Source organism: Schistocerca nitens, chromosome 4 (genome assembly GCF_023898315.1).
Source record: "Schistocerca nitens isolate TAMUIC-IGC-003100 chromosome 4, iqSchNite1.1, whole genome shotgun sequence".
Lineage (NCBI taxonomy): Eukaryota > Metazoa > Arthropoda > Insecta > Orthoptera > Acrididae > Schistocerca > Schistocerca nitens.
In genome coordinates this window covers 960,017,380-961,170,812 of record NC_064617.1, presented here as the reverse complement: position 1 = coordinate 961,170,812, position 1,153,433 = coordinate 960,017,380, and the positions used below count along the sequence as shown (strand labels likewise).

Below are 1,153,433 nucleotides of genomic sequence, written 5' to 3'. Positions count from 1 at the left end.
ATAAAAAAATAAAAATAAACAATAAAGAAAAACAAAAAACACAAAAAATAAAGTTGTTATATTAACTTAAGTATGTTGTTAAATTAACCTAATTATGTCATGTATTGGAAAATTCGACTCGTTCCACATCATTACGAAATATCGTATTCATGATCCATGGAACTAGTATTAATCTAATCTAATCTAATCTAATCTTAGTTGGTCCAGTATCAGTGTGGTCTCGAGCCAAGGAATCGCTTCGCCTACTCCAGTGTCAAAGCTCAGCACCCAGCATCGACGGACTGCCGCTGTGTAATTCCCCGCCTCTCACCCACCGGCTGTCACTTCGGCAGACCCGCCGAGACAGCAGCCTTATCGGCAATGGGTCCAAGTGTCGTCTCTTCGCAGAGTGGCTCCCTCTGACGTAGGGGTCTTACGCAGGAAGCGTAGATAAACTGGAGTCTGCCGCGCACAGGTGTGACGGGCGACACGCTCCTCTGCTTGGTTGACACTCTGCCGACGTCATTTCCGGCGTCGACTTGCTTTCGCCACACGGTGGGTATTATGCAGCAAGTCTCCACCATTGCTATTACTACTGGGTAGATTCTGAAGTTTTCACAGTATGTTGGTGCATGTCCACTTTTAGTAGTTGTGATAGACTACATGATAACAGAAGAAATGCTGGAGGAAATGCCACGGATTCTTTTCTCTTAGCCTATATTCAATGTTTCTCGCCGTTTTAATTTTCTTAATCTTCTTAAGTTTTAGACGATCAGTTTGGCTTTAGGAAAGGTAAATGCTCCAGAGAGGCAGTTCTGACGTTACGGTTGATAATAGAAGCAAGACTGAAGAAAAGTTAAGACACATTGATTGGATTTGTTGCCCTGGAAAAGCGTTCGACAATGTAGAATAGGGCAAGATGTTCGAAATTCTGAAAAAGATGGGGGTAAGCTATAGGTAAGGACGGGTAATATACAAAATGTATAAAGGCCAAGAGATAACAATAGCAGTGGAAGACCAAGAACGAACTTCTCGGATAAAAAGAGTGTGTGACAGGGGTTTAGTCTTTCGCTCCTACTGTTTAATATACACATCGAAGAAGCAATGACGGAAATAAAAGAAAGGTTCAAAAGTGGAATTAAAATTCAAGGTGAAAGGATAACAATGATAAGATTCGCTGATGACATTGCTACCCTCAGTGAAACTAAAGAAGAATTACAGCATGTACAGAATGGAATGAACAGTCTAATCGGCCCAGAATAAAGACAGAGAGTAAATCGAAGGAAGACGAAAGTAACGAGAAGTAGCAGAAATGAGAAAAGTGCGAAACTTAATATCGTAATTCATGATCACGAAGTATATGAAATTAAGGAATTCAGCTGTTTAGCAGCATAATAACCCATCACGAAAGAAGCAAGGAGGTAGTGAATGACAGACTAGCACTGGCAAAACGGTCGTTCCTGGCCAAGAGAAGGCTACTAGTAGCAAACATAGGCCTTAATTGGAGGGAGAAGTTTCTGAGATTGTACGTTCCGAGCACAGCATTGTATTGTAGTGAAAAATGAACTTTGCGAAACCCGGAAAAGAAGAAAATCAAATCATATGAGATGTGGTGCCACAGAACAGTGTTGAAAATTAGGTGGACTGATAAGGTAAGGAATGAGGAGGTAAGCGGAGAGTCAGCGAGGAATGGATTACACGGAAAACACTGACAAAACGGAGGGACAGGATAACAGGGCATCTGTTAAGACATCACCGGATAAATTTCGTGGTACTAGAGGGAGCTGTAGAGGGTAAAAACTGTAGAGGAAAACAGAGATTGGAATAAATACAGCAAATAATTGAGGGCATATGTTACAAGTGCTACTCCGAGACGAAAAAGTTGGCGCAGGAGAGGAATTCGTGGCGGGCCGCATCAAACCAGTAATAAGATTGATGACAAAAAAGCTTTCCTCGTAAATGTTGTCGGGTTACGAATTAATTTTCATTAGACAGCTTTAGGCACTCTATCCTGGTTTCACCCACTGCGATAATGCAATAAAGATATAAAACACATGGACATATGTATTATAGGTGCCTCATCTCTGTCTCACTCTCTCTTGTCTTTTGAATCAGTTCTTTCCCAAAAATTAAGTACAAGCACAATACATTTATTGTTCAGATCATAGATGAAGGAATGTAGACTACGCACTGTTTGTCTCTGTCTGTCCTCTCAGTAATAACAAAATAAAAGTTTTTATCAACACAAAAAATCAAAGCATAAATCAAGCGAAGAGCAATGTATTACCTTACTCAATGGAGGAAATGTATATCTCACCAAATTCCTGTGTCTAATCACGCCATTTGTCTGATCTGTCAAATCCGATGGCCATATGAAATAAACTCAAGCAATTACCTAAAAGACCTGGACTACGTACTTTGAAAAGTGAAATTGAGAGAAGACATTTCAGACGTTTTCGAGATCATGACGAGTGTTACCCAAAGAGAAAGCTTCTCGCCTGCTTTTCATCTCTGTGTTGCAGAAATTCACCCGCGTAAGGCGTTAAAAAGGTGTGAGCAAGGCTTGAAAATCGACCAACCTTTCGATATGATCTTGTGATATTTTTCGACTCCACAGGCACAGACACAAAACAAATCATTGAACTCAAAACTCAGTCTGCCAAAGTACACATGCATATTTTCTTTGTGTAAACGGAGTTTATAATGAAAATCAAGACATTACTCAAAAAATTATATGTACATTTTGAAAGAGTTCGCTGGGCAGAGTGGTTCACATAACTATCGGAGCGGACAGAACCGAAATTTGCTGAGAAGGGAATATTCATATCTTGATTCAAAGAAACGGGAGTGGTATACCAGCCGACTGTGTTTAGAGCAAACGATCTGCGTCACTTAATGTCAGGCACTGGTGCGCATTCGTTCGACATGAGGCTTCGTACACAGCAATATGCCTTAATAGGAATAGTCTCGAGGTAGAAGAGAAATATCTTAAGGAACATCTTAGACTTGAGCACAGAGGCTGGTGAGTACAAAAGACGGCAAAGAACGGACCACACTGGCATGTAAAAAAGATGGCGTACACCCTGCGATAAAGGAGGTCTGTTTTTTGTAGTCCTTAACACGAATGCACCCAAATCGCTATGGTTTTGATGACGCACAGGAAATGACGCCGCTGATAGCTACCCTTTAACAGGAAATGCTCACAGCCAGAAGGCTCACAAGGGGAGGCCGCCAATTGTGAAATTCAGATTCGATTCATACTGCGCATAATAAAAGCTCATGGCCAGAGGTGTAATGTGGCAAAGCACCAAGATGCACTTCTCAGCCGTTGTCGAGAAAATCGACAGTGAAAAGAAACCGTTGCGGTGAAATACTGTCTACGATTAATGATTTTACTACAGCGTCATAGCGCAGCGGTAAGGGCTTGGGTGTGTAATCCGAAGGTCGCCGGATCGAATCTCGCGCCATGCAATATTTTTTTATTATTAGTTTTTTGCAATTCAAATATATATATATATATATATATATATATATATATATATATATATATATATATATATATATATATATAAACTATTAATGAATTGCTTATGCATGTTGGTGAAGGCGGATCGCTCTCCAATTGTACCGGCTCCATTTTTCCGTTTGTTTAACAGGGTGTACCAAAGCTCCCGTCCGCACTGATTTTCGACGATGTTATAAGTTGCGCTAGGGACCGCATCTACCTTCTTTAGAAGTTAGCAGGCAACTACGCTGTTATGGGGCGGCTCGTTTCCGCCCATTCAACATCTGTCCTTGAAGTGTAACGAGCGAGTAACGGAGTTTATATTTCATACCTGCCACAGCAAGTTTGTGTTCGTGGGGTCTCTATTCTAATTCGAAAGTTTGAGTTACGCTATACGTATTCGTTTCTACGTCTTCCGTTAACTATACGTGGTTAACATTACGAAGACAATTAATAACATTTGTGAAATACAACTTTGTTTGCGGAAAACATAATTATGTTCGAAGTCGCCAGTTTTTCCACGACAAACGACTTTCAACAACTTATTGTATGCATATTTGTTGCAACTGATTGCCGGGAATTTTATATATATGTTATGGAGTTGCATGGAGCGAGATTCGATCCGGCGACCTTCGGATTACGAACCTGAGCGCTTACCGCTGCACCACCACGCTGCCGAAAATTACTAATCGTAGAGAGTATTTCACCGCAACGGTTTCTTTTAACTGTCGATTTTCTCGACAACGGCTGAGAAGTGCATCTTGGTGCTTTGCCACATTACACCTCTGGCCACGAGCTTTTATTATGCGCAGTATGAATCGAATCTGAATTTCACAATTGGCGGCCTCCCCTTGTCAGTGTGGTGCAAACGTGTGAAGCAAGCAGGCAACCATGTCAAGGAGACAAATTCGTGCTGCCTACTGCCAACTGAGCGAGTTTGCAAGGGGTCAAATCGAGGCCTTCTGAGTGGCGGGGTGGTCCTTTCGGAGAACTGTCAAAGACGTTGGACGTGCTACGTCACTTGGTGTACGGTGCTGATACTAGTAGTCACAAGAAAAAAATTCTCACACACGTAGACGAGGTCCTGGACGTCCTCGCAGCACAGACGCCCACCAGGTGTCCATATCTGGCTGAAACAGGATTTAACAATAAAAATTACGTGATATAGAATGTGTTTTGTTCATAAAACAGACATCTACGTTGCAGAGAACTTTTCATTGTGCCATACAGAGTAACTTTTTGTTAGTGCCGAATTCTGTTACTGGCAAACTTTCAAACACGCCCTACACACGTAGAAGAAATTATATTATGTGGACATGCGCCAACAAACACTATATTTCCCACGTTGGCTGAATCCTATACATTTTTATGGCCTTTGAAACATTTTAGATGATTTTATTATTGGGTATTACATGAAAATTGAGGTGGCAGTCATTAAAACACAGACGGTTTTCGTTGTGGCAGGATCTTCTCCTACTAATAAGAAAATATTTTTCTGGCGCCCCCCTACACTGGGAGAAGTCACCAGCATGATAAAATCAGAGATATCACAACCGTGCGGAAAGATTTAAATGTTCGTTTTTCCTCGCACGATGTTCGAGAGCGAAATGTAGAGAAATAGCTTGAAGATGGTTCAATGAACCCTGTGCAGGGCACTTAATTATGAATTGCGCAAAAGTCGTGTAAATGTTGATATAGACGTACTCTGGTCGTATGTAGCCTACAGTGTGCAACAAAAAGGTATGGTGAAATGTTCAGGAAACATTTCTGTTGCGAGTTGGCTTTCTGTCCAGTAGCACGTCACATCAATACGACTACGCCAGTGTATTGTTGGAGCCAACTACACAAATAAAATCGAAGTACCATAACTGTGTTTATTAGAACACTCGAACGGAACATTTAAGTCTGGGACCTATAATAGGTAATTTGTAATATATAAGTCCTCAATTTGACGATGCAACACTTGTTACAAGTCCATATTTACCAAGTTATATTCCGAAATGGCTCCCTCGAATTCCACTGTATTGCCGGTGACACCGTTCACTGTTTATTGTCGCAGAAGGTAGCTCGCCGGCTTCTTGGAGTGGACTTCAACTGAGAAGCTGTCCTCGCTGTGGGCTGAGCGTATGTAATCCCTGGCACAGTACTCGTTAAAGCCTGTGCTGTCGTAAGTGAGCGGGATTCACCTTATAAGAAAGGATTTTCGCATAGTTATTGACCGCGTGTACCCGAATGGTGGCAAATCAGACTTACATCCCCTCTGTAATAACAATGATACGTCAAGTAAGTTCGAAATACAATTACACGTCATGATGGACCAAACGCAACTCTGAAGATGCTACCAATTTGTTAATAATACGGTCGCCAGCCTAATTAGGCATTAACTAAGTTTCTTCCCTCTACAAGTTGGTATATATTCATGCAAAACAACAAGTAGTAACACTGCATAATGTAGTAGAATTTTAGAACCAGAAAATCTATTGGACTGATAGTTTTACGTTCTGTACTGATATGGAAAAACCATGAATACATAACATCACACTATAATGTATACTACAAACTTTATACTGTCTATTAATCTGATTAAAATCGGGCATGGGTTACCCTAGAAATAGCACTTTCGAGCCACACACAAAATGTCAATTTTGATACAGATAAAACACTGATAAATTTTGACTTTTATATTGACTTTAACTTTTCCTGGTCAAACCAATTTAGAACACTTCAGAATTCAAATGAATAAAAGGGGGGGGGGGGGGTACCCTGAAACTGTTATGATAGCTGTATTAAAAAAAAATGATTACTGAATTTATTATGCGTTCAAGATTTCCAGTATGTAAGTTACTACTCTTTTCATCTTATTTACTGCTCATTTAAATACCTTTATATCTGTCTCTAAATAATAAACTTCATTACTATGTCAATATTAAAGTTATCTTTCAACTTCGTTAGACCTTCGTTATTAATTTACTGGTTCATTAACAAAACATTTCTTTAAACACCATTCTAACGTAGCTAGGTCTGCAAATAATTATTATTAACACAAAATTTAATTTTTCATTTCGGGACTCTCGGGTTGCACAATATTTGGAAAGGACCCTGTCTAGTTTAGTTGTGAGGATAATTAAATGATTGGAAAGTTCTGGTAAAATTTAGGTTATTATTGCACAGTTCACTCTCTGATCCATACGAATACAGTACTAAAAGTTTCAACCTGCTAGTATCGACGCGGCGGTTGGCGGGCGGCGAGATGGTGAGGCACAGAGCACACATACAACCACAGCTATGGTTCTTGACGTATCGCCACTTTAATTCTTCTTAGCGTCGTAATACTTTTCCATTTAGTGCCTATGGAATTTTTGCCATACTGTGTGGGCGTTGGAACGGCATACACGAGGCTCAGTGAAGCTATATCTTCCAGGAGAGCCTCCTCGCTCCAGAAGGTGTTCCTCAAACCAGTGCCAAAGTCCAACTACTACAGTGCCCGTTGTGCCGTGCAGTGCCCGTGCGCATTTTCCCGCGCTCGCCTGCCAGCCACCTTTTACCGCTCCCTTACAGACAGGGTATTCACCCGAGGTTTTGCATTCTACATATCCTAACACATTGCCTACGTATGGACCAGACGCACAGTTACAATTTTAAACATCTTACAACAGTCTCAATATTTGTTACATTTCAATTCTATTACAATATTACTTGACATTAATATTCACATTGAAACTTATTTACAGTTTTCTTAACACAATGGCGTGAAACAAAAAAAAAAAAAATTGAGAACAGAACATCAATTACACAAGTTTATCGAAAAATCAGATGGAAAAAAATTACTTATATGTACAATAGTACAGCGTCGTTGTTGTTACACGTAGACTGGCTATAGAAGCCTGGCAGCGCAGGCTGTACACAGTCTACATCTACATCTACGTGACTGCTCTGCTATTCACAGTAAAGAGCGTGGCAGATGGTTCAATGAACCACCTTCAAGCTGTCTCTCTACCTTTCCACTATCGAATGGCGCCTGGGAAAAACGAGCACTTAAATTTTTCTATGTGAGCCCTGATTTCTCGTATTTTATCGTGATGATCATTTCTCCCTATGTAGATGGTGCCAACAGAATGTTTTCGCAATCGGAGGAGAAAACTGGTGATTGAAATTTCATGAGAAGATCCTGTCGCAACGAGAAACGCCTTTGCTTCAATGATTGCCACTCCAATTCACATATCACGTCTGTGGTACTATTTCCCCTATTTCACCGTGGTATACAACGAACCGTCCTTCTCTGAACGTTCTCGATGTTATCCGTCAATACTCCAGAATAGGGCGGACAAGCGTGGTGTAAGCACTCTCTTTAGTAGACCTGTTGCTCCTTCTAAGTGTTCTGCCAATGAATCGCAGTATTCGGTTTGCTCTACCCACGACATTATCTATGTGAAAGTTTCAGTTTAGATTACTTGTAACTGTAATCCCTAAGATTTAGTAGAATCACCTTAATGTGGCCACCTGTCAAAAGTCTCAGTAATCTCCATTTCCAGCGAGGACGTACACGAGAGTCAGTGAGATTCTGGAAGCCATGCAGACTCCAGTGCCATGGCCAGCTGCGTCAGGTTTCACGTTTGAAGAAGTATGGCCTGAACTGCCCTCTCGAGCTGGTCCCACAGATTTTGGGTTAGGTTTAAATCTGAGAAATATGGAGGCCATGGGTGTACGGTAAATTCATCCTGGTGCGAATCAAACCATGCATATACACTGTGAGCTGTATGGCATATTGTATTGTCCTGCTGGTACATGCCATCATACTGAGGAAAAAGACACACTACATATAGGGGCGGCCATTGACCCCTAAGTAAAGATGCATACTTAGGTTGATCCATTGTGCCTTCCAGAATCACGAAATCATCCAAGGAATGCTCAGACCATAACATACCCTCCTCTGGCCTGGTCCTTGTAACACTGAAAATGCAGGATGCGTGGCACCTGCTACCGATATATAATTTTTTTTGCCTCGCTATATGTAAATATTTGTAATTGATATGCTTCCTTTTAATAACTAAGGACACTGAATCGCAGTATGTGTAAATTTAGGTAGAAGTCTGTTGACATTTCATTGCATTTATCTGTGTCTTACTGTGAAACGTATAAGCTCTGGTGAAAAAGCCAAAGAAATTGTTAATTGCATCGACTAGCAACGATAATAGCAATGCTTGTGCGTTGTAAAATCTTTGGTTAGGGGGTTGTTGCGCGGAGCGCGCGGAGAGAGAGAGAGACGGGTTCCAGCGCTTGTGGTGTGCGGAAGTGTGGTGTTATCGCTCTCGCAGTAGAGAGTACCATTTTCGGCGGCATCATGTACGCTCGCCAGCCAGATGTCTAGTAGCAGGAGTACGGACAGTGGACGGGAGGGAAGAGGCTGTATTAATTACGATTGCCCGTTCCTGTAATCAGCCGTGGCTCCACAAGATGCTACCGTCTTCAACAACAGCAGCAGTTCCAGCAACACAGTTTCGTCGTCGTCTCCGAGTTTCGCCGTATGCACAGCACTGAAGTAAGACTGTTCATTGGTAGAAAGTATTAACGGCTAACCCAGCAGCACAACTGACTGTGATTTGATTGATGAAATTTATTGTGTCCTCATTGCCCTAGACATTGTTACCAAGCAGGATCCTTGTTCCTTTATTTTCCCTTATATGCTAACTGAGTGTCATAAGAAACAAATTCAATAGTTACAGCCAGTTTATTAATGAATAATTTCATGTTTTAGAATTTTAGCCTCAGTCTATTTTCAATTAACTGTTGCACAACAGAGGTTTCAGTATATGACTAAGGTACAGCAATTTCATTTTTCTAGTTTGAGAATCAATCATTGAAAAAATCCAAATGTAATGAAATGTACAAATTAAAGAGTGCGGAAGTTTTATTTATTTTACATATAGCTTGGCGCACATGGCTGTTTGGTTTGGTACGTATTCTAGTATTTAATTCTGTTCAAGTCAGTAAAAATGGCTCAGTTCTTCAGACAATAATATGAAATCCACTTTCCAAAATAAGTAACTGCAAAGTAAAAAGTGTTTGCCTTTTTTTTCCTAAATTTCTTTCATGACGTTATGTTGAGGTCACTGAAAGTCATTGTTCACGCAAGGAAGTTCAGTACTAACATACAGTTTAAGTGTATATTTCCAAATCATTACTCGATTACTTTCTTCAAAATTTAATGGCAAACATAACGTAAGAGTGACTTCTCCGTTTTCTTTATCATTACATACTCACTTACTTAAAATTAGTGTCAAAAAGAAGTGACAACCTTCAGTTGCCACATCAGTGTTTAATTATACATGTCTTTTCTTTTCCATCATCTTTTACCGGAATTTGGATGTAAATTGCCGTAGTGGACTGGCGACCGCAAATTATTTCCTTTTCGTTCATTAGTGTAACTTTTGGATTCATGTTCAGTAGTACCCCTTTTCTGTCCACTGTTGTTCGTGAGCGAATGCACAAAATAACTTTCATTTTTTTCCTGATTATAGCTCTGTTCGGTTTGATTCCTTTTTATTTTCTTAGTAGACTTTTCCATCAGAAGGGTCGATTGTACACTTTCCTCTCACTTATCGGTATTACTTCTTCGAGAGAGATAGCCTTGTTTACTTAGCAAAAATCCGTTGGGCATAAATGCGATCGACGGTCATATTTTATATCGCACGCAGGATAGGCCGATTGGTAATGGGGAGGTTACAACCCAACCGATGATTGTTGCAAGGCCATACACACCAACCACCATCTGTCTGATGGGGCATAAAACGTGGCTCCCGTAAAGGCCAGTTGTCGCCACCCAGCGGACGTCAAGTTGCAGTACTAATTCCAGCCTTCATCGGCGATGAGTAGCATGAGCGGATGAATCAGGAGCGTGTCGCGAAGGACCCCTGAGCAACAAACTTCACTGAAGGATCGTCGAGGAGCCACTGTCAGTAGCCCCTTGGTTCATCTGAGTGGCCAGTTGCTCAACAGTTGCACGTGTGTTCGCCCGTACTTGTCTCCTCAGCCATCAGTCACCCCTGTCATCTATGTCCCATGCTGCTCCAAGCCATTCCACGCACAGTATAATTTAGCCACGGCGGCACGCGAATAGTTTACAGTCTTACTCGATTTGTAAACGCTTCCACCATTGCCTTGAAACCCAAGGTTCATGCACGTTTTGGATGAGAGATAAAGCGCGCCGTTTCCTCATTCGCCTCCCCCCTCCCCCCATACGCTTCATATTATATACCCTCCACTGCTGGTGATGCCACCTGCCATCTGCAATTGATCGTTGCACATTCACATCACGCATGGGCGTTGGTTACATTAATTTGGTTGGAGGAGCGACTGGCTGCTACCAGACGTGATAACAGCCTGCTTTCTCACTTGTTCTCCGCGTAACTTGATGTCCTCGGGTGGTTGATTGGCATCCATGCATGGGGTCTCAATGAAGTTCGCGTCAGACGTGGTGCCCTCTTAAAGTGGCCATCGTTATCAACTCTGCCGAACGGCTGCACATGTTGATTATGCAACCGGTGATACTGCGCCGTTCCATGGGATGCCGTCTCGCGGGCGCCGGAGGGCGTAACAATTCCTCTCGCGTAGAGTAAGAAAATATGTTCTATGGACACAGGTCTAGAAACGCTTTATTTCCATGTTAGAGCTCAGTTCAGTACCTACGATTCGTCAACACATTAATCACGGAAAATACACACGAATCAGCAGAGTATGAAAAACATTTTCTAAAAGAAATGTTCGAAATGCCGTCCGTTAATAGATATACACTCCTGGAAATTGAAATAAGAACACCGTGAATTCATTGTCCCGGGAAGGGGAAACTTTATTGACACATTCCTGGGGTCAGATACATCACATGATCACACTGACAGAACCACAGGCACATAGACACAGGCAACAGAGCATGCACAATGTCGGCACTAGTACAGTGTATATCCACCTTTCGCAGCAATGCAGGCTGCTATTCTCCCATGGAGACGATCGTAGAGATGCTGGATGTAGTCCTGTGGAACGGCTTGCCATGCCATTTCCACCTGGCGCCTCAGTTGGACCAGCGTTCGTGCTGGACGTGCAGACCGCGTGAGACGACGCTTCATCCAGTCCCAAACATGCTCAATGGGGGACAGATCCGGAGATCTTGCTGGCCAGGGTAGTTGACTTACACCTTCTAGAGCACGTTGGGTGGCACGGGATACATGCGGACGTGCATTGTCCTGTTGGAACAGCAAGTTCCCTTGCCGGTCTAGGAATGGTAGAACGATGGGTTCGATGACGGTTTGGATGTACCGTGCACTATTCAGTGTCCCCTCGACGATCACCAGTGGTGTACGGCCAGTGTAGGAGATCGCTCCCCACACCATGATGCCGGGTGTTGGCCCTGTGTGCCTCGGTCGTATGCAGTCCTGATTGTGGCGCTCACCTGCACGGCGCCAAACACGCATACGACCATCATTGGCACCAAGGCAGAAGCGACTCTCATCGCTGAAGACGACACGTCTCCATTCGTCCCTCCATTCACGCCTGTCGCGACACCACTGGAGGCGGGCTGCACGATGTTGGGGCGTGAGCGGAAGACGGCCTAACGGTGTGCGGGACCGTAGCCCAGCTTCATGGAGACGGTTGCGAATGGTCCTCGCCGATACCCCAGGAGCAACAGTGTCCCTAATTTGCTGGGAAGTGGCGGTGCGGTCCCCTACGGCACTGCGTAGGATCCTACGGTCTTGGTGTGCATCCGTGCGTCGCTGCGGTCCGGTCCCAGGTCGACGGGCACGTGCACCTTCCGCCGACCACTGGCGACAACATCGATGTACTGTGGAGACCTCACGCCCCACGTGTTGAGCAATTCGGCGGTACGTCCACCCGGCCTCCCGCATGCCCACTATACGCCCTCGCTCAAAGTCCGTCAGCTGCACATACGGTTCACGTCCACGCTGTCGCGGCATGCTACCAGTGTTAAAGACTGCGATGGAGCTCCGTACGCCACGGCAAACTGGCTGACACTGACGGCGGCGGTGCACAAATGCTGCGCAGCTAGCGCCATTCGACGGCCAACACCGCGGTTCCTGGTGTGTCCGCTGTGCCGTGCGTGTGATCATTGCTTGTACAGCCCTCTCGCAGTGTCCGGAGCAAGTATGGTGGGTCTGACACACCGGTGTCGATGTGTTCTTTTTTCCATTTCCAGGAGTGTACATGGATCAGGCCGCCGTCCCATAGAGTCCCTGATGTGCTGATGTACCACGGAAAACTGCGCATTGTTTCATAGACTTCCACATAAAGGCACGAAGAAACTGTACATCGTGTACTGGGTTTCTGTACACAAGAGCTTTCAAATAGCCCACAAATAAAAATCTAGTGGGTTTGGATTAGGATAGCATGGAGGGCAAAAAAACTGCCCACCTCTACATATCCATCCGTCACGCACTCTTACTTAGAGATCTACGGACATTAACACTGAACTACTAGGAGCTCCATCGTGCACGAAGTACACGTTTCGTTGCTCTCGTAAAGGCACATGTTCTAGCACAATAGGTAGAGTATTGTCTAACAACACGTTGTAAGTTTCTCCATTGATTCTGGGTGGAAGAATACGAGTTCTTAACAGTCACCAAGTATGCCGGCCTAGACACTAACAGACAGTGTTTGTTGATGAAGTGATAGTACAATTTCGTAAGGATTCTCGACAGCCCATATGTTCTGTTTGCGAAATTTTACAATCTGATCACGTTTAAAAGAAGCCTCTTCCGTGAACGGTACATTTGTACTAAATTCAAGATTGTCGCATTGTTGAATGAACCGTTCGCAGAAGTATACCCGTTGAGGAAAATCAGCTGATGATAAAGCCTGCACACGGTCTACATGGTACGGATACGGCAGATTCTTATGTAGCACTCTCCAGACAGTCATGTGGTCAACATTACTTATTGCAGCTAATTGCCTACCGCTGTCACTGGGGTTCTAAACTGCACGAAGAAGTTTCTCCTTCAAGTAGGGCGCCATCGTCCATCTAGACCTCTCCCAGTCGCAAGTGGTAGACTTGAAAGCCACATGCTCCTTAAGTACCATGCTTCAACCGTCCTCCTTTCGGGGTACCGTCGTTATGGAAATCTCTCTATAGAAACTTTCAGCGCCAAGACCATAACCATCTGCTAATCCTCATAGCAAAAGGGCGCCTGCCAAGGCCGCATTCGAGTACACATCCACGACACTGTACCGGAAACCAAGACCGTGATGAACACTAACCAGCTGATGCTACGTGCGTGATGACTGTATACCAATGACGTTCGTCGCATGTCAACACAAGTTAGTCACATGTCAACAAAAGCGATGAAATGAATCACATGTCAACACTACCTTTTTTATTAGAAAACAAAACTTTGCGGTGAACCAAGAATTAAAACTTACCGCACATTCTTACCAAACGTAATCAAGAGGGTTTTGAACATACCACGTAAGAAAACTTTTCATGTATGACTTGTACGTTCTGTTTCCATGACTACTGCGATTATGAAGAGAAGTATAAAGTCAGCTGTAACATGGAAACAAAGCGTTTCCCTGAGTGTGAGAAATGTTTCCTTAATGTTTTGTCCTACCTTCTTGTTACACCACGTACAAAACGACAAGACTCAATCAATACTTCCATTGCGGTAATATTACCGCTGAGAGGACCAGTAAAGCGGACTCACTAAATAGTTTTATGAAATTCTTTCACGAAAGAACGTGCAGTAAGAAGCAGAAACCCTCGCTGTAACGAAGCAACGAAGTCACTTAATAGACGCAAGTCTTCAGGTCTACTTTGTGTACCAATTACGTTCCTTTCGGAGTATGCTGATGTAACAGCCCCATATTCAGCAATCAAATGCAACTGCTAGCTCGCTGAAAGATCCATACGTAAAGGCTGGAAAACTGCACAAGTCAAACCAAAACATAAATAAGGAAACCGAAGTAATCCGCTGATTTGTAGACCCACATGACTGACATCGATTTGCAACAGGATTTTGGATCACGGTGTTCTAATATTATGAAACACCTTGAAGAAAACTATCTGTTGACGCATAGCAAGGATTTAGAATAAAAGCTTTCTGTCAAACGCAACTGGCCCTTTATTCACACGAAGTAATGAGTGCTATCGGAAGGGTATCTCAAATTGATTCCATATTTAGAGGTTTCCAGAAGGCTTTTGACGTCATTCCTCACAAACGGCTTCCAGTCAGATTGAATACCTGTGGAGTATCGGCGCAGTTGTGGTACTGATTCCGTAATCTCGAGTCAGAGAAGTCAAAGTTTCTAGTATTCACGGAAAGTCGTCTAGTGAAACAAATGAGATGCATCGCATCGCGCAAGTAAGTGTTATAGGCCTTCTGCTATTCCCCGTCTATGTCAACGATTTAGAAGACAATTTGAGCAGCCCTGTTAGGTTGTTTGCAGGTGATACAGTGGTTTATCGCTCGTAAAGTCATCAGAAGAACAAAGCAAATTGCAAAATGATGTGCGCGAGACATATGTATGACGCGGGAGGTGGCAACTGGCCTTAAAAACAAAAAGAATGAGGTCCTCGTTAAATTTCGGGTACACAATAAATCATCCTCATCTAATAAATACGCAGAGATTACAATGACGATCAACTTAAACTGGAACTTTCACACATAAAATTCTGTGCGAAAGGCTAAACGAAGGTTGCGTTTTAACGACGGAACATTTAGAGGCTACAACAAATCTACTAAAGAGACTGCCTACAGTATGCTTGTCCGTCCCCTTCTGGAGTACTGTTAATAATTGTGTAATCCTTACCAGATAGGATTGACAGGGGAAGTTCAAAATATGGACAGTTGATTTCGTATTATTGCGAGAAGGCGGAGAGAGTGTCACAGACATGATACGCTAGTTTGGATGGTAGTCAATAAAACAAAGGCATGTTTCATAGCGGCAAGAGCGTTTCGCAGAATTTCAATCATTGACTTTCTCCTGTGAATACGAAAATATGTTGTTGGTTCCCACCAACATAGGCACCATAATGATAAAATAAGAAAAATGAGAAATTACACGGAAAAATTTAATTGTTCGTTATATCCATGTTCTATGAGAGTGTGTAACGGTAGAGAAATAGTCTGAAAGTGTTTGATAAACCATCTGCCAATCACTTGTGCGAATTACAGAGTAGTCTTATGTTTGTTCTGTTTGCAAGTTCTACATCATAATGTTTATCATGAATATGATCTATGCAACAAGTACTGTAGCTAACGGAAATGAATTTTCGGACAACAAATTCAGTATTTCGGTCTCCTGTTTGATCTCTTTCGTTTCGGTACCTACCTAAATGGTCACTGAGTTAAGAATAGAAGATTTAGAACTGCATACTAACTTTATGTGCCACGCGGGATTAGCCGAGCGTTCTAAGGCGCTGCAGTCATGGACTGTGCGGTTGGTCCCGGCGGAGGTTCGAGTCCTCCCTCGGGCATGGGTCTGCGTGTGTTTGTCCTTAGGATGATTTGGGTTAAGTAGTGTTAAGCTTAGGGACTGATGACCTTAGCAGTTCAGTCCCATAAGATTTCACACACATTTGAACATAACTTTATGTACGACCAAAATATCTTAGAAGTTTTAGTCTGATCGGTTACCAAAATTTTACTTTAGATTTCAGAATACGAGGAAATGTTGGAGAATATTCGTTTACGAGTGACCTACGTGTACATACATACTACGCATGCCACTGTGCGGCGCATGGCGGACGATACGCTGTACCACTACTAACACAGACATTTCCTTTCATGTTCAACTCGCAAATAGAGCAAGGAAAATACAACTCTCTATATCCCTCCGCACAAGCCCTAATATCTCGTATCTGTTCTTCGTGGTCCTTACGCGAAATGTATGTTGACGGCAGGATGATCGCTCTCCAGTCAGCTTCACACTCTGGTTCTCTAAATTTTCTCAATGGTGTTCCTTGTAAAGAACGTCGCCTTCCCGTCAGAGATTCCCATTTGGTACCCCGTAGCATCTCCGTTACACTCGCGTGGTGTTCTAATCTACAGGTAACAAATCTAGCAACAGCTTTTCAATTGCTTAGATCTCTTCCTTCAATCTGACCTGGTGCGGATGCCAAACACTCAGCAGTAGTCAAGAATATGTCGAACTGGCGACCTAAATGCGTCCTGCTTTAGAGATTAACCACATTTTCTGTAAATTCTCTCAATAAATCTAAGTCGACCATTCGTCTTCCCCAATCACAAACTTTACATGTCCATTCCATTTCATATCGTTGCCCAGATATTTAAACGACTTGACTGTGTCAGACAGAACACTAGTAATGCTGCACCCGAACGTTACAGGTTTGTTCTTCCAACTCATTTTGCATTGTTTCCGCATTTAGAGCTAGCGGCTATTCGTCATGCCAACTAGAAATTTTGTCTAATCGTCTTGTACCTTCCTACAGTCATTCGACTTTGACACCTTCCCGTACACAACAGCACCACCAACAAACTACAGCTGATTTGCTGCCCACCGTGCCCGCAATACCTTTTATGTATATAAAAAATAATAGCGGGCCTATCACAGTTCCCTGGGGAACTTGCCATCGAGGAAAACATACCCGGTTTTTATTTAAAATACTGTAGCGGCACCAACGTTTAGGACAGAGAAAGTTAGTTTTGTGCAATATTCTGAGCACAAGTTACCGCCAGGTGCAGTCCAGATTGCAGTGAGCTACGCATACCAACTATTGCAAAGTAGAACAGAGGCCACAGGGCCGTCAAATTGCTGAAAGAGTATATGTAGCAGTTTTGCATGTCGCAAATCACAGACAGAGGGGGCCGACGGGCCAACCTAGCGTGTTATGAGCAGGTGACGTGAACCAGCGCGTATGGCAAAACAGAGACACTAAGCCACGCATAAATAGGCGCGGGTTTCTAACGAGATTCATTCAAGTGTGGCAGCTCTCCTGGATGGAGGGGAATGTCACACCACCAGCTACATGCAGCAGCAGATAGGGCACCAGCATTCCAGTCCACGGCAGGTCGCTGGTTCGACCCTCTGAGGCCAATGCGGGGTCCGTATCCAGCCAGCGGCGGGTAACTCGACGGCTCTCTACCGCAGACAGTTGTCCTGGCTTCCAACACACGCCTGAGGCATCCTGAGGGTCACCACGATCTCAGCCACACCGGCGAGAAGCACGCAGCTGGCCACCTGCAGCTCACACCGAGTGGCGCTGAGTCGGCAGGGACGCAGACCGCTGAGTCAGCTGCCAGCATCCTGACGACAGCACAACTCCGCTGGTGTACAAGGCCGACACAGAGTGTGTGCACAGGTCGCTGAGGCCGCCATTCCACACCAAGCCGTTTCGCAGACAGTGAAGTGGTGTCCTCAGCATTGCGGGACCCGGTGATGCAGACCGAGGGGAATACGGTACTGTAGTTAGAAACAATAAATCACGTGGAAAAGCTTGGATGGGTCTTAATTCGGTGCATTCTACCTCTTCCCGCTACATTTGGTCATCCTGATACATTCGGTGGCAGATGTTGCCACTACAATATCTTCGAGACATTCACATAGCTGGGAATCTATTCCATATGCTATTACCTTCGTTAACAATCTTCATTGGGGTACCATGTCAAATGCTTTACAGAAATCTAGAAATATGGAATCTGTCTGTTGTCCTCCATCCATCGTTTGCAGTACATCACGTGAGAAGAAAGCAAGCTCAGTTTCGCACAAGCAGTACTTTTGTAAAACCGTGCTAATTGGTAGACATATGCTCCTTGGTATCAAGAAAATTAGTGATATTCAGACTAAGGCTAGGTTCGAGAATTCTGCAGCAAACCAATGTTAAGAAAATTACCCTGTAATTTTGTGGTTCAAATGGCTCTGAGCACTTTGAGACAACATCAGAGGTCATCAGTCCCCTAGAACTTAGAACTACTTAAACGTAACTAACCTAAGGACATCACACACATTCATGCCCGAAGCAGAATTCGAACGTGCGACCGTAGCACTCGCACGGTCCAGACTGAAGCGCCTAGAACCGCTCGGCCGCCGCGGCCGGGTGTAATTTTGTGGGTCCATCCCTTTACCCTTCTTATACACAGCAGTCACCTGCGCTTTTTTCCTGTGACTCGTGATAAATTCAAACTAAGCAAGGTACCATTGCCGAAAATGGACATCATCATGAGCTTCCGACTTATTTCTTTGAAACTCTTTCAGTTGTTCCTTTGTCCGCCCCCGGTAGTTGAGTGGTCAGTGGGACAGAATGTCAATCCTAAGGGTCGGGGTTCGATTCCCGGCTGGGTCGGAGATTTTCTCCGCTCAGGGACTGGTTGTTGTGTTGTCCTAATCATCATCATTTCATCCCCATGGACGCGCAAGTCGCCGAAGTGGCGTCAAATCGAAAGACTTGCACCCGGCGAGCGGTCTACCTGACGGGAGGCCCTTGCCACACGACATTTTTTAGTTGTTTCTTTGTGCTATACGTGCTTACTACTATTCCATCCATATTGGAGTGTGTTCGATGATCAAACGATGGTATGTTTGTACGATTCTCCAGCGTGAACAATTTCTGAAAAGTGAAATTTAAACCTTCGGCTTTCGTTCTGCTATCTTCATCTGCCACAACAGACTGCGCAACGTGTGACTGGATGGAAGTATTAGACCTGCGATTCTACAAAGGGCCATAATTTTCTCGGGTTCTCGGCCAGAACTTTTGCTAAGGTATCACAGCGGTAGTTGCACGCTTCGCGCATAGATCTTTTCAAAAACGCGCGAATCTCCGTTAACCTTTTTCTGGCTTCATTTGGGCATTCTCTTTCGAACCGAGAGTCCAAAATCCTTCGCATCCTCACAATTTTCCGAATTTCGTTGTTAAATAACGATGCGTCTTTTCCGTCCTTAATCCATTTACCAGGCACATACTTCTCCAGACCACGATGTACAATCTTTTTAAACTTTGCCCATAATAGCTCTGCATCCCTCATCCTAGAACGAAGTGAGGTCAAATCATTGTCTGTGTTAAATGCTAACAACTGCTTACCTGCTCTTTGTACCAGAAACATTCCCCCTGGCCTTCTTGACTGATTTATTACCTTTCGTGACCTTAGTCGCGATGATGATATCATGATCAGTAAAAGCCGTCTCTGTACTGACATCATCGATAAGGTCCGGCCTGTTTGTAACTACAAGGTCTGAGGACTTTCCATTGCGTATGAACTACCGAACTAGCTACTCAATACGATTTTCGGAAAATTTGATCAAAAGTACTTGTCAAAAACGTTTGTTTGTACCCCCTGCAATGAATCCATAGACGTTCCACTCTATACTCGGTGCGTTAAAGTTGCCTCCAACTAGAATTATATGATCTCGGTATTTACGCGCTACTGACCGTAGACTTCTTTAAATCACACTAGATCTGCCGCAGCAGAATCGGGTGACCAATAGAAACATCCAACAGTTAGTTTGGTTTCTCTAGACCTTTTATACATTACAAGATAACTTCATTGTCACACTCAGCTCCAACTTCAATCTCAACAGGTACAGTACCTTTATCAACTGCAATGAACGCTGCCATTCCTTTGACGTATAATTTGTCTTTCCGATACTCATTTCATGAGTCGCTAAACATCTCAGAGCTTAGAAGGAAGGTCAGCGTTGGCCGTAATATTGATAGTTCATTGATAGCAAAATCGATTTTCAGTCACGTAGTGATCATCTTCACTGCTGTGGTGTACAGATTAAACTCATACGCACTGTTATCAAGTTATTATCAGTAACCAAAGCTAAGAAACGATCACAATAACTGAAGCTTCAGTCAATAACTGGGCTTCAGTTATTGTGATCGTTTCTTAGATTTGGTTACTGATAATAACTTGATACCAGTGCCTATGAGTTTAATTTGTACACCACACCACTGAATACGATCTCTATGTGATTGAAAATCGATTTTGCTGTCAATAAACCATTAATATTACGGCCAATGCTGACCTTCCTTCTAATTTCACATATATGGTCGTTGTGCACACAGCACTCCATGGAGTCGCCAATCAGTCTCAGAGCTTTCAACTTTCGGTTTCAGCCTGCTCCCTGTCCCAAGAATAACCTGAATGCGAGAACCTGCCTCGAAGGCAGTAAATTCGGGAGATATGTTAAGAATACTTCCAAATTTTAGCAGTCGAGGTATCCTAACTCTGAATCTGTGCCCTCCGCAAGTATTCTGTTACCCGAGTAGCTGCTCCCTTTTGTGTAGTGCACCCCTGGCGTATCGAGGGCTGTCCTGCAATACCCCACCCGATAACACAAGTCCAGAAATCTGCAGCCAAGACCATCACAGAATCGACACGGCTTCAAACGAAAGGACCCCCCATCGACTCTGTAAACAATGTTTCAAATTGCGATTTCTGTTTGACCCACGTTCACGAGGCCAGCAGCCTTCACCGCCTCCGCCAGCCGCCTGTACGAACTGAGTATGGTCTGAGAACTCATGCGGCAGGCATCATCGGTACTGACATGGGCCACAACTTGCACACTCGATAACCGCAGGCAAGGCCGCCTCGACATCTCGGATGAGGCCTTTGGCAGATGCACCAAGTCAACAGGGCCCAGGACGCTCTCTTTCTAAGGGGCTCCACAACGCGCCTGAAGTTGAAGCTCCCTACAACTAGGAAACCCCTGAACACGTGTGCCTGCTCGGACCCTGCTGAAGGAAAGGTCAAATGCTCACTCACTGGCGAATAGGCGAGGCCAGTTGGGCAGCCTTCAAATTGATGAGAAATGCACACTTCGGAGAATACACTGATGAGTCGAAACACTACGACCACTGCCCTCCGTAAGGTTGGATGCCTTCTGCTGGTGCTGTGGGCACGTAGCGCAGCAGCGAAAGAATGTAAGCGGAAGAGAGACGAATGAGCAGTCGTTATAGCCGTAAATGCGGATATCCACTGATATAAGCGGTTTTGATAAAGGGAAAGTTGTTGTGGCGCTGTGGCTAGAAACGTGAATCTCTGAAACGACGATTCTAGTCGAAAGTTGGCGTACTACTGTCTTGAGCACCTATGGAAAGTGCCTGAAGGATGGTGAAATAAAGAAGAGGCCATATGGTACTGGACCACCGCGTCTCATCAGAAAAAGTAGATGTTGTAGGATCCCCGCTGTTTAATCCAGGATTGGCAGCGATCTGCGGAAGATCTGACGGAAAAGTACAGTGCTAGTTCAAAAAAATGTTCAAATGTGTGTGAAATCTTATGGGACTTAACCGCTAAGGTCATCAGTCGCTACGCTTACACACTACTTAACGTAAATTATCCTAAGGACAAACACACACACCCATGCCCGAGGGAGGGCTCGAACCTGCGCCGGGACCAGTCGCACAGTCCATCACTGGAGCGCCTTAGACCGCTCGGCTAATCCTGCGCGGCTACAGTGCTGGTGCTGGCACACTTGGTTCGGTGCACAGCACTCAAAGGCTACTGTTGAATAAAGAGTTCCACATCACACAAACCTATGTGATCCTGTGTTGACTCAACGACACCGCCAGTTGTGGTTACAGTGGGTACAGCGTCTCTAAGTTTTCACCGTAGATCTACAGAAAAGTGTCACCTGCCTAATGAATCGCATTTCTTTTTACATCAGATCCGTGGTTGGGTGCTTACACGCCACCATCCAGGCGAATGGCTGCACGAAACATGCACCGCGCCACAGATGCAGCCCGCTGAGGTTAGAATTGTGCTGTGGAGTACACTGAGTTGGGCTTCCATGGGATCTGTGGTGGTGATCTAAGGCGTCATAACAGTAGTGAACCGCGTGAACGTTATTCCTGACCACTTGCTTCGCTTCATGCTTGAAGTCTACTCCTATGCGGATGATGTCTTCCAGCTGTGTTGCAAGATCAGATTCGTGCTACAGTGGCTTTGGGGCATTACGAGGTGCATTCAAGTTCTAAGGCCTCCGATTTTTTTTCTAATTAACTACTCACCCGAAATCGATGAAACTGGCGTTACTTCTCGACGTAATCGCCCTGCAGACGTACACATTTTTCACAACGCTGACGCCATGATTCCATGGCAGCGGCGAAGGCTTCTTTAGGAGTCTGTTTTGACCACTGGAAAATCGCTGAGGCAATAGCAGCACGGCTGGTGAATGTGCGGCCACGGAGAGTGTCTTTCATTCTTGGAAAAAGCCAAAAGTCACTAGGAGCCAGGTCAGGTGAGTAGGGAGCATGAGGAATCACTTCAAAGTTGTTATCACTGAGAAACTGTTGCGTAACGTTAGCTCGATGTGCGGGTGCGTTGTCTTGGTGAAACAGCACACGCGCAGCCCTTCCCGGACGTTTTTGTTGCAGTGCAGGAAGGAATTTGTTCTTCAAAACATTTTCGTAGGAAGCACCTGTTACCGTAGTTCCCTTTGGAACGCAATGTCCCAGAACATGGACACCATCATTTTTTCAGTACTGGCGGTTACCCGAAATTTTTTTGGTGGCGGTGAATCTGTGTGCTTCCATTGAGCTGACTGGCGCTTTGTTTCTGGATTGAAAAATGGCATCCACGTCTCATCCATTGTCACAACCGACGAAAAGAAAGTCCCATTCATGCTGTCGTTGAGCGTCAACATTGCTTGGCAACATGCCACACGGGCAGCCGTGTGGTCGTCCGTCAGCATTCGTGGCACCCACCTGGATGACACTTTTCGCATTTTCAGGTCGTCATGCAGAATTGTGTGCACAGAACCCACAGAAATGCCAACTCTGGAGGCGATCCCCCAAAACAATTCTCTCCACTTTCTCGATCATGTCGTCAGACCGGCTTGTGCGAGCCCGAGGTTGTTTCGGTTTGTTGTCACACGATGTACAGTGAACTGACATTGATGTCTTGGCCAGTAACTGTTCATGACCTGTACCCGTTGGAACATGTATTGGGTGCCAGCTGTGAGTTAACGAGTATTCCGCTCTCAAATGGTTCAAATGGCTCTGAGCACAATGGGACTTAACTTCTGAGGTCATCAGTCCCCTAGAACTTAGAACTACTTAAACCTAACTAACCTAAGGACATCACACACATCCATGCCCGAGACACGATTCGAACCTGCGACCGTAGCGGTCGTGCGGTTCCAGACTGTAGCGCCTAGAACTGCTCGGCCACTCCGGCCGGCTCCGCTCTCATTTAAATATATGGCCGAAAGAGTCAGCCTCCAGGAACTGTGAAACCCACCATGTCGTCGAAGACCGTGTGCCACAAAGGGCGCAGATTTGCCCAGGAGATAGGGAAATTCACAGGTGTCTATTTTCCATTGAGGACTAAGCGCTGTAGTGTGCGAGTGAGACAGACGAGAACCTACGTCATAGGGAAACTCAGTAGGAGCCTTTGTGGCCGAGGAGACGTAGCAGTGTTAAATATGGCGGACCTAAGATTGGCCATAAAGGGAAACATTTATGAAAACTATTTAACTCTGTAGTAATGCAGGGAATCAAGCCACAGCAATTTTAATCTGCTATCCTCCATAAATTTTCATGGTGAACACAACAAAACTTGAAAATTGATCATATCTATAATAGTTTATAATTTACAGTTAAAGTGAAATGCCGGCCGAAGTAGCCGTGCGGTTATAGGCGCTGCAGTCTGGAACCGCGAGGCCGCTACGGTCGCAGGTTCGAATCCTGCCTCGGGCATGGATGTGTGTGATGTCCTTAGGTTAGTTAGGTTTAACTAGTTCTAAGTTCTAGGGGACTAATGACCTCGGAAGTTGAGTCCCATAGTGCTCAGAGCCATTTGAACCATTTTTTTAAAGTGAAATTAACAAGTTTTGTAACAAAGACCTGAATGCTTAAGTCTGAACGCTTTGGTCGATCTTAACGATCGACATGTCATATAAAAGGGCATCATTGAAATAATAAATATTGTAAATATCAAGTATCTAGCTTTATTTGTTTAAGAGATATAGTAAATTTAAAATTATCAGTACTTTCAGTTAACTATCAGATCATCTTTTCCTCCACACAAAATACATTGAACGATGACAGCATGACACCTTATTGAATCATTAGGTAACATAATGTTTGTTGTAAAGTTTAGTGCATAATAGTTACATTTGTTCTTTATTTATTTATTTATCACAAAGCACAGTGGTGCAAGGCTATTGGCCGTGACATTCAAAGTTAAGAAGGAAATTTTATTGGTTTTATGTAAAAGAATTTAACATTTGTTATGTAATGGATATTACTTTATTTAGAACGTGAAAGTGGTCAAGCTTTTATTATTTAAATATGTTACAATGTAAAATATTGTAGAATACGCTGTAGCCAATCAGATGGACGGCTTCAGGAAAGAAAACTGCCCTTGTCAGTTGAGCGAGGATGTTCGGCGCGCGGAAAAACGCGGCCGGGGACGGACAGAGAACAGTGCTAAGGAAGACGCGAAAGAGGTCTGTCGGTCTTTAGGTAACTAGGAATCGCAAAGACTTAGAAAATTTCGCGTTGTGTGCTATCGCGGGACTTAGTCTCTGAACGGTGAGCAGCCGCGCGCCTGGTGTGACTCTAACTTCCCGGGAAGATGACGAGTTGGAATATTATACTTGTATTTCGCGATGAGATTGTGAATGATCGAACTGTGTCAAATGGATATGCGCTCGAGTGTAACAGTAACTCTAAATACGACTACTTTCGCTATTGGTTTGCTTTCTGAATAAACATTATTTTCAGCAAATCTCAACTGTGTGGCCTACATCATTTATGGGTCGTTCATTTAGTTCCCGATATTACTTAACTGTTATTATATTAACTTTGCAACTTTGCATTTCGCAAACTTGCCATCAGTCAGACAATTTAACCAAAGTGTCTAATTTAGGGCGTGTAATGTGACACGTGCGGTTGAACTCATAGACGAGTTTGAGCCAAGAAATTTCGATGAAGCGGAACCGCATGTGAGCCCGAACATCTGTGGGACGTTAGTTCGCACAGCTGCGTGCCGGTAAACCATCACCCCGTAATGTGCGGGAATTGCTTGATCTGTGCGTAGACATCTGATATCACATACTTCTGAAATCCTGTCAAGGACTTGTAGAATCTATGCCAAGCAGAATTTATGTTGTATTATGTTTGAGAAGTGGTACACTAACCTATAAAACGTGTGGTCATACTGTTTCGGTTCGTCACTGTATCATGTGCAGCAACAGTTACACCGATTTAACAAAGAAAGTATACAATCAGTAAGGATGACTGATTTTGAATCTTTAGTTACTCTTGTTTGGGGGGGTCGTGTTTCTGAACAACTGCCGTGAACTTAGGTAGTTGGCCTGGGAATCGGAACTGCGAAACACCGGCAACATGCAGTCAAACTCGGATAAGGAAAGTAACTGTCCATTCCTCAATACGTGAGAGGTGCGAAAAAGTGTGGGAATCAGGTGAGGTACACTGACGATATTGAAGAAAGAGGAAAAAAGGAAAGATGATATGAATAACACTATTCACCTACGATATTGTGGAAATGTTCGTCATCGAATGAACTGGAACTCCTGTGCTTTCAGCTGATTGAGGCATAGAGACTTGTGGATATGAATGAGAATATTGTGGATGTGTGGGGGAGATTAGCTATAGCTATAGCTCTCGACATCACGACATCAGAAACTTATGTAGGTACCCAATTTTGAACAAAATTGCCATATAAAGGAAGATCAAACCCGATACTTGGAAAGCACCTAGCAGTAAGGAGAAGTAAAGAAATGCTGTTGAAATCCAGACACAGCAATAAAATAACAAAATCAAAATCTGCGATGAAAGCCACTTCTGAAAATCAAACCCTACACCTATGTAGAAATAATGGGAGAGCGTAGTTAGGATGCAGCTGCTGCCGGAAAAGATGGCTCATTCCCAATAGATAAAAAGTAATGAAACACTTGTGAAGCATTGAAATAGCGGGTATCGAAAATATCAAAATACTAGGTGCCAGATCTTTTACTAACCTATCTCAGGTGCGAGTTGCAATACGTAGGAGTAATGCGATATTTCTGTAAATGTCAAGCTGTTATAAAATATGCTACAATATCAAAAAATTTGCGAACATTCAAAAAATAACGATGTTGAGACGTAAGCCCAGAACGTCAAAGCACAAATCCCCATGATATACGAGGTCTACCCTAAATTTACGAGTGAGGCTGGACTGTTGGAAAGGCGGCGACCGTAAGTAAAGTAGTCGGTGTAGGTATGATTTAGAACTGAAAGTAGGACAAAATACAGGGTGACACACGAGAGACGGACGGTTTTGAACTGCGTAGTACTGGGGGCGCGCTGGTGGGAGGTGGTCGTGGTGGGGATAGTCCTGATCCACACAAGACGCCATTTCATTTACTCAGTCATTATGGAGCAGTGGGACTTGCAACGTCTAGTGTTTGTTTATGACAGTTTAGTGAAAAGTGATGAGTCTATTATTGCTATGCAGCAATTGTTACGTGCGCGGTTTAATGTCGGTCGACATGGAGCTGTTCCGAGCCGTAACACAATCCTCAGATGGATGGAAAACTTCTGATCAACTGGAAACATACTGGATAAGAAGCATCCTGGCCCGAGACGCAGAGTAACGACACCAGAAAATGTTGAAAGGGCAGTCAGAAGTCCAGGATGGTCAGCTAGACCTCAAGCTAGTGAGTTACGAATCAATCGTGAATCGGTTAGACGAATTTTGCATAAACAATTAAAATTCCATCCCTACAAAATGCTCATTGTCCAACGACTTAAGGAAACTGATTTTGCTGTACGAGAAGATTTCGCTTACAGAATGCAAGTGCATTTGGGATCGAATGAAAATGAAATTTTATTGATGAACGATGAAGCCCGTTTTCCACACCTTATCCACTAGCGTCCTCTACACTCAGAAGAAGTAACGGTCAGGTGCGCTCTTGGCTCTGGTGGCATTATGGAACCTTATTTTTTTGAAGAGAACGGGGCCACAGTTACTGTTAATTCGGTTCATTACATTGGTGTGCTTGAAACATTCTCGAAACCGGAACTAAGAAGACGACTGGTTCCAGCAGGATGGGGCAAAGTCGCACACCGCAAACACTTCAATGACAGTTCTTAGGCGCATGTTTCCTGGTCGGATTATCTCACGTTTTGACAATGTTCCTTTGCCTCCAACGTGTCCCGACTTGTCAGTATGTGAATTTTTTCTGTGGGGGTTCCTTAAGAACTGTGTCTATAACCACAAACCACGAAATCTGGACGAGTTGAAGAATGCAATCATTCAAGAAATTGCTGCTATCCCTGCAGAGATTTTAGTCCATGTGATGGAGGATTTTGAGAAGAGACTTGAGTCCTGCATTCGAAATGATGGACATCACCTTGACGACATTAGTTTTCACAAATAACTTTGTTAACTAAAATGGCAAATAATGAGCTTTGATTTTGTGTAAATAAACATGCATTAATTTTAAAGTTGGCTGAGTATTATTTCCTTAAAAACCGTCCGTCTCCCCTGTGTCACCCTTACAACAAGAAACTTCGTCTATTACCAGGATTCGGACGCTACTTGTTGATACTGTTTCTTCTTCTTCTTCTTCCTTCTTCCTCTACCTGCATTTCTTCTATAAGTTTACCTCTTACCAACATCGTCTCTTGTTGCTTGATATCTCTCATACTGTCAAAGTGTGCAGTAAGCCAATTCCCGTGCCCTGTGCCCTACCAGCGTGTGATTTGCCTGTGCTTTTGAATTGTGTCCAACCATGGGCAAGTGATTCTGCATGGTGTCTTCATCTCAGAGCAGCACTTGCAACCTACGTTCTCAACGTAGCGACATATAAATGCGGCCTGATAGCTGGCTCCTTCAGAAGGCCTAAACGGAACATCCATTGTCTTTCTTGGAGTTTTCCCGGCGGATCGAATATTCCATCTTTTTCTCAGGGGTGCATCCAGGGTATTTTTAATTCTTGTTCTGGTGTTTCGGCTGCCAAAGATTCGAAACACAGTTACTGGGGGCCACATTCCCTACGCAGATCTTACTGCGACTGGTCCATACTTGCTCGCTAAAATCTTTACGACAGAGCTACTGAAACTCTCACAGCCGCGTGGAGTTACCGCGCCGTCTCTGGCTCCTTGTCACGATCCGCGCCGTCCCCCCCCCCCCCCCCGTCGGAGGTCGGAGGTTCGAGTCCTCGCTCGAGCATGGGTGTCTGTGTGTCCTTAGCGTAGTTTAAGTTAGATTAAGTAGTGTGTAAGCTTAGGGAGCGATGATCTCAGCAGTTTGGTCCCATACGATCTTACCACAAATGTCTCAATTACTTTATTTATACACTCCTGGAAATTGAAATAAGAACACCGTGAATTCATTGTCCCAGGAAGGGGAAACTTTATTGACACATTCCTGGGGTCAGATACATCACATGATCACACTGAAAGAACCACAGGCACATAGACACAGGCAACAGAGCATGCACAATGTCGGCACTAGTACAGTGTATATCGACCTTTCGCAGCAATGCAGGCTGCTATTCTCCCATGGAGACGATCGTAGAGATGCTGGATGTAGTCCTGTGGAACGGCTTGCATTGCCATTTCCACCTGGCGCCTCAGTTGGACCAGCGTTCGTGCTGGTCGTGCAGACCGCGTGAAACGACGCTTCATCCAGTCCCAAACATGCTCAATGGGGGACAGATCCGGAGATCTTGCTGGTCAGGGTAGTTGACTTACACCTTCTAGAGCACGTTGGGTGGCACGGGATACATGCGGACGTGCATTGTCCTGTTGGAACAGCAAGTTCCCTTGCCGGTCTAGGAATGGTAGAACGATGGGTTCGATGACGGTTTGGATGTACCGTGCACTATTCAGTGTCCCCTCGACGATCACCAGTGGTGTACGGCCAGTGTAGGAGATCGCTCCCCACACCATGATGCCGGGTGTTGGCCCTGTGTGCCTCGGTCGTATGCAGTCCTGATTGTGGCGCTCACCTGCACGGCGCCAAACACGCATACGACCATCATTGGCACCAAGGCAGAAGCGACTCTCATCGCTGAAGACGACACGTCTCCATTCGTCCCTCCATTCACGCCTGTCGCGACACCACTGGAGGCGGGCTGCACGATGTTGGGGCGTGAGCGGAAGACGGCCTAACGGTGTGCGGGACCGTAGCGCAGCTTCATGGAGACGGTTGCGAATGGTCCTCGCCGATACCCCAGGAGCAACAGTGTCCCTAATTTGCTGGGAAGTGGCGGTGCGGTCCCCTACGGCACTGCGTACGATCCTACGGTCTTGGCGTGCATCCGTGCGTCGCTGCGGTCCGGTCCCACTATACGCCCTCGCTCAAAGTCCGTCAACTGCACATACGGTTCACGTCCACGCTGTCGCGGCATGCTACCAGTGTTAAAGACTGCGATGGAGTTCCGTATGCCACGGCAAACTGGCTGACACTGACGGCGGCGGTGCACAAATGCTGCGCAGCTAGCGCCATTCGACGGCCAACACCGCGGTTCCTGGTGTGTCCGCTGTGCCGTGCGTGTGATCATTGCTTGTACAGCCCTCTCGCAGTGTCCGGAGCAAGTATGGTGGGTCTGACACACCGGTGTCAATGTGTTCTTTTTTCCATTTCCAGGAGTGTACATGAAGTCTTACAATTCCATGTTCGTTATGCTAATGATCTGAGATGTTTTGAATGTTGTCTGATGCTGACAAATGCGTATGTAATTCAGCAGGCTCGTCGAGAAGGTGGTTTCTCTTCGCCTGAGTAAACTCTGTTTCCATGCGGTGAGCTCGTGTGTGGAGACTTGTCTTTCTCTGGTGGTAAAGATTTATCATTACCTCCTGCGATTGTCCGTTAGGTATAACTGCAAGCTTTAGTCGTTAAAATACTTATTGCATATGTCATACACTATTTTCTATGAATATTTCTCATACATAAAAAAAATGATGAAGTAAAAACATTCGAATCCAAATCCGGAGACTTAACCAGAGCCTCACCTCGCTCACTGTGAGAATAAGTGATGAAAAAATGCAGAAGGTATCACGAAGGAAAAAGTAGCTCATATGTTGTGTAAGTTTGCGAAATACGTTTCTTCCTTTGTGCACCACATTTCACTAAACAATAAGACACAGACGCGGGATAACGAGTACCCTTTATAATTTTTACTGAATTAAATTCCAAAACTCTTCGCAGTGTCTCAGGAATTAAGGGCGTGTGACGCTGTCGACGGCGATCCGTCTGTCGAATGAGGACGTTAAGCTCGGCAGGCCCCTCGGTGCTATTCGAAAAGGGCCAGAACTGAATTTCATCCTTATCTTGCTCTCATCATCATAAAACACAAAAATGACATCGCACAGTATGCACATCCATTGCACTTCATCAAGTGCGCTTAAGAGCCCGCTAAATTTCAGACACCGCGCGGGAAGGGACCACTGTGCGTGGAAGAAGAAAATCCTTTTCGGCTGAACGGCTGATTCTACCCCTCAGCGTCTACCACCCAAAAGTCACATACGACATTCTACGAGGGCAGTTCAATAAGTAATGCAACACATTTTTTTTCTGAAACAGGGGTTGTTTTATTCAGCATTGAAATACACCAGGTTATTCCCCAATCTTTTAGCTACACAACACTATTTTTCAACGTAATCTCCATTCAATGCTACGGCCTTACGCCACCTTGAAATGAGGGCCTGTATGCCTGCACGGTACCATTCCACTGGTCGATGTCGGAGCCAACGTCGTACTGCATCAATAATTTCTTCATCATCCGCGTAGTGCCTCCCACGGATTGCGTCCTTCATTGGGCCAAACATATGGAAATCCGACGGTGCGAGATCGGGGCTGTAGGGTGCATGAGGAAGAACAGTCCACTGAAGTTTTGTGAGCTCCTCTCGGGTGCGAAGACTTGTGTGAGGTCTTGCGTTGTCATGAAGAAGGAGAAGTTCGTTCAGATTTTTGTGCCTACGAACACGCTGAAGTCGTTTCTTCAATTTCTGAAGAGTAGCACAATACACTTCAGAGCTGATCGTTTGACCATGGGGAAGGACATCGAACAGAATAACCCCTTCAGCGTCCCAGAAGACTGTAACCATGACTTTACCGGCTGAGGGTATGGCTTTAAACTTTTTCTTGGTAGGGGAGTGGGTGTGGCGCCACTCCATTGATTGCCGTTTTGTTTCAGGCTCGAAGTGATGAACCCATGTTTCATCGCCTGTAACAATCATTGACAAGAAATTGTCACCCTCAGCCACATGACGAGCAAGCAATTCCGCACAGATGGTTCTCCTTTGCTCTTTATGGTGTTCAGTTAGACAACGAGGGACCCAGCGGGAACAAACCTTTGAATATCCCAACTGGTGAACAATTGTGACAGCACTACCAACAGAGATGTCAAGTTGAGCACTGAGTTGTTTGATGGTGATCCGTCGATCATCTCGAACGAGTGTGTTCGCACGCTCCGCCATTGCAGGAGTCACAGCTGTGCACGGCCGGCCCGCACGCGGGAGATCAGACAGTCTTGCTTGACCTTGCGGCGATGATGACACACGCTTTGCCCAACGACTCACCGTGCTTTTGTCCACTGCCAGATCACCGTAGACATTCTGCAAGCGCCTATGAATATCTGAGATGCCCTGGTTTTCCGCCAAAAGAAACTCAATCACTGCCCGTTGTTTGCAACGCACATCCGTTACAGACGCCATTTTAACAGCTCCGTACAGCGCTGCCACCTGTCGGAAGTCAATGAAACTATACGAGACGAAGCGGGAATGTTTGAAAATATTCCACAATAAATTTCCGGTGTTTTCAACCAAAATTGGCCGAGAAAAAAAATGTGTTGCATTACTTATTGAACTGCCCTCGTACTTCTGTTGGTATTAATTGATAGTGCCACTATTAGAATTAGCTTCACAAAATAGACATAAACACCGATGAGCCAAACATTATGACTACCTGTTTAACTACCGTGCTGATCACCTTTGGAACGCAATATAACCGCGATTCTGCCTGGTGCGTTTTCGACAAGTCCTTGGCACGTTTCTGGAGTTTGTTGAGTCATCAGTCTTCTGATTGCTTTGATGCAGCCCGCCACGAATTCCTCACCTGTGCTAACCTCCTCATCACAGAGTAGCACTTGGAACCAATCTCCTCAGTTATTTGGTGGATATATTCCAATCTCTGTCTTCCTCTACAGTTTTTGCCCTCAACAGTTCCCTCTAGTACCACAGAAATCATTTCCTCATCTCTATCATCCTGTCCCTTCTTCTTTGTCAGCGTTTTCCACATATTCTTTTCCTCTTCTGCGCAGACCCTCCTCATTCCTTACTTCATCAGTCCACCTAATTTTCAACATTCATCTCTAGCACCACACGTCAAATCCTTCTATTCTCTTTTGTTCCGGTTTTCTCACAGTCCATATTTCACTACCATACAACGCTGTGCTCCAAATGTACATTCTTAGAAATTTATTCGTCAAATTAAGGCCTATGTTTGATACTAGCAGACGTCTGGCTGGGAATGTCCTTTCTGTCAGTGCTAGTCTGCTTTTGATGTCGTCCTTGCTCCGACCGTCGTAGATTATTTTGATGGGTTTGGTTGAGTTGTATGGGGGAGGAATCCAACAGCGACATCATCGGTCTCATCGGATTAGTGAAGGACGGGGAAGGAAGAAGGCCGCGCCCTTTCAAAGGAACCATCCCGGCATTTGCCTGGAGCGGTTTAGGGAAATCACGGAAAGACGAAATCAGGATGGCCGGACGCGGGATTGAACCGTCGTCCTCCGAATGCGAGTCCTGTGTGCTAACCACTGCGCCACATCGCTCGGTGATTATTTTGCTGCCCAAACAGCAGAATTTCGTAACTTTATCTACATCGTGACCATCAATCCTGATGTTAAGTTTCTCGTCGTTCTCATTTCTCCTACTTCTCATTACTTTCGTCTTTCTTCGATTTACTCTCAATCCATATTCTGTACTCATTAGACTCTTCATTCCGTTCAGCAGATCATCTAATTCGTCTTCGCTTTCACTCAAGATGGCAACACCATGAGCGAATTGTATAATTGAAATCGTTTCACCTTTAATTTTAATCCCATTCCTGAAACTTTTTTTTTATTTCCATCACTGCATCATTCGATGTGCAGATTGAACATTAGAGGCGAAAGACTGCATCCCTGTCTTATACCCTTTTTAATCCGGGGACTTCGTTCTTGGTCGTCCAGTCTTATTATTCCCTCTTGGCTCTTGTACATACTGTATATGACCCGTCTCTCCCAATACCCCTATTTTTTCTCAGAATTTAGAATATTTTGCACCATTTTACATTGTCGAATGCTTTTTCCAATCCGAAAAATTCTATGAATGTATCATGATTTTTCTTTAGTCTTGCTTCCATAATCAACCGCAACGTCAGAATTGCCTCTCTGGTGCCTTTACCTTTGCGAAAGCCGAACTGGTCCTCATCTAACACATCCTCCATTTTCTTTTCCATTCGTCTGTATATTATTCTTCTCAGCAACTCGCATGCATGAGCTGTTAAGCTGATTGTGAGATAACTCTCGTACTTGTCAGTTCTTGCAGTCTTCGGTATTATGTGGATGATATTTCTTCCGAAAGTCAGATGGTATGTCGCCACACTCATACATTCTACATACCAACGTGAAGAGGCGTTTTGTAGTCACTTCACCCAATTATTTTAGAAATTCTCATGGAATGTTATCTATCCCTTCTGCCTTATTTGGTCTTAAGTCCTCCAAAGCTGGAGTTATGTGTCACCAAATGACGAACACACAGGCTACGAATCCCCTTAAATTTCGGGCCCGCGATTTGTGGGTATGGAGTTGGCGTCCACAGCGTACAGAGCTGCGCCCTGCCTAAACTACGGTTCGTTAATTTCGGTACACAACACAAATGACGTGGTTTACGGAAAGATTACTTGTAGCACTGGCAGAATTGGTAGGGAAAGAAACATAAATGGATGTGTAAGAGAGAAAATGGCAACCGATGACTTCTCTTTATTAATTAGAGCCGCACATCATCCAGTGTTAGTCCATTGTGTATTTTATGTCGTTAGAGACTACAAATTGTATTTCATAATTAATAGAAATTAGTTTATCGCGTAAACTCTGCATTTTTATGTAACAAAACCAATATTTTTGATGTAGGTACAGTTTACATGCACAAACGTAAGAAATAGATATAACTGTTGTTGTGATTTTGTTGTACTCAACGGAACGTTCTTCGTCATGATCAAACGCAAGAGTTTCTGGGTTATTACTGATAAATGCAGAAGTTGTTGGAGAGCAACAGAAACATGTTTCATATACGTTCGAAGAAGTATTGAAGCGCTGTTTGATATATGTTTGTTTCGCGGTTTTTTTTTATTTTACTTTTTTGTTGACGAAATTCTATTCTCTAGCGCAGCACTCGAGGATGTGTCGAACATGTTTCTCGTTTCCCCTCTCCTTTCTACACTCCTGGAAATTGAAATAAGAACACCGTGAATTCATTGTCCCAGGAAGGGGAAACTTTATTGACACATTCCTGGGGTCAGATACATCACATGATCACACTGACAGAACCACAGGCACATAGACACAGGCAACAGAGCATGCACAATGTCGGCACTAGTACAGTGTATATCCACCTTTCGCAGCAATGCAGGCTGCTATTCTCCCATGGAGACGATCGTAGAGATGCTGGATGTAGCCCTGTGGAACGGCTTGCCATGCCATTTCCACCTGGCGCCTCAGTTGGACCAGCGTTCGTGCTGGACGTGCAGACCGCGTGAGACGACGCTTCATCCAGTCCCAAACATGCTCAATGGGGGACAGATCCGGAGATCTTGCTGGCCAGGGTAGTTGACTTTCACCTTCTAGAGCACGTTGGGTGGCACGGGATACATGCGGACGTGCATTGTCCTGTTGGAACAGCAAGTTCCCTTGCCGGTCTAGGAATGGTAGAACGATGGGTTCGATGAGGGTTTGGATGTACCGTGCACTATTCAGTGTCCCCTCGACGATCACCAGTGGTGTACGGCCAGTGTAGGAGATCGCTCCCCACACCATGATGCCGGGTGTTGGCCCTGTGTGCCTCGGTCGTATGCAGTCCTGATTGTGGCGCTCACCTGCACGGCGCCAAACACGCATACGACCATCATTGGCACCAAGGCAGAAGCGACTCTCATCGCTGAAGACGACACGTCTCCATTCGTCCCTCCATTCACGCCTGTCGCGACACCACTGGAGGCGGGCTGCACGATGTTGGGGCGTGAGCGGAAGACGGCCTAACGGTGTGCGGGACCGTAGCGCAGCTTCATGGAGACGGTTGCGAATGGTCCTCGCCGATACCCCAGGAGCAACAGTGTCCCTAATTTTCTGGGAAGTGGCGGTGCGGTCCCCTACGGCACTGCGTAGGATCCTACGGTCTTGGCGTGCATCCGTGCGTCGCTGCGGCCCGGTCCCAGGGCGACGGGCACGTGCACCTTCCGCCGACCACTGGCGACAACATCGATGTACTGTGGAGACCTCACGCCCCACGTGTTGAGCAATTCGGCGGTACGTCCACCCGGCCTCCCGCATGCCCACTATACGCCCTCGCTCAAAGTCCGTCAACTGCACATACGGTTCACGTCCACGCTGTCGCGGCATGCTACCAGTGTTAAAGACTGCGATGGAGCTCCGTATGCCACGGCAAACTGGCTGACACTGACGTTGGCGGTGCACAAATGCTGCGCAGCTAGCGCCATTCGACGGCCAACACCGCGGTTCCTGGTGTGTCCGCTGTGCCGTGCGTGTGATCATTGCTTGTACAGCCCTCTCGCAGTGTCCGGAGCAAGTATGGTGGGTCTGACACACCGGTGTCAATGTGTTCTTTTTTCCATTTCCAGGAGTGTAGATGACCTACACTTTCCCAAAATTCTCCCAATAATTCTCTTCGCTACAGCAGACCTTATGTACTCGTTTCATTCAACGTCGCTATGCAACGCTAAACCTAAGTATTAACCAATGGGACGGAGTCAAGCAGCACACAACTAATACTGTATTCGAATATCACGGGATTGTTTTTCCTACTCATCCTCACTAACTTACATATTTTCCACATTTAGCGTAAGCTGCCATTCATCAAACCAAATAGAAATTCTATCCAAGTCATATTGTACCCTGCTACAGGCACTAGGAGACGACACTTTCTGCGATACCCCTCTTGACGAGTGGTGACAGACTGTACTCATCTCGATGGTCAGTTACCTTAGTGAAACAAAGCCAACGTTGTAACCTAACCCTTTAAATCGCCCTATTGGATTGCGATATAAATGACCGTGATGGCGTATGCCTAATGACATTTTACAGTGAGTAAAGCCGCCGTTATCGAAGGGAAATAATGCCGGTTACTAGAAGTAAAGTATACAATAGACCCTTTTGAAGGAAGAATTTATTTTAAACCTAATCTACACACTGGTAACAATCTTGAAATGGGTGGAATTTAGTGCAATTGCTCACAAACCACACAGGGGAAAAATGGGTAACACGTAATATGAACAAAACAAATACTGATTAGAAAAAAAAGGAAAGATTGGCAATGAACATCCAGAATCCAAAGCAAGATAATGGCGAAGAGAATTAGGCAAATAATCACTGGCGTGGTAATAGAAGGTTGTGATGCTTTTCCACAACGCAGAAGTTCACGAAAAAATAAATGAATCAGAAAACACTGAGTTTGCAGTTACTTATTCTGAAATACTAAATTTTGAAGGTAAAGCTAAATTAAGTTGCTGGTTAAGTAAATGACTATTTGTAACTGAAACTTTGTTACATATAAAAAGACTTTCAGTAATCTCAGTGTAATGTAATGCAAAATTTGGAAAAAGGCAAGCACTTTACTTTCCCTTACTGAAAAATTGAACTGAATTTACTTTAAGTAAATGAGCAACTGAATTTGCTTTTAACATAAGACCAATACACTACGTAGCAAGCCAGCAGAAGTCACTCGCTAAGCTAAATCTACAATAAATGAAATTGAGCACTTTAATTTGTGCTGTACCTTCAGTTATTATTTTTGCCAGTGAAATTTTACGTTACTTTAAGTGAGTGAAATTAATACTCGAAACTGAAAATTCGTTAAGCCTCTGTTGTGCAATATAAGAACGAACAGTTACTGAAGCAGCAAAATTTAGACTGAATCTGGTCATTAGCAGACAAACAGGGGTGAAAACTGGCTCGCGTCCGTAGTGGAACACTACTCATGCACCACTGGTAACCTAGAACGAATAGGCAGCTAGACCAGGTATCGGATTTCCTGGCTACGGACATGCAGACAAATCAAATTCAAAGACTTGAAAAAATGGACCTTTTCACTACCAACTGATTAAAAGACTTGACCCTTCAATCCGAGTATGCCATTTGAACATAGAAGGTATTAGCCGACCTCAAAGCAAGTACCTATCTAAACTCCTTGTAGATAATGATATTCACATAGTTCTAATCCAGGAAACACATGGTTCAAATGGCTCTGAGCACTATGGGACTTAACATCTGAAGTCATCAGTCCCCTAGAACTTAGAACTACTGAAGTCTAACTAACCTTAGGACATCACACACATCCATGCCCGAGGCAGCATTCGAACCTGCGACCGTAGCGGTCGCGCAGTTCCAGACTGAAGCGTCTAGAACCGCTCGGCCACTCCGGCCGGCTAGGAAACACATGCTATAAGTATGGACGACCTGCGTAGAAGCGGCAGGATCCAAGGCTACGATCTTTTGGTGCTACACATCACAGTGTGTATGGTGTTGCCAGCTATATAAGGAGCAATATCGAGAATGCTCCTCTCATTTCGACAAATACACGAAATGAGATGCATTATGTATCTAGGCAAGTGGAGGAGACCATTATCAGTAATATTTACAAGTCACCAAATGTGCCATGGCCACTGGATGTTCTGCCAATTACTGACCACCCATCGATTTGTGCTGGAGATTTTAATAGTCACCACTAGGAGACGAGGTACTGGCGGAAGTAAAGCTGTGAGGACGGGGCGTAAGCCATGCTTGGGTACCTCAGATGGTAGAGCACTTGCCCGTGAAAGGCAAAGGTCCCGAGTTCGAGTCTCGGTCCGGCACACAGTTTTAATCTGCCAGGAAATTTTAACAGTCATCACTGTCACCGGATTTATGAATGTGACAATGAGTGTGGTATGGCACTCAACGATTGGGTCGCAAATGAAAATCTATACCTGGTTGACGATGCCAAGGATTTGAGAACTTTCAGATCGGCCGCTTGGCGAAGAGATTACAACTCGGATCTCTGCTATGTGCCCAGTGCCTATATCCAGAGAGGTCTTACCTAATTTCCGACACCTCCAGCAAAGGCCAGTAAACCTCGATATGAGGCTCTCTGTCCCAATAGCGAGCTCTGTACCATGACCCAAATAGAATTTCCGCAGGGCTGATTGGCGGAAGTTTGCAGCCCATCTAGATAAATACATCTGTTTTATTCCATCAGAACCTAAAAACTACCCTCGATACGTCGTGGCTGTTCTTACTGCTGCTAAGGAGTTTATCCCGCGAGGGTACAGAAAGTAGTATATAACAGGTTGGAATGAACATAACTTTATGAACAGTATACCGAAACTGGTGGCAGCGATATTGCAGAAGACCTCGTCCAAAGTCTTGACACTGCTAGAAGAGTACAATGGTGTGAGATTGTAGAAAATTTAAGCTTCAGACAGTCAAGTAGAAAATCATGGAGCCTTCTGCGTAAGCTTGGCGGAGCCTCCAATAAACCCAGGCAGAAACCTGATATTTCGGGTAACCAAATTGCTAACCATATAGCTGAAACACCTAGAACATCCCGTGACAAACAACATACTTCTAAAATAAAACAAGAACTCACCTCTCTAAGAGCTCACTGTCCAAACGAATCCAATTTCTCTTCACTATTTACTCTGACTGAATTGGACGAAGCCTTGAAACAAACATGGTGGTGGTGGTGGTTAGTGTTTAACGTCCCGTCGACAACGAGGTCATTAGAGACGGAGCGCAAGCTCGGGTTAGGGAAGGATTGGGAAGGAAATCGGCCGTGCCCTTTCAAAGGAACCATCCCGGCATTTGCCTGAAACGATTTAGGGAAATCACGGAAAACCTAAATCAGGATGGCTGGAGACGGGATTGAACCGTCGTCCTCCCGAATGCGAGTCCAGTGTGCTAACCACTGCGCCACCTCGCTCGGTGAAACAAACATGGTAAAGCATCTGGTCTGGATAATATATACCCGGAATTTCTGACAGACATGGATAATGGTGGAAATAATGCCTAGTCCGCTTCTTCTCCAACATCCTAGATAGTGGATACTTTTCAAATGGCTCTCAGCACTATGGGACTTAACATCTGAGGTCATCAGTCCCCTAGAACTTAGAACTTTTAAAATTACCTAACCTAAGGACATCACACACATCCATGCCCGAGGCAGGATTCGAACCTGCGACCGTAGCAGTCTGCAACCGTAGCAGTCGCGCGGTTCCGGACTGAAGCACCTAGAACCGCTCGGCCACCGTGGGCGGCTGATAGTGCATACTGCCCAACGAGCTAAAGAGAACAAAAATTGTGGCAATTTTGAAACCAGGTAAACCAGCTGACCACCAGCAAAGTTTCAGACCAATTTCGCTTTTGAACTGTACTTACAAACTCCAGGAGAGGCTCATTTATAATAGAATTATCGGCTTCATTCTAGAACATGTCCGAGCTGAGCAAGCGGGTTTCAGGTACATAGAAGCTGCTGCGGCCAGGTACTGGCCCTAACAACTTTCACAGAGGCTGGTTTCCAAATAAACGTGAAGACATCTGTCGGGTTCGTAGACATAACCGCGGCATATGACACAGTTTGAAGAGAAAGGATGATATACAAAGTACTGAAAACAATCCGATGCCGAAAAACTGTGACTTTCATCAATTACATGATAAACAGCAGATATTTCCGTGTTTACCTGGGAGAAAATGTGAGCAAGGAGAGGAAATTACGTAATGGCCTACCACAGGGCTCCGTCTTAGTCCCCATATTATTCAGCTCTCCGATCTCGCCAATACCAGGTCAACAAAATTCTGCTACGCGGACGATATCGCTCTTGCTTGTAGAACCAAGGATCTTGGACGAGAGGACATAATTCTCACAGAAGATCTAGCCATTATGAGCGTATATTTTAGAAAGTGACGACCTAAACCTAGTACAAGTAAAACAAACAAGCTAATGCGGAGCTCAGAGTGAGCCGGCCGGAGTGGCCGAGCGGTTCTAGGCGCTAGTCTGGAACCGCGCGACCGCTACGGTCGCAGGTTCGAATCCTGCCTCGGGCATGGATGTGTGTGATGTACTTAGGTTGGTTAGGTTTAAATAGTTCTAAGTTCTAGGGGACTGATGACCTCAGAAGTTAAGTCCCATAGTGCTCAGAGCCATTTGAACCATTTGAGCTCAGAGTGAAACTTAACGGAAACACTCTTTGCCATAACAAGTACCCAAGTACCTTGGTGTCACACTTGACCGCACCCTTTCATATAGAAAACATCTTGAAAATACTGCTGCCAGGATAAAATAAAAACTCGTAACGATATTATCCAAAAATTATGTGCAATGACATGGAGAGCTTCAGCAGATACCTTGCGCACATCATCCATCTCGCTGCTCTTCTCAGCAGCCGAGTATTACATCCCAGTCCGGCTAAACAGCTGCCACACCAACTTGATCGACGTCAAGTTGAACCACACTAAGAGGTTAATAACTGGGGCAGTCCGACCAATACCGATTTATTCGCTTCCTCTACTGAGCAACGTCTATCCACCCGCAGTCCGCAGAAGCGAGGCCTTGCTTAGGCAATACCAAGCTACAGGAGAACCTGGAATTACCCGTGCAGGAAGACATACCAAGTTTACGACGAAATAGATTCCGTTTAAGAGACCCTCCATTACGCCAAATATAAGAGTTAGATGCCAGTAATACTAGTGTGAGAGGCCTGTAGAACCAAAGCTGTCAACCTATTGAAAATCCTGAAGAGTTTGAAGTTTGAGTGGTTCGGAAAGTGTAATTGTGATACTGCTGGCACAGAACTCAACAGGAAACTGTGGGGCACATTGAACAGAGCTCGCACTGGACATGGATGATGCGCAGACTCTCTTTACAAATGGGTTGCTACAGAGTCTCGGCCTTGTGGCTGTGGGGCTCCGAAACAGACAATGAAGCACATTAGAGGTGAATGTCTCTTGCGTTCCAACCAGGGGAGTAGGAGCGACCTCATGAAAGCCGATGATAGGGCTCTTATATGGATTAGGAACCTAGATATTGACATTTAGTTCGTTTTATATGTAGTTTTGTATTTTCATATTCCTGTTATATACAGTATTAGTAATGTCGTGTTGATTAATCGGGTTTCTGCCGGTTATGCGGTTCTTTCATGCACGATATTTGAACTGCGTGACTCGCAGCCTTCTTCAGGTGCTGTCCGACACTGATTCCAGTGTGGAACGAGTCTGGTATTTATGCCTCCGTTGTGCTAGGCGTTCCCTCTGCGGTCTGCGCCGCGTCTGGCGCCGACCAATAGCAACAGCTGTAGCATTTTCTTCTAGCAGCACCTCTTCCGAACGCTGTCCAGGTCATCCTCCGATGATCTTGTATCGGTCAGTGTTTGGTTTCGCCTGTATTACCGGCTGTAATGTTCAACCACTAGCGACAACACATGAGAATAGCCTGGGATACTGTCTCCCGAGATGACCTCTGACACTGGGAGTATCGTCTCTATGGACGACTTATAACACCATTATCCATTGTAAGTAGTTTATACAGTGTAATTATGTGTATGTAACTTTGAAGTGATTGTTCTGTGCTAGTTAAGATCTTTGAATTGTCAAAGGGAAAGTGGAAGTTTATGATGTATATATTGTAAAGATATAATGATGTTTAAAACTAATGAAACTTCATAAAATATGTATGCTCGTAAAAGAGAAATTACACTTTGAATACTGGTTCATACTTAGGGAAGTTCTATCATATAAAGGAAAAGGTGTAGGGAACCCCCTCCGCTACGGAAGGGGCCTGGCGCGCGGGAAAAGGTGGATTTGGCGGTCAATCTGGGCGGCAAGAGGGAGGGAACACATTACGCAGTCAGTGGCCAGCAGATGTACAGTCAACACCGTAGGTGCCAAGGGAGGCACTAGGAAACCGATTTATTTTGAAATTGCCTCGGATGTGGTTCAAATGGCTCTGAGCACTATGGGACTCAACTGCTGAGGTCATTAGTCCCCTAGAACTTAGAACTAGTTAAACCTAACTAACCTAAGGACATCACAAACATCCATGCCCGAGGCAGGATTCGAACCTGCGACCGTAGCGGTCTTGCGGTTCCAGACTGCAGCGCCTTTAACCGCACGGCCACTTCGGCCGGCCCTCGGATGTGGTTTCGGCTGTAATATGGTGCTCTTGTATTATGGAATGGCTCTGAAATGATTAATACGTTGCCAAGAAGAAATCTGAAAAGAGCCTTAAACTGAAGTAGGTGAGACCAGATAGCCGACACGTGCTTGCCGCCACTATTGCGCCACTGGTCCGCTAACTTCAGGAAATCAGGTACGTATTTTAGTATGGACCAGTACATTTGTGAGTCTTTTTTAATAATAAAAATATGTGAAACTTCCTGGCAGATTAAAACTGTGTGCCGGACCGACACTCGAAGTCGGCACCTTTGCCCTTCGCGGGCAAGTGCCCTAGCAACTGAGCTACCCAAGCACGACTCACGCCCGGTACTGGCAGAAGTAAAGCTGTGAGGACGTGGCGTGAGTCGTGCTTGGTAGCTCAGCCGGTAGAGCACTTGCCCGCGAAAGGCAAAGGTCCCGAGTTCGAGTCTCGGTCCGGCACACAGTTTTAATTTACCAGGAAGTTTCATATCAGCGCACACTCCGCTGCAGAGTGAAAATCTGAATAAAAATATGTGTTTGAACCTTGAAATTGCCGTGATAATGAAACCTATACAGCGTCCTATCCTAAACGTGCTAAAGACCTAGTATCCTGTTTCTGAATAATTGTTTGTACTCTGAATGTGCCAAAGTTTCAGTGCTAAAGTGTATAAATAATGCTAGTTAAGCCACCTGCTTCACAGGTAATGAAAGAGGCACATAATTTGAACTTTCGTGAAGCTTAACTTTGTTCTGACTATTATTGGGACCTAATTTCTGAAGTTTTATTTGAAAATATTAATTGAGTAAATTGCTATAGAGTGTTGAAATATAAACAAATTCAAGTGGGGTTAGAAATCCACGTTAGTATAATGCAATTGTCTCTGAAATACTTACAGAATTTACCTATAGAGTAAATGACAGTTTATGGGCCCCCACTATATTCTTTTCCACTATGAGAAAGCCAAACTAAGGATTTTGTTTTGTTGCTATTAAAAGAAATCTGTGACATTGTTAATAATGAAGGCATAATAGGTATAGGTGTAGGATTATTTAATTTCATTTGTGGTATGTATGGTTTAGCTCAAATCAGAACTCTTTCCATGCCCAATTTCAGTCCAGTGTGTCTTTAGTAACATCTTAATGTTGAATTAGTACTGAATTAATTATTCATTGGAATAGTAACTTTTATTAATATGAGTGAAGAATTATTTAGTTCACTATGTTTGCTGCTTTGTGTAAAAAGCTTTCTACTGCTAACCACTACGCAGTTCGTTTGTTAGTTGTGTGTATCCTGTATCCACTGCGCTGTATAAAAGGAGCATTAATTGAAGTCTCTTCAGCAATCCATGTTCATTTCTCATTAAACATAATGTTTCAAAGTATTATGCCTAATTAAGCTGGCGACCGTTTAGTATTTCATTTACGTGAACTTTGCTACTTTCATTACTTACAAAATAAAAGACTTTCAGCTTCCTACTAACTGCCATAGTCACAAAATCCATGTTCGATACCCTTTGTCCATTAGATTAACATACCATCAAAAAATTCAAAATTCCTCCCAGAGGGTAACACTTATTGTATGTTAAAATCACACACTCCTGGAAATGGAAAAAAGAACACATTGACACCGGTGTGTCAGACCCACCATCTTGCTCCGGACACTGCGAGAGGGCTGTACAAGCAATGATCACACGCACGGCACAGCAGACACACCAGGAACCGCGGTGTTGGCCGTCGAATGGCGCTAGCTGCGCAGCATTTGTGCACCGCCGCCGTCAGTGTCAGCCAGTTTTCCGTGGCATACGGAGCTCCATCGCAGCCTTTAACACTGGTAGCATGCCGCGACAGCGTGGACGTGAACCGTATGTGCAGTTGACGGACTTTGAGCGAGGGCGTATAGTGGGCATGCGGGAGGCCGGGTGGACGTACCGCCGAATTGCTCAACACGTGGGGCGTGAGGTCTCCACAGTACATCGATGTTGTCGCAGTGGTCGGCGGAAGGTGCACGTGCCCGTCGACCTGGGACCGGACCGCAGCGACGCACGGATGCACGCCAAGACCGTAGGATCCTACGCAGTGCCGTAGGGGACCGCACCGCCACTTCCCAGAAAATTAGGGACACTGTTGCTCCTGGGGTATCGGCGAGGACCATTCGCAACCGTCTCCATGAAGCTGCGCTACGGTCCCGCACACCGTTAGGCCGTCTTCCGCTCACGCCCCAACATCGTGCAGCCCGCCTCCAGTGGTGTCGCGACAGGCGTGAATGGAGGGACGAATGGAGACGTGTCGTCTTCAGCGATGAGAGTCGCTTCTGCCTTGGTGCCAATGATGGTCGTATGCGTGTTTGGCGCCGTGCAGGTGAGCGCCACAATCAGGACTGCATACGACCGAGGCACACAGGGCCAACACCCGGCATCATGGTGTGGGGAGCGATCTCCTACACTGGCCGTACACCACTGGTGATCGTCGAGGGGACACTGAATAGTGCACGGTACATCCAAACCCTCATCGAACCCATCGTTCTACCATTCCTAGACCGGCAAGGGAACTTGCTGTTCCAACAGGACAATGCACGTCCGCATGTATCCCGTGCCACCCAACGTGCTCTAGAAGGTGTAAGTCAACTACCCTGGCCAGCAAGATCTCCGGATCTGTCCCCCATTGAGCATGTTTGGGACTGGATGAAGCGTCGTCTCACGCGGTCTGCACGTCCAGCACGAACGCTGGTCCAACTGAGGCGCCAGGTGGAAATGGCATGGCAAGCCGTTCCACAGGGCTACATCCAGCATCTCTACGATCGTCTCCATGGGAGAATAGCAGCCTGCATTGCTGCGAAAGGTGGATATACACTGTACTAGTGCCGACATTGTGCATGCTCTGTTGCCTGTGTCTATGTGCCTGTGGTTCTGTCAGTGTGATCATGTGATGTATCTGACCCCAGGAATGTGTCAATAAAGTTTCCCCTTCCTGGGACAATGAATTCACGATGTTCTTATTTCAATTTCCAGGAGTGTATTTGGCATAACGTACGTATAGGTGTTATAGACTGCTTGACTGAATTGTAACAATAGATGAATGACTTGACATGATGATCACATATACTGTAGTCCATAGAAACCTAGGTGATGACAAAATTATAGTAATCATTCTGTAAGTAGGCTGTTTATGTTTTCTTGTTGGCAACGTTACGTAGCGCTCTGTATGAAAATCACTGGCTGTGCTGTGTGCAGTCTGTGGCTAGTTTGCATTGTTGTCTGCCATTGTAGTGTTGGGCAGATGGATGTGAACAGGGCGTAGCGTTGCGCAGTTGGAGGTGAGCTGCCAGCAGTGCGGAGTTTTGAAATTTGTAAGACTGGATGTCATGAACTGCTATATATATTATGACTATTAAGGTAAATACATCATTTGTTCTCTATCAAAATCTTTCATTTGCTAACTATGCCTGTCAGTAGTTAATGTCTTCCGTAGTTTGAATCTTTTATTTAGCTGGCAGTAGTGGCGCTCGCTGTAATGCAGTAGTTCGAGTAACCAAGATTTTGTAGGGATTTTTGAAAGTCAGATTGCGTTGCGCTAAAAACATTGTGTGTCAGTTTAAGCCCAGTCACGTATATAATTTTTCAAAATGGGACGTTTCATATGTCGACCCTTAGCCGAGAATACCTCACTGGAATCTTCTGATTTTTTCTTGTAGTTTGTGTAATTAGTGTAGCTTTTGTTTATTGCTAGCGCGTAATTATAGAGAGAATTTCCTTAAGTTGTAGTTTTTCATTGTTGTACAGTAAAACAGTTGTGGCATGCATGTAGATTTGCAGCAAGTATTTCGCAGCTGCGCTTGCAATTAACTAGATATTATTTTCAGTGCTATGTTAATGTGTTCTCTTATTTTTGCTCTTCAAATTGTGTTTTTCTGTGTTGTCGTGTGAAATATTGTGACAATAATGGCGTGTGAAAAACGTAATACTAGGCTCCAAAGTAAACTGAGAAATGACAGTGAAGACGAAAGCAGTGTGTTAGCGCCACCGTGTAATGAATTAACCAATGTTCAACGTAGTAATTTGGTAATTGTGCATAAGGAAATGGAGCGGGCGGCAAACAATGGCGTAGGCAGTGAAACAATTAGTGAACAGGGAAGCATTATCGATCGATCGGTCGGCAATAGCTCGCCTCAGGAATCCAAAATGACAGGACACAATTTTGCAAATACTGTAGATTCAGGTTTTGCGTCCTCACCGTTTTCTCAAATAAGTCAAGACACATTTTCTGCTTGTCAAAATGTGAATGTTGCCTGTGCAAATGCACTGCCGAAAAGCATAGAGGAACAGATTCCAGACACTAATGCATTGTTATTACAGCTAATGCAACAAATGGAACATGGAACAAAATCAGAGACAAACACAGCAAAAGCTTCAAAAGTTAGACACAATGGAACAAAATCTTCAAAAGTTAGACACAATGGAACAACACCAGAGACAAACACAGCAACAGTTGGACGCAATGGAACAAAATCTTCACACCACACTTGAACAAACACGTGAAGATTTAACTACTGAGTTACATAAAATCGAATCGAAATGTCAAAAAGTCTGTAACGACGTAAAAACACAAATTTGTGAGCATTTTCAACCTATTTTTTCGCGGCATGAAAATGCACTACAGAATCACGAAGCAGCCATAAAAGAACTGCAAATTATTGTTCATGAAAATCATGAGACCTTGCAAGCTAAAATTGACTCAGTTGCATCTACCGATTCGGTTACGCAACTTGCAAAAACTCAGGAAATCTTAAAGGACACAGTAGAAAGACACATGGAGGAAATTAGTTCATTATCAGAGAAAGTAGTTGAACTTTCGGTTCAGCTAAATAATTTATCTACGAAGGTAGATGATAATCTGAATGACACAAAACCGGTAGTCTTTAATGACATAGAAGAGTGCGAACAAATTAGGAAATTCAAACAAAATCAGAATCAAATTAATACGCAACACCAAAGAGAAACCCGGGAAGTACAAGATCAGCTGACACAAGTAATACAAAAATTACATGTTTCAGAGGACACTCGCGCTCCAACACGGGAATAGGGACTTAGAAATACGGAACAACCACAAAATAATAACACAGGACACTTCGGAAATTATGAAAGAAATTGGCAAGGTGCACCGAATTTTGAGATGGAACCGCCGATACGACGTAACAATGGCCGATACGCGACTCGCCGACATGATGATTTTGACTATAAGCTGTTCATTACTACACGTAAATTCAAAACATTTAAGAATTCTGGCAACGGCATTCATCCACAAGCATGGCTCCATCAATTCTCTCATTGTTTTCCTCCCAACTGGTCATTAGAGCACAGATTAGAATTTATGTGTGGCTACTTAGAGAACGAACCAGCTGTAAGAATGCGATCGGTCATTCACGTTTGTCACAGTGAAGGAGAATTTTACCATGCCTTCCTCTCAGCATATTGGTCTCAAGCTACACAAGACCGAGTAAAACATAGCATCATAATGATGAAACATTCCGAACAATCTGAATTTTCCAGTCTTGTGAAATATTTTGAAGACATGTTGCACAAGAATCAGTACCTGTCAAACCCATACAGCCTCTCAGAACTCATCCGCATTTGCTTAATCAAATTACCTGAACATTTACGACATATTATTTTGGCAGGACGTTGCAAAGACGACATTGAAGCTTTTCAGGGACTCTTACAAGAATTAGAAATTGACACTGATAATCGCGGAACGCGAAAAGGGGAACACAACAATTACAGGTCGCATCCGTCGCAGTTCCGCGATGAAAGAAATAATAACTGGACACGACAAGGCTATTCTCACAACACAAATCGTGACCAAAACAGACACCACCCGTATGACAACCGTTGGCAGAGTAGTAATAACTACAGGGAAAGATCACCTCTCCGCGGTAATGACTATCACAGAGACAATCAGAGAAACAGACAATATGGGAACCAAAATAAATATTTTCAAGGGAGACAGAATAACTTTAGACGCAACGGACCAGCGCGCAGTTACGATTCAGGGAGAAGTTCTCCACCACGTGACCAACAAGAAAGAAACTATGAAATCTACCGACATGACGACAGACGATATGATCGTAACGACAGACCTGAATTGCATCAGAACTGGCGGGATTCAAACAGAGCAGGGCCCTCGCGACAAGGTGAATTTGTGGAAGTTAGGTCTCCAAATCCCAATAACGACGCGCGCCAACAAAGAGACAATAGGCAATGACTCATACCGCTGGCAGCCACGAAACGTACGTATGAAACTGACGACGCAGCTGCCGTAGCTAGTAATTACGTAAAAATGGAAGACATTAGGGACATCTTACTCCAGGAACACGACGTAAAACATAACAACATTGCATATCCTGTGATTCACATTACAGTAAATGACGCAAAATTTACGGCAGTACTTGACTCTGGCAGTCCCATTTCAGTAATTAGTGAAACAGCCTTTAGCAAATGCAACAAATCGAACGATTGCCCCACACTTCCGTTACGTAAGATTAAATTACAAGGTGCAATCTTTGGGAAAAGTGTAGATGTACGCCAACAAACCAACTTAGAATTCTTTTGTCAAAGCCACAGCTTCTCTATGAACTTTCTCATTGTTCCGTTATTGTCGACGGAAATTATATTGGGAGTAGACTTTTTGAATGAATACAAAGCAATCTTAAACTTTCACGATGCTGAAATAAGTTTAGAGAAAGAAGGTAAGTCAATAGCTTTGAAATTTGAAGATTGGCTCTCAAACCATGACGAGGAAATTAATCGGCTTTACCTTCTGTTAGACAACAGTTCGGAGTTTTCTACGGAACTAGACACTAACAATCACTCTGCAAGTACTGACAGGGATGATATCGACGACATATTTGATACTAATGAGTTAATTCAGAATAAAATTCGAACAAATGACACTGATAGACAAGACCTTTTTGAGATTTTACAAGCACATTCCACAGTTTTTACTCACAAAACAGGAACAATCAAGGGATTTCAATACCAATTTCGTGTTCGTGAGCATACTAAATTTTGTGTTAGACCATACGTAATTCCAGCACTTTATAGGGACCGTGTCAGAACAGAAATACAATCTATGCTTAATGAGGGCATTATTGAGCCTGCAGTAACCTCATACAACAATCCATTACATGTTGTTGAGAAGAAAAATTGATCGATCAGACTTGTCTTAGATTCGAGACAAATCAATACTATCATCATTCCTGAAACAGACAGGCCGCAAACGATGGAAGAACTTCTTCAAAATTTTAATGGCGTAAAAGTGTTGTCTTCTATTGATCTCAGATCCAGCTTTTATCTGATCGAACTTCATCCAGAATGTAGAAAATACACAGCTTTCCTTTGTTTCGGCGTTTGTTATCAGTTTCGGAAACTTCCTTTTGGTTTGAACATTTCTTCGGCAGCATTCATTTGCGGGCTAAATTCCATATTACCTGAGTTCTTAAAACGTCACATCACCTTATATGTGGACGATATTCTGATAGCAGAAGCCTCATGGGAACAACACAATCGCATCCTCAACAGCGTGTTACATATTTTTGCAGAATCTGGAATTACAGTTAACTTGGAAAAGTCTGAATTTGGTAGGACAAAGGTGAAGTTTTTTGGACATATTATTTCTTCTGAAGGTATTCAGCCGGATCCTAAAAAGTTAGAAGCAGTAAGAGCCATTCCAGTTCCATCCACAAAAAAACAAGTCCGCAGTTTTCTAGGTCCTGTAAATTTTTACCGTCGTTTTCTGAATATGCAAATTCTAGTTACACCAAAACTTTGTTCTCTCACAGGAAAAAATACTATTTGGAACTGGGACGAACAAGCACAGTTGGAATTCAATTCTTTGAAAGAATCGCTACTTAACGCGCCAATACTAGCTCATCCAGATCTGTCACAAGATTTCTGCCTTAGCACGGATTCTTCTAAAGTCGGTCTTGGTGCCCATTTATTTCAAGAAGCCATAGAAAATGACACTACTGTTCAGAAAACCATTGCTTTTGCTAGCCGAGTGCTAACAAACTCTGAAAAAAAATTATTCCGTTACTGAATTTGAAGCTTTAGCTATCGTTTGGGCATTTAACAAATTCCGTTTCTTTCTTTCTGGTAAGCACGTAAAAGTATACAGTGATCATCGTGCATTACAATTTCTTATGTCTTCAAAATTAAATCACGACAGGTTAAAACGTTGGGCATTGTTTCTGCAAGAATTCCGCTTCACAATAGTCTACATTCCCGGCAAGGAGAACATTGTTGCGGACGCACTGTCACGCGCTTGAGAAAAGTAACACAGAAGGCAACCTCGAGAAAAATTCCAGTATTCTTTACATTCAGAAAGTCGCCTTTGAAAACTTCATCTCCACATCTTTAAAGGACATTGCTCATGAACAAGATAAAGATCCGATTTGGAAAGACATCAAAAGTAAATGGCATGAAAAGACACACACTCAGATTCGACACTATTACCTGGTTAGAAACAACATACTCTTCAAACGCTGCACTGTTGATGACAAGCTATGGGTACTTTGCATTCCAGACGATTTTGTTAATAAGCTCATTTGGTACATTCATTTCAGCTACGCACATTTTGGTCCCCGAAAATGTTATCATATTCCTCGAACGACTTGTTATTTTAACAATATGGAAAAGAGAATTCGAAGAGTCTTGTCTATTTTTAAACTTTGTCAAAAGGCGAAACCATCTACTGTCTCACATCGTGCTCCGTTGTTTCCTATTATTCCTTCTAAATTAAAAGAATTTGCTGCTGTTGATCTCTTGGCACCGCTTGTCAGAACATCTAATGGATTTTCGTACGTTCTAGTCGCTGTTGAACTTACTTCAAAATTTGTTTTTTTCACTCCGTTACGTAAAGCCACTGGACGGTCTGTATCCAACGCCTTTGTTAAAAATTTCTTACGTGAAGTTGGACACGTTAGTAAAGTCATTTCAGATAACGGACCGCAATTCAGATCTGCTATTTGATCACGCATGCTTCGGAATCATAAAATCAAACCTGTTTTTATTTCATTGTACTGACCACATTGTAACCCGTCTGAAAGGATTATGAAAGAAATCAATAAGCTTTGCAGACTTTATTATCACAGAAAGCATCGGCATTGGGACAGATATTTACACTTATTTCAAAACGTGCTGAATGAAATGCCTCACGACTCCAATGCTTTACCACCTACTCTTGTACTAAAGAATGAAGAACCACCGAACAGAATCAGAGAGCTTGTACCTTTCCCGAATACACGTAAACTTCGACACAAAGACATAATTGATTTGGCTATTATAAATATAAAATCTGCAGCAGACAAAAGGAGAAAACTATACAGTAAAGCAAATGCAAAGAAATTATATATTGGTCAGAAAGTTCTCATTAAAGCTCATTCATTGTCACATAAGAAGAAACACTTGAGTCATAAATTCTTTCCAGTTTACAATGGACCTTACAGAATCCGACATATACCACATGATAATTGCGTTGAAGTTGAAACTCTGCGTACTAGGAAGAGTAAAGGTTTACACCACATTTCCCATGTAAAATCGTTTATTGAAAGGTATCTGCTTTTTAACTTTGTCTTTGCCATAAAACTTTTCACTTCACATTTCTAGTATGTTTTGTCAGACTTAAGAAACTGTTAACATGCAACAATGTTTGAAGTTAAATATCCAGTCTAGAACCTAGGGAACATTTTTAAACAGAAATTACGAATGCATTGTTATAGTGAACAGACGACACAGTGTTGTATTTGTACATTCTTGCTTGTTAGTTGCACGATTACGTAACGACTATCAGGCTTACATACTTAGGACACATACTGGTATTGCTAATGAGATTTTAATGCAACATTTTGGTTTACTTGAAAATACATTCTAGATTTAAAGTACTTTCAGTTAGATACCAGATGACATAGTGGTTAGTTTATGTGACAGCTACACGATTTTATCACGACGCTACTAATGAGTGACAATTTACAATGTTGCTTTTGCAGTGTTTCTGTTTTATATCTGCACAGTTTTCTGAATTATTCTGTAAAGTAAAACATGATTTAGTAGTAACTTTTGTGGTATAGCTACAATGAGACTGCCTTTTCTGTAGCACAACAATACGTTACAGCACAGTACTTTCTTCATCACGGCAGTAAGCGTAATAACTAAGATATCTATACGCAAAGCATTTCACTTTTGTGTATCATGAGGTAAGTAAATTGACTTCAGCAGAACTTTGCTTACAGAGGACGATAACTACGATAGTTCCACAGACTTATCTTACAACAAGACGCAGAGTTTAGCACTACAGTACACGTATTTCAGTGATTAATTTTGTACTTAAAACATTTATTTTTAAAGATATTTGAAGTACAATGATACAAAGGTTTTCCGTGATACATTTCATTCCATTGTTGTAATCTGTAGCACCTGAGGGTATAATTACATTAATCCTCAGTGGGGTACACGTCTACTTGGTGTACCATGTGTTTGGCAAGCACAAGGAGCCCTAGCTAATATGGTATTTGCTTATACAGCTTTACACATCGGTACCATATTTCTCTAACACACAAATTACACAGCTATCGGATCATTTAACTGAGAGATAAACATTTTTTTTACTACATCAGTGACACATGTTTACGCAATTACACAGTTGGATGATTTCACACTTATGAAATTGTATTTTGTCTGTACTTTGTGAACTGTTTATATTTTTTTGGAACCATTGTGATACTATGAGAGCTTTGAATGATGTATTTGGTATGAGATAATGATTTTTAAAGTACGTTTGAGGTAGATGACACTATTGAAATGAGCAGAGAATTTTCTTTAGGTTTCTAAATTATTGGAGGAAGCTACGACGATTTTGAGAGTTATGATGTTATTATTACAATGACTATGTGTATTATGCTGTTGCGGTATGTTTATGATCAATAAGCTGATGCTATATGAGTTATTTGAGTATGCTTCGTATCTGTTATGATGAAATATTGAAGAAGTGTCGACGAATAAGGTAAGGAATAATGAGTAGTGGTTAGGGACTCTGGTTTGTGAAAAAGGTTGTTGGAAACCAAGAATCGTACTTTAAGAGTTATGAAATGTATGTAAATGCGTGAATGTATTACAATGCCGACGAAAATTTTTTGGACTCTGTTATATCAATAGGATTTTGTTTCTACAGATTTGTAGCGCAAATTCTTGACCTGTGAAATATTTTGATATGAGGCTGTCACTGTAGCGGAAACTGTTGTCGTAAATATTTCGGTAAGAAAGTTAAGTGACCACCTTCACGTAATGCATCGTGGGCACCCAGCTGTGCGACAGACGCCTGGAAAAAAGCCATTAGTGTGTGCCTTTCAGAGGCACAGGTGGAGAAAAAAAAAGCCATTATCCTCGCTATTGACATTCCTTTGTAGAAAGCATCGTAAATACGACACCCTCAAACTTGAAAACATGATTACACTGTAGAGTTCTTAATTTATGTTATTTACTGAAATGAAATGATGAGCAACATTTCATGTCTATTGTCTTGCTAGTTGAAAGATTGTTTACTGCATTATGAAATGCCATATGGCTAGTGAAGGACGTTTCACGCCTTGCTTTGCCTATTTTGTTTAATATCTAGTTCCTAGCTGCACTGCAGCATTGGTTAAAATAAAATTTTATAGATGTACTAATATAAATATTTTATGCCTACAGATCCAGTAAAAAAATAACTTTATGATGGATGTACTCCAAAAAAATAAGGGAGCACAAAAAGACATTTCCACTTCACAGGAATTGCATACATAATTTTTGTCAGTGACTTGGTAACTTGTCTGCTAGAGCAAGTTACTGTGATGCATCACTCTAGTGTTAAGATGTGACATAGATATTAAACATGGCCATTTTTACTGTAATATTTTTTCTGCTTGAGCTTTCTCATGTTTAGATATAAGTTATTGCATTTGCTGCGGCTGTTTGCCAGGCATAGTGTTACTAAATTTCACTTTGTATTACTCTGTTAAGCTAGTTTTACTACTGATTTATTTTTCTTGTTGCTGCACATTGGCTCATATTAGTTGTAATGTTGCATTGCTTGGTAATTTAGATTTACTGCAGCTTGCTTTGACAATTTCCATTTTTTTTTCATTGGTGTTTGTATTAATTGTTTAATGCTGCTGCATTGCCTCGTCCCTTAGTTTAGCATCTGAGCTCAGTAGATTTAAGGTAGCTTAAGAGGGGTACACTATATAAGAGAATGAGTTGCGATGAATTGGAAGAAATGCATTGAGAAGTTATATGAAAAAAGTACAGAAAGCAGGTATAGATAGGACTTTTTGGGAATAATGATGAATGAAGGGAGAACTCCAAGAAAAAAAAGGTTTTGTTTGCAAAATACTGCAGTACCAAATGTTACACTGAAAACAATACCTGTCCTTTCCCCCTGTGTTATTCTGCTACGTGTTTGTGTACTCTTGTATATTTGTGTTTTTCCTGTCTTTATGTGTTTAGCTAATAAGATTTATGTTGTAGACTTTTTCAAATACTATTTTATTTTCTTCGTAAAGTTGTTTAGACATTATTTATTCTGTTTTGTTTTAATGATCATGTGTGAAATTAATGTTTCAAGAACTATTCTCATTATTTTATTTATTTACTTATGTCATAATTCCTGTAACACTGATGTATATGTCTATTTCAATTCTTTTGTAAAGCCCGTATTACCACAAATGTTATCTGCATTGTTATGTTCTTTAATTATATATTTTGTACCTTAGTTATTGTATTCTCATGTTATAATATTGTAATTGACACCAGTTCAGCAAATTAAGTAACTTGTAAGCATTCATTTCACTGCACACATTTCTGTTGATCATAGTATATGCACAATATGTGAAAAAAGAGGACTGTTAGTGCTCCCACGTGTGTTGATAATTCAGCAAGGGACTGGTTAACAGCATTGCTGGTTCTAAGGACAATTCCAAAAACTTTGTGAGTGCACAAGTGGTGGTTTATGGACTTGCTATATTCTCTGCAAGACTCTTCAATGATGATTGTGCACCTGCACAGTCACAACAGATGGCTGCTGGCCATCTCTACAAGGACTACAGTGGGTCTGCATCTTTGATGACCCACCTATACCATTATTTCTACAAGGACTACAGTGGGTCTACACCTTTGCTGACTCACCAGTACCATTATTTCTACAAGGACTGCAGTGGGTCTGCACCTATTTTGGCCCACCAATACCGTAATCTCTACCAGGACTACAGTGGGTCTGCTCTGTGATGACATACCTACCAATATTCTTCAAGAGTCAGCACTGTCTTTCCGTTGGAAGGACAACACTACTTCTTCAAGAGTGCATGGAAATCCACTACTTCCGTGTGCATTTTCTTTTGCTGTTCAGACTTTGAGAAAAACACTGCAATTTTACTGTGATGAATGATCAGGACTGTCTTTATGGACTGTGAGAAAATTTTAGCTTTTGACCAACATTGTATCAATAAGTGTGTGCATTTGATATCTTTGTTATTGTAATTATGAAAAATTTTATCAAATCATTATTGGCCACTGCCCAAAACAATTTGTAAAATTTTTTGTGGGGAGCATGGGGGCTATGTAAGTAGGCTGTTTATGTTTTCTTGTTGGCAACGTTACGTAGCGCTCTGTATGAAAATCACTGGCTGTGCTATGTGCAGTCTGTGGCTAGTTTGCATTGTTGTCTGCCATTGTAGTATTGGGCAGATGGATGTGAACAGCGCATAGCGTTGCGCAGTTGGAGGTGAGCTGCAGCAGTGGTGGATGTGGGGAGAGAAATGGCGGAGTTTTGAAATTTGTAAGACTTGATGTCATTAACTGCTATATATATTATGACTATTAAGGTAAATACATCATTTGTTCTCTATCAAAATCTTTCATTTGCTAACTATGCCTATCAGTAGTTAGTGCCTTCCGTAGTTTGAATCTTTTATTTAGCTGGCAGTAGTGGCGCTCGCTGTATTGCAGTAGTTCGAGTAACCAAGATTTTTGTGAGGTAAGCGATTTGTGAAACGCATAGGTTAATGTTAGTCAGGGCCATTTTTTGTAGGGATTTTTGAAAGTCAGATTGCGTTGCGCTAAAAACATTGTGTGTCAGTTTAAGCCCAGTCACGTATATAATTTTTCAAAAATTCTTTCAGGGAGGTAATTATTCCTTTTACTCCAGCGTTGATGGACACAGTGGACGTGATACACGATCGACCATCTAGTTTAAAGTCGATCAGACATCAGCTTCCTCTGGTGTGATATCACTCTTAGAATGGAGTTGATCTTGATGGTTTCATAAGGCACTAAGAAAGGAAGATTATGGTTTGGCGTCGCATCAACGACAGATGACGATCACGGCCTTAGGAAGGATGAGGAAGGAAGGAACTCTGACGTGTCCTTATCTATGGAACTGAATAGGCATTACCATTAAGCACTTAAGGAGAAAGATGGGTAACCTAAATCTGGATGGCTGGGTAAGGATTTGAGCTGCCATCCTCCTGAGTACGAGTTCATTGTCTTATTACAGCATCACCAACGCCGCTCGTGTCGGTAAAGATCGAGCGCTGATCCAGTTGGGAATGAATAAACTCTGTGTCCACTTTAAGAAAGCATTCCAGCATTCGCCTAGAGTAGTGGCATCCAACCTTTCTGAGACCATTACTCATGAATGCATCAGATATTAGTTCGTACCCCATCTCCTCCCCCCCCCCCCCCCCGATCCCCTGCGTTACACCCATCATAATGGACATTAGCGCCTAACTAAACTGAAGAATGAGAAAGAATTTTCTTTGAACAGTATCAATTTTAAAATGAAGAAATACACACCGAAGCGCCAAAGAAACCCGTATAAGCATGCTTATTCAAATAGAGACATGTAAACAGGCAGAGTACAGCGTTGCGGTCGGCAACGCCTAAACAAGACATGTAGATCGGTTACTGATGCTACAATGGCAGGTTATCAAGATTTAAGTGAGTTTGAACTTGGTATTATAGTCGGCGCATGAGCGATGGGTCACAGCACTCCGAGATAGCGATGAAGTGGGGATACGTGTACCCCTGCTGACTGCACGACACAAAGCTTTACGCCACCCCTGGGCCCGTCCAACACCAACATTGGACTGTTGATGACTGGAAACATGTTGCCTGGTCGGACGAGTCTCGTTTCAAATCGTATCGAGCGGATGGACGTGTCCGGCTATGGACACAACCTCAGAATCCATGGACCCTGCATGTCAGCAGGGAACTGTTCAAGCTGGTGGAGGCTCTGTAATTGTGTGGGGCGTGTGCAGTTCGAGTGATATGGGACCCCCTGATACGTATAGATACGACTCTGACAGATGACACGTACGTAAGCATCCTGTCTGATCACCTGCATCCATTCATGTGCATTGTGCATTCCGACGGACTTGGGCAATCCCAGGACGAGAACGCGTCATCCCACACGTCCAGAACTGCTACAGAGTGGCTCCAGGAGCACTCTTCTTAGCTTCAACTCTTCCACTGGCCACCAGACTCTCAGGACGTGAACTTTATTGAGCATATCTGGGACGCCTTTCAACGCGCTGTTCAGAAGAGCCTCTCGTACTCTTACGAATTTATGGACAGCCCTGCAGGACTCATGATGTCCAGCACTACTTCAAACATTAGTCGAGTCCATGCCACGTCGTGTTACGGCACTTCTGCGTGCTCGCGGGGGCCCTACACGATGTTAGGCAGGTGGACCAGTTTCTTTGGCTCTTCAGCGTATATATACATAAAAGATAAATGATATTTAGTTTTTGTAGGTATTTTATTAAACTACGAACTACTGAGTCAACAAGACAATTAGTACTACTTATTTCTACCACCCTTTCTTTTATAGAATGACGAAGCAATTTTCATTGCATCTCGAGTGCTACCTCCAACTCTTACTCAGAAAAGAAAGCTAACGTTTGGAGCAGACGCTTTTTTTACAAAGCATATTTCCTCTGCCTCATTGCTCTCCCTAGAGACGCTTGCTTCGCCCACAGCCCGCAGCCGCACTTAAAATGACCAATATTAAAATGTGTGCTCTATTACTTACTGTTTGTAAATCAGCTGACTGCTAGACCCCTTGCTTCTAAAACTGCAAAAGTTAATTTTGTTGCAGCCGTAGGTTGTTTTATACTCGCCGTATTCTTGTACCGTTGCTGACTCACGGCGATGTTTCAGATTGTAGTGACAAAAACTGGAAAACTTCAGGGTGCTAATGCTTTGTGTCTGACCACTGTCACTAATAATGATAATATTAGTAATAATGTGTACGACCCACAGCAGTGCAGTAATCACTGCGTAACTACTGTTGTTTTGTACTGTCTATTAGTTCGTTCATTCTTGTGAAGTACATAATGAAGAAATTTTTGGTCTATTGCGGGAACTTCTTACAATTCAGGGAAGGGATTTTCATGAGATATTTAAGCATATATGAAACATGTTTATTTGAATACCAGCTAGAAGTGCGATAGACGTGCAGTCTAACGCACTGCTTTCCGAGCGTGAAGGCGTGCCGGTCCCCGGCACGAATCCGCCCGGCGGATTAGCGTCGAGGTCCGGTGTGCCGGCCAGCCTGTGGACGGTTTTTTAGGCGGTTTTCCCTCTGCCTCGACGAATGCTGGCTGGTTCCCCTTATTGCGCCTCAGTTACACTATGTCGGCGGTTGCTGCGCAAACACTTCCTCCACGTACATGGACACGTTAATTGGACACTTTAATTACTTTACCACGCAAACATTGGGGTTACACTCTGGTGTGAGACGTTCAGGGGGGGGGGGGGAGGAGGGTCCACACTGGGGGCCGAACCGCACAATAACCCTGGGTTCGGTGTGGGGCGGCGGTGGGATGAGTGGACTGCTGTGGCCTGTTGTGGGGTTGTGAACCACTGAGGGCTACGGCGGGGACGAAGCCTCTCCGTCGTTTCTACTTCCCCAGTTCCATACAATACAATACGATAGAATGTGATTTAAAATTTCACGCAACGATCGACTCATGTCCGTCCGTCATTACAATTGAGGTCAGATCGGAAATGCTAAGTAAATTTTGCACAGTCATGAGCCATAATTAAAAATGCGACGTGTCTACGAGTAAAAAATGCAAAATCTTCTATCTCAGACAAAATTTACGGTGAGTTACGACGGGTATACACGGTAAAAATACAAAATTTTGATTTACTGGCATAATTTCCCATGTTTATGAAAGTTTAGGTATCTCAAAGTTCCGCAGGCTTTTCGTAGAACATTGAAGGAGCGTTGTTTTCGTCCAAAGAGGAATCGCCGTTAGTTAGGTCCAAATACTAACTGAGTCTTAATTTAAATTAAAAAAAGAAAAAGAAAAAAAAGGAACTGAAACTGCCACCTGAGGAATAAATACGTAAGGTTTTAAGGCGATATAAAGTGAGCACACCACAAAATAAATGCGTCCACTGATTTAAAGTGTGAGCACTACTCCCATCCAACTTAAGTTCAGTTTACACTACTTTACAAAACATAAATGAAAAATACACAATATTTATAGACTGCACCTATAGTAAAATAATGTAAGTAGGCTGCTTAGGTTTTTATGTTGGTAACACCACGTAGCGCTCTATATGAAAATAACTGGCTGTGGTGTGTGCAGTCTGTGGCTGGTTTGCATTGTTGTTTGCTATTGTAGTGTTGAGCAGCTGGATGTGAACAGCTCGTAGCGTTGCGCAGTTGGAGGTGAGCCGCCAGCAGTGGTGGATGTGGGGAGTGAGATGGCGGAGTTTTGAGAGCGGATGATCTGGGCAGAGACAGTAAATTTGTAAGACTGGATGTCATGAACTGATATATATATATAAATTATGACTTTTCATTACTATTAAGGTAAATACATTGTTTGTTCTCTATCAAAATTTTTCATTTACTAACTATGCCTATCAGTAGTTAGTGCCTTCAGTAGTTAGAATCCTTTATTTAGCTGGCAGTAGTGGCGTTCACTGTATTGCAGTAGTTCGAGTAACGAAGATTTTTGTGAGGTAAGAATTCATGAAAGGTATAGGTTATTGTCAGTCAGGGCCATTCTTTTGTAGGGATTATTGAAAGTAAGATTGCGTTGTGCTAAAAATATTGTGTGTCAGTTTATTGATGATCTGAATAAGTAAAGAGAGAAATGTCTGTGCACGTTCAGTTTTGCTCATCTGTTAGAAAATCAAATAACATAACATGTTTATCAGCACAGTAATTCATTAATTTTTCAAAGGGGACGTTACAAGAAATCTGACCTTGATTGCAAGTACAAAAAATTTCGCATGGCAAAATAATTTTTCTGTGTAACTTAAAACGCCATTTACACGTCATACCCGTTATTACTTCCACATTTTAGTTGCGTAAGCGGTAACGTTGAACCTCTGGATCTCGGTAATGGATAACGATATCGAAAAAAGTTGTAAGTTTCCCCAACAACATCATCTTTAAAAAATATGGTAAAAATTTCGATGATTCGCCAGGAATAGAAATTCGTTCTATTGACACACTCTTTAGAATTTAAAAAAATAATAGAAAATATTATGAAAAACCCTCTTTTATAGGGTTTCAGCAGCTAAAACGAGAGAAAAATAAACAGCTTCATTACAAAATGGTTGTTTCCTTATTTATAAAAGTTTATTAATATATGTTTATTGGGGTAACAAAAATACTAAAAAATTTAACAGGAATACAAATAAAAATTGGAATGGATAACAAAGAGGAAAGAGAAAATTTGATTAAATGTATTTTACATGCTTTTAGTTCTCATTTGTTACCTATTAACTGCACAGAAATCCTTGAAGAGACAAATAAACATGAATTATGTAATACTATTGTGTTTTATAAAATTTGAAGATTGCAAGTACAAAGAATTTCGCATGGCAAAATAATTTTTCTGTGTGACTTAAAACGCTATTTACACGTCATACCGGATATTACTTCCATATTTTAGTTGCGTAAGCAGTAAGGTTGAACCTCTGGATCTCGGTAATGGATAACGATATCGAAAAAAGTTGCAAGATTCCCCGAAAACATCTTTAAAAAATATGGTAAAAATTTCGATGATTCGCCAGGAATAGAAATTATAGATGCGTGGTACAAAAACCAAGTATGTGTGTAGTGGGTGGACTATGTGAGGAAGATGTTCGTACATTTGCGTCACGCATTAATGCTAGCATTTTTTTTAATATCTATTGATAATTTACGTAATCAAGATTACAGTCTTATGATATAGTGATAGCAGTAATTAGCTTTCAAAAATAATTTAGTTTCATAACTGAAATATAAATGAACCCTTTCGTTTTTACCACTCAGAAAAATTCATTTTACCCTCAGGGGTAACTACCACCACCGTGGGAACCACTGACCTAGAGCGATGAAAACGCAGTAAACTTTTCTGTAATGATAGCGTTACGAGGAAATGATTCCGGCAACCCACGTGTTGGCATCCAGTGCTACCTCTGAGTTGCCTCGTGGGGATATCAGAGGGCAACTTGGATGGCCAGTCGGACGCATCCAGCGGGCTCCGGGCCGCCGTATGAAGTATCCGCCGGTAACGCTTTTATCAGAACGTGATAAGGTCAGGCAGAGTACTCCAGACTACTCTGGCACCCCCTCCCCCCCCCCCCCTACTGCGTGGCAGGCCTCCTGCCAGCCTGACGTCAGGCCGCAATTACCGGTGGCCGGCTTTACGGCTCGATTTATGGAGTGTTTATGGCGGCTCACGGCGCTTAACGATAAGCGATAGCGGCTCCTCCAGGGCGCGCGGCGTGGGGCAGACGCCGCCCCCGCCCCCGCCGCCGCCCCCGCCGCCGCCCCCGCCTCCGGACGCACTCGGCAGGCGCTGCGCTGCTTTACTGCCCCCAACTTGTCCCCCGCGCGGCTCCTATTCACGCAGCGCGACTGGAAGACGACGCCGCAGAAAAAGAGTTACCCACAGTATCACAGCTGATAACAGCTACTCTCAATAAGACTTCCTTTACTATATATTCAAACACTTAACAAAAACTATTAACAGTACAAGCGATACATTATGACACTACCATTGAGATTAGGGAGATACATCTATACAATTCCAAATGACGACTAGTGGGATTTTATACTATACTGGTCAAAACAACTAGGGGATCAGTTGAGATATCTAGGTTCTTAAGTACTGTCATCGGCAGAATGAACTAAAATGGCTCGACGCCTTTCTATCGGTTCTACGGAGTGGAGACGACAAGATTACAGTCACCGAGTGGTAATTGTTATATCGGAGCCAAGGTAGCCCCTGATGGCCGGCAACCCATGTTACACCACTGAGGACGAGGTTGTCTATGCCCAAGGCGTACCAAGAGCACCACAGTAAACACCGGCTATTTACATACAAGATAATCGAAACAGACATTCCGAGCACTACTTCCTGCAAGGGGAGCTCGAGCCACGGCCTGCAGGAAGTATCACTACGCCGAAATCTGATTGGCTGGAGACAGTTTTCTAGGGGCTAGAACCAGGCCCGAAGTTCAGTTCACGCCGAATGCCGACCTCGTGTACTGCAACCGTCGAAGATTACATCTTCGTCTCAGAATTGGCCTGTTACTAGTGTGTGAGTGTGTTACCACGAACCTATGTGGAAAATAAGAAATCAACTTTTGTTTGCCTCAATTAGGAGACACTTTTCGTTATTGTTACCTTTCGTATCTATGTTCAGTCATCAACCTTGTGAACTTACATCATTGAAATTGTGTTGTGAAAAATTGCGAATTGTCAGTCACAAAATTAATAACGGAAAGTTGCTGCAGAGGGATTTGTGTTGACTTGTCTTTACTCTAAGGAACGAATTAGACAACCAGTTTGGTTCAGATGGAATAGTGAGCAGGTAGTGCAATGCAACAACAACGTGATTTACCGGAAGCTATGGCATCGAGAACCATAGGATGGTTGGAAGCTGGACAGACACAGAGGGTGGTGGCTACAGCTATTGGAGTGTCCCAAAGTGCAATTTCCAGGAGCCGGACGCGATTTCAGACAACAGGAACCGTTAAAAGAAGGCAAGGCCGAGGTCATCCACGGGTAACATCAGCAAGAGATGACCATTATCTCCGGTTAACAACCCGTCAAGACAGGAGGCTGAATGCAACTCCGCTGCAGCGCACGCTCCAGGCAGTGCCAGGACGCGCAGCATCAGCACAAACAGTCCAAAATCGCCTTCGGGAATGTGGCCTCTACACAAGGAGGCCTATGGTGTGTGTCCCATCAAAGCCGCGACACCGTTTAGCCCGCAGAAACTGGGCGGAGGAACATTAGGATTGGAGTCGTAACGCATGGCGACGGGTACTGTTCACAGATGAGCCACGATTTTGTGTTCATGAGGACAATCGTCGTTCCCTCATCCGGAAATAACGTGGAACTCGGAACAATTCTGCATATGTGCAGGAAACATCACTATATCGTGGTGGTGGACGAATGTTGTGGGCAGGAGTCAGTATTGGCGGACGTACGGACCTCAATACGGTTCAGGATGGCGCTTTGACTGCACAGAGGTACACGTATGAGATCCTTCGACCTTTTGTTGTGCCCTACGCTGGTTCCATAGGAGATGGGTTACATCTGCTGGACGATAACGTCCGTCCCCACAGAGCTGCACTGGTGGACAAAATGCTTGAAGCTGAGGGAATTGAACCAATGGAGAGGCCAGCTTGTTCACCAGACGTAAACCCTATTGAGCATGTCTGGGATGCACTTGGCAGACGCATTGCAGCTAGGCCAGCACCTCCCACAACGGTTGCAGAGCTAGATATTGCACTCGTTGAAGAATAGCCAAACATGCTTCAAGAGCTGATTGATAACCTCATATTGTCCATGCCAAGCAGGTGTGCAACTGTACTGTAAAGGCCGTCCGAGATGATCACACACCACATTAAAGGGCAACGAGAATGACTCTTTCACTATTATGTTAGCCCCATGGTGCTTCGCTCTAAGTAAACGCCATGTAAACCTCAAGTGAAGAGTTTCGACAGAAAAATATCGTACTCTATCACACACAAATTACAACTGTAACCGATATGTGAGTAAAATACGTTACCATATGCATACTGTGTATGATGTCTCACCTGATCCCCTAATTGTTTTGGGCAGTGTAGGTGGTTTCCAAAACGATCCACCTGATTTAATAAGTCTATTGCTCCGTGCATGATAGTGCAAGATAGCAATATGTTCCAAAAAGCCGCACGCGAAATTGCTATTTTTCAGGGGGTCATATATCAAGTTCAGTTTCTCTCCAAGATAAGGAGTTAAGTGTTTTGGACAGCCATTAGCCTAGCGACCATTTGTATACCTATCGGAAAAACAGGCACACCCTTTCTATCCTACCGTACAGGGTCAAACTTTAAAAATCACACACATCCTCCAGACCAGGCAAATTGCGCAAATCAGCTGATTCTTCTGCGTTAGGTGTGATCTATGGTGAGCCTTAGTTGGCCTATAAGACCACCATTTTTTCATTGACACGAGCTGAGAAAACCGCCAAATCGGTTTTTAGCCCTTTTTGCACAGTGTACCGCAATTATCTAAATAATAATATAGAGTAAAGAGGCTGACATTTTAACATCGTATTCTATAGACGTTTGTGTATAAACGCCGTTTTCCCGTTCTCAAAATTCTTTATCCATTATCAAGAAACACCCGATAAACTATGATTTTTGCGTACCAAAAGCACCAATTGTGATGATGGCCGCTTCTGAAATTTCTATTCATGGCAAATCATCGAAAGTTTTGCCATATGTTTTTAAAATAATGTTTTCGGGAAGCCTCGAAACTTTTTTCAATATCAGTATCCATTACCGAGATCCAGAGGTTCAGAATTTTCGTAGTTATGGGCGTAAAATGTGGACGTAATATCCGGTCTGAGGAGTAAATGTAATTTGAAGTGACGTAGAAAAATTAATTTATCATAAGAAATTTTTTGTACTTGTAATCAAACACCGAAATTTTTGTGCACTGTGGATGTAGTCTAAAATTGTATTGCATTTTTATGTAAAGTAGCGTAAAGTGAGCTTAGTTGAATGGGAGCCATGGCCTCATGTAGAGGAAGCATCTATTATGTGATGTGCTCACTTTACACCATACATTCGTAACATCGCTTCAAAACCTTTTGTTTTTATTCTTCAGGTAGCAGTTTCAATTTTCTTTCTATTAAGCGCATGTTCAATTTGTATTTGGACGAAACGAATGCCTTTTCGGTGTTCTAGGAAAAGCTTCCGGACGTTTGATGAGTCGCAAGAGAAAAGCTTCTCGACGTCTGAGCCGTGAAAACTTGCATAAACGTGGAAACTTATGCCAGGAAAAGATGTTTTTTACCGGATATACCCGTCATAAATCGTAAATTTTGTGTGCGACAGAAAAGTTTGCATTTTTTACTGGTATACCGGTCACATTCCTAATTATAGCTGGTGTCTGTGCAAAATTTACTTGCATTTCAGATACCCCCTCAACCGTAATAATGCACGTAGCTCAGCCGAACCTTGCTTGAAATTTACATGACATGCTAATATTTTGCTATTGCACTTATAGAAGGTATTCGAACATGCCTAAAGTGGTACAAAAATAACAAAAAAGGGCTGAAAAGGGCCTTAAAAGACCTTAAAACGACAGCCAGATATTATGTAAAATTGGAAAGACTGCAAATTCAGCAAGATATTTCTAATAACATTTCTACTCATTAAAAATAAAATCAGAAGCCGATCGTTTTTGATGAAGTCCGATGTGCGAGAAAGTATCCAGAAAAAATGTAAAGCAAGCGATTTTATGTTAACCTTGTATTATGTGTACTTATTTGTTATTTACATCAGTCAAAGTATATAAATATGTTCAAGTATATAAAGAAACTGTCAAAACTATAGCAGGGTAAAGGAGGGAACAAGCGAGAAAATGCTCTTGTTGGAACACAAGAAAGGCCAACACATTTTTTTTAAAAGACTGTGACGGAAAAGTGGGGAACTAGCTGCCCCATTCCTTATTCAGCCTTCCTCGCCATGGAGAGCAACAGAGAGGTGGTGAAAGTGGCAGAGAAGGAAAGAATGGTAAGGAAGAGCGAGAGAAAGGGGGTGAATACAGGGACAGTGTGAGACAGAGACAGAAGAATGTGTCAATGGAAGAAAAGGAGACAATGGGAAAGAGACATTATAGACAGTGGCAATGAGAGGGAGATGTTGAGTATGAAGTTTTCGCTACAAAGAGAGACTGTGTAGAAGGATTTCGAATATTCTGGGTGAAAAGAGCATGAAAATACTTTCATGCCAAATTTTTTTGTCGAAAAAGCCGAAATGAGCATTGAAGCAGCTGGTTCTCCACTTTTCTGCCAAAGCTTTTTAAGAGGAACACACTGATCAGTCAGAAAATTATGACCACGTACTTAATACCTGGTATTTCCACCTTTGGCGCGGATAACAGCAGCGACACGTCGTGGTATTGAAGCACTAAGGCCTTGAATTCACTGGAGGGAGTTGGTACCACATCTGCACACACAAGTCATTTAATTCCAGTAAATTCAGAGGAGGGGACGGAGGGAGGGGAAGATGAGCTCTGACGGCACGTCCAATCACACCCCAGATGTATTCGATGGGGTTCAGATCTGGAGAGTTGGGGGCCAGCACATCAGTAATAAGCCATTGTGTTCCTCGAACCACTCCATCACACTCAGAGCCTTGTGACATGCATTAGCTTGTCGAAAAATGCCACTGCCTTCGGAAAATACACTCCTGGAAATGGAAAAAAGAACACATTGACACCGGTGTGTCAGACCCACCATACTTGCTCCGGACACTGCGAGAGGACTCTACAAGCAATGATCACATGCACGGCACAGCGGACACACCAGGAACCGCGGTGTTGGCCGTCGAATGGCGCTAGCTGCGCAGCATTTGTGCACCGCCGCCGTCAGTGTCAGCCAGTTTGCCGTAGCATACGGAGCTCCATCGCAGTCTTTAACACTGGTAGCATGCCGCGACAGCGTGGACGTGAACCGTAGGTGCAGTTGACGGACTTTGAGCGAGGGCGTATAGTGGGCATGCGGGAGGCCGGGTGGACGTACCGCCGAATTGCTCAACACGTGGGGCGTGAGGTCTCCACAGTACATCGATGTTGTCGCCAGTGGTCGGCGGAAGGTGCACGTGCCCGTCGACCTGGGACCGGACCGCAGCGACGCACGGATGCACGCCAAGACCGTAGGATCCTACGCAGTGCCGTAGGGGACCGCACCGCCACTTCCCAGAAAATTAGGGACACTGTTGCTCCTGGGGTATCGGCGAGGACCATTCGCAACCGTCTCCATGAAGCTGGGCTACGGTCCCGCACACCGTTAGGCCGTCTTCCGCTCACGCCCCAACATCGTGCAGCCCGCCTCCAGTGGTGTCGCGACAGGCGTGAATGGAGGGACGAATGGAGACGTGTCGTCTTCAGCGATGAGAGCCGCTTCTGCCTTAGTGCCAATGATGGTCGTATGCTTGTTTGGCGCCGTGCAGGTGAGCGCCACAATCAGGACTGCATACGACCGAGGCACACAGGGCCAACACCCGGCATCATGGTGTGGGGAGCGATCTCCTACCCTGGCCGTACACCACTGGTTATCGTCGAGGGGACACTGAATAGTGCACGGTACATCCAAACCGTCATCGAACCCATCGTTCTACCATTCCTAGACCGGCTAGGGAACTTGCTGTTCCAACAGGACAATGCACGTCCGCATGTATCCCGTGCCACCCAACGTGCTCTAGAAGGTGTAAGTCAACTACCCTGGCCAGCAAGATCTCCGGATCTGTCCCCCATTGAGCATGTTTGGGACTGGATGAAGCGTCGTCTCACGCGGTCTGCACGTCCAACACGAACGCTGGTCCAACTGAGGCGCCAGGTGGAAATGGCATGGCAAGCCGTTCCACAGGACTACATCCAGCATCTCTACGATCGTCTCCATGGGAGAATAGCAGCCTGCATTGCTGCGAAAGGTGGATATACACTGTACTAGTGCCGACATTGTGCATGCTCTGTTGCCTGTGTCTATGTGCCTGTGGTTCTGTCAGTGTGATCATGTGATGTATCTGACCCCAGGAATGTGTCAATAAAGTTTCCCCTTCCTGGGACAATGAATTCACGGTGTTCTTATTTCAATTTCCAGGAGTGTATGATTGTCATGAAGGGGTGCACGTGGTCTGAACCATTGCATGATACTCCTTGCCCGTCACGGTGCCTTGCACAAGCTCAACTGGACCAGTGGATGCCCTCGTGAATGTTCCCTAGAACATACTGGAGCCGCCGCAAGTTTGTCTCCATTCCATTGTATAGGTGTCAAGGCGCTGATCCTCTGGAAGACGACAGATTCGCGCACTCCCATCGGCGTGGTGAAGAAGGTACCGGGATTCATCAGACCATGCAACGCTCTGTCACTGCGCCAATATCCAGTGCCGACAGTCACTTGCCCATTTCAGCCACAGTTGCCACTGTGGTGCTGTCCACTCCGGCATTTGCTTGGATCCTCGGCTGCAGAGGTCCATAGTCAGGAGTGTTGGGTGCACTCTGTGTTCAGAAACACTTGTATTCTGCCCAGCAGTAAAGTCTGATGTTAGTTCCGCCACAGTTCGGCACCAGTCCTGTTTTATCAGGCTGCTCAGCCCCCGACGTTCGACATCTGTAACGAGGGGTGGCTGTCAACCCCACGACGTCTGCACGTGGTTTCAACTTGGTTTCGAGACGTATTGAAGACAGTCACCACAGCTCGCCTCGAACACCTGACAAATCGAGTAGTTTCCGAAATGCTCCTGCCAAGCCGCAGGGCCATCACAATCTGCCCTCGATCAAACTAGACACGTCCCGCGCCCTCCCCATTTTACATACGAATAGCACGCTCACTGGTCCTGCATGCTCGATGCAAGTGTCTGACTAGTAGTCATTCCTCGAGAGGTGAGGCTGCTATCGCCTGGACGAGTGTATATAGATAGTGGGTCGATGGTCATAATGTCGTGGCTGATAAGTGTAAAGTCCCCTTTTCCGTTCTTCGAAAGGAGCATTTTTCCAATAGTATGTTCAGCACTAATGAAGATAAGAACACTTGAAGAAATTTATTCACGCTCAGCAGACATCATACTCATAACATGCAACACTGACTCTATCCTTGATAATTGCCTCAGTTCGTTCAATAAAAGAGTCCTTTGTGAATCGTTATTAATGCTGTTAGTTGATCGGAAAGTAATTTAATATGCATTAATAAAAAATTTTAATCAATTGTGCGATAACGTACAACGTCCATCAGGTAGCAAACCATGTTTTAAATCTAATGGAGAAATTACATATCCTTAGGACAGCTTCTTCTATCCCATGGATGGACTTTTATTTAAAAACTGATAACTCGTAAAAAAACGATAAAAGACCTTTTAAGTGTAGTTGTATGAGTAGAACAAAAAAAAAAGATGTTCGTTAGAATTCAAACTAATCATGTTGGAACTAATCACGTGTACATATCCTAAAAACTGACTCGTCACACGTCATTTGGGTAAAAAACTCGTTCAAATGATCTATGAGACATGAGATTAACTATGTCATATGCAGCATGACTCACCTAAAACTCGCGCCGTAAATATTGCGGAAATGGAAAGTTCTACTGCTGTGAGATTTTCATAGACTGGATTGGTAGTCAGTGGTTTGTACTGTTAGCCAATAAACAGATTGTGATAATACCTAGAAAGTGTATTTTTTTGCAAACAAATGCTTTTTTTAAACGGAACAATACCCATTGACGTTAACGAACTAAGTAGATAAATTAGAATATCCCCACAGACGCTGGCCGCCTTTAGGCGTCGGTCCTTCATCAACACAAAAGCAATTATTTTTTTTTTTATTTTTGTCATCGGTCTTTTGACTAATTTGATGCTGCCCACCACAAATTCCTTTCCTGTGTTAACCTCTTCATCTCTGAGTAGCACTTGCAAGCTACGTCCTCAATTATTTGCTGGATGTATTCCTATCTCTGTCTTCCTCTACAGTTTTTGCCCTCTACAGCTCCATCTACTACCACGGAAGTCATTCCCTCATGTCTTAACAGATGTCCTATCATCCTGTCCCTTCTCCTTATCAGTGTTTTCCACACATTCCTTTCCTCTCCGATTCTGCGTAGAACCTCTTCATTCCTTACCTTATCAGTCCACCTAATTTTCAACATTCATCGGTAGCACCACATCTCAAATGCTTCGATTCTCTTCCCCCGTTTTCCCACAGTCCATGTTTCACTACCATAAAATGCTGTACTCAAGACGTACATTCTCAGAAACTTCTTCCTCAAATTAAGGCCGGTATTTGATATTAGTAGACTTCTCTTGGGCAGAAATGCCTTTTTTGCCATAGCGAGTATGCTTTTGATGTCCTCCTTGCTCCGTCCGTCATTGGTTATTTTACTGCCTAGGTAGCAGAATTCCTTAACTTCATTGACTTCGTGACCATCAATCCTGATGTTAAGTTTCTCGCTGTTCTCATTTCTACTACTTCTCATTACCTTCGTCTTTCTCCGATTTACTCTCAAACCATACTGTGTACTCATTAGACTGTTCATTCCGTTCAGCAGATCATTTAATTCTTCTTCACTTTCACTCAGGATAGCAATGTCATCAGCTAATCGTATCACTGATATCCTTTCACCTTGTATTTTAATTCCACTCCCGAACCTTTCTTTTATTTCCATCATTGCTTCCTCGATGTATAGATTGAAGAGTAGGGGCGACAGGCTACAGCCCTGTCTTACACCCTTCTTAATACGAGCACTTCGTTCTTGATCGTCCACTCTTATTATTCCCTCTTGGTTGTTGCATATATTGTATATGACCCGTCTCTCCCTATAGCTTCTATCGCTTACCCCTACTTTTTTCAGAATTTCGAACATCTTGCACGATTTTACATTGGCGAATGCTTTTTTCCAGGTCGACAAATCCTATGGAAGTGTCTTGATTTTTCTTTAGCCTTGCTTCCATTATTAACCGCAACGTCAGAATTGCCTCTGTCGTGCCTTTACCTTTGCTAAAGCCAAAAGGATTGTCGTCTAGCGCATCCTCAATTTTCTTTCCCATTCTTGTGTATATCATTCTTGTAAGTAACTTGGATGCATGAGCTGTTAATCTGATTGTGCGATAATTCTCGCGCTTATCAGCTCTTGCTGTCTTCGGAATTGTGTGGATGATGCTTTTCCTAAAGTCAAATGATATGTCGCCAGACTCTTACATTCTACACACCAACGTGAATAGTCGTTTTGTTGCCACTTCCCCCAATGATTTTAGAAATTCTGATGGAATGTTATATATCCCTTCTGCCTTATTTTACCTTCAGTTTCCCAAAGCTCTCTTAAATTCTGATTCTAATACTGGATCCCCTACCTTGTACAAATCGACTCCTGTTTCTTCTTCTATCACATCAGACAAATCTTCACCCTCATAGAGGCTTTCAATGTATTCTTTCCACCTATCTGCTCTCTCCTCTGCATTTAACGGTGGAATTCCCGTTGCTCTCTTAATGTTACCACCCTTGCTTTAAATGTCACAGAAGGTTGTTTTGACTTTCCTGTATGCTGAGTCTGTCCTTCCGACAATAATTTCTTTTTCCATGTCTTCACATTTTTCCTGCAGCCATTTCGTCTTAGTTTCCCAGCACTTCCTGTTTATTTCACTCCTCAGCGTCTTGTATTTCTGTATTCCTAAGTTTCCCGGAACATTTTTGTACTTCCTCCTTTCATCAATCAACTGAAGTACACTCCTGGAAATGGAAAAAAGAACACATTGACACCGGTGTGTCAGACCCACCATACTTGCTTCGGACACTGCGAGAGGGCTGTACAAGCAATGATCACACGCACGGCACAGCGGACACACCAGGAACCGCGGTGTTGGCCGTCGAATGGCGCTAGCTGCGCAGCATTTGTGCACCGCCGCCGTCAGTGTCAGCCAGTTTGCCGTGGCATACGGAGCTCCATCGCAGTTTTTAACACTGGTAGCATGCCGCGACAGCGTGGACGTGAACCGTATGTGCAGTTGACGGACTTTGAGCGAGGGCGTATAGTGGGCATGCGGGAGGCCGGGTGGACGTACCGCCGAATTGCTCAACACGTGGGGAGTGAGGTCTCCACAGTACATCGATGTTGGTCGGCGGAAGGTGCACGTGCCCGTCGACCTGGGACCGGACCGCAGCGACGCACGGATGCACGCCAAGACCGTAGGATCCTACGCAGTGCCGTAGGGGACCGCACCGCCACTTCCCAGCAAATTAGGGAAACTGTTGCTCCTGGGGTATCGGCGAGGACCATTCGCAACCGTCTCCATGAATCTGGGCTACGGTCCCGCACACCGTTATGCCGTCTTCCGCTCACGCCCCAACATCGTGCAGCCCGCCTCCAGTGGTGTCGCGACAGGTGTGAATGGAGGGACGAATGGAGACGTGTCGTCTTCAGCGATGGGAGTCGCTTCTGCCTTGGTGCCAATGATGGTCGTATGCGTGTTTGGCGCCGTGCAGGTGAGCGCCACAATCAGGACTGCATACGACCGAGGCACACAGGGCCAACACCCGGCATCATGGTGTGGGGAGCGATCTCCTACACTGGCCGTACACCACTGGTGATCGTCTAGGGGACACTGAATACTGCACGGTACATCCAAACCGTCATCGAACCCATCGTTCTACCATTCCTAGACCAGCAAAGGAACTTGCTGTTCCAACAGGACAATGCACGTCCGCATGTATCCCGTGCCACCCAACGTGCTCTAGAAGGTGTAAGTCAACTACCCTGGCCAGCAAGATCTCCGGATCTGTCCCCCATTGAGCATGTTTGGGACTGGATGAAGCGTCGTCTAACGCGGTCTGCACGTCCAGCACGAACGCTGGTCCAACTGAGGCGCCAGGTGGAAATGGCATGGCAAGCCGTTCCACAGGACTACATCCAGCATCTCTACGATCGTCTCCATGGGAGAATAGCAGCCTGCATTGCTGCGAAAGGTGGATATACACTGTACTAGTGCCGACATTGTGCATGCTCTGTTGCCTGTGTCTATGTGCCTGTGGTTCTGTCAGTGTGATCATGTGATGTATCTGACCCCAGGAATGTGTCAATAAAGTTTCCCCTTCCTGGGACAATGAATTCACGGTGTTCTTATTTCAATTTCCATGAGTGTATTTCTTCCGCTTGCTATGGTTTCTTCGCAGTTACCATCTTTGTACCTATGTTTTCCTTCCCAACTTCTGTGATGGCCCATTTTAGAGATGTCCATTTCTCTTCAACTGTACTGCCTACTGAGCTATTCCTTATTGCTGTATCTATAGCCTTAGAGAACTTCAAGCGTATCTCATCATCCCTCAGCACTTCCGTATTCCACTTTTTTGAGTATTGATTCTTCCTGACTGATGTCTCAAACTTCAGCCTACTCTTCATCACTTCTATATTGCGATCTGAGTTGTTTCGTAATTTGAACTCCAGCCAATGATACAGTAGAATGTTTCCCAGTGTCTGCAACATCGCTAAATGACCCCTCCACTACTTTGCAGGTACCATATACTAGGCTGCGAATGCAGCCAGATGACTGTGCAATACGTCCATTCGAACATATACACCAAAGTATATCAGACAGCGTCCCATACCAATGCAATCACGTTATCTACATATTTCCAGCACATCGACCATAGTGCGGAATTTACCATTACGACCGGCCATCTCTCCCTACGTGGATGGGCGTCACAGAGTTTTCACGCATTCTTAAGATAAAGCCCGAGATCGGTCAATCCCTCCCATATTGTCCTTGACCAATATTCCTTACACCACCAATCTTACGCATAACACCCATCAGAAGGCACAAGATATCTGTAGATGCGTGCGTGTCGATGAGTGAACCACCTCTTATCGGTCTGTAGTAGAAATGGGACAGCTCCAGTGATATAACAGACAGTTAAGAAGAAATGTGTGGTTTAGACATGAAAAACGTAAAAAACCCAAACCATAACTGTGTTCTCACACGCGCAGTCAAATATGGATAACCCCGACGTACGGCCAGTTTTCACCAACAATGTTATTCTTTTAGTATTAAGGAGAAGAAACGACGCATTTATCAGATTAAAGACATTCTCTAGAGTGTTCTGTGGGAGATGTCACGTGTATCACCTTAAATAGTGTGACGGGGGTGTACTCAATAGATGTGGTGTTAGGAGAAAATGTTATACTATCCTAAACACGAGCTAAACTACCTAACACCAGACCAGGACTTCTTTGTGTAACAGGAATGCTGCCTGAGCTGTGGTGATGCTACTGTAAACAGCAATACGACTGTTACATCTCCTTTGTTTACTGATTGTGCTGCTTCTTCAGGAGCATTTTCGTGCAGCAAGGTGCGGGCTGTACCACAATGTATCAGCTGTCCAAAATATTCATGTTGGTTATTCCTCGCTCTATTTCCTAGTGAGACCTAGCCACATCCATCAAAACCGATACTACTACTAATTATAAGCGCGACTGATACGCGAAGTGTGATTGAGGGTGCTATGTTTCCGACTTAAAAAGACGTATTAAATCAATTAAATTCCTAAGAGACAGGAAGGCAGTCTCCGGACTTCATTCTAGTTAGTTTATAAGCAGCTCGAGCAGTGGATATACACTGACGATGCTATTCTAGGTCACCAGAATAGTGCAGAAGGACGTAGTTTTATCTTTTTAAAGTTTGTCACCGTAGTGATTGGAGTCGGAAACTTGCAGGGTGGTTGTATCTCGGATATTGGACAAATATATCCTGATTAGAGTATTAAGGGCGTTGCTTTTTACACGACTAATACTTCAGAAACCCCACGGCATTAACAATATAGCATTTTTTATGTGCAGAACCGTGTGACCATAGGAGTGTGTATCTATGTTCTATGATCATTTCTCTCATGCTGGTGCCTTCCTGGTACTGACTCTAAACAGTGGAATAATGCTTCAGATTTACATGAAATGTTTCAAACTCATCCTTCTGCAGCTTTATCATGCATAAACCACAAGTTTCTTCTTAACCGTCTGTTATATCACTGCAAGCACTCCCATTTCTACTACAGACCGATAAGAGGTGCTACCTTCCTCTAACGCACGCATCTGGAGATATCTTGTGCTTTTAGATGGGTGTTATGCGTAAGATTGGTGTTGCAACGAGGATTGATCAAGGACAATGTGGGAGGGATCTGCCAATCTCTGACTTCGTCTTACGCATGCGTGAATACTCTATGACGCCCATCAACACAGGGAAAGATGGCCAGTCGTAATCGCATATTCTGCACTATGATCGATGCGCTGGAAATATGTAGATAACGTAACTGCTTAGGTATAGGACGCTGTCTGGTATACAGGATTATTACAAATGATTGAAGCGATTTCACAGCTCTACAATAACTTTGTTATTTGAGATATTTTCACAATGCTTTGCACACACATACAAAAACTCAAAAAGTTTTTTTAGGCATTCACAAATGTTCGATATATGCCCCTTTAGTGATTCGGCAGACATCAAGCCGATAATCAAGTTCCTCCCACACTCGGCGTAGCATGTCCCCATCAATGAGTTCGAAAGCATCGTTGATGCGAGCTCGCAGTTCTGGCACGTTTCTTGGTAGAGGAGGTTTAAACACTGAATCTTTCACATAACCCCACAGAAAGAAATCGCATGGGGTTAAGTCGGGAGAGCGTGGAGGCCGTGACATGAATTGCTGATCGTGATCTCCACCATGACCGATCCATAGGTTTTCCAATCTCCTGTTTAAGAAATGCCAAACATCATGATGGAAGTGCGGTGGAGCACCATCCTGTTGAAAGATGAAGTCGGCGCTGTCGGTCTCCAGTTGTGGCATGAGCCAATTTTCCAGCATGTCCAGACGTTTCTTTCGCATAAGAAAAAGGGGCCGTAAACTTTAAACCGTGAGATTGCACAAAACACGTTGACTTTTGATGAATTGCGAATTTGCTGCACGAATGCGTGAGGATTCTCTACCGCCCAGATTCGCACATTGTGTCTGTTCACTTCACCATTAAGAAAAAATGTTGCTTCATCACTGAAAACAAGTTTCGCACTGAACGCATCCTCTTCCATGAGCTGTTGCAACCGCGCCGAAAATTCAAAGCGTTTGACTTTGTCATCGGGTGTCAGGGCTTGTAGCAATTGTAAACGGTAAGGCTTCTGCTTTAGCCTTTTCCGTAAGATTTTCCAAACCGTCGGCTGTGGTACATTTAGCTCCCTGCTTGCTTTATTCGTCGACTTCCGCGGGCTACGCGTGAAACTTGCCCGCACGCGTTCAACCGTTTCTTCGCTCACTGCAGGCCGACCCGTTGATTTCCCCTTACAGAGGCATCCAGAAGCTTTAAACTGCGCATACCATCGCCGAATGGAGTAAGCAGTTTGTGGCTCTTTGTTGAACTTCGTCCTGAAGTGTCGTTGCACTGTTATGACTGACTGATGTGAGTGCATTTCAAGCACGACATACGCTTTCTCGGCTCCTGTCGCCATTTTGTCTCACTGCGCTCTCGAGCGCTCTGGCGGCAGAAACCTGAAGTGCGGCTTCAGCCGAACAAAACTTTATGAGTTTTTCTACGTATCTGTAGTGTGTTGTGACCATATGTCAATGAATGGAGCTACAGTGAATTTGTGAAATCGCTTCAATCATTTGTAATAACCCTGTACTTTGGTGTATATGTTCGAATGGACATATTGCTCACTCATCTAGCTGTATTCACAATCTAGTATTTCGACTTGCAAAGTAGTAGAGAGGTGATTTAGCGATGATACAGAAACTGGGATGCATTATGCTATATCGTTGGCTGGAGCTGAAATTACGGAACAACTGGTAAAATTGCTGAAATTGTTTGTGCTATCAAGTGTGGTGTGTATTACAGTGCATCATCCCATATCAACAGTGCCTTTCCCATCCTGTCCGTCCACTAGTACACTGTTGATTACCACACAATGTTTGACTGACTCCACTTGGTTGAGATGGAGGGAGCCTTGGCGGAACTGTGGATATCTGCTACTTGTCACCGTGGAGCATGGGATTAAAGGTACAGGCCATCACTTTCAGACAGTTGTTTGGAAGCGTTCCTCAGTGCTGTAGATTCGTCCTATTTCCATATATTGTGATGCCCTCCACGTATTTTTATTTGTTTCTTTCACCAATGAGATAAGAGTACCTCTTTTTATTTCTGTTACCTCGCCCGTGTTGTGAATGGTGTGGTGTCACCGCCAGACACCACACTTGCTAGGTGGTAGCCTTTAAATCGGCCGCGGTCCGTTAGTATACGCTGGACCCGCGTGTCGCCACTGTCAGTAATTGCAGACCGAGCGCCACCACACGGCAGGTCTAGAGAGACGTCCTAGCACTCGCCCCAGTTGTACAGCCTACTTTGCCAGAGACGGATCACTGACAATTACGCTCTCATTTGCCGAGACGATAGTTAGCATAGCCTTCAGCTACGTCATTTGCTACGACCTAGCAAGGCGCCATAGCATTTGATAATTAATATATTGAAGCATGTACAGAAACGAGAGATGTTCACCAATTGTGGATTAAAGTTAAGTATTACAAGATTTTCGTACTTTATTTGCAATTCTCAAGACATTGTCCTGTTCCAGACCTCACGCCAGTCTGCGTGTATTTAAACGCGTGCATTTCGGCCTCCTCTAGCAACACTGCGTTGGACCTTCTGCCAACACAGCAAATGGCACCTTGTGATGATGGTCAACACCAGACCAGTAATCATATACATGACGGCAAAATGAGGAAACAATGCTCATCGAAACGGATCACCGAGAAATCTGCTACCCCATCGCTGTGGAAGATGAGGTTAACTGTATAGGTCATCACCTTTGGATAGCTGTTGGAAATGCTCTACAAAGCCGCAAACTCTTCCAGTTTCCAGAGGTAGAAAATACCGCTTCAGTTGTAAAGTTTTTTTATTATCACACGACCGGTTTCGGTCTCCTATAATCCCATCTTCCGGTCATGTGATAATAAAAGATCTTTACAACCGAAGCGATATTCTCAATCTCTGGTACAATGCTCAGTTGCGGTTGTTGGATGTTCCTCCAACAGAATTCTCTGTCTTCCAGTTTCTATATGTTGTGATATCTTCCAAATTTTTGGCAATGAGAAACATCACATCTGTATTTTATTTCACTGACCTTTGTGTTGTGGAAGCTGCATGGTTTACACCATGCGATGTTCAGCTTTCTGTGAGAGCCAAAGGATTGAAACCTGTTAATACCTTTTCGCATCTGACACGGGCCTCGCAGTCATGGTAGGAAAAAAAAGTCTAAGGCAGCGTACAAAACTGTAGTCTTACCCTGCTTGGATGTGTTACAGCCGAAAAAACAATGTATTAAACTGCTTATGAAGGTCCAATACAGGAACCCTCTCTTGTGATTGATAGTGTGCAGGATATGGTCTTCCTCCAGTACAGCCGACAAAACTTTACGCAGATATGTGCAAGCGACTTCGAACACTGGACACGTGTATATGTAATATGCTCGATGTCAACACTCAAACAGTACTTGCTTTTTCGATATATCAGAAGAGAGACACGGGACAAAAATCTTATAGGAGGTTCTACTATAAGGAACGGTATAATTGGTTAAAATTTCGATGGAGATAGTTCTCTCAAAACTACAGTAATAGAAATCGGATGTATCTAATCTTTCGCGACATGTGAGTAGATCGTGTGAAACATGCAGTGATGACAAAATTGTTTACAGAAGTAGAAGACAATAATCTACTGTATGATAGAAAGTTTACAGACATGTTGATAGACGGGAGTTATGACGTAAAAATGTCAAATGTAACCATGCAGATGGTAATTGGTTTCAATGTAATGGAAGAGAGAGAGATAGATGTGGTAAAATCTTATTAGGGTTCTATTACAAAATAGGCTCCCACAACTTGTTTCGTAAAAGCAGGTGTGATATAGCTTCACACTGGTAAAACGGGATTTGCCGTGGTGTACAAAACAGCAACGTCCTCTTGAATTATAGCATGTCACTGTCAAATGTAAAAGATGTTTTTTCCGACATGTGAGCCAATGGTGTGAAAGATTATATTCTCTAATTTTAATTCACATGTCAGAAATTTCTGTAATACACACGTGCATGACAGTTTATTTAGAGACACTGAACTGAATACGAAAGAAACTCTCAAGTCGTGTAATTTGTCCGTCATGCTGGAAGAAATTGCTTTACAAAGATGTTTCTCTGGAGTTTAAATTCTCGCTTTTTCTTTGTTCCAGTGACAGTTTCGAAATAACGATGACATTGTGTGGTAATCGGTAGTCTTCGCACCAAAAAGTTGAAGTTTTTTCCGGTTTTATACAGGGTGGACGTGTATAGGACATCGAAAAAGTTCAAAGAAGGGCAGCTCTTTTTTGTATTACCGTGAAGTAGGGGATAAACCGTCACAGATATGGTGCATGACTTAGATGCCAATCAACACAAAAGACCATTTCACTGTGGCGATATCTTTCGACGAAATTCCAGTCATCATTTGTTTCCTCCGTACACGAAATTATTTTGTTGGCTCCCATCTGCATTGGAAGAAATGGACGTTTGTTTTAAAAAAAAAGACATAAATTAGATTTAGCTGTTCATTTATCACATACGCTATTCGAGAGTGGACCGGTCGAGAAATAATCTAAAAGTGGTTTTAAGAAACTTCTGTCAAACACCTAAGGGGTAATCGAAGATTTGTCATGTAACAGTATATGTAGGCTCTAACACAGTAAGCAACTTAAAATAGTTGTAGATCGCAGTATTATGCAGAGATTAATAGATTTGCACTGGACTGGCCAGAGTAGAGAACTGTGTCAAACCAGTATTCGTACTGAAGACCACAACAACAACAACAACTTATAGGACTGTAGGCTCTGAGGATATGTTAGTTAAGTTCGAAAAGGAGTTAAATAACATCGAATGGAATATTACAGGGTTATCAGAAAAGCAGCGATGAAACGAAGAAATAGAGAGAGGATCAGGGCTTATATTACACTACAGAGTAACAGAGCAGAGGAGACATTCGGGTTTAGGATTTGTTGGAGGAATACGAGACACAAAAGATACTGCATCTTCATCACGCAAGTCTATACACTATCAGAATCACATTCTGATAAAGTGGTCTAAGACATATATGAAAAGTTATAGTATTCGTTTTTGTCATTATTTTTCTTAGAGATTTGATGCGGAACGCCCCGTTTTTCTCTCATGTGCCAGCCTCTTCATCCCAAGGCAGCACCTACAATCAACTTTCCTTATTGTTTGTTGGATATTTCCTGTTTCTACACAATTCTACAATTTTTGTCATCTACAGCTCCCTATAGTAACATGGAAGACATTACCTGACGTCTTCCCCACATGTTCTATCATCCTGCTCCTTCTTCCAGTTAAGTATCGTTCACATGGTTCTTCCCTTACATATTATGCGGAGACCTCTTTATCTCTTATCAATCCACGGGGCTCTCAGAATCCTACTTTTTCCGTTTTTTTCAGAGTATATAAACACATAAAAAAAGTTTTGCATCACCCCGGTTCCCAGAACTCCTGAAGATAGAGGTTGACTGTGGATATTGTATCACAGACACTGTCCCTTTGACTGTTCAGAGATGTCACTACACCTGCCCAAAGATATAAACAACCATGCATGAGCAGCTCCTATTAGACGGAGGAGGTCCGACAGCCGATCAGTTCCACTCATTCCACCAGGAACGAGGTACACGGCTAGTGTTGTCTATAGTTCAACCATGATTAAACGGTCAATACCGCCGTTCGGTCACGTCCGCATTGTTACTTTGTGCCAGGAAGAGATCTCAACAATGGAAGTGTCCAGGCGTCTCGGAATGAACCAAAGTGATGTTCGGACATGGAGGAGACACAGAGAGACAGGAACTGTCGATGTCATGCCTCGCTCAGGCCGCCCAAGTGCTACTAAAGCTGTGGATGGTGGATGACCTCTACCTACGGATTATAGCTCGGAGGAACCCTGACAGCAATGTCAACATTTTGAATAATGCTTTTCGTGCAGCCACAGAACGTCGTGTTACGACTCAAACTGTGCACAATAGGCTGCATGATGCGCAACTTCACTCCCGACGTCCATGGCGAAGTCCATCTTTGCAACCACGACACCATACAGCGCGGTACAGGTGGGCCCAACAACATGCCGAATGGACCGCTCAGAATTGGCATCACGTTCTCTTCACGGATGAGTGTCGCATATGCCTTTAATCAGACAATTATCGGAAACGTGTTTGGAGGCAATCCTATCAGGATGTACGCCTTAGACACACTGTCCAGCGAGTGCAGCAAGGTGGAGGTTCCCTGCTGTTTTGGGGTGGAATTATAGGCGGCCGACGTATGCCGCTGGTGGTCATGGAAGGCGCCGTAACGGCTGTACGATACGTGAATGCCATCCTCCGACCGATAGTGCAATCATATACGCAGCATAATGGCGAGGCATTAGCTTTCATGGACGACAAGTTGCGCCCCCCGTCGTGCACATCTTGTGAATGACTTCCTTCAGGCCGGCCGAAGTGGCCGCGCGGTTCTGGCGCTGCAGTCTGGAACCGCGAGACCGCTACGGTCGCAGGTTCGAATCCTGCCTCGGGCATGGATGTGTGTGATATCCTTAGGTTAGTTAGGTTTAACTAGTTCTAAGTTCTAGGGGACTAATGACCTCAGCAGTTGAGTCCCATAGTGCTCAGAGCCATTTTTTGAACTTCCTTCAAGATAACGACATCGCTCGACCAGAGTGGCCAGCGTGTTCTCCAGATATGAACCCTGTCGAACATGCCTGGTAAAGATTGAAAAGAGCTGTTTATGTATGACATGACCCACTAACCACTCTGAGGGATCTACGCTGAATCGCCGTTGAGGAGTGGGACAATCTGGACCAACAGTGCCTTGATGAACTTGTGGATAGTATACCATGAAGAATACAGGCATGCATCAATGCAAGAGGATTTGCTACTGGGTATTAGAGGTACCGCTGTGCACAGCAATCTGGACCCCACCTCTGAAGGTCTCGCTGTATGGTGGTTTTCATATGCAGTAAAATGGGCGGAAATGATATTTAGGTTGATCTCTATTCCAATTTTCTGTACAGGTTCCGGAACTCTCGGAACCGAGGTGATGCAAAACGTTTTTTGATGTGTGTGATTCACTATGGTAAAATGCTATGTTCCACATGTGGACTATGTAGATTCTCACAAATTTCTTTCTCTGCGTGTCATATCAGTGGACTTGTCTTTCGAGGACAGCTCTCCTTTTCTGCAGTAGTCTGCTTCTTATGTCCTCTTTCCTTAGTCCTCCGAGATTGTTTTGCTTCCAAGCTATAGAAACTGGTACTCAATTATCATGTTATGTTTGTTGCAAAACTCATTTTACCTGCTCCTGGTACTTACGTCTTTCTCTCTTGATACCGCTCCTCACAAGCGACTTCTAATCAAATAGCCTGCCTAGGGAATATCGTCTCAGTTGTGTGACTGGATTCGTGATTTCCTAGCAGAAAAGTCACAGTTCCTGGCGGAAAGTCATCAAGTAAAACAGACGTAATACCTGGCGTTCGCCAAGGAAGTGGAAGTGTTATAGGCTCTCTGATGTTCCTGATCTGTATAAACGATTTAGGAGCGATTTAGGAGAGGATCTGAGTAGTCCTCTTAGATTGTTTGCAGAAGATGCGGTGATTTACCGTCACGTAAAGTCATCAGACGATCAAAACGAATTGCAAAATGATTTAAACAAGATGTCTGCATGGTACAAAAAGTGGCAATTGACTGAATCATGAAAAGCGTGAAGTCATCCACAGAAGCACTAAAAAGAATCCGCTAAATTTCAGTTACACAATAAATCATACAAATCTAAATGCTCTAAACTCAATTAAATATTTAGGGTTAACAATTACGAAAAACTTAAATTGTAAAGAACACATTCATAATGTTGTGGGGGAAAGAGAACCAAAGACTGCGATTTATTGGCAGAATACTTAGAAAATGTAACAGATCTAATAGAGAGACTGCTTACACTACGCTTGTCCGCCCTCTTCTGGAATACTGCTGTGCTCTGTGGGATACGCAGCAGATAGGATTGACGGAGGACATCGAAAAAGTTCAAAGAGGGGCAGCTCGTTTTGTATTATCGCGAAATATGGGAGAGAGTGTCACAGAAATGATACAGGATTTAGGCTGGACAACATTAAAAGAAAGGCGTTTTTCGCTGCGGCACGACTTTCTCATGAAATTTCAGGACCCAACTTTCTCATCATAGTGTGAAACTATTTTGTTGGCGCCCGCATACAAAAGGAGCCACGATCATCACAATAAAATAAGAGGAATCAGAACTCACACGGAAAGATCTAAGTGTTCGTTTCTCCGCACGCTGTCACAGAGTGGAACGGTAGAGAAGTAGCATAAAGGTGGTTCGATGAACCCTCTGCCAGGCACTTAATTGTTAACCGCAGAGTAATCACACAGAACTAGATATAGGCTGTCTTGATCCGGAAATTATTCGATGGTACCAACTAGAGGCGTAAACGTGTCACAAAACATAACTTTGTCGTACGAAATTCTTTGCGTTTGCAAATCAAACAACTTACTTTTTGGTATACTGTATATGTAGCCCAAAAATCTTGTGCATTTCTTTGTAAAGCAGAGTAAATTGAACTTGTGTAGCATGGGAAACGATTTTGTCTTAACATTATTTTATGTGTACTTGTCTGTTGTTTATATGTGTCAAAGTGTGTAAATGTGTCAAAGTATACAAATAAACTGGGAGAAAACACAAAAAATTTACTCACTTTCCCCATCCCATATACCCACATGTTAAACCCCGAGCAGACGCTACCTAAGGACAATGGTTATCGAAGAGAAAGACAGCTGACTGTATGTGAGAAAGAACGAGACAGTGGCAATGGGACACAAAAAAATGTGACAGAGGTAGTGGCAATGGGACAGAGAGACAGTGAAAGTGGCAGAAAAGGAGACAGTGGTAAGGAAGGGCGAGAGAAAGGAATGAAGACAGTGATAGTAGAAGAGACAGACAAGAAAAACTGCGAATAATAGGAAAAGGAGACAGTGGGAGAGAGACAGTGGGCTCTGAGAGGTAGATGCTGAGTATGAAAGTTTCAGTGCAATGAGACACTGTTTAAAAAGATTTGGAACGTTCTGTGTCAAAAGAGCGCGAATACATTCGCATGCCAAAATATTTGGTGATGAAGGCGGAATGGGGCAATGGCACTTTTCTGTCAGAGCCTTTTGAAGAGGGACAAATTCACTCATGTCGGAGCATTTTCCAGTTAGTTGTATATTATCCATCTTTCTCTACTGGTTTCGAATATCTCGCACTGATTTACAATGACGAACGCTTCATCCACGTCAACAAACATTATGTAAGTACTTCAGTTTTACTCAAGTCTAATTTCCTTTTCCAGTGTAACGACGTAACTACATCTTTGGTTGCCTTTACGTTTCCTACAGCCAAATATAAAAATGCAGTAAATGAAACAGGCAAAAAGGAATACAAACGACTCAAAAATGAGATCGACAGGAAGTGCAAAATGGCTAAGCAGGGATGGCTAGAGGATAAATGTAAGGATGTAGAGGCACGTATCGATAGCGATAAGACAGATACTGCCTACAGGAAAATTAAAGAGATCTTTGGAGAAAAGAGAGCCACTTGATGAATATCAAGAGCTCAGATGGAAACGCAGTTCTAAGCAAAGAAGGGAAAGCAGAAAGGTGGAAGGAGTATATAGAGGGTCTATACAAGGGCGATGTACTTGAGGACAATATTATAGAAATGGAAGAGGATGTAGATGAAGATGAAATGGCAGATACGATACTGCATGAAGAGATTGACAGAGCACTGAAAGACCTGAGTCGAAACAAGGCCTCGGGAGTAGACAACATTCCATTAGAATTACTGACAGCCTTGGGAGAGCCAGTCCTGTCAAAACTCTACCATCTGGTGAGCAAGATGTATGAGACAGGCGAAATACCCTCAGACTTCAAGAAGAATATAATAATTCAAATCCCAAAGAAAGCAGGTGTTGACAGATGCGAAAATTACCGAACTATCAGTTTAATAAGTCACAGCTGCAAAATACTAACGCGAATTCTTTACAGACGAATGGAAAAACTGGTAGAAGCCGATCTCGGGGAAGATCAGGTTCGATTCCGTAGAAATGTTGGAACACGTGAGGCAATACTGACCTTACGAGAGAAAGCTTTTGACAATGTGGAATGGAATACTCCCTTTCAAATTCTGAAGGTGGCAGGGGTAAATTACAGTGAGCGAAAGGCTATTTACAATTTGTACAGAAACCGATGGCAGTTGTAAGAGTCGAGGGGCATGAAAGGGAAGCAGTGGTTGGGAAGGGAGTGAGACAGGGTTGTAGCCTCTCCCCGATGTTATTCAATCTGTATATTTAGCAAGCAGTAAAGGAAACAAAAGAAAAGTTCGGAGTACGCATTAAAATCCATGCAGAAGAAATAAAAACTTTCAGATTCGCCGATGACATTGTAATTCTGTCAGAGACAGCAAAGGTCTTGGAAGAGCAGTTGAACGGAATGGACAGTGTCTTGAAAGGAGGATATAAGATGAACATCAACAAAAGCAAAACGAGGATAATGGAATGTAGTCGAATTAAGTCTGGTGATGCTGATGGATTTAGATTACGAAATGAGACACTTAAAGTATTAAAGGAGTTTTGCTATTTGGGGAGCAAAATAACTGATGATGGTCGAAGTAGAGAGGATGTAAAATGTAGACTGGCAATGGCAAGGAAAGCGTTTCTGAAGAAGAGAAATTTGTTAGCATCGAGTATAGATTTGTGTCAGGAAGTCATTTCTGAAAGTATTTGTATGGAGTGTAGCCATGTATGGAAGTGAAACATGGACAATAAATAGTTTGGACAAGAAGAGAATAGAAGCTTTCGAAATGTGGTGCAACAGAAGAATGTTGAAGATTAGATGGGTAGATCACATAACTAATGAGGAGGTATTGAACAGAATTGGGGAGAAGAGGAGTTTAAGGCACATCTTAACTAGAAGAAGGGATCGGTTGGTATGACATGTTCTGAGGCATCAGGGGATCACAAATTTAGCATTGGAGGGCAGTGTGGAGGGTAAAAATCGTAGAGGGAGACCAAGAGATGAATACACTAAGCAGATTCAGAAGGATGTAGGTTGCAGTAAGTACTGGGAGATGAAGAAGCTTGCACAGGATAGAGTAGCATGGAGAGCTGCATCAAAGCAGTTTCAGGACTGAAGACCACAACAACAACAACAACAGCGAAACTGATCGGGTTCTAACGCATTGTCATTTTTCTGTTCCATTTTTTGTACTGTATTCTGATTAGCTATTTGCGTACGTTATCCATTAAGATTGTTATGATCGCTATCACCTACCTTCACCCTTTTGTGGCATATTTTGATATTATTCTTCAGAAAGTTTGAAGGTATGTCTTTAGTATCTTAGATTCTACTTATTGTCCTGCGTAATCGTTTGGATGCCACCTTCATCAATTTTCTTAGAAATTCTGAAAGAATATTGTCTGTCACTTGTGCTTTGGTTCATGTATACCAAAGCTGTTTGAGGTTCAGATACTGGATCCCATGCGCCATCCATATCGACGCCCTTTTTTGCTCCTATTTCGTTAGCACGTTGTTCCTCCCCCTGATAGAGGTCTCCAATGTACTCTTTTCACATATGCGCTCTTTCATTTGCGTTCAACAGAGGAATTCTTATGTCAATCTTAATGTTATCAATTCTGTTTATAAATTCTGCGAAAGGTGTTACACAACCTCGGTTGTCGGTCATTAGGTGAATCCCTACAAATCATTTTTATTATCTTTCCGCTTGTTGTTAACATTTACGTCCCATAAGACCATATTACAGCACAGCACAGCCCAGTATTGTTTCAATAACCAGTCATGAGGCTTAAGAGGGAGGCCACCTCACTGCCTCCTAGGTCTGTCTGCAGAGACACAATCCCTTGACTCTCTCTCTCTCTGCTTTCCTCCAGGGCAGATAGCTTCAAGCAGTCCGCCTCTGGCTCTCTTGAAATTTAGCTTCGCTCCAGGGCACATGCCGTAAGCCTTCTGCCTCAGCGTCCCTTGTAATTAGCGTCTGCCTCTCCCTCTTTCTATTATTTCGTATCCACCCCAAAAAGTCCCTTTTCTTTTTGAATATATTTTAAATTTTACCACCAACCCCTGTTTCCTACGTGACTAGCACTGGTTATAATTTAATCTGTACTGGAGGGCCCCATTGTAAACTACGGTAAACGCAGACACCATTGTTACTGTATTTATAACTTCCAGTCGACTCTAAATAACTACGTCTCTCACCTCATTCGCGTACTGTACAGTATTTTTACTTTCCTGTGCGTTAATAATAAGTCCATGTTGTTCAATGGTCTTTTACTGGAATGCCACTTCGACAAGACCTACAGTTTAATGTGAAACCCGAACCATCTGTCGTTCCTGGAAAGTCTGTTCCTTGAAGGCTGGGTTAAAGGAAGACTGACACATTCCATGGCCCGACTGGTATTCGATCCGCTACTTTTTGGATTCCAGGCACGCGCTTTGCCTCCAAACACGATTTATATATGCTGAATCAGTCCTTTCCTATATAAATCGTGTTTGGAGGCAATATATGCTGAATCAGTCCTTTCCTCAGTGTTCCTTGACATCGAAAAGGCTTTCGACCGTCTATGGCACAACGGCCTCATCCGCAAACTCAGCGACGCGGGATTCCCCGACGGGCTGCTGCGTCTAATACACCCATACCTCACAGACAGGAGTTTCAACACTGACGTGCAGGGAAAACAATCAACACGACACGGTATACACGCGGGAGTACCCGAGGGAAGCATCCTAGAGCCCCTACTGTTTAACCTCTACATAAACGATCTCCCAACCACACACAACACAACGATGGCAATCTACGCGGATGACACAGCCATCCTTGCGCAAGATTGGAAACCATAAAACGTTACGTCACGCCTACAGACTGCACTCAGAGTGGCCGAGCCTTGGTTGGAGAAATGGCGTGTTAGAGTAAACGTCGACAAGTGCGAAGCCATTCTGTTCACTAGAAGACCGAAGCAACTGCGCAAACACCGCTACTGCAGACCAATAACTCTACATGCACGTCCAATACGTTTCCGCGAGAAAGTCAAATACCTCGGTGTCTGGCTGGACCGGAAATTACTCTGGGGGGACGACATACATGACCAACCGAGCTAGCGCGAGGTTCAAACAGCTCTATCCTATGCTCAACAGGCGTAGCACACTGAACAGAAGGGTGTCGAGGTCCATGTACATGACACTTATCCGACCCCTGATGTACGCAGCTCCTGTCTGGGGATACGCTGCGCTTACACGCCTGCGCCGTTTGCAGCTCATACAAAACAAAGTACTCAAAATCATAAGCAATGCTCCACGATACACACGCATCGCGGACCTTCACCGGGAATACCGGCTTGAGACTCTCACGGAGGTAATACACAAACTCACCACAAGACTATACAGAAACTCCAGACATTCGCAGAACCCGTTTATTCTGAATCTGGGGAACTACGACCACAACCATAGATGGAAACATAAAAGACCAAAAGACATACTTGTAAGGACATAACATCTATGGCCAAGCATACGCAAACATAACGGCACAGGCGAGCCCCTGTTAATCAGACGCCATTACTGGATATCCAGCTGAAATACACTGCCGAATAACTGGCACCACACAGGGAAGCCGTACCGTACACTGCATGCAAACAAGCTCCACACATCCCCCACACTGTGAGATGATCTATGGCCGATCTCCCACTACTGTATAACGATCTTGATTGTTCCAGGAATGTAGCGGCTGCAGCAAATGGGATACATCGCCATCGCTTGCCACGGTACCCATACTAACAAATCCAACCTTGCATGAGCTATCGCAGCTAGTAAGCCAATACTGTTCTTACTACCCATCCCACTGTCGCAGAGGTTTTTTTTTCCCCACGGCACGAGCCATGGCACTTTTTTCCCTCTGCTCTTCAAATCGCTACCCTCACTCGCGTTTCGTCCACTATCTGTCACCTGATTGACCGTGTTAATGCGTAGTCCTACCCAGACGCACGGACAACGTCACAGCCCAGCATCCTGTGATCCACTTACTAGATAACTAACATGTTTTACGGAGGTGACAGTAGAACTTTTGGTTTGGTCACCACGTTGGTGCGGGCGTGGAGGGGCCCCATCTCTATTAGTCCTTTCCTACGACCATATCCGTTTCGTTTTAGCTTCCGAACACGTCCTATTGATTTGTTTTCTGACAGATATTATTGTACTTTTTTTCCGTCAACATTTCTGTTTTCTTTCGTCATTCAATGGAAATATTCGTTATGCTGCCCACATTTAATAGTTACCTTTTTCACCTAAATCTACTTGTTAAACTTTTGTGATTACCTTTTTTCTGAATGGTTATTCCTCTTCAGTTGACTACGTACTGTGGCGTTCATTATCGTAGTATCTCCAGCCACGCAAATCTCCGAATACACACCATAGTTCATCACCGTTTCAGTGTCGCTCTCTTCATCACATATAAATCGCGATCTGTGTCTACATTTGCTCCTGAGAATGGCTCAGTCCAGTAGCTGAATCCATAATCTCTGTCTCAGAATGAAACGTAGATGTTATCTTCCTGTGTCACCAAGCCTTTTTCAGCTATATCTCTTCCTTTTGTGAAGTTTTTAACAATGTATTTGATATTACTAGCCGAAATTCGTTGCAGATTTCAAGGAGATTTTCTCCTCTCTTATTCCTTCTACTGAGTCCTCATTCTCTGTCTTTTATTCCTTTCCCTGCTACTAATTTAGTTTGAAAACGAGGTAAGAAAAGCAAATAATCACGTGGGATTGGAAGAACTACTGAATTAACTGCTCAGTTCCCTCACGAATCCTCCTCATTATGTTGCATCCTACTGCTTGTGAAGTAGAGTGGAGAAGCCTGAAGGCCTGTTAGCGTCTGCATAGCAGAGCATGGGCACTATGTTCGATTGGGGCAGCGAAGCGTAGTGATAGTGGGCAGCCTATGAAATTCCCGATTACTTGTTAGACAGCCGTGGATGCGTACACCCAATATAAGAGACACAAATGGAATACTGAAACAGCCAAAAATCAACAATATCAGTTATGCCTTCGAATCCAGCCCGGCTTCACAATCTATGGGTCGTATGAAACTCAGTTTGCCCTTTTTTCACATGATACACTGCGAACTATGGATGAAGGCAACAAGCAGATTCCATATTTTTAGGTTTCCGAAAAGCATTTGACGCTGCAGACTGTTAAAGAAGGAAATGTAGCTCATCCACGAAGAAGTGGCATGTAAGGCGCTTGTTCGCCCCATTCTTGAATATTGTTCATCTGTTTGGGATGCCTGCCAGGTAGGACAGATAGAGAAGATACTGAAGGTCCAACGAGGAGCGTTTCGTCAGGGGATCGTTTTACAAGAGAGGCGTTCCGCATCACGAAGAGATTTACTATTGAAATTTCGGGACAGCACTTTTCAGGAAGAGCCGGACAACATATTACTTCTCCCCACACACATCTCGCGTATTGACCACGAGGAGAAAATTCGAGAAATTAGAGCCAATACAGAGGCTTACCGACAGTCATTCTTCGCACGAACTATTCGCGAGTGGGATTGGGTTGATGGGATCAGATAGTGGTATCGAAAGTAGATGCTGCCACACACCATTACGTGGCTTGCGGAATATGATGTAGATGTTGATGTACAAGCATATGGAATAGGTTCCCAAACATACAAGTGGCTCGAAGACTTTGTAATACCATTATCGACTATGTTCAAAAAATGTTCAAATGTGTGTGAAATCTTATGGGACTTAACTGCTAAGGTCATCAGTCCCTAAGCTTACACACTACTTTAACCTAAATTATCCTAAGGACAAACACACACACCCATGCCCGAGGGAGGACTCGAACCTCCGCCGGGACCAGCCGCACAGTACATGACTGCAGCGCCCCAGACCGCTCGGCTAATCCCGCGCGGCTATCGACTATGAGTAGTTAGTACAGTGTAATTATGTGCAGATAACTCTGAAGTGTTTATTCTTTACGCATTAAGTCCTTTGAATTGTTGGAAGGAAATTGAAATTTGTGATGTAAATTTTGTTTTAACTTAACAGAGTACTAAAATAATGAAACTTTATTAAATATGTCTGTCTGTGAGAGCAAAATTGTATGTAGAAAACTGGTTCCTACTTAAGGATCTTGTATTGTGAAATAGAAAAGACGTAGGGAAACCCTTCCATTACGGAAGGGGCTTCGTGTGCGATAAAAGGTGGAAGTGGCGATCAGTCTGGGCGGCAAGAGAGAGAGCACGTTAGGCAGTCAATGACCAACAGTTGTGCAGTCAACACCTCAGGTGCCAAGCGAAGCATTCTGAAACCAAATCTATGATGGAATGGCCTCGGATGTAGTTCCGGCTGTAAAATGGCGCTCTCGAATTTGGAAAGGCTCTCAGGATGATGAATATGTAGCGAAGAAGAATTAAATAGAGCTTAAAATCCGTCAGAGGTGAGACCAGATAGTCACCACGTGCTTGCCACCACTACTGCACCACTGCTTCACCATCTTTAGAAGTGAAATATGTAAACCAGTATGAACCAGAATACTTGTGTGTGCTTTGTAATAATAATTCAAGTGTTGAAAAATTTGTGTTTGAACTTTGAAACTCTTCTCTTCATAATACCAAGCAGGGTCCTATCCTAAATGTGCTAAAGACCGAGTATCCTGTTTATGAAGAGATGCTAATTTGTTTCTATTTAAATGTGCCTAAGTTTCAGTTTTAAAGTATATAAAAGTTGCTAGTTAAATCATTTGTTTCACAGGTAAAGAGAGAGGCACATTATCTTAAACTTGTTAAAAAACTTTATTTTGCTTTGAATTGCTACTACTTCGATTGTGCCAAAGTTTAGTGTTAAAGAGCGTCAATGTTGTTAGTTAAAACTACTTGCTTCACGAGTAGTGAAAGAGGCACATAATATTGAACCTACTGAAAACTTAACTTGAACTTGAATTTATTTCCAAAGCTAAATAAGAATATTGCTAGTGTAAATTGTTATATAGTATTGAGGGCTAAATAATCTTAAGTGGGGTTGTAGGTTCAGCATTTATGTGATGCAAATCGTTTCTTAAATGTGTGCATAGTTGCTTATAAAGGAAGGGACAGTTTAAGGGCCCCACTTTGATCTTCGCTACTAGGAGAAAGTTAATTGTAATATGGTTGTCACTAATGAAATCTGCAACATTTCTACAGTAGATTGAACATGAAATGTCTTAGTACAGAGTTAATTTATTGCATTTGTGATGTGTACGTGTAAGTCAAACTAAGTCTTGTCCGGTGCCACTTAATCGCGTGAGGTCTTTGAGAACATTTTGTGCTGAAATAATTAATGGTTGAGGTAGTAATTATAGTTAACAGGAGTAAAGTTTCTTTTACATTTATGTGATTGCTAATCTGTGTTATTAATAGCTACTGCTATCCAATGAGCATTTCGCCTGGTAGTTGTGTTTGTTCATTGCACTTTACTAAGGCAGAATTTATGAAAGTCTCTTTAGGAAGAGTATATTTAAATCCACTGAAAACAATGTTTTCATATTATTATGCCTAATTAGGATGGCGACCGTTTATTGTGTCATTTAAGGGAACTTTATTGCTTTCATTTCTTACAAAATTAAAGTCTTTCTGCTTTTTACTAATTGCCATGGTAACGAAATTTATGTCCGATACCCTCTGTCCATTAGGTTAACACACCGTCAAACAACTCAAAATTCCTCCCAGAGGGTAACACTTATTGTATGTTAAGGTCATATTTGGCACAACGTACGTGTAGGCGTTATAACTTCTTGAGTAATAGAATCCAGTGTGTTGACCTCGACTGAGAGACATGAGTAGCGTCAGGAATGCCCCAGGGAAGTGTGACAGAACTGCTGTTATTTCCTACATACAAAAAATGATCTGGCGGACAGGGTAGGCAGCAGTCTGCAGTTATTTGTTGATGACGCAGTGGTGTACAGGAAGGTGTTGACGATGAGTGACCGTAGGATGATGCAAATGACTTAGACAAAATTAATAGTTGGTATGATGAATGGCAGCTGTATCTGAATGTAGACAAATGTAAATTAATACGGATAAGTAGGAAAAACAAACATGTAATGTTCGAATACAACATTAGTAGTGTTCTATGTGACACAGTCAGGTCGTTTAAATACACTACTGGCCATTAAAATTGCTACACAAAGAAGAAATGCAGATGATAAACAAGTATTCACTGGACAAATATATTATACAGGGTGATTCAAAAAGAATACCACAACTTTAAAAATGTGTATTTAATGAAAGAAACATTATATAACCTTCTGTTATACATCATTACAAAGAGTATTTAAAAAGGTTTTTTTTCACTCAAAAACAAGTTCAGAGATGTTCAATATGGCCCCCTCCAGACACACGAGCAATATCAACCCGATACTCCAACTCGTTCCACACTCTCTGTAGCATATCAGGCGTAACAGTTTGGATAGCTGCTGTTATTTCCCGTTTCAAATCATCAATGGTGGCTGGTAGAGGTGGCCGAAACACCATATCCTTAACATACCCCCATAAGAAAAAATCGCAGGGGGTAAGATCAGGGCTTCTTGGAGGCCAGTGATGAAGTGCTCTGTCACGGGCTGCCTGGCGGCCGATCCATCGCCTCGGGTAGTTGACGTTCAGGTTTCATAACACCTTTTTCGTAGGACTCTCCATACAGTTGATTGTGGAATTTGCAGGTCTCTGCTAGCTCTGCGAGTCGATTTTCCTGGGCTGCGAACAAATGCTTGCTGGATGCGTGCTACATTTTCATCACTCGTTCTCGGCCGTCCAGAACTTTTCCCTTTGCACAAACACCCAATCTCTGTAAACTGTTTATACCAACGTTTAATACACCACCTATCAGGAGGTTTAACACCATACTTCGTTCGAAATGCACGCTGAACACTTCTGCCGTACTCAATAACACAAAAAGCTTTCTGTTGAGCGGTCGCCATCTTAGCATCAACTGACGCTGACGCCTGGTCAACAGCGCCTCAAGCGAACAAATGTACAACTAAATGAAACTTTATAGCTCCCTTAATTCGCCGACAGGTAGTGCTTAGATCTGCCTTTTGTCGTTGCAGAGTTTTAAATTCCTAAAGTTGTGGTATTCTTTTTGAATCACCCTGTACTATAACTGACATGTGATTACATTTTCACGCAATTTGGGTCCATAGATCCTGAGAAATCAGTACCCAGAACAACAATCTATGGCCGCAATATCGGCCTCGATACGCCTGGGCATTGAGTCAAACAGAGCTTGGATGGTGTGTACAGGTACAGCTGCCCATGCAGCTTCAACACGATACCACAGTTCATCAAGAGTAGTGACTGGCGTATTGTGACGAGCCATTTGCTCGGTCACCATTGACCAGACGTTTTCAATTGGTGAGAGATCTGGAGAATGTGCTGGCCAGGGCAGTAGTGGAGAATTTTCTGTATCCAGAAAGGCCCATACAGGACCTGCAACATGCATTATCCTGCTGAAACAGTGCGAACAAGAGGTGACCGAGACGTGTAACCAATGGCACCCCATACCATCACGCCGGGGGATACGCCAGTATGGCGATGACGAATACACGCTTCCAATGTTCGTTCACTGCGAAGTCGTCAAACTCGGTTGTGACCATCATGATGCTGTAAACAGAACGTTGATTCATCCGTGCACCCAGGTTCGTCGTTGAGTACACCATCGCAGGCGCTCCTGTCTGTGATGCAGTGTCAAGGGTAACCACAGCCACGGTCCCCAAGCTGATAGTCCATGCTGCTGCAAACGTCGTCGAACTGTTCGTGCAGATGGTTGTTGTCTTGCAAACGTCCCCATCTGTTGACTCAGGGATCGAGACGTGGTTGCACGATCCGCTACAGCCATGCGGATAAGATGCCTGTCATCTCGGCTGCTAGTGATGCGAGGCCGTTGGGATCCAGCACGGCGTTCCGTATTACCCTCCTGAACCCACCCATTCCTTATTCTGCTAACAGTCATTGGGTCTCGACCAACGCGAGCAGCAATGTCGCGATACGATAAACCGCAATCGCGATAGGCTACAATCTGACCTTTATCAAAGTCGGAAACGTGATGGTACGCATTTCTCCTCCTTACACGAGGCAGCACAACATAGGTCTCTGGAGGTCAGCAATACACTCTGTTTTCATTGTTTGGTTATACCCAAGTAACTGAAAAGTCCTGGCAAGAAATATCCTGGAAATGGGGACTAATGTTTTAAAATGCGATAATTTAATATCAAAGTTATGTAACTACATGTAGTTAATTAAATCTTCAGTAACCTGTTACAGTGGTTAAATTGTAAGTACTGAAAGGGTTACATATTTGTTAAACCAAAGTTCCTGATCTATGTCCAGGTTATTTAGATCAGTACATTAATCAAATGGTTCTGAGCGCTATCGGACTTAACAGCTGTGGTCATCAGTCCCCTAGAACTTAGAACTACTTAAACCTAACTAACCTAAGGACATCACACACATCCATGCCCGAGGCAGGATTCGAACCTGCGACCGTAGGTACATTGATCACTGTGCTGTCGTGTTACCCTGCAAACTGCTGTTATCTGCCACACTGAATGTCACTTGGCAGGTACAATTTAAAAACAAAGCAGATGTGTAAACTACAGTGGGCCTGACAATCTTAAATCCCGTTCTTTTCCTTCGTAATTTAACGAATCTTTCACTTTGTTGACATGACAGCCGGCATGTTTACATCATCCCTGCATACATCTATGGGACACCAAAGGAAATAAGGCTAGTTTGTAGCGAACTTGAACATTTAAAATTTGCATTTGACTTCAAAAGGCAACGAATACAAATCGGTGCCTCTAAACTATCAATCATTGCTTTTGGAGTTCTGGCTTTATCAGTCATCGACACAAAAACAATGGAAGTGAATAGAACCGGATTACGAAAGCATGCTTTTCATAGCACGTACTTCTCCGTTATTCGAAGTGTATAAACAAAAAGGAATTACAGTACTGAGACCAGAAGCGTCATATTTTCGTGTCGTATTACTGTATCGAATACGCATTTAAGATCAGAAAAAGGTTTGAAGTTGCGTTCCTTATGCTGTGTTGTTCACTAAAACAGTGTCACATTTACTATATAAAATAAATATCGCGTGCACACGACAGAAATAACGAACAAGAAGGAATTGTAAGCACTCGTCTGCTAATGTTTTGGGGGATCCAAGATTGCGGTTAGCCTTTGGCTCTGAGCACTATGGGACTCAACTGCTGAGGTCATTAGTCCCCTAGAACTTAGAACTAGTTAAACCTAACTAACCTAAGGACATCACAAACATCCATGCCCGAGGCAGGATTCGAACCTGCGACCGTAGCGGTCTTGCGGTTCCAGACTGCAGCGCCTTTAACCGCACGGCCACTTCGGCCGGCGGTTAGCCTTTCCCACTGGCTTCAGAACAGCGTACAGCGTAAGTCTGTAGCGCCATCTCCCCTTATTCTACCGACATGACAAATACGACAGTTCACAAACGCTGTTTTCTTGCAACGCGGAGCAATGTTGGAAGTTGTCGCCGCGAGCTATGACTGAAATCGGAGATGCTTTGTCGACAGCTGAGGTTAAGTATCCAGTGATTGAACTGCGACAGACGACGGGTTTTGTAGCCGTGGATTTAAACACATGTCCTAGTCTGACTGTAACCTCGTGACGTGCAACGTATCCGAAAAAACTACACCATCAATCAGTAGCAGAGCGAACTGTAATTTCTCGCTGTCATTGGTTACTTGAAACTATCGTCACATTGGTTACACGGGATGCGGCGTTACCATCGGATGAGCAGTCCTGGCTGGCACTTTATAGACGGCACAAACACATTCCAGACTAAAAAAGACTGATAGGAAGAAAAATAAGAGCAAATAAAAAAGTCAATACGATAACGAAAATGACGAGGCAAAGCATTACAAATAAAAAAATTACATTGAAACCACTTAACTGAATAAAAATTATACTAAAAGTCTTTCGATTAGATTTAGAAAAATAAAAAAAAATTATCTCCATTTGACAAGATTCGAACCTTCTTGCTTCTACACGTCAGGTTTGTGTTCTAACCAGTACACTACGCCATTACATGACCTGCACAGCAATGTACTACGATGTGAAATGAAGCTGGAAGCTTAAGATATGTGCTTGAAAATGCCCCACGGTTGAAACTGGCCACCTGCACGGACAACAAAAAGAATACCGTGTGCTTGGATCACGTTTTCATTCTCAAATTAACGAATAATTTATATAGGTAAAACAGAAGTGATATCTGGCATTCCCCAAGGTAGTGTTATAGGCCCTTTGCTGTTCCTTATCTATATAAACGATTTGGGAGACAATCTGAGCAGCCGTCTTCGGTTGTTTGCACATGACGCTGTCATTTATCGACTAATAAAGTCATCAGAAGATCAAAACAAACTGCAAAACGATTTAGAAAAAAATCTGAACGGTGCGAAAAGTGGCAGTTGACCATAAAGAACGAAAAGTGTGAGGTCATCCACATGAGTGCTAAAAGGAACTCGTTAAACTTCGGTTACACGATAAATCAGTCGAATCTAAAAGCCGTACATTCAACTAAATACTTAGGTATTACAATTACGGACAACTTAAATTGGAAGGAACACATAGAAAATGTTGTGGGGAAGGCTAACCACAGACCGCGTTTTATTGGCAGGACACTTAGAAAATATAATAGACCTACTAAGGAGACTGCCTACAATACGCTTGTCCGTCCTCTTTTAGAATACTGCTGCGCGGCGTGGGATCCTTACCAGATAGGACTGACGGAGTACATCCAAAAAGTTCAAAGAAAGGCAGCACGTTTTGTATTATCGCGAAATACGAGAGAGAGTGTCACAGAAATGATACAGGATTTGGGCTGGAAATCATTAAAAGAAAGGCGTTTTTCGTTGCGACGAAATCTTCTCACGAAATTCCAATCACCTACTTTCTCCTTCGAATGCGAAAATATTTTGTTGAGACCGACCTACATATGGAGGAACGATCACCACGATAAAATAAGGGAAATCAGAGCTCGTACGGTAAGATATACGAGATTGGAATAATAAATAATTGTGAAGGTGGTTCGATGAACCCTCTGCCAGGCACTTAAATATAATTTCCAGAGTATCCATGTATTTGTAGATGTAGATGTAGATAAAATGATGAAAATTCAGTGAAAACAAATAGTGAAGAATGCACGCAAAGCAGTGGTGAAGTTCAGTTCAGTTTTGTACATTGTTCACTCAAAACATAAAAATAAACATGACGGCGTTACATAAAACCATTTAGTACGTATAGAATTCCACATCAGAATTAAAGAATTAAGACTCTAGCTAAGTTCAGTTAAGATATCATGAAAAGCGAATACTATTTCGGAGATTCACAATTTATATCAGCTGTAGTGAAGATGTAACCATAAAACAAGTCCCGAAAATGCAATAATATTAAAGTTCATCCGTGATGCTACTTACTGTTCGTTCAAGTTCAACGCGAAATAGAACTATCACTAGTGCAAATTTAAAATCTTCCAGTCGAGAATACACAAAACACTCGAAAGCAACGTGACAACGTCTGGGTCTAACCTGTAAAATTTTTAAAATATTGGAATGGTGTCTCAGGATAGCCTTCTAGAGATCAAGTCCAAATCCTGACAAACAGTACCGAAAACCCAACCACATGAAAATGACTGGCTGCATAAGATTACGATATTTTTTCCCATCCTCCTCTTATGACAGAAGTTGTGCTGTTTGAAGGCTTGTTGTGTGCCTTTTCAGCCTTTGTGTTTCGTTGTTCTGTTTGCAACTTTATTTTCTCAGTGATACTTTGTGGGTTCTTATTTTTATCTGCTTACAGGCTGCAGGGGAGAGTTCTGACAACTCTGGTTAAAACTGCAGGTGTTGACACCCTTTTTGACCACGTGGTGTCTCTTTCTTGGTATCTTTCGGCAATTGCACAGTCTACTTCGTCCGTTTATCAGATAATCGGCTCTAGTGACCACTTAATCAGTCTGAGCTTCTTGGTTGGTCCGTTTTCACCGGCGACTGTACTACACGGATGACCAACATCATCTCAGGATGTGTCCCTTGCTGTTATTGTAGGAGTTCTTCGGTATGAGTTGACGTCGTTACACACATTTGCTAATTGGCCTGCATTGTTCCCAACTCCATATGTTGCCTTTGACGGAATGCTTCCCACAGCAGGAGAGAGTCGGCCTCCGTCTTGCAACGGAACAACTATACTTGACAACAAAATTTTAAAACATTAAGCTTTTCGCCATAAATATTTTCGATGTGTTTTGATCGATTGATAAATTTCGATACGGACCTATAAGCAAAGATTTCTTAAAGCTTAGGAAAGTAATGAGTTTCTGAATATGTGTCTGTTAATGAGGAGACAGAGGTCTAATAATTATTTTTGTTAATGTATTTTATCGCACAACTCCCAGGATTTATAAAGCAACTACTTAAATCTGAAATTCATAGTAACGAGAGTACGGTGTTGTGATTGGCTGCACGGCGGAAGTTCGAGTCCTCCCTTGGGCATGGGTGTGTTTGTTTGTCCTTAGGATAATTTATGTTAAGTAGTGTGTAAGCTTAGGGACTGATGACCTTAGCAGTTAAGTCCCATAAGATTTCACACACATTTGAACATTTTTGATTGGCTGCGCAGCTGGGACGCGCAGAGGCTTCGTTAATAGTACCAAGCAGGAAGGAAGACAGAGAGGCTTTAAACTGAGCAACAGCTGGTGACGTAAAAATTTATTTTCTAGTAAAAACTAGATTTTGGCAACTATGAAGTAGTGTGGCGTTAATATGTACACTATTACATCGTCTCTGAAATTTATGAACCGCTGATGCAAGAATTTCCAGGCTAGTGACGCTGTAAAGTTTTGGAGCTATGGCCGCCAAAGTAACAATGGCTCTTTATGGTGTCATATCGGTAGACGAGTAATTAGTGTATCACAGGTGCAGAAGAAGTAGTGCAATCTTCATTTATTCATCACTCATCCAAAGGCTATGTGACACAGGGCGTATTTATTCGCTATTCGCTGGCGTATTTGGACGTAGCTGTTAAATTCGCTCCGTGCAATAACGGACTGTGAACAAAGTCGCGTCAAAGGTTGGATGCGTGCACTACTTTATTCGCTGGTCGCTGGCTTCTTTTTCTGTCTCCTAGTGTTGGTCGGCTTGTATCATATATATGAGTGTGTAAAATGTTGAAAGAAGTCACAAATGCTGGCGTTGTGTTACTGGCAATAATTTTAAGAGACCAGATAATCAACAAAAAAAAAAAAGTGGAGAAGCAAAAAAAAAAAAAAAAGAAAGAAAGAAAGAAAAGAAAAGAAAATGGACGTAGCTGTTAAATTCGCTCCGTGTAATAACGGACTGTGAACAAAGTCGCGTCAAAAGTTGGAGTGTGCACTACTTTATTCGCTGGTCGCTGACTTTTTTTTCTGTCTCCTAGTGTTGGTCGACTTGTATCATATATATGAGTGTGTAAAATGTTGAAAGAAGTCATAAATGCTGGCGTTGTGTTACTTGCAATAATTTTAAGAGACCAGATAATCAACAAAAAAACAAAGTGGAGAAACAAAAAAAAAAAGAAAGAAAGAAAGAAAGAAAGAAAGCAAATGGACAAGAGAGAAGGGATAAATATGGTGCTTCCGCAAATCTGAGGGAATTATCGTGCAAAGGTCCTTCTACCCACAGAAATATAATGAGAATGACAACAGAAGACTTTGATACGTTTCTGGTGTAAGGTTTTGAGGACAGAACAACTGTGTAAGTTGTATATATTTTGGTTTACTGTTGCAATCTTATCACAGAAATACATGCATTTACACAGTTAACAATGTCATAATGTTACGACAGTTGTCAAACAAACGCATCTCGTCCTCAGAAAGTGAAATAATTCTAAACACAACAATCGTAAATTTCAACTAGAAGTTTCTTTACAAAATTATTCTTAGGACTATGCAGTAATGCTGGCCAGCGCTACGATAAATTACCCGATTTCGGTTCAAAGTTCGGTACTATTTTGGATGACAATCAAGTCTACGGACGGTAGTTAGTTTTGTGACAAGTTGAGCAAAAGATTACGCAAGGTCGCTCGAGTTTACAGTGGACGCAAGCTGGTGAACCAACTAGTCTACACCTCTGCTCGCGGTATTTATCTTAGCTGCGATGATCTATCGTCTGCATGGCTGCTCTCGTCCTCTGACATTCCTATAAAAACTAATAAAGCCTCTGCTGATTTTTTCAGCAGAAATTCTCCCTATGTTTCTCGTGATGCGAGAAAACATGTACTCATCCCTAGTCTTGGAATATGGCGGTATGCACGCGCATGGCTGGAGCAGCGCGCATGTTAAAATTCCCTCTCAGTCCTCCCAAGAACAATTAACTAACTGGCTGGTTCGTTTCTCCACTGTTGGATCTCAACGATGCTTCAGCTAATTTCTATCTGAATGTCAGCCACAGCGAATGAAGTGTTCACACAAATTTCTCCTCTGCGTCGTACAGAGCGTTATGCGCTCCGTTCTGCACTTCACGCCAGTTCAGAGAAGAGTCCTCGAAAATTTCGCTCTTGTCTTCCTCGTAGCCGAACTGTCTCCCCACCTGGGTTCTTTCGTTCTCCACCTCACAGCTTTTTTTTTTTTTTTTTTACCAATAGCAGCGTTCCTCTTATTTCGTGGAAACTCTCTCTGCCAGTCGCAAGGGCCCTACCACTGAACTGCATCGAAATCTTGGCACTTTACTCCTTCCTAGTTCGTTCCCGCCAATCGGACGTTTTGTGCCCGCTCCAGACGCCTGAAAGTTACATACGTACATCACATGTGTACCATTCGCTGTTCACATGATCAAATGCGTCACTGGTTTTGTTCGTATCCATTTGGAATTCCGAAACTCAGTTTTCTAAAGCTCCTTTCTGCCCAACTTCTGGTGGCCCGTTACTCGCTCTCCAGTATGCGTCACCTTTCAGGTCGCTGACTCCCGCCGCGAGACGCCCCCCCCCCCCCCCCCCCAATTAAGAGGTTTTTGTAGTGCCTTCCATGGTGCGGCCTCTGCATCTGCTAGTGCTGGCTTCCACACAAAACGTTTCCTCTCGCTGCTTGTTTCACCCTCTGCTGATTGACATGACTTATATAGGAGCCGTGTGCTAATACCGTCGATTGAGTGTAACCCCCTTTTGCATTACATACTTGTAGGCAAATCTGCTCATTACTGCCAAAGCAAGTTAGGTGTCACATTCACCTTCCTGTTATGATGTATAAAACTCTTATGTAAGGTGCGAAATTGACCTTCATTTATTCTGCCACCTTACATTGGAAACGGGAGAGGATAAAATAAGAAAATAGAGCGCCATCATGAGGATGGCGATCTTGGCAAGGACAAAACTGGAAGTAACACTGCGGCATTTGGCAATGGGTGATAGCTTCGAAACACTTGAATATCTGTTTGGTGAACCTCAATGTTCTATCTGCAATGTTCTATCCACCAGGCCTGGATGCAATTGCAGAGGTTTTAAAAACATATATACAAGGTGTATCATAATTAATGGCGTAAATGCATACAGTTGAAAGTACACAATACTAGAAGGAAAAAGTCTCAGTTAATATAGGGTCGAAAATGCATACCTTAAGAGCTACGAGCAATTTTTTTATCTTTGATGCTATGAAACAAATCCCTTCTACTGCAAGTTCTTTGCTTTCCGTATTTTGGGAAGTGGTAGTATGGACCAAAACAAGAAAAAAATGTCCAGCAAACATGTGCTCCAAAACGCATTCCTTAAAAGTTGCTAGCACTTTAGGCTATCATTAGAAGAGTTGTGTTTCAAAGTAGCAAAGCTAAACAAATGCTCAGAACTCTTAAGGAATGCATTTTAGAGCACACGTTTACTGGAATTTTTTTATTGTTTTGGTCCATACTGTCAGTTCCCAAAATATGGAAAGCAAAGAACTTTCAGTAGAAGAGATTTGTTTCACAGCATCGAAGATGAAAAATTGCTCGTTTGTCTTAAGGTATGTATTTTTGACGCTATGTTTACTGAGGCTTTTTTGTTTCTAGTATCATGTACTTTCAACTGTATGCGTTCACGGCATTAATTATGATACACCCTGTACATGTAAGTTTTCTTATTTATTTATTTATTAAACATATTCAAAAAGTTTTTCAAGAACAATATCAGAATACAATTTTTTTTACAAATTTCATTTTACAGCAAAAAATTGAATAAAAAAATTGAAATTAAGGTTTGTGATAACACTGTCTGTGGTTACTTGAATAAAACACTCTCATCATCTTTGTCTACAAATGAAACGGTAACGGTTTCTTTCAGAATATCAAGAGCCCTGTTGTCACTATGGACCGAAGCTGTCATATGTAAATAGTGGACATTTGACGAATGTGCTTCAGTTGCATTATCAGAGAGAGAGGATGGAATATACAAAGAAGGATTCTCACTCCACTCTTTTTCAATCAACTGGCTAAGTTTGGTATCTGTAACTGACTTCAGGATTCAGTTTAAATGTGGAACAGGGTGAAAGTTACCTCAATTCCTCTGCTACATATTTTTCGCAATGATCAAATAAGTCTTCGTTTTGAACCTTATCGACAGTATTACTGAACTTCTCTAAAGACTCCTCAATTAGTGATGGAGATTTCTTTTTCATTTTCCATGCTGGCATTGCTGGGGGACTTCATTTTTTCTGGTGATTTATTAGTTGAGGTAACTGCTGCTTCAAGACATAATTCCAATTGCGAATCATCACTACTACATTCATAGTGACCGTATTCCCGAGATTCCTCTGTCGATTAGTTTATTTCCTGAAACAAATTATTATTATTATCACAACTATTTTCAGGAGCCAGAAAAAGAAATGAATGGATTCAAATTTCAAATAGCTTCCAGCATCGGTGGAACTTCCCAGGATGCTTCCCTAGCCACAGTATGATGTACCACTCTTTAGTACAGTGTTGTCTGTATTGGTTCCTGGACTCAACAGTGCATTGTAGAATGAGACTGCTGATAAGGTTGCAATTAATTCTTCTAGCCAGGCTTTGGATGCTCTCTGCTTGCTGTTCACACAGTGGCAGTTGCTATGTAAGAACACAAGACCACGTGAACGCCCCAACTTTCAACACGTTGCGGATTTATTAGTTATTTTTCTTTGGATGCTGTTAAACATAACATCTAGACTCCGTGAAACTTGGCATCAAGGTCGCAAGCATACCTTCAGTTGTGCACGTTTTAAGGAGCTTTTGCACATGTGCAACTCACGTAATGTAATTGCATTATGGGCCAAGTACATACAGGTTTGATAAACAACGTGCACGTTTCACGAAGTGCACAGCTAGCCATTGCCACTCAACTGGAAGTTTACGTCAGTGCCACCAGGTGGTGGCACATTGCGGCAGACTTTTATCCTTTTCACTCACAAGGGAACCTCCCCATCGCACCCCCCTCAGATTTAGTTATAAGTTGGCACAGTGGATAGGCCTTGATAAACTGAACAAAGATCAATTGAGAAAACAGAAAGAAGTTGTGTGGAACTGTGAAAAAATAAGCAAAATATACAAACTGAGTAGCCCATGGGTCACATAATGGACGATTTCAGTTCAGGCGCGCCGTGGTCTAGTGTTAGCGTGAGCAGCTACAAAACGAGAGGTCTTTGGTTCAGTTCTTCCCCCGAGTGAACATTTTACTTTCTTTATTCTTGCATAGTTATTATCTGTCCGTTCGTTCATTGACGTCTCTGTTCACTGTAATAAGTTTAGTGTCTGTGTTTTGCGACCGCATCGCAAAACCGTGCGATTAGTAGACGAAAGGACGTGCCTCTCCAATGGGAACCGAAAACATTTGATCGCAAGGTCATAGGTCAACCGATTCCTCCACAGGAAAACACATCTGATATATTCTATACGACACTGGTGACGGCATGTGCGTCACATGACAGGAATATGTTGTCGACCCACCTAACTTGTACACTTGGCGAATGGGTAAAAAGATTCTTCTACCTTGCCCGATTTAGGTTTTATTGTGGATGTGATAATCACTCCCAAAACAGTGATGAAAACATAAGAGTTTGTCACATAAACTGAAAATAAAAAATTAAACTTTTCACTCGATGGAAGATTTGAACGAAGGATCTTTCGTTCCGCAGCTGCTCGCGTTACCACGAGACCACGGCGCTGCTGCATTCCTAATGTCCTTGATGTTGCTTATCTTCCCATGAACTACTCAGTTTGTATATTTTGCTTATTTTTTCACAGTTCCACACAACTTCTTCCTGTTTTCTCAATTGATCTGTGTTCAGTTTTTCAAGGCCTATCCACTGTGCCAACTTATAACTAAATCTGAGGGGGGTGCGATGGGGAGGTTCCCTTGTTAGTAAAGTGACCATGTTGGTAGACATTACTAGTACATGAGTTTAATCTATTCCGCAAACGGCAGCTTGCGTTTGGATTTGGTTGTTTGCTGTTACGTGTGCAGTGTAAACATGAACTACGTTGAATCTATTTTAAATGCTAAGAGAAAAGTAAAGCTGTGAGGACGCGTCCCGAGTCGTGCTTGGGTAGCTCAGTCCTGCCGGCACAGTAGCTCAGCGTGTTCGGACAGAGGGTTACGTACCCTCTGTAATAAAAAAACTGAGTTAATCGATCATCAAAGAACTTAATCGGATGTCTTACGACGTCCGTCCCGAGCAGATACAAAGAACAAACGCGGACAAAATGAGAATAAAAAAATAAAAAAAACAAAGTCCGTAGAACATTTGCCCACGAAAGGCAAAGGTCCCAAGTTCGAGTCTCGATCCAGCAAACATCTTTAAACAGCTAGGAAGTTTCGTATCAGCGCACACTCCGCTGCAGAGTGAAAATGTCATTCAGGGAACATACAAGTAAATTATCAGGAAAAGTTATCCGCAAAGGAACTAGGCCCTCTCAGAACAGTTCCTTTGATTGAGAGAGTGACGAAATCAATAAGCATGGCTACAAGCGAACATCTAACAAGGGAAGTGTACAGTTAGCACAAATTGTTCTGTGGGTGCAACGTAGAATATCTGATTTTCAGCCCGGAAGTAAATTTGTGAACTAAGACATCTGTTAGGGATCTTGTACATTTGTCCGAAAAAATGGAAAAGTACGAAAACTCTTACTTACACAAAAATGCAAAACGGAGAGTTGCGACAGCCTACACATTATTTCGTTATTGCCTTTAACTGCCCTTCATTATGTACAAAACAACAAAATTCCACAAAAACAATTCTTTCTTTTTTTCAGATAAGTTATGCATATTAATATTATTATTGGCAGTGGCTGTAGTTATATACTTGTTGATAAGCATAACTGTTTTACGGTAGATGCTATGAACTTCGCTCTCCCAAATTTATCTGAATCTAAAAATATTGTGGACACCCAGAATGTATACTCTCGAGCCGCCGCTGTGTACACGGGAACGTTCTATCATTCTTGCACCAGCGATGGTTGTCTCTCCATGGAAACAAGTTTACCAAGATTAAACACTTCCATACAACTTGGGCGTTTCCTTATCACCAATCTCATCGTGAAGAGGTAATTTTAACTAGGTTACGTACTGGGCACTGTCTTTCCAGCCATCATCACCTGTTATGTAATGGCCACATCACATTTGCTCACAGTAACGAACCACTGCAAGTACACCACTTTATAACTCCGTGGAAATTTTTTAACCCTTTGTGTCTTAATGCAGATTTGTCAGGCGAGCTATCGGAGGTTTCATTAGATATGTCGTTCACTGAATAGGCATTCTACTCCTTACTCGCCCTAACAACATGACATAGTGGATTTAGTTGTGGATGACAGTTATCTGAAAAACTTTTACTACCGGAAGCGGCGTTTCAAAAGTTTGTGCTGTTATAATTCTTCATTTCACTTCCCCACTGTGCTATTTAACTAGCCTTCGAAGTCCAGTTTCGTTGGATAATAATAATTTCACTCAGCTACTAATGACGTATTGGCTCCTGTGTACCTAACTACAAGAATCATGGAGTGCTTTACTCAATGATTTTTTTAAATAAATAACGATTTGTTTACATCACCTGTGTTACAATCTTAAGCTAAAAAATAATAATATAATTAAAAAAATGAATAATGGGGAAGCTTATGACCATATGTGGAAGCATAACATTGTGAGCCTGCGCAGCAGAGGGTTCTGTGGGAGGCTGCTAGTTTTATTGAAATTCTTCCTTGCAGAGAAGTCGTCTTAGTACTAAATAGGAGACACACTCTAAGGCAAATATAAACAAGAGAATGGTGTCCTTCAAGGAAGCAAATTAAATATTATCCTGTGCTGTTTCAGACTCTCCCTTGTAATAACTGCTTCAGAGGTTAACGGGCATTGCATCGGATAATATTGCACTTCGACATACAGAGCCCCCTGCAGAAAAAACGGGAAACAGTTTCACATGTGCTACGCAGTTAAAGCGCGAGTGCAGCGAGTGTTGGCGTCCAGTCCCAACTTCCATTCCCTGTCTGTGTTGACTCGTTACGTTCGCATGTCTGCCAATGCTGGTTCCCGTGCCTTTCTAAGATGAAATCCCATGTCTCTATTAATCAGGTCATTAGTTGTAATGAGTATGACAGCTTCATTCACAACACTATCCCATGCAATGTCCATGAACTACTGAATCAAGTATTACCCTCTTTGGCATTGCTGTGTACACCATTACAGACATGATGAAGACATATATTGAAGTTTTCTCTGTTTTTAGGCGGTTTCATGATTTATCATTCACTGCCCCTTCCCCCTCCCTCCCAGTCTTGCAACCTTCACTTGTCAATTATAGGAGACGTTCAGAGATAGAAGGAGTGAATGGAAAGAAAAAGATACCAAGTTTTACATTGACAACATATAAAAACACTATTTACATTGTAATAATGGCTGTTATAATTTAAACTACCAGAAATCCATTATAAATGAGTCACTCCACTCTCTGGGTCACATTTTTTATGAAAATCTCGCTTGGCTGCCACAGTAGTGTATCCGTAAAGTAAAATGCAAGAAAATTCTAGACATCACAAAGTGCCTCAATGGGAGGATTTCAACTAGAGACAGGAAGTGTGTAGAGCAATGCCACAAAGTATTCTTTCTGTTCTGACTAGTGTGCAGGTACACTATCTGTGGATCATGTCACACCTCCACCTGTAAACAATGGATGCAGTGCATCATGTACGTATGAGTCTATCAACAGTGTATTTACAAGATAAGCTCTATTAACTTAATTTACATTGGTGCTGATGAGCTACCTTTATCCATGTAATGATGTCACCTCCCATTGTGACACACCTTTGGGTCTGTTTTACACTCCTGGAAATTGAAATAAGAACACCGTGAATTCATTGTCCCAGGAAGCGGAAACTTTATTGACACATTCCTGGGGTCAGATACATCACATGATCACACTGACAGAACCACAGGCACATAGACACAGGCAACAGAGCATGCACAATGTCGGCACTAGTACAGTGTATATCCACCTTTCGCAGCAATGCAGGCTGCTATTCTCCCATGGAGACGATCGTAGAGATGCTGGATGTAGTCCTGTGGAACGGCTTGCCATGCCATTTCCACCTGGCGCCTCAGTTGGACCAGCGTTCGTGCTGGACGTGCAGACCGCGTGAGACGACGCTTCATCCAGTCCCAAACATGCTCAATTGGGGACAGATCCGGAGATCTTGCTGGCCAGGGTAGTTGACTTACACCTTCTAGAGCACGTTGGGTGGCACGGGATACATGCGGACGTGCATTGTCCTGTTGGAACAGCAAGTTCCCTTGCCGGTCTAGGAATGGTAGAACGATGGGTTCGATGACGGTTTGGATGTACCGTGCACTATTCAGTGTCCCCTCGACGATCACCAGTGCTGTACGGCCAGTGTAGGAGATCGCTCCCCACACCATGATGCCGGGTGTTGGCCCTGTGTGCCTCGGTCGTATGCAGTCCTGATTGTGGCGCTCACCTGCACGGCGCCAAACACGCATACGACCATCACTGGCACCAAGGCAGAAGCGACTGTCATCGCTGAAGACGTCACGTCTCCATTCGTCCCTCCATTCACGCCTGTCGCGACACCACTGGAGGCGGGCTGCACGATGTTGGGGCGTGAGCGGAAGGCGGCCTAACGTTGTGCGGGACCGTAGCCCAGCTTCATGGAGACGGTTGCGAATGGTCCTCGCCGATACCCCAGGAGCAACAGTGTCCCTAATTTGCTGGGAAGTGGCGGTGCGGTCCCCTACGGCACTGCGTAGGATCCTACGGTCTTGGCGTGCATCCGTGCGTCGCTGCGGTCCGGTCCCGGGTCGACGGGCACGTGCACCTTCCGCCGACCACTGGCGACAACATAGATGTACTGTGGAGACCTCACGCCCCACGTGTTGAGCAATTCGGCGGTACGTCCACCCGGCCTCCCGCATGCCCACTATACGCCCTCGCTCAAAGTCCGTCAACTGCACATACGGTTCACGTCCACGCTGTCGCGGCATGCTACCAGTGTTAAAGACTGCGATGGAGCTCCGTATGCCACGGCAAACTGGCTGACACTGATGGCGGCGGTGCACAAATGCTGCGCAGCTAGCGCCATTCGACGGCCAACACCGCGGTTCCTGGTGTGTCCGCTGTGCCGTGCGTGTGATCATTGCTTGTACAGCCCTCTCGCAGTGTCCGGAGCAAGTATGGTGGGTCTGACACACCGGTGTCAATGTGTTCTTTTTTCCATTTCCAGGAGTGTAGTTAAGAGATTGCTCAGTATTTACAATCACTGTTCACCTCCACGTAGAGTGGCTATCCCTCCACTGGTCATGATGCAGAAAGCTGTCACTGATACTGGACACAGAGATTAATGTAATACACATTATGGTCCTCCTTGCCTCTTTCACCAACTTAATGTTGATGCAAGCAGCCACCTTGGATGATTGGGGAACCTAGGATATACTTTAAATAAATTTTATATAAGTCAATAACTGGAAGTTTTATCTACCAGAAAAACTGAAATGCATTTTAACCAAACAATATGAAGCTCATTTGACTAACAAGAATTTTGCAAGGGTGCTAATAACAATGATAAGTACTCTAAAACAAATCATCATCCACACTGTACAGTATTGTGTCACCTTGTAGTTATACAACTCTTGGAGTTTCTATACTCCTTCCACAAACATGACATTCATAGTTTTAATAATTCCCAGCCAAAGTACTACTTTTGTGTAATAAAATTGAATGTAGCTACAGAAATATATTTGTCTGCAGACCATTACACAGAGGCACATGCGGTGGATTGCTAACCAGGTCAGTACCTAACAAGTCGTGTCTTGTACATGTGTCTTACATGTTTGCAACAAAACATATCACAAAATGAACTGGGAAATGTGCTAAATTTAAGGAATAGTCTAAAAACACAGTGCAGTTTCACTTCCATGGCCAGCAAACATTACACATTGGGCTTGCTCCGTAGGACATTACACAGTACCAGTGGCGATCCTTGTAATTAGCACATTTCCTGGTCTTCTTTTTGTGAAAAACTGCTCTGAAAACAATACTAATCATTTTTGTCACGATATATTTGTTTTTGAATACTTTCCATTATCATTAAAAAAGTGTATCATTACACTTGAAAACCCATAATAGCTTAAGTGTTTAAGAGCACAAAAAATTACATCCTGCAGATGGAGTGGCCATAGGAATGGGAGAAAGAGGCTCTCTCTCTCTCTCTCTCTCTCTCTCTCTCTCTCTGAACATAAATGAATATTTTGTTAATGTTGTATACATTTGTGTAGGTTTGTTTATAAATAGCAACAAATATTCATTAGAGATTTGTAAAAAGTTTTTGAATATGCCATTCACAAAGACGAAGAAGGATAATTATTTGTACATATAGGTCATTTTGTTTGAGTGTTCAAATGATAAATTAGAAGAATTATGAGGAAGTGTATAGTAGCTAGTCACAATGGATTTTGTAGCAGTAGTGTACAGAAGTGTATTCGCATTGGAATACATAGAAAAACAGAAAATAATAACAGAGATAACAAAAAAGCAACCTTTTCACATTTATGTGTGATAGAAAAAGACTGACGCAAACGTTTGCTAAAGTGTAAAATGCTGATATTAAGAAAACAATTTGAGAATAGCTGTGAGTACCGGGCGTGAGTCGTGCTTCGGTAGCTCAGATTTAGCGCACTTGCCTGCGAAAGGCAAAGGTCCCGAGTTCGAGTCTCGGTCAGGCACACAGTTTTCATCAGCCAGGAACTTTCAATTTGAGAATTTTTAATTACAAGATAATGTTTGAAGAAAATTCTCTGGTAAGACACTAGACACTGATACAGAGGAATAGCAGTTCAGTACCCTGGCTGACCATCCACATTTAAAACAACTTATAGGGAGTGTTGTAAAGGGACACCCTCCTCTAACATTACTTTTATTCAACATAAGTTATCGATAATAAAAATTCTTCCTCCCTTTTAAATAGGTTAATATTATCTCAACTGTTTAACTAAAAGAATATTATGATTTTGTATATGAAGTATTACATTTCAGGCTAAAATATATAAAAAGAAGTTATTTTATCACTTTATTACAAATGATATTCGTTAACTCCATATGTATAATTAAAATTACTTTTCTTTTTGAAACATTTGAAATTACAAAATTTTGCACTCTGAAAATTCATATTATTAATTGTGAAATCTAACAATATTTATTAAATTTATTTCTGGATTCATTTATAAAGTAATGATATAACTTGGTGAAGATACTTATTTTGTTCCAGCCAGGGTGACCGAGCAGTTGGATTAATAGAAGAGATAGACATGATCCAGCGAAAAGCAGCGCGATTCGTCATGGGGACATTTAGTCAGCGCGAGAGCGTTACGGAGATGCTGAACAAGCTCCAGTGGCGGACACTTCAAGAAAGGCGTTACGCAATACGGAGAGGTTTATTATCGAAATTACGAGAGAGCACATTCCGGGAAGAGATGGGCAACATATTACTACCGCCCACATATATCTCGCGTAATGATCACAACGAAAAGATCCGAGAAATTAGAGCAAATACGGAGACTTACAAGCAGTCGTTCTTCCCACGCACAATTCGTGAATGGAACAGGGAAGGGGGGATCAGATAGTGGTACAATAAGTACCCTCCGCCACACACCGTAAGGTGGCTCGCGGAGTATAGATGTAGATGTAGATGTAGATGTTCTAGGCACTACAATCGAGAACCGCGCGACCGCTACGGTCGCAGGTTCGAATACTGCTTCGGGCATGGATGTGTGTGCTGTCCTTGGGTTAGTTAGGTTGTAGTAGTTCCAAGTTCTAGGGGACTGATGACCTCAGAAGTTAAGTCCCATGGTGCTCAGAGCCATTTTTTCTTATTTTGTCAAGAAAGTTTGTAAACTCTTTTTGTTTTGTAAGTTCTTTGGAATATTGTTAGAATGAGTTAGTAGTGGGCATGCCTATGATGGAATTGGTTGTGTTTTTATGTCTGACAATAACCGTGTAATTTTTGTTTCATGGAAGTGGAAATTTTACGGATAGTGTGATACATAAAAATTTGATAGAATAAAAAAGATGTCCAGAAACAGAAATGATGCAGCAGGCCTACTTAATAGTTATCATATCATATGGAACCTGTTGTGTTGTTGTTGTCTTCAGTCCTGAGACTGGTTTGATGCAGCTCTCCATGCTACTCTATCCTGTGCAAGCTTCTTCATCTCCCAGTACCTACTGCAACCTACATCCTTCTGAATCTGCTTAGTGTATTCATCTCTTGGTCTCCCTCTACGATTTTTACCCTCCACGCTGCCCTCCAATGCTAAATTTGTGATCCCTTGATGCCTCAAAACATGTCCTACCAACCGATCCCTTCTTCTAGTCAAGTTGTGCCACAAACTTCTCTTCTCCCCAATCCAATTCAATACCTCCTCATTAATTACGTGATCTACCCACCTTATCTTCAGCATTCTTCTGTAGCACCACATTTCGAAAGCTTCTATTCTCTTCTTGTCCACACTAGTTATCGACCATGTTTCACTTCCATACATGGCTACACTCCATACAAATACTTTCAGAAACGACTTCCTGACACTTAAATCTATATTCGATGTTAACAAATTTCTCTTCTTCAGAAACGTACAAAGTCAAAAACTTTCAGCCTCAGGCATTAGCACCTAGATGTGAAGAACTGGAGCCATCCAGGAGAAAATGAAGATAAGTAAGCTCCTCTCGAAGCTTATGGAATGAGCCAGTTATTTAGAAGAGTGAAAATCAACGGGTGTCTGAGGGAGGGTAATATTACAATTGGTGGTGTCAGCCAGTATCAATTGACTGATAATCAAGTTTTGTCTGTTGCAGAAGAAGAAGGGACAGTGATTTGTGTCATTTGCACTTTATATATATATATGTCATTTGCATATATATATATATATATATATATATATATATATATATATATATATATATATATATAAAACCAAAGATGATGTGACTTACCAAACGAAAGCGCTGGCAGGTCGATAGACACACAAACAAACACAAACATACACACAAAATTCAAACTTTCGCAACAAACTGTTGCCTCATCAGGAAAGAGGGAAGGAGAGGGAAAGACGAAAGGATGTGGGTTTTAAGGGAGAGGGTAAGGAGTCATTCCAGTCCTGGGAGCGGAAAGACTTACCTTAGGGGGAAAAAAGGATGGGTATACACTCGCACACACACACATATCCATCCACACATATACACACACATGCAGACATACGTAAATGCAAAGAGGTTGGGCAGAGATGTCAGTCAAGGCGGAAGTGCAGAGGCAAAGATGATGTTGAATGACAAGTGAGATACGAGCGGCGGCAACTTGAAATTAGCGGAGGTTGAGGACTGGTGGGTAATGGGAGGAGAGAATATATTGAAGGGCAAGTTCCCATCTCCGGAGTTCTGATAGGTTGGTGTCAGTGGGAAGTATCCAGATAACCCGGACGGTGTAACACTGTGCCAAGATGTGCTGGCATGTTTAGCCACAGGGTGATCCTCATTACCAACAAACACTGTCTGCCAGTGTCCGTTCATGCAAATGGACAGTTTGTTGCTGGTCATTCCCACATAGAACGATTCACAGTGTAGGCATGTCAGTTGGTAAATCACGTGGGTGCTTTCACACGTGGCTCTGCCTTTGATCGTGTACACCTTCCGGGTTACAAGACTGAAATAGGTGGTGGTGGGAGGGTGCATGGGACAGATTTTACACCGGGGGCGGTTACAAGGGTAGGAGCCAGAGGGTAGGGAAGGTGGTTTGGGGATTTCATAGGGATGAACCAAGAGGTTACGAAGGTTAGGTGGATGGCGGAAAGACACTCTTGGTGGAGTGGGGAGGATTTCATGAAGGATGGATCTCATTTCAGGGCAGGATTTGAGGAAGTTGTATCCCTGCTGGAGAGCCACATTCAGAGTCTGATCCAGTCCCGGAAAGTATCCTGTCACAAGTGGGGCATGTTTGGGGTTCTTCTGTGGGAGGTTCTGGGTTTGAGGGGATGAAGAAGTGGCTCTGGTAATTTGCTTCTGTACCAGGTCGAGAGGATAGTTGCGGGATGCGAAAGCTGTTTTCAGGTTGTTGGTGTAATGGTTCAGGGATTCCGGACTGGAGCAGATTCATTTGCCACAAAGACCTAGGCTGTAGGGAAGGGACCGTTTGATGTGGAATGGGTGACAGCTGTCATAATGGAGGTACTGTTGCTTGTTGGTGGGTTTGATGTGGACGGATGTGTGAAGCTGGCCATTGGACAGATGGAGGTCAACGTCAAGGAAAGTGGTATGGGATTTGGAGTAGGACCAGGTGAATCTGATGAAACCAAAGGAGTTGAGGTTGGAGAGGAAATTCTGGAGTTCTTCTTCACTGTCAGTCCAGATCATGAAGATGTCATCAATAAATCTGTACCAAACTTTGGGTTGGCAGGCCTGGGTAACCAAGAAGGCTTCCTCTAAGCGACCCATAAATAGGTTGGCGTACGAGGGTACGAGGGGGCCATCCTGGTACCCATGGCTGTTCCCTTTAATTGTTGGTATGTCTGGTCTTCGAAAGTGAAGATGTTGTGAGTCAGGATGAAGCTGGCTAAGGTAATGAGGAAAGAGGTTTTAGGTAGGGTGGCAGATGATCAGCGTGAAAGGAAGTGCTCCATCGCAGCGAGGCCCTGGACATGTGGAATATTTGTGTATAAGGAGGTGGCATCAATGGTTACAAGGATGGCTTCCGGGGGTAACAGATTGGGTAAGGATTCCAGGCATTCGAGAAAGTGGTTGGTGTCTTTGATGAAGGATGGGAGACTGCATGTAATGGGTTGAAGGTGTTGATCTACGTTGGCGGAGATAGGTTCTGGTAACCAGCTACAATGGGGCGGCCGGGATGATTGGGTTTGTGAATTTTAGGAAGTAGGTAGAAGGTAGGGGTGCAGGGTGTCGGTGGGGTCAGGAGGTTGATGGAGTCAGGTGAAAGGTTTTGTAGGGGGCCTAAGGTTCTGAGGATTCCTTGAATCTCCGCCTGGACATCAGGAATGGGATTACCTTGGCAAACTTTGTATGTGGTGTTGTCTGAAAGCTGATGCAGTCCCTCAGCCACATACTCCCGATGATCAAGTACCACGGTCATGGAACACTTGTCCACCGGAGGAATGATGATGGATTGGTCAGCCTTCAGATCACGGATAGCCTGGGCTTCAGCAGTGGCGATGTTGGGAGTAGGATTAAGGTTTTTTTAAGAAGGATTGAGAGGCAAGGCTGGAAGTGAGAAATTCCTGGAAGGTTTGGAGAGGGTGATTTTGAGGAAGAGGAGGTGGGTCCTGCTGTGATGGAGGACGGAACTGTTCCAGGCAGGGTTCAATTTGGATAGTATCTTGGGGAGTTGGATCATTAGGAGTAGGATTAGGATTATTTTTCTTCGTGGCAAAGTGATATTTCCAGCAGAGAGTACGAGTGTAGGACAGTAAATCTATGACAAGGGCTGTTTGGTTGATTCTGGGAGTAGGGCTGATGATGAGGCCTTTGGATAGGACAGAGGTTTCGGAATGGGAGAGAGGTTTGGAGGAAAGGTTAACTACTGAATTAGGGTGTTGTGGTTCCAGATTGTGTTGATTAGAATTCTGAGGTTTTGGGGGGAATGGAGCTGGAAGTGGAAGATTGAGTAGATGGGAGAGACTGTGTCTGTGTGCAATGAGAGGAGGTTGAGGTTTGCTGGAAAGGTTGTGGAGGGTGAGTGAGTTGCCTTTCCGGAGGTGGGAAACCAGGAGATTGGATAGTTTTTTGAGGTGGAGGGTGGCATGCTGTTCTAATTTGCGATTGGCCTGTAGGAGGATGCTCTGAACAGCCGGTGTGGGCATGGGAGAGGAAAGATTGAGGACTTTTATTAAGGATAGGAGTTGACGGGTGTGTTCATTGGCTGAGTTGATGTGTAGGTGAAGGATTAGGTGGGTGAGGGCAATGGATTGTTCAGTTTGGAACTGGTATAGGGACTGGTGGAAAGAAGGGTTACAGCCAGAGATGGGAACTTTAAGTGTGAGGCCTTTGGGGGTAATGCCAAATATCAGACAAGCCTGAGTAAATAAAATATGGGAACGTAATCTGGCTAGGGCGAAGGCATGTTTGCAGAGGGAATGTAAATAAAACTTAATGGGGTCGTTGTGGGGATGTTGTGAGGGTGACATGGTATTAGAAGGTGGAAAGTGTAACATGAGGCTGAAATGAAAATGAAAATATATGGGGAGAGATAAAGGTGAACTAGAAAGCAACTGGAGATTTGATGTGAAAAAAGTCGAAAATGTGTTGGTTAAAGTTGAGCTATGTTGGTCCTGTGGTGAACTTGGGTTGGTAAACAACGATGTGCACAACGTGTTAGGTGGTTGTGTTGCCGCCAAAACACGTTAAAGGGTGGAGAAATTTGGGAAAATTTCGAAAAAACTGCGTGTAAATGTATTAAAAGGAGTGGTTTTGTGGTGGCAGATTAGGAAACTGAGGCTAACAATTGTCTGACGGAGAAATAATGACGTTAAAACCTGTGGGAAGCGGCTAAAAATGATCAGTGATGTGGGTAAAACGGAAACAAAGTGAAAGTTGTTAGAACTAGCCGAAATGGTTGTTTAATAGGTGAAAGGAACTGTTTGTGAACTGGAAACGGTGGATTTTATAGCAGTGGTAGTGTTGAAAGCGGAAAAAAATTTTATTGGTTATGGTTTGGAAGTGGGTTACGTATTATTGAGTATATATAGGCGAGATAAAATTGTATGGTAGATTACAGTAAAAAGGAGAAGTTGAATACAAAGTGAAACTACTTGCAAAAACAGAAAGAGAAAGTAAGATGACAGAAAAGATTTCGAAATGCAACAGTGACAATAACAAACGTAATTGTTGGGTTCAAATTAATGATATGAATATAATAGAGGGAAACATTCCACGTGGGAAAAATATATCTAAAAACAAAGATGATGTAACTTACCAAGCGAAAGCATTGGCATGTTGATAGACACACAAACGCACACACAAACTTCAAGCTTTCGCAACCTACGGTTGCTTCATCAGGAAAGAGGGAAGGAGAGGGAAAGACGAAAGGATGTGGGTTTTAAGGGAGAGGGTGTCATTCCAATCCTGGGAGCGGAAAGACTTACCTTAGGGGGAAAAAAGGACAGGTATACACTCGCACACACACACATATCCATACGCACATGTACAGACACAAGCAGACATCTGTAAAAGCAAAGAGTTTGGGCAGAGATGTCAGTCGAGGCGGAAGTACAGAGGCAAAGATGTCGTTGAATGACAGGTGAGGTATGAGCGGCGGCCATTTGAAATTAGCGGAGGTTGAGGCCTGGCGGGTAACAAGAAGAGAGGATATACTGAAGGGCAAGTTCCCATCTCTGGAGTTCAGATAGATTGGTGTTGGTGGGAAGTATCCAGATAACCCGGACTGTGTAACACTGTGCCAAGATGTGCTGGCCGTGCACCAAGGCATGTCTAGCCACAGGGTGATCCTCATTACCAACAAACACTGTCTGCCTGTGTCCATTCATGTGAATGGACAGTTTGTTGCTGGTCATTCCCACATAGAATGCATCACAGTGTAGGCAGGTCAGTTGGTAAATCACGTGGGTGCTTTCACACGTGGCTCTGCCTTTGATCGTGTACACCTTCCGGGTTACAGGACTGGAGTAGGTGGTGGTGGGAGGGTGCATGGGACAGGTTTTACACTGGGGGCAAGCTTCACATCCCTGTAAATGTTTTGTTTTTGGGCAATAAAAATCAATTAATCAATATGTCTTCTGCAATATGTTATGTATCAGACACTTCTATAAATCTTTATTCTACATTTAGGCATTACTTTGTACACTGAATGGCAAATCTTATAGTCTGTCCTAAAATATTGTAAGCACACTGTTTCTAAATTTTGTGAGTTCAACAGAAGTTACCGAAGTTATTGATACCAAAAATACTTTCTACCTATTCATCATTTGGATTTGCAGCCCCTTGTGTTGACCGTGTTTGCAATTATAATTGTAGGGTGTAAGGTCCACCAAAACAGTGTTTTGCCAAACTGACAGACCTTACATCCTACAGTTTTTACTTTCTACCTGTTAACTAGGTTAATATTATCTCAGCTGTTTCACTAAAAGAATGTTATATTTTGTGTACAATGTATTATATTTCTGGCTAAAATGTATAAAAAGATATTATTTTATTACTTTATTACAACTGATATCTATTAACTCTGTATATACAGTTAAAATTACTTTTCTTTTAGGAACATTTGAAATCACGAAATATTCGGCACACTTAAAATTGTTATTATTAATTGTGCAATCTGATGATATTTTTTAAATTTATTTCTGAATTCATTTATAAAATGATGATACAACTTGGTGAAGATTCTTCTTTTGTCAAAGCAGTTTGTAAAATCTTTTTGTTTAAACTCTTTGGAATATTGTTAGAATGAGTTAGTAGTGGGCATGCCTCTGATGGAATCAGACATGCTTTTATGTTTGGCAATAACAATGTAATTTTTGGATTCATGGAAGTGGAAATTTTAAGGACAGTGTGACATAGAATAATGTGATAGAATAAAAAAAAGTACAAAAACATGAATTTCGCAGCAGGCCTACTTAATAGTTATCATGTAATCTGGAACCTACAAAGTCAAAAAATTTCAGTCTCTGGAATCAACCCCTAGACTTGACAAACTGGAGTGAACTGGGAGAAAATGAAGAAAAGTGAAAAAGTTGTTTATACATCTTACTCCCATCAAAGCTTATGAAACGAGTCAATTATTTAGAACAGCTAACATCAGTTGGTGATCTGAGGGAGGGTAAGCTTACAGTGTCCTTTAAAAGGAAATTGAGCTATTGTGTTCCATTTATGATATTAAAACATAAAGTTCTTGTCTTTCTTTCTGTGTCAACCAGACTTTTTCTTCATTTTATATGGACTCCAGCCTGTGGTATCAGAGTCCTGCTGTAATTTTCCACCATTCATTTCTGTAATTCAACTTATCACAGAAACTTGATCTGTATATCGTAATAACGATAAACTATAACTATAATGTGTAATGCTACTAATGTGTATGTTAGCTAAATTTAGTAAAGTGAATTAGGAAGAAAGCTGCCATTTTGGAAAAAAATGATGCATCCTCCGTTATTCGAAATATATTTTTGGTAGCGTAATATTTACTTACTTGCACTGGTACATTCCAAAGAAAATAGTTATCTACATTTTTAAACACTGCTTCCCCTTCGTGACTGCATTGCTACTTGTCACATAGGTTTATAGCGATCGCTGCTATCGGCAATGTAGCGAACAGAATGTTTTAGGCTATGAGGCTAGATATTTAGATACTTCATAGAAAGAGTAGATCATTAGATATGTTTTCGATTTTCTTTTGAAGTGACTGGACTTCCCAGTTTCATACTTTAACAACATTGTGGATTTTCCATTCTTCAATTTCTTGATTTTTGTTTGCTTGCCAAATCATTTGCACCAAAGTACCATAGACAAGGAGGCAAAGTCTACATGAAAATTATTTTTATGTCTTTTTTTGTGATTGAGTAGATCATGTTCAGCTGAAAGTAATTTTTTACTGTCAGCAAGAACACTTTTTAGGGAGAAAATATGTTGGGAATTGAATATACGAGTTCTGAGATTAGTTATGTACTTCGCAGGGTAATCTTTCTGCTCACTTTTGCTGAATAAACACTTCATTTACATTAGTTGTGCTCCCACAGAAGATGATTCCATAACACTATAAAGAGTTAAAATATATAAAATAAGCCAACACACATGTATTTTGGTCAGAAATTAAAGATGCTTTTAAGGGCAGCACATGCTGAACTGGACTTCTTGATTAGTTTATCTATATGTTAACTCCATTTTAGCATGTTATCCAGTCAGACTCCAAGGAATTTTGCGCAAGGTACCTCATTCAGTGTGTGAACATTAACCCTAGCAGTACCAAGGCATCTTCCATAACACGCAATACCAAGGTGGGGTACTTTATGCTAGCACTAAATTTAAAATTAAAAAAAAAACATTTATTGTTGCTGAATTATATTAACAACATATTTTAATAGGTACTGATGCATAAGTAGGGGCCATAAAAAAAAATCAATAGCTTTTAGCACACTCTCAACAATATCGATGCATGTTCAATAACATGTAATACTAAGTATGATGACCATAAAAACTTAAACAATGGAAATTTCATTCACTGTTGTTAAATTTTACTCTCAACATACTTTTGAAGGTGACACTGATGTGTAAGTAAGGCCCTGCACCTGGAAGTAAGGAATATGACATTCATTGAGTAATGTGACATTTACTGGTTAAGCTTAAATTTTTGAGTTAAGTTTAACTGAAAAGATTAAAACATATATAGAACCTGGGGGAAGAATTCTATAAAAAAAATAAACACTTTTTTGGAAATTTTAAAATATATAGTGACTTCCTATATTACACTATAGCCTTCTGGTATTGTGAGGATTAATATTTAATGACTTTGGCAGTCGACACACTGGTCATGAACTGTGAAATCTGATTCAGTGTGTGATGTCTTTAGTCTTTCAATACTTTGTCCTGTTATTCTAAGTGTGGAACTCCATCCATGTCACATTTTGTAAGGTATAAATTGAATGTACAGTAAAAGTGTAATGTTCTAACTACTCCCAAATCATTCAGCAAACAGAATTCTGTAGTGGTAGCCTGCACAGCAAGTAACAGCTGCAAGCAGAAGCAATGGCCACCAAGAATGCCAAGTATACAGCAAAATGGTTCAAATGGCTCTGAGCACTATGGGACTTAACAGCTGTGGTCATCAGTCCCCTAGAACTTAGAACTACTTAAACCTAACTAACCTAAGGACATCACACACATCCATGCCCGAGGCAGGATTTGAACCTGCGACCGTAGCAGTCGCGCGGTTCCAGACTGCGCGCCTAGAACCGCGAGAAGTATACAGCAAACTGAAGAAAGTTCAACAAATGAATCAGAGTATCTCTGGTAACTTCATGCAGCAACATGACATAGGACTCTTAACCATTTAAAATTGCTGCCATTCTGGCCAACAAAACCGGAATTATGGTTCACTCAAGCTGAAAGCATTTTTGTGCAGCATGCCATCAGAGATAACATAGACAAATTTCATTGTGTTGCAGAAAATTTAAATGAAATGCTGGTTGTGCAAGCTGAAGGACTGTTGCAAAGTCAGTATTATATAGAAGTAAAATATTGTCTAATCTGACAATTTACAATGATACCTGAGCTATGAGTTCACAAATTAGTCAGTTATGAACAATTAAGGGACAAGTCCCCCATACAGTTTTTGACGGATCTTAAAGCACTAGCAGGATCAGATTTGCTGTCTGAGAATGCCATTTTCATCTTGTGGCTTAAGCGGCTACTCCCAAACATTCACACAGATTTGGCGACAAACACGGAGATGCTTTTAAGTGTTCTTATGGATAAAGCTGAAACCATTGCAGAAGCCAGCAAAACAGTGCTTCTTTCATGGAGGCACACAACAACAGAGCTGACACACCCAGAAAGGACAGAACAGAGGCATAGCAGCTCACTGGAATCAGACCACACATAACCAATACAGATTAGCTGGTAGCCCATGTGAACAAGATTAGCGCACAGTTAGCAGTGCTGAAACTCGTGAGAAACAGCTTGCAAGAGCTTGATGCAAGTGGCCCAACAAACTTTTCCCTCAAGGACAGGATGACAAGAAATGGGAAGATCACAATAACTGGTGCTGGTACCATTAACAATTCTGATGGAAGGCACACAGATGTATAGGAACTTGCCAGCACTCAGACTCCACAGGCAGCCACTAAAGGTCACAGTGGCCATTACAAACAATAAGACAGATGCCCCCTTTGTCACCAGTCACAACTACTGTGCCAGTTTTAAAAGAGTCTTTCATTCATGTTCATATCCATAGAGGGCAACTGACTGCACCACACGAGTAGATATCCATGAATCATTTGTCACAATGACTCCTCATCCCTGCTCAAGTTGTCATTGACTATCATTTGCATTTGGTCTGAATGAACCATCAGCATTAGATGGCTTTGTATCATCAACAGACACTCCAGGAGGGTGAATCTGGACAGCCACAGCTCAGTCCTTTTCACAGTCTGCATCAACTGGAGAAACCCTCTTCAGTTCAGGGTCTATCAGTTTGATTACAAATAATAGAACTATCATAGTGAAGTTTACTCCTGTCATGAGTTCTGATATCTGGTCTATAAACGTGAAGCTCAACTGTACCGCTTTTATGAAGAGGCATGAGAACAAAATCTTGGAAGAACTGTGTTATGAAGGAATAATTGTTACACTGGCTAGAAAACTGCAGTCGGCAGATGACACACAGATAATTGGTTTCACAAACTCACAGGGTCAGATCACACCAACTATTTGTGACAGGCAACACATTGGGAACCAAATTCTTTGTGGACTTGGGATCAGACCTCAGCATGCTATCTGAATACAGTTTCAACACAGAGGATACAAATACTACACGGATATTAACAGCAGTGAACTAGCTTGTCCACTCTTATATATGGAAGGAAATGCATAGAATCGGAATATGCACAAGATTTTCTGATGGTGCTTTCATGTAGCAGACATCATGGAACCACTCATAGGGGCAGTTTTCCTCTGCAACTTCTACCTCACTGCTGATCTCTATATTAGGAGCCTTCAGTCTTTAGTGGAGGTGCAATGAATGCAAGTTAACTGTCCAGTTCTCAACATTTTACAAGAATTCTGGGAGTTCAATTCCTCCTCAAGGACAGTGAGGAAATGCACTGCCCACTGGAAGCAGCAAAGCCTCACTGGCTCACACCCAAAAAAGATTTTAGCCACTCAAGAAGACTAAATCATCAAATACAGGCTGACATAATGGCACCTTTGTCAGTCAGTGAGCCTTGCCTCTCCACGTGGTTTTAAAGAAAAACAATACAAGGTGCTTGTGAGGTGACTGCAGGATACAAGAACAATGCCAGACAGATAGGTGAATGCTTTATGGATAGAAGAATGTGGCACATATCTGGCAACAATACATCCACCAAGCTATTAGAGGCTAGTACTTTGTAGAAATAATTCAAAAGCCAAGATTGTTTAAGTGATCTTGGCTTTTGAATTATTTCTACAACAGAGTGATCACCCCACTACGCACTATGTGTTCACTTCTAATACTTTATGTTCTGTTAAATGGGTGATGTCTTAGTGTTCTCCATCCCATCACAAAAACATAAATTATGCCTCAGATATCAATTACTAAGGCAGTGTAGAAGAGTTATAAAGAGAGTCAAATGCTGCCTAGGCAGAGAGGAAGTGGATTTTCATAGTTTCAAGTGTCAGCAACAGGGATCTCCAGATTGAGTCAAGCATTCAAAACATGCCAGTTCTGCAAACCTACAAGGATCAAAGATTTTTTCAGGAGTGCTAAATTCTACCATCAGCAAATGCTCAAAGCCCTGGAACTACAAGCACCACATACAGATATCTTAAAAGGTAAATATATGTCTGGAAGATAAAAAGTGAAGTGGACACAGGCAGTTAGATATGTTCCATAAACTCAGTGACCATGCAGCTCATGTTGTGTTTCTTATGAACCCTCATCACAACACACCATCAGCATTAATGGTAGATGCCAGCCAGAATGCTATTGGTCCATAATTGCTGTAACAGGTTAGAGGAACATAGCAAGCACTGTCCAGGCACAGAAAAAGTGGAGTATGATAGACAGCAAACTGTACGCAATCAATGCAGTGATACAACACATCACAGGCTCAAGGGAAGGAAAGCATTTCACAGTCTACGTCAATCACATGCTGTTAACAGCACTTTTTACAAAAGCTATGGACCACGGTTCACCAAGACAGTGTAGATAGGCAGAATATGTCTTACACTTCACCACTGATAGAAGATACATGCCACTGCATTAGTGTGTAAATCATTCCGTGGAAACAAGCTGCAGAGAGGCAAAAGGAACACAGCAACTTACAACAATTCCTTGAGCATCAAAATTTTGGATTCAACATAATGCAAGTTTATGTGCCCGAACTGTGAGCAACATTACAGTGCAATACAACCCACAACATGCAGCACCCATATATACTGCAAGAGTTCCAACATCAGGTATTTGAGGCCTTCCTTAACATAGCTCATCCTGGTGTAAGTCAAGTTGGTCACCAAGAAGGTAATTTGGTTTGGGTATCAGGAAGTATTGCAGTCAATGGGCACAATACTGTCAAAGGTCAGTGTGGGTAAGACTGTCAGACATGTCTCAGTGATGTTAGGTACCATCAACACACTATAGCACATTTTATGCATGTGTTTGTGGACCTGGTAGGAGCATTACTGAGCTGTGGCCAGCACAGTTGCTTACTGACCATCACAAACATATTCCGTACTGGCCAGGTGCCACTCCCTTGACAGACATGGCAGCAGGCACAGTGGCCAGAGCCCTGATCACGAACTGGATCACAAGTTTTGGGCCACCCCAATCTGTAATATCTTATTATGGGAGGTAATTCAAGTCTCAGTTGTTCCACCAGCTCCTACATCAACGGGGCTGCAACTGTACTAGAACCACCAGCTACCATCCAACAAGTAACAGTGTGGAACATTTTAGTATTGTGTAAGTATTCTAACTGCATCATAGCTTATTCTTATGAGGCACAAGGGGAGAGAATTATGTGCCACTATTATTTTCAACACAAATAAAAAAGAACAACTGAGGAGAAGTTATGTCTTGAGGAAGATGTTTTTTGTGCTTCTGCACCATTTTCAGCAAAGGACAGTGTCAAAAACATTGCCAAAAAAGTGATTGGGAGACCTGGGGAGCTTTGTGGTGAGAAATGCTCAGCAGTAGAATCAATTGTTAGTTCACAAGGATGATGTGTGGACTGCAAAAGGAAAAATAGAAAAACCAGATATGTTGTAAAAACTGCAAGAAACATACTTGTCTTGAACATTCTGTTGCTGCATGCAAAAACCATGCCGCCAACACATCCCACTGAATATGTGTGTTATTTTGATAACAGCACATTTTAATTTACCTCCATTTTGTGTTAATGCTTGTGGCTACAATATAAATGTTTTCTTTTAAATAAGTGTATTAAAGTGATTAGTAATGATACTGCTTCATTTACCAATACTTCCCTCCAATACATATATAATAATGCAAATTAAAAGCAACAGAAACTGTAAGGTCTGTGAGACCAGCTGTGTGTACCAATGTCGAGATTCCATGCAGGTTAAAAGTGCCTCTAATGTGCAGCAATGACCACTGCACCAAATCAATGCAGTGATACAACACATCACAGGCTCAAGGGAAGGAAAGCATTTCACAGTCTACGTCAATCACATGCTGTTAACAGCACTTTTTACAAAAGCTATGGACCACGGTTCACCAAGACAGTGTAGATAGGCAGAATATGTCTTACACTTCACCACTGACAGAAGATACATGCCACTGCATTAGTGTGTAAATCATTCCGTGGAAACAAGCTGCAGAGAGGCAAAAGGAACACAGCAACTTACAACAATTCCTTGAGCATCAAAATTTTGGATTCAACATAATGCAAGTTTATGTGCCCGAACTGTGAGCAACATTACAGTGCAATACAACCCACAACATGCAGCACCCATATATACTGCAAGAGTTCCAACATCAGGTATTTGAGGCCTTCCTTAACATAGCTCATCCTGGTGTAAGTCAAGTTGGTCACCAAGAAGGTAATTTGGTTTGGGTATCAGGAAGTATTGCAGTCAATGGGCACAATACTGTCAAAGGTCAGTGTGGGTAAGACTGTCAGACATGTCTCAGTGATGTTAGGTACCATCAACACACTATAGCACATTTTATGCATGTGTTTGTGGACCTGGTAGGAGCATTACTGAGCTGTGGCCAGCACAGTTGCTTACTGACCATCACAAACATATTCCGTACTGGCCAGGTGCCACTCCCTTGACAGACATGGCAGCAGGCACAGTGGCCAGAGCCCTGATCACGAACTGGATCACAAGTTTTGGGCCACCCCAATCTGTAATATCTTATTATGGGAGGTAATTCAAGTCTCAGTTGTTCCACCAGCTCCTACATCAACGGGGCTGCAACTGTACTAGAACCACCAGCTACCATCCAACAAGTAACAGTGTGGAACATTTTAGTATTGTGTAAGTATTCTAACTGCATCATAGCTTATTCTTATGAGGCACAAGGGGAGAGAATTATGTGCCACTATTATTTTCAACACAAATAAAAAAGAACAACTGAGGAGAAGTTATGTCTTGAGGAAGATGTTTTTTGTGCTTCTGCACCATTTTCAGCAAAGGACAGTGTCAAAAACATTGCCAAAAAAGTGATTGGGAGACCTGGGGAGCTTTGTGGTGAGAAATGCTCAGCAGTAGAATCAATTGTTAGTTCACAAGGATGATGTGTGGACTGCAAAAGGAAAAATAGAAAAACCAGATATGTTGTAAAAACTGCAAGAAACATACTTGTCTTGAACATTCTGTTGCTGCATGCAAAAACCATGCCGCCAACACATCCCACTGAATATGTGTGTTATTTTGATAACAGCACATTTTAATTTACCTCCATTTTGTGTGAATGCTTGTGGCTACAATATAAATGTTTTCTTTTAAATAAGTGTATTAAAGTGATTAGTAATGATACTGCTTCATTTACCAATACTTCCCTCCAATACATATATAATAATGCAAATTAAAAGCAACAGAAACTGTAAGGTCTGTGAGACCAGCTGTGTGTACCAATGTCGAGATTCCATGCAGGTTAAAAGTGCCTCTAATGTGCAGCAATGACCACTGCACCAAATCACTATTACTAGCGCAGTTGGACTAAGAACAGTGCAAACAACTGTGAAGTGCATGCCAGAGGGTACGTCCCATTGTACCAATTATTAGGGTTTCTTCCTGTTCCATTCATGTATGGAGTACAGGAGAATAACTGTCTGAAAGCCTCTGTGCATCCAGTAATTATTCTATGTAATCCTCGCAATTCCTATGTGAGCAATACATAGGGGATTTTGTAGTACGTCCCTAGAGTAATTATTTGAAGTTGGTTCTTGAAGCTTTGTTGACAGACTTATTTGGGATAGCTTATATCTGTCTTCAAGAGTCTGCCAGTTCAGTTCCTTCAGTATCTCTGTTACACTCTCCCACAAAGTAAACAAATCTGTGACCATTCGTGCTGCACTTCCCTGTATACATTCAATATTCCCTGTTAGTCCTATCTGGTACAGGTCCCACACACTTGAGCAATATTCTAGGATGGGTCACATGAGTGATTTGTAAGCAATCTCTTTTGTAGACTGATTGCACTTCCCCGGTATTCTACCAACAAACTGAAATCTGCTACCTGCTTTGCACATGACTGAACCTATGTGAATTCCATTTCATATCCCTACAAAGAGTTACACCCAGGTATTTGTATGAGTTGGCTGGTCCAGTAGTCTTACAATCATAGGATACTATGCTTTTTCATTTTGTGAAGCGCAAAATTTTATATTTCTGAACATTTAGGGCAAGTTGCCAATCTCTGCACTACGTAGAAATCTTATCAAGATCTGACTGAATACTTTGCAGCTTCTCTCAGATAGTACTTTATTAAAGATAACTGCATCATCATCAAACAGCCAGATTTTACTATTAATATTGTCTGAGGGTCATTAATATACAACATGAACAGCAACAGACCAACACACTTCTCCGGGGCACATCCAAAGTTACTTCTACATCTGATGATTACTCTCCATCCAAAATAATGTGCTCTGTCCTCCCTACCAAAAAGTCCCAAATCCAGTCACAAATTATACTTGATACCCCATATGAGCAAACTTTTTACAATAAGCACAGATGTGGTACTCAAATGTTTTTGGAAATCAAGAAATACTGTATCTGCCTGATCCCCTTGATCTAAAGCTTTCAGTATGTCATTTAAGAAAAGTATGAGTTGAGTTTCACATGACTGACATTTTTGGAATGCATGCTGGTTAGGATGGAGGAGGTCATTCAGTTCTCCTGGGTTTTCCTTTGTAAAGGAATTATTGAAAACAGAGCTAAGTGTATCACCTTTTGCTTTACTACACTTAATTTCAGTTACTGTCTCATTCACTAGGGACTGCACACTAACTTTGGTGTTACTAATAGCCTTTACATATGACCAAAATTTCTTTGGGTTTTGTGAAAGATCATCTAATAATATTCTGCTACAGCAGTCACTGAAGACTTCATGCATTGCACTATTGATAGCTAGACATGTTTCATTCCACATCTCTGTATCTGTAGTCTTATACTTTGTTTTATGCCTATAATGTGTTAGTCTCTGTTTCCTTAGAAGTTTCCTTACAGTGATTGTACACCATGAAGGACCCCTCCCATTATGCCATTATGAACTGTTCTGCTGGGTACATATTTATCCAGTACATGATGAACTGCTCTTTAAACATGAGCCATAGTTTCCTCTACATGCCCTTGTCCTGTGCTGAAAGTTACAGGTACATCATTGAGATATGACACTACTGCTATATATATATATATATATATATATATATATATATATATATATATATATATATATATAGAGGGAAACATTCCACGTGGGAAAAATATATCTAAAAACAAAGATGATGTGACTTACCGAACGAAAGCGCTGGCAGGTCGATAGGCACACAAACACACACACAAGGGTAAGGAGTCATTCCATATATATATATATATATATATATATATATATATATATATATATATATATGTGTGTGTGGGGGGGGGGGGGGGGGTGGGCGCGCGCTTACTTTGGTAATCATTGTCGCCACAAACATGTCATGATCACCAACATCATGTCTCAGTTGGTGGAGCACTTCCCCGCAAAAGGCAAAGGTCCCGAGTTTGAGTCTTTGTCCAGCATACAGTTTTAATCTGCCAGGAAGTATCATATCAGTGCACACTCTGCTGCAGAGTGAAAATCTCATTCTGGAAGCTGAGTAATGTTTACAGTTTTCTGTGGCAACTTCATGGCTATAGTTTACAGCTTTTGCATTTTTGCAAATGATACAAATTTAAAGATTAGAAAATATTTACAATTTATATGGCATACACTAACACTGATTATATTACTGACTGAAATACTCTACAGGAACTCATCCAGATTTTAGAAAGCAGCTAGGTTCACTAGCTTCTGTTTGGTTTAGAACTGTATACATTCATCAACACTATAACACAGTTAATTTAAAAGACAAGTGTTTACAGTCATTAAAAATTCATTAAATTTTTATGTGTCTTAATGTGGCGTGGTAACGTCTTGTAAAGTTTTTTCCCTGCTAGTAGGGACCCATCCTATCTAAGTCTTGTTTTTGCATATTCGCTATGCAGCTCCATTTTCTGTCATATGTTGTACTTATGAATTGTTTCATGTTTTTGCACTACTTGGTCTTCAGTGTCTGTTATTTTCTTAATGAAACATGTAACTTCCAAAATGCATAAGCAATGTAGTGGAAGAATTTGTAGGTTTTTAAATGAGTTTCTAGTAGTTACATTTCCTATGGTTGTTATAATTCTTTTTTGGACAATAAAGCAACTTATGTTGGCAGGTGAATTGCCCCAAAAAATTGTGCCACATCTCAACAATGATTCCACCTCTGCACAAAATATATTTTTTATTATTTGTTGGGTCATGTAGCCAGTAAGAATTTTCATGCAGTTTCTTATTGATGAAGCTTACATGTGTGACCCACTTTAGGCTTCTTGGATCCATATTTGAGGAAATTTAATGCTTTTTACAGTTTATAATTGTTTTCCAGATAACATTATGATAGGGCTTAAGGTGGGTATCCTTTGTGTTGTATGTAAATGTTTAGTTACTACCTTTTCCGTATTTATGGTAAGACTGTTTCTGGAGAACCAATCAGTTATGTGTAATGTGCATACTTTGATTTCATACTCCAGTTCATCTACAGTTTTCCCTTTTATCAGAATGTTGGTGTTGTCTGCAAATTTTATACATGTTTTGGCAGGGGGTTGCTGACTCTAAGTCATTTATAAACAGCTGGACCTAGAATGTAATCTTGGGGGACACCATATTTAACATTTTGTTTCCCTCACTGATACATATGGATTTTGTTTCCTTCTTGATAATTAAGTTACAGTATTTGTTGTCAGTTTGTAGTGCCTCGAGAATTTCGGTGTAACTGCTAGAGACACTCAGCTTTCCACCATCTTGAACACCCAATATTTTAAGTACGAGGGTGAGAGAGTAAAGATCTGTCTACCACGCTGCCAGTTTCTGTGTGTGCAGGATGGATGTGTATCGGGAGAATACAGCGATAGTGATGGTCGATCGGTGCCGACAAGTGTTTGCAGCACATGCCTGAGAAGCTGTATGTCCAGTACAAAGAGAAGTTGTTCAGGTATGATAGTATCCACTTGTGTCCCAGTCCCCTGACAAATACATGTTCAAATTTTGACAGTAGTAGTTAATGGCCAATGATATCAAAAGCTTAGGTAAATTAAAAAAATATAATGGGTAAGTGTTGTTTATGGTATACTATGGTCAGGACTTCATCTATAAAATAAAAGATGGCAGTTTCTGTGGACCTACATTTATGGACCCCCCATGAACCATGGACCTTGCTGTTGGTGGGGAGGCTTGCGTGCCTCAGCTATACAGATGGCCGTACCGTAGGTGCAACCACAACGGAGGGGTATCTGTTGAGAGGCCAGACAAACATGTGGTTCCTGAAGAGGGGCAGCAGCCTTTTCAGTAGTTGCAGGGGCAACAGTCTGGTTGATTGACTGATCTGGCCTTGTAACATTAACCAAAACGGCCTTGCTGTGCTGGTACTGCGAACGGCTGAAAGCAAGGGGAAACTACAGCCGTAATTTTTCCCGAGGACATGCAGCTTTACTGTATGATTAAATGATGATGGCGTTCTCTTGGGTAAAATAGTCCCCCATTCGGATCTCCGGGACTACTCAGGAGGACGTCGTTATCAGGAGCAAGAAAACTGGCGTTCTACGGATCGGAACGTGGAATGTCAGATCCCTTAATCGGGTAGGTAGGTTAGAAAATTTAAAAAGGGAAATGGATAGGTTAAAGTTAGATATAGTGGGAATTAGTGAAGTTCGGTGGCAGGAGGAACAAGACTTTTGGTCAGGTGATTACAGGGTTATAAATACAAAATCAAATAGGGGTAATCCAGGAGTAGGTTTAATAATGAATAAAAAAATAGGAGTGCGGGTTAGCTACTACAAACAGCATAGTGAACGCATTATTGTGGCCAAGATAGACACAAAGCCCATGCCTACTACAGTAGTACAAGTTTATATGCCAACTAGCTCTGCAGATGATGAAGAAATAGATGAAATGTATGACAAGATAAAAGAAATTACTCAGGTAGTGAAGGGAGACGAAAATTTAATAATCATGGGTAACTGGAATTCGTCAGTAGGAAAAGGGAGAGAAGGAAACATAGTAGGTGAATATGGATTGGGGGAAGGAATGATAGAGGAAGCCGCCTTGTAGAATTTTACACAGAGCATAACTTAATCATAGCTAACACTTGGTTCAAGAATCATAAAAGAAGGTTGTATACCTGGAAGAATCCTGGAGATACTAATAGGTATCAGATAGATTATATAATGGTAAGACAGAGATTTAGGAACCAGGTTTTAAATTTTAAGACATTTCCAGGGGCAGATGTGGACTCTGACCACAATCTATTGGTTATGAACTGTAGATTAAAACTGAAGAAACTGCAAAAAGGTGGGAATTTAAGGAGATGGGACCTGGATAAACTTACTAAACCAGAGGTTATACAGAGTTTCAGGGAGAGCATAATGGAACAATTTTCTGTTTTGGGGAAAGAAATACAGTAGAAGAAGAATGGGTAGCTTTGAGGGATGAAGTAGTGAAGGCAGCAGAGGATCAAGTAGGTAAAAAGACAAGGGCTAGTAGAACCCTTTGGGTAACAGAAGAAATATTGAATTTAATTGATGAAAGGAGAAAATATAAAAATGCAGTAAATGAAGCAGGCAAAAAGGAATACAAACATCTCAAAAATGATATTGACAGGAAGTGCAAAATGGCTAAGCAGGGATGGCTAGAGGACAAATGTAAGGATGTAGAGGCTTGTCTCCCTAGGGGTAAGATAGATACTGCCTACAGGAAAATTAAAGAGACCTTTGGAGAGAAGAGAACCACTTGTATGAATATCAAGAGGTCAGGTGGCAACCCAGTTCTAAACAAAGAAGGGAAGGCAGAAAGGTGGAGGAGTATATAGAGGGTTTATACAAGGGCGAAGTACTGGAGGACAATATTATGGAAATGGAAGAGGATGTAGATGAAGACGAAATGGGAGATAAGATACTGCGTGAAGAGTTTGACAGAGCACTGAAAGACCTGAGTCGAAACAAGGCTCCGGGAGTAGACAACATTCCATTAGAACTACTGATGGCCTCGGGAGAGCCAGTCATGACAAAACTCTACCATCTGGTGAGCACGATGTATGAGACAGGCAAAATACCCTCAGACTTCAAGAAGAATATAATAATTCCAATCCCAAAGAAAACAGGTGTTGACAGATGTGAAAATAACCGAACTATCAGTTTAATAAGCCACAGCTGCAAAATACTAACGCGAATTCTTTACAGACGAATGGAAAAACTAGTAGAAGCCGACCTCGGGGAAGATCAGTTTGGATTCCGTAGAAATGTTGGAACACGTGAGGCAATACTGACCTTGCGACTTATCTTAGAAGAAAGATTAAGAAAAGGTACACCTACGTTTCTAGCATTTGTAGACTTAGAGAAAGCTTTTGACATTGTTAACTGGAATACTCTCTTTCAAATTCTGAAGGTGGCAGGGGTAAAATTCAGGGAGCAAAATGCTATTTACAATTTGTACAGAAACCAGATGGCAGTTATAAGAGTCGAGGGACATGAAAGGGAAGCAGTGGTTGGGAAAGGAGTGAGACAGGGTTGTAGCCTCTCCCCGATGTTATTCAATCTGTATATTGAGCAAGCAGTAAAGGAAACAAAAGAAAAATTCGGAGTAGGTATTAAAATTCATGGAGAAGAAGTAAAAACTTTGAGGTTTGCCGATGACATTGTAATTCTGTCAGAGACAGCAAAGGACTTGGAAGAGCAGTTGAACGGAATGGACAGTGTCTTGAAAGGAGGATATAAGATGAACATCAACAAAAGCAAAACGAGGATATTGGAATGTAGTCAAATTAAGTTGGGTGATGCTGAGGGAATTAGATTAGGAAACGACACACTTAAAGTAGTAAAGGAGTTTTGCTATTTAGGGAGTAAAATAACTGATGATGGTCAAAGTAGAGAGGATATAAAATGCAGACTAGTAATGGCAAGGAAAGCGTTTCTCAAGAAGAGAAATTTGTTAACATCGAGTATAGATTTAAGTGTCAGTTAGTCGTTTCTGGAAGTATTTGTATGGAGTGTAGCCATGCATGGAAGTGAAACATGGACGATAACTAGTTTGGACAAGAAGAGAATAGAAGCTTTCAAAATGTGGTGCTACAGAAGAATGCTGAAGATAAGGCGGGTAGATCACGTAACTAATGAGGAGGTATTGAATAGGATTGGGGAGAAGAGAAGTTTGTGGCACAACTTGACTAGAAGAAGGGATCGGTTGGTAGGACATGTTTTGAGGCATCGAGGGATCACAAATTTAGCATTGGAGGGCAGCGTGGAGGGTAAAAATCGTAGAGGGAGACCAAGAGATGAATACACTAAGCAGATTCAGAAGGATGTAGGTTGCAGTAGGTACTGGGAGATGAAGAAGCTTGCACAGGATAGAGTAGCATGGAGAGCTGCATCAAACCAGTCTCAGGACTGAAGACCACAACAACAACAACATTTATGGAAATTATGCCGTTATGTTGAGAAGAGGTTATTGTTTCTATAAAATGAACCATCCTCTCATAAAATATTTATTCTAATATTTCAGAAAAGCCAGACAGTAAAGAGATTGGTCTAATTTTTTGCCTCTGTTCTTTAACACTTTTTAAACAGAGGCCTCCTTTTTCTATTTTTAACTTTTCAGGAAAAATCCCAGTAGCCAGTGAGGTATTACAAACATCTGCAAAGTGTTTTGCTACTACTGCTCTGGATTTCTTTCAGATACCAACAAGGATACAAGGATGTTACCAGTATCAATGGCAGATGATAATTCTGATTTTAGTCCTTTAATGACAATTGATACTTCTTTCTCATCCATTGGATACAAAAAAGACAGTTGTTTAACTGTTTGGAACCTGTTCTGTCCTAGTATTTGGTGGGTGCATTTTGACAAGATTTCCTGCAGCTTCTGTAAAGTAGGAGTTAAATTTATTTGCAACTTTTATTGGGTATGATATTTTGGTTGACTTTTCCAGTAAGTCAATATTGTGATGTTCTTCACATTGTTGTTCTATTTCTTTTCTTACTATGTTCCATACAGTCTTCATTTTGTTTGGGTTACTTTCCACAGAATTCTCTTTTGTCAGTTTCTTAGACATTTTAAAGACTTTGTTTAGGATATGCTTATATCTCCTAAAATACGCATCACAATCTGGTGGTTTTTCTGGTTGTTTTGATACTTCATATAGAAATCTCACTTATGTGATACATATGTGCCTAGTGTGTGCCAATTACGTTTCTTATTTTTCTGTATTATCTCCTTTCTTTTGTGGGCCGGATAGGTACAGTTCAAAGTAATAGCAGAAGGTGTCACTGAACGCATTAAACTTTTCAATTGTGCCTGCAATGTTGTAAACTTCTTCCCAGTTTTTCCCATTTAGGAAATACAGAACGGAATTTATATTTGGTTGACTGTAGCTCCTAACAACAGCTAATACAGACTGTTTCAAAAGTTGACAATGATTTTTGAGTTCTACAGAATTTATTTGTCCATTGTGCTCCCCAAAGCCTGTATTGAAAGTATATGTGTTGTATTTACACAGCATGTTTGTAAATATTTTTTGATGGTTGACACTTATGCTGCTTTATTGATGTTGCTGCTTCTATTTTAGGCTTTAATTTAAAGTCAAAAGGAGATTCAAGAGATCAGTTTTTTGTTTTGATTCTTTCAGGAAGTTAATATTAAAACTCCCACACACAATGGCATTTTGGGACCTTTTTGTTAAGATGTGGAGGTATGATTTCAAACTGGTTAACAACCTAGGTATATTGCCTGTTGGAGACCTTTGCAAGAAAATAATAGCTACATTTTCAACTACTAATTCAACTCCAGTTATCTCTAAAACTCTTTCTTTAGGTATATCTTTTGGCAATTTGAAGTTCGCTCACTTTATTCATCTGTGATTGCACATCTTAATGAAGTACCAAGAAATTTGCCAATAACATTGGGATTTGAAACTTACTTGTTACACAATGTGGTGGTTTTGCTTCTATGTTGTTGTTGTTGTTGTTGTTGTTGTTGTTGTTGTGATTGTTGTGGCATCATGACCATGTATCTTGTGTTCCCCTCATTCTGTCTGCCTCTGACTAAAAAATCATTCAAATGGGCAGGCAGCACTATTTTTCTCCTGCACACTCTGTTTGACACTGTTTCTTCAGTTCTGAATGTCTTCTCTCCTTTTTCTGGTGTTGCTGTAGATGTTGTTGAAACTGTAGCTTTTGTGCTTTATGTTGGAGTCTGCTCTGATGTTCCTGATGTTGATGACAGCTCAGCTGTTTCTGTTGAGACTGAGGCAGATGTTTTTTCTGTTTTGCAGTTTTGTAGGCTTCACCATTTCATTTAGATTTTCTGCTTCTGCTGTTTTTGTGGTCACTTCATCTGGGATTTCTGTGCCACTGCTTTTTGGATACATCACTGGGATGGCAAGTTTGTGCAGATTGTTTTCCTACCAGCTGAGTTTTTCAAACATTTGAGTGATTTTCTTGCTAGGTAATTTCAGTTCAGATGCATTGCATGTTTTGTATAATTGCACCTTTGCAGAGAGTCCACATTAAGGGAACAGGCATTTGTGTGCACTTTATAGATCTTGTGAAACTGCCTGTTTGCCTTTTTAATTTAAGAATTTACGCAGGAAGTAACCATGATGACATATCTTTGTAGTATTCCTGCAACAATAAATTTCCTTACTTGCACAGTGAAGAAACTGCCTTTGATTGTGGATTACAGTTGCCAATTCATTTCTGTAAATATTATTTGTACTCCAAATCAATGCAATATAGTACTTCTGTTTTTGCTATCTGAACTGTCCTGGTTGATGTTTTTGGTAATTTCATGCATTGGTGCACCAGGTTTAACATATCCATATGCTGTCACACTGAACTGATTTCATAAGATTTCTGCAAGATTGCATCCATGACTGTCTGAATGAACAGCTATTTTTGTAGGTTTATCATTTCATTGTGACTTTCTACCGGTGTCCGCATTTCCCATTGAGCAGAATTCTTCACCTCACACTTCACTACAATTTTAGTGTTTACACCTGGTTCCCTTGAATTGGTCACAACACCATCACACTCCAATTTTGAAGGAACCTCAAGGTAATTTTCAGGCACTACATTTATCTTCCTTTCACAGGTTTCTAGATTTTCCCCTTTCTGTTTACATCTTTTTAACTTTACTTCTGTCCACTTCTCCAATAGAGTTGAACTATCATGGTGTGACTTTGAAGAGTTCAGTTCACAACTTTCTTTTTGAAGTTTTGTGATACCCATCTTAGTGCACTGATAATAAACTGTAAAGTGGACACATATTTATTCAGATTTGCAATTTCACCTTTACAATTTGCATGCTCTTTTTAACACTAAAATTTACATTTCTTCATGGAGTCACATTCTGAATTTTCATGCTATCCACCATCTTGTAAGCGGGGCACACTGTTCATGATAAAATATTTAATCACAAGAGGAAGTTGAAGACAAGATTTCAGTAGATGGAAAGTGAGATTAGATTAGATTAGATTAAATTAGATTAATACTAGTTCCATGGATCATGAATACGATATTTCGTAATGATGTGGAATGAGTCAAATTTTCCAATACATGACATAATTAGGTTAATTTAACAACATACTTAAGTTAATATAACAACTTTTAAGTTAATATAACAACTATTGCTGAGTTTTCTCAGTTCTAAAATATACCTTTATGTGTGTCAGGTTGATCACAGAATCTGACTCTCTAGTAGAAGCATTTTTCAGATATTGTATCAAATTCAGAGGATACCATAAGAAATCAGCAACTACACTTCAGCAATACTTCACATTCTTATACCAGTCCACTGTATAATAACATTCTTTGTTTATTAGCTTCACTTGTGTGATCACAAGCAGAGTTCCAAATCGTTTGTACCCACTATTACACTTTTGCTATTTCCACTGTCATTTACCGCTTTGAATGTAGCTTTTTTAACCAAGTCACAGTCAGTCACCACTACATTCCTTCAGTGTTACATTCTCCTGGTCCTAGTCGGCAAACCAAAATGACAAAAATCTGACACTTCACCAATAGTTTTCCATGAGATCTGGTATATTATATTATGTTTATGTATTATTAGCTCTATGCTGCAGCTTTTGCTATACTTTCGTTTTTTAGTATATAATTTCAAGGCTATTTATCAATTGGTAATGATACATGTACAACTAGCTTCAGTGCATTCTCAAGCACTACCATACCCACTTTCTCCATCACCTTTCATTAGCAAAACAGTACATTGCCATAGAGGATTTAACCAGCCATTTGTTAATGACAGAATTGCTAAACACACCCAAGAACCAAAAAACAGAAAAGTTGAACTTTTATGGGTGCATGAACAATTAGCTGAATAAGCAACTCACTTTTAATCCTGACATTATTTTAGTAATGTAAAATACAATGAACTAGTGGCGAATGAGAGTTGTAGAGCTGCAGAAACATCAAGACAAGTGGAACACAAGACTAAAGGCAGTTTGCTCTAGTGAGATGAGATGACATCCGTATATGTAACACATGAGCATACAGTGAAGTGTGGTTTAGAGGAACATAACAGAGAGAAGCTACAGAGAAAACAGTGTAGATGACAACACAAGCAAGCTTATAACCAAACCTAATGTGAAGGCTGGACAGTTGTATGTTTCCATTTAATGGTTGGAACAGGAGTGGAGATAAATATAGAAAAATGTAATGATACTGACAGAGTTGGAGGACATATTTGAGTGACATTTATCAATTTATCGACCCCCCCCCCCCCCCCCCCCAATCTCACGCAGTTAAGAGAATCTGCTGTTGGGAGCAGAGAATCCAGATGGCACAGAATATTGGTCGACAGCATGCTATGCAACTGGTTCATCAAACAAATGGTTTTGGTCACTTTTATGCACAAATAAAATGTAGTAAGGTGGACTAGCTTTCCTTGTTGCAATTCTAGTCCTTAATTTTTTTGTTTAATATTTGCTATTATACATGTAACACATGTAATATGTAAATAATAGATTTCAGCTATCAGTCATCCTTCTGAAATATTATTGGCAGGTATAGATTTCAGCTAGAAACAAGCCATCGTCAATGCTAAGAATACAACAGGTACATAGTTAGATAATGTCATAAAGAAGTTGCGATTAATGGCTTAACTCATATGGTTTGTATACTACAGACCACTATCGTTTTTGATCAATGCATGTAATGCCTGTTGGTCGGGCTTTATTCACAGTTCATTGATTACTAATGTTTGCAAAAGGCAGGCTGTGAGGAGAACACCTCGGTTGGTTACATGGGGCCATCTATGTGAACTACATATAAACCTCAATCAAAGTAAACCACTTCAAATTTGATTACATAAAATGGAACATCAGTAAAATTCTTACATTGTAGTCCAACTTATTTCATGTTTATCATCAAGTAATAAAATTTTCATGATTACGATAGTGGTATGTAATGTACAAATCATATGAGTTAAGCCATTAATTACAATTTTTTATGACATCATCTAACTATGTACCTGTTGCATTCTCAGCATTGAGGACGGTTAGTTTCTAGCTGAAAACTAGATCTGCCAATAAATTTTCAATAGGACAACGGATAGCTGAAATCTATTATTTACAAGTCAACAACAGTCGCTGCGTGCAACAGCCTCTGAATGGAGGGTAACCTGATGAAGGTTTTGCCTAGCTGGGCCAACACTGTGTTTTATAGGTACAAGAAGCTCAGGATAAAGCTGGCGGTCACCATCCAGCAAATAGCGTTTAACAAAATGTGCATTTCTAAAAAGCTCACGCCGAGGTATGTACAGTCACAATTCAACAATAAGAATACAAACAGATGAATGGCATGATGTAGGAGGAAATGTGAAGTAGTTATAATGAAAAGTGAGATCAGGATGCTGTTTGTGAAAAAACAATTGATCAGTGACAGTTTATATGATGCGAGCTCGCAGTTCTGGCACGTTTCTTGGTAGAGGAGGTTTAAACACTGAAACTTCCACATAACCCCACAGAAAGAAATTGCATGGGGTTAAGTCGGGAGAGCGTGGAGGCCATGACATGAATTGCTGATCATGATCTCCACCACGACCGATCCATCAGTTTTGCAATCTCCTGTTTAAGAAATGCCGAACATCATGATGGAAGTGCGGTGGAGCACCATCCTGTTGAAAGATGAAGTCGGCGCTGTCGGTCTCCAGTTGTGGCATGAGCCAATTTTCCAGCATGTCCAGATACACGTGTCCTGTAATGTTTTTTTCGCAGAAGAAAAAGGGGCCGTAAACATTAAACCGTTGAATTGCACAAAACGGGTTAACTTTTGGTGAATTACGAATTTGCTGCATGATTGTGTGAGGATTCTCTACCGCCCAGATTCGCACATTGTGTCTGTTCACTTCACCATTAAGAAAAAATGTTGCTTCATCACTGAAAACAAGTTTCACACTGAACGCATCCTCTTCCATGAGCTGTTGCAACCGCGCCAAAATTCAAAGCGTTTGTCTTTGTCATCGGGTGTCAGGGCTTGTAGCAATTAAAACATTATGGCTTCTGCTTTAGCCTCTTCCGTAAGATTTTCCAAACCGTCGGCTGTGGTACGCTTAGCTCCCTGCTTGCTTTATTCGTCGACTTCCGCGGGCTACGCGTGAAACTTGCCCGCACGCGTTCAACCGTTTCTTCGCTCACTGCAGGCCGACCCATTGATTTCCCCTTACAGAGGCATCCAGAAGCTTTAAACTGCGCATACCATCGCCGAATGGAGTTAGCAGTTGGTGGATCTTTGTTGAACTTCATCCTGAAGTGTCGTTGCACTGACTGATGTGAGTGCATTTCAAGCACGACATACGCTTTCTCGGCTCCTGTCGCCATTTTGTCTCACTGCGCTCTTGAGTGCTCTGGCGGTAGAAACCTGAAGTGCGGCTTCAGCCGAACAAAACTTTATGAGTTTTTCTACATATCTGTAGTGTGTCGTGACCATATGTCAATGAATGGAGCTACAGTGAATTTATGAAATCGCTTCAATCATTTGTAATAGCCCTGTAGAAGGGTAGGTTGCAGGAAATAGGCTGAAGATGTTGGTGCGCGAGAGCAGAAATTATCTCAGTGGGAGCGGAGTAACAGCCATAATGGAGCATCCTGGGTGGTTGGGTTTATGGGCTTTAGGAAACATGCAGAAGGTTGGAGTGTGGGGAGTGGTGGAGGTGAGGAAAGAGATGGACTCCAGGGAGAGGTTCTGGGATGGGCTTAAGGATATGTGGAGAGACTGGAGAGCCTGGTGGATTTCTGGAGAGGTGATCACTGTGATAGGGTTTGTAGCTGGATGAATTTGACAGCTGGTGGAGTCCTTCTGCCAGGAGATACCTGTGGTTCAAAACTGCAGTGATGGAACCTTTGTCAACAGGTAGGATTATAAGGTCAGGATCAGTTTTTTAGGTAGTGGATTGCAGTGTTTCTGTGGATTTAAGGTTAGCTTACATGTTCAGAGATTTGGAGAAAGATGGTGGGGCCAGGTTTGCAGTCAAGAAATTCTGGAAAGTTAACAGAGGGTGGTTGGGGGCATTGGGGGTGGATCATGCTTGGCTGGAGGAAGAGTGAATTGAGTCAAACAAGGTTCAGCAATGGTCTTTAGTTGAGTCTGCTCAGTAGGGTTGGTGGCAAAAGTGTTCCCACTGTAAATACCAGATGAAGGACAGAAAGTCTTTAACAAGTCCAGCAACATTGAATTTGTGAGTGTGGCAAAGGTGAAGCCTATGAAAAGGACTGATACTTCTGTGGGACTAAGGCTTTTGGAAGAAAGGTACATGACCATGTTTTGAGCCTGTTTAGGTCCTGGATTTTGTGTGGTGGTGGGAAGGAGTTTTTGAGGGTGGGTTAAATGTAGTGGGTCTGCGAGGCAGAGTTTTTTCAGCTCTGAGGATATGTGCAGGAGGTTTGGAGGCTGTTGTAGAGTTGGTGGATACTGGTAGTCAAAGGCAGGCATAGGAGGTGAACAGGTTGGAGAGTTTTTTGAGGTGGCATAGTGCATGCTGCTCTTGTTCCTGGAGGGCAAGAGTTTCAGTGTGCGAGATGGGATACAGGAAATTGTGATTGCACAGCAGGAGAACTTTATGGATGGAAAAGAGTTATTGTGATTAGGTTTGGGCTGATTTACATCTTTTTGCAGGACTATATTGGTGAGGGTTAAGGACTGCAGAATCTGAATAGATAGAGGTTTTCTGCAAGGAGGGGATGCAGCCAGAGATGGATAATTTGGTGGTAAGGGCACTTGGAGGGATTCCATGAGCCAAACAAAACTGCAGGAACAGTATGTGTTATTGGGTTCTGGCTAGCGACAAGAAAATTTCTCTGTGTTGGTGCAGATGGATGGAGCAAGAATCCAAATTGGAGGATAAAAACGTGAAAACTACGTAAATAATGCGGAAATATGCGCGAAAAAATTTGGAAAATACACCCAAATAGGTGGGAAAAATCACAAAATGGTTGGAACAGATGGAGTATGGGAAAACAAGATGAAACCTGAGTGAATGGCGAAAACAAACTGAAATCAATGTGAAAACGCAATGAGATCAAAGATAAAAACAAATAAATATAATGTGGCTTGCAAGTCAGTGGGTGGATATGTACAAAGAATGGGGACAGCAGGTGTGACTAGATTCAAGATTCAAGATTCAAGATTCTTTATTAGCCATTGATCATGCAAGATGAAATAGGCTTCGTCAGTACATAAAATAATATTAATATTCCAGACACTATATACAAGGCATAGATATAATTAGCATATGAGTAACTTACAAATAACATAAACCTTAAGCAGGTGACTACAATGCTTAATACATATTCTTGTTTCAGATACATACAAAGGTACCAAAAATGAGTTACATTGTAGTAGCAAACACAGTAGTTACGTAGCACATCATAACACTGGCAAATAAAGTAGTTACCTAACACAGTTGAAATACAAAGGTATTAGATATGAAATATTTTGTAACAGTATATATAGTAGTTAATTAAGTTAATTATGCAATTACAGGTTTATCTCTGTGCTACTCAGATCATAATATTCTTGCATAGAATAAAATGGATTGTCAGATAACCAATTGTACAAATTTTGTTTAAGAATTTTTGTGGGCATGTCCCGAGCAGATTGCGGTAGTTTGTTGAATATTTTTAAGGTATTCACTTTGTGTGAGTTACTACTTTTTGTTAGTCTGTGTCTTGGTATATCATAATCTGCCTTCCTTCTAGTGTTGTAGTTATGAATTTCTTCCCTGACAACACCTTCCATACCATTGTTTTTAATGTGTAACACACAGATATAAATATACAAGTTTACAATGGTCAACAGTCTTAGCCTTATAAAGAGAGGACGACAGTGCTCCGTGGGACCGACTTTACACATTATGCGCAGCATTCTTTTCTGCATCAACAAAATTTTGTTACTGTGAGAGCTGTGCCCCCATATGAGAAGGCCATATGTAATATGTGACTGGAAGAGTCCACAGTACATTGTTCTCAGAAAGTTCATGCTAATCATGTCCCTAAGTTTCCAAAGGAGATAGGAGACTCTTGAAAGCTTTTTGCAAACCTGATTTACGTGTTCTTCCCAGTTAAGTTTGGAATCAATATGCATTCCTAATAGTTTTACAGTTTTGTTTTCTATGGTTTTGGGTAACCCTAAGAGAAGCTGTTGTGTTTTTTCTGAGTTACACAGTAATTTATTGGATGTGAACCAGTGGATGGCTGATTTGAGTGATTCCTGTGTGTTATTGTCCAAAGCTGAGATGTTCTGATGTGAGGTGAGGAGGGTTGTGTCATCTGCATAGCATATGGTAGTACTATTTATGTGATGAGGTAGGTCATTGATGGCTATGATGAAGAAGAAGGGTCCCAGAACCGAGCCGTGTGGTACACCAGTACTAACTGCTGCTATAGGGGAGTAATTATTTTTAACTGAGACAAACTGTCTTCTATTATGAAGATATGACTCTATTACTGCTAATGCTGGGTTACATACACCATAAAATTCTAGTTTAGCAACCAGGGTGCCAAAGGGAATGCAGTCAAAAGCTTTGCTCAGATCACACAAGACAAGTGACACCATATTCCGGTCTTCAAAGGCTGTTAATGTCTGGTCAACAATTTCCAGGATGGCCGCAGTGGTATTTATGCCCTGTCGGAATCCGAACTGACTATTGCTCAAAAGGTTGTGTGTCTCAAAATAGCTACTTAATTGAGTGTACATAAGTGACTCAAATACTTTAGAGAATATTGGCACAATTGAGATTGGGCGATAACTTTTAGGAAGATGTTTGTCACCCTTTTTAAACACTGGAATAACTTTGGAAATTTTGAGGGAGTCGGGAAACACTCCTGACTGTAAACATTTATTAAATATGAATGCCAATGGTTTAGCGATTGAGTCTACAGTTTTTTTTACTATGTAATTGGAGAGCCAGTAGCAGTCCATACTTTTAGAATTTGAAAATTTTGTGACTGTTCTTTTAATCTGAGCAGGTGTGATACTATACCAGTTAAAGACATGATCTACTGGTGGAAGGGCATTAAGTAAATCGCTTGCAGATGTATCTGTTTTTTCTATCTTACTTTCAATTTCTTTAATTGAGCTAATGAAGTAGTCATTTAGTTCCCTTGGAGTGAGCTGAGTTTCATGTGTGTGACGTGTGGGATTTTCTTGTGCTACAATCTGCCATGCTGCCTTGCACTTGTTTGTTGCACCTTCTATGTACCCTTCATAAGTAGCTTTTTTTGTCTGTATCAGCTTAAGTTTGTAGAATTTTTTACATTTTTGGTATGCTGCATAAAAGGTGCCCTCCTGCTCTGATCTTTGTTTACATGCATTTTTATATGCTGTGTATAGTACGAGCATGTTTTTCCTTATCTGGACCAGTTCGTCTGTGTACCATTCCAGCTTTTTATTTTTATATGTTCCAGAAGAGTTGGTTTTAATTAGTGGTGAGCATGAATACCATAATTCTGTATAATTTTTAAGGAAGTTTTCAAAGGTAGTTTCAACATCAGACTTCTCAGATGAACACTTATAGACAAAGTCCCAACTTGCATCCTCTAGTATACGAATAAATGACATAATGTATTCTTCTTTTTGTCTTCTTACCCATGTCATATTGTGCACACTAGTGGAATTTGGTTGCTTACTAAAGAGATTGAGAAGCAATGGGTCGTGGTCTGCAAAGCACCCATTTGCAAGGCTAATGAGATTAGTATGTGCAAACTGAAATCAAAGAGGAAAAAGAGTGGTAGGTGAGGAGGTTTGGTGGGATGAGGTACCAGTTTGTGTCATACAAGGAGCTGCAAAAATAAATGTGAAAACAGGTGCATGATGCATGCAGAATGATCAATCTGAAGTTCTACAGTTTATGAGGGATTTAACATGCAGCACCAACAACCAGCACATTTGTATACCTGTATTTTGTGCATGGATGAAACGGTTGATATAGTGTGGCTCATAAATCAGGGAGTGTGGTATGGTTTGGAAGGTGACATGTAAGACACAAAGAAGAAGAGAAAGAAAAGGACAAACAATGAGCATATTAGTGCTGTATAAAAGAGTAAAACAGGAAAACAACACTGGGTTGGGATGGAACAAAACCTGTTAGACAAAATCAAACAACAGAAAATCCAAGTATTATGAAAAGGATAGATTGCTAATCACTATATAGTGGAAATGCTGATTCGCAGACAGGCACAACAAAAAGACTGCTAAAAGAAAAGTAAGGTTTTGACAAACAGTTCTTCTTCTGAATTAGAAAACATACACACACACACATTCACACAAACACAACAAATACACAAATGGCCACTGTCTCTGGCTGCCAAGACCTGACTGTGATCTACAGTCTATGATGAGAGTATGATGGGAGAAGCACCCTGGGTGGTGGAGGTAAGGCAGAGGCTGGGTTGGAGAGGTGGAGGGATAGCAGGAGGGTAGAGGTATGGGTGGTAAAGTGATGCTTATGGGGGAATATGGCAATGACGTGGGGAGAGGGTAGGGCAGCTAGCTGTATTCAGGATGTAAGACACTGGACGGAGGGGGGTGGGGTGGGGGGTGGGGGGGAAGTAAAAAGACCATTGGTCTGATGGTGGAATAGAAGGCTTTGTAGTTATGACAAGACAACAGGGAAGGAGATAGTTAGGTGAGGGACAGTGACCCATCTGCACAATTCAAAAATCTGGTGTTGGTAGGATGGATCAAGAAGGCACAGGTTATGAAGCAGTCATTGAAATGAAGAACATTGTGTTGGGCAGATAACTACCTATTACATGCTTTCTAAAGTCAATAAAACCAACTACCCAGGATACCCCATTGTGGCTGGTTACTGTGCCCCCACTGAGTGAATCACTGATCTCATAGACAAACACCTTCAGCCTATCCTCCGATATAAAAGATACCAAGCATTTTCTCCATTGACTGTCCATAGATACTATTCCTTTACAACACAATAAACTGCAAACTGCTTAGCACTATCAGTGCTACCTCCCTTTACACTGAAATCCATCCTACACTGAACTATTCATGGGACATCCAGAGGAATCCTTCCTAACCAACCAGAATCCCAAACCCGCCACCTGGTTCACCTGGTCCTCCTCTACCCAACAAACCACCTTCCCTGATGTTGATCTCCACCTCAAAGTTCACTACATCAATACCTCCATCCATATCAAACCAACCAGCCACCAGCAGTAACAGCATTACTCCCACTTTGATGGCTGTCTCCAATTCCATATTAATATCCTTGTCCATCCCTACTCAGACCCTGCTCGCAACCCCTTGTCTCATGACTCTTATCTCCGTAATTGACCTAGATGCAAACTCTGTCCCTTACATTCTCCCACCACCAAATACTCCAGTCTGGTCACAAACATTACCTATCTGATCAAAGGCAAGGCTACCTGTGAATCCAGTCATGTAATCTACAAGCTAATTTGTAACCACTGTTCTGCTTTCTACATGGGCATGACAATGAACAAGCTGTCTGCATATTGGACACCAGCAAACTATGGCTGAGAAAGAGCTGGACCACCCACTTGCTGAGCATGTTTCCAACAAGCTTTCATCATTTGAATGACTGCTTCACAACCTGTGCCATCTTGATCCTTTTTCCCATCAGATTTTCTTTCCTGTTCCACCTTCAATACTACACAGCCTTCTATTCCACCAGCATGCTCACAAACCTATATGCTCCCATAAGCAGCATTTTACCACCCCCATGCTTACCCTGGTATCCTTCCCCCACTGCACCCAAACCTATTCCTTACCCTGACCACAGCGATTGCTACTCCCATCATGCACTGTAACTCACAGTCTGGTCTTGGTAGGCAGAGACAATCATTACCTTTGTGTGTGTGTGTGTGTGTGTGTGTGTGTGTGTGTATGTGTGTGTGTGTGTGTGTGTGTTTGTGTGTATGCGTGTGTGAGTGCGTGAGTGTGTGTGAGTTGTGTTAGCATGAATGTATGTGTGTATGTTGTCTAATTCAGGCATTTTGGCTGAAAGCTTACTTGTTTATCAGTATTTTTGTTGTGCCTGTCTGTTACACAGCATCTCCTGTGTATGGTCAGGAGGAATCTATCCTTTTTATAATACTGTTATTATTCCATTCTGGATTTTCCATTGTTTGATTTTGCATAACAACTTTTCTTCAATCACAACCTAGTGATATTCTACTTTGTTACTATTTTCTGTCACATTACTTCACTCATTGTCCATCCTTTTCTTTTTCTTCTTACCCACGTTTTACATGTCACCTTCCAAACCACACTACATACTCTGACTTACAAGACACACTGTATCAACCATTGCATATGTGCCAGCACATGGCTACATGACCACACTGATCATTGTGCTGCATGTTATGTTCCACATTACTCTCATTGCTATCATTAATCCTAGACCATCAAATTTACCAGTGTTCCTGTGTCACTTATGTATTTTTGTGTGTTATTTTCCATACCTTCTTGCACCACATGAACTTGTACATCCTAGCAACTGACCCCACCCACCAATCATTCTCCTCTCTGATTCAAAGTTTGCACATACTAACCTCACCTAATACAATCACATCTGTTGTCCCAATTCTTCATACATATCCATCCAATGGCTCACAACCCATATTATGATTTTTTTTATTTATTTTTGTCTTTGACCTCATTGTGTTTTCGCATTGATGTCAGTCTGCTTTCACCTTTCACTATAGGGCTACTGCCTCAAGCTTCATCTTGCTTCCTCATACTTAATCTGTTACAACCATTTTGTGATTTTTCCAACTTTTCTTGTATGTATTTCCACCTTATTTTTACACGTTTTTATCCTCCACCATGGATGTTTGCTCCTTCCATCGGTGTCAATAAGCAAGCAAGGTAGCATAATGGTTCAAATCTGCATCTGTGCATCCAGATTTAGATGTTCCACAATTTCCCTAAATGGCTTAAGGCAGATGTCATTACGGTTCCTTTCAAAGTGCACAGTCAATTTCCTTCTCCATCCTTCCCTACTCTGAGCTTGTTTTCCATCTATAATGACCTTGTTGTTGTTGGCAGGACATCAAATATTAATCCCACTCCCTCCTCCTCCTCTGCACCAGTACATGAAATTTTCATTATCCTTAGCAAGAACCCAGTCCCACATACTGTTCCTGTGTTGTTGCCTGTCTCAAGAAATCCCCCCAAATGGTCCTACCTTCAAATTACCCAGCTCTTGCTGCAACTCCTCCTTCCACAAGAGATCCATGTATTCAGATTCTACAAGTCCTTAACCCTCACCATCATAGTCCTGCAAAACCATATAATTACACCCAAAATTCCTTGCAATACCTCTTTCCATTCATAAAATTTTCTTGCTATGCAGTGTAATACTTTTTCACCACCAACCCTACTAATCAGACTCAACCAGTGACCAATGTTGAACCCTACTTGACTCAGTCCATACTTGCCTCACTACCATTCCCCAAGCCTCTTAACATGCAGCTAAACTTACATCTGTGGAAATAACTGCAATCCACTAGCTAAAAACTGATCCTGACCTAATAATCCTACCTGCTGACATAGGTGGAAGGTATCCACCAGCTGCTTGATTCATCCACCTACAAACCCTACAACAGTGACCCCACTCCAGAAACCCACCAGGCTCTCCAGTCTCTATGCATATCCTTAGTCCCATCCCAGAACCTCTCCCCAGAGTCTCTCTCCTCACCTCTACCAGTCCTGACACTCCTACCTTCTACATGCTTCCACAAACCCAACCCTATTGTGGCCAGTTAATGTGCTTCAAGTGAGAGATTCTCTGCTCTTGTGGACCAAAACCTTCACCCTGTTACCTGCAAGCTATCCACCTGTATAAAACATACCAATCATTTCCTTCATGGATTGTCCATATTTCCTGTTCTTTACCACAAAGTGCCCTGTTTCTCACTATTGATGCTGCCTCCTTTTATACTAACATCCCTAATGCCCATGGCCTTGCTGCTATTGAACAATAGCTTTCCCAACATCTGATAGATTTCAGATCTACAACCTCCTTCTGGACACCATGCTCAACTATATCCTCACCCACAATTACTTCTCCTTTGAAGGCATAACCCACAAACAGATTTAGGGGTATATCAATGAGCACCCACATGGCACCGTTCTATGCCAAACTCTTCATGGTCTATCTAGAGGAATTCTTCCTGACCACCCAGAATCCCAAACCCCTCATCTGATTCAGATTCACTGATGACATTTTTTTTGGTCTGGTCTGAGGGTGAGGACATTTTATCTACATTTCTCCAGAAACTCAACACTCTCTTCCCCTTTTCTATACCTGGTCCTCCTCAACCCAACAAGTGTTGACCTCCACCTCAGTAAGGGTTAGATCAGTGATTCCCTCCATATCAAACCTATCAACCACTAGTAATACCTTCACTTCACCCATTCCATATCAAGAAGTCCCTTCCACACAGCCTAGGCAACCTTGGCTTATGCATCTACAGTGACTAGCATATTCTCTCAAAATATACCAAGGGTCTCACTGAGGCTTTCACAGGCCAAAACTACCATTCCAACTTTCTCCAGCAACAGATCTCCTATGTCCTATCTGTCAAGTCACCCACCGCTTCCCAAAGTCCCACTGTCTGCCTGCAGAGGAGCTACTGAATCACATTTACTGCCTGCATTTCAACTACCTCTCATCATGCCCTCAAATGAGGAATGACCAACCCACTATCCTTCCCACTCCTCCCACCAACCAAAGCTACACAATAGTCTCCTCGATACCTATTTAAGCCCTGACTCCCAGCTCCTTGCCTTATGGCTCATATCTCTGTAAAATATCTAGATGCAAGACCTATCCCATAAATCTTGCCAGCACAACATACTCCAGTCTGTTAAGAAGCACCACCTAACCAATCAGAGGCAGTGCTATCTGTGAAACACATGTGATTTGCAAGCTAAGCTGCTACCACTGTGCAGCATTCCACGTCATAATGACAACCGATAAGCTGTCTGTCCACAGGTATGTACACAGATAAACTGTGGCCAAGAACCAGCTGGACCCCCAGCTGCTGAATACGCTAGCCAAAACAATGTTCTTCATTTCAAAAAATGCTTCACAGTCTGTGCCAGCTTGATCCTTCCTACCAACACCATCTTTTCTTAACTGTGCAGGTAGGAGCTGTTCCAGCAATGTATTCTATGTTCCTATAACGCTCCTGGCCTCAACCCTTAGTCAGTGTCCTGCATCCACATATCCCCTTTCCTGTTCCCACTGCAGTGGTACACAACCTTTTTTTAATGTGCACAGTCACTGTCTTGAGCAAAAATTCAACCAGTGCAAAACTATATTATTTAGTTTCATAGTCAGCCATATCCGAGCGGTCAAGATGTTAGTTATTTGTGCTGCCACTTGTAAAATTTTGTTAGACTACTCACAGACTTCATGACTTGCTGACCAGTGTGAAATTAACTGTCATAGTTATTAACTAAAAGCTGATAACTGTACATGTAAAGCAATAAATTCAAATGATATAAAAAGTAAGATTGACTTTGTTGTGATGTTAAATCATTGTTTACTTTTGTAAGAATTTACTATTTTACTGAAGAAAGTGTGTAAGATGAACACCCATGACATTTAGGAGGCACATTAATGGGTCATTAGCTTAAGAATGTTAACTTAAAAATGCAAACAGTGGTTTGAACATAAAAATGCAAACAGTTGTCGTGTCAGAGCTGATACACTATGTGACTTCTAATCACACCTGCTAAACAGTGTCAAGTCTGATGCAGAAATCATGACCCACTGGATGTAAAAAGAAAATTGTTTCTTCTAGAAAAGCTAAAACTGTGTGCGGTGAGAGGCAATGCATTCAGTCTGATAAAATCATGAATACTTAACAATATCAAAAAGTAGTTGTATTGGGTGAGAAGATTAATAAACATTACTCAGACGTGGGGAAGATCCAAAACAGGATGTCTCGTTGATGTGTTATAAGGCCACTACTTTTCTTAGTACACATTTATGACATTGCTGATGATATCCAACAGAAATCCATTCAATATGTAGGTGACATCAATATTTTAATTAATAGGCTGGATCTGGAAGAAACTATGAATAGAGCTGAAAGAGTTTTACTTAGACAACTGGTTTCAGAACAATGAACCGATACTAAATTACAAAAAGACAAACACCACGAAGTATAAAAACAACTGACCCAAACATAATGAGTTAGTTCTAATCAAACAATGAAAAATACAGGATGGAATGTAACAATTTTTGTGGTTTCAGTTGCCTGAGACTGTAGTCATGTGTGTGAGCTTCATTTGTGTGAGTGTATGTGTGTGTGCATATGTGTGTCTATTGTTGACAAAGAAAGCTATAATTGTGAGAGTGTTTTTGTTGTGCCTATCTGCAACTAGGCATCTCCGCTATGTATTGAGTTAGTTCTAAAAGTCATTTGAGTGATTAGCATGCGTAAATTTTTTGGGAATCAACACTGATGGGAAATTAATATGGATATAGCACATTGGTAGCATAAGCAATAAATTAAATTCAGTCTGCTTTTTGGAAGTTGGTCAAAACTGTTAGTACTGAAATCCTTAATCTATAACACATTGTACACTTCTAATCTATTATGTCATGTGGAACAGAACTATGATGAAACTGAATAAATAACAAGGCACTTATCATACTAGAAAGAGCTGTATGTATAATGACCAATGAGAATATCTGAATCAGCTGTGGGCCAAAATTTTGACTGTTAAATATTTGACCAAAATATAAAGTAGTGAAGAACCTAGAAGGGGAGAAGCAAACAAAATGAAATTTTACAGGTCAAGAGTGTAAGTAGTGTTATTCCAGTGATTACAAAATTAAGTCAAATTTACAAAGAACTTGACAGTAGAGTCCACATATCAGCGTGACATTGCATGCAATGGTTCAGTGGGGAAAGGCATCATGAAGCAGTTGCATCCTGTCCTGAGGCAAGCTGATGGCTCACAACTATCGTAATTGGTCCTTGATATCATGGATACCTGCAGTGCATCAGAGTTTATGTCTGAGCTGGTCCAACACATGTTCTATCAGGGAAACTTCTGGGGATCTTAATGGGTCACTGGAGAGCCCCATCATGCAGACAGTTGATAGAGGCATACTGTGATGCTGTGACATGAAAGGTAGCACATAAGGAGGCAGGAAGTCAGTGACATGTTACTGTGTCATCAGAGTTCACTCCATCACTACAAGCCATGACCTGAAGTCATACGCAGTGGCTGCCACACCATGACATCCCAAGTAACACTGCTGCATCTCTCCAAAACATTTTAACAATGTGATCTCTCTCCAGATAGTCCGATACTCACCAATGATAACACAGAACCACAATTCTTTGCTGAACACAATGTGGGGCCATTTATCAGCAGTTAATGCTTCCCCACAATGCTGCCACACCAACCATAGCTGCCTGTGTTATGGTGTTAACTGCAGCCTATGCCTGGGACAGTAATTCCCCTGTCTGGCTGATGATACCCTCCAGCCAATAGTATGGGATGACACAGAATGTTGCAGGAAGTCCATTACTTGTCCCTGGATACCAGGCACAGGTATGAAGGGTTTACAGGGTGCTTGGTGCAGCATTTGTTGATCTTCCCATGTAATAGTAAGACATGGCTGAGCAGAATCTTAATGATGAGTATGCCTGCCCTCATGTTTCCATCCATTCCAACACTGGTTATTGTCACATCCAATGTCACACAAATCTGGATATTGCACAATTTGACTGTCTAGCTAACTGGAGTACCACAGTGAGGCCCCTTTCAAACTTTGTAAGGTGCTAATAATGGCGTTTCACAACAGTATGAAGCATCTCCATGCCCTTTGCAGTAATCACTCAACACCCGACACTGCTCACACCCCTTACAAGCCTACTAGACCTGGTAATTACACTAACAAAGGTTCACTTTTTTTGTCAGGCTGTGTACATAGATGCTCTAAGAAAAATATTAGTCAGTTTAAGAAAAGTTTGGAGGTATATCAACATTAAATAAGAAACCATTGGAGACTAAAGACAATTCAGTTCCAGCGAACAGTACAGTGACAAAGAAATGTCTGTTTTGTAACAGGTATCTTATAAACTGTGTTAGGTGGAAGTCTTTCGTGATGGCACAGATCTTTGTTAACATTTTCCTGTGATTAATGGTGTCATATGCAGCAGTAACATCCACAAAGGCGACACCGGTGATCTGCCCGCGTTCATATCCATCTTCTATGTGTTTTAAAGAACATTTAAACCTTTATGTGCACTGACATAGAAATACTGGTAAGAAATCTATTTTATTCCATAAATGAACTTTCTACTTACTGAAAGGTAAACCCACAAGTGTGATGCATACAAAAATAAGAAAACTGAAGTAACTGTCATTCAATTTTTATAAACAATATATATAAACAGACCAGGCATGGCTCTTAATTAAAGGCTCTGCAGCAGAGCTGCCCCAAATATATATTAAAATAAATTTCTTAACAAAATATTACAGAGTTTAAATTATCGGAACACATTTCACATATTTCCCACATGTATTTAAATAATGCCGGTCAACATATTTTTAACTGTTGATATGTGATGTCATGCAATGTGTTTTGAACAGGTAGTAGCTAGTCTTAAGGCAGTGCCTTGAATTCCTGCTTTGCTCTTTGTATCAGTGGTTTCGGGGCATTGTTTCTTCAAAGTACAGCTTATGGGAAATAGGAATATATAACTGTATACGCAACAAACTGTTCCCATGAATGTCTATACGTATGTATATTTCAGCACAAAGAAAAATACATGTGTACACTGCACAAGGTACAAAGGCTGACTAGTACATTAACATGGCACCTCATCAGAGCAGTTAGAGTTCAAAGATCATGTTTTACGTGGTCGATGTGATCTATCAGGTGTCCTGAAGGCTCTGGTGTTCCAGCCTAAGGATGCACGGATGCACACAATTTTCATGTTCCACTGCTTGAATCAAGAGGGAATGAGCAGAACTGCTGAATCTTTGCTATCAAATCTCTGTTTCTTTATGTCTATATAATGCTTTGATGTGTGTTTAATTGATGTGTGTTTAATTGACATTTACTTTTATTGTTTTGATAGTATTTTAGACAGATTTTTTTTTGTTTCTGCCACTGACTATTCTACCTACCCCTGGAATAAGTTAGCAAATGTCTCGCCAGAGTGCACTAGAGTATGGCAAAGTAAGTCTCACCACCTAGCAAGAGTTTCACAAATGATTTGAGATAAAAGTGTATGAAGTATATTCCTTGTGCAAAATATGTCCTGTTACTTTAGTTACCTTGCTTGCTGACTATGGGTGACTTGTGTTAATAGCAAATTTCTGTTAGTGGTGTACTGCCCATGAGTTTAGTGAGTTTTACTTTCTTACAGATAACAACACCATACCAAGTTTGATAACAACTCAATATGAATTTAGTGTGCACTTAATCAGGTAAAACTGTGCAACTTGTGGTTAGGATGAAACTTAAGTAACTTGGTGTGCCTATACCTGATGTAAACATGAATCAAGAACAAAAACAGTGTAATCAGGCAAGGGCATACATGGAATTTTAACAGAGCAATGTACAATGCAGCTGAGTGGTTGTGTGTGCTATATCACTTAAAATTCATGTTTTTGTAATGCACAGGTACAACAAATACGGTGTGTAAATTTCAATGGAAGTTGCTTGGCTTGTTCACATCAGTCACTCATAGCACAAGATCTGTGTGACATCCTGGGAACATCACCTTTTTATCAGGCCAACTCATAAACACCACAGTTTGAATGCATAAAACATTAAATGTCTGAAGTTTAGAAGTGAAAACACCAAAAACATTAAGGTTGCAGTGAAGCTAACGTACACCACATTAAAAACTCCCCAAAACACATCTTTCAGTATGATTTGTTGCTGTAAATTGTCAGAAAATGAGACAGGGGATAAATAAGCTACCTATAGATTTTATCTTGGAGTTAGCTTCTGATGTTATTTAGTAGTTGTTTATGAAATGGAAAGAGGATACAGTACATAAACATTTGGCTTGAGTGTGATATATCCCCCTCCTCCTCTTGAAATCCTGGTTGTGGTGGCAGACTGATCAGTATTGTAGCCTGAGGTCTAGGTTAGTTCTGATCAGCAAATGCTGCAGTCTTCCCCAGTATGGAAACCATGAGCCATACCTGAAATAGACATAATGTATTAGTAATGAACGGCAAAGAATCTGGTAGATGTTGTTGTGGTCTTAAGTCAAAAATAATTTCATGCACCCAACAGTGCTCCAATTTGATTCTCTTTACCACTGAAAAGATGACTAAAATAGCGTCTGTGGTGTTGAGAAACAGCTGAAATCATTAAAACTGATCAAAGCTCCAGCCCTCATAGATGATCAATCAGATTCTATATTGAATTTGTATCTGAATATCTTTAAATTATAATATACCAAAGGTCCCTCAAACAAAAAACTGCCCAGTAATTAGAAGATAGTACAGGACACAACCATCTACAGAAAGGGCAGCAGAAGTAACCTGCAAAACTACCATCCAATATACTCTTGACATACATTTGTCATAGAATCTTGGAACACATTCTGATCTCAAATCTAATGAGATACCTTGAACAGAATAACTTTCTGCCACTCAGCGTTGATTCCAAAAATACTGATCATGTGAAATGCAGCTCATGACTTTCTCATGTGATATCCTGAAAGCCAAGGATTAAGGAATCTAAATAGATGTAGTGTTGTTTGACTTCCAAATGCATTTGATTCAGTACTAAATGTACTCATATTATTAGAAATAAAATCATAAGGGAGAACAAGTGAGATCTCTGACAGAAATGACAATTCCTTGGTGGAGAAGACACAGAATGTTATCTTGGATGAAGAGTCATTGACAGGTTTAGCAGAAACTTCAAGCATGCCCCAGGAAAATTTGTTGGGGCTCTTGCTGTTCACAATGAACATTAATAACCTTGCAGACAATATTAACAGTAAGCACAATTTTTTTGCAGATGATAAAGTTACTATAACAAAGCAGGATACTGCCAGATGTTGCCAGATCTTGATAAGATTTCAAAGTAGTGCAAAGACTGGCAACTTGATTTCGATGCTAAGTAATATAAATTTACACATTTCACAAAATGAAAAAGACACAGTAGCCTATGACTACAGTATCAATGAGCAGCAATTTTATATTAGTCAACATATACAAATATCTGGATGCAAGAATTTGCAGGGATGATGACCAGGCCTCAGAAAAGGACAAAGAATCAGACATAAATGTATTGAAGAACTGCTGCATGGAATACAGCACCATGAAAAGAGCAAAAAATTATTACGTAAATGGAAAGGCATCAATAAGCACACGTGCAGTGACTGAGATAAAGAGAAAAGGGAGAGATTTAATCATAAGAGGAAATTACACACTATTCTACTGTTGAGTTGATAAACATCTACAATCATATGCAGAAGTGGGGATCCTAATCAACAAGAAATTTAGTAATAGCACTGACTTTAACTATGTCAATAAAAAGAGACTCAATGTGACAACAGAGGTAGATGAATGTATACTACACATATTTTCTGTATACACACCTAATGTGGTAAGACCTAAGCAAGAGAGCAAATTTTTTATAGTAATCTTAAACCTGCAACTGATGCTGTCCCCAAGATGGGAACAATCTTACTCATGGGAAATCTCAGTGGATGTATCGGTGATATGATTATTCCAGGCATTAAACAAAGATTTCATGAAATAGAAATAAATTAAAGTGGAGAAGACCTCATTCTTGTTTGCACATTGAATGAACTACATAATAATAATGCATACTTCAACCTTAACTCACAGCATAAATACACCTGGAGTAATACAAGAGATCAGCACTCAGTTACTGATTACATCATAACCAAGAAAGTTGTTCATCACAGTCAAATATGTGTAACTAGACCTGAAACTTAGACAAAAAAAAAAAAAAAAAAAAAAAAAAAAAAAAAAATAGAAGTTGACTGAAGAAAGGATTAAAATTGAACTCATAGAGGATGAGAGTACTAAGACATTGTATCAAAATAGATTAAAGAAAAAAATTATTAACAACCTTTGTCTACACAAACAAGACATAAAAGTTACATGGACTACTCCAAAAGGAGTAAATTTGATAGCAGGTAGTACTACACAAAGAACGCCGTGCTTTGATCAAGAAGTTAAAGAATTAGCTGTTCAGGAGAAAAAATTATTCTTACAACATAAAGCCAGTAAAAGTCAAGATATTTACATGGGGTATAAGATCATTTGTAATAGGGTGAACTTGGATATTCACAAAATAAAAGTGGATTATTGGAACCAGTGTGGAATGAGACCTTTATGGAACACAAAAAAAGTTTTTTGCATGCTACAAAACTAAGAAAAGGATATTAATGAAAACATACAGATGCAGAATGTAAGCTAAATTCAGTAGAAAAATTATTCTACACATATTGCGTATACGCTGTGACAGTAAAAATATTCATAGTAAGTGATGGAAGTGCGAGTGATTATTTATTGTCATAATTACCACACCCACTCCCCACTACCTACATGAGTATAGATGTAGATTTAGCCTACATCCATTTCATTCTTCTTACTGTATTCACCCCTTGGTCCCCCTCAAAATACAACAGACCAGAACATCCTATAATGCAGAGATCAATACTTTATGTAGGAATCTTCATGATCTATATTTTATTTTACCATCAAATACAAAATTTTATGTTTTTACCAATTTACATACCTTGTTAACTTGTGAATATGTTACAGTTTATTACTACATATTCAGATAATGTTTAGCCAAAACTATAAGAATTAAAATCAAATGTAATAAAAATGTACTTGTATTTTCTGTTTCAAAAATAATTTGGGAAAGTAATTTTTACACTAAACAATCAGCTTATGATATGAGATGACAGAATTGTTGGTAAAACCTACCATTCAACAATCGCATCTATAATTATAAATAATATTAAAATATTGTTGTAATTATATTTTTTTTTTTTTTTTGACTTTTCTAAGTAAACATAACATATTTCATGATTCTGTGTAAGTAATCTATTTGTATTCAGTATGTAAGGCAAATAGCTTCATGTAAAAATTTGTTGTTGTGTTTCATTAAAACTTCAAAATTTCGCAACATTTGTAAGGAACCATCATTGTTGCAGGATATATTAATATGAGGGCACCTGAATCCATGACTTAGTGTGTGTGTTTTAGCTGCTATTTCAAAAAGTTTTTTTAATGTCCATTATAGATTGATGTTGCAACTCTAAAAATGAGTTTCGACATTATTTTACGTGTCTGTTATTTATCATAGATCAAAATGGAATTCAGACCATTTTATGAATAAAAGTAATATTCATAATGCCTGCATGATTGGTTGACAATAAATTAAGTATATATAGCTTGAATTGTATCCTCCACTATGTCATTTAATCTCATGGGCAAAAATGAAGTGCAACATGAAGTCACAAGTATTCACATTCAGACTTAATTTTCACAAGTGGATGATTACAAAATGGTGTTTGGAGTTGGGATGCTAATGAAAGTTTTTATGCTTCAGCCAATGAATACAGAAGAAAAATCATTGGAATGTAAACCTTGTATGGAACTCAAAGCATCAAACTCTGGAATGGGCAATTACTTGACCTGAGTGTGTGCTGCCTGATATAATTATACAGGGTGAAAATTATTTAAACCAACAAACTTTGGGAGGTTGCATGGGATACCAAAGCAAATATTTTTCTCTAATGTCATAATTTTGTGTGAGCATTTTTTAATCCAGTAGAGGCACATTAACTCTTCAGTTGTAATGACCGATTTGTTGTTGTAACAGTTCCTGCTGGACTGGTATAGGACATGTTAACTATATCTTTATTGATGCTTGATCTGTAATTCTGGAACATTAATTAGTTGAAATGTTTTTCTGTTTGTTCCATTAGTACCGGAATTCATACTGTGCTTTATTGAATTTGTTTAAGACAGAGTCACCCGAATGGGGCATAGCTCTATGCAAAGCTACAATCTGAAATCTCAATTTGATATTGAACAAATCTGAAATACTAAATGTTTATCACTGATTTCTTGGATTGTTATAAATAATTACATTTGGCTGAGTTTGTGAAAGTTCATGTGTTAATAAAGTCGTAAATCAATTTATCTTTTCTGGGTGGCATGCTGTTTCTTGTGGCCTGGCACTTTATCACTCCCAGCTCCTCACCTCCAAACTGTTTTCAAACAAAAATGTAATTTTGATGGAAAATGTAAGGATGAACAGAGAGATTGAATTAAATGTTTCTACTGGCAAGCAGTTAACTGTAACTTCTATTCATTAGTTGTGTTTTTGTGAAACAGGCATGTTATTGGCCACGAAGCATGTTTCACTTAAGACGAACATGTTGTACCTATTATTTTCCTTAGTTTCTAGAAAGATAATGTGTATGAAGGAACAGAGTAATTTTGTGTATAAAAGATCAGGCAAGATGTGGGTGCAGAATTTTAAAGACCTAATTAGATAATGAAATGGAATACTGTGCTATTTTTATGAAATAATGAGGTAATTTATGTTCATAATACTTTAATGTACAGTGATTAAGTGAGAGATAATTGTGATGAAATACAGTGAATCATTTTGGTAGCAATGAGAATTCATTGTGAGTTAATCATGAAGCTATGTTAGATTTATTTATGAACAACAATGATTATGATGGCGAAGTGATTTATGTGAGTAATGATGATGTATTTGGGATTTTTTTATGGGGGGTGATGTTGTATTACAAGAAGTAGGAAAATGAAATTATAGTTAGTTCTATACTATCTTGGAAAGCAGTATGTGCATGAAAATCATAAGGGAATGTTGAAGTGTCAATGAATATAGTCATGAAACTAATAACAGCATGGTGGAATGTTAGTGAAATAAATTGTCTCTATCATAAATCAATAGTTACTGGTAGTTTGAAGTACTATGTCAACTTGATTTTAGCAAAGATAGGTGAAATCAAGTAAAATTGTTTGTTTAGTAAATTAAACTGATTATGGGACTGTAATTATTGTAAGCAACATTTGCACTAGGAAACATACTAAATTAAGCAGAAACATTTTAACACAGCAGAATTGACTCTTGTCCATGGGGAATAGATGTAACGAACAGTAACCAAAGAAAATGTAAAGAATTCTGATTAAGGTGTCAAAGAAAAGGTTGTTACCACAGTACATTTGAAACACCTTAGTTGGAGTTTCATACAAGGTTACACATAGTAGTAATTATGTCACTTAGTTTTAAGGATGTGTGCATTTCTACATGTAAAAACTCTCTCTTTCAGTGCTGTGATCTAGAGAGTGGAGATGACATATAAATTTACTTGTGTTATAATAGTCATTTTTCTATTGTATTGATATACACTATCTTTGACAAATATTGGATCATGTGTATTTCTTGTGAGTATACATGCATCTATGAGGGTTTTCTATCAATGCTGACACATTCCATGGATAGAAATTGCCAACATCCGTTTATCAAAGCTCACCAAATCCACAGATAAAGCACTCCTTGTTCCAGTCATTGCAATCTACGATTGAAACAAAGCCCCCCCTCCCAAATGCAGAACACTGGGAAGGGGACATAGGCAGGGTCGAATACAGGGGTGATGTCTGATAGTACAAAGTAGTGTGACCACTCATGCTGTGGCTATCTGAATGGAAAGCATGGATGGACCATTTCTCTTAGGGTCAGGGATCCCCATGCAAGGCGGACCAAAAAGGTATAGTTCACCATCCAGTAAGGAGGATGCGCTGGTTGACCTGCACGTGTAAACTGGACCAGAAAGGACAGAGACAGTGTCGGAGGAGCGGCAAAGAGGAGGATGCGTATCATGAGCATTCCATTAGTGCTGAGTGTTGCTGTTATTCCAGCTGCATCCAACCCTCTGGAACAGGGGCTAGAAATCTTCAAAATACCTTGTTCACCTCATGATATGACAGATATTTTGCCATGCCAAATGTTAAAAGCAGTCCGTAACATAAATATTCCATGTCTTCCATGTTGCTGTTGCGGTCTTCAGTCCAGAGACTGGTCTGATGCAGCTCTCCATGCATACAGTAAGGCATGCCCTTAGGAAAAATTATGGCTGTAGTCTCCCCTTGCTTTCAGCCATTCACAGAACCAGCACAGCAAGGCCATTTTGGTTAATGTTACAAAGACAAATCAGTCAATCATCCAGACTGTTGCCCCTGCAAGTGCTGAAAAGGCTGCTGCCCCTCTTCAGGAACCACACACTGGTCTTGCCTCTCAACAGATACCCCTCCATTATGGTTGCACCTATGATATGGCTATCTGTATATATGAAACTTCCTGGCAGATTAAAACTGCGTTCTGGACCGAGACGCGAACTTGGGACCTTTGCCTTGCGCGGGCAAGTGCTCTACCAACTGAGCTACCCAAGCACGACTCACACCCCGTCCTCACAGCTTTACTTCTGCCAGTACCTCGTCTCCTACCTCCCAAACTTTACAGAAGCTCTCCTGCGAACCTTGCAGAACTAGCACTCCTGAAAGAAAGGATATTGTGGAGACATGGCTTAGCCACAGCCTGGGGGATGTTTCTAGAATGAAATTTTCACTCTACAGCAGAGTGTGCGCTGATATGAAACTTCCTGGCAGATTAAAACTGCGTGCCGGACCGAGACTTGAACTCGGGACCTTTGCCTTTCGCGGGCAAGCTAGTTCTGCAAGGTTCGCAGGAGAGCTTCTGTAAAGTTTGGAAGGTAGGGGATGAGGTACTGGCACAAGTAAAGCTGTGAGGACGGGGCGTGAGTCGTGCTTGGGTAGCTCAGTTGGTAGTGCTAGTTCTGCAAGGTTCGCAGGAGAACTTCTATAAAGTTTGGAAGGTAGGAGACGAGCTACTGGCAGAAGTAAAGCTGTGAGGATGGGGCGTGAGTCGTGCTTGGGTAGCTCAGTTGGTAGAGCACTTGCCCAGAAAAGGCAAAGGTCCGGAGTTTGAGTCTCGGTCCGGCACGCAGTTTGAATCTGCCAGGAAGTTTCATATCAGCGCACACTCCGCTGTAGAGTGAAAATTTCATTCTATCTATATATATCTTTCATAGGCAACATTTTTATAGGCTCCTGTATGGCTGTATATCAGTTACTCTCTCTGTATCTTTCATAGGCAACATAATAAAGAGGGTATTTGATATCCAGCCATACAGGAGCATAGAAGAAGTGACGGAAATTTTTCCACATAACTTTTGACAGATTTAGTTATTTCTCCAGTAATTATAGTCAGGAATAGGTAACCATTTATCTATATCAAACGGATGTCTCTCTGCAGGAGAGATGCTCAGTAGCTCGGTACGGGCTTTTGTCAAAGTTTCGAGAACATACCTTCACCGAAGAGTCAAGCAGTATATTGCTCCCTCCTACGTATATCTCGCGAAGAGACCATGAGGATAAAATCAGAGAGATTAGAGTCCACACAGAGGCATACCAACAATCCTTCTTTCCACGAACAATACGAGACTGGAATAGAAGGGAGAACTGATAGAGGTACTCAAGGTACCCTCCGCCACACACCGTCAGGTGGCTTGCGGAGTATGGATGTAGATGTAGATGTAGATGTGTGGGTACACAGACCAATGTAACAGGAAACATGAATAATGTTTTCTGTTACATGTGTCTGTGTGCCATGCATTGATCCTCTATTCGTGAGTGGTTTCCATTCCCTTATTTTACATGTTTTTCCATCCAGCAACTTCCAGTGTTGTTGTATAGTCAGGAATACATGCAGAAAATCAGAAATTATAACTGGACAGCAAAGAAATGACTGTGAACAATGAAAATTAATTACAAGCAACTATTGTTAAGGATGTAATTCTTACCAGAAATGAAAACAGTTTTAACATTCCTGTGAGACTGTCAGCATGGAAATTCATTTATAGAGAAATAGAGAAGCTTTTTCCAGCAAGCAATTTGCTGGCTTATCACTCTTCTCAGTTTTTGACTGGTTTGAGGGGACTCACCGTAGCTTCTCGCAAAAATTTCTTCCTGAAATTAAGGCCTCTGTGTGTCACTAGTAGGCTTCTTTTAGTGAGGAGTACACTCTGGAAATTCTGTTATGCTTCTTATATCCAGTTTGCTTGATCTGTCATGCATTCTTTTGTTTCCAAGATAGAAAAGTACTTCACCTTGTCTACTATATGGTCCTCTATGTTGTTGTTGTTGTTGTGGTCTTCAGTCCTGAGACTGGTTTGATGCAGCTTTCCATGCTACTCTATCCTGTGCAAGCTTCTTCATCTACCAGTACCTACTGCAGCCTACATCCTTCTGAATCTGCTTAGTGTACTCATCTCTTGGTCTCCCTCTACGATTTTTACCTTCCACACTGCCCTCCAATACTAAATTGGTGATCCCTTGCTGCCTCAGAACATGTCCTACCAACTGATCCCTTCTTCTAGTCAAGTTATGCCACAAACTTCTCTTCTCCCCAATCCTATTCAATACCTCCTCATTAGTTATGTGATCTACCCATCTAATCTTCAGCATTCTTCTGTAGCACCATACTTCGAAAGCTTCTATTCTCTTTTTGTCCAAACTATTTATCGCCCAAGTTTCACTTCCATACATGGCTACACTCCATACAACCACTTTCAGAAACGACTTCCTTACACTTCAATCTATACTTGATGTTAACAAATTTCTCCTCTGCAGAAACACTTTCCTTGCCATTGCCAGTCTACATTTTATATCCTCTCTACTTCGACCATTATCAGTTAATTTGCTCCCCAGATAGCAAAACTCCTTTACTACTTTAAGTGTCTCATTTCCTAATATAATTCCCTCAGCATCACCCGACTTAATTCGACTACATTCGATTATCCTCGTTTTTCTTTTGTTGATGTTCATCTTATATTCTCCTTTCAAAACACTATCCATTCCGTTCAAATGCTCGTCCAAGTCCTTTGCTGTCTCTGACAGAATTACAATGTCATTGGCAAACCTCAAAGTTTTTATTTCTTCTCCATGGATTTTAGTACCTACTCCGAATTTTTCTTTTGTTTCCTTCACTGCTTGCTCAATATAAAGATTGAATAACATCGGAGTAGGCTACAACCCTGTCTCACTGCCTTCCCAACCACTGCTACCCTTCCATGTCCCTCGACTCTTATAACTGCTATCTGGTTTCTGTACAAATTGTAAATAGACTTTCACTCCCTGTATTTTACCCCTGCCACCTTCAGAATTTTAAAGAGAGTATTCCAGTCAACATTGTCAAACGCTTTCTCTAAGTCTACAAATGCTAGAAATGTAGGTTTGCCTTTCCTTAATCTAGCTTCTAAGATAAGTCGTAGGGTCAGTATTGCCTCATGTGTTCCAATATTTCTACAGAATCCAAACTGATCTTCCCTGAGGTCAGCTTCTACTAGTTTTTCCATTCGTCTGTAAAGAATTCGTGTTAGTATTTTGCAGCTGTGGCTTATTAAACTTATTGTTCAGTAATTTTCACATCTGTCAACACCTGCTTTCTTTGGGATTGGAATTATTAAATTCTTCTTGAAGTCTGAGGGTATTTCACCTGACTCATACATCTTGCTTAACAGATGGTAGAGTTTCATCAGGACTGGCTCTCCCAAGGCCATCAGTAGTTCTAATAGAATGTTGTCTACTCCCGGGGCCTTGTTTCGACTCAGATCTTTCAGTGCTCTGTCAAACTCTTCACACAGTATCATATCTCCCATTTCATCTTCATCTACATCCTCCTCCATTTCCATAATATTGTCCTCAAGTACATCGCCCTTGTATAGACCCTCTATATACTCCTTCCACCTTTCTGCTTTCCCTCCTTTGCTTAGAACTGGGTTTTCATCTGAGCTCTTGATATTCATACAAGTGGTTCTCTTTTCTCCAAAGGTCTCTTTAATTTTCCCGTAGGCAGTATCTATCTTACCCCTCATGAGATAAGCCCCTACATCCTTACATTTGTCATCTAGCCATCCCTGCTTAGCCATTTTGCACTTCCTGTCAATCTCATTTTTGAGACATTTGTATTCCTTTTTGCCTGCTTCATTTACTGCATTTTTATATTTTCCCCTTTCATCAATTAAATTCAATATTTCTTCTGTTACCCAAGGAGTTCTACTAGCCCTTGTCTTTTTACCTACTTGATCCTCTACTGCCTTCACTACTTCATCCCTCAAAGCTACCCATTCTTCTTCTACTGTATTTTTTCCCCCATTCCTGTCAATTTTTCCATTATACTCTCCCTAAAACTCTGTATAACCTCTGGTTTAGTCAGTTTATCCAGGTCCCATCTCCTTAAATTCCCACCTTTTTGCAGTTTCTTCAGTTTTAATCTACAGTTCATAACCAATAGATTGTGGTCAGAGTCCACATCTGCCCCTGGAAATGTCTTAAAATTTAAAACCTGGTTCCTAAATCTCTGTCTTAACATTATATAATCTATCTGAAACCTGTCAGTATTTCCAGGGTTCTTCCATGTATACAGCCTTCTTTCATGATTCTTGAACCAAGTGTTAGCTATGATTAAGTTGTGCTCTGTGCAAAATTCTACCAAGCGGCTTTCTCTTTCATTTCTTAGCCCCAATCCATATTCACCTACTATGTTTCCTTCTCTCTCTTTTCCTGCTACCGAATTCCAGTCACCCATCACTATAAAATTTTCATCTCCCTTCACTGTCTGAATAATTTCTTTGATTTCGTCATACATTTCTTCAATTTCTTCGTCATCTGCAGAGCTAGTTGGCATATAAACTTGTACTACTGTAGTAGGCGTGGGCTTCATGTCAATCTTGGCCACAATAATGCGTTCACTATGCTGTTTGTAGTAGCTTACCCGCACTCCTATTTTCCTACTCATTATTAAAGCTACTCCTGCATTACCCCTATTTGATTTTGTATTTATGATCCTGTATTCACCTGACCAAAAGTCTTGTTCCTCCTGCCACCAAACTTCACAAATTCCCACTATATCTAACTTTAACCTATCCATTTCCCTTTTTAAAATTTCTAATCTACCTGCCCGATTAAGGGATCTGACATTCCACGCTCCGATCCGTAGAACGCCAGTTTTCTTTCTCCTGATAATGATGTCCTTTTGAGTAGTCCCCGCCTGAAGATCCGAATGGGGGACTATTTTACCTCCGGAATATTTTACCCAAGAGGAAGCCATCATCATTTAACCATACAGTAAAGCTGCATGCCCTCGGGAAAAATTACAGCTGTAGTTTCCCCTTGCTTTCAGCCGTTCACAGTACCAGCACAGCAAGGCTGTTTTGGTTAGTGTTACAAGGCCAGATCAGTCAATCATCCAGACTGTTGCCCCTGCAACTACTGAAAAGGCTGCTGCCCCTCTTCAGGAACCACGCGTTTGTCTGGCCTCTCAACAGATACCCCTCCATTGTGGTTGCACCTACGGTACTGCTATCTGTATCGCTGAGGCATGCAAGCCTCCCCACCAATGGCAAGCTCCATGGTTCACGGGTGTTAAGTTTATCACTAATCACATTTCAGATACGTCATCTTTCTTTGAGTTACTCTTAGTCGATAGTCTGTCATCATAAGACTGTACATTCCATTCAACAAGTCCTGTAATTCTTTCTCACTTTTAATTAACCTTTCTCTTTTTGTTGGTACTGCTGCTTTGATGTGCAGGTTGAGCAGTATGGAAAAAAGAGTGCCATTTTTTTAATATGAGCATGTCTGTCTCCTCTGGTGATCTTCTTTTTTCCTATTGGTTGTTATACAGATAGTACATATCCATCTTTCCTCATAGTGTATTTGTATTTCTGGGAGAATCACAAATATTTTACACTAAATAAACAGCATGGAGCTAGGGCAACTGAAGCCAAAGCTGCACAAGTGATTTGTGGAGAAATGTTATTGCTCCATAGGAGAATTTATGAATGATGATGTGGAAGTCTGAACAAGGAAACATCACCTGTAAATTAAGCTTAGCAATTTTGTGTCAAATAAATGATTGTAAAAATATGTTCACTGTGTAAACACTGTTGTTATATATCACTTTGTAATACATGTAAACTGTAGTGTTGATATATTGTTTTCGTAATACTGTATATGCAAATTGTAATTGTAATTTAAATGTAATGTTGACAAGTCCCCAGTACATCAGGTCTGTGATTTGACTTTGTATGTTATGCAATAATAAAAATTCTGATTCTGATTCTATTTTACAATGTCAGATACATTTTCATAGTCAAAAAATTGTATGAATGTGTGCTGTTTCTTCTTAAATCTTGCCCTCATTATTGGAAACAATATCAGAACTGCCTTACCATTTGTAAAGCAAAACTGATCATTGCCTAACAGATCATCAGTTTCCCTTTTCTTTCTTCTATATATCACTCCTGTCAGCAACTAGGAAGCTTGAGGTGTTCAACTGACTGGATAATAGTACCTGCATTTGTTTGCCTTTGCTATCTTCACGATTTTGTTGATGATATTCTTCCGAAGGTCTGGATAACAGTCTGTTGTTGCCATTTTTTTTATGCTGTTCACCCAGGTCTCATGGTGTTGTTGGCTAGTAAAAACATATAGCCCACAGGTCATGATCATGTATCCCATTCCAATGGGCTGCATGTGTTTACCAGCCAACAGCACTATAAGGTCCAGGCAAACAACGTAAACAAGTGACCACCAGAGAACTGCCTTGTAACATCAGTGTCTTGCTGCAGGAAAACACTGCCTCTGGGTACAAACAGTCAGTCCACTGTCACCTGCCAATCACCTGCTAAAATAGCACAGGCAATGCCTACCTTGCGGCCATCCCAACAAAATGATACTGACTTAGAACTGTCCAGTAACTTACCAGAGTGTGATATCAGTTGCACATGATGATTGAAATGAGGTGCTATATATCTAGAAAAAAACTGACCTCTGTGCCCAGCACTTCAGTCACCCTAAAGAGGATAACTGCAAAGATGATGGTTTTCTAATTGTTCTAGTTTTGCATAATGACACTGGAATTCCACAGAGTCATATTGTTGCTGGTATCAGTTTGGTGTCAGTTCTGATGAGTATAATTTAGTCAGTGAACCATTCTCAGTAACTTACTCATTGCCCTAACTTCCTACCCACAGCAAATCATGCATGCATGATATGATTTTCTGCCACTGTTGATATTATACTATATTTATCTGACCAGAACTGCTTATCTTCTTTCCAGTCCATTTCATTAACTCTTATATATGCAGAATGAGCTAATGCATTTCCATTATCAGATACTCTAGTTTCTCTACAATATCCTGACTTCTCGTGTTCCATGCTCCAACTCATACAATGTTACACATTATCTGATTTTTCTGATTTTTTCTCATAGTCAACTCCTGCAAGCAGTGTCCTTCCAGCAAGCTGAATGAGAAATTAATTCAGAATATTTTGTCAATGGACAGAGTAACATGACATGCTGAATGATAAATTAATTCAGAATATTTTGGCAATGGAGAGAGTAACATGACACTTTTTCAGTTTCAAGGCACATTTTATAGAGATACACATTATGCTCTTCATGTTCATCACAACTGAGTCTTTTACCTATCAGGGCAGTTTTCTACTCCAAGTACAGACAAGTGCCCTGTAGCTTTATCCACTCTTCTTCTTTCCTTAACAAGGCTGTTAGGAGAATGATGTAAGACCATAAGCCAGAAGTCTTCTGTCACAATCGCCAGTGATTTTTATTAAGAATCTAAGCAATGGCTGAGATTAAATCTGTGACTCAGACTGAGACCAGTAGCCAAAGAAGCTACCCGAGGATGTAGTGACTTCATGATTTAAAGATCTGATTAATTTTCATGGATGGCATTTATTTGGGACTAGCATTGACAAAACCCAGGCAACAGTATCAATGACTGCAGTTGCTTCAGAAATATTAAACTCAAGGTGAGGCTTGGCACCTATTAGCAGCCTGAATACATGGCATTCAATACAGGTAGCTATACCAGACAGTAAAGACTCTGTAAATAAGGTGGCATGTAGCAACTGTGCCTACAGCAGAAAAAGGGTTAAAAATTGGTTTGTCATTTGTTTTGTAAGTAATCAAGATTCAGTGGTTGGAAATACATGTTAGCAGCTGGACAAGTAACAATGTTCTATGTTAACAGATCTTGGTTCATGAAGCATGAAGGTGAGCATTGTTGTTTGGCAATTAATGGACTGTTCATGAAAATATTCAGAAAGCAGTGGAACACATTCAACAGCTACATGATGTAGCTGGTGAATTACTGCAGTTGCTTGTTTCAGGTAATGGTTACTAAAATGTTCCTACTCACCAAATAGCGAAGATGCTGAGTCACAGAAAATTGCAGGAAGGCTGTCAGAAAGTTAGCTTTGGCCCATAAGGCCTTTTTCAAAAATAGACAAAACACACACACACACACACACACACACACACACACAAGGTCACACATACATGACCACAGTCTCTGGCAGCTACAGCCAGATGTCACAGGGATGTTACATTCTATCCTGGATTTTCTATTGTTTGTTGTTACTACAATCTTCATTTAATGCTGTACAAATGCAAGGGGAATAGTATGGTTCATGACACTTACTTATTAATGTAGGACTGGTTTGTCCTATGCTGTAAATCTCCTCCTGCAGTACGAGATCTACCGAACATAATGACTGAATGAATGAGAAAATGGTGGTGGTTATACCTATAGTGATCAGCATATATGGTATCATGATAGTTGAGCAACAATGTTTTCATAAGTATCAGAGAACAGCATGACGTAACAGTTGAGTGAGACTCTTCCACTTTGTTTTGAATTTTCTGAGGATTAATATATGAAAGGGTGAAATCACATTTCTTTTGAAATGGCATGTGGAATGAATAAATCCTACTCCATCATGTAGTGTTGCCAAACTAGGATAATGGGACCTATGTCCAAAGTTTTGTATTATACACCTACTATGGTAGAATTAAGCTGAAACCAGTTCTTTTAGGAGTGTTAATTTGTTTGGTCACATCAGCATCTCTGTGTCCTTCACACAGATCACTCAGCATCTGACACTGTTTATGCCACGTATATAACCTATGAGGTCAGGTAACAATGTAATCATCAATGACAGTAATGCACTCTGATGACCATACCAACCTGCCACAGAGAATTGCAACTTTAATTGTTTACTTGCCTGCCAATGATATATACATGTACAGAGTTACAATGACTCAATTTTGTAATAGCTTATGTAGCCTCTCAACTCATGAAGTGTCATTTCATTGCCTACTCCCCTTCTTTCGATTTCTTTTTCAGTCAGTTTATATAGTAAAAATGGTAGCACTATGGTTTATTGAATGATATGAAATGTTTTGTTTACATTATTCATTTGACCATAAAATACTGTCTGCCAATAACTTTCAAAATATTGAATACTTCTCATGGAAATGAAACATGGTTTGTTTGATATTTTTATACAACTTTTCTAATTGTATTATTAGAGATTTTCTGGTATCAGAAATATTCGCAGTCATTGCTCGAAGGGTATAAAACTTTTGCCTTGTCTGACAGTTCACTTTTGTGTATGACCTGCCTGATGAAATAAATCAACTGCTATAAATATTTTGACACAAAGCTACATATACAGAAATGTTGCAGTATACTTTGTTTAAAATTGTCTTTAAATTTGCAGTAGTAAGACAAATGAGGGAGGAAAGGCCACTTTTTCCATGTACAAAATGCCACTTTTCCATCTACAGGTGTTGCACTTGTTGTCAGTTTAGTTCAAGCTGTGTAGCTTTGTGCAGCAAACCCATTAGGCAGGAGGAAGCTTCCCTTGATCCCATTATGTGCTAAACAAGAATATAAAGTCAATGAAGGTGAAATATAGTACATGAACAATTTCTCAGTAACAGTTGACAACTTAATTGGGCACTATCAAGGTAGTCCTCTCCAGGTGGCCATGAGAAACTCGGATCAGTGTTGAAGTAGCAAATATTTGAAGGAAATTGAAGACTGCAGAAGATTCAGTTGTGAGCACAAAAATTAATGTAAGACTTAATGTGTCGTCTGTATCACCTTATGAACGTTGTTGATGTTACACATAATGTAAAGTGACTCATTGTGACATTTGGGGAAAATTTCACTTGAACATTATAATAGTATTAATCCACTATAAGACCACACACCTATCAGTCAAATTTTTCAGCTTTTTGTTCATTTTAAATCTATATCTATATACATACTTTGAAAATTACTGTCAGGTACAAGGTAGAGGGAACTTACATTGTACTATGTACTGTGGTTTCCTCCCATTCCAGTTTTGTATTGACATTGGACTAATGACTGCTTAATGCCTTGTATGGTCATCTTGTACGTCTTTCTCTACAGGAACTATACGTCCACTACTAGCCATTAAAATTGCTACATCACGAAGATGATGTACTAGAGACGCGAAATTTAATCGACATGAAGAAGATGCTGTGATATGCAATTGATTAGCTTTTCAGAGCATTCACACAAGGTTGGTGTTGGTGGCGACACCTACAACGTGCTGACATGAGGAAAGTTTCCAACCGATTTCTCATACACAAACAGCAGTTGACCAGTTTGCCTGGTGAAATGTTGTTGTGATGCCTCGTGTACAGAGAAGAAATGCCTACCATCACATTTCTGACTTTGATAAAGGTCGTATTGTAGCCTTTCGCGATTGCGGTTTATCGTATTGTGACATTGCTGCTCACGTTGGTCAAGATCCAATGACTGTTAGCAGAATATGGAATTGGTGGGTTCAGGAGGGTAATATGTTATGCCATGCTGGATCCCAATGGCCTCGTATCACTAGCAGTTGAGATGACAGGCATCTTATCCGCATGGCTGTAATGGATCGTGCAGCCACGTCTTGATCCCTGAGTCAACAGCTTCGGCAACTGCTTGGGCAACTGTACCTGTAGACGCCATCCAAGCTCTGTTTGACTCAATGCCCAGGCATATCAAGGCCGTTATTATGGCCAGAGGTGTTTATTCTGGGTACTGATTTCTCAGGATCTATGCACCCAAATTGTGTGAAAATGTAATCACATGTCAGTTCTAGTATAATATATTTGTCCAATGAATACCCGTTTATCATCTGTATTTCTTCTTGGTGTAGCAATTTTAATGGCCAGTAGTATAGAAAATGGGGGATATTTCTAGATTTTCACTTAATATCAGTTCTTGAAACACTGCAAGTTGGTATTCATGCTCACATAAAACAGTTATTTGCATGTTTAGTGGATCATAATTGTGATCTCTCACTATGATGTGGAATGAGTCAGTAACACAATTGTAGTGCACTATGTCACAACTGGCTGACCATTTACATAATTTCTTCAGTTATATTTTCCAACAAAACTCCTTCTACCACACAGATTCTCATTTCTGTGCCACATTATAGTTGAATAATGGATAATGCAAGTAATTTCTTCTTCTATTGCTATATATGTGGCAGCTGTTTCAGACTGTAAGTGTCTGATTTTTGACAACAGACTTCGTAAGGGAGTAAATGCACTGTGAAGCAACTGTCAGTAAGCCCAGGTGTTTAACAGCCTTTCTATAAGATTGTACACAAAAGTAGCAGAACTTAGACATTTAAATAAATCTATTATGTGGTATTTCTAGTTTAGGTTCTTATCAATATAAGCACGTTATAATTTTGAATATATAGTCTATACTTGTGTCTTATATCTAATGGTGTGGTCATGTCTCATACAGTTCTGAACTGCATTTTTTGGTTTTCATTTAAATTCAATGACAATCCATTTGCAGAGAACTTGCTATTAACTTTGAAGAAAAGTGTTGGAGTTACTGTATCAAGCACAACTATAGTCCTTGAATTGTCTGCAAAAAGAACTCTTTGTGTTTCTTAGATATGTGATTATCTGTATATAATAAGAGCAAGAGCTTACTCAATATCAATCCCTGTGGTACACCCGTAATGATTACTCCCCATTATGAAGTTGCTGTATCATTATGTAGGCCTACATCCTTTGAGCTTCTTAATGCAGTTGCATCCTTATAGTTAGACAGGAGGAAAATCAATTATGAGCTAAATATCTGATACCACAATATTTAAGCTTACTTATGACATTACTGTACTGTGAACTGCACAAACACACACTGTTGAGAAGTCACAGAAAATAACATCTGGCCATAATTTGTCTTTTAAATTTTGTATAATCTGATGCATGGAATGAAAAATAATGTTCCCTGTGGAGAATCCCTTTTGAAATACATACTGAGACTGAGTAAGCATCTTATTTTGGGACAGCAATACAAGTTAGTAAACATGGCACGCAGTGAAACATCCAATTTCAACTGTTTCTAGTAATATGTTTCTTCATTTTGATATTCCTGTAGATCAACCTTGAGCAAATAAATCTTTGACTGTAATAGTGGAAGGTCTCTTAAGTTGTATTTTTGTTTATGTTATTGTAACTTTTTGATAGCCTGAAATTACAGTTAACATGCATCAACAAGTTTAATATTTTCATATAATATACAACTAAGATGGATTTGTAATTTTATGATCAGATTTATCCATACAGCAACCAGTTTTGGATATAATAGGTTAAGATTCTTAACTGGTTCTTTAGTTTAGAGTGTCTCTAGTACACAATGAAACCCTTGTATTCAGTACACACTGAAACGCTATAGACTCATGGATGCCAAGAAATTCAGGCCTTTGACTGTTTATTAAGTTGTAGAATATTCTGGTGAAAGTTTTCTTCAGAATCAGAATCAGAATTTTTTTTCCAGTAACATACAAAGTTAAAGCATAGATTTAATGTACAGGGGACTTGTCAACACTGCATTTACAATTCATATATACTATGGTAACAACAGATAACAAAAAATTAACATTGAAAGCATAATTATTAGGTATGGTTGCTTATTTGACACAAAACTGCCAAGTTTACTTAACAAAATGTGTCAACCATTTGCTTTCTTGCTCAGATTTTCACATTATTAATCAGAAATTCTTCTAAGGAATAATAGTATTTCTGTACTCACAACTTATATAGCTTTCATTTCAGCTGTCCTACCTCCTAGCTGTGAATTTATTTCTTTTTTAGAAAGTTGTCCATTTTCATTCCCAGGTGCACTGAGATATGTGCATATAGCTTTAACCCATGTGTGTGTGTGTGTGTGTGTGTGTGTGTGTGTGTGCGTGTGTGTTTGTCTGTGGGACACATAGAATTCCTCTTATTCCTAGTATTGATGTTTAAAATTATTGTCTATGAATAACTTATGGTTACTGTATACAAAAGAAGAAGAAATAAGTTCATAAATGTACAGGGGGCACTTAATTTTTTAAAAATTTCTTAATGGTGGGTGACAGGATTCTTTTGGTTTTGCATTATACATATTTCTAACAACTGACTTTTGTAATTTTAACATTCTAATCATTTTGCTCATGTTACTTCAAAAAGTAATGCCATACCTTGTAACTGATTCAATAAAGCTGTGGCAAACTACTTTCTAGTCTCCATGCTAGCTGAGTATGACAGAATCTTCATTGCAAAGGGATCTTTAAATTATTTGCTAAGTACTTTGTGTGTGAAGAACAAGATAAATTTTGGTCTAGATGCATTCATAAAAATTTAACACAGCCCACTTCTTCCAGTTCCTGCCTTCTATAATTAATGTGGGTTTCATTTAGGCTACCTTAGAGTTTTTAATTTGAGAATGCAGTAAATGTGTTTTTCCAGTGTCAGTTCAGTTTCAATCCATTTAGTTGGAACCAGTTTTCTAACCTGTCCAGTAGCTTTGTGATTCCTATCACAGAGGTCCCAGTTCATAGTAATTGTCAAAAAGTCATTTAGCAAAAGAGAAGTGATTTCTGGAAGGTTTTATTTGGGGGAGATGATCTGAGCAGCCATCTTAGGTTGTTTGCAGATGATGTTGTCATTTGTCAACTAATTAAGTCATCAGAAGATCAAAACAAATTGCAAAATGATGTAGAAAAGATATCTGTATGGTGCAAAAATTGTCAGTTCACCCTAAATAACAAAAAGTGTGAGATCATCCAAATGAGTGCTAAAAGGAATCTGTTAAACTTCAGTCCCATGATAAATCAGTCAAATCTAAAGGTCATAAATTCAACTAAATACCTAGGAATTACAATTATGAACAACTTAAATTGGAAAGAACACACAGAAAATTTTGTTGGGAAGGGTAACAAAGGAATGTATTTTACTAGCCGGACACTTAGAAAATGTAACAGATCTACTAAGGAGGCTGCATACACTAAGCTTGTCCATCCACTTTTAGGATACTGCTGCATGGTGTGGGATCCTTACCAGATAGGATTGATGGAGTACATTAAAAAAATTCAAACAAGGACAGCACTTTTCGTATTATCGCAAAATAGGGGAGGGAGTGTCACTAAAAATAATACACGATTTGGGAGGTACATCATTAAAACAAAGGTGTTTTTTGCTGCGGAGGAATCTTCTCATGAAATTCCAATCACCAACTTTCTCCTCCAAATGTGAAAATATTTTGTTGATGCTGATGTGCAAAGGGAGAAACAATCACCACGATAAGTGAAATCAGAGCTTGTACGGAAAGATATAGGTACTCGTTCTTTCAGCATGCTATACGAGACTGTAATAATAGAGAATTGTGAAGGTGGTTTGATGAATCCTCTGCCAGGCACTTATATGTGATTTGCAGGGTATCCATTTAGATGTAGACGTAAATGAGACAGTTGAGGGAATTTGTTCTGAGTCACTGCCTTCAGTAAGGGTAGAAGTACCATTGGCGAATGAAGCTGAGTGTCAATTTATGTTTAGGGAAAGTTGTTTACACAAAGTGGAAATTACATTGGACCCAGTATGAAACCTTGTAAATCTATTCCATAACTATCCATTTTATACATGAGCAAGTGGTGATTTACACAATCAAATGCTTTTTGAGGCTGCAGACTAATCTTACAACCTTTCTCGACTTATCTAAGGTTGAACAGATATATATATTGGTCTTTATATATATATATATATTGGTCTTTAAATATGTCTGCTTGTGTCTGTATGTGTGGATGGATATGTGTGTGTGTGCGAGTGTATACCTGTCCTATATATATATATATATATATATATATATATATATATATATATATATATATATATATATATATATATATATTTTGTGATTTCATTAATGATGGCTCATTTGTGCTTTCAACTTTTTGAAAGTTATATTGATTTGCATTACTACCAATTTTTAAATATTTTTGAAAAAAATTGGAAGAATAGAGTGGGCTGCAGTTTCACATGTCTTCCATTGAGCCTTTTTTAAACAAAGGTTTTACCTCTGTGTACATTAGGATATGTGGAAAGTGGTCTTCTTCAAGTGATTTATTAATTATTGAGCAAATGGTGGTGGTTTGTTATCCTGGCAGCTGCTTTAACTACTTTGGTAGGTATGACATCCCAGCCTGCATAATTTTTGTGTTTTAACTGCAATATAGTTTTCTCTACATCTTTGGCTGAAATTTTCTCACATTTGTTAAAGTATTCTTCTGCCTTCTGACCTAAAGATATTTGTTCTGTTTAAGCATCTACATCTACATCTGATTTTGATACATATGTAAAAAAATTACTGAATAATTCTAATATTTCAGCAGGATTTGTTACAACTTTATTTCCCACATTAATTTTGGAAATATCTTTGCTGTCAGTTCTATTTCCTAGTTCTGATTTGATGACAGACCATACTGCCTCTGATCTGCCTTCATGAGCCAAAGTGTATTTATTACTTACAATTTCTTTTGCTGCTTTCACTACTTTTTAAATGTTTTAATACCATTTAACACAAGTAATGAAAACAGGATCTTTATTCTATTTCAGTTCATTGTGTAGCTGTCATTTTTTCCCGCTCAATATTTTTATTCCAGCAGTGATCCAATTTAACTTACTTGAAATTTTTGAGTGGTTCACTCAGTCTGGAAATGTTTCATTAAATACGGGTACAAAATTTTCTAAAAAATGTTAAAATGTGCAGAGGTTGGTATATCAGGTGGAACTTGCCACTCCACCTCTTCAAATTTATAGCAGAACAATCTAAAATTTTCAAGAGTAAAGTATTCTTTGCTATAAGTTTTTCTAGTGCTTGGTTCATCTGTATTAGTTATTTCAGTAAAAAGGAGAAAGTGGTCTGAAAGTCCAAAGTTTACACAGAGCTTCCTTGCATCATCAGATTTATAATTTGTTAAAATATTATCAATACAGGTTCCTTTATTATCATTTTCTCTAGTGACTCCCATGAAGTTTACATTCAAACCAATCTTTTTTATTAAGTCCATAAACTTTATTGAGTCACTGACTGCATTTGATTGAGTTATATTGAAATTTAAGCCAGTGACCCCAAATAAGTTGTGGGTTCAGAAAAAGTGGAATTTATCCACTCAACATCAACATATTTGATGAATTATATTTTCTAATGTCTGTGGTTTCAGACTGCTTTCTAAATTTTTATTATCTGTCTAATACAGTAAAATCATTGTGATGTGTGACCACTCAAAACACTTCAGATGATAATAAGCAAAATGTTGAGGCAGTTAGTTATAATTTATGTAGTTATAACTGTAGCAGAAGCAAATCATATACATCACTGAAAGAGTTTTGTAGTTTCCAAAAGCTCCTCCCAGAAAAACAACTAGATATTCAAAAGGGAGAAGTATCATATTGATGTCAGTGTGTGAGAAAATGGGTTTTGAAGAACAAGTTTAAGGAAAAGGAAAAAGAGAGAAAAAATGTATGCAGAGACCCAACAAGCAGAAGACTAAGTAAATTTGAGAGAAAGGCCTTTAAGTGAAAGTGATTATAAACGTGATAAAGGTGAGGTGCATCCAATAGACCATTTGGGTGTTCATACCTAGATATTTTTAATCTAAACTGGCCTTTAAGTGAAAGTGATGATAAATGTGACAAAGGTGAGGTGCATCCAATAGACCATGTGGGTGTTCATACCTAGATATTTTTAATCTACACTGGCCTTTAAGTGAAAGTGATGATAAATGTGACAAAGGTGAGGTGCATCCAATAGACCATGTGGGTGTTCATACCTAGATATTTTTAATCTACACTGGACTGTTGTGATTGGTGATAAAATTTCCAATTGATTTACTTTTTTGTAGCTGAATTGTTGAAGTTAGTAGACGGTGATGATTAATATGAGGTCTCCTACCTGCAAAAAAAAAAAAAAAAAAAAAAAAAAAAAAAAAAAAAAAAAAAAAAAAAAAAAAACAGCTTTTGTATTCTGATAAGCAGAAGAAATTGTTTGTATATCACATAAGGACAATGCACTGATTCTGCTGCCAATGTTGCCCATGACTGCTAAGAGACTATCAAATTGTATTAGATATCAAATCAATTTTGGTAGACTTCATGTTCACTGTATCTTTTTGTTGTAATTGTATTTAACATACATATTTATGTTTTATGAGTGATATAAGCTTTTCAAGTGTTAATAAATGTAAAAAATGACAATTCTGTCACTTTGTGCTATATGCAGTATGTTTTGCAACATTTGCAGTGCTTTTTCTACACTGTAAGTTCATTTGTTAACTAGCTGCCAAATTATTATTATTTCATTCCAAAATGTTAATGAAGGATTGTTCTTTAAAATAAATACAAATCTTTTGCTCTGTAAGAAATAATCTTCACAAAATGATCAAAAGTGTAACTTTCTTTTCACTGTGTACTATCCCACCTACCACTCACCACAAAGAGGACCCACTGAAAAGTAGATACATAACTTTAATAGCAAACTTTAAAATGAAAGATATGTTGCAGGGAGGGTTCCCATCTATGCAATTCAGAAAATCTGTTTTCTCAATGACACTTCTTTGTAGTTGGGTAAGTTCTTTACTATGGCTACTAGTACATCAGTGTCAGAGAAGCCATTCAGTACTCAATAATCATTTATATCACTCAGTAAGTATTCACCTACAAAAATATTGTCTGTTAGTGTTATGACATTCTGTGTAATCATGGTAGAGAAATGAACAATGTAACTCTTGTTATAAGTGTTCCAAATCTAAATCTACATGACTAGTAGCAATTCACACTTAAGTGCTTGGCAGAGGTATCATACAGCCACGTTCAGACTTCTTCTCAAAGATTTCTCTTATTTTTATAAAGATTGTGATTTCTCCCTGTGTATGTGGGACTCAACAAAATATTTTTGCCTTTGGTGAGGAGAGTTGGTGGTTGTATTTTTGTGAAGAGATCTTGTCAGAATGAAAAAGGCTGTTGTTTTAATTACTGACACCTCAATTAGCTTATCATAATCATGACACTCTCACCTGTTTTTGTTGGAACTTTTTCAGTGTCCTCTGTTAACTCTATCTGGTAAAGATCCCATATCATGCAGAAGTATTCCAGAAGAGGCTAGACAACTGTGGGGCAAGCAGTCACTTAGTAGATTCACTGCATCTTCTACATGTTCTGCCAATACAACACATTCTCTGGTTTGTCTTCCACACAACATTTTCTATGTGATGGTCTCAATTTAAGATGTTTGTAATTGCAATGCATACATATGTAGCTGAATCAATGATCTTTAAATTTGTGTGATTTATTGTGTAACTGACATTTAATTGAATTTTTTTAGTATTCAAGTGGAAGACCTCTCATTTCTAAATCTTTCAAAAATTTTATATTAAAATCTCCACAGACTATCATGTGCTTTCTTTTGTCTGCTAGGTGACATAACAAAGATTCAAATTTTTCTAAGAACATCTCAAAGTTTCCTATTGGTGATCTGTAAACTTAAACAATTATAAATGATAATTCCAGAAGCAGCAATTCCCTTTTGAGATCCTAGATTGCATACACAAATATTAAATTCATTAACTTTGTAATTTTCCAAGAAGTTTAAATTCAGTGAAGATGCATCCCACATGAGCTAAAGGAAATTGAAGGCAAGATGATAAAAGAAGCTGTCATTTGTTCATTGTATTTTGTAGATTACATCAAGGAGAAACTTCAAACATGTGGATAGATTCAAGACAAGGACATAGAAAACATAGTCTCTATACTGTCTTAACAATAAACTACCACCATCACCATACTGGCAATGTTATTCACACTTACACAGTATAAATTTAATCAAGTAAGTTAGTAAGAGACCTCTTACTTTAAAAAACAAAAAAACAAAAAAGAAAAGCTGCTGCATTCTTAGTTTTGCTATACAGCTGCTAGTTATCTGAAATATTTACTTGATTACAGTGGTATTTCTCAAACAAAATATTTTTTCCTCATATAGATACAGACGCCTATTTATAGTACATTATTACTTGTACAATTTTATAACAAACTCTGTCCATCAAACATTTCATTTATGTACACTATTTATTTTATGTGCACTGCACCAGGAGATAATCCCACAAGTCAGCAGAGAATTAAAATATGCAAAATACGCCAACACACTTGTCTTTAGCTCAACACAATTCTAGGGGACTGATGACCTCAGATGTTAAGTCCCATAGTGCTCAGAGCCATTTGAACCATTTGAACAATTGGAGATGTTTCTCGTAGTAAAACACACTGAACTGAGCTTCTTCATTTATACATGTGTTGACACCACTTTAACGTGTTATCCAACTCTAGCAAAAGGAATAATGCGCACTGCTTCACTCAGTGTATGAGCACTAATACCTACTTCTGGTGTTAACAGGTAATCAGGCTTATTGTTTGTTTAAAATTCTGTAATATGAGACTTTGTGAGATTGAGACTTAAAGTATTTACTATGAAAAACTCATAGGTCTGTTCAGCTGTTATCTGAACTGTGTCTGTTAGGTTTGAGTTTGGACCCTAGATTACTATGCTTACATCTTCAGCAACCATTACAGTTTTGAATTGTCTTTTAAAATCATTAGAAGATAATAGTGTGCACAGAGCTGATCCATGAAGTGCTCCATATGTTACGTGCCTACATTATGAAGTTGTTTTTATGCTCAAGGTAAAGGCTGTTAAGGAGTTGAGAAGACTCTCTGCTTTCTGTTATCGAAGTAACATTCCATCCATTCAGGAGGGATGCCACTAATGTCACAAGACTTAAGTGAAATTTTGTGATCTGCACAATCAAAGGCTATGGCAAGGTGAATGTACCAACAGGATAATTTTTCTCATTTAGCTCTGTCAGTACTCTATTTGTGAGGTCTTATATTGCCTTCTTCTTTTTGGAGATTTTACAAAAACTAAACTGAGAGGTGGTTAACAAGTTCTGCTCAGTGAAATTTGGTAGTTTTCTATCATAGGCCACTTTCTCAAGTACTGTTGAAAAGATTGGAAGGGGTTACCATATATAGGTCTGTAATTATAGATGGTTTGTTTATCTCCAGTTTTGTGGATGCATGCTACTACAGCACGTTTAAGATGATTTCCATTTGACATTCTGTTATGTTTAACAGGTATGCTGAAATTCCATCAGCCTTTACTTTTTTATGAATGGAAATGAGAAATTAATCTTTTTTATTTGGTAGGTTCCTGGTGTTTTGATGGAAGACTGTAAATGCATTTCCTTTAATGTCCTTGACTTTGTCAAAGCTGCAGAATTTAGTTTTACTACTATCTGTAACAGCTATATTCATTCTGAAACTCTGTCTTTCAGATGTATTTACCCCAAAAAGGCCTAGTGAACACTGTTATGACATGAAGACTGCTTTGATCAGACTGGATACTTCTGGCAATTAGTCATGTAGGTAGCCTCTTCCCAAGCACACAGATACAAACCATGCTTTGTGTGATCTGACTGAGTAAGGGTGATGCATCAGTCACACCCAAGTGTGAATGTCCCTCCCCCCTGAGCTATTTTCCAAGCTCTGCACTAAGACTGTAAGACTGTCCAAAGCATGCTTCATCCATGGCTTATTATACTCTTCAAAGAGTGACATTATCTTCACATTTGTGTGAAGAACATTCTCAGCAATGTGCCTGACGTCATCCTCTGTTGTATAATGAAGGTTATGGTCCAAGCTGTTACCCACACTCCCTATTATTAATACAAGATCTTCTTTTCCAAGATCCTACACCAAAGAACCTAAACCTTAGGTGACATCAGCGTCAATGGTCCCTGCACTTGTCTTAAAGATACTTCCCAAAAAGTTATGAACGAGTTCTGACATACAGAATGAGATTTTCACTCTGCAGCGGAGTGTGCACTGATATGAAACTTCCTGGCAGATTAAAACTGTGTGCCCGACCGAGACTCGAACTCGGGACCTTTGCCTTTCGCGGGCAAGTGCTCTACCATCTGAGCTATCGAAGCACGACTCACGCCCGGTCTCACAGCCTTACTTGTGCCAGTATCTCGTCTTCTACCTTCCAAACTTTACAGAAGCTATTCTGCGAACCTTGCAGAACTAGCACTCCTGAAAGAAAGGATATTGCGGAGACATGGCTTAGCCACAGCCTGGGGGATGTTTCCAGAATGAGATTTTCACTCTGCAGTGGAGTGTGCGCTGATATCAAACTTCCTGGCAGATTAAAACTGTGTGCCTGACCGAGACTCGAACTCGGGACCTTTGCCTTTCGCGGGCAAGTGCTCTACCATCTGAGCTACCGAGTTCTGATATACCTGTCTCCTGACTACTACCCACCAATAAGACATTTTTGGCCTTTGCTTAACTTTTCTTCACATGCTTAACTTGTACTGTCAGAATGCTTTGGAAGTTATTGAGAAATGTGAAGGTTCAAATGGTTCAAATGGCTCTGAGCACTATGGGACTTAACATCTGTGGTCAACAGTCCCCTAGAACTTAGAACTACTTAAACCTAACTAACCTAAGGACATCACACACATCCATGCCCGAGGCAGGATTCGAACCTGCGACCGTAGCAGTCAGAAATGTGAAGGCCTCTTTTTTAGTATCCAAAGCACTGAAACTGTTGGACATAGCTAGACTGAAGAAATGAGCCTTGCAACATCTTCTGGATCTTTCCACTGATCTGGAAGGCTGACGAGCCTTCTGGCCTAGACCTAACATTACTGTTGCTGACTGCAGCATGCAAAATTGCTAACTCTTCTTGCACTACTGCCAAATCAACCCGAAGTTTCAGGATAAGCTACTCCTTTTTCAAGTATTGTGTACTAGTAGTGACAATCACTGTGTTGTGAACAGCATCATTCCTCAAGTATGACATATTATGGAGCATCCGTTAACACCACTTTTCCTGGTATAGCACTGTTTTTTTCCCAAATGATCTGCTGACCCAAAAGTATTTTAAGGACTCTCCAATGTCCCGCTCTTCTATGATTCTGCTTGGCTAAAGCATTTTACGCTACCAGATGTGTGATTTGCAATTTATGCACAAGTGCCACTTGTACAACTTGTTCTGCAATCTTTGTTTATTTACTGTCAATGTTTTGCATTCTGGTACTAGTCTACTGAGCCACTTTAAGCTGTATTTTCAAATGGTTCACATAATATGAATTTCCGTTTCTGTCGTGGTATGCAGACTGAAGATGTTCTAGTGGATACATGACAGTTTTAAATCTATGCTATCACTGTTTCGCCATGCCCAAAATGAAAGTGTAGTTTTAATAATAGTACACTGGAGAGCCAAAGAAACTGGTAAACCAGCCTAATCTCGTGTAGGGCCCCCGTGAACACGTAGAAGTGCCGTAACATGACATTGTGTGGACTCAACTAATTCTGAAGTAGCACTGGAGGGAACTGACACCACGAATCCTGCTGTGGTATCCATAAATCCATAGGAGTACGATGGGGTGGAGCTCTCTTGTGAACAGAATGTTGCAAGGCATCCCAGATATGCTCAATAATCTTCATGTCTGGGGAGCTTGGTGGCCAGCAGAAGTGTTTAAACTCAGAAGAGTGTCCCTGGAGCCACTCTGTGGGTGGTCAAATATGTCAAATATAGTATGTAACAGGCATAATGCCTCTCTATTGACTTTGTTATCTATAACATGTCTGTCTCCATTCTTCATTATCCTCAGTAGAAATATCTCTAACACTCTCAATATTCTCCTCACAAATACTGTCTGTCTTGTTTTCTTCTCCTTTCAGTATATGATCCTCAGTTTCAACACCTTCAGCTTCAACAATTATGGTTTCACAACCCACTCCCCACCACTTTACATAGCCTGTTAATCTTACAGTTCTATATTCAACGTAATTATTATTCAATGTCTCTTCTGCTGGTACATTTTGCCTACTAGATCCATCCAGAAGGTTTGTTTGGTAACCTCCTCGTTAAGGCATAAATCTCAATCAGCTCATCCAGTGACTTATCCAAACTTACCAATGATTTTAACTTCCATTCACAGAGATCCTTCATCCAACCACTATCTCCCCTGAAATTTGGCCCATTTAGGAATTACAGTTTGAGTCTAGGTTGCTTATTCTCTGAGCAAAACTTGTTTAAAAATTTTTTCAGACTCATAAAAAGTCGTAATTGTGCTAATATTTTGACTGGCCCAAGATAATGCTTTCCCGTCAACGAACTTTTGTAAAAATCTAATTTTAAACGTATCATACATTTCAAATACAAAATTATGTTTATACTGTAAATAAAATCAACAGGATCTAACTTATTGCCTCTTGGAAAATTTTTCTTATTTACATTTCCCCATACATTGCCACAATTGCTACCAAAACCCATAGTAACCAAACCCTCTTGTAATTCCAGCAGTTTATTACTAACATTTGATAAGCATAATACACTCCTGGAAATTGAAATAAGAACACCGTGAATTCATTGTCCCAGGAAGGGGAAACTTTATTGACACATTCCTGGGGTCAGATACATCACATGATCACACTGACAGAACCACAGGCACATAGACACAGGCAACAGAGCATGCACAATGTCGGCACTAGTACAGTGTATATCCACCTTTCGCAGCAATGCAGGCTGCTATTCTCCCATGGAGACGATCGTAGAGATGCTGGATGTAGTCCTGTGGAACGGCTTGCCATGCCATTTCCACCTGGCGCCTCAGTTGGACCAGCGTTCGTGCTGGACGTGCAGACCGCGTGAGACGACGCTTCATCCAGTCCCAAACATGCTCAATGGGGGACAGATCCGGAGATCTTGCTGGCCAGGGTAGTTGACTTACACCTTCTAGAGCACGTTGGGTGGTACGGGATACATGCCGACGTGCATTGTCCTGTTGGAACAGCAAGTTCCCTTGCCGGTCTAGGAATGGTAGAACGATGGGTTCGATGACGGTTTGGATGTACCGTGCACTATTCAGTGTCCCCTCGACGATCACCAGTGGTGTACGGCCAGTGTAGGAGATCGCTCCCCACACCATGATGCCGGGTGTTGGCCCTGTGTGCCTCGGTCGTATGCAGTCCCGATTCTGACGCTCACCTGCACGGCGCCAAACACGCATACGACCATCATTGGCACCAAGGCAGAAGCGACTCTCATCGCTGAAGACGACACGTCTCCATTCGTCCCTCCATTCACGCCCGTCGCGACACCACTGGAGGCGGGCTGCACGATGTTGGCGCGTGAGCGGAAGACGGCCTAACGGTGTGCGGGACCGGAGCCCAGCTTCATGGAGACAGTTGCGAATGGTCCTCGCCGATACCCCAGGAGCAACAGTGTCCCTAATTTGCTGGGAAGTGGCGGTGCGGTCCCCTACGGCACTGCGTAGGATCCTACGGTCTTGGCGTGCATCCGTGCATCGCTGCGGTCCGGTCCCAGGTCGACGGGCACGTGCACCTTCCGCCGACCACTGGCGACAACATCGATGTACTGTGGAGACCTCACACCCCACGTGTTGAGCAATTCGGCGGTACGTCCACCCGGCCTCCCGCATGCCCACTATCCGCCCTCGCTCAAAGTCCGTCAACTGCACATACGGTTCACATCCACGCTGTCGCGGCATGCTACCAGTGTTAAAGACTGCGATGGAGCTCCGTATGCCACGGCAAACTGGCTGACACTGACGGCGGCGGTGCACAAATGCTGCGCAGCTAGCGCCATTCGACGGCCAACACCGCGGTTCCTGGTGTGTCCGCTGTGCCGTGCGTGTGATCATTGCTTGTACAGCCCTCTCGCAGTGTCCGGAGCAAGTATGGTGGGTCTGACACACCGGTGTCAATGTGTTATTTTTTCCATTTCCAGGAGTGTATTATTCCAAACATTGTTTTATGTCTGGTCGATAAACGAAAGTGAGGGATTAGGTATAATACATTTTCAGTATATGTTATTTAAAACAGAACATGACAATTTCAGATGATCACACCAATTGAACGAATTTTAAGGATTTGAAATGTTAGTACTTCATAACCCTTTATCTTTCTAAGCTAATGATTATCTGATTCTTTGCCTAATTTGGAGTGGCAGCACAAGACACAATTAGTGTACTAAGGTAATATGCAATATAAATCCATTACATTCTTATAACAAAATTGGAATTGGGGCAGTGGCTACCCCTTAATTAACAATGCACCAAGATAAAGCTGCAAAAAACACTTTAAAGAACATAAGATAATGAACTGTCTAGTATGTATATCTACAACTGTTTATTATATACCAAAGAAAAAAATAAGCAGTTTTGAGTTAAGATCCCAACTCGAAATAATACTAACCTAGGTCTTCCATTCTCAAGACTGATATTAACAATGAATATTTTTCAGCATATCATGGAAGTGTGAGTCAAATGTATGCCATACTCATCAACTGGTGAATTTCTAAACAGTCACACACAGGAGATATACAGTAACTAGCCAATAACTACATTATGAAGTGACAGTAATCTATAAGCATTTACGCTATTTTCTACATGGCACTTAGGTTAACACATGATGATATATCATCTTGTCATATAATATGTGATTAATATAATGTATTATTACTATTATTATTATTATTGTTGTTATTATTATTGTATTAACACAGTATAATACCACTGTATGGTTCTATTAACACTATTATTTTAGCACATGTATCTACTTGTCCTACACATGCATATTTATATAATTATATTTTATTGTTTTAGGAGCCGGCCGGTGTGGCCGTGTGGTTCTAGGCGCTTCAGTCTGGAACCATGTGATCGCTACGGTCGCAGATTCGAATCCTGCCTTGGGCATGGATGTGTGTGATGTCCTTAGGTTAGTTAGGTTGAAGTACTTCTAAGTTCTAGGGGACTGATGACCTCAGAAGTTAAGTCCCATAGTGTTCAGAGCCATTTTTATTTTAGGTATTCAACACACTTATGAAGCCAACTGTATGCAAAACATACCAAAACACATGTGAAGATTCTATTTTATTCTATTCTGTTCTAAGAGCTGTGGTAACGATCTATTGAATTTGCTTTCCATTCTGACCTGTTATGTTTCACAGTATGTCTGGGATAGGAAAGGAGCACCCTGACAGCCGTGTAATACAAATGATAAAACTATTTTAACCGAAAGGGTCTTGGAAAAATTGCTACATTTGAATTTTTGATCTGTGTTTCTTAACACTCCACCTTAAGTAAAACACGTATTTCTTTTTATTTACCAAGACACGTTTCAACACCTATATGTCATTGTCTATGCGTTAAATTTATTTCTGAAAATATTATACACAGTTCATGGTCGTTTATCTATTATAGGCCTAAAAACTATAACATGCACATTCTGTTTCTTTTGTTTCCACTCCTCGCCTCACAATTTCATTTCTAGTATAAATGGATTTTTATGTGTCAGCTTTTTTTGCCTTTTTTGTCGTTTTGAGAAGATTTCATCTGCAAATCAACTGTGAAGCAATGTACTAGTTTTGAAATAAAATTAGATTATTTTTAAATATTTATTCATCAACAATCGAGAATCAAGAACCTTTATTCAGTATTGATCATTACAGTGAAATGGGCTTCATCATTGTTGGATAATAGAGAGTGTGGTAATACATACAGGTATATAATAATAAAATAAACTTAAGTAAGTTAACCATAGTATTGATATTATTCAGCACAATAATAAAATATGCTACAGAAAGATTTCTAGGAGCTAGTATCCAAAGTTGTACTACAATGTGGTATGGTATAAATACTGTGCAATAATAACTAGATAGAGTATATGGGATGTAATTATCCAAAACTGAGAAGCATATTTAAACAAAACATAAAAACACCACTTAATGATACAGTAGATTATGGAAAAATTTGTTAAATGCTAATGTCTTCCTCAGACATCGCTAAGAATTCGTTAATATGGTAAAACGGGTGGTCTAATAGCCAGATGTACTTTTTGTATTTTTAAAATATTCTTGATGTGAGGAGTGTGTCCTCACACACTCAGACTATATGACATATGTGGCTGGAATAGTCTAAAATATGTCACTCTAAGATAATCTTAGCTCACTAAATCCCTTCACTTCAAAATGAAGTTTGACACCCAAGATACTTTTTTAACATACAGGATTGATATGGTCTTCCAAGCGGAGTTTGGAGTCAATGTACATACCTAAATGTTTTACTTACTTATTTTCTATGTCATTAGACATTCGCATTTGGAGTTGTTTGGTTTTATCGAGACTACACAGGAGTTTATTAGGTGCAAACCAGTCCAAGCTGTATCAAGAGTTTCTTTTGTTATCCTATTCAGATCTGAGATACTCCAATGTGTGGTAATTAGCGTTGTATCATCTGCATAACATATGACAGAATGTGCTATGTCATTAGGCAAATCATTGATTGCTACAATGAAGAAGAACGGATCGAGAACAGATCCTTGTAGAACATTTGTGCCGATTTCCATGAAGGAGAAATTTACGTTTCTGAGTGAGACAAACTGTTTTTTGTTGCTTAAATATGAATGCATCACAGTTAATGTGCTTCTGCACACCTCATAAAACTCCAGCTTGCACAGGAATGCAAATGAATGCTTTGCTTGGGACACATAGTAGCCTGATACCATGTTTTTGTCTTCAAGAGCTATTACAGTTTGATACACAATTTCGAAAATGCTGTTGTGTTTCACCCCTTGCGAAAACCAATGTTACATGGGAAGTTGGATTGTGTACGTCATTGTACTTACATTTTCTGGCCTGTTGTCACCTTTTCTCTTCACATGTATTTTACATAAAACGATCCCTGAGCAAACACATATCCACACCCATGTAGAGCGCTAAATGTTTGTCACTACCCATTTGTACATCATTTTGCTTCTGTTTGCATTGGTGCTAATTTTGAATGTTTCATGAGAACCATTATGGTGTGTTTGTTGGGAGAGAACTAAAGTGATGTGATGCATGTGTGTGTGTGTTATCAGAGAGGCTTTTGCTCTAAGAGCTTACTCCTGCTGTTGAGTGGAGTTAGTATGGTGTTGCCCCCACTAGGCACTGCTCAAGATGTCATTCAATTTGAATATAATTTGTTTAAATTTGTATAAGTTTGTTTAAATTTGTTTAAATTTCTTGAAATTTGTTTAAATGTATTACCTACCTACAGCAGTAGCGGCTTGGTGTGGTGTTACCGCCACAAGAGGCCGAGATACCACTGCTTGTTGAGCTGTCGGCGTGGAAGGAGCATGTATTCAATTAGTGAGATGTTGGTGCCAGACAGGGTGTGTTTTAATAGCTGTATTACACGCAGTCATTCAGCTGAGGACTGCATCCACAGCTCATTGCATGAAGAATGAAAGAGAGCATTAACGCTTGAACATACACTCCTGGAAATGGAAAAAAGAACACATTGACACCGGTGTGTCAGACCCACCATACTTGCTCCGGACACTGCGAGAGGGCTGTACAAGCAATGATCACACGCACGGCACAGCGGACACACCAGGAACCGCGGTGTTGGCCGTCGAATGGCGCTAGCTGCGCAGCATTTGTGCACCGCCGCCGTCAGTGCCAGCCAGTTTGCCGTGGCATACGGAGCTCCATCGCAGTCTTTAACACTGGTAGCATGCCGCGACAGCGTGGACGTGAACCGTATGTGCAGTTGACGGACTTTGAGCGAGGGCGTATAGTGGGCATGCGGGAGGCCGGGTGGACGTACCGCCGAATTGCTCAACACGTGGGGCGTGAGGTCTCCACAGTACATCGATGTTGTCGCCAGTGGTCGGCGGAAGGTGCACGTGCCCGTCGACCTGGGACCGGACCGCAGCGACGCACGGATGCACGCCAAGACCGTAGGATCCTACGCAGTGCCGTAGGGGACCGCACCGCCACTTCCCAGCAAATTAGGGACACTGTTGCTCCTGGGGTATCGGCGAGGACCATTCGCAACCGTCTCCATGAAGCTGGGCTACGGTCCCGCACACCGTTAGGCCGTCTTCCGCTCACGCCCCAACATCGTGCAGCCCGCCTCCAGTGGTGTCGCGACAGGCGTGAATGGAGGGACGAATGGAGACGTGTCGTCTTCAGCGATGAGAGTCGCTTCTGCCTTGGTGCCAATGAGGGTCGTATGCGTGTTTGGCGCCGTGCAGGTGAGCGCCACAATCAGGACTGCATACGACCGAGGCACACAGGGCCAACACCCGGCATCATGGTGTGGGGAGCGATCTCCTACACTGGCCGTACACCACTGGTGATCGTCGAGGGGACACTGAATAGTGCACGGTACATCCAAACCGTCATCGAACCCATCGATCTACCATTCCTAGACCGGCAAGGGAACTTGCTGTTCCAACAGGACAATGCACGTCGACATGTATCCCGTGCCACCCAACGTGCTCTAGAAGGTGTAAGTCAACTACCCTGGCCAGCAAGATCTCCGGATCTGTCCCCCATTGAGCATGTTTGGGACTGGATGAAGCGTCGTCTCACGCGGTCTGCACGTCCAGCACGAACGCTGGTCCAACTGAGGCGCCAGGTGGAAATGGCATGGCAAGCCGTTCCACAGGACTACATCCAGCATCTCTACGATCGTCTCCATGGGAGAATAGCAGCCTGCATTGCTGCGAAAGGTGTATATACACTGTACTAGTGCCGACATTGTGCATGCTCTGTTGCCTGTGTCTATGTGCCTGTGGTTCTGTCAGTGTGATCATGTGATGTATCTGACCCCAGGAATGTGTCAATAAAGTTTCCCCTTCCTGGGACAATGAATTCACGGTGTTCTTATTTCAATTTCCAGGAGTGTATGTTGAGGAACAATACAGTCCTACAAATAAATGCTTAGCATTAAAGATGCATTACACAATGCATGGAAACATCTGTCTCTGCTGGAATTGTCTGGAATTGTCATATAAGCTCTTACCACACAAGAGACAACTGCCTCCGATCCACCAGAACAAAGAACTGAACTAGTTGGCGAGTTCATTCCTAGAGGCCGTCACGATAGGTGAGGTGTTCGTGTAGTTCAGTCCATAGGAGCACAGCATCATGATGATGTCTCGTGTTTTTTCTGAGCTTCAAGTGGGCCCCAGCCTACTCATCCCTCCGACAGTGTGGAGGGAAAATTGGCGGGAAAAGGGATCAGTATGTTCTGGGCTGCTGGAGAGAGGAAAGAGTGTACTTTATTAATTTTTGGAACAATTTATTTAGGGATGGATTTCACCTAGTTTATTTATTATGGTGATACAAAATAATCGCCCTGACTTGCTTGGGGTCACAATATACAGTTTAAAGACCTGGAAACTACTTGTAAATAATGCATTACACTAATGTGCAGAGACGCAAATAACTCGTAAATTACGCAAATAATCCAGTACGCAGCATACACACGTGCAACTACTCATAGATCACCGAAATAATGCATGTGTCATGCGATGCAAACAGGCTCACAATGCTTAAACACTCGAAAATAATGCAGTGCACAAACATTCAGTGCACATAAGAAACGCAATGTATTAGCAACTCGAACCCTAATTCTACTGGATGGAAAGCCTAAGGGCACCTCCTAACACATGGAAACTGTCCAGATGCGGGAGAGGAAGGTTAGGTTAGTGCACTTTATTTATTTTGGTCGCGAAACTGAAACATTAAACATCCTAATTATGTAATTAATCACACATATCAGTCCTAATTACACAACTGTATCAACAGTGCTGCACAAGGACGGCTTAAAATCGCAGTACAGCTCAAAAACTAACGATACCATACAAATGGTGTTATCCTGCTGGGAAAAAATTTTGCAATACCACTCGAAACCAGCGACAGAAACACTCAAACTCACCCTACACCTACAAGCTTCCGGGGGAAATAGTCTGGGATTTGAGGCACTATCATTATTCTCTTTGGTGGGAAATACGTTCAATTAACGAGATGCTGGTGTTGGACAGAGAGGAGTTTAAAAAGTATATTACCTGCAAGAATATAGCATCTATCGCTTTTCGATGTCCGAGTTCACTACCCACGCCCACTAAAAATCACCCTACAGCCCAGGTAACCGAAGCCAATACACGTTATCACAGCTTACGGAAAAAATGCGTCACAGTTCTAATTCACTTCGAAATTGTCGTGAAAGAAACCAGCACTCATACTGAACAGGTCATAATGCAGCACATGTACTGGGGAAAATCGTTTTCCTAAAAGACTGTAGAGGGGGTGGTAGTTGAATGTACGTTCCCCTCCGTGTACAATTACAAACTACCAAAAAGCCACCTACAGGATGGAAAGACCGAGGGAGGGATCTACTCTGCCAGCAGCTTTGCAACACGTGCTGGCTGCCGTCCGCCTGAAGCGGTGGTCCTTCTCCAACACAAAAGCAGGTAGGAGATAAAAGGGCGGCTTTCCCAAGTGCACCTTGGTCGTCTAAAGTGTAGTGACGCAGCTGTCCATTATGGTTAGGAGGCGCTGTTGTGGCGATGAGCTGTCACAGGCTAGACAGGTCCCTAAAGCCTCCAATAGGCCTGCCATTCTAGGGATGGAAAACACTTGTTTAACATCACACAGGACGCTCCAGCTGGGACCTATCTCATAGCTCGCCCGCTGTTCCGCGCCGTATTATTTAACATCATCTCGACTCCTATAATAAAGCAACTATTAAAAAAAAATGAAAAAAAACATTTGTGACGATAATAAATGTCCTCTTGCCATGAAAACAGACAAAGTCCTTCATCATTTAGTTTTACCAGCAAAATCGGTATAGATTTTTATGTTTGACTGAGAAACTTATCCCATTTGCAAAGACCTTTATGTGAAAACTCGGAAAAGATAGAGGAAACGTATTTCCACTCGCGAATACCAATGTCGGTGGTATAACAGATTCCAAATCATCCTTATAATTTACAAAGTCAACTAAGGTGTTTCTCATGTCTAGAGAACCAGCAAATGTGTCCTCCACCCATCTTTCACCTGCTGGATGCGCTCAACACACATCACAATCGATCTTCTCTCAACCAAGTAAAGAAGGGAAATGTGAAGAAGCAGTCAATCAGACATTTCACATGGAAGGGACTTATGGTCCAGCACAAATACATGTCTATATTGAATTTTCTCAAATTTACACGCGATCACGAAAGCTGTCCAGCACTCATTAAGTATTAGTCAACTATTCGGCCATCTAGAGGATGATATGGTTAAGTCAACTACATCCCTGCATTGCAACAGGCCTCTCCATTCGGAAGGTTCACGCTGTTAGCGGGAAACGTGAATCATTCCCCCCCCCCCCCCCCCCAAGGCAACCACCGCCACCACACCAAGCACGCATTGACAGAATCATCCTGTGATATTGGTCACTTATATATTTGATCGCTATGCTTACAATTAAATGTTATGATTCAGTTGAATGACATTCGACAATGAGCGAAGTATCGGAAATACACCCTGCTGACGGCTGTGTCTTTGGAAATAGAAATGTCTGTACCATTCTTACGACTTGACATACTCTTCCTTTTGCTATCACAGTATTCCACATCAAATCCATACCTTCCTTACGACTGGACCTAGTCATTTCCTTTGCACATGTCGGAACACAAACACATAATTTGTAAACCTGATGCTCATAGCGAACCTATCACACATCCCCTACTACTAAGTATAATACTTCATCAATAACTGATTGCTGACGATACGAAATAATACTGATCTAAAATCAACGATGGGTGGACATGTCTCATAAGTTTTTCTTGCGAGTGGTACCACTGTGTCTTAGAAAGAGAGGTGTAATCGTCTTACAAACCGTCAGATGTTAAAAAACCCAACCATATTACCATCACAAGTGGTCTTGGTTCTACAGGTGCATACAAGTATCCATGTTAAAAGCTATACCGGCTTTATAAACCGATGTATGGCATTACCTCTGAATGAAGTGATTTTTTTCCCGACAAATACCGTGACACGGAATATAGATGGGGATCGCAGGAGTGTATAGTATCAGACCAACAGTGCAGTAAAACCTCGCCGATGGTGCAACATCGTAATAAAATTACCGAATTTAGAAAGTGAATCGGCTAAGGAACGTGGTATGCAGCTGGCATTTGTAACTCACGACGCCGCCGCTAGATATTTCTTCAGTATTTGTAATGCAGTCTATCTCGATGCCATGCCAGATGTTCGGTGATATATCAACTGGTTTATAGGCGATGGTTGACTGAGTAGGATCACAAACAGTAGATGGTGTGTTGATTGAGGTTGTAAGAAATGTACACTAGCTTTTCAGATCTCCAGTGCTATGCCATCCACTAGAAATGCTGCCTCAGATTTGGAATCAAATCTCCCCATTGAGGCACATATATGCGTTGGATACACACCGAAATGTGAGGAAATTGAGGAAGTACTTGCGTACCTTCTGTTTGGCGCAGAGCAATTTGTACATGTAATATTTTCTTTTATATAATTGATTTCGGTTGCTCTGATTACTCTTACTGTAGTGGTTTTATTTGTGTCACTCGGATTTAGATTTCCTATCAGACCAACTCTAAAAGTTCTCTTGGTGAACGCTGTGAGAAGGAACTATCTGGATCTGATGGAAAATAAATAAATATGTTCTCAGTATTTTCGAAAAGATGATATAGACCGAACATCGGTTTTATCAGCCCATATTAAGGAACATGCTTGATTACGAAAGCAACTTTTTCGCATGGCGTACTTCTCTTCTTGTTTATAAGAAATGTATAATACAAACAAAATTATATTATCGAGGCTAAATGTGTCGTGTTTCTGCATCAAATATGCATTTAAGAGCAGAAAAAAAAGTGCGAAACTGCCTTCCTGACACTTCGTTATTCACGAACGTGCTGTAATGCTTACTATTTAAAACAACAGTTACGTGCACATGACAGAAATTAAGAACAAGAAGCGATCGTAAACAGTAGTCTAATGGTTCAAACGGCTCTGAGCACTATGGGGCTCAACATCTGAGGTCATCAGTCCCGTAGAACTTAGAACTACTTAAACCTAAGTAACCTAAGAACATCACACACATCCATGCCCGAGGCAGGATTCGAACCTGCGACCGTAGCAGTACTGAAGCGCCTAGAACCGCTCGGCCATAACGGCCGGCAGTTGTCTAATGTTTTGGGGCGTCCAATATGGCTTCTCTGGCAACAAAGCAACGTTCAAATGTCCAAACGTGTGTGAATTCCGAAGGGACCAACTGTTGAGGCCAGCAGTCCATAGACGTACACACTACATAAACTAACTTATGCTAAGAACAACACACGCACCCATTCCTACGGAGGACTCGAACCTCTGGCGGGAGGGGGCGCGCTATCCGTGACACGGCGCCTCAAACCGAGCGGCCACTCCGCGCGGCAAAGTGTAAGTTTCTAGTGCCATTTTCCTCCATGACGACAACAGTCCTTTTAGCGAGATGTCTCTGAAATCAATAATCAAAGCCGCTAGAAGAACGGCTCATTGGGTACCTCGCTAAAAGTCATTTCTCATAATGGCAGATAAAGCGGCACGCCTTCAATGGGTCAGACAACACAGAAATTTACAGTAGCTGACTACACGTCTGAATCTTATCGTGGATAGTAAGTGTTCATCGGAGACAAAGGTATCGTCAGGAGCTCTGCAGGGAAATGTGTGAGGACCTCTCGTTCTCTATATACAAAAATTATCTGACGGATAGTGTGAACACCAATCTGAGACTATTTGCTGATGAAGCTGCGATGTACGGTATAGTGTCATCTTTAATGACTAGGAGGACGCAGAATGATACGGAAAGAATTTATGGTGTGATGAATGGCAGCTTGATTTAAACGTGAAAAAATGTAAATTAATACGGAGAAGTAGGAAAAATAATCGTATGACGCTCAAATGCGGTACTACAGATGTGACGTCTGACAGCGTAACATCGACTAATATCTAAGCATAACGTTGCAAGGTAATAACACTCCAAGGTGACGTCAAATAGAACCAGCACGTAACGATGGTTGCAGAGAAGGCGAACTGTTGAATTCGGTTTATTGGGAGAGTTCTAGGAAAGTCTAGCTCATCTATAAAGAACAACTGTGTGACCCATTCTTGAATACAGCTCGAGTGTTTGGGTTCGGGATCCCCGCCAAGTCAGTTTATAGGAAGAAATCGAAACAAAGAGTTCAAATGGCTCTGGGCAGTATGAGACTTAACATCTGAGGTCATCAGTCCCCTAGAACTTAGAACTACTTAAGCCTAACTAACCTAAGGACATCACATACATCCATGCCCGAGGCAGGATTCGAACCTGCAACCGTAATGGTCGCGCGGTTCCAGGCTGAAGCGCCTAGAACCGCTCGGCCACAACGGTCGGCAAGAAATCGAAACAATTCTCAAGCGTGCTGTTCGATTTATTACCAGTAGATTCGATCTACACGTGAGTGTTACGGAAATGTTCCTTGAAGTCAGGTTTTTTCGGGTATAACACTTTGTCAAGTTTCATTTCTACAATTGTTTTCAATTTCAGTCTGTACTTTCCTGCAAAAGAATGCCAATTGCGCGTATGACTCCAATCAATAGCAAAGTCTACAATGGCTTTAGCATCCAACTGCTGCACTCGTTGTCTAAATTCTTCTTCCGTAAAAAAACGTTCCCGAGCTTCCTTCGTACCCAACGTCGTGTTCTTTAGCAATGGCATCAGCTCCACTTCGTGGTGCATCTATATTTATAGGATTTCCAGGTCCCACGTAATCACTACCAGGTAATGTTAATCCTTTATTTTTTACTCTTTCAACTAATTTTGTACCGCCGTACGCTACTCCTGCACCTGCTAAAGCTGTTACACCAGCAGCTCCAGCTATTTGACCTGTAGATAACGAGGTGCTTAAGGTCGCGCCATCAACTGCTGTCTCAGCTGCCCCAGATAAAACTGGCGTATTTTCAGATGCATCTATTTCTATTGCTGTATGACCTTCTTCGCCGTACTGATATGGACGATGCTGGCGCAATCCAGTATTTACGTCTTCTTTTGGCCTTGGCTCCATTTCAAATTCAACAACTCCTTCGTCTAAATCATTGTATGCTGGATCTTTGCGAAACATTGTCCTTATACTATTACTCCTATTAATATTAAAAACGTTTCCCCGTTCCGCCATTTCAATGTCGTCCACTGGTCAAAAAATGGTTCAAATGGCTCTGAGCACTATGGGACTTAACATCTATGGTCATCAGACCGCTAGAACTTAGAACTACTTAAACCTAACTAACCTAAGGGCAGCACACAACACCCAGCCATCACGAGGCAGAGAAAATCCCTGACCCCGCCGGGAATCGAACCCGGGAACCCGGGCGTGGGAAGCGAGAACGCTACCGCACGACCACGAGATGCGGGCCACTGGTCCTGGATATAAAGTTCCTCCGTCGTACTGTATTGAACCATTATAACCTCCCCCCCCCCCCCCAAAAAAAAAAAAAAATATGGATAGTGATTCTAATTTTAGTGTAACCTCAGAACAAAATTGGTTTCCATTTATAATCTCCGTACAGAAATGCATTCACATTTAATGTACCCACAAAATACTTTTTTCATTTAATGTAAGCTCGAAACAGAAAAATTCCTAAACCTCGTAATAAAAAATAAATTCAGTAACCTTGTAAATTTTGGACGACAGCAGTGCTGCGTCATGGCCCTGTAAGATCATTCTGAATAAGAAAGCAAAAAATTCTTACCTCAATAAAAACGGCGAATATATCTGCTCTTACCAAAACATTTTCCGGCACAGCTCTGTGCAATGCTGGCCGATAGATTTGTCATTTATCAAAGGAAGCAACAGATTTTTCTTTTGCAACAATAGGAATGATCATGCATTGAAGAAATTAGTAAATTCTTTAAATTGAAATGAATGCTTGTTAGAAATTACTTTATACACTCCTGGAAATGGAAAAAAGAACACATTGACACCGGTGTGTCAGACCCACCATACTTGCTCCGGACACTGCGAGAGGGCTGTACAAGCAATGATCACACGCACGGCACAGCGGACACACCAGGAACCGCGGTGTTGGCCGTCGAATGGCGCTAGCTGCGCAGCATTTGTGCACCGCCGCCGTCAGTGTCAGCCAGTTCGCCGTGGCATACGGAGCTCCATCGCAGTCTTTAACACTGGTAGCATGCCGCGACAGCGTGGACGTGAACCGTATGTGCAGTTGACGGACTTTGAGCGAGGGCGTATAGTGGGCATGCGGGAGGCCGGGTGGACGTACCGCCGAATTGCTCAACACGTGGGGCGTGAGGTCTCCACAGTACATCGATGTTGTCGCCAGTGGTCGGCGGAAGGTGCACGTGCCCGTCGACCTGGGACCGGACCGCAGCGACGCACGGATGCACGCCAAGACCGTAGGATCCTACGCAGTGCCGTAGGGGACCGCACCGCCACTTCCCAGCAAATTAGGGACACTGTTGCTCCTGGGGTATCGGCGAGGACCATTCGCAACCGTCTCCATGAAGCTGGGCTACGGTCCCGCACACCGTTAGGCCGTCTTCCGCTCACGCCCCAACATCGTGCAGCCCGCCTCCAGTGGTGTCGCGACAGGCGTGAATGGAGGGACGAATGGAGACGTGTCGTCTTCAGCGATGAGAGTCGCTTCTGCCTTGGTGCCAATGATGGTCGTATGCGTGTTTGGCGCCGTGCAGGTGAGCGCCACAATCAGGACTGCATACGACCGAGGCACACAGGGCCAACACCCGACATCACGGTGTGGGGAGCGATCTCCTACACTGGCCGTACACCACTGGTGATCGTCGAGGGGCACTGAATAGTGCACGGTACATCCAAACCGTCATCGAACCCATCGTTCTACCATTCCTAGACCGGCAAGGGAACTTGCTGTTCCAACAGGACAATGCACGTCCGCATGTATCCCGTGCCACCCAACGTGCTCTAGAAGGTGTAAGTCAACTACCCTGGCCAACAAGATCTCCGGATCTGTCCCCCATTGAGCATGTTTGGGACTGGATGAAGCGTCGTCTCACGCGGTCTGCACGTCCAGCACGAACGCTGGTCCAACTGAGGCGCCAGGTGGAAATGGCATGGCAAGCCGTTCCACGGGACTACATCCAGCATCTCTACGATCGTCTCCATGGGAGAATAGCAGCCTGCATTGCTGCGAAAGGTGGATATACACTGTACTAGTGCCGACATTGTGCATGCTCTGTTGCCTGTGTCTATGTGCCTGTGGTTCTGTCAGTGTGATCATGTGATGTATCTGACCCCAGGAATGTGTCAATAAAGTTTCCCCTTCCTGGGACAATGAATTCACGGTGTTCTTATTTCAATTTCCAGGAGTGTATGACAAAGACTATTATTACGACATTTTTAAAAGATTTACATGAGAGTTCACATAACATTACTAGATATGCGCGAGGCTGCTTTTTACCTTATACAATAACACTCAGGTTCCGGCATCGCTGCACCGCGACCGGCCCAGCCAACATGATACACCAGAGCAGACTGCAGACTTGCGCAGACTAGCAACTTACTACTACAGCTACACAGTGCCTACTGCAGTCAACACTACTCTCTGGTCAGCGATTCTCTTCTACCTTGCATATCGCAGGCAGCGCATGAGCAATACATATAAATTACATCTGCTTGGATCTCTTACATTAAATTACATCTGCTCGGACCTCTCACACCATGTTGTCCCGTGCTTAAATATTCATTTAACCAAGACATTGTGCTGACTAAATAAATGTTACTAGTTTCTGCATTTATATACGAAACAGCAACATCTGTCACTGCATAGCGCAAATGGCTGTGACCGATGACGCGCGATTTCTTTCTGTCGCCAACCTTTTGCTGGCGTGGGTGCTTGCCCAGATAGCCGGCTTGAAAAGCCAACCATCACAGCACCACAGCCACAGGCGCCATGGGGACCTTGGGACCAGCATAGCCTTTATACTTCACTGTAATGTCACATGAAATTCCCTCGCACACTTTTTTAAAATCTGCTAAGGCTCCTTCTTCAATACTAATTTCATTGCCAACAATTAATCTTCTATTAACAGCATCTTGCATTGCGAATTGATTTGTTTTGTTATTACATCTACCTATATGACCAACATTAAGAGCTAAAGATACAAAGCAATCAACGAACCAATTTTTACCACTATTTGGAGGACCCACAATACACAAAGTGTTTAACTTTTTTGACTGTACATAATTATCATTACTCCAATAATACAATCCATTCTTATTGAACCATGAAACCAAATTTAACAAAAATTCTGTAGCTTTATCATTGTCATCTTCACATTGGAATAATAGAATTGTGTTTAACTAGGTTAAAGAATCGCCCGAAGTATAATAATATTCCCACACATTGTTAGAGGTAGCATAAAATATACTATCCTGTGAACCGGAACATAAAAGTGATTCAGTTCCCCTAAGATCTAAATCGTTAATGGTTTTCTTGTATAACTCTAATCCCATATCGAAAAAACTTTTAAATTTAGGATCAATAAAATTCATGAAGTAACCATGATCAATTGGAAGCACGTTTGTAATGTTCTCAGGTGGTATACAATTGTACTGAATTAGTACGGAAAGAACCTGGCGCGCGATTGTTGTCGGGTTGCACCCTTTTCCTGTAATGATCTATTTGCGTCTCGAATGAGACTGTTTACATTGTGCATTATTTGCGTGCCTCAGTTCGCTATCACCATCAGATCGACTACTTTCCCCTTCCAGTATTGTTTGGTATCCTGAAAGGCAACTTTCCCATCGTACAATTTCAGCTGGATAAGGTAGTCTTTTAATGGCTCCTCTAATCCAAATTTGTCCGCGGCCATACCCCTTTTGCACATAGAGGTACGAGGTGCGGCTAGAAAAAAACCGGACTGATGCTGGAAAAAACTTTTATTTACAATTATTTACAATTTCATGTTATCTCCTTCAATGTATTGATTGGCGACTCCATGTTGTCTTGTGCACTACGACCAGATAACAGGTATACTTGAAAAAAGAGACAGCATTGGTCGTATATTTTTTACTATTGCAAAATCGATTTTCTGTCACTGAGTGACCATCTTCAGTGCTATATTGTATAACTTAAATTGGGATGCACTGTTGTCACTAAGCTTACGGCAATCACATAGACTGAGCCGTGATTGCCGTAAGCTTAGTGACAACAGTGCATCCCAATTTAAGTTATACAATATAGCACTGAAGATGGTCACTCAGTGACAGAAAATCGATTTTGCAATAGTAAAAAATATACGACCAATGCTGTCTCTTTTTTCAAGTATATCCTTCAATGTACTCTCCTCCTCGGTCTCTACACCGCTCCATACGAATTTTCCACTGTTCATAGCAATGCTGCAGAGTCCATACATTACTTCCGTCGCTTTTTCTTTTACTGCTTCAACAGTCTCAAATCTAGTTCCTTTCAAAGCTGACTTGACTTTAGGGAAAAGAAAAAAGTCACAGGGGGCCAAATCAGGTGAGTAGGGTGGATGATCTAAGATGGGAATGTTGTGTTTTGCCAAAAACGTCTTCACTGACAACGCACTGTGAGCTGGGGCATTGTCTTGGTGAAGGATCCATGACTTTTTCCTCCACAAATCGTTCCGTTTTCTCCGTACTCGCTCACGTAGGGTAGCCAGGACGCTAATGTAGTAATGCTGATTCACTGTTTGTCCCTCTGGTACCCAATCAATGTGCACAATCCCTTTGATGTCAAAAAAAAACAATCATCATTGCCTTGAATTTCGATTTTGACATTCGTGCTTTTTTTTGTCGTGGAGAACCAGGAATTTTCCAATGTATCGATTGGCGTTTAGTTTCGGGATCGTAAGTAAAAAACCACGATTCATCGCAAGTAATAACATTTTGTAAGAAGGTGGGATCACTTTCAATGTTTTCCAGGATGTCAGAACAAATCATTCTTTGGCGTTCCTTCTGTTCAATTGTGAGACACTTTGGAACCATTTTTGAACACACTTTGTTCATGTTCAAACTTTCATGAAGAATCTGCCTAACACTTTCCTTGTCAACTCCTGTTAACTCAGACACTGCTCTGATTGTTAAACGGCGATCTTGTCGAACAAGTTTACCGATTTTTTCAATGTTTGCATCAGTTTTTGCTGACAATGGTCTGCCAGTGCGAGTGTCATCACTGGTGTCTTCGCGGCCATCTTTAAATCGTTTAAACCACTCAAACACTTGTGTTCGCGATAAACAATCATCGCCGTACACTTGTTGTAACATTACAAACGTTTCACTTGCAGATTTTCCTAGTTTGAAACAAAATTTGATGTTAACACGCTGTTCTTTCTGTACACTCAACATTTTCCGACGCACAGACAAAACGTCAACTACTTAAAACAGACGCCACGGGCAGACTGAGTGCAGGAGGCAGATGAAACTCGAGCAGTAGGCGGAGCGAGAGTCACGTGACAGGCCACGCGACTTTCAGCCATATTGCATTCGTTGTATTGTTTCACCAGTACTAGTCCGGTTTTTTTCTAGCCACACCTCGTATGACAGTACATTGAGCCAGTCGATATCTGACATTGTTGCAATTTCTCTTTTCCGTCTGTGGAGCTTCTTAACTCTGGAGGAAATAAATGCATCATTTCGGAACCAACATCTGCATCTCCTCCAGGAGTAGACACAGTCGTGAATGACGTGGAAGTGGTCTCCGTCTTCTCTCCAGAAGAGAATTTCTCCAGGATATCTCTTTGAGAACTCAGGAAGTTTGCTATGCAAGATGTCAGCATCTCTCGGTCTTTCTGTGACAATGACGTCACTGTAGTACCACCTGGTAGAGACCTCACATAATTTAATAAATCCTGTAAACCATGGGAACATGAGTAGGAAGTCAGTTCGTATTTTGTCAAACAGTTCATGGTTATATTCAAGCACGTGAACAAAGCTCCATCGCCTTCTCCCAGTGATGATAGGATACTCCTTACCAGGTATGTGAGGAGCTTCAGGGATGGTTTCTTCACTTCGGCTTCCAGCATCGTCCACATCGAGGTTATCAATTCCACTGTGTGTTCCATTTTCAGAATTCCGCAAACGAATTATCAAACATTAACTCATCATCTCCATCAGAATCGGAAACGACCATCTCTAAGGATCTCGATCTCAGTGGGACGTTAAAACCTAACCTTCCTTCCTTCTCCCTTCATTAGAGGAAAGGAGCCGTTCTTTTCGCCAAACACTACTGACATACACTCCTGGAAATTGAAATAAGAACACCGTGAATTCATTGTCCCAGGAAGGGGAAACTTTATTGACACATTCCTGGGGTCAGATACATCACATGATCACACTGACAGAACCACAGGCACATAGACACAGGCAACAGAGCATGCACAATGTCGGCACTAGTACAGTGTATATCCACCTTTCGCAGCAATGCAGGCTGCTATTCTCCCATGGAGACGATCGTGGAGATGCTGGATGTAGTCCTGTGGAACGGCTTGCCATGCCATTTCCACCTGGCGCCTCAGTTGGACCAGCGTTCGTGCTGGACGTGCAGACCGCGTGAGACGACGCTTCATCCAGTCCCAAACATGCTCAATGGGGGACAGATCCGGAGATCTTGCTGGCCAGGGTAGTTGACTTACACCTTCTAGAGCACGTTGGGTGGCACGGGATACATGCGGACGTGCATTGTCCTGTTGGAACAGCAAGTTCCCTTGCCGGTCTAGGAATGGTAGAACGATGGGTTCGATGACGGTTTGGATGTACCGTGCACTATTCAGTGTCCCCTCGACGATCACCAGTGGTGTACGGCCAGTGTAGGAGATCGCTCCCCACACCATGACGCCGGGTGTTGGCCCTGTGTGCCTCGGTCGTATGCAGTCCTGATTGTGGCGCTCACCTGCACGGCGCCAAACACGCATACGACCATCATTGGCACCAAGGCAGAAGCGACTCTCATCGCTGAAGACGACACGTCTCCATTCGTCCCTCCATTCACGCCTGTCGCGACACCACTGGAGGCGGGCTGCACGATGTTGGGGCGTGAGCGGAAGACGGCCTAACGGTGTGCGGGACCGTAGCCCAGCTTCATGGAGACGGTTGCGAATGGTCCTCGCCGATACCCCAGGAGCAACAGTGTCCCTAATTTGCTGGGAAGTGGCGGTGCGGTCCCCTACGGCACTGCGTAGGATCCTACGGTCTTGGCGTGCATCCGTGCGTCGCTGCGGTCCGGTCCCAGGTCGACGGGCACGTGCACCTTCCGCCGACCACTGGCGACAACATCGATGTACTGTGGAGACCTCACGCCCCACGTGTTGAGCAATTCGGCGGTACGTCCACCCGGCCTCCCGCATGCCCACTATACGCCCTCGCTCAACGTCCGTCAACTGCGCATACGGTTCACGTCCACGCTGTCGCGGCATGCTACCAGTGTTAAAGACTGTGATGGAGCTCCGTATGCCACGGCAAACTGGCTGACACTGACGGCGGCGGTGCACAAATGCTGCGCAGCTAGCGCCATTCGACGGCCAACACCGCGGTTCCTGGTGTGTCCGCTGTGCCGTGCGTGTGATCATTGCTTGTACAGCCCTCTCGCAGTGTCCGGAGCAAGTATGGTGGGTCTGACACACCGGTGTCAATGTGTTCTTTTTTCCATTTCCAGGAGTGTATTATGCTGTATTAATACGCAGGGTAGCTCTCCTAAGGGACGGCAGGTGCATTTTGTCTGGTGTTTCGGCAGATATTTGCAGTTCCGGTTTTGCAGTGTGTAGATGGAGTCCGCTTAAACAAATACTGCTTGTCACATCCTTGATGCGACGTCCAGCGTCAACGGATGGCGTCGGTTTGTTTACCATTACAAACAAAACGATTTCTAAAGCGAAATTTTTACGTGCCCATGCGGTAGAGTGGTCCCAAACTAGCCCAGTACGATAATAGTTTTATTGGTATGTACTAACGTATACCTTGAAGAGATTATTGCGAAAAGCTTAGATGGGAAAAGAGGGATATGTATTGGTGGTAAGAGATTAGAATGTATAAGATTTGCTGATGACATGGTATTAGTGGCAAAAAGTGAGCGGACAGTGAATAACATGCTGAAAGATCTGAATGAAGCTTGTGTGGAATATGGGATGCAAATAAACACAGCAAAAACAAAGAGTATGGTCATCAGTACAAGACGCAGACTGTCCAATATTAAAATAAGACAATCTACCATTAGCCAAGTAAGTGCGTTTAAATATCTTCGAAGCACAATAACTGAAGACTTGAGATGTCACCAGGAGGTGAAAACTCGAATTGCCATAGTAAAGGAGGCATTCAAAAGAAAGAGGAGACTCTTGTGTGGCAAATTAGATAAAGGACTAAGGAAAAGGCTTGGCAAATGTTTTATCTGGAGTGTGGCACTATATGGGGCAGAAACATGGACGCTGAGACATGATGAAAAAAAGGTTAGAAGCATTTGAGATGTGGATGTGGAGGAGAATGGAGAGAATAAGCTGGATGGAAAGAGTGAGTAATGAGAGTATTGGAAAGGGTTGGTAAGAGAAGATGTCTGCTGAATTTTGTAAGAGAAAGGAAAAAGAACTGGTTAGAGCATTCATTGAGAAGGGAGTGCTTGCTAGCAGATTGGTTTGTGGGAGAAGACTGAGAGGAAGAAGGAGATATAAGATGATAGACGACATAAAGGGAAGACGAAATTATGCAGACCTGAAGAGGATGGCAGAAGACCGGACAGCCTGGAGAACTGTAATGTAATAAAATAAAATTTTTTATTATTTTGTGACTATTAGTGTAATGTAATAAAATAAAATATGAGCCGTGACTTATATTAAAAATAAACACACATTAATACAATAGCTCAGCATAAAAGAGAAATAACTAATGTAGGAATATTATTAACAGTGTAATATGTTGTTTAATTTAGCCCGACGTCTATAAGCACTCAGTAAACTAGCTCAGTTCTCAGGGTAGTTACGTAATCGCCGTTAATTAATTGTCCTTTTCTTATTTCCCAACACTACGGATATTATTCCAGGTTCGTGAGAAGCCGTGTGCTTATTGCACCAGAGAATATTTGCCAAGACTGTTCGATGTACACTACTGTTATACGTAACTTATCGTGGTTTCGTCTCGATTCCCCAATATAAAACAACAAGAGTAGCATCTACAAATAAAATCCTATAATGGAACCGGAATCCTGTGACCAGATCTTTTCTGCCTGGGATGTTATCTTGTTATATAAAGAAAATCTGTAAATAAAATTGTTAAATTATTAGTAGCTGCCTCCAGTTTTGTGGGATCTGAAATAAAGTTAATTGTCCTAACCGACGGAACGTCTCGTAGATGAGCTAAGAGAAAAATGTTAAAGATTTTTCTAAGATGGCGCCTGACAGTGAAAACTCTTTGTTAAGGCCCATATCTACCAAGACAATCCAGGTATCACACTAGCTATTAATTGACCACTTACACAAATTCTTTTGACAAAATAACCATTATATTTTTAAGGGTTTTAAGTACAACTTACATTATCAGCTGGTACAGCAAGATGAGCTTTACACAAGAACGTCCTCTGGTCCGAATCCAAGCAGATAATATAATCGAAAAACAAAGGAAAGATAGTTCATGCATAGAAGCGCAAGAGTCCATGGAATAACATCTCCATTATAGTTCTATCTCCTCTTCTTCTGTGTACTTGTCGATTATTTATCGTAATATTTAGTTTACATTTTTTTAAACCCTCCGTCCATCCAGGAGAAACAGTACAATGGCCCCCTGGTATGGCTGGGACAAAAGGATGCCTTTGAACCAGACATACCACAGCACTGTTCAATTCTTCCACACGATTGTATACATGTTTATTCAGTTAGTTTCTAAAGTTAGTTTGCGCATATCATCCTTTAAACTGCGTGTTTTCTCAAATGGTAAGGGAGAGCAAGCATAATCTCCTTATTTGGGTGACAGAAGTTTCAGTCTGGAAAAATGTTGACTAATCTCACCGGAAAACGACTTATGTTAACCCCCCAAACGGGTTCACGGACATGGGAAAACCGGGAGTCAAAAACCAACCCAGGGTACTTCGGACTATTACAACATTTATCCAGTGTCTCAAAAAAAAATCACAATCTGAATTTTGTTAATTCAAATCGATATAATTAAAATCAATACAACTAAAATCACCCTGGACTAGTTTGGAACAGCTCTATCGAATGGGCACGTAAAATTTCGCATTAAGAATTATTTTGTTTGTAACGAGAACCAAACCTACGCTTGCCATTGACACCGGACGTCGGATGAAAGGCGTGTGAGATGCGTTTTTGTTTGAGCTGACAGCAGCTACACATTGCAAAAACTAAAATACAAATATCAGTCGAAACACTAGAGAAAATGGACAAATGGCCCTGACGAGTCTTAGTAGAGACACCCGTTATGAGACAAAAATTTCTTTTTATTTAAGTGTACCAAACATATTTCGTCTATTTATACTAAACATCTTGAGTGTTCCGTAACATAAAGAAAATAATTTAATTTACATATTTTGATAGGAGGCCTGTAGCGATCATTGCAACTTTTTGAAGTTATCTACTTTTCAAATAAATGGTAGTGTTTATTATACTTACACTCGTTTTATGCCATTTTCATGTCGTTGTTGTTGTGGTCTTCAGTCCTGAGACTGAATTGATGCAGCTCTCCATCCTGTGCAAGCTCCTTCATCTCCCAGTACCTACTGCAACCTACATCCTTCTGAATCTGCTTAGTGTATTCATCGCATGGTCTCCCTCTACGATTTTTACCCTCCACACTGCCCTCCAATACTAAATTCGTGATCCCTTGATGCCTCAGAACATGTCCTACCAACCGATCCCTCCTTCTAGTCAAGTTGTGCCACAAATTTCTCTTCTCCCCAATCCTATTCAATACCTCTTCATTAGTTACGTGATCTATCCACCTAATCTTCAACATTCTTCTGTAGCACCACATTTCGAAAGCTTCTATTCTCTTCTTGTCCAAACTATTTATCGTCCATGTTTCACTTCCATACATGGCTACACTCCATACAAATAGTTTCAGAAACGACTTCCTGACACTTAAATGTATACTCGATCGTAACAAATTTCTCTTCTTCAGAAACGCTTTCCTCGCCATTGCCAGTCTACATTTTATATCCTCTCTACTTCGACCATCATCAGTTATTTTGCTCCCCAAATAGCAAAACTCCTTTACTACTTTAAGTGTCTCATTTACTAATCTAATTTCCTCATCATCACCCGACTTAATTCGACTACATTCCATTATCCTCGTTTTGCTTTTGTTGATGTTCATCTTATACCCTCCTTTCAAGACACTGTCCATTCCGTTCAACTGCTCTTCCAAGTCCTTTGCTAACAGAATTACAATGTCATCGGCGAACCTCAAGGTTTTTTTTTTGTTGTCCCTGGTTTTAATGCCTACTCCGAACTTTTCTTTTGTTTCCTTTATTGCTTGTACAATATACAGATTGAATAACATCGGGGACAGGCTACAACCCTGTCTCACTCCCTTCCCCACCACTGCTTCCCTTTCATGTCCCTCGACTCTAATAACTGCCATCTCGTTTCTGTACAAATTGTAAATAGCCTTTCGCTCCCTGTATTTTACCCCTGCCACCTTTAGAATTTGAAAGAGAGTATTCCTGTCAACACTGTCAAACGCTTTCTCTAAGACTACAAATGCTAGAAACGTAGGTTTGCCTTTCCTGAACCTTTCTTCTAAGATAAGTCGTAGGGTCAGTATTGCCTCACGTGTTCCAACATTTCTATAAAATCCAAACTGATCTTCCCCGTGGTCGGCTTCTACCAGTTTTTCCATTCGTCTGTAAAGAATTCGCGTTAATATTTTACAGCTGTGACTTATTAAACCGATAGTTCGGTAATTTTCACATCTGTCAACACCTGCTTTCTTTGGGATTGGAATTACTATATTCTTCTTGAAGTCTGAGGGTATTTCGCCTGTCTCGAACATCTTGCTCACCAGATGGTAGAGGTTTGTCAGGACTGGCTCTCCCAAGGCCGTCAGTAGTTCTAATGGAATGTTGTCTACTCCCGTGGCCTTGTTTCGACTCAGGTCTTTCAGTGCTCTGTCAAACTCTTCACGCAGTATTGTATCTCTCATTTCATCTTCATCTACATCCTCTTCCATTTCCATAATATTGTCCTCAAGTACATCGCCCTTGTATAGACCCTCTATATACTTCTTACACCTTTCTGCCTTCCCTTCTTTGCTTAGAACTGGGTTTCCATGTGAGCTCTTGATATTCATACAAGTGGTTGTCTTTTCTCCGAAGGTCTCTTTAATTTTCCTGTAGGCAGTATCTGTGTTACCCCTAGTGAGATAAGCCTCTACATCCTTACATTTGTCCTCTAGCCATGCCTGCTTAGCCATTTTGCACTTCCTGTCGATTTCATTTTTGAGACGTTTGTATTCCTTTTTGCCTGCTTCATTTACTGCGTTTTTATATTTTCTCCTTTCATCAATTAAATTCAATATTTCTTCCGTTACCCAAGGATTTCTACAAGCCCTCGTCTTTTTACCTACTTGGTCGTCTGTTACCTTCACTACTTCATCCCTCAGAGCTACCCATTCTTCTTCTACTGTATTTCTTTCCCCCATTCCTGTTAATTGTTCCATTATGCTCTCCCTGAAACTCTCTACAACCTCTGGTTTAGTCAGTTTATCCAGGTCTCATCTCCTTAAATTCCCACCTTTTTGAAATTTCTTCGGTTTTAATCTACAGTTCATAACCAATAGATTGTGGTCAGAGTCCACATGTGCCCCTGGAAATGTCTTACAATTTAAAACCTGGTTCCTAAATCTCTGTCTTACCATTACATAATCTATCTGATACCTTCTAGTATCTCCAGGATTCTTCCATGTATACAACCTCCTTTTATAGTTCTTGAGCCAAGTGTTAGCTATGATTAAGTTATTCTCTGTGCAAAATTCTACCAGATGGCTTCCTCTTTCATTTCTCTCCCCCAATCCATATTCACCCACTATGTTTCCTTCTCTCCCTTTTCCTACTCTTGAATTTCAGTCACCCATGACTATTAAATTTTCGTCTCCCTTCACTATCTGAATCATTTCTTTTATCTCATCATACATTTCATCAATTTCTTCATCATCTGCAGAGCTAGTTGGCATATAAACTTGTACTACTGTAGTAGTCATGGGCTTCGTGTCTATCTTGGCCACAATAATGCATTCACTATGCTGTTGGTAGTAGCTTACCCGAACTACTATTTTTTTATTCATTATTAAACCTACTCCTGCATTACCCCTATTTGATTTTGTATTTATAACCCTGTATTCACCTGACCAAAAGTCTTGTTCGTCCTGCCACCGAACTTCACTAATTCCCACTATATCTAACTTTAACCTATCCATTTCCCTTTTTAAATTTTCTAACCTACCTGCCCGATTAAGGGACCTGACATTCCACGCTCCGATCCGTAGAACGCCAGTTTTCTTTCTCCTGATAACGACGTCCTCGTGAATAGTCCCCGCCCGGAGATCCGAATGTGGGACTATTTTACCTCCGGAATATTTTACCCAAGAGGACGCCATCATCATTTAATCATACAGTAAAGCTGCATGCCCTCGGGAAAAATTACGGCTGTGGTTTCCCCTTGCTTTCAGCCGTTCGCAGTACCATCACAGCAAGGCCCTTTTGGTTAGTGATACAAGGCCAGATCAGTGAATCATCCAGACCGTTGCCCCTGCAACTGCTGAAAAGGCTGCTGTCCGTCTTCAGGAACCATACGTTGGTCTGACCTCTCAACGGATACGCCTCCGTTATGGTTGCACCTACGGTACAGCTATCTGTGTCGTTGAGGCACGAAAGCCTCCCCACCAACGGCAAGGTCGATGGTTCATGTGGGGGAGGCATTTTCATGTACTCATGTTTTGTTTTGTATGTACGAGATGCGAATAGTAATGTTTCCTTCAATTTATAGGTCACATTTAAGCATTTCACTGCACATGTCTGCCTCGATAGCTGTGTGGTTAGCGTGGCGGAATGTTCTGCAAAGGGGCCCGCATTCTATTCCCGGCTGGGACGGAGATTATCTCCGCTCAGGGACTAGGTGTTGTGTTGTCTTCATCGTCATTTCATCTTTAGCAACACGCAAGTCGCCTAAGTGGCGTCAAATCAAAAGACTTGCACCAGGCGATGGGAGGTCTTCGCCAGACGAGATTTCAATTCACTGTACATAACCTATACTGTAGCACACTACACATGGTCTCGTTCACGTGGTTTAGGGCTGCTTGATAGATCATGGGAGCTGTAGGGAGTAGGATGAGAGCAGAGAGGAGAGGGGTGGGGTATTGAGGGTGGGCTTGGAGGAGTGGGGGGGGGGGGTGGGGGGGTGGAGAGTTGGTGGTGGGAACCATGTGCGAGTGTATGTCAAATTTTTATCAATTATTTGCTATAGTTTTTTATTGTAAACTATGGATTAGTTTGAATATTGCTCTTCTGGCATTGCTGTTTTGGTATTTGAGCATGTTTTCACTGGGAAGTAGTTTTCCTGTAGTGTGGGAATTACCTTGCTTTTGTTGCAATAGTCCAAGAGTGATATGTCTGTTTTTATCCCAGTGTGGTGGTGATTTTCTTTTATTAGATGATCTGCATACAGTGGGATGACAAAAGTCATGGGACAGCTATAAGTACATATGGAGGTGACGATAGTATCATGTACGCAAGATACAAAAGGGCAGTGCAGTAACGTGATTATGACCGCACGCTTGGAGTTAACCGACTTAGAACACGGAATGGTAGTTGGAGCTAGACACGTGGGACATTCAATTTCGGAAGTCGTCAGAGAATTCGATATTCCGAGATCCACAGCGTCAAGAGGGTGCAGAGAACACGAAATTTCAGGCGTTACCTCTCACCGTGGACAGGACAGGGGCTGGCGGCCATAAATTAGCGACCGAGAGCAGCGGCTTGTGTGTAGTCAGTGCTAACAGACAAGCAACACTGCTTGAAATAACCGCAGAAGTCAATGTGGGACGTACGAGGAACGTATGCGTTTCGACAGTGTGGCTAAAACTGGCGTTAATGGGCTATGGCAGCAGGGGACCGACGCGAATACTTTTGCTAACAGCACGACATCGCCTGCAGCCTCACTGCTGGGCTCGTAACCGTATCGGTTGGACCCTAGACGACTCAAAAGCCGTGACCTGGTCAGGTAAGTTCCGATCTGACAAGGGGAGGCCACCACGTTTGGAACGCGGATTTACTGAAAACTTCGTACACTCGTAGTACTCCATTAGGACAACAAAATGTGTAAGCAAAAAAATGGTTCAAATGGCTCTGAGCACTATGGGACTTAACTTCAGAGGTCATCAGTCCCCTAGAACTTAGAACTACTTAAACCTAACTAACCTAAGGACATCACACACATCTATGCCCGAGGCAGGATTCGAACCTGCGACCGTAGCAGTCGCGCGGTTCCAGACTGTAGCGGCTAGAACCGCTCGGCCACTCCGGCCGGCAAATGTGTAAGCAGTACGCCGGAACGGTAGCTCAGCGTGTTCGGTCAGAGGGCCGCTCGCCCTCTGTAATAAAAAAAAAAAAACTGAGTAAAAGAATCAACGATCAACTTGAACGGATGTCTTATGACGTCCGCCCAGACCAAACGCAACGAGCAATACCGAAAAAAAAGCGTGTTCGGTCAGAGAGCTGGTTGGCCTCTGCAATAAAAAAAAAAAAAAAACTGAGTGAAAGGATCAACAACGAATTTCAACGGATGTCAGACAGTCATTTTCTTTACTATTTGTATTACAATTGATATAATGGGAAAAATACGTGTAATCGGATGAGCTTTTATTAAATTTACAATGTTATTTGGCTGACTACAAATTTTTATTATCAGAAATAATATAATATTCGTAACTTTATGTTCTCCATGTTTTGACGAAAAATACCATCCTGCAACTTGTACTCGTAATGTCGAAAGCGACGGTTAATTGTACATCTTTCGAAAGCCGTCTGTGCCGGTCAAAACTTGCAGGTAACACGTAGTCTCGGGCGCCTTCCAGGTATAAGAAATTTCTCAAATCACGGACAAGCATACATTTTCAGTATCACTTTATGCGTAGTCGATAGTTATGAATATTATATTATTTGTGATAATAAAAATTTGTAGGCAGCTAAATAACACTGTAAATTTAATAAAAGTTCATCCGATTACACGTATGTTTCCCATTATATTATGGTTCAAGTGGCTCTGAGCACTATGGGATTTAACATCGATGGTCATCAGTCCCCTAGAACTTAGAACTACTTAAACCTAACTAACCTAAGGACATCACACACATCCATGCCCGAGGCAGGATTCGAACCTGCGACCGTAGCGGTCACGCGGTTCCAGACTGAAGCGCTTAGAACCGCATGGCCACACCGGCCGGCGAGGAGGTATTGAATAGAATTGGGGAGATGAGGAGTTTGTGGCACAACTTGACAAGAAGAAGGGAACGGTTGGTAGGACATGTTCTGAGGCATCAAGGGATCACAAATTTACCATTGGACTGCAGCGTGGAGGGTAAATATCGTAGAGGGAGGCCAAGAGATGAATACACTAAGCAGATTCAGAAGGATGCAGGTTGCAGTAGGTACTGGGAGATGAAGAAGCTTGCACAGGATAGAGTAGCATGGAGAGCTGCATCAAACCAGTCTCTTGACTGAAGACCACAACAACAACAACACTGTTCGAGTGTGGCGCAGACCCCACGAAGCGACGGGCTCAAGTCGTCGACAACGCACTGTGCAAGCTGGTGGCACCATAATGGTCTGTGTTGTGTTTATATGGAACTGACAGGATCACCTGGTTGCACTAAACCTCTTGGAGACAGTTTTAGACAGTTCTAGCGTGAATCCTATCAAAGATTTGTGGGACATAATTAAGGGGTCAGTTGGTGCACGATATCCTGCACCACCGACACTTAAGCAATTATGGACAACTATAGAGGCAGCATGGGTCAATGTTTCTACCGGGGACTTCCAACTATGGACGACTATAGGAGCAGCATGGGTCAATGTTTCTGCCAGGGACTCCCAACTATGGACGACTATAGGGGCAGCATGGGTCAATATTTCTGCCGGTGACTTCCAACTATGGACGACTATAGGAGCAGCATGGGTCAATGTTTCTGCCAGGGACTCCCAACTATGGACGACTATAGGGGCAGCATGGGTCAATATTTCTGCCGGTGACTTCCAACTATGGACGATTAAAGGGGCAGCATGGGTCAAAGTTGCTGCCGGGGACTTCCAACTATGGACGACTATAGGGGCAGCATGGGTCAATGATTCTGCTGGGGACTTCCAACTATGGACGACTATAGGGGCAGCATGGGTCAAAGTTGCTGCCGGGGACTTCCAACTATGGACGACTATAGGGGAAGCATGGGTCCATGATTCTGCTGGGGACTTCCAACTATGGACGACTATAGGGGCAGCATGGGCCAATGATTCTGCTGGGGACTTCCAACTATGGACGACTATAGGGGCAGCATGGGTCAATGATTCTGCTGGGGACTTCCAACTATGGACGACTATAGGGGCAGCATAGGTCAATGATTCTGCTGGGGACTTCCAACTATGGACGACTATAGGGGCAGCATGGGTCAATGATTCTGCTGGGGACTGCCAACTATGGACGACTATAGGGGCAGCATAGGCCAATGATTCTGCTGGGGACTTCCAACTATGACCGACTATAGGGGCAGCATGGGTCAATGATTCTGCTGGGGACTTCCAACTATGGACGACTATAGGGACAGCATGGGTCAATGTTTCTGCCGGGCACTTCCAACTATGAATGACTTTAGGTGCAGCGTGGGTCAATGTTTCTGCCGGGGACTTCCAACAGTCTTTTGAGTCCATGCTACGTTGAGTCGCTGCACCACATCGGACGAAAGGGGGTCCTACGCGATGTTATGAGGTATCCCATGACTTATGTCGTATCGGTGTATATGGAGTGGGCGATTTGTCTCTTCAGTGGCCTTACGTATTCTATGTACCTGATATTAAAAGGTCTTGCAGTTATCCCGTGTTGAAACTACGTCCGCACTGTGAGCTCTCGCTGGTGCACTTCGCTGCTGCCTCAGGTGAAGGAGGCCAGTACGTGGAGAAGGCAGGCCGGCTCGAGCAGTCGCCGCCTCGTCCCCTTTATTGCGCCGCTGTCGTCTTTAAACGCAGGGCCGAGAGGAGCTTCCCGAGAGCGCGAACGAGCAGCCAGGCAGTTAATTAAAAAGTAGGCGCGACGTGGAGACAGCGGCAGCGGCTGGGCGAGTTGCCGCCAGTCGGCGAGAGCAGCGGCCGCCGCCGGGCGACGACGTGCCGGAGCCGTCAGCGCGTCCCGACGCCGCCTCCGTGCTGTGCACCCAAAGGTAGGGGCCGCGCACGCGTAGCTCGCGCAGCAGGCGTTGCTGTTACTGTTGTTCCTTTTAGGTTTCCGTACCTCAGTAGGTAAAAAGTGAACCCTTGTACAACCGTTTTTTGTCCATCTGCCGGTCTATCCAACAGTTAAGACCCTGAATGAGATTTTCACTCTGCATCGGAGTGTGCAGATTAAAACTGTGTGCAGATTAAAACTGTGCAGATTAAAACTGTGTGCCAGACCGAGACTAGAACTCGGGACCTTTGCCTTTCACGGGCAAGTGCTGAACCAACTTTTTTTTTTTTTTACGATTACCACTTCTTTTTAATTTTATTTTTTTATTTTTTTATTGTACTGGGACTCGAATCCGGATTTCCCGCTTATCTCGAGCGGTCTACTTACCCTTTTTTTATTTTATTATTTTTTCTCTCTTATTTTAAAGCCCCTTAGGAAAATGGAACTAAAAAAAAGAAACTAAGTGCCACCGCCACTTTTCATCCTATAACAAAAAAATCTGGTCCAGTTCAGGTGTTGGCTCCTGACTAAACCTACCCCAGAGAGCTGCCTATATACCAGGGGAAATATGGCAATTCAAGGTTAGGGCTACCCTTACAAACAAAACAAAATGTTCCTTTTTCTGAATTTTATTTTTATTTGTATTTTTTTTTTTTTGTTTATTTTTGTTGTCTAATTGATCAGAGGCCTTCTGCGCCCCGCTGGTAATATGTTGTCACGTCTTCTCGAAATTGATGTGTTCCGTTCAATTGTTCAGAAATGTTCATTGGTTCAAACAGGAAACCTTCTTCTCTCTTGCCTTAACGCATTCCAGCTGCGAGGCGGGTCGTGGAAAGCACTCCCAAGGAAGTTCGAGAAAAATTGTCTGTATATTGGGTGACGGACAACGACATAATCATGGCCATTGACATATGTCCAAAAATCGAGTACAGAGTCTACAGTTTGTCCAAATAGCTAGTGAATGGCATGTCCGCGAATCCAATTCACAGCATTGGTCTTTGTCAGAGGAAAATAGTCACGTTCCGGAAATAATAATGAAAGGAGAGTAATCCGACCCTGAATGTCCCGCGTTAGAAAAGCCACAATACGACGAATCAATTGCCATACCTCCGCTGCCGGTCCGCAAACAAACCGATGTTCGTCATTGTCTGGCACTCCACACGTGGAACAGAGAGGTGATTGGGCGAGGTGGATACGATGAAGACGAGATTGGTTGATTTGCTTACCATTGACAGTTAGGTACCAGACAGATTGAACATTCGTGTCAAGGTAACAGGCGAACACCGCGCGCCATACATGACACCAGTCAACCTGGGGGAACTTTTGTTCAGTCGGGTTAGGTGGAAACCAACTGAGCTACCCAAGCCCGACTCACGCCCCGTCCTCACAGCTTTACTTCTGCCAGTATCTCGTCTCCTACCTTCCAAACTTAACAGAAGCTCTCCTGCGAACCTGCAGAACCAGTACTCCTGAAAGAAAGGATATTGCGGAGACATGGCTCAGCCACAGCCTGGGAGATGTTTCCAGAATGAGATTTTCACTCTGCAGCGCAGTAAGCGCTGATATGAAACTTCCTGGCAGATTAAAACTGTGTGCCGGACCGCGACTCGAACTCGGGACCTTTGCCTTTCACGGGCAAGTGCTCGCAGGAGAGCTTCTGTTAAGTTTGGAAGGAAGGAGACGAGGTCCTGGCAGAAGTAAAGCTGTGCGGACGGGGCGTGAGTCGTGCTTGGGTAGCTCAGATGGTAGAGCACTTGCCCGCGAAAGGTAACGATCCCGAGTTCGAGTCTCGGTCCGGCACACAGTTTTAATCTGCCAGGAAGTTTTAGTTAAGACCCTATTTTTTCCGGAATGGACAGTCATATCAAGTTAAAATCTATATCGATATTAGCGATGGTAAGTTGCTACTCATCGTATAGCAGAGATGCTGAATAGCAGATAGGCACAGCAAAAAGATTCTCATAAAATTATAGCTTTCGGCCATTAAGGCCTTTGTCAACAACAGACACGCACGCGCACACACACACACACACACACTCACTCACACACACACACACACACACACTCACGCAAACGCAACTCGCACACACGACTGCAGTCACAGACAACTGAGACCACACTGGATCGGATACTAAGATTCAAATGGTTCAAATGGCTCTGAGAACTATGGGACTTAACTTCTGAGGTCATCAGTCCCCTAGAACTTACAACTACTTAAACCTAACTAACCTAAGGACATCACACGCATCCATGCCCGAGATAGGATTCGAACCTGCGACCGTAGCGGTCAGTCGGTTCCAGACTGTAGCGCCTAGAACCTCTCGGCCACCCCGGCCGGCCGGATACTAACATCTATGGTCCATTGGTTATGTAAAAAATTTAAGGTTTCCAGTTTATGAAGTCTAAAGATACGGCTATTTGTGTCAAATATTATGATACTCGCAAACTCACTCTCGAAAACTCGCAGGGTACATCCCGTTAGTCTGGAATCATGAAATATGGCAAAAAGCAAGGTTTCTCAGCATAAGTAAAGGAAAAATCCGAAAATTGTAAGTTTTTAAATTATACCACATGAAAAAAATTTTTTGTCTGTTGTTATCCATCTTTCTATCTACTTTGTTTTAAGACCCCTTCTTCTCAGGAATGTGTGAAAGGACCAAGTTAAAATTTTTACTACGTACTAAAGTCCAAGATCACTTTGCGGTGTAAAAAATTAACCCTCTACGTCAACGCAGCCAGAAAGATACGTCCCTTTTATGTCATCTATTTTGATATCTTGCAAGTATAGGTATCGATAACAGGCAAAAATAATTGAATTCTCGATTCCCGAAATGGCTGAACTATCTGTATATATACACTACTGGCTATTAAAAGTGCTACACCAAGAAGAAATGCAGATGATAAACGGGTATTCATTGGACAAATATATTATACTAGAAATGACATGTGTTTACATTTTCACGCAATTTGGGTGCATAGATCCTGAGAAATCAGTATCCAGAACAACCACCTCTGGCCGTAATAACGGCCTTGATACGCCTGGGCATTCCGTCAAACAGTGGCCAGTTGCTCGTCCACCATTGACCAGACCTTTTCAATTGGTGAAAGATCTGGAGAATGTGCTGGCCAGGGCAGCAGTCGAACATTTTCTCTATCCAGAAAGGCCCGTACAGGACCTGCAACATGCGGTCGTGCATTATCCTGCTGAAATGTAGGGTTTCGCAGGGATCGAATGAAGGGTAGAGCCACAGGTCGTAAAACATCTGAATTGTAACGTTCAGTGTTCAAAGTGCCGTCAATGCGAACAAGAGGTGACCCAGACGTGTAACCAATGGCACCCCATACCATCACGCTGGGTGATACGCCAGTATGGCTTTGACGAATACACGCTTCCAATGTGCGTTCACCGCGATGTCGCCAAACACGAATGCGACCATCATGATGCTGTAAACAGAACCTGGATTCTTCCGAAAAATGATGTTTTGCCATTCGTGCACCCAGGTTCGTCGTTGAGTACACCATCGCAGGCGCTCCCGTCTGTGATGCAGCGTCAAAGTGTAGCCACATCCGTGGTGAGCTGATAGTCCATGCTGCTGCAATCGTCATCGAACTGTTCGTGCAAATCGCGATAGGCTACAATCCGACCTTTATCAAAATGGTTCAAATGGCTCTGAGCACTATGGGACTCAACTGCTGTGGTTATCAGTCCCCTAGAACTTAGAACTACTTAAACCTAACTAACCTAAGGACATCACACACATCCATGCCCGAGGCAGGATTCGAACCTGCGACCGTAGCAGTCGCACGGTTCCGGACTGCGCGCCTAGAACCGCGAGACCACCGCGGCCGGCCGACCTTTATCAAAGTCGGAAACGTGATGGTACGCTTTTGTCCTCCTTACACGAGGAATCACAACAACGTTTCACTAGGCAACGCCGGTCAACTGCTGTTTGTGTGTGAAAAATCGGTTGGAAACTTTCCTTATGTCAGCACGTTGTAGGTGTCGCCACCGGCGCCAACCTTGTGTGAATGCTCTGAAAAACTAATTATTTGAATATCACAGTATCTTCTTCCTGCCGGTCTGTAGCACATCAGCTTGGTGGTGTAGCAATTTTAATGGCCAGTAGTGTAATTACGTTGGTACGGAACCTTCAATGCACGAGTTCCACAAGAAGTAAACGGATATTTATTTTCGTGTCGCCCCATTCGGGACACGTAACAACTTCGACTCCCCTTCTTTCTCTTTAACTAGCTCTCTTTCATCTTAATAGCGTGCTTCCGGATATTGTACCGCATTGTTGTTACCACTTCATCTAGACTAAAGATAAAACTAAAACCGTCGTGTCTGTACATTATAAATATTTGCCAAAAAATGATTGCAGGGAGTTTAGCCAGTGTAACAGAATATAGTAGGTTATGACTGTTTGTATGTAATTTCCAAAATTACTAGACGAATTTCCATGCACTGTTCACAGGTAAATTGAGCGAAGCTTGGGGCAACCTATAGGCTTTATTCCATCAGGATCCCACTCAATGTTCTTCTGGAGGCTCGTTCCTTGTCTCAAATAGGCAGCTGAATGTACTATCCTGAGAACCAGTGCCCAAGCACTATGCGTTTCTACAGCTGAATTCGCCTACCGATATAGACCAGATGAATCTACGCGAAGACGGTCGACATAAGCATTAATGAAACATGTCGAATGACAACAGGGCTTATCAAACTAGTGCCTCTACCAAAGATTTACAGAACTCCTGGTCTCGGGAGTCCCAGCTACCGAAGAACATCTCATGAATTCACAGAGAGATTCGAACCATCGACCATCAACATCTTCTCTTTGGTACTGAGTGCGAAGCCTGGACGACTGTGATTCCATAAAAGGTACTTCACTGAAGAATCACCACCTGACTATCCGCCAGCACAGGTAGTGCCTGGCGGTTCCACAACAAACTGCAGTACGTGTAGGACCTTGAACCTCATTAGAACAAGGGTGGCCTCGGTGAAAATAAACATGGTCGGGTGGAGTAACGGTAACGCGGATGACGATAAGTGCAATTGTGGTACTGTAAAATACATGCAACACCTTCTGACATGTCTAAACTGTCTCTACAGATGCAACCTCGATGATTTGTGGCTGGACAAGAAAGAACCCTGGACGTGGCCCAGTACAGGGCTGAAAGGCTATGATTGGTTTTCAGACACGAAAAAGTAAATGTTCATCAGAATCGGACCACGGGGAAAATGCTATCTTAATCTAAATTTTAGGAGTCTGTTCACCTTAGTCACTAGGATGTTTACATCGGTGACACGATCATCACGACTTAGTACACACCAAATAACCAACAGATTTCACTGTTATTATTTTTAGGGGTGGCCGAGCGGTTCTAGGCGCTACAGCCTGGAACCGCGCGACCGGTACGGTCGCAGGTTCGAATCCTGCCTCGGGCATGGATGTGTGTGATGTCCTTAGGTTAGTTAGGTTTAAGTAGTTCTAAGTTCTAGGGGACTGATGACCTTAGAAGTTAAGTCCCATAGTGCTCAGAGCCATTTGAGCCATTTTGTTATTATTTTTACCTCGGTGATAGGTGTATTTCCGGAAGTTTACGTCACTAACAGAATTAAGCGCATCAATCTTACCTTTATGAATATAAACTAGCATAGGATTTAATTGTTTAGGATACATGGATTTACCGACCTCTCTTTGTGTATTAAAAACGAAACGAAACTGCTTTTCTTCTTTGTATTGGATTTATTTGTATTTGACTTCTTGGTTAGAAAAAAATAATTAATTGAGTGTGCTTTGTCATTTGAGTGCCTACTTATTCCATTCTGATTGCGTTCCGTAATGCGTCGAAAACGATCAAACATTTGTCAGTACGCCAGAACGACTAAAAAACTGAGGCCTACGCGATCTCAGGAATCGAATGAAGAATTTGACGTGAGACTTGTTGCACCTCTTTGGAAACTCTCTCTGAAAGCGAACCACGACATAACTCTGATCTAGAGCGTCAGGCGTCACCTCGCTCCCCACTACATCTTATAAACAATCACTGGCCTACTGCTGGTCTCGCGTCGCTGTTTATAGCTACGTTTGACTCCCGACTCTAGTTACGCACTTTTAATGCTCTTTTGTGAGCTATCACTGCTATTCCATGAAACGGTTACCAGCTCTGGTGGATGTGATGGGCAGCAAGATCTTGATACGGGATCCCAAGCCTTTTTTTAAACTGAAACTTCTGTCCTTGTTTGTTAGGTCTTCCGACAGTTTTATTTCCATAGTTTGCTTAATTGCGCTGTCCCAGATACGTTCTGTTTGCACCTCGATGCTGCTCTCTTCATATACAGTACCGTTTCGGGATTACATTTTTGGCAGTGCTCGGTGACAGCTAATTTGGGTCGTTGTTTTAGTGGGGTATGTTGCTGGTGTTGCTTGCATATCTGCTCGACTTCTCTGATAGACTACCCTACGTAGTACATGGCACATTCGCGTGGAATCCGATGCACACACTGTTTTCGAGGACCGTTGCGAGAACTGGCGTTTTACGGAATATCGCTGTGGATTCAGAAGAACAAAAGAGCATTGAATGGTGCAGTGGGCCTCAGGAGTCGAACTCACAATTAGCTAGAATTAACGGTGCGAGACCGAGAACATTTCACAGTATGGTTGGAGTCCAGGGAGCAAGGACACATAACAGCACAGCTCACAGCACCTGAAGAAGAGAACAGAGTCGGTAGCCGAATATCGTGAATAGAACGGAAAAAACAGCTGAGACTGAGCTTGAACATCTGGAAGCACACAATTAATCTGTCACGTCGAGAAAACTTGAGAATTGTGAAATGTCTTCGGAAAACGCGCATACAATATCAAAAATATGAAAGTTTTGCTGGTGTGGGACTGGAAACCGGATTTCATATTACGAATACGATATTACTTTAGCTCTATGGGTTACTAGAGACACACGAGGATTCGTGGCGGATGGATACTGGAACCCGGATTTCCCACTTATCGTGTGTGTGGTCGGCTTAACCACTTCCCCCATCCTTGTACGCGTTGCACACCGATCCACACTTCCTTGTGTCCTAGTGTCATGTGATGCTCGCACACCGTTTGTGTTATTCCCGCAGAGGGAGAGAGACAGTGTATTTCTCGTCAGTTTGCCTTGCTTTGGCGTGATATGCAGTTAGTGCAGTGTCTGTATTTGACAGCGTCTGCATAGTTCGATGCAAATGTACTTCACAAAAGCATGCACGAAGGAAATGGCTCTGCTGACAATTTACAGTCGTATTAAATTTTGAAATGTATCCGCAAACTGCGAAAACGATATTACCTCCGCCTGTAGATAGCAATATCTGTTCCTTCAGATATGCATGAATTTTTGAAGGATATTTGCATCGAACTATAGACACTGACACTGAAATAACTGTAAAATCTGAGAGATTACACTGTTCCATCTTCTCACCTGACTGTCTTTTCCTTTCTTCGACCATATTATTGTTTCTGCCCTGAAATCCTTCTAAGAGTAGCTTTTTATTCGTAGAATCCAGAGTGCTACAAAATATTCGTCCGATGTCATTTTTTTATTTACTAAAAAGCCACCTGAGTTTTAAGAGTATATCTTTTACATGGATACACCTAAACCTCGGAGTACTTTATACAGCTACGTTTAAGGCCAAAATTATCATTGAAATTTCGCAAACGTTGAATTTGGCTGCTCTAGACGCAAGAGATCAGACTAAATTCAAGATGGTTCCACACTTCTGTGGGTATGTCTGGAGTTGCTGATGCTACTGCTATTGCAATGCCGCGTCACTGATGCCGATGATGTTCGGTTTGTGGGGCGCTCAACTGCTCGGTCATCAGCGTCCTTACAAAGCCCGAATTTTCACACCGTCTAATTTTTCACGCAATCCAATCGAGCCACTGCCACGAATGATGATGACGATGAAACGATGAGGACAACACAAACACCCAGTCCCCGGGCAGAGGAAATCCCCAACGCGGCCGGGAATCGAACCCAGGGCCCCGTGATTCAGTGGCAGCAAAGCTAGTCGCTGGACCACGAGATGCGGATTGCGGCGTCACTGTTCACACAAACGTGCTGCAAGAGAATGTTGGTTGTTACACTTTATTTGGTGAGCATTCTCTGGACTTACAAATGAGGATGTCTTTTAAAATGGCTAATTAATTCATAAATATATTTATTCATTTAAGGTATCACGCTGTGCCGCATGCGCTTACAACTTTTGGGCTATTATTTGTAGAAGACTGCCTTAGCACCGGTCATGCTATGGAATACAACACGGAGATTGTAGAATGTACTTCCAGCTACTGGATAGTGTTATAAATAGAACCAGTTGAGATAAAATTAGCCTCATAAATAGATATGGAGGTTTTTGCTAAATTCTGCCTGTAAACCTATTCTCTCCATGGTGAAACAAGTGAGGAACCAATGCAATACTTCCTCGTATTTAAATTCCCTTGTAGAGCCCTCTTTCGCTTCATTTCTGTCTTGAAAAGGACAGGGTGTGCAGCTGTCGAAATATCGATGTATGTGGGAGACTAAATTCCCCTGTGTCGTTTGAACACAGGTGTAATCCACACATCACGTTTCTATGTTTTTAAAACACTAACCATGTAAGTTGATTTCTCCAAATGTGATTCCACTACTCATTAGTAAATGTAAATATGCAGAACAAACTAGTTTCTTCATATTCACAACACCTGTAGCGCATAGCAGAAGTAGCTAATGTAAGGTGCTTCAGTAATTCTAAACAGTGGGTTTTTCAATAAAAATTGAGATCTATGTATGTATTGCACCAAAATGTAACACTATTTACTTCTTCCATTCAGTGATTTGAGACAGCTACTTTTATTGTTTTCGGAGTTCTACTGGAAGTAGTGAACGCTATGTACTGTGTCTTTCTAAAATTAAATGATAACTGATTTGCCTTTTCGAATAAATCATTAGCTGCCACTTCAGTAAAGAAATTCATTATACTTTATTTTCAAATCTGCAAGTAGCATGAGATTTGCAAAGTCCAAAACTGTGAATGAACGATATTTTATATATTTCAGAAACAACCGAGGACCAAAAACAGAACAAGGTAATAGTCTATGATTAACTGCCTAAATTTCTTAGTGCCTACTGTTGCTGAATTTACGTAGAACAGATTCACTTTTCTTTCTGTAATTCAGATAAGAAAAAGATGGTTCAAATAGCTCTGAGCACTATGGGACTTAATGTTTTTGGTCATCAGCCCCCTAGAACTTAGAACTACTTAAACCTAACTAACCTAAGGACATCACACACACCCATGCCCGAGGCAGGATTCGAACCTGCGACCGTAGCGGTCGCGCGGTTCCAGACTGTAGCGCCTAGAACCGCTCGGCCATCAGATAAGAAAGATGGACATGCTATATCTTTTATTCTATAAAATTTTAATTTTTTCGTGTCTGTGTCACGGATCGCACAGTCGAAAGCCTTAGCAAAATATTCCCAGCAGTAGTAAACTGTGATTGAATAATTCTCGTTATCATTTTTCAAAGTATTTTATCTGATTACTTTTTATCATCAGAATGATTCTGGTATCTCACTTACCAAGGTATTTTTTTCTGATTTCGTTTATTATCATCAAGAAGAAACTAATGAAAGAACACCTCTCCCACCAGATACCTTTAGTAGCTGTTCTAAGCAGCGTCATCGTGACGGAAGTCAAGTTCTTGTGTGTTGTTTCCGACAAGGTACTGGAAAAAGATATCAACTTCCACCCTGATAATATCATTCTAAAATTTAAAAACTTACTCTGAAAATCCTAGACTCACATGAAATCATGGATCCATTTAGGTTTGTGCGATACATGCCTCCCACTTCACCAGTTTTCAAAATCATTCACCTTCTCAGGATCTATGCACCCAAATTGGGTGAAAATGTAATGACATGTCAATTATGGTATAATATATTAGTCCGATGAATAGCCGTTTATCATCTGCATTCCTTTTTGGTGTAGCAATTTTAATGCCCAGTAGTGTAGAAGAAGATATCAACAGTGGTGCTGGACGCCGACAGTGATACCAGGAATAAATAGGAACAGAAATAACGCTGCGCACAGTGAAGATGCAAACAACTGCCGTTTATTTGTTTATCGTTTAGTACACTGCCTCTCAGCATCCTCTAAGGAATCTGACTTCCTTCCATGTACAAAACTTCATACTTGACACTGAAGGTTTACACTTAGCAAGATAAACTGTTTCTTTTTTCATTATTTTGTGCGCCTGTAAGCGAAAAAAGTTTAGAGAAGCTTTCAAATTACTTTTAAATTTTACCAGAAGATGTTAAGTGCTCTAATTATCAAACACTGGTGAGCATAGACTGGGTATTTTGCACCGCATCAGTATTGTCACCTGAAGACACATACGTGCACAGTTTGTAACTTTAACACTTGACATTTTGTGCTAAAACCTTTTACGTAACTTAAATTCGGTCATTAATTATGTGAAATCATTAATTATGTGAAATCAAATAGTTGTGACTTCAGAAAATTTCTAGATGGCCAACCCACAACTGAGACGAGTGACCGTTTTAGCTGTTTAGTAGTATACACAGAGGTGAAAAAAGTCATGGGACACCTCCTAATAGCCGGTCGGGGTGGTCGAGCGGTTATAGGCGCTACAGTCTACAACCGCGCGACAGCTACCGTCGCAGGTTCGAATCCTGCCTCTGGCATGGATGTGTGTGATGTCCTTAGGTTAGTTAGGTTTTAGTACAGTACTACCCATTAAAATTGCTACACCAAGAAGAAATGCAGATGTTAAACGGGTATTCATTGGACAAAGATATTATACTAGAACTGACATGTGATTACATTTTCACGCAATTTGGGTGCATAGATCCTGAGAAATCAGTAACCACCTCTGGCCGCAGTAACGACCTTGATACGCCTGGTCGCAAGTTATTACGGGATAACATTTATTGCACTAAGATACCTAGACATGGAGTCCGGTGAATGTACAGGAGGCTGCAAACTTGTGTCTTAGCCATGACTCATAGCACATTTGTCGCTACTAGCCAGCATGAGAACGGGCTTCTGTGTCACTTAGGATTACCCTATATTCATACCCCCTACGAATCTTATTAAAACATACTAAACATTAACCGATTATGTTCAAACTTGGTACACTATTTTTTGTTATTCAGAAGAAGACCTTCTCCAAATTTCAAAGCTGTATATATTATAGTTTCGGAGATTCAGAAAATTACCTAAAATCCCCCAAACCGACACTCAGAGTGAAAAATTCAGTTATGAACAATAACAGTTTGTCTTTTGTTACCATTTCAAATCACTAACAGAGTTCTCAAGGTAGCCAATCAATTAGTTTGGATTTTTATTTTCAAAACTTTTAATTATTCTTCATTTCGTAGTATAAAAAGTCAGAAAAAATTAGTATCAGTTTATTATGTTGTTGTGTGATAAATGAGAATGAGTGAAAATGTATATGTGGGACATACGAAAGAATTTAAGGTTATATTATGTAGAACATTACTGGTACGTAATTGGAACATGGGAAAGATGTAATTTACCCACGTTGCTGATGACGTATGTCTAAGGATTTTGTAAGAAGGCACCCAGAATATCAGTTTAAAGTGCAATCGTTTTCTAAATTATTTTCAAGATTAATTTTATTTTCGTTTTGTTATATTAAACATTGTGTTAGTACTTGCATTTCGGAAGGTGCAAATGCGTTTCTGAATACTGGTTGGCTTAGGCGAGTTTTGCCGCGAGAATGATCTTGAAGGATCATTCTGAGTGGTCCGTCAGACTGATCAGCCAATCAGAATTAAGTACTTCCGGTGCACAACTACACTCACGCTCATAAATTAAGGATAATGCTGATACTTGGTGAAACAACGCTCTAGTGGGCGGTTTGCGGGTTTAAATCACCTCGGGGTGGGTATAACCATGTGGTGCATTTGACCTGCGGTCGTCGTACGTTGGGGCTGGCAGCAGTGCACAAATGCAGAGGTGGATTGGTGCATGTCAGAGTACAGTGCAGCGAGTAAGTGTTCAGGAGTTTTCAGATGTGGTAATCACGACTGTGCGTTGAAAATGGCTCAAAGTACACATATTGATGACGTTATGAGGGGTAGAATACTATGGCGACTGGAGGCTGGTCAAACACGGCAGATCATAGCACAAAGTGTGGTCTCAAGATTATGGCAACGATTCCAGCCGACTGGTATGTCCAAAGTGTACAACACCACAAGAAGATCGATATCTCACCATCAGTGCCCGCAGACGGTCACGGAGTACTGCAGGTAGCGTTGCTCTGGACCTTACCGCAGCCACTGGAACAGTTGTCGCCAGACACACAGTCCACAGACGACTGAACTGACATGGTTTATTCACCGAGAGACCTTCAAGGTGCATTCCACTGACCCCTGGTCACAGGAGAGCTCATAAAGCTTGGTGTCAAGAACACAGTACATGGACATTGGAACTGTGGTCCCAGGTTATGTTCATGGATGAGTCCAGGATATAGTCTGAACAATGGTTCTCGCCGGGTTTTCATCTGGCGTGAACCAGGAACAAGATACCAACCCCTTAATATCCTTGAAAGGGACCTGTATGGAGGTCGTGGTTTGATGGTGTGGGGTGGGATTATGATTGGTGCACGTACACCCCTGCTTCTCTTTGACAGAGGAACTGTAACAGGTCAGGTGTATCGGGATATCATTTTGCACCAGTATGTCCACCTTTTCAGGGGTGCAATGCGTCCCACCTCCCTCACCAGGCTGCCATCATGAAGGAGTACCCTGAAACAGAAGATCTCGGGCGAATGGAGTGGCCCGCCTGTTCCCCAGGCCTAAACCCTCGATCGATGTGTTCAAACCCCTAGGACACTTTAGGTGCTCTGACAGGCACTGGTGCAAGAATGGGAGGCTGTACCCCAGCAGCTGCTCGACCACCTGATCCAGAATATGTCAACCCGTTGTGTGGCCTGTATATGTGTGCTTGGTAGTCATATCGGCATATTGATGACGGGGTACATGTGCAGGAAACAGTGGCTTTTAGCAGCACATGTGTTTCGGGACGGTTTTCTCAATTTATCACCAATACCGTGGACTTACAGATCTGTGTCGTGTGTGTTCCCTATGTGCCTATGCTGTTGGCGCCAGTTTTGTGTAGTGCCACATTGTATGGCACCACATTCTGCAATTATCCTTAATTTATGAGCATGAGTGTAGTATCAGCTACTATGTCAAAGCAAGACACATTTCATCTTGGTATTTCTCCTGCTATGAAGCAGCTAATTACAATATAATAAGATGGTGGTTAAACTTGTAGGCAACTTTTATTCTAAGCTGTATATTTAAATGTACGGAAAACGGGGCTTGCTTAGTTTGTATACCTGCAGTCAATATTCCCAGAACCTTAAATAGGGACTCTCCCATTTAAGTTTCGAATGAAGTAATTTTTAGCATACGGTCAACATTTTACAATCCCCAACCAAAGCCATAAGTTTGTTATCTAAATGAGAAACAGCAATAGTGAAGAAAATGAGTTAAAAACAATAGTACAGATTCCACAGCAAATTCTTACCTGTTTCATTTCTGTTGCTATCTCCCTCCACACGAAGTTGGTCACATCTGCCCTCAACTCCGATTTCATAGTATAATCCAACAGACAAGGTCCTTTCTCAACAAGCTGGACAAAAGATATCATCATTGAAGTGTCTGTTGTGTAAATGGCATCTTGACTATATGCTGCACCGACAGAAATGCACAGGCTATATGTCATCTTCCCAGTATAAAGCACACACGCAAGTGAATGCTTCGGGTTGTATACGCAGCAACATGAGAAAGCTCGACATAGTGTGACATGCAATCATCACGTCAAGTGTGGCACGTCATAGCTCATTGCAGCCAAACCAAAAATGTGTTGCCGGCCGAAGTGGCCGTGCGGTTAAAGGCGCTGCAGTCTGGAACCGCAAGACCGCAACGGTCGCAGGTTCGAATCCTGCCTCGGGCATGGATGTTTGTGATGTCCTTAGGTTAGTTAGGTTTAACTAGTTCTAAGTTCTAGGGGACTAATGACCTCAGCAGTTGAGTCCCATAGTGCTCAGAGCCAAAAATGTGTCACACACTTACTTGAGTTTGGTTATAGTCTGAACAGTGATTCTCGTCAGTTTTTCGTCTGGCGTGAACCAGGAACCTGATACCAACCCCTTAATGTCCTTGAAAGGGACCTGTGTAGAGGTCGTGGTTTGATGATGTGGGGAAGGATTATGATTGGTGCATGTACACCCCTGCATGTCTTTGACAGAGGAACTGTAACAGGTCAGGTGTAACGGGTTCTCATTTTGCACCAGTATGTCCGCCTTTTCAGGGGTGCAGTGTGTCCCACCTTCCTCCTGATGGATAATAAAGCAAGGCCCCATCGTGGAGGAGTACCTTGAAACAGAATATATCAGGCGAATGGAGTCGCTTGCCTGTTCTCCAGACCTGAACCCCATCGAGCACGTCTGGAATGCCCTCGGTCGACGTATCGCTGCACGTCTTCAAACCCCTAGGACAGTTCAGGAGCTCCGACAGGCACTGGTGCAAGAATGGGATGCTATACCCCAGCAGCTGCTCGACCGCCAGATCCAGAGTATGCCAACCCGTTGTGCGGCCTGTGTACGTGTGGATGGTGATCATATTCCATACTGATGTCGGTTTACATGCGCACGAAACAGTGGCGTTTTGTAGCACATGTGTTTCAGGACGGTTTTCTCAACTTATCAGCAATACCGTGAGCTTACAGTTCTGTGACGTATGTGTTCCCTACGTGCCTATTCTATTAGCGCCAGTTTTGTTTAGTGCCACGTTGTGTGGCCAATGTGAACCTCATTTATAGTAGCGGACATGTGACTGTGAGATCGTGTCTTCAATCGGGTCGGACGTGTGTAAAATTCTGGCTGCTTTGTGTGTGAAGTTTGTTGTTTGACTGAGCATTAGGAATGGTAGAATAGTTTTTCACTGAATATGGACTTGGCAGCGCATAAATGTGTGTTATTAAACAATAAAATTACTAGTCTGAAAATTGTAGGACGTCAATTTCAGTCAAATGCATCATATTACCGCACGAAATCCTGATAAATGAGAGATTACAGGACCTGAAATACTACTAGAGTTTACGCGGACTTTGCAGGATAGGTATTAGGCGACGTCTTAATTCAACGCTGCTTTTTCGCCGTCTAGTAATTATCTACGCCTGCAGAGAAAAGCGACAGCGAGCGGACGCCTTGCTGAGTTAAGTGGACGTTTATTTTGAGAAGTACGACGAACGATTTTTTTTAACCCGCCCTTCCGCACGTGGTGAGGGATAATGCCTGAAATTTTGTATTCTCGCCACATTCTTGACTCTGCGGAACTAGGAATATTGATTTCCCCATGAATTTAGGAAATGGAATGTCCCATGCGTCTAGCTCCAACAACTATTCCGCGTTCAAAGTATGCTATTCCTGCAGGGCGTCCATCAAGAGGGATCAAAACTTTTCTGATGGAAGGTCACATTAATTCCTTGCCTACATGTCGGTGCTTATGTTACCGCATCGGAATCGTGCAGAGTTGCAATCACGCTGCAGCAACGCCCTCAAAAGGAAACTTCTTTATCACCCCGTACAGACCAAGTTTCTACTTTCTCCGGCGGGTAATTTCGTTGACGGTTCGCTGAGCTCAAAGACCTGTAAAAGGTTTTCGATCCGGCTGGAGCACTTGAGAGAGTGGAGTCGACTGTCGAGCAAGGACTGATTTATGAGAATTGGCATACTACTGCTCGTACTCAAATACTCACAGGTTTTAGTCTGTAAGGTCACCAGTGTTTCGCATGGAGACTGTTCTTCTTGAGCTTGCCAGGTATCCTGCCACAGGAATTGTAGTCATGACAAAGTCTTTAGTTGTTCATCCGTTCTTCCCCCGTCGGAGGCTCGAGTCCTCTCTCGGGCATGGGTGTGTGTGTTGCCCTTACTGTAAGTTAGTTTAAGTTAGATTAAGTAGTGCGTAAGCTTAGGGACCGATGACCTCAGCAGTTTAGTCCCATAAGACCCTACCACAAATTGTTCATACGTTTCTAATGGCCTTTTCATGTGAGTACTGTTTAGTTTACAGCATGCGTTTTCCTTAATAAACCGTTCAGGTTCAGTAAGACAATATACCATCTCGAAATCATTGTTTGTGAAAATGAGAGCCGGCTGGAATGGCCGAGCGGTTCTAGGCTCTACAGTCTGGAACTGCGCGACCGCTACTGTCGCAGGTTCGAATCCTGCCTCGGGCATGGATGTATGTGATGTCCTTAGGTTAGTTAAGTTTAAGTAGTTCTAAGTTCTAGGGGACTGATGACCTCAGAAGGTAAGTCCCGTAGTGCTCAGAACCATTTTGAAAATGAGAATAGTCAGAAAAAATTATCAGGAACGAATTAACTTGGGTTAATATCTGATCCAGGGGAAAGGTAAAGTATACAGGTGAATACAACAATATTACACACCAAATTCCAGTATTTGCCGCAGCTGCCGTAAACACCGATAAGAGGCCGTAGATACAGACTCTTGATAATTCGACGTTCATAGGACCTCAGACGAAGATCGAATAATGAAGAGCTCAGATTTGACTGATCAGGGTGGAATCAAGAAAAAGTCGAAGTACAGGTATCCCTTGCAAAAACAAATTTAAAAATAGTACTTTGGTCACAATGATTGTATTTCTTTGTATAGGGGACCAAAAAGTAAGAACCCAAATTATAAGTAAGCTGATTCTTACTGCAAAATTAATTACTATTATTTATTTTGACATTTCAAACGGCATGCGTATGCAAAGTTTTGAAAATACACAAAAACTTCAGTTTCTTTTGCAAGGAAATCATTGATGTTTTTCAGCTTCATTGACTTCCGGCTTGTTTGCTGAAGAGCCATGGAAGGTTCTATTGTGAATGTAGTCGTAAATATATCTTCCTCTCCCTCTTTTATAAGGCTGTACAGTTTGGAACAGAATTCGCGATATCCCTCGCCTTTTCGTTTTGCTGAACAGCAAAGCTTTGCTGTCTGTTGCACAGCATACCAGGTAAGGAGACACAGTGCTAGAAATAAATTGTGTTATGTCAACTGGACCAGCGTTAGGAGTCAACAAAAATTATTTTCAAGTAAACTCAGTTTAACAAAAAAGTACTTTTCCTTCTAACATAATACGTACAGGGTGTTTCAAAAATGACCGGTATATTTGAAACGGCAATAAAAACTAAACGAGCAGCGATAGAAATACACCGTTTGTTGCAATATGCTTGGGACAACAGTACATTTTCAGGCGGACAAACTTTCGAAATTACAGTAGTTACAATTTTCAAGAACAGATGGCGCTGCAAGTGATGTGAAAGATATAGAAGACAACGCAGTTTGTGGGTGCGCCATTCTGTACGTCGTCTTTCTGCTGTAAGCGTGTGCTGTTCACAACGCGCAAGTGTGCTGTAGACAACATGGTTTATTCCTTAGAACAGAGGATTTTTCTGGTGTTGGAATTCCACCGCCTAGAACACAGTGTTGTTGCAACAAGACGAAGTTTTCAACGGAGGTTTAATGTAACCAAAGGACCGAAAAGCGATACAATAAAGGATCTGTTTGAAAAATTTCAACGGACTGGGAACGTGACGGATGAACGTGCTGGAAAGGTAGGGCGACCGCGTACGGCAACCACAGAGGGCAACGCGCAGCTAGTGCAGCAGGTGATCCAACAGCGGCCTCGGGTTTCCGTTCGCCGTGTTGCAGCTGCGGTCCAAATGACGCCAACGTCCACGTATCGTCTCATGCGCCAGAGTTTACACCTCTATCCATACAAAATTCAAACGCGGCAACCCCTCAGCGCCGCTACCATTGCTGCACGAGAGACATTCGCTAACGATATAGTGCACAGGATTGATGACGGCGATATGCATGTGGGCAGCATTTGGTTTACTGACGAAGCTTATTTTTACCTGGACGGCTTCGTCAATAAACAGAACTGGTGCATATGGGGAACCGAAAAGCCCCATGTTGCAGTCCCATCGTCCCTGCATCCTCAAAAAGTACTGGTCTGGGCCGCCATGTCTTCCAAAGGAATCATTGGCCCATTTTTCAGATCCGAAACGATTACTGCATCACGCTATCTGGACATTCTTCGTGAATTTGTGGCGGTACAATCTGCCTTAGACGACACTGCGAACACCTCGTGGTTTATGTAAGATGGTGCCCGGCCACATCGCACGGCCGACGTCTTTAATTTCCTAAATGAATATTTCGATGATCGTGTGATTGCTTTGGGCTATCCGAAACATACAGGAGGCGGCGTGGATTGGCCTCCCTATTCGCCAGACATGAACCCCTGTGACTTCTTTCTGTGGGGACACTTGAAAGACCAGGTGTACCGCCAGAATCCAGAAACAATTGAACAGCTGAAGCAGTACATCTCATCGGCATGTGAAGCCATTGCGCCAGACACGTTGTCATAGGTTTCGGGTAATTTCATTCAGAGACTAGGCCATATTATTGCTACGCATGGTGGATATGTGGAAAATATCGTACTATAGAGTTTCCCAGACCGCAGCGCCATCTGTTGTTGAAAATTGTAACTACTGTAATTTCGAAAGTTTGTCTGCCTGAAAATGTACTGTTGTCCCAAGCATATTGCAACAAACGGTGTATTTCTATCGCTGCTCGTTTAGTTTTTATTGCCGTTTCAAATATACCGGTCATTTTTGAAACACCCTGTTGATTGAATGTCGTCATCTAAAAGTATCGCAGCCAGCAATAACAACTTTTTTTTCCGACGCCCGCTTTCTTTGTTAAGATGATGTAGACCTTGGAAATGAATTTTCATCTGGTTTGCAGTTCCATTTTACCCACAGCAATTTAAGGTATTTATGACTGGCAACTCTTTTCTATATCCCTGTTATCCTCTATTCAGTGATGGAAGGTAACAATAAGATTTGATATGCTAACAATTTGGACATATTTGCCACCCAGTGTGGCCGAGCGGCTCTAGGCGCTTCAGTCTGGAACCGCGGGACCGCTTCGGTCGCAGGTTCGAATCCTGACTCGGGCATGGATGTATGTGATGTCCTTAGGTTAGTTAAGTTTAAGTAGTTCTAAGTTCTAGGGGACTGAATACCAAGAATTAGATGACTGGAAGAAAACTATCGACAGTTGCTAGTGCAACAAGTTTCCATCACTCTGATCATGTCAGATGATAAGCCAACGATAACGATATCTTCAGAGATACCCTGTACCTCAGATGCTTATTTTTGTATGGGTATCGTCCCAACTATTATTTCGATATTAATAAATGATGGCCTATAGGTTAGTGTGCTACATTAATAATGTACCTGCAAAGGAATCTGGTATTAATGATACCACAGCTAACTTATACTGGGTGTTCAAATTGTCTCTCCACAGTGCCATATGATTGTTAGCCGTGCGTGCCGTATTCCGCAGTGAATATAACGAAATGAAACTCAGTGAAATACAAGTTATTAATTTATTGAATATTCATTTTTACCTACATTCACAATAAATGTTGAAAGTGCCCCTCCTGTTTTTTAATAGAAAATTCAATTCGTCTAACCTTGCTTCCAAACACAAGTTTGTTAATGAAATCTCGCACAGTATCGCGATGTGGGAGTGTTGTCTCCGGGAAAACTGAATTAAATGTTTGACGAACTGAAACTGTGTATTTACCGCCAGCATTGAACACTTGTTCTACTGAAAAAACACGTTCTACAATGGTTAGCATTTTAACAGTGACAAAAACGAAACAAACGAACACAGGAACTAAACTTAAACGTTCACGTCAACACGTAAACGACACACACCAACGATACTACTGACGCTGGCTGAGATAAACGATACAGTGTAATGTTGGGAGAGTCCACTTGAAGGGAAGTAACCCAGGCAGGAGAAGAATCATACGGCACGTGCGGCTATCATACGGCACTGCAGAGAGACTTTTTGAACACCCCGTAGTTGTCTTAAATTTAAATTAATATTTTAGTTGTTACTTGCAGTGCTAAAGTTCTAAAACCATTGGAGACGACAGTTACTTTCGAGAAAACAACCAGCGAGCCAACACGCAAAGGAGCCGTCGTTGTCCCAGCGCCTGGCTAAGATGATGGGCGATCCGAAAATTGTGCAGCCACGTGGCCCCTAGCGATTGATAACAGAGGGTTCTTGGGGGGAGCTCTCGTGTCTGTTTCGCAAACAAATAAGTGATATGAGCACGATCGAACAAGCGTGGTGGTGCAGCACGTATTAGTTAAACGCCTCTTTTGTGGTAAGTGGCGTCGATAAATACTGCAGACTTGAGCTGCAAAGGGCACATGGTTTAACGTGCCTGTGTGTCAGATTAGATAGATGAAAGCCATCTCGAATAGAAACAAGTCGTTCGATTCGATTATGCTATGCAGATCAAGTGTGTCCTGTAGACGTGTCCTCGGCTTCATCCAGGAAAATTTTATGCTGCTTAACCGACTTTAGTTTGAGTTAAACTTTTGGTGATTAGGAAACACAGGAAAAGATTATCTGGATCTTAGTGCAACTATGAGAAAGACTTTTAGGTGTAGCTTGGTTCGTATATAGACTCAAAATCATGTTAGCACCGAAGAAGAAATTTGTTCATAGGTTTCACGTCATCTTTCCATGAAGATACCGTTATCGGCAGCTCAGTGCCTGGTCCTCCATCTGGTGTGATCAATGTGACAGAAACTTGATGTACTAGGTACTGTCGATAGTTTGCTTCCCATCACCTATTTCACGGATGTCCATGTGTTATAAATATCGCTTCATTCCAGTGTATCCGATATGTGACTGTTGCGCCAGAACTGCATCGTCTCATATCTTATGGCTACCTTCGTTCACTTCGTCTACGATAATAGGCATATAGAAAAGAATGAGGTAGTTCTGAAGACCTTAAATCGCTGTGGGAAAAACAAAATTGCAAAGAAGTTGAAAATCCGTTTATGAGGTCCACTTTGCTTCAGTAAAAGATGACACGTCTCAAGAGAGTTGTTGCTCGTATTACTGACTGCGATACTTACAAAAATTGGTTCAAATGGCTCTGAGCACTATGCGACTTAACTTCTGAGGTCGTCGCCTAGAACTTAGAAATAATTAAACGTAACTAAGCTAAGGACATCACACACATCCATGCCCGAGGCAGGATTCGAACCTGCGATCGTAGTGGTCGTTCGGATCCAGACCGTAGCGCCTAGAACCGCACGGCCACTCCGGACGGCTGCGATACTTACAGATGAGTACTTTCCTTTCATGTGTTATGTTAGAAGAAAATGCGTGACGGATAATTTTCTTCACTGTAACTTAATCCGTATATTTCCAGTCATGGACGATGATGTAATGTAACATGTACCTCTTGGTTTCTGTGTAATGCGTATCGACACAAATCAAAATACTGTAACAAAGTAAACAAAGCTATTGATATCTATTTATGTATGTTTTGTAGTGCATCACTTAACATTTGCCTAACTTTGTTTGTCTGTAGAAAGGGCTTTGGTCCGGCAGATAAAATATGTATAATACACTCCTGGAAATGGAAAAAAGAACACATTGACACCGGTGTGTCAGACCCACCATACTTGCTCCGGACACTGCGAGAGGGCTGTACAAGCAATGATCACACGCACGCCACAGCGGACACACCAGGAACCGCGGTGTTGGCCGTCGAATGGCGCTAGCTGCGCAGCATTTGTGCACCGCCGCCGTCAGTGTCAGACAGTTTGCCGTGGCATACGGAGCTCCATCGCAGTCTTTAACACTGGTAGCATGCCGCGACAGCGTGGACGTGAACCGTATGTGCAGTTGACGGACTTTGAGCGAGGGCGTATAGTGGGCATGCGGGAGGCCGGGTGGACGTACCGCCGAATTGCTCAACACGTGGGGCGTGAGGTCTCCACAGTACTTCGATATCGATGTTGTCGCCAGTGGTCGGCGGAAGGTGCACGTGCCCGTCGACCTGGGACCGGACCGCAGCGACGCACGGATGCACGCCAAGACCGTAGGATCCTACGCAGTGCCGTAGGGGACCGCACCGCCACTTCCCAGCAAATTAGGGACACTGTTGCTCCTGGGGTATCGGCGAGGACCATTCGCAACCGTCTCCATGAGGCTGGGCTACGGTCCCGCACACCGTTAGGCCGTCTTCCGCTCACGCCCCAACATCGTGCAGCCCGCCTCCAGTGGTGTCGCGCCAGGCGTGAATGGAGGGACGAATGGAGACGTGTCGTCTTCAGCGATGAGAGTCGCTTCTGCCTTGGTGCCAATGATGGTCGTATGCGTGTTTGGCGCCGTGCAGGTGAGCGCCACAATCAGGACTGCATACGACCGAGGCACACAGGGCCAACACCCGGCATCATGGTGTGGGGAGCGATCTCCTACACTGGCCGTACACCACTGGTGATCGTCGAGGGGACACTGAATAGTGCACGGTACATCCAAACCGTCATCGAACCCATCGTTCTACCATTCCTAGACCGGCAAGGGATCTTGCTGTTCCAACAGGACAATGCACGTCCGCATGTATCCCGTGCCACCCAACGTGCTCTAGAAGGTGTAAGTCAACTACCCTGGCCAGCAAGATCTCCGGATCTGTCCCCCATTGAGCATGTTTGGGACTGGATGAAGCGTCGTCTCACGCGGTCTGCACGTCCAGCACGAACGCTGGTCCAACTGAGGCGCCAGGTGGAAATGGCATGGCAAGCCGTTTCACAGGACTACATCCAGCATCTCTACGATCGTCTCCATGGGAGAATAGCAGCCTGCATTGCTGCGAAAGGTGGATATACACTGTACTAGTGCCGACATTGTGCATGCTCTGTTGCCTGTGTCTATGTGCCTGTGGTTCTGTCAGTGTGATCATGTGATGTATCTGACCCCAGGAATGTGTCAATAAAGTTTCCCCTTCCTGGGACAATGAATTCACGGTGTTCGTATTTCAATTTCCAGGAGTGTATTTGTACTGAGAAGGAGAAGACAGCTGAAGAGAAGGGTTAGGTTTTTAAGGAGAACTGGGAATACGTATCATGTTATTTGCGGAGAGAAGAGTGTTATTTTATGGAGAGAATTTGTTTTCTTTCTTAGTACTGGTTGTATAGTGTGGGGAGTCGGAATGTTGAGGCAGTGGAAAAAGTTTTTTTGGAGTTCAGCGACGAGCAGACGAAGCAGATCAAGAATTTGCCGTAGACCGATAATTGTGTCACTGTTGCAATTAATTATTAAATTTTAAGAAGAAAACATCGTGTCGGAACTTTCTATCAGAGAAGAGAGCATGATCGAGGGGAAGAGGAAGAAAGAGAAGGCGCAAGAACGGAAGGCTGATCCAGTACATCGACACAGAAGATGACAGAAGTATGAAGAATTGCTGACATCTAATGAGTGAGAACTGTACAGGGTTCATCAAGGAAACCCGAATGTAAGGGACACTAGCAGTGACTCTGTGTGGACCAAGTATCAGCCTCTGTTTTGACTAAGATAAGTGGAGAGACAGTGAGCTACAGCAGAGAAGTGAACTGTATAAATTGAGAGTTTTTGTTAAGATACCTTTGTACTATTGGTGAAACGTCCCCTTAGAAAAATTATACATGACTGTGCTTAAACTGACACACAATATTTTTTAGCGCAACGCAATCTAACTTTCAATAATCCCTACAAAAGAATGGCCCTGACTAACATTAACCTATATCTTTCACAAATCACTTACCTCACAAAAATCTTCGTTACTCGAACTACTGTAATACAGCGAGCGCCACTACTGCCAGCTAAATAAAAGATTCAAACTACAGAAGGCACTAACTACTGATAGGCATAGTTAGCAAATGAAATATTTTAATAGAGAACAAACAATATATTTACCTTAATAGTCATAATATATATAGTAGTTCATGACATCCAGTCTTACAAATTTCAAAACTCTGCCATCTCTCTCCCCACATCCACCACTGCTGGCGGCTCACCTCCCACTGCACAACGCTACGCGCTGTTAACATCCAGCTGCCCAACACTACAATGGCCAACAACAATGCAAACCAGCCACAGACTGCTCATAGCACAGTCAGTGATTTTCATACAGATCGCTACGTGGCGTTACCAATAAGAAAACCTAAACAGCCTATTTACATAGCCCCCATGCTCTCCACAAAAAAATTTACAAATTGTTTTGGGCACTGGCCAATACAGATTTGAAGAAATTTTTCATAATTACAATAACAAAGATATCAAATGCACACACTTATTGATACAATGTTGGTCAAAAGCTAAAATTTTCTCACAGTCCATAAAGACAGTCCTGATCGTTCATCACAGTAAAATAGCAGTGTTTTTCTCAATGTCTGAGCAGCAAAAGAAAATGCACACGGAAGTAGTGGATTTCCATGCAGTCTTGAAGAAGTAGTGTTGGCCTTCCAACGGAAAGACAGTGCTGACTCTTGACATGCAGACAGGTAATGGGCCACAACAGAGCAAACCCACAGCAGAGCCATTCGAAGTTTTGAAGAATACTGGTTGGTAGGTCATCACAGAGCAGACCCACTGTAGTCCTGGTAGAGATTACGGTACTGGTGGGCCTCCAGAGATGCAGAACCACTGCAGTCCTTGTAGAAATAATGGTATTGATGCATCATCAAAGGTGTAGTCCTTGTAGAGACGGCCAGCAGCCATCTGTTGCAACTGTGCAGGTGCACAATCACCATCGAAGAGTCTTGCGGACAATATAGCAAGTCCATAAACCACCACTTGTGCACTCACAAAGTTTTTGGAATTATCCTTAGAACCAGCAATGCTGTTATCCAGTCCCTTGCTGGATTATTAACACACGTGCAAACACTAACTGTCCCTACTTCTCACATATCGTCCATATACTATGACCAACAGAAACGTGTGCAGTGAAATGTAACTTACAAGTTACTTAATTTGATGAACTGGTGTCAATTACAATTTTATAACATAAGAATACAATAACAAAGGTACAAAATGCATCATTAAAGAACATAACAATACAGATAACATTTGTGGTAATGCAGGCTTTACAGAAGAATCGAAATAACATATACATCAGTGTTACAGGAATTATGACGTAAGTAAATACATAAAAGATCAGAATACCTTTTGAAACATCAACTTCACACGTGAGCATTAAAACAAAACAGAATAAATAATGTCTAAACATCTTTACAAAGTAAATAACATAGTGTTTGAAAAATTCTACAACATAAATCTTATTAGCTAAACACTTAAAGACAGGAAAAAGACAAATACATAAGGGTACACAAACACATAGAGGGATAACAGAAAGGGAAAGGACAGGGTTTGTTTTACTGCAGTATCTTACAAACAAAACTTGCTTTACTTCTTGGAGATCTCCCTTCGTTCTTCATTATTTCAAAAAGTGCTATCTATACCTGCTTTCTGTACTTTTTTTGTAAAACTTCTCAATGCATTTCTTGCAATTCATCGAAACTCATTCTCTTATATAGTCTACCCCTCTTAAGCTAACTTAAATCTACTGAGCTCAGGTGCTAAACTAAGGGACGAGGCAATGCAGCAGCACAAAACAATTAACACAAACAGCAATGAAAAAAATGGAAATTGGCAAAGCAAGCTACAGTAAATCTAAATTACCAAGCAAATGCAACATTACAACTAATATGAGCCAATGTGCAGCAACAAGAAAAATAAATCAGTAGTAAAACTAGCTTAACAGAGTAATACAAAGTGAAATTTAGTAGCACTATGCCTGGCAAACAGCAGCATCAAATGCAATAACTTATACCTATAACAGTGTCCAAAAAATTTTCGCCGGCATTGTGATACATTCACGCATTTACACATATTTCATAACTCTTAAAGTACGATTCTTGGTTTCCAACATCCTTTTCCACAAATCAGAGTCCCTAACCACTACTCATTATTCATATATGTATTCGTCGACACTTCTTCAATATTTCATCAAAATAAATACGTAGCATAATCAAATTCCTCATATACGATAGCATCATCTTATTGATCATAAACATACCTCAACAGCATCATACACATCGTCGTCGTAAAAATAACATCATAATGCCTCAGTCAAATCTCAAAAACGTCGTAGCTTTCTGCAATAATGCCAAAACCTAAAAAAATTCTCTGCTCATTTCAATAGTGTCATCTACCTCAAACGTACTTTAAAATCATGCTCCCTTACGAAATATATCATTCAAAGCTCTCATAGTATCACAATGGTTCCGAAAAAATATGAACAGTTCACGAAGTACAGACAAAATACAATTTCATAAGTGTGAAGTTACCCAACTGTGTAATTGCGTAAACATGTCACTGATGTAGTAAAAAAAATGTTTATCTCTCAGTTAAATGACCAGATAGCTGTGTAATTTGTGTGTTAGAGAAATATGGTACCGATGTGTAAAGTTGTATAAGCAAATACCATATTAGCTAGGGCTCCTTGTGCTTGCCAAACACATGGTACACAAAGTAAGCGTGTACCCCCCTGAGGATTAATGTAATTATACCCTCAGGTGTTACAGATTACAACAATGGAGTGAAATGTATCACGGGAAACCTTTATATAATTGTAATTCAAAAATCTTTAAAAATAAGTGTTTTAAGTACAAAATTAATCACTCAAATACGTGTACTGTAGCGCTAAACTGTGCGTCTTGTTGTAAGATAATCTCTGTGGAAGTGTCGTAGTTATCGTCCTCCGAAAGCTAAGTTCTGCAGAAGTCAATGTACTTACCTCATGATAAGCAAAAGTGAAATGCTTTGGGTATAGATATCGTAGTTATTACATACCTTACCGTGATCAAGAAAGTACTATAATGTAACGTATTGTTGTGCTACGAAAAAGGCTGTCTCATTGTAGCTATACCACAAAAGTTACTACTAAAACATGTTTTACTTTCCAGAATAACTCAGAAAAATTGTGCAGATATAAAACAGATACACCGCAAAAGCAACAATGTAAATCGTGTCACATATTAGTAGCGTCGTGATATAATCGTGTAGCTGTCAAAGAAACCAAATACTAAGTCATCGGTAATCTCACATAAAGTACTTTAAATAAAGAATGTCTTTTCAAGTAAACCAAAATGTTGCATTAAAATCTCATTAACAGTATATGTTCTAAGTATGTAAGCCATATATTCGTTATGTAATCGTGCAACTAACAAGGAAGAATGTACAAATAACAACACTGTCTCGTCTGTTCACTATAACAATGCATTCGTAATTACTTGTCTAAGTTCCCTAGGTTCTTGAATGGATAGTTAACTTTAAAACATAGTTGCATGTTAACAGTTTGTAAGTGTGACAAAGAGTACCAGTAACGTGAAGTGAAAGATTTTATGGCAAAGACTAAGTTAAAAGGCAGATTATCTCTCAGTAATTTGTTTTACACGTGAAATATGGTGTAAACCTCTACTCTTCCTAGTATGCAGAGTTTCAGTTTCAACGCATTTATCATGTGGTATACGTCGGTAAGGAATACTGGAATTTATCTCAAGGTTAGCTTATGTTACTTTTCTGAAGCCCAGCCAGCGCACGTGGCTGCCTGCGGTGCAAGTCATTGTCTGTTTCTTTGTTGGCGCGAGTCGTTATTGGGATTTGGAGACCTAACTTCTACAAATTCACCTTGTCAAGAGGGCCCTGCTCTGTTTGAATCCCGCCAGTTCTGATGCAATTCAGGTCTGTCGTTACGATCATATCGTCTGTCGTCATGTCGGTAGATTCCACAGTTTCTTTCTTGTCGGTCACGTGGTGGAGACTTTCTCCCTGAATCGTAACTGCGCGCTGAACTGTTGCGTCTGAAGTTATTCTGTCTCCTGTGGTAATAATAGTTCTGGTTGCCATATTGTCTATTTCTATGACTGTCTCTGTCATATTCATTACTACAGAAATGCAATCTTTCTCTGTAATTATTACTACTCTGCCAACAGCTATCATATGGGTGGTGTCTGTTTTGGTCACGATTTGTGTTGTGAGAATAGCCTTGTCGTGTCCAGTTATTATTTCTTTCATCGCGGAATTGCGACGGATGTGACCTGTAATAGTTGTGCTCCTGTTTTCGCGTTCCGCGATTGTCAGTGTCAATTTCCAATTCTTGTAACAGTCCCTGAAAAGCTTCAATGTCGTCTTTGCAACGTCCTGCCAAAATAATATGTCGTAAATGTTCAGGTAATTTGATTAAGCAAATGCGGATGAGTTCTGAGGGGCTGTATGGGTTTGACAGGTACTGATTCTTGTGCAACATGTCTTCAAAATATTTAACAAGACTAGAGAATTCAGATTGTTCGAAATGTTTCATCATTATGATGCTGTTTTACTCGGTCTTGTGTAGCTTGAGACCAATATGCTGAGAGGAAGGTATGATATAATTCTCCTTCACTGTGGCAATCGTGAATGACCGATCGCATTCTTTCTGCTGGTTCATTCTCTAAGTAGCCACACATAAATTGTAATCTGTGCTCTAATGACCAGTTGGGAGGAAAACAATGAGAGAATTGATGGAGCCACGCTTGTGGATGAATGTCGTTGCTAGAATTCTTAAATGTTTTGAATTTACGTGTAGTAATGAACAGCTTATAGTCAAAATCATCGTGTCGGCGAGTAGCAGATCGGTCATTGTTACGTCGTGTCGGCGGTTCCATCTCAAAATTCGGTGCACCTTGCCAATTTCTTTCATAATTTCCGAAATGCCCTGTGTTATTATTTTGTGGCTTTTCCGTATTTCTAATTTCCTCTTCCCGTGTTGGAGCGCGGGTGTCCTCTGAAATATGTAATTTTTGTATTACTTGTGCCAACTGATCCTGTACTTCCCGGATTTCTCTTTTGTATTGCGTATTAGTTTGATTCTGATTTTGTTTGAATTTCTTAATTTGTTCATACTCCTCTGTGTCAGTGATGGCTACAGGTCTTGTGTCATTCAGATCATCATTTACCTTTGCAGATAAGTTAGTGAACTGATCCGAAAGTTCGGCTATTTTCTCAGATAGTGTACTTATTTCCTCAGTGTGTTTTTCTGAACCAAGTTTCAGAGTGTCCATTTGTGTTGAAATTGTATCTACTGTGTCCTTTAAGTTTTCCTGAGTTTTGCAAGTAGCGTAACCGAATCGGTAGATGCAACTGAGTCAATTATAGCCCACAAGATCTCATGATTTTCATGAACAATAGTTTGCAGTTCTTTTATGGCTGCTTCATGATTCAGTAATGCATTTTCATGCCGCGAAAAAATAGGTTGGAAATGCTCACAAATTTGTGTTTTTACGTCATTACAGACTTTTTGACATTTCGATTCAATGTTATGTAACACAGTAGTTAATTCTTCACGTATTTGTTCAAGTGTGGTGTCTAACTTTTGAAGCTTTTGCTGTGTTTGTCTCTGATTTTGTTCCATTGTGTCTAACTGTTGCTGTGTTTGTCTCTGGTGTTGTTCCATTGTGTCTAACTTTTGAAGATTTTGTTCCATTGTGTCTAACTTTTGAGGATTTTGTCCCATTTGTTTCTGATTTTGTTGAAGCGTTGTGTCTAAGTTATGTAGCCTTTGTCCCATTTGTTGCATTAACTGTAATAACAATGCACTGGTGTCTGAAACATGTTCCTCAGTGCTTTTCGGCAGTGAATTTGCACCGGCAACATTCACATTTTGACAAGCAGAAAATGTGTCTTGACTTATTTGAGAAAACGGTGAGGACCCAAAACCTGAATCTGCAGTATTTGCAAGATTGTGTCCTGTCATTCCCGATTCCTGAGGCGAGCTGTTGCCGACGGATCGATCGATAATGCTTCCCTGTTCACTGATTGTTTTACTGTCTACGCCATTATTTGCAGCCCGCTCCATTTCCCTATGCACAATTACCAAATTACTACTTTGAACATTAGTTAATTCATTACTCGGCGGCGCTAACACACTGCTTTCGTCTTCACTGTCATTTCTAAGTTTACTTTGGAGCCTAGTATTACGTTTTTCACACGCCATTATTGTCACAATATTTCACATGACAACACAGAAAAGCACAATTTGAAGAGCAAAAATAAGAAAACACATTAACATAGCACTGAAAATATATCTAGTTAATTGCAAGCGCAGCTGCGAAATACTTGGTGCAAATCTACATGCATGCCACAACTTTTTTACTGTACAACAATGAAAGACTGCAACTACAAAGGAGATTCTCTCTACAATTACGCGCTAGCAATAAACAATAGCTACACTAATTACACAAACTACAAGAAAAAATCAGAAGATTCCAGTGAGGTATCCTCGGCTAAGGGTCGACATATGAAACGTCCCCTTAGAAAAATTATACATGACTGTGCTTAAACTGACACACAATATTTTTTAGCGCAACGCAATCTGACTTTCAATAATCCCTACAAAAGAATGGCCCCGACTAACATTAACCTATACCTTTCACAAATCACTTACCTCACAAAAATCTTCGTTACTCGAACTACTGTAATACAGCGAGCACCACTACTGCCAGCTAAATAAAAGATTCAAACTACGGAAGGCACTAACTACTGATAAGCATAGTCAGCAAATGAAAGATTTTAATAGAGAACAAACAATGTATTTACCTTAATAGTCATAATATATATAGCAGTTCATGACATCCAGTCTTACAAATTTCAAAACTCTGCCATCTCTCTCCCCACATCCACCACTGCTGGCGGCTCACCTCCCACTGCACAACGCTACGCGCTGTTAACATCCAGCTGCCCAACACTACAATGGCCAACAACAATGAAAACCAGCCACAGACTGCTCACAGCACAGCCAGTGATTTTCACACAGATCGCTACGTGGCGTTACCAATAAGAAAACCTAAACAGCCTACTTACACTGGAAACACACTTTAATAGAGAACAAACAATGTATTTACCTTAATAGTCATAATATATATAGCAGTTCATGACATCCAGTCTTACAAATTTCAAAACTCTGCCATCTCTCTCCCCACATCCACCACTGCTGGCGGCTCACCTCCCACTGCACAACGCTACGCGCTGTTAACATCCAGCTGCCCAACACTACAATGGCCAACAACAATGAAAACCAGCCACAGACTGCTCACAGCACAGCCAGTGATTTTCACACAGATCGCTACGTGGCGTTACCAATAAGAAAACCTAAACAGCCTACTTACACTGGAAACACACTTGAAACTCTGTAGAGATTGTCAGAGTTATTTATTATGAGAACCAAGTAAGCCTACACGTTAATCTGAAGATGAAAGTTTTAAATATACTGACGCCATGCTAGTTAAATAAATTACTATGTAAGCGTACACTGCTGAAATCGAAAAAACTGTCTCCTGATAGTACAACCAGTAAAAATTCTACCACTCCTAACTTGAAGTGTTTTATTATGTCATCATAATTTCCGGAGCAGTTATCACGAAGGAGAATTATTTTCTTACAATTTTCAACTTTTGCCTTGAGAATTTGTCGGCCTCTTAAGGCCTTCGCGCTACATCGAAAACATCTACTGAACTGGGGATCAGCGATCTTCTTCAAATAGCCCCAGCGCTGTAGCCACAGCTGAAAGAGGAAATTAAGTTGCACATCTTAGGAGCCAGCCGACGACTGTTACAAGTTCATTCACGAACACGCCATTGACTGTAATTCACTATACTCCAAAGCAAAGTAAATCAGAAGTCATATCTGCACTACTGGCCATTAAATTTGCTACACCAAGAAGAAATGCAGATGATAAACGGGTATTCATTGGACAAATGTATTATACTAGAACTGACATGTGATTACATTTTCACGCAATTTGGGTGCATAGATCCTGAGAAATCAGTACCCAAAAGAACCAACTCTGGACGTAATAACGGCCTCGATACGCCTAGGCATTGAGTCAAACAGAGCTTGGATGGCGTGTACAGGTACAGCTGGCCATGCAGCTTCAACACGATACCACAGTTCATCAAGAGTAGTGACTGAAGTATTCTGACGAGCCAGTTTCTCGGCCACCATTGAACAGACGTTTTCAATTGGTGAGAGATATGGAGAATTTGCTGGCCAGGGCAGCAGTCGAACATTTTCTGGGTCCAGAAAGGCCCGTACAGGACCTGCAACATGTGGTCGTGCATTATCCTGCTGAAATGTAGGTTTTCGCTGGGATCCAATGAAGGGTAGTGGCACATCTGAAATGTAACGTCCACTGTTCAAAGTGCCGTCAGTGCCAACAAGAGGTGACCGAGACGTGTAACCAATGGCACCCCATACCATCACACCAGGTGATACGTCAATATGTCGATGACGAATACACGCTTACAATGTGAGTTCACCGCGATGTCGCCAAACACGGCTGCTACCATCATGATGCTGTAAACTGAACTTGGAATCATCCAAAAAAATGACGTTTTGCCATTCGTGCACCCAGGTTTGTCGTCGAGTACACCATCGCAAGCGCTCTAGTCTGTGATGCAGCGTTAAGGGTAACCGCAGCCAAGGTCTCCGAGCTGATAGTCCATGCTGCTGCAAACGTCGTCGAATTGTTCGTGCAGATGGTAGCTGTCTTGCAGACGTCCCCATCTGTTGAGTCAGGGATCGAGACGTGGCTGCACGATCCATTACAGCCATGCGGGTAAGATACCTGTCATCTCGACTGCTAGTGATACGAGGCTGTTGGGATCCAGCACGGCGTTCTGTATTACCCTCCTGAACCCACCGATTCCATATTCTGTTAACAGTCATTGGATCTCGACCAACGCGAGCAGCAATGTTGCGATACGATAAACCGCAATCGCGATAGGCTACAATCCGACCTTGATCAAAGTCGGAAACGTGATGATTCGCATTTCTCCTTCTTACACGAGGCATCACATCAACGTTTCACCAGGCAACGCCGGTCAACTGCTGCTTGTGTATGAGAAATCGGTTGGAAACTTTCCTCATGTCAGCACGTTGTAGGTGTCGCCACCGGCGCCAACGTTGTGTGAATGCTCTGAAAAGCTAATCATTTGCATATCACAGCATCTTCTTCCTATCGGTTAAATTTCGAGTTTGTAGCACGTCATCTTCGTGGTGTAGCAATTTTAATGGCCAGTAGAGTATTACAAAACTTATTAAATAAAACTGAATACGTTCTGTTGAGTTCAGAACAGAGAGAAATCAAGATATTACTCGCAGTCAGTTCTTTTCAATTACTGTCTGCCCTGTGGATAAATTTACTGCCTCACCACAGTTACACCGCAATAGACCGGTGATGCTGTATTGTAATATATCACAAAAAAAAACACTGTTGACATGGAAATAACGTGCCACACTGACCAGCAAACGCCATAGATTTTCCCATGATCACAAAATCTTGCATTAGAGATTATCATATTTGTGTTATTTACTTAGTATGATAACAGAAGACAATACAGTACACTGAAGGGACGAAAGCCATGAGATACTCCCCTATATCGTATCGGACCCTTGCCTTCCAGGCGTGGAGCCGCATCTCGATGTGTCATGGGCTAGACAACTTAAAGCCGTCCATAATTGATGTGTTGCCGGCTCAGAATATTGTGCACGAACCGTCCTGTCGATTAGATCGCATTAATATTTGATTATATTCGGTGGGGGGAATTTCCAGAATGTTCTTGAAACCAATCGCGAACAACTGTGGCCTGGTGACGTGTCACATCGTCGTCCACAAAACGCTGAAGCCGTGATTGGCCTCAAATGGTCTCCAAGTAGCCGAACATAACCATTTCCACTCACTGATCGGTTCATTTGAACCAGAGGACTCAATCCATTCCATGTAAACAAAGCCGTCGCCATTACGGACCCACCACCAGCTTGCATAGTGCCTTGTTGACAGCTTGGTTCCAGGGCTTCGTGGGGTCTGCGCCGCAACCGCACCTTGCCATCAGCTCTTACCAACTGAAATCGGGACTCATCTGTCGAGACCACGATTTTCCAGTTGTCCAGCGTCCAACCTATATGGTCACGAGCCTATGAGAGGTGCTGTTAGCAAAGGTTATGGCGTCGGCCGTCTGCTGCCATAGCACATTAACGCCTAATTTTGCCGTGCTGTTCTAACGGATACGTTCGTCGAAAGTCCCACGTTAATTTCTGCAGTTATTCCCTCGCAGAGTTGCTTTTCTGTTAGCACTGATAATTCTAAGCAAACGTTCACGGTCGTTAAATGAAAGTCTTCGGCTACATCGCTGTCCATAGTGAGAGGTAATGCCTAAAATTAGGTATTCTCACCACACTCTTGACACTGTGGATCTCGGAATATTGAAATCCCTGACGATTTCCGAAATGGAATGTCCCATGCGTCTAGCTCCAACTACTATTCAGCGTAAAAAGTCTTAATTCCCGTTGTGCGGCCATAATCATGTCGGAAACCTTTTCATATAAATCACTTGAGTGCCAATGACAGCTCTGCCAATGCAACGCCTTTTGTACGCGATACTACGGCCATCTGTACATGTGAATATCGGTATCCCATGACTTCTGTCACCTCAGCGTCTGTGATCTGACCGCCATAGTAGTAACATTGCTCTAGGAATCTCGTAGTGTAGCTTCAATTCAGTTATTACTGTTTATTGTGGATTATTCAGTAGATTCTAATAAATTGATATGCAGTCTAGCACTGATATCTTTAAGTAGGGTAATTTGCACTATTAACAGTAATACACAGTAGTTCCGCCTAAACGGAGACGTAACAAATTCTACCTAATAAAATTCTAAAAAATGGTTCAAATGGCTCTGTGCACTATGGGACTTAACATCTGAGGTAATCAGTCCCCTACAACTTAGAACTACTTAAACCTAAGTAACCTAAGGACAGCACACAACACCCAGCCATCACGAGGCAGAGAAAATCCCTGACCCCGCCGGGAATCGAACCCGGGAACCCGGGCGTGGGAAGCGAGGACGCTACCGCACGACCACGAGATGCGGGCTATCCTTCATAAATTTTCATGGTCGTCCCAATAAAACTTGAATATTGATCTTGTCTATAATAGTTTAGGAATTACTGTTAAAGTGAAATTAACAAGGTTTGTAACAAAGACCTGAATGCTAAAATCTGACCGCTTTGGTCGATCTTAACGATCGACATTTCATATGGAAGCGCATTATTAAAACGACAGACGTTGTAAATACCAACTCTGTAACTTTATTTGTTTAAAAGATAGAGTAAATTTAAACTATCAGTATTTTCAGTTAAGCATAAAATCATCATTTCCTCCACACAAAACACATTGAACGATGACAGCATGGCACCTTATTGAATCATTAGGTAATAGAATATTCGTTGTAAAATTTAGTACATAATAGTTACTTTTGTTCGTTATTTATTTATCAGAAAGCACGTTGGTGCAAGACTATTAGCCATGGCATTCAAAGTTAAGAAGGAAATTGTATTGGTTTATGTAAAATAATTTAACGTTTATTAGGTAATGGATGTTATTGTTACTTTACGAAAGTGTTCAAGCTGTGATTATTTAAATATGTTAAAATGTAAAATAATGTAGAATAAGCCGTAGCCAATCAGACGGACAGCTTCAGGAAAGGGAACTGCACTAGTCATTTGAGCGAAGATGTTCGGCTCGTGGAGAACGCGGGGAGAGACGGGCATAGGGACAGTTCTGGTCTAGAAACCAAAAGGTACTGTTCGGATTGAGACGCGAAAGCGGACAGTTGGTCTTTAGGTAGCTGGGGAGTGAAACTACTTGGAAAATTTCGCGTTGTGTAATATCGCGGGAGTTAGACTCTGAGCGGAGATCAGCCGCGCGCCTGGTGTGAATTCTTAACTTTTCGTGTATATATTGATGTGGAATATTGGACTTGCGTTTCGCGATGAGATTTTGAATGTTCGAACTGTTTCAAATGGATATGCGCTCGAGTGTAATAGTAATTCTAAATGCGACCACTTTCGCTATTAGTTTGCTTTCTGAATAAAAATTATTCTAAACAAATCGCAACTGTGTGTCCTACGTCATTTATGGGTCGTTAATTTAGTTCCTGATATTATTATTACTGTTATTATATGTTATATTAACTTTGTACTTCGCAAACTTGCCATCAGCCGGACACTTTAACCAAAGGGTCACAAGTGTCTAATTTAGGGCGTGTAATGCAGCACGTGTGGTTCAACCCCTAGACGAGTTTGAGCCTAGACATTTCGACGAAGAGGAACCGCATGTGAGCCCGAACATCTCTGGGATGTTAGCTCGCAACTTTGGCAAGAAAGTAGCTAGTTAGGAGATAGTGATTTCAATGTCTGTTAGATCATCAGAGAGAGCGGGTCGCTAGTTCCTGTTGCTACTAAGGCGAGTACACCGTTCGTTTATTACATACAGGGTTATTACAAATGACTGAAGCGATTTCACAGCTCTACAATAACTTTATTATTTGAGATATTTTCACAATGCTTTGCACACACATACAAAAACTCAAAAAGTTTTTTTAGGCATTCACAAATGTTCGATATGTGCCCCTTTAGTGATTCGGCAGACATCAAGCCGATAATCAAGTTCCTCCCACACTCGGCGCAGCATGTCCCCATCAATGAGTTCGAAAGCATCGTTGATGCGAGCTCGCAGTTCTGGCACGTTTCTTGGTAGAGGAGGTTTAAACACTGAATCTTTCACATAACCCCACAGAAAGAAATCGCATGGGGTTAAGTCGGGAGAGCGTGGAGGCCATGACATGAATTGCTGATCATGATCTCCACCACGACCGATCCATCGGTTTTCCAATCTCCTATTTAACAAATGCCGAACATCATGATGGAAGTGCAGTGGAGCACCATCCTGTTGAAAGATGAAGTCGGCGCTGTCGGTCTCCAGTTGTGGCATGAGCCAGTTTTCCAGCATGTCCAGATACACGTGTCCTTAAACGTTTTTTTCTCAGAAGAAAGAGGGGCCATAAACTTTAAACCGTGAGATTGCACAAAACACGTTAACTTTTGGTGAATTGCGAATTTGCTGCACGAATGCGTGAGGATTCTCTACCGCCCAGATTCGCACATTGTGTCTGTTCACTTCACCATTAAGAAAAAATGTTGCTTCATCACTGTAAACAAGTTTCGCACTGAACGCATCCTCTTCCATGAGCTGTTGCAACCGCGCCGAAAATTCAAAGCGTTTGACTATGTCATCGGGCGTCAGGGCTTGTAGCAATTGTAAACGGTAAGGCTTCTGCTTTAGCCTTTTCCGTAAGATTTTCCAAACCGTCGGCTGCGGTACGTTTACCTCCCAGCTTGCTTTATTCGTCGACTTCCGCGGGCTACGCGTGAAACTTGCCCGCACGCGCTCAACCGTTTCTTCGCTCACTGCAGGCCGACCCGTTGATTTCCCCTTACAGAGGCATCCAGAAGCTTTAAACTGCGCATACCATCGCCGAATGGAGTTAGCAGTTGGTGGATCTTTGTTGAACTTCGTCCTGAAGTGTCGTTGCACTGTTATGACTGACTGATGTGAGTGCATTTCAAGCACGACATACGCTTTCTCGGCTCCTGTCGCCATTTTGTCTCACTGCGCTCACGAGCGCTCTGGCGGCAGAAACCTGAAGTGCGGCTTCAGCCGAACAAAAGTTTATGAGTTTTTCTACGTATCTGTAGTGTGTCGTGACCATATGTCAATGAATGGAGCTACAGTGAATTTATGAAATCGCTTCAATCATTTGTAATAGCCCTGTATTTTTACGAGCCTCAAACAGGAGGAGTGCAGTAATGGATAGTAACTGTGATTGTTGTGTACAGATGCGAGCTGAGCTGGCGACCCTTCGCTCACAGATTCAGGCTGCGTTGGCTTCCGTCACACAGCTTGAAGCTGCTGCCAAGGGGCGTCGCTGTGTGTGTGTGGGGGGGGGGGGGCGTCGGACGCGGGGATGCGAGGGACGTAGAGCACGTCCCACATGTCCTCCGATCGGTCCACTGCTGTGGCCGCCCCGGGAACTGCCTGCACTGAGGTTGACCCCTCACCTGTGGTCGAGTGGGAGATCATTCCAAAGTCTGGCAGGCAGCGAAAATCTTTCAGTGGGGTCGATCGTAGAGCCTCCCCGGTTCGTTTGACGAACAGGTTTCGGGCGTTATCTGTGGCTGACGACGTCTCTGAGCCGGATGCAGTCGTCCACCCCGTTCCAGAGGAAGCTTCTCGGCCCGCAAGGTCTTGGCATTCATAGAGGGTGGGTTTGTTGGTAGTTGGGAGCTCCAACGTTAGGCGCATAATGGGGTCCCTTAGGAACATGGCTACCAAGGAGGGGAAGGAAGCCAGTGTGCACTCTGTGTGCATTCCGGGGGGAATCACTCCGGATACCATGAAGAGTACAGGGTGCAGCCAACTGCAGGTGGTGGCTCATGTCGGTACCAATGACATGTGTCGCTTTGGATCAGAGCAGATTCTGTCTGATTTCGGGCGGCTAGCGGAAATGTAAAGACTGCCAGTCTTGCTTCTGAGATTAAGGCGGAGCTCACCATCGGCAGCATCGTCGATAGAACTGACTGTGGTCCTTTGGTGCAGAGCCGAGTGGAGGGTCTGAATCAGAGCCTCAGGCGGTTCTGCACATTCCTTGACTTGCGCCATCGGGTGGTGGGTTTCCGGGTTCCGCTTAATACACTCCTGGAAATGGAAAAAAGAACACATTGACACCGGTGTGTCAGACCCACCATACTTGCTCCGGACACTGCGAGAGGGCTGTACAAGCAATGATCACACGCACGGCACAGCGGACACACCAGGAACCGCGGTGTTGGCCGTCGAATGGCGCTAGCTGCGCAGCATTTGTGCACCGCCGCCGTCAGTGTCAGCCAGTTTGCCGTGGCATACGGAGCTCCATCGCAGTCTATAACACTGGTAGCATGCCGCGACAGCGTGGACGTGAACCGTATGTGCAGCTGATGGACTTTGAGCGAGGGCGTATAGTGGGCATGCGGGAGGCCGGGTGGACGTACCGCCGAATTGCTCAACATGTGGGGCATGAGGTCTCCACAGTACATCGATGTTGTCGCCAGTGGTCGGCGGAAGGTGCACGTGCCCGTCGACCTGGGACCGGACCGCAGCGACGCACGGATGCACGCCAAGACCGTAGGATCCTACGCAGTGCCGTAGGGGACCGCACCGCCACTTCCCAGCAAATTAGGGACACTGTTGCTCCTGGGGTATCGGCGAGGACCATTCGCAACCGTCTCCATGAAGCTGGGCTACGGTCCCGCACACCGTTAGGCCGTCTTCCGCTCACGCCCCAACATCGTGCAGCCCGCCTCCAGTAGTGCCGCGACAGGCGTGAATGGAGGGACGAATGGAGACGTGTCGTCTTCAGCGATGAGAGTCGCTTCTGCCTTGGTGCCAATGATGGTCGTATGCGTGTTTGGCGCCGTGCAGGTGAGCGCCACAATCAGGACTGCATACGACCGAGGCACACAGTGCCAACACCCGGCATCATGGTGTGGGGAGCGATCTCCTACACTGGCCGTACACCACTGGTGATCGTCGAGGGGACACTGAATAGTGCACGGTACATCCAAACCGTCATCGAACCCATCGTTCTACCATTCCTAGACCGGCAAGGGAACTTGCTGTTCCAACAGGACAATGCACGTCCGCATGTATCCCGTGCCACAAAACGTTCTCTAGAAGGTGTAAGTCAACTACCCTGGCCAGCAAGATCTCCGGATCTGTCCCCCATTGAGCATGTTTGGGACTGGACGAAGCGTCGTCTCACGCGGTCTGCACGTCCAGCACGAACGCTGGTCCAACTGAGGCGCCAGGTGGAAATGGCATGGCAAGCCGTTCCACAGGACTACATCCAGCACCTCTACGATCGTCTCCATGGGAGAATAGCAGCCTGCATTGCTGCGAAAGGTGGATATACACTGTACTAGTGTCGACATTGTGCATGCTCTGTTGCCTGTGTCTATGTGCCTGTGGTTCTGTCAGTGTGATCATGTGATGTATCTGACCCCAGGAATGTGTCAATAAAGTTTCCCCTTCCTGGGACAATGAATTCACGGTGTTCTTATTTCAATTTCCAGGAGTGTAGGTCAGGAGTCCACTAAACACAGGAGGTGGCTACACGGGTAGCGGTGGTTGTGTGGAAGGGACTGGGCGGTTTTAGCGCTTAGAGAGTCTCAGGGAACCACAGAAGGCGCGTCCGTCAGAAAGTGGGCGGGTAAAACACAGTAAGGTAGTTGTAGAAACGATTGGTATTGTAGTTGTAAATTGTCGTAGCTGTGTTGGGAAAGAACCAGAGCTCCAAGCCCTAATAGAAAGCACTGAAGCTCAAATAGTTGTAGGTACAGAGAGCTGGCTAAAGCCGGAAATAAGTCCAGCCGAAATTTTTTCAAACGATCTAACAGTTTTCAGAAAGGACAGATTAAATACAGTTGGTGGTGGAGTATCAGAGGTAGTTCGCCGTGTAGCGAAATTGAAGTAGTTAGTTCATGTGAAATAGTATGGGTAGAGGTTATACCTGACAATCGGACTTAACTATTAGTCGGATCGTTTTACCGACCCCCGACTCAGAAGACATAGTTGCTGAACGGTTCAAAGAAAACTCGAGTCTCATTTCAAATAAGTACCCTGCTCATGCAATTATAGTCGGTGGTGACTTCAGTCTACCCTCGATATGCTGGAAAAATTATACGTTTAAAGCCGGCGGCAGGTATAAACCATCATCCGAAATTGCACTGAATGCTTTCTCAGAAAATTATTTTGAACAATTAATTCATGAACCCACTCGAAGCGTAAATGGTTGCGAAAGCATACTTGACCTTTTAGCAACAAATAATCCTGGACAGATAGTGAGTATTGGGACATATACAGGGATTAGCGACCACAAGTCAGTTGCCGCTAGGCTGAGTACCGTAACACCTACAACCAACAGAAAAAAACGCAAAGTATATCTATTTAAAAAAGCTGATAAAATGCTCTTAACGCCTTTTTAAGAGACAGTCTTCACTCCTGCCGATCTGATCATGTAAATGTAGAAAAGTTGTGGAATGTTTTCAAAGAGATAGTGTCAACAGCAACTGAGAGATATTGAAACTTGGGAGCTGCCTATACGAGTTCTGAAAAATAGGAGATATTGGGACGAAGGTGTTAATCTTAGTAAAAGTAAGCTAAACACAGAAGAAAAGGAAGCAATTATTTTGGACAAAATAGAAGCTACATTGCAGGAAATCGATAAAATTTCAGCTAATCAGAAGGAAGAACTGAGACAGGTTTTAAAAAGGCATCATAAGGTATTTTCAAATCGACCTGGCGCGGTCAAAGGTTATGAATGTCAATTAAATGTGAAACCTGACCAAGTGTTTTTCAGAAAACCACATGCCAATGCATATAAGCTAGAGTACCATAAGAGTTAAAAGCTATTCGGTCTCAGGAACGTGATCGACCTAAAGAAGTTCATAGGTAGTGAATGAATTCGGTAGGGAGGAGGTTGTTCTGTAACCTCTACACAGTGTGGCAACTGTACAGTCCCAGCTGTGTGAGATCTTATTTCCTTTTCAGGTCTCACTCATTCTTCATCTTTCCTATCCGCAAAAATTTCGGCTCTTACTCTCAAATACTAAAATCTTCCGGTATGACTATCAAACCAGCATTAAGCTAATGAATTCTGTAGGGAGGAGGTTGTACTGTAACCTCTACACAGTGTGGCAGCTGTGCAGTCCCAGCTGGGTGAGATCTTCTTTCCCATTTCAGGTCTCACTCTATCTTCATCTTTCCTATCTACCAAAGTTTTGACTCCTTCTTTGCAATACTAAAATTTTCTGTCATGGCTATCAAGCCATGAGTTCTGTAACCATTCTATCCACCGATTAGTGAAGAAAATACCTAATGTGACAAACCTAACAGTGACATAAACAATAGAGAAGTATGATGTAATTAAGATACAAATGTATTTGAGTAACAAGTATGTATAGAACCCTCGTAATATTGTAAGCACAAAGTGTTGTTTTATTCGAAATGGTCCCACAATAATATTTAAAAAAGATACACAAATTCGTGTACAAGCAGGATCTGAAGTGGCAGTGAAACCTATTGTATGCTGTAGAGCTAACTAATTAATAGTAAAAGAGATTGCTTAGTGTTATGAAAAATATGCAGATAAGTTGTAAGAATGAACTCTTCTTGTGTAGCAAGGAATGTCAGTGTAATAGAATTGAACAGTGTTTGTGGTTGAGACGTGAAGGACACGTCCTTGAAATATTTATAAGGTTGGAGCTGGCCGTTATTTGGTGTAGTGTGTGACAGGGCACACCTACACGTATTGAGGTTGAGTTGGAGGCGTGAATGCGACCATAGGTACCCTTATGTTAGATGAGACAGAGCGGCTCATGGTGTCCTACAGGTTTAAGGAATTTAGCATTACGCTCGGCCATAATTACTTAATGCGCTTTAGTGGTAGGTTGAGAGAGACTACCTGTGGTTTCAGCATCCAATCAAGTGGAAATGGATTGCAACGTGAGCAAACTGATCAGCTGCAATACACTATAGATATGAAATAAATGTGCCATCCTATGCATTAAATGTTAATAGAGTGAGTGTTAAATAAGTACATACACTAGCAACATAATTGAGCAACATATGGCAGATGTGAAACATTATTTACAGCTCAGCATAAATACACTTCGATGAAGTAAGTACATAATTGCAGTTGTGGAACTGATACAGCAGCAAAGGAAGCAATGATTTATTCGATAACTTAAAGTGGTGCATTACTAGCCAGCAGCTAGTCGGGAGAGCCGATTTGATCAGGCGTTCCCTTAGCCGTCCGCACCGCGGCTGTATATATAAGAACGCTGCGCGAGAGAAGAAGGCCCCAGTTCTCTCCAGACGCTGATTAGCGCACCACCTGTGCTGGGAGTCGCGTCGCGTCGGTATCGTTGATATAAACAGCCTCAGATGCAATAATAAGTTACTCGGGATACGCGTAAACATGAAATCGTTTTCGAGTGAAGTGTTAATTTTGGGATGACGTTAATGATCTATCTTTAGTTTGCGTATGTCGTATTTTCACGTGCCGCCGCAGGACAGACATTCTACCATTATTAGCGTGGCGTTTGATGAACATTATCATCAAATTATGGCGAGCATGCACTTAAACATTTAATTTGAACAGTTATAGTTGCATCAGCGCATTAGACTCTGAACTTCTCTGGTAGTTGGATTGGGTGGATTCTTTTTGGTCTGTGACTTTCAGAATATAGTGAACATTTCAGAGAGAATGGTTTTTGATTATGAATCCTAGACAATCTCCTAATTCCTCAGAGCTATAAGCTGTAGCTATAAACGTATTTCTCAGATGAAGTGGGCACTAGGAATACTAATTACAGGCTTCACGTTTTGCTAGTCACTTTCTGGTTGCCAATATTGAAGTTAGAGAGCCAGTGTTGAGAACGGCAAACAACAGCATTAAATAAATAAAAGGAACATTAACAATTATTCCACCTGCCGCCCCACAATATATACCACATAAATTAATAAGTGATGGTACTGATCCACCATGGTACACAAAACGGGTCAGATCGTTGTTGCAGAAGCAACAAAAAAGCATGCCAAATTTAAAAGAACGCAAAATCCCCAAGATTGGCAAAGTTTTACAGACGTTCGAAATACGGCACGTACTTCAGTGCGAGATGCTTTTAATAATTTCCACAATGAAATTCTGTCTCGAAATCTGGCAGAAAACTCGAAGAGATTCTGGTCATACATAAAGCACACCAGTGGCAAGACGCAATCAATACCTTCACTGCGCGATAACAACGGTGGAGTCACTGGTGACAGTGCCACTAAAGCAGAGTTATTAAACACGATTTTCTGAAACTCCTTCACCAAAGAAGACGAAGTAAATATTCCTGAATTCCAATCAAGAACAACTGCCAAGATGAGAAGCATAGAAATATATACCCTCGGTGTAACAAAGCAGCTTAAATCACTTAATAAAGGCAAGGCCTCCGGTCCAGATTGTATACCAGTCAGGTTCCTCTCAGAGGATGCTAAAAAAATAGCTTCATATTTAGCAATTATATACAACCACTCACTCACAGGAAGATCCCTAGTTAAAGATTGGAAAATTGCTCAAGTCACACCAATACTCAGAAAGGGAAGTAGGAGTAATCCGCTGAAATACAGGCCTATATCACTAACGTCGATTTGCTGTAGGGTTTTGGAACATATACTGTATTCGAACATTATGAAGTACCTCTAAGAAAACGATTTATTGACACATAGTCATTGTTCTTGTGAAACACAACTAGCTCTTTATACTCATGAAGTACACTCCTGGAAATGGAAAAAAGAACACATTGACACCGGTGTGTCAGACCCACCATACTTGCTCCGGACACTGCGAGAGGGCTGTACAAGCAATGATCACACGCACGGCACAGCGGACACACCAGGACCCGCGGTGTTGGCCGTCGAATGGCGCTAGCTGCGCAGCATTTGTGAACCGCCGCCGTCAGTGTCAGCCAGTTTGCCGTGGCATACGGAGCTCCATCGCAGTCTTTAACACTGGTAGCATGCCGCGACAGCGTGGACGTGAACCGTATGTGCAGTTGACGGACTTTGAGCGAGGGCGTATAGTGGGCATGCGGGAGGCCGGGTGGACGTACCGCCGAATTGCTCAACACGTGGGGCGTGAGGTCTCCACAGTACATCGATGTTGTCGCCAGTGGTCGGCGGAAGGTGCACGTGCCCGTCGACCTGGGACCGGACCGCAGCGACGCACGGATGCACGCCAAGACCGTAGGATCCTACGCAGTGCCGTAGGGGACCGCACCGCCACTTCCCAGCAAATTAGGGACACTGTTGCTTCTGGGGTATCGGCGAGGACCATTCGCAACCGTCTCCATGAAGCTGGGCTACGGTCCCGCACACCGTTAGGCCGTCTTCCGCTCACGCCCCAACATCGTGCAGCCCGCCTCCAGTGGTGTCGCGACAGGCTTGAATGGAGGGACGAATGGAGACGTGTCGTCCTCAGCGATGAGAGTCGCTTCTGCCTTGGTGCCAATGATGGTCGTCTGCGTGTTTGGCGCCGTGCAGGTGAGCGCCACAATCAGGACTGCATACGACCGAGGCACACAGGGCCAACACCCGGCATCATGGTGTGGGGAGCGATCTCCTACACTGGCCGTACACCACTGGTGATCGTCGAGGGGACACTGAATAGTGCACGGTACATCCAAACCGTCATCGAACCCATCGTTCTACCATTCCTAGACCGGCAAGGGAACTTGCTGTTCCAACAGGACAATGCACGTCCGCATGTATCCCGTGCCACCCAACGTGCTCTAGAAGGTGTAAGTCAACTACCCTGGCCAGCAAGATCTCCGGATCTGTCCCCCATTGAGCATGTTTGGGACTGGATGAAGCGTCGTCTCACGCGGTCTGCACGTCCAGCACGAACGCTGGTCCAACTGAGGCGCCAGGTGGAAATGGCATGGCAAGCCGTTCCACAGGACTACATCCAGCATCTCTACGATCGTCTCCATGGGAGAATAGCAGCCTGCATTGCTGCGAAAGGTGGATATACACTGTACTAGTGCCGACATTGTGCATGCTCTGTTGCCTGTGTCTATGTGCCTGTGGTTCTGTCAGTGTGATCATGTGATGTATCTGACCCCAGGAATGTGTCAATAAAGTTTCCCCTTCCTGGGACAATGAATTCACGGTGTTCTTATTTCAATTTCCAGGAGTGTAATAAGTGCTATCGACAGGGGATGTCAAATTGATTCCATATTTTTAGATTTCCAGAAGGCTCTCGACACCGTTCCTCACAAGCATCTTCTAACCAAACTGCGTGCTTACAGATTATCGCCTCAGTTGTGCGACTGGATTCGTGGTTTCCTGTCAGAAAGGTCACAGTTCGTAGTAATGAACGGAAAGTCATCGAATAAAACAGAAGTAATATCCGGCGTTCCCCAAGGAAGTGTTATAGGCCCTCTATTGTTCCTGATCTGTATTAACCACATAGGAGACAATCTTAGATTGTTTGCAGATGATGCTGTCATTTACCGTCTTGCAAAGTCGTCAGATGATCAAAACGACTTGCAAAATGATTTTGATGAGATATCTGTATGGTGCGAAAAGTGGCAATTGACCCTGAATAAAGAAAAGTGCGAAGCTATTCACATGAGTACTAAAAGAAATCAGCTAAATTTCGATTACGCCATAAGTCACACAAATCTGAGTGCTGTAAATTCAACTAAATACTTAGGGATTACAAATAACCTAAATTGGAACGATCACATAGATAATGTTGTGGTTAGAGCAAACCAAAGACTGCGATTCATTGGCAGAACACTTCGAAGGTGGAACAGGTCTACTAAAGAGACTGCTTACACTACGCTTGTCCGCCCTATTCTGGAGTACTGCTGTGCGGTGTGGGATCCGCATCAGATGGGACTGACGGATGACATCGAAAAAGTACACAGAAGGGCAGCTCGTCTTGTATTATCGCGAAATAGGGGAGATAGTGCCACAGACATGATACATGAATTGGAGTGGCAATCATTAAAACAAAGGCCTTTTTCGTTGCGACGGGATCTTCTCATGAAATTTCAATCACCAGTTTTCTCTTCCGTTTGCGAATTCTAGGAAGAAATGATCATCACGATAAAATAAGAGAAATCAGGGCTCTCACGGAAAAATTTAAGTGCTCGTTTTTCCCGCGTGCCGTTCGAGGGTGGAACGGTAGAGAGACAGCATGAAGGTGGTTCATTGAACCCTCTGCCAGGCACTTTATTGTAAATAGCAGAGTAATCACGTAGATGTAGAATGTTAGTCATTGACAGTTACCGTCGGTAGTCCGTCTTGAATTCTTTCATACATACAAGGTGTTTCACAAATAATGTTCCACAGTTCTAGAGGTTGTAGAGGTGCTTTACCAGATCAAGTTTTACGTAGGAAGCCATATCCTTAAACTTCATCCAACGAGGCTACAGAGCGTCAAAGTTATAGGCACCGGTGCCGCTAAATGTATATATATATATATACAGGTGACTCCGCGATGATGTTGCAAACTTTGTAGTATGATGGAGAAGGATATACGTATCTATTTGAGGATCCCTGTACTGCAAACGAAGAAGTCGAAAGTTAAAAGCGAAAACGTTCTGATACCTGTGACAGAGAATTACATGTACTGGTACCGTTGTAGATAAGACTGTAGGGTAGGCAACTTTCAGAGATGGTACTACGGACAAAAAAACGGAAAAAACGTCCAGTAACCATGGGCTCTAAAATGCATACCTAAGGAGCTATGAACACTTGTTTATTTTCACTACTGTGAAACACATCTCCTCTATTGAACGCTTATCTCAAATTAATACATTTATTCCTCTCCATCATCCTAGAAAGTTTGTAACACCATCCCCGTCTCACCCTGTATATACGTACATTTACAGGCGCCGGCACTTAGAACTTCGACGCTCTGTAGCGTCGTTGGATGACTTTCAGTACATGGGTTCCTATGTAAAACTAGATCTACAAAATCTCCTCTAAAACCTCTACATGTGTGTAACATGAATTGTGAAACACTCTGGAAGTAGGGTACTAAGGAGTACTGGACCCACTACCGAATGATGTACGACACGGCTATACAGGAATCGTTTTATTGCATAGAGCGAATTTACTGAGCTCCCACACCGTAACAACGTCAAGATCGCACTTCCAGTCCCTCCCAAAGATGCTGCGTCTGGAATGTTAGAGAGTTTTCGATCCTTCCCACACATATAAAATGATAGGGCAATACTCTAGTGTCATTTAGGCAGTCAGGCATCATATAATCTTTTTTGTTAGATCATGTTGTTGTTGTTGTTGTTGTGGTCTTCAGTCCTGAGACTGGTTTGATGCAGCTCTCCATGCTACTCTATCCTGTGCAAGCTTCTTCATCTCCCAGTACCTACTGCAACCTACATCCTTCTGAATCTGCTTAGTGTATTGATCTCTTGGTCTCCCTCTACGATTTTTACCCTCCACGCTGCCCTCCAATGCTAAATTTGTGATCCCTTGATGCCTCAAAACATGTCCTACCAACCGATCCCTTCTTCTAGTCAAGTTGTGCCACAAACTTCTCTTCTCCCCAATCCTATTCAATACCTCCTCATTAGTTACGTGGTCTACCCACCTTATCTTCAGCATTCTTCTGTAGCACCACATTTCGAAAGCTTCTATTCTCTTCTTGTCCAAACTAGTTATCGTCCATGTCTCACTTCCATACATGGCTACACTCCATACAAATACTTTCAGAAACGACTTCCTGACACCTAAATCTATACTCGATGTTAACAAATTTCTCTTCTTGAGAAACGCTTTCCTTGCCATTGCCAGTCTACATTTTATATCCTCTCTACTTCGACCATCATCGGTTATTTTACTCCCTAAATAGCAAAACTCCTTTACTACTTTAAGTGTCTCATTTCCTAATCTAATTCCCTCAGCATCACCCGACTTAATTTGACTACATTCCATTATCCTCGTTTTGCTTTTGTTGATGTTCATCTTATATCCTCCTTTCAAGACATTGTCCATTCCGTTCAACTGCTCTTCCAAGTCCTTTGCTGTCTCTGACAGAATTACAATGTCATCGGCGAACCTCAAAGTTTTTACTTCTTCTCCATGAATTTTAATACCTACTCCGAACTTTTCTTTTATTTCCTTTACTGCTTGCTCAATATACAGATTGAATAACATCGGGGAGAGGCTACAACCCTGTCTCACTCCTTTCCCAACCACTGCTTCCCTTTCATGTCCCTCGACTCTTATAACTGCCATCTGGTTTCTGTACAAATTGTAAATAGCCTTTCGCTCCCTGTATTTTACCCCTGCCACCTTCAGAATTTGAAAGAGAGTATTCCAGTCAACATTGTCAAAAGCTTTCTCTAAGTCTACAAATGCTAGAAACGTAGATTTGCCTTTTCTTAATCTTTCTTCCAAGATAAGTCGTAAGGTCAGTATTGCCTCACGTGTTCCAACATTTCTACGGAATCCAAACTGATCTTCCCCGAGGTCGGCTTCTACCAGTTTTTCCATTCGTCTGTAAAGAATTCGCGTAAGTATTTTGCAGCTGTGACTTATTAAACTGATAGTTCGGTAATTTTCACATCTGTCAACACCTGCTTTCTTTGGGATTGGAATTATTATATTCTTCTTGAAGTCTGAGGGTATTTCACCTGTCTCATACATCGTGCTCACCAGATGGTAGAGTTTTGTCATGACTGGCTCTCCCGAGGCCATCAGTAGTTCTAGTGGAATGTTGTCTACTCCCGGGGCCTTGTTTCGACTCAGGTCTTTCAGTGCTCTGTCAAACTCTTCACGCAGTATCTTATCTCCCATTTCGTCTTCATCTACATCCTCTTCCATTTCCATAATATTGTCCTCGAGTACATCTCCCTTGTATAAACCCTCTATATACTCCTTCCACCTTTCTGCCTTCCCTTCTTTGCTTAGAACTGGGTTTCCATCTGAGCTCTTGATATTCATACAAGTGGTTCTCTTCTCTCCAAACGTCTCTTTAATTTTCCTGTAGGCAGTATCTATCTTACCCCTAGTGAGACAAGCCTCTACATCCTTACATTTGTCCTCTAGCCATCCCTGCTTAGCCATTTTGCACTTCCTGTCGATTTCATTTTTGAGACGTTTGTATTCCTTTTTGCCTGCTTCATTTACTGCATTTTTATATTTTCTCCTTTCATCAATTAAATTCAATATTTCTTCTGTTACCCAAGGATTTCTATTAGCCCTCGTCTTTTTACCTACTTGATCGTCTGCTGCCTTCACCACTTCATCCCTCAGAGCTACCCATTCTTCTTCTACTGTATTTCTTTCCCCCATTCCTGTCAATTGTCCCCTTATGCTCTCCCTGAAACTCTCTACAACCTCTGGTTCTTTCAGTTTATCCAGGTCCCATCTCCTTAAATTCCCACCTTTTTGCAGTTTCTTCAGTTTCAATCTGCAGTTCATAACCAATAGATTGTGGTCAGAATCCACATCTGCCCCAGGAAATGTCTTACAATTTAAAACCTGGTTCCTAAATCTCTGTCTTACCATTATATAATCTATCTGAAACCTGTCAGTATCTCCTGGCTTCTTCCATGTATACAGCCTCCTTTCATGATTCTTGAACCAAGTGTTAGCTATGATTAAGTTATGCTCTGTGCAAAATTCTACAAGGCGGCTTCCTCTTTCATTCCTTCCCCCCAATCCATATTCACCTACTATGTTTCCTTCTCTCCCTTTTCCTACTGACGAATTCCAGTCACCCATGACTATTAAATTTTCGTCTCCCTTCACTACCTGAATAATTTCTTTTATCTCGTCATACATTTCATCTATTTCTTCATCATCTGCAGAGCTAGTTGGCATATAAACTTGTACTACTGTAGTAGGCATGGGCTTTGTGTCTATCTTGGCCACAATAATGCGTTCACTATGCTGTTTGTAGTAGCTAACCCGCACTCCTATTTTTTTATTCATTATTAAACCTACTCCTGCATTACCCCTATTTGATTTTGTATTTATAACCCTGTAATCACCTGACCAAAAGTCTTGTTCCTCCTGCCACCGAACTTCACTAATTCCCACTATATCTAACTTTAACCTATCCATTTCCCTTTTCAAATTTTCTAACCTACCTGCCCGATTAAGTGATCTGACATTCCACGCTCCGATCCGTAGAACGCCAGTTTTCTTTCTCCTGATAACGACGTCCTCTTGAGTAGTCCCCGCCCGGAGATCCGAATGGGGGACTATTTTACCTCCGGAATATTTTACCCAAGAGGACGCCATCATCATTTAATCATACAGTAGAGCTGCATGTCCTCGGGAAAAATTACGGCTGTAGTTTCCCCTTGCTTTCAGCCGTTCGCAGTACCAGCACAGCAAGGCCGTTTTGGTTAATGTTACAAGGCCAGATCAGTCAATCATCCAGACTGTTGCCCCTGCAACTACTGAAAAGGCTGCTGCCCCTCTTCAGGAACCACATGTTTGTCTGGCCTCTCAACAGATACCCCTCCGTTGTGGTTGCACCTACGGTACGGCCATCTGTATCGCTGAGGCACGCAAGCCTCCCCACCAACGGCAAGGTCCATGGTTCATGGGGGGGTGTTAGATCATACTTTATTAAAATTCGTTGATGTTGGTCCAGCTGTCATAACACTATTTGTTTCCTGTAAACTTGGAACGCACGTGATATGACAATGTTTTGGTAGCACTATGTGTCCGTGTCTCTTATGCTGTTTAACAAAGAGGGAGGCTACAACTGCTTCTACACAGCTAGCTCCGAAGCAGAGAGGACGAGAACTTGTTTAAAAGGTTCGGCAAAGGACCAGCAACCAGCAGAACACGAGCAGATGCGGACTGAGTACGACCGAATGCCATTTCCTCACGAGAGCCTAGCATTTAGAATTCTCGGTTCGCTAATGCTCGTTCGCTTGTGACGCTTCGGTGTAAAGAGGGCTCAACGGTGCATGGACTGTAGCCGCGCCCCTGTGTGTGACTCCGTGCGACGCCATGGAAGCTGCGAGCGAGACAGAAGGAACGATTCTGCCCTAGATGAAGCTCTGTGGCAGATGATCACAATGTAGGTTGGGGCTGGATTTTAATTTCAAAGGAAGTAAGCTGCTTGGTTAACATTTTCCGTAAATTTGTATTTACGAGGAGCGTTCAGTAATAAATCCAATAAATTTTTTTCTCGGCCAATTTAGGCTGAAAGAATGCAGAACTGGTCGTAGGACATCGTGACATACACTACTAGCCATTAAAATTGCTACACCACGAAGATGACGTGCTATAGACGCGAAATTTAACCGACAGGAAGAAGATGCTGTGATATGCAAATGATTAGCTTTTCGGAGCATTCACACAAGGTTGACACCAGTGGCAACACCTACAACGTGGTGACATGAGGAAAGTTTCCAACCAATTTCTCATACACAAACAGCAGTTGACGGACGTTGCCTGGTGAAACGTTGTTTTGATGACTCGTGTAAGGAGGAGAAATGCGTACCATCACGTTTCCGACTTTGATAAGTGTCGGATTGTAGACTATCGCGATTGCGGTTTATCGTATCGCGACATTTGTGGGTTCAGGAGGGTAATACGGAGCGCCGTGCTGGATCCCAACGGCCTCGTAACGCTAGCAGTCGAGATGACAGGCATCTTATCCGCACGGCTATAACGGATCGTGCAGCCACGTCTCGATCCCTGAGTCAACAGATGGGGACGTTTGCAAGACAACAACCATCTGCACGAACAGTTCGACGACGTTTGCAGCAGCATGGACTATCAGCTCGGAGACCGCGGCTACGGTTACCTTTGACGCTGCATCACAGACAGGAGCGCCTGCGATGGTGTACTCAACGACGAAGCTGGGTGCGCGAATGGCAAAACGTCATTTTTTCGGATGAATCCAGGTTCTGTTTACAGCATCATGATGGTCGCATCCGTGTTTGGCGACATCACGGTGAACGCACATTGTAAGCGTGTATTCGTCATCGTCATACTGGCGTATCACCCGGCGTGATGGTATGGGGTGCCATTGGTTACACTTCTCGGTCACCTCTTGTTCGCATTGCCAGCACTTTGAACAGTGGACGTTACATTTCAGGTGTGTTACGACCCGTGGCTCTACCCTTCATTCGATCCCGGCGAAACCCTACATGTCAGCAGGATAATGCACGACCACATGTTGCAAGTCCTGTACGGGCCTTTCTGGACACAGAAAATGTTCGACTGATGCCCTGGCCAGCACATTCTCCAGATCTCTCACCAATTGAAAACGTCCGGTCAATGGTGGCCGAGCAACTGGCTCGTCACAATACGCTAGTCACTATTCTTGATGAACCGTGGTATCGTGTTGAAGCTGCATGGGCAGCTCTACCTGTACACGCCATCCAAGCCCTGTTTGACCCAATGCCCAGGCGTATCAAGCCGTTATCATCTGCATTTCTTCTTGGTGTAGCAATTTTAATGGCCAGTAGTGTATTCTCGCTTCAGCCCTTATTGTTTCATGAAGTTCCGATAACCGGTGGCGCTATTCGCAGCCTTCAAAAAGGCATCTGTAAGTGAATCCTAAATGAATCCATCCTGGTTTCACGAAAAAGGTGTATTACTTATTGAACGCCCATCGTGTCTATAGACTGACTCATTCACCAACGTTTCGACTGTTGTTGCAAGAAGCTACAATGACAGAAATGAAGACTGATTTAGTTGCGTTGTTCCAATGATATTGCGTAGGGTGGTGGACTTCATTTTTTGGTGCATGACAATGTGGCATACCACCAGGCAACAGTTGTTGTGGACGAACCGACATCTCCATTAGGTCGCATAAATATTCGATGGGATTCATGTCGGGTTATCTGAGTGGCAAAACCATTATGTCGAATTGTCCAAAATACCAGGACATGTAATATCATCGGAGTAACGCAACTAACTCAGTCTTCACTTATGCCGTTGTAGTTTCTTGCAACGATCGAAAATAAAATTCATCATTCGATAAGATATCTGGAGTGGAGAGGAAGGCAGCTGATGTTCTTTGTCGCTTGTAACTGAAGAGTTGTATGAGCCGACGTTGCCGAATCAGGAACGACTTCCTTTTGTGAGATGGTATTGCTGCGGCGGGTTGGTACGTGATGATCTTACTTTCTGCGAAGTGTTGGCAGTTGCGTCTTATGAACCAACTTCGAGAGCGCATTCTCCCTGTATGGTGTCTCCTGTTGGTAACCAAGACGATGGTAAATTCTAACTATCATCGCGGTAAATGTTGGAGGGCTGCTTGACCTTCTCGATCCCTTCTTTGCTCTTCATTCTGAAGGTGAAGTGGCTACATGTGTGACGGTGTAGTTTCGTTGTGTTTCCTGAACTTCTCCACTCATTAGCCAAAACATTATGACCACTGCTCACTGTAAGGCTGGAACCTCCAGGTGGCGTTTCGGGCACGTGACGCAGTAAGGGAAGTATGTAAGCGGAGCAGACACGGATGGGGGATCGCCCAAGCGAAGCTATCGGCTGAAAATGGAGTAATCCGTTGAGAAAAGCGACGTTTACAAACCGCAGATTGTTATTACGCAGAGACTGTGAACGAGTACCTCGAAAACGGCGAGGCTGCCCGATTGCACACGTGCTACTGTCGTGAACATCTACGGAAAGAGGTAGGAGGACGGTGAAACTACCACTAGGCGCTTAATGGTTGTACGTCCACAACTCTACACAGAACTTGGGGTTTGTAGGCTTGTCTGCTCTGTAAAGTAGGGTAGGTGGTGCTCTGTGGCATCTCTGCAGAAAGAGCACAATGCTGAAGCACGCATGGGTGTTTTGGAATACACCGTTCATCGTACATTCTCAAACGTGGAACTGTGCAGCAGACTATCTCTACGTGCTCACATGTTGACCCAAAGACGTCGTCAAATACGATTGCAGTGGGCACGGGATCATGGGGATTCGACCGTCGATCAATGGAAACGTGCCAGCTCCTCGGATGAAGCACATTTTTGCTACACTAGGTCGAAGGTCATCTCCAGAAACGCCGTCGTCGAGGTTAACGGCGGCCCGAAATATGCAGCACGCCACGGACACAGCAGTATTATGCTATGGGAGACATTTTCCTGCGCTTGCGAGGGACCCGTGGTAGTAATCGAAGACACGCTGACAGCTGCGAACCACCTGCATCTCTTCATACTTGTCTTCCCCGACGGCGATGTCATTTTTCAGCAGTATAGGCCAGAATCGTCCTACAGTGGTTCAAGGCGCAAGATAGTGAAATCACGTTAATATCTTGGCAACCAAATTCGCCTGATATGAATCCGATGGTTCCCATCTGGGTCCCTATAGAGCGCCATCACCACGTACACAAAGCAGTTACCAGTTATTTACGGGCGTAGACACGTGGTGCCACATAGCTCCACAAATCTACCAAAAACTGTAGAAGTGATAATTTGATTCGTCTCAATAGCCGCTATCAGAAAATTACCAAACTATAGCATCTCATTTACAAAAAAACAAAGTTGACCTTCATATTTCTGAAGCGACCTCACCTAGCAACAAAAAACCAACGTCGTATTATGGCCCCCGCTCTCCTATGCAACATTTGTTCCACAAACTTTTCAGCTACTATCATACGTTCGCAGTTATTCGAATTGGCTATAGTTAGTGACTTGCCCTGTAGATTAACTTAATGTCCACTCGGGGAATAATTTTCTCGCCGCGCGGGATTAGCCGAGCAGTCTAGCTAACGTAAGGGGAGTGTTCAAACCCGCACGTCTCTGTAGGATTTGTAGATTGTGGACATGATTTTGTTTCTTCGCTGTAGCCTTTACGTCTGAAGGTGGTATTGGGCCTCTGCTGTTTCGACTTCATGTTGTCAGCATAGCACATTCGATGAACTCTCTTCGCCAGAGCAGATTCTACCGAGCTCTTCAGCTTTCTGTGGTGCTAACAGGTAGCTGGCCACTAGCAGCTGTTGCTGGTACGCTCCCTGTACACAAGTGTCCTAAATTGTGTGCTGTGGATAGAGATTTTCGTGGAATTCGTGCAGTTGTGTTTCTCCTGGCGCCATGAAAAATGCAAGGTCAACTTAGTTTGGTTGACAGCTTTTCTATCCTAGGACATTACATCTACAGAAAAACAGCTTACAATTAAATGACTAATGACCTTCTCTCGTAACAGTGGTCAAGCGGTTGCGGTTAAAAAGGACACTTTCGGATTTAAGACACGTCATGTTTTCTAAAAAGTGGAGTCTTTTGTGTAGTAATAAAAATAAGCCTTTTTAATTTAGAAGATCAGGTTTAGAAGTCTGTGACTGGGGAACTGCTTAAAAAGGATCTAAATTACTTGTAAAATGTGTCGGCCCGAAGGCCGAGAACAGCTGGTCAAGTGGAGCCCATATTACGGCCACAGGCGATCGCCTCAATAGACAACACAACGCTGCCAAAATTGTTAAAATTTATTATACAAGCAATTCTCTCTTACATATGACCTTATCAGCTGCTCGTGCATTATCTGGGGTCATGTAAAAAGACACTTACACTCTTTTAATTTGAAATTCTGGAAGTCAGACCAAGCCAGTCAGGTGACAGGAGTATTTCTCGACTTTCGAAAAGTAGTTGATTCAGTGTCAGAGGAACTCTCATCAAGGAAATTACGATCATATTTGCTATTAATCTGTTCAAATGTGTGTGAAATCTTATTGGACTTAACTGCTAAGGTCATCGGTCCCTAAGCTTACACACTACTTAACCTAAATTATCCTAACGACAAACACACACACCCATGCCCGAGGGAGGACTCGAACCTCCGCCGGGACCAGCCGCACAGTCCATGACTGTAGCGCCTTACACCACTCGACGCTATTAATCTATTACTGAATATTTACTGATACAGAAAACACAGCACATAATCTTGTCATTACGTATCATCAACAGATGAATACGTCACATCGGGAATGCGCAATGAAAGTGTGTTGGGATCCCTACTGTTCATTTTATGTGTTAATGACCGATAGACCATATTAAAAGTAAACACAGACAATTTACAGATGATGCAGTTACCTAGACAGATCTTCCTCAGTTTTCAAAGCTATGCAAAGTCTGGGATGCAAATATCGGCAACGTGCTTTAAATGTCCAGAAATATAAAACTGTGCACTTCACAAAAAGCAAAAATGGAGTTTCCTACTACTAGAATACCAATACCGCCTACTGGAATCAATCAAATCATATAAACAACGAGGACTGACGTTTTATATAGACAATAAATGCTCAATCGTAGGTACAAAGGTGACAGACATCAGTTAATAGGTAGGGTACTGGAAAATTGCAGCCAATGTAGAAAGGAGATTGTTTCGAAAAGACTCAGGCGACCCGTCCTAGAATATTGCTCAAATGTATTGGACACAAACCAAACATGACTAACAGGGGTATTGAATATATAGAAAGATGGACAACATGAATCGTAACAGGTTTGTTTCACTCAGGGAAGAACTTCACGGAAATGCTGAAAACCGAACTGGCAGACGCTTCTTAAGTGACGCTGGCTTTTCCGAGGACACCTACTAAAAGATTTTATGTGTATTTACGCGTACCATCCACGAATAATAAACAGACCTGCCACTCGCTGTAAGATGCCTTACCATTCAACTGGAAACTTCTAAACTCATATTTCACGTGCAAACTGTTCATGTACTTTAGGTGCGAATCGAGTGCATACGACCGTCCAAAGCAAAACCCGAACGCTAACTGCCCTTGTCTGGCATAATAGTGCGCGACCGGGAGCTCACAGGCGTTGCTGAACGAAACAGCCAGACGGAAAACGTATGCTCAGCTTTTTCTCCAGCCTTCGAACTGAATTACCCAATTACTTGTACAGAGATATTCAGTTTAATAGGAACGCCGAACCTCGGTGCAACTTGTAGTTTTGCACATTAAGAAATCAATTCGAGGAGGGATACGTAACAGAAACAGTCCTAAGACCCTTCCGAAGACTGAACCTTGGACTTTTCGATTTATAGTCTGATATCTACCCACCTTTCTGTTTCGGTCGTAAGTTGTTACAACAAAAATGGGTACGAGGTTATTGGCAGTGATTCCCGTGGATATGGAGGTTAGGAAAGTGGTAATGAGCGATAGAGATTTCAGGATATTTTTTCCATTCTTTTCACTGTACTGAGAGTCTTTTATAACACCTCAGAATAGTTTACACAGGCGGTAAGCTTTTGTAATTAAGCGCACTACAGTAATTATTACTCCACTGGCTCTTTCTCTATATATTTACTATTATTTTCAGACTGAAATTCTAGGCTACAATGTGACAGAAGTAAGAAAAATGATACGTTGTTTGCTTTTGTGACGCTCTTCGTTGCTTTTTCTTTCTACAGCATTTGCAGTCATTACAAGCAATGCATAAAGAACAAGAACAACAGAAACCTCAACGACTGTACGTATCCAGAGAAAATGGTATATTCGTATTTGTACTCGTGTTCGCGCTATCGAAAGGAATCTCTGTGTTTCAACCCCGTAACGTGGACGGTGGCGCCGCGCCGCTGCGGGAGTCTGGCGAACTCTCGGGTGTCTCGATTCGACTTTTCAGCACCTTTGGTTCACGTTATTGCTCATAGATGGCTGATCCGCATATTCACGCCGCGTTATCCCGCTATGAGCGTCGCTTTCACAAATTCCAGTATGCCCGAACATTATGAAAAGACAGCACAGAAGTTTATTTACCGCATTCTTCTAACTGACACAGTCTTCTGTCAAATACACGTTATCTGACATGTAAAACGTGTAAGTAAAGTTTAAAAATACTCCGTTCACAGAAAAGAACACAATGTATTGACTTAAAAAACCTAATCATTTTATTTATTTTCAAAGTAATAGGCGCTTATTTGTGTCAGACAAACGAAAACTATTATTGCATACGGAGTGAACGCACAACTGACCATTGATACGTGGACACAACTGAGAGCTTCATAAAATATATCTACCGATACAATTTTCAAAACACGTATTTGGTTTTCTTTTGTACTTTGAATCTGCAAGACGTATCGGTTTCTTTTTAATATACACTGCCAGACAAAAATCATAAGTATTCATATGAGGAGGAAGAATGAAACTTCAAAGGTTGAGAAGATATGTGTTATTGTAATTACATAGATTCTGAAGCAAGCAACTGTAACTCTGGCCGAAACGTTGATGACAGTTATGACGATATACAATACCCAGAAGACTTTTAATTGTGTATGAGACTATTTCATTGATTAGAAACTCAATTCAAATTTACAAAGAACTTCGCAGTGTGAGTCCACTTGACAAAAAAATGGTTCAAATGGCTCTGAGCACTATGGGACTTAACTTCTGAGGTCATCTGTCCCCTAGACTTAGAACTACTTAAACCTAACTAACCTATGGACATCACACACATCCATGCCCGAAGCAGGATTCGAACCTACGACCGTAGCAGCAGCGCGGTTCCGGACTGAAGCGCCTAGAACCGCTCGGTCACAGCGCCCGGCGGCGAGGTCCGTCTTTGCAACCACGACACCATGCAGCAAGGTACAGATGGTCCCAACAACATGCCGAATGGACCGCTCTAGATTGGCATCACGTTCTCTTCACCGATGAGTGTCGCTTATGCCTTCAACCAGACAACAGTCGGATGCGTGTTTCGAGGCAACCCGGTCAGGCTGAACGCCTTAGACACACTGTCCAGCGAGTGCAGCAAGGTGGAGGTTCCCTGATGTTTTGGGGTGGCATTATGTGGGGCCGACGTACGCCTCTGGTGGTCACAGAAGGCGCCGTAACGGCTGTATGATATGTAAATGCCATCCCCCGACCGATTGTGCAATCATATCGGCAGAATACTGGCGAGGTATTCGTCTTCATGGACGACAATTCGCGCCCCCATCGTGCACATCTTGTGAATGACTTCCTTCAGACTAACGACATCGCTCGACTAGAGTAGCCAGCATGTTCTCCAGACATGACCCCTGTCGAACATGCCTGGGGTAGATTCAAAAGGGCTGTTTATGGACGACGTGACCCAACAACCACTCTGAGGGATCTACGCCGAAACGCTGTTGAGGAGTAGGACAATCTGGACCAACAGTGCCTTGATGAAATTGTGTATAGTATGCCACCACGAATACAGGCACGCGTCAACGCAAGAGGATGTGCTACTGGGTATTAGAGGTACCGGCGTGTACAGCAAGGTCTCGCTGTATAGCGGTACAACAAGCGATGTGTGGGTTTCATGAGCAATAAAAAGGGCGGAAATGATGTTTATGTTGATATCTATTCCAATTTTCTGTACAGGTCCGGAACTCTCGGAGCCGAGGTGATGCACAACTTTTTTCGATGTGTGTATCTCCAAAAGGTGAAGTAAGAACATGCAATAGAAGTTAACCTCTTCGTGTATAGGTCCACAACCTCAGTTTACCCTCTAAATAATGGTACCATTTTAACCCCCTTAGGCCATGAGCCTACAAAAATGGTTCCACCGTTTAAACGATAAAATAGAGTCTTATACTAAGATACATATTTACGTAATATATACAAGGGCGTATTGGAAATTAAAGCCTCCAAATTTTTTACGTGAAAGCTCTTATGGCTTTTTAAATAAACCAAACGTTATTAACATTCTGCATTTCCAAATTGTAGCATGTAACATGGCGCCGTGTGGCGGATCTATGTCGATGCGTGAGGAACAGTATACCATAAACGAGTTTCGAATTCGAAGAGTTCGTTCAAACATGGAGCACCCTCTCTTTCAGCATGACAATGCTTCACCACACACCAGTGCTGCGACCCCTGCAACAATCCGACTCCTTGGGCTCACTGTCATGCGTGACCCTCCATACAGTCCCAACTTGATCCTATCTGATTCACATCTGTTTCCAAAACTTGAAGAACACTTTCGAATAATTGACTTTGATAGTGATGAAGCCGCACAAGCAGAGGTGCCGTTGTGGCTCCGTCAACAAAGTCGATCATTCTACAGTGACCGTATCAACAAACTGGTTTCTCGTTGGAGAAATGCTTTCACCGTCATGGTGATTATGTTGAAAAATAAATATCTAGACAAGTAGAATAAAGATGTAGAATGTTAATAACGTTTGTTTTATTTAAAATGCTTTAGTTTTTTACAAAAGAATACTTAGATATTGGTCTCCAGCACGTCCGCATATAGAACAATAATGATTCTGCCCCCAAATTAACCATACAAATAAGACACTAAAATAATATAGCAACAAGCGCATTGACTGAGTAACATTATCTACAGCCATTTACCTCTAACAGCTGAACCTCATACCGGACGGACAACAGATGTAAACAACACAGGCGATATGGATACACAAGCTACTTCACAATCCACAATACATGTGCATGTACTAGCAATACAATCACAGAAAGCTAATACCCAGTGATATACGAATACATATTTTCTCGGGCTTCCACCCGCGGCCAGTCGTTTAAAATCCACTAGCTTTCGGCCGAGTTCCCATCTGCCATTGTCAAGTGGTGACTGTCGAATGATTGCTACTGCCGTCCTTATATAGTCGCGCTGTCTTCAATGACGTCACTGGTGCTATTACAATATATGGCACTGGAGCGAGCCGTCCAATCCGTCAATCAAATGTGTCTGTATGTACACTCACCCATTCATACAGGTACACACCCGTATCTATATGCAGATACTCAAGCTCCTCCACCAGATATGTCCTTGAGTGACCTTTATGCTGTGTCCCACCACGTGGAGGCGGAACATTTTCGCGGAATTGTGGTGATCATGAATTATCAGCAGCTATTTAAATTTGGAAAATGAAATATAAAATAAAATTAGTGATTTAACTAAAAGGAAAAAAGAAAATAATTAGACGTTGGTGTATGTTGTTAATAAAAGTTAGTAAGATAAATAAAAATGAAGGAAATCCCGTCACCACTAGACCAGAAAGTGAAAGCCTCGGCAACTCTTAGAGTCTTTTAGGTATATTCCTAAATACACTGTTAGTTTATTTTACAATGTTAGTTTTAATTTAGGGTAGATATTCACAGTACTTGGCATTAATAGCCAGTCACTTCCTATATACTAATAAAATAATTAGTTTACCCTGCATTGCAAGTCTGAGCGTCATGTCTCAATATAGTACCATCGAGCTCTCCTCAGAAAAGCTGTTTACATTAAATGGTTGTATCCTAAATTACTAAATACATACAATATATTAACACAGAATTATGTTTACAGTGTTCAAGTTACACAAAGTGAGTAGTTATTAAATTTCACATATTCTGTTCTACATTACTACATTGTTACAATATTTGCATGCTGATCATATTACTACAATTACCATTACATTACGATTTATTTTACTTCCTTCTAGTACCACACTATATAATACAATTGTCTGTATTACAACATCATCCTTTTCTCTGTAAATCATATTTCATAATACATTTTACATTGTTTCAATCCTCTCTGTCATGTGTCATCGTTCCGTCTTTAACTCATAATACACAGTCTTATTTACAACTGAATTTTAATACATTTCAGAATTCCTATTAATTGTTATTCTTATTTTATTACATAGAAAGAACTGTTACTGCTGTACATCACAGTGCTCTCTCCATTTCTTTGCATGTTTATTACAGTATTACTCTCGCAATATCATTGTTACATCATAATCCCTTATGTGTTTTATTGTTTTATGTCCTGTAGTTGGCGTCATTATCAAGTCTCAACACTATTGTGCATAATGACTTGTTGTTCATAACTTTTATTATGTATTTGTACCAATTGTACAGGGTGATTCAAAAAGAATACCACAACTTTAGGAATTTAAAACTCTGCAACGACAAAAGGCAGAGCTAAGCACTATCTGTCGGCGAATTAAGGGAGCTATAAAGTTTCATTTAGTTGTACATTTGTTCGCTTGAGGCGCTGTTGACTAGGCGTCAGCGTCAGTTGATGCTAAGATGGCGACCGCTCAACAGAAAGCTTTTTGTGTTATTGAGTACGGCAGAAGTGAATCGACGACAGTTGTTCAGCGTGCATTTCGAACGAAGTATGGTGTTAAAACTCCTGATAGGTGGTGTATTAAACGTTGGTATAAACCTGAACGTCAACTACCCGAGGCGATGGATCGGCCGCCAGGCAGCCCGTAACAGAGCACTTCATCACTGGCCTCCAAGAAGCCCTGATCTTACCCCCTGCGATTTTTTCTTATGGGGGTATGTTAAGAATATGGTGTTTCGGCCACCTCTCCCAGCCACCATTGAGGATTTGAAACGAGAAATAACAGCAGCTATCCAAACTGTTACGCCTGATATGCTACAGAGAGTGTGGAACGAGTTGGAGTATTGGGTTGATATTGCTCGAGTGTCTGGAGGGGGCCATATTGAACATCTCTAAACTTGTTTTTGAGTGAAAAAAAACCTTTTTAAATACTCTTTGTAATGATGTATAACAGAAGGTTATATTATGTTTCTTTCATTAAATACACATTTTTAAAGTTGTGGTATTCTTTTTGAATCACCCTGTATTTTGTGTGTCTGTCCCTGCATCGTTGCTATCAGTATTCAAGCTCTGTGTATCCTCTGTGCTACTGTTATTATTTACACAGTCTTGTCCTCTCTGTCTGTGTCTATCTTTGATGTACTGATCTTGTGATTGTATCGAAATTTTGGCAGCTGTATCGTTTAGTTCTGTGCATCAGTTCTGATTTCTAATGGAATTGTAGATATTGTTATGATTAAAGTCCAGTCACCCTGCCAGAGTGTGCAGTGTAGTAATGTGAGCTCTCGGGTCCCAATGTCCCCACATGAGCGTACATTTCTCTGTTTAAGGTTCAGGGTATGTAAATGAGTAGGAGAGGTACTGTGACTAGTTAAGAAGTTGATCGTTCCACGACTTGGGTCAATATGTTTCAGTCTGATTCTTTCTCTCACATGTGGGAAGAAGTATTAAACCTTTTTCAGACATATCCCAATCTCTCTGCAACGTGTCCACTCGCCAGATCTTTAAAAGCCATTCGTCAGTGATATCTTCCCCTGCTATTGCTCTAACTTTGTTCATATTCCTCTTTTTGAGCCGATATGCCGCTCCACAGTATTTTACCATTACGTCACTTGGACAAGCACACTGGACCACACTGACAGCATCAAGTGATGTCATTCCAAAGGAGTCTAAGAATCGTAACAAGACACCAGTCGCCTACGAAGCACAGTAGCTCTGTTTACCTCAAGGCTGAGTTCGTGAGCCCATGCACTGGCACCAAAGTACATAACTGACTCAAGTACTCCCCACTGATGCACACTCATTTATCCTAGTGGCAGTCTGTAGTCTATTGTATTAATTCTTGCCAATTTCTGTAAATTTTTTTCTGTTTTATCAGAAGTTGTATGTATATTTTCCTTGAATGACAGTTTTTCATCTATCATAATACCCAAGTATCTTGTTATCTTTTTCCTACCTACATTATTTTTCCTAACTTTATAGATGGGTCCCTACTGAAATGTCCTTTTAATATGATGAACACTTTGTTGTTAAGAGTTTAATCGGTTTATTTTGCACACACCTGTAATTCATCTCTCCCAGTATGTTACCTGTTCTCAGTTCTAACTCTGCTCTTGAGTTTACCGACACTACGACCAACAAGTCGTCGGTATAGGCAACAATGCCATTGCCACAGTCGTCATTTTAACCAATTGTAATAATGGCTCAATTGTGAGCTTCCAAAAACTGGGACCACAAATTCATCTTTGAGGGCATCCTTTTGTTAGATTAGAGATTACGTATATTAGATTCAGTTTTCATTCCACACACCCAAAAATGAGATGATTCTCGTGCATGTGCAACAAGTCAGAAAGGATAACATAAAAATACATAAAACATTTGAATATAGTACTTACTACCCTGATCATTTGTCAGGAGATTGTCAAAAAATAACAGTACATTACAGTAAATTGGAACTGCTAATATTTAAGAATTAATACACTGTCAGAATGAAACATAGTTATCCACTTTTAATCACTTTATCATACACAAAATACCTAATCTTGACTGTCGTGACCAAGTACTGACAAAACTGATATCTAACTGAAATTTTTATTGAAGCTGGCCTAAAAGTTCCTGTTAAAATATTCATCTATAGAGTAGAGAGAGTTGACTGTCATAATATCTTTCAGAAAGTGAATAACTATGCTCTATCTAAAATCAAATTTTTAAGGAATACTGGCAATTTATTGAAAATGTGGACTCTTGAATATTGAGCCCCTTTTTGGACAAAGGTAAGTGATTTTAGGTCATTATGTAGAATGTTCTTCTTTCTAGTATTGATACTATGTTTTGAGCTATTGGTTGGAAGCAGAGATATATTATTTGCAGTAGATTACATTGTTGTTGTTGTTGTGGTCTTCAGTCCTAAGACTGGTTTGATGCAGCTCTCCATGCTACTCTATACTGTGCAAGCCTCTTCATCTCCCAGTACCTACTCCAACCTACATCCTTCTCAATCTGCTTAGTGTATTCATCTCTTAGTCTCCCTCTACGATTTTTACCCTCCACGCTGCCCTCCAATACTAAATTTGTGATCCCTCGATGTCTCAGAACATGTCCTACCAACCGATCCCTTCTTCTAGTCAAGTTGTGCCACAAGCTCCTCCTCTCCCCAATTCTGTTCAATACCTCCTCATTAGTTATGTAATCAACCCATCTAATCTTCAGCATTCTTCTGTAGCACCACATTTCGAAAGCTTCTATTCTCTTCTTGTCTAAGCTATTTATCGTCCACGTTTCACTTCCATACATGGCTACACTCCATACAAATACTTTCAGAAATGACTTCCTGACGCTTAAATCTATACTCGATGTTAACAAATTTCTCTTCTTAAGAAACGCTTTCCTTGCCATTGCCAGTCTACATTTTATATCCTCTCTACTTCGACCATCATCAGTTATTTTGCTCCCCAAACAGCAAAACTCCTTTACTACTTTAAGTGTCTCATTTCCTAATCTAATTCCCTCAGCATCACCCGACTTAATTCGACTACATTCCATTATCCCGGTTTTGCTTTTGTTGATGTTCATATTATACCCTCCTTTCAAGACACTGTCCATTCCATTCAACTGCTCTTCCAAGTCCTTTGATGTCTCTGACAGAATTACAATGTCATCGGCGAACCTCAAAGTTATTATTTCTTCTCCATGGATTTTAATACCTACTCCGAACTTTTCTTTTGTTTCCTTTATTGCTTGCTCAATATACAGATTGAATAACATCGGGGATAGGCTACAACCCTGTCTCACTCCCTTCCCAGCCACTGCTTCCATTTCATACCCCTCTACTCTTATAACTGCCATCTGGTTTCTGTACAAATTGTAAATAGCCTTTCGATCTCAGTATTTTACCCCTGTCACCTTCAGAGTTTGAAAGAGAGTATTCCAATCAACATTGTCAAAAGCTTTCTCTAAGTCTACAAATGCTAGAAACGTAGGTTTGCCTTTCCTTAATCTTTCTTCTAAGATCAGTCGTAAGGTCAGTATTGCCTCACGTGTTCCAACATTTCTACGGAGTCCAAACTGATCTTCCCCCAGGCCGGCTTCTATCAGTTTTTCCATTCGTCTGTAAAGAATTCGCGTTAGTATTTTGCAGCTGTGACTTATTAAACTGATGGTTCGGTAATTTTCACGTCTGTCAACACCTGCTTTCTTTGGGATTGGGATTATTATATTCTTTTTGAAGTCTGAGAGTATTTCGCCTGTCTCATACATCTTGCTCACCAGATGGTAGAGTTTTGTCAGGACTGGCTCTCCCAAGGTTGTCAGTGGTTCTAATGGAATGTTGTCTACTCCGAGGGCCTTGTTTCGACTCAGGTCTTTCAGTGCTCTGTCAAACTCTTCACGCAATATCATATCTTCGATTTCATCTTCATCTACATCCTCTTCCATTTCCATAATATTGTCCTCAAGTACATCGCCCTTCTATAGGCCCTCTATATACTCCTTCCATCTTTCTGCTTTCCCTTCTTTGCTTAGAACTGGGTTTCCATCTGAGCTCTTGATATTCATGCAAGTGGTTCTCCTTTCTCCAAAGGTCTCTTTAATTTTCCTGTAGGCAGTATCAATCTTACCCCTAGTGAGATAAGCCTCTACATCCTTACCTTTGTCCTCTAGCCATCCCTGCTTAGCCATTTTGCACTTCCTGTCGATCTCATTTTTGAGACGTTTGTATTCCTTTTTGCCTGCTTCATTTACTGCGTTTTTATATTTTCTCCTTTCATCAATTAAATTCAATATTTCTTCTGTTACCCAAGGGTTTCTACTAGCTCTCGTCTTTTTACCTATTTGATCCTCTGCTGCCTTCACTATTTCATCCCTCAAAGCTACCCATTATTCTTCTACTGTATTTCTTTCCCCCATTCCTGTCAATTGTTCCCTTATGTTCTCCCTGAAACTGTGTACAATCTCTGGTTCTTTCAGTTTATCCAGGTCCCATCTCCTTAAATTCCCACCTTTTTGCAGATTCTTCAGTTTTAATCTACTAGATTTTATTAAGGACCATATATACTGAGAAGCAATTGTTAGAACACCAAGTCTGCATGATGTTCTTGAATTTTCATCATGAATGAGTCTTAATACAAACTTTTGAATGCTACAAACTTTTGCTCAGTTTGATATAATCCCATATGACATAATACAATGAAAGTAAGCAATGTATGCAAGTTTTTTCATATATTTGTGTCTCCTACAGCTGACATCATTCTCACTGCAAATACATACTTGTTTAGGTGCTTCAGCATTTTCTAATCTGATCTGCAAGCACCTAACACGCTTCACATTGTCTGCAAGTATCCGCTGTATTCGTATTTACAAATTTATCCAGCCTCACACCGCTTCGACGTCGGTTATGACTAGGGCCAGGCAAGCAAGTACATGGCGTAGGGCACTAAATTCCATGGACCTATAATAGCACAACATGAAATGCGTAAAGCAGCCACAAGTGTAAGGTACCGAAAGTGATGGGGCTGTAGCCTGCCTCTGGTGTTCTTAAATCTGTACATTGATAAAGCAGTAAAAGAGACAAGGGGTAAATTCGGAGTTGGTAATAAGGTTCAGGTAGAGTAAGAGTATGCCAACGACTGTAATTCTCCTAGAGGTGGCAAATGACTTGGATGATCACTTGAAGAGAACGGATGCTGCCATAAAAAGAAGTCATAAGGTGAACAAAACAAAAACAAGAGTAATGGAATCTAATCCAATTAAATAAGTCAATACTGAGGAATTTAAATTAGGAAATGAGACACTAAAAGCAGTGGATGAGTTCTGTTCGGGTAATAAAATAACTATCGATGGCCGAAATAGGGGTATATAAAATGGAAATTAGCAAAAGTTAGAAAAGAGTTACTGGGAAAAAGAAATTTGGTAGCTTTCAATATAAATATAACTTTTCAGAAGTCTCTTCTGAAGGTGTCTCGACTGCAGTCTCGTAAGGTAGTGAAAAGTGTACGATAACCAGTTCATAGAAGATAAGAGTAGAAGTTTTTGAAATGTGATGCTGAAATTAGACCGTATAAGTAAAGAAGGGGTACTGAACCAATTTAGGGGGGAAAAAATTATAGCACAACTTTGCTGAAAGAAAAGACCAGTTGGTAGGATAAATCCTGAGGCATCACGGAATCTTCTATTTGGTACAGAAGGATATTTGGGGGGGGGGGGGTGAAAATTCTAGGGGGAGACCAAGGCTTCAGTATGGTAAGCAGGTTCAAGTGGTTGTAGGTTACTGTAGTAATGCAAATAATGAAAATACACTAATCTAGGTCACAAATACAATTTTTATTAATATCACATTATTATGCGATTCGGGACATCCCTATCATCGGACCTATGGTATAAGTATACGATGTACGAAAATATACTTAAAGATACACATTACGACAACGCTGTCAAACTGACAGAAGCACCTCTCAAAAACCAAATACAGGCTGTAGCTATAAAATAACGAGCTACTGCTGTAAAACATTTTATTTCGCAACCATACATATTTATTTGTTGGCACCGTCCTTATACTCTCCTCCTGTATCCGTACGACCCTCCTTGCGAATCTTCCATTGATGGAAACAGCGTTGCAAGTCTTCCTCTGACAGCTCCTAGACGACGCGTGCTTTTTTGTCATTTCACTACTTCAACGGACTGAAGTCTCGTTCCTTTTGATGCAGATTTGACCTTGGGGAATAGATAAAGGTCACATAAAGCTACATCAGGTGAATAAGGTGGATGGTCTAACAATGGCATGCTATACCTCGCTAGAAACCTCTTAACAGACAATGCACTAAGAGCTGGTGCGTTACCTTGATGCGGATCCCAGGACTTGTTCTTCCAAAAATCGGAGTAAGAACCACAAGGTAGTAATGTTGATTCATAGTTGGACCTTACCTATGAAGATACACAATTCCATGAAGAGCGAAAAAAATCATCGCTCTCAATCTTGATTTCCTCATTCGAGCTTCTTTCACTCTAGATGAAGTTAGGCCCTTGCAATGCATGTATTGGCGCTTCCGGATCATAAGTGGAAAACCAAGAGTCATCACATGTTATATTTCTTTACAAGAAACTGCGATCGTTTCCAGTGGCATTCAAAGCGTCAGTACAAACATTTTCACGAGCTTCTTTTTGTTCGATAATTTTCGCCACCATTTTCGTATACACTTTTATGATGTCAAACTGGTTATGTAAAATTGGCCTTAAGCATTCTTTGTCAATTCCTACAGTTTCATCAATCGACAGCATACTCAGCCGACGGTTAGATTGAATCGGATTACCTACCTTTTAAATATTTTCATCCGTTTTTCATGCTGAAGGACGTCCCGGGCGTGAGTCATCTTCAGCGTATTCTCGGCCATCTTTGACACGTTTGAACCACTCAAAAACTCGCGTACGTGATAAAACAGCTTTCGCCATACACTTCTTTTAGTAAAAGATGGCTTTCAGCAGCATTTTATCCAAGTATCATAAGAAATTTGCTCTATTCTTACGCTTCTCATTTCTCTGGTAAAACAAACGAAGGACACAGCCAGACTGAAATGCCAACAGGCACCAGAGATGCCACATCCGACTGAGAAGGCTTCAGGCGTCACAACTATTGGTCGTTCATCTTTTGCGCATGCGTACTTAACTCTGTGGCAGCCCTAGTCCCGTTACTTTATTGCCGCACCTCGTACGCTGCCCTATCGCCTCGTACTACATTCCAAAAGAAGAGCAGTACCCAAACTGACACAAACATTTCAACATGACATAGATTAAACGGTTTAGCCAGTAGGTGGCATTAGAGACAGTATGGCTATGGCAACAATCTAACGTTATACACTGCTGGCCATTAAAATTGCTACACCACGAATATGACGTGCTACAGACGCGAAATTTAACCGACAGATAGAAGATGCTGTGATATGCAAATGATTAGCTTTTCAGAGCATTCACACAAGGTTGGCGCCGGTGGCGACACCTACAACGTGCTGACATGAGGAAAGTTACCAACCGATTTCTCATACACAAACAGCAGTTGACCGGCGTTGCCTGGTGAAACGCGGTTGTGATGCCTCGTGTAAGGAGGAGAAATGCGTACCATCACGTTTCCGACTTTGACAAAGGTCGGATTGTAGCCTATCGCGATTGCGGCTTATCGTATCGCGACAATGCTGCTCGGGTTGGGAACGTTTGCAAGACAACAACCATCTGCACGAACAGTTCGACGACGTTTGCAGCAGCATGGACTATCAGCTCGGAGACCATGGCTGCGGTTACCCTTGACGCTGGATCACAGACAGGAGCGCCTGTGATGGTGTACTCGACGACGAACCTGCGTGCACGAATGGCAAAACGTAATTTTTTCGGATGAATCCAGGTTCTGTTTACAGCATCATGATGGTCGCATCCGTATTTGGCGACATCGCGGAGAACGCACATTGGAAGCGTGTATTCGTCATCGTCGTACTGGGGTATTACCTGGCGTGATGGCATGGAATGCCATTGGTTACACGTCTCGGTCACCTCTTGTTCGCATTGACGGCACTTTGAACAGTGGACGTTACATTTCAGATGTGTTACGATTCGTGGCTCTACCTTTCATTCGATCCCTGCGAAACCCTACATTTCAGTAGGATAATGAACGACCGCATGTTGCACGTCCTGTACGGGCCTTTCTGGATACAGAAAATGTTCGACTGCTGCCCTGGCCAGTACATTCTCCAGATCTCTCACCAATTGAAAACGTCTGGTCAATGGTGGCCGAGCAACTGGCTCGTCACAATACGCCAGTCACTACTCTTGATTAACTGTGGTATCGTGTTGAAGCTGCATGGACAGCTGTACCTGTACACGCCATCCAAGCTCTGTTTGACTCAATTCCCAGGCGTATCAAGGCCGTTATTACGGCCAGAGGTGGTTGTTCTGGGTACTGATTTCTCAGGATCTATGAACCTTATTGCGTGAAAATGTAATCAGATGTCAGTTCTAGTATAATATCTTTGTCCAACGAATACCCGTTTATCATCTGCATTTCTTCTTCGTGTAGCAATTTTAATGGCCAGTAGTGTACATCAACACTTAATAAAACATGTATCATGTTACTGATGTACACACAAATTTATCTTTATTTGTATACGAATATTTAAAAATATAAAACTGTCATATTGTAACAAATCTGCGGCTGTTATATTCCAAGCTACTAGATTCTGAATATTGGAAGTGACAAACAGAAATACCTCAGTACGGTTTATTTCGATTTGTCACTCCTATGTTGAAAATCTACCATCTTGGAATGCAACAGCTGCAAATTTGCTGCAGTGTCATTCCTTTATTAACAAAAATATTATGTCATGTATGAAGCATTTTTTTACATGTATCTCACTAAAATAATACACATTTTAATAAGCGCTGTCGTACAACAGTTTGCCTGTTCTTATAGGCATATTGTCACTAACGCCATTTACTGGCTAAATTGTTTACTTCGTGCTACGTCGAACTGTTTGTGTCATTTAAGGCACTGGTGGTGTTTCCGAACATAGTAGCAGGCATTGTATGTCTTTGAATATATTGTCTTATATTATGTGTTTGCACCAGAGATGTAATGACAGGGATAACCAGAAGAGCGTAATGATGAGATGTTAATAAATATAATGGCGACCAAAACTAGGTAAAGATGGTCGCATATCTTCTGAGAGTCTCTTTGTCTAAATTGTTAAAGTTATGCAGTGACGAAGTTTGTGTGTGGTAGGCTAGCGTGGAGAGCTGCATCAAAACAGTCTTAGAACGGAAGCCCATAACAGCAGCAAGTTATCTGAACATTTAGTGATGCGCCGGCGGAAGCTTAAGTTCTACTTTCAGAATGTGAGGGAAGTAGTGGTCCTTCCTGTGGGACATACGCAGTTATACGAGTCCATTTTGTAAAACGAGGAAACTGCACAGCCGTTGCTGAATCAACAATTTTTTTTTGCATACACGGCTGGTTTCGGAACACTTAAGATAATAATGTATCTACTACTGATGTACTACTGATTTAGTCCTGAATGTAACATCACATCGAACCATCCGTTTAAATATATAACAGCTGCCTTCAGTTCTCTCTCAAATGGATTAAATAATATCCCTCCAAGGGCACACGAAAGGGAGTTCGGTATAATAAAGTATATATAATGTTGAGAAATTGAATAAATACTTTCGAGAGAAGGGTGGGGAAACCCAGAACGCAATCAGTCTTACAAGGGGATGCCGCCAATTGTGAAATTCAGATTCGATTCATACTGCGCATAATAAAAGCTCATGGCCAGAGGTGTAATGTGGCAAAGCACCAAGATGCACTTCTCAACCGTTGTCGAGAGAATCGACAGTTAATAGAAACCGTTGCAGTGAAATACTCTCTACGATGTATAATTTCCAATAGCGTCGTGGCGCAGCAGTAAGTGCTTGGGTTCGTGAGTCAAAGGTCGCCGGATCGAATCTCGCCCCATGCAATTTTTTTTTTAGTATTTGTTTTTTGTAATTCAAATATATATATATATATATATATATATATATATATATATATATATATATATATATATATATATATATATATCATGGGGTCTCTAATTCGAACGTTTGACTTACACTATACGTATTCGTTTCGGAATATCGTTTCTACGTCTTCCGTTAACTACACGTGTAAACATTATGAAGACAATTAATAACATTTGTGAAATACAACTTTGTTTGCAGAAAACATAATCATGTTCGAAGTCGCCAGTTTTTCCACGACAAACGACTTTCAACAACTTCTTATATGCATAATTGTTGCAACTGATTGCCGGGAATATTTTATATATATATTTTAATTACAAATAACAAATACTAAAAAAAAAGTTGCATGGCGCGAGATTCGTCCGGCGACCTTCGGATTACGAACTTGAGCGCTTACCGCTGCGCCACGACACTATAGGAAGTTACAAATCGTAGAGAGTATTTCACCTCAACGGTTTCTTTTAACTGTCTATTTTCTCGACAACGGCTGGGAAATGCATCTTGGTGCTTTGCCACATTACACCTCTGGCTATGAGCTTTTATTATGCGCAATATGAATCGAATCTGAATTTCACAATTGGCGGCCTCCCCTTGTTAACCCAGCAGAGAAAAAGGAAAAAAAGGAAAACTTATAAGCTTCCATATCAAGGCTATTGATCAGAAAGGACTGGAAAGGAAGTATTGTCAGTAAAAATTTGGGCAGTAGGTTAAGGAACTGTGAAGTTTTGAAAAAGGATCCTTTCTCCTATAGTGGCATGTATAGTATTGAGTGCGATACAAACCGGTTTTTTTAGGCTGATACTCGTGTTCTGCCCATACACGTAGGAATTTTCATACGATATTAATGAATACAAAGACCAGGCCAATTCCAGGTCATCTTTGATAACTTAACTGTCTTACACGCTGCAGAGAAAGGTCGGATGCTCCACAAATTTAAAACCTTAAGAACTCTTTATTTCCATCCTCTTAATACTGTTAATGAACGCACTGACTCTTATAGCAAAAATGTTTCAGTTAATTACAACGTTATTAAGGCAAGTTTTGGTGTGTATGCAACGTAATATTTTTCCTTGTTTTCAGATATACAGGTTGTCTTTCCTCCTATTGTTACAATGGTTTCGTCTCCTTTGTCCTGTCACTTTCCGTTTTTCAGGTTTAAACACAGAGGAACGGTTTTTACGGAATTAATGTAAGAAGTTTTACACATTAATGTTTTCTTTCCATTTTCAATGCATCTTACACGTTTTATGATTCTGCTGTCTTTCGGAGTCGTTCGTGATGCGGGTTTCTGAGATTTTTCTTTGTCCCCCCTTTCATCCTTTCGACACTGGACTTTGTTCCATGACAACATTGGGATGAGGCTGACCTGAGATGGTTAAGTGAGTTTATTTGTAAGCAACGTCTGAGTCAGTTTGGTGCTGACTCGATCTCCAGTGCGATAGCTCGGTTTGATTTTAAGTGTGCTGTCATTCGGCTGAAGTTGGCAGCGACCGCTCTGATGGCGCCAACGTGGGTTTTGGCGAGGCTTCTTCTAGCGGTGAGCTGAGGCGCGACCGACGGTTCTGCCCCAGGGCTGTGACTTGTTGTCGGCATCAGTCGATGTCAATTTGCGGAGTCGTGCAGAGTCGGGAGTGAAGGCGCAGCCGTGGTAACGTCGATTTCCGTGTCTGCTAGGTGCAAGAGCTGAGTCATTTGTTGGATGTCGAACGGACTCGGCTGTTTTCGGACGAGGGGTGACCTGGTATACTCTACAGTCTACAGTATGATGGCTGCAGCTGAGGGGTAGTTTGTAGAGGATGTTGACCCAAACCGCTGGACGCATCGCTTGGCACGGTGCTGTTTGCGAAAGGTGATCGCGTGTGTTTCGATGCATGGGCTGTTCCCATGGAAACGAGCTGTCTGGGCCATTTGTTATTGACGTAAGCATGCACCTTGAATACCATCTGTATATTTGATTGTGGTTTTAATTATCTGTCTCTGGCACCTGTCCGGTCTCTGCGTAACTTCTAAGTTGTTGGACACTAACCTGACCACAAACTTTAAGTTGTGGACCTCAAATTCCTTGTTTGTCTCATTGGGAACCGTTGAGGATTATCACAAGTATTTAAGATGTTTGCTACAAATTATTGAAATGGGAGATACGATACTGCGTGAAGAGTTTCACAGAGCACTGAAAGACCCGAATCGAAACAAGGCCCCCGGAGTAGACAACATTCCATTGGAACCACTGGCGGCCTTGGGAGAGCCAGTCCTGACAAAACTCTACCATCTGGTGAGCAAGATGTATGAAACAGGCGAAATACCCTCAGACGTCAAGAAGAATATAATAATTCCAATCCCAAAGAAAGCAGGTGTTGACAGATGTGAAAATTACCGAACTATCAGTTTAATAAGCCACGGCTGCAAAATACTAACGCGAATTCTTTACAGACGAATGGAAAAACTAGTAGAAGCCGACCTCGGGGAAAATCAGTTTGGATTCCGTAGAAATACTGGAACACGTGAGGCAATACTGACCTTACGACTTATCTTAGAAGAAAGATTAAGGAAAGGCAAACCTACGTTTCTAGCATTTGTAGACTTAGAGAAAGCTTTTGACAATGTTAACTGGAATACTCTCTTTCAAATTCTAAAGATGGCAGGGGTAAAATACAGGGAGCGAAAGGCTATTTACAATTTGTACAGAAACCAGATGGCAGTTATAAGAGTCGAGGGACATGAAAGGGAAGCAGTGGTTGGGAAGGAAGTAAGACAGGGTTGTAGCCTCTCCCCGATGTTATTCAATCTGTATATTGAGCAAGCAGTAAAGGAAACAAAAGAAAAATTCGGAGTAGGTATTAAAATCCATGGAGAAGAAATAAAAACTTTGAGGTTTGCCGATGACATTGTAATTCTGTCAGAGATAGCAAAGGACTTGGAAGAGCAGTTGAACGGAACGGATGGTGTCTTGAAGGGAGGATATAAGATGAACATCAACAAAATCAAAACGAGGATAATGGAATGTAGTCGAATTAAGTCGGGTGATGTTGAGGGTATTAGATTAGGAAATGAGACACTTAAAGTAGTAAAGGAGTTTTGCTATTTGAGGAGCAAAATAACTGATGATGGTCAAAGTAGACAGGATATAAAATGTAGACTGGCAATGACAAGGAAAGCGTTTCTGAAGAAGAGAAATTTGTTAACATCGAGTATAGATTTAAGTGTCAGGAAGTCATTTCTGAAAGTATTTGTATGGAGTGTAGCCATGTATGGAAGTGAAACATGGACGGTAAATAGTTTGGACAAGAAGAAAATAGAAGCTTTCGAAATGTGGTGCTACAGGAGAATGCTGAAGATTAGATGGGTAGATCACATAACTAATGAGGAGGTACTGAATAGGATTGGGGAGAAGAGGAGTTTGTGGCACAACTTGACCAGAAGAAGGGATCGGTTGGTAGGACATGGTCTGAGGCATCAAGGGATCACCAATTTAGTATTGGAGGGCAGCGTGGAGGGTAAAAATCGTAGGGGGAGACCAAGAGATGAATACACTAAGCAGTTTCAGAAGGATGTAGGTTGCAGTAGGTACTGGGAGATGAAGAAGCTTGCACAGGAGACTGAAGACCACAACAACAACAACATGGTACAGCAACAGAGTTATTGAGTTTGCTGCAAGGTGTAGCTTAGTTTAATTAGAAAGCTGAAGTTTTCCTTTAAGTCAGTGTTATTGAAATGTTTGGTAAGAGTTCATTACCTACGGTTAACATCACAAGCTTTAAACTTGACTTGTTGCTTAGTTTTCTGGGGTTCCTTGTTTTTAATGATTCTTTTTATTATCTAGAGCCAATTTTAAATGTTTCATTATTTAAGGTTTTGTTGCTCAGTTGTTAAAAGGATCCCTAAGAATTTGACTGTGTAAGTTATTTGTGGCCAATTCTGGCTGGCCTTAAGATTTTATGTTTTGCGTCTTTTGCAAGGTACCTTCTCTCTGTTTTAGTCGTGACATAAGTGTCCAAGGGGCCAGCTGAGAATCCATTTTCTGTGTGTTGGAACTGCATATTGTAAAATTAAATTTGGAGTGTTCTTCCTGTTATGAAATGTTAAATTCTCACTGATTCACTTATCCTGGGTGTATTAAATATTCTCAAGGCTCAACGTAGAGACTGATCAGTTTTGTTAAATATTTTCGTGGGCTAGACGCTTGCCGTTTAACCTAAATACCCACTCCATACTAACGTTCTATCGTATCTTTTATGTTAGTTTAGAAATTTTCAATGTATTGTTTCGTAACTGACAACTTTGTTCAAATAATTGAGGATCCCCTCCCACACAATATTTTTGGTATTACAGTTTATACCATGGGTGGCCTAGAATTCTTGCCGGCCATGCCCTGGCACGAGTGCTATAGCGCTGAGCCTGGCTGGCGCACTTCACCCACCGCCATGCCATGCTGTCCGAAATGGTTCAAATGGTTCTGAGCACTATGGGACTTAACATCTGAGGTCATCAGTCCCCTAGACTTAAAACACATCCACGCCCGATGCAGGATTTGAACCTGCGACCGTAGTAGCGGCGCGCTTTCGGACCACGGCGGCAAGCATGCTGTCTCAGAATGAGGAGGGGGAAACTACAAACACCCCTCGTTTAAACGGCAATGCAGTCGTATTGCGTACGACTTGGTTTTGTCTTTCACATCCCTCAACAGCATAGATCAAAACAAATCTTTGGTTCAAATGGCTCTGAGCACTATGGGACTCAACTGCTGAGGTCATTAGTCCCCTAGAACTTAGAACTAGTTAAACCTAACTAACCTAAGGACATCACAAACATCCATGCCCGAGGCAGGATTCGAACCTGCGACCGTAGCGGTCTTGCGGTTCCAGACTGCAGCGCCTTTAACCGCACGGCCACTTCGGCCGGCTCAAATCTTTGGTATTGCTGAATTATTTTTTGCGCACTGAAGACATTCGTATACTATTTAACTAGTAAAAATTGTCGGAATACGGACAGAAGCAGAGAATTTCAAAGATTTTTTCTCTCAAGTTGTCACGTAATCGTGACTTATTTAGATTCAGAATCGAAAAGAACTTATTTCACACTCATATATTGGTCGAAATACTGTAGCACTTTTGCAACCTCATTATGCAGACTTCGAAACTACCCGAGGAAAGCAGTGTAGAACAGTTTGTAATGTCTTGATGTGAGCAATGTGCAGTCAAGTCCACTTAAAATACGAGGTCTGCAATCCATTCCGGAAGCACCCCCTTTATTCATAAATTCGGCAATAGCGAGTTTTAAATCGAAAAATCGTTCCAGGCATGTCCCTTGACTTAACCAATGTTCTCTGCAGTAATATATAATGTCCCCATCCTCTTTGTTCAGTTTCATTGAAAACTGTTGCGACTGAAACCTCGCATCCAACTTCAGAAATTTTAGTATTTCTACCACCAATTTCTTCACGTGTTCCATACCTATAAATTTATCACAAAGTGCTTTTGATGTACAAAAACAATTAATCCCATCTGTCTATCAGTTACGTTTTGCTCCTCCATTGCCAACTAAATCTTTAAATGCTTTCTGCATAGTACTGTAATGTCGTTTCATAGCAAATTTGGAGTACGTGTCGCTGATGCTAGTGCATAATATGTAGCGATAAATCTCATCCCTCTCTTGTCACTTCGATTTGTTTCGAATGTTTGTGACGATAGATCGCTAGACTGCCTCTTTTTGTACAAGTAGCCACTGGACTGCGAACGTCCTTGACATCAGGAACAAATAACGAAGGGTAGAGAGCACTGGCAGAGCGATTCTTTCTAATTGAAGAGAGCTGTGCCGGCCGAAAAATACCGCGGCGCAGTACTAAAAGAAATGTACCGCTGTTCCGGGTACCAGCCCTAAGTGAAACCGACATAGGCCGTGCCTTGGTCCGCCCGCGGCCCACACACCAGCGATTTTACGAAATATAGGAATATCGATATATCTATATTTATTCCAAAGATCATCGATATACATGGGCTATATATTTATCGCTATATATCGATATACACTCCTGGAAATTGAAATAAGAACATCGTGAATTCATTGTCCCAGGAAGGGGAAACTTTATTGACACATTCCTGGGGTCAGATACATCACATGATCACACTGACAGAACCACAGGCACATAGACACAGGCAACAGAGCATGCACAATGTCGGCACTAGTACAGTGTATATCCACCTTTCGCAGCAATGCAGGCTGCTGTTCTCCCATGGAGACGATCGTAGAGATGCTGGATGTAGTCCTGTGGAACGGCTTGCCATGCCATTTCCACCTGGCGCCTCAGTTGGACCAGCGTTCGTGCTGGACGTGCAGACCGCGTGAGACGACGCTTCATCCAGTCCCAAACATGCTCAATGGGGGACAGATCCGGAGATCTTGCTGGCCAGGGTAGTTGACTTACACCTTCTAGAGCACGTTGGGTGGCACGGGATACATGCGGACGTGCATTGTCCTGTTGGAACAGCAAGTTCCCTTGCCGGTCTAGGAATGGTAGTACGATGGGTTCGATGACGGTTTGGATGTACCGTGCACTATTCAGTGTCCCCTCGACGATCACCAGTGGTGTACGGCCAGTGTAGGAGATCGCTCCCCACACCATGATGCCGGGTGTTGGCCCTGTGTTCCTCGGTCGTATGCAGTCCTGATTGTGGCGCTCACCTGCACGGCGCCAAACACGCATACGACCATCATTGGCACCAAGGCAGAAGCGACTCTCATCGCTGAAGACGACACGTCTCCATTCGTCCCTCCATTCACGCCTGTCGCGACACCACTGGAGGCGGGCTGCACGATGTTGGGGCGTGAGCGGAAGACGGCCTAACGGTGTGCGGGACCGTAGCCCAGCTTCATGGAGACGGTTGCGAATGGTCCTCGCCGATACCCCAGGAGCAACAGTGTCCCTAATTTGCTGGGAAGTGGCGGTGCGGTCCCCTACGGCACTGCGTAGGATCCTACGGTCTTGGCGTGCATCCGTGCGTCACTGCGGTCCGGTCCCAGGTCGACGGGCACGTGCACCTTCCGCCGACCACTGGCGACAACATCGATGTACTGTGGAGACCTCACGCCCCACGTGTTGAGCAATTCGGCGGTACGTCCACCCGGCCTCCCGCATGCCCACTATACGCCCTCGCTCAAAGTCCGTCAACTGCACATACGGTTCACGTCCACGCTGTCGCGGCATGCTACCAGTGTTAAAGACTGCGATGGAGCTCCGTATGCCACGGCAAACTGGCTGACACTGACGGCGGCGGTGCACAAATGCTGCGCAGCTAGCGCCATTCGACGGCCAACACCGCGGTTCCTGGTGTGTCCGCTGTGCCGTGCGTGTGATCATTGCTTGTACAGCCCTCTCGCAGTGTCCGGAGCAAGTATGGTGGGTCTGACACACCGGTGTCAATGTGTTCTTTTTTCCATTTCCAGGAGTGTATAAGCACTGAGATGGTAATACCGACTGCCAATATTTTTATTTTATATTTTTTCGCAGTTTTCGGTGAACATTTTTTCTTTTGAAATTGCAAAAAAACGTAATTTTACCTTCACATTGTGAAAGAGTCTTACTACCTTTTGAACTTTCATGACGTACAGTCTTTCTCTCTGACGGTGTGAAGCAAGTATAGGTGGCACAAAGTAGTAGTCTGATTGGATGGGGGGGGGGGGGGGAGGGGGGGAGGCGAGGTGTGACATTGTGAGTGGAATAAGATTTTGCAATGTGAAGAAATAGCACGCTAGATGCGTTAAAAAAACAATGCTGACGTAATCGGAGCTCGAAACTACCAACAGAAACTGCAACATCTTCAACTTTTGTAGTCCTGTCTTCCCCAGTTGCGTGCAATATTATGGTATTTCGATAAGTAGAATAAAGTAAGTAGAATAAAATATTACTACGTCATAGGAATACCAACCACCAGAACTGTTTATAACCTATAGATACATTTCTCCGAAACGTTAACTAAATAGTAAAGGTATGTACGTATTCCAGGCCAGTGAAGATGCCTTGCACAGAATGAAGTCGAAACGCGTATGGCACGAAAACTGTGTTTCATTCAGCTGTAGCTAGACGGCCCAAAAGCAAAAATTGTCAATATAACGCAAAAGACGCTGCAACGTTTAACTTCATCACGAAATTTTGACACTTCAACTGCTAGAACGCTGGTGCTAGCAAAAATGAAAAAACAAACAAACAGGGAAGTCGACTAGAAGTGTTCCGGAGAAATCCGATATGTGACGAAACCAAATACGGAACCATGGGGCACCGTTTATTGTACCACCTCAGGCAGTTTCTATTGTTAGCAAAGTGGTTATCTCCGAGCGCGAAAGTGCTTCGATTTCCTTTCAATTCTTCCTCTAAGAGGGATAGGCAGGCTGCTAGCTTGTTGATGTACAGAATATCTAATAATAAATGAATGCCCCACCACAAAATATATTGCTCTAAAACTGGCTATATATTTACAATGTCCAGCTGATACTTTTATAGGCTGGTACGTCGATATTTTCTCACCAATATATCGAGACTTTCTTTTCCGATATATCGATGATGAACGGCTATATTTTTTTAAATATCGATATATCGGACTCCAGGTATTTTAAAAAAATATCGACAGCCCTACTGCGCAGCCTGCGCGCGTGAATATCTAATAAAAAACAAATACCCCTACTTTCACAAGCTGCGACATCGTCGCGAAAAAAACAGTGACCCGTATATGTAATAAGTTTCCTTTAATTTACGTCTGTGGTCACAAACAGTAGTACTACTGACAACATGACTCGTGCATGTGATGTTATTTATATGTATTTGACATTTGACGATGCCACTATGGCTGCAGTACATTAGGACTTTGTTTTTATGAAACAGATCTGATGATGATCATTAAAGACCGAAACTGGTAATCTGTTAACAAAAAGTTTGTGACCATAGAAGTAAATTAAAGGAAACTAAATACCCCTACCACTTAAATATATGTCTCTAAAACTGGTAGTAAATGTACAATGTTGAGCTGGTACTTTAATAGGCCGGTTCGTCGATATTTTTTCACCGATATATTGAGACTTTCCTTTCTGATATATCGATGTAAGATAAGTGTGTTACTTTACATATCGATACATCGGACTCCCAGTATTTTTAAAAATATCAACAGTCCTACTGCATAACCTGTATTCATACATATCTAATAATAAATATCTCCACTACTTAAATATACAGGGTGTTACAAAAAGGTACGGCCAACTTTCAGGAAGCATTCCTCACACACAAAGAAAATATGTTATGTGGACATGTGTCCGGAAACGCTTACTTTCCATGTTAGAGCTCATTTTATTACTTCTCTTCAAATCACATTAATCATGGAATGGAAACACACAGCGACAGAACGTACCAGCGTGACTTCAAGCACTTTGTTACAGGAAATGTTCAAAATGTCCTCCGTTAGCGAGGATACATGCTTCCACCCTCCGTCGCATGGAATCCCTGATGCGCTGATACAGCCCTGGAGAATGGCGTATTGTATCACAGCCGTCCACAATAAGAGCACGAAGATTCTCTACATTTGGTACCGGGGTTGAGTAGACAAGAGCTTTCAAATGCCCCCATAAATGAAAGTCAAGAGGGTTGAGGTCAGGAGAGCGTGGAGGCCATGGAATTGGTCCGCCTCTACTAGTCCATCGGTCACCGAATCTGTTGTTGAGAAGCGTACGAACACTTCGACTGAAATGTGCATGAGCTCTATCGTGCATGAACCACATGTTGTGTCGTGTTTGCAAAGGCACATGTTCTAGCAGCACAGGTAGAGTATCCCGTATGAAATCATGATAACGCGCTCCATTGGGCGTACGTGTGAAACGTCCCCTTAGAAAATGTTATGAATTACTATGCTGGTTAACCCCTTACGTTATTTGAACGTACTCAGACATTTCGCTCTTTACTTATTCTGATCAACACTAAACTGACACACAATATTTTCAGCTCCACGCAATCTGACTTTCAAAAATCCCTACAAAAGAATGGCCCTGACTAACATTAATCTATACGTTTCACAAATCACTTACGTCACAAAAATCTTCGTTACTCGAACTACTGCAATACAGCGAGCGCCACTACTGCCAGCTAAATAAAAGCTTCAAACTACTAAAGGCACTAACTACTGATAGGCATAGTTAGCAAATGAAAGCTTTTGATAGAGAACAAACAACGTATTTACCTTAATAGTGTTCAAGGGTCATAATATATAGCAGTTTATGACATCCAGTCTTACAAATTTACTGTATCTGATGGACACACGTCCAGATCATCCGCTCTCAAAACTCCGCCATCTCTCTCCCGACATCCACCACTGCTGGCGGCTCACCTCCAACTGCGCAACACTACGCGCTGTTAACATCGAACTGCCCAACACTACAATGGCGAACAACAATACAACCAACCTCAGACTGCACACAGCACAGCCAGTGATTTTCATACAGATCGCTAGGTGACGCTACTGACATAAAAACCTAAACAGCCTATTTACACGTGGACGAAACTAAAATGAACTCTGACATGGCAATCAAGCGTTTCCGGACACATGTCCACATAACATCTTTTCTTTATTTGTGTGTGAGGAATGTTTCTTGAAAGTTTGGCCGTACCTTTTTGTAACACCCTGTATAGCTCTAATATTGGCAGTATTTTTCTAGGCCTGTACGTTGATATTTTTTCGCGGATTTTTCGAGACTTTCTTTCTCGATGTATCGATGCCCGACAAGTATATTCTTTTAAATATCGATGTATCGGACTTTCATTATTTTTAAAAATATCAACAGTCCTATTGCACAAACTGCACCGTGACCGGCCTGGAACTTAAAGTGGACCGAAACCGGTCGTGTATGCAATAAAACATTGTCAATTCAGCAAGTGCTGTGCGGTTTGTTCATTTTACAAAATACGAGGCAATGTTAGGGAGAGCCACCCACAGACGAGGAAGCGGCGGCCGCCCGGCGTCGCTGCGAGACACCCGGCCAGCAGCAGTAGTCTGCCGAAGCGTCCCGGGGTTCTGCGCGGCCCAGCTTGGGTTAGGCCAGGCCGGGCCGCGGGATCGATGCGCGGCCCGACACGCCCGGCGCGACCAAGCCGCCGCCGCCGCCGCCAGCCGCCGCCGCACCTGCTGCCACTGTGGGGGCACAGTAGTCGAGCCTCCCGCGACGCTCGCGAGGAGGATGCTAAGTTCACCGAACCTGGATATGATGTGACGTCATTATGACGTATATACGCTTTAGTCGATTAACACACCTATCGACTTTTACGAACGTTCGAGATTCTAAACTGTCGTCAGCTAGTGGTTTGTTTCGACACGTGCGATTCTGAAAACAGCTCAGTGTGGTAGCGTATATGTATTTCGCCAAAATAACAGAGCTGGATATTAATAGAAATATTCCTGACCGTGGCCTTGAAAGCACCACGTAAAAAAGTGAAGTCCTCTTATGTCCCGACCAGATTAGATTGTGTGATTGTTGTATTGAATGCTTACGCCGAAAATAATATTTATTTATTGTGAACATTTTAGTATGGTTTCATACAATTGGTCTTGTCAGTACATATTAGATTGTTGCAGCATACTCTTGCTGACTTTTTTTTCTTAATGTATATAGCTGAAAGAGAACTCGTGCAAGTTTGTTAGCTAAGTAATTTATATGTCCATCCCAAGATAGTCTTTTATCAACCATAATTCCAAGTAATTTTACACTCGGACCGCAGAGACAGGTACCTTAGTGTCCAGTAACGACTGATGTGTAGAATGATTGAATTTCGAATTAAAAAGAAAAATATGAGGCATTGTTGAAGAAAAATCGTCGACCGGAGATGAAATACGAGGGGAAGTGAATTTCTCAATGTAATCTTAACCAAAGGTTAGTGTCTAGTACTGATTGACGTATGAAATGATTGAATGCAGTGTCAAAGCATTCCATGGTGGTATGATAGTGTCAAAGCATTCCATGGTGGTAAGCTTTCCTCTCAGTAGTATCTCGAATGCTGAACACATAATTAGAGGCCGGCCGAAGTGGCCGTGCGGTTAAAGGCGCTGCAGTCTGGAACCGCAAGACCGCTACGGTCGCAGGTTCGAATCCTGCCTCGGGCATGGATGTTTGTGATGTCCTTAGGTTAGTTAGGTTTAACTAGTTCTAAGTTCTAGGGGACTAATGACCTCAGAAGTTGAGTCCCATAGTGCTCAGAGCCATTTGAACCATTTGAACCATAATTAGAGACGAGCAAACGAAAAACAACGCACAGGACACAAACACAGTACAATACACGATTTAAACGCAAGGAATGCAAAACAAATTTAAACGAATGGCGCAGAGCACAGCGCTACCCTGTCACAATCTCTCGAAAGTTCACAAAAGTCGAATAGTCGATATACGGTTTCTATCGTTTTCGATGTAGCGTGTATAGGTCATAATGACGTCACATCATATCCAAGTCCGGTGAACTTAGCATCCTCCCACTCGCGACACCTGCGATGTAGACCCGACTCACCGGTCACGGCACCCCACACTGCGGCGAGGGAGACCGCATCTCCTTCGGAGCCACGGCACGTGCCCTCCGGCTGAGCAGTCAGTTGTTCCGCCGCGTCGCCCAGCAGTTAGTCTCCTCCTAGCACGGTCGCTTGCTGCGGGCTCCTAGAGCAGGGGTCTCCAAACATTTTTGCCTAAGGGTCACACTTGTTCTCCCAATAAGTCCCAAGGGCCGAGACTTAGCTGCAGTCCGGGTTTATTTGTAGTACCCTATACAAGCTCCCTTTTCCTTGGAGATTATATGGGTTAATTAATGATTATTATGTTACAATCCTCTTGTTGTAGTTGACCGTGTATATCGAGACTTCGTTCATTGTTAAATGCAATGGTGTGGTACTAACTGATGGAGATGCATTGTTGTCGTTGTGGTCTTCAGTCCCGAGACTGGTTTGATGCAGCTCTCCATGCTACTCTATCCTGTGCAAGCTTCTTCATCTCCCAGTACTTACTGCAGCCTACATCCTTCTGAATCTGCTTAGTGTATTCATCTCTTGGTCTCCATCTACGATTTTTACCCTCCACGCTGCCCTCCAATACTAAATTGGTGATTACTTGATGCCTCAGAACATGTCCTACCAACCGATCCCCTCTTCTGGTCAAGTTGTGCCACAAACTTCTCTTCTCCCCAATCCTATTCAATACTTCATCATTAGTTATGTGATCTACCCATCTAACCTTCAGCATTCTTCTGTAGCACCACATTTCGAAAGCTTCTATTCTCTTCTTGTCCAAACTATTTACCGTCCATGTTTCACTTCCATACATGGCTACACTCCATACAAATACTTTCAGAAATGACTTCCTGACACTTAAATCTATACTCGATGTTAACAAATTTCTCTTCTTCAGAAACGCTTTCCTTGCCATTCCCAGTCTACATTTTATATCCTCTCTACTTCGACCATCATCAGGTATTTTGCTCCCCAAATAGCAAAACTCCTTTACTACTTTAAGTGTCTCATTTCCTAATCTAATACCCTCAACATCACCCGACTTAATTCGACTACATTCCATTATCCTCGTTTTGCTTTTGTTGATGTTCATCTTATATCCTCCCTTCAAGACACCATCCATTCCGTTCAACTGCTCTTCCAAGTCCTTTGCTCTCTCTGACAGAATTACAATGTCATCGGCGAACCTCAAAGTTATTATTTCTTCTCCATGGATTTTAATACCTACTCCGAATTTTTCTTTTGTTTCCTTTACTGCTTGCTCAATATACAGATTGAATAACATCGGGGAGAGGCTACAACCCTGTCTTACTCCCTTCCCAACCACTGCTTCCCTTTCATGTCCCTCGACTCTTATAACTGCCATGTGGTTTCTGTACAAATTGTAAATAGCCTTTCACTCCCTGTATTTTACCCCTGCCACCTTTAGAATTTGAAAGAGAGTATTCCAGTCAACATTGTCAAAAGCTTTCTCTAAGTCTACAAATGCTAGAAACGTAGGTTTGCCTTTCCTTAATCTTTCTTCTAAGATAAGTCGTAAGGTCAGTATTGCCTCACGTGGTCCAGTGACGCATTAAGAACTGGTAAAATTTATTTCACACTGCACAAACGTAAACACACTATTATTCAAACTGTGTGCCACTACTGTTAAACATAGAGACAAATCCTTCGCTACGCAACCGCCTTTATCTCACGCAGCCTACACCTTCCACAGCCTCGCAACAACTGCTTCTCCTTGCGACCTTCTGCGCCACTGGGCATTGTCGCCCTCCAAAGAACAACCACTTACGGATAATACACACCAGTACCCTCACACCCAGTACTCCTCGGAACAATGCAGAAGTTTTCGCGACGCTTACCACTACTGCCAATCTTTACGAGTTGACACAGGCACCCAAACCTCCAGATGTCAGACACTCGCCGCGCGGGATTAGCCGAGCGGTCTCATGGCGCTGCAGTCCTGGACTGTGCGGCTGGTCCCGGCGGAGGTTGGAGTCCTTCCTCGGGCATGGGTGTGTGTGTTTGCCCTTAGGATCATTTAGGTTAAGTAGTGTGTAAGCTTAGGGACTGATGACCTTAGCAGTTAAGTCTCATAAGATTTCACACACATTTGAACATTTTTTGTCAGACACTCAGATCGGTACCAAACGTTGTACAGGGTGTCTCATTTAACTTGACCACCTAAATAACCGTTTGTCCAGATGCAAATTACAAAATGTTTCACGCAAATGTTCTTTAGCCGTCAGGAGGACATCAATCAGCATGATTGCCTTCATTGTAGCTTTGTTTTATACAAACTTGAGAACAGCGGTACGACATTTTTAAATGGCATCCGGTATTTTTTATTCCGTAATTCATTTCCTCTCCTAAGGGCCTATTCAAAAATGTATCACAGTGTACCATTCACTGAAACACAACGTTATTAATTATATAACACATCATTGACGTTGACGCTCCCAGCGCTTAGCGTAGGTTCTCAGAGTAATGGAACACATCTATGTGCTGAAGTTGACAGAGGACAAATGTCAACATAAGTAGAACGCACACCCGTCATTCCGTCAACCATCGTCAGGTGAAAAATTACGTATGTATTTTATATATTTTTATTTTTAATTTATCAGCATTAATTTTTCTTTTGTTACTGCACAATTCTTTCTCTCAGGGATGTTGTCTTTTCTTATCACTTTTACTTACGTGCATGAGCAAATATGAAACGGGTTCTTGAAGGGCCGCTGTTATTCATGTACCAACTTTAGATTTTGAACGTGATGACTAAAATATAGTTGCCGTTAACTGAATTGAATGTAATTTTGATAATTTCTATTTATTGATTGCAAAGCAAGGCTCGAGAGAATTTCGATTGTTGCCGTGGAGCGGCCAAGATAAAACTTACGGAACTCATGGCATCTGTCTAATTTAAAAAAAAATGAACTTTAACGTAAATTAATCATCTGTTGCAATTTAAAAAGGTTCTTACAACGAAACCTCTCGCATTTACAGTTACTGTTAACACTGAAAAATAAATTAATACTTCGACGTGTAATGGCCGACCAGAGACTGCATCGGAAGATGAGCTTCTCGCAGCGCAAATTACTGAAAAAATGCTTATTAAAAATAATTAGCCACTGCGAGCATTTGAGGTGACAACTATTACAAGGAAATTCATTTTTGATAACAATAATAAGTTTATTATTGAATAATACAGAATAACTTATATAAAATATGTGTAGCCGCTCAATGGCTGCCTTCCGTATAGCAAAACAAAACAGTGTGTATACCATAAAATACGTCCTTCCTCCGCGGCCGTACAATCGCGTCTCTTTCGATCCTTTTTTATTTTCATAGAGATTAAATAAAGATACTACTCTTAAATTATCGCTGCATATCAGTTGTTTCAAGAACATTAACTATATCTTTTACACTAATTATATTCATAAAATACTTTAACTGTGGTTTACAACCGATAAAATTGTCAATATTTATGTGACGTACCGTCACAACACCAACGCAGAGAAGGTAGAAACTCTACTCACCTTTGGCGAATGTAAGTTAGCAGAACAGTAATTGCAATACTGTTTTCTCATGTACAGGCACATTTAGTACTGTAGTTTAGTCCTTTTAAATCCTGTTATGTAGAGTAGATATACAGTAAAGACTGTCTTTCCTACAAACTGCATCGACATAACGTTTCTTTAATTGTTGTTGTTGTTGTTGTTGTTGTTGTTGAAGGTGGGCGAAGTGCTACGCAGGCAGCGGAACTGTACAGAGAGCGATATCCTGACCACAAGCCACCTTTCCCGACGGATGTTTTCTCGTCCTGTTGCGACGCTTCAGGAAACGGGAAGTTTCAACCCACGACAACGCAATCGTCGTAGAACTCGCACAGGCGAATTTGCCGAAGTTACTATTCCCACTTCCGTTGCAATGAATCCACATGTGAGCACACGACAGCTTGAACACGAGATTGGCATTCCTAAAACCAGAATACATCGTATTCTTACACGTGACCGGTTCCATCCTTACCATATACACCAACATTAGGAACTGCATGGGAATGATTTCCAGAATCGTGTACAGTTCTGTCAGTGGGCACAGCAGCAAATCCTCGTCAACCCGAACTTGTTCTCCGATGTTCTATTTACCGCTGAATGTTCCTTCTCAAACAAAGGACAGGAAAATACAAGGAACATGCATTATTGGTTCAGATGGCTCTGAGCACTATGGGACTTAACTTCTAAGGTCATCAGTCCCCTAGAACTTAGAACTACTTAAACCTAACTAACCTAAGGACATCACACACATCCATGCCCGTGGCAGGATTCGAACCTGCGGCCGTAGCGGTCGCGCGGTATGCATTATTGGACCAGCGACAACCCACGATGGCTTAGACAGGTGGAGAGTTAATTTCTGGTGTGGTATGCTTGGTACTACAATTATTCGCCCTTATTTAATCAATGGCAATCTAAAGGGCACAGCCTATGCCAGCTTCCTTAGACGAATTCATCCTCCTCTTCTGCATGAAGTGTTGCTAAGAACCAGAATGCTTATGTGGTATCAAAACGATGGATGTCCAGCACATAATGCCTTGCGTGCACGTTGTGTTCTGAACCGAAGGTATCCTGCCAGATGGATTGGTCGAGAAGGAAAGTTACTTGACCTGCTAGATCTCCTGATTTAAATCCTCCGGACTTTTTTTTGCGGATGCACTAAAGACGTTGTCCATCGCGATATTCCAACAACTCCAGAGGACACGCAGGAAAGTATCATGTTTGCTTGTAATTCTCTTCAGCAGGCAACACTGGAAGCAGTAAATAATTCTTTCATTCAAACAGTGTACCAGTGTATCGGTGTCCAGGGTCAGCACTCTGGACACATTTGAATGTTCTACTCCTGGTCAGTGCTACAGGAGAGTCAAAGTCATTTTGTGTTATGTTTTACTTGGTTTTCATTAGTTTTCTGAGAACTCCAGCAAGTGGACGAGTTGTGATTATGGGTTCAAAGTCATTTTTGTGTTGTATAATTAATGACATTGTGTTTCAATGAATGGTACACTGTGATACATTTTTGAATAGGTCTTTAGGAGAGGAAATGAAGTACCGAATAAAAGATACGGGTGTCATTTAAAAAAAGTCATACCGCTGTTCATATCTTTGTCAAAAATAAAGCTACAACGAAGGCAATCATGTAGATTGATGTCCCCCTGACACATAAAGAACATTTGCTTGAAACGTTTTGTAATTTGCGTCTGGACAAACAGTTATTTAGGGTGGTCAAGATAAATGGGACACCCTGCATACCAAACAGTGGAAAATCCAGGATGGAATGAAGCAACATTAGTAGTAGTAGTAGTTGTAGTAGTAGCTTTATTCTTCCGTAAATCTCTTTTTACAAGGATATAGGACATGTAAAAGTATTTACAAATTTAGATCAATTTAAAATAAGCTAATTCGTATACACATACATTTACAGACTTCTAGTGAGAGACAATCATTAGATTTACTCCTGGTATACAATACTTTTTCTACAATTAACTTATTAAATAATGTAGTGCCACATTGTTCATTCATATCTGAGTATCAGTCACTGCACACACTATAGACACATTATTTCGTAACACTTCACTCACTGAACACACACACACACACACACACACACACACACACACACACACACACACAGGTGATCTCTGGGCCATTTTCTGTACCGCAGCTTCCCATTTGCTATCCTGAAAAACTGTGCCAGCATCCCTCCATAATGAATGAGATGTTGAGCTCAGAAAGAGGAAGACGTGTTAGTATTGTACTATGCATAGCTTGGAGGTAAGTACTTCTAGAAAGGAGAAAAAGAAGAAAAAAACATAGTGAAGTGTTATGTGGAATGTTGGATATTTTATAATCATTATTTCTTTCTTTTCTCAGACGTTATGTCTGGTCAAAAATGGAAAGTGACGCGGAACTTGATCAAGCGTGATTTCCTTTTAACTGTACGGTTTATGTTATATTGCATTTAGGAACTTTCGGGTAATTGAACATGTATCGATAATTACGGATTTCTGTAGTTGTGTATATAAGTTTGGATGTAGCTGTATTGCATTTAAAAATAAGCTAATTCGTATACACATATATTTACAGACTTCTAGTGAGAGACAATCATTAGATTTACTCCTGGTATACAATACTATTTTTACAAATAACTTATTAAATAATGTAGTGCTCACCAATTTCTTTTGGCAATTACGGGAAAGTGTCGAGGTCATTTTATTGCCGCTGCGATAAGCAATACGCGTGCTGCGCTTTCCATATCGTCACGAGTACTTCCTACAATGCTAAATGTAGGAGCATAGTAGCACTGGATATTCTGTGGTATGACTCCTGTAGTTGATAGTATAATTATTATTATTATTTATTTGTATAACATTTTTTACCAAACCCCTACTGTTTTAGCTAAGTAATGCTTCCATGTATAAAATGTATTGCATAACAGGAAAGTTGCTACTCGCCATATAGCAAAGATACTGAGTCGCAAATAGGCACAACAAAAAAACTGTCACAAATAAGCTTTCGGCCAACGGGGCCTATGTCGAAAATAGACGACAGACGCACACAAACTTGCGCAAATGAAACTCACACACACACGGTCACAGTCTCTGCCAGCTGCAGCCACACTTTTGGGTGTGAGTTGGGTTTGCTTGAGTGTGTGTGTGTGTGTGTGTGTGTGTGTGTGTGTGTGTGTGTGTGCGTGTCCATGTCGTCTATTTTCGACAAAGGCCTCGTTAGCCGAAAGCTTATTTGTGAGAGACTTTCAATTGTGCCTATCTGCGTTTCAACGTCTCCGTTATATGTCGAGTAGCAACTTTCTTTTTCATAATATCGAAACGTTGTATGTCGATAGGGTAGGAACCAAAACACCGATTTAGTTCGTGCTGTGTACTGTCGTCCAGCGTAAACAGTAAATAAAAGTATCACCAGAGTTAGGGAGTACAGGAAAAACTTCTCTTTGGTTCATTATATTGTAGATCTCGCGTGCCGGCCGCGGTGGTCTAGTGTTCTAGGCGCTCAGTCCGGAACCGCGCGACTGCTACGGTCGCAGGTTCGAATCCTGCCTCGGGCATGGGTGTGTGTGATGTCCTTAGGTTAGTTAGGTTTAAGTAGTTATAAGTTCTAGGGGACTGATGACCACAGATGTTAAGTCCCATAGTGCTCAGAGCCATTTGAACCATTTAGATCTCGCGTGGATGAGAAGGTAGAGCTTTCGGTTGAATTACCAAAGGTCCTGCTTTCAAGCTCAACTAAGGACAATTTCTTTTTACTACGTGTGAAACAGTTATATGAAAGAGCATTTTTCTCAAATGTAAAGGACTTTTCGGAATTTGTAGCAAAGTTCTTTTGCAGTCTGCTTTCGCTTCGTCAGTTGAACCTTATTGTTATTGATATTATTTTGTTTGTTATTAATTACTATTATTACCATTACTTCCGCAAGTGTGAAGCAGTTGTTTCATTACTTTTCGGTTCTGATTGTACATTCTGTGAAACACCAAATGCAGTCAACAGGTTTAGTGCTTTCAAAGAAGCAATGCGAAAGCAGACTGCCAAGAGAACATTGGTTTAAACTCCAAACAGTCCTTTTACATAAACTCTAAACAGCTCTTTAACATAAACCCTAAAGAGACCTTTTACATATCATAAACATGTTGTCCCTTATAACACTTTCGAGCATAATACAGTAAATAGAAATTGTCATCTGGGTTTGAACCCAGGACACTAGGTACGTGAGTGTAACGTTCTACCAACTTCACTACGGTAGCAAAATTTGTTTGGCACTCACAGTTATGCTTTCACTTACAGTTATACTTTTGATGTCCGTGGTTCTGGCGTTACCATTAATTAACGTTTACGCACATAGTACGAAATAAATCGGAGTTTTGTTTGATACTCTATCGACATACAATCTTTGGCATCGATCTGAGTGTCTGGCGTCTGGAGGTCTAGGTGTGGGCAATACTGCAGTAGTTATTACGTAGTGGGCAGATTATTCTTTGAGCTGTGGCCTTAATTTCATTTCATATACCAGTACATCGCTACAAATGACTACCACTGGTGAAGGCTGTTATAACGCGCTTTCACGGAACTCTGTTGCTTCGATAAGTCATTAACATCACAGCAATGTGGTCAGGACGTGGCGTGAGCTGCGTATGGTATCAGGATTGCGAGATTTCTTCCCATTGCAACGTACCTCTCCACACGGCGATAACAGTCGTTACCTCTTCGTCCCTGCGGTCACCGCTGTCATGGCACAAGAAAACTTGGACAGACTATAGCTCGTCGTACTGACATACTATAGCGTTCAACTACGCGCTGATTTTCGTTTCTGGACTAGAGGGTGATTGAGATATCTATGCGCAGAGAGAAGGGGTGGACTCCATTCACCAATTTCTGTTGGCAATTACGGGAAAGTGTCTAGGTCATTTTATTGCCGCGGCGATAACCAATACGCGTGCTGCGTTTTCCCTATTGTCAGGCGTGCTTCCTACAATGCTAAATGTAAGAGCATAAAAATGGTTCAAATGGCTCTGAGCACTATGGGACTTAAGGGGCTCCGGAAAGGCTCAAAATCATGAAAAGTTCAATTTTTACTTTTTTGCGTTTTCTGAATCTGCAGACTATTACCTTTTAATAGATATATAATTTATTCAATTTCGAAGACTACAACTATTTTTAATTTTTTTTTTTGAAATGTGTTCTACATGGGCGTGACCCACTGTGGCGCTGTTAAACTGCTGTCAAGTGGTGTTATTATTAACGTCCGTGTTCATCAGGTACATTTTAGTGATGTGAGATAAAGTATGTGTTGTGGCTAACCTGTGATGGTTCAATGTATATCGCTGGTGTGATTGTCGATTGTTTCATGTTTATTTACTCTGTCGTTATCTCGAAAATATTCGTAATTAATTCTGTTTCTTGAGTCCCTGTTTTGTTGAAGTATAATAATGAGTAAAAGTAAAGTTATTAGAAATCCTCTGAAGGCTTTTAAGAAAAGGAGAAATGTTGGAAATCCAAAGGTATGTGTTATTACTGTAAACAATAAAGACGATGAAAATCCCCAACATAGCTTGTGTCCCAAAGAAGAAGACAGTTGGTGTAAATATAACAAAGGATTGCTAACTGGTGAAGTGTACACTCATAAGCATAGTCTGCCTCATGCAATAATGGAGGTGATAAAACCTATTTTCAGAGACTTAGCAGCACCTGAACTGTTGAAAAAGTGTATTCACGGAAAAACTCAAAACCCCAATGAAAGTGTAAATAGTGTTATATGGTCGAGAATCCCCAAGACTGTATTTGTTGGAATAGAAACACTTCACTTTGGTGTGTATGATGCTGTTGCGACTTTCAATGATGGCAACATTGTAAGGTGCAAGGTATTTAGAAATATGGGAATAAAGATAGGTTCTAACATGGTACGAGCGATGCTTGCTTTAGACAAGGAACGCCTTCGGGCTGCAGACAAGGCTGTAAAGAGTCTAGAAATACAAGCAAGAGTAAACAGGAGGAGGAACAAGAGGAAGCTGGAGTAGGAGTTTGCAGAGGATGAAGATAATCCCTCCTATGGACCTGGAATGCACTAAAAAGTTAATCCAATCTTTGTCGCTCGATTCCCAAAACTTTTATTTTCTCATACTAATTACATGTTTTCTAAGGATCTTCCAAACATATTTGTTTCAAACTTTCAGTAAATGTTACACAGTACCTTCTGCATAATTTAACACAGCCTCTTTCCAAAAAACTGTATATTTTTGAATATATAAATAAAAAATTGCAAAAAAAATGTTGTGAATTTTCATTACAATTGGAAAAAAAATCATCTTTAATAACTGAACTAAAATTTTGTAAAATCCCTGTGTTAAGTTGTAGCCCATATTCCAATAAATAATCTGTAAAAAGTTCAACTTCCTACCTCAAATACTTTGTGAGGAAAGATGTAATTTATAAGCGTTATTTTAACATTGCAAGTATAGGGCGTTCCGGAGCCCCTTAACTTCTGAGGTCATCAGTCCCCTAGAACTTAGAACTACTTAAACCTAACTAACCTAACGACATCACAGTCATCAATGCCCGAGGCAGGATTCGAACCTGCGACCGTAGCGGTCGCGTGGTTCCAGACTGTAGCGCCTAGAACCGCTCGGCCACCTCGGCCGGCTGTACGAGCATAGTAGTGACGTATCAGTAAAGTAGAGAAGTGCAGTAGTGCAGCTCCATCTCGTGGGTGGCGGGAAATTTTGCGATCTGAAAAATATAGAGCGACTACTGTATTTTGTGAGTACAGTTATCCAGTGAAGGTACAGTGTGTTTAACAGTGAGTATTTAATTCTATTAAAATTGCCCTAAAAATAAATTCATTGCAATTCTTTACTGATTATCCTTACTCTTAAAACTATTAATTTACAGTTACTTCCCTTTCGTGTCGATTTCAATACAGTATTGTCGGATCTTCTGTTGTACAGAGCGGTATATTATAGGAGAACGCGTGATTTAGTGTTCATTTATATTCGTGAAAGAAACCGAACCAGGCTAGAAGATGGTTTTTGAAACGGTTATTAGAGCTGCGAAAAAGACTGACAACAGACTCTTTATGCGAAACATCGTTCGTTAAGTTACTCGGCTTCTTACATTCTCTTCTACTCATTGTGTGAACCACTGGTTGTGAGAGATGCTCGATAAGTAACGTACGACTAAAACAAAACAAAACAAAAATTACGGCAGGCGTATACCATGAATGTCGGAGCAGTTACCGCGGGCCGAATTGTTGGTGTTAGCGGACCGGTGTTGGTCTTCGGACCTTAGTTTGGAGGTACTTGTCCTGGAGCACAGACGGTTCGGCATTATAACTGCGACATCTGATACACCCGTCCGCATAGTCAAACCAACAAGAATATACAAGGTGTTCGCAAATTCCTGTTACAAGCTTCTAGGACTTGTAGATGGGAGTGAGTACATAATATTTTCAATAGGAACCCACGTCTAGAAACGTACCGTCTTCGGTCTACGGCGGTTTAATTCAGATGTTTAACTCAACCACTTCTGCTTGAGGAACTCGATTAGGCCTGACGCAGTACAATTATTAGGAAATAATTCGAAAGGAAACACAATGAAACATCCATTTACATTTATCACTTAAACACATTTGTTTGTATTAGCAATTAAACAATGCGTGTATAAATTTTCCCAAAACCAAAAAGAACCTAGCACACTGTACATACAGAACGTAATATCTAAGTATTAATACAAACAAATGTGTGTAAGCGATAAATGGATGTTTCGTTGTGTTTCCTTTCGGACTTTTACCTAACAGTTGTACTGCGTCACGCCTAATTCAGTTCTTCAATCAGAAGTGGATGAGTTAAACATCTGAATTGAAACGGTCTCAGAACGGAAACGGTTCGTTTCCGAACATGTGTGCCTGTTCAAAATATTATGTACTCACTGCCCTCTGCAACTCCTTGGAGCATGTAACGGGAAAACGCCCTGTCTAATAATGATGTAAAGTAAATATTCGCATTTGTTTGTCAGGACCATGTGTTTTGTAAATACTGAACGATATATGGAAAACAGTACTGTAGAATAGCAATTCAAATGGTGGTTGGTGCACTAACTAAAAACAATTATAATATTCATCTTGATTATTGAAAGACTTTGTGGCTCAGTACGTCGTCGAAATACATTCTAAGATATTACTCTTGAGGTTCGAGTTTGTGGTGTTTCTGGTGTTTTAGTGAAGATATTAATTTCTAATTGAAACAACATTGTGATTCATTGCCATTTCCAACGTTATCAATAATTAACTTCACTTCTTAAACTTCTAGGCCTTCTATAAAGAGAGTCACATTTAATAAACACTGATTTCACAACTGTTTATACTGCATTACTTTCGGTTCCATGTTTTGTTAACAGTTGCAGAATCGCGCAATATTGGTATTTACGTTATACGCAGAGTTCACAGTAATCTGTCCAATAAATAAAGTACCACTCCATGACATCTACAACACTCGACACTATTGTTCCCTTTCCATAACTGCCCAATGACTTTCCTTCGATAAACTAAACAAAGGCATTACAACTTTTTGACGCTTAGCACCAGCGGTATGGAGGGTCCAGAAGCAGAATGAGCTAAGTCCAGTTTTGTAAATTTTACAGGAGATTCCATTTAATCTGATCGATAATTCTGTAAAATTTACGCTTATTTTGCAAAATTACAAATCTTAAGTAACGTTCTGTAAAAATATAACAATATTATTTGCGTATTTATTCAAACTTCCGATGCTACAAACTAAGAAGGCGCGGAGTCCATGAATTCAGAGTAGCATAAATATAGCATTTTTCCTCTTTTACTTGAAATAAGTCAAATTGTATTTAAAAAGCAGTACAAGAATGCCTTTTCTGAGAACTTCAAGCAATAGAGAGACTGTTATAATATTGTTGCGCTTTCGAACCACAAAAATTTTCAAAGCTTGTAGATCTTGAAATTTCTTATGAGAGACGTGTAGTAGGTGTGCTAAAGGAAATCAGAACATTTTAGAATTTGAAGATATATCATAGTAAAAATTATATAAGTTTTGGAAATTACCGTACACTTTCTGGTGTAAGAAAACTCAGACAAATCGATCACTGTATTCTTAATCTGAACGAGCCAATTTCAAAGCAGCAATCTCCAATGTTCCAGTATAACTCATCATGAATGTCATAATCCTTGGATGCGTACTGACTACGGCGAGTTATTTAAGTAGCCACATAGAAAACGGACAATTCTGCTTGTAGAAGGCTTTCAGGAATGTTGTCCGTTGGCGAAAATTTTCAGATCTGGCTTCAGCAACAATAACTGGTGATGACTTTGACTGATCTGATATGAGAACCTCTGTCGAATCATTGGAGACTTCTGTTTTACCTTTCTGCTTTATAAGCCCAATGTTTTTATCAGATTGCAAATAAGAATGACCTTTTATTGGAAATGTTACTTTTACAGTGTGAAATATTCACTCTTCTGTGACCAAATTGTGCAAAAGCCGTATTAGGGTGTAGTTCTTATTTTGGCCGGAATGTGAATTGCAAAATATATCAACGTAATTATCAGCCATGTCAAGGTAACTGTAACAAAATGTATGAATCATTAAACAGACGTTAACACTACCTTTTATGGCAACACATACAGCTTCGATGTTGGAAGCATATACAGATAATTGACGTTTATAGTATATAGTGTTAGTTGTAATGTTAGGCAGAGGCCGGTTCTTCCAAAATTCCATACATATGACTTCCTTTCTCATGTTCTTTCAGCATTCCTTTTTAGATTTTTTCTTCGTCACGTAAAAGGTATTGGCTTACACTGTGAAAATTCTTCAATTTGGACTCAATACCTCTTATTTCTGCTAGTTCATTGCACTCCTCTTTTACCATTTCCAGTGGTTTCACTTTGGCTGCAATTCTCGTTTCAGAGGCTATAGGTGTCTGTGTGAGGAAACAGAAAGGAAATACTGAAGTTCGTATTAAACATATAGAGATACGTTTCATAAGACGCCTTAGTTGTTTGATAAGCCTCTTTGAGCAAAATAAACATTTTAATTATATCAAGTTCCTCAGAGAGGTATACTTTAGATGTATCTTTTAACCTATACTGGCTATTTCTGGTCATAGAGGAGACAATATACTCCTTAATGGTGCTAACGGTTTCATCACTTGATTTCCAAAGGCTGTTCCCGTCTTACCATCTCTTATCAACAAGGGTCTCTCGAGGTGGGTCGAAGACTAGCACTAAATATTGAACCTTATTTTTTTATTTACTGTGCATTGCCAAAAATGCCTTACAACAAATTAAAATCTCTTTCACTCCATCCACTATTTGTCCTCGAACTCTGTACTTGCAGATTGCATTATTAAATAGTGCTTCAAATTCAGACTTCCTAGGTTTCATACACTGTATTGGAAATACAGAAATGAGACCATGTAAATAGCCATTCTACAAATCTATACATTTCATTAACTTGAATTCTTTTAAAGTACATTGTCTTGTATCTTTAGACACGATGTCAAAACGTCGTAGCCTGAAATGGCAGTTTTCTCCCATCTCATGAACATTAAATTAATCGTTTAATTTACCTGAGAGAAGCAGTCAAGGTTTCTTTCTTTCCTTTGTTAGTTGGCGACTTCCTTCCATACTTTCACTACAGGCATCAATCAATGGCTCACCTTCCATATTAGTATTTTCACAATATTGCAGAAACTTCTGTGCAACATGAGGAAGCCTGCACATAAAAGATCAATGTGCCAACAATGCTTAGAATAACAACAATGATCGACAAGAACTGTTTGTCAGAGCTGGAACCCACGTCATCGTTTACATTAAAGTCCGGCACTCAATGGAGTAAGCCTTTTCTTCTCTTGTTTGACATTGAATGATCTCTTTCTTTCCCTGTATAGCTTCATTTCAAAGCTGATTTACACTATGAACGAGATTTTTTTCCCACTTACTACAGTGGGAAATGTTGTTCTGCCCACTCGTCTAATGTAGGGTGGCTAGGAAACCTGCGTTGTTGTGGCGCTAGACAACAATTCAAGCTAATCGTATTAATAAAGTTTCTATTACAGTAAGATGAATGACAATACTTAACGATGAGAAATGTACAGTGAGATGGAGCAAGCGAAGGGCGACATGAAAGATAAGCCGGCCGGAGTGGCCGAGCGGTTCTAGGCGGTACAGTCTGGACCCGGGCGACCGCTGCGGACGCAGGTTCGAATCCTGCCTCGGACATGGACGTGTGTGATGTCCTTAGTTAGGTTTAAGTACTTCTAAGTTCTAAGGGACTGATGACCTCAGATGTTGAGTCCCATAGCGCTCAGAATCATGAAACATAAGTAATCTCTTCAGTATATGCAACTCCAACACAGCCCAGTAACACTGTTCGTATGTCACTGCTGTAGAGTTCGTAGATCGGCTGGACTTCAACTCGGGCCGCGGCAGGCGGCGCGGCTCTTGTATTCTCGTAGGGTAGAGGCCGCTCCCGTCTTGGTGCCGTCCTAGAGAGCGGTCTGTCAGCGTGCTGTTGGCTGACGTCGTCTCACAGCCCTCTCTGCTCTTCCATTCTTGACCGTCGTGCCGGCGCTCGACGTTACGTCTGAACAGGAAATATTTTCATATACTGGTGGAAACTCACAAAATGAAAAATTGGACTTAACTCTTTCTTTTCGTGGAACTTTCATATGTTTTCACTGAAATCCTGAGTAAACACTTAACTACAGAACAACATGCAGGATATAAATTTACAGAAATAAAATATTTATAAGTTTTTGAACAAAATTTTGGAACGGAATTTTCATGACCAATTACTGCAAAACGTTGAAATATCTGGCAGTTATGTGTGAAAGAAAGGTCGGGAATTTTACAGGATAATTAACATTGTTAAAAGTCAACGAGAAAATTAATTTCCAAGATATTACATAAAATATGGTAAAAGAGGTTCGACGATGACATTGTAATTCTGTCAGAGACAGCAAAGAACTTGGAAGAGCAGTTAAGCGGAATGGACAGTGTCTTGAAAGGAGGGTATAAGATGAACATCAACTAAAGCAAAACGAGGGTAATGGAATGTAGTCGAATTAAATCGGGTGATGCTGAGGGAATTAGATTAGGAAATGAGACACTTAAAGTAGTAAAGGAGTTTTGCTATTTGGGGAGAAAAATAACTGATGATGGTCGAAGTAGAGAGGATTTAAAATGTAGACTGGCAATGGCAAGGAAAGCGTTTCTGAAGATGAGAAATTTGTTAACATCGAGTGTAGATTTAAGTGTCAGGAAGCCGTTTCTGAAAGTATTTGTATGGAGTGTAGCCATGTATGGAAGTGAAACGTGGACGGTAAAAAGTTTGGACAAGAAGAGAATAGAATCTTTGGAAATGTGGTGCTACAGAAGAATGCTGAACACAAGATGGGTAGATCACATAACTAACGAGGAGGTATTGAATAGAATTGGGGAGAACAGAAGTTTGTGGCACAACTTGACTAGAAGAAGGGATAGGTTGGTAGGGCATATTCTGAGGCATCAAGGGATCACCAATTTAGTATTGGTGGGCAGCGTGGAGGGTAAAAATCGTAGAGGGAGACCAAGAGATGAATACACTAAGCAGGTTCAGAAGGATGTAGGTTGCAGTAGGTACTGGGAGATGAAGAAGCTTGCACAGGAGAGAGTAGCATGGAGAGCAGCATCAAACCAGTCTCTGGACTGAAAATCACAACAACAATGGTAAAAGAAAGAAATTTCATGTTCCCAAAAAATATATCGATCCCAAAGTCTCCCTTTTCAAACATCAGATTTTAATCTTGCGAGAAAACAAGTGAATAACGAATGGAACCGTAAATTTCGTTAATCAGAATGTGTATCGTAAATAAATAACAGAGGCCCATGTGGCAGAGATTTGTTATAAACACCATCAACGTGGGGTGCAACCAACCTCAGATCAGTTAATTCACAATATTGCCAGGACGCAGACAAGCGATTAAAAGTATTACGTCAGATTAAAAACAAATTCTAATAAAATCTCTTAACAGGCGGTATCGCAAGTGAATAACATTGAAGACTACTAATTTCAACTGATCATACAGCTCTTTTTAGATCTGCAATAACAATAGAAAGTTGCACTAAGGTAGAGCCAGAAGAGATTACATAAACCATAATAATACAAACACAAGGTCAGTTACATACCGATTATAAAATTGCACGTAGCGTCTGCTCGTAAAATTAGTAAGACACAATGGCTGCACTGCAGTGGATGCTAAAGTAAGAGCCGGATCTCAACAATATAATGGCATATAATATTCAGATAAAGTATTAGGTAATGAAGACGTAAGAAATAAACAGAGACTGTCAATACGAAATAAAATACAAAAACGCAACAAATACGCAGAGCACAAACCCATCTTAACAATTCGCATTTGTATATATACTGTATTTTGCACACAATGTAGTCACACTGGTTGCCTGCAACTGGGCCATATTATCTTGAGGAATGCTAGCGGGTCTCCTAGTAGTATGGCTCATTCAGGGTAGTGAGCAGACTAATCGGCTATGCGAGCTCTTGCAGGCCCACAAGGTAAAGGCAATGTACCTATATATGGTACACAAGTACACATACTTACAACAAATAAGAACATGCTTTATAGTTAATAAAATACATCTAAGCTTTGGGTAAAAGAATTAATCAAATACTATTTACCTAAGATAATAACAGAATAAAATACACTCCTGGAAATTGAAATAAGAACACCGTGAATTCATTGTCCCAGGAAGGGGAAACTTTATTGACACATTCCTGGGGTCAGATACATCACATGATCACACTGACAGAACCACAGGCACATAGACACAGGCAACAGAGCATGCACAATGTCGGCACTAGTACAGTGTATATCCACCTTTCGCAGCAATGCAGGCTGCTATTCTCCCATGGAGACGATCGTAGAGATGCTGGATGTAGTCCTGTGGAACGGCTTGCCATGCCATTTCCACCTGGCGCCTCAGTTGGACCAGCGTTCGTGCTGGACGTGCAGACTGCGTGAGACGACGCTTCATCCAGTCCCAAACATGCTCACTGGGGGACAGATCCGGAGATCTTGCTGGCCAGGGTAGTTGACTTACACCTTCTAGAGCACGTTGGGTGGCACGGGATACATGCGGACGTGCATTGTCCTGTTGGAACAGCAAGTTCCCTTGCCGGTCTAGGAATGGTAGAACGATGGGTTCGATGATGGTTTGGATGTACCGTACACTATTCAGTGTCCCCTCGACGATCACCAGTGGTGTATGGCCAGTGTAGGAGATCGCTCCCCACACCATGATGCCGGGTGTTGGCCCTGTGTGCCTCGGTCGTATGCAGTCCTGATTGTGGCGCTCACCTGCACGGCGCCAAACACGCATACGACCATCATTGGCACCAAGGCAGAAGCGACTGTCATCGCTGAAGACGACACGTCTCCATTCGTCCCTCCATTCACGCCTGTCGCGACACCACTGGAGGCGGGCTGCACGATGTTGGGGCGTGAGCGGAAGACGGCCTAACAGTGTGCGGGACCATAGCTCAGCTTCATGGAGACGGTTGCGAATGGTCCTCGCCGATACCCCAGGAGCAACAGTGTCCCTAATTTGCTGGGAAGTGGCGGTGCGGTCCCCTACGGCACTGCGTAGGATCCTACGGTCTTGGCGTGCATCCGTGCGTCGCTGCGGTCCGGTCCCAGGTCGACGGGCACGTGCACCTTCCGCCGACCACTGGCGACAACATCGATGTACTGTGGAGACCTCACGCCCCACGTGTTGAGCAATTCGGCGGTACGTCCACCCGGCCTCCCGCATGCCCACTATACGCCCTCGCTCAAAGTCCGTCAACTGCACATACGGTTCACGTCCACGCTGTCGCGGCATGCTACCAGTGTTAAAGACTGTGATGGAGCTCCATATGCCACGGCAAACTGGCTGACACTGACGGCGGCGGTGCACAAATGCTGCGCAGCTAGCGCCATTCGACGGCCAACACCGCGGTTCCTGGTGTGTCCGCTGTGCCGTGCGTGTGATCATTGCTTGTACAGCCCTCTCGCAGTGTCCGGAGCAAGTATGGTGGGTCTGACACACCGGTGTCAATGTGTTCTTTTTTCCATTTCCAGGAGTGTATTTAAGAAATATGTATGCAAAGCTATACGCTTATAAGTTGAATGTATTTTTTTTTTTTTTTTACCCATCAGTGTGTGATATGACTCGCCAGGGTAGCTGAGACCGCGAACGCGCTGCTTCATGGACTCGGGTAGGCGCGCCGGCCCCGGATCGAATCCGTCCGGCGGATTAACGACGAGGGCCGGTGTGCTGGCCAGCCTGGATGTAGTTTTTAGGCGGTTTTCCACATCCTGCTAGGTGAATAGCGGGCTGGTCCCCACGTTATGGGTATGCAATAAATAATGAAATAAAAGACAGTGTAGGCCAGTCTGTAAAATGATGTCTTAGCCTGATGTCTATGGCTGTGAGCGAGAGGCGTACAGGGGGTCAATCTGTGGCTTTGGCAGCACTGCCAAATCTGCGCCCCTTACCAACCCCTCCGCCCCCCTTCCGTAATAAAACTACATTTCTGCCTATTTACCTACACAGGTTTAGGTAATTTTACAAATTTTAAGTAGGTTTAATAAAAATGAAGCAATAGTGAAAAATATTACTTAACTCTGCTCTGTTTATATAATATCCGACACACAGTAAATTAAATATATCATTGTAGCATACGAATTACAAGCGTTAGAAAATTTCTAAAAGGAATAAAACTAAAATGATGTTGTATTGTTTATGGAGCTACTGTACGGCAGTGGTTTTAATTAGAGATGGGCAAAACTGTTCTTTTCAGAGATTGGATCAGAACTGTTCACTCCCTGAAATGAATTAGCTGTTTTTCATGACTCACCACTCATTTACAAAAGAAAATAAATGAAAGGCACATTGCCCTTTAAACTTGGTTTATTCCAGTACTATACATGTATTATGATCTTATTTGATCCTATTTTGAAGTAACATAGATAATGAGTAAGAATTTTGTATTGTTTATTGAAATTTCCACGATATGACAAAGTTTTTGATTATTGATTTATTTTGCACTAGCGTGGTTTTTTGGGTGATCGGAAAATGTTGTAACTTGAGATTTACATTAACAGTATATTTGGCTATAATGTATTAAAATTTCATTAACCTCATACAAATACATCGCAAGCCATATATTTTTCCTTTCGAAGACGCCTAAAATCGCAAAATCCGTACCAGAATAAGAAAAAAAATATAAATTTGACTGTAAAACGAAAGTGCTGCATATAGCCTTATGCAGAATAAAACAAGGAAAATATTGGTGTATCACATTTTGCGATACGTTTATCGGTTCGCTCGTAATTAAAGCGTAAATTCGAGTGTCCATAATAAAAATCCTATAGTAAGAGTAGTCATCAGGAACCTAATCTAATCAGTTTAAACAAATAAAAATAAAATAAAAACAATTGATGTATACATAACATAATAATGTAATATACATAGCGTTATTACTATGAAGAATAATATCCAGTGGGGACAAACTCCGATGCAGAGGCGCTGAGTCGAGCAGGTCGAGCCGCGAGCTGTATTACTGCGTGAGCTGAGACCGCAGAGACCAGAGTGACACCAGAGTCGCTTTGCTCGACGCTCTGGCTAGAGTCGAGACGGTGGGGTGAGCGTTGAGCGGGCGAGTTCCGAGGGTGGGGGGAGCTCACCCGCTCCGAGACAAATCGTCCGCTCCCTTGCGAGCAGGTTTTTGCAAGTAGTTCCTATGTTATCCGCTAGGTGGCTCTCTGTCCTGTTGCTGGCATCAACTGCCCAGAGGGCAGGACGTGCGACTGAAACGATCGCCGACAGAGTGCGATGCGAAGTTAAGCTGCGCCAGACACTGCACAGTGCACACGGCAGACGACGCACAGAGACGGCCCGGCATATGTGAAACACAAAATCCAATGGGGCACTGCACAATGCAGGCAGCCAAGGTAGAAGCAGGGCAGAGGCCGGCGCTGGCTGTGTTGTGTGGCGTGCACTGTGCTCTGACCAGCAGAGGCGCTGCTGATATGCTCCGTCTCTCTCTCTCTCTGCCTGGGAAACGTTTGGAGCTACCGTTCTTTTTTTCTGAATCACTGATTGTTCACTCCTTTGAAAGATTGAACTCTATGAATTAGTTCAAGAGCGGATCCCCCATCTCTAGTTTTAATATGATGCATAATGAAGAATCGATATAAGAATTTCACTACGCTGTTTCACAGCACAGCTGGCAGTGAAAAAGTGCACCAAAACACCATTACCAATTTATGAGCACATTAATTCACAACAGGAATGAAGCCACATTCAATACCTTGTGTCAACAAAACAATTGGAAAATGTCGGCCTCACTGAGAATAGATTTTCGAAAGCAAAACACCTGGAGGTAACCTATAAAATTGTTTGATGAGTATCAAACCCATCATGTTGCCATTACCTGCCTTTCACAGAAAGTTCACGATGTACAAATCCGCAGAGTTGCAAACGTCGACTCGGATCACTGTTTAATCGGTAGTAAAGTTAAATTTACCCCTGAAGACCAAGTCGCAAGAGTACACCGAAAACTGGCACAAAAAGATTTCAGTAAAAAAGAGCCATGACAGAAACAAAAGCCAAAGGAAGAACACGAAAAAAATCTTCGTTGGATTAAGCATGTGAAGACACTTTGAACAAACGAAATAAGGCCTTCCAGAAATATAACAGTAAATCATCACCCGAGACTAAACAACATTTTTATCAATATCAGAAAGCAAACACACATAGAGGAAAGACATGAGAGAACAATATTATTGAAAACAGCTTTAGAAAACACAACGCGTGACTTTTACAGGACGTTCTCCGGGAAACATCCGTCGATAGACAACACAGAATCCCTGCATCAAGAAGGACTATACAGGGTGTTACAAAAAGGTACGGCCAAACTTTCAGGAAACATTCCTCACACACAAAGAAAGAAAATATGTTATGTGGACATGTGTCAGGAAACGCTTACTTTCCATGTTAGAGCTCATTTTATTACTTCTCTTCAAATCACATTAATCATGGAATGGAAACACACAGCAACAGAACGTACCAGCGTGACTTCAAAGAATTTTGTTACAGGAAATCTTCAAAATGTCCTCCGTTAGCGAGGGTTCATGCATCCACCCTCCGTCGCATGGAATCCCTGATGCGCTGATGCAGCCCTGGAGAATGGCGTATTGTATCACAGCCGTCCACAATACGAGCACGAAGAGTCTCTACATTTGGTACCGGGGTTGCGTAGACAAGAGCTTTCAAATGCCCCCATAAATGAAAGTCAAGAGGGTTGAGGTCAGGAGAACGTGGGGGCCATGGAATTGGTCCGCCTCTACCAATCCATCGGTCGCCGAATCTGTTGTTGAGAGGCGTACGAACACTTCGACTGAAATGTGCAGGAGCTCCATCGTGCATGAACCACATGTTGTGTCGTACTTGTAAAGGCACATGTTCCAGCAGCACAGGTAGAGTATCCCCTATGAAATCATGATAACGTGCTCCATTGAGCAGTACATACTGACAAAACTAAAATGATCTCTAACATGGAAATTAAGCGTTTCCGGACACATGTCCACATAACATATTTTCTTTATTTGGGTGTGAGGAATGTTTCCTGAAAGTTTTCCGGGGAAGCTCCTATATACATGCAGCCAGAATCTCAACCACCTACAAAGATTGACTCTACAAACAAAGCCGTAGACTCAAAAACAACAGTAGATCTGGTGAAAATGGCATCATCGCAGAATTGTTGAAGCACATGTGGACAAACTCACTTGAAGAAAGTGCACAAATCATCAGATATTTGGCATACAGAAAACCTGCCAGGATACTGGAAATATGCACAATCCACCCACTTCATACAGAGACAGGATAGACGTAAGTAATTCAAATCGCATACAAGATATTCTCAACATGTTTATTTCAAAGAACGCAAGCACAGTTTGAACATAAATTTGGTAAACACCAAGCGATGTTCCTACTGGGGTGCTCATTTGTAGAACACATCTTCAATCTGAAAACAATGCTGAGATACACTGATGGAAAAAAAAAGCAGCACCAAGAAGGAGTTGTGCGACATAAAGGAAAGTTGGTAGGCGTGTTTCTATTTCTGAAAGATGATTTGTGTTAAAATTTCGCGACAGTCGTGTAAGAGAAGCACTAATAGCGCAACTGTGAGGACGGAAATCAGGTCTACTTTAATAGACACGGTAACTGTCGTGGCGTTAGTTAGCTTTGAGACTGGACTTGGTGAGTTGCTCTTAGTCAAGAATGCCTTTTAGGCGAGAAAGGCGTCATCATGAACACCTCTCTGAGTTTGAACGAGGTCGTGTAATAGGGCTACAAGAAGCTGATTATCCATTCCCTGATACTGCAGAAAGACTTGGCAGAAATGTAACCACTGTATAGGATTGCTGACAGTGGTGGCTGAAACCTTCCCGTCTCCTTTATACCTCTTTTGTCAATGCTAACCTTCCCTTTTACAATAACCTATGTAACCTTCCCTTAGGATTTCTATCTCTTGCTTAATAATAACAAATGAAATCTTCCCTTTGAAATTTATTCTCTTTCTCAATCTTCGCATACAAATTTAATTGCTGCTTATTAAAAGTGATTTTCTGATTATTTCGACGAAACATAGAATGTGTCGTCGTCGTCGTGGCCCTCAGTCGTTATCTGCAATAACCTAAAACTGTTCCTTACCTTTTTTTGCTCTTACTGGATCGCCATCTGACTGCTACATCGAACTGTGACATGAATATACTTACCCTGGTTTACTGTACTCTATTAACTGCTGGTGGGCTGTCATAATAAGTGGTTGTATTTATTACCAAAGCTGACGTTATTCTTAATTAGCAAAGCTGACGTTGTTCTTTAATTTGACTGAAGTTACGTAATTCATAGTTACACTTTTCCTTGACAACAATAAAATTTTTGCAAAGTTTTATGTTGATGGTTTTTGTGATGGATTATAATCAGTAATGCAACATCGCTGGCAAAAATTAATTATATTCTGAAAACGCTTCAAATATTTACTGTTGGTAATGGAATGATTTTACAAACGTTCAAATGGGACTTACTTTTTACAATAATCTTACAACTAGCATTGCGCAAACATACCTTCAGTAGTCTTGAGTTTCGCAAAGAAAATAATTCAATAATATTAGTTCCTCTTATAATAATAGTTAGTTGATGTCTCTGTACATCCGTTTATAATCTCTTGTATATCATAGCTGGTGGCTGGCAGGCACACTGCTCCTCTCAACCTCTCGCTTCAGACCTGCTAACAACTCGCTTCACATCTCGCTTCTTTTTTTTTTTTTTTTTTTTTTTACTACTGACTTCCTACGAACGCTAAAGTGCGGTCTCTCCCGCCAACAATGCTTTCTGGTGCAGACAATCACTGTTACCATTGTAAAATGTATCAATGCGCGGTCTTACCCGCTCTTTTCTTAAAATGTATCCGTACGCGGTTGCTCCCGCCCTTTTTAAAATTATATCAACAATACTTTGGTGCAGATATTCCCTGCTACCACAATTATTTCCAACATGACAAATATTAATTATTCCTACTTAATCCTCTTAACAAAATATAAACATCTTTTATAATTTGTGGTTTGACAATGTTGTTGTTGTTGTCTTCAGTCCTGAGACTGGTTTGATGCAGCTCTCCATGCTACTCTATCCTGTGCAAGCTTCTTCATCTCCCAGTACCTGCTGCAACCTACATCCTTCTGAATCTGCTTAGTGTATTCATCTCTTGGTCTCCCTCTACGATTTTTACCCTCCACGCTGGCCTCCAATGCTAAATTTGTGATCCCTTGATGCCTCAAAACATGTCCTACCAACCGATCCCTTCTTCTAGTCAAGTTGTGCCACAAACTTCTCTTCTCCCCAATCCTATTCAATACCTCCTCAGTAGTTACGTGATCTACCCACCTTATCTTCAGCATTCTTCTGTAGCACCACATTTCGAAAGCTTCTATTCTCTTCTTGTCCAAACTAGTTATCGTCCATGTTTCACTTCCATACATGGCTACACTCCATACAAATACTTTCAGAAATGACTTCCTGACACTTAAATCTATACTTGCCAGTCTACATTTTATATCCTCTCTACTTCGACCATCATCAGTTATTTTACTCCCTAAATAGCAAAACTCCTTTACTACTTTAAGTGTCTCATTTCCTAATTTAATTCGCTCAGCATCACCCGATTTAATTTGACTACATTCCATTATCCTAGTTTTGCTTTTGTTGATGTTCATCTTATATCCTCCTTTCAAGACACTGTCCATTCCGTTCAACTGCTCTTCCAAGTCCTTTGCTGTCTCTGACAGAATTACAATGTCATCGGCGAACCTCAAAGTTTTTACTTCTTCTCCATGAATTTTAATACCTACTCCGAATTTCTCTTTTGTTTCCTTTACTGCTTGCTCAATATACAGATTGAATAACATCGGGGAGAGGCTACAACCCTGTCTTACTCCCTTCCCAACCACTGCTTCCCTTTCATGCCCCTCGACTCTTATAACTGCCACCTGGTTTCTGTACAAATTGTAAATAGCCTTTCGCTCCCTGTATTTTACCCCTGCCACCTTCAGAATTTGAAAGAGAGTATTCCAGTTAACATTGTCAAAAGCTTTCTCTAAGTCTACAAATGCTAGAAACGTAGGTTTGCCTTTTCTTAATCTTTCTTCTAAGATAAGTCGTAAGGTTAGTATTGCCTCATGTGTTCCAACATTTCTACGGAATCCAAACTGATCTTCCCCGAGGTGGGCTTCTACCAGTTTTTCCATTCGTCTGTGAAGAATTCGCGTTAGTATTTTGCAGCCATGACTTATTAAACTGAATGGTTCAAATGGCTCTGAGCACTATGGGACTCAACTGCTGTGGTCATAAGTCCCCTAGAACTTAGAACTACTTAAACCTAACTAACCTAAGGACAGCACACAACACCCAGCCATCACGAGGCAGAGAAAATCCCTGACCCCGCCGGGAATCGAACCCGGGAACCCGGGCGTGGGAAGCGAGGACGCTACCGCACAACCACGAGATGCGGGCTATTAAACTGATAGTTCGGTAATTTTCACATCTGTCAACACCTGCTTTCTTTGGGATTGGAATTATTATAGTCTTCTTGAAGTCTGAGGGTATTTCGCCTGTCTCATACATCTTGCTCACCAGATGGTAGAGTTTTGTCATAACTGGCTCTCCCAAGGCCATCAGTAGTTCTGATGGAATGTTGTCTACTCCCGGGGCCTTGTTTTCGACAGTAGACAATAGAAATATACACGTCTTACATGGTCACGAGAATAAATGGTAGCAAGAAGACGGACTCCGGACAACTACGTGGTGCTACCGAGATGGAGGACCATCGTGTTTTGTTTGGCGCATGGCTCTCGCGTGTCGTACGGCATCTGCAGCAGCAATATGAGCAATTGTTGTCACCACAGTGACACAACAAACAAACTGTTACAAATGAGTTACCCTGACAACTCCGATCCAGACGCCTTGTAGCGTGCATTACACTGGCCAAGCGTTGTGGCAGAGCGGTTGTAGGGGCTTCGGACCGGAACCGCGCGACCACTACGGTCGCAGGTTCGAATCCTGCCTCGGGCATGGATGTGTGTTAGGTTTAAGTAGTTCTAAGTCTTAGGGACTCATGACCGCAGAGCCATTTTTGAAAGCGTAATAAACACCTTTATGCTGTGGTGGATGTGACTCCCGATATAGCGCAAACAGAGCAAAATATCCGGAATGAAAATTTCACTCTGCGGGGCAGTGTGCGCTGATATGAAACTTCCTGGCAGATTAAAGCCGTGTGCCAGACCGAGACTCGAACTCGGGGCCTTTGCCTTTTTCGGGCAAGTGCTCTACCGAGTGAGCCACCCAAGTACGGCTCACTAGTACCCGGAAGTTTCATATCCGCGCACACTCGGCTACAGAGTGAAAATTTCAGTCAGGGAACTTCCCCCAGGCTGTAACTAACCAATGTCTTGCAAGTTTCGCAGGAGAGCTTCTGTAAGGTTTGGAAGGTAGGACACGAGATGCTGGTGGGGGTTCGACTGTGAGGGCTGGTCGTGATTCGTGCTTGGGTAGCTCAGTCGTCTTGCAAGAGTTAAGAATCGTTCGAGAAATACAATGGGGCAAAGGCGTCTTCTTGGATTAGCTATGATCGCAATGCAGTCGTAGTTCATCTGGTCGTTAAATTACAAAAATGGTTTAAATGGATCAAAGCACTATGGGACTTAACATCTGAGGTCATCAGTACCCCAGACTTATAACAACTTAAACCTAACTAACCTAAGGACAGCATACACATCCATGCCCGAGGCAGGATTCGAACCTGCGACCGTAGCAGCAGCGCGGTTCCGGACTGAAGCACCTAGAACCGCTCGGCCAAGCGAACGGCTATGTTAAATTACATTGGAATAAAGGTATAATTTTGTTAAGTATTGAATTTATATGTAAACGGCATTGCCGCAGTGGTAATACGGTTCCCGTCAGATTACCGAAGTTAAGCGCTATTGGGCTTGGCTAGCTCGTGGGTTGGTGACCGTCGGGTCTGTCGAGCGCTGTTGCCAAGCGGAGTGCACTTAGGCCTTGTCAGCCACATTGAGGAGCTACTTCACTGATAAGTAGCGGCTCCGGCAGCGAAAACTGAAAACGGCAGGGCGAGAGGTGTCCTGACCACATCTCCCTCCATATCCGCATCCACAGATGCCAATACGTTGAGGGTGACATGGCGGCCGGTCGGTACTGTTGGTCCTCCCGAGGCATGTTCGGACGGAGTTTCGTTTTTACTTAATTGAATTAATATAAACTGCAAGTATTAAATATGTTTCTTAAAGATGTTGCTTAATATTTTTGCGTTACAATTTTCTGACTTTATTCAAAAAAGAAATTTAAAGTAAAAAATTTGTGCGAGGGGCCTAAGAAAACTTAGCCAATCCCCGAAAATCCCACAACCAGCCTTGCCAACGTGGCCTTACTCTGTTGGTACAAATTACGAATGGATGAAGGCATGGGTAAATTACAACCGTTATTTTTTCCAAGGGCACGGTGCTGGATTGGTGTTGAGAGCTGCATCAGATCAGTCTTGGGACTGAATACCACAACACAACATTCCGTTATTTTCATTTTATATGACACACCTACTACAGGAGAGATATTGCGAATTTCAGCCACGCGGCGTACGCAAGTTCTTCTGGAGTATCACAACAGTCAAATGAAATTAACTTGAATCTGTAATTTATTGTATGTCACGGATCAGAAATTGAAATGATCCCTCATTTCTTTATCGGAGCTTTTATGATCTGGTAAAAATAACTAAATACCAGTAAATATGAAGCGACGAAACGGAAGCAAGTCTATGTGTGGAGATGTCACTGGAGGTCCTTACCTCTTAATTATTTTGTTGAGAGATAGTATGTTGGCTAAAATATTATATATATACGAGGGCCGTTCAGAAAGTAACCTCCGGTTGATTTAAAAAAAATACACCAAGTTAAATAAAAATATTTTAATATATACATCTTACAACTACATCTTTGCACTATTTTTCTACATAGTCTCCATAACGATTGAGGCACTTATCGTATCTCTTCACAAGCTTTGAAATTCCTTCTGCATAAAAATCACCCGCTTGTGCCTGGAGCCAGCCTGTGACCCCATCTTTGAGCTCTTCGTCGTCATCAAACCGCTGTGACCCGAGCCATTTCTTCAAATGCATGAAGAGGTGATAATCACTTGGCGCCAGGTCTGGGCTGTAAGGTGGATGGTTGATAACGTCCCACTTGAAGGACTCAAGAAGGGCCGTTGTTCTGCGAGCAGAGTGAGGACGGGCGTTATCGTGCAAAAAAACGATACCGGAAGTCAGCATACCACGGCGTTTGTTCTGTATAGCCAGTCGTAACTTTTTTATTGTTTCACAGTACACGTCTTGATTAATGGTCGTACCACGTTCCATGAATTCAACCAACAACACCCTTTTGGCATCCCAAAACACCGTTGCCATCAGTTTTCTGGCAGAAAAATCTTGCGAGGCTTTTCTTGGTTTGGTAGGCGAATTTGAATGTGCCCACATCTTTGATTGTTCTTTTGTCTCAGGGTTCACGTACTTAATCCAGGTTTCGTCACCGGTCACGATTCTGTTTAACAATGGTTCTCATTCGTCCTCATAACGTGACAGAAAGTCTAATGCAGAGGCCATTCTTTGAGTTTTGTGGTGGTCGGTAAGAATTTTGGGCACCCATCGTGCACAGAACTTACGGTAACCCAATCTTGCTGTCACTATCTCGTACAAGAGAGTCTTATAAATCTGTGGAAAACCAGTAGACAACTCCGACATTGAGAAACGTCGATTTTCACGAACTTTTGCATCAACTGTCTGAATGAGTTCGTCAGTCACCAATGATGGTCTACCACTCCTCTCTTCATCATGAACGTTTTCTCGTCCACTTTTAAATAAACGTACCCATTCACGGACAACTCCTTCACTCATAACTCTTGGTCCGTACACGGCACAAAGCTCACGATGAATAGCTGCTGCAGAATATCCTTTGGCTGTAAAAAACCTTATGACAGCACGCACTTCACATTTGGCGGGGTTTTCTATTGCAGCACACATTTCAAACTGCCACAAAAACTAAACTAGCGCAGGTACGACGTTCACTCGACCACGGCTTGATGCCGACTGACCTGTTGAGTGCGTGAACGCACAGATGGCGTCGCTACTCCCCCCACAACCCGCACTGTGACCAGTCGGAGGTTGCTTTCTGAACCGCCCTCGTATATAACCTATTAATGCGTGTGTTGTTGAACGGAATGTGACTGTGGGGTTTTATTATTTTATATTATTTTATTTTGGTTTCCTTGCAAATATATGCGAAGGCACGGAGATTTTACTGACACAAAAATGTAGCGTGGGATACCGTATAATTATGAAAGTTACTTAGATGAATCGGTGCCCAAAAACAGTTAATCATTATAGGCTATATACACACACAAATAAGTATTTCACCATTTTTAACGCGTAAGGACCTTCGTGTCTAAATAAATCGTTAAGTACTTTGAAAATATCAGTTTCCTATAGATAATAAATGAAAGAAATAATATCGCCGATCTCCAGCGTCGGCTGTAGAAAGAACGGGATAATAATTTGAAATTGCCGCTTAGTGGCAGCCAATTGTCGCTGTCCAGCGATGTTCAGCTAGCTGCCGGAGCAGCGTCTGAAATTGTTTTAAAAATGATGGGACAAGCAAACGGGATATGTGGAGCAGGTTACTGTTGGAATTAACAACAGCAATACTTAAGACATGTATTGGAGCTCACTGCTCATGTAATAAAACATGTAAACATCTTCTTATGTAGATTGCGCACAATGGCGTCCTATGAGAACAAGATAAAGCGAGAGAGAGCGTGGCGCTTTTTGTTTCCCGCCGATACCAAAAAGAACAAAGATAATAACAATACTTATGTTACAGATAATAGTTTTTCCTTATAACAGTGTCGGTACCGGTTTGAATTACCGCGATCGACGGTTTAACATCTGCGAGTGCTTGTAGGCTGAATAAGAGAAGTAGGCTTGTCTCACCTTGATGTAATTATCAACGAAACCCTGCGTTCGGCACAGACAATAATGCACTGCTATCGATAACTCGTGTGAAGCCGTGAGAAAAGTTCAGTACGGTAAATTATTCCGTATCTAATGTGGTGTCACCGCCAGACACCACACTTGCTAGGTGGTAGCCTTTAAATCGGCCGCGGCCCATTAGTATACGTCGGACCCGCGTGTCGCCACTGTCAGTGATAGCAGACCGAGCGCCACCACACGGCAGGTCTAGAGAGACGTACTAGCACTCGCCCCAGTTGTACAGCCGACGTTCATAGCAATGGTTCACTGACAAACACGCTCTCATTTGCCGAGACGATAGTTAGCATAGCCTTCAGCTACATTGGCTACAACCTAGCAAGGCGCCGTATTCAATTGATATTGAGATTCTATTAATGTATCATCAAGAGCGATGTTCTACAAATGTGGATTAAAGTTAAGTATTCTTTATAGCATTCATTACGTATCCTGTTTCAGACCTCACGCCTGCCTACGTGAGTTTAAGCGCGTGCCTTTCGGCTTCCTCTCATTGTGTCTAGGCTGTCTTGTCTAGACACAACATCTAACACACTTGGATTCACGCTTCCGCCAAGGAGTAGGATGTGGAACAGAAATCAACAATAAAAGAGTAAATCACGGAATAAATGTCGCTTGTGTATAGCGTCTCTGGCGTCCAGCGGGAAAGTTTTGCGGCACTGTACTTTAAAACGCCGGCGCATGTCACGGAGCTGGACGATGACAGAGGACGCCACAAATAGCATTATTCATTGACTTTCAGAAGAGTTTCTTTTACATATGACAAATATAATTGCTTAACATCGTGGAAAAATTTCAATAATTTATAGTTCTCATAATGTGTGCATTAAACGCCATAATAAGTAGAGAAATCGCAAAAAAAGTGTTTTGAGTTTATAATGCCAGTGCCACATACGAGGTGTGGCTAGAAACAAACGGGACTAGTACTGCTGAAACAATAAAACAAATGCAATAAGGCTGAAAGTCGCGTGGCCTGTCACGTGACTCTCGCTCCGCCTACTGCTCGAGTTTCATCTGCCTCCTGCACTCAGTCTGCCCGTGGCGTCTGTTTTAAGTAGTTGACGTTTTGTCTGTGCGTCGGAAAATGTTGAGGGTACAGAAAGATCAGCGTGTTAACATCAAATTTTGTTTCAAACTAGTAAAATCTGCAAGTGAAACGTTTGTAATGTTACAACAAGTGTACGGCGATGATTGTCTATCGCGAACACAAGTGTTTGGGTGGTTTAAACGATTTAAAGATGGCCGCGAAGACACCAGTGATGACACTCGCACTGGCAGACCATTGTCAACAAAAACTGATGCAAACATTGAAAAAATCGGTAAACTTGTTCGACAAGATAGCCGTTTAACAATCAGAGCAGTGTCTGAGTTAACAGGAGTTGACAAGAAAAGTGTCGAACAAGTTTACCGATTTTTTCAATGTTTGCATCAGTTTTTGCTGACAATGGTCTGCCAGTGCGAGTTTCGTCACTGGTGTCTTCGCGGCCATCTTTACATCGTTTAAACCAATCAAACACTTGTGTTCGCGATAAACAATCGTCTCCGTACACTTGTTGTAACATTACAAACGTTTCACTTGCAGATTTTCCTAGTTTGAAACAAAATTTAATGTTAACACGCTGTTCTTTCTGTACACTCAACATCTTCCGACGCACAGACAAAACGTCAACTACTTAAAACAGACGCCACGGGCAGACTGAGTGCAGGAGGCAGATGAAACTCGAGCAGTAGGCGGAGCGAGAGTCACTTGACAGGCCACGCGACTTTCAGCCTTATTGTATTCGTTTTATTGTTTCACCAGTACTAGTCCGGTTTTTTTCTAGCCACACCTCGTATGCGTTAGCAAATAAAAATTGAAGCAGAAGATATGTTCATTAAAAAAATTTTAGCCCATCGCGGCTGTTCAAAATGTGTTCAAATGTGTGTGAATTCTTAAGGGACCCAACTGCTGAGGTCATTGGTCCCTAGTCTTACACACTACTTAAATTAACTTCTGCTAAGAACAACGCACACACACACGCGCGCGGCCGAGGGAGGAGTCGAACCTCCGGCGGGAGATGCCGCGCAATCCGTGACACGGTGCGGCCAACGCTGTCTTGGTGAACAAGGCGACCTACTTACTAGCGCGGACAAGAGAGAATTAAATATGCAGACTAGATAAGCTCCCAAAGAGAATAATAGGCTGCCGCTAATGAGAACAAAGTAAGTCCAGTGACTGGCTGACAAATCGTAAGAGAGGGCATTAAGGGCGATATTGTCGTCTGGGGCAGGCGTCGTGCTGTTTGTTGGAAAGTAAAGGCAACTGCGCAGCAAAGGGAACATTCGCGAGTGAGTCGTCGGGACCGTCAGAAACTTAGGAACGGTTAGCAAATGAACCTAATTAAGACCTACTATAATTTGTTAAAGCTTTTCAGCACCCGTCTGCCCTCGACATCAGACGCAATAATTGGATAGGCCGCCGCCGGCAAACAGGGCGTATACCGTACGCACTTCAGTAATGAATAGGGAATCTGGCGCCAGCAAAGCAAGCTTCAAAGCTCTCATATTCATTAGGATAATAAACAAGAAGGTTTTGGAGGCTTACAAGCTCAAAAAAATCTCAGTACGCCATGAGTCTAATTTCTTTTCGACCGAGCAACGAACACGATATCTAAGCTCTTTTTCTTATCGAAACTGCCAGCCTTCAGCCTTCATTTGTTAACTACGCACGGAAACGTGCCAAGTACCGGGCAAAATATTAGCACGAGACTGTTTGAGTTCCCGGCGAGATAACGATGAAACACTGTCGGCTTACACTAAAACTTGATAACTGCATTCTCTTTAAAGATCGGAAAATTTACAGGTATGAACCATATGTTATTTAAAACTGTTGCAATAGAACCAGAATATTGATCTCCAGGCTCTAACTTAACATTAAAAATATTTAAACGACTCAGGGAATCCAGCCGGGGGAAATTTCCATCAACCGCTGATGCGAGGTCCGTACAAAAAGTCCGGAACATTCGTAATTTCGTGCCAATGGTGCGTTGGCGCGAAGTGTGGTTGACGTCTCTGCTCACGCCTGTGTTTAGTGTGTAACTGCCGGAAGTTTCAATTTTGTGTGTCTGTTAATTACTGTATTGAGTTTTTATTTATTTAGCATATGGCTAATACAGACATATCATGAAATTACATATACATATGTACATATTGACACACAAGAAACTTGAGATTGTCTTTACAATTGAATATCCAGTCCTTCAATCCAGCGCACTGCATCTGGAGTTGCTAGCAGGAAGTCCTCTTTGGCGCCGTGATAGGCTCGAATCCTGCATTCACTGACAATGTGGTGAACAGTCTGGTACGGAGCCCCGCAGTCACAAGCTGGATCAGGCAGCTTCTTCCACTTAAAGAGAGCATCCCTGAATCGCCCATGGCTGGTACGGATTCTGTTGAGAGTAGACCAGGTCTTGCGTGGTAAGTCGAATCCACTTGGAAGTCTAGCACCTGAGAAGATGTTATGCAGGTGCACATCTGTCACTGCTTCCCACCGACCTTTCCGTTCTTCAAGAGGTTTGAAATTCTTAGCAACCATGTCAGCAGCATCGCACAGAGTTGGATGACGTGATTTCAGTCTCTTCCGATTTAAAAGTGGCAGGTCGCTATGCACGGGTAGGTTAGAATTCCTGGAGAGCTTGTGGAATTCTCTCATAAGGGCAGAACATCTGCGTAGATCAGGAGGCATTATACCGGTTAACAGTGGAAGCCAATAAACTGGAGTAGATCTGATTGTGCCAGATATTATGCGCATTGTCGTATTCAGCTGGGTATCAACAAGCCTTGTATGATGACTATTCATCCAAACAGGTGCACAATACTCAGCACTTGAGTTTACCAAGCCCAGAGCTGAAGTTCGCAGGGTAGTTGCTGAAGATCCCCAGGTAGTTCCGCATAGCTTATGGAGGATGTTGTTTCGAGTCCGCAGCTTTTGAGCTAAGTTAAGAAGGTGTTGTTTGAAGCATAGTGTACGATCCAGGATGACACCAAGATATTTTGGGTTCCAATTGTGACGAAGAATTCCGCCTCTGAAACTTACTTCCAGTTTTACGTTCGCCAACCGGTTATTTAGATGGAAGCAACACACTTCTGTTTTACTCACACTGGGTTGGAGTCTCCAGATTTTGAAGTAATTGTATGTATTGAGTAGAACGTTGAGTAGCACAGTTTGGGAATTTCAAGATGGGAGAGTTAGAGGAGCAACGCGTCTGTATTAAATTTTGCGTGAAACTCGAGATAACCTTTACAGAGACACACTGAATGATGCAGGAAGCATACGGTGCTGAGTGCTTAAGCCGTACGTTATGTTGGGAATGGTTCACACGGTTTAAAAAGGCCGGGAGGAAATTGAAGATGACCGTAGTTCAGGACGTCCTTCGACGTCTACCGACGACGCTCCCGTCAAGAACGTCGACGAAATTGGGCGTGCCAGTCGAAGGCTGACTGTCGGAGATATTGCAGAAGAATGTAACATTTCAGCTGGATCATGTCATGAAATCCTGACATAGCGTCTTGGAGTGCATCGTGTTGCCACCAAGTTCGTCCCACGCCTCATGAGACCGTAGCAGCAACGCGGTTCCGGACTGAAGCTCCTAGAACCGCTCGGTCACAGCGGCCGGCGGTACCCCTTCCCCACTCCCCCCCCCCCCCCGTGTGGTTCATGAGCAATTGCACTATATGCCACCCAGTCCAAAATTTTCATCAGTATTTAGCTTAACTCTAGAATAGATTCTTCCTTCAGAAGAGTGTTTTGTATTCTCTGCTCCAGCTAATCTGTGTTACATACCTCGGTAACGGTAACATTACTGATTGTAAAATTTCATTAGGCTTACGCGATCACTGTCAGTTTGTAACATACCCTTTTATTTTATCCGCTCGTTCGGGATCAAAATAGCAGCCCAAAATTAGATAATTGATTAATGTGACCGTGTACCTAATGGGCTGGCAATCGGATTGGACTGCTCAGGGGATGTTACATTCCGTATTGTCCTTCGCAAATACTGTAATAAGTACTGTTTGGTGGTAAGAAGGACACAACACAGTTTCACAAACAAGATCTATATTCTTAGCAAAAGCACAAAATAAGGAGACAGCCACTGCCTTCGTCAATACACTGTTAATGATGGCTAATCTCAGCACAGGTTTCTTTAGTTATTCTTAATCGTCACACGCAACATCCAATCACTGTAATACAAGTAATGCCGGCGCGGTAGACGCGGAAGTTCAATAACGGCACTTAATATCACTGAAATCACTCTGTAATTAAACTTTCTCACTTTCCCGTATAACATTAACACAAAGGGGTTAAACCGCGGCGATGGCCACTCCCTTTGTCGATAATTTGCATTAATACAACTGCTGGCTTCTGCACAGCTCTGCCCGTCTCGCGGGAACCTACCACACCCTGACTTCGCCCTCCCCACACTAACTGCTCTCCGCCCAGTTCTTCCCGCCTCGCGCGAATCTACCCAAGCAGCACTCGGCACTCCGGTGAATCCCCTCTAGCTCTCGCGTCCTGCACACACTACTCGATAGTTGCCCTGTCGACCTGTGTGAGCGCAAACTTAGTAGTAAGGGCCTGCGGACCCCTTACAAGTTACATCGTAATCCAGTAGGCCGATTAGGAAGGGAAGGTTAAAATCCCACGACCGTCGTTTGGGACCACGTGCATTCCTTTACATTAAAATAACGTATTTTAGCAGTGTTCCACCCCTGATGCTCTTTCTTCAGGTATGCTATACTGAAATATTTTCCATGCCAGCAGACAGCAACCTCTGGCCCTCTCTATCCGTGCTACAGGGGTTTCGCGGCCTCCAGCATTGTAAACTGTCGCCTTCACGCTCTTCTCTCTTTCCGCCCCTGCAGAACATGGCAAGTTTCTTCCCACCCGTCTTTAGCCAATAGCGACTTATCACAGGGGCATGGCCCACTTTGCCGCTCCTGTCACTGCTCAGCTCTAATCAACTCCCAGACATGCTGTATTACAGAAATTGTTAGTATGTGATGCTAGACAGTATCGGTCAATGAAATGATTAATAATCCAATTATGCATCATAGATAGTGATTTTTCTGCAGTGAAATGCCAGCTAGAAGCAAAGGAGCATGAACCATTTTTGTACAACCCCATCCAGTTCTCCACGCAACATGTAAGTTATTTATATAAAAAAAGAAAAGAGTATAGTGAAGGTAGGAATTATGGAAAGATCAACAAGACTATACAACAATCATCTATTTGTCATAGAGAAGTATATTGGTGATGTCAGAGTGATATTAGACATCCAGCTGATAAACAGAATAATACTCCCACAAAGAGACAGACCGCAGAACGTGTAAGAGTTGCCTCAGAAGCTGCATGGAGCAAAGATAGTTAACAGTATTGATTTGAAATCCAGTTACTGTCAGGTACCATTACACGAACTGCCTTTCTATATAAAGTAAAATGTTATCAGTAGCCCATTTTGCCATTTGGCCTGAATATGTCTTCTTCAGCCTTCATTATATCACTGCACAAGGTAGTAAGCGCACAACTTTTAAGAAATATTAACCGTCAAATCGCCATGGGAAGCACATGAGGAGGTATTATCATCAGTTTAATCTGCATCCGAGAGAGCGAACGTAGAAAAATCTGAGTTTGGAAGGAACAAAATTCACATCCTTAAAAAAAAAAAAAAATCCTACATCCTGCTGCAAAAAAGACGCAGATTGTACTGGATTCATAAAGTCTTAGTCGGTGAGTAAATCTCACTTCTTAAACCTCCTGTAGCACTCGGACAAAAATTGTCAACAAGGATACGATGATATCAAGTTCAGTTACGTAATCTTAATATTTTGTCGCATCCAGGCTTAAGTAATGAATTCTATGGCATGTGATTCAATGGATTATGGACTTGGTGTACAATACTATCAGCCAAAAGACGCTAAGGAAGTAAGAACCACAACAAGTCAAGAATTACTGAACTGGGAACACTAGTTTATGATTACAGAGAACGAGAAGCTCTAGCGATACTTTGGGGATTTACTAAGTTCAGGTCCTATCTGGCTGTCAGAGTAACTAAATTGAAGTGGTGACTTACCAAAAAGCGCTGTCCTTTTCCAAAGTCTGTGACTGTTAATAACAGTGAGTAAGCTTCAATTAACAAAAATGTTCAAATGTGTGTGAAATCCTATGGGACTTAACTGCTAAGGTCATCAGTCCCTAAACTTACATACTACTTAACCTAAATTATCCTAAGGGCAAACACACATCCATGCCCGAGGGAGGACTCGAACCTCCGCCGGGACCAGCCGCAAAGTCCATGACTGCAGCGCCTGAGACCGCTCGGCTAATTCCGCGCGGCCCTTCAATTAACGAAGTAAACAGGCAGTCATTTGCGAGAAGTTTATTTATTTAAATTTGGTCTGGGTTTCGATTTCACATTATTTCCTCCAGAAGTATACGACGTTACCTAAAAATTATGACAAAACAAACAATAATTTCATAGTATCAGTTATGATGTCAAGTAATTAAAATCCCAGTTGCAAAATGGAATCATCACTTACTTGGTTACGTTAATTAAAACACGTTATATGAATCATTAACTAATGAGCTCAAGTTGTGACACTATAATACCGATACGCAACCTAAAATTTTTGCTCATGATGTTTATTGTACATATGATGTATTTGCGTTATTCTGAAAATCTTTAAATACTATGTATTAATTAGAAATGTCATATGTGCTGTAAGCTGTATACATTTTTTTGTGTTTTGATATATTTATTCAGTATTAACGCCCTTAAGGAAAGTTAGGGAAACCAATATCGCTGGCAGAGAGTAAAGATTTGAGTAGGAGCGCTTCCTCTGTACACGAGTGTGACGTCAAACGAGAGTGCACTGGAGGCTTAGTTGGTTGTGAGACGAAAGAGTGAACACACGCAAGATACCTGCTGCCTGGCTAATGTCACCTTACTGGGTTTAACAGTCAAACCGGCCCCCTGCAACCTAGCAAAAACTTGCTGGATATGTTCCAGATGCTCCTGAAAAGAACAGCTATGAATCACCAAATCGTCCAAGTAATTATAAACACAGAATAATTTCAAGTCTCCAAGAATATCATCCAGCAAACGAGTAAGAGCGGCTGCGCCAGTAGCTAAACCAAAAGGAACCCTGTTAAACTCAAACAGATTCCAATCAGTGCAAAATGCTATAACAAGTTTACGTTTTTCGGCTAAGGGAATCTGATAATAGGCTTGACTCAAATCGAGCACAGTGAACCAATTAGCACCGGCATACCAAGTAAAAGAGTTATGAAGATCAGGTAAGGGAACTGATACGAGGACAACCTTGGTGTTCAGGCGCCGGTGGTCAACAACAGGCCAAAAAACTCGCCCCTGATCCTTAGGAACAAGGAATATAGAGGAAGCATAAGCAGATGTAGAAGGCCTAATAACTCCTTGCTAGAGCATTTTAGAGATGTTTTCTCTGAGTATGTTGATCTTAGGCGGTGAGAGACGATATGAGGACTGCCTGACGGGAATATGGTCAGATAGATGAATATGTTAGTCAAGAACATTAGTAATCCCCATTCTGTCACAAAGAAGTTCGGGAAACCTCTGCAACAAATCCCCTAGTTCAGAGGCCTGCTGTGAAGACAGATGGGTGAGATCAAACTCATTAACCGTACCACCAACAGCCAGTATGCCGGCATTTCGACGCACCTTACGCTAAGCACATTTACAGAACCCTAACTTCTGAGCAGAAGCGAACTTAAAGAAGAGGGTCTACACGGAATAATCCAAGACAAGATCAGAATGAGATTTTCACTCTGCAGCGGAGTGTCCGCTGATATGAAGCTTCCTGGCAGATTAAAACTGTGTGCCAGACCGAGACTCGAACTCGGGACCTTTGCCTTTCGCGGGCAAGTGCTCTACCATCTGAGCTACCCAAGCACGACTCGTCCTCACAGCTTTACTTCTGCCAGTACCTCGTCTCCTACCTTCCAAGCTTTACAGAAGCTCTCCTGTGAACCCCCTGGGGCGTAAGTCGTGCTTGGGTAGCTCAGATGGTCGAGCACTTGCCCGCGAAAGGCAAAGGTCCCAAGTTCGAGTCTCGGTCTGGCAAACAGTTTTAATCTGCGAGGAAGTTTCAAGACAAGATCAGTTTTACTGATAAAATCACTTCCCCAAATCAAATCAACCGGCAGCTTCTTAACCAAGGCCAAAGAGAATGGCCACGAGAAACCACCAACCGAGATACTCTCTCTGACCCAACCATGCAAAGGCAACACCTGCCCGTTGGCACCCCGACATCTCTTCACCGAAGAAGGGACCGGCCTAAGTCTCGCAAGATGACCAAATTCAAGGAACCATTCCAAGCTCGACAGTGAAAAGGAGCTACCAGAATCCAAAAGGGCACAAATATGTTTGCCACCTACGCGAGAACAAATATAGGGCAGTGGGGGTGATGATGGAGCAGCGACACGGGCACACCAGGGTTTAAAGGCTCGATCCCGGGGTCGCTGCCCAGCCGGGCGTAATTTATTAACTCTAGTTGTCCGCGGCTGAACGCAAGTACGAAGTAAATGCCCTGTTCGACCGCACCTGAAACAACGAGGCGATTGCCCTTTAGCAGATTTATTGACTCTGGGTGTCCGCAGCTGAAAACAAGTACGAACTAAATGGCCAGTTCGACCGCAACTAAAACAACACAGCGATTCCTCTTTAGCAGACTCAGCTGGTGTTGGTAATCCGGAGTTACGCTCGGTGACGCCCACCGGCTGAACCTTAACTTCACGATGTCTATCGTCCGAGAGCGGCAATGCGAATATCGCTACAACGGCGGCACTGAGTTCTTCCCAAGTGGAGGGTCGACCACGAAAAACAAAATGTAACTTATCCGCCGCTCGCATTCCCCTCAGGACAATTGAAACTAACTCGCGTTCTGGAAAGTCGACTAACAAAGCCGAACAGGCCATCTTAACTCTTCCCACATACTGATGCAAGTTCTCCCTCTCTTGTTGCATCTGCCAAACATAGCGACACTCGAGCTGTTTACGAATTCCCGTGATCAATCTTTCGCTAATCACAAGTTCCCTCACCTGCTGCAAGGGCAACCCTTCTGCCATGGCCCTGGATACCAGAGTCCTCAATTCGCCTCTAGTTAGCCGATATAATAGAGACAAAATTACCTGATACGAAACACCAAACGCATCAGCGCGTTGCTCAAAGCGAACCAGCAACCATAACACCATTTCAGTTTGTTCGAGTCGGTCTATAGCTAATTCTGTGATAACTCGAAAGAGATGGACCAGAGGATTGGGACACAAGGGCGTTATTCCCGGGCTGGCTAGCGCACCGCCCGGAAGATAACAGATCCTGCTCCCCCGTCTTCTTCCCATCAAGATCTAAACATCTGACCTTAAACTGTAATTCCTTAAACAACGACCCCAATTCGGCGATTGATTCCTTATCACAACCCTCTAGCCTCAATTCCCTTAAGTCAAATATTCAGTTGGTTAAATTATCAACGGTGCCCGCACCCTGTCTGACTGACTGCCACTACGTTGAGTGCCCTCCAAAAAGCCGATGGTGTCCTCAAGAACCAAAACAGCCTTAAGGGGCTGCGGAACGCCCTATACTTGCAATGTTAAAATAACGCTTATAAATTACATCTTTCCTCACAAAGTATTTGAGGTAGGAAGTTGAACTTTTTACAGATTATTTATTGGAATACGGGCTACAACTTAACACAGGGATTTTACAAAATTTTAGTTCAGTTATTAAAGATAATTTTTTTTCAATTGTAATGAAAATTCACAACATTTTTTTGCAATTTTTTATTTATATATTCAAAAATATACAGTTTTTTGGAAAAAGGCTGTGTTAAATTATGCAGAAGGTACTGTGTAACATTTACTGAAAGTTTGAAACAAATATGTTTGGAAGATCCTTAGAAAGCATGTAATTAGTATGAGAAAATAAAAGTTTTGGGAATCGAGCGACAAAGATTGGATAAACTTTTTAGTGCATTCCAGGTCCATAGGATGGATTATCTTCATCCTCTGCAAACTCCTCCTCTAGCTTCCTCTTGTTCCTCCTCCTGTTTACTCTTGCTTGTATTTCTAGACTCTTTACAGCCCTGTCTGCAGCCCGAAGGCGTTCCTTGTCTAAAGCAAGCATCGCTCGTTGTTGTGTTCGTAGATTTTGCTACCATTTTCTTCAGTTGCAGGTACTGCAACACTGTTCCAAAAGGTGGTCATGTATGAACACTTATCACATTTCAGTTGTATTTCACTAGCAAGTCCTACGTGCTTTATTATGGAGAGTTCCAGACCAACTTCACTACAATGAATACATCTTACACAGTTTGAAAAAATTCCTTTGAGAACCGACATATCAAATATTTCATTCACATCCGATTCGCCCATAAAACATTCATAGTTTTCACTCATTGAACCAAGCTTCTTCTGTGAAGTATTTTCTTTCCCACTTTGACTGCTATGGGCAGGTGTACTTGAGAGGTCAGGTTCACTCACTTGGTTATCGTCTTTATTGTTTACAGTAATAACACATACCTTTGGCTTTCCAACATTTCTCCTTTTCTTAAAAGCCTTCAGAGGATTTCTAATAACTTTACTTTTACTCATTATTATACTTCAACAAAACAGAGACTCAAGAAACAGAATTAATTACGAATATTTTCGAGATAACGACAGAGTAAATAAACATGAAACAATCGACAATCACACCAGCGATATATATTGAACCATCACAGGTTAGCCACAACACATACTTTATCTCACATCACTAAAATGTACCTGATGAACACGGACGTTAATAATAACACCATTTGACAGCAGTTTAACAGCGCCACAGTGGGTCACGCCCATGTACAACACATTTCAAAAAAAATTTAAAAATTGTTGTAGTCTTCGGAATTGAATAAATTATATATCTATTAAAAGGTAATAGTCTGCAGATTCAGAAAACGCAAAAAAGTAAAAATTGAACTTTTCATGATTTTGAGCCTTTCCGGAGCCCCTTAAAAAATAAACTTCTGTCTCACCCATAACATCCGGCGTGACGTCAACCGGCTGAAGAACGGTAGCACGCAAATGGGCGGCTAAGTCCAGGACACTACCAACAATAGCCTGGCGCCTTATCGCCTGCTCATAAATTAGGTGGTCCTGCCTCAACAGGCCGATTCCGGGGCAATGTCAGACCGCCATTAGAATTGGTCACCTGAAACAACCAAATATAGTGAAACACAGACACAGTTACGTTTCGGACCAATGGTAACTGTAATGGCAATATTACAATCGTAGCCACGCTCTGCTTCCACTGAAACATGGGACTTAGGGAATGCAGGAAAAGGTGTCGATGGGGCCTTATTCAGTTAACGTTGGTTGCCCAGTTTTTTTAACCACATACACTTTATCTGAAACCAATTGCCAATAAGGTTGACAATAGGGAACAATTATCAAATTTCACTGTTAAGACAATATCTAATTAAAAATTCTTTAGACAAATTGCATTCATAGCTGAAGGCCTTTTGACCAAAAATTCAAATTATTGGTCGGCTGAAGGCCCCAATAGTAATTACTCAAAAACAATTAGACATCTGAAGTCGTAGATAGAAAATTCTTACTAATATACACTCCTGGAAATGGAAAAAAGAACACATTGACACCGGTGTGTCAGACCCACCATACTTGCTCCGGACACTGCGAGAGGGCTGTACAAGCAATGATCACACGCACGGCACAGCGGACACACCAGGAACCGCGGTGTTGGCCGTCGAATGGCGCTAGCTGCGCAGCATTTGTGCACCGCCGCCGTCAGTGTCAGCCAGTTTGCCGTGGCATACGGAGCTCCATCGCAGTCTTTAACACTGGTAGCATGCCGCGACAGCGTGGACGTGAACCGTATGTGCAGTTGACGGACTTTGAGCGAGGGCGTATAATGGGCATGCGGGAGGCCGGGTGGACGTACCGCCGAATTGCTCAACACGTGGGGCGTGAGGTCTCCACAGTACATCGATGTTGTCGCCAGTGGTCGGCGGAAGGTGCACGTGCCCGTCGACCTGGGACCGGACCGCAGCGACGCACGGATGCACGCCAAGACCGTAGGATCCTACGCAGTGCCGTAGGGGACCGCACCGCCACTTCCCAGCAAATTAGGGACACTGCTGCTCCCGGGGTATCGGCGAGGACCATTCGCAACCGTCTCCATGAAGCTGGGCTACGGTCCCGCACACCGTTAGGCCGTCTTCCGCTCACGCCCCAACATCGTGCAGCCCGCCTCCAGTGGTGTCGCGACAGGCGTGAATGGAAGGACGAATGGAGACGTGTCGTCTTCAGCGATGAGAGTCGCTTCTGCCTTGGTGCCAATGATGGTCGTATGCGTGTTTGGCGCCGTGCAGGTGAGCGCCACAATCAGGACTGCATACGACCGAGGCACACAGGGCCAACACCCGGCATCATGGTGTGGGGAGCGATCTCCTAGACTGGCCGTACACCACTGGTGATCGTCGAGGGGACACTGAATAGTGCACGGTACATCCAAACCGTCATCGAACCCATCGTTCTACCATTCCTAGACCGGCAAGGGAACTTGCTGTTCCAACAGGACAATGCACGTCCGCATGTATCCCGTGCCACCCAACGTGCTCTAGAAGGTGTAAGTCAACTACCCTGGCCAGCAAGATCTCCGGATCTGTCCCCCATTGAGCATGTTTGGGACTGGATGAAGCGTCGTCTCACGCGGTCTGCACGTCCAGCACGAACGCTGGTCCAACTGAGGCGCCAGGTGGAAATGGCATGGCAAGCCGTTCCACAGGACTACATCCAGCATCTCTACGATCGTCTCCATGGGAGAATAGCAGCCTGCATTGCTGCGAAAGGTGGATATACACTGTACTAGTGCCGACATTGTGCATGCTCTGTTGCCTGTGTCTATGTGCCTGTGGTTCTGTCAGTGTGATCATGTGATGTATCTGACCCCAGGAATGTGTCAATAAAGTTTCCCCTTCCTGGGACAATGAATTCACGGTGTTCTTATTTCAATTTCCAGGAGTGTATTATACTAAAAAGACAGTCATATTAAGCGACAATATCTAATTAAAGCTTCTTAAGACAAAATTGCATTCAACACTGAAGGCCTTATTGACAATCATCATAATCTGATCAAATCAAGAGAGAAGTGGACCTCAGATAGTGCTCCAAGGATCGACCTGGGAAATTCACTCAACTTCGTAACCGACGAGACAGGCAGCCAAGAGTTGTATTCACTTAACCGGATGGCCACTCGAACTAGAGATGGTTTAAATGCAGACCAACACTCTCGCAAAATCTACCTAACGCCTGATAACCAATATAACGACAGAAAAACCCAGGCAAGGCGGAACTGGCGGACAGTACTGCGTCTTCAGAGTCCGGTGTTTAGAGCATCCAGAAGCAGAAGGAACCACTACGACCAAAGTAGTCCAAAAGAAACAAAATATCTGGATCACAATCAAGGGGGCTGTCGGACTACACGCCTTACAGGACAACAGCGGCTAGGCGAGGAAAAGTACACTCCGCTAAAATACGCTAACCTTCAGGGCAGCCAACTGGGGCGCTAGCGGCCACTGGTTGAACTTCACCAATAAACACAAGGAATTCAGTGATTAATAATAAGGAGCAGAAGACGGCTAACTAAGTTCAAACACTCCATTTGTTGCTCTTCATCTCAGTGACCCTGCGAGCAGCAACGCGTGAACAAATGGTGTGATCTCAAAGTAGTGTAGGTTTCACTACTGGGTTAATGTTCACTCAACTCAAACATCCTGGGTCCGGTGGACAACTAGGTTGTGACTCTCATAACTGCAACTCTTCGATCCAGCAACGCCTGAGTACCGCCAGTGGTCCCGGCATGTATTTACACTGCCGGACGTCCCTGCTGCTCCGTCACAACCGAACTGCCGACACACCCGACCCGGAAAACGCTTGACGTCCTTCCAAAGATACTACCATGGTACTACATATCGATAAACGCTGGTACTGCCACTCACGGACAGACAACGCTAGCAAATGTAGTGGCGCCAGTAAACACAAGAAGAAAACGAGACGCCATTATCCCTGTTACACGATGGCAACCTACCAACAGCACCAACGTGAGCTGCACAAGGCTCAGTTACAGCAAGAGAGACGACATATGTGAAAACTCTTTATTGTTCCAACAAGCTTGAGCAGTTACAGGTGCACGCCCTCATCCGGCGTCGAACCATGATGTCAATATTCAACAGAGGAAAGTCCACTGGACCTGACGGGATACCAATTCGATTCTACACAGAGTACGCGAACAGCCGTGTACCGCAAGTCTCTAGAGGAACGGAAGGTTCCAAATGATTGGAAAAGAGCACAGGTAGTCCCAGTCTTCAAGAAGGGTCGTCGAGCAGATGCGCAAAACTATAGACCTATATCTCTGACGTCGATCTGTTGTAGAATTTTAGAACATGTTTTTTGCTCGAGTATCATGTCGTTTTTGGAAACCCATAATCTACTATGTAGGAATCACCATGGATCCCGGAAACAGCGATCGTGTGAGACCTAACTCGCTTTATTTGTTCACGAGACCCAGAAAATATTAGATACAGGCTCCCAGGTAGATGCTATTTTTCTTGACTTCCGGAAGGCGTTCGATACAGTTCCGCACTGTCGCCTGATAAACAAAGTAAGAGCCTACGGAATATCAGACCAGCTGTGTGGCTGGATTGAAGAGTTTTTAGCAAACAGAACATAGCATGTTGTTATCAATGGAGAGACGTCTACAGACGTTAAAGTAACCTCTGGCGTGCCACAGCGGAGTGTTATGGGACCATTGCTTTTCACAATATATATAAATGACCTAGTAGATAGTGTAGAAAGTCCCATGCGGCTTTTCGCGGATGATGCTGTAGTATACAGAGAAGTTGCAGCATTAGAAAATTGTAGCGAAATGCAGGAACATCTGCAGCGGATAGGCACTTGGTGCAGGGAGTGGCAACTGTCCCTTAACATAGACAAAAGTAATGTATTGCGAATACATAGAAAGAAGGATCCTTTATTGTATGATTATATGATAGCGGAACAAACACTGGTAGCAGTTACTTCTGTAAAATATCTGGGAGTATGCGTGCGGAACGATTTGAAGTGGAATGATCATATAAAATTAATTGTTGGTAAGGCGGGTACCAGGTTGAGATTCATTGGGAGAGTCCTTAGAAAATGTAGTCCATCAACAAAGGAGGTGGCTTACAAAACACTCGTTCGACCTATACTTGAGTATTGCTCATCAGTGTGGGATCCGTACCAGATCGGGTTGACGGAGGAGATAGAGAAGATCCAAAGAAGAGCGGCGCGTTTCGTCACAGGGTTATTTGGTAACCGTGATAGCGTTACGGAGATGTTTAACAAACTCAAGTGGCAGACTCTGCAAGAGAGGCGCTCTTCATCGCGGTGTAGCTTGCTCGCCAGGTTTCGAGAGGGTGCGTTTCTGGATGAGGTATCGAATATATTGCTTCCCCCTACTTATACCTCCCGAGGAGATCACGAATGTATAATTAGAGAGATTAGAGCGCGCACGGAGGCTTTCAGACAGTCGTTCTTCCCGCGAACCATACGCGACTGGAACAGGAAAGGGAGGTAATGACAGTGGCACGTAAAGTGCCCTCCGCCACACACCGTTGGGTGGCTTGCGGAGTATAAATGTAGATGTAGATGTAGAGGTGTGGTCAGGCATCATTCTTGTGGACCTCAGTAGAGGAGCCTCGTTGTGAAGACGCCCAGTAGCTGCTACGCTCAACATGGGCGGAGCACCGAGTGAGTTTGCATGCTAATCTCTCCTGACGACACTGCTTCAGACGCTGGTGCGGTGGTCTTGAGCCACTAAGCTGTTGGTGAGACGACCGAGACCTGCCCAACCGTGGCGAGTAACAGAACATACATGTCCTGGGCACGAACTGGCTCCAGCGGTCGGATGCGGGAAGATGGCGCTGGTGACCACCCCAGTTAGTGCCTAGAAGGACCTACAGTCGATCCTCGGCCCATCCAGATGGAGCTGTTCCACGTGATACGCAGTCCTGTCAGGAAGACTGTGGAGTCGTTGCGACCTTATGATGGACGATGGCACTATAACAGTCGCTGACTCGAGCTCTCGCCGATTCAGTGGCTCGCCAATTAGATATGTAGACGAGCCTGGCAGGAGAACCAATAGTCCAACGCACCAACTCAGCTTTGTTGTGGTGTTGCTGCCGCAAATGTCATGTGCGCCACATACTGGAGTGTCTCTGATTTCGGTAACTATCGAGGCACTGACTGGCACGTGAGTGAAGACAACTGGCAGATGTCGTAGCGTAATCCTGAACCATCATACAGCTGCAAATGCCCTTTTTATGGCATCGAGGTCTCTTGGCTAGGCTTGCGCTGCTATACAGGGTGGTCCGTTGATAGTGACCGGGCCAAATATCTCACGAAATAAGCGTAAAACGAAAAAACTACAAAGAACGAAACTTGTCTAGCTTTAAGGGGGAAACCAGATGACGCTATAGTTGGCCCGCTAGATGGCGCTGCCATAGGTCAAACGGATATCAACTGTGTTTTTTTTAAATAGGAACCCCCAATTTTTATTACATATTCGTGTAGTACGTAAAGAGATATGAATGTTTTAGTTGGATCGCTTTTTTCGCTTTGTGATAGATGGCGCTGTAATAGTCACAAACATATGGCTCACAATTTTAGACGAACTGTTGATAACAGATAGGTTTTTTAAATTAAAATACAGCACGTAGGAGCGTTTGAACATTTTATTTCGGTTGTTCCAATGTGATACATGTACCTTTGAGAACTTATCATTTCTGAGAACGCATGCTGTTACAGCATTAACTGTAAATACCACATTAATGCAATAAATGCTCAGAATGATGTCCGTCAACCTCAATGGATTTGGCAATACGTGTAATGACATTCCTCTCAACAGCGAGTAGTTTGCCTTCCGTAATGTTCGCACATGCATTGACAATGCGCTGACGCATGGTGTCAGGCGTTGTCGGTGGATCACGATAGCAAATATCCTTCAACTTTCCCCACAGAAAGAAATCCGGGGACGTCAGATACGGTGAACGTGCGAGCAATGGTATGGTGCTTCGACGACTAGCCAACCTGTCATGAAATATGCTGTTCAGTACCGCTTCAACAGTGCGCGAGCTATGTGCCGGACATCCATCATGTTGGAAGTACATCGCCATACCGTCAAGCAGTGAAACATCTTGTTGTAACATCGGCAGAACATTACGTAGGAAATCAGCATACATTGGACCATTTAGACTGCCATCGATAAAATGGGTGCCAGTTATCCTTCCTCCCATAATGCCGCACCATACATAACCCGCAAAAGTAGCTGATGTTCCACTTGTCGCAGCCGTCGTGGATTTTCCGTTGCCCAATAGGGCATACTATGCCGGCTTACGTTACCGCTGTTGGTGAACGATGCTTCGTCGCTAAATAAAACGAGTGCAAAAAATCTGTCATCATCCCGTAATTTCTCTTGCGCCCAGTGGAAGAACTGTACACGACGTTCAGAGTCGTCGTCAAGCAATTCCTGGTGCATAGAAATATGGTACGGGTGCAATCGATGTTGTTGTAGCATTCTCAACATCGACGTTTTTGAGATTCCTGATTCTCACGCAATTTGTCTCTTACGGATGTGCGGATTAGCCGCGACAGCAGCTAAAACACCTACTCGGGCATCATCATTTGTAGCAGGTCGTGGATGACGTTTCACATGTAGCTGTACACTTCCTGTTTCCTTAAATGACGTAACTATCCGGCGAACGGTCCGGACGCTTGGATGATGTCCAGGATACCGAGCGGCATACATAGCACACGCCCGTTGGGCATTTTGATCGCAATTGCTATACAGCAACACGATATCGACCTTTTCCGCAATTGGTAAACGGTCCATTTTAACACAGGTAATGTATCACGAAGCAAATACCGTCCGCACTGGCGGAATGTTACGTGATACCACGTACTTATACGTTTATGCCTATTACAGCGCCATCTATCACAAAGCGAAAAAAGTGGTCCAACTAAAACATTCATATTTCTTTACGTACTACTCGAATATCTGGTTTCCCCCTTCAAGCTAGACGAGTTTCGTTCTTTGTAGTCTTTTCCTTTGACGCTTATTTCGTGAGATATTTGGCCCGGTTACTATCAACGGACCAACCCGTATAGAAACCAAAGAACCATAAAAAATCGTTTGCATTCAATGCACGATCATGGTGAAGACAGAAGCTGTTATACAGGGCAAGTGCGGACGGAAACTCCATTTTGAGGATATTCAGACATACTACTACGGTGACTGATGTAAAGAAATGTAGTTTCTTAAAAAGGAAGGTCTGACATATGTAACTAACGAGGTCCCTGTATTACTTGAAATGATGTTCTTACTTGTTTATAACGCAAGCTAAAGTGACGCTTGTGGCAATTTTTTTCTGCAAAGAGTGTTAGGAAATTTACTTAGGTTTTGTATATTACGAAGTTACGTACTGTGATGAAATGAAATGATCGTGTGGCATTACTGGTCGAGAGACTCCAACGGTGTAGTTTCCCTGCCTTATGCAGGTCTTCAGTGACTTAGGTGTCGATGAAATGTTGAGGACAACACAACACTCAGTCCCATAGGGCCTAACATCTCCAACCATGCTGGGATTCGAACCCAAGACCCCGTCATCCAGTGGCAGGACCACTGAATACTAGACCACGAGATGAGGACATGGTGTGATATAAAATGTTTGTCGAATGCTGAATTTCATTTATTTTGAAACTTTGTTTTGCTTAATTTTAGCAATAGATTTAGATGTAATAGGTTTAGATGTATATCTCATCACTTTCAGACAATTTGGTACGTCTACTGATGTAAGGATAACCGCAACTGGTTATTTGGTGTTAGGTTTCAAGGGAGCTCAATTACTCATCGGCGCTGCTTTTATTCTTAATGGCCGACTGCAGGCGAAACTGGCCCAAACTTAATGTGAGGAGAAGCTGTAATCTCTGGCTTTGTACGAACTACGTTTATTAGCGCTGCGAAGTTCCTGTGTAAATTATATTTCTTTCCGCTTTATTCGGGCATAAAGAAGTCCTGCTTCGCATCACACATTGGTCATCAAGAACACGATGTTGGTGATATGAGTTGCAGCATTTCTGTGTTACACATTGCTGATAAACGGTTGCAAGTGGATCATCTCGAACAATTGGAGGTTTACATAAGACAAGTCGCCAGAAAAATCCTTAACGAACAAACTGAATCAACACAGGACTTTTTCTTCCTGAATTTCCAAGACATCCTCAAAAAAACAAAAAATAAAATAAAAATAAATTAAAAAACAGTTTAAAAACAGGCAAAACTAAGACATATAATTGCGCAGGCTTCTGCGGCCAGAGTCAGTTGACATAAATGGTTTTATGAGTATCGTACAGTGTCATAAAGTGAAAACTGTTCTGGAGAGAACAATGCGTTGGCTACGGTTACAATGGCCTCTTTCTGAGTCTCGATCAGCAGACCTAGATAAAGGCCACTGTAATTGTGGCCGAAACGTTGGTTCCTCCAGTTTAGTTTCTTACATTATGACTTGGTACGATACTCAGAAAACGTTTATGTCAAAATTAAGATACGTTCTTCCTCTCGCATAAATTATTATTCTCTTATTCACGTAACAACTACGTCACTCTGTTTACTCATAAGTGTTTTTCAGTTTATTATTGATTTTACCTTGAGCCTACGAAGGAAAACTCCGTCTCTCACGGTAGTAGTTAGAGTTGTAAAACAACTGTAGACTACTCTAGAGTGTGATAAATAAGCGTAGACTACAGTAGTTTTCCTAGTAGACTGCCGGCCGCGGTGGTCTCGCGGTTCTAGGCGCGCAGTCCGGAACCGTGCGACTGCTACGGTCGCAGGTTCGAATCCTGCCTCGGGCATGGATGTGTGTGATGTCCTTAGGTTAGTTAGGTTTAAGTAGTTCTAAGTTCTAGGGGACTGATGACCACAGCAGTTGAGTCCCATAGTGCGCAGAGCCATTTTTTTCCTAGTAGACTGAAGCAGATAAATACTACCCGCATTACGTGTAAGTTACGTGTGTTGCATACCTATCGGGCGTTATCTCATTTCGATAGCTTTCCTTACATATTCCATCGGTACTAGATTCCCCTAGAAACCGGAAGCGTTGAACCGTCTAAAAACTGAGTGAATATATATCAATAAAGTTAGTACGCAACCAGCGTTCTTCAGCATGCATGGTCGTTCGGAAGTGTGGGAACGGTACAATGCAAGGACTGTAGAAAACAAGACAGATGTCAAGGGTAAGAACTGAGGAAATCATAAAGCCGCGGCCACTCATCTATGAGATCGCCTCCAAAAGCGTAACTCCGCTCACAGTCTGTCAAACGTGTGACTCAACAAGCTTTACAGAGTGAGGAAAATGTTCTAGGATTACTTCTGAAACAACTAATGAAACATCGATGTCTACTATGTTGCGACCTCACCTGATGAGCAATCTAGTCTCTTGACGCCACACTATCAGTCACATCGGGAACAGCTGCATCAATTTTTGACATACATAGACCAAATGGTCGCTAGAGCTGTTTTTGCTTCAGGGGCCTTGTTATCAATGCTAGAGACCCAATGCTGGCTGAAAGCTTTTCGTTTAATTCGCCTTGGCTACGATCCAACTAACCACGCTGCTATGGGTACAACGTAGCTCAACACCGAATATAAACGTGTTCATCCTGCTATCGCAGATGAGGTTAAACGATCAAATGCTCTCGCTTTAATTTCTGATCGATGGAGAGATGTGTCCAGGCGTCAAGTGATTAATTTCACTGTCACGACACAGGAGCCAATTTTCTTCAAGAGTATTCGTCCTGGTGAGTGCGGAGGAAGATCACAATTTATCGTCTCGAGTCTTATCACAGTAATTGGAGGGGTAGGTAGGGAACGAAAAGGTCATAGTGGTGATCACCGACAACGGAAGAAATATCAAGAATGTCTGGAAAAAAGTTGTAGACCAGATGTGGCTTAAATTCAAAGAAATGGTATCGGCAGCAATAGAGAGATTTATACCATATAAATTAACAAATGACAGAGTTGATACATCCTGTTGTAGAAACACCGAAAGAAACAAGCCAAATTTAAACAGACGCAAAATCCCCAAGATTGGCGATCTTTTACAGAAGCTCGAAATTTAACGACTTCAATGCGAGATGCCTATAACAGTTCCCACAACAAAACTTTGTCTCTAAACCTGGCAGAAAATCCAAAGAGATTCTGGTCGTAGGTGAAGTAGACCTATGTTAGCGGCAAGAAACAATCAATGCCTTCTCTGCGTGATAGCAATGGAGATACTATCGAAGACAGTGCTGCCAAAGCAGAGTTACTAAACGCAGCCTTCCGAAATGCCATCACAAAAGAAGACGAAGTAAATATTCCAGAACTCGAATCGAGAAATGCTGCCAACATGAGTAACGTAGAAGTAAATATCCTCGGAGTAGTGAAGCAACTTAAATCACTTAATAAAAGCAAGTTTTTTGGTCCAGACTGTATACCAATTAGGTTCCTTTCGTAGTATGCTGATTCAGTAGCCCCATACTTAACAATCACATACAACCGTTCGCTCGACGAAAGATCCGTACTCAAAAGCTGGAAAGTTGCACAGGTCACACCAATATTCAAAAAAGGTAGTAGGAGTAATCCACTAAATTACAGGCCCATATCGTTAACGTCGACATGCAGCAGGATTTTATAAGGTATATTGTGTTCGACATAATGAATTACATCGAAGAAAACGGTCTATTGATACACAGTCAACATGGTTTTAGAAAACATCGTTCTTCTGAAACCCAACTAGCTCTTTGTTCACATGAAGTCTTGAGTGTTATTGACAAGGGATTTCAGATCGATTCCGTATTTCTGGATTTCCGGAAGGCTTTTGGCACTGTACCACACAAGCGGCTCGTAGTAAAATTGCGTGCTTATGGAATATCGTCTCAGTTATGTGACTGGACCTGTGATTTCCTATCAGGGAGGTCACAGTTCATAGTAATTGACGGAAAGTCATCGAGCAAAACAGAAGTGATTTCTGGCGTTCCCCAAGGTAGTGTCATAGACTCGTTGCTGTTCCTTATCTATATAAACGATTTGGGAGACACTCTGAGCAGCCATCTTCGGTTGTTTGCAGATGACGCTGTCATCAGAAGATCGAAACAAACTGCAAAAAGATTTAGAAGAAATATCGGAATGGTGCGAAAATTGGCAATTGACCCTAAATAACGAAAAGTGTGAGGTCATCCACATGAGTGCTAAAAGGAACTGGTTACACTTCGGTTACACGATAAATCAGTCAAATCCAAAAGCCGTAAAGTCAACTAAATACCTAGGTATTACAATTACGAACAATTTAAAATGGAAGGAACGCATAGAAACTGTTGTGGGGAAGGCTAACCAAAGATTGCGTTTCATTGGCAGGACACTTAGAAAATGTAACAGACGTACTAAAGAGACTGCCTACACTACGGTTGTCCGTCCTCTTTTAGAACACTGCTGCGAGGTGTGGGATCTTTACCAGATAGGACTGACGGAGTACATCGAAAAAGTTGAAAGTAAGGCAGCACGTTTTGTATTATCGCGAAATATGGGAGAGAGTGTCACAGAAATGATACAAGATTTGGGATGGTTATCATTAAAAGAAAGGCGTTTTTCGCTGCGACGGAACCTTCTCACGAAATTCCAACACCAACTTTCTCCTCCGAATGAGAAAATATTTTGTTGACACAGACTTACATAGGGAGAAACGATCACCAAGATAAAAAAAAAAAGGGAAATCAGAGGTCGTACAGAAAGGTGTAGGAGTTCATTCTTCCCGCGCCGCTATACGAGATTGGAATAATAGAGAATTGTGAAGGTGGTTCGATGAACCCTGTGGCAGGCGCTTAAATGTGATTTACAGAGTATCGATGTGGATGTAGATGTAGATGTAAACTACTGTACATGCATGTAACATGTGTAGGATGTGCTGCTCAGAGCATCAATCTCCTCATCAAAGACATCACGGCCGTACCTGTGCTCCATGATCTACTCCAGCTCAGTAACAAAATAATCGAAGCATCAAAATTCAGTCATTTACTTCACGTTCTGTTGGAACAGAAGCAGAAATACAAGTACAGGAATTCGGCTGTAAATTTGAATCTTCGTTCACCAATTCATTGGGATGGAACTATGTTAAAATCTGAGAGCCTGTAAAGGATAAGGGAGCTACTCTAGTTTCCACTGTTTGCCCTGCAGTCCGTTTCGATGACACAAAAAATGCTGTGTTAAAGGAACTTGGACAAGAGTGCCGCTTACTGAGGCCAGAGTCTACTGCCGACACCCAACTTGTGGCAGACAATGTTACCTGCAGGAGACAAGCTATGTATCACATCTGCAGTTTCAAACAGAACAAAATCCACCTTCAGGCTTATCCATGCTGCGGCTCATGAGTTAGCAGTCACTCTCTGAGCCATCTCGCCTGCGAACTTCGCAGTGTACCACATCAACAGTTGCAAGCGAGCGCAATTGGTTGGTACGTGGGATGATTCATAGTAATAACAGAAGCAAACTTTCTTCCTCGACAATCTTAAAGTAAGCTTCCGTTCAGTGGAACTTACGTTACGAGACACAATGAAGCTGTGTCTTCAAAACCTCTAGGAAGCCCCGCTGAATGTACACTGCTGGCCATCGTAAATGCAACACCAAGAAAGACAAGAGGTAGCACAACAAGATTTATTTTGTAGATAACATGTTGACCAAGTATCAAATGATTACGTTTACAGACGTCTGTGACATGTGGTTCCTGCCAGAATCAGTAGCCAGAGTAGCCGCCATTGTTGGAGATCACCGCTGCCACACGTCTCGGCATTGAGTCAAAGAGACGTTGGATGTGTTCCTGGGGTACAGCAGCCCAAGCAGCTTCCACACGTTGCCAAACTTCATCTGGTGTGGCAGCTGGGGATGTAATCTGGGTCACTCGTTGAGCAACCATGGACCACATGTTTTCTATCGGCGAAAGATCCGGAGATCGAGCCGGCCAGGGAAGCAATTCAATCTGGTTATTGATCAAGAACCTTTGGACAATGCGTGCCACGTGTGGTCGCGCATTATCCTGTTGAAATATGGCTGTGGCCGAGCCCTGAAGGTAAGGAAGGACAACTGGCTCCAGCACCTCGGATATGTAGCGCCGGCTATTTAAAGTACCGGCAATGCGTACTAGAGGCGTGCGAGAGTAATATCCAATACCGCCCCATACCATAATACCCGGTACAAGACCAGTGCGGCGGTGCATAATGCAGCTGTCCAGCATCCTCTCTTCACGGTGTCTCCACACTCGAATCCGACCATCGTGCTGCTGCAGACAGAAGCGTGCCTCGTCAGTAAAGACAATGTCATTCCATTCTGCCGTCCACATCCGTCTGTCATCGCACCATTGGCGACGGAGACGTCTGTGGTTCTGCGTCAATGGTAGACGAAGCAATGGACGTCTTGCGGACAAACCACACTGCTGTAAACGGCGTCGAATGGTACGCGCAGACACTGGATGATGCGTTACAGACGCAATGTGCTGTGCTATGATTCGGGATGTCACTGAGCGATCCGTCACTGCCATGCGCACAATTTGCCTATCAGCACGTGCAGTGGTGCACCGAGGTGAATGCGATCGACCACGTCGGTCCGTCGTACCCTCCTGCATCCAACGGTCACATATCCGCATTACAGTTGTTTGGTTTCGTCCAACACGACTAGCGATTTCTCTGTATGATAATCCACAATCTCGGTAAGCCACTATCCTTCCTCTGTCGAACTCGGATACTTTATCCAAAGATGTTCGCTGTTGTCTACGAGGCATAACTGATCGTCTTGTGAAACAACCACAAGGTAAACACACGTGCCAAACGTACACTCGTCGAAATCGCCAAGCCTTAAATGGCGCTATGAGGTGGCGCTATGAGGTGGCGCCACAGGCGCGCGTGATGTGCGTCTGCGCTGAAATTCTAATCAGTTGCATATCTCATCGCTGCAAACCCATGGTGTAAATTTCACTTGATTCGGATGCTTCCTTCAGGGTGTTGCATTTACGGTGGCCAGCAGTGTAATACAGGGTGTCCCAAAAAGAATGACCCGATTTTAACTTGTAATAATACTGAGACAAATGTCACTAGGTAACTGAAACAGTGCTAGATGTAATCGGCATGGTCTAGAGTTTCAGGAAAATCCACTAGATGCGCAGTTTCCTCAATGCCAAAGTGCCTCAACGTTGGATAGGGCGTACAGGACCGCGAGACCAGGCTTTACACTCTTGGCTTCCTAGGTCCTCTGACTTAACACCCTGTAATTTCTTCCTGTGGGGATATGTTAAACAATGTGTTTACGTTACTCCCTTACCTCGTAACATTGATGACCTAAAACCAGAGTATCAGCTGCTGTAGCTTCAGTGACAGAAGACACCTTACGCTCAGTTTGGGATGAATTTGGCTATCGGCTAGATGTCGTCCGTGCAGCCAATGGAAGACATATTGAACATTTATAATGGATTTTTATAAACTTCTGTCTTTTCTGACTAATTTAGTATGCAATTTGTTGGTTTTAAGCCCTTCTTCCTAATAATAATATTTAAAATCGGATCATTCTTTTTGGAACACCCTGTACAGTTGAGATTGAAGACACTGATAGTGATATGGAGTAATGTATTTTCAACAGAAAAGTACAATTTTTATTTTGATCACAATGACTGCAGTTAGGACCACAAGCAAAAGATCTTGGTTATCATTGTTTTTTAATTTCTCATTTCTTTTCGTAATTTGTTTTATTCTGTGTTGAAAGTATTCTACAAATCCTAATGAATCTCGATAAAATTTTTGACAATCCTATAGGCATATGACTGAAAGCAAACAACGTTAATTGCGTTATGTTTACAGATAAATGTTGTTGTTGTGGTCTTCAGTCCTGAGACTGGTTTGATGCAGCTCTCCATGCTACCCTATCCTGTGCAAGCTTCTTCATCTCCCAGTACCTACTGCAGCCTACATCCTTCTGAATCTGCTTAGCGTATTCATCTCTTGGTCTCCCTCTAAGATTTTTACCCTCCACTCTGCCCTCCAATACTAAATTGGTGATCCCTTGATGCTTCAGAACATGTCCTACCAACCGATCCCTTCTTCTAGTCAAGTTGTGCCACAAACTCCTCTTCTCCCCAATCCTATTCAATACCTCCTCATTAGTTATGTGATCTACCCATCTAATCTTCAGCATTCTTCTGTAGCACCACATTTCGAAAGCTTCTATTTTCTTCTTGTCCAAACTATTTATCGTCCATGTTTCACTTCCATACATGGCTACACTCCATACAAATACTTTCAGAAACGACTTCCTGACACTTAAATCTATGCTCGATGTTAACAAATTCCTATTCTTCAGAAACGCTTTCCTTGCCATTGCCAGTCTGCAATTTATATCCTCTCTACTTCGACCATCATCAGTTATTTTGCTCCCCAAATAGCAAAACTCCTTTACTACTTTAAGTGTCTCATTTCCTAATCTAATTCCCTCAGCATCACCCGACTTAATTCGACTACATTCCATCATACTCGTTTTGCTTTTGTTGATGTTCATTTTATATCCTCCTTTCCAGACACTGTCCATTCCGTTCAACTGCTCTTCCAAGTCCTTTGCTGTCTCTGACAGAATTACAATGTCTTCGGCGAACCTTAAAGTTTTTATTTCTTCTCCATGGATTTTAATACCTACTCCGAATTTTTCTTTTGTTTCTTTTACTTTTTGCTGAATATACAGATTGAACAACATCGGGGAGAGGCTACAACCCTGTCTTACTCCCTTCCCAACCACTGCTCCCTTTTATGCCCCTCGACTCTTATAACTGCCATCTGGTTTCTGTACAAATTGTAAATAGCCTTTCGCTCCCTGTATTTTACACCTGCCACCTTCAGAATTTGAAAGAGAGTATTCCAGTCAACATTGTCAAAAGCTTTCTCTAAGTCTACAAATGCTAGAAACGTAGGTTTGCCTCTTCTTAATCTAGCTTCTAAAATAAGTCGTAGGGTCAGTATTGCCCCACGTGTTCCCATATTTCTACGGAATCCAAACTGATCTTCCCCGAGGTCAGCCTCTACCAGTTTTCCCATTCGTCTGTAAAGAATTCGCGTTAGTATTTTGCAGCCGTGACTTATTAAACTGACAGTTCGGTAATTTTCATATCTCTCAACGCCTGCTTTCTTCGGGATTGGAATTATTATATTCTTCTTGAAATCTGAGCGTATTTCGCCTGTCTCATACATTTTGCTCACAAGTTGGTAGATTTTGTCAGGACTGGCTCTCCTAAGGCTGTCAGTAGTTCTAATGGAATGTTGTCCACTCCCGGGGCCTTGATTCTACTTAGGTCTTTCAGTGCTTACAGATAAATAAAGTAACTTTTATCATAAGTTTTCATAGTCTTTAATCATTTATTTTACTTCAGATGATGAAATGTATATCTATATCAGCTAGCTTTTGCAATATCACCAACTTACAGAATACGAAAAATCGAAACATTTTTGTTCTACGTAGTTATCCTCTTGTCAGTTACTAAAAAACAGGCCGCGCGGGGTTAGCCGAGCGCTCTGAGGCGCTTCAGTCATGGACTGTGCGGCTGGTCCCGGCGGAGGTTCGAGTCCTCCCTCGGGCATGGGTGTGTGTGTTAGTCTTTAGGCTAATTTAGGTTAAGCAGTGTGTAAGCTTAGGGACTGATGACCTTAGCAGTTAAGTACCATAAGATTTCACACATATATGAACATTTTTTGAACTAAAAAATAAACGATATTTACAGCAGAATTGAAAACGTCAATCTTTATTTCAGGTTTTATTCGAAAATTGTTGTTTTCTAATATGAAAGAGACGGATACTGTAGTAAAAATAAAAAATACAGAAAAGCAATTTCCTTAAAAAAAGACTTCTCACTGAGGATTCCGTACAAGATGGAATATGTACGAGGGCAGTTCAATAAGTAATGCATCACATTTTTTTTCTGAAACAGGGGTTGTTTTATTCAGCATTGAAATACACCAGGTTATTCCCCAATCTTTTAGCTACACAACACTATTTTTCAACGTAATCTCCATTCAATGCTACGGCCTTACGCCACCTTGAAATGAGGGCCTGTATGCCTGCACGGTACCATTCCACTAGTCGATGTCGGAGCCAACGTCGTACTGCATCAATAACTTCTTCATCATCCGCGTAGTGCGTCCCACGGATTGCGTCCTTCATTGGGCCAAATATATGGAAATCCGACGGTGCGAGATCGGGGCTGTAGGGTGCATGAGGAAGAACAGTCCACTGAAGTTTTGTGAGCTCCTCTCGGGTGCGAAGACTTGTGTGAGTCTTGCGTTGTCATGAAGAAGGAGAAGTTCGTTCTGATTTTTGTGCCTACGAACACGCTGAAGTCGTTTCTTCAATTTATGAAGAGTAGCACAATACACTTCAGAGTTGATCGTTTGACCATGGGGAAGGACATCGAACAGAATAACCCCTTCAGCGTCCCAGAAGACTATAACCATGACTTTACCAGCTGAGGGTATGGCTTTAAATTTTTTCTTGGTAGGGGAGTGGGTGTGGCGCCACTCCATTGATTGCCGTTTTGTTTCAGGTTCGAAGTGATGAACCCATGTTTCATCGCCTGTAACAATCTTTGACAAGAAATTGTCACCCTCAGCCACATGACGAGCAAGCAATTCCGCAAAGATGGTTCTCCTTTGCTCTTTATGGTGTTCGATTAGACAACGAGGGACCCAGTGAGAACAAACCTTTGAGTATCCCAGCTGGTGAACAATTGTGACAGCACTACCAACAGAGATGTCAAGTTGAGCACTGAGTTGTTTGATGGTGATCCGTCGATCATCTCGAACGAGTGTGTTCGCACGCTCCGCCATTGCAGGAGTCACAGTTGTGCACGGCCGGCCCGCACGCGGGAGATCAGACAGTCTTGCTTGACCTTGCGGCGATGATGACACACGCTTTTCCCAACGACTCACCGTGCTTTTGTCCACTGCCAGATCACCGTAGACATTCTGCAAGCGCCTATGAATATCTGAGATGCCCTGTTTTTCCGCCAAAAGAAACTCGATCACTGCCCGATGTTTGCAACGCACATCCGTTACAGACGCCATTTTAACAGCTCCGTACAGCGCTGCCACCTGTCGGAAGTCAATGAAACTATACGAGACGAAGCGGGAATGTTTGAAAATATTCCACAAGAAATTTCCGGTTTTTTCAACCAAAATTGGCCGAGAAAAAAAATGTGTTGCATTACTTATTGAACTGCCCTCGTATATCGACAGTTCATCCAGTCTGGGAATCGACGATTTTTCCTGTTATCGCCGTTGATACTGGCAAGATATCGGTCCCAGGTTTCCCAAGACTTTCGAGAATATTTTAATTTCAAGTTCGAAGTCGCATAACAAATGGCAAAAAAAACAATGTTTTCGAGTGATATAATTACAAATTAACGATTTTCGGATTTTTGCCTTTACCTGAACAGCGAAATCTTGCTTGTTTTTAGTGATTCTAGACCAAAGAGAAGTACTGTACAGGTTTTGATGAATGCGTTTGAGAGTATCAAAATACGTGACGTAAATGGCCATATCTTTTGATTGCATTGACTTAGACGCTAACGGTTATTGTATAGCCAAGGGACTGTAGACGTCAGTATGTGATACGAATTTCGGTTAGATATGTCTAACCGTTCCCGAGAAAAAGGGATCTCAACAGACGACGGACTGATAGTCTGATAACTGATAACTAAAGACAAAAACGTTTTGCGTGTGAAGTAATTAAAAAGTAAGAATTTCTTAGGTTATAGTCTGAAAGCTTGCTTCTTGTGAAACAGCATTATTTGAAGCCAACAAGAAGTACCCGTGAGTTTCCTTCTCGTCAGATTTCGTGGTTCGAGGTCCACAGGTAGTACCCATGAGTTGTGAGTGTCTAAATACGTGACATATTTTGATTGCACTGACTCAGAAGTTTCACTTTTTCAACTTGATCCGTCTACCCGTTCCTGAGGAAGAGGGTTTTGAGTAGTCGGACAGAGAGACAGAGACGGAAAACCAAGTGATCCTATAACGATTCTGTATTTACCGACAGTTGTTCATAAATAACGTCTGCATTTATCACTAATAACAGGAAACTCTCGCCTTTGATCATGATGAAGAATGTTCTATTAAGTAAAAAATAACAACAGTAATTGTTTAGATTTTTTTATGTTAGTGCACGTAAAGTATACTTGCATCGAAGGTAATCGTTTTATTGCTTTGGTTGTATAAAAGCGCATAAATTACGCTATTAACTTATTTTTATCACTTACAAAATGCACATAAAATACACAATGGTCTGACGCTGAATAGTGTGCAGTTCTACACCCCCGGGGTTTGTGTGAGGAACACTGCAATGTCCTGCGTACAGCACGGATCTTTCACAGAGTGATTTTCAAATCTTTGGCGACCTGAAGAATGACATGTGGCGACTTCGGTTTCAGTCAGACGAGGAAATGCCTCAGCGGCCGACCGCGTTGTACAGAACAAGAAGTGAATGTCTCGCCTTCCAGTGCTATAAATGTCTTAACGAATGTGGTGATTACTTCCGAATGGAGCCATTCCATGGTCCCATTGTGGAGGGTGTTCGGTTTTTATGTGACTGACCATCATTCAACATAAAAGCATCAGCGAAACTTGTCATTCACATTCATTCAGCCTAAATTCTAATCACACCTCCAAATCTTTCTTTTATTTCCTACATTACACCTTCAGTGTATAGGTTGAATAGCATGGGAGAATACTGCATCGCTGCGTTACGCCCATTCCAGTACAAACAGTTCTGTCTTCGTCTTACACCCTCATACAAGTTGTGTGTGACTCGTCTTTACCTACACCATATAAGTATTTTTCATGAAGTTTGCAAACCTTCCACCATTTTGCTTTATTGTATGCGTTTTCTAGTACTATATGTCCAATGGCGGTGTTTTCATTGTTCTTAAGTCTTGCTTCCATTATCAAGTTTCATATCAAAAGTACCTTTCTAGTGCTTTAGATATCCAAAAGACAAATTAATTCTAACAAACCTTCAGTTTTCTTTTCCGTTCCTTCGTATATTAGTCTGGTCAGGAATTCTATGTATGAATTCTCAAGCTGACAATAGTTCTCGTATTTACCTGCTCACGGTATCTTCGATACTGTGATCATATACCCGAAATCTGGATTGTATGTGTCCAGTCTCTCAGATCCTATACAACACTCAGCGTAATCATTAGGTTACTGCTTTGCTCTGGATTTTTAGAAATACCAAAGGCAACCACAGCAGGAGAAAATACAAAAACGCTACAAGTGAAACGGATAAAAAGAGAAAAAAGCCTAAAAATTCGATTGACAGAGAATGGAAAGAGGGTAAGCAGGAATGGCTGGATGACAAATGTAAAGCCGTAGATGTATGCGTGACTACCGCAAAGATAGATACGCCTACAGAAAAATTAAGCATCTGTATGATTATCAAGAGCTCAGATGGTGAGCCAGTACTAAGCAAAGAAGAGACTTCTGTGCGGTGGAATATACAGAAGAACTATACAAGGTAGCTGAACTTAAATGCGGTATTAAATAATGTATTTTGCAAGCCTTTCATCCTCTACTCCAAAGAGACTGACCATTAAAGAGTCGCGTTTCTTTTCAGTCAGATAACCAACTGGATGGGAATGCTGCAGAAGAAATCCCAGTTGAGAATGTTTTGGGTGAGACTTTCAGTCTGACATTTGTCTTACAACCAAGGAAAACCTCTCATAAACCGTGGTCTGACCCGGAATTGGGACTAAATTAATTGATATCTGCGTATATGTTATCAGTTCTCCAGTTCAATAACTTCAGTTTAAAGTAGTATCTGTTTTCTGATTTTTGTGCGTGAATGCACATGTGTCAGTGTCACTATGCTGTGTGTAGATATCTTATAGAAAGGGAAGAAGAAATAAAAGAAGACGAGAGGAGAGGTATAATATTACCAGAAGAATGTAACAGAGCTCTGAAACATCAATTTTGAAACAAAGCCGCTGGATTAGGCAACTTTCGTTTAGAATTAATGAGATCGTTGGGAGACAGATCAATGGCAGAATTATTTCACTGTCGTGCAAGATATATGAGACAGGCTAAATACCTTCTATTACGTTCAATACTTCCTTTTCAAGATTTCACTTGTATGTATTCGTTTCGCTTTTTGAGCTCGTTTGTTTTGATGCAGGTGCCAATCTTGTTGCCTTTTGGATGTGTATAATTTTCCTTAAGCAATTAAATGACCCTTTAGTGCCCGTTCACAATAATCATTCCACCATGCGTTTTTCTTTCTTGTTTTGATCCCTGCTATTTTTTGCAACCATTTTGTGTTTTCGAAGTCTTTCTCTATATCTTTGAATTAATTTCCTTTTTCTTTTAGTTTCGAATAAAGCATGGCTGTTGTGTTGCTCTTTCTGCTGTGAGATATGAGTATGAATGTTATTACTGAAAAGTAGTGATTATACACTCCTGGAAATTGACATAAGAACACCGTGAATTCATTGTCCCAGGAAGGGGAAACTTTATTGACACATTCCTGGGGTCAGATACATCACATGATCACACTGACAGAACCACAGGCACATAGACACAGGCAACAGAGCATGCACAATGTCGGCACTAGTACAGTGTATATCCACCTTTCGCAGCAATGCAGGCTGCTATTCTCCCATGGAGACGATCGTAGAGATGCTGGATGTAGTCCTGTGGAACGACTTGCCATGCCATTTCCACCTGGCGCCTCAGTTGGACCAGCGTTCGTGCTGGACGTGCAGACCGCGTGAGACGACGCTTCATCCAGTCCCAAACATGCTCAATGGGGGACAGATCCAGAGATCTTGCTGGCCAGGTTAGTTGACTTACACCTTCTAGAGCACGTTGGGTGGCACGGGATACATGCGGACGTGCATTGTCCTGTTGGAACAGCAAGTTCCCTTGCCGATCTAGGAATGGTAGAACGATGGGTTCGATGACGGTTTGGATGTACCGTGCACTATTCAGTGTCTCCTCGACGATCACCAGTGGTGTACGGCCAGTGTAGGAGATCGCTCCCCACACCATGATGCCGGGTGTTGGCCCTGTGTGCCTCGGTCGTATGCAGTCCTGATTGTGGCGCTCACCTGCACGGCGCCAAACACGCATACGACCATCATTGGCACCAAGGCAGAAGCGACTCTCATCGCTGAAGACGACACGTCTCCATTCGTCCCTCCATTCACGCCCGTCGCGACACCACTGGAGGCGGGCTGCACGATGTTGGGGCGTGAGCGGAAGACGGCCTAACGGTGTGCGGGACCGTAGCCCAGCTTCATGGAGACGGTTGCGAATGGTCCTCGCCGATACCCCAGGAGCAACAGTGTCCCTAATTTGCTGGGAAGTGGCGGTGCGGTCCCCTACGGCACTGCGTAGGATCCTACGGTCTTGGCGTGCATCCGTGCGTCGCTGCGGTCCGGTCCCAGGTCGACGGGCACGTGCACCTTCCGCCGACCACTGGCGACAACATCGATGTACTGTGGAGACCTCACGCCCCACGTGTTGAGCAATTCGGCGGTACGTCCACCCGGCCTCCCGCATGCCCACTATACGCCCTCGCTCAAAGTCCGTCAACTGCACATACGGTTCACGTCCACGCTGTCGCGGCATGCTACCAGTGTTAAAGACTGCGATGGAGCTCCGTATGCCACGGCAAACTGGCTGACAATGACGGCGGCGGTGCACAAATGCTGCGCAGCTAGCGCCATTCGACGGCCAACACCGCGGTTCCTGGTGTGTCCGCTGTGCCGTGCGTGTGATCATTGCTTGTACAGCCCTCTCGCAGTGTCCGGAGCAAGTATGGTGGGTCTGACACACCGGTGTCAATGGGTTCTTTTTTCCATTTCCAGGAGTGTATTTGCGACATTTTTGACTCCAATGTTCATTATTTCTGGACTTTGCCTCCGAGATATTGTAGTATGGTCTACTCGGAATTCTGCTGCTGCTATGTTGGGTTAACGCCATGTACCATGTTTTCTGAGAAGGCGTCGAAAGTACGTGAGCATAACTTGAAAATTATGACACTGACGTAAGTCAGGATATTGTTTTCAGTTGGTATTTTTATGTGGAATGAAACCTCCAACAATTATCTTATATTTAGTTTTTCATCGAACTTATGCCTTAAAATCATCCAGTAAGATCTTCACTTTGTGTTTCGGGCTCTTCGTCACACAGATATCAACAGTGTTCGAGAATTTTCAGTGTTTTCATTGTCCTTCTTATTTTTATCGTTTGTTGGGGCACAGAAGTTGATAAAAGTGCGAGTCTATTGTTATCATTCTTAGAAAACAGAGACTACGACATATTGGTTCAACCTTTGTGAAGGATATCAAGATTTTATTATTGTTAGCATATGATCTACTGATATCTGGAGGGTTTGTCGTGAACAAGAGGCATATGAAGTAGTGAAAAGAAGTTTGTTTGAGGTACTGCGTTGTTATCCTTCAATATTTTCGTAGTATTCTGGCGCTATTAAGGGATTTTCACATCAGTTTAAAGTTAAGGAGCATAAGAGATACTTTGTCGCATTGTATCCTATACCAGTGATTTACAAAGAGAGGGTAGAAACAGAAACTGAGATGGTGCAGCAAGAGGCGATTGAACCTGCTGTTAGTTCTTGTAACAATCCGTCGGTAGTGGCGCCAAGGAGAGGAGAAGCTATTAGGTTGGTGCTGGATTTCAGGCAGATTAATACACAATTTTTTTCCAATGTATTTATAATCATGTAGAGTTAGGCAAGTTGTGCATCCAAATACAATTGAAGCAGAAACTCTCAGGGACAGTAGAGCCGTGGAATCTATCATATTTAAACTTAAATAAGAAAATTCTTATTATTCCAAAAATTTGTCAAAAAGTTTCCACACTCTCCTGTTTCACCACACAGAATGGTGTCAGTAAGTAATCATTAACAATTTGTATTCCTGTTAGACAATAAGTTAACAAATAAAACCTGTTCCACATATTACATGACATCAGCAGAACAATTAGCACGAAGCAACTCAACAAAAACTTTCTCTCCAGAACGTCCTTACATATCACACAAGCCGGACTGTGGCCTCTGTACTACTCTCCCACAAACTCATTTACTTCTAGAATAATGTAATGAAACTTCTCTGAATCCCACCAGATATGCACATGATTACTGATCATTTAAGTTGCTTGAAAGATAAGAAAAAGAAGTCTAATAAGCTTTAACGCAAAATGTTTAGTATTATTAGTCTAAATAATGGCAATATGTAATATAATACTTGCCAAACTGAAAAACGTGTTGTTGTTGTGGTCTTCAGTCCAGAGACTGGTTTGATGCAGCCCTCCGTGCTACTCTATCCTGTGCAAGCTTCTTCATCTCCCAGTAACTACTGCAACCTACATCCTTCTGAATCTATTTAGTGTATTCATCTCTTGGTATCATTTCCTAATCTAATACCCTCAGCATCACCCGATTTAATTCGACTACATTCCATTATCCTCGTTTTGCTTTTGTTGATGTTCATCTTATATCCTCCTTTCAAGACACTGTCCGTTCCGTTCAGCTGCTCTTCCAGGTCCTTTGCTGTCCCTGACAGAATTACAATGTCATCGGCGAACCTCAACGTTTTTATTTCCTCTCCATGGATTTTAATTCCTATTCCGAATTTTTCTTTTGTTTCCTTTACTGCTTGCTCCATATACACAGTGAATAACATCGGGGATAGGCTACAACCCTGTCTCACTCCCTTCCCAACCACTGCTTCCCTTTCATGCCCCTTGACTCTTAGAACTGCTATCTGGTTTCTGTACAAATTGTAAATAGCTTTTCGCTCCCCATATTTTACCCCTGCCTTCTTCAGAATTTGAAAGAGAGTATTCCAGTCAACATTGTCAAAAGCTTCCTCTAAGTCTACAAATGCTAGAAACGTAGGTTTGCTTTTCCTTAATCTATTTTCTAAGATAAGTCGTAGGGTCAGTATTGCCTCACGTCTTCCAACATTTCTACGGAATCCAAACTGATCTTCCTCGAGGTCGCCTTCTACCCGTTTTTTTATTCGTCTGTAAAGAATTCGTGTTAGTATTTTCCAGCCGTGGCTTCTTAAACTCATAGTTCGGTAATTTTCACATCTGTCATCACCTGTTTTCTTTGGGATTGGAATTATTATCTTCTTCTTGAAGTCTGAGGGTATTTCACCTGTCTCATACATCTTGCCCACCAGATGGTAGAGTTTTGTCAGGGCTGGCTCTCCCAAGGCTGTCAGTAGTTCTAATGGAATGTTGTCTACTCCCGGGGCCTTGTTTCGACTTAGGTCTTTCAGTGCTCTGTCAAACTCTTCATGCAGTATCATATCTCCCATTTCATTTTTATCTACATTCTCTTCTATTTCCATAATATTGTCTTCAAGAACATCGCCTTTGTATATGAAAAACGTATCACATAACAATTAAAGGAAAATATTTGTGAACACTGAAATGGCGCTTAATATCTGGAACCTGAAATAAACCTACTCGAATATTGCGTGTTATCTTTCGCTTTTGAGAAACATGCTGCGAAAATAATTCTTATAGAAAGAACGGGAGTACTGATCGCACAAATTCGTCATTAATTACCTTTACTGCATGAGATAAGTGCATTTAGCCTCATATATTTGAAAACAAATATTTTGGTTTGTACTTAATTTGATGGGAGAATGACGTGTAAATAATGCAACACATTCTGTAATATCTCATCATTATTTAAACCCACAAGATAAAAATACATTTACAAGTAACGTCACAGTTAATATCAAAAACCCAAGTGGAACCCACAGATGTGGTAAGACAAAGACATCTACAGAGTGTTCGCGAAACTAACAAAATGAAAGAAACCTTACGTGAATGAAAACGCTGTTTACTCAACTCTGTTACTAACCAGATACACCGTATGAAGAGAATATAACTGCCCTACATTAAACCGGAACCGGTAGTTTGACTTCGCTATTCATGTTGATTCCGTACAAAAGAAAAGTCCTTTTCCAATATGGCTCGCCAAGCTCGCAGTTATAGGAAAATATTACCTTGTCTTCCAACGCAGACGCTTGGAGAAATGTATTGTACGGTTCACAGCGTAACATCCATATACAAATCCCCCGTCGGTAGCTGGAGTTTATACGTATTGCGGTTCTTTATATCTCCTTCATACGGGCAACCGATGATTTCGTGATCTGAGGTTTTGTATTTATATTGTCACATAAAATAGCATCATGCACAGTAGGTCGCATTTTCCAATAGCAAACATTGTCTATTTTAAGTAATACTTGTGATAAGTATCAATTAAGAGTTAAATTTTGTTGTAAATAGCTTAATTAACATTTTATGCAGTTATGTAATCTCTGAATTTTTGTTTGAAGCGAAAATAAGTAAATTTTTACATTATATCATATACTTGAAGTGCTAACCTGTAGACCTAATTTTCGCACCTCATAAACAACGAAAATTCGTAGAGTGTAAAGGGCGTTAAGTGATTTAGCTCTTTTTAAGCGTTTAATCCGTCTTGCAATGTGTGATGAGGGTGGATGTTGCCGTTGGGTAGTCAGACGGCAAGTGGTATGTGTAGATTGTGGGTTGGAATTACATTAAGCGAGTGTTGTGGGAAATTCAAAGGGAAACTCAAGGAGACGCTCCCCTGGTACATAGACTCTGCAAAACAGACGAGAGAATCGCTGAACAGGAAGTGAAGAGTAGTCCCCTTAAGGCTGAATTAGATTATGCTAAATTTGAACGAGATAGGTTGAAAGGGGAAAAAGATCGTGATAATTGTGTAAGGTAATAAGAAATGAGCGAAAGGAGAACAGCTCTTCAGCTTCTTGAGCTTAATTTGAGCTTATACACGATGTCCCAGGAGGAATGGTCAGTTTTGAGGGACATGACAGGAAACATCATTCGAAGGAAAAAAATTCTAGTAAACATAGGCTGTTAAAAGCATACCTTAAGAGCTATGAACGCTTCTTCATCTTCGATACTGTGAAACAAACCTGTTCTACTGTAGGCTCTTTGCTTTCCATGTTTTGAGAGGTAATAGGACAGAAATAAAAAAAGTCCGATAACATGGGCTCTGAAGTACGTACAGAGCTAGGAGCCCTTGTTCATCTACGCTACTGTGGGCCAAGCCTCTTCTACTGAAGAGGACCTCATAGCTCTTAAGGTATGAACTTTAAAACTCACGTGTACTGGGCAATTTTTTTCTTGTTTTGGTCCATACTAACTCCTCCAATAATGTAGAAAGCAGATCAGAAGAGATTTATTTCACAGAATCGAAGACGAGGTGCTCACAGCTCTTAAGGTATGTATTTTGATCCCATGTTTACTAGACTTTTTTGCTTTGAATGATCGTTCCCGTCATATTCCTGAATATTGACCATTCCTACTGGGACGCGTTTTAGTGTCTAATAAGTGTTACGTGTTACATGAAGCAGGAGGGAAGAGCTTCAGCTGTCTATAGGTCGCAGAAAGCGTACGGACTTCTAGCAAAGAGCTCAGTACCAAACGAGAGTAGGAAGAAAAGAGTCTTGCTGCTAGATAGCAGATAGGCTAGACAGTACAGGACAAATTAGGAACAGTGTATGAAGTCACAATTATTGTGAAGCCAAGTGCTAGCCTTAGGCAGATGACGGAGGATATGGAGATTCTGTGTAAGGATTTTGATAAAGAGGTTCAGGTGATGGCAGTGGGGGGACGAGGATACAGTCTGGTTGAAGACAGGAATTACAGCATTAGGGGCGACCTTGTGGAACAGAAGTAGCAGTTCACACACAAGTGTGAGTTTTTTGGATGTCCCGCAGCACCTTGATCAATCCAGTGTTAACAGTGATGTGAAACATGTGAACACAGAGCTGAGCTGGTGACTGCTTGACTGAAATGAAATCTCATACGAGTGTACTGACTGTTGCTACAATTGGGAGATGGAAAGATACTAGACACGGTCTAAACCTGAAAAAGAGGGGGGAAAGATAGTTTGGGTGAGCTTCTTGCGGAAAATGTATGGAGGGGGGGGGTGTGGGGAGAACACCATCACACAAAAAAGCTCCCTGTTTTTGCTGGTGTCAGAGGTATGCCTTTTTTAAATAAGATTCAGAACCGGGAACTTAGCTGTAAGAGAAGTTAAAACAACAAGATTGTCTCACAAAATGCTTAAGAATTTACAGAAAAGTAAAGTTAGTTTATTTTTTAAAAAAATGGTTCAATTGGCTCTCAGCACTACAGAACTTGACATCTGAGGTCATCAGTCCCCTAGAACTTAGAACTACTTAAACCTAAGTAACCGAAGGATATCACACACATCCATGCCCGAGGCAGGATTCGAAACTGCGACCGTAGCGGTCACGCGGTTCCAGACTGAAGCGCCTAGAACCGTTCGGCCACACCTGCCGGCTTAGTTTATTTCATCAGAATATTTGAGAAGTGACATTCCAGTTCAGTTTGAAATGATGAGGATATTAAAATGACATTTTCCTGTCCTTATTTTACATTTTTTTTCTGTTTTTGTAAATCGAGATGGTGGCATAATACGAGGGCTATTCCGAAAGTAAGGTCCGATCGGTCACGAAATGGAAACGACTATGAAAATCCGATAAAGCTTTGCACAGATGTGTTGGGTAGTGTCTCTAGTATAACCCCAGTTAGCATCACGTCGCTCTTCTCATTTCTGAGCTCGCAGTGAGTGCGTAAAGATGTCTAGAAAATAGTGTCTGCCGCCAAGTACGGGGGCCTGGTGAGAAATTTCCCCTGAAGCTATGCAGCTAACATTACATAACTGTCGTGCTGCTTCGTCTTCAAGACAATTCTCAGCCGCATTCTGCAGGGGCAATGAAGATGCTCCTGCATCGTTTTCAAATGGAAATGTGAGATTACCCACAATACAGCCCGTAATTGTCTCCCTCTGAGTTTCAGCTCAGGTCACATGAACCGCTGGTTATGAAGACAACATTTCGGCACAAGACAACGAGCCGTAGGCCAGCGTAGAGAATTGGCGGAGAGCACTGGCGGCTGCCTTCTATAGCGAGGTTATGGGAAAGTTGGTACAACGCTACGATACACGTCTAAGTCGGGTCGGCGACTATGGAGATAAGTAGCTGCAAGGTGTATCTAACTGTTGCAAATAAAACATTTTTGATTTTTACCGTGGTTTCCATTTCGCGACCTATCGGACCTTACTTTCGGAATAGCCCTCGTATTTTTGTGTGATATAGAAAACACCGACGCTACCGGAAACACTGACGACATAGCCAAGGTGTCACTCCCAAGAGCTTGTGGTTCCAAACTTGTAGAGTTTCATGACTCATTCGTAAACGAGACCGAGGTTTAACTGGAGCTTCAAATTTATTCTTTGTTTGTGGTGCAGGATTTTCTGTTGCAGCTGGGTCCTCTTGTGGTATGAGATTTGCCTGCGGGTGTGGGTTCCTTTCTGTCGCAGGTTTTTTTTTGAGGAGCAGACTCTCTTCTGGAATGACAGTTAGCTCTGGAGAACCAGATCTATTTGTGGTGGTTGAAAGGTCAAACAAGAAGTCTGAAAAAATACTGTTCAGTGGATACTTTGTGGAACATCGAAGGTTCTTGCAGCTTTTAAGAAACCCATTCATCCAACAACACTTCGTCTGTTACTCCTTATGTGCTCCCTTCGTTCTATGATCGTCTATTTGTCGTCTTCTGTTACTTCTCGGCATATTTGACATTGCCTTGTCTTCCTGTCACTCAAGGTACTCGGTCTTACCCCGAGGGCAGAGATTGTAGAAACAAAACAAAAGCACACTACTGTTGAACCAGACCCTTATAATTTGGTAGCATGTAAATGACTACTAATTATCTCATGTTCCTGACTAAGTAGAGTTTTTACAAACGTAAAAAGTAAGAAATAACCGCAGGTTGAAAACAAAACAACATTAGTCAGTTGATACCGTAAAACAAACCTACCTTCACAGATACTATGATCTGAACAGCAACAACAAGCCAAAATGGTCGCACTTTCTTCTTGACTAGTAGCGTATGATTCTGTATCTCGCCAATAGAGGACATAAATAGGGACATCAGAAAAACAGTAACCGATTTCATCCTACTTCGCCGGACACTGTGGCCGAGCGGTTCTAGAAGCTTCAGTCCGGAACCGTGCGACTGCTACGGTCGCAAGTTCGAATCCTGCCTCGGGCATGGATGTGTGTGATGTCCTTATGTTGATTAGGTTTAAGTAGTTCTAAGATCTAGGGGACTGATGACCTTAGATGTTAAGTCCCACAGTGCTTAGAGCCATCTGAACCACCCTACTACGCGGTCATACCTCACTGTCCTATATATACAAATTTGAGTAGTCGTATAGCTGCTACTTGCCCCAGTTATTTTAGGAACTCAGAAAGACCGTTCTCTTTTCCCTTAATTGAGAGCATGTTTCCCAGAACTCTGGTAAACTCTGATACTACATCCTATATATCTTCCCTATCGACATCCATTTCTTCTTCTGTCTCGTTATCACACAGCTCGCTTCCCCCGCACAGACCTTCAATGTATTCTTTCCAGCTATCCGCTCTCTTCTCTGCGTTTAACACTGAAATTCCGTTGCATTCTTAATACTGACGCACTTAATCGACGGTTATTTTGAAGTTTCTTTATTCGGAAACAGTCTATCTGTCAATAATTTGTTTCGGATTTTTCACGTTTTTCACGCAGTCATTTTGCCTTGTTTGCCCTGTACTTCCTATTTGTTTCAGTCCTACGTTTCCTGGTATTGTTGTAATCTAGAATTTCTCTGAACATTTTTATACTTCTTGCTTTCGTCGACCAATTGAAGTACGTCTTCTGTTAACCAAAGTTTCTTCGCAGTTGTACCTATTTTTGACTGTCCAACTTCTATAACTGCCCTTTTTCGGGCTGTCCTGTGCAACTGAACTATGGAGTGTGGAATTCGTTATCACAATAGCATCATCCTTAGAGAGCTTCAAATGCATCTTATCATTCCTAAGCACTTCAGTATCACACTTCTTTCCATACTGATTCTTTCGGAAAATTCTCTTAAACTTTAGTCTACTTTTCATGATTACTAAATTGTGATCGGAGTTTGTATCTGCCAAAAAAATGTTCAAATGTGTGTGAAATCTTATGGCACTTAACTGCTAAGGTCATCAGTCGCTAAGCTTACACACTACTTAACCTAAATTATCCTAAGGACAAACGCACACACCCATGCCTGAGGGAGGACTCGAACCTCCACCGGGATCGGCCGCACAGTCCATGACTGCAGCGCCTTAGACCGCTCGGCTAACCCCGCGCGGCTTGTATCTGCCCATGGATTCATTTTACAATCAGTGTGTATTTACTACAGACCTAACCGTTCTCTCTCTCATTCCTACCACCAAGTCAATATTTCCTCGTAACATTGTCTTCTATTCCTCCTCCTACTACCCCTTTCCAATCCTCAATGTTTATATAGTGAATTAACCATTGAATATCTTCAAATGATTTCTGTATACCTTTATCTTCTGTTTGTGATGTCGGCATGTATACCAGAGCTACTGTTGTTGGCATAGATTTGCAGTCCATTATCATTATAATAATCATGTCATTCAACTGTTCACAGTAACTCACGCTCTTCCCTAGTTTCCTATTTACAACGAACCCTACTCCCGTTACATCATTTTCTGCCGCTGTTGATAATACACTCTATTCGTCTGACCATAAATCTTTATCTTCTTTCCATTTAAATTCACTAACCCATACTATGTCTAGATTGAGCCTTTGCAATTTCCTTTTTCGATTTTATAGCTTCCCTGAGGCGTTCAAACTTCTGATATTCCACTTTCAAACTTGAAGATTGTTACCCTTTCGTTGGTTATTTAGTCTTTTCTCATAATTAGCTCCCTCTTTCAGTCTCTTTCCTAATGGCACACTAACCCGGAACACTTTGCCAATGGAGACATCATCATAACAAGGGAGTGAGACAGAGTTGTAGCCTCTCTCCGATGCTATTCAATCTGTATATTAAGCAAGCAGTAAAGGAAACAAAAGAAAAATTCGGAGTAGGTATTTAAATCCATGGAGAAGAAATTAAAACTTTGAGGTTCGCCGATTACATTGTAATTCTGTCAGAGACAGCAAAGGACTTGGAAGAGCAGTTGAACGGAATGGACAGTGTCTTGAAAGGAGGATATAAGATGAACATCAACAAAAGCAAAACGAGGATAATGGAGTATAGTCGAATTAAGTCGGGTGATGCTGAGGGAATTAGATTGGGAAATGAGACACTTAAAGTAGTAAAGGAGTTTTTCCATCTGGGGAGCAAAATAACTGATGATGGTCGAAGTAGAGAGGATATAAAATGTAGACTGGCAATGACAAGGAAAGTGTTTCTGAAGAAGAGAAATCTGTTAACATCGAGTACAGATTTAAGTGTCAGGAAGTCGTTTTTGAAAGTATTTGTATGGAGTGTAGCCATGCATGGCAGTGAAACATGGACGATAAATAGTTTGGACAAGAAGAGAATAGAAGCTTTCGAAATGTGGTGCTACAGAAGAATGCTGAAGATTAGATGGATAGAGTACATAACTAATGAGGAGGTATTGAATAAAATTGGAGAGAAGAGAAATTTGTGGCGCATCTTGACTAGAAGAAGGGATTGGTTGATAGGGCGTATTCTGAGGCATCAAGGGATCACCTATTTAGTACTGGAGGGCAGCGTGGAGGGTAAAAATCGTAGAGGGAGACCAAGAGACGAATACACTAAGCAGATTCAGAAGGATGTAGGTTGCAGTAGGTACCGGGAGATGAAGAAGCTCTCACAGGATAGAGTAGCATGGAGAGCTGCATCAAACCAGTATCAGGACTGAAGACCACAACAACAACAACAACATGTATTTACTACAGAACTAATCGTTCTCTCTCATTGCTACCAGCAGGTCTATATTTCCACGTAATATTGTTTTCTATTCCTCCTACTACTACCACTTTCCAATCCTCAATGTTTATATAGTGAATAAGCCATTGAGTATCTTCATATGATTTCGGTATACCTTCATCTTCTGTTTGTGATGTCGGCATATATACCAGAGTTACTGTTGCTGGCATAGATTTGCAGTCGATTATCATAATAATAATAATCCTGTCATTTAACTGTTCACAGTAACTAACACTCTACCCTACATTCCTATTTACAACAAACCCTACTCCCGTTACATCATTTTCTGCCGCTGTTGATAGTAAACCCTATTCGTCTGACCAGAAATCTTTATCTTCTTTCCATTTCAATTCACTAACACCTACTACGTCTAGATTGAGCCTTTGCATTTTCCTTTTTAGATTTTCTAGCTTCCCTGGGGCGTTCCGTACTTTCCTATTTTGAACGAACCCTACTGCCGTTACATCATTTTCTGCCGCTGTTGATAATACACTCTATTCGTTTGACCAGAAATCTTTATCTTCTTTCCATTTAAATTCACTAACACCTACTATGTCTAGATTGAGCCTTTGCATTTTCCTTTTTCGATTTTCTAGCTTCCCTGCGGCGTTCAAACTTCTGATATTCCACTTTCCAACTTGAAGAATGTTACTCTTTCATTGGTTATTTAGTCTTTTCTAATTATTAGCTCCCCTTTGCACTCTTTTTCTTAATGGTAGACTAATCCGGAACACTTTGCCAATAGAGAGACCATCATAACACTTTTTACAGATCACATATCCAGTGAAAATACATTATGAGTCCTTAATGCAGATATTTTCATTGCCTTCCCCATCTTTATGCTATTTATCGTTTCTGATTCTTCCGCCGTTTAGTGGCAGTTTCTCATCCGAAGGACAAAAGGGTGCAGTGGAACTCTGTTCGTCCCTCTGCCCTATTTGGCAGAAGTTGCTCGTAATGCCGGAGGTCTTCGGCTAACATTGCTGACGATTTTTAATCAAAGTTTGTGTAATGACTGGGAATGATCATGGAAAGCAGGACGTTTTGTTACTAGTCAGAGATGCTGCCCATGGACGGCAGGGAGTCTGTACTACCCACAGAGCCCGTTGCTACTGGTGCCGCAGTTGTTTTACGTACTGGGACTCTAGGACTATCTCTCTAAATATTGGTCCTAAAACAGAGCCCTGTGGACACCGATTCCGTGCTGCTGGCTGTTGTAAAACATGGCATTCGACATATATTTTGCAGACTTGACGGTCTCCGCGACCGGTCGCCGCTCGGTCCGACTGCGCAGACGGCCTCCGGCCTCCGGCGGTGGCCACGGCCTCCGACGTCGTCCACCTGCGCCGCTCGATGCGACGCCGGCGGCCGCGGTGCGCACGCGCCGACTGGCCCCGCCCCCGGCACGCCCCCCCGTGACGTCACGGCGCCCGGGCCGCCGCGGCGCCGGCCCGGCGCTGCCGCCGCCTCAGTCGGCCCGCGGGCTCCAGTGCGCGACGACACACATGCAGCGCGACCACCGCCACCGGCACCGCCACCGCCGCTGCTAGCGCCCGCGCACAACCACCCACAACCACACACTCTCTCTCACAAACACACACGCACCGAACCGCCGGCCCGCCCGCCATGGAGCGGCCGCTTGCTTTCGCCGCCGCCATCTTGGCGCTCACATTACCCTACGGTGAGTACGCTCTGCGAGCATCTTGGGTGTCTGGCTACTTGGTGTGGGCGAGCCGAGAACCGCTTGTGAAATAAACCTACTAGAGCCCCTTAGTGTGCAGATGTCACGCAATACATCGACGTTATGCGGGTTGCAGAGCCTAAAGGCTGTAATTTTTCATCTTACGAATGTTCGGTAAACTCCCGATTACTCGGGTAAATGCGGACCCGAGACTGCAGGATAATCGGAAAACATGGACACTACGAATTATAAATATTTTATTTTAAATATGCTGCTGACTACATTTAAAAACCTTTCTAGATCTACAGAAATCCTTTGCCGATATTGATTGGAACAAACTATACGAAATTTTGAAGGTAATAAGGATAAAATATGGAGAGCGAAGTGTTATTTACAGCAAGCACTGAAACCTTACTGCAATTACTACACTACAATGGCATGAGATGGAAGCAGTAGCTGAGAAAGAAGGTTGAAACGATTGTAGCTTATCGCTGATATTTTCAGCTTCTAGAATGAGCGAGCAGCAAGTGAAACAAAGAAGAACTTTAGAAAGCGAGAAGATATAAGAACATTTGAGGTTCCGCGTTGTCATAGTAATTTTGTCATAGACGGCAAAGGAGTTGGAGGATCAGTTAAACAAAATGCATAATTTCTTGAAAACGGTTAATAAAATGAACTAAAACAAAAGCAAAACAGGGGTAATGGAATGATGTCGAATGAAATCAGAAAATGTTGAAGGAATTGGATTAGTAAAGGAGGCACTAAAAGTTGAGAACGAGTTTTGCTATTTGGTCTGAAGACTATGCGACGATGGTAAAAGTAGAGAGGATATATAATGCAGACTGGCGATGGAAAGAAAATAGTGTCCCAAAAAATAAATTGTTAAGGTCGAATAAAAATTTTTGCACTAGGAAGAATTTTCTGAGTGTATTTGTTTGGAGTGTAGTGAAACACGAATGATTGACAGTTGAGACAAGAAAGGAAGTTTTGAAATGTTGGGCTGTAGAAGAATGCTGAAAATTAGATGGATACTTGGAAGGACTAATGATGAACTACTGAATCGAGTTGGGGAGAAAACAAATTTATGGCACAAGATGACTAAAAGAAGGAATCAGTAGAAAACATAACCTGAGGCATCAAAGAGTTGTCAGTTTGCAAATGGAGGGGAGGAAGAGATGAACAGGCTTGTACAAGTTGTAGTACAGCAGGATTCACCAAACATGTCTTCGGAGTGAAGAAGAGAACGAGGGCATAAGACAACAACGGAACATGCTACGTAACACATTCGAATGTCCATAGATTCATTTACGTGTTATTCGCAGGAAACCGATAGCATCTTCACAAATTGGAACCAAAAACACTCTGGACTTTGCATAGCTTTCTTTCAGGTTACTTTACGGAAATAATCATCAAACTGATTTTTTTCCTAGTTTTCTTTTCGTTTTTTTTTTTTTTTTCGTAGCTAAGGCTCTCATATTCTGGAGACTCAAAACTTCGCTGTAATGAAATGTACATATATTGTCTCGCACACTCTAATAACAGGCCGACGCATTTCAGTGCCTCCGAATGCGTGATTTCTGTTTCCTCGATCGGCTCGTCTTCGATCTCAGCCTCTGCCAAACACAGTTCGTTCACTACATCCTTGTCACTTGGCTGCTCAAATCTTAATCCACTGGCATCGCTGTTTAACCACTGGCGGATGTTTTTGTCATTCACGTCTCCGCAACCAGAAATTCGTTTCATAAGATTGATCAGACGAGTAACAGTATCGCATTCGTCTGTCTCATAATATTCAAAGCCACTTTCGGAGGAGTATGCTGCAAGTTTATTCCACGAGTAAGCTACTGTTGTATCAGAGCAAGAATTCTGGAGGGTACCTTAACAGTTTTCTTTTCAATCGGCTTTAAATGAGTTTAAAGTTATCGACCTATAGTTCCTAGGGAAAGGGCAAACCCAGAAATATAGACACGACATCGGCAGGGAACATAAAACAACGATTGAGTCCACGCATTCGGATAACAATAGAACGCGACAAACGGACAAAAATTTCAGGTGTATCTTTTGATTTCGATGGTAAAACGTGTGTCACATGCGTGATAGTGTATTCTAAACACCAAAATACTACTTGTAATTATAACTTGTAATTATAACAGACTACTTCACGTTTCGATTCTAATTCTTTCAAAGATCGCCGAACTATGCGAGGATAAATCGCAACCTGATAATTGGGAGCTTAGTGTAGAAGTCTCCATTGTAACTTCGGCGTTACGCCGTTATTAAGCATCTGCATACATACAATAGAATATATCGGGAGAGAACAGTTGCATGAACAAGGAATTCAGGGATCTGTTAACATGGGCGTAAATAATGAGTAATCGATGCATGTCACGGCATAGGTACAGCTTTTAAGCGACATTACTGTTGTAGGATTGTGTCCCACTTTGTGGCGCAATAAGAAAGCATACGTACAAGCGTTACATATGATGCTACGGATTCAAATTACGTGACAGGTGTCAAGGCAGAGACTGGCTACAGTGGAGGTAAGTAACGTAGTCACTCCACTTTTTGTATTCAGTTGCAGGTTGAAATACAGCAGCGGTTGTACAAGCCGTGTACATGGAGCAAATACTCTTATAACAACTGGGCACGTATCCACCTAACGTATCAACTATTCAGCAATCCAGTACAGAAGTAGCAATATACTGATTCTCGGAACCGTAACTTCTAGTACATGTTGCTCCCTCGTGCAAAGCCTGCCCTCAGCTTAACATTTTAGAGGTTTCACTATGAAAAGCCGATGTAATTTTAGTAAATTACAGAATTTAGTTGTATTGCTCAACTTGCACAGATGGGTCAGCTGCAGATAGAGTAAAAATCCAGCGACAACCTTATATGATGACTACAGAAAATGGAAAAGTAGGAAGGGTTCGTAGAACTGAAAACATTATGAATTCGGATCAGGAGCTGTTGTTTCCTGCTGCTTCTGTGAAAAAGGCCACCGTTGCTCATTCCAAATATTCAGAGTGAATCACCTCACCAATTTTATTTCGTGTGCTGTTCGAGACATCGAGACGGGGTTTTCTGCGACTAATAAGAGGCAGAGGAGCACGTAATTTTGTTGTGCAGAAAATAATCTTAATTTTCGTGGGAACTGAGTTATTAAAGAACACTGTCCTTTTTTTAACATTTTTGGAAAGTTTTTGAAAAGAGTACAGCGGTATGACGCTCGTTAATGTTGGAGTTGTATGTGATTATTAAGTTGAAAGGCAGGGAAGTCGGAATATAGCTCTCTCTCGTGTCAGGTTCCGTCGTTATAGGCAGCACGGGGCAGGGCTAATACATAAACAAAACGTATTTCCTCTTAGACGTATTTTATATCACATAGACACAAAATCAGTTGCGATTGTTGACAGTGTAACTGTCGTTTAGCTTATAGCGTACCAGAAGGGGCTTAAGAAAACTATTTCAAATGTGTTTATATACTTATGCTTAAGTTAACACTTTTTTGCCGAAACACAGCAACAGTGTAGAAGTCTGCTACTATGGTGGACCCACATTTGGCGGTGTTTAAACCACAGATCAGAATTCCGACTGGCCTGCTTTGTAGAGAAAAGTTTCAACTCCGCCATTAACAAAGGTTACATCACTATACTTGTCTTCTCAGAAGCCTCGAACGCATGTAGAAAAGTATATCGTTCCATTGTTTAAAGCAATACCTGCATCAGTATCTCTGTTAATACAATAGTTAAGAGTGTCATCCATGCAACAAAAATACGCGTCTCGCTGCATAAGGTACTTGTTACATGGTCAGCTGCACGAGTAAAACTTGCTTCAAAAGCCTTTGATGTAACTTTTACTCATGCAACTGGCCGTTGTCTTTCATTATTACCGATATTCTGCAGGATTACTGTCTAAACCTGGCTTGCTCACGGTGGTGTTCTTTAAACTACGCTCTGTCATTGTTTTTGTATTTACGAATGCGTGTCATTGCGTGACTATGGTTAATGATGCTTTCCAATGCGTGTGCACCGCCTTTTTACATTTTGAACGCTCTGAACATAGTTTTACCTAGCAACAGAAACTAGTTATCGTACTACAATTCTAATATGAAAAATGCGACCCAAGCATAAAAAGTTTTTTACTTTAAAAAGTTTTATTTAGAGAACTACGATAAGATCACCGTCTCCTGCCTAAACAGTTTACTTATATAGTACATCTTAGGGGCACATCAGACGTTACCTTCGTTTTTGTAGGATAAGAGACAGAGAGGAAAAGCTGCGAAGAAGGAAGTGACGAGATAGCTGGTACAGCTGCCAGCAGTGAGTTCAGGGAAGTGTTCAGGCGACGGAAGACTTTCACAGCCGCTGCGCGCGTGACTACTCCTTGTAATGAGCGGACAACGCTTCCTGCCGCCAGAGAGTAGGACAGCTCAGATTACGTCAGAGCTGAAAGCGACGGACTCGGAATGTACTAATCTGTAATACGGACAGGTTGTAGCACTCAAGATGCTAATAGTCGAACACTTGTTTTGGGACGATCGATATTCTGCTGATGAAATACGCACTCCTAAACGCAGTAAAATCTCATGCTGAATCTCGCTCATTCGCATTAAGGTGAAGCTGGAAGAACACGAATTTAGGGAGACTCATTAACAAGATAACGCAACAGTTCCCTAAGAGGGTGAGTATAAAGAAATACATTTTCGAAGCCGGCTTGTAATCTTCACAACAATAGATGATATTTCTAAAATTGAAGACTTGTTGCAGGAGTGAAGCGTAAAAGACAAAACAGTTATCTGCGTCAGACACATATACTTCCTTTTCGATCTAGGGACACTGAATCTTCACCTTCGGAAGTATCACTGGTTTACATCTGTATTTCTTTTCCTAAATGTAGCCAGTTTTCTGCCTTATGTTTCATTTTGCAACAGATTAGTTATTGAGTGTTACTTGTTTCACAGTATCGCACTGAACTCATACATATAACATCTGATAACATGGCTACGACGGCTATTCGGAAAGTAAGGTGCTATCGGTCGTGAAATGGAAACCACTGTAAAAATCAAAATCACAGTTTGCTACAACTTCCACCTAGTTATCTACATAGCCGTCGTTCCCACTGAGACATCTGTCGTAGCATTGTACCAACTTTCCAGTACCATCGTCTTACAAGGCAGCCGCCTGTGCTTTCCGCCAATTCTCTATGCTGACTTACAGCTCGTTGTATGTGCTAAAAGGTTGTCTTCATAGCCAGCGTTCATGTGAGCAGGGATGAACCTCAGGGGGTGGGGGAGAGGGGAGGCCAATTATGGGCTGTATTGTGGGTGATCAAACACTTCCTATAGAAAACGCTGCAGGAGCATCTTCATTGCCACTGTAGAGTGTGGCCGAGCATTGTGCAGAACGAAACACATGACAGGTATGTTATGTGGGTTGCATAGCTACAGGCGGAATCTTGCACACTTGGGGGGAGACACTAGTTTCTAGCCGTCTTTACGTTATCAGTTTGAGCTCACGACTGAAAAGAGCGACGTGCCGCAATCGACAGGCCTTCTAGGGACTCTGCCCAATACATTTGTGCGAAGCTTCATCAGATTTTCACTGCGGTTTCTATTTCGCGCCCTTTAGGACCCTACTTTCCGAATATCCCTCGTACTTACAAGATACTATACTAAAATGCACGCTGTAGGCTATAACAGATTAGCTGACCAAAAGTATGCGGACACCCCTATGTAATGTGGAATTGACGACTGAATGTCTCGAGAGGCATACCTGCAAGAATAAAACGAGTGTTGTAAGCAAACAAGCAAACTCCTGCATAATGGGTGGATGAGGAGCGTTGAGTGACTTCGAACGTGACTCGTCATTCGGTGTCACCTGACTAACAGATCTCCCAGAGACATTTCAACTCTTCCAAAGCTGCCCATGTCGACTTTTGGTGACGTCATTGTGAAGTGGAAATAGGGAAGAACAACCACACCTAAACCAAGGCCAGGCAGCCCTCTTGACAGGGACCGTCGAGCATTCAGGAGAATGGTTGTGAACAGTTGCATAAAATTAGCGGAATGAATCGTTAGTGAGTTCCAGAGTGGTACGAGGAATCCAACCAGCTCACTGATTGTGGGCACAAAGTTAGAAAGAATGGGACACAACGGTCGACAGCTTCCTCGTAAGCCGCAACTTCCTGCAGTCAACGTTACGATACGTGCCATCATGTGTGTTGTCAATAGCGAAGAGCGGAGGAGGCAGTGTAACGGTATGGAGGTATTTTTCATCGTTAGGGCGTCTTCCCCATGTCGCGCTTAAGATAATACTGCATGCGTAAGATCATGAAGACATTTTACAGCAGTGTGTGCTGTGTACAGCAGAGGAACAGTTCGGAGATTGTGACTGCATCAATATGATGAGCCCAGGGACTGGGCGTTTGTGTTGTCCTCATCATTTCATCATCATTCGGGGAAAGTGGCGAGACTGGCCTGTGAAAAGATTGAGAATTTGTACGGGTGCTGAGAGCCACACAGTTGAGCGCCCCACAAGCCAAATACCATTAGCAGTGGCAGCATCAGCACGATGAGGCACGCTGTCACAAAGCAGAATCTGTGAGACAATGCTCCCTGCACAATAATATTCCTGAAATGAACTGACATGCTGAGAGCCCCGATCTGACACCAGTGGATCACCTCTGGGATGAGCTAGAAAGTCGACTTCGCTACAGACCACAGCCTCCATCGCTACCTTCCCTGGTTTCGGCCCTTGAGCAAGATTCGGCTACCATTTCTTCACAGTCATCCGCATAGCTTGTTGAAAGTGTCCCCAGCAGAGTTCATGTGGTTATAAACGCGAAGCGTAGACACACTCCATATTAAAGTCCACTAATAGCTTTCCGGATATTTTTGATTGACTAATGTACACTATGTGATCAAAAGTATCCGAACACGTAGCTGAAAATGACGCCATTCATCGCTAATGCTGGAATTCACTATGGTGTTGGCCCACCCTTAGCCCTGATGACAGCTTCCACTCTCGCAGGCATACGTTCAATCAGGTGCTGGAAGGTTTCTTGGGGAATGGCAGCCCATTCATCACGGAGTGCTGAGCTGAGGAGAGGTATCGATGTGAGTCGGTGAGACCTGGCGCGAAGCCGGCGTTCCAAAACATCCCAAAGGTGTTCTATAGGATTCAGGTCAGGGCTCTGTGTCGGCCAGTCCATTACAGGGACGTTATTGTCATGTAACCACTCCGCCACAGGCCGTGCATTATGAAGAGCTGCTCGATCGTGTTGATAGATGCAGTCGCCATCCCCGAATTGCTCTTCAACAGTGGGAAGCAAGAAGGTGCTTAAAACATCAATATACGCCTGTGCTTTGATAGTGCCACGCAACACGACCACACCATAACACCACCGCCTCCGAATTTTACTGTTTGCACTACATGCTCTGTCAGATGACGTTCACCGGGCATTCACCATACCCACACCCTGCCATCGGTTCGCCACATTGTGTAACGTGATTCGTCACTCCACACAACGTTTTTCCACTGTTCAGTCGACCAATGTTCACGCGCCTTACACCTAGCGAGGCGTCGTTTGGCATTTACCGACGTGATGTGTGGCTTATGAGCAGCCGCTCGACCATGAAATCCAAGTTTCCTCAGCTCCCGCCTAACTGTCATAGTACTTCAGTGGATTCTGATGCAGTTTGGAATTCCTGTGTGATGGTCTGCATAGATATCTGCCTATTACACACTACGACCCTCTTCAACTGTCGGCGGTCTCTGTCAGTCAACAGACGAGGTCGGACTGTATGCTTTTGTGCTGTACGTTTCCACTTCACTTCACTATCACATCGGAAACAGTGGACCTAGGGATGTTTAGGAGTGTGGAAATCTCGCGTACAGAGGTGTGACACAAGTGACACTCAATCACCTGACCACGTTCGAAGCCCGTGAGATCCGCGGAGCGCCTCATCCAGCTCTCTGACGATGTCTAATGACTACTGAGGTCACTGCTATTGAGTACATCTACATCTACATCTACATTTATACTCCGCAAGCCACCCAACGGTGTGTGGCGGAGGGCACTTTACGTGCCACTGTCATTACCTCCCTTTCCTGTTCCAGTCGCGTATGGTTCGCGGGAAGAACAACTGTCTGAAATCCTCCGTGCGCGCTCTAATCTCTCTAATTTTACATTCGTGATCTCCTCTGGAGGTGTAAGTGGGGGGAAGCAATATATTCGATACCTCATCCAGAAACACACCCTCTCGAAACCTGTCGAGCAAGCTACACCGCGATGCAGAGCGCCTCTCTTGCAGAGTCTGCCACTTGAGTTTGCTAAACACCTCCGTAACGCTATCACGGTTACCAAATAACCCTGTGACGAAACGCGCCGCTCTTCTTTGCATCTTCTCTATCTCCTCCGTCAACCCGATCTGGTACGGATCCCACACTGAAGAGCAATACTCAAGTACAGGTCGAACGAGTGTTTTGTAAGCCACCTCCTTTGTTGATGGACTACATTTTCTAAGGACTCTCCTAATGAATCTCAACCTGGTACCCGCCTTACCGACAATTAATTTTATATGATCATTCCACTTCAAATCGTTCCGCACACATACTCCCAGATATTTTACAGAAGTAACTGCTACCAGTGTTTGTTCTGCTATCATATAATCATATAATAAAGGATCCTTCTTTCTATGTATTCGCAATACATTACATTTGTCTATGTTAAGGGACAGTTGCCACTCTCTGCACCAAGTGCCTATCCGCTGCAGATCTTCCTGCATTTCGCAACAATTTTCTAATGCTGCAACTTCTCTGTATACTACAGCATCATCCGCGAAAAGCCGCATGGAACTTCCTGGCAGCAGGTGGCAGCACAGTGCACCTAATAACAAAAAGTTTGTTTTTGGGGGTGTCCGGATACTTTTCACCACATAGTTTATAGGTGGAGGAAAATAAAAATTACTGGTACAGGTAATTTGTTTTCGCTTGTCTTTTGTATCATAAAAAGGAGCAATTTCCAGCTGCAAATCCGAAATGAACGATTAAGGAAATGCAGTAATTACCATTTTAACGATGGTGTTCGCGGAACGAGAGCAGCTGAATGCAGGAAAATCGATTCTTGCAAAACAATCGCAATTGACTCTGAACACGAATGTAACGTGTTGCACAATAGTAAGCTAGCAGATATGTTGCCGTTCAGTTACGCTGTCGTTATTACTGGAGAAAGTAACGCTCGTAAAATACCGTAATTAGGAGTAACTGTCCGGACTAACATAAAGTGGAATGATGACATAAAACAGGTTTCAGGAAAAACAGATGCCAGAAAAACTATTACATCCACGAACGAAATGGCTAGCAAAACACTCACGCGATCGATTCTAGTTTTGTTCCTCGGCGTGGGACGTTTATTAGGTTGTATTAACAGAAGAAAGAGAAAATATTCAAACAAGAATGGCGCTTTTGTTACGGGATAGTTCAGTAAGCGTGAGAGCGCTACGCAGATGTTCAGTCAACTACAATGGCAGACGTCGCAAAAGAGACGCGATGAATTATGGAGAGATTTTCTCCTGAAATTTCGAGAAGAGTCGTACAACTCCTTACTTTCTCCCACATACGTCTCGCGCAATGACTACGACGAGACAATGAGATTAACTAGAGCTCAGACGGTGGTTTAGCGGCAATCGTCCGTCCCTCGCATCATTCGTGAAGAGAACAGGAAAGGGGGAAATAATAACCGTTCGAGAAGTGCTGTTTGGCGCACGTCATAAAATTCTGGACAGAAGCATACGCCCACAAACGTCCCGTTTCCGATATAAACTAATAAAATGGTAAATTAACATTCGTTCTTTCTCGCATCTCCATTGTGAAAGAGAGTAATTTACTCTGTTTAAGATGATTGTTACTATGATAAACTAACCTTTGCTATAACCTCCAGTGCCAAAAAAACAAAATATGCACCTGTCACATGGCGTGCATTTCGTCCGGTTCTTCTTCCACATCGCACCAGCTCACTAAACAATCCCGTAACAAAACACACCATTACTGATTCGAACGTATCTGTCTCTTCTCTTACTACAAGCTCATAAGCATCCCAGACCGACGAGAAATTCTCAAGTTGACTTCAGTCTGTCATAGAATTATGGAACATGTTTTATGCTAAAGAACTATGAAGCTTTAAGAGAACAAAAATCTCCCCTGTAAGAATCTACGTGGATTCCGTAGACAGCGATACTTCGAAATTCACCTCGCTCTGTTCCTCCACCACATCCATAGAGCTGTAGACAACGGTGCTCTGGTTGATATCCGTGTTCGTTGATTACAGGAAGTCTTTTGAGACCGTCCCGTACTGTCGTTGGTGAAAACGATGCGTGCTCATCGAGTATAGGAGCAGATTTGTGATTGGATTCAAGACTTTCTTGCAGAATGAACTCAACATGTCGCTCTTAACTGAACAAAATCGAAAGATATAAAGGTAATTTCCGGAGTACCTAAGGACGTTTGTAGAGCCGTTACTGTTTACAGTATACACTCCTGGAAATTGAAATAAGAACACCGTGAATTCATTGTACCAGGAAGGGGAAATTTTATTGACACATTCCTGGGGTCAGATACATCACATGATCACACTGACAGAACCACAGGCACATAGACACAGGCAACAGAGCATGCACAATGTCGGCACTAGTACAGTGTATATCCACCTTTCGCAGCAATGCAGGCTGCTATTCTCCCATGGAGACGATCGTAGAGATGCTGCATGTAGTCCTGTGGAACGGCTTGCCATGCCATTTCCACCTGGCGCCTCAGTTGGACCAGCGTTCGTGCTGGACGTGCAGACTGCGTGAGACGACGCTTCATCCAGTCCCAAACATGCTCAATGGGGGACAGATCCGGAGATCTTGCTGGCCAGGGTAGTTGACTTACACCTTCTAGAGCACGTTGGGTGGCACGGGATACATGCGGACGTGCATTGTCCTGTTGGAACAGCAAGTTCCCTTGCCGGTCTAGGAATGGTAGAACGATGGGTTCGATGACGGTTTGGATGTACCGTGCACTATTCAGTGTCCCCTCGACGATCACCAGTGGTGTACGGCCAGTGTAGGAGATCGCTCCCCACACCATGATGCCGGGTGTTGGCCCTGTGTGCCTCGGTCGTATGCAGTCCTGATTGTGGCGCTCACCTGCACGGCGCCAAACACGCATACGACCATCATTGGCACCAAGGCAGAAGCGACTCTCATCGCTGAAGACGACACGTCTCCATTCGTCCCTCCATTCACGCCTGTCGCGACACCACTGGAGGCGGGCTGCACGATGTTGGGGCGTGAGCGGAAGACGGCCTAACGGTGTGCGGGACCGTAGCCCAGCTTCATGGAGACGGTTGCGAATGGTCCTCGCCGATACCCCAGGAGCAACAGTGTCCCTAATTTGCTGGGAAGTGGCGGTGCGGTCCCCTACGGCACTGCCTAGGATCCTACGGTCTTGGCGTGCATCCGTGCGTCGCTGCGGTCCGGTCCCAGGTCGACGGGCACGTGCACCTTCCGCCGACCACTGGCGACAACATCGATGTACTGTGGAGACCTCACGCCCCACGTGTTGAGCAATTTGGCGGTACGTCCACCCGGCCTCCCGCATGCCCACTATACGCCCTCGCTCAAAGTCCGTCAACTGTACATACGGTTCACGTCCACGCTGTCGCGGCATGCTACCAGTGTTCAAGACTGCGATGGAGCTCCGTATGCCACGGCAAACTGGCTGACACTGACGGCGGCGGTGCACAAATGCTGCGCAGCTAGCGCCATTCGACGGCCAACACCGCGGTTCCTGGTGTGTCCGCTGTGCCGTGCGTGTGATCATTGCTTGTACAGCCCTCTCGCAGTGTCCGGAGCAAGTATGGTGGGTCTGACACACCGGTGTCAATGTGTTCTTTTTTCCATTTCCAGGAGTGTATATTTGTGACGTCCAGATCGACCGCTCAAAACAATTTGAACGCTATTAAGGTAAATACATTGTTTGTTCTCTATCAAAATCTTTCATTTGATAACTGTGCCTATCAGTAGTTAGTGCCATCAGTAGTCAGAATCTATTATTTAGCTCTCAGTATTGGCGTTCGCTGTATTGCAGTACGAGTAACGAAGTTTTTTGTGAGGTAAGTGATTCATGAAAGGTATAGGCTATTGTTAGTCAGGGCCATTTTGTAGGGATTGTTGAAAGTCAGATTGCGTTGCGCTAAAGATATTGTTTGTCAGTTTAGTGATGATCAGAATAAGTAGAGAGAAAACTGTTTGAGTACCTTGAGTTTTACTCAGCTGTCTTTGCATCAAATAACGTACAAGTTTACTAGCACAGTCATTCATCATTTTTCTAAGAGGACGTTTCAAGCTTATAAGTTAACATATATTACTTAGATTCTTTACGCCTCGTAACTAACTAACTAGAAGAACGGGTCGTTTCATGAAGAAGAGAGGTAAGATATACAGGGTGTTACAAAAAGGTACGGCCAAACTTTCAGGAAACATTCCTCACACACAAATAAAGAAAAGATGTTATGTGGACATGTGTCCAGAAACGCTTAATTTCCATGTCAGAGCTCATTTTAGTTTCGTCAGTATGTACTGTACTTCCTCGATTCACTGCCAGTTGGCCCAATTGAAGGAAGGTAATGTTCACTTTGGTGCTTGTGTTGACATGCGACTCATTGTTCTACAGTACTAGCCTCATTCACATCAGTACGTAGCATCAACAGGTTAGTGTTCATCACGGGCGTGGTTTTGCAGTCAGTGCAATGTTTACAAATGGGGAGTTGGCAGATGCCCATTTGATGTATGGATTAGCACGGGGCAATAGCCGTGGCGCGGTAGGTTTGTATCGACACAGATTTCCAGAACGAAGGTGTCCCGACAGGAAGACATTAGAAGCAATTGATCGGCGTCTTAGGGAGCACGGAACATTCCAGACTATGACTCGCGACTGGGGAAGACCTAGAACGACGAGGACACCTGCAATGGACGAGGCAATTCTTCGTGCAGTTGACGATAACCCTAATGTCAGCGTCAGAGAAGTTGCTGCTGTAGAAGGTAACGTTGACCACGTCAGTGTATGGAGAGTGCTACGGGAGAACCAGTTGTTTCCGTACCATGTACAGCGTGTGCAGGCACTATCAGCAGCTGATTGGCCTCCACGGGTACACTTCTGCGAATGGTTCATCCATTTCAGTGCAAATGTTCTCTTTACGGATGAGGCTTCATTCCAACGTGATCAAATTGTAAATTTTCACAAGCAACATGTGTGGACTGACGAGAATCCGCACGCAGTTGTGTAATCACGTCATCAACACAGATTTTCTGTGAACGTTTGGGCAGGCATTGTTGGTGATGTTTTGATTGAGCCCCATGTTCTTCCACCTACGTTCAATGGAGCACGTTATCATGATTTCGTACGGGATACTCTACCTGTGCTGCTAGAACATGTGCCTTTACAAGTACGACACAACATGTGGTTCATCCACGATGGAGCTCCTGCACATTTCAGTCGAAGTGTTCGTACGCTTCCCGACAACTCATTCGGTGACCGATGGATTGGAAGAGGCGGACCAATTCTATGGCCTCCACGCTCTCCTGACCTCAACCCTCTTGACTTTCATTTATGGGGGCAATTGAAAGCTCTTGTCTACGCAACCCCGGTACCAAATGTAGAGACTCTTCGTGCTCGTAATGTGGACGTCTGTGATACAATACGCCATTCTCCAGGGCTGCATCAGCGCATCAGGAATTCCATGCGACGGAGGGTGGAAGCATGTATCCTCGCTAACGGAGGACATTTTGAACATTTCCTGTAACAAAGTGTTTAAAGTCACGCTGGTACGTTCTGTTGCTGTGTGTTTCCATTCCGTGATTAATGTGATTTGAAGAGAAGTAATAAAATGAGCTCTAACATGGAAAGTAAGCGTTTCCGGACACATGTCCACATAACATATTTTCTTTCTTTGTGTGTGAGGAATGTTTCCTGAAAGTTTGGCCGTACCTTTTTGTAACACCCTGTAGAAGGAAGCGTGTAGGAGAAACCCAGTTTTTTCTAATCTGAGAAATGGAAGGAGATTTTGTCTGAAACCCAGTGAGAATGCATTGCCGCTGTGTCTGTTCCGTCACTTGCGGACCCTAAAAAAATTTACCGATGTCGAAAACAGCCTTCTTATCGGCAAGAGGCTCCGCTTTGATGTGGGCGGCGGCGAGTCGCTCCTTGGGCGACGGTTTGGCGGCAGGGCCCCCATGATCGGAAATCGAAGAGCCATACACGACACTCCAGCGCGCGGAGGTATGACGTCGCGTCTGGGCACGTGGCACGTGGCGGGGCCCTTTCTTTGCGGTGGCGATTCCAGCACGTGGCCCTCTGGGAGAGAGAGCTGTCCGCGGCGCGCGATAACAAGTCGATTTTCTCGCCACTGCCGAGATTCGTCTGCAAAGGGACTGACGTCGAGGCTACCAGAGATAAAAATTTTTATCCCGGTGACGCAAGACTCACTGCTTACGTCATGCTGTTATAGGTAGAGGATCGCTGCGGGAAGAGATGCGCCGATGGTCTCAGTCTGGCTGTCACTACATTTACTTACGGTGCGGCGGTACGTTTCTTTCCGTCCCTTTACGACAAACCTGCACCTACCTATGGACATTGTCTCAGCAGATCATCAGTAGGGAAGCCGAGCGAAACCTACTGTACTTCGACGTGAACCAGGCTGCAATTAAAGTCACTAAACTACGTTTCGGGAGAAAGTTTTCACACTACATGAAAGGTTAGAAGTTTTGTCCTCAATTAATATATTCTGAAACTTAGGTGAACAAGTATCACTGCCAAGTCTGTGTTAGTCTTAACACAGTCACTCACAATCCCTTTCACTCACGTTAGCAAGTTTATGGTGTTGAACTTCCCGAAAACGTAATAGCTACAAAAATACTGATTGTTTTTGATTGGTAATGCTCGCCAATCATTAAGTCTGTCGGTACCAAAGGCAGTCACAGTTTTTAGCCACCGACCTGCTCAATACGCCACGCGGAATATATGACTTTTCTCGTCACAAAATTGACTTAAAAATTCCGAAATTTCTACACCCCCATCGGAATAATTTTGCTGTCACTTTACCACACTTTTGATGTATGGAACACTGCTAGATCGGGCAACTTATCGTTTCCATCGGAACTACTACTACACATGTCCGAACTGTTTCATGGTTAGGCTCCCACTATTCTCTAGAATACTTTAAGTCTTCTCCAGCAGCAGAGAAAGGTGCGCGAAGAATAATGCTTTACCATTGGTCAGTTTACTCAACAGCCAATAGCAAAAGAACACTCTCCCGCGTCAATCCGCTCTTTTCATCAATAACCAATCGCAAAATAGTAAACCTAACGACTGCACTTTTTACCGACGTAATTATCTAATATGCTGAAGTTTTGCTTATGCATTAAGTTATTTACTATTGTTATTTATACCTGAATTAACTTTTTCTTTACCATAAACTTACTTTACAAATCTATTCTACAAATAATCCCCTTTGTCCACATCCATACTTCTTCGAAATGTTCCCACACTAAATCCCACTACATAACTCGTTAATCAATTATCTTCATATTAACCTTAAACCACACTCACGCATCATTCATACTGCTAAAACGCATTTATAACATTTTACATACACAAAAAGACATAATAACAAAGCTAGAACAGTTTATGAAAAACATTCTATTACTTTAGTGCACTCTAGTGGGCACAATCGAAACTAAAATCAGTCCCCCCATCCAATATTGTTCTCGATCACCTGATACATAAACTACGTGCGCGTCCAGTCTGGCGTCACCATCTGTCACTATCCAGCTCTGAGACACATCTCCCACTTAACCGCCTCCAAGGCAGGATCGGTATACGGCGCTACCCCTCAAGGGGTACAACCAAATCCGGTATTCATGAACCGATTTCCCAATTATTAAATTGTCAAGTTCCTACTTGTCTTAAAAAATTCGCTCAATCCGTATGGAATGACATTCTGTGTTGCGAAGGAGAAGAAAAACAACCGCTCGCTCGATGAAAGATCCGTACCTGAAGACTGGGATGTTGCACAAGTCACACCAATGTTCAAGAAAAGTAGTAGGAGTAATCCACTAAATTACAGGCCCATATCATTAACGTCCATATGCAGCAGGATTCTGGAACACATACTGTGTTCGAACATTATGAATTACCTGGAAGGGGACGATCTATTGACACACAGTCAACAAGGATTTAGGAAATATCTTTCTTGTGAAACACAAGTAGCTCTTTACTCACACGAAATTTTGAGTGTTATTGACAAGGAGTTTCAAATTTATTCCGTATTTTAGACTTCCAGAAGGCTTTTGACACCGTAACATACACAGTGAGACGGTGCTTATAGAATATCGTCTCAGTTATGTGACTGGATTCCTGATTTCCTGTCTGAGAGGTCACTGTTCGTAGTAATTGGCGGAAAGTTATCGAGTAAAACAGAAGTCATTTCTGGCGTTCCCCAGCTCTCTGCTGTTCCTTATCTAAATAAACGATTTAGGAGACAATCTGAGCAGCCGTCTTAGGTTGTTTGCAGAAGACGCTGTCGTTTATCGCGAAGTAAAGTCATCAGCATATCAAAACCAATTGCTTAAAGATTTAGAAAAAGTATACGTATGCAGCGAAAATTGACAGTTAACCCCAAATAACGAAAAGTTTGAAGTCATCCACATGAGTGCTAAAAGGAATCCGTTAAAATTCGGTTATACGATGAATCAGTCAAATCTGAAGGCCGTAAATTCAACTAAATTACGAACAGCTTAAATTGGAAAAAAACACATATAAACTGTTGTGGGGAAGTAGAAAATAATGTGGAGAAGGTAAACCAAAGAGTGCGTTTTATTTGCAAAGCACTTAGAAAATGTAACAGATCTACTAAACAAACTGTCTATACTACGCTTGTCCGTCCTCTTTTGCAGTACTGCTGCGCGGTCTCGGATTCTTAGCAGATCGAATTAATGGAGTACATCGAGAAAGTTCAAAGAAGAGCAGCACGTTTTGTATTATCGCGAAATAAGGGTGAGAGTGTCACTAACACGATACAGGGCTTGGGGCGGTCATCATTAAAGCAAAGGTGTTTTTCGTTGCGGCGGAATCTTCTCACGAAGTTTCAATCACCAACATTCTACTCCGAATGCGAAAACATTTTATTGATGCCGACCAACATACGGAGAAACGATCATCACAAAAAAAGGGAAATCAGAGCTCGTGCAGAAAGATATGCGTTCGTTTTTTCCGCGCGCTGTTCAAGATCGGAGTAATAGAGAATTATTATGAAGGTGGTTCGATGAACCCTCTACCAGGCACTCAAGTATGATTTGCCGACTATCCATGTAGATGTAGAAAAATCTTCAGATTCAGCAAGAAGTTACCAACCTCCTAGATTTAACTAAAGAGAAACGCACACCGTGCTGACAAAATAGGAAACTGGAGCGGCTGATTTCCAGAAGCTATTCGCGTAAAACAATTTACGATAGGGAGGCCACTATTTGACCGCGCTATCAAATTCTAATCAGGCCTTAACATATAAACTATCAATTAAAAATCGGTTTCCAGCCTTTGGTTTTCGTATTGTAGAAGTAAACATAGTAATACGTGACCTCGACGTTGTCTGTATTTACAGCATAGTATTAACTCTACATTCAGGTCACTTCAGTTTTGAATAGGAAATATGGATTCAGCAGCCAATTATTCCCAGACTACTAAGACGGTGTCAGTCTTCGAAAATTCAAGTGTTCACGTAGATGTGAAATGGTTTGAATATTGAGAGATTTTTGTGCGTTAATCGACGTTTGTGGTTCGAATGAAAGGCTTAGAGGGAGTTTGAGGTACTCTGACATTCTGAAACTGCGCTAGTACAGTAGTACGTACAAGAAAATAACTATTCCGACGAACCCCTTCTGTCACACTAGGACTATTGTACTTCCAAGACACAGCTGGCCAGTAGATGAAAGCAGTGAGCAAACACCTGTTTCTTAAGTGCAAAAACATTTCTTTTTAAAATTTCACATGCAGCTTACGTTATCGAAATCCTATAACTGCATTGTAAGGTCCAATTTAGATTCTGTAAAAGAGTCAGTACACCTCCTGTCTGCCAATAATTCCCATTACCTCAAATTTCCAAATTTAAGGGCAATTTTCCCTCTCGGAATGAAATTAGCTTTTGTATGTAATACTATTACTTTTTCACAGTTATTGGTGGTAAGCTAAGGCACTGTTAGCTTGGAATAGGGAGTCAGATTAAATGTTGCAAAAAAGGAGGTTGCTCTTTTAACGCAATTCGTCGTATCCATACGTTTATATTTAGGGATAAATGTGGTTAAAACAACGACATTCACGTACACAAACGCTACTATCAGCCAAAAACCAATTAATGAAAGCTCATCCACTTTCTTCCCTCCCTCTGCCTCCCATATTCAGTCCCCGCATAAAAACACACACACACACACACACACACACACACACAGACACAGACACACACACACATACGATGGTGTATACAGTCATAGGCAGTGGTATCTACTGTTCACAATGTAATATTACAAAATTAATAAGACTATCCAACAAGACTGTAGAACATCCATAGCGTTCAGAGATACAATCCTGACAGGAAACTTTAGAATATGTAGGTAAATTAAGTGACTGCAGACTTGCAACGGCAATGACCCAACCCTTAAAACTTTCCTGACACAGGTACGGGAGGAACCTTGATAGCAAATTCTGGTTTCAGATTGGTCTATCAAGAGGTGGCAAGATGTCCAGCTTCCAGGTTTTAAGCAAAAAGCAAAACACATGGGAGTCTACTTCCTGATCAAGCATATTACGTGTTTAATATAATTCCAGTTTGTTCTGTCTTCCTTCCTTACAAGCAGCCTATAGAACTTTTCATAACCATTCTACTTGTAATTTTATTTGGAATTCAATAGCCGGCCGGATTGCCCGAGCGGTTCTAGGCGCTTCAGTTTGGAACCGCGCTACCGCTACGGTCGCAGGTTCGTGTCCTGCCTCGGGCATGGATGTGTGTGTCGGCCTTAGGTTAGTTAGTTTTAAGTAGTTCTAAGTTCTAGGGGACTTATGACCTCAGGTGTTAAGTTCTATAGTGCTCAGAGCCATTTGAACCATTTTTTGGAATTCAATATTTTTTTCACTTTCTTCATAGTTATTTCGATGTATTAGTGACACGGAACAATTATAAGCTCAAAATCGGTGTTAATCACATTTGCTTTCTCCTCTATTAACACAAATGTTTGTTCCCGGTCCTTCTACCTCCATAAATGAACATACTTCTTCTACGTAGCTATTGTTTCTGTACTTCACCCTCATCTGTCTCAGTTGTTCGAACCTCTTATCGTACATCTTGTTCTTGAAGATTCCTCTTACGTACACAACTGCTGCGAAGATGCCTTCTTTTTTCTGTCCTTCTTCCTCGTTTTAGTGTCATTTCCCGTTCTCGGATCAAAACATCCTTTCCATAGAATTTCTGAAAATTTTTTCCTCTCTGCTGGTCCGCTTTTTGTTCTAGTCTGAGCGACTGTTCGCAGAACGTTCTAAGCTTTATTCGTATCAAGGGAATACGTCATTTCATATCATGCGGTTCACACGATATCATGTTGTTAACTGTAGCACAAACAAATCGAGTCACGTATATTTATGACACCAAAAAGGACCCTTTTGTAGCGTTACTGTAGAAGACAACGTTAGACGTAGTTATATGTGATGTCCGTGTAACTTTGGTCAAATGCTGACCACGGAAAAATGCTCCTATACGAGCACAAAAAAAGGCGATTATACTCCTCTTTATTAAAAGACTCAAACTGAAAAGTGGGGTACCAGCTGCCTCATTCTGCCTTCCTCAGCACTTTTAAAAATTTTCCCAAAACCAATTCTCGCTCTTTTTAACATGGAACTCTTCTCTTACTTCCACAAGCTGCCCTAACTGTAACTCGCTCACACCCACTATTCCATAGCTGTAAATTGCTCTTAACCATCCACTCCCACTTGTCTACCCTCACTCACTCTTTCAGCCCAACTCATCATCTTTTTGTGTCACTCTGTCACTGTCTGCTGTCTACAGCCACGGTCTCCTTTGTTTTGCCCTACTACTCCGTCTCCTCTTGCTTGTACTGTCTGCTTAATTCCTTCCCATTGCTGCTGTCTCTTCCCACTCCATCTCTCCTATTCCTGGCCGTCATTGTCACAGACTGTCTCTTTCATTATCACTGGCTCTCATTGGACTTCCACTTTCTCTTTATCCGCCCCCCTCCCCCTCGCCCTGGCACTCTTTCACTGTTTTCCTAGCACTATTCTGTCACTTTCTACCACTTTCTACAAACCACCGCGTCTCTGTCTTTCTCTCACTCTGTCATTGTCTCCTTCACTCTATCAAGTGGTTCAAATGGCTCTAGGCAATATGGGACTTAACATCGGAGGTCATCAGTTCTTAGAACTACTTAAATCTAAGGACATCACACACATCCATGTCCGAGGCAGGATTCGAACCTGCGACCGTAGCAGCCGCGTGGTTCCAGACTGAAGCGCCTAGAACCGCTCGGCTACCACGGCCGGCTCTTTCTGTATCATAGCCACTAGTATCTTACAGTATTTATTATTTTTCAGTCTCTTTGCTACTTCTGGTGTCTTCTCTCCTCAGTATAAAAAGCCCGAATATGGTAGCATGCTAAAAGTTTTGGGCAAATATTAAAGCCGCTGAGAAAGGTAGACTGAGGCAGCTGGTGCCCCACTTTTCAGTCAGATTCTTTCAAGCAGGAATATATTCGGCTTTTTTGTGCTCCGATAGGAGCATTTTTCCACTGTTTCTTTTCGTTTCCCCGCCACAGCAGGGAATGTCACTCATAGCTAACTTATGTGAAATTGAAATAACTTTACGACTCAGACCGGACTTAACGCGCACAAAAGTTTTGCATGTGCTTCAGGACTACAACATGGGGTTCACAAAATCTTTTCGATGGTAATGGAGGTGCTTTACAGCGTATTTATCTATGTTACGTCACTTTATAAACTAAGTTTTCGTCTCACACCGGATTTTACATGCGTATTTTAGATGTACGAGTAGGTAACTTCTGTATCTCTGAAACGGGTTAAGATATAACGGAAATTTTAAAATTTCCTCAAAATCTGGGTCTTACCAATATACACTCCTGGAAATGGAAAAAAGAACACATTGACACCGGTGTGTCAGACCCACCATACTTGCTCCGGACACTGCGAGAGGGCTGTACAAGCAATGATCACACGCACGGCACAGCGGACACACCAGGAACCGCGGTGTTGGCCGTCGAATGGCTCCAGCTGCGCAGCATTTGTGCACCGCCGCCGTCAGTGTCAGCCAGTATGCCGTGGCATACGGAGCTCCATCGCAGTCTTTAACACTGGTAGCATGCCGCGACAGCGTGGACGTGAACCGTATGTGCAGTTGACGGACTTTGAGCGAGGGCGTATAGTGGGCATGCGGGAGGCCGGGTGGACGTACCGCCGAATTGCTCAACACGTGGGGCGTGAGGTCTCCACAGTACATCGATGTTGTCGCCAGTGGTCGGCGGAAGGTGCACGTGCCCGTCGACCTGGGACCGGACCGCAGCGACGCACGGATGCACGCCAAGACCGTAGGATCCTACGCAGTGCCGTAGGGGACCGCACCGCCACTTCCCAGCAAATTAGGGACACTGTTGCTCCTGGGGTATCGGCGAGGACCATTCGCATCCGTCTCCATGAAGCTGGGCTACGGTCCCGCACACCGTTAGGCCGTCTTCCGCTCACGCCCCAACATCGTGCAGCCCGCCTCCAGTGGTGTCGCGACAGGCGTGAATGGAGGGACGAATGGAGACGTGTCGTCTTCAGCGATGAGAGTCGCTTCTGCCTTGGTGCCAATGATGGTCGTATGCGTGTTTGGCGCCGTGCAGGTGAGCGCCACAATCAGGACTGCATACGACCGAGGCACACAGGGCCAACACCCGGCATCATGGTTTGGGGAGCGATCTCCTAGACTGGCCGTACACCACTGGTGATCGTCGAGGGGACACTGAATAGTGCACGGTACATCCAAACCTGTCATCGAATCCATCGTTCTACCATTCCTAGACCGGCAAGGGAACTTGCTGTTCCAACAGGACAGTGCACGTCCGCATGTATCCCGTGCCACCCAACGTGCTCTAGAAGGTGTAAGTCAACTACCCTGGCCAGCAAGATCTCCGGATCTGTCCCCCATTGAGCATGTTTGGGGACTGGATGAAGCGTCGTCTCACGCGGTCTGCACGTCCAGCGCGAACGCTGGTCCAACTGAGGCGCCAGGTGGAAATGGCATGGCAAGCCGTTCCACAGGACTACATCCAGCATCTCTACGATCGTCTCCATGGGAGAATAGCAGCCTGCATTGCTGCGAAAGGTGGATATACACTGTACTAGTGCCGACATTGTGCATGCTCTGTTGCCTGTGTCTATGTGCCTGTGGTTCTGTCAGTGTGATCATGTGATGTATCTGACCCCAGGAATGTGTCAATAAAGTTTCCCCTTCCTGGGACAATGAATTCACGGTGTTCTTATTTCAATTTCCAGGAGTGTATATTAAAAATTACGGGCATTTGCTATGCATAGTCGTCTTGGTATCTGCCGCTTGGTTTAGTACCCAACAGCTATGTTTTTGGAGTGTTTCTCGATAAGGGATAATGATTTATGGAAAGGATATGGTGGTATTTCTAGATAAATACCTGTAGAACACACTTAAAATCTGAGCAATTTTCTGCGGTTATTTATTGTTTGTATGTGTAAGGTTACTTTGAACCTCTGTGTCTTGGAAACATGTGAAGATGCCAAGAAAACTTTCAAGTTTGTTCGAGATCGGGATCTTAGGGATTTATCGTTAAAATTTTAGGCATTTCCTTTGAATAGTCGTCTTGGAATCCGCAGCAAGGTTTTGGTACGAAAAATCGGTGAAAATGCCTTTTTTGGGGTTTTCTAAGGTACCGCCCATGAACTAATGGTGCCTCCATAACCCCTTAATGTCCATCGGAGTCCACATCGAATGGAAAAAGTACCAGCTACTCTGCTCCATTTGCCTAAGCAGGAGAAAGTGAGTAACATTCCTTCTTTGACCCTGTACTGTAGCATGGTAACACTAAGAAGATCCTTCTGTTGGGTATATAAATGATGCCTAGCCAAAGGACTACTAAAACAGTCGACCAATCCTTTTTATCACCAATAGTATCCGAGGTATGAGTTCCGGAAGAGCCCAGATCTTACGCGCGGAATCTGGAACATGTTAGGTAGCGTATGGTGTAGCACACACACAGATTATAGAGAGAGAGGAGTCAGACAGATGAGAAAGGCATAAGAGCTAATAAGGCGGAATTCTATCGTGAGGAATCCTGCGGGAGGGTTAGCCCAGTATTTATATTACATGTTGTATTTATGCATGCTCGTAAAGTATGAAAGCTGTTAGGTAGACGCAATGTTGCATTATTAGACAGTGTTAAATGTTTTTTGTACTGTAAATACTAACTTCCTTCACCTCCGGACTGTCAGTGACTGTGCAGGCACCCCATTCCCGCATACGACCATTGCGGACCACAGTTCCTCCGTTCGCCACCAGGGGGCTGCCGCCAGTCTAGCGGTGCCATCTGGAGCAGTATCGGCCAGTACAGCCATTGGACAGAGCAGCGGTCCCAGACATTTTTATTTCACGTCCTTTAATGGGTCAGAATTTTTTCTCTGCGCCCGAAGTGACTGGTCTGTCTAATGGACTCAAACTAGTATTTATCTTATTTTCCCTTTAACGCACCTTCCGGTGCTAAAACAGCTTTTACTCGATGCCTCAAAGCGTGTCACACTTCGGTACCCCTCCTTCTAGTAAAGGAATTCGGCTAGGAAGACAGTCTAAATGTTTCTTAAAGTATGCTGTGTAAATCAACTCGTTTGTTGTAAAATCCTGTGGAACTGTGTGAACCTCCACAGCTGACGTTAAGTCGCGAGAATAAAGTACCAGTCTACTGTATGGAACCAGCGCAGTCGAAGTGGAGATGTGACAGAATGGCCAAAATGCACAAACGTGTTTATACGTGTCCGCGACCACACCGTGAATGAAGTTGCTCGATTTGACGGTGTTGAACTGTTCAACGCGTGTACAATGATTGGTGGACCACTTGCTGCCATTTATCGCGGCGCAAGGTGGTCCTAAAAAGATCCTAATCAGTAAGTGCCGTGGACGAGTCTCACGTCCTTTTAGTGACAATCGGAATCAAATTCGATAGAAATTTCTGTTGTGAGGTCAATCTCAACCAATCTCCGAAAGAAGGGAGAAGCATCCGATGGAGATTTGAAGTTGAGTCTTGTTCGATTTACTGAGAGTCCAAATTCATTCCATTTAGCAGATCATCTAAGTCTTCTACGCTTTCACTGAGGATAGGAATGTCATAAGCGACTCATGTTATTTATATATTTTCACCTTGAATTTTAATTCCATTTTTGAACCTCTCTTTTACTTCCATCACTGCTTCTTCGATGTACAGATGGAACAGTAGGGGTGAAAGACTACATCCCTGTCTTACACCCTGTTTAATCATAGCAATTCGTCCTTGGTCCTCCATTCTTGTTATTCCCTCTTGGCTCTTGGAAATGTTGTATATTACCGGTCCCTCCCTACTGCTTACCCCTATTTTCCTCGGAATTTCGAACATCTTGCACCATTTTACATTGTCGAACGCATTTTCCAGGTGGACAAATGCTATTTCAACATACTCGGCTTTGTACATCACCTCTACTACGCTTTGACCATTCACATATTTGAAAATAACAGCTCTAGTCACAGGGTAGCACAATCCGACCCAAGGTATGCGTGATATGTGCTTGCTTGTGTGAATGTACGAGTTTTTGAACGTGTGTGTTTTCTTTTCTGAAGCCTAATGTGTGTAACAGTCTTTTCATTGTCCCTGTGTGCAACACCTCGTGTCCTCCTTACGGCGAATAGCAATCTGTCCTTTTTCTAATATTTTTGATATGCCTTTCTGTGAAGTGGTCAAATGAAGTAGTTCGTTCATGTAGTGTTGAAGCATGACGAAGCCGCGCAGTTTGTTGTTCGGCAACGACCTCATTCGCCAAGCCTCTCATTCGAAAAATCTGTTAATACTGAGTAATATTACTAAAAGATGGTAGGACTATGTAATTAGTAGTACTGAGTGGTTTGCGCACTTACAGCGTATGATCTAATCTGAATAGACCGTGGTTAAAAGCGACAAGCAAAAGATAAAAAGAGAAGCCGACATCATCTAACAATGGAACTACGTTTAATCATGTTCACATGATGCAACCAGTAGTGTTTTTGTCAGGCGTTTAGAACCTCCTGCTCCCGCACCTTTCGACATTCCTTGGGAAGATAACCCGGAATAATCCAACCAACATCAGCAATTGACAGAACAGCACAGCAGTCAGTGCCAATCAACTCATCCTGAATAAAGTGAAAAAAAAAGGTTGAATTCTTTATAATAATTTCGCAGACTAGTACGAAACTCAAATAGATGCAGTAATAGTTGAAAGAATTAGTCTTGACACTAAAACAGGATAGCATCACGGAGTGGAATTCAACCTTTGATATGGAGCAAAGAATACCTGACGTCAGGAATTCCCTGATGTCTCTATAACTGTCAGTTATCCTGACCTTCCAAGCAATACGGACGACACTGTGCGATGTTGAAAGTTTTCAAGGACTTTATTGAGGAAATGAACAGCGAAAGGGTGATAATTGCATCGAAAGCCATACTTCCTAGGCGAGCGTTGAAAATATGGTGTTTCAGGTTTGTCAGTAACATTGAGATTTGTGGTGATGTGCAGCAGATTTCCAAGAAATTAACTGAAGAGCTAACCGGCGATTTCGCAGTACAGACGGAAATTCAACTTTCGCAGAAGTGACTTTATTGGATGTCCGGTTCAAATTACGTGAATTTTCTGATAAAAGTTCTAGTGAGAAAATAAATTAAAACCTGATTAAGCATTGTGAGAAATACGTGTGGGTCGCGTTCGTGCTTATTGCAAAATCCCAGGTTCATTCATCGAAACTGGTTCTTGTCTCTGGGTTGAATTTGATGAATGTTTACCAGCCTGCAGTGAAATCCACACCCGAGAACTGCTGCAATGGTGGAAGAGAACAAATATTCGCGAGAACCCCTAGTACGGGGACAAGGCAATCCACTTCAATAGTGATCCGAACGGCGGACAGTACACCCATTACTCTTCGGACTTTTGAATTTCCAAAAATCCAGTTTTGGGTGAAAGTGTGTTCTCGAAGGGAGGCCGTCTTGCAACAGACAGAAGAAATCGCGTGACAGGTACGAGAATGATTTTTAAATCACGTTTATAAAGGGGGATCTGTAAACAATCGCTTCAGATGTGATACCAAGTCCGTTTAATTTTATCCATATAAGGACCCTTATAATTTGATTAGGCTAATCCTCAAAGTATCATTTAGCGTAATTATTTAAGTAATATATTTGAGATAAACGTTCTCCTAGGTCGTGGATTCTGCACATGCTTCACTTCCATTCGCAAGGTAAGTACTTTGCTTGCATGCTGGTTGTGCTCACACTGTCGTTTATATCTTTAATGGTGTAATTCCACAGCTGATAGATAGCGTGGGACTGTGAGGTGAAGGGGACATGAGCGACACAGCGTCGATGTAGAGGCAGAGCACGAGCGATCGAATCACAGCCAGACTGAATTAATTTCTTTATTTCTGTCTATGATCACAAGTTTTTTATGTCCTTCGGTCAGCAATGACCATCTTCAGATGTGCAGCACAACACGGGAAAAAAACAGAAAGACTAGTCGATCGTCCACATCGTAATAATACAGGCCATAATGAAAAGTATTACTGACACACATGTGGAAAACATGCGCTTTAAATTCGACGAGGTGTACCTGTTTTAAAAACATGTCCTAATGTAATGTATCCATACTGGCATTGTCAAAAGACAGCGTAGCATCTTCGCACATATTTATAGTATAGTGTATATTAGGCCACAGTAACGCTGGAGTCATCTACATCTACATCTACATGTATACTCCGCAAGCCACCCAGCGGTGTGTGGCGGAGGGCACTTTACGTGCCACTGTCATTGCCTCCCTTTCCGGTTCCAGTCGCGTATGGTTCGCGGAAAGAACGACTGCCGGAAAGCCTCCGTGCGCGCTCTAATCTCTCTAATTTTACATTCGTCATCTGCTCGGGAGGTATAAGTAGGGGGAAGCAATATATTCGGTACCTCATCCAGAAACGCACCCTCTCGAAACCTGGACAGCAAGCTACACCGCGATGCAGAGCGCCTCTCTTGCAGACTACCACTTGAGTTTGCTAAACATCTCCGTAACGCTATCACGCTTACCAAATAACCCTGTGACGAAACGCGCCGCTCTTCTTTGCATCTTCTCTATCTCCTCCGTCAACCCGATCTGGTACGGATCCCACACTGATGAGCAATACTCAAGTATAGGTCTAACGAGTGTTTTGTAAGCCACCTCCTTTGTTGATGGACTACATTTTCTAAGGACTCTCCCTATGATTCTCAACCTGGTGCCCGCCTTACCAACAATTAATTTTATATGGTCATTCCACTTCAAATCGTTCCGCACGCATACTCCCAGATATTTTACAGAAGTAACTGCTACCAGTGTTTGTTCCGCTATCATATAATCATACAATAAAGGATCCTTCTTTCTATGTATTCGCAATACATTACATTTGTCTATGTTAAGGGACAGTTGCCACTCCCTGCACCAAGTGCCTATCCACTGCAGATCTTCCTGCATTTCGCTACAATTTTCTAATGCTGCAACTTCTCTGTATACTACAGCATCATCCGCGAAAAGCCGCATGGAACTTCCGACACTATCTACTAGGTCATTTATATATATTGTGAAAAGCAATGGTCCCATAACACTCCCCTGTGGCACGCCAGAGATTACTTTAACGTCTGTAGACGTCTCTCCATTGATAACAACATGCTGTGTTCTGTTTGCTAAAAACTCTTCAATCCAGCCACACAGCTGGTCTGATATTCCGTAAGCTCTTACTTTGTTTATCAGGCGACGGTGCGGAACTGTATCGAACGCCTTCCGGAAGTCAAGGAAAATAGCATCTACCTGGGAGCCTGTATCTAATATTTTCTGGGTCTCATGAACAAATAAAGCGAGTTGGGTCTCACACGATCGCTGTTTCCGGAATCCATGTTGATTCCTACAGATTGGGTTCTGGGTTTCCAGAAACGACATGATACGTGAGCATAAAACATGTTCTAAAATTCTACAACAGATCGATGTCAGAGATATAGGTCTATAGTTTTGCGCATGAGCTCGACGACCCTTCTTGAAGACTGGGACTACCTGTGCTCTTTTCCAATCATTTGGAACCCTCCGTTCCTCTAGAGACTTGCGGTACACGGCTGTTAGAAGGGGGGGGGGGGGAGTTGTTTCGCGCACTCTGTCTTAACAGCGGCATTGTTCATAACAAACTGTTCTACAGAAGCCACAAAATGTTTGTGTGGTAACGTCGTTAGATATCGGTACTATAGGCGTAAACATTTTCGTCAGTTACATAATTCTGTAATTCTATGATATGAAATACAAAGGTGAATGCATACAAACTGACTACAAAGGCGGAGTCTGTAGTGGACTTCCCAGGTGTACAAGCTATTACAGTAATAAAATGCAATAAATTAAAAACACTACTAAAGTTACAGTGTTAAAAAAGAAATAGTTAAGTGACAATAATTCTGATGCGCTCTTGAAGCGCTCGGTCAATCCATCCGGCTTTGGTGTTAGTAGCTTGTTTCTAAACTCTACGAGGTGTGGCTAGAAAAAAACCGGACTAGTACTGGTGAAACAATAAAACGAATGCAATAAGGCTGAAAGTCGCGTGGCCTGTCACGTGACTCTCTCTCCGCCTACTGCTCGAGTTTCATCTGCCTCCTGCACTCAGTCTGCCCGTGGCGTCTGTTTTAAATAGTTGACGTTTTGTCTGTGCGTCGGAAAATGTTGAGTGTACAGAAAGAACAGCGTGTTAACATCAAATTTTGTTTCAAACTAGGAAAATCTGCAAGTGAAACGTTTGTAATGTTACAACAAGTGTACGGCGATGATTGTTTATCGCGAACACAAGTGTTTGAGTGGTTTAAACGATTTAAAGATGGCCGCGAAGACACCAGTGATGACACTCGCACTGGCAGACCGTTGTCAGCAAAAACTGATGCAAACATTGAAAAAATCGGTAAACTTGTTCGACAAGATCGCCGTTTAACAATCAGAGCAGTGTCTGAGTTAACAGGAGTTGACAAGGAAAGTGTCGAACAAGTTTACCGATTTTTTCAATGTTTCCATCAGTTTTTGCTGACAATGGTCTGCCAGTGCGAGTGTCATCACTGGTGCCTTCGCGACCATCTTTAAATCGTTTAAACCAATCAAACACTTGTGTTCGCGATAAACAATCATCGTCGTACACTTGTTGTAACATTACAAACGTTTCACTTGCAGATTTTCCTAGTTTGAAAGAAAATTTGATGTTAACACGCTGTTCGTTCTGTACACTCAACATTTTCCGACGCACAGACAAAACGTCAACTACTTAAAACAGACGCCACGGGCAGACTGAGTGCAGGAGGCAGATGAAACTCGAGCAGTAGGCGGAGCGAGAGTCACGTGACAGGCCACGCGACTTTCAGCCTTATTGCATTCGTTTTATTGTTTCACCAGTACTAGTCCGGTTTTTTTCTAGCCACAACTCGTATTCGTAATACTGATCATTGAAAAGCAGGCTTTCGCGAGACAACTTTTGCATCTGTCTATATTCAAGCGTCCCACCACCTCTCGTTTAGCAGCATCTCTGTGACGCTCTCCCGTCGGTTACACTATTGTGTCACCATTTGTGCTACCCTTCAGTATCTCCTGTTAGTCCTCTTCGGTGAAGGAGAAGAAGAATAGACGTAGGATGGCTGTTTGGTGACTTGAAACGTGCTCCTGCAGCACATAAACCAGCGCGCTAGCTCGATCGGAGATGCAGCAGCCAGTACACGCCCGCGCCGCTGTTTGTTGTACCGCACGCTCTGCGTACCGCTGTCACAGCGCGGATTAGCGCTGGTATTATCGATCCATCGACCGGCCGGCTCGCTTGTCGGGCCGGCGTATAGCGGTCCACTTGCGGCTGGAAAGCTGCCAGCCACCGCTACACACACCCTCCCCTCCCGCCGCTCTCCCCGCTCCACCACACCGTTGCCCCCCCCCCCTCCCCCATCAACAACGGACAACCCCTATCGCGGCCGGCCACCGCTCTCGTGCCTCGGCGTTTGTTTCCCGGCATCCTCCTGCTCTTTAAAGAGACGCCGCCGACCGTCGTCCCTTCTCTTTCCGGCGCTTCCCATCCGCCTCTTCGCGCGAATGCTGAGGAACGCTGTAGCGCTGTGAGACGAGAACCGGATGTAATCGGAGTAAGGCTTCCGTGATGACAGTAACAACACGTTGTGTGTGTAGGATTGCCAGATGTCCACCTTATCCGGACATGTCCAGCTTTTTACAGTCATGTCCGGCCAAATGTACACTACTGGCCATTAAAATTGCTACACCATGAAGAAATACAGACGATAAACGGGTATTCATTGGACAAATATACAGGGTGATTCAAAAAGAATACCACAACTTTAAAAATGTGTATTTAATGAAAGAAACATAATATAACCTTCTGTTGTACATCATTACAAAGAGTATTTAAAAAGGTTTTTTTTCACACAAAAACAAGTTCATAGATGTTCAATATGGCTCCCTCCAAACACACGAGCAATATCAACCCGATACTCCAACGCGTTCCACACTCTCTGTAGCATATCAGGCGTAACAGTTTGGATAACTGCTGTTATTTCTCGTTTCAAATCATCAATGGTGGCTGGGAGAGGTGGCCGAAACACCATATCCTTAACATACCCCCATAACAAAAAATCGCAGGAGGTAAGATCAGGGCTTCTTGGAGGCCAGTGATGAAGTGCTCTGTCACGGGATGCCTCGCGGCCGATCCATCGCCTCGGGTAGTTGACGTTCAGGTTTCATAACTAACCTCTTTTGTAGGACTCTCCATACAGTTGATTGTGGAATTTGCAGCTCTCTGCTAGCTCTGCGAGTCGATTTTCCTGGGCTGCGAACAAATGCTTGTTGGATGCGTGCTACATTTTCATCACTCGTTCTCGGCCGTCCAGAACTTTTCCCTTTGCACAAACACCCATTCTCTGTAAACTGTTTATACCAACGTTTAATACACCACCTATCAGGAGGTTTAACACCGTACTTCGTTCGAAATGCACGCTGAACAACTGTCGTCGAGTCACTTCTGCCGTACTCAATAACACAAAAAGCTTTCTGTTGAGCGGTCGCCATCTTAGCATCAACTGACGCTGACGCCTAGTCAACAGCGCCTCAAGCGAACAAATGTACAACTAAATTAAACTTTATAGCTCACTTAATTCCCGACAGATAGTGCTTAGCTCTGCCTTTTGTCGTTGCAGATTTTTAAATTCCTAAAGTTGTGGTATTGTTTTTGAATCAGCCTGTATTATACGAGAACTGACATGCTATTACATTATCACGCAATTTGGGGGCTTAGATCCTGAGAAATCAGTACCCAGAACAACCACCTCTGCCCGTAATAACGGCCTTGATACGCCTCGGCATTGAGTCAAACAGAGCTTGGATGGCGTGTACAGGTACAGCTGCCCATGCAGCTTCAACACGATACCACAGTTCATCAGGAGTAATGAGTGGCGTATTGTGACGAGCCAGTTGCTCGGCCACCATTGACCAGTCGTATTCAATTGGTGAGAGATCTGGAGAATGTGCTGGCCAGGGCAGGAGTCGAACGTTTTCTGTATCCAGAAAGGCCCGTATACTACCTGCAACACGCGGTCGTGCATTTTCCTGCTGGAATGTAGGGTTTCACAGGGGTCGAATGAAGGGTAGATCCAGGGGTCGTAACACATTTGAAATGTAGCGTCCACTGTTCAAAGTGCCGTCAATGCGAACAAGAGGTGACCGGGACGTGTAACCAATGGCACCCCATACCATCACGTCGGGTGATACGCCAGTATGGCGATGACGAATACACGCTTCCAATGTGAGTTCACCGCGATGTTGCCAAACACGGATGCGACCATCATGATGCTCTAAACATAACCTAACCTGGATTCATCCGAAAAATTGACGTTTTGCCATTCGTGCACCCAGCTTCGTCGTTGAGTTCTCCATCGCCGGCGCTCCTGTCTGTGATGCAGCGTCAAGTGTATCCGCAGCCATGGTCTCCGAGCTGATAGTACATGCCGCTGCAAACGTCGTCGAACTGTTCGTGCAGATTGTTGTCGTCTTGCAAACGTCCCCATCTCTTGACTCAGCGATCGAGACGTGGCTGCACGACCCGTTACAGCCATGCGGATAAGATGCCTGTCATCTCGACTGCTAGTGATACGAGGCCGATGGGATCCAGCACGGCGTTCCGTATTACCCTCCTGAACCCACCGATTCCATATTCTGCTAACAGTCATTGGATCTCGACCAACGCAAGCAGCAATGTCGCGACACGATAAACCGCAATCGCGATACGCTACAATCCGACCTTTATCATCGTCGGAAACGTGATGGTACGTTCAAAAATGGTTCAAATGGCTCTGAGCACTATGGGACTCAACTGCTGAGGTCATTAGTCCCCTAGAACTTAGAACTAGTTAAACCTAACCAACCTAATGACATCAAACACATCCATGCCCGAGGCAGGATTCGAACCTGCGACCGTAGCGGTCTCGCGGTTCCAGACTGCAGCGCCAGAACCGCGCGGCCACTTCGGCCTGCAATGGTACGCATTTCTCCGCCTTACACGAGGCATCACAGCAACGTTTCACCAGGCAACGCTGGTCAACTTCTGTTTGTGTTTGAGAAATCGGATGGAAACTTTCCTCGTGTCAGCTCGTTGTAGGTGTTGCCACCGGCGCCAACCTTGTGTCAATGCTCTGGAAAGCTAACCATTTGCATATCACAGCATCTTCTTCCTGTCGGCTAAATTTCACGTCTGTAGCACGTCATCTTCGTGGTGTAGCAATTTTAATGGCCAGTAGTGTATAAAAGACCGGCCTGTTCGCCTTTTGATAGATTTTTAATAATAATTTTATCGAAGCCAAATAGCTATACAAATTCAAAATACAATTATAATAATCTCCCCACCCCCATGAACCATGGACCTTGCCGTTGGTGGGAAGGCTTGCGTGCCTCAGCGATACAGATAGCCGTACTGTAGGTTCAACCACAACGGAGGGGTATCTGTTGAGACGCCAGACAAACGTGTGATTGCTGAAGAGGGGCAGCAGCCTTTTCATCAGTTGCGGGGCCAACAGTCTGGATGATTGACTGATCTGGCCTTGTGCTGTTGTGGTCTTCAGTCCAGAGACTGGTTTGATGAAGCTCTCCATGCTACTCTGTCCTGTGCAAGTTTCCTCATCTCCCAGTACCTACTGCAACCTACATCCTTCTGAATCTGCTTAGTGTATTCATCTCTTGGTCTCCCTCTACGATTTTTACCCTCCACGCTGCCCTCCAAAACTAAATTGGTGATCCCTTAGTGCCTCAGAACATGCCCTACCAACCGATTCCTTCTTCTAGTCAAGTTGTGCCTCAAATTTCTCTTCTCTCCAATCCTATTCAATATCTTTTTCGTTGGTTATGTGATCTTCCCTATCTAATCTTCAGCATTCTTCTGTAGCACCACATTTCGAAAGCTTCTATTCTCTTCTTGTCTAAACTATTTATCGTCCACGTTTCACTTCCATACATGGCTACACTCCATACAAATACTTTCAGAAACGACTTCCTGACACTTAAATCTATACTCGATGTTAACAAATTTCTCTTCTTCAGAAACGATTTCCTTGCCATTGCCAGTCTACATTTTATATCCTCTCTACTTCGACCATCATCAGTTATTTTACTCCCTAAATAGCAAAACTCCTATACTACTTTAAGTGTCTCATTTCCTAATCTAATTCCCTCAGCATCACCCGATTTAATTCGACCACAATCCATTATCCTCGTTTTGCTTTTGTTGATGTTCATCTATATCCTCCTTTCAAGACACTGTCCATTCCGTTCAACTGCTCTTGCAAGTCCTTTGCTGTGTCTGACAGAATTACAATGTCATCGGCGAGCCTCAACGTTTTTATTTATTCTCCATGGTCTTTAATACCTACTCGGAATTTTTCTTTTGTTTCCTTTACTGCTTGCTCAGTATACAGATTGAATAACATCGGGAATAGGTTACAACCATGTCTCACTCCCTTCCCAACCACTGATTGCCTTTCATGTCCCTCGACTGTTATAACTGCCATCTGGTTATCTGTATATATAGGCTACTTAATTCCAAAGGCTACTTAAAATTCTAGATATGTGAATGTAGTACTATCTGACAACAAGTAGCAGAAACTGTAGATATTTTTGTGAAAAAAGGAGCAAAGTTGAATGACAAACTCTTTGATCAGTGGCCAATTTTAATGAAACTCATGCGACAAAAAAAAAATCCGATTAAAATCCCAAAGTTACTGAATATCGTGTCGTTTCCCGTCCCAAAAGAGTAGGTAACTGTTTATTTTGAGTAATAAAGAACTTTTACTTTATTTTGACTTAAGATTCTCTTAGAAGCAGTAAAAAGCATAACTGCCAAATTATAGTCTGTTTACTGATTGCTTTAAGATTGATGTAGCAAAAAACTGGCTGTAATTGATTACTAATGAAGGATTGGAGGTACCCAAATGACGATTTCTATTTAAAATAGTTTGTCTGGCTTTCAGAGCAAATATAATGGCGAGTCTGGCTTTTCTATTTTTGGACCTGACAACCCTATCTGCGTGACATCTAGAATAAAAATTCGACACTGAAGGAAGCAGTGAAGTGTTGAAATTGTTGCAGATGTATCACGTAGCAATTAGGCAACCTACGGGGATTCGGCAAAATGAGATGACCCTCCCAGAATAACCAGTGCCTGCTTTCAGACCTGTCTGCACAGATTTTATTATTTCGTTAGACCATCTGAATGGCGTAACACGAATGTGGCAGCGGGAGTCCAGTTCTCATGGGTGGCAGGGGTAATAGATTACGCTGGGAGGAACAACTTTTGTTCTACATCTATACGGATACTCTGCAAATCACATTTTAAGTGCCTGGCGGAGGGTGTTAGAGACACAATGTTCACTGACGCTTCCCATCGATGCTCGGCGTCCTTCCGTGCCGGTTATGCCCCTGAGAAGCGGCGGAGGGTAGGCACTGCCATAACCCATTCATCAGCTCCTCGTCAAAGAGCGTCGACTGAGCAAACTTGATTTTCCCGATTCGCTTCTAAAATACCTTTCTCCATTTACAGGCAATGATTCATACTGTTTTCTTGCTGAAAATCATCCTATCAGTTTACTGGGGTAGGTAGTGAGGAAAACACCTGATTTGTAGCAACTGCTAGTTCGGTTGAAATCTTCTCCTCTAAGGGCCAGAGAATGCGAAAAGACGTCTAGTTTCACCTAGAATCAGCAGGAAACTACTTTTCTCTAACAAAAGTTGTCCGCCACGACGTGATCTGTCATCCACAGACATTTTATGCAAAGACTTTTATACACCCTGCATGTTGGGTCATGTCTTCAGACTGATTTGATGCGGCCCCGCCACGAACGTCTTCGTCTCAGATTAGTACTCGCAACCTACGTCCTCAATTATTTATATTTTGCAACCTATGTCTTCCTCTGCAATTTTTACCGTCTGCTGTTTCTTTTAGCACAATGGAAGGTATTCACTGATATCCTAACACATGCCCTATCATCCCGTCGCTTCATCTTGTCATTGTTTTCCAGATGTTACTTTCCTCATTGACTCTGCAAAGAATCTCCTCTTTCTTATGGTATCAGACCACCTAATTTTCGCACTACTTCTGTAGTCCACATTTCAAAAGCTTCATCTCCTTTTCCGGTCTTCCCATCGTCCATTTTTTACGTTAATTTCATTGTCAATTTCATTTCTACTACTCCTAATTATTTTCTTCTTTCTTAGGTTTCTTCTCAATTCGTGGAATGTGCTCATTAAGTTGATCATTGTATTTCACACATCGTGAAATTCTTCCTCACTTTCGCTGAGGACCGTAGTGTTATCACTGATATCCTTTCATCTCGTTATCATATTAGGAAGGGCAAAAGAAAATGGAAGAGAGATGACGAACTAGGAGAGGAAGAACAAGGAAGGAAGGAAGGAAAGAAGGAGGAGGACTGGTTACTAGGGCACTAGAATGGAAAGGGGTGGGCAGATAAGAAAAGATATCATGACGAGTTTCGCAACAGAGAGGAGCTATAATTCCATTAGGCCGAACTATATCTTACACAGAAAGCCTGGCACGAAACTAGTACGTCCAACAGTCACGTAACGCCTACCTTGGTCATTTGACAGAAACTCATGTTGTGAAGTGACCTGTATCGGTGACTGTTGGACGAGTTACTTTCGTAACAGTGATGACGATTCATAAGAATCGAGACTAGTAAACTGTTGTAAGACCGTGCGATCGTTGTGCTGGTTCAAATGGTGTTGTAGAAAAATTATCACATGTTACGAATGGAGTGGAGTGCGTATCACCATTGATTGTGTTCCGTTGAGGTGCACCCTGGGCAGTAGATGTTATTGGGAAAATATCAATACTAGCTGGGTTTGGGATTTTAAGAAAACCTAAAGTAGGTTTTTATTCGTAATTAACAATAATACTGCCAGTACGAGCATCTGCATCTACCTCTGAAACACATGATTGTACACATTTCCAACCCCAATTCTGTAGACCTTTTTCTTTTGTACTTGTTACACACGCATAATAGTATTTTAAGTTAATGGGTTGCCCAAATTGATGTGCAGGAACTGTAGTTAAAAAGTCGCCCTCATCATTTTTATACTCATACCATGATTTCCAAATAGGCGAAAAATCACGTTTATGGTCTATACTAGTTGTTTCCATAGAAGCTGAGTTACCAAATGCAGTAGGCTTTACGTTAACACCAGGTATTTTTAAATTAATACCCAAACTAGTAATCATATTTTTATTTTGATTTAAAGTTGCAAGTTCTGTTTCACTGGAAAGGGTAGGAAAAGCAATCCTAGGATTTCGAGCAATTACTTTTGCTGAGCAGTGAACAATTCTACTACCGTTTGGCAATAAATCGAATTCAGGCGGAGTCATGTACAGAAATGGTCTATCAACAGGAATTTCAGCCAAAGGAGTAACTATAAATACAGCATCAGAATGAGTAATAACTTTATATGCTAAGCCATATGTAAAAAATCTGTGCACTTTTCTATGCGTAGTAATATTTCCCGTATCTAATATTGATGTCGCAGGTAACGGTACATCACGTGTGTTAGCCGAATAACCCATTCCATTCGCTGATGGCGCTGCAGTACCCGGAAGCGTCTTTTTACTTTTCTTTGCACTGTTTCCCTTTTGCGATTGTCCTGCACGTTTTCCTGAATCTACATCCATAGCACTCATATTTGTATCAGAGTCGGAATATGGAACTAATGGAACACCTGGATTGTGATCTTCTGGTTCGTCTTCGGAATATTCGATCTCGTCGTGATCCGTCCCACGGTCGCTCGTTGATGCTATTGACGTTGATGGCCGCTCGTGATCTACAGGCAAACCACGACGTACACACGACATTATCCACTGTTCATAAGCATAACGTTTCTGGGCTGCATGCATTTCATTCCAATTTGTACGTTCCCAAGGAGGCCAATCGTAATTCTGGCGAAGGCAAGAAACGTTATTATTACTATTATCTGAATATTATATATACATTATATACACTCCTGGAAATTGAAATAAGAACACCGTGAATTCATTGTCCCAGGAACGGGAAACTTTATTGACACATTCCTGGGGTCAGATACATCACATGATCACACTGACAGAACCACAGGCACATAGACACAGGCAACAGAGCATGCACAATGTCGGCACTAGTACAGTGTATATCCACCTTTCGCAGCAATGCAGGCTGCTATTCTCCCATGGAGACGATCGTAGAGATGCTGGATGTAGTCCTGTGGAACGGCTTGCCATGCCATTTCCACCTGGCGCCTCAGTTGGACCAGCGTTCGTGCTGGACGTGCAGACCGCGTGAGACGACGCTTCATCCAGTCCCAAACATGCTCAATGGGGGACAGATCCGGAGATCTTGCTGGCCAGGGTAGTTGACTTACACCTTCTAGAGCACGTTGGGTGGCACGGGATACATGCGGACGTGCATTGTCCTGTTGGAACAGCAAGTTCCCTTGCCGGTCTAGGAATGGTGGAACGATGGGTTCGATGACGGTTTGGACGTACCGTGCACTATTCAGTGTCCCCTCGACGATCACCAGTGGTGTACGGCCAGTGTAGGAGATCGCTCCCCACACCATGATGCCGGGTGTTGGCCCTGTGTGCCTCGGTCGTATGCAGTCCTGATTGTGGCGCTCACCTGCACGGCGCCAAACACGCATACGACCATCATTGGCACCAAGGCAGAAGCGACTCTCATCGCTGAAGACGACACGTCTCCATTCGTCCCTCCATTCACGCCTGTCGCGACACCACTGGAGGCGGGCTGCACGATGTTGGGGCGTGAGCGGAAGACGGCCTAACGGTGTGCGGGACCGTAGCCCAGCTTCATGGAGACGGTTGCGAATGGTCCTCGCCGATACCCCAGGAGCAACAGTGTCCCTAATTTGCTGGGAAGTGGCGGTGCGGTCCCCTACGGCACTGCGTAGGATCCTACGGTCTTGGCGTGCATCCGTGCGTCGCTGCGGTCCGGTCCCAGGTCGACGGGCACGTGCACCTTCCGCCGACCACTGGCGACAACATCGATGTACTGTGGAGACCTCACGCCCCACGTGTTGAGCAATTCGGCGGTACGTCCACCCGGCCTCCCGCATGCCCACTATACGCCCTCGCTCAAAGTCCGTCAACTGCACATACGGTTCACGTCCACGCTGTCGCGGCATGCTACCAGTGTTAAAGACTGCGATGGAGCTCCGTATGCCACGGCAAACTGGCTGACACTGACGGCGGCGGTGCACAAATGCTGCGCAACTAGCGCCATTCGACGGCCAACACCGCGGTTCCTGGTGTGTCCGCTGTGCCGTGCGTGTGATCATTGCTTGTACAGCCCTCTCGCAGTGTCCGGAGCAAGTATGGTGGGTCTGACACACCGGTGTCAATGTGTTCTTTTTTCCATTTCCAGGAGTGTATGTAAAACATAAATAAATGTACATACCTTGTTGTTTGGCATCAGGTTTTTTCGGGTATAACACTTTGTCAGGTTTCTTTTCCACAAATGTTTTCAGTTTCAATCCGTACTTTCCTGCAAAAGAATGCCAATTGCGTGTATGACTCCAATCAATAGCAAAGTCAACAATGGCTTTAGCATCCAACTGCTGCACTCGTTGTCTAAATTCTTCTTCCGTAAAGACACGTTCTCGAGCTTCCTTCGTACCCAACGTCGTGTTCTTTAGCAATGGCATCAGCTCCACTTCGTGGTGCATCTATATTTATAGGATTTCCAGGTCCCACGTAATCACTACCAGGTAATGTTAATCCTTTATTTTTTACTCTTTCAACTAATTTTGTACCGCCGTACGCTACTCTTGCACCTGCTAAAGCTGTTACACCAGCAGCTCCAGCTATTTGACCTGTAGATAACGAGGTGCTTAAGGTCGCGCCATCAACTGCTGTTTCCGCTGCCCGAGATAAAATTGGCGTATTTTCAGATGCATCTGTTTCTATTGCTGTGTGACCTTCTTCACCGTGCTGATATTGACGACGCTGGCGCAATCCAGTATTTACGTCTTCTGTTGGCCTTGGCTCCATTTCAAATTCAACAACTTCTTCGTCTAAACCATCGTATGCTGGATTTTCTCCATACCTAATTTCATGTGCAGCATCTTTGCGAAACATTGTCCTTATACTATTACTCCCATTAACATTAAAAACGTTTCCCCGTTCCGCCATTTCAATATCGTCCACCGGTCCTGGATATAAAGTTCCTCCATCGTACTGTATTGAACCATGTTGTCCCGTGCTTAAATACTCATTTAACCAAGACATTGTGCTGACTAAATAAATGTTACTAGTTTCCGCATTTATACACGAAACAGCAACATCTGTCACTGCATAGCGCAAATGGCTGTGACCGATGACGCGCGATTTCTTTCTGTCGCCAACCTTTTGCTGGCGTGGGTGCTTACCCAGATAGCCGGCTTGAAAAGCCAACTATCTCAGCGCCACAGCCACAGGCGCCATGGCGACCTTGGGACCAGGAGACCCGGGGGGGGGGGGGGGGGGGCGAGATCGAGTGTAGGGGATAAAAATGTATCATAGGAAACAGATCCAATTTGATAAAGACAAACGTCACTGAACTGAACACTGTGAAGAGCCTGTTGTTACTGTTTGTGCACACGGGGCTATGCCTTGAAGCAGAACCATCTGGAGTGAGCTGCGGAGAGGCCAGCGTTCCAGTGACCTAGCCGGCGAGCGGCTCTCTCCAGGCCGCATCAAGGTCAATGTTGCCTTTCTCCAGCACGTGGGGCCACGCCCTCACTGGACACGCGTCACGTCTAGATCTCGGCACAAGGCGCTGTGCACGACAGAGGCGAACGCCATCCTTTCCTGTAACCAAACCATTGTTCAGCAGAGCCCACTCTTTCAGGTTTCCGGAAGGCATTCTTGATGGCCTTCCTCTCAAGCGACTTGTAGCCAAATTGCAGGTCTATAAAGTACCGTCTCAGCTATGTGACTGTATACATGATTTCCTGTCAAAAAGGCCACAGCACGTAGTAACGAGGGGAAGCTACGTAGTGGCACCGACCTGAGGTTTCTCAAGGAAGTGTTATAGCTCCTCTGCTGGTCCTAGTTTGAGCTACCTGTCAGACAGAAAGAAGCAGTTTGTGGTTTGTGGTGATTTTAATGTAGATTTCTTAATAGATTTTTTTTTGGTCATCAGTCTACTGACTGGTTTGATGCGGCCCGCCACGAATTCCTTTCCTGTCCTAACCCCTTCATCACAGAGTAGCACTTGCAACCTACGTCCTCAGTTATTTTCTTGACGTATTCCAATCTCTGTCTTCCTCTACAGTTTTGCCCTCTACAGCTCCCTCTAGTACCATGGAAGTCATTCCCTCATGTCTTAGCAGATGTCCTATCATCCTGTCCCTTCTCCTTATCAGTGTTTTCCACATATTCCTTTCCTCTCCGATTCTGTGTAGAACCTCCTCATTCCTTACCTTATCAGTCCACCTAAGTTTCACCATTCGTCTATAGCACCACATCTCAAATGCTTCGATTCTCTCCTGTTCCGGTTTTCCCACAGTCCATGTTTCACTACCATACAATGCTGTACTCCAGACGTACATCCTCAGAAATTTCGTCCTCAAATTAAGGCCGGTATTTGATATTAGTAGACTTATCTTGGCCAGAAATGCCTTTTTTGCCATAGCGAGTATGCTTTTGATGTCCTCCTTGCTCCGTCCGTCATTGGTTATTTTACTGCCTAGGTTGCAGAATTCCTTAACTTCATTGACTTTGTGACCATCAATCCTGATGTCAAGTTTCTCGCTGTTCTCATTTATACTACTTCTCATTACCTTCGTCTTTCTCCGATTTACTCTCAAACCATACTGTGTACTCATTAGACTGTTCATTCCGTTCAGCAGATCATTTAATTCTTCTTCACTTTCAATCAGGATAGCAATGTCATCAGCGAATCGTATCATTGATATCCTTTCACCTTGTATTTCAATTCCACTCCTGAACCTTTCTTTTATTTCCGTCATTGCTTCCTCGATGTACAGATTGAAGAGTAGGGGTGAAAGGCTACAGCCTTGTCTTACACGCTTCTTAATACGAGCACTTCGTTCTTGATCGTCCACTCTTATTATTCCCTCTTGGTTGTTGTACATATTGTGTATGACCCGTCTCTCCCTATAGCTTACCCCTACGTTTTTCAGAATCTCGAACAGCTTGCACCATTTTATATTGTCGAACGCTTTTTCCAGGTCGACAAATCTTATGAAAATGTCTTCATTTTTCTTTAGCCTTGCTTCCATTATTAGCCGTAACGTCAGAATTGCCTCTCTCGTCCCTTTACTTTTCCTAAAGCCAAACTGCTTGTCACCTAGCGCATTCTCAATTTTCTTTTCCATTCTTCTGTATATTTTTCTTGTAAGCAACTTCGATGCATGAGCTGTTAAGCTTATTGTGCTATAATTCTCGCACTTATCAGCTCTTGCCGTCTTCGGAATTGTGTGGATGATGCTTTTCCGAAAGTCAGATGGTATATCGCCAGACTCATATATTCTACACACCAACGTGAATAGTCGTTTTGTTGCCACTTACCCCAATGATTTTAGAAATTCTGATGGAATGTTATCTATCCCTTCTGCCTTATTTGACCGTAAGTCCTCCAAAGCTCTTTTAAATTCCAATACTGGATCCCCTATCTCTTCTAAATCGACTCCTGTTTCTTCTTCTATCACATCAGACAAACCTTCACCCTCATAGAGGCTTTCAATGTATTCTTTCCACCTATCTGCTCTCTCCTCTGCATTTAACAGTGGAATTCCCGTTGCACTCTTAATGTTACCACCGTTGCTTTTAATGTCACCAAAGGTTGTTTTGACTTTCATGTATGCTGAGTCTGTCCTTCCGACAATCATATCTTTTTCGATGTCTTAACATTTTTCCCGCAGCCATTTCGTCTTAGCTTCCCTGCACTTCCTATTTATTTCATTCCTCAGCGACTTGTATTTCTGTATTCCTGATTTTCCCGGAACATGTTTGTACTTCCTCCTTTCATCAATCAACTGAAGTATTTCTTCTGTTACCCATGGTTTCTTCGCAGCTACCTTCTTTGTACCTATGTTTTGCTTTTCTTAATAGATACGGATAGGAAAAATGAGCTAGAATCTTTGTTTGGTTGTTACAATCAGGCATCTGTTGCAAATTTTCCAACTCGTGTGCAGCAGGATAGTAGGTCTTTTATCGATAACGTTTTCATAGACAGTGCTCAGGTAGAAACAATTAACGTGTACCCAGTTGTTAATGGGCTATCTGATCATGATGCACAGTTAATGGAAATAAAACATATAGCACCTTACAGGATTCAGGCGTTCATACAAAGCAAGGAGGTTTATTAATGCGAACAGGATAGAGAGCTTTAAGTGCAGCCTAGAAGAGGTAGAATGGGATGAAGCAGACACAGAAAATGATGCTGATGCCAAATTCAGTTATTCCCCCGTAAATTTGTCTCAGTATTTGCGAGTTGCTTTCCTGAAACATTATTAAAAAAAACCATTACAAAGTCAAGTAAGCCCTGGATTACTAAGGGAATGAAGATATCGTGTAAGAGGAAGAGGGAAATATATGGACAGGTCAGAATAAATCAGGATCCGACGTTACTTGCTCACTACAAAAGATACTGTAATATTTTAAGGAAAGTCACTAAGAAGTCGAGAAGCTTATGTGTTCTGACAGAAATTAATAATGCGGATAACAAGATTAAAATTATATGGAATATTGGCAAACGGGAGACGGGGCAGCCTGACTGTGCTAAATGATGATGTTGTGAGTGATAATTCACAAGTTGCAAGTATTTTTAATAATCACTTTCTGAATGTAGCAGCAAAAATAGGGTTAAAGGGTTCAGTTGAAGAAGCAAAACAAAATATGTTGCAAATGTCATTCCCCAGGACTTTAGGCCTTTAGAAATAGCACCAACATCCCCGACTGAAATTAAGGGAATTATAAATATATTGAAAAACAAGAGCTCATGTGCTGTTGATGGAGTCTCTAACAGAATTCTGAAGCGTTGTTGTAATTTAATAAGTGGAGTCCTAAGCGATATATGTAATGCTTCGCTGGCACAGGGAATTTTTGAGGACAAATTGAAATACGCAATTGTCGAATCTCTTCATAAGAAAGGGGACGAGAGTGACTCAAATAATTATAGACCAATCTCATTGCTGACCTCATTTTTTAAAATATTCGAAAATGTTATGTATTCAAGAGTAGTCTCACATTTAAGTGAAAATAATTTACCATGTCACAGTTCGGATTCCGGAAAAGTTACTCGACTGAGAATGCTATCTACACATTTACCCGTCAAATAGTACAAGCCCTAAATAACAAATTATCGCCATTTGGTATTTTTTGTGGTCTCTCCAAGGCATTTGACTATGTGGATCATAACACACTCTTAGAAAAACTCAGGTTTTATGGAACTGAAGGCAGTACACACAGCTCGTTTGAATCATACTTAATGAACAGAAAGCAACAAGTTGTGCTGAATAGCACAAATAATGTTGGGAGGGTGGTAAATGCTAGTGAATGTGGCGTTATCACAAAGGGAGTCCCACAGAGTTCAATTTTAGGTTCTCTGCTGTTTCTGATTCATGTGAATGACCTCCCATTTAACGTTCAGCAAGCGGAACTAGTGCTTTTTGTAGGTGACACGAGTGTTATAATAAATCCCATTCCAGAAAAAGCAGCTGAAGATATTGTTAAGGATGTCTCTCAAAGAATTATCAAGTGGTTCTCAGAAAATGGACTCACTATATCCAGTTCTGTACACCGAATAGTCATACCGACAATTGATATAGCATATGGACAAGGCTCAGTTAACAGGGTACATTTCTCCAAATTTTTGGGTGTTCACATTGATGACAACTTGAACTGGAAGAAGCATATTACTGAGCTTCTCAAACAACTAAGTTCAGCTTCTTTCACTCTTCGTACAGTCGCTAGTCTTGGTAATAAACAGATCAGTCTCCTAACGTACTTTGCATATTTCCACTCAATAATGTCTTATGGAATAGTTTTCTGGGGTAACTCACCACTTAGACATAAAATACTGATTGCACAATAGAGAGCAGTGAGAATAATTAGTGGTGTTCACCCAAAGACGTCATATAGGCACCTTTTCAAGTAGTTAGGTATTTTAACTGCACCATCAGAGTACATATATACGCTAATGAAATTCGTTACAAATAATCATCTCAATTGGCGAGGAACAGTGATGTTCATTCGTACAACACTAGAGGGAAAAATGACCTTTCCTATCCGTTATTGAAGCTGTCAGTTGCTTAAAAAGAAGTACACTATTCAGCAACAAAAATCTTTGATCATTTGCCCAACAACATAGTGTGTCTGGCGGGTAGCAGATCAGGTTTTAAATCTAGCTTAAAATCATTTCTTTTGGACAACTCCTTCTACTCCATGGACGAGTTTCTGTTTCAGAAATGGTAAAAAAAAAGATTGTACCTCTAAATGCAGTAGCACGTGTAGAACTAAAAATTTCAGTAATAATAATATTAGCGCTATTCATGTTTGTATATATATATATATATATATATATATATATATATATATATATATATATATCTTGTAATCTGTCCTGTTCCACATCATATCGATAAAATGATCGGGAAAATGGTCTACGGAACATGACATAACTAAAACTAAATCATAAAAGGTTTGAGAAACAATCTGAGTAGCCATTTTAGTTTGTTTGTGGATGTTACCGTCATTTCCTGTCTAGTAATCAGAATGATTTTGACAGGACGTCTACGTGGCGAGAAAAGTGGTAATGGACCCTAATGAACAAAAAGTGAGACCCTCTACATGAGTAGTAGAAAAATGCCACATCCTTGACATTAATGCTACTACGTTTGGTACTCGTGCGGTAACTAGTTTCCGTGGTATAACGTGTTAAATAGTATGTTAACACATGCAATACTTACACAATAATTTTTCACAGAATATGCTGTGTTTTCGTACTTCATTCACTTACTCGTCATAAAAATGCAAATTTGGAGTTTCAGCGAAGTCATAACAGAGCGGCGTGGAACTGTACGCTGCAAGAACCTGTATATTGATATTAGACTACTGCATACGGAAATACCGACAATGATGTAGTGTATCCTCGTTAAGTTTGCATGCTGTAACATTCAGAGGTGGTTTAGTCACTTAACATATGCTCTTCGCAGTACCTTTCACTCCAGTTTGTACCTTTCAATCCTGGGGGGGTTCCAAGAAAGGTGCCAGGATGATAAGTTTGCTGCCAACTCGCCATCCCAGACCTTTGTTTACTAGGCTTGTCCTACCGTGTTGGATCACTTTTGTTAATAAATAAATTTTAAATAAATCAATTATTTTACCAACTAAAATTCGTGACTGTACCAGTTAAATATGTCTCATACTTGTATCAACGGCTATTATAGTACCACACATTGAACACTGAAAATTATGTATACGAGGTGTGGCTAGAAAAAAACCGGACTAGTACTGGTGAAACAATAAAACGAATGCAATAAGGCTGAAAGTCGCGTGGCCTGTCACGTGACTCTCGCTCCGCCTACTGCTCGAGTTTCATCTGCCTCCTGCACTCAGTCTGCCCGTGGCGTCTGTTTTAAGTAGTTGACGTTTTGTCTGTGCGTCGGAAAATGTTGAGTGTACAGAAAGAACAGCGTGTTAACATCAAATTTTGTTTCAAACTAGGAAAATCTGCAAGTGAAACGTTTGTAATGTTACAACAAGTGTACGGCGATGATTGTTTATCGCGAACACAAGTGTTTGAGTGGTTTAAACGATTTAAAGATGGCCGCGAAGACACCAGTGATGACACTCGCACTGGCAGACCATTGTCAGCAAAAACTGATGCAAACATTGAAAAAATCGGGAAACTTGTTCGACACTTTCCTTGTCAACTCCTGTTAACTCAGACACTGCTCTGATTGTCAAACGGCGATCTTGTCGAACAAGTTTACCGATTTTTTCAATATTTGCATCAGTTTTTGCTGACAATGGTCTGCCAGTGCGAGTGTCATCACTGGTGTCTTCGCGGCCATCTTTAAATCGTTTAAACCACTCAAACACTTGTGTTCGCGATAAACAATCATCGCCGTACACTTGTTGTAACATTACAAACGTTTCACTTGCAGATTTTCCTAGTTTGAAACAGAATTTGATGTTAACACGCTGTTCTTTCTGTACACTCAACATTTTCCGACGCACAGACAAAACGTCAACTACTTAAAACAGACGCCACGGGCAGACTGAGTGCAGGAGGCAGATGAAACTCGAGCAGTAGGCGGAGCGAGAGTCACGTGACAGGCCACGCGACTTTCAGCCTTATTGCATTCGTTTTATTGTTTCACCAGTACTAGTCCGGTTTTTTTCTAGCCACACCTCGTACTTTTATTAGATTACATACGAATAAGGCAATTACATATAGCCGGCCGGGGTGGCCGAGCGGTTCTAGGTGCTACAGTCTGGAACCGCGCGACCGCTACCGTCCTGCCTCCGGCATGGATGTGTGTGATGTCCTTAGGTTAGTTAGGTTTAAGTAGTTCTAAGTTCTAGGGGACTGATGACCTTAGAAGTTCAGTCCCATAGTGCTCAGAGCCATTTGAAACATAATTACATGTAGAATTGGTACAAAGCGAAACGAAGATAGGGGAAAGTGATAAGGAGCAGATGGACATGTGATGATGTGTATGTTGGCAATGAACGTCGCTAATGATGTCCGAAATGTTTTAAGGATGACGGCGGAGGAAACGTCTCTGCAGCACATCCGTTGCTACGAGAAGAAGTATAGAAGACCAACTCTCGTCCGAAAAAGTTATTAGATATGGCACTACAGGCAACTATTCCAACATGTACAGGGTGTTTCAAAAATGACCGGTATATTTGAAACGGCAATAAAAACTAAACTAGCAGCGATAGAAATACACCGTTTGTTGCAATATGCTTGGGACAGCAGTACATTTTCAGGCGGAAAAACGTTCGAAATTACAGTAGTTACAATTTTCAACAACAGATGGCGCTGCGGTCTGGGAAATATACTACGATATTTTCCACATATCCACCATGCGTAGGAATAATATGGCGTAGTCTCTAAATGAAATTACCCGAAACCTTTGACAACGTGTCTGGCGGAATGGCTTCGCATGCAGATGAGATGTACTGCTTCAGCTGTTCATTGTTTCTGGATTCTGGCGGTACACCTGGTCTTTCAAGTGTCCCCACAGAAAGAAGTCACAGGGGTTCATGTCTGGCGAATAGGGAGGCCAATCCACGCCGCCTCCTGTATGTTTCGGATAGCCCAAAGCAATCACACGATCATCGAAATATTCATTCAGGAAATTAAAGACGTCGGCCGTGCGATGTGGCCGGGCACCATCTTGCATAAACCACGAGGTGTTCGCAGTGTCGTCTAAGGCAGTTTGTACCGCCACAAATTCACGAAGAATGTCCAGATAGCGTGATGCAGTAATCGTTTCGGATCTGAAAAATGGGCCAATGATTCCTTTGGAAGAAATGGCGGCCCAGACCAGTACTTTTTGAGGATGCAGGGACGATGGGACTGCAACATGGGGCTTTTCGGTTCCCCATATGCGCCAGTTCTGTTTATTGACGAAGCCGTCCAGGTAAAAATAAGCTTCGTCAGTAAACCAAATGCTGCCCACATGCATATCGCCGTCATCAATCCTGTGCACTATATCGTTAGCGAATGTCTCTCGTGCAGCAATGGTAGCGGCGCTGAGGGGTTGCCGCGTTTGAATTTTGTATGGATAGAGGTGTAAACTCTGGCGCATGAGACGTACGTGGACGTTGGCGTCATTTGGACCGCAGCTGCAACACGGCGAACGGAAACCCGAGGCCGCTGTCGGATCACCTGCTGCACTAGCTGCGCGTTGCCCTCTGTGGTTGCCGTACGCGGTCGCCCTACCTTTCCAGCACGTTCATCCGTCACGTTCCCAGTCCGTTGAAATTTTTCAAACATATCCTTTATTGTATCGCTTTTCGGTCCTTTGGTTACATTAAACCTCCGTTGAAAACTTCGTCTTGTTGCAACAACACTGTGTTCTAGGCGGTGGAATTCCAACACTTGCACGTTGTGAACAGCACACGCTTACAGCAGAAAGACGACGTACAGAATGGCGCACCCACAGACTGCGTTGTCTTCTATATCTTTCACATCACTTGCAGCGCCATCTGTTGTTGAAAATTGTAACTACTGTAATTTCGAAAGTTTGTCCGCCTGAAAATGTACTGTTGTCCCAAGCATATTGCAACAAACGGTGTATTTCTATCGTTGCTCGTTTAGTTTTTATTGCCGTTTCAAATATACCTGTCATTTTTGAAACACCCTGTATATGTTAAGCGTTCTTATAACCAGCTGCATCACTAGACAGTGAGCCGGCCGCGGTGGTCTAGCGGTTCTGGCGCTGCAGTCCGGAACCGCGGGACTGCTACGGTCGCAGGTTCGAATCCTGCCTCGGGCATGGGTGTGTGTGATGTCCTTAGGTTAGTTAGGTTTAAGTAGTTCTAAGTTCTAGGGGACTTATGACCTAAGATGTTGAGTCCCATAGTGCTCAGAGCCATTTGAACCATTTTGAACTAGACAGTGAAGGACACTGTGTCATCCCCTGCCTTGCTGCCTCATGCGGATGCGCTGTGGAGTGGGACGCGGTTTACAGACCGCTCTCCTGGCCATTTTGTAGATTTCCCAGACGTTGAAGAGTCGGTGAAGGAGCTTCTCCTGGGCTTCACGAGTCTGAAAGCACCACGTAACAGTCCTTCCACCAAGGAAAAATCCTTGACAGTACCGGGAATCGAACCCGGATCCTCCGCTGGCAGCCGTCTACGCTGACCACGCAGCTACGGAGGCAGACTAAGGCATCCTATGCCTTGATTTTATTTAGAATGAAAAACGCTATGGCCCCTTTTTTAACGGTTTTTCTGAGAATAAAATATAAGGGCAGAGTACCTTTTCATTGCTCAGAGTCGTGTGTTAGTTGCGGACGTCTGGTATGTATTGTTTTGTTAGTTACGCAGCACAAGGTTTTATATATGTTAATACGAGTGGTCAAGGAAGAGATGGGGAGGCCCAAAGCCTAATTCGCTCGAATATCAAGTGCAGTCACTAAAGTTAGCATCTTCATACGACGCACTGACCAAAGTAGAATATATCGCACGTCTCACACCATGAGACGCTGGGTGAACGTTAATGCAGGGATGGTACACTACTGGCCATTAAAATTGCTACACCGCGAAGATGAGATGCTACAGACGCGAAATTTAACCGACAGGAAGAAGACGCTGTGATATGCAAATGATTAGCTTTTCAGAGCATTTACACAAGGTTGGCGCCGGTGGCTACACCTACAACGTGCTGACATGAGGAAAGCTTCCAACCGATTTCTCATAGACAAACAGCAGTTGACCGGCGTTGACTGGTGGAACGTTGTTGTGATGCCTCGTGTAACGAGGAGAAATGCGTACCATCACGTTTCCGACTTTGACAAAGGTAGGACTGTAGACTATCGCGATTGCGGTTTATCGTATCGCGACATTGCTGCTCGCGTTGGTCGAGATCCAATGACTGTTAGCAGAATATGGAATTGGTGGGTTCAGGAGGGTAATACGGAACGCCGTGCTGGATCCCAACGGCCTCGTATCACTATCAGTCGAGATGACACGCATCTTATCCCCATGGCTGTAACGGATCGTGCAGCCACGTCTCGATCCCTGAGTCAAGAGATGGGGACGTTTGCAAGACAACAACCATCAGCACGAACAGTTCAACGACGTTTGCAGCAGCATGGACTATCAGCTCGGAGATCATGGTTGCGGCTACCCTTGACGGTGCATCACAGACAGGAGCACCTGCGATGGTGTTCTCAACGACGAACCTGGGTGCACGAATGGCAAAACGCCATTTCTTCGGATGAATCCAGGTTCTGTTTACAGCATCATGATGGTCGCATCCGTGCCATTGGTTACACGTCTCGGTCACCTCTTGTTCGCATTGACGACACTTTGCACAGTAGAGGTTACATTTCAGATGTGTTACGACCCTGGCTCTACCCTTCATTCGATCCCTGCGAAACCCTACATTTCAGCAGGATACTGCACGACCGCATGTTGCAGGTCCTGTTTGGGCCTTTCTGGGTACAGAAAACGTTCGACTGCTGCCCTGGCCAGCACATCCTCCAGTTCTTTCACCAATTGAAAACGCCTGATCAATGGTGGCCGAGCAACTGGCTCGTAACAATACGCCAGTCACTACTCTTGATGAACTGTGGTATCGTGTTGAGGCTGCATGGGCAGCTGTACCTGTACACGCCATCCAAGCTCTGTTTGACTCAATGCCCAGGCGTACCAAGGCCGTTATTACGGCCAGAGGTGGTTTTTATGGGTACTGATTTTTCAGGATCTATGCACCCAAATTGCGTGATAATGTATTCAGATGTCAGTTCTAGTATAATATATTCGTCCAATGATTACCCGTTTATCATCCGCATTTATTCTTGGTATAGCAGTTTTAATACCCAGTAGTGTATGTTTTTATACGAGTGGTCAGGGTTTAAATGGTTCAAATGGCTCTGAGCACTATGGGACTTAACATCGATGGTCATCAGTCCCCTAGAACTTAGAACTACTTAAACCTAACTAACCTAAGGACATCACACAACACCCAGCCATCACGAGGCAGAGAAAATCCCTGACCCCGCCGGGAACTGAACCCGGGAACCCGGGCGTGGGAAGCGAGAACGCTACCGCATGACCAAGAGATGCGGGCAGTGGTCAGGGAAAAGATGGGGAGGTACATAGCCTAATACCCTCGAACATAATGTGCAGTCACTGAAGTTAGCATCTTAATACGATGCACTGACCAGAGTAGAATATGCCACATGTCTCACACCGCGAGACGCTGGGTGAACGTTAATGCAGGGATGGTAATTTCATCCAGCTCTGCGCTTCAGATTTTCTACCTCAGAGACGATCAAGTGGTAATCACTAAGGACTTGTGGTTGCACCACTTAGGCCTAGCTCATTTTACAGTCAGCCGATCAGCAGGGTTTTCAAATTTCGTATGATGAAGTTCAGCGTGGCGCTGATCGTGGAGGATGAAGAAACCAATTGTACCAAATAAAAACATCGTAAGATGGCCAGTAAAGGAGGTAAAAAGAAGGAAAACGAAACGAACGTTCACTAGATATCAAAATACGGCTGCCGTCATTCCGTTCGGCGAATGAGACCTGCTGAACGGTGAGCCGGTACCGTGTTCTGCGGTCAGGAAATCCCGGCCAGCGGTCCAGGAGGTGCACGCGTCCGCCCGAGGAGGCTGCAGCGGCCAAGGCCAGCCCGCACCTGGACCCGTTACGTTACGACGGCCCTTCTCCAGTCTCAGCTGCGCCAGCAGGCTGATCCGCAGCTTAGCTGCCCAGGAGTGAAGCGCGAAGGACCTATCGGCTCGGCGAGTGGTGCTTCCTGCACAACGCAGCAGGCACTGTCTACATCTACGAGGGCTATTCGGAAAGTACGGTCCGATAGGTTGCGAAATGGAAACCACGGTAAAAATCAAAAATGTTTTATTTGCAACAGTTAGATACACCTTGCAGCTACTTATCTCCATAGTCGCCGATCCGACTTAGACGTGTATCGTAGCGTTGTACCAACTTTCCAATACCCTCGCTATAGAAGGCAGCCGCCAGTGCTTTCCGCCAATTCTCTACGCTGGCCTACGGCTCGTTGTCTTGTGCCAAAATCTTGTCTTCATAGCCAGCGGTTCGTGTGAGCAGAGATGAAACTCAGAGGGAGACAATTACGGGCTGTATTGTGGGTAACCAAACATTTCCAATTGAAACGATGCAGGAGCATCTTCATTGCCCCTGCAGAATGAGGCTGAGAATTGTCTTGAAGAAGAAACAGCACGACAGTTATGTAATGTTAGCTGCATAGCTTCAGGCGAAATTTCTCACCAGGCCCTCGTACTTGGCGGCAGACACTATTTTCTAGACATCTTTACGCACTCACTGCGAGCTCAGAAATGAGAAGAGCGACGTGATGCTAACTGGGGTTATACTAGAGACACTACCCAACACATCTGTGCAAAGCTTTATCGGATTTTCATAGTCGTTTCCATTTCGCGACCGATCGGACCTTACTTTCCGAATAGCCCTCGTACATCTACTGGGTGCTCCACTGATCGTGACCGGGCCAAATATCTTACGAAATAAGCGTCAAACGAAAAAACTACAAAGAACGAAACTCGTCTAGCTTGAAGGGGGAAACCAGATGGCGCTACGGTTGGCCCGCTAGATGGCGCTGCCATAGCTCAAACGGATATCAACTGCGTTTTTTTTTAAAAATAGGAACCCCAATTTTTATTACTTATTCGTGTAGTACGTAAAGAAATATGAATGTTTTAGTTGGACCACTTTTTTCGCTTTGTGATACATGGCGCTGTAATAGTCCCAAACGTATATGTACGTGGTATCACGTAACATTCCGCCAGTGCGGGCGGTATTTGCTTCGTGATACATTACCCGTGTTAAAATTGACAGATTAGCAATTGCGGTAAAGGTCGATATCGTGTTCATGTATGGCTATTGTGATCAAAATGCCCAACGGGCGAAAGTTATATATGCTGCTAGGTATCCTGGACGACATCATCCAAGTGTCCGGACCGTTCGCCCGTTAGTTACGTTATTTAAGGAAACAGGAAGTGTTCAGCCACATGTGAAATGTCAGCCACGATCTGAAACAAATGATGATGCCCAAGTAGGTGTATTAACTGCTGTCGCGGCTAATCCGCACATCAGTAGCAGACAAATTGCGCGAGGATCGTGAATCTAAAAAACGTCGGTGTTGAGAATGCTACATCAACATCGATTGCACCCGTACCATATTTCTATGCACCAGGAATTGCACGGCGACGACTTTGAACGTCGTGTGCAGAGTTGCCACTGGGCACAAGAGAAATTACGGGACGATGACAGAACATCAGCGACCATCAGCGACCTTGGCGGGTTAATGTATGGTGCGGCATTATGGGAGGAAGGATAATTGGCCCCCATTTTATCGATGGCAATCTAAATGGTGCAATGTGTTGTGGTTGGCAGGAGAGCCAACACCGTGTTACTAGAGGAGGCCGAAATGCACGCGTTTTAGCTCACGCAGGCTGGCGTGAGGTCTGGAACAGGACAAGGAAATTAGAGTTAAGAAAAACGGACGTAGCTGGTGGAACACTTAAGTTTAATCCATTAATGATGAACGTCGCTCTTGACGGTACATGATTCACAATATCAATAGTAACTGAATATGGCGCCTTGCTAGGTCGTAGCAAATGACGTAGCTAAAGGCTATGCTAAACTATCGTCTCGGCAAATGAGAGCGTATTTTGTCAGTGAACCATCGCTAGCAAAGTCGGTTGTACAACTGGGCAGTGCTAGGAAGTCTCTCTAGACCTGCCGTGTGGCGGCGCTCGGTCTGCAATCACTGATAGTGGCGACACGCGGGTCCGACGTATACTGCCGGACCGCGGCCGATTTAAAGGCTACCACCTAGCAAGTGTGGTGTCTGGCGGTGACACCACACAATGTATGCTGATTTCCTACGTAATGTTCTACCGGTGTTACTACAAGATCCTTCACTGCATGACAGAATGGCGATGTACTTCCAACATGTCCGGCACATAGCTCGAGTGCGGTTGAAGCGGTATTGAATAGCGTATTTCATGACAGGTGGATTGGTCGTCGAAGCACCATACCTCTTCAAAGAACTGGGTATACTAACTGCTGCCTTTCAGTATATTTACTCCTTAATGAAATTTGTCCTAAATAATATATCTATTTCTCCAACAAACAGCTCAGTTCATACATACAATGCCAGCAACAAAAATGATCTGCACAGGGACTTAAAGGCACTTACTTTAGTTCAAAAAGGGGTCCACTATTCAGGAACACTCATCTTCAATAATTTGCCAGCAAATAAAGATCAGTTTAAAAGGAGCCTGAAAGACTTACAAGTGGCCAACTCCTACTACTCCATTGACGAATTTTTTAATAGAAACAAATGATGTATTGTATATACTCATACTATTAGTGTTGTTATTTCAGCTTAAAAAAAATATATTGACATGTTCCACATCCAGGAGGATCTCCTCAGCAGGCCGGTTGGTGTGGCCGAACGGTTCTAGGCGCTTCAGTCTGGAACCGCGCGACCGCTAAGGTTGCAGGTTCGAGTCCTGCCTCGGGCATGGATGTGTGTGCTGTCCTTAGGTTAGTTCGGTTTAAGTAGTTCTAAGTGCTAGGGGACTGATGACCTCAGATGTTAAGTCCCATAGTGCTCAGAGACACTTGAACTCTCCTCAGCACGGATCCATGGAACGGAAAACTTATCTAATCTAGGAGGTTGCTGGAGAATGGAGAGGGAGGTGAATAGAGAGAAAGAGAGAGAGCGGAGGGATAGTGGAGGGCGTGGCACAAACAGACGTACAGACGGGATATCAGGAGCGATATTTAAATAGGCCACCCTTGTTGGGCCGTCACAGTTACTTTGCAGGCGGCTGAGTGCTCCTGTACCCCACGCAGTTCACGTTCGGCGTCTGAGGAGCGCAGGCGAGCGAAAGCTGTGCACTCACACTCGGAGAAAGAGCAGACGCCCGCCGCCCGCAAAAGTAGGCTACCGGAGCACAGAGCAGCACAGCGCAGCAAAGAAAAGCAAAGCGAAACTGGCGCCGCCGGGCTCCCAGCTAATTTCCTCCTCTCCCGCCGCACCCCGTCCTCTGCGTGCGAACTGCGCTCTCAATAGTCCGTCCCATCTTACCGTGATTTCTGTTTATTTTGCCGAAGCTTCTGTACTTGAAAGATACATAAAATACTGCAAATGGTAGTTCCGAATGGAAAGAAATAAAACTTAATAGGTTTAGAGAAAAACTAAATCTGTTCCGGCACTTTCAAAGGAAATTAGAACGCAGTCGGCTCTGTAAGCTCAAAGTCAACAGCAACTAGCGCGCTTTACACGATTTCTCCCGTGCCGCTTCTACCGTATAGAGAGTAAACACCCGACATGACCGTAGCGCACAAGAATCTTAAACATTTAGTTCTTCTTTATTTGTGTATTTCCTTTTAATAATGCATTTTGCACAAATAACTGGATGACTATTTATAGTACATGTAACCTCATTTGAAGGTAAAGTGCAATGAATCCTTTCGGAACTGGGTCTTTATGATCGTTCCACTTTGTGTCTCTACATATTATTACTCCCAGACATTGATATAACATGTAAAGGAAATAGGCACGGTCGAAAAAATAGTCAAAATGACTTCAAATTCTGATATAACATGACTGACTCTAGTTGCGATCGTTAATTCTGCAAACAAACGAAAGCAGGTTTTACGTTTCGTGAAATTCGCAACATAACATTTATCTACAGTAAAAGTTAGTCTCTTCACCAGGCTGGCATTTTCTCGAATTCTGATTGGAAATTATCGCAACTTTTACCAGAGAAAATTTGCTCGTAGGTAACTGATTTTCGTAACAGTAGGAGTAGGAATAGCAGAAATCAGATTAACGATAAAGTTAATTCGAAATTTGAGTACCACGTGACAGATGAAATTAAGGAGTTCCGCTATTTCGGAAGCAAAAGGAGGACATAAAAAACAGGCTGGCACAGGCAAGGGTGGGCACCCCTAGCTAAATGAAGTCTATTGCTATCAAATATCGGCATTACTCTGAGCAGGACATTTCTGAGAATGTACATTTCAAGCACAGCACTGTATGGAAGTGGATAACAGGCAATGGAAAAACAGAAAACAAAGATGAAGGATGCGTTTGATATGTGGTGTTAGAGAAGGATACCGAAATAAGGGGCCGGCGAGAAAGAGGAGGTCCTTCACAGGACCGTTGAGGAAACATATAAGTTGAAAATAGTGACTAGAGAACCTCGCACCCGATGTCCAAACATCCCTCCTTTATACCACTGAGATAAAACACTAAGTTTATCCTGCATCCGAATCGTTATGTCTGCTCCCTCTCATTGCATAGCAACCTTAACTGCAGCAGCCAAATCCCCTGGACTCTCCATCTGTACTCTTCTCGACACGTTGAGTAGATGTCCTCTAAAAAATACATGGAACATTTTGTTATCTGCCTCTTCTAGAACAATTTCATCCGCCACCTCATTCTGTTTTAACTCATAGGTTTCCATATTGATTTTCATGATCCAGTCTAAATATGCCTCAGTCAAATTTTTTCGTTTTCGGGGCATCCCATTAAGTCGTTCCCTGATGAATCTAGCTCTATTCTGCTTTTGGTAACGCTGATAGCTTCCCTTCTCAAGTTATTCAAATGTGCGCACCTTATTCGACAACTCAAGACACGTGCCATACGTCTTTCCCTCGCCTACTAACCGTAACTTGGTCAGGTGCGAACGTACTTCCTACGAGCAGTTTCCCAGAATAGCAACAGCTTCTAGATTTTCGATAAACGCTGACACATCCTCAGTTGGTTCACTCCAGAAATGACCCACGTGACTAGTCGCAATGGCATCACAGGTACACTGAATGAATGCCTCTAGCGTCACAGTAATTCACACAGTCTATGTTCATTATTGCGCGTTAAAGTGTCTACCTGCCTTTGTAACGGTGTATTCTTCTCCAATAGCTAGGCCACCTGTTTTAAGATATCAGGAAATAACTTCCACGGTACTAGAGAGAGATGTAGAGGGAAAAAACTGGAGTGAAAGACAGAGAAGGGAGGACAGAGACTGGAATATATCCAACAAATACTTGAGGACGTTGGGTGTAGCTGTTATTCTGAGACCAAGAGGTTGGCACGGGGGAGGAAGTCGTGGCGGGCGCATCAAACCAGCCAAAAGACTGATGACCACAGAAAAAATTAAAATAATAAATATCTGGTCATATCTGCGGAAGGGCGCCTCTGAAGCCTGTTGAGAAATAACCGGGACTGCAACCGTGGTGTGCTCATGGTCACGCCCTCGTGCCAGTGAGCTGTTACGAATTTGTGTGTCGTTGGCTTTTCCGGACAAAAAGTTTCCGGGGTGCGTATTGCAGCAACGGCGCACCCGCATCTCTGCACCACAGCTGTAGGCTGTCTGGCGAAACAATGGCTGCCGGCTCGCTTTCACACGGGCGTGGGCGGCCAGCGCGGCCGACACACAGCGCACTTACACAGAAACAGCAGGCAGGCCGTCTGAGAGTGAGAGACCCAGAATTATTTTAGATTTGTGACTGTACACAGAGAACTGTACCTGGACGACGTTTCATAGAGTTCTAAATGAGCACTGCAACTACATTGTAGCTTACTCCTGAATGTCTAAACAGAGCTAATTTGTCTTATCTCGTGAGTATGCCGTCGAGACGCAATTACCTAATGAATTCACAGTGTATAACGCTGAATTACATTCCATCTTCAGAGCTCTGCAGTACACTACTGCCCTTTAAAATTGCTACACCACGAACATGACGTGCTACAGACGCGAAATTTAACCGACAGGAAGAAGATGCTGTGATACGCAAATGATTAGCTTTTCAGAGCATTCACACAAGGTTGGCGCCGGTCGCGACACCTACAACGTGCTGACATGAGGAAAGTTTCCAACCGATTTCTCATACACAAACAGCAGTTGACCGGCGTTGCCTGATGAAACGTTGTTGTGATGCCTCGTGTAAGGAGGAGAAATGCGTACCATCACGGTTCCGACTTTGATAAAGCTCAGATTGTAGCCTATCGCGATTGCGGTTTATCGTATCGCAACATTGCTGCTCGCGTTGGTCGAGACCCAATGACGGTTGGCAGAATATGGAATCGGTGGGTTCAGGAGGGTAATACGGAACGCCGTGCTGGATCCCAACGGCCTCGTTATCACTAGCAGACGAGATGGCAGGCATCTTATCCGCATGGCTGTAACGCATCGTGCAGCCACGTCTCGATCCCTGAGTTAACAGATGGGGACGTTTGCAAGACAACAAGCATCTGCACGAATAGTTCGACGACGTTTGCAGCAGCATGGACTATCAACTCGGAGACCGTGGCTGCGGTTACCCTTGGCGCTGCATCACAGACAGGAGCGCCTGCGATGGTGTACTCAACGACGACCCTGGGTGCACGAATGGCAGAACGTCATTTTTTCGGATGAATCCAGGTTCTGTTTACAGCATCATGATGGTCGCATCCGTGTTTGGCGACATAGCGGTGAACGCACATTGGAAGCGTGTATTCGTCAACGCCATACTGGCGTATCACCCGGCGTAATGGTATGGGGTGCAATTGCTTATACGTCTCGGTCACCTCTTGTTCGCATTGACGGCACTTTCAACAGTGGACGTTACATTTAAGATGAGTTACGACTCGTGGCTTTACCCTCCTTTCGATCCCTGCGAAACCCTACATTTCAGCAGGATAATGCACGACCCCATGTTCCAGATCCTGTACGGGTCTTTCTGGATACAGAAAATGTTCGACTGCTGCCCTGGTCAGCGCATTCTCCACATCTCTCACCAACTGAAAACGTCTGGTTAATGGTGGCCGAGCAACTGGCTCGTCACAATACGCCAGTCACTACTCTTGATGAACTGTGGTATCGTGTTGAAGCTTCATGGGCAGCTGTACCTGTACACGCCATCCAAGCTCTGTTTGACTCAAAGCCTAGGCGTACCAAGGCCGTTATTATGGCCAGAGCTGGTTGTTCTGGGTACTGATGTCTCATGATCTATGGACCCAAATTGCGTGAAAATGTAATCACATGTCAGTTCTAGTATAATATATTTGTCCAATGAATACCCGTTTATCATCTGCATTACTTCTTGCAGTAGCAATTTTAATGGCCAGTAGTGTAGATGAGATGCAAACATGGTGCTAAATTCTTCATCTTCATTCTCCCCTTCAGACTACCCTTCACATATGTCCATCAGAGAAAAATGTATCCAGGCGATGCGCGACTCTCTTTTTTCATCAACGGCGGTAGGACTAGGAGAAATCAATCTGTTGCATACCAGGCACTTGGCGAATGGGCACAATTGGGGATTGCTAGTGATGTACTGAAACCTGTACGCCACATTTCGACAGAATGTGTTGTATACATCAAGACATGAGGGTTAAAACCAGCGTACCAGCTGGTATGCCCTGTATTTTAGAAGACGATGGAACGAATGTGATTCGTGTTACAAGATTCTGTGTAGGCACTGAGCTACTACATACGTTATTAGGTAGAAAATCAACTTTTCATCAACTTTTAATCGCACACATCCACGCCCGAGGCAGGATTCGAACCTGCGACCGTAGCGGTTGGGCGATTCAAGGCTGAAGCGCCTAGAACCGCTCCACCACACCGGCCGGCGTGATGCCTCTCAGCTCGTAATTACTTGAACCAAGCCATTTCAAAAATGCCGCCTTCTGCTCACTGAATGCCACTTCCAATCACCCGATCATCCTCAGGCGTCATAAAATTATTTAAAACAGCCTTTCTTACAGTGGCGTCAGATAGATATTATTATTAACTGTATCTTGCGTTTGGCTATTGACGGCAGTTATGCAACTTTGTTTTCATTTTATTTGACGTCACAGTAAGAACATTGGCATACAGGCTGATGTAAATAATTTTATAATACTTGAAGCTAATCAGATGGAACCAATAATTAATGAAGATTTATTTCATGAGGCGTCCTTGGCGATTCTAAAAATAATCTACAGTTGCCCACCATAAGAATCACTCGCGCGAAACAGAAGCTGATTCGCGAACAGCGAGTGATGGTTCTCGGTACCAAACGCCTCCACTGCCAGCCGCGCACTGGTCCGCGCGAAATTTATCCTATTAATCAAAATCGGCGACTTCCGCGGCGGCGCGGTCAAGATGAGTCGCACTATGCCATCTCCCACTGGTGGGCGTCTGGCTGTGCTCCTCTCGCCGAATGAGGGGAACAAGACTGACGGGTGCACTTGCAACAATAGCACTTGCAATAATAGCACATTTAACGGGCAAACGTTGATGACAACCAGAGAAAATTTTTTTAAAAATATGCACTAAAAGAAGACAGTGAATGCGATGCAATCAGACCATAAACGCACTTTGCTGTTCGGTCGAGCAAGACAAGATTTTATACTGAGTACTGTTAACTGGTAGAGGCCGACCTCGGGGAAGATCAGTTTGGATTCCGTAGAAATCTTGGAACACTTGAGGCAATACTGACCCTACGACTTATCTTAGAAAATAGATTAAGGAACGGTAAACCTACGTTTCTAGCATTTGTAGACTTAGAGAAAGCTTTTGACAACGTCAACTGGAATACTCTCTTTCAAATTCTGAAGGTGGCAGGGGTAAAATACAGGGAGCGAAAGGCTATTTACAATTTGTGCAGAAACCAGATGGCAGCTATAAGAGTCGAGAGGCATGAAACGGAAGCAGTGGTTGGGAAAGGAGTGAGACAGGGTTGTAGCCTATCCCCCATGTTATTCAATCTGTATATTGAGCAAGCAGTGAAGGAAACAAAAGAAAAATTCGGTGTAGGTATTAAAATTCATGGAGAAGAAATAAAAACTTTGAGGTTCGCCGATGACATTGTAATTCTGTCACAGACAGCAAAGGGCTTGGAAGAGCAGTTGAACGGAATGGACAGTGTCTTGAAAGGAGGAGATAAGATTAACATCAACAAAAGCAAAGCGAAGATAATGGAATGTAGTCGAATTAATCGGGTGATGCTGAGGGAATTAGATTAGGAAATGAGACACTTAAAGTAGTAAAGGAGTTTTGCTATTTGGGGAGCAAAATAACTGATGATGGTCGAAGTAGAGACGATATAAAATGTAGACTGGCAATGGCAAGGAGAGCGTTTCTGAGGAGGAGAAATTTGTTAACATCGAGTATAGATTTAAGTGTCAGGAAGTCGTTTTTGAAAGTATTTGTATGGAATGCAGCCACCTATGGAAGTGAAACGAAAATATAAATAGTTTGGACAAGAAGAGAATAGAAGCTTTCAAAATGTGGTGCTACAGAAGAATGCTCAAGATTAGATGGGTGGATCACATAACTAATGAGGAGGTACTGAATAGAATTCGAGAGAAGAGAAATTTGTGGCACAACTTGACTAGAAGAAGGGATCGGTTGGTAGGGCATATTCTGAGGCATTAAGGGATCACCAATTTAGTATTGGAGGGCAGCGTGGAGGGTAAAAATCGTAGAGGGAGACCAAGAGATGAATACACTAAGCAGATTCAGAAGGATGTAGGCTGCAGTAGGTACTGGGAGATGAAGAAGCTTGCTCAGGATAGAGTACCATGGAGAGCTGCATCAAACCAGTCTCAGCACTGAAGACCACAACAACAACAATGTTAGGGCAGTGAATTCTCTAGAGCAATTTAGCAAGCACAAACACGGCCAAAAGGCTCAGCGAAAGTAAAGAACGATATTGAGGCAGTGGTGGCGGGAACCATCTATAGCGACTGCTAGAGCACAGTCGTAACACTGCTTCGTTTCAGGCTGCTAAATGACAGCAAGTCGCTTGTTTTAGGGCACTGCCTCTGATCAGAATATCAGAAACAAACCTGATACAAAGCATCGTGTAAAGTTGTAACTGTACTAGTATCAGAGCTAGAACAGAGCTACAACTTGACACGATATAATGCCCTGAGAGATTTCTAACCAACCACTTTCTTTTCTTCTTGTAATATGGGTCAGCAGACCGTATTAACTGTTTAACCATTTCCCGGTTGATGGGATACGTATGTCCCGCTAAAGTAATACGTATGTCCTGGCCAGGAAGTTTCATATCAGCGCACACTCCGCTGCAGAGTGAAAATCTCATTCTGGAAACATCCCCCAGGCTGTGGCTAAGCCATGTCTCCGCAGTATCCTTTCTTTCAGGAGTGCTAGTTCTGCAAGGTTTGCAGGAGAGCTTCTGCAAAGTTTGGAAGGTAGGAGGCGAGGTACTGGCAGAAGTAAAGCTGTGAGTACCGGGCGTGAGTCGTGCTTCGGTAGCTCAGATGGTAGAGCACTTGTCCGCGAAAGGCAAAGGTCCCGAGTTCGAGTCTCGGTCGGGCACACAGTTTTAATCTGCCAGGAAGTTTCTTACGATCTTGCTTGGCACATACTCATCTAACGCATATTGTACGATGGTTTTGAACTTTGTCCACTGATCCTCAACACTATCTGTACTTGAGACAAAACTTTTGTGTTGAGCCATCAAGTACTCTGAAATCTGCTTTTTGTCACTTTTGCTAAACAGAAAAATCTTCCTGCCTTTTTTAATATTTCTATTTACTGCTGAAATATATGGTAATAGTCCTCCTTGAGACTAGTAATCACATAACACTGTTCGTAAAGTTAATTTTCAGTTCGCAGTTCTCACTTGTACGAGCATGCGCGTAACGGTCGTGGCGCGGCTGGTTGTTGACAAATGCGGAACGCGATGATCGAACGCACGTTCTCACGCTCGCTACGAGACACTGGCACTTGACTGCACTCTTTTTGTGGCAAATAGTATTACTGATTCACATTAGTTCATTCTTGGAGATCGAACACGGCGCGGATGATTAATAATTAATACAGTACGGTACGACACGCAGCGAGAGGATACACAAATACGTTATCAGCACCACTGCACTTTTTTAAATTACTTGTTGACGCACTTTCGTCTGAATCATTTACTTATTGTATCACTTTACTGTAATAGCACTTGTAGCAACACTTCAACTTCCATACTAACAATGCCTCCCACATGCACAGCTACACACTACGCAACATGTTTCGTGTCCCGCGCTCGACTCTCTAGACGCGGCTGCCCGCAAAGATACTCCACAATTAAACCAGCGATATGACAATACACTTACACTGTGATATATATGTTACCTAGACAAACGTATTCCCGAAATACAGGGTGAGTCACCTAACGTTATCGCTGGATATATTTCGTAAACCACATCAAATACTGACGAATCGATTCCACAGACCGAACGTGAGGAGAGGGGCTAGTGTAATTCGTTAATACAAACCATAAAAAAATGCACGGAAGTATGTTTTTTAACACAAACCTAAATTTTTTTTAAATGGAACCCCGTTAGTTTTGTTAGCACATTTGAACATATAAACAAATACGTAATCAGTGCCGGTTGTTGCATCGTAAAATGTTAATTACATCCGGAGATATTGTAACCTAAAGTTGACGCTTGAGTACCACTCCTCCGCTGTTCGATCGTGTGTATCGGAGAGCACCGAATTACGTAGGGATCCATAGGGAACGGTGATGGACCTTAGGTACAGAAGAGACTGGAACAGCACATTACGTCCACATGCTACCACCTTTTTATTGGTCTTTTTCACTGACGCACATGTACATTACCATGAGGGGTGAGGTACATGTACACACGTGGTTTCCGTTTTCGATTACGAAGTGGAATAGAGTGTGTCCCGACATGTCAGGCCAATAGATGTTCAATGAGGTGGCCATCATTTGCTGCACATAATTGCAATCTCTGGCGTAATGAATGTCGTACACGCCGCAATACATCTGGTGTAATACCTCCGCAGGCTGCCACAATACGTTGTTTCACATCCTCTGGGGTTGTAGGCACATCACGGTACACATTCTCCTTTAACGTAGCCCACAGAAAGAAGTCCAAAGGTGTAAGATCAGGAGAACGGGCTGGCCAATTTATGCGTCCTCCACGTCCTATGAAACGCCCGTCGAACGTGTACCTCACCCCTCATGGTAATGTACATGTGCGCCAGTGAAAAAGACCAATAAAAAGGTGTTAGCATGTGGACGTAATGTGCTGTTCCAGTCTCTTCTGTACCTAAGGTCCATAACCGTTCCCTTTGGATCCCTACGTAATTCGCTGCTCTCCGATACACACGATCGAACAGCGGAGGAGTGGTACTCAAGCGTCAACTTTAGGTTACAATATCTCCGGATGTAATTAACATTTTACAATGCAACAAACGGCACTGATTACGTATTTGTTTATATTTTCAGATGTGCTAACAGAACTAACGGGGTTCCATTTAAAAAAACGTAGGTTTGTGTTAAAAAACATACTTCCGTGCATTTTTTTATGGTTTGTATTAACGAATTACACTAGCCCCTCTCCTCACGTTCGGTCTGTGGAATCGATTCGTCAGTATTTGATGTGGTTTACGAAATATATCCAGCGGTAATGTTAGGTGACTCACCCTGTATAATTGCTCTACATTAATTATTTTTTGGTGTTGCGATTTTTTTCCATCTGTGTATAATGCCAAGGATTCAAATAAAGCCTTTTGAACCCTTTAATTTCTCTTTTCTGTTTTCTTGCCCCAAAACACACTCGCGAAAAGCAAAAATTTTCCACTTCAACTACTCGCAGGGGACCACTGCCTGGGTCCGAAAAGACTCATTCTACCATTGCGATACAGCAGCAAAACAACTTCTTCTTCTTGTTCTTCATCCAGCTTGTGGAGGAGCCTTTTGGAGTCAGATGCTGGCGTATTCCGCCGAGGTTCGCTACGGACACGCAGGTAATTAGAGCCGCTTACGTCACGGCTGCCTGCAGAGCGCCGCCGCTCCCACGGGTTTGGTAATCCTAACTGCGCGCTCGGCGCGGTTCGCTGACCCGTGCGTTCCCGGAGGAAGCGAGGCCCACCACAGGCCGGCACGGCTACCGGCGTCCCTGCCACTTAGGACCTCGCCGTCACCGCTCACTGACGTAGCGACGCCCGCCGTTGACAACTCGCACTGCGGTCAGAGATAGGTGCTAACGTGTCTGTCGCCAACAGACGCAGTCTTTCGTCCGCTAATGCGTGGAGTTCTGAAAAGCACACCGCAACTCTTGAGATTCTTTAGCTTCCTCTTTTCTTGTCCGTATCACTTTTCCCTACCTCCGGCTTTTCCCGTACGTGATTTTTTCTTAACTTACACTGTGTGATGAAAAGTACCCGGACACCCCCCAAATACATACTTTTTCATATTAGGTGCATTGTGCTGCCACCTACCGCCAGGTACTCCATATCAGCGACCTCAGCAGTCATTAGACATCGTGAGAGAGCGTAATGGGGCGCACCGTGGAACTCACGGACTTCGAACGTCGTCATGTGATCGGGTGTCACTTGTGTCATACGTCTGTACGCGAGATTTCCACCCTCCTAAACATCCCTACATCCACTGTTTCCGATGTGACTGTGAAGTGGAAACGTGAAGGGACACGTACAGCACAAAAGCGTACAGGCCGACCTCGTCTGTTGACTGACACAGACCGGCGACAATTGAAGAGGGTCGTAATGTGTAATAGGCAGAATCTATCAAGACCATCACACAGGAATTCTGAAAGTGCTACGACAGTTAGGCGGGAGGTGGGAAAACTTGGATTTCATGGTCGAGCGGCTGCTCATAAGCCACATATCGCGCTGGTAAATGCCAAACGACGCCTCGCTTGCTGAAAGGAGCGTAAACGTTGCACGATTGAACAGGGGAAAATCGTTGTGTGGAGTGACGAATCACGGTACACAATTTGGCGATCCGATGGCAGGGTGTAGGTATGGCAAATGCCCGGTGGACGTCATCTGCCAGCGTGTGTGGTGCCAACAGTAAAATTCGGAGGCGGTGGAGTATTGGTGTTCGGGGTGCACTCAGCCTCGTGATGCCAATTGAGGAGCTACTCGACCGAATAGTAGCGGCTCCGGTCAAAGAAAACCATCATAACGACCGGGAGAGCGGTGCGCTGACCACACGCCCCTCCTATCCGCATCTTCAACTGAGGATGACACGGCGGTCGGATGGTCTCGATGGGTCACTTGTGGCCTGGAGACGGAGCGTGGAGTATTGGTGTGGTCGTGTTTTGCGTGGAGAGGGCTTGCACCCCTTGTTGTTTTGCGTCACACTATCAGAGCACAGGCCTTCATTGATCTTTTAAGCACCTTCTTACTGAAGAGCACTTCGGGGATGGCGATTGCATCTTTCAGCATGACCGAGCACCTGTTCATAATGCACGGCCTGTGGAGGAGTGGTTACACGACAATAACATCTCTGTAGTGGACTGGCCTGCACAGAGTCCTGACCTGAATCCTATAGAACACGTGTGGGACTGTTTTGCAACGCCGACTTCGTGGCAGGCGTCACCGACCGACATCGATACCTCTCCTCAGTGCAGCAACCCGTGAAGAATGGGCTGCCGTTCCGCAAGAAACCTTCCAGCACCTGATTGAACGTATGCCTGCGAGAGTGGAAGCTGTCATCAAGGCTAAGGGTGGGCCAACATCATATTGAATTCCAGCATTACCGATGGATGGCGCCACGAACTTGTAAGTCATTTTCAGCCAAGTGTCCGGATACTTTTGATCACATAGTGTATCTAGTCTCCCGTCCACTATTTTCTTTTCTTCACGATGTGGAAAATTTTACAGCGGTCGAATGCAGCGCTGTGTCTCCCTACATCACACTGTACATAGACGCAACGTAAAGTTCGAGGAGGAAAATAAATCTGCTTAACAGCAAAGCACAAGATCTATTTCTAAACGGCGACTGTCATCTGGAGGCTAATGCTTCCTGTGACAGCAACATTAAGGAAGCATCGAGATACGAGTACCAACTAATCATGTTAATCAAGATAAAGCTGTTGCCCTCAGCGCAGCTTGGCAGACATTGTTTGAAGCAATAAGACCGGAGAGGCAGCAGTCTGCATCCCGTTGGACAGCGGATGACGGAGGGCGCGTATTCCCAGCTACGTAAACAACTGGTCGGGCCACTCTTATGGAGTGGCCGTGGCGAAATTTAAATGCCTACCGCTGGTCCATATGTAAGGAGGTGGGATGTGGCCAGAGCTTCAACTCATCTGGGTCTCCGAATTTATTGCATACAACTTTAATGTGTCGAACCACAGGGCGGCAATTTTTTGGACGTCGACGAGGCGTACTATCGGGTTTGGAGGGACAAATTACTACTCAAACGGCAAACCTGCAGTTGCTCCCGGGCTGCACGCTCAAGATCATCGATAGCTTTTTGCACAATGGGCGTATACCAATGACGACTGAGAGACGGCGTTCTAGCCTCAGGCTGCTCACAGACGGCATCCCCATGTATGTCAATGATATTCCTCTATGGCCTCGCGTCGTGCTCACACAATTCGCATGCGACACGGCCTTGCTGACCAATAGCCAGAGGATCAACGCGATCACCGGCCGCCTACAACGTCAGCTCACGATGCTAGAAGCCTGGGCCAGGGAGAATACAGTTACTATCAATGCAGACAAGACGAGACTAATGATGCTTACTCGTCGCCGCCCGGAGAGACAGGCTGATTCTTCGGCATCAGGAAATCCCGTGGAGCAATCAAGTAAAGTACTTACCGGTCACATTCCACAATAACTTACGTTTTAAACTGCATGTACAGGATGAGCTGAATAATATCTTATAATGGATCCTCCATACCCCCCCCCCCCCCCCCCCGGTCTTCGAGTCATTCCTGGGGCATAAAAAAATGGTTCAAATGGCTCTGAGCACTATGGGACTCAACTGCTGTGGTCGTAAGTCCCCTAGAACTTAGAACTACTTAAACCTAACTAACCTAAGGACATCACACACATCCATGCCCGAGGCAGGATTCGAACCTGCGACCGTAGCAGTCGCACGGTTCCGGACTGCGAGCCTAGAACCGCGAGACCACCGCGGCCGGCCCCGGGGCATACAGTTGGGCAAGAATCAGCGACCTACATGAACAGGTTAACTAACCATTCATCCAGGAAACCATCATCCAACACACACGGAAGCTCGTAGAGTCTCTAGGACCCTTGTCACGTCACCTAGAATATGTTGGCTCAGTAACTCCTGAGCGCTGGCGCCAGATCGAGATGCCTCGAGCGATTAGCGAAGTCCGACAGTAACTATCCACGTCAACTTCAACATGTATACTTCACACATCAAAAAAGTTTCGCTTCACCTTGGTTCAAGGAGTTCCCCAACCTGTACAGAAACTTGGAATAGAGATCAGCATAACCATCATTTCCGCCCTTTTTATTGCTCATGAAAACCACACATTGCATGTTGTACCACCATACAGCGAGACCTTCAGGGGTGGTTTCCCATATTTTTGTACACACCGGTACCTCTAATACGAAGCTGCACGTCCTCTACACTGATGTATGCCTGTACTCGTCGTGGCATACTATCCAAAAGTTCATCAAGGCACTGTTGGTCCAAATTGTCCCACTCCTCAACGCCGATTCGGCGTAGATCTCTCAAAGTGGTTGCTGGGTCACGTCATCCATAAACAGCCCTTTTCAATCTATCCCTAACCATGTTCGATAGGGTTCATGTCTGGAGAACATGCTGGCCACTCTAGTCGAGCGATGTCGTTATCCTGAAGGAAGTAATTCACGAGATGTGTATGATGGGGGCGCGAATTGTCGTCCATGAAGACGGATGCCTCGCCAATAGGCTGCCGATATTTTTGCACTGTCGGTCGGAGGACGGCATTAACGTATCGTACAGCCGTTACGGCGCCATCCATGACCACCAGCGGCGTATTTCGACCCCACATAATGCCACCACAAAACAGCAGGGAACCTACACCTTGCTGCACTCTCTGAACAGGATTGCCTCCAAACACGTCTCCGACGATTGTCTGGTTGAAGACACGCGTCACTCATCGGTGAAAAGAACATGATGCCAGTCCTGAGGGGTCCATTCGACATGTTGTCGGGCTCATCTCTACCCCGCTGCATGGTACCGTGGTTGCAAAGATGGGCCTCACCATGGACGTCGGGAGTGAAGTTGCGCATCATGCAGCCTATTGCGCTCAGTTTGAGTCGTAACACGACGTCCTGTGGCTGCACGAAAAGCATTATTCAACATGGTGTCGTTGCTGGCATGTAGGAGTCCTCCGAGCCATAGTCCGTAGGTAGCGGTTATCCACTGCAGTATTAGCCTTTGGACGGCATGAACGAGGCATGTCATCGACAGTTCCTGTCTCTCTATATCTCCTCCATGCTCGAACAACATCGCTTTGATTCACTCCGAGGCGCCTGGACACTTTCTTTGTTGAGAGCCCTTCCTGGTACAAAGTAACAAAGCGGACGGGATAGAACCGCGGTATTGACGGCCTAGGCATGGTTGAACAACAGACAACACGAGCCGTGTACCTCCTTCCTGGTGGAATGACTGGAAATGATCGGCTGTCGGACCCCCTCCGTCTAATAGGCGCTGCTCATGTATGGCTGTTTACATCTTTGGTTGCGTTTAGTGACATATCTAAATAGTCAGAGGGACTGTGTCTGTGATACAATATCCACAGTCAACTACTATTTTCAGGAGTTCTGGGAACTGGGGTGATTCAAAACTTTTTTTGATGTGTGTTTAAGGACCACAGGCCAAAGGGCACCAAGCCCAGAGTCCTTGTCAAGATTGCAATACAGATAAAAAAGTTACGCCTTGGCCATCCATAAATGAATCCAGCAAGTAAGTTGGTAGTATTTTGTCACAGCCAACCAATTAAAAAAAAGTATGGTAGTAACCTAATTTTGCAAAATACTGAGAGCCTGTGAGGAGCTTTAAATGGCTCTATGCACTATGGGGCTTAACATCTGAGGTCATCAGTCCCCTAGCCTTGCTGTGCTGTGGTCTTCAGCCCTGAGACTGGTTTGATGCAGCTCTCCATGCTACTCTACCCTGTGCTAGCTTCGTCATCTCCCAGTACGTACTGACAGACTCTTATAACTGCCATCTGGCTCCTGTACAAATTGTAAATAGCCTTTCGCTCCCTGTATTTTACACCTGCCACCTTCAGAATTTGAAAGAGAGTATTCCAATCAACATTGTCAAAAGCTTTCTCTAAGTCTACAAATGTTAGAAACGTAGGTTTACCTTTCCTTAATCTTTCTTCTAAGATGAACCGTAGGGTCAGTATTGCCTCACGTGTTCCAACATTTCTACGGAATCCAAACTGATCTTCCCCGAGGTCGACTTCTACCAGTTTTTCCATTCGTCTGTAAAGAATTCGCGTTAGTATTTTGCAGCAGTGACTTATTAAACTGATAGTTCGGTAATTTTTACATCTGTCAACACCTGCTTTCTTTGGGATTGGAATTATTATATTCTTCTTGAAGTCTGAGGGAATTTGGCCTGTCTCATACATATTGCTCACCAGATGGTAGGGTTTTGTCAGGGCTGGCTCTCCCAAGGCTGTCAGTAGTTCTAATGGAATGTTGTCTACTCCCGGGGCCTTCTTTCGGCTTAGGTCCCCTAGCCTTAGAACTACTTAAACCTAACTAACCTAAAGACATCACACACATCCATGCCCGAGGAAGGATTCGAACCTGCGACCGTAGCAGCAGCGCGGCTCCGGTCTGAAGCGCCTAGAAGCGCTCGGTCACAGAGGCCGGCTATGAGGGGTTTGTCTGCTCAGGTACGAGAGTATATAGAAGCGCGTAATAAAATACCCAGATGGATGTTTCTGCCGGTGCTGCGCGGTGCACTAGCCTAGGCTAGGGTGGAGCTAGCTGCTGCTGCAGCAGCATCGGGGTCGGCGCGCGTCCCACTTGCCGAGACACAGAGCAGTTAACCCACTTGCGGCCGCTCCCGAGCCCACGGCCACCGCAAGGAGGCTCTGTCTCCCACAACGCTGCCGCTACACTCGTACAAGGGAAATACTAGCGTGACATCTCAAGGACTCGCTAATCTGTGCGACACGTTCTGTGACAGTGGAGGAAGAATGCGGCAGCCTCCCGTGAAATTGCACCCAGGCGTAGAGTAATGGTACCTAGGCAAATGGTTCGTCTCTGGAGAAAGCTTAGGTCCAATTCCCATCACAGGAAATGAAGTTAACATCCCTTCATTAACCACAAATGGTAACCATTTCTCGGTTTAACGTCTGCATCTATGCTGCGCAAGTCACTTTACGGTGTATGGCGGGGAGTATTTCTGGTACAGCTATCTACATCTACATCTACATCCATAATCCGCAAGCCACCCGACGGTGTGTGGCGGAGCGTACTTTGAGTACCTCTATCGGTTCTCCCTTCTATTCCAGTCACGTATTGTTCTCGGAAAGAAAGATTGTTGGTATGCCTCTGTATGGGCTCTAATCTCTCTGATTTTATCCTCATCGTCTCTTCGCGAGATATACGTAGGAGGGAGGAATATATTGCTTGACTCCTCAGTGAAAGTATGTTCATGAAGCTTCAAGAAACTGAGCTACTGAGCGTCTCTCCTGCAGAGTCTTCCACTGGAGTTTATCTATCATTTCCGTAACGCTTTCGCGATTACTAAATGATCATGTAACGAAGCGCGCTGCTCTCCGTTGAATCTTCTCTGTCTCTTCTACCAACCCAATCTCGTACGGATCCCAAACTGGTGAGCAATATTCAAGCAATGGGCGAACAAGTGTACTGTAACCTACTTCCTTTGTTTTCGGACTGCATTTCCTTAGGATTCTTCCAATGAATCTCAGTTTGGCATCTGCTTTACCGACAATTAACTTTATATGGTCATTCCATTTTAAATCACTCCTAATGCGTACTCCTAGATAATTTATGCAGTTAACTGCTTCCAGTTGCTGAACTGCTATATTGTAGCTAAATGATAAGGGATCTTTCTTTCTATGTGTTCGCAGCACATTACACTTGTCTACATTGAGATTCAATTGCCATTCCCTGCACCATGCGTCAATTCGTTGCAGAACTTCCTGCATTTCAGTACAATTTTCCATTGTTACAACCTCTCGATATACTACAGCATCATCCGCAAAAAGCCTCAGTGAACTTCCGATGTTATCCACGAGGTCATTTATGTATATTGTGAATAGCAACGGTCCTACGACACTCCTCTGCGGCACACCCGAAATCACTCTTACTTCGGAAGACTTCTCTCTCACTTCCCCATTCCTTTCTCGGACGTTGCGTTAGAACAATAAACTCTCCATCCAAACAGGCCTCGGAAGACCCAACGGTACCGACCGACCGCCGTGCCACCCTCATCCGATAGGTGACACTGAATGGGCGTGTGCAGAGGCATGTGGTCAGCACACCGCTCACCTGGCCATTGTCAGTTTCTGTCACTGGAGCCGCCACTCCTCTGTCTAGTAGATCCTCTATTGGCCTCACAAGTGCTGAGTGCACCCCGCTTGCCAACAGCGCTCGGCAGACCGTATGGTCACCCATCCAACTGCCGGCCAATCCCAACAGCGCTTTTATTTCGGTGATCTGATGGGAACCTGTGTTACTACTACGGCAACGCCGTTGGATTGTGAGGAGAATGATTGGCGGTAAGCCTCCATATCAGCTCTCATTTCACTGATTTTCTTGTCGTGCTCATTTCGTGAGACGCCCATAGGAGAAAGCAATGTATAAGAACGTCCGCTCTCGGAATTTTAACAGCAAATCACGACGTGATGCACAACGCCTCTCTTATAGTGTGTGCCACAGGAGATGGAAGAACATCTGCGTGACGCTTCCATTCCTACTAAACGATCCCGTGACCAAATGCGCCACTCTTTGTTGGTCCTTCAGCATCTCTTTGCGTCCGCAGCTCGTGGTCTTGCAGTCGCGTTCTCGCTTCACGAGCACGGGGTCCCGTGTTCGATTCCGGCGGGGCCAGGGATTTTCGCCTGCCTCGAGATAACTGGGTGTTTGTGTTGTTTTCATCATTATTCATGAAAGTGGGGAGATTTGTCTGAGCGAAGGCTGGGGATTTGTACGGGCGCTGATAACCGCGGAGTTGAGCACCCTAAAACCAAACATCACCATCCATCTCTTTCCTATTAATCCAACTTGATGAGGATCCGAGACTATTCATCAGTACTCAATAATCGGTCGTGGAAGTGTGTTTTAGACCACTACCGAAGTGAATGAATTATCTGTTGTGAAGCCATAGCACTACTGTATCATGATACCAACACTGTGACAATGAAGTAACAGTTGCCGTGATGTTGTTATTGTGGTCTTCAGTCCTGATACTGGTTTGCTGCTACTCTATCCTGTGCAAGCCTCTTCATCACCCACTACTTACTGCAACCTACATCCTTCTGAATCTGCTTACTGTAGTCATCTCTTGGTCTCCCTCTACGATTTTTACCCTCCACGCTGCCCTCCAATGCTAAATTTGTGATCCCATGATGCCTCAGAACATGTCCTACCAACCGGTCCCTTCTTCTAGTCAAGTTGTGCAACGAACTCCTCTTCTCCCCAATTCTATTCAATACCTCCTCATTAGTTACGTGATCTACCCATCTAATCTTGCCGTGATATCTAATTTATTTAATTTGAAAACACATTTTTTGGGAAGACATGATCCCACTGCCAAGTTCTATAAACAAGGAAAACACAAATAATAAATTCGCATTATTTCACTTACTGACACACATGTAATGGTAATTTGTCTGTGTTGTCTATGTAGTGTTACATACCTTAAATGTATTATGCCATTACGCACAGTCAAAGACAGGCAACCAGATAAAAAGGATTGCAAATATGTAAAACGTTTCATTATACGTTTCATGGTAACGTTTAACACTCTCGAAGAGCTCTGTTTATTAACCAAAGTCCACTCCCAGGCACCTATTAATGAGTACACGAGAGCGTGACCCAAAATAATGTTTCTGAATTTTTTATTTGAAAACTTTTACTTTTTAAATCAAACAAACGTTATTAACGTCCTACATCTTCATTGTTCATGTCTACATATTTACACTACTGGCCATTAAAATTGTTACACCACAAAGATCACGTGCTACAGACGCGAAATTTAACCGACAGAAAGAAGATGCTGTGATATGCAAATGATTAGCTTTTCAGAGCATTCACACAAGGTTCGTGCCGATGGCGACACCTACAACGTGCTGACATGAGAAAAATTTCCAACAGATTAGTCATATACAAATAGCAGTTGACCGGCATTGCCTGGTGAAACGTTGTTGTGATGCCTCGTGTAAGGAGAAGAAATGCGTACCACCACGTTTCCGACTTTGATAAAGATCGGATTGTAGCCTATCGCGATTGCGGTTTATCGTATGGCGACATTGCTGCTCGCGTTGGTCGAGATAAAATGACTGTTACCAGAATATGAAATCGGTGGGTTCGGGAGGGTAATACGGAACGCCGTGCTGGATCCCAACGGCCTCGTATCACTAGCAGTCGAGATGACAGGCATCTTATTCGCATGGCTGTAACGGATCGTGCAGCCACGTCTTGATCCCTGAGTCAACAGATGGGGACGTTTGCAAGACAACTATCAGCTCGGAGATCATGGCTGCGGTAACCCTTGACGCTGCATCACAGACAGGAGTGCCAGCGATGGTGTACTCAACGACGAACCTGGGTGCACGAATGGCAAAACGTCATTTTTTCGGATGAATCCAGGTTCTGTTTACAGCATCATGATGGACGCATCCGTGTTTGGCGACATCGCGGTGAACGCACATTGGAAGTGTGTATTCGTCATGGTATGGGGTGCCATTGGTTACACGTCTCGGTCACCTCTTGTTCGCATTGACGGCACTTTGAACAGTGGACGTTACATTTCAGATGTGTTACGACCCGTGGCTCTACCCTTCATTCGATCCCTGCGAAACGGTACATTTCAGCAGGATAATGCACGAGCGCATGTTGCAGGTCCTTTACGAGCCTTTCTAGATACAGAAAATGTTCGACTACTGCCCTGGCCAGCACATTCTCCAGATCTATTACCAATTGAAAACGTCTGCTCAATGGTGGCCGAGCAACTGGCTCGTCACAATACGCCAGTCACTACTCTTGATGAACTGTGTGGTATCGTGTTGAAGCTGCATGGGCAGCTGTACCTATAGACACCATCTAAGCTCTGTTTGACTCAATGCCCAGGCGTATCAAGGCCGTTATTACGGCCAGAGGTGGTTGTTCTGGGTACTGATTTCTCAGGATCTATGCACCCAAATTGCGTGAGAATATAATCACATGTCAGTTCTAGTATAATATATTTGTCTAATGAATACCCGTTTATCATCTGCATTTCTTCTTGGTTTAGCAATTTTAATGGCCAGTAGAATATTTCTCAACATAGTCACTCTAGCGGCGAACACATTTCTCCCAAGGAGAGACCAATTTGTTGACGGGGCCATGCATCATCTCCTCGAAGGTGTTCCTTAAGTTTTGGAAACAGGTGAAAATCGGATGACACCAAGTCGGAGCTATATTGAGGATGATCGATGACAGTAAGCCCGAGGCGTCGGGCTGTTGTAGAAGTCGCAGCGCTCGTGTGCTGTCTGGCACTGTCGTGGTGAAGGAGAGGGTGCTGCATGTGTGGACGAACTCTTCGAGTACGAAACTCCATTACACCACGCTGTTTCTCGCGCTCCGACATAAATACGTTACACACAGCCAAGATACAGGGTGTTTCAAAAATGACCGGTATATTTGAAACGGCAATAAAAACTAAACGAGCAGCGATAGAAATACACCGTTTGTTGCAATATGCTTGGGACAACAGTGCATTTTCAGGCAGACAAACTTTCGAAATTACAGTAGTTACAATTTGCAACAACAGATGGCGCTGCGGTCTGGGAAACTCTATAGTACGATATTTTCCACATATCCACCATGCGTAGCAATAATATGGCGTAGTCTCTGACTGAAATTACCCGAAACCTTTGACAACGTGTCTGGCGGAATGGCTTCACATGCAGACGAGATGTACTGCTTCAGCTGTTCAATTGTTTCTGGATTCTGGCGGTACACCTGGTCTTTCAAGTGTCCCCACAGAAAGAAGTCACAGGGGTTCATGTCTGACGAATAGGGAGGCCAATCCACGCCGCCTCCTGTATGTTTCGGATAGCCCAAAGCAATCACACGATCATCGAAATATTCATTCAGGAAATTAAAGACGTCGGCCGTGTGATGTGGCCGGGCACCATCTTGCATAAACCACGAGGTGTTCGCAGTGTCGTCTAAGGCAGTTTGTACCGCCAAAAATTCACGAAGAATGTCCAGATAGCGTGATGCAGTAATCGTTTCGGATCTGAAAAATGGGCCAATGATTCCTTTGGAAGAAATGGCGGCCCAGACCAGTACTTTTTGAGGATGCAGGGACGATGGGACTGCAACATGGGGCTTTTCGGTTCCCCATATGCGCCAGTTCTGTTTATTGACGAAGCCGTCCAGGTAAAAATAAGCTTCGTCAGTAAACCAAATGCTGCCCACATGCACATCGCCGTCATCAATCCTGTGCACTATATCGTTAGCGAATGTCTCTCGTGCAGCAATGGTAGCGGCGCTGAGGGGTTGCCGCATTTGAATTTTGTATGGATAGAGGTGTAAACTCTGGCGCATGAGACGATACGTGGACGTTGGCGTCATTTGGACCGCAGCTACAACACGGCGAACGGAAACCCGAGGCCGCTGTTGGATCACCTGCTGCACTAGCTGCGCGTTGCCCTCTGTGGTTGCCGTACGCGGTCGCCCTACCTTTCCAGCACGTTCATCCGTCACGTTCCCAGTCCGTTGAAATTTTTCAAACAGATCCTTTATTGTATCGCTTTTCGGTCCTTTGGTTACATTAAACCTCCGTTGAAAACTTCGTCTTGTTGCAACAACACTGTGTTCTAGGCGGTGGAATTCCAACACCAGAAAAATCCTATGTTCTAAGGAATAAACCATGTTGTCTACAGCACACTTGCACGTTGTGAACAGCACACGCCAACAGCAGAAAGACGACGTACAGAATGGCGCACCCACAGACTGCGTTGTCTTCTATATCTTTCACATCACTTGCAGCGCGATCTGTTGTTGAAAATTGTAACTACTGTAATTTCGAAAGTTTGTCCGCCTGAAAATGTACTGTTGTCCCAAGCATATTGCAACAAACGGTGTATTTCTATCGCTGCTCGTTTAGTTTTTATTACCGTTTCAAATATACCGGTCATTTTTGAAACACCCTGTACATGCTATAATTGAGAGCCCCCTAGTGGCAGATGGCTACAAATATGTACACGTGAAGAGTAAAGATGTAACGGTGAATAACGTTTGTTTTATTTAAATGGGCTTAAGATTTTTCACATACACAATTCGGTGACACTGTTTTTCAGCGCTCTCTTGTAATATCTTGTACCTCCAACCATACAGCTATCGCTTCAAAGAAATTTGGACGTCCGTATGAGTGTCGTAGCTAAACCTAAACACAATATTACACCTATGTTGCAATGTTTTCATCTATTGAGATTTTACAAAACATAAAACTTATTGACGTATCATCGCCAAGTGTGCAGTTATAATCAGTCGAATTAAATTTCTTACCAGTGCCATCATTTTTTATTGTTATAAACATAGCTATGTGGAATTACAAAGGTGTTATTATATTTTTTGTGATCTCTGTGCCGGAAATCGGAATGTACGAGGGCAGTTCAATAAGTAATGCAACACATTTTTTTTCTGAAACAGGGGTTGTTTTATTCAGCATTGAAATACACCAGGTTATTCCCCAATCTTTTAGCTACACAACACTATTTTTCAACGTAATCTCCATTCAATGCTACGGCCTTACGCCACCTTGAAATGAGGGCCTGTATGCCTGCACGGTACCATTCCACTGGTCGATGTCGGAGCCAACGTCGTACTGCATCAATAACTTCTTCATCATCCGCGTAGTGCCTCCCATGGATTGCGTCCTTCATTGGGCCAAACATATGGAAATCCGACGGTGCGAGATCGGGGCTGTAGGGTGCCTGAGGAAGAACAGTCCACTGAAGTTTTGTGAGCTCCTCTCGGGTGCGAAGACTTGTGTGAGGTCTTGCGTTGTCATGAAGAAGGAGAAGTTCGTTCAGATTTTTGTGCCTACGAACACGCTGAAGTCGTTTCTTCAATTTCTGAAGAGTAGCACAATACACTTCAGAGTTGATCGTTTGACCATGGGGAAGGACATCGAATAGAATAACCCCTTCAGCGTCCCAGAAGACTGTAACCATGACTTTACCGGCTGATGGTATGGCTTTAAACTTTTTCTCGGTAGGGGAGTGGGTGTGGCGCCACTCCATTGATTGCCGTTTTGTTTCAGGTTCGAAGTGATGAACCCATGTTTCATCGCCTGTAACAATCTTTGACAAGAAATTGTCACCCTCAGCCACATGACGAGCAAGCAATTCTGCACAGATGGTTCTCCTTTGCTCTTTATGGTGTTCGGTTAGACAACGAGGGACCCGGCGGGAACAAACCTTTGAATATCCCAACTGGTAAACAATTGTGACAGCACTACCAACAGAGATGTCAAGTTGAGCACTGAGTTGTTTGATGGTGATCCGTCGATCATCTCGAACGAGTGTGTTCGCACGCTCCGCCATTGCAGGAGTCACAGCTGTGCACGGCCGGCCCGCACGCGGGAGATCAGACAGTCTTGCTTGACCTTGCGGCGATGAGGACACACGCTTTGCCCAACGACTCACCGTGCTTTTGTCCACTGCCAGATCACCGTAGACATTCTGCAAGCGCCTACGAATATCTGAGATGCCCTGGTTTTCCGCCAAAAGAAACTCGATCACTGCCCGTTCTTTGCAACGCACATCCGTTACAGACGCCATTTTAACAGCTCTGTACAGCGCTGCCACCTGTCGGAAGTCAATGAAACTATACGAGACGAAGCGGGAATGTTTGAAAATATTCCACAAGAAATTTCCGGTTTTTTCAACCAAAATTGGCCGAGAAAAAAATGTGTTGCATTACTTATTGAACTGCCCTCGTATATTCGCTCCATTAGTTAGTGGAGGTGGTACGCTGTTGCATTCTCCTGACCTGTGAACTGGATTACCGAAGCAGTTATGTGGGACGCTCCAGTTTACCATCGAATTCGAACAAGAACGCAGCTTTGCAGTTGTGACATTCACAAATCACAGTCACTGCTGAAAGAAGCAATAAGTGACACCTAAAATTCCAGGACGATCAGAGATCGACCGTGAAGGTTTTTATTTCTATCCTGGTACTTTCGTTTTCGTCTACGTCTACATACATACTCTCCACACCACTGTGGAGTCCATACGAGAAGGTACTTCTCATTCTATGAGTTATTAGGCCTTTCGCCCACTCCATTCACGTATGGAGATCAGGAAGGAGAAATGACTTAAGACCTCATTGTGCGGTGGGATTAGTATCATCCTGTTTTCGCGATACGCGGGAGGTTGTCGTATGTTCTTGTGTCATTACTTAAAATTCGTTCTTGAAACTGACTAAGCGGGCTTTCACGGGATATTTTGCATCTGACTTCAAGCGTTTGCCAGTTAAGATTTCAAGCATCTCCATCGTGGGTCAGACAAGCCCGTGACCGTCCGTGTTGCCCTCTTGTATACGTCCAACAATCCTTGTTAGTCTTATTCAGTACGTATCCCACACACTTGGGCAATATTCTAGGATTGGTCGGATGAGTGTTCTGTAAGCAATCTCCTTTGTGAACGGATTCCATTTCCCTAGTAATCTACCAGTGAACCACAACCTACCACCTGGTTTACCTATCACTGAGACCATGTCATCGTTCCGTTTGAAGCGTCCCCTTAGAAAAATTTGTAATGACTGTGCTTAAACTGACACACACTATTTTTAGCGCATCGCAATCTGACTTTCAAAAATCCCTACAAAAGAATGGCCCTGACTAACAATAACCTATACCTTTCACGAATCACTTACCTCACAAAAACCTTCGTTACTCGAACTACTGCAATACAGCGAGCGCCACTACTACCAGCTAAATAAAAGATTCTAACTACTGAAGGCACTAACTACTGATAGGCATAGTTAGCAAATGAAAGATTTCGATAGAGAACAAACAATGTATTTACCTTAACAGTGTTCAAAAGTCATAACATACATATCAGTTCATGATATCCAGTATTACAAATTTACTCTCTCTGATGGACACACGTCCAGATCATCCGCTCTCAAAACTCCGCCATCTCTCTCCCCACGTCCACCACTGCTGGCGGCTCACCTCCAACTGCGCAACGCTACGCCCAACACTAAAATAGCAAATATTGCAACAATGCTGACCAGCCTCAGACTGCACACAGCACAGTCAGTGATTTTCATACAGAGCGCTACGTGGCGTTAGCAACATAAAAACCTAAACAGCGTACTTACACGTTTCATACCTCTACAAATTATTGCATCCAAGCACTTGTATCCGTTGACAGATTCTGTTACTCACTGCTATCACAGTCGGAGGATACTACCATTTTTAGTTTTGTGAAGTTCACAGTTTTACATTTCTGAATATTTAAAGTAAGTTGCCAATTTCTGCACTGCTTTGAAATGTTACCAGTATACGACCGAATATTCGTGACGTTTCCTTTCAGATAATAGTTCATCATGGACAATTACTTCATCTGCGAAAAGTCTGAGGTAACTAATATCTGCAAGGTAACCTATACACATCACGAACAGGAAGGGTCCCAAGACATTAACCTCAGGCACACAGGGAGTTACTTGTATAACTGTCGATGACCCATAACATGTTACGCCCTTCCTACTATGAAATCCTCAGTACAGTCACAAATTTCACTTGATACTCCATATGACCGTAATTTTTTTGTTAGTAAGCGTAGATGTGATACTGAGTCAAATGTTTTCCGGAAACAGAGAAATACTGGATCTGCCTGACTGCCTTCATCATGGCTTTCGGTATGCCACGTGAGAGCTGGGTTTGACTTTACCTACGTTTTCGAGATGCTTGCTGGTTTGCACATAGCAGGTGAGTGGCAGCCCGGACCCTGATCCATGTAACAGAGATACACCTAATTTTACGAATAAATGTTATCACATTAGCAGGTAAGCAATAATCTGTGGGTGATGTGTCGTGCAGCAGAGCTGAAGACTGTTCGTTGTTGTGTCCGTCGGCACAGTACTGCCCTGCTGTGTCGCCACCCTTTCTTCTGAAACCGCCCGCAGCGCGCAGGGCTGAAGAACGGCTGAGGAACGGCTGCGGTTGCACGTGCGATGTACGCCGCTGTACCTGCTACCTGCTACCTGCCGCTACAGAAAAGCGCGCGCCCAGGACAATGACCCCCTGCCAGCACAATAACGCGGCCCGGCCCGGCTCGGCGCTGGGGCCTCATCTGGATGTAAGGCGCCCGACGCGTCCAGAGGTGTGCGCCAACTCTTGATTTCATTGCTCGCGTGAGACCACGCGAGCCATTCCGTCTACTGGAATGCTCTCCGTGTGTAACTGTTTTCGGAATTCTTTTGTCTTTGTTTTACTTACCGACTACTCGTAGAATTTCCCCGGCACTTAAGGGAGGTGGGGCGTCAAACGGGCCGACTTCGAGAAGGAGAGGCACCACAGGACATTTTAATTTGCACTGTCTATACTTTTACAAATAAATTCATAAAACTTTGTCAGCATGACCAGAAAGAATTCAGGATTCACACCCATAGCAGTGGAAGTTCAGAAACACGAAAAAATAATATTTTTTAAATGTGAAATTTCATGATTTTTTTCACTCACTGTTGGCTGAATTTGTTGCTATAGGTACACTTTTCTTCATAAGTAAGAGAGATTCTTCGATGAATTTAGCACAACTTACAAACCATACTTACAATTATATGAAACTCTAGAATTTATTTAATCTATGAAAAAATGAATCGGCTGTTACGTTTTAAACTTCGTGTTTAGAGAAAATTCGAATTTTATAGTTAATTATCTCAATTTTTACCACAGTTTTTAACAGATTTGCGAAATTCTAGAGTTTCATACACCTGTAAGTATGGTTTGTATGCTGTGCAAAATTCATCGAAGAATCTCTCTTACTTATGAAGAAAAGTATACCTACAGCAACAAATGCAGCCAATACCAAGAGAAAAAATGACGAAATTTAACATGTTAAAAAATTTGTTTTGTTATGTATTTGAACTTCCTCTGCTATGAGTGTGAATCCTGAATCCTTCCTGGTCATGCTGACAAAGCTTTATGAGTTCATTTGTAAAAGTATAGACAGTGCAAATTAAAATGTCCTATAGTGCCTCTCCTGCTCCAAGTGGGCCCGTTTCACGTCTTACCCCCCATACCCTTACTTCGGCGGCAACAATGTATTCAAAATAGATACACTCAGATGCACAACACCGACACCAGTGGACTTTTCGTAATGTTAGACCGTTATGCTAGTAGATCTGATTTGCTGTGTATTGTAAATGACTTAATATCTGGCTGCAAACATTCGCTGATCAGCCAGAACATTAAGGCAACCGACTTACTACCGATATAAACCCGTCCAAGCGATAGTGGCGTTACGTGGCGAGGAATGATTGCTAGTCCGACACATGCACGGTGCGTGGAGTATCGTACACTCTTTGACATAAAACTTGACCGGCGGCCGGCCGCTTCAGGGGCTAAGTCCGCGCCGATCGCGACATGGGACAAAAAAACTGGCCAACTCGCTAATTCTCTAAGTCCGGTTATCTGCACAATCTGGCAACACTGTAGACTGCGGCACTTCCTGGAGGAAAACTTGTCCCATGATAGAGAAACTCTCGGCTGATTACGCCTGTGGTCTAGCGGTAGCGTGCGTTGTTTCTGTTCATAATGTCAGTGGATCGAGAGCAGCTGGCATAAAATATTTTTATAGGCTCTTCTGTCTGAATGCTGAAGACGTGAATGTAATGGTAGCGCAGATTCAATCTATTTCGCTTTGTGACACACCGATATCAAAATTTTATCCAGTAACGATTTTGCGGCAGATTTCCTGCAGACTGTCCTCCTCTGGACGCCGTATGCGGCAAAGCTCCGGGATCCATTTGCTGGCTACTGGCAGCGGCCGTGGCGACAGCAGCGGCGCTGCACTCCCCCGTTCTTTATCGAAAGCGCCTGCTACCGCTCATCGCTTTTGATGATTTAAAACGCTTTATTATTAAATGTTGCTCCACAGAAAATTTCTACAATTTCCATTCACGCTCAAAAGCAACGGAGACAGACGCCCTGATTAGTAGGCGGGTATTATATTACATTAATCGGCAAGAGCTGAGTATGGCCCGAAATTAATTTTATAGACTGGGACGAAATTAAACCACCTCACTACATTCGATGAATTTATAAATGCTTCATACCTCGTTTCTTTTCCTTTCAAACTCAATTATTTGTGCAACTTTTGGTCAATGTTTGGATGTTTTCGTCAAGCCAGAGTGAGCGTCTGTGGTGTAAAGTGTATTACAGTTCTTGTTTCATTCCTTATGGTAAGTCTATGCGATAAACTGTGTTAATACCTTGCAATGCATGCTCTGTAGCAGTGCAGGAACATTGCACATTTGGAGTTCCATGTATGGGTTCATGAAGTATTTATTGTTGATCGGAAGTGATAGTTAAGGTCATCAGATTTAAACCAGAAAAATTTGTCGTTTTGAAGGTTTCAGAGAACGGAAAGGAATTGCTAACGCCGGTGTTAGAAAACGTCTACAGTTAAATGTTATTGCAAAAATTTAGAAGAAGGGAACTATATTAATGAACATGTGCACTTCATAAACAACCTTCTGACATGTTAGACCTATATGACGAACAAAGCTCAAATTTATATCGTTGACAGTCGGTTTGAATCTTTTCAGGGTCTATTTTACAGTGAAGCACCTTGGAATTTGCAAAGCAGAAATCCATGATATTAACTTAATTTACTAAGTCGAAATCGGACGAAGATTGAAGTTTAAAGGCATTCTTCAGATTTCGCATAAGAAATTTTTACTAGCAGTTTGCAACTCTATTAATTAAAATGGAAAATAAAAGGTTGCAGTCAGCGGCTTCTACCGCCATTCGAACTGCTATGTCTTATAGTACAAGCACTGCAACGCACAAGGGAACCTCTGAGCTAACGACACACGGGCGGCCAGAGGCGGAATATAGTCACTGCCATGTTGCCTGAGCCTCAAAACGCAACCTTAAACACACGAACAGAGGAGGTGGAGATTACTGTTTTAACGTCCCGTCGCCAACGATGTCATTAGAGACGGAGCACAAGCTCGGATTAGGGAAGGATGGGGAAGGAAATCGGCCGTGCCCTTCCTAAGGAACCATCCCGGCATTTGCCTGAAGCGATTTAGGGAAATCATTGAAAACCTAAATCAGGATGGCCGGGCGCGGGATTGCACCGTCGTCCTCCCGAATGCACACACAAACAGTTGTTACTTATGTGAAGAACGCCGTTCTTGGAGTCCAGAAATTAAATATACTTTCTAATTGTGTCATCTTGCAGTGGATTATATCGTACGAGTCTTCGATGTGGAAAACGAATGTCAAGTGAATTTAGCGAGGTAACGCCGACCTACACCCGGAAGTAAATGCACTATCAGAGTGTTGATAAATACTTGCTACGACGCTGCCATTTCTAGGCTCTCTGACGAGGCAGCTCTTCAGCGAAATGCTTGCCGTGATTCTCCGATACGGTTCTTCAGAGTGGAGACGCGCGCGCACGTTTGGTTTTTATGCGGCGTTCTCCCCTGATGGTTTCTGACGTCGCCTTGTGGGCTATGTATACATATGAGACATTCAATTATCATTAATCCAGAATGATACAAGTTTCAGCTTCCGGCGTGGAAGAAGGCTGTTGACGCCGACATTATATCATTTCAACGTAGGGAAAGCAAAACGGATCATTCAATGTTTCTCATTCAACATAAAGCATGTGAGATAATTTTCCGTAACGTTCATAATCATCTAAAAATACAAACGAAGTAAAAATACACCGGAAGCTTATTCGAACTGAATATACCGCTTTGCACCTCGATGTCGAATTTGTCCACTTGCAATCTTTTGCAGCATACACATAGAATGTCATGATTACCACGAGAATGAAGAAATATGTTGGTAAGGATGGAAGCAAGAAGAGACGCAGTCAACAAATATTCTATTCCTCATGGCATTCATTTCATTTGACACGTAAGAAGAGGTAAAGCGGGAATTTACTTTCGTTAACACGAAAGATATGCCGCACATATTGATAACGAGGAAGTCTGCGTCTTCATACGTTTCCTCCTTGAAATCTGTATGCTCTATTATATACTAAGTAGCCCGATCATTGTTTCAGTAATGTTACCCTCTTGTTTGACCCCGTAACGATGAACAGATTCCAAATGCATGTCTCCCTTCCTGGGTTGTTTTTTGTGTTTTATTGCTTGGAATTCCTGAAGCAGACCACTGGGCCTTCCCCCCTCGTGGGTTAGGTCTCAAAACTAAACCGCTTTGTATCCAGTGGCATAATTTATTCAGACAGCATCAGCATAAGACTATCAAACAAAGCCTTCCATTTACAGTTGCAGCACTCTAACCAGCACTGACCAAAGTGTAATCCACGGTCATGGTCCTAAATTACCAGCTGTCTGCTACTGTGGCAAAGTCCGTACTACACTTTCGATTCCGCAGCACCATTTTATCTGGTAACACTGTGTAGTTGCACAGTTGTGCTACAAGGTCTGTCCTCACACTGTCAACTTTATGTATCTCACTTCTCCTGTAGCGTAGATCACGAGGAGCCGAAGTAAATGAGTGTATTCTGCATGACGTAACATTCAGTATTCCCTTCTTTCATAGCCACTCTTCATGTGCATCGATCCCAAATAGGAATGCGAAAACTCTTGCGAGTGAGAGAATGACAATAACAATCGTAACAAGAACAAGCAAATAATGAATGATGTTTATTCCAACGCAGAACGAGAATGGCTTTAAATATAAAAATCTGTATCTATATCTATATCCATATCTATTGATCTTTGAGTTGGCACAATGCAAATATATTCTTAGCATTTAGTTACTGAATTTAGTTCTGGATGTTTGCAGAGAAAAGGAAAAGTCGGTACTTCTCGCTAGTGTAATATAATGTGAACCAGCAACTACCCTTTCCTTAGAACACGACTCAAGCAGGTCCTCAAGTAGGTAGCAAGGCACTGCTGCATTCTGTTCCCTGGCATTGCTCTGATGACGGTTAATGCAGATAGTTCCGATTATGAAATACAAAACGTATTGCAGGTTAGTTCCTAGGATAGTAACATTAAATTTGCGTTTTAGACGGCACATGAACGTGACGACTATCCATATTACTCATCAATATAAAAAGACAATATTTTGGGAATTTAGCAGGATTACTCGAATTCTGAAATTGAGTGACTGACTGCACAGGTGCTAAACGTCGTCAAGAGTATACGATGTCCTAATCGCATTAGGAATATGAAGATCGTCTTCGACAGCTCGCAACTTTCACATTGCTATCTCCACCCTACTCCAGACAGCCCTCGGTGGAGTTGCACTACGTTGCCGATGTTATGGAAGGCCTTCAAACCGACAACAGACCACATATTGAAAAATACAAGCGAATTCTCTTGCAGCGTAAGCTTATTGTAACTAATCTAAAAATTATTGGAGAGGAACATTGTCCTATTCAAAAAAAGTAAAATGTTACACACTGTTGACGTCAAACGGACATTATCTATGTCCTGTCTTGTGTCCTACTCATCTATAATATCAAGTGTACTATGAATGATTATATATAATGGATGATAGGGTAATGCGTTGATACCAGATGGTGGGGGCCGGCCGGTGTGGCCGTGCGGTTCTAGGCGCTTCAGTCTGGAACCGCGTGACCGCTACGGTCGCAGGTTCGAATCCTGCCTCGGGCATGGATGTGAGTGATGTCCTTAGGTTAGTTAGGTTTAAGTAGTTCTAAGTTCTAGGGGACTGATGACCTTAGAAGTTAAGTCCCATAGTGCTCAGAGCCATTTGAACCATTTGAACTATTTAACACAAAATGACATTAAAAATTAAAGTTATTCACGAGCAGCTAGTTGAGAATATGTATGAACATTAAATGACACGACAAACTGAAATAATATGACGAAGAGTTCAGCGCTCACTGGGAATAGAGCCCCACACATATCGTTGTTGACTACACACAAAGAGACGTCAGCTACCGAATTTTTCTCCACCAGCTGCTCAGAATAGCATCTTGAACTTACAGTCATCTCGCAAATAGTTCTGTGTCTCACTGGGAGTTAGAAACGTCAGATATCGTTAGTGTTGACAACGAATGAAAATACATTAAAAATCAAAATTATTATCCACCAGCAGATAGGTGTTCTCATGATAGAGCTTGATAATACATAATTAAATCTTTAGTGCCGGGCCAAGATTCGATCCCATTCACGCGTAATATGTGAAGGTGTTGAGGAATCTGCAGTTTTGAACAAACAACAAATTGTAGCCGAGCTGTATTGCCACGAAGGGATCAAATTCCGCGTTAAGGGCGGTCTGAGTTGCATTCCCAGTTTAGAACCAATTTTATCGACATACAGAAGCTCAAATAAAAGATGGAATAAGTGTCCTGTGACCATACATAGCGTTTGTGTCGTCACTTGAAATAAATAACTAGTATAAGAAAGGTTACTGGTGATAGAGTTTCTACATGTCGCCACTCCAGACTTTATTGTGGTTCAACCTACCGTCTACTTGGTAAAGAAGGAATATCATCTTTAATGTGAATTTTCAGACCACGCAGCCATTATATCTCCTTCACTTGGTGTAGCCAGGAGAGAATGGAATCTGTCTCTCCCTATCTAAAATCATTGACGGAAGTGGGAATCGAACCCAGACCATAGGTACAACAACCTACCATCCGTCCAACAGACCACGAAATCCTCTTCTCTGCGAGTCATTTTTCTATCGTAACGCAGTTGCGCCACACTGGATGAGAATTCTGACACACAGGCTCCCTGTAGTAATTTGCAGCATGTTCAGTAAATTTATTTACTTGGTTGACCGAATCACCATGAACTAGCTGCCTCGGCTACCCAGTGCATACATTCGACTATTTTGTAATCACAGAAATAAAATCACGTAACTGCCACCTACACACAACTGCCAACAGTGTAGGATGCAGAAGTTTAAATAGGAAGTGTTCCTTTCCACTTGAGCTATTCTATTGCGCTATCTGTTACTAGAAAACGTCGTTCAGTCCAAAAGAAAAGCTGTAACTGTTTGTCTCTCAGAAGTCAAGACCTGGCCATATGCATAATCTCACAGTGCTGTGGAATCCAAAAGTTCTGGAGGAATAGTTGCCGAGCTCTGGAGCTGCTGTAACTACGTGTCAGCTTGTAGCATAGATAAGATGTCGCGAGTTCGAATACATTCAGTGCTACATTTTGTAAAACGCAATTCTGCTCTCTGCTGAAGGTATCAATCTAATGGAACTTTGAACATAATTCCCTTCACTTTTCAACCGAAAGTAGTCGCATGTGGAAAAAGGGCTAACTACTGTGACATTTTGTTCTATTCAGGTTTAATAGACATCAGGCAGCAGATGCATCTCGAAGATGTGCAGGGAGAGCGCATCGTGCCATAATATGTCAGAAAAGTATTTTCTACATTAGCCGTCGTGTGGTAGTGATATTTTATTCTTCTTCAAACTTTGTTTGACAGCTTTAACTCAGAACAAGTTTTCTACATGCATGTAATCAATAAACTGCATGTGCATTGTCAGACTGTCATAGGTAACATCAGAGAATTCGCATATATCGTTGATGATTAATTTCTCTCTCATGTTTACTATTGTTTTAACAACACTAAAGGAAACCTTACGAAAATTGTGCACTGTATTATAAGAAATGAAATAAAACTAACCATGATAACCTTACGACGAAAGTATCTGTACACAAGCATGCCTCTATCGACACGAATTAGTAAAATACTACTCACTTAGATTTTGATTGGGTCTGTGTTTAATTGGTATGCTGTGTCATACTCAAGAGGTATGCAAATATGGCATTTCATAAATATAGTTACGTATTCCTAGAAACCCAAAATTCGCTTGTCAGCAGCGGAAAGAGGCCTTACCTGTTGTGCAGCATTGTATGTTTTTCAACATTGCACTATGAGCTGAAAGCATTTTCTTGCGATTTCCTTATTGATGTTTGATCTGACTGCTTGTAGCTCTTTCACAGAAGGGATAAAAACGTTACAGTCAGTGATACTGGAACTGCGAACCGTAACAGACGCTTTTTCACAGGTCAGCACGTTACCACAGAGCTGGCGAGGAGGTATGGGTCTTAGCTTCCTATTACGAGGGCAATAGTAACTAGAACTCGTAAACCGCTATTTGAAGGTCGAGATTAGTTGCGGTTTCCACCTGCAACGACTTTCCTGGGCTGAAAACCGTAAATTTTCAATCTTTTGTTACCCTTCAAGCGATAATAACTCAGATTATTCAATGGAAATGACAGGTAAAATCAAGTGAACTTTGAGGCTTAATTCCGTGCACACCAGGAAGTAACTCGTCGATCACAGAGTTGCCAAACATACGTTGCCTTGTTGCCAAATCTCAGTTACAGTACCAGCAGGAAGAAGACGAACCGATGTGATCCTACAGCGGTCTGGGAAGTGACCATAGCTGGTGTCTCCAAGTCGCGGCTGCTACGGCCTGGAATACGTAATGCGTCTGATTCGCTTTCTGTAACTAGGTTTAGGGACTGGAGCGTAGTTACTAATAATACTCAGAACTGACTGCAAACTGAGCATCATAAATCAGTAACTCTCATTGTTGTTTTTATATTTCTTTCGTAAGTGTACTCAAAACTAAGAAAGTCATTCACAGGCGTTTTCGTGCCTCGCCGATAGTCGAGCACAACACAGAAATAAAAATAAAAAAAGAATGTCTGTGTGTGTGTGTGTGTGTGTGTGTGTGTGTGTGTGTGTGTGTGTTTGTGAGAGAGAGAGAGAGAGATAAATAAAAAGCAATGAGAGAGAGTGTACAAAATTGTTGTAAAGAAATTGAATCATGATATTTAAAGGAATCTTTCATTAAAATGACACGTTCCACATCATTACGAAATGTCGTATTCATGATCTATGGAACAAGAGTTAGTCTAATCTAATCTAATCTAATCTAATCACATCATATTGATGATTAGCCATGAAGAGTCATGAATTACCGAAATTTTGGCCAATACCAGTAACCAAATCTAAACTTGAAAATAAAAGACGACAATTTTTGTAATAAACCGTGACTCCTATGAAGACCCTTTCGTCCCTGTTATCTAACCACGAAAGATGTCTGATATACCTCCATTCTGAAGTAACAAAGTGTGCATGCATTTAAAGATGAAGTGCATGATGTGAAGTTCTGTGACGGAGATACGAACCCAACACGTAATCCGATTGTTAACTAAGAAAAATCAAATGTTACGTATCGGTTTTTCTTACGAGCCGCTAGGTGTCTGAATCTAAAATAAGGATACAAACTTTTATGCCTAAGCTACAATCAAACTGCACACCTACCGTGCATCCACGAATATAGCTTAAGTATCAGTTGCTTACTCATGAACAGTAAGATGTGTGCGTGTTTGACCAGAAATAACGACACCTGTTGCGATTGTTGGAAACACATGAACAGACATTGAAATTGCGCGTTAATTTTCACTAGCAGGTGGGTGTGCACTTGATAAAGCTAGAAATGAAATTATGAATATTTTTGTACTGGATCAGGTTTCAGACCCACATACTTACCTTTGGAGGAGACCTAGAGAAGATTGCAGTCTTGGGAAAAGGAACGAAATGACTGAACTATACTGTTCCGAGAGATTCAGATCCTCGAAAGAGGAGATACGAATTCGAATCACAGTCCAGCACCAAATTTTTAAACGTCTCTAGTTCAATCAAGTACAAGTAAAATAAGAGCCCTAGCCCTTTAAATGGCTATCGGTTCACCAAATAAAATAAAATTTTCTAATGTAAGTAAGCTTACTGGCGACTGTATTTCTGTTTACCATGACTTCCGCTGTGTCATTTCCCAACGTAAACCGGCTCTGCCCAGTTGGTAATGAAGGAACGTGATGTTTAATGCGGATTCTGGATTATAACGTCTTTCTCTTGAGGTTACCAGAGGTAAAATAAATCTGTTTGTGCCTCTTAAAAGTAAATGCCTGAACCCACGCATTGCACCTGTGATAGCTCGTTCCACCATACCATTGTGGCCACATTACCCAGCCCCAAGAGTGTGCTGTAACGAATGATGTGCTTAGCTTAAAAAATTAGTCACGGTGGAAAAAATGCGAGTCTATTAAATGGTCAAGTAGAAGCAAGCTTCTGACGCAGAGATTATGCTATTGTCATGTCAGCAGGATGTAAAGACTCTTCTAGGCATCATAGGCTGGATGTGAAGCCATTTTGATTTTTCACAAATTCAGCAAATTACTTAGTTCGAGAAAATCCACTGTGAAGTGTGAAGTTGCCGGATAATTCGATCATTACTGTTATTATTAATATCATTTTATTCATACCGCTGCTGGAACACGACCGTAGTCTTCAGGTAAAACGCGAGACCAGTTAATATGACGTCTGGCGACCGAAAGCACATATCGACAAAATTTTTATCGCCCCTTTCCTCTCGGTGCTGAAGCTATGAGTGTAATTCAAGCGAATCTACAATATCATATTAGCTGGTCTCGCGTTTTACCTCAAGACTACGGTCGTAGTCAAGAGTAATGTACTAAGACTGGAGTCAAGACTTCCTCTGGGAAGTTCCGCAGTCTACATGTTGCTAGATCGAGCATATTGCCAGACATAGAATTCTGAGAGGAGCACGACTGTATTGTCCACCTTACGTGAACGACTCGGCGCTCAATTTTTTGGTCTGAGACTGTATCTACAACACATATTGCACGCTGAAGACCCAGAAGAATTAAAAAAAAAAAGTAGTTTATGAGAGCAACGTTAACCATAGCGTTCGAAGTATTCATAGTATTGTATACGTGTGTGTAAACGCCTTCCAATGACCACTCAAGAAAGACAAGGATACACAGTCTAGCTCCAATATTATAAATACGCCTCAGTTTGTGGATGAACTCAGACTTAGGTTGATAATAATTGTGAAAATTTAGCAGCACTGTACTCATTGGTGTCAAACTCGTTTTCAACCAATGATTCCCACAGCTACAGGGATACTACTTGTGATACCTCTTAGACAAAATACTTAAGCAGTGTTATCAGACGAAAAGATCAACCTGACACAAACTGTGGGAAGTTTGTTTTACAACCTTCGTACCTGAATATTCAGCTTTTTCCTATTTGAGTTATCTGTGAACGTTGCTGCTTAAGACGATTTAAGCAGAAACTAAATTCCCTCAGCTTCGACAATGTTTAAAGAAATCGTCTTATTGGCACTAAATCGTGGTTTGTGAATTGTTTACCGGCCGTACTCTGCCGTATTTTGCCGGTTGGAAGGCAAAAGCTTACTGACAAATTTCACACAGAAATTACTGTTACAGTGTACTTATGGAGCCAAATGAGTGAATTTCGTATTTTCCGGTGAGAAAGAGCACTGGCAAACAGTCTTCGCTACATTAGGTTATTTAAACTGGTGTCACTCTGAGCTAGAATTTATGGTCAGCGACTAAGTGTGAGGTCAACGTTTCGGATGCGAGTTTTGCGACTGTGAAATACTTTCCTACATTATAGAAGCGAATATTAAATTTGAACTAATATTGCGAAAATTTTGTACTTGGACAGCTTAGAATGAAAATACTTCTGTTTATTTCAAAGGGAAACAATAGATTTTCTAAAACACTGTCTGTCATACACAACTTGAAACAGGTCATGTCGACCAAATCATGTGGAAGAACTAACAGCAACGTATATCGGAAGGCAGTAAGATCTCTTGCTTTTTGGTTTGTCAGTACTCGATAGCCATTTCTAGGCGAAAGTAAATGAAGAAAGGCAGTGCGTTTTTGTTACCAAGTAACGTCTTAGTCAATTACTTTAGTTTTAAAGTAATCAACGAGTAATTGCTGGTGTTTGATATTAACATGAAAAGGATTCCGTAGACGGGGAAAGAACCTGTTCTTGGGAAACTACATCTATAGTGACCAAAAGGCATTCAATGATGTTCAAGCACTTGTGTTACAGCAGCGGTATGAATAAAATGATATTAATAATAACAGTAATAATCGAATTATCCGGCAACTTCACACTTCACAGTGGATTTTCTCGAACTAAGAAATTTGCTGAATTTGTGAAAAATCAAAATGGCTTCACATCCAGCCTATGATGCCTAGAAGAGTCTTTACATCCTGCTGACATGAGAATAGCGTAATCTCTGCGTCAGAAGCTTGCTTAAACTTGACCATTTAATAGACTCGCATTTTTTCCACCGTGTCTAATTTTGTAAGCTAAGCACATCATCCGTTACAGCACACTCTTGGGGCTGGGTAATGTGGCCACAATGGTATGGTGGAACGAGCTATCACAGGTGCAATGCGTGGGTTCAGGCATTTACTTTTAAGAGGCACAAACAGATTTATTTTACCTCTGGTAACCTCAAGAGAAAGACGTTATAATCCAGAATTCGCATTAAACATCACGTTCCTTCATTACCAACTGGGCAGAGCCGGTTTACGTTGGGAAATGACACAGCGGAAGTCATGGTAAACAGAAATACAGTCGACAGTAAGCTTACTTACATTAGAAAATTTTATTTTATTTGATGAACCGATAGCCATTTAAAGGGACAGGGCTCTTATTTTACTTGTACTTGATTGAACTAGAGACGTTTAAAAATTTGGTGCTGGACTGTGATTCGAATTCGATCTCCTCTTTCGAGGATCTGAATCTCTCAGAACAGTATAGTTCAGTCATTTCGTTCCTTTTCCCAAGACTGCAATCTTCTCTAGGTCTCCTCCAAAGGTAAGTATGTGGGTCTGAAACCTGATCCAGTACAAAAATATTCATAATTTCATTTCTAGCTTTATCAAGTGCACACCCACCTGCTAGTGAAAATTAACGCGCAATTTCAATGTCTGTTCATGTGTTTCCAACAATCGCAACAGGTGTCGTTATTTCTGGTCAAACACGCACACATCTTACTGTTCATGAGTAAGCAACTGATACTTAAGCTATATTCGTGGATGCACGGTAGGTGTGCAGTTTGATTGTAGCTTAGGCACAAAAGTTTGTATCCTTATTTTAGATTCAGACACCTAGCGGCTCGTAAGAAAAACCGATACGTAACATTTGATTTTTCTTAGTTAACAATCGGATTACGTGTTGGGTTCGTATCTCCATCACAGAACTTCACATCATGCACTTCATCTTTAAATGCATGCACACTTTGTTACTTCAGAATGGAGGTATATCAGACATCTTTCGTGGTTAGATAACAGGGACGAAAGGATCTTGATAGGAGTCACGGTTTATTACAAAAATTGTCGTCTTTTATTTTCAAGTTTAGATTTGGTTACTGGTATTGGCCAAAATTTCGGTAATTCATGACTCTTCATGGCTAATCATCAATATGATGTGATTAGATTAGATTAGATTAGATTAGACTAACTCTTGTTCCATAGATCATGAATACGACATTTCGTAATGATGTGGAACGTGTCATTTTAATGAAAGATTCCTTTAAATATCATGATTCAATTTCTTTACAACAATTTTGTACACTCTCTCTCATTGCTTTTTATTTATCTCTCTCTCTCTCACACACAAACACACACACACACACACACACACACACACACATTCTTTTTTATTTTTATTTGTATGTTGTGCTCGACTATCGGCGAGGCACGAAAACGCCTGTGAATGACTTTCTTAGTTTTGAGTACACTTACGAAAGAAATATAAAAACAACAATGAGAGTTACTGATTTATGATGCTCAGTTTGCAGTCAGTTCTGAGTATTATTAGTAACTACGCTCCAGTCCCTAAACCTAGTTACAGAAAGCGAATCAGACGCATTACGTATTCCAGGCCGTAGCAGCCGCGACTTGGAGACACCAGCTATGGTCACTTCCCAGACCGCTGTAGGATCACATCGGTTCGTCTTCTTCCTGCTGGTACTGTAACTGAGATTTGGCAACAAGGCAACGTATGTTTGGCAACTCTGTGATCGACGAGTTACTTCCTGGTGTGCACGGAATTAAGCCTCAAAGTTCACTTGATTTTACCTGTCATTTCCATTGAATAATCTGAGTTATTATCGCTTGAAGGGTAACAAAAGATTGAAAATTTACGGTTTTCAGCCCAGGAAAGTCGTTGCAGGTGGAAACCGCAACTAATCTCGACCTTCAAATAGCGGTTTACGAGTTCTAGTTACTATTGCCCTCGTAATAGGAAGCTAAGACCCATACCTCCTCGCCAGCTCTGTGGTAACGTGCTGACCTGTGAAAAAGCGTCTGTTACGGTTCGCAGTTCCAGTATCACTGACTGTAACGTTTTTATCCCTTCTGTGAAAGAGCTACAAGCAGTCAGATCAAACATCAATAAGGAAATCGCAAGAAAATGCTTTCAGCTCATAGTGCAATGTTGAAAAACATACAATGCTGCACAACAGGTAAGGCCTCTTTCCGCTGCTGACAAGCGAATTTTGGGTTTCTAGGAATACGTAACTATATTTATGAAATGCCATATTTGCATACCTCTTGAGTATGACACAGCATACCAATTAAACACAGACCCAATCAAAATCTAAGTGAGTAGTATTTTACTAATTCGTGTCGATAGAGGCATGCTTGTGTACAGATACTTTCGTCGTAAGGTTATCATGGTTAGTTTTATTTCATTTCTTATAATACAGTGCACAATTTTCGTAAGGTTTCCTTTAGTGTTGTTAAAACAATAGTAAACATGAGAGAGAAATTAATCATCAACGATATATGCGAATTCTCTGATGTTACCTATGACAGTCTGACAATGCACATGCAGTTTATTGATTACATGCATGTAGAAAACTTGTTCTGAGTTAAAGCTGTCAAACAAAGTTTGAAGAAGAATAAAATATCACTACCACACGACGGCTAATGTAGAAAATACTTTTCTGACATATTATGGCACGATGCGCTCTCCCTGCACATCTTCGAGATGCATCTGCTGCCTGATGTCTATTAAACCTGAATAGAACAAAATGTCACAGTAGTTAGCCCTTTTTCCACATGCGACTACTTTCGGTTGAAAAGTGAAGGGAATTATGTTCAAAGTTCCATTAGATTGATACCTTCAGCAGAGAGCAGAATTGCGTTTTACAAAATGTAGCACTGAATGTATTCGAACTCGCGACATCTTATCTATGCTACAAGCTGACACGTAGTTACAGCAGCTCCAGAGCTCGGCAACTATTCCTCCAGAACTTTTGGATTCCACAGCACTGTGAGATTATGCATATGGCCAGGTCTTGACTTCTGAGAGACAAACAGTTACAGCTTTTCTTTTGGACTGAACGACGTTTTCTAGTAACAGATAGCGCAATAGAATAGCTCAAGTGGAAAGGAACACTTCCTATTTAAACTTCTGCATCCTACACTGTTGGCAGTTGTGTGTAGGTGGCAGTTACGTGATTTTATTTCTGTGATTACAAAATAGTCGAATGTATGCACTGGGTAGCCGAGGCAGCTAGTTCATGGTGATTCGGTCAACCAAGTAAATAAATTTACTGAACATGCTGCAAATTACTACAGGGAGCCTGTGTGTCAGAATTCTCATCCAGTGTGGCGCAACTGCGTTACGATAGAAAAATGACTCGCAGAGAAGAGGATTTCGTGGTCTGTTGGACGGATGGTAGGTTGTTGTACCTATGGTCTGGGTTCGATTCCCACTTCCGTCAATGATTTTAGATAGGGAGAGACAGATTCCATTCTCTCCTGGCTACACCAAGTGAAGGAGATATAATGGCTGCGTGGTCTGAAAATTCACATTAAAGATGATATTCCTTCTTTACCAAGTAGACGGTAGGTTGAACCACAATAAAGTCTGGAGTGGCGACATGTAGAAACTCTATCACCAGTAACCTTTCTTATACTAGTTATTTATTTCAAGTGACGACACAAACGCTATGTATGGTCACAGGACACTTATTCCATCTTTTATTTGAGCTTCTGTATGTCGATAAAATTGGTTCTAAACTGGGAATGCAACTCAGACCGCCCTTAACGCGGAATTTGATCCCTTCGTGGCAATACAGCTCGGCTACAATTTGTTGTTTGTTCAAAACTGCAGATTCCTCAACACCTTCACATATTACGCGTGAATGGGATCGAATCTTGGCCCGGCACTAAAGATTTAATTATGTATTATCAAGCTCTATCATGAGAACACCTATCTGCTGGTGGATAATAATTTTGATTTTTAATGTATTTTCATTCGTTGTCAACACTAACGATATCTGACGTTTCTAACTCCCAGTGAGACACAGAACTATTTGCGAGATGACTGTAAGTTCAAGATGCTATTCTGAGCAGCTGGTGGAGAAAAATTCGGTAGCTGACGTCTCTTTGTGTGTAGTCAACAACGATATGTGTGGGGCTCTATTCCCAGTGAGCGCTGAACTCTTCGTCATATTATTTCAGTTTGTCGTGTCATTTAATGTTCATACATATTCTCAACTAGCTGCTCGTGAATAACTTTAATTTTTAATGTCATTTTGTGTTAAATAGTTCAAATGGTTCAAATGGCTCTGAGCACTATGGGACTTAACTTCTAAGGTCATCAGTCCCCTAGAACTTAGAACTACTTAAACCTAACTAACCTAAGGACATCACTCACATCCATGCCCGAGGCAGGATTCGAACCTGCGACCGTAGCGGTCACGCGGTTCCAGACTGAAGCGCCTAGAACCGCACGGCCACACCGGCCGGCCCCCACCATCTGGTATCAACGCATTACCCTATCATCCATTATATATAATCATTCATAGTACACTTGATATTATAGATGAGTAGGACACAAGACAGGACATAGATAATGTCCGTTTGACGTCAACAGTGTGTAACATTTTACTTTTTTTGAATAGGACAATGTTCCTCTCCAATAATTTTTAGATTAGTTACAATAAGCTTACGCTGCAAGAGAATTCGCTTGTATTTTTCAATATGTGGTCTGTTGTCGGTTTGAAGGCCTTCCATAACATCGGCAACGTAGTGCAACTCCACCGAGGGCTGTCTGGAGTAGGGTGGAGATAGCAATGTGAAAGTTGCGAGCTGTCGAAGACGATCTTCATATTCCTAATGCGATTAGGACATCGTATACTCTTGACGACGTTTAGCACCTGTGCAGTCAGTCACTCAATTTCAGAATTCGAGTAATCCTGCTAAATTCCCAAAATATTGTCTTTTTATATTGATGAGTAATATGGATAGTCGTCACGTTCATGTGCCGTCTAAAACGCAAATTTAATGTTACTATCCTAGGAACTAACCTGCAATACGTTTTGTATTTCATAATCGGAACTATCTGCATTAACCGTCATCAGAGCAATGCCAGGGAACAGAATGCAGCAGTGCCTTGCTACCTACTTGAGGACCTGCTTGAGTCGTGTTCTAAGGAAAGGGTAGTTGCTGGTTCACATTATATTACACTAGCGAGAAGTACCGACTTTTCCTTTTCTCTGCAAACATCCAGAACTAAATTCAGTAACTAAATGCTAAGAATATATTTGCATTGTGCCAACTCAAAGATCAATAGATATGGATATAGATATAGATACAGATTTTTATATTTAAAGCCATTCTCGTTCTGCGTTGGAATAAACATCATTCATTATTTGCTTGTTCTTGTTACGATTGTTATTGTCATTCTCTCACTCGCAAGAGTTTTCGCATTCCTATTTGGGATCGATGCACATGAAGAGTGGCTATGAAAGAAGGGAATACTGAATGTTACGTCATGCAGAATACACTCATTTACTTCGGCTCCTCGTGATCTACGCTACAGGAGAAGTGAGATACATAAAGTTGACAGTGTGAGGACAGACCTTGTAGCACAACTGTGCAACTACACAGTGTTACCAGATAAAATGGTGCTGCGGAATCGAAAGTGTAGTACGGACTTTGCCACAGTAGCAGACAGCTGGTAATTTAGGACCATGACCGTGGATTACACTTTGGTCAGTGCTGGTTAGAGTGCTGCAACTGTAAATGGAAGGCTTTGTTTGATAGTCTTATGCTGATGCTGTCTGAATAAATTATGCCACTGGATACAAAGCGGTTTAGTTTTGAGACCTAACCCACGAGGGGGGAAGGCCCAGTGGTCTGCTTCAGGAATTCCAAGCAATAAAACACAAAAAACAACCCAGGAAGGGAGACATGCATTTGGAATCTGTTCATCGTTACGGGGTCAAACAAGAGGGTAACATTACTGAAACAATGATCGGGCTACTTAGTATATAATAGAGCATACAGATTTCAAGGAGGAAACGTATGAAGACGCAGACTTCCTCGTTATCAATATGTGCGGCATATCTTTCGTGTTAACGAAAGTAAATTCCCGCTTTACCTCTTCTTACGTGTCAAATGAAATGAATGCCATGAGGAATAGAATATTTGTTGACTGCGTCTCTTCTTGCTTCCATCCTTACCAACATATTTCTTCATTCTCGTGGTAATCATGACATTCTATGTGTATGCTGCAAAAGATTGCAAGTGGACAAATTCGACATCGAGGTGCAAAGCGTTATATTCAATTCGAATAAGCTTCCGGTGTATTTTTACTTCGTTTGTATTTTTAGATGATTATGAACGTTACGGAAAATTATCTCACATGCTTTATGTTGAATGAGAAACATTGAATGATCCGTTTTGCTTTCCCTACGTTGAAATGATATAATGTCGGCGTCAACAGCCTTCTTCCACGCCGGAAGCTGAAACTTGTATCATTCTGGATTAATGATAATTGAATGTCTCATATGTATACATAGCCCACAAGGCGACGTCAGAAACCATCAGGGGAGAACGCCGCATAAAAACCAAACGTGCGCGCGCGTCTCCACTCTGAAGAACCGTATCGGAGAATCACGGCAAGCATTTCGCTGAAGAGCTGCCTCGTCAGAGAGCCTAGAAATGGCAGCGTCGTAGCAAGTATTTGTCAACACTCTGATAGTGCATTTACTTCCGGGTGTAGGTCGGCGTTACCTCGCTAAATTCACTTGACATTCGTTTTCCACATCGAAGACTCGTACGATATAATCCACTGCAAGATGACACAATTAGAAAGTATATTTAATTTCTGGACTCCAAGAACGGCGTTCTTCACATAAGTAACACCTGTTTGTGTGTGCATTCGGGAGGACGACGGTGCAATCCCGCACCCGGCCATCCTGATTTAGGTTTTCAATGATTTCCCTAAATCGCTTCAGGCAAATGCCGGGATGGTTCCTTAGGAAGGGCACGGCCGATTTCCTTCCCCATCCTTCCCTAATCCGAGCTTGTGCTCCGTCTCTAATGACATCGTTCGCGACGGGACGTTAAAACAGTAATCTCCACCTCCTCTGTTCGTGTGTTTAAGGTTGCGTTTTGAGGCTCAGGCAACATGGCAGTGACTATATTCCGCCCCTGGCCGCCCGTGTGTCGTTAGCTCAGAGGTTCCCTTGTGCGTTGCAGTGCTTGTACTATAAGACATAGCAGTTCGAATCACGGTAGAAGCCGCTGACTGCAACCTTTTATTTTCCATTTTAATTAATAGAGTTGCAAACTGCTAGTAAAAATTTCTTATGCGAAATCTGAAGAATGCCTTTAAACATCAATCTTCGTCCGATTTCGACTTAGTAAATTAAGTTAATATCATGGATTTCTGCTTTGCAAATTCCAAGGTGCTTCACTGTAAAATAGACCCTGAAAAGATTCAAACCGACTGTCAACGATATAAATCTGAGCTTTGTTAGTCATATAGGTCTAACATGTCAGAAGGTTGTTTATGAAGTGCACATGTTCATTAATATAGTTCCCTTCTTCTAAATTTTTGCAATAGCATTTAACTGTAGACGTTTTCTAACACCGGCGTTAGCAATTCCTTTCCGTTCTCTGAAACCTTCAAAACGACAAATTTTTCTGGTTTAAATCTGATGACCTTAACTATCACTTCCGATCAACAATAAATACTTCATGAATCCATACATGGAACTCCAAATGTGCAGTGTTCCTGCACTGCTACAGAGCATGCATTGCAAGGTATTCACACAGTTTGTCGCATAGACTTACCATAAGGAATGAAACAAGAACAGTAATACACTTTACACCACAGACGCTCACTCTGGCTTGACGAAAACATCCAAACATTGACCAAAAGTTGCACAAATAATTGAGTTTGAAAGGAAAAGAAACGAGGTATGAAGCATTTATAAATTCATCGAATGTAGTGAGGTGGTTTAATTTCGTCCCAGTCTATAAAATTAATTTCGGGCCATACTCAGCTCTTGCCGATTAATGTAATATAATACCCGCCTACTAATCAGGGCGTCTGTCTCCGTTGCTTTTGAGCGTGAATGGAAATTGTAGAAATTTTCTGTGGAGCAACATTTAATAATAAAGCGTTTTAAATCATCAAAAGCGATGAGCGGTAGCAGGCGCTTTCGATAAAGAACGGGGGAGTGCAGCGCCGCTGCTGTCGCCACGGCCGCTGCCAGTAGCCAGCAAATGGATCCCGGAGCTTTGCCGCATACGGCGTCCAGAGGAGGACAGTCTGCAGGAAATCTGCCGCAAAATCGTTACTGGATAAAATTTTGATATCGGTGTGTCACAAAGCGAAATAGATTGAATCTGCGCTACCATTACATTCACGTCTTCAGCATTCAGACAGAAGAGCCTATAAAAATATTTTATGCCAGCTGCTCTCGATCCACTGACATTATGAACAGAAACAACGCACGCTACCGCTAGACCACAGGCGTAATCAGCCTAGAGTTTCTCTATCATGGGACAAGTTTTCCTCCAGGAAGTGCCGCAGTCTACAGTGTTGCCAGATTGTGCAGATAACCGGACTTAGAGAATTAGCGAGTTGGCCAGTTTTTTTGTCCCATGTCGCGTTCGGCGCGGACTTAGCCCCTGAAGCGGCCGGCCGCCGGTCAAGTTTTATGTCAAAGAGTGTACGTCTGTCTGAGTAGCAGACATTCCTCGCCAGGTGACGCTGCTATCGCCTGGACAGGTTTATAGCGGTAGAAGGTCGGTGGTCGTAATGTTCTGGCTGATCAGTGTATGTTTGCAGCCGGATATTAAGTCATTTACGATCAGTGTGCGATTTGCAGGGGGGGATGGGGGGGGATTTCCCCCTCTGCATCAGACCATCCCCTCCTCTGGTTTTAGTTTATGCATCCCAACCTGGGATGTTTATTTACCAACCACTGGAGCAAAACTTTACATATAATTTAAATTTGTGGAGCCAAACACTGAAAGTTTACTATTAATACTATTAATATGTTTGCTTATTAATTTTGAAAAAGTGTTATGTAGTAGTTAAGCATTTCAAAACATTTAGAACTAAATGACAAGACGACGTACGCCACATTTCCGTAGTATGCCACAATGTTGCAAGACGTCGCCCCAGCGTAAACGAGGCTTTAGAGCCAGGTCTGTATTGTATGATGGGTGTGACGTGTTGCGTACGAAACTAAAACCTGCAATCAGAACCAAACGTCGTGGAAAACTGTGAAGAGGTGTCATCCTGCAGCAAGATAACGCTCGCCCACATTCTGCCAAACGGACAGCGGACGCAATAAAGGAGTTGAGATTCGAGGTGCTGGAACATCCACCATACAGTCCAGACCTGGCTCTAAGCGATTTTCACATGTTTGGACCCTTAACGGAAGCACTACAGGGAAGACGATTTGAAAGTGATGAAGACGTCATTGCTGCGGTGCAAAATTGGTTACAGATGCAACCGATAAACGTATTTTCTGATGAAGTAAAAAAAAAACTCGTAAAACGTCGGGAAAACTGCATTGAAGTCCAGGGAGGTTACGTAGAAAAATAACGCATGTTTCAGTTTTCTATCATCAGAATAAGTACAGCTTTTCACAAATGTGCCTTTACTTTTTGAATTCCCATCGTATACCTGTATGTAGATGATTTTGTAAATAAGCTTTACCTATAATGTACTTTTAAAGATATAACAAGGGATGGCTTTTCTGATAGTTCATACGCGTGAATAATGAGTTTCGACATTAACATCTATTTATAAATAACTGTTTAACCATGGGTAACGCCACGGTCCAAACTAGTAACATATACAGGGTTATTACAAATTATTGAAGCGATTTCACAGCTCTACAATAACTTTATTACTTGAGATATTTTCACAATACTTTGCACACACATACAAAAACTCAAAAAGTTTTTTTAGGCATTCACAAATGTTCGATATGTGCCCCTTTAGTGATTCGGCAGACATCAAGCCGATAATCAAGTCCCTCCCACACTCGGCGCAGCATGTCCCCTTCAGTGAGTTCGAAAGCATCGTTGATGCGAGCTCGCAGTTCTGGCACGTTTCTTGGTAGAGGAGGTTTAAACACTGAATCTTTCACATAACCCCACAGAAAGAAATCGCATGGGGTTAAGTCGGGAGAGCGTGGAGGCCATGACATGAATTGCTGATCATGATCACCACCACGACCGATCCATCGGTTTTCCAATCTCCTGTTTAAGAAATGCCGAACATCATGATGGAAGTGCGGTGGAGCACCATCCTGTTGAAAGATGAAGTCGGCGCTGTCGGTCTCCAGTTGTGGCATGAGCCAATTTTCCAGCATGTCCAGATACACGTGTCCTGTAACGTTTTTTTCGCAGAAGAAAAAGGGGCCGTAAACTTTAAACCGTGAGATTGCACAAAACACGTTAACTTTTGGTGAATTGCGAATTTGCTGCACGAATGCGTGAGGATTCTCTACCGCCCAGATTCGCACATTGTGTCTGTTCACTTCACCATTAAGAAAAAATGTTGCTTCATCACTGAAAACAAGTTTCGCACTGAACGCATCCTCTTCCACGAGCTGTTGCAACCGCACCGAAAATTCAAAGCGTTTGACTTTGTCATCGGGTGTGAGGGCTTGTAGCAATTGTAAACGGTAAGGCTTCTGCTTTAGCCTTTTCCGTAAGATTTTCCAAGCCGTCGGTTGTGGTACGTTTAGCTCCCTGCTTGCTTTATTCGTCGACTTCCGCGGGCTACGCGTGAAACTTGCCCGCACGCGTTCAACCGTTTCTTCGCTCACTGCAGGCCGACCCGTTGATTTCCCCTTACAGAGGCATCCAGAAGCTTTAAACTGCGCATACCATCGCCGAATGGAGTTAGCAGTTGGTGGATCTTTGTTGAACTTCGTCCTGAAGTGTCGTTGCACTGTTATGTCTGACTGACGTGAGTGCATTTCAAGCACGATATACGCTTTCTCGGCTCCTGTCGCCATTTTGTCCCACTGCGTTCTCGAGCGCTCTGGCGGCAGAAACATGAAGTGCAGCTTCAGCCGAACAAAACTTTACGAGTTTTTCTACGTATCTGTAGAGCTACAGTGAATTTATGAAATCGGTTCAATCATTTGTAATAGCCCTGTATAATTATACTGTATAATTATACATCCCCCCCCCCCCCACTGGTAAAAGCACAAATCGCACACTGTTTACAATACACCGCATATCAGTTGTACTCTCAGAACTGTAGTATCAGTGATCGTGCTGTCCGTGTGTAGATGGGGGAAGGCACGCGATCTATCTGAGTCTGTCCGAGGACAGACTGTGATGGCCTGGAGGCTCGACATGATCATTTCGGAAACTGCACGAGTTTTCGAATGTTCGAGGAGTATTGTTGTGAGTATCTTCAATATGTGGCGAAACCAAGGTGAAACCGCGTCCAGACGTCGTGGGGATTGGGCCGCTACTCCTCATTACCGATGTCGGATGTCGTGGGCTAGGCAAGATAGGCGGCGAAATGTGGGGGAACCAACATCAGACTTTAATGCTGGACATAGCTCAAGTGTGTCTGAACACACAGTGCACAGAACACTCCCAACGATGGACCCCCGCTGCTAACGACCCATTCATGTGCCAATGTCAACACCACGACGTTGGCAACTACGAATGAAATGGGCACGTGACGATTGGCACTGGAAGTTGGCGCAGTGTCAGAGCGTTCCATGGTCTGATGAATACCGATACCTTGTAACCTCCCCCTCACTTATCGACCTTAATGACAGTGAAAAGTTAAACCACGTGTACCTAATGGAAATTTGGGAAAGCAATCGTCACCGAAGTTAATCTGTCGGTAAAGAGGGAGGAAAGGGTGACATCTAAATGAAAGGAAAAATGCAAATGAAACTGGTGGAAATTAATTTTGAAAAGGGGTAAAGTTAATAAAGAAAGTAAATGTGTGGCCGTTACGTTAACAATTAACTAGCGGTAATTAGATATTTTAGATTTGGGGGAAATTACGGTCGCCAGTCCTAAGGACAATTACTATAGTAACTGAAAAAGAAAGGTTATTACACATATAATTAGCACTACAACTGAAGGTTGACACGTGTAGTATGAAAAACTGAAAGTTTGTCAGAAGTAATAAATTTCGCTACACTCTGACTTAATTTAGCAAAAGAATTAATAAAACCGGAAAATCGAAAGTTAATTTAGTGACTGAAGTTAATAGTGAGCTCTCTTTCTGAAGCACATCGAAATTCAGTAAAATACGGTTAGTCTTGGACTACCTAAACAATCATTTCAAAAGCAACTTGACTCTACGCAATTTAGAAATAAGAGATTTAACTTCGAACTTGAATTAAATGATTCTGAACAATTAACAATAGTAAAATTTAGTTCGTACCAAGCTGAGCTGCAGTCACAGGTAAGCTAAAATATGCTAACAAAACTCGCACTCTTAATTTGTGCTCGTGTAATCTAAATATTGTAGCCGGCTATGAATACTTTAACTGAACTTTGAAATTATAGCAGTGAAATTGAATTATATTATTTTAATGCTGGCGTTTGAATTTCAACGACACTCAGGTTCATTTCGGAAAAGGAAGGGGCCCTGCTTGGCAATGCAATTGGGACAATGAGCAACAAAGGTTCATGCTACGTTGCTCTAATTTTGTGATTTGAACAGTTTGAAAAGCTGAGGTCTGCCATACAGTTCTGAAACTTTACGTGCTTCCAGTCTTCCTTGTTGGTTGATTGAAGGTTTGAAGTCGCCGATCGAGGAGGTGGCGACAGTCACTCATTGTCGGCCGTCGCTGTTGCAGAAGCTGGATGCTGGCGCGCCTTCTTCTCGACACGGTCACCAGGCGAAACGGGTTCTTGATGTGTGCCAGCTAATGCTTCCCGTCCGCGACACCGTGTCAGAAACTATCATCGCAAGTCGACCGCAATTACATGCTGCCAAACCCCGAAAGCGCGGCAACTTGCGGGAGCGTCACACAACACACCTGCTCAATCGCACTACTCCAACCAGACTCTCCTTCGCTGCCCGCGCTCCACGCGGCAGAGTTAACACTACCAAAGATCCTACACACTTTGATTCTTCACACGACCTATCGATGTAATCGTTCGATAGCAGTTTTCCCTAGGCAAGACCCAGCGTAAGAATACAAATAATATTTACGAAACAAACCTATTATACATCGACATAAATGCATATATATATATATATATATATATATATATATATATATACAAATAGTAAAACAAGTACAATATGTAAAGACACAGAAATGTCATATATTCAGTTAACAAAAATAAGCAAAACAAATTTATAGTACAATAGATGGAAATAGGAGGATATGCATTTCCGGCGTTACAACCTTCTTCGTCATACCGATGGGAAGGTGCGAATCCGTCGTCTTCCAGGGAACAGCTTCTTGACACCCCTACTGCGGATGGACACAAGCTGGCGGCGGCTCGTTATGCTCTGGGGAACATTGATGTGGGCACCCATGGCCCCAGTGGAGCTGTTGCAAGGCACCATAACGGGCAACGAGTATCGTAAACTGGTTGCAGATTACGTACAGCCCTTCATGACGACCATTCTGCCTGACTGCAGTGGCAATTTTCAGTATGATAATGCGCCATGTCGCAAGGCCAGAAATGTGATGGAATGGTTCGAGCAACACAGTGACGAGTCCCAACTCACCAAATCTGAACTCTATCGAACACATCTGGTATATTATTGAATATGGCGTCAGAGCTGATCACCCCCTCCCAAGGTTTTACGGGAATGAGCTTACTTGTCAATATAGTGCGCCTTGTCGCAAGGGCAGAAGTGTGATGGCGTGGTTGGAGGAACACAGCGACGAGTCCCAGTTCACCAAATCTGAACTCGATCGAACACATCTGGTATATGATTGAACATGACGGAAGCGCTCATCGCCCCCTCTCAGGGTTTTACGGGAATAAGCTGACTTGCGCTTGCAGACGTGGTCCCACCTCCCTCCAGCGAACTGCCTAGGCATCATTGCTTCCAGGCCACGATGCGTCGCATCTCTTATTCGTGCCACAGGTGGACATGCTGGCTATTAGGCACGTGGTCATAATGTTCTGGCCGATCAGTGAATTTAGTAAATGCACAACCAGCAACAAGCGAACAGGAATGTTATATCGAACACGTGTCGATACCTTTTTTGTGGTGGTATTTGTAAGTGCTGCCTTCGTCAAAGACTGGACTTTCTACATTTTGTGCTGTGTTACACTTTTAACACTACTGAAACTTTAGCAGCACATTTCGTCTCACGACTTGATGTCCTGCTCACGTGGCGTTTACTGCTTGCATTTAGCTCTACATTGGGTCTTCCTTGATCGGTTTTGGTACTCATATTCTGTGCCGCCTTTCTGGATTCACAGTTCTCTTGTGGTTGGTCTGAGCAGTCAATTTTTCGCAACAGCTTCCGTGTATTGTTCTTAATATTATCCATGATTACTTCCGTATTAAGTTCCTCGTGTAAGTAGCGGATTCGTGCTCATCTTGGAGCTCTCAGGGTTAATCTTGGACATCGATTTTTAACTATTTCTGATGTTTGAATGTTAGTTGGGCTAGCTGTTACTGCCAGCCGCTGTGGTCGAGCGGTTATAGGCGCTTCAGTCCGGAACCGCGCTGCTGCTACTGTCGCAGGTTCGAATCCCGCCTCGGGCATGGATGTGTGTAATGTCCTTAGGTTAGTTAGGTTTAAGTAATTCTAAGTCCAGGGGACTCATGACCTCAGATGTTAAGTCCCATAGTGCTTACAAGGGAACCTCCCCATCGCACCCCCCTCAGATTTAGTTATAAGTTGGCACAGTGGATAGGCCTTGAGAAACTGAACACAGATCAATCGAGAAAACAGGAAGAAATTGTGTGGAACTATGAAAAAAACAAGCAAAATATACAAAATGAGTAGTCCATGCTCAAGATAGGCAGCATTAAGGAGCAAAGCAGCTAAGTAGCGCTGTGGTCTCGTGGTTAGCGTGAGCAGCTGCGGAACGAGAGGTCCTTGGTTCAAGTCTTCCCTTGGCTGAAAATTTTAATTTTTTATTTTCAGACAATTATCAAAGTTCAGGAACACACACACAATCAACTTCGCTCTCCAAAGTTCCAGGACATGTTCAGATTTGCTTGTACACATGCAGGATTTGACGGTATACACACGGAAAAATTTTAAAACGTTAAAAAAAATGGTTCAAATGGCTCTGAGCACTATGGGACTCAACTGCTGAGGTCATTAGTCCCCTAGAACTTAGAACTAGTTAAACCTAACTAACCTAAGGACATCACAAACATCCATGCCCGAGGCAGGATTCGAACCTGCGACCGTAGCGGTCCTGCGGTTCCTGACTGCAGCGCCTTTAACCGCACGGCCACTTCGGCCGGCGAAAACGTTAAAAACATATGTTTTGACAGAGCACAGGGAAAACTGGGCGACTGTGAAACTGTTGCATTCATTTGTTGCAGTTTTGAGACAAACTCTTGTGATTTCATCACTTTTTTGGGAGTGATTATCACATCCACAAGAAAACCTAAATCGGGCAAGGTAGAAGAATCTTTTTACCCATTCGCCAAGTTTACAAGTTAGGTGGGTCGACAACATATTCCTGTCATGTGTCGTATAGAATATATCACACGTCTTTTCCTGCGGAGGAATCGGTTGACCTATGACCTTGCGATCACATGTTTTCGGTTCCCATTGGAGAGGCACGTCCTTTCGTCTACTAATCGCACGGTTTTGCGGTATGGTCGCAAAACATAGACACTAAACTTATTACAGTGAACAGAGACGTCAATGAACGAACGGACAGATCATAACTTTGCGAAAATAAAGAAAGTAAACTTTTCACTCGACAGATCATACCTTTGCGAAAAAAAAGAAAGTAAACTTCTCACTTGAGGGAAGAGTTGAACCGAGGACCTCTCATTCCACAGCTGCTAAACACGAGACCACGGCGCTCCTGAGCTCATACTATCCTTGATGTTGCATATCTTTGGCATGGACTACTCAGTTTGCATATTTTACTTATTTTTTTCATAGTTCCACACAACTTCTTCCTGTTTTCTCGATTGATCTGTGTTCAGTTTTTCAAGGCCTATCCACTGTGCCAACTTGTAACCAAATCTGAAGGGGGTGCGATGGGGAGGTTCCCTTGTTAGAGCCATTTGAACCATTTGGGCACCAAACTCCCTGTACCTGAACACAATCGAGAATCTGTGGGGCCACCCCGGTAAAGCTGTTCGCCCCATGGATTCTCAACCGAGAAACCTAGCGCAGCTGGTCACGACGCTGGAGTCAGCATGGCACCACATCCCCGCCGCTGCTTTCCACAATCTCGCCGACTCTCCTTTCGAAGGTCTCGCAGTGATCAGCGCATCAGGTGTTTATTGAGGATTTTGACAGGTTGTCACATTCATCTACATCTACATCTACATACATACTCCGCAATCCACCATACGGTGCGTGGCGGAGGGTACCTCGTACCGCAACTAGCATCTTCTCTCCCTGTTCCACTCCCAAACAGAACGAGGGAAAAACGACCGCCTATATGCCTCTGTACGAGCCCTAATCTCTCTTATCTTATCTTTGTGCTCTTTCAGCGAAATGTAAGTTGGCGGCAGTAAAATTGTACTGCAGTCAGCCTCAAATGCTGGTTCTCTAAATTTCCTCAGCAGCGATTCACGAAAAGAACGCCTCCTTTCCTCCAGAGACTCCCACCCGAGTTCCTGAAGCATTTCCGTAACACTCGCGTGATGTCCTCCCTCAATCCGACCTGATAGGGATCCCAAACACTCGAGCAGTACTCAAGAATAGGTCGTATTAGTGTTTAACAAGCGATCTCCTTTACAGATGATCCACATCTTCCCAAAATTCTACCAATGAACCGAAGACGACTATCTGCCTTCCCCACAACTGCCATTACATGCTTGTCCCACTTCATATCGCTCTGCAATGTTACGCCCAAATATTTAATCGACGTGACTATGTCAAGCGCTACACTGCTAATGGAGTATTCAAACATTACGGGATTCTTTTTGATATTCATCAGCATTAATTTACATTTATCTATATTTAGAGTTAGCTGCCATTCTTTACACCAATCACAAATCTTGTCCAAGTCATCTTGTATCCTCCTACAGTCACTCAACGACGACACCTTCCCGTACACCACAGCATCAGCAGCAAACAGCCGCACATTGCTATCCACCCTATCCAAAAGATCATTTATCTAGACAACAGCGGACCTACCACACTTCCCTGGGCCACTGCAGATGATACCCTCACCTCCGATGAAAACTCACCATCAAGGACAACGTACCGGGTTCTATTACTTCAGAAGTCTTCGAGGCACTCACATACTTGGGAACCAATCCCATACGCTCGTACCTTAATTAGGAGTCCGCAGTGGGGCACCGAGTCAAACGCTTTCCGGAAGTCAAGGAACATGGCCTCCGTGGCCGCGGTGGTCTAGCGGTTCTAGGCGCGCAGTCCGGAACCGCGCGACTGCTACGGTCGCAGGTTCGAATCCTGCCTCGGGCATGGATGTGTGTGATGTCCTTAGGTTAGTTAGGTTTAAGTAGTTCTAAGTTCTAGGGGACTGATGAACACAGATGTTATGTCCCATAGTGCTCAGAGCCATTTGAACCATTTTTATGGCATCCGTCTGATACCCTTTATCCATGGTTCGCAAGATATCACGTGAAAAAAGGGCGAGTTGCGTTTCGGAGGAGCGATGTTTTCTAAAGCCGTGCAGATGCATGGACAGCAACTTTTCTGCCTCATTAATGTGACTGGACAGTGTATAATTAGATACTAACCGTGATGCAAAAACTCGGAATGTAGTGACCGAGTTAAAGAAATGGAGATGATGATGAGAATGTATGCCAAGGCGTGTACGTGTCCCTCTACAGTGTGTGGCAGAGAAGTCTCGCGGTATGGCCGTCCGCAGGGCGTTCGGTTACGACGAGTGCTGTTAAGGGGCTCCGGAAAGGCTCAAAATCATGAAAAGTTCAATTTTTACTTTTTTGCGTTTTCTGAATCTGCAGACTATTACCTTTTAATAGATATATAATTTATTCAATTCCGAAGACTACAACTATTTTTAATTTTTTTTTGAAATGTGTTCTACATGGGCGTGACCCACTGTGGCGCCGTTAAACTGCTGTCAAATGGTGTTATTATTAACGTCCGTGTTCATCAGGTACATTTTAGTGATGTGAGATAAAGTATGTGTTGTGGCTAACCTGTGATGGTTCAATATATATTGCTGGTGTGATTGTCGATTGTTTCATGTTTATTTACTCTGTCGTTATCTCGAAAATATTCGTAATTAATTCTGTTTCTTGAGTCTCTGTTTTGTTGAAGTATAATAATGAGTAAAAGTAAAGTTATTAGAAATCCTCTGAAGGCTTTTAAGAAAAGGAGAAATGTTGGAAAGCCAAAGGTATGTGTTATTACTGTCAACAATAAAGACGATGAAAATCCCCAACATAGCTTGTGTCCCAAAGAAGAAGACAGTTGGTGTAAATATAACAAAGGATTGCTAACTGGTGAAGTGTACACTCATAAGCATAGTCTGCCTCATGCAATAATGGAGGTTATAAAACCTATTTTCAGAGACTTAGTAGCACCTGAACTGTTGAAAAAGTGTATTCACGGAAAAAACTCAAAACCCCAATGAAAGTGTAAATAGTGTTATGTGGTCGAGAATCCCCAAGACTGTATTTGTTGGAATAGAAACACTTCACTTTGGTGTGTATGATGCTGTTGCGACTTTCAATGATGGCAACATTGTAAGGTGCAAGGTATTTAGAAATATGGGAATGAAGATAGGTTCTAACATGGTACGAGCGATGCTTGCTTTAGACAAGGAACACCTTCGGGCTGCAGACAGGGCTGTAAAGAGTCTAGAAATACAAGCAAGAGTAAACAGGAGGAGGAACAAGAGGAAGCTGGAGGAGGAGTTTGCAGAGGATGAAGATAATCCATCCTATGGACCTGGAATGCACTAAAAAGTTAATCCAATGTTTGTCGCTCGATTCCCAAAACTTATATTTTCTCATACTAATTACATGTTTTCTAAGGATCTTCCAAACATATTTGTTTCAAACTTTCAGTAAATGTTACACAGTACCTTCTGCATAATTTAACACAGCCTTTTTCCAAAAAACTGTATATTTTTGAATATATAAATAAAAAATTGCAAAAAAATGTTGTGAATTTTCATTACAATTGAAAAAAATCATCTTTAATAACTGAACTAAAATTTTGTAAAATCCCTGTGTTAAGTTGTAGCCCCTATTCCAATAAATAATCTGTAAAAAGTTCAACTTCCTACCTCAAATACTTTGTGAGGAAAGATGTAATTTATAAGCGTTATTTTAACATTGCAAGTATAGGGCGTTCCGGAGCCCCTTAACAGCAGTCGTTACCACCCTGCGCCTTGCCTGGACAAGAGCATTAAAGTAAAAGCGAGCGGACAGGAGACGAAAGGAACACGCCGTCTTCTGGAGCGCATCAGAACATATTGCTCACTGTTTAGGGTGTCTCTTAACTGAATCCGCCGACGACGACGACAACCGTAAAAAAGAGGCCGTAGCGGCCGTTTTAAAAGCGATCCATCGGCGCCTGCAGAGCCGTTAAATAATGAGAGAGCAGCTCCGTCGCCGGAGCGCGCCCTGGCGGAGTCTCGGAGGCGAGGGACGGCGGACTTTCGTTTCAGGGTAAACGGCTTTTTTCCCGGGCTTTGTTTGCGCGCAGCCTCCCCCTCATCTGGGGGATTGAGGCAATACATTAAGAGATCGATTGGCGGACCTCTCGGCACACGGCCGCTCCTGCTCGGGCCGTTTATTGTTCCCGCCGAGGGCCGCAGGGGTTGATTTGCTTACGGCTCGCGAGGGGCGATCTCTCCGGGTTCGGAGAGCCGGTGGACCCAAGGAGGCTGGCAGCGTGCGCGGCCCGGCAAGACTGCACTCCCGCGAGTTCCTCCCAGTACATAATCACGCAGCTGAAACACATCTACCACTGCATGCACACTTTGATAATATTGTGATAATTTTGCCCTGGGTATAATTCCGTCTTGGAAACCGACGACAGCCTGAATTCTGACCAGAACGTCACCCTATTGCAAAACTCTACGAGGGCAGTTCAATAAGTAATGCAACACATTTTTTTTTCTTGGCCAATTTTGGTTGAAAAAACCGTAAATTTCTTGTGGAATATTTTCAAACATTCCCGCTTCGTCTCGTATAGTTTCATTGACTTCCGACAGGTGGCAGCGCTGTACGGAGCTGTTAAAATGGCGTCTGTAACGGATGTGCGTTGCAAACAACGGACAGTGATCGAGTTTCTTTTGGCGGAAAACCAGGGCATCTCAGATATTCATAGGCGCTTGCAGAATGTCTACGGTGATCTGGCAGTCGAAAAAAGCACGGTGAGTCGTTGGGCAAAGCGTGTGTCATCATCGCCGCAAGGTCAAGCAAGACTGTCTGATCTCCCGCGTGCGGGCCGGCCGTGCACAGCTGTGACTCCTGCAATGGCGGAGCGTGCGAACACACTCGTTCGAGATGATCGACGGATCACCATCAAACAACTCAGTGCTCAACTTGACATCTCTGTTGGTAGTGCTGTCACAATTGTTCACCAGTTGGGATATTCAAAGGTTTGTTCCCGCTGGGTCCCTCATTGTCTAACCGAACACCATAAAGAGCAAAGGAGAACCATCTGTGCGGAATTGCTTGCTCGTCATGTGGCTGAGGGTGACAATTTCTTGTCAAAGATTGTTACAGGCGATGAAACATGGGTTCATCACTTCGAACCTGAAACAAAACGGCAATCAATGGAGTGGCGCCACACCCACTCCCCTACCGAGAAAAAGTTTAAAGCCATACCCTCAGCCTGTAAAGTCATGGTTACAGTCTTCTGGGACGCTGAAGGGGTTATTCTGTTCGATGTCCTTCCCCATGGTCAAACGATCAACTCTGAAGTGTATTGTGCTACTCTTCAGAAATTGAAGAAACGACTTCAGCGTGTTCGTAGGCACAAAAATCTGAACGAACTTCTCCTTCTTCATGACAACGCAAGACCTCACACAAGTCTTCGCACCCGAGAGGAGCTCACAAAACTTCAGTGGACTGTTCTTCCTCATGCACCCCACAGCCCCGTTCTCGCACCGTCGGATTTCCATATGTTTGGCCCAATGAAGGACGCAATCCGTGGGAGGCACTACGCGGATGATGAAGAAGTTATTGATGCAGTACGACGTTGGCTCCGACATCGACCAGTGGAATGGTACCGTGCAGGCATACAGGCCCTCATCTCAAGGTGGCGTAAGGCCGTAGCATTGAATGGAGATTACGTTGAAAAATATTGTTGTGTAGCTAAAAGATTGGGGAATAACCTGGTGTATTTCAATGCTGAATAAAGCAACCCCTGTTTCAGAAAAAAATGTGTTGCATTACTTATTGAACTGCCCTCGTATTTCCTGTACTTCCATTCCTTCCCAACACCTTTGCACCTCTTGGATGCAACGTACATTGGTTCTCATGTTAACAAGAAACAATATTAGCTGATTTCTTAACCTCCCATCGTCCATTCAAAGGATGTGCCCTCCTCTTTCTATCTACACTACTGGCCATTGAAATTGCTACACCAAGAAGAAATGCAGATGTTAAACGGGTATTCATTGGACAAATATATTATACTGTAATTGACATGTGATTACATTTTCACGCAATTTGGGTGCATAGATCCTGAGAAATCAGTACCCAGAACAACCACCTTTGGCCGTAATAACGGCCTTGATACGCATGGGCATTGAGTCAAACAGAGTTTGGAAGGCGCCTACAGGTAGAGCTCCCCATGCAGCTTTAACGCGATACCACAGTTCATCAAGAGTAGTGACTGGTGTATTGTGACGAGCCAGTTGCTCGGCCACCATTGAGCAGACGTTTTCAATTGGTGAGAGATCTAGAGAATGTGCTGGCCAGGACAGCAGTCGAACATTATCTGTATCCAGAAACGCCCGTACAGTACCTGCAACATGAGGTCGTGTATTATCCTGCTGAAATGTAGGGTTTCGCAGGGATCGAATGAATGGTAGAGCCACGGGTCGTAACACATCTAAAATGTAACGTCCACTGTTCAAAGTGCCGCCAGTGCGAACAAGAGGTGACAGAGACGTGTAACCAATGGCACCCTATACCATAACGCCGGGTGATACGCCAGTATGGGGATGAGGAATACACGCTTCCAATGTACGTTCACCGCGATGTCGCCAAACACGGATGCGACTATCATGATGCTGTAAACAGAACCTGGATTCATCCGGAAAAATGACGTTTTGCCATTCGTGCAACCAGGTTCGTCGTTGAGTACACCATCGCTGCCGCTCCTGTCTGTGATGCAGCGTCAAGGCTAACCGCAGCCATGGTCTCCGAGCTGATAGTCCATGCTGCTGCAAATGTCGTCGAACTGTTCGTGCAGATGGTTGTTGTCTTGCAAACGTCCTCATCTGTTGACTCAGAGATCGAGACGTGGCTGAACGATCCGTTAAAGCCATGCGGATAAGATGCCTGCCATCTTGACTGCTAGTGATACGAGGCCGTTGGGATCCAGCACGGCGTTCCGTATTACCCTCCTGTATCCACCGATTCGATATTCTGCTAACAGTCATTGGATCTCGACCAACGCGAGCAGCAATGTCGCGATACGATAAACCGCAATCGCGATAGGCTACAATCCGACCTTTATCAAAGTCGGAAACGCGATGGTACGCATTCCTCCTCCTTACACGAGGCATCACAACAACGTTTCGCCAGACAACGCCGGTCAACTGGTGTTTGTGTATGAGAAATCGATTGAAAACTTTCCTCATGTCAGTACGTTCTAGGTGTCGCCACCGCCGCCAACCTTGTGTGAATGCTCTGAAAAGCTAATCATTTGCATATCACAGCATCTTTTTCCTGTCGGTTAAATTTCGCTTCAGTAGCACGTCATCTTCGTGGTGTAGCAATTTTAATGGCCAGTAGTGTAGGTATTCACGGTTATATCGTCTTCTGCATTGATTGTCTCCTGATCCTCGAAGTCCCAGTATCCTCGTGAGAATCCTTCGTTCCAGAAGCAAGGAAGGAAGATTAGAGTTTTTAACGTTCCCTCGGCGGCGAGGTCATTAGATACGGATTTGTTGCACAAGTTCTATTCTTACAAGGCACTGACTTTTTGCTTCGTGTAAGGTTTCAGTGCGGATCACTGTCTGGTAATGTCTCAGTTTTGTTATAGATGTTCATAATTAATGTCCGCATCCGTAGCGCTACCGCCTACCACGCAGGTGGTCGGATTCGATTCCCGGCAGGGGACTGGGTGTTGTGTGTCCATCATCATTTTCATCATCAGTGACTCGCAAGTCGCCAATGTGACGTCACCTAAAAAAGACTTGCAATACGGCGGCCTAACTCCCCCGGATGGGGCTTCCCGGCCAACAATGCCATACGATCATTTCATTTCATAATTAATTTTGAAACCTCCCCCCCCCCCTCTCCTTTTGTCCTACCATGGGAACCACGCTTGGCAATGCCCTTTGGAGCAGGTATAGCTAGGATACAAGGCTCATGCAGTGAAAGGTTCTAGGCACAGAAAATGAAATTTACTTTGTTGACAAAATCGTACTTCGGCAATTAAGCAACGCGCTCTGTTATTAAGAAAACAACATACAATTGGCATTAGCGAGATTGTGTAATAACACATTCCAGTTTAATTCAACAATACCCTAGTAATCAGGGTTCTTAAGTTTCAAACGGCCCAAGCAAGCTTTGAAAGAAATGCCACAGGCTAACAAGTAATCCAAATTCAACTCGTTCAAATGGCTCTGAGCACTATGGGACTTGACGTCTGAGGTCATCAGTCCGCTAGAACTTAGAACTACTTAAACCTAACTAACCTAAGGACATCACACACATCCATGACCGAGGCAGGATTCGAACATGCGACCGTAGCGGTCGCGCGGTTCCAGTCTGTAGCGCGTAGAACCGCTCAGTTCAACTGGCCTTTCGTTACTAACTAATTACAAGACAATAAGACCTCCATAGTCATAACGTTTCTCAGCTGTCTCGTCTAAAAAATTGTTTATGATTCTCGGTTGCAATTAGCACTAGTCGCTCTGTAGGAGTAACCAAGTAAACCCTAGAATAATTAAAATCAGCAAGGGGTCTAACCGTCGACGTATGGTTACACAACACTCTAAATACTAAACCTTTAATCGGCGTACAGCCGCCTTACAACATTTAACTCGACTTCCCTTTTTGTATCGTCAGTAGCCACTTAAATAACAGACTACATACAATATAAAATTAGATAAATTTACCAATGCTCTAAAGATTGTGGAAACAGACAAAACATGAAGTTTAACTCGGCGCTTAGCCACCTTTGAATTCCCAGTTTGGATCTGTACTAACAGTTTGAATTTTCAAACTACACAGGCAGCATATACAAACAGACGAAATTGTAAGTTTAACTCGAGGATTAGCCGGCTTTAAATTCTCCCACGCATTTACCAATGCATTTACCATATGCCTCGATCGACACAGCACATTAAACAATACTTGCAGTTACCAGTACCTTCAGCGCTGACGACATACCTCGTTACACGTGAGTCCAGCCAGTCACATGAAACGATATGGGCCCTAGCTGCTTGGTACATAATCAGATATAAGTTACGACTTGACAGTGAATTCTCTAACATAACAGGCGGAAGTTCTTAAAAGTATTCAACAATAGCACTTTAAACATAAAGGTGCGACTGGAGGGTAGACATATAACATTTTCCTGTCACAAATTTAAAACAACGCATTAGGCAGTACTATCAGAAGACGTTAAAGATGTCTGTAAGAATAATAATAGAGAATATTTCAACTAGGCGGCTCTAGCCACTCACATATCAAGCAACAGCTCACACGCAAAATTTCCTTTGCTAAAGCAGTTCTCCGACCTACACTGATCAGCTAGAACATTATGACACTTACCTAATACCCGGTACATCCAAATCTGGCATTCATAACAGTGGAGACACGTCTCGACAAGGAAGCGATGTGCCCTTGGTAGGTCGCTGAAGGGAGTTGGAACCACAGCTGATCACACAAGTACGTAATTTCCGTGAATTCCTAGGAGGGGGCGATGAGATCTGACGTCACGTTCAGTCACATACCAGATGTGTTAGATCGGGTTCAGATCTGACCAGTTGGGAGGCGAGCACATCAACTGGAATTCTTCAAGTCACTCCGACATGGCACATTATCTTGTTGAAAAATTCCACTGCTGTCGGGAAACATGGTTGAAATGGCTCTGAGCACTATGGGACTTAACTTCTAAGGACATTAATTCCCTAGAACTTAGAACTAATTAAACCTAACTAACCTAAGGACATCACACACATCCATGCCCAAGGCAGGATTCGAACCTGCGACCTTAGCGGTCGCGCGGTTCCAGACTGGAGCGCCTAGAACCGCTCGGCCACCCCGGCCGGCCGGGAAACATGATGGTCTTGAAGAGGTGTACGTGGTCTGCAACAAGTTTACCATACTTCCTGGCCGTCATGATGCCTAGCAGGAGTTCTGCTGGACCCATGGATGACCACATGAATGTTCTCCAAAGCATAGTTGACCCGCCGCCAGCTTGGCTCCATCCTGAAGTGCAGGTGTCAAGGAGATGTTCCCCTGAAAGATGACAGATGCCACCCCCCACCCCCTATTGGCATGATGAGGATGGTATTGGGAATCTTCAGTCTGTCCAACGCCCTGTCAATGCGCCAACGTCCAGAGCCGATGGTCACGTCTCCATTTCAGTCGTAGTTGCAGGTGTCGTGCCGTTAGCTGCGTAGACCCATTGTTAGGAGTGTTTGGTGCGCTGTGTGTTCAAAGACAACTGCTCTCTGTCCAACATTAAAGTCTGATGTTTGTTCCGGCGCGGTTGGTCGTATGTCCTGTTTTATCAGTCCGCCCAGCCTACGACGTCCGACATCTGTAATGTGTGGTGGCCGCACAACCCCTTTGATCCACCACATGTTGAAGACACTCACCGCAGCACTCCTCGAACACCCGACAACTCGTACAGTTCCACATATGCTCGTGCTGAGCCTCCGGGTCTTCACTGTCTGCCATCGGCTGAACTCATATAGATCACGCATCTTCCCCGTTCTGCACACGGACAACACACTCACTAATACTACATGCACCGTGAGTCTGTACGACTAGCAGTCATTCATCGCCAGACAACGCTGCTATCTACTAGTCAGTTTTATATCCATAGTAGGTCGGGGGCCGTAATGTGGCTCATCAGTGTATGCCGGTCCCAAATATTTAACTTAAAAAATACAACAGGCAGTTAAACGGGCCTTTAGCCACACTACTAGATGTTAATGGTTCAAATGGCTCGGAGCACTATGGGATTAACTTCTGAGGTCATCAGTCCCTTAGAACTTAGAACTACTTAAACCTGACTAAAGTAAGGACATCACACACATCGATGCCCGAGGCAGGATTCGAACCTGCGACCGTAGCGGTCGCCTGGTTCCAGATTATAGCGCCTAGAACCGCTCGGCCACTCCGGCCGGCTGCTAGATGTTAAGCACACAATAAGTTTAAGTAAGTATGAAATGGCTACTCGTTACAAAACAGTATTCGCCCAGATGTGAACGCTCGTTAATTTTAGTCGCAATGTTTTACATCAGCCCAGCTCAGGAGCATACCCCGAGACTGCCACATTTCTAGCCAAAGGCGTGGAAGGTTCCGCACAACCTGAACCATTCAGCACATGACAACGTGGTTTTTATGCCAAATAGCTGATAAATTTTTCCAGGAACGATACTTGACGATGATGTTACTACACTCCTGGAAATTGAAATCAGAACACCGTGAATTCATTGTCCCAGGAAGGGGAAACTTTATTGACACATTCCTGGGGTCAGATACATCACATGATCACACTGACAGAACCACAGGCACATACACACAGGCAACAGAGCATGCACAATGTCGGCACTAGTACAGTGTATATCCACCTTTCGCAGCAATGCAGGCTGCTATTCTCCCATGGAGACGATCGTAGAGATGCTGGATTAGTCCTGTGGAACGGCTTGCCATGCCATTTCCACCTGGCGCCTCAGTTGGACCAGCGTTCGTGCTGGACGTGCAGACCGCGTGAGACGACGCTTCATCCAGTCCCAAACATGCTCAATGGGGGACAGATCCGGAGATCTTGCTGGCCAGGGTAGTTGACTTACACCTTCTAGAGCACGTTGGGTGGCACGGGATACATGCGGACGTGCATTGTCCTGTTGGAACAGCACGTTCCCTTGCCGGTCTAGGAATGGTAGAACGATGGGTTCGATGACGGTTTGGATGTACCGTGCACTATTCAGTGTCCCCTCGACGATCACCAGTGGTGTACGGCCAGTGTAGGAGATCGCTCCCCACACCATGATGCCGGGTGTTGGCCCTGTGTGCCTCGGTCGTATGCAGTCCTGATTGTGGCGCTCACCTGCACGGCGCCAAACACGCATACGACCATCATTGGCACCAAGGCAGAAGCGACTCTCATCGCTGAAGACGACACGTCTCCATTCGTCCCTCCATTCACGCCTGTCGCGACACCACTGGAGGCGGGCTGCACGATGTTGGGGCGTGAGCGGAAGACGGCCTAACGGTGTGCGGGACCGTAGCCCAGCTTCATGGAGACGGTTGCGAATAGTCCTCGCCGATACCCCAGGAGCAACAGTGTCCCTAATTTGCTGGGAAGTGGCGGTGCGGTCCCCTACGGCACTGCGTAGGATCCTACGGTCTTGGCGTGCATCCGTGCGTCGCTGCGGTCCGGTCCCAGGTCGATGGGCACGTGCACCTTCCGCCGACCACTGGCCACAACATCGATGTACTGTGGAGACCTCACGCCCCAAGTGTTGAGCAATTCGGCGGTACGTCCACCCGGCCTCCCGCATGCCCACTATACGCCCTCGCTCGAAGTCCGTCAGCTGCACATACGGTTCACGTCCACGCTGTCGCGGCATGCTACCAGTGTCTCATCGCTGAAGACGACACGTCTCCATTCGTCCCTCCATTCACGCCTGTCGCGACACCACTGGAGGCGGGCTGCACGATGTTGGGGCGTGAGCGGAAGACCGCCTAACGGTGTGCGGGACCGTAGCCCAGCTTCATGGAGACGGTTGCGAATGGTCCTCGCCATATACCCCAGGAGCAACAGTGTCCCTAATTTGCTGGGAAGTGGCGGTGCGGTCCCCTACGGCACTGCGTAGGATCCTACGGTCTTGGCGTGCATCCGTGCGTCGCTGCGGTCCGGTCCCAGGTCAACGGGCACGTGCACCTTCCGCCGACCACTGGCGACAACATCGATGTACTGTGGAGACCTCACGCCCCACGTGTTGAGCAATTCGGCGGTACGTCCACCCGGCCTCCCGCATGCCCACTATACGCCCTCGCTCAAAGTCCGTCAACTGCACATACGGTTCACGTCCACGCTGTCGCGGCATGCTACCAGTGTTAACGACTGCGATGGAGCTCCGTATGCCACGGCAAACTGGCTGACACTGACGGCGGCGGTGCACAAATGCTGCGCAGCTAGCGCCATTCGACGGCCAATACCGCGGCTCCTGGTGTGTCCGCTGTGCCGTGCGTGTGATAATTGCTTGTACAGCCCTCTCGCAGTGTCCGGAGCAAGTATGGTGGGTCTGACACACCGGTGTCAATGTGTTCTTTTTTCCATTTCCAGGAGTGTATGAATCCAGGAGCAGTAGTTCCAACTCCACACCCCCAAACATTCGGGACGCCAGCTGGGTTGGCTTGTCTCGTGCTCACTAAACAGCACAGCTCCAGGCCCTGCTGCTCTCGATGTTGGTTGGTTTACTCACGTCCTCCGCGGTTCCGCTGCGGCGTGCTATGCGTTGTATACTGTGGCGTCCGCTGTCCACCGAGCGAGGTGGCGCAATGGTTAGCACACTGGACTCGCATTCGGGAGGACGACGGTTCAATCCCGTCTCCAGCCATCCTGATTTAGGTTTTCCGTGATTTCCCTAAATCGTTTCAGGCAAATGCCGGGATGGTTCCTTTGAAAGGGCACGGCCGATTTCCTTTCCCATCCTTCTCTAACCCGAGCTTGCGCTCCGTCTCTAATGACCTCGTTGTCGACGGGACGTTAAACACTAACCTCCCCCCGCTCCGTCCGCTGTCCACTGTGCTTTCTCCTCTCCCCATCGCGCGCCGCACTCTTCGTTAAAACCCCGTCCTCGCGACCTCGAGCGTCCTCTAGCCGCGCAACCAGCGCATCAAATTTGTATGCTAAATTGATCTTGTTTGTTCGTGCTCTCGTTGATTCTTTTTCTGCCAGACCAATTTCTATCCAGTCTCCAAGGTATTTAAATTCCTCCCGTCTATGAGTTTTCCCACCTTCTATTGTCATCCACCTAGGACCCTTTCGTCATATAATGTGTCTCCTCGATAAAGCCTTGTAGACCTGCCATAGCCGCTTTGTCTCTGTAGTCGAGTAGACTCACTAGCCATCTCTAATGATCAATATCTACCCCCATTCCTTTCTGTGTGCATCCAAGGCATGTTTCACCATTTCCTGCCATTTCTCGTCACCATTCCCTGATGACCTTATCAAGGACACAGTTAAGGAGCAAAGGGGACAGTCCTTCTCTCATCCGACACTGATTTTGATTTTGAAAGACTCTTAAAACTTTGAAATGATAATTAAATAGACACCCTAGCTGCAAACAGGCGTTGATGTACTTCATTGGGGACATGTTGAAAATGTATACTCCGACCGGGACTCGAACCCGGGATCTCCTGGTTACATAGAACACGCTCTATTCATCTGAGCCACCGCGGGCACAGAGGATAGTGCGTCTGCAGGGACTTATCCCTTGCACGCTCCCCGTGAGATCCACATTGCCAACATGTCCACACCACTACATTCGTAGTGCGCCTAATAGATGTTTGCCCATCATGTGGTGTGGACATGTTGGGAATGTGGATCTCACGGGGAGCGTGCAAGGGATAAGTCCCTGCAGACGCACTATCCTCTGTGCCCGCGGTGGCTCAGATGGATAGAGCGTCTGCCATGTAAGCAGGAGATCTCGGGTTCGAGTCCCGATCGGGGCACATTTTTTCAACATGTCCCCAATGAAGTACATCAACGCTTGTTTGCAGCTAGGGTGTCTATTTGATTATCATTTCATTTCTAGCAAAGCTGCATGGTGATCCACGGTAACTGTTCTTTCGGGAACAGATATTATTGTCATATATAGTTATCTTGAAGCTTTGCTCTGGATTTGACTCTCGGTGTCGCACTGCTCAAAGTCTATTTATCAGTTAACTGCATATTTTGGCCCGCATCTCGTGGTCGTGCGGTAGCGTTCTCGCTTCCCACGCCCGGGTTCCCGGGTTCGATTCCCGGCGGGGTCAGGGATTTTCTCTGCCTCGTGATGGCTGGGTGTTGTGTGCTGTCCTTAGGTTAGTTAGGTTTAAGTAGTTCTAAGTTCTAGGGGAGTGATGACCATAGATGTTAAGTCCCATAGTGCTCAGAGCCATTTGAACCATTTTTTTGCATATTTTGTCCAAACTCATCTCCACCAAAATGTGGAAAATTTGATCCGTTAATTTATTAAAAAAGAAATGCACGGCCGGAAAAAATGAGTACACTCGTTTAGAGGTTTCCAATTCACTCAGGATCTAATGTTGCAATAGTGCATATGGATTACAGTTGCACAGGCGCTTCTGAGGTACAATATCCAAATTAGTAAGTGGTTTAGCCTCCACTGGCGGAAGTGCAGGCTTTGACTCTGGTATCCAGTGGATCCTACAGATGGCGAATACTGTCCTGCGATACGTTATGTCACGTCTACTCGACCTGTTCACGTAGTTGTTTAAGAGTTGTTGGCTGAAGTGCCGCACGAGTCACTTCTCTCTCGATTGGAGACAAGTCCGTTGATCGTGCTGCACGTCTTGTAGGGCACTTCCAGTTTCACAGGCAGTATGTGGGCGAGCATTATCCTGTTGGAACAGCTGATTTACGACCAACTGTACATCCTCCAACGACAGGGCAAGCAAGTGTCCTTTTGCTGGGTGCCAGGGCATGTGGGCATACGGGGAAATGAACAGGATGACAGAGCTGCCAAGGACGCCTGCAGGTTACCGGATGTGACACAATGTTCTATTCCTTTGCAAGGTGTCGTTTCTGTGCTGCGGCGGAAGTATCTGCAATTGTGGGAGGAGGAATGGCTGGCGGTGAGGGAAAATAAGCTGCGGTTGGTGAAACCCACCATCCAGCCGTGGTGTTCCTCCTGCCGGTCACCTAGGCGTGACGAAGTGACCCTTACACGTCTTCGCATAGGGCACTGTCTTCTTACGCATGCCTTCTTACTACGGCGAGAGGAACCCCCTCTGTGTGATGCCTGTGGCGTACGACTCACTGTACGCCACATTTTAGTTGAGTGTGATTTATATCGTTTTGTGAGGGCGGAAGTTAATATTAGTGGGGATGTGCCCTCGATTTTAGCCGATGACGAGGCGAGTGTCAAGAAAGTTTTAAGGCACTGTGATGTTTCTGGGCTTCAGCGTAGAATTTTAGGTTGGAATTTTTAGTGTGTTGCCGAGTGGCTTACCACTCCTTTTTTATGCTTGTGATAGGCCAGTTCCAAACATGCGCTATGTCTTTCATTTTACCCCTTCCCCTCCATTCTCTTGCAGTTCTCCTCATTATGTGCTGCTTTCCTCTTTGCTACTGTTGACGTGCAAACTGCCTCTGTAGACTTTCACCTATAATTTTAATCCTATTTCTGCACTTGCTGCATTTTAGTGACACTCGTCCGTTGTTGTTTCCGTTCGGGCGCTAAAGACTACACTGTCGAGCGCCCATAACACCCTATCCATCCATCCACCATCCTGTTGGAACAACACATCACCTTCTTGTTGCAGTAACAACGAAAGTAATGTTCCAACAACGTTCTGCACATACCGAGCACTGGTTAGCACCTCTTCCAGAAACACCAAAGGGGAGCGAGACTCGCAGCTTATAGCACCCCAGACCACAAGCGCTCTACGAGGCAGCGCTCACCAGGTCTATGTCGTACGCACGAACGACCATCACCCGCTTGCCAGCGAATCTGCTTTCATCGCTGAAAACTGAGGCGCGCCATTCTATCTTCCAAGTGATCCTCGGACTGGACCAGTCAAGCCGTACCCGTAGATACTGTGGCCTGTGGCGTGTGCGTGCCCGTAGTCCCACTGTTAATAACTGGTTCGGATCATTTCGTGTTGATGCCCGTCAAATAAAAACGTTAAGGTTCGCCGATGACATGGTAATTCTGTCAGACACAGCAAAGGACTTGCAAGAGCAGTTGAACGGAATGGACAGTGTCTTGAAAGGAGGGTATAAGATGAACATTAACAAAAGCAAAACGAGGATCATGGAATGTAGTCGAATTAAGTCGGGTGATGTTGAGGGAATTGGATTAGGAAATGACACACTTAAAGTAGTAAAGGAGTTTTGCTATTTGGGGAGCAAAATAACTGATGATGGTCGAAGTAGAGAGGATATAAAACGTAGACTGGCAATGGCAAGGAAAGCGTTTCTGAAAAGAGAAGTTTGTTAACATCAAGTATTGATTTAAGAGTCAGGAAGTCGTTTCTGAAAGTATTTGTATGTAGCCATGTATGGAAGTGAAAAATGGCTGGTTCAAATGGCTCTGAACACTACGGAACTTAACATCTGTGGTCATCAGTCCCCTAGAACTTAGAACTACTTAAACCTAACTAACCTAAGGACATCACACACATCCATGCCCGAGTCAGGATTCGAACCTGCGACCGTAGCGGCCACGCGGTTCCAGACTGAAGCGCTTAGAACCGCACGGCTACACCGGCCGGCCTGGAAGTGAAACATGGACTATAAATAGTTTGGACAAGAAGAGAATACAAGCTTTCGAAATGTAGTGGTACAGAAGAATGGTGAAGATTGATGGGTAGATACCATAACTAATGAGGAGGTATTGAATAGGATTGGGGAGAAGAGGAGTTTGTGGCACAACTTGACAAGATGAAGCGATAGGTTGGTAGGACATGTTCTGAGGCATCAAGAGATCAGAAATTTGGTATTGGAGGGCAGCGTGGAGGGTAAAAATCGTAGAGGGAGACCAAGAGATGAATACACTGAGCAGATTCAGAAGAATGTAGCCTGCAGTAGGTACTGGGAGATAAAGAAGCTTGCACAGGATAGAGTAGCATGGAGAGCTGCATCAAACCAGTCTCAGGACTGAAGACTACAACAACAACAACAACAACCAGTCAACTTTCCTATGCTGTGGTTGATGTACGATCTGTCACTGCTGCCCTTACAATACGACGATCCTGGCGGGTGTCTCTGCTGCGTTGACGTCCAGAACTTCATCCACGTGTGTGAGAATGCTGATGTGACCTCTGATACCAGCATCGGTGCACAACAGGCGCAGCACGTCCAGGTTGTATCGCAATTCTCCGTAAGAACCATACCGCCACTCGGAAGGTCACAGTTTTACCCCTTCCAAACTCGCTCACTTGGCTGTAGGAAGCACGAGTGCGTCTCCGTAGCTTGCTTGCTTCATACCTCTGCACAACACTGAGCTTTCTAACTGTGAGACACAATCGGCGCTCTAGTAACTATGCCACTACGCTGTCTGTTGGCGAACGTCGTTGAAACCTTTATCAGTAGATCTGCCTTCCACAAGTTGGGACGTGCTATCGTCGGATCAAAGTCGAATCCTCCTTTCCATATATACAAATTTTTTCCTGCAGTGTAAATTTTCTGAACGAATCTGCGATCATTCTGTGTATTTTGAAACAACGCCGTCTAGATCGTATAAGCCGGCCGAAGTGGCCGAGCGGTTCTAGGCACTACAGTCTGGAACTGCGCGACCGCTACGGTCGCAGGTTCGAATCCTGCCTCGGGCATGGATGTGTGTGATGTCCTTAGGTTAGTTAGGTTTAAGGGGCTCCGGAACGCCCTATACTTGCAATGTTAAAATAACGCTTATAAATTACATCTTTCCTCACAAAGTATTTGAGGTAGGAAGTTGAACTTTTTACAGATTATTTATTGGAATATGGGCCACAACTTAACACAGGGATTTTACAAAATTTTATTTCAGTTATTAAAGATGATTTTTTTTCAATTGTAATGAAAATTCACAACATTTTTTTGCAATTTTTATTTATATATTCAAAAATATACAGTTTTTTGGAAAAAGGCTGTGTTAAATTATGCAGAAGGTACTGTGTAACATTTACTGAAAGTTTGAAACAAATATGTTTGGAAGATCCTTAGAAAACATGTAATTAGTATGAGAAAATAAAAGTTTTGGGAATCGAGCGACAAAGATTGGATTAACTTTTTAGTGCATTCCAGGTCCATAGGATGGCTTATCTTCATCGTCTGCAAACTCCTCCTCCAGCTTCCTCTTGTTCCTCCTCCTGTTTACTCTTGCTTGTATTTCTAGACTCTTTACAGCCCTGTCTGCAGCCCGAAGGCGTTCCTTGTCTAAAGCAAGCATCGCTCGTACCATGTTAGAACCTATCTTCATTCCCATATTTCTAAATACCTTGCACCTTACAATGTTGCCATCATTGAAAGTCGCAACAGCATCATACACACCAAAGTGAAGTGTTTCTATTCCAACAAATACAGTCTTGGGGATTCTCGACCATATAACACTATTTACACTTTCATTGGGGTTTTGAGTTTTTCCGTGAATACACTTTTTCAACAGTTCAGGTGCTGCTAAGTCTCTGAAAATAGGTATTATCACCTCCATTATTGCATGAGGCAGACTATGCTTATGAGTGTACACTTCACCAGTTAGCAATCCTTTGTTATATTTACACCAACTGTCTTCTTCTTTGGGACACAAGCTATGTTGGGGATTTTCATCGTCTTTATTGTTTACAGTAATAACACATACCTTTGGCTTTCCAACATTTCTCCTTTTCTTAAAAGCCTTCAGAGGATTTCTAATAACTTTACTTTTACTCATTATTATACTTCAACAAAACAGAGACTCAAGAAACAGAATTAATTACGAATATTTTCGAGATAACGACAGAGTAAATAAACATGAAACAATCGACAATCACACCAGCGATATATATATTGAACCATCACAGGTTAGCCACAACACATACTTTATCTCACATGACTAAAATGTACCTGATGAACACGGACGTTAATAATAACACCATTTGACAGCAGTTTAACAGCGCCACAGTGGGTCACGCCCATGTAGAACACATTTCAAAAAAAATTTAAAAATAGTTGTAGTCTTCGGAATTGAATAAATTATATATCTATTAAAAGGTAACAGTCTGCAGATTCAGAAAACGCAAAAAAGTAAAAATTGAACTTTTCATGATTTTGAGCCTTTCCGGAGCCCCTTAAGTAGTTCTAAGTTCTAGGCAATTGATGACCTCAGAAGTTAAGTCCCATAGTGCTAAAAAAAATCGTATAAAATAGGTATTTATTTATGTGATGTCGTCAGTTATCCGACCACACCACCGCCTGAGACATCGATCCGCCGGATGTGATTCTCTCGATGAACGGAACAGAAGAACGGCTGTGTTAGCCAAAGAGTACACAGCCAGTCGCAGTACTTACGCTCGCCGCTAGGCCATTTCATGTGCAGCAGGCGAGTAGTGCAGTTGTGCCAGTCTGCAGTTCGTAGCCGTGCTCAGTGGTCAGCCAGCGCCAATGTTAGTCATCCTCTGCAGATCAGTCATTGCTGCCATAAAGTCTCTGTAGCTGCGTTCCAAGTTAGTCTTCAAATTCAACGGATTCGACATTCAAGATTACGAGAAATTAATCTGTCACTGCAAGATTTGTGACTTGTAAATTACGTCATTCTACAGACGCTTAGTCTAGTCGCGTCTTCTGTAATTGTCAACCAACTGATCATGGACTACAGCAAAGTTAAGTAATAAATACTTTCTTATTTTGGACTCCTGCTAATTAATTGTGTTTTCTTGTTGTAGCTACCAAGCAGTTCAAAACTGGTTCATATGGCTCTGAGCACTATGGGACTTAACTTCTAAGGTCATCAATTCACTAGAACTTAGAACTACTTAAACCTAGAATGAGATTTTCACTCTGTAGCGGAGTGTGCGCTGATGTGAAACTTCCTGGCAGATTAAAACTGTGTGCCAGGCCGAGACTCGAACTCGGGACTTTGCCTTTCGCGGGCAGGAGAGCCTCTGTAAAGTTTGGAAGGTAGCAGACGAGGTACTGGCAGAAGTAAAGCTGTGAGGACGGGGCGTGAGTCGTGCTTGGCTAGCTCAGTTGGTAGAGCACTTGCCCGCGAAAGGCAAAGTCCCGAGTTCGAGTCTCGACCTGGCACACAGTTTTAATCTGCCAGGAAGTTCTACTTAAACCTAAATAACTTAAGGACATCACACAGATCCATGCCCGAGGCAGGATTCGAACCTGCGACCGTAGCGGTCGCGCTGTTCCAGACTGTAGCGCCTAGAACCGCTTGGCCACCCCGGCCGGCTACCAAGCAGTCTTGGCATAGTAGAACCCACGTTTCCACCTCATTGGCTGCGTCATATTTGCCACCTCATGTTGATGGACTCGATTATGGCAAATGGTTCAAATGGCTCTGAGCACTATGGGACTTAACATCTATGGTCATCAGTCCCCTAGAACTTAGAACTACTTAAACCTAACTAACCTAAGGACAGCACACAAGACCCAGCCATCACGAGGCAGAGAAAATCCCTGACCCCGCTGGGAATCGAACCCGGGAACCCGGGCGTGGGAAGCGAGAACGCTACCGCACGACCACGAGGTGACTCGATTATGATGGAAGATCGAGAGCGATCAATTTAAACGTCGTTTCAGCTACTGCCATCGTCAGATTACAACATTCAGCGTCAGTTTCAATGAAACCTATGCCCGTGCGGGGCGCCAGCTTATCCTCCATCAGACACGGTAGAAGACCTGTGTCTGAGGAAAACGTAGTTTGCGCGCCATTTTCGCACAACATTTGTACCAAGTTTATTCTCCAGGCTTATAATGTGTTTGTAGACTGGCATGCGATGACGACGTTGACGATACACACGTCGACGAGGCATAGTGATTCAGTGCTGTTGCCGATATAGCTCACAGTGGAATGATTCCGCTGGTCTGCGTTGGCACGCTGGGAAAAAGATGACGAGTCAGCAGATCGAGTGCCCCACGCGAGATTCAGCCCCCGCCTGCAGTGCGCCGCCGTCTGCCGTGCCCACGGGAGCTTCGCAACACGAAAGAGGCGTGCCCTAGGGAGATGCGGACGTCGATACGGCGGTGGGAGCGGAAGCGCCGGCGATGCTATCCAGCGGAAGTCGCACGTGTCTGTTGCAGTCGCACTGCAACACGTGGCCTACCCCCGGCCAGTGCGCTCTCCGCTTACGACCGGCCGGCACGGCCCGCAACTCGACGCCGGGCGCTTGCCGCCAGCTCTTTGTTCTCCTCCGTGTCGCTCGTTTGCCTACCGCAAGTGGCGAGCAAGGTGATGCAGGTTCCAAGCGATTACATCCAACTCTGTATCCGGCCAATACGTATTAGATTTTACGTGGTTTGCCTGAAACCCATATGACGAATGATGAGACGGATTAACATTAAAAAAACGCCTGTCACTGAATGAAACCGACGTTTCGGCCACTTTTGTAGGGGCCTTCCTCAAACTCTAATTTGACCAGCGGAGCCAGGTGAAGAACACCTCTGCAACCCTGGCCGCAATGTCGACTTCATTCAGTGACACTTTCCTTTATTTTACAGTAGGGTGTAAGAAGCCCGCATCTCGTGGTCGTGCGGTAGCGTTCTCGCTTCCCACGCCCGGGTTCCCGGGTTCGATTCCCGGCGGGGTCAGGGATTTTCTCTGCCTCGTGATGGCTGGGTGTTGTGTGATGTCCTTAGGTTAGTTAGGTTTAAGTAGTTCTAAGTTCTAGGGGACTGATGACCATAGTGCTCAGAGCCATTTCAAGGGTGTAAGAAGAGCAGTTGAACGGAATGGACAGTGTCTTGAAAGGTGGAGATAAGATTAACATCAACAAAATCAAGACGAGGATAGTGGAATGTAGTCCAATTAAGTCGGTTGATGCTGAGAGAATTAGATTAGGAAACGAGACACTTAAAGTAGTAAAGGAGTTTTGCTATTTGGGGAGGAAAATAACTGATGATGGTCGAAGTAGAGAGGATATAAAATGTAGACTGGCAATGGCAAGGAAAGCGTTTGTGAAGAAGAGAAATTTGTTAACATCGAGTATAGATTTAAGTGTCAGGAAATCGTTCCTGAAAGTATTTGTATGGAGTGTAGCCATGTATGGAAGTGAAACATGGACGATAAATAGTTTGGACAAGGAGAGAATAGAATCTTTCGAAATGTGGTGCTACAGAGGAATGCTGAAGATTAGATGGGTAGATCACATAACTAATGAGGAAGTATTGAATAGAATTGGGGAGAAGAGGAGTTTGTGGCATAACTTGACTAGAAGAAGGGGTCGCTTGGTAGGACATGTTCTGAGACATCCAGGGATCACCAATTTAGTATTGGAGGGCAGCGTGGAGGGTAAAAACCGTAGAGGGAGACCAAGAGATGAATACACTAAGCAGATTCAGAAGGATGTAGGCTGCAGTAGGTACTGGGAGATGAAAAAGCTTGCACAGGATAGAGTAGCATGGAGAGCTGCACCAAACCAGTCTCAGAACCGAAGACCACAACAACAACAACATCTACATCGCCATGCATAATCCGCAAGCCACCGTACGGTGAGTGGCGGAGAGTATCCTGTATCACTACTAGTAATTTACACTACTGGCCATCATAATTGCTACACCATGAAGATGACGTGCTACAGACGCGAAATTTAACCGACAGGAACAAGATGCTGTGATATGCAAATGAATAGCTTTTCAGAGCATTCACACAAGGTTGACGCCGGTGGCGACACCTACAACGTGCTGACATGAGGAAATTTTCCAACCGATTTCTCATACACAAACAGCAGTTGCCGTTAAATAAAAGTTCAAAGAAGGGCAGCTCGTTTTGTATTATCGCGAAATAGGGGAGATAGTGGCACAGACTTGATATGTGAATTGGAGTGGCCTATTTCGTTGCGACGGGATCTTCTCATAAAATTTCAATCACCAGTTTTCTCCTCCGATTGCGAAAACATTCTGTTGGCACCCACCTACATACAGAGAAATAATCATCACGATAAAATGAGAGAAATCAGGGCTAGCACAGAAAAATGTAAGTGCTCTTTTATTCCTCTCGCCGTTCGAGAGTGCAACAGTAGAGAGACAGCTTCAAGGTGTCTCATTGTACACTCTGCCAGGCACATTACTGTGAAATAGCAATCATGTAGTTCTAAATGCAGATGTGTCGTATCTGAGGCGCTGGATGCTGTACGAAACATCAGCGAAATGGTATATCAATTGTTGTAAGGATGTAGTGATGTTTCTGGAGCCAGATTCGTTGTTATAATTATTCCGGCGGGGTTTGGACTCCTCTTTCGTACTGTCAGACTCACTATACAACGCGTTTTCGTCCGCGAAGGCAACCTGTAACCTGCGAGCCCTAATTAAGTATACAATTGTTAATTATGTTGCCAATTAGCAGAAAAAGATTAGTATTATCCAGCGCTAATGAACGTGCGCTATCTTCTGTGAGAAACGTGGAAGTAAATTATTACTCCTGCATAACTAATGACAATGAGCATTTATATGTTAATAGCTACATTCGCTGTGGACAGTTGGTGGCCATTATGAGAAAAAAGGATCTGCTCTAGATTGATTTTGGCTTTCGGTATCGAAAGACCGAAAAGTTTCAGCCAATTAAAAGACTCCCATTTGGCTGATAAATTTAAATTTTTCACGTTCTTATTGAAATAAAGCATTCCCATGTCGTTGTTGTTATTCCCTAGCGTCTTACTGTGGACTCTCCACACAACATTTATTTTTGTACGATACTTTATTTCTTGATTTGCTGTATCATTTCTTTGTATTGGAACAGCAGTCTATTACTGTAGAACGGTTACGCTTCCATTATTTTTTCAGTTATTAGAGTATATTCTGTTATTGTTCTTTACGACGTCAACTCTACATCCAATAGCGAGCAGCGGAAGTCAGAGTGGAACCGAACAACAAAGCAGAACGGTCATGATAATATCAGGAAGCTAGAGTAACGTCTGTGAAAATTACAGAGGCAGTACCCCAGATCTAACAGCTAAATCAAAATAAAAACTATATTAAAATAGGCATATACCCGCTCCACAACCCACAAAAGTCATTCACCCGCAGAACTCTGCATTTGTGTTCAATCAACATTTGAAACCTAACAAACCTAAAAACTACAGTACCACGACTCACAGATGAAACAACATCAAGTAACTGACAGTTACGACCAGCAAATTCACAACAGGTTATTATCTGGCAGGAAGCTACACATTTGCTAGAAACAATATACGTATGTTGGCGCATGCAATGCTTTCGGTGTTGATTTTCTCTTTTTCGCCGTTTCTAAGTGAGGAAAATCGTCTTCGCAAACCGAACTCACATCCCGCCCCTCCAAACAGATGTATCAGTTCAGTATTTGTTTGAAAAAAGCCAGACATGTAACAGATATTGTAAGAAGGCTGTTTATGGTTTTCTTATTGTTAACGCCACGTAGCGCTCTGTATGAAAAATCACTGACTGTGCTGTGTGCAGTCTGTGGCTAGTTTGCATTGTTGTCTGCCATTGTAGTGTTGGGCAGATGGATGTGACAGTGCGTAGCGTTGCGCAGTTGGAGGTGAGCCGCCAGCAGTGGTGGATGTGGGGAGACAAATGGCGGAGTTTTGAAATTTGTAAGACTGGTTGTCATGAACTGCTATATACATTGTGACTTTTCGACACTATTAAGGTAAACACATTGTTTGTTCTCTATCAAAATCTTTCATGTGCTAACTATGCCTATCAGTAGTTAGTGCCTTCCGTAGTTTGAATCTTTTATTTAGCTGGCAATAGTGGCGCTCGCTGTATTGCAGTAGTTCGAGTAACCAAGATTTTTGTGAGGTAAGGGATTTGTGAAACGTATAGGTTAATGTTAGTCAGGGCCATTCTTTTGTAGGGATTATTGAAAGTCAGATTGCGTTGCGCTAAAAATATTGTGTGTCAGTTTAAGCACAGTCATGTATAATTGTTCTAAGGGGACGTTTCAATATTTATTAGTAGCAAGTGCACCCGGAGCCACTTGAGGCGAAATTTCGAAACTTTTTCGTCATTCACCATGAAACTACCATGCGTTGGACATCCTCCTTCGACCCTTCTCCACCTAGCTGAGACACTGACTTCGTTCCTGTCTACTGGGAACACAGACAACCGATAGTGTCGATCTATAATCGGCATTTTTGACAAGGGCGTAAGATCTCTCCACAACAACACTCACCTAAAAGACATCGATACAGAGTGTCTCTCCTACAGTATCTTGGATAGAACATTATAAATCTTTCGCCCCGCCTCCAGTCTATAGTCCAGTATTAAACAATCCCAAATGGAAAGGACATTTGGGCAAAAGACACTCCAGCAAGGAAGACGGGATGAAAGAAGAACACCACCTTGACAGCATGGTGACGACACTTGCATACAAAAACTACCTCTGGGCATACTAAACTGAGAACACCAGAATGGTGATTAGAACAAAACTACTTTAAACTTTTAGAAGTATCAGTTAACGAAAACATTTTTCTTCCATTTGTAAAACACATGTAACTTACTTCCAGGATCACCCTCGTTTCAGTAATCATACCGTGTGGCATCAATTTTGTGCAATACTATTGGTCTTTTTAAGAGAATATACTTTGCCGAGAAGTGAAAAACGTGAAAAGAATCTTGAAATGCGACATTTACGTTTCTTTATCACCATATTCTACATCTAGATCTATATAACTCTAGCTATGGAAAATGTTGAAACTCGACTGTGTGACTGTGAAGCCGGAATGCCAAGGAACAATCTCATATAAACCGAGATCTGGCAGACCTCAGGTACTAAAGAAGAGGGACAGTCGATCACTGCGGTGAGTGAGTGAAAAAATCACGTGAAATCCAGACACTCTGTGTCCAAAATGGTACTGAAACAGAGGATGACAGGCTAAAGGCCGAAATACTAAATGTCTTTTTCCAAAGCTGTTTCACAGAGGAAGACTGCACTCTAATTCCTTCTCTAGATTGTCGCATGGATGACAGAATGGAGGTATCGAAATAGATGACAGAGGGATAGAAAAACAATTAAAATCGCTCAAAAGAGGAAAGGCCGCTGGACCTTATGGGATACCAGTTCGATTTTACACAGAGTACGCGAAGGAACTTGCCCCCCTTCTTGCAGCCGTGTACCGTAGGTCTCTAGAAGAGCGTAGCGTTCCAAAGGATTGGAAAAGGGCACAGGTCATCCCCGTTTTCAAGAAGGGACGTCGAACAGATGTGCAGAACTATAGACCTATACTTCTGACGTCGATCGGTTGTAGAATTTTGGAACATGTATTACGTTTGAGTATAATGACTTTTCTGGAGACTAGAAATCTACTCTGTAGTAATCAGCATGGGTTTCGAAGAAGACGATCGTGTGAAACCCAGCTCGCGCTATTCGTCCACGAGACTCAGAGGGCCATAGACACGGGTTCCCAGGTAGATGCCGTGTTTCTTGACTTCCGCAAGGCGTTTGATACATTTCCCCACAGTCGTTTAATGAACAAAGTAAGAGCATATGGACTATCAGATCAATTGTGTGATTGGATTGAAGAGTTCCTAGATAACAGGACGCAGCATGTCATTGTCAATGGAGATAAGTCTTCCGAAGTAAGAGTGATTTCAGGTGTGCCGCAGGGGAGTGTCGTAGGACCGTTGCTATTCACAATATAGATAAATTACCTTGTGGATAACATCGGAAGTTCACTGAGGCTTTTTGCGGATGATGCTGTAGTATATCGAGAGGTTTTAACAATGGTAAATTGTACTGAAATGCAGAAGGATCTGCAACGAATTGACGAATGGTGCAGGGAATGGCAATTGAATCTCAATGTAGACAATTGTAATGTGCTGGGAATACATAGAAAGAAAGCTCCTTTATCACTTACCTAGAATATAGCAGGTCAGCAACTGGAAGCAGTTAATTCCATAAATTAGCTGGGAGTAGGCATTAGGAGTGATGTAAAATGGAATGACAATATAAAATTAATCGTCGGTGAAGCAGATGCCAGACTGAGATTCATCGGAAGAATCCTAAGTAAATGCAGTCCGAAAACAAAGGAAGTGGGTTACAGTACGCATGTTCGCCCACTGGTTCAAATGGCTCTGAGCACTATGGGACTTAACATATTAGGTCATCAGTCCCCTAGAACTTAGAACTAGTTAAACCTAACTAACCTAAGGACATCACACACATCCATGCCCGAGGCAGGATTCGAACCTGCGACCGTAGCAGTCGCGCGGTTCCAGACTGCACGCCTAGAACCGCGAGACCACCGCGGCCGGCTGTTCGCCCACTGATTGAATACTGCTCAGCAGTGTGGGATCCGTACGAGGTAGGGTTGATAGAAGAGATAGAGACGATCCAACGGATAGCAGCGCTCTTCGTTATAGAATCATTTAGTAATCGCGAAAGCCTTACGGAGATGATAGATAATCTCCAGTGGAAGACTCTGCAAGAGAGACGCTCAGTAGCTCGGCACGGGGCTTTTGTTGAAGTTTGGAGAACATACTTTCACCGAGGAGTCAAGCAGTATATTGCTCCCTCATACGTATATCTCGCGAAGAGAAAATGAGGATAGAATCGGAGAGATCAAAACCCAGACAGAGGCATCCCGACAATCTTTCTTTCCACGAGCAATACGAGACTTGAATAGAAGGGAGAACCGATAGAGATACTGAAGGTACCCTCCGCCACACACTGGTTTCTTGCGGAGTATGGATGTAGATGTAGAAATCTGTGGAAGAAATCAATCTTGAATTCCAAAGTACTACGAGAGTCCATATAACACGATGTATGTGCGTCGGGAGTTGAAAAGGATGGGGTTCATTGTTCAACCAGTTTCTTATAAGCCACACATTTCTGTAACTGATAATAATGGATGCTTGAAGTGGCGTAAGAGGCGATCATAATAGACAGGAGACTACGGCCAACGAGTGATCTGGTGTGATGAATCACGCCATACCTTGTAGTAATCAGATGGAGGGATATGAGTCCCTGCAGAATGTGACCTGGCATCAAGTTTAGTGCCAACACTGAAGAATGAAGAACGTGGTGTTCTGGTGTGGGGGTACTTTTCATGGTTAAGGTGTGGCTCCGTAGTGAGCTTGAGTTAACGGTAAATGAGGAAGGATATGATCACATTTTACATTATTGCGTGCTTCGTACAGTGTAGGAACATCTCAGAGACCAGTTCCTTGCATCACCGTAATAGGCCTCTCTGTCATAAAGCAGCGTGTTTGAGGTAATGGTTTGTGGATGCAGCATTCCTCAAACGGACTGGCCTCCTTGAGTCCCGGCCTGATCTCAACTGAAAATCTTTGGAATGAGTTATAACGTCTACTTTTCTCCAGACCACAGAGTCCAACGTCACTACCATGTCTGGTTTCGGGCCGGCCGCTGTGGCCGAGCGGTTCTGGGCGCTTCAGTCCGGAACCGCGCGACTGCTACGGTCGCAGGTTCGAATCCTGCCTCGGGCAAGGATGTGTGTGATGTCCTTAGGGTAGTTAGGTTCAAGTAGTTCTAAGTCTAGGGGACTGCTGACCTCAGATGTTAAGTCCCATAGTTCTTAGAGCCATTTGAACCATCTGGTTTCGGACAACATGGTTGTGGAGATGAAGCAGCTATTAGTACGATTAATCAATTATTGAAAAACAGTCTTAATCGCACTTATTATTATTATACCGCCAACCGGTTTCAACCCGACGTAGGGGTCATCTTCTGGCCGTTTATACCATTGGTCGACTGCTGGTGGTGTCGCATAGTTTCCTGCCGTTATGTAGACAGGAGTGACACCACCGGCAGTCGACCAATGGTATAAACGGACAGAAGATGACCCCTACGTCGGGTTGAAACCGGTTGGCGGTATAATAATAATAAATGCGATTAAGACTGTTTTTGAATAATTGAATACATCTGGTTTCGGTTCTTGGATAAAGTATAACCTGTCATTCTCCACGGACATTCAGACACTTTATTGAAAGTGTTTCCAACAGAGTTCGAGACGATTTGAAGGCGACTAGTGGACATTACGATATGTCCCGGTAGTTTCTATCAGACAGTGTATCAGATGGGGCCAAAGACGTATAATGAGCAGCCTGCCACCCACTACCTTATAGAACGGTGGGTGTGAGGGGGCGAGGCGGTGGCCGCGGCGTGACAGCTAGTGTGGGAGCGGCGGCAGTGATTGCAGTGACGTCACGGCAGGCGTGCGGCAGCAGCAGCAGTAGCGAGCCCGGCCGCCTACGCAGCGCGCGCCACCCGCCCACGACACGACACCCCCGCGCCCGCGGGCGACCCCTGCGCGGGTGGCGGACCCCCTGTTTGCAGACGGGCGACCACCTCCAGATATTGCCTGACGTCACAGCTAATAACGCGGCCGGCGCCTCGCCACCAGCCGCCGTCTACCGTGAAATTGTGAGTGGGCGCCGGAGCCACCCCCACACATCTGCATCTGCCTCTGCTCCCTCCCGCTGGAGCCGGCGCAGGTGCCCAGGTCGCGTCCGCCGGCCTCGTATTAGCGACTCACTTACTGCGCCACCTCTTCGAGCGATCAAAACCCTCCTGACACCTACCACTGGGCTCTACAATTACACCCACACAACATGCTTCACATCTGTCTCTACATCTACACTCATGCTCATAAGGATAATTGCAGAATGTGGTGCCATACAACGTGGTACTACACAATACTGGCAGATAGCATAGGCACACAGGGAACACACCCGACACATATCTGTAAGCCCACGGTATTGGTGATAAGTTGAGAGAACCGTCCCGAAACACATGTGCTACAAAACGCCACTGTTACCTGCGCATCTGCTCCGACATCAATATGGGATATGATCACCATACATCTACATCTACATCTACATCCATACTCCGCAAGCCACCTGACGGTGTGTGGCGGAGGGTACCCTGAGTACCTCTATCGGTTCTCCCTTCTATTCCAGTCTCGTATTGTTCGTGGAAAGAAGGATTGTCGGTATGCTTCTGTGTGGGCTCTAACCTCTCTGATTTTATCCTCATGGTCTCTTCGCGAGATATACGTATGAGGGAGCAATATACTGCTTGACTCCTCGGTGAAGGTATGTTCTCCAAACTTTAACAAAGGCCCGTACCGAGCTATTGCGCGTCTCTCTTGCAGAGTGTTACACTGGAGTTTATCTATCATCTCCGTAACGCTTTCGCGATTACTAAATAATCCTGTAACGAGCCGCGCTGCTCTCCGTTGGATCTTCTCTATCTCTTCTATCAACCCTACCTGGTACGGATCCCACACTGCTGAGCAGTATTCAAGCAGTGGGCGAACAAGCGTACTGTAACCTACTTCCTTTGTTTTCGGATTGCTTTTCCTTAGGATTCTTCCAATGAATCTCAGTCTGGAATCTGCTTTGCCGACGATCAACTTTATATGATCAATCCATTTTAAATCACTCCTAATACGTACTCCCAGATAATTTATCGAATCAACTGCTTCCATTTGCTGATCTGCTATTTTGTAGCTAAATGATAAGGGATCTTATTAACAGAATCTTCCGTCGGTTCTTGCTAGAACAACATTATAATAATAAATGAAAAGCACCATTTTGCTTTTGTTCTACAATATTGTAGAACACAAGCAAACTAGTGCTTTTCATTTATTATGATGAGGGATCTATTTTTCTATGTATTCGCAGCACATTACACTTGTCTACGTGGAGATTCAATTGCCATTCCCTGCGCCATGCGTCAATTCGCTGCAGATCCTCCTGCGTTTCAGTACAATTTTCCATTGTTACAACCTCTCGATACACTACAGCATCATCTGCAAAACGCCTCAGTGAACTTCCGATGTCATCCACAAGGTCATTTATGTATATTGTGAATAGCAACGGTCCTATGACACTCCCCTGCGGCACACCTATCACTCTTACTTAGGAAGACTTCTCTCCATTGAGAATAACATGCTGCGTTCTGTTATCTAGGAACTCTTCAATCCAATCACACAATTGGTCTGATAGTCCATATGCTCTTACTTTGTTCATTAAACGACTGTGGGGAACTGTATCGAACACGTACACAGGCCGCTCAACGGGTTAGCATATGGATGAGGTGGTCGAGCAGCTGCTGGGATATAGCCTCCCATTCTTGCTCCAGTGCCTCTCGGAGCTCCTGAAGTGTCGTAGGGGTTTCAAGACGTGCAGCGATACGTCGACTCGATGGGCTTTAGGTCTGGAGAACAGGCAGGCCATTCGCCTGATTCCTTCTCTTTCAAGGTACTCCTTCACGATGGCAGCTCGGTGGGGCCGTGCGTTATCATCCATCAGGAGGAAGGCAGGACCCACTGCAACCTTGAAAAGATGGACATACTGGTGCAAAATGACGTCCCGATAAACCTGACCTGTTACACCTCTTCTGTCAAAGACATGCAGTGGTGTACGTGCACCAATCATAATCCCACCTTACACCATCAAACCACGACCTTCATACAAGTCCCTTTCAAGGACATTAAGGGGTTGGTATCTGGTTCCTGGTTCACGCCAGATGAAAACCCGGCGAGAATCACTGTTCAGACTATACCCGGACTCGTCCGTGACCATAACCTGGGACCACTGTTCTAAAGACCATGTACTGTGTTCTTGACACCAGGCTTTAGAGGCTCTCCTGTGACCAGGGGTCAGTCGAATGCACCTTGCAGGTCTTTGGGCGAATAACCCATGTCTATTCAGTCGTCTGAGGCTGAGTGTCTGGAGACAACTGTTCCAGTCGCTGCAATACGTTCCCGAGCAAGGCTGTCTGCAATACTCCGTGACCGTCTGCGGGCACTGATGGTGAGATATCAGTCTTCCTATGGTGCTGTACCCTGTGGACGTCCCGTACTGTAGCGCCAGGACACGTTTCCTGTCTGCTGGAATCGTTGCCATAATCTTGAGATCACACTTTGTGGCACACGGAGTGCCCGTGCTACGACCTTCTGTGTTTGACCAGCCTCTTGTCGCCCTATTATTCTACCCATCATAACGTCTTCAATATGTGTTCTCTGAGCCGTTTTCAACGCACAGTCGTGATTACCACATCTGAAAACTCCTGAACACTTACTCGCTGCACTGTACTCTGACATGCACCAACCCACCTCTGTGTATGTGGACTGCTGTCAGCACCACCGTGCGACGACCGCAACTCAAATGCACCGCATGGTGATAGCCCGAGGTGATTTAAACCTGCAAACCGCCCACCAGAGCGTTGTTTCACCATGTATCAGTATTATCCTTAATTTATGAGCATGAGTGTACATATCCATTGTCGACAACGCTTGTTATGTTGTGAGGGAAGGCAGACTGGCCGGCTTTCATGGGAGAATCCACATCCGGAAACTTACGGCTTGGGCACTGGAGAACGCAGAAGTCTGCGGTGACTGTGTGTCCCACATTACGTCAATAAACCCAGCAAGAGTAGGAAATCGCGCGGTCTTTATTACAAACTGGCTACGAACTGGGTACCCCCTACGCCAATGCAGTGCCTACATCTGTTGTGCTGAGCCTCACGCTCATGATTCGATACGTGCGACAGTCTTTGAAATGTTTCATTCTCCCGGCGGACCCTGTAATGTTATGTGTGCCTCACTGCTTTTTTTCTTTAACTAATTAGTGCCTGATTTTATTATGAGAAGCTCAGTAATGCATGTAAATACCATAAATGTAAATGTGATTCAAAAAGTACTTGAAGTGAAGTGAAGCTCAGCTGGACAACAAGAAACTCTTTAGCGCACAATCCCCGTAACGATAGCAGTTGTGAATAAATAAAAAAAAGACAATTGATTTATTAAAAGCAAAAAAAAAAGAGGACTGTTAATCCGTATCTTCTGGAAAGAGGACGTGTTGCTGCGCCGTCGCTCAGAAGGTATTGTTACATTTAATGAAAATTGATATTTTAGTGATGAAACCGAGTAAAGTATGTGTAAGAGTTGCCAAATATTTATGTATACAAATTTTCTGGAAGTGAAGAATAGAAATATCTTGTTTTTGGAAAAGGAGGTGAACTTCATTGTCGTTGCCGTCTATCAATCGACAGAACTGTCAGCGTACAAAGTTCACTAAAATACAGGAAAAGAAATGCATTCTCTATAGTTTTCATTCAGTAAGTAACAACCTCTCATAATTTCTTAATTACAGTAATTGGATTATGTTCTTGTACAATAGTATGGTGCTGAACTCCACTGAGCCGGCCCGAGTGGCCGTGCGGTTCTAGGCGCTACAGTCTGGAGCCGAGCGACCGCTACGGTCGCTGGTTCGAATCCTGCCTCGGGCATGGATGTGTGTGATGTTCTTAGGTTAGTTAGGTTTAATTAGTTCTAAGTTATATTCGACTGATGACCTCAGAAGTTAAGTCGCATAGTGCTCAGAGCCATTTGAACCATTTTGAACTCCACTGACCAATTTTGATGTAGCAGGACGTGTAGTTTGAAGGAAGTTTGTGCGCCAAGCAATCTCCTTTTCTCACGAAAAGCAGATTGCTGTTTAATCTTTCTTACTTAGGTACGAAAAGCTACGAAAAGTTGGGCTCAAAGCTATCCGCAATACGGCCAACTAACTAACAGAGTCGTATTTTAAACCTTAATGAACAATAACTTCCTCCAAATTGCAATACGTCAACAACTGGTGCAGAAGCTGATCTTTCAGGGAGGCAGCAACCAAAATTCAGGTACGAGTTACGACTTAAAGTAAAAATCTCAGTCAAAAATCAATCTCTCTCTCTCTCTCCCCAAACACATATATAAATATTGATAATATTTTTAAAAAAGTCATTTTTATAACTCGAGCAGGAAGGTCATCTGCTGACGTTGCAGGTGTGCAATACACCACACTGCTCATAACACCCCACAGAAAATAGTCGAGACATGTCAGATCTGGTGATCATACTGGTCATGGAAGTAGTCTGGCTGTACCAATTCATCAATGGAATACGCGATATTGCTGTGATTCCCCACATCGACATCAAAGAGTGCTGCAGTTCCGATTTTTAGCAGCCACATGTCTATCCAAACCTTTAGTGGCATTACATCCAATAGAGAAGACGAAAACCTCAAATATTTCTGAGGTACAACGGTCCTGTTGGTCTGTTTGGTAGTAGATGTGGCTCAGTGATATGGTAGCCCCTTATCAAGGCCCAGATGTTACTACCGTCCCGGTGTTGGTGATATTTAATAGCCACGCATGCGAATTTTTCGTTCGCCTATTTATGCATGTTGTGCAAGTTTAACATTCCGTCTCTAGTAAACGTGCATTTATCCGTGAATAGTACCAGGGTCCAGAATTGTTGGTGGGGAATGCATTGTTGTAAATACCACTGTGCAAACTGTACGCGTAGTAGGTAGTCCTCCTCCCGTAATGCCTGGACTTTCTGCAGATGGTATGGATGGATCCGGTGTTCACGGACAACATACCACATGGCACTTTCATCCGTGTGCTGCGCCTATGCCATCTTCCGAGTGCGAGTGGCTGGTTTTCCGAACAATGTCAGCAAGTTCTTCTCCGACTGTAGTGCTCAAGCCGAGCGTGGACTGCCTGCTTCACGTTTCGACACCTACGAGAGGGCAAATAGTACACCGGAGATAGCATTCGCAAGTACCAAGTACGAAGTGCTAATAATTTACTCTGCAGTGGACACACCTTAGGCATAAAGTACCTATGTATAGCTTTCTGGATTTTCTGAGGGGTCTCTCAATGTCAGCTAACGTGGAATGATGTGGGGCACAACTGTTTGGAAAACGTTCTGCATACAATATTGCAGTAGCTCTCCCGTTGCAGTCCACTTTGCAGTATACAAGCTCCATGTCGGTAATTTCCATAGCTGTGTGCTGGTACATGTCGCACTGCTGTCGACAACGTTACTGCGCTGGCAGACCACACATGGCCCGCAGTAGGAAGTGCACGAGGCCTGTGTGGAGGAATGTAGCACATGTGCAGTGTGTTATTAGGCTCAGGTCGTCCATCCGCAGTACACATATCACTAAAAGCTTGCATAGTTTCCGTAATCAGACACAAAAACGAATCGGAACAAACTGTCACAACTGTCCATTCTCAGACTTAGACGCTCTTCAGCTCCCAAGCTGTGCGTTTCTGGATATGGGTTCCTTCCTGAAACCCGATCACTTTGCCTTCCCGCACAACGTACTAAGCGTTGCCGGTGTTTTCTTGGATCACCCCGTATCCTCCGCAAGAATCTGCATATTAGATGATGTGCTGTTATGATCATCATAAGGTGTACTGCATGCTGGCATGTTCCTGTCACCATTGCCATCTATATCTGACCATGTCCCACGCTAACTGCTTTGTTGTCCAGTATCTTCCGCTTTTCACTTCGTTCGGCCTTTTTAGTCTTCTGATTTCTATTTTATTCTGTTCTTCCAATGTGTCTTCTATAGCTTCCTTTTCTGCAGCTTATGTCTCAGTCAGTCTGCGTTCCTTTTCTTAAGACAGTTTAGGAGAGTTCTTTGTTCCTTTATCCTTTCCAGCACTTCACTCTTCTTCACTTTATTCAACTATTGCATTTTCTCCACTCACTGCCAAACCTACGTCTTGAGTACTTCACTTTTATCTTTTTCTCTCTGCTTCAGTGTCCAGCTTAAGCTAAACGGAAAAACATTTGAACTTAAGCATTTAACCAACTTGTTCTTGAGTCTCTCAGTTGTCGGTGTGTGTGTGTGTTGTGATATGTTGATGGAATATCTTATTGAATCTTTAACTGAATATTTTAATACTGTCCCATATATCTCACATAAAGGAAAGAATACCTAATAAAACAGTGATAAAAGCATTCATATGACTACGAAATTAGACATCAATGTCAATTAACTCAGTTTCTTAAAGTCAGTACAAAAGAAATGGATGACATTCATTGAAAATAATAAGCTAATGCTCTGATAAACAAGGGCAAGGGATCCAGAATGTGATTCGAATGAGTACGTATCTGAATAAAACATTTACATTCGCGGAAGCCATACTGTGCCTGTCGAAGGTTAGTGAACAAAGAGAGAAAATATTATAGATGAGCGGTGCATCTATTGTCGGAGTTGAAAGCATGTTCAACCTCTAACTGTAAAAAAAATCTTTAGAATGAAGACTGAAATTTATGAACACTGTTGAAAATGATTGACTCTGCCTACAATTCACCTTTCTGTTGTGGCTGGATGTCACCATACTCAAAATCTGCAAATGGTTATTGAGTGGCTGCAAAATCAGTCATTGACTGTACCAGAAACATGTGCCTAACATCCATTGAGTGACTTTTGTCACACACAAGCCTGAAGAAGTCGTCCCAAATGGAGAACCGTGTAGAGAAGGCATCTGTATGAGAACACGTAGTATCTTCCTGCAGTGCGCATCCGATAGGGAAAGCTCTAGTCTCTGAATTTTTCTGGTGTCGAGTAATTTTGAATGGCTGAATGTTAAATATTGTTAGTGCCAACCAGTAAGAAGTTGCCTTACGCGGCGCTGGTCTCCAACCCTTACTCGCATCTGTAGACAACAGCATCGTCAGATAACAATCTGGTATTTCTGTTGATCCTGTCTGGTAAATCGTTTATACACACTGAAACTTTAGAGGTCCTACTGCGCTTGCCTGAGGCACACCCAATGGAACATTGTTTTTCGTAAAACATTCCCCGACCAGTGAGGTGTATTAGTGAATTATTCATCGATCCAGTCGCAACTTTGGAAAGATACTCCATATGAACGAATCTCCGTAGCAGTCGATGATGTGATACGATGTCTTACGACTTTCGGAAATTTAGGAAGACGAAATCTACTTGTTAACTTGTACCTGCTATTTGCTAGATATCATGCACGAACAGAGAAATCTGTCATTCAAGTAATTTTTCTGAACTCCTGCTAACATTTAACAGAAAATTAGTTGCTCTACTAACGTTATAATGTTTGAAGTCAGACTATGCTCTATGGTCCTAAAAAAGACGGTGTCTGTGATTCTGTGCATACGTTCTTCTATGCTTTTTGTAAAAAATAGTGACCTCCACTCTTTTACAGTCACAAGGGACTATTCGCTAGTGACTGTCGACAGATATGAGACAGGAGATGAGCTGATTCCGTGGCATAATGAAATGTAAAATCTAACTGGATTTTCGCCACGGTCCGATGCCTCGATCCCTTTTAATAGTTTAATTGTTTTTCAATGCTGGTGATGTTCACATCGATACCGGTCATTTGTGGAAACTTTGAGGTGGCCAGACATTCATACAGTAATATTCTGTTTCGAGAATACATTTTTAAAAGCAAAATTTATTGTTCCTGCTATTTTCAGTTTTAGTGTCAGGCGGACCTGCGAGATATTGAATGGAAGGTTTCGAACTGTTTTTGACTTTACACTTAACCAGGGCTACCCAGCGAATTTTCTAATGTATATTTCACAAGCTCAGAACGTGAAAAATATCCTAGCATCCACCCATGCCATTTCTTGCGGATGCTCTATGTGATGACATACTACGTATCTGAGAATCTATTGTTGTTGTTGTGGTCTTCAGTCCTGAGACTGGTTTGATGCAGCTCTCCATGCTACTCTATCCTGTACAAGCTTCTTCATCTCCCAGTACCTACTGCAACCTACATCCTTCTGAATCTGCTTAGTGTATTCATCTCTTGGTCTCCCTCTACGATTTTTACCCTCCACGCTGCCCTCCAATGCTAAATTTGTGATCCCTTGATGCCTCAAAACATGTCCTACCAACCGATCCCTTCTTCTAGTCAAGTTATGCCACAAACTTCTCTTCTCCCCAATCCTATTCAATACCTCCTCATTAGTTACGTGATCTACCCACCTTATCTTCAGCATTCTTCTGTAGCACCACATTTCGAAAGCTTCTATTCCCTTCTTGTCCAAACTATTTATCGTCCATGTTTCACTTCCATACATGGCTACACTCCATACAAATACTTTCAGAAACGACTTCCTGAACTTAAATCTATACTCGATGTTAACAAATTTCTCTTCTTCAGAAACGATTTCCTTGGCATTGCCAGTCTACATTTTATATCCTCTCTACTTCGACCATCATCAGTTATTTTACTCCCTAAATAGCAAAACTCCTTTACTACTTTAAGTGTCTCATTTCCTGATCTAATACCCTCAGCATCACCCGATTTAATTTGACTACATTCCATTATCCTCGTTTTGCTTTTGTTGATGTTCATCTTATATCCTCCTTTCAAGACACTGTCCATTCCGTTCAACTGCTCTTCCAAGTCCTTTGCTGTCTCTGACAGAAAAGTTGAGAATGTATATACACAAACATTTCTCAGTGAGTTAGAAACTTATACAAAGTAACATGTTGTAATCTCTTCCACACTGGTAAACGCAGCTATAAGTCACGGTACGGATTCCACGCGACACAAACAACATACTAGAGTCATCGCTCAGTCACTGTTACCGGCTACAGTTCCCGCAGGTTAGGCCAAGGCGCACACAACTCATTCCTTGAACCTCATTGCGTGCGCAGTGGGATTCAGAACACTTTACATGGGACCAAGTAAGCGTTACTCAAACCCTTCTTGCATTCGGTAGCTCAAATTGCCGTCCGACCGTCCCATTCAGGTTTTCCATTATTTCCCTCAATTGGTTCAGGAAAATGCCGCGATGGCTCGTTTGATAAAGGCACAGCCGATGTGCTCCTTCATTATTACGTAATTCGTTCTTGTGTTCCGTCACTAACAACCCGACAGTAAAAGAGTCGTTGAATTCTAATCTCCCTTCCTTCAAACATTTCTGACTCAATTATGGAACAGTCTGATAGTACTTTGCCTTGTTGTAGGTATACCTCGTCTCCAGAGTGGTGTACGACACCTACCAATGGACAAGATTATCTTATACACGAGGGTTATTCGGAAAGTAAGGAACGATCGGTCGCGAAATGGAAACCACAGTAAAAATCCGATGAAGTTTTGTACAGTTGTGTTGGGCAGTGTCTCTAGTATGCGCTTCGATCGTGTTACGTCGTTCTTTTTAGTTCTGAGCACACAGGGAGCACATAAAAATACCTAGAACAATAGTGTCTTCCGCCAAGTACGAGGGCCTGGTGAGAAATTTCGCCTGAAGCTATGCAGCCAACATTACATAACCGTCTTGCGTTTTCTTCTTCAAGACAATTCTCAGCCGCATTCTGCAGGGGCAATGGAGATGCTCCTGCATCCTTTTCAATTGTAAATGTTTGATTACCCACAATACAGCCCGTAATTGTCTGCCTCTGAGTTTCATCTCAGCTCACATGAACCACTGGCTCTGAAGACAACATTTTGGCATGGACAACGAGCTTTACGCCAGCGTAGAGAATTGGCGGAAAGCGCTGGCGGCTGCCTTCTGTGAAGAGGGTATTGGAAATTTGGCACGACGCTACGAGAAACGTCTAAGTCGGATCGGAGACTATGGAGATAAGTAGCTGGGAGTTGTAGCTAACTGTTGCAAATAAAACAGTTTTGATTTTCACTGCGGTTTCCATTTGGCGACCTATCGTTGCTTACTTTCCGAATAGCCCTCGTAGTTCGTTTGTGAAACAGAAGACGGACCGAAAATTCTCATAACTGATGCAGGCTGCGGGCCGACATTACAAGAAGTTACTGGAGCGGATGATGGCGTGATCGAAACGCACAGCTTGGTAGCGAGAATACAGAGAGAACCACCACGCTATGTTTATCTCCAGCCATTAAGGTAGGTTCAGACTCGACGGAACGGAACGGAACGGAAAGTCTAATCATTGCACAATGCAGTTCATATGGCAGCATACACACATCATGTTGCGGAAAAAACCAGACGGAAAGTGAAAGTCAAGGTTGCATGGAATGAAGTTTTGGTGTAGTTTCTGCAGGATAGGGCAGAGGGGGGAGGGGGTGGGGGAGTGCGGGAGGGGGAGGGATGGAGAGCGAGATGAGGGCTTTTATTAGCATCGGACTTTAACGTGTTTTCGACGTCCTCACTCACGTGACGTTAGTGGGTTTTACCATTTTCTGTCTTGTTATTCCTTATTTTATGGTTTTGCCTGGTTCTATGATACAAATGATGTTCCATGACGACTTGGTTACTTGTTTCCTTTTAGTATTCTTCCAGAAAAAAGAGAGGCCAGGTATCTGAAAGCGAAAAATGATTTAGGTAGGTAGATAGAAAAAAAAATCTATAGTGTTTATAAATAAGAACATAAACTGATGAAGCAATCATTAGATAACTTCTTTCTAATGGTGAAAAAGTTGGCTGTATTGAAGGAGAAAAATACGGTTCCTTTTGGCGGTGTGTGGCACTCAGGAAGGAAATGAGACACGATGAATTAGACAAACGGGCTCATTGAATTTCCGTATAAATATTGTCTCATATGTCTGTATGCATATACTTTCGCTAGAGAATAAATGTCTAGGTTTTGAATATTTCAACGATACTCTTCTGCTGTTCAACTTCTCAGCAGTTAACCATGCAATCTTTATCAGGAATATCCGTTACAAAGTTTGGTTTGGCTATTAATATATTTTATCATTTCCAGTTTCTTAATTCTGATGCAATATTCCGACATTTTGCATCATGGACGGCATCGCGTGACCTCTACATCTACCTACATCTACATTTATACTCCGCAAGCCACCCAACGGTGTGTGGCGAAGGGCACTTTACGTGCCACTGTCGTTGCCTCCCTTCCTGTTGTAGTCGCATAGGGTTCGTGGGAAGAACGACTGCCGCAAAGCCTTCGTGCGAACTCGAATCTCTCTAATTTTACATTCGTGATCTCCTCGGGATGTATAAGTAGGGGGAAGCAATATATTCGATACCTCATCCAGAAACGCACCCTCTCGAAACCTGGACAGCAAGCTACACCACGATACAGAGCGCCTGTCTTGCAGAGTCTGCCACTTGAGTTTGCTAAACATCTCCGTAATGCTATCACGCTTACCAAACAACCCTGTGACGAAACGCGCCGCTCTTCTTTGGATCTTCTCTATCTCCTCAGCCAACCCGATCTGCTACGGATCCCACACTGATGAACAATACTCAAGTATAGGTCGAATGAGTCTTTTGTAAGCCACCTCCTTTGTTGATGGACTACTTTTTCTAAGGACTCTCCCACGGAGTGGGACAGTAGGCGCTACAGTTCGAATCCTGCCTCGGGCATGGATGTGTGTGATGTCCTTAGGTTAGTTAGGTTTAATTACTTCCAAGTTCTAGGCGACTGATGACCTCCGAAGTTAAGTCGCATAGTGCTCAGAGCCATTTCTTCAACCTGGTACCCGCCTTACCAACAATTAATTTTATATGATTATTCCACTTCAAATCCTTCCGCACGCATACTCCCAGATATTTTACAGAAGCAACTGCTACCAGTATTTGTTCCGCTATCATATAATCATACAATAAAGGATCCTTCTTTCTATGTATTCGCAATACAATACATTTGTCTATGTTAAGGGTCAGTTGCCACTCCCTATGCCAAGTGCCTATCCGCTGCAGATCTTCCTGCATTTCGCTACAATTTTCTAATGCTGCAACTTCTCTGTATACTACTGCTTCATCCGCGAAAAGCCGCACGGAACTTCCAACACTATCTACTAGGACATTTTTATATATTGTGAAAAGCAATGGTCCCATAACACTCTCCTGTGGCACGCCAGAGGTTACTTTGTCTGTAGACGTCTCTCCATTGAGAACAACATGCTGTGTTCTGTTTGCTAAAAACTCTTCAATCCAGCCACACAGCTGGTCTGATATTCCGTAGGCTCTTACTTTATCAGGCGACAGTGCGGGACTGTATCGAACGCCTTCCGGAAGTCAAGGAAAATAGCATCTACCTGGGAGCCTGTATCTACTATTTTCTGGGTCTCATGAACAATTAAAGCTGTCTGGCACAGTACAAAATGAAGTGACGTTGCACTGCCGTTCCGCCTGCAGTAAACACTTCAGCATTTGACGCTGACGTCGCCTGCCGCTCCGTTCCGTTGGCGTCTAGTGTGAACCGGCCTTCCAGGCTCCGACGTAACCGACTGCGTCGCTCCGAGAGCACTCGCCGCTAGCTAGGCGTGTGCCAGGTGCGGTGTGCAGCAAGGGACCGGCCGCTTTGCCCGCCTCTCCAAGTGGTTGTGTCGCGGGCTGCCTACACTAACGTACGCAGGCGCTACGGGCTGCGCGCTGCGGCCCGTTAGGGCTCCCGTTAGGCGGTGTGTGACGAGGTCGCTAGCCGGCGGCCGCCGGCAGCCTGGCACAGCGGACGGTACTCGCGCCAACGCCCACGAACACAACCGGTGCCCCTCGGCCTTCCCACCTGCCTCGGGCCCCATAGCGCCCAACGCTACATTTGCACAAACATTCGTCATGCAGCACAGCGACGCGAAAGAATAATTTTTAACTTCAAGATCTACATCTCCATACACAATCCGCAAGCCACCGTACGGTGAGTGGCGGAGGGTATCCTGTATCACTACCAGTAATTTACACTACTGGCCATTAAAATTGCTACACCACGAAGATGACGTGCTACAGACGCGAAATGTAACCGACAGGAAGAAGATGCTGTGATATGCAAATGGTTAGCTTTTCAGAGCATTCACACAAGGTTGGCGCCGGTGGCGACACCTACAACGTGCTCACATTAGGAAAGTTTCCAACCGATTTCTCATACACAAACAGCAATTGAGCGGGGTTGCCTGGTAAAACGTTGTTATCATGCCTCGTGTAAGGAGGAGGAATGCGTACCATCACTTTGATAAAGGTCGCATTGCAGCCTACTGCGGTTTATCGTATCTGGACGTTGCGTTGGTCGAGATCCAATGACTGTAAGCAGAATATGGAATCGGTGGGTTCAGGAGGGTAATACGGAACGCCATGCTGAATCCCAAAGGCCTCGTATCACTAGCAGTCGAGATGACAGGCATCTTATCCGCATGGCTGTAACGGATCGTGCAGCCACGTCTCGATCCCTGAGTCAACAAATGGAGACGTTTGCAAGACAACAACTATCTGCACGAACAGTTCGACGACGTTTGCATCAGCATGGACTATCAGCTCGGAGACCGTGGCTGCGGTTACCCTTGACGCTGCATCACAGACAGGAGCGCCTGCGATGGTGTACTCGACGACGAACCTGGGTGCACGAATGGCAAAATGTCATTTTTTCGCAAGAATCCAGTTTTTGTTTACAGCATCATGATGGTCGCATCCGTGTTTGGCGACATCGCGGTTAACGTACATTGGATGCGTGTATTCGTCATCGCCATACTGACATATCACTCGGCGTGATGGTGTGGGGTGCCATCGGTTACACGTCTCGGTCACCTCTTGTTTGCATTGACGGCACTTGGAACATTGGACGTTACATTTCAGATGTTTTACGACCCGTGGCTCTACCCTTCATTCGATCCCTGCGAAAATCTACATCTCAGCGGGATAATGCACGACCGCATATTGCAGGTCCTGTACGGGCCTTTCTGGATACGGAAAATGTTCGACTGCTTCCCTGGCAGCAAATTCTCCAGATCTCTCACCAACTGAAAACGTCTGGTCAATGGTGGCCGAGCAACTGGCTCGTCACAATACGCCAGTCACTACTCCTGATGAACTGTAGTATCGTGGTGAATCTGCATGGGCAGCTGTACCTGTACACGCCATCGAAGCTCTGTTTGGCTCAAAATGGCTCTGAGCACTATGGGACTTAACAGCTGTGGTCATCAGTCCCCTAGATCTTAGAACTACTTAAACCTAACTAACCTAAGGACATCACACACATCCATGCCCGAGGCAGGATTCGAACCTGCGACCGTAGCGGTCACGCGGTTCCGGACTGAGGATGCTCTGTTTGACTCAATGCCCAGGCGTATCAAGGCCGTTATTACGGCCATAGGTGGTTGTTCTGGGTAATGATTTCTCAAGATCTGTGCACCCAAATTGCGTGAAAATGTAATCACATATCAGTTCTAGTGTAATTATTTGTCCAATGAATACCCGTTTATCATCTGCATTTCTTCTTGGTGTAGCAATTTTAATGGCCAGTAGTGTAGTTTCCTGTTCCACTCGCAAATAGAGCGATGGAGAAAAGATTGTCTACATGCCTCCGTACGAACTTAAATTTCTCGAATCTTATGTTCGTGGGCCTTAGGCGCAATGTATATTGGCAGCAGTAGTATCGTTCTGCAGTCAGCTTCAAATGTCGGTTCTCTAAATTTCCGGCCGGCCGCGGTGGCCGTGCGGTTCTGGCGCTGCAGTCCGGAACCGCGGGGCTGCTACGGTCGCAGGTTCGAATCCTGCCTCGGGCATGGGTGTGTGTGATGTCCTTAGGTTAGTTAGGTTTAAGTAGTTCTAAGTTCTAGGGGACTTATGACCTGAGATGTTGAGTCCCATAGTGCTTAGAGCCATCTAAATTTCCACAACGGTGTTCCTCGAAAACAACGACGCCTCCCCTCCAAACATTAACATTTGATTTCCCGAAGAATCTTCGTAACACTTACATATTGTTCCAACCTATCACCTCTGAATTACTTCAATGTCTGTCTTCAGTCCGACCTGGTACGGATCCCAAACACTGGCGCAGTACTCAAGAACAGGTCGCACCAGCGTTCTGTATACGGCCTCCTTTACAGGTAAACCACTCTTAAAATTCTCCCAAGGAACCGAAGTCGACCATTTCCACAGTTCGCACATGCTTGTTCCATTTCATGTTGCTTTGCAATGTTACGCCCAGATATTTAAACGACTGTGTCAAGCAGGGCACTAGTAATACTGTAACCGAACATTACAGATTTGTTCTTCCTACTCATCCGTATTAACTTACATTTTCTACATTTTGAGCTAGCTGCCATTCATCACAGTAATTATAATTATTGTCTAAGTCCCCTTGTATCTTCCTACAGTAGCTCAGCTTCGACACCTTACCGTACACCACAGCATATGAGAAAACATCCGCAGATTGCTGCCCACCCCGTCCGCTAAATCATTTACGTGCATAGAGAACAACAGGGGTCCTATCACACTTCCCTGGGGCACTCCTGATGAACATTCCTGGTGATACCCTTGTCTCTGACGAACACTCGCCGTCGAGGACAAGGTACTGGGTTCTGTTAGTTAAGAAGTCTTCAAACCACTCACGTATCTTTGAACGTATTCTATGTACTCGTACCTTCGTTAAAACACTGCAAGGGAGCACCATGGCAAATATGGAACGTGATATTTACTGGTATTAAGGAAAACGTGGAAGAGAGAACCCACCAATGTAACTTTCTTTTCACACAACCTGTTTATTTAACAATATGTAATGATAAATTTGTTTTCTTTGCAGTTAAACAAGTTTGTGAAATGGATAAGCTTTTACAAGAGAAAGCAAAGCAGGAACAACATGACAATAGTTGCAAGGGCCTGGACCTTCAGCCCGACCGTTATCGGGTGAAACAGCTGTGTTTACTACCGCGCTGGACACAGTTTCTCTTATTTAACGCCCTTCTGCATCACATGAAAACATATAAGTAATATTGATGACAAGAGTGTTTGAATTACTCAAACATAAATTTTTTTGAAATGATAATTAATTGGACACCCTAGCTGCAAGCAGGCGTTGATACACTTCATTGGGGACATGTTGAAAATGTGTGCCCCGACCGGGACTCGAACCCGGGATCTCCTGCTTACATGGCCGACGCTCTATCCATCTGAGTCACTGAGGGCACAGAGGATAGTGCGTCTGCAGGGACTGATCCCTTGCACGCTCCCCGTGACATCCACATTCCCAACATGTCCACACCACTACATTCGTAGTGCGCCTAATAGATGTTTGCCCATCATACTCAGGAGATCCCGGGTTCGAGTCCCGGTCGGGGCACACATTTTCAACATGTCCCCAATGAAGTGTATCAACGCCTGCTTGCAGCTAGGGTGTCCAATTAATTATCATTTCATTTCTAGCAAAGCTGCATGGTCGGCCACCGTAACTGTTCTTTCGGGAACAGATTCTACCGTCATATATATAGTTATAAATTTTTTTCTCTTTTTAATTTGGGACCTGTACGTCAAAAGGTTCAGGGTTACGATGCGCACCTCTGCTTAAACGTTTAGCAAATTAGGAAGCAATTATGACAATGATAAGGCTTGGTTCAAAGCGAGTAACCTTTTCATTACAATCAGCAACCAAGGTGTGACTGGGTCCCAACCCGTCCCTTTTGACAATCTTATTCTGACTACAGCCCTTGTGACAGTTGGCTGTTAGTATGTCAAAAGTCAAACCGCTTGTCAGTTATGAAGGACACTTTGAAGGAATGTTTTAAAACATTACGTATGAGCACTTATTACAAGAGAACTGACTCGGCAGAACCAAAAGATCCAATTAAAAATACACCAATAATGACCTGGTCTTTCAAAGACAGGAACGCACAGCTTAGTACAACAGGTAGTTCAGATTATCTCAAATACGATTACAATCAAAGAATTGAACCGGTTAACATCTAAATCTAACCGCAACACCCCTGTTATTTAACGGCAACCTGTGCCTTGGTACAATTGTCCCGACAGTACTTCCGACCAGGAGCTGATTCATTAAAACATTAATGTTGGGGTATGAACAAGAAAGGAAGGGAAATACAATATCAGAACACATTTTCAAACGACAACTAGTGCCTAGTACAATACTACGGTCTATATTTACGACCAAAGAGCCGACCGAGTAAAACTGAGGGTCGGATACAAAGCAGAAAATAATTAGGATGTCGGGTAGACAATGACACCAATCAACACGAGGATTACAGAATGTTACTCCCCTTTATCAGCAAGCAGCTCCGTGGACCCACGGAGCGTCTCGGCGGTTACTGAGTGGCGCCGATGAACGCCAGGTAGAAGAGGGCATCCAGGCCACGAGCGGTCGTCGGACACGAATGTTGCCAACCAACCGACGGCATGTCGGCCTGCTGCTTGTAGTCACCGCTGACCCCGGTGAAGTACTCCGGTATCTTTACTCTGCGCAGGCCCTCATTGCGCAGCTCGTGGCTTCGGCCGCTCGGACCTTTTCACTGATTCTTGTCGCAACACTACCCCCAATCCCCAAATTTGGTGCCTCCCTCCTCGGGCCAGCGAACCCCGTATATGCAGGGTGATTCAAAAAGAATACCACAACTTTAGGAATTTAAAACTCTGCAACGACAAAAGGCAGAGCTAAGCACTATCTGTCGGCGAATTAAGGAAGCTATAAAGTTTCATTTAGTTGTACATTTGTTCGCTTGAGGCGCTGTTGACTAGGCGTCAGCGTCAATTGATGCTAAGATGGCGACCGCTCAACAGAAAGCTTTCCACACTAACGGGAAAGTCAACCGTCACAATGTCTGTATATGGGGCACTGAGAATCCGCGGGAAACAACTCAGTATGAACGTGACTCGCCTAAGGTGAAAGTTTTCTGTGCCATTTCAGCCAATAACGTTTTTCGTCCCTTTTTCTTCGAAGGTGCTACTGTAACTGGACTACAGTATCTGGAGATGTTAGAGAATTGGCTGTTCCCTCAGCTCGAACAAGAAGCACAACAATTCATATTTCAGCAGGATGGAGCGCCACCACATTGGCACTTATCTGTCCGTAACTACCTGAACGTCAACTACCCGAGGCGATGGATCGGCCGCCAGGCAGCCCGTGACAGAGCACTTCATCACTGGCCTCCAAGAAGCCCTGATCTTACCCCCTGCGATTTTTTCTTATGGGGGTATGTTAAGGATATGGTGTTTCGGCCACCTCTCCCAGCCACCATTGATGATTTGAAACGAGAAATAACAGCAGGTATCCAAACTGTTACGCCTGATATGCTACAGAGAGTGTGGAACGAGTTGGAGTATCGGGTTGATATTGCTCGAGTGTCTGGAGGGGGCCATATTGAACATCTCTGAACTTGTTTTTTAGTGAAAAAAAAACCTTTTTAAATACTCTTTGTAATGATGTATAACAGAAGGTTATATTATGTTTCTTTCATTAAATACACATTTTTAAAGTTGTGGTATTCTTTTTGAATCACCCTGTATATCGGCAAGCAAAGACCTTCTAAGGACACCAACTCTTCCTCATAGATATTGGCAATGGGGCCGCAAGATGTATAGTCGATACTACACGTGAGCCAGTGGCGCCAAACAGAACAGTCTACTAATACAATGGCACCTCGGCTCAAAATGCTTTCCGGATATCTAGAGATATTGAATCTGCCTGTTGCCCTTCATCCTTAGTTCGCATTGTATCATACGAGAAAAGGGCAAGTTCAGTTTCAGGCGAACGATGCTTTCTAAAACCATGCTGATTCGTGGGCATAAGCTTTTCAGTCTCAATAAAGCCTGTTGCCGCCTTCACGTGATATTTGAGTGTAACCACTGCACCAACCATTAAACTTGGTGTCTCCTTGTACATGTGCTTCATTCCTTTACTCCTTTGACACTGCAGCCGTTTATAGATTGTTGGTGAAGTATGCAACAAGCGAAAAATACTTTTAAAAAGTCTTTATTTTGTGCTATTTCCGATTTCAGGCTATAATGCCTCACTTCAGATGGTTAACTTTCGATTGAGGCGCAACGGAGGTCAACGAACGGCAGACATTGGATTCGGCCGAACATTGGTCACCAATTCATTGACGTTCGATTTCTCATCCTCACCAAACGAAGCGCCAAGCGATTCGCCCATTTGGATACGCAGTTGGCTCTGATAATTTGCCGACATTGCTCCCGTTTTGCTATTGCTGTAAAGTTGCGTTGGAACTGCAATTTCACGGGCAGATTTTGCGAGAAAAGAAGAGGATTTGAAGTGCAGTGTTCATTTTCTTGTAATAACCTTAACATCAGGAAAAGAAGAACAAGAAATACGCTGGTGGGTGACCTCTCTTTTAAAATGTAAGCAGCAGCATGATGGGACAGAATTAACGTCTAACTTAAAACTGGATTGGAATATGGGCTACTTCATAATTTTTTTCCGGATGAAAGCTAGCGATTTCGAATTTTTATTGACTGTGTAGGCCCTAAAATTTCGAAAGATGACACATCTTGTAGGAGAGCTGTACGTACAGCAGAAAGATTAATGATCACTCACAGTTTTGTTTGTTTCTCTTTGTTATTCACGGCGAATGGATGTCAATAAGGATTCAGTTTTCTTTGTCACAGCGCACACTTTTCTTTCTAACGGATCACTTTCCCTCCAAGGGTCTAATCTTTTCAATTTGTTTCTATAATCGCAGTACGTAAGGGCTCATAAACATTTCCTTTCACAATAAAACTCTATCAGCTTTAATGTTCTCTCCATATTCCACTTCATAGCCCAATATTTTTAAGCACAATAAATACACAAACTTGCGAGAGCAGGCATCGCCTACTGGACAAAGAGCAACTGTTGAAATTAAGTTTTTCAATGCAGCCACAAGTTGTACTCAGTATGTTTAATTGACCGGCTGTGTTATTTAATTTAAGAACAAACTTCTGTATTTTAAACCGTAAATTTCAGAGTTTCTGATGATTCTCTTGTTAAATTGAAGAGCGGAATCGGTCAATAAAATACACCAAGTGCGACTTCTCGCTCTCCTGAAAAAGTTGAGGGGCTCCGGAACGCCCTATACTTGCAATGTTAAAATAACGCTTATAAATTACATCTTTCCTCACAAAGTATTTGAGGTAGGAAGTTGAAATTTTTACAGATTATTTATTGGAATATGGGCTACAACTTAACACAGGGATTTTACAAAATTTTAGTTCAGTTATTAAAGATGATTTTTTTTCAATTGTAATGAAAATTCACAACATTTTTTTTGCAATTTTTTATTTATATATTCAAAAATATACAGTTTTTTGGAAAAAGGCTGTGTTAAATTATGCAGAAGGTACTGTGTAACATTTACTGAAAGTCTGAAACAAATATGTTTGGAAGATCCTTAGAAAACATGTAATTAGTATGAGAAAATAAAAGTTTTGGGAATCGAGCGACAAAGATTGGATTAACTTTTTAGTGCATTCCAGGTCCATAGGATGGATTATCTTCATCCTCTGCAAACTCCTCCTCCAGCTTCCTCTTGTTCCTCCTCCTGTTTACTCTTGCTTGTATTTCTAGACTCTTTACAGCCCTGTCTGCAGCCCGAAGGCGTTCCTTGTCTAAAGCAAGCATCGCTCGTACCATGTTAGAACCTATCTTCATTCCCATATTTCCAAATACCTTTAGCTTTCCAACATTTCTCCTTTTCTTAAAAGCCTTCAGAGGATTTCTAATAACTTTACTTTTACTCATTATTATACTTCAACAAAACAGAGACTCAAGAAACAGAATTAATTACGAATATTTTCGAGATAACGACAGAGTAAATAAACATGAAACAATCGACAATCACACCAGCGATATATATTGAACCATCACAGGTTAGCCACAACACATACTTTATCTCACATCACTAAAATGTACCTGATGAACACGGACGTTAATAATAACACCATTTGACAGCAGTTTAACAGCGCCACAGTGGGTCACGCCCATGTAGAACACATTTCAAAAAAAATTTAAAAATGGTTGTAGTCTTCGGAATTGAATAAATTATATATCTATTAAAAGGTAATAGTCTGCAGATCCAGAAAACGCAAAAAAGTAAAAATTGAACTTTTCATGATTTTGAGCCTTTCCGGAGCCCCTTAAGTACACACATGTTCTAGAGACACAGCAATTCGCTTCTGAACCAACAAATATTCTATCCGCCGTCAACACTAGGAGAGGGGTCTGAACCAACCAACCGCCAGCTGACCGAACCGCAACCAAGGCCAACCGCTTCGTTGACTCCGATTTGCCGCCCATACGCACTAAGCAGATATCGGCCAGCGAAGCGGTTGGCTGTCGTTCGTTGGCCTTCGTTGGCCTAGTATGTACCCGCCTTTACAGAAATGTAGCCGGCCGGAGTGGCCGTGCGGTTCTAGGCGCTACAGTCTGGAACCGAGCGACCGCTACGGTCGCAGGTTCGAATCCTGTCTCGGGCATGGATGTGTGTGATGTCCTTAGGTTAGTTAGGTTTAATTAGTTCTAAGTTCTAGGCGACTAATGACCTCAGAAGTTAAGTCGCATAGTGCTCAGAGCCATTTGAACCATTTGAACAGCATTGTATTCGTCAGCAGCACGCCATTCAATCCTGCACTGTGCAAGACTTAGCGTGTAAAGCGCCATTTTGTATGTTATGCGCGCACGAAAAACATGCAAATGTGTCCGCATTTGATTAGATACAAAGTGGAACAATTTCATACGCTTACATCTGGTCCAACGAATGGCGTGTCGTCTGACTTTGATACTTATGCTTATTCTTCACTATGCACCAACTGTTACAGAACAAAAGGCTTACATATTCTAAACAAATTACTGTGGTACATAAAGATTTCATGTCAGTTTCAGCTTGACACTTGTCCTTTACATTCGATGTTTTTGTTTAAAATGCAAACACCAGCCACTAAGCAAACTTTAATTCATTTCCTAGCCGGCCGGAGTGGCCGAGCGGTTCTAGGCACTACAGTCTGGAACCGCGCGATCGCTACGATCGCAGGTTCGAATCCTGCCTCGGGCATGGATGTGTGTGATGTCCTTAGGCTAGTTAGGTTTAAGTAGTTCTAAGTTCTGGATGTTAAGTCCCATAGTGCTCAGAGCCAATTCATTTCCTATTAAGGAAAGATATAAATTAAGTTAAGGAATGCGTAAAACGGTGCAATTTGTTAATAACAGAAGAATGATTTTACTCGAAGAGTGAACTTATTATTTAAGGGCTATAGGACAAATTCGTTTTAAGGAGACAGTTTTAGACAGTAACTGGTAGTGGAAATGTTAAAAAAAAAATGGTTGGTTGTATTCATCAACAGCGGTCCTCAGCAACTGTCAAGTTCAGAATATCCATCACAAATAAAATAGCTCAAGAATACTTACTTCTTTCTTATATCTGTCCATTGTTGTCAGTATTGCCGCCATAAGTAAGTGTAGAACTTCAATATCTATTAAACAATTGTGCTTCTGGTCCAGACAATGTTCCGTAAAGGATGGATCTGACTTCTTCAGTATCCAGAACTTGTGGTGTTCTTTGAGCCAAGACGTCTGACCGCCCAGTCTTTACGAGGACTGACATTCTTGGCATAATGCCTTATAAACCCTACTTTTCACTGTGGCAGGTTTTTTATCCTTGAAATTGAAGAAACTTCTATCTAATGTTTGTAGGTCATGTGCAAATTTGCAATAGATGTAGAAGTCCTATACACCGAGGCAAAGGGTGCAAATTGACTCTATTAGAAATTTAAATCAAATAGATCTTTACTTCTGAACGAGCAGACTCAACTAAATTATTCACCACTGTTAGATAATGCAGTAACTTCTGCATACGGGTCAAGCTGATAATCTAAGAGATTTCATTCATAAATAAGTAATTACTCGTACCCGTGTACGTCGTTCATTCCAGTGGAGCTTAGTAACAGAGTATATATTGTCCTAATAGACGTCTTAAGGTTGTAAAAAAGATATGTAATAGTTTGATAATTGAAATTATCCACTGAAGTGATATATTAAGAAGCTGATATGTAGTTATCTTTGATTTGTTGACATCTTTGGAATCACATGTGTATAGGAACTGGGCTGATGACACGAGACTCAGATCGTTGTTGTTGTTGTGGTCTTTAGTCCTGAGACTGGTTTGATGCAGCTCTCATACAGTGAAGCTGCATGTCCTCGGGAAAAATTACGGCTGTAGTTTTCCCTTGCTTTCAGCCGTTCGCAGTACCAGCACAGCAAGGCCGTTTTGGTTAATGTTACAAGGCCAGATCAGTCAATCATCCAGACTGTTGCCCCTGCAACTACTGAAAAGGCTGCTGCCCCTCTTCAGGAACCACATGTTTGTCTGGCCTCTCAACAGATACCCCTCCGTCGTGGTTGCACCTACGGTACGGCCATCTGTATCGCCGAGGCACGCAAGCCTCCCCACCAACGGCAAGGTCCATGGTTCATGGGGGGGACTCAGATCGTACAAAAATAAAATTTTCTGAAAGAAGTGAAAAAAGTGTTTCATTTCGTTTGTACAATATGCAACGTAGTCCCAAGAATCACTGTTGAGTCAGTTGAAATAAATGAGTGTTTCTTACGTGTTACTTGCACACAATTGTAAACGTCCTCCAGGTCTAAGTGAATTTGGACAACTCTTAGTGAGCGTCGAAATTTGAGGGGGCGTCGGAAGAAAGTGCTAACCCACATAGCTAAAGTCAAAGACAAGACAATAAATACAAGAATACAAACTTATTTACATCGTCGAGGGTGCACTCTAGTGGTACATGTGAAAATACGAGTTACCAGAACGTGTTTCTTGGGAAGCACAACATGTGACCAGTCTAACCTGTACTAAATTTATGGTTAGTACTTTGTTCGATCGCCGAGTTTAATTGTTATGAATGATACGGACGGAGCGAGGTGGCGCAGTGGTTAGCACACTGGACTCGCATTCGGGAGGACGACGGTTCAATCCCGCGTCCGGCCATCCCGATTTAGGTTTTCCGTGATTTCCCTATATCGCTCCAGGCAAATGCCGGGCTGGTACCTTTGAAAGGGCACGGCCGTCTTCCTTTCCCATCCTTCCCTAATCCGATGAGAGCGATGACCTCGCTGTTTGGTCTCTTCCCCGAAACAACTCAATGAATGATACGGAGTGTCGTGTGGAGGTTTTTCAATCTGAAGACTGGTTTGGTGCAGCTGTGCATGCTTGTCTATCCTGTGCAAGCCTTTTCATCTCCGAATAACTACTGTAACCTACATCCATTTGAACATGCTTGCTGCATTCACCTCATGGTCTCCCTCTACAATCCTCCCCCCCCCCCTCACTCTTGCCTCAAACACCAAATTAACAACTCCTTGATGCCTCATAGTGCATCCTATCAACCAATCCCTTCTTTTAGTGACGTTGTCCCACAAGTTTCTTTCCTCCCTTGTGCTGAGAAGTTCCTCCTCATTAGTTACGCGATGTAACCATCTAATCTTCAGTGTTCTTGTAAAGCATCATATTTTAAAAGTTGTTATTCTTTTCTTGCCTGAACTGTTAATGGTTCACGTTTCACTTCAAAAAAAATGTTCAAATGTGTCTGAAATTTTATGGGACTAAACTGCTAAGGTCATCAGTCCCTAAGCTTACACACGACTTGTTGTTGTTGTTGTTGTGGTCTTCAGTCCTGTGACTGGTTTGATGCAGCTCTCCATGCTACTCTATCCTGTGCAAGCTTCTTCATCTCCCAGTACCTACCGCAACCTACATCCTTCTGAATCTGCTTAGTGTATTGATCTCTTGGTCTCCCTCTACGATTTTTACCCTCCACGCTGCCCTCCAATGCTAAATTTGTGATCCCTTGATGCCTCAAAACATGTCCTACCAACCGATCCCTTCTTCTGGTCAAGTTGTGCCACAAACTCCTCTTCTCCCCAATCCTATTCAGTACCTCCTCATTAGTTATGTGATCTACCCACCTTATCTTCAGCATTCTTCTGTAGCACCACATTTCGAAAGCTTCTATTCTCTTCTTGTCCAAACTGGTTATCGTCCATGTTTCACTTCCATACATGGCTACACTCCATACAAATACTTTCAGAAACGACTTCCTGACACTTAAATCTATACTCGATGTTAACAAATTTCTCTTCTTCAGAAACGATTTCCTTGCCATTGCCAGTCTACATTTTATATCGTCTCTACTTCGACCATCATCAGTTATTTTACTGCCTAAATAGCAAAACTCCTTTACTACTTTAAGTGTCTCATTTCCTAATCTAATCCCCTCAGCATCACCCGATTTAATTTGACACACGACTTAACCTAAATTATCCTAAGGACAAACACACACCCATGCACGAGGGAGGACTCGAACGACCGACCTCCGCCGGGACCAGCAGGACAGTCCATGACCGCAGCGCCTAGACCGCTCGGCTAATCCCGCGCGACGTTTCACTCCATTACGAGGAGAAACTGCAGAGAAATACCTCGAGGAAAGACTTGCTGACGCTCGCACTGCGCTCTGGCTCCTCCGTGGGCCCGGTGCTCGGCTCGCGGCTTCGGTGCCGGCGTGCCGTGCGGGGGCGGCGCGCGCTCCGCTTTCGCAACGCGCCTTCGCAAGTACGGCCTTGGCTGGTTGCAGCACCGGCGCTCGGTGAGTGTGACTCAACGGCGACGGCGGCGGCCGCGGTAGTGGGCGAGGCGACGGAACTGCACCTCGCCGCCGGCCTTGGCTCGCTTTACTTAGCGTGCCTCCAAGAAGATATACTGCCTGCCCTCCGTCACAGTAGTATGTAACGCCCGATGTGCCAGATCCCCCTCCACTGATCGGCATTCGCGTTCATGACATAACTAAGGACGAACAGACAGCAATTTCCAGAATGAGATTTTCACTCTGCAGCGGAGTGTGCGCTGATATGAAACTTCCTGGCAGGTTAAAACCGTGCGCCGGACCGAGACTCGAACTCGGGACCTTTGCCTTTCGCGGGCAAGTGCTCTACCAACTGAGCTACCCAAGCACGACTCACGCGCCGTCCTCACAGCTTTACTTCCGCCAGTACCTCGTCTCCTACCTTCCAAACTTTACAGAACCTCTCCTGCGAACCTTGCAGGACTAGCACTCCTCGAAGAAAGGATATTGCGGAGACATGGCTTAGCCACAGCCTGGGGGATGTTTCCAGAATGAGATTTTCACTCTGCAGCGGAGTGTGCGCTGATATGAAACTTCCTGGCAGATTAAAACTGTGTGCCGGACCGAGACTCGAACTGAGGACCTTCGCCTTTCGCGGGCAAGTGCTCTACCAACTGAGCTACCCAAGCATGACTCATGGCCCGTCCTCACAGCTTTACTTCCGCCAGTACCTCGTCTCCTACCTTCCAAACTTTACAGAACCTCTCCTGCGAACCTTGCAGGACTAGCACTCCTGGGGGATGTTTCCAGAATGAGATTTTCACTCTGCAGCGGAGTGTGCGCTGATATGAAACTTCCTGGCAGATTAAAACTGTGTGCCGGACCGAGACTCGAACTCGGGACCTTTGCCTTTCGCGGGCAAGTGCTCTACCAACTGAGCTACCCAAGCACGACTCACGGCCCGTCCTCACAGCTTTACTTCCGCCAGTACCTCGTCTCCTACCTTCCAAACTTTACAGAACCTCTCCTACGAACCTTGCAGGACTAGCACTCCTGAAAGAAAGGATACTGCGGAGACATAGCTTAGCCACAGCCTGGGGGATGTTTCCAGAATGAGATTTTCACTCTGCAGCGGAGTGGGCGCTGATATGAAACTTCCTGGCAGATTATGACCGTGTGCCGGACCGAGAGTCGAACTCGGGAACTTTGCCTTCTGTAAAGTTTGGAAGGTAGGAGACGAGGTACTGGCGGAAGTAAAGCTGTGAGGACGGGGCGTGAGTCGTGCTTGGGTAGCTCAGTTGGTAGAGCACTTGCCCGCGAACGGCAAAGGTCCCGAGTTCGAGTCTCGGTCCAGTACACAGTTTTACTGCCAGGAAGCTTCAGACAACAAGTTCATAGTTTTCGCGATTTTCCTGCATGGGACGGCTTCAGGTTTTCAGAATACTGAGGCAAATATGATTAATGACGACTATGGAACAGTGGTAGCAACAGAGTCAATATCTCAGGGCCTGTACAGAAATATGGGACACAAAGGAAGGCCCTGAAAATGAGATATCTATTAAACCGCGTAAATCCCCACAGTACCGAATGAAGTACAAGTGGGAAAAGTGTCACTGAGGTACTATGGGAAAGGGTAATACACGTACCCGTATTGTAAATAAGAAAAAACTTCTGCAACTGCTGTTCGGCTAACTTATATTCTCAGTAGATGAGTACCATTTCCACCTCATCTTCGTTGGTATATACAGAGACTTCACTGAGCTGTACTGGCTCGTATTTCAAGTGCGTCAATCCTTCACACGAGCCACTAACATACGAAAGTTCAAAATGGCTCTGAGCACTATGGGACTTAACATCTATGGTCATCAGTCCCCTAGAACGTAGAACTACTTAAACCTAACTGACCTAAGGACATCACACAACACCCAGTCATCACGAGGCAGAGAAAATCCCTGACCCCGCCGGGAATCGAACCCGGGAACCCGGGCACGGGAAGCGAGAACGCTAGCGCACGACCACGAGCTGCGGACTAACATGCGGAAGTATTCACAGTGAATTCCTTGCGTTCTCACATCTGTTCTCCTTTACAGTGCAGCTGCTAATCTGTTCGCACAACATTTGCATACTTTTGTACCATAATTTCGGTCTGTACCTCGAATACCCCATTCTTCAGGCGAATCATAAACGCAAGACACTTTTTTTTTTTTTTTGAGGCATCAGTCTTCTCAATGGTTTGATGCAGCCCACCACGAGCTCCTGTCCTGTGCCAATCTTTTCATCTCACTATAGTAATTCTAACCAATGTCCTCAATTATTTGCTGGAAGCCTTCCAATCCCTGTCATCCTCTACAGTTCTTACCCTCCATAGCTCCCTCTACTGCAATGGAAGTTACTCCCTGATGAATTAAAAGATGTCCTATCATTTGTCCTATCACCCTGCCCCATCTTCTTGTCAGTGTTGTCCATACAATCTTTTCCTCGCCGATTCTGAGGAGAACGTCCTCATTCCTTACCTTATCAGTCCATTTAATTTTCTACATTCCTCTGTAGCACCACGTCTCAATGCTTCGATTCTCTTCTTTCAGTTTTTCCCACAGTCCATGTCTCACTATCATACAGTGCTATGCTCCAAACGTACGTTCTCAGGAATGTCTTGTCTCTTGGCCAGGAATGCTCTTCTTGTGAGAGCTTTTCTCCTTTCTTATGTGCTCTTCACTACTTCCGGCATGGGCTTTTTTGCTGCTTCGATATCAGAATTCCCTAACTTCGTCTATTTAGCGATCTTCAATTCTGATGGTAGTTTCTATATGTTCTCATTTCTGTTACTTCCCATTCCTTTCGTCTTACTTCGATTTACTGTCACTCTGTATTCTGTACTCATTAGACTGTTCATTCCGTTCAACAGATCCTGCAATCTATTTTCACTTTCACTGAGGATAGCAACGTCGCCAGCGAATCTTATCATTGATATCTTTTCACCCAGAATTTTAAGCCAGCGCTCCAACATTCCCCTATTTCCGTCACTGCTTCTTCGACTTATAGATTGAACTTTAGGGGTGAAAGACTACATCCCTGTCTTACACACATTTTAATTGTAGTACTTCGTTCCTGGCCTTATTAGTCATTCTTGGTTCTTGTATGTATTGCTTATTATCCGGCTTTCCATATAGCTTACCCCTATTTCGCTCAGAATTTCGAACATCTTGCACAATTCGGCATTGTCGAACGCTTTATCCAGGTCGACAGATCCTAGGAAGGTATCTTGATTTTTCTTTAGTCCTGCTTTCATTATCAACGGTAACGTGAGAACTCCCTGTCTGGTGCCTTTAACGTTCCTAAAGCCAAACTGAGTGTCATATAAAAGATCTTCAGTTTTTTTCCATTCTTCTGTACACTATTCTTGTTAGCAACTTGTCTGCATGAGACGTTGAGCTGATTGCGTTATAATTCTCAAACTTGGCGGCTCCTGATATCTTCGAAATTGTGTGGATGATGTTTTCCCAGAGTCTGATGGTATATCTTCACTGTCACACATTCTACACACCAACGTGAATAGTCTTTTTGTTTCCACTTCCCCCCAATGATTTTAGAAATTCCGATGGAATGTTATCTGTCCCTTCTATCTTATTTGATCTTAAGTCGTCCCAAACTCTTCTAAATTCTGCTCTAAAACTGGATCCCCTACCTCTTTCCTGTCGACTCCTGTTTCTCCTCCTATCACGTCATTAGACAAGTCTTCCCCCTCGTAGAGTCCTTGAATGTGCTCTTTCCACACATGCGCTCTCTTTTCAGTATTTAACAGTGGCATTCCCATTGCACTATCAATGTTCCCGCCCTTACTTTTAATTTTACCAAAGGTCGTTTTGACTTTTCAGTATGCTGAGTCCGTCCTCCCGACAGTCATTTCTTTTTTGATTTCTTGACATTTTTCCTTCAGCCATTTTGCCTTAGCTTCCCTGCACTTCCTATTTATTTGATTCCCAAGTTACTTGTATTTGTGTATTCCTATGAATTACAAGAGTCCAAAAATCACGAGCTTCTCGTTCTACTCTGCTTTTAAACACCGTTATTACTACTATAGTAGTATTGACGGCAAAATTATTTTCAGCAGGCGCCTTGTCACAACCCGCGTGGCTGCCCACGTCTGAGGTTCGAGTCCTCCCTCGGGCATGTGTGTGTGTGTGTGTGTGTGTGTGTGTGTGTGTGTGTGTGTGTGTGTGTGTGTTGCCCTTAGTGTAAGTTAAAGTTAGATTAAGTAGTGCGTAAGCTTAGGGACCGATGACCTCAGCAGTTTGGTCCCATAACACCTTACCACAAATTTTCAATTTATTTTCAGCAGCTACCTTTCAAAAATATTTACAGAAACTAAATACAAAAGCTTTAGATGTTATATATCCAAAATCAATTGTTTTTAATCTTATATGCTTGTAAAACAAATGTTGTTGTGTTGTTGTGGTCTTCAGTCCTGAGACTGATTTGATGCAACTCTCCATGCTACTCTATCCTGTGCAAGCTTCTTCATCTCCCAGTACCTACTGCTACCTACATCCTTCTGAATCTGCTTAGTGTATTCATCTCTTGGTCTCCCTCTGCGATTTTTACCCTCCACGCTGCCCTCCAATGCTAAATTTGTGATCCCTTGATGCCTCAAAACATGTCCTACCAACCGATCCCTTCTTCTAGTCAAGTTGTGCCACAAACTTCTCTTCTCCTTAATCCTATTCAATACCACCTCATTAGTTACGTGATCTACCCACCTTATCTTCAGCATTCTTGTGTAGCACCACATTTCGAAAGCTTCTATTCTCTTCTTGTCCAAACTGGTTATCGTCCATGTTTCACATCCATACATGGCTACACACCATACAAATACTTTCAGAAACGACTTCCTGACACTTAAATCTATACTCGATGTTAACAAATTTCTCTTCTTCAGAAACGATTTCCTTGCCATTGCCAGTCTACATTTTATATCCTCTCTACTTCGACCATCATCAGTTATTTTGCTCCCCAAATAGCAAAACTCCTTTACTACTTTAAGTGTCTCATTTCCTAATCTAATCCCCTCAGCATCACCCGATTTAATTTGACTACATTCCATTATCCTCGTTTTGCTTTTGTTGATGTTCATCTTATATCCTCCTTTCAAGACACTGTCCATTCCGTTCAACTGCTCTTCCAAGTCTTTTGCTGTCTCTGACAGAATTACAATGTCATCGGTGAACCTCAAAGTTTTTACTTCTTCTCCACGAATTTTAATACCTACTCCGAATTTTTCTTTTGTTTCCTTTACTGCTTGCTCAATATACAGATTGAATAACATCGGGGAGAGGCTACAACCCTGTCTCACTCCTTTCCCAACCACTGCTTCCCTTTTATGCCCCTCGACTCTTATAACTGCCATCTGGTTTCTGTACAAATTGTAAATAGCCTTTCGCTCCCTGTATTTTACCCCTGCCACCTTCAGAATTTGGAAGAGTGTATTCCAGTTAACGTTGTCAAAAGCTTTCTCTAAGTCTACAAATGCTAGAAACGTAGGTTTGCCTTTTCTTAATCTTTCTTCTAAGATAAGTCGTAAGGTTAGTATTGCCTCACGTGTTCCAACATTTCTACGGAATCCAAACTGATCTTCCCCGAGGTCCGCTTCTACCAGTTTTCCATTCGTCTGTAAAGAATTCGCGTTAGTATTTTGCAGCTGTGACTTATTAAACTGATAGTTCGGTAAAACAAATAGTGAAAAAATAAAGATATTACAATAATTATTATTGTGACCAACAGGCAGTGGGGATGTACAGGCGTTGGAAAAATACGTGAAAACACCGGGAGAAATGCTTGCTTGAACATAAGTGAAGATGATAGCCAACCTGCAGGTTACGCTTTTGCATTTGTCCACTAACGGCACTTCTGCAATGTCCCCAATACATGGTAACCGTCAGCGTCATGGTAATGACGCTATTCTGTCTAGTTGAGGGTGCATTATGTCGGAGCTAAGTGATTTCCAACGTGGACGAATTATAGCTACTCGTGTGGTGAAGGTTTTTGTAACGAAGATACTCGAAGTGTTTGGTGTTTCAAAAGGCACCAATGGAAATGGAAAAACATCCGCTAAGTCACAACGCTGACGCATGTGTGTGTTGAGTAGTCGTGACAGACGGTGACTGGATTGTGATGAGAAAAAAGGACGACAACTTTAAGACACTGCAGAACTGGATGTTGCACTCGCGAACCCTGTCAGCACCAAGACAACACGAAAGGAGCTCCATAGGTTGTGAATCGCAAGGGCGAGGTTAATTTCCAAAACCACTCATCATTGAAACAAATGGTGCCGGTGCCATAAAACATGGACTATGGAGCAATGGGAGATAGTAATTTGGCCGGATGTGTCTCGTTTCACACTGTTGCCAACCTGTGATCGAGTCTGCGTTCCAAGAGTGAAACTTTGTGTGCGCTTAGTGATCATATGGGCAGCAATATCGTCGTATTCCATGGGCCTCCCGTATACTCTGCAAAGTCATATTACTGCCAAAGATTATGTGACCATTTTAGCTGCTCAGGCCCATCCCAGTGTGCAATGTTTTTTCCCCAGTGGTGATGCTATGTTCCAAGAAGTAAGGGCCCCTGCTGACACAGCTCACATAGTCCAGTACTAGTTACGTGAGCATGGGGATGGGTTGTTGCATTTGCACTGGCAGCCACAACCACCAGACGTCAATATTATTAAGCCTTTGTGGTCTAATTTGGAGGGAAAGAATCGTGATCATTAGCCACATTCATCGTTGTTACCTGAACTTGCCACTATTTTCAGGGCGAGTTAAACACTTTTATCTTGAAAACCATACAGACCTCATTCCAAGGCGACTAGAAACTGTTTTGGATGCAAACGGTTTTCTTACACGGTTAAGTGTTGTGTTTTTGAAGTTTCCAAATTTTTATCCAAACTTTGTATTTGTAAACAGCTCGAAATAATCAAGTTTCTCCAGCCACTAACAGATGGTGGGGGGGGGGGGGGCAGAAGGGCACTTTCGGGCAACGACTTGGCTTAGAGCCAGGATGGTACTTCACCACAGTCTTACGGATTCAGAAAGTACGACAAAAGAAAACAGTGACAAATTTTTCTTTGTCGTTGTTGTGGTCTACAGTTCTGAGACTGGTTTGATGCAGCTCTCCATGCTACTCTATCCTGTGCAAGCTTCTTCATCTCCCAGTACCTAGTGCAACCTACATACTTCTGAACCTGCTTATTGTATTCATCTCTTGGTCTTCCTCTGCGATTTTTACCCTCCACGCTGCCCTCCAATACTAAATTGGTGATCTCTTGATGCCTTAGAACACGTCCTACCAACAGATCCCCTCTTATAATCAAGTTGTGCCGCAAACTCCTCTTCTCCCCAATTCTATTGAATACCTCCTCATTAGTTACGTGATCTATCTACCTATCTAATCTTCAGCATTCTTCTGTAGCACCACATTTCGAAAGCTTCTATTCTCTTCTTGTCCAAACTGTTTATCGTCCATGTTTCACTTCCATACAAATACTTTTAGAAACGATTTCCTGACGCTTAAATCTATACTCGATGTTAACAAATTTCTCTTCTTCAGAAACGCTTTCCCTGCCATTGCCAGTCTACATTTTATATCCTCTCTCCTTCGACCATCATCAGTTATTTTGCTCCCCAAATAGCAAAACTCCTTTACTACCTTAAGTGTCTCAGCATCACCCGACTTAATTCGACTACATTTCATTATCCTCGTTTTGCTTTTGTTGATGTTCATCTTATATCCTCCTTTCAAGACACTGTCCATTCCGTTCAACTGCTCTTCCAGGTCCTTTGTTGTCTCTGACAGAATTACAATGTCATCGGCGAACCTCAAAGTTTTTATTTCTTCTCCATGGATTTTAATACCTACTCCGAATTTTTATTTTGTTTCCTTTACTGCTTGCTCAATATACAGATTGAATAACATCGGAGAGAGGCTGCAACCCTGTCTCACTCCCTTCCCAACCACTGCTTCCCTTTCATGTCCCTCGACTCTTATAACTGCCATCTGGTTTCTGTACAAATTGTAAATAGCCTTTCACTCCCTGTATTTTATCCCTCCCACTTTCAGAATTTGAAAGAGAGTATTCCAGTCAACATTGTCAAAAGCTTTCTCTAAGTCTACAAATGCTAGAAACGTAGGTTTGCCTTTCCTTAATCTAGCTTCTAAGATAAGTCGTAGGGTCAGTATTGCCTCACGTGTTCCAATACTCCTACGGAATCCAAACTGACCCTCCGCGAGATCGGCTTCTACCAGTTTTTCCATTCGCCTGTAAGGAATTCGTGTTAGTATTTTGCAGCCATGACTTATTAAACTGATAGTTCGGTAATTTTCACATCTGTCAACACCTGCTTTCTTTGGGATTGCAATTATTGTATTCTTCTTGAAGTCTGAGGGTATTTCGCCTGTCTCATACATTTTGCTCACCAGATGGTAGAGTTTTGTCAGGACTGGCTCTCCCAAGGCTGTCAGTAGTTCTAGTGGAATGTTTTCTACTCCCAGGGCCTTGTTTCGTTGTTTCGACTCAGGTCTTTCAGTGCTCTGTCAAACTCTTCACGCAGTATCATATTTGTCATATAGGACGTAAACACAGATCTATAAGATAAGGATCTAGCTTCTCTCTCTCTCTCTCTCTCTCTCTCTCTCTCTCTCTCTCTCTCTCTCTCTCTCCCTGCCGCCCCCCCCCCTCTCTCTCTCTCTCTGTATGTATGTGTGTGTGTGTGTCTGTGTCTGTGTGTGTCTGTGTCTGTGTCGTGCAGTCACTTAGCACTTTGTGGTTTCTGATCTCACTCTTTGATACTTGGAACTCTGTTCTCGCAAACGGGCGGAGTATCTCTGCTGCCTCAGTAATGATTCGGTTCCTGATCCCTGGAATCTTGAGCAACTGCTCCCTGCAGCGAGAGTTTGAGTTAACGTGTTACCTGCGCTCCACAGTCGAAACTTGCGAAACGCAAGCTGCAGGCACCAGCCTTGAGCCATTACGTGTTTCTAGAATCCAGGCCAGCCACCAGAACGGCTGTGACGTACCTCGCACCATGTATTACATTTCCGCAGCGCTGCCTTGGGGCAATCCATTTGCCTGACTAATGGCTTTCTCTCCCACTGCACCCGATTTTTGTAGCGAGCAGCGCAAGAGGTGAAATTTTTCCAGAGCAAGTTTTTGCACCGTAACTCTGTTCTGTTGTACAGTACCGATCTATATCGCCGTTTCCATTTACCTTCCACGTCCTATCCTTACAGAGAAAGAATAAAGAAGAAATAAACAGAAGATTTTGACAACAAATCTCTCCCAGTTGCTTATTTCAGTAAGAAAAATAGATTACTGTCCCAGACATAAATAAAAAAAAATAGTTTCAGCGCTCTGGTTCCGACCGTGGCTTCCGGGGGTGGGGGTTCTGTTCGTTATAGGGTAAATGCCGATACTGGCAATCTCTTCTTGCTTATTCCCAATTGGGAAGCTCTCTTTCTTACTACCAACGGGCATGGTATCCGACCGATGACGACTATGGCTCTGTAATGGGCTGGATCTGAAACAGCCTATACTGCTCCTCTGAACAGAGAATAAAATAAAATAAAAATGCACCTGAACTTTCGAATATGATGAAAAGAACAGTTAAGGGGCTCCGGAACGCCCTATACTTGCAATGTTAAAATAACGCTTATAAATTACATCTTTCCTCACAAAGTATTTGAGGTAGGAAGTTGAACTTTTTACAGATTATTTATTGGAATATGGGCTACAACTTAACACAGGGATTTTACAAAATTCTAGTTCAGTTATTAAAGATGATTTTTTTTCAATTGTAATGAAAATTCACAACATTTTTTTGCAATTTTTTATTTATATATTCAAAAATATACAATTTTTTGGAAAAAGGCTGTGTTAAATTATGCAGAAGGTACTGTGTAACATTTACTGAAAGTTTGAAACAAATATGTTTGGAAGATCCTTAGAAAACATCTAATTAGTATGAGAAAATAAAAGTTTTGGGAATCGAGCGACAAAGATTGGATTAACTTTTTAGTGCATTCCAGGTCCATAGGATGGATTATCTTCATCCTCTGCAAACTCCTCCTCCAGCTTCCTCTTGTTCCTCCTCCTGTTTACTCTTGCTTGTATTTCTAGACTCTTTACAGCCCTGTCTGCAGCCCGAAGGCGTTCCTTGTCTAAAGCAAGCATCGCTCGTACCATGTTAGAACCTATCTTCATTCCCATATTTCTAAATACCTTGCACCTTACAATGTTGCCATCATTGAAAGTCGCAACAGCATCATACACATCAAAGTGAAGTGTTTCTATTCCAACAAATACAGTCTTGGGGATTCTCGACCATATAACACTATTTACACTTTCATTGGGGTTTTGAGTTTTTCCGTGAATACACTTTTTCAACAGTTCAGGTGCTGCTAAGTCTCTGAAAATAGGTTTTATCACCTCCATTATTGCATGAGGCAGACTATGCTTATGAGTGTACACTTCACCAGTTAGCAATCCTTTGTTATATTTACACCAACTGTCTTCTTCTTTGGGACACAAGCTATGTTGGGGATTTTCATCGTCTTTATTGTTTACAGTAATAACACATACCTTTGGCTTTCCAACATTTCTCCTTTTCTTAAAAGCCTTCAGAGGATTTCTAATAACTTTACTTTTACTCATTATTATACTTCAACAAAACAGAGACTCAAGAAACAGAATTAATTACGAATATTTTCGAGATAACGACAGAGTAAATAAACATGAAACAATCGACAATCACACCAGCGATATATATTGAACCATAACAGGTTAGCCACAACACATACTTTATCTCACATCACTAAAATGTACCTGATGAACACGGACGTTAATAATAACACCATTTGACAGCAGTTTAACAGCGCCACAGTGGGTCACGCCCATGTAGAACACATTTCAAAAAAAATTTAAAAATAGTTGTAGTCTTCGGAATTGAATAAATTATATATCTATTAAAAGGTAATAGTCTGCAGATTGAGAAAACGCAAAAAAGTAAAAAATTGAACTTTTCATGATTTTGAACCTTTCCGGAGCCCCTTAACAAAGCCACTCCAGAAATGTGCGCCTGAGTTTGGACGTGTAGCCTTAGTGACTGAAATATTTACGCTGATATTTTGGCAGCATACGCCTCAGCCGTCTTACGAATGGACCAGTCAAATAAAGTTACAGCTCTTTTGTCGATTTGTTCAGAACTGTGGGGTTCAACATGGCACCACAGCTGCTAATAATTGGGTGCCAATAAAAAAAATGCGTTTCGTACGCTTTCCAACCGGCCAATGGACACAATTCACGTTCAAACTTGTTCAGAAGCAGAAACGACTAATGATATCCTGCACTACATTGGTGCCTGCTCAAAAAAGGATAGGATTCAAGATGTGTCCGGCTCGTAGTTACTAACCCCGTTTATTAACGGGTTACGCAGACCATTGTGTTTCTGGTGCAAGGAGTACCGTGGAAATGTCATCTACACTACTCCTCATAAATAGCAGCACCAAGAAAGTATGAGGTATAACTTCATCATAAAGTGCAAAATGCACTTCCTAATACCCGTAAAGCGTCAACGTAAAGTGGGGACGTACATCGCGCGGACAGGAGATTGTGCTTCATGGGTTTTACACGCGACAGGCGGTACATGTCGATGCTTTATCATCACTTCTACCGGGTGAGCGTCAAGGAGCCTCCACACGTTTATTCAACTCAACATCAGAAGGTAACATAAATAAGCTAATCTCTTCAGGTGGGCGGTTCGTAATCAGCAAGTTGATATCAGTAAGAGATTAATCATTTGGGAAAACTAATGCATAACTAATACGACCGCTGTTGTAGCATCAGTGAATACAACTCACAAGATCATCACAGCCCTTTTACGCAATTTTAAAATACACCAGTTCAGGTTTTAGACGCATGCTTGAGACATATGGAAGTTTCGATCTGGCCGTCAATAGTGCACGGATAGCCAAATGATAAGGCGACCTCTCGCGATAAGTGGGAAATCCGGGTTCGAATCCCCTTCCGGCACAAATTTTCACTGTCGTCATTCCACACTATAGCTCATAGTTGTCCACATTCGCAATTGCAAATACATGTAATGTACTTCATAACAGCTGTAGTCACCACAGTGCCTGTTCCTTTATACATGCATGCATGTCCAAAGTAACATTGCATCGTAATTTAGAATAATATAGACACTGCAATATCGTATTACCACATTTCGGGTGTTAAAAGCAGTGCCGTCTATAAGGCGCCTCACAGACTTGCTGAAACGCTGAATAACTAGGATTTTGAAACGTATGTGGTTTTCGAACTTTATGCAATGCGTTGAAGAGAACGATCTACTGAGACATAACAAGCATGGAGTCAGAAAATAGCGATTTTGGTAAACATACGTCTTTATTCACAAAAAGTAATCAGACCTCAAGATAGCCTCGTATTTCCAGATTTCCACAAGGCTTTCGACACCATTGCTCACAAGCGCCTTCTAGTAAAAATTGCGTGCCTGCGAAGTATAATCTCACCGATGCGAGTGGATTCCTAATTTCATGTCAGAAGGGCACAGTTCGTAGTAACTGGAGGAAAGTCATCAACTGAAACGCAAGTGATATATGGCGTTCCCCAAGGAAGTGTTGTAGCCCTCTGCTGTTTTTGATCTATATAAATGATTTGAGAAACACTCTGAGGAGCCCTTTTAGACTGCTTGCAGATGATGCTCTCGTGTACTGTTTAGTAAAGTAATCAAAGTATCAAAAAGATTATAAAATGATTCAGATAAGATATACGCATGGTACAAAAAGTGTTAATTCATCCTAACCAATAAAAAATACCAGATATGCACATAGATACAAAACAAATCCATTAAATTTCGCTAACACAATAAGCCACACAACTTGAAGCGTTGTCGATTCAACTAAATACCTATATAATAAAATTAGGAACAACTTAAATTAGAACGAACATATAGAGAGAACCAAAAACTATGTGTAATTGGCTGAACACTTAGATGATGCAATAAATGTACTAAAGAGACTGCCCATACAGCGCTTTGAGGATCTTTACCGGGTCGGACTGACGGAGAACAACGAAAAAGTTGAAAGAAGGGCATGTCGTTTTGTGCTGTCGTGAAATAAGGGAGAGAATGTCACGGTTATGATAATCCGGTTTGGATGATAATCGCTAAACTATAGCCATATCTGCCGGCCACGGTGGCCGAGCGATTCTAGGCGCTTCAGTCTGGAACCGTGCGACTGCTACGGTCGCAGGTTCGAATCCTGCATTGGGCATGGATGTGTGTGATGTCCTTAGGTTAGTTAGGTTTAAGTAGTTCTAAGTTCTAGGGGACTGATGACCTCAGATGTTAAGTCCCATAGTGCTCAGAGCCATTTTTATAGCCGTATCTGGTTTCGGTGAAATCTTTCCTCAAAATTTAAGACATCGACACTCTCCTAAGAATGCGAGAAGATTTTCTTGATCCCTGCCTACAAAGGGAGAAATTACCATCATAATAAAATAAGAGAAATAGAGATCGCTCGGAAATATTTAGATGTTCTTTTCTCCCCACATGCTATTCGTAAGTGCAGTTGTCGTGAAACAGTCTGAAAGTGTTTCTGGGAAACTTTGTCAAACAACTGTGAAATGCAGAGTAGACATGCAGACGGCACAGGAGTCACACCTCTCTGATGCTAATTTGAATGCTCGTTGAAAACTAAATAACTACCTTATCGATGCCATTAGCGACCGAAACATACTGAGTAAACTAGACTACACTACACTACACTACATACATCCCACACTGTCACCGCAGTGGCCGCTCCGGCCAGCGAGCTTCGGCCGGCAATCGATTGGGTGCGCTGCTGGCGGCCGACTGCCGGTGGTCGCGGCTTATCGGCGGGGGACAGCCCGGCCGGAAATCGGCCCCCGCTTCTCAGTGTTTCACGGCTGTCGCCGGGTATTACCGACCTCCAGAGGCACCGAAAGCTCTCGAAGTCTCTCCACTTGGTAGAGCGATACTCTAGACTCCAGAATGTAATTGCATCTGCAGCTCTCGGGCCACGAGTTATACCACCGCACGGACGAGCACATTGGATCCGCGAGACTGACGGTCGCTGTCTAAGATGATAGGTCTGTCGCCCGTTGACTTTCCTGGATGGTTGACGTCATCGTCGTTCCTGGTTGGTGTCCGTCATAGGTCGGCGAAGCAGTTCCTCCGTCAAAGGTGACCTCTGTTGAACAATCACCGACACTTGCGTTACCCCAGTGCCTCGCCTGCGGTGCAGGCAACCCAGAACACAGTGATGTGAGAAGGGATGTATCCGGCAGGGACGGTCGGTGACTCCAACAAAAAACCGGAAATATGCGAGTACGACCTGCGCTCTGAGATTTCCACACAAACTTAGTTAACTTTATTATGTATTTAGATAATAATAATTTCGTGGGCTAAATCGCGTGGTGCGTGTCCCTAACCTAACACAATTATCCAAAGGTGAAAAAGGGGCCTAGACGTTAACGTGGGATCCAAAACATGGTTGAGCCGGCTGCTGTGGCCGTGCGGTTCTAGGCGCTTTAGTCCGGAACCGCGCTGCTGCTGCGGCCGCAGGTTCGAATCCTGCCTCGGACATGGATGTGCGTGATGTGCTTAGGTTAGTAAGGTTTAAGTAGTTCTAAGTTTAGGGGACTGATGACCTCAGATGTTAAGTCCCATAGTGCTTCGAGCCATTTGAACCATTTTGAAATATGGTTGAGAGGTGAAGGCTAGGTTAAAATGAAGACTGAAAAATTCGTGGTCTAACCGAGATTCGATCTCTCAACCTCTCGGTTTCCATCCGCGCATTTCACCTCTCTTCTCTCTCTCTCTCTCTCTCTCTCTCTCTCTCTCTCTCTCTCTCCCTCCTTGTTTAAAAAAGAAAACTTCGGTTTTTTTTATTACAGACTGTTACTAGTCTTCTGACCGAACACGCTGAGCTACCGTGTCAGCTCCACTAGATAACCAGGACCGACATGTATGCTATAATTCATCTGCAGATTTCGAACAATGAGTTTACGAATATAAACATGTGTGACATATACAGCCATGTCTTTTGACTGCGTTGACTGAACACCTTACAGTTTTTATGTCGCCAAGGAAGCGTAGACCCGTATCCGACATCAGTTTCAACTTGATACCTTTGCCCCTTCCTGAGAAAGAGGGGGCAGACAGACAAAAAGTGGCTAATTAAAAATTTTCGGGTTTGTCATTTATTTGTACTCTGAAATCTTGCTGCTTGCCAAATTTTATGATTCAATATCAACGGGAAGTTGATGAGTGAATCTGCGAGTGTCAAAACATGTGACAAAAGTGACCGTATCTTTTTATTGCATTGATTTATTGACTTAGAACATGAAATTTTTCATGCCACCAAGAAACCGTAGACCTCGGTATGTGACATTCAGTTTGATACCTCTACCCGTTCCAAGGAAAAGCGGTCTTAACAGTCAGACAGTGTGACAGACAGACAGAGAGATCGTCGGACAATAAAGTGATCCTGTAAGAGTTCTGTTTTTCCGACTGAGCTACGGAACCCTAAAAGTAATATAAGTACTGAAAGAAACCAGAGAAATGTGTGTTCCATGCTGCTTCTAACGTGGATTTCTCCTGCTATCTTTCGACTTGCCGCTACATCGGTATGACTTCGGCTTCTGCCTACACCGTCTGGAAAAATGCCTACACTAACTACTATCAATGTACTTCCTGCAAATGTTATTTCTATATAGACTATTCGTTTTCTACATAATGTTTGACTGTTACAGGTACAAACTGAAGGTGCGAGTCGAGGAAAAATGAAATAAGCAATTAATCCTAATAAACGCAAATCCTGATACGAATTACGCATAAGTACAGTCGTACCAATATTATACCACTGTTGATGTCTAAGGCTACGTTTATGCTTTAACTTCAGTGCGGCACGTCATTTTTGGTCAGTTAATTATTTTACTTTCGTTGGTGAGAAGCGAATAGTGACCTTGAAGCAACCCATCACAGCTCAAGCTGCGGGCCAAGACGGCGATATCTGAGCAGCGGGACTGAAGCATAAAAACGGCCGTGTGCTCCGCGCACCAGTTCCCACAGTGAACAGCAAACTCAGTGAGCACGAGTAGCACTTGAGGCGATTACGTTGGCTCCACACACAGACCAGTTCATTTAGATACAACAGGCGATATGCAGGTAGACGAAGAACAGCGCCCACACCACAAATGGAGGAGCGAGTACTAGAGAAAGAGGATGCCAGGCGTAAATATGATTTCTGCAGCAGAATACGTTTCACCTTCCACCATGTGCTATGTATCCATATCATGTACAACGTGTGCAAGGCCTTTCCAGTCCGCTTTGCCTTCTGCCAATGGATCTTTACACAAAGTGGATATGATCCACAGTTCCTCGTATGATCCACAATTCATCGTACAAGCATTATTTGCAGACGAAGGATGCTTTACCAGAGATACAGACACGTTTGGGTTCATGACAGCAATTGCTACCGTTGAGACGGCACATCAACGGAAGATGTCCGTTAACGTTTGGGGCAGGTGTCGCTTGTGATCCCCTATTTTGATGATTCTCCTGATGGTGAAACAGTATCTATGAGGTACATGCATGATGGTACACCGGCACACTTTCACGTGGGTGTTCGTGAATGCGTAGCAGGAATCTTTGACAAAAATTGTATCAGCCGTGGCTCACGAACACCATGGCCTCACATGTCTCCTGATTTTAAACCATAATACTTTTAGCTTGGTGATTTTTAGAAGCCTTGTTGACAGTGACGATGAACTCTGGGAACGCATTGTGGATACTTAACTGCGTTTCGTCTTAGGGGAGTTAACGCCCCCTAGCTTCCACTTGGAGACGACATGTGAACGCTACATGTTCAGGGGACCATAAACCACGACAATCACACAATGCTGACGATCTCTCTCACATTCTACGTTAGTATTGGGGTTATGAACCGTTTACTGTCATAAAATAAAGCATACCTCCCCTTGGGGATGCTGAGGCTGATTTTTAGCGTCTTCCTGATGTGTCCGCAGCTCGTGGCCCAGTGGCTAGCGTTGCTACCTCTGGATCACGGGGTCCCGGGTTCGATTCATTGCCGGGTTGGGGATTTTCTCTGCCTGGGAACTGAGTTTTTGTGTTGTCCTCATCATTTCAACATCATCATCATTCGTGAAAGTAGTTTGACTGGGTTGCGTAAAAATTGGACTGTATAGAAATTTGAACTTTGTACGGGTGTAGATGTCCACGCAGTTGAGCGCCCCACAAACCACACATCATCATCATCATCTTCCTGATCTCCAGGAGGACACTGTAAACACGGCGTCCTAAATTTTCAGTATCCCAGTCACGCTACCATTTGTCGAGTGAGGAGTTTCTGGGAGCTAATTAATTTATTTATTCTCTAACCTGTAATTACTTGTACTTCTTTGCACTTTATCTAAACTGTGTCGTCGCAACCAAAGTTTTGCTGAAAGATATCTAACTGTGATGCCATCGAGGCATAACCAAAAGAAAGATGTGTACTAAATGAACATAGCATGATTTTAAAGTCCAACTACATGATCCATAACAATGTACCAGAGGGGCTATAGGGCTCTATGTCCCATCTGATAGAGTGTTCGGAGCAAACAGTGTGTAATCTCGCTTTCCGTGTCCTAAACTCCGGCCAGCCTTTATCAGCCAGGAATTTACTGAGATCCAATTCAGTCTCGAGCATACAACATCGTTTCTATTTTCAATGGATTCCAGTTAATGAAGAGACTGAAGGCGGACAAGGTATTCAACACTAATAAAAATAGATTAAAATTTGACAATAAGAAATATTGTTACTAGAATTCATAAACTTATACCCGATAGCAGCTTTCATTGATGAGTTAATACTACTTAGATACAGAGACGGGAATCAATGTAGCTAGGACCAACATACATGATTCTCAATGTATCTAAAATCAACATATATGATTCTCAAAAGGACTTCAACAGCAGCTGGATTATTGAGGCGCTGGAGAGAGCTGAATTCTTGTAGGAATCCTAACGTGCTATACAGACAAGGCAGAACCCATGAGACACAAACCCATGCGACAAACGCAGGTGATTGGCTGACTACTTATCATAAGGCCGGGGTTGTTGTCGTGCGCCGATTGAATACAGTAACCCCTATATGCGAGCAACATTACTGTCTTCTGCTCTGACTAATGAACAGACAAACCGTTCTCTGACTGAACGCGCAAGTGCCAACTGAGCATTGCTGCTACCGTTGGTCTTAAGAGAACCTGGCAAACTGGGGCGGTTGCTTTTCGAGCTTTTAGAAGTTTGCCGGCCGTAGTGGCCGAGCGGTTCTAGGCGCTTCGGTCTGGAACCGCGCGACAGCTAAAGTCGCAGGTTCGAATCCTGCCTCGGGCATGGATGTTTGTGATGTCCTTAGGTTAGTTAGGTTTAAGTAGTTCTAAGTTCTAGGGGACTAATGACCTTAGCAGTTGAGTCCCATAGTGCTCAGAGCCATTTGAACCATTTAGTTCTAAGTTCTAGGAGGCTGATGACCTCAGCTGTTAAGTCCCATAGAGCTCAGAGCCATTTGAACCATTATTTTTTATTCATTATTTTAGAAGTTTGGGATACCCATATTCCATTGGGCTTCCCGTCACAAGACAGGGTTAGCACCAACAGCTGGAAGGCGAAATAGACAAGGGCTGCCTGCTGGGATTTAGAGAACCGACAATGTCTTCTATCCACAGGCGTTTCACATCCTCTCTTGCCTTCAACTGTTGTCTTTCTACTGCTGCGCATTCTCGAGGAATAAGGAAAGTCATTAGTAAAAAAGAAAAAAAAAGTCCAAATGTCTGTGAAATCTTATGGGACTTAACTGCTAAGGTCATCAGTCCCTAAGTTTACACACTACTTAACCTAAATTATCCTAAGGACAAACACACACACCCATGCCCTAGGGAGGACTCGAACCTCCGCCGGGACCAGCCGCACAGTCTATGAATGCAGCGCCTTAGACCGCTCCGCTAATCCCTCGCGGCAAAGCCATTCGTACCTTTATCTGAATTTAACGGTTGCCGCCATCTTGAGCAAATAATTATATCCTCTCAGAATAATCGCATCCGAAAGCATATTCAGGAATGCTGTTCTTCATTACGACAGGGATCTGTTTGTTACAATCTCTTTTCTTTCTGAATATTTTATCATGATTTAATTTGCATTTCATGTCTGGAGGACCTTGAATGAAAATTGATAATCCAATAACAAGTTCACCAGTCAGTCAGTCCGGAATTTGCAGTGGTATATATTGATTATAAATTATCTGTAATTCGTTCTTTCTTAGTGGTCTCTTACGAACGCACATGAACGCGTCTAGGTGTGTGACGAACCTGGTTAGGGGCGTTGTGTTACAAGTGTCACACGGGCTTGTCCCACGAGAATATCCTATAAGGCTCGGGATCCAACCAGTCGGAGAAAATTTCACTCAACATCTGGATTCGAACTGGCCACCTCAGGGTCGATCTTCTGTTTTTCTTTTTTTAAATTCTTATGGGACTTAAATGCCATGGTCATCATTCCCTAAGCTTACACACTACTTAACCTAAATTATCCTAAGGACAAACACACACACCCATGCCCGAGGGAGGACTCGAACCTCCGCCGGGACCAGCCGCACAGTCCATGATTGCAGCGCCCTAGACCGCCAGGGTCGATCGCCGTAGTATTGTCGTGCGTTAGTGATCTCGGTTATGGAGGCTTTCAGTGCACATAGCTCGGCTTCTGCAAAAACAGCAGCCACTGTTTAGTGACAGGAGAATCGATTGTGACCGGCCGAAGCGTCCAGCGGCGGGCGGCCGGCTTAGCTCCGCGCCGCACCGGTCGACCGGCGAGAGTCGATAAGCCAGGGCGGGGCTTCCCCCTGCGTCCATCCATCAGCGCCGTAACGGGCTCTCTCGCCTCACTTCACTTCACTTCACTACGGCGGCGCCACATCATCCGTCGCGCGATCAAAAGCGGCCGTGGGGGGGGGGGGGGGGGGCGGAGCGCAAGCCCGCCGAGTCTCCGTGCGGTCTTGGCGCGGCGCACGCTCGATCACAGCGCGTTAAGTGCGAGTCGGCGGCGCGCGCCTGAGTCATTAAACGCGATGTTTAGGCGGCGGGACGGGACGGGTCGGGTGGCTGTCAAAGACGATTCCCCTTTATTTCCTGTCCGTGACTTCCAAATACGAGATACGACTTGAATGTAGGGTAACAGGACTTATACCATAGAAACGGCCGTACGGTGATGTACGGTTTTCTGGTTGCGCGCAGAATGGTACTTCGCTTTCGATGTGGGAGAGTTGTATCTTAATTTCATTTGCTGATTGTAGGTGACTGCAGTGCACGTGTGTACAGTGTGGGGCCATGTTTGTAGTGTATAATGATGAGAGGAGGTTAAAGGTGGGGTAAAACTGCGCGCTCTGGTCCTAGACTGGTCAGTCATGCCCGACCGACCGCCGCGTCGCCCACTGCCAATGGCGTAATTGGATGCAGTATGAAGTTGTCAGGTTTCTTAACCTTGGAATCGTCCACTCCTCGGTCAATTAGCACCTCAGTTGCCTCAAGGGGCTGTTCCAGTCCTCCCGCCACAGAAGAATCGCTGGCAGTACCGGGAATCGAACCCAGGTCCTCAGTGTGGCAGCCAGCTGCACTTCTAACAATACCACCACTTGCAAAGTAGGTCAGAAATCAGATTAACAGTGTTGCTCACGCAGCATATTTTCGCTTTATCGCGCAACAACAAAGTTATTGACTGTGGATGGTATCGTCAGAATGGAAATAATAAAGTCACTGCAAAAAAGTCATTAATTTTGGCACTTATTCTGAATGGATTCCCACGTAGATTTCGTCGAAGTTGTTATGGCTCATCTTGTTGATTCTAGGGTGATTCTTCCACTTTGGCTGCTAGAAGGTCCGGATCTGTATTTTAGCAATATTTGATGACCTAACAAACGCGTTTTTCAGGAAATTGTTAATGATCAGACAATCCCAGATCAGATCAATGGTATGGCAGAAATAATTTTTGACTTGGTATTCAGGATCCACATTTTTATTAAACTTCTTGTAAATTCACATATACTTCTTCTTAATTGTCACATCATCAAGAAAACAGTTTTGTATCAATCTTCATATATTTAATTTCCACTTTAACCAAACACACGACTCGACTGTTCTTTTACAAAGCGAAATAACAACTTGACTTCTGCAAAGTGAAACAAAGACTGCTCTGTGCGCATTCGCGCCAAAACGGTTACAAGATTATGACAGTCTCACAGAAATGAATACACACCAGAACCATATCACTGTAATATATCGATACATCGGAGTACATACATTAATAAAACCAAATGTAAATATTGTCACAAAAATATGTCTGTTACTTCGTAGAAAAGTACTACGATATTACTGGTATCGAGAACTCGGGTTGGAGTGCCGTAATGGTCAAGTAAATAAAGAACCATTACACACTGACCACTCAAGCCAACGCACAGCGGTCGAAATCTGATGCCAACTGCAAAATCAAAACCCAGGCAATCATTATTTTTACGAAATGTTAATATTATTTTTACTCAGAAAGGTTGAGAGCGACAGTCTATCTTATCGCCGCTTTAATTTTGCTTCTTTAGTATTTTAATTATATGCAGATTCTTAGCTTCTGTCTTCATTTCTTATGCTGTAGGCATACAAGCGAACACTACCTATAAGGCAACAGTTCTTCATTTATTACGTACTGTACTGTACACTGATGCAACAGACTGATCACATTGTGAGAAAACCGTTCTCATGGGCGTCCGCAGTAGTTTATTTGAGGGACTAGGGTTTACATTTCCATTTTCTGATAAAAATGTGTTGATCAGTTTCGGGAGGGGTCTTGGCATAAGCACTAAATTTTATTGACCATTACGGTAAAAAATTTCGAAAAATTCTCCAAAAAAAACTTAAAAATCCTTTACAATTTTTTTTTCTAAATGGATGAAAATTCTTCAGGGTCCCATTAGCAGTGTAGAGATTCCTTTATTAGGCAACACAACCGGTTTCACAACATTAAAGGTGCATATTCAGGTGATAATGACTTTTCATTTTACCAGATGAGCGGCGATCGTTATATTTTAGCTACTCATTGCTTATTTCGACTTATGAAGCGAAAAAATATGATGTTTTAAGATTTTTGGAAATTTCTTTATAATGATAATGTATAGTCCAAGCTGTGGTTGCGTTAACTACAAAATAGTGCAATTTTATAGGTAACTCACAAATATTAGAGTATTATATCCCAAAGAAGTGATGGTCATCCACTCATAACGGTGATACAATATTACATGCCTTTTAACTGTTGTGAAGCGTATTCTCATATAACAAAGGTAGTTGTAGTAATCAACAGACTAAACCATAGTTAAATTATTACTAGGTATCGATCTATCGGAGACTGTGGGCCCATTACACCAAAATAGTCAGAAAATATACCGAAACAGCCTTCTAGTCATCCATGCATGTATTTTGTCATCATTACTAACTTTTCTACAGGAGCGGGTATACAATGTAAAAGACATATCACTATAAACATAACTAAGTCTACTTTGAGTCTTAGGGTCGATTCCACAATGCCTGGTCTTGTAGGCAATGACATCTCGGTCGGCGAATGACTCAAGTCCAGGAAGTGAGGCGTTCTCACAACGAACAATGGCTATCGTGAACCAATTACTAACAGAATTTCCAGTAGCGGCGTCCAGGGTGAAATTAACTCTGCAGCCACGGAAAAATATAGGTCCATTTAAGATTACTGCTTGAGCTGCCTCCAAGTTTATTCTCGAGGCTAATAATATGTTTGTAGACAGGGATGCGGTGGCGGCTTTGACGATACACACGTCGACGGGGCATAGTGCTTCAATGCTGTTGCAGATGGAGCTCACAGCGGAATGGTTTTGCTGGCTTGCACTGTTTTCGATGTAGTCTGGGTTTACACAGTATGGCCGCAATGGCACACTACGAGTAGTCAGCCTGGTGGTTGACCACTGAAATGTTGGGTTTCGTTGTTCAATAGCTCAAAACCTTGGCATTACCCAGTTATTTACCTCGCTTTGTCAAAATATTGAGCAATGGGAAATGGATTATTGCACGATTATTTTTATGATTGAAAGTCGGTTTCGAATACATCGCAACAACGAATTTTTTAGAAAGCTATCAAGTCGTGCAAATAATGAGTTTGGTGGAAATTGCCCTAGGCGTTCCAGATGTATCCTGGAAGTCGCGAATCACGCACGTGCACACGTACACGCGCACACACACACACACACACACACACACACACACACACATTTTATATATGTGTGGGACCTAGTCACAGAGCAGTGCTGTTCCGCGGCTTTTAATATTGGTATTCCAAGGCTATTTTGCTACACAGAATACGCATTCAACACAACTAACAAAACGACATTGTAAAATCCGCACATGCGATTTACAAGAAGTGTAGCACAGCAGAACAATACATTTACGCACTTTTGATGACTGTCACAGTAAACGAAGAATTATTCCCTTGCACGTAGGCGATCCATTACCATAAGACTCCTCTTCATCTGCTATATGAAATATAGCGCGCAGCAAAGTGCTCGCACTTCATCATCGCAAATTTATGACCAGAGCTTTTCCAATAATTCGATGCCGCGTTCTGGCTTGATAGCCCAGCGTTATTGACACGGCCAGAACTCCACACGCGCTCTCCGGGCACATAATGGCCGCAGTAAGGGGCGAGCAGCTGCTTTTGTACTTTTTCTGCCTTCTCTGAGACGCGCATATTACGTACCCACCCCGCTCTTATCTGCTCCTCGACTGGTTGCACAAGGGTTCTTGTGCGTAGCGGCTATCGTGCCTTGTGTGGGACTTTGGGGAATATCTTCACTCGAACGTAATTTCCTTAACCCACTTGCTGCCAGGACAACACTCATCAACCGATTTTAAAAAATGGCTCTGAGCACTATGGGACTTAACTGCTGTGGTCATCAGTCCCCTAGAACTTAGAACTACTTAAACCTAACGAACCTAAGGACATCACACACATCCATGCCCGAGGCAGGATTCGAACCTGCGACCGTACCGATTTTATGTTGTTCTACAGACTACGTATTTGCAATAGCACATCAGTAAAATAGGTCCAGTATTAAAAACGGCTTTAACTGCATCTTTGATCATCCACAGTTAGGATGACAAGCTTTCCTTCAATTTCTGCATTAGTATACATGGATCTACAGAACCAGTTAATCTGCACTTACTTAATGCATCCAAACAAGCATTTAACTTTCTAGAACGAGATGCATCATCAGAACTCTTAACATGCTCACCATGTGGATACATAATGTAATGACAATTAAACCCATAACATTTAACAATAGCCTTCGAAGGATAACATGTATCATAATTACACCTAAACGTATGAAACATTGCTGATGACGCAATGGATTTAAATCTAAATCTGTGTGCGCCGCCTTAGAGGCGGGTGTCCTTGAACGGGACTTAGCCGCTGAGCGAGGCTGCTCGGAGCCGCGGGCCCTAGTATTACTAGGCCCGCGGCGGGCTAAAATCAAGTTGCTGTGAATGGGTTGCGCAACTTCCGGCGGCTGATAAGGCCAGCGCTGGGGTCTGGGCGCGCTTCCTGTTTCTGCGTCAGTCGACTGCAGGCAGCAGCACTCAACTGCTGTGGTCATCAGTCCCCTAGAACTTAGAACTACTTAAACCTAACTAACCTAAGGACATCACACACATCCATGCCCGAGGCAGGATTCGAACCTGCGACCGTACCGATTTTATGTTGTTCTACAGACTACGTATTTGCAATAGCACATCAGTAAAATAGGTCCAGTATTAAAAACGGCTTTAACTGCATCTTTGATCATCCACAGTTAGGATGACAAGCTTTCCTTCAATTTCTGCATTAGTATACATGCATCAGTCATTAAACACACCCATAAGGTTCCATCCCATCGCCCTTTTTAAATTGTTTGCCACAGTCTACCCGAAATGATCTCGCTCTGATCTACAATGTTAATCACTTTTCAAACTATATTAAATCCACATAGTAGCTCACAATAGTAGAAAGGTGAAGTGAAAGTGTTGAAGAGCTCATTTAAAACAGGTAATAAGTTCATCGTAGCAGTTACAATACTTTGTAAGATAAGAACGTTCTTCTCAGAAGGAGTGATGCTTATTCATTGCAGATCAGTAGCCTTGTTATGGTGTTGTTGTAAATTTCCTGGAAGTGATTTCGATCTGGCGACTACGGATTTATTGGTACAGTCTATTTATCGGACACCAATGAGTCTCATTTCCACATAGTAGCTCACAATAGTAGAAAGGTGAAGTGAAAGTGTTCAAGAGCTCATTTAAAACAGGTAATAAGTTCATCGTAGCAGTTACAATACTTTGTAAGATAAGAACGTTCTTCTCAGAAGGAGTGATGCTTATTCATTGCAGATCAGTAGCCTTGGTCGTACTGAGACGTCAAACGCTGCAGTTAATCGTTCTCCCCATGTTATGGTGTTGTTGTAAATTTCCTGGAAGTGATTTCGATCTGGCGACTACGGATTTATTGCTACAGTCTATTTATCGGACATCAATGAGTCTCATTTCCGCTTATCCGCGCGCCACTAAAGCAAATAAAACCGTTGCGTGAAGTAAACATTACACATGCCTGTGATGTTGTTTATATGGATTTGACGATGCTTCTGCTGATCCGCATTTAACATCTGACGATGCCACTATGACTGCAGTACATTAGGACACTGTTTTTATGAAACAGATCTGATGATGGTCATTAAAGACCGAAACCGGTAATCTGTTAACAAAAAGTTTGTGACCATAGACGTAAAGTAAAGGAAACTTAATACTTTTGCATATATTTCCTCCAGGTGTCCACAAATAATTCTTCTGGGTAATTATGTTTTATGACTTACCGGAATTCATAAAGTGATATAACGTATACCTAATGCCATTTGTTCATTCTAAAAGGAGTGAAAATAAGTGATTATTAATGGGTATCTAATATTATTCAATACCTTTTTTTCTAAAGTGTGTGCAGTTATTTATGTAAATTTTGTAATTACGCTGAACTTTTCATGTACGAAACCTTCCCGTTGAACCACCCTACATATACGGACAAATACAAAAATGAATGTAAAGTCTAGCTCACTTCAATTTTCTGACTTATAGCCTACCACATATAAGCGATTCAGATGTACACTACTAGCCATTAAAATTGCTACACCAAGAAGAAATGCAGATTACTAACGGGTATTCATTGGACAAATATATTATACTAGAACTGACATATAATTACATTTTAACGCAATTTGGGCGCATGGATCCTGAGAAATCAGTACCCAGAACAACCACCTCTTGCCGTAATAACGGCCTTGATACGCCTGGGCATTGAGTCAAACAGAGCTTGGATGCCGTGTACAGGTACAGCAGCCCACGCAGCTTCAACACGATACCACAGTTCAAGAGTAGTGACTGGCGTATTGTGAGGACCCAGTTGCTCGGGCACCATTGACCAGACGTTTGCAATTGGTGATAGATCTGGAGAATGTGCTGGCCAGGGCAGCAGTCGAACATTTTTTGTAACCAGAAAGGCCCGTACAGGACCTGCAACATGCGGTGGTGCAATATCCTGCTGAAATATAGGGTTTCGCAGGGATCGAATGAAGGGTAGAGCCACGGGTCGTAACACATCTGAAATGTAGCGTCCGCTGTTCAAATTGCCGTCAGTGCGAACAAGAGGTGACCGAGACGTGTAACCAATGGCACCCCATACCATCACGCGAGGTGATACGCCAGTATGACGATGACGAATACACGCTTCCAATGTGCATTCACCGCGATGACGCCGAACACGGATGTGACCATCATGATGCTGTAAACAGAACCTGGATTCATCCGGAAAAATGACGTTTTGCCATTCGTGCAACCAGGTTCGTCGTTGAGTACACCATCGCAGGCGCTCCTGCCGGTGATGCAGCGTCAAGGGTAACCGCAGCCATGGACTCCGAGCTGATATTCCATGCTGCTGCAAACGTCGTCAAACTGTTCGTGCAGATGGTTGTTGTCTTGGACACGTCCCCACCTGTCGACTCAGGGATCGAGACGTGGCTGCACGATCCGTTACAGCCATGCGGATAAGATGCCTGTCATCTCGACTGCTAGTGATACGAGGCCTTTGGGATCCATCACGGCGTTCCGTATTACCCTCCTGAACCCACCGATTCCATATTCTGCTAACAGTCATTGGATCTCGGGCAACGCGAGCAGCAATGTCGCGATACCATAAACCGCAATCGCGATAGGCTACAATCCCAACTTTATCAAAGTTGGAAACGTGATGGTACGCATTTCTCCTACTTACACGAGGCATCACAACAACGTTTCACCAGGCAACGACGGTCAACTGCTGTTTGTGTATGAGAAATCGGTTGGAAACTTTCCTCATGTCAGCACGTAGTAAGTGTCGCCACCGGCGCCAACCTTGTGTGAATGCTCTGAAAAGCTAATTATTTGCATATCACAGCATCTTCTTCCTGTCTGTTAAATTTCCCGTCTGTAGCACATCATCTTTGTGGTGTAGCAATTTTAATGACCAGTAGTGTAGATGTAACATGAGACTACTACGCCATGGGGAAAATATTGCTTGTATGACACTTAAAGCTCTACACCTTCAGATTGGCGCATCGCCTCAAATCAAATGGCTCTGGACACTATGGGACTTAACATCACAGTTCATCAGTCGCCTAGAACTTAGAACTACTTAAACCTAACTAACGTTAGGACATCACACACATCCATGCCCGAGGCAGCATTCGAACATGGGAACGTAGCGGTCGCGCAGTTCCATGCCGAAGCGCCTAGAACCGCTCGGCCACAGCGGCCGGCGTGCATCGCCTCATCAGGAGCCGTCAGCTAGCACAAGTAGTACTCGTGGCAGGCCGGAAGCCTCAGAGCACGGTATCACGGAGAGGATGTGGCGACTGCCTCCGCCGGCCCGCCGTGGCTGTCAGCTGAGGCGCGCCGCTGCTCTTCGCTCCCTGGCGGCTAGGTGACGCCGCCCGGCGGGCTGTTTTGCGGGGCCGGCAGATCCCGGTTACACGGCGAGAATGTGGCCGCCAGAGCAGGGCGCCCAGCAGCTATCGATCAGATGTGTCGGCCGCGTGATCGAGATCTGCTCACAAAGCCGCCCTGCGCTCCCCCCGGCTGCTGCCTCTTTGCGCGGCTCCCCGGCAGCCTACATCACCCTCACAGCCCTCCGTCTCCCCCCTCCCCCCCTACCCCTACCCCTCTCCCAGCCCTCGCGGCTCTTCTCCCGGCAGTCCGCAGCGAGATGCGTGGGGACTGCTTCTCCAATAACCGCCAATATAAATGTCACAGCGGTGCGCTCAATACACGTCACTTCGGCCCCGCCGACAGGTGTTGGAGAACCCTGAGATACAGCGCCCGCAACAGAAAATCCTGCATTGCGAATGAATCCGCGGGAAACAAGGAATCCGTGCCCTTTGTAACTGTTGTTGGAGTTCTGGTCTTCAGTCCGAAGACTGGCATCACACAGCTGCCCACGCCAGTGTGCAACCTTCATTTCTGAGTAACTACTGCAACCTACATCCGTTTGAACCTGCTTACTGTGTTCAGATCTCTTTCTGAAACCTGGTAGTCAAGGGAAGGCAGGATTCGGTTACGATTGTGGACGGCCCGGTAACCAGTTACTATTGGTTGCCTTTTACAGTTACACACAATATACGAGGGGTGTCCAGAAAGTAACTTCCGATCGGTCACGAAATGGAAACGACTATGAAAATCCGATAAAGTTTTGCGCAGATGTGTTGGGTAGTGTCTCTAGTATGACCCTAGATAGCATCATGTCGCTCTTTTCATTTCTGAGCTCACAGTGGGCGCGTAAGGATGTCTAGAAATTAGTGTCTGCCGCCAAGTACGAGGGCCTGGTGAGAAATTTCGCCTGAAGCTATGCAGCCGACATTACATAACTGTCGTGCGGTTTCTTCTTCAGGACAATTCTCAGCCGCATTCTTCAGGGGCAATGAAGATGCTCCTGCATCGTTTTCAATTAGAAATGTTTGATTACCCACAATACAGCTCGTAATTGACTCCCTCTGGGTTTCATCTCTGCTCACATGAACAGCTGGCTATGAAGACGACATTTTGGCCCAGAAAACGAGCTGTAGGCCAGAGTAGAGAATTGGCGGAAAGCACTGGCGGCTGTCTTCTATGATGAGGGTATTGGAAAGTTGGTACAACGCTACGGCAAATGTCTAAGTCAGAACGGCGACTACGTGGAGAACTAGCTGGAAGGTGTAGCTAACTGTTACAAATAAAACATTACTGATTTTCACTGTGGTTTCCATTTCGCGATCAATCGGAACTTACTTTCTGGACAGCCCTCGTATTTTAAATTATCAATTCCAGACTCAGCAATAAATAAAAAAATACCACACGTTATTAATGAAGGAATAAACAGCCGTGTAAATAATAGTGTTTTCTGTGAGTTACAATTTAGCAAATCACCATTAAATACAGATACAGCAGATAATGTTTTAAAAGCAAGCCACTGTGCTCTGGGCAGAAGTCCTTACACGCCAGGAATGGCAATAAATTAAGAATTGTTTAAAACTCGCTGTGACTTACAAGTTACAGGTATTGTGATATTAAAGGTAAGTCGCCATAAACACAGCAGAATGCATCAGGCGCCAGGAATGGCAGTAAACAAGGTTTTAAGGCCTACTGCGTAAATACAAATACCAAATTACAATTTTAAGGCAAGTGACCACAATCACGTCTGAAAACCTGCTGTAAAACAGCAGATACAATAGCAAAGGTTAATTAAACAAACAAACAAAAAAAAAAAAAAAAAAAACGAGCAACTCATCACCAAACGGGTGAAATAAGATGATGGTAAACTTTGAACACAACCCTTAACATCCACTGAACACTACACTGCTAGATTTATTCCAGAACGCGATCATAACTATTAACTAGACATATACAAGGCATTACAAAGTATTGTAATAAATAATACAACAATAAAACATAAGGAGCAGTACATAAGTTCCCTGAAGGGTACAGAGGGAGATTATACACGCACAAGGCGTGGATTGAAGGAGCGTTACACTGAACTAATGGCCAACAGACCTCCTTTTAGAACACACATGTCTTGCAAGAACCAAGGGACCACAGACGTTGCTCCAGGACCTCTGAGAAGGTCCAGCAACAAACACTTTTGCGAGCGATGAGACAGGCAGCCAAGAGTTGCATTCACTTCACAAGATGGTAACTCAGACTAGTGGCAGTCTAACGAATGACTAGTGATAATCTTGCTGAAGCTACCTGACGTCCGATAAACCACATGCAACGATGGAACAATACGCCAAAGCCGGAACCGGCGGTCTGCACTAGGTCCCCAGAATATTGTGTTTAGAGCGTCAGGAACGAGAAAGGAATCACTACCACCAGACTAGAAGAATCACCAACCGGCCTACAATCAAGAATGATGTCAAAACTATACGCCTTACCGGACAGCAGCGGCAAGGCGAGGAAACGTACACTGCCGTTACATACGAGGTGTGGCTAGAAAAAAACCGGACTAGTACTGGTGAAACAATAAAACGAATGCAATAAGGCTGAAAGTCGCGTGGCCTGTCACGTGACTCTCGCTCCGCCTACTGCTCGAGTTTCATCTGCCTCCTGCACTCAGTCTGCCCGTGGCGTCTGTTTTAAGTAGTTGACGTTTTGTCTGTGCGTCGGAAAATGTTGAGTGTACAGAAAGAACAGCGTGTTAACATCAAATTTTGTTTCAAACTAGGAAAATCTGCAAGTGAAACGTTTGTAATGTTACAACAAGTGTACGGCGATGATTGTTTATCGCGAACACAAGTGTTTGAGTGGTTTAAACGATTTAAAGATGGCCGCGAAGACACCAGTGATGACACTCGCACTGGCAGACCATTGTCAGCAAAAACTGATGCAAACATTGAAAAAATCGGTAAACTTGTTCGACAAGATCGCCGTTTAACAATCAGAGCAGTGTCTGAGTTAACAGGAGTTGACAAGGAAAGTGTTAGGCAGATTCTTCATGAAAGTTTCAACACGAACAAAGTGTGTTCAAAAATGGTTCCAAAGTGTCTCACAATTGAACAGAAGGAACGCCGAAGAATGATTTGTTCTGACATCCTGGAAAACATTGAAAGTGATCCCACCTTCTTACAAAATGTTATTACTTGCGATGAATCGTGGTTTTTTACTTACGATCCCGAAACTAAAACGCCAATCGATGCATTGGAAAACTCCTGGTTCTCCACGACAAAAAAAAGCACGAATGTCAAAATCGAAATTCAAGGCAATGATGATTGTTTTTTTTTTTTTTTTTGACATCAAAGGGATTGTGCACATTGATTGGGTACCAGAGGGACAAACAGTGAATCAGCATTACTACATTAGCGTCCTGGCTACCCTACGTGAGCGAGTACGGAGAAAACGGAACGATTTGTGGAGAAAAAAGTCATGGATCCTTCACCAAGACAATGCCCCAGCTCACAGTGCGTTGTCAGTGAAGACGTTTTTGGCAAAACACAACATTCCCATCTTAGATCATCCACCCTACTCACCTGATTTGGCCCCCTGTGACTTTTTTCTTTTCCCTAAAGTCAAGTCAGCTTTGAAAGGAACTAGATTTGAGACTGTTGAAGCAGTAAAAGAAAAAGCGACGGAAGTAATGTATGGACTTAACGAAAATGATCTGCAGCATTGCTATGAACAGTGGAAAATTCGTATGGAGCGGTGTAGAGACCGAGGAGGAGAGTACATTGAAGGAGATAACATGAAATTGTAAATAATTGTAAATAAATGTTTTTTCCAGCATCAGTCCGGTTTTTTTCTAGCCGCACCTCGTACACTAACCCCCAGGGCAGGTAACTGGGGCGTTAGCGGTCACCAGGCAAGAAAAATTACCGCTGGTTGAACTTAACAAATTTTAACAATTTGAACGCAGTAAATAGTAATAAGAAGTCGAGGAAAGCTAATTAGATCCACTCGCTGCTCTTCGCCTCGGCGACACTCTGAGCAGCAACACGAACCCAAGTCGCTGGAAAATCGCGAGATATCACAATGGTGGAGGTTTCTCTGCTTGGATTGAAACGCACTCATCTGAAAGCCTGCTGGATCCGGTTTAGCCGAGGTCGTGCACCCTCGTGACCACAGGCCTTCCATCCGGCACTCCATGCGTGCCGCCAGAGGTCCCAGTGTCTTCTGGCGCTGCGCAGACCTGGCTCTTCCTGAGTCCCCAACCGATCTGGCCCACTCACACGACCCGGAAAAGCAACGACGTCGCCCCAAAGACAGTGCAACGGTTACTATATACCGATAACCGCCGCTGCTGCCATTAACGGACAGGACACGCCTGCGAAACCGAGTGGCGCCAGTCAACACGAGAAGAAGACAAAGAACCGCAACCCTGCCAACTAAACGATACCGTGTGGTCTCTAATAGAGGGCGGAAACCTACAAACAGCACCAACGCGAGCCACAGCACGGCTCACTCTCTGGCTCCAGAATTCATACTTACCTTCATCACCAATCTGACCATGTCTTGATGCCTCAGCATGCGTCCCATGGACCTATTCTTTCTTTTACTCAAATCGTACCATAAATTTCCTTTTCTCAAATTCGATTCAGTACCTCCTCATTAGTTACTATATCTTACAACCTGATCTTCAGAATTCTTCTATAGCACCACTTTTCAAAATCTTTTATTCCTTTCTTGTCTGAGCTGTTTATCGTCCACGTATGCTTCCACACAAGGCTACACTACAGACAAATACGTTCGGAAAAACGTTCTTAGCACTTACGTTTATATTAGATGTTAACACATTCCTCTTCTTCAGAAAAGCTTTTCTCGCTACAACCAGTCTGCACTTTACGAATATATCCTCTCTGTTTCACCCACAAAGTTATTTGCATGTCGACATTATCTCATCAACTACTTTCCTAACAGAATTACAATGTCATCAGCGAACCTCGAAGTTCTTATTTCTTCTGCTTCAATTATAATTCCCCATCGCGAATTTCTCCTTGGTTTCGTTTTATGCTTGCTCAGTGTATAGACTGAATAACATTGTAACTAATAACGGAAGAAAGTGTATCAACGGAGTCGATACTTTCAGAAACCGCTATGGAGTCACGATTATTCTTAATAGTAAGTCCACGGAACATTTCAATCGAGTGTTATTCTGTTCCAGTACTATGAGGTTATACGCAATTGAGATGAACCATGTGTAATACTGTCAGTTGGAGTTACAATACAGAGTATTACGGATCATTTATTTCACTTGTAGGTTCAGTTAGCAGTAGTCTGTGGGCTTCTCTGCTCGGCTGTGGACGCTTGCATTCCCTGGGATCAAGTGGGGAGCGCGAGACCGGCCAGTCCATCCCAGCGCCTTCGGTCACAATGAGCGCCCGGAAAGGTTAGCAGAACCGCTCTGGTCTGAATTAAAGAGACAGTTTACTGTAAGAAAATACATGAGCTGGAAGACTGCCAGGCGTATACACTTTTGTCCCTTGGGAGAGCAAGTTGCTCCCGAATCATAGCATATTTTCACTTTAGTCACGTGAAAAGGAAACCAGAGATTATCTTCTACTTAAAACGCAAGTTTCCCATTCCTTAACAGCAACAAACTCTCGAGTAGACAGCGAAGCAGACAGTCACAGGGAGACGATAAACAGTCGCCACCGAGAGGAATAGTAGTATGGAGGAAACTAGATGTTAGAACTTGAATCGAATCCCTTAGCTGGCTGGAAATAGTGAAGTGGGAGAGGAGAAGACATTTCCGCCTCCTGAAAAACTGTGGTTAACTACAATAAACTAAAGTATAGGAATGAGAAGTTTATAAAAGTAACAACAATGGGACTTAACATCTATGGTCATCAGTCCCCTAGAACTTAGAACTACTTAAACCTAACTAACCTAAGGACATCACACAACACCCAGTCATCACGAGGCAGAAAAAATCCCTGACCCCGCCGGGAATCGAAGCCGGGAATCCGGGCGTGGGAAGCGAGAGCGCTACCGCACGACCACGAGCTGCGGACGTAACAACAATTGGTTCGCTAAAGTCTACTCCACCTAAACTGAGAGGCAGCTAGCTCTCATAAACCGAACTGAAAGCATAAATCTCACAACTTCAGAAATGACTCTTGGTGCAGCCGACGAGAAAGACTGTTCTTGCTGACATCGCACGAGAAGCGCCGCTCCACGACATCTCCCGTAGCAGTCCACCGCTGTGATCTAGTGCAGCCCTCGTGAAATTGTAAGTTCACCCCAGACGGCTAATACTTCACAACTTGCAGCCATCTCACGCTTTTGCATCTCAGCAGTCTTAGCGCCTTATCTGTCCATCAGTTCCTTTGGGCCTGTCAATGGATACGTATCAATCACAGTTTGCGGATTGACTGTAGACTTAAAGTCAGCACAGAGGTGATTGCGACCTGAATCATACTGATCTAGATCTTGCACTACGTTCTGAAATGATGAATCTGACTGTTTCAAAATCTATTCCTTCCGTTTGGCATCAGTTACATTGTACACGATCGCATCATGCAACATAAAATCTGAATTTAAAGCACCACAAGCACATTTGAATTTGCATTTATTTGTCATACCCAGCAAATCTGTTACCCAGTCACGATAAGTTAGTTCTGGCCTTTTCTTGCAATGAAAGAATTCGTACCTAGCTGCCACCACATTCACTTGTTGATCATAACAGTTAGTTAGAGAACCTATAACATGAAACTTCCTGGCAGATTAAAACTGTGTGCCCGACCGAGACTCGAACTCGGGACCTTTGCCTTTCGCGGGCAAGTGCTCTACCATCTGAGCTACCAAAGCATGTTGGTCGATGTCCCCCTGATAGCTAATCAACATTTGCTTTGATACAATTATTTTGGTTCTCGACGAAAAGTTATTTTTGTTGGTTATGATAAATTGGGAGATCTCTATTGTACGAGGTGTGGCTAGAAAAAAACCGGACTAGTACTGGTGAAACAATAAAACGAATGCCATAAGGCTGAAAGTCGCGTGGCCTGTCACTTGACTCTCGCTCCGCCTACTGCTCGAGTTTCATCTGCCTCCTGCACTCAGTCTGCCCGTGGCGTCTGTTTTAAGTAGTTGACGTTTTGTCTGAGCGTCGGAAAATGTTGAGTGTACAGAAAGAACAGCGTGTTAACATCAAATTTTGTTTCAAACTAGGAAAATCTGCAAGTGAAACGTTTGTAATGTTACAACAAGTGTACGGCGATGATTGTTTATCGCGAACACAAGTGTTTGAGTGGTTTAAACGATTTAAAGATGGCCGCGAAGACACCAGTGATGACACACGCACTGGCAGACCATTGTCAGCAAAAACTGATGCAAACATTGAAAAAATCGGTAAACTTGTTCGACAAGATCGCCGTTTAACAATCAGAGCAGTGTCTGAGTTAACAGGAGTTGACAAGGAAAGTGTTAGGCAGATTCTTCATGAAAGTTTCAACATGAACAAAGTGTGTTCAAAAATGGTTCCAAAGTGTCTCACAATTGAACAGAAGGAACGCCGAAGAATGATTTGTTCTGACATCCTGGAAAACATTGAAAGTGATCCCACCTTCTCACAAAATGTTATTACTTGCGATGAATCGTGGTTTTTTACTTACGATCCCGAAACTAAACGCCAATCGATGCATTGGAAAACTCCTGGTTCTCCACGACAAAAAAAAAGCACGAATGTCAAAATCGAAATTCAAGGCAATGATGATTGTTTTTTTTTTTTTTTTGACATCAAAGGGATTGTGCACATTGATTGGGTACCAGAGGGACAAACAGTGAATCAGCATTACTACATTAGCGTCCTGGCTACCCTACGTGAGCGAGTACGGAGAAAACGGAACGATTTGTGGAGAAAAAAGTCATGGATCCTTCACCAAGACAATGCCCCAGCTCACAGTGCGTTGTCAGTGAAGACGTTTAAGGCAAAACACAACATTCCCATCTTAGATCATCCACCCTACTCACCTGATTTGGCCCCCTGTGACTTTTTTCTTTTCCCTAAAGTCAAGTCAGCTTTGAAAGGAACTAGATTTGAGACTGTTGAAGCAGTAAAAGAAAAAGCGACGGAAGTAATGTATGGACTTACCGAAAATGATCTGCAGCATTGCTATGAACAGTGGAAAATTCGTATGGAGCGGTGTAGAGACCGAGGAGGAGAGTACATTGAAGGAGATAACATGAAATTGTAAATAATTGTAAATAAATGATTTTTCCAGCATCAGTCCGGCTTTTTCTAGCCGCACCTCGTATACACACAATGAATAAAATTACATTATTTACTCACTTCCTGGTGTTCCAGTTTTAAAGACCAATATTGCACCTTACGTTTTCGCGATAAAAATGTTTTCACGTTAAACTGCAAGCAGAGCTACTGCACCTCCTTCGCTTTTCCGCTGAAGCCACTGAACGTGTCAGAGACCACAGGGAGGGAGTGTCATCTGAGCCCGCTACCCACCGTGCTACAGTGGCGAGATGGCGTAACGCGACCCGGACAGCCGGTAGTGCCTCAATTCCGCCGAGAGGGAGCGCCCGGCAGACAGCCGCGGGCTGCAGCCGGTCGTCTCGCCTTCTACGCTCTGCTCGTTAGCCGGCCGCGCCTGTTTGTAGCGCCGCAGCCGACGCCCAATAAGCCGGCGACGCGCCGTCCCTCGGGGGACGGTTGCCATGGAGACGCTACCGCCACAAACAGCGTCTGATCAGCTGTCTCCGGTAGGGCTACCGCGTCTTCGTTGCTCCGAAAGGCAGGCACTTGTTTTCCCTCAGTTCTGGTTACGACGTAACCCGATACCCACCAGTTCTTAAAAGAATCGAAATCTCAAAGGTAAAAAAGGTTTAAACATCTGATTAAAGTTAATGTGTTAACTTTCTGACATTAACTACGTAGAACCCTTGTGGGTGAAGATTTTCGGATTACTCACTCATTGTTGTTGTTGTTGTGGTCTTCAGTCCTGAGACTGGTTTGATGCAGCTCTCCATGCTACTCTATCCTGTGCAAGCTCTTCACCTCCCAGTACTTACTGCAACCTACATCCTTCTGAATCTGCTTAGTGTATTCATCTCTTGGTCTCCCTCTACAATATTTACCCTCCACGCTGCCCTCCAATGCTAAATTTGTGATCCCTTGATGCCTCCGAACATGTCCTACCAACCGGTCCCTTCTTCTTGTCAAGCTGTGCCACAAACGTTTCCCCAATTCTACTCAATACCTCCTCATTAGTTATGTGATCTACCCATCTAATATTCAGCATTCTTCTGTAGCACCACATTTCGAAAGCTTCTATTCTCTTTTTGTCCAAACTATTTATCGTACATGTTTCACTTCCATACATGGCTACACTCCATACAAATTCTTTCAGAAACGACTTCCTGACACTTAAATCTATACTCGATTTTAACAAATTTCTCTTCTTCAAAAACGCTTTCCTTGCCATTGCCAGTCTACATTTTATATCCTCTCTACTTCGACCATCATCAGTTATTTTGCTCCCCAAATAACAAAACTCCTTTACTACTGTAAGTCTCTCATTTCCTAAACTAATTCCCTCAGCACCACCCGACTTAATTCGACTTCATTCCATTATCCTCGTTTGTCTTTTGTTGATTTTCATCTTATATCCTCGTTTCAAGACAATGTCCATTCCGTTCAACTGCTCTTCCAAGTTCTTTGCTGTCTCTGACAGAATTACAATGTCATCGGCGAACCTTAAAGTTTTTATTTCTTCTCCATGGATTTTAATACCTACTCCGAATTTTTCTTTTGTTTCCTTTACTGCTTGCTCAATAATAGACGAAAAAGTGAGAAACAAAACTAATGCTGTCATTAACGAACACTGGATTAATATAGCCTGGATAATTTGCGTTATGTTTCAGGAAAAGCTAGTTTTTCACATATCTCAATGTTTATGTTGTCACTTCTCCTGAACTATGTGTTGCACAATGATGTACTTTATCGCCTCCGAGGGGCGTTCACCCTAAGTAAAGCAACAGTTCCTTTTTCTGAAAGCAGGTTGGTTTTATTCAGAGTTCCAGTACACAATATTATTCCCAATTCCTTTGCCTACAAAACCTTATTTTTCAGCATAGTTCTCCCCGATAGTCGCCGGCTCGGTAGCTCAGCTTGCTCGGTCAGAGAGCTGGTTGGCCTCTGTAATAAATCAACTAAGTGGAGAGATCAACAAACGAACTTGAACGGATATCATGTGACGTCCGAACGACCAAACTTCTAACAATACCACCACTTGCAAAGTAGGTTAGAAATCAGATTAATAATGTTGCTCACACAGCATATCTTCGCTTTATCGGGCAACAACAAAGTTATTGACTGTTTATGGTATCGTCAGAATGGTAATAATGAAGTCACTCTAAAAAAGTCATTAATTTTGACACTTATCTTGAATGGATTCCCACGTAGATTTCGTGGAAGTTGTTATGGCTCATCTTGTTGATTCTAGGGTGATTCCACTTTGACTGCTAGAAGGTCCAGATCTGTATTTTAGCAATATTTGAAGACCTAACAAATGCGTTTTTCAGGAAATTCTTAATGATCAAACAATCCCATATCAGAACAATGGTATGGTAGAAATAATTTTTGACTTGATGTTCACGATCAACATTTTTATTAAACTTCTTGTAAATTCACATATACTTCTTCCTAATTATCACATCATCAAGAAAACAGTTTTGTATCAATCTTCCTGTATTTAATGTCCACTTTAACCAAACACAAGACTTGAGTGCACTTTTAGAACTTAACTTCTGCAAAGTGAAACAAAGACTGCTGTTTGCGCATTCGCGCCAAAACGGTTACAAGTAAGTCAAAGATTATGACAGTCTCACAGAAATCAATACACACAAGAATCATATCATTGTAATATATCGATACATCGGAGTACCTATACATTAATAAAACCAAATGTGAATATTGTCACAAAAATATGTCTGTTACTTCGCAGAAAAGTAGTACGATATTACTGCTATCGAGAACTGGGGTTGGAGTGCCGTAATGGTCACGTGAATAAAGAACCATTACAAACTCAACAATCAATAACGAACAAAATGAAAAAAGAAAAATAGGTAGCTGAGTGGTCACCGCGGTGGTGTGTCACGCTAAGGGGCCCGGGTTCGATTCCCGACTGGGTCGGAGATTTTCTCCGCTCAGGGACTGGGTGTTATGTTGTCCTCATTATCATTTCATCATCATCAGTGAAAGGCGACGGGAAACCACTACTTCCCTAGCCGCTCATGCGGTGGACCCCTCTGACGAGGCTTCCCCCATGACAAGACGGAGCCGTAAGGAGGAACACAAAGGTTTTTTTTTTCCAGCATAATCTTTCATTACGATTGTCTTAAGCCACCTTATGATACCACTCTACCGGCCGACGTCGGAGCCAACGTCTAGCAGGATCAATTAATCTTCCCATATCCAAGTGCTTCTTCTTGCGGAGCGCGTCCTTCATTGGTCGAAACAGATGCAAGTCTGAAAGTGCGGGATCAGGGCGGGACGAGGAAGAACAATCTAATGAAGTTTTGCGAGGCCTTGCTTTGTCACGAATAAGGAGAAACTGAGCAGCGAGATGCTTGATTATTGTGATCCATCGATCAACTGGAATGAGACTATCCGCCAGTTCCAACACTGCAAGACTCACAGCTGTTTGCGGCAGGCCGGCACGTTGGAGATGGGATACGTTTGCTGGACACCATGCCCAACGGCTCGCCGTGCTTTTGTTCACAGCCAAGTCTCCGCAGGCAATCTGGAAACGCCTACGAATATCTGTGATGCTCTGGTTTCCACCAAAAGAAACTGAATGACAGCTCTCAGCTTTGAACGCATCTCCGTTACTGAGGCCATTTTGAACGCTACGTACAGTGCCGCACCTATCGGAATTTCATGAAAATATAGGGGCTGAAGCTGGAGTATTCCACGATGCCCCACAATAAATTTCGCACCTTTTCAACCGAAATCGGCCGGGAAATAAAAATGTCTTGGATTACTTATTGCTCATCCCTCGTATCTTACGTGCGGCGAGTCATTTCGGAGACAACGCATGTTTTCGAGGCGCGACGACGGTCGCAAGAAGCATGCTCCATAGATCGTCGTCCCAGGTCGGAGAAGTACATCGGTTTTGAAGCAAGAGGCGCATTCGATAACGTTGACATACAGTCTGGAACCACGCGACCGCTACGGTCGCAGGTTCGAATCCTGCCTCGGTCATGTATGTGTGTGATGTCGTTAGGTTAGTTAGGTTTAAGTAGTTCTAAGTTCTAGGGCACTGATGACCACAGCAGTTAAGTCCCATAGTGCTCGGAGCCATTTCAACCATTTGATAACGTTGACAGCAATGGAAGAGAACAAATGATCTTATGACGTGACTGTTACCTATCGCTGAGAGACATTTTATTATTTTTCTGCTCTTTTCTTGGCTATTTTTGAGGGGAGTACAAGTCTTGCTAGCGTAGGCAGAATACTTCAGATTATCTTGTTAAGAATCGAATAGGTCCAGGTATTAGTCCCGTGTTCTGGCTTGTCAATAGGTCACTCATGGAAGCTGTAGAGAAGGGAAAGTGGACGTCAGGGGACTGCAGTTCGCAGAAGCGGTTGCGAAAAGCCCCTGCTCCACGCTTTTGCAGTGAATGCTGTTTTCTCCTTTTGAAGGCAGCTGCCGCTAAGCCATTAAACGTCCTAGAGCGTGACTGTTATGTAAGGAATTCATATCACTGTACGCGGGTGAGATACTTCACGTATTGTTAAAGCTTCAGCGTAAGATTACGCTTCGTAATTCGTCCATTTACCACAGCATCTTAAATTTTTACGTTCTGTCAATAATTATATGAAATACTGAAAATAAAATGAAAGTTCCTGGCAAATTAAAACTGTGTGCCAGGCTGGAACTTATGCCTCTCGCAGGCAAATGCTCTACCATCTAAGCCACCCAAGCACGAGTCACGACCCGTCCTCCTTCAGGTTCGACAGTGCCTCGTCTCCTCCTTCCAAACCTCACAGAAGCTGTCCTGCAGACCTGGCAGAACTAACACTCCCGGAAGAAAGGACATTGCAGAGACATGGCATAGCCACAGCCTGGCGGATGTTTCCAGAATGAGATTTTCACTCTGCAGCGGAGTGTGCGCTGATGTGAAATCTCCTGGTAGATTAAAACTGTGTGCCGGACTGAGACTCGAACTCGGGGCCTTTTGCTTTCGCGGATCAGTGCTCTACCACCTGAGCCACCCAAGGACGACTCAAGGACGACCCAAGGACGTGCATAAACGAATGGCTACACTGAAGGCAAGAACTTACAAAAGCGAGAATAAAGTCTGGTATATTCTTAAACTCACGGGAAAAAATCACTGTGCCCAAGTCTGGGAGTGGTTCGTTCAATCAGTGTCTTAGCCACTAATCATGATACTTGTTTGGGGTATGACACTCCGAATCGCATGGCTTATGGAAAAAAGATGCAACTCCCTCAAGGACAAAATCATTTTCTTGACAAGTGGGGCGACAGGTAGCTCATCATTGCAGGAATTGATACCAAGTGAAACACACATGTCACGATAACGGGTGTACAAAATAGTCGCATCAACACACAGTCTCCTCCCCTCCGCCGGTAATGCACGAGTGTATTCTCGCTTGCAAACGATAATACAGGTGCTGAATGCCATCCTGCAAAGACGGTTCCAAGCATCTTGCACCTTTTGTTTCAACTCGGCATTGGTTCTTGCAGGCCGTGGAGACCGAGTAAGATTCCGCTTCGTCATGTCCCATACACTTTGAGTGAGAGAGAGATCTGGTGGTTTTTGTTGGCCAGGGCAATTGTTGTACACCACAAGGAGCAACCGTATGAGGACGTGCGTTGTCCTGCTGAAAAAGCACATCAACTTCCTGTCGAAGTGGTAGTAGCAGGGGGGACAACAGCATGTGCCATATAGTTTGCCCTAGTTACTTTACCCTGGTGAAACACCAAATTTGACAGCAAGTCGTAGCTGATTTCGCCCTCTGCTCCTCCGCCCCCTCACGCCCCCCCCCCCCACACACACTATGAATCCTGGGATGGGATGTTTGTATCGTGGGCGAATGCGATGTGCGATAATTAGCTTTCGGCACACACGTGTACGTCCATCACTCGCGTACAGGCAGAAGCTACTCACATCACTGAAGGAAACAGAGCACCATTGCACTCTCCAATTGGCACTTTCATGACACCACTACCGCCATCGTAGCTGAGTGAACAGCGCGCCAGCCTGTCATGCTGGGGGTCCGGCTTCGATTCCCAGCTGAGTCGAAGATTTTCTCCGCTCAGAGACTGGGTGTTTGTGTTATCTTCATCATCATCATTTCAACCTCATCAACGCGCAAGTCGCCGAAGCGGCGTCACCTGAAAGGACTTGCACCAGGCTATCAGGTCTACCCGCCGGGAGGCCCTAGACAAAAGACATTTCATCTCCTTTCAATAGCTAGTTTGGCGGTGTTGTGGTATCAGTGGAAGCCTGGCCAGAGCCACTCGTCATCTTAACCCAATCGTCCCTGAAGAGACGGCAGGTGCAACGTGTTCCCGGATTTCATCACTGGATGATGTTCGGTCGGCCATCACCGATGGTGCAATGCTTAATCTTGGCGTGCGTCTGTACTATGCGGACGACCAGAACCTGCTCTATGGGTGTGGGAGTGTCCCACAGACCACTGCTGAAAACAGCGACACACCGTGTTCAGCGTGTACAGCAGTCCGTCGAAACGTACATCTACCTTCCTATAGGTCCACAATGCGAACCCATTCAAGTGGCTGAAACAGTTCATTAGAAGTACATCCTCGCCGTTGGGGCGTGGTTGTACTTTAAAGCGAATTTTGCAAACACTGTTCACCTCCAAAATCAGCACAGTTGCTGCCTGCAGAGTCAAAACAGAGGGAGCACAGACACGTCTCCTGAGCGCCATGTGATCGTCAGTGACCATGACAAACTGATCATACAGTCCTTGAGATCTTATAATGAAATTGTGAATGACGGAAGTGGCGTTGTTTTTCGTCGTGTCCCATTATTGTGCTTAGCAAAACGCTAAGTGATGAGGTACGAATACATTTTACAGTGCTATGTACTGTGTGCTGTGGAGGAACAGTATGGATACGATAATTGGTCTGTACATGAGAATGGACTCTGTCATAAAGGAGCAGCTATGAGGCATTTATTTGTGCACAGTAATATTCCTGAAATGGACTGTCCTGCCCAGAGTCCCATCCTGAACCCGGTGGACCAATCTGTTGAGTTAGAACATCGATTTCACTCCAGACCCCAGCGTCCGTCAATACCTTCTCTGGTTTGGACTAATGGGCTGCCACTCCTCAGCAGCTCACTGAAAGTGACCCCTGCAGATTCCAAGTTCTGATAAATGAGAAATGTGGGCACACCCTACGTTACTGTCCAGTAATGGGTGTACGGATACGTTCGATCAGATAGTGAATGTAACTGCAAACGAAAAACATTTGGTGTCATAAGTATATTTTTGAAGGTGAAATCTAAAAGTTCTTGAGCAACACAGCTAGCTCTTTATTCCCATGAAGTAATGAGTGCTGTCGACAAGGGATCTCAGATCGCTTCCATATTCCTAGATTTCCAGAAGGCGTTTGATATCGTTCCTCACAAGCGACAATTAATCAAATTGCGTGCATATGAAGTATCGTCTCAATTGTGTGACTGGATTCGTGATTTTCTCTCAGAGAGGTCACAGTTCGTAGTGAAGGACGATAAATCATCGAGTAGAACAGAAGTAATATCTGGCGTTCCGCAAGGTAGCTTCTTAGGTCCTCTGCTGTTCCTGATGTACATAAATGATCTAGGTGATAATCTGAGCAGCCCCCTTAGATTGTTTGCAGATGACGCTGTAATTTACCGTCTAGTAAAATCATCAGACGATCAGTTCCAATTACAAAATGATCTAGAGAGAATTTCTGTATGGTGCGAAAAGCGGCAATTGGCTCTAAACAAAAAAAAAAAAAACAAAAAAAGTGCTAGGTCATCCACATGGGTACTAAAAGAAATCGGGTAAATTTTGGGTATACATCGCACAAACCTAAGGGTTGTCAATTCGACTAAATACCTAGGAATTACAATTAAGAGCACCTTAAATTGGACAGATCACATAGATAATATTGCGGGGAAGGAGAAACGAAGGCTGCGCTTTGTTGGCACCGCACTTAGAAGATGCGACAAACCCACTAAAGAGACAGCCTACTTTACACTTGTCCGTCCTCTGATGGAATATTGCTCCGCGGTATGATATCCTTACCAGGTAGGATTGACGGAGGACATCGAAAAAGTGCAAAGAAGGGCAGCTCGTTTCGAGTTATCGCACAATAGGGGTGAGAGTATCACTGATATGATACGAGAGTTGGGGTGGCAGTGACTGAAACAAAGGTGGTTTTCTTTGCGGCGAGATCTATTTACTTGAATTCAATCACCAACTTTCTCTTCCGAATGCGAAAATATTTTGTTGACACCCAGCTATGTAGGGAGAAATGATCATCATAATAAAATAAATCAGAGCTCGAACGGAAAGATTTAGGTGTTCCTTTTTCCCACGCCCCTTTCGAGAGTGGAGTGGTAGAGAAGTAGTATGAAAATGGTTCGATGAAGCCAATGCCAGGCACTTAAGTGTAAGTTGCACAGTAACCATGTAGACGTAGATGCAGGTGTGGTATCCTTCGTAATACATTGCCGGAGATGCAACTGCAAGGTAGAGATGGGCAAACCCGTTCATCCTTGGGAACTAGTTCACTGCTGATCGTTCTTTTTTGGGAACCGTTCGTTTTTATTCGTTCACAGTTCATTTGTGCTTGGTATATGGTTCTTATGAAAAACTGCCTCCGCCCTGGAGTATAGAATTTTTATTCATTACAGAATTCTTACACACCTTTAGAAGTAGTTTCTGTGATTCTGCAGAACCTCTCGTTTAGCCAACTGTAGCCTTGTGTGGCTGATCGCAGGGAAGTTTTTATTCGTTCACAGTTCATTTGTGCTTGGTATATGGTTCTTATGAAAAACTGCCTCCGCCCTGGAGTATAGAATTTTTATTCATTACAGAATTCTTACACACCTTTAGAAGTAATTTCTGTGATTCTGCAGAATCTCTCGTTTAGCCAACTGTAGCCTTGTGTGGCTGATCGCAGGGAAATAATATAGGGTGGCGCACTGAAAACCGGCCCCGAGTACAGACTGCTCGCCAACTACGGACGATGTGTTGCCCATTACGAGCAGATACAACAAACAGATAAACATGTAATAATTAGGCAGTGAAGAAATAACAAGGTAATACTAGCACAATTGCGAAACAATCGATGACGGTGTGTAGAGAGTTGGAGAAGAGAACATGAAAATCTCACGCGACGCGCATGGGCTATATACCTTATGTAGTCTTGTAAATCTGTTGGTGGCTGTTTCCCGAATTAATAGACCACAAGTGTCTTGTATAAAATTCTTCTTTTCGACTTCCACTACATAGCAATGCTACGTTGTAACCAATAATCGTTTACACCCTATATATACTTCACGTTGTCTCTGAGTTCGTAGGAGAAGTAGAGAGCTTATGGAAGCACAAAATAAAATGTGGTTTTCTCATCATACTTGCGTCACACGCTTAGCAAAAATTCGGTTTTTATGTTGCATTATTAAAGTTGATGCAGCAATAATAATAATAATGAAGTTTGCAGTAATAAAGTTTTTGGTTTGCAAGCTCCATCTGGACAAATGTTTTTGAGATAATAAGTAAATACGATTTTATGGCAATCTATGTCTTTTCAAATGGAGAGGCACCGCTTTTACTACTGAGCCAAAATGACCCACAACCCACTTTTTATTTTTATTTTTTTCAAAGAATCCAAACTAGCAGGTAGTACAAATTGGAAACAACCAAACTTAAAAATAATTAGAGCCTTCTAAAATGTAGTTTTTGTATATGAAAGATACACGAAAATCGTTTTATATGAATTTTGTTACACTAAAAATTAAGCAAATTGTTGAATGTTTGCTGCTAAATCAGGTCGATGAAACCAAACAATATATATGAATAACAACAAAGAAAACTTGCCTTGTTATAAGTATGTATTCTGCCGTTCATCGATATAATGAAGTGAGCTGATATGCCCTTTTGTTACCTCAAAAGACCTACCTATTACATACAAAGTAATTTTTATGTAATTCACGTAACTATAAAATACTTTTTGATTACCGGTCGTGGGCGCTGAATAGCCAGAACCAAGTGCAAGAACAGTTTGGAAGGCATGTGAAATGGGCGAGCGCAGTAAACGAAACGAACAACTGGATACTGAACTAACTAGGAGCAGTCGGCAGTGGAATTGAGACAGGTGGTCTAGCGAAGAATGACGAGTGCGGTCAAGGGAGACCGAGACTGAGACGAGCACGCGACCGAGGCTGGAACGAGAACTGCCGAAGTGACCGCCGCGACCGAAGTGAACCAGAGAACTATGAACCGATCGTTCCTCGTTCCCGGGAACTATAAGTAGACCGCCGCGACCGAAGTGAACTATGAACCGATCGTTCCTTGGAATTCGTTCCTCGGTCCTTACGTTCATCTTGGTGAACCGTTCCTTTGCACCCGTTCGTTCGCCAACTACCCATCTCTACTGCAAGGAGGGGTTCCTCACGACGCTCGTACTTACACCCCTGGAGACCCTCGATGTACTAGTGCAAAGGGCGCCCAAGATGAACTCCCCAGCTACCGAAACGAAGAGCTCGGTGCGGTTTGGAGCTGGTGGAGGCTCAGCTGGTGGCAGGGCAGGGCCAGCCGTATCCCCGAGGGGCGCACCGGCTCGGGACGTGGCGTGCCGTGGCGTGACTAACGCCCAGGCGGGCAGCCGGCTAGCGGGACGCCCCACCACCGCCTGCCCAGTGCATTAGCGCCCGCGTCAGCCCGTTTTGTCGCCGTAATCGCGGGGGAGCGCCGGCTCTTGTTTCACGGCGAGCCGCCTCCCTCCGTGGCCCGAGCAGCTAGGCTAGCCTGGGCCGCTCAATTAGTCGCACTGGCGGCGCCGAGCGGCTGCGGCAAGCCGTCACCTCGGGCACGGACTTTCGTTACCTTGAAACATACCACTTCCTAGGCGCGCCCGTGGGCTCACTCTGTGCTATTGTCAGAGGACCAAAGAAAACGCTATTCGTACTCTCAAGTACACTACTGGCCATTAAAATTGCTACACTACGAAGATAACATGCCACAGTCCCGACATTTAACCGACAGGAAGAAGATGCTGTGATATGCAAATGATTAGCTTTTCAGAGCATTCACACAACGTTGGCGCCGGTGGCGACACCTACAACGTGCTGACATGAGGAAAGTTTCCAACCGATTTCTCATACACAAACAGCAGTTGACCGGCGTTGCCTGGTGAAACGTTGTTGTGATGCCTCGTGTAAGGAGGAGAAATGCGTACCATCACGTTTCCGACTTTGATAAAGCTCGGATTGTAACCTATCGCGATTGCGGTTTATCGTACCGCGTACATTGCTGCTCGCGTTGGTCGTGATCCAATGACTGTTAGCAGAATATGGAATCGCTGAGTTCAGGAGGGTAATACGAAACGCCGTGTTTGATCCCAACGGCCTCGTATCACTAGCAGTCGAGATGACAGGCGGCTTATCCGCATGGCTGTAACGGATCGTGCAGCCACGTCTCGATCCCAGAGTCAACAGATGGGGACATTTGCAAGAGAAAAACCATCTGCACGAACAGTTCGACGACGTTTGCAGCAGCATGGACCATCAGCTCGGCAACCGTGGCTGCGGTTACCATTGACGCTGCATCACAGACAGCAGCGCCTGCGATGGTGTACTCAACGACGAACATGGGTGCACGAATGGCAAAACGTAATTTTTTCGGATGAATCCAGGTTCTGTTCACAGCATCGTGATGGTCGCATCCGTGTTTGGAGATATCGCGGTGAACGCACATTGGTAGCGTGTATTCGTCATCGCCATACTTGCGTATCACCCGGCGTGATGGTATGGGGTGCCATTGGTTAGACGTCTCGGTCACCTCTTGTTCGCATTGACGACACTTTGATCAGTGGACGTTACATTTCAGATGCGTTGCGACCCGTGGCTCTACCCTTCATTCGATCCCTGCGAAACCCTATATTTCAGCATAATAATGCAGGTCCTGTACGGGCCTTTCTGGATACAGAAAATGTTCGACTGCTGCCCTGGCCAGCACATTCTCCAGATCTCTCACCAATTGAAAACGTCTGGTCAATGGTGGCCGAGCAACTGGCTCGCCACAATACGCCAGTCACTACTTTTGGTGAACTCTGCTATCGTGTTGAAGCTGCATGGGCAGCTGTACCTACGCACGCCATCCAAGCTCTATTTGACTCAATGCCCAGGCGTATCAAGGCCGTTATTACGGCCAGAGGTGGTTGTTCTGGGTACTGATTTCTCAGGATCTATGCACCCAAATTCCGTGGAAATGTAATCACATGTCAGTTCAAGTATAATTTCCAATGAATAACCGTTTATCATCTGCATTTCTTCTTGGTGTAACAATTTTAATGGCCAATAGTGTAGTTTATCCGCCTCCGCATCCCACTCAGTTCACCTATTTCGTTAATTCCTGAGATCCTCCTCTCCCAAAATTTAACTAAATGTGGATTCAGCGCGCCCGGTTAGCCGTGTGGTCTAACGCACTGCTTTCCGGGCGGGAAGGCGTGCCGGTCCCCGGCACGAATCCGCCCGACGGATTAGTGTCAAAGTCCGGTGAGCCGACCAGTCTCTGGATGGTTTTTAGGCGGTTTTCCATCTGCCTCGGCGACTGCGTGCTCGCTCCCCTTCTCCGCCTCAGTTACACTATGTCGGCGATTGCTGCGCTAACACTTTCTGCACGTACGCGTACACCACCATTACTCTACCACGCAAACATAGGGGTTACACTCGTCTTGTGTGAGACGTTCCGGGGGGTCCACTGGGGGTCGAACCGCACAATAACCCTGGGTTCGGTGTGGGGGGGGGGGGCGGAGGGGTAAGTGGACTGTTGTAGCCTGTTGTGGGGTTGTGAACTACTGAGGGCTAAGGCAGGGACCAAGCCTCTCCGTCGTTTCTAGGTTGGTTGGTTGGTTGGTTTGGGGAAGGAGACCAGACAGCGTGGTCATCGGTCTCATCGGATTAGGGAAGGATTGGGAAGGAAGGCGGCCGTGCCCTTTCAGAGGAACCATCCCGGCATTTGCCTGGAGTGATTTAGGGAAATCACGGAAAACCTAAATCAGGATGGCCGGACGCGGGATTGAACCGTCGTCCTCCCGAATGCGAGTCCAGTGTCTAACCACTGCGCCACCCCGCTCGGTGTCGTCGTTTCTAGGTCCCCAGTTCCATACAATACAATACAATGCAAAGAAGGATTCAGATGGGGAGTATTTTACAGCAATATTTAGTATCAGTATTCCTGCAAAGTGGCTGCAATAAACTGTGCTGTGTGGCTGGGCATTATTGCTGGAATAGGACTGGAGTCAGAAGACTTGCTTTGCGCTTTTCATATTCCTTTATTGTGGGCCTCTGCAGTGCTTCATTACAAGCAGCGGCAGTGTGGTTGTGGCCTCCAGTTGCTTATCGCGTGTGTGTGCGTGACGTCCTACACTGCTGACAGGGTGCGACGATGATGCAACGCCGCTACTTCTGTCAGCGAAGTCCTCTGGACTCGTCAGCTAAGGCACGGGTGATGTCTCCAGCGCTGCAGCAGTTGCGACACAGTGTAGTTCCGCTTTGGGCGGCGCACTATGTCCCAGGAGCCCTGAACCCAGTGTCGACTCTGCCTCTTGTGTCTCAGGACAGAGTGCCCAGATGTGAGGCTAATGGCTCTGATCACTATGGGACTTAACATATGAATTCATCAGTCCCCTAGAAGAACTACTTAAACCTAACCATCCCAAGGACATCACACACATCCATGCCCGAGGCTGGATTCGAACCTGCGACCATAGCGGTCGCACGGTTCCTGGCTGAAGCGCCTAGAATCGCTCGGTCACACCGGCCGGCCCAGATGTGAGGTTCAGCTGCAAACTCCATACAGCACTCCAGAAGGCGCCCCAGGCGTCGCAGCCCAGTAGTGGTAACGTTCCAACACTAAAACCAGATATTTCATTACAGCACTGACTGGGTATTTACACTAAGGTGACAAAAGTTATGGGATACCTCCTCATATCATGTGGGAGTACTCCGCTGACTCGACGTGGCATGGATCCTACAAGCCGCTGGGACTCCGCCGCAGACATGTTGAGCCACGTTGCCTATATAGCCGTCCATAATTGCGAAAGTGTTGCTGGTGCAGGATTTTGTGCACGAAATGACATCTCTATTATTTCCCATAAATGTCCGATGGGATCCATGTCGGACGATCTGGGTGGCCAAATAATTCGCTAGAATTGTCCAGAATTTTCTTCAAACCAAGCGCGAACAATTGAAGCCCTGTAAATGTAAATGTCGTGTGACTAGGGCTTCCCGTCGGGTAGATCGTTCGCCGGGTGCAAGTCTTTCGATTTGACGCCACTTCGGCGACTTGTGCGTCGATGGGGATGAAATGATGATGATTAGGACAACACAACATCCAATTCGTGAGCGGAGAAAATTTCCGACCAAGCCGGGAATCGAACCCGGGTCCTTAGAATTGACACTCGAGGCCCGGTGACATGGCGCATTGCTATCCATAACAATTTCATCGTTGTTCGGGAACATGCAAGTCCATGAACGGCTGAAAATGATCTCCAAGTAGCCAAACAGGGCCATTTCCAGTCAATGATCAGTTCATTTGGGCCATAGGACCCAGTCCATTCCATGTAAACACAGCCCACACCATTATGGAGCCACCAACAGGTTCCACAGAGCCGTGTTCATAGCTTGGGTCCATGGCTTCGTGGAGTCTGCACCACACTCGAACCCTAACATCAGCTCCTACCAATTGGCTCATCTGACCAGGCCATGATTTCGCAGTTGTCTTTCGATTTGACGCCATTTCGGCGACTTGTGCGTCGATAGGGATGAAATGATGATGATTAGGACAACACAACACCCAATTCGTGAGCGGAGAAAATCTCAGACCCAGCCGGGACTCGAACCCGGGACCTTAGAATTGACACTCGAGGCCCGGTGACATGGCACATTGTTATCCATAACAATTTCATCGTTGTTCGGGAACATGCAAGTCCATGAACGGCTGAAAATGATCTCCAAGTAGCCAAACAGGGCCATTTCCAGTCAATGATCAGTTCATTTGGGCCATAGGACCCAGTCCATTCCATGTAAACACAGCCCACACCATTATGGAGCCACCAACAGGTTCCACAGAGCCGTGTTCATAGCTTGGGTCCATGGCTTCGTGGAGTCTGCACCACACTCGAACCCTAACATCAGCTCCTACCAATTGGCTCATCTGACCAGGCCATGATTTCGCAGCTGTCTTTCGATTTGACGCCACTTCGGCGACTTGTGCGTCGATAGGGATGAAATGATGATGATTAGGACAACACAACACCCAATTCGTGAGCGGAGAAAATCTCAGACCCAGCCGGGACTCGAACCCGGGCCCTTAGAATTGACACTCGAGGCCCGGTGACATGGCACATTGTTATCCATAACAATTTCATCGTTGTTCGGGAACATGCAAGTCCATGAACGGCTGAAAATGATCTCCAAGTAGCCAAACAGGGCCATTTCCAGTCAATGATCAGTTCATTTGGGCCATAGGACCCAGTGCATTCCATGTAAACACAGCCCACACCATTACGGAGCCACCAACAGGTTCCACAGAGCCGTGTTCATAGCTTGGGTCCATGGCTTCGTGGAGTCTGCACCACACTCGAACCCTAACATCAGCTCCTACCAATTGGCTCATCTGACCAGGCCATGATTTCGCAGCTGTCTTTCGATTTGACGCCACTTCCGCGACTTGTGCGTCGATAGGGATGAAATGATGATGATTAGGACAACACAACACCCAATTCGTGAGCGGAGAAAATCTCAGACCCAGCCGGGACTCGAACCCGGGCCCTTAGAATTGACACTCGAGGCCCGGTGACATGGCACATTGTTATCCATAACAATTTCATCGTTGTTCGGGAACATGCAAGTCCATGAACGGCTGAAAATGATCTCCAAGTAGCCAAACAGGGCCATTTCCAGTCAATGATCAGTTCATTTGGGCCATAGGACCCAGTCCATTCCATGTAAACACAGCCCACACCATTATGGAGCCACCAACAGGTTCCACAGAGCCGTGTTCATAGCTTGGGTCCATTGCTTCGTGGAGTCTGCACCACACTCGAACCCTAACATCAGCTCCTACCAATTGGCTCATCTGACCAGGCCATGATTTCGCAGCTGTCTTTCGATTTGACGCCACTTCGGCGACTTGTGCGTCGATAGGGATGAAATGATGATGATTAGGACAACACAACACCCAATTCGTGAGCGGAGAAAATCTCAGACCCAGCCGGGACTCGAACCCGGGCCCTTAGAATTGACACTCGAGGCCCGGTGACATGGCACATTGTTATCCATAACAATTTCATCGTTGTTCGGGAACATGCAAGTCCATGAACGGCTGAAAATGATCTCCAAGTAGCCAAACAGGGCCATTTCCAGTCAATGATCAGTTCATTTGGGCCATAGGACCCAGTCCATTCCATGTAAACACAGCCCACACCATTATGGAGCCACCAACAGGTTCCACAGAGCCGTGTTCATAGCTTGGGTCCATGGCTTCGTGGAGTCTGCACCACACTCGAACCCTAACATCAGCTCCTACCAATTGGCTCATCTGACCAGGCCATGATTTCGCAGCTGTCTTTCGATTTGACGCCACTTCGGCGACTTGTGCGTCGATAGGGATGAAATGATGATGATTAGGACAACACAACACCCAATTCGTGAGCGGAGAAAATCTCAGACCCAGCCGGACTCGAACCCGGGCCCTTAGAATTGACACTCGAGGCCCGGTGACATGGCACATTGTTATCCATAACAATTTCATCGTTGTTCGGGAACATGCAAGTCCATGAACGGCTGAAAATGATCTCCAAGTAGCCAAACAGGGCCATTTCCAGTCAATGATCAGTTCATTTGGGCCATAGGACCCAGTCCATTCCATGTAAACACAGCCCACACCATTATGGAGCCACCAACAGGTTCCACAGAGCCGTGTTCATAGCTTGGGTCCATGGCTTCGTGGAGTCTGCACCACACTCGAACCCTAACATCAGCTCCTACCAATTGGCTCATCTGACCAGGCCATGATTTCGCAGTTGTCTTTCGATTTGACGCCACTTCGGCGACTTGTGCGTCGATAGGGATGAAATGATGATGATTAGGACAACACAACACCCAATTCGTGAGCGGAGAAAATCTCAGACCCAGCCGGGACTCGAACCCGGGCCCTTAGAATTGACACTCGAGGCCCGGTGACATGGCACATTGTTATCCATAACAATTTCATCGTTGTTCGGGAACATGCAAGTCCATGAACGGCTGAAAATGATCTCCAAGTAGCCAAACAGGGCCATTTCCAGTCAATGATCAGTTCATTTGGGCCATAAGACCCAGTCCATTCCATGTAAACACAGCCCACACCATTATGGAGCCACCAACAGGTTCCACAGAGCCGTGTTCATAGCTTGGGTCCATGGCTTCGTGGAGTCTGCACCACACTCGAACCCTAACATCAGCTCCTACCAATTGGCTCATCTGACCAGGCCATGATTTCGCAGTTGTCTTTCGATTTGACGCCACTTCGGCGACTTGTGCGTCGATAGGGATGAAATGATGATGATTAGGACAACACAACACCCAATTCGTGAGCGGAGAAAATCTCAGACCCAGCCGGGACTCGAACCCGGGCCCTTAGAATTGACACTCGAGGCCCGGTGACATGGCACATTGTTATCCATAACAATTTCATCGTTGTTCGGGAACATGCAAGTCCATGAACGGCTGAAAATGATCTCCAAGTAGCCAAACAGGGCCATTTCCAGTCAATGATCAGTTCATTTGGGCCATAGGACCCAGTCCATTCCATGTAAACACAGCCCACACCATTATGGAGCCACCAACAGGTTCCACAGAGCCGTGTTCATAGCTTGGGTCCATGGCTTCGTGGAGTCTGCACCACACTCGAACCCTAACATCAGCTCCTACCAATTGGCTCATCTGACCAGGCCATGATTTCGCAGTTGTCTTTCGATTTGACGCCACTTCGGCGACTTGTGCGTCGATAGGGATGAAATGATGATGATTAGGACAACACAACACCCAATTCGTGAGCTGAGAAAATCTCAGACCCAGCCGGGACTCGAACCCGGGCCCTTAGAATTGACACTCGAGGCCCGGTGACATGGCACATTGTTATCCATAACAATTTCATCGTTTTTCGGGAACATGCAAGTCCATGAACGGCTGAAAATGATCTCCAAGTAGCCAAACAGGGCCATTTCCAGTCAATGATCAGTTCATTTGGGCCATAGGACCCAGTCCATTCCATGTAAACACAGCCCACACCATTATGGAGCCACCAACAGGTTCCACAGAGCCGTGTTCATAGCTTGGGTCCATGGCTTCGTGGAGTCTGCACCACACTCGAACCCTAACATCAGCTCCTACCAATTGGCTCATCTGACCAGGCCATGATTTCGCAGCTGTCTTTCGATTTGACGCCACTTCGGCGACTTGTGCGTCGATAGGGATGAAATGATGATGATTAGGACAACACAACACCCAATTCGTGAGTGGAGAAAATCTCAGACCCAGCCGGGACTCGAACCCGGGCCCTTAGAATTGACACTCGAGGCCCGGTGACATGGCACATTGTTATCCATAACAATTTCATCGTTGTTCGGGAACATGCAAGTCCATGAACGGCTGAAAATGATCTCCAAGTAGCCAAACAGGGCCATTTCCAGTCAATGATCAGTTCATTTGGGCCATAGGACCCAGTCCATTCCATGTAAACACAGCCCACACCATTATGGAGCCACCAACAGGTTCCACAGAGCCGTGTTCATAGCTTGGGTCCATTGCTTCGTGGAGTCTGCACCACACTCGAACCCTAACATCAGCTCCTACCAATTGGCTCATCTGACCAGGCCATGATTTCGCAGCTGTCTTTCGATTTGACGCCACTTCGGCGACTTGTGCGTCGATAGGGATGAAATGATGATGATTAGGACAACACAACACCCAATTCGTGAGCGGAGAAAATCTCAGACCCAGCCGGGACTCGAACCCGGGCCCTTAGAATTGACACTCGAGGCCCGGTGACATGGCACATTGTTATCCATAACAATTTCATCGTTGTTCGGGAACATGCAAGTCCATGAACGGCTGAAAATGATCTCCAAGTAGCCAAACAGGGCCATTTCCAGTCAATGATCAGTTCATTTGGGCCATAGGACCCAGTCCATTCCATGTAAACACAGCCCACACCATTATGGAGCCACCAACAGGTTCCACAGAGCCGTGTTCATAGCTTGGGTCCATGGCTTCGTGGAGTCTGCACCACACTCGAACCCTAACATCAGCTCCTACCAATTGGCTCATCTGACCAGGCCATGATTTCGCAGTTGTCTTTCGAATTGACGCCACTTCGGCGACTTGTGCGTCGATAGGGATGAAATGATGATGATTAGGACAACACAACACCCAATTCGTGAGCGGAGAAAATCTCAGACCCAGCCGGGACTCGAACCCGGGCCCTTAGAATTGACACTCGTGGCCCGGTGACATGGCACATTGTTATCCATAACAATTTCATCGTTGTTCGGGAACATGCAAGTCCATGAACGGCTGAAAATGATCTCCAAGTAGCCAAACAGGGCCATTTCCAGTCAATGATCAGTTCATTTGGGCCATAGGACCCAGTCCATTCCATGTAAACACAGCCCACACCATTATGGAGCCACCAACAGGTTCCACAGAGCCGTGTTCATAGCTTGGGTCCATGGCTTCGTGGAGTCTGCACCACACTCGAACCCTAACATCAGCTCCTACCAATTGGCTCATCTGACCAGGCCATGATTTCGCAGTTGTCTTTCGATTTGACGCCACTTCGGCGACTTGTGCGTCGATAGGGATGAAATGATGATGATTAGGACAACACAACACCCAATTCGTGAGCGGAGAAAATCTCAGACCCAGCCGGGACTCGAACCCGGGCCCTTAGAATTGACACTCGAGGCCCGGTGACATGGCACATTGTTATCCATAACAATTTCATCGTTTTTCGGGAACATGCAAGTCCATGAACGGCTGAAAATGATCTCCAAGTAGCCAAACAGGGCCATTTCCAGTCAATGATCAGTTCATTTGGGCCATAGGACCCAGTCCATTCCATGTAAACACAGCCCACACCATTATGGAGCCACCAACAGGTTCCACAGAGCCGTGTTCATAGCTTGGGTCCATGGCTTCGTGGAGTCTGCACCACACTCGAACCCTAACATCAGCTCCTACCAATTGGCTCATCTGACCAGGCCATGATTTCGCAGCTGTCTTTCGATTTGACGCCACTTCGGCGACTTGTGCGTCGATAGGGATGAAATGATGATGATTAGGACAACACAACACCCAATTCGTGAGCGGAGAAAATCTCAGACCCAGCCGGGACTCGAACCCGGGCCCTTAGAATTGACACTCGAGGCCCGGTGACATGGCACATTGTTATCCATAACAATTTCATCGTTGTTCGGGAACATGCAAGTCCATGAACGGCTGAAAATGATCTCCAAGTAGCCAAACAGGGCCATTTCCAGTCAATGATCAGTTCATTTGGGCCATAGGACCCAGTCCATTCCATGTAAACACAGCCCACACCATTATGGAGCCACCAACAGGTTCCACAGAGCCGTGTTCATAGCTTGGGTCCATGGCTTCGTGGAGTCTGCACCACACTCGAACCCTAACATCAGCTCCTACCAATTGGCTCATCTGACCAGGCCATGATTTCGCAGCTGTATTTCGATTTGACGCCACTTCGGCGACTTGTGCGTCGATAGGGATGAAATGATGATGATTAGGACAACACAACACCCAATTCGTGAGCGGAGAAAATCTCAGACCCAGCCGGGACTCGAACCCGGGCCCTTAGAATTGACACTCGAGGCCCGGTGACATGGCACATTGTTATCCATAACAATTTCATCGTTGTTCGGGAACATGCAAGTCCATGAACGGCTGAAAATGACCTACAAGTAGCCAAACATGGCCATTTCCAGTCAATGATCAGTTCATTTGGGCCAGAGGACCCAGTGCATTCCATGTAAACACAGCCCACACCATTACGGAGCCACCAGCAGGTTCCACAGAGCCGTGTCCATAGTTTGGGTCCATGGCTTCGTGGAGTCGGCACCACACTCGAACCCTAACATCAGCTCCTACCAATTGGCTCATCTGACCAGGCCATGATTTCGCAGTTGTCTAGGGTCCAAATAATATGTTCACGAGCCCAGGATGTGAGCTGCAGCCGCTGTCGTGCTGTTAGCATGAACACTCGCGTCGGTTGTCTGCTGCCGTAGCCGATTACAGCCAGTTTTCGTCGTACTGTCCACATGGATACGTTCGGCGTACGGCTCACATTTATGTCTGCGGTTATTTTCACAGTGTTGCTTGTCTGTTAGCACTGACAACTCTACGCAAACGGCGCTGCTCTCGGTCGTTAAGCGAACGGCTTCGGCCACTGTGTTGTTTGTGATAAGAGGTAATGCCTAAAGTTTGGTATTCTGAGTACGCTCCCGACACTACGGATCTCGGAATACTCAATTACAGAACGGTTTCCGAAAAGGAATGTCCCCTGCGTCTAGCTCCAACTAACATTTCGCTTTCAGAATCTCTTATTTGACGTCGTGCGACCATAATCGCGTCGGAAATGTTTTTACACGAATCATCTGAGTGCAAATGTCAGCTCCACCATCACTGCCCTTTTGTTCCTGTATACGCGATGCTACCATCATCGGTAAATGTGCATATCGCTAACGCACGACTTTTGTCACTTCAGTGGATACGCTCACGGGCTGCACTTGGCCGGCCGGAGTGGCCGTGCGGTTCTAGGCGCTACAGTCTGGAACCGCGAGACCGCTACGGTCGCAGGTTCGAATCCTGCCTCGGGCATGGATGTGTGTGATGTTATTAGGTTAGTTAGGTTTAAGTAGTTCTAAGTTGTAGGGGACTAATGACCTCAGCAGTTAAGTCCCATAGTGCTCAGAGCCATTTGAACCATTTTTGGCTGCACTTGCTTCGGGTTTGCTATTCCTTGCATCACTTATACGAAACTCTTCTGTGGTTACTGGTGTGTCAAGTATTTCCACACCTCGTTTGGCTGGCTTGCCTCCCAAAGTACGATGACTGTTTTGTGTTTTGTGAGGCAAGACTTCCCCACTCACGTGCGACTCGTTCTGCTGTAAGTTCTGACAGAATATGTTCGCTTTGCTTCACTGGTGATGAAGCAGGCTGTTGCATGTAGTTCCCGATATATTGCCGCCACCAAGGCTGGAAAATATTTCGTATTGTAGGAGAGTATAAACCTCTGCACGTGTCTGTACCGCAAATGCATCCATCTCGTTCTCACCTTTGTTTCCTGCTTCTCTCACAGGTAGCGCTGCAGTCATGTGCCTGAGCGAAAACAGTATTGTTTCGCCTTTGTTCCAAAGTCTGCGCATAAATATACATATAGTCACATGTTCTGTAGTTACTTGTATGGATATGGTGTCTGTTCTTTTGGACATGTCCGAAAGAACAGACATCAATGATGACCTGCAGCCGTCTAGAATGGAATTAGAATTATATTAATACCGTCAGCTGCTGACGGGCGTTGATATATATCAACAGGACAGGTGAAAATGAGTGCCTCGCCCGGGACTCGAACCCAGGATCTCCTGCTTACATGGCAGACGCTCTGTCCATCTGAGTCACCGACGGCACAGAGGATAATGTGACTGCAGAGACTATCTCGCGCACGCCTCCCGCAAGACCGACATTCTGACCATGTATGTCCACACACTACATTCGTAGTGTCTCACCCCAACACACTCATTACTCGTGGAAGACATTCTTACTATGTCCCGTAAGAGTTCGGGGAATATGTGTACTTCCGCACGGAGGAAGAAGGTCATCGCCAGTTTCACGAGTAATGAGTGTGTTGGCGTGGGACACTACGAATGTAGTGTGTGGACATACATGGTCAGAATGTCGGTCTCGCGGGAGGCGTGCGCGAGATAGTCCCTGCAGTCACACTATCCTCTGTGCCCTCGGTGACTCAGATGGACAGAGCGTCTGCCATGTAAGCAGGAGATCCCGGGTTAGAGTCTCGGGCGGGGAACATATTTTCACCTGTCCTGTTGATATACGAGGGCAGTTCAATAAGTAATGCAACACATCTTTTTTTTTTCTCGGCCAATTTCGGTTGAAAAAACCGGAAATTTCTTGTGGAATATTTTCAAACATTCCCGCTTCGTCTCGTATAGTTTCATTGACTTCCGTCAGGTGGCAGCGCTGTACGAAGCTGTTAAAATGGCGTCTGTAACGGATGTGCGTTGCAAACAACAGGCAGTGATCGAGTTTCTTTTGGCGGAAAACCAGGGCATCTCAGATATTCATAGGCGCTTGCAGAATGTCTACGGTGATCTGGCAGTGGACAAAAGCACGGTGAGTTGTTGGGCAAAGCGTGTGTCATCATCGCCGCAAGGTCAAGCAAGACTGTCTGATCTCCCGCGTGCGGGCCGGCCGTGCACAGCTGTGACTCCTGCAATGGCGGAGCGTGCGAACACACTCGTTCGAGATGATCGACGGATCACCATCAAACAACTCAGTGCTCAACTTGACATCTCTGTTGGTAGTGCTGTCACAATTGTTCACCAATTGGGATATTCAAAGGTTTGTTCCCACTGGGTCCCTCGTTGTCTAACGAAACACCATAAAGAGCAAAGGAGAACCATCTGTGCGGAATTGCTTGCTCGTCATGTGGCTGAGGGTGACAATTTCTTGTCAAAGATTGTTACAGGCGATGAAACATGGGTTCATCACTTCGAACCTGAAACAAAACGGCAATCAATGGAGTGGCGCCACACCCACTCCCCTACCAAGAAAAAGTTTAAAGCCATACCCTCAGCCGGTAAAGTCACGGTTACAGTCTTCTGGGACGCTGAAGGGGTTATTCTGTTCGATGTCCTTCCCCATGGTCAAACGATCAACTTTGAAGTGTATTGTGCTACTCTTCAGAAATTGAAGAAACGACTTCAGCGTGTTCGTAGGCACAAAAATCAGAACGAACTTCTCCTTCTTCATGACAACGCAAGACCTCACACAAGTCTTCGCACCCGAGAGGAGCTCACAAAACTTCAGTGGACTGTTCTTCCTCATGCACCCTACAGCCCCGATCTCGCACCGTCGGATTTCCATATGTTTGGCCCAATGAAGGACGCAATCCGTGGGACGCACTACGCAGATGATGAAGAAGTTATTGATGCAGTACGACGTTGGCTCCGACATCGACCAGTGGAATGGTACCGCGCAGGCATACAGGCCCTCATTTCAAGGTGGCGTAAGGCCGTAGCATTGAATGGAGATTACGTTGAAAAATAGTGTTGTGTAGCTAAAAGATTGGGGAATAACCTGGTGTATTTCAATGCTGAATAAAACAACCCCTGTTTCAGAAAAAAAATGTGTTGCATTACTTATTGAACTGCCCTCGTATATCAACGCCCGCCAACAGCTGAAGGTATTAATATAATTCTAATTTGTTCTGTAGTTGTTTCAGCCGCGCGTAGTGGCCGCGCGGTTAGAGCCGCCATGTCACTAATCGTGCGGCTCCTCCCGCTGGAGGTTCGAGTCCTCCCTCGGGCATAGGTGTGAGTGTTGTCCTTAGCGTTAAGTTAATTTAAGGTTCTAGGCGCTTCAGTCTGGAACCGCGCGACTGCTACGAACACATGTTTGAATCCTGCCTCGGGCATGGATGTGTGTGACGTCCTTAGGTTAGTTAAGTTTAAGTAGTAGGGGACTGATGACCTCAGCTGTTAAGTACCATAGTGCTCAGAGCCATTTTTTAAGTAGTGTGTAAGTCTGGGGACCGATGACCTCAGCAGTTTGGTCCCTTACGAATTCACACTTATTTGAACATTTTGTAGTTGTTTCTCGTCGTGTCTCTGCAATGAAGAAATGGACAAACGAGATAACTATGAATTTTATAAATGCGGTTGATCAGTACCCGGAACTATGGAACGTAGTAAATAACGTATACAATCATTGCAATCTGAAAAAGAAGCGGTTGACAAGCTGTTGCCAAGCACAATCTCGCTTGATGAGGCATACAAAATACTCTGAAGTCTCCAGTCCTATGCTAGTTGCATAGGAAAGTTGGGAATACAGGTGGCTCTTCATCCACGTGGTTTGCGTTTGACACCACAAGTTTCGTACAATCTTGAGACATAACCGAAGCAGGAAGCGATAGTGCAAACACTGGCGTGTGATGGCGGCCAAACTCAAAATAAAAATTGTGTTCTGGTTTCAGACTTCTCTGAATAAAATCATTCAGTACTTCTACCAAAGCATTACATACTTTTGGTGCCACTATGGTTATTAATGAATAATGAATTTAAAAGTGGTATATTAAACTTCTGATGACCTTGCTCTCTTGTCCAACAGTATTCAGGAAACCAAACAACAAATTATCTCACTGGAGGAAATAGCAGAGAAAATTGGTGTTGGAATATTCTTTGAAAAAACAGTCATCATGTTAACTGACCCGCCACTCATAAACAAAATTGCCATAGGAAACCAAGAAATCAAAATTGTAGATAAATTTAAGTATCTGGGAGAAATCATAACATATAACCTGAATGAAAAGCCAACATGGCGTAACAGAATAAACAAGTTGACTGGAGGACAATATATTGCCAAGAACACCTACAACAAAAAGAGCCTGTCAATAGCAATAAAATTAAAACGCTACAAAACAGTCACTCAACCAGAAATAACATACGCAAGTGAAACCACTTTCAAAACAACTAACATTGCACAAATAGACAAAATACTCAAAATAGAGAGAAGAAACATCAGAACGTGCATCAGGAAATGGTACCAGAAAGATGGACACTGGAGAGTAGCTACAAATGAAACGGTCTACAAGTAAATAGAACCGGTAATGAGTACAATCAGGAAGAAACGCATTTCATTTTTCGGACATCTAATCAGAAATCCAGAGAACAGGATCATCAGGTGAATAACAGAAAAATTGTGGAATAGTAAGTACAACATTAAGTGGATTACAGAAACCAAAGAAGATATGGATGAACTACAGGCTACATTGGAAGACCTAAGGAACAAAACTGACAAAACCAGGAAACTCACAGACAAACAAACCAGACTGCAAACGAGAATTAACAAACAGACAATAGGAAGGGTGATTTCCGATGAAGAAAGAAGGATAAAATTCGAGAGAATGAAGAAGTACTGGGCTGACAGAAAACTGGAAAATTCTTTGTATAAAGTTGGCTAGAGTGGTCCGAATAAACAAATAAATAAATAAACTTATGTACAAATGATTAGCAGCTAAACACCTAAAGGTGGTCGGCAATTCGGTTGCAATGTGTATACACTCTCATATTTGTAACGGTTTTAGTGGTAAAATCCTGGAAACCAGTATCCAGCTTCAGTCCAATAGCTAAATTTTCTGAAGCCGCAAAGATTGCAGGTCAACAGTCGCCATTGATGTTGCAGTACATGTGGCTGCAAGTCCTGTGGCCACAATGTTGCTGGACAACATTGTCGGGATATATTGTCGGGAATATGCAATTTTGTGACTTGTGTAACCCTATCTTAATGCTGTGATCACTTCCTCCAACAACAAACATCAGTCCAAGTCTTTTCAAATTAGTATGCCAGAACATGTGTGAATTTAGTGCAACCAATTTCAACACACGGAGGCACTAACTTTGGCCGGCAGTCGGTAGAATTTAGAATTCAAATCAGTCATTTTTTTTTTTTGGGGGGGGGGGGGTCACAGTTTCCACAGGCAAAAGAAGAATTGCGAGAAAGTTGCAAGTTTAGTATAAGAAAAGCAGGAGTTTGCGGCATACTGAGATGAGAAATATCATAATAGGGATATGTCCCTGAACGTACGATCTAATACACTTACTTCACTGAAAACCACAACTTTCAAACACTGTAACAATTTAATAATATTAATTTCAGTTTTACCTCGCATTACATTATGCGTGGTCTGTACCTGTTCTGCCACTTCAGTACTATGTCTATACCTAAGACAGCATGTCATATGCAGCACAGGGAACATGTCTATTGGACATATTGGGCCTATGTTACAAACTTAAAAAATTATATGTTCAAGTGAGAAAGATGGCGTATGTTAATTTTGATGCTTAAATTTACTGTAGTGGACCTCTTTTGATTATGGCAAGTGAGCGTTGGTGTCTACGAATTATTATCGCTTACTAGGGTTTCTACGCTTGTGGGGTGTTGATTACATTATTTGAGTTGATTTGAAAATATAATGAATGTGTTTTCACTTTACAGGGCTTTAGGTGTTCACAGTATCTTTATATTTGTCCGTCACATGAATGACGGTTATTGAAATTTAACTGACGTATGTCTGTTTTGCTGAATTTATCTGAAGTTGTGCAGAGTGTCTCTAGCCTTGTTTTTCAATGTCAGCACTAATAATCTCGAGTATGCGATTGATCGTTCCCCTCTTCATCTCGTATATTCGTAAAACGTGTTTCGTTATTCCAGTAAATAAGAAAAGAACGAAGGGTAACTCGCAGTGCAGTACCTGCAGTCATCTCGCCAAAAACTGACGAAGTAGACAGCGCATTCTGACCAAGCTGTCTGCAGACGACATGAGAGCTGGCGTATGGCGACCGTTGTTGGTGCCCCTCAGACTGCAGTTTAAGTTTGTCTCTGCTATACGTTCTGAGTCTAATAAATACGTCATCAAAGCCATAGACGGACATTTATCTAACCCAAAATGCGTCCTAACAGGCTTTGGAAGGCCCAACGGTACTGACCGACCGCCATGTCGTCCTCACTGTCAGGTGTCACTGGATGCGGATGGAGGGGCATGTGTTCATCACATTGCTCTACCAGCCGTTGTCAATTTTCGTGACCGGAGCTGCTACTTTTCTGTCAAGTAGCTTCTCAGTTGGTCTCACAGGGGCTAAATGCACCCAGCTTGCCATCAGCGCTCGGTAGACATGGACGGTAACCCCTCCAAGTGATAGTCAAGCTCGATAGCACTTAACTTCGGTGACCTGACGGGAAACGGTGCCACTATTGCCTCAAGGCCGTATGCATTTAGATGTTTATCAGATCTTTTAAAATTATACTTCAACCGCTGGAAGAACTTTGGAGGTTCAAATGGTTCAAATGGCTCTGACCACTATGGGACTTGCCGGCCGCGGTGGTCTAGCGGTTCTAGGCGCTGCAGTTCGGAGCCGCGGGACTGCTACGGTCGCAGGTTCGAATCCTGCCTCGGGCATGGATGTGTGTGATGTCCTTAGGTTAGTTAGGTTTAAGTAGTTCTAAGTTCTAGGGGACTGATGACCTAAGATGTTAAGTCCCATAGTGCTCAGAGCCATTTGAACCACTATGGGACTTAACATCTGAGGACATCAGTCCCCTAGAACTTAGAACTACTTAAACCTAACTAACCTAAGGGCAGCACACACATCCATGCCCAAGGCAGGATTCGAACCTGCGACCGTAGCGGTCGCGAGGTTCCAGCCTGAAGCGCCTAGAACCGCTCGGCCACAACGGTCGGTAACTCTGAGGAAGTGTGTTTTATCGAAATGTAAACGTCACAAAGTTGACTTCGCAGTCAATTGTTTGTCACTAGTTTGAATTGCACTATTCTGATTATGGCACGGAAACTATAATGTTAAATTAACGTTTTGATATCGTATATTGATTTTGCATTGTTTCTAACTTCTACCTCGTTTTTCTGTTTCAGGTAAGTGTCGCACGGCGGCATTCATTTGTCAGCTGAGTTTTGAGTAAGTCACCAGAGGATGCAAGAAAATCTTAGATCAAGGTAATGTCAAATGACAAATACATCGAAGGTGTCTTAGAAACAAAGTAAGTAAACGTACAGATTTCGCAGATGAAATATTTTTACGGCATTACTCTTTAGCTAGCAAGGCGAGTTATTTTTTTAAAAAGAGGGCACGTCCAGTTATAACGCCTACATTTGTTACACAGTACAATTCACAAAACAGGAAAAGCCAAGTAGCAAGCATGAATTATATGTCCTCTCTGAACAGACTGGCGAAGGGAGGAACATTGGAAGAGCGACCAGTATGCAAGCTCGGAAAGAGATCAGTCCAGCTGTGTTTTTCAAATGAGCTGTGCATAAATCTCTTGCGTATCTTCTGTTATTGTAAACCACGTATCGAGTAGGAACGTTCTAATGTTACCGGCATGAGTAAGCGTCGATACCATTGTTTCGATACATGGGGTAAAGCCATTGACCGCTATTCGAGACTTTCAGAGTATCGTAACAAGTACGTAAGCATTGGTACTGAAAGTGTCGAATGATGCTGATATTAATTTAATGAGTGTTTAAGAGAACAAGAGAACTGTCTATGTAATATATAGGAAACAAATGCGTAACCTAAAAAAGCCACTCTCCTGAGTAGGCTCTTAGCGGTAATTTCGCGCCTACGTGACGCAATTAAACTTTAGATACATGATGGCTGCAAAGTGAGAATGATAATGACATTTATAATCTGACACAGGCGAAATACCCTCAGACTTCAAGAAGAATATAATAATCCCAATCCCAAAGAAAGCAGGTGTTGTGAAAATTACCGAACAATCAGTTTAATAAGTCACGGCTGCAAAATACTAACACGAATTCTTTACAGACGAATGGAAAAACTTGTAGAAGCCGACCTCGGGGAAGATCAGTTTGGATTCCGTAGAAATACTGGAACACGTGAGGCAATACTGACCTTACGACTTATCTTAGAAGAAAGATTAAAAAAAGGCAAACCTACGTTTCTAGAATTTGTAGACTTAGAGAAAGCTTTTGACAATGTTGACTGGAATACTCTCTTTCAAATTCTAAAAGTGGCAGGGGTAAAATACAGGGAGCGAAAGGCTATTTACAATTTGTACAGAAACCAGATGGCAGTTATAAGAGTCGAGGGACATGAAAGGGAAGCAGTGGTTGGGAAGGGAGTGAGACAGGGTTGTAGCCTCTCCCCGATGTTATTCAATCTGTATATTGAGCAAGCAGTAAAGGAAACAAAAGAAAAATTCGGAGTAGGTATTAAAATCCATGGAGAAGAAATAAAAACTTTGAGGTTCGCCGATGACATTGTAATTCTATCAGAGACAGCAAAGGACTTGGAAGAGCAGTTGAACGGAATGGATGGTGTCTTGAAGGGAGGATATAAGATGAACATCAACAAAAGCAAAACGAGGATAATGGAATGTAGTCGAATTAAGTCGGGTGATGTTGAGGGTATTAGATTAGGAAATGAGACACTTAAAGTAGTAAAGGAGTTTTGCTATTTGGGGAGCAAAATAACTGATGATGGTCGAAGTAGAGAGGATATAAAATGTAGACTGGCAATGGCAAGGAAAGCGTTTCTGAAGAAGAGAAATTTGTTAACATCGAGTATAGATTTAAGTGTCAGGAAGTCTTTTCTGAAAGTATTTGTATGGAGTGTAGCCAGGTATGGAAGTGAAACATGGACAGTAAATAGTTTGGACAAGAAGAGAATAGAAGCTTTCGAAATGTGGTGCTACAGAAGAATGCTGAAGATTAGATGGGTAGATCACGTAACTAATGAGGAGGTACTGAATAGGATTGGGGAGAAGAGGAGTTTGTGGCACAACTTGACCGGAAGAAGGGATCGGTTGGTAAGACATGTTCTGAGGTATCAAGGGATCACCAATTTAGTATTGGAGGGCAGCGTGGAGGGTAAAAATCGTAGGGGGAGACCAAGAGATGAATACACTAAGCAGATTCAGAAGGATGTAGGTTGCAGTAGGTACTGGGAGATGAAGAAGCTTGGACAGGATAGAGTAGCATGGAGAGCTGCATCAAACCAGTCTCAGGACTGAAGACCACAACAACAACAACAACAATCTGACACCATGAAATATGTACAATAAACATTTAAGAATGAAGGAACTTAGAGTAGTAATGTTGCATATGTACCCACTGCCTTGGAAAAGCGATACATGTATTGAAATTATACTGGAGTTGGTTCCGGATGAGTGCCTTTATCTATCTGAAAAGTATGATAGATGATTTCTTTCTCTTAAAGAAAAGCCAGTAATGATGAACAAATATAATGGTATGTGTGAATAGCACAGAGTTTATGTCAAGGCACGCATTATGATTAGGATTGAATTATAGGGAGGACAAATTAAAAATGACCCACTTTACAACACCTGCCCTGGGTTGGACGGGTTGCCTGTCTCTAGGTGCATTTTTAATTTGCCCACCCTGTATTTATGTTTTCCTGACGGCTATATTGCGATTCCATTAACTATATTTATAAAAAAAAGTGTCATTTTATAACCAAGGTTGTACACCGTGTATCTGCCGTTGTTACCATTGTTCTGCAGTTTGCAGGCGATAAACATTTTCTCAGCAAGTAGACGTGCTGTAGCTACAATGTCCCCAATGCAGAAAAGAGCCAGTTACTTTTTCAGATAAATTAAATACTAGTTACAGAAACAACTTTTACCAAAAAAAGATAATGTAGATAATTATAGGTCAATTACATAACTGGCTATGTTTCTTGTCAGGCCAAATTAGCACTACATTTGCATGAATAAAAACTCATTTGACAATTTTAGCTTCCAACTTCAATTTTACGAAAATATTTTACCTTACGAACCACGTTACACTCCTACTTAGTTGGGATAAAACAGCGAAACTAAGAGAACACCTCAGGAATGGTTAAGTTGAGTATTTAGCTCGCAGGAACCAGAAAGATGTAATCAAGTATCGACAAACAGGCAACAAAGTAGGTTCTGTGGTGTTATAGAGTTCAGCTTTTCCTATGGTTCTGTTCTTTATCCATTGGTTTCGTTAACGAACAAGTTGATTCAGCCAAGCTCAGGTGTTTCCGGAAGCATCTGAGATATTATACTTCTGTATACACAAAAATGAATTATAAGAAAGTCTTCACTATCCATCGTATAGTATCTTCTCACAGCTATATTAATTACAGAGATATCGGCATGAACATCGCTTTTTCAAATGAAACTGCAGTAGTTTCTACTGTTAGCGACGTGTATCTATTTGAGATCAACCGCCTTTCAGTTTCCGAACTCTGATAAGTAGTTTCAGAGAATGACAGTACCCAGAACTTAACATTTCTATTATGAACATAGCTTTCTTACAACAAAATTCGTGATTTCCCCAAATAATAGAAATGTACGATAGTCGAAAAACCAGAATGAGTGTTGCTCCACCACGGTACCCGGTGTATTTCACAAACAGTTTAACCAGCGGGTATGTAGAAGACAAATGGGATTACGGTTCAGTATAACGACAATAGGTCCTTTCTTCGAAGTATTCTATTTATCTATGAAGCAATCTATAAAATCGTGGAAAGCTCTATGTAGGAAACATACATATCTCAGCTGCTGAGAATCCATACTGGGTGAAGCAGGTCGTTTATCGGAGTCAGTGGTGCTTGAAAATTTAATGTACCATTATCAGAAATTACGTAGAGTTAATTATTCCTCACTTCCTAGAAGAAAACTCAGTCTAACAGATACGCAAAATTTATTACCCAACTGCTACCCTCTCGCCTAGACAAAGTACTACTTGAACGACGTAGATATTATAATGTGGCACTAGCACATAGGATGACCAGCTCACTAACTGCTTGCGGCAAGTGAAGCACACACTCACCTCTTTCCTGGTGGCTGCACAGGTTCAGTTCGCCTACACGTTCGCCTGCTTTGCTGCGCTGGATTTTTTTCTGGCTTCCAAAAAGCCGAGGAACCAGAGAAGGAATTCTGGCGACGGTTATAGAAAAACAGATGGAAAGTACATGAACAATATATAAGGCTTTTGTAGATGTGTAGAAAGTGAGTGGTAATAAAAAACTTGGAGAAATGTTTGAGGAAATTTAGAACAGAGTGCAGAGACCAAAAGATGATATGAAACTTTTACAAAAAGGAGTCGGCTTTTATTTAAGAGCACTCAGCACAGGAACAAGTACAGATTCTGGAAATAATACGGCAAGAATGTCACGATCACCAATTATGTTTAACCTGTACGTAGGTGAAGCACTTGAAAGAGTCAGTACATTAACGATATGTGCAGTAATAAATGAAAAGTGAATAAATATGTTGAGGTATGCTGATGAGGCAGCTGTTTTAGGTGAAAGCGAAAAGGAACTTAACGCCTTGCTAAATAACGTGAATAAAGTTAGAGGAAAAGAATGTCACTTGAAAAGAAACAGTTCTAAAGCGAAGGTGATGGATTGGGACAAAAGATGGCATCCACGAATGCAACTATTTATTTAGCGTATGGCTAATACAGACATATCATGAAATTACATATACATATGTACATATTGACACACAATAAACTTAAGTTTGTCTTTACAACTGAATATCCAGTCCTTCAATCCAGCGCACTGCATCTGGAGTTGCTAGCAGGAAGTCCTCTTTGGCGCCGTGATAGGCTCGAATCCTGCATTCACTGACAATGCGGTGAACAGTCTGGTATGGAGCCCCGCAGTCACAGGCTGGACCAGGCAGCTTCTTCCACTTACAGAGAGCATCCCTGCATCTGTTGAGAGTAGACCAGGTCTTGCGTGGTAAGTCGAATCCACTTGGAAGTTTAGCACATGAGAAGATGTTACGCAGGTGCACATCTGTCACTACTTCCCACCGACCTTTCCATTCTTCAAGAGGTTAGAAATTCTTAGCAACCATGTCAGCAGCATCGCACAGAGCTGGATGACGTGATTTCAGTCTCTTGCGATTTAAAAGTGGCAGGTCGCTATGCACGGGTAGGTTAGAATTCCTGGAGATCTTGTGGAATTCTCTCATAAGGGCAGTACATCTGCGTAGATCAGGAGGCATTATACCGGTTAACAGTGGAAGCCAATAAACTGGAGTAGATCTGATTGTGCCAGATATTATGCGCATTGTCGTATTCAGCTGGGTATCAACAAGCCTTGTATTATGACTATTCATCCAGACAGGTGCACAATAGCACTTGAGTATACCAAGCCCAGAGCTGAAGTTCGCAGGGTGGTTGCTGAAGATCCCCAGGTAGTTCCGCATAGCTTATGGAGGATGTTGTTTCGAGTCCTCAGCTTTTGAGCTAAGTTAAGAAGGTGTTGTTTGAAGCATAGTGTACGATCCAGGATGACACCAAGATATTTTGTGTTCCAGTTGTGACGAAGAATTCTGCCTCTGAAACTTACCTCCAGTTTTACGTTCGCCAACTGGTTATTTAGATGGAAGCAACACACTTCTGTTTTACTCACACTGGGTTGGAGTCTCCAGATTTTGAAGTAATTGTCTAATGCAGACAGGTCATTGGCTAAAATCTCTTCTGTTGTCTTCATTTCCTGGTGTTTGACGGCTAGAGCCAGGTCATCGGCATAGCAGTATTTTCTGGACGAAGTGTCAGGTAGATCAGATAGATATAGGTTGAACAGTAAGGGTGAGAGAACTGATCCTTGAGGCAATCCGTTGTTCAGCTTCCTCACCTTACTTATGTTGCTTCCAGTGATTACCTGGAACTTCCGAACACTTAGCATGCTGTTAATCAGTCGAGCCATTGTTCTGCGGGGTATGATGCGGAGAAATTTGTAGATGCAACATCTAAGGGAGATATGATATTGATACCTCAAGTATTCTCGTCTCACTTCGTGAGGTGGCTGACGCAGCACAGATGTATATTTCTAAACCAGTTTTCTGCCCCACCCCCTCCCCTACCAATCACACAGTTTAATTCCAAGGAGGCCTCAGATGTCCTACGAGCGACTCTGCTAACTTTGAAGAAGTACTAAATGCGTAACACGCTACACTACTCCGTTTACTATCAAGTCAGCCCACGGTAAAAACTGATGATAAATTGGTGACCGTCAAGCTGTCAGTTTTACTCCAGTTTCCTTTGGAAACAGGTTCTAGATAGTTAACAAACAGCCTATTGGCTTCCGTCTCGGGTTCTTCGGCCGAAGTTCATCTCGTGATTTTACTGACGTTTCGCCAGCACGAGTGGCTGTCATTGTCAAAGCTTCACCCTCCATTGCCGACGGTGAACTGGAGAGTGAAGCTTTGACAATGCCAGCCACTCGTGCTGGCGAAACGTCAGTAAAATCATCAGACGAACGTCGGCCGAAGAACCCCAGACAGAAACCAATAGACAAATTTGTCAACAAGTGGCCACGAAAGCCTCAACAATTTGTATTTAGATAGTTAGTTGGTTCATTAGTTGCATGTTCTATGGATCATTTTGCACAATAAATCGTAATGATTTGGAACAAGTCATTTCAAAACGTCGCAAACTAAATTCTAAATGTGGCTACATGCTGAAAATTTAGAAGTCTTTTTTTTTTTAATTTACACAGATGCGAGTTAGTAATTCCTACTCAGCACATTCTACGTATTACAGTAATAGAAATTCTTATACAGTATAGAAGAAGTTGTCGAGGAGAAACTTTCTAAGTTTGTTTTCAAATTTTTATTTGCTGTTTGTCAGACATTTTATAAATTTTTGTTGCAGAATTGTGCACTCCTTTTTGTGCTAAAGAGAATCTTAAAGTGGAGTAATGAACGCCATTTTCATTCTGGTATTGTAATTACGTACATCATTGTTCATTTTGAACTGTGGTGGAATATTTACAACAAACTTCATGGGGAAATAAATAGAATGTGAAGCAGTAGTCAGAATGCCCAACTCCTTAAACAGATATCTACAAGATGATCATGGACGAGCACCACATATTATTCTTACATCACGTTTTTGAGTAAAATGAGTTATCCGAGAACATTATTTCATATGACGTTATTTGATGAAAATATGTCAACTCAAAGATTTTCAGTGATTCTAAGCGTAAATGTAACTGAATAAAGTTCCAAAATCTGCTTTTTCTAGTTTAAATTCTCATGAATATGACCTAAGAATTTTGAAGTTTTCACCATATTTATTATTTCATCATCATTAGTTACACTTATCATTAGTGTAGAACCCATAGATGTGCAGAACTGAATATGTTGTGTCCTTATAAAACTGAGAGTGAGACCATTCACAGAAATCAAGTCAATGATACTTTTAAGAAGATTGTTTACAATTTCTTCAGTTTCTGTGTACTGATTACAATACTAGCGTCGTCTGCAAAAAGAACGAATTCTGCTTGTTGTATATGCCAAGGAAGAGCGTTTACACTTATGAGGAACAATAGTGGACCTAAGACTGAACCTTGAGGAACCCATTACGTGATTTTTTCTTCTGTCTGAATTACGTACCCGAAAAGTTATTCAGCTCTTTCCGTTACTTCTCCTGCCCCTTTACATTTCTCTATGTCTGCAAGAGCCCTCGCTGTTGTTTATTGCGAACTGTAAACTGTTCGTTTGTCGGTCACAGACGCAAACGCCAGTTAATGACAGATACCAATTTACTGGCACGCGCAGCACAGTGCTGCGGCCTCCGTGACTGGGCGCGCACGTGACACGGCAGCACACGGCTGCGTCACGCACGGAGAATTAGTCACGCGACTGCATTTCCACGGTATTCTGTTAAATGAACTAAAGCGCGGCAGTAAAGATTGTGAGCGTCGATCTACCAACAGTTATCGATGTGCTTGCTATGTTAGTACATCGCTCTGCAAGAGTCCACTCCTGACTATCTTCACTATGAAATAATTGCGCTGCAGTCATGGACTGTGTGGCTGGTCCCGGAGGAGGTTCAAGTCCTCCCTGATGCATGGGTGTGTGTGTTTGTCCTTAGGATGATTAAGGTTAAGTAGTGTGTAAGCTTAGGGACTGACGACCTTAGCCGTTAAGTCCCATAAGATTTCACATACACACAAATAATTGCGGCACCGTTATGACAGGACATGGTCTGGGACTGGAACTTTTTTTTTTAGTCATGACCCTTCTGACATTCTTGTGAAAGCCTCTTTAACTCGTAGTAACGCTCGCTCCCTACGTCCTCAATTATTTTTTAATGAATCCCAATTCCTGTCTTTCCCTACCGCCTTTACCACCTACAGCTCCCTCTACTACCTTGGAACTTAATCCCTGATGTCTTAAAAAATGTCCCATCACCCTGTCCTGTCTCTTGATCGGTATTTCCACTTATTTCTTTCCTCGGTCATTCTGAAGAGATCTTCCTCATTTCTTATCTAATCAGCCTCTTAATTTTGAACAACTTTCTGTAGCACCATATCTCAAACTCTTCGAGTGTCTTTTCCGGTTTCCCTTCGCCCATGATTCAAAATCATACAATACTGTGCTCCAAACGCAAATACCCAGAAATTTCTTCGTCAAAATAAGGCCAATGTTTGATATTACAGTCTGTTCAGAATTAATTTAGAATTGAGAGTTCGGCAGAAGTACTCGAAAATGCGGAGCATAGCAACCATATCCCGCACGGAACTCTTGCATAAGCTTACGTTTCATTCATCTCGCTCAAAATCTTATATGTACTCACTTTATAAATGTGGAACTTGCATCAGTGTGTTCTGAAAGAGATCCACTAAGTTGTCATTACAGTTTTATTTGCGCATCAAATTATTAAGATGATAAGCGGATAGCTTATGAAATTGTATTTTATGACGGGTTACCTAGTTTTCGACATAAGGGAACGTTTTTGGTATTGTAGATAGGTGAACATATTAAGCTAATTAAATCTTAAAAATACATCAAATTTTCATCTACTTTAAACCGAAACATTGTCGGAGTTTTCTAACACGCAATAATTTCAGTCAAATATGACATATAATAGTCCTCTCAAGCGTCAGGTATTAAGCGATCGGTCGTACAGTTTCGTTACGAGAAAAAATCGCTAGGTTTATAAGTAACCTGTAATTAATTTGTCTGAGCTACCTCCTTATTTCTGACTTAACAAAATATAATATTTACCCGCGTTTATCGCGTTGAAAACAATATCTTATATAGACCAACCAGTATTGGAAGAAAGAACAAAAGCGATACAAAAAACATTAGTTCAGTATTGCAGCAATTATACTGTAAACAGTAATATTTAATTTGTGTGTTATAGGCTAGACTGCTCAGACGAATGTCATTTGGAGGCTTTCTCATTAATATATTCAAACGTACGAGACACTATAATTTTGTTGTGTGGCTACTTACAATTGAAAATAGCGCACTTCAAACATACAGCTGGATCCGCCTGTACTTCATTTCTCTTGTGATAATGGAAAAACTCCGATAACACCCTTCTCGTCACTATGAGAGATGCTTCAGGTAGCACTATAACCCGTCACTGTTGTTATTTAATGAAACGATCACCTCCTTCACTGAAGCTCTACTTATGTTTGTCGGACATGTTCCAGTCTTTAGATGTGACGTTCGTCATAGCTTTTTCTGTGAGTACTTGAACTGCAGAAAGGTTAAATTTATTATTATTCGTAGCAACCTAACCTTTTAAATTGTCCCCATATTAATCGGTTAGGTTGAAATGGCAGCTGCAAGTTGGTAGCTTAATGATTATACGCTCATATGGTTTTGTCAGCTCGTAGATTTTGTACATGAGGAACTATGTTTTATGGAGAGATTAGGTGCATAGGCTCCTTTTTTTTCTACGCTTAGCTATCAACTGCATGGCGATGGTGCCAGTATATCATTTCCCCCTTTCACTTTGCCATGTTATATCCCTTGTCAGCAACAAATGGTGGTAAGGAACATATTCTGCAACAGTTGTTGGCGATTTCCTCAAATTTTGAATTAGCGATTCTACGAACCACTATGTAAAATTAACATGCCACATTTCTTCACGATAATACGCTGTCTAAATGGTTTAAATGGCTGTAAGCACTATGGGACTTAACATCTGAGGTCATCAGTACTCTAGACTTAGAATTACTTAAACCTAACTAACCTAAGGACATCACACACATCCATATCCGAGGCAAGATTCGAATCTGCGACCGTAGCATCAGCGCGGTTCCGGATTGAAGCGCCTAGAACCGCTCGGCCATAGCGGCAGGTTAATATGCTCTCTCTTTTCTTTTAACTCTAGATTGCGGTTTATTGTTAGAATCCTGAAGCGATGCAGTCCTTCAACAAAGGAAATAGCTTACAATACGTTACTTCGTCCAGTCTTAGAGTATTTTTCCTCTGTATGGGACTCTTATCAGTTGGGTCTGATTCAAGAGATTGAGAAGGTCCAAAGAAGAACGGCAAGATTCTTGACTGGTACATTTAGCCATCCCGAGAGCGTTACAAATCTCATAGTACGTTTGAAGTGGGACACACTTGCAGATAGACGGCGCGCTAAACAGAAGGGGCTGCTCACTAAATTCCGAAATCCTATCTTCGCAGAGGATGTAGAGGATATATTAATTACCACCAACTTTCAGATAGCGCAATGATCACTATTCAAACATAAGGGAAATTAGAGCTCGTACTGAGGCGTTCAGACAGTCGTTTTTCCCTCGCGCGATCCGCGAGTGGAACAGACGGGGGGAAATATGACTTCGGCGCGAATTGTGCCCTCAGCCACACACCGCTTTGTGGCTGGAGTATATATGTAGATGTCAAAATGCAGAGAACTGTCCGAGAGAAACCCTTCCGAGGAGACTACATGATAAAAAGTAGGTCTACCCCACTTGACATGATTTCCCTAAATCACTCCAGGCAAATGCCGGGATGGTTCCTCTGAAAGGGCACGGCCGACTTCCTTCCCTAATCCGATGAGACCGATGACCTCGCTGCCTGGTCTCCTTCCTCAAACAACCCAACCCCCCCCCCCCCCACTTGACAGAATGGATTGACACTTCTTTTTCTTTACATGTCAAGTGTCCAGCCCTGCTTGATAACGTGACTAGAATTGATGCACCTCTCATCAAGCCACACCACTTCGTCGATACTCATGCCACGGATAGGCCTGAAAATACGGCATCGCCATGGAGCTACAGGCTCCTTCTTCATCAACTGCTCACAGCCTCAGAAATGTCCATAGTTACATCCCAGATCGTGTAATATTCTGTGTGTCTGTCTTGAGAAAGACCTGATTCCTTAGCGGTGGCCAGTAACTCGCTCAGTGACGAATTTTCCTTTCTGAGGTAATAACCATAAATATGACGACGAATCACATCCTCAGAAAATGAACCTATATTCGTAATCCGCTTATCCATACAACATATTTTTCCCCCAAGAGTTTCAAGCCACGATGTTTTTACAGCTTCCGTTCAATTATCGAACATTTCCTTGCCGATCTTCAGAAGAATATTGTTGTTCGTTTTCAGAGTTGCAGCAGTTCTGCCGGCCGGAGTGGCCAAGCGGTTCTAGGCGCTACAGTCTGGAACCGAGCGACCGCTACGGTCGCAGGTTCGGATCCTGCCTCGGGCATGGATGTGTGTGATATCCTTGGGTTAGTTAGGTTTAAGTATTTCTAAGTTGTAGGGGACTGATGACCTCATAAGTTAAGTCCCATAGTGCTCAGAGCCATTTGAACCATTTTTTTGCAGCGTTCTGCCGATTACGTTTTTAACGGAGAGCAGTGGGTCACCATTAAGTTTTTCAGCCACGAAGTAGGCACGTAACGCGCTAACCATTTATCTCGACTGACATCGTATGGCAGTCCCTATTCATAATTTCGTACGTATTTCTGTCTGACATTGTCCAGTACCACACAACAAATCACTACAATTAATGCTCCTACAACAGTAAGAGTGACAACAAACAAAATTACAGGGCGCAACGATCACATATTATGCCACTGGAGGGAGCGGTAGGGCTGGGTTGAGCTGTGAGTGGCTCTTGCTTGCTGCAAAACAAGTTTTATTTTATTTAAACAAATTTTGAATATTTACTTTTTCATAAAAATAGCACAATTCAGAAATTTAAAAGACAGTGACTTTTTCCAGACCAAAACTGTTGCAGTATGGTCAAACCAATCAGCTTTGTAGCTACTGAACAAGAAGAATATACTCAACACCAAAGTGCTCACGTAGCAGTACGAAATTCAACTACAGTGAAAACACATGAGGTCTCAATGCTGCTTCGTAATAAAAAAAATTGATTTACAATACCTACATATTAAAAGTTATACACAAAACCATTGCCCAAGGTGAAAATTCTACTTAAAATCTCTGAGAGAATTTTATAATAATAGTAAGCCAAAATAAGCAACATCTACAAAGCATCAGATTGATTGCATGGAACATATAGAAAAATCAGATGACATCAAATGCAATGGTCAAAAGAATTCGCTTCCGAAAAACTTAGGGAATCGAGAATTGACATACGAGGGCAGTTCAATAAGTAATACAACACATTTTTTTTCTCGGCCAATTTTGGTTGAAAAAACCGGAAATTTCTTGTGCAATATTTTCAAACATTCCCGCTTCGTCCCGTATAGTTTCATTGACCTCCGACAGGTGGCAGCCCTGTACGGAGCTGTTAAAATGGCGTCTGTAACGGATGTGCGTTGCAAACAACGGGCAGTGATCGAGTTTCTTTTGGCGGAAAACCAGGGCATCTCAGATATTCAGAGGTGCTTGCAGAATGTCTACGGTGATCTGGCAGTGGACAAAAGCACGGTGAGTCGTTGGGCAAAGCGTGTGTCATCATCGCCGCAAGGTCAAGCAAGACTGTCTGATCTCCCGCGTGCGGGCCGGCCGTGCACAGCTGTGACTCCTACAATGGCGGAGCGTGCGAACACACTCGTTCGAGATGATCGACGGATCACCATCAAACAACTCAGTGCTCAACTTGACATCTCTGTTGCTAGTGCTGTCACAATTGTTCACCAGTTGGGATATTCAAAGGTTTGTTCCCGCTGGGTCCCTCGTTGTCTAACCGAACACCATAAAGAGCAAAGGAGAACCATCTGTGCGGAATTGCTTGCTCGTCATGTGGCTGAGGGTGACAATTTCTTGTCAAAGATTGTTACAGGCGATGAAACATGGGTTCATCACTTCGAACCTGAAACAAAACGGCAATCAATGGAGTGGTGCCACACCCACTCCCCTACAAAGAAAAAGTTTAAAGCCATACCCTCAGCCGGTAAAGTCACGGTTACAGTCTTCTGGGACGCTGAAGGGGTTATTCTGTTCGATGTCCTTCCCCATGGTCAAACGATCAACTCTGAAGTGTATTGTGCTACTCTTCAGAAATTGAAGAAACGACTTCAGCGTGTTCGTAGGCACAAAAATCAGAACGAACTTCTCCTTCTTCATGACAACGCAAGACCTCACACAAGTCTTCGCACCCGAGAGGAGCTCACAAAACTTCAGTGGACTGTTCTTCCTCATGCACCCTACAGCCCCGATCTCGCACCGTCGGATTTCCATATGTTTGGCCCAATGAAGGACGCAATCCGTGGGACGCACTACTTGGATGATGAAGAAGTTATTGATGCAGTACGACGTTGGCTCCGACATCGACCAGTGTAATGGTACCGTGCAGGCATACAGGCCCTCATTTCAAGGTGGCGTAAGGCCGTAGCATTGAATGGAGATTACGTTGAAAAATAGTGTTGTGTAGCTAAAAGATTGGGGAATAACCTGGTGTATTTCAATGCTGAATAAAACAACCCCTGTTTCAGAAAAAAAATGTGTTGCATTACTTATTGAACTGCCCTCGTATGTGTTGCACGGTTAGAAGGAAAATACTGGTTTTATAGTGTGTGCTTCGTATCAGGCTGAATTCACTCAATATACGCAGCAGCGGACACCACCTAATATCTGCATACGTCCAACATGAGAAAACAGCCCTGTCTAGTAATACACACACACACACACACACAGAGTACTCCGCTGTCTCCAGGTTCTGCTTCGGTATTAGCCAGCCAGGTAGCCCTGAAGCAAACTTCACCCCGTCTCGCCATATCGTAAGTCTCCGGGCAACACCCTCTCACTTGTTGTTGCCGTCCACCGCGGTAGCCGTGGCGTGCAGTTAAATCCAACGGCCGCTTCCACTACTGAGCTCTGGCCCTGGTAAACACTCGCTCGCCGTCCAAAAGCACACTCCTCGTACTACTACAGTAGAGTCTCGATTACCCGACCTAAACCGGCCGCGGCAAGGTCGGATAAGCGGGAAGGTCGGACAACACGGAAAATAATACAAAAAACACAAAAATTAAACTAAAGTAGGCCAAATGAGTTAAGCATTTAATACAATACAAATCAAATTAGACTGAATAGATATTTACTGTGTGAAGAAGTCGGTAGTTGTCTTTTGTTTGCCTGGTGTTTGACTTTTTTTTCAGCTAAATCTCGTAGTCTCTTAAGAAGTAAAACCCTCGGTAGACGATGTTTCCTCCAGTTGCTCTACATATTTTAAAGCAGATTCTAAGGCCTTGTGACCTTCGTTGTCAGAAATCTTGGGGGCACTTTCCTCCACTACATCCGCTTCTTCTTCTTTTTCGTTTGCCATGTTGGCTATTTCTTCATCTGTCACTTCAAATTCTTCATCTTGGACAATCCATTCATTTATGTCTGTGGCGTCAGCACATCCCGGAACTTTTCGTAACAATGAAAGCAGGGTAGTATTTTCTGCTTCGGTCTGCTGCTGTACGAGGTGCGGCTAGAAAAAAACCGGACTGATGCTGGAAAAAACATTTATTTACAATTATTTACAATTTCATGTTATCTCCAATGTACTCTCCTCCTCGGTCTCTACACCGCTCTATACGAATTTTCCACTGTTCATAGCAATGCTGCAGATCATTTTCGGTAAGTCAATACATTACTTCCGTCGCTTTTTCTTTTACTGCTTCAACAGTCTCAAATCTAGTTCCTTTCAAAGCTGACTTGACTTTAGGGAAAAGAAAAAAGTCACAGGGGGCCAAATCAGGTGAGTAGGGTGGATGATCTAAGATGGGAATGTTGTGTTTTGCCAAAAACGTCTTCACTGACAACGCACTGTGAGCTGGGGCATTGTCTTGGTGAAGGATCCATGACTTTTTTCTCCACAAATCGTTCCGTTTTCTCCGTACTCGCTCACGTAGGGTAGCCAGGACGCTAATGTAGTAATGCTGATTCATTGTTTGTCCCTCTGGTACCCAATATATGTGCACAATCCCTTTGATGTCAAAAAAAAAAAAACAATCATCATTGCCTTGAATTTCGATTTTGACATTCGTGCTTTTTTTTTTTTTTTTTTGTCGTGGAGAACCAGGAGTTTTCCAATGCATCGATTGGCGTTTAGTTTCGGGATCGTAAGTAAAAATCCACGATTCATCGCAAGTAATAACATTTTGTAAGAAGGTGGGATCACTTTCAATGTTTTCCAGGATGTCAGAACAAATCATTCTTCGGCGTTCCTTCTGTTCAATTGTGAGACACTTTGGAACCATTTTTGAACACACTTTGTTCATGTTGAAACTTTCATGAAGAATCTGCCTAACACTTTCCTTGTCAATTCCTGTTAACTCAGACACTGCTCTGATTGTTAAACGGCGATCTTGTCGAACAAGTTTCCCGATTTTTTCAATGTTTGCATCAGTTTTTGCTGACAATGGTCTGCCAGTGCGAGTGTCATCACTGGTGTCTTCGCGGCCATCTTTAAATCGTTTAAACCACTCAAACACTTGTGTTCGCGATAAACAATCATCGCCGTACACTTGTTGTAACATTACAAACGTTTCACTTGCAGATTTTCCTAGTTTGAAACAAAATTTGATGTTAACACGCTGTTCTTTCTGTACACTCAACATTTTCCGACGCACAGACAAAACGTCAACTACTTAAAACAGACGCCACGGGCAGACTGAGTGCAGGAGGCAGATGAAACTCGAGCAGTAGGCGGAGCGAGAGTCACGTGACAGGCCACGCGACTTTCAGCCTTATTGCATTCGTTTTATTGTTTCACCAGTACTAGTCCAGTTTTTTTCTAGCCACACCTCGTAATCTACCCTGCGACACTCTTTTAGTTTTTGTTCCCGACCACCGTATATGGTAAGGGTTTGGCACAATATGCCTGATATGTGCCCACTACGCACCTACTCGCGCAGCTACTACAAATACAACCATGATCGGCGGGTTGCCACACTTCAGTCGTTCAACAAAACCAGCCCAGGCGCCGGCAGGTACTGTACCTGCCGGCCGGCGTATACCGACGTGTAAGTAGACTGTCTGAACAACGACCAAAAGACACTGACTTGTTGCCCACGGTATCTCCTTGCAGTCACCATAAGAGATGCCAGCCTTTCCGCCAACAGCGCGTCCATCGACGACTGTGGCGTTACAAACAAGGCACTAAGCTGCGTCTGAAAGTCACGTGATCCACGTGGATATCCTTTCGTCTGCCTATTTAGGACGCCGCTCAAAGACTGCGACTCGTCTGGTGGAACTCACGCTCAACATTCGAACATTCTCAGTCTGGACTTTCACTCTGGTTAAGTCCAGCCGCCCGTCATCCAGAGCTTAGTCCATCGCACGAAAGCCAGCACACCAACCAGGGAACTTCACTACCGGAGCTACGTGGAGCTGCCAGCAGTCTTAGTCTTTGCCACCGTCAGACTTGGCTTCCCGACATTTGGGCACGCAAGACCTTGGACCTTGATAGGTCGGTTTGTTACTGTGGTTGTGTTCAGAGACTGTCGCCTCATTTAGTGGACGATAAGACATAGACGCCATCAGATAGTCACCAAACTGTACATTGTAGTCGAAACTGCACTACTGGCCATTAAAATTGCTACACCAAGATGAAATGCAAATGATAAACGGGTATTCATTGGACAAATATATTGTACTAGAACTGATATGTGATTACATTTTCACGCAATTTCGGTGCATAGATCCTGAGAAATCAGTACCCATAACAACCACCTCTGACCGTAACAACGGCCTTGATACGCCTGGGCATTGAGTCAAACAGAGCTTCGATAGCGTGTACATGTATAGCTGCCCATGCAGCTTCAACACAATTCCATAGTTCATCAAGAGTAGAGACTGGTGTTTTGTGACGAGTCACCTGCTCGGTCACCGTTGACCAGACGTTTTCAATTGATGAGATATCTGGAGAATGTGACCGAGACGTGTAACCAATGGCACCCCATAGCATTACGCAGGGTGATACGCCAGTGTGCCGATGACGAATACACGCTTCCAATGTGCGTTCACCGCGATGTCGCCAAACACGGATGCGACCATCATGATGCTGTAAACAGCACCTGGATTCATCCGAAAAAATGACGCTTTGCCATTCGCGCACTCAGGTTCGTCGTTGAGTACACCATCGCAGGCGCTCCTTTCTGTGATGCAGAACGTCGTCGAACTGTTCGTGCAGATGGTTATTGTCTTGCAAAAATTCCCATCTGTTGACTCAGGGATCGAGACGTGGCTGCACGATCCGTTACAGCCATGTGGGTAAGATGCCTATCTTCTCGACTGCTAGTGATACGAGGCCGTCGGGATCCAGCACGGCGTTCCGTATTACCCTCCTGAACCCACGGATTCCATATTCTGCTAACAGTCATTGGATCTCGACCAACGCGAACAGCAATGTCGCGATACGATAAACCGCAATCGCAATAGGCTACAATCCGACCTTTATCAAAGTCGGAAACGTGATGGTACGCATTTCTCCTCCTTACACGAGGCATCACAACAACGTTTCACCAAGCAACGCCGGTCAACTGCTGTTTGTGTATGAGAAATCTGTTGGAAACTTCCCTCATGTCAGCACGTTGTAGGTGTCGCCACCGTCGCCAATCTTGTGTGAATGCCCTGAAAAGCTAATCTTTTGCATATCACAGCATCTTCTTCCTGTCGGTTAAATTTCGCGTCTGTAGCACGTCATCTTCGTGGTGTAGTAATTTTAATGGCCAGTAGTGTATTTAGTCTTTGTTTATCCTGTACGAAGTGTTAAACTGAGTTACTTACTTGAGTGATAAACTATTTGTGTTCGTTTTAATTAATGCTTCAGTACAAAGACCGGAGAATTAATTTAATTATTACTAATCCATGTTGATTGTTATCAAGTTGTTCTGCACTGGGATCCACGCGGGACACATCAATACCGACAGACTCCGAGGCGCTCTTCTTCTTCTTCTTCTTCTTCTTCTTCTTGTTCTTCTTCCTGAATCGTTTCTGCTCATTTAGGTCGTTCACGCGGCTTCATCCATGATCCATGCTTCTGTTTTTTTCCCACAGTCTATCATTCAGCATCTCTCTCTGCTCCAATAATTCACTTGGTATCTACATATTGTTCACGGTTTTCCAAATGGTCTGCGTCCAAATTCCGTCCTTTCTAGGAATCTCCTAGGAAGTCTTTCTGGTAACATTCTTTTAATGTAGCCAAACAATCATAGTCTATTTCTCTTCATAGTTTCTTTTAGGAGCTTGATGTGCTGTGTGTTTCGTATCGTTTTATTCCGCATCTTGTTCCTTCTCGTCTCATCCAAGATCCCCAGTAGAAAGTACATCTCTGTTGTTTGTAATGTGCTCAGATCTTTCTTTGTCCAAGTCTAATATTCTGATCCTTAGAACTGGCAGCTAATTTGACTTGTACATTAGGATCTTCGCTTTGGAGGTGTTTTCCAATTTTTAATTACGTCAGATACACAATAATAAAATTCTGTACAATTTTTTTATTCTATCAGAAATTTCTTCTATGTTGTTTCCTTTCTGCATTAATCCACTTTCCAAATACTTGAAAACATCTACGTCTTTAATATTTTTTGCATTACAGTTTACATCATCCATTTTTCATTTTTCCTGCTGATTTCCATTACTTCACTGTTTCTTAAGCTTATTTCCATATCTGCTTATTCAATTACTCTCCGCCAGGTATGTAATTGTTCTTCCAATTTCTGCTCTTTTTGTGTCCAAATCATCACATCGTCTGCATATGTTACGATTTTCATATCATCTGCTGCCGACGCTTGGCGAACTTTCGTCACGATATTGTCCATGACTATGTTAAAAAGCACTGGTGCAGGCATACGCCCTTACCAAACCCCTCTAACAATTCTTAAACATTCGGGATTTTTACCGTCTATTATAACACAACTCAGGCATTTTTTGTACATTTTTTTTTATTCTCAGTTACATTCGTACTGACAATTCCAGTGTATACAGACATTACCATATACCTTCCCTTCCAAGAGAGTCATAAGTCGTTTTTATGTCTACGAATGCAGCTACGTTGTCTTTCCGAAATTCTCATTTTTTTTTTTCTACCATCTGTCTGGCTGCATATGCGTTTCTATAGTTGACCATCCAGGTCGAAATCCTTGTTGCCCTCTTAGTTGCGGTTGTATCTTATGCCTGATTTTATACAAAAATAATCTTTTCATAAATCTTCATGCAGTGGCACAGTAGTGCTATTCCTTCGTAATTCTCGCAGAGCCCTTTGCTAAAATTCTTAAAGGCAAGTGCAATAATTGCCTGCCTCCAATCAACGGGCATCTTCTCCTAAGTCCAAACTGTCCTCATTATTCTACACAACCACTGAGATCCTACAGGTCTTGCGGCTTCGATCATTTCCACTGTTATGTCATCTACTCTAGGAGCTTTGCAGTTTTCATTTCTAACACAGCTATCTATACATCCAATATCGCAAAATCTTCTCCTTCTGTTTCCTCTGTAATGGCATTATTTCTTTCGTGTCCCTCTCTCTTATCACTTGTATTCGTTTCATACTGCGCTTCACCTAACAATTCATGTCGAGAATCCTCAGCTAATAACGTTACAGAATTCCTAAGTTACAAGGGTTAACCACCGCCTCTGAGCCACCCCTCGCCACCACAGATGTACGAGTTTGTACGCTAATAGAACTCAAACGGAACGACTAGAGATGTGCATGACTTCTACCAGGGCGATAACCCCAAACTTTGCTCGTCAGCGCTCAAACTCACGTTTGCTGCGTAAGGGGTAGTCTAGCAGGCACTGTATATTTGGCGATCTGTAGCGTCATCAGATGATTCCAGACATTTGTTCCTATCCTCAGTTTGTTTCTAGGGACATCCTCTGCAACACTTAATTTTTTTTTAAATCCTGTACGTTGCTTTAAAACCGAGACTTGTCTGAAAAGACGATGCATATCGAGTGCAGTGTCTGTTGGAGGTCATATACTCCTGGAAATTGAAATAAGAACACCGTGAATTCATTGTCCCAGGAAGGGGAAACTTTATTGACACATTCCTGGGGTCAGATACATCACATGATCACACTGACAGAACCACACGCACATAGACACAGGCAACAGAGCATGCACAATGTCGGCACTAGTACAGTGTATATCCACCTTTCGCAGCAATGCAGGCTGCTATTCTCCCATGGAGACGATCGTAGAGATGCTGGATGTAGTCCTGTGGAACGGCTTGCCATGCCATTTCCACCTGGCGCCTCAGTTGGACCAGCGTTCGTGCTGGACGTGCAGACCGCGTGAGACGACGCTTCATCTAGTCCCAAACATGCTCAATGGGGGACAGATCCGGAGATTTTGCTGGCCAGGGTAGTTGACTTACACCTTCTAGAGCACGTTGGGTGGCACGGGATACATGCGGATGTGCATTGTCCTGTTGGAACAGCAAGTTCCCTTGCCGGTCTAGGAATGGTAGAACGATGGGTTCGATGACGGTTTGGATGTACCGTGCACTATTCAGTGTCCCCTCGACGATCACCAGTGGTGTACAGCCAGTGTAGGAGATCGCTCCCCACACAATGATGCCGGGTGTTGGCCCTGTGTGCCTCGGTCGTATGCAGTCCTGATTGTGGCGCTCACCTGCACGGCGCCAAACACGCATACGACCATCATTGGCACCAAGGCAGAAGCGACTCTCATCGCTGAAGACGACACGTCTCCATTCGTCCCTCCATTCACGCCTGTCGCGACACCACTGGAGGCGGGCTGCACGATGTTGGGGCGTGAGCGGAAGACGGCCTAACGGTGTGCGGGACCATAGCCCAGCTTCATGGAGACGGTTGCGAATGGTCCTCGCCGATACCCCAGGAGCAACAGTGTCCCTAATTTGCTGGGAAGTGGCGGTGCGGTCCCCTACGGCACTGCGTAGGATCCTACGGTCTTGGCGTGCATCCGTGCGTCGCTGCGGTCCGGTCCCAGGTCGACGGGCACGTGCACCTTCCGCCGACCACTGGCGACAACATCGATGTACTGTGTAGACCTCACGCCCCACGTGTTGAGCAATTCGGCGGTACGTCCACCCGGCCTCCCGCATGCCCACTATACGCCCTCGCTCAAAGTCCGTCAACTGCACATACGGTTCACGTCCACGCTGTCGCGGCATGCTACCAGTGTTAAAGACTGCGATGGAGCTCCGTATGCCACGGCAAACTGGCTGACACTGACGGCGGCGCTGCACAAATGCTGCGCAGCTAGCGCCATTCGACGGCCAACACCGCGGTTCCTGGTGTGTCCGCTGTGCCGTGCGTGTGATCATTGCTTGTACAGCCCTCTCGCAGTGTCCGGAGCAAGTATGGTGGGTCTGACACACCGGTGTCAATGTGTTCTTTTTTCCATTTCCAGGAGTGTAATTGCTGCGTCAACAGCCCCCTTAATAATGGTTGCCGTGCTAACTGTTCGAGGTCCTTGTAACGTCATCGCACTTTGCTCGTTGCAAACAAGGTCATTTCTAACTTTATGTACCTTATATGGCTGGATGATCCAGTATGGCTGAGCGAACAATTTGTCTTTCATCTCGGGCGCTAATCGCGTGAGGCCACTGAGATCCTGAATGGCGTTGAGCATGGCTCTCCTGAAGCCATCGGCGTCGTATTCGCGTTACTGTCCCAGGATCCCGACCAACGCAAGCAGCAGTATCCCAAATTATAACCGCTACGGTCGCAGGTTCGAATCCTGCCTCGGGCATGGATGTATGTGATGTGCTTAGGTTAGTTCTAAGTTCTAGGGGACTGATGACCTCAGATGTTAAGTCCCATAGTGCTCAGAGCCATTTGAACCATTTGAACCAAATGATAAACAGCAGTGTCGATAGGCCCTGATCATCGCGCTGTTAAAACCCTGACACATGCTAGCAGATGTTTTTTCTTCATACATGAGGTATCTACGTCTACGTCTGTACTAAGCAAGTTGTCTTATGGTGTGTGAAGGACAGTAACTCTCATACCAGTATATTTTCCTGCTTCTCTGCTCCATATCCGAAGAGTGCGTAGTGAAAACGACTGCTTATAAACTTAAGTAAGAGCTTTGATTTCTCTAATTATCGGATCGTGACTACTTCGTATGACAGACACTATCTGCTCAAAAGTATCCGGACAGATATTAGTGGACACTAATGTGGGATCTGTCCACGCTTTGGCTTCACTACGGCTTACACTCTGCTGTGGACGCTATCAAAGAGCTGTCGGAATGTGGAGGAATGACAGCCGTTCTTCCGCAAGAGCCAAAACCAGAGAAGGTACTGATATCGAACGCTGGGGTTTGGAGCGAAGCTACTCAGGTTGCGTTTCTTGACCGGTCATTCCACTTAAAGTATATTATTGCCCACAAACCATTGCCTCATACACTGAAGCACCAAGGGAACTGCTATAGGCGTGCATACGTAAACAGCCAGAATACGGCGCTGCGGTTAGCAATGGCTCGTAAGACAACAGGTGTCTAGCGCAGTAGTTAGATCCGTTACTGCTGCTACAAGAACAAGTTATCAAGATTTAAGAGACTTTGAACGTGATGTTATAGTCGACGCACGAGCGATGGGAACACAGTATCTCCGAAGTAGCGATGAAGTGTGGATTTTCCCGTACGCCATTTCACGAGTATACCGTGAATATCAGGAATCAGGTGCCAGCCTGGGTGCCCGAGCGGTTCTAGGCGCTTCAGTCTGGAACCACGCGACCGCTACGGTCACAGGTTCGAATCCTGCCTGGGGCATGGATGTGTGTGATGGCCTTAGGTTAGTTAGGTTTAAGTAGTTCTAAGTTCTAGGCGACTGATGACCTCAGAAGTTAAGTCCCATAGTGCTCAGAGCCATTTGAACCAGAAATCAGGTAAAACATCAAATCGCCGACATCGCTTGGTCGGAAAAAGATCCTGCAAGAAAGGGACCAATGACGACTGAAGAGAATTTTTCAACGTGACAGATGTGCAACCCTTCAGCAAATTGCTGCAGATTTCAGTGCTGGGCGATCAAGAAGTGTCAGCGTGCGATCCACTCAACGAAATATCCTCCATATGGACTTTCGGAGCCGAAGGCCCATTCGTGCAACCTTGATGACTGCACGAGACAAAGCTTTACGCCTCGTCTGGGCCGTTCAACACTGACATTGGACTGTTGATGACTGGAAACATGTAGCCTGGTCTGACGAGTCTCGTTTCAAATTGTACCGAGTGGATGGTCGTGTACGGGTATGGATAAAACATAATGAACCCACGGACCCTAAACGTCAGCAGGGGACTGTTTAAGCTAATGGAGGCAATGTAATGGAGTGGGACGTGTGCAGTTGTAGAGGTATAGGACCCCTGATGCTTCTAGATACGACTCTGACAGGTGACATGTACGTAAGCATCCTGTCTGATCACCTCCATCCATTCATGTCCATTGTACATTCCGACGGACTTGGCGGATTCCAGCAGGGCAATGCGACACCCTACAAGTCCAGAATTGCTACATAGTGGCTCCAGAAACACTCTCCTGAGGCCGGCCAGTGCGGCCGTGCGGTTCTAAGCGCGTCAGTTTGGAACCGCGTGACCGCTACGGTCGCAGGTTCGAATCCTGCCTCGGGCACGGATGTGTGTGATGTCCTTAGGTTAGTTAGGTTTAAGTAGTTCTAAGTTCTAGGGGACTGATGACCTCAGTAGTTAAGTCCCATAGTGCTCAGAGCCATTTGAACCATCTGAACTCTCCTGAGTTTAAACACTTCCGCTGGGCCCCAAACTCCCCAGATATGAACATTATTGAGCATATCTGGTGTGCCTTGCAACGTGCTGTTCAGAAGAGATCTCCACCCCTCGTACTCCTACGGATTTATGGGCAGCCATGCAGGATCCATGCCAAGTCTCTTGCAACATTTCTGCGTGTTCGCGGGGGCGCTACACGATGTTGGGCAGGTGTACCAGTCTCTTTGGCTCTTCAGTGTATATGCTGCTTCACGACAGGGTACATTATCACGCTGATGCAATCAATCACATCCTCTCCTAACTGTTGCTCTTTTGTACACATTGCACAATGCTGCAAAATGTTTTCATATCCATCCGCATTCAGCATTATCTTAACTGCACTATGAGGAGCGCACCTTAAAACCCGAAAACCACCCATACAGTAAAGCTACCTGCTTTGTACTTCACTGCTGGTACTGCACACGGTGTCAGGTAACGTTCTCTAGCCATTTGCTAAACCCGAACACTTCCATCGTTCTGCCACAGCACACAGCGTGATTTGCCATTTCATATCACTTCCGGCCATGCATCGTCAACCAGTGACATCGACCTTTACAACACGCCAAACGTCGCTTAGTATCGACTACAGAAGTGAGTGGCAAAATCTTAAACATGGCTGCGAAACAGCAACTGCGTGGTTCTGAATAAATTGAAAAATCAGGGAACCAGTTGCAAATAAAGATTTAGTATCCCTTGACCATGGTTTCGATATTTGTAAATATAATTTGCTAATCAGCAGTCTTTCTGAAGTACGATGTATGTAATCTGGCGCTATCTAAAACAATGGCTTGCAGTAACTCTTGTTTCATTAGTTTCGTTTATGACACGAGCTGCTCAGCTTCATGCAGCCTATGTCGGCATCATGTGATGTAATAAGTGAGGCTAATACACTACCGCCCATTAAAATTGCTACACCACGAAGATGACGGGCTACAGACGCGAAATTTAACCGACAGGAAGAAGATGCTGTGATATGCAAATGATTAGCTTTTCAGAGCATTCACACAAGGTTGGAGCCGGTGGCGACACCTACAACGTAAAGGCATGAGGAAAATTTCCAACCGATTTCTCATACACAAACAGCAGTTGACCGGCGTTGCCTGGTGGAACGTTGTTGTGATGCCTCGTGTAAGGAGGAGAAATGCGTACCATCCGACTTTGATAAAGGTCGCATTAAAGCCTATCGCGATTGCGGTTTATCGTATCGCGACATTGCTGCTCGCGTTGATCGAGATCCAACGACTGTTAACAGAATATGGAATCGATGGGTTCAGAAGGGTAATACGGAACGCCGTGCTGGATCCCAACGGCCTCGTTTCACTAGCAGTCGAAATGACAGGCAACTTATCTTCATGGCTGTGACGGATCGTGCAGCCACGTCTCGATCAATGAGTCAACAGATGGGGACGTTTGCAAGACAACAACCATCTGCACGAACAGTTCGACGAAGTTTGCAGCAGCATGGACTATCAGCTCGGAGACCACGGCTGCGGTTACCCTTGAAGCTGCATCACAGACAGGAGCGTCTGCGATGGTGCACTCAACGACGAACCTGGGTGCAGGAATGACAGAACATGAATCCAGGTTCTGTTTACAGCATCATGATGGTCGCATCCGTGTTTGGCGACATCGCGGTGACCGCACATTGGTAGCGTGTATTCGTCATCGCCTTACTGGCGTATCACCTGGTGTGATGGTATGGGGTGCCATTGGTTACACGTCTCGGTCACCTCTTGTTCACATTGACGGCACTTTGAACAGTGGACGTTACATTTCAGATGTGTTACGACCCGTGGCTCTACACTTGATTCGATTCCTGTGAAACCGTACATTTCAGCAGGATAATGCCCGACCGCATGTTGCACTTCCTGTACGGGCTTTTCCGGGTACAGAAAATGTTCGACTGCTGCCCTGGCCAGAACATTCTCCAGATCTCTCACCAATTGAAAACGTCTGGTCAATGGTGGCCGAGCAACTGGCTCGTCACAATACGCCAGTCACTACTCTTGATGAACTGTGGTATCGTGTTGAAGCTGCATGGGCAGCTGTGCCTGTACACGCCATCCAAGCTCTGTTTGACTCAATGCTCAGGCGTATCAAGGCCGTTATTACGGCCAGAGGTGGTTGTTCTGGGTACTGATTTCTCAGGATCTATGCACCCAAATTGCGTGAAAATGTAAACACATGTCAGTTTTAGCATAATATATTTGTCCAATGAATACCCGTTTATCATCTGCATTTTTTCTTGGTGTGGCAATTTTAATGGCCGGTAGTATACTTCTGAAAAAGGCGTTTTTACAAGGGATAACAAACCTTACTTGTAACTGGATGGCTGATTTTTCAATCTATTCAGAAATGTGTGGCTTACGAGAAGCTCCTCGACCAGTTGCACCCTATTTATTTTAGCTCCATAAGCACAGTCAGAGTGCTGGCAGCGCTGCTGGTTGCACTTTTTAAAGTACGAGTGACTCCTTGCGCCAAAGTCCATCATTCGTATTTTTACAGACCGTCTCCGTAATGCTCGACGGTGCAGTTCACGAGCGCCTTCTGGTCTCGGTTCAGATGTGGTTGTTCAAATGGTTCAAATGGCTCTGAGCACTATGGGACTTAACTACTGTGGTCATCAGTCCCCTAGAACTTAGAACTACTTAAACCTAACTAACCTAAGGACGTCACACACTTCCATGCCCGAGGCAGGATTCGAACCTGCGACCGTAGCAGTCGCGCGGTTCCGGACTGCGCGCCTGGAACCGCTAGACCACCGCGGCCGGCAGATGTGGTTGTTCCTTATCGTTTCCACTTCACAGTCGTACCACCAATAGCCGAAATGGGCAGCTTCAGGATCGACTTGTTACTCGGGTGGCATCCAGTGATTAAGCAAAGTTCGAAATCACTGAGCTGTTATTGCTTTTACACTAGGCTCTGATGAGACAGTGTACGTGGGAGAAAGTAATACTTTACCCCGCTCGTCGTCCAACGCTCGCTCTCGGAATTTCACTAGTAACCCTCTCCGCGATCCGCAACGTCTCTCTTGTAGCTTTTGCCACTGGGATTTGTTGGACATTTATCTAACGTTATCGTGCGGACTGTACGATCCAATAACAAAACGCGCCCCTCATCACTCGATCTTCTCTATCTCTTGTATTAATACTATTTGGTACTCAATAATCGCTAGAACCACGCTGTTTACAATTTGTACAGAAACCAGATGGCAGTTATAAGAGTCGAGGGGCATGAAAGGGAAGCAGTGGTTGGGAAGGGAGTGAGACAGGGTTGTAGCCTATCCCCGATGTTATTCTATCTGTATATTGAGCAAGCAGTAAAGGAAACAAAAATTCGGAGTAGGTATTAAAATCCATGGAGAAGAAATAAAAACTTTGAGGTTCGCCGATGACATTGTAATTCTGTCAGAGACAGCAAAGGACCTGGAAGAGCAGTTGAACGGAATGGACAGTGTCTTGAAAGGAGGATATAAGATGAACATCAACTAAAGCAAAACGAGGATAATGGAATGTAGTCGAATTAACGCGGGTGATGCTGAGGGAATTAGACTAGGAAATGAGAGACTTCCAGTAGTAAAGGAGTTTTGTTATTTGGGGAGCAAAATAACTGATGATGGTCGAAGTAGAGAGGATATAAAATGTAGACTGGCAATGGCAAGGAAAGCGTTTTTGAAGAAGAGAAATTTGTTAACATCGAGTATGGATTTAAGTGTCAGGAAGTCGTTTCTGAAAGTGTTTGTATGGAGTGTAGCCAAGTATGGAAGTGAAACATGGACGATAAATAGTTTGGACAAGAAGAGGATAGAAGCTTTCGAAATGTGGTGCTACAGAATAATACTGAAGATTAGATGGGTAGAACACATAAATAATGAGGAGGTATTGAATAGAATTGGGGGGAAGAGGAGTTTGTGGCACCCCTTGACAAGAAGAAGGGACCGGTTGGTAGGACATGTTCTGAGGCATCAAGGGATCACAAATTTAGCATTGGAGTGCAGTGTGGTGGGTAAAAATCGTAGAGGGAGACCAAGAGATGAATACACTAAGCAGATTCAGAAGGATGTAGGTTGCAGTAGGTACTGGGAGATGAAGAAGCTTGCACGGGATAGAGTAGCATGGAGAGCTGCATCAAACCGGTCTCAGGACTGAAGACCACAACAACAACAACGATCATTCCATTATAGTTCGTTCCTGATGGTCACTCCTAAGTATTGTACGGTAGTCATTCTTTCTAGTGATTTGTCGCGAGTACAACACGATCTCACAAACAGCCAACATTTATACGCTACTTCTGAATAAGAATCCGGCTGTATAATTTTTCCTTTTATGCAAAATGTTAATGACAGTAATGCTGCCTACTTCTAGCGCTTGTGATAAGTGCTGATCCTGGCAAATACTCTGACAGAGAGAAAAGAAAAGAGACTGAAGTACCTAGAAGACAACGTGCGATGTCAGTGTAGCTTCATGCACATAATGGAAGAGCATATGATCTCAGTTGCAATTCCCTGTTACATGTAGAACGGCCACTAGAATTCATCAGTGTTCTTCGTCATTGGTGTTGTTACCAGGCTTGATAGGGTACACAAGGGACGTGGACGGTGTCGGATGATGAGTGATCGTTGTGAAAGACAGAGTGTCCCACCCACTTGCGTGATACAGCATTATCAGCACCCGAAAGACTTTGAAACGGGGCCTCACTGTGAGTTTCCATTAGTATTAGTCCTGCTGGTCGAATCGGGCAATTTTCAGATTTTTTAGGCTTTCGGATATCACAGTAGCCAGATGTTGGACTGTATGGGAACGCAAGGGTAAATACAGTCCTCATCAAGGTTGCGGTCGATTATACGAAGGATAGTCGCATCGAGCACGAAGCATATCAGAAGTCCTTTACATCTTCCCCTGCCACCTCACAGCCAATACTGAACATCCTCCAAGAGTCTGTGTCATGCCGCACCGCTGATAGGAAAATACGAGGGTTGGAACTTAAATAGTGACAACTATTTATTCACAACCGATACAAAAGAGTTACATGTTTGCACCTGTTACTGTCCTTCAAAGTAGTCACCAGCGTTGTGTAGAATACGTTGCCAGCGATGTGGAAGGCGTAGTATACCGTTAGCAGAGCTTATGCTGTTGATGGTGCGAATGGAGCGGTCTACAGCTTGTCGATTTTACACTCCTGGAAATTGAAATAAGAACACCGTGAATTCATTGTCCCAGGAAGGGGAAACTTTATTGACACATTCCTGGGGTCAGATACATCACATGATCACACTGACAGAACCACACGCACATAGACACAGGCAACAGAGCATGCACAATGTCGGCACTAGTACAGTGTATATCCACCTTTCGCAGCAATGCAGGCTGCTATTCTCCCATGGAGACGATCGTAGAGATGCTGGATGTAGTCCTGTGGAACGGCTTGCCATGCCATTTCCACCTGGCGCCTCAGTTGGACCAGCGTTCGTGCCGGACGTGCAGACCGCGTGAGACGACGCTTCATCCAGTCCCAAACATGCTCAATGGGGGACAGATCCGGAGATCTTGCTGGCCAGGGTAGTTGACTTACACCTTCTAGAGCACGTTGGGTGGCACGGGATACATGCGGACGTGCATTGTCCTGTTGGAACAGCAAGTTCCCTTGCCGGTATAGGAATGGTAGAACGATGGGTTCGATGACGGTTTGGATGTACCGTGCACTATTCAGTGTCCCCTCGACGATCACCGGTGGTGTACGGCCAGTGTAGGAGATCGCTCCCCACACCATGATGCCGGGTGTTGGCCCTGTGTGCCTCGGTCGTATGCAGTCCTGATTGTGGCGCTCACCTGCACGGCGCCAAACACGCATACGACCATCATTGGCACCAAGGCAGAAGCGACTCTCATCGCTGAAGACGACTCGTCTCCATTCGTCCCTCCATTCACGCCTGTCGCGACACCACTGGAGGCGGGCTGGACTATGTTGGGGCGTGAGCGGAAGACGGCGTAACGGTGTGCGGGACCGTAGCCCAGCTTCATGGAGACGGTTGCGAATGGTCCTCGCCGATACCCCAGGAGCAACAGTGTCCCTAATTTGCTGGGAAGTGGCGGTGCGGTCCCCTACGGCACTGCGTAGGATCCTACGGTCTTGGCGTGCATCCGTGCGTCACTGCGGTCCGGTTCCAGGTCGACGGGCACGTGCACCTTCCGCCGACCACTGGCGACAACATCGATCTACTGTGGAGACCTCACGCCCCACGTGTTGAGCAATTCGGCGGTACGTCCACCCGGCCTCCCGCATGCCCACTATACGCCCTCGCTCAAAGTCCGTCAACTGCACATACGGTTCACGTCCACGCTGTCGCGGCATGCTACCAGTGTTAAAGACTGCGATGGAGCTCCGTATGCCACGGCAAACTGGCTGACACTGACGGCGGCGGTGCACAAATGCTGCGCAGCTAGCGCCATTCGACGGCCAACACCGCGGTTCCTGGTGTGTCCGCTGTGCCGTGCGTGTGATCATTGCTTGTACAGCCCTCTCGCAGTGTCCGGAGCAAGTATGGTGGGTCTGACACAGCGGTGCCAATGTGTTCTTTTTTCCATTTCCAGGAGTGTATGTAACAGTTCTGAAGCGAATGCCATGAAGTGGTTTCCTCATCTTCGGAACCAAATCAAAGTCACAGGGATTAAGTCCGGGGAGTATGGTGGATGGTACAGTACTTCCCAGTCCCATCGACCGAACAGAGTAGCCACAGCTTGCGCTGTATGCGCCCGCCCATTGCCGTGCAAAATGATGGGTGGGTTGCGCAGAAAGTAATACTGTTCATTGACGGTCTGCCGTGGAGGAACGTAATGTGTTAGGATAACACCATCACAGTCGTACACGAGAATCACTACAACTTTAGACCGCTCCATTCGCACCATCAACAGAACAGGCTCTGATAACCGTATACAACGCCTTCCAAATCGCTAGCAACGGGTTCTACACAACGCTGGACAGTAACAGGTGCAAACATGTAACTCTTTTGTATCGGTTGTGAATAAATAGTTGCCACTATTTAAGTTCCAACCCTCGTATTAGCATCCGGGCGAGGTAATTAACTTCCCACGAGTAGACTGCTGTTAACACTACAACGCCGAGTTTGGAGTGATATCGTGACCGCATACCATGGACTGCTGATGAATGGATTGGTTGGTTGGTTAGTTGGTTCATTTGACGAAGAGGAACCCTCGAGGTCATCGATCCCATCCGGTTAGGGATGGCTGGGGAAGCAGGTCGGCCGTGCCCTTTCAAAGAAACCATCCCAGTACTCGCCTGAAGCGATTTAGGGAAATCACGGGAAACCTAAATCAGGATGGCCGGATACGGGTTTGAACCGTCGTCCTCCAGAATGCGAGTCCAGTGTGCTAACCACTGCGCCACCTCGTTGGGTGTTCAGCGATGAATCGCTTCTGCACTACACTGGCGAGAATGGCGGCGACCTGGTGAGAGATCCCATTCATCCAATGTTTTGCAGAGGCACGACGATATTACTCCTGACATCATGATGTGGAGAGGCATTGGGTTTCACGATGTCACGGCTGGAAGTGACTGAGGGACTTCTGCCTGCACAACAGTACGTGCGGAGATGCTGTGATCTCGTATGCTACCCTCCACGCGATAGTATCGTTGATATGTTGGTGAATGTGCCAACACCTTGTAGATAGAGGAGGCCGAAATGCACGCTATCTATCGCAGACGGACGTGAATTCTGGAACAGGATAAGTAGTGAATTCTAATAAGAAAAGTATGCAGCTCCTTTGGTACTTATCTTTTAATCCATCCTTTGTTGTGAATACAGCATTCTAGATGAGACATCTGGAGAGTGTGGCGATACAAGTGAGACTCTTTTGATACAAGCTATCTAAGGCTAATGGTGCCTTGCTAGGTCGTAGACATGAACTTAGCTGAAGGCTATTCTGTCTCTCGGCAAATGAGAGCAAAGGCTTTGTCCGTATAGTCGCTAGCAACGTCGTCGTACAACTGGGGCGAGTTCTCGTACGTTGCTCGAGACCTGCCGTGTGGTGGCGCTCGGTCTGCGATCACACAGTGGCGACACGCGGGTCCGACATGTACTAATGGACCGCGGCCGATTTAAGCTACCACCTAGCAAGTGTGGTGTCTGGCGGTGACACCACAATCGTGGTGCTCTTTTTCAGTAGATCAATGATCATCCACACTTGGTACATTCGTGAGTGTATTGTCCGCGTGATGTTGTGGTGTTCCCGTGGCCAGCAATCTCCCCAAAAGAACTCTGTTGGACTATCTCGGACGACAATTCCACCCCAGTACGCCGGCCGGAGTGGCAGAGCGGTTCTAGGCGCTACAGTCGCAGGTTCGAATCCTGTCTCGGGCATGAATGTTTGTGATGTCCTTAGGTTAGTTAGGTTTAATTAGTTCTAAGTTCTAGGGGAGTGATGACCGCAGCAGTTAAGTCCCATAGTGCTCAAAACCATTTTGAACCACCGCAGTACCAGTTGTAAGACGTGTATATTTCTATTGTCTATTGGCAAACACAGTTTATGAAAGATGTTTATATTTTATTAATAGGATGAAGTACGAATAATTAATATTTGTCATTTTGGAAATAATTTTGGTAGCAGGGAACGTCTGCACCAAAGTATTGTTGGAGGGAGAGATCGCACATTGATATAATTTTAAAAAGGGCGGGAGACACCGCTTATGGATACATTTTAAGAAAACAGCTGGAAAGGCCGCACATTGATACATTTTGTAATGGTAGCAGGGATTGTCTGCACCAGAAAGCATTGTTGGCGGGAGAGACCGCACTTTAGCGTTTTGACACGTTCCACATCATAACGGTTTTTTCGTGCTATTGATCAATGGAACAGGTAACTAACTAACTAACTAACGTGGGACGTCAATAGTAAGCGAGATGTGAAGCGAGTCGGTAGCAGGTCTGTAGCGAGAGGTTGAGAGGAGCGGTGTGCCTGCCAGCCACTAGCTATGATTTACAAGAGATTATAAACGCATATACAGAGACATCAGCTAACTATTGTCATAAGAGGAACTAATATTATTGTAATTTTTATTTATTTATTTATTTATTTATTTATTTATTTATTTTCTTTGCGCAATGCTAGTTGTAAGATTATTGTAAAATGTAAGACCCATTTGAACGTTTGTAAAATCATTTCATTAGCAACAGTAAATATTTCAAGATTCGTTTTCAGAATATAATTAATTTTTGCCAGCAATATTGCATTACTGCTTATAATCCATCCCAAAAACCATCAACGCAAGACTTTGCAAAAAAATTTTTGTCAGGAAAAAGTTTAACTATGAATTACGTAACTTCAGTCAAATTAATTAAAGAATAACGTCAGCTTTCCTAATATATACAGCCACTTACTATGACAGCCCACCAGCAGCTAATAAAGTATAGTAAAACAGAGTAAGTATAGTCATGTCGCAGTTCGAAGTAGCAGTCAGATGGCGATCCAGTAATAGTAAAAAAGGTAAGGAACAGTTTTGGGTTATTGCAGGTAACGACTGAGGGCCACGACGACGACACATTCTATGTTTCGTCGAAATAATCAGCAAATCATTTTTAATAAGCAGAATTTAAATTTGTATGCGAAGATTGCACTTATTATTATTATTGCGAAAAGGAATTAATTTCAAAGGGATGCTTTAATTTGTTATTATTAAGCACGATATAGAAATCCTAATGGAAGGTTTCATAGGTTATTGTAGAAGGGAAGGTTGCGTAACAAAAGAGATATAGAGGAGACGGGAAGGTTTCACAGTATACATGATCTCAAGGACCAGTTACAACAGTTGTGGTCCATTTTGCCTCAGGATGCTTTAATTTCCTTGCCAGGCAGTGTGGTACATTTCACACACCTACATCTACATACATACTCTGCAATCCACCATACGGTGCGTGGCGGAGGGTACCTCGTACCACAACTAGCATCTTCTCTCCTTGTTCCACTCCCAAACAGAATGAGGGAAAAATGACTGCCTATATACCTCTGTACGAGCCTTAATCTCTCTTATCTTTTGTGGTCTTTCCGCAAAATGTAAGTTGGCGGCAGTAAAATTGTACTGCAGTCAGCCTCAAATGCTGGTTCTCTAAATTTCCTCGGTAGCGATTCACAAAAAGTACGCCTCCTTTCCTCTAGAGACTCCCACCCGAGTTCCTGAAGCATTTCCGTAATACTCGCGTGATAATCAAACCTACCAGTAACAAATATAGCAGCCCGCCTCTGAACTGCTTCTATGTCCTCCCTCAATCCGACCTGATGGGGATCACAAACGCTCGAACAGTACTCAAGAATTTTCGCGATAAATGCAAGCTAAGTAAGGAGCCAATGCAGTAGAGTACTCTCTGTGAAACCGAATTGGAATCCCATCAGGAACTGGCGATTTATTTATTTTCAATCTATTCAGCTGCTTCACAACCCCAGGGATGTCTATCACTATGTCCTCCATACGGGAATCTGTACGAGACTCAAACGGCGGTATGTTTGTACGATCCTCCTGCGTGAAAGATTTCTCAAATGCTAAATTTAAAATTTCAGCTTTTGTTTTGCTGTCTTCCGTTACCAGGCCAGACTGATCAGTGAGTGACTGGATGGAAGCATTCGACCCGCTTACCGATTTTGCGTAAGACCATAATTTCCTTGGGTTTTCAGCAAGATCTTTTGCTAGGGTATGACGGCGGTAGTGGTCGAATGCTTCGCACATCGCTCTTTTTACAGCAGCACCAATCTCTTCTAACTTTTGTCTGTCCTCATTCTCCCGATCTTTCTTGTACCGCGAGTGCAACTGCCTTTGCTTCCTGAGCATTCTCCGAATTGCGCTGTTAAACCACGGTGGGTCTTTTCCGTCCGTAACACACTTTTTCTGCACATACTTGTCCAATGCGTGATTTACAACGTGTTTAAAATTTGCCCAAAATTCTTCCACGTCCATCGTACCGGAAGTAAATGAAGTCGATTAATTTACTAATTGGGATGCTAACAACTGCTTATCTGCTCTTTCTAGTAAGAATACTCTGTGGTGCCACCGCCAGACACCACACTTGCTAGGTGGTAGCCTTTAAATCGGCCGCAGTCCGTTAGTATACGTCGGACCCGCGTGTCGCCACTGTCAGTGATTGCAGACCGAGCGCCGCCACACGGCACGTCTAGTGTAGACTCCCTAGCACTCGCCCCAGTTGTACAGCCGACTTTGCTAGCGATGGTTCACTGACTACATACGCTGTCATTTGCCGAGACGACAGTTTAGCATAGCCTTCAGCTACGTCATTTGCTACAACCTAGCAAGGCGCCATATTCAGTTACTATTCTGAACAGATAATATTGTGACTCATGTACCGTCAAGAGCGACGTTCATCATTAATGGATTAAAGTTAAGTATGAAACTAATTACGTCCGCTTTCTGAATTCTAATTCCTTGTCATGTTCCAGACCTCACGTCAGTATAGTTTTTCCCTCCTCACGCCAGCCAGCGTGAGCTAAAAAGCGTGCATTTCGGCCTCCATTCATAACACGGTGTTGGTTCTTCACCCAACACAACATACTCTCCTAACCTTCTTGACGGACTTTTTAACTTTCGTAACCATAATCGTAATGACAACATCATGATCACTATCCCTGTCTCAACACTGACATATTTGGCGTTTGAATCACGCTTGCTTTATGGGGTCGAATAATTAGTGTCCAGCATGTCAAACTTCGTCAGCAGAGACACAGTTACACCCTTGACGTAAGTATATTCACGAAAATGTTTTTAGAACGGCGCGTACTCTGCTGCTTTACGAGAAATAAGAATGAGCATCAAAGTCGCTGGTGCTCAGCAACCGCGGGAATTCTTTTCAACAGTGGACATTAGTAGGACGAGGAGGTACGTAAATAGGTACTTCTGGCGCATTGGATGCAGAAGCCGATAAATGTCGTGAAACACCCGTAAAAGGAAAGGGGAAGCGAGACCTGGTGGTATCGGATCAGCGCTGACGGTGGAAAGGTCGGCGCACTTAGCGAAAGAATGCAGGCGCCGCGGCAGGGGCTGTCGCCACATTCCGCCGCTTCGCTTCGGGCCGCTGCTGAGTACAGTAGAGTACAGTACAGGGTACAGGGGTGGCGGGGGCGGAGGCGCTCGCAGATTGGCTGGCTGTCGCGTGGGCGGTGCGGCGCGGGCTGCCGGCCGCCGGCTCCAGGGGCAGCCATCGATCCCTCGCCGCGCCGCCACAAAATGGCTGCTGCTGCCGCCGTTCCGCTCCGTCCTAGGGCACGCTCCGGCTCGATACCCGTACCGTACTACTCACGCAGCCGCGAGCAAGTCGCCGCCCAAAAGCTGTCGCCAACACTCGTCAACTGCGCACTACAAATTGCTGTGACGTCCGTAGCAGAAGAGTTTTAATGATACTCGGCAAACCAGTCACCCCCAGGACACATCACGATGATACCAGGATCTACATCTACATATACAGGGTGTTACAAAAAGGTACGGCCAAACTTTCAGGAAACATTCCTCACACACAAAGAAAGAAAAGATGTTATGTGGACATGTGTCCGGAAACGCTTACTTTCCATGTTAGAGCTCATTTTATTACTTCTCTTCAAATCACATTAATCATGGAATGGAAACACACAGGAACAGAACGTACCAGCGTGACTTCAAACACTTTGTTACAGGAAATGTTCAAAATGTCCTCCGTTAGCGAGGATACATGCATCCACCCTCCGTCGCATGAAATCCCTGATGCGCTGATGCAGCCCTGGAGAATGGCGTATTGTATCACAGCCGTCCACAATACGTGCACGAAGAGTCTCTACATTTGGTACCGGGGTTGCGTAGACAAGAGCTTTCAAATGCCCCCATAAATGAAAGTTAAGAGGGTTGAGGTCAGGAGAGCGTGGAAGCCATGGAATTAGTCCGCCTCTACCAATCCATCGGTCACCGAATCAGTTGTCGGGAAGCGTACGAACACTTCGACTGAAATGTGCAGGAACTCCATCGTGCATGAACCACATGTTGTGTCGTACTTGTAAAGGCACATGTTCTAGCAGCACAGGTAGAGTATCCCGTATGAAATCATGATAACGTGCTCCATTGAGCGTAGGTGGAAGAACATGGGGCCCAATCAAGACATCACCAACAATGCTTGCCCAAACATTCACAGAAAATCTGTGTTGATGACGTGATTGCACAATTGCGTGCGGATTCTCGTCAGCCCACACATGTTGATCGTGAAATTTTACAATTTAATCACGTTGGAATGAAGCCTCATCCGTAAAGAGAACATTTGCACTGAAATGATGACTGACACATTGTTGGATGAACCATTCGCAGAAGTGTACCCGTGGAGGCCAAACAGCTGCTGATAGTGCCTGCACACGCTGTACATGGTACGGAAACAACTGGTTCTCCCGTAGCACTCTCCATACAGTGACGTGGTCAACGTTACCTTGTACAGCAGCAACTTCTCTGACGCAGACATTAGGGTTATCGTCAACTGCACGAAGAATTGCCTCGTCCATTACAGGTGTCCTCGTCGTTCTAGGTCTTCCCCAGCCGCGAGTCATAGGCTGGAATTTGCCGTGCTCCCTAAGACGCCGATCAATTGCTTCGAACGTCTTCCTGTCGAGACACCCTCGTTCTGGAAATCTTTCTCGATACAAACGTACCGCGCAACGGCTATTGCCCCATGCTAATCCATACATCAAATGGGCATCTGCCAACTCCGCATTTGTAAACATTGCACTGACTGCAAAACCACGTTCGTGATGAACACTAACCTGTTGATTCTACGTACTGACGTGTTTGATGCTAGTACTGTAGAGCAATGAGTCGCATGTCAACACAAGCACCGAAGTCAACATCATCTTCCTTCAATTGGGCCAACTGGAGTGAATCGAGGAACTACAGTACATATTGACGAAACTAAAATGAGCTCTAACGTGGAAACTAAGCGTTTCCGGATACATGTCCACATAACATCTTTTCTTTCTTTGTGTGTGAGGAATGTTTCCTGAAAGTTTGGCCGAACCTTTTTGTAACACCCTGTATATTACGCTAGCCACCAAGCTGTGTGTGGCGGAGGGCACAATTCGTGCCAAAGTCATATTTCTCCCCCTCTGTTCCACTCACGGATCGCGGGAGAGGAAAACGACTGTCTGAACGCCTCAGTACGAGCTCTTATTTCCCTTATCTTTGAATGATGATCATTACACGATTTGAAAGTTGGTGGTAATAATGGTTCAAATGGCTCTGAGCACTATGGGACTCAACTGCTGAGGTCATTAGTCCCCTAGAACTTAGAACTAGGTAAACCTAACTAACCTAAGGACATCACAAACATCCATGCCCGAGGCAGGATTCGAACCTGCGACCGTAGCGGTCTTGCGGTTCCAGACTGCAGCGCCTTTAACCGCACGACCACTTCGGCCGGCGTGGTAATAATATATGCTTTACATCCTCGGTGAAGGTTGGATTTCGGAATTTAGTGAGTAGCCCCATCCATTTAGAGCGCCGTCTGTCTGCAAGACTGTCCCACTTCAAACTTTCTATGAGATTTGTAACGCTGTCGCGATGGCTAAATGTCCCAGTCACGAATCTTGCCGCTCTTCTTTGGACCTTCTCAATTTGTTGAATCAGACCCAACTGGTAAGGGTCCCATACAGACGAGCAATACTCTAAGACTGGACGAACTAACGTATTGTAACCTATTTCCTTTGCTGAAGGACTGCATCGCTTCAGGATTCTACCAATAAACCACAATCTAGAGTTCGCCTTACCCGTTACTTGTGTAATCTGATCATACCATTTGAGATTATTTCGAATAGTCACACCCAGATACTTAACTGATGTTGCCGCTTCCAAAGACTGATCATTTATTTTGTACTCGTACATTAATGGGGATTTTCACCTTGTTATACGCAGTAGGTTACACTTACTAATATTGAGAGATAACTGCTAGTCATTACACCACGCATTTATTTTCTGCAAATCCTCATTGATTTGTTCACAACTTTCGTGTCGTACTACTTTCCTGTAGACTACAGCATCAGCGGAAAACAGTCTAAGGCCGCTGTCAGTACCATCAACCAGATCGTTTACGTACATCGTAAAAAGCAGAGGACCTATCACGCTGCCCTGGGGCTCACCTGAAGTTACTCTTGTTTCTGTTGAAGTTACCCCGTTCAGGACGACATACTGCTCCCTGTCTGTTAGAAAACTTTCTATCCAACCGCATATGTCATCGGATAGACCGTAAGCGCGCACTTTATATAGCAAGCGACAGTGCGGAACTTTTGAAAGTCGAGAAATATGGCATCAACCTGGGAGCCGGTATCTAGAGCCTGCTGTATATCATGCACAAAGATGGCCAGCTGTGTCTCGCACGACCGTTGTTTCCTAAAAGCGTGCTGGTTTCTGCAGATGAGCTTCTCAGAGTCTACAAAGGTCATAATGTCTGAACACAAAATATGTTCCATGATTCTACAACAAATCGATGTCAGTGAAATTGGCCGGTAATTATCTGCATCCGATTTTCTACCCTTTATATAGATTGCTATGATCTGCGCCTTCTTCCAGTCCCTTGGAACTTTCCACCGTTCCAACGATCTCTGATAGATGACGGATAAGAATGGTGCTATATTTGTACCATAGTCAACATAAAATCTTGCTGGGATACCGTCTGGGCCAGACGCCTTTCTCGCGTCTAAGGATCTTAACTGTTTTAGAATCCCAGATACACTAAACACTATGTCAGCCGTCCTTGCGATTGTTCGATAATTGAAAGGGGGAATGGTGCTGCAGTCATCTATCGTAAACGAGTTTATGAAAGCTAGGTTTAGAATTTCGGCCTTCTGTTTATCATCATCAGTTACATTACCCGTACTGTCAGCAAGAGAAGGTATTGAATTATTTGTAGCGTTCATAGATTTTACGTACGATCAAAATTTTTTGGGGGTTATTTTTAGAATCTGCAGACAAAATATTGCTTTCAAATTCGTTAAAAGAGTCTCTCACTGTCCTTCTGACAGCTGCTTTCATTTCGCACAATTTCTGTTTGTCAGCGGGGCAGTGACTACCTTTAAAACGACTGTGCAAAATTCTCTGCTTTCTCAGCAACTTCCTAATATGTTCGTTGTACCAAGGTGGATCCAGTCCCTCCCCAATACTTTTGCTAGGCACATAATTCTCTACCACATGGTGGACAATACCTTTAAATTCCCACCAAAGGTGCTCAATATCTTTGTGTCCCGCGGTGAATGCTTGGAGCAGTGGTTACAGCACAGTAGACCACACACACTAATAAACCAAAACATTATGACCACTGCCGACCGCGAATTTGGATGCCGCCTGGTGGCACTGTCGGCGTGTTATGGGGTAACAAAAGTGTGTTAGCGGAGCAGACACGGACGGGGATCAACCTAGCGAAGATGAGGAAATCCACTGAGATAAGCGAGTTTGACAAAGGGCAGATTATTACTACGCAGAGCGTGTGAACGTGTACCTCAAAAACGGTGAAGCTGGTCGAATGTTCACGTGCTACTGTCGTGAGCACCTATGGAAAGAGGTAGGACAGTGAAACTACCACTACTTCTACATCTACATCTACGTTTATACTCCGCAAGCCACCCAACGGTGTGTGGCGGAGGGCACTTTACGTGCCACTGTCATTACCTCCCTTTCCTGTTCCAGTCGCGTATGGTTCGTGGGAAGAACGACTGCCGGAAAGCCTCCGTGCGCGCTCGAATCTCTCTAATTTTACATTCGTGATCTCCTCGGGAGGTATAAGTAGGGGGAAGCAATATATTCGATACCTCATCCAGAAACGCACCTTCTCGAAACCTGGACAGCAAGCTACACAGCGATGCAGAGCGCCTCTCTTGCAGAGTCTGCCACTTGAGTTTGCTAAACATCTCTGTAACGCTATCACGGATACCAAATAACCCTGCGACGAAACGCGCCGCTCTTCTTTGGATCTTCTCTATCTCCTCTGTCAACCCGCCCTGGTATGGATCCCACACTGATGAGCAATACTCAAGTACAGGTCGAACGAGTCTTTCGTAAGCTACCTCCTTCGATGATGGACTACATTTTCTAAGGAGTCTCCCAATGAATCTCAATCTGGCACCCGCCTTACCAACAATTAATTTTATATGATCATTCCACTTCAAATCGTTCCGCACGCATACTACCAGATATTTTAAAGAAGTAATTGCTACCAGTGTTTGTTCCGTTATCATATAATCCTACAATAAAAGATCCTTCTTTCTATGTATTTGCAATACATTACATTTGTCTATGTTAAGGGTCAGTTGCCACTCCCTGCACCAAGTGCCTATCTGCTGCAGATCTTCCTCCATTTCGCTGCAATTTTCTAATGCCCCAACTTCTCTGTGTACTACAGCATCATCCGCGAATAGCCGCATGGAACTTCCGACACTTTCTACTAGGTCATTTATATATATTGTGAAAAGCAATGGACCCATAACACTCCCCTGTGGCATGCCAGAGGTTACTTTAACGTCTGTAGACGTCTCTCCATTGAAAACAACATGCTGTGTTCTTTTTGCTAAAAACTCTACAATCCAGCCACACAGCTGGTCTGATATTCCGTAGGCTCTTACTTTGTTTGTCAGGCCCGCATCTCGTGGTCGTGCGGTAGCGTTCTCGCTTCCCACGCCCGGGTTCCCGGGTTCGATTCCCGGCGGGGTCAGGGATTTTCTCTGCCTCGTGATGGCTGGGTGTTGTGTGCTGTCCTTAGGTTAGTTAGGTTTAAGTAGTTCTAAGTTCTCGGGTACTTATGACCACAGCAGTTGAGTCCCATAGTGCTCAGAGCCATTTGAACCATTTTTTTGTTTATCAGGCGACAGTGCGGAACTGTATGGAATGCCTTCCGGAAGTCAAGGAAAATGGCATCTGCCTGGGAGCCTGTATCTAATATTTTCTGGGGCTCATGAACAAATAAAGCGAGTTGGGTCTTACACGATCGCGGTTTCCGGAATCTATGTTGATTCCTACAGAGTAGATTCTGGGTTTTTCAGAAATGACATGGCACGGGAGCAAAAAACATGTTCTAAAATTCTACAACAGATCGATGTCAGAGATATAAGTCTATAGTTTTGCGCATCTGCTCGACGACCCTTCTTGAAGACTGGGACTACCTGTACTCTTTTCCAATCATTTGGAACCTTCCGTTCCTCTAGAGACTTGCGGTACACGGCTGTTAGAAGGGGGGCAAGTTCTTTCGCGTACTCTGTGTAGAATCGAATTGGTATCCCGTCAGGTCCAGTGGACTTTCCCCTGCTGAGTGATTTCAGTTGCTTTTCTATTCCTTGGACACTTATTTCGATGTCAGCTATTTTTTCGTTTGTGCGAGGACTTAGAGAAGGAACTGCAGTGCGGTGTTCCTCTGTGAATCAGCTTTGGAAATATGTGTTTAGTATTTCAGCTTTACGCGTGTCATCCTCTGTTTCAATGCCATCACCATCCCAGATGCTGTTTCGAGCCACTTACTGATTTAACGTAAAACCAGAACTTCCTAGGATTTTCTGTCAAGTCGGTACATAGAATTTTACTAGGCGCTAAACGGTTGGACGTCCATGACTCTTCACAGAAAGTGAGGTTCTGAGGCTTGTCTGTTCTGCAAAGTAGGATAGATGGTGATCTCTGCCGAAAGAACACATGCTGGTTCACTCACAAGTGTTTCGGAGCACATCGTACATTGTTGAACTTGGATCTCCGTAGATGACCACCCCCACGTGTCCACATGCTCACCCAACGGCATCGTCTATTGCGATTGCAGTGGGAATGGGACTGTCGGGGATTCGACCGTCGATCAGTGGAAACGTGTCGGCTCTTCTGATGAATCACATTGTCGCTACACTGTCCAAAACAAATGCTATGCACAACAATTGGGTAATAGCAAGACAAATAAGACTCAACAACGACTCTGTAAAACATGTTAACGAATACGTTTCTTTGGAACAGTTAATGAATATCTATTTGACTTTAAACCTTAGTTTTTACGGCAAGTCCGACTGGTTGGAGGGCTTATTGCACAAACGTAACTGTTCTTAAATCCAATGTGCCAGTATACGTAAAAAAGACTTTTTTTCGAACATAGTGTTCTTCATGTACTGAAATAATTTGTTGTGTACATAGTTCCGCGTAGTCAGCGCGTACATAACTTTCCCACTAGAGCGCGCCCCGCTAAGCACAACAGCGCGGGCGCAGCGCTCGTCGTCTCCGCACTACGAGATGGCGCTGCCTTAGAGACGGACCAAATTCTGCTTCCGCCGATCCGCGTATTAACATGTAACGCAGCCAATGAGATTGCTGCTAATGTAGAACCTTTTCTCCTCCCGGATCACACTTGCGCAGTGATACATGAACGTGCGAGGTATTATAATGAGTGTACAGACCTCCGATTAGTCAGTCTACATTTGTCTGCACCAGTCTGTGCCAGTCTGCATTAGTCTGTACCAGTCTGTACGAGTTCTACATTTGTCTGTACCAGTCTATAGTGAAGTTTCAGTCTGCGCCTAATAAGGTTACCATATTCCTGTACATAGCCATGAAGATAAATGTATAGACACTTTTGTCAAGTATCAGAGATGTATGTGAAAATAAGATTAACGTACCAATACTAAAGGAACTTCAGATTGTCAATTGTAAATAGCATCCCGAACCAAGTTAAGTAATTTTTATGCTTGTTATTACTTTAATAAATGTGTGTGAAAATTAATCAAGTTCTGTTTAAAGTTGGTCACTGTCAATCTGCTACTCTAAGCGTACAAGTGGCATTGCTATCGTCTGACCTAACGCCAGAAGATAAACACGCCACGATAAGACCACGAGACATATTGCTGACACTCGCCTACTTCGTTAGAGCGACAAGTCAAATAATCTGATGGTGTGTGTACCGAAGGTCTTACAGTACGCTCACCACATAATTATTCATGTGAAACCTGGAGTTTTTCAAAGGAAAACTACGAAGATCTCGGAGAGCTGTGGAAAGATCACTCTTAAGCCTCACTAAGAAAGATCGGGAAAGAAGTGAAGACATGAGAACAATAACAGTAATTCAGAAGTTGCGGAAATGGTAAATGTAGTAAAATGGTAATGGGCAGCACATATCGCACGAAGATGAACAGACAGTACTGCAACTGCAGTGGATTCGCAGAGAAATACGGAGAATACAACGCAGATCATCCGACTGCTGCATAAGGAACTGAAGGCAGTCACAGGCTTCAACTGGCAGAGGAAACTAATAGACAGAGAGGCATGCAAACAGCAGCTGACACTGTATTTACTGGCTTAAGGTGTCCGCTCCCAGTAGCTGCGTGGTCAGCGCGACAGAATGTCAATCATAAGGGCCCGGGTTCGATTCCCGGCTGAGTCGGAGATTTTCTCCGCTCAGGGACTGGGTGTTGTGTTTTCCTAATCACAATCATTTCATCCCCATCGACGCGCGGGTCGCCGAAATGGCGTCACATCGAAAGACTTGCGCCCGGCGAACGGTCTACCCGACGGGAGGCCCTAGTCACACGACAGTATAATAAATAGCTTAAGATTACAGAGAGCGTTCCTTCTAAGGGTTTCATTAGATAAATGAAAAATGCCTTGAGCGTAAGCAAACTGGAGTAACCGGGGAAATGATCCAGGACCCTCTGACAGCCAAAAGACAGAAAGAAAAGAAAATTTACTTCGTCCCCCCAACGCTAAGTAGTATATCGTTTATAGAACTCTATCAGCTGTCAGTTTTTCAGCTCCATCCTGGTCCATGTCCAGGCATTGCACAACCTCAGCAAAATTCTTTTCCAGCCGAAATGAATTAAAATTTGTGCTGTGGTCGGGACTCAAACCCGGGTCTTCTTGCTTGCTAAGCAGAAATGCTAACCATTACACCACAACAGTACGAACTACCTAAGCTGAGTGCTCTCTCCAACACAAACTCAATTCATTCTTTCCTTACATATTGTCACTACTGCCAGGGCTCTCCGATATTGGCAAGCACCCCAGCATTGGACGTAATGGGACGTCCATGTACCATTGGTGATCTCAGGGAAACATTTAATTACAAGATCTATAAGATCACCAATGATACAAGGACGCCCCATTACGTCCAGCCCGCATCTCGTGGTCGTGCGGTAGCGTTCTCGCTTCCCACGCCCGGGTTCCCGGGTTCGATTCCCGGCGGGGTCAGGGATTTTCTCTGCCTCGTGATGGCTGGGTGTTGTGTGCTGTCCTTAGGTTAGTTAGGTTTAAGTAGTTCTAAGTTCTAGGGGACTTATGACCACAGCAGTTGAGTCCCATAGTGCTCAGAGCCATTTGAAGCATTACGTCCAATGCTGCGGTGCTTGCCAATATCGGAGAGCCCTGGCAGTAGTGAAAGTATGTAAGGGAAAAGTGAACTGAAGTTTGTGTTGGGGAGGCCACTCAGCTTAGGTAGTTCGTGCAGGAATGTTGACCATCATACTGTGGTGGTGTAACGGTTAGCATTTCTGTCTAGCAAGCAAGAAGACCCGGGTTCGAGACTTTGCGGGCACGGTAGCTCAGCGTGTTCGGTCAGAGAGCTGGTTGGGCTCTAAAATAAAAAACTGAACGATATCATGTGACGTGCGCAACGACCAAACAGAACGATCAACAACGAACAAAATGCAAAAAAAAAAAAAAAAAAAATCGGCTGCAGCACAAATTTTAGTTCAATTCGTCTGCTTCGATCATTATCGTAGACAATAAAAATAGACTTAAATGTCTCAGGGAAACATTTAATTATAAGATCTCTTCCAGCCGTTAGGAGGTCTTCCACTACTTCTGAATCCAGCTGTTGGTTTTTCATGTACAGTGCTGATTTGGATGTCTTCCCCCTTTCATTCTTAAACATGTCCAGCAAACGTCAGTCTTCTTTCAGCAACTGTTCTGTGCAAGCTGCGTGGACCGCTTCTTCTCAGCACTTCGTCATCTGATAGGAAATCACGAATATAGTCACACAGCTGACGCGATAATCCGTAAGCACGCAATTTAATTAGAAGTCTCTTGTGAGGAACGGTGTCAGAACCTTCTGGAAACCTAAAAATAAGGAATCAGTTTGACGCCCCCTGCCGGTAACACTCAATTCATAGTGAAAAACGGCTAGCTCTGTTTCACAAGAACGATGTTTTCTGAATCCGTATTGGCTATTTTCCAGTAAATCGTGTTCTTCGAGGTGATTCATAATGTTCGAGCAGAGTATATGTTCCAAAAGCCTACTGCAAATCGACGTTAGTGATTACGTTAGTGACGAAGGTGAAGTCACTGATGACAGTGCCACTAAAGCAGAGATCCGGAATGAGATTTTCACTCTGCAGCGGAGTGATCGCTGATATGAAACTTCCTGGCAGATCAAAACTGTGTGACGGACCGAGACTCGAACTCGGGACCTTTGCCTTTGCGGGCATGTGCTCTACCAACTGAGCTACCCAAGCACGACTCACAGCGCGTCCTCACAGCTTTATTTCTGCCAGTACCTCGTCTCCTACCTTCCAAACTTTACAGAAGCTCTCCTGCGAACCTTGCAGAACTAGCACTCCTGAAAGAAGGGATATTGCGGAGACATGGCTTAGCCACAGCCTGGGGAAGGTTTCCAGAATGAGATTTTCACTCTGCACTCTTTTACGTCGATTTTCTACCGAAGATATGCCCCAGTTCAAATTTTATGACAGATACTTCTCTTAGTATCAGTATGGAAGGAACGGGACAGTTGCATCCGAGTTCGTAATTGGTTCGCCTTGGTTTTCTTCCGGAACAACCCAGGATCACACAGACGATAACGAAAATAGTACTGTGACAACAATGAGTCATGAGAATGCGAACTGGAAGAGGTTGAAATGCAAATAAACAGCCACTAAACTTAAGTATTTTGTTCGTTCTAAATTTGACAACGTAAATCATGGGAGTACTGTTATTTACATGAACTGAAACGAATGGTAATCTAGCTGTATTTATTTGTATGTGACTTCTACCCCCCGAACATAATAGATTCCTATTACTTTAATTAAACTTGAGACCATTAATGTCTATCTAAATATTGATAGGAGTAGAGATGTAAGCTTACAAGATCCTAAAGTGAATTAAAATCTTAAACAGAGATGGATAACATCGAAGCGATAATGTAAAGGAAATCAGGGTAAGGAGGGCTATTGCTCTACGGCATAATATTGACCTTCGGGACTGTTTGCGGTGGGCTGTTGACTGTGTTTGAGAAACTGATGTGAGTCACGGAGCCCCGGGCTACCTGCCGCCGACCAAACAAAGAGGTGCGCGGGGGCGCCACCCTCCCTCAGCCTCCCCACCTCCCTCCCCCTCCACCCCCGCACCGTAATCCGATCTGATGAGGCGGCAGTTTGGACGGCGACTTCCGAGCCCCGTCCCGCCCCTCGCCTGCTGCCGTGCGTGGTCGTGGTCGTGGTCGTTAACGTGTTGCCGGCGTGCTGCTTGTGGTTCTACACTGAACAGAACTAGCAGCACGGCGACAATTACCACGTGTACCGGTATGAAATGAGCAGTTTTTTTTTGCGAAAATGAAACACTAATTTTGAATTGAAAAGTAAAAACATTTTATTCAAAGTACTGACCATTGATTTCTATACATTTTGACCAGCTTTCTGGCAATTTCTGGACACCACACCAATAGAAATGTTCGTCTTTTGAAGCAAACCAATCAGACACCCAATTTTCGACTTTTTCGTAGGAATCGAAGTTTTCCTCAGCCAATGCGTGTCCCATTGATGAAGGCCGGCCGGAGTGGCCGTGCGGTTCTGGGCGCTACAGTCTGGAACCGAGCGACCGCTACGGTCGCAGGTTCGAATCCTGCCTCGGGCATGGATGTGTGTGATGTCCTTAGGTTAGTTAGGTTTAATTAGTTCTAAGTTCTAGGCGACTGATGACCTCAGAAGTTAAGTCGCATAGTGCTCAGAGCCATTTGAACCAAGCCCATTGATGAAAACAAATGGTAGTCGGAAGGGGCCAAGTCTGGTGAATACGGCGGGTGGGGTAGCAGCTCCCAGCCAAGTGTTTTGATTGTATCCTGAACTAGTTTTGCGTTGTGTGCAGGTGCACTGTCGTGTAAAAAAATTACTTTGCCATGTCTTCTGGACCATTCTGGTCTTTTTTCGATCAATGCATAGTTTAAATTGATCATTTGTAGTCTGTACCGATTAGTATTCAAGGGTTTTAGAAACTCATGATACACCACACCTTTCTGATCCCACCAAACACAGAACATTGTCTTCTTGCCCAATCGATCTGGTTTTGCAGTCGATGTTGATGGTTGTCCCGGATTAACCCATGATTTATCCTGTTTACGATTCTTAAAATAAATCCATTTTTCATCGCCAGTAACAATTCGATGCAAAACCGATTTTCTTTGACGTCTCTGAAACAAAATTTGACGAATGGTTTTTCGGTTTTCCATCTGCCTTTCATTCAATTCGTGTGGCACCTATTTTCCACACTTTTGGTTCTTTCCCATAGCTTTCAAACGGACAGAAATTGTTTGTTGTGCAACATTTAGCATTGCTGCCATTTGCTTCTGACTCAAAGTACCATCTTCATCCAATATTGCTTGCAATTCGGCGTCTTCGAACTTTTTTTGTGGTCTTCCACGTTCATCATTTCTTACATCAAAATCATTATTTCTGAACCGTTGGAACCATCTTTTGCATGTTGCGTCTGATAGAGCATGATCACCATATGGCTCGACAAGCATTCGATGCGACTCTGCAGCACTTTTTTTCAAATGAAAACAAAAAATTAATGCTTTCCGCAAATCATCACTTTCTGGTACAAAATTCGACATTGTTAACACGATGAAAACATATGATGTTGTTTGTTCCATGACTTGACGCATACTAAATATCTTTTACAGATGTCATACTAACCAAACAAAAAAAAAAAAAATTAAAGCTCGTTCACAACCAATGTTCCCTATCGACACATTTGAATCTTAACGCTCATTTCATACCAGTACACCTGGTATTTTAGTAAACTATCAAATTCAGTAGTTGAAGAGTACCTGGAGGTTAGGCTTGAAGACGAAAAGTCAGCACTGGTAGTGGAAAGATGGATACTCGATCCCAGCTCCGTAACTTACAAACTAGCGCCAAGTATCCTACTCCCCACCCTGACCGTGCCTAATGCACCGAATTCATCTCCTACTATAGGTGTTATTCGGCCTTGTCATTACAATGGAGTAGACCAGGTGTGATAACATATTTATAGATTAAGGAAGGAAAGGGTTAGCGCAACTCTGTTTAAATGAGAGTCGACTACAGACTCAGAAAAATATGTACATTTCACAAAGATGTTGAAAGGTCTCTGTGGGATTCCTTTCTACATCTACATCTACATCTACATCTATACTCCGCGAGCCACCTTACGGTGTGTGGCGGAGGGTACTTATTGTACCACTATCTGATCCCCCCTTCCCTGTTCCATTCACGAATTGTGCGTGGGAAGAACGACTGCTTGTAAGTCTCCGTATTTGCTCTAATTTCTCGGATCTTTTCGTTGTGATCATTACGCGAGATATATGTGGGCGGTAGTAATATGTTGCCCATCTCTTCCCGGAATGTGCTCTCTCGTAATTTTGATAATAAACCTCTCCGTATTGCGTAACGCCTTTCTTGAAGTGTCCGCCACTGGAGCTTGTTCAGCATCTCCGTAACGCTCTCGCGCTGACTAAATGTCCCCATGACGAATCGCGCTGCTTTTCGCTGGATCATGTCTATCTCTTCTATTAATCCAACCTGGTAAGGGTCCCATACTGATGAGCAATACTCAAGAATCGGACGAACAAGCGTTTTGTAAGCTACTTCTTTCGTCGATGAGTCACATTTTCTTAGAATTCTTCCTATGAATCTCAACCTGGCGCCTGCTTTTCCCACTATTTGTTTTATGTGATCATTCCACTTCAGATCGCTCCGGATAGTAACTCCTAAGTATTTTACGGTCGTTACCGCTTCCAATGATTTACCACCTATGGCATAATCGTACTGGAATGGATTTCTGCCCCTATGTATGCGCATTATATTACATTTATCTACGTTTAGGGAAAGCTGCCAGCTGTCGCACCATTCATTAATCCTCTGCAGGTCTTCCTGGAGTACGTACGAGTCTTCTGATGTTGCTACTTTCTTGTAGACAACCGTGTCATCTGCAAATAGCCTCACGGAGCTACCGATGTTGTCAACTAAGTCATTTATGTATATTGTAAACAATAAAGGTCCTATCACGCTTCCTTGCGGTACTCCCGAAATTACCTCTACATCTGCAGATTTTGAACCGTTAAGAATGACATGTTGTGTTCTTTCTTCTAGGAAATCCTGAATCCAATCACAAACCTGGTCCGATATTCCGTAAGCTCGTATTTTTTTCACTAAACGTAAGTGCGGAACCGTATCAAATGCCTTCCTGAAGTCCAGGAATGCGGCATCAATCTGCTCGCCAGTGTCTACGGCACTGTGAATTTCTTGGACAAATAGGGCGAGCTGAGTTTCACATGATCTCTGTTTGCGGAATCCATGTTGGTTATGATGAAGGAGATTTGTATTATCTAAGAACGTCATAATACGAGAACATAAAACATGTTCCATTATTCTACAACAGATTGACGTAAGCGAAATAGGCCTATAATTATTCGCATCTGATTTATGACCCTTCTTGAAAATGGGAACGACCTGCGCTTTCTTCCAGTCGCTAGGTACTTTACGTTCTTCCAGAGATCTACGATAAATTGCTGATAGAAAGGGGGCAAGTTCTTTAGCATAATCACTGTAGAATCTTACGGGTATCTCGTCTGGTCCGGATGCTTTTCCGCTACTAAGTGATAGCAGTTGTTTTTCAATTCCGATATCGTTTATTTCAATATTTTCCATTTTGGCGTCCGTGCGACGGCTGAAGTCAGGGACCGTGTTACGATTTTCCGCAGTGAAACAGTTTCGGAACACTGAATTCAGTATTTCTGCCTTTCTTCGGTCGTCCTCTGTTTCGGTGCCATCGTGGTCAACGAGTGACTGAATAGGGGATTTAGATCCGCTTACCGATTTTACATATGACCAAAACTTTTTAGGGTTCTTGTTTAGATTGTTTGCCAATGTTTTATGTTCGAATTCGTTGAATGCTTCTCTCATTGCTCTCTTTACGCTCTTTTTCGCTTCGTTCAGCTTTTCCTTATCAGCTATGATTCGACTACTCTTAAACCTATGATGAAGCTTTCTTTGTTTCCGTAGTACCTTTCGTACATGATTGTTATACCACGGTGGATCTTTCCCCTCGCTTTGGACCTTAGTCGGTACGAACTTATCTAAGGCGTACTGGACGATGTTTCTGAATTTTTTCCATTTTTGTTCCACATCCTCTTCCTCAGAAATGAACGTTTGATGGTGGTCACTCAGATATTCTGCGATTTGTGCCCTATCACTCTTGTTAAGCAAATAGATTTTCCTTCCTTTCTTGGCATTTCTTATTACACTTGTAGTCATTGTTGCAACCACTGACTTATGATCACTGATACCCTCTTCTACATTCACGGAGTCGAAAAGTTCCGGTCTATTTGTTGCTATGAGGTCTAAAACGTTAGCTTCACGAGTTGGTTGTCTAACTATCTGCTCGAAGTAATTCTCGGACAAGGCAGTCAGGATAATGTCACAAGAGTCTCTGTCCCTGGCTCCAGTTCTGATTGTGTGACTATCCCATTCTATACCTGGTAGATTGAAGTCTCCCCCCATTAAAATAGTATGATCACGAAACTTCTTCACGACGTTCTGCAGGTTCTCTCTGAGGCGCTCAACTACTACGGTTGCTGATGCAGGTGGTCTATAGAAGCATCCGACTATCATATCTGACCCACCTTTGATACTTAACTTAACCCAGATTATTTCACATTCGCATTCGCTAATAACTTCACTGGATATTATTGAATTCTTTACTGCTATAAATACTCCTCCACCATTGGCGTTTATCCTATCCTTGCGGTATATATTCCATTCTGTGTCTAGGATTTCGTTACTGTTCACTTCCGGTTTTAACCAACTTTCCGTTCCTAATACTATATGCGCACTATTTCCTTCAATAAGCGATACTAATTCAGGAACCTTGCCCTCGATACTCCTGCAGTTTACCAATATTACGTTAACTTTTCCTGTTTTTGGTCTCTGAGGACGGACGTTCTTATCAACGATGATGATGTTCTCTCTGGTAAGCCGTCAGGTATTTTATCGTTTCGCCCAAGGGGGGGTCCCTCTAACCTAAAAAAAAAAACCCCGTGTGCACGCCACACGTACTCTGCTACCCTAGTAGCTGCTTCCGGTGTGTAGTGCACGCCTGACCTGTCTAGGGGGGCCCTACAGTTCTCCACCCAATAACGGAGGTCGATGAATTTGCAACCATTATAGTCGCAGAGTCGTCTGAGCCTCTGGTTTAGACCCTCCACACGGCTCCAAACCAGAGGACTGCGATCGACTCTGGGCATGTTAATTTCTTAAATCTGTTGTCATTTACGGCATAAATTCCTCTTCTAAATGTACTGTGGTATTTCTGACTATCTGGGAGGAGACTGAGCAGTGAAACGTGTTACTTTTACACATAAACAAGAACGATCTGTCACACTACTACACTTTAAAACACAGTTTATATGTAATTCATGTCACACAGTCTCATACGGAACCTACATCCGCTTTCTTTTATATACTGTATATGATAAGATACTGTGATCCCCCTTCTGCGTGAGAGGATGAATGAGCAAATGTGTTTCTAGTTGCATGCTTGAGGGTAGCAGACAAGCCTGTCTGCTAGAGAACAGTAGGACAAACGTCGGAACAGGTAGCTACGCTTTCTAAAAGCAGAGAGGTTTCCATTCTTAGTATGGTCCTGTCTGTCCCTTGTCATGTTGGTATAGGAAGCTGCCCCTCTGGTCACTTCCGTTTGTATTTGTGAGGCACCCCTCAGGTAGGAGCCCAGGTCAGTCTGTCCATGGCGAGCGTCTGAAGTGGTAAGATCTCCGGCTAAGCGCGTGTCTGCTAAGTCCGTAGGACAATGGATTTCTTAAGTTCAGCCTATCTGAAAATTTAATCACCTTTATTTCAGAATGAGATTTTCACTCTGCAGCGGAGTGTGCGCTGATATGAAACTTCCTGGCAGATTAAAACTGTGTGCCCGACCGAGACTCGAACTCGGGACCTTTGCCTTTCGCGGCAGAAGTAAAGCTGTGAGTAGCGGGCGTGAGTCGTGCTTCGGTAGCTCAGATGGTAGAGCACTTGCCCGCGAAAGGCAAAGGTCCCGAGTTCGAGTCTCGGTCGGGCACACAGTTTTAATCTGCCAGGAAGTTTCACCTTTATTTCAGGTTTAGCTCTAAAATATCTAATGTTATCTTAAATTGCAGCACAGTGTAATTCTCGTGTGAAGTTCAGATTATTTTCCGGTAGTTGCTTTGTCACTACTTTGTGAGTAAAGTGGAACCACGTGTTGATCAGTAACTCTAACTAGCATCATCAATCTTAAATGCGAATGTGCGTGAGATTATAACGTCTCGTCTTGACAATATTTTGCAATATAGCAACTTTTCTTTATGTTCAACCCACGTGGGGTGTACTTTGTGAAACCAGTGCCACGTGCTTATACAATTGTTTGACCCATCAGGTTAATAGTAAGACGTTAGTAACCAGTTAGAGGTTTTTCTTTTGTAAATTGCTTTTCGATCTAATTTATTTTAATTATCAAAATTATTGTGGAGTTACACGCTTTGTGTAAACCAAGTTGACCACGTGAAGCATGTGGTGTAATCATCAAAGTAGCCCTCAGCTATTCTTTTTGGGAAGATTTCACAGAGAGTTAGTATGAATTTAGTATACCAGTGTGTGGTAATTACATGACGGAGAGGATTGTGCTACGAATGTAGCTTCTTTGGGTGAAAATTGAATCGGTTGGTTGTGGTTAATATCCTCTTGCATATGTTTCAACGTTCTTCGTGTGTTATTTTATGAATGCAGTGTTGTATGCAGTCTCCTAATCTTGGCTCCATATTTGATGTGTTCCGTAAGATTACAAACTCACATTTTCACAACCCTAAATAAGGCACCAGTTTAGTTTAATATGCTGAAATTTCAATGATCAATGTTATAATAAATTTCCAAATATAAATTGATTTATTTCTTTTTATTTAAATTCTCTTATATATATATATATATATATATATATATATATATATATATATATATATATATATATATCACCAGTTGCCGTATGACTATTAAAAGATGATAATTAATGTTAGTCTGGTTGGGAATTTGGTAAACTAGACTGGATACCTGGTGAAACAGTTGCGCAGTAATGCAAGGTTAACTTCCCCAGACAGCTCACACCTTTTAACCCGCTTTTATATTGGCTATCACCACCGCTTACATCTACATCTACATCTATACTCCGCGAGCCACCTTACGGTGTGTGGCGGAGGGTACTTATTGTACCACTATCTGATCCCCCCTTCCCTGTTCCATTCACGAATTGTGCGTGGGAAGAACGACTGCTTGTAAGTCTCCGTATTTGCTCTAATTTCTCGGATCTTTTCGTTGTGATCATTACGCGAGATATATGTGGGCGGTAGTAATATGTTGCCCATCTCTTCCCGGAATGTGCTCTCTCGTAATTTCGATAATAAACCTCTCCGTATTGTGTAACGCCTTTCTTGAAGTGTCCGCCACTGGAGCTTGTTCAGCATCTCCGTAACGCTCTCGCGCTGACTAAATGTCCCCATGACGAATCGCGCTGCTTTTCGCTGGATCATGTCTATCTCTTCTATTAATCCAACCTGGTAAGGGTCCCATACTGATGAGCAATACTCAAGAATCGGACGAACAAGCGTTTTGTAAGCTACTTCTTTCGTCGATGAGTCACATTTTCTTAGAATTCTTCCTATGAATCTCAACCTGGCGCCTGCTTTTCCCACTATTTGTTTTATGTGATCATTCCACTTCAGATCGCTCCGGATAGTAACTCCTAAGTATTTTACGGTCGTTACCGCTTCCAATGATTTACCACCTATGGCATAATCGTACTGGAATGGATTTCTGCCCCTATGTATGCGCATTATATTACATTTATCTACGTTTAGGGAAAGCTGCCAGCTGTCGCACCATTCATTAATCCTCTGCAGGTCTTCCTGGAGTACGTACGAGTCTTCTGATGTTGCTACTTTCTTGTAGACAACCGTGTCATCTGCAAATAGCCTCACGGAGCTACCGATGTTGTCAACTAAGTCATTTATGTATATTGTAAACAATAAAGGTCCTATCACGCTTCCTTGCGGTACTCCCGAAATTACCTCTACATCTGCAGATTTTGAACCGTTAAGAATGACATGTTGTGTTCTTTCTTCTAGGAAATCCTGAATCCAATCACAAACCTGGTCCGATATTCCGTAAGCACGTATTTTTTTCACTAAACGTAAGTGCGGAACCGTATCAAATGCCTTCCTGAAGTCCAGGAATACGGCATCAATCTGCTCGCCAGTGTCTACGGCACTGTGAATTTCTTGGACAAATAGGGCGAGCTGAGTTTCACATGATCTCTGTTTGCGGAATCCATGTTGGTTATGATGAAGGAGATTTGTATTATCTAAGAACGTCATAATACGAGAACACAAAACATGTTCCATTATTCTACAACAGATTGACGTAAGTGAAATAGGCCTATAATTATTCGCATCTGATTTATGACCCTTCTTGAAAATGGGAACGACCTGTGCTTTCTTCCAGTCGCTAGGTACTTTACGTTCTTCCAGAGATCTACGATAAATTGCTGATAGAAAGGGGGCAAGTTCTTTAGCATAATCACTGTAGAATCTTAAGGGTATCTCGTCTGGTCCGGATGCTTTTCCGCTACTAAGTGATAGCAGTTGTTTTTCAATTCCGATATCGTTTATTTCAATATTTTCCATTTTGGCGTCCGTGCGACGGCTGAAGTCAGGGACCGTGTTACGATTTTCCGCAGTGAAACAGTTTCGGAACACTGAATTCAGTATTTCTGCCTTTCTTCGGTCGTCCTCTGTTTCGGTGCCATCGTGGTCAACGAGTGACTGAATAGGGGATTTAGATCCGCTTACCGATTTTACATATGACCAAAACTTTTTAGGGTTCTTGTTTAGATTGTTTGCCAATGTTTTATGTTCGAATTCGTTGAATGCTTCTCTCATTGCTCTCTTTACGCTCTTTTTCGCTTCGTTCAGCTTTTCCTTATCAGCTATGATTCGACTACTCTTAAACCTATGGTGAAGCTTTCTTTGTTTCCGTAGTACCTTTCGTACATGATTGTTATACCACGGTGGATCTTTCCCCTCGCTTTGGACCTTGGTCGGTACGAACTTATCTAAGGCGTACTGGACGATGTTTCTGAATTTTTTCCATTTTTGTTCCACATCCTCTTCCTCAGAAATGAACGTTTGATGGTGGTCACTCAGATATTCTGCGATTTGTGCCCTATCACTCTTGTTAAGCAAATAGATTTTCCTTCCTTTCTTGGCATTTCTTATTACACTTGTAGTCATTGATGCAGCCACTGACTTATGATCACTGATACCCTCTTCTACATTCACGGAGTCGAAAAGTTCCGGTCTATTTGTTGCTATGAGGTCTAAAACGTTAGCTTCACGAGTTGGTTCTCTAACTATCTGCTCGAAGTAATTCTCGGACAAGGCAGTCAGGATAATGTCACAAGAGTCTCTGTCCCTGGCTCCATTTCTGATTGTGTGACTATCCCATTCTATACCTGGTAGATTGAAGTCTCCCCCTATTACAATAGTATGATCACGAAACTTCTTCACGACGTTCTGCAGGTTCTCTCTGAGGCGCTCAACTACTACGGTTGCTGATGCAGGTGGCCTATAGAAGCATCCGACTATCATATCTGACCCACCTTTGATACTTAACTTAACCCAGATTATTTCACATTCGCATTCGCTAATAACTTCACTGGATATTATTGAATTCTTTACTGCTATAAATACTCCTCCACCATTGGCGTTTATCCTATCCTTGCGGTATATATTCCATTCTGTGTCTAGGATTTCGTTACTGTTCACTTCCGGTTTTAACCAACTTTCCGTTCCTAATACTATATGCGCACTATTTCCTTCAATAAGAGATACTAATTCAGGAACCTTGCCCTGGATACTCCTGCAGTTTACACCACAAATAAAGCAACATCATTACAATGTGAATATTGAAGCCCTGTATATGGGATAGTTATTACTGGCCAGAGACACTCAATCAGGAAAAAAGACACATGTAAGTAATCAAACAATACGCACAAGATAAAGATATACAGCATGTAAACGTGGGCGAGCGAGACAGATACCGAACAATGATTGCAAAAGGCAACAGAACGTGGCTTCTTACCTTAACGGTGGCGTACAGGCATCGGTGGTCCGGATTCTATGGTAATTACGAGTTGCCATCGGTGTTGCGTATGATCTGATTGTCTACATCTACTCTACGTGATTATTCTATACGATGATTCTGCAATTCACTATTAAGTATGTAATGTAGCTTAGACACTACATACCTTTTGTTGATTCATTTTGCTTTCTGTTTTGTTGAACATTCCATCGTTAAGCTTCTGTAATTACTCTATGATTAATTCGGTACTCCATAAAAATGTTTACTTTTTTCTTTGCACACACTTCGATGTCCTGATAAAATGCTATGTCTTTATTATTTAACTTTTTTGCCAGATTTGGAGGGGACGAAACTTACTATATAGGATTGTAATTTTTATGCGAATAATTTTTTGTAGTAATCTACATCTACATCCATAGTCGGCAAGCCACTTGACGGTGTGTGGCGGAGGGTACTTTGAGTACCTCTATCGGATCTCCCTTCTATTCCAGTCTCGTATTGTTCGTGGGAAAAAAGATTGTCGGTATGCCTCTGTGTGGGCTCTAATCTCTCTGATTTTATACTCATGGTCTCTTCGTGAGATATGCGTTGAAGGGAGCAATATACTGCTTGACTCCTCGGTGAAGGTATGTTCTCCAAACTTCAACAATAGCCCGTACCGAGCTACTGAGCGTCTCTCCTGCAGAGTCCTCCACTGGAGATTATCTATCATCCAGAATGAGATTTTCACTCTGCAGCGGAGTGTGCGCTGATATGAAACTTCCTGGCAGATTAAAACTGTGTGCCCGACCGAGACTCGAACTCGGGACCTTTGCCTTTCGCGGGCAAGTGCTCTACCAACTGAGCTACCGAAGCACGACTCACGCCCGGTACTCACAGCTTTACTTCTGCCAGTACCTCGTCTCCTACCTTCCAAACTTTACAGAAGCTCTCCTGCGAACCTAGCAGAACTAGCACTCCTGAAAGAAAGGATATTGCGGAGACATGGCTTAGCCACAGCCTGGGGGATGTTTCCAGAATGAGATTTTCACTCTGCAGCGGAGTGTGCGCTGATATGAAACTTCCTGGCAGATTAAAACTGTGTGCCCGACCGAGACTCAGCTAACATATTGCATTTTTCTTTAGACTTGATTGGAAGTCTTTATCTGTCACCAATCTCGACAAAACCGATGTGATGTAGCACACCCATTTGCGATCAAGTGCGTCAGTGATATAGCCAGAGTGAAAAAGTCACTCGTACATGGGTTGTGATATCGAAATGAGATTTTTACAAATGATAGGATGCAAAGAAGACACTAATTTGCAGTATGGTTACTATGGAAAAATTCTTTACCTAGCGTGTGATTCCACTAACTACAGACTTCTTCGATGAAGGAATGTAATTTTTAAGGGACGTCGAAAGCCGGTGAACCGAGAAATGCAAAGAGTTTTGGAACAACGCAAGTGCAGACATTGCACCCTTTTGTTTGTGCGAACGATAAGCTTTTTCATAAACTATTCACCTTACTGTTCTTCAGTTCCTCACTTAATTAACGTAATAATCCACTATTTCTGAATTCTCTCGCAGCTGCGTCTGCACTTGTTGGTGAGAAGACATATTGTAATGTCCACTATGTGTTGGCAAAAGAAGCAAATTTTAACATGAGAACAGAAGAAATGTACAGCACACTATTTTCAGGCCACAAGTGGGCCATCGGGACCATCCGACCGCCGTGTCATCCTCAGAATTGGAGGCGGATAGGAGGGGCGTGTGGTCAGCACACCACTGTCCCGGTCGTAATGATGATTTACTTTGACCGGAGATGCTACTATTCGGTCGAGTAGCTCTTCAATTGGTAACACGAGCCTAAGTGCACCTCGCAAAATGGCAATAGTGCATGGTGGCCCGGATGGTCACTCATTCAAGTGCTGGCCACGTCCGACAGCGCTTAACTTCGGTGATCTGACGGGAACCGGTTAGAAATGTACAGGCTTTACTCAAAATAAATCGTTGTTTTTGTTCCATTTTCAGCTGAATTCTTTTTAGGTACTGATCAAGACAGAGGTGACAGACTCTTTTTAATGGTCACTGTGTAAGTGTGAGCGTGGAGGGGCTCCATCCAATACTTAGAAAAAATGTGGGTGTAAGCTCCAGTTTTGAACGCGCCCGGCGTTTTCACTGCAGCGCCTACTTGTAACCCCCACCACTACCCCTCTTCCCCCCGCGTGCCCTGTTGATTGCGCATGTACCAGCCACATTATTCTGCGCGGGGCTCTACCTGTTCTGACATACAGTAGAGAACACGTCCCTCCCGTTTGTCGGCCTCAGTGGCACGCGACCATTGTTCCCAGCCGGCGACTGAGCATCGCGACTGGCTGTAGCACTAAATTCTCTCTTACTTAATATTTACCCACAACAGAGATGCCTTCAACTGTGTCCTCAGAAATGGGTACAAAGGTATGTTATAGTGCATTCTAGTCGCGCCGCCCGAGCAATCATTCCTCTGGCTCGTGGGACGTGCGGGTACCACGCTGCAGCCGATTTCGACGGCGGCGCCGGTGACGGTGTAGTTGGTTGTCCCGCGGCGGCCTTTGTGGCCGCGGCTGCTGAATAAATCTGCAGCCGCGCGAGCACGAGGAGGTGCGCGTCCCGCTGACGTCACGGCGCGCTCCGAGCCCGCCGCCATGCATTATTCATCGCATCAGGCCGGGCGCGGCGCGCCGCCGATGTCTCCTTTTGTCTCGCGCCACGCCTGCTACGCGCTCGTCAAAGGCGCCACTCGCGGTATCCCAGATCTTCGTCCGCATCAGATTCCCAGCGGCTTCTTGTAGCGACGTAGACCTCCAATTCCTGCTAGTGCCGGCGGACCTCAGAGAAGAATGAACCGAGCCGCGCGCGCCGTCCAGCTGTTGATGCTGGGCGGTACTTCCCTGAAATGGAGCGAGGTGACACTTTGACGACAGTAACCAGAAGCAAGAAATCTGTTCAGCAGAAATCAAAACTAATGATTTTCGCAACAAATGAGTACTGACTGGATAACATACTTAGCAATTTTGGAGCAGTAGGGGTAAAATGCAGCGAGCGAAAAGGTATTTACAATTTTTACAGAAACCAGATTGTAGTTTTGAGAGTCGAAGAGCATGAAAGGGAAGCAGTGGTTGAGAAGGTACGGCAAGTTGAAAAAGAGAGGAGGAGAGAGAACGATAGAGGGTATGATATATACGAGCGTAAACCTTTTCTCTCGAAAAAAATTCTCTCGTTCATACCTCCTCTGTGTTGCCACAGATGGTGTGTCACTGATCTAATTTGTACTAAGATTGCCGTACACACGAGATGCTCATTTTCTTCCACCGCCCCGAGTGGAATGCATAAGTCCCAATAAATATTCTCCAACCTGCAATCTTCTAGAGTTGTTGTCCCCTGCACAGAAAACACAACATCGGTCGTGAATCCGTTATCTTGACGCTTGTAAGGTGATGTGGTCTCCTGACCTTCATTTCGTACATATTCAGTCCTCACAATCGTATTCTGCACGTCTAGACACTTCATTCGAACCCAAACTCAATAGATTAGAGTCAATTTTGTATGAATTCATGCAAGTAAAATGCAAATCTAATAAGTAAATCGCAAGTGTGCACCGAGGTTGAAAAAGTCGCTCTTGGAACAGGAACACGTGACCAGAGCGAGTGAACTCGTACGTGCACGCAAAGAGCGAGGAACAAAGTCTCTCCTCAGTACTTCACTGGGAGAGCACCTCTGTCGTTAGAAAATCGGAGTGACAGTCTATATTGAGTCGCTCACGTATAAGCATACACAAATGACGGTCACAGCAATTTTCGTTCTAAAAAGGCAACCAGCCTGCTGGGAGGCCTGTCGCTTCAGAGGGGTGGGTCGGCACACACCTACTTCGGCCGAAGCGACCGTCCAGAGAGAGGACAGCTTTTACCAGAGCGAAGGGATAACGACCCCCGTGTTCGACTTAAAAGCAAATTCCGCTACATTGTATGAATGTTATACCCTTGCAATTTCTTCAGAAAAATGGGCCATTCCGTTGTCGCTCTTGGAGTGGGAACACATAACGAGAGCGAGTTCTTTCGTACTTGTACGCAAAGAGTGAGGAACGAAGCCTCTCCTCAGTACTTCACTGGTAGAGCACCTCTGTCATCGTTAGCAAATCAGAGTGACACTCTATATTGAGTCGCTCGCAATTAAGCATTGTTCACTGTGTTGGCCGCCACACTTATTGTGCGGTGTCAACATGGACAGAGTACTAGTTAAACGCCTGCGACCTAGTATTGAGTGGCATCGTGGTGGACTGGTTATCTGACTGGTGAACCACGCCATTAGTTAGACTAGGGGAAGATAGTAGTTCTTGACTTCATCTAGGCATAGGGAGAGTTGGATTGACGAAGGTCAGTCCAGATAGAAAGAGATAGTTGTGTTTTTTGTCAGCAGCGAGCGACGCAGGCAGCAGTCGTCGCAGCTGACGGTATTGTGCACTACAGCGTATGTGAACCCCATCTGTCCTCCATAACAGTACACTCCATTACATTTCTCATGTGACAGCTTGACAGTACCTAGAAAAGTTATTCAAGTTGTGTAGGTGCGGCTCTCAGCCAAATGCTGAGTAAATAACATTCTTTAAAAAAATGGAGAAAAGAACCTTTCCATACTTCGTAAAATATTAGCATTCCCATCCATAAGAGGCACTCTACTGTTCCGAAAAGAACCAAGAAATTTATTATTTTATAAGAAAAAGTTTTACTTGATTTCTGAGAATTTTTTGCAATAAATAATATTTCCTTTCGTTTAATGTTTTACTTACACTAACTAGCAATACTCCAGTACCCAAGTATTCCACTAATTACGTAAGAATAAAGAATATTTTTGTGTCTTTTCCTTACAGAGGACGACTTCAGAAAATATTTGTTGCTGAATGTTTTTCAAGCAGTTCTTGTTGGTACATTAGGAGCGTCTGTCTGACTTGTGTAGTAGTGTGAGGTGGATATTATTGCCGCGCGGGATTAGCCGAGTGGTAGTGTCTAAGCTTAGGGACTGATGACCTTAGCAGTTAAGTCGCATATGATTTCACACACATTTGAACATTTTTTGGAAATTGTTTCTTGCAGGAACCAAAGGGTACTTGTTGGATCAATCCATTACGCCACTTGACAAAATAAAACCCACACACTCACATTCCTTTTACCACTCTTCACAGCTATGTACACTCGTAGTATTTTCTTTGAGCACATTTATGGCGCCGGTCGCTGTGGCCGAGCGGTTCTAGGCTCTTCAGTCCGGAACCGCGCTGCTGCTACGGTCGCAGGTTCGAATCCTGCATCGAGCATGGATGTGTATGATGTCCTTAGATTAGTTAGGTTTAAGTAGTTCTAAGTCTAGGGGGCTGATATTCTCAGATGTTTTAAGTCCCATAGTGGTGAGCAAGACGTATGACACAGGCGAAATACCCTCAGACTTCAAGAAGAATATAATAATTTCAATCCCAAAGAAAGCAGGTGTTGACAGATGTGAAAATTACGAACTATCAGATCAATAAGTCACAGCTGCAAAATACTAACGCGAATTCTTTACAGACTAATGGAAAAACTGGTAGAAGCCGACATCGGGGAAGATCAGTTTGGATTCTGTAGGAATGTTGGAACACGTGAGGCAATACTGACCTTACGACTTATCTTAGAAGAAAGATTTAGGAAAGGCAAACCTACGTTTCTAGCATTTGTAGGCTTAGAGAAAGCTTTTGACAATGTTCACTGGAATACTCTCTTTCAAATTCTAAAGGTGGCAGGGGTAAAATGCAGGGATCGGAAGGCTATTTACAATTTGTACAGAAAACAGATGGCAGTTATAAGAGTCGAGGGACATGAAACGGAAGCAGTGGTTGGGAAGGGAGTGAGACAGGGTTGTAGCCTCTCCCCGATGTTATTCAATATTGAGAGAGCAGTAAAGGAAACCAGAGAAAAATTCGGAGTAGCTATTAAAATCCAGGGAGAAGAAATAAAAACTTTGAGGTTCGCCGATGACACTGTGATTCTGTCAGAGAGAGCAAAGGACTTGGAAGAGCAGCTGAACGGAATGGACAGTGTCTTGAAAGGAGGATATAAGATGAACATCAACAAAAGCAAAACGAGGATAATGCATTGTAGTCAAATTAAATCGGGTGATGCTGGGGGAATTAGATTAGGAAATGAGACCCTTAATGTAGTAAAGGAGTTTTTGTATTTGGGGGGCAAAATAACTGATGATGGTCAAAGTAGAGAGGATATAAAACGTAGACTGCAATGGCAAGGAAAGCGTTTCTGAAGAAGAGAAATTTGTTAACATCGAGTATAGATTTAAGTGTCGGGAAGTCGTTTCTGAAAGCTTTTGTATGGAGTGTAGCCATGTATGGAAGTGAAACATGGACGATAAATAGGTTGGACAAGAAGGGAATAGAAGCTTTCGAAATGTGGTGCTACAGAAGAATGCTGAAGATTAGATGGGTAGATCACATAACTAATGAGGAGGTATTGAATAGGATTGGGGAGAAGAGAAATTTGTGGCACAACTTGACTAGAAGAAGGGACCGGTTGGCAGGACATGTTCTGAGGCATCAAGGGATCACAAATTTAGCATTGGGGGGCAGCGTGGAGGGTAAAAATCGTAGAGGGAGACGAAGGGATGAATACACTAAGCAAATGCAGAAGGATGTAGGTTGCAGTAAGTAGTGGGAGATGAAGAAGCTTGCCCAGGATAGAGTAGCATGGAGAGCTGCATCAAACCAGTCTCAGGACTGAAGACCACAAGAACAACAGTGCTCAGAGCCATTTGAACCAACATTTACGGCTAAGGACCCTTCGAATTATATAATTTTCGGCGACTTCTTTGTATAATTAATATTAAAAGTCGGTACTTCAGTTTTCGTGTTGGCGTATTAATGTTATGATAGAGTAGGGGCGCCACGGCTGTTGGTAGCCCAGGCGCCAGGGGCGATCCCCATGCCAGCCGCAATACCTCCGCGTGGAGCGGGCGAGACGAGGCTTCAGGCGGACGCAACTCGGCGCGGCGGTTATCCAATTTGTCGGGCCCACTACAGACCCTCCCTGGTACGCGGCGCAGGCAGCTGTCTCCTCCCGCTGCCTCGCCCTCTCGGTTTTAAGCAGCCAATTCAGCGCCGGTTGCCTCCTGGCCGTGCTTTCACTGACAGCTCGCTCCCTGCGACAGAAACCTCTGTAGAGCGACCCGAGTTCTATTTTCGCGCCTGTCTCCGTCGCGGGCGTACAAACAGCGGTGCGTCTCGTGCGTATAGAAGCAGATCAGTCACAGGAGCTGTCGTTTTATCTCCCGTCCCGAGAGCACTGACTGCCAGATACACTTGAGGTCGCCCACAATAGCTGCTGTCGTTTCTGCAGACAAGTTATTCCACGACACTGTTTGTTGTTGTTATGGTCTTCAGTCCGAAGACTGGTGTGATGCAGCTCTCCAAGTTGCTCTGTCATTTGCAAGCCTATTAATCTCAGCATAACTACACCATTTGAATCTGCATACTGTAGGCAAACTTTGGTCTATTTCTAAAATGTTTATCCTCCCACTACCACCACACAAAACTGACGGTTACTTCATGCCTTAGGATTTGCCCTGTTAACGGATCGTTCCTTCAAATTGTGCCTTAAATTTCTCTTCTCCCCTATTCGATTCTGTAACTCCTCAGTACTCATTCGAACTAGTCATTTAATTTCCAGCACTCTTGAGTACCACCACATTTCAAATGATTCGAGTGTCTTCTTATATTAACGGTTTATCGTACATACTTTTGATCTGCACAAGGCTACACTCCAGATAAATACTTTCAGAAAACACTTGCTAACATTTTAATTTATTTTCAATGTTAAGAAATTAATCTTTTCCATAAAGGTTTTTCTTTCTGTTGCCACTCTCCATTTTATATCCCGTCCTCAGTCATTTTGCACCCCAAATAGCAAAAATCATCTACTAATTTTAGTCTCTCATTTTCCAATCTAATTCCCCGCAGCATCGTCTCATTTCATTAGATTGCTGTCCATTATTCTTGACTCACTTTTCTTGTTATTCAAGCCCATAAATGCTTTTCGAGGAACTATCCAATCAGTTCAGCTGATCTTGCATGTGCTTTTCCGTCCCTCACGGAATTACAATGTCATTGGCGAAATATAACATTTTTATTTCTCTTCTCTGTGGGAGGCGTTCTCCATGTACATCTCACCGTGAGGAGGTATGCAGATGGTGCATTATGCTAACTCAGAAATCTACAACTGATGCTCCTGACATGACTCCTGTAAGCAATATCTGACATTTAATCCCTTGTCCCTGTTGAAGAATCGTGCCAGGTGCGAACGCACACTGCACAAGTGATAAGAATCAATTTAATAAAAACACAAAAATAATCTGCCAAAAGAGTGACTGGGATGAGGGAATTTTCACAGTAATGCAGCTTGTGCTCATTGTACGTTTCATTAGACCTGTGATAGCTATAATTATGGGTGCGGAACTCTCAAGTTTATGTGCGCTTTGCTGGTTACTATGGTAATACTCAATTCAGTAATACAAATGCAAATTGGAGGATAATGTCGGCCTTGCACCTGAACTTCAATTCTTTTTCCGAATTTCTTCTTGGTGCCCTTTACTGACTGAAAAATGTACGGATTGAATAACGTTTGGGAGAAGTTGCAAACCTGTGTCATACCCTTCTAACTTACTATCGTCCTTTCATGTCCTTCCACTTTTACCAGGTGTAGAAGTACGAAACCGCAATCTGGTTGTATTTATTGCACGTCTGTTGTTTGAAACTGATAAACAATATTATATTCAATATTATATTCACCCATGATTTACGACGCTTAGGATTCTGAAAATATATCCATTTTTCGTCACCTGTCACTATTCGATGGAGAAACGACTTCTCTTCATTGCTATTTATACATTTCTCCCACATCTCTGGCAAGCTATGAATGCCACTCCAGTAAAACAGTTCTTCTTTTAAAGTGAACCAGTCAGCGAACTATTATCGTACATTTTCATACTAATTGAAGCGTCGTTCAGCGAGAGAGCGTCCCAGTGACGCAAATAGATGATAATTGGACAGATCCAAGTCTGGAGAATAAGCCGCATGCCTTAGTACTTCCCAACTGAACGCTTCGATCGTTTCCCTGACAAATTTTGCTATGTGCCATGGAGCGTTATCAAGGAGCAAAATGACTTTGTGTTGCCTCTTTCCATATTTCGGTCGTTTTTCACGCAATGCCCGATTTAAATCCATCATTTGCTGTTGGTGGCGATCATTGTTAATGGTTTCACCAAGTTTTAGCAGCTCATAATAGATGGCACCCTTGTCATCCCACCAAACACAGAGCATTCTCTTCTTTCCAAAGCGATTTCGTCTTGCAGTGGTTATCGATGGTTTGCTCGGATTCACCCATGATTTACGACGCTTAGGATTCTCAAAATATACCCATATTTCATCACCTGTCACTATTCGATGGAGAAACGACTTTCTTTTGTATCTGGCGTGCAGCATTTCACAAGTGGTCTTTCGATTTGCTTGCTGTCTTTCATTCAGTTCATGTGGGACCCATTTTCCCACTTTCTGCACCTTTCCCATAGCTTTCAATCGAAGAGAAACGGCTTTCTGTGTCGTCACATTCAATTGTTCCGCGAGTTCCTGTCGAGTTTGAGTATCATCTTCGTCCAAAAACGCCTGCAATTCTATGTCTTCGAACTTTTTCTATGGTTTCCCGCGCTGGTCGTTTCTCATGTCAAAATCACCACTTTTGAGTTTTTTGAACCACTCGAAACACTGCGTTTTCCCAAGAACATATTCGCCGAAAGCTTCGACAAGCGTTCGATGCGTTTCTGAAATACTTTTCTTCAAATGATAACAGAAAACCAACGCTGTCTGCAAGTCGCAAAACTCGACACGTTTATGTGTTTGAAACAAACACTGATGCATGGACCTTGGGTCACTGAGTGTTGACATTCGTCGTCAGCCGTTACAGGAGGCAGACGGCGCTGCAGGCCCGGCCTCACGGGCCCTATACTGACAGCCAGCACCATCTATAGTGAAATTCCGGTTTCATGCTTCTACACCTGGAAGAACCGCAATCTCGTTTCTATTCAGATTGTAGGTAAGCTTTCACTCCCTGTATTTTATCCCTGCAAATTTCAGCAGGCTAGAAAAATGGAGCTTCCATGTACAGGGCTATTACAAATGATTGAAGCGATTTCATAAATTCACTGTAGCACCATTCATTGACATATGGTCACGACACTACGGATACGTAGAAAAACTCATAAAGTTTTGTTCGGCTGAAGCCGCACTTCAGGTTTCTGCCGCCAGAGCGCTCGAGAGCGCAGTGAGACAAAATGGCGACAGGAGCCGAGAAAACGTATGTCGTGCTTGAAATGCACTCACATCAGTCAGTCATAACAGTGCAACGACACTTCAGGACGAAGCTCGACAAAGATCCACCAACTGCTAACTCCAGTCGGCGATGGTATGCGCAGTTTAAAGCTTCTGGATGCCTCTGTAAGGGGAAATCAACGGGTCGGCCTGCAGTGAGCGAAGAAACGGTTGAACGCGTGCGGGCAAGTTTCACGCGTAGCCCGCGGAAGTCGACGAATAAAGCTAGCAGGGAGCTAAACGTACCACAACCGACGGTTTGGAAAATCTTACGGAAACGGCTAAAGCAGAAGCCTTACCGTTTACAATTGCTACAAGCCCTGACACCCGACGACAAAGTCAAACGCTTTGAATTTTCGGCGTGGTTGCAGCAGCTCATGGAAGAGGATGCGTTCAGTGCGAAACTTGTTTACAGTGATGAAGCAACAGTTTTTCTTAATGGTGAAGTGAACAGACACAATGTGCGAATCTGGGCGGTAGAGAATCCTCACGCATTCGTGCAGCAAATTCGCAATTCACCAAAAGTGAACGTGTTTTGTGCAATCTCACGGTTTAAAGTTTACGGCCCCTTTTTCTTCTGCGAAAAAAGCGTTACAGGACACGTGTATCTGGACATGCTGGAAAATTGGCTCATGCCGCAACTGGAGACCGACAGCGCCGACTTCATCTTTCAACAGGATAGTGCTCCACCGCTCTTCCATCACGATGTTCGGCATTTCTTAAACAGGAGATTGGAAAACCGATGGATCGGCCGTGGTGGAGATCATGATCCCCAATTAATGTCATGGCCTCCACGCCCTCCCGACTTAACCCCATGCGATTTCTTTCTGTGGGGTTATGTGAAAGATTCAGTGTTTAAACCTCCTCTACCAAGAAACGTGCCAGAACTGCGAACTCGCATCAACGATGCTTTCGAACTCATTGATGGGGACATGCTGCGCCGAGTGTGGGAGGAACTTGATTATCGGCTTGATGTCTGCCGAATCACTAAAGGGGCACATATCGAACATTTGTGAATTCGTAAAAAAACTTTTTGAGTTTTTGTATGTGTGTGCAAAGCATTGTGAAAATATCTCAAATAATAAAGTTATTGTAGAGCTGTGAAATCGCTTCAATCATTTGTAGTAACCATGTATGTTAATAAAAATTGTCTGCCCTCCTTAACTTCATGAGTCAAAAGTAACCACAAGTATTTGGACAGTGATACATCTTACGCGAATGACGCTATAATTTGTACGCCGACGAATGCTGAATTAGTGTCAACTCTAACAATCGACATATTTATGCTTGAAAAGAGTGGAGAACAGCGATGGCAACAAATTTTGTTGTGAGGCCCATCAATTAGGTGGGAGCTGTGTGAAGCCGTGGACAGGAAACGTACGGATCTCAGCGCCATCTGAGACAACCGAGTCGTGGTTTTCGAGACTTTGAGATATGTTAATAAGATGTTTCTATCTTTTTGCGTTTTGGTTTCATTATTGAGTCTTGCTTTCAGTTAACTGCAATTCTGATTCCCGCTGAATTACTTTGGCCGACATACCACGAGGCTTGGGTATGGCTCTCAATTGCTTGTAAATGTGATTGGTCGTCATGGAAAATACTGTTAACTTTTTCAAATAATCTAGATAATTTTCTGTTTTCACATTTGTCCAAATTTACATAAACATCACTGCACCAAGAATATATTAAATATGGCTTACAAATACGGCCGGCGCATTTCCACTATGGTGAACAGGCCATTGCCATTATGTGTTTCTTCATCTCTGATTCATGTTTCTCGTGGTTGTCATTAATCTACTGAACGATCAGTATGCGGCACAAATAAAACATTCGAATTATTTTGAGGAATAGAAAAGATCAAATCTATCCGGATTCTTCTGCATTAGTTTCGGTGAATGCAAGCACTGTCGAATGGACGAACCAATTTTTTGCGTAAAGCTCTGCCGTTGAGCTGGTGGATCATTAAATAGTTTCACTAATGATAAAACACCAAAATCCGTCCTCGTCATCTGCAAATACTGGTATGACTCAACTAGGAATTTACCAACAAGGGTACTTTATTAAAAAGTGGTTGCAATGAATGATTTCGTTAGAAAGGAAAGCAGAGAAGTCCCATCAGGCAAAAGCGAGAAAGCAATGGGGAGGTACTATTATTCGTACCCAGTAAATCGAAAGCCTAAAGACGCAAATAAGAACGCCGTGATGACGAGTTCTGTCTGACTGAAAACTACACTATGGAATGATTTCAATTGCGTTGGATGTAAATTCCTTTCCGTTTTCGTCTTCTTCTTCCTTCTTCTTCCTCTTCACTTCAAGCACTACAATCTCACTAGTCACCTCTTCTGTGGTCTTTTGGATTCCATTTCACCTTGTGGTACCTTGTTTTGTTGGTATTCCTTCTGGCGTGCTGTCGATATGTTCTCTATGGTCTCTTTTGTTCTGTTAGCTCGTTAGCTGAACAAATTAACAAACACAGTTCTGCTTTCTTCAATTCTTATGAAAGCCATCAGACTTCAGCCTTCCGTGCGTCTTATAACTTTCAACACAATGTCATGTATACGTATTTTGTCTTTTTTATTACTGTCCACGACTCTCAGGAGTATAGCAAATCAGGTGCAGCCCTCACGTAATGTAATTCTATTTTGGTTGCTTCCCACACTTTGTTGCCTATTTTTCTGTACACCCTACTACGTACCGTCTGACGTTTATTTAATTTACTCTTTATGTTATTTTCAAGCTAGTAGTTACGTCACAACCTAAGAAGTTCAGATGTGATAATTTTTGTGAAACTTGATCATTTAGAACTATTTTGGAACGTACAGTGTCCTTTCCTTTGAAAACAATAATCTTAGTCGCTCTGTGAGAAATATTAATATTGTAGTTCTCGCATATCTGGTCTAGGTAATGATCGTCCTTTGCAGAGCTTCCTCCCTCTGTTGTAAAATTATTTGGTCGTCAGTAAACGTCATAGTATTTGTCCAGTTATCTGGACCCACTTTACTGCCTTATTTGACCTTGATTTTCCCTTGTCAAATAACGTTGTCAGTATAGGTATAAAAATGGTGGGTAATCTTGATCTCATACCTCTGTTAAATGTTACGGTTCCAGTCTTATTTCTAACCGTTTGTACTAAGATCTTTCATTCTTTTTAACAGCTTTTAATAAGTACGGTATATGAGGTACCTTGGTCTCACCAAAATACTCCATAAAATATGTCGGCTGCCCCGACAGACAGCTGTCCAGTTGTCGATAAAATCTATATTTGTTTGCAAATTAAGCTCCTGTTTTCTATCTGGGTAGGAGAGTGTCTGGGGGAGGGTGTAAGGGGGCACGGCCGATACTTTTTCGTGTAGTGAAATTTGTTTGCATAATTTTTAATGGAGTGACAAGATTTGATATTTGATGGTATATGTAACGACATCCTTTAGTTATTTTTTATTACTTCTTTTATTATTTCTGGAGTGTCAAGTCGCATTTGCTAGCCTTCGTTACCTTTTCGTAAGCAAATAATGATTCAGGTTACAAAATTCCTGGCAGATTAAAACTGTATGCCGGACTGAGACTCGAACTCGGGACCTTTGCCTTTCGCAGGCAAGTGCTCTACCAACTGTGCTACCCAAGCACGACTCACGCCCCCTCCTCACAGCTTTACTTCTGGCAAAGGACCCGAGTTCGAGTCTATGTCCGGCACACAGTTTTAATCCGCCAGGAAGTTTCATATCAGCGCACACTCCGCTGCAGAGTGAAAATCTCCTTCTGGATTCAGATTACACATTAAAATATCCTATGCACGAAGACTAGTGTACATACTCTGTAGACTATCCATAACGTTATCTCTCTTGACTCTATGTAAATTATGTGTGATCGTTTGTCATTGTACGTCTGCTGTTTTTAACTTGTACTGTAGACTGTAAACTGTGTGAGTGGTGTTTAATAAGAATGACTTTCTGTACAAGTGGACTACAAGACAACAGCAAGTAAAAGATTTTTCCCCAAATTGGCCATTTGTCATACACAAATAAAGAACCATTATTGATAGCAAGATTGAGTGTGTTTATACTTTACAGTAGAGGAACAGAGTAATGCAGCGCCTTACACATCACAAACATACGGAAATAACATAATACGCGAAAAAACGCACTCCAAAATGAGAATCATTTCCCGAAATGCGTTCTGCAAGAAATAAATAGAAGAACTTCGTGACTGACAGCATGTGGGGAAGCAGCCTACTCACGCCATATAAAATTCATATGCTTTCCATTGTGTGCCAGCCTAGTCCACTGTAACTAGCTATGACGTCACGAGTGTTGTGCAATACCTTAAAAATAAAGCAAATAATCAGAAAAGTTGGTAGCATGTCAGGAGTGATGCTAAGATAATAATGTGTTAAGTTTCAGTTTAGTAACTTCAACTGTTTTCGAAATTTGGATGTTTTACGTAAAAATCATCGGCGGAACAGGAAGGAGCTAGAAACTTCAAAATTTATATTCAGATTCCTTTTCCATTGTAATTTAATGGAAGCAGCATGCTGGATCTCACAAAGTAATATTTTGGTTGAAATTCGTGATTTTCTGTTTTTGTGTCCTAAAAGTTCGGAAGCAAGATAGATAAAGTAAGTGATTAGATAAAGCTAGGATGTTTAGATTTAGGTAGAATGGAGATACGCTACAATAAGAAAGATGTGAGACGTTTACAAAAGGTAGCTATAAAACTGTAGGTGCAGCGTCTCTCCAAAGGGCAAGTTGAGAGCTCATCTATTGCGTGCAGTACAACTAAAATCATTCTCTCCCCAAAAGTATTTAACATTAGTCACATTAGAATTTTAGTATAGGTACTTAGCTGTGTGCTGATTGCACAATTAAATCGAGAGCTTTATTGGACTTCAGCGAATGAAGCAATTAATTATTTAGTAACTTGAAGTGGTGCTTTACTAGCCTGAGCGGCTAGTTAGGAAGGCAAATGTTGTCGGCTGCTCCTTCGGCGGTCCGCACCGCGGCTATATGAATAAGAGCGTGCGCGCTAGAGTAAGGCCCCACTTCTAGATTCGTATCAGAGCGCTCTCTGTGTTGGAAGCCGCGTCGCGTTTGTGCAGTTGCCAGGAACAGCCTCGGATGCCGTATTACGTAACTCGGTATGCAAGTAACAATGAGTTCGCATTGTGGTAAAGTGTTAATTACGGAACGACTCCAGTGATTTTGTCTCAGTTTGCGTATGTCGTATTTTCACGTTGTCGCCTCAGGGCAGACTTTCTACCATTACTAGCGTGGCGTTTGATGAGTATTAACATCAAATTTTGGCGAGCATTCACTTTGAACGTTTACATCGATAATGATTATTGAACAGTTTCGTTATCTAGGTATAATAGGATCCGCGCAATAGACTCTGAACAGCTCTGATAGTACAACAGCTGATATGGGTAATCATTTGTATGGAATTTAACGCTTTATAGTTTTCAGAATATAGTGAAAATTGTTATAGTAAAATGCGTTTTCTATGAATCCCAGACATCATCCTGAATCCTCAGAGTAGTGAACTTCAATAATCAATGACTTAAATTCTCCATCAGAGTGGGCACAGTGAAGTCTAATTGCAGGCATCACGTTTTTGCCAATCACTTTCTGGTTGCCAACATTGTAGTTAGAGAGCCTGTGTTGAGAACGGCAACATACAAAACAAATAATAGAAATAATTCTTTATTTTCCACCCGCCACCCCCAAGGAGAAAACGTTAAAACAGACTCATTGTTTTTACAACCTCAGGCCTTCGCTAAAGATTTCTAATGGATAAAATACAACATAGCAAGTATTTAAAGCAATAACCGTCAGAGGATCTTTGCCACCTTTCACTGATCGCTTCCATTTCTACCTCATTTGTACAGCTTAAAGGGGTCGAGAGACGCCGCAGTAACATCGTGCTATTCTAATTGGCAGCATAACGTTCGGCTTGTCGGTATTTCCTGAAGCGCTCTCGGCGAGCTTCAATGGGTTGTTACTGTGCTGTGGTGGGTGTTAGCGGGGTTGGGGAGAGGCAGGAGGGAGGGGAGAGGCAGCGACACACAGCACTGGAGCGGCGTCAGCTCCAGCAAGTTGCCGACCGCCCGAGCTGGAAGGAGTGCCAGACGGCAGAATGTATTCACCCTTCTGCTGGGGCGAAGCCCTGAATACCAAATGTGGCGCTCAGCCTCGAAAAATCTTTACAAACTCGGCGCGAATAGAATTTCCGTGGAGAATCCCCAGCCGATCGTCCTATAAACATATTACCGTCGCCTGGGGAGACGGCATCCGACACGCCCCACACGCAACAGTTCTCTCTCTCTCGCGCACACACACACACACACACACACACACACAAAGTGGAAACATTTACATGAATTCTACATACAAACAAACCTGAGGAAAACTCATATTGCGGAAATAATAACTGTGTCACTTACACATCGACGCGACGCATCTTTAACCCCAGCATCGAGGAAAAAAATGAAGTATACCAACAATTTAACCATTTATGTTCACATTTACGTATCAAGTGCCCAAACGCATTGCATGAAATCACTGAGTGAGTGAAGATTTTCAGGACAGATACAAATCTAGTTCGAGAAATGAGCTGTTCTGTATTGTCATAAAACAAAATGGATTTTGATACCTAAGGTTAGACGCCTGAGGCGTCAGCTCTCTATTCCATCTGTACAGAACATTACTTTTCTGCTATTTTGTGTGGTACCTTAAATAATTTTATAGAGTTTCGGGCTATTCTGATTATGCTCTACACCTTACAGATGCAAAGTAAATCCATCTGAATGTTATAAATCATAGACATGATATTTGTTCATAAACTATTTCTTTTACATTGCGTGTGTGGTATTCTATGGATCGCACAGAGAGTGTCTATGAATTGTGGCAAGAAGTCTATGATGTATATTTAATTTAATTTAAGTACAAGACAGGAAAATGAAATCACGTTAGTGTTTTGCAGTGCTAATTCTACTTATGCAATAATCTAAAACTTTATTCTGCTTAAATAGTATTCTAATTATATTTTAAATTATTTATTATATAAATAGCGGTCTACAATTGACCAAATTACTGAATAATAATAATATCTATTACTATTATAATTACAATAATACATTAACTTAAATCATTAAATTATCATGATGGATTGTTGACATTTATTATGACGTACTTCCCCTCTAAACTAAAACTTCAGTGGGTGTTCTGATACAGTAAAAGTTTGGTTTTTAAATATGCTATAAGTTTGAAACAAGTGGCTTTTTCTAACTGAACATTTGTATTGCCGATGGAGAAAATGACCATCCCAGCAAACTTGTTATAGTTATTAATGTTTGGAATGTAGCTTCTCAATATAAGATAAGAAGGATTATTATTTTTACTAGTTTCAAAAAAACTAGCCATTTTAAAAAGACATTGTTAATTTTATACTGTAAAGTTCACAGAATTTTGATTGAATTGTTAATATTAAGGTAAATACAGATTTTGAAAATGCAGGCTGAAGAAATATTAACAAACTGCGGCATCCAAGTCGTTCCTTCTCAATCTAGCAATACAAAGAAATCTGTTTCAAACTGTCACCCTGTGGTTATTTCGGTAGAAAGTGAACGGCAGAGAATGGCATTCTGGCAACCCTGCACGATTTTTTTCAGAACATTTCGTAGACCATCTACAGCTGTTAGATATTTTGAAAATGCGTATTTGTGCCATGAGCTGTACAATTTTATGTTTATTCTCTCGGCTTAGAATATTACATTCAATGAATGAATTTTATCCATAATGGATGCTGTTGAACTCCGTGACTCTTCCTTTATAGGGTGTAGAAAAATATCCGCTACCGGTCACAATAAAAGGTTATTTATTTGTCACACGATCGGTTTCGTGCTTGCGCTCATCCTCAGGTGTTGAGGTACATGTTTATACTGTTTATTTTTTGTTGATCTCCAACAGTATAAACATGTACATTTATGTATAAACACCTGAGGATGGGCGCAAGCCCGAAACCGGTCGTGTGACAAATAAATAACCTTTCACTGTGACTGGTAGAGGATATTTTTCTACACCCTATTACATTCATCTTCAAGTAGAAAAAAGTACATCAATGGGTCAAAAATATATTTTCGCCAAAGATGACCCAACCAAATGTAGAACATACTTAACTATCATAATAGTCTGTCTTAACACAGTCCATATAAACGTACTGTGCCTTGACATAGTTACTGTAACCGGTACTGTTCTGTAATTGTGCCAAGCCACAGCACCTTTATGTGGACTGTGTTAAGGCAGACTATTATGATAGTTATGGTACAGGACAACCTCAGATTAATTGCAGCTCCCACAGGGGGATTTAAACAACCATTTTTCCCGAGCTCCGTACTTGAATGGAACGGGGAAAAACCTTAATAACTGGTACAGTGGGACGTACCCTCTGCCATGCGCTTCACAATGATGCGCATAGTATACACTGATAAGCCAGAACATTAGGACCACCGTCCTACAATCGATATTGCCCTTCTGGGTGACAGCAGCGTCACCTGGCGAGGAATGACCTCTAGTCAGACACACGTGTATGTAGTATAGGTGAGCGCGTTGTACGTGCGTAGAGTGGGGAAGGCGCGCGACATATCTGAGTTTGCCGGAGGGCAGACTGTGATAGCCCGGAGTTTCGGCACGACCATTGTGGAAACTGCACGACATGCCGGGTGTTCGAGGAACGCTGTGGTGGGTGCCTTCAACAAGGGGCGAAATCAAGGTGAATCCACGTACAGACGTCGTGGGATTGGGCGGCCACTCCTCATTACAAATGCCGGACGTCGTAGACGGCAGACTGGCAAAACAGGACAGGCGGCGAAATGTGACATAACTAACATCAGACTTTAATGCTGGGCAGAGTACAAGTAATCAATTATTCAAAAACAGTCTTAATCGCATTTATTATTATTATACCGCCAACCGGTTTCAACCCGACGTAGGGATCATCTTCTGGGCGTTTACACCATTGGTCGACTGCTGGTGGTGTCACTGCTGTCTACATAACGGCAGGAAACTATATGCCGTCATGTAGACGGGTGAGACCGTGGCTGTTTACAATTAATGTAGGTTAATTCTTACAAAGAAGAAAACAGCAACCAGCCACTATTAATACTGCTATTTATTTAGATAAACAGTGCCGTTACCGGTTTCGAACTGGCAAGTTCATCATCAGACTGCTGTTCACATGATTTCCAAGATACACTTTACATTATCGTCCGTTTTCGGTACTCTGACACTGTTGTATTTGTAAATCTGCAATCTTTGTGATAACTTCACATGTGGCACATTGTTTTTGGTGTGTGTGTGTGTGTGTGTGTGTGTGTGTGTGTGTGTGTGGTGCTTTGCACAATATGGTGACGTACAAATTACACAAGTGCTGGGTATATTTTGGAATATTCGGAAAATACAATCCTGCAATTTCGCAACAAAATCGCGCGGAATTTTCGACGGCAACAACACACCAAAAATACTTCGCCACAGTGGAAGAATAAAAATCGAAAACGGACGACAATGTAAAGTGTATCTTGGAAATCATGTGAACAGCAGTCTGATGATGAACTTGCCAGTTCGAAACCGGTAACAGCGCTATTTACCTAAATAAATAGCACTATTAATAGTGGTTGGTTGCTATCTTCTTCTTGTAAGAATTAACCTACTTCAATAAATGAATGTTTTCACATTTTTAAAACAAAGGCTCAGAAATTAACATGCCCATGAAAAAATTAGGAAATCAGTGTTTGTGAATAATTTTATTTTTCAAAGGTGTTATTTTTAAAGGTGGTTATTGGAAACCTATACTACGAGACTCGACGCCAGGTCAAACGCACCGAATGTGCCCGGCTACTGACCGTGGTGTTTGCGGCGTGCAGCGTGGCTCGCGCAGAAATCAGGCCATCCGGCGACCCCGCGACCTCGCAGCTCCTTGTACGAGCCTCGGTCCGTTCTTTCCCTCGCCATGAATAAAACATGCAATTAGCGCCGACAACAGAACACCGCGCTGTCCCGTGCAGGCCGCTCCCCTGCTTCAACACAAGGCAGAAGCTCGACTTTTTTGCTGACGCTGCAGCTACCGATCGCTGCACCGCCAGACCACAGACACCATTGTTTCCGCCTTCCCTGTGTCACGAGAGCAGATGGAAGCATCTAGCTCTTCACCACCTACCTCAAGTATGCGGCTTTTACAGACAACACAGTTACGCAATTAAATGAGACATTTATGGGAGGGTACTTCATTTCTAAGAGTACTAAAACATTCGCCGTTAAAGCCTTTTCGTAAATCACGGTGTTTTCCTCTTAATAAAGGTCTGGGCCACTGTGAGTCCGCCACAATGATGAAGACCCCTTCCAAGAACGGCCTAAATTTTGGTCTGTAAATGATGACAAGTCTGTCACATTTAGAGATAAGTTTTGAGTTGCTTGGCGGAAATGTACCGCTGCGGCGCTGTGGTAACACTAGAGCGAAATGCCGCGGTGGCAGCAGACTTTCAGCACTCGTGCTCATCGTAGTGGAAACATATACTGTCATCAGTCCCAATCTTGACGTCATCTGACGAAGACCAGACTCTTCAAGCGCACTGTTGGCCACAAATGATGTAAATGACGTTCTTCCAAACGTTGTGGTTCAAAATGGCTCTGAGCAATATGGGACTTAACATCTCATCGGTCCCCTAGAACTTAGAACTACTTAAACCTAACTAACCTAAGGACATCACGCACATCCATGCCCGAGGCAGGATTCGAACCTGCGACCGTAGCGGTCGCGCGATTCCAGACTGTAGCGCCTAGAACCGCTCGACCACCCGGGCCGGCTCCAAACGTTGTGGTCCCTGTATTCAAAAATGAAATCTGTTTTTGTCTGACTGGCTACGTTTTGCTGTGACACACCTTCCTCTACTTATCAAAATCAATCAAACTAAAGTTCTTGTCGTCGATGTGACATTAAACTATAAACTTGAATGAGATTTCCACTCTGCAGCGGAGTGTGCGCTGATATGAAACTTCCTGGCAGATTAAAACTGTGTGCCCGACCGAGACTCGAACTCGGGACCTTTGCCTTTCACGGGCAAATGGTAGAGCACTTGCCCGCGAAAGGCAAAGGTCGCGAGTTCGAGTCTCGGTCCGGCACACAGTTTTAATCTGCCAGGAAGTTTCAACTATAAACTTGCTTTCAACAACCCAGATATTGAACCATACAACTTCCATCTCTTCGGCAAGTTGAAAGAACATCTTATGGTAAATAGATTTTTCGACGATGAGAATATTCACACAAGGTTCTCGAATGGCCCCGTGAACAAGGTGCGGTTTGTCGAAGAACTGAATGATTGGTACAAAAATTATTGATTTTGGACTAATGATAAATTTATCTCGCAGGTGAAAGTGAATCTAGTGAGTTGGTTAAAGGTATGTTACATGCTATGCCTAACTAGGACCCAGGTTGTCTAAAACCCAGGTTGTCTAAATGCTCTTGTATGAACTATAATTAGTATAAACCTGTCCTCACGATCCCTAACAGAATAAAATGTAGTGGCGTTGTAGTAACGCTCTCTCGCAAATCATTCGCGCTGCCCTTCTCTGTATGCGTTCTATATCCCTGCTAGTCGTCTTTGGTATGGGTAGCGCAAACTTGAGCAATATTCTAGGGTAGCAATCTCCTTTTTGGGCTGCATTTTCATAGTATTCTACCAATAAGCCGAAGTCTGTTACCTGCTTTACCCACGTCTGAATCAGCGTGTCCCTATTAACTGTTACACCCAGTTGTTTGTATGAGATTACCAATTCCAACTGCGACTCACTGATATTAAATTCATAGGATACTATGTTTTTTGTTTGTTTTTTTTTGTTTTGTTTTGAAAAGTGCACAATTTTATATTTCTGAACATTTAAAGCATGCTGCCAGCCTTTGCACTACTTTGAAATGTTATCAACATCTTACGGAATATTGGTGCCGCTTCTTTCAGACTGTACTTCATTACAAACAAATGGATCATCTGCTAAAAATCTAAGGTTGCTCTTAATATTGTCCGCAAGGTGATTAATATACAACATGGAGAGCAAGGGACTCAACACGCTACCCTGTGGTACACCCAAAATTACTCTTACATCTGTCGATGACTCTCCTTCCTGCCTAGCTGGAAATCTTCGAACCAGTCACAAATTTTGTCTTGTACCCCATACTACCGTAGTTTTGATATTAACAGTACATGTGGCACTTACTCAAATGCTTTTCGGAAATCGAGCTATACTGCATCTACAGGACTCTCTGGATCCATGGCTGTCAGACTGTCATGTGAGAAAAGGGTGAACTGGGTTTCAGATGATCAAAGTTGTCGAAATCCTTGATGGTTGGCATGGACGATGTCGTTGCGTTGGAGACACCTCGTTATGTTTGACCTCAGAATATCTTTTAAAATTCTACAACAAATGGATGTCAAAGATATTGGATTTTGTAGATCACTTCTGCTATCCTTCTTGTAGACAATTGTGACCTGCGCTTTGTTCCAGGTACTGGGCACGGTTTTTTGTTCGAGATATCTACGACAGATTATAGTTAACAGATGGACTAACTCAGCCGCAAACTAGGTACAGAAACTAATAGGGGTCCCATTGGGCCATTGGAGCTTTGTTCAGATTTAACGATTTCAACTGTTTCTCAACCACATTGATGCTTTATCTGCACTGAGATGACGAAAGTCAAGGAATACCTGTGTGCACATCTACAGATGGCGGTAGTGTCCAGTAGACAAGGTGCAAAAGGGCAGTCCCTTGGTGAAAGTGTCATTTGTTTTCAGGGGATACATGTTAAAATGCTTCAGCCGTGATTATGGCCGCACGGCGCGAATTAACAGACTTTGAACATGGAATGGTAGTCGTAACTAGACGCAGTGTAGCGGGACTTTGAATTTCGCCGCGCTACACTCGTTCCCTCAGATAAAAATGTCCCGTCGCAGCGGTATGAGCGCTCGACGGTAGAGAAAATACTAAAATTGTAACTCTTTTTTTGTTTTCTATCCGTTTCTGGATTGTCTCTTGATAGCCGAAGCTTAAGGCAGGCGTGATCTGATGAAGACGTAAAAAAAAAAAAACTTATTAGCTAGTCTTTATCTGATTTTAATGTGTAGACATATTGTGGAAGTTGTTAAGAAATTCGGAGGATGGAAGTACCAAAGTAAATTAAATTGCATACAGTATCAAGACGATTTTAATTGGTATAAATTAGTGATTCCTGGACAATGAAACTTATTGCAAGATTTCGGAGCAGACTTTTCACGCAGAAATGAAGTAAGAGATTTTTGAAGACCTGGACGCCGCATGAAACAAGAAGACATGTTAACATGGTAAAGAATTAACTCTAAGCTACGCCATTTCCCCCTGTCAGTTACATTTTGTTATTCTCTGTTTCTTTTCAATAATTTTTGTAGTGGAAATTGGTTTAACATTTGCTCAAAAACGCCACAAGGACCACCCCGACAATAGCTCTTCAGAATCAGGAAGTCCGATAGCTTTTCTGTAATACGAAGTCCGATCTGCATTTCTTTCTTTCTTTCCCTTTTTTCACGGTCATTTACGATTATAAAACCCCTTTTTTATTCATCATTTCTTCCCACATTTTCAACCTTTTTCTTTTCTTCTCTCTTATTTTTCTTTTTTTTTTTTTTATTAACCACTACAGCAGGGGACATTCCATTTCGAAAATCATTAGTGAATTCACTATTCCGAGGTGCACAGTGTCAAGAGCGTGACGAGAATGCCAAATTTCAGGCATTAGCTCTCTCCATAGACGACACAATGGCCGACGTCCGTCACGTAACGACAGACAGGAGTGGTGCTCGCGTAGAGTTGTAAGTGCTAAGAGACAAGCGAGACTGCGCGAAGTAACCACCAAATCAATGTGGGACGTACGACGAGCGTATCCGTTAGGACAGTGCGGCGAAATCTGGCGTTAATGGGCTACGGTAGCAGACGACCAATGCGAGCGCCTTTGATAACAGCGTGACGTCGCTTGCAGCGGCTGTTCCGGGGTCGTGAGCATACCGCCATACCGGCTGGACTGTGGACGAGTGGAAAAACGTTACCCCGACTTCAGTTGGTAAATGTGTAAGTAAGCTGTTTAGGTTTTTATGTTGGCAACGCCACGTAGCGCTCTGTTTGAAAATCACTGACTGTGCTGTGTGCAGTCTGTGAATGGTTGGCATTGTTGGAATATTCGCTATTGTAGTGTTGGCCAGTTTGGATGTGAACAGCGCGTAGCGTTGGGCAACACTATTAAGGTAAATACATTGTTTGTTCTCCATCAAAATCTTTCATTTGCTAACTATGCCTATCAGTAGTTAGTGCCTTCAGTAGTTAGAATCTTTTATTTAGCTGACAGTATTGGCGCTCGCTGTATTGCAGTAGTTCGAGTAACGAAGATTTTTGTGAGGTATGTGATTCATGAGAGGTATAGGTTATTGTTAGTCAGGACCATTCTTTTTTAGGGATTATTGAAAGTCAGATTGCGTTGCGCTAAAAAAAATATATTGTGTCAGTTTAGTGTTCATCAGAATAAGTAAAGAGAGAAATGTCTTAGTACGTTCAGTTTTTCTCAGCTGTTTGAAAATCAAATAACGTAAGAGGTTTACCAGCACTGTCATTCTTAATTTTTCTAAGGGGATGTATCAAATGGTACTGGTAGGGTTAGAGGAGTGGCGCAGACCCCACGAAGTCATGGAACCATATTGCGAACAAGACACTGCGCAAGCTGGTGGTGGCTCGATAATGATGTGGGCTGTGTTTACGTGGAATGGACTGGATACTCTGACCCCACTGAACCGATCATTGACAGGGAATGGTTATGTTCGGCTAGTTGCAGACCACTTTAAGATATTAATGGGCTTCATGTTCTCAAACAACGATGTCATGTCACTGGGCCACAATTGTTCTTGAGTACTTCGAAAAAATTCTAGACAGTTCGACTTTGCTATGGCCACCCAGATCGACCGACTCTGGACTGTTCGACTATGCTTTGGCCACCCAGATCGACCGATTCTGGACAGTTCGACTATGCTTTGGCCGCCCAGATCGACCGACTCTGGACAGTTCGACTATGCTTTGGCCACCCAGGTCGACCGATTCTGGACAGTTCGACTAAGCTTTGGCCGCCCAGATCGACCGACTCTGGACAGTTCGACTATGCTTTCGCCACCCAGGTCGACCGATTCTGGACACTTCGACTATGCTTTGGCCGCCCAGATCGACCGACGTGAATTACACGGAAAATTTATGGGGTTTAATAGAGAGGTCACTCCGTAGACAAAATCGTCACCGGCAACACTTTCGCAGTAATGGACGGCTATGAAAGCTGCGTCGGTCAGTATTTCTGCAGGGGACTTCCAGCCATTTTTTGATTCCGTGCTGTGGCGATTTGCTCCACTACACAGGGAAAAAGGAGGTCCGACACGGAATTATTAGGTATCCCAAGACTTTTGTCACATTAGTGTGTTTCACTCATCTTTTCACTGGTACGAGAACTGAATTGGGGCAATACTCATGGGTTTTCCTTTGTAAAAGAACATTTGAGAACAAAGTTAAACATTTCTGCTTCTGCTTTGTAACTCTCAATTTCAATTACTATCTTACTTCTCGGTGACTGGACGCTAACTTTGGTAGGCCCGACGATTAATCTTTTTCTCCTTTGCCTTTCTCCGTTTTGCTATGGGGTAACCATTGTTTATGGGTTTTGGCAGTTTAGCGACAGTTGCTTGCCACTTACCATTCCTGACGGCACCCAATTCCCCCCTCACCCCCCCCCCCCACCCCTGCAAGGATTCTGTGTGCCCCATCTCGTTCGTTCGTGAGGAGAACATTATTTATAAATGTTTGCATGGCGTGTATCTGAAGCGCGAAGCGGATGCCAGCCCGGCATTTACCTAACTGGATGTGAGAAACCGCCTAAAAACCTCATACAGATTTGCGAGCTCACCGGACCTCCTCATTAATTCTTCAGCCGTGTTCGATCCAGGACAGGCTCGCCACCACGAAACCCATAAGTGGCCGGTTAACTGTCTTGGCTGTCAGGGTGGCTTCAGAGTCAGACAAAAATCTTTCCAATCAAGTAAGTGTCGAGTAAGTTTGGTTCTGGGGCAGGTGAAACGCCTGGTTAAATCCGCAGGAGAGGGAGTTGGAATTGTGGAAAGGGGCCAAACCTGAGCGGTTGTCAGTTACACTCGAACACATATAACTTTATTTAGTTGCCAAATATTACAGTGCAAATTTCCGAGCTTAACTATCGACCGAATATGTCACACAATCTTATAGCTTAAGGACACAACCATTTTAATTTTTAAAGCGGCTGAAGGCCCATGATTTTAAAACACAACTACAATAAATTTTCATAGACAGAAAGCGCACAGTTTTATCCTTAAATAATATTTCAAATGAGGCTGAAAACCCATGAATGTAAGATTCAACAAGTAAGGAATTTAAATTTTAAGACGGCTGAAGGCGTATGATTGAAAAACACGACTACAATAAATTTTCAAAAGGCAGAAGGCCCAAAGCTTTATTTAAAATATATATATATATATATATATATATATATATATATATATATATATATATATATATATATATATATATATATATATATATATTTTAAATGAGGCTGAAGGCCAAAACAGTGCAAGACTTGACAAGTAAGGAACTTTCAATTTTAAAACGGCTGAAGGCCCATTATTTAAAACCCAACTAATAGAATAGAAATTCAAACCATCTACATCTACATCTACATCCATACTCCGCAAGCCACCTGACGGTGTGTGGCGGAGGGTACCCTGAGTACCTCTATCGGTTCTCCCTTCTATTCCAGTCTCGTATTGTTCGTGGAAAGAAGGATTGTCGGTATGCTTCTGTGTGGGCTCTAATCTCTGTGATTTTATCCTCATGGTCTCTTCGCGAGATATACGTAGGAGGGAGCAATATACTGCTTATCTCCTCGCTGAAGGTATGTTCTCGAAACTTCAACAAAAGCCCGTACCGAGCTACTGAGCGTCTCTCCTGCAGAGTCTTCCACTGGAGTTTATCATCTCCGTAACGCTTTCGCGATTACTAAATGATCTTGTAACGAAGCGCGCTGCTCTCCGTTGGATCTTCTCTTTCTATCAACCCTATCTGGTACGGATCCCACACTACTGAGCAGTATTCAAGCAGTGGTCGAACAAGCGTACTGTAACCTACTTCCTTTGTTTTCGGATTGCATTTCCTTAGGATTCTTCCAATGAATCTCAGTCTGGCATCTGCTTTACCGACGATTAGCTTTATATGATCATTCCATTTTAAATCACTCCTAATGCGTATTCTCAGATAATTTATGGAATTAACTGCTTCCAGTTGCTGACCTGCTATTTTGTAGCTAAATAATAAGGGATCTATCTTTCTATGTATTCGCAGCACATTAACCATTGGCTATGAGCCATTAAAATACACAATCAAACACCAATAAGAAAAGGTAGTACAGCCAGCGGCGCTCAGAAGTTTCCGGGGGTCTGTCTGCACTTGAAATACTAACGTTCGCTTAGGGGAGACAGGCAGCCGGTCCAACCATCCTCAATCCGACCGCTACCCAACGAAAAGACCGTCAACAGGCCAATGTTCAAAGTGATTTGCGCTTCACACTTGCACGAAGGTTCCGCTCCGCACTTGCACCAAAATTCCAGCGATGCTGACAGCGGAGACTGTGGAACCAAACAAGAACGGATCCCAAACAACTTCTAACGGGTGGACGACCCGAAAACGCACGTCGTTTAATCAAACGACCGACTAACTGAGAAGCAGTACGCCGACAACACTTAGATAAACTTGTCCTTGAAAATTACAGAAACGACACAGAGCCCCACGAACATCTGCACGAGAACTAGACGATGCTCACGGCAGTGAGTGTGCAACAACGACGACGAACCGCGAGTCGGCGCACATTTTTTTTTTTTTTTTTTGTCATCAGTCTACTGACTGGTTTGATGCGGCCCGCCACGAATTACTTTCCTGTGCTAACCTCTTCATCTCAGAGTAGAACTTGCACCCTACGTCCTCAATTATTTGCCTGACCTATTCCAATCTCTGTCTTCCTCTACAGTTTTTGCCCTCTACAGCTCCCTCTAGTACCATGGAAGTCATTCCCTCATGTCTTAGCAGATGTCCTATCATCTAGTCCCTTCTACTTATCAGTCTTTTCCACATATTCCTTTCCTCTCCGATTCTGCGTAGAACCTCCTCATTCCTTACCGTATCAGTCCACCTAATTTTCAACATTCGTCTATAGCACCACATCTCAAATGCTTCGATTCTCTTCTGTTCCGGTTTTCCCACAGTCCATGTTTCACTACCATACAATGCTGTACTCCAGACGTACATCCTCAGACACTTCTTCCTCAAATTAAGGCCGATATTTGATATTAGTAGACTTCTCTTGGCCAGAAATGCCTTTTTTGTCATAGCGAGTCTGCTTTTAATGTCCTCCTTGCTCCGTCCGTCATTGGTTATTTTACTGCCTAGGTAGCAGAATTCCTTAACTTCTCGCTGTTCTCATTTCTACTACTTCTCATTACCTTCGTCTTTTTCTCCGATTTACTCTCAAACCATGCTGTGTACTCATTAGACCATTCCGTTCAGCAGATCATTTAATTCTTCTTCACTTTCACTCAGGATAGCAATGTCATCAGCGAATCGTATCATTGATATCCTTTCACCTTGTATTTTGATTCCACACCTGAACCTTTCTTTTATTTCCATCATTGCTTCCTCGATGTACTGATTGAAGAGTAGGGGCCAAAGGCTACAGCCTTGTCTTACACCCTTTTTAATACGAACACTTCGTTCTTGATCGTCCACTCTTATTATTCTCTCTTGGTTGTTGTACATATTGTATATGACCCGTCTCTCCCTATAGCTTACCCCTACTTTTTTCATAATCTCGAACAGCTTGCACCATTTTATATTGCCGAACGCTTTTTCCAGGTCTACAAATCCTATGAAAGTGTCTTGATTTTTCTTTAGCCTTGCTTCCATTATTAGCCGTAACGTCAGAATTGCCTCTCTCGTCCCTTTACTTTTCCTAAAGCCAAACTGATCGTCACCTAGAGCATTCTCAGTTTTCTTTTCCATTCTTCTGTATATTATTCTTGTAAGCAGCTTCGATGCATGAGCTGTTAAACTGATTGTGCGATAATTCTCGCACTTGTCAGCTCTTGCCGTCTTCGGAATTGTGTGGATGATGCTTTCCCGAAAGTCAGATGGTATGTCGCCAGACTCATATATTCTACACACCAACGTGAATAGTCGTTTTGTTGCCACTTCCCCCAATGATTTTAGATGGCGCACATAGCCAACCAATAAGCCATCGCTGGCCAAATACACGTCGTCTAACAAGACGACCGACCGACGGTCAACCAATGTGTGTCGGCAATCTTCGGGCAAGCGATGGCTATCCGCACCTTCCTGACGCTGCATGCCCCACTGGTGCTACGGCACGAGTCCGCCAACCGACCAACTACTACTCATCATCACGGACACAGCAGTAAAATAACTTGTACAGTCGACATCACAAGCTACACACAATATCACAAACACTTGAGCGAAGAACGCGACCAATGGTAAAAATAGTGACTATGCAGTGACGAGGACGAAGCACGAGTTGAGGCACACACATCGCCAACCCATAATCGATATGCGACCAATCACGTAGTCCGGTAAGACGACTACCGGCGATCAACCAAGACCGTCCCTATTAAAACCATGTGTGCCGGCAACGGTCGGGCGAGTCATGGCTATCCGAACCTCAATGCAACACCAACCCGACCGACTCCTGCCGCGTCCCAACCGTCCAACTGCCAAGTCCGAACTCTACTGCTGTCGCGTTGCAACTCACTGCCAGATACGAACTCCCTCCTCCAACACACGACAACCGGTAAGTAATAGCGGTCCAGCAAAGATACACTACTGGCCATTAAAATTGCTACACGAAGAAGAAATGCAGATGATAAACGGGTATTCATTGGACAAATATACAACAACTGACATGCGATTACATTTTCAAGCAATTTGGGTACGTAGATCCTGAGAAATCAGTACCCAGAACAACCACCTCCAGCCGTAATAACGGCCTTGATACGCCTGGGCACTGAGTCAAACAGAGCTTGGATGGCGTTACAGGTACAGCTGCCCATGCAGCTTCAACACGATACCACAGTTCATCAATAGTAGTGACTGGCGTATTGTGACGAGCCAGTTGCTCGGCCATCATTGACCAAACGTTTTCAGTTGGTGAGAGATCAGGATAATGTGCTGGCCAGGGCAGCAGTTTAACATTTTCTGTATCCAGAAAGGCCCGTACAGGACCTGAAACATGCGGTCGTGTATTATCCTGCTGAAATGTAGGGTTTCGCAGGGATCGAATGAAGGGTAGAGCCACGAGTCGTAACACATCTGAAATGTAACGTCCACTGTTCAAAGTGGCGTCAATGCGAACAAGAGCTGACCGAGACGTGTAACCAATGGCACCCCATACCATCACGCCGGGTGATACGCCAGTATGGCGATGACGGATACACGCTTCCAATGTGCGTTTACCGCGATGTCACCAAACCCGGATGCGACCATCACGATGCTGTAAACAGAACCTGGATTCATCCGAAAAATGACTCTCTGCCATTCGTGCACCCAGGTTCGTCGTTGAGTACAGCATCGCAGGCGCTCCTGTCTGTGATGCAGCGTCAGGGGTAACCGCAGCCATGGTGTCCGAGCTGATTGACCCTGCTGCTGCAAACGTCGTCGAACTGTTCGTGCAGATGGTTGTTGTCTTGCAAACGTCCCCATCTGTTGACTCGGGGATCGAGATGGATCGTGCAGCCACTGCACGATCTTTTACGGCCATGCGGATAAGATGCTTGTCATCTCGGCTGGTAGTTATACGAGGCCGTTGGGATCCAGCACGGCGTTCCGTATTACCGTCCTGAACCCACCGATTCCATATTCTGCTAACAGTCAGTGGATGTCGACCAACACGAGTAGCAATGTCGCGATACGATAAACCGCAATCGCGATAGGCTAAAAACCGACCTTTTTCAAAGTCGGAAACGTGACGGTACGCATTTCTCCTCCTTACACGAGGCATCACAACAACGTTTCACCAGGCAACGCCGGTCAATTGCTGTTTGTGTATGAGAAATCGGTTCGAAACTTTCCTCATGTCAGCAGATTGTAGGTGTCGCCACCGGCACCAACCATGTGTGAACGCTCTGAACAGCTAATCATTTGCATATCACAGCATCTTCTTCCTGTCGGTTAAATTTCGCGTCTGTTGCACGTCATCTTCGTGGTGTAGCAATTTTAATGGCCAGTAGTGTAATACGGCGGGGCATATATCGATAAGCGCTGCCGCTGCCGCTCACGGGCAGACAAGGCAGCAACTCAGTAACATCAGTAATTGAAGTAACAAACCGAGGTGGCAGTACAGCAAAACGGGATGTCAGATGAGAGATGGCACGAACACGAACCACACACGGCTCAGCAGGTTCGCCACCTCGAATCCTGGAAGCGGCTGGTTAACTCCTTCTGCTATCCTGACGGGTTCGGGGTCCGACATCAGAGTTTTCCAATCAAATCAGCAGAGCAGTGTGCCGTGTAATTAGTCTCGCGCGCCGCACACCGCCACAAATCCATCCTTAGCCAACGCATCCACCAGCATCTCCGCCAGCACCGCCTCCTTCCCGTTACCCAGTTGTGGGTTTCGACCGTCCTTCTCTACCGACGACCTTCTCCTTCACCTCACTCATCTCCTCTCCGAACAGCTCAACTCCCGTCGCTCCGCCATCTTCCTTTCCCTCGACCTTGAACGCGCCTACGACCGTATATGGCATTCCGGTCTCCTCTTCAAGCTCCAAACCTTCGCCCTTCCTATCAACTACGTCCGTCTGATCGGGTCCTTTCTTTCCCAACGTCCCTCCTATGTCACTACCCATAACACGGATTCCTACACCTTCTACCCCTCAGCCAGTGTGCCCCAAGGTTCCATCCTCTCCCCTCTTCTCTACCTTCTGTATACGGCGGACATGCCGCCGCCTTAACCCCCCCCCCCTCCACCTTCTCCAGTACGCCAATGACGCCGCCTTCCTTGTCCTCGCCCCCACCCTGCAACGCTCCCAACACCCTCTCCAATCCCATCTTGACCGGTTCACCGCTTGGTGAAACCAGTGGTTGCTCAGGGTCAATCCTTCCAAGACCCAGGTGATCATTGTACTCAAAACCACCCCTTCCTTCCGTCTGCTCGACTTCTATCTCACCATTTATGGCCGTCCTATCGCCCTCACCCCGACCCTTAAGTACCTTGCGTCACTGTTGACCGTCGCTTCTCCTGGACCCCCCATCTCCAGACAATCCAAGCCAAGGCACGCTCCTGACTCCGTCCCTTCAAGCTCCTTTCCGGCCGTACATGGGGTCTGGACCCCTCCACCATCCTCCACACCTATAAATCCCTCATCTGCCCTATCCTTTGCTATGCTCATCCCGCCTGGATCTCCGCCCCTCCTACCTTTTACAAATCCCTTCAAATACTAGAACGCCATGCGCCCCACCTCGCCTATCGCATTCGTCGCCCCTCCCCGCGCTGATCCTGTATGACCTTATTCCGTTCCCGCACCTCCTTCTTTTCCTCGAACGGATATGGATCCTCTACACCTCCCACGAACTTGATCCCCCTCACCCGCTTGTCTCTCCCATCCTCTCCCACCACCGTCTGCTGCCGCACCTGCATTCCCACATCCCACCTGCTTTCCATCTCTCCACTCTCCATACCCTCTCCCAAGGTGGCTTCCACCAACTCCCCCTCGCTGATGATGCCCTCATCCCCTCCATCTACCCCCCCTACCAACTTTGACCCTCCTCTACCGCACCCTGTGTTTTCTCCCGAGGACACACACTCTCCCTTCTCTCGCCCCTCCCTTACTCCCTCCCTCCTCCCCCCGAGCTCCCCCTACCACCCTACCTTCTTTCCTCCCCCTCCCATCTCCTCTGCCACTGGCATCTACACACTCCCCGATCCGTCTTTTTCCCCTTTCGGCAGGTCCCCGGACTCGTACACGTATAGTGAACTTTCGCGCGCCGGAGGTCATCGCCTAGTGTTTGTGTGTGCCGTCGTGTTCGTGCTCAAGTGTTCCATAGTCGTTTGTGCTCCAACGTTCGCGTGTGCCATCTGTCATCTCTGTGCGTGTCCACGTGTCTGAACATTTTTATTTCCGACTCTGCGCCCGTGAACGGCTCCGTCTTGTATGTCTACGTTTGTATATCCACCATGTGTTTTCTGCGAGTGTGTTCTTTTGTATCATTATTTTTATCTGTGGCCGAAGAGCCACACAGTCGTTTAATGAACAAAGTAAGAGCATATGGACTATCAGACCAATTGTGTGATTGGATTGAAGAGTTCCTAGATAACAGAACGCAGCATGTCATTCTCAATGGAGAGAAGTCTTCCGAAGTAAGAGTGATTTCAGGTGTGCCGCAGGGGAGTGTCGTAGGACCGTTGCTATTCACAATATACATAAATGACCTTGTGGATCACATGGGAAGTTCACTGAGGCTTTTTGCGGATGATGCTGCGGTATATCGAGAGGTTGTAACAACGGAAAATTGTACTGAAATGCAGGAGGATCTGCAGCGAATTGACGCATAGTGCAGGGAATGGCAATTGAATCTCAATGTAGACAAGTGTAATGTCCTGCGAATACATAGAAAGATAGATCCCTTATCGTTTAGCTACAAAATAGCAGGTCAGCAACTGGAAGCAGTTAATTCCATAAATTATCTGGGAGTACGCATTAGGAGTGATATAAAATGGAATGATCATATAAAGTTGATCGTCGGTAAAGCAAATGCCAGACTGAGATTCGTTGGAAGAATCCTAAGGAAATGCAATCGGAAAACAAAGGAAGTAGGTTACAGTACGCTTGTTCGCCCACTGCTTGAATACTGCTCAGCAGTGTGGGATCTGTACCAGATAGGGTTGATAGAAGAGATAGAGAAGATCCAACGGAGAGCAGCGCGCTTCGTTACAGGATCATTTAGTAAACGCGAAAGCGTTACCGAGATGATAGACAAACTCCAGTGGAAGACTCTGCAGGAGAGACGCTCAGTAGCTCGGTACGGGCTTTTGTTGAAGTTTCGAGAATATACCTTCACGGAGGAGTCAAGCAGTATATTGCTCCCTCCTACGTATATCACGCGAAGAGACCATGAGGATAAAATCAGGGACATTAGAGCCCACACAGAAGCATACCGACAATCCTCCTTTCCACGAACAATACGAGACTGGAATAGAAGGGAGAACCGATAGAGGTACTGAAGGTACCCTCCGCCACACACCGTCAGGTGGCTTGCGAAGTATGGATGTAGATGTAGATGTAGCGGCGTAGTATGCCGCTGCTGGCCTACCTGTATCAGGTGTGAAATTAAGAATACAGAAAAAAAAAACCGCACACCGCCAAAAGCAGGTGCATTCAAGCCGGAGCCGAGAGAGTGCGCGACGCCACGTAAGCTCCGAGGCTCGGGCTGAAAACGTCGTTTCAGTACGACGCGCGGCAGCTGTGCTCGCTGGACCTGCGCCCAGAGCTGGTGGCCGCGGGTGGGCTGCGCCGAGCTGCCGCCCCCGGGTTTGTCGCGGCCATTAGCGTCCCCAGCCCCGGGCAGCAGTCAGCGCTCATTATCCGCGGCGCGACGCCGACGCCGCACCGACGCGAGACGCCGAGGGCGAGGGAGTGTGTCGCTGCCGCTGCTGCAGGGGCGAGATAAAATGCTCGGCCCGGCTGACGGGGATGGATGGCCCTCCACGAGTGCCTTAATCGAATGCTGCCGAGAACAGCGGCCCGGCCCCCTTTCTGCATCTCTAATACGCTCCGCCGCCGACTGTTTCCTGTAAACGCCCCCAGCGCCCCATAGCCGCCGCTCCGCGGCCCGGCACGTTCTTCCGCAGTCAGCATCGCGCGGGTGCTCTTCGAAGTTCCAGGCCTCGCTGCGGGACAGACATTCTTCATGCGTAGCGGAAGTTCTGGAGGGACCTTACTGCGAGGCCCGAAGAGTGTGAACCGAATACTGCTGGCTTTTGCAGAGCTGAGTTCTCTGTAAGCTCTGGAGGAGCTTTCGGTTCGATAGAGACAGATTCGGCGCAGTTTTCAATCTCCTTTTCGCACTCGTACTCAGAACTCAGTGGTGGTTTATGTACGTACGAGATACATTTTGAGACGTTACTAGGGATACTGTAGCAGTATAACTAATTTGCTGGATGTGGTAATGTTTACTGTGGAAGAACAGTTGGGGTGTAGCAAGCACAAGTCAATATATTTATGGAGTCACCTTCTTGATAAAGAGAGGAGGCAGCATATAACAGTTTCACATTGAATTACTTACAAGGGAACCTCCCCATCGCACCCCCCTCAGATTTAGTTATAAGTTGGCACAGTGGATAGGCCTTGAAAAACTGAACACAGATCAATCGAGAAAACAGGAAGAAGTTGAGTCGAACTGTGAAAAAAATAAGCAAAATATACAAACTGAGTAGTCCATGCGGAAGATAGGCAACATCAAGTACACTGTGAGCTCAGGATCGCCGTGGTCCCGTGGTTAGCGTGAGCAGCTGCGGAACGAGAGGTCCTAAGTTCAAGTCTTCCCTCGAGTGAAAAGTTTAATCTTTTATTTTCAGAAAATTATTGTCTGTCCGTCCAAAGTAGCGAACAGTCAACTGCCAGCCAGGGAGCCTCGTTAGCAGGAATACTCTCTCTTCCGTGCGCTGTAGTCGACTGACGTCGCGTGTTTCGATGTTTGTTTAGGTGTAGCGTCCCCATACTACGACGCAGTTACCTCGCATCGGACGGACGGACGGACGGACAGATAATAATTGTCTGAAAATAAAAAAATTAAACTTTTCACTCGAGGGAATACTTGAACCAAGGACTTCTCGTTCCGCAGCTGCTCACGCTAACCACGGGACCACGGCGCTCCTGAGTTCGCATTCTCCTTGATGTTGCCTATCTTGCACATGGACTACTCAGTTTGTATACTTTGCTTATTTTTTTCATAGTTCCACACAACTTCTTCCTGTTTTCTCGATTCATCTCTGTTCAGTTTTTCAAGGCCTATCCACTGCGCTAACTTATAACTAAATCTGAGGGGGTTGCGATGGGGAGGTTCCCCTGTTAGTTACATAATTGCCTATGTCTCAGTGCATAACTTGGTACATATGTTAATAATGTAAGGTGCGCTTGTCCTGCTAATCATTGGATTTGCTGGGTATCTGATCACTGAAATAGGAGTACTCCATAAACATAACAGCTCTTCAAAATAGTTCAAAACTCAAATTTGAAGCATAGTAGGAGGGATAATATTTTGGACATTAAAGAATATGTTTTATATAAAAATTAAGTTGTAAGGATGTTTGAGAACCTCTGCATAATAAGTTATTGTCTTTTATTGTGAAGGTACTGTTCAGTTTTCGATCTATGTAGAGCAAAATGAGTGTTTCCTATGTCACACCTTTTAGGCAAAGACGTGATTAAACAAAAGAAGAGGGGTGAAACTGCCAAACAGTGGAGCGCCCTTAAATATGTAAATAATCTGATCATTGTCTACAAGATAATATAAGGTATTTAGTTTTACGTATTTTAATATTGTAACATTGTAAATGCATCATGGCCATGTTTAGAAATAATATATTTGACTAATGTGTCACGTGACCGGACACAGGACAGAGGATAGGGGACAAAGGACGAGGTCTTTTGATCGTGATCCGTCGGTGCGGTTAGGTCCGTGCGGCTAAGAGCTGACGACGTAGTATCACGTGGCCATCAGTTTGTTTTGTGGGTGCGATTTAGTAAAATAAAAACGTTTTCATTCTAAACTGTTGTCGGTGTAAATCATTTGTCAACGATCGTGATTTAGACAAATACTTGAATTCATTCACTGCTGTACTTAGGCTGGCTATACTCAATATAGGGCGAAAATGCAAGTGTGCACAACCGAACCCCTTTTTGCAGACGAGTCACGATAAAAGGTTGTGCACAAGCCCAAGTGAAGTTGCAATTTCATAAATAGTACACACATTTTTTTCAATATCCCAACGTCTCGAAAGTTCTACTATTCCATCCGGGAAAGCTCTTCTGTTGATATGTTGAATGACTCGGGTAGAAAGCTCTTGCAGAGAAACAGGTTGTTGTTGGTTGCTTTGGGTGAGGGGATCAAACAGCGAGGTCATCAACCCCATCGGAAGAGAGAAGGATGGGGAAGGAAATCGGCCTTTCATAGGAACCATGCCGGCATTTGCTTGAAGCGATTTAGGGAAATCACGGAAAACTTAAATCGGGATGACCGGATGCGGGTTTTCACCGTCGTCCTCCCGAATGCGAGTCTGGTATGCTAACCACTGCGCCACCTCGCTCGTTTCCTCGGAAAGATAACGACGCCCACGCACAGGTTTTTCTTCTACTTTGAGAATACGTCGAGGTCTATCTGACTCATGTCCAGGCTGTAGGGAGGATGCGGCAATACTTTCCATTCGTACTCGCGCAGTTTTTGGGTTACATCCGCGGGCGAGCATTCTCGTGGAGAGTGAGCGAACCAGCCTCGAGCAACTGAGGTCGGATTTTGTGGATTTTTCTGTGCAAGTTTTGCATGACGTTACAATAATACACTTCTGTGACACATGTTCCACACGACACTCTGCCCGCCGGCCGGTGTGGCCGAGCGGTTCTAGACGCTTCAGTCTGGAACCGCTCGACCGCTACGGTCGCAGGTTCGAATCCTGCCTCGGGCATGGATGTGTGTGATGTCCTTAGGTTAGTTAGGTTTAATTAGTTCTATGTTCTAGGCGACTGATGACCTCAGAAGTTAAGTCGCATAGTGCTCAGAGCCATTTTGGTGTACGATCGTCGTCCATGCAACTCTTTTGTATCTAACTCCTCTGAAGACGCCCGGTAGAGTTCGACGTTATGAACAGAAGTGTTTCGTTCCACATTTCCTCCTAAGCTACTGGATCGATTTGAACCAGACGTGGTAACATATCGCTAACTGTCTGGAAAGAACCCCTGTGGGAGTGAAAAAGACGTTTATCCCACAGCAGGCGAATACCCAGACTTTATCCGTCCTGTATTTGTGAATGAGAGCACTTAGTCACTTCAAACAGACTTTAAATATAATTTCAAACCTTCACGAAACTTTTACTGGCTGACAACCCCTCATAAAATGATGAATCGAATAAAGTTTATCACTTATTACGTTTTCGCTGTTGATGTAGTAAAACTGCTGCATCAGGCATGACCTTTTAATTTATTACTTCTTCACTGCCAATTCTATTCTTGACACATTTTGCAGATAGTATTCACTTACACCACTGAATGTATCTTCAAAAGTTGAGGATATACGACGCCATAAACATTGGGCTATGTGAAAACTAATTGCAGATCGTAATTCGCTAGAGACACAGGTGAAATATGTGTACAAATATGTGCGAAGTATATTACGTGTATGTAAAGTACATGTGACATGCGTTTACACGGGTGAGCCAGCAGGTAAAATTCTCTCCCTAACACCCTAGATCGATTTCAACTAAAATTTGTACACATTTTACCTACTATCTGGAAACCAATAGTGGGGGGGGGGGGGGGGGGGCGGGGGGTAAGAACCACCATCCCCGTGCTGAAATGGCGGTCATGGACGGAGAGGAGTGGGGGAGAAGAAGATAATGAGAGGGTGAGGAGGAAGTGGACAGAGAGAGGGTGAGGAAGAGATGAACAGAGAAAGGTAGGAAGTGGATATAAAGACAGATAGGGGGAGGAGGATATGGACGGATAGAGCGAAGAGGAGGAGATGGGAAGAAGAAGAGAAGAGGAAGAGTCAGACAGACAGGGGGAAAGAGGAGTTGGGTAGAGAGAGGGGAGAGGAGGCGATGTAGACAGAGTGGATGACGGGGCGATGGGCGGGATGAGGAGAAGATGGAGAGAAAAGGTGGAGAGATGGGCAGACACAGTGAGAGAGGGGGGGGGGGTGAGAGAGAGAGAGAGAGAGAGAGAGAGAGAGAGAGGGAGGGACAGCTATCCCAATAGCTGGAAGTGCATACTAGAATCTCCGTTTTGTTGTATTCCGTAGAATGACCGGTGCCAAGAAATGTTCTGCAACAACAGATTTCCTCGTCTGTTGTAAGCTTTGTGTGATTCTGATGCTCTATGCACCAATCCTCCACAGTCCTGATGGTCGGACCACTGTCACAACTGCAAGGATACGGTAGACCATTCTTTATAAATCCTAAAACAGTTATAATATATTTCACATCATGTTGCCGATCCTGTCTAAAATTCAACCTGCGTAAGGCAACAAGGCCGTAGACTTTGTTGCCACCTGGTTACGTTCATCGAATCACCGGTCTAAATAACATCGGTTGACGAAGACGTCACTCAGCTGCACACCCGTAAATTGTTTGAACATTTTATACGCCGGAAGAAACTGAAGTTTCATTGAGCCGTGCACGACTTGTGATCATCTCATTAATTGTTTGTCATCTTCTATTAAGGTAGTGCCGCCTCGTTTTCTTATTCCATTTACTGGAGTCACTAACTTCCTGACTTATTTGCCCGTGAGTGGCAGCAGCAGCGCGTATCGATAAGCGCACTGTCGTACCATCTCTGGAGCGACCGATAGTATTTCCGGGTCGTCGCGTGTCGGGTAGTGAGGGAGTGGGAGATGACCAACAGTCCAGTCGCGACGGAGCAGCAGTCATGGAACGACCAGCAGTCCAGTCGGTCGGTTGGCGTGGAGCAGCAAGCAAGCCCCCGTCGAGCGGAGTTGGGCTGGAGCCAATGGCGGTGTGCACTCGTGGTTGGAGTGTGAGGTGCTGCTTGCGAATGCTGCGAAGTTCGTCGCCCACCGATCTTGGACAAGAAAGTTGAGTCCACACTTAACTTACAATCGAGCCTCAACTGTTTACATTTCTTCGTTTGAACCTAATTGTCACTTTTGTGACATTCCCGCGAGCAACAACGTATGTGTCTGTAAGTCGGCTAAGATTCCAGCCGTCTTCGTGTGAAATGTAACTTAATTTATTCCCTGTTACGGAAGTTCACCAGCGGTATCTTCTGCCTTGTGGTCGTTGACGTTCCGGTTACCTGCCGTGGTCGTTGACGTAATTTTAGGCAGTGAATTTTCCTCATCGTGCTGTTGCTGTCCAGCGCGGCGAGTAGTTCGACAGGTGAGGTGGTGTTGTTCCTTGTGAGAGCCAGTATTCTGTGTGTCATGTATTGAAATCCTGTGGTCGTTTTGCTGGTTGCGTGTTGCGGAAATAGTTTGCCTGATTGGACAGTCGGCTGTTTGTCGGTTGGGTGGCCTCCAGATTAAGAAGTCGTTGGACAGGCTGCCTGTCTCACCTAAACGGGCGTTCGTGTTACATCCCAGGCCGACCCTTGAAAACTTCTGAGCGCGGTTCCTTGTGTGTCACGTAGTAATTTCCCTGTTTGGATTTTAGTTATTTGGTTGATGTGTGGCTTTCAGCCGAGTATCAGTATCTCTTAAATTAATGTCCTTGTCTCGCTCTTAAGGCATGAAATTGTGACATTTTTATACGGGGCCTTCAGCCGAATTTTATTGGAAAGTTTTCAAGATATGGCGTTCTGCCTTTAAGATTGAAACTCTTTCTAGGCCTTAAGCCGTTAGACATATTTTGTTGACATGTGGCATTCAGCCGAGTATTAATATCTCTTAAATTGATGTCCTTGTCTTGCCCTTAAGGCATGAGATTGTTATTCTTTATTTTATATGAAATGTTTTTAGGTATGGCCCTCTGCCCTTTAAAATTGAAATTCTTTCTAGGGCTTAAGCCGTTAAATTATTTGTTGGTGAGCGGCCTTTTAACGAAATCTTCTGTACTTTTCGTTAAAGATTAATTATTAATTATTATTATTGCTTTTAGAAAATTAATTTGCCTCTCTTTAACTGTCTTCTGTAAGTACGAACTTTGTTGTAGAACCTCTCTCTTATTTACGTGTGGTAATAAAAAAAATTCACTTTCAAAAGAATTACGTACATTTAAGAATTACGTGAACTCATATTAACTGATTAAGCATATTTAGTTGAGAATTAAATCCTTTACATAATCCGGCCTTGGCACACATTTTCTAAATGCAGTGGTTTTTTTTATATATATATTTAAATATTTACTGAATTCTATCCCGGCATTAGCTATAGAACACAAGATTATCTCTATTAGCATAAAATGGTTAATTATTGCCAAGCCGACATTTAATTATCGCTGATCAAACCTACTTCGCTATACATTTAAGTTATTTGAAAGAACCAAAATTGTTAAATTTCAATGTTAACTAACATTAACTATCCGCCTACGAATGCACAAACGTATAATTAGTTTAAAAATTCATCAGTCTCAGGATCACTGTAAAAGAAGAACATTTTCTTAATTCACTGTTAATTTTTATCTATCTGTTCCCGATTTACGGGTTTGGTTGATTTTTCCTTTAGCGGAACAATTTTTTAAATGTGCCGCCGCTGCAAATCGATCGGTCGCGGCACAGCCCAGCAACACCGCTAAAAAATGCTGAAAATTCTTTAAAGAAATTTTATAGATGACATGGGCAAGCTAATTTACATTAATAGTACACACTTTAGATAAATTCTGATATATTTAGATCCAACAATAATTCAACTCACATTAATTTGTAACGCCTCCTCTAATGGCGGCTAAGTCTAGACAGAGACAAAAGAAGCCTACCCATTCATAAATCAGTTCGACACAGCTTCCTCTCGCATTTAGCTCTACACAGAGAAGACCAAAGAATACGGTGTACATGGTTCTTTTATACTACTGCTGACTATTAACATTTCTTTGTAATTTGACAATATTATTCTCCTCTGGCTAAATTTCACATCTCTGTTATCGGAGATACTGACACATTTCACAATCACATAATAAATATAGAAAAATTACTATCCTAAATACAGAAAGAATATTACTACAAAAAATATTACGATAATAACAAATGTCTTTTACACAAAATTCAGTAATATTTTTTGTTCAATAATTACGGTATATACAACTTGCTCAGAGCGGCGTATATGGTACAAATAATTCTTGTTCATTAATAGCGTGAGTTTGCCAAGGAACGTTACAGCCTTCAGCCAAGCTTTAATATCTCTTAAATTAATCGTCAGGCCTAAGACTGTTATGCTTCTCAATGGGGCCTTCAGCCCAATCTGCATGAATTTTTTTTTTTTTTTTTTTTTTTTTTTAAGATAAGGCCTTCTACCTTTTGATTGAAACTCCTCTTATTGCTCAATACGCAATCTCCATCATAGCTCCATTAAAATTAAATTGCTGCCGGCCGCGGTGGCCGTGCGGTTCTAGGCGCTGCAGTTCGGAACGGCGGGACTGTTACGGTCGCAGGTTCGAATCCTGCCTCGGACATGGATGTGTGTGATGTTCTTAGGTTAGTTACGTTTAAGTAGTTCTAAGTTCTAGGGGACTGACGAACTAAGATGTTAAGTCCCATAGTGCTTAGAGCCATTAAATTGCTAACGCCTTCAGCCGATTGGATAGAAGATTTAGAAAATGTTCTTGGGTGAAATCTCCAGAAGAACCTCGTATTTCAATTTTGTTTAATCCTTGTGTCTTGCATGTTGAATGTGGCCGTCAGCTGGTCTGAAGTTAATCAAAGGAGGTCGGTTAAAGTTTTGACTGTTTTGCATCCTTGTTGTAATATTGTGTGTTGATAAATAAAGTTTGTATGTTGAGTGCATCTGACAGGAACTGATTTTGGCCCCTTTCCACAACCTAATCCGCTTTGTCCTGCTAGCCCAGGCACTTCACGTTCATCGAATGACGTGTCTAGATTAGATTAGATTAGATTAGTACTTGTTCCATAGATCATGAATACGACACTTCGTAATGATGTGGAACGTGTCAGGTTAATAAAAGGTGTCTATTCAAGATATTACATTACACAAAATATTACATGACACTCAATTTTCTTCTTTTTCTTTTTTTTTCGGTGGGGGTTGGGAAATTTCCCACTTACTGTATCCAAAAATTCACCTAATGAGTAGAAGCAGTTGCCATTAAGAAATTCTTTTAATTTCCTTTTCAATGCTATATGGCTATCTGTCAGACTTTTGATGCTATTAGGTACGTGACCAAAGACTTTTGTGGCAGCACAATTTACCCCCTTCTGAGTCAAAGTCAGATTTAACCTTGAGTAGTGAAGATCATCCTTTCTCCCAATGTTGTAGCCAGATTCTTCAGCATTCTTCTGTAGCACCACATTTCGAAAGCTTCTATTCTCTTCTTGTCCAAACTATTTATCGTCCATGTTTCACTTCCATACATGGTTACACTCCATACAAGACTTCCTGACACTTAAATCTATACTCGATGTTAACAAATTTCTCTTCTTCAGAAACGCTTTCCTTTCCATTGCCAGTCTACATTTTATATCCTCTCTACTTCGACCATCATCAGTTATTTTGCTCCCCAAATAGCAAAACTCCTTTACTACTTTAAGTGTCTCATTTCCTAATCTAATTCCCTCAGCATAACCCTACTTAATTCGACTACATTCAATTATCCTCATTTTGCTTTTGTTGATGTTCATCTTATATACTCCTCTCAAGACACTGTCCATTCCATTCAACTGCTCTTCCAAGTCCTTTGCTGTCTCTGACAGAATTACAGTGTCATCGGCGAACCTCAAAGTTTTTATTTCTCCTCCATGGATTTTAATACCTACTCCGAACTTTTCTTTTGTTTCCTTTACTGCTTGCTCAATATACAGATTGAATAACATCGAGGATAGGCTACAACCCTGTCTCACTCCCTCCCAACCACTGCTTCCCTTTTATACCTCTCGACTCTTATAACTGCCATCTGTTTTCTGTACAAATTGTAAATAGCCTTTCGCTCCCTGTATTTTACGACTGCCACCTTGAGAATTTGAAAGAGAGTATTCCAATCAACATTGTCAAAAGCTTTCTCTAAGTCTACAAATGCTAGAAACGTAGGTCTGCCTTTCCTTAATCTTTCTTCTAAGATAAGTCGTAAGGTCAGTATTGCCTCACGTGTTCCAGTATTTCAACGGAATCCAAACTGATCTTCCCCGAGTTCGGCTTCTAGTTTTTCCATTCGTCTGTAAAGAATTTGTGTTAGTATTTTGCAGCTGTGGCTTATTAAACTGATTGTTCGGTAATTTTCACATCTGTCAACACCTGCTTTCTTTGGGATTGGAATTATTATATTCTTCTTGAAGTCTGAGGGTGTTTCGCCTGTCTCATACATCTTGCTCATCAGATGGTAGAGTTTTGTCAGGACTGGCTCTCCCAAGGCCGTCAGTAGTTCCAATGGAATGTTGTCTACTCCGGGGGCCTTGTTTCGACTCAGGTCTTTCAGTGCTCTGTCAAACTCTTCACGCAGTATCGTATCTCCCATTTCATCTTCATCTACATCCTCTTCCATTTCCATAATATTGTTCTCAAGTACATCGCCCTTGTATAGACCCTCTATATACTCCTTCCACCTTTCCGCTTTCCCTTCTTTGCTTAGAACTGGGTTTCCATCTGAGCTCTTGGTGTTCATACAAGTGGTTCTCTTATCTCCAAAGGTCTCTTTAATTTTCCTGTAGGCAGTATCTATCGTACCCCTAGTGAGATAAGCCTCTACATCCTTACATTTGTCCTCTAGCCATCCCTGCTTAGCCATTTTGCACTTCCTGTCGATCTAATTTTTGAGACGTTTGTATTCCTTTTTGCCCACTTCATTTACTGCATTTTTATATTTTCTCCTTTCATCAATTAAATTCAATATTTCTTGTGTTACCCAAGGATTTCTACTAGCCCTCGTCTTTTTACCTACTTGATCCTCTGCTACCTTCACTAGTTCATCCCTCAAAGCTATCCATTCTTCTTCTACTGTATTTCTTTCCCCCATTCCTGTCAATTGTTCCCTTATGCTCTCCCTGAAACTCTGTACAACCTCTGGTTCTTTCAGTTTATCCAGGTCCCATCTCCTTAAATTCCCACCTTTTCGCAGTTTCTTCAGTTTTAATCTACAGGTCATAACCAATAGATTGTGATCAGAGTCCACATCTGCCCCTGGAAATGTCTTACAATTTAAAACCTGGTTCCTAAATCTCTGTCTTACCATTATATTATCTATCTGATACCTTTTAGTATCTCCAGGGTTCTTCCATGTATACAACCTTCTTTCATGATTCTTAAACCAAGTGTTAGCTATGATTAAGTTGTGCTCTGTGCAAAATTCTACCAGGCGGCTTCCTCTTTCATTTCTTAGCCCCAATCCGTATCCACCTACTACGTTTCCTTCTCTCCCTTTTCCTACACTCGAATTCCAGTGACCCATGACTATTAAATTTTCATCTCCCTTCACTATCTGAATAATTTCTTTTATTTCATCATACATTTCTTCAATTTCTTCGTCATCTGCAGAGCTAGTTGGCATATAATCTTGTACTACTGTAGTAGGTGTGGGCTTCGTATCTATCTTGGCCACAATAATGCGTTCACTATGCTGTTTGTAGTAGCTTACCCGCATTCCTACTTTTCTATTCATTATTAAACCTACTCCTGCATTACCCCTATTTGATTTTGTGTTTATAACCCTGTAGTCACCTGACCAGAAGTCTTGTTCCTCCTGCCACGAACTTCATTAATTCCCACTATATCTAACTTTAACCTATCCATTTCCCTTTTTAAATTTTCTAACCTACCTGCCCGATTAAGGGATCTGACATTCCACGCTGCGATCCGTAGAACGCCAGTTTTCTTTCTCCTGATAACGACATCCTCTTGAGTAGTCCCCGCCCGGAGATCCGAATGGGGGACTATTTTACCTCCGGAGTATTTCACCCAAGAGGACGCCATCATCATTTAATCATACAGTAAAGCTGCATGCCCTCTGGAAAAATTACGGCCGTAGTTTCCCCTTGCTTTCAGCCGTTCGCAGTACCAGCACAGTAGCCATGTATACTGCTATTACTTTTGAATTCGTTCGGATTGTTAGTAACAAATTTCATAAGTGAATATATATATTGTGAGGCAACAGTGAAGATCTCTAGTTCTTTACATAAGTGTCTGCAGGATGATCTTGGATGAGCTTCAGCAATTATTCTGATTACACGCTTTTGTGCAATGAACACTCTTTTACTCAATGATGAGTTACCCCAGAATATGATGCCAAACGAAAGCAGAGAATGAAAATAGGCGTGGTAAGCTAATTTACTCTGATGTATATTGCCAAAATTTGCAATGACCCTAATAGCATAAGTAGCTGAACTCAAACGTTTCAGCAGATCCTCAGTGTGTTTTTCCCAGTTCAACCCCTCATCAATGCATACACCTAGAAATTTTGAATATTCTACCATAGCTACCGATTTCTGATCGAAGTCTATATTTATTAATGGTGTCATTCCATTTACTGTGTGGAACTGTATATACTGTCATCCCATGTAGGCTTTTGCGGCCGGCGTCTTTATCAGTAAACACTTCCAGGCTAAGTTGCCGTGGTCGATCTGTAGAAATTCTTCTCCCTGACGTTTCGTTCTCAACTACGGAGAACATCTTCCGAGGTGATTCGACTCACCTCGGAAGATGTTCTCCGTAGTTGAGAACGAAACGTCAGGGAGAAGAATTTCTACAGATCGACCACGGCAACTTAGCCCGGAAGTGTTTACTGTATATACTGTGTTTTGTCAAAGTTTAATGAGAGCCCATTTGCAGAGAACCACTTAACGGTTTTCTAAAAAACATCGTTTACAATTTCACCAGTTAATTCTTGTCTGTTGGGTGTGATAGCTATACTTGTATCATCGGAAAAAAGTACCAGCTTTGCATCTTCCTGAATATAGAATGGCAAGGCATTAATATGTATTAAGAACAGCAGAGGACCGAAGATCGAACCTTGCGGCACCCCATTCTTGATTGTTCCCCAGTTTGTGAATAACGGTTCTAGAAGACGTCTCCCAGCTGCACACCCGTAAATTGTGTGAACATTATATACGCCGGAAGAAACTGGAGTTTCATGCAGGTGGCACTTTCACGCTGTGGAGTACATTGCCCTAGAGCGCCCCAGGGCGAGTGCTGAAAGCACTATCGAAGCTGCGGACAGTGCCACAATTATTGTCGCAGGCACTTGACACTCGCAGCTAATACGAGGTGAATCTAGATACGGCCGGCGCGGCGAGGGAAGCGGCAATAGCCGGTTTGTAACGCGAGCCTGTTGACGCGCGGGCGAACCGCCCTGCCCGACTGGAGCGGATAGCGAGCCAAATGATATGTACCCTCGGCCGCGCACCTTGTTACCACCAGCGCGATAGAAACGCGGGCGTAAATATTGAATTACGGCCTCCGCCGCCGCCGCCGCCCTGGACAAAGCCGACGAGGACCTGTTGTTTCCGCGTTTATGGCGCGGCGATGGCTTATCGGCTTCTGCCTCCCCTCTTGGTGCTAAAGGCTCCGCTCGGTCGCCCACCAACCTTCCAGCCAATCACGGGCTCCAACTCTCAACAGCTCACGGCTTTCAACGCCTTATCGTAACCAGTGAGGCTTCCCAACTCCAAAGTGTGCCCAACCATTCTGCTGTTTTATACAAAAATTACCGAAAAGTGCCAAGTCGGTAATCTGGTGCTACACCTTCCGCTAACGCGATGCCGTTTTCGCAAAAGGAGATGTGAATTCGCTGATCACAATTCGAAATTCACTACCAGACTAGTCTTATATGAAGGGCTTAGAGTTAAAGTGCTGCACGTCAAATGGGTCAAATGGCTCTAAGCACTATGGGACTTAACATCTGAGGTCATCAGTCCCCTAGACTTAGAACTATCGCCTTTATCCCGCACTGTGCGCAGGGTCGGCAGGGTTAGGTACGGATTTGGCATGGTTAATTGTAAGGGGTGGCCGGATGCCCTTCCTGCCGCCACCCCATCACCCTGGGACAGAATTACTGTATCCCAGCTGTCTGTGTCTAGTGGAAATCGTGAAATAGTGTGAATGCGTGTCAAATTTCTGCCAGTCGTGTAATTAAGGCGGGACGTGTGGACCATCCCGGTATTCACCTAGTAGGATGTGGAAAACCGCCTAAAAACCACTTCCAGGCTGGCCGACGCACCGGCCGCCGTCGTTAAACCGCCGGGCGGATTCGATCCGGGGCCTGCGCGCCTACCCGAATCCAGGAAGCAGCGCGCTCTGGGTTACCCTGGCGGGTTTCCCTAGACTTAGAACTACTCAAACCTAACTAACCTAAGGACATCACACACATCCATGACCGAGCCAGGATTCGAACCTGCGACCGTAGCAGCAGCGCGGTTCCGGACTGAAGAGCCTAGAACCGCTCGGCCAGACCGGCCAGCTGCAGCAAGTCGATTAAAGATACTTGTAAGAGAAAAGACTGGAAAGCTAAACAACTTCAGTTAATTAACCTTAAAATTCAAAAATTTTCAGGGTGGAGATATGTTTGGTGTTTAGATTGTCTCTTACATCATATTACGTCTACTACTTCATTATACACTCCTGGAAACTGAAATAAGAACACCGTGAATTCATTGTCCCAGGAAGGGGAAACTTTATTGACACATTCCTGGTGTCAGATACATCACATGATCACACTGACAGAACCACAGGCACATAGACACAGGCAACAGAGCATGCACAATGTCGGCACTAGTACAGTGTATATCCACCTTTCGCAGCAATGCAGGCTGCTATTCTCCCATGGAGACGATCGTAGAGATGCTGGATGTAGTCCTGTGGAACGGCTTGCCATGCCATTTCCACCTGGCGCCTCAGTTGGACCAGCGTCCGTGCTGGACGTGCAGACCGCGTGAGACGACGCTTCATCCAGTCCCAAACATGCTCAATGGGGGACAGATCCGGAGATCTTGCTGGCCAGGGTAGTTGACTTACACCTTCTAGAGCACGTTGGGTGGCACGGGATACATGCGGACGTGCATTGTCCTGTTGGAACAGTAAGTTCCCTTGCCGGTCTAGGAATGGTAGAACGATGGGTTTGATGACGGTTTGGATGTACCGTGCACTATTCAGTGTCCCCTCGACGATCACCAGTGGTGTACGGCCAGTGTAGGAGATCGCTCCCCACACCATGAAGCCGGGTGTTGGCCCTGTGTGCCTCGGTCGTATGCAGTCCTGATTGTGGCGCTCACCTGCACGGCGCCAAACACGCATACGACCATCATTGGCACCGAGGCAGAAGCGACTCTCATCGCTGAAGACGACACGTCTCCATTCGTCCCTCCATTCACGCCTGTCGCGACACCACTGGAGGCGGGCTGCACGATGTTGGGGCGTGAGCGGAAGACGGCCTAACGGTGTGCGGGACCGTAGCCCAGCTTCATGGAGACGGTTGCGAATGGTCCTCGCCGATACCCCAGGAGCAACAGTGTCCCTAATTTGCTGGGAAGTGGTGGTGCGGTCCCCTACGGCACTGCGTAGGATCCTACGGTCTTGGCGTGCATCCGTGCGTCGCTGCGGTCCGGTCCCAGGTCGACGGGCACGTGCACCTTCCGCCGACCACTGGCGACAACATCGATGTACTGTGGAGACCTCACGCCCCACGTGTTGAGCAATTCGGCGGTACGTCCACCCGGCCTCCCGCATGCCCACTATACGCCCTCGCTCAAAGTCCGTCAACTGCACATACGGTTCACGTCCACGCTGTCGCGGCATGCTACCAGTGTTAAAGACTGCGATGGAGCTCCGTATGCCACGGCAAACTGGCTGACACTGACGGCGGCGGTGCACAAATGCTGCGCAGCTAGCGCCATTCGACGGCCAACACCGCGGTTCCTGGTGTGTCCGCTGTGCCGTGCGTGTGATCATTGCTTGTACAGCCCTCTCGCAGTGTCCGGAGCAAGTATGGTGGGTCTGACACACCGGTGTCAATGTGTTCTTTTTTCCATTTCCAGGAGTGTAGTTATTGCTTGGGAGGATAATACACTGCCGGGAAAAAAATTAGTGCACCCTTTCAGAGGTTTCCAATTCAGTAAAGATTTATTATTGCAACTGTACATACGGAGTAGATGAAATTATTACATTTACAGATCAATAGCACAAGCGGTTTTGAAGTACCAGGTATCGACCCATGCTGAAACACCCATAATACACTCATGCTCATAAATTAAGGATAATGCTGGTGAAACAACGCTGTGGTGGGCGGTTTGCGGGTTTAAATCAGCTGCGGTCGTCGCACGGTGGCGCTGGCAGCAGTCCACATACGCAGAGGTGTATTGGTGCATGTCAGAGTACGGTGGAGCGAGTAAGTGTGCAGACGTTTTCAGACGTCCTAATAGTGACTGTGTGTTGAAAATGGCTCAGAGAACACATATCGATGGCATTATGAGGGGTAGAATACTAGGGCGACTGGAGGCTGGTCAAACGCAGCAGTACGCAGCACGGGCCCTCCGTGTGCCACAAAGTGTGATTTCAAGATTATGGCAACGATTCCAGCAGACAGGAAACGTGTCCAGGCGCTACAGTACGGGACGTCCACAGAGTACAACACCACAAGAAGACCTATGTCTCACCATCAGTGCCCGCAGATGGCCATGGAGTACTGCAAGTAGCCTTGCTCGGGACCTTACCGCAGCCACTGGAACACTTGTCTCCAGACACACAGTCTACAGACGCCTGAACAGACATGGTTTATTCGCCCGGAGCCCTGCAAGGTGCATTCCACTGACCTCTGGTACGGGAGAGCCCGTAAAGCCTGACGTCAGGAACACAGTATATGGTCATTGGAGCAGTGGTCCCAGGTTATGTTCACGGACGAGTCCAGGTATAGTCTGAACGGTAATTCTCCCGGGTTTTCATCTGGCGTGAACTAGGAACCAAATACCAACTCCTTAATGTCCTTGAAAGGGACCTGTATGGAGGTCGTGGTTTGATGGTTTGGGGTGGGATTATGATTGGTGCACATGCACCCCTGCTTGTCTTTGACAGAGGAACTGTAACAGGTCAGGTGTATCGGGACGTCATTTTGCACCAGTATGTCCGCCTTTTCAGGGGTGCAGTAGGTCTCACCTTCCTGATGGATGATAACGCACGGTCCCACCGAGCAGCCATCGTGGATGTGTATTTTGGAACAGAAGATATCAGGCGAATGGAGTGGTCTGCCTGTTCTTCAGACCTAAACCCCATCGAGCACGTCTGGGATGCTCTCGGTCGACGTATAGCTTCACTTCTTCAAATCCCTACGACACTTCAGGAGCTCCGACAGGCACTGGTGCAAGAATGGGAGGCTATTCCCAAGCAGCTGCTCGACCACCTGATCCAGAGTATGGCAACCCGATGTGCGGCCTGTGTACGTGTGCTTGGTGGTCATACCCCACATTGATGTCGAGGTATATGCGCAGGAAACAGTGGCGTTTTGTAGCACATGTCTTTCGGGACGGTTTTCTCAACTTACCACCAGTACTGTGGACTTACAGATCTGTGTCATGTGCGTTCCCTATGTGCCTATGCTATTAGCGCCAGTTTTGTGTAGTTCCACGAATGTGGCACCACATTCTGAAATTATCCTTAATTTATGAGCATGAGTGTAGTAACTGGTATAACCTTAAGGGGCTCCGGAACGCCCTATACTTGCAATGTTAAAATAACGCTTATAAATTACATCTTTCCTCACAAAGTATTTGAGGTAGGAAGTTGAACTTTTTACAGGTTATTTATTGGAATATGGGCTACAACTTAACACAGGGATTTTACAAAATTTTAGTTCAGTTATTAAAGATGATTTTTTTTTCAATTGTAATGAAAATTCACAACATTTTTTTTGCAATTTTTTATTTATATATTCAAAAATATACAGTTTTTTGGAAAAAGGCTGTGTTAAATTATGCAGAAGGTACTGTGTAACATTTACTGAAAGTTTGAAACAAATATGTTTGGAAGATCCTTAGAAAACATGTAATTAGTATGAGAAAATAAAAGTTTTGGGAATCGAGCGACAAAGATTGGATTAACTTTTTAGTGCATTCCAGGTCCGTAGGATGGATTATCTTCATCCTCTGCAAACTCCTCCTCCAGCTTCCTCTTGTTCCTCCTGCTGTTTACTCTTGCTTGTATTTCTAGACTCTTTACAGCCCTGTCTGCAGCCCGAAGGCGTTCCTTGTTTAAAGCAAGCATCGCTCGTACCATGTTAGAACCTATCTTTATTCCCATATTTCTAAATACCTTGCACCTTACAATGTTGCCATCATTGAAAGTCGCAACAGCATCATACACACCAAAGTGAAGTGTTTCTATTCCAACAAATACAGTCTTGGGGATTCTCGACCATATAACACTATTTACACTTTCATTGGGGTTTTGAGTTTTTCCGTGAATACACTTTTTCAACAGTTCAGGTGCTGCTAAGTCTCTGAAAATAGGTTTTATCACCTCCATTATTGCATGAGGCAGACTATGCTTATGAGTGTACACTTCACCAGTTAGCAATCATTTGTTATATTTACACCAACTGTCTTCTTCTTTGGGACACAAGCTATGTTGGGGATTTTCATCGTCTTTATTGTTTACAGTAATAACACATACCTTTGGCTTTCCAACATTTCTCCTTTTCTTAAAAGCCTTCAGAGGATTTCTAATAACTTTACTTTTACTCATTATTATACTTCAACAAAACAGAGATTCAAGAAACAGAATTAATTACGAATATTTTCGAGATAACGACAGAGTAAATAAACATGAAACAATCGACAATCACACCAGCGATATATATTGAACCATCACAGGTTAGCCACAACACATACTTTATCTCACATCACTAAAATGTACCTGATGAACACGGACGTTAATAATAACACCATTTGACAGCAGTTTAACAGCGCCACAGTGGGTCACGCCCATGTAGAACACATTTCAAAAAAAAATTAAAAATAGTTGTAGTCTTCGGAATTGAATAAATTATATATCTATTAAAAGGTAATAGTCTGCAGATTCAGAAAATGCAAAAAAGTAAAAATTGAACTTTTCATGATTTTGAGCCTTTCCGGAGCCCCTTAACGGGTGGTAATGCAGGCACTGACTGTGGCATCCAGTCGATCGTACAGATGGCGAATACTGCCCAGAGATACGTTATTGCACGTCTCCTAGACTTGTTCACGTAGTCCTGTAAGAGTTGTTGACTGACGTGTCACACGGGTGACTTCTCGTCCTATCATATCCCACACGTGCTCGAATAGAGACAATTCTGGAGAGTGTGCTGTCCAGGAAAATTGCTGCACGTCTTGCGGAGCATTTTGAGTTTTAAGGCCATTGTGTGGACGATCATGATCCTCGTTGGAACACCACATCACCTTCCTGATGCAAGGACGGCAAGAGAATGGGTCTAACAACATTCTGCATGTACCGAAGGCTGGACCGCGTCCCTACCAGAAACAGCAAAGGTGAACGAGAGTTGTAGCATATCCCACCTCATGCCTTAAGGCCTGGGATGAGGCCAGTATATCTTGGACCAATGCCTTCTACAAGACAGCACTCACCAGGTCTACGTCATATGCACAAACGACCGTCAGTTGCGTGCAGGCAGAGTCTGCTGTCATCGTTGAAGACTATGACGCCCCATTCCATCTTCCAAGTGATCCTCGGACGGTATGAGTCGAACCTTGCACGTCGCTGCTGTGGCGTGAGTGGAAGACGGGCTAGATGATGATGATGATTATGATGATGTCTGGTTTGTGTGGCGCTCAACTGCTCGGTTATCAGCGCCTGTACAAATTCCCAACCTTTGCTCAGTCCAAACTCGCTGAACCGTGATTTATTTTCAAAGAATGTTCTTAACAATTTATTTTATTTACTAGCGATTCATCAAGAACATTAACACATTTAATCACTCTATGTAAGCATGCAAGTAGTTGCCAGGGAGTAACTGATGAAATCATAACCAAATTCCTTTTAACAAAGGGGAATTTTATTCACTTTAATAGTGCCTAAAAACATTTTTAAAAGAAACAGATTTAAAATTATAATGAGAAAGCACCTTCTAAATATCAATGTTACAGTTTATTCAGAGGCAGAAAGAAACAAGTTTTGACTGTATGAGCTTTCGGGCAGACAACCTTGCCGCTTCCTTTTGACACGGCCGTAGTTACGACCGCTCACAACAGCCTCTGAAAGACTACGCTGGTGCAAATCTGCAACACACCAGATAACTTTAAACTAAGAGTTTTAACAATTTACACAAGCACTCAAACTATGCACCCCCCGTAGGAGGGATCGAAATGGTACAAAACACTAACAATTAAAATATTAACCTTTCCACCGAAGGTGTAACTTGATTTTAACTTCTCAGAAAAGTCTTACGGTGAAAGGGAGGCAACTTTATATACTAAAATGATCATTTAAATAAAAGCCCATGAAATGCAATCTTATATGAAATTCTGCAAGGTTGGCCAAACAATAATTAAGATGCTCTACAATACACAGATACCGCCTCTCAAGATCATAACCAATAATAACAAAGTTTCCAAAGATCAAAACATATTTCAGGTACTAGGCCGTTACACTCCAAGCAATTAATTCGTTAACACACCAAATCCGACAAACATGACAGAGGCAGCTACTAACGTACGGTAGATTGGTAGGGAGATTACCGAACAACCCGAACCGCAGGTTGCTCTAACCCCCCCCCCCCCCCCTACTCGACAAGGGAAAAACGGACCACGCAATTTATAAACATCCACCTTCCCGCGGGTGGGCAAACAGAGAAGAATGATGGGACGACCCCAAAGCAAAACGGCTGGTGACCTCACCAACAAAACAAGAGTAAATCAAACAACATATCACCAATCACTTAACTTCTAATAAACTGCTATTTCTCTACAAGACCTGGCGCAGCACCCCCAAATCGCTCTCCCGAACCGTCCGCTGCCAGCCGCTTCAACGGACGCAGGAAGGCGCGCCGATCTCCCGTCTCACGGCGTCGCAGCTCGCACCGGCCAGACTGATGTCGTGGGTTGACTCCTGTTGCTCTCGTGTCGACCGCGAAGTCACTACCCCTCGCCATACGCCCCGACCCACTGGACTCACGTGGCGAGCTCACATGCGCCGACGCTCAAGACGGACGAGTCATCTTGTCTCTGAGTGCGCGACCGACCAACCGATCGATCCAACCCCCAGTGACTTCTAATCAAGCTGCGGGCCTATGGGGTATCGTCTCAGTTGTGCGACTGGATTCGTGATTTCCTGTCAGGAAGGTCGCAGTTCGTAGTAGTAGACGGCAAATCATCTAGTAAAACTGAAGTGATATCAGGTGTTCCCCAGGGAAGCGTCCTGGGACCTCTGCTGTTCCTGATCTATGTAAATGACCTGGGTGATAATCTGAGCAGTTCTCTTAGGTTGTTCGCAGATGATGCTGTAATTTACCGTCTAGTAAGGTCATCCGAAGACCAGTATCCGTTGCAAAGCGATTTAGAAAAGATTTCTGTATGGTGTGGCAAGTGGCAGTTGACGCTAAATAACGAAAAGTGTGAGGTGATCCACACGAGTTCCAAAAGAAATCCGTTGGAATTCGATTACTCGATAAATAGCACAATTCTCAAGGCTGTCAATTCAACTAAGTACGTGGGTGTTAAAATTACGAACAACTTCAGTGGAAACACCACATAGATAATATTGTGGGGAAGGCGAGCCAAAGGTTGCGTTTCATTGGCAGGACACTTAGAAGATGCAACAAGTCCACTAAAGAGACAGCTTACACTACACTCGTTCGTCCTCTGTTAGAATAATGCTGCGCGGTGTGTGATCCTTACCAGGTGGGATTGACAGAGGACATCGAAAGGGTGCAAAAAATGGCAGCTCGTTTTGTATTATCACGTAATAGGGGAGAGAGTGTGGCAGATATGATACGCGAGTTGGGATAGAAGTCATTAAAGCAAAAACGTTTTTCGTCGCGGCGAGATCTATTTACGAAATTTCAGTCACCAACTTTCTCTTCCGAATGCGAAAATATTTTGTTGAGTCCAACCTACATAGATAGGAATGATCATTAAAATAAAATAAGAGAAATCAGAGCTCGAACAGAAAGGTTTAGGTGTTCGTTTTTCGCGCGCGCTGTTCGGGAGTGGAATGGTAGAGAGATAGAATGATTGTGGTTCGACGAACCCTCTGCCAAGCACTTAAATGTGAATTGCAGAGTAGTCATGTTGATGTAGATGTAGATGTAGATGACCATTGCCTGAGCAAAGTCGAGCAGACTGGCGGCCTAAAGCGCAGACTTAGATGGAGGAACTAAGACCCGACCGGGCGACCACTCGCTGAGTTCGCTTACTGGCGGAGTGGAAAGACTCTCATTTTGCTGGCTTTAAAGGTTGACCCGAACGACAGCCATACTAGCACTCCGACGACAGACAGACACTAACGGCCTAACAAATGCGGACGAGAGACAGACTAGCAAGCTGGGGACGATAGACTGACCCACACTGACTCACTGGCGAGCTCATAGCGCCCCTTAAATGCACGTGAACAGGCAACCTTTCCCCTTTCCCACCAGAGGGAAACACCAAAGCTGCGATTGCCACAGCGGCGCCACCGCCAGAAATGGAGGGCGACTGCTTCATACGAGGTGCATTCAAGTTCTAAGCCCTCCGATTTTTTTTCTAATTAACTACTCACCCGAAATCGATGAAACTGGCGTTACTTCTCGACGTAATCGCCCTGCAGACGTACACATTTTTCACAACGCTGACGCCATGATTCCATGGCAGCGGCGAAGGCTTCTTTAGGAGTCTGTTTTGACCACTGCAAAATCGCTGAGGCAATAGCAGCACGGCTGGTGAATGTGCGGCCACGGAGAGTGTCTTTCATTGTTGGAAAAAGCCAAAAGCCACTAGGAGCTAGGTCAGGTGAGTAAGGAGCATGAGGAATCACTTCAAAGTTGTTATCACGAAGAACCTGTTGCGTAACGTTAGCTCGATGTGCAGGTGCGTTGTCTTGGTGAAACAGCACACGCGCAGCCCTTCCCGGACGTTTTTGTTGCAGTGCAGAAAGGAATTTGTTCTTCAAAACATTTTCGTAGGATGCACCTGTTACCGTAGTGCCCTTTGGAACGCAATGGGTAAGGATTACGCCCTCGCTGTCCCAGAACATGGACACCATCATTATTTCAGCACTGGCGGTTACCCGAAATTTTTATGGTGGCGGTGAATCTGTGTGCTTCCATTGAGCTGACTGGCGCTTTGTTTCTGGATTGAAAAATGGCATCCACGTCTCATCCATTGTCACAACCGACGAAAAGAAAGTCCCATTCGTGCTGTCGTTGCGTGTCAACATTGCTTGGCAACATGCCAAACAGGCAGCCGTGTGGTCGTCCGTCAGCATTCGTGGCACCCACCTAGATGACACTTTTCGCAGTTTTAGGTCGTCATGCAGGATTGTGTGCACAGAACCCACAGAAATGCCACCTCTGGAGGCGATCTGTTCAACAGTCATCTGTTCAACAGTCATTCGGCGATCCCCCAAAACAATTTTCTCCACTTTCTCGATCATGTCGTCAGACCGGCTTGTGCGAGCCCGAGGTTGTTTCGGTTTGTTGTCACACGATGTTCTGCCTTCAGTCAACTGTCACACGCATGAACGCACTTTCGACACATCCATAACTCCATCACCGCATGTCTCCTTCAACTGTCGATGAATGTCAATTGGTTTCACACCACGCAAATTCAGGAAACGAGTGATTGCACGCTGTTCAAGTAAGGAAAACGTCGCCATTTTAAGTATTTAAAACAGTTCTCATTCTCGCCGCTGGCGGTAAAATTCCATGTGCCGTACGGTGCTGCCATCTCTGGGACGTATTGACAATGAACGCGGCCTCATTTTAAAACAATGCGCATGTTTCTATCTCTTTCCAGTACGGAGAAAAAAAAATCGGAGTCCTTAGAACTTGAATGCACCTCGTACTAAGCGCTGCGGCGTGCTCTTCAAAACAGCAATTTTTTTTTACTACGGCTCACTCGCCACTTTCATCAATGATGATGAAATGATGAGGACAACACAAACACCCAGTCATCTCGAGGGAGGTGAAAGACGGGCTAGAGGGGCGTGCCCGTAGTCGCAGTGCTAATAACCGGTTCGCACTCTTTGTGTTGACACGCCTGGGCTCACAAGCCCCCTTACCTGTGCTCTGGCAGCTGCCACCGCTGCCCTTACTTTACGACGACACTGGCTGACGCTTTTGCTGCGTGGACGTCCAGAACTCGTCCACAGAGGTGATATCGTTCATGTGATCACTGGCACCAGCATCGCTGCACATACAGCTTGTGTGGCAGTTCTCTGAAAGGACCATCTCGCCATTCGGACGGGCACAATTTGCCCATCTGAAACACGCCCAGTTGGCTGTAGAACGCATGAGTGCATGCCCCTGGCATCACTGACCGCTTGGTTCACAAGTTTGCACCACACTGGACCTTCTGACTGTGAGCATTCCCTATCAAAAGGTAGACACAGATGGCGCTCTGGTAGCTTGTAAGTAGGCTGTTTATGTGTTTGTATGTTGGCAGCGTTATGTAGCGCTCTGCATTAATAACTCTGACATCGGTGTGGGCACTCTGTAAGAGACTCTGTGGCTGGTCGGACTGTGCAGTTGGAGGTGAACAGCCAGCAGTGATGGAAGTTGGGAGTGAGTAGTCAGCAGCGATGGAGGTTAGAGGTTAACAATTAGCAGTGTTGGAGGTTTTCAGTATTACCGCGAGCTCACGGTCTGAATGTATATCCATCATTGACATTTGTTACTGATGATTTTATAATTTTTGAACTGGTTGTGACATTCTTAAGGTAAGTATATTGTTTCCAGAATGAGATTTTCACTCTGCAGCGGAGTGTGCGATGATACGAAACTTCTTGGGAGATTAAAACTGTGTGCGCCGACCGAGACTCGAACTCGGGACGTTTGACTTTCGCGGGCAAGTGCTCTACCATCTGAGCTACCGAAGCACGACCCACGCCCGGTCCTCACAGCTTTACAGCTGCCAGTATCTCGTCTCCTACGTTCCAGACTTTACAGAAGCTCTCCTGCGAACCTTGCAGAACTAGCACTCCTGAAAAAAAGGATACTGCGGATACATGGCTTAGCCACAGCCTGGGGGATGTTTCCAGAAATAGATTTTCACTCTGCAGCGGAGTGTGCGCTGATACGAAACTTCCTGGCAGATTAAAACTGTGTGCCCGACCGAGACTCGAACTCGGGACCTTTGCCTTTCGCGGGCAAGTGCTCTACCATCTGAGCTACCGAAGCACGACTCACACCCGGTCTCACAGCTTTACAGCTGCCAGTATCTCGTCTCCTACCTTCCAATCTTTACAGAAGCTCTCCTGCGAACCTTGCAGAACTAGCACTCCTGAAAAAAAGGATACTGCGGATACATGGCTTAGCCACAGCCTGGGGGATGTTTCCAGAAAGAGATTTTCACTCTGCAGCGGAGTGTGCGCTGATACGAAACTTCCTGGCAGATTAAAACTGTGTGCCCGACCGAGACTCGAACTCGGGACGTTTGACTTTCGCGGGCAAGTGCTCTACCATCTGAGCTACCGAAGCACGACCCACGCCCGGTCCTCACAGCTTTACTTCTGCCAGTATCTCGTCTCCTACCTTCCAAACTTTACAGAAGCTCTCCTGCGAACCTTGCTTCGGTAGCTCAGATGGTAGAGCACTTGCCCGCGAAAGGCAAAGGTCCCGAGTTCGAGTCTCGGTCGGCGCAAACAGTTTTAATCTGCCAGGAAGTTTCAAGTACATTGTTTGTTCTGCAACAAAATCTTTCCTTTGCTAACCACATGCCTATTAGTAGTTAGAGCCTTCAGTATTTAGAGTCTTATTTGGCTGGCTGCATTGGCGCTTGCTGTATTGCAATAGTTCGTGCAATGAAGATTCTTGTGAGGTTATAAAATGTATAGGTTTCTATTAGGATTTCTACTAATTCAGGATCCATTCTTTAGAGTAGAATTTTAATGCATTCAGATCGCGTTATCCTTGTATATTGTGAGTAATTAATGAATAGGAAAAGTTTGAGTTCTGTTTGTCATGGCAAATTCTGTAGGTCAATGTTGAAATGATTAAGATCAGCAAAGTGACACTTGCATTCAATTTCACTCAGCAGTTTAACTAAACACTTAATAAAGAAGTTTAAACTTCTTGGTTATTTCTGTCCAAGTAAATAAAAATTATTTTTTTATTAAGAAGCTTCAATCTATGCCACTCCGCTATCTGTTGGCGGACGACGTTGAAACCATTTTCAGTATTCACACTGTCTCCCAGGTGGCATATGCCATAAACGACGCAAAATGGACTTCCGTCTTTCCATGTATACTAATTTTTTTTTCCAGTAGTGTATGTCACGACGGGAACTCGTTCACCGTCGATCTGAAACATTTACGAAAGGCTTTTGCAAAGGATTTATTAAAAACATTGGTTTTATACGACAAAAAGACACCATGGTTGAAGGATAACTTTTTTTTTTTTTTTAATTGCCGGCCGGTGTGGCCGTGCGGTTAAAGGCGCTTCAGTCTGGAACCGCGTGACCGCTACGGTCGCAGGTTCGAATCCTGCTTCGGGCATGGATGTGTGTGATGTCCTTAGGTTAGTTAGGTTTAAGTAGTTCTAAGTTCTAGGGGACTGATGACCACAGAAGTTAAGTCCCATAGTGCTCAGAGCCATTTGAACCATTTTTTTTTTTAATTTGTAATCAAAATGTCCCACGTTCCAAGCCAGTTACTGTTTAAATTTTGACAAAACCGTCAGGAATGGAAGCCAAAGATTTCCACTACAACGAATCACCCTCATTCTGCCAACGGCCTTCACAAAGAGCGCAGGAGCGGACAGAGGTTTGAGCAACCGTCTTCCCCACGGTATGAGACCCTGCACCTGAAAAGCGGAAGAATCAACAATGATCAACAGCACGAAGATGCAGAAAGGTACGGAAACCTCTACATTAAAGGTAAACAATTTATATTCTCACAACATGTGGCCTGTAATGGGAAAACTGTCATGATGACCTCTTCATCAGCAAAAGATTCCAGCTTAGTCACCTGTTATGATATCTGAGAGGGGACTGCCTAGAGGGACGTGACAATGAAAAAAAGATGGAATAACCAACGACAGGATAACAGTCAATGTGTCAAAACGAGTAATATCAGAAGCATGAATGTTGTGGGGAAACTAGAATGTTGTAGGGAAATGCAAAAGCTCAGTGTAGATATAGTGAGTCGTAGTAAAGTGGAATCGAAGAAAGATAAGGATATCTGAAGAAACGAATGTAGGTTAATAGCAACAAGGGCAGAATATGATGTAGGATTCGTCCTGAATAGGAAAGTAGATTCAGATGGTTCAAATGGCTCTGAGCACTATGGGACTTAACATCTGAGGTCATCAGTCCCCTAGAACTTACAACTACTTAAACCTAACTAACCTAAGGACATCACACATCCATGCCCGAGGCAGGATTCGAACCTGCGAACATAGCAGCAGCGCGTTTCCGGACTGAAGCGCCTAGAACCACTCTGCCACAGCGGCCGGCTGTAAGGAAAGTGGGGCAGACAATAATTTATTAGGAACAGTTCAGTGATAGGATTATTCCCATTAGAATCGACAGAAAACCAACACCAATAACAATAGTTCAGATATACATGCCTAAGCGACAACGTGAAGATGAGGAGAAAATATACAAGGATTTTAAATGTGTAATTCCGTATATTAATGGGGATCAAAATTTGATATCCATGGGTGATTGGAATGCTGTAGCAGAAGAGGAATAAGACGACCGAGTTACGGACAAATATGGGCTCGATAGTAGGAATGAGGGAACAGAAAGATTGAGTTCTGAAATAAATGTTAGCTACTACTGGCGAATACACGGTTCAAAAATTTGAAGGGAAGGTGGCCTGCAGACACGCGAAGATTCCAGCTGGATAACATAATTGTCAGAGAGAGATTCTGAAGTCAGATAATAGATTGTAAGGCGTACCCAGGAGTACATACAGACGCGGATCACAATTTAGTAACGATGGTGAGTAGACTTAATTTTAATAGAATCGTCCGAAAGAATGAATCTGGGAAGAAGTGACCTGCAGTAGCGAGCAAGGATGAGGCCCTTCTAATTTCTCTGCCGCTGTTGATAATGCGGTAGCGAATTTCACAGTAGGCAGTTCGGGTGAAGAGGAACGGACATCTGCAAAAAGGGCAGTCACAGAAGTTGGACAGACGAATATACAGTTATGTCTGTTTTGCTAAATTTATTTGCAGCTGTGCGACGTATTTGTAATCTTGTTTTCAATGTCGCCACGAGTCATCTCCAGTATGTAACAGAACATTTCTCTCTTCAGTTCATACAGGGTGTTTCAAAAATGACCGGTATATTTGAAACGGCAATAAAAACTAAACGAGCAGCGATAGAAATACACCGTTTGTTGCAATATGCTTGGGACAACAGTACATTTTCAGGCGGACAAACTTTCGAAATTACAGTAGTTACAATTTTCAACAACAGATGGCGCTGCAAGTGATGTGAAAGATATAGAAGACAACGCAGTCTGTGGGTGCGCCATTCTGTACGTCGTCTTTCTGCTGTAAGCGTGTGCTGTTCACAACGTGCAAGTGTGCTGTAGACAACATGGTTTATTCCTTAGACCAGAGGATTTTTCTGGTGTTGGAATTCCACCGCCTAGAACACAGTGTTGTTGCAACAAGACGAAGTTTTCAACGGAGGTTTAATGTAACCAAAGGACTGAAAAGCTATACAATAAAGGATCTGTTCGCAAAATTTCAACGGACTGGGAACGTGACGGATGAACGTGCTGGAAAGGTAGGGCGACCGCGTACGGCAACCACAGAGGGCAACGCGCAGCTAGTGCAGCAGGTGATCCAACAGCGGCCTCGGGTTTCCGTTCGCCGTGTTGCAGCTGCGGTCCAAATGACGCCAACGTCCACGTATCGTCTCATGCGCCAGAGTTTACACCTCTATCCATACAAAATTCAAACGCGGCAACCCCTCAGCGCCGCTACCATTGCTGCACGAGAGACATTCGCTAACGATATAGTGCACAGGATTGATGACGGCGATATGCATGTGGGCAGCATTTGGTTTACTGACGAAGCTTATTTTTACCTGGACGGCTTCGTCAATAAACAGAACTGGCGCATATGGGGAACCGAAAAGCCCCATGTTGCAGTCCCATCGTTCCTGCATCCTCAAAAAGTACTGGTCTGGGCCGCCATTTCTTCCAAAGGAATCATTGGCCCATTTTTCAGATCCGAAACGATTACTGCATCACGCTATCTGGACATTCTTCGTGAATTTGTGGCGGTACACACTGCCTTAGGCGACACTGCGAACACCTCGTGGTTTATGCAAGATGGTGCCCGGCCACATCGTACGGCCGACGTCTTTACTTTCCTGAATGACTATTTCGATGATCGTGTGATTGCTTTGGGCTATCCGAAACATACAGGAGGCGGCGTGGATTGGCCTCCCTATTCGCCAGACATGAACCCCTGTGACTTCTTTCTGTGGGGACACTTGAAGGACCAGGTGTACCGCCAGAATCCAGAAACAATTGAACAGCTGAAGCAGTACATCTCATCTGCATGTGAAGCCATTCCGCCAGACACGTTGTCAAAGGTTTCGGGTAATTTCATTCAGAGACTACGCCATATTATTGCTACGCATGGTGGATATGTGGAAAATATCGTACTATAGAGTTTCCCAGACCGCAGCGCCATCTGTTGTTGAAAAGTGTAACTACTGTAATTTCGAAAGTTTGTCTGCCTGAAAATGTACTGTTGTCCCAAGCATATTGCAACAAACGGTGTATTTCTATCGCTGCTCGTTTAGTTTTTATTGCCGTTTCAAATATACCGGTCATTTTTGAAACACCCTGTATATTCTTTGAACATGTATGGTTAGTCCAGTAAAAGAGGGAACAGTGCGCGTATTTGACACGTTATTTTCGAGAAATATATAACTCATTCACACGCCGTCGCCGTAGTTTTAACAGCAAAGTCAGTAATGCAGTCGTAGCATTCATCCGGCGAAATGCTGGCGAATGAGATGCGACGTACCGTGACCAAATTATCAGTTTACGTCATCGGGTCAATTCTGGCTACTATTTTCGGTGCCAGTGTGACAATAGTTTGCCTCTCGTACGAGATCTGAGTCCAAGAAAAGAGTCATCGTAGCCGTAGATGGATGTTTCGCAGACCTTTTGCAATGGTACTTCAGCCACTGAAAGAACTTTGAACAAACCGGCGACTTCATTGAGTGCTTTTTTTTTATTGCCAGGCACCCTTTCTCCCTGCCCTCGTATGACCTTCGATCTAACATTCAGCGACAACGGAACAATATCTGCGGCTTGCACTAACGTAAAGGATACGGAGTTTACTTCACAGTCAATGAGTCAGCTTTCGCTACACTGAGTGCACACTGCTCTGATAACAGCGTGGAAACTGTGATGTAAAATTAACGTTTTGTTATAAAACATCGATTTTGCGCTGTTTCTAACTTATACTTCATTTTTTTCTGTTTCAGGTAAGTGTCGCACGGGGCATTCATTTCTCACAATCAGATGAGTTTGTTCACGTTTTCAAGGGATTCCAGGAAGCTTCAGATCAAGGTAAGGTCAGATGTTAACTTGTGACGTACGTTGCAGCTATCCTACAAACGGAGTGGCTAAACGAACGGTATCGCCAGTGAAATATTTTCACTGCTTTGCTTCTTAACTCTTTCAGACCATTTCGCTACAATTGCATACATTAACTTTTACTGTGTCTTAGCTGCAACAGAAGCATTTTATCCGAACGCAAATCTGAGGTCCACGTTTGTGAATGTTCAGCCTTTTCACCGAGCGAGTTGGCGCAGTGGTTAGTACACTGGACTCGCATTCAGGAGAACGCCGGTTCAAACCCGCGTCCGGCCATCCTGCTTTAGGTGTTCTATGATTTACCTAAATTGCTTCACGAAAATGCCGGGATGGTCCTTTGAAAGAGCACGGCCAATTTCCTTCTCCATTCTTCCCTAATCCGCTTGTACCGATGGCCTCATTGTCTGGTCTTCTCCCGCATATCAACCTTTTCATCGTGAGCAAGTGCTGCTAACCGTTGGACATCACTGCAAGAATATCAGCAAGTCAATGTAGCAGTCCGCAGCAGCTTGTGACCACCGGAATACACGGATGTGGCTAGGTTCGCTACACTCCACAATATAATCGAATACTGTTGTTATTTTGCTTGGTAATTATTGACTAATCATTTTACTTTATTACAGTAGAGAATATTTTCATTCCACAACCGCAATACCAGATCGGATACGTCTAGCATCTTGGCTGTACCTTTACATAACACAAAATCTTTCTCCATGTCATTCTCCATCTCAGCCATACGACTATGGAACGCGCTCCCCTGTGATCTGCGTCTTATCCAGAACCACTCAACATTCAAGAGGGAACTCAAGACTTACATATTAGGGACGGTATAGCCACCATTGTTGGGCCCCTCTCATCTCTTTCTTTCTCCTCTCCATCATAGCTTCGAATTTTACCATTCTATTTCTCTTCCTCTAACCTATCTATTCTATATCTCCTTCACCCCATTCTATCGTCTTATGTCTCTGCTTGATGAGAATAACTCACAAGCTGCAAGAATATAACGAGAAAATTCCCAACTAGCAATAGGACTGACATTCATAAAAGAAAAATATGTTTACTTTCATAAACATAGTCATTATTATTATTATTATTACTATTATTATTATTCTTGATTGTTATAATTAATTTTTGATTGTTATAATTATCATTGTACTTTGTTTATAATCTCTATTTTTTTCTTAACATTAATCCTGTATAACATGTAATATGTCCTTAATGTTCTGTAGAAACTGAAATTTGTAGAATCTGAGTATGCCTGGTTAGGTGTAAGAGAGGGCCTGAAGGCCCTAATCTTGCCAGGTAAAATATATGCATAAATAAATAAATAAATAAATAAATATTTCGTAATTAGTTATTTTAGTTCATAAAATGGACCCTAGTGTACGAAGTATGTTTTGAAAACGGCTACATATTTTTGTATAAATCTTGCATCTAAACTCATTTAAAAAATCACCTGAGACCATCACCACATGAAAAAAAATTTTTTCCATCCTCCATAAAATATTCAGGTCTGAAAGGGTTAATTATCAAGTGGAGTGTTTAATTATTTGAAAGCGGGCATTTCCAGTTAAAACGCTCACTTTTGTTACATAAAACAATTTGGGAAACAGGAGAAGCGATGTGGCAAACACTCGACATCCTGTCTGAATAGAAAAAGGGTGGAACATCGCGTGTATGGGCAGAAGGAAATCAGCCTAGCTGCATTTGCCAAGTGAGCTCTCCCTAAACCTCTTGCGTCACCTCCGATACTGTAAAACAAACGTCCGTCCGTGGACCAGGAAGGTTCCGATACTACCGTTATAATTAAGTACCGACACTTCTATTTCGATACTTATAGTATAGGTACACTCCTGGAAATGGAAAAAAGAACACATTGACACCGGTGTGTCAGACCCACCATACTTGCTCCGGACACTGCGAGAGGGCTGTACAAGCAATGATCACACGCACGGCACAGCGGACACACCAGGAACCGCGGTGTTGGCCGTCGAATGGCACTAGCTGCGCAGCATTTGTGCACCGCCGCCGTCAGTGTCAGCCAGTTTGCCGTGGCATACGGAGCTCCATCGCAGTCTTTAACACTGGTAGCATGCCGCGACAGCGTGGACGTGAACCGTATGTGCAGTTGACGGACTTTGAGCGAGGGCGTATAGTGGGCATGCGGGAGGCCGGGTGGACGTACCGCCGAATTGCTCAACACGTGGGGCGTGAGGTCTCCACAGTACATCGATGTTGTCGCCAGTGGTCGCCGGAAGGTGCACGTGCCCGTCGACCTGGGACCGGACCGCAGCGACGCACGGATGCACGCCAAGACCGTAGGATCCTACGCAGTGCCGTAGGGGACCGCACCGCCACTTGCCAGCAAATTAGGGACACTGTTGCTCCTGGGGTATCGGCGAGGACCATTCGCAACCGTCTCCATGAAGCTGGGCTACGGTCCCGCACACCGTTAGGCCGTCTTCCGCTCACGCCCCAACATCGTGCAGCCCGCCTCCAGTGGTGTCGCGACAGGCGTGAATGGAGGGACGAATGGAGACGTGTCGTCTTCAGCGATGAGAGTCGCTTCTGCCTTGGTGCCAATGATGGTCGTATGCGTGTTTGGCGCCGTGCAGGTGAGCGCCACAATCAGGACTGCATACGACCGAGGCACACAGGGCCAACACCCGGCATCATGGTTTGGGGAGCGATCTCCTACACTGGCCGTACACCACTGGTGATCGTCGAGGGGACACTGAATAGTGCACGGTACATCCAAACCGTCATCGAACCCATCGTTCTACCATTCCTAGATCGGCAAGGGAACTTGCTGTTCCAACAGGACAATGCACGTCCGCATGTATCCCGTGCCACCCAACGTGCTCTAGAAGGTGTAAGTCAACTACCCTGGCCAGCAAGATCTCCGGATCTGTCCCCTATTGAGCATGTTTGGGACTGGATGAAGCGTCGTCTCACGCGGTCTGCACGTCCAGCACGAACGCTGGTCCAACTGAGGCGCCAGGTGGAAATGGCATGGCAAGCCGTTCCACAGGACTACATCCAGCATCTCTACGATCGTCTCCATGGGATAATAGCAGCCTGCATTGCTGCGAAAGGTGGATATACACTGTACTAGTGCCGACATTGTGCATGCTCTGTTGCCTGTGTCTATGTGCCTGTGATCATGTGATGTATCTGACCCCATGAATGTGTCAATAAAGTTTCCCCTTCCTGGGACAATGAATTCACGGTGTTCTTATTTCAATTTCCAGGAGTGTATTTCGATACATAGTGTATCTAAATTCTGATCTGATTGACAACATTCGTAGCAGATACCCCCGATAGCAAGAGATCAATCACAACATTCAATTTCTTTTCATTACGTTATTTTCATAACGTTAACATGATGAAGCGCTGACGGAGCACTTCGTGCTCCAATAATGAGAGCCGAATAAAGTGTTCCGGGCTGTGATAGTTGGAATTAAGTGGTTATATGTTTCAGTGGAGACAATGCCGCACGGACAAGAACTTTTTTTACTTAGCAAGAATATAAATATCAATGCACTGGCACTCTGCGTTCAATGCAGAGCAGATTGTGTATAAAGGAGTTACTTTATTATGTGCTGTATATAAATTTTTGTGTACTGTCTTAACATTGTAAATAGTAACAGTATAACGTGTGACTCAGTAATCGAACATTAATGGTACAGATAAGCGGTTTACACCTTTGTCCACAAAGCTATTACGCTTAATGATAGCCGTTGGCATGCCTTAATTTTAAACTGAACATCTCATTCACTACTGAGAGAGCCTTATCCCACTCGCTAGTAACTTTTACTACAGCCTCACATCAATAGAGCCGAAGTCTACGACCTGCATGTTGTTTCTGTGCTGGGGCATCATCATCATCAAGCAGGTTGGTGGACTAATAGAAATTCAGTGTGTTTCACACTGACGTGGTAAGATACAACTATGTTCCCTCGTAGCTACGCATTAAAAGTACAAATGTGGCCAGGCGTGTGTGGTCTGTGGTAACTCAGAGGAGAGAATACACATGACACAAGGATGTTAGTTGTGAAGAACATTCATTGACACTTGTTTTCAGCAGTTTACAAGGATTGACCAGTTTTTGAAACAGTTAGTGACTTCAACTACAGCTGCACCCTGTCAGTATTATTTCGCCATAAGGCCACAACAGCAAGAACAGTTTCGTTCCATACTGGAATAACTACAACCTTGTACTACTGTAGCTCAATGAAAGTGTAATGATTAAAAATCTGCTCCATATATTTCTTTCTGGAACACACTTTCGGTGGATACTCTTTTAAATTGCCAATTTGTTTCTCTTTGATGTTATATTAGCACCTAACGTATATTCGGAAGGAATGTAAGGGTTTAGCGCCGCGGCGCCGACAAGGTCATTGAAGACACAGTACAAGCTCGGTTTGCAGAAGGGTGGGGAAGGAAATCGACTGTGCTCTTTCAAAGGAACCATCCCGGCATATGCCTTAAGTGATATACGGAAATCACGGGAAACCTGAATCTAGGCCTCGCATATGTCTTAAGTGGTTTAGGGAAGTCATGGGAAACCAGAATCTGATAGGCGGCACCCGCTAATAATAGGTCGACTGAAACTTTCCTTTCTTTCACCTTCGGAGATTTGTTATGTGGTCGCGCGAGGTCCCATTCTTGGTCCACGGTCCTTGTCAGAATCCACACGCACCTTTAGTGCTGTGTAGCCCCGTGAAACAAATTAAGTGACGTGCTCCTCCGTAGATATAATCAGACCCAAATTAATTCTCTGCACTTCCACGGTATTAAAACCGGTCTAAAATAGAGGTCGCAGTCTACATTTGACCCGAGGGAAAACTGAAACTTCTCACTGCTCCGGAACCAATTATTAATGTCCCTCGGTTATCTAATTACTGTCGTAAATATTCCGTGATCCGACCACTGAAGTGGTATATTTACACTTCTAGGAGTTTCATACCCTGCCTCCCGCTGCCTCCTAGTAACTCCTAATTTCACCGAAAAGAAGGATGACAGTTCAATGTGCCTTTGAACTGTCAACAGGAAAAAAATTATACGCTCTATTTCAAGCTTCCACAGAGACAAGCACAGTTTATTAGCTGAAGTTAGACCTTTCCAATTTCGTCTTGTTCGTTTAACACCATCTCTTACTTGCTGAAGCCTGTAAGAAGCTCTTAATACCGATCGAATGTACGGTCACTATTCTACAACGCTGGCCTAGGAAACTGGAAAAAGACAAAACAGAATTCCATACCCATACACGGAAATGCATTTCCTTATTGTCCTTCCTCATTTGAAAAATAGCTTTGTTGATCACGAAGTATCATTAAGTTCACATGGTTCAAATGGCTCTGAGCACTATGGGACTTAACAGCTGAGGTCATCAGTCCCCTAGAATTTAGAACTGCTTAAACCTAACTAACCTAAGGACATCACACACATCCATGCTCGAGGCAGGGTTCCAACCTGCGACCGTAGCGGTCTCGCGCGTCCAGACTGAAGTGCCTAGAACCGCTCGGCCACACCGGCCGGCCGAAGTATCATTAAGTCCCAGCTTCATAAAGTTGCTCACTCTTAAGACAACACTTCCACCCCATAGGGCGCTTCCATACACCCCAACGGGGGTTGCAGGCTGACTCCTGATTGCACAAGTTCCAAGCAGTCCCACGAAACTATCTTTAACATTTAACCCTCTCGTATAATGAGTATCAGGAACAGAATTCACGCTAAGGCAAAGTTCTAGAAAAGAAATGCTGCCTGTACACAATCTAGCATTATTTCAGTAACAGATGCTGCAAAACACTGGCCATCATGAGAAAACCGCTTACCATTTATGTTACCATAGTAGACACACGCCATAATTCATTTAGAAAGAGCACGGAAAGCTAAGCTCCTTTATCTCCAGTCAAAACAAAATGTTTTCACCCTCCAGATGTAAATTGGCTCTGGCGTTCACAGCAGCCAGTCTTGGAGCTCACACAAGATAACATGCCCCTGTGCACAAACCCATTCTCGTTCTCAGCACTGGGCGGTTCAAAAATGGTTCAAATGGCTCTGAGCACTATGGGACTTAACATCTATGGTCATCAGTTCCCTAGGACTTAGAACTACTTAAACCTAACTAACCTAAGGACATCACACAACACCCAGTCATCACGAGGCAGAGTAAATCCCTGACCCCGCCGGGAATCGAACCCGGGCGCGGGAAGCGAGAACGCTACCGCACGACCACGAGCTGCGGACTCAGCACTGGGCGGGTCTACCTCTTTGAAACCCTTGGGAACTTAGTTTGCTGTGGCCTACTATGAATTCTCTGTCCTCTCCCGTGTGGCAGGTAGCCAACTCAGTACGTTGTGGGAATGGAGGGGTGCAGTTACTGGCTGCTTTGCAATATTTCTCAAACGATTTTAAAAAAACTATTTGGTATAAAATCAATTCTATCAAGTCTCGTAGCCTTATTCGCCAGCTTTATGATGAAATACCTATCATTTCTCTAAAGTTCTTAATTATTATGATACACTCCTGGAAATTGAAATAAGAACACCGTGAATTCATTGTCCCAGGAAGGGGAAACTTTATTGACACATTCCTGGGGTCAGATACATCACATGATCACACTGACAGAACCACAGGCACATAGACACAGGCAACAGAGCATGCACAATGTCGGCACTAGTACAGTGTATATCCACCTTTCGCAGCAATGCAGGCTGCTATTCTCCCATGGAGACGATCGTAGAGATGCTGGATGTAGTCCTGTGGAACGGCTTGCCATGCCATTTCCACCTGGCGCCTCAGTTGGACCAGCGTTCGTGCTGGACGTGCAGACCGCGTGAGACGACGCTTCATCCAGTCCCAAACATGCTCAATGGGGGACAGATCCGGAGATCTTGCTGGCCAGGGTAGTTGACTTACACCTTCTAGAGCACGTTGGGTGGCACGGGATACATGCGGACGTGCATTGTCCTGTTGGAACAGCAAGTTCCCTTGCCGGTCTAGGAATGGTAGAACGATGGGTTCGATGACGGTTTGGATGTACCGTGCACTATTCAGTGTCCCCTCGACGATCACCAGTGGTGTACGGCCAGTGTAGGAGATCGCTCCCCACACCATGATGCCGGGTGTTGGCCCTGTGTGCCTCGGTCGTATGCAGTCCTGATTGTGGCGCTCACCTGCACGGTGCCAAACACGCATACGACCATCATTGGCACCAAGGCAGAAGCGACTCTCATCGCTGAAGACGACACGTCTCCATTCGTCCCTCCATTCACGCCTGTCGTGACACCACTGGAGGCGGGCTGCACGATGTTGGGGCGTGAGCGTAAGACGGCCTAACGGTATGCGGGACCGTAGCCCAGCTTCATGGAGACGGTTGCGAATGGTCCTCGCCGATACCCCAGGAGCAACAGTGTCCCTAATTTGCTGGCAAGTGGCGGTGCGGTCCCCTACGGCACTGCGTAGGATCCTACGGTCTTGGCGTGCATCCGTGCGTCGCTGCGGTCCGGTCCCAGGTCGACGGGCACGTGCACCTTCCGCCGACCACTGGCGACAACATCGATGTACTGTGGAGACCTCACGCCCCACGTGTTGAGCAATTCGGCGGTACGTCCACCAGGCCTCCCGCATGCCCACTACACGCCCTCGCTCAAAGTCCGTCAACTGCACATACGGTTCACGTCCACGCTGTCGCGGCATGCTACCAGTGTTGAAGACTGCGATGGAGCTCCGTATGCCACGGCAAACTGGCTGACACTGACGGCGGCGGTGCACAAATGCTGCGCAGCTAGCGCCATTCGACGGCCAACACCGCGGTTCCTGGTGTGTCCGCTGTGCCGTGCGTGTGATCATTGCTTGTACAGCCCTCTCGCAGTGTCCGGAGCAAGTATGGTGGGTCTGACACACCGGTGTCAATGTGTTCTTTTTTCCATTTCCAGGAGTGTATTTGGGTTTTAAATAAGCTAAGCAATAAATTCGAATAGTTTGCAATGAAAAAAAAGGAATGAAACCTCCTGGCAAATTAAAACTGTGTGCTGGACACATTCTGAAGGAAAAGGAATCACTATGAGTTCGCGGTCAGTGCGTTTTAGGTGATACACTGCTGCATATTAATTGTAGCTAACTTACTGAACTTTTCTTTGAACTTGAGATAAAATGTTCAAATGTGTGTGAAATGTTATGGGACTTAACTGCTAAGGTCATCAGTCCCTAAGCTTACACACTAATTAACTTAAATTATCCTAAGGACAAACACACACACACACACACATGCCAGAGGGAGGACTCGAAAATTCGCCGGGACCATAACTTGAGATAAGATCTGTATTTGTCTCCAGCGTTGAGAAAATGAATTGTATGTAGTGGACTCAGTTTCCCTCGCATGCACTAACGATAGAGTGAATGTGACGTATTCATAACATCCCTCATATTTCGTAAATAGTCCATGATACAGAAATGAGAGTTTTGCAAATGTAGCACACAAATTGGACAGTATTTGTTCATACAATTAACATGAGAATCTTCCTTATCCACCACAATATACGACAAACGACAGATCTTTTCAATGAAATAATGTAATTATTTTAGGGGCGTCAATGGCTAGTGATGTCCGAATTACAACAAATGGTTTAGTTTCCTTCGTACATCCTTAGTTGAAATGGAGGACAGTGGGACGTCAGCTGGTATAAATTTATATTAAAAATGAAGAAATTCCTCCAGCTGTATTTAAGGTGTCGATTTTATTTTGCCAACTAGTTTCAACGTTGTAACAACTTCATCTTCAGGCCCATACACTTGTTGACGTTAACTGCATGCGGCCAATACTACAAGTCAGTGGTGAGATACGGACTTGCTCCGTGTGGAAAGTGGTTAGTCCTGCTCTTAAACAAATAAATACTTCCATTCTTTGGCTTATGTACCACAGGACCCATACAATAACAGTCGTGACTACATGTTCTGGGTATGCACTCCTAACGACTAACAGTCCACGGCAACTATTTACTGTATGTATATATTAAGAATGAAGAAGATCGTCCAGCTGTATTTAAGGTGTCTATTTTATTTTGGCAACTAGTTTCAACGGTGTAACAACGTCATCTTCAGGCCCATACACTTGTTGACGTCAACTGCGGGCGGCTGATACTAGAAGTCAGTGGTGAGAAACGGACGTGCTCCGTGTGGAAGGTGGTTAGTAACCAACGCGAGCAGCAATGTCGCGATACGATAAACCGCAATTGTGATAGTCTACAATCCGACCTTTATCAAAGTCGGAAACGTGATGGTACGCATTTCTCCTCCTTACACGAGGCATCACAACAATGTTTCACCAGATAACGCCGGCCAGCTGCTGTTTGTGTATGAGAAATCGGTTGGAAACTTTCCTCATGTCAGCACGTTGCAGGTGTCGCCACCGGCGCCAACCTTGTGTCAATGCTCTGGAAAGCTAATCATTTGCATATCACAGCATCTTCTTCCTGTTGGTTAAATTTCGCGTCTGTAGCACGTCATCTTCGTGGTGTAGCAATTTTAATGACCAGTATATAACAATGCTCGAAGGTTGCTGTGGATTGTGAGACTGCGCTGTCCATTGCTGAAGTTAGGGTTACGCTAAGATCAGTTACTCAGATTACCTAATCTACGAGGGCGGTTCAGAAAGTAACCTCCGATTGGTCACAGTGCGGGTTGTGGGGGGAGTAGCGACGCCATCTGTGCGTTCACGCACTCAACAGGTCAGTCGGCATCAAGCCGTGGTCGAGTGAACGTCGTACCTGCGCTAGTTTAGTTTTTGTGGCAGTTTGAAATGTGTGCTGCAATAGAAAACCCCGCCAAATGTGAAGTGCGTGCTGTCATAAGGTATTTTACAGCCAAAGGATATTCTGCAGCAGCTATTCATCGTGAGCTTTGTGCCGTGTACGGACCAAGAGTTATGAGTGAAGGAGTTGTCCGTGAATGGGTACGTTTATTTAAAAGTGGACGAGAAAACGTTCGTGATGAACAGAGGAGTGGTGGACCATCATTGGTGACTGACGAACTCGTTCAGACAGTTGATGCAAAAGTTCGTGAAAATCGACGTTTCTCAATGTCGGAGTTGTCTACTGGTTTTCCACTGATTTCTAAGACTCTCTTGTACGAGATAGTGACAGCAAGATTGGGTTACCGTAAGTTCTGTGCACGATGGGTGCCCAAAATTCTTACCGACCACCACAAAACTCAAAGAATGGCCTCTGCATTAGACTTTCTGTCACGTTATGAGGACGAAGGAGAACCATTGTTAAACAGAATCGTGACCGGTGACGAAACCTGGATTAAGTACGTGAACCCTGAGACAAAAGAACAATCAAAGATGTGGGCACATTCAAATTCGCCTACCAAACCGAGAAAAGCCTCGCAAGATTTTTCTGCCAGAAAACTGATGGCAACGGTCTTTTGGGATGCCAAAGGGGTGTTGTTGGTTGAATTCATGGAACGTGGTACGACCATTAATCAAGACGTGTACTGTGAAACAATGAAAAAGTTACGACGGGCTATACAGAACAAACGCCGTGGTATGCTGACTTCCGGTATCGTTTTTTTGCACGATAACGCCCGTCCTCACTCTGCTCGCAGAACAACGGCCCTTCTTGAGTCCTTCAAGTGGGACGTTATCAACCATCCACCTTACAGCCCAGACCTGGCGCCAAGTGATTATCACCTCTTCATGCATTTGAAGAAATTGCTCGGGTCACAGCGGTTTGATGACGACGAAGAGCTCAAAGATGCGGTCACAGCCTGGCTCCAGGCACAAGCGGGTGATTTTTATGCAGAAGGAATTTCAAAGCTTGTGAAGAGATACGATAAGTGCCTCAATCGCTACGGAGACTATGTAGAAAAATAGTGCAAAGATGTAGTTGTAAGATGTATATATTAAAATATTTTTATTTAACTTGGTGTATTTTTTTAAATCAACCGGAGGTTACTTTCTGAACGGCCCTCGTAATTCAAGGAAGCGTGCAGAAACAAATTATACTGCTAATTGCGGCATCTAATTCTTTTCTAAAACCTCGTTCTTACAAATAAAATGACGCCAGATCTCGTAACATACTGCAGTGGCACGGTCGTTACATGTGCGAACATCCAGTTTTCGATGGCGTCACAGCAGTGCTGCTCCCTGGTGTGTGTTGTGGAAAACACCAGCATTTTCTCCTACTTTTCGAGGTGTAATTTCTGCTTTGGTCTGTTCGATATCACTGTCTTTTCATGTACTTACTGAAAGTAAATGTCCAGAAAGGTGTTGGTATCGACATAAATTATAAAAATAGATGTACGCATGTATGTATGTATGTGTGGTCCACATTTTCTCCTTAACCACTGGACAGATTTCAACCAAACTCGATATACATACCGCCACGCGGAATGGCCGCGTGGTTTGAGGCGCCATGTCGCGGATTGCGCGGCCGCTCCCGTCGGAGGTTCGGGTCCTCCCTCGGGCATGGATGTGTGTGTTGTTTTTAGCGTAAGTTAGGTTAAGTTGTGTGTAAGTCTAGGGACCGATGACCTAAGCAGTTTGGTCTCTTAGGAAACCACATACAGTTCTTTGGGTACACATATCATTTACCGTCTGGAAACAAACGATATGGGGGTAAGAACCACCGAAGTATCAAAGGGTTTTGGGGGAGGGCGGGGGCAGAAAGCAGCGCAACCCGCGCCGCGATAATACCCATAATTTAATCATCCAGTATTTGATACTGAGAACAATTAGAGACCTTCAAACAACTTTGCACATAATTTCAAACCTTAACAAAACTCTTTCTCGATGACCACCCCACAAAATGATGAAAGGAAAATAAGTTTGACGATTATTACATTTTCGCTGTTCGTGCAGTAGAACTGCCACACAAGCATGAAGTTTTAATCTGTTACTTCGTTACTAGTATCTGTATTGTGAGACATTTTGCAGACAGTATTCACATATACCACTGAATGTACCAGAAAAAATTAAGGATATACGGATTTATAAAAACCCTGAATGCGTGAAAAACTGCCACATCATTCAAGCCGTTTTAATTTATTACTTCTTTATTACTAACTGTATTTGCAGCATATTTCACAATATTATATCCACGTATACTGCTGAACGTACCTAGAAATACGTACATATGGTTGTACAGCACATATTTCAGTGGATACGACATCATAAACGTTAGGCTGCATGAAAATGAAACTGCAGGGCGAAATTCGCTAGACATGCGGGTGAAATAAATGCACAAATAGGCGCGAAATGTGTTAAATACATGTGAGATATTTGACATGTGCGTATGCGAGCAAACGAGTAAAAAAACTTACCTAACCCCCTGGAACGATTTCAGTCATATTTGGGACACATATTAGTTAGAATCTCGAAAGAAATACTATGTGGCTAAGAACCACCAGCCTTCTATTGGGATGACGGTGAGTGAGAAGAAGGAAGGACTTGGAGATGGACAGACAGCGACGGTAAAGTAGAAGACTGGCGCAGATGAGAGGAAGAGGAGATGGACAAAGATAGTGAAGGGTGAAATGGACAGAGAAATGAGAGAGAAGAAGATGGAGATAGAAAGGACAGAGGAGGAGATGAACTCATAGAAGATTAGAATAAATAAACTCCCGGGAAACGCCGAGTTTCTCAGCTAGTATCTAATAAAGATACATGCCGCCCATGGGAAAATTAAAAAAGCCTTTTGAGGAAAGAGAAGCACCAATATGAATACCAGGAGTTCAGTAAATTGACATGTAGACAATATTACAAAAAGTGAAAAGGAAGTAAAAGGAGATGAGGTAGGAGATATGATATTACAATAAGAAATTGACAGGTCCCTCAAAGTCCTAAGACGAATAAGTTCCCTCCAGAAGAAGACATCTCAGAGTTTTTCAGATTCTTGGGAGAGACAGCATTAACAAAACTATTACACCTCGTATCCGAGAGGAGGGAAAACCCACAGAAGAATTTAAAAGTCCTTACTCCAAAGAAGGTAGCTACTGTCTGGTGTATTACCGAACTGTCAGTTTAATAAGTCTCCTTGGCGGATTTAAATAGGACACTACGTCCTAAAAGGTCTAGAGCTCCTAATGAAGCCGGCCGCGGTGGTCGTGCGGTTCTAGGCGCTCCAGTCCGGAGCCGCGCTGCTGCTACGGTCGCAGGTTCGAATCCTGCCTCGGGCATGGATGTGTGTGATGTCCTTAGGTTAGTTAGGTTTAAGTAGTTCTAAGTTCTAGGGGACTGATGACCACAGCAGTTGAGTCCCATAGTGCTCAGAGCCATTTGAACCATTTTTTTTTTTTGCTTCTAATGAAAAAAGAATGAAGTAAAGGCAAAGTTTTCCTTCCATTTATAAAAAACTGTCACGGATCGCATGAGCAAAGTATCACTGTGCTGATACAGTGTTTAAACCAACAAGAAAGGTGCGCGAGTATTTAAACGCTACAAGGGATCTACGCCCGTCACTTGCAACAGCGGAAGTACACTCCTGGAAATGGAAAAAAGAACACATTGACACCGGTGTGTCAGACCCACCATACTTGCTCCGGACACTGCGAGAGGGCTGTACAAGCAATGATCACACGCACGGCACAGCGGACACACCAGGAACCGCGGTATTGGCCGTCGAATGGCGCTAGCTGCACAGCATTTGTGCACCGCCGCCGTCAGTGTCAGCCAGTTTTCCGTGGCATACGGAGCTCCATCGCAGTCTTTAACACTGGTAGCATGCCGCGACAGCGTGGACGTGAACCGTATGTGCAGTTGACGGACTTTGAGCGAGGGCGTATAGTGGGCATGCGGGAGGCCGGGTGGACGTACCGCCGAATTGCTCAACACGTGGGGCGTGAGGTCTCCACAGTACATCGATGTTGTCGCCAGTGGTCGGCGGAAGGTGCACGTGCCCGTCGACCTGGGACCGGACCGCAGCGACGCACGGATGCACGCCAAGACCGTAGGATCCTACGCAGTGCCGTAGGGGACCGCACCGCCACTTCCCAGCAAATTAGGGACACTGTTGCTCCTGGGGTATCGGCGAGGACCATTCGCAACCGTCTCCATGAAGCTGGGCTACGGTCCCGCACACCGTTAGGCCGTCTTCCGCTCACGCCCCAACATCGTGCAGCCCGCCTCCAGTGGTGTCGCGACAGGCGTGAATGTAGGGACGAATGGAGACGTGTCGTCTTCAGCGATGAGAGTCGCTTCTGCCTTGGTGCCAATGATGGTCGTATGCGTGTTTGGCGCCGTGCAGGTGAGCGCCACAATCAGGACTGCATACGACCGAGGCACACAGGGCCAACACCCGGCATCATGGTGTGGGGAGCGATCTCCTACACTGGCCGTACACCACTGGTGATCGTCGAGGGGACACTGAATAGTGCACGGTACATCCAAACCGTCATCGAACCCATCGTTCTACCATTCCTAGACCGGCAAGGGAACTTGCTGTTCCAACAGGACAATGCACGTCCGCATGTATCCCGTGCCACCCAACGTGCTGTAGAAGGTGTAAGTCAACTACCCTGGCCAGCAAGATCTCCGGATCTGTCCCCCATTGAGCATGTTTGGGACTGGATGAAGCGTCGTCTCACGCGGTCTGCACGTCCAGCACGGACGCTGGTCCAACTGAGGCGCCAGGTGGAAATGGCATGGCAAGCCGTTCCACAGGACTACATCCAGCACCTCTACGATCGTCTCCATGGGAGAATAGCAGCCTGCATTGCTGCGAAAGGTGGATATACACTGTACTAGTGCCGACATTGTGCATGCTCTGTTGCCTGTGTCTATGTGCCTGTGGTTCTGTCAGTGTGATCATGTAATGTATCTGACCCCAGGAATGTGTCAATAAAGTTTCCCCTTCCCGGGACAATGAATTCACGGTGTTCTTATTTCAATTTCCAGGAGTGTATATAAAATCCCCTGCACTCGCGGCCAGAACTACAAAGAGAAGCGTTAACACCTGCCTTAAGGAACACTTGTCGCCTGGGCAAGATGGATAAATCAGCAGTAGCAGATCCTGCACTAGGGAAGTGAAACCACCAAACTTGTTTCTCTGACGCTGTATTTTTAATACGAGCTCATAACTACAATGGTAGCATGTACAGAGAGGTCATAGAATTACAAAACCACATAAATAATTTCAACAGAAAAGAAGAAGGATTTAAATTAGACAAGTTGTAGGCCTTAGTGCCAAACAAAACAAACAACGCCAACTCGGCCCTACAACAGGCTCCTTGGGAAGCGTTGGAGCGGTTCCGCGAGCTCAGGCAATACCTGATGACGTCGCGAACTGACCGTTGAGTGGATACATAAAACACTTCAACTTGCTGTGCTTGTTTTAGTCTGCTTTCCAAGTCGTTAGAGCTCCTTATGACTTCTCAAGCATTGGAAGACGAAACGTTAGGCAGGAAATTACACCGTGGACCACAGCCAAATGCCTATAATACAAATATCAGCACCGTCTCAAAAGTCAATAATTAAATGCCCTATGATACATGTCTGCAGAGTGAAGCGACGAACGATAAGTCGGGATTCGAACCGAAGTATCCCCCTCACTAGGCAGATCCGCTAATCACTAAGCGTTCAACTTCTCATTACGCCCTAGCCGACATGGAGGAGTGAATGGGAATTTGAATTTAGGAGAGAGGGGTGCTAGTGTAATCGGCGCTGTGGTTGGCACAACGACTTAGTAGAGCAGGAGATCCGGGTTCGAATCCTATTTAATACTAATTTTCATTCACCGCATCACTCTGCATACACACATCATACATGTCTGAGACTTGGAAATATCTCTGGAACCATATATTTCATTTCATAACAGAAACAGTCTTGGGTACGAAATTATTTAGTATCTATGACGCGTTTCACCCTTTTGGGGCATCATCAGATTGTGTGAAAATACAAAATTGTTAAGGCTTTCGTGGCCACTTGTTGACAAACTGCCTATTGGCTTCTGTCTCGGGTTCTTCCGCCGACGTTCATCTAATGATTTTTCTGACGTTTCGCCAGCACGAGTGGCTGGCATTGTCAAAGCTTCACCCTCCATTGCCGGTGGTGAACTGGAGGCGAGCTCGCGGCCGCAGACTATATGTACCTGGCGCGCCAACGTCCGAGGGCTTCTCCGCGGTCATTTCCGGTGCGGTTCTCCTCTTGCTACCTGCGACGGTCGTTCGCTGCAGTACGGGAAGCCAGGATCCGTTTATCTTAAGGCTTTCCTCTTTCTTGTTGAAACTGTTCGCGTGTTTTTGGATTTCTACAGTTTCTCTGAACAAGCGCATGTGATAGTGCTTCTCTACAGCCAGAACTTCCGTGTCGGCGAATTTTATTAGGTGGTCGGTCTCATTCAGTGCGTGCTCTGCCACGGCCGATTTCTCCACCTGCCCCAACCTGCAATGTCGCTTATGCTCTTTGATCCTGGTGTTAATGGATCGTCCAGTCATTCCGACATAAACTTTTCCGCATGTGCAAGGTATACGGTATATTCCCGACATTGCAAGTGGGTCTCTTTTCTCCTTCGCCGATCTAAGACACTCTTTGATCTTCCTTGTCGGTTTGAAAATCGTCTTTACGCCGTGTTTGCGCAATATACGGCCGATTCTGTCCGTCACTCTGGGAATGTATGGCAGAAAGGCCGTACCCGACATTTCTTTTTCTGGTTCCTTACTTCGCCGAGTGTTTAGCTCTGTTACACTCCTAATGTAATTTGTGGAGTACCCATTGCTCCTCAGAACAGTTTCCAGGTGTTGCATTTCTCGTTTGAGGTGTTGAGGCTCACATATTCGTCCTGCTCTCGTTACGAGCGTACTAATCATGCCTCTTTTCTGGCTCGGGTGGTGGTTTGACAGTTTGTGCAGGTATCGGTCCGTGTGTGTCGGTTTTCGATACACGCTGTGTCCCAGGTTTTCGCCGTCCCTTGTGACCAGCACATCTAGAAATGGCAGTTTCCTGTCCTTTTCTACCTCCATGGTAAATGTTATGTTGGCATGGAGGCTGTTCAAGTGTCTCAGGAATTCACCGAGCTGTTCTTCACCATGGCTCCACACCACGAAAGTATCATCGACGTACCTGTACCACACCTTAGGTTAGCAAGTCACCGAGTCCAGTGCCTGTGCTTCGAATTGTTCCATGAAGAAGTTGGCCACCACTGCACTGAGAGGACTACCCATGGCGACGCCTTCCAGCTGTTCGTATAAATCGCCATTCCACGTGAAATAGCTCGTGGTGAGACATGCATGGAAGAGCTTTCTGATGTCTTGCGGGACCTGGCTCACCAACGTATAAACTGGCGAAACACTTGGCCTCTCTGCTCCAGCCACAAGTGGGAAAGACCGACACATACATTAAGGACTCAGGACATTTCATTGAGAAGCTGAAGAAACTGAAACTTGCGCCAAACGACATCCTGGTCAGTTTTGATGTTGTTTCGTTATTTACGAAAGTGCCAGTCAGCGACGCTCTGGAGCACATCGGTTCCATGTTCCCGCAAGACATCAAAAAGCTCTTCCATGCATGTCTCACCACGAGCTATTTCACGTGGAATGACGATTTCTACGAACAGCTGGAAGGCGTCGCCATGGGTAGTCCTCTCAGTCCAGTGGTGGCCAACTTCTTCATGGAACAATTCGAAGCACAGGCACTGGACTCGGCGACTTGCTAACCTAAGGTGTGGTACAGGTACGTCGATGATACTTTCGTGGTGTGGAGCCATGGTGAAGAACAGCTCGGTGAATTCCTGAGACACTTGAACAGCCTCCATGCCAACATAACATTTACCATGGAGGTAGAAAAGGACAGGAAACTGCCATTTCTAGATGTGCTGGTCACAAGGGACGGCGAAAACCTGGGACACAGCGTGTATCGAAAACCGACACACACGGACCGATACCTGCACAAACTGTCAAACCACCACCCGAGCCAGAAAAGAGGCATGATTAGTACGCTCGTAACGAGAGCAGGACGAATATGTGAGCCTCAACACCTCAAACGAGAAATGCAACACCTGGAAACTGTTCTGAGGAGCAATGGGTACTCCACAAATTACATTAGGAGTGTAACAGAGCTAAACACTCGGCGAAGTAAGGAACCAGAAAAAGAAATGTCGGGTACGGCCTTTCTGCCATACATTCCCAGAGTGACGGACAGAATCGGCCGTATATTGCGCAAACACGGCGTAAAGACGATTTTCAAACCGACAAGGAAGATCAAAGAGTGTCTTAGATCGGCGAAGGAGAAAAGAGACCCACTTGCAATGTCGGGAATATACCGTATACCTTGCACATGCGGAAAAGTTTATGTCGGAATGACTGGACGATCCATTAACACCAGGATCAAAGAGCATAAGCGACATTGCAGGTTGGGGCAGGTGGAGAAATCGGCCGTGGCAGAGCATGCACTGAATGAGACCGACCACGTAATAAAATTCGCCGACACGGAAGTTCTGGCTGTAGAGAAGCACTATCACACGCGCTTGTTCAGAGAATCTGTAGAAATCCAAAAACACGCGAACAGTTTCAACAAGAAAGAGGAAAGCCTTAAGGTAAACGGATCCTGGCTTCCCGTACTGCTGTGTGAAAATAGCCTGATATGTAACCCATCGGTCCGAAAGCCATGGAAAATGGACGTCCATTTTCTTTTTTGTGTGGCTTTATGATGGATTTGTTATATATCAAGCTACTTTTACACAGTCTGATGATGCCCCAAAAGAGTGAAACGCGTCATTGATACTAAAAAATTTCGCCACCAAGACTATTTTTATTCCGAATAACTGCAAGCAGATTGCTGTAGCACCCAGCCATAATGAAATAGTGTAAGTTTTACACATAGTTTCATTTACACGCACTATACCTACATAACTACCTTCTGGATAGACTCCGAAATCCGACCAGTGGACTGGAATACTTTCACCGCCAACAGTTCATCACACCGCCTCCAACTGGCTACTAGCAACTCATGCTGGTAATAACCACAACAAGGAAACCGGAATATAGTTTAAAGTCAATAAGACAAAGATCACCCAAAAACACTACGCTCAAATTTGCACGGACACAAATTAAATTTATCGATATCAGGTAATGGTAGCCAAGTCCGTCACTCTTATCTAGCCAGATAATGTCTCCACGCACAGCTCCGATGTCAGGATAGCAGAGAGCAGCACATTTTTGTCGATGCTGGAGAGGGCAGGGTGACTTATACTTTTCCACGGGGATGGCGTGGACCGTTTTAACGTTTTCGAGGTAAAAAGCGGCTCCGCTGCAGGTGGAAACGAAGTGATTTGTGGACGCGGAGCGCAGCCCAATCACGACCGCTGCGACGGCGAGCTGAGCACCTGGGTGCACCGGCGCCGCCCACGGCAGGCCTAATTTATTGCCGCCCCCCTGATTTAAGCGTATATCAGGCCAGTACACGAGGGTGTAAGAAAGAGAAAGGTCCGGATTTATCGCACGTCGACAAATTTAAGCAGCGACCGAGCAAGCTTCAGAATCGGGTACTGGCGTGTGTTAACTTCAACACGGCAGTAGCACGTGTCAAACCACTGGCTTGCTCTGCTTTACCTGATTAGCTGCTCCATTGTTGCTAGCGCTTTCTGATTCATTTTGTGATAGATAGCGCTGTAATAGTTACAAATATATGGCTCACAATTTTAGACGAACAGTTGGTAACAGGTACGGTTTTTTAAATTAAAATACAGAACGTAGGTACATTTGAACATTTTATTTCGGTTGTTCCAATGTGATACATGTACCTCTGTGAACTTATCATTTCTGAGAACGCATGCTCTTACAGCGTAATTACCTGTAAATACCACATTAATGCAATAAATGCTCAAAATGATGTCCGTCAACCTCATTGGATTTGGCAATATGTGTAACGACATTCCTCTCAACAGTGAGTAGTTCGCCTTCCGTAATGTTCGCACATTCATTGACAATGTGCTGACGCATGTTGTCAGGTGTTGCAGGTGGATCACTACAGCAAATATGCTTCAACTTTCCCGACAGAAAGAAATCCGGAGACGTCATATCCGGTGAACGTGCTGGTCATGGTATGGTGCTTCGACGACCAATCCATGAATATGCTATTCAATACCGCTTCAACCACACGCGAGCTATGTGCCGGACATCCATCATGTTGGAAGTACATCGCCATTCTGTCATGCAGTGAAACATCTTGTAGTAACATCGATAGGACATTGCGTAGGAAATCAGCTTACATTGCACCATTTAGATTGCCATCGATAAAATGGGGGCAATTATCCTTCCTCCCATAATGCCGCACCATACATTAACCCGCCAAGGTCGCTGATGTTCCACTTGTCGCAGCCATCGTGCATTTTCCGTTGCCCAATAGTGCATATTATGTCGGTTTATGTGACCGCTGTTGGTGAGTGACGCTCCGTCGCTAAATATAACGCGTCCAAAAAATCTGTCACCGTCCCGTAATTTCTCTTGTTCCCAATGGAAGAACCGTACACGACGTTCAAAGTCGTCACCATGCAATTCCTGGTACATAGACATATGGTACGGGTGCAATCGATGTTGATGTAGCATTCTCAACACCGACGTTTTTGAGATTCCCGATTCTCGCACAGGTGTCTGCTACTGATGTGCGGATTAGCCGCGACGGCAGCTAAAACACCTGCTTGGGCGTCATCATTTGTTGCAGGTCGTGGTTGACGTTTCACATGTGGCTGAACACTTCCTGTTTCCTTAAATAACGTAACTATTCGGCGAACGGTCCGGACACTTGGATGATGTCGTCCAGGATACCGAGCAGCATACATAGCACACGCCCGTTGGGCATTTTGATCACAATAGCCATACATCAACACGATATCGACCTTTTTCGCACTTGGTAAATGGTCCATTTTAACGCGGGTAATGCATCAAAAAAATGGCTCTGAGCACTATGGGACCTAACTTCTAAGGTTATCAGTCCCCTAGAACCTAGAACTACTTAAACCTAACTAACCTAAGGACATCACAGACATCCATGCCCGAGGCAGGATTCGAACCTGCGACCGTAGCGGTCGCGCGGTTCCAGACTGTAGCGCCTAGAACCGCTCGGTAATGTATCACGAAGCAAATACTGTCCGAACTGGCGGAATGTTACGGGATACCACGTACTTATACTTTTGTGACTATTACAGCGCCATCTATCATAAAGCGAAAAAGTGGTCCAACTAAAACATTCATATTTCTTTACGTACTACACGAATATGTGATAGTAAATGGGACTCCTATTTTAAAAAAAACGCAGTTGATATCCGTTTGACCTAGGGCAGCGCCATCTAGCGGGCTAACCACAGCGCCGTCTGGTTTCTCCCTTCAAGCTAGACGAGTTTCGTTCTTTGTGGTTTTTTTGTTTCATGCTTATTTCGTGAGATATTTGGCCCGGTCACTATCGGTGGACCACCCAGTATATATTATGCCCCGTACGAGCCCTAATTTCTCTCATCTTCGTGGTCCTTGTGCGAAATGTATGTTAGCGGTAGAAGAATCGTTCTGCAGTCACCTTCAAATGCCGTTTCTCTAAATTTTCTCAATACTTTTCTTCGAAAAGAATGTCGTTTTCGCTCCAGGGATTCCCATTTGAGTTAGTGAAGCATCTCCGTAACACTTGCGTGTTATTCGAACTCATCAGTCTAGCAGCCCGCCTCTGAACAACATCTATGTCTTCCTTCAATCCGACCTGATATGGATCCCAAACATTCGAGCGGCAGTCAAGAATGGGTCGCACTAGCGTCCCAGATGCGATCTCCTTGACAAATAAACCACAATTTCACAAAATTCCCCCCTATAAAACAATGTCGACCATTCGCTTTTCCTACCACTGCCCGTATCCATTTCATGACTCTTTGTAAATGTTACGCCCAGATACTTAAACAAAGTGACTATGGCAATCAGGACACTAATAATGTTGTATCAGAACATAAAACGGGTTGGTCTTTCCTAATTATCCGCATGAACTTACATTTTCCTACATTTAGAGCTAGCTGCTATCCATCACACCAAACAGTTAATTCGGGGAAGGGGACCAGGTCATATGTCCCGTCGGATTAGGGAAGGATGGAGAAGGAATTCGGCCGTGCCTTTTCAAAGGAACCATCCCGGAATTTGCCTGAAGCTATTTAGGGAAATCACAGAAAACCTAAATCAGGATGGCCGGACGCGGCTTTGTACCGTCGACCTACCGATTGAGTCCAATGTGCTAATCACTACACCAACTAGAAAGTGGTCTAAGTCATCTTGCATCCTATTATAGGCACTCAATTTCGACACCTTACCGAAAAGCACGGCATCATCAGCAAACAACCGCAGATTGTTGCCCACCCTATCCTGCAAATCACTTACGTATACAAAAAAATAATAGCGATCTTATCGCACTTCCATGGGGCATTTCGGACGGTACCCTTGTTTCTGACGAACACTCGCCGTCGAGGACAACATGCTAGGTTCTATTACTTAAGAAGTCTTAGAACCACTCACATATCTGGAATCTATTCCATAAGCTCGCACATTCGTTAACAGTTCCCCGTAGGGCACTTGGTCAAATGCTTTTCGGAAATCTAGACTTATGGAATCTACCTGTTGTCCATCATCCATAGATCGCAGTATATCATGTGAGAAAATCGCAAGCTGATTTTCACACGAGCGATGCTTTGTAAAACCGTTCCGATTCGTGGACGTAAGATTCTCGGTCTCAAGGAGATGTATTATACTCGAACTGAGAATATGTACTGTACTACACTCCTGGAAATTGAAATAAGAACACCGTGAAATCATTGTGAATTCATTGTCCCAGGAAGAGGAAACTTTATTGACACATTCCTGGGGTCAGATACATCACATGATCACACTGACAGAACCACAGGCACATAGACACAGGCAACAGAGCATGCACAATGTCGGCACTAGTACAGTGTATATCCACCTTTCGCAGCAATGCAGGCTGCTATTCTCCCATGGAGACGATCGTAGAGATGCTGGATGTAGTCCTGTGGAACGGCTTGCCATGCCATTTCCACCTGGCGTCTCAGTTGGACCAGCGTTCGTGCTGGACGTGCAGACCGCGTGAGACGACGCTTCATCCAGTCCCAAACATGCTCAATGGGGGACAGATCCGGAGATCTTGCTGGCCAGGGTAGTCGACTTACACCTTCTAGAGCACGTTGGGTGGCACGGGATACATGCGGACGTGCATTGACCTGTTGGAACAACAAGTTCCCTTGCCGGTCTAGGAATGGTAGAACGATGGGTTCGATGACGGTTTGGATGTACCGTGCACTATTCAGTGTCCCCTCGACGATCACCAGTGGTGTACGGCCAGTGTAGGAGATCGCTCCCCACACAATGATGCCGGGTGTTGGCCCTGTGTGCCTCGGTCGTATGCAGTCCTGATTGTGGCGCTCACCTGCACGGCGCCAAACACGCATACGACCATCATTGGCACCAAGGCAGAAGCGACTCTCATCGCTGAAGACGACACGTCTCCATTCGTCCCTCCATTCACGCCTGTCGCGACACCACTGGAGGCGGGCTGCACGATGTTGGGGCGTGAGCGGAAGACGGCCTAACGGTGTGCGGGACCGTAGCCCAGCTTCATGGAGACGGTTGCGAATGGTCCTCGCCGATACCCCAGGAGCAACAGTGTCCCTAATTTGCTGGGAAGTGGCGGTGCGGTCCCCTACGGCACTGCGTAGGATCCTACGGTCTTGGCGTGCATCCGTGCGTCGCTGCGGTCCGGTCCCAGGCCGACGGGCACGTGCACCTTCCGCCGACCACTGGCGACAACATCGATGTACTGTGGAGACCTCACGCCCCACGTGTTGAGCAATTCGGCGGTACATCCACCCGGCCTCCCGCATACCCACTATACGCCCTCGCTCAAAGTCCGTCAACTGCACATACGGTTCACGTCCACGCTGTCGCGGCATGCTACCAGTGTTAAAGACTGCGATGGAGCTCCGTATGCCACGGCAAACTGGCTGACACTGACGGCGGCGGTGCACAAATGCTGCGCAGCTAGCGCCATTCGACGGCCAACACCGCGGTTCCTGGTGTGTCCGCTGTGCCGTGCGTGTGATCATTGCTTGTACAGCCCTCTCGCAGTGTCCGGAGCAAGTATGGTGGGTCTGACACACCGGTGTCAATGTGTTCTTTTTTCCATTTCCAGGAGTGTATAATGATAACGTCACATAAGTAAATTGTTTGTATTAGGAATTATAGTTTTATTTAGATTCCCGCTTCATCGTAAAGTTAAATTCCGCTATGAAGATTAATATTCGTTGTACTCGGAAATATTATGCAAAAAAAAAGAGTTGCCTTATTGTTTCAGTGTTCATCGGTATAAGCTCCAGCTAGTTAACAGTACAGAGTGCTTCAAGAAAGGCAAAAAAAGTTGTTTGCGTGTGGTGTATTGTCTCAGTTGTCCCACTGGATTCGTGACTTCCTGTCCGAAAGATCAAAGTTTGTTGTAATGGAAAGAAAGTCATGGTGAAAAACAGAAGTGATATCTGTGCTTTCCCCAAGGAAGTGTTATAGACCCTCCGCTGTTCCTGATCTCTATAAACGATTTACGAGACAATCTGAGCAGTCCTCTTAGACTGTTTGCAAATGATGTTGTCATTTATCCCCTCTTAAAGTCATCAGGGAATAAAAACCAATTGAAAAATAGTTTAGAGAAGATATCTATACGGTGCCAATAGCGGCGATTGATTCATAACAGTGAAAAGTGTGAATTTCTCTACCTGAATACTAAAACGAATCAATTAAATTTCGGCTACATGATAAATCACACAAATATCATGGCTGTCACTTCAGATAAACACCTAGGAATTACAACTACATACAACTTAAATTGGAACCATCGCATAGGCAATGCTGTAGGGAAGACAAGGAAAAAACTGCGTTTTATTGGCGGTCACTTAGAGGAAGCAACAGGTCTACTATAGAATCTGCCTACACTACACTTGTGCGTCCTTTTCTTGTGTACGGCTGTGTAGCAAGGGACCTTTACCACACTGGACATCAAAAAGTTCAAAGAAGGGCAACTCGAAACTGCACTCCTCCACACAACGTAACGCCGTTTACAGATTATAAAAGTGGAGTTAGATATATTCCAGCTTTTAGTAGTGGTACTAGTAGTAGTAGTAGTAGTAGTAGCTTTATTCATCTGTAGATCTCTTTTTACGAGGATATAGGACATGTCAAAGTATTTACAAGTTTAGATCAATTTAAAATAAGATAATTCGTATACACATATATTTACAGGCTTCGAGCTAGAGACAATCATTAAATTTACTCCTGGTATACAATACGTTTTTTACTAATAACATAATAAATAATGTAATGCCACATTGTTCACTCATATCTCACTATCAGTCACTGCACACACTATACACACATTGTTTCATAGCACTTCACTCACCACACACACACACACACACACACACACACACACACACACTGGTGATCTCCGGGCCATTTTCTGTACCGCAACTTCCCATTTGCTATCCAGCAAAACTGAGTCTGCTACCCTCCATAATGAGTGAGATGTTGAGCTCAGAAAGACGAAGAGTTGGTAGTATTGTGCCATGCATACCTTGTTGGTAAGTATTTCTAGAAAGGAAAAAAAAGAAGGAAAAAAACGTAAAGTGAAGGTGTTATGTGAATGTTGGATGTTTTATAAATCATCATTATTATTATTTATTTGTATAACATTTTTCTATCAAACCCCTACTCTGCTTTATCTAAATAATCCTTCAATGTATAAAATGTATTGCATAATAGGTACTTTTTAGCTGCCTTTTTAAATAAGGGCATTTTAGCAATTTCTTTAATCTCTTTTGGTAATTTATTGTACACGTTTATTCCTTGGTAGAAAATTCTGTTTTGAGTTTTATGTTTATTTTTTCTTGGTTAATATAAGTTGAGTCTATCTCTTGTTGCATGGTCATGGACAGAGCTGTTTGTGCAGTAATTACCAATGTTATTTTTGATGTGTACAATTGACTGGGAAACGTATTCACATGGAGCAGTTAAAAGCCCCAGTATTCTGAACATATCTATACAATGAGCTCGACTAGTATTTTTGGTTATTATTCTTATGGTTCTTTTCTGGAGTTTGAAAATTGTGTTCATAGTTTGTGCATTTGTTCCTCCAAAAAGAATGCCATAGCTAAAAACTGAGTGTACATATGAATAATATGTAACTAAAAGACACTGCATGTTACACACTGATGATAGGACTCTAAGGGCATAACATGCTGATGACATTCTGTTTGCAAGTAACTTTTTGTGTTCACACCACTTCAACTGAGAATCAACATTCATTCCTAGAAATTTTGCATTTGTTACACAGTCTATAGAGGTGCCATCTACGTTTAATTTAACATTGTCATTTTTCCTCTTCAAACTGAAATTAATAGCATTAGTTTTCTTTGTGTTCGTTGTCACTTTATTGCTTATTGCCCTATCATAAACTTCCTTGAGAGTTTCATTTGCTTTCTCGGAAAGGAGTTCTCTTGTTTTCTCAGTGACTATAATATTGCTGTCATCAGCGATGAGGATTTTTTCACCATGAGTAACACTACTGGGAAAGTCGTTGATGTATATCAGGAACAGTATTGGTCCTAATATCATACCTTGCGGAACCCCTATATTAACGTATTTTGGTTCTGAAATGTTTAGATCTATTGGAAGTATGTGTTATCTCTACTCTCTGTACCCTGTCTGTTAGGTATGATCGAAATCAGTCGTTAGCTACCCCTCTTATTCCTAATTCTTCTAATTTATTTAATAGAATCTTGTGGTCTACCGTATCAAACGCCTTAGAAAGATCCAAAAACATGCCTGTGCTGCGCTTCCCAAAGAACCGGCGACATTCAATAAAGTTGGGTTCTGGGCTACGCAAAGTGTTCATGCTGAATTAGTATCATCGTTGACTCAGTCGGCTGGAAAATACAGTTTCCTGGCACCTGTGGGTTACTTTCAGTCCTTCCTCTACCCAAACCACCCATCTGTACGCCAAGAGAGAAATTTTCCACGTGTAGGTGGCTCTCACCAGCTTATATATCCATCAATGTTCTGACTGATTTGCTGTTTTGATACTTCCCGCCACGAATTCCTCTCCTTTGCTGACCTCTTTCTACCCCTCAGAGTAACATTTCTACCCAGCGTCCTAAATTATTTGTTGGGTATATTTCAATATCTTGTCTTTCCCTACAGCATTTATGCTCCTCAGCTCCCTCTAGTACCATGGAATTTATTCCTTAATGTCAACATGTGTCATGTCATGCTGACCCTTCCTATAGTACGTATTTTCCCTATGTTACCCCTACATCCAAACAAAGCAGGTGTTGACAGATTTGATAGTTACCGAACTATCAGTTTAATAAGTCACGGCTGCAAAATACTAACAAGAATTCTTTACAGGCGAATGGGAAAACTGGTAGAAACCGACCTCGGGGAAGATCAGTTTGGATTCCGTAGAAATGTTGGAACACGTGAGGCAATACTAACCTTACGACTTATCTTAGAAGAAAGATTAATAAAAGGCAAACCTACGTTTCTAGCATTTGTAGACCTAGAGAAAGCTTTTGACAATGTTAACTGGAATACTCTCTTTCAAATTCTGAAGGTGGCAGGTGTAAAATACAGGGAGTGAAGGGCTATTTACAATTTATACAGCAACCAGTTGGCAGTTATAAGAGTTGAGGGGCACGAAAGGGAAGTAGTGGTTGGGAAGGGAGTGAGACAGGATTGTAGCCTCTCCCCGATATTATTCAATCTGTATACTGAGCAAGCAGTAAAGGAAACAAAAGAAAAATTCGGAGTAGGTATTAAAATCCATGGAGAAGACATTGTAATTCTGTCAGAGACAGCAAAGGACCTGGAAGAGCAGTTGAACGGAATGGACAGTGCCCTGAAAGGAGGAACATTAACAAAAGCAAAACTAGGATAATGGACTGTAGTCGAATTAAGTCGGGTGATACTGAGGTAATTAGATTAGGAAATGAGACACTTAAAGTAGTAAAGGAGTTTTGCTATTTGGGGAGCAAAATAACTCATGATGGTCGAAGTAGAGAGGATATAAAATGGAGACTGGCAGTGGCAAGGAAAGCGTTTCTGAAGAAGAGGAATTTGTTAACATCGTGTATAGATTTAAATGTCAGGAAGTCGTTTCTGAAAGTATTTGTATGGAGTGTAGCCATGTATGGAAGTGAAACATGGGCGATAAATAGTTTGGACAAGAAGAGAATAGAATCTTTCGAAATTTGGTGCTACAGAAGAATGCTGAAGATTAGATGGGTAGATCACATAACTAATGAGGAAGTATTGAATAGAATTGGGGAGAAGAGAAATTTGTGGCACAACTTGACTAGAAGAAGGGATCGGCTGGTAGGACATGTTCTGAGGCATCAAGGGATCACAACTTAGTATTGGAGGGCAGCGTGGAGGGTAAAAATCGTAGGGGGAGACCAAGAGATGAATACACTAAGCAGATTCAGAAGGATGTAGGTTGAAGTAGGTACTGGGAGATGAAGAAGCTTGCACAGGATAGAGTAGCATGGAGAGCTGCATCAAACCAGTCTCAGGACTCAAGACCACAACAACAACAGCACGCCTACACCACGTGACATTTAGTATTCATATCAGATTACGGCTTGTAAAGAAACAGAGGTCTTAGTGGGAGGTTTGTGTCTCTAGTCGTCCGTCCGCCACTCTGGATGGGAGCACGGCGTTCAGCGCCGGCTGGTGTGACTCAGTGCAGAGCGCGGCACTTGTTGGGCGCTGCGCCGGAAGTTCGGGCCGCCTGCGCGCGGCGCGGCGCGGCGCGGTTCAGCCACGTGCGCGCTTCCTAATCACCTTTCGCTTCCGCCGCTTTCGCTTTCTGCCCCCCGTCCGGCAGGCCTGCCTCGCCGTGATACACGCGGGGGCGTGAAGGGGGCGGGCCGCCGGTAATGGCGGCCGTATCCGCCCCCGGCAGGGGGTCTCAGTCCGCCAGGAGGGAGCTGCTACTGTGCCGTATTTTTATAGCCGTCAGCAGTTCATTCGGCGAGTGGTTTACATGCCTATCCGGGAGGCCGTTTTCGCACTGCGCGGGGACCAGGGGGATAGATATCTACCGTTTTACTCCACGGAAGCGGAGCGTACAGTTTCCCGAGCCTTGTCGGGGCGAGAGTTAATTGGTGCGTGGATTTTATTTCCTGTCAAGTTTGATCTGATAGCCACACAGAGGCGACGTGATCAAGGCTGTAAGTGACGTAAGGTCCGACGCGTGGAATTTACATCTTACGGTGTGTGGTGGAGGGCACTTTCGATATCACATGTTTTCCCTCTTCCACTGTTAGATTCGCGAGTTGCGAGGAATAGAGATGACTGTCGATTGACTCGTGTATGAATTTTAATTTCTCTGATTTCCTCGTCATGGTCGTTTAGTGAGGCGTATGTAGGAGAAATAATGCGTTGGGAGTTTCTTGTAACGTACGCACACAAAATTCCAACAGTAAACCCCTCCGTGATGCACAATCTGTCTCGTAGCGTCTGTCACGAGTTTGTTAAAACACTTTTTAGCTACACTTGAGCTAACAAGTGATATACAGGGTGATTCAAAAAGAATACCACAACTGTAGGAATTTAAAACTCTGCAACGACAAAAGGCAGAGCTAAGCACTATCTGTCGGCGAATTAAGGGAGCTATAAAGTTTCATTTAGTTGTACATTTGTTCGCTTGAGCACGCATCCAGCAAGCATTTGTTCGCAGCCCAGGAAAATCGACTCGCAGAGCTAGCAGAGAGCTGCAAATTCCACAATCAACTGTATGGAGAGTCCTACGAAAAAGGTTAGTTATGAAACCTTATCGTCTGAAATTGGTTCAAGCACTGTCTGCAGCTGATAAGATTAAAAGAATCGATTTCTGTGATTTTATCCTTGCTCAAATGGAAACAGATGAATCTTTCGTTTCAAAGATTGTGTTTAGTGATGAAGCAACTTTCCACACTAACGGGAAAGTCATCCGTCACAATGTCTGTATATGGGGCACTGAGAATCCGCGGGAAATAACTCAGTATGAACGTGACTCGCCTAAGGTGAACGTTTTCTGTGCCATTTCAGCCAATAAAGTTTTTGGTCCCTTTTTCTTCGAAGGTGCTACTGTAACTGGACTACAGTATCTGGAGATGTTAGAGAATTGGCTGTTCCCTCAGCTCGAACAGAACAAGAAGCACAACAATTCATATTTCAGCAGGATGGAGCGCCACCACATTGGCACTTATCTGTCCGTAACTACCTGAATGTCAACTACCCGAGGCGATGGATCGGCCGCCAGGCAGCCCGTGACAGAGCACTTCATCACTGGCCTCCAAGAAGCCCTGATCTTACCCCCTGAGATTTTTTCTTATGGGGGTATGTTAAGGATATGGTGTTTCGGCCACCTCTCCCAGCCACCATTGATGATTTGAAACGAGAAATAACTGCAGCTATCCAAACTGTTACGCCTGATATGCTACAGAGAGTGTGGAACGAGTTGGAGGGGGCCATATTGAACATCTCTGAACTTGTTTTTGAGTGAAAAAAAAACCTTCTTAAATACTCTTTGTAATGATGTATAACAGAAGGTTATATTATGTTTCTTTCATTAAATACACATTTTTAAAGTTGTGGTATTCTTATATATATATATATATAGCGCCATTTTTTGTCATATAAAGCACTCCGTCTTCAGGCCACAAGTGGCCCATCGGGACCACCGACCGCCGTGTCATCATCAGATGAGAATGCATATAGGAGGTGCGTGTGGTCAGCACACCGCTCTCCCGGTCGTTACGATGGTTTTCTTTGACCGGAGCCGCTACTATTCGGTCGAGTAGCTCCTCAATTGGCATCACGAGGCTGAGTGCACCCAAGCACGACATCGCTTAACTTCAGTGATCCGACGGGAACCGGTGTAGCCACTGCGGGAAGGCCGTTGTCATTCTCTCTCATATAGTTACAATAAATTTGATGATTCCTATGACAGTTCTTGAAAATATATTTGATGATGTGTATGCGTCTGAGTAGTCTGACCAGGCCACGATTTTCCAAGTATCTATGATCCAACCGATATGGTCACTATCCCACGCGATATCGTGCTGCTAGCAAAGGCACTCGCGTCGGTCGTCTACTCATAGAGCCCATTAACGCCAAATGTCCCGGGGCTGTCCTAACGGATATTTTCGTCGACATCTCAGTTGATATCTGCGGTTACGTCACGCAATATTGCTTGTCTGTTATCACTGACAACTATACGCAAACGCCGCTGCTCTCGGTCGTTAAATGAGGGTCGTCGGTTACTGGTGAGAAGTAATGGCTGTAATTAGGTGTTCCCAGCACACTATTGACACAGTGGACCTCAGAATATTGAAGTCCCTAACGATTTCCGAAATTGAATGTCCCATGCGACTATTAATTCCCGTCATGCGGCGATAATCACGTCGAAAACGTTATCACGTAATGAGCTGAGTACAAAGAACGGCTCCGCCAATGCACTGCCCTTTTATACCTTGTGCAAGCGATACTACCGCCGTCTGTACGAGGTGCGGCTAGAAAAAAACCGGACTGATGCTGGAAAAAACATTTATTTACAATTATTTACAATTTCATGTTATCTCCTTCAATGTACTCTCCTCCTCGGTCTCTACACCGCTCCATACGAATTTTCCACTGTTCATAGCAATGCTGCAGATCATTTTCGGTAAGTCCATACATTACTTCCGTCGCTTTTTCTTTTACTGCTTCAACAGTCTCAAATCTAGTTCCTTTCAAAGCTGACTTGACTTTAGGGAAAAGAAAAAAGTCACAGGGGGCCAAATCAGGTGAGTAGGGTGGATGATCTAAGATGGGAATGTTGTGTTTTGCCAAAAATGTCTTCACTGACAACGCACTGTGAGCTGGGGCATTGTCTTGGTGAAGGATCCATGACTTTTTTCTCCACAAATCGTTCCGTTTTCTCCGTACTCGCTCACGTAGGGTAGCCAGGACGCTAATGTAGTAATGCTGATTCACTGTTTGTCCCTCTGGTACCCAATCAATGTGCACAATCCCTTTGATGTCAAAAATGAACAATCATCATTGCCTTGAATTTCGATTTTGACATTCGTGCTTTTTTTTGTCGTGCATCGATTGGCGTTTAGTTTCGGGATCGTAAGTAAAAAACCACGATTCATCGCAAGTAATAATATTTTGTAAGAAGGTGGGATCACTTTCAATGTTTTCCAGGATGTCAGAACAAATCATTCTTCGGCGTTCCTTCTGTTCAATTGTGAGACACTTTGGAACCATTTTTGAACACACTTTGTTCATGTTGAAACTTTCATGAAGAATCTGCCTAACACTTTCCTTGTCAACTCCTGTTAACTCAGACATTGCTCTGATTGTTAAACGGCGATCTCGTCGAACAATTTTACCGATTTTTTCAATGTTTGCATCAGTTTTTGCTGACAATGGTCTGCCAGTGCGAGTGTCATCACTGGTGTCTTCGCGGCCATCTTTAAATCGTTTAAACCACTCAAACACTTGTGTTCGCGATAAACAATCATCGCCGTACACTTGTTGTAACATTACAAACGTTTCACTTGCAGATTTTCCTAGTTTGAAACAAAATTTGATGTTAACACGCTGTTCTTTCTGTACACTCAACATCTTCCGACGCACAGACAAAACGTCAACTACTTAAAACAGACGCCACGGGCAGACTGAGTGCAGGAGGCAGATGAAACTCGAGCAGTAGGCGGATCGAGAGTCACGTGACAGGCCACGCGACTTTCAGCCTTATTGCATTCGTTTTATTGTTTCACCAGTACTAGTACGGTTTTTTTCTAGCCACACCTCGAATACGTGTATATCTCCATCCCATGACCTTTGTCACCTCGATGTATACATTACGGTGATGGGCGACTACCAAGTGACAAATATTGGGCATGTACTCAGGAACGCAGCTTCTGACAACACCGGTAGTGGCGCTCGCTTCCCAGTGGGCCTGGACGGAGCCGGCGCGGCCCTTACTTATCCTTTGAGTCTGGGGCGGCCCCCGCCGCGTGTCAGAGTCTGTGGGCTGCGGCGGGGGAGGCAGCTGGCCGCGGCCGCTCAATCAGCGATATGGGGCTTACGAGGAGCCGCGTGGGCTCCCTGGGGATGGGAGGGGAGGGCCCGGAGCTGGAGCCCGGAGCTGGAGCTGGAGCTGGAGGTGGGGATTACTCAGCAATTTGTGGCCGCCCGCCACGGCCGATTGTTTTCTGGTGATTTCTCGGGCCGCCCCGCGCCGCCGCGGTCGATACGCCACAGCGGCAGGGCGGCGCGAAAGCGACCCGCCGCCTGCTCCTCCACTTCACAGGTGTCTCGCGGACAGCTGGGAAAGAGTCGAGCTGTCGCCGACCTGCCCCGGCTTTTTTCAAATGTTGCTATCCCTCAGCAGACGGGTCCAATAAAATGAATGAGACTGGGATTTACAAAGTAATGGATAGTTTCATGAGGCTGTACAGTGATTCGCAGATAGTACAGGGTGGCTCAAGTCGTTAGGTTCAAAATTACCAACGATCGTCATCATTCAAGTTAGCGTGTAACATCTGTGAGACTTGGAACTTTACCAGCCGACTTTCAAAAGAAATTTGTCCACACCATCTTCAAGGTATCAAAGGCATATAAGTGCGGGAACTATTGCAGAACCATCTACAACTGATGAACCTCACCAGGGGAGACGAATGGAATATTCCAGAATTTGAAACACGAACAGCTGCTAGCATGAGTTCCTTTAGAAACCTTAGGGGTTGCGAAGCAACTCAAATTGCTTGATACGGGCAAGTCTTCAGGTCCAGATTGTATACGGATTAGGTTCCTTTCAGATTACGCTGATACAATAGCTCCCTACTTAGTAATCATATACAACCGCTCGCTCACCGATAGATCTGTACCTACAGATTGGAAAATTGCGCAGGTCGCACCAGTGTTTAAGAAGGGTAGTAGGAGTAATCCATCTAACTACAGACCTATATCATTGACGTCTGTTTGCAGTAGGGTTTTGGAGCATATACTGTATTCAAACATTATGAATCACCTCGAAGGGAACGATCTATTCATACGTAATCAGCATGGTTTCAGAAAACATCGTTCTTGTGCAACGCAGCTAGCTCTTTATTCGCACGAAGTAATGGCCGCTATCGACAGGGGATCTCAAGTTAATTCCGTATTTCTAGATTTCCGGAAAGCTTTTGGCACCGTTCCTCACAAGCGACTTCTAATCAAGCTGCGGGCCTATGGGGTATCGTCTCAGTTGTGCTACTGGATTCGTGATTTCCTGTCAGGAAGGTCGCAGTTCGTAGTAATAGACGGTAAATCGTCGAGTAAAACTGAAGTGATATCAGGTGTTCCCCAGGGAAGCGTCCTGGGACCTTCGCTGTTCCTGATCTATACAAATGACCCGGATGACAATCTGAGCAGTTCTCTTAGGTTGTTCGCAGATGATGCTGTAAATTACCGTCTAGTAAGATCATCCGAAGGCCAGTATCAGTTGCAAAGCGATTTAGAAAAGATTGCTGTATGGTGCGGCAGGTGGCAGTTGACGCTAAGTAACGTAAAGTGTGAGGTTATCCACATGAGTTCCAAAAGAAATCCGTTGGGATTCGATTACTCGATAAATAGTACAATTCTCAAGGCTGTCAATTCAACTAAGTACCCGGGTGTTAAAATTACGAACAACTTCAGTTGGAAAGACCACATAGATAATATTGTGGGGAAGGCGAGCAAAGGTTGCGTTTCATTGGCAAGACACTTAGAAGATGCAACAAGTCCACTAAAGAGACAGCTTACACTAAACTCGTTCGTCCTCTGTTAGAATATTGCTGCGCGGCGTGGGATCCTTACAAGGTGGGATTGACGGAGGACATTGAAAGGGTGCAAAAAAGGGCAGCTCGTTTTGTATTATCACGTAATAGGGGAGAGAGTGTGGCAGATATGATACGCAAGTTGGGATGGAAGTCATTAAAGCAAAGAGGTTTTTCGTCGCCGTGAGTTCTATTTACGAAATTTCAGTCACCAACGTTCTCTTCCGAGTGCGAAAATATTTTGTTTAGGTGTTCGTTTTTCCCGCGCGCTGTTCGGGAGTGGAATGGTAGAGAGATAGTATGATTGTGGTTCGATGGACCCTCTGCCAAGCACTTAAATGTGAATTGCAGAGTAATCATGTAAATGTAGATGTAGACAGCTGGGAAAGGGCCGAGCGATCGCCGACCTGCCGCGGCTTTTTCAAATTTTGCTACCTCTCAGCAGACGGGTTCAGTAAATTGAATGAGACTGGGATTTACAAAGTAATGGATAGTTTCATGAGGCTGTACAGTGATTCGCAGATAGTACATGGTGGCTCAAGTCGTTAGGTTCAAAATTACCAACGATCGTCATCATTCAAGTTAGCGTGTAACATCTGTGAGACTTGGAACTTTACCAGCCGACTTTCAAAAGAAATTTGTCCACACCATCTTCAAGGTATCAAAGGCATATAAGTGCGGGAATTATTGCACAACCATCTACAACTTCTGGCGTCCGTCGGCCGTCGTTATTTTATGTATTATTTATTGGTAACGTTAATTGTTGCCGACTTACGTGGTGGGCCTTAATCAAAATATTTCATCCAGTTTTGATTTACAAGTAAATGCTTTTGTGAAGTTCTCCTTTTTAACAATATTAATCTTAAATTATTTGTTACGTTAATGAATGTCAGACTCGCTGAATCTTAAAACATGAGCATATAAGTTAAACAATGGAGTAAACTTTTTGTGTTAATTTCCTCGGCTAGTCAGTTCACTTTAAAGCAAAAAATCTTTAGTTATTAGTTACAATTGCGGCCCACACACGCGCGAGAGTATTTCTTCTTACCTCCGTTAACCATTGCATTGTAGTCGGAGTCCTGGCTCTGGCTCTCGGCTGTGGTACTGAAAATAAGAATCTTAAAACTCGACGTACTTTCTGCAACGTCGGGCGACTGTGGAGAAAAATGAATATTACGTTAATAGTGGGCGAAATGTCTCTTCTTTATAAATATTGTTTTTTAAGTCTTTTCGTATTATTTCACTGGGGACGCTATAAACTGGTGAACTGTATCGTAGTTGCTGAAATAAACAGTGTACGGAAGGCTGAAAAAGAAAATTGAGTACCTGTTAGATGACCGCCGGTTTGTCTCTCTGAAAGGCAAAGGCATTACGTGTTGCCAGCTCTCCGAATATTAGGGTACGTCTAGCATTATCGAGCATGATCGTTTTGGTAGTCCGGTGATACGGCGTGGGGAGGCACATTGTTTACAGGGGTACTGTAACGTTATGTGTGCCTCACTGCTTTTCTTTTTTAACTAATTTGTGCCTGATTTTATTCTGAGGAGCTCAGTAATGTATGTAAATACCGTAAATGTAAATGTGATTCAAAAAGTACTTGAAGTGAAGTGAAGCGCAGCTGGACAGCAAAAAACTCCTTAGCGCACAATCCCCGCAACGATTGTAGTTGTGAATCTTTGAGTATGGACTCTTAAAAAAAAATATTTATTAAAAACAAAAGAGGACTGTTAATCTGTATCTTCTGGAAAGAGGACGTGTTGCTAGGCCGTCGCTCAGAACGCGTTGATACATTTAATGAAAATTGATATTTTAGTGATAAAACCGAGTAAAGTATGTGTAAGAGTTGCCAAACATTTATCTATACAAATTTTCTGGAAGTGAAGAATAGAAATACCTTGTTTTTGAAAAAGGAGGTGATCTTCATTGTCGTCCCCGTCTATGAATCGACAGAATTGTTAAGTTCAATAAGTAACAACCTCTAATAATTTCTTAATCACAGTAATGGGATTATGTTCTTGTACAACAGTACGGTGCTGAACTCCATTGACCAATTTTCATGTAGCAGGACGTGTAGTTTGAAGGAAGTTTGTCTGCCAAGCACATTGCTGTTCGATCTTATTCACTTACGACAGTGGTCCCTAGGTATGAAAAGCTACGAGAACTTGGGCTCAAAGCTATCCGCAGTACAGCCAAGTAACCAACAGAGTCGCACTTTAAATCTTAAAAGAACAATAACTTCCGCCATATTGCAATACGTCACCAACTGGTGCAGAAGTTGATCATTCAACGAGGCAGCAACCAAAATTCAGGTACCAGTTACGACTTAATTAAGATAAAAGTCATTTTATAGTACTAACCTTTGAACACTTTCCACTCTCCAGTTAACGTGTAGTGACACTGTACTCCTTGCCAAAGTGCCTTTTTTATGGGTGCATTCGGCCCTGACTTCATTTTTTGCGGTCCCTACATCAGTCAATTAAAACGGAACCCTTATAGGATCACTTTGTCTGTCTGTCCGACCGTTAAAAACGGATACAGGTAAAGGTATCGAGTTGAAATTTACTTCACATACTAAGGTCTATTGTCTCCTGGCGGTGTGAAAAACTGAAGCTTCTACGTCAATGCAGTCAAAAGATACGGTCCTTTATGCCACATACTTAGGTACTCGATAACTCGGTGATCAGAGCCTGTAGAGTATTTTCCGTTGACCTAGGACCATCAAATTAGGCAAGAACAAAGGTTTCGCATTACAATCAAAGAAAAAACTCCGAAGATAGCAATTTGTAATTATATCATATTAAAAAAATTGTCACTTGTTGTCTGACTGTCTGTCTGTCCGTCCGTCTGTTGAAACCTATTTTTCTCAAGAATGGCTGTATAAAGAGAAATTTATATCACGTTCCAAGATCTACTGTTCCTCGGCGGTGTAAAAAAGTTAAACTTCTAAGTCAGTGCAATAAAAAGATACGGCTATTTATGCGGCATATTTTGATACCCATAAACTCACACATCAAAACCTATAAGATACTTCCCGTTGACGTAGAATCATGAAATTAGACAAGCAAAGGAAAACATCCGAAAATTTTTAATTTGTAACTGTATCACTCGAAAATAATGTTGTTTCGTCATTTTCGAAAGTCTTGGAACATCCAGGACCAATATCTTGTCACTATCGGTATCTATAACAGGCAAATAGTGTCGCTATTATACACTCCTGGAAATGGAAAAAAGAACACATTGACACCGGTGTGTCAGACCCACCATACTTGCTCCGGACACTGCGAGAGGGCTGTACAAGCAATGATCACACGCACGGCACAGCGGACACACCAGGAACCGCGGTGTTGGCCGTCGAATGGCGCTAGCTGCGCAGCATTTGTGCACCGCCGCCGTCAGTGTCAGCCAGTTTGCCGTGGCATACGGAGCTCCATCGCAGTCTTTAACACTGGTAGCATGCCGCGACAGCGTGGACGTGAACCGTATGTGCAGTTGACGGACTTTGAGCGAGGGCGTATAGTGGGCATGCGGGAGACCGGGTGGACGTACCGCCGAATTGCTCAACACGTGGGGCGTGAGGTCTCCACAGTACATCGATGTTGTCGCCAGTGGTCGGCGGAAGGTGCACGTGCCCGTTGACCTGGGACCGGACCGCAGCGACGCACGGATGCACGCCAAGACCGTAGGATCCTACGCAGTGCCGTAGGGGACCGCACCGCCACTTCCCAGCAAATTAGGGACACTGTTGCTCCTGGGGTATCGGCGAGGACCATTCGCAACCGTCTCCATGAAGCTGGGCTACGGTCCCGCACACCGTTAGGCCGTCTTCCGCTCACGCCCCAACATCGTGCAGCCCGCCTCCAGTGGTGTCGCGACAGGCGTGAATGGAGGGACAAATGGAGACCTGTCGTCTTCAGCGATGAGAGTCGCTTCTGCCTTGGTGCCAATGATGGTCGTATGCGTGTTTGGCGCCGTGCAGGTGAGCGCCACAATCAGGACTGCATACGACCGAGGTACACAGGGCCAACACCCGGCATCATGGTGTGGGGAGCAATCTCCTACACTGGCCGTACACCACTGGTGATCGTCGAGGGGACACTGAATAGTGCACGGTACATCCAAACCGTCATCGAACCCATCGTTCTACCATTCCTAGACCGGCAAGGGAACTTGCTGTTCCAACAGGACAATGCACGTCCGCATGTATCCCGTGCCACCCAACGTGCTCTAGAAGGTGTAAGTCAACTACCCTGGCCAGCAAGATCTCCGGATCTGTCCCCCATTGAGCATGTTTGGGACTGGATGAAGCGTCGTCTCACGCGGTCTGCACGTCCAGCACGAACGCTGGTCCAACTGAGGCGCCAGGTGGAAATGGCATGGCAAGCCGTTCCACAGGACTACATCCAGCATCTCTACGATCGTCTCCATGGGAGAATAGCAGCCTGCATTGCTGCGAAAGGTGGATATACACTGTACTAGTGCCGACATTGTGCATGCTCTGTTGCCTGTGTCTATGTGCCTGTGGTTCTGTCAGTGTGATCATGTGATGTACCTGACCCCAGGAATGTGTCAATAAAGTTTCCCCTTCCTGGGACAATGAATTCACGGTGTTCTTATTTCAATTTCCAGGAGTGTAGATTCCCGGGATGGACGAACTATCTGTAATTCCCGAAGGACCTATAAATGCGAACATTTTAGATTAGGCTTCATCGTGACTGTTATTGACATGAAATGAAACAACAAGTTTACTATTACCAGTCACTGTTTATTTATCTCCACGACGCGTTTCAGAGGTTTGAACCCCAGGTGGATTTACGTTGGTTAGCATGACATGTGTGTGTGATGTGTTACGAGTTTATGGAGGAACTTCTGGCACCGTCTCCAGTGGTCACATGCTCCTTTCACTGCCGTAACACATCGAGGGCGACCGTCATGAATCACTGCGACGTAAGTGTAATTACTGCCTTTGAATAAAATCGTCATTTCTGTTAGTCTCATTACATATTTCTTTCTTATGTTATATTCTGCACTATACTGTAGCAGTTCCTTCTACGGCAGCCAAGTTTTATCTAGCTTTGTTACTCGGCAGTGACACGACATGTGAAAGTTACTTTCGTGGTTAAGGTTTGCACACTAGTGTATGTTTCTGATGTGTTGACTTAATTATGTTAGCTAAGTTTGTTTTAATACTGAAAATTACAATTTCACTCAATAATTTGATTGTTCTTTTTGTTTGATGTCTTGCACAACATTTGAAGTTGCGGCTGTCACTGCTGTTGTAAGTACGTGTGCGAGGCAACAGGGGTTCAGCAGTTGTTAGTGCAAGCTGGCTGGACACTCGTGAACTCAATACACAAAAGCCCAAACAACCGTTTCTGTGCTCAGATAGAAGCCAACACAACCGTACAACTGTTGAGTTGATAGTTATACACAGCGCTACGTACTAATGCATCTGAAATTTCATTATAAACGAAATAAAAATTTAATTAAATTCATATAATAAAAACCTGGCCTTGCTAACTTTCAAGATTAAAAGAGAGCAATATGTTTCTTGTTATGACGCCCGTATAACATTGGAAACACCGTGACAGTGATACGCAATTCAGTGAACAAGGATCCATTGACAATATTTATTTTATAAGGGTCCCTTCATCAGAATGTTGTGGAAGGTGCTGATGGTTAGGTTAATGTTGTTTTAACGTCTCGTCGACAACGAGGTCATTAGAGACGGAGCGCAAGCTCGGGTTAGGGAAGGATGGGGAAGGAAATCGGCCGTGCCCTTTCAAAGGAACCATCCCGGCATTTGCCTGAAACGATTTAGGGAAATCACGGAAAACCTAAATCGGGATGGCTGGAGACGGGATTGAACCGTCGTCCTCCCGAATGCGAGTCCAGTGTGCTAACCACTGCGCCACCTCGCTCGGTGAAGGTGCTGATGCAGTGGGAAAAGTTATATCCAAATATACTAATTTATTTGATCTCAGTCACTGATTTAAACTGAGGTTGTGTTTATTCGCAATTACTTCCGTCAAAAACCGTAAGTAACAATATTACGACAATTTCTAGTGTTCTCTGGGTCACCAACGTGATAATATTCAGATTAATGGAAACCCTATCTGTGTAGAAATCACCTGAACGCACTGTGGAAGGCTGTAGATTGATATGCAAATCACATTCCAAAGTCTAGGCGACTGATAAAACTTGCATATACTGTATAGCATCAACTCTAGATCTCACAAGGGGAGGCCGCCAATTGTGAAATTCAGATTCGATTCATACTGTGCATAATAAAAGCTCATGGCCAGAGGTGTAATGTGCCAAAGCACCAAGATGCACTTCTCAGCCGTTGTCGAGAAAATCGACAGTTAAAAGAAACCGTTGCGGTGAATACTCTCTAGGATTATTAATTTTCTGCAGCGTCGTGGCGCAGCGGTAAGCGCTCGGGTTCGTAATCCGAAGGTCACCGGATCGAATCTCGCGCTATGCAACTTTTTTGTTTTTGTTTTTTGTAATTCAAATGTATACAAACACACACACACACACACACACACATATATATATATATATATATATATATATATATATATATATATATATATATATATATATCGTCCACCACCAATTGTCTTCTCCGATTTTTGCCGATATGATACGATACGCGTGGTATGCATCTAACCTGACGAACGATAGAACAATTTTTCAGAATGTCAATCAGGTGTGTTTCCCAACAGATAATTTAAAAAACAATTGTTCTTGTAAAAACGCATCGTTTATCAGATGTGCTCGATGTCGTGCTGTTTTCTGCTTTCCATGTTTCTATGATAACTATCACTCTGGTTCGTGCGATACTCCAGCTACTTCTGGTCACTAATTGTTAATTATGTGCGAGTGTATACCGAACTTTTCAATAAATTGTATCCACTTGAATACTATTTGTGATATTGTTTTTTATTTCAAGTTTTATTTTTCCACGACAAACGACTTTCAACAACTTATTATATGCATAATTGTTGCTACTGATTGCCGGGAATTATATATATATTAATTACAAAAAACAAATAATAAAAAAAAATTGCATGGCGCGAGATTCGATCCGGCGACCTTCGGATTACGAACCCAAGCGCTTACCGCTGCACCACGACGCTGCAGAAAATTAATAATCGTAGAGAGTATTTCACCGCAACGGTTTCTTTTAACTGTCGATTTTCTCGACAACGGCTGAGAAGTGCATCTTGCTGCTTTGCCACATTACACCTCTGGCCATGAGCTTTTATTATGCACAGTATGAATCGAATCTGAATTTCACAATTGGCGGCCTCCCCTTGACAGTACAGTAAAGAAATAACAATAAAATGCAGTCACAAGTTACGAAAAAGACTCGCAAATTTTGAGCTGTGCAGTACAAAGACAAACGCAAATTCTAAACGCGACACTTACTCGAAACCCGATAAAGGTCGGCCGAGCTGCAGCCGTCTCCAAAAGTGGAATTCTCCAACAAACCAGGTACGACCAGCCGCCGTGTGCCCGCTCAGAAATCAACACCTCCACACTCCAAGCGAACCCCGACGAAACTGTCCCTCACACTTCTCAAAATTACCATAGGATAGGAGGAAATTGCAAGGTTCGCCACACTGACAACGATAACCTCCCCCTCTCTTCCTGCGTGAAGGAAAAGTCTGCAGAACTTTTTTATCCAGCATCAATTGTTTCCCTGGTAACAAACTGAAGCTGGTAGAATACCGGCCCTTGCCCTGTCGTTGGAGGAAAGATATGTTGTTGTCACCTTCAGTCCAGAGACTGGTTTGAAGCAGCTCTCCATGCTACTCTATCCTGTGCAACGTTCTTCATCTCCCAGTACCTACTGCAACCTACGTCCTTCTCAATCTCCTTAGTGTATTCATCTCTTGGTCTCTCTCTACGATTTTTACCCTCCACGCTGCCCTCCAATGCTAAATTGGTGATCCCTTGTTGCCTCAGAATATGCCCTACCAACCGATCCCTTCGTCTAGTCAAGTTGGGCCACAAATTTCTCTTCTCTCCAATTCTATTCAATACTTCCTCATTATTTATGTGATCCACCCATCTAATCTTCAGCATTCTTCTGTAGCACCACATTTCGAAAGCTTCTTTTCTCTTCTTGTCTAAACTATTTATCGTCAATGTTTCACTTCCATACATGGCTACACTCCATACAAATACTTTCAGAAACGATTCCTGACAAATCTATACTCGATATCAATACATTTCTCTTCTTCAGAAACGCTTTCCTTGCCATTGCCAGTCTACATTTTATGTCCTCTCTACTTCGACCATCATGAGTTATTTTGCTCCCCAAATAGCAAAACTCCTTTACTACTTTAAGTGTCTCATTTCCTAATCTATTTCCCTCAGCATCACCCGATTTAATTCGACTACATTCCATTATCCTCGTTTTGCTTTTGTTGATGTTCATCTTATATCCTCCTTTCAAGACACTGTCCATTCCGTTCAGCTGTTCTTCCAAGTCCTTCGCTGTCTCTGACAGAACTACAGTGTCGTCGGCGAACCTCAAAGTTTTTATTTCTTCTCCATGGATTTTAATACCTACTCAAAATTTTTCTTTTATTTCGTTTACTGCTTGCTCAATATACAGATTGAATAACATCGGGGATCGGCTACAACCCAGTCTCACTCCCTTTCCAGCCACTACTTCCGTTTCATGTCCCTCGACTCTTATAACTGCCATCTGGTTTCTGTACAAATTGTAAATAGGCTTTCGCTCCGTGTATTTTATGCCTGCCACTTTAAGAATTTGAAAGAGAGTATTCCAGTCAATATTGTCAAAAGCTTTCTCTAAGTCTACAAATGCTAGGAACGTAGGTTTGCCTTTCCTTAATCTATTTTCTAAGATAAGTCGTAGGTTCAGTATTGCCCTACGCGTTCCAACATTTCTACGGAATCCAAACTGATCTTCCCCGAAGTCGGCTTCTACCAGTTTTTCCGATCGTCTGTAAAGAATACGTGTTAGTATTTTGCAGCCATGGCTTATTAAACTGATAGTTCGATAATTTTCACATCTGTCATCACCTGCTTTCTTTGGGATTGGAATTTGAAGTCTGGGGTATTTCGCCTGTCTCATACATCTTGCTCACCAGATCGTAGAGTTGTGTTAGGCCTGGCTCTCCCAAGGCTGTCACTAGTTCTAATGGAATGTTGTCTACTCCCGGGGCCTTGTTTCGACTTAGGTCTTTCAGTGCTCTGTCAAACTCTTCACGCAGTATCATATGTCCTATTTCATCTTCATCTACATTCTCTTCCATTTCTATAACATTGTCCTCAAGAACATCGCCCTTGTATAGACCCTCTATATTCTCCTTCTACCTTTCTGCTTTCCCTTCTTTGCTTAGAACTGGGTTTCCATCTGAGCTCTTGATATTCATGCAAGTGGTTCTCTTTCTCTAAAGGTCGCTTTAAATTTCCTGTAGGCAGTATCTATCTTACGTGCCTCTACATCCTTACATTTGTCCTCTAACCATCCCTGCTTAGCCATTTTGCACTTCCTGTCGATCTCATTTTTGAGACGTTTGTATTCCTTTTTGCCTGCTTCATTTACTGCATTTTTATATTTTCTCCTTCCATCAATTAAGATAAGGAAAGATATAGGGCTGAATAAATGTAGCTTGCTTTACACACTTAACGGAAACGTAGCGGTGGCCCCGATTCCAGACCACCTACGGGCTGTATTCAAATCTCTCGGGACCTCTCGTGGCAAACACGGCTTTTAAAGGTGCTTTTGTAGCACTCCGGCTTAAGAGACACGCAAAGCAGCTTACTCGCGCGACTTCTGTACGCGAGAACTTCTATTGGGAAACCTCTCGCAGTTCCGCTACTTCAACGCACTGCCGAAGATTTGAAGGTGTCACGAACTGAGGAAAACACGAGCTAATATGGCAGAATTGACAGACTTTGCGTTTCCATTCAGAAAGTTTACGATAATACAACATAAATTGCTTATACAATAATCCAAATGTGGTGTACGCACAGTCCGCCGCCTCCCTGCCTTTCGTCTACCTGAAAGGATCCATGATCACATAAACGCCCAAAATGGGTGTAAATGTTTGTGTGATGTGTTGGCGTCTGTGAAGATACTCGTTTAGTATAGCCGTGCTGCCTCTCAAACGTTTCCATCTTCTTGGCCGTACGCAAACACCATCTCGGCTTGTTTCCGACATGAATGCCGGACCATTCAGATGCTTACAGTACGCTGCGTCAGTCACACAGCCTGCAACACACAAGGGCCATGGACAGAGGAACTGTCATTCGTCGGTGCAATCTACCGTAGCCAAGATGCATTCAAAAAATGGTTCAAATGGCTCTAAGCACTATGGGATTCAACATCTTAGGTCATAAGTCCCCTAGAACTTAGAACTACTTAAACCTAACTAACCTAAAGACATCACACACACCCATGCCCGGGGCAGGATTCGAACCTGCGACCGTAGCAGTCCCGCGGTTCCGGACTGCAGCACCAGAACCTCTAGACCACCGCGGCCGGCAACGATGCATTCCCGGACACATATCCACGAGAACTTTTTTGCTCCATTTCCAGGTAGGAATCCGTCCATGTGACAGACCAGAGTCATCACAAAGGAGAAATAAATAATTTCCCGAAAGTGGTTCGATTTACGACAGTTAGAAGTAGAATGGAAAAATGAATGGAAAAACTAGTAGAAGCCGACCTCGGGGAAGATCAGTTTGGATTCCGTAGAAATACTGGAACACGTGAGGCAATACTGACCTTACGACTTATCTTAGAAGAAAGATTAAGGAAAGGCAAACCTACGTTTCTAGCATTTGTAGACTTAGAGAAAGCTTTTGACAATGTTGACTGGAATACTCTCTTTCAAATTCTAAAGGTGGCAGGGGTAAAATACAGTGAGCGGAAGGCTATTTACAATTTGTACAAAAACCAGATGGCAGTTATACGAGTCGAGGGACATGAAAGGGAAGCAGTGGTTGGGAAGCGAGTAAGACAGGGTTGTAGCCTCTCCCCGATGTTATTCAGTATGTATATTGAGCAAGCAGTAAAGGAAACAAAAGAAAAATTCGGAGTAGGTACTAAAATCCATGGAGAAGAAATAAAAACTTTGAGGTTCGCCGATGACATTGTAATTCTCTCAGAGACAGCAAAGGACTTGGAAGAGTAGTTGAATGGAATGGACAGTATCTTGAGAGGAGTATATAAGATGAACATCAACAAAAGCAAAATGAGGATAATGGAATGTAGTCGAATTAAATCGGGTGATGTTGAGGGTATTAGATTAGGAAATGAGACACTTAAAGTAGTAAAGGAGTTTTGCTATTTGGGGAGCAAAATAACTGATGATGGTCGAAGTAGAGAGGATATAAAATGTAGACTGGCCATGGCAAGGAAAGCGTTTCTGAAGAAGAGAAATTTGTTAACATCGAGTATAGATTTAAGTGTCAGGAAGTCTTTTCTGAAAGTATTTGTATGGAGTGTAGCCATGTATGGAAGTGAAACATGGGCGATAAATAGTTTGGACAAGAAGAGAATAGAAGCTTTCGAAATGTGGTGCTACAGAAGAATGCTGAAGATTAGATGGGTAGATCACATAACTAATGAGGAGGTACTGAATAGGATTGGGGAGAAGAGAAGTTTGTGGCACAACTTGACCAGAAGAAGGGATTGGTTGGTAGGACATGTTCTGAGGCATCAAGGGATCACCAATTTAGTATTGGAGGGCAGCGTGTAGGGTAAAAATCGTAGAGGGAGACCAAGAGATGAATACACTAAGCAGATTCAGAAGGATGTAGGTTGCAGTAGGTACTGGGAGATGAAGAAACTTGCACAGGATAGAGTAGCATGGAGAAGTGCATCAAACCAGTCTCAGGACTGAAGACCACAACAACAACAACAGAAGTAGAAGAATACTGACAATTTAAAACACGTCTCTTCAGTCAAAGCGAGGCTGCCATTATTTAAGCTAATTCAATAGCGCGTCAATGCAGAGAATCTATCCGAGACCGCCAACAAACGTTTGCGAGTAAATCTGCAGAGCAGTGTCACCGGCTCATAGTCTTGTGGTTAGAGTTGCTTTCCCTGGACCAAGGATCCCGGGGTTCGATCCCGACCGAGACGGGGATTTTCTCCGCTCTAGACTGGATATTTGTGTTGTCCTCATCATCATTACCCCGCCATTGATGCGCAAGTCACCAAAGTGGCGTTAAATAAAAATACTTGCACCAGCCGGCGGATTCCCACCCAGATGTGCCATACGCACGCCTCCCATTTCGAGCGGAGCAGTACGTCGCGTGTCTCACAGCGCTGAAGGGGCGAGTATTCTGACTGCAGGAGCTCCAAGGCCGGGAGGAGGGAACGTTTTGATATCACAGGTTAATGGATAACCTCACAAGGCGACGGCGTGATCAACACTGAATACAAGGTGGCCCAACTCATTAGGGACAAAACTGTGCAACTGTAGAGCTTCCAGAGCTCAGTTCAAAAATGGCTCCGAGTACTATTGGACTTAACTTCTGAGGTCATCAGTCCCCTAGAACTTAGAACTACTTAAACCTAACTAACCTAAGAACATCACACACATCCATGCCCGAGGCAGGATTCGAACCTGCGACCGTAGCAGTCTCGCGGTTCCAGTCCTTAGCGCCTAGAACCGCTCGGCCACCCCGGCCGGCCCGAAGCTCAGTATTTCGAGGGCAGGAACTGATGGTCGGAATGGGTATTGCAGGTGGTACGAGGTTCTGAATGAGCAAAGCGTTCTGAAGAAGTGTTTGTAAACAGCTAAACCTCTGTTTCATAACAACTGCCACACCGGTGTTGGTGACATAACCGTCAAAAATCGTAAAAATCGTCTGTCATGGATGCACAGTGGAGTTTACCACTGTTTACTGTCCATGACTGGCTATCGAAAATGTAACAATACTCTTTGTAGGAACTTGCAGACATGCGTTTAATGTAAGGTGCAAGCGGATGTAGCGATCAGAAAACTTAACGAAAGTACAACTCATCACTTCATACTCCTTCTCCCCCATTCTGAGCTCCGTTTGTTCTACAATATCCACAAATTCAATTCAAACAACACCTCTGTTCCCTCCCCCCCCCCCCCCCCACCGCCACCACCCCACCCATAATTTCCAATCCTGGTACACTGCCGCGTATATACACATTCCACTAAACTTACACCTATACACACTCCATACCCTCCATCAGGGAAGCTTTAACCGACTCATTCTACCAGCAATGAGATCCGACCCAATATTCTTTTATCCTAGTAACTCTAACTCTTCCCTCTCTGTGTTACCCCACACGTGGGCTCCCTCTGTCTCTCTCTATTTTCCACTATTACTTCCTTTTTTTACCAGTTTCCAGTCCTTACTCCGTTTCTGTATCCTACCAGCCACCCGCCCATCTACCTCCCTCACCATTACAACCCAACCCCTTTGTTTATACCAGAAGCTCTAAACCTTTGTTCAAATGGTTCAAATGGCTCTGAGCACTATAGGACTTAACTTCTGAGGTCATCAGTCCCCTAGAACTTAGAACTACTTAAACCTAACTAACCTAAGGACATCACACACATCCATGCCCGAGGCAGGATTCGAACCTGCGACCGTAGCAGTCGCGCGGTTCCGGACTGAGCGCCTTAACCGCGAGACCACCGCGGCCGGCTCTAAACCTTTGTCTCCTATCTCTAAAACCACAGTCTCGTATTTCTATCTTTTCCAAGTTCAGTTCCTTCCCATTTTTAGTGAATTTTCTTTGCTTCATTTTAAGATCTTCTACCTTTTTTATACAATTTTCTGCTTTTTTTTTCAGGACTCCGTACCTCAATCGGTAAAAATGAAACCCATACAGTATCACTTTTTTGTCCGTCTGTCTGTGTCCGACTTTTAAAACCCTTTTTATCATAAACGAATGGACGTATCAAGTTGACAGTTATGTCACATATTATGGCCTATGGTCCCTCGGAGGTGTAAAAAATTGAAGTTTGGGTAAAACATTCTCAGAAAGATGACCTCCAAATGACTAGCTGCAGTCACTTAAATCGTGATGCATTCATTTCAACACTTCCGGTTGACCTTTGATCGGCTACTGTGCCACGTGATGTGCTCACCAATAAAGGATGCAGATTAAGACACGACCATGCACATGAAAGTCACAACAACTCTGACATAAAGCTTTTTAAAAGTTTCCTTTCGTCTCACTAAGACGATTTCTACATGTGAAAACAGATTAAAAGCAACAACAAAAATAGCTACGTAATCGTAGCACTAAAGTGAAAACCGATTGAAAGCGCCACATAATTAAATAATGACTCGAAGCCTAACTCCAGACCGTAACATAAGATTAATGAAAAAATGTGTCATACTAACAAGACGACCACCAGAAAAGTACTGGTGTGTTCATAAATTTTAGTGGACCTCTTTCACCAGAAGGAGGGGATAGATAGAACCGTTACCTATCTTGCCAACTTCAGGTCATACTGGTTCCAAGCAACGGAACATCTCTAGGTTCGTTTAAACAGCTGCCAGAGAGCAGCTTTCAATTGGCGCAAAACAGGCGTTACTGTGAATGCGCAGCTACGATGACGTATGAACACTGTGTTTGGTGTTTGCGCTGCTCAAACACTTCTTGTCCCACTACTGCTTCAAATTTCATTGCTTCAGCACCTGTGGCGCTGTGGCTGTCAACCCCCAGTTTATTTTTATGCCATGCTAGATTTTATCATTCCCAAACTAAAATTCCATCTTCGACAGTTTTTGTACTACAATTTGCTTACAAAGAAAAGGTCAAGCTTATACTGATGCTTCAAAACCTATCATAAGCACTTAGTTTTTTGTGTAACTTGAAGTATTTAAAATTGGGAAATATAAATATGTCACCTTAAATCAATCTCTGTTTATAGTTCCGGACAAAGCTACTTTTTTAATCTTGCACATCATGATTTTTTTTACTCTGTTACGAGGGTTGTCCAGAAAGTAAGTTCCGATCGGTCGTGAAATGGACACCACAGTGAAAACCCGAAGAAGCTTTGCACAGATGTGTTGGGCAGTGTCTCTACTATGACTGTCGATCGCATCAAGAGGTTCTTTTCAGTTGCGAGCGCACTGTGAGCGAGTAAAGGTGCCTAGGACAACAATGTCTCAGGCCAAGTAGGAGGGCCCGCTGAGGGGCTTCGCCTTAATGAATGCAACCCACCTAACACAACTGCCACGCACTTCCTTCTCCATGGCAATTCTCAGCCGCACCCTGCAGGGGCAGTGAAGATCCTCCTGCAGTCTTTTCGATGGGAAGCGTTCGATCACCCACAACACAGCCCTTATTGGCTCATCTTGAGTATCATCTCTGTTCACATGAAACGCTGGATACGAAGACAATTCTTGGACGCAGGCTACGAGCTATAGACCAGCGTAGAGAATTATTGGAAAGCACAGGCGGCTGCCTTCTATGACGATGGTGTTGGAAATTTGGTATAAGGCTCCGACAAATGTCTAAGCCGGAGCGGTGACTATGTAGAGAAGTATCTGGAAAGTGCAGCTAAGTCTTGCAAATAAAATGTTTCTGATTTTCACTGTGATTTCCATTTAGCGACCGATCGGAACTTATTTTCTGTACAACCCTCGTATAACTATCACAGAATTCAGTTCAAACGTCCGTAGTGTTAGTTAAAAAAAGTTTTTAAACAGCAAGAGCAGGAGCACCAGAAATGATTGTTATCAAACCCTAAGGTAAATCTGTAAAACAAAAACTCATCTTACGACCAGAGGAGGACACGTTTGCAGCTGCTTGCGGAGAGAATGTTAAACAAAAATGGAAAGAAGAAGAAGATTAGATTTTTACCTCCCGTCAAGGTCGACGTCTTTGGAGGTGGAGCAAAAGTTTAAATTGCATAACAGGAAATCGACCGCGGCTATTTTCAGGAGTTAACCAGTCAATCGTCTCCAGCAATGAAATTAAATCCTTATTCATCGCTGTCATTGCAAAGCAACGAAAAAGTTGTTACAAACGTTGTGTTTGGTCAACAAGTATATCGGTCAAATCTCTGCTAAGCATACGCACAGTATCATGGAACATTCATCGGCACCACTGTTAGCAAAATTACGTCCACTAAAATTGTATTGGTAATTTAACGAACTAAAGCTTTAATAATATTCGGAGGAATAAATATTGACGCCTAAGTCTCTACAATCAAAGCTTGTCTTCGTTACCCTGGTGCATTATGTTGTATACCTTGTTCAAATGGTTCAAATGGCTCTGAGCACTATGGGACTCAACTGCTGAGATCATTAGTCCCCTAGAACTTAGAACTAGTTAAACCTAACTAACCTAAGGACATCACAGACATCCATGCCCGAGGCATACCTTGTTCAAAGTAGCTCATGATTCTATACATCGTCTAATTCCATTATATTGTGCACTAGGTTCAGGAACGCTCGAGTATTTGTTGCCTTTGTTATTCTGTAAAGCACGTTATTCTTAACGCTCCTGCACCGTCACAGGTAAGAAATCCCGGTGTTTGAACAGGCGAGGTTACCAAGCCTGGAACATCGCCAGACCTTGTCGGTGAAAGACGTAATGCGAGAATCTGTACGGGGAGAGAAAGGAACCTGGCGCTAGGATGACCTTGACATAAGACTCGCTTGTTGTGAAAGTGACTTTTAAGCGTGACAACGTCTCATAAAATAAGTCGCGTTGTTGTAAAACAGCGCGTTCTAAGCGGCACACGAGCGACTGCAGCCGCGTATGACCGTCAAGTCGTAGCATCGGCTGTGAGCCACAAAATCATATTTAAGCCTTTATTTTCGAAGCCCTGCTCCATTTACTTAATCGTCAGCGAAAGATAGAATCCAGACTTCGAGTCACGTTCGGATGCCTACTATGCACCAGTGCGTCTTTGTTAAACCATGTGGTTCAGAGAAACTAAGTTCATTACTCGTCGCACATTTTTACAAAATCGCCTTGAACATGGTTCAGGTTTCCAGAGCATTACGAGGTGGAACTTAACGTAGAAGGTGTCTAACAGCTGCTGATACAGACTTCTAGGGATTGTAGAGGTGACTTGGTAAAGAACTCATGTCCGGCATTGTATAGTTTGCATGTATAAGTAAGTTTGAAGATGGGATCACTTTCAGATCTCCCGATTCACACACGCGTGCGCTCTACAGCAGCTGATCCACGTGAGAAAACTGCTGTTCGTTGCACAAGATGTATCTGCGACGCATGTTTCCATATATACGGTCCACAAAGTTAGCGAGCATTCGTGAAGCGCCACAATCACCCTCCAAGTTGCGAACGTACCACTTTCTCGCCGCCGTTGTTGTAGTCGGACGAAAACGGTATGTTAAGGGCTGGGACAATTCTGAAAATTGTCTCGATACATGCGTTGTGCACCTAGGTCATTACGTACTGTATCGTGAAGCAGGAAATTTGAAAGGGATCAAATTTACAAAATTATTATATTCCAAGATGCTCCAGGCGGGTGTAAAATGAATGTGCGTAACGAAACGCTAAATGAAGATTTGGCCCTGTCTGCCTACCCCCTGAAGCAGATATTAGGATCTCTTCATTCTATAAATTACAATCTAAATATAAATGAATAATGAAGACAACTAATGCTACTAAATGATAAACGTTGTTGCTGCTTATATATTTATTGTACATTTAAAACAAAACCTTTAGATTACAAAGTTTACATTTCTTAAGCAAAATTACTAATCACTTGCCAAATTCTGCCCCTTATTATGACTGCGCGGTCTAATATCAATAACGCGAAATGACACATCATCTACATACCAAATACTAGAAGACACTACTTTCAAAGATGATCTACGGTGGTGTGGAACCTCAGTGAAAATAAACTAACGTGATCACATCTGTTTAGCTTTTATAGCCCTAATAAGCCGAAGCAATTTGCGATATCATCATATGTACTGCGTCTGGTGCGTCAAACTGATGGTTCTCGTACTCGTCTGCGACGATGGAAGAACAGCTACAAATAAACTGTTTCAAACACTAGGACGGCAGAAGGCGGTCCTCTGACTAATATACACTAATTCTGTCTTCTCCTCTCTGTGTTCTACAGACGAGATACGCGAACTCCCAGCCACAAGGACGTTGTTCAGATAACGTCTCAACGTAAGTATAGGCAGAGGAAGTGCTCTCAATTATTGACCGCTGCGTACTCAACGACGACTTCCAACCAGGAGGTGAAGCCCAGAATCGTATAGGTTCGCGACAGTACAGTGCCTAACTGTTCTAACTATAAACTCTTCTGAGAGCAAAGACAGCAAGTCCGTCTATACCAACAAAGCTGATATCGAGCGACCATCACACATGGACGCTCAGAAGGCAAGACCTCGTCTCTCCACTGCTGGCCTCCCAGCAAGGCTCAGCTCGTCACCATCATAATTCCGAAAACGAATCATATTCCCGAAACCACAGAATATTCTCCCTCTCTATAGACTCTTCCGAACGCCGACCAACCATATTTTAGCCTTTTGTCGTCCGGCGCGGAAAGTTTGCGAGGAAATACCTATACTCATACAATGGTACGCTTCTGAGTAAGAAGCCTTGGAAATAACCCAGACTGCGTCGTTTCCGAGGTGCCGCTTCTTCGTTCCTCTCACCTGCGTCCAAGATTTGCAAAGTTAAGAAGTACACTCCTGGAAATTGAAATAAGAACACCGTGAATTCATTGTCCCAGGAAGGGGAAACTTTATTGACACATTCCTGGGGTCAGATACATCACATGATCACACTGACAGAACCACAGGCACATAAACACAGGCAACAGAGCATGCACAATGTCGGCACTAGTACAGTGTATATCCACCTTTCGCAGCAATGCAGGCTGCTATTCTCCCATGGAGACGATCGTAGAGATGCTGGATGTAGTCCTGTGGAACGGCTTGCCATGCCATTTCCACCTGGCGCCTCAGTTGGACCAGCGTTCGTGCCGGACGTGCAGACCGCGTGAGACGACGCTTCATCCAGTCCCAAACATGCTCAATGGGGGACAGATCCGGAGATCTTGCTGGCCAGGGTAGTTGACTTACACCTTCTAGAGCACGTTGGGTGGCACGGGATACATGCGGACGTGCATTGTCCTGTTGGAACAGCAAGTTCCCTTGCCGGTCTAGGAATGGTAGAACGATGGGTTCGATGACGGTTTGGATGTACCGTGCACTATTCAGTGTCCCCTCGACGATCACCAGTGGTGTACGGCCAGTGTAGGAGATCGCTCCCCACACCATGATGCCGGGTGTTGGCCCTGTGTGCCTCGGTCGTATGCAGTCCTGATTGTGGCGCTCACCTGCACGGCGCCAAACACGCATACGACCATCATTGGCACCAACGCAGAAGCGACTCTCATCGCTGAAGACGACACGTCTCCATTCGTCCCTCCATTCACGCCTGTCGCGACACCACTGGAGGCGGGCTGCACGATGTTGGGGCGTGAGCGGAAGACGGCCTAACGGTGTGCGGGACCGTAGCCCAGCTTCATGGAGACGGTTGCGAATGGTCCTCGCCGATACCCCAGGAGCAACAGTGTCCCTAATTTGCTGGGAAGTGGCGGTGCGGTCCCCTACGGCACTGCGTAGGATCCTACGGTCTTGGCGTGCATCCGTGCGTCGCTGCGGTCCGGTCCCAGGTCGACGGGCACGTGCACCTTCCGCCGACCACTGGCGACAACATCGATGTACTGTGGAGACCTCACGCCCCACGTGTTGAGCAATTCGGCGGTACGTCCACCCGGCCTCCCGCATGCCCACTATACGCCCTCGCTCAAAGTCCGTCAACTGCACATACGGTTCACGTCCACGCTGTCGCGGCATGCTACCAGTGTTAAAGACTGCGATGGAGCTCCGTATGCCACGGCAAACTGGCTGACACTGACGGCGGCGGTGCACAAATGCTGCGCAGCTAGCGCCATTCGACGGCCAACACCGCGGTTCCTGGTGTGTCCGCTGTGCCGTGCGTGTGATCATTGCTTGTACAGCCCTCTCGCAGTGTCCGGAGCAAGTATGGTGGGTCTGACACACCGGTGTCAATGTGTTCTTTTTTCCATTTCCAGGAGTGTATTATCCGGTTATCCTTCCGGTCCTACTACATTAGCGGCTGGTCGCGACTCTATTGTGCCCCAGCGCTCAGGTGTCTCAATGTCCGTGTTGCTACTTCCTGTGTTTAAGCAGGACCATCACACCTGTGTGGGCCTTCGACCCAGTCCTTGAGTTCCGGCTGCAGTTTCATTTCCTCTGGCGTTCCAACCTCTACTAGTATAGGCAATCATTCATTATGCCGTTTTTATAACAAACACACTCCTTCACCTTTCATGCAATAAGGATTGACAATTATTTACAAGGCGTACGTGACAATGTCAGTATCCTTTAAATATTCATATGTACGATGTACATCCTATCAAATGATATCAAATTGTGGTTGCAGTTCATGGGAAAGTATGTGCGCGAGTGCTTTTAAGGTGCGAAATTATAGCCACCTTACAATATGTTCGAATGGTTCATTTCCGGACGTAGGGTTCCTCATCAAAACTTTATCTATCAAATCCTCTTTACAGCACCTACAGGGTGTTTCAAAAATGACCGGTATATTTGAAACGGCAATAAAAACTAAACGAGCAGCGATAGAAATACACCGTTTGTTGCAATATGCTTGGGACAACAGTACATTTTCAGGCAGACAAACTTTCGAAATTACAGCAGTTACAATTTTCAACAACAGATGGCGCTGCGGTCTGGGAAACTCTATAGTACGATATTTTCCACATATCCACCATGCGTAGCAATAATATGGCGTAGTCTCTGAATGAAATTACCCGAAACCTTTGACAACGTGTCTGGCGGAATGGCTTCACATGCAGATGAGATGTACTGCTTCAGCTGTTCAATTGTTTCTGGATTCTGGCGGTACATCTGGTCTTTCAAGTGTCCCCACGGAAAGAAGTCACAGGGGTTCATGTCCGGCGAATAGGGAGGCCAATCCACGCAGCCTCCTGTATGTTTCGGATAGCCCAAAGCAATCACACGATCATCGAAATATTCATTCAGGAAATTAAAGACGTCGGCCGTGCGATGTGGCCGGGCACCATCTTGCATAAACCACGAGGTGTTCGCAGTGTCGTCTAAGGCAGTTTGTACCGCCACAAATTAACGAAGAATGTCCAGATAGCGTGATGCAGTAATCGTTTCGGATCTGAAAAATGGGCCAATGATTCCTTTGGAAGAAATGGCGGCCCAGACCAGTACTTTTTGAGGATGCAGGGACGATGGGACTGCAACATGGGGCTTTTCGGTTCCCCATATGCGCCAGTTCTGTTTATTGACGAAGCCGTCCAGGTAAAAATAAGCTTCGTCAGTAAACCAAATGCTGCCCACATGCATATCGCCGTCATCAATCCTGTGCACTATATCGTTAGCGAATGTCTCTCGTGCAGCAATGGTAGCGGCGCTGAGGGGTTGTCGCGTTTGAATTTTGTATGGATAGAGGTGTAAACTCTGGCGCATGAGACGATACGTGGACGTTGGCGTCATTTGGACCGCAGCTGCAACACGGCGAACGGAAACCCGAGGCCGCTGTCGGATCACCTCCTGCACTAGCTGCGCGTTGCCCTCTGTGGTTGCCGTACGCGGTCGCCCTACCTTTCGAGCACGTTCATCCGTCACGTTCCCAGTCCGTTTAAATTTTTCAAACAGATCCTTTATTGTATCGCTTTTCGGTCCTTTGGTTACATTAAACCTCCGTTGAAAACTTCGTCTTGTTGCAACAACACTGTGTTCTAGGCGGTGGAATTCCAACACCAGAAAAATCCTCTGTTCTAAGGAATAAACCATGTTGTCTACAGCACACTTGCACGCTGTGAACAGCACACGCTTACAGCAGAAAGACGACGTACAGAATGGCGCACCCACAGACTGCGTTGTCTTCTATATCTTTCACATCACTTGCAGCGCCATCTGTTGTTGAAAATTGTAACTACTGTAATTTCGAAAGTTTGGCCGCCTGAAAATGTACTGTTGTCCCAAGCATATTGCAACAAACGGTGTATTTCTATCGCTGCTCGTTTAGTTTTTATTGCCGTTTCAAATATACCGGTCATTTTTGAAACACCCTGTAAGTGGAATGACCACATCAAACAAATAGTGAGAAAAACCAGGCTGAGATGCAGTGCAAGAGTAAAGGAACATTTCATCCAAAGAAAGTTGTGGCTTACAAAACACTCGTTTGACCGATTCTTGTTCACCAGTCTGCGAACATCGCTAAGTGGAATTAACACTAGTGAGAGAAGATCCTGTTGTATTCAACTCTGTAAACAGCGGTAAGGAGGTTACAGACTAGTGTGACACTGTCGTCACACGAAAGCTGGACAGGAACAGAAACAATTAGCGAACAATGTAGCACAGCGGACAGAAGATTTACTTAACTAGTATTTCTCCAAGCATACGAAGACTGATAATACACTACTGGCCATTAAAATTGCTACACCACGAAGATGACGTGCTACAGATGCGTAATTTAACCGATAGGAAGAAGATACTGTGATATGCAAATGATTAGCTTATCAGAGCATTCACACAAGGTTGGCGCCGGTGAAGACACCTACAACGTGCTGACATGAGGAAAGTTTCCAACCGATTTCTCATACACAAACAGCAGTTGACCGGCGTTGCCTGGTGAAACGTTGTTGTGGTGCCTCGTTTAAGGAGGAGAAATGCCTACCATCACGTTTCCGAAATTGATACGGGTTGGATTGTAGCCTATCGCGATTGTGGTTTGTCGTATTGCGACATTGCTGCTCGCGTTGGTCGAGATCCAATGACTGTTAGCAGAATATGGAATCGGTGGGTTCAGGAGGCTAATACGGAACGCCGTGCTGGATCCCAACGGCCTCGTATCACTAGCAGTCGAGATGACAGGCATCTTATCCGCATGGCTGTAACGGATCGTGCAGCCACGTCTCGACCCCTGAGTCAAAAGATGGGGACGTTTGCAAGACAACAACCATCTGCGCGAACAGTTCGACGACGTTTGCAGCAGCACGGACTATCAGCTCGGAGACCGTGGCTGCGGTTACCCTTGACGCTGCATCACGGACAGGAGCGCCTGCGATGGTGTACTCAACGACGAACCTGGGTGCACGAATGGCAAAGCGTCATTTTTTCGGATGAATCCAGGTTCTGTTTACAGCATCATGATGGTCGCATCTATATTTGGCGATATCGCGGTGAACGTACATTGGAAGCGTGTGATCGTCATCGCCATACTGGCGTATCACCCGGCATGATGGTATGGGGTGCTATTGGTTACACGTCTCGGTCACCTATTGTTCGCATTGACTGTACTTTGAGCGTGGACGTTACATTTCAGATGTGTTACGACCCGTGGCTCTACCCTTCACTCAATCTCTGTGAAACCCTACATTTCAGCAGGATAATACACGACCGCATGTTGGAGGTTCTGTACCGGCCTTTCTGGACCCATAAAAAGTTCGACTGCTACCCTGGCCAGCACATTCTCCAGATCTCTCACCAATTGAAAACGTCTGGTCAATGGTGGCCGAGCAACTGGCTCGTCACAGTTCCCCAGTCACTACTCTTGATGAACTGTGGTATCGTGTTGAAGCTGCATGGTCAGCTGTACCTGTACACGCCATCCAAGCTCTGTCTGACTCAATGCCCAGGCGTATCAAGGCCGTTATTACGGCCAGAGGTGGTTGTTCTGGGTACTGATTTCTCAGGATCTATTCACCCAAATTGCGTGAAAATGTAATCACATGTCAGTTCTTGTATCATGTATTTGTCCAATGAAAACCCGTTTATCATCTGCATTTCTTCTTGGTGTAGCAATTTTAATAGCGAGTAGTGTAAATAAGGTACCAAGAAACAGAGTCCAGCTATCAATAACAACATGGAAGAGGCTACCACCCGGCGTCCGCTCAGCCTCGCGTAGTGAAGTGGCCCCAAGCGCGAGTGTGTTAAGCGGATGTCGCCGGCCGTCCTATATGGCGGCAGCAGAGGGCGCTTGTAATACAGCCGGGGCACTGACGCAGTGGGTGCGCGCCATTCGGTCTGCCAGATGAAAACTTGCCAATCCGTTACCAACCTTGATATGTCGTGCTGAACTATCGATTTGTGATATCACAGATCCCAATGAAGAGCGGCACGTTCCGTCAAGGGATTGTACACTACTGCCCATTAAAATTGCTACACCAAGACGAAATGCAGATGATAAAACGGGTATTCATTGGACAAATACACTCCTGGAAATTGAAATAAGAACACCGTGAATTCATTGTCCCAGGAAGGGGAAACTTTATTGACACATTCCTGGGGTCAGATACATGATCACACTGACAGAACCACAGGCACATAGACACAGGCAACAGAGCATGCACAATGTCGGCACTAGTACAGTGTATATCCACCTTTCGCAGCAATGCAGGCTGCTATTCTCCCATGGAGACGATCGTAGAGATGCTGGATGTAGTCCTGTGGAACGGCTTGCCATGCCATTTCCACCTGGCGCCTCAGTTGGACCAGCGTTCGTGCTGGACGTGCAGACCGCGTGAGACGACGCTTCATCCAGTCCCAAACATGCTCAATGGGGGACAGATCCGGAGATCTTGCTGGCCAGGGTAGTTGACTTACACCTTCTAGAGCACGTTGGGTGGCACGGGATACATGCGGACGTGCATTGTCCTGTTGGAACAGCAAGTTCCCTTGCCGGTCTAGGAATGGTAGAACGATGGGTTCGATGACGGTTTGGATGTACCGTGCACTATTCAGTGTCCCCTCGACGATCACCAGTGGTGTACGGCCAGTGTAGAAGATCGCTCCACACACCATGATGCCGGGTGTTGGCCCTGTGTGCCTCGGTCGTATGCAGTCCTGATTGTGGCGCTCACCTGCACGGCGCCAAACACGCATACGACCATTATTGGCACCGAGGCAGAAGCGACTCTCATCGCTGAAGACGACACGTCTCCATTCGTCCCTCCATTCACGCCTGTCGCGACACCACTGGAGGCGGGCTGCACGATGTTGGGGCGTGAGCGGAAGACGGCCTAACGGTGTGCGGGACCGTAGCCCAGCTTCATGGAGACGGTTGCGAATGGTCCTCGCCGATACCCCAGGAGCAACAGTGTCCCTAATTTGCTGGGAAGTGGCGGTGCGGTCCCCTACGGCACTGCGTAGGATCCTACGGTCTTGGCGTGCATCCGTGCGTCGCTGCGGTCCGGTCCCAGGTCGACGGGCACGTGCACCTTCCGCCGACCACTGGCGACAACATCGATGTACTGTGGAGACCTCACGCCCCACGTGTTGAGCAATTCGGCGGTACGTCCACCCGGCCTCCCGCATGCCCACTATACGCCCTCGCTCAAAGTCCGTCAACTGCACATACGGTTCACGTCCACGCTGTCGCGGCATGCTACCAGTGTTAAAGACTGCGATGGAGCTCCGTATGCCACGGCAAACTGGCTGACACTGACGGCGGCGGTGCACAAATGCTGCGCAGCTAGCGCCATTCGACGGCCAACACCGCGGGTCCTGGTGTGTCCGCTGTGCCGTGCGTGTGATCATTGCTTGTACAGCCCTCTCGCAGTGTCCGGAGCAAGTATGGTGGGTCTGACACACCGGTGTCAATGTGTTCTTTTTTCCATTTCCAGGAGTGTACATTACACTGCAACTGACATGTGATTACATTTTCACACAGTTTGGGTGCATAGATCCTGAGAAATCAATGCCGAGAACATCCACCTCTGGCCGTAATAACGGCCTTGATACGCCTGGGCATTGAGTCAAATAGAGCTTGGGTGGCATGTGCAGGTACAGCTGCCCATGCAGCTTCAACACGATACCACAGTTCATCAAGAGTACTGACTGGCGTATTGTGACGAGCCAGTTGCTCGCCCACCATTGACCAGACGTTTTAAATTGCTGACAGATCTTGAGAATGTGCTGACCCGGGCAGCTGTCGAACACTTTCTGTATCCAGAAAGGACCGTACAGGACCTGCAACATGCGGTCGTGTATTATCCTGCTGAAATGTAGGGTTTCGCAGGGATCGAATGAAGGGTGGAGCCACGGTTCGTAGCACATCTGAAATGTAATGTCCACTGTTCAATGTGCCGTCAGCGCGAACAAGAGGTGACCGAGACGTGTAACCAATAGCACCCCATACCATCACGCCGGGTCATACGCCAGTATGGCGATGACGAATACACGATTCCAATGAGCGTTCACCGCAATGTCGCCAAACACGGATGCGACCAGCATGATGCTGTAAACAGAACCTGGATTCACCCGAAAAATGACGTTTTGCCATTCGTGCATCCAGGTTCGCCGTTGAGTACACCATCGCAGGCGCTCCTGTCTGTGATGCAGCGTCAAGGGTAACCGCAACCATGGACTCCGAGCTGATAGTCGAAGCTGCTGTAAACGTCGTCGAACTGTTCGTGCAGACGGTTGTCGACTTGCAAACGTCCCCATCTGTTGACTCAGGCATCGAGACGTATCTGCACGATCCTTTACAGCCATGCGGATAAGATGCCTGTCACTTCGACTGCTAGTGATACGAGGCCGTTGGGATCCAGTACGGCGTTCCGTATTACCCTCCTGAACCCACCGATTCCATATTCTGCTAACAGTCATTGGATCTCGACCAACGCGAGGAGCAATGTCGCGATAGGCTACAATCCGACCTTTATCAAAGTCGGAAACGTGATGATACGCATTTCCCCTCCTTACACGAGGCATTACAACAACGTTTCACCAGGCAACGCCGGTCAACTGCTGTTTGTGTATGAGAAATCGGTTGGAAACTTTCCTAATGTGAGCACGTTGTAGGTGTCGCCACCGGCGCCAACCTTGTGTGAATGCTCTGAAAAGCTAATCGTTTGCATATCACAGCGTCTTTTACCTGTCGGTTAAATTACGCGTCTGTAGCACGTCATCTTAGCGGTGTAGCAATTTTAATGGCCAGTAGTGTATAATAAGCGTGGGGAGTGATGTGGAGATACTTCAAAAACGCCAGTAAGTCCCTCTAGACATGGAAGAGAGGGGTTGTGAGTGACGAAGAGGTCTGCTGTTGAAGTTGCGGCAGCGTACTTTGCAAAAAGACTCCGGCACCATAGTACTTCCTCCCATACACGTATACCACGAAATGACCACAACGAGAAAATCAGATAAATTAGAGCCCATACTATGGTTTATCGACGGTAGTTGTTCCCACGTACCATTCACAAGTGACACAGGGAAGATGAGAAATTATGGTAGCCGAAATCCACTCTGCTACAATGGCTCTAGGCACTATGGGACTTGAGACTTCCTGGCAGATTAAAACTCTGTGCCCGACCGAGACTCGAACTCGGGACCTTTGCCTTACGCGGGCAAGTGCTCCACCAACTGAGCTACCCAAGCACGACTCACGCCCCGTCCTCACAGCTTTACTTCTGCCAGTATCTCGTCTCCTACCTTCCAAACTTTACAGAAGCTCTCCTGCAAACCTTGCAGAACTAGCTTAGCCACAGCCTGGGGGATGTTTCCAGAATGAGATTTTCACTGTGCAGCGGAGTGTGCGCTGATATGAAATTTCCTGGTAGATTAAAACTGTGTGCCTGACCGAGACTCGAATTCTGGACCTCCGCTGCAGAGTGAAAATCTCACACTGGAAACATCCCCCAGGCTGTGGCTAAGCCATGTCTCCGCAGTATCCTTTCTTACAGGAGTGCTGGTTCTGTAAGTTTTGCAGGAGACCTTGTGTAAAGTTTGGAAGGTAGGAGACGATATATTGGCAGAAGTAAAGCTGTGAGGACGGGGCATGAGTCGTGCTTGAGTAACTCACTTGGTAGAACACTTTCCCGCGAAAGGGAATGATACCGAGTTCGAGTCTCGGTCCGGCACACAGTTTTACTCTCTCAGGAAGTTTCATATCAGCCCATACTCCGCTGCAGAGTGAAAATCTCATTCTGGAAAGTATGGGACTTAACATCTGAGGTCATCATTCCCCTAGACTTAGAACTACTTTAACCTAGCTAACCTAAGGACATCACACACATCCATGCCCGATGCAGGATTCGAACCTGCGACCGCAGCAGCAGCGCGGTTCTGGACTGAAGCGCCTAGAACCGCTCGGCCACAGCGGCCGGCCTGCTGCACATCATGAAGTGGATTGTGGAGTATACATGTAGGCGTGCATGATATTGTAGTTCTCAGTGTACCTCAGACTAGATTTCCAACCAATGACTAATCTTTGACATTACCAGGCATTGAAGCTATACCCTCGAAGTGGCAATCATAAAGCCAATCAGTTACGCATCCACCACTATGCGCTCCACTGCGTTACAGTCATTCCACTCACGACAGGAGGAAGCGTTCTCCATGCGCACCATCTCTGCTAGTGGTCGTGTCCTCACTATAGGCTCTGGTACAAGAGCCCGATACACAAAAGCAGTATTTCTCTCCGGTGCACTGCACGAGCCAAATCCGAGGCCACAACTTCCGCGCACTGAACGAGCTAAATCCGAGGGAAGAGCTTCCAGCCCATCTACTCCCCAGAGCTCGAACAAACTTGGGACCGGGCTGGCAACGAGCGGTAGGCTTTCAACAAGTTGGCGCCCCTGCCGCCGTTGGCAGACCTGCCGCGCGCCGCTCCTGTCGGCACATTCATTAGCGAGATTGTTTCGTGAGCTCTGCGCAACAGCGGGCCGGCTCGGTTTAATCCACTATTAGGCAATCTTATTTGCAATAATGGCCGGGGCGGGGCGGTACTGGCGGGCGCGTCTCCTTTTCAATTCTCCCCTCGGCCGCCGCCGCCCTACACATATATATATATATACGTCTGTGGGGCGGTGGCGGCACCCGCGCTCCTGTATTCGTTTGAGCGGGATTACGGCCGTGGAAGCCGGCGTGTTGTGCCGATCGCCGATAGGGACTGCGCCGGATTAGGGCCCGCGATACGCCGGCCGCCCCCTCGGGACGCCGCTGCAAACCACGGCCGGCCTGCGCGGTACTTCCCCGCCCTGCGGCGAAGCGGGGGAATCCCCCCAGGAGGCGAGGGAGAGCTGGAACCGCTGCATGCCGCGCCGACGCGCCTGTCAGCGATCACGCAGGTTATCAGCACGGGACGGAAAAATCTCCAAGACCGAGAGGACCTACCATCAGCAGGCAGATTATCAAGCTACATCAAAAGCTTGAAGAAAGGACACCGTAGCACTTAATAACTATATGCGAGGTGTGTTGTAGTTCCAGATCAGTTGCTACTGTGTTACTATTGGGCGCTTGGATTAATTCACTCTAGCCGCGTGGGATAGCCGCACGGTCCGTGGCACCTTGGCACGGTTCGCGCTGCTCCCCCCATCGGAAGTTCGAGTCTTCCCTTGGGCATGGGTGTGTGTTGTCTTTAGCGTAAGTTTGCGAGGTGCCGGGGCTAGTAGTGTATTTATCACTAAATTCTACTAGAATCCACATGTGTAAATCATGCTCTAAGCCCCCCCTATTCTAACTCCGACTTTTGCTGTTGCACAAGGATAAAACAAATACGCGAACTGACTCTAATCAACCCTGCTAGTGGAGTAGAAGAGAGTTTGGCACCTGCAATAATTTAATTTGATAAATAAGTTAAATAAACAAAGGTTTCATTAGCATAGTGAGGAATGATAGGGTTGCTCTATTGATTAACAGAAAGAAAGTTCTGTCCAAAATAACAATATGATTTATTAAGATTAAACGCAGAATAGTAAAAGAGACACAGGAAATATAAAACATCAAATTGGCTAAAATTGGAGATTCATACAAACACAGTAAAGGTGAAGTTGTCCCTAACTTAGATCGTGAGGTTTAAGACGAAGTGGTATGTGGAGCCAATTCCTTTCCACTCAAATCTCAAGAGAGACACACAGCTAACCCAATAGTAATTGCTGCTACTCGAAACTGAACAAAGTTAGAAAAGGATGAACAGGCGCGCTCTGCTGAGCTCTGATTATCACCTAGGAAAATCCCTATCTGCCGGTGCTGCGGACGTACATTACCAACAGTCTTCTTATCTCCCAGAACACGATCTAGCGTACCGCAGGCGAGGGCTGGCTGCTCCGACGTCCTCGACCGAAAGGCGACTGCCGACTGCCTAGAGCACCCGCACAGGCCGAACACCGAACATTCCCGCCCCCACGACAGTGGCCGTGGTTACGTTCCAATCAGCAACTCGAAAACCGGCGGAAATTCCACTCCATTGCCGGAGCACTACCATTCCACCAATGGAGATTCTTGGCGCCAATTTCTGTGCTGATTTTGCAGAAAGTGCGGGAATTTTCCCGCCACAACTGCGTGGGTACACAAGTCATTCCCACGCCTCGCTGGTAGCCCGCCAGAAAGTGTTTTCGCAAAGTTTCTCTGAAGTAACGGAACCTCTAGCCCAGCCGCTACTTCACACCCCAGCGGGCGTGTCTCTTGACAATGTCGGCGTCTGAAAAGCATTCACTCGACTGCCTCACACACGTCAGCTTAACTCTCTCCAGTTCCACAGAGCCCGCCTGTCACTGGCCCACCCGGGTGACGAGAGACGCTGCGTGGGAAGTACGCGTGTTAAGGAAAAGCAACCCTCCACCGCATGCAACTAGAGAGGAGAATCGTAAGATAGAAATATGAGAGGGGGCTCATGCCACCTCTCATTGCCCCTACGCCATTTTAGATTGTAATTGGTGAGCGGTTGGCTCACTTAGGAGCAAGGTAGTGAGTCAATCGCCCAAGAACAATCTTACAAAGTGACTCCACATACCGCACTCTATAAGAAAGATCATTGCAACTGAAAAATGCAGCTCATAGAGGGAGGATTATTTATGATGTAGCCAACTTCACCTTCTTAATATGGAACACTAACACTCACATCACACATCCATACCCAGGGAGCCCCTTCCAAACACCGATTCACGCAGACATTCACGCTCTAAACATGGCCCGGGCATCTGAGCCAAATATGGAGCAGTTTATTCTTTACAATCAGAGTTGGAGTGCTCCGCAATTAAATGCCCAAGATGTTACAACAATTTTAATCATTAAACTAACCTGACCTCACTCACACATGATAATATTTAAGTTAACAATCTCTTTGTGAGCTTTCAGAATCTAATTACAACCTCCGATTCATTCTGTCTCCCTGCAGCAAGAATAACCTTTACAAAATGTTCCCTGAACTGATGGTCCATTCACAATGACAGTGGTGGTATCTGCTTCAGTTTATGGGGACTTCAGGCACACTGTTTGCATACACACAACAATAAACACAAAATACAAAAAAAACATGGTGTGGAGAACAATACAGTAATCTGTAATAAGAATTACAGTGTAAAACACAAACGCATACAAGGTATAACATACATTACAAAAACAACATAAGAAAAAGAAATTTAAGAAAAAAAACAAGGTTCATGGGGCATCAAATTGTGCGTGCACATTGCACAAAGTTCACGACTGTGCTGAGAATGAGGCACTAAATTACATTGTTTGAAATATCCGTAGCACTTCACAAATTCTACAGTACTGACATCACATAAGGCTAAACGTCGGGTGTTGTTGCTACGTTGTGGCAACAGCAATAGGGAGTTCTGGAGTGTCTGCAGTACGCTGTTGAGATTGTAGTCAGACCCACGCATATGATCACGGCAGTACGGTAGGAAGACACAGTGATAGGCTCTCCTCACGTCGATTAATTGTCTCTGAGGTCTACTCGTTGGGATACATCACTAGTCTAGGTCTCTTCTCTCGCTGGACAGAACTTTATGTTTCCCAATATTGCAGTTCGACGAGGGATGATGGCACGTGGAGTGACTCCACAAGTGTGTGAGGTCATCCATACAGGGTCGAACTAGGAGCGACTATTGTTAAAAACTGCTCTCTAATAGAGAGGAGAAGTAAGACATGAGACCATACATTTGTTAGTGTGGCACGATACTGCTTTGTGTATGCAGATCGGCCAATGCTAGTGAGTTGTAAAAACCCAAACAGGTGAGTATAGAGCGTCCCTTTCTGTCCTGAGGCACATGAGGCGCAGGTTCTGACACGATATGTGATGTTCTTCGTGTACTCACGACAACGTGGTCTGCCGCAGGGAATCCCTCCAAGCGGCTGCCGCGTCCGGAGAGCTAGCAGGCTGTCGCGTGTCAGGGTCAACGGCCAGCCCCACTTTCGCTTGTGGTGGGGCGAGGGTCCCGTGTAATCCCTCAGGTAGGCAGCCGGGTGACTGTCAGCGTGTAGGACGGGACGCTCGCCCTCTAGCAGGTAGCCGAAGACCTCTTGTTTTTGCGCTGGCTGGCCTCTGCATTGCCACGTTCCTCGTCATCTGTACAATTCTTACAAAAGTCTTATGCCTAACTTTTTCCCATGACCTTCTATGTTATAATAAATTTACATAATGAAACATTGATGGTCTGTCATTTCAGACACTCTTATTTTACTTTTATAGTTATTAATCTATGGCAATCATTATAACATCTAATCTAGACATGGAAATAATTTATTTTGATATATGTGTAGAGACCGATCTCAGTATGTACATGGTGTGTGATAACTGATGCTTTGTAATGGATGAACAACTAAATGTGCGGGCCCGCACTAATATTACTATTAATTATATAGATCGACAGTAGACATGCTTCAAGAATTAACTACCATATCCCAACGATCTACATTCTACGTCTTTTAATTAAATTATGTTGTTATGCAGGTCTAAGTTTTACTGTGCTATAAAGAACATGCAACTACGCTACTTTCGCTCGCCCGTCGTCCCTCCATCTCGGGTCTGTGGTTTGGTGACCTGAAAAATAGCAACTCAACAGGCGCGCGCCACACTTGTGGTAGAAAACCCCCACAATATTAATCTAGTTATTGTTAAATCCTACAGTTTAACTTATCCTAGTATCGTACTTTCCCTTTTATTTATTTATTTATTTATTTTATTTTATTTATTTATTTATTTATTTTTTTTTTTTTATTTACCTTATACAATACCCTTACATAGTTCCTGTTACGCTGAGATGTCTTGCTGCTCGCCGCTATTGACGACAGTGATGTGCGCGCCGTACGACATGACCTCCGAGTTTTCATTACGCCTCACTGAAACTCCAGAGACTGGGTTAGCCATGGCTATACACGACAATAAATTTATAGTTGCAACTTCCTTCTCTATGTGATGCGGTTTTTGCGATCAAAGCACACCTTTCCAGAAGCAATGTAATATGACCAAGCCAGGACTGGTTCCTGTTGAGGATTCAGACACCCAACACACGCCAGCTACACAGTATGTCACGAATATCCAAGTACAATTCCTTGGTGATTCATCTGTGACAAAAACGAGCAGCACGCTAAATCCCCAACCAGCACATTAGCATGGTAGGCTTTTATGCCCTCATTTCTCTCGTCTAGGGCACCATTAGAGTCAAATGCTCACAGGTTCACCCCGACTTGCAAGACAACGATACCGGCGCAGCTCTGCAAAAACTATACTGCCCATATTCACCCTCGAAATCACGCAATATACCACAATCTTGCAGTGCACTGACGCGTGCCTGCAAGCATTGGTATGAACGACTCACGAACTGGTTGTGGCCGCTATGGAGCGTATCACGACTTCTCAGAACGCTTCTAAGAGCACGTTCTTGTATGCGCCCGTTTGTGCGACATCTCGTCACTCATCATTATCCCTCAACATGGACACCAGATAGGAAGGGACAAAAACATTGCTCATGAAAAGGTAGTGTCTCCTACTCCATCGACATTGGAGATCGCGAACATAAACAAAAAGAGGATAGCAGCAGTAAATTCTTATGCAAGACAACGCAGCGTGTTAATACTTTAACAATCTTAATCTATTAATGTAACGATTATTGTTCCCCGAAAAAAGGTTCATATCTTTGCCTATTCTACTATGTACATTTCTTACACTACTACTATTCTACGAACACCTTTATGTGAGAGAAGTGGTGGAGTCCTATGGACTAGCGTCAATCCCTTCTTAGACTCCCCCTCCCCTGACGTGCATTAGGATTTGGAGGTCTAATTTCAATCTCCTGGTTCTCCTGTTGTCCTTGATTTCGCTCCCTCCAATTACGGTCGCTTTGCCGTTCTTCATTCCTCCTGTCCCAGATTGCTTGTCTGGATTGACCCTGTTCCCTGACGTTCTGGTTTCCGTGTCTCTGGTTTCCATAACCTTGAATAGCGTAACCTTGATCTCGGTAACCCTGGTTTCCTAACTGACCAGTGCGATTATGCGATCTGTTGTCGTCTTCCCTTGCTGGCCCGTGGTATTTGTTATTTTGCGCCTTCTTCCTGTCCTTTGCGTCTTGTTTATCGAAGACTACTTCGAGTTCGCGCAGTAGACTCTTGAATGCATCTATGTCAGATCCACACTTCCCGACAAGTGTCTGTTGATACCTAACTGGCAATTTCGAAAAGCAAAATTTAATAATTTCTCCGTTGCTGTATGGACTATCTAAAAACTGATTCTTCTTGAGTAAATCATCAAAAAATTTGGTTGCGCTCTTATGCCCGGACACTTCCAGTTCAGGACAAAATATTATTTCCTCTTTAATCCTGTCTTGCGTTTCCTTTGACCAGTAGGTCCGCAGGAATGCACCAACAAATTCCTGATAAGTCCGACACGTCGCTGCCACGCCCCGCATCTTTTCCGCGGCTTGGCCTTCGATGTGTCCACACATGAATTCTAATTTGGCCTGGGTTGGCCATGACGACGGTAATGAATTAGTAAATTGCATCACCCAGCTCTTCGGATGCATCGACCCTCCATTATCTTTGAACTTCTGGAATTTGAGTATCGACAGGAAGTGATTGTGATCAAAATTCTGTCCGATCCTCGCACTGGTGTTGTCAGACGTTTCCGATACTTGCACGTCTGCGGAGTGTCCTGATCTATCTTGCTGATAACTGTGATGTGCTACGTCTGTATCACAGTGGAAGTGGCATTCAGCATTCACTCTTCTAAGTGGGCTGCAATTATTGGAGCTATTACTCGCTGTTTCTGCGTGTGCATTGTTTGTTCCGCACGCTGTCACCGGGCTAGAGCACGGCGGGCTTTTCCTCGGAGACACAATCCTGTGTGCTCCATCATTGGTATCCGAACGCGCAGTGCTCGTGTGCCCATTTCGCTCTAGTTTTGCTATCCGACTCTCTACTTCTTTCATTCGTTTCGTGATGTTCGTAACCGCAATATTACCTTGAGTCTTTAAGGCCGCTAGGGATTTCGAGTGGACTTGTGTCGCACGTCGCAAGCGCCCTGCGAGTTTAAGAGTTACTCTTGCGATTTTCATTGCCCCTGTTGCTGCAGTTTTGGCTAGGCCTGCTACTTTTTGTGCTACCATTGACATTTGTTTTGCTTCTCCACATTCTTTCTTTATTGTTAATAATTCCCCACGAATTTCCCCTATATGCGAAATTATAGTCTGAGTGTCCTTCTTACGCTGTTTCTCATCTTCTTCTTTCATGGATCGTAGGAAGCTCAGTATTGGGTTTACGTCATCTTTTTGATCCTCTTCAAACGTGGGAGATGTAACTCTGGACACCTGGGCGCTAGAGCTCTGACGTGGCCGAGCTAGCCCCTGTCTGCTCTCGTTCGTTTGATTATAAATTTCTGCTACCGTCTCGACCTGTGTGCCTGTCTCTGTTTCATCCTCTACTTCACTATCATAATCACGGCCGCAACGCTGCTCTGAGATCGCGTCCAAATCACCTTTCTCATCAATGACCCTGGCGTCCTGCCCTGCTAAAAATGTGCCCATCTCATCTCCGAACCTATTCCCGTCAGTAAGCTGCCCCTTATCCATTATGCTATCCTCTTTTGTTTTAGCTGCGCTCGATAATAGTCGTGCCTTACTTCTCGTTATCATTCATGAAAAACAAATTTATCTAAAATGCACAATAAAATTAATCTACTCCATATATTTTTACACATAAACATAAAATTTCAACAACGCCGCTCCAACGCTGTAATTATACGCACGATTTGTTGTGGTACAGAAACCGCACACAAATTCGACAAAGTGTGAAGTGGTACGGCACCACATCAGCGAAACACAAAAAAAACAATGAACAAAAAATATATACACTGAAAACAAAAACTGTAGTCATGCGCCGCTACTTAAAACTAAACGCGGAACTACCAAAAAAAACTTGGGTATTAATCATTAAAAAAAATAGAGAGAAAAAAAATTGAATGTTCCTACTAAGAATCCTGTTTGTTTATCAGAGATTCACAGGAAAGATCCGAGGCCAAGGGTCGCCATATTATGCGAGGTGCCGGGGCTAGTAGTGTATTTATCACTAAATTCTACTAGAATCCACATGTGTAAATCATGCTCTAAGCCCCCCCTATTCTAACTCCGACTTTTGCTGTTGCACAAGGATAAAACAAATACGCGAACTGACTCTAATCAACCCTGCTAGTGGAGTAGAAGAGAGTTTGGCACCTGCAATAATTTAATTTGATAAATAAGTTAAATAAACAAAGGTTTCATTAGCATAGTGAGGAATGATAGGGTTGCTCTATTGATTAACAGAAAGAAAGTTCTGTCCAAAATAACAATATGATTTATTAAGATTAAACGCAGAATAGTAAAAGAGACACAGGAAATATAAAACATCAAAGTGGCTAAAATTGGAGATTCATACAAACACAGTAAAGGTGAAGTTGTCCCTAACTTAGATCGTGAGGTTTAAGACGAAGTGGTATGTGGAGCCAATTCCTTTCCACTCAAATCTCAAGAGAGACACACAGCTAACCCAATAGTAATTGCTGCTACTCGAAACTGAACAAAGTTAGAAAAGGATGAACAGGCGCGCTCTGCTGAGCTCTGATTATCACCTAGGAAAATCCCTATCTGCCGGTGCTGCGGACGTACATTACCAACAGTCTTCTTATCTCCCAGAACACGATCTAGCGTACCACAGGCGAGGGCTGGCTGCTCCGACGTCCTCGACCGAAAGGCGACTGCCGACTGCCTAGAGCACCCGCACAGGCCGAACACCGAACATTCCCGCCCCCACGACAGTGGCCGTGGTTACGTTCCAATCAGCAACTCGAAAACCGGCGGAAATTCCACTCCATTGCCGGAGCACTACCATTCCACCAATGGAGATTCTTGGCGCCAATTTCTGTGCTGATTTTGCAGAAAGTGCGGGAATTTTCCCGCCACAACTGCGTGGGTACACAAGTCATTCCCACGCCTCGCTGGTAGCCCGCCAGAAAGTGTTTTCGCAAAGTTTCTCTGAAGTAACGGAACCTCTAGCCCAGCCGCTACTTCACACCCCAGCGGGCGTGTCTCTTGACAATGTCGGCGTCTGAAAAGCATTCACTCGACTGCCTCACACACGTCAGCTTAACTCTCTCCAGTTCCACAGAGCCCGCCTGTCACCGGCCCACCCGGGTGACGAGAGACGCTGCGTGGGAAGTACGCGTGTTAAGGAAAAGCAACCCTCCACCGCATGCAACTAGAGAGGAGAATCGTAAGATAGAAATATGAGAGGGGGCTCATGCCACCTCTCAAGTTAGTTTAATTTAGATGAAGTCGTGTGTAAGCCTATGGACCGATGACCGCAGCAGTTTGGTCCCAAAGGAACTTATCACAAATTTCAAATAATTCACTCTGTTGGAGAAGAGTGGTCGGTAGTTGAACTAGTGTAGGGTAGCAGACACTGACGCGAGACCTACAGGGTTGGATAAAAATATGTATCCAAGCAAGAAATGTATATTTGAACGTAAGTGTAGTTGCTGGCCAAACCTGCAGGATACGCTGTTGTATTTCAACACTAGCCTCACTTGTTGAATGTCCTCAATATGTCAGCACTGGTCAGAACAGTGTACTGTGTAGTTGTGAGTGCATTATGTGGGAACCAAGCGAATTCGAAAATGGGCAAATTGTTGGTGCTCGTGTGTTTGCCGCTACAGCAACTAATGGAGGCAAAGTGTTTAGTGTTTCAAGAGGCGTTGTATTGAAGATATGTACTGCATTCATGGAAATCGGTTAACGTCATCCGCTAAGTCACAATGCAGATGAAAGTTTGTGTTGAGCGATCGTGATGGATGGTCACTGAAGAAGCCTGTGACGATAAACAAGAGGACGACAGCAGCAGAAGTCACTGCACAACGGAATGGGTCACTCGTGAACCCTGTCAGCACCAAAACAAACGCTAATGGAGCTCCATAAGCAGGCAATGAAAGGGTGGGCTGAAATTCCAAAGCCAAACCTCAGTTCTGCAAATGCTCATTACAGGAAAACATAGTGCTACAGCCATAAAACCTGCACTGTGGAACAGTAGAAGAATGTCATTTGGTCGGATGCCTCGTCTCTCGCTCTAGTTTCAACTCATTGTCGCAGTACTGCAAACGATTAAGTGACCATTTTGTCTGATCAGGTTCATCCCATGGTACAGTGTTCGTTCCCCAATGGTGATGCTGAGTTCCATGACGACAGGGTCCCTGGTTCACACAGCTCGCATCGTCCAAGACTGCTTTTTGGGGACGACGATGAATTGTCGAAACTCCCTCGGTCACCACAGTCACCAGTTCTCAATATTATTGGACATAAATGGTCTACTTTGGAGAGAAGGATGCGTGACCACTACCCATCTCCTTCTTCGTTACTTGAACTCGTCACTATTTTACGGGAAACTAGTACAAGATTCCCGTGAAAACCATACAGGATATACTCGTATATTTATCCAATCTGAGACGGCCGAAAGCTGCTTTGAATGCCAATGGTTTTCCTACACACTATTATGCATGGTAATCTGCTGTACTTTTGGTGCTTCCATATTTTCGCTTAACCCCTGTACACACCTATTTAGTGCCTTCAACATGTAGTTTCTGTACCTACAATACAGCATTTTCGGCAAGTGTCATTCTTCCGGATTCATCTCAAGAAACCTGCTGCGGAATGTCATCGTTATGTTGCGGACGCGTGTGGAGAACATGCTCTTTCGGAAACAACATGCAGAGATTGATTTCGATGATTCTAAGACAATGGTTTTAAGGTGAGTGTGGTATACCATGAGCTGCTGCAACTGGGTCATACGGTGAGTGCTGAACGATACGTAGTATAATTACTCAATTTTAATGGTCCATTTAAAGACAGACGCCCGCAATATGCTCAGAGACACGACAAAGGCATTCTGCTTCATGTCAGTGTTAAACCATATGTTCCGAATGACGCGGACTTCAATGCGATGTTGTACCCTACCCGCCATATTCATTGGCCATCGCCCCTTCCGTTTAACATTTGTTTCGGTCCACGCAGCGTAACCTCTCTGAAGAGCTCTTCACATTTTCTAACGACATCGAAAACTGTCTCCATGAGTGGGTTACCTCAAAACAACCTCAAGTTTTTATCACTGAATCCATGTTATCTACAAAGTGGGGCCAGCTTGAAAGGTTACAAAGCGTCTGGCTTGTCTTCTTCCATTCATATGCTAAATTGGTCAGCCCCTTGTCACGACTGGCGATAGGCAGGACACTTTAGTTTCATCACGCTAAAAGTTTCGTGACTTCATTAAATGCCTGGGGAATGTATTTCATAAAACTATAGTGGTTGTTGGTCGAGGCTTGTAGTTCCATTCTAAGAATGCGTGAGAACCGCTATTGGCACACAACTCCGAGAACCAAGAGGAGACCATACGGCAGTTCTAAGCCAGTGTAGTAAGAATTGACAGTAGCAGCGCTTTACATCCTCTTATTTCTGCTTGGCTACAGGGGAACTAGGAGTCAGGCTGAAAATTTCCTTTCATGAACTGAGACAGATCTGCTGTGATTGCAATTTACCGATCTGAAAAACAGGTCGAAAGTAATGGCGATCATAGGAAAACGTCTATGTAGTCAAAAAATAATTATTAATAATATGCCAGTTGAAAAAGCTTCTTAATATGCCAGTTGAAAAAGCTTCTTATTTTAATAGAATGGGTAAAGAAATCTTTACCTAGGTTTCAACAAAATTAAATTTGTCTTCTTCAGAAGGTGGCAATTTTACGTTAGTAGGGACTGATGTATCATCGCCGTTTTTACAAATGTCTGCATAGATCCATTTGTCCAAATTAAAATATAGCCCTAAAAATAGGGTTTGTCATGTAAATATAAATTAGTACATGGATGTTGCAGAGCTCTTCAACATCCATGTACTAATTTATATTTACATGACAAACCCTATATAAATTAGTACATGGATGTTGAAGAGCTCTGCAACATCCATGTACTAATTTATATTTACATGACAAACCCTATATAAATTAGTACATGGATGTTGCAGAGCTCTGCAACATCCATGTACTAATTTATATTTACATGACAAACCCTATTTTTAGGGCTATATTTTAATTTGGACAAATGGATCTATGCAGACATTTGTAAAAACGGCGATGATACATCACTCCATACTAAAGTAAAATTGCCACCTTCTGAAGAAGACAAATTTAAATTTGTTGAAACCTAGGTAAAGATTTCTTTACCCATTGCAACTGGTCGGCTGTTCATAATTCTATTACGTGGAACCGTTGCTGTTGTGCAGTTATGTTTAAAATACTGTACTTCTTATTTTAGCTATTTAAGCTGCAATGTCTATCTCTTTATATTTCTTCTATATGTCTTCTATGAATATTTCATACATACGTGAATTGAAGTGCTCTCTGTACGTTCGGGCTAATCTCAGGAACTATTATAGGAATTTTGATACGATTTTCACTAATAAATAGGTGACCCGTATCTCCTGTAGATTACCCTTATGGCGCCCTACCACTGTCAGCGTACTTATCTTGTCGAAATGCAACGATATTGTGTGTCATGAAGTGCCTCTTATCATTGTTATGTGGCAGAGGGTGCTTCTTACTGACGTTGTATAGTAGAGGTTGCTTTGCACCCAAGTTGCGTGGCAGAGGATGGTGCGTTAGGATCTTCTGTACAAATTTTGTGTAGTAGAGAGTGCTTCGTACCAATGTTACGAAGCAGAGAGTGTTTCATACAAGCGTTGTGCAGCGGAGGTGGCTTTGTACTGACGTTGCGAGTTGGAGGGTGCTCCGTACCGATTGTGTGACGCAGACGGTGTTCTTAACAGCGTTGCGTGTCAGTGGGTGCTTCGTACCTATATTGAGTTTCAGGTGAGTGCTTCGTGGCTTGTGGAAAATAATTTGATGCTAAATCACAGTAAGACTGAGATTTTACAGTTTCGAACACACAGTTCAACAAGAACCGGTATTTTGATCAGACAGAATGGGCATATTGTAAGCGAGACGGAACAGTTCAAGTTCCTAGTCGTTCCGATCGATAGTAAGCTGTTGTGGAAAGCCCATGTTCAGGATCTTGTTCAGAAACTAAATGCTGCTTTATTTACCATTAGAACAGTATCTGAAATAAGTGACAGTTGAACACGAAAAGTAGTCTACTTCGCATATTTTCATACGGTTATGTCGTATGGTATTATTTTTTGGGGTAATTCTTCTGATTCAAAAAGTGTATTTTTGGCTCAAAAACGGGCTGTTCGAGCTATATGTGGTGCAAGTTCGAGAACCTCTTGTCGACCCCTATTCAATAGTCTGGGAATTCTGTCATTGCCCTCACAGTATATATTTTCTTTAATGTCGTTTGTTGTTAGCAATATTAGCTTATTCCCAAGAGTTACCAGCTTTCACTCAGTTAATACTAGGCAGAAATCAAATCTGCATGTGGAATGCACTTCCTTGACTTTTGTGAAGAAAGGAGTGCAGTATTCTGCTGCATCCATTTTCAATAAGCTACCACAAGAACTCAAAAATCGTAGCAGTAGCCCAAACGCTTTTAAGTCTAAACTGAAGAGTTTCCTCATGGCTCACTCCTTCTATTCTGTCGAGGAGCTCCTGGAAGAGCTGAAAAATTAAGCAAATTCCAGTGTTACATTGTTGATTTTCTTTATTTAAACTTACGACTTGTCGCCTGAATATGTTTCTTGTATTTCATTTTATCTGTTTTTACTATCGTGTTATAATTTCATGTATTGACCCGTTCCATGACCTTAATTTGGTCCCAAGGAACAATTAAAAAAAAATGATACTGTGTGTAGCAGAGAATGTTTCGTACGATATTATGTACCAGAAGGTGCTTAATACCAATGTTGCGCGGCAAAGCGTTCATCCTACCGAAGTTGGATGGCAGAAAGTGCTTCACAGGTGTGTGGCGTTGCAGAGGGTGTTTCATACTAATACTGCGTTTCAGAGACGCTTTGTGACAATTTTACGTGGCAAAGGAACTTTGTAATGATGTTCGTGGCAGAGAAGGCAGCCCATCGATGATGTATGGCAGAGGGCGCTTCGTAACAATGTCACGTTGAGAAACGTGGGAAAAAGTCCCACAGGAAATGTAATTCACTCGGGACTGGCGGTGGAGGTAGGCGGCTGGGAAGTGGCCATAGCTCTCTCCAAGCGGGAGGTGCAGAAAGACCGGGCAGCCTGGTAGCTCACAGTTCCCACCATTGTCACGAAATGTCACTCTAGACGCCAGTTAGACATGGAACTAGTACATTCAGGACTCCTCAGAACTTCCCTGGGGTGCGCTGCTTAACTCGTTTAAGTTACAGGAAAGTGATATTCAGTTACCTAATGCTGTTAGCTGAATTTTAATCATAATTATGTCCGCCTCCGTAGCGTAGCGGTAGCGTTACCGCCTAACACTCAGGGGGCCTGGGTTCGATTCCCGGCAGGGCTCGTACGCCTGTGTGTGAGCTCCAATCTCTCTCATTTTACCTTCATGATGTTTGCTTTGTGTTTGGTCTGTTATATATCATCATTCCTTATGGACTGTACATCCACTCACAATTTAGTCTTTAACTAGTAAATGGCTTTACCTGCATACTTTGGCACATGTATTGAACACACCTCCTCCTCACCCCTCTCTAGGTCTGCTGTTATCTCTTTCCCCCTCTCTTTCTTTCCATCTTCTCATGCCCCCTCTCTGTCTGTCAATCTCCTCCTCCCCCATCTCTCTGTCCACCTCATCCTCTCACCTTCATCTGTCCATCATCATTTTCATCATCATTGACTCGCAAGTCGCCGATGTGGCGTCACCTAAAACGGAATTGCAATACGGCGGCCGAACTCCACCGAATGGGGCCTCCCGGCCAATAATGCCATACGATCATTTCCATTTTCCATCATAATTCTGAACAGTAGCTCATAAAACAAATTATCGCTAGGTCATTCCATGAAAAGTGAAGGTTTTGTTACGCCTGTAACACTTCCTGTTCCATTATTTAGTCACAGATCAACACAACTCAAATCATCAAACATTCTTTGTGTGTTGTTCATATTCAGGTCCAACTTTTTTATTTTTATTTTCATATTAATACTTCAATGTCAACTGAAAAAATGTTACGTTTATATCCATGGAATGATCCTGCTACGCCAAACAACCTGTCTGGTGGTAGACACTTAGTACGACGCTGATCGGTCATAAATATGAAAACAATGAACAACTTTTAAGAAAGTTTAAAAAAAATTGAGGATGTTCAGAGAGTAATGAAGTGCCGCATATTGGAAATTACTGGGAGTGACTGGAAACAAATTAGCGGACCAAGCAACAGCGGTAGTGGTACTTACAATTGTAATGGAAATGAAATGGAGTTAGACTGAACAAGTAGCCAGGTAAAAGGGTAGTAGGTGGACGAAGGAACTACTTTTCTAGATTCTTAAATATAAGAAGAGATTGAGATAGCGACCTAATGAGAGATTGTTAGATGATATTAGAAAATGTGCAAGAACTACATGGATGTGTATGTCCAAAGACTGTGATGCATGGAAATCTTATCTTATATGGAAGGGCCTCACCTTTCGTCCAATTCTTCTTGTATAATGCATGGGGCGGGGGCCGGAGTGGGGGGACAGGACACTCATCCTCCAGTATCCTGGATGTTAACCCATCCTATACGTCTATTCCTTCCTCTCTCTTACATTCCATCTATTTTTCTAGAGAGTGCAATACAATGTAGACTGTTCAGCGTTCTTATCATATGACTAGCACAGCTCAATATTTTCTTCTTCAACACTGTGACGACTTCATTGTGTTTGTACTACCTTAGTTCTTCATTTTTTTTCTACTAATTCTCCATTCTCTTTTATAAACATTGATTATACGCCAACCATTTTTAATTAATATTTTCCTTTTGAACATTAATAGTTTTCCCTCTCCTTTCTCCCTAAACGGTACAGTTTTACACCCCAATAAAAATATCAGCAATTGATAAAGTACAATTCTGAAGATGATGCTGACCTTTGTTCTGGGAGGGGGGGGGGGGGGACATGGGGAGGTGTGTTATGTTAGCATCTGTTTAGTTCGATAACTATAAAATAATGCCCCAAATACACAATAAATATTACGATAGCCTGTCAACATCTATACTCCACAAACCACTTAATGGTGTGTGACGGAGGGTGCTTTGTGCACCATTGTCACTTCTACCCTCCTTCCTTTTGCAGTCATGAATGGTTTATGCGATTAAGGATGGCTCGTACGCCTGTGTGTGAGCTCCAATCTCTCTCATTTTACCTTCATGATGTTTGCTTTGTGTTTGGTCTGTTATATATCATCATTCCTTATAGACTGTACATCCACTCACAATTTAGTCTTTAACTAGTAAATGGCTTTACCTGCATACTTTGGCACATGTATTGAACACACCTCCTCCTCACCCCTCTCTAGGTCTGCTGTTATCTCTTTCCCCCTCTCTTTCTTTCCATCTTCTCATGCCCCCTCTCTGTCTGTCAATCTCCTCCTCCCCCATCTCTCTGTCCACCTCATCCTCTCACCTCCTCCACCCCACTCACTCTGTCTCTCCATCTTCTCCTCTCTCTCTCTCCATATCCATCTCCTACTCCCACCTATCTGCCCATCTCCTCCTCTCCCTTTCTCTGTCTATCTCATACTCCCCTCTCCCTCTTTCCATCTCCTCCTCCCCTTCTCTCTCCTTTTCCACGCCCAGCAACATGTGTAGCCCCTTAAATCCACACTGATACCTCCCATACAACATGCTTGTCATGTAGGCTGGCCTTTGCAGGTGATGAAAATCGTTTTCGCCAATCGCTTCGCTCCTATGAGAGCTAATAGGTTCTAAACCCCACAGTGCCGATACCCAGATGGTAAGTAGTTTGTATACCAAATTTGACCGAAATTGATCTAGTGGTTTAGGAGGAGATGCTGGACATGCACACAGACACATATACCTACAGCCATTATAGATGGATTGTTGTTTGTGCAGTCATGTTCTCATTTCAGTTCGGTATCTATGTAACAATGATGCTCAGTATATTGTAATGTGACAATGAGTGAGTGTATTACAACCTGCACAGATAAACCCAACAGAATGTAAATTTGAGTCTGTTCAAGCCTCTTGAAGTCACTAACATAACTTCAGATAGTTGAGACATTCCAGCAGGCTAGTGCACCACTCTATTATGGGTCAAACAGTATAGAAAAGTTGAAACTTCCTGGCAGATTAAAACTGTGTGCCGGACTGAGACTCGAACCAGGACCTTTGCCTTTTGTGGGCAAGTGCTCTACCAACTGAGCTACCCAAGCACGACTCACGTTCCGTCCTCACTGGCTTACTTCTGCCAGTACCTCGTCTTCTACCTTCGAAACTTTACAGAAGCTCCTGCGAACCTAGCAGAACTAGCACTCCTGAAAGAAAGGATATTGCGGATACATGGCTTAGCCAAAGCCTGGTGGATGTTTCCAGAATGGGATTTTCACTCTGCAGCGGAGTGTGCGCTGATATGAAACTTCCTGGCAGATTAAAACTGTGTGCCAGTCCAAGACTCCAACTCGGGACCTCTGCCTTTCGCGGGCAAGTGCTCAAGAGTTCGAGTCTCGGTCTGGCACACAGTTTTAATCCGCCAGGAAGTTTCATATCAGTGCACACTCCGCTGCGGAGTGAAAATCTCATTCTGAATGTAGAAAAATTGTTTGATGAATAGCATGAGGAACACCGAATGCTGCTCTGATGGGTCCTATACGAAAGTTGAACACATTCGAGATACGAATTGTTCGTGATATTGGGTACTACAGTACCAGGGGAGTTGTTGGCTGCAAATTTGATTTGCTTGGTTAACACTTTACTGGACTGGTGCACATAATTCACTTATCCCAGCATTGTACCCTAACATTGTGTGACACTCCACGTTGTTGACTGAAAAAAAAAAATGGAATCTGAATGGCGTTTATTTAAAATTAAAGTTGTTAGCATTTGTAAATCAGTATCAGACAACATCACGGCAGAAGTGATATGAGCAATGAGATATACAGCAAGGTATTAGTCACACACTAAACAGAGGCCTAGCGCTAACAACATTAACATTAGGTAAACCCAACTGACACTTTTTTCTACAGTCAAGACTCTTTCCAAAATTATAGACAGTAATGTGTGTAAGAGAGTGTGAGGTAGTGAGCACACAGTCCAATGCAGAACAGGTTTCCCACTTTCGTCCAACTTTCGAGCTATCGATCCGTCCTGCTGTGTGTCGGCCGAGTCTCTGTGCGAAGCCCGCGCGGAGATGCGTTCGGAGCTTTAATAAACCTCTCTGTAGGCTGCGAGGCAGCGGAGCACGGCGAGACATTATGACGACGGAGACGCGACAAAGGAAAGCGGAGGGAGCGCGCAAAGTGGATGGCTGGGGCTGCCACCGCCCCCCCCCCCAAACCTCCCCTCCTCCGCCCCTCCCCCGTGTCCCTTCATCCCCCCTCCCCATACAATGGTCCGCCCGGCCCTTTGCGGAACTTCCGCGCCCTGCGGGGACCTGCGGCCCTGTCTAGGAAGCCCTACGCCCTACTCCTACTGCTACCGGCCTAACTGAATAAATCATCGTCGTTATCGTCTTCTGCCTCTAACGATAAGCGGATTTCCCCCGTTCTGGCTGCCGAGATCAAGCCTTCTACTGCGTGGCGTTCCACGATCTACTTTTTCCATTCTGAATACACAAAATACTTGGCTCGACATGCGCATCAACCGTCGCCGTTTCAATCCTACGTCGTCCTGTTTTCTTATTAGATCAAAGGTATATAAGCATACTCTTTCGTCGAGCATATTTTATTAAGCCTATGCATTCACGCACACACTTCTCCATCTTCTTTAATCACCTCATCAGTAATTCGAATGCGTAGCTGTCCCTCTCCATCCATTTTTATCTTACACTAATCTTTTCATCTTGCGAAATATCTTACCCATGCCAATAAAGTTAGGTTGATGAAGGGGAGAATATTGTATCTGGAGAGTAATTTTATGTGCTTTAATTGCGAATAACAGACCACTGAAGTCGTTAAGACCGGCGCAAGCCTCATTGGAATTTTTAGACAACGTTCTGATCTGCACCCGCTAGTAACAGTTTTATCTGTTGACGTCATCTTCCTCGATACTTGTTTTCAAGCAAACGTAACAAAAACGACTCGTTTTGGAGAGATATTTTAAGTGGTGCATCTCTTGAACTGCACATATTCGTAGCATGCAAGTATAAATACGAAACTTGTAACTTTGACATTTTGTGCTCCACAGCTGAATGACGTAAATGTTAACAAAGAGCACCACAAACGTGTTTTAGTACGCCTAGAACGCCACAGCTGGTTTCTTTCTCAATGAAGAGCTTCGGGTTCACCAGCAGTTCTCGTAACCAATTCATACAAAGTGGTAGAAATGTACCAGTATAACGCAGCATGCTGTTACGATCGTAATGATGAGTCTCCTTGTTTCAGGCGTTAAACGAAGTGTTTGAGTGCACTCTTCGTGCTCCAGAATGTGCCTTTTAACTTTATATTGGGCGATTAGGCATATTTTAGTCATGGCAACGCCACATCTTTGTCACTTTGTGAGAATTAGTTACAAAGACTCCTGGTAAACTTCCAGTATCAGCTGAGCTTTCTGCCAGAATAATGACGATATCTTTTGGAAGTCTATAGAAAGCATAAGGCAACAAATAAAAAGATCAACGAGAAAAGACAAGGAAGCTGGGACACGTTTCTAAAAGTGAATTTTTGTCTTTAACCGTGCAGGATCCCGTACGGAATGGTTAGGGAAAAAATAAGAGCCCCCAACTGTTCTTTCCACTTTAAGTGAAGTGAACCAAGGACATCAGACCAAAGACTGATGAAGAACCGCAAACATACACTCCTGGAAATGGAAAAAAGAACACATTGACACCGGTGTGTCAGACCCACCATACTTGCTCCGGACACTGCGAGAGGGCTGTGCAAGCAATGATCACACGCACGGCACAGCGGACACACCAGGAACCGCGGTGTTGGCCGTCGAATGGCGCTAGCTGCGCAGCATTTGTGCACCGCCGCCGTCAGTGTCAGCCAGTTTGCCGTGGCATACGGAGCTCCATCGCAGTCTTTAACACTGGTAGCATGCCGCGACAGCGTGGACGTGAACCGTATGTGCAGTTGACGGACTTTGAGCGAGGGCGTATAGTGGGCATGCGGGAGGCCGGGTGGACGTACCGCCGAATTGCTCAACACGTGGGGCGTGAGGTCTCCACAGTACATCGATGTTGTCGCCAGTGGTCGGCGGAAGGTGCACGTGCCCGTCGACCTGGGACCGGACCGCAGCGACGCACGGATGCACGCCAAGACCGTAGGATCCTACGCAGTGCCGTAGGGGACCGCACCGCCACTTCCCAGCAAATTAGGGACACTGTTGCTCCTGGGGTATCGGCGAGGACCATTCGCAACCGTCTCCATGAAGCTGGGCTACGGTCCCGCACACCGTTAGGCCGTCTTCCGCTCACGCCCCAACATCGTGCAGCCCGCCTCCAGTGGTGTCGCGACAGGCGTGAATGGAGGGACGAATGGAGACGTGTCGTCTTCAGCGATGAGAGTCGCTTCTGCCTTGGTGCCAATGATGGTCGTATGCGTGTTTGGCGCCATGCAGGTGAGCGCCACAATGAGGACTGCATACGACCGAGGCACACTGGGCCAACACCCGGCATCATGGTGTGGGGAGCGATCTCCTACACTGGCTGTACACCACTGGTGATCGTCGAGGGGACACTGAATAGTGCACGGTACATCCAAACCGTCATCGAACCCATCGTTCTATCATTCCTAGACCGGCAAGGGAACTTGCTGTTCCAACAGGACAATGCACGTCCGCATGTATCCCGTGCCACCCAACGTGCTCTAGAAGGTGTAAGTCAACTACCCTGGCCAGCAAGATCTCCGGATCTGTCCCCCATTGAGCATGTTTGGGACTGGATGAAGCGTCGTCTCACGCGGTCTGCACGTCCAGCACGAACGCTGGTCCAACTGAGGCGCCAGGTGGAAATGGCATGGCAAGCCGTTCCACAGGACTACATCCAACATCTCTACGATCGTCTCCATGGGAGAATAGCAGCCTGCATTGCTGCGAAAGGTGGATATACACTGTACTAGTGCCGACATTGTGCATGCTCTGTTGCCTGTGTCTATGTGCCTGTGGTTCTGTCAGTGTGATCATGTGATGTATCTGACCCCAGGAATGTGTCAATAAAGTTTCCCCTTCCTGGGACAATGAATTCACGGTGTTCTTATTTCAATTTCCAGGAGTGTATAACTAGACGTCGGTCTTCCGGACGATCATCAAGCAAGTGATACAACAGAACTGGTGCCGATTACAGAAATTCTCCAGGACCCATATTATAACAAATTTATCAATTAATGAAGCAGCAGGGAAATTGGACGAGATGAAACTCTTTTTTAGGTGCTACAACCTGCAGCACCGAAACTGGCCCCGATGCTCATTTCATTGCACAATCCTTGCATGGAGCAGCAAAAATTCCCTAAGAATTCTAAAAAAGCCAAAGCAGTCACACTGAAGAAAGGCCTGATATAGGCCCTTTAAGTCTCTTACTGACCTCTTTGCCTTTTATAAATGCTAGGAAATACTTCAGGAAAGCTATTGTATGACCGGCTGAGGAATGTACATATGAATGAGTTGCAATTCACGTTCCCAAAGGAAGGTCCACTGAGGACGTTGTCAGTCAGTCGAACAGCCTTTCCACTCATCAGGGTGTAAGTGTGTAACCGGGATAGCGGTCGACACCGCGGAAGCCTTCAATAGTCAATTCACGGTGGCAGTCGCTTTTCTCTCGTCTGCGCGAGATGTAATGCCCTCAGCCACTCATCGGGTGTCTGAGGCCATACTTCGAGGACAGATGCGGGGAGCCGGCGTCGCCAGGGCGTTCTGTCACAAACAGGGTGACTAAATTTTTCCCAAAAGACTCTCTGAGGATCAGTGTTTTGGGACATCAACATGGAACCGTTGCTGTCCAACCTGCAATATTCAGCCGTCCTGACAGCCGTCGATTATGCAGACGAATTGCTCGTATTGGTGCAGTCCAACTCGAGGAGACAAATGCAAGATAGGGCCGTGGTGGTCATAGAGTGCCTTAAAAATTGACGCATTCAGACCAGGTTATCAATTGCGCCAGAGAAATCCAACTTTATGCCCATGTTCTGCGCAATCCTAGCCTGGAAATAGATGGCTAGAATGTCAAACGCCAGAATGTAGGCGATAACTTTGACTGGCATATTGAGCTGGTGAGCATTAAGACTTTAATTTTATACGTATAAATAATAAGCATTCATCTCCCATCGAAAGTAATCAAGCTTACTTGCGCGGGTAGCAGGCTATGGAGCGAGTGTCTGGTCTCACAAGCTCCGTCTGAAAAGCATCCATGGTCTTGGGAAAGGTACAGAGGAACATTGCCATAAGATCTATCAGGGCTTTTGGAACCACTGCTACAGCTGGCCACATACTGGCTCAAAAGACATGAGATCGTAGGAGTAAACAAATCATGGGTTATATATGAGAGAACATAAATGCACTGGTGTCCAAAATTAAAGCAACAAACGAAAATTTTGTAAGGTTGCGTTTATTTTGCCACGAAACGGTTTAAACGGATGACGGTAAAGTAGAAACAATGTAAAGAATAAACAACGTAAACAACTGAAACATGAACAACGCAGGAGGAAAATTTTCTTCGTTTTTTCCACCTTAATTGACTTGCACACACCTTCCGACAACTGGTTAATGTGCTTAGTATGGGGTGTGACCAACTCTGGCAGCAGTACAGGCCTGACGACGACGGGATACGCTGTGAATGAAATGACAATTAAATGGACACCCTACCTGCACCTGCACACCCTTGCAGATAGGGTGTCCATTTAATTATCAATTCATTCTAGCAAAGCTGCATGGTCATCAATGGTAATTGTTCTTTCGGGAACAGATACTACCGTCATATATAGTTAAAATATGGCTTCCCGGCCATTGACCTTCTTGTGCGAACGCACACGCTATGCCCGAACTCGTACGGGACTTGGTAGATTAATCTGCCGCGAGTAATGAGTATGATGGGCAAACATCTATTAGGTGCACTACGAGTGTAGTGGTGTGGAAATGTTGGGAATGTGGGTCTCACGGGGAGCGTGCAAGGAATAAGTCACTGCAGGCGCGCTATCCTCTGTGCCCTTGGTGCCTCAGATGGATAGAGCGTCTGCCATGTAAGCACGGAATCCAGGTTCGAGTCCCGGTCGGGGCACACACTTTCAACATGTCCCCAGTGAAGTATATCAACGCCTGTTTGCAGCTAGGGTGTCCATTTAATTATCATTTCATTCTAACAAAGTTGCATGGTCATCAACGGTAACTGTTCTTTCGGGAACAGATACTACCGTCATATATATGCTGTGAATTATGTCATCAGTCCCACGTTGAGGCAATAACGCCCACTCTTCCTGCAGAGCTGTTCGCAGTCTTGAAGAGTGGTTGGTGGATTCTGACGTCATGCATGCCGTCTCCCTATCGAATTCCAGACGTGCTCTATGGGATTCCGTGAAGATGCGTCATACACCAAGTCTCTGACAATAAAGGTCACTCTACTGTGAGCTCACATCCCAACTGCGGTGCAGCACCAAGGCGGTGCTGTCGTAACCTTACAGCAAAGTAACGGTGCTTTCTTCTGAAGTCACACATGGTCGGCCCTGCCCTGGTCTTCAGGATACAGTTTCGGTCTCTATAAACTGTCGCCACATCCGAGAAACAACAGAACGATTCATATTAATGCCATTAGACCAAATCAGTTTGTGACTGTCCTGCTTCCTTCCTTTCTGTTGCCCTCCACTGCAGAGAGTCTCGTAGACATCATCTCTGTGCCGTACTGGACCGTCTGTGACTGTGCACACAGCGATTGTAGATGTGGGACTACCCGGCAAACACTACCTCGTTTCGTAGGCGCCCTAACGTCATCGTTTTCGTTGTCGTCCGTTGGCTGGATTGCCATCTTCCGTGCACAACACGATAGTACGGACATCTGGTTGATAGTTCGTATGATTATAGCGTGAATTAGGCACAGGACGAGGAAACAGCACTTTGTTGCTTTAATCACCAGTGTGGTGTTAAATAACTCGTGTTCGAAGTCTGGCAACATGGGTGGGATCGTTCTGAGACTGCAAGGAGAGTACATATTCTGTCAACTACTGTATGGGAAAGAGTGATGTCTAAACATATAACACTGACTAGAGGTCAAGTTTATGACACGTCATAGGCTATATCCGATGCATTTCACTGCCAGCTCCACTCTGTGAATGTGGAGAAGAGATTGGAAGACCAGAGCGTGTTTTCTTCTCATGTCTACTATACGCAGGAGCTGCCTCAGGTGAGAGGAAAGCCATTGTCAGTCAGGATTTATACCAGATATTGCGTGATGCAGATCATCTGAGACATCAGACAAATTTAGTTGACGAAGTATCACCCCCAACTCTGCGTGTTTACCAGAGACAACAGCTGCAGCCGCCGACCGCGGTGGCCGAACGTTTCTAGACGCTTCAGTCCGGAACCGCGCGTCTGTTACGGTCGCAGTTTCGAATCCTGCCTTGGGCATGAATGTGTGTGAGGTCCTTAGGTTAGTTAGGTTTAAGTAGTTCTAAGTTCTAGGGAACTGATGACCTCAGATGTTATGTCCCATAGTGCACAGAGCCACTTGAACCATTTGAACAGCTGCAGCATGTGAATTTTAGGTGAGGAAAACCATGTGTGCTGTGAAACACACATTGTCAGGAAACCTCAGCCACACGTAGACAGCTTGAGTGTTGCCTCCCCGGTGTTCTGGCCGATCTTTGCTCAAGGCCGACCGCCCAAAAGTCATCATATTCCATGAAGGCGAAAGAGGGATGGTACTTTAGAGAAGGACACTTCCCCACTTAGCGAAAGATGGAGTAGGGAAAAGTCTAAAGAAAAATACATTGAAGATGGTTGCCTGTCAGACGTCCAAACCTCTTTTTACTGGTAGAAGTAACAGTTACAGCTTTTAGTAGCAGAATGTATTTAAAATTCTGAATCTCTGAAAGAGATAATCAATTAACAGTTCTATGTTTGGCAGTCGGATTTAGTGGAGGTAAACTCCGCCCACCTACCTGATGTTAGGGACAGGTATTGACCCGTAAGACCTTGCTACGATATGGGAATGAAAAATTGTAAAGGGATAGATTGTTGCAGAATCACTGTACACTAAACCAACTAATCGCTGAAAATAACAGGTAGAAATATTTAGTTCAGTACTGATCTGTTCATTGTAGTTTGAGATAACGCACCAATATTGTATTTTTAGGTGAATACAACAAAAAAAAGAAAATGATGTGGATGATGTAACTTGCAGATGTTCATTTAGAATGAAACCGGTTGTGGTGTCATAAATGTACCTGAAATACGTCTGGGGTGGATTTTGTCAAATTTAATGCAAATATCATCCAATACGGCCCTACAGCATCCCGAGCACGTAAGTCAACGTGTTGCCTGCTCGGTCTGCTTCCATCAGTGGATCACAGGACAGTGTATCTGACGTACCACAAACGCCTCTGCTATCATATATTATAGGTACAAAATTGTAATAAAACATTGAGTAAATGTTGAAATAAAAGGTTCCAGTGCTCTATTGTACCGTGAGACATCACGTGCTTGGAATCTGTTGGATCTGTTAACAGAATGGAGTAGTTGTTCCCCAACTGCGTGTTACAGCTTTGCTACAGGTATTCCTCCGAATTCCATATAATAGTTAGTTATCTGAATTTTCGATGCGCTGTAATTTCGACATGTCGTTGTGTTGTGAAATGAGTCAGTTTTGCAATTTCAATAAACTTTCTCAACCAAAAATATTACAACATACTGACCACTTACATGGCTGTCTTATGTTTTCTTTTTCTTTACATACAGGCATTTATGCCTTTCTGGAGTACGTCTCTCTCTCTCTCTCTCTCTCTCTCTCTCTCTCTTACACTCACCATATTATTACGCATATACAGGGTTATTACAAATGATTGAAGCGATTTCACAGCTCTACAACAACTTTATTATTTGAGATATTTTCACAAATGTTCGATATGTGCCCCTTTAGTGATTCGGCAGACATCAAGCCGATAATCAAGTTCCTCCCACACTCCTCGCAGCATCGCCCCATCGACGAGTTCGAAAGCATCGTTGATGCGAGCTCGCAGTTCTGGCACGTTTCTTGGTAGAGGACGTTTAAACACTGAATCTTTCACATAACCCCACAGAAAGAAATCGCATAGGGTTAAGTCGGGAGAGCGTGGATGCCATGACATGAATTGCTGATCATGATCTCCACCACGACCGACCGATCGGTTTTCCAATCTCCTGTTTAAGAAATGCGGAACATCATGATGGAAGTGCGGTGGAGCACCATCCTGTTGAAAGATGAAGTTGGCGCTGTCGGTCTCCAGTTGTGGCATGAGCCAATTTTCTAGCATGTCCAGATATACGTGTCCTGTAACATTTTTTTCGCAGAAGAAAAAGGGGCCGTAAACTTTAAACCGTGAGATTGCACAAAACACGTTAACTTTTGGTGAATTGCGAATTTGCTGCACGAATGCGTGAGGATTCTCTACCGCCCAGATTCGCACATTGTGTCTGTTCACTTCACCATTAAGAAAAAATGTTGCTTCATCACTGAAAACAAGTTTCGCACTGAACGCATCTTCTTCCATGAGCTGTTGCAACAGCGCCGAAAATTCAAAGCGTTTGACTTTGTCATCGGGTGTCAGGGCTTGTAGCAATTGTAAACGGTAAGGCTTCTGCTTTAGCCTTTTCCGTAAGATTTTCCAAATCGTCGGCTGTGGTACGTTTAGCTCCCTGCTTGCTTTATTCGTCGACTTCCGCGGGCTACGCGTGAAACTTGCCCGCACGCGTTCAACCGTTTCTTCGCTCACTGCAGGCCGACCCGTTGATTTCCCCTTACAGAGGCATCCAGAAGCTTTAAACTACGCATACCATCGCCGAATGGAGTTAGCAGCTGGTGGATCTTTGTTGAACTTCGTCCTGAAGTGTCGTTGCACTGTTGTGACTGACTGATGTGAGTGCATTTCAAGCACGACATACGCTTTCTCGGCTCCTGTCGCCATTTTGTCTCACTGCGCTCTCGAGCGCTCTGGCGGCAGAAACCTGAAGTGCGGCTTCAGCCGAACAAAACTTTATGAGTTTTTGTACGTATCTGTAGGGAGTCGTGACCATATGTCAATGAATGGAGCTACAGTGAATTTATGAAATCGCTTCAATCATTTGTAATAGCCCTGTAGTTGTTATTCTTCTATAGAGTAGAAGGCGTTGGCAAACTTGTGTTTGAAGTTAATGTTATTATCCATTATTTTCGTCACTATGTAGAGGGTCGCAGATTTTTACAGTAGGATACCTCACTCTTTTCCATCTCACAATAAGGTTGAGTGAAGGATAGTTTAAACCCCTTTCCACCTACAGTCATGTGCAAAACTTAAGGACGTAAGTATTTTCGCATGTTGAGTCACATAGCTCCATGAAACTGCGATCACACGTAGAAAGAGCTGCTGCGTTGTAGTAAAAAAGGTAAGTCAAAGAAATACGCAATTAGACGAACATAACTGACTCTTTTATTGAAAGATAATGTTTACACTGAAGTCATCGCGATCCATTATGGTGCCGTGGACATTAAAACCGGCCGGACATGGTTCTCAACAGGGTGTGTGACCACCACGGACAGCACTGCATGCTCTGCATCGTACTCCAATCTGGCCAAAAGAGTGGTAAGGCGTTCTTGTGTTAGAGCGTTGCATTCCTACATCAGCGCTGTTCATAACTGCCAGACGGTCACTGGTGTGTGTGTGTGTGTGGACGTGCTGCAATACAAGTATGTCTCCCCAACGCATTCCATAAGTGCTGGATGCGATTTAAGTCGGGGGAACGGGCAGACGAGCCCATTCGCCGAATACCTGTTAGCGCCAATAGGTCTTGCACATGCACAGTTCGATGTGGTCGTACACTGTCACCCATAAAAATGAAGACGGAGCAGAATATACCTCTGGAAAAAGGCACATGGGGAAGGAGTACAGCGTCACAATAACGTTGACTGGTGAAGCTGTGTTCAATGACTTGGAGCTCAGTACGTCCATTCATGATTATCTTTCCACACACCGTGACACCTGGACCACGAGACAATGCTGGATTTAGCCTGATATGGACGAGGCGGAAACACTTAATGTGCACAGGGACATTTTCGAACATGATCAGTTTGGTGGTTCAGGTGTTACGGTAAGGTGAAGCATAGTGATGCAGAGACATAGTCATATCAAAATCTTTGAACACAGTACACTAATGGGTCAACGTTGTGATTGTACTATGAAGCATAGTGATGCAGACACATAGTCATATCAAAATCTTTGAACACAGTACACTAACGGGTCTACGTTGTGATTGTACTAGTCCATGTGCGCGTCTTCAGGGGTGCATTCAGCCCTGACAAAGTAAGAGCCTACGGAATATGAGACCAGCTGTGTGGCTGGATTGAAGAGTTTTTAGCAAACAGAACACAGCATGTTGTTCTCAATGGAGAGACGTCTACAGACGTTAAAGTAACCTCTGGCGTGCCACAGGGGAATGTTATGGGACCATTGCTTTTCACGGTATATGTAAATGACCTGCTAGATAGTGTCGAAAGTTCCATGCGGCTTTTCGCGGATGGTGCTGTAGTATACAGAGAAGTTGCAGCATTAGAAAATTGCAGCGAAATGCAGGAAGATCAGCAACGGATAGGCACTTGGTGCAGGAAGTCGCAACCGACCCTTAACTTAGGCAAATGTAATGTATTGCGGATACATAGAAAGGCGGATCCTTTATTGTATGATTATATGATAGCGGAACAAACACTGGTAGCAGTTACTTCTGTAAAATATCTGGGAGTGTGCGTACGAAACGATTTGAAGTGGAATGATCATATAAAATTAATTGTTGGTAAGGTGGGTGCCAGGTTGAGATTCATTGGGAGAGTCCTTATGTAGTCCATCAACAAAGGAGGTGGCTTACAAAACACTCGTTCTACATATACTTGAGAACTGCTCATCAGTGTGGGATCCGTACCAGGTCGGGTTGACAGAGGAGATAGAGAAGATCCAAAGAAGAGCGGCGCGTTTCGCCACAGGGTTATTTGGTAAGCGTGATAGCGTGATAGCGTTACGGAGATGTTTAGCAAACTCGAGTGGCAGACTCTGCAAGAGAGGCGCTCTGCATCGCGGTGTAGCTTGCTGTCCAGGTTTCGAGAGGGTCCGTTTCTGGATGAGGTATCGAATATATTGCTTCCCCCTGCTTATACCTCGGGAGGAGATCACGAATGTAAAATTAGAGACATTCGAGCGCGCACGGAGGCTTTCCGGCAGTCGTTCTTCCCGCGAACCATACGCGACTGAACAGAAAAGGGAGGTAATGACAGTGGCACGCAAAGTGCCCTGCGCCACAAACCGTTTGGTAGCTTGCGGAGTATAACTGTAGATGTAGATGTAGATGTAGACTTCATTTTCATTAATGAAAATGTGTGACCACATCAAACAGTGCAGGCGGAGGGATCTCACGATAAAAGGTTAATTTTACACATTCAAATAAAGAAAACACAATAAAAATGGCACAAAAATGCTCAAAGCTGTGGATTTATACGAAAAAACAATGTTTTTCGTAACAGGTGGACCTTATATCCAATAATTTTTACCTGCAAAAACGACCAAACCAAGAGCAGCAGAAAAAAAATTATGATTTGAGATTTGAAATTTGAAACATATCACAAAAGTGAATGAGAATGCAATATTTGTTTCCTGTCGGTTTGTTCAGTAGAGGTGGAAAATGTTTATAATACTACACAACTAGGTTGCTATATGCAGTCAATGCTGGTAGTATCTGAATGCACAGACAGGCAAGGCTGAGCAGGGAAAGGGTGAGTAGGAGATGGATAAAGGGGGAGTACGAAATGGGTAGTGAGTGTGGGGGGATGAGATGGACGAAGTCAGGACGGAAGGAGGAGGAGAATAGATGTAGACAGGGGGAGAAGTTGGACAGATCGAGGTGTGAGGCGGCGGAAATGAACTGAGAAAGAGAAGGAACAGGCAGAGGACAAAGAGGGAGGTGCAGATGGATACAGAGTGATGGAGGAGGAGTAGACAGAGAGATTCAGAATCACAGATTTTTCAGAATTATCTGTATGAGACTAGAAGGTCTATTCCAAAAGACTTGAAAGTAGCACAGGTCACACCAATATTCAAGGAAGGAAATAGGAGTAACCCATTGAATTACCTACCGACCCATATCACTGACCTCAATTTGCAGTAGGATTTTGGAGCATATACTGTGCTCGAACACTATGAATCACCTCGAAGAAAATAACTTATTGATAGATAATCAACACGGACTCAAAAAATATCGTTCTTGTTCTCTTTATTCCCATGAAGTAATAAGTGCTGTCGACAAGGGATCTCGGATCAATTCCGTATTCCTAGATTTCCAGAAGGCTTTTGATACCGTTTTTCACAAGCGACTATTAATCAAATTGCGTGCATATGGAGTATCGTCCCAGTTGTGTGACTGGATTCGTGATTTCCTCTCAGAGAGGTCGCAGTTCGTTGTGATAGACAGTAAATCATCGAATAGAACAGAAGTGATATCTGGCGTTCTGCAAGGTAGTGTCATAGGCCCTCTGCTGTTCCTGATTTATATAAATGACCTAAGTGATAATCTGAGCAGCCCCCTTAGATTGTTTGCAGATGACGCTGTAATTTACCGTCTAGTAAAATCATCAGGCGATCAATTCCAATTACAAAATGATCTACAGAGAATTTGTGTATGGTGCGAAAAGTGGCAATTAGCACTAAACAAAGAAAAGTGCGAGGTCATCCACATGGGTACTAAAAAAAATGCGATAAATTTTGGTTATAGGATAAATCACACAAATCTAAGGGCTGTATATTCGACTAAATACCTAGGGATTACAATTATGAGCAACTTAAATTGGAAAGACCACATAGATACTATTGTGGGGAAGGCGAAACAAAGACTGCGCTTTGTTGTCAGAACACTTAGAAGATGCGACAAACCCACTAAAGAGACAACCTACATTACACTTGTCCGTCCTCTGCTGGAATATTGCTTTGCAGTGTGGGATCCTTACCAAGTAGGATTGACGGAGGACATCGAAAAAGTCCAAAGAAGGGCAGCTCGTTTCGTGTTATCGCGCAATAGGCGTGAGAGTGTCACTGATGATATGCGAGTTCGGGTGGCAGTCATTGAAACAAAGGCAGTTTTCTTTGCGGCGAGATCTATTTAAGAAATTTCAATCACCAACTTTCTCTTCTGAATGCGAAAAAATTTTGTTGACACCCACCTACGTAGGGAGAAATGAACATCATAATAAAATAAGAGAAGTCAGAGCTCGAACGGAAATATTTAGGTGTTCATTTTTTTCCACGTGCCATTCAAGAGCAGAATGGTAGAGAAGTGGTATGAAAATGGTTCGATGAACCCTCGGCCAGGCACTTAAGTGTGAATTGCAGAGTAACCATCTAGATGTAGATGTAGATGTAAATGCAGAAATTATTTTACACCTTTCAGTTAGATCTAAAAAAGGTGTTATATTAAAAGTTAAAATTATTCAGATGATTTCTTATAATAGTGGGTGTAATTGGAAACTCGCCACCGTGTTTCTTCCGCCGAGCGGTCTGCGCCTCACGAAGAGATCGTGTGCCGCGCCTGCTACAGTGAACCGGCCGTGGCTGAAACAGAAGGCGATGGCTGGCAGAGTGGAGACGCCTCCGGCGTGGCCAGCCAGCCAGCCACTTGATCGGATACGGCCGGCGATGAGGCAGTCAGCCAGCTAGCCCCGGCCGCGCTCATCCGCGGCGCAAATGCGGACTGCGAAACAAACCGGCCGGCTTAGCGCGGCTCGGTTTGAACGCTCGGCTGGCGCTCGCCGGATGGCGTAAGCGGTTTAGCGCTGCAGCGGCCGAGCTGCTTCGGTACAGGCAGTCAGCTGCCGGCGCAAAGTGGTCGGACGGCGCCGCGCCCCTGGCAAGCAGGCAACCGGGCGAGGCATTCCCCAACACTGCCGATACGCGCAGTCCCCGTAAACAGTCCGGCAGCGGCCCGACAGCGAAGCAGTGCGGCAGCGCCACCGTCTGAAGCAGAGCTTCTCAAACCTGATGGAGGTCAACTGAACATTTTTGAGGATCACGTAATGACCAAACTGTCAAAACTGGACTGGAACCCGGCTACTGAGTCCAAGTTCCAAACAACTTATCTGACGACTTCTATATGCAACAAACATTTGATTTTTAGTATTTCACACAGTACTTGACCGAATTAAAAAAATGTTTTAATTACTCATTGAGAGCTACGAGGGTAATCCCAAACGTAAGGTCTCCTATTTTTTTTATAAGTACAGGGTGATCAAAAAGTCAGTATAAATTTGAAAACCCAATAAACCACGGAATAATGAAGATAGAGAGGTAAAAATTGACACACATGCTTGGAATGACATGGGGTTTTAATAGAATAAAAAAAAGCAAAGTTCACAAAATGTCCGACGGATGGCGCTGAACAGCAAAACTGCTACCGTGACGGGTGAGAGGTAGGCGGATATGTTACAGAATCGCATCATCCCCAACCTGGCTGATAAACACCTGCTGGAACGTACGATGTTTATGCAGGATGGCGCTCCACCCCATATTGCTAGACGCGTGAAAGATCTCTTGCGCGCGTCGTTTGGTGATGATAGTGTGCTCAGCCGCCACTTTCGTCATGCTTGGCCTCCCAGGTCCCCAGACCTCAGTCCGTGCGATTATTGGCTTTGGGGTTACCTGAAGTCGCAAGTGTATCGTGATCGACCGACATCTCTAGGGATGGTGAAAGACAACATCCGACGCCAATGCCTCACCATAACTCAGCACATGCTTTACAGTGCTCTTCACAACATTATTCCTCGACTACAGCTATTTTTGATGAATGATGGTGGACATATTGAGCATTTCCTGTAAAGAACATCATCTTTGCTTTGTCTTACTTTGTTATGCTAATTATTGCTATTCTGATCAGATGAAGCGCCATCTGTCGGACATTTTTTGAACGTTTGTATTTTTTTTGGTTCTAATAAAACCCCATGTCATTCCAAACATGTGTGTCAATTTGTACCTCTCTATCTATATTATTCCGTGATTTATTCAGTTTTCAAATTTATACTGACTTTTTGATCACCCGGTACATAGACCTGTTTATTTCTACAATGGTTTACATCAGTTTACAGCTTGAACATTTAGCTATTTTTCGACATAATCACCATTCTGTCGATGCATTTCTGTAGACGCTGTGGCAGTTTTTGTATGCCCATATCATACCAGCTCGCCGCCATGATGTTCAGAAACTTATGAACCTCTTCTTTCACCTCGTCGTCGAAGCTGAATCGCTGGGACCACAATTAACGCTGACAGGTACTGTGAGATTCTGAAAAAACTCAAACGGGCAATGCAGAACCGGAGAAGAGGAATGTTGAGCTATGGCATACACATTCTCCATCACAACGCTCGTCCACACATCGCTCGGCAAACCATTGCTCTCCTGCAACTGTTTCAGTGGAACATAATCACCCATCCACCCACGCTATAGTCCTGACTTGGCGCCCAGTGACTATCGCCTGTCCCCTAGGTTAAAAGAACTTTTGGCCGGAAAACGATTCAGCCCCGACGACGAGGTGAAAGAATAGGTTCATAACTTTCTGAACAGCATGGCGGCGAGCTGGTATGACATGGGCATACAAAAACTGCCACAGCGTCTACAAAAATGCATCGACAGAAATTGTGATTATGTCGAAAAATAGCTAAATGTTAAGCTGTAAACTGATGAAAACCATTGTAGAAATAAACAAATCTATGTACTTATAAAAAATAGGAGACCCTACTTTTGGGATAATGGCTCAAATGGCTCTGAGCACTATGGGACTCAACTGCTGTGGTGATAAGTCCCCTAGAACTTAGAACTACTTAAACCTAACTAACCTAAGGACAGCACACAACACCCAGCCATCACGAGGCAGAGAAAATCCCTGACCCCGCCGGGAATCGAACCCGGGAACCCGGGCGTGTGAAGCGAGAACGCTATCGCACGACCACGAGATGCGGGCTTACTTTTGGGATAACCTTCGTACAATCTTAAGTTAAAGATTTAACACAATAAGTTAAGCATTAACGTTAGAAATTGTGTATGTCTCGAGGCTGCCCAGATGACGGCGTGCGGGTTACCCATCCTTTATTCATGCAGTATTTCAGAATGAGAGCACTTAGCGAGTTCCAACAAAATTAACACATAATTTCAAACGTTTCCTAAGCTTTTCGTCACTTACATGCTTAACGCCAAATACGTGACACATTAACTAATTTGAAAAATATCCAGACTCTGGAGCTGTTTTACACATCAGAGTTCGATTCATTAAAGAATCGATGGTTGGGGGTTATTAGTACAATACTAATGCAAGTGAATGAATTTTGCTACTTGATATGTACACTCTAAGACAAAAAAACGATGCACCACGAAGGAGTTATGCATATCGCTCACAAACTGATATTCATACAGGTATCGATGGAAAACGCAAAATTGTAAACTCTTGCTGTCGATTGATGAATGTGTGATACGGCAGCGCATTTTCACCGTACAGCTGGCAAGAATAGTAAACAGGGGACATGTCGATAGCAGTGAATAAAGTCTTTTCGAATCTCATTCCGTGTTCTCACAAGGGAACCTCCCCATCGCACCCCCCTCAGATTTACTTATAAGTTGGCACAGTGGATAGGCCTTGAAAAACTGAACACAGATCAATCGAGGCAACAGGAAGAAGTTGTGTGGAACTATGAAAAAACTAAGCAAAATATACAAACTGAGTGGTCTATGTGCAAGATAGGCAACATCTAGGAGACTCTGAGTTCAGAGGCGCCGTGGTCCCGTGGTTAGCGTGAGTAACTGCGGAACGAGAGGTTCTTGGTTCAAATCTTCCCTAGAGTGAAAAGTTTACTTTCTTTATTTGTGCAAAGTTATGATCTGTCCGTTCGTTCATTGACGTCTCTGTTCACTGTAATAAGTTTAGTGTCTGTGTTTTGCGACCGCACCGCAAAACCGTGCGATTAGTAGCCGAAAGGACGTGCCTGTCCAATGGAAACCGAAAACATTTGATTGCAAGGTCATAGGTCAACCGATTCCTTCACAGGAAAACACGTCTGATATATTATATAGGACACTGGTGACGGCATGTGCGTCACATGACAGGAATATGTTGTCGACCCACCTAACTTGTACACTTGGTGAATGGGTAAAAAGATTCTTCTACCTTGCCCAATTTAGGTTTTCTTGTGGATGTGATAATCACTCCCAAAAAAGTGTGAAAACATAAGAGTTTGTCACATAAACTGCAACAAATGAATGCAACAGTTTCACAGTCGCACAGTTTTGTCTGTGCTCTGTCAAAACATATGTTTTTAACGTTTTCAAATTTTTCCGTGTGTAGACCATCAAATCCTGCATATGTCCAAGCAAATCTGAACATGTCCTGGAATTTTGGAGAGCGAAGTTGATTATATGTGAGTGCCTGAACTTTGATAATTGTGTGAAAATAAAAATTAAAATTTCCTCCCGAGGGAAGACTTGAACCAATGACCTATCGTTTCGCAGCTGCACACGCTAACCACGGGACCACGGCGCTCATGGGTTTTCACCCTCCTGGATGTTGCCTATCTTATAGATGGACTACTCAGTTTGTATATTTTGCTTATTTTTTTCATAGTTCCATACAACTTCTTCCTGTTTTCTCGATTGTTCTGTGTTCAGTTTTTCAAGGCCTGCCCACTGTACCAACTTATAACTAATTCTGAGGGGGTTGCGATGGGGAGGTTCCCTTGTCAGTTGGACACTAACCACGCCTCCAAGACAGACGCGTAAACAATATACGCAGATGTCAGCGTTTGATAGAGGACTTGTAGTCTGGCTCAGGGAAGCCGATTTGAATAATCGACGAATCGCTCGACATTTGAATACGATCGACGCAACTATTCGACAACATTGGGAGGAATGGGTGCACAATGGCCGGACGCAGCGTCAATAAGGAAGCGGTCGACCTGGAGAGAGGACAGAAAGAGAGGACCAAGCAATCGTCAGAGAGACACTCAGAGCAGCGTACTCATCGCTGTCGTCGATCCGATGTGCAATTGGTGCTCAGTGACAACGAGGACCATCAATAGGCGGCTAAAAGAAAGGAGGCTGAGCTCACGAAGCCCCTTGCGCCGACTGCCATTGACTTCTGTACACTAACAAGCCCATTTGCAGTGGTGTCAGGGTACAGTCGGCCTGCAATCTCACTGACTGTAGTAGAATTACCTGCAGTGATGAGTCCCACCACTGAGCTCTAATAACCAGTGGATACGTGTCTGGAGATTCACTAGAGAACAGGGCGATACCTTCGTGACTGTTGCCCGCCTTACGACCCGACAACTAGGATTGATGCTCTGGAGTACCACTTAATTTCATAGCAGGACCCACTTGGTTATCATCCATGGCAACCTTACAGCACAGCGGTACTTCGACAATATTCTATGCTCCGTTTTGTTACCCTTCATGACAAGCCATCCTGGCCTTACATTTCGGCAAGATAATGAAAGCCCGCACACGGGGAGATTTTCTACTGCTTGTCTTTGTGTTTGGCAAATCCTGATTTGCACAATACGTTCTCCGGATTTCCCTCCAATTGAGAATATTTGGAGCATTACGGACAGGACCCTTCAACCAATTCGGGATTTTGAGAATCTAACTCGCCAGGTAGACAGAATATCCATGAGTAGGACATCCAACAAGTTTATCAATCCTGTCGGAGGAACATCCGCAACTGAGCATTGCCGGCCGGTTTGGCCGAGCGGTTCTAGGAGCTACAGTCTGGAACCGCGCGACCGCTACGGTCGCAGGTTCGAATCTTTCCTCGGGCATGGATGTGTGTGATGTCCTTAGGTTAGTTAGGTTTAAGTAGTTCTAAGTTCTAGGGGACTGATGATCTCAAAAGTTAAGTCCCATAGTGCTCACAGCCATTTGAACATTTGAACTGAGCATTATACCAGAGGTTGAAACTACCCCTACAGTTGTAAATTCTTTTATTTAACACACGACCGGTTTCGGGCTATTATACGCCCATCTTCAGGTGTCGTAACTTGATGTTGTGACCCCGAGCGCCGCGGTGGACGTGTACAAGACGCTGTGTGCTATCAATGAGCGCAGAGCATGGAGTCTCCATGCTCTGCGGTCGTTGGTAGTACACCGCGTCCTGTACACGTCCACCGTGGCGCTCGGGGTCACAACATCAAGTTACGACACCTGAAGATGGGCGTATAAGAGCCCGAAACCGGTCGTATGTTAAATAAAAGAACCTTATAACTGTAGCGGTATTTTCAACGTCTGGTTTATCAATCAACGTCAAACCGAATAACTGCGTGCGTAAGGACCAGAGGTGGACCAACACGTTACTGACTTGCTCAATTTGTGAAGCTCTTTCTCTTGAATAAATCATCCAGTTTTCCTGAAACTGGAATTATTTGTTTGTCTCTACATGAACATCTTAACTAGCGATTTCCACTTCACTCAGATAATTTCTTTGTGGTGCTTCTTGTTTTTTGTCTTAGAGTGTACATCGGTCAACTAAATAAAGTACCACATGGTCTACAGATAACTTCTGCCGTTGGCCACAGATAAAGTTATCGAAAGCTGCATGTGAGAAGTCTGATGTGGCAAAATATCCGAGAAGCATTACTGCAAGATTGTCGCTGTCAAAAACTATGATCTCAGTAAATACGTGTATTTGACTTCCGTAGACCCAAGGTGTTTTTTCCAGCAGTTGCACCGGGTGTCTTGACAGACCAGTCTGCCAGTGTCAGACTAATAGGACGAAGGCTCGAGATTTGATGCCCAGTGAGATAAATAACTTTTTTCTGTGACTTACAGTTTCATTCACCCGCGGAAAGCAGTTGTCAGTGTGCGAAATGTCAATGTGTACAGTGTTTTGGAGTCCACGTTAAAGTGTGGATCTCTCAGCAACTGGATGGGTAAATGGTTCAAATGTTTAACGAAGGCAAGAGCATATAACATTCGACACGAGAATGTCTAATAAAGGAGTGCTGCGTTCTGGTTGAGGATACCACTATCTTTACTTCAAGCCGTATACCTTGCTTAAGTAGGCAATTCATTCGTCTCAGTAACTCTTCCGCCAGAACACTTAAACCGCCTGCAACAAAGTGTATTTTTTATGCATAGTTGTGCACCTTCACCATGTTTCTATGCCTGTCAGATATAGTGATTAAATTTTCATCAAGATTATTCATTACATTCTGTGCAGCAAAAAATTAATGAATAAATAAAAAACTTTTTGTTGCAACAATTGCTCGAATGTAACGTGCACCTAAAATAGCGTATGTTGTTGTTGTGGTTTTCAGTCCTGAGACTGGTTTGATGCAGCTCTCCATGCTACTCTATCCTGTGCAAGCTTCTTCATCTCCCAGTACCTACATCCTTCTGAATCTGCTTAGTGTATTCATCTCTTGATCTCCCTCTACGATTTTTACCCTCCACGCTGCCCTCCAATGCTAAATTTGTGATCCCTTGATGCCTCAAAACATGTCCTACCAACCGATCCCTTCTTCTAGTCAAGTTGTGCCACAAACTTCTCTTCTCCCCAATCCTATTCAATACCTCCTCATTAGTTACGTGATCTACCCACCTTATCTTCAGCATTCTTCTGTAGCACCACATTTCGAAAGCTTCTGTTCTCTTCTTGTCCAAACTGGTTATCGTCCATGTTTCACTTCCATACATGGCTACACTCCATACAAATACTTTCAGAAACGACTTCCTGACACTTAAGTCTATACTCGACGTTAACAAATTTCTCTTCTTCAGAAACGCTTTCCTTGCCATTGCCAGTCTACATTTTATATCCTCTCTACTTCGACCATCATCAGTTATTTTGCTCCCCAAATAGCAAAACTCCTTTACTACTTTAAGTGTCTCATTTCATAATCTAATTCCCTCAGCATCACCCGACTTAATTCGACTACATTCCATTATCCTCGTTTTGCTTTTGTTGATGTTCATCTTACATCCTCCTTTCAAGATACTATCCATACCGTTCAACTGCTCTTCCAAGCCGTTTGCTGTCTCTGACAGAATTACAATGTCATCGGCGAACCTCAAAGTTTTTACTTCTTCTCCATGAATTTTAATACTTACTCCGAATTTTTCTTTTGTTTCCTTTACTACTTGCTCAATATACAGATTGAATAACATCGGGGAGAGGCTACAACCCTGTCTCACTCCTTTCCCAACCACTGCTTCCTTTTCATGCCCCTCGACTCTTATAACTGTCAGCGTAAAACCTCTCTAATTCATTTTATGAGCGTAAGTTGGAGTCGTAGGAGAAACGACATACATAGCATAATTTACTACTAAAAATCATCCATAAAATACTTGAAAATGGTCAAAGGCCGAAATTGAACAATCGTACATGAAGTAAGAATGGCAGCTGAAAGTATCAAAAAACCATTTAAAAAATTCATCGTAACTGCAGACCCTATCGCAATGAAAATAAAAAAATGTTACTTCAGATGAAGAATGGTATGAGTATGTAATGGTCTTTGCGTGTGTCTAACGTTACCAGAACTTCTCAGATGGAGACAGCTGCACACCAAGGCGAAAGGAAGAGTACGTGCATCTTATCGCCCGCTTTCGTTCTTTGAGAAAGCTCGAATCGTTGAGGACATTATACCGGGTAGTTTAACTGGGCTGCTACTCATGAAGGTCCAGTGTCGACTGTAATAATCGTATGAAAGCGAAACTTGGTACATATGCTAATATGTTAACGCGGAACCGATTTATGCTGGAAAAAATTAGTTCCAATTATGGCAACCAGGTGCAAATCCGGCGCTGTGAATGCAAGGAAGATGTACGTAAATGCTTCCATGTGTAAAGGATTAGGAATGGCATGTGGGCAGAAAAGGTCAAACATGTGAGAAGGATAATCAAAATATCCACGGGTGTGCTGCCGGTCTATAGTGTCCAACGGGCATGGGGTGTATCGGAAGACTACGCACACTGATCTGTATTTGCACGCAGACAGCTGCCACCACCCTTCACAGAGGAATGGGGTACTTAAAACTCTAGTACATAGAGCGCGCACTATCTCTGACGCAGAGAGTCTACCGCAGGAATTGGAATATCTGAGAACTGTATTTCGAAAAAATGGGTACTCAGAGTGGCAGATTCAACGTGCTCTCCGCCCAACCACTGCAGCGCAACCTGCTGAGATGGATGAAGTCACGAGGAAGGAGATAGGCACTGCATTTATTCCATACACATGCGCTCTCTCGGGGAAAATCGCCCGCATTCTGAAGAAACACCGGGTCGGAACTGTGTTTTGTCCTCCAAATAAAACTCGTGCACTGGTGGGGAGTGCCAAAGATGACCTCGGTTTGAGGAAGGCCGGCGTGTACCAGATTCCGTGTCAATGTGGCAAGTCGTATATTGGTCAGACGATGCGTACCGTCGAGGATCGATGCCGTGAACACCAGAGGGACACTCGACTGATGTATCCGAGCAAGTCGGCGGTCGCTGAACATTGTTTGTCGGAAAATCACTCTATGGAGTATGAACGCACGAGGATTCTGGTACAGACGTCGAGATACTGGGACAGCGTTGTTAGAGAGGCCATCGAAATTCGCACCAATGACGACCTCATAAACCGTGACTGTGGCTATAATCTTAGCAAGGCTTGGGAACCAGCGATCGGGTTAATCAAGAGTAAATCGAGCAAACGTATAGTTGTGACGACCACGGCGGACAGAGCCATCACACCGACGTCATTTCAGACGCCGTCGCAATCTGTTCCACCGCGCGACCGTGGCGCGGGGCGCGGACGGCGGAGTGAGCGCGCCGCGGGCGGAGGGTATTTAAATCGGCCGCCGCCGCGACCGAACGCAGTTCCCTCTGAGCAGCAGTAGCGTACGGATCTCCGTGCCGGCACGTTCACAGGAGCTCAGTCCGTCAGTTCACCTGATGATGGCGACATGTATGATCGCCGAAATATTGTGCCGTTGGACACTATAGACCGGCAGCACACCCGTGGATATTTTGATTATCAAATACGCCGGGAGAAACTCAAGAATCACATGTGAGAAGGACTTAATGTTGATTTTATTATGAACCATCTTACATGCAAACATTGATTTACACACAGCTGCGCTCTTCCAAAGCAGGAATCACATGCTGTACAAGGAGGTCTCGATAAGCTGCCGACGTCACGGTACAACTGACAGGCCCGCCGGATGTATTCTCTTCAAAGAAGAAAGGATCGAGACTAAAGGTGCTTACAAAACCACACCACACATACGGCGAGTGCAATGGCTCTTCGTGAACAACACGCGTTTTAGAAGGACGCCAAATTGGGCAGTTTGTGCGTTCACAGCACTCAGTAGTGTGAAATGTGGCTCCTCACTCCATAGAATACTGCCTGGCTACATGTCATCAATGTCGATTGATGCCAGAAAACGAAGAGCAAATTCCGAAAGTTGCTGCGGCTCATTAAGTTTCAGTTGCTGAACAGTCCGGATCTTGTACTGGTGCCAATGTAATACAGACCAAGAAACTATCCGTACTGTTGACCATGGGATGGACAATTCTCGTGACGTTGTACGAACACAAGTATTACCTGGGGCACGTGTTTCATGGTCAGTTACAGTAGAGCAACAACCTCATTAATAACATCTACATCTACATTTATACTCCGCAAGCCACCCAACGTGCCACTGTCATTACCTCCCTTTCCTGTTCCAGTCGCGTATGGTTCGCGGGAAGAACGACTGTCTGAAAGCCTCCGTGCGCGCTCTAACCTCTCTAATTTTACATTCGTGATCTCCTCGGGAGGTATAAGTAGGAGGAAGCAATATATTCGATACCTCATCCAGAAACGCACCCTCTCGAAACCTGGCGAGCAAGCTACACCGCGATTCAGAGCGCCTCTCTTGCAGAGTCTGCCACTTGAGTTTGCTAAACATCTCCGTAACGCCATCACGCTTACCAAATAACCCTGTGACGAAACGCGCCGCTCTTCTTTGGATCTTCTGTATCTTCTCTGTCAACCCGACCTGGTACGGATCCCACACTGATGAGCAATATTCAAGTATAGGTCGAACGAGTGTTTTGTAAGCCACCTCCTTTGTTGATGGACTACATTTTCTAAGGACTCTCCCAATGAATTTCAACCTGGCACTCGCCTTACCAACAATTAATTTTATATGATCATTCCACTTCAAATCGTTCCGCACGCATACTCCCAGATATTTTACAGAAGTAACTGCTACCAGTCTTTGTTCCGCTATCATATAATCATACAATAAAGGATCCTTCTTTCTATGTATTCGCAATACATTACATTTGTCTACGTTAAGGGTCAGTTGCCACTCCCTGCACCAAGTGCCTATCCGCTGCAGATCTGCCTGCATTTCGCTACAATTTTCTAATGCTGCAACTTCTCTGTATACTACAGCATCATCCGCGAAAAGCCGCATGGGACTTCCGACACTATCTACTAGGTCATTTATATATACTGTGAAAAGCAATGGTCCCACCGGGATAGAACGTCTTCCTCTCCCAGGGGCCACACCAAGCTCATCTGTGTTTACGAATTCCTTTATCATCTTCTTTAAATCATTTAATGGCATTGGACCTCAGACTTTTCAGTCGACAACACTCTTTGAGTGCAGCACTGTATTCACCGCCATTCACAAAAAAAAAAACAAAAAAAACAAAAAAACAGTTTCAGTAACAGTGTACGGTCTCTCTCCTCTATAGTCATACTGTTCACTCATGTTATGGCTTCTCAAATTACGGCCTGGGTGTCATACCGTCATATAAACACTGTAAAGTGCCGGATTTGCACCTAGTGGCCAAACCTGCAACTAATTCTTTTCCAGAGTAAATCCGTTCCGCATCAACGCATTAGCACGTCTACCGGAATTCGCTGCGATACAGCAAACACTGGACCTCCGTGATAATCACCCGGTACTAACAGACTCGAAAGAAAGTTGGCTGTAGCTAATTACTACAGAACGAATGATAACGAAATGGATTCAGGAAAATATTGTGACTAAAAGAGAAGGCACCGGTTCTTCGAGAAGGACTGTATCACACTGGCTCTGACGGATAGAAAAATGGCAACAGCTGAAATGCCTAGAGGTTACAGGCCAAGTGTCACCACAAACCGTTGTGTACAGATTACTGGATTTGCAGGGAGTGGAACCAGCATCAACTTGGACAATGAGTCTTATTCTGTGTTGTACTGAAATGAGTGTCGCATTTGTTTGTTTCGATGAGATCTGCACAAATCGTTACAGCGGCGAAGTGCTGTAACTTTCTTTGGGCTCGATTTCTATTTGACCTTGGAGCAAGAAGTTTTTCGTTTCGCCATACCAATGGTCATTTGTAAAGCCATTCAAATATCTCCAACCCGTTACCACCCAGTTAAGCATAAGCTGTCCCAATATGAACTGTTCTAGTGGGTACGCACCACTATTAGCCATTTCCTTTCTTGTTCGTCTCGCAAACAGAGAGAGGGAAAACAACTGCCTACACTACCGGCCATTAAAATTGCTACACCAAGAAGAAATGCAGATGATAAACGGGTATCCATTGGACAAATATGATATGCTAGAACTGACATGTGATTACATTTTCACGCAATTTGGGTGCATAGATCCTGAGAAATCAGTACCCAGAACAACCACCTCTAGCCGATTTAACGGCCCTGATACGCCTGGTCATTCAGTCAAACAGAGCTTGGATGGCGTATACAGGTAGAGCTGCCCATGCAGCTTCAACACGATACGACAGTTCATCAAGACAAGTGACTGGCGTATTGTGACGAGCCAGTTGCGCAGCCACCATTGACCAGACGTTTTCAATTGGTGAGAGATCTGGGGAATGTGCTGGCCAGGGCAGCAGTCGAACATTTTCTGTATCCAGAAAGGCCCTGCAACATGCGGTCGTGCATTATCCTGCTGAAACGTAGGGTTTCGCAGGGATCGAATGAAGGGTAGAGCCACGCGTCGTAACACATCTGAAATGTAGCGTCCGCTGTTCAGAGTGCCGTCAATGCGAACAAGAGGTGACCGAGACGTGTAACCAATGGCACCCCATACCATCGCGCCAGGTGATACGCCAGAATGACGATGACGAATACACGCTTGCAATGTGCGTTCACCGCGATGTCGCCAAACACGGATGCGACCATCATGATGCTGTAAACAGAACATGGATTCATCCGAAAAAATGACGTTTTGCAATTCGTGCACCCAGGTTCGTCGTTTAGTATCGCAGGCGCTCTTGTCTGTGATGCAGCCTCAAGGGTAACCGCAACCATGGCCTCTGAGCTGATAGTCCAGGATGCTGCAAACGTCGTCGAACTGTTCGTGCAGATGGTTGTTGTCTTGCAAACGTCCCCATCTGTTGACTCAGGGATCGAGATGTGGCTGCACGATCCCTTACAGCCATGCGGATAAGATGGCTGCATCTCGACTGCTGGTGATACGAGGCCGTTGGGATCCAGCACGGCGTTCCGTATTGCCCTCCTGGACCCACCTATTCCATATTCTGCTAACAGTCATTGGATCTCGATCAACACGAGCAGCAATGTCGCGATACGATAAACCGCAATCGCGATAGGCTACAATCCAACTTTTATGAAAGTCGAAAACGTGATGGTACGCATTTCTCCTCCTTACACGAGGCATCACAACAACATTTGACCAGGCAACGCCGGTCAACTGCTGTTTGTGTATGAGAAATCGGTTGGAAACTTTCCTCATGCCAGCACGTTGTCTGTGTCGCCACCGGCGCCAACCTTGTGTGAATGCTCTGAAAAGCTAATCATTTGCATATCACAGCCTCTTCTTCCTTGTCGGTTAAATTTCGCGTCTGTAGCACGTCATCTCCGTGGTGTAGCAATTTTAATGGCCAGTAGCGTATATGCCTCCATATGACCCGTAGGTTCTCGTGTCTTATCTTCTTGGTTCTTACATAATATGTATGTTGGTGGCAGGAGATTCACCTCCTCGGGTCCGATCTTCTTTCAACACAAGTTGTCTACATCAACATACTTAGACTTCATTCTACCGTACGGTGCGTGCTGAATAGTGTCCTATATCACTTTTTTTATCTAAGGGATCGTTTCAGCAGTTTGTCACTACTTAACCAAGTAGCCCTGTAGAATGAATAGCTGTGGACCCAAAACTGAAGCCTGTGGGACTACTGCGGAATTGTCGGCAGTTTGCAGGAGCGTTTGACAGCGGCAGAAAATTGATACGATACTTAAAATCCTCGTAAAAGAGAGAGTTAATTCGCGCAGAGAGAGGCAGCCGTAACCGTGACGGGCGCTGGAGATCCTGGAAGCGGGCTGACAGATCTACTGCGCGGCTCCCCCTGTGGTGTGAGCGTGTCGAAGCGTTTAGGGGCCGCCTCTCTCCCCCTCCCCGCAGCACGCAGGCTAAATGCAAATGCGGCGGGCCCAGGACCTGTTAAAGCCGCCGGCCGTATCGGCAGAAAACGTTTCCTGATTTATCGATCGCGCGCCCCCCGCGGCCATTCATCGCGGGCTCCCCCTGGCCGCCAGTTCATTATAGCCGCGGGGGCGGCCGGCGCGTGTGTGGGAGGCGAGGCCAGATTAGCCCCACTGAGTCACGCCGCCGCCGCCGCCGGTACCTGTTGCTGGGACGAGAGGAGACGGCTCCATTAGCGGACCAAGCACCCGCCGCCCGGCGCCTCGTTAGGCCGGCGCTCGGACGCCGTAATGAGACGCGGGGTGGCTCGGGTTTCACGGGCGGCCGATCGCCCCTGCCTCCTACTGCACGTCTTCACATTGAAGGGCGTCCAAGTTGCACCCATGTCGACATTCTTGCCGCCATTTATGTTTCGTATAATCTTTCAGTGAGCGCGAAAAAGCACGAAGTAAGTTCTACAGGGTGTCCGCCTTGGTAGCTGCACTGTCACCGAGGCGGATTGCTAAGCGAAGGGTCCCATACTCGATTCCTGGCTGGGTTGAAGATTTTCTGCGGTTGGGTACTTGATTTTGTGTTATTACAGTGCAGAGAAGCCTGAATGGGAGAGATCCGAAAGCCACAAAATTGAAATAAAAAAAAAAAAAAAAGAGGATGTCCCACAGGGTTCAGTTTTGGGCCCACAAATATTTCTTATACGGGATGATTTCGCTAAATGCGGACAAACTGCAGGAAACTATTTCTGAGAGGATAATGAAAAAAAAGTCATATAGAGTACGATCGGAATTGGGTTCCAAGTGAGGTACACACATTTGAAGGTGAAGAAGTGTTGGCAGTATGCGTTTCAATGATTGACAGCACACATGAGGCGCACCAGGCACGTGGGAATTCCCTTTCTGTACTAGTGTTTAAGCTTCACATTCAGGAGGCCAGTGAACAGGAGCAGTATCATATAGCAGCCACTTTATCCTTCGTACCACCATAGCAAGGTCTTCCAGAGGGGCAGAATGAGGCAGCTGCAGGATGCACAGAAACTGGAAGTGCCAGATAAATAAAAAATAATATTATTCATTGTATGGGTACTGTTTTATTCGTATCTTTGGTAGGAATAAGAATGAAATAGCATTAAATGGTGTATTTAGTTATGTCTCAGTCCGTATTTCTAATCACTGTTGCCGGCCGCTGGTGGCAGAGCGGTTCTAGGCGCTTCAGTCTGGACCGCTACGGTCGCAGGTTCGAATCCTGCCTCGGGCATGGATGTGTGTGATGCCCTTAGGTTAGTTAGGTTTAAGTAGTTCTAAGTTCTAGGGGACTGATGACCTGAGATGTTAAGTCCCATAGTGCTCAGAGCCATTTGAACCATTTTTAATCACTGTAAATACACATGGCATTTACACCAATATATACGTTATAGATTTAAGTGTCAGGAAGTCGTTTCTGAAAGTATTTGTATGGAGTGTAGCTAAGTATGGAAGTGAAACATGGACGATAAGTAGTTTGGACAAGAAGAGAATAGAAGCTTTCGAAATGTGGTGCTACAGAAGAATGCTGAAGATTAGATGGGTAGAGCACATAACTAATGAGGAGGTGTTGAATAGAATTGGGGAGAAGAGGGGTTTGTGACACAACTTGACTAGAAGATGGGATCGGTTGGTAGAACATGTTCTGAGGCATCAAAGGATCACAAGTTTAGTACTGGAGGGCAGCGTGGAGGGTAAAAATCGTAGAGGGAGACCAAGAGACGAATACACTAAGCAGATTCAGAAGGATGTAGGCTGCAGTACGTACTGGGAGATGAAGCAGCTTGCGCATGATAGAGTAGCGTGGAGAGCTGCATCAAACCAGTCTCAGGACTGAAGACCCCAACAACAACACAACAACAAGAACAACATACCTTAGCCCTGGTAGTCGTGGACAGGAATTTACTCACATTAACGTCAGCGTCAGAACTAGGTTGATGAATCATGCAATAAATCAGCTCCGATTTATGTTTCTGGATTGTGGGTTCTTAATGAGTGGCTATTTCCATATGATTCTGAACAAGTAAAATTGGCATCGTACAAGAGAAGACACATTCATAGGCAATACTGCTATGCTTCTTAATTGCTAGCTATTGCCATATGATTCTGGACACGTAAAATTGATATCGTAGCACAATTTTGAGTAAATATTATAGAAGTGTAATGATATGTTTTAATTCAACGAAAAACTTTATCTGTCTCAATTGGTAGACTCAATGAAGTAGAAATAGAATAACCAATTAATCAAAAGAGATAGCCAAATATGTATTTAATGTAACACAAATAGCTACCCTGATAATAAATGCTGTTTTTGTTAAGACCAGCAACTGAAGAATTTAGCGTTGATTCAACTTTAATTTGACTGTCATTAAACCAAACAGATTGTTTAAACTATTCTAAGAAAGGATAGGAAGAAAAGAAACTTAAACCTGTAATGGAAAATTATCATGCAGAGTAACAGACGAAAGTTTACTACGTAGTGGTTTGACTCACGAAATTCGTATGGCCGAACTGTGGACCCCAATCAGCAACAATTAAAATTCTCAACAACTTGACTTGAAGATTTCCTCTAAATTCATACCGGCTTCGGTACATACGACAAATCAAGACACATGTACTCGTCAGCAATCTACATATCTATCACTCTGAATATGCGAGCCTGTGATGCAGATAATAGCATTTCCCACAAATATGTTTGTGCCTTTTCCCTTCGGTATTTCTTAACTTCACAGCTTGCTGACAGAAAACGCAACTACGTCAATAACAGCGTCACGTACTACGATGATAGATACTCAAATAAGTATTCTTAGAACCGCAAAAAAACTCCGCTCTATAAACCATAACCGACTGCCGATTGCCGCATGTACGTTTTCGCATACAGTCTTTTACAATCACAATATTGCTAAAAAGATATAGACATATGCGAAGTACCTGGAAGCGTCCGTCGAAAAATGCCTCACTTAAGAGGCGTTGTGGAAAAATTACTGGTGCCATGACACGGTCACTAATAATCCCCACCCGTACACTGAGGCTGGACGGGTAACAACAGTTTGTTACCAGCGTACCATGCAGATTCCCCATAGCTCGCAAGAGGGTATTGTGAAGGTTGACAATACTCCTAAAGCTGACCACACCTGAGTTGGATGTATACAACCAAATCCAGTGTTGATACGGGTATCATCCTAACGGTCTTTTGCCTCCACCTTCAAGTGGGTATACCTTCCTTAGTAGCACACCCAGCCATGTGTCCGTATGGCCCTTTCTGCTTCTTATTCTCCCAGGGATCATTTCCTACAGTTTGCCCCATTTATCAAAATCAGCCTCTATAAATGAATGACTATCCACCTCAGTTTCATGAGGCAGAATTGGTTCTTTCACAGACGATACTAGTGTTACAATAAGTTGTGCCACAAATTTCTCTTCTCTCCAATTCTATTCAGTACCTCCTCATTAGTCACGTGATCTGCCCATCTAATCTTCAGCATTCTTCTGTAGTATCACATTTCCAAAGTTTCTATTGTCTAAACTATTTATCGTCCACGTTTCACTTCCACACATGACTACACTCCATACAAATACTTTCAGAAAAGACTTCCTGAAACTTAAATTTATACTCGATGTTAACAAATTTCTCTTCCTTAGAAAAGCTTTCCTTGCCATTGCCAGTCTACATTTTGTATCCTCTCTACTCCGACCATTATCAGTTATTTTGCTCTCCAAATAGCAAAACTCATCTACTACTTTAAGTGCCTCAATCCTAATCTAATTCCCTCAGCATCACCTGATTTAATTCGACTACATTCCATTATCCTCGTTTTGCTTTTGTTGAGGTCATCTCAAATCCTCCTCTCACGACACTGTCCACTCTGTTCAACTTATCGTCCAGGTCCTTTTTGTTGTCTCTGACAGAATCTGAATGTCGTCGGCCAACCTCAAAGTTTTTATTTCTTCTCCATTGATTTTAATTCCTATTGCTATTTTTTCTTTTGTTTCCTTTACTGCTTGCTCGATATATAGTTATGTTAATTACCAAGAAATCCCCTGAAAGTGGGCTCTAACTAAATTTTGAGAAAATATAATATTATGTAAATTGAAGTTGGAGGAGGGAGAAAGGAAAGGGAAGGGAAGGGACTAATGATATCAGCTGCATCGGGACTTGATGCCGAAGCAGCAGCAGTGAGTGAAAACGTGTGCCATACCAGGATTCGAAGCGAGGATCTCCTGCTTATTAGGAAAATGCGTTATCCACAGTCCCACCGAGACACAGTGCTTTTTGCAAATGCGCGGATTAGAGTGGCACACTCCCAGACTGACTCACATTCTCACCTAGCGCCACATGTCTACAATCCGCATCCATGTCCTCCACGCTCACTAATTTTAGATTCCTGCTGGAGGTCGAATAATGGGCAATGGATCCACAACATTCAGTGCAGATGCACATTTATGTTCGACCTCCAGCGAGAATCTAAAATTAGCGAGCTTGGACGATATGGACGGCGACTGCCGATAGGTGACGCTAGGAAGGATTGTGTGTCAACCAGGGAACGTGCCGAGAAAATCCGCGCATTTACGAAGAACACTACGTCCGGGTGGCGCAGTGCTAAACGTAACTGTCTCGTAAGCTGGACATCCCGGGTTCGACTTCCAGTCTCTCACACATTTTCACTCGTCGCCGCTGATTCTGCATAAAGTCCCAATGCAACTTATATATCATCAGCTGCTTCTCTTTCCTTCCTTTCTTCTCCCCCCACGTACAATTCGCAGTTGTGATATATATTATGTCAGTATGTATCACAGCTATGAATTCCACATGATGTCCATTCTTTCGTACAATTTTGAAAGAACAGACTCCATATATTCATTTAAAAACACAATATATTCAGTTCTGCACAACAAAGTCAAAATTGCAATTGGTGTGGCATATGAACAGGAATTAGTGAACAAGGTAGAATGTTCCAATTTTCGGTTGTAAATATTAATTAAAACTTGAGCTTCGAGAAGCATATAACTGAGCTGCTCAAACAATTAAGTTCGATTGCTTTTCCCTTCTCATAATTGCTAATCTTGTAAACAAACGAATCAATGTCTAACATATACAGCTAGCTCACAACTTAGAAATAATATACACTCCTGGAAATTGAAATAAGAACACCGTGAATTCATTGTCCCAGGAAGGGGAAACTTTATTGACACATTCCTGGGGTCAGATACATCACATGATCACACTGACAGAACCACAGGCACATAGACACAGGCAACAGAGCATGCACAATTTCGGCACTAGTATAGTGTATATCCACCTTTCGCAGCAATGCAGGCTGCTATTCTCCCATGGAGACGATCGTAGAGATGCTGGATGTAGTCCTGTGGAACGGCTTGCCATGCCATTTCCACCTGGCGCCTCAGTTGGACCAGCGTTCGTGCTGGACGTGCAGACCGCGTGAGACGACGCTTCATCCAGTCCCAAACATGCTCAATGGGGGACAGATCCGGAGATCTTGCTGGCCAGGGTAGTTGACTTACACCTTCTAGAGCACGTTGGGTGGCACGGGATACATGCGGACGTGCATTGTCCTGTTGGAACAGCAAGTTCCCTTGCCGGTCTAGGAATGGTAGAACGATGGGTTCGATGACGGTTTGGATGTACCGTGCACTATTCAGTGTCCCCTCGACGATCACCAGTGGTGTACGGCCAGTGTAGGAGATCGCTCCCATGATGCCGGGTGTTGGCCCTGTGTGCCTCGGTCGTATGCAGTCCTCATTGTGGCGCTCACCTGCACGGCGCCAAACACGCATACGACCATCATTGGCACCAAGGCAGAAGCGACTCTCATCGCTGAAGACGACACGTCTCCATTCGTCCCTCCATTCACGCCTGTCGCGACACCACTGGAGGCGGGCTGCACGATGTTGGGGCGTGAGCGGAAGACGGCCTAACGGTGTGCGGGACCGTAGCCCAGCTTCATGGAGACGGTTGCGAATGGTCCTCGCCGATACCCCAGGAGCAACAGTGTCCCTAATTTGCTGGTAAGTGGCGGTGCGGTCCCCTACGGCACTGCGTAGGATCCTACGGTCTTGGCGTGCATCCGTGCGTCGCTGCGGTCCGGTCCCAGGTCGACGGGCACGTGCACCTTCCGCCGACCACTGGCGACAACATCGATGTACTGTGGAGACCTCACGCCCCACGTGTTGAGCAATTCGGCGGTACGTCCACCCGGCCTCCCGCATGCCCACTATACGCCCTCGCTCAAAGTCCGTCAACTGCACATACGGTTCACGTCCACGCTGTCGCGGCATGCTACCAGTGTTAAAGACTGCGATGGAGCTCCGTATGCCACGGCAAACTGGCTGACACTGACGGCGGCGGTGCACAAATGATGCGCAGCTAGTGCCATTCGACGGCCAACACCGCGGTTCCTGGTGTGTCCGCTGTGCCGTGCGTGTGATCATTGCTTGTACAGCCCTCTCGCAGTGTCCGGAGCAAGTATGGTGGGTCTGACACACCGGTGTCAATGTGTTCTTTTTTCCATTTCCAGGAGTGTATTTATTCCACAAGACAGAGCAGCATGATTAATATGTGTTCACTCACATTTTAACTCCATCTTGAAAAAATATATATTCGCCAATGAAATGCCTCGTAAATAATCCATCATAATTTCATATGAACATAGATGTCCTTACGTACAATACCAGAAAAAAAGATTATCTGTATTACCCGTTATTCATGCTGTTAGCGGTTTAGAAAGGAGTTCAATACGCTTCAACTAAAATTTTTGATCATTTGCCCAATAACTTAATACGTCTTACATGTACCAAAGCAAGTTTTAAAAGTAACTAAAATTTATTTCATAGACCAACTGGTATTTAAGAATTAGTAACCTATAAAAATATAAACTACTTATATGTGGACTTACATGTGTTGGGCTGAAAAATAATATGTCAAATAATGTTAAGACGCATGATGTGACAACTGTGTCACGAAGCAGAGTTTTTCAGTAATACTGCTGACGCCAAATAATCGAAGATATATCTTTGCTTTATGATGCTGAGGACTCGGGGCACCATAAGTTCGCGGAAATGCTACTGAGGCACACACACCTTTTTCCAGGACCCCAGGGTACTAGTAATGATCTTTAAATGTTTTTTTCCATTCTTACAGGATCATTTTTCAATGTCATTATCACAAATTGGCTACCATTATACGGGCACTTTTTTTTTTAGTTCTATGTCATGCAACAAAATCAGTTTTTGACTGTCAAAATGTCCTTATGCAACCCCATGGCGTATTGCGGCATATGGTTACTCACATAATGTGCTACACAGGGGCGTGAATAAATTCATCTTATACATAAATGCCTGAGATTCTAGAATCGTTTCTTCAATTCCCCACCACTCACTCCTACCACTACGCTTCTGCTGTTCTTTCGCTCAGTTTCTTTTCAGGTGTGTTAATGAAATAAATTCCATGTATCGCTATAGACATCTAGTAGCGGCCGGCGCTGTGGCCGAGCGGTTCTAAGCGCTTCAGTCCAGAACCACGCGGCTGCTACGGTCGCAGGTTCGAACCCTGCCTCGGGCATGGATGTCTGTGATGTCCTTAGGTTAGTCAGGTTTACGTAGTTCTAAGTCTAGGGGGACTGATGACCTTAGATGCTAAGTCCCATAGTGCTTAGCGCCATTTGAACCATTTGAACCATTGGCAGCACCACAACCTACAAGACTCAAGTTACTCTTTTCAGGAGTGCAGTCACAATCAGATAACGTTTCCGAACACGGAAGAGCAGGAAGCCAATATATCCTGACAAGGTTGCAATGCAGAAATCTAGAAAAAAAAATGGCAACCCAACAGAGATTTAAAAGGACGCTGTACAATGGAAATACGCGTCTTGAAAGTAAAAGGAAAAATTAACAAAAAAAAAACTGTCATGTATTTTTTCGTTGTTTGGTCATCAAAATTTTTGTAATGGTAAATATTATCGTACTGGTCTGTTGTATGTGTTGTTCATGGGTCGTATCACTTACCGTAGTACTTATCAGTGCAGACCTCATAGTTGCAACACTTTACTCATACAAGTGACGTCTGCACTCAGAAATACTAGACCAGTTGTTCTGTTTAAAGTGCGACAAACACAACAGAGTGGTGTGACAGCATTTACCATAAGAGAATTTTGATGGTCAAAGAACTGCCTCTATGTAATTCTCGTAAGCTGTCACATACAGAGTAATTTGTGTTCTGTTTAGTGACTTGCTTTTAATTTTAACTAAAAGCGTTGTACTGAATATTTTTCCCTAAAAATTTTTATAGTTTACTTGAGAAAGGCCTATGAAGGGAAATGTAGAATAATGCAAGAATGAACTATGAGTGAACAGTATCAGGTGGCATGTACTGACGTATGAAACTACACTGTCCGGTTACATTAATGTGACCCTCTGTCAAAAGCCTGAATGACCATTTTTTGCAGTGCAGACCGCTGCTACACATGCAGGAGGAGAGTCAGTGATGTTCTGAGAGGTACTGACAAGTATGTGGAGCCATGCAGACTTCATTGCGATGGCCAACTGCGCTGGATTTCTCGGTTGACGATCCATGGCGCGGACAACACAATCGAGGTGGTCGTACAGATTCTCAATTGAGTTTAAAAAATGGTTCAAATGGCTCTGAGCACTATGCGACTTAACGTCTGAGGTCATCAGTCCCCTAGAACTTAGAACTACTTAAACCTAACTAACCTAAGGACATCACACACATCCATATCCAAGGCAGGATTCGAACCTGCGACTTTAGTGGTCGCGCGGTTCCGGACTGTAGCGCCTAGAACCGCTCGGCCACCTCGACCGGCAATTGTGTTTAAATCAGGAGAGTTCGGTGGCCAGGGGAGTAGAGCAAAGTCAGTCTGGTGCTCTTCGAACCACTCACGTGCGCTGCAAGCCGTGTGACACGTTGCATTGCCCTCCTGGCCGGCCGCGGTGGTCTCGCGGTTCTAGGCGCGCAGTCAGGAACCGTGCGACTGCTACGGTCGCAGGTTCGAATCCTGCCTCGGGCATGGATGTGTGTGATGTCCTTAGGTTAGTTAGGTTTAAGTAGTTCTAAGTTCTAGGGGACTGATGACCACAGCAGTTGAGTCCCATAGTGCTCAGAGCCATTGCCCTCCTGGTAGATGTCACCGTGCAGAGGGAAAACAAAGTGCACGTAGGAGTGGAAATGGTTCCCTAGGATACTCATGCTTGTGTTACTCCATTGTGCCTTCCAGAACGACGAGATCGCACATGGAATGCCGTCCGGCCTGCACCCTTCCAATGATTATTGCAAGGTGATTGCTTTTACAGACGTTTCGTGTCGTACACGCTAAAGGCCATCTGTCCGATGGAGCCCAAGATGCGATGCATCTGGAAAGGCTACTTGTCGCCACTCAGTGGACGTACAGTTGATGTGTTAGCGTGCAGATTTCAACCTTCGTGACCGATAAACAGCTATTAGCAAGGGTGCACGAACTAGGCCCTTGCAGCAAAGTTCGCTGAACGGTAGTTGAATTACTTTAATTTTTCGTGTCCGGAAACTACAATTTGTTTGCCCAGTATTGGGCAGTGTCCAATGCTTCTTCTTTAGCCGGCCATAGATCGTCGAGGGTGCATCTGTGGGGGCAGGCTGGGCATTTTAGGAGATGTTCCATGTCCTGTCGAGTGCCGCAGTCGCATTTCTCGTCATTTTCGTCCAACAAACCCCATTTGATCAGATTTGATTTCACAGGAGCCACCCCAGTTCTGATGCGGTTAGGCATTGTCCAGGTTTTCCAATCACCAGAAACGCCGCTTGGTGGGTCTCTCTTAGTGGATAGTAGATGGGAGGCTCATGTAAGGCGCAACTGAGGAAACGGTGTCTCGATTTGAGTCTGCTGGGGCCACACTCTAGGCCAAATATTGTGTGACGGGCATCAAAGGTTTGTTTTAGCTTCTCGGTATGTTCACGGGGTTTCCTACGTGAGTCAGGGTTTGTGAAATCTGCGGCCCTGTGAAGATTTTCTATGGGGGTAGGTTTCATGCAGTCCGTCACTATCCTGCATGTTTCATTCAAGCTAATATCTACCTTTTCTGCGTGGGTGGATCTGCACCATACCGGGCAGGCATATTCGGCAGTTGAGAAGCACAAAGCTTGGGCTGAAGTTCTGACAACGGTAGGTTTGGCACCCCATTTGCTGTTGGACAGCTTTCTTATTAGGGAATTTCGTGCTTCTACTTTTTTGCGTGTTTTTTCGCAACGATATTTGTATGTCAATGTTCTGCCCAGCGCGACGCCAAGGTAGGTGGGAGTATCTGTGTGTTCTAGTAATGTCCCATCCCAGGTAACATTGAGCCTGTACTTTGCCTGCCTCGAGTTCAGATGGAATGCACTCACTTGAGTCTTGGAGGGATTGGGTTTTAGAGAATTATTTTTGTAGTAGGTTGACATTGTAGAAAGGGCGGTTTCTAGTTTCTCCTCGATGGCTTCAAACCTGTTGCCTTGAACTGTTATTGCCAGGTCGTCTGCATATACAAAAGATTTGGTTTTGTCTGGAGTTGGTTGGTCATTTGTATATATGTTGAATGGGGTTGACACCAACACGCTCCCTTCGGCGAGCCCATTTTTCTGATTCCGCCATCGACTCTTTTTCCCCTCAAGCATTACGAAGAACTGTCTATTTTGGAGCAGGGATTCGATTATCTTGACTAGGTGATAGTCTTTCAGGGTCTCGTAGGTTTTATGCAGTAGTGTCCGGTGATTCTACTGTATCATGTGCGGAACTTAGGTCGACTAATGCCAGCCCGGTGATTAGTTTATTCTCAAACCCATCCTCGATATGTTCCGTTAATGCCAGAGTTTGATTGATACGGGACTTTCCAGGTCTAAAACCTGCCTGGTGTGGAATAAACCTCGAGTCAACGATCTTCTTTATTCTGTTGAAGATCAATCTTGAAGGGGCACTGTTGGTTCATTTGGACTGTCAGTTGCTCAGAAGTTTCACGCCTGTTCGCCCACACACATCTCCGCAGCCGCATTTCACACCTGTCACCTGTGATCCATGGTGCACCACAGTTTCCGCGGCGCCAGTTTTGGATAGCGTCATTTTGTCATACGTGGTGTACTTTAACAGGTGAACACTTTACATACTTAGCCGTTTCCCTCCTTCATCCGAAAGCCAATGTTCATGCCGTTTTGGACGTCAAACAAATCGCCCCGTTTCCGCATTACGACACTGACTGTAACCCCCCACCCACGTCCCCCCACGTCCCCCCACGTCCCCCCACGTCCCCCCTTTCCGACACGCTTTATACAGGGCGTTACAAAAAGGTACGGCCAAACTTTCAGGAAACATTCCTCACACACAAATAAAGAAAAGATGTTATGTGGACATCTGTCCCGAAACGCTTAATTTCCATGTTAGAGATCATTTTAGTTTGTTCTTCCACCTACGCTCAATGGAGCACATTATCATGATTTCATACGGGATACTCTACCCGTGCAGCTAGAACATGTGCCTTTACAAGTACGACACAACATGTGGTTCATTCACGATGGAGCTCCTGCACATTTCAGTCGAAGTGTTCGTGCGCTTCTCAACAACAGATTCGGTGACCGATGGATTGGTAGAGGCGGACCAATTCCATGGCCTCCACGCTCTCCTGACCTCAACCCTCTCGACTTTGATTCATGGGGGCATTTGAAAGCTCTTGTCTACGCAACCCCGGTACCAAATGTAGAGACTCTTCGTGCTCGTATTGTGGACGGCTGTGATACAATACGCCATTCTCCAGGGCTGCATCAGCGCATCAGGGATTCCATGTGACGGAGGTGGATGCATGTATCCTCGCTAACGGAGGACATTTTGAACATTTCCTGTAACAAAGTGTTTGAAGTCACGCTGGTACGTTCTGTTGCTGTGTGTTTTCATTCTATGATTAATGTGATTTGAAGAGAAGTAATAAAATGAGCTCTAACATGGAGATTAAGTGTTTCCGGACACATGTCCACATAACATATTTTCTTTATTTGTGTGTGAGGAATGTTTCCTGAAAGTATGGCCGTTCCTTTTTGTAACACCGTGTATACCCTACACTGCTAGTGCTGCCACCTGCTTTCTGTGAGTGGTTCTTGCACTGGTTGCCGTCGAACAAAGGTGGTGGTCACATCAATGTGACTTGACCGTGTGTTTATCACGTTATACTCTATGAAAAGAAATGTCTTTCCTCTGGAAATATGCTTGTGCAGTGATGAAACTCTCTGACTTCCTGGAGTTCTTTCACCAGGTCCGGGTCTTCTCTTTTTTCTTTCTAATGCACCGCAGTACGGACTACAGAGCAGGATAACGACTAAGCCACGACACCGGGTCACTTCTTGTCTCGCGCGGCTCTTGTTTTTGCGTCGCGTTCCATTACGTTCGAGGAAACGCCTACTCACTGCTAGCGGTCGCAGCAAAACGTCGTGCTGCGCCATTTTGCACCGCACCTGGCTGTCCGCCAAGGAAAGCCGTTCTTGCCGGTACTGTTGTAGTGCAATAATTCTGCAGCTGGCCGTCCTATAGTTGCTCTTGTTGTGCGAAGACCAGTCTGATGCAGCACTCCGCGTTAGTTTATCCTGTGCAAGCCTATTCGGCTCCGTATAAGTACTGCACATACAGCCGTTTCAGCCTGTTTACTGTATTCGAGCCTCAGGCTCCCTTTACAAATTTTACTCCCCACATTTCATTACCAAATTGATGAGTCCTTCTTCCATCCACCAGCATGTGTCTCTTCAGTTTCGCCACAAATTTGCTTTTTCCCATTTCGATTCAGTACCTTTCCAACAATTACCCGCTCCATTCATCTAACTTTCAGCATTATTCTGTCCCACTTCGTTTCAAAAGATTGTGTTCTCTTCTTGTCTGAATTGTTTTCCGTCCACGTTTACCTTCAATACAACGCTACAATCCAGAAAAATACTTTCAGAAAAGACTTTCTACAGTTAAACTTATTTTCGATATTAACAAATTTCTATTTTACGGAAATTTGTTTCTTTATATTACCAGTTTTCATTTTATATCCGCTCTACTTTGGCCATAGTCAGTTATTTTCCTGTCCCAAGAGAAAAACACACTCTACTTTATTTCACTTGCATTGCAGTTCCACTTAAAATCTCTTTTCAAGTCGCTATCTATTCCGTTCAGAGTATAATTGTTGTGACGGGTTTTCACAAATGAACCGGCTCTTAAACAGATGATAAATTACATGATTATTGCACATATAAAATGTAAGAATTGTAATATACGAGGATTGTCCAGAAAGTATGTTCCGATTGGTCGTTAAATGGAAATCACTGTGAAAATCAGAAACATTTTATTTGCAAGAGTTAGTTGCACTTTCCAGATACTTCTCTACATAGTCGCCCCTCCGACTTAGAGATTTGTCGGAGCGTTATACCAAATTTCCAACACCATTGTCAAAGAAGGCAGCCGCCTGTGCTTTCTGATAATTCTCTTCACTGGTCTATAGCTCTTAGCCTGCGCCCAAGTGTTGTCTTCGCAACCAGCGTTTCATGTGAACAGAGATGATACTCAGGACGAGACAATTAGGGCTGTGTTGTGGGTGGTCGAACACTTCTCATCAAAAAGGCTGCAGGAGCGTCTTCACTGCCCCTGCAAAGTGCGGCTGAGAATTGCCGTGGAGAAGGAAGTGCGTGGCAGTTGTGTTAGGCGGGCTGCATTCATTAAGGCGAAGCCTCTCAGCGGGCCCTCCTACTTGGCGGGAGACATCGTTGTTCTACGCACCTTTACTCGCTCACAGTGCGCTCACAACTGAAAAGAGCGTCTTGCTGCGATCGACAGTGATACTAGAGACACTACCCAACACATCCGTGCACAGCGTCATCGGGTTTTCATTGTGGTGTCCATTTCGCGACAGATTGAAACTTACTCTCTGGGCAACCCTCGTATTTAAGTCAAAATGAACACTTTGCTGATAGTGGGACATTTACGTACACAGACATAACCAGTCTAACACTTGTGCTGAAAGAAGCTGTCGGTGGTAATCCATTCGAAGCACTGTTCAATAGAAACTCTTTCTCGTAGCACTGTTCACAAACATGCGCAAAGACTTGCAAATCAATTTCAAGAATCTAACTGGTGGTCTCTGTTTCCGCCTGACACCGTACTCTTCTCGCTCCTTGCTGTGGACTGGGCGTTCACTGGAACGTAGCCTTGGGTGGATCTGACCTCGTGTTCATGTGTCGGTCTGCTTCAAGACAGGCCGCCGACGGTGGCACGGAGAATTTCTGTGGGCATGTCTTGCTACTCCAATTTCGTTGGTGTGGCCAAGCGATGCTCCAATAGCAGGGAGCATCTTTGTGGTGCCGAGAGTGTTTCTGCTGGATAGAGCAGATAAATCGTTGTTACCATCTCACTTAGACTTGTGGGCGGGCATCTAGGAGAAAACAGAAAATTAGGTAAAATAAAGAGATTGTATTTCAATGTACGGAACACAAAGGGCACCCCTAGGGTCGGAAGTTACCAGGTGTAGACTAGTCTAGGACGACGAACAACTAAATAAGGAGGAATGGACGGGGAGGCGGTTCATGTTAACTTATGTTGGTGTCCGGTCATGGAACGCCGAGCCAGAGGCTCTGCCTCCTATCAAAGACAACTCGAGATCTGGATCACAAGAGAGAGAAGCAACTGTGTTCTGCACTGTAGAATCATCCAGTGTCCACGTGACCTGTATCCCACGCACATTACTGGCTAACACCGATGGCGTTAATTCACTAGCAATTTCAGCGCAGGGCTCAAGGCGTCTCTTGTCAGCAGCTTTAACTGGACAGAACTGCCTCGCTTCTGAAAGGCAGACAACTTGTGTCACACAGCCAGCAGAAGTTTCTCTGGAAGAAAACTTGTAAAAGCTTGACTAGGCCTTTGAAATAAATTTGTTAAATCAATTCTCTAAAATAGTCTTTGGCTCGCTGCTACCCTGTACACCTGCAAACATATCGTCATTTGACCATCGGACAGATACCCGCATGGACAAGATAGAAACAAGCATTTCTGGCGTAGAGAAACAGAATGTTCACTCAAATGTTTCGCAGCTCAATCACTTTGACCGTTCTGTTTTCGGTCCCGAGTTGCACAACACGCCACGCGGATTTCAATTATTCAAAAGTCACAGTTCGCACAGAAAATACGGAATTTCCCGCGTTCGTCTTCTTCATTTGCCCTTAAACACTGCCCAGCACTACGTGATCAGTTTTAAGTCATAGTTCCGCAAAACTACTACATCTATTCAGAGCTCCTAGTAAACGCGTCATATCATCATAGTGGATGAGTCCCAAAAATCTTTTAGACTCCACAGAGCAATTCTCTAGACAAAAATACGGGCGAATGTTCTGTCTTCTGATTGTTGGAAAAACATCGTATCCTATAAGCTATCAGAATTAAAACGCGTTTTCTACTGTGAACCCATCAGAATATAACATTTAGAGGGCTGGGGAAAACTGGACTGCACTGACTGAAACGTGGTGCATTCAGGCTCGTGATGCGAACTGAGGAGGTGCTTGAGACAGAAGTAGCGGCTCCCAGGCCACGAAAGTAGACAACGTCCGGGAGAGTGGTGTGTCTTACCCCATGCCCCTTCTCTCACCACATTCGAATGACGCCATTTACACAAGATGACACGGTGGTCGGTCGGTATCGTTTGGTCCTTTTGCGTCAGAACACTGAGCTTGCCTTATTGATGGTTCCGCCAAGCTAGGGCTACTACAATTGATATTAACTGACTTCTTTGTAGAGACACTTGGTAGTCAATTACTTCGAGGTGCAGTGTCAATATTTTTCTTTAAAGAATATATGATTTTTTTGTTCGTAGTTTTCTCTTACAAACTGAACTAAAATCAAGCGAAATTATTTTATTTACAATTAGTTGTGGAGCATGTAGTTTTTTGTGCTACGTTGATCATTTATTCCATATTTTTTTCGGAATTCTTTGGAGTTCAACCACGTCTGGAACCGTGGCACATTATTCACATAGATGCGTGTGACAGCGGCCCAGTCGTTATTTTTATGCTGGTTAATTATTATGCCCAGCAGATCTTTTTTTTTTTTTAAATTTTAGACCCATAATAGAATCGGCTCATCCGACTCAGAGTATATAGAGACTTCAATTTCCAAACTTTAGCTCGGGTTAGAATCCTCTTTCAATTTATTAGAAAAAGGAGCCGCCACTTGGTATGAGCGTGATGTTCCTTGGGGCTGACCAGTTTCTTGACCGGTTTGCCAACTTAAGAGTTCGGCGCTGCTCTGCTGACAAGGAAGCCTTGAGTGCGATGTCGCAAAAGGCCAGTGTGTCTACGGCGTTCAATGCCCCACATACGTCTGCCATATAACCACGATATTGTCTGCTAATGGCAACAGGAGACGGGACTGGAGGTAACCAATGGTGAGCACAAGCATGAGGCTACGGAGCAAAGGCGAACTTCTTAATCGACGAGTAAGTCACAACAGCGCTACGGTATAAATCGTGTTGATACAAAGCAGAGCAATGGCAACGATAAACAAAGCAAACATTTCATTATATCTACAACAACAGTTGCCGAAATTGGCATTTCGTCAGAAGGGAACCCAAGGAATTTCGCAGAGTGAGAAAGAGATGGTAGATGAGACATTAGCGTTTCTGCAAGGCGAGTCAGTGGAATGTGTGGTGTCCTATACCGTCGACAGTGCGAATAGTGTACATGAAGAGTACAACGATGACGATACGCGCTTAACAAGTGATACTGAAACAGGTGTCTAGCCACGTAACTCGTAATCTTTGTCGGACACGGAGCCACAAATCCCGTCTCCACTGAAATGCAGTAGAAGACAATCGTTTTCCAAGGAGCCGGTGCTAAACATAATTACTTACGTGGAAGATGATCCGCAGCATAGTAAAAAAAGAACTATGAACACGCAGCAATATGACCATGTAGTACATAACAAAAACTACGAAGGACAAGCCGAACTTGTCAAAAAAAAGTGGTGGTGGCGCATTTCAAGGATTCTCGGTACAAATTACAGGACGTGCCAAATACTGAACTATTGCGTTACGCACATTGCGCGCGCGCGACCTACGTTACAGCGATTTCAAAGGAAGCAGTGGATGGTGCTACAGAACTGGAAGGCGTAAGATAACGAAATGTCAAACAAAACGTCAACTTGATGATGCACACACAGAAAACTACGGAATTGGCCCGCAAATTTGTAGATGGGATAAGTAAACTTACCTCTTCGTTCAGTGAGGAATTTGTTTTCAACTCCGACCAATTGAGATTTGAAGAGCAAATGCTTACGACAGGAACCCTGGAAATTAGAGGTACCAAGAGAGTTGTATGAAGATTAATTAACAACAATGCCTTAACGCGTTCGTATATACACTCCTGGAAATGGAAAAAAGAACACATTGACACCGGTGTGTCAGACCCACCATACTTGCTCCGGACACTGCGAGAGGGCTGTACAAGCAATGATCACACGCACGGCACAGCGGACACACCAGGAACCGCGGTGTTGGCCGTCGAATGGCGCTAGCTGCGCAGCATTTGTGCACCGCCGCCGTCAGTGTCAGCCAGTTTGCCGTGGCATACGGAGCTCCATCGCAGTCTTTAACACTGGTAGCATGCCGCGACAGCGTGGACGTGAACCGTATGTGCAGTTGACGGACTTTGAGCGAGGGCGTATAGTGGGCATGCGGGAGGCCGGGTGGACGTACCGCCGAATTGCTCAACACGTGGGGCGTGAGGTCTCCACAGTACATCGATGTTGTCGCCAGTGGTCGGCGGAAGGTGCACGTGCCCGTCGACCTGGGACCGGACCGCAGCGACGCACGGATGCACGCCAAGACCGTAGGATCCTACGCAGTGCCGTAGGGGACCGCACCGCCACTTCCCAGCAAATTAGGGACACTGTTGCTCCTGGGGTATCGGCGAGGACCATTCGCAACCGTCTCCATGAAGCTGGGCTACGGTCCCGCACACCGTTAGGCCGTCTTCCGCTCACGCCCCAACATCGTGCAGCCCGCCTCCAGTGGTGTCGCGACAGGCGTGAATGGAGGGACGAATGGAGACGTGCCGTCTTCAGCGATGAGAGTCGCTTCTGCCTTGGTGCCAATGATGGTCGTATGCGTGTTTCGCGCCGTGCAGGTGAGCGCCACAATCAGGACTGCATACGACCGAGGCACACAGGGCCAACACCCGGCATCATGGTGTGGGGAGCGATCTCCTACACTGGCCGTACACCACTGGTGATCGTCGAGGGGACACTGCATAGTGCACGGTACATCCAAACCGTCATCGAACCCATCGTTCTACCATTCCTAGACCGGCAAGGGAACTTGCTGTTCCAACAGGACAATGCACGTCCGCATGTATCCCGTGCCACCCAACGTGCTCTAGAAGGTGTAAGTCAACTACCCTGGCCAGCAAGATCTCCGGATCTGTCCCCCATTGAGCATGTTTGGGACTGGATGAAGCGTCGTCTCACGCGGTCTGCACGTCCAGCACGAACGCTGGTCCAACTGAGGCGCCAGGTGGAAATGGCATGGCAAGCCGTTCCACAGGACTACATCCAGCATCTCTACGATCGTCTCCATGGGAGAATAGCAGCCTGCATTGCTGCGAAAGGTGGATATACACTGTACTAGTGCCGACATTGTGCATGCTCTGTTGCCTGTGTCTATGTGCCTGTGGTTCTGTCAGTGTGATCATGTGATGTATCTGACCCCAGGAATGTCTCAATAAAGTTTCCCCTTCCTGGGGCAATGAATTCACGGTGTTCTTATTTCAATTTCCAGGAGTGTAATTATATCAACTGTTAATCTGCATGGTAAATTGGCTGCAAAGTTATTTATTGTGCTGCTAGAAGTTGGTGGTGCTCTGCGTTCTACAGTTCTTTCTTGTGTGCGTGATCTTACAAGGGCAGTGGGGAATATTTACGTCACATCTAGACAGAATGGGAAAATGGGCGTAGAAGACCTATAACTATAGTATTAGCATTGCCATTGTACAATTGCTGGTCGGAATAACTTGCCTTCGATTAATTGCTGGTCTGTGTATAAAAATCATACTCCTTTAGAGCAAACTATCCCTCTTGAAAAGTGTATGACTTTGCTATTCACAACACCTGGAACCACTGGACAAATTCAACCTCTGAATGTTTGTTTTTTCCGTGCCTATAAAACATACCATCGCTCTATGTGCAGCTACGCCTTAAGGAATAGACACTTTCACTATAAGCTACACGACAGAGTGTTTCGTATTCGGTTCCATGCCATCACATTCCATCAGTTCTCCTCATCCCGTTACACCAATATGGTACTACGAGGGTAAGTCAGTTATTATCCGCACTTAGTCCATCGTTGTACAAGCTTCCTGATGCCCTCATAAAAGAAGGTTATCGGTTGAACTGCGAGCCAAGAATGCACCGCTTCTTTCACTGCTTCGCCCGAGGCAAATCGACGGCCCCTTAATGCCGGTTTGAGTAGACAAAACAACTGATAGTCAGAAGGGGCAATATCGGGACTATATGGAGGATGATCCGGTAACTCAAATTTGAGTTTTTGGAGCGTTTAAGCAGAGTGGGCAGTAGTATGAGGCATTGTCGTACAACAACACAATACCTTTTGACAGCAATCCACAGCCTTTGCTTTAGCCTGGCAGTAAGTATCTCACTGTAACGTACATTGTTTATTGTTGTGCCTCTGTCCCCGTAATGTTCCAGTACTGGACCTCGTGCGTCCCAAAAAAACCGTAAGCATCAGTTTTCCTGTTGACGGTTGGATCTTGAACTTTTTCTTGGACGGCAAATTTAGATGTTTCCATTCCATACTCTGCTGTTTACTGTCCGCCTCGTAATGATGGATCCATGTTTCGTCACCAGTAATGAATGATCCTATCTAACAAGTATGCCCTTCGTTACCATAGCGATCCAAATGTTTTTTGCAGATGTCCAAGCGTGTTTGTTTATGCAACTGTGTGAGTTATTTTAGGACCCATCTTGCACAAACTTTATGAAACCCAAGTGTGTTGTGGATGATTTAGTAGTCAGAATCGTGACTAATTTGGAGACGATGTGCCACAGTTCATCGTCTCTCTTAGAGAATCATTTCAGATTAACTCTCAATGGTTACTTCATTTATGGCGGTGAAAGGTCGTCCAGCTCCTTCATCGCGCGTAACACTTGTGCAACCATTTCGGAATTTTTCAATCCATTCGTAGACACTCCGTTGTGACAAAACACTGTTCCCGTACTGTACCGGAAGTCTTCGATGAATTTGGGCCCCTGATACGCCTTCCGACCACAAAAAACGGATCACTGAATGTTGCTCTTCTTTGGTGCAAATAGACAGCGGAGCAGCCATGATTGACAGCACGGCAGCGATAACGAAACTAACCTAGCAGCTTGAAAATTGCAAAGATATAACAAATAAACGAAGCATGCGTCATCAACATAAAACGACCATACTACCAAAATAAACAAAAATATAACTAAATTACGGATAATAATTGACTCACCCTCGTATATGCTTTCATTAAGAGTGCATACCTATCCGAACGTCCTGCTCGGTTTGTAACTCCCAAGGAGTTCGTCTTCGATCTTGACCTTGCGAAACTGAGTGATCCCTATGGCGCGCCATTTTCATTCGGTGTTCTTGGTGCAAGGTAATGGTTTGTTTAGAACATTTCTTGAATGTCGACGACGTCCATGTTCTGATGTGTAACAGATACATCCTACAGAATTTTAATCTCTGCACCTCCCGGACACTCATTTTCTGTCTCCCTCCTGACGCACATGGTGAGTCAGTAGCAGCTAATATTTTACCTGTCGTAATTCTGTACACAGCACCTCCAAATGAGCCTTACTAGAGATTGAACTAGCGACCTCGCACTCAAGAGGTTCCTTGTGAGACACAGTCGCCGCCAGTAGCGTTACAAGGACGGAGCACAGAAGCGAGGAGAGGGCAGCGAGCGGGCTTGGAGGCGGCAGTTGGCTGTCGCAGCCACAGTAGCAGCGGCTCCGCGGTCGACTCGCGCTGCTATCGATCCGCCCAGCTCACAGCTCCCAGCTGCCGCTACCCGCTACCCTCTACCCGCTACCCCATAGCCGGTACGACTGCCAGGCCGCGTCCCGGACACCGTGGATTAGCTCGGCTCCTTTCTGTACGCTTCTGCCCGATGTGCTCAAATGCTGTGTGTTAGAGCGGGCCGGGATATCAAGAGACTGCATCAGCAGGATGCGCATTCCCTGTCGCAAAGCACAAACATTCCAAGCAACCTCGTCTCTCCCCATACTGTTCAGTTTTTACCGCAGAAGCGATAGCGATTCCAGAAGCTCTCAGATTTGTTCTTTTTGCGGAGCTCACAACCTTCAGATAATATCATACTCGAACAGCGCACTGTATTCCAATGAAACCCCAAACCAGAACTGTAAAATGAATATACTGAATACTGCAAATTATAATAGTTGAAACATAAACTAACAGGAATGACAATCTTTCCGTGGGCCCCAGCTCATGTGTGATTGGTTAACAATGACAAGGTTGACGCTTGCTTTTGAGATACTGCTCGATTGCAATTTATGACACGTCATCGCTGACACACAACGGCCTCACGTCCACTGCTTAAAACCGCCCGCTCAAAATTGTCTGCCCTAATGCACATCTGGTTTTTTTTTTTTTCAGTTGTTAGTTTAAGCTGCCACTGTAGTTACTGCACTGACGCAGCTTATACGTCAGAAATAAAATCAGTCCTGGAATTTTTTCGACGGACTGTCTGTATCCAAGCCGCCACTCATGAAAGGAATTTTAAAAAACGCCCTAAGATAAAGAAAGCGACGCATCACAAAGGAATTACTCGAATTGGACCGATATCGTTGGATGTGATGTACATTTCCAGACAAACAAATGACTACAGTGTGAGGAATATTTGATGATTTATTCAAGAGAACGAGCTTCAGAAATTGAGCAAGTCAGTAACGCGTTGGTCCACCTTTGGTCCTTATGCAAGCAATTATTCAACTTCATATTGACCGACAGGATTGTTGGATGTCTTTCTGAGGGCTCATTTCGAAGCGGGACTCATCATTGAGTACAACCTACTCCAGTCAATGAAATTCCAGGCCGAAGATGTGTCTGGAGACGTCCCAGAGAGTAGTGGGAAACGAATTTGATTGTCGCCCGCAACACGGCCCGACAACAACGAATGATGGTCCGGAGCACCATTTCTTTTTGTAGTAGAACCCCTTTGGTTGTTATCCGCGGCACCATTACAGCATCACAGAACAGCGGTAGCCTTTGTCGACGACGTTCAACGTCCCGCTTTGTCGCCCTTCGTGGCAAGCCATCCTGGTCTTAAAATTTCAGCGTGATAATGCAGCCCGTACACTGCTAGAGTTTCTACTGCTTGTCTTCATGCTCACCAAACCTTACCTTGGCTAGCAAGATCACTGGACCTTTCCAAAACTGGAGAATCATGGGTAGGATCCTCCAACTAGCTCGGGATGTACACGATCTGACACACCAATTGGACAGAATTTGGCGCGACTTCCCCCCAGGAGGACATACGATATCTGTATCAATCAATGCCAAGGGAAAAAACTGCTTCCGAAAAGGGCACGATGTGGACCAACTCGTTATTGACTTGCTCAATTTTTGAAGCTCTTCTCCTCGAATAAATCATCTGAGTTTTCTGAAATAGCGATCGTTTGTTTGTCTGTACACGAACATCACACTGTACCGATTTCCATCCTGTTCGGATAGTTCCTTCGTGGTGCATCGTTTTTCTCTCTTTCTTTCCCGTTCTTCTTAGGGTGTATAACATGAAAATCAACAAAAGCAAAACGAGGATAATGGAATGTAGTCGAATTAAGTCGGGTCATTCTGCGGGAATTAGATTAGGAAATGAGACACTTAAAGTAGTAAAGGAGTTTTGCTATTTGGGGAGCAAAATAACTGATGATGGTCGAAGTAGAGAGGATATAAAATGTACACTGGCGATGACAAGGAAAGCGTTTCTGAAGAAGAGAAATTTGTTAACTTCGATTATAGATTTAAGTGTCAGGAAGTCGTTACTGAAAGTATTTGTATGGAGTGTAGCCATGTATGGAACTAAAACGTGGACGATAAATAGTTTAGACAAGAAGAGAATAGAAGCTTTCGAAATGTGGTGCTAAGGAAGAATGCTGCAGATTAGATGAGTAGATCACATAACTAATGAGGAGGTATTGAATAGAATTGTGGAGAAGATAAATTTGTGGCACAACTTGACTAGAAGAAGGGATCGGTTGGTATGGCATATTCTGAGGCATCAAGGGATCACCAATTTCGTATTGGAGGGCAGCGTGGAGGGAAAAAATAGTAGACGGAGACCAAGAGATGAGTACACTAAATAGATTCAGAAGGATGTAGGTTGCAGTAGGTACTAGGAGATGAAGATTGCACAGGATAGATTAGCATGGAGAGCTGCATCAAACCAGTATCTGGGCTGAAGACCACAACAACAACAATTGTCGGACTGGATCGCCCAAGGAACAGCCGCTAATTTATTCTTCGCAGGTTTTTTTTCTTTGAGAACCATAAAAAATGGTATGCTTGCAGAGAGAAGACGAGATTGAGGCGTCGACTGCTGCGAGCGGTGGTAGAGGGCGGTTGCCACTGTGCGAGAGGAGAGAGGGCAAGTTGGCGCGCGCCTGCAGGCTTTACTGACGCTCGGTCCCCTGTGTTTGCTGTGCAGGAGTGCCCGCGGCGTCCCGTGGCAGCAGCAACTACTACGGCAAACTCATCGGCCCCCTGACCGAGTACGCACACGGCATCCGAGGCACCGCGTACGCCGTCGACGAGTCCACGATCTTCATCAAGGGCTTCTCCTACGACGGCACCGGCCCAGGTGAGTCTCCTCTCCAGTGTCCCTTGTAAGCTAAACATTCTCGTCTAACCACGAGAAATTAACAGTTGTCTCTAAATCATTTTCCAAAACTTCTGATTAGGTGATGCATTCTAGAATAGTATCCCACCTTGTAATAATATCCTCAGCAAATCACAGTTTAGGTTTCACAAGAGTTACTCTACAAAGAGTGCTATTTACATGTTCCCTATTTTCTGCGATCTTTCTACGGCATTTAATTGTGTGAGTTACAGTGTTCTCCTAGAAAAATTGAAGTTTTATACGATTGATGGCATAGCCAACCAATGCATAATGTCATATCTATCGAAAAGAACGCAGAAAGCTGTACCTGGTCATTAAAAAAATATAGTCCATGCAAGTGATTCTGACTGGAGAGAAATCACGGTTGGGATTTACCAAGGCTCAGTCTTAGGCCCTCTATCGTTTCTCACTGAAGCATCCCCAACTCTTTTTTTTCTGTATTGTGATTGTAAACACCTTATACAAAGGCGGGCTGTCAGCAGCACAATACGCCGCTCTTCAGCCTTGAGTTTGACAACAAGTAGTACATAAAGGTGGCACAGAGTAGACAGTAAAAACGGTGGGCAAAAAATGTAGACACTAAAAATCGAAAAAACATGGAGCCGTTCACGCTGGACGAGAAACATCACTGACACTGGGCGACACGGTGCACAGAACATGGATGATGGCGACGGCATGTGAACGGTGGTGGCGTGACGGCGAACAACACTACACACAAACGAAGGCGATGATCTCCGGCGCGCGAATGTTCACTGAGCGTGTACGAGTCCGAGGAACTGTCAAGAGAGGAGGTGGAGGAGGAGGAAGGGGAAGGGGAATGGGAGAGGGGAGAGCAGAGATGCCATGGGCAAAGGAGAGAGGGGGAGGGAGGAAGGGGCAGGGGAAGCCCGGGGGAGAGGGGAGGAGGGAGGGGGGAAAGGAAAGAGAAGGGAGGGAGGGAGGGTGCCTAAAGGAAAGGACACAGGAGGTGGGGGGGAGGATCAAAGTTGATAGGAGGGGTAGATGCAGGGGAGGAGGACATCATCAGGGAGGGGGAGCTGGCGGAAGCCACCTTGGGAGAGGGTAAGGAGGGTTGAGAGATGGAAACCGGGTGGGACGTGGGAATACAGGCGCGGCAGCGGGCGGGGGTGGGAGAGGATCGGGGAGACGAGCGGGTGAGGAAGGTCGAGTTTACGGGAGGTGTACAGGATCCGTATCCTTTCAAGGAAAAGGAGGAGGTGGGGGAAGGGGATGAGATCATACAGGATCCGCGTGGGGGAGGGGAGACGGATGCAATAGGCGAGGCGGAGAGCATGGCCTTCAAGGATTTGGAGGGATTTATAAAAGGGAGGGGGGGCGGAGATCCAAGCCGGATGGGCATAACAAAGGATAGGGCGGATGAGGGATTTATAGGTGTGGAGGATGGTGGAGGGGTCCAGACCCCACGTACGGCCGGAGAGGAGCTTGAGGAGACTGAGTCGGGAGCGTGCCTTGGCTTGGATTGTCCGGAGGTGGGGAGTCCAGGAGAGGCGACGGTCGAGGGTGACGCCAAGGTACTTAAGGGTGATAGGACGGCAATAGACGGTGATGTAGAAATCAAGGAGGCGGAAGGAAGGGGTGGTTTTGCCTACAATGATCGCCTGGGTTTTGGAGGGATCCCCAACTCTCTCGTGGTTCCCTTTTTAGGTACTCCACGTCGACGTCTGCTCGTAGATAGGTATCGTCGAGAGGTTTTCCGGCTTTACTTCCCGACGTGACAGCGACGACTCTCAGCTGAGGTCCGAGCCTTGTGTTTTGCTATTACTGCGAGTCTTGTAAATATCGCTTTTATTTAGTAATTTACCCGGCTAAAACTCTCCCCTCTTATTATTAAGACAGCCTACGCCACCTTTCGGAGGAAGTGGGGACGTCAAAGAGTCACAAAAGTTCATATTAAGCAGTCCGTAAAACACGTAAACGTTCACTTCATTTAGCGTGTTAGTTAATGCCTACGCTTTCCGCTAGATGTTGCTGACTTACTGCTGAATAGCTTTGATTCCGTAAAACCTTCACTGATTAGTACCAGGTAAATGAAATAAGTACAATACTCTTGTATTTCACTTTCACTCTATATTCAAGGATTAAGATGGTGATGGATGATGGTCTATTTAAAAGATTCCTAGGCTGTAGGAATCTAAATAGTCCGCAGATGCCGATATGCACGCGCTCTACGTCCAGATTCGCAACTGACGGCACACGACACTTTCAAAAGTCCACACGTTAATATCTGAATACCGGTACCTCAGAATTCACTCGTATCAGCAGATAATTTGAGTTTCTGTCGTCTATATGTCCTTAAGTGCGAATCTAGCACTAAAGTCCTAAAATCCCCTTAATACTCCGTTCTACCAACAGTCAGGGATCGTACACTACATCACTTTTAATCTCCGTGATATTCTAACAGTTTATGGTGAATCTTAACACGATAAAGTCCAATCTAATTATTGTCTCGCTGACTGACACGGGTTCCCCGCCCTTCAACGAAACAATCAAGGAAAAAAGGCGGGAATAATGACGATCAAGCCTTTTTACAGGTTTTTTATCACAAGAGTTTAACGTCACTATCTTCTCCATGACGGAGCTTTCGTGGCTTTTCTGTACTTAGGCGTTAAACTACTTGCTGATATACTATAATTTTGACCTGCAATTACCGAACTCTGATTCTACACTATTTTCCCCTCTAAAAATTTTATTCTTGATTTTAAATTATTCTTTCTATGGCTTTTATCACTGTAAACTGAACCGAGGTGTTACAGCATATATATAAATGATCTTCCGTCTAATGAACAACAAGCAGAATTAGTTCCTTCTGCAGGTGATACTAGTATCGTACGCAGTCCAATAATACATACAGAAACAGAAGAAATGGAAACAAAGTTCTTAAAAGTCTCACAGACTGGGTTTCTGCGCATGGTTTCTTTCTCAATTTTTTTTAAAAAAAATACAGCGTATTTAGCTCTGCACATCTACGGGTACTATACTAATGATAAGTATAACCCATGGTCAGCAAATAATAAATAGCCTGGAAACCAAAATTATTGGGTGTCCATATCGATGAAAATTTAAACTGGACAAAGCACACTTTGAAACTCCTAAAATACCTTAGTTCAACCAGATATACACTTAGAATCATTACAAATCTTCGGGAGAGGCAAATCAGTGAAAATATTTTGTTTCAGTAATGTCGTATGGAATAATGTTCTGGGGTAACTTATTTTTAAGAAAGATGGTCTTCGTTGCTCAGAAACATGCTGTAAGAATGATATGTAATGTTCACCCACCATCTTCTTGTGGACATCTTTCTAAGCAGTTGGACATTCTAACCATTGCTTAACAGTATATTTATTTCTTCATGAAGTTTATTGTAAATAATCCAATAAAGTTCAAAACGAACAATAATGTACAAAATCGCCATGACAGAAGGAAAAATGACATTCATTACTCCACATTAAGACTGTCTTTAATACAAAAAGGGGTGCACAATGCTGCATCAAAAATTTTCGATCACTTACCCAGTGATATAAAATGTCTGACAGCCAGGACAGTAATATTTGAAAACAAACTGAGAAAGTTTCTCTTTGACAACTCCTACTTCGTAGAAGAAATTCTGTTATTGTAACCTATAAAAGGTGTTGGGAAGGAATCACTAACTTGCATCTGTATATTTTTTCCTTCATATAAAAAGAATGTTCAGTACATAACCATATGTACAACTTAGTTTGCAATAGGAATTTAAAATTACTCGTTCCATATCATTGCGAAATGATCCATGGAACATAAAACTAACTAGCTAATTGAATGAGAACATGCAACACAACTATTTTTTAATATTATCTAGTAAATTGATTCATTGTAGCCAGTTGTGAACCATGAATGTAACTCCATCTTCTGGTGGAGTATGGAACTACGGCTGTTCAATCTTCAATAAAAACAATACCAATCGCCATTATATAGGTTTATTTCTAGGCAGCCAGTTTCGACGTTAAGCTACGTCATTTTCAGGCCAAAACTGTGGAGGCTATAACACAGCAATAATTACATATTGAAATAAGAGCATATTGACTAAAAGAATCAAGAGTTGCATATTACTTTACGTAATGAGAATTATACAGTGAATGTCAGAGCAATAAATCACATTAAAATACAGAGCGTCTTGCTTAAAAGCTGAAAGTGTTACATGTAAATTTACTTAATTAAAAGAACTTAGTCTTAATAAAACTCCATAATACACCATAATATATACTATCATATTTAATTAGTTATTCACACATATTGTAAAATCGTCAGTATTGTCATAGACGTATTAATAAAACAGAAGTGTTATATAATGTAACCATCTGTCCAGCATATCTGTTGCCTTCAAAACGTATGACTATATGTGGCAAACACTTGGTTGCCAAAAGGTAAAAGACTGGTAAGAGTTACCGACAAATCATATGTAAAACAGTACCATGATCATATGTCAGGTGAAGTAAAAAAGGGGGGGGAGGATTTGTTATAAGAACTGGGACTATTTACAGTAAGTATATACAAAGGACGAACCAATAAAAGGCATTGCAATTATTGAACCACTACAGTTGTACTCAATGCTTGTAGATAATATTGTACATTCCTGTGTTTCCTCCATGTAGAATATTATCCTTCTCCCCCTCTTTCTGTCAATATCCTCGTCTCTTTTGTTTTTCTCCAACTCCTCTTCCCTCTTTTCCTTTTCCACCAACACATTGCCCCTCTCCATCTTCCACCTGCCTCCTGCACCTCCTTCCAGCTCTCTCTGACCATTTCCTCTTCCTCCCTCTCTCCTCTTTCCTCTCACTCTGTCCATCTCCTCCTCTCCCTCTCACTGTCCATCTTCTCCTTCCACCTCTTTCTGTCCAGCTTCTTTTCTCCCCCATCTCTCTAACGATCTCGTCCTCTGCTCTCTCTCTCTCTGTGTACATCTCCTCCTCCCCCCGTTTCTTTTTCACCTGGCCACTACCCCTCTCTGTGTTCCGTCTCCTATCTCTCCCCCACCCCACTCTCCTTCTGACCAGTTCCTACTCTCATCTTTATCTTTCTATCTCCTCCTACCCCTTTTTCTGTCCATCCCAGACTCTCTTCTCTCACTATCTACTCCTCTCCTCTCTCTCTCTCTCTGCTGAGGCATGTCCTTCATATACGACCTGAGATTCAATCTGATACTACCTGAAACATGCTTGTTGTGCACGTCAGCCTAGATGTCAGGGGTTACCAAACCTTTTCATCCCCATCCCCACTCTTATGGGAACTAGGTGATTGTTACCCCTGCACTAGTTCATCCCAGATAATAAGTAGTATGTCTACAAAATTTGATTGAAATAAATTCAGTAGTTTAGGAGGAGATGTGGAACAAATACAAAGATACATATATCCATTTTTGTGCATACACATGACATGATTTAAATTTTTTGTTATGTAAGGGACACTCCTCGCTAACAGTATCGATTATTTCTATTGTGGCTACAATGGCTTTCAGCCTGAAGACTACTTGACACACATGTCCATAGAAAATTATCCTTTGCAAGTCTATTCATCTCTGCATAATAACTATGACCAACATTTATTTGAGCCTGCTAAGTGTAATCAAGCCATGGTGTCACTCCAGAATTTTCACCCCCATACTTCCCTCCATAACGAAATTAGTTATTTCTTAAAGCCTCAGGCAATCTCTCATTAACCTACATCTTTTTTAGTCAAGTTCTGCAGTGAAAGTCTTTTGCCCACTTCTGTTTAGTGCGAATATAGCAGTTATTCAATCTACCCACCTTCTCTTCAGCATTCTCCTGAAGCACCTCATTTCCAAGACGCCCATTCTCTTCTTGTCTGTACTGCCATGTTTCTTTCAGTGCTCTGTCAAATTCTTCTTGCAGTATCCTAATATACTGGGTATAGATACGCATATACTATGAAATTAACATTCACTCACATAGTCGTTTTTCATAAGGGAAAGTAAAGGATCCAGTTCATGTCTTCCAGGGAACTCCTCAGCTATGATCGTGCTATAGTGAAGTGTTTAAAAAGTTTACCAAACAAAGATCTTGAGGTATTCAAAACTTAACACTGGGAGACATACAGTTAAATCGGAATGCGCCCGATGCTGAACTGAAAGTGGTCTTATTTCACATATCGCTCAAAATCAAAGCAAGAAACTTCTGCATCCATAGATACATATTTTCGGTGTGAAACGACCTTGGGGTCTTCTCCCATTCCCGTCTGCATAAAACTATCAGGGAAAGCTTGTCGTTGTCCATTGTGTGATGTACGTATTATCCTCTAATCCGTGTTAAGCTACTGTTTTTAATCAAGTGCGGCTCAGATACGACTCACGACTCCCCGCCGCCCCCCCCCCCCCCCCTCCTTAGTTTCAATTCCGATTCTGCCAGCACTTCTCTGATATTTATCAAACTTCACGTAAGATCTCCTCCACGCCTCGCTGGACTAGTATCTCTTAGGACTGGATATCCCAAATGACTTAGTCACAGGCTGACCTTTGTTTCTAGAATACATTTGAAGGCAAGTTTCGCCACACAATTTTGAACTGTCAGGTAGTTTCGCAAACGCACACTCTCTGCTGCAAGACGACAGAACAATTCTTGAAACAATCCCAAGGCTATGGCTAAGTCATTTTTCCGCGGTTCTTCTTTCGTCCATTGAACTATTAGTCCCATCAACGAAGGAAAATGGAGGGGAATAAATCGTGTAGTCACAAATTTTTATACAATGATAGGAAGGAGAGTCATGAACAATATACTAAAAATCCTGATAGATGTGAGCGATGGGATGGGGGCGTTAAAAGGTCACTTTTTTATGTTTTTCTTGAATATCTCGAAAATCGAGGCTTCTGGCGAAAATGTTTACCAGTTGAAAATTTAACTACATTACATTTCCTTTGAAAACGATCCCATTCATTTTTAACTAGGATTAACAGTTTCCGCTTTTCAGATGATAGAAAATTCGCACGTTATTAAAAATAGTCTTTCAATGGTATACAAATTAAGGTTTACTCTTAAATGAAGTAGGTTAAGAACAAACGTTAAAGATGTATATTACGCCTAACAGCAGTAGAGTCGTATTACTGTATAAACTGCGTTCTGGGGAGAGTAATAAGGGGAAAGGGGAAGGAACACATTTTACATAAACGCTCACTTAACACCAGCAAATAAGCACTCATTTAATAAACAGAAAATAACTCCAGTGTATAAACACCAACTCAGTGAAGTTATTTTGACCCACTCATGAAAAGAACTGCACAGGAAATTCTGGGGAGGCAGACCTACCTTCCCTCACGCTTCTACTCTCAACCCTCTCCCCCTTCCATCCTGTTACATTCTCAGAACGCAATTCATCCCTTAATGCGGCTCTACTGCAGTTAGACGTGGTATTCAAATTTACTATTTGCTTTTAACCCACTTCAGTTAACAAACGTTATTTTTATACCATTAAAACAGTATTTTTAATAATGTGCCATTTTTTCATCTCTTAGCCGTAGCTAAGAAAAATGAATGGGGGCCTTTTTTACAGGAAACTGAATGTTTTACTGGGAAACGTTTTCGCTAGGGGCCGCGATTTTCGAGATATTCAAGAAAAACATAAAAAGTGATCTTTAAGCGCCCTTTCTCCCAACGCTCATACCGAACCCATTAGGACTTTTTGTATGTTGTTCATTACTCTCCCTCCTTCCACTATACAAAAATTTGCGGGTATACGAGTTTTTCCCCTATTCGATCTTTTTTTGGTCTTCGTTGACTGGGCTATATATGGCAGCCATAAGTTTCTCGCCAGTGCTTTTTAATGAATGTGTTCCATTATTCAATCGTTTTTCGTTAACACTATTATTTTTTTGTCTTTGTGAATATTGTTATTGCTTTTTACCAGAGAACTTCACTTTCTACTGTTCCAAAGGTTCTTTCCAGGCACTTCTGGCCTTCTTACATTCTCATTACATTTTCAGCCCAAATATTTTTGTTCTGTCTTATGTCATTCGCAGTGCAGCATTGGAGAACTGATTTTTCACTTGGTACGATCAAAGATCTTTTTCAGGAGCTCCCCTTAGAACGCTGCTGAATTTTGTTCATCTGGACTTATGCATACTTATTTGACTACTTATTTGTGTTGAAGAAGACTGAAAGACTAAGACTCATGTTTTGTGGTTTTGTCCAAATTACGTCTTTCTCAGTATGCCAGCAAGATTATAAAAATGGTCTACAAGCAGATAATTGCACTGCGTTTCGTCTTATTTCACTTCTGTTGCATTCATAAAAGGTGTTTCCCCAAATGTGTGAAGTTTTCTTTCCGTCTGGAAGTCAGATCGTTGACTCTTAGAGGCACGCTCCATTGCTCGCATTACTGATACCCACATGTCGTTTTACCTTCCTCACTAACGTGTAATCTGTTTTTAATATGATGTTTATGCGTATGCTATCTTTGTAAATGAGGTTTTTTTCATTTTCATTGATGAAGCCAACGTCGTCTAGAAGGACGAGGAGAGTCAGTATTACTGTGTCTACCTTTTTTGTCTGTATTGACAATTGTTTAATTTCCTGCTGCCGTGTCTAGCTGCAGCTTAAATAGTAGTAAAGATAACACGTTATGAAATAATGTGTCATTGGTTAACTAGAATCTTTCTGATTTCTGTTTTATTTTCTTTTTCTTAGAGTTGATTCATATCAGTTTTTTCTGGGTCTATAAAGTTTCTGATTTCAAAGTTATTGATTCGAAAATTATTGTTGTTAATACAGCATTCATCACTCTCTTTATTTCAATTACGTCTGTACTGTCGTACATTTATTTACGAATTTTCTTCTACAAAGAATGCAATTCGTTTATTGACGTTTTCTCTTTTCCATGTAATTCGTTTACTGACATTCCCTATTTTCCCCGATACCTGTGCTCATTCATGAGCATTGTCTTTTAACTGTATTTCACCTACCACCACTAACCCTCATTCTATACTTCATTTTAGACTGAATGAATATCTAGAAAAAGATTTGTTAGACCTTGAATTATATGCCTTCTATTGATATAACTCATCTAATGATCGAAGTTTCGTTACTTAGAGGCTGTGTGAAAGTATTTGTTTACAAGTATTTTCCTTGCCCTTCTTTGATCTCTTTCAGTCATATAAATTTCCATAAACGCCAGAATTCATCAATTTTTTTTTTCGTTTCCTTAGGTTTAGTACCGGAAATTTCAAGTGGTAGCGTCTACTATAAATAAAAACTGTTTGTATTTTCCTTCTATAGTTTCGACTGGACTCGGGAATAATGTGGTTCAAATGTCCGTGCGAGACACTAAAGACGGAAGATCAGGCTTTAACAACCCCTCAACACGAAGTCATATGAGATGGAGCAATTGATTGGGTGAACAATGATCTAGGATTAATAGGGAGATGACACCTTCAGCTGTATTTTATTTCTAGTCTGTTTTGGTGTCTTCAGGCCCCTGAATGCAGTAAACTTATCTTTTGTCATAACTGTAAAAATGCATTATCAAACTGTCTATTGTGACTTAAAATTCATCATACATTACAACCTTTTAAGCTCCTTATTTTCAATAAATAAACTTTAAATTCATTTGATACGCCGAGTGCGAAACTTGAGCTAGTGATAGGATTAGGATCAGGCATTACAGGCATTAGATTTGACTCTTCTTAAAGGATAAGAAATGTGTTGTTTTATCTCTGCTCATGTCAACCTTACGTCTCAGAATTCAGCAGCGCAAAGTTAACAACATAGTGTAAGTTTGTTGATGATGCATTGTGTTTCAGACGCGTTCTTCTGGGTCGGCAACACGTCCAGACCTTCGCCAGACGGCTACATCGTACCATACCCAGATGACTACAAAGGCAGGTGAGTGCTGTCACCGGCGTACAAGTATGCTCCTTGATTACAATAAAACACTGCTGTTATTGACTGTAGCGATAGCCCCTTCACGGCCTGAATCAGACGGCGATATTTCTCTAAAATCTTGTACTGGGGAGTTCGTTTGTATTTTGTTTCACCGCTTGAAATAAAGAAACTACAAATGTGAGGGAAACTACACTCCTGGAAATGGAAAAAAGAACACATTGACACCGGTGTGTCAGACCCACCATACTTGCTCCGGACACTGCGAGAGGGCTGTACAAGCAATGATCACACGCACGGCACAGCGGACACACCAGGAACCGCGGTGTTGGCCGTCGAATGGCGCTAGCTGCGCAGAATTTGTGCACCGCCGCCGTCAGTGTCAGCCAGTTTGCCGTGGCGTACGGAGCTCCATCGCAGTCTTTAACACTGGTAGCATGCCGCGACAGCGTGGACGTGAACCGTATGTGCAGTTGACGGACTTTGAGCGAGGGCGTATAGTGGGCATGCGGGAGGCCGGGTGGACGTACCGCCGAATTGCTCAACACGTGGGGCGTGACGTCTCCACAGTACATCGATGTTGTCGCCAGTGGTCGGCGGAAGGTGCACGTGCCCGTCGACCTGGGACCGGACCGCAGCGACGCACGGATGCACGCCAAGACCGTAGGATCCTACGCAGTGCCGTAGGGGACCGCACCGCCACTTCCCAGCAAATTAGGGACACTGTTGCTCCTGGGGTATCGGCGAGGACCATTCGCAACCGTCTCCATGAAGCTGGGCCTCTGTCCCGCACACCGTTAGGCCGTCTTCCGCTCACGCGCCAACATCGTGCAGCCCGCCTCCAGTGGTGTCGCGACAGGCGTGAATGGAGGGACGAATGGAGACGTGTCGTCTTCAGCGATGAGAGTCGCTTCTGCCTTGGTGCCAATGATGCAATGATGGTCGTATGCGTGTTTGGCGCCGTGCAGGTGAGCGCCACAATCAGGACTGCATACGACCGAGGCACACAGGGCCAACACCCGGCATCATGGTGTGGGGAGCGATCTCCTACACTGGCCGTACACCACTGGTGATCGTCGAGGGGACACTGAATAGTGCACGGTACATCCAAACCGTCATCGAACCCATCGTTCTACCATTCCTAGACCGGCAAGGGAACTTGCTGTTCCAACAGGACAATGCACGTCCGCATGTATCCCGTGCCACCCAACGTGCTCTAGAAGGTGTAAGTCAACTACCCTGGCCAGCAAGATCTCCGGATCTGTCCCCCATTGAGCATGTTTGGGACTGGATGAAGCGTCGTCTCACGCGGTCTGCACGTCCAGCACGAACGCTGGTCCAACTGAGGCGCCAGGTGGAAATGGCATGGCAAGCCGTTCCACAGGACTACATCCAGCATCTCTACGATCGTCTCCATGGGAGAATAGCAGCCTGCATTGCTGCGAAAGGTGGATATACACTGTACTAGTGCCGACATTGTGCATGCTCGGTTGCCTGTCACTATGTGCCTGTGGTTCTGTCAGTGTGATCATGTGATGTATCTGACCCCAGGAATGTGTCAATAAAGTTTCCCCTTCCTGGGACAATGAATTCACGGTGTTCTTATTTCAATTTCCAGGAGTGTATATATTCCGTTGGGGCAAAGTACACCGGCGCTCTGTCCGTGTTTCATTTCAGCCTTTACCGTGACCTCCTGAAGTGGAACCCTATACACTTGTAGAAATCTCATGTTGTTGCCATGACTTATGGAATGACCCTCGTAACTAATAACTACCTGCTGCTTTTAGACATCACTATGCCGAGATATCTCACTTCTGTACCCTTACTCAGGATTTGTTAGCATAACTAGTAACTAATTCCTGCTTTTAGATCTCACTGTACCATAATATCTCACTTTTGTCCTCTTATTCATGGTTTTATTAACGTTTTTTATTCACCATATGCTTTCTTTCATTAGTTGCGTCCAAGTGATGAACGCTTTTGAACTTAGGAAGCACATCCTCTCCTCCCTATTTGTGCTCATTTGCTCTCATTATTATTATTATTATTATTATTATTATTATTATTATTATCAATGGTAGTTAATGATTAGTTTTGTTATTAATAGTCACTAGTCCGTATTCTTAATCCACACGACCGTGGAAGAATGCATAATGATATTTAAAACCATATTTTCATTTACATTTCCGTTATTATTATTTTTGTCTTCTTATTTACCAACTAGGATCACGTAACGCGTTCAGTTCCTTTTCGTTTTTCCAGTACAGCGGTATCTTTTCCCCCACATTGTTCTTTTCTTTCTTCTTAAAATGTTGTTCCCAATTTCTTATTTCTTCTTTCTTGAAAGCATTCCAGACTTAGAATTTTATTCTTGAAACTATTCCTTTCTCTTATTCTTTCATTTTTTTCTAATCCTTTTCATGTTTCCTTAACCCATACCACTGTTGACTTCTATCTCCATAAATAGGATAAGTCCTGGAGAGTTGAAACACTTTTTTCAGAATAAAATTTCTGTTTTTTGAGATTGTCACATAAACTTAAGTGGAATACATTTCTGAAGCACTGCCGCTTAAAATACAGGAGATAATAAAATGAAAACATACTTGAGTGGTCCATATCACCCATAGGTGTATGGGCGAGACGTGCCAGTGTACTGGGAGAGATGGGCCATGCGAAAATGGCTGTACATGAAAAGAGTCAATTAAAATTCTATATTTTTGTTTATAATGTGTTGTTAAGAATACAGGATCATACTATTAAATATTTTAGTCCAAAACAATTTCATCAGTTTAATATAAATCTTCATTTCACATTGGCGTTTCTAATCAGTTGTTGGTTTCGTTCAGGGATTATCCTGTCTTTTTCTCTCTGCAGCAGTTACACTTTTTACCAAATGTTGACCATCGTGAGAGGCACCACACAGAATCCAATCGTAATAGATTTCACCACACCCATTACATTCATCCTCATGACATTCATCAACATTATTTTCGTAATGTTCTACAACGTCTGCACCTGATGAACACAGTGAGCTATTTGCACTATTTTTCTTATTGGTCTTCTTCGGTCTGTTTTTGTCTTCACTAGCACTTCCCGTCGGTGATCGTTTTCTGTGTTTTTTCTATTTCCTTTCTTTTCTTATCCCTCTTTTCTCTCATAGTTTCAATATTTTCAGCAGAGTTAAGCCTTTTTGACACAGTTGCTGCCATCCTCTTAATATTCACGGTTTTATCAATAGAAGGAATAAGTGGTATTTCTTCCATAAATTTTGTGTTGCCTTGGGAGCAGTCGGTTTTGAGGCTGTAATCTTGAAATCCTTAGGTTTAGTAGGAGTGGAGTCTGAAGTTGTGTCAGTGAAGGAATTCAACTTGTGCAGATAACTCGGCTCTTTTGATGTGCTTGGGGTCAGTAGGTCTTTTTTTGACCTTTGAATTGGTGGTTAGTTGCCCTGTGTGTGAGGTCTTGCTCTTCCATTTCTTGGCACAGACATATCTTTGGAAAAATAAGTATATTATGAGACTGCGACCGCCTTCATTGGAAATATTGCACATTGAAGGTAAAATTTAATTGTGCTCTATGTCTCTCAGATTAAAACAAGTGGTTCATCTCTCCCAAATACCACAGGTCCATCTCTTCCGATTGTCTGGACGAGATGAACCACCCCGACTTCTGTCTCTAGGCAGAAACCTTGGTGGTTATTTCAGGTTAGCTTCATGCCTACACATTTGTCTAACTCGCTGTAAAAAAGCTGCTTCAACATTGTGCAAACTAAGCCTTAATATTTAAGTGATATAACTACACGATAAAGCTTTTCGGCTTACCAGAACAGAGAATGTGATTTTTCTCCAGAACTAACACGAAAATGATAGCAACATTTCTACACCACGTTTGTTAACAAAAGAGCTTGCTCGCAAGCAGCGGGAGATGCTCTCAAGCGGCACGTCTGTGAAGTACGCCACTGGTCCGTCGCACACAGTGGTCCAACTCTCCCGGACTTAGCCTGCAGGAATACTTGTTTCATTGGGCTCTTCTCATTCTTACGGTAGAGGTGTCCAAAGAAGATTAACCTTCGCTTTATCATTATGCCTGATATTTTCCCCGCATTTTCGTAGATCTCTTGATTACTTCTTATTTTCCCACCATCTGTAGTTTGTGTCGCAGCCTTTATTTTTCCAATAATCCGTCTTCCATTGTTTCTGTTCTCACTAGTTTATAGTCTATAGTTTATAGTACATCTAGATGTACATCTACATCTATATAGACACTCCGTAAGCCACCGCACGGTGCGTGGTGGAGGGTACCATGTACCAGTAGCAGTCATTCCCTTCCCTGTTACACTCGAAAATAGAGCGAGGCAAAACGACTACATATATGCCTGCAAACGATCATCTACGTGATTACTCTGTAATTCACAGTTTAAGTTCCTGGCAGAGGGTTCGTTAAGCACACACATTCTGGTCTTACAACTTTGGTATAGAATTTTAGTTTTGTATTTTTAGATATGTATTTCTTGTAAATATTTGTATCACACCACTTGCTTTTTCCATTTCATTAACTTTTACATTTTTGCAAATTTTTATAGCCGCTTCTGCTTTAAGGTTGGTTAAAGATATACTACTGGCCACTGAAATTGCTACACCACGAAGATGATGCGCTACAGACGCGAAATTTAACCGACAGGAAGAAGATGCTGTGATATGCAAATGATTAGCTTTTCAGAGCACTCACACAAGGATGGTGCCGGTGGCGACACCTACAACGTGCTGACATGAGGAATGTTTCCAACCGATATCTCATACAAAAACAGCAGTTGACCGGCGTTGCCTGGTGACGCGTTGTTCTGATGCCTCGTGTAAGGAGGAGAAATGCGTACCATCACGTTTCCGACTTTGATAAAGGTCGGATTGTAGCCTATCGCGATTGCGCTTCATCGTATCGCGACACTGCTGCTCGCGTTGGTCGAGATCCAATGACTGTTAGCATATATGGAATCGGTGGGTTCAAGAGGGTAATACGGAACGCCGTGCTGGATCCCAACGGCCTCGTATCACTAGCAGTCGAGATGACAGGCATCTTATCCGCATCGCTGTAACTGATCGTGCAGCCACGTCTCGATCGCTGAGTCAACAGATGGGGACGTTTACAAGACAACAACCAACTGCACGAACAGTTCGACGACGTTTCCAGCAGCATGGACTATCAGCTCGGAGACCACGTCTTCGGTTACCCTGGACGCTGCATCACAGACAGGAGCGCATGCGATGGTGTACTCAACGACGGACCTTTGTGCAGGAATTGCAAAACGTCATATTTTCGGATGAATCCAGGTTTTGTTTCCACCATCATCATGGTCGTATCCGTTTCTGGCGACATCGCGGTGAACTCACATTGAAAGCGTGTATTCGTCATCGCCATACTGGCGTATCACAAGGCGTGATGGTATGGGGTGCCATTGGTTACACATCTCGGTCACCTCTTTTCGCATTGACGGCACTTTGAACAGTGGACGTTACATTTCAGATGTGTTACGACCCGTGGCCTTACCCTTCATTCGATCCCTGCGAAACCCTTCATTTCAGCAGGATAATGCACGACCGCATGTTCCAGGTCCTGTACGGGCCTTTCTGGATACAGAAAATGTTCGACTGCTGCCATGGTCAGCACATTCTCCAGATCTCTCACCAAATCAAAACGTGTGGTCAATGGTGGCCGAGCAACTGGCTCGTCACAATACGCCTGTCACTACTCTTGATGAACTGTGGTATCTTGTTGAGGCTGCACGGGCAGCTGTACCTGTACACGCCATCCAAGCTCTGTTTGACTAAATGCCCAGGCGTATCAAGGCCGTTATTACGGCCAGAGGTAGTTGTTCTGGGTACTGATTTCTCAGGATCTATTCACCCAAACTGCCTAATGTAATCACATGTCAGTTCTAGTATAATGTATTTGTCCAATGAATACCCGTTTATCATCTGCATTTCGTCTTGGTGTAGCAATTTTAATGGCCAGTGGTGTGTTTAATATTACTAACTCTATCTGTTTTGGCTATTTGTGTTATGACGTATTTTGGTCCATTATTATTATCATTATTATTATTTATAATACGGCAAAACTATGGCCTGATGTATGAGATGATATGGCGACCAAATCTGATCAACTTAAATCAGTCAATGATTATAAATTAACACTTTGTCGGTAATTCGTAAATTCTGAGAAATCCTTTGACGCGGTTCCATATAAATCTGTATTAACATCAATTGAAAAAGAAGAACTGATACGCCCTATAAAGGTATACTTAAGAATACAATAGGTCTAGATATGTTAATGTCACAGCTTCCATTAGAATTTATAAGAATAGTGAAAAGTCAAAAAAGAAAATTCTCCATGATCAAAATTATTTTCTGCAGACCCACGGAAAGTCTTTGGATTCGTAAAATGGGAAAGCGAAGAAGGAAAACACATTATTGAATCGTATCTGAACCTCCTTAGCGCTACTGACGACGTTATACTGTTTACTTATTGCGTAGATAACTTCAGCCTTGAACGGAAGAAATTAATAGGGCTAGTTTAGAAAATGGTTCAAATGGCTCTGAGCACTATGGGACTCAACTGCTGTGGTCATTAGTCCCCTAGAACTTAGAACTACTTAAACCTAACTAACCTAAGGACATCACACACATCCATGCCCGAGGCAGGATTCGAACCTGCGACCGTAGCAGTCGCACGGTTCCGGACTGCGCGCCTAGAACCGCGAGACCACCGCGGCCGGCGCTAGTTTAGATGCAAGCCTACAGAACAATTACAAGAAAACTAAAACAGTTTATATTCAACACGTCGAGAAGAAAACAGTACAAATTTAAAATGAAGGCTTGCAAGCAAATGACAACTTTATGTAGGGTGATTATGTTATGATGTCAGAAACTTTCAGGGATGCTGGAGAATGGTAAATGTATCAGCCTGAAGTAAAGGTTCCTAGCGCGGAAACGGCAAGTCGAAGGGTATGTGCAAAAGGTTACTCAAGCTCCGCCTTAGGTTCGCGCATTGCTCAAACTGAGGGCCCTAACTTCTGAACCATGACGTACAGAATTTATGACTTACAGAAGTCCCGCTGAATACTCACTATACACTCCGATAATTTCCCCTGTTGATGGACTAGTAACGGCGCACGGCCCGGGAATCCTAAGGTACAGTAATGACGAATTCCGCTTACCATACAGGTTTCTCAGTTGGACAATTGCGTCTCCCAACTCAGTGCAGGCACGGCGTAGTTGCACAAGTTGTGTCGCACTCGTTCTAATATCCGCGGTGTCGTCTGTACACAGTCAGAGACGGCGAGAATTACTGCCACGAGATCCTTTCCAGTCTCGACAGGCATCTTGAGCACAGGAATTTTCGCGTAGCCCCACAATAAGAGTAAAAAGTCTAGTGTAGTGAGATCATGTGAACGTGCCAGCCACGATAAAGGCTCCTCTCTGCCTATCCACTATTCAGGGAATGTCTAAACTAGTTGTTTACGAACCGTGAGTCCATAATGAGGTGGAGCAGCATCGTGTTGAAATCACATCCCTCAAGGATGGGGGATATTGTCCAAGAATCTGGGTGAGAACAGTACCAGTACATTTATTCCACTGTCAAGGGTATCAGAACATTTTTGGCTTATAATTTTTGATTCGGCGTTTTTGGATCTAGCTCCCTAATCTCAGACATACATTTACCCTTCTCCGTCGTCTCTGAAAGTTTGTAACGTCACGTTGGGATCATGCTTTATGTATGCTGGGTATATGAAGAAAAGAACTTGCCCCCCTTCTAACAGCCGTGTACCGCAAGTCTCTAGAGGAACGGAAGGTTCCAAATGATTGGAAAAGAGTACAGGTAGTCCCAGTCTTCAAGAAGGGTCGTCGAGCAGATGCGCAAAACTGTAGACCTATATCTCCGACGTCAATCTGTTGTAGAATTTTAGAACATGTTTTTTGCTCTCGTATCATGTCGTTTTTGGAAACCCAGAATCTACTCTGTAGGAATCAACATGGATTCCGGAAACAGCGATCGTGTGAGACCTAACTCGCTTTATTTGTTCATGAGACCCAGAAAATATTAGATACAAGCTCCCAGGTAGATGCTATTTTCCTTGACTTCCGGAAGGCATTCGATACAGTTCCGCACTGTCGCCTGATCAGTAAGAGCCTACGGAATATCAGACCAGCTGTGTGGCTGGATTGAAGAGCTTTTAGCAAACAGGACACAGCATGTTGTTATCAATGGAGAGACGTCTACAGACGTTAAAGTAACCTCTGGCGTGCCACAGGGGAGTGTTATGGGACCATTGCTTTTCACAATATATATAAATGACCTAGTAGATAGTGTCGGAAGTTCCATGCGGCTTTTCACGGATGATGCTGTAGTATGCAGAGAAGTTGCAGCATTAGAAAATTGTAGCGAAATGCAGGAAGATCTGCAGCGGATAGGCACTTGGTGCATGGAGTGGAAACTGACCCTTAACATAGATAAATGTAATGTATTGCGAATACATAGAAAGAAGGATCCTTTATTGTATGATTTTATGATAGCGAAACAAACACTGGTAGCAGTTACTTCCGTATAATATCTGGGAGTAGGCGTGCGGAACGATTTGAAGTGGAATGATCATATAAAATTAATTGTTGGTAAGTGGGTACCAGGTTGAGATTCATTGGGAGAGTCCTTAGAAAATGTAGTCCATCAACAAAGGAGGTGGCTTACAAAACACTCGTTCGACCTATACTTGAGTATTGCTCATCAGTGTGGGATCCGTACCAGATCGGGTTGACGGAGGAGATAGAGAAGATCCAAAGAAGAGCGGCGCGTTTCGTCACAGGGTTATTTGGTAACCGTGATAGCGTTACGGAGATGTTTAACAAACTCAAGTGGCAGACTCTGGAAGAGAGGCGCTCTGCATCGCTGTGTAGCTTGCTCGCCAGGTTTCGAGAGGGTGCGTTTCTGGATGAGGTATCGAATATATTGCTTCCCCCTACTTATACCTCCCGAGGAGATCACGAATGTAAAATTATAGAGATTCGAGCGCGCACGGAGGCTTTCAGACAGTCGTTCTTCCCGCGAACCATACGCGACTGGAACAGAAAAGGGAGGTAATGACAGTGGCACGTAAAGTGCCCTCCGCCACACACCGTTTGGTGGCTTGCGGAGTGTAAATGTAGATGTAAATGTAGATGAAAACATCTGCATGAAAAGCACTGAGAATAAATACAAAAGTTAAAAAAATGGCCTGAAGTACTTCTGGTATGGTAAAGTAAAACTGTGACGAAGACCAATATCCAGGCTATCTAGAAACAGTTACAACAATTTTGGGGTCAGCTCGCCTCAGGAGAGGATACAGCGGTTTTGTTACAGGCTTCCCAAACGACTGAGAGCCTGCATCCAAGGCAATACGGGATGTAACGTCGTTCCGATAACTGGGATCAAACACACCTAAATAACATCCCCCACCTCGTCAACCGGTGAAGTTTCATATTCTTTCCTTCTCCCCTTCTTGGTGCTCAGTCTTTCTGCCAGGCAATGTACACTCCTGGAAATGGAAAAAAGAACACATTGACACCGGTGTGTCAGACCCACCATACTTGCTCCGGACACTGCGAGAGGGCTGTACAAGCAATGATCACACGCACGGCACAGCGGACACACCAAGAACCGCGGTGTTGGCCGTCGAATGGCGCTAGCTGCGCAGCATTTGTGCACCGCCGCCGTCAGTGTCAGCCAGTTTGCCGTGGCATACGGAGCTCCATCGCAGTCTTTAACACTGGTAGCATGCCGCGACAGCGTGGACGTGAACCGTATGTGCAGTTGACGGACTTTGAGCGAGGGCGTATAGTGGGCATGCGGGAGGCCGGGTGGACGTACCGCCGAATTGACAACACGTGGGGCGTGAGGTCTCCACTGTACATCGATGTTGTCGCCAGTGGTCGGCGGAAGGTGCACGTGCCCGTCGACCTGGGACCGGACCGCAGCGACGCACGGATGCACGCCAAGACCGTAGGATCCTACGCAGTGCCGTAGGGGACCGCACCGCCACTTCCCAGCAAATTAGGGACACTGTTGCTCCTGGGGTATCGGCGAGGACCATTCGCAACCGTCTCCATGAAGCTGGGCTACGGTCCCGCACACCGTTAGGCCGTCTTCCGCTCACGCCCCAACATCGTGCAGCCCGCCTCCAGTGGTGTCGCGACAGGCGTGAATGGAGGGACGAATGGAGACGTGTCGTCTTCAGCGATGAGAGTCGCTTCTGCCTTGGTGCCAATGATGGTCGTATGCGTGTTTGGCGCCGTGCAGGTGAGCGCCACAATCAGGACTGCATACGACCGAGGCACACAGGGCCAACACCCGGCATCATGGTGTGGGGAGCGATCTCCTACACTGGCCGTACACCACTGGTGATCGTCGAGGGGACACTGAATAGTGCACGGTACATCCAAACCGTCATCGAACCCATCGTTCTACCATTCCTAGACCGGCAAGGGAACTTGCTGTTCCAACAGGACAATGCACGTCCGCATGTATCCCGTGCCACCCAACGTGCTCTAGAAGGTGTAAGTCAACTACCCTGGCCAGCAAGATCTCCGGATCTGTCCCCCATTGAGCATGTTTGGGACTGGATGAAGCGTCGTCTCACGCGGTCTGCACGTCCAGCACGAACGCTGGTCCAACTGAGGCGCCAGGTGGAAATGGCATGGCAAGCCGTTCCACAGGACTACATCCAGCATCTCTACGATCGTCTCCATGGGAGAATAGCAGCCTGCATTGCTGCGAAAGGTGGATGTACACTGTACTAGTGCCGACATTGTGCATGCTCTGTTGCCTGTGTCTATGTGCCTGTGGTTCTGTCAGTGTGATCATGTGATGTATCTGACTCCAGGAATGTGTCAATAAAGTTTCCCCTTCCTGGGACAATGTATTCACGGTTTTCTTATTTCAATTTCCAGGAGTGTATTTTGCATTACAAGGCAGTTCCGGCACGTGGCCATTTCAAACGCAGATGTACATCGATGTCGTGCGTGTCATCATGTTTCAAAGCAATTCGTGTTAAGTGGCAACAAAAATTTCCTCTATCTATATGAGTATGATAGCCACCAGAAGCAGCACGAGCAGTTAGCACGAGAAAAATGTGTGCCTGAAACGTTCTGGTAGTTACCTTATTTGTAGAGAGGGGAAATGTGGCTTTATTTTCTCCCAACCAATATTTATTATTATCACATACCCATTTCAAGAGGCTTCCCTTGGATTTAAGGCAAATAACGGAACTGCTAATCCGCTCCCATATATTCCCAATAGGGGCACCCTCCACCCCCTCCGCACCCTTACCAACTCGCCTGCTGCTTGGCTGAAAAGTCCCAATCCATAAAGTGGGGAGTTGCTACAACAGCACGCCCTAACTAGCGACTGAAATGTATGAAATGATCAAAACAACTTTATTTTCCGCTGTGAAAATGTTAACACCTGGCGTCCCCATCGCCTCCATCATCATGTAAACAGCAAGATTAAAAGTTTGGCGTATGTGTGGGAACAAATTCCGGTTCCCACATAAAATGAATTGGTTTATAAATATGACACAAGCTTCATCATTGTACAGCTGCCTTTGAAAATGGCCAAACGTAGAAACTGGTTAGTGATGTAAAATAAATATTGAACTGAAAATCCAATGTGTTTCAACAAATTAAACTTCCCACGGTGGGCAGATTAATGCGACCCTCGGGAATACATTGAGAGCGTCGAACTGAATAAGTGGAAACTCTTAGAATATACTCCAAAAGATATGCACCCTATTTTTGTCAAAATCCAGTTTTCATTCTGCATGTGTGGAAATTTTACAGTGTGTAGATACATCCTTCCCGCTTGTTTTCAAACTTAGTTCAACCTGTTCCCGTGAGTGGCGCCGTCACAGCATGTCTTCAAGATAGCTGCTACACTTGACGTTCGTCAGAAGCAATGTGCTGTCATAGAATTCCTGCGCTGTGAAAACGATACAGTGGGAAACATCCACAGGAGGTTGAAAAAGGTGTACGGAGATGCTGCTGTCGATCGCAGTACAGTTAGTCGGTGGGCAAGCAGGTTACGTGATGAAAGCGGGCACTCCAGACAATGTGCAGAGAGTTAGCGAATTGGTGACTATTGACAGACGCATCACAGTGAACGAATTGTCACGCTACGTTGGGATAGGGGAAGGAAGTGTTTCCAGAATACTGAAAGTGTTGGAGCTAGAAAAGGTTTGTGCCAGGTGGGTTCCCAGGATGTTGACAGTGGCCCACAAAGAAACAAGAAAACGGTATGCAGCGAACTTTTGGAACAGTACGAGAATGGTGGAGATGAATTTCTTGGAAGAATTGTGACAGGTGATGGAACATGGCTCCATTTTTCACCAGAGACGAAGAGGCAATCAATGGAGTGGCATCATGCAAATTCACCAAAGAAAAAAAACATTCAAAACCACACCTTCTGCTGGAAAAGTTATGGCTACGGTGTTTTTCGATTGCGAAGGACTCTTGCTTGTAGACATCATGCCAAGTGGAACCACTTTAAATTCTGATGCATATGTGACGACACTGAAGAAACTTCAAGCTCGTTCGGCCACATCGCCAAAAGCAGGATGTTTTGCTGTTGCACGACAATGCACGGCTACATGTCAGTCAAAAAACCATGGAAGAGATCACCAAACTCGGATGGACAACACTGAAACACCCGCCTTACAGTCCTGACCTGGCTCCATGTGACTATCATCTCTTTGGGAAAGTGAAAGACTCTCTTCGTGGAACAAGGTTTGAAGGTGATGACTCCCTTGTGCACGCTGCCAAACAGTGGCTCCAACAGGTTGGTCCAGAATTTTACCGTGCGGGTATACAGGCGCTGGTTCCAAGATGGCGTAAGGCAGTTGAGAGGTATGTAAATTATGTGCAGAAATGAAAATATTGTTCCTAAAGAATTTATCTACACACTGCAAAACTTTCAAACATCTAGAATAAAAGATGGATTTAAAAAAAAAAGTAGTGTGCATTTCTTTTGGAGTGACCCTCGTATAATCCAGGCTGCAGTCTTGGACTTTTTTGTCTTACGAGCGTTAGGCCGTGGTTTAATTCGTGACTCTGTGCTTAAAGTTTCGTCCTTTAATGCTGGAGAAATCATCAGAGGCTAGAAAGGCTCTGTATTTGAAACTCGCTTGAGTTTTTAGAGCTTCTGACGTCGTTTTCAGCATTAAAGGACGAAACGTTAAGCACAGAATCACACCTTGGATCACGGCCTAATGCCCGTAAAACAGAAATCGTTATGGATACACTCTCGATACGAAAGCGAAAATTCGTAAACGGAGCAACAATCCTTATCTGCCTACGGAACGTTTACTAAGAGCGAAAACCAGACAATCCAAAAACAAAGCAGGGTCTTTTCGATACGCTTGCAGGGTTATTTGAATTTGGGCGGTTGGTTATGTATTGCCTTTCACAGTACCTGCTCTATTTCCTTAGTACTTTTACTACCTATCCACTCTCTTCCACAGCTTGTTATATTGCGGTTTAACTAAGGCCCTGTTGACAGTCGACTGGTGACGCTGATACATAACAAAAGAAAATCACATATTCTACAACAGGGTCTCCGCCTGGCTTTAATACCTAGAAAAGCAAGGAGAAAGTCCTGATGTATTTCATTTCTAAGCCAGAGCAGCGAATCAGCTTTCCTAATAGAATGTATCATCAACTGCAGGTTCTTACTCACGGGCTGCAATGATACTTTCATACCATCCAGTATAGCAAACGTTTATTCACCATTAATTAAATACATTTATTATGACATACGGAAGAAAAATCTCAGAAATTTTAAGACAGATAAACAAATGGCAGATAAACAGATAAAAAATATCCACGCATCTAATCCATGTGTGCTACAGCATTTCCACAAAATGTTTTCTCATCCCGGCCGTACTTATCCAGTCTCGCATACCACCAGCGGGACGTGATTGCTCTGTCAGCTCACAGCCAAGAGTGAGGTCCTGTCCAGTGGCCATAGCGAGCTGGGTGACCGCATCACGTTCAACTGCACGACCTTCAACTGTGCCAATCGGCACTCGGTAGGTACCCCACCAGTAGGCAAACCACCTCTCCTTCTTGGAGAATACTGGCTTATCACGTAATATCCAAACAAGAGACTTGCCACTTTAACAGGAGTCTTCCTTTCATTTTTGAAACGCCTTATTACTTCAGATTATTCGCAGCGCTTCTAATTCCTAATTTAGAACTAGTTATTTCGCCCCATAATGTCGTCCCCCTGTTAACCCGCCAGGATAGCCGAGAGCGCTAACCCGCTGCTTCCTGGACTCGGATAGGCGCGCCGGCCTCGGATCGAATCCTCCCGGCGGGTTAACGACGAGGGCCGGTGTGCTAGCCAGCCTGGATGTGGTTTTTAGGCGGTTTTCCACATCCCACGAGGTGAATACTGGGCTGGTCCCCACGTTCCGCCTCAGTTACACGACTCGCCGACATCTGAACACGTTCGCACTATTCCATGAATTATACTAGATGCAGACAGCTGGGGTACACTAATTCCGTCCCGGGGGGGGGGGGGGGGGGGAGGGGGGGGGGGGTACGGGGTGGTGGCAGGAAGGGCATCCGGCCACCCCTTTCCACTAACCGTGCCAAATCCGTTCCTAACAATGCCGACCCCGCGTCAGTGCGGGACATGGCACCAGTGAAAGAAAGAAAGAAGGAATGTCGTCCCCCTGTTACTCTCCTTATTCAGAAATCCCTACTCTAATTGGGTGGGTGAGAATTCTGTAATAGCTCCTTCGAGGAAAAAAGCAAACCTTCCTACTCCCCTCCTCTCCCCCCCTCCCTACCTTGCCCCCCTCCCCTCCACCCATGCACCAGTCGCCACACCCCTTGCAAAATATTGCCGTCTAATTACCTTAAACACTCTGCCGGCCGGCCTGTATCCACCTTAGCAGCCAGGTGAGACGACTTTACTGCTGGAAACTTGTAGCACTCCTTCGCCATCGCTCCTGCTACACCTTCTGTAGCTGGAAACACTGCAAATAGTTTACTGGAAGCCTTTATCCAGCAGATGTTGTGAAGCAGCTGATGACATTTGAGTCTGCTTTGAAAGCCATACCTCCTTTATTTAACTTCAACCTTGGGGTTCTTATATCATCATGATCCTGATTTTATGCCCTCAAATGTTGCACCTTTACACCATATTTCACCCACATGTAAATAAAAGGAACATAGCTGTAATGACTAAACTTTCGGAGTAGTAAAGGATTTCGTGAACGCAGCGGAAGAAATGGGAACTAAAAGACGTTAACCAAGAGAAAACTGAAAATACACTCCTGGAAATTGAAATAAGAACACCGTGAATTCATTGTCCCAGGAAGGGGAAACTTTATTGACACATTCCTGGGGTCAGATACATCACATGATCACACTGACAGAACCACAGGCACATAGACACAGGCAACAGAGCATGCACAATGTCGGCACTAGTACAGTGTATATCCACCTTTCGCAGCAATGCAGGCTGCTATTCTCCCATGGAGACGATCGTAGAGATGCTGGATGTAGTCCTGTGGAACGGCTTGCCATGCCATTTCCACCTGGCGCCTCAGTTGGACCAGCGTTCGTGCTGGACGTGCAGACCGCGTGAGACGACGCTTCATCCAGTCCCAAACATGCTCAATGGGGGACAGATCCGGAGATCTTGCTGGCCAGGGTAGTTGACTTACACCTTCTAGAGCACGTTGGGTGGCACGGGATACATGCGGACGTGCATTGTCCTGTTGGAACAGCACGTTCCCTTGCCGGTCTAGGAATGGTAGAACGATGGGTTCGATGACGGTTTGGATGTACCGTGCACTATTCAGTGTCCCCTCGACGATCACCAGTGGTGTACGGCCAGTGTAGGAGATCGCTCCCCACACCATGATGCCGGGTGTTGGCCCTGTGTGCCTCGGTCGTATGCAGTCCTGATTGTGGCGCTCACCTGCACGGCGCCAAACACGCATACGACCATCATTGGCACCGAGGCAGAAGCGACTCTCATCGCTGAAGACGACACGTCTCCATTCGTCCCTCCATTCACGCCTGTCGCGACACCACTGGAGGCGGGCTGCACGATGTTGGGGCGTGAGCGGAAGACGGCCTAACGGTGTGCGGGACCGTAGCCCAGCTTCATGGAGACGGTTGCGAATGGTCCTCGCCGATACCCCAGGAGCAACAGTGTCCCTAATTTGCTGGGAAGTGGCGGTGCGGTCCCCTACGGCACTGCGTAGGATCCTACGGTCTTGGCGTGCATCCGTGCGTCGCTGCGGTCCGGTCCCAGGTCGACGGGCACGTGCACCTTCCGCCGACCACTGGCGACAACATCGATGTACTGTGGAGACCTCACGCCCCACGTGTTGAGCAATTCGGCGGTACGTCCACCCGGCCTCCCGCATGCCCACTATACGCCCTCGCTCAAAGTCCGTCAACTGCACATACGGTTCACGTCCACGCTGTCGCGGCATGCTACCAGTGTTAAAGACTGCGATGGAGCTCCGTCTGCCACGGCAAACTGGCTGACACTGACGGCGGCGGTGCACAAATGCTGCGCAGCTAGCGCCATTCGACGGCCAACACCGCGGTTCCTGGTGTGTCCGCTGTGCCGTGCGTGTGATCATTGCTTGTACAGCCCTCTCGCAGTGTCCGGAGCAAGTATGGTGGGTTTAACACACCGGTGTCAATGTGTTCTTTTTTCCATTTCCAGGAGTGTAGAATCCACATTGTGGACCTCACGCATCTCCTGGCTGTACATGTAAATAAATTGTGTCTTATAGATACAAGTAGTTGCTAACTGGTATTCTGAATAACCCTGAGCTTGCGTGGCATCAGAAATTATCTTGATGTCTCCGATTCCACCAGTTCGTATTACGAAATTCCACAGCGACATATAATTACCCACTTAACTGAAATTCTAACATAATTGTGTTCATCGTTTAATGCAGGGCGCTTCACACGAGCATTAAATGCAAATAAAAATGAATGAACACTTATAAAGAAGCTAGTTCTTCAGCGAGCACGTATTGAGGTATGGAACACATGGAAAAAATCATTAAACAAATACCGGGATGAGGAAATAAATTGTTAAGATCTCAACCATACTAAAATGTAGTTTTATGATTAATGTGGATTGCCGGATAACATACTTCATGGATAGATACAATTCAACGGACCATAATTGTACATCCCACCAGCTACAACAGACAAAAGAAAAATTAGGAAATGTTATTGTTATTAGTTACTGAAATCTTAACAGTGGAAGAGCGTTGAGATATCTTGAAACTTCGAATGATTGTTGTTGTTGTTGTGGTCTTCAGTCCTGAGACTGGTTTGATGCAGCTCTCCATGCTACTCTATCCTGTGCAAGCTTCTTCATCTCCCAGTACCTACTGCAACCTACATCCTTCTGAATCTGCTTAGTGTATTGATCTCTTGGTCTCCCTCTACGATTTTTACCCTCCACGCTGCCCTCCAATGCTAAATTTGTGATCCCTTGATGCCTCAAAACATGTCCTACCAACCGATCCCTTCTTCTAGTCAAGTTGTGCCACAAACTTCTCTTCTCTCCAATCCTATTCAATACCTCCTCATTAGTTACGTGATCTACCCACCTTATCTTCAGCATTCTTCTGTAGCACCACATTTCGAAAGCTTCTATTCTCTTCTTGTCCAAACTAGTTATCGTCCATGTCTCACTTCCATACATGGCTACACTCCATACAAATACTTTCAGAAACGACTTCCTGACACCTAAATCTATACTCGATGTTAACAAATTTCTCTTCTTGAGAAACGCTTTCCTTGCCATTGCCAGTCTACATTTTATATCCTCTCTACTTCGACCATCATCGGTTATTTTACTCCCTAAATAGCAAAACTCCTTTACTACTTTAAGTGTCTCATTTCCTAATCTAATTCCCTCAGCATCACCCGACTTAATTTGACTACATTCCATTATCCTCGTTTTGCTTTTGTTGATGTTCATCTTATATCCTCCTGTCAAGACACTGTCCATTCCGTTCAACTGCTCTTCCAAGTCCTTTGCTGTCTCTGACAGAATTACAATGTCATCGGCGAACCTCAAAGTTTTTACTTCTTCCCCATGAATTTTAATACCTACTCCGAATTTTTCTTTTGTTTCCTTTACTGCTTGCTCAATATACAGATTGAATAACATCGGGGAGAGGCTACAACCCTGTCTCACTCCTTTCCCAACCACTGCTTCCCTTTCATGCCCCTCGACTCTTATAACTGCCATCTGGTTTCTGTACAAATTGTAAATAGCCTTTCGCTCCCTGTATTTTACCCCTGCCACCTTCAGAATTTGAAAGAGAGTATTCCAGTCAACATTGTCAAAAGCTTTCTCTAAGTCTACAAATGCTAGAAACGTAGGTTTGCCTTTTCTTAATCTTTCTTCCAAGATAAGTCGTAAGGTCAGTATTGCCTCACGTGTTCCAACATTCCTACGGAATCCAAACTGATCTTCCCCGAGGTCAGCTTCTACCAGTTTTTCCATTCGTCTGTAAAGAATTCGCGTTAGTATTTTGCAGCTGTGACTTATTAAACTGATAGTTCGGTAATTTTCACATCTGTCAACACCTGCTTTCTTTGGGATTGGAATTATTATATTCTTCTTGAAGTCTGAGGGTATTTCGCCTGTCTCATACATCGTGCTCACCAGATGGTAGAGTTTTGTCATGACTGGCTCTCCCGAGGCCATCAGTAGTTCTAGTGGAATGTTGTCTACTCCCGGGGCCTTGTTTCGACTCAGGTCTTTCAGTGCTCTGTCAAACTCTGCACGCAGTATCTTATCTCCCATTTCATCTTCATCTACATCCTCTTCCATTTCCATAATATTGTCCTCAAGTACATCTCCCTTGTATAAACCCTCTATATACTCCTTCCACCTTTCTACCTTCCCTTCTTTGCTTAGAACTGGGTTTCCATCTGAGCTCTTGATATTCATAGAAGTGGTTCTCTTCTCTCCAAAGGTCTCTTTAATTTTCCTGTAGGCAGTATCTATCTTACCCCTAGTGAGACAAGCCTCTACATCCTTACATTTGTCCTCTAGCCATCCCTGCTTAGCCATTTTGCACTTCCTGTCCATCTCATTTTTGAGACGTTTGTATTCCTTTTTGCCTGCTTCATTTACTGCATTTTTATATTTTCTCCTTTCATCAATTAAATTCAATATTTCTTCTGTTACCCAAGGATTTCTATTAGCCCTCGTCTTTTTACCTACTTGATCCTCTGCTGCCTTCACCACTTCCCTCAGAGCTACCCATTCTTCTTCTACTGTATTTCTTTCCCCCATTCCTGTCAATTGTTCCCTTATGCTCTCCCTGAAACTCTCTACAACCTCTGGTTCTTTCAGTTTATCCAGGTCCCATCTCCTTAAATTCCCACCTTTTTGCAGTTTCTTCAGTTTGAATCTGCAGTTCATAACCAATAGATTGTGGTCAGAATCCACATCTGCCCCAGGAAATGTCTTACAATTTAAAACCTGGTTCCTAAATCTCTGTCTTACCATTATATAATCTATCTGAAACCTGTCAGTATCTCCTGGCTTCTTCCATGTATACAGCCTCCTTTCATGATTCTTGAACCAAGTGTTAGCTATGATTAAGTTATGCTCTGTGCAAAATTCTACAAGGCGGCTTCCTCTTTCATTCCTTCCCCCCAATCCATATTCACCTACTATGTTTCCTTCTCTCCCTTTTCCTACTGACGAATTCCAGTCACCCATGACTATTAAATTTTCGTCTCCCTTCACTACCTGAATAATTTCTTTTATCTCGTCATACATTTCATCTATTTCTTCATCATCTGCAGAGCTAGTTGGCATATAAACTTGTACTAGTGTAGTAGGCATGGGCTTTGTGTCTATCTTGGCCACAATAATGCGTTCACTATGCTGTTTGTAGTAGCTAACCCGCACTCCTATTTTTTTATTCATTATTAAACCTACTCCTGCATTACCCCTATTTGATTTTGTATTTATAACCCTGTAATCACCTGACCAAAAGTCTTGTTCCTCCTGCCACCGAACTTCACTAATTCCCACTATATCTAACTTTAACCTATCCATTTCCCTTTTTAAATTTTCTAACCTACCTGCCCGATTAAGTGATCTGACATTCCACGCTCCGATCCGTAGAACGCCAGTTTTCTTTCTCCTGATAACGACGTCCTCTTGAGTAGTCCCCGCCCGGAGATCCGAATGGGGGACTATTTTACCTCCGGAATATTTTACCCAAGAGGACGCCATCATCATTTAATCATACAGTAGAGCTGCATGTCCTCGGGAAAAATTACGGCTGTAGTTTCCCCTTGCTTTCAGCCGTTCGCAGTACCAGCACAGCAAGGCCGTTTTGGTTAATGTTACAAGGCCAGATCAGTCAATCATCCAGACTGTTGCCCCTGCAACTACTGAAAAGGCTGCTGCCCCTCTTCAGGAACCACATGTTTGTCTGGCCTCTCAACAGATACCCCTCCGTTGTGGTTGCACCTACGGTACGGCCATCTGTATCGCTGAGGCACGCAAGCCTCCCCACCAACGGCAAGGTCCATGGTTCATGGGGGGGTTCGAATGATTACATTAAAATAAATACTGATTAGAGCCGCATTGTATCGAAATACGATTCGGTAGTTTTGGTACACTATATAAATAATGTAGTAAGTGGTAGGATTACACGTAATATTCGTAGCGTTGGTAGGGAAAGAAACATAAACGAATCTGTAAGAGGCAAACTAGGAGCTCACGATTTTTTTTCTACATAATTGGAATTTCACATCATTCAATGTTATTCTTTTTTGTATTTTATATCCTTACACAATAAAAACTGCATTTTATAAATAATAAAAATTAGTTGATCACATAACTTCTGCAATTTTGTGTAACTGAAGCAATTACTTTTGATGCAAGTACAAATCACAAGCATTAACGTAAAAAGATATACATAGCTACTTCTGTTATTTTGTACTTAGTAGAAAATTCTTCATTATGACTAAAGGTGAGAGTTTCCTGTTATTATTGATAAATTTAGAAGTTGTTCATGAATAACAGAAAGATGTTTTACATAAGTTCAACGAAGTATTGAAGAATTGTTTGATGTATTTTTGTTCTGCGGTTTTTTGTATTTTACCTTTCTTACCTTGTTTTCTAGCGCTGTATGATAATTCTGCATTGTTTTCTTAATTTTTACTGCAACATCCCACTGTTTCACGATAAAAATCAATAATTTTCGAATAAAACCCGAATTAAATATTTAAAAGTTCAATTTTACTATAAATACTGTTTATTTCTAAGCCAGTGACAGTAGGCTAACTATGTAGAACAAAAATGTTCCTCAGGTTGTGCGGCCATTTATATATCCTGGGTCAGTTTCTAGACGGTTCACCGCTCCCGATTATTAGAGGAATCTAGGAAAGCACTGAACGTGTACATAAAGAAATCGATCGTTCTGAGGTAACGCCCAATAGGTATGCAACATGCCTAACGTACAGGTAACGCAGGTACGACCGTAACCGACCAGCGCTACCAAGAAAACCAGTCTACCCTTACTTATGATAGTCTACGGGAGCCTGAGATAGTTTTACAACTCTCGTACTGATCCCCTTGTATTGTAAAGAAGAAGAAGGTGCGACCAGAAACCTGACGTTCCCTACACCATATATTATTGCAAACTGTGTTACGAAAAGAAGACTAATTCTCAATTACTTGAAAATCCGCGTCATGTACATTTAGGTAAATGCAGTGCAAATGTGCAACAATCTCAACAGAATACAGAACTTAGTCGGTTAAATGTGCCCGTTTCGGTATCACAAGGCAAAGCGTTTATACTACGAGGCAAATCGGCACGTCGGATCGTCACCGCGGTAGGATCGGAAGAACAGTGTCCCTCTTCTCTGCCAAACCTAAATACGTCGCTCAGCGTATTGACGGGGCGACGCCTGTCAAAGCTCGCTCTTCTCATTAGGCCAGGCTCAAGTCGGGACGCATCGGGTGGAGAGCACAGGGCGTGGCAGAGCAGCGCAGCGAAGGAAATGCTTTGGGACACAGAGTGTGCGCGTATTAGGAGGCAGTTAAGCTATTGTCACGCAGTCTTTTCTTGCTGATCCAGGGCGCAGTCTTTCCCTGTGAAGGTATGGTCGAACTCACGAACCTTAATTCATTGTCGGTTTCTGGTCAGGAAAAGGACATGCTGATGCTATTATACAGGGTGGTCCATTGATCGTGACCGGGCCAAATATCTTAATAAATAAGCGTCAAATGAAAAAACGACGTAGAACGAAACTCGTGTAGCATCAAGGGGGAAACCAGATGTTTCTATGTTTGGCCCGCTAGGCGGCGCTGCCATAGGTCAAACGTATATCAACTGTGTTTTCTTATATAGGAACCCCCATTTTTTATTACATATTCGTGTAGTTCGTAAGGAAATATGAATGTTTTAGTTGGACCACTTTTTTCCCTTTCTGATAGATGGCGCTGTAATAGTCACAAACCTACGGCTCACAATTTTAGACGAACAGTTGGTAACAGGTAGGCTTTTTAAATTAAAATACAGAACATAGGTACGTTTGAACATTTTATTTCCAATGTGATACATGTACCTTTGTGAACTTATCTTTTCTGAGTACGCATGCTGTTATAGCGTGATTACCTGTAAATACCACAATAATGCAATCAGTGCTCAAAATGATGTCCGTCAACCTCAATGCATTTGGCAATACGTGTAACGATATTCCTCTCAACAGCGAGTAGTTCGCCTTCCGTAATGTTCGCACATGCATTGACAATGCGCTGATACATGTTGTCAGGCGTTGTCGGTGGATCACTATAGCAAATATGCTTCAATTTTCCCCACAGGAAGAAAGCCGGGGACGTCAGATCCGGTGAACGTGCGGGCCATGGTATGGTGCTTCGACGACCAATCCACCTGTCATGAAATACGCTATTCAATACCGCTTCAATTGCACGCGAGCTATGTGCCGGTCATCCATCATGTTGGAAGTACATCGCCATTCTGTCATGCAGTGAAACATCTTGTAGTAACATCGGTAGAACATTACGCAGGAAATCAGCATACCATTTAGATTGCCATCGATAAAATGGGGGCATACCAGTATCCTTCCTCCCATAATGCCGCACCATACATTAATCCGCCAAGGTCGCTGATGTTCCACTTGTCGCAGCCATCGTGGATTTTCCGTTGCCCAACAGTGCAACTTATGCTGGTTTACGTTACCGCTGTTGGTGAATGACGCTTCGTTGCTAAATAGAACGCGTGCAAAAAATCTGTCATCGTCCCGTAATTTCTCTTGTGCCCAGTGGCAGAACTGTACACGACGTTCAAAGTCGTCGCCATGCAATTCCTGGTGCATAGAAATATGGTACGGGTGCAGTCGATGTTGATGTAGCATTCTCAACACCGACGTTTTTGAGATTCTCGATTCTCGCGCAGTTTGTCTGTTACTGATGCGCGGATTAGCCGGGACAGCAGCTAAAACACCTACTTGGCCATCATCATTTGTTGCAGGTCGTGGTTGACGTTTCACACGTGGCTGAACACTTCCTGTTTCCTTAAATAACGTAACTGTCTGGCGAACGGTCCGGACGCTTAGATGATGTCGTCCAGGATACCGAGCAGCATACACAGCACACGCCCGTTGGGCATTTTGATCATAATAGCCGTATATCAACACGATATCGACCTTTTCCGCAATTGATAAACGGTCCATTTTATCACGAAGCAAATACCGTCCGCACTGGCGGAATGTTACGTAATACCACGTACTTATACGTTTGCGACTATTATAGCGCCATCTATCACAAAGCGAAAAAAGTGGTCCAACTAAAACATTCATATTTCTTTGCGTACTACACGAATATGTACTAAAAGTGGGATTCCTATTTTAAAAAACATAGCTGATATCCGTTTGACCTATGGCAGCGCCATCTAGCGGGCCAAATATTGCGCCATCTGATTTCCCGCTTCATGCTAGACGAGTTTCGTTCTTTGTAGTTTTTTCGTTTGATGCTTATTTCGTGAGATATTTGCCCCGGTCACTATCGTAGGACCACCCTGTATAACATATCAAAACGGAACAAATCAGAATGTAAAAGCGGATACAGGAATAAGCGAAATACTCATGGCGAACGCGCTTTGACGTCAGAAGTTTTCTGATAAACAGCTCATGAACTATCACCGTTTAAATTAGAGTCAGTTGCATGAAGTTCACCAGCTTTGGCGGAAATTTATATATTTTGAAGGGTGTATTGCCCAAAACCCAATTGGAAGCGAAGAAAAACTCGCCGTGTTGTTGAAGTAAATTTTACTGAAATGTCTTCCCTAATCATGACATAATGAAGAGCTACATAGCTTACTTTGGAAAATTAATCTGGGAAATTGTTGTTGCTATTCACGATATGAGCCAAGATCCAGCAGCTGCACTTGAAGGCACGTCTGCTGAGTTCTGATCAAGTACCAAAGACGTACCACTGGCTTCCGACGAGTACGATGGCTATGAAGCACTTGGTGCATTGTAATTCTGGGGTGGTTCGAGTTCTTTAGCTGGAGGATTGTGAATTCCTGGGAGAGATGCCTCAGTCTGCGAAGTAAATTCAAATATTTTACCACGAATGAAATGTTGTAGGTGGTATATCTTTAGTTGCTTGGTACATCGACAAGAAGAAATGGTAGAGTGGGTCAATGGCGCATTGAGTGTTCAATCTTTTTACGTTCAAGCGCTCTTTCCTTTGCCTTTTGTTCATGTTATACAATGAAATGTTGGGTACTCGTAAGCTTGGAAGCATCAAGTCTCTTCATTTTCTTTGGTCGTTCTTTATAACATCGGTACTTGATTAGCGAGGAAATGTCCAATTCTGTAGGACCCTCAGTTTGAGATGTAAGTTATTTCCAATAACTTTAAGTTCGTTGTCCTCATTGTGAGACACCAGCCTTCAGGAACACTTACGGTTGCTCGAGCAGTAAACTGCATCCCAGCCCGGTGCACAAGCAAGGACTGTGCTGTCCTGCCCTGCACCTCAATTTCTGGTATTGTATTTACACCCGATTAGTCACAAAAACGTGAGCTGCCCTGCCGTGCCCTGCGTCGGCTGCGTCCCTACGTACATCTTGTAGTTCCTGCCCAGAGTTGCAACGCGCTAGCAGACACAGCAGATCTTTGAGGCTGACAAGAGACTATCGTAGCGCGCACGAACACTTCTGTGACGGGCGTTCGTGCCTAAGTGGACGCCTTTCAGCTTTGGACCGGTGTGTACCCTGTGTGCGCTGTACAGCGGTGTGTGCTCACTGTTTCAGAGAGCCTCCAATGCTGAAGGCTTACAACAACACGGACGTGATCCTGAGGCTGCCCGGGGGCAAGCGGATCCGCGACATCAAGTGGCTGAGCGTCTGGTGCCGGCGGTTCACGGTGAGTACGTCATTTGCTGCACTCAACACAGCAGCGTCACTTATAGCTGTAGCGATTCTGCTCATATTTCGAGCGACTGTCATACATACTTACAAGTAGACATACCCAAGGGATACACTTCGATTTCGATCAGCTTTAAGTATGTTGTATAGCAAAACGAGAGACACATACTTGTTTATATATGCCCATATTGTTGGTTAAAGGGGTGAAACATCCCCTTGAAAAAACACTGAGGTTATTACCTCTGAATGAACACAGATGACATGGATATAAACAAAGTCAAATAAAAGTACGGTGTTTTTTAATGTATGATACAAGGGTGCGTCCATATTTGCCCAGGAAGTCATTTCTTCGAAATATCTCCCTATTCAGCATTTTTTATTTGCCCGATCAGTTCTACGATTCCTCATTACTGTGCAGATTTACATTAACGTACAAAAAATTTCAAATATAACATAATTAAATAAAAGCTGAAAACTGTTTCGCACACTTAAAAGAATATATAGTTCCAGAAAGAGATTTTCACTCTGCAGCGGAGTGTGCGCTGATATGAAACTTCCTGGCCGATTGAAACTGTGTGCCGGACCGAGACCCGAACTTGGGACCTTTGCTTTTCGCGGGCAAGTGCTCTACCATCTGAGCTACCCAAGCACGACTCACGCCCCCTCCCCACAGCTTTACTTCCGCCAGTACATCGTCTCCTACTTTCCATACTTCACAGAAGCTCTCCTGCTGTAGGGAACGAGATACTGGCGGAAGTAAAGCTGTGGGGACGGGGCGTGAGTCGTGCTTGGGTAGCTCAGATGGTGGAGCACTTGCCCGCGAAAAGCAAAGGTCCGGAGTTCGAGTCTCGGTCCGGCATCTGCCAGGAAGTTTCATATCAGCGCACACTCCACTGCAGAGTAAAAATCTCATTCTGGAAACATCCCCCAGGCTGTGGCTAAGCCATGTTTACGCAATATCCTTTCTTCCAGGAGTGCTAGCTAGTTCTGCAAGGTTCGCAGGAGAGCTTCTGTGAAGTTTGGAAAGTAGGAGACGAGGTACTGGCGGAAGTAAAGCTCTGGGGACGGGACGTGAGTCGTGCTTGGGTAGCTGAGATGGTGGAGCACTTGCCCGCGAAAGGCAAAGGTCCCACGTTCGAGTCTCGGTCCGGCACACAGTTTTAATCTGCCAGGAAGTTTCAATATATAGTTGCTACTCACCATACAGCAGAGGTGCTGAGTCGCAGATAGGCTCAACAAAAAGACTGTCGATAAGTGAGCTTTAGGCCAACATGGCCTTTGTCGAAAATAGACAACACACACACACACACACACACACACACATTCACGCAAACGCAACTCACAAACACTACCACAGTTCTGGCAGCTATTTTCGACACCCTGTTGGCTGAAAGCTCGCTTTCCGACAGTTTTTGTGTGGTGCCTATCTGCGACTTAGCTCCTCTGCTATATGGTTGGTAGCAACCATCCCTTTCGTACTATTGTTACATTGTGTCCTGAATTTACAATTGTTATATATGTAACGATAGATGTAGAATATACACAAACAACGCAACATGCGGGATTACTTACCGCAATATAGAGATATTTCTAGCTTCTTTTTTACAATTACGTCTTTGAAATAGCACTTCATAGTACATGATTGAGTTTGGTAGTAACAATACTATACGTTATATGTTGCTGTTAGTCAAATATCGAAATGAAAAACAAAATAGTGTGGGGGTAGGGGTTTTCTAAAAAATGACATTTTCGACAAATGTGATTGTACCGTTGTAACGTAATTTAAAAACCATAGCGACTTTAATCGAAGTTTTTTTTTACACGTGTAACAATTGCAACGGTACTGATTCAAACATATTAAACTTTATTTTTTTCAAGGGGGTGTTTCACCCGCTTCACGAACGTATGGGCACGTGTAAAAAATGTGTGTCTCTTATTGTGCTCTACACTACAAAATGTTCATAGCCGATCAAAATCGTAAGTGTATCCCTTCGGCAGGTTTACTTCTTATATGTAAAAATGCTACTCTAGTACGACGAGCTTTTCAGTGTATCTAGTGGATTGTCACCTGTGTTTTTATGTTTGTTCATCAGTTATTGGCTTCAGGTACGCCACCTCACACTGTACAACTAGAATTGCCTGTATCTCTCTTTTTGGCCTTTGATTTACGCATTGGTCCAACACTAACAAGGTCGCTCTCTGATGCAGTCGAAACTTCCCAGGATGATAGAAGGATGAAAATAAAGGGACACCTGTTTTGGCTTAATTGCCAACACGCAATGGCTTCCGACAAAATGACGGTCAAAGTTTCTTTAGGTAACTGGTATACAGAGCAGCGTGTTGTAATGCTCCCTCGATTGTGCAGGTGGACCTAATGGTTGGCGTAGACATAATTTCGAAAAAATTAGGAGGAAAAATTTGATTATACCAGTCATCGACAGCACGCTACCGACATCGCCGCACCGTTACCTGACAGTGCGAACCATTCCACAAATGCTTTTATCCTGAAATGAAAAACAGTTGATCTTACAGTCTAAAAATAACTACGATGACGCTGTAGTACAGGGTTTAGTCTCACCATAGGCCAGAGTAGACATTTATTTATGTCTTCGATTGCAATCCGGAATCCGCGATGTAAAATTTGAACAATAATTCTGGCAATCTCATAGCCAATATTAAACACATATAACATCTATTATCATGAGTGATACATTTTCACAGTATTTCATTTCTTTGTAAAAGAATCGATAACGAATAAAAATTTGGCGATAGCGAGGACAATACGCACTGGGCGCAGAAATCTCTACAGACAATAAATATTCTGGTGAACATAAAACTCGTATCTCTTAATAAAACATGATATGCTATACCCTGCCCACCAGTTTAAGGGATGTGAAATCACAAAAACGTACTATATATATGTATTTCATAGTACAACAAAGTAGCCTCGTGGCAAGAAGTGTTTTAATTTCTAAAGCTTTAAACATTAAAGAATTGTCCTCTGAGCATTAAATCAGTGGGAATGCATACAAAATGCGGTAAAAACAATATTTAAGTCAGTTATTCCTTCCACGACATTTTCCGCCATCTTAGCAAAATAAAAAATGTATTTTTTTCGAGCTTTAGAATGACGGTGAAATGTTTAAAGGATTTCTTGTACTGATTCCAAAATTAGTATTATATTTTGCGAGTCAGCAGTATTTCAAAAGTTACGGAGAATTTAATATTGTGGTTAACATTACATTAATGATAATTCACCTGATACGTTTCGTATCCAGTTTTATGTTTAAAACATTATCTTTTCTTCTCTAACTTTATGTGACTGGCCTTTAGTTTTGAAGGCTTCTATTAACTGAAATTAAATGTTGCACAACATATTCTTACATCAGTACGTGATACAATTTTGGAATTAGCCAAAAGAGGATGTTGTTGATGTTTTCGTTCTTGTTGTGGTCTTCAGTCCTGAGACTGGTTTGATACAGCTCTCCGTGCTACTCTATCCTGTGCAAGCTACTTCATCTCCCAGTACCTGCTGCAACGTACATCCTTCTGGATCTGCTTAGTGTATTCATCTCTTGGTCTCCCTCCACGCTGCCCTCCAATACTAAATTGGTGACCCCTTGATGCCTCAGAACACGTCATACCAACCTATTCCTTCTTCTAGTCAAGTTGTGCCACAAACTCCTCCCCAGTTCTATTCAATACCTCATCATTAGTTATGTGATCTATCCATCTCATCTTCAGCATTCTTCTGTAGCACCACATTTCGAAAGCTTCTATTCTCTTCTTGTCCAAACTATTTATCGTCCATGTTTCACTTCCATACATGGCTACACGCCATCAAATACTTTCAGGAACGACTTCCTGACATTTAAATCCAACAAATTTCTCTTCTTCAGAAACGCTTTCCTTGCCATTGCCAGTCCACATTTTATATCCTCTCTACTTCGAATATCATCAGTTATTTTGCTCCCGAAAATAGCAAAACTCCTTTACTACTTTAAGTGTCTCATTTCCTAATCTAATTCCCTCAGCATCATCCAACTCGACTATATTCATTATCCTCGTTTTGCTTTTGTTGATGTTCATCTTATATGCTCCTCTCAAGACACTGTCCATTCCGTTCAACTGCTCTTCCAGGTCCTTTTCTGTCTCCGAAAGAATTACAATGTCATCGGCGAACCTCAAGGTTTTTATTTCTTCTCCGTGGATTTTAATTCCTACTCCGAATTTTTCTTTTGTTTCCTTTACTGCTTGCTCAATATACAGATTGAATAACATCGGGGATAGGCTACAACCCTTTCTCACTCCCTTTCCGACAACTGCTCCCCTTTCATGACCGTCGACTCTTATAACTGCCATCTGGTTTCTGTACAAATTGTAAATAACCTTTCACTCCCTGTATTTTACCCCTGCACCTTCATAATTTAGAAGAGAGTATTCGAGTCAACACTGTCAAACGTTTTCTCTAAGTCAAGAAATGCTAGAAACGTAGGTTTGCCTTTCCTTAATCTACCGTGTTTTCTAAGATAAGTCGTAGGATCAGTATGCCTCAGGTGATCCAACATTTCTAAGGAATTCAAACTGATCTTCCCTGAGGTCGGCTTCTACCAGTTTTTCCATTCGTCTGTAAAGAATTCGCATTAGAATTTTGCAGCCGTGACTTATCAAACCGATAGTTCGGTAATTTTCACATCTGTCAACACCTCCTTTCTTTGGGATATCCTGCACGAAACAATTTATCCAGTCGCGATCTTTAGTTGTAATAGATCCTCAGTTCGCGGCAGCAAAGAAAGTGTAATGAATTTATCTGGTTCCAACATTCGAAATGCGGATTTCTTATAGAGATCAGCAAATACGATTTCACAAGGATTACGTAGCAGATACGAAATCAGCAACAAATCAGCAACGTCGCGCTGTTGTTAAAAACATGGCTTACATACAGCAAACATTGAATTTATAAAATATCAGTTTACGTTAGGGTCAAAGAATCTGTTGCAACGTGTCGCGATCCACTTTGCCTCGGTATTCGATAAGCCACAACTTAAATCGCATCTCACAACGAAGTGTGGACTGATTTGAAACTTCCTGGCAGGTTAAAACTGGGCATTGGAACGGGATCCGCACGTGGGACCTTTACCTTTCACCAACAATTGCTCTACCGACTCAGCTATTCAAACATGAACCATGCATGACGGATGTACATGAACAGCTCATTAAGTCGAGCTCTTGTTGAAAGTATCTAACCAAAATTCTTTCCTTTTTTATTTGTGAAAGTATCAATGATAAAATTGTTTCAAATTAATTATTCAACAAACCTACATCTGACTGTGTCTGCGAACTTGTTTCTTGCATTCCTCCATTTTGCCAGTAATGAAACATGTATTTGACTCAGCAATCAAGTTTAAGAGAATAATGCTGTTTGTGCAATGGCATTAAGATGGTACTGAAAAATTAACTCATGGTCCTGATGTTTACTTAACGAAATTATATCTTGACTTGAATAATTCCAGTTGTGCAATGGCATAAAATTTGTTACTTGAGATAACTTCGCTCTGATAACTTTAGTTATTCGAAAATCGATTTCAAACCATGAACTGCACGTATATATTGCATAGAGGCCTCATTTTTTTACGTTCTTTTATTGTTGGGTAAACTTTTAAGTCATACACAAAAATTACCATTTCCAACATCTTTGTAGCACGAATCACTCTTACAAAATAATTTATAAAATGCTCACTGCGTCAAACGGTGGACATACAAATCCTAAGTCTGAACATTATCTAACAAAAGCTATTTTGAAATTATTATATATCTTCTCTCATTTACGTGCTAAAGTTTTCTTAGGGTAAATGCGCAGCGAGCGTGACTCCTACCTTAAAGCTGCCTGCACGCGTCTGCTTCCTCCGGGCACCTACCTGCGACTCCCGAGTTTTAGTATGCGCGCGCCCGGCTCTCTGAACCGTCAAACATCCTCCTACTCAAAGATATTATACTCATCCATCTTGCGGTTGGCAACTACCGACTTTATTTTCTGGATCTACCCTGATCAGATGAAATTCAAGAAAAGCAAAACGAGAAAAATGGAATGTAGTTGAATTAAGTCGGGTGATGTTGAGGGTATTAGATTAGGAAATGAGACACTTAAAGTAGCAAAGGAGTTTTGCTATTTGGGGAGCAAAATAACTGATGATGGTCGAAGTAGAGAGGTTATAAAATTTTGACTGGCAATGGTAAGGAAAGCGTTTCCGAAGAAGAGAAATTTGTTAACATCGAGTATAGATTTAAATGTCAGGAAGTCGTTTCTGAAAGTATTTGTATGGAGTGTAGCCATGTATGGAAGTGAAACATGGACAATAAATAGTTTGGACAGGAAGAGAATAGAAGCTTTCGAAATGTGGTGCTCCAGAAGAATGCTGAAGATTAGATGGGTAGATCAGATAACTAATGAGGAGGTGTTGAGTAGGATTGGGGAGAAGAGAAGTTTGTGGCACAACTTGACCAGAAGAAGGCACCGGTTGTTAGGACATGTTCTGAGGCATCAAGGGATCACCAATTTCGTATTGGAGGGCAGCGTGGAGGGTAAAAATCGTAGAGGGAGACCAAGAGATGAGTACACCAAGCAGATTCAGAAGGATGTAGGTTGCAGTTGGTACTCGGAGATGAAGAAGCTTGCACAGGATAGAGTAGCATGGAGAGCTGCATCAAACCAGTCTCAGGACTGAAGACCACAACAACAACAACAACCCTGATCAGACCTTAGCACATACCTTTCAATGCCCGGGAAAGGCAAACGTCCCAGGTACGAGTTCCTGTGCGGCGTACAGGTTTAATACGCCACACTACTTATCCTTGGAGCAGTGCCTTTAGTCTGATGATGACGATTGGGTGGTCGGAGCCGGTTATTGCATATGAAAGCTTTCGTGATTGTTGTCAAGGAAGGTAAAAGAAGACAGCAAGATGAGTGGATGCCTAAAAGTATTAGAAGTGCCGCGACAGACGTTTTACTAAAAGCCCCCCGGCCCTATCAGCCCGGGCGATACTGCAGAGCAGAGCGGACGTGGACAGCGTCCTCCCGTGGCAGGGCAGCCGCCCGTCAGATTCAGCGACGTCACAAAAAGCGAGCGCCGGGCGCTGTTGACCGCTTCCCAGCGCTCCCTCCCGGTCGGCAAAAACCGTGCGGACGTAGACGGCGGGTCGGATGCTGGTGGTAGCAAGACAGAGCCAGCAAATGCGATTACCTCGCCCCACTTGCCGCGGCCTTTACGTTCCGCAAGCGTACCCCGAGAAGGCAGTGCTGTCTGCCCTTCACTGTGGGCGCGTTTGTCGTCGCCACCATAACCGCCCTCAAGGGAAACAAAGAATCGCAACACCAAGAAACAGTGGCGCTACATAAACGAAAGTTGGCAGGCGCGTTTCTACTTCTGAAAGATAATGTCTATTTACAGGGTGATTCAAAAAGAATACCACAACTTTAGGAATTTAAAACTCTGCAACGACAAAAAGCAGGGCTAAGCACTATCTGTCGGCGAATTAAGAGAGCTATAAAGTTTCATTTAGTTGTACATTTGTTCGCTTGAGGCGCTGTTGACTAGGCGTCAGCGTCGGTTGATGCTAAGATGGCGACCGCTCAACAGAAAGCTTTTTGTGTTATTGAGTACGGCAGAAGTGAATCGACGACAGTTGTTCAGCGTGCATTTCGAACGAAGTATGGTGTTAAACCTCCTGATAGGTGGTGTATTAAACGTTGGTATAAACAGTTTACAGAGAATGGGTGTTTGTGCAAAGGGAAAAGTTCTGGACGGCCGAGAACGAGTGATGAAAATGTAGCACGCATGCAGCAAGCATTTGTTCGCAGCCCAGGAAAATCGACTCGCAGAGCTAGCAGAGAGCTGCAAATTCCACAATCAACTGTATGGAGAGTCCTACGAAAAAGGTTAGTTATGAAACCTTATCGTCTGAAATTGGTTCAAGCACTGTCTGCAGCTGATAAGATTAAAAGAATCGATTTCTGTGATTTTATCCTTGCTCAAATGGAAACAGATGAATCTTTCGTTTCAAAGGTTGTGTTTAGTGATGAAGCAACTTTCCACACTAACGGAAAAGTCAACCGTCACAATGTCTGTATATGGGGCACTGAGAATCCGCGGGAAACAACTCAGTATGAACGTGACTCGCCTAAGGTGAACGTTTTCTGTGCCATTTCAGCCAATAAAGTTTTTGGTCCCTTTTTCTTCGAAGGTGCTACTGTAACTGGACTACAGTATCTGGAGATGTTAGAGAATTGGCTGTTCCCTCAGCTCGAACAAGAAGCACAACAATTCATATTTCAGCAGGATGAGCGCCACCACATTGGCACTTATCTGTCCGTAACTACCTGAACGTCAACTACCCGAGGCGATGGATCGGCCGCCAGGCAGCCCGTGACAGAGCACTTCATCACTGGCCTCCAAGAAGCCCTGATCTTACCCCCTGCGAGTTTTTCTTATGGGGGTATGTTAAGGATATGGTGTTTCGGCCACCTCTCCCAGCCACCATTGATGATTTGAAACGAGAAATAACAGCAGCTATCCAAACTGTTACGCCTGATATGCTACAGAGAGTGTGGAACGAGTTGGAGTGTCGGGTTGATATTGCTCGAGTGTCTGGAGGGGGCCATATTGAACATCTCTGACCTTGTTTTTGAGTGAAAAAAAAAAACCTTTTTAAATACTCTTTGTAATGATGTACAACAGAAGGTTATATTATGTTTCTTTCATTAAATACACATTTTTAAAGTTGTGGTATTCTTTTTGAATCACCCTGTAGATTTCGTTCCAGTCGCATAAGAGTTCCTCTAGTAGCACCGCATTTAGGATCAAAATCAGGCCTGCTTTAAATGCACACTGTAATGGTCGTGAGCGTCAGTTACCTTCCAAATTGGACGTGTCGAGTTGATGTTAGGCAAAAATAACATCGGAAGTTCACTGAGGCTTTTTGCGGATGATGCTGTAGTACAGTGAAAGGTTATAACAATGGAAAATTGTACTGAAATGCAGGAGAATCTGCAACGAATTGACGCATGGTGCAGGGAATGCAATTGCATATCAATGTAGACAAGTGTAATGTGCAGCGAATACATAGAAAGAAAGACCTTTATCATTCAGATCCAATATAGCAGGTCAACAACTGGAAGCAGTTAATTGCATAAATTATCTGGGAGTAGGCATTAGGAGTGATTTAAAATGGAATGATCATATAAAGTTGATCGTCCGTAAGGCAGATGCCAGACTGAGATTCATTGGAAGAATCCTAAGGAAATGCAATCCGAAAACAAAGGAAGTAGGTTCAAATGGTTCAAATGGCTCTGAGCACTATGGGACTTAACATCTGTGGTCATCAGTCCGCTAGAACTTAGAACTACTTAAACCTAACTAACATAAGGACACCACACACATCCATGCCCGAGGCAGGATTCGAACCTGCGACCGTAGCGGTCACGCGGTTCCAGACTGAAGCGCCTAGAACCGCACGGCCACACCGGCCGGCAAGGAAGTAGGTTACAGTACATTTGTTCGCCCACTGCTTGAATATTGTTCACCAGTGTGGGATCTGTACCAGTTAGGGTTGATAGAAGAGATAGAGAAGATACAACGCAGAGCAGCGCGCTTCGTTACAGGATCATTTAGTAATCGCGAAAGCGTTACGGAGATGATGGATTAACTCCAGTGGAAGACTCTGCAGGAGAGACGCTCAGTAGCTCGGTACGGGCTTTTGTTGAAGTTTCGACAACATACCTTCATCGAGGAGTCAAGCAGTATATTGTTCCCTCCCTCTCGCGAAGAGACCTTGAGGATAAAAAATCAGAAACATTAGAGCCCCCACAGAGGCATACCGACAATCTTTCTTTCCACGAACAATACGAGACTGGAATAGAAGGGAGAGCCGATAGAGGTACTCAAAGTACCCTCCGCCACACACCGTCAGGTGACTTGCGGAGTACGGATGTATATGTAGATGTAGATGACTGCCATTAAAGCGACAAAGATGTCATTATCAACAGCTCACTGAGTTTTAACGACGTCGTGTAATAGGGCTACGAGAAGGTGGGTGTTCCTCTTATGATATTGTAGAAAGACTGGACTGGAATGTAGGCAGTGCTGGCAGCATTGGTCACGAGAAAGTACGGTCGCGCGGAAGCCAATCTGCGGACGGTCACGTGGCACTACCGAGAGAGAAGACCATTGTGTTCGGAGTATGTTCCTGGCGCATCGTACTGCGTCTGCAGCAGCAATCTGACCAGCAGTTGGTTACTTTGAAGGACAACACCAAGCCAGGCGCCCTGTGGCGTGCACTCCACTGACCCCAAACCACCGCCATTTTCGACTTCGGTGGTGTCAAGCGACACCTCATTGGAGGGCAGAGTGCCGATCTGTTGTCTGATGAAAGATGCTTCTCCCTCGCTGCCAGTGACGGCCATGTGCTGGCCAGGAGAGAGATACGACCTACTCCTGAAGTTATGGTCTGGGGTGCGATTTCGGATGACAACAGGAACACTCTCCTGGTTATCCTAGGCACCATGCCTGCAAATTTGTACGTCAGCCTCGTGATTCGACCTGCCGTGCTGCTATTCATGGACAGCATTCGAAGGGGTGTTTTTCAAGAGGAGAGCACTCGCTCACAGAGCGCTGTTCCCACCCAATATGCTCTGCGGTGTATCGACATGTTGCCTTGACTTGCTCCATCACCGCATCTGTCTCCAGTCGAGCACATATGGGACATCATCGGACGGCAACACCAGCTTTGTCCGCAGTCAGCATTACCCCCCCCCCCCCCCCTGTACTGACCGACTAAGTGCACGTAAGTCTATGCCTGTTGCAGGAACTGATATCCGGCACCTGTACAACACAGTGCATGCACGTCTGCTTCAACATTCTGGCGATTACACCGATTATCACTGAGTAATGAAATTTCGGAAATACATTTGCCTACATCTACCTCTACATCCATACTCCGCAAGCTACCTGACGGTGTGTGGCGGAGGGTACTTTGAGTACCTCTATCGGTTCTCCCTTCTATTCCAGTCTATTGTTCGTGGAATGAAAGATTGTCGGTACGCCTCTGTGTGGGCTCTAATCTCTCTGATTTTATCCTCATGGTCTCTTCCCGAGATATACGTAGGAGGCAGCAATATACTGCTCGACTCCTCGGTGAGCCGGCCGCGGTGGTCTCGCGGTTCTAGGCGCGCAGTCCGGAACAGTGCGACTGCTGCGGTCGCAGGTTCGAATCCTGCCTCGGGCATGGATGTGTGTGATGTCCTTAGGTTAGTTAGGTTTAAGTAGTTCTAAGTTCTAGGGGACTGATGACCAAAGCAGTTGAGTCCCATAGTGCTCAGAGCCATTTGAACCATTTGACTCCTCGGTGAAGGTATGTTCTCGAAACTTCAACAAGAGCCAGTACTGAGCTACTGAGCGTCTCTCCTGCAGAGGCTTCCACTGGAGTTTATCTATCATCTCCGTAACGCTCTCGCGATTACTAAATTATCCCGTAACGAAGCGCGCTGCTCTCCCTTGGATCTTCTCTATCTCTTCTATCGACCCTATCTGGTACGGATCCCACACTGCTGAGCAGTATTCAAGCAGTGGGCGAACAAGCGTACTGTAACCTACTTCCTTTGTTTTCGGATTACATTTCCTTAGGATTCTTCCAATGAATCGCAGTCTTGCATCTGCTTTAGCGACGGTCAACTTTATATGATCATTCCATTTTAAGTCACTCCTAATGCGTACTCCCAGATAATTTATGGAATTAACTGCTCCCAGTTGCTGACCTGCTATTTTGTAGCTAAACGATAAGGGATCTATCTTTCTATGCATTCGCAGCACATTACACTTGTCTACATTGAGATTCAATCGCCACTCCCTGCACCATGCGTCAATTCGCTGCAGATCCTCCTGCATTTCAGTACAAATTTCCATTGTTACAACCTCTCGATATGCTACAGCATCATCGGCAAAAAGCCTCAGTGAACTTCCGATGTCATCCACAAGGTCATTTATGTATATTGTGAATAGCAACGGTCCTACGACACTCCCCTGCGGCACACCTGAAATCACTCTTCCCTCGGAAGACTTCTCTCCATTGAGAATGACATGCTGCGTTCTGTTATCCAGCAACTCTTCAATCCAATCACACAATTGGTCTGATAGTCCATGTGCTCTTACTTTGTCCATTAAACGACTGTGGGGAACTGTATCGAACGCCTTGCGGAAGTCAAGAAACACGGCATCTACCTGGAAACCCGTGTCTATGGGCCTCTGCGTCTCGTGGATGAATGGCGCGAGCCTAGGTAACACATATAAGCGATCACCATTGCTCTTCACGACAAGCCATCCTGGGCTTACATTTCAGCAAGATAATGACCGCTCGCACATGGCAAGAGTGTCTTCGTGCCTGCCAAGCCCTAACTTGCCCACCGAGGTCGCCGGATCTCTCCCCATCTGAGAACGTTTGGAGCATTACAGGCAGCTCCCTCCAACCCGATCGGTATTTTGACGATCTAACGCATTATTTGTACAGAATTTGGCACGACATGCCACAGAAAGACATAGAACGACTCTGTTAATGAACTCCAAGCCGAATAGTTGCTTGCATAAAGGCCAGATGTGGACCAACGCTTTATTGACTTGTTGCCTTGCTCAATTTGTGAAGCCCTTTCTCTTGAATAGATAACTCAGTTTTTTTTCTAAAACTGTAATCATTTGTTTGTGTGTACATGTACGTCACAAAAAAATGGCTCTGAGCACTATGGGACTTCACTGCTGAGGTCATCAGTCCCCTAGAAATTAGAACTACTTAAACCTAGCTAACCTAAGGACAACACACACATCCATGCCCGAGGCAGGATTCGAACCTGCGACCGTAGCGGTCACGCGGTTCCAGACTGTAGCGACTTGGACCTCTTGGTCACCCCGGCCGGCATGTATGTCACGTTTACCGCTTTCCGTCCCCAGTCAGGTAATTATTTCGTCGTGCACTGCTGGATTTTGTTTTTCTTTTTTAGTGTATATTCGTGGAACATGTCCCACAATTGGAAATTACTTCCGTTTGATAAGGCGAGTCTCAAGAACAAGGAAATTCGTTTTGTGAATTGCATTGTTTGTTCTAAGCAAATCGGGCATGGTTCAGTAATCGAGTTTTTAAAAGCAAGAAACCCACAGGAAGGTCTGTAAATAAACCAACGATGCTGTTTTGTCGTGTTACTGTGCACAGTGTTCCTAGCGCTAGAGAGGTTGTGTCTGAAAAGCCCTCAGCTGTGACACCCAGCGCAAAAAGCTTCATGAATTGACCAGGATACTGGCCAGCATTACATTACTCACTGTCAGTTCAAATGGTTCAAATGGCCCTGAGCACTGTAGGACTTAACTTCTGAGGTCATCAGTCCCCTAGAACTTAGAACTACTTAAACCTAACTAACCTAAGGACAACACACACATCCATGCCCGAGGCAGGATTCGAACCTGCGACCGTAGCGGTCGCGCGGTTCCAGACTGTAGCGCCTAGAACCGCTCGGCCACATTCACTGTCAGTTAGGTTGTGTGTATCTGGTTGTGTGTACGACCGTTAAGCTATTTCTCTATTAACTCAGTCCCAGGCAGCTGTCTGATAATTGGATTTTTAATCTATATCTTCTATAAAATATCTACATTAAAAAATAAACTAATAAATAAAGAATTTTATACCTGAATATTTTAGATAACCTTTCTATTTTGTACGCCTACCGTCTTACCATCAGATAGATTATATAATGGTAAGACAGAGATTTAGGAACCAGGTTTTAAATTGTAAGACATTTCCAGGGGCAGATGTGGATTCTGACCACAATCTATTGGTTATGAACTGCAGATTGAAACTGAATAAACTGCAAAAAGGTGGGAATTTAAGGAGATGGGACCTGGATAAACTGAAAGAACCAGAGGTTGTAGAGTGTTTCAGGGAGAGCATAAGGGAACAATTGACAGGAATGGGGGAAAGAAATACAGTAGAAGAAGAATGGTTAGCTCTGAGGGATGAAGTAGTGAAGGCAGCAGAGGATCAAGTAGGTAAAAAGACGACGGCTAATAGAAATCCTTGGGTAACAGAAGAAATATTGAATTTAATTGATGAAAGAAGAAAATACAAAAATGCAGTAAATGAAGCAGGCAAAAGGGAATACAAACGTCTCAAAAATGAGATCGACAGAAAGAGCAAAATGGCTAAGCAGGGATGTCTAGAGGACAAATGTAAGGATGTAGAGGCTTGTCTCACTAGGGGTAAGATAGATACTGCCTACAGGAAAATTAAAGAGACCTTTGGAGAGAAGAGAACCACTTGTATGAATATCAAGAGCTCAGACGGCAACCCAGTTCTAAGCAAAGAAGGGAAGGCAGAAAGGTGGAAGGAGTATATAGAGGGTTTATACAAGGGTGATGTACTTGAGGACAATATTATGGAAATGGAAGAGGATGTAGATGAAGATGAAATGGGAGATAAGATACTGCGTGAAGAGTTTGACAGAGCACTGAAAGACCTGAGTCGAAACAAGGCCCCGGGAGTAGACAACATTCCATGAGAACTACTGATGGCCTTGGGAGAGCCAGTCATGACAAAACTCTACCATCTGGTGAGCAAGATGTATGAGACAGGCGAAATACCCACAGACTTCAAGAAGAATATAATAATTCCAATCCCAAAGAAGGCAGGTGTTGACAGATGTGAAAATTACCGAACTATCAGTTTAATAAGTCACAGCTGCAAAATACTAACGCGAATTCTTTACAGACGAATGGAAAAACTGGTAGAAGCGGACCTCGGGGAAGATCAGTTTGGATTCCGTAGAAATGTTGGAACACGAGAGGCAATACTAACCTTACGACTTATCTTGGAAGAAAGATTAAGAAAAGGCAAACCTACGTTTCTAGAATTTGTAGACTTAGAGAAAGCTTTTGACAACGTTAACTGGAATACTCTCTTTCAAATTCTGAAGGTGGCAGGGGTAAAATACAGGGAGCGAAAGGCTATTTACAATTTGTACAGAAACCAGATGGCAGTTATAAGAGTCGAGGGGCATGAAAGGGAAGCAGTGGTTGGGAAAGGAGTGAGACAGGGTTGTAGCCTCTCCCCGATGTTATTCAATCTGTATATTGAGCAAGCAGTAAAGGAAACAAAAGAAAAATTCGGAGTAGGTATTAAAATTCATGGAGAAGAAGTAAAAACTTTGAGGTTCGCCGATGACATTGTAATTCTGTCAGAGACAGCAAAGGACTTGGAAGAGCAGTTGAACGTAATGGACAGTGTCTTGAAAGGAGGATATAAGATGAATATCAACAAAAGCAAAACGAGGATAATGGAATGTAGTCAAATTAAATCGGGTGATGCTGAGGGGATTAGATTAGGAAATGAGACACTTAAAGTAGTAAAGGAGTTTTGCTATTTAGGGAGTAAAATAACTGATGATGGTCGAAGTAGAGAGGATATAAAATGTAGACTGGCAATGGCAAGGAAATCGTTTCTGAAGAAGAGAAATTTGTTAACATCGAGTATAGATTTATGTGTCAGGAAGTCGTTTCTAAAAATATTTGTATGGAGTGTAGCCATGTATGGAAGTGAAACATGGACGATAACCAGTTTGGACAAGAAGAGAATAGAAGCTTTCGAAATGTGGTGCTACAGAAGAATGCTGAAGATAAGGTGGGTAGATCACATAACTAATGAGGAGGTATTGAATAGGATTGGGGAGAAGAGAAGTTTGTGGCACAACTTGACTAGAAGAAGGGATCGGTTGGTAGGACATGTTTTAAGGCATCAAGGGATCACAAATTTAGCATTGGAGGGCAGCGTGGAGGGTAAAAATCGTAGATGGAGACCAAGAGATCAATACACTAAGCAGATTCAGAAGGATGTAGGTTGCAGTAGGTACTGGGAGATGAAGAAGCTTGCACAGGATAGAGTAACATGGAGAGCTGCATCAAACCAGTCTCAGGACTGAAGACCACAACAACAACAACAACCGTAATTAACTTTAGTTAAGTCGTCTTTATTTTATTTTATGTCAGGCCAACCACGCTCCACTTCTAAAGTTGTGTGGCGTAGACTAGCATGATGAACGTAATCCAAATATATGTATTAACGGGTTGTTCCCTACGAGTTTTCTTTTTGTTGTGTCGACTAAACAATTAGTGGTTGCTTGAGTTTAAATTATTTTATATCTGATATGTGCCACAGGCACTCGAAAATGGCTGCACAGTCGAAACTGCAGGATGAGAATTGTTGAACTACATGAAAAAAACGTAAGTTAGTTTTTTTTTTTTTTTTAATCTTATGGGACTTAACAGCTAAGGCCATCAGTCCCTAAGCTTCCACACTACTTAACCTAAACTAGTCGAAGGACAAACACACACGCCCATGCCCGAGAAAGGACTCGAACCTCCGCCGGGATCAGCCACACAGTCCACGACTGCAGCGCCTGAGACCGCTCGGCTAATCCCTCGCGGCGTAACTTAGTTACAACCTACGGCGTGCACACACTTTATTCATCGTGTAAGCATCACTACAGATATTCGAATTTCGATTATGACATGTTCGATATGTTTGCCATCATTGACGATGATGTGGCGCAGACGAATAGCGAAATTCTGCATGACCCGCTGAAGTGTCGGAACGTCGATGCTGTTGATGACATCAGTTCAGCAAGGGTTTTGGGGGTATTGCTGTTCACCTTGTCTTTAAGGCAGTCCCACAAAAAGGAGTCGTATGTGTTCAGATCCGGAGAATATGGTGGCTAATCTAGGCCCATGCCAGTGGCCTCTGGGTATCCCAGAGGCAGAAAGCGGCCACCAAAGTGCTCCTCCAGGACATCAAACGCTCTCCTGCTTCGATACGATCGCGCTCCGTCTTTACATGATCCACATCTTGTGGAAATCAGGGTCAGTTTGGATGTTGTTGTTGTTGTGGTCTTCAGTCCTGAGACTGGTTTGATGCAGCTCTCCATGCTACTCTATCCTGTGCAAGCTTCTTCATCTCCCAGTACCTACTGCAACCTACATCCTTCTGAATCTGCTTAGTGTATTCATCTCTTGGTCTCCCCCTACGATTTTCACACTCCACGCTGCCCTCCAATACTAAATTGGTGATCCCTTGATGCCTCAGAACATGTCCTACCAACCGATCCCTTCTTCTGGTCAAGTTGTGCCACAAACTTCTCTTCTCCCCAATCCTATTCAATATCTCCTCATTAGTTATGTGATCTACCCATCTAATCTTCAGCATTCTTCTGTAGCACCACATTTCGAAAGATTCTATTCGTTTGGATGATGGGGATGAAATCATCTCCCGAAACCTTCACGTACCGTTCGGTAGTCACCGTGCCATCAAAGAATATAGCACCGATTATTCCGTGACTGGACATAGCATGCCACACAGAAATATTGGAACACGTGAGGCAATACTGAACCTACGGCTTATCTTAGAAGAAAGATTAAGGAAAAGCAAACCTAAGTTTCTAGCATCTGTAGACTTAGATAAAGCTTTTGACAATGTTGACTGGAGTACTCTCTTCCAAATTCTGAAGGTGGCAGGGGCAAAATACAGGGAGCGAAAGGCTATTTACAATTTGTACAGAAAACAGATGGCAGTTGTAAGAGTCGAGGGACATGAAAGGGAAGCAGTGGTTGGGAAGGGAGTGAGACAGAGTTGTAGCCTATCCCCAATGTTATTCAATCGGTATATTGAGCAAGCAGTAAAGGAAACAAAAGAAAAATTCGGAGTAGGTATAAAAAGAAGAAATAAAAACTCTGAAGTTCGCCGATGACGTAATTATGTCAGAGATAGCAAAAGACTTGGAAGAGCAGTTGAACGGAATGGACATTGTCTTGAAAGGAGGATATAAGATTAACGTCAACAAAAGCATAACAAGGATAATGGAATGTAGTCGAATTAAGTCGCGTGATGCTGAGGGAATTAGATTAGGAAATGAGACACTTAAAGTAGTAAAGGAGTTTTCCTATTTGGGGAGCAAAATAACTAATGATGGTCGAAGTAGAGAGGATATAAAATGTAGACTGGCAATGGCAAGGAAAGCGTTTCTGAAGAAGAGAAATTTGTTAACATCGAGTGTAGATTTAAGTGTCAGGAAGTCGTTTCTTAAGTATTTGTGTGGAGTGTAGCCATGTATGGAAGTGAAACGTGAATTATAAATAGTTTGGACAAGAAGAGAATAGAAGCTTTCGAAATGTGGTGCTACAGAAGAATGCTGAAGATTATGTGGATAGATCACATAACTAATGAGGAGGTATTGAATAGAATTGGAAAGAAGAGAAATTTGTGGTACAACTTGACTAGAAGAAGGGATCGGCTGGTAGAACATGTTCTGAGGCATCAAGGGATCACCAATTTAGTATTGGAGGGCAGCGTGGAGGGTAAAAATCGTAGACCAAGAGATGAATACACTATGCAGATTCAGAAGGATGTAGGTTGCAGTAGGTACTGGGAGATGAAGAAGCTTGCACAGGATAGAGCAGCATGGAGAGCTCCATAAAACCAGTCTCAGGACTGAAGTCCACAACAACAACATCACTGCCTTTTCATAATAACTCAAAAAAAGTAAATAAAAGATCACTAACAACAGAAATTGTCGAAGAAGTGGTTTTAATTTTTTCATCTATAAAATGTTATTATCTGACGAACAGTTTGAATTTGACAGAAAAGGTGTCAGACATACCCACCACGAGAATCCAAGAAATTAATTGTCTTTGAAGTGCACCTGATGTAATAGAGCAAAGTTAATATTACAAATACGGGAAGATTCGGATGCTCTTAACAAGAAACGTTGGGCCTAAAGAAGTGCCCGCTGACGACTAACAGCGCCTTCCGTAAGTAACTGGGGAGGAGTTTTCACAGGCCGGGCCAGTGGGGGAATCCCCCGGCGCGCAGGCAGCGCCAGGTGGCGCTGGCGGCGGTAACCGGATCGCCGCGGCGCGCTCTATTTTATTGCCCCCTAACGCCCTCAATTCCCCAAATCTGTTTACCGCTTCCCGTGGAGGGGCACGGGGCCACCAGGCGAGCTGGAGACGCACACTTCTTCTTTCGCTCCTTCAGCCTGTGCCACTTCCCCAGAGGCTCCTTCTTAAGGACTTCCCCACTCCCCAGGAGACACGGGCAATAGCCGTCACCTTGGCGCGTGTGGAGACGGCTCGCGCAACCAGTGCTCTTTACAGGACTCTGCCTTCAAGCAACAAGTGCTACTAATCACAGTAGAAAAACACTTTTTGTTTTGCGATGTTGTCGACAAATATGGGCTATACCGGTAATATCCTTAACTTCCGTCTCGAATATCTTTAAGGGAGGTAGGACGTCACAAATTTAAAAAAAAATCAATTTCTCAAAAATATGCCTATTTTGTATCCTCCTGAACAGTTTAGGTATAAAACATATACATTTGAGCGATTATAAAGCACGTTATTTGGTCTTAAGCGTACCAAGATGCAGCGCCACACCCCTTTGCACAGCATTCTTCTGTCGTACATAAGTGTATTTCGCTCTGAAGAAATCGAATGTTTATATTTGCGCCAGAGATTATCATACGTAAAGGAAAGGAAGCCGTCAAACCTATATTCAGGGACCTTGCAAATGAAAACTTATTGAAGAAATGTCTTCATGGCGGTACCCAGTTTTAACCAATGTGTATGGGAAAGATTGCAAAAAACCATTATTGTGCGAAGAAATGTACTTGGTAGTGGTGTTTATGATGCAGTTTCATGTTTAAGTGGTGGTGTGCAAAGCAGGAAATATGTTTTAGTGGAAATGGGAACTAAGCCCGGAGTGAACTGCATCAAAGCTTTGCATGCGATAGACAGAGAGCGTGTAGTGAAAGCAGATAAGTCAGTTTTGTAGGTGATAAAATCAAGAAGAGTGCAACTTAGGAATGTGAAAAGAAAGAAAAGTGATTTAGAAAATGAAAAAGAACCTGCTTATGGTGCTGGACAGTTCCAAAAGAAACGAATTTGGGAATACAAGCAGAAACTTTAACGGCAATTTTCCGCAAAACACAAATTTCTGTAACGTTCAAAATAAATATCCTATTACTTTCAAACTTGGTATGCTTATTAAACACAGACTCCTTAAAGCAAACTCTGGAATTTTCTAAGTATATTAAAAACTGTGGTAAGAACTCAGATAATTAACTAAAAAATTTGAGTTGCAACCCTTGTTCACTCAAGTACGAGCAGCCCTTAGCGGCTCGCCATCTTATTTACAACTATTCATGACGTCGCCTTTCCGGCTTAGATTTTTTTTTAAACCTGACTTGTAACTACTGTATCTCTTTTCCAGTAAGTACAAACTTTAATTTTATTAATGTATTATATACCTAATATGTTTTAGAACAGTTAATTTAGTTCTGAAGACGACGCTCATAGTAGCGTCGAAACCTGGTCAATTTTGACTTAATATTTGTGACCGACGGCTTATTTGTTCTAATATACTTCTGATAAGCATTTCTTGAAGTTGCTCCACAAAGTTAACCGATGTGACACTTGACGGAGCATCAAAATAATTGTACAAAGCTCTTGCCTCTTAGGCGACCATTAACACGGCCCGTCACCTTCGTGTGATGCAAGCCATTCTTGATCATCTTCAAAACACTTTAATAAAGAGTTGTATGTATACGGGACAGTTCGATGACCGACACCATTAACTGTTCTTAATCTCTTAATTCTGCAAATGACCTAGGATCCGGAATTTATAGAGAAGCGTATGCATTACAGTAACACTTTGTGTCATATGTGTACACCGCGTACATTCTGGCTGAAGTTTGTTCGTCAGTGAAACATGGCAACGCATCGACATCCACTCCTATTTTCGAAACGGCTGCTTCGAAGTCATTTTACAAATATATCAGTGTCGCATCTGAATCCTCGTGGATATTGGACGTCAAACAGAAACGAGGAAATGGCACTGCTTCCTAGTACAAGAAAAAATTCTTACCTTTTTGTGGGATTTGTGTCTTTACTTTCCTAACAAAGGCCGTCGATTAAACGAGAAACCGGAAAGTTAAGATGGCTATTGCTAGGTGGGAACCGAAACTAGGAGGGAGAGAGAGAGAGAGACAGATGGATATTACGTTCTGTAATTGGAGCAGAGCAAGGCGAAGTTGAAGCTAAGCCTTACGTACGGCGCTCCTGCAAAATTACTGACGTACAAACGGTAGCCTAATCCGGGAAATATGTACTAAGCTGGCGAATCAAGATACGAGCAGGAACTAACTTGTAAGGGTGGTTCCGTTCGATAGAGTTGTGGTTGAAATTACGACGTAGTAGAACGGAATGGGATAACCCTCCCTCATTTCGGTTGTACACGAGAGCAACTGCTTCGCACTCGGAGCTGCAGAACAGATCAGCGCATTTCTAGGAAGTAACTGCTGACGATTTTGTGAGATTCTTTTCTGAGACTCATGCTCTTCATATACACTCCTGGAAATGGAAAAAAGAACACATTCACACCGGTGTGTCAGACCCACCATACTTGCTCCGGACACTGCGAGAGGGCTGTACAAGCAATGATCACACGCACGGCACAGAGGACACACCAGGACCCGCGGTGTTGGCCTTCGAATGGCGCTAGCTGCGCAGCATTTGTGCACCGCCGCCGTCAGTGTCAGCCAGTTTGCCGTGGCATACGGAGCTCCATCGCAGTCTTTAACACTGGTAGCATGCCGCGACAGCGTGGACGTGAACCGTATGTGCAGTTGACGGACTTTGAGCGAGGGCGTATAGTGGGCATGCGGGAGGCCGGGTGGACGTACCGCCGAATTGCTCAACACGTGGGGCGTGAGGTCTCCACAGTACATCGATGTTGTCGCCAGTGGTCGGCGGAAGGTGCACGTGCCCGTCGTCCTGGGACCGGACCGCAGCGACGCACGGATGCACGCCAAGACCGTAGGATCCTACGCAGTGCCGTAGGGGACCGCACCGCCACTTCCCAGCAAATTAGGGACACTGTTGCTCCTGGGGTATCGGCGAGGACCATTCGCAATCGTCTCCATGAAGCTGGGCTACGGTCCCGCACACCGTTAGGCCGTCTTCCGCTCACGCCCCAACATCGTGCAGCCCGCCTCCAGTGGTGTCGCGACAGGTGTGAATGGAGGGACGAATGGAGACGTATCGTCTTCAGCGATGAGAGTCGCTTCTGCCTTGGTGCCAATGATGGTCGTATGCGTGTTTGGCGCCGTGCAGGTGAGCGCCACAATCAGGACTGCATACGACCGAGGCACACAGGGCCAACACCCGGCATCATGGTGTGGGGAGCGATCTCCTACACTGGCCGTACACCACTGGTGATCGTCGAGGGGACACTGAATAGTGCACGGTACATCCAAACCGTCATCGAACCCATCGTTCTACCATTCCTAGACCGGCAAGGGAACGTGCTGTTCCAACAGGACAATGCACGTCCGCATGTATCCCGTGCCACCCAACGTGCTCTAGAAGGTGTAAGTCAACTACCCTGGCCAGCAAGATCTCCGGATCTGTCCCCCATTGAGCATGTTTGGGACTGGATGAAGCGTAGTCTCATGCGGTCTGCACGTCCAGCACGAACGCTGGTCCAACTGAGGCGCCAGGTGGAAATGGCATGGGAAGCCGTTCCACAGGACTACATCCAGCATCTCTACGATCGTCTCCATGGGAGAATAGCAGCCTGCATTGCTGCGAAAGGTGGATATACACTGTACTAGTGCCGACATTGTGCATGCTCTGTTGCCTGTGTCTATGTGTCTGTGGTTCTGTCAGTGTGATCATGTGATGTATCTGACCCCAGGAATGTGTCAATAAAGTTTCCCCTTCCTGGGACAATGAATTCACGGTGTTCTTATTTCAATTTCCAGGAGTGTAGATCTTTCGATAAATCTAACAAGGAAACCTCCCCATCGCACCCCCCTCAGATTTAGTTATAAGTTGGCACAGTGGATAAGCCTTGAAAAACTGAACACAGATCAATCGAGAAAACAGGAAGAAGTTGTTTGGAAGTATGAAAAAATAAGCAAAATATACAAACTGAGTAGTCTATGCATAAGATAAGCAACATCAAAGAAAATATGAGCTCATGAGCGCCGTAGTCCCGTGGTTAGCGTGAGCAGCTGCAGTACGAGAGGTCCGTGGTTCAAATCTTCCCTCGAGTGAAAATTTTAATTTTTTATTTTCAGACAACTATTGTCTGTCCGTCCGTCCGTCCGATGCGATCACTTTTTTGCGAGTGATTATCACATCCACAAGAAAACCTAAATCGGGCAAGGTAGAAGAATCTTTTTACCCATTCGCCAAGTGTACAAGTTAGGCGGGTCGACAACATATGCCGTCACCAGTGTCGTATAGAATATATCAGACGTGTTTTCCTGTGGAGGAATCGGTTGACCTACGACCTTGCGATCAAACTTTTTCGGTTCCCATTGGATAGGCACGTCCTTTCGTCTACTAATCGCACGGTTTAGCGGTGCGGTCGCAAAACACAGACACTAAACTTATTACAGTGAACAGAGACGTCAATGAACGAACGGACAGATAATAATTGTCTGAAAATAAAAAATTATACTTTTCACTCGAGGGAAGACTTGACCCAAGGACCTTCCGTTCCGCAGCTGCTCACGCTAACCACGGGACCAAGGCGCTCCTAAACACATACTATCCTTGACGTTGCTTATCTTGCACATGGACTACTCAGTTTGTATATTTTGTTTGTTTTTTTTTTCATTCTTCCACACAACTTCTTCCTGTTTTCTCGATTGATCTGTGTTCAGTTTTTCAAGGCCTATCCACTGTGCCAACTTATAACTAAATCTGAGGGAGGTGCGATGGGGAGGTTCCCTTGTAATCTGATGTTAGAAAGTGTTATTAAAACACTGAAATGAGTCAGTTACGAACATTAATTTCTCCTATTTAATTTTTCTTTGGTATATTTCTTGCATAAGGCGGTGTCGACATGTCTTGATGACTATCGTTGTACTCTTACTTAACCTGCTGTCTACTACATTTTTAGATGTACCACGAATTCCGAAATTAGCATCAGGGCATACGAATACACCCATGTACATCAATTTCTACGTCTACATCTATACTCGGCAAACCACCGTGAGGTGCATGGCAGAGGTTACATTTCAATGTACCAATTATTAGGGTTTCTTCCCGTCCCATCACGTATGGAGCGCGGGAAGAATGATTCTTTAAATGCCTCTGTGCGTTCCGTAATTATTCTCATCTTATTCTCACAATAATTATGCGAGATCATTTACAGTCGGCTCTTGTAACTTTTTAAGTAGGCTTTCGCAGGATAGACTATTCCAGTTCAGTTTCTTCACGATCTCTGTGACATTCTCCCATCGGTCAAAAAACCTCTGACAACTCGTACTGTCCTTCTATGTATTACGTTCAGTATCCCCTGTTAGTCCTATTCGGTACGGGTCCCACTCATTTCAGCAATATTCTAGGGTGGGTCGCGCGGGTGAATTGCAAGCAACCTCCTTTGTAGACTGATTGCACTTGACCAGTATTCTACTAACAAACAGAAGTCTACCACCAGTTTTATCCACGACTGGCCCTATGTGATCATTCCATTTCATATCACTACACCCAGGTAGTCGTATTAATTGCCAACTGCCTCTGTGACTCAATGATATTATAATAATCGGATGTGCCTTAATGAGACGTCTCATCATATTAAATGCAGGGTGATTCAAAAAGAATACCACAACTTTAGGAATTTAAAACTCTGCAACGACAAAAGGCAGAGCTAAGCACTATCTGTCGGCGAATTAAGGGAGCTATAAAATTTCATTTAGTTGTACATTTGTTCGCTTGAGGCGCTGTTGACTAGGCGTCAGCGTCAGTTGATGCTAAGATGGCGACCGCTCAACAGAAAGCTTTTTGTGTTATTGAGTACGGCAGAAGTGAATCGACGACAGTTGTTCAGCGTGCATTTCGAACGAAGTATGGTGTTAAACCTCCTGATAGGTGGTGTATTAAACGTTGGTGGTGGTGGTGGCGGTTAGTGTTTAACGTCCCGTCGACAACGAGGTCATTAGAGACGGAGCGCAAGCTCGGGTTAGGGAAGGATTGGGAAGGAAATCGGCCGTGCCCTTTCAAAGGAACCATCCCGGCATTTGCCTGAAACGATTTAGAGAAATCACGGAAAACCTAAATCAGGATGGCCGGAGACGGGATTGAACCGTCGTCCTCCCGAATGCGAGTCCAGTGTGCTAACCACTGCGCCACCTCGCTCGGTTAAACGTTGGTATAAACAGTTTACAGAGAATGGGTGTTTGTGCAAAGGGAAAAGTTCTGGACGGCCGAGAACGAGTGATGAAAATGTAGCACGCATCCAGCAAGCATTTGTTCGCAGCCCAGGAAAATCGACTCGCAGAGCTAGCAGAGAGCTGCAAATTCCACAATCAACTGTATGGAGAGTCCCACGAAAAAGGTTAGTTATGAAACCTTATCGTCTGAAATTGGTTCAAGCACTGTCTGCAGCTGATGAGATTAAAAGAATCGATTTCTGTGATTTTATCCTTGCTCAAATGGAAACAGATGAATCTTTCGTTTCAAAGATTGTGTTTAGTGATGAAGCAACTTTCCACACTAACGGGAAAGTCAACCGTCACAATGTCTGTATATGGGGCACTGAGAATCCGCGGGAAACAACTCAGTGAACGTTTTCTGTGCCATTTCAGCCAATAAAGTTTTTGGTCCCTTTTTCTTCGAAGGTGCTACTGTAACTGGACTACAGTATCTGGAGATGTTAGAGAATTGGCTGTTCCCTCAGCTCGAACAAGAAGCACAACAATTCATATTTCAGCAGGATGGAGCGCCACCACATTGGCACTTATCTGTCCGTAACTACCTGAACGTCAACTACCGGAGGCGATGGATCGGCCGCCAGGCAGCCCGTGACAGAGCACTTCATCACTGGCCTCCAAGAAGCCCTGATCTTACCCCCTGCGATTTTTTCTTATGGGGGTATGTTAAGGATATGGTGTTTCGGCCACCTCTCCCAGCCACCATTGATGATTTGAAACGAGAAATAACAGCAGCTATCCAAACTGTTACGCCTGATATGCTACAGAGAGTGTGGAACGAGTTGGAGTATCGGGTTGATATTGCTCGAGTGTCTGGAGGGGGCCATATTGAACATCTCTGAACTTGTTTTTGGTTGAAAAAAAAACCTTTTTAAATACTATTTGTAATGATGTATAACAGAAGGTTATATTATGTTTCTTTCATTAAATACACATTTTTAAAGTTGTGGTATTCTTTTTGAATCACCCTGTATATTATTTCAAGGCAAGGTTGTAGATAGGTTTTACAACGCTTGACAGTAAGAGTGAAACAACTCTAAGATGTAACTTAGTACGTATGCACACCACTGGTGGGTGCGTAAATGATTACAGTTGCATTTCTCTGCGACAAAGTGGCCACTAGGGTTCAGAAGCGTTTTTCGTGTTTATGTCATCGTCAGGAATGGTAGATTACGTAAGGAGCCCCGAACAGCAGCTCTACGCAGTTTTTAAAATGTGACTGTTCTTCAGATAGAGAAGAAGTTAGAAAATGACTCCGTTTAATAATGGGGATATCAGGGGTGTTGGATGAATGAGATCTGGTGTTACAATGATCTTGACATTACATAATGTGTAATGGTAGGAACTGAGGTTGCGCACGCACTGACAGGGGAACCTCCCCATCGCACCCCACTCAGATTTAGTTATAAGTTAGCACAGTGGATAGGCCTTGAAACACTGAACACAGATCAATCGAGAAAACAGGAAGAAGTTGTGTAGAACTATGAAAAAAATAAGCAAAATATACAAACTGAGTAATCCAAGCGAAGCATATGCCATTATCATGGACAGTGCGTTGGCAAGAGCAGCGTGGTCCCGTGGTTAGCGTGAGCAGCTGCGGAACGAGGGGTCGCTGGTTCAAGCCTTCTCTCGAGCGAAAAATTTTAATTTTTTATTTTCAGACAATTATGAAAGTTCAGGCACTTACACATAATCAACTTCGCTCTCAAAAATTTCAGGACATGTACAGATTTGCTTGGACATATGCAGCATTTGACGGTCTACACACGGAAAAATTTGAAAACGTTAAAAACATATGTTTTGACAGAGCACAGGGATAACTGTGCGACTGTGAAACTGTTGCATTCATTTGTTGCAGTTTATGCGGCAAACTCTTATGTTTTCATCACTTTTTTGGGAGTGATTATCACATCCACAAGAAAACCTAAATCGGACAAGGTAGAAGAATCTTTTTACCCATTCGCCAAGTGTACAAGTTAGGCGGGTCGACAACATATTCGCGTCATGTGACGCACATGGCGTCACCAGTGTCTTATAGAATATATCAGACGGGTTTTCCTGTGGAGGAATCGTAAGACCTTACGATTAAATGTTTTCGGTTCCCATTGGAGAGGCACATCCTTTCGTCTACTAATCGCACGGTTTTGCGGTGCGGTCGCAAAACACAGACACTAAACTTATTTCAGTGAACAGAGACGTCAATGAACGAACGGACAGATCATAACTTTGCGAAAATAAGAAATTAAAGTTTTCACCTCAGGGAAGAATTGAACCAAGGACCTCTCATTACGCAGCTGCTTACGCTAACCACGGGACCACGGTGCTCCTTCCAGCGCATTCTCCATGATAATGCAATGGTGCGCTTAGACTACTCAGTTTGTATATTTTGCTTATTTTTTTCATAGTTCCACACAACTTCTTACTCTTTTCTTGATTGATCTGTGTTCAGTGTTTCAAGGCCTATCCACTGTGCCAACTTATAACTACATCTGAGGGGGGTGCGATGGGGAGGTTCCCTTGTGAGAAACTCTTCACGTGACACGTAGGCGGCCCAAGATCAATCGAGTTTGGACAACGATACAACTAAGGCCAGTATTACACTATCATATATCTTTGTCAAAGGTTGTGTGTCAAATATTTAAGTCAAGGAAATTTGATGGTGTAATGGGGAGCTTAGTCAAATCTCGCCTGTCGTCAAATAAATATGATCAAATCTAGGGCCTCGCCGTAGATGTGTTTGTAAATAGTGTGTTTGTAAATATGGCTTCAAGGTGGTTTGTTCCTTCGACTCTTTTTTTAATAAATTTGCTTCGACTAGGGTGGGGGGTGAGCAAGGGGCACACTGCGTGCTATTAATTGCGTGTTGATGGACAGGTGGAATATCCTGCAGGCGACGTTATGCCCACAATCACAGCTACGGCCATCTACCTCTACATCTGGAAACATCCAGGCAGCTTTTCAGCAAGCCGGAATAGAGGATGTGGTCACACTCTAAAAATAATAATTCTTTCTGAGCTTTCCGTTCTACATTATCTATTTTCGAACTTTGGCTGCCACAAGTTAAAAAGCGCTGCATTTGTTTCGTACTTTTTACTAATTGTATAGCTGTTGGAACACTAATTCCATTAATTAAATTATTCAAAATTGAAAATACTTCTTATTGCCCATTAGTGTACTAAACATTTATTTACTTTCACATATTGCTCGTTCAGTGCTTTATATATCGCTTCACTCGTTTCTGGAATTATTTTGGTTAATGTGCAATATGATATTCAAGTGCTGTGTTGTAAATTAGACTAGCGCTCACATGTGTCAAGAAATCGCAGTGTCACTGTCTTCTACACACATAGCATTTCTCAAGAGAGTATTCCGCCGCGCGGGATTAGCCGAGCGGTCTGGGGCGCTGCAGTCATGGACTGTGCAGCTGGTCACGGCGGATGTTCGGGTTCTCCTTCGGGCATGGGTGTGTGTGTTTGTCTTTAGGATAATTTAGGTTAAGTAGTGTGTAAGCTTAGGGACTGATGACCTTAGCAGTTAACTCCCATAAGATTTCACACACATTTGAACATTTTGAGTATTCCGTTTTGTAGTATGAGAAACCACTTTACTGAGCAAATACTGAACTACATTCTCATCCAATCGTAAGTAATTTGTATATTAAGACTTGACTTCCTCCACTTGCAGCTCTCGTAACAAATTTTGATGAATGCTTTTACTATCTCGATGTAATACCTAGGGCTTCATCCAGGTATGTTTCCTTTTTTTCCGCCGCTTTTCTTCCACATACACACACAATGCAATTGTGCTACGGAGTGTTCAAAAAGTCTCTCCACAATGTCGTATGACTGTTAGCCGCGCGTGGCGTATGCCGCAGTGAACATACCGAAATGAAATTCAGTGAAATACAAGTTATTAATTTATTGAATATTCATTTTTACTTGCAAATTTTCACATTAAATGTTGAAAGTGTCCCCACTTGAAGGGAAGTACCGTGGGCAGGCGAACAATCATACGGCACTGCGGAGAGACTTATTGAACACCCCGTACTAGCAACAGCAGCGCATAAAAACAAGTTGTCGTCCGCCATATTGAAATTTGACGAAAAATATGCCGACAGTGTAATACCCCTTTTTAGCGCCACGTCAAAGATCTTTGTCAAAGATATTTGACGAATATTTTATCATATTTCTTTGTCAACGAAATATGATAGTGTAATACGGCCTAACCAAACTGAATGCCATAGAATCAGTGGTAAAACCACAGCTTCAGCTCCAAAGCTGTCCTTCGCCTATGTGTTCATGTGTGTGTGTGTGTGTGTGTGTGTGTGTGTGTGTGTGTACGCTCCACCTTTGTCACCCCGCCTATCAAACCCTTTGTGTTGGCATCAGCTGATTCCCGCAACTGATTCATTGTTTCACGCTTCGTTGTGCCTGGCAACACGAGATTAGCGCGCTCCTCGATCGCGGAGCGCTGCGAGCGGCACGGCTAATTATCAAAGAAACGATCACAAAGCCGAGCCGGAAGGGAGGCGGCCGTGCAGCAGGAATAAAAGAGCGAGCGACAGCGGGAGAGCGCGTGGGCGGTTTTTCGGCGCTGCGTCGACAATGGAAGAGGCCGGCGATTGTAGTCGGCGGGCGGCCGCGCCCACACAGGAGCGCCGGTCGTCGGGGGGGACCGGACAATGGGAGCAGGCCGGTGCGACGGTGTAGGCCTACAACGGCCAGAGATCACATCGCGTGCAAAACGGGACCCCGCGACTCTTCACTGGCGGGACCTCGACTACCGTCTCGCAGAGGGTGTCGTGGCCTTGCCCACCTGTGACGTCAACGTGGTGTTTTCGACCATACATACACTCCTGGAAATGGAAAAAAGAACACATTGACACCGGTGTGTCAGACCCTCCATACTTGCTCCGGACACTGCGAGAGGGCTGTACAAGCAATGATCACAAGCACGGCACAGCGGACACACCAGGAACCGCGGTGTTGGCCGTCGAATGGCGCTAGCTGCGCAGCATTTGTGCACCGCCGCCGTCAGTGTCAGCCAGTTTGCCGTGGCATACGGAGCTCCATCGCAGTCTTTAACACTGGTAGCATGCCGCGACAGCGTGGAGGTGAACCGTATGTGCAGTTGACGGACTTTGAGCGAGGGCGTATAGTGGGCTTGCGGGAGGCCGGGTGGACGTACCGCCGAATTGCTCAACACGTGGGGCGTGAGGTCTCCACAGTACATCGATGTTGTCGCCAGTGGTCGGCGGAAGGTGCACGTGCCCGTCGACCTGGGACCGGACCGCAGCGACGCACGGGTGCACGCCAAGACCGTAGGATCCTACGCAGTGCCGTAGGGGACCGCACCGCCACTTCCCAGCAAATTAGAGACACTGTTGCTCCTGGGGTATCGGCGAGGACCATTCGCAACCGTCTCCATGAAGCTGGGCTACGTTCCCGCACACCGTTAGGCCGTCTTCCGCTCACGCCCCAACATCGTGCAGCCCGCCTCCAGTGGTGTCGCGACAGGCGTGAATGAAGGGACGAATGGAGACGTGTCGTCTTCAGCGATGAGAGTCGCTTCTGCCTTGGTGCCAATGATGGTCGTATGCGTGTTTGGCGCCGTGCAGGTGAGCGCCACAATAGGACTGCATACGACCGAGGCACACAGGGCCAACACCCGGCATCATGGTGTGGGGAGCGATCTCCTACACTGGCCGTACACCACTGGTGATCGTCGAGGGGACACTGAATAGTGCACGGTACATCCAAACCGTCATCGAACCCATCGTTCTACCATTCCTAGACTGGCAAGGGAACTTGCTGTTCCAACAGGACAATTCACGTCCGCATGTATCCCGTGCCACCCAACGTGCTCTAGAAGGTGTAAGTCAACTACCCTGGCCAGCAAGATCTCCGGATCTGTCCCCCATTGAGCATGTTTGGGACTCGATGAAGCGTCGTCTCACGCGGTCTGCACGTCCAGCACGAACGCTGGTGGGAGAATAGCAGCCTGCATTGCTGCGAAAGGTGGATATAAACTGTACTAGTGCCGACATTGTGCATGCTCTGTTGCCTGTGTCTATGTGCCTGTGGTTCTGTCAGTGTGATCATGTGATGTATCTGACCCCAGGAATGTGTCAATAAAGTTTCCCCTTCCTGGGACAATGAATTCACGGTGTTCTTATTTCAATTTCCAGGAGTGTATTTTAGCTGGACTTTTCCGACCACCAAGGGAAACCTCTCGTCGCAAGTACCACGGTGCAAAATTGGTTGATCGCAAATGCCACTGTACAGGTGGCACCTTAAAAGGGTCAGAAACACCACAGTCTGTAAATCTGAATGGGGATTTTCCAATAGCAGATTCGACACTAATACCTAAATTTATGCCGATACATCGATACCACAGAGACGCTTACTAACGAAAGTATGGACCGCATGGCGTGTCAAGCGAATTTTGTAACTGGATTGTGAATTTTTTGGTAGTGAGGACACAGCATGTTATCTTGCATAGAGAGTCGTCGACAGATGTAGTAGTAAATTCGGATGTGCCCCACGAAAGTGTGTTGTGACTTCTCCCACCCATGCTGTGTATTAACGACTTTGCAATCAATCTTAACATTTGAAGCCATTTTGACTACTCGAACAACTTGGCTTGTTGGTATAAAAGAATTTGAAGCCATTTTGACTATTTTTCGACCGTGACTGTCTCAAGCTACCAGTCACAAAATTTGTCAACTATTGTATTACTTATTTATTTAGCGACATGTTTCGGGGGTTAAACTTCATCTTCAGGCTAAATGGCATTACAAAAACGATTTTCGCAGATTAATGTACTGTCTGTAAACAGGTGCACAAATATTCAGTTGGAACTCGACAAAATTTCAGAATGATGCTAAAATTAGCAATTTGCTTTAAATGTCCAGAAATGTAATATTTTGCACGTCACATATCAAAAAAATGTAGTTTTAGTGTCATATGATTACAAAATCAATGAGTCACAGTTATAGCCGGTCAAGAAAAGAATGGTTCAAATGGCTCTGAGCACTATGGCACTTAACATCTGACGTCATCAGTCCCCTAGACTTAGAACTACTTAAACCTAACTAAGCTAAGGACGTCACACACATCCATGCCCGAGGCAGCATTCGAACCTGCAACTGTAGTAGCAGCGCGGTTCCGGACTGAAGCGCCTAGAACCGCTCAGCCACAAGGTCCGGCACCGGTCAACACATGGGTGTAACAATTTCTAGGAATATGAAATCGAGCGATCACATGGAATCAGTGGTAGGTAAAGCTGGTGGTAGATTATGGTTTGATCGTAATATAACAGGGAAATGCAATCAAACTTCCTGGCAGATGAAACTGTGTGCCAGGCCGAGATTCGAACCTTTAGCCTTTCACGGACAAGTGGTGTACCAACTGAGCTATACAAAAACGACTCACCACACGTCCTCGCAGCCTTACTTCCGCCACTACCTCGTCTCCTACCTTCCAAACTTGACAGACGTTTCCCTGCGAAACTTGCGGGATTGGCTCTCCTGGAAGAAAGGATAATGCGGAGGAATGGCTTAGCCACTGTCTAGGGGAGTGGTAGTTCCACAAGTTTCGCAGGAGGGCTTCTGTGAAGTTTAGAAGGTAAAAGACGAGGTACTGGCGGAAGTAAAGTTGTAAGGACGCTTCGTGAGGCGTGCTTGGGTAGCTCAGTTGGTACAGCACTTGTCTGCGAAAGTCAAAGGTCCCAGTTCGGGTCTCGGTATGGAATACGGTTTTAGTCCGCTAGGAAGTTTCATATCCGCAACAGAGTGAAAATCTCATTCTGTACACGTAATCAGTTTAGAAAGGAGATTGCTTGCAAATCACTAATGCGACCCATTGTAGTATAATGCGCAAGTGTATGTGAACCACACCAAATACGACTAACAGGGTATGTTGAATATATACAAAGAAGCGCAGTAAGAATGGTCACAGATTTGTTTGCCCCATGGGAGAACGACATGGAGGTGCTGAAATAACCGAACTGACAACTGTTTGAAGATAGATCCGAAGTATCCCACGAAAGTTTCTACAACCAACATTAAGTGATGAATCAGTACTACAACTCCCAACCTATCGCTCCCATAGGGATCGTGAATACAATATTACATTGATCACAGCGTGCTTTTGAAAAGTCACTCTTCGCTCGCTCAATACGTGTTTGGAATGGGACAAAGCCCTAACAACTAATACACTCCTGGAAATTGAAATAAGAACACCGTGAATTCATTGTCCCAGGAAGGGGAAACTTTATTGACACATTCCTGGGGTCAGATACATCACATGATCACACTGACAGAACCACAGGCACATAGACACAGGCAACAGAGCATGCACAATGTCGGCACTAGTACAGTGTGTATCCACCTTTCGCAGCAATGCAGGCTGCTATTCTCCCATGGAGACGATCGTAGAGATGCTGGATGTAGTCCTGTGGAACGGCTTGCCATGCCATTTCCACCTGGCGCCTCAGTTGGACCAGTGTTCGTGCTGGACGTGCAGACCGCGTGAGACGACGCTTCATCCAGTCCCAAACATGCTCAATGGGGGACAGATCCGGAGATCTTGCTGGCCAGGGTAGTTGACTTACACCTTCTAGAGCACGTTGGGTGGCACGGGATACATGCGGACGTGCATTGTCCTGTTGGAACAGCAAGTTCCCTTGCCGGTCTAGGAATGGTAGAACGATGGGTTCGATGACGGTTTGGATGTACCGTGCACTATTCAGTGTCCCCTCGACGATCACCAGTGGTGTACGGCCAGTGTAGGAGATCGCTCCCCACACCATGATGCCGGGTGTTGGCCCTGTGTGCCTCGGTCGTATGCAGTCCTGATTGTGGCGCTCACCTGCACGGCGCCAAACACGCATACGACCATCATTGGCACCAAGGCAGAAGCGACTCTCATCGCTGAAGACGACACGTCTCCATTCGTCCCTCCATTCACGCCTGTCGCGACACCACTGGAAGCGGGCTGCACGATGTTGGGGCGTGAGCGGAAGACGGCCTAACGGTGTGCGGGACCGTAGCCCAGCTTCATGGAGACGGTTGCGAATGGTCCTCGCCGATACCCCAGGAGCAACAGTGTCCCTAATTTGCTGGGAAGTGGCGGTGCGGTCCCCTACGGCACTGCGTAGGATCCTACGGTCTTGGCGTGCATCCGTGCGTCGCTGCGGTCCGGTCCCAGGTCGACGGGCACGTGCACCTTCCGCCGACCACTGGCGACAACATCGACGTACTGTGGAGACCTCACGCCCCACGTGTTGAGCAATTCGGCGGTACGTCCACCCGGCCTCCCGCATGCCCACTATACGCCCTCGCTCAAAGTCCGTCAACTGCACATACGGTTCACGTCCACGCTGTTGCGGCATGCTACCAGTGTTAAAGGCTGCGATGGAGCTCCGTATGCCACGGCAAACTGGCTGACACTGACGGCGGCGGTGCACAAATGCTGCGCAGCTAGCGCCATTCGACGGCCAACACCGCGGTTCCTGGTGTGTCCGCTGTGCCGTGCGTGTGATCATTGCTTGTACAGCCCTCTCGCAGTGTCCGGAGCAAGTATGGTGGGTCTGACACACCGGTGTCAATGTGTTCTTTTTTCAATTTCCAGGAGTGTACAATGACACGTACTTCGAGCAATGCCGTTCACAATGGTTTGCGGAGTATGGCTGTACATATAGATAATATGGGCACTACAGTATTTGTACCAACAGTATTGCAAGGTTGCTGCGGTCTTCACTCCTGTGCAACTCCCTACATCTCTGCAAAAACACTGCAACCTACGCCCATTTGAGCCTGATTCAGTATTTGGGCCTTGGTCTCCCTCTGCCATTTTTACCTCATACTTTCCTCTGACACCAAATGACGGTTTCTCGGTGCCACAAGAGTTGTTCTCTCAACCGTTCCCTTCTTTTAGTCAGGTTCTGCATCAAGGCTCTTTTCTTTCCAGTTTTATTCCGTACTTCTTCGTTAGTTATCCGATCTTCTCAGCTAATCTTTAGCATTCTTCTCTATTTCCATATTGCAAAAGCTTCTGTTCTCCTCTTCCCTGTACCGTTTGTCGTTCATGTTTCACATCCGTACATTATACGCAAATACCTTCAGAAAATTCTTTCTAACACTTCAGTTTATATCGATATTAACAAATATCTTCTCTTCAGATATCCCTTTTCTGGCCATTGCTACAACAAATTTTACAGTAAATCCTCTCTATTTCGGTCATCACCAATTACATTGCTACCCAAATGGTAAAACTCATCTACAGTTTTTATTGTTTCATTTCCTAATTTAATTTCCTTCCATCACCTGATTAAATTCTACAACATTGCGTTACCCTTGTTTTACTTTTCTTGATATTTATCCTATACCGACCTCTCAAGACCTTCCACTATATGCAGTTGCTTTTCCAGGTCCTTTGCCGGCTCAGTAAATCAGCAAACCAATTTTTCATTTCTTCTCACTAAACTTTGGTGCCCTCTCCAAATTTCTTTTCCGTTTCCTTTACTACTTGCTCAGCGTAAGAATTGAATAACTTCGTGGCTATACTATAACCTAGTCTCACTCCCTTATCAAACATTGCTTCCATTGCGTGTCCTTCGACTCCTATAACTGCATTCCGGGTTCTGTAAAGCTGTGAATTACCTTTCACCTCTTGTATTTTATCTCCTCTGCCCTCAGAATTTCAATGAATGTATTCGAGTCAACAGTGCCAAAAACATTCTTTACACCTACAACTGCTAAAATATACACTACTGGCCATTAAAATTGCTACACCACGAAGATGACGTGCTACAGACGTGAAATTTAACCGACAGGAAGAACATGCTGTGATACGCAAATGATTAGCTTTTCAGAGCATTCACACAAGGTTGGCGCCGGTCGCGACCCTACAACGTGCTGACACGAGGAAAGTTTCCATCCGATTTCTCATACACAAACAGCAGTTGACCGGCGTTGCCTGGTCAAACGTTGTTGTGATGCCTCGTGTAATGAGGAGAAATACGTACCATCACGGTTCCGACTTTGATAAAGGTCGGATTGTACCCTATCGCGATAGCGGTTTATCGTACCGCGACATTGCTGTTCGCGTCGGTCGACATTCAATGACTGTTAGCAGAATGTGGAATCGGTGGGTTCAGGAGGGTAATACGGAACGCCGTGCTGGATCCCAACGGCCTCGTATCACTAACAGTCGAGATGACAGGCATCTTATCCGCATGGCTGTAACGGATCGTGCAGCCACGTCTCGATCCCTGAGTCAACAGATGGGGACGTTTGCAAGACAACAACCATCTGCACGAACAGTTCGACGACGTTTTCAACAGCATGAACTATCAGCTCGGAAACCGTGGCTGCAGTTACTCTTGACTCTGCATCACAGACAGGAGCGCCTGCAATGGTGTACTCAACGACGAACCTGGGTGCACGAATGGCAAAACGTCATTATTTCGGATGAATCCAGGTTCTGTTTACAGCATCATGATGGTCGGATCCGTGTTTGGCGACATCCCGGTGAACGCACCTTGGAAGCATGTATTCATCATCGCCATACTGGCGTATCACCCGGCGTGATGGTATGGGGTGCCATTGGTTACACGTGTTAGTCACCTCTTGTTCACACTGACGGCACTTTGAACAGTGGACGTTACATTTCAGATGTGTTACGACCCGTGGCTCTACCCTTCATTCGATCCCTGCGAAACCCTACATTTCAGCAGGGTAATGAACGACCGCATGTTGCAGGTCCTGTACGGGCCTTTCTGGATACAGAAAATGTTCGACCGCTGCCCTGGCCAGCACATTCTTCAGATCTCTCACCAACTGAAAACGTCTGGTCAAAGGTGGCCGAGCAACTGGCTCGTCACAATACGCCAATCACTACTCTTGATGAACTGTGGTAGCGTGTTGAAGATGCATGGGCAGCTGTACCTGTACACGCTATCCAAGCTCTGTTTGACTCAATGCCCAGGCGTATCAAGGCCGTTATTACGGCCAGAGGTAGTTGTTCTGGGTACTGATTTCTCAGGATCTATGCACCCAAACTGCGTGAAAATGTAATCACGTGTCAGTTCTAGTAAAATATATGTGTCCAACGAATACCCGTTTATCATCTGCGTTTCTTCTTGGTGTAGCAATTTTAATGGCCAGTAGTATAGAAATAGCAAGTGTCCACCCTTCACCTTTATGACGACTTTATCTCTGCTGGGGACACTTCCAGTAAGGTGTCTGAACGTCTGTGGAGGAACAGTAACCCATTCTTCCTCAACAGCCGAAACCAGAGATAGAAGTGTGGTTGGACGCAAAGTCTGGAACGAAGTCGACGTTCTGTCTCATCCCGAACGTGTCCCATTGGGTTCAAGTCGGTCTCTGAGCAGTCCGTTTCAGGAAATGTTACTGTCCACAAACCACTGCCTCACACATGCTGCTTTGTAGCAGGATGCATTTGAAACGTCCCCTTTGAAAAATTGTACAGGACTGTGCTTTAACTGACACACAATATTTTTTTAGCACAACGCAATCTGACTTTCAATAATCCCTACAAAAGAATGGCCCTGTCTAATATTAACCTATACGTTTCACAAATCACTTACCTCACAAAAATCTTCGTTACTCGAACTACTGCAATACAGCGAGCGCCACTACTGCCAGCTAAATAAAAGATTCAAACTAAGGAAGGCACTAACTACTGATAGGCATAGTTAGGAAATGAAAGATTTTAATAGAGAACAAACAATGTATTTACCTTAATATATATAGCAGTTCATGACAAATTACAAAACTCCGCTATCTCCCTCCCCACATCCACCACTGCTGGCGGCTCACCTCCAACTGCGCAACGCTACGCGCTGTTCACATCCAGCTGCCGCTGCCCAACACTACAATGGCAGACAACAATGCAAACCAGCCACAGACTGCACACAGCACAACCAGTGATTCTCACACAGACCGCTACGTAACGTTGCCAATAAGAAAACATAAACAGCCTACTTACACATTGTCATGATGATAGAAATAATAGTCTTTCTTGAACTCTTCCTTTGCTTCACGCAATACACAGTGCTTGAACATGTGCTAATAACCTTCCGCATTTAACTTTTCCTTAATCGCAGTAAGGATACCTTAACATAACCACAAGAAACACTCCCGGTGTCGTAACACTACCTCCTCCGTACTTCGCTGTTGGGACTAAATATGATGGTAGGTATCGTTGTCCAGGTATTCGTCAAAACCAAACTTCCCCGTCGGATTGGCAGCGGGTAAAGCGTGATTCATGCTTAGCTGGGTGGTAACGCGCTCGCCTCTGGTAAAAGCGGGCTCGTGTTCGATTCCCGGCTCGGTTGGAGATTTTCTCCGCTCAGGGACTGTGTGTTGTATTGTCCTCATCATCATTTCATCCTCATAACGGCGCACAAGTCGCCCAATGTGGAGTGAACTGAAATAAGACTTGCGCTCGGCGGCCGAAGTTCCCCGAATAGGGGCCTCCCGGCCAACGATGCCTTACGCTCATTTTCTTTTCCACCATTTCAAACCCCTCGTTTCCAGTCATCCACTCACCCACGGTGTCCATTTTACGCCACCTCAAACGGCGCTTAGCATTGACGACGGAAAAGTGTAGCTTATGAGGAAGGGCTCGAGCACTGTACTCCATTCTTTTTAACAAAATACGGTAGCTGGACTACCGGTAACACTTCCAGTAATTCCTTTTTCTGACTTCATGCGACTTTAACCTTTTTTTTTTTTTTTTTTTTTTTTTTACTCCCACCTTCTACAATGTTTGACTGACAATACAATACACCCCGCCTCCTTTAACCTTTCGTGACATTTAGTGCTCAGTTCCGCGTTACATGTGCGTTTTCTGATATTTCTGATCAGATAGCGTGTATTTAAACTTCTCCGTCCGTTGCAAAAGCAGATATGTCTGCAGGGATACCGCAATCACTTTTTTATGCAATGTTACATATTACCCGTCTTGACTGCAAAATATTTATTGACATGACCGGTTTCGGTTCATCTAGAACCATCTTCAGATCTGAATTGACAATGATACTAATTTACTATTTCACAAATGCAAGCCTATTTCGTCTTACCTGATCAACATCAGATGTACCAGAACGTACCTTCAATTTCGCTTACAGGAGTAACCCATCCTCTCTCAGCAACCTTCACATGCTGTGTCACATTAAATTGGTTGTTAGAATGCACGTCATTTATATTAATTATAAAACTCTTGGCGACAGTTGGCGTCTGGTACATTTGTTACATTACATATGTACATACTATATTAAGTAGGTATTTCTAATTTGCTTTTATCTCTAAAAATACTTAGTTAAGATCTATAGTTGTCAAGGTTAAAATCTGTACTTGTCAAAATTTAAATACGTAATAAAATTATCGTTTGTGTACGATCGAAAATAAAGGGCGATTTCTATATCCATGGCGCTGGTGTAGACTTCCTTTCCTGCATGGTCTGCTTCCGTGGTTCTCGCTATTTCGGTGTTGCGACGCGAGCCGTTCAGTAGTCTGATGTCCATCGCCGTGGGTAAGAGGGCCGTGCAGGAGGGCCCCGTCAACGACGCCAGGCGCTGCACGCGTCTTCCAGCTGTTTCCCCGTGCACCATCTCTCATCCTTCGGCTTGGACTTCTGTACGCAACAGTGATCATCACAGTAGGTCACCATAAATGTTAAAATAGGCGCCACGATTGACCTCGCTTTTCTCGTCAAGGATTAAATCCGGGTCTTTCTTTTTGCGCCGGCAGAGTGGCCGAGCGGTTCTAGGAGCTACAGTCTCGAACCGCGTGATCGCTACTGTCGCAGGTTCGAATCCTGCCTCGGGCATGGATGTGTGTATTGTCCTTAGGTTAATTAGGTTTGAGTAGTTCTAAGTTCTAGGGGACTGATGACCTCAGCAGTTAAGTCCCATAGTGCTCAGAGCCATTTGAACCATTTTTTTTTTTCTTTTTGTGGGTGTATATTTCAACTTCTTATGAAATGTTAAGAAACCGTCCCTTATGAGCTCTATGTAGGATTTCTAAGTTTTGTTCAATGTTCGTGACTGAGTGCTTTAAGGCAGCCATATGCGATCCAAACGCTGTTTTGTTTTGAGAGAAGGTGTGCTACCTGAATCTAGTTTCAAAGTTCCTACCAGTCTCCCCTATGTATTGTTTACAGCAGTCATCACATTTCATCTTATATACACCTGAATCCTGAAATTTATTCTACATCTACATACATACTCCGCAATCCACCATACGGTGTACGGTGGAGGGTACCTCGTACCACAACTAGCATCTTCTCTCCCTGTTCCACTCCCAAACAGAACGAGGGAAAAATGACTGTCTATATGCCTCTGTACGAGCCCTAATCTCTCTTATCGTATCTTTGTGGTCTTTCCGCGAAATGTAAGTTACCGGCAGTAAGATTGTACTGCAGTCAGCCTCAAATGCTGGTTCTCTAAATTTCCTCAGTAGCGATTCACGAAAAGAACGACTCCTTTCCTTTAGAGACTCCCACCCGAGTTGCTGAAGCATTTCCGTAACCTACCAGTAACAAATCTAGCAGCCCACCTCTGAATTGCTTCTATGTCCTCCCTCAATCCGACGTGATAGGGATCCCAAACGCACGAGCAGTACTCAAGAATAGGTTGTATTAGTGTTTAATAAGCGATCTCCTTTACAGATGAACCACATCCTCCCAAAATTCTACCAATGAACCGAAGACGACTATCCACCTTCCCCACAACTGCCATTACATGCTTGTCCCACTTCATATCGCTCTGCAATGTTACACCAAAATATTTAATCGACGTGACTGTGTCAAGCGCTACACTACTAATGGAATACTCAAACATTACAGGATTCTTTTTCCTATTCATCTGCATTAATTTACATTTATCTACATTTAGAGTTAGCTGCCATTCTTTACACCAATCACAAATCCTGTCCAAGTCATCTTGTATCCTCCTACAGTCACTCAACGACGACACCTTCCCGTACACCACAGCATCATCAGCAAACAGCCGCACATTGCTATCCACCCTATCCAAAAGATCATTTATGTAGATAGAAAACAACAGCGGACCTACCACACTTCCCTGGGGCACTCCAGATGATACCCTCACCTCCGATGAACACTCACCATCGAGGACAACCTATTGGGTTCTATTACTTAAGAAGTCTTCGAGCCACTCACGTATTTGGGAACCAATCCCATATGCTCGTACCTTAGTTAGGAGTCCGCAGTGGGGCACCGAGTCAAACGCTTTCCGGAAGTCAAGAAATATGGCATCCGTCTGATACCCTTCATCCATGATTCGCAAGATATCATGTGAAAAAAGAGCGAGTTGCTTTTCGCAGGAGCGATGCTTTCTAAAGCCGTGCTGATACATGGACAGCAACTTCTCTGTCTCAAGGAAATTCATTATATTCGAACTGAGAGTATGTTCGAGAATCCTACAACAAACCGATGTTAAGGACAGTGGTCTGTAATTTTGAGGATCCGTCCTTCTACCCTTCTTATATACAGGCGTCACCTGCGCTTTTTTCCAGTCGCTCGGGACTTTACGTTGGGCAAGAGATTCGCGATAAATGCAAGCTAAGTAAGGAGCCAATGCAGTAGAGTACTCTCTGTAAAACCGAATTGGAATCCCATCACGACCTGGCGATTTATTTATTTTCAACCCATTCAACTGCTTCACAACCCCAGGAATGTCTATCACTATGTCCTCCATACGGGACAGTTACATACTCCGTCCGTTTCATACAGCTTCCTTATACCTTTAGTGGCGGTCGCGCGGTTCCAGACTGTAGCGCCTAGAACCGCTCGCCCACCCCGGCCGGCCTCATACCATTAGTACTCCCGGTGGTGACCTGACGTTTGTATAAATTCAGATTTCTCTCAGCGGTGATCTGCACCCCTGTCTTTGCTGCTTGTGTCTTCAGTTAGTTAATTTGTTCCTCGCCGTTTCACACTTCCTGTTTCTTAAGAACTTGACGGAACAAGCAGTCATTTCCCCCACTCACTCTGTTAACCGACAGTGGATCGAAGAGCTTCGCTGCGGCAGGCGCCGAGAGAAACAGCCAGCCACCGATCCGAAGAGCAGAACTCCCGGAAACACATTTTTGCTCCTTCCTCTTCGGACTTTAGCCTTGGTTATCCCCCCGGCCGCGTCCCTTCCCCATCAGCGCGGCCGTGTGCCCGTGAATCGACTCGCTCGTCTGTGAAAATCGCTCTGCCACCGGCGGGTCGATGTTCCCGCCATAGTGTTTCGCACCCCGCTCTGTTCCTCTCCCAGTGGACACTGAAGCTCCGTTCCTCCTGGTCGACACGCTTGCTCTGCCTGCCCCACCCTAAACCACCGTCTCCTCCCCGTCTTTTTCCTTCCGCTCGCGCTCCCCCTACGTTTGCTGTCCTGGTCGCGATCGAGAAGCGGCGTTGCGACAAGCAAAAATATCCCTTCAGTGTTCATATTTATTCAGATTTAAGACTAACCTACAATATCTGCTGACACTTTTAGGATAAATGAGCGATCAAAAAGTTTCCTATTGAAGGCGTTGCTGCAGCGTATATACCGGGTGATCAACAAGTCAGTATAAATTTGAAAACTTAATAAACCACGGAATAACGTAGATAGAGAGGTAAAAATTGACACACATGCTTGGAATGACATGGGGTTTTATTAGAACAAAAAAAAAGTATTTCTAGACGCGTGAAGGATTTATTGCGCGCGTCGTTTGGTGATGATCGTGTGCTCAGCCGCCACTTTCGTCATGCTTGGCCTCCCAGGTCCCCAGACCTCAGTCCGTGCGATTTTTGGCTTTGGGGTTACCTGAGGTCGCAAGTGTATCGTTATCGACCGACATCTCTAGGAATGCCGAAAGACAACATCCGACGCCAATGCCTCACCATAACTCCGGACATGCTTTACAGTGCTGTTCACAACATTATTCCTAGACTACAGCTATTATTGAGAAACGAAGGTGGACATATTGAGGATTTCCTTTGCTTTGTCTTACTTTGTTATGCTAATTATTGCTATTCTGATCAGATGAAGCGCCATCTGTCGGACATTTTTTGCACGTTTGTATTTTTTTGGTTCTAATAAAACCCTTTGTATTTTTTTGATTCTAATAAAACCCCATGTCATTCCAAGCATGTGTGTCAATATGTACCTCTCTATCTACATTATTCCGTGATTTATTCAGTTTTCAAATTTATACTGACTTTTTGATCACCCAGTACATCGCAGCACGACTCCATTGCGGGTATATAAGCACCGACAAGGAGGCAACGGGTTGGCATGGAATTCTTGTCTTCCTGACTCATCATCATCATTATCATCATAAACTAACGGCTACGCCTTGTCGATTTAGCCAAGTCCCTCTTTCCATTGTCATCCTCTTCAACTCTTTATACGATTTTATCCCCATATCTTCTTTGGTGTTATTAAAATACATTGCTCTTGGTCTGCCTCTTTCTTTGCCAAGGCTATTCTTCTCTTTATATTGTAAGTACGCTGTTTAGGTTTTTATCTTGGTAACGTCACGTAGCGCTCTGTATGAAAATCACTGGCTGTGCTGTGTGCAGTCTGTGGCTGGTTGGCATTGTTGGAATATTCGCTATTGTATATATATATATATATATATATATATATATGATGACTTTTGAACATTATTAAGGTAAATACAGTGTTTTTTCTCTATCAAAATGTTTCATTTGCTAACTATGCCTATCAGGAGTTAGTTCCTTCAGTAGTTAGACTCTTTTATTCAGCTAGCAGTATTGGCGCACGCTGTATTGCAGTAGTTTGAGTAACGAAGATTTTTGTGAGGTAAGTGATTCATGAAAGGTATAGTTGTTAGTCAGGGCCATTCTTTTGTAGGGATTATTGAAAGTCAGATTGCGTTGCGCTAAAAGTATTGTGTGTCAGTTTAGTGTTGATCAGAATAAGTAAAGAGAGAAATGTCTGAGTATGTTCAGTTCTGCTCAGCTGTTTGAAAATCAAATAACGTAAGGGGTTTACCAGCACAGTAATTCATAAATTTTCCAAAGGGGACGTTTCAATATCTGTGATGCATTTATTGTCATCAGTGATTTTGCTCCCCAAATAACAGAAGTTCTCAGCCTGCTCTAGAACATCATCTTCCAGTTTAACATTAACCTTACCATTTTCTTTTGTCTTCCCTACTACCATAGTTTTTGTTTTCTTCTTATTTATTTTTAGATTAACTTCTCTTAGGATTTTGGCAAATTTAGCAACATAAACTCCATTTCCTTTACTGAGTCAGAAAGTACTACTATATCATCTGCAAAACGGGTACAGTGTATTTGTTCCCCGTTAGTTTTAATTCCTTTGGTCATTCTTTTCAATTTTTCAATGGTTTTTTTTTTCAATAAATAAGTTGAGCAAATATGGTGACAATGGGCGTCCTTGCCCTACTCCCCTCCTTATTTTTGCTTTCTTCTTCACACCATTCACTTCTATCTCTGCTTCCTGCCTTTTATATAGGTTCCAGATTAATCTTCTGTCCCTCCAATCAAGATTTATTTCCTTCATTGTTCGGAATAACAATTTCCAATTAACCATGTCAAATGATTTTTGTAAGTCTATAAAGGTCAAGTAGGTTTTCCTATTAACACTAATTCGTCAATCTAATACCACCCTCAAAGCTAGTATTGCCTCTGTAGTTCCTTTTCCGGATCTGAAACCAAATTGGTCTTCTCCTATGTTTGCCTCAATTTTCTTTTTTATTCGATTTTTTATTATGTTAAACATTATTTTGGAAGTGTGGGATTGAAAGGAGATAGTTCTGTAGTTCTCACAGTCCAGAGAATTTCCTTTTTTTGGGATTATTACTGTTTTCCTGTGAAGCAAATTTCTAGGTGGTTCTTTTCCATCTTCATAGTACTCTTTAATAAGTTTATATAAGCAGTCTTTTGTTGATTGTCCAATTTCCTTCAGTATTTCTGCTGGGATGTTATCTGTGCCTGTCGCTTTGCCATTACTTAGATCATCCAAGGCACTGTTGAATTCCTCTATAGATGGCCCTATCATGTCAATATCCACACTGCTCTCTTCTTCCAGAATTTCCCCCTCATTAGCAACATCTTCTCCTTCATATAGTTCAGGGCTTCACAACATACGTGCTCGCGGAGCAAGCTGTGAGCAGCAAGGCGCGAGCACGGAGCAGCGCGAGCACGTACCTCCACTACCGGACCAGAGCGGAGAGTGGGGAGAGTCACGTGGGGCACACAACAGCTGCCGCCAGTCAATGTAAATCCGCGGCCACCTGCAGGGATATCACTCACGAATTATTACTGCGACAAATGAAACAAATATATGAGAATGTACACGTGCCACATAATTTTATTAGCTTAGTGTATGCCTCTACTTTCGCATTAATTTGTGAACTGTTACACAATAAAAGGTGTCACTGAAGTGTGGGATTCTCGGTTATCTTGTACATTTTGCCCTTTACAATTGCGTCTATGTTCGGAGTAATTGTTCTTGTGCATTTTAGGCGCAGCGTGCAGTTTAAATTTCGATCAGACAATGCGTTTCTCAGGCGCGTCTTGTTACATTTCACTGCAGAGAACAGTTGTTCACAGACATACGTGGAACCGAACACTGATATTATTGTAAATGGTTCAAATGGCTCTGAGCACTATGCGACTTAACTTCTGAGGTCATCAGTCGCCTAGAACTTAGAACTAATTAAACCTAACTAACCTAAGGACATCACACACATCCATGCCCGAGGCAGGATTCGAACCTGCGACCGTAGTGGTCACGCGGTTCCAGACTGAAGCGCCTTTAACCGCACGGCCACACCGGCCGGCGATATTATTGTAGCCGCCAGTTTGTGCAAACGAGGAAATGTATCCTGAGGGAAATGTCTGTAGACTTCCAAAATGTTTTTCTTGTTCTGAAATTTGTCTCTGTATTCTCTGTCACACTGCAGGTCAATAATTTCTTGCTGCAGCTCAGGACGAATCTCTTAAATATTCGCTGAATATGGAGAGAACAGATCAAAAACACTGTCTAGTGCTGTCAGATATTGAAAGCGCTGATAAACTAAACTATGTGAATAACGTTCACAGTCTTTGTGAACATCTTGCATGGATGATAATTTAGGAAAGTGAGCTAGGTTTCCTGTTTCGAGCTGACTCACCCAAAGTGTCAATTTCATTTTAAAAGCTCGTATTCGATCTATGAAATGAGTAATTAGCAGATCTTTACCTTGTAGTAAAATGTTCAAAGCATTCAGATGGCTAGTTAAATCTGCTACGAACGCGAGATCACATTCAAACGTGCGCGCGAATTTCCCCTCCCTCCCCTCCCTCCCTACTCCGCGACCTTGCACCTGCTCGCGAGCACGTGCCTGAGCAGACGCGAGTACTCGCGCTCAAATCCGGCCAGTTGTTAAGCCCTGATATAGTTCCTCAATATACTCTATCCATTTTTTGCACACATCCTCTAATTCGAAAAGTAGGTCACCGTTTTTATTCTTGACCATATTTGTTTTTGTTCCGACTTGCGTGCTGTAAATGCGGGAACGTGAAGTACAGCAACGTTATTACCAAACGCGTCCAAATAGAACCAGCGGGCTGTCATCCTTTTCTTGGCTGTTGAAAGACAAACACAGGTAGGCATCTATCAGAGAATGATGAATGTGTGGACGGGGCACCATCTCTGTAGAAAACCAACGTTGCGAAACGGTGCGCCAGGTTCAAGACGTCCCCGTATCGCAAATGTCGTAATGCAGAAGTTATGCCAACTCAAGTTGGAGAGACTCGATCACCCTTTTCCTCTAGTCCTGATCTCTCCTCGCGGCATCATCTCGCCCTCTCTCCCCAAAAAAAGGCTCGAAGTGCCGACGATCCCTGTCGAATGAAGATGTGCAGCAGGTAGTTACGGACTTCTTCGCTCAGTAGGACACGGTATTTTACCACTCGGGTATGTTCAACCTGGTGCGACGGCAGGATGATTGCCTTAATGTTCATGGTGACTTTGTCTGCTCGGCACATCGATTCTGGACTCTATAGCACCCCATGAACCATGGACTTTGCCGTTGGTGGGGAGGCTTGCGTGCCTCAGCGATACAGATGGCCGTACCGTAGGTGCAACCACAACGGAGGGGTATCTGTTGAGAGGCCAGACAAACGAGTGGTTCCTGAAGAGGGGCAGCAGCCTTTTCAGTAGTTGCAGGGGCAACAGTCTGGATGACTGACTGATCTGGCCTTGTAACATTAACCAAAACGGCCTTGCTGTGCTGGTACTGCGAACGGCTGAAAGCAAGGGGAAACTACGGCCGTAATTTTTCCCGAGGACATGCAGCTTTACTGTATCATTAAATGATGATGGCGTCCTCTTGGGTAAAATATTCCGGAGGTAAAATAGTTCCACATTCGGATCTCCGGGCGGGGACTACTCAAGAGGACGTCGTTATCAGGAGGAAGAGAACAGAAGCTTTCGAAATGTGGTGCTACAGAAGAATGCTGAAGATAAGGTGGGTAGATCACGTAACTAATGAGGAGGTATTGAATAGGATTGGGGAGAAGAGAAGTTTGTGGCACAACTTGACTAGAAGAAGGAATCGGTTGGTAGGACATGTTTTGAGGCATCAAGGGATCACAAATTTAGCATTGGAGGGCAGCGTGGAGGGTAAAAATCGTAGAGGGAGACCAAGAGATCAATACACGAAGCAGATTCAGAAGGATGTAGGTTGCAGTAGGTACTGGGAGATGAAGAAGCTTGCACAGGATAGAGTAGCATGGAGAGCTGAATCAAACCAGTCTCAGGACTGAAGACCACAACAACAACAACATAGCTTTTGAATGTAAACTTCTCGATGAGCCCATACACTAAAGTGGACGTTAATTCTGGACCACAAAAGCCGGCCGCGGTGGTCTAGCGGTTCTGGTGCTGCAGTCCGGAACCGCGGGACTGCTACGGTCGCAGGTTCGAATCCTGCCTCGGGCATGGGTGTGTGTGATGTCCTTAGGTTAGTTAGGTTTAAGTAGTTCTAAGTTCTAGGGGACTTATGACCTAAGATGTTGAGTCCCATAGTGCTCAGAGCCATTTGAACCATTTTTTGGACCACAAAACATGAGCAAACGCTTCTAAAAATACGTTGCACGATTGAGTAAAGTCATTATAACTTTTTTTACGGTACGTCATTTAGTTCAGAGAATAAAGTAATTGGTGCATTTAGTTAAACATAAAAAAATGTTATCTTTCTCAAAACTTATTTTATTGACATGAGAGTTTACTCACACAGTTATGTATACGTTATCACTAAATTCGTTTGTGCTGGATCAATTTGTCCTCGGATACATTTCTGCGTCCACTTCGGGCGTGACGAGATAAAAGGAACTTTTCATCCAAAAACTATGCAAACCCGTAACCAACCATGTCGCTATTCTTTGATAACAGGTTGATTCTTGCAGAGAAGGAAACAGCCACTTTTACAGAGCAAGGTGGCGCAGTGGTTAGCACGCTGGCCTCGCATTCTGGAGGACGACGGTTCAATCCCGCGTCCAGCCATCCTGATTTAGGTTTTCCGTGATTTCCCTAAATCGCTTGAGGCAAATACCGGGGATGGTTCCTTTGAAAGGGGCACTAGTCACCAACTTCAATGGGTCGGGCGCATGACAGGTGTTTTCATTCACGTGTCCTGACTCAGACAGCGCCATCTATTGATACATTTTCACACTATTTTTTTCTTCTGCCATACGTCTTACCCCTAATCCAATAATATTCCGTTGCAATTTGACGTCATTCTGACCAGCGGCGTTATTTCTATAGCGTTTTGAGAGTTTAACTGTAATTATAATCACCCTGTACTTTCCATGAGTGTCGCGCACCCGAAACGCCACCTTCATTCTCGCGGTGGCCAGTGATCATAACGTTCTATGTCATCAGTGTTATCTCCAGCCAGCGGCCTTTCTCACAAGGGAACCTCTCCATCGCACCCCCCTGAGATTTAGTTATAAATTGGCACAGTGGATAGGCCTTGAAAAACTGAACACAGACCAATCGAGATAACAGGAAGAAGTTGTGTTGAACTATGAAAAAATAAGCAAAATATACAAACTGAGTAGTCCATGGGCAACATAGGCAACATCAAGGATAATGTGAGCACGGGAGCGTCGTGGTCCCGTGGTTAGCGTGAGCAGCTGCAGAGCGACAGGTCCTTGGTTCAAGTCTTCCCTCGAGCGAATAGTTTACTTACTTTATTTTTGCAAAGTTATGATGTGTCCATTCGTTCATTGACGTCTCTGTTCACTGTAATAAGTTTAGTGCCTGTGTTTTGCGACCGCACCGCAAAACCGTGCGATTAGTAGGTGAAATGACGTGCCTCTCCAATGGGAACCGAAGACATTTGATCCAGGAAAACACGTCTGATATATTCTATACGACACTGGTGACGGCATGTGCGTCACATGACAGGAATATGTTGTCGACCCACCTAACGTGCACACTTGGCAAATGGGTAAAAAAATTCTTCTACCTTGCCCGATTCAGGGTTTTCCTGCGGATGTGATAATCAGTCCCAAAAAAGTGATGAAAACATAAGAGTGTGTCACATAAACTGCGACAAATGAATGCAACAGTTTCACAGTCGCACAGTTTTCTCTGTGCTCTGTCAAATTTTTCCGTGTGTAGACCGTCAAATCCCGCATATGTCCAAGCAAATCTGAACATGTCCTGGAATTTTGGAGAGCGAAGTTGATTATGGGCGAGTGCCTGAACTGTGAAAATTGTCTGAAAATAAAAAATTAAACTTTTCAATCGAGGGAAGACTTGAACCAAGGACCTCTCGTTCCACAGCTACTCACGCTAACCACGGGACCACGGCGCTACGGAGCTTACAGTATCCTAAATGTTGCATATCTTAGCCATAGACTACTCAGTTTGTATATTTTGCTTATTTTTTCATAGTTCCACACAACTTCTTCCTGTTTTCTGATTGATCTGTGTTCAGTCTTTCAAGGCCTATCGACTGTGCCAACTTATAACTAAATCTGAGGAGGGTGCGATGGGGAGGTTCCCCTGTCAGCAGCACCACAAGAAAATTCTAGTTGATCGGTACCGGCTCAATCACGGGGCAACAGTGACTACATAACGTCAGTTCTAACATGGCGGCAGCTTCCTCGCACGTTCTGCCGGCGCCCCATACCACGGCGTCGCCGCTGCTGCAGACAGCTGCGCCGTTGGCAGGGATCCAGCAGCCGCCTCCACTTCCACTTCCAGCGGACGCCGCGGCTTTTAATGTCGCCCGCTCGTCCGCAGCTAATCTCAGATACCGCGCGCTCCGCGGCTGCCGTGCTGAAGTTTGTTTAAAGTGCCTCCGGAAGTTCCACGCTGAGCTTAATATTATCCCATCGGCAGCCGCACGCCCTTTCCCCGCCTGTTGTGCATCACTCTGCAAATCCGGGAGATACACAAGTTTCTTTCCTTTCACGGAAATTACCAGATCTAAACTGCAGATATTCCGCTATGTTATACACTCCTGGAAATTGAAATAAGAACACCGTGAATTCATTGTCCCAGGAAGGGGAAACTTTATTGACACATTCCTGGGGTCAGATACATCACATGATCACACTGACAGAACCACAGGCACATAGACACAGGCAACAGAGCATGCACAATGTCGGCACTAGTACAGTGTATATCCACCTTTCGCAGCAATGCAGGCTGCTATTCTCCCATGGAGACGATCGTAGAGGTGTTGGATGTAGTCCTGTGGAACGGCTTGCCATGCCATTTCCACCTGGCGCCTCAGTTGGACCAGCGTTCGTGCTGGACGTGCAGACCGCGTGAGACGACGCTTCATCCAGTCCCAAACATGCTCAATGGGGGACAGATCCGGAGATCTTGCTGGCCAGGGTAGTTGACTTACACCTTCTAGAGCACGTTGGGTGGCACGGGATACATGCGGACGTGCATTGTCCTGTTGGAACAGCAAGTTCCCTTGCCGGTCTAGGAATGGTAGAACGATGGGTTCGATGACGGTTTGGATGTACCGTGCACTATTCAGTGTCCCCTCGACGATCACCAGTGGTGTACGGCCAGTGTAGGAGATCGCTCCCCACACCATGATGCCGGGTGTTGGCCCTGTGTGCCTCGGTCGTATGCAGTCCTGATTGTGGCGCTCACCTGCACGGCGCCAAACACGCATACGACCATCATTGGCACCAAGGCAGAAGCGACTTTCATCGCTGAAGACGGCACGTCTCCATTCGTCCCTCCATTCACGCCTGTCGCGACACCACTGGAGGCGGGCTGCACGATGTTGGGGCGTGAGCGGAAGACGGCCTAACGGTGTGCGGGACCGTAGCCCAGCTTCATGGAGACGGTTGCGAATGGTCCTCGCCGATACCCCAGGAGCAACAGTGTCCCTAATTTGCTGGGAAGTGGCGGTGCGGTCCCCTACGGCACTGCGTAGGATCCTACGGTCTTGGCGTGCATCCGTGCGTCGCTGCGGTCCGGTCCCAGGTCGACGGGCACGTGCACCTTCCGCCGACCACTGGCGACAACATCGATGTACTGTGGAGACCTCACGCCCCACGTGTTGAGCAATTCGGCGGTACGTCCACCCGGCCTCCCGCATGCCCACTATACGCCATCGCTCAAAGTCCGTCAACTGCACATACGGTTCACGTCCACGCTGTCGCGGCATGCTACCAGTGTTAAAGACTGCGATGGAGCTCCGTATGCCACGGCAAACTGGCTGACACTGACGGCGGCGGTGCACAAATGCTGCGCAGCTAGCGCCATTCGACGGCCAACACCGCGGTTCCTGGTGTGTCCGCTGTGCCGTGCGTGTGATCATTGCTTGTACAGCCCTCTCGCAGTGTCCGGAGCAAGTATGGTGGGTCTGACACACCGGTGTCAATGGGTTCTTTTTTCCATTTCCAGGAGTGTATTAATCATTTAGGACTTACCTGCACGTGTCACCAGTTTCTTTCTTTCTTTCTTTCTCGGGACCTTTGTCCGGCTCCAACGCGGGGTCGGCTTTGTTATGACGGATTTGGCAGTGTTAATTGCAGAGGGTGGCCGGATGACTTCCTGCCGCCACCCCGAAACTCCCAGGACGGAAGTAGTGTTCCCCAGCTGTCTGCGTCTAGTCATGAAATTGTGCGAACGTTTTCAAATGTCTGTGAGTCGTGTAACGGAGGCGGAACTCGGGGACCAGCCCGGTATTCACCTAGCGGGATGGGGAAAACCGCCTAAAAACTACATCCAGGCTGGCCGGCCCTCGCCGTTAATCCGCCGGGCGCATTCGATCCGGGGCCGGCGCGCCTACCCGAGTCCAGGAAGCAGAGCGTTAGCGCTCTCGGCTACCTTGGCGGGTCTGAACGTGTCACCAGTGGCAAATATTAATTGAAAAGTGTAATTTTTCATCGTCTTCTACCTTAGGAGATTCAACATCTCTTCCTATAATGATATACGATATGAGTTGCAAGCAAAATCTCTGCATCTACATCCACATTGGTAGAAATAACAGATGAATGCCAGGGTAAACAAGTGAATGTAAACATTTCCGTTTTAAATGACCGAACTTACCGCAAAAGAAAGGCCCAGCGTCATGCTAAGGAGAATTCAGAACACCGTAAGACATCTAGAGGCTGACAATCGTTGAACTGTACGAAATAAAATCGTCATAACTTCTGAACGGCTTGCGTTACGACGATCATACTGCACGGTTGGCCGCGGGGCATGATGGGAATTAGTATGCGCATGCGCATTTGGTTTAGCGACGAAGCCCACTTTAATTTGGATGAGTCCGTCAATAAGCAAAATTAGCCCATTTGAGGGACTGAGAATCGGCATTTCGCGATCGAAAAGTCTCTTGACCCTCAACGGGTGACTGTGTGGAGTGCCCCAATCACGGAATAATAGGTGCGATATTCCTTGGTAGCACGGTGACAACCGAACGGTACGTGAAGATAATTTCATCAGATGGTTCAAATGGCTCTAAGCACTATGGGACTTAACATCTGAGGTCACCAGTCCCCTAGACTTAGAACTACTTAAACCTAACTGACCTAAGGACATCACACACATCCATGCCCGAGGCAGGATTCGAACCTGCGACCGTAGCAGCAGCGCGGTTCCAGAATGAAGCGCCTAGAACCGCTCGGCCGGCATAATTTCATCGCCATAATCCAAAGTGACCCTGATTTCAACAAGGTGTGGTTCATGCATGACGTAGCTCGACGCCATCGATGCAGGAGGGTGTTTGATGTCCTGGAGGAGCACTTTGGGGACCGCATTCTGGCTCTGGGGTATCCAGAGACCACTTGCATAGGACTCGATTCTCCGGATCTGAACACATGCGAATCCTTTTGGTGGGTCTATATTAAAGACAAGATGTACAACAACAACCCCAAAACCAGTGTGAACTGAAAACAGCCGTTCAGGAGGTCATCGACAGCATCCATGTTCCGACACTTCAGAGGGTCATGCAGAATTTCGTTATTCGTCTGCCGCACATCATCACCAATTATGGCAGGCATAGCGAACATGACATTACTTAAACCCGAATATCTGTAGTGACGTTTACATGGTGGATAAAGTGCGTGCGCGGGGTATTTTGTAAGTAATTTCCGTTTTTTTTTCATATGGTCCGATAATTGTCACCCTTACTTGGAGCGAACAATAATGGTCCTGCGTCTCTATAGCCACTGACTCACGTGACACACCTGTTGACTGTCGCTGGAAGGGACTGTTGGGTCCAATGTAGTAAGATTATATACTACACTATAGAATCAAAAGTATCCGGACACTTATTACTGGACAGTAACATGGGATATGTCCATCCTTCACCCTTATGACATCTTCAGATGTCCTGAAGATACTTTCTATGAGGTGTCTGAAAGTCTGCAGAAAATGCCACCCCATTCTTTCTCAACAGCCGAAACCAGGGAAGGCAGTGAGTTTTTAAACTCGTTATTTATATTTCACACTTACAGCCTGCTATCAAGGAAGCTAAAATAGGCCATACTAATCACGTCTAGTATAATGATTACTAAGAAAAAATGCTATTTACAAAAAAAAATGCCAATATTACGACTACTGTACTTACTTCCACTATAAAACTACATAAAAATCCTTGGCCAATTACCCAACTACTGACACTACTGTTATTACGATAGATTCTGTTCTGTTTACTTTCATTTATTAGGGTGCATCTTAATTGTAGATCATTGTTTCCACTACTGGATCCTTCTCATACTGCTCCAGTCGACAGCCATTGCTGCTGGATTCCGTGGGCAAAGGGCAGCCAGTCAGCAGAGTTTCAACTGTAGCAGGCGATTCACTGTAACGTCTTAGGATCCACACTTCCGTGATCACGTGCACCAACTCAATGTAAATTCTTGAAAAACCATTTCATTCAGTAATCGCCGACCTCAGTTGCCATCTGTACAGTACATTGTCTAGCGGGGATGGCAGCATGCTGACGTGTGCTTGAATGCCTCGTGAACACTTCCATGGCCTGCCTGCACACTGCAAGTGCAGTATGGTCCAAGATGAGCCGGTTGACTCGCTCCTCAGCGTTGCTTTAGGGTCCAGCATCCTTAACGCCTGACGACCATTACTCACTGCGTCCCACAATGTGTGCTGTGCAGTGCCCACACATTGATTTTGCACAGGTAAGTAGCATTCGGGGCATGTCCAGTTAAATAACGTATCACTCTACTCGACGAGTGAATAAATGTCATTTTAGTCTCTCCCTGATGTTGTGGAGAAATCTGTATGTTCTCCCGCCTGTGGCAAAAGTGTCCCATTCATTAGCCGCAGTTGCAATATGAGATCTTGTATTGATTTTTTCCTGTTGGCCTCAGTTCCAAGTATCCTTCGTGCCTCTACAGGGTGCGGCACGTAAAAAGGGCCCGTCGTATAGAGCGATAACGTTCCAGTGCTTGCGCGCGCGTCACTAATAACGAAAACGAGAAACGCCATCCAAGCAGTCGCGCACGGTCTAACCACTTCCTCTGACGTACCGACGTTCGATTCCCGGCGGGGTCAGGGATTTTCTCTGCCTCGTGATGGCTGGGTGCTGTGTGCTGTCCTTAGGTTAGTTAGGTTTAAGTAGTTCTAAGTTCTAGGGGACTTATGACCACAGCAGTTGAGTCCCATAGTGCTCAGAGCCATTTGAACCATTTGAACCATTTTGACGTACCGACACTTCGTGGAACTTCGTTGCTGAGTAAGGCAGCTGCAGTTGCAGCCAGCGAAATTTTTCGAAACCAGTTGAGAAAAAGGCCTCGTTGTGTGAAGCGGGGTTAGTGTGAGTGTGTGAGAATGCCTTATTCGTTACCCGAGCGTGTTGCCACTGTTGAAGCTTTCAGTCGCACTGGGTCTCCCGTGAAAACAAAGAATTTGCTTCAGGAGAAATATCCAGGACGTTCTGTGCCAGCAAAAAGCACCACACATGAACTTATTGAAAAATGATGACGTACAGGATCGGTTCAAAATGCTCCCATGAACAAACCACTACCTGTCTGGACACTTGAATTAAATAGGCAGGTACTGGAGATTCTCTTCAGTCGTCGTTGGTCCCGTTCCTGCAGGATCTTTTTCTGGCCGCATCGATGTCGGAGGTTTGATGTTCTACCGGATTTCTCATATTCATGGAACACTCGTGAAACTGTCGTACGGGAAAATCCCCACTTCACCGCTACCTCGGAGATGCTGTCTCGTCGTTCGTGTGCCGACTATAACACCACGTTCCAACTCACTTAAAGCTTGATAACCTGCCGTTGTAGCAGCAGTAACAGACCTAAGAACTGTGACAGACACTTGTCGTCTTATATAGGTTTGCCGACCGCCGCGCCATATTCTGCCTGTTTACATATCTCTGTATTTGAATACGCCTGCCTATACCAGTTTCTTTGACGCTTCAGTGTATATCTTCTCTCCTCTCCTCGCTCTCTCTCTCTCTCTCTCTCTCTCTCTCTCTCTCTCTACCACTGTTGAGCTCAGATCCTCAGTGCTCGGTTATGGATAGACTCCTAACATGGAATCGGCTCGCAAGCCGCGAAAGTGGCGTCAAATAAAAAGATTTGCACTAGGCGGTCGAACAACCCAAATGGAGTCTCCGACCAAAAACTGCCATACGATCATTTCATTTTGCCTAACATGGATACTTGTGCACGTGTTCGAGTTAACCGATGCAAATTTATGATCCATGGCACTTTTCTGACATTTGGTGTTGTTTGTAACTGAAATAAAAGCGTCATCATGCTGTAAAGTTAGGTTTATGCTTTCTTTGGTTCTTTAGGTTCCCCAACTAACAAGTACACTCCTGGAAATTGAAATAAGAACACCGTGAATTCATTGTCCCAGGAAGGGGAAACTTTATTGACACATTCCTGGGGTCAGATACATCACATGATCACACTGACAGAACCACAGGCACATAGACACAGGCAACAGAGCATGCACAATGTCGGCACTAGTACAGTGTATATCCACCTTTCGCAGCAATGCAGGCTGCTATTCTCCCATGGAGACGATCGTAGAGATGCTGGATGTAGTCCTGTGGAACGGCTTGCCATGCCATTTCCACCTGGCGCCTCAGTTGGACCAGCGTTCGTGCTGGACGTGCAGACCGCGTGAGACGACGCTTCATCCAGTCCCAAACATGCTCAATGGGGGACAGATCCGGAGATCTTGCTGGCCAGGGTAGTTGACTTACACCTTCTAGAGCACGTTGGGTGGCACGGGATACATGCGGACGTGCATTGTCCTGTTGGAACAGCAAGTTCCCTTGCTGGTCTAGGAATGGTAGAACGATGGGTTCGATGACGGTTTGGATGTACCGTGCACTATTCAGTGTCCCCTCGACGATCACCAGTGGTGTACGGCCAGTGTAGGAGATCGCTCCCCACACCATGATGCCGGGTGTTGGCCCTGTGTGCCTCGGTCGTATGCAGTCCTGATTGTGGCGCTCACCTGCACGGCGCCAAACACGCATACGACCATCATTGGCACCAAGGCAGAAGCGACTCTCATCGCTGAAGACGACACGTCTCCATTCGTCCCTCCATTCACGCCTGTCGCGACACCACTGGAGGCGGGCTGCACGATGTTGGGGCGTGAGCGGAAGACGGCCTAACGGTGTGCGGGACCGTAGCCCTGCTTCATGGAGACGGTTGCGAATGGTCCTCGCCGATACCCCAGGAGCAACAGTGTCCCTAATTTGCTGGGAAGTGGCGGTGCGGTCCCCTACGGCACTGCGTAGGATCCTACGGTCTTGGCGTGCATCCGTGCGTCGCTGCGGTCCGGTCCCAGGTCGACGGGCACGTGCACCTTCCGCCGACCACTGGCGACAACATCGATGTACTGTGGAGACCTCACGCCCCACGTGTTGAGCAATTCGGCGGTACGTCCACCCGGCCTCCCGCATGCCCACTATACGCCCTCGCTCAAAGTCCGTCAACTGCACATACGGTTCACGTCCACGCTGTCGCGGCATGCTACCAGTGTTAAAGACTGCGATGGAGCTCCGTATGCCACGGCAAACTGGCTGACACTGACGGCGGCGGTGCACAAATGCTGCGCAGCTAGCGCCATTCGACGGCCAACACCGCGGTTCCTGGTGTGTCCGCTGTGCCGTGCGTGTGATCATTGCTTGTACAGCCCTCTCGCAGTGTCCGGAGCAAGTATGGTGGGTCTGACACACCGGTGTCAATGTGTTCTTTTTTCCATTTCCAGGAGTGTATTTGTCAAGTGTCGCATTGCTATCAGTAAAGAAATAATAACAACATAATGGATCTTTCAGATATTTCAGGGTGCGTCGTATTTCACGGTTTGCGTATATTCGGTAATTTATACCATAGGAGTAAATTAAAATCAATTAAGGTCGTACTGCGAGTAATACCACGAATTAATCAATGCTCCTAAAGTATGAGTTATAGAATGTACATCATTTACTGAATATGTAAAAAAAATTATCTGGTTTTTCAATGTATGGTTGGTAAGAAACGCTTGTACCAAAATGCCTGTCCGTAAATGCTGTTAATTCTGCATATTTTCACAATTGGCCGTCGATAATGGGTTTACAACGAAACATATGCTGATCCCAGTCAGCTAGTAGTTAAGTACATGCCGGTAACTGAAATGGGATCGAATTCTGCTCGGACTACAGAAAATTTCCAACGTATATTACAGGTATCCTACACTTCTCAATGATATGAAGATTCTCCAGGAATCGACACATGGTTCGGATTCCACCACATCAAATCATAGGTTCCCCTTCCCGAGTAACATATCAGGCGTAGGTTAGGGACACGACTGTTGAAGTGTCGCCCAACTGAAAGACTTGCACTAACCCATTGAGCCACACGAAATTATTATTATTATTATTGTTATTATTATTTTTATTATTATTGTCAAAATATGTCCAGGTGTCAACACGTAGAATACTAATACAACTATATAGTTCAAATATGTGTGAATCCCTAAGGTATCAAACTGCTGAGGTCATCGGTCCCTAGACTTACACACTACTTAAACTAACTTATGCTAAGAAAAACACACACACGCCCATGCCCGAGGGAGGACTCGAATCTCAAATCTCAGTAGACGCAAACATTGTAACATAAGTGCAAGGTTGTTTTTAGGTTCGCTAAGACATAAGCTCAAAAGTCTTTGAGTCGACAACTCTTTCGTTGATTGGCACTGACGTATTTATTCGTAACAAGGTATTCCAATCTTTGCCACGTGTTTCGTTAATCAGTAAACAGAGCTCGGTAATTTCAAACGTTATACCATGACGTAAGGAAAAGTGTTATATCTTTGACAATGCACATTGGCTGCTTGCTTCTTTTTAACTGTGCCTAACTGCATAACACTTTTAAGATAAATCACACATTCAGATAAATGGTGCAGCATAATTACCGTCCTGATTTCAACAAAATACACTGACGGATAAAAATTGCAACATCAAAAAATAACTAATGTAGAGTAATGACATTATGGGAATACATTTGCCTAGATAATACATGTAACTGTTTAACATTGTAAGATTAAGATTAATGTAAGCTCGAAATAAGCCATTGCAAATATGAAATGCTGGCACATTAATAACGGGTTTAATCGCCAGAATGTTGAATGCAAGCATGCAAACGTGCATGCATTGTGTTGTACAAATTCCGGATGTCAGTTTGTGGGATGGAGTTTTCATCTCGTGTTTCATGGCTGCGCGAGTGGTACACCATTCCTAGTACAAACACTGGACAGCGTACGTTGATGCAGCAACAAATAGGTCAACTTCACCCTCGGTGTGCGCATGGACAGGTTCAAACACGGTAGCTGTTTTCTGCCGTTCTGTCACGTCTCCACATCGATCCCTTGTCACTACGCTGGTTGATTTCACGAGCTGGTGGCAAAAACAACACATCATTGCCATGTCTTACGTCAGCAGTGGAGGTTCTCATGATATCCTGGTAATATTTTTGTATGCCGGCCGCTGTGGTCGAGCGGTTCTAGGCGCTTCAGTCTGGAACCACGCGGCTGCTACGGTCGCAGGTTCGAATCCTGCCTCGAACATGGATGTGTGTGATGTTCTTAGGTTAGTTAGGTTTAAGTAGTTTGGGGGACTGATGACCTCAGATGTTAAATCCCATAGTGCTTAGAGCCATTTGAACTATTTTTGAACATGTCTGTACACCTACGTAAACACTCCGCAAGCCAGTGTACAGTGCATGGTACAGAGTACACCTTACCAATATTACGGATTTTATTTCCTATTGAGCGAGGTAGAAATTATTCTCTCTATGCCTGCACCCAGCTCTCTCTTATTTGCTTCTCACGATCCCTACTCAAGGTGTACCTTGGTGTAAGTATAATGGTCGCACAGCCGTGTTCGAACACAGGTTCTCTGCACTTGCTCGATTCAGTTTCGCGACAAGTGCGGCATCTTTCTTCCAAGAGTTCCCATTTAACTTCCCGGAGCCTCCTTTTTACACTTTGGTATCGGCTGTGGCGGCCAAGCAGCGTGTCTCTGATTCCACTCGATATGTTCTGTCACGCCTGCTTAATAATAACTCCAAACACTGCAACAATATTCTTGAATTACACTCAGTAACGTGTTATAGGGAATCTCCTTATCAATGTAAGTCGTTTGTTGGCCTTTCCCACCACTGAATTTACGTGATCGTCCCATTTCTTATCACCTGTTAGTACTGATCCTAGTCACATACACTACATGTCTTGCTCAAGACGTTCAACACTTATCTTGTAATCAGATTGCGCACGGTTCTTTCTCTTTGTTATAGGCATTGTCTTACATTTAAAGCAGCTGCCACCCACAGCGCTAAGTAGAAATTTTGCCCAGTTGTTCCTGCAATTCCTTATGATAGTTTGATGACAGGGCTTTCTTGAAAACAAGAAAATCATTTGCCAATAATGTTATAGTGCTTATGACACTGTCTGATTATTTAACAACAACACACACAGCAATCAAAAACGATAGATTTGCTTTCTTTATTGTTTGACTGCACTAACGCAGTAAGCAGTTTTGAGCGTTGGGACGTCTGTGTCCCACATCTGTCTAGTGTTATCATTTAGCCAAGAGCTTTCGGTGCTTGGAGAAAAACATTACGCATCAAGTCTGCGAGCGAACAAGAGGGACGGTGTGTGTTTATAGTCGGGACAGTGCGTCTGTTTCACGTAAACCAAATCGTACTACCATCGTTTCCGTTTTAAGGACGTCTGAAGGCAATAGCTGTGTTTCTTTACACATCTTAGGTACTGTTCCTAAACATTAATACACTACTCAGTAATATACTCGTTTGTACATCATTAAATTATGCAGCTGGTGGGACGTATGTGAACCACCACGTCTTATAGCATTTATTGAACAACATATTGTTATGTGACGTTTTAAAGCACTCTCAATTTTTATGTTGTAAATCTGAATCCAATATTTCATGTATTTCACTGTTATCAGAATTACTAATGTATTTGGGTACTGAGTTGTTATATTTTTTCCCACATTTACCATTACGATAAAATACCTTTACGATAGCAGTATAACTCTGAAAATCCTCGAGTCAGTGGAAAACATAAACGAAGTTACGTTCGCTGGACATTCGTCCCAACTCATATTCGACATCGGTCAACTGTAAATGTACTTTATTCGTGAAAGTCTAATAGATGATCAATTGTATACTACAAGTGATCATGATGGAAACTACACTGCTGGCCACCGTAAATGCAACACCCTGAAGGAAGCATCCGAATCAAGTGAAATTTACACCATGGGTTTGCAGCGATGAGATATGCAACTGATTAGAATTTCAGCGCAGACGCACATCACGCGCGCCTGTGGCGCCACCTGATAGCGCCATTTAAGGCTTGGCGATTCCGACGAGTGTACGTTCGGCATGTGTGGTTACCTTGTGGTTGTTTCACAAGACGATCAGTTATGCCTCGTAGACAACAGCGAACATCGTTTGATCAAGTATCCGAGTTCGACAGAGGAAGGATAGTGGCTTACCGAGATTGTGGATTATCATACAGAGAAATCGCTAGTCGTGTTGGACGAAACCAAACAACTGTAATGCGGATATGTGACCGTTGGATGCAGGAGGGTACGACGGACCGACGTGGTCGATCGCATTCACCTCGGTGCACCACTGCACGTGCTGATAGGCAAATTGTACGCATGGCAGTGACGGATCGCTCAGTGACATCCCGAACCGTAGCACAGCACATTGCGTCTGTAACGCATCATCCAGTGTCTGCGCGTACCATTCGACGCCGTTTACAGCAGAGTGGTCTGTCCGCAAGTCGTCCATTGCTTCGTCTACCATTGACGCAGAACCACAGACGTCTCCGTCGCCAATGGTGTGATGGCAGACGGATGTGGACGGCAGAATGGAATGACGTTGTCTTTACTGACGAGGCACGCTTCTGTCTGCAGCACCACGATGGTCGGATTCGAGTGTGGAGACACCGTGGAGAGAGGATGCTGGACAGCTGCATTATGCACCGCCACACTGGTCTTGCACCGGGTATTATGGTATGGAGCGGTATTGGATATTACTCTCGCACGCCTCTAGTACGCATTGCCGGTACTTTAAATAGCCGGCGCTACATATCCGAGGTGCTGGAGCCAGTTGTCTTTCCTTACCTTCAGGGCTCGTCCACAGCCATATTTCAACAGGATAATGCGCGACCACACGTGGCACGCATTGTCCAAAGGTTCTTCGTCAATAACCAGATTCAATTGCTTCCCTGGCCGGCTCGCCCTCCGGATCTTTCGCCGATAGAAAACATGTGGTCCATGGTTGCTCAACGAGTGACCCAGATTACATCCCCAGCTGCCACACCAGATGATCTTTGGCAACGTGTGGAAGCTGCTTGGGCTGCTGTACCCCAGGAACACATCCAACGTCTCTTTGACTCAATGCCGAGACGTGTGGCAGCGGTGATCTCCAACAATGGCGGCTACTCTGGCTACTGATTCTGGCAGGAACCACATGTCACAGACGTCTGTAAACGTAACCATTTGATACTTGGTTAACATGTTATCTACAAAATAAATTTTGTTGTGCTACCTCTTGTCTTTCTTGGTGTTGCATTTACGGTGGCCAGCAGTGTAGTTTTTCAATTTTATTCTTCAAATACGTATAAAATGAGTTTTAACTACGGAAGGGATGGCTTGCGATTTCATATGGTACTAGGATTTTTCCAGCTGCAACTGGGAGGAGGCAAAGCTACGAATATTTCAGCTCCCCACCCCGTCTCCTCTCTCGTAATCATACTGACAATAAGAGACGTTATATCAGGGGTTCCGCAAGGAAGCGTTATTGCCTTCTGCCGTTCTTTATTTATGTAAATGATTAAGGAGACAATCTGAGCAACTGTCCTAGATTGTTTGATATAGTTCTGTTGCTTATTGTGTACTAATTCAAACGAATTATAAAGTGGTTCTCACAAGATGTATGGATGATGAAGGAACTGGTGGTGATGATTGGTTTGTGGGGCGCTCAACTACGCGGTCATCAGCGCCCGTGCAAGTCCCAATGTTTACAAAGTCCAATTTTTTACACAGTCCAATCTATCCACTGTCACGAATGGTGATGATGATGACAACACAAACACCCAGTCCCCGGGTAGAGATAATCCCCAACTCGGCCTGGAACCGAACCCGGGACCCCGTGATCCAGAGCTAGCATCGCTAGCCACGAGACCACGAGCTGCGGACGCAGGAACCGGAAATTGACGTTGAACAATAAAAAGAATGAGGTCTCCCACATGAACACAAAAACGTTTGCTTTAAATGTCTGTTACACGATAAAACACGTAAATTTAATGTTTGTTCACTAAATTCTTATAATTACAATTACGAACAGCTGAAATTAGAATCACCGCTTATGGGAAAGGCGAACCGGAGACTGCATTTTATTGGCAGAACACTTACAAGGAGCAACTACATATATTATGCTTGTCTGTCGTCTTCTGGAGAACAGCTAACAGGATTGACGGCGGACATCGAAAAAGTCCAGAGATTGGAACTTCGTTTTGTATTATCGCGAAATAAGGAAGAGAGAGACACGGATATGATAAACGAGTTGAAATAAAGGCATTTCACGGTGCAGGGAGCTATTTCCAGGTAATTAAAATAATCAGGTTTTCCCTCTGAATCCAAAACATTTAGTTGAGTTCCATCTACATGACAGATTACCCCCGTGCTGTTCGAGACAAATAAGGTGCAGAAATAGTCTTAATGTACTTTATGAAACCCCCGACCAATAGTTAAGGGGAGTCGTACCGCCCAAAATGACAAAATTTGACATTTTTACTTTTATGCAAATTATGAAAATATGGATGTTTATGCTTAATTTGGTGTTGGTTTTATTGAAATATTCGATTATTTACTATTTTAAATAAATATTTGAAAATAATCATGCAATGACATTTCCGAGAATTTAGTTTTCCATCATTTCGCATATTGGCATTTTTCTCTGGAACTATATAGTCTAGAAGGCCGTGGTTTGTTTTGTTTTGTAGAGAACCGCCCGTTTCATTAGTTGCCTACACTGGCGGTACTTCACAGTAAACTATTGGAACTGTACATTTGTTTTTGTTTGACAACAACAGTTATCCACTAGCCGCGTTTTAGTTTCTGTTTCCTGTGATAGTTTTCGTCATGACTAAACCAAAAGGAGTGTTTAAAAAAATACGAAACAAAGGAAACAGATACTACAGAACAAATACAGTAGCAGTAGAAAGAGTGGTTAGCGCCTAAGGGTTTGTCAATTTGGTTGTAAATAGTGACAGTCCTTCTACTCCTCAAAGTGCTTCCAAGAAAAAACTGCTGGGTAATGATGTAAAATACAACGCAGCTTCAGACAGTGAAACAAACTGCAATATCATCATTAATCTCCATATACTTATTTCAGCTCTGTGTGAAACAGTGTATATGTGGAGGGGAAATTGAAATTTCGGAAAAGCTATCTCAACGCAATGGTCTGGTATGCACTTTACAAATAATGTGTTTGAACTATAAAAGCGGAAAGACTTTCAAGACTTCAGAAGTAAGTGTAAAGGATGGACTTTTTCACACTAATCTAAGATACTTCTATGGACTTACAGGGTGTTTCAAAAATGACCGGTATATTTGAAACGGCAATAAAAACTAAACGAGCAGCGATAGAAATACCCCGTTTGTTACAATATGCTTGGGACAACAGTACATTTTCAGGCAGACAAACTTTCGAAATTACAGTAGTTACAATTTTCAACAACAGATGGCGCTGCGGTCTGGGAAACTCTATAGTACGATATTTTCCACATATCCACCATGCGTAGCAATAATATGGCGTAGTCTCTGAATGAAATTACCCGAAACCTTTGACAACGTGTCTGGCGGAATGGCTTCACATGCAGATGAGATGTACTGCTTCAGCTGTTCAATTGTTTCTCGATTCTGGCGGTACACCTGGTCTTTCAAGTGTCCCCACAGAAAGAAGTCACAGGGGTTCATGTCTGGCGAATACGGAGGCCAATCCACGCCGCCTCCTGTATGTTTCGGATAGCCCAAAGCAATCACACGATCATCGAAATATTCATTCAGGAAATTAAAGACGTCGGCCGTGCGATGTGGCCGGGCACCATCTTGCATAAACCACGAGGTGTTCGCAGTGTCGTCTAAGGCAGTTTGTACCGCCACAAATTCACGAAGAATGTCCAGATAGCGTGAAGCAGTAATCGTTTCGGATCTGAAAAATGGGCCAATGATTCCTTTGGAAGAAATGGCGGCCCAGACCAGTACTTTTTGAGGATGCAGGAACGATGGGACTGCAACATGGGGCTTTTCGGTTCCCCATATGCGCCAGTTCTGTTTATTGACGAAGCCGTCCAGGTAAAAATAAGCTTCGTCAGTAAACCAAATGCTGCCCACATGCATATCGCCGTCATCAATCCTGTGCACTATATCGTTAGCGAATGTCTCTCGTGCAGCAATGGTAGCGGCGCTGAGGGGTTGCCGCGTTTGAATTTTGTATGGATAGAGGTGTAAACTCTGGCGCATGAGACGATACGTGGACATTGGCGTCATTTGGACCGCAGCTGCAACACGGCGAACGGAAACCTGAGGCCGCTGTTGGATCACCTGCTGCACTAGCTGCGCGTTGCCCTCTGTGGTTGCCGTACGCGGTCGCCCTACCTTTCCAGCACGTTCATCCGTCACGTTCCCAGTCCGTTGCAATTTTTCAAACAGATCCTTTATTGTATCGCTTTTCGGTCCTTTGGTTACATTAAACCTGCGTTGAAAACTTCGTCTTGTTGCAACTACACTGTGTTCTAGGCGGTGGAATTCCAACACCATAAAAATCCTCTGTTCTAAGGAATAAACCATGTTGTCTACAGCACACTTGCACGTTGTGAACAGCACACGCTTACAGCAGAAAGACGACGTACAGAATGGCGCACCCACAGACTACGTTGTCTTCTATATCGTTCACATCACTTGCAGCGCCATCTGTTGTTGAAAAGTGTAACTACTGTAATTTCGAAAGTTTGTCCGCCTGAAAATGTACTGTTGTCCCAAGCATATTGCAACAAACGGTGTATTTCTATCGCTGCTCGTTTAGTTTTTATTGCCGTTTCAAATATACCGGTCATTTTTGAAACACCCTGTAGATGCATAGGAAAAGGCCATTACGCTGGTAAGGTTCTTTGTGGCTTGCTGAACCTCCCTAGTCCTCCTACAAAATCTACCAAATACAACTCGATAGTAAGATGTAGTGTCAAGGCGTGTTCTATGGAGTCAATGACTACAGCAGCAGAGCAGGCTGTAGCAGAAAATGGTAGTTCTGACATGGACATATCATTTGACGGATCCTGGCAAAAACGAGGTTTCCGGTCAAAGAATTCATGTGCATCTATTATCAGCATCGACAATGGGAAACTGTTGGATGTTGACGTGTTGACCATGTACTGTCAGGGTTGTAGGCAAGCAGGCAAGAGTACTGAAAAGCAAACTAAGCATGAAATTAATGATCAGAGAAACTATGAAGGAACTAGTGGAGGGATGGAGGTTGCTTCTGCAGTGAAAATGTTCCAACGTTCCCAGCATGACCGTGCTGTTCGCTGCATGAGTTTTCTTGGGGATGGAGAGTGGTGGAGAGTAAACCCTATGATGATTTGTCAATTACAAAACAAGAGTGCATTAATCGTGTACAAAAGAGGATGGGCACGAGACTATGTAGACCCAAACAGCAGTTGGGAAGTAACAAGTTATCTGATGGTCTAAGTATAAGACATCGACTGACTGATAAACAAATTGATCAGATTAGACAATATTATGGTATGGCTATTAGAAGTAACAGAGATAATTTAGATGGTATGAAGAGAGCTGTTTGGACCATTTATTTTCACAAGCTGTCTACAGTTGTTGAATCAATACTCAACCTGTGTTCCACTGAATGGTGTAAATACTTGAAGGAAAAATAGGAGGGTAAAGTAGACACTTTCTCGCACAAAATTACTATACCAAATGCTGTTATGCTTGCCATGAAACCTGTGTTTAAGAATCTTGCCCAACCAGAGCTTTTGAAGAAATATCTCAAGAGTAAAACACAAAATGCGAATGAATCATTTAACAATGTTGTATGGTCAAGGATACCAAAAAAATGTGTTTGTTGGAAGGTCAGTCTTTGAACTTGGTGTTTTGGATGGTGTTCTTGCTTTTAATGATGGCTATTCTGGAAGACTACAGGTTTTGGAATATCTTGGCATTCATAAAGGACACAACACCACTAAAAGTGTGATGGACTTGGACCAACTGCGAATCATGAAGGCAGAGATTGCAACAAACAATATATCAAAAGAAGCGAGATCCAAGAGAAGAAGGGCAGCACTGGGTGAGGAAGATGAAGGAGGAGATGAGGACTACCATCCAGGAGGATTCTAACACATTTTTTATGTATCAGTTGGCTGTATATTAAAATGTTTTCTTTAAACGCAGTTTTCTCAACCTAACATTTTTCATTATAAAAGCCACTTTTTCTCAGAAACTTCTGAATCTACATCAATGAATTATTTACCACATAACATAGATAGTACAATGATGTTGTAGCTCTACTTTAGTAGTATTTACTGAAATAGTTAAAATTCAAGAAATTAAAATTTACACCAAAAATTATATGTTTAGGGAAAAAATCACAACTTGTTTTCCAGTTGTTATTTTAAAGTGATTGCAGAGCAGTACAGTCACAAAACATGGACGAACATGTGATAAAAACACCACATTTATATACTCAACAGTTCCTGAAAAAACAGGGCATTTATATAGCCAATTTAATATTGTCGAGATAGGGCGGTACGACTCCCCTTAAAAGTGAACTGCATATTAATCATATAGCTGCAGATGTACTTCTAGATTTCATATTTTACTAGATTCTTCAGTACCAGCTAAGGGAACGAAGCGAGGATTTTTCTGGCACCCCCTTACCCCCCCCCCCTCCCACCCGCCTTGCTTAAGCACGAACCGCACCCCCCCCCCCCCTTGAGCTGCCGTTGACTCCGTGTACGTGGAAGGGCACAGCGTGCGCGTGACGGAGCAGAAGGGCTGCTGCCTGACCTGGGGATGCGGCACCTGGCTGGCAGCGTGGCCACTACGGGCGGTGCCGTAGTAGCGTACGCTGTGCCCCTGGCAGGGGAGAGGGGGGGGGGGGGTGGCGCTGCGGGGCGGTGCCGGCACAGCCAGCACTGGCCCGCTGCTACTGTGTCCCGGCACGGCCCAGCACAGCGGCCCGGGACACGCCAGATCGATAGGCAACCCGCGCCGCGCCGCCGCTGGCTGGGAGGCCGTCCCGCGCCCGGCAGGGGCCGGCAGGGCCCGCAATGCAGCAGCGGCGCAGCCGGCGCGCCGGCCTGGCCTTGGAAACATTGACCGCCAACATGGCGCCGCGTACGCCGCCTCCTGCTCCTCTGCTCGCACTCCGGGCCCGGCCCGTCGCCGCCCAAAAACGAAAGTTCGCGGCCGTACTACTCGGCCGTAGCCGCGTCCGGCCGCAGTCGTTTGCCACTGCAAGGTACTCTCTCACCTGACGGAATGGTTGTTGTCGTGGTCTTCAGTCCGATACTAGTTTGATACACCTCTTCACGCTAGTCTCTCTTGTGCAAGCCTTTTCAATTGTACATAACTACTGCCAGCTACATCTATTTGAATCTGCTTATTGTATTCAACCCTTGATAACCCCTTACAGTTTTTACCCGCCCTCACATTTCCCTCAATTACCAAACTGACGATTCCTTGATACATCACGACAGGTTCTATCAGCCGATCCCTTCTTTTAGTCATCCCACAAATTTTCTTCTTTCTCCTTTAATACAGCAACTTCTCATTGATTGTTCTAACTATCCGTCTAATTTACACCACTCTTCTGTAGCAACCCATTTCATAAGCTTGTATTCTCTGCTGGTCTCAGCTGCTAATTAGCCACGTTTCATTTATGTACAGCACTACACTCCATGGAAATACCTTACAAAAAAGATCTAGTAACATTTAAATTTATAATCGAGGTTTGCAAATTCCTCTTTCTCAGAAATTATTTTCGTCCTGCATTTCATAACCTATTTCGGCCACCATCAATCAAATGTTTCAAATGGCTCTGAGCACTATGGGACTTAACTTCTGAGGTCATCAGTCCCCTAGAACTTAGAACTACTTAAACCTAACTAACCTAAGGACATCAAACACATCCATGCCCGAGGCAGGATTTGAACCTGCTACTGGAGCGGTCGCGCGGTTCCAGACTGTAGCGCCTAGAACCGCTCGGCCACTCCAGCCGGCTACCATCAATCATTTTCACCCCAAGTAGAAAAAACTCATCTACTACTTTTAATGTCTCCTTTCGTAATTTAATTCATTCTACATCTTCTGGCTGAATTCGTTTACATTCCATTATCCTTGCTTTACTTTTGTCGCTATTCATCTAACAATCTCTTTTCAAGAAGTATACAAGGTGTGACAATAAAGTAATGAGACTGATTTTTTTGCATGATGTGGCAACCCTGCAGGCTTGCGTAGACATAATATCTTTGACCTTGGTCTATAAGCTGCTTCTAGTCCAAGCGGAACATCGATGCAACTGCTCAGTCGTGAGTTGTGCTGTAATAAGTTAACTCGTGTCCGTCTCTCACCACGGAAATCGAACCGCATAATATTGCGCAACGGTATGCCATTTCTTTTTGCGTTAAATTGGGTGAAAACGCGACGACAACTTACGGTAAGCTTCAGAAGGCTTTTCGAGATAATGTTATGTCAAGAGCTCAAGTTTTTCGTTGCCATTAAATGTTTAGTGAATTCAGAACGAATGTCAAAGTCAAAAGTGAAATTCATGCTTGTGTGCTTCTTTGATTCCAAGGGAATTGTTCACAAAGCGTGGGTGCCTCCTGGACAAACAGTTAACCAACATTACTACAAAGAAATTTTAGAAAGACGTCTTAAAAGAGTTCTTCGTGTACGCCCCAACATTGCTGATAATTGGATTCTGCATCACGATAATGCGCCATCCTCTACTGCTCTGCCAGTACAGCAATTTTTAACCTCAAAACAAATTTCAGCACTACCACAGCCACCTTATTCACAAGATATCGCTCCGTACGACTTTTTTCCATTTCCATGAGTCAAAACGGCGGTCAAGGGACACCATTTTCAAACAACACAATATGTCCAAAAAGCTGTGGCGAGGGTCTTGGAGGATATTACAAAAGATGAGTTCCAGAAACGCTACCATCAATGGCAGAAGCGCTGGAAAAAGTGTGTGCAACCAGAAGGGAACTACTTTGAAGGAGACGACACTAAACTTGACTAAAACGGTAGACAACATTTTTTTTCACATCAGTCTCATTACTTTGTGACACCTCGTACATCCCATTCAACTGCTCTTCCAAGTCCTTTGCTGTCTCTGACACAATTGCAATATCACATGCAAACCTCAAAGCTTTTATTTCTTCTTTCTGCTCCTTCTCCGTGGTTTCCTTTAAACGCTTGCTCAAAGTACACACTGAATAAAATCTGGGATAACCTACAACCGTTTCATTCCCTTCTCAAACAGTGCGTCCCTTTCATGCCCTTCGGCTCTTATAATTGCAGCCTCGATTTTGTACAAGTTGCAACTAAGCTTTCGCTACCTGTATTTTATCCCTGCTTCCTTCATAATTTCAAAGAGTGTGTTGCAGCGAACACTGTCAGAGGCCTTTTCAATGAGTACAAATGGAATAAACGTAGCTCAGCCTTTCTTTAATCTATAGGCTAAGATATGTCGTAGAACACCACTTGAAAACAGTTACTTGAAAACAGTTATAAGTCAATAACACAGGGTAATAAGTAACGTGTGCCACCTTCAGCACACACGATAGTCAGCTACATCACCTGTATCCAATCCATGTCACGGCTAGTCACCACTGTTCCGAAAATTTTCAAAAGAATGCCATTTTCTCATTGGAAAATGTGGTTCATTATATTGTTAACACTATATTGTCATTACAGCCAACAGCCTTTCCGCAGTGGTAACGCCGGTTCCCGTCAGATCAGCTATCGGGCTTGGCTAGCACTTACATGAGTCACCGCCCGTGACTGCCGAATGCTGCTAACAAGCGGGGTGCACTCAGCCCTTGTGAGGCCAATTAAGGAGTTACTTAACTGAGGAGTACAGGCACAGGTCACAAAAATTGACAACGGCTGGTAGAGCGGTGTGCTGACCACACGCCCCTCCGTATCCGAATCCAGTGACGCCTAAGGGCTGAGGATGACACGGTGGCTGGTCGGTACCGTTGGGCCTTCAAAGCCTGTTGGGACGGTGTTTTTTTGTTTGTATACGAGGTGTGGCTAGAAAAAAACCGGACTAGTACTGGTGAAACAATAAAACGAATGCAATAAGGCTGAAAGTCGCGTGGCCTGTCACGTGACTCTCGCTCCGCCTACTGCACGAGTTTCATCTGCCTCCTGCACTCAGTCTGCCCGTGGCGTCTGTTTTAAGTAGTTGACGTTTTGTCTGTGCGTCGGAAAATGTTGAGTGTACAGAAAGAACAGCGTGTTAACATCAAATTTTGTTTCAAACTAGGAAAATCTGCAAGTGAAACGTTTGTAATGTTACAACAAGTGTACTGCGATGATTGTTTATCGCGAACACAAGTGTTTGAGTGGTTTAAACGATTTAAAGATGGCCACGAAGACACCAGTGATGACACTCGCACTGGCAGACCATTGTCAGCAAAAACTGATGCAAACATTGAAAAAATCGGTAAACTTGTTCGACAAGATCGCCGTTTAACAATCAGAGCAGTGTCTGAGTTAACAGGAGTTGACAAGGAAAGTGTTAGGCAGATTCTTCATGAAAGTTTCAACATGAACAAAGTGTGTTCAAAAATGGTTCCAAAGTGTCTCACAATTGAACAGAAGGAACGCCGAAGAATGATTTGTTCTGACATCCTGGAAAACATTGAAAGTGATCCCACCTTCTTACAAAATGTTATTACTTGCGATGAATCGTGGTTTTTTACTTACGATCCCGAAACTAAACGCCAATCGATGCATTGGAAAACTCCTGGTTCTCCACGACAAAAAAAAGGCACGAATGTCAAAATCGAAATTCAAGGCAATGATGATTGTTTTTTTTTTGACATCAAAGGGATTGTGCACATTGATTGGGTACCAGAGGGACAAACAGTGAATCAGCATTACTACATTAGCGTCCTGGCTACCCTACGTGAGCGAGTACGGAGAAAACGGAACGATTTGTGGAGAAAAAAGTCATGGATCTTTCACCAAGACAATGCCCCAGCTCACAGTGCGTTGTCAGTGAAGACGTTTTTGGCAAAACACAACATTCCCATCTTAGATCATCCACCCTAGTCACCTGATTTGGCCCCCTGTGACTTTTTTCTTTTCCCTAAAGTCAAGTCAGCTTTGAAAGGAACTAGATTTGAGACTGTTGAAGCAGTACAAGAAAAAGCGACGGAAGTAATGTATGGACTTACCGAAAATGATCTGCAGCATTGCTATGAACAGTGGAAAATTCGTATGGAGCGGTGTAGAGACCGAGGAGGAGAGTACATTGAAGGAGATAACATGAAATTGTAAATAATTGTAAATAAATGTTTTTTCCAGCATCAGTCCGGTTTTTTTCTAGCCGCACCTCGTATTGCCATTACAAGCAACCACAAGACATTTTAAAACGCTAGTCAGTATCAATTTGCCTTGTTATCGGCAGAGTCGTAAAATGGCAACAGTAAAAATGGCGACTAAAAGGGCACGTAATTTTTTGTAATCTTGGTATACAGGGCTATTACAAATGATTGAAGCGATTTCATAAATTCACTGTAGCTCCATTCATTGACATATGGTCACGACACACTACAGATACGTAGAGAAACTCAAAGTTTTGTTCGGCTGAAGTCGCACTTCAGGTTTCTGCTGCCAGAGCGCTCGAGAGCGCAGTGAGACAAAATGGCGACAGGAGCCGAGAAAGCGTATGTCGTGCTTGAAATGCATTCACATCAGTCAGTCATAACAGTGCAACGACACTTCAGGACGAAGTTCAACAAAGATCCACCAACTGCTAACTCCATTCGGCGATGGTATGCGCAGTTTAAAGCTTCTGGATGCCTCTGTAAGGGGAAATCAAAGGGTCGGCCTGCAGTGAGCGAAGAAACGGTTGAACGGGTGCGGGCAAGTTTCACGCGTAGCCGCGGAAGTCGACGAATAAAGCAAGCAGGGAGCTAAACGTACCACAGCCGACGGTTTGGAAAATCTTACGGAAAAGGCTAAAGGAGAAGCATTTCTTAAACAGGAGATTGGAAAACCGATGGATCGGTCGTGGTGGAGATCATGATCAACAATTCATGTCATGGCCTCCACGCTCTCCCGACTTAACCCCATGCGATTTCTTTCTGTGGGGTTATGTGAAAGATTCAGAGTTTAAACCTCCTCTACCAAGAAACGTGCCAGAACTGCGAGCTCGCATCAACGATGCTTTCGAACTCATTGATGGGGACATGCTGCGCCGAGTGTGGGAGGAACTTTATTATCGGCTTGATCTCTGCCGAATCACTAAAGGGGCACATATCGAACATTTGTGAATGCCTAAAAAAACTTTTTGAGTTTTTGTATGTGTGTGCAAAGCATTGTGAAAATATCTAAAATAATAAAGTTATTGTAGAGCTGTGAAATCGCTTCAATCATTTGTAATAACCCTGTATTAACGTTTTAAAGTGTTTTGTGATTGAGTCAAATCAAAGTAAAGTGTTATTGGAGATCGTAGGTGTGTTGCAAGGTACTGAGACACAGGATGTCTTTCGTTCGGTGCGCCCTTGAGCACCCCTGTAGCGTAGCCTACTGGCGACTGAATAGAAGGCTCAGTCTACATTTTGCAAAAGTTAGAAATTGAAATTATCTCTTCAGGGTCCAGTTGGTCACGTAAGGCCTAGGGGAAGGTGCTTCAATAAATAATGTAGCTTTAAATGTAAAACATTGCACAATTCAGCAAACTAGTAACTATTTTTGTTTCTGACAGTTGTATAAAGGCAAATAATTGACCATTGAGCGTACTAGGAGCGTGCAAAATCCGAGAGATGGCACAAGCGGCGCGTATCGAGGTCATGTTTAGTTGGTAGCATCTTTGGAAAGAACGCACACCGAGTTTCAGCCATATTGGTCTATTTCTTTGTATTTGGCATTCGTATGAATCAAGGAAGTCGAGTGATTGGCAAAAAATGGACGAAAAAGAATTTCGTGTGGTGGTTAAACATTACTTTATGAAAGGCAAAACGCCTCAGGAAAGTAAAGAGAAGCTTGATAAACATTACGGTGACTCTGCACTTTCGATTACAACAGTTTATAAGTGGTTTAAAAATTTTCGGAGTGGTCATATGGGCACAAGTGATGCTGAACGTTCTGGACACCCTGTGGAGGTTACGACTCCAGAAATCATTGATAAAATCCGTGATATGGTGTTGAGTGAAAGAAGAGTTGAGATGCGTGAAATTGCTATTGCTGTGGGCATCCTGAATGAACGGGTACATAATATTTTTGCGTAAACATTTGGACATGAGAAATCTATCCGCAAGATAGGTTCCGCGATTGCTCACGCTTCACCAAAAACGGAATCTTGTGAAATGTTGCAAGGATGGTTTGCAGCTGTTCAGGAAGAATCCGCAGGAGTTTAAGCGTCGTTTCGTCACTGTGGATGAAACATGGATACATTACTACACCCCTGAGACCAAACAACAATCTAAACAACGGGTTACACAAGGGAGAATCTGCAACAAAAAAGGTGAAGACCACATTCCTTCGGCTGGAAAGGTTATGGCGATTGTCTTTTGGTTTTTGCAAGGGATAATCAAAGGGTTCAAATGGCTCTAAGCACTATGGCACTTAACATCTGACGTCATCAGTCCCCTAGACTTAGAACTACTTAAACCTAACTAACCTAAGGACACCACACACATCCATGCCCGAGGCAGGACTCGAAACTGCGACCTGAGCGGTCGCGCGATTCCGGACTGTAGCGCCTAGAACCGCTCGGCCACCACGGCCGGCAAGGGATAATCCTCATCGGCTATTTGGAAAAGGGTAAAAATACTACAGGTAAATTTTATTCATCGTTATTGGACCGTTTGAAAACCGAGCTGCAAGAAAAACGCCGGCGACAGAACCGCAAAAAAGTCCTTTTCTATCACGACAATGCACTAGCACACACCTCAGCAGTTGTCGTCGCAAAATTAATGGTAATATGATTACAATTCGTTTCACATCTCCCTTTTCTCCAGACGTGGTTCCCTCGGACTACTGTTTGTTCCCCAATTTGAAGAAATAACTGGCGGGACAAAGATTTCGTTCAAACGAGGATGTGATTGCAGTAACTAATAGCTATTTTGCAGACTTGGACAATTCCTATTATTCACAAGGGATCAACAAATTAAAACAGCGTTTGATGAAATGTGTAAGTCTAAAATGAGACTATGTCGAAAAATAAAAAAGGTTTATACCAAATACGTAACTAGTTTTTATTTTTGCACGGCCTTTTCAAAGGCCCCTACATTATTGTGTTCCACTACATTATTGGTGATATATAACTGGAAGCACACTATCTAGGAGTAACAACAAGTGGAAACCACACATACTGGTATTTGTAAGGAGTGCAGATGTCAGGCAAAGATTCAGTGGAAGAAATGTAATTCGTTCATGAACGAATTGACCTACAAAACATTCGTCCGGTCGATTGTTGAGTATTTCTCGTGACTCTAGGACGCTTAACAGGTTTCCTTGATACGAGAGATGTCAAAGATTCAACGAAGAGCGATGCATTTCGTCAGAGGATCGTTTACTAACAGCGAGGATGTTTCAGAGACGCTTGATAAACTCCAGTCGCAGGCGCTACAAGAGTGGCGTTGAGCATCAGAGAGAAGTTTACTGTTGACATTCCGAAAATGCACCGTCCAAGAAGAACAAGCAAAGTATTACTCACGAAACGATGGTGAAGCGAAACCAGAGAAACTGCAGATCGTATGAAGTGCTGCCGTCGACTGTGATTCCCCCCACACACCAGGGAAAAGGAGTGGGGGTAGGAAAGGGGTTGACAATCTACTTTAGGTGCCCTCCGTGACATGTTGAACGGTGGCTCGCGGGATTTCAGTATAGTGAAAGGGTCCTGTAGTCCCCTTCCATTATCATTTTGTTTACTTTCCAGTGATACAAAACTCTCTGGAAGGCGTGAATGAATGAACGTGGGTGTGTTTCATTTTGCTATACGGTAGTTCAGTCTGACGATGTACCCGTGGTCTAGGGGTAGCGTCTTTGATTCATAATCAAAACGTCTTCGGTCCTGGGTTCGATCCCCGCCACTGCCTAAATTTTGATAAATAATCAGCATTGGCGGCCGAAGACTTCCGGCATAAGAAGTCAGCCTCATTCTGCCAACGGCCTTGTCAAAGAGGGCGGAGGAGCGGATAGAGGTTCAGGGCACTCTCTTGTCCTAGGGGTGGGAAATTGCCGCTAAAGGCGGAAGAATCTGCAATGATCAACTACATGAGGATGCAGAAGGCAATGGAAACCACTGCATTAAAGACACGTAACGTGTATCCACAGGACATGTGGCCTGTAATTGAAGAAGTGTCATGATGATCTCTCCATTGGCAAAAGATTCCGGAATAGTCCCCCATTCGGATCTCCGGGAGGGGACTGCCAAGGGGGAGGTTACCATGAGAAAAAGATTGAATAATCTACGAAAGGATAACGTTCTACGAGTCGGGGCGTGGAATGTCAGAAGCTTGAACGTGGTAGGGAAACTAGAAAATCTGAAAAGGGAAATGCAAAGGCTCAATCTAGATATAGTAGGGGTCAGTGAAGTGAAGTGGAAGGAAGACAAGGGTTTCTGGTCAGATGAGTATCAGGTAATATCAACAGCAGCATAAAATGGTATAACAGGTGTAGGATTCGTTATGAATAGGAAGGTAGGGCAGAGGGTGTGTTACTGTGAACAGTTCAGTGACCGGGTTGTTCTAATCAGAATCGACAGCAGACCAACACCGACAACGATAGTTCAGGTATACATGCCGACGTCGCAAGCTGAAGATGAACAGATAGAGAAAGTGTATGAGGATATTGAAAGGGTAATGCAGTATGTAAAGGGGGACGAAAATCTAATAGTCATGGGCGACTGGAATGCAGTTGTAGGGGAAGGAGTAGAAGAAAAGGTTACAGGCGAATATGGGCTTGGGACAAGGAATGAAAGAGGAGAAAGACTAATTGAGTTCTGTAACAAGTTTCAGCTAGTAATAGCGAATACCCTGTTCAAGAATCACAAGAGGAGGAGGTATACTTGGAAAAGGCCGGGAGATACGGGAAGATTTCAATTAGATTACATCATGGTCAGACAGAGATTCCGAAATCAGATACTGGATTGTAAGGCGTACCCAGGAGCAGATATAGACTCAGATCACAATATAGTAGTGATGAAGAGTAGGCTGAAGTTCTAGACATTAGTCAGGAAGAATCAATACGCAAAGAAGTGGGATACGGAAGTACTAAGGAATGACGAGATACGTCTGAAGTTCTCTAACGCTATAGATACAGCAATAAGGAATAGCGCAGTAGGCAGTACAGTTGAAGAGGAATGGACATCTCTTAAAAGGGCCATCACAGAAGTTGGGAAGGAAAACATAGGTACAAAGAAGGTAGCTGCGAAGAAACCATGGGTAACAGAAGAAATACTTCAGTTGATTGATGAAAGGAGGAAGTACAAACATGTTCTGGGAAAATCAGGAATACAGAAATACAAGTCGCTGAGGAATGAAATAAATAGGAAGTGCAGGGAAGCTAAGACGAAATGGCTGCAGGAAAAATGGGAAGACATCGAAAAAGATATGATTGTCGGAAGGACAGACTCAGCATACAGGAAAGTCAAAACAACCTTTGGCGACATTAAAATCAACGGTGATAACATTAAGAGTGCAACGGGAATTCCACTGTTAAATGCAGAGGAGAGAACAGATAGGTGGAAAGAATACATTGAAAGCCTCTATGAGGGTGAAGAGTTGTCTGATGTGATAGAAGAAGAAACAGGAGTCGATTTAGAAGAGATAGGGGATCCAGTATTAGAATCGGAATTTAAAAGAGCTTTGGAGGACTTACGGTCAAATAAGGCAGAAGGGATAGATAACATTCCATCAGAATTTCTAAAATCATTGGGGGAAGTGGCAACAAAACGACTATTCACGTTGGTGTGTAGAATATATGAGTCTGGCGATATACCATCTGACTTTCGGAAAAGCATCATCCACACAATTCCGAAGACGGCAAGAGCTGACAAGTGCGAGAATTATCGCACAATCAGCTTAACAGCTCATGCATCGAAGCTGTTTACAAGAATAATATACAGAAGAATGGAAAAGAAAATTGAGAATGCGCTAGGTGACGATCAGTTTGGCTTTAGGAAAAGTAAAGGGACGAGAGAGGCAATTCTGACGTTAAGGCTAATAATGGAAACAAGGCTAAAGAAAAATCAAGACACTTTCATAGGATTTGTCGACCTGGAAAAAGCGTTGGACAATATAAAATGGTGCAAGCTGTTCGAGATTCTGAAAAAAGTAGGGGTAAGCTATAGGGAGATACGGGTCATATACAATATGTACAACAATCAAGAGGGAATAAGAAGAGTGGACGATCAAGAACGAAGTGCTCGTATTAAGAAGGGTGTAAGACAAGGCTGTAGCCTTTCGCCCCTACTCTTCAATCTGTACATCGAGGAAACAATGAGGGAAATAAAAGAAAGGTTCAGGAGTGGAATTAAAATACAAAGTGAAAGGATATCAATGATACGATTAGCTGATGACATTGCTATCCTGAGTGAAAGTGAAGAAGAATTAAATGATCTGCTGAACGGAATGAACAGTCTAATGAGTACACAGTATGGTTTGAGAGTAAATCGGAGAAAGACGAAGGTAATGAGAAGTAGTAGAAATGAGAACAGCGAGAAACTTAACATCAGGATTGATGGTCACGAAGTCAATGAAGTTAAGGAATTCTGCTACCTAGGCAGTAAAATAACCAATGACGGACGGAGCAAGGAGGACATCAAAAGCAGACTCGCTATGGCAAAAAAGGCATTTCTGGCCAAGAGAAGTCTACTAATATCAAATACCGGCCTTAATTTGAGGAAGAAATTTCTGAGGATGTACGTCTGGAGTACAGTATTGTATGGTATTGAAACATGGACTGTGGGAAAACCGGAACAGAAGAGAATCGAAGCATTTGAGATGTGGTGCTATAGACGAATGTTGAAAATTAGGTGGACTGATAAGGTAAGGAATGAGGAGGTTCTACGCAGAATCGGAGAGGAAAGGAATATGTGGAAAACACTGATAAGGAGAAGGGACAGGATGATAGGACATCTGCTAAGACATGAGGGAATGACTTCCATGGTACTAGAGGGAGCTGTAGAGGGCAAAAACTGTAGAGGAAGACAGAGATTGGAATACGTCAAGCAAATAATTGAGGACGTAGGTTGCAAGTGCTACTCTGAGATGAAGAGGTTAGCACAGGAAAGGAATTTGTGGCGTGCCGCATCAAACCAGTCAGTAGACAGATGACCAAAAAAAAAAAAAAAAAAAAGTTTAGTCTGCTGCAGAGAATCAGCGGTAGTCGTACAGAATGATCAACTCGTGTAGTTTTCAGTTAGGCAAAGAGGTTTGCTCTCCTTGCGTGAAAGTTAGCGGTCTGAGGTTGGTGGCGGAAGCCTCATCTCTGGATTTTCCTGGCCACGGAATCGTGTGGGAGACGTTGGAGTGTGCGAGACGGTCGGTCTGTCGAAGTGGCCGTGCGGTTAAAGGCGCTGCAGTCTGGAACCGCAAGACCGCTACGGTCGCAGGTTCGAATCCTGCCTCGGGCATGGATGTTTGTGAAGTCCTTAGGTTAGTTAGGTTTAACTAGTTCTAAGTTCTAGGGGACTAATGACCTCAGTAGTTGAGTCCCATAGTGCTCAGAGCCATTTGGTCGGTCTGCTTCCAGCGCGCCGAGGGTCTACAGCCGAGCTCTCTTCGATGGACGGTGACTTGGTTAAGCTGCATGGCGCGTTCTCTCGTAGCGAAAGGAAAGCTTTTTAGCTTTTGGTCTCGCGTCTCGTCTTGTAAAGATTGTTTAACCTTGTCGGAGTAAGGAATGCAAGGCTTCTGCAGACTTTCGGTTTAATTCCTAATGCAGACTTTGATCCGTAAGAAGAACGTAGCGCAAGGGTGTTGCATATGTAAGAAGTGCACCCTCGGTTGGCCTGCAACTGCTTGTGTATACGTTCTAATCTTTCCTGTACCTTAATAATTTTGCCTCTTCGTGAATTTTCTTTGTCTCATTTACCATATGTCAGTTGGAAGCCATCCATTTGGTTTAATATTAGGGTTTGTTGGCCCACTGCCATCACCCTTTGTCCATTCAAATGTGCCTTCTGAAAAATGTTAATTGTTCGTGGTTGCGTGGTTTAATGTGGTTAAAACTTGGCCACGGTATGTAGAAACTGTGTCCCCGCAAACCACGTGGGCATAAGAGTGTATCGTGAATCATGTACCTTTTTACAAGAAATTGTACTTAGTTACCAGCCATCAGCAGTTGTGTAGCTGCATTACATCACTCTTTTAGGGAATAAATCATTTTGCCGCCAATCTTCTCCTGTGTACCGATGTTACGCCTCTGTTACCTACGTTATTTACCTTATACACTCCTGGAAATGGAAAAAAGAACACATTGACACCGGTGTGTCAGACCCACCATACTTGCTCCGGACACTGCGAGAGGGCTGTACAAGCAATGATCACACGCACGGCACAGCGGACACACCAGGCACAGCGGACACACCAGGAACCGCGGTGTTGGCCGTCGAATGGCGCTAGCTGCGCAGCATTTGTGCACCGCCGCCGTCAGTGTCAGCCAGTTTGCCGTGGCATACGGAGCTCCATCGCAGTCTTTAACACTGGTAGCATGCCGCGACAGCGTGGACGTGAACCGTATGTGCAGTTGACGGACTTTGAGCGAGGGCGTATAGTGGGCATGCGGGAGGCCGGGTGGACGTACCGCCGAATTGCTCAACACGTGGGGCGTGAGGTCTCCACAGTACATCGATGTTGTCGCCAGTGGTCGGCGGAAGGTGCACGTGCCCGTCGACCTGGGACCGGACCGCAGCGACGCACGGATGCACGCCAAGACCGTAGGATCCTACGCAGTGCCGTAGGGGACCGCACCGCCACTTCCCGGCAAATTAGGGACACTGTTGCTCCTGGGGTATCGGCGAGGACCATTCGCAACCGTCTCCATGAAGCTGGGCTACGGTCCCGCACACCGTTAGGCCGTCTTCCGCTCACGCCCCAACATCGTACAGCCCGCCTCCAGTGGTGTCGCGACAGGCGTGAATGGAGGGACGAATGGAGACGTGTCGTCTTCAGCGATGAGAGTCGCTTCTGCCTTGGTGCCAATGATGGTCGTATGCGTGTTTGGCGCCGTGCAGGTGAGCGCCACAATCAGGACTGCATACGACCGAGGCACACAGGGCCAACACCCGGCATCATGGTGTGGGGAGCGATCTCCTACACTGGCCGTACACCACTGGTGATCGTCGAGGGGACACTGAATAGTGCACGGTACATCCAAACCGTCATCGAACCCATCGTTCTACCATTCCTAGACCGGCAAGGGAACTTGCTGTTCCAACAGGACAATGCACGTCCGCATGTATCCCGTGCCACCCAACGTGCTCTAGAAGGTGTAAGTCAACTACCCTGGCCAGCAAGATCTCCGGATCTGTCCCCCATTGAGCATGTTTGGGACTGGATGAAGCGTCGTCTCACGCGGTCTGCACGTCCAGCACGAACGCTGGTCCAACTGAGGCGCCAGGTGGAAATGGCATGGCAAGCCGTTCCACAGGACTACATCCAGCATCTCTACGATCGTCTCCATGGGAGAATAGCAGCCTGCATTGCTGCGAAAGGTGGACATACACTGTACTAGTGCCGACATTGTGCATGCTCTGTTGCCTGTGTCTATGTGCCTGTGGTTCTGTCAGTGTGATCATGTGATGTATCTGACCCCAGGAATGTGTCAATAAAGTTTCCCCTTCCTGGGACAATGAATTCACGGTGTTCTTATTTCAATTTCCAGGAGTGTAGTTTCCTTGTTAGTCCATCCATAGCGTTTCCATGCGCATGGGCCCAATAAGTAGTGTTACCTTTTTATTTAAAACAAATTATTTAGAATAGACGTTGTTTTCAGGAGTGCTGCTGCAAGCTGCTCTTATGCACAGCGTTCACACATTATTTACTTTATTTTAATATTTGATTCACGTGAACAGTGCCTGGACCAAACTAGTAATTACATCCCATTCTTTATGAGTGATAGTATAATAAATGTTCTTTTATGAGTTTTTTCCTTAGGATTAAATTAATTAGTTTTTTCCTTAGGATTAAATTAATTAATTTTCCGATTCATTCGAACCCTTTATTTGTCGTGTGGCTAGAGTCGGTGGCGACCCAATCTTTTACGTTGATTTCTATGTCAGATAGCATTTTCTTATTCAAAATGAGATTCACGCAACTTACACATAACACCATTTTTTTCCGCAACTTACGAACAGTGACCATGACGCAAGCTACGTTACAATAGCTTCAGGTGCTAAGAGTAAAAATCAAATGTGTAATAATCTCTGATATCAGTTATGAAAAGTGCAAAATGATAATTAGCGTTTTTTAATACACATAGCTCGAAGATGATTTCAGGCTAATGAAGCCTTCTTACACACTATCCATCATACAGACATAGGTGCGACTGCCGAGTTACCCACGTCGCGAATTTGCGCAATGATAATATAGATCGCTTTCAAACGTCTAAGCGAAATAGTAGTTATCTCAGAACTGCATAACCACAGCAAGAGCCTCACCTGCGTCATACTAACAGAGTCAGTCCGCAAATGTTACGGTTGCGCCGTTTGTGATTCACGATGCCGTTGATTTTGAGTGGAAAATTCCACTCGATGCCGCACTAATCTCGCGTGACGCGGAGCTGTCACACACGTGTCACGCAGCACTGTTTACGGGTTTAACCCTCTCCTTTTCATGTGAATAGCACGCACTAACTACAGGGTGTTTCAAAAATGACCGGTATATTTGAAACGGCAATAAAAACTAAACGAGCAGCGATAGAAATACACCGTTTGTTGCAATATGCTTGGAACAACAGTACATTTTCAGGCAGACAAACTTTCGAAATTACAGTAGTTACAATTTTCAACAACAGATGGCGCTGCGGTCTGGGAAACTCTATAGTACGATATTTTCCACATATCCACCATGCGTAGCAATAATATGGCGTAGTCTCTGAATGAAATTACCCGAAACCTTTGACAACGTGTCTGGCGGAATGGCTTCACATGCAGATGAGATGTACTGCTTCAGCTGTTCAATTGTTTCTGGATTCTGGCGGTACACCTGGTCTTTCAAGTGTCCCCACAGAAAGAAGTCACAGGGGTTCGTGTCTGGCGAATAGGGAGGCCAATCCACGCCGTCTCCTGTATGTTTCGGATAGCCCAAAGCAATCACACGATCGTCGAAATATTCATTCAGGAAATTAAAGACGTCGGCCGTGCGATGTGGCCGGGCACCATCTTGCATAAACCACGAGGTGTTCGCAGTGTCGTCTAAGGCAGTTTGTACCGCCACAAATTCACGAAGAATGTCCAGATAGCGTGATGCAGTAATCGTTTCGGATCTGAAAAATGGGCCAATGATTCCTTCGGAAGAAATGGCGGCCCAGACCAGTACTTTTTGAGGATGCAGGGACGATGGGACTGCAACATGGGGCTTTTCGGTTCCCCATATGCGCCAGTTCTGTTTATTGACGAAGCCGTCCAGGTAAAAATAAGCTTCGTCAGTAAACCAAATGCTGCCCACATGCATATCGCCGTCATCAATCCTGTGCACTATATCGTTAGCGAATGTCTCTCGTGCAGCAATGGTAGCGGCGCTGAGGGGTTGCCGCGTTTGAATTTTGTATGGATAGAGGTGTAAACTCTGGCGCATGAGACGATACGTGGACGTTGGCGTCATTTGGACCGCAGCTGCAACACGGCGAACGGAAACCCGAGGCCGCTGTCGGATCACCTGCTGCACTAGCTGCGCGTTGCCCTCTGTGGTTGCCGTACGCGGTCGCCCTACCTTTCCAGCACGTTCATCCGTCACGTTCCCAGTCCGTTGAAATTTTTCAAACAGATCCTTTATTGTATCGCTTTTCGGTCCTTTGGTTACATTAAACCTGCGTTGAAAACTTCGTCTTGTTGCAACAACACTGTGTTCTAGGCGGTGGAATTCCAACACCAGAAAAATCCTCTGTTCTAAGGAATAAACCATGTTGTCTACAGCACACTTGCACGTTGTGAACAGCACACGCTTACAGCAGAAAGACGACGTACAGAATGGCGCACCTACAGAGTGCGTTGTCTTCTATATCTTTCACATCACTTGCAGTGCCATCTGTTGTTGAAAATTGTAACTACTGTAATTTCGAAAGTTTGTCCGCCTGAAAATGTACTGTTGTCCCAAGCATATTGCAACAAACGGTGTATTTCTATCGCTGCTCGTTTAGTTTTTATTGCCGTTTCAAATATACCGGTCATTTTTGAAACACCCTGTACATCCGGTTTTATGTCGAAGCCAACGTACTAGGAGTGATGAGGGAAACTGGGGAGGCATCACCATCGGTTCCTAACCACATTAACATCTGTAACCTTTCTCACGCATTTATGGTACCCCAATCAACAATGACTGATATAGAGATGAAGTCAGTGATTATTAATTTCGTTTGTAATGTCTTCCTTGCCTGTAATACCTGGCATTAACACGGCACATCTAAATACTTCCCCGCGTATCTATTTGAAAAATCAGCCGTGAGATCGTGTTTGCTAGTGGGTTCAATATTGCTCCCCTGCACCCTCTGCAGAACCGTCTGGCGTCTTTTGCATTCTCTTTCGCTTTACGACTGCTTTCAAGTAACAGCAGATATCGGGAGACCAGGTACTGTGATGTGCAATCAAAGCCGAGGCCGCTATTTAGTCTGTTGAACTTCATGTTCCCCTTATGTTTACCGCTCTAAAGAACCTTCTATCCAGAAGCAAAATGAAAAATGTATCAAGCAAATGTTGTTTAGCTACCTGGGGAACATTGCAATTACAATTCCGCTAACTCACATTCTCCACACATGAATAGCATTTCCACCTTCTCAACGTTCATATACACTGTACTCACACGGACCTTTAACCGAAGACCGTTAACTGAATCACCGGGGAGCATCTTCCTTGTCTTTCCTTTTGTTTACTGACGGCTTCACCAAGCGGACGACTTACGTTACTCAGAGTACCTGCACTGCGTATTAGTACACGAGAGTCGAAGTCAGTGTTGTATTACGTTTTTGATAACGCTACAGTCATAAGTTCTTGAAGAGGTGTTGAGAAGGTAAAGGTGATTACCGAATAAAATATGTATGGCGTTATTTAAAAATAATGACGGCCTGCTGCTCGCATCTTCAGCAGGAGCGACATGAAAAACAGTCACCCTGGCTGATGTCTCCCTAGTAGTTAAACACTTGCTCCTTCCATTTCCTATTTTGTTTCTGGACAAATAGTTTTCTGGGGTAGTCAAGACAAATGGGACATCCTCTACAGTTGATCCACTACCGTGTTCTCTGAAACCATGTTATACGGAATCCACATTTTCTGTACAAACGGTGTTCATATAGCTTTCTCCAGCAAGGTGGCGCATTAATAAAATACTAGACTCGCATTTCAGTGTATTTCTATTCGAATACACTTTCGATCGACCGTATTTAGTTCTTCCGTGATTTACGTAAACTGCTTGTGATCAACTGAAAAGGATACTGCCGATTTACCTTCGTATGTTCCCCAGTCAGAGATTTTGTGCCCTTTCTAATGAACTTGTCGGCAAGATGTTAAACCCTAGTCTTCAAAGAATGACTGTATGCAGTTCATCTGGCATTAATTTCATTATGTCGCTATTTTTTCTTATTTGTCTCTTGAACTACACGCACTTAAGAAACTTGCACAGATTATGCATACTGCCTGAAGCAAGACGAACGCAATGGCCGTATTGTAATTCTCAGTCGCTGCTGCTTCCTAGCGGTCTAAACTCAAACCACTCTACGATCAAAGTATTCTGAGTGGGCTGCACGAAGTTTCTGGACATTAGCAACAGTCTTCTAAATTTCATTGGTGTTTTTATGTTTTTGAAGTTCCAAATATTCATATATTGTTATAATTAGCTCTCATTATCCACTCTGTGTTCAATGAACTCAGTATCTCAACTATTTTCTATTATTTTATGGCAGCTGTAGAATACTAGTCTCTATAAACACTGAGGTTAGTTTCAAGGTCTGTTTATTCACTTCGATTTTTGTCCGAAATGTCTGTACGGAACTGGTTGCCACAACAATTTCTAACAAGGGGAGTCCGCCAATTGTGAAATTCAGATTCGATTCATATTGCGCATAATAAAAGCTCATGGCCAGAGGTGTAATGTGGCAAAGCACCAAGATGCACTTCTTACCCGTTGTCGAGAAAATCGACAGTTAAAAGAAACCGTTGCGGTGAAATACCCTCTACGATTAGTAACTTTCTACAGCGTCGTGGTGCAGCGGTTAGCGCTCGGGTTCGTAATCCGAAAGTCGCCGGATCGAATCTCGCGCCATTCAACCTTTTTTTTTTATTTAGTATTTGTTTTTTGTAATTCAAATATATATATATATATATATATATATATATATATATATATATATATATATATATAATTCCGGGCAATCAGTTGCAACAATTATGCATATAATAAGTTGTTGAAAGTCGTTTGTCGTGGAAAAACTGGCGACTTCGAACATCATTATCTTTTCCGCAAACAAAGTTGTATTTCACAAATGTTATTAATTGTCTTCATAATGTTAACCACGAATAGTTAACGGAGGACGTAGAAACGATATTCCGAAACGAATACGTATAGCGTAAGTCAAACGTTCGAATTAGAATAGAGACCCCACGACCACAAACTTGCTGTGGCAGGTATGAAATATAAACTCCGTTACTCGCTCGTTACACTTGAAGGACAGATGTTGAATGGGCCGAAACGAGCCGCCGCATAACAGCGTAGTTGCGTGCTAACTTCGAAAGAAGGTAGATGCGGTCCCCAGCGCAACTTATAACATCGTCGAAAATCAGTGCGGACGGGAGAGCTTTGGTACACCCTGTTAAACAAACGGAAAAAAGGAGGCGGTACGATTGGAGAGCGATCCGCCTTCACCAACATGCATAAGCAATTCATTAATAGTTTATATATATATATATATATATATATATATATATATATATTTGAATTACAAAATAATAATAATAATAAAAATTGCATGGTGCGAGATTCGATCCGGCGACCTTCGGATTACAAACCCGAGCGCTTACCGCTGCGCCACGACGCTGTGGAAAGTTATTAATCGTAGAGAGTATTTCACCGCAACGGTTTCTTTTAACTGTCGATTTTCTCGACAACGGCTGAGAAGTGCATCTTGGTGCTTTGCCACATTACACCTCTGGCCATGAGCTTTTATTATGCGCAGTATGAATCGAATCTGAATTTCACAATTGGCGGCCTCCCCTTGTAAGTTTAGCTTCATGCCGGCCGAAGTGGCCGTGCGGTTAAAGGCGCTGCAGTCTGGAACCGCAAGACCGCTACGGTCGCAGGTTCGAATCCTGCCTCGGGCATGGATGTTTGAGATGTCCTTAGGTTAGTTAGGTTTAACTAGTTCTAAGTTCTAGGGGACTAATGACCTCAGCAGTTGAGTCCCATAGTGCTCAGAGCCATTTGAACCATTTTAGCTTCATACGTGACAACGTATCCCGGCAGGTTTTTGTAGTGTTTTCCACGCTCGTTCCAGTTGAAGATATCGATGGATCCTAAAAGAGAAAATCTGACGAGGAGTTGCTTCGGACATGTTTGCAACAGTGAGGTAGGTAAAAAAGGATAGTCAGCTGCAGCTGACTATCAAATCAGTATCCGAATTTTAGTGAGATATTGTACGAAAATCCCCCCGCCCCAGTGAAACTGATGGTGAAAAGATAGCTCAGACTTGCACCGCCGTCATTATTCTTTTTTTTCTTTTTCCGCATCCAAACAACCCGTAACAATCTGCCCCAATTACTGTGACAGTCAACCCGGAGTCTGGATAGCCTCTCACAAAAATTTAATCCGACACAACTTTTTCCTTCTGAAAAGCCAGATGCTCCTATGTCTCAAATTTGTGAGAACATACAGCCAAGGAAACACACTCTTACTCTGAAGCGCAAAAGAAACTGATATAGGCATGCGTGTTCAAATACAGAGATATGTAAACGGGCAGAATACGGCTCTGGGGTCGACAACGCCTCTATAAGACAACAAGCGTCTGGCGTAGTTGTTACATCGGCTACTGCTGCCACAATAGCTGGTTATCAAGATTTAAGGGGCTCCGGAAAGGCTCAAAATCATGAAAAGTTCAATTTTTACTTTTTTGCGTTTTCTGAATCTGCAGACTATTACCTTTTAATAGATGTATAAGTTATTCAATTCCGAAGACTACAACTATTTTTAAATTTTTTTTTGAAATGTGTTCTACATGGGCGTGACCCACTGTGGCGCTGTTAAACTGCTGTCAAATGGTGTTATTATTAACGTCCGTGTTCATCAGGTACATTTTAGTGATGTGAGATAAAGTATGTGTTGTGGCTAACCTGTGATGGTTCAATATATATCGCTGGTGTGATTGTCGATTGTTTCATGTTTATTTACTCTGTCGTTATCTCGAAAATATTCGTAATTAATTCTGTTTCTTGAGTCTCTGTTTTGTTGAAGTATAATAATGAGTAAAAGTAAAGTTATTAGAAATCCTCTGAAGGCTTTTAAGAAAAGGAGAAACGTTGGAAAGCCAAAGGTATTTAGAAATATGGGAATGAAGATAGGTTCTAACATGGTACGAGCGACGCTTGCTTTAGACAAGGAACGCCTTTGGGCTGCAGACAGGGCTTTAAAGAGTCCAGAAATACAAGCAAGAGTAAACAGGAGGAGGAACAAGAGGAAGCTGGAGGAGGAGTTTGCAGAGGATGAAGATAATCCATCCTATGGACCTGGAATGCACTAAAAAGTTAATCCAATCTTTGTCGCTCGATTCCCAAAACTTTTATTTTTTCATACTAATTACATGTTTTCTAAGGATCTTCCAAACATATTTGTTTCAAACTTTCAGTAAATGTTACACAGTACCTTCTGCATAATTTAACACAGCCTTTTTCCAAAAAACTGTATATTTTTGAACATATAAATAAAAGATTGCAAAAAAATGTTGTGAATTTTCATTACAATTGAAAAAAAATCATCTTTAATAACTGAACTAAAATTTTGTAAAATCCCTGTGTTAAGTTGTAGCCCATATTCCAATAAATAATCTGTAAAAAGTTCAACTTCCTACCTCAAATACTTTGTGAGGAAAGATGTAATTTATAAGCGTTATTTTAACATTGCAAGTATAGGGCGTTCCGGAGCCCCTTAAGTGAGTTTTAACATGGTGTTATAGTCGGCGCACGAGCAATGAGACACAGCATCTCCGAGGCAGCGATGAAGTGGGATTTGTCCCGTACGACCATTTTACGAATGTCCCGGGAATATCAGAAATCTGGTAAAACATCGAATCTCCGACATCGATGCGGCCGGAAAAAGATCCTGCAAGAACGAGACCAACGACGACTGAAGAGAATCGTTCAACGTGACTTAAGTGCAACCCCTCCGCAAATTGCTGTAGATTTCGATGCTGGGCCATCAAGAAGTGTAAGCGTGCCGAACCATTCAACGAAACATCATCGGTATGGGCTTTTGGAGCCGAAGGCCCACTCGTGCACAAAGCTTTACGCCTCGCCTGGGCCCGGCAACACTGACATTAGACTGTTGATGATCGGAAACATGCTGCCTGATCGGACGAATCTCGTTTCAAGTCGTATCGAGCGAACGGACGTATACGGGTATGGACACTACATCATGAATCCATGGACCCTGTATGTCAGTAGGGGAATTTTCTAGCTGGTGGAGGCTCTGTAATGGTGTGTGGCGTATGCAGTTGGAGTGATATGGGACCCATGACACGTCTAGATTCTGACAGCTGACACGTACGTAAGCATCCTGTCTTATCACCAGCATCCATTCATGTCCATTGTGCATTCCGAAGGACTTGGGCAATTCCAGCAGGACAATGCGACACCCCACACGTCCATAATTGGTACAAAGTGGCTCCAGGAACACTCTTCTGAGCTTAAACACTTCCGCCGGCAGCTAAACTCCCCAGACATGAACATCACTGAGCATATCTGGGATGCCTTGTAACGCGCTGTTCAGACGAATCTCCACCTCCTCGTACTCTTACGGATTTATGGACAGCCCTGCAGCATTCATGGTGTCAGTTGCCTCCAGCACTACTTCAGACATTAGTCGAGTGCATGCCACGTCGTGTTGCGGCACTTCTACATCTACATCTACATCTACATTTATACTCCGCAAGCCACCCAACGGTGTGTGGCGGAGGGCACTTTACGTGCCACTGTCATTACCTCCCTTTCCTGTTCCAGTCGCGTATGGTTCGCGGGAAGAACGACTGTCTGAAAGCCTCCGTGCGCGCTCTAATCTCTCTAATTTTACATTCGTGATCTCCTCGGGAGGTATAAGTAGGGGGAAGCAATATATTCGATACCTCATCCAGAAACGCACCCTCTCGAAACCTGGCGAGCAAGCTACACCGCGATGCAGAGCGCCTCTCTTGCAGAGTTTGCCACTTGAGTTTATTAAACATCTCCGTAACGCTATCACGGTTACCAAATAACCCTGTGACGAAACGCGCCGCTCTTCTTTGGATCTTCCCTATGTCCTCCGTCAACCCGATCTGGTACGGATCCCACACTGATGAGCAATACTCAAGTACAGGTCGAACGAGTGTTTTGTAAGCCACCTCCTTTGTTGATGGACTACATTTTCTAAGCACTCTCCCAATGAATCTCAACTTGGTACCCGCCTTACCAACAATTAATTTTATATGATCATTCCACTTCAAATCGTTCCGCACGCATACTCCCAGATATTTTACAGAAGTAACTGCTACCAGTGTTTGTTCCGCTATCATATAATCATACAATAAAGGATCCTTCTTTCTATGTATTCGCAATACATTACATTTGTCTATGTTAAGGGACAGTTGCCGCTCCCTGCACCAAGTGCCTATCCGCTGCAAATCTTCCTGCATTTCGCTACAATTTTCCAATGCTGCAACTTCTCTGTATACTACAGCATCATCCGCGAAAAGCCGCATCGAACTTCCGACACTATCTACTAGGTCATTTATATATATTGTGAAAAGCAATGGTCCCATAACACTCCCCTGTGGCACGCCAGAGGTTACTTTAACGTCTGTATACGCCTCTCCATTGACAACAACATGCTGTGTTCTGTTTGCTAAAAACTCTTCAATCCAGCCACACAGCTGGTCTGATATTCCGTAGGCTCTTACTTTGTTTATCAGGCGACAGTGCGGAACTGTATCGAACGCCTTCCAGAAGTCAAGAAAAATAGCATCTACCTGGGAGCCTGTATCTAATATTTTCTGGGTCTCGTGAACAAATAAAGCGAGTTGGGTCTCACACGATCGCTGTTTCCGGAATCCATGTTGATTCCTACATAGTAGATTCTGGGTTTCCAAAAACGACATGATACTCGAGAAAAATACATGTTCTAAAATTCTACAACAGATCGACGTCAGAGATATAGGTCTATAGTTTTGCGCATCTGCTCGACGACCCTTCTTGAAGACTGGGACTACCTGTGCTCTTTTCCAATCATTTGGAACCCTCCGTTCCTCTAGAGACTTGCGGTACACGGCTGTTAGAAGGGGGGCAAGTTCTTTCGCGTACTCTGTGTAGAATCGAATTGGTATCCCGTCAGGTCCAGTGGACGTTCCTCTGTTGAGTGATTCCAGTTGCTTTTCTATTCCTTGGACACTTATTTCGATGTCAGCCATTTTTTCGTTTGTGCGAGGATTTAGAGAAGGAACTGCAGTGCGGTCTTCCTTCTGGGTGCTCGCGGGGGCCCTAGACGATATTAGGCAGGTGTACCAGTTTCTTTGGCTCTTCAGTGTATTACGAGATACAACATCAACGACAGAAAGATGTAGCCTTACGCACATTTTGGGGATCTTATTGGTCGCCCAGCATTGGTACGAAGTAAGATGAATTTGTGGCACAACTGAAGGCTAGCGGCCCCAGGGCACAGGGCACACCTCAGCCAGCTCGGCTAGTTGACCGTTTCCGGCCAGCCAAGTGCAAAGACGAGCAGCGTCAACGGAAACGGGAAAATCTCCATATGGGGTATTTGGACGATGCGTTGATCGCTTAAGAGGGCCGGTTGTGCTCCCAGCAATGTCGGGCTTTGAGTCAAACTGAAAGATGGCTTCTTACAGTTCTATGAGAGTCTATGATAGTTCACATCACGCACTAAAGCAAATCTGAATACATCGGCGATCTCAGATAAATGAGGCACATCCAAATACACAACAATATTTCAGTACCTTTAAAACTAAAGAGGTTAGTATTTCACTGCGAATAATCATTTACACAATGAATCTCTGAATTAACAACTTTCAATCTCTTCATGAGATTTCAACAAACTATATCGCAGATGACAGCATTGCACTGTAGCTGCCATCTCTGAAACCTACCTAACTGTATCTATTTTATTTATTGATTTACGACATCTTTTATATCTGTTTCATTATGCACATGTTTGTCAGAACATCGTATCCGCCACAATTACACAGCAAATGGATATACACGAATACCTCAAATTTTGTCATACTTTTGTAGTTATTTAATGAATATTTTACTATTTTGCCAGTAACTTTATTTAATTGTTGATTGTAAGTGCAATTAGGAAACTGTGCTGATATAAAAGTGATCAGTCACATGTGTTAGCGGGCCCCACAGTTGAAGAGGCAACCGAAAGACGTTTATGTCGAATGGCATAAAGAATTGTTCAAATAATATTTAACGGCAATTCGTTGTCATTTAACGTGACCGCACTTGCACAGGAATAATGGCTTAATTATTTATGGACAAAACCTGTGCTGATATTTATTGTGAAAGTTCTGAGTGTGACCGAATGTTTACAACTTTTCTTTGTCTAAATAGTATTGTATTACATTAGTTTAGTATGGGAAAGTGGTCATGTTGAGTCAAATGATGTCTGTAGAGCGTAAGAGCGATATATTTTTGGTAGGGATGAGCTTCAACCAATAGAAAAGCAGACACTAGCGTAACACTGCGGGAGTCAAGTGCAGACTGGGACGTTTCGAGTGAAGATTTCAGGGGAGCGATTTTGGACACTTTCACGCGAGTTCTGGAAGCATACAGACCTGCCTGTGGTAACGAGCAGTCTTCAATCATGGAGATGTTTGATTCTGGGCAGTGAACCGCCACTACCATACTTTAATTTCTCAAGGGACAGAACTGAGCATAGACAGAGAATGAGTTACTATTCTGTGGATCGAGTGAGATAATTTGTAAATCATTATGTTGAACTTTGAGGTTCGCCGATGACATTGTAATTCTGTCAGAGACAGCAAAGGACTTGGAAGAGCAGTTGAACGGAATGGATAGTGTCTTGAAAGGAGGATATAAGATGAACATCAACAAAAGCAAAACGAGGATAATGGAATGTAGTCGAATTAAATATGGGTGATGCTGAGGGAATTAGATTAGGAAATGAGACCGTTAAAGTAGTAAGAGTTTTGCTATTTGGGGAGTAAAATAACTGATGATGGTCGAAGTAGAGAGGATATAAAATGTAGACTGGCAATGGCAAGGAAAGCCTTTCTGAAGAAGAGAAATTTGTTAACATCGAGTATAGATTTAAGTGTCAGGAAGTGATTTCTGAAAGTATTTGTATGGAGTGTAGCCATGTATGGAAGTGAAACGTGGACGATAAATAGTTTGGACAAGAAGAGAATAGAAGCTTTCGAAATGTGGTGCTACAGAAGAATGCTGAAGATTAGATGGGTAGATCATATAACTAATGAGGAAGTATTGAATAGGATTGGGGAAAAGAGAAGTTTGTGGCGCAACTTGACTATAAGAAGGGATCGGTTGGTAGGACGTGTTCTGAGGCATCAAGGGATGACCAATTTACTATTGGAGGGCAGCGTGGAGGGTAAAAAACGTAGAGGGAGACCAAGAGATGAATACACTAAACAGATTCAGAAGGATGTAGGTTGCAGTAGGTACTAGGAGACAAAGAAGCTTGCACAGGATAGAGTAGCATGGAGAGCTGCATCAAACCCGTCTCAGGACTGAAGTCCACAACAACAACAACATGTTGAACTCTGAACTGCTTTGTGCTGGTGAATGTTTCGTGTATTGTGATTACGAAATGGACCTAGTTTTCGCCTACCTTTGATGACTATTTAGTTCGAGGATTTTGTTAACATCCTTGTAACGCTCTCAACAAATTTACTGCGTTTGATAAGTATATTTTCTGTCTGTATCTTAACTGAATATCATAGGACCACTTCCTGTTTATCTGAAAAGTCCTTTCTCGAATAAACATTATTCAACATAATTCTCTGTTGTCCACATCAATTACAGACGTTAGAACAGAATCCTTCTTATCAAATTATTTATTTAAATTCTAACTTTTATTTCTGTGTATTTTATCAACTCGCAATTCTATCCAGTCCATAGACTATTTGATTGTAGTGTCGCAGATACAGGTCATTATTTGCAACGGATTAGCTGTGCGGCATGAAAGCAGACATACGCGGCTCAACCCTATGACCACTTTGGGCTATTCTTTTTCAAAGGAGCGGTGCATAGCTTAATTACCTAAAGTACAGGTAACCGCAGCTCAAGGCGCATCTGGTTTGCTAGTAGGGGATGCTGTTTATAAAATCAACTACGCAAGCAATGACCGTTAGGTAACGCCACAAAGGGAAACTGCAAATGCTGCCTCTTCAAAACTTAAAAATAAAAAATATTGACAACCTGCACTGGTTTCACCTATATTTCACCGTTGAGCCACTTATTAGGAAGTTAAAACCGGCTATGATGCTGTTTGTGTAACCGTAGTGCGAGACGCACAGTAAAGGTAGGCCAATATCGTTTTGCAGAAATCTTCCAATGCTTTCCCAGACTTTTTTCTTTTTGGTTGTTGCTATGCTGTGTTCCCTCTTACTCGTGGTAACAGCCTTAATAAGGACAGATGACTAGATAAACAAGCAAATAATTTTTGGCTTACCTTCTCGTGCCTTCTCGTGCCTAAATCTGACCGTACTACATCATAAGACGAATTTCAGTTGAAAGTAAATACTGCTATAACCAACATGCATTTCGAAGAATTATATCTCCAACATTAGGTGGGTTTATTTCCATTAATAAGACGTAGATAATTTATATGTACGACTTTTTCTGGACAAGCTGTGACGCTGTCTGACAGGGGAAGACAAAATTTCGATTTTACTCGTAGTACAGGGTTCAAACTTAGGGCTATGTTGATCAGTAATACACATAGGAACACCCTCCAGAGGTCACAAGCTGTTACTAGCATCGTATTTACAATACACACACGTTCTATAAACTGGAGTAAGCAATATTCGCTTACGAGGATGATGTTGAACTGAAGAAGGTAGATCATATACATCACTGTTCACACAAATTTTGAGGTGGTTACAAAAATTAATTTTTCATATTTTGCTTCTTGATTCAACTGAATTTTTCTTCAATTTTTTGACAAGTGTATAGATAAGTGTTTATTTAAATCCTGTTGCTCAATATTTACTTACAAATGACTATACAAGGTGAATACGAACTCGCACTTCAAAATTTCAGAGCTTGTTAAGAGGTATTTTCTGAGTATTTTGATATAAGAGACCTGTGGTCTCCATCGGTTCGGTAAACATTAGTTGTATTTCGTTTGATTTATTTCCTCCTGCGTGTGACAGAGCAAGCTGGTAATATTTTATTTCGTACTTAGTATTGTAACCGGAGAGACAGACAATCTGAAAGAGAAAGTTTTGTGATCGGGCTTTTTTTTCTTTTTTAGGAAAAAACAGTGATAATTTACGGTCAGAATTGTACCCCATAATTACTTTTGTTCAAGATTTATCAAAAATATCACTAATTAACGGAAAAGATCACAGTTAACTTAAAATTTTTCTGGTTCATTCGCATAAGGAAGTGGAGACATGCTAATTTCTTGGGCGGCATTGCAACGGTACTTGACTGCAATAATTTCCTTATTTTCTCGAGACGAAAGTAAATTCAGTTTGATAATAATAACAACTAAGTTCACTTTTATATGGAAAAGTCTAGTGAAGTTAAAAGTCTTGCGAAATTCATTCCGGCACTAAAAACAAATTGTTTTTACTTCTACGAACAGAACTGGTTCCAAAATTTGTCCCTTCGGGACTGGCGACAGGATTTAGAAGACACAATCACTTATTTTATGAATAAAAATAATCTATGTGAATTTTTAGTTTTCCCTGCCTTAGCTGTAAGTATTGGCGGTGTGATTTAACGGGAAAATATAGTTGTCAGGCGGTAATTAAAGTAAGATAGAAGTGAAGTGTTAAATGTTATTTCTAGAGAAAACAACCCACTATATTTCAACTAAACGAAACGGAATAATTATGAGAGTCTTAACAATAAGCAAACAGGAAACATGTAATTGAATGTAAAACCACCTTCAAGATGGGCACAAGACGGAAACACGTCGCGCATTAAACAAAATCGCCTTCTGTTGTGACTGGTAGCTGTTGTTATTCTACACCCTATAAAAGAACAGTCACGGAGTTCAACCGCAACCATTATGGATAAAATTCGCTTGTTGTTTAATTACTCTGTGTATTGTTTTGCACGTTTGGGTGATAAATTATACGCTGTTGTGAAGCCGTTTTCCCAGAAACAAAGTTAATTGGAGCAATAAACTGAGTAATTAAATCACAGTTTCATTACTGCTTTGTAAAGAGCCACCCGAGAGCAAGGCTACCTTGATAAGGGTGGGGCAAATAAAAGTGGCCAGGAGAACAGAGTTTCAGAGTATACAGAAAGCAGAGAAAAGGAAATAGGGTACTGACCTGACTACAGCTGATGTTGAAAATGACCACCATTCATCTCTTGGCACTTTTGGGTCCTGATCATCAAGTTACTGAAGGCGGATCGTAGTTGGACTGCTGGACCTGCTGCAGTCCCATCCGAGATGTTCTGCTGTAGTTCTTGAAGACAATGAGGGTTGTTGCGATGCACTTTAGACTTGAGGTCGCCCCACACAAAGTAATCGCATACTGACAGATCAGGCTTCCTGGGCGGGCAGCTAGGTCCGCCTTCGCTAACAGCCATGTCAGGCGCGAAGCTCGTGTAAATGTGCTCCAAGGTTCAGCCTGTTGTATGGACAGTTGCCCCATCCTGTTGGAAGAAATGTGGTGTGGTTATCTGCATACATTCACGTCCAGTCGAATCCACTCGTGCGGTCCACTTTTATTTGACGCACCCTGTTGAAAACAGTCTGAGAATATCCCTGAACAGGCCCTGAAATTTTAAGCGTGGCATTGGGGTTTTCAGGAAGGGTCATCGAACAGATGCACAGAACTATAGGTCCACATCTATGACAGAGGACTACATCTCTGAGCACGGTCTGTCGTAGAATTTTGTCCGCAGCTCGTGGTCTCGCTGTAGCGTTCTCGGTTCCCGAGCACGGGGTCCCGGGTTCGATTCCCGGCGGGGTCAGGGATTTTCACCTCCCTCGAGATGACTGGGTGTTTGTGTTGTCCTCATCATTTCCTCATCATCATGAAAGTGGCGAGATTGGGCTGAGCAAAGGTTCGGAATTTGTACGGACGCTGATAACCGCACAGTTGAGGGCCCCACAAACCAATCATCATCATCATTTCCATCATCATCATAGATTTTGAAATATGTTTTATGATGATGTATTATGACATTTTTGGAAACCGAAGACTTACTCTGTAGGAATCATCAAGGGAACCGAAAAGAACAATCGTGTGAAACTAGCTCGCTCTGTTCGTCCCCAAGTTCCAAAAAGCAGTAGACACCGGTGTGCAGACTGATGCCGTGTGCTTGACTTCCGGAAAGCGTTCGACCCAGTTCCGCACTCAACATAAATAAATGTAACGTATTGTACATAAGCACTAAGAAATACCCATTATTGAATGATTACATGATTTCGGAAGTGTCACAGGAATCAGTCTCATCCATAAAATATTTAAGAATACCCATACGGAGCGATTTAAAGTGGAATGACGACATGAAACTAATCGCAAGTTAAGGCAAATGCCGGCCGCTGGTGGCCGAGCGGTTCTAGGCGCTTCAGTCTGGAACCGCGCGACCGCTACGGTCGCAGGTTCGAATCCTGCCTCTGGCATGGATGGGTGTGATGTCCTTAGGTTAGTTAGGTTTACGTAGTTCTAAGTTCTAGCGGACTGGTGACCTGAGATGTTAAGTCCCTTAGTGCTCAGAGGCGTTTTTTAAGGCAAATGCCAGACAGAGATTCGTTGCGGAAGTGTAGTCCACCCACAGAGGAGGTAGCATATAAAACATTCGTTCGACCAATAGTTGAATATTGCTCGTCTCTATGGAATCCCTTTTAAATACGATTGATACAGGAACTATAGAGGATCCAAAGAAGAGAAGCGTGTCTCGTTACAGATTCACTTCGTGAGCGCGAAAGCGTCACGGAAGAGCACAGCCAATTACAATGTAGAGGCAACAAGGGAAGCGTTGTACGTCACAATGTGCATAGTTTACTGTTAAAATTCCAAGTGTGTCCGTTCCACGAAAGTCAGCCGATGTATTCTTTCCTTCTGTGTATATCTCGCAAAAGGAACAAGAACGTAAAATTAGAGTGTGTCGACCTCACACGGAGGCTTATCAACAATCGTTCTCCTTTCTTACAATTCACTTAAGTGTGGAAAAGTGGTAGCGGTACTAAAGTACCCTCCTCCAAACACCGTAAGGCGACTAGCGAAGTATATTAGATGTGGGTGCTGAATATGCAAAATTGGCAAGCAGACGTTTAAATAAGCACTACTATATGCAAAGCCGCAAGCCCGCCCGGTTGGCCGTGCGGTCTAACGCACGGCTTTCCGGGCCGGAAGGAGCGCCGGTGAACCGGCCAGTCTGTGGATGGTTTTTAGGCGGTTTTCCATCTGCCTCGGCGAATGCGGGCTGGTTCCCCTTATTCCGCCTCAGTTACACCATGTCGGCGATAGCTGCGCAAACAAGTTCTCCACGTACGCGTACAACACCATTAATCTACCACGCAAACATAGGGGTTACACTTGCCTGGTGTGAGACGTTCCCTGGGGGGACACCGGACAATAACCCTGAAACAGTGGTTCGGTGTGGGGTGACGGAGGGGTGAGTGGACTGAGGTAGTCGTCGTGGAGTTGTCGGACACTGTGGCTGCGGCGGGGACGGAGCCTCTCCGTCGTTTCTAGGTCCCCGCTTAACATACATACATACGAGGGCAGTTCAATAAGTAATGCAACACATTTTTTTTCTCGGCCAATTTTGGTTGAAAAAACCGGAAATTTCTTGTGGAATATTTTCAAACATTCCCGATTCGTCTCGTATAGTTTCATTGACTTCCGACAGGTGGCAGCGCTGTACGGAGCTGTTAAAATGGCGTCTGTAACGGATGTGCGTTGCCAACAACGGGCAGTGATCGAGTTTCTTTTGGCGGAAAACCAGGGCATCTCAGATATTCATAGGCGCTTGCAGAATGTCTACGGGGATCTGGCAGTGGACAAAAGCACGGTGAGTCGTTGGGCAAAGCGGTGTCATCATCGCCGCAAGGTCAAGCAAGACTGTCTGATCTCCCGCGTGCGGGCCGGCCGTGCACAGCTGTGACTCCTGCAATGGAGGAGCGTGCGAACACACTCGTTCGAGATGATCGACGGATCACCATCAAACAACTCAGTGCTCAGCTTGACATCTCTGTTGGTAGTGCTGTCACAATTGTTCACCAGTTGGGATATTCAAAGGTTTGTTCCCGCTGGGTCCCTCGTTGTCTAACCGAACACCATAAAGAGCAAAGGAGAACCATCTGTGCGGAATTGCTTGCTCGTCATGTGGCTGAGGGTGACAATTTCTTGTCAAAGATTGTTACAGGCGATGAAACATGGGTTCATCACTTCGAACCTGAAACAAAACGGCAATCAATGGAGTGGCGCCACACCCACTCCCCTACCGAGAAAAAGTTTAAAGCCATACCCTCAGCCGGTAAAGTCACGGTTACAGTCTTCTGGGACGCTGAAGGGGTTATTCTGTTCGATGTCCTTCCCCATGGTCAAACGATCAACTCTGAAGTGTATTGTGCTACTCTTCAGAAATTGAAGAAACGACTTCAGCGTGTTCGTAGGCACAAAAATCTGAACGAACTTCTCCTTCTTCATGACAGCGCAAGACCTCACACAAGTCTTCACACCCGAGAGGAGCTCACAAAACTTCAGTGGACTGTTCTTCCTCATGCACCTTACAGCCCCGATCTCGCACCGTCGGATTTCCATATGTTTGGCCCAATGAAGGACGCAATGATGAAGAAGTTATTGATGCAGTACGACGTTGGCTCCGACATCGACCAGTGGAATGGTACCGTGCAGGCATACAGGCCCTCATTTCAAGGTGGCGTAAGGCCGTAGCATTGAATGGAGATTACGTTGAAAAATAGTGTTGTGTAGCTAAAAGATTGGGGAATAACCTGGTGTATTTCAATGCTGAATAAAACAACCCCTGTTTCAGAAGAAAAATGTGTTGCATTACTTATTGAACTGCTCTCGTACATATGCAAAGCCAGGCTCCGTAGGAGAGGCCACTAATGCAACCCGCTAACTATTCCCGACTCCAAGAGGAAAGCGGGGAGTAGCAGTAGTAGCAGTAGTAGCAGTAGTACACAAGGTACCCTCCTCCACACACCGAAAGGTGACTTGCGAAATGCAGCAGATGTAGGTGCTGTGAAGGCGAAATTGGGAAATATAGGTTTAGATTAACATTACTGTAGGCAGAACGAGGCTCCGCAGCGTATGTCGCTAATGCACAAATGTATCCTGCGTTCGACTCAGAGGTACGCCCGTTCGAATCCTGATGATGGATGAAATTGTCAGTACCAGTATTTGGCCAGCAGGGGGGAGGAGAGGTGGTGGTGCAAAGTTCCTGATCACCAGGCTTTGCGCCAAAGCCATTGTGGGGCGGCTGTTAGAAAATATATGGCGTGTTATAAAATTTTGTAGAATGTAGAAACACTTCCCGGCCGATTAACCATATGTGGGGCGGCGGGTGGAATTAATTGTTATATAAGTGTTCCTATTATTTATGCTGTTGTTTTGCCGTTCTCAACACTGGCTCTCTAACTACAATATTGGCAACCAGAAAGTGATTAGCAAAACGTGAAGCCTGTAATTAGAATTCCTAGTGCCCACTTCATCTGAGAAATACACTTATAGCTACAGCTTATAGCTCTGAGGAATTAGGAGATTGTCTGGGATTTATAATCAAAAATGATCGTGAAAAAAAAACTTTCTCTATATTCTGAAAGTCACAGATGAAAGAAAAAAAAAAAAAAAAGAATCCACACAATCTAACTAACAGAGCAGATCAGAGTCTAATGCGCTGATGCCACTATAACTGTCCAAATTAAATATTTAAATGAATGCTCGCCATAATTTGATGATTAGGTTCATCAAACGCCACGCTAAATAATGGTACAATGTCTGTCCCGCGACGGCACGTGAAAATACGACATACGCAAACTGAAGATAGATAATTAAAATCATCCCAGAATTAACACTTCACTCGAAAATGATTTCATGGTTACGCGTATCCCGAGTAACTTAATACGGCATCCGAGGCTGTTTATAGCAATGATACCGACGCGACGCGACTCCCGACACAGATGGTGTGCTATTCAGCGTCTGGAGAGAACTGCGGCCTTACTCTCTCGCGCAGCGTTCTTATATATAAGGCCGTGGTGCGGACGGCTAAGGGAACGCCTGACCAAATCGGCTCTCCCGATTAGCCGCTGGGCTAGTAATGCACCACATTAAGTTACCAAATAAATCATAGCTTCTTTCGCTGATGGCATATGAAGCTCTCAATGTAAATGTGCAATCAGCACACAGGTACGTCATCATAATAAAAATCTGACGTGGCTAAGTCAATTATTTCCGGCGAGAGAATTAATTTAATTACACTGCACGCAGTAGACGAGCTCTGAACTTGCCCTTTGGAGATACGCTATCGCTATAGTTTTATAGTTATTCAAATGAAACTTCTCACATCTTTATGGTTATAGCGGATCTCCATTCTACTTAAATATAAACATCCTAGCCTTATTTATTAGCCTACTTAATCTATCTTGCTTCCTTAATTTTTAAGACGAAAACCAGAAAATATTGAATTTCAACTGAAATCTTAATTTGTGAGATCCAAAGTACTGTCTCTATTAAATTATTATGAAAAAGGAATCTGAATATAAATTTTTAAGTCTCTAGCTCTTTTCTGTTGCGCCAATGATTTTTACAGAAAAACATCCGAATTTCGAAAATGGTTAAAGTTATCGAACTGATATTCAAAACATATTAATTTAGTATTACTCCTCACATGCTAGAAACATTTTAGGTTATTTTAAAGTATTGCGCAACATTTATGACGTCAGAGATAGTTACAGCGGACTGGCTTGTACACAATGGAACGACTGATGAGAATTTTCTACGGCGTGAGTAGGCTGCTTCCCTACACCATGGATTAAATTCCGAACCTCTCCGCTGGGTCTCATGAAGTTGGGGTATGTGGCATTGCTGATGGTGACCCCTACATCGAATAGGGACGTTAATCTCAGCGGCTGGCTGGGTGCTATTCTTCATCCACATCTAAATGATTACTCTCCGATTCACACTTAAGTGCTTGGCGGAGAGTTCTTCGGACCATCACCAAGCTTTCTCTACCGTTCCACTCTCTAACAGCGCGTGGGGAAAAATTACACTTAAATCTTTTTGAACGAGTTCTGATTTCTCTTATTTTTCTCATGGGGTTTTCTGTCAGATTACGAGACAGAGTTTCGTTGTGGGAGCTATTAGGGTCATCTCGCATTGAAGTCCGCGCTAAGTGTCGAGATTCAGTAAAACATCTTCGAGATTTTGTGTCCTTTTAAATTTTCATTGCTTGTTTCGTTGCTTCTGCAACACTGTTCTGACCTATTTTGTATACCACGAGTGTTCAGTGCAATCTTTCTTTAACTTATTTGGTATAAATATCCCAACTGCTGCAGCTACTATTTCCTTGAACTTAAGCAACATCTGATCAACAGTGACATAGCCAGTATGGAAGGAGTGGAGACTGTCTCTTAGGCTGGCGTCAAGCAAATTTTTATCTGAAACTTCCTGGCAGATTAAAACTGTGTGCCCTACCGACACTCGAACTCGGGACCTTTGCCTTTCGCGGGCAAGTGCTCTACCAACTGAGCTACCGAAGCACGACTCACGCCCGGTACTCACAGCTTTACTTCTGCCAGTACCTCGTCTCCTACCTTCGCAGGAGAGCTTCTGTAAAGTTTGGAATGTAGGAGACGAGCTACTGGGAGAAGTAAAGCTGTGAGTACCGGGCGTGAGTCGTGCTTCGGTAGCTCAGTTGGTAGAGCACTTGCCCGCGAAAGGCAAAGGTCCCGAGTTCGAGTCTCGGTCGGGCACACAGTTTTAATCTGCCAGGAAGTTTCATATCAGCGCACACTCCGCTGCAGAGTGAAAATCTCATTCTGGAAATTTTTATCTGCTGTTTTAAATACCTATGTTTTGCGTTTACTTTTCGTGGATTCAGATGTTGCGTTGGTCAGTCTCACTACAACGACCTTGTGATCGCTAATCCCTGTCTCCATCATGATGCTTCCTGTTTGCTCACGTTTATTTGTTGTTATAAGAGATCAAGAATGTTTTCGCGACCATTTAAACTTTTCGTGGGCTCCTGGTCGTATTACTCAAAATAATTTTTGCGGAAACCGTTTAGTACACTTTATGACGATGTTTTATTTTACCACCGGCTTTGAAAGTGTATTTTTCCAATATATTGTGGGTAAATTGAAATCACCATCAAGTACAGTTCTATGAGTGGGGCACCTGTTTGAGATTATTCTCTTAGTTTTCTTTGAACTGTTCACCAACTGTATCATCTGAGTCGGGAGGTAGGTAAAAAGAACCAGTTACTATATTAATTTATTCCGGTTGTCAACTATAATCTCTATCGATACTAACTCATAGGAACTATCTACTTCACTTTCACTACAAGATAAACTACTTCTGACAGCAACAAACCCGCCCCCACCAGCTGTAATTAATCTATGCTTTCTTAACAGCATTGGGTCCTCTGTAAACGTTTCATCTGAACTTATCTCCGACTTCAGCTAGCTTTTGGTACCTATAACTGCTTTCTATTAGCACCCGGAGCTCTGGTTCTTTCCAAACACAGCAACGACACGTCAGAACAAAGATACTAATTGCTGCTAATTCTACGCTCTACCGGTGTTCGTCGTGCACCAGTTGAGAACTACCTAACTAAAAAAAAAAAAAAAAACACCCAGTCTACCCGTATATCCGCCTCTTTCGTGTAATGGAACCCTGACAAATTAAGCGGAACGCGAAACCGCACCAGCCTACACCGTAAGGCGTGTACAGGTACAGCTGCCCATGCAGCTTCGATACCGCAGTTCATTAAGAGTAGTGACTAGCGTATTGTGACCAGCCAGTTGCTCAGCCACCATTGACCAGACGTTTTCAATTGGTGAGAGATCTGGAGAACGTGGCGGCCAGGTCAGCAGACGAACATTTTCTGTATCCAGAAAGGCCCGTACAGGACCTGCAACATGCGGTCGTGCATTATCCTGCTGAAATGTAGGGTTTCGCAGGGATCGAATGAAGGGTAGAACCACGGGTTGTAAGACATCTGAAATGTAACGTCCACTGTTCAAAGTGCCGTTATTGCGAACAAGAGGTGACCGAGACGTGTAACCAATGGCACGCCATACCATCACGCCGGGAGATACGCCAGTATGGCGATGGCGAATACACTCTTCCAATGTGCGTGCACCGCGGTGTCGCCAAACACGGATGCGACCATCATGGTGCTGTAAACAGAAACTGGATTCATCCGAAAAATGACGTTTTGCCATTCGTGCACCCGGGTTCGTCATTGAGTACACCATCGCAGGCGCTCCTGTCTGTGATACAGCGTCAAGGGTAACCGCAGCCACGGTCTCCGAGCTGATAGTCCATGCTGCTGCAAACGTCGTCGAACTGTCCGTGCAGATGGTTGTTGTCTTGCAAACGTCCCCATCTGTTGACTCAGGGATCGAGACGTGGCTGCACGATCCGTTGTAGCCATGCGGGTAAGTTGCCTGTCATCTCGACTGCTAGTGATACGAGGCCGTTGGGATCCAGCACGGCGTTCCGTATTACCCTCCTGAACCCACCGATTCCATATTCTGCTAACAGTCTTAGATCTCGACCAACGCGAGCAACAATGTCGCGATAAGATAAACCGCAATGGCGATATGCTACAATCCGACCTTTATGAAAGTCGGAAATGTGATTTACGCATTTCTCCTCCTTACACGAGACATCACAACAACGTTTCACCAGGCAACGCCCGTCAACTGCTGTTTGTGTATGAGAAATCGGTTGGAAACTTTCCTCATGTCAGCACGGCCCCAGGCTTGTGTGAATGCTCTGAAACGCTAATCATTTCCATATCTTAGCATCTTCTTCCTGTCGGTTAAATTTCACGTCTGTGGCACGTCATCTTCGTCGTCTAGCAATTTTAATGGCCAGTAGTTTACATGTGCGACTCAACTCTCACATATCCACAACAAAAAGGGCCAATGTACACAGAGGAAGAATACACTTTCTGACATGTAGCTGAACAAACCCCTCTTTATGCAAATACTCGTTACGGTGAAAATATCACCTCCTTTCGAGTGATCGCAGCATACTATCTAGAGTTAGTGACTGGTGGCTGGCGCTCCCCACCCACTGCGTGGGCGCCCTCGGCTGCAGAGCCACCTCCTCACCCTACCACTGCTGGTGCTGCCGCCGCTGCAGGCTTCTTACAACTTGGGAAGCGGGCGCCGCCGCCCGGAACTTCATTAGCGCAGAATTAATGGAACAACTCAAGTTTTAATTAATGGCAACATCCGAGCACACATTAGGAACAGGTCACAACTCGCAGATGGTCCGCTATCAGCTCGCCGCAGCTTCCGCCTCTGCGACATCTCGCTCACCTCTCTGCTGCTGCGTTCCAACTCGACGAGGTTGCCCTCACTGCATACACGCCGAACGCACTACTTCCCTCATTTACGACTGCTACCGATACGCCTGACCAGAGAACCTCATGCACGATTTTCTTCGCACTTATAGTATTTGAAGGTCAGTAGCCGGATGTGAATTTCCTACAGCAGTACGATGCAGTTCTCAAAATAAAAACTGGAAAAAAAATCGAATTCGAAGATTAGAAGATTTCGACACACTACACAGTACAAAGCGTTTGCAGCATATTACGAGAAAGACTACCAACTCAGTCAGACAATCGCTTGTAGGTGAACACATAGCATTTAAGTGTTGTAATTGGAGCTCTCTGATTCAATTCTCACTAGTACTAACTTTCTTTTGCTTTTATGTATGTTTTCCATATTTATTATAAAATGAAAATGTTAGTTAATAAATACTGAAACGTACATTTTTAATAAAAAGCACTCCGTCTTCGGGCCACGACTGGCCTACCGGGACCATCCGACCGCCGTGTCATCCTCAGTGGAGGATGCGGATAGGAGGGGCGTGGTGTCAGCACACCGCTCTCCGAGTCATTACGACGGTTTTCTTTGACCGGAGCCGCTACTATTCGGTCGAGTAGCTCCTCAATTGGCATCACGAGGCTGAGTGCACCCCGAAAAATGGCAACAGCGCATGGCGGCCTGGATGGTCACCCATCCAAGTGCCGACCACGCCCGACAGCTCTTAACTTCGGTCATCTCACGGGAACCGGTGTATCCACTGTGGCAAGGCCGTTGGCACATTTTTAATTTCAAATCGAATGGCTCTGAGCACTATGGGACTTAACATCTGAGGTCATCAGTCCCTTAGAACTACTTAAACCTAACTAACCTAAGGACATCACACACATCCATGCCCGAGGCAGGATTCGAACCTGCGACGGTAGAGGTCGCGCGATTCCGGACTGAAGCGCCTAGAACCGCTTGGCCACCGCTGCCGGCCATTTTTAATAAAAATGAAAAATTTTTACTTATGTTTTGCATGAAAATACGAGTATTCAAAATGAAATTTAAATTTGGTATAAAAATGTGAAACGTGAAATAGAGAATGAAATACTTCTTTATTTATGGAGATTTAACAGTATTATTGATGTATACAATATTTTCATTTAACAATAACTCATATCTGTATCAAATTTTAATTTTTATTAAATTTGGTATAAAAATGTGAAACGTGAAATAGAGAATGAAATACTTCTTTATTTATGGAGATTTAACAGTATTATTGATGTATACAATATTTTCATTTAACAATAACTCATATCTGTATCAAATTTTAATTTATCTCCATGCCATTATAATAATTAATTAGCGATTAAAAATTAGAAGATGTTATTTTTTTTTAAACTAGCTGCTCTGGCCCACAAGTCTAGTGAAATGGGAGAGAAAGAAAAGCGACACCTTTCTAATTTGTATGTGAATTGGATACGTGTCCTAGTGTCCTTCTCCCCCTGTCTCTGTTCATCTCCTCCACCTCCTCTCTTTGTCCATTCCTCCTTCTTACCCTCTCTCTGCCGTCTCCTCTTCCCACTTCTCTCTCCATCTCTTCCTGCCCCTCCTCCCTCCCCGTCTCTCTGTCCATCATCACCTCCCCCTTTCTCTGTGCAGCTTTTCCTCCCCCTCCCTCTCCACCACCTCCTGCCTCTTCTCTCTCCCACTCTCTCTGTCCATCACCTCGTCCCCCTCTGTCTCCATCTTCTTCTGTCATCTCTCTCTGTCCATCTCCTCCTTTCCGCATTCTATATCCATTTCCTTCCACTCCTATGTCCTCCTCTTCCCCCTCTCTCTAACCTTGACCCTGTGCTTGGGCTGACACACTGACCTCTGGGCAGCCTTGATTCTGCCACTGATGACAGCAGATACTACTACAGCCTACGCAGCAACAGGTTCCACAGATTTTCGATTGGGTTTTAATTTGGTCTGGTGGGTTGCCTGCACGCCAATCCATAGGTGCATCCTGTGCAGTAGATCTGCTGCGAAGGGGGTGTGACTGCAGCGCATGTGTGATTGATTCACACACTGACCTGAGAGTGGTCTGTCCCTCACCGGTCACTGCCCGCATTGTCCCATCAAATGGACCACATTATTGAGTGCCGTGATGTCGTATGTCCTGGTCAGCGATCTCAGTTCTGCTACATTTACTTAACGGGGTCGTTTCAGTACTGTAACTGGTCCGTCAAGTCTCCGATATACGTTGTTGCGTCGAATCTAGTGCATCTTACTGTCAGGAGAGCAACAAAAGGCTGTTCGGTGCGCTGTTGTCTTGTAGTTTTCTGCTGAACTCATTCTTTCTTTTGAATGTTGGGCTCCATAAGGTTCTCTTTCTGTGCAGCGACCGTGGAATATAAAATTATAAATAATGTAGCAACCAGTCGCGGTAATATAATTTATTTATCTTGTTGCAAATCGATTTCAGCTGCATCATCGATGCATTTTTCTAACCGATACATGCCATAAGTAGAAGTACTGTACTTGGCAGAGTTCTATCATGAAGAAATCAGCCAATGACACCTGCTCATTGCACGTATCGGTTAGAAAAAAGCACCGATGATGACTGGTATCAGTCGAAATCTATTTGTAACAAGAAAAATAAATTATGTTTCTACGACTGGTTGCTACGTTATTTATAATCTCATTCTTACTCTTGCATCGAAGTGTCGATGTTGCTCTCTTGGTGACGAATTACCCATGTCGAAATGTTCGTGACTTGAGGCTGGCTTGCCGGCCGTAGTGGCCGTGCGGTTCTAGGCGCTACAGTCTGGAGCCGAGCGACCGCTCCGGTTGCAGGTTCGAATCCTGCCTCGGGCATGGATGTGTGTGATGTCCTTAGGTTAGTTAGGTTTAAGTAGTTCTAAGTTGTATACATGGAAGAATCCTGGAGATACTAAAAGGTATCAGATAGATTATATAATGGTAAGACAGAGATTTAGGAACCAGGTTTTAAATTGTAAGACATTTCCAGGGGCAGATGTGGATTCTGACCACAATCTATTGGTTATGAACTGCAGATTGAAACTAAAGAAACTGCAAAAAGGTGGGAATCTAAGGAGATGGGACCTGGATAAATTGAAAGAACCAGAGGTTGTAGAGAGTTTCAGGGAGAGCATAAGGGAACAATTGACAGGAATGGGGGAACGAAATACAGTAGAAGAAGAATGGGTAGCTCTGAGAGATGAAGTAGTGAAGGCAGCAGACGATCAAGTAGGTAAAAAGGCGAGGGCTAATAGAAATCCTTGGGTAACAGAAGAAATATTGAATTTAATTGATGAAAGGAGAAAATATAAAAATGTAGTAAATGAAGCAGGCAAAAAGGAATACAAACGTCTCAAAAATGAGATCAACAGGAAGTGCAAAATGGCTAAGCAGGGATGGCTAGAGGACAAATGTAAGGATGTAGAGGCTTGTCTCACTAGGGGTAAGATAGATACTGCCTACAGAACAATTAAAGAGAGCTTTGGAGAGAAGAGAACCACTTGTATGAATATCAAGAGCTCAGATGGCAACCCAGTTCAAAGCAAAGAAGGGAAGGCAGAAAGGTGGTAGGAGTATATAGAGGGTTTATACAAGGGCGATGTACTTGAGGACAATAATGGAAATGGAAGAGGAAGTAGATGAAAACGAAATGGGAGATAAGATACTGCGTGAAGAGTTTGACAGAGCACTGAAAGACCTGAGTCGAAACAAGGCCCCGGGAGTAGACAACATTCCATTAGAACTAATGACAGCCTTGGGAGAGCCACTCCTGACAAAACTCTACCATCTGGTGAGCAAGATGTATGAGACAGGCGAAATACCCTCAGACTTCAAGAAGAATATAATAATTCCAATCCCAAAGAAAGCAGGTGTTGACAGATGTGAAAATTACCGAACTATCAGTTTAATAAGTCACAGTTGCAAAATACTACCGCGAATTCCTTACAGACGAATGGAAAAACTGGTAGAAGCGGACCTCGGGGAAGATCAGTTTGGATTCCGTAGAAATGTTGGAACACGTGAGGCAATACTAACCTTACGACTTATCTTAGAAGAAAGATTAAGAAAAGGCAAACCTACGTTTCTAGCATTTGTAGACTTAGAGAAAGCTTTTGACAATGTTAACTGGAATTCTCTCTTTCAAATTCTGAAGGTGGCAGGTATAAAATACAGGTAGCGAAAGACTATTTACAATTTGTACAGAAATCAGATGGCAGTTATAAGAGTCGAGGGGCATCAAAGGGAAGCAGTGGTTGGGAAAGGAGTGAGACAGGGTTGTAGCCTCTCCCCGATGTTATTCAATCTGTATATTGAGCAAGCAGAAAAGGAAACAAAAGGAAAATTCGGAGTAGGTATTAAAATTCATGGAGAAGAAGTAAAAACGTTGAGGTTCGCCGATGACATTGTAATTCTGTCAGAGACAGCAAAGGACTTGGAAGAGCAGTTCAACGGAATGGACAGTGTCTTGAAAAGAGGATATAAGATGAACATCAACAAAAGCAAAACGAGGATAATGGAATGTACTCAAATTAAATCGGGTGATGCTGAGGGAATTAGTTTAGGAAATGAGACACTTAAAGTAGTAAAGGAGTTTTGCTATTTGGGGAGTAAAATAACTGATGATGGTCGAAGTAGAGAGGATATAAAATGTAGACTGGCAATGGTAAGGAAATCGTTTCTGAAGAAGAGAAATTTGTTAACATCGAGTATAGATTTAAGTGTCAGGAAGTCGTTTCTGAAAGTATTTGTATGGAGTGTAGCCATGTATGGAAGTGAAACATGGACGATAACCAGTTTGGACAAGAAGAGAAGCTTTCGAAATGTGGTGCTACAGAAGAATGCTGAAGATAAGGTGGGTAGATCATGTAACTAATGACGAGGTATTGAATAGGATTGGGGAGAAGAGAAGTTTGTGGCATAACTTGACTAGAAGAAGGGAGCGGTTGGTAGGACATGTTTTGAGGCATCAAGGGATCACAAATTTAGCATTGGAGGGCAGCATGGAGGGTAAAAATCGTAGAGGGAGACCAAGAGATGAATACAATAAGCAGATTCAGAAGGATGTAGGTTGCAGTAGTTACTGGTAGATGAAGAAGCTTGCACAGGATAGAGTAGCATGGAGAGCTGCATCAAACCAGTCTCAGGACTGAAGACCACAACAACAACAACAAGTTCTAGGCGACTGATGACCTCAGAAGTTAAGTCGCATAGTGCTCAGAGCCATTTGAACCATTTTTTTGAGACTGGCTTGTGTTGACATCTCCCTGTGCTAAAGCAATGCTCAGCTGTGGGGACTTAGAACATTTTTACACTCCAATTCTCATACTATCTTGCTGCGTAACAGCACACTGTGACCCTCTCAGTATGCACTATTGCAGCGATGTTCTCCTTCAAATTCATATGAAGAATTACCGCACAGTACTCCACTACATCAACAAGTTACTGCATTCTGTTTTAGGTCCTCTAGCAACGTACTACGGTTCTGTGGCACGGGTATTTCATTGTGTAACATGGCTGCAGACATGTACCAGAAAATAAACCAATAATGAATTACGTAACATTATTTTTTTCAAGGTGATAATTACAACTTAATAACTACCCAGTCTAAGTTGGGACATTTATCACATTTTAAAAGGCAGATGTTAAAATTTGTTCCAATCCATTTCCGCTTACTGGAAATTGGAATCAGTACCGCTGTCCAAAGGATACCTCACTTTTTCTTTAATTACAGATTGAAATGGAAACGAGCGTTTGGCGTCATTGGTCGGGAGGCCCCTTATGGGGCAGGTCCAGCCGCCTTCTTGCAGGTCTTATTACATTCGGCGGCACATTGGGCGACCTGCGCGCCGTATGGGGATGAAATGATGATGAAGACAACACAACACCCAGTCCCTGAGCGGAGAAAATCCCCGATTCAGCCGGGAATCGAACCCGGGCCCTTTAGTACGGCAGTCCATCACGCTGACCATTCTGCTATCGGGGAGGACAATTACAGATTTATTTATATTCAAATTTTTATGTCAGTGTATTTGTATCTCTTCCATGATGACACACCGTCCGGTCACATTAATGTGACATGTCGACGTCAAAGTGCAATAAACACTCGCACACAGCAGGTGCGAGTACCAGCATTCTTTTGCTTGTGCCGTTTGTCCCGCAGAGACGCAGGGTCGGCATTGTTAATCGGATGTGGCAATGTTAGTTGAAGGGGTGGCCGGATGCCCTTCCTGCCGCCACCCCATACTCCCTGGGAAGGAATTAGTGTACCGCAACTGTCTGCAATAGTGTAATCCATGGAATAGTGCGAAAGGAGGAGGAGAAGGAGATTAGTGTTTAACGTCCCGTCGACAACGAGGTCATTAGAGACGGAGCGCAAGCTCGGATGAGGGAAGGATGGGGAAGGAAATCGGCCGTGCCCTTTCAAAGGAACCATCCCGGCATTTGCCTGAGGCGATTTAGGGAAATCACGGAAAACCTAAATCAGGATGGCCGGAGACGGGATTGAACCGTCGTCCTCCCGAATGCGAGTCCAGTGTGCTAACCACTGCGCCACCTCGCTCGGTAGTGCGAAAGTGTTCAGATGTCTGCGAGCCGTGTAACTGAGGCGGGACGTGGGGACCAGCCCGGTATTCACCTAGGGGGATGTGGAAAACCGCCTAAAAACCACATCCAGGATGGCCGGCAGACCGGCCCCCGTCGTTAATCCGCCGGGTGGATTCGATGAGGGGCCGGCGCGCCTACCCGAGTCCAGGAAGCAGGAAGCTCGGCTAACCTGGCGGGTAGGTGGGAGTACTAGCAGTAAGGGGTATATGGCTCGCTCTGAGCACTATGGGACTTAACATCTATGGTCATCAGTCCCCTAGAACTTAGAACTACTTAAACCTAACTAACCTAAGGACATCACACAACACCCAGTCATCACGAGGCAGAGAAAATCCCTGACCCCGCCGGGAATCGAACCCGGGAACCCGGGCGCGGGAATAAGGGGTATATAAAACGAGTGTGGGGGGGGGGGGGAGTTAGGGCATGTAAACGAGTTGAGTCGTTGTCGTTTTGCAGAAACGGAGCGATTTATCTGACGTCCAAAACGGCCTGATCCTTGGCTTTCGGGCCAATGGTGGAAGTATTTCCGAAATGGCGAAGTTTGTAAACTGTTCGCGTTCCACTGTGGTTAGAGCATACCGTGCTTGGCAAAATGGCGCTATCCAAAACTGGTGCAGAGACAACTGTGCTGCAGCATGGGTCATAGAGGGCAGGCTTAAGAACGGCTAGGGAGGTGTGTACAGGCGAGTAGGCGTGCAGCTATTGAGCAGCTGACCGCCCAGATGGACCAAGTGTCTCCTCAACGACCTTTCAGCGAACGGTTATGGTTATGGACCTCAGTAGCAGGCGCCTGCTTCACGCACCCACGCTGATAGCCGTTCACTGGCGACGAACGCAATTGGACACCCACTGAGTGGCGATAGGTGGCCTGCTCAGGTGAATTGGGTTTAACTCCATCTGACAGGTGGCCGTTGGCGTGTACGGCGTGAAACGTCAGGAAAGCAAACGTCCTACAACAATCGTTGGAAGGGTTCATGCCGTAGAAGGGAGTGCTTTGGTCTGAAGAACGTTTTCGTGGCGTTCCCTGGGTACTCTCGTCCTTCTGGCAGGCACAATTGGTCGAAAGTATGCACCGGTACATGCAGTTTGCTTTTCCTCAGCACTGTGGCATCTACCAGCAAGACGATGCTATGTGTCACGTAGCTCGCAGTGTACGTGCGTCGTTCGAAGAGCACAAGGCTGAGTTTGCCGCACTCCTCTGGACACCAAAGTTCCGTATTAAAACCCAATCGAGAATCTGTGGTATCACCTCGATCGGGCTCTACGCGCCACAGATCCTTATTTGAGAGACCCAGCGCAGCTTGCGACGGCACTGGAGTCGGCATGACTTAACGTCGCTGCCCGTACCTTCCAGAACCCCACTGACTCTCACAGCGATCCGCGCTGCAGAAGGTGGCTCTTCCAGCTTCTGAAAGGCGATCACCTTCATGTGACTTGACAGAGTCACTGCTGATCTTATAAGCATTAAGTCGTAAACCACCTGTCATTTATTCCCAAACAAGTCCCGTGTTCTCGTTCGACACAGCTGATGTCAAGGGCAACTTAACCGGCTACCCTGCTACCAGACACCATTGTGACCCCTCACATTTGCAAAGTGCCTGCTTCAGTAGCTCGCGACAGTGGAGCCTTCGGCGGTAAGGCAGACATGGAGCGGCGTGACTGGACGATAAACCTTCAGCTATTGCCCGCATCTCGTGGTCGTGCGGTAGCGTTCTCGCTTCCCACGCCCGGGTTCCCGGGTTCGATTCCCGGCGGGGTCAGGGATTTTCTCTGCCTCGTGATGGCTGGGTGTTGTGTGCTGTCCTTAGGTTAGTTAGGTTTAAGTAGTTCTAAGTTCTAGGGGACTGATGACCATAGATGTTAAGTCCAATAGTGCTCAGAGCCAGCCAGCCTTCAGCTATTAGTCGAAGCTACTTTTGTCACTTTCGATAATGGGGATGAAGTCATCTACCAAAACTTTCATGAACCGTTCGGTAGTCACCGAGCCATCAAGGAATAACTTAACTCCTCCCGAACAGGCCATGACGGCCCAACGGTACTGACCGGCCGCCGTGTCATCCTCAGCCCACAGGCGTCGCCGGATGCGGATATGGAGGGGCATGCAGTCAGCACACCGCTCTCCCGGCCGTATGTCAGTTTCCGAGACCGGAGCCGCTGCTTCTCAGTCAAGTAGCTCCTCAGTTTGCCTCACGAGGGCTGAGTGCACCCCGCTTGCCAACAGCGCTCTGCAGACCGGATGGTCACCCAGCCAAGTGCTAGCCCAGCCCGACAGCGCTTAACTTCGGTGATCTGAGGGGAACCGGTGTTACCACTGCCGCAAGGCATTTGGCTGGAATCACCCACTGAAGGTGAAGAGATTTCTCGATCGCGAAATGCGGATTCTCAGTCCCCCAAATGCACCATTTTCGCTTATTGGCAAACCCATCCAAATGAAAGTGGACTTCGTCGCTAAACCAAATCAAACTAATTCCCCTCATGACTCGCGGCCAACCGTTCAATTTGAACGGCCTAATGCAAACCGTTCAGAAGTTATGACGATTTTATTTCACATAGTTCAATAGTTGTCACCATGTACATAGTAACATACAGGGTGTTTCAAAAATGACCGGTATATTTGAAACGGCAATAAAAACTAAACGAGCAGCGATAGAAATACACCGTTTGTTGCAATATGCTTGGGACAACAGTACATTTTCAGGCGGACAAACTTTCGAAATTACAGTAGTTACAATTTTCAACAACAGATGGCGCTGCAAGTGATGTGAAAGATATAGAAGACAACGCAGTCTGTGGGTGCGCCATTCTGTACGTCGTCTTTCTGCTGTAAGCGTGTGCTGTTCACAACGTGCAAGTGTGCTGTAGACAACATGGTTTATTCCTTAGAACACAGGACTTTTCTGCTGTTGGAATTCCACCGCCTAGAACACAGTGTTGTTGCAACAAGACGAAGTTTTCAACGGAGGTTTAATGTAACCAAAGGACCGAAAAGCGATACAATAAAGGATCTGTTTGAAAAATTTCAACGGACTGGGAACGTGACGGATGAACGTGCTGGAAAGGTAGGGCGACCGCGTACGGCAACCACAGAGGGCAACGCGCAGCTAGTGCAGCAGGTGATCCAACAGCGGCCTCGGGTTTCCGTTCGCCGTGTTGCAGCTGCGGTCCAAAAGACGCCAACGTCCACGTATCGTCTCATGCGCCAGAGTTTACACCTCTATCCATACAAAATTCAAACGCGGCAATCCCTCAGCGCCGCTACCATTGCTGCACGAGAGACATTCGCTAACGATATAGTGCACAGGATTGATGACGGCGATATGCATGTGGGCAGCATTTGGTTTACTGACGAAGCTTATTTTTACCTGGACGGCTTCGTCAATAAACAGAACTGGCGCATATGGGGAACCGAAAAGCCCCATGTTGCAGTCCCATCGTTCCTGCATCCTCAAAAAGTACTGGTCTGGGCCGCCATTTCTTCCAAAGGAATCATTGGCCCATTTTTCAGATCCGAAACGATTACTGCATCACGCTATCTGGACATTCTTCGTGAATTTGTGGCGGTACAAACTGCCTTAGACGACACTGCGAACACGTCGTGGTTTATGCAAGATGGTGCCCGGCCACATCGCACGGCCGACGTCTTTAATTTCCTGAACGAATATTTCGATGATCGTGTGATTGCTTTGGGCTATCCGAAACATACAGGAGGCGGCGTGGATTGGCCTCCCTATTCGCCAGACATGAACCCCTGTGACTTCTTTCTGTGAAGACACTTGAAAGACCAGGTGTACCGCCAGAATCCAGAAACAATTGAACAGCTGAAGCAGTACATCTCATCTGCATGTGAAGCCATTCCGCCAGACACGTTGTCAAAGGTTTCGGGTAATTTCATTCAGAGACTACGTCATATTATTGCTACGCATGGTGGATATGTGGAAAATATCGTACTATAGAGTTTCCCAGATCGCAGCGCCATCTGTTGTTGAAAATTGTAACTACTGTAATTTCGAAAGTTTGTCTGCCTGAAAATATATTGCAACAAACGGTGTATTTCTATCGCTGCTCGTTTAGTTTTTATTGCCGTTTCAAATATACCGGTCACTTTTTAAACACCCTGTATGTGCTTACTCCGCAACAGCCAGGCAAGAAAAAGACGCCACAGAATGGCGAGAAGATGTCGAATGCTATATCATTTGTTTTACAGCTAAAGATGCACAGAGCGCATTTCCGTTTGGCCTCTTTAGCAAAAGTCCCTAACCAAACTTTATTATGTTATTAAATGCGAGTCGTATTTTTACACAGGAAAACAAAAGCGGAAAGTCTCAACATGCCCGAGTATTACTACGAGTATGTTTCTATTGGTACTTTTCACTCAGTCTTTAAATGGTTACGAAGTTACATGGAGGCATGTATTAAAAAAATGATTCCATGACTCATTAGTGAATAGAATTCAATGCAGCGGGCTTTCCAAATTAATTTTTGTATTTTTGTATGTCTGCTACTGATATTGCGAGATAAATGTCAGCAGAACATATAAAATGCTGAATTTTTGGTTAGGTCGGATTACGAACAATAAAATACGTCTTTCGCTCTTCCGACAATCGAGTAAAAGCCCCGATACTGCGTCCCGAATAATTTCCTTCCATTGTTTACAGTTCCGGTCTGCCCAGTTTGAGCCGCTAATATCTGTGCGATTCGCTCGGATAGCCCATACGTCACCACGCCCACACGGCACGGCATCCAGCAGACGGGGCGACTCGTGTTACAAAAGAGTTTCGCGCAGTCGGCCTACGCTGTGCATTGCTCCGAGTGCGTACCGAGTGACGTCAGGGGGAGCGGACGCGCGCGCCGCGCTGTGACGTCACGCGGTCCGCAGCTGCGCCGCGACCCACGCGCCGTGTCTGCGCAGGCGGCGTGGGCGGCGCGGGAGCGCGTAGTCTGGCGTAAAGTCCCGTAGCCTGTAGTCGCGGCGCAGCCCCATTCAGGGGCGCGAGGCGCGCGTCCCGAGTCGAGCCGGGCCGCACTTTCTCACCCCCCCCCCCCCCCCGGCTCTCGCAAGGGCGACGGCACACAATGAAAGAAAGCGGAGGAGCTTACTCGACATCGCTCCTGAATCAACAGAAAAACGAAGAACTCTTGACCAATCCACTTTTCAAATTATCGCTCCAAAAACACATCGTACTCGAGAAGAACACACATATTTTTTGCTGAAACGTTTGAAAAGTCGGAAAACACATATACACACAGTATCTAACATTAATGCGTGATTTATCGCGATAAAGCTTTTACACAAGATTATACCTCTGCATGAGTTAGTAGATTATGACAACAATACAAATATTTAAATTCGTTCAATAATTACACTGAAGAGCCAATAAACTGGTACACCTTGTTGGGGCGGCGGTTGGAAATTAAAATTATTATTTCTATTGTATGTATATTTCTTGCCGTTCTCAACACAGGCTCTCAAACTACACTACTGGCCATTAGAATTGCTACACCACGAAGATGACGTGCTACAGCCGCGGAATTTAACCGGCAGGAAGACGATGCTGTGACATGCAAATGATTAGCTTTTCAGAGCATTCACACAACGTTGGCGCCGGTGGCGACACCTACAACGTGATGACATGAGGAAAGTTTCCAACCGATTTCTCATACACAAACAGCAGTTGACCGGCGTTACCTGGTGAAACGTTGTTGTGATGCCTCGTGTAAGGAAGAGAAGTGCGTACCATCACGTTTCCGACTTTCATAAATATCGGATTGTAGCCTATCGCGATTGCGCTTTATCGTATCGCGACATCGCTCCTCGCGTTGGTCGAGATCCAATGACTGTTAGCAGAATATGGAATCGGTGGGTTCAGGAGGGTAATACGGAACGCCGTTCTGGATCCCAACGGTCTCATATCACTAGCAGTCGAGATGACAGGCATCCTATCCGCATGGCTGTAACGGATCGTGCAGCCACGTCTGGATCCCTGAGTCAACAGATGGGGACGTTTGCAAGACAACAACCATCTGCACGAACAGTTCGACGACTTTTGCAGCAGCATGTACTATCAGCTCAGAGACCGTGGCTGCGGTTACCCTTGACGCTGCATCACAGACCGGAGCGCCTGCGATGGTGTACTCAACGACGAACCTGGTTGCACAAATGGCAAAACGTCATTTTTCGGATGAATCCAGGTTCTGTTTACAGCATCATGATGATCGCACTCCGTGTTTGGCGACATCGCGGTGAACGCACATTGGAAGAGTGTATTCGCCATCGCCATACTGGCGTATCACCTGGCGTGATGGTATGGGGTGCCATTGGTTACACGTCTCGGCCACCTCTTGCTCGCATTGACGGCACTTTGAACAGTGGACGTTACATTTCAGATGTGTTACGACCCGTGGCTCTACCCTTCATTCGATCCCTGCGAAACCCTACATTTCAGTAGGGTAATGCACGACCGCATGTTGCTGGTCCTGTACGGGCCTTTCTGGATACAGAAAATGTTCGACTGCTGCCCTGGCCAGCACATTCTCCAGATCTCTCACCAACTGAAAACGTCTGGTCAATGGTGGCCGAGCAACTGGTTCGTCACAATACGACAGTTACTACTCTTGATGAACTGTGGTATCGTGTTGAAGCTGCATGGGCAGCTGTACCTGTATACGCCATCCAAGTTCTGTTTGACTCAATGCCCAGGCGTTTCAAGGCCGTTATCACGGCCAGAGGTGGTTGTTCTGGGTACTGATCGCTCAGAATCTATGCACATAAATTGCGTGAAAATGTAATCACATGTCAGTTCTAGTATAATATATTTGTCCAATAAATACCCGTTTATCATCTGCATTTCTTCTTTGTGTAGCAATTTTAATGGCCAGTAGTGTATTATGGATGACCGAGGAAAACAGTTCAGACACATCGCCGCTCAGAATCAGAACGAAACCCTTCCCTTCCGATGCAATGAGCAACAGAAAGATGTTCTTTACAACCTTTGACACTGCTGACGCCGTCGAACGTTTAAACCCTTCACTATGGGCATAGTAGGTCTGCATCCACATTGAATGGAATGGCACCCCCTTTGTAGCGCAGTGCAACTGCAACTTTTGGTCTCCTATACGGGTTGGAACCACTAGGGACCGCTAAGAACCAGTCGACGAAATTTGAACGTGATCCAAAGCAGCAAAGGATCCTTATGGGTTTCCAATTCTCCTGTTCCATGCCCTCCTGTGACGTAACCACAGAGGGGTGCGACATTGAGACATGCGAGAATAAAAAAGGAAAAGGGACGCTCTAAGATCCCTCAGTTTGGCAAAAGCCCCAGTGACACCTGCCCATATTTACTGGGAATTTTAAAATTGAATGTTTACAGGGAAATCTTGCGTAGTAGCTCAAGGCGCCTGCAGGTAAGCATCCGCTTGACTCACCTCCAAGGCCAGTTCCCTGACTGCAAGTGCATAGGAGTATTCTGCAGGTTTTCTCTGTACGGGCACATTTTTAAAATACTCAATACATATAGGCATGTGCCACGGAGGGTTTTCCTGAACTGCAGGGTCTTAAAGAAACCCTCTGCCATTTTATTCCTGCATGTGTCAACGTCGCATCTCTCCTTTAACACGCCACAGGACGGCGTGAAACAGGAGCAGCGAGAAATCACAAGGACCCTTCGCTGCTTTGTATCACGTTCAGATTTCGTCGAATGCTTTTCAGCGGTGCCTAGTCGTTCCTACCTTTACACAAGAGCAAAAATTGCTATTTCGCTGAACTCCAAAGCGATGCGATCATGATCAATGGGAATGCAGCCGTGCAATGTCCATAGAGAAAAGTTTAAACGTCCGAAGTTGTCAAAAACTTTTTCCTGTCACTCATTGCACTGCTATCAGTTGTTTTTGGCCGAGAAATATGTGGGAATGAACGTCCAAAAGATAGGGACGGTTTCATTGGCGTCCTTTATGCCACTCATGAGGCCTTTTCGTTTCGATTCTGAACAACGGTGTGTCTGAAATATTTCCCTCGGTCCCCCTCTAGATAACCGCGTAATTTCAACCCTGGGTGGCAGGTTTCTGGGCTCTGTCACAGATTCGTCAAAAGGAGAGATGAAATGTGGATATTAGGGTCTGCGACGACCTTCCTATCGTGTGACACGTAAACGATGACAATGGGCAGAATTGTGGTGAAATTTGGTGCCGATGTGACATCACTGACCCACTTTACACGTCACATGAACTTCTGAGCTCTGGCTTCTTTTCCGGATGAGCCGACAAGTTGCTATCTGAAGCGTTGTCGAACCCGAGAGTGACGTTGCAAGATCTCATTCTTTTGCACCTTTACAGAAAAAGGTTGTAGGCACCTTCGAGCCAAATTTCAAATTGATGAATTGGAGTGGGAAACAATTACAGGATTTCGAGAAAGTTATCCTTTAATTCTTTCGCGCAGTGTAATTTTGCACATGTAACTCTGCGGAAGCAATCAGGTCCGCAAGGCTAGCGAATGATGATGATGATCTTGCTTCCGCTCGCTCCCAGGTGGACGCCCGAAGTCCACGTCTTGGCAGCTGCGTATGTGACCCCTAAAGCCTGCTATGTAGGCCACCCGCTGTGTGGTCGTGTAAGTCTGGTTGGCGAGTATTCGAGAGACACCAAGAAGTTGCTAAGTTCATTTGCAGTTTTTGTCATCAGTCGTGGCATGTCTGAGCAGACGAAGTCAATTTCGTTCAAGGGGCGTCTATATTGTTTTCAGTACTCTATTTTCCAAATTACATGTACTTAAAGATTTGAAAATCAGTGTAAACCTCGAAAAGTTAAAGCTATAACTGTTGAAGTGAATAAGGGAAATACGCTTGTGGTAATGTCACAACAAAGTGAAGGAATCTCTTGAATTAAATAATATTAAAAGATAGCACCGTGACCCAACTAATAAATTCGGTGCTTTACATCTGAAAGCGTTAAATCTATGTAATGTTGTATTCAAAAAGATAGAGATAAGAGAGTGCATAATAATGAGACCAAAATCGCCATCACTGGTGCTCAATCCAGCGCCGAATAAAAAGGATCATCTATTAGACTCATCGTAAATATTTTTGATATTCCAGCGTACGCAGTTAGCAAAAGAACTAAAAATACTTCTTAAATAATATTACACACAAAATTCAGATGGCGTTAATAAAAAAAAATACACAAATACCCTAGAATGGGAAATTTATCTTGTTTGATATATCAAACCTCCACACAAAAATAATGGCAACTGAGACAATTCGTATCATTAAAAGCAACTTCCTAAAGAATAGGAGATACGGTCAAACTGAGCTGTACAAAACTATATACCTCTTACAGTTAATCACTGCATACAATTATGTTTTATTCCAGGATGAAATTTGTTTTCAGTACTGTGGGGTGGATACAGGCTCATGTCTTGCCGATACTGTTGCCGATGTATTTATTAATACAATTCAATAAAAGTTTTTTGGAGACAGCCAACAAAATAATATGACAGATATGTCGATGGGAGCTTCAATTTTTTTTATGGTATCATAGATGAAAGTAATATTAAGTACACTTAGTTCAACAGCTCTCATCTATAACTGAAATTAACTACATAAGCAGGGAAAAAAACAGAAGCATCAACTTTTTGGACACAAAAGTTCCTAGTGGAATGTGAGAACATAAATTTACTATATTTCGTATACTTCCGTGGATGTAGTAGTCCATAACCAATTATGTCATCCCATGCCACAAAAATTGCAATAATTCCACGCAATGTTCTGCAGAACAGTAAACATACCTACGGCTGGCGGCCAGAAACGACCTACCTTGATTTCGCATGGCCAGCTATACCCGCGACCGACGATCCGCTAATGCAGACGCAGCGCAGACTGGAATGTGTTACGCAATAAGTAAAACTGAAAGTAAAAAATGCTATTTTCAAACGTATCAAATCGTATTTTATTTATTTTGCAGTCATGCCAGCCAAACGTAGTATAATGTGGTAGTAATCCTATATTAGTCAAATATTATAAACACCAAATTTTTGTAACTGATCTACACTTTTCGTGTATATCTAGTATGAAAAAAATAACTATTCTTACATTTCTTTGAGAGAATCAAAACGGTCGAAACAAAAAAATCCAATACTCTGACAATTTTAAAAATTTTTGGCTCTTAACCAGCCGGCTTTTGTGGCCAAGCGGTTCTATGCGCTTTAGCCCGGAGCCACGCACCTGCTCCCGTCGCAGCTTCGAATCCTGCCTCGGGCAGGGATGTGTGTGATGTCCTTAGGTTACTTGGGTTTAAATAGTTCTGAGTCTAGGGGAGTGATAACCTCAGATGTTAAGTCCCATCGTGCTTAGAGCCATTTAAACCACTTTTTTTTGCTCAAAACATTTTTGTGAATACTTGTCCGATAATCAACTCCAAGTACGTATTTGAAAAAATATTGATTATTTTCGAAATTTAAAAACTGAAAAATTATGAAGAAATTTTGTTTAGAAAATAAGATTTACCCACTAAATTCGACATGTGAAGGGAAGTTATATAATTAATCTTTTTTTTCAACCGGAATATGAAATATCACCAGTACCTCCCCTTGAGCGAGTAGGATGATAATTTATTATCTTCTTGCAAGAAAATACAGTTACTAACATGTCGAATCTAGAGACCTCAACTGTTTGAAGCTTCCCATATACTTCGATCACACAGAAATCCCAGCTGCGTAGTGACGTGAGAGGCCTCTGGTGTTCGCAGGTGAACTTCGGCGAGGTGTTCATCCCTCTGGGACTGGAGGTGCCCAAGGCGCGCGTCCTGCCCGAGTTCAAGCGGCTGGCGCACGGCCTGCGCTCGGGCAACATCAGCGTGCTCGACGCCAAGACCTTCTACATCCCCAACCTGCACTACGACGGCGCCGGGCCCGACGCCTACTTCTGGGTCGGCAACGGCACCGAACCCAGCCCGCTCGGCATCAAGGTGCCCAACGAGATAGGCAGGTGGGTCGGCGACCAGGGTAGTCCACTACCCTCTCTGCGTTTCCTTAAGGTCTAAAACTCGTCATTTATCGGGACGAAGGAGAGGCACACAGCAGTCAGCCGCAATCCCATTAGTTTTTATTACACTTGCACATCCAGACTTTGGCTATAATCAGCCATCTTCAGTGCATTTTCGTCACATTTCAACAGACTCGCGGCAGTTAACGTCGCCATATGCTCTTACAGGTGTATAGGCAGAAGGACACGTAAACACTCTGCTGAATGCGAAACACGTGAAAATTACAGTGCTGTTTCTCATGCGAAGCTCACAGATTGGAAGTGCCACAAATACTGCTTAAGACGAAAAATTGCGAATCGTGAATTTGCAACCACGTTCCATCTCCGCTAACAATGAACTTCAGGACTTCAGTACATGTAACAAGATTCAAAAACACCACAAGTAAATTGTTTAGTAATGTTATAAAGAAATACTGTCTTCAAGATCTAGGCACCAGAATTTAGAGACATTTTAGGTATCTGCTAGCATATTTCCAAAATTACCACAGAAGATGCTCTGGAAATGAAATCGAAATGCGTCTGGTGAAAAGTACTCTTTAACTGCAGTAAGCTACAGGCAGAAGAAGCAATAATAATTTATTATAACAGCTGCTGCGGAAGATGGCCATGAACGTATTACGAATAATTTTAAATGTGAAACGTCCCCTTAGAAAAATTATTGAATTACTGTGCTGGTAAACCCCTTACGTTATTTGAACGTACTCAGACATTTCGCTCTTTACTTATTCTGATCAACACTAAACTGACACATAATATTTTTTAGCGCAACTCAATCTGACTTTCAATAATCCCTACAAAAGAATGGCCTTGACTAACATTAACCTATACCTTTCACAAATCACTTACCTCACAAAAATCTTCGTTACTCGAACTACTGCAATACAGCGAGCGCCACTACTACCAACTAAATAAAAGATTCAAACTATTGAAGGCACTAACTACTGATAGGCATAGTTAGCAAATGAAAGATTTTGATAAAGAACAAACAATGTATTTGCCTTAATAGTGTTCAAAGGTCAAAATATATATAGCAGTTCATGACATCCAGTCTTACTGTCTCTGTCCAGATCATCCGCTATCAAAACTCCGCCATCTCACTCCCCACACCCACCACTGCTGGCGGCTCACCTCCAACTGCGCAACGCTACGCGCTGTTAACAGCCCAACACTACAATGGCAGACAACAATGCAAACTAGCCACAGACTGCACACAGCACAGCCAGTGATTTTCATACAGAGCGCTACGTGGCGTTACCAATAAGAAAACCTAAACAGCCTACTTACAAATGTTGTGTATTTAATGTCATAACTTACTTTGATTTGACCGACTTTGTAGCGATGACAGATTTATTTATGGGTCGTAGGAAACGAAAATAGGTCGGTGGTGAAGGTACCACGAAAGAAAGTAAAACATGATCTAATAGGAAACCAAACGACAGGGGCAGTCTGAATATAGATTAAAACTCACTTTCACTTCCTTTAAGAAGAACTTAATCTGAAGTGGATGCAGACGTCGGTGAGGATGGTTCGCAAGAAATTATTTCTTAATTTTCTGCAGAAGAACCATTCACTGATAGGGATCCTGACCACCTTCCTGACCCACACCATTCCAGATGTCCTGTAGGGCTTCAGGCATCTCTATAGGTCTGATTAGAAGCCTGAAAAACAGCATGTTATCTGTTGCCAGTAATGACATTTTCCTTTTCTTATCCAGTTCAATAAATTGATACATATATCGTTTGAAGCACTTGTATAAGAAGGCAAAGTGATTAACATGTGTCCTACAGCACTGAAAAGTATCTTTTATGAAAAAGTTAAAATACATTTAAAATCTATCTTTTTTAAAAAAAACAGTTACCATGAGAGCTAAAGTACACACAGTGTATTCTACAATTTAAGAGTGCTCTAATTCATATGTAAAGTTCAATAATACGATATACACACCATTACTCTTGTAATGAACAATATCTAACATCAGCTGGAATCGAATGGAGACCACTGGGTCAAGAAAATCAATTGAATTACGAGCTGAATCAGAAAAGGAGCACTGCGATCTGAATCACTCAGTGAGCCAAGAGCCCAGAGAGTGTGGTGACTCCTGAGTTGCCTTGTGATTCGCTCCATGCAGTCAGCAGAGATAGTGGAGCGGTGAGTGGCTGCTGACAGAGGATATGGAAAAAATTCAAAGAAGGGCAGTTCATTTTGTATTATCACATAACAGAGGAGAGAGTGTCTTAGATACTATAAGAGAGATGGGGTGGCAGTCATTAAAACAAATGCTAACTTCGTTCCTGTGAGATCTTTTTACAAAATTTGAATCACCACTCTGAAGTGAAACTTGGTGTCAGTCCAAAACATATTCAAAGACGTTCCTCTCTCTGTCAGCTTAACGGATGTGATGCCACAAGAGATGTATAAACATGTATTTAACAAAAGAATTCAGTGCCTGAAGCCTAACTTTATTTTAATTTATATTAGTACTGCCTTAAAATGATTTTTCTGTTGCATAATAAATTTGTTTGAATGTATGTTCATGTGATAGCAATCATATATGAGCCCATTATTGTATCGTCAAACCTCTCTGCCATCTTAGCAAAATAAAATAATTGAAATTTTTACGAAATTTAAAGTGTCGGAAAATTCATGTTGTAAGTAGGCTGTTTAGGTTTTTATGCTGGTAACGCCACGTAGCGCTCTGTATAAAAATCACTGACTGTGCTGTGTGCAGTCTGTGGCTGATTTCCAGTGTTGGAATTTTTGCTATTGTAGTGTTGGGCAGTGGGATGTGAACAACGCTTAGTGTTGCGCAGTTGGAGGTGAGCCGCCAGCAGTGGTGGATGTTGGGAGAGAGATACCAGAATTTTGAGAGTGGACGATCTGGACGCGTGTCCAACAGAAAGAGTAAATTTCTAGGACTGGATATCATGAACTGATATATATATGATGACTTTTGAATATTATTAAGGTAAATACATTGTTTGTTCTTTATCAAAATCTTTCATTTGCTAACTATGCCTATCAGTAGTTAGTGCCTTCAGTAGTTAGAATTTTTTATTTAGCTTGGAGTATTGGCGCTCGCTGTATTGCAGTAGTTCTAGTAACGAAGATTTTTGTGAGGTAAGTGATGCATGAAAGGTATAGGTTATTGTTACTCAGGGCTATTCTTTTGCAGGGATTATTGAAAGTCAGATTGCGTTGCGCTAAAAAATATTGTGTGTCAGTTTAGTGTCGATCAGAATAAGTAAAGAGAGAAATGTATGAGTACGTTCAGTTCTGCTCAGCTGTTTGAAAATCAAATAACGTAAGAGGTTTATCAGCACAGTAATTCATTAATTTTTCTAAGGGGATGTTTCAATGTATAAAGGGCCTCACCTTAAAGAAATTTATGCACTGATTCCAAAACTCTTTAAAGTTTGGGAGTCTGTAATAGAGGGTGTTTCAAAAAGAATATACATATTACAACGTACTACGTTGTCAAAATTATCGATCGCTGCAGCACGGCTGTATTATTGGAAAAACGAATACGTTATCTACTTTATATTCACTGCTACTAGCTGTCAGTTGTCTTCTGTTTGCTCGGTTTGCAAAATGGCTACTCCGCAGTAGAAATCATTTTGAGTTCTCTCTAGTTTGCGAAGTGCAATTCCGTGATTAGATTCCCAAGATGTTTCAGGTTGAACTACCAAACTAATCCTCCGAATGGATGGAGAATTCACAGATACTGTCGACAGTCTGTAGACGCAGGATGTGTATGTAAAGGAAAGAGGCATGGTCGCCTTCGTGTTTCCGTCGAAAATCTCGCAAGAATTCAAACCGCTTTCCGACGTAGTCCTACGAAATCAGTTCATTGTGCCAGTCGGGAATTTCAGCTGCCTAGGACAACAATTTGGCAGTGTTTTGAGAGACAGTTTGGGTTTGAAGTTATACAAGTTACAGCTGTCACAGGCTCTACGCTACGATGACATATGCACACGTGTAGCGTATTCTGACGAGCTTCAGAACGCAATTGATAATGGTAGCACTTTCGCACAATGCATCGTATTCAGTGATGAAGCGAAATTCCACCTTAGTAGGAAAGTAAACAAAATGTTCGAATCTGGGGCCTACAGAGCCCACATGCACACAATGAACTTGTACGAGGTTCGCCCAAAGTCAGCGTGTTTTGTGCGATATTCCACTCATCTGTTTATGACACATTCGTCTTCGATGGAAACACTGTAGACGGTCAGCTGTATTTTGCTAGGCCACAAAGCTGGTTGTTTCCAAGGACAACCATATTTATCAACGAGACGGGGACCCCCCCATTGGGATTGGAATGGCCAAGTGCGAAAATATCTGAATCCAACTCTACCGAGCAGTTGGATTGGTCGTCAAACAGCTGGCGACTTAGCGCTTCTCAGCTGGCCTCGACGTTCATCAAATCTGACGCCCTGTGACTTCTTCTTGTGGAGTTTCACTAAGGACAGCGTTTATGCATCAACGCTATCACAGAACCAAGAAGAGTTGAAGAACCGGAACTGTCTCAACGACATCAGTGACGATGGACGTGCTTACCCGAGTATGGAAGCAATTCGAGTATTGACGTGATATTGCTCGTGACACTGGTGGACGAACACTGAACATCTGTACTCTAAACTTGAGAGATTCGTAGATATGTGCCCAAAGCTTCGTAGCTGCATGTCCAACAGTTTAATAAATGTATGTTTTCAAAATACGTGCAATCTTTTTGAAACATCCCGTACTTCCGAAGTTATTGAGAATTTAAATTTTTTATATGTTTTCCAGTAATATTACTTCAGTTGATGCGCTTGGATTACATTTACACTAAGTATAAAACGTGGTCCTTTGTCCTCCAGCATCTGCTGAATAAACGAACTTACCAAATCAGCCGTTTGTTAACACGTGATGTGATTTTGGGATTAGCCAAATCAGTAGGTCCCCCATGAAAGCTTTTATAATATCAAGGTACTTTGTTGCTATAGATCCTCAGTTCAACGTAGCAAAAATGGCACAAGGTTTTAAAATGGTTTAATAATTTGAAGTATGGATTTCTTGCAGGTGCCTCCCCCCCCTCCCCCCCCCTCCCCCCCCCTCCCCCCCCTCCCACCCGAATGACCATGTTTGGCTTCACTATTCTAAATTCCACTTTCAGAAGGATTGTAAGGTATCAATGGAATACGCGATGTTATGCTGTTGTCATAAATATGTCTTATGTATAAAAAATGGAATTCACTTGTTATAAACTTTGGTTAGGGTCGAACAGTTTGTTGTTACATGTCGCGTTTGGCTTTACACCAATAAACGATTGTTGTTGTTGTTGTTGTTGTGGTCTTCAGTCCTGAGACTGGTTTGATGCAGCTCTCCATGCTACTCTATCCTGTGCAAGCTTATTCATCTCCCAGTACCTACTGCAACCTACAGCCTTCTGAATCTGCTTAGTGTATTCATCTCTTGGTCTCCCTCTATGATTTTTACCCTCCACGCTGCCCTCCAATGCTAAATTTGTGATCCCCTGATGCCTCAGAACATGTCCTACCAACCGGTCCCTTCTTCTTGTCGAGTTGTGCCATAAACTCCTCTTCTCCCCAATTCTATTCAATACCTCCTCATTAGTTATGTGATCTACCCATCTAATCTTCAGCATTCTTCTGTAGCACTACATTTCGAAAGCTTCTATTCTCTTCTTGTCCAAACTATTTATCGTCCATGTTTCACTTCCATACATGGCTACACTCCATCCAAATACTTTCAGAAATGACTTCCTGACACTTAAATCTATACTCGATGTTAACAAATTTCTCTTCTTCAGAAACACTTTCCTTGCCATTGCCAGTCTACATTTTATAACCTCTCTACTTCGACCATCATTAGTTATTTTGCTCCCCAAATAGCAAAACTCCTTTACTACTTTAAGTGTCTCATTTCCTAATCTAATTCCCTCAGCATCACTCGACTTAATTTGACTACATTCCATTATCCTCGTTTTGCTTTTGTTAATGTTCATCTTATATCCTCCCTTCAAGACACCGTCCATTCCGTTCAACTGCTCTTCCAAGTCCTTTGCTGTCTCTGACAGAATTACAATGTCATCGGCGAACCTCAAAGTTTTTTTTTCTTCTCCATGGATTATAATACCTACTCTGAATTTTTCTTTTGTTTCCTTTACTGCTTGCTCAATATACAGATTGAATAACATCGGGGAGAGGCTACAACCCTGTCTTACTCCCTTCCCAACCACTGCTTCCCTATCATGTCCCTCGACTCTTATAACTGCCATCTGGTTTCTGTACAAATTGTAAATAGCCTTTCCCTCCCTGTATTTTACCCCTGCCACCTTTAGAATTTGAAAGAGAGTATTCCAGTCAACATTGTCAAAAGCTTTCTCTAAGTCTAAAAATGCTGGAAACGTAGGTTTGCCTTTCCTTAATCTTTCTTCTAAGGTAAGTCGTAAGGTCAGTATTGCCTCACGAGTTCCAATATTTCTGCGGAATCCAAACTGATCTTCCCCAAGGTTGGCTTCTACTAGTTTTTCCATTCGTCTATAAAGAATTCGCATTAGTATTTTGCAGCTGTGGCTTATTAAACTGATTGTTCGGTAATTTTCACATCTGTCAACACCTGCTTTCTTTGGGATTGGAATTATTATATTCTTCTGGAAGTCTGAGAGTATTTCGCCTGTCTCATACATCTTGCTCACCAGATGGTAGAGTTTTGTCAGGACTCTCTCTCCCAAGGCCGTCAGTGGTTCTAATGGAATGTTGTCTACTCCCGGGGCCTTGTTTCGACTCAGGTCTTTCAGCGCTCTGTCAAACTCTTCACGCAGTATCGTACCTCCCATTTCATCTTCATCTACATCCTCTTACATTTCCATAATATTGTCCTCAAGTACATCGCCCTTGTATAGACCCTCTATATACTCCTTCCACCTTTCTGCTTTCCCTTCTTTGCTTAGAACTGGGTTTCCATCTGAGCTTTTGATATTCATACAAGTGGTTCTCTTTTCTCCAAAGGTCTCTTTAATTTTCCTGTAGGCAGTATCTATCTTACCCCTAGTGAGATAAGCCTCTACATCCTTACATTTGTCCTCTAGCCATCCCTGCTTAGCAGTTTTACACTTCCTGTCGATCTCATTTTTGAGACGTTTGTATTCCTTTTTGCCTGCTTCATTTACTGTATTTTTATATTTTCTCCTTTCATCAATTAAATTCAATATTTCTTCTGTTACCCAAGGATTTCTACTAGCCCTCGTCTTTTTACCTACTTGATCCTCTGCTGCCTTCACTACTTCATCCCTCAGAGCTACCCATTCTTCTTCTACTGTATTTCTTTCCCCCATTTGTGACATTTGTTCCCTTATGCTCTCCCTGAAACTCTGTACAACCTCCGGTTTAATCAGTTTGTCCAGATCCCATCTCCTTAAATTCCCACCTTTTTGCAGTTTCTTCAGTTTTAATCTACAATAATCGATTAAGAAATTGTATCACGCATGTAAAGATTTAGGTGTCCATTTTACCTACGATCTGTTCGAGAGTGGAACGAGCAAGAAATAGTCTGAATATGGTTCTGTGCGTCTTTTGCCAAAGACTTAAATATGAATTGCAGAGTATTCATGTAAATCAGTGGTTACCAACCTTTCTTAGACCGTTACCCTGAGTGCAGTTAGACATTAGCTAGTACCCCCGCCCTCATTCCGCCCTCTGCCATCTGTTGCCCCGCCTCCCCCACACCATTACCAACGTTAGCACCTAACTAGACTGAAGAATGGAAGACTTCAATTGAAACACTTACTTTTAAAATGATAATTTCAATGATGATAGATTAATAATACTTAGTTTTTGCGCGCGTGTGTGTGTGTGTGTGTGTGTGTGTGTGTGTGTGTGTGTGTGTGTGTGTGTGTGTGTGAGGGGGGGGATGTTAGAATAAATGAATGACGAAGAAATGGCGGGGCATCGCAAGTGCTAGCCACAACTTCTTCTCAGATAAGAAAGCTAACTATCCACAGTGAGGATAGACACACTCTACGAGACATAATTGCCCTGCATTACTCCTCTCCACTGCGGCACTTGCTTCACCAGCACACTTCAACGCCATTGTGCCGCGCGGGGTAGCCGCTTGGTCTCGGGCGCCTTGTCACGGTCCGCGCGGCTCCCCCCTTCGGAGCTTCGAGTCCTCCCTCGGGCGTGGGTGTGTCCTTAGTGTAAGTTAGGTTAAGTAGTGCGTAAGCTTAGGAACCGATGACCTTAGCAGTTTCGTCCCATTAGACCTCACGACAAATGTCCAATTTTTTATTCCAACCCCATTTAAAATCAAACAAGTTCAGAAGTGTGCGCTGTACTTACTGTTTGTGACTCACTTGTTTTCTGGACACCTTACTTCTGAACTGGTACAAATTAGACGACTTCAGGCTGTCAATCCTTTGTATCTCACTAGTTCAATAATAATAATAATAATAATAATAATAATAATGTGTACATCCTTATGTGGCTACTGATGTATAGCGCTTTTAATTCATTTGTTTTTTTTTTTTTTTTTTCAAAGCGAGTAATGAAGCAATTCCTTCTCGACTTCAGGTACTATCTATAACTTTTTCTTTAGACATTTAGCTTTTGTTACGTATATATCATTAGCAATGTACGGAACAAAGCACAACATGTTTTTGTAGTGGGTGGAATATATGAGGAATCGAACCTCCACCAGATTAATGCTACAAATTGTGAAAACTCTCTTTCAAATTCTGAAGGTGGCAGGGGTAAAACACATGGAGCGAAAGGCTGTTTACAATTTGTACAGAAACCAGATGGCAGTCGAGGGACATGAAAGGGAAGCAGTGGTTGGGAGGGGAGTGAGACAGGGTTGTAGCCTCTCCCCAATGTTATTCAATCTGTATATTGAGCAAGCAGTAAAGGAAACAAAAAAAATCGGAGTAGGTATGGAGAAGAAATAAAAACTTTGAGGTTCGCCGATGACATTGTAATTCTGTCACAGACAGCAAAGGACTTGGAAGAGCAGTTGAACGGAAAGGACAGTGTCTTGAAAGGAGGATATAAGATGAACATCAACAAAAGCAAAACGAGGATAACGGAATGTAGTCGAATTAAGTCGGGTGATGCTCAGGGAATTAGATTAGGAATGAGATGCTTAATGTAGTAAATGAGTTTTGCTATTTGGGGAGGAAATTAACTGATGATGGTCGACGTAGAGAGGATATAAAACGTAGACTGGCATTGGGAGGGAAAGCGTTTCTGATGAAGAGAAATTTGTTAACATCGAGTATAGATTTAAGTGTCAGGAAGTCGTTTCTGAAAGTATTTCTATGGAGTGCAGCCATGTATGGAAGTGAAACATGGAAGATAAATAGTTTGGACAAGAAGAGAATAGAATCTTTCGAAATGTGGTGCTCCAGAAGAATGCTGAAGATTAGATGGGTAGATCACATAACTAATGAGGAGGTATTGAATAGAATTGGGGAGAAGAGGAGTTTGTGGCACAACTTGACAAGAGGAAGGGACCGGTTGGTAAGACACGTTCTGAGGCATCAAGGGATCACCAATTTAGTATTGGAGGGCAGCGTGGAGGGTAAAAAATCGTAGTGGGAGACCAAGAGATGAATACACTAGGCTGATTCAGAAGGCTGTAGGTTGCAGTAGGTACTGGGAGATGAAGAAGCCTGCACAGGATAGAGTAGCATGGAGAGCTGCATCAAACCAGTCTCAGGACTGAATACTACAACAACAACAATTGAGAAAAATAATAATTGATAACTTAAATAATCAATATTAGAGTCGTACAAAATTGTGATAGTAGTAATGATATTTTGAAAATAATTTAGTTTCGTGACTGAAACAGAATCGAATCGTTTCATGTTTACCCCTCAGAAAATCTCATTTTACCCCTCAAGGGATAATTACCCCCATATTGGGAACCACTGCTGAACCACCTCGCGCCTGCGTACGTGTCTGGCATCCCGGTACAGCGTAATGAGTGCGGCACGCGCGTGTTGCAGCCTGGACCCGCTGCGCGGCTACCAGGGCGAGGACATCGAGATCCAGCTGCCGGGCAACCTGACCGTGTACGACATCGACTGGCTGGCGGTGTGGTGCGTGCAGTACCGCCACAACTTCGGGCACGTGCTCATCCCCAAGGACCTGGACGTGCCGCCGGCGCTGGGGCAGACCAAGATCACTGTGAGTACTCGCGCCGCCTGCTGCCCCGGCAACCACTCGCTGCAGTATATCAGCCTCATGGGTGCGGTATCGCAGCTACTTTTTTACCGCGTTGTTTACGCAGGCCATTTCAGATTTGGGTTTGTTAGCAAAGACAGTGCCTCTTACGTCCAATAATTAATACATCGTCATCAGGGCACTTATTTAGTTGTTATATAATGCTTTGTTAAATATGTGTAGAACAAATTGTTGACGGTGTACAGTAGCAACGAGTCTCAAACTGATTTTAGGTTACGTTATTAAAAAAGTACCGTTACCGGTTTTGAACTGATACAGTTCAGCATCAGGCGGCTTACATGCTTTCATCAAACCACATACTACTTTGGTTTATAAGAAACTTGCCCTAGGGCTTACAATAAAACACAGTTACAAAAGTGTAATAATGCCGGTTCCGACGCATATTTGTGTCAAAAAGAAATTTCGTTCATAAACTATTGTTGGGCCACAAAACAAATTATCGATGCGCATCATATGTTTTGACTCACTTATAACACCTGAATCAAATACAGGGTCGCTACAAACTACATTAGTTCTAAATAAGCTGCGATACAGTGATACAATGCAAAGGTAAGAAATTTCGGGAAAAGGAAGAGTATATTACTGTTACGTTAAATTTACTGCATAACCCTCATACCCTCTTCAGTAGTTCTGGGACAATTTCAATCGTTGGCAACCGAATTCTCCGTCCTATACCGAGATCTTTAACAGATAGTCGAAATGGACGAGGTGGTGAAACTCATCACCGTGGTCTTCAAACCACAGCCTTACATTACCATGAAGTAAGTTCATCAATTCGCAAGTGATGTACAGGGTGAGCACAAAGTCTCGCCCTTTTTATAAAAATTCATAACAGAATAACCGTGTGACATAATAAGTTACATTTGATGCCGTTACGTAGGTTAGTGTTACTAGCTGTTGTGCTCCACAACACCGACGCGGTCTAGTTAGGTCACGTTCGTTGCTGGCCAAATAGCGACGAAGCAGGAGAAAGCGCAATGCTTGCTTTGCTTTCACCAAATGAAATCGCCCATCAGTGTTCAGCGTAAATTTCGGGCTTCTTATGGACGCAGCCCTCGTGACGTTAAATCAATAAAGCGATGGTACGCAAAGTTTAACGGAACAGGCAGCGTTGAAGATCGTCCTCAAAGTGGCAGGCTTCGTGTGAGTGATGCAACTGTTGATCGTGTTCAGCAATCGTTTCAACGGAGTCCGTCTAAATCAACACGTCAAGCATCACGTGAACTTCAAGTACCGCAAGCAAGTGTAGTGAAGATTCTTCATGAAAAAGCTTAGGTTGCGTGCTTACAAAGTGCAAATCGTGCAGGTCTTGCAACCGAATGATTTGCTGACACGCGCTGGATTTGTAACTGAGATTCTCAACAGGATTGATGGCGCTAACGATTACTTAAATCGCATATCCTTTACCGGTGAATCCACCTTTCATGTCAGTGGAATGGTAAATAGGCATAATGTCCGTATATGAGTCTCCACATGCTACTGTACAGTTACAGTGAGACAAGGTTTTTGGACCGTTTTTCTTCTCGGAAAAATCCATTACCGCTAACATTTACTTAGGTGCTTTGCAACAATTCATTGCCCCACAGTTAGAAGAATATGGAAACCATGGATACTTTTACAGCAAGATGGAGCAACCCCCCCCCCCCCCCACTCCACTGGGCTTTGATACTGCGTGATTTCCTGGATGAAACATTTCCAGATCGGTGGATTGGAAAGAACGGTCCAACACCCTGGCCATTCCGCTCTCCAGACATTACGCCCCTTGACTTTTTTTTCTGGGGCTATATCAAGGACAGAGTCTTAGTCAGACCAGTTGCTGACGTCGATGAACTGAACGCTAGGATACGAGGTGCTGTAAGTACTGTGACAGAACACACGTTACGAAACACCTGGCGGGAACTGGAATGCCGCCTCGACATTCTCCGAGCTACCAAGGGAGCACACGTTGAGGTTTACTAACGTAAGTGGTCTTAAAAAACTAGCAACACTAAACTTTGTAACGGCATCAAATGTAAATTATGTCAAACGGTTAAATTCTGTAATAAATTGTTATAATCACAACAAGACTTTGTGCTCACCCTGTACTATCTGTGTCAACTGTGTTCCCATAAAAATGATACAAACATTCAGGGACGAAAGAGATTTATCAGCTTGAGATATGCAGGTATACATTACGAGGGGTACCGATAGGAAACTCACCACTGGAGATGGCCGGATGTGTACACTGACGTCGCCAGTTCTGATACAAAGATATTTAAGGCTGCAGCCTTGTGCGCTTTCGTGAGACACCCAACGTCTTCGTTATTCTAGCTGAGAAGACATAGTATTCTAGGCTCTTTAGACACCTTATTCCTGGAGAATTTAGTCAGAAAAACTGTGTTTACAACCGAATGTGTACCGTCGACCAGACATAGCACAATTTACTGAATTAGCAGACATGGTATTCCTGTACGGCCGCCAGATGGGTCGAGACAAGTAACCACGTAGGAGACATCAGGTTAAGACCATGTTAAGAAGACTATCCCCACGGTCAAAGAAAATAGCACAAGTGGTACCACAACATAACAACCGAAAGGTTCAACGAACTATACGGGCCGGCCGCGGTGGCCGAGCGGTTCTAGGCGAGTCAGTCCGGAACCGCGCGACTGCTACGGTCGCAGGTTCGAATCCTGCCTCGGGCATGGATGTGTGTGATGTCCTTAGGTTAGTTAGGTTTAAGTAGTTCTAAAGTTCTAGGGGACTGATGACCTCAGCAGTTAAGTCCCATACTTCCCAGAGCCATTTTGAACTATACGGACCCACGACTGGAAAAGCGTGAGTGAAACGGATTCAACCTGCATTCGATAAATCGTACATGAACTGTGACCCATGCACAGTATAGTATGGAAAGTAGAACCTAAGCTGCTGTTTCATTCCTGTAATTAACAGAAAGTGTTATCTTTCCCTTATGCTGACTTCGAATCTCGCGTGGTATTGACCCAATGGGTTTTCCAGCGCTGTATAATCAATCCGCACTTTCCCGCATAAGTACAGAGCTGCTATAAACGATTTTTTTTTTCCAAATTACTACATGCACAAATTGATGCATGAATAGAACCGTAAAATCACCGAGTTCCTATTGTACTCGCATTTGGCGTTACGAGTGCAGTGGCGTGGCAAAATGGAGATAAAGCAAGAAAAGAGCATTTCCTCGTCTAGTTGACATTCAGCGACGAACCAACATCCCATTTACCTAGAATGGTTACCTGTTGCGATAGTGCTATCTTTTGTAAATTATGCACATAAATAATGTATTACAAAATAATGTACACATGGATTTTTATCATCAGCAGCAGACGAAAAGTGAAAACATTTCGACTGCATCGTTTCCAGATTAGGATTCCTCATCTCAAATTGATACAGCTGCTCTTCTCCATCGTCCCTGGAAGTATCACCATCATGAAAACACTTAATACATTCATATTCGTTACAAAATGACATCAGTTACAAGGGTAAGGCTTCAGACACGGTCAACCTGTTCGGGTCATGGTCCACAGGCCGTTTGTGTACCTCCTAAAATAAAGGATTGTAAGGTATTTTGGTTTACTACTACCCTTTTTTGAGAAAATCGCCCATTAAGTTCATGCTCCGCAATCAACTCAAAATTAACAGAAACGATAGATAAACTAAAACTGACCAGTTTTCGGCATATATGGGGTCTGGAAAGGCGTACATTCCGAGGAATCGACAAAATAAACTTTTACGACTGCCCCTTATGTGCTCATAAGACCTTCAGTTATACAAGAGGTCAAACATTCAACAAAGGTCGTCACTTGCTCCAAATCCTGGAAATCGACGAATTCAGTTTACAGAACGTATGTTCAGATCGTTATAAAATCGTACATCTTGTTCCGTATTAGATAGCAAGGCTCGACAGACATACATCGTCATGTATTATGAAATGTTTGTACAGGGGGTGGGCAAATGTACGGAAACACCACAAACACAACACATTACCACGCCTAATATGGTGTAGGAAAACCACTGGCATTCCAAACAACTATCTGTCGTGTCGGAATTGATAAATTCTGGCCCTGTATTCTTTTCAGGCGACTCTTATACCATTCTTTCTGCAAAATAATGACAGTTACAGTCAACGACGATCGAGGTGGAGCGGCCGGGGTGGCCGAGCGGTTCTAGGCGCTGCAGGCTGGAACCGCGCGACCGTTACGGTCGCAGGTTTGAATCCTGCCTCGGGCATGGATGTGTGTATTGTCCTTAGGTTAGTTAGGTTTAAGTAGTTCTAAGTTCTAGGGGACTGATGACCTCAAATGTTAAGTCCCATAGTGCTCAGAGCCATTTGAACCATTTGATCGAGGTGAATAGTCGTCACGCACTGTTCTCTACGAAGTACACCACAAAGGCACAGTGATACTGAGATTTGGTAACTGTGGTGCACAGGGGGAATGCACACCTGTATGCCAGCCATGTGATGTTTACTTTTATCGCCAAGTTAAAAAAATTATTTCCTAGCTTCATAATTGGAGTTTGTCCAGCGGGAATTCCACATTAACGATTCACAGAAAAATTCATGACCAACTTTTTGCTCCGATTTTTCGGGAGAAGTCATCGTATGCATGGTATGCTTCACAATTAATTCCCGATAAAGAAATATTTTTAAATGTAAATCAACTCTCTTTTTGCCGAATCTTCGGAAGGAACGTCGTAATTGCTAGGAGACTGCATACATTAGACATTCTCGATATTATGAATATATTTGCTTCGAATATTGGTATAGGTACTATTCATCTAGTTTTTCGGAGGAAATGTGAATAGACATATGAATATGTAACATATAAAAAAGCGATTGTAAAACGACCAGAATCAAGATATTCATTTTTATTGACTTGCCTTGTTGTTTTATTATTGATTTATTTACCTTATTCCCACCAATTTTGATACGGAGAAAAATATAGCTGAGAAACCTGCAGAGTGCATAGAGGAGCCGAACACAGCTCCTCCCTCTCAAGTATTTTGCCTCGCTAACTCGGCTAGCACCGTTTTCTTTGAAGTACTTTAACTTTATGGATTACATAAGCGGCAGATGAAAAAGTTTCTTTTGCCGATTTTTCGGAAAATATGCGTTGTGGTCTCCATGTGTGATGAAAATCTATTGGTTCCGCACCATGAACTTTAGGGGTGGTTTTCTCAGAAACGAGGTGACAGTGAGCCAAAATATCTTAGAGTCCTTTATATACGGTGCAAGCCGCCAAACATGAATTGCTTTGGCCGAGTCTGACGCCTCCCACTTGTTAGAATTGTCGCTGCGAAGCAAGTCAAACGAAGAAAGCAGAAATGGCTATTTTTTGTGCTTTTCCACAACGCCGGTAGCAGCAGATAGGTGAGTGTAGTCATCTCACCTTCAAGGCATATGGTACATTCTCTATGCAAGGACGCTTCTTCAGTTTTGGTAAAGCTCACTTACCACAAAGAGGCAAGCGGCAACTTTGTGCAGTCGACACCCTGTGATTGCTGTTACCTGTGGTTTTAATGTTTCTAATTGGTACCTACTTCCTTTTTTGCATGTCTTTCATGTGGTGTTCGCCAGCCGCCGTGGTGGTACTATCCCGTAAGTAACAGAAAACATTCGTAGACTGCATGAGCATGCTTATTAGCTAGCGAGAATCAAGTTTCAAGACAGACTGATTTTCACTCTTGATTTCTATAAATGACTTACTGCACACTAATAGTCATAAGGAATGTGATAGTTGCCATGAAGAGAACCTTGTTACTAGGAAAAACTTGCCATTTATAAAAGGGGCCATAGTTTGAAGTTGCTATCATTCTATGGTTAAAAACACGAGCACTTGGCGAAATTTGCAATCAAATACCAGAAAATATTAGTTTTATACACATCTCTCACCTCTATATACGATGTAACTAAAAGGAAAAAACAATGATGTATTCTGACATGTAGTACAAATCTGTTTAGCTTTCTTAGGCCGCACAATTTCAAGAGTGATAGAGAATAAGCTTAACATCAATTATGTATCAAACTGCATCAAAGTATATAGCATTTAGCTATTCACTAAAAACTATTGAAGTCAATTTAGCGAGATTGAAATTTTTAGAATAAATTAGCGGTAGATTTTTCTGAGTAACGCTGAATATACGGGAACTTTGAAACTGTATGTCTGTATGTCCGATCGCCGGCCGGTGTGGACGTGCGGTTCTAGGCGCTACAGTCTGGAACCGCGTGACCGCTACGGTCGCAGGTTCGAATCCTGCCTCGGGCATGGATGTGTGTGACGTCCTTAGGTTAGTTAGGTTTAAGTAGTTCTAAGTTCTAGGGGACTGATGACCTCAGAAGTTAAGTCCCATAGTGCTCAGAGCCATTTGAACCATTTTTTTTTTTTTGTCCGATCATCGGGAACAGGGGGGGGGGAGGGGGATGGAGGGATGGGGAAGGTGTGCCCTTGACCTGACATTGGTATAAAAATGTTGTTGGTTATTACGTTTGACTTCATGGTTCCATGCAGTCCAACATTAGGCCACTGCCACATCTGAATGCCTCACAGATCTGGACTGTGTACGATTCGACCAGTTGGTGAAATGGGTGCTCAACATGAGCCCCCTTTCGAATTCTGACAGGTGTTGATATGGCTGTCTCGCCTGTGCCATCTCTGTGCCCTCCCCGGTGGTCATTCAACGTCCTCTACGAGGCCTAGTAAAAACTATAAACAGGAACAACACTACTGCTTTCTAGCGGCCATTTTGTGTGTCACAGAGAATTGCAATAGTCTGCACATTTGCTGATGGTCTGCACATGTGCATGCTCACATTGGCATCCGATCGTGTCTTCTGGGTGCTTCACACACACCGATATATATATAGTTTTGCATCACCTCGGTTCCGAAACCTGTACAGAAAATTGGAATAGAGATCAACATAAATATCATTTACGCCCTTTTTATTGCTCATGAAAACCACACATTGCATGTTTTACCACCATACAGCGAGACCTTCAGAGGTGGTGGTCCAGATTACTGTACACGCCGGCACCTCTAATACCCAGTAGCACGTCCTCTTACATTGATGCATGCCTGTATTCGTCGTGGCATACTACCCACAAGTTCATCAAGACACTGTTGGTCTAGATTGTCCCATTCCTCAACGGCGATTCGGCGTAGATCCCTCAGAGTGGTTGGTGGATCACGTAGTCCAAAAACAGCCCTTTTCAATATATCCCAGGCATGTTCGATAGGGTTCATGTCTGGAGAACATGCTGACCACTCTAGTCGAGCGATGACGTTGTCCTGAAGGAAGTAATTCACAAGACGTCCACGATGGGGGCGCGAATTGTCGTCCATGAAGACGAATGCCTCCCCAATATGCTGCCGATGTGGTTGCGCTATCGGTCGGAGGATGGCGTTCACGTATCGTACAGAGGTTAGAGCGCCTTCCATGACCACCAGTGGCATACGCCGGTCCACATAAAGCCAGCACAAAACAGCAGAGAACCTCCACCTTGCTGCACTCGCTGGACAGTGTGTCTAAGGCGTTCAACCTGATCGGGTCGCCTTCAAACACGCCTCCGACGATTGTCTGGTTGAAGGCACATGCGGCATTCATCGGTGAAGAGAACGGGATGCCAATCCTGAGCAGTCCATTCGGCATCTTGCTGGGCCCATCTGTACCGCGCTGCATGTTGTCGTGGTTGCAAAGACGGACCTCGCCATGGACGTCGGGAGTGAAGTTGCGCATCATGCAGCCTATTGCGCACAATTTGAGTCGTAACACGACGTCCTGTGGGTGCACGAAAAGCGTCATACAACAAGGTGACGTTGCTGTCTGGGTTCCTCCGAGCCATAACCCGTAGGTAGCGGTCATGCACTGCAGAAGTAGCCCTTGGGCGGCCTGAGCGAGGCATGCCATCGACAGTTACTGACTCTCTGTATCTCCTCCATGTCCTAACAACATTGCTTTGGTTCACTCCTAGACGCCTGGACACTTCTCTTGTTGAGAGCCCTTCCTGGCGCAAAGTAACAATTCGGACGCGATCGAACCGCGGTATTGACCGTCTAGGCATGGTTGGACTACAGACAACACGAGCCGTGTACCTCCTTCCTGGTGGAATTACTGGAACTGATCGGCTGTCGGACCCCCTCCTCTAATAGGCACTGCTCCTGCATGGTTGTTTACATCTTTGGGCGGACTTAGTGACATCTCCGAAGAGTCAAAGGGACTGTGTCTGTCATACAATATCCACAGTCAACGTCTATCTTCAGGAGTTCCGGGAACCGGGGTGATGCAAAACTTTTTTTGATATATATATAATTGACAGTGTAGATTGAAACATAGATATGTATTTGTTATATTTGAATTTCTTGACATTTATTACTAAATATGTGAATAAAAAAAGAGAAAAATACTTATATAAGCTCCCTAAAGCTTTATATTTACACATGGCGACCACATTGTTCAATTAAAGGGATGATTAATATTTTGTAATAAAATGGAACACCTACAGCCGCCCTTATGGTATCATTTATTTTATGGCTTAAGGGCTGTATGCATAAACAGTAATGATAGTATCATCAGTTTACCAACCATGCAACACAAATACAGATTAAAAACAGAATAAGAATGAAGGACAAGACTCTACAAGTGAATTTACAGTAATGATTTGATAAAAACAACAGATGCATCCATTGTCACGTAGCTAAAGTATAGTATAATGAACTTTCGCTGTATACATTGTAAAAATATACTATTTATTAATAACTTCATTAATTAAATAATAATAAAAATCATGGAATATTTAATAAATGAGCATTCCGTCTTCAGGCACAAGTCGCCCATCGGGACCATCCGACCGCTGGGTCATCCTCAGCTGAGGATGCGGATAGCAGGGGCGTGGGGTCAGCACACCGCTCTCCGAGTCATTACGACGGTTTTCTTTGACCGGAGCCGCTACTGTTCGGTCGAGTAGCTCCTCAATTGGCATCACGAGGCTGAGTGCACCCCGAAAAATGGCAACAACGCATGGCGGCCCGGATGGTCACCCATCCAAGTGCCAGCCACGCCTGACAGCACTTAACTTCGGTGATCTGACGGAAACCAGTGTATCCACTGTAGCAAGGCCATCACCATTTAATTAATGAAGTTATTAATAAATAGTATATTTGTGCAATGTGTACAGTGGAAATTCGTGACGTGCCAGGTTAGCAGTGACCGCTAATGCGCTGCTTCCTGGACTCGGGTAGACGTGCCGGGCCCGGACCGAATCCGCCCGGCGAATGTGGTTTTTAGGCGGTTTTCCACATCTCATGATGTGAATACTGGGCTGGTCCCATGTCACGCCTCAGTTACAAGACTCGCACTATTTCATGGCTTACACTAGATGCAGACAGCTGAGGTACACTTCTTCTGTCTTGGGGGGGGGGATACGGGATGGTGACAGGAAGGGCATCCAGCCACCTTCCAACACTACCATTGCCAAATCCATAGTAACAGGCTCGACCCCACATTACAGTGATGATGATACAGTGGAAATTCGTAATGGTACACTTTAGCTTTGTGGCAATGGTTGTAGCTGTTGCTTTCATCAAGTTATTACTGTAAATTCAATTGTAGACTCTTGTCCTTGATTCTTATTCTGTTTTTAATCTATCTTTGTATTGCATGGCTGGTAAACTGGTGATGCTGTCATTACTGTTTATGCATACAGTCCTGAAGATGGTGCACTGAAGCATCAAAACTGGTAGCCATGAAATGAACGACATCATAAGGACGGCTGTAGGTGTTCCATTTTATTACATTAGTGAACAGTCGAAGCCCGTCAGACCTCCAATCACAAGGATGGACATATAAAAATACTAATATTTTGTCTCTTGATCTTAAACACAACCCAACATCGTTTTTTGTACATGAGAATTACGTCAGAAGCGTCCCACGCAGCTAGTAAGGAGAGTGCCGTGTTTCCGCAGACGAGCAGCACGGCGCCAGCGCCCGGGGACGTGGAGGAGGTGGGCTCGGGCAACTGCCGGCAGCTGCTGGGCGACCGCCTGCAGGTGCGCTGGCAGATGATGGCCGACGGCGTGCAGGTGCAGCTGGACGCGCGCATCCGCGAGGACCAGTACGTCGCCTTCGGGCTCAGCGGCGAGCAGGGCAGGTCAGTGGCTCGCCGCCGCGCTCTGCTGGCGCTGCAGTCGCGCCGTGGCGTCGCGGCGCCTTCTGTGATAAGCCCTGCATAACAAGGGTGGTGATTCAGAAACTTTAGGGTGTTTCAAAAAGGACTTGACAACTTTAAAAAATAATATAAATTATTTCATAGTACCTACAGAGGTGATTATAATGTCAATTTGGAGGGAAATACATCAAGTTTTGTCTCGCGTAGTTTGCTAGTGCCGAATCGCACCGTAAGGAGCGCTAGCGGCAGTTGCGTTAAAGATGGCTGCCGTCACTGAACTCAAATGTGCTAGCTGTTTTAGATTAGATTAGATTTACTTTCATTCCAATTGATCCGTAGTGAGGAGGTCCTCCAGGATGTAGAACATGTCAGAAAAACAACAATACATGACAAATATTTACAACAAAAACAAATTAGCTAATGTAGCATTCCACAGGTCCCAAGTGGAATGATCGTCTTTTTTTTAATGATCACTATATGAAAGAATCATTTTACAAACACTCATTTACTAAGATCACAAATGTTTATTTTAATTTTTATTTATAAGGTAATAAACATATAAGAGAACTGCTACAATACTTATTTACAATGAACACATTACTGCACTGAAATGGTGCAGAAGTTAGATTATATATATATATATATATATATATATATATATATATATATATATATACACAAATCACTTTCTCTATAGAGAAATTCATCAATGCAGTAGAAGGAGTTGGCAACCATATACGCACAAATCACATTCTCTACAGAGAAATTCATCAATGGAATAGAAGGAGTTGGCAACCATTAAATCCCTTAGGCTTCTCTTAAACTGAATTTCATTGATTGTCAAGCTTTTTATGGCTCCTGGCAAGTTGTTGAAAATGTGTGTTCCTGAATAATGCACACCTTTTTGTATAAGAGCAGTAAGTGACTTTAAATCCTTATTTCTATTATTTATTCCATGAATTGAGCTGTTGGTTTGAAAAAGTGACGTATTTTTAATGACAAATTTCATTAAAGAATAAATATATAGGAAAGCAGCATATGCTTGTAAATATTTGAAAACAAAACAAATATTTCGATATTTGTTAGCTTGCTGTGTTTATAGTGAAACTGTTGTGTGTTGTTCCTTTCATTTAAAATGACTAAACCAAAACGTATCATCACGAGACGCCAGAACAAGGGAAATGGGTACTATAGAACTACACCAGTTCTGGACAGTAGTTAAATAGTGCAAAATAGTAGTTGTAGTCGTGAGAAATCTGTTGACACTCGTACCAGTGCATCGGAAAAAAAACTGCAAGCTCATTGTGGATAAGACACATTACCTCCCCATGAAAACGATGGTGTAAATGTGAATATAGATTTGAATATTTTGACACCTGTGTTCAAAGAGACTGTAGCATTTAAATTATGACATTGAGATATAGTGCTTTCCTAAGATGTGACTGGCCAGTATTGGATTAGTCTATAAACTTAAAATTATATGCACAATATGTGGTGTTGATCTATCATTTATAACTTCTGCCATATTCTCAAATAATGAATTATGTGAAGCCAATGTGACGTTATTTTACGAAGTTAGGTGTATTGGGAGAGGTAGTAGTGGTGGAGACTACATTGTGCTCTCCTGAATCTACCAAGCCCACCTATACAATATGAGAAGTATACTGAAATTAGTGGAAAATGCATAGACTCTGTTGCAACAGAATACATGAAAACTATAGCTGTAAAAGCAGTCAGTGAGAATGGTGGTGTAATAGATATTAGTGTAGCATTTAATTGGACATGGCAAAAAATAGTCCACACTTCCAAAAATAAATTAGGTACTGCAACAAGTCTTGGTACTGATAAGGTTTTTTGAAGTTCTCACTATGTACTGCCAAGGTGCACCTTAGTAGGTGATAATGAAGAGACAAAGAGTGCCCATTGGCCTTCATGTACAAAGAACTATGAAGGGTCAAGTGGTAGTATGGAGCAAGCGGTAGCTATGGCTATTATTCATCGCTCACAATAAAAGCGAGGAGTTTGAAATATGAATAATCTGGAAGATTGAGACTGTAAATTCGTCAACACTGTTTCAAAAAGCAAACCCTATGATGAACCTATTACAATGCTTGAATGTGTGGGCCATATAAAGAAAAGGATGGGAGCCCGCCTTCGTCAGCTGAAAAAGAAACTTGGCGACACCAAATTATCAGATGGAAAAAGGATGAAATATGCTGGAAGGCTTATTGACAAAGTTATTGAAGAATTTCAGGAACACTATGGCAAGATCATTAGCAAAAACACATATGATTCTAAATGCAAGAACAGAGCAGTGTGAGCAACAGACTTTCACAGGCTGTCCACAGATACTAACCCTGCACATAATTTGTGACCACCTGCACCGGATACATGGTGGAAGTACAGAAAAGCAGAGGCAGCAGGCAAACTAGATGAATTCAAACATAAGCACTTAGTATCCCAAGCAGTTCTTGAGGCCATTAAGCCTGTATTCAGGAACTTAGCAAATCCTGACTTGCTAAAAAAAGTGCCTCTATTGTCACAGAATGTAACGAGGAGTTTACTATCATTGTATGGACACGGGTTTAAAAAAAGGTCTTCATAGGCATAAAAACTTTAAGAATAGGCGTGTGTGATGCAGTTATCTCCTTCAATGATGGGGATTCAGTAAGAATAAAAGTCCTGGAAGAGCCGAGAATAAATACAGCGCAGAATGCGGCAAGAACATTGGAAGCTATGAACCGATTAAGAGTCCGAAAGGCTGAAATTTCTGCTCAGCAAATGACCAAGGAGACATGAAAGAAGAAGAAGAAAAGTATCTATTACCATTGTTTTTTTTTATGTTCATCTTACATCCTCGTTTCAAGACAGTGCACATTCCGTTTAACTGCTCTCCCAAGTCCTTTGCTGTCTCTGACAGAATTACAATATCATCGGTAAACCTCAAAGTTTTTATTTCTTTTCGCTGAACTTGAATTCCTACTCCAAAGTTTGCTTTGGTTTCCATTACTGCTTGTTCAGTGTACAGATTGAATAACTTCTGGGATAGGTTAGAACCTTTCTCACTCCCTTCTCAACCACTGCTTTCCTTTGACGCCCCTCGGATCTTACTGCCACCTAGTTTCTAAACAAGTTGTAAATAGCCTTTCGCTCCCTATATTTTATCCCTGCTGCCTTCAGAATTTCAAAGAGGGTATTCCAGACGACATTGTCAAAAGCTGTATCTATGTCTACAAATGCTATAAACGTAGGCTTGTTTTCCTTAACGTATCTTCTAAGAGAAGTCGTAATGTCAGTTTTGCCTCGCGTGCCCCTACGTTTCTCCGGAAACGAAACTGATCTTCCCCGAGGTCAGCTTCTACCAGTTTTTCCATTCTTCTGTAAAGAATTCGTGTTAGTATTTTTCAGCCGTAACTTATTAAACTAGTGGTTCGGTAATTTTCACACCCGCCTATAATTGATGGTATAATTGATGGTATGTTGTATAAAGCCAATTATTTTTCCGAAAAAACAGACATATATTTAATGCATATGTTTAGTTGTTAAAATTTTGGTAATGACTTGTTTAATATTTTCGGAAATAATGGGTTAAATGCTGGCAGAAATTTGCATTGTCGGCGAAAGGCGTCTTATCTTACCTTACAGCTTCCCTTAAAAATGCTCCGAAAGTTCGTAGATGTATCTAGACGTCTGTGAACATGCTTCTGTAAGCAGTCCACGATGCCTGCAAGGTATGCTAGCGGCCTCTACAATTCCTTGCGTTTTAACCTTTTCACGATACAGGCCGTAAGTATACACTCGACCTGGACGCCCTGATCACTGCAACGTTTTTACACTTTTATTAAACCTAAAAATTACTTTTAGCCTTTTATTTGTAAATCACGCGATTTTAAAGTTCGAACAGACGCGAATATAACTCTTCTTAAAGTTAAAGAGTGCCAACGCTTTTAATATATCCAATTGTACAGTTTTTATAAAATCGAATTTTACAGTTTTTATAAGCACAACAAGCTCATTTTTTGTCTCGATATCATCGGACACATAACTTTTTCAAATCCATGTGACTTTTTCTTATGCTCTGACGTTACTTCTTCACAGCGTAACGTAAGTTATGCACTGATGAGCCAAAAAATTATGACCACCTGTTTAGTAGCTAGTTTGTCAGTCTTTGGAACGAAATACATCACGGATTCTGCGTATCAGGGGTTCGATAGTTTGTAGGTAGGTTTGTGGAGGTACGTGGCATTAGATGTCTACGCACGGGTCATGTAATTCGCGTTAATAACGAGACGCTGATTTGCGTATGCGGTGATGGCGCCCGGTAGCGACCGAGATGGGTTCCATGTCATTTACATCAGGCGAATTTGGTCGCCGAGATATCTACGTGAGTTCCGTATTATGCTCCTCAAACCACTGTATCACGGTTCTGGCCCAGATAGATGCACAGCTATGCTGGTGAAGGATGACATCGGCGTCGGAAGCACCGGACGACAAAAATGTCTGAAGAGGTTGTTGCCCGTATCAGAGCATCTTACCCTCGTAGTCATAAGAGGTCGTTCGGAAAGCAAGTCTTGAACTACAGTATCCAAAGACGACAGTGTAGAAGGTTTTAAAAAAACGTTCACACATGTCATCCATTCCGGTTATAGTTGGTTCATGCTTTAAAGCCAGATGACTTTGGTAGACGTTATAACTTTGCAAGTGAAGTGTTGCAGTGGGAACATGACTTTCTTGATTGTGTGGTGTTCAGTGCTGAGGCAACTTTTCACCTATCTGGAAAGATAGATATCCGAAATGCTCGTACCTGGGTCTCAGAACATCCCCATGAACCTGTACAACATCAAAGAGATTCCCCAAAATTAAACGTTTTGTTCCGACGTCAAGTGTACGGACCAACTTTTTCGTTGAAGCTGCCGTGACAGGGTGGCTTGTCTAGCTATATTGCAAGAATGGCTCCATTCCCAAACAGAAGGTGAATCTGAAAACTTTATTTGGCAACAGGATTGACCCCTTCCCCATTGACGTCTCTTTGTACGAGAGTAGTTGAACGTCAAAGTCCCTGACATTTGGATTGGTCATAATGGTCAATACGTCACAACTCTTTCCCACTGGTTTCCACTATCATCGACCTTACGTCTTGTGATTTTTTTTTCTTTTGAAAAGAAAACATCTACATCCAGCCGCTACCTAATGATCTGCCAGAGTTGAGACACAGAATTAAAGAGGCTTTTGCTGCCGTTACTCCAGACTTGTCAACAAAGTGTAGGAAAGACAGGATTTAGAGTTGGATGTGTACCGCCCTTAAACTGCACAAGTTGAACATTTATTAAAAAAATTAGTGTACCTTCATAACATTGTATTTATTGTTATTGTGACTGACAATTCGCAATTTTTCACAAACACAACTTTTATTGATATAATAAAATGGAATCTGCTAGCCTTCTTCAAACAACAATGGGTATCATTCCTGTGCCGGGTGCACATTCGCCAGTCATGGAGCCCATCGATCACGTCTGGGACGTGGTCGGTCGGAAATTTGTTCGTTCTGGTCCTCCTGCAATCACTGTCGATGTCTTATGGACCTGCCTACGAACCGTGTGGCATTGTGTATCCCAGCAGTGTTAGCAGGCCTTCTTTCATCCTGTGCCAGGACATCTAGAGGCTCTGACTGCAGCACGTGACAGTTTCACAGCGTAACGAATGCTCGTCGTCACAGTGCATGTATTTGTGCAGTTCTGTAATTGTAACCATTTGTGTATATTCATGTCTCTAATCTGTAGAATAAATTTCGTTGGAATCACCAGGCTTCTTACTGGTGTTGTAAATTTCGCAAGCAATAGTGTAGTTATGGTATTTTAAATGTGTGGGATGGGTATAGGAAATGATATTTGATGGACATGGAAATCGCTGCCCCTGATCAGATCAGCGTAACACGGACACCCATTCGAAATGTGTGTTGGCCAAGCGCCGGCCACCGCAGCGTGGTACAGCGGGCAGTAGCTCAGATTCCCCTCTCTCCCTTCCACAGCTCCTCTCCCCCTCCCCTCCCGCCCCTTCTCCTCCTGTATCAATATAAGAGGAGAGGTCAGGGAATGTCTAGCGTTCCCGTGTAGGTGATATGCAAGTATCTTGAATTCCGCCAAGACAGATTTGTCACAAGTTTCTGGTTACATATCCGCAGTGTAGCGTGAACTGTTGCTTATTATGCGAATAAGGCCATTCTGTACGATCTCCAGTCCTGCAGATGTGTTGCTATAACGGGAGGACATAATTACGTCTTGACCAGGATACGCTCCGTGCTCACGTCGGGAAGTTCACTACGAAAGCTATCTTCCATTACATCCTTAGACATTTTTTGTTTGTTTGTTGAACCCCACGAACGTCTCAAATCCACGGCTTTGATGGATAAAACATTTAATGATTAAAAGTGTGTGCCGGACCGCACTCGAACCTGAAAACTTGGCCTTTCGTGAACAGCCGCTCTACCGGCTTGGTTCTCCAAACGTGACACACGACAGGGCGTCACAGTTTTATTTCCACCAGTACCGCTTTTCCTGTCTTCCAACTTCACAGAAGTTCTGTAAACCGTGCGGGACTAAAAGAATGGTTTAACTACAGTCTATGGGACTGTTTTCATTCTACAGCAAAGTATACCGTGACCTGAAACTCCCTGGAAGATTAAAACTGAAAAATATACTTTTTACACTGACATGCTTGGATACCTCTCTCGGTAGAGCACTTGCCCACGAAAAGCAAAGGTCGCAGGTCCAGCACACATTTTTAATCGGGAAGGAAGCTTCAAGTCAGCACACACACTGATGCAGACTGGACATTCATATTGAAAAAATTAGTTATTTGGGTAACTAGCACCCAGGGCAAATTTCGACATTGCACCCCTCCTCCACCCCCTATAGATTTTTTTTAATTTATTCCTCATCTCTGATCATACTGCTCATTCTTTTATTGATGATTTCACAATAGGATGAAAGGTTGACATTTTAATAAATCTTTCTTATGTGATTCGATTGAAAATGATTACATTTTTATTGTTTCATTGCTAGTCAACGCAAGATCGTAACAAGCAGTACAACGAAAGTAAAAAAAATGTACCCTTTACACTGCCTTGAATTTCGTTTCTGGCATAACTAGAATGTTTCCACCTAGTAGCCGAAAATAAAGAAATACGCGTCTCTGTACAGAAGAGAGGTACGTGTTGCGGAACGATTGTTCAATCCAGTCCAATCCGAATCTCCTCACATGAATTCCTTTCATAAAAATTGCTCTCGTTTCACATTTTAATGCTTTCCAAATCCTTTCCCTTCAACTTCCGATTCTTCTTTTTCTTCTTCACCTTCTCACTCTTTCTTTCCCTTTCCTTTTGCCCTTCCAAATTTTTTTCTCCTGTCACAAAACCCAAGCCACTGGGGCCCAAATCAAGTACGACAGGTGTTATACCCTGTTTACCTAACAAATAAAATGCTAAAAGTTGTGTTGAATAATTCAGTCAATATTGAAAGGAGAAAAAATTTTAGTGACTGGGGAGAAATCGCGAAGGGAGTCTCAAGAGATACAAAATTGGATCCACTCCTATTCCTTAAATTTTGAATTGGTGAGTTCCTTCCACTTAACATTCATCAAGCAGAATTGTTACTTTGAGTTAGAGAGAAAGCAACAGAAAAAACTGTTAAATGTGTTTTTTAAAGTAATGTTAAGAGATTCTCTGAAAATTGACTGTTCATTAATTTTGAGAAAACGTGCTGTGTTCAGTTCTTTATAACAAACAGAGTCATACCAACAATTGATGTGGTACATGAACAAGAATCAGTTAAGAAGGTAGAGTATTCCACATTTCTGGTTGTACCTATCGCTGAAAACTTGAAATGGAAGAAATATGTTACTGCGCAATTTATAAATTGAGAACTTAAATGGATAAATATATTTATGTAAGTACTAGAAAACGTTATTTTATTTTCATATCTAGAAATGCAACCAAAATTTTTCACATGATGGAACTTCAAAATTAAATTACACACTGAAACTTCCTGGAAGATTCAAACTTTGAGCCGGACCGAAACTCGAACTCGGGACCTTTGCCTGTTACACGCAAGTGCTCTACCAGTTGAGCTATACTATAATCTGTTTATCTTAAGAATAAATCTGATGTAAACAAACACAAACGCAATGATTGGCCAGAACTCGTAGCAGAAGTGCACTGGTGTCGTTACGCTCTTGGTTGTAGGTTCTACTTACGTATTAGATATCTTATTATTAAGTTACGTTAAATGGAACTTTAACACATTCAAATGTGTTAACAGCCATCAACGTTTTTCTCAATCACGCTTTAGCTACGTAGTTTTTATTTCAAAAATCGTGTACAGTCACAGCCACTGCAGCGTTGTGCTCTGATTGTCGCGCTGTTAATGCGCAGCATGAAAATGGCTGAGGCTGTTTTCTGTTCCGTAGTGAAACATGCGAGCGGAACAAGATTAAAAAGTGCCGAGAAATAGGCTGTTCTTAATTTTTTTCATAAATTTACTGAGATAATCGGCTTTGAAGTTTTCCCAGTGCTGTATAAAAAGCAGCTGATATGCTGAACTACAGTGAATGTGTAGCATAGTCGGTTGCGTAATAAAGTGTGGTAAAAAGGTAGGTATCTGTTTGTTAGTTCAAATATCCCCAGTACCATTTTTTTTCTTAATTCAATTTGAAATACCTACATCTCGTAATTACAAAACTCATCATCATTTTTATGCATATTGCACCTCTTCTTGTTTTTAATTACATATTGGATACGAAATTCGTGTTTCCATTTCAAATACAAATTCTTAATTAGCGATGTTTTATGAAAGACTGTTCAATATTTAACTATACAGCGAAATTCTTCTGTACTATCTTACGTTACACAAAACTTGTGCAGAAAAATTACCCTGTGGCTAAGTCAGGAATTTTCATCATTCTTGTTTTTAATTACAGTATTCATCATCATCATCAGCCAATTCAATCATTAAATGATGTGGCCTCTTCGAGTCGTGGATTCAGGTAGGCTTTCAGCAGTCTTCTCCAAGTGGGACGGTCTTGGGCAGTTCTCTGCCAGGTGTTACCAGCGATCTTCTTGATGTCTTTGTCCCATCTGTCTGGTGGTCTTCCTCTAGGCCTCCGGTGCTCTCTCGGACTCCAGTACTAGCTTCGTCCATCTGTTGTCTTTTCTTCTTGCGACGTGGCCAGCCCACTGCCATTTCAAGGAACCTACTCTCTCTAAGATGTCATTAACCTTCGTCACAGACCGGATGTCATCTGCCCTTTTCCTGTCCTTTCTTGTATAGCCCAGCATTGATCTCTCCATGGCTCTCTGTGCTGTCCTAAGTTTCCCTTTTGTAAATGAGTTCAGTGTCCATGTCTCGCAGCCAGACGTCATCACAGGAAGAATGCATTCATCAAAATCAAATACTGCTTTCTTCAAATTTACTGACATTTTTGATCTGAACACTTTTGAATTCTTCCCAAATGCTTGCCAGCCAAGCTTGATGCGTCGATAGATTTCTGGCCTTATGTCTCCATATTTATAATCTGGCCAAGGTAGACATATTCACTGACCTCTTCTAGCAGACTGTCCTTGACCTTCACATCTCCAGCTGGGACCCATTTGTTGGACATTACTTTTGTTTCGGAAAGGTTCATGTTCAAGCCAACCAGCTGACATTCCGATGCAAGATCTGTAACTAAGTTTTGGAGCTCTGCGAAGTCTTTGGCCAGTAAGGCAATATCATCAGCAAATCTCAAGTTGGTAAGCCTTCTTCCATTAATTCTAATTCCCTTACCTTCCCACCTCAACTTTGACATAGCCATTTCCAATACAGCAGAGAACAGTTTTGGGGAGATGGGATCGCCTTGCTTGACACCCTTCATGATGCGGAATTCTTGAGTTGATTCGCCGATGTTAACATAAGCTGAAGAATTCTCGTAGATTTTCCTGAGCACTTCAATGTATGCTGCTCCCACTCCTTGCTCACTCAAAGCTTGGAGGACAGCTACATGGCTAACGGAGTCAAATGCCTTTTCAAAGTCAACAAAGGCAATGCAGAGAGGCAGTTGGTATTCATTCGCTCTGCTTATCACTTCACTAACGGTCAGAATGTGGTCAATAGTGCTAAAATTGCTTCGGAATCCTGCTTGTTCTATAGGTTGGGCTGAGTCTAGGGTGGAACTAATTCGGTTTAACAAGATCTTTGTGAAAATTTTGTACAAAATTGAGAGCAAGCTGATAGGACGGTAGTTTTTAATATTGTGAATACTTCCTTTCTTGTGTATCAATATACAGTATTACGTTATCTAAAAACGATAACGTTTTGCGGTTTTCGTCTAGTCGTCTAAGGAGCGTATTGTGGGAGATGTGCAGTGTAGTATTTCATTCTGCTTAAAAATTAGATGACATTAAAAGCTGTACTGTTCCTATGATCATCTCTTTTTACGTGTGAACTGCAGCTGGCCCTCTACGGTCGCAGGTTCGAATCCTGCCTCGGGCACAGATGTGTGTGCTGTCCTTAGGTTAGTTAGGTTTAAGTAGTTCTAAGTTCTAGGGGACTGATGACCTCAGATTTTAAGTCCCATAGTCCTTAGAGCCATTTGAACCTCTTCTTTTCTTTTTTTCTTTTTTTTATTTTTCAGCTGGCCACGTTACTGTAGGCTAGCTGTAGCAGCTGACCGGCCAGAACTGTCCAAGTTAAGTGCACCGTTAAAGCTGTTGTCCCGTATTATCGCTAAGTCGATGTGCGCGTAACGCACTGCACAAAACGTACCCTTATTATCGTACTTGGCAGTTCTCGAGACAGCTTGGCTGCAGCCCCACGAAAACGGAAATCCAATGAGGTTCCAGCAAACGCGGAAGAATACATAGTGCAATGTTTACATCGTGTTTATTCTTATGATGAACGGATTATAGCACGATTAACAATGTGTCCTCACAGATATACTTTCCGGCAGTACTTCGTCTCCTACTCTTCAAACTTCACAGAAGCTCTCCTGCGTATCTTGCAAGACGAGCACTTCTGGAAGGAAGGGTATTGCGGAGATGTGGCTTAGCCACAGCCGGGGGGATGTTCCCAGAATGAAGTTTTCACTCTGCAGTGGAGTGTGGGCTGATATGAAACTTCCTGGCAGTTTAAAACTGTGTGCCGGACCAAAAGTCGAATTCGGGACCTTAGCCTTTCGCGGGAAACTGCTCTAACGGTGAAAGGTAAAGGTCCCGAGTTCAAGTCTCGGTCCGGCACACAGTTTTAATCTGATAGGAAATTTCACAACAGCACACACCTCACACAGAGCGAAAATTCCTTTCTGACAGTTAAACATTGTTATTGCAGGCCAGGTAAATATTATTGAATGCTGCACTACACTTCAGAGTGGACCGGCTGGAGTGGCCGAGCGGTTCTAGGCGCTTCAAAAATAATGGTTCACATGGCTCTGAGCACTATGGGACTTAACATCTGAGGTTATCAGTCCCCTGGAACTTAGAACTACTTAAACCTAACTAACCTGAGGATATCACACACATAGATGCCCGAGGCAGGATTCGAACCTGCGACCGTAGCTGTCACGCGGTTCCAGACTGGAGCGCCTAGAACCGCTCGGCCACTTCAGCTAGGTGCTTCAGTCTGGAACCGCGCGACCGCTACGGTCGCAGGTTCGAATCCTGCCTCGGGTATGGATGTGTGTGATGTCCTTAGGTTAGTTATGTTTAAGTACTTCTAGGTTGTATGGGACTAATGTTGCACTGTATTTGTCTACTTGTGCTTCCTGTATTTGCTTACGTGTCTTGATTTTGGGATCAAGTACATCTCTCATCTGCATCAATTCTATCCAATGCTCCCCTCTTGGAGCGCTATTATCAGTGTTCCTGAATTTATATCACAGTACCGTTCTGAGGAAAAAATCAATCATTTATTCGAAAACTTAGGGTATATTGGCACATTAAAATATATTCTAAACCAAAAATAACCTTAATTTTTTTCTCGAATCACTGCTAACACTCCATTAAACAGCCTTGTTCAGTAAGTTGCTGTAATCTACTGGGAGCTTGAAGAAAGCTAGAAAAAAATAAAAGTTGGAAGTAGAAATGTGCTGCACGATGTCTGAGGAGGATACGCGCTTTCCTTCATAGACGAACTGCGTTTTGCCAAAATCTCACCAACAGATCGAAGTGTTCCATCATGTCTTTCCTAGTACTGCTTCTACACTACCGTTCCATTTCAGATCGCCTCTTACATCCAGACGTAAGACATTCAGATCGGTACTAGGCGTTGTATGTCGATAGTGTATGAAACGAAACACCGATTTAGTTCGTGCTGTGTGCTGTCGTTCAGTAGAATATACGTAAACGGTAATCAGAAGTATCACCAGAGCTACGGAGCACCGGTTACGTGTATCTAGATTTCTCATGGTAGAGAAGGTAGACCGTTCAAACGCCACAGGTGACAATCTTTTAACTTTTGAATGTTGGGGTCCATAAGGTTCCCTTTCTGTGCAGCGACAGTGGAATATAAAATTGTAAAGAATGCAGCAACCAGTCGCGGAAGCATAATTTATTTATCTTGTTGCAAATCGATTTCGACTGATATCAGTCATCGTCAGTGCATTTTTCGAACCGATACATGCCATAAGTAGAAGTACTGTCAAAAAAATGGCTCTGAGCACTATGGGACTTAACATCTATGGTCATCAGTCCCCTAGAACTTAGAACTACTTAAACCTAACTAACTTAAGGACATCACACAACACCCAGCCATCACGAGGCAGAGAAAATCCCTGACCCCGCCGGGAATCGAACCCGGGAACCCGGGCGTGGGAAGCGAGAACGCTACCGCACGACCACGAGATGTGGGCCAGAAGTACTGTCCTTGGAAGATTTCTATCTTGATATAAATCTGAAGAACTACTGTCCTCTTCAGATTTCTATCAAGATAGATTTTTTTAACTGTTTACGCGTGAAACTCTTATATGGAAGAACATTTTCCTGGCATGTAAAAGAACTTTTCGGAGTTTGTAGCAATGTTCTTTTGAAAGTCAGCTTTCGCTTCGTTAGTTGAACGCTATGTACTTATTATTGGTCTTATTATTATTATTATTATTATTATTATTATTATTATTACTTCCGCACGTGTGATGCAATTGTTTTCTTTCTGTTCCGATGGTTCATTCTGTGGAACTACAAATGTACTCTATAGGTTTACTCCTTTGAAAGAAACAAACCGAAAGCAGACTGCCGAAAGAATATTGCTGAAAAACTCCAAACAGCCTTATTACATCTCATGAACACGTTGTCGCATACAACACTTTCACGCATAATACAGTACAGTAAAAAAACGTGTCGCCATTGGGGTCTGAATGGGAGATCTTTGGCACGAGGATCTAATGCTATGCCATCTTCCCGTTTACGCCCGTTTTCCTGGATTACAGCACATACGAGGGACACTCCAAAAGAAATGCACACTATTTTTTTTTAAATCCATCTTTAATTCTATATGTTTGAAAGTTTTACAGTGTGTAGATACATCCTTTAGGAACAATATTTTCATTTCTCCACGTAATTTCCATCCCTCTCAACTGCCTTACGCCATCTTGGAACCAGCGCCTGTATATCCGCACGGTAAAATTCTGGACCAACCTGTTGGAGCCACTGTTTGGCAGCGTGCACAAGGGAGTCATCATCTTCAAACCTTGTTCCACGAAGAGAGTCTTTCAGTTTACCAAAGGGATGATAGTCACATGGAGCCAGGTCAGGACTGTAAGGCGGATGTTTCAGTATTGTCCAACCGAGTTTTGTGATCGCTTCCATGGTTTTTTGACTGACGTGGCCGTGCATTGTCGTGCAACGGCAAAACATCCTGCTTTTGCCGATGTGGTCGAACACGAGTCAGTCGAGCTTGAAGTTTCTTCAATGTGGTCACATATGCATCAGAATTTATGGTGGTTCCACTTGGCATCATATCCACAAGCAAGAGTCCTTTGGAATCGAAAAACACCGTAGGCATAACTTTTCCAGCAGAAGGTGTGGTTTTGAATTTTTTTTTCTTGGGTGAATTTTCATGATGCCACTCCATTGACTTCCTCTTCGTCTCTGGTGAAAAATGATGGAGCCATGTTTCATCACCTGTCACAATTCTTCCAAGAAATTCATCTCCACCATTCTCGTGCTGTTCCAAAATTCGGTGAATACCGTTTTCCTTGTTTCTTTGTGAGCCACTGTCAACATCCTGGGAACCCACCTGGCACAAACCTTTTTTAACGCCAACACTTTCAGTATTCTGCAAACACTTCCTTCCGCTATCCCAACGCAGCGTGACAATTCATTCACTGTGGTGCGTCTGTCAGCAGTCACCAATTCGTTAACTCTCTGCACATCGTCTGGAGTGTGTGCAGTACGAGGCCTGCCGCTGCGAGGACAATCCTCAATATTGCCGTGCCCGCTTTCATCACGTGACCTGCTTGCCCACCGACTAACTGTACTGCGATCGACAGCAGCATCTCCACACACCTTTTTTCAACCTCTTGTGCATGTTTGCCACTGTCTCGTTTTCACAGCACAGAAATTCTATGACAGCACGTTGCTTCTGACGAACGTAAAGTGTAGCAGCCATCTTGAAGACGTGCTGTGACGGCGCCACTCACGGGAACATATTGAACTAAGTTTGAAAACAAGTGAGATTAGATTAGTTTTTCGTTCCATAGATCCGTGCTGAGGAGACCCTCGTGGATTTGGAACATGTCTTTTTTTTTTTTAAGCTGAAATAACAATACTAATAGTATGACTATATACATCATTTGTTTCTATTTAAAAAATTCGTCAATAGAGTAGAAGGACTTAGCCCCTAGTAAGTCTTTCAGGCTGCTTTTAAACTGATCTTTATTTGCAACTAAATTTTTTGTGTTTACTGGCAAATTATTGAAGATGAGTGTTCCTGAGTAGTGGACCCCTTTTTGAACTAAAGTAAGTGCTTCTAAGTCCTTGTGCAGATCATTTTTGTTCCTGGTATTGTGCGTATGAACTGAGCTGTTTGTTGGAAAAAGTGATATATTATTTAGGACAAATTTCATTAAGGAGTAAATATACTGAGAGACTGTAGTTAGTATACCCAGTTCTTTGAAGAGGTTTCTAAAGGACGTTCGTGAATATTCTCCACAAATAATACATATTACACGATTTTGGACTCTGAAAACTTTTGTTTGACTTGAAGAGTTACCCCAAAATATTATAATACCATATGACATTATGGAATGAAAGTAGGCAAACTATGCAAGCTTTTTCATTTTTATGTCGCCTATGTCTGCTAACACTCGAATTGCAAATACAGATTTGTTAAAGCGTTTCTGCAGTTCTGTGGTGTGCGCCTCCCAACTGAATTTATTATCAAGTTGTAATCCAGGGAATTTAAGACTGTCAACCTCTTCTATCTGCTCTTCTTCGTACTTTATACATATGCTGAGTGGAAACCTGTTACAGGTTCTGAATTGCATATAGTGAGTCTTTTCGAAGTTTAATGTCAGTGAGTTGTCTTTAAACCATTTATTAATATCCATGAAAATATCATTAGCAGATCTTTCTAGAACAACACTTGACATACTATTTATTGCAATACTCTTGTCATCTGCAAACAAAACGAACTCTTCTTCTGGCGGTGTAACTGATGAGAGATCATTAATGTACACAAGAAAAAGCAATGGCCCTAAGATGGATCCTTGTGGGACACCACATGTAATTTCTTCCCATTCTGACGATGACTGATGACTTAATTCACTAGTCCCTTGCATTATCACCCTTTGTTTCCTGTTAGCGATGTATCACTTGAACCATTTTGCAGCACTGCCCGTGACACCATAGAATTATAATTTATTTAAAAGGATGTTATGGTTCACAGTAGGAAGGATGTATCTACACACTGTAAAACTTTCACACATCCATAATGAAAACTGTATTTTTACAAAAATAGTGTGCATTTCTTTTGGAGTGACCCTCGTAGTACGAACTAAATTTGAGTTTTGGTTGATACTCTATCGACATACCGATCTGAGTGCCTGACATCTGGAGGTTGCGGCATTATCATTGCCCGTAAGAGTGCATACGACGGGGAGTTCTCCTTTTAGTTCGTAGGGCACGACTGTCACGTTACGGTCAGGACGAAGAAAACATCGTTCTTGTGCAACGCAGACAGGGGATCTCAAGTTGATTCTGTATTTCTAGATTTCCGGAAAGCTTTTGACACCGTTCCTCACAAGTGACTTCTAATCACACTGCGGGCCTATGGGGTATTGTCTCAGTTGTGCGACTGGATTCGTGATTTCCTGTCAGGAAGGTCGCAGTTCGTAGTAATAGACGGCAAATCATCGAGTAAAACTGAAGTGATATCAGGTGTTCCCCAGGGAAGCGTCCCGGGACTTCTGCTGTTCCTGATCTATATAAATGACCTGGGTGACAATATGAGCAGTTCTCTTAGGTTGTTTGCAGATGATGCTGTAATTTACCGTCTAGTAAGGTCATCCGAAGACCGGTATCAGTTGCAAAGCGATTTAGAAAAGATTACTGTATGGTGTGGCAGGTGGCAGTTGACGCTAAATAACGAAAAGTGTGAGGTGATCCACACGAGTTCCAAAAGAAATCCGTTGGAATTCGATTACTCGAAAAATAGTACAATTCTCAAGGCTGTCAATTCAACTAAGTACCTGGGTGTTAAAATTACGAACAACTTCTGTTGGAAAGCCACATAGATAATATTGTGGGGAAGGCGAGCCAAAGGTTGCGTTTCATTGGCAGGACACTTAGAAGATGCAACGAGTCCACTAAAGAGACAGCTTACACTACACTCGTTCGTCCTCAGAATATTGCTGCGCGGTGTGGGATCCTTACCAGGTGGGATTGACGGAGGACATCAAAAGGGTGCAAAAAAGGGCAGCTCGTTTTGTATTATCACGTAATAGGGGAGAGAGTGTGGCAGATATGATACGCGAGTTGGGATGGAAATCATTAAAGCAAAGGCGTTTTTCGTCGCGGCGAGATCTATTTACGAAATTTCAGTCACCAACTTTCTCTTCCGAATGCAAAAATACAGGGTGATTCAAAAAGAATACCACAACTTTAGGAATATAAAACTCTGCAACGACAAAAGGCAGAGCTAAGCACTATCTGTCGGCGAATTAAGGCAGCTATAAAGTTTCATTTAGTTGTACATTTGTTCGCTTGAGGCGCTGTTAACTAGGCGTCAGCGTCAGTTGATGCTAAGATGGCGACCGCTCAACAGAAAGCTTTTTGTGTTATTGAGTATGGCAGAAGTGAATCGACGACAGTTGTTCAGCGTGCATTTCGAACGAAGTATGGTGTTAAACCTCCTGATAGGTGGTGTGTTAAACGTTGGTATAAACAGTTTACAGAGAATGGGTGTTTGTGCAAAGGGAAAAGTTCTGGACGGCCGAGAACGAGTGATGAAAATGTAGCACGCATCCAGCAAGCATTTGTTCGCAGCCCAGGAAAATCGACTCGCAGAGCTAGCAGAGAGCTGCAAATTCCACAATCAACTGTATGGAGAGTCCTACGAAAAAGGTTAGTTATGAAACCTGAAGGTCAACTACCCGAGGCGATGGATCGGCCGCCAGGCAGCCCGTGACAGAGCACTTCATCACTGGCCTCCAAGAAGCCCTGATCTTACCCCCTGCGATTTTTTCTTATGGGGGTATGTTAAGGATATGGTGTTTCGGCCACCTCTCCCAGCCACCATTGATGATTTGATGCGAGAAATAACAGCAGCTATCCAAACTGTTACGTCTGATATGCTACAGAGAGTGTGGAACGAGTTAGAGTATCGGGTTGATATTGCTCGTGTGTCTGGAGGGGGCCATATTGAACATCTCTGAACTTGTTTTTGAGTGAAAAAAAACTTTTTAAATACTCTTTGTAATGATGTATAACAGAAGATTATATTATGTTTCTTTCATTAAATACACATTTTTAAAGTTGTGGTATTCTTTTTGAATCACCCTGTATTTTCTTGAGCCCAACCTACATAGGTAGGAATGATCATCAAAATAAAATAAGGGAAATCAGAGCTCGAACAGAATGGTTTAGGTGTTCGTTTTTCCCGCACGCTGTTCGGGAGTGGAATGGTAGAGAGATAGCATGATTGTGGTTCGATGAACCTCTGCCAAGCACTGAAATGTGAATTGCAGAGTAATCATGTAGGTGTAGATGCAGAAGCAGCGCTGACGCGGTTTCTTCGTTCCCGCAGGTCGACCATGGTGGGCGGCGACGTGGTGGTGGCGTTCTACGACGCGTCGACGGGCCAGTTCCGCGCCGACGACTACTACATGTCGGCGACGGCGCAGTGCGACGGCCAGAACGGCGTCTGCCCCGACGAGCGACTGGGCGGCCGCAACGACGTCGTCGTCGTCTCGGGCCGACGGACCCGCGGCGTCACCACCGTCGTCTACAAGTGAGCACTCCGGCTGCAGCCCTCTGTCCACCCTGACCAGCACACTCTGCGCCCTGCAGGACATTCCATTGTTACACGCTAAGTCGCAGTGGGGGGGGGGGGGGGGGGGAGACCCTGGGACACACAAACAGAGACCCACGTACAGGATGTGTCGTAATTAACAGCGAAAACCGACACGGGATAAACTATTCTGAACCGTGAATTTACTTTCAAAATCTTTTCTTAAAGAATTTACTTTATTTACTACAAAAGCCAAACGAGGATAATGGAATGTAGTCGAATTAAGTCGGGTGACGCTGAGGGAATTAGATTAGGAAATGAGACACTTAAAGTAGTAAAGGAGTTTTGCTATTTGGGGAGCAAAGTAACTGATGATGGTCGAAGTAGAGAGGATATAAAATGTAGACTGGCAATGACAAGGAAAGCGTTTCTGAAGAAGAGAAATTTGTTAACATCGAGTATAGATTTAAGTGTCAGGAAGTCGTTTCTGAAAGTATTTGTATGGAGTGTAGCCATGTATGGAAGTGAAACGTGGACGATAAATAGTTTAGACAACAAGAGAATAGAAGCGTTCGAAATGTGGTGCTACAGAAGAATGCTGAAGATCAGATGGGTAGACCACATAACTAATGAGGAGGTATTGAATAGAATTGGGGAGAAGAGGAGTTTGTGGCACAACTTGACAAGAAGAAGGGATCGGTTGGTAGGGAATGTTCTGAGACATCGAGGGATCACAAATTTAGTATTGGAGGGCAGCGTGGAGGGTAAAAATCGTAGAGGGAGACCAAGAGATGAATACACTAAGCAGATTCAGAAGGATGTAGGTTGCAGTAAGTACTGGGAGATGAAGAAGCTTGCACAGGATAGAATAGCATGGAGAGCTGCATCAAACCAGTCTCAGGACTGAAGACAACAACATACTAGCGATTCATCAAGAACATTTCACATTTAATCACACTATGTGAGCGTGGAAGTAGTTGCCAGTGAGTAACTGATGAAAACTAATTAAATTTCGTTCAACAAATGGAAATTTTATTCCTAAAAACCCCTTTTTTTTTTAAAAAAAAAAGACATTTAAAGATTATAATCAGAAAGCACCCTCCAAATATCGAGTTGCAATTTATTCAGAGGCAGAAATAACAATTTTTTTTGACGGTATGAGCTTTCGGGCTGAGAACCTTGCCGCTCCCTTTTAACATGGCCGTAGTTACGAGCGCTCACAACAACCTCTGAAGGACTACACTGGTGCAAATCTGCAACATACCAGATTACTTTAAACTAAAAATTTTAACAACTCACACAAACACATAAACTATGCACCCCATACGAGGGATGGAAATGGTACAAACACTCGCATTAAAAAAAAAAAAAAAAAAAAAAAATTACTTGCCACCGAAAGTGCAACTTGCTTTTAAAAGAAAATTCTTACGGTGGAAGGGTGGCAACTTTATATACTAAAATGACCATTTAAATAAAAAGCCATAAAATTCCGTCTTACATAACATGTACAAACATGCTCTACATTACACATATACCGCCTCTCAAGATGACAGGCAATATAAAAACATATTTGAGGAATTGGGCCTTTACACCTTAAGCAATAAATTCGTTAACACCGAATCCGACAAACATGACAGAGGCAGCTATTAACGTACGACAGACCGACCGACAGACAGACAGACACTAACTGCCTAACAAATTCGGACGGGAGACAGACGAGCAAGCTGGGGACGAGAGACTGACCAAGAAAACAAGTAGAATTTAACAAGTAAGTAAAAAAACATATCACGAATCACTTAACTTCTAATAACCTGTGATGCCTGGCGAAGACCTGGCGCAACACCCCCAAATCGCCCTACCGAACTGTCCGCTGCCAGCCGCTTCAACGGACGCAGGAAAGCGCCGAACTCCCCCGTCTCACGGCGTCGCAGCTCGCACCTGCCAGACCGATGTCGTGGGTTGACTCCGGTTGCTCTCGTGTCGGCAGCGAAGCCTCTACCCCTCGCTATACGACGCGGCGCACTGGACTGACGTGGCGAACTCACTTGCACCGACGCTCAAGGCGGACAAGTCATCTTGTGTCCCAGTGCGCGACCGACCAACCGATCGATCCAACCGCCAATAACCGTTGCCTGAACAAACTCGAGCAGACTGACGGCCTAACACTCCGGACGACAGACACACCGACTGCCCCACACTGACCCGGCTGACCAACTGACCAGACACCCTGAGACTGACAGACTGACCTCACTCCCAAACTGACCGACTGCCGAGCTCATAGCGCCCCTTAAATGCACGTGAACAAGCAACCTTTCCCCTTTCCCACCAGAAGGAGACACCAAAGCTGCGATTGCCACAGCGGCGCCACCACCAGAAACGGAGGGCGACTGCCTCACACTACGCGCTGCGGCGCGCTCTTCAAAACAGCAAATTATTACCACTGCTCATATACTTTAACACAGGAGACAAAATTTAACTTAATTTTTGTTGATCTTAATTATTGGAACTCGTTCCTCAATGACCTACAGTCATGCAATTTGGCAAGAACCAAGCTGTAATAGTATAAGTAATGGAAAACGTCCTAAAATAGTTAATTTGTAATTATATAACACGAAAAAATATTTTTTGACATTTTTTATCCAACTGTTTGTCTGTTCGTCTGTTAAGACCCCTTTTTCTCGTGCACAGGTTGGAGTATCAAATTCAAATTTTTGTCACTTACCAAGGTCTATGTTCCATTGGTTTTGTAAAAAATTTAAGCTATTACGTCAGTTCAGTCAAACAATACGACTTTTATGTCACGTATTCTGATACTCGAAAACTCACTCATCAAAACCTATAGGGTACTTCCCCTTGATCTAGAATCGTGAAATTTGGCAACAAGTAAGGGTTCACAGTAAAACTAAATTAAAAAATCTAAAAATTGTTAAATTGTAATTATAAGGCATAAAAGATATCTTTTTGCCATTAGAACATACATTCCAGTCACCATCGGTCAAAAGCCTGTAGACGAACATTGCAACATGGAAACCTAAAATGTAAGTTGTAGTCATATTTTACTGAGTAAGTAAAAAATAATACATCAGATTTTCCATATATATACTTAAGTATCATGCTCGCTTGTTCTGTGGTACTACCAAAGAAAAGGGAGATAAAAATAAGAAAAAATATGACAGTGGGAAACGCCTGGCCATTATTTATCGAAGTGAATGAATGAACAGTTCACTTTTATTTTAGATCTTCTCAAAACAAGGATATCCTACATAATTCTAAAAATAATTATTGTTGGACAAAGCTTTGGTCAATTTCGTGTTCTGCAGGTCATTTCTTTCAGTAAGTGTTATTATACTGACAAGTAATTTCTTCTTACATAGTGAGATAGAAACAAAAACATTCGAGTATACATTGGCGTGCAGATAATCCGTTGGCGAGAGGACTGCCAATTGTAAATCTAATTAGGCTAGAAATTCACCCATAGCCTACCTTAAAAAGAAATACAATACTACTTCCACATGTTACATGTTACAATTTACTGTACGATCGTACCTGTTAAAGGAGGTGTTCCACGCGCTGTCCTCGTATTGACAATCAATAATGCGCCCGTCTCTGCAACGAACTATGAATTATCACCCCCAGATCATCTCGTAAAGCTTCACAAAACGACACAATTCACTGCTCATGTTCTTCAACGATATCAACGGGAGTGTGGCAAATTTCTCTTTTAAGGAGACCCCAGACACAAATATCTAGGTTTGGTTTGCAGCTGTGTTACCCATTCCGTGGAGGAAAAGTATCCACCAAATAGGTACAAATTTTCCCCAACTTTATTTGTAGATTAAATAAAGTTCGGGAAGAAATTGTAGACCTTTGGTGGATTCTTTTCCTCTGCTAAATTAAGGGCACGTGATCTTGTAGGCCAATTTCCAGGCTCTGCCCGACCTATCCATCTTGGATCATATGGGAACGTTACCAGTCGTCTTACGTCAGCAGTAAAAGTGCCGGCGCCCCGTCATGCATGACCTAACTCCCAATGTTTCGACAGTTTTCAAGTAATCCTAGAAGCGATACATTATTGCAGTGCCTGTGTTTTTAAGAAGTGTTACCTGCAGAAGTCGTGATTAATAAATCATTTTGACACAGCTGTTGCGGATTTTGATTATTTGAAATGTATCATCATAGCTGCTCTTGCTCCTCATACCAAGTGATTTGTATATTTTCATTACACTATCTATCTGTTAAGCAGCTCTTCCAACTCTTTTGCCGTGTCTGACAAAATTAGTATCGTCGTCAAAGCTCACAGTTTCTATTTCTTCTTCCTGACCTTTAATTCCTTTTCCAAATTGCTCCCTGGTTTCCTTTACTGCTTGCTCAATGAACAGACTGAAAGACATTGGAGACAGCTCACTGTCTCGTCCCACTCCTTTCTCAACCATTGCTTCCCTTTCATTTCATTCAACTCTTGTAATTGCTTCCCTTTCATTTCATTCAACTCTTGTAACTGCTTTCTACTTCCTGCACATCTTGTGTATAACCTTCGCTCCTTGTATTTTATCCCTACTCCATTAAAAATCCTAAAGAGCGTACTGCAGTCAACATCGTCAAACGACTATCGCTATGTGTGTTAAAAGGTGGTCGCAAAACTCGATGGTTCGCTTCGCGTTGTGATGTGTAGTTGGTCACGATTGTTGCTCACTAAGCGGGTGTACATTGAAGTAAAAGGTGATACACGCAACACGTGTGCTCATATCCTGTTACAGGCGACCTCTGCGTACCAACGAGCCGGTACACGACCGTGCCATCCCGTCGCAGGGCGCGGTCTCCGTCATCGCTGCAATCGGGCCACTCAACACGCGCAAAGAAGCAAATGCGCATGCGCCCACGGACAAGACCGCAGGTATTGCACGCTTAGATTTACCTTCGTTTATTCTCTGGTATATAATCGAAGTCCCAACAGTAGGTTTCCAAATCCACAACTCCCGTGGATATACAGGGTGGCGCACGAAATGTGTTACCATTTTGTTTTTGAATATAAACTTTGTTGTCAATGCAATCTGAAAGGAACATATACTACAATGAAGAGCCGTCCATGGAGATTTGTTCTAACTCAGCACATGCTCAATATGGCCATCATTTCGTTTCTTAACTTCCTTCAAACGACCACTGAAGTTAGTGATTACCCTACGGCACATGTCTTCCGTAATTTCACTGCAAGCTTGAAGAATAAGTCTTCTGAGCTCCATTAAATCACGTCGACATTTGGGGAAAATTTTTTCCTTTAGGTACCCCCAAAGAAAAAAGTCACATGGGTTGAGGTCTCGACTATTTGGGGGCCAATTGTCCCTCATTGAAGCGACCTGGAAACCTGAGTGGAATAATCCGCATGTCGAAATGCTCGTGTAAAAACTTCAACACAGTGTTTGCAGTATGTGGCCTTGCTCCATCTTGCATGAACCAATGCGTGTTGAAGGGCAAGGCAGTAGCAAGAAGCTGTAGAATCAAGCTATTGCGAAGCATGCTCAAATAACGCTCGCTGTTCACAGTTTCTTCAAAGAAAAAGGGTCCAATAAACCAGTGACTGGAAATTACTGCCCACGCTCTAATCCTCGGAGCATAATGTTGTCGTTCATGAAGCACTTGTGGGTTTTCAGTTGCCCAAAAGCGTACATTTGGTTTGTTAACCACATCGTCTAAATGAAAATGCGCCTCGTCTGAAAACCAAACGTTGTTGAGAGTTTCTTCCCTATCCTCCGCCCGCTGAACAAACAGTAGTCTCTACTGCTTGTGTTCTTCAGTGAGCTTCTGTGCACAGGTCATCTTGTATGGGTACATATGGAGGTCACTTTTAAGAATGCGCCGGCCGGAGTGGCCGTGCGGTTCTAGGCGCTACAGTCTGAAGCCGAGCGACCGCTACGGTCACAGGTTCGAATCCTGCCTCGGGCATGGATGTGTGTGATGTCCTTAGGTTAGTTAGGTTTAATTAGTTCTAAGTTCTAGGCGACTGATGACCTCAGAAGTTAAGTCGCATAGTGCTCAGAGCCATTTGAACCATTTTTTTAAGAATGCGTTGAACCGAGCGTCTGGATATTACCAGTTGCACTGCTGCCTTTCTACACGATTTCCCGGGACTTCACTGTACAGCAACTCGTACCGCTTCAATATTCTCCGGCGAACAAACAGGCTTAGGCCGAGGTCGCTTCGCTTCCAATACTGTTCCTTCCTGTACAAATTTATCGTACAACCTGTGGATGGTCTTCTTGCAAGGGGCCCATCGTGTGTTAAACTGTTGTAGAAAACGCCTCTGAGTCACAACAAGGCTTTCCGTTTCATGAAAAGGCAACACAATTGCCGATCGTTGCTGAGTCGTCAGTCTTCCATTGTCAGCCATTGTTGCTTACTAGCCTCCTAGCGGCAGTATCGTGAATTACACGTCATTTCGTAATTCATTTGTTTTTCCAAGCTCTGTTGGTACTGCTGTAGAGATCCCAGCGGGATATCTAATGTGCGTCGTAAATTGTGAAAGAAAGTATTGGTAACACATTTCGTGCGCCACCCTGTACTTATCGGCAGGCCGTTGTGACCGAGCGGTTCTAGGCACTTCAGTCCGGAACCACGAGGCTGCTACGGTCCGAGGTTCGAATCGTGCCTCGGGCATGGATGTGTGTGATGTCCTTAGGTTAGTTAGGTTTAAGTAGTTCTAAGTATAGGGGACTGATGACCTCAGATGTTAAGTCCCATAGTGCTCAGCGCCATTTGAACCTTTTTTTCGCTCCAAACACCCTGCTAATGACTGCTGAGGCAGCCTCGTAATTCTTATTGTGCCGACAATGCTGTGTCAGAATTACAAAATTACTTTTGACTCATATTGTCTTTCACACAATTTCAATTTGTTGCCGGTAGTGAGACAGGTTCATTGCAAGCCACACTTCAGGGATCCTCACAATTATTAGTTCTGTTTCCATGAAAATCATGTTATACTATGTTGATATAACTGGGTTTACATGGGGATAGAAGGGCTAAAACATACAAACACAAAAATTACTTATAATACCAAAATACAAATTGAACAGAATTTTATTTATACCGGGTGATCAAAAAGTGAGTATAAATTTGAAAACTTTATAATGTGCTAATTACATTACATTTCACGCAAAACCAAATATTTGAATAATTTTCAAACAATCTGTCAGTGAACAAGGCGCTAAAAAATATCATACGAAGGGAGCAAGGGAAATTAAGTGACTAACAACAGAAGTGAATGAAATACATACCTACCTACAGACTTCAACATTCGTTTGTCCTTGTTCACTTCATCCTTTTGATACAATTTCTGTCGCTGTCTGTAGGCACTCTCCTTTTCCTGTAATAGTTTTGCTCGAAGTGCAGCGATCTGCAATTTCTGACACTTCACACGTTTTTGTAAGACACGAATAACTGCACTTAATCTAACCACTTCATCGTCAAAGCAGGTCTGTGTTGACGATTCACACGAATCTGGCACTGATACATGGAGAGCTGAACTGGCTGCCTCTGTGTCATACGACTGTTTCAGAGCTTTAAATGGATTGTCGAATTTTTGTGGCCGTTTCCTCTTCAGCGTCAGTTTAGGTGGCTTATTTGGGATGTCAAACAGTGTGAGTACTGCATTCCACACGAGTTTATTATTGTTGCATTCATGGACTGGTTTTGTTCGAAATGTAGCGAACAAAACCTAATATTATTATACAGGTAAAATGGGTCTTTTTTCATAAGCGCTACTCGTCTGCTATTAACTAGCCTAAAACGAAAGATTAATCATTAATACACATGTAGTTTGCAAAGTGAATCCTGACGATACAGTTTAGTAACATGATGGTACCGGTATATACCTCTCAGGATCCTTACGAAACCTAAAAAAGACAGCTGTGGTGTCTTCTTCCTGTTGTTGCTGCAATTTATTGCGCTTCAAACGCTCCCGCTTGTATAAACCATTGTAGAAATGAAAACAAACAACCACTATTCGCTTTCATGATCGCGCCGAACTCACAGTTCAACTTACTGACCGCTTGGGGCGCTGCTGGCGAGGTGAGCTACAAAATAGAGGCGAAGTGTCGCGACTGTTATGTTAGACTGTGGTAATACTAATCTGTGCATTGTTTATGAAATTTCCCTCGAAAGAACGTCAGTGGCAGCTGTGATAATGATTACTATTGTCTTTGCAGATGACATACGGATTGACTTCAGCAGCCGTGATGATAACGACTGCGTGATATCCCCATCAGATGTGACAGAAGCACCTACTATCAAACCTTGGCCAGTCGAAAAAATCCTGGGAGAAACACAATTCACGGCGCGCATCGGACCCACTGGTGGGAAACGCGGTTACACCCCAATCACAGGTACGGTATATTCAGCAGCTTCATTTGTGCTCTCAGGTGTCTTCTGATAAATCTGCCCACTGGAGGGAAACGCAGTTACACCCCGATCACAGGTATGGTACATTCATCAGCTTCATTTGTGCTCTCAGGTGTCTTCTGATAAATCTGCCCACTGGAGGGAAACGCAGTTACACCCCAATCACAGGTATGGTACATTCATCAGCTTCATTTGTGCTCTCAGGTGTCTTCTGATAAATCTGCCCACTGGAGGGAAACGCGGTTACACCCCAATCACAGGTATGGTACATTCATCAGCTTCATTTGTGCTCTCAGGTGTCTTCTGATAAATCTGCCCACTGGAGGGAAACGCGGTTACACCCCAATCACAGGTATGGTACATTCATCAGCTTCATTTGTGCTCTCAGGTGTCTTCTGATAAATCTGCCCACTGGAGGGAAACGCGGTTACACCCCAATCACAGGTATGGTACATTCATCAGCTTCATTTGTGCTCTCAGGTGTCTTCTGATAAATCTGCCCACTGGAGGGAAACGCAGTTACACCCCAATCACAGGTATTGTACATTCATCAGCTTCATTTGTGCTCTCAGGTGTCTTCTGATAAATCTGCCCACTGGAGGGAAACGCGGTTACACCCCAATCACGGGTATGGTACATTCATCAGCTTCATTTGTGCTCTCAGGTGTCTTCTGATAAATCTGCCCACTGGAGGGAAACACGGTTACACCCCAATCACAGGTATGGTACATTCATCAGCTTCATTTGTGCTCTCAGGTGTCTTCTGATAAATCTGCCCACTGGAGGGAAATGCGGTTACACCCCAATCACAGGTATGGTACATTCATCAGCTTCATTTGTGCTCTCAGGTGTCTTCTGATAAATCTGCCCACTGGAGGGAAACGCAGGTACACCCCAATCACAGGTATGGTACATTCTTCAGCTTCATTTGTGCTCTCAGGTGTCTTCTAATAAATCTGCCCACTGGAGGGAAACGCAGGTACACCCCAATCACAGGTATGGTACATTCATCAGCTTCATTTGTGCTCTCAGGTGTCTTCTGATAAATCTGCCCACTGGAGGGAAACGCGGTTACACCCCAATCACAGGTATGGTACATTCATCAGCTTCATTTGTGCTCTCAGGTGTCTTCTGATAAATCTGCCCACTGGAGGGAAACGCGGTTACACCCCAATCACAGGTATGGTACATTCATCAGCTTCATTTGTGCTCTCAGGTGTCTTCTGATAAATCTGCCCACTGGAGGGAAACGCGGTTACACCCCAATCACAGGTATGGTACATTCATCAGCTTCATTTGTGCTCTCAGGTGTCTTCTGATAAATCTGCCCACTGGAGGGAAACGCGGTTACACCCCAATCACAGGTATGGTACATTCATCAGCTTCATTTGTGCTCTCAGGTGTCTTCTGATAAATCTGCCCACTGGAGGGAAACGCAGTTACACCCCAATCACAGGTATTGTACATTCATCAGCTTCATTTGTGCTCTCAGGTGTCTTCTGATAAATCTGCCCACTGGAGGGAAACGCGGTTACACCCCAATCACAGGTATGGTACATTCATCAGCTTCATTTGTGCTCTCAGGTGTCTTCTGATAAATCTGCCCACTGGAGGGAAACGCAGTTACACCCCAATCACAGGTATTGTACATTCATCAGCTTCATTTGTGCTCTCAGGTGTCTTCTGATAAATCTGCCCACTGGAGGGAAACGCGGTTACACCCCAATCACGGGTATGGTACATTCATCAGCTTCATTTGTGCTCTCAGGTGTCTTCTGATAAATCTGCCCACTGGAGGGAAACACGGTTACACCCCAATCACAGGTATGGTACATTCATCAGCTTCATTTGTGCTCTCAGGTGTCTTCTGATAAATCTGCCCACTGGAGGGAAATGCGGTTACACCCCAATCACAGGTATGGTACATTCATCAGCTTCATTTGTGCTCTCAGGTGTCTTCTGATAAATCTGCCCACTGGAGGGAAACGCAGGTACACCCCAATCACAGGTATGGTACATTCTTCAGCTTCATTTGTGCTCTCAGGTGTCTTCTAATAAATCTGCCCACTGGAGGGAAACGCAGGTACACCCCAATCACAGGTATGGTACATTCATCAGCTTCATTTGTGCTCTCAGGTGTCTTCTGATAAATCTGCCCACTGGAGGGAAATGCGGTTACACCCCAATCACAGGTACGGTACATTCATCAGCTTCATTTGTGCTCTCAGGTGTCTTCTGATAAACCTGCCCACTGGAGGGAAACGCGGTTACACCCCAATCACGGGTATGGTACATTCATCAGCTTCATTTGTGCTCTCAGGTGTCTTCTGATAAATCTGCCCACTGGAGGGAAACACGGTTACACCCCAATCACAGGTATGGTACATTCATCAGCTTCATTTGTGCTCTCAGGTGTCTTCTGATAAATCTGCCCACTGGAGGGAAATGCGGTTACACCCCAATCACAGGTATGGTACATTCATCAGCTTCATTTGTGCTCTCAGGTGTCTTCTGATAAATCTGCCCACTGGAGGGAAACGCAGGTACACCCCAATCACAGGTATGGTACATTCTTCAGCTTCATTTGTGCTCTCAGGTGTCTTCTAATAAATCTGCCCACTGGAGGGAAACGCAGGTACACCCCAATCACAGGTATGGTACATTCATCAGCTTCATTTGTGCTCTCAGGTGTCTTCTGATAAATCTGCCCACTGGAGGGAAATGCGGTTACACCCCAATCACAGGTACGGTACATTCATCAGCTTCATTTGTGCTCTCAGGTGTCTTCTGATAAACCTGCCCACTGGAGGGAAACGCGGTTACACACAAATCACAGGTATGGTACATTCATTTGCTTTATTGGTGCTCTAAGGTGTCTTCTGACAAACTTGCCATTTCATATGAATGTATTCATGTACTAGCTCAGGCACAAAAATAAATTTTGTGAATTCATTTTTTCAAGGATGTTTCTCGGTGATATCTAAATACAGAGATAATAGAAAAAGGAAACTCCCCTTTGATTTTCCACATTATTTCAATAAAAAACGAGATACCTGTCACAACTGATAACATTTTGATAATCTGTTATATGTAGACTGTATGCCTGATAATTAAGCTGCCGTTATATTATGTCTAAAAAATTTCTTCTTAACGGCTGGCAACAGTTAGGAGTCCGAGGGCTCAAACTTAGGTGCTTCCCCATAAGAGCTTTGGTAGCCATTTCTGTATGAATTATCCAAACGGTGTCTATGCCTATAACAACAATGCAGGGCATGCTGCAGGGATCAATACTAAAAACCAAAGACAGCACTGCATCTTTCACGTACAAGCATCCTGGCGCGTGAGGTGAAGAAGTATTAAGAGACAGGTGTCTGTGCGATGCAACGCAGCCCACAGTGCCTGGGTGTGGTTGAACTATTGGTTTGGGAACAAGCATGAGGAACAACATTTCTTAGCCGCGTTGCCAAAGCGAGAATGGAAATAACACCAAGCAGAACGGCATGTAGCATCGTCCGTAGAGGTGGCTGAGGCTGAAGCAGCAGTGAAGGGGGTTGTGTTTGTAGATTCCTCTGATGGCAGTGCTGCAGTAGAGCTGGTAAGAGAGGAGTTACGCCGGCAGCTGCCAGGTGGCATTTGGTCCGCGCGCATGCGCGGAGCCAGTCGTGCGTACTCTGTACCGAGCAATGGAAACTGTTGCACAGGTGTGCCAACCCCTGAGGCCTGAGAGCCCCCCAGGGGGGTATGGGAGAGTGGCAGAATGTTGTAAGCCTGGTCTGCAATGAGCAATCAGGTGGTCCAAAGTGTAGCGTCCAGCATATGATGTGTGTCAATCGTAGTGATGATGCCAGAGCTGTGATGGGGATCTGGAATGCAGTGACTCGTGGCTGATGATGAGGCAGGTAGCTTCCTTTGTAGATCTGGATAGGCTCTCGCATATGGTGGGGTTGGGCAAATTCATATTTGTCCGAAGTGGGAGGCGAAGCCACAATGTCGCAAATCAGGTCCAGTTCATCATGGACGTGACATAGTAAACAAAGGAATTTGAGTTGTCATCAGAGACGCTGTGCAGCTGCGGGATGTGGTCAACTGAGGCAAACCATGTGGTCCTTGCGAAGGGGTGGTAGCTTAGGCCAAAGGATGGGGGAGTCTTGGCGTAACTGTTTGTTGAAAACTGTCGCTCCCTATCCATAGCTCTGCAGCGTAACTGGCCCGGGTGCAGTAGCGGTGTACCAGTTCATGACACTGTCAGTGGCATGCAGCACAGTAGGCACATTTGGCTCAACTGTGGTTGAGAAATCAACGAGTCGGTCATTTGATGGAGTAACGCAAACAGGCGTAGAATGGACCAGCACAGAAGAGTCAACCGTAGTCAGCCGATGTGCAAAACACAACGGAGTACAGTTTCCGGGCCCCTCCCCTACAGGTGCATTAAAATTTTTAAAATCGCCTAACGTCTGTGGAACACATGTGGCAGATGCGGCCAGAACGGCGTGTGCTGTCGGAAACACTCATAAAGCAGATGCTCCTGTCTTGAGTGTCCGGCTCGATTTGTACTGCCACTGACTCGGGTGGAAAGCTCCCACTGGCACTAGGGAAATTTGTAAACATAGTCACTGGGGTTTGAGCACATTGTGTCAGCCATTGTTGAACACTCAGAACTTGTGGAAAGTTCACATTCGATGAAAAAAGTTCACATGCGAAGTTTTGTGCAGGAACAACATTCTGTTGGTACGGAACACTGCCACACGACTGCTGCTTCATGTACAATAACGAAAACTTATTGTTTGTACCTGATGCCGGCACACGTGGTTGTGGGAATGTAGAAGCACTGTCTGTTGAGTACTGCTAGCCTTTGTGTTCAGAAACTGCATCAAACTATTGTGAGCACAAGGTGGATAATTGGAAAACAATGCGAAAGTGTCCATTGGAAAAACTAGTTGGCATATGTGCAGTGTAGCAGGTAGCAAGTGATCCATTGTGTACTGCTCGAAGGAACTAGAGTTCGTTATAGCATTTGAGAATAAATTCGGGGTCACCAGTATGGGTTTAGTGTTGTAGGATTGCCGGATCCAATGATGTACACTATTCCCCATGTAATAAGCACTATTTTATTGGTCTGAAGCATACATACACAGATACACACATCTCTTGATTCTCAGCACACGTGTTTACTGTTTTGCGGGCAACCACAGACTGCTCCCAAAGAGCTTGCAAAACAAATATGTTATAAGCGACTTGCTTGATAGTCACCACAGCCTGTTCTAGGTATAATCAGACAATCTGGGGAAATTACCAAATGGTGTAGGCATCAGTTGCTATTATAGGCAATAATAAAATTAAAAATGTAAAGAGGAAGACGTACAGGGATTGAACTATGGAGACCAGGGCCACATCTGCGTTTCTGGGGAAGATGAAGGGTATAAATTTCAACTCATAAAATATTGCATGATAACTGAGCTTACTGATCAAAACTTCTGGTAATCATAATTGAGGTGTCAAATGTAATTAAGAGATCTGAGAGACCCCTAGAACAGGGAGGTAACAGTCAGACAGCTACTGTCAATACTTCATTACATCACAAATAAAATTTGTCCTATTTGTAACCGTGGCATCAAATGTGATTAAGAGTCCCAAAGAGCTGGGTCATAACAGCCAAATAGCCAGTCAATGCTCCATTATATTACCTAGAAGCAACATGAAAAAAAGCTTATGATAGTAGGAAAAAGGAAGCTACTGAAGCATATCAGGGTTACCTAACTTACCTAACTTAAGCAAATAGGCATATACAGTGAGCAGAAAAATAATCTCACAAGTGCAAAAAAACATCCATAGAACAGCTAGGCTGATACACCTTTGGCAAATGACTGGGCACTAATAAGAATGAAGAAACAGCTAAAGTTTTATAGCAAAAATAAGAAGCAATGATGTCAGAAACAAAGCTAACCAGAAAACTAACAGTAACGATGACAACTTACCCATGAAGAAACTGCCCCATGAACACAAATATGGTCTGTTTACAATACTGTGACGACATGCTGTCATGTCCGCTACTAGACTGCCAAGCAAGTGTCAGGGCCTCATGGAGCCATAGTGAGGAAAGGCTCACTCTTCCAATAAATTCAGTTTCTTACCCTTGTTGGCCATCTGAAGGTTTTTCAAGGTTTTTTAAATCTGTGGGCTGATGGTCCCCTTTTCCCAACACATCATGTCTTCTGGCCACTGGCCCCCAGATTTAGAAAACCTTAAAATCCTTCACCTGGCCAACAAAGGCAAGAAACTGAATCTTTTGGGAGAGTTTGAAATTTTTAAGCCTATCTTTTTCAGATTTCCAAATCTAATGCATGAATAAATCTTCAAAGCATCAAACAAGCATCAAACCTTTTTCGATGTTATGATGTGTATCTTTAAATTATAGTTGCCACCTATATTACTTATTGATTATTGTATTTAAGCCTTAGCCATCAATTAGTTAAGTTTTAGGGCACCACCTCATGAGCCTTTTCTCACTATGGGTCCATGGGGCTCTGGTACTTGCTTGGTGATCTAGTTGCCGGTATGACAGGACATGGTCACAGTGTCATAAACAGACCACATTTGTGTTCATGAGGTGGTTTCTTTGTTGGTAAGTTATCATCATTACAGTTTGTTTTCTGGTTAGTTTTGTTTCTGGCATCACTGCTTCATATTTTTATTATAAAATTTTAGCTTTATTCTTATTAGTGGCCAGTCATTTACCAAAGGCGTATTAGCCCAGACATTATATGGATGTATTTTGCTCTTGCAAGGTTATTTTTTTGCTCACTGAATATGCCTATTTGCATAAGTTGGGTACCCCTAACACTCTTTAGTAGCTCTATTTCCCCCATTGACATAACCTTTTTTTCATGTTGCTTCTGGGTAATGTAATGAAGCAGTGACAGTGGCTATTTGGCTGTTACCTCCCAGTTCTTTGGGACTCTTAATCACATTTGATGCGTCAGTTACAAGTAACAAGAATTTTATTAGTGATGTAATGAAGCATTGGCAGTGACTGTCTGGCTGTTATCTTCCAGTTCTATGGGTCTCTTAATCATGTTTAGCACCTCAATTATAATTAGCAGAAGTTTTTATTGGTAAGCTCAGTTATGGAGCAATATTTTATAAGTTGAAATTTATACGTCTCACCTCCCCCTGAAACACAAATGTGGCCCTGTGCTCCATACTTCAATCCTTGTATGTCTTCCTATTGTTATTTTTATTTTAATAATTTATTATTGTCTTTAATTGCAACTGATGCTTAAACCAGTTTGTAATTTCCTCAGATTGTCTGATGAGGCCTATAACATGTGAAACACATCACATGTGAAGATTACATACAGCTATCTTGAGCAACCAAGACTGTTGTTTTCTATTCTAAAGTGTATATGCCTCCGTATGAGACCTAATTTCTCATGTCATATTTTCATCGTCCTTAAGTGTAATGTGTGCTATCACAGTAGAATTCTTCTGCAGTCATCTTCAAATGCTGGTCCTCTAAATTTCCTAATTAGTGTTCCTTGGAAAGAACTTCAACTCCCTCCCAGGGATATCCATTTGAGTCATAACATCTAAGTATTGTTCAAACCTACTGGTAACAAACCTAGCAGGCTGCCTCTGTCTGAATTTGATGTCTTCCTTTAATCAGATCTGATATGGATCCCAAACAGTCATGCAGAACTCAAGAATGGATTCACCAGCATCCCATACATGCAGTCTCCTTTACAAGTAAACCATGTTTTCCTAAAATTCCCTCAATAAACCAAAGTCCACCATTCGCCTTCCCGCCAAGGTCCTCATATAATCATTCCATTTCACATCACTCTGCAATGCTTATGCTCATATATTTAAATGATGTCATACAGGACACTACTAATACTGTATCTGAACTTCAGGGGTTTGGTTTTCCTGTTCATTTCCATTAATGTACATTTCTCCACATTTGGAGCTTTCTGCCATTCATCACATCAACCAGAAATTTTGTCTAAGTCATCTCGTATCCTTCTACAGTCTCTCAACTTTGACACTTTACCATACACCATGGCATCATCAGCAAACAGCAGAAGATTGCTGTCCACCCTGCCCACCAAATCGTTTATGTATACAGTGAACATCAGTGGTCCTATCACACTTCCCTGGCACATTCCTGATGATCCCTTGTCTCTTGTGAACACTCGCCATCAAGGACAACATACTGGGTTCTATAACTTAAAAAATATTTGAGCCACTCACATAACTGTGAACCTTTCCCATATGCTCATATGTTTGTTAACAGCTTGCAATGGGGCACTGTGTCAAGTACTTCCCAGAAATCTAGAAATAAGGAAACTGCCCTTCATTCCTGGTCCACAATATATCATGTGAGAAAAGGGCAAGCTGTTTTTTGCATGAGTGGTGCTCCTAATACCATGCTGATATGTGGACATAAGCTTCTTGGTCTCAAGAAAATTTATTACACTCAAAGTGAGAATATGTTCAAGGATAATGAACAAGACATTGGGAAATTGTAGCTATTGTACATTGACTCTAGTCTCATTTTGATAGATTGTAAACCTGATTTAAAAATTAATGAAATTCATGAACACCATATTGCCAGGAACACAGATTATCAATGAAACTTCTTGGCAGATTAAAACTGTGTGCCGGACCCTAGACTTGAGCTCAGGACTGTTGCCTTTTGTGGGCAAGTGCTCTACCAACTGGTGGAAGTAAAGCTGTGAGGACGGGGCATGAGTCGTGCTTGGGTAGCTCAGTTGGTAGAGCACTTGCCCAGGAAAGGCAAAGGTCCCGAGTTCAAGTCTCGGTCTGGCACATAGTTTTAATCTGCCAGGAAGTTTCATATCAGTGCACACTCCACTGTAGAGTGAAAACCTCATTCTGGACAGATTATCAAAGTTATTAGTCAGCAATAATTAAAAAACAAACAAAAGATGAAAAACAATAAACTACTGTGATAAAAGATGTCACCAAAGAAAAAACACATTTATTCCCATCACCCCCACAAGCTCTCAAGATGTCCATACGTGAACTCTGAAAACCTCCCAGCCTGACCAAAACCTGCTGCCCAAAGTTCACAAAGACAGCGTGGACAACACAGGCTCAGACTCAGGACTGCTGACATCACAGGAGTTGCTGTAATTGGAGGAGCAGATGGACATGGCGACACCTCCATAAGAGAGGGCATGTAGTCCTCCCTCTATTTCTGGTTCCAATAAGTACACTTTTTGAGGGTGGGTGGGATGTATATGGGGTGGTCAACCTCGGCAAGCGGAAGCGCTTCTGCCTCGTCCTCTCCAACATCAGGTGGCACCAAATCACCTGCTCAATCACTGCTACCAGTCTCTTTCTTCTCTGTCACATTCTGCTCCAGCAGGAAAAGCCTTTCTATGTGAGCGAGATTACGAAGAAGTAGATGGGCCCATAACCTACCACACACTCATTCCAATCAGTCCCTTAGAGAGATCATACAGTTAACAGCAAATTAAGTTCATGTGTACCATACTGCCAGGAACAAAGACTACCAAAACTATTTATTCAGTTATTATTACAAAACAGACCAAAAATAAAGAACAACAAACTACTTCCGTAAAATGTGCCAAAACAAGCAAAAAAAGGTATTTACTATGTTTAGGTTGACAAATACCCCTCAAATGTTGTAAAATTTTCTTATTTCACTTGGTATGCAATTAGGTTTCATGCCAATGGTATTACTGATATAATCTGTTGATCTACTGAAGCCCAGAAATCTTATACTGTGTTTTCACAAACATATAGGAGAATAAAAAAAACTTTGTTTATAAAGATACTGCATTTGCAACAACTAAAAAGTTTAGTATTTGCAACAGTAATGTATCATTTGTTTGAAACTTCATGAGAAAGGGAGACTGAAGCATTTTATAACATACAACCACCACGGTTTTCGTGCAAAACGAAGCACAGAAAGTGTAGTAGGACTCAATTAGGGCTATCTAAAGCTTTCGATACGGTCTGCCATGAAATCCTCCTTGATAAGCTGGAAGCAGTAGGTATTAGAAGAAGAGTTAAAATGTGGTTTGAGTCATATCTCAAAAACAGATCTCAGATTATAGAGCTCACCACTGTAAATTCAAATCAAAAAATAAGGTTAGATACAGAAGCAAAAGAAGTTCCTTTAGGAGTACCCCAGGGCAGCATCTTAGGGCCACTAATCTTTCTCATATATGTCAATAATTTACAGTTACAATATGATACACCCAAAATTGTACTATATGCAGATGACACAATTTCGGTGTATGACAAATCCAATTGTAGACAGTTTCATTTTGTATATTCTATATTGTTAATTTCTATGTATTACAAGTCCAATATCATTTGTACGATGACACAGATGCTAAATAAATAAATTTCAACTATAGAAGCATTCATCTGAGAACTGCAACACTCTTCTCAATCAACACTATAGCTCATGATGATGTTTCAATAATTCCCTCATTGTTCCACTTGCTGTCAAATATTTCTTCAAACTATCAAATGCTAACAAAGCAACAATGGTGAGATACATTTATTTCACGGAAGAAAAATCCTCAGATAAACATACCTGTGTTACACTTTGTAAATAATTTTCATATTGCCAAAAGGGCATCAAGAAATCATAATTAAAAGTAACATCTTAATCTCCTTCCCCCCCCCCCCCCCCCACCTATTTTCATACCCTTTTTCTTTCACTCAATTCTACATGCTTCTCAGTTCATCTCTCAATTTTCACCCATAATCATCCGTATGTAACTCATTATTAGTACTTCATCATCAGATGCTCAAAATTACAATACACTGCTGAAACTTTCTGAAAGTTAAAAATGTGTGACAAACCTGCTTTTGCAGCTTCAGTTTTGCCAGCACTTCTCTCCTACCTTCCCTTGCATTGTTACTTTTTAAATCTCACCTCTATCTCATGGCTGTCTGGATACTAGATCCTCTGCAACATTTTCGTATCTCTTATACACATCACGCATCTTTCCCTTCCTTACATTCCATCTCCTTCTCTGTACTGGCAAAGAAAGACATCTGAGACCTTTTCAAAGCTCGAGATTTGACAGCTGATTTCTTTTACTGTATTATTCTTCTCTACTCCAGATGTTCCTGTTTTAACCCTTCTTTATGAAAATATTTTATATCTGTCGCTAACAAAAACTCCAGACTTAATGTTGATACTGAAACTACTCCAGGCTTAATATTCGTGTTGAAACTGGGATAATACTGGGGATAAAATTACAGCATTAGTCAACAAACTTAAATGAATACTAAACCACTTTTGTAGTCTGTTGTCCCATCTCTCAGTAAAAAACAAGTAAATAGTAGTTACTGGTGATTTTACTGTGGATTTATTGAAAAGCTCTGTCAGTGAAAATTATTGAAATCAGCAACACTGTCATTCAGTTTAATGCCTAAGTGAACTTTGCAACTAGGATATGTAAATTCTCTGAGGTTGTTATTGATAATATCTTTGTAGACAAATCTAGGAGAAAAATCTCATCACAAAACCAATAGTCAATGGGCTCTCTGATCACGACATGCAGCATCTTGTGTTAAATGCTGAAACTTGTCAGGAAAAAAAGATAGTAAATCTGAGTATAGGAGGGTAATAAATCAGTCAAAAATTGAGAATTTTTGGTGACTGCTCAAGGACATGAACTGGATAGATATTACAATATGTACAACTCTAATGGGAAATACAAAGCATTCATTAATAAAGTTACTTCCTCTTTTGAAAATTGTCTTCCCCTCAAGATAACACATATTAAACCCAAGTCTAAAAATAACCTAAGGATTACACAAGGAATAAGCTATCACGTGAAACAAACAGGAAACTGTATTTGCTATCTAGGAACAGCTCTGATGTCAGCATTGTAATGCATCACAAAGAATACTGCAAAATATTGAAGCAGGTAATTCAGAAATCAAAGCAGCTTTAGACCACTCATTACAAATGATTTCAGTAAAATGGAAATGACACTCACATCTCCCAAAGAAATAGCATCCATCATAAAATCCTTAAAATCTAAGTATTCTAGTGGTTATAGTAACATATCAGTGAAGTTAATTAAAGATTGCTCATGTGTATTGAGTTCTATCTTAAATTATTTGTGTAATCAATTTCTTATCAGTGGACACTTCCAGACTGTCTAAAATATGCTATATAAAGAGATACCATCAAACTACCAACCACATCTCTTTAAGTATCTGACTGCAAATAATATACTGAGTAAGTCACAGAGTTCTAATATAGAGATAGCTATTTACATATACAGTGAGAGTGTACTTAATTCATTAGATAACAAATTAGAGGCTACTGGCATTTTCTGTGACCTGGCAAAAGCCTTTGACTGTGTGAACCACAGCATATAAGTAAATTAGAATATTATGGCGTTACCAGCAGTGCTGCGAAATGGTTTGAGTCTTATCTAACTAACAGGAAACAAAGGGTGTTGTCTTGAAATATCTGTGCAGTAAGCAGTCACTCTTCAACTATTTGGGAATTAATTACATGTGATGATCCTCAAGGTTCCATCTTGGTTTCATTGCTTTTTCTTCTGTACATTAACGACCTCGCGTCTGTTACAAGCCAGATGCTAAGTTTGTGTCATTTGCAGATGATACGAACATTGCAATAAGTAGTAAGTCAAGTACAGACTTAGAAATGGCTACTAATCAAATTTTAATTAATGTTAATAAATGGTTTAAAGCTAATTCACTGTCATTAAACTTTCAAAAGACCCACCATATGCAGTTCAGAACCTGTAAGAGATTTCCTTCCAACATCTGTATAACATACGAAGATATGCAGATCGAATGATGTCAGATGTAGGAAATATAAATATAAATAACATGCATAGTTTGCTTACTTTTATTCTGTTATGTTGTATGGAGTCTGCTTACTTATTATGTCACGTGGGATCACATTCTGGGGTAGCTCCTCAAACCAAACAAACTTTTTTAGAGTGAAAAAGTGTGTTATAACAATTATTTGTGGTGTAAATTCAATACCATGTAGAAAACTGTTCAAGGGACTTTGTAATTTAACCACTGCTTCTCACTAAATTTATTCCTTAATGAAATATGCTGCAAGTAATGTATTTTTATTTCCATCCAAAAGCTCAATACACAGTATTATTGCTAGGGAATAAGAGCAATCTATGTAAAGACCTGAAAACATTTACATTGTTCCAAAGAGGGTCCAATATTCAGGAACACATATTTTCAATAAATTGCCAGCAACCATTGAAAGCTTGGTCTCAGACAAAGCATAGTTTAAACAGAGTTTAAAATAATTTTTGATAGACAAGTCCTTCTACTCTATAGATGTATATCTCAACAGGGACTGTTAGACCAACTTAAGTAAAAATGTCTGTCACATTTCAGTTTTGACAGCACTTGATCACAACAGTCAAGATTAGGTATTTTTTTATGATAAATTTATTAAAAGTGCATAACTATGTTGCATTCTGACAGTATATTCATTCTGTAAAGATTAGCAGTTCCAGTTTACTGTAATATATTCACCTATTTTAACAATCTCCTGACAAATGATCAGGTAGTCTGTATTATATTCATATGTTTTATGATTTTTATGTTATACTTTCTGACATGTTCTACACCCAAGAGAATCCTCTCGTTTTTGGGTCTATGGAATGAAAACTAAATCTCATCTAAATCTAATATAATATGATTAGTCAAGCGAAGTTGTTCACACATCACGATCTGTGGATCTCATCATGTGATCTTATGTAATTTGTAGAAATTCACCAAATGTAATTGCAGTTTTTTCCCTTGTACTTGTAAGTTAACCTTCATCTTTTCTTAAATAGCAATTAGCTATTCAAACATAATTGTTACTTTCGGAGGGTAACAGATAAAGCATGCTGTATCAATATATTTCCTACATTGCTTTCACAAATAAGCAAAACTGAAGCCAAATATTCAGGCGGTTTATAGAATGAATGACTAGCAACACATATTTCTAACTTAGTTTTAAGTTTTGGGGTTGCCAGTACCCTGTCTAATATTCACAGATATTCTTTTAAATATTTTGGTGCCAGAATTGAATAATTTCACATTGTACAGTAGTTAAGGATATAGAGTTCATATATGAATTAGCCATTTGTATCTTGTGCAGCAGCTAGTAATATCATACAGTTTTTGCCTTTCCTCTAAGACAACCAAATGATTTTTTTATATGAGGTTGATAAGCAGAATTGAGAAGTACTGGACACTGAGACCTATACTGTCTTTAATTTCAGGACATCCTTCATGGGGAATTGCATGGTACATAAATGACCGCCTCATACCAGAAATAACAGTTGAGAGAGGTCAGACATACACCTTTATGGTAGAAGGAGGTACGTACACAAAACAGTTTCCTAATGCTACCAAGACTTAAAAATAACGCCGATTTAGAATTATATGTTTGTATTTTATTTCTAATCACACATATAAGTTTTCTGTATTGCAAATATAATCAAACTGAGTTTTCAAGCAACTATTAGCACATTTGATGTAAGCAAGACTCCATAAAAAACCACAATAAAAACTGTGACCCACTGGAAATGAATTATCACTGCCGCTAAGTAATTTAAGAATAACTGACATTCCAGCCTTAAGATCAATCTCTAACTTCAAACAGCTGTTTTAATTCTATTCTATATTTCTGTAACAATATATCAACAAAATAAAAACAAATTATCATATAACTTCAGTATCCAAAAGTACTTAATGTCACAAATTTTATTGGCGTGAGAAAAACAATTGTAGCATCAGTAAAAGGATGATGGATAATATCAGTACAAAAAGGGACAATTTTCATTGCCAACAATTTCTGGACATATAATTTAGTTTTTTTGTATCATTATAAAACTTGTTATATTTTTCAATGATAAAAGTCTCCCCATCATTATTACTACAGCTCTTGACTGAATTAATACTTTTACTTAGGATAAAATGACAACTTTGCAGTATGCTATTGCTGCTGAGCAGATACATAGTGTGACTCAATACCACACTACCTTTTACTGGAATGTTGATATTGTCAGAGCTTATAAAAACTTCTAGTAATTTTCTGAATATTTCCAAATAGTTTGAAGTTTTGTAAAAATATGTAGAATTATTTAATTTTGTTGTCTGCATATGTCCAATTGTTACGATATTTGATGTGTTTGCAATGCTGCTTGCCTGCATTATTCATTAAGCCCTTAGAGTCTCCCTGATCAAAGTCTTGTAGAATATCTGTAAATTGATTTCTAAGCATTGTGCAAATGATGTTCACTATGCAGAGTTCCAAGTAACGTGGTTTTTTCCCACATTTATGATCAGTACAAAAATTTTGATGACCAGATCAAGTCTCACATCACATTTTTTTATGCAAGTGTCTACCTCCACCTCTCCACTTCACTATACACACTAGCATGAACAACATAATCACTACATGAAGATATACTCCTTCATAGGCATAATATTAACAGAACACAATGGTTGTAGATTACGTAAAACAGTGCACATTTTCAGGTCTTTGAGGCAGTCACTGAGATGATTAAACATCAACTCCATAAAACATGAAATCAGTTCAAATTAAACAACATCCATCATGTCAAAAGAATTAACATACTCACTGTTTGATAAAAGTGCCTCAAATAATCCTTGCATGCATGCTGGCCATATATACACAGTCAAAAGATTTTCTTAGAAATGTAAAATATGAGCTTTGTGAAAAATAAATAGTTGTACAGGTCTCAACATGGTAATAGTGAGCTGCAAATTTTCTACACAGGAGTCAGCAGTGTAGAGAGAGGCTTTGAACTCAAGAATAAATATTAACACAATCCAGATTAGCTGCAGTTTCCAAAGATCTCACATAGGTTTTGCGCAAGTGCTAGCTGGTCTCAGACTGAAAATTCTGGATGATGTCTGACTATTTAAAGACCAATCCGTAAGCATATTGCAGTCATGGGAACTTACTGTTACTCGCTCCTGTGAACGGGAATGCGTTATGCAGATCTTGGTGCCTCTCGCGCCCATCTAGAAAAGATAACCTGAAGATGCCTAAATAAGGCGAAATGCATCGTTGAAAAAAAAAAAAAACTAAAGCTGCAACAAAGACTGTTTTTAACCAATACTGTTAAACACCGGTTTGCTGTTATGCCACGTATGGACTGGAAGAATTTCTAATAATGTATTTAAAGTCCATGCCATATGACTTTCCCCCCTTGAGATAAGGTATCATCTTTGAATATTTACAATAATGAGGTTTTTTTTACAAAAAAACAAATTATTAATTCTAGTAAAAATTTTATTCTTAAAAATTTTGTCAGTGGGTACTTAATGTTGTTAAGCTGCAAACTAAGTGCACTTGTCATGGGTTAGCATTGACTTATAACAGTTTACTTCCTGAGTGAATTAACAAAGCATTACTGCGAAACTTCTCAAAAAATGAAATTTCAAAAATCCGAATTATTTCAGTATGTGATATAAAATTTTCTTTAACAATATTTTGTAATAGTAACAAATAACAATCTCACAAATTTATCTATGATCTGGCGCAATATAAAATTAATTTTGTTACCTTACTACAGCATGTAAACAATATTATGGATGACCCTTAACATACCTGACATCTCACTGTCATGTAAATTCATGCAAACAATGGTATGGGACACAACTTAGCATTGTTTACTTGCTTAAATAAATATTCACATTTACCTGAATTGTGACAACTTTTGTAGTGCATTTGCATCTAGGAACACATTCAGTTGGTTCAGCTGAGTCATAGTTGTCCACATTATCTGCAAAATCATAAAAAATGCCCATTAAAAAAATTTTCCTGGCATGAACACCCTATGCATTACTATTACTGGAAGCTATGTTACTGATATTTACCACTGTATACATGCAAACACCCTAACAAAGTTTGCCATTATCAAGAATCTGACATTAAGAGTTGGGGCTGTCCTCTCTTGGTTTATCATGGCACTATCAACTAATATGAATAAAGCATGTCACTTACCATGCTATGCACACAATAATTCTGTTTCTCATCAACTGCCCATTACTGCTGTTTACAACCAAGGTCTTCAATTAGTGATGTATGTCATCTGTGCATAAGTATCAGATCAATGAAAGTATAATGTCAAGGGTTAGAATTTAATAAGCACAGAGGCAAAAATCTGCAACTGTAAATGTAACTGGTCACAGATTTATATGTTAATTATCAAATAACTTAACCAGTTCCAGATAAATCAAAGTACTTAACTGGGAAGACAGGATCTAAGTCTTTCTAATGGATGGTGTCAGTGTGATCAGGCCTGCCTATGAGCTCTCTTGAAATTTGCTATTGCATGTTACAGTAACTGTAAAGATTAAAAGATAATCTGTGGGCTTAATTTAAAATTATTTGTTCACTGCTTTATAATACAGTGCACCAGCCAAAATGCAGCCCCACTGTGAATGCTGTTCACAAACACAGGATGAGTTGGTTGACATTTGTAACCAGCTAGAAATCATCCTGACTACTGTCAAATGATTGGTAGCTGCTGCAAACTGGTGTATTGGAACAGCTCTCAAGAGTATTGTACATGTGATATCTCAAGTATTATCCTCTCCTGTGGATCCTGTCTCCTCTGCGAAAACTACAGTATCTGTCATTGCTTGTCCACTTGACTGCAAGTGGCATGTCAGTGGTAGAGTTAGATGTCCTGTACAGGGTGGATGGGGACCAGAGAGGACTCAGTGTGTTGTACCGATCCCCCTAACCAAAACGTTTTGAGTTACTGTCTTTCACTGAAACTGAAACTAAGCGAGTGGGATTCACTTCACCTGTTTTTGGGAAAACTGTTTAATCCAGTGCCAGGAAGTGGCAAACACAAAAGCATAGGGACAGGGCGCAACGAACTGCAGATTGTGGCAGTTGGAACAAATGACACTGTTGTCTGGGCTCCGAGGTCATTCTTGGGTCATTCCAGAGACTCGTAAAGAAGGTTGAAAGACCTGCCTTGCAATGGAGTTTCAGCAAAGCTCACAATTTGCACCATTGTCCACAATACTAATCATGATCCTTTGGTTCTGAGTCAACTGGAAGGACTGACCCAGAGACTTCAAAAGCTTTGTGACAGGATAGGTTTCAACTTCCTGGACTTACGCCATAGGACTGAGAACTGTAGGGTCACCCTAAATGGATCAGGTGTGCACTACACATCAGAGGCAAACCCAGAAGACTCAGTGTAAGATTGAAAGAAATGCTTCCCATAGAGGGGAGTATTGAAATCCTAATGATAAACTGCCGAAGCATTCATGACAAAATTCTAGAGTTTGGTGCACTCATGAAAAGCAGAGAATCTCACATAATACTAGGTACAGAAAGCTGGTTGAAACCTGAAATTGATAGCAGTTAGATTTTTGGGGAAAATTTAAGCATGTATCAAAAGGTTAGGCAAAAGGAAAGTGGAGCCAGCGTATCTGTCACAGTAGACAAGAAACTCGGATCCAACGAGGTGGTAATTGAAGCTACATGTGTGACTGTTTGGATGAGACTCAGTGTCAGGGGTGGGCATAAAATGATAATTGGCTCCTTCTATTATCCACCAGACTCATCTCCTGATGAAACCAAATACTTTCGAGAAAACCTCAGTTCATTTGTATGTCAGTTCCCCAATCATATTGTAATCATTGGTGGAGACTTCAGTCATCCAACAATTAATTGCAAAAATTACACTTTTGTTAGTGGTGGATGTGGTAAAGACATCCTGTGAAACTTTATTAAATGCCTTCTCTGAAAACTACCTAGAACAGATAGTTAGCAAACCAACTCATGATGGAAATATATTAGATATAATGGCAATAAACAGACCTGATCTCTTTGAGGATGTCACATTGGAACTGGTATCAATCCCCATGACACAGTTGTGGCAACAATGATTACCAAAGTACAAAGGACAACTAAAACAAGCATACAGTGAACTACACAAAAAATCAAGATATGTACACAGTAGAACAGTCCATGATAAGAAGGAACCTCCATGGTACACACTCACTGTACAGAACCTTCTAAAAAAACAAGGATTACTGTATAATAGGTGTAAAACAAAGTGTAAATGAAACACATTTGGCTATCGAGAGAGCAATGGGTTGGGCCATGAGTGACAACTGTAAAGAATACTGTCAAGTGATCTTTCACACAACCCAAAGAAATTCTGGACATATGAAAAGGCTGTTAGTGGCACCGAAGGCTGTGTCCAGTCCCTAGTGAATGAGACAGAAACTGAAATTGTGGATAGCAAAGCAAATGCTAAAATGCTTACTCCTATCTTCAAATGTTCCTTTATAAAGGAAAACTAAGGAGAACTGTCCCAATTTAATCCTCGCACCACTGAAAAGATGAATGAAATAATTATCAGGATCAGTGGTGTTGAGAAACAGCTGAAGTCATTAAAACTGAACAAAGCTCCAGGGCCTGATGGAATCCCTGACAGATTCTATACTGAATTTGCGGCTTAGTTAACCCTTTTCTAACTATAATCTATTTTTAACAAAAAACTGTGCCCAGTTCTTGGAAAAAGACACAGTTCACACCTATCTACAAGAAGGGTATAGAAGTGATCCACAAAACTATTATCCAATATCCTTGACATTGATTTGTTGTATAATCTTAGAACATTTTCTCAGCCCAAACATAATGAGGTATCTTGAACAGAATGACCTTCTCAAGGTATGTGATGGTCATCCTTCAAGATATCAGCAGGGTGTGGAATTCTCAGGAATCAAGTCAATCATCAAAATGGAAAATGACCCACATTGCACTATGCTTGTGGTGATTGTGTGCATACATAAAACATAGTTGGAGGGGATTTGTAATTTGTCAACAACACTAAGCACTGAAAGAAATAGAATTAGTACACAAATCTGATGATTATTAGTTAGATTGGTCTGAATTCATTTTAATTCAGGTGAAGTAAGTACAAACTTGAGAGCATCAAAGTCCAAAATTCCACATTAGGTTGGAATTGTGCATTTCATTCATAACTGAAGACCATTTTGACAGAAGTATGTCCCAAGGGCAAACTGGTGGATGAACATATTGTACAGTCACTGAGTTTATTTCATTCAAACACGGTTTCATCACATGAAGGAATTAGGTCAGTGCTTTGGTACAAGAAGCAGCAACAACACTGGAGTTTGTGCTTACCAGTTGTCAAACTGTATTCCGTTGTGCTCAGTGAGGATTTGCATTCATTTTATGCACCACAAAATACTCAAATTATGATGCACCACTGTTTCAGTCAATACTTCACACATCACAGATCATAGCAAAACTGCGCACAGGTTTATTGCTCGGCTTTTGTCACTTGATAATCACTTCTCATGTACTTCAGTGGCTATAAATTTCCATAAGCACAATTATTGAATTAAATTCAGGTCAGTAATATCTTTTCTATTAAACCACATCCAGAACTGATAACCAAGATTAAGTAGGTGGCTTCATAGAAGGTTTATACTTAGAGATTATGGGAACGGGATACGATTATCGATCAAACACAATAACTATCCCCATTAAATGCCACATCCTTAAATCCTTTCTTCATCTGAGGTACTGTGAAGTTCTTGTTTGCACATATCCTCAATACTTATAAAGACATTAATAACAGTACATGAAATATTGGGGGGGGGGGGGGGGGAGGGGGGGGTCAGATTATTCAAATTAAGTAGTTGAAATGTCCCTTAATATAAATCCATTTATTTTTTTCATTAATTATCCTGATCATCTTTATCAAGCTCGTCTACAGGTGGTATGGTGGACTGAACAGTCTATACATCTTTACAGATTTATCACTCCAACAAAAAGTATATCATAAGGCTTTTTCCCTCACTGAACTTTTGATACATGGAGCAAAAGTTCCCAGACTGTCAGGCAGTGCATAGAGCTGTTGCATTCGATTCAGTGGTGTATTGTTTCTGGCACTTTACCTGTGGGCAGCATAATATTACATTATTTAAAATTGTTATCAATTTTTTTTATAAAATGCACAGTTTCATTCTTTCCATTAAATCAGAGATAGTATACATTGTAACAGAAAATATATAATAACCATTTATGTGGCTGTAAAGTGTCATTTTGATTTATTTAGTCTATATTTAATGTATATGCATAGTAATTAAGCCTCAGTGTAATCTAACATGGTAAATGCAGTCACAAACAGATGTTACATCTGTCTTAATCTGTCAGCATACAAAATTATATGAGACACACTCTCAACTAAAAATTATCAACTGGAATCCATGAGCAAAGAATAAATAAATAAGCAAATAAAAAAATTTGTCTGGAATTGAGAATAAATTTGATAAAAACAGAAGAGAATATATCAGTCTGAAATGAATACATAATAAATAATACAATCGATTGGCAACTATTTATCTGCTGCTGATTGGTGGTTGGCACAAAGACAAATGTACTGCTTGCAGATTCCTAGCTACTGTTCTTTTTCTAGTTTAAATATACAGTTTCACTCACATTCTTTCTCTCTCTCTGTTTCCCTCCCTCCCTCCCTCTCTCTCTTTGTTTGTGTGAGTGTGTGTGTGTGTGTGTGTGTGTGTGTGTGTGTGTGTGTGTGTGTGTGTGTGTGAGTGTGTGTGTGTGAGAGAGAGAGAGAGAAAGAGAGAGAGAGAGAGAGAAAGAGGACCCTGTTGGGTCTCAAATTGATTTTTAGATTTGTTTTTCTGATCTCCCATATAGCTCTCATTCTCTCTCTCTCTCTCAAGGGGCTTCTTTTTTCTTCAGTCCACTGGTTGTAGTATCCAACATTTTAAATTTTGACTGAACAGATTTCCATCTACTGCTTTCACTGCCTCTATATGGGCTTTTCTCAAGGTCCTTTTTAGTTTGTTGGATTCATGGCATATTCTTTAATTTTTGATGTTTATCATAATCTTGTGTGTAAGCCTCATTATTGAGAATCACTGAATATTTCCATAAAATTTTGATCTTTGTTTTTTAATATCTGCTGGCCGATGTGATACATCCTCTGTTTCTGTACAGCATTTTGGTCCACATCTGTCTTCCTCCTCTGTTTCTGTACAGTATTTTAGTCTTTGCCTGTCTTCTGTTTTTTCTGGGTCAAGTACTTTCCTCATAATCCTTTATTCTTGCTCCAATTTGTTTTCCAGATCGCCTTTTCTGGTGAAAATTAAGATTTCACTCACAACAGAGCCTCAGGTTTGATCACAGTGTTGTAATGTCTAATCTTTGCATGTATGGAAATGCACTTTTTGTTGTAGATGCCGTGTGTTCTTCTGTATTCTCTTTTGAGTTTCTCTAATCAAACTCTCTGTGCTTTCCAGCCATTCTGAATCTATAATTACACTGAGATATTTGACATGTTTTTCCCTTTACATTTGCCTGTACCTAGTGTTTAATTTCTGAATGTTACATTTAGTGCAGATTAACTTAGTTTCTTCAAAAGAGATTTGTAGGTCAGCTTTTTCAGGGAATATAGATGAGAAAGACAGCATGATGTGGGAGGAGGCAAGGGCGAGGGGAGAAGGGGGGTGGAGAAGGGGATAACACGGTTTGGGTGGGGAGACTATTGTGGAAAACTAGAAAAAATGAGATGGATTGTGAAAAAATAGGATATGCTGGAAATGCAGTTCACATCTGCATAATTTGGTCATACCCACATAGAGCACTGCATGATAATTGTAGGATGGTTGGTATACGATGTAGCTGTTTTCAAACATGTACATATGTCTCATTGGGTACAAAATATTTGTAACTGGACTGTGATAGAAGGTGTTGGGTTGGTTTATGCGACAAGTCTTGCATCTAAGTAATATGTTGGGAAATGACTTTTGAAGTACAAAACTGGAAGCAGGGGTGGCATAGTAATAGACTAGGATACCAGGTAGGCCGAATGCTTCATGGATTATTACTTTGGCTGGTAATAGTCCAATATCTGGTAGAATGTCTCAGCTCAAGGCATGACAAGATGTAGTCAAAGCCTTGCTGAAGGTGCAGACTGCATTTCCTGAGGTGAGGGAGGACTGGTATTGGGGGTGGAGGAGTACCTACCAATTAGTGGCCATGTCATGACAGGAACAGTGCATATTGAATGGCCAATGTAAGCCTTCCCACACTGACACCAGCCATTCAGTATGCACAGTTCATGATAGGTGATTTGATTTGATTTGATTTCATGTTCCACAGGTCCAAATGTGTTGGGTTCACGCGGACGTGGAATGAGTCAGTTTTTTTACAAATACAATATGATAATCTTATAGCATATACAGTACATAATTATATAAAAATTTATACAGTAAATTATTTGAGCAGCAATAAAGAAAAAAGAAAATACAAATTTTCTTACAATCATTAAAGCACTATAGAAAACAGATACAGAGCACACACAGATACAGAGCTCAAGTTAAATAACATACTTAGTGTCATTTTGTCAACTTGCATTATATAATATTAAAATTTTACAATTTATTTAATTAAAAATTCATCTAGACTGTAAAAAGCTAGGTTTGTGGAACATTGCTGTCATAGGAGGCTACAATAGCCAGAAAAAATCAGCGGTAGCAGAATGTTGTTTAAATGAGCGACACAGTATGAAATTGACAAAACTGTGATAGTTGCCAACACTTCATGAGTTTGGAGCAGTCTTTATAAAGAGGCAATTTAAATTAGGTTGGCAGATAATTTGATTAATAGAGACAATGCATTTCCTCCTTGCAGGATATGGAACCCTGAGCTACCCCACATCAGAACAGAACGTTCTTCAGTGCAGCCATACTGAATGTTCGAAAATTCTCTCTGAGTAAGATATATCATTACCACTGGTGTTCTACTAAGGGCAGTGCCACCTGCCCAGTCTTGGAGGGTAGCAACTGTGATGGATTGCGCAAGCACCGTGTACGGTACAGATGCCTATTTAGGACATCAATTTGTGCCCTTGGCATCAGTTCTCAGTGGGAGTCAGCAGCAGAAGCAGCATTCTCCTGAAGATGGTGAACAGTTGGATTGCCAAAATATTGAATCAAGTTGATTTTAGTATCTGGCAGCAAACACGAGGAGTCCTCCATTGTCCTATTTTAATTCTCACAGCAATGTTGACTTTAGTGTCATAGATATTAGTGTCATTGGCATTGAGAAATAGACTAAATTGCTAAAACTGAACACTGCTCTATCTTTCTCTGTCAGGGGAGATATGGGGTGTCTTGACTGTTGGCTTTGCCATTTTCTCTCAGGCTACTGGACAGAGTCATCCTGTTTCACAATAATGACTGCCCCCTTACTTCCAATCAGATGAAACCTATGCTTCAACAATGTGGTTGGGAAACATCCGTACAGCCCGGATCATTCACTGTGTGAATTTTACATCTCTGGTGACCTGAAGATATATGTGCATGGGCATTAGTTTCAGCTGGATGAAAAAATGCAACCGTGGGTGCAGTTGTGGATATATCAGCTGCCGATCGCATTCTATGAAGCAGAAACTGATGGTCTTCTCTCCCAGTAGGAAAAATGTGTAAACATATGTGATGTTACTTTTGAATGGAACCATCCCATTGTTCTACTGTGGAAGGTGTCTGCTTTTCATTTGTCTGTCCTTCATACATCAATATCCTGAAAGCTAACTGACAGTGTGTGGCAGAGGTTACTTCTTGTAGAACTATCTGATCCCCGCTTCCCTTACAATGCATGGGAAGAACGATTGTTGGTAAACCTTTGTTTTAGCTCTGATTTCTCAAATTTTCTTGTTTTGGTCATTTCATGAGATGTATGTGGGAGGAAACAATATGTTTTGCAATCTTTCCTCGAACGTAGTCTCTCAGAATTTCAATAGCAGGCCACCTCATGATGTACAATGACTCTCTTGTAGTGTCTGTCACAAGTGCACCTCTGTAAAGCTCTTGTGATGACTACACAAACCTGTGAAAAATGCATTGCTCTTCATTGGATCTTCTCTATCTCTTCCATTAGTCCTACCTGGCAAGGATATAAAGATATTTGGCAAAGAGATTTTGACGGTATGAATGCTGGTGGCAGACAAGATTTTTGGGGTAGGGGTTGTCTATGAAGACAGATGTAATGGTATTTCCTGATCTTGATGATTATATTATAGTTTATAAAATGGTAGAGCAAAAGTTTAAATGAACAGATGACCTATAAGTCCCCACAAAGATTTGACTTAGCTAAAAAAGAGTTTAAAAAATATAAAAGTTCTCAGTACTGTTTGATTAGGACACCCTATTCCTATATGGTGGATTCAAATGGTTCAAATGGCTCTGAGCACTATGGGACTTAACATCTGAGGTCATCAGTCTCCTAGAACTTAGAACTACTTAAACCTAACTAACCTAAGGACATCACACACATCCATGCCCAAAGCAGGATTCGAACCTGTGACCGTAGCAGTCAAGCGGTTCCGGACTGAAGCACCTAGAACCACTTGGCCACACTGGCCAACTATATGGTGGATTACCTACTTATAGGTAAAGTTGCCAAGTTTGAGATTTTGTTAATTTGTACAAATTTTCAGAAAAATTAGGGCAAAAAAAGTATAATGACAGATCTTAGAATTAAACAGGCACAAGGGCTCAAGTGGCAAAAATAAATTTGAGCATGGCTGATCAGTAATTATGAATATCTTTTAAATTAATTAGTTTTCAGAAAACTGAAATGGGTAACTAGAAAGAATGGTCTAAAGGCTGTGTAATCAGTGGAGTGACTACTCTCACAACTACTGATTAGCGCACTTGGAATTCACCTTTAAGTGTTCCAGCAATGTCAGTTACTCATTTCCTGTAATTAATAAAGCTTAAGCAATGGATAATCTGGGATGCAATAATGACAATATTAAGAAAAGGAGAGACTGCTGCTTACCATATAGTGCAGATGCCAAGTCTCAGACAGGTACAACAGAAAGACTGCTGAGCAAGTAAGCTTTCAGCCATAAGGCCTTCTTCTGAATTAGATAACACACACACACATTCATGCAAATGCAACTCACACACATGTGACCACTGTCTCTGGCTTCTGAGGCCAGACTGCGAGCAACAGCAGATAATGGGAGAAGCAGTCTGGGTTGAGCGGGTAAGGAGGAGTGGGAGGGAAATCAGGGTAGGGGTGGGGGACAGTAAAGTACTAATTGTGGAAGCATACCAGAAGAACAAGAAGTGTGCAGGGCAGCTAGATGCAGTTCGGAGGTTAGACTCTCCGGTGGGGGAGGGCCAGAAAATGATATAAGTATAAAAAAGACTATCGGTATGCTAGTGAAATAGAAGGCTGTGTAGTGCTGGAGAGGGAACAGGGAATGGGACATGCGGGTGAAGGACAGTGACTAACAAAGGGGTTGAGACCAGAAGAATTGTGGCAATGCAGGATATAATGCAGAGAGAGTTACCATCTCCATAGTTCAGAAAAGCTGGTGTTGGTAGAAATGATCCAGATGGCAAAGACTGTGAAGCAGTCATTGAAGTGAAGCATGTTATGCTGGGCAGCATGCTCAGCAACTGGATGATCTGGCTGTTTTTTGGCTGCAGTTTTTCAGTGGAATTCATGCAGATAGACAGCTTGTTGGTTGTCATGTCCACATAGACAGCATCACATTGCTTGCAGTTTAGCTTGTAAATCACATGTCTGGTTTACCAGTTAATACTGCTTTTAATGGGATAGGTGATGCTTATGACAGGACTGCAGTTGTGGTGGTGGGAGTATGTATGGGACAGGTCTTGCACCTAGGTCTAGTACAGGGATACGAGCCATGAGACTGCTGGCCCCCTTCTTCATAAATATCTGCCCACCAACCTGCAAACCACACCATAATCTTTTTATTTATTTTTATCATTGATCTTGTGTTTTAAAGTCACTTTCAATCCATTTTTGCCTACTGCTATTGGCCTACTATCTAAGGTTTCCTCTTGCTTCCCCATACATCATCAATTCCATCATTTTTGTATTTTTTCCTTATGTTTTGGTGTATCTTTGTGAAATTTTTCGCATGTATTCCCACTTCATTATGCATTTTTATCCTCTTCCATGGAAACTTTCTCCTTCCATCTGCGCCAATACAGAAATTTTTACTTATTCCCAGCCAGAACTCAACCAAACATGTTGTTCCTGCACTGTTATTTGGCTCATGGAATCCCCTCAAATGGCCTTACCATCAAATTACCCATCTCTGGCTGCAACCCCTCCTTCCACAATGACTGCCATCTGTTGAGATTCTGCCAGTCCTTAGTCCTTACCAACATCATCCAGTAAAACCATGTAAATTAGGCCCAAACCTTCTTGCCATACCTCCTCTCTATATGTAAAATTCTCTTGCTGTTAAATCCCAAGATCTACCACTCTACCACTCTCCACCATCTTTATAACAGCCGCCAAACCTTCCCCACATCCCCTCACAGCAGAGAAATCCTGACTCACTGATTTACTACATTTACTCCACTCTCAAAAGCTCCCTCCCACCACCATATAGAATCGAAAACCTAAACAGACCTGTAACACAGTCGTGAACCTTTCACACAAAAGTCTTTGTGCCACAGAAATATCAGTCCATTTTGTCCCACTTCCAAATTCAGACATGCTGGACTTGTTAAGGACCTTCTCTCCTTTTCTCAGTCCCTACAGTGGAAACACTTTTCTGCCATCAACCTACCATTCAGACTCAAACAAAGACCAATGTTGAAACCTGCCTGACTGAATTCCTGCTCCATCCAACAGTGATCCACCCCCTTTGCCACTAATCACCCCCTGTTAACTTTTGAGAGCCTTGAACCTTGCCTCAGTATCAGTCCCTAAATCCCTCAAGAAGCAAGCTAACCTCACATTCACAGAAAGAACTACAATTCACCACCTAAAAACTGATCCTGACCTTAAAATCCCATCCCCCTGACAAAGGCTCAGCCACCATTGTTTTGAATCACAAGGATTACCTGATAGAAGGACTCTGCTAGCTGTCAAATTTGTCCACCTGCAGACTCTGCCACAGTGACCCCATTCCAGATATCCAGCAAGATCTCCAGTCTCTCTTCAAATCCCCAGGGCCGTCCCTGAACCTCTTCTGTGTCTCTCCTCACCCCTACCATTCACTGCACTCCTACCTTCTACATGTTTCCTAAGTCCATAAACCCAAACATCCAGGATGCCCCACTGTGGGTGGTTATTGTTCCGCCATTCAGAGAATACCTGCTCTCGAGGCCAACATTTCAGCCTATTACCCACAACCTATCCTCCTATATACAAGATATCAATCATTTCCTTTCCCAAATCTCCAGAGTTTCTATTCCTTTGTCACATAGTGCCCTACTCATCGCCACTCATGCCGTCTCCCTTTCTAAAATCCCTAATGCCCCTACTGAACACTACCTTTCCCAATGTTCAATGTGTTCCAAACCTACACCCTCTTTCCTGGTCACCATGACAGCTACCGTATTTACTCGAATCTAAGCCGCACTCGAATCTAAGCTGCACCTGAAAAATGAGACTGGAAATAAAGAAAAAAAAATTTCCCGAATCTAACCGCACCTGAAATTTGAGACTAGAAATTCAAGGGGAGAGAAAAGTTTTAGGCCGCACCTCCAAATCGTAACAAAGTTGGTCCATTGTAATATGAGACACAATTTAGGTCAAATGAATGACGATACAGCTGCAGTAGTTTGGTTCGAATCGTAAGCTTAGTAGTTAAGCTTTACCAGGTAGCCATTGATATGCGTCAGGCGCTCCGTCCTTATTTATACCGGTACCCTTCCTTTTTCACGTGCTTCATCTGGTTTGAATCGATTGTTTATTTTGCTTTGATCTGATAAGTGCCGTTTTGTTTGTTATAGGTGTTTACGTCACTCTAAGCAGAAAATGCATTACTGTACTGTCTCATGCATTGTTTGTCGCATTCTGATACTGCGTGTATACGGCCTGTTGCCGCTCGCGGCATGACTTGCTTTTGTGCGCGCTACCGCCGCTTACAATTAAAAAAAAAAGAGAGGAATCGTCTCATTAGTGAAACAATGGCAAGAGACTGCTATTTGTTGTTACTTACACTGCTGCTTTCTTTGATAATGATCAACAAGAACCAAATAATAGACTGCGTATGATAGAACGTGTTCTGAACGAGAGTTAGGCGAAAATGTTTCTCCGTTTGAACATCTTTGCGGCTGCTTCTCTAGTACATCAAATTCTGCGCAGAAATTAGAGTCACCTTAGAATTAAGAATCTAGTCAGTTGCCGTGCTTCATTTCTGACTGTATCACTATTAGGCATAAGTATAATACGAATATAAACATGACCCGATACTTATATTCTTCCGCGTTTGCTGTTGTCTCACTCTAGTTTCGTAGTTTATTAGGCAAACAGGATTTAAATGAGATAGCAGCAAACACGAAAGAATACATGGCAAAATGTTGATATTCGTATTATTCTCATGGTGAAGAGAATACTGCATGTGATTCACATTTCATCGGGTTCCTATTAGCAATCATCTCTTCTCACAGGTAGGAAAAAATTCAGAAAGTCGAGTTGGCCATATTGACAAACATCCCAGTCTTGCCAGTCGGATTTTCGTAGTACATTAAAATTCTGCTACATTCGAAGATGAATAATACGGATTTTGTATTTACTTCGTTGGATAATGTATAAAAATGCAGTGGTCGAAGCTCGGGGTATAAAAATGCAGTGGTCGAAGCTCGGGGCGGAGAAAAAAAGCTCTTCTTCCACCTTTTTTTTAAATTTATTTACTGACGCAGAGGTTTTGGCGCCAGTATTTATCTTTGTGCCTACAAAGCATGGCTGTGTCGCTACATATATTCGACGGCAGAAGTTAGTTGTGGCGGCACCTACCAACATTTTTCAGAACTTCCGCTTGCTTTGCACTCGATTCTAAGCCGCAGGCGGCTTTTTGGATTACAAAAACCGGAAAAAAAGTGCGGCTTAGATTCGAGTAAATACGGTATATCCATACCCATAATTACTTCTCCTTCGAGGGAATCACCTACAAACAAATCAAGGGCATGGCATCTTACTATGCTGCCCTCTTCAAGGGCCATCTAGACGAACGCTTCCTAATCATCCAGAATGCCAAACCCCTCACCTTGTTCAGGTTCAATGATAACATTGTGATCTGGATCAACCAGGAGGACACTCAATCCACATTCCTCCAGAATCTCAACACCTTCTCCCCCATTCATGGCACCTGGTCCTCCTCAACCTAATGAGGTACCTTCCTCAATGTTGACATGCAGTTCAGTAGCTCCATCCATATCAGACCTACCAATAACTAGCAATACCTTCACTTCGACAGCTCCCACCCTTTCCACAGCAAGAAGTCCCTTCCCTACAGCCTAGCCACCCATGGTCATTGCATATATAGTGATGAGCAGTACATCTAAAAATATACCAGGATCTCACTGAGGCCTTCACAGACCATAATTACCCTTCCACCTTGTACGGAAACAGATCTCCTGTGCACTGCTTCTCCAGTCACATACCACCTCCCAAAGTACCACCTTGTGGCTGCAGAGGAGCATTCCGTTTATGACTCAGTACGATGCGGGACTGGAGCAACTGAATTACATTCTCCACCAGAGTTTTCACTACCTCTTGTCATGCCCCGAAATGGGAAATATCCTATTCATCCTTCCCAACCCACACTGGTATTCCGCTCTCCACAGAACCTACACAATAGCCTCATCCATCTCTACTCAACCCCTCCTTCCAACCTCTTGCATCATGACTCATATCCCTATAACAGATCTAGATGCAAGACCTGTCCCATACATACTCCCACCACCACCTACTCCAGTCCTGTCACAAGCCTCATCACCACATCAAAGGTGCAGTTACCTGTGAAACCAAAAATTTGGTCTACAACCTAAGCTGCAACCACTGTGCTGCATTCTACATGGACATGACAGCCAACAAGCTGTCTGTTCGCATGTGGACCACCAGCAAACTGTGGCCAAAAAACAGCTGGACCACCCAGTTGCTGAGTATGCTGCCCAGCAGAATGTTCTTCATTTCAGTGACTGCTTCACAGCCTGGATCCTTCCTACCAACACCAGCTTTTCTGGATTGCACAGGTGGGAATTTTCCATGCAATATATCCTATGTTGCCTCAACCTTCGTTAGTGACTGTCCTTCACCCACCTGTCGTCCCCTTTCCTGTTCCCTCTCTAGCACTATAAAGCCTTGTGAATTCTTACTTCTCTCCTTCTCTGCTCCCTTGCTCTCCCCCTTTTTCCACTGTCTAACCTTCCAACAGCACCTAGCTGCCCAGCCCTCTCCCCATCTCATCCCTGTTTGCTCCCACAATCAGCCTTTACCATCCCCCACTCCTATGCTGCTACCACTACCCCTCTCTGCCTCTGCCTCCTCCTTATGCCCCCACCCAGACTGCTCCTCCCATCATGAGCTGTTGCTCGCAGACTGGTCTCGGCAGCCAAGGTCAGTAGCCATATGCATCTGAGTTCCATTTGTATGAATGTGTGTGTGTTGTCTAATTCAGAAGAAGGTCTTTTGGCTGAAAGCTTACTTGCTTAGCAGTCTTTTCGTAGTGCCTGTCTGCAACTCAACATCAGTGAGTAGCAATCTATCCTTTTCTTAAGTAATAAGTTTGCAGCAAAATAAATATATCACTAATGTCAGCAGTTGGTAAATTATGACACATGTTATAAAATTACAGGAAATACATTGTAAATGAGAAATTAATCATTTTTAATATACACATAGGATACGCCGTACTTGTATAAGTACAATTATCTGAAGGATAAGGGTAAAAATAATTACTAAAAATGATTCAAACAACAGAAAGTGGAATAGTTTCAGTTTCTGATGTTTCCAAGTGGTGTACATGGCAATGAAGCTGGATCAACCCAGAGAACAAAACTTGTAACATAATGCACATATTTAAAGTCAAGTTAAAGTTGTTTCTTCCTGAAAGTTCCTTTCATACCATAGACAAGTTCTCAAACAGAAGTAAATAATCATCTATATATCTGTAAATCAACATCATATTGGCATACATAATGCTTAAAAAATGTATGTAACTGTTCTGCAAAAGATAGATCCTTATGACAATATTTTTGTGAATATGAACAACATAATATATGTCTTATACCCACAAACAACTGATTAATGCCTGAAATACAAGAATGTGCAAACATCACATTTAAGTACAACAATGTCATCTGCTGGTACTCAGTTCATATTGAAATTCAAATTTTCATGTACAGTGACTTAATATTTAGTGTTATAAAATCGGAAATACTATATAATTATTTTGCTATTTTCTTCTCCCAGGTAATGATCGCACAAATCCTGCACGTTACCATCCCTTCTACATAACTGACAGTGATGAGGGTGGTTTTGGCCAAAAGTCGGAAGAGGATCAGAAAGAGCAGAGAGTTTTTGCAGGTGTTGGCTATGATGCAGAGGGCTATCCCTATCCCACGGCAGGCAAGTATTTTCTTATTGGTTTTTAAAACTGCAATTTAAATACTAACCTATGAGAACAGCTTCTGTGAAGAAAGATGCCATTTCATATGCATTAAATTTGTGATCTAGTACATTATGTAGAGCATTCACGGAGTTTTAAAAACAGGTTACAATGAACTATAAGATGCAAAAAGGAGAAACAGAATTCTTCAGTGGTCTTATACTTATGTCTGAAACAAAATATCTACTTTTATTTGTGTAACATTTTGAACACTATTAAATACAAAACGTAATCCAAAGTGCAATATCCACAAATGCTGAGGGAAAGGTAAGTTCTATGTACACTCTAAGACAAAAGAAACAAAGCACCATGAAGGAATTATCTGAAGGGGTAGATGTGATGTACAAATGCATACAAACAAATGATTACAGTTTCAGAAACATTGGACGATTTATTCACAAGGAAGAGCTTCACAAATTGACCAAGTCAATAACATTTTGTTCAACCTCTGGACATTACGCAAGCAGTTATCGATTGACGGAGTTACTGGATGTCCTCCTGTAGGGTATTGTGTGAAATTCTGTCAAATTAGCACTTCAGATGATCTTTGCTGGTCATCAGGGCTCAGTTCAAAGAGGGTCTCATCACTGAAGACAGTTCTCCAGATACCCAAGGCAGCGATGGTATACTAACCTGACTGTTGCCCGCTATACAGCCCAGCAACAGGGAATGTTGGTCTGGGATGTCATTTCTTTCCATAGCAAGGACCCCCTTTGATTGCCATCCACAGCTTCCTTACAGCACAGCAGTATGTTAATATTATACACTCCATTATGTTGCCTTTCATGGCAAGCCATCCTGAGCTTATATTTTAGCAAGGTAATGCCTGCCCACATATAACAAGAGTTTCTATTGCTTGTGTTCGTGCTTGTCAAACCCTACCTTGGCCAGCAAGGTTGCCTGATCTCCCCCCAATTGAGAGCATTTGGAGCACTAGTGGCAGGGTCCACCAACGATACTGGGATTTTGACATTCTAACATGCCAGTTGGACAGAATTTGGCATTATATCCCTCAGGGGGATATACAACAACTCTATCAATCAGTGCCAAGCTGAATAACTGCTTGCATAAGGACCAGAGGTGAATTAACATGTTATTGACTTGCTCAATTTGTGAAGCTCTTTCTGTTGGATAAGTAACTGAATTTTTCTGAAACTGAAATTGTAAGCATTTGTTTGTCTGTACATGTACATCACATCTGCCAATTTCAATTCCATCTGGATAGTTCATGTACATGTACATGCACATTACTTCTGCATATTTCCATCCCATCTGTATAATTCATGTACAAGCACATGTACATGACTTCTGCCAATTTCCATCCCATTCAGATAACTCCTCCTTGGCGCATCATACTTTCTTCTTTTAGAGTGTGGACATCAAAAATAAAATGCTAATGTCATCCTTTCTAAAAATTATTTTCATGTACTCTTTGTCATTCTTTGGGAGATACTGAGTCTTACTGAGTTTTTAGCCATTATGTAACCAGTAGGCATTTTGTAGACATTTTCTCATCATAACTTTGATGAAAATTCAGTTTTGATTATACTCCCTTACAAAACGTTCCTTCAGAATTTTATTATGGTGGTCAACTGAAGAGCATTATAAAAATGGGAGCTCACTAAACATTGTTCAACTACTAGGCACTAGAGTAATTTTGATTTTATGTAACTTACTGAAACTGCAATTTGTTAATGACTCTCAGTTTTGAATTAATCAAGACATTTGATTCCAACAATGTTATTGCACTACATTCAGAAAATTACATTAAAAGCATAACTGCCTGCATCTAAATAATAAAACATGAGGTTTCATTGTTATCTGCAGTTTCCTTGAGTATTCAGTTTTTCAGTAATGAATTATTTTTAAGATATTTTGCAGTTCAAGCAATTTATTTATTTTATTGATTTATTTTGTGTTCTGGTGATCTATGTCATTAATATATCGAGGGATATGGAATGTGTCAGTTTTATAAATTTGTTATGGTTACAATCTATGGCATTATAGACTTAGTACTAATCAATTTATTTATTTATTTTTCATATTTAGTGTCTACAACTTAGGTTCTAATGCAGAAAAATATATTTTATGCACAGTTAATCTATTACAGAAAAATACATATATTTACAATAACAAGTACTGGTAGACATAAACATTTTTTTTTTTTGAATGAGAGTGCATCATCAACAAAACAGTTAATTTATGAAGGGATGCATTAAAAAATTTTACGGGCCACTGAACTGGACGCTGTTCTGTATCATACTCAGATTTTCATGCTCATGGTGGATATCTTATTTTCTACTACTTTTTGACTATGAAAAACACTAGTATGTTTAAAAGGAGCTTTTTTCCCTTATGAAACACATCATGTAGAATATATATTGTGCAGGGGATATGAGGATTTCAAGTTCCTTAAAAATATTAAAATATTTCAGCAAGTGATTCTAAGGTGGCCTCTCCTCAGGTTTTTTTTAATTCCTCCCAAAGGGGGCGGGCTGGCAGCAGCTTACTACACCGCTCTTCAGCCTACAGAATTTGTGTTAAAAAGATGAAGATAATAAAAAATAACAGTTGGCGATAACAGCTTTCTTATGGCACTTTCTGTTGTAATCTTACCCTCCCATATATCACCATTAAACTTTTTAGTCTCTTCATAAAATAATTGCTTTGTTTCAACACTTCAAGAGGAGTAAGATGAACAAATGATTTTTTTTTTTTTTTTACTTATCTTCATGTTCTCATTGTTGGCTGCAGTTCTCGCATTTAGGGGTAGATTCTTGAGGCTGAAAGTTTGATTTTGTGGGTTCCAGTTGATGTAATAATTGATGAAGTAATTTCTGTTTCTATGACTTTTTTATTTTATCCCATTCTTCAATGTCACACAGTCTTTACAATCTCCACTTTAAAGCATAAATTCAAATTGTTATTGTCAAAATTAAAAACGTCCAATAACATCAGAGGCATGCCCACTACTAGTAAAATCATTCAGTGGTACTAACACATTCCAAAGATTTACAAATAAAAGAGTTTACAAACTTTCTTGACAAAAGAATAATCATCGCCAAGTTATATCACTACTTTGTAAATGAATTCAGAAATAAATTTAATAAATATTTTCAGATTGCACAGTTAATGATATGAATTTTAAGTGTGCTAGATATTTTATAATTTCTAATATTTCTAAAAGAAGAGTAATTTTAACTCTACATACAGAGTACTAACAAATTAATTTCTTTTTATATATTTTAGCCTGAAATATAGTACATCATATACATATGAATATAACAGAGGGAAACATTCCACGTGGGAAAAATATATCTAAAAACAAAGGAGATGTGACTTAACAAACGAAATTGCTGGCAGGTTGATAGACACACAAACAAACACAAACATACACACAAAATTCTAGCTTTCGCAACCACCGTTGCTTCATCAGGAAAGAGGGAAGGAGAGGGAAAGATGAAAGGATATGGGTTTTAAGGGAGAGGGTAAGGAGTCATTCCAATCCCGGGAGCAGAAAGACTTACCTTAGGGGGAAAAAAGGACAGGTATACTCTCGCATACACACACATATCCATCCGCACATACACAGACACAAGCAGACATTTCTAAAGGCAAAGAGTTTGGGCAGAGATGTCAGCCGAGGTGGAAGTACGTAGGCAAAGATGTTGTTGAATGACAGGTGAGGTATGAGCGGCGGCAACTTGAAATTAGCGGAGGTTGAGGCCGGGCGGGTAACGAGAAGAGAGGATATACTGAAGGGCAAGTTCCCATCTCCGGAGTTCTGACAGGTTGGTGTTAGTGGGAAGTATACAGATAACCCGGACGGTGTAACACAGTGCCAAGATGTGCTGGCCATGCACCAAGCATGTTTAGCCACAGGGTGATCCTCATTAGCAACAAACACTGTCTGCCTGTGTCCATTCATGTGAATGGACAGTTTGTTGCTGGTCATTCCCACATAGAAAGCTTCACAGTGTAGGCAGGTCAGTTGGTAAATCACATGGGTGCTTTCACACGTGGCTCTGCCTTTGATCGTGTACCCCTTCCAGGTTACAGGACTGGAGTAGGTGGTGGTGGGAGGGTGCATGGGACAGGTTTTACACTGGGGGTGGTTACAAGGGTAGGAGCCAGAGGTTAGGGAAGGTGGTTTGGGGATTTCATAGGGATGAACTAAGAGGTTACGAAGGTTAGGTGGACGGCGGAAAGACACTCTTGGTGGAGTGGGGAGGATTTCATGAAGGATGGATCTCATTTCGGGGCAGGATTTGAGGAAGTCGTATCCCTGCTGGAGAGCCACATTCAGAGTCTGATCCAGTCCCGGAAAGTTTCCTGTCACAAGTGGGGCACTTTTGGGGTTCTTCTGTGGGAGGTTCTGGGTTTGAGGGGATGAGGAAGTGGCTCTGGTTATTTGCTTCTGCACCAGGTCGGGAGGGTAGTTGCGGGATGCGAAAGCTGTTTTCAGGTTGTTGGTGTAATGGTTCAGGGCTTCCGTACTGGAGTAGATTCGGGAAGGGACCGTTTGATGTGGAATGGGTGGCAGCTGTCATAATGGAGGTACTGTTGTTTGTTGGTGGATTTGATGTGGACGAACGTGTGAAGCTGGCCATTAGACAGGTGGAGGTCAACGTCAAGGAAAGTGGCATGGGATTTGGAGTAGGACCAGGTGAATCTGATGGAACCAAAGGAGTTGAGGTTGGAGAGGAAATTCTGGAGTTCTCCTTCACTGTGGGTCCAGATCATGAAGATGTCATCAATAAATCTGTACCATACTTTGGGTTGGCAGGCTTGAGTAACCAAGAAGGCTTCCTCTAAGTGACCCATAAATAGGCTGGCATACGAGGGGGCCATCCTGATACCCATGGCTGTTCCCTTTAGTTGTTGGTATGTCTGGCCTTCGAAAGTGAAGAAGTTGTGGGTCAGGATGAAGCTGGCTAAGGTAATGAGGAAAGAGGTTTTAGGTAGGGTGGCAGGTGATCGGCGTGAAAGGAAGTGCTCCATCGCAGTGCGGCCCTGGACGTGCGGAATATTTGTGTATAGGGAAGTGGCATCAATAGTTACAAGGATGGTTTCTGGGGGTAATAGATTGGGTAAGGATTCCAGGCGTTCGAGAAAGTGGTTGGTGAATGACTCCTTACCCTCTCCCTTAAAACCCACATCCTTTCGTCTTTCCCTCTCCTTCCCTGTTTCCTGATGAAGCAACGGTGGTTGCGAAAGCTAGAATTGTGTGTGTATGTTTGTGTGTCTATCAACCTGCCAGTGCTTTCGTTTGGTAAGTCACATCTTCTTTGGTTTTAGGTACATCATATACAAAATCATATGAAATTCATTTAGTTAAACAGCTGAGGTAATGTGTACCTACACAAGAATCAAAAGTATATCTGGTGTCGACTAGTTCTAAAAAAAAAAAAAAAAAGGTAATGTTAAAGGAGGGTGTCCCATTACACTGTGCATATAGCACTTTTCTAGGTAATGGCTGATTTTCTCAGTGTGTGATTCCATATATCATAGTGACATGAAAATAACAGTAATAAGTTGATTTAATTGTTTCGATGTTCCTTTAAGAACAAATGATATATTAAGCATAAGTTGCAGAAAACAGTCTTCTGCGCACATCTATTGTGTCATTTGACCAGTTTGCTTTGCTACCAGTATGTACGCCCAAGTATTTTGAAGTATCCACCCTGGCTATCCACTGGGTGCCTAGATTTTCTCCTATTTCTTGATTTTTAGAGGGTGTGTGAAACTGAATATAGTTTGTTTTACTGTAATCAAACAATGGAAAATGCAGTGTGGAATTTAACAACATTATCAAAAGGAAAGTTGCTGCTCACCATAGTGGAGATACTGAGTTGCAGATAGGCACAACAAAAAGACTGTCACAAATAAAGTTTTCGGCCAGTAAGGCCTTCATCAAAAATAGACCACACACACATACACATGCAAATGCAAATCACACACACGTGTTTGCAGTCTTAGGCAACTGAAGCCACACTATAGGGTAACTAGCTAGTCATACAGTATTTATTTGAATGCTTGTATGGGTAATTCTTGGACGGATTTTTGGAAGCTGATTAAATAATTTGTGCCCTGTGAGTTCATAACTGTTCAATGATTTTGACAGTCTGTGGTATGGGGTATAAATATATCCGTTCCCTCTTGTAACAATGCAACTTTTTCTCTGTGTTTTGCTTCTAGTAAATTCTTTTTTGTGTAAATTAAAACATAGTATATGTATAAGTTTATTACATTCATGATCTTTTGTTCACAAAACAATTGTTTCAGTGTGCATTATAAGAAGAGCCAGTAATTTCCCTAACAGCTTTTTTCTGCAGTATTAAGATGCCATTCACACAACCAGAGTTTCCCCATAAAATAATACAATATGTTAGAATGCTTTGGAAGAAAGAAAAATAGTATGGTCTAACATACTTTTCGGGTACACAATCCGTAAGTCACCTTAAAACATATAAACTATTCTTGACAGCTACCCACTAATATATTGTACATGCTGACAAGATGATTTATCATTTAAATATAGTCCCAAAAACTTAACATAGCTAGAATCATGTGATGGAAGCTTGTCTTTTAGACTAAAAACCATGTGCTGTATTTTGTTGTAATTCAGTAAGAAGCCATTTGCTTTAAACCAGTTTTGAAGCTTGGTCCATTGTCTTTGCAACACAACTCTTAAGGCTCACTGAGATCATTATTACAATGAAAAAATGTTGTGTCATCTGCATATCAAACTGTACTAGACTTTATAAATGATGGCAGATCACTGATAACTGTTAGGAACAAAAAGGGGACCAATATGGATCCTTGAGGAATACCTACCTTAACTTGTTCTATTCTCGACATTTCCTTGGCAGTACAGACAATTTTCCTGTGGTTCTGTTGATATGATTTTGATTGGTTAAGACTGTTACTTTCAGTGCCATAGAATTGAATATTTTCCAGAAGTGATGTGTGCTCTACACAGCCAACAACTTTACTTAGATCATAAAAAGTGGCTTAAAAAAAGCCTTTGTCCTCAAACACCTGTTATATTTATTCAACTACACAGTCTACAGCATCAACAGGTCACAAATTTTTCCTAAAACCATACTGTGATTCACTAAGTATTCCTAGATTTTCCAAGTAAACATACAATTGTTAGTTAATATACATTCCAGTACTTTACAAAAACTGGGACTATAGAAATTGGACTGTAACTTGAAGATGAGTCAGTAGCTCCTTTTTATGTATTGGAATTAAATGATTCAAATGGCCCTAAGCACTATGGGACTTAACATCTGAGGTCATCAGTCCCCTAGACTTAGAACTACTTAAACCTAACTAACCTAAGGACATCACACACATCCATTCGCGAGGCAGGATTTGAACCTGCAACTGTAGCAGCAGTGCAGTTCTGTACAGAAGTGCCTAGAACCACTCAGCCACAATGGCCAGCTTTTGAAACTAGCCTAGACACTATTAGCTCATAAAGAAAATATCCCTCAGCTATTATAAGCTACACAAGTCTCTTGAGGCAAGCTGTAGAGCATGCTCAGCAAATGGATATGGGACATTCCCAAAGCAGACTGTTCTTTTGTGCTAATATTTGACTTTTGTCAGTTTGGTGGTGGCATTCATATATTGAAAGTTGTGCAGTAAGCACATCCCAGCTAGTAAACAATGCATTAATTTTATATGCTACCTCACCTTCGATGTGGATGTGAGCATGGTGAAGATTTTACAGTGAAAACAGTTGAAGAGTAGAAAACTTAGGGTAGGGCTCAAACTTTGGGAATGCCATATGATTTGACAAATAGGTTGCAAGTATTGCAATGGAGATGAAAGATGACACAGGGGTAAGTGTAGAGAGGATATGAAGAAGATATGATCACGTTTGAGGGCTGGTTTTGATAAAGTCATAGCTCTGCTGGAACAAACTACTGAGATAGCCAAGGTATGGGCCATGCTGAGGAATTAAGTTTTTTTCTGTCTTTTGTAAGTGGGAGGGTGCTAAAAGTGCTGTAATTGTGTTTCTACTGACTACAGAAATCTACATCTCCTAAATCTAAGTACTGGTCTACATTTATGTCTCTTTTCATGTTTATATTGTCGACTCAAGTGACAACACCCTCTTCATTACCCATGCATATCTTAACAAAATAAGAAACAGTGGATACACAGTGTAGAACCTACTACATTGAAAGACATAAATTACTTCCCATAAATTAAGTCTACACACTGTATTAACATGTAACCACCATTAAACTGCTATGTACTACTTCTGCTTACACATACATGAACACAATAATGTTATCAGGGAAGTAATGCTTTGTTAACAGGTGCTGCTTTCTCAGTTGTACCCAGTAGCCTTGAAATACTATTTCCATATTTTATATGTAACACTTTCTCTCTGTGTGAGGAGAAAGCATTTTTTACTGCCTCTTATGTCCTTCATAGCTACTAAATATGATAACTTATCATACTTCTTTACCCATCATATTACAAAGGAGCCATATCCACAACTGATGACATATTCTTGACATTATTTACAAAAGACTCTTAATTATATCTTTTGTTATCTGTTCTACATTCATTTGATTACAGTCATTATTAAACTCACACAAAAATGTTTTGCCATCATTTTTTGCTAATAAAGTAAACTGAAAGTATGTATTCTATATTAATAGCTGGACGTTACTGTGAATGGACACACAAAACCATTGATAAATCAGCAGAGACAGAAACATTTGAAGAATTCCTAAAAACATTGAGACTAGTGTGTGATGATGGTGCACCAGCTTACCTCAACTGGACTGTTGATGAGGAAACACCAGACTTGGTTTACTATCAGGTGAGCAAGATTACTATTATCCACTTATGTGTGTATTTGGCCAATTCTCCTTGCTTGTTCTCATTTACTGAGTTTCCCTTTGCCTGCATCTTTCTTTATATATATCAGCAATTCTTCAATTCCCTTATATTTCCATATATTTGTAATAAATTCTGGAAATCCAGATATATCCAGATACGCACATATTGTGTATTGTGTGTGTGTGTGTGTGTGTGTGTGTGTGTGTGTGTGTATGTGTGTGTGTGTGTGTGTTTTAGAGAGATTGAGATAGAATATTATTGATAAGAAATCTTAATTGTGAAGTTTGATGTTTTATTGTCAAAACACAGTAGTCCGCATTACAAATTTCATTATTCTTCAAGAATACAGCTCTTATCTGTGTCACTGCCCATATCTGAGAATTTCTTATTGAATTCTTTATATAATTGTATTACTATTACTGTCACCAATATTCATTTTGCAACAGATATTCTAGAAGCCTTAGGGATAGACATGATGGATTTGTGGGACATCATGTATAATGCAAGTGCATGAAAAACAACTGTCAGTAAGCCATCATATGAGCATGGATTTCTTTGATTTTCCTGACATAGTTTATCAAGAGTTGTAGTTGAGAGGAAGTAATATTTTGTCTACATCTACAAGTACATCTACATCTACACTCTGTAAACCACTGTGAGTAGCATGGCAAAGGGTGTGTCCCATTGTACCAGTTACTATGGTTTCTTCCTGTTCCATTCATGTATGGAGCATGGAAAGAATGACTGTTTGAATGCCTCTGTGCTTGCAGTAATAATTCTAATCTTACCATCACTATTCCTATGTGAGCAATACATAGGGGCTTGCAGTACATTCCTAGAGTAATCATTTAAAGCCAGTTCTTGAAACTTTGTTAATAGACTTTCTCAGGATAGTTTACGTCTGTCTTCACGAATCTTCCAGATCAGTTCCTTTAGTATCTCTGTTACACTCTCCCATAATTTAAATAAACCTGTGACCATTCATGCTGCCCTTCTCTGTATACATTTAATATCCCCTGTTAGTCCTTGTTGTATAGGTCCCACTCACTTGAACAATATTCTAGAACCACATGTCCAAATGATTTGTAAACAATCTCCTTTGTAGACTAATTGTACTTCCCCTGTATTCTACCTGTAGACTGAAATCTGATTTACCCACTACTGAACCTATGAGAACACTCCATTTCAAATATCTGTACAAAGTGTTACACCCAGATATTTGTATGAGTTGGCCAATTCCAACAGTGAATCATTGATATTGTAGTCATAAGATATTATATTTTTTTCGTCTTGTGAAGTGCAAAATTTTACATTTCTAAACATTTAGAGCAAGTTGCCAACCTCTGCACCATATTGAAATCTTATCAGGATCTGACTGAAAATTTATGCAGCTTCTTTCAGGTAGCAGTTCATTGCAGATAACTGCATACCTGATTATTCTATTAATATTGTCTGCAAGGTCATTAATATATAACATGAACAGCAATGGTCCCAACACACTTCCCTGGAGCACACCCGAAGTTACTTCTACATATGACAATGACTCTCCATCCAAGATAACATGCTGTGTCCTCCCTACCAGAAAGTCCTCAATCCAATCACAGATTTCACTTGATACCCCATATGATCATACTTTTGACATTAAGATTATTTGCAATGTTGAGTCACGTGCTTTCCAGAAATCAAGAAATAATGCACCTACCTTATTGCCTCGATCAAAAGATTTCAGTATGTCTTGTGAATAAAGTGTGTGTTGGGTTGCACATGATTGATCTTTCCAAAACCCATACTGGCTGACACTGAGATCATTCTATTTAAGATACCTCATTATGTTTGAGCTGAGAATATGTTCTAAGATTCTACAACAAATTGATGTCAAGGGTATTTTTGGACAGTAGTTTTGTGGACCACTTCTAATACCCCTCTGGTAGATGGGTGTGATATGTGCCTTTTTCCAAGAACTGGGCACGGATTTTTTTAGAGTATAGGCTCTCATAACTTTGACTGTAAGTCTTGTAGATGCTCGTTGATTCTCTTTTAGCCTTGGAGTCAGATCAAAATTTATTTATTTACGTTTCTTTTTGTATGTGGTCATCACATGATGATTTTTCAAATGTATAATTGTTTACAAAGGTATAATACATATCATATTTGTGTACAAAAGTTTAATATGTAATGTATTTATCTATAAAATTTATTAAATAATATATATGGCTTAGAATTCTTTCAGTGAATACAGACTTTTTAATCTTTTTATTAATTTTTTTAATAACGCAATTTGGCCATTTCTAGACTGCTTAGAATCTAAGACTATGGTACAATCTTTTTCTATTTGTCTTCCCAGAACTTATTCACGCATTTGCTGATGGCCTGCCTCTGTTCTTTTGACATTACCTTCCTAGGTTGTGGTTGTTATAATTGGATAGGAAATTTTGCAGTATCAATTAGTAGCCTGATGTTTTCTCTGTTCTTTACAGTGTCTCCTATTATGTTAAGTTTTCTCAAAGACTCTTCTCATATTTTCCAGGTATTGCACAGTATTTTTTAATTTGGAAATTAAATTTAAAATATTCTTAATTAGCCTATTGTCATTCATTCTGTAAATATGACCATAAAACTTTAATTTCCACTTCCTTATTGGGTCTGTGATTGTTTCTATGTTTCTGTGCAAATCTTCCTCTTCTTTATCCAGTTGTTGTCTTTGTTTTCTTGTGGTCCTAAAATTTTTCTGATGGTTATAATTTCTTTCTTTTCTACTTCTTCTCGTTTGTCTCTGTTATTCAGTGTTAGGCATTCAGATCCGTATAGAGCTTCTGATTTAATTACTGTTGCTTAGTGTTCAATTTTTGCCTGGAACAATATTGATCTTTTATTATATTGGCATGGATGAGTTTCTATGTTATTTCCATTTTCTTTGGCCTTTCTTTGCTTGTGGTGTTACCTAATCCATTTGATTGTATCCATTCTGCCAAATATTTAAACTTAACAACTCTTTTGATGTTTTGGTATTGTGTTTGCATGATTTTTCTCTTTTGCATTTACGTTCAATATATTCCACTTTCACATATGATATTTGTAATCTGGTTTTAACTACAATTTTCTGAAGTCTTTCTATTGTGGCACCGATAAGATCGACACCAGCATCGATATACGTTTGTCTCTAGACTCCGAGCATTGTATTTGGACGCTGAGCATGGTCTTTGGGTTTTTCCACCATGTCAGTTCTTTGTGAGTCTTTGATGTGTTTAGGTGAATAAATGAACTACTGTTAAAATGGTGTTGTTTGGTGTAACTAACCCGAACATTTACCTCACTATATTATCTTTGCATCTGCTTTGCCCTTAGAAATTATTGCAATATTGTCAGTAATAGGCCTGTGGTAACACCAGTTCCTGTCAGATCATCAAAGTCAAGTGCAGCCAGATGGGGCTAACACTTGGATAGGTGACCATTTGGTCTGCCAAGTGCTGTTGGCAAGCAGGGTGCACTCAGCCCTTGTGAGGCAAACTGAGTAGCTACTTGACTGAGAGATAGCAGCTCTGGTCTCAGAAACATACAGACGGGAGAGCAGTGTGCTGGCCACATATGCTGATCACATTCCCCTCCATATCCACAACCCTGTAGGCTGAGGATGACATGGCAGCTGGACTGTACCATTAGGCATTCATGGCCTGCTTTGGCGGCGTTTAGTTTAGTTCTGTCAGTTAAAGTGAGACATTTCACCACAAATTTTCCTCTTCCTTGTCCGAGATGGATTCTTTTCATGTTTTCTGCTCATAGTCATTTATCTCACTCTCTCATGATCTTGTCTAAATCCAGATTTATGAGAATTAGTGAGAACCCATCGCCCTCCCGAACTCTTGTGTTAATTCTGAAAGGTTCAGAAACTACTCCTAAAATTTAACTTTTGAGATTGCATCTGTGGGTGTGTGGTCAATTAATTGTCTGGTGTTTTTGTCAATATCTGCTCTTCAAGTGTTAGGGACACTGTCTGTCTACAGACATTTATTTACAAGAAAAGATCTTAGTTTTGTTTTAAACAGATTCTCAGTATGTGCTCTTATGGATTATGGCAATTTGGTGTACCAAATTAAGCCATTGATATGTGGACCATGGTCTGTCTCTTTTAATTAGGTTCTCTGTCTGTAACAACTGTGCTTCTTTCTTGTGTTGTGGTTATGTACATCATAATATTTTAGTGTGACACCCTGATGATTTACAAAAAATGTGGTTATGTCTGTCTTTAAACAACATCTTTGTGATACAGTATTATGAAAAGGAAAGTGGGTACTCACCATATAGTGCAGAAAAATCCACCAGATCATTTACATGGATTTTGAACAATAACATCTCTTGTAACACTCCTTTTGTGTACTCCGGCCGTTTCTTTTATATCTTATAATTTTTACCCGTTAAGAACTATGAATGAGCTCTACATGCTATGAAGTCCTGAATACTTGCTTGATATTCCACCAGTTCACATTTTATTCATTTGAGACAATGCAAAATTGTAACCAAAATCTTCCAGAAGTCAAGGAACATAGCACCAGCCCAAATGCCGTTATCTATTGACTTCTGGCTGTCATGTGCACACAGAGCAAGCTGTATTCTTGTAGACTACAAGATAACTGTTTGTGGATGCTATGTTCATTACCTCACAAGATATTCTTTTTCTACAAAGAGTCACCGTAAACAAGCACGTAAGTTGTTCATAAGAGTACAACACATTGAAGTCATCAGTATCAGCCTCCTCAGAAATGGGAATAATGTGGACATTTTCCATATCATTTGAAATACCTTGTTGCACCACCAATCCACAATAAACTGCTCCTACAAGGGGAGCAATTTCTTTCCCTTGATCTACATAAAATCGTAGTTCACTAATCAAATTTCTTTCTTCCATTCAGCAATTTCAGTTGATTTTTTATTCTGTGATCATTTTTTTCAATATTTGTCATTTAGCCATTTGTGCAATGATAGTAAAGAGGAACTATATTTTTTCACAGCAAAATAATTTCAGAAGACCAAATTGATTTCTTTGGCTCCTCTCTGCCTTCTTCTGTTTTGGTGCCCATATTATGAGTGACTTAATAGAAAATTTTGATCCGTTTGTTGTTATTACTGACATTATGCTGGACCAAAACCTCTGGAATTTTTGTTAAATACACTCGCACATACACACATATCCATCCACACATGTATATGTGTGGATGGATATGTGTGTGTGTGCGAGTGTATACCCGTCCTCTTTTCCCCCTAAGGTAAGTCTTTCCGCTCCCGGGATTGGAATGACTCCTTACCCTCTCCCTTAAAACCCACATCCTTTCGTCTTTCCCTCTCCTTCCCTCTTTCCTGATGAGGCAACAGTTTGTTGCGAAAGCTTGAATTTTGTATGTATGTTTGTGTTTGTTTGTGTGTCTGGCGACGTGCCAGCACTTTCATTTGGTAAGTCACATCATCTTTGTTTATATAAACAAAGATGATGTGACTTACCAAACGAAAGTGCTGGCACGTCGATAGACACACAAACAAACACAAACATACACACAAAATTCAAGCTTTCGCAACAAACTGTTGCCTCATCGGGAAAGAGGGAAGGAGAGGGAAAGACGAAAGGATGTGGGTTTTAAGGGAGAGGGTAAGGAGTCATTCCAATCCCGGGAGTGGAAAGACTTACCTTAGGGGGAAAAAAGGACGGGTATACACTCGCGCACACACACATATCCATCCACACATATACAGACACAAGCAGACATATTTAAATACAGAGAGTTTCCCTCAAAGATGATGTGACTTACCAAATGAAAGTGCTGGCAGGTCGACAGACACACAAACAAACACAAACATACACACAAAATTCAAGCTTTCGCAACAAACTGTTGCCTCATCAGGAAAGAGTGAAGGAGAGGGAAAGACGAAAGGATGTGGGTTTTAAGGGAGAGGGTAAGGAGTCATTCCAATCCCGGGAGCGGAAAGACTTACCTTAGGGGAAAAAAGGATGGTTATACACTCGCGCACACACACACATATCCATCCACACATATACAGACACAAGCAGACATATATATATATATATATATATATATATATATATATATATATATATATATATATATATATATATATATATATATATACACACTCCTGGAAATTGAAATAAGAACACCGTGAATTCATTGTCCCAGGAAGGGGAAACTTTATTGACACATTCCTGGGGTCAGATACATCACACTGACAGAACCACAGGCACATAGACACAGGCAACAGAGCATGCACAATGTCGGCACTAGTACAGTGTATATCCACCTTTCGCAGCAATGCAGGCTGCTATTCTCCCATGGAGACGATCGTAGAGATGCTGGATGTAGTCCTGTGGAACGGCTTGCCATGCCATTTCCACCTGGCACCTCAGTTGGACCAGCGTTCGTGCTGGACGTGCAGACCGCGTGAGACGACGCTTCATCCAGTCCCAAACATGCTCAATGGGGGACAGATCCGGAGATCTTGCTGGCCAGGGTAGTTGACTTACACCTTCTAGAGCACGTTGGGTGGCACGGGATACATGTGGACGTGCATTGTCCTGTTGGAACAGCAAGTTCCCTTGCCGGTCTAGGAATGGTAGAACGATGGGTTCGATGACGGTTTGAATGTACCGTGCACTATTCAGTGTCCCCTCGACGATCACCAGTGGTGTACGGCCAGTGTAGGAGATCGCTCCCCACACCATGATGCCGGGTGTTGGCCCTGTGTGCCTCGGTCGTATGCAGTCCTGATTGTGGCGCTCACCTGCACGGCGCCAAACACGCATACGACCATCATTGGCACCAAGGCAGAAGCGACTCTCATCGCTGAAGACGACACGTCTCCATTCGTCCCTCCATTCACGCCTGTCGCGACACCACTGGAGGCAGGCTGCACGATGTTGGGGCGTGAGCGGAAGACGGCCTAACGGTGTGCGGGACCGTAGCCCAGCTTCATGGAGACGGTTGCGAATGGTCCTCGCCGATACCCCAGGAGCAACAGTGTCCCTAATTTGCTGGGAAGTGGCGGTGCGGTCCCCTACGGCACTGCGTAGGATCCTACGGTCTTGGCGTGCATCCGTGCGTCGCTGCGGTCCGGTCCCAGGTCGACGGGCACGTGCACCTTCCGCCGACCACTGGTGACAACATCGATGTACTGTGGAGACCTCACGCCCCACGTGTTGAGCAATTCGGCGGTACGTCCACCCGGCCTCCCGCATGCCCACTATACGCCCTCGCTCAAAGTCCGTCAACTGCACATACGGTTCACGTCCACGCTGTCGCGGCATGCTACCAGTGTTAAAGACTGCGATGGAGCTCCGTATGCCACGGCAAACTGGCTGACACTGACGGCGGCGGTGCACAAATGCTGCGCAGCTAGCGCCATTCGACGGCCAACACCGCGGTTCCTGGTGTGTCCGCTGTGCCGTGCGTGTGATCATTGCTTGTACAGCCCTCTCGCAGTGTCCGGAGCAAGTATGGTGGGTCTGACACACCGGTGTCAATGTGTTCTTTTTTCCATTTCCAATATATATAGAAAACAAAGATGATGTGACTTACCAAACGAAAGCGCTGGCACGTCGATAGACACACAAACAAACACAAACATACACACAAAATTCAAGCTTTCGCAAGAAACTGTTGCCTCATCAGGAAAGAGGGAAGGAGAGGGAAAGACGAAAGGATGTGGGTTTTAAGGGAGAGGGTAAAGAGTCATTCCAATCCCGAGAGCTGAAAGAGTTACCTTAGGGGGAAAAAAGGACGGGTATACACTCACACACACACACACACACACACACATATCCATCCACACATATACAGACACAAGCAGACATATTTAAAGACAAATGTGTCTGTATATGTGTGGATGGATATGTGCGTGTGTGCGAGTGTATACCTGTCCTTTTTTCCCCCTAAGGTAAGTCTTTCCGCTCTCGGGATTGGAATGACTCCTTACCCTCTCCCTTAAAACCCACATCCTTTCGTCTTTCCCTCTCCTTCCCCTCTTTCCTGATGAGGCAACAGTTTGTTGCGAAAGCTTGGATTTTGTGTGTGTGTTTGTGTTTGTTTGTGTGTCTATCGACCTGCCAGCGCTTTCGTTCGGTAAGTCACATCATCTATGTTTTTACATATATTTTTCCCACGTGGAATGTTTCCCTCTATATATATATATATATATATATATATATATATATATATATAACAGAGGGAAACATTCCACGTGGAAAAAATATATCTAAAAAGTAAGAAAGTGATGAGACTTACCAAACAAAAGCGCTGGCAGGTCGATAGACACACAAACAAACACAAACATACACACAAAATTCTAGCTTTCGCAACAAACGGTTGCTTCGTCAGGAAAGAGGGAAGGAGAGGGAAAGATGAAAGGAAGTGGGTTTTAAGGGCGAGGGTAAGGAGTCATTCCAATCCCGGGAGCGGAAAGACTTACCTTAGGGGGAAGACTTACCTTAGGGGGAAAAAAGGACGGGTATACCCGTCCTTTTTTCCCCCTAAGGTAAGTCTTTCCGCTCCCGGGATTGGAATGACTCCTTACCCTCTCCCTTAAAACCCACTTCCTTTCATCTTTCCCTCTCCTTCCCTCTTTCCTGACGAAGCAACCGTTTGTTGCGAAAGCTTGAATTTTGTGTGTATGTTTGTGTGTCTATCAACCTGCCAGCGCTTTTGTTTGGTAAGTCTCATCACTTTCTTTCTTTATATATATATATATATATATATATATATATATATATATATATATATATATATATATATATATATATGGTTATAATAGAGAGAAACATTCCACGTAGGAAAACAGTTTGTTGCGAAAGCTTGAATTTTGTGTGTATGTTTGTGTTCGTTTGTGTGTCTGTCGACCTGCCAGCACTTTCATTTGGTAAGTCACATCATCTTTGTTTTTAGATATATTTTTCCTACGTGGAATGTTTCTCTCTATTATAACCATATATATATATATATATATATATATATATATATTTTTTTTTTTTTTTTTTCAAATTAACTGACTGCTTCTCATTTCTTTCAGTTATTTTGTCGTCATTCAGTTTTTTGTTTCTCAACAAGTTCTTGACTTCATTTTAATCTGTGAGGGATATCTCTTTGCTTTTGTAATGATTTTCACATTTATCCGTTGATACTCCACATCTTTGTCTCCAGAATGAATGTTTCACTCTGACTTCATATACAATCTTCAGTGTGCTTACTGTCACATTTTCCAAGCAAAAATATGTCTTTATATTTCTTCACTTTCCTTTTAATACCCATACTGATTAGAGCTATAATGGTCTTATAGTCACTATTTACCTCATCCATGTTAACTGAATCATCAAGCACATACAAAATGCAACATACAAAGTAATGAAGTTAGGAAACCATTCTCCTCACAGTGACTGAAAGGTAGGCCACAGGCAGCTGATAGATGAGGTGTGAGGGTGGAATGGGATTGACGATTTACTTTTTTGGTAGTAATATTCCCAAATGGGTGTAGGATATAAGTAGTTTGTTCAGATGGTGTTGAGAGTTTTACTCTAGCTGTTGCTTGCAGTGACTGGAAGATAGGGCATTTGGGCATAGGCAGTTGATAGATGAGGAATGAGGGTGGAATGGGATTGATTTACTTTCTGGTAGTAATAGTCCCAAGTGGGTAGTTTGTACAGATGATATGGAGAATTTTGTTCTAGCTGTTTCAGAGCATGGCTCTCTGTATCAGATACGGGTTGCAAGAAGTTATTGTTGCAAAGTAAAAGCATTCTGTAAATGGGACTGGAAGTATAAGAAGTTCCACTCCTGCAGGAAGAAATAAAGGAATATTATGGTTTAATGTCTTATTTATGACTTGGAGCACAAGTTCTGGTTAACACAAGGATGGAGGAGAAAATTATATGTATCCTTATCATAGGTGCCATCCCGGAATTTGCCTTTTACATTTTAAAGCAACCACTGAAAACATAAATATGGATGGCTTCATCAGGGTTTGAACCAAAACTCTCTCAAATGTAAGTCCAATACAATAGCACTATCAGGCTTCATGGTCTAGTGGTAAAGCACATGCTGGGAAACCAAAAGATTTGCAGAATCAAATTCCAGATGGGCCACGGACTTTTCAGTCTGCCGTTTAATCTAACATTCACCTCTTAATGATGTTTAAATTCACCAGAAATAACACATCGTTCAGATTTATGTTATAGGTCCCCTTTTCCCAGTCGCATAACGGGGTCAGGTTAGGGACATTAAGTCATCGAAGAAGCATCCAATTGAAAGACTTGCACAAGGTCACTAAGTCACACAAAATTATTATAGTATTATTATTGTTGCTATTATTGTTGTGTTGTTACCACAGCGCTACCTAGCTCTGTCTCCATGCTTGAATGGCACAGTTATATAGGTCAGGGGTGATGATGATCAGAGAGTAATGGAATTATCGGAGCTGAAGTTATTTGTGTAAGGATTAATGACAGCCATATATGTTACTTTGAAAACAAAAATAATACAGCTGACTGGTTTATGGTTGCTGTAAAAATAAAATCTTCAACCCAATTTGTATGTGTGTCTGTGTGTTTTGTTTACACTGAAATTACCTTAAGGTCTCAATAAAATATTCACAAATTTTCAGTGAGATCTTCTCTGCTAACACAACGTACAAGCTGTCTTCAAAATTCTTCTACATCTACATACATACTCCACAAGTCACCATATGGTGCAGAGTGGAGAATACCTTGTTCCACTATTGGTCAGTCCCTTTCATTTTTTTATTCACATATAGAGCCAGGGGAAAATGACTGTCTATATGCCTCCATACAAGCCCTAACTTCTCTTATCTTGTCTTCATCATTATTACACAACATGTACAATGGCAGCAGTAGAATCATTCTGCAGTCAACTTCAAATGCTGGTTCTCTAAATTTCCTCAATAGTGCTTCACAAAAAGTACATCATCTTCCCTCTGAGGGAGTCACATTTGAGTTCACAAAGTGTCTCCATTTGCATGTCGAATGAACCTTATGATAACAAATCTAGTACCACTCCTTTGAATTGCTTCAGTGTCTTCCTTTAATTTGACCTGTTGTTGGTCCCAATCACTCATGCAGTACTCAAAAATGGACTGCTCAAGAGGGATTGCACCAATGTTCTATACATGGTCTTCTTTATAGATGAGCCACATTTTCTTAGAATTCCCCCAGTATACTGATGTTGACCATTTGCTTTCCCAGCTACTCATCTTTCATGTACATCCCATTTCATATTGTTTCACAGTGTTATGTCTAGATATTTAATTTACATGACTATCTGAAGCAGTACACCACAAATACTGTATTAAAACATTACAGTATTGTGTTTCCAACTCATCTACATTAACTTACATTTTTCTACATTTAAGTTATCCTGTATCCTCCAACAGTCACTTAACAATGACAGTTTCCCATACACTATAACAATACCAGCAAACAGTCGTAGATTGCTGCTCACCCTATCTGTCAGACCATTTATGTATATGGAGAATAAGATCATTCATATCACACTTCCCTGGGGCATTCCTGGTGATATCGTTCTCACTGATGAACACATGCCTTTGAGGACAATGTACTGGGTTCAATTAATTAACAACTCTTTGAGCCACTCACATATCTGGTAATCTATTCCTTATACTCAGACCTTCACTAACAATTTGCAGTGGGGCATTTTGTTGAACATTTTCTGTAAATGTAGGAACATAGAATCTGCCTGTTGACCTTCATCTATGGTTCCCAGGATATCACACAAGAAAGGACAACCTGAGTACATTCTGTAACATTCCTATTTGCACAGAGATAACTTCTGTTATAACTAGGTATAGGGTGTTCTATATGGGATGAAAAGTTATCAATTCTTTTATGAATACTCACATAAAGAAACCTCATACTGTGAGGTTGAAGCATTGAGGTGATAATTGTTGAAGTTTCAAGTCTGGAGAATTCTTATAGGGAAAAAATAAGTCCAAAAATGATTTCACACAATACATTTTTCAGAGAAATCTCATTCATTCTACAGTTGTCAGTATCTGTCACATTTCCCAAATCTGAATACTGTGTCTGTTAAACAATGGGAAATCCAGGATGGAATGTAGAATTATAATGAAAAGGAAAGTTACTAATCACATTACAGTGGAGATTTTAAGTCACAGACAGGCACAAAAAAAGACATGAGAGTCTATTTGTTGTGCCTATCTGCAACTCAGCATCTCCACTATATGGTGAGTAGCAACTTTCATTTTCATAATATTGTTACAGTGTTTAACTTTTCAAGTCTAGTAGAATAATGAAATTTTCATCCTTTTGTTCCACTTTCAACATAAAATGCCAAACTGAGTGCACTTTGCTTGTCCCTTTAGATGCCTACAAAGACTGAAATCGATAAAGTCTGACTGTCCAATATTTTCATAAGATAAGTGTTTGACGAGAAGTACCAAACTCTCTGCTTCCTAACTGCTTTGATTAGGACACACCTCGGTCTGACACTTTAGACACACCAAAGAAATCAGATGTGCCAGAGCTCGTCTTCACAGCAGCAGGGTGATTATTGTCCAGAGTTGTCATCAGTGCTTTGAAGTGTAGTGTCACACTGAACTATATAAGCACCTGCCACAGCTTTCCCCAAGCTTACTTAAGTCAAGGAAGCATACAAAATTTGGGACACAGAATCCTCACAATTCCTTAAATATTTGTTGTATGATGAAAATCTGTTCACGAGCTCCTTTTCCTTTAACAAAACCTACTTGTTCTATAGATACATCAGGCTGAAGATATAGCTTCAAATGCTGGTTCAAGATGTAGAGCAACATTTTGCTTGTGTGGAATATGAGTGCAATAGGCAGTAGATAGTGCAGTTCCTGAGAGACCCCTTCCTGTGCAATGGGATGGACAGAGAGAGACTTTGATCAGTCTTCTGGCCACTCCCCAGTTTCCTATATTCTTTTCCTGAATGAATGCAGCACATTAACACCTTCCTGCCTCACTACTTTAATCATCTCCCCAGATACACTGTCTAGACCAGAAGATTTATAATTCTCCAAATGTTGAATTGTGCTCCCTGTTCAACTGCATAACAGTAGAAGAAGGTTGAGATGAATGCCGGTTGCAGTAGTTTATTCAGAGATGAAGATGTCTGTTCTGGACAGAGTGGTTTTTAAAGTTGCATCAAACCAGTCTTCGGAATGAATGCCACAATAGCATTGGAGAATCCAGTGTAAGTCACTTAACTGCTTGATTAATTCTAGACTGTTATCTTCTCAGAGTACTGTTTCCACCTCATGACATCCTCCTCGCCTCTAGTAGGATTGCTATTCTTGTTGTCTATCAGCCACATACAACAGTTAAATTCACCAGTGATGCTATAGAGTTTTTTGGAGATATCACATATCTCACTATGATTTTGATGTTGTTCCATCTCATTACAGACATTGTTAATGAACTGTGATTCATTTTTTCTGCAATTCCATTATGTTTCTCCGCCCAGGTTCTTATATGTGTCTTTATCCTGAATAGAAAATCCAGGATGGAATGTAACAATACCAAAGAAGGAAAGTTGCTACTAACCATATAGCAGAGATGCTGAGTCACGATAGGCACAATAAAAAGATTCACACAATTAAAGCTTTCAGCCATTAAGGTCTTTGTCAGCAGTAGACACACATGCACACACACACACTCACATAAACGCAACTTGCACACACATCTGCAGTCTCAGAGAGCTGAGACCACATCATCTTAAACAATGTGGCATTACACCACTCTAACTCACTACCATATCACCAGCCAACAGAATGAAATGGTGTAGCTCCCGATTTTGAATGGTGGATGGTTCATTCAAATACAATTAGAAGTTTTGAAGCTACAGTACCATGAGTTTGGAATAAAATTTTAAAGATGTCTTATGTAATTAACAAAAGTGTATATTTCTTTAAATTCAGCTGTTTGTTTATTTCATCACAGTGTTACACCCACAATAACTTGGGCTGGAAGATACATGTCGTGGATCGAGGACGGTGGTCACAACGAAATGGTACAAATTCAGGCACTGTGGTAGTGCCATCTCTGGTCCTTCTGATAGCTGTTCTGCTGAACACCATTCTGCTCTTTCAGAGATGAAACATAGACAATAAGTTTGACAATAAGATATTTGCATTTGTATTTTTTTAGGGTGAGTTGTAACCAATTTTTAATTTTTCTACATCCATGAACATAAATTTGCATTTACGCACAGAATGAGATTGTGTCATGGTGATTGATATGAAGTTAAGAAATTGCACAAACCATCAGTAAAGTAACTGGACATTTGTTAGTTACTCTCTATCTTGGAGGAAGTTAATGACTTGTGATAGAAGTTGGGTTTTCCTCTAGATTAACTGTGCATGTGCTAAAAGAGGGTCCATTGCACTTTTAAAAAGAAATTCCAATCCTGTGTGAAATGAGTGAATGAGCCATGATACTTTTGCACTTAGTGAAGGTGATGCATGGAGACAATTACTTAATTTTAAAGATCCAAAGTAATTTAAGCTTTGAGATATATGCTTTCAGGTATCTCATTATTCTAGAGCTATGTACAGTTCTGTTTCATTCTTTCATATGTTTTCGTATGTGTATTAACACATTTTTTCCCACACATGTTTAAGCAATGTGCACAGATTCTGAAATCCAGGAGAATTGTTTCAGAAGTGTACTACAGAAATGTAAGTTTCTGCTGAGTACTGTTTGCATCATATCAAAATGCATGATGTTGCAAATGAAAATTCAGTTATTGAACTTCCAATATTCCAGTGTTTGTCATTCAGATAGCAGTGCAGGCCACTTCAAGTAGCACATTATTTGTCTCCTTATAGTTTTTAAGCTTCTGTACAAATAAATATTTGTACACAAAAATTTATGTGAGTTTGTTCTAGAGGAAAGTAGCCCTTCGAAAAAAACGAAACTGGATGTAGTAAACTTCTATTTATGCAAAAAAAGCCTGCCTATAATTTTGAGAAATCTGAATGACAACACTGTTGAATAAAATGATTGAGGTTAAACTTTATGATACTACTTGTTCCAACTGGTGCTTTATGATTAGACAGAAAAATTTTTGATGGTAAATATTTGTCAACTACATAACCTCATCTGTGCTTGACTGGACAGGACAATAATTTTACAGTAGATCCTAATAGAATAAGCAAATGAATATACACATTACTACAAATATTCCTTGCATATCAAAAATATTTACAGAAACATATAATTCATACTTAAGCTCAGAATATATTTTTGTAATTCATGATGTTCTCTATTTAAATCACTTATGAGAAAGACATTCATAATGCTATTAATGAGTAATATTTTTGTAACATGCAAGGTATGGACATTCTATTACAATGTACAAAAATAATTTTTATATATTAATTTTAGTTTATAGTTTATTGTGGTGAGGTTGGTAAAAACATATACTTAAATTTGAATTAAGGTTCATTTTCTATGCTTTATTATTTCTTCTGATTCATTTTAAATGGATAATGGTGTATAGAGAACCTGTTTTGTAGCTATTTTGGTTGATTCATGTTCTACAGATCTTGTTAGATAAACATCGTTGAAATGTGAGAGAGAATTTTAACCATTTTTCCAGTGTAAAGGAAAAATGTTTCAAGCTATTGTCAGAATTTCAATAATTACATAAGACAATACAAGCTGTTGTTAGATTTTTTAAGAACTCAAATTTTGTAGATGACTTCAAGTCATTTTATGCCAAGTTGTGGAAAATTGTTTCCTACTTTGATTTTTGTTTCAATAAATAACTGAAATTATTTTTTCAGTAGAAATATTGCAAGTATCAACACCAAATTTTTGACCAGAAAATATTTTATTTTTTGCAAAGGTAGATACATTTAGCAGCTAATAATATGACCTTTTTGCTAAGATACCTCAGAGGAGTAAAATAAGTCTTTTTTTATTTATATTGCAGTCCCACTTTTAAAATACGAGTTTTGTCTTCATTTAAAGCTAGAAAGCCGCTCCTTATAAAGATCTGTGGTTGATACAATACCCAAAGGTATTCTCTTCCATAACAAAATATCAAAAGGCTTAATGAATAACATCTGAAGACAATTAGAAGAGTTGTTTAAAGGAGAACAAAATTATTTTTCAACAATATGCACCGGTCTTTTAGCATGATATGTCCATCTGCACAATACCCTACTCTGATAATAATGTAGATATAGTCATTTTAACAAAGTCATATTATTTTTATGATTAATTTAATGACAGTTAACTTGTATTTTTACATCCTCACAAGAAAAATCACAACAAAATAACTGTCATCTTTCAGTAATACTTCTCTCGTACTCTTTCTCTTATTTCAACACCAAACTTACCTTTACTTTTTCAATTTTTATTCTGTTTTAGATATTTTATTTTAGATTTTTTATATGATGAAGGAATAAACTTTTATTATTTTGATTTGAGCATTTTTTTTGTTTTCATTATTTACATATCCAAGTATTTTATAGAATGTCCAGTTAATACTACTGCTTATGACACATATCACTTGAACATTGTCATTAACCATGTGTTCACCAGAAGCGTTTGGAACAACATAGACAGTAAAAATGCTATTATATACTTGTTGATACAGGAAACCGAATTACTAAAAGATTTATGAGAAATGCAGATGCAAACTGCAATCCCTCAAAAAAATGAATGTTTTATACCAGCACAATGAGTATACATGAACATCAGTTTTCTGAAAATATATCAAATTCTATAGAGGACAGAAGCAAACATGAAGACTGATAAATGAACAAACATGTGGTAACTGAAAGTGGAGATTGTATAAAAAGCCATGCAAGAGCAGTGAAAAGTAATTTTCACATCTTCCTTCTGGGAACTAAACTGTCTTGTATGAAGACTACAAAAAATGACATCTAAGAAAAACACTTTTATACAAAAGTGGAATATAATCTCATCAAAATCAGATGCAAAGGATAGTAACAGATGGAAAAAGTTATGAATAAACCTCATTCCAATATTTAATCAATACTAGTAAAGATCAGGTATCTATAAACATCTACTGCAATTTCTTCCCGTATGTCTCCAAAATTTTCATTGGCTCAGGATTCTTGGTGAGTGACCTCTTCCTCTAGCTCAACTGTCTATAGATTCCTACTGCAATTCCTTCCCACATGTGCCCATAGTCTTCACTGACTCAGGAATCTTGGTGAGCAATCTCTTCCTCTATGATTCTACATATTCATAGTCCCTCCCATTCATTTCCTTGAAATGCTCAAGTGTGTGGTGTGTGTGTGTGTGTGTGTGTGTGTGTGTGTGTTTGTGTTTGTGTGTGTGTGAGAGTGAGAGAGAGAGAGAGAGAGAGAATAGGCACATTTGTGTATGTCTTGCATGTCTCCCTTTATCTCTATAATGATCATAACGGTAAATGAGGGTGATGTTTTATCTTTATTCATGTTTGCTACATTTTTACAGCAACTTTGACACAGACATCAAATCGTTACATTTGACTGAAACTGTGCCCTGGAAATATAACATTTCTCACTTTTCATTGAATACAGTGTCATTCCGAATTGCATTTTTTCCCTATATTTCCTAGAGATGCTGCTTCAAGTGAGCATAGCACCTTCCTTATCAACTGTCAGCAGCTGAATCTATTTCAGGGTGTCAGTGTTAAGATCTTTTATTTTGCATAAGTCAGGAAACTAGATAGCAGTTAAATAGTTTGCTCATGTGTAATATATATTACAGTGTGCTTTTCCATAGTCCATGTATACTCATAACCTACAGGGAGAAATTGTGCTGCAAATCACTGTCCTGTGAAACTAACATAGCCACCACTGATGTAATGACACTGAATACACTTTTCACACTGAACATTTTCAAAAATTCTGAAATGTGAGGATATTTAAACTGTGTGGGATCAGATACAACATTGCATCAAAACAGTAAATTACCTATTCATTCAGTCAATAAGAACAAACAGTGTTGGGTATTTTACAAATTAACAGGTAACAGTAAATCACGTAACCAATAAAAACAATTTTTTCCAGTACTCGGTACAAGAGATAATGTACAGATTCTTACGTTCTATTTGAAATACTATTAGGGTAACTACAAAATATATCAGAATTATTACAAGAATAATAACAGTGCAATATTGTGTAAGAATGATGTAAACTGACTGTGAATGTGGTTTCATTTCATTCAAAATATTCATCACACAATAATTAAATATATACTTAACAACAGAAAATGAAAATTATTTACAATAAACACAACATAAAGTGAGCAAGTACAGCCATTTTAAATTAGGCAAACAAAAATCTCTTTAATCTGCATTAACTGTCAGTCTGAGAACAATTAGTATGATAAATAGTGTACCACATCATGCTTGATGTCAGACAATCTCTTATTCTGTTTACAGCATTACATTCACTCAGTGTTCTGTAACATGTGCAGTGTTTTACACTGAAATGTAGGTGACCTACTGTTAACACAAAAATGAAGGGTAGTGACCTAACACAGATTCCTTTTTACATGAATTTTTTTTGGAATTAATTGATTTTTAACAATAAATAGATTTCATTATCAAGGTCACAGAATTAAAGTAAATTTGTCACAACTTCTTAACATTCCTCACATCCTCAGCAAAATCATATTCAAGAAGAAAAGTTCATTGTATAAAATTAAAAAAAAAATGCCAGAGTAAAAGTGAGATTTGTACTCACAAAAAGAACAAGAAGTAATATATTTTTGTGATCATTTTAGAGTTTATCAATTACATCTTCATTACAATTTTTCTTGCATGGAGGAAACTACATGAATCAAAAATATATAAAAGGTAGAAATGTTAATTTTACTAAGTAAAATTAACTTAGATTTATGGTAAAAAGCTGAAATGGTTGGCTCAATAAGTGAAACAGTATTGATAATACCTGTTATATCTGCTTACAAATTTTTGATGATTGTGTACTGTGTTGTGGATATTTTATGATATGGCAATAATAACAATAACATGAAAATGGAGGACATTATTTCCATAGAATCTGAAAGATTATTTGTATGGCATAATTTTGCATACAATATATTAATACACAATTACTGTCTCATATATATCTCTCATATAACAAACACAATTTCAGAGAATTTACAAATATGTTAGTCCATACAAAAATGTTGCTATTAACATGACTTCCTGAAATTTGAATTATAATTCAACCCAAAATCTGGAGTTTGTTAGAAAATGTGTGTGTCTCAAGAGGTTGCTACATGTTTCAGTCTAATGGGTGTGTATAATGATTATGTAAACAAAATATTAGTATAAGAATCCACATCCAATTAAAGTACATCTTCATATACATCTCTTTATGAGTGCAATATGTCAATTACTATGAGCAGGCACAATTTAAAAAAAAAGAAATTAAAGCTGATAGTACATTTATTCAGTCCAAAAGTTAGTAAAAAATTACAAATTTGGTTGCTGGTTATTACAGCAGAATGCAGTATATGGATAGCCACATTTTGATTGTCATTGTGTAATGTATTGTTGGACAAGGACACATTATATTAATAAGAATTAATTTTGGCATCAGTTTGTGATCCAGAAATGAAGATCAGAAAATTGTTATGAAGTGGTATTATTTTATAGACCGTGAAAGATATGTAGTCTTCTATTTGCTTCTTTTACATGCATTCATGATTAACTGTTAAGATTTCAAAGCTAATTATAAATGAGAATGAGTACAGTTTAGAGAGCAACCTTTTGAAATAAAACATGTTCAAAATGAGAGCATCACTGGTATAGGGTGTTTTATGAGATAGTATTTTTAAGTAATTTCATAAATCACATTACATGTATTTTTAACTAATTTCATAAATCACATGACACTAATGAAATGTGGCAATCTCAGCATTTACAGTTTGCACTTTTTATTTCTTAGTTTGTGTACATAATTTTAAAAGAGCAACAGAATGTTTTCTAATCATTGTTGCTTCAATATAAATTTATTTTTAATTGAACAAGATATCAAAAGACTCCAACAATTTCATCGAAAATGAATTACTTCAATATATTTTTCATTTTTATCTGTTATGTTGCCTGGTCATCCATCTTCATAATATGTGTCATTTGGTGCTGTGGAATTGACTCATGTATAGTATAAAGTCTGTCTGTAATATAATTTCAAAACTTGCACAATTATTTTTTCTTGGGATGTAATTGCAGCAGTACAAAACATCATTAATTTTCTCTCTATTTCTGAAAGACTAAAATGTAGACATATTTCTTTTGGATCTATGGAAGCCTATAGTGCCTATTACCAGGAATAAATCATTCCCCACATTTGATTCAAATACATATTATTGCTGCAGTGTGATTCTCTCAAAAGCCTGAAATATACATTTTCCCACCTCTCAATACAGTCTTAATTTGTTTCAATCACCATTTTGGCAATACTTTCTCCAATAAGTAAGATGTTTCTCTAATACTCATGGTGTCACAAGTATCTATTTGTTCAGTATCTACTTGTTCAGTACCTATTTGATTCCTCATAATGCCCCTACATAGTCTATACCGTGTTGGTAATTTGTATCCCATTTGATTCTCTCACGATCCATTCTATATTCTGCTTTCTGTCTTATTTTCTTTGACAGATGTTCTGTTTAGATGTAAGTATAGTTTGCTTCAGTTATTCCTATCAGTTCAGCCATTACTCAAAAGACAGAGTTTACTTTTAGCAGCAATTTTTTCAGTTACTGTTCTCGCAGTAAAAATGAGATATGTAACACACACACACACACACACACACACACACTATTCAGTCAGATATTGACCAAGTGGTGCAGCGGTTAGCTTACTCAACTTGCATTCAAAAGGACGACTGCTCAAACTCAAACACTGCCATCCAGATTTCCGTTTCCCATGATTTCCTGAAGTCTCTTGGGGCAAATGCCCTGATGGTTCCTTTGAAAGGGCACAGCCAATTTCGTTCCCCATCCTTGAAACATTCCAAACTTTTCTTCCATCTCTAATAAACTCTTCATATAATGTTTGACTGGCATTCTTTCCCAGTACCACATTACATGATATTAGGTAGCTTTCTACACAAGTTTTGGTCGCATACAGAGACAAGAATGCCAATTTAGTCAATGTGACCACAGTATAGCTAAATGTTAGTTTTATATCACTTTCCTTTCTCTGAAAACTAGTTTTTGATTGATATTTTACAAGTTTTACTTAGTTAAATTTTGCTTTCATGTAAGTTTCAAGGGTCTACAATTAACCATTAAAATTCTTATTCATGACTGTGAAACCAAATGCAAATGACAGGATTATCTATATAAAATTACCATAAGTTCTTTTAGTATTGCATCATCACATTGTAAATGATTAATCTGACAGAAATTTCAATATTGTTGTTTGGACTTTACAGACAAGTTATTTCTTTCTGATATTCATTTTGCATCCATAAGACCATGAAAACTATGGCCTGAGCTGTTAAATTTTTTTACAAAATGGCAGATTTTAAGCCTAAAAGTTGAGTTTCATAGCTTACTTCTCATTTGCTTTAATTTTCTATGGTGGCCTCAGATTTTTACTAAACAATTGAATAATTATTCCAGAAGTTGAAACTTTGAGCATTAAGGCAATGTCTCAGTAAGCAATCTTGTAACTTCAACTTTCCAGTTTGAGAATAACTTCCCCATTGTAATTTACAGAGAGGGTTATGAATTTTTAATTCTATAAATAATAATAATAATAACCCAAAACAGCCATACCAATTTTCTAAATTCACACTCTTCTCCCATTTTTTCTGATTGTTGCAATACTTTCTAAAATATTGACTTTCTTTTATACAGACTGTAGAAATTATTCTTGTTTCACACAGTGATTTTCAATCATAGTGTCACTAGCCCTACTGCACTCACCTTATGCATAGTTACTTCACTGCATAGCCATTCGACAGTTGCTTTCCTTGAATTGTCTTGTTACGTATAGATTCCAGCTTATAACCTTGGGAAATAAGATACTTGGTTGTGATTAGAAAATATTTATGGTTAGTCTCTCTCTCTCTCTCTCTCTCTCTCTCTCTCTCTGTCATGCACTTACCAGTTTTTTAAATGATGCATCAAGTCTGATTAGTTGATTAGTGAAAGTCCTTATCTGAGTGTAACTTGTTCAGAAAATGTTTCTTTCACATTACTGAAAAGCAACGTATCACTATTCCTTCCCTGTTCCACCATGTTTCCACACTAAATAGATGGCACTATACAAAGATTCTGAAGCTATTTCGATCCTGGAAATAACAGTTGAAAGTGGCCATCATAACACAGTCTCATTTTTACATTCAGAAAGACAACATTTACCTCTGGATGCTTGTTTCCAAACAAGTGAAGGTGAATGTTAATTATAACAATTTTTTACTATTAACACTATTCTCTTTAATGCCACGTCATAGGCCTACACATCAAAATGTTTCTCCTTACTTTGTCTGAACTGTGTTCTGTAATAGTCTTGTGTACTGAGCTGCCATATTCCTGACATACTATAGGTTAATACCACAGCTTCCATTAAATCAGCTTCTCCTTTTTTAGACTATTAAATATTTGAATGCAATTACAGTTGATAAGCAACAATGATAAGAAATCATTCATATACTTAGTTTATTTATTTGTGATCTCTGATGCTGAAATAAAAAGAATACACAGACATCACATTTTCATTGCTACACCAATGATAAATAATACGGAAACTGAGATAAGCAACTATAAGGCTGCTACCTGCGACAATAATTTTATGGTAGATTAAATCTATTAGCAAATTTTCTACCATGTCTTTGTTGAAACTGTTTGAATAAGTGACTCTGACAATAATTTTATGGATAGTATGTAAGTGTTCATTCAAAGAAATATAATTGCCATTGTTCGTTTCCAGAAAATCTGACAATAAACTAAGCCTTTTCTATGAAACTCAAGAATGTGTATATATATATTATATATGTATAGATACAGAAAACACACACACACACACACACACACACACACACACACACACACACGCACACACGCACACACAAGAGATATGTACATATTTAAAAGAAATATACAATTAAAATACTACATAGATAGAATACCAATTTTGAAATTATCCATGGTGTACTGATCTCATTTAAATATAAGTGGACAATGTGAAAATAAAAAAAATAGTGTGTTAGGAACACCTCTTAGCATTTTTATGAGCAGAAACACCTCTTAGCATTTTTATGAGCAAGCATATATATGTTATATATTACCTACTGCAAAAAACTCTAAAATAGTTAACAAGGATGTATCAAGGGAATGATTGGAGCAATTATACATTTATAAATATTCAACAGACTATTCTATTTTATTTTTGCCTTTTGAGTGAATATTCGGATGATGTAAATGATGGAAAACTATTTTAAACCATTCATAATTGCCCAGTATAAATTCAGACTCTCTATATGAGTCCTGATACAATGGTACTCTTTTAGTTATACTAGTTTTGGTTCTTTCCAAAGAACAGATTGATATCAGTAAGATAAGTGGATGATAATTAAAAATTACACCTAGCTAATGTGAATCACTAAGCACACTAAACCATTAATGTCTCTTAATTAACACTACTATTTCCTCTTTACCAATTTCTTTTATTTATGACATGGAAGTGTGTAAGTCATTATCAAACAAGACAATAACTAAATATGCATCTCTCAACCAAAAGTCTTCAGTTTGGAATTGGCTGTTGATAGACATGAAAATTTTTTAATAAGGATTTTAAATAAATTAAATGGAATTTATTAAACAGAAATTTATTTACTTTTATGTGCAATGTGGTTTTATTTGTAGCGTATTTTGAGCTCAATATATTGTTTTATGATGGAAATAAAATATTTTGTACTGGGTGATATTTATTATTTTATTTTAAAATGTGCAAGAAGGACACCAGATGATGCCTTTCTTCAATTACTGTTCAAGCAACCATGCTTAATTACAAAATGAGATCAAGTTTGCCTCTGGGAAGACATTCAATTCAAATAATAATAAACAACTAAGGATGTACATGCATACTTTTAATACAATAACTGTTTTTCTTCAGAAAGTTTTCCTTGTTCAATTAAAATGAAATATATTTATTTTAACACTGGATGTTTTATTTCTGTAACTGTCCCAGATTTTATTGAAAACCTACAGGTATGTAAAATAGACTGTAGGATACAATATGTTTTAAGCATTTGTTATTGTCAGACAAGAAATAAATGTCCTACATGAATATTCAGTTTTAAAAAAACAAAGGTAAAAACCTACTCACCAAGGTGAAAATGGTTGCAATGTCAATAAATCTCATGCTTTCAGAGTGATGGATCTTACTTTCATTCACAATCCCTATTTCTGAGATCCTATCATGATCCATACTCCACAAGGATGTGGAATAAACAAAATATATGGTATAGACATAAATCTATCATGAAATACCTGTGCACAGAACATTTCTAACAGTAAAAATATGTGAAATATATTTCTACAAAGCATTTATTTTTTCATCAAAATAAAGCAAAGAACATATAAATAGATACAGTCCTTTTAGATGTCAAGAAGAAAATGTTGTACAACACCACAGCCTAGATAAATACATCAGTGTGGTATCAAACAAAAATTAATTGTTGGATGCACTGGAAGAGATTTAAATACAATAGAAATTAGAAATGACATGAAAGGCAATTAATAAATCAGAGTATGTGCATAATATGTGAAGGTCACATCAACATTGCTTAACTGTCTGAACAGATGCCATTGGTAGTTTAAGAGGTCATTAGGCACATAGAGACTGGTGTGATTTACAGGAAATAAAAGAAGAATGAATAGTGAAAAAGTAGCAAAATATGAAAGAATATGAAAAAAATAGAACTCAGTTTCAGAAAAGAAAAACCTCCCTGTTGTGTAAGGTGTTTTATAAAAAGGTTAAGGACTGTCAAGAATATAACTATAGGATAAAATATAAAAATATATGAATAAAGATTTACAGGGAATGGACTAGCATGGCAAGAGGAGTGAGGGGTGGCAGCAAGCCGAGAACAGACTGAAAGATACTTAGATATTTATGACACTGGAATGAAATAAAGCAAAGTAGCATGAGTTGGTGGAAGACTGTCAGTGATAAGCAAGAAGATGCACATTAGTTCTAGAGTTATGAAGTGATAATTACAGGAAAAAGTAACAGTACCTTTCATATTATGTTAGACTAAATTTCCTACTCCAGGGTAATATGTTTTAACAATGTCGGTGGCGTGAATATGAGCTATGATAGTAAACTGTCAAATGATTTCAATCAAACTGGTATATAATGGACGATTTCAGTTGTGGCCTTGCTTTTGCTCAGTAAGTGTTTACAGACTGAGGTACACTAGACAGCAATAGGAAGGTACATAAGAGAAGTTAGGCAGTGAGCTAAGCACAAGGAGTTGTCCCATATGAGAGATACATGGGATGAATGGAACTCAGCAATACAGTGGAATGTGTCAGACCCTTAGGAACAAGAGTAAAGTTCTCAACTCAAGACTAATGCCTCTCATTACTGCACAGTAACTTTACACTTCCCTCCTGGTCTTCCATCATTACTGGATATTTTCCCTCCCTCTTTCCATCTTTACATCTCTGCTGTTACCCTTCTCTCCCTTTCATTCCTTACTTACCAATTACACTTTTACTATTTTTCCCCCATTTTATATTTAATGTATTTTCTCATCTTATTCCCTTTCGTTTCCATGGTTTTTGAAACCACTTTTCTGACATACTTTTCTCATGTATCAAATAAAAAACTCCATCTTGAAAGCTTAAGATTTATTCACTTTGTTATACATTATATGAATCCATCACAGTCTTAAGCCAGTATATCATTACGTACAACTGCATTAACAGTATTCAGAATTCAGACAGGTAATGAAGGTAAATACAAATAGAAGACAATGGCTCAACATCAACAGAAACTTCATGTTACCGTTTAGAATTATTTAAAACTTTTACAGTATTAGACTTTCTCCACTAAACAAACAACAGAAGACCTTTGCCTTATTACAATTTAGTTGCTAGTTATTTTATTTAATGTTAAAAAAATAAAAAACAAAAAAAAACAAAAAAAAAACAGAAATTAAGCTTGTTTCATTTACTTTCCAGCCAACAAAAGCAAATGTACTTCTTACTTTATATTGTAACTGCACAATCCCCAGAAAATTGTGGATGAGTATGTGATCAGTCAGTACCACTCATTTACTCAGCTCCTTCCACAATTCTTAGAAAAAATACCACAATCATGCTGATTATTGTCACAACTATGTGGTTATTTAACACTCTTTCCTAATTTATCAGTCTGCTTGCCATTGTGATATGGTTTAAACTTATGGATACAACTTAATTCAGTATTAAACTACAAAATGTGGGAATTTTTGAACACACAGTTTAACACTATATTCAAGTTTGCTTTGTTTTGAAAAATGTTTTCAAAGCTTTGAAGAATTTCACAAGAAAAACCTCCCTGTTGTGTAAGATGTTTTATAAAAAGGTTATGGACTGTCAAGAATATAACTATAGGAAAAAACATCATTATGCATTCCTCAAATGATTTAACACTGACAGCTGCAACTCACAGAACAGACTCAGTGGTTTATGTGACAATTAGCTCCAAATCAGTGTTTTATTTAAACTAAAGATTTCTGAAATTGTGAAAAATGCTTTTGCTGAAGACAAAGTAAACTAATAAGTGTTCAATCTTTGCTATTTATGACACAGCATACTATCTGTAACGAACATTAAACTTTATATCTAAAAACAAAGATGATGTGACTTACCATACGAAAGCGCTGGCAGGTTGATAGACACACAAACAAACACAATCATACACACAAAATTCTAGCTTTCGCAACCAACGGTTGCTTCATCAGGAAAGACGGAAGGAGAGGGAAAGATGAAAGGATGTGGGTTTTAAGGGAGAGGGTAAGGAGTCATTCCAATCCCGAGAGCAAAAAGACTTACCTTAGGGGGAAAAAAGGACAGGTATACACTCGCACACACACCCATATCCAACCACACATACACAGACACAAGCAGACTTGTGTCTGTGTATGTGTGGTTGGATATGGGTGTGTGTGCGAGTGTATACCTGTCCTTTTTTCCCCCTAAGGTAAGTCTTTCCGCTCCTGGGATTGGAATGACTCCTTACCCTCTCCCTTAAAACCCACATCCTTTTGTCTTTCCCTCTCCTTCCCTCTTTCCTGATGAAGCAACCGTTGGTTGCAAAAGCTAGAATTTTGTGTGTATGATTGTGTTTGTTTGTGTGTCTATCGACCTGCCAGTGCTTTCGTATGGTAAGTCACATCAATTTTGTTTTTAGATATATTTTTCCTGCGTGGAATGTTTCCCTCTATTATAAACATTAAACTTTGTTTTACATGATTAATATATTATAAGCTGAAGTTAACTTTTTAAAGTGAAGCACCTACTGAGCTATCCCCTAGTCACTGGAATACTTGTGTAAGTAAACAAGGCAGTAGTACTGAATTAACATGATAACTAGTGGCATAAAGTCAATGTTGTTAGCACTGAAATTTATTCATGTGTCCATCTTTTATATACGCTTCATATCAAATTTCTTTTCCCATTCATATATGCACTTAAACCAACTATTACTTATATCACATTCTTAAATTACAGCTTTTTACATTTTGGGCTGTACAAAAAAAGAATACAGATGTAACCTTATAATGACTGCAGTATGCCTAATTCACTTGATAGTTTAGAAACTATTAGTCTGTTAGAACTTAATACTTGAAACACTTTTTTATGTGCTGAGATGCATTTATGGAAAAAATTTAAGTAGCATTTTTAAACAACTGGTTTCCCTTAAGCAATACTTCGATCACCCATTCTGTTTCATATTTTTTCTATTTTTCTGTTCATTTATTCAAGAGCTACTGGCTAAATGCACACATTTTATGCTTAAAAGTGGTTGGTGTGACTTTATCACACTCATGGTCTTGCGGTAGCATTCTTGCTTCCCACGCATGGGGTCCCAGGTTCGATTCCTGGTGGGGCCATGGATTTTCCCTGCCTCGAGATGACTAGGTGTTCTTGTGTCATCTTCATCATCATCATTCATCCCCATTACAGTTGAAGAAAGGCAATGGCAAACCACCTCTGCTACGACCTTGCCTAGTCAGCGGTGCGAGTCTCTCGCATCGTCCCCTATGCTCGTCGGAGTATGGGACTTCATCATCATCTCTGCATCAATTGTACTTTGGAAAGATTCAAGCAAAGATACATTACCCTGATTATTTAAGAACCTTCTCTAGTGAATAAATTACTATTCCATTGCTTTACACTACAATAATTTAATTATACTATGACATCAAATTGCAGTATTGAAATCTATCTAAAACTCTTTTATAGACTCAAGCTCCTGAAATGAAATTACTCTACAACAGGATCTTGCACATTAAAAATTCATACTGTATGGTGGCCAATAGACTGTCTTAACTGTTTTCAGTATATTTCATACATAGAAAGTGATTTTAGTGCACTCCATACACATAATATGCTACCATTATAGTCAAACACACAAATTTAGAATTCAGGCTATTCCATCACAGCCAACACACAAGCATCATTACAATCTTGAACACACAGCTGTGAGATCTAGCCACTCTCTTGCGTTAATTCATCATGTAAAGTTGGCTTAAAGTGAACCTTCATTTACTTAGTAGGTTGTATAACATGCACATATATAAAAACGTATCCACACGCACTTTAAACATCTATTTCTTAAATTACAGTCTGATGTTATCTGTCTGTGTTGAAATAGAGCTATAATAATTTAAAATTTATAAATGAGCTGTTGTGTTACTATATTATTGTTTGTTAATAAAATCAGTGGACTAGGGAATGCATTCTGATTAGTAAACATTGAGACTTGGTTGAAATACTCATCATCCAACACACTCACAGAGGTGAATATGTATGGGTAAACTGAAACATACTTCTTTTGGTAGGATTCATCAGAAGGTGCAGTTTTCTCAATTGCTCTTTTCAGTTATGACTACTGAGAAAAATCTGTTTGATACAAGCTTCTGCATGAATAATTTGCTCCATTTCTTTAAGTGCTCTCATAAGTTGTTTTTAGCAAAAGTTCACATATAAATTATACAAAGATATACTATAATATTTTATTTGTATTTACAACATAAAAATATATTTTATTGCATAAACTGCTGAACATGTTACATAGCTAAATTTAGCACACACTGACATTAAAGACTGTTTTAAAAACATTATGCTTATGCATTACACTTTTGCATTATAGTTAATACCTACACTTCATTTTGGTTAAATGAAAGTACTTGAGTGCCTTTCATATACATATATAATGTATAAATTATATGAATATGTGTATGATAATTGTCAAATACTTTATTAATTGTAATACAAAACTGTATATTTATTCAAATACTGTGTATTGTGTACATTCTAAGAGTTTAAGACGTGTAATGTTGCAGTAGGAACTTCTCAAGATATCTACTTGTGATAAAATTATGACAATGATGGAAAGCACAGCTTCTTGTTTGCATTGTTCTGTTATTTCTAAGTTACTGGTTGAATTACGTTATTGTCACTATGACTGACGAACACTTTACATTACATTTGTTGCTGGTTACCACTAGTGGAAGAATTACTAATAATGTGTGTAGATAGGTGCCACTGTAACAAGAAATTCTTCTTAACCAAAATATCTTTCTTATATTTTTATTAACTTCATAAATTGTGAACATTTCTTGTCTAGTGTGATCACTAATTTTATTTGTAACTGCATTCATATATGATGTATGTAATTAATAAATGGGTGATATGAAACTGCTGATAAACTGACTTTATATATTACTGAAAGCAGATTTTCCAAAAACATGATAGAAGTATTAAGAAAAAAGTATAATATATGCTTTAAGTGAAAATATGTTATAGGCCTGGTCTGCTTATATAAGATAACTTGTACAGCCTATTTGCTTGCAAAGTTTGTAGGTGACCAAGATCCAGGTTATATCAACCAGACAGATTAATGAAATAATGAATTGAGTGTCGTTTCAGATAGTTTGCCACAAATTAGCCAGATGCTAATTTAGAGCCTTGTTTGTGCCTCAGTAGCATAAACAAACACTGAAAACAAACAAAACAAAATTTTGATCGTTCACAGGCAGATGCCATATAAGAATTTCTCTCTGTTCCTAAGTTAAAATAGCGTTATGGTAACTGGTTTCCAGTCACAGAAAGGTAACAGTCTCAAACTGTAGATGGTAAGCACTCATGACCTATTGACCCTGAGAAATTGGGACAACGTAAAAGAAAGAGACGTATACTTCATAGCTTTCTTCAAATGCATACCTGAATTTTTGCTATTTAATACTTGGAGGACATTCAAAAGTTAACCAGCAATAAATATATATTTTGTAAATAACTGTTTTATAACACCAATTTCATACTAAGAAGCCCTACTATAGAGCCTCGCCATCCATGGCCGTCACATCAGTAGTGATGAGTGGTCCATCTCGAAATATGCCAAGGGTCTCACTGAGGCCTTCACAGACCATAATTACCCTCCCAACCTTGTACAAAAACATATCTCCTGGATTATCTCTCCAGTCGCATATCACCTCCCAAAGACCCACCCTCCAGCTACAGAGGAGCATTCCCCTCATGACTTAGTCCCACCCATGACTGGAGCAACTGAATCACATTCTCCATCACTGTTTTGACTACCTCTTGCTGTGCCCTGAAATTTGGAATGTCCTACCCATTATCCTTCCTACCACTGCCACTTCTGCTGTCCAACTAACCTACACAGTATCCTCATCCATTCATACACAACTCCTGCTTCCAACCCCTTTCCTCACGGCTCATATCCTTGTAATAGACACAGATGCAAGACTTGTCCTATACATCCTCCCACCATCAATCCACTCCTGACCGGTCACAGGCACCACCTATCCCACCAAAGGCAGGGCTACCTGTGACACCAGTCATGTGATCTAGGAGATAACACCCAAACCTCCAGATGTTAGACACTCAGATCGGTACCAAATGTTATTTGTCGATAGAGTATCAACCAATATAGTTCATGCTGTGTGCTGTCATCCAATAGAACATGTGTAAATGGCAAGTAAAAGTAGCACCACAACTACAGAGACTAGCATAAGCATATTTGTGAACCACTAAATCAAAGATATTTAGTAGGTGAGTTGGTAGAGTGTGACATCATTGTACCAAATGTCCTGAGTTCAAACCTAGATGACGAAAATATTTTTTTTAATATTATTATAACAATGTGTGAAACTGTTATGCAGAAGAACATTTTCCTGACATGTAAAAGGACTTTTTGGAGTTTGTAGCAATATTCATTTGGCAGTCTGCTTTCACTACATTGGTTGGAAGTAGCAAACCTATAGAGTACATTTACATACATAGGTATGGTGTTATACATACAAATGTACACTATAGGTTTACTACTTTCAACTAACGAAGCAAAAGCAGATTGAAACTGTGTACCGGACCGAGACTCGAACTCGGGACCTTTGCCTTTCACGGGCAAGTGCTCTACCAACTGAGCTACCCAAGCATGACTCACGTCCCGTCCTCAAAGCTTTACTTCCGCCAGTACCTCGTCTCCTACCTTCCAAACTTTACAGAAGCTCTCCTGCGAACCTTGCAGGACTAGCACTCCTGAAAGAAAGTATATTGTGGAGACATGGCTTAGCCACAGCCTGGGGGATGTTTCCAGAATGAGATTTCCACTCTGCAGTGGAGTGTGCGCTGATATGAAACTTCCTGGCAGATTAAAACTGTGTACTGGACCGAGACTCGAACTCGGGACCTTTGCCTTTCACGGGCAAGTGCTCTACCAACTGAGCTACCCAAGCATGACTCACGCCCCGTCCTCACAGCTTTACTTCCGCCAGTACCTCATCTCCTACCTTCCAAACTTTACAGAAGCTCTCCTGCGAACCTTGCAGGACTAGCTTGGGTAGCTCAGTTGGTAGAGCACTTGCCCACAAAAGGCAAAGGTCCTGAGTTCGAGTCTCGGTCTGGTACACAGTATTAATCTGCCAGGAAGTTTCATATCAGCGCACACTCCGCTGCAGAGTGAAAATCTCATTCTGGAAACATCCCTCAGGCTGTGTCTAAGCCATGTCTCCGTAATATCCTTTCCTTCAGGATTGCTAGTCCTGCAAGGTTCGCAGGAGAGCTTATGTAAAGTTTGGAAGGTAGGAGATGAAGTACTGGTGGAAGTAAAGCTGTGAGGACGGGGCATGAGTTGTGCTTGGGTAGCTCAGTTGGTAGAGCACTTGCCCGCGAAAGGCAAAGGTCCTGAGTTCGAGTCTCAGTCCAGTACACAGTTTTAATCTGCCAGGAAGTTTCACATCAGCGCACACTCCACTGCAGTGTGAAAACCTCATTCTCAAAAGCAGATTGCCAAAGAAACACTGCTACAAATTCCAAAACTTCCTTTGATAAGGAAAGAGGTTTTTGGAAGATCTGTGGGTGGGTGTTGGGAGAGGTAGTGTTCAAGGGCAGAGAGACCATGGGTATGTGGGATGTTTGTGTAAAGGGATGTAGCATCTATGGTGACAAGAAATGTTTCAGGTGGGAGGGGAGTGGGAATGCATTTGAGGCATTCTAGGAAGTGGTTTGTGTCTTTGATGTAGGATGGGGGTCTGTGGGTGATAGGTTGGAGGTGTTGGTCTACCAGAGCTGAGATACGTTCTGCTGGGGCTTTGAAGCCTGCTACAATGGGACGTCCAGGTTGGTTCTCTTTGTGGATTTTGGGTAATAGGTAGAGGGTTGGGGTACATGGCTCAGGTGGAGTGAGTAGGTCTATAGAAGCTGTTGTGAAGCCTTGTGAGGGACCTTGGATTTTTAGGATTTTCGGCAGCTCAGTCTGGATGGAGGGAATGGGATCCTGGGTAACAGCTTTGTAGGTTGGAGTGTCGGAGAGTTGACACCGTCCTTCTGCCACATACTCCACACGGTCAAGTACCACAGTTGTGGAGCCTTTATCTGCTGGTAGGTTGACAATAGAGCGGTCGGTTTTCAGCTCTTTAATGGCACAGGATTCAGCTGGGGTGATGTTGGGGGTTGTCGGGATGTTCTTCAAGAAGGACTGGGAGGCAACACTGGATGTGAGAAATTCCTTAAATGTCTGCAAGGGATGGTTTTGGGGGAGGGGAGGAGGATCCCTTTGAGGTGGCGGTCGGAACTGTTCTAGACAGGGTTCAACACTGGGTTTAGTATTTGGGGGCTGTGTTTGGATGGTGAAGTGATATTTCCAGTTGAGGTTCTGGGTGAATGAGAGGAGATCTTTAACCAGGGCAGTGTGGTTGAATTTAGGTGTTGGGCTAAAGGTTAAACCTCATTCCTTATCACACTTACCAACTTCATCCTCACCCATAATTACTTCACTTTTGAAGGCCAGACCTACAAACAAATCAGGGGAACGGCCATGGGAACCAGGATGGCTCCGTCCTATGACAACCTCTTCATGAGCCACATGGAGGGGGCTTTCCTGAAGACCCAACAGCTGCTTCCCCTGACGTGGTATAGGTTTATAGGTGACATCTTTGTGGTCTGGACTCATGGTGAAGAAACACTCCTTAATTTCCTCAATAACCTCAAATCCTTTTCGAATCTGAATTTCACCTGGTCCTTCTCCAAAACTCAAGCCACCTTCCTGGATGTTGACCTTCATCTTGTTGAAACTCACATCCACACCTCTGTCCACATCAAACCCACAAACAAACAACAGTACCTTCACTTTGACAGCTGCCATCCATTCCACATCAAACGCTTCCTTCCCCACAGCCTAGGTATTCGTGGCAAACGTATCTGCTCGAGTGACGAATCCCTCAACAATTACACCAATAACCTGACCACTGCTTTCCTCTCCCACAACTATCCTGCAGACCTTGTCCACAAACAGATCTCCCGAGCAATACATTCCTCCCCACCCAAGAACAATGTTCCTACCCCCAGACCACACAGAAGCATACCCCTTGTCACCCAATATTATCCTGGCCTCGTATACATCAACAAATTACTTCGCCAGGGATATGACCTTCTCAATTCAAGCCCTGAAATGAGATCATCCCTTGACAATATTCTCCCCACACAACCCAGAGTTTCCTTTCGTCACCCCCTAACCTCCGTAACATCCTTGTCAAACCCTACAATATTTCTAGCCCACCTTCTCTACCCAGCAGTTCCTACCCCTCTAACCGACCCTGCTGCAAAACCTGCCCCATGCATCTCCCCACAACCACCTACTCCAACCCCGCTACTGGTAAAACATACACAATTCAAGGCAGGGCCAAATGTGAAACAACACATGTTATTTATCAGTTGACATGCCTGCACTGCACAGGCTTTTACGTTGGCATGACGACAACTAAACTGGCTGAGCGCATGAACAGGCACAGACGAACTGTCCGCCTAGGAGATGTCCAATACCCAGTAGCAGAGCATGCTGTACGTGCCATTTGGCTTCTCCCACCCAACATCAGTCCCTCAGAACCACGGAGATGGGAACTTGCACTCCAACACATCCTTTCATCCCGCCATCCCCCTAGACTGAACCTATGTTAACCAACCTCACTCCCATTTACTCTTCAGTCTTCTCCTTTTTCCCTCTCCTCTTTAGCCATTCACGCATCTTTTCTTCCTACATGGTGTTTATCTTTATACTATATACCTCTTTACTTCTGTATGCATCCTCTTTGGTTTGAAGCTGGCACAGTACTTACAGTAGAATATCTTTGGCTTCCCTCTGACGAACATGCCTCCATCCTTACTACCCTCCCTGTTTACCTTCCCTTTTGCTTCATAACCTGGGTTGTGAGTAACTGAATCTACTTTCCCTTCTTCCCATTTTCCCCTCTCTCCTCCCTGATGAAGGAACAAAGTTCTGAAAGCTAGGAATGTAAATTTTCTGTTCTGTTTTGTGTATCTATCGGCTGTACTGAGCTGAGGTAAGTACTGGCCAGCCCCTCTATCTCTTTGTTAGTATTTGTTTCACATCTTTATATGAGATTTTCCATTAATCATTCCATGAAAAGTGACATTGTTAGAACCTCCTTGCTAACAGAGACAGAACTCGACTAGTACTAATGTAATGCAAAAACTTATCTCAAAGTGCTTACCATGTGTCTTCTTCTGTGCTCTGGTAATGTTAATAGAAGTTTATTATCAGCATTCATATTTCTTGTGCTACGTTTGGTCTGGTTATTTGAACATGAAAATGTGTTTATTTTGGAATTTTAACATTTAGCCGGACCAACAGGAAGCCGTCACAATATCTGAGACACATACACAGCAAAGTCAATGTAGGAACCATACCTGACACTCTGCTTCTCCTCAGATTAGAGCTGTAATAGCACCTCAGACGGAAATGCCATTAGACACTGTCACAGATCTGGCAGACAAAATACAAGACCCAATAATGCTGCCGTAAGTCTTGCAGTAGTGGAGCTGCGCAACAGTTCTTCGACATTGGCACTTACATGCACAGATTACGATTGTCTCTCAGATAAGGTTGACACTCCCTAGCTAAACAGACAAATGATCTGTTGTCTCACTGTAACTCTAGCAATGACAGAGGACATTATTGCAGGAGATTGCAAAGTCATTCCATGATGAATCTGTGAGCCCTGAGTGGCAAAGAGCAGCTACATACTGTGTGCTGGTGTCACCAGAAATTGGTAATCAGGCACATAAGTGCACCACACCTTGCAATAGCGCCAGTCAGACAGAGGTGCATCTGAATGCTGGTTGAAGTCTCAGCATCTCTTTATCAGCGGTCGGAAGACTGAACGAAAATTTCTTGTGGACACTGACTCAAACTTCTGCATTTATCCATGGACTTTACTGTACAATTTTTGTCAGCCATCAACACTTTTCTGTCTTTCTGCTGCAAACAATTCATCTATGGTGACTTACGGCAAACAACATATTGAACTGGACTTGGAGTTGCTCCATGCTTTTGCCTAGAATTTCACTGTTGCCAATACCATGAAGCTTATAATCGGAGCCAACTGCCTAGTAAATTATCTTCTACTACTGGATATGGTGAATGTAAGACTCATTGACAGCATCGCTGGACTTTCAACAGCTACATTCTGATGCAGTGCACCAACACACTGATCCAAGCTCATAGATGCGGCAAAAAGTAAACACACCAAGATTCTTGAAAAGTTTCCAACCATAACATGATCTCAAGGAGCCCCAAGAGAGATGCATCACAATACTTAACTAATTTAATTCCTCCCAAACAGGCCACGAAGGCCCAACAGTACCGACCAGCTGCTGTGTCATCCTCAGCCCATAGGTGTCGATGGATGCAGATATGGAGGGGCAGGTGGCCAACACACCACTCTCCTGGCCATATGTCAGTTTCTGAGACCGGAGCTGTTACTTCTCAATCAAGTAGCTCCTCAGTTTGCATCACAAGGGCTGAGTGAACCCCACTTGCCTACAGTGCTCGGCAGACCGGATGTTCACCCATCCAAGTGCTAGCCCAGCCCGACAGTGCTTAACTTCGTTGATGTGAAGGGAACCAGTGTTATCACTGCGGCAATACCATGAATTATATCAAAACGGCTGATGGTCTACCAGTTTCATGTCATCCTAGGAGCTTAGCTCCTGATTGTCTCTCAGACTGTGGTCAGCACCTCTCCGTTTAGTACCCAAGAAGTGTGGTGTGTGGCACCCATGCAGTGATTATCATGCACTTAATCCAAGGCCAATCCTGGACAGATACCCAAAACCACTGTTAGGATATTACAACTATTCTCTATGTGGTGCGACTGTGTTTAGTGTGCTGGGCTGTTTAAAAGCCTTTACAAAAATTTCTGTGGCAAATGAAGATATTCTGGAAACAGCCATGATCACATCATTCATCTTGTCTGAGAGTCTCTTCATGATATTTCGTTTATGCAATGCTCCACAGTCTTGGTACAGATTCATTGACCCAGTGATGCAAGGGTTGTCATTCTGGATTACTTACCTAGATGACGTCCTCATATTTTCAGCCACTACAAAACAGCACCAGCAACATTTGGTGGAAGTTTTCAGATGCCTATAGTTCCATGTCAAGGAAGTATCAGATCACCATGCAGTACAGCTTAAATTGGAGCTCCATGAGGCCCCCACTGTCACCACAAAGCAACAGTTTGTAACTAAAAGAATAATGTATAATGACAACATATATAGACTAAACTGCATGTTAGCACAAATAAAATGGTTTGAAAATAATAGCTTTTCATATGATAGCTTTGCTGCTGACTTCTATTACTGCTTTGATACCACATGCCCAGTTGTAATCACAAAAATGAAACAAACAAAAAATAGAAACAAAAATATTTGGGTAAATAGTAATGTCACTGAAGCGAGGGAAAAATTAAAACTACTTCACAGTGCAATGCTGAATAATAGAGAGATTCCTGAGCTAAAGGAAGCCTTCAAAATATATCAAGCACACTATAAGGACTTACTCACACAGACCAGGAGCAACTATGTTGCAAATAAGCTTCAAAACTCAAACAACGTAACTGCTGGCATCTGGGCAGTCATAAACAGTTTTAGAACCTGCAGTGGAAAAAGCCTTTGATTGTGTGAACGTTGACATCCTATTAGACAAGCTATGGAACATAGGCATTAGAGGCGCAGCTTATGACATAATAAAGTGTTATATGAGCAATAGAAAACAGTTTGTTCTACTTAAAATGGAAAGTGGTGTCTACAAATCAGAGATCACTTGCATAAAATATGGCGTGCCCCAGGGCTTGGTGTTGGGCCCCCTTCTGTTCTTGATCTATGTAAATGATATTAAATACTGTACTATAACTTCCAAAATTGTTATGCATGCTGATGACACGTCCATTGTATGTAAAAAGGAATCATGTAATGAACTAGAGGCCGAGTGTAATAATGTGACAAAACAAATTGTTCAGTTTTTTAATGAAAGCCACTTAAATGTAAGCACCAGTAAAACATGTTTGATGGAGTTTAACAAAAGTAGTTTGAATAATGAAATTAAATTATACATGGGCAACGAATTGGTAAAGAAAGAGTCTAATGTAAAATTCATTGGCGTAACAATCCAAAACAACCTGAAGTTGGACACACATATTGACTCCCTAGCAACTAAGCTGTCAAAAAATATATTTGCAATCAGTACTATTAGCAAGTTCTGTAGAGACACCGTAGTCCTAAAGACTGCATACCATGCTCTTTTCTCCCCTCGCTTGAACTACGGTATTGAAATTTGGGGGCAACAATGAAAGCTAATCTATATAAGCTACTCATTCTTCAAAAAAGGGGTGTGAGAATAATCTGTGGAGCAAAATATAGGGAATCTTGTTGCAACTTGTTTCCAAAAACAGAGGTGTTAACTGTTATAAACACATACATTCTAAAAGCCATATCGCTTGTGAAAAGACTGCACCCAAACACTTATTCAGATTTCCACCAGTACAGTACTAGAAATAAAGAAAGATTTTACATTGGCAGCCACAGAACAGCACTTTACGAAAAGGGGCCTCAGTACGCAGGTATAAAATTAGCTAATGCACTGCGTAGTGCAGTCATGGCTCTTCTTACAATTAAACTGAAACATCAGCTTAAGAAATTTTTAGTAAAACACCCTTTCTACACATTAGAAGAGTACCATACTTATACGAAGAACAACAAATGCTTTGTGGAATTATGTGAGTAGAAATCAGTAAACATCTTATTGTAATTTTGTTGTAAATTAATGACGTATTCAGAAGAATGTGACTTGTGTATTGTACAAATAACTTTAATCATTACTGTTTCTTTGTACATGTGCAGTGTACCATTCGATGTTGAATAAAGCTATTATTATTGTGTACATACATTTTGTCAGAAAAGTTCCAGGACAGGCTTTTTTTTATTTCTGAGTTTGCAATACCAAAAAGGAACAGATGTTGTTTTTAAGTTACCTGGTATGTGTGGATCCTTGAAATGATCATGGCCATGTTTCTATGCAAACTCTCTAGGTGACAGGGCTGTGCTCAGCAACACACTGTTTGGATTCTTGGCACATTAGTTACAGTGACACAATGGATGCTGATGGTGAGTAAAGAGTGAACATCGAGTGAACATCAAGTTCTGCATT

General features: G+C 43.4%; 1 protein-coding gene and 1 non-coding gene across 2 annotated transcripts; one reads left to right on the top strand and one right to left on the bottom strand.

Moving 5' to 3' along the window:
• The first annotated feature begins 379,258 nt into the window (after positions 1-379,258).
• LOC126253641 (protein Skeletor, isoforms B/C) lies at positions 379,259-1,128,421 on the top strand. Its single transcript, XM_049955137.1, has 14 exons — positions 379,259-379,455; positions 865,419-865,571; positions 875,413-875,494; positions 900,879-900,990; positions 1,025,182-1,025,420; positions 1,035,481-1,035,661; positions 1,045,687-1,045,871; positions 1,064,156-1,064,359; positions 1,069,117-1,069,253; positions 1,072,558-1,072,734; positions 1,087,042-1,087,140; positions 1,105,077-1,105,232; positions 1,113,957-1,114,120; positions 1,128,149-1,128,421. The coding sequence occupies exons 1-14, from the start codon at positions 379,401-379,403 to the stop codon at positions 1,128,302-1,128,304; spliced, it is 2,100 nt and encodes a 699-aa protein (XP_049811094.1). The 5' UTR covers positions 379,259-379,400; the 3' UTR covers positions 1,128,305-1,128,421.
• Positions 545,277-545,351, bottom strand: Trnas-cga (transfer RNA serine (anticodon CGA)). The gene has a single exon. It is a non-coding gene; the product is annotated as a tRNA-Ser (tRNA).
• Positions 1,128,422-1,153,433: the final 25,012 nt, after the last annotated feature.

Excerpts from the sequence above, each read along its gene's own strand:
- LOC126253641 (XM_049955137.1), top strand. The coding sequence starts at position 379,401 with ATGGAGCGGCCGCTTGCTTTCGCCGCCGCCATCTTGGCGCTCACATTA. Across the intron at positions 865,572-875,412 it reads CTACGACGGCACCGGCCCAG|ACGCGTTCTTCTGGGTCGGC; the intron begins GTGAGTCTCCTC and ends ATTGTGTTTCAG. Across the intron at positions 1,087,141-1,105,076 it reads CACCTTTATGGTAGAAGGAG|GTAATGATCGCACAAATCCT; the intron begins GTACGTACACAA and ends TTCTTCTCCCAG.